The sequence below is a fragment of the Falco rusticolus genome, chromosome 9, assembly GCF_015220075.1.
Source record: "Falco rusticolus isolate bFalRus1 chromosome 9, bFalRus1.pri, whole genome shotgun sequence".
In the NCBI taxonomy this organism is placed as follows: domain Eukaryota; kingdom Metazoa; phylum Chordata; class Aves; order Falconiformes; family Falconidae; genus Falco; species Falco rusticolus.
Window position 1 is genome coordinate 17,383,644 of NC_051195.1, and position 1,147,128 is coordinate 18,530,771.

A 1,147,128-nucleotide genomic window follows, 5' to 3' on the forward strand; every position below is an offset into this window, starting at 1 on the left:
AGATAGGATTTTTATAAACCTCAAAGTAATTTCATTTTCATGAATTCCATTTTCCACTGCCCTACAGGAGGAGTGTAACCATTTCTTCATGGCAGAAAGAATCAAAAGGGAAGTCAAACAACGCGTGGCCTAATCAATATCGGTAAGTGAATGTCATTGAGTAATTGATCTGCATCCTCCATGGGATTTTTCATTGCAGCCTGTTGCCATAATGAGTGGTCAGCAGAGCAGAACTGGTTTATACAGAAGATAAAGGCCTCTGGTGAAAATGAGCCTTTTTCAAATGTAAACTCAGAAAATACTGGAACAGGGGGCTATTTTTTCTTTTTTTAATTAGATCCAACTTTATTTCTTAATCAGCACAAGTACTTCCTTAAATTAAGAAATGCAGTAAACACTGGAATTATTAATGACATTGTATGACTGTACCGTGGGTAGTTAACTCTATCCCCCTTTGTTATTTTAAAGGACCTGTTTACTGAATTCAACAGTAAAATCCCATTAATATTTAAATACTTAATTATCTTTAAAGAGAAAAAAAGATAAATACTCTATTTCCTTGGGTAATTTGTGGTTATGAATTGAATGACTTGCCTAAAATCAATGTTAATAAATAATGTATAGGATTCTTTTTCAGCCACCCCATAAATACTAGGCTGATTGAAGAAAACAGGGAACATACTAATGGAAATATATCTTTAGGCAGTGATAAGATTTTTGTGTGTATATTCCAATTTATTTGAAATTGATTTCACACTTCCACTGTTGAATGAAACCTTGTATCAATCAACTGAACACATGCACGAACAGGTGAGCACTTAAACGTAGCTTTCCTCTTGCTCAGTTGCTGCTCAAGGCCCCCATTGTAAGGGTCTGTCTGACACTCCTTTGCCATGTGTACGGTCCTGCACATCTTAGCGGAAAATTGAGACCCACATTCCACAACTGATACTTCAGGTGGCTCCTTCTACATTGTGTATATCCCATCGAGTACTCTTTTGTTGTGCTGAGTCTGGTCTCCATGTGTGCCCCACGTAAGGACGGCACCTAATGAGGCAGAAAAGGCACTACCAAGTTACTGTTGGCAGGCAATGGCAGAGTTGGAAACAATTTGTTTTGTAAGGGCAGAAGGAAGGATGAAACTGTAACACTATTTGTGGCATGGTGGTAAGGTAGGTTGTGGTGTGGGGTCCTGGCTGGGGAACTTTATAGTCGCTGAAGTTTGTATCATCAAGGTTATTAAGGTTAAAACTCTCAGTTGATGTAAATCAGGAAAGATCAATTACAATTTAATGGTTCATGGTTTTGCCCTTAGGTGACTCAAGTAACTTTTTTGTTACACTAGGCATAAAAGACGGTCTGAATCTGGACAGGAGGTTCTTTTGTGCTCCCTTCACTGTGTCCCCATCTCCACCCGTCAAAAAATCAAGTAATAACAAATAAGGAATAAACTGAATAGAAGATTGGATAAGTTGGTATTGGTCACGATTCTGTTAGTTGCATCAATGTAAAACTAAAGGCAAGGAAGATGATTTCTATTTGGCACTGATGAGCAGCAAGTGTGATGTGTGGAACAGCTTGTGCTGTCAAAGAAAGGGAGAGTCACATGTGACAGGCTTTGAAGCCAAGCACAGTTCATCTGCTGGAACATGCAGCAGCTTTCCTAAGAGAAACTAAAACAATTGTTCTACTTTCTTAGGTAATTTTTATTTACAGTTGAAGGTGTATGATACTGCCAATAAACTAGGGGAAAAGCTGGCTTGGGGGCTGCTGCTCTGGAACTGGCTGGACCTCGGTTGGCAAGTAGTGAACATTGTGAATCACCTGTTTTGTATATTCTAATTCTATTAGTATTAGTATTATTTCCCCTTTGTTTTCTCTCCTATTAAACTGTCTTTATCTCAAGCCATGGATTTTACTTTTTTTCCCTGATTCTCTCCCCCATCCCACTGCTGTGGGGAGAGTGAGCGAGTGAGTGAGCAGCCTGCCAAGTTAAACCACAACAAAGGTGAAGGTCTTTTTAAATTTTTCTTTCAAGAAGGAATTAAAAGCTAAAGAGAAGATGTGAATCCCTTGGGATGGGAACTGTGGCACTCAGCACTGGGGGCTTGTTTTCCAATGTGGAAGTAGGTGGTTGCTTAGGAGGGAATATGATCTCTGAAACAGTGAGGATGACTAAAACGTGGGATGATGCATCATGGATGAATAGGGAGTTTCTGTGTTTTGGCTGCAGTGATCCTGGAGCTCTGAGAAGGAGGTGAAGTGTTAAAATGAAGTTTGAAACCAGCAATAGAACTAAGAGCTGCTAAACAATGCAGTATTCAAGGAAGGCAATAAATTGTGTAAGTTAATGAACAGATTTACAGAATTGGAAAATGGTGAAGAAGAAAAAAGCCTTTAGGTTAAAAGCAAGCAATGAGTTTCTGGACAGGTATGAACATACACCCTGAACAAAGGAGAATGAGGTTGGGAACACTGCATGAGTGCCTGCTGTAAAACCAATCTCTCTGACTTGGAAACCTTCTGGTAATGACATCAGGCTTCATTATGTGAGTGCTTTGGCTGTTTTATTAGAAAGTTTCACCACAGTTTGTGAAACACTCCAGACAAAGTGCCCAAAACTCTCATCAGTCTGTAAATTTTGAATGTGTAAGGCAGCGCGGAGTGTGGCACTTGGGTGAGCACATGGGCCTTAGCTTGAAGAGTGTGTTAACTCAAAAGAGGACTATACAAACAAAAATTTTTGAAGAGAAAGTGCACTGAACACCAGTGGGGTTGATATTCTGTGTTTTCAGAATATGCTTGTGAAACGATACAAGATGGATTCACACCCCTAGCAGTGCCAATGATGAATTCCCTTCCTGCACTGCTCTGATTTTTGCCTTATAATGTTAAAAGACAATTGAGAAAGTAGGCATATGAAGGTGGACAGCATTATGCCTTTATTAGTTGCTCAGAACATATTCTCAGTCTTCCAGCATATGGTATAAAACATTAAAAGAGCAGTTCTAGAAACGGTTGGGAGTCACTGAAAGTAAATAAAGTGGGCAGAGTAGAGCCATGGAGAAATTGCAGACAGGAGTCGGTGAGTAACTCAAGCTATAAGAAGTCAGTATAAGGACTAGTGGAGAGAGGTTAGAGTTACGGAAAGCAGAGATGAAGTTCTCTGTTGGAGGTTGGGTTTGGTGGGTATTCACCTTGGTAAGCCAGAGTTGCAGCAGTGCCTGCTAGTGCAAGAGTCAAACAAGTGCATGAGGCTTTTGGGTGTGAGGATTCAGAGGCGGGAATCTGAGGTCACCTGGGGTAGTATAATAAGAATATGTTATTATCTCACTGGAATAACCCTGTAGTGGCAAAAAAAAATTAAAAAAAATTGTTAGAACTAACAGTATATTATATCTTGTTTCCAAATACTATACAGATGTTTTCTCCTCAGAAAGTGGCTTATTGTTGATACTTGCTCATTTATTTCTTGGCCCAGAATGTTCTCCAGTGTTTCTCTCTCTTTTTCTCTTGTCTTTTCCAAGACTGGAATTACAGCTAGAACCTAGGACATGCCTGTCTATTTTCACATGTAAAAGAAGATCCCATTTCTGTTCCAAAGTATCATAGTACTGATTTGGATCATTTTTACACTAATCTCTTTCTGGTCTTTAACTGAAAGCTCTCAAGGACAAGTGGCTTTCTTAAGTACTAATTATTGTCTGATTTGTAGTCATTATTACTAATTACATCCTTTTCAAGCACGGAATTTCTCAGCACCTCCATGCAGAGGTCAGTAGGAGGGTTAGAGCTTGATTGCTCTCTGAAGTGAAGCACTTCTGTGGTTTCCATTTCCAAAGCTTGAACTGAAGCTTAAACCAGAGTTAGGTCTTTATTTTCTGGCATTGTACTTGCTTTGACTTCAGTGTTCCCTGTTACATGTGACAACTATGGCCCCAAACCTTGAAGAACTGTGAGCATGCATCTTGTCTTAGTGACTCAGCCTGTTATTTGTTTGCCTCTCTTATATTGTTCTGATCACTTGCATTTCTTTTGGGGAAAAAACCCATACACTGCTACCAAACACAGCACAGAAAATCACAGAGGAATGCCAAGTGAAATTTTCAGAGAAGCAGAGGGCGGGCATCCCCATCCTTTAGATCACTGAAAGGTGAACTTTGTTACTCTATAAAGTGTTGTATCATCAGCTACTTTTTGATATCAAGGTTATTCCAATGAGGTAAGCCACCTCCTCCCAATAGGAGAAATGGGGAGGAAGGACATTTTGACATCAGCTTTCCCATAGGTAAACCAGAAAATAAGCTGTAATGAAATTTGTCTCCTATAGAAATAAGAGGCAGAATACATATATGTGTATTACATCATGACAGTGGCTTATTGCAAACAGTATTTTTGTTTAAGGGGTAATGCAATTCTGTGGGACTTTTTGAGTCTAGTTGACAAATCAGTGAGGGTATAAACATCTCTCTACTTTAAGGATGCTCTAGAGGAAAGCCATTTTTCCAGGGAGAATGAGGCTTCAGCCTTTATCTCCTTGTGCATGCTTTTTACTAACCTGATTTTTGTTTTCCCTCTGGTTTCAGACAAACAAGGCTTCATGTGCACATGTAAGGGAACCAACAATCTCTCCTTAACCATACCGTACATTGTATTTTCCAAATGCTTCTCTGCAGTGATGTAGTATCATAGCAGGCTGACAGAGGGGAGGGATCAGTAAGATTAATGTCACCCCTGGCAGAACCTCCTGTTTCCTTTATTGGTAAAACATAAGGAAAATCAGCAGACTCTGATGTTATGGATGGCAGAGGAGTTTCTGGGGCTATTTCAGTGGCCTTGGGAGTCTGCTGTACCCAACAGCTGCTGGCTCTGTTCTGCCTACAGCCAGATCTGCAGCATCCGCTCTTACGGGAGAGGCTGAAGGGCTGCATGAAAAAACACGTTCTCCCTTCTGCACCAAGCAGACTTTGATGAAAGTTAACTGAAACTGAAGAATTCCAGGCACATTGCTTCAAATTTCTTTCCTGTTCAGTTGTTCAAATTTCAGCTTATTTTCACTGCCAGTGCCAGAATCAATGTCTTTCCCCATCCCATCAGCAAAACCACTCAGTCTAAATGGCAATTAAAGTCAGTAAAAAGGAAAGGCTTTTAAATCTTTGTTTTACAGAAAAGGGGACACAAAAGGCCACCAGCGTATTTTTCACATTAACAAGTTACTTTTAAATGACAATTATTATTTTTTCTAAATTATATTTTGGAATCTGGGAATCTGCTTTACAATGTAGGGGTTTTGTTTGTTTTTTGAGTGGTCTGTAGTCCTGAGAGCGATTTGCAATGCAGCTGCAGAAAACACCAACCACGGTCTAATGAAGTGTCAAAGAACATAATTAGATACTAGGACAGATGATCTAGGCATTGTTATAGGCAACGTAGAAAATGGCAACCTAGAAAACTCTGCCTTAGTTGAGCATTATAGTTAAATGTTTCTCACTGAAAAACGAGGAGGGAAGAGTGTTACACATGTTGGCGTGTAGGGGGGTTTTCCTGTTGAAAGCTTCAATGACTGTGTTGCAGTGGCTTAACTGAGACACCTTGTTGCACTCAGCTAAGAGGAAGGTAATTAGGAGCCTGATCTCTTAATGAAAAAAACCACAGATGCTCTGCCTCACAGTGCCAGTGAGATGCCTGAAGTTGATGGGAGACTCTCCAGCTACCTGGATATCGCTATAGTCCTATTAACCTTACTAGCTAAAAATACATCTTTGTATTTTTGACAGAGGACTGTCTTTTCTTTAAAAAAAGTGACAAATTTTGAATAAATATTAATTTATATAGATACCTATTAAGAAGGAAATGCTTTGCAATATCTAATGTTTCTTCATTTACAGGATTTTCATTTGGAATTTCAAATTAAGCTCTTCATCTTTCTATTTTTATTCTTATAAGATGCAAGTTAACATCACTTGTTTTAAATTAGACTGAATGTCAAGTGACCTCTGCCTTCCTCTGCAGATTTACTCTCTCTCCTTATGTGCAAGCTTGACAAATTAAAAAATCTGGAATTTTCTGAAGCAAAGAAACAATTTAGTTTTGACTGAATTTTGATGATGTTTCTGAGTAGGTCTTGTGTGTTTTCCATTGTAGGCATAGACTAGGAAATAATGCAAAGGGATGTAACAACCTACCTGTGAAATGCAGATAGATACAATGGTTTCATGTAGCCAAGAAGCTGGCAAATATAAGCTTTGGTTGACTATCCTGTTTCTTGTATGCTGATTCAATTTTGGATCAGTAATTAAGGAGTGATATCGCAAAGCCAGAGCATTGGTATATAAACAATATGTGTGCTATCACACAAGGTTTTAGAAATCCTGCAAAACTGGAATCACTGACTTTCGTGCATCTCTCTGAGACTTACCAAAGAACAGATATTCAAAGCAGACTTTCATTTGATCTGTGTTCCTGTGAAGTACTCCCACATCATTAGATAGGCTAATGCTGCATTTGTTGAAAGCATGGAGAGGTAAAATTAGAAATAGCTTGAAATGACACTTCAGCCAGCTTACACATTTTCTTCAGTGTTCAGCCTGCATTTTGCCATCCCATTTTACTTTATTTAGAGTGAACTTCATTGAAATTTGTTATATCATAAGCAAACCTCACTTGTATCTCAAAGGGACAGTCCTCTTTGGAACAAAGAGGAATTATGAAATAATGAGACAGAGAGGTGTGACTAATGCATGCTATTAAAGTCTAGACTTTGAGGCAAAAAAGATTCAGGGTGAACTGTAGACTAAGTGCCTATATCTTAAAAGCCTGTAAGAAGGAACAAAACTAAGTTCTGTATCATTTGATAGTGAAACTTGGTAAGAGATTTTGTCTTCTGAAGGCTGATCCCAAAAATAAAACTAGAATCTCACCTAACATAGCAGAACTGTGCAGCAGGAAGGAATGTTAATGCCACTTTGAAAATGGTTAGAAAGAATCCTGAATGAAATAGCAGGTATGATTTTAGGAAGAAGTCTATTGTATTAGCACACAGTGATAACTAAGATGTAAGATATGTGCGTAGTTTAATAAAACCACATGCAGGGGAAAGTGCTGCATGTATGTTTGTATGAAATCTCCATGTTTGGCACACTTTAAAAAAAGTAAATGATTGAAGACATCAATGAAAGTTGAGTAGCAGTTTTACCAGTTACTGTCTAAGAAATGGCAGGAACAATGTGGTATTCATGTTCAGTAGCATTACCCAAACCATTCACTATCCAGTACGCTGTGGAATTGAAATCCTCTCATCTTCCTGTTCGCTTAGTACTGCTTGACTTCTTATTCTTCCCTAATAAAATAAGCATTCAAAAAGTTACAAAATGCCAACTAGCTGGTTATCAGTGTATTTTGCAATACTGATGTGACTGTGGAAAGCAGTAAGAGCTCAGTGTGACCTGAGGTGACCGGAGGTGGGACCAGAGTCCTCCTGAGGTCCCTCTCCAGCCTGAGTTATCCCGTGGATACTTGCATTAACATTAGCATATGACAGTTATGTTTGAATACTCTGGGGATGCTCAGCAAGGAAAGCAAATTGGTAACAGCCTCCTGGCCAGACATGCTGTAGCGCCCTTTTTTCTCAAAGCCTTGGATCAGGCAAGTCTCAGAGTCGCTGTTAGCCTCTTCTGAAGTAAGAAGCAACATGCCATAGGATAAATGGCCCATACTGAGGCAGGCTCACAAATTTGTGGTGTTTATCAGGCATAAACAATGCAGATTTTTAGTTTTTCACCCAGTCATCCATATACCATAAGTTAAAATGTTTACATTTTCTTTTGCCTCAGTACCTGAGGCAGTGATTAGGTGATTGCATTAATCAGCAAAAAATAAATTGAAGTAGAAATTCCTCAGGTTAAGATGGTTTTGCTCGCAACAGTGGTGTCAGTCCAAGGCTGTGTATCAGGACCTGCATGTGGAGAAATTCTCCACTGATATCTGCGTTTGAAATGCTGAATAAGCTTTTAATTTTGAGACCTAAAAACCTTGCTCATTTGAAACAAAGGTAACATAAAAGATAATGCATTACGATAGGTTTCCTTTTATAGCATCTCCTGTTAGATGATGCTGAAATCCCACAGGAAATAATTCTATCTAAAAATTTTTAGTAAAACATATTCCTAAACTTTAGTTAATATCACTTCTGTGTAATACTTTTGAATTGGAAAAACATCATGGGATATTGGTATTCAAGCGAGTGCACCTAGTGTGCCAACCTTACTTTAATATCTGATAAATACTGAGAAGTGGTTCTTAAATTGGACTTGCCTTCTGTATTAATAAGGATTTGCTCTCAACTGTTCTCATAATGCTTGTGATGAAACAAATTGTTCCTCCATGCCAGATGGTGCCTTTTGTCAGGTTAACTGAAATACCATGCCTGCTATATAGGAACAGTTAGGCAAATAATTAATGTGTCACTTCTTTGACCGAGCTAAGAAAAGCAAACAAAAAAGAAAGCAACCACCTACCATAGCTCTGCCCAGAAGTTTGAAAATGGTTTATGGAGCTGTTGGATTAGATTCAAATCCTTTTTCTCTTGTTGATTTGTACCTTACTGTTGAGACTCCTCTCACTTCAGTGGCATCATTTGTGGAGCAGAATGACATTCCAAAGTGCAGGAAGAGTGAGAGTAAAAATGTAATCACAGGTGGAACACTGGCATTGGCCAGCTTTATGGCAGCCAGCAGTGGTTTTACCTTTTGTCTGCTTGTTTGGAAAGCAATATAATTTCAGCATGCCTGCCTTCTCTTGCTAGTAGAGAGCTCAGCAGTTCACAGCATGAGAGCATTTGACTGGAAACATTTTTAAAATCAAATACAAGGTGAATTTGCTTTCCAAGAAATAATATGCATGGTGCTAGCCCTGAGCAATAGATACTTCCACATAGTGGGACTTTACCAAAGCTGAGCTGATCCTACAGATGTATTTGTGTCTTGTAAGACGATGCTGCAAAAAAGGCAAATAATGCATTGTAATTTACTTTCCATTTCATCCTTCTGGAAGACTTAAGTACCATAATTTATTATCAACATTTGAAAGGAGAAGCTGGGAGGCTAATGCAGAAAAATATGGGAGTTTGAAATTCTTTTATCTTTACCAAGAGTTAAAAAATGTCTAGCCCTTGTTCCACTAAGACAATTAGCTTCTGCTTGCTTAAGTTGTTGTTTCACCTTTGAAATGCTGCAGAACATTGTTCTATTCACCAAATGTCTTTTAGGGCAACTGGGTAAGTCCTTTGTAACTGTTCTGGAAATAGGTTAATTTTTATAAGTACAGCTTTTTATCATTGCTGTGGTGGCCTTAAAACATGAACCAAGCTTGAACCAAACTTGTTGGGACATGACTGTTCTAGCACATTGGCCTTGGATTTATGTTCATACCATCTCCTTCACTTTCTCTCAATTCCTGTGCAAATACTGTACTCATAGTGATAAATGTAACCCACAGAGGAAAGGTGTTTCATTTCACTGCTGCAATAGAAAGTTTTCTTAGGAGTTTGAGGCAGTGAACTTTTGAAGGACTTAGTTTCTTCATTAGACTTAGTTAATCATGCATTCTTGTGCTTTGTTAGAGATGTTACCTTGTCATTTTCTGGTTCCTGCAGATTTATTTCTAGTAATACTTCTGAGAGTGGTACTTCTCTCCTAATTTGCATTCCTGAAGGGTAAGAATAAGATCTTGACATACTGTATGGATCCTCAGTACAAAGAACAAAAGCAGCACTTCCAGCTAAAACTTGCATAACTAATTTGGGAGTTGTATTAGCCCTCCCATGTTTTCAGGGTAAAGTACAACCTAGGTGTGGCATGGGAGATTGGAGGACAAGTGATCTGGGCCATCATATAAAGAGTCTTTTAACTTTTTGATTAAATTTCTATGTAGCCTCTAAATTGAGAAAAAAGTAGCATACAACAATCAAGTTATGAATTTGAGGAAGCTTGAAATACTGCTTGTGGAAACTAGGCCTCTCATTCAAGGTGTTGGTGTGCACTCAGGAATGATATTTGTTAACTGAAGGTCTGATATACAACAACCTGTTAGCAGAAAAAAACCTGCTTAACTGAGAGTAACTTAACTCTGTGCACCACAGATTAGCACAAGATGGTATGTTTCATGAGCTTCATTCCCCTTTTTACATCTAATGAATAACGTAAGTGGTGTTTTTTATTGCTACTTACTGTTCAATGAATGGCAGAATGATGTGTGACCTGAATAAATATTTAAGTGTATTAGTGTCTGTGAAATTTTCACTTTGCTATAAAATGCATTTAAGAATATGTTAGGCAATTCAGAAAGGTAAAAGCAGTGAACTGGAATTGTCCCAGATTATATGACAGAAAAAATATTTGTGGTTTACTCAGCCTCTTCTTTAATATAAAGGCTAAACAAGTTTCTGATGAATAATGACATCTTCATACATTTTAAATTGCAGCTGACTTTGTTAAATGTCAGCTAGGCCATATAAAACAATACTGAAAGCAGTAAAATAACATGTGCAATTATGTATGATGATCTGGATGCACAAGATTAAAGAAAGCTGCGGTGGGAATAGGTTTAACATGACAGACTGTAAATTTATTCAGTTACCACCAAATAAAGGATAGGGAATGGGCACTTTCCAAAACAAGAAACTAGGGATGAAACTATCTCGTCTATCTGTGGAAATAATGACAGCTATCTTACCTATTCAAACCCCTAACTAGGAATTTTGTTCAAAATGGGATGTTTCTGACTGATGCTAATCCATGCTAAGCCTGAAGCTGCATTTGTCTTAGACTCAGTGAACTTTGGTGCTGGTACTTGTTTGGATTTGACGCTTTTGCTACAAGAAATGTTTGCCTCTGTGTGTTAAAAATTGTGCAAGACACTTCTGATAAATTAACATAAAGACTGTTGCTGTGGGTCTTTTACCACCAGGAAGTTGATGCATCAGCCATTGTGAGTCCAGAGGAGGCCATGAAGATGGTCGGAGGGGCTGGAGCACCTCTTCTAGGAAGACAGGCTGAGAGTTGGGGTTCTTCAGCCTGGAGAAGAGAATGGTCTGGTCAGACCTTAGAGTAGCCTTCCAATACCTAAAGGGGCCTACAGGAAAGCTGGAGAGACACTTCTTACAATGGCATGTAGTGATGGGACAAGGGGTAGTGGGTTTAAGCCAATAGAGGATTGACTTAGATTAGATATGAGGAAGAAATTCTTTACTGTGAGAGTGGTGAGGCACTGGCACAGGCTGCCCAGAGAAGTTCTGGATGTCCCATCCCTGGAAACATTCAAGGCCAGGCTGGATGGGGCTTTGAGGAGCCTGGTCTAGTGGAAGGTGTCCCTGCCCATGGCAGGGGGCTTGCAACTAGATGATCTTTAAGGTCCCTTCCAAACCAAACCATTCTATGATGATTCTATGAGCATCTTCCAAAGCCCCCATACTCATTGTTCATACAGGAAGGCATAAAGAGAAAGATGATTGTACTAAACATTTTCCCTATATTGCTTTACCTGATTTTTTCCAGTGCATCACATTCCATTTGTTAAAACCTCTGATTTTCTGAATACTACTAGCAGAATTTGCTCTAAAAGAATTTTTTGCTTCATGCAATTCTTAATGTTGTTTTGACTCATTGTCTTAGTGCCTGTTTTTGTATGGATTTTATGGGTTTGAGATGCACAGTGAAATCACAGCTGCTAATTCGTTCTGGCAGTTTGGCTGGAAATTGCCAGGTACTGAGAACTCCCAGACGTTTTAATGGAAAGTTTCAGCTGGACTGTCTCAAGGGTATAGTTACTTTGTTTAAACTAGTTCAGTAATTTCTCATCATTTCAGAAGCTGTTGGCCTGCTACCTTTTCAAGTGTAGATCCAAAACCACGCCTGTCTCTTGTTACTAGTTGCATTTATAAATATTAAATAAATTGTTTCTAAAGTACAGTAAGATTATTGCATTCAATGATATCTTTAAGAATCAGGAAAATCAAATAGCGATTTGTTTTGGGTTTATGCTAAATTTCAGTTTGTGGTTTTGTCTCCTAGTTCATTATAAGGAAGAAAATTAATTAGCTTGGTAGAAGCCATAAGGAAGAGATCCAGTGAGCTGTCTTCTGCATTTGTTCTCAATTAACAGTACTCTCTGCAAAACTCTGAATTGTCAGATTTTGGCCTAGAAAACCAACAGGCAGTGTGTGAAACCCTGTCTGCTCAGGGTAGCCAGAAGTTATCCCACTGCTCAGTTGTTAGGTCAGAAGGTTGAATGGTCCCACAACAAAACTGTCTTTCGGTTTCTGTTTCATGAAGGAGCACTTGTACTATGAAGTGTGTTGGCCAGCCTGCTTGCCCTGGGCATGCAAGTCTGACTATTATATCATCATGGAGGCAGGGGATAATTAGGAGTACATATATGGGAGATCATCTCTTCTAGTCAAGGCTTTAGAGTGGAAAGTATCTGCCATTTTAGGAATGAAGAGCAAATGCACAGGGTGCCTGATCTTCAAGAACATCTGCTGGTGACTAGCCCTCGCAGTCACTCCCTGTCATTGAGGACTTATGCATCAGCGGGCACGGTGCTTCCGACTAGCATAGATGCACATTAGTAGTTGCAGCATCTTTTAAGCATTTAGCAGCCAAATAAACAGGTTTTTCCCAAAAGTTTTGCAGGTCAGGCTTTGTCACAAAAAACAACGGCCTGACTTTAACTTTTATAAAACTTAATGAGTTATTGTAACATTTGCAGTGTTTTCTTAAAAGTATATGCATGAACATACGTATGCAAAGATATGCAAATTTTGCTGCCTTTCAGTATTTATGGTATTTATATATTTTTCAAACTTTGGAATGGGATCTACAATACTGTGTATGTGTGCCATAGATTGCACAGAGCAGGGGAAATCTGCAACAGGGTTTCAGAACAAGCAACTCTGAAAGCAAAGTAATCTGGGGTTGAATAATGGGCACACTGGACAGTGCATTAGTCCATTTCCGTATCCATGGAAGGTGTCCCTGTCCATTTGAGGTGCTTAGTTCAGACCCCTGTCTGGAAAGCAGATAAAGACGGACTTGAGCATGGCATAAAGTGCTCAGACAACAAGGGCAGCTCTTACTTATCAGAACTCAAACAACACCCTGCCAGAGGCATTACTGCCTTGAGTCATTTGTGTGTCTACAGAAAATACTGCACCATGGTTAGAAACGTATGGTCAAAGTCAGCTGGTGTTTCATTAAACTCATCTGTTGAATTTCTTGAGTGAAATCTTGATGCCACTGAAATCAGTAGCAAAACTTCCACTGACTTTTACTCAGGGCAAGATTTCATCTCTCATTTTTTGGTAAGTACAGAGAAACAGTAACTACAAAGGCCAAGGTTTTCAAAGCTACCAGAAGGATTTAAAGTACCCTGAAAACATGAATTGTGGGCGTTCATTTCCCTTGGGCAGCTCTTGCAGTCTGAATTCTATGTTAATGGGAAACCATGATGAAATATTAAAGACCTTCAGAGTCAGGACATGAAATTCACTGTATGTGGATTGCTGAACTGGCCATTCAGCAAGGGCCAGCCCTTGTCTGTCAGTGCACGAAGATACAATTCCAGGGCATGAGATTTGTGGTGTGCCTGGGAGTGGTATTTTCCCTGCAAAAAGAAAATTGGAGTTGCAGATTTACCAGACATAGACAAAAAATGTAAAGGAGAAATACACACAGATATCCTTGGGGTTGCTGACACTTGAGCCAGGCTGCCAACTGAAGAGCTGAATAAGAGTACAAATAAAATATGTAGAATAATCAAGGTCTTTTTTCACACTTTTTGAATTTTCTAACAGAAAAACAGGTGACATTCTTAGTTAATGAAGTATCAGATTAGAACCATGACACGACCTAATTAAACATTCGTCATGTGAATATGCCGGTAGTAACTGCTGAAAACAGCTTTTGTTGTCCTCCATTCTAATCTATGTATTGGTGTTACAGGTCAACACTTCTTTTTTTGAAGTAACACAACTTTGTTTAAGAATTTGGTGGTATATAGGATAGGACTGAATTCATGTGTGAACTGTAAGAAGTGCATCTCTCTCCTTAAGATTATGAAGTACCTTAATGCTGCCTATGTTCTTTAGGTTGATAGGGCAGGGTCTTCATCTCACCAGTTTACAAAAAATTGCTCCACTATCGTTTTTGCCCCAGTCTTGAGCAATGTCTTCCAGCTTGAGTCTGAGTAGGACATCATTCTCCTTTTGTGGTCTTGTTGCCTCGTCTGTCAAGGGTATGGTATTTTGTTAGTCATTCATTTGCTGACTTTGTGTTTCTTCTTCCCTCTCCACTCCCAGTTTCAAAATCTGAGCAAAGCTAATAATTTCTGCTTCCAACAAGAGAATAAAATAAAAAGAGAGTTCTGGAACTGGGAAAATTTTCTAAAAATTTACTAAAAAGCCATTTCCATTCTGTTCTCCCATGTGTGCCAGAGGATCTGTGTGGTGTTTGAGTTTCAGACCCCAAGGTATGCATTCAGAAAGACTGCCAGTCCTTTATACATTGGTCTGCAATGTGGAACAGTAATGGTATATGTGTAGTTTCGCTTTCAGTTCACTGAGATCAAGAAGTTAATCAAGAAGTGTGTGTAAATCTCACCCATGTCTTTGTGTAAGGGGAGACTTACTATTTTCTACTTTTCTTCATAGAAGAAAATTGAGAAATAATTCTATATGAAGTACCTAAATGATAGAAAGTCGGTTTTATTTTTTGTGTGCTTGAATTGTATTTTGTGCTTTTTATACATTTACTATGCTAACAATATAATTATCTTCATTAAGTAATACGTTATCAATAGAACTGTCTTAGAGGTTATCTTGTTCCCTAATTGAAGTAAATATTCCCAAAAACACTAAACAACCCTAAACTAAAACATTTGAGTCAAAAGTCCCTGTATATAGCAAATCCATAGACTTGATCCAGTGAAAATAGGTATGAGTTAGGCTTTTAAATGCTGACGGTTCTGTGTTTACAAAATGAAAGTAATAACAGTCTGAACAAAGAAATTTCCTAGATTTGTTTTTGGAAACTGGATGTTGCATTAAATGGAACTAGTTAGAAAAACTAGTTACAAAAGCTGGTAAAACTGAAGTGTTGTTGCTAACAGACTTTATACTTGCTGACTTCTTTCATGTCTTAAATGCTACCAGCCTGGTGGTGTGCGTTAGATCAGCTTTAATCTCTGAAATGGCCCGCAGCTTGTATCCTTTCGATCTGTAATACAAAGAGAGAATAACTACTTTCCATGTATCTTGAAAACGGGTTTTAAAAAATATAGTTAACATGGATGCTAGCTACTGAACAGGGATGTTTTATCCCTTCAAAGAGGGAGGGTTAAGGATGAGTACACAGAAGCACTGCCAATGCTTCCCTAGATTTTTGGACTTGTTATTGTTTTCCTCTTTATCTTCAGGTATTGGTAACCTACGACACGTAATTAACAGAACAAAGGGAAGGAAAGAATAAGTTAATAAGAACAGAGGTTAAATTAACATAACCAGTGTCACTGAATGGGGCCACCTGAAAATTCACAACTGCCAGAAATATTCCTGCTGCCAGAGGGAAACAGCCATTTAGACAATCAGTTTCTGGCTGATGTCCTTGGTTTTGGGAAAGTGAATATTTTATTGAGCCATGGTTGTGAGGCTGGATCACTGAACTTGGTGAAAGCTATGTGCCATGTGCAGGTGGCAGAAATCAACAGATGCAGCAAAAGATAAATGCTCCTGTTAATTAACGAGGGCATGATATCAAGGACTATCCCAGCTTTGGCAATTCCTAATGTTGGTGTTACTGATAATTAACTTCTTTTGGTAGCAAAATGACGATGTGATCAAAAGAAGGGGATTTCTGTTATGCAGGCTGTCCTAACATTGAGGAGAGGGTTGTCTAGAACTTTTACTGAAAGACTAACATCACACTTAAAGGTGTGGTATCAGGTCTGTACATTGTTAATATGTAGTTTATACAGGTTTTATGTTAACTTGCCAAATGAGAGTTTTTTCATGGGGAGAGCTACCCAATGCAGAATGGCATGGCATGTTCTCAGAAGATTCACAAGAGCAATGATTTGGTTTGACAGCAGTTCTGTTTCTCTACTGGAAAACCTCTCTGCTTTTCTTAAATACATCTAACATACCACATGGCATTTATTTTTCTGCCAAATTAATTATGCAGCTTCCCTTTTCACCCTGCCATTGCTAACATTATTTTATCCAGGGATGAGCCTCAAGCTGGCCCATCTGGGCTGACTGGGCCCAGGTGAGCCATGCCAGGGGGTTGGGCTGACCCGGTGCATTCTTCTCCAAGCCAGGGCAATTCCTGCTCCACACCACAGTTCCAACTCTTCTGTTTTCTGAGGTGTGTTTTCCAGGCTGTGTGGCACGTCCATTAAACTTACACAGCAGATCTGCTTATGTAGTGATGGCAGAACGATTCTCTTTATAGTTTAGGCAAAGAACATTTAATTGCCACCAAAGCCACAGCTGTGCTTCATTTGATATCCAGTGCATGCTCTCAAGAAATACAAATGCAGCCTTCTAAAGCTGGGGAAACAATGCTGCACACCAATTCCCTGAATCTTGTCGAAGTTCTTGGTAATATGTTCTTCTTGGATCTAGAAGCAGATTGTAGGTGAAATACTCTGATCTCCATACTTGCATGGAGACCTACCTATGATCCTATATGTGTAACGATAATCACAGCTAATGCTGTTTTTCTAATCTGCTTACAAAAATCTAGGGGGATTTAATTATTTTTAGTCTAAACATTTGCTGAGATGGAACTGTTTGGAGTCTTAATTCTGTCTTTAATTTCAGCAATTCTACTTTATCATTACATACTGCCTTCCAGCAATTATTTAATTAATTAATTTTGTCAGTTGGCAGTCTTGAATTGCATCACTGGGTTTTTGTGAAACATTTTTATCAGTATTTGGGAAAAGACTAATGGTTTGAAGATTCCTGGAGGCACATAGTCTGTATGAAAAATAAATACATAAAACAGCCCACCTTTGTTCAACATGCATATTTGAAACACTATTAAGGAATCAAAGCCCTGTCTACTTTCATGCTTCATGATCTCTTTGTTCTTTTAAGATGAAATGTTCTCGAATACCTGTGCTAATAAGAGCTTTCTAGCATTGCTGAAGTTTTGTATTAATTACCGTAATAAGTGATATTAAGAAACATGAATTTAAATTATTTGAAATCTTGAAAATGACTTTAACATTGTTTTAAAATTGATGCTGTTTCTAAACATTTACTTTACATGTATAGAATAAATAATAATAATAAAAATATATAGGGAGAAATTCTGTATAGAGGAAACATTGCCTCATGGATGTAGAATTAATGGAAAATTAAGTCTGTGATTTATTTTTTACAAATATATTTGAAATTTTAAGCAGGTTTCAGAAACACTGTGTTTCTTCTGAAGGTATTAACCCCCACCCCCCCCTTTTTTTTTTTTTTTTCATTTGAGGAAAGAGTAGTGTTAGGATTTTATTCTTAATTTTCTTTACTTTTTTATCTTTTCCCCAAATATACTCCCATGTATTATTGCTTCATCAACCAGTGAATAGGAAATTGCCAGATTAAATAGTGCAGTATTAAGCTTTTAGATCAAAACTTGAAAATTAAAGAAAAAATTGGAACAATTAATGAATGAAAAATCCATCACTGCTGCTGAAGCATAGCCACCTCCTCTCAGCCAGGAGAACTCTGAGCTTTTGAAGTCCAGCAGAGGTTTGGGGAGACAGAGGAAGTATCACTTCAAGGCTTGTGCCACCATCTTTTACATATTCCTGGGGAATTGCTATTGGCCACTACTAGAGAGAAGATGCTTGGCTGAACTTGGTTCTACTTGGTGCATGGCTTATGTATCTTAACGTCCATTGGTTCATAAGATTTCTGAGATGCCAGATCTGGAGCAACACTGTTCATCTGATCAAGATATTAGTCTTTTTTTATGGACAGTACTATGCTTCCTCTACACCTGCTTCTTCCCTGCTCTGTCTTTCCCCTGCCATCTGCATTATTGCTCATTGCTGTATAAGGAAGTAGGAATGTAAAGATAAATTCACTTAATCAGTGTTATGGCGCTATATTTACTGTTCTAGAGCATTCCAAAGTGTGTTAACAAGACCTTTTAGGATAAGAAAATAGTGTAAAACTGGGAAAATTCTGTTGACCAGAATCTTTTGATGAGTTTTCAGTTTCTCTGTTTTTATTTTTTTTTTTTTAAAGCAGAAATTAGGAATTCCTTAATATACTGCCTAGTGAATTTGGACAGCAGCTGCATTAACAGCAGGGTTATGAGCAGGGGCAGTCCACCAGAGTCTACAGTCTTCCATAGAGCAGAAAACATTCTCTTCATTATTTCTTCTGTCTCCCTTCTCCACTTTTTACACCCTCTAGTTAATGGGAGATAGATTTGAAACGCACAAGGGAAATAAAAAGGACAGTGATAGAAATGACAGTTCTTGGTAATAATGGGGCACTGAAGATACAGCAGTGTGTTTGATTTGTTGTGGTGTCTTGTAGTAAACACGGAAAGAAAATACTGCTCTTGAGGGCTTTTTTTTCTCTCTTTCCTAATTTAAAACTTGAATGAAAGCTAATGGGCAGCAAGAAAATTCTGCTATCTGCAAAGTTATCCCCATATTTTAATGTCCTAGGTGATGGAATCAGGAACCTGGTTACATCATTCTTTGTGTGTGCTACCATTTTGACCTTTATAAAAATTTTCATTTTGTAAAGAAACTGTTTTGGTTTTTTTCAGATATGTGTTCCCTCTGTCTTTTTTTTTTCTTTTTTCTTTTTTTTTTTAAGACTGTAAAATGCTTCTAAGTCTGCTCTCCCCCTCCCCCACCCCAAATCTCTTATTATCAACGACTGATGTTTACTATAGGCAAGGAATTCAGGCAGAGACTTAATTTAAAAGCCCCATGACAGTTTGTTAAGTGGTGTAAATGACCACACCTCATCGATTTGCAAGTGGCTTAAGTGGCAAGGAGTAGGAGTGTTTATGTCCACAAGATCCTGGTTATGGATGTGGCCAGAGGCAGAAAAAGGCTGAAAGAGGCACAATGACCGCTAGGTTAATAGTCAACAAGTAATTTACTGTCTGGTTTTATTTGCCTATTATCCACTAATACCACCATTTATTTTTAGAGCATTGCCTTATAACACAGAATTTTTCCTACCTTCTGTTTAGCACCCTGTGAAGTTTGCCTTTTGTCCTCATTACTGGCAAGCTAAGGAAACAGCCGCCGCCTTTGGTGTGTCAAGTGGTGAGGTAATACACAATCAAAGCAGAACTCAGTACATTTGAACTACTTCCTATTTTAAAATTTCTGATAGAATGTCATCTGGAAATGAACTTCTGCTACCTCTAAACTATTTTCATCTGGCCTTGCATCTAAAATAAACGTTTTCACACATTGGTTCTCCACCAAACCCTTCCACCAGTTTTCTGATTTATTTTGTGATAGATTGTACTGCTTACATCATTATTTGTTGACTTGTGACTCTTCTAAAATATTTAAGGGACTAATTTTATAAGATGCTGAGTGCCTCTGTGCACTATCTCCAAATGGTACTGTGGCACAATGTCACAAACTTGGATCAGTAATTTAACCAATACCTGTTTTTTTTTTTCTGGGCTTCTCTCTAAAATGACCTGTTTTTGCAGAAGTAACCAGGTCAGAGCCACTTTTTAGATGCGTGTCCACATTAATATGGAGTTGTATGCTTGTAACTTGTGGTTAGACACAATACAGGAGTACATTATCATTATCAAAAGACCAATGATTTTTTCAACAAATATTTTCAGAGTTGATCACTATTATCTGTAACTGTTCAGAGTAATTCAAAAACATCTGAATGAGCATAGTTTGGACACTCAAACTGCATTAACAATACCCTACAGTGACTCCATACACTAGCCATATGGCTCTAATTAAGGCATTTTAGTATTTGTGTTTTTACACTGGAGAAAAAAGAAACAGATACGTCTTGGATGATAACTTAATCCTCCTTTTTGCTGTTCTACTTTATGCCATAATTAAGGATATATACACACCCTAACTGTGCATTTCCACTTTTAATATCTATGTATTATTAGTTTTCAGTATGAGCTCAAATCCACCTTCTGCTGTTTGAATTGGGTATAATTGCAACAGTTAGGTAAGGCACTGTACGGTGCACTGACAGTGCAATTCCAAACCAGACCTCCGTCGTCAGCCAGCTTCTGCCAGAAAACTCCTGTGGTCTGCCTTTGTTTAGTGTGTCAGATAAGAATATTTTAATGAAAACTAAGCAAGCATTAGCACATAATATTATCACATAATGGTTGTTTTTTTCTTTTGACTTCTGGTCAGAGTTATCAGTGTATTCTGGCTTCTGTATTTATTTTGGAGAAGTATAAAACCTCTCAATCATATTCAAAATGGCTTTATTAGTGTTTGAAATATCCAGAGATGGAAAAAGAGTTGAGGTTTTATTTCCATTTCCCTATCTTCTGTCTTTATATTCCCTTGTCTTTTTTCCATCTTTCCATGTTTCTCTATTCCTTCGTCCTCTGCCTCACACTAATACAAACGATGTTCTGCATGTCTTCCCTGCAGCTCGCGTTCCTTTCATCCGCAGCTGTGCTACACTGCCAGTATCATTTTCCCATCCTTACTTGCTATTTCCTGTCTTTGCTAATGAGATGGACAGGAACAAGTAACTTTTGAAAATAAGTATTTTGGTCTAATATATATGTTTTTGTCCTTCTCTTGTGAGATTGCAGTGTAGTCTGCTTGCAGGGCTCAGTGCATTACAGGTGTCAGCTTTACAGAATTCTCTTTGTTCGAAATCGCTACTGTTGCCATTCTATGGTAACAGCCTGCGCTGAATTTACCAAAGCTGTCCGTGCTTTTTATTAACTAAATAATTGTGGGAATTAACACAGGGTTCTCATTAATAACTTTATTAGTTAAAAAGTAAACATTTCAATACATGCTTAAGAATAATGCTAACTACTTTTAAAAGGTCTTACCTATATTGTTAAGGTCCTTCAGGTAAAGACAAGACTAACATCTTTACAGGACATTGGATTTGGTCAGTTTTAATGCCTGTAGTTTTTTGGAAGATACTGTTTCAGCATACCATTGCATGATAACCGAAGGCAGATTTTAAACGAAGTTATTCAAACAAAAGCTTTTGAGGAAAGTCTGTTATTAAGTTATTAAAGTACCTGTAGCCATTGGCTGCTGCTCATTAAATTTATGAATAAAATGAAATATATTCCAGTCTACTACTAAGTTAATACATGGAAAGAAACTTCTATGAAATAGGTGCACATTATTGTGAAAGACTATACTGCTTTTAAAATGAGGTAGTGTTTAAAAACATACTTCCACAATAACTTGCTCATGATCCTTAGATTTTCTGTCTTATATTTTCACATGAATGGTATGTTTCGTATTATACCAATGAAAATAGCCTTTCTTTAAATGGAGTTCTGTGTTAAAGTTTCTTCCCTAGAGCTTCATAGACTTAATATTCAGTACTCCCATATACTAAGGATTGCTGCACGTGGCTCTGACGCGAAGATGCTTCTTAAGAAAATACACTAATTGTTAGTGCATACTTGAAAAAAATGTTTGAAGATAGGAACTAAGGAAATTTTATCCACTTGAAGCTGCTGTGGAAACTTAAATTGGTAATTTGCAGTAAGTATTCAAATTTAATTTTTGCTAGGACTAAAATATAAACCCGTATGCTAAAAACTATAATAGGCACCTATTTAAGTTAATCACTAAACCTTATTTTCCACAACTCTGATGTTTTCTTAAATGCTTTTGAGTAGGATAAGTTCTGAGTGACATCCAGTTTATGGGGAGGAAAGGTCGGGGTCCAAGTCCCGGGACTGACATACCCCGCATGACTCACAGCCAGGTCACACAGTGGCTCTGTTAGAGTATTGCTCTCAGCAGCGCTCAGCCTGCAGGTGGCAGATATTATGCAGGACAAGTGAAATTTGCGGGCTGTATGCCATCTATCTTCTCCTGCAGTTTAACAAGAGCTGAGTCCAGACTTGAACTCCAGCCCTGATTCTGCCTCATGCTTGAAGCCGTACTAGATCAAACTTTTTGTTTCCTTAAACAGTCTTTTCTTGGCAGTGGTATTTGAAGAAAGCAAGCTGTATCATATAGAAACCCACACAAGCTGAGTTCTCCCTTGAGCAGTGGCCTTGTACATTAGATTAAAAGTTTGCCTTCCCCATAACATTTTTGCTCACCCTTGTTCAAATTGCAGAGTTCTTCCTTCTACACCTGGCAGAGGAACTATTGAGTTAAAGTGCCAGTATAGTATCCTTACAACTAAAACTAAGTTAGACAAATCTTCTATTTAAGCAGGTAAATGTATGACTGTAGTTCCTGTATTTTTCATTGCATAAAATGTCCCAAAATGCTCAAATGCCATTATGGAACCAGCTTTCAATGCATTGTTACTGCTGATGCTGCTGGTGAATTATTACTACTAAGAAAATCAATACTGGCATATGATTTTCCAGCATGCAGGTGTCTGGCTGATCCACTGCTTAAATAAAGACATAGGTCTAAACTCAAGTCAGTAATAGCAAGAAATGCCAGCTGATGTATTTCAGGACCACAAAAGAAAATTATATTCATGTTAGCCCATGCCACATATATAGCTACTTACAAGGATTCAGTGTTTTTCATTCCTGTTCTCCCATCCCCAAAATGGAGCTGTGAGTAAATAAATACCTTCCTCATATTTATACATGACAAAAGTAATTGCCTTGAAGAATTTACCTCCTGTTGGACTCACAAACCTCCAACCTTAACTGATAGCTTAGGATCACTGTGTAAAGAAAGCAATATCTCAGCATGGAGATGAAGCTGTTTGTTTTGTTCTGGGTCACAAGACCCTTTTTGTTGTTTATGTTAGAGGAGACATCAGATAAGATATTTGGAGGAAGGACTCAGAGCTAGTTGTTTCTTCTTTCTTTCCTTTACTTTCTTGTTCTCCTGGTGTTATCTCCTCAGCAGGAAAAGGGCTTTGCTCCTTCCCCTGGAGCCCTGCCTCTCCCTTTAAGGCTGAAATGTGGGAGCAGCTTTGGGGTTTACCCAAACTCCTTTAGTTCTGGTGCCCTTAAAGACCTTATGTAAGCAAGCCTGTATTTTGAGCAGGAAAGGTGCTTGTGGACAGAGCTGTGTTTGTTTGTCGAATGGTAGGGGTGGGAACTAGCGGGAAGGCAGGAGAGTGAACAAGGCAGGGAGAAGGGAACAATCTGGACCAAAACTGAACCTACCAACTGAGCCTGTCCCAAGCCTATCACTGAGATAGGCAGTGAGGATGCCCCTACCAGCATTTCGTTAGAGACGGGCGGCTTTCTATCTTTCTGGGGTTGGCAGAAGCTGTTTGGGTATATTCCATAGCAGTGAGACTGCATGAGAAGAGATATTAACCTGTTATCAGACACCTTTTCTGTCTGCTAGCTCCTTCTGCTGCAGAAGTATTGCTATGGAGATAAGCAAGGGAGTATCCTACAGCAGCAGTGGTAGGAACTCCTCTGTCAGGCTTTCTATAACCCAAAAAGAATAAAAAGGTCTCTGTGAATGGGGGAGAGTCTGTTCAGTTAGTGTCTTCCTCTTATCATGACTGGAGTCACCCAGAATGAAATACAAATTATCAAAAGTTTTAAAGATGGTTATGATTTTCAGGTGGTGATGCATCCTGAGCAAGACTGTAAATAATGCTAGTAACAGGGTTTTTGATACTACAATTGTTAGTAATGCTTTACTCTTAACATGCTGGGTGAAAAGAGGAGAGCACTGCAATGCAGTCTTGCATCAGATTTTTTTCCTTGGATTATTCCACATGAAAAAGAATGCTTTTTTTTGGTGAAATTATGATCATAAGAATGTTAATGAGAGGTTGATTAGGCTGTGACACATGATAGCTCCTAATTAGATACATTATCTCAGTCAGAAACTGAAAACCCAAGGATTTTTGCTACAGTGAGAAATGCTTAATATTCAACTAACAGTAACCAGCAAAAACACCTGAACTGAAGGGAAAAAAGATTACTTCACACTAAGGATTCAGAACGTGGCAGGCAATGTAAAAAAGGTAAATACACTGTAGCAGAAATCTGAATACTTACCAAGAAAGCAATGCAGTTGGGCACATTCTGCAAATGGTGCAGGCTGCAAAAAGTATTTAAGTTCTAATTGAATTTATTATAAATTTCTTGACTGTGAACTAAATCTAATATCCATAGGGCTTCTGGTGATAGACCATACTATCCAAGGTCTCTTGAACAGCTGTTAAAATATGTATTTGCAGAGTGCAGATACGAAGTTTGCAATCATGACTTTCACCTGGGGAATTAGAACAAGTTGGGAACCTCCCCCCAGGAAATGGTCAGAAAAAGAGTTCTGAATAATGAATTATTTTTTGAATATGTTAAAAAATATCAATCTGTAAATAGAATGAGATGTGAAATTTTTCAGAGAAAATGTTATTACTTCTGACTGATCGGGCCTTTGGGAGTAGACTTTGGCACTATCAGCTGTACTGTTCTCTGCTGGCACATTTCCAACAGGAGAAACCAATGTTAGCTGAAAAGAAAAGCCTGGAAGCTCCTGACTGGGCCCTTGTTGCACTTAATTGCCCTGATGAGCCTCACCTGGCCCCCCAACGGCCACTGGCCCATGTGCCAGGAGACCAGTTAAGTGTGGGCAGGGCCCTCGGTGCTGCTGGGGCTGTGTAGCGGCAGTTCCGTTAGTCCTGGTGTGGTATTTCCTGGGATACAAGGTAAAGAAAGGGAAGATTTAAAAGGGGGGTGTTTTTTCTCTTTGTATATGACTCCCTCCACCCCCAGTTGGTAGGAATGTTGTGGTCTAGCAATATCTGTTTTTGTTGAGAGAAAAGCTGGTGTGGAACTAAGGCGAGATCTTGGCGCTCCTTGAGCAAGTTGTATAAATCCCGATGAAGGTGGCTGGGCTGCTGCTTCTGGGCTTGAGGCTGTGAGGTAACAGCTGCGGTTTCTGTGCTCGGCTCCAGGGTGCAGCACAGCTCTGTAGGGACCTGCTGGTTCCTTGCACTACTGTCTGGGGCTGGATGGGGAAACCATTTCTCGTGGCATGTTTGGCTCCCTGTGCCATCCCTCTCATGCCTAAATAGCTTTGTAGCTGTTTGTGGAGTTAACCTCTGTAAAAGCATGATTCTGCCCCTGGCAGTGTGCTTTGAGGACTCTGCCATCAGGGACTGGGGCCAAGGACTTGTTATCTACCACTTCACTTAGAGTCCTGCTGCAGCTTGTACTGGGGCAAGGGAAAGTTTGGGTGTTGCCTTGTGAGACAGTAATTCATTAGGCTACTTCAGTCCTGCTCTCTTGACTCTGGTAACTTAAACTGGCTGAGCACTTGTAAAAGCAATTGTACTTACAGGGCAGCCTGGAGGTCTGCTTTGCAAAGCCTTTCTCCCATGTGACTTTTATCTGTTCTGTTGGCTTCCCACACCCCTAAGACTGGTTAAAGAATATTGAACTAAACTTTATTCTGTGACTGAGATTTTGCATGCATTTGAGCTGGTTATTTCTATGGCAGTTTATCCATAAAATTACACTGTGGGTGTGGCTGGGTTTCTGAAATAGCATTGTCCAAAACAGTCGTTTATTTAGGATGGGGAATGTCCTTGTATATTTAAGAACTATGCTACTGTGAATAATGAAAAGTAAATTTCGTTGTTCCTATTGTTTTATGCAGAACAGTGAATAAACATTAAAGGAATAAATAGCAGCAGGATGGGGAAAGGGAAGAACTGAATGTAGAGATTGCTTTAATTAAAATCTGTGAGAGCCTCTGATTTCTCTGACTTTCTAAATTGCATTGAGCTGCTATGTAATTTAATTTTGAAGGCATTTAAGTAGTCCATTCTTGAGTATTGACTGATTATCTTTTGCTCCATATACAAAATTTGAATAACCATTTATCTTATTGTTGGAAAAGTAAGTACTGCAGCATAGCTTCTGCTTTTCAAAAATATTTTCAATTGGTAATCAAGCTAACATCACTGTGAATTAATGGAATAAAACTCTAATGGCTGCAGTAGGTTAATAGAAGCGCAGTTAAACCTTGAACCAAAATTAAGTCTTTTATGAGCTGTTACAACACTTCAGGAAGATGTTCAGTAGTCCCAAGTTAACTTTGATTTTTCTTCCTTATTTAATTTGGATTTTTTGTGCTGCTTTGCACCTAGATAGGTATGTGTGATACTTCTGAAATCCAGTTGTGTTGGCATAGTTTTGAGCTGCCATTAACTGATTTCAGGGAAACTTGTCTTGCTTGATTTTTTGGGTTAGTACCTTGGATGTCTCATCCTAAAAAAACCCTTGCTAATCATCCTTCTATAAGTGTGTTTTAATAGTCTAGCCTGAGTTAGCAAATCATGTTTGAACTTCCACTTTTGTTAGCTGGGATTTGTCATGTGTCTGCCATCACTGAGTCCCATGATCCCTTGTGGAGGAGTCTCAGGGCTGGATTATGCCAGGCAGCTGGTGGTGATGGAAGTATCCTTTGGAAGAAAGAGGGGAGCACCTTGTGAGAACAAGGAGCACAGAGGAGTGTGCTCAGACAATCTGATTTTATCCCCTCTGCCCATTGGGACCATGTGGTCTCACCATAAATGGATGCAACCTCCTCTTCTTGTGTTCGGAGTGTCTTCGGACATGAGGCTTGTGCAACTCTTCTGGGGGAGTGTGCCACAACTCTGGGCACAGATCAAAGTATTTACATTAGTGTGCAGTTTTATGTATGCACACATACATAAGGGAGTAAACCAGCTCAGTGCAAACAAAGGAGTATAGCAGGAGCTTTTGAGAAAATGCATTATTTCAACATAGCTAATTTGCTAATCTCTGTAACTTAAATTTGGAGCTATGAAACATATTTTTGTGTAGAAAGTAATGACTGTTTTTTCACTTCCAAGACTTTTCAATCAGAATTAATAATTGTCCTGGGAAATTCTCTGTTTCTGGAGTAGAAAAAAAAGTTGTAAGGGCAAGGTTTTTTTTCAGGTTGTTGTTAGATCAGATGCTGAAGTAATACCTGGTCTCATCGTTTGTGAGCCAGCTGTGTAGTTTTTATGCATGAATTAGAGTTACTTTCTCTAATTTCAAAGTTAATCATAGAATTGTTTAGGTTGTAAGGGACCTTTTAAAGTTGATCTAGTTTTGATCCTCTCTGCCATGAGCAGGGACATCTTCAACTAGATCAGTTCTCTCAGAGCCCCATCCAACCTGGCGTTGAATGTTTCCAGGTATGAGGCATCTACCATCTCTCTGGGCAACCTGTTCAGTGTTTCATCACCCTCATTGTAATAAAAAAAAATAAAATCTCTTCCTTATGTCTAGTCTAAATTTACTCTTTATTCATGTAAAACAATTGCCCCTTGTCCTATCACAGCAGGCTTTGCTAAAAAGTCTGCCCCTATCTTTGTTATAAGCCCTCTTCAAGTACTGAAAGGCTGCAATAAGGTCTCCCTGGAATATTCTCTTCTCCAGGCCGAGTGTAACTCTCGGCCATTCCTCATAGGAGAGAGAGGTGTGCCGTCCCTCTGATTGTTTTTGTGGCCCTTCTCTGGACTTGTTCAACAGGTCCTGTGCTGAGGGCTCCAGAGCTCGATGCAGTACTCCAGGTGGGGTCTCAAGAGGGCAGGGTAGAGGGGCAGAATCACCTCCCTTGACCCACTGGCCACACTTCTGTTGATGCAGCCCAGTGTATGATTGGCTTTCTAGGCTGCAAGTGCACATTGCTGGCTCAGTTCAGCTTTTCATCCACCAGTACTCCCAAGTCCTCTGCAGTGCTGCTCTCAATCCCATCACCCAGCCTGTACTGATACTAGAGGTCAGCCTGAACAAGGTGCAGGACCTTGCACTTGGCCTTGTTGAACCTCATGAGGTTCCCGTTGGCCCACCTCCCGAGCTTGTTGAGGTCCCTCTGAATGGCATCCAGTCTCTTAGGCATGTCAACCACACCACTCAGCTTGGTGTTGTCTGCAAACTTGAGGGTGCACCCAATCCCTCTATGTTTTTTTCATTGAATACCAAATTAATTGGATCTGTGATTTAACCTCTCAAATATTTTAAATTCTTATTGTGCAATGTCTTATGGAATTTCCTTTCTATATGGAGCTAATTAGGTCCTTGAATTAATTGCAAGTATGACTTTTGGCATGTCCAGAATAATTTTGCACACTCTAGAAATGAAAATGCTAGAAAAGCACTTAGTATTTTGAACATATTCATTATAATGGATGATTCCCAGTCTATAAAAATGTGAGAGGAAATAATTTCAAACCTTAAAAAAATCTATGCAGTATCTAGCTATGGATATACATTGAAAATAATTTCAGAAGCTTTCGACATGTTTAGTTTCACAAGGTTACTGCGCTTGCAAAGTATGAGAAATCTTTTGTCTTGATTGGAAGAAGAATAGATTCAATGCACACATTTTCTCTTAAGCTGTGGGTTTTGGTTTTTTTTACAAGATTGAAAAACAAAATATATTCCTGAAGCTGCTTATGAAAGAATCTGTACTGTAGTGGTTTTTGTAAGAACTGAAACACCTTCATTTTTGTGTAATTTTCTTTTTGATAGAAACAGTGGCTGTATATTGTGCTTTTGAAAGGAGTACCTGTAATGATACTCCGTGGACTATCTAATGCATTCTGATCTTTGATTCATGAGATGAATGTTGCAGTGCAATGCTCACATGGAAAAGGATCCTAGAAAGAACCTTTGATCTGTTCCTAACCTCCAGATTAATTCCTTGGTTGAAATAAGTCACAAACAGCCAGCAATAGATTAATTAAGACTTGTGGTTCATGCAGATGCATCTCAGTGGCTCCAAATCAGACTAAGGGACTCTTTACGTAAGAGAGGCCCCCTGGCAGTACCTACTGGCAGATGAGTGGGTCCAGTGTGAGATGTTTTTTTCGAGCAGATATTTTTGTTTATGTTGACATAAAGATTGAATTCTGAAGAAACTTGGAAATTATTACTATGCAGTGTTTATGTAAATTAGGGTAAGATAAGCATCATAGGAAAATAAATCCATGGGCGCTCTGGCCTTGAAAGGAAGTCTGATTGGATCAGTTTTTGACATACGTATGTGCTGGGGAGGGAGAAGGGATGAATCATAGAATCATTTAGGTTGGAAAAGACCTTTGAGATTATCAAGACCAACCATTAACCCAGCACTGCCAAGTCCATCGCTAAACCATGTCTCTAAGCACCACATCTCTGTGTGTTTTTTTTAAACATTCAGGGATGGTGATTCCACCACCTCCCTGGGCAGCCTGTTCCAGTGCTTGCCCACCCTTTCAGTAAAGAAATATTCCCTAACACCTAATCTAAACCTCCCCTGGTGTAACTTGAAGCTGCTTCCTCTTGTCCTGCCACTGGTTATCTGGGAGAACAGACCGACCCCCACCTGCCTACAGCCTCCTTTCTGGCAGCTGTAGAGAGCAGTAAGGTCCCCCCTCAGCTGCCTCCCCTCCAGGCTAAATGACCCCAGTCCCCTCAGCTGCTCCTCATAAGACTTGTGCTCCAGACCCAGTGTTGTTGCCCACCTTTCGACATGCTCCAGCACCTCAGTGGCTTTCTTGAACTGGGAGGCCCAAAACTGAACACATTGTTCAAGCTGCAGCCTCACCAGTGCCGAGTACAGGGGGACAATCATTTCCCTTGTCCTGCTGGCCACACTGTTTTGGACACAAGCCAGGATGCTGTTGGCCTTCCTGGCCACCTGGGCACACTGCTGGCTCATGTTCAGCTGACCATCAACCAGCACCCCCAGGTCCTGTCCTGCCAGGCAGCTTTCCAGCAGCTCTTCCCCAGGCCTGTGGTGTTGTGTGGGGTTGTTGTGACCCCAGGACATTGCCCAGCACTGAGCCTTGTTGAATCTCATACAGCTGGCCAGGGCCCATCAGGCTGGCCAAGCAGGACCTGCCTTTCACAAACCCATGCTGGCTGGGCCTGATCCCCTGGCTGTCCTGAACATGCCATATGATAGTGCTCAGGATGATCTGCTCCATATGACCTCTCTGGCACCCAGGTCAGGCTGACAGGCCTGTAGTTTCCTGGATCCTCCTTCTGGCCATTCCTGTAGATGGGCGTTACATTGGCTAACCTCCACTCTTCTGGGACCTCCCCAGTTTGCCAGGACTGTTGATAAATGATGGAGAGTGGCTTGGTGAGCTCCTCTGCCAGCTCCCTGAGTACCCTTGGGTAGATCCCATCCAGCCCCATAGACTTGTGCACGTCTGAGTGGATCAGTAGGTCACTAACAGTTTTCTCCTGGGCTGCAGAGACTTCATTCTGCTCCTCATCCCTGTCTTCCAGCTCAGGGGGCTGAGTACCCAGGGGGAAGCCGGTCCTACTATTGAAGATGGAGGCAAAGAAAGCATTAAGTACCGCAGCCTTTTCCTCATCCTTTGCAGCAACGTTCCCTGCCACATCAAATAAAGAATGCAGTTTAACTTTGTCCCTCCTTTTGTTTCCAATGTATTTGTAAAAGCATTTTTTCTTATCTTTCATGGCAGCGCCCCCCCCCCCCCCCCGAGTTCTAACTGGGCTTTTGCCTCTCTAATCTTTGCCTTGTATAACATTATGACATCCTTGTAGTCCTCCTGAGTTGCCTGCCACTTCTTCCAGAGGTGGCAACTTTCCTTTTTTCCTTGAGTGCCAGCCAAAGCTCTGTTCAGCTAGGCTGGTTGTCTTCCCTGTTGGCTTGTCTTTTGGCACATGGGGTTGGCCTGCTCCTGTGCCTTTAAGACTTTCTTTGTGAAGAATACCCAGCCTTCCTGGTGCCCTTGGCCCTTCAAAACAGTCTCCCAAGGGACTCTGTTGACTAGGCTCTTAAACAGGCCAAAGTTGTCTGCCCTCTGGAAGTCCAAGGTGGCAGTTCTTCTGACCCTCTCTTTACTTCTCCAAGAATTTAAAACTTTCCTTCCCTGTTTGTAAACAGCAGGTCCGGCGGGGCATCTCCCCAGGTTGGCTGGCTGACAAGCTGCATCAGACAGTTAGCTTCCGCATGCTCCAGGAACCTCCTAGACTGTTTCCTCTCTGCTGCATTTCATTTCCAGCAGACATCTGGTAAGTTGAAGTCCTCCATGAGAACAAGGGCTAGCGAGTAAGAAGTCACATACAAGGCCAGGATGGCCAGCTGGACAGTGGCCGCCATGTGCACAGCGTAGGTCTGGAGTGGGGCACGCATGGCCCTTGGCAAGGTGCAGCGGGGCTGGGCCCTCTGTGCCGAGGAGGGGTACGGATATGGGCAGGTTAGTGACCACTGCCCCTTGGGCACGTGAGCAGCCCCATCCTTACCTTTTGGGACCCTGAGTTTGTAGCTGAGTTTACAGAACTGTAAGGACTTGTGCCACACTTCTGTCTCTTCGGGCATTTCTTGCAGATTTAGTTTTAAAAGTGATACTAGAGCTTGTTCAGGTGATACCCTGCTGTACTGCCATCAGTCATTGTCTTAATTACCTTGTAGTCACTGATCTGTCCGTCCAGACTCTGTCAGCTCCGTGACTCCCCTGTACTTTCTGTTTTCAGGATAAAATCTCCCATCTGGAAGGAAAAATCAATCATTTACCCAGTATTTATGATCCAGTCACTGTTTCCCCTCAGCTTTCCCCTTACAGCTCTTCACTGTCACTGGCAAAATGTGGAGGTAGTCAAGGCTGTGTCCGTTGTTTCTCCTCTATTTCCCTGCCTTGCAGCGTTGACCATCTGCCCTTTCAAGTGCTAGGCAAAAGTGTCCTTCAGCTACTTTCTGCTGGTACCTTTGTGATTCCCAGTGTTCAGGGCCTCTGGTTTCCTCTTTAACAGACTTCCCAAGTACCTACTCGCTGTTCTTAGTACTGATGTTCTATAACTGTGTACTTGCACTTCCCAGAGCAGCATCACAGTACTGGCAGCTCTGCTGCTGCTTAAGCTTTTCAGCCACCCAGGCAGACTCTGTGTGGGGTCCTTTCAAGCTGTGTTGCTGCTCTCCATAGTGCTTGACCTTGCTACCTGCCTACTCCTTTACTTTGTTCCGGAGCTTCTTCCTGTCCCCTTCACCACTTTGGTTCCTAATAACTAGAAGTTGTTATTAAAACTGTGGTGTGGTCATGATTTTTAACTTAAATTTTGCAGGTAGATGGAGCAATTGCTTTTATGCATCCAGAAATCATGTGTCAGTTGTGCCTTCAGATCTTTTCTTACTCTCTTTTTCCATATTGATTCATGCTTTCTGTTTTTTTGCTTTTCCTTATTTTAGCATAGAATTGACAAAATTGGATTGGAGATATAATCCAATACCTACTTGAATCAAATTCAGGTTTTTTTATGTTTCAGAAAAGCTTGTCCATATTTTTTTTTTCAATCTCTATTTAAAGTTTTGCCTGAGGCAGAGGGGGGTGGGAAACCTTGAAAAGGTGAGATTCTTCTGCAGTTCCAGTTCCACCAGGCTACCATAAGTTTCTATCAGCCTAAGACTTCTAGTACAGAGATGCTTCTATAAACAGTAGGGCTTGTAGATCCTTAAAGTAGCATTTAATCATTTGAGGTTCTTTTTTTTTTTTTAATCTTGTTGCAGCTGTTCTGTAACAACATATGCTTGTACTCTAGATGCTTTTAAATTCAGCAGTTTTATCTGAACTACTTCAACTTTATTTGTGTATTTTCCTGTTTTGCTTTTGTGAGTCACAGGATCCAATTCTCTAAAGCATTATCTTGGCCTTTTATCTCTTTGTAAAGTGCTAGGTGATACCTTGTATGCAGGATGTTTTATTAAATTGAATTTGTTTGCTTTGTATTATGCCACAGATCCTTTAGTCTCTGTAAATCTTATCCTAGGCACGTCTGTCCTTACTTCCTATCCCCTTGCTCCCCTATCTTTTTAATCCAGATGTCTCTCAGCTGAGAGGCATTGCTCTTCTACAGCTGCTTTAAGTGGAGATCAGACATCCATGGCTTTGTGGTATTTCCCCAGTGAACAGACTTGTGCCTTTTTGTAGCTTTCATCAGAGTTACATTACAGATTGGAAAATTCTTGAGTTTAGGTTAGAGATAGTGGTGGAGGCAGCGGCAGCTCAGAGCAAGGTTGGATAAATAAAAAGAAATGAGATCTTCCTGAGAATAGAGGGACCAGGAAAGATCAGTAATTGTAAACCTCTGTCCTGGAAGGAGCCTTGGAAGAAACAGCCACTGCAACCTTCCTGGGGCTGGCAGAATCTGAAGGCAGGAGGTTCACTTACCAATCAATCATTTTCTTCAAAAAGTTAACCTTGCTGACTTCTTTTCTTATTATTCTTTCAGAATGGTACAAGATAGGCCAAATCTTTCTTCGCTATTCAGTTTTTAAACCCTTTTCATTCTTAGCAGCATTAGATGTAAGATGCCTTAACATTTCTTCAGTATTTTTAGGAACCACTTGAACTTGAAAATAAGAAACCCAGCTTGAATCTTGTGCTGAGTTGTGGGTCTAAAATGTTCTTTATCTGGGAACAGAGCAACTGTGTTATGGAATTTATGCAAGTATAAATGGAATTTATACAGGTGTAAATTGTTAAAGGAAGACTACCCTGCCTAATGACAATAGCTTTTAAAGGAAACCAGTGTCTTCCATTTAATTTTTGAGTAACGTTGTATGTCAGTCTCTTGGTTATTACAGTGTGTTCTAGAAGGCAGTTGCAAAACCACCTTATGTTCTTTATTTCCCAACCTAAGACTTTTTTAATATTTTAAAAAAGAATACAGCTTTAGATTATAAAATAAGAAGTATCAGAGCTAAATAAAATACCAGAAAATCAAAGTCCACTTACCAGTTTAAAATATCCAAAGAAATATGAATTAGACGTTACAATTATCACCTGAAGAAAAATGGCTTGGGGCCTTGCTCCACTACCCGACAAAAAAATGTTAGTAGTTTGTATTAAAGAGCACTGTTGGATTGTTTATAGGCCAGCTATCCTTTTGTGGATGGAGCTGTGATGCACTCATGTAGCAGTGTTGTTTAAAATGTCTACTCTTGAATCAAGTGGACAGTAATACAGTGAAAAATACTGTCATTTATGTAATACTTCTGCTGTCTAAATATCAACTGCCTGATCAAACAGTCTGCATTCCCATCTTTTGTGTCCCTTCTTGAAAACAGCTTTGTATTCCACTTGTTAAATTTCATAAACACTTTTGAAATGGAAATCAATCCCTTAATTTAAATCTGAAATTGCTTGCATATCAGAGCAGCCTGGTCTCCTTCAGGCATTTTGTTACGAAGTACCAATAAGGGACATATTTTAACTTGTGAAATATACAAATCACATGGAATTCACATGTGCTATATAAAGAAAACCACGTTTGAATACCATAAGATTTATGCATTTCAGAAGCTAAATTACCTGTAATCATGCTCAAGGCCTCCCTGTGCGCTCATCTTATTCTCATTGGCTTGTCAAGAATAAAAAAAGGAATTAAAAATGTAAGCATCACTTGTGTGAAAAGGGGAAACTGAATCTACTGGGCATTTTTTCATCATCTTATGTTGCAAAGATCTTCACATAATTGTACCTAGGAGATAAATAGGTGCAGATTTTAAGAGCAACAGGTGGCCCTATGGGTTCCAGGCTAAACTTAAGCATTTAAAACTGATGCCCCAAACACAAGACACGCAGGAAATCATGGTAATTTTATTGCGATTTTTGTCCTCCTTCCCTGAACCTGTCTTTTTATTAAACTTGTGTGTCACAGTGAGGTAAAAAGAGGCTAAAGGATTTTCTCTGCCTTCCTGTGACTGGCATCACCTCGGCCATAATCTTGGGGATTTAGGCAGGGAGATGAGTGCTCAGAACTTCAGTTTGTGTTGAGAAGCTGATATTTCTGAATGAGTCTTTAACAGACTTCTATTTCTGTAGAGGCTTTTGAATTGTATTTAAGCATCATGTAGTACTTCAACAGGTACTAAAATCTGAATAACAAATACCTTTTTTTGGTAACAACTAATCTCTGTCATGGTACACTGCTCACGCAAGTGAGTTGTTATTCCTTCTATATAATTCCATGCAAGCTACTGTATATTACTTTATCTCTACCCTCTAATTTATATTACCTTTAAAAACACAGATTTAATTGTAACAATTTTACTCTCAAGATTAAATATATACTTGCCCAGAGAACAAAAGATAATAGAATTAGAATCAGTTAGGCAAAGTCTAGATTAAATTCAAGCTATATTGAAACTGAATGCATTTCAAATAACGATCACAAAGAAAAGAGGGTAAGTGCTTTGCTTATTGGGTTGGAGGAGAAATAAATACAATCAGTGACAGTCAAACAGCTTTTGTATGTACAGTAAGGTTTTGGCTAGATTAACATTTTAATTATTCTGTGAAGAAGAAAATCTATCAGATGAAGTTGCCTGCTTGAAGCAAACAGTCTCATGCAGAATAGCAGAAGGGGAGGTGGGGGTGGGAATGTTCCCACAGCCCCTTGCAGGGCATTGGCAGCGCCAGCCCAGTGCAGGGAAGTGCTGCAGGTTGGCTGGGTCAGGCCTGGGGTGGGAGTGGTGGGGCTTGAGCGTGGCAAAATCATGAAGGTGACAGTTTTGCATCAGTGAGGTCCTGAGAACAAGCAGGAGGGAAGCAAGAGCTGAATGAAGGCTTTGCCTGAGGGGACAGGTTCACTGTAGGTTTATGACAGAACCTGTGTACCTGCTTGAGGGGTAAAAAATCCCAAAACCAACAACCCAACTTTGGCAATTAATTTAATTAAGGTTCCTGTTCCCCTTCTAAACTGAGGGATCCTTAAGGATTAAGGTGGAAATTGCTGCTTTTTTCTAGTTAAATAGGACATATCTCTGGTGCAGTGTTTTCTTGGGGTGTAAAGGATAGATTCTTGGTGTCAGGTGTCACTTTATTTAGCAGTGGCTGCAGCCCTCTCAAATACTTTTGTCCCCCATGCATAATAGGAGTGTTCCTTGTCCTGCCTCCAGTCAAGCCTGAGAGCTGGACTTGCCTGGCAGCTCTGCTGCTTAATCAGCTGAGCCCTTTGAAGCTGCTTGCAGGGTGGTCATGGTTTCCCACTGCTAGCAGACAGGTGGTGTGGGAAAGCTGCCTCTGGTGGGAAGGCTTCTGCTGCCACTGAGCCATCGCACCTTGTTGTGGCCCTTTCCTAGGGGAAGATGTGTCCAGATCCTCACACCTTGGATTGTAACGCAAACTGCTGTAGTGCAAACGAGAAACCCCTTTGTGTCTCAGGGTTTTAAGGATAAGGGAGGTCTTGGTACTCTGGTATAGGAAGAGAGAGAAAAACCCAAACCACCATCATCCCAATTCAAGCATGACAAGGGAACACCCTACATAAAGGACAAATTTCTCTGGTATATGGGTCACAAGGCTCGTGGGCATCGGTGCCATTGCATCAGCTCTTTCTTCAGGTTTGGTGACATACTATTTTAAGAACACCTGTCCTAAGACTGAAGAGTGGTTCTGTCTGGCAGTGACTGGTAGCAGGCACCTGGGGAAACAGAGAAAATGAGTAGGAACGATGCTTCAGAAAACTACTAATTTCCTGCCATGGATCAGAGATTTCTTCAGGCAGAGTTGATGGCACCTTTGCACTTAAGGCCAATGGATTCTCTTTTAAATCTATTCATTTAACTGATTGCTTGCTGACCCCATTTAAATGTTAGCATCTGCAACAACCAGAGCAATGGGTTTCCCAGTCCAGTAATGTTTGTGAAATCTGTTTCCATATTTTGACTCTATGACTGGATAACATCCTTTGCTGTCCCCTGTTCCTTTATAGATATAAATGTGAGACAGTTAACAGTCATTCCTTATTCGTCTTCCCATGTCAATACTGAGTTGACAAGACCTGGTGACAGTGTTGCTCTGTCATGATTCTTCCAGATAACAGCCTTAACCTTCCTAGTTGTTTCTTGCACAGACATACCTCTGATCACCCATTCAACCTTTCTACTTTCTTAAATATAAAGTACATTTATTCTCAGGAAAAGAGGCTGGATCTATGCACAGTACTTGAGAGGAAGGTTGAGCTGAGTGGTGATATTCTGATCTGTTTTGTTTTGTATTTATCTCTAAATCGCAAGCTTTACCTTATTTCAGTTGTTCTGACCGAAAGTGAGAGTTGAACCGATGTTTGCAGCCTTTTGAGCAGGCATGTAGTGACTTGGTGGATTATGTACCAGTTAGGGTTACCTTCCCCCCCCCCCCCCCCCCCCCCGACAGGACAGGGTATTGCAGATCTGCGATACTTTGATAACAAAAGTAAGGCTAATGGAAGTGTGTTTGGTTTTGCTATAAGCTGAAGGTCACCACAGCTCTCAAAATTCAGAGGGTAAGGGGGTCACATCCCAAACTTCCTTTCCTTCAGGATAAGGATGCATGGGTAATGGGTTATCTTCTGGAAAACCATTACTTCAGAAAAAGGGATTGAAAGGAGTCCATCCAAAACTGTTGTACTCCAGAGGGTGGCTGGAGTTTGATAACTATCAAAGTATACTTAATTGCCAGGGCTATATGAAAGTGAGAGATTCAGATAGAAAGTGGTCTGTGCTGGAAAGCTAAAGAGCATCTTGCAAATAAATGTGCTAAGGTGTGGGGAAGGATGAAGTTTTCCTGCAGGCAGTTGTCTTTCTTGGAGGGAACCTTCCTTTACAACTCAGATTTCAGCTGTGTATTGCATGAGTGATTTGAGACAATGAAGGTAGTGCAAAAAGATGCCAGAGCCAAGATGACTTGGGAGGAGTTTTACCAAAAGTGGAAACCACTTTTTCCACGTAACTATCAATTTATGGACCTGCAAAGCCAGTCTTCATACAGATATTTCACTTCAGCTTGAAGTGTGGCACGATACTCAAAACAGTCTAGTTCAAATCTGCCAAAAAGTCACCGAAACCAGAGAGATTGTGTGACAGTATAGGTTTTTTCTTCCCTTACCATATTGATAACATTATTATCCTTTTGATATTATCCATAGATACAGTTTGTTTTTTATTGTATAGCTGCAATGTGATTTTAAAAAAAGATTGATACATTATGACACCTAACCTGGAGTGCAACAAAATCTATTTCATTATTAAAAAAAACCCCAACAACAAAACAAAGCAATCCTGGAAAAACTTCCTATCTTCTAATAGTACTTTTCTGCTAGTCTCACACTTTGCAAAGATACCAGTGGGAAGGATTCACACAGTTAATTTAGTCCTGCCAATCTGCTGGTTGCTGTTTTGGCTAATGCATTAAAAATTTACTTGTATATGATTCCTTCTAGGCTGCTATTTATTAATGGCTTATGAATGGTCTTTTGAAGTGAACAGCATGTATGCAGCAAACCATTTTATTCAATTTAAATGAAAAAGAATGAAAGAAATGCTGTTAGCATAGTTCTTTGAAGATGTTTGGATTCGAACATTCAGTTTGAGGTATTGCTGTACTTTTTTTTTTTTCTTTTTTAAAAATAACATGCCCTGGAAACAAAACAAATTTTGAGGATTTTTTAACTTTTGTTTTTATATGAAGGGTTATCTTCTTCAAAGACAAAACTAGCTGAGGGACAGGTAGTTCTTGTGCAGAGCTGCATGGTTCTGCTATGTGAGCACGGTCTCTGCAGCTCCCTGCTGCAGCAGCAATACTGCTGTGGGAGCCTGTTCTGCTCCTGTGCCCAGAGAGCAGGGGAAGCTCTGCCTGTATCCACACCATACCCACCAGGATGGATGTGCAGCTTGAATAGCTGCCCCTCTCTAGTCCCTGCTGATGGGCAAGCCTCTGGGCCAGTTTTGAGACAAGTGTTCTTGGAAAGAAACCAGGTGGTTTCCTGGTGCTGGATATTTTCTGGAGGCTGCAGGAGAGGTGCATCCTAGGCTCCCATCTGCTCCTGTGGTGGCAAGGGAAGATGGTGCTAGAGCTTGCCTGGAAATGCTGGCACGGATGTGGGAGGTCTCTGTCCCTGCAGCCTGTGAAAGGTGGCAGCACTTCAAGGTTTTGGGTAGGTAGGTTTGTAGGTAACAGTTACTTAACTTCAGTATATTGTGGGGATTTTCACTGCTCACTGTAAGAAGACAAATAATGTCAGAGCGCCAGTAGTGTCCCAGGCTTATTTGCCTGGCAGAATTTTTATATAAACTCAATAGGTCCAAATAAATAATTAGCATAGAAGAAGTAAACCCTGATGTATGCACTAAGACCAAGAACTACCATCTGGCCTTCTGTAAGGGTCACCATTCCCAAATGATATTTAATACGCCTCTTAGTTCCTACTAGGGGATTGTGATGACTGGAAGCATGACAAAGAAACAGGAATAGAAACAGCAACAGCATGAGGAAAATCAGTTCAGCGGAGCTTGGTTTAGCCTCAAGTTTTCTATTAACAAGCTATATTGCATACTTGGCAGAGGCACTCACAATGCAATGAAAAGCAATCAGAAAACAAGTCAAAAGTAGTAGAATAATAAAAATATATTTCATATTGGTGGAAGATTCCTTTTCATAATGAAATACTACACATGGGATTTTTGTGCGTCGGCTTGCAGAAAACATAAGAAACCTACGAGAAGAACTGAGGGGGTGCTGTCCTGCCCTCCCAGACCTGTATTTGCTTCAGTGCCTAAATCAATCCTCTTGTGAAGAGCATGGGGGGGGGGACACTTCTATAATGTGCTTTACTTTCTGGATGTATCTCCTGGCTACATGACACAGTGATTGTTTGAAAGCGTAAATTGTATTTCAGCTGTGTATTATTCACAAAGAAAAAAAAGTGTTGATTATTTCTGCTTGGTATGTTCAGTGATAACCTGCTGTTGTAATAATTTTTTATCTTTTCTCCCTGTGGATTTCTGGAAGCCTTCCCCCCCCTTTATTTTTTTTTTTTTTTCTGGGAAACAGGTAATTTTTAGCGATGAAATCACAGATCCTTATGCATTCCCTTTTTTAAAAAGGACAGGTCCAAATGCTACAGTTGGTAAAAGTTTTGGCAAAGAACCATTCATTTGTTTTAGCTGGATAAAATTAAAGTTTAAAACAGTATGTATAGCCTGCCATATAAAGAAAGAAATGATTGATTAGATTTAATCACTAAAGAAAAAGCCAATGCTAGGAGTGCAACACCCCCCCCCCCGCCCCGGTAAGATCACTCGGAATGAAAGTACAGGACAGTCTGATGGATACTCATTGGTACTTTCACTGCAATATTCCATCAATATAATTAAACCAAAAATGAAGATCTCAGATGGAATTTTTCATCAATCCTTAGAAATACAAGGCAAAAGGTGTCGAGCCAGCATCTAACAACTGTGCCATGGAAAGAACAGAAGTGAACTGATTCTGAATGGACTGGCTACTCAACAGTTTTTATCTTGATTCCTGTTTTGCCTCACCAGGAAATATTTAGAGCTATTTGGAAAGCTTCATTAGAAACGTTTGATTTTTCTTTACCAAAACTGCTTTCTGTATCATCTGCTCCCAAGTGGAAAATTCATTCCATGTTCATCAAAATATGGTTATGGATGGAACACCATTGCTGAGCATAGATGACTTCTTGGGGGTACAGTGTTGATGACCGTGTGACGGATGAGCTGTGGGCTGCTGGAGCAGCTGTGGCTCGAGGCAGACCCTTTATGTTTGCATCTCTTTGCTTTCTGAGCACAAAGAAGCCTACACTCATTTTCATGCAACTTCTCCTGCTTTGTGCAAATCTGCAGTCCTGGTCATAATTGAAGCATTCACCCAGCAAGCAAAGCTATTGCATAGGTGATAGTTTGCCATTAGCTGTCAGGACAGATACAAGAGCATTTACACAAGCACTTCAAAGCTGCGATGAAAGAGCTGTTTCCAATTCAGACATGAGGCACATGGGCTTCTTCTATTTGCTCAGTATTCCCAATTTGCCATTAGATTGTGGCTGCTCTGTGCAGTCTGTTTTGATCTGCTACCATCTGCTCAAATTTGATGTTTTTTTCTGAAAAATGAAGCTGGCAGTGTGTGATTGTTGCAAAGGCAATCAATTACTGAAGCTGTAAAAGTGTTCTGCCCGGTAGAGACAGAGTGTGCTCTTACCAGACTGCTGCATTTCTTCCACTCCTTAACATCACACAGGTAAACTGCACCGTGGGCTATTGGCACAGACTTAAACTGGCAGTAATAGAGCAGATCTGCTGTTGTGCATATGGTCAAAATCGCGGCTCCCTACTGTATTTCATATTTTGTCAGGGGACTTTGTCAGTAAGAACAGATACTGGTGGTGCATGAGTGGCTGGAAAACTGTATTTGGGGAATGGTTCTAAGAGGCCAACTGTGAAAGAGGATAGGTGTACTGACTGGAGTTCCTCAGCAGTCTGTTCTGCATCTGGTACTACTCAATTTTTATTTTTTTTGGAATGACTTAAATGATGGACTAGAGAGTATACTTAACAAATTAACCCACAATACCAAACTCAGAGGGAATGGAATTCCAAATGGACTGGAATCCCTCTTGCCAAAAGCATGCAATTTTACTGGTACAGCAGATATAGCAGTTCAGTGTGTAGAAGTATAAGAACAGCATCTATGCAAACACAGGATACAGAATAGCCCTTCAGAAGAGAATGCTGGGAGTTACTGTGCTCTATTCACTTCTGTTCATCTCAATGCCAGCATCAAGCTTTTATGAAAATATTAACACTTCTAGGATGTATGAGGGAGACTTTTCTGCAAGGAAGGAGGAGTCATCCCCCCACTCAGCATGTTATGCTGCCAAGCACAGCTTGGTGTATTACAGCTAGTTCAGGTTCCAGTCTTACAGCAGGTTACAAACCAGGCAAAAGTAGCCTGGGCAAAAGCAAAGAGTGATCATAAGTAGATGGAATATTGTCTTGGAGGGCTTGGAAGAACTATGTTTGCATAGGCTTACAAAGATAAAATTAACAAGAAGTTAAACAGGAGGTTTGGAGAGGATCAGCTCTCAGATGCAAGAGAGATCTGTAGAGCATCGGGTAGTGATCTGCTCTGCTCCTCTTGTCTAGGGACAAGGAGTAATGCATTGGAGTTTCTGCAAGAAAGACTTGGCCAGACACCAGGGAAACATCCTAGTTATAAGTGTGGGTTTTTTTGTTTGTTTTTTAAAGAGCTTTTGGCTCTTGGACCATACTATGGCGACTGGGCCAGAAATCATAGAATCATCGCAGAGCATCCCAGCCAAGGTATCTTTGTACCCCAACAGATCATCTGCACCAGCCTTTCATGGGAAGGGGAGCCTAGGTTCTGCGTAAGAAGGAACGGGGACATCTATGCATCATTTCATGTGTGTCTTGGGGGCTGGTCTGCTCTGGGCAGTGGAGCGAGTCAGGCTGGGAATGGAGTGAAAGCAGTCTGGAATGCACTGGTGCGGCTCTGCGCTGGGGTTAGCGAGGCTGCGCGTGCCGCCGCAGCATGGCTGTGCCGCACCTGAGCCAGTGCTGTGGAGTGCATGGAGCTGCTCTGAGCTGTGCAGCACCATGCTCCCTGCACACGGCTGTGACGGAGAACTTTACTGTTTGCCTTCGTTTTATTGCTGGGATTTTGTTATGTCCATGTGGTATGAGCCAGGCTAGCTCTTTAATGAAAAGTAACAAGTTTTGGAGCACGGTGTCAGACCTCGATCAAGCAGAAGCCAGGACCAAGTCCTGCAGGCCCTCCCTGTGCACTTCCCTTGCTTTGCAGGCACTTCACAACCAGGCCCTGCCTTGGGTACACTGTGCACTGGTCAGTGCTGTGGTGCTGACTGCTTTCCTCTCATTTTTGCTGTTTGTTTCCCCTTTGTCACAAGCTGCTGCTTATCCTCGTGTGCAGGTAGGTCACAGAGGCTTTCTTGGTGTGTTTGTGTCAGCAGAGCTCCCTCGCAGAGATGCACAGGGGAGGATTTTCTGCCAGTGCCGTTCTGCACCACGAGCAGGACTGTGATGTGCTCTTGCCATCAATGTGATTAAGAATGCTAATCTGACCCCCATAAAAGCACAGAAATGAAGTAGCTCGCATCTTAAGAATCTACTTGAAGAAGTGAGGGAGGAAATATTAATGAATGCTGCTGCCATTTTCCCTGACCTCAAGACTGGTACAGGCAGGATTGTTCCAGTGGGTTCCTAAACAACCCTAAATACAATGTAAAATAAATTAAAAGACACAAATATCTAATTTAAAATCAAGATGTTCATCTGATTCTTAGGAATAATTCTTAAATTGAGTTGTGTACCAGGAAATGACTTAGTTTTCTGAGGGTAAAAGGAAGAAAAAAAATTTGAATTGTGATTGGTTTTTTTCCTCTGTTTGTGAAGCTTGTAGAAGTAGTTAATGTTTTGCTTGGGTGATTCCCAAGCTCTGTGTGAGTGATGCTTGGAAAAATATTTTTATAAGTTTGTAATTTGAAGGCTGCATTTACAGATATGATTTGAATTGTGGTCTGTCTTTTTTCAAAGACTTATCCTTTTTTCTTTGACAAGACCTTGCTTGCTTATTTTACTTTCTTAATCCCTCTTAGTTTCCAATATTTCTGCTTGTTCTAACTTATTGACTTTTGCAACAGCTGCAATGAAGGGTTTTTTTAAGCCTTCTGCTCTATTTTTTCTTTTTTTTCAGAACTCTGCTTATCTTCCTTTCCCCCTTCTTTTATGTATTGAATTAGACAAACTATGAATTCCTTTCTGACTAGAAAGAAAGATCCGAGACTTAGAAGGCACCAGATGGTGGCACTGGTCTTTCACATCTGACAAGTCTGGATCATGCAGTGAAACATAAGAAGTTTTATGCAAGTTGTACTGCATGCCATTCTAATTTTTTCTCCTTCAAGCTGTGTAGTTGGAATGAGGAATGTGACATTTTTATGCTTATCTTTAGAGTGGCTAGAGAAGGTGAGATGAGTATCTAAGGGAGTAGAAAGGATAAGCTTTGGTGACATCTGACTGAGCACCACTAATACTGCTGTTTTCTGTATTTGTATCATGATTTTAGCTGAAATGTAGAGTAGTTTGGATGCCAGAGGAGCTGTGCCACTTTATAATAGATGAGGCTGTAGTTGTGATTCTTAAAATCAGACACGTACCTTGTATTTTCGGTCTTTGTTGAATTTTACTGCATGTGTAGTTTTTAATAGCTACTTTTTTTCTGAATGTAGCAGATACTAGCTCTATAGTGACATTATAGTTACTTACTTTATATTCCAGAAATCATCACTTTGGTATTTTCAGAGTATGCTTAACAATATTCTATTTCTCTGCTTTCAGGAGGAATGGCCAGTGAAATCTGTATTTGAAAGAGCGAGTGAAGTCTCTCTTCCCATATGAACTATTTTATTAGAGAAATATTAAAGACAGAAAACCCCATTTCTTGCCTCTGGAGACTAATCCTTGCAGTCTGTGCTGTGATTCCTTTCCTATTTGGGCACACGCTGTGCCAGGGAAGAGAAAGCATCTTCAGATGTTGAAGTGATGGGCACAAAATAAGAGCGTAGGTAAAGGCTGATTATGAACAACAAACACAGAAATGGCTAAATTCTTTAGTAGTATGGAACTGTGTGAAAATTAATTGATCTATCAGTAGCCCCTGTTACAGTCCTGGGGCTCATACAGCAGCTGTAACATAAGGTGTAGCCAGTGTTACATGAAAACAGGACAACAGAAAACTTCCTGCCCATTCACGCTCCCCATAATCTGCAGAGCAAACCTTTGTGATGGAAAATGTCCCAGCACTACCAGAGAGGCAGGACATGGACCTGCAGCCTTGGGCTTCATCTGCAAAGGGAAGTGGGCTCTTAACCCCTGAGGTGTGTTTCTCAGTGATGCTGAAAACAGACCTAGTCTTCAGGCTACTAAAATCCTGGTGACTTGAGCAAAAGCAATAAAGCAATGTGAAATTGGAGAGGTTCAGACATGGTGCCCTGTTTGAGTTCAGGAGAAGTTAAGTGCTTTCCAAAGCCACCTGTGAGTGTTGCTTCAGGTTTGTTTTTTTTTTTTCTTTTTTTCTTCCCCTGTTATGTCTTGAATATAAAGCAACAGTGAATACTTTAAAGTCACCATAGTCTCTACACTGTAATACATTGCTTGGTTACTGAAAGAAAAAAAAAGTTGAAATGCAGATGACTTCACATAGCATGCAGTCTTTCTGCACATATTTTGGGGGAATTTAGGCTTCCTACCTGTGCAAAGTTTAGGCCACATCTAATATATAACACCTCTAGTGCATAGTTCAGTTTTATCATAAAATTTTGGCCTTCACTCTGAAATCAGTTAGAGATTTCTCACTGAATTACTGGGCTGAGATTTTGCCTTTTTTCTTTGTGTTAGTCAAGTTTTCTAGTCTGAAAAAGTTAGAAAAGCTCCCATTTGCCCCTAAGACACAATTGTTACTTATGTATTAGTGATTATAAGGGAGAACTACAAAAAACAAATTGATGAAACAACCAGTGAATATGTTATTCTGTTGGAAAGTTTGCTGTTAAGTCACCAACCTTCCCTAGCACTTATTTCTTTTTTACTTCAATTTGTTTTAAAGTTTCAGTCTGAAGGAAGTGTAGAAGGTGGATCAAAACAGAGCCTGAAAGTTGCAAGTGAAATTGCAGGATGTCTGTGTAAACAAGTGTGTACTTCTCAACTGACAGAATTTAATAGCAGCTATTATGTGTTTTCTGCTTTCTTAGCAGCACCTGGCATTCTATAGTCAGGCCTTTATCAGACACTTGAAAAATAAGTTTTCCATGTTTAAGGTATTCTCACAACTTTTGTCCCTTAAATGGCCTCAGCTGTGAGCAATTAGGAGAAAGAATAGTCATTCTCATTGTGTTTGCGATGTTATATGGCCTGTTTGCAAGCTGGGGTCCTGACAGCTGGCACTGGCTTGCAATGTAAATGGTATTAATAATTAATTGAACTGTTCAGCCAGGAGTAAGATTCAATGGCTTACAATTTTTTTCTAGTTGTTTTGTGGTGTTTTTTTTCTTTCAGGGAAATGCAGTGATCCTACGCTGATCATGTCCTAGGAGCTGCCCCTCTGATTTCAGTTAAAGCACTTTTATAATCAGAAACTTGTAAAAAACAAGATCTGTTGTTACTATTTTCCATCTTAGTTGAGGTCACTAAACTCTGGTCAGTGCACCAGCATTGCATCTTCTCATTGCTCTTGTGTTGAGCTGGATATGTAGGGATCAAAGGGAGTATAAATGAAACCAAGGAACTTATGTTATGGCTTACTATTATTGCAATAAAATATTTTTTAGAGTTACTGCTTTCATTTCTCATGGTTGATTCAGACTTTTGAGACACTGGTGGTCATGTGTGGTGCAGGGAAAAGTAAGCATAACATCATTCTTTCAAAAGGGGAAGAAAGTTAAATGTCACTTACCTGCTTAATATGAAGGAACTAGTCTTTGTTGGCACTGATAAAATGAGATTAGTAGCCCACACTGATGCAGTTTCTCAGCTGACTTCCTTCTAAGCAGAAAAATAGGTCTTTATTACAGGAGAAGCAGGGGGAGTAACTTCAGTAAAGCTTTTCTCATCCCATGTAGGATTCTCCAAAACCAATAGTGGCAACCTGAAAATACTCATGAAATAACTACAGCTAGATACAGCTTTAGCTGAAGACCAATAAGGTTTTGGTGGTCATGTGGTTGGATGAGGAAAGGATGCCCCAAAATGATTTTGAAAGAGAAACGGTCTCATTTGTTCCACCTATCTGTAGTGCTTAAAACAAAAAGGTAAAAAGCCAGAATTCAGCCAGAAAAATGCAAGGTAGCAGCTGAGAAACTTCATAGCAGTAAGACAGCACAAAGATAGAGTGTCTGGGGAGGTGTGGGCTCTCCTCTGTCAGAAATCTTGAAGGCTAGATAAAAACCTGCCAGTAAGGACATCCCTTTTAAGTTTTGGTTATAGAAAACAATGAGGCTATATACTGCCTTCTAGGGAAATCAGTAGTACAGCAGAAAACAAAGATTTAAGAGTCTCTTTCTCATTTGCTTATAGGCAAATTCTGTAGTTATTTGAATAATATAGAATAAGATGACTGTGAAAGGGGAATTAAACAGTCCACACTTTAGTCTCTGTCTTGAAAAGAACATGTTTGTGAACCTGCTTTGCTTTAAACAAATCCGTGAAGCAAGTTAGTGTTTTGAAGTGGTCTCTGCTTAAAAACAGGGTATCATAAAATAATTCCGTCACAGTATTCTGTCATTACATGTGTGGGTTTTTCATTTTTACAAGAATAGAGCAATTTACAGATAAAAGGATTCCTCAAATAAGACATTTTTCTACTTTTTATTCCTGCAAGTAAAAAACCCCCAACATTGTTTATATTCCCTGTAAGGTGCTTGTGGTTCTGTTTGCACTCTCAGCTACCCTATCACCAGTATGTTGTCCTTTATTCAAAATTTAGTCCGAGGAAAGCATGTAATACTTGAGCTTATCACATATCCTATTTTATAAGTGCTTGCATATAAGGTGACTCACTTATGTGAGTTTTAGGCATGATCAGTTTTGCATCAGGTTGTAACTAAGTAGATAAGAAAGCTAGTATTTTTTACACAATTATTGATTTTTGGCTGCCCAGTTTATGTGGTGAGTTGCTTAACTGAGAGGGCAGTAGTAAAAATAGTAGTTTTAGTGCCCACAGTCTGAACATCCTCAGCTCTTGCATTTTCACTGGTGAATACTTGTTTATCCCATACAGGTGTGCTTCCTTACTTTAGGTATAGTTTAGAAATGGCAAGCAAGTATCATTGTGACTTGGACTGACAGAAAATGATGGAAGGCTTATAAGGAGGGAGGGAAGCGTATTTCTACCTTTTCTAATAGTGACAAACATAACTGCTAATATTACCAGTGTGGGCACTCTGACCTGAAACTTGTTTGGAGAAGATGTCAGGGAAAATGGGCTGTGCTTTTGACCTCATCCGGAACAGTCTGTATGTAATCAGTGGTTGCCCAAGGTTTTTAGCAGAGGAAGTGTGGCATTTTTGTTTTCTCTGACGCTTGTGTTAACTGCTTTTTTGACTCAAATGTTAAACTTAAGCACAACTATTTCACGAATTGCTGCCTAGAAGCATTGTAGTTGGGGCCTGTTGTCAACACTGGGAGGTGATCAAGAAGGTGAGGAGTTACCCCAGCAGCCTTGCAGGTGCCTCAGGGGACAAAGGCTGCAGTCTGTGGGGAGCGTGTCTCTGCAGGGCCAGTGGATACATTCAGTGAATTTCAGCCTCATTTGTGATTGCAAGAGGTGGGAGTGTTTTGATCAGCATATACTTAATTTGGAGTAAAAAGCTATTGCTCTGTCATGTAACAAGAAAGCAAGTGGATAGGGGATGATGTGTTTTGGTTTCCAGTGGGAAGCTTGACATTGTGTTAAGTTGAACTTGTCTAACTGGTTTACACCCCTCATCTAAAAATCTTGGCAAATGGGTTTTGCTGTCTGCCAGACATGACTGCATGAAGTCTATTTGTTTTACGAACACTTGATGCATTTTCAAGATTCTAAGAAAATGTCTCCAAAAAGACATCATATGAAAATCAATAGTTCTTTTCTGTGTCATCTTGTTTATGAGCTAGAAGCAGAAAGAGGGTTCACTGGAGTGGGGCTAAGATCAATAGCTCTGTGAATTTTAATTGGACCTTCTTTTACTACTAGCTGAGTACTGTCTGGTCTTAACCCTGTAAGAGTGAAATACAAGACCCTTCAGCAACTAGTGACTTCTCCATCCTTTAGTCCCATCAGAGCTACTTGTGGACTATCTTAAACAGCAAGATGGGAAGAAGGGAACTGAAGAGTGACTTGATTCTTCTTAGTGTTATATCATTTCATTTAAAATAACTCTTCAATTATTTTGGTTTCCTGTTTAACCTTAGTTAATATAGTCCTCTTTTTACTGTTATTTTATCTTTGCATGGTTTTTTTGTTTCTGGTCTAAGTCAGTTTTCCTTTATTTTTCCCGCAGTTTACACATGTACACTTGGTGTCACCTTACTTTACAATATAATTCTCATGTATGCAGCAAGTTAATAAAATCGCCTTCTCTGTGGACTCTACGTAGTGTGGAATGATGATAAAAAACATTATGTCTATATTTCCTCATAAAGAAACAGTCTTCTCTCTTGTCACTTTCATTTAGCCTTGTCTTATCATGCGATTGCAAACAACAGTGGCCAAAACAAGTTCATTTATGCTTCCTTTTCAGCCTCCCATATCAAAAAGCTCTCCTGAAATGCTCTTAGTAACATGCCTGTGTCCTTTTGGTTTTATCCCCTGTAGATGTGCAGTCTCTCCTCCAGAATTGTCACTGGAATCATTGCTACTGTGGTTTAGCCTTTCCAATCTCTGTGTCTCAAGTCCAATATAACTTCATTTGTATATTGCCTTACACATTTCCCAAATCTTCTCTGTGAACCAGTTCTGTCTTCTGACAGCACGTGGGTGTTAATGGAAGGGAGGCCCTTGACAACATATAAAGCTTCTCCAGGACCACTTTGTTCTGCCAAACCTCCACGTTTACCGTGCTTAGATTTTTATCATCTGTGAACTGGTGGTAAGGGTTATGTTTATTCTTTCCTCTGCCTGCACACCTGGAACCAGATCTATTCTGAGGTTACTGTTCCTCAAAAGTTTACTGCAAGAGGAACAATGTGGTGTTATCGGCTCCGTCTGTATCCTGCAGATTGCCACCAAAGAGGAAGTTTTACCCACTGACACAATTTTTATGAACAAGGCTGGTAGCAGGTTGCATTTTTACAGTGTCTGCTAAATAACAGACAGATCGCTACTTCTTCAAGGGCAGCTGGCTATGAAGTGATGATGGGATTTATCAGAATGTGATTTTTCATTTTGTTTTATGGGGTAGGTTGGTAGGTGGTGCTGTTCCTGCTGTTTGTGATGACTTGTAAGAAGAAGTGCTAAATGCTGTAGTCTCTAATTTTTAAAATACCACAATAGTGTGCTTGAGTGGTTATTTTTCCCAATGTATGAGAGACTCCTCTGAAAAGGAGATGTTTTGTACCTAATGAGAACAGATCCCAGTCAAAGACTGCATTTATATGACTGCTTTAAATTTCTCTCTTATTTTCAGTGAAAACACAACTGGTGACCTTTTATTCTGTTGTTGTAAAAGGCACAATACAGAAATTACAGCCTGGGGGGAAGAAGGGAGGGTGTTTTCTGCCCTGCTCCAGAGGATGCTGTAGAACTGGTAGAGGCTTGATGATAAAACAGGTAGATTTGGAGACTTCAAAAATGTAGTGCGGCCCATCATGACAGCTTTGCAAGTCATGATCAAAAATGTCTGTGATGCCATTGTTGAGACCTTTTACAGCTCAAGTAGTATTCTCCAACCCCTTCCCCGCCCCTCCCCCTTCCCCAGCAACATCCTGACACATGCCAGCCATCATACTTCCTTTTCTTTTATGGAAATGGGCATTTCATCACCTTTATACTGGTTAAGGTTTTTTGCCAAATGAGTTGGAGCCTGGGTAAAGCTCTGGTTCAAGATGCCAAAATTCAGCTACTTTTTTTTCCCCCCTGTGAGGTTTTCACTAGTGAAGTACTGGTTGAAGTGCACCACCCAACTGATGTATCTACAGGACTTCAGGACCAGAGCTGGCTTGGGGCTAATACTATGTAGAGGGCCAGAGGGGTTTGGGTCTGTATCACGTAGCCTGTACCCAACTGTACAGACAGGCTTTGAGTGTTGCCTGTAAAGTGCACTTGTGATTTCAGGGCTTACATCCAGATTTTTCATGGAAATATGAGAATTGTACAATTACAGTGGCTTACTGAAAACAGATGGGGGAAGCACAGTAGCATGCAATAGTAAGGCTATGCTGGGGAAGGGACGTATTTTGTTGGTTTGGTAGAGTGTTTGCTCAGCAACTGGTGACTTCTGGAGCATGTTCATTTTTATTTTAAATTCACAAAGAAACTTAGAGTATATATTCCAAAAACTTTGTACACTGCCATTTCTTCAAAATACACAAGTGATTTATTTCTTATATTTATTTGTTTCTGTTGGCTTTCTTTGCAACTCGTATCTAATCTCCCATCCACTATCACTCCAAGACTAATTTTGGCATTACTGCTTTTCAATTCAAGGCATCTCATTGACTCCACGCTTCAGATTATTTTTCATTGGATGTATTTATCAAGCTTCAGGGCAGAGGCTCTCATAGAGTTATAAGCCTCTTAAAGGAGGGAAAGTGCTGACATAGCCTTAAATTGTAGTATGGCAAATGTTACACTATAATTACCTTTATCTATCATCAAACTCCCTTTCAGAGGCCTGGCTATATGCCATGGGCCTCCTGATGGAATGCTTCATTACACTGAGATTTTTCATGGAGGAAAAACTCTGAAGGAAAACATGATAAAGTACTTTTATAAAAAAGCAGTCTCAGTGGCAGTGACAGGGCGGTGAGAAGAGATGATGACTTGCAGGAGGAAATATTCTGCAGCGTTAGTGGTAGATCTGTATTAGAAAGAGTACAAAAAAATTTGTTTCCTACCACTGTGTCTCAGCCATGTTACTTCTTGTCTTCCAGATGTTTTGACAAGTTAACATTTAGCATGAGCTGTGAAATTTAAGCAAACAGTATGTTATTTTCACTATGTGCACTGGTGACACCAGGTTAGCTACAGAGTGGAAAGCAATATAAATATGTCAGTGTACTACTGCACTTGAGCTAACACACCTGGCAAAACAGGACTCAATAGTTTTGGCATGAGGCTGTGTTGAAGCTGATTTGATGACTGATCTGGAGTTCATGTACTGTATCGTGTCATTGGGTCTGCGTTCATTTGATCACCCTGTCATCTGGCCTGCACTCTGTGAATTGTGGATTTGGTTTGTCAGCTTCATATCCGTAAAACAAAGGTAAAGGAAGGGAAGCATCTGAATTGAAAAAGATTGGAGTCAGACGAAGAACAAAGGGATAGATGCTTACATAATGCAAAGATTTCAGATATGGGAAGAGAAGCACAGTAATAAAAAGAAGTTGTCATACCAAACTGCATCATCTCAATAGCTGGACCATAATACCAACCCCCTGTTTGTCTAGCTTTTATATTAATCATGAAGAACTATTAGTCATGTAAAGCACAAATAAAAGGAGCACTTAACCACGCTGAAAACCTATTTAGGACCTATGTGTGTATTTCATATGCGCACAAACACACTTTTTTGGATTAAGTAAAATGTTTCTATTTACTTGCTACTTGTCTTCACTGGCTTAAGTGACTCTTCTACGGTTGCTGTCTGCTGTTAAACTGTTAAGCACGTGGTATATCCATTACTGAAATGTAGCCATGATTAATGCTGTCTAAAGTGTATGGGAGCATTTCATGTGCAGATGCTGTGTAAATAGATGGAGAAGCGGAAGAAGAATTTGTGTATTGGAGAATATTAACATTTTGGGTGCAGGTGGCTACTGAGGTAAACTAGATTCCCATAGATAGCTAAAGGGAAATGGTTTTCCCTTTAGAGGAAGTTTAGAGTATCAGATTGTACATTTGCTAGTTTAGTGTCTTTGCCTTTCTGCTCAGTACTTTGTTTTGGTGGCTAATAAAGCATGGCTGCTGAGATTCAGCTTCATGAAATATGAACATCATACAGTTCTGTTTTCTGTTTAGGGTATTTCACAGCAGATAAGCTTTCAAAAAAGAAAAAAAAAGTGAACAAAGCCTGTTAAAATTGCACATCTCGCTCTGCATGTTTAGTCACTTACCTTGCTGCAGAGAATGTAAAATATTCCAGTGATGATGTATTTTCATTTATTTTTCAGTATAAATGAAGACCAGTGTATTGAGAATTGGGGAAAACACTTCTAGTTCATTATGCTGTTACAAAACAATGAATGTAATAAATTGTTAAAGATATACAAGATAAACTTATGTTAAGGAAGAGTCAAAAAAATTTAACTACTTTGTTACAAACTAATGGGATCAGCTAAGAGGAGTAGTTGGTGTATTTGGTGGGGGCCCTCTTTCAATGCCGAGCTGCTGTTCGTGACAAGTTGTGCAGTCCCCCAGTGCAGATGACTGAAATGTGCCCAGCAGGGTATGAAGAGGTGTATCTGGGAGGGAAGGGTGGGCAGGGGATTTTGCAGTTGAATTTTTTTGATAGAAGAGAATCAAAAGGACTTGAAGTGTGATACGAAGCAGCTGTTCTGGTTTAGGATGCTCCTTCTGTGAGCTACAACAGGTCACCTTGAGGAGAGCTGACAGAGGGAGTGTTGGTAACAGAGTAGGTGGGTTTGCTCTTACGTGTCCTCTACCCTTCTGCCCCCAGAAGAAATGCACAGTTTGTCCACAGTAGGATACAGTGTGTTTAAAAAAGGAAAGGAACAAACAAGCCCATTTCTAAATATGAATACACTGTGCAAGCATAAGAAACATTCAGTATGTTTTAAGTGCAAGAAGTTTTTCTGATTTATGTAATGTGAAATACCAAGGTAACTGAGATCGGTTGGGCACGTCTGTCACTTATAAGCCATAAGACCTAGGAGTTGTACCTGTGGTCTCGGAGTGCTCTGGAGAATGTTGGTGTGATTGAGCATAATATGCTTGAATGCATTAAAAAATATTTGTTCTACAATAGCTAGTTTGAGTGTGTGGAGATTCAAATGACCTTTTCCTGCATTAGAAGACTCACTGTGCTGCAGGCTGTGATTGAGGGTGACAGAAGACCAACTGAACTTCAGTTCTTCCATTGAAGAATCATCAGTCAAAGAACCCAAATAGGTTTCTTGCACTTCTTACGTGATAAAATAACAGTTGTTCAAATCAATTCCCTCTGCTCCTCCCAGGATATAGACTTGTATATTTTTAATTTTACTCCACTTTCTAAAAAGGATGGGATAATATGATGCAGTGGGTGTCTTCTATTCCCTTTTTATGTGGGATAAAATGCAAGGGATCCATTGATTATGCATCTTTGAGCCTTAAACAGTTTCTTCTGCAGAGCTCTGGGAGTTGGTGTGGAGATTAGGGCTTGCTAGGAATTAACCAGGTATCAAGTATCTATTTGTTGAGGGGAATATAGTTGTTTTCCTTTGCACTCAAACTCCAAATTCCTTTATAATAAGGATGAGTATAGTTTTGTTTACATATATTAGCTGCTCTGCTCTCAATAGGCATTAATAAAAATCACTGTCATAATTCTAAAAAGGCTTTTGTGTGTCAGCAGAGCAAACATGAAACAAAAGGTATATTAATATGGACTGAATTTTGGCAACCTTCCATGATTATTTATTTTTAAAATATTTGTGGCAAGATGAAGACTTTTGAAGTGACCAAAACATGGTGCTTTTTTACTTTGAACCTTGAACAAGTTCTTGTGGTTCCATATATCCATTGCCTGCTTTCATATGAGTGTTTTTGCTGACTTATTTGTAACTGACATTTTAGTTTTGTGTTTTGGTTTGTGTGGGTATTTTTAATGCAAATTCTCTGGTATATGCTAATTTATTCCTCATTCCTGATGCCAATGAGAAGAGAATAGAGTCCTAGAGCATTAGTTAGATGATATTATGGCCTTTCAAAATACATGATATCATCTCTGGTTAGCAGTACAATTTCCATTACTGGACATAATAACGTGAAAGCTGGCTGATGAGTGTGTTGCTGTGTTTATGGAACTGAGTGTGTAGGAAATGAAGCAGCCAGAAAGCAAGTAACACAGTTTTATTACCAGAAAATATGAACAACATGGGATGAGATGGGCTTTCTTGACCATTCCAGCTGCTGGCGCATGGGTGGAGAGAGGGTTTCAGCATCTATGTTTTGTGCATCCCAAACAGCAGTGTGACATACACAGCCTTAGTCATGTGTGGTATGAATTTCGCAGTAGTGGTTCCCCCTTAAGCACGGAGCAGCATCACAAATACAAGGTCTGTGCCTCTGGGTGGCTGTATGATCTGGCTAGGACACTGTGAGCCAGGGAAGGCAGAGCTCCAGGTCTCTGCCAGGGAAATGGCCTTTGCATTCTGTGTGTGGGGAACACGTGGACTGCTTTCAGTGCAGTTGGGTTGGCTGTGTTTTCCAGTAGCCCATATCTGCAGCCAAAGGCTTTACTGTGGATTTGTACTCAGTTAATACTGCTCTGCAGATAAGAATTCTTCAGTATCCAACTTTGTTGCTTCATATTTCTGAAATGGCCAATATGTGTTTAGTGATCAGGCTGACTGCTTTTCATTCTAGGAATAATACTGGCAGCTCTGGCTTTGGAGGTTATGGCTAAATCTGGAAGCAAGCAGTTTGGCAATCCAGACAACTTAATGCAAAACCAGAAGCAGTTTGACCCACTCCCTTTGATACCCTCCCTGCTGAAGTGCGTTATGCTTGTTACGATTAGATAGAGCTATCAAAGTGGACTGTATTTAATGCTAACTACAACTAGTATTAAAAAAAAAAACAACACAAAACAAACACATGGACAGCTTAAAGCAGTTTGACAACTGCTGCTATTTCTGGATGTTAGTATGTGTTGTAGGGACTAACTTTGGTCCATGTAAGTAAAACCCCTGACACCAACTGAAGAAGTATCTGTGCGAGGTGTTTAAGTATTCTGTGTGGAGCGATGGCAGTACTCTTCTGGCAGTAAGATCTTACACAGATCAATAGAGCTACTTGACTTTTCCATTTCTATTAGTGATCAGTAGGATGTTACCTGTGATGTTTTGACTTTGGCAAGTCATCAGCTACTAATTCTGCTACTTTCAGCCTCAAAATAGAACTGCTCTTTAAAACCCAGTTGTGTTAATCAAACAGGAGTGATTTTTAGTGTGATTATTCTAATATGGGCTCCTTCCAGAAGCCTGAGATGGTTTAAACGGAAATGTTTATACAGCTAATAAAACAAAGTCCTTTTGTTTCATCAGTGTTACACGTCCCTGGCTTAGAGAAGATAGCAACACTGCTGGGTGGGTTTTTTGGTCCGTTTGCAGGGTTTGTATTATTTTAAGACAGATGGTCAAAGAAGGTAGTGACTTCACAGGAAACAGAAGGCAGCAATACAGCTAAAGACCTAAACCTAAAAGTATTTGTTTGGTAAAGCCAGAGGGGAGAAGGCAGAACAGCAGTTGCCAAATGCTTTGGTCAGTGAGGGCTAAATAAGTAAACTCCAGCAGGCTAGGTTTTTATGCCACGTCTAAAATTCAACTTTTGGGGCAGAGAGGGACCTGTGGTTTGCAAGAAAAGCTGGTGGGGAAGGTTGCTGGGGTTTGGCCAGGGTGTGGTCTTCCATCTTTGCAAGTGGAAGTGCAGGAGAGTTGAGTCTCCCCAGCAGTGGTACCCTGACCTTTATGGTAGTTTTCATCACTGGGGCTCATTAAAGAGCAGGTTGCCGGCTCTGCTGAAAGTGTTACTGTCTTGTGGCTTTACATAAAATTATGGGGGTTTACGTTTTGAGGTTGGGGTTTTTTTTTAATTATTATTATGCTGGTTTTCTATGTATTGTATTTGGGTTTCTGTCTCTTTACTTTTGGGGTCTGCTGGGATGGGGCAGGGGGATGTGTTTCCTTTCAGCTGCTGGTAAGTGCCTGGTGCAGCTCCTTTCTTCAGAGGGAGGTCCATATCCTTGTTAAATTGAATGTGGCTTTGCCTAAAGAAGCTGAGAATAGGGTCAGGGCTTCTGCTTTCTAATCCAGCCAAGAGACTGCATAGTACAGACAGGACTGGCAGATGCAGGGGTCCCAGGAGGTGGATGACTGCAGTAACAGTGACTGGCACTAAACCCAGTGGAAATGATAACCGAGGGATCATCGCATCTTTGGTAACTCCTCCTGCACTGCTTTCTAGGGATTATTTATTCAGCTGCAGTAGTGAAATGTAGCAAAATACCCACTGAAACTTGCTCTGTCTGTGAACGAAACCTGAATGGAGAAACTGCCGTTTGAAGGTTGACAAAATACTGAACAAGAATTTGAAAGGGCTTCATACTTCAGTACGGTGGTTTATTGTGGCGTTTAGTTTTTTGGGGGGGTTGGTTTTTTATGTTCATTTGAAATTGCATGTCTTGCTCTAGAGCTACAAGGAAAGCCTAGGCATGAAGATTCACATTCTTCTCAGATTCTTGATGTCCTTATGCTGTTTGCAGCTCAAATCCTGTCTTACAGGAGAGGTGTACAGATTCAGACAAAGAACCAATAGATGCTGAAGTCTGGATTAAAAAAAGTTAACTTGGAATGTATTGTTGAGTGCAGTAAAGTTATGAGAACATTTTAAATAGTGAGCAAATGTGCGCTTGCAAAAGTCAGGCATAGTTTTTTGGAGTATTTCATCTCAATCATCTTAGCAATACAGCAAATGCTAGAAGAATTTCATATTATAGGTATAAGTAAAACAGAGGCAGTCAGCAGCCTGGAGTGGTACTTATATCCTGCAGGCAGTAAACATATTGTAGAATTGGATTTAGACAAATGATTTAGATAAATGGAAGCATGGGTTATCACTGTGTTAATGCTTATTATACATATAAACTGAAAGTCAAACTCTTCTGCCTTTTTAAAAAAAGTAGAAAAAGTAGATGGACGCTGTATTGCTACATGCGGTTCATAGCTTGAAGAAAAACACTGTAGGATAATTCCTAAATTCCTTTAAGCTTTGTTACCCACTTACCCTGGCTGCAGTGACTTGTTATACTAATGTGTTGAGCAGCTGTTCCAATCTTACAGCAGCATAAATAAAATGAGCAAGAAAGGCTACTATCAGAAATAAAATATTAAAAAAACCCGCCCAGCTGTAAAGCTAAAACTAGCTCTCAAGGCTGCAATCCGCTGTAGAGCTATAAGAATGACTGTTAAATGCTAACATTCAGAAACAAAAAAGGCGGGGGGGGGGGGGGGGGGGGGAGGATGTAACAGAAAGGGATGGGAAGAAATAGAGGAACAATGTAGCACAGCACTGGATTTCTTCCCTTGTCAAGGAATCACCTTGTGTGTTACCTTAATGTCAGGTTGGTAGAGCAGGATGTACCTCATAGCTACCATAGCAACTATACAGCTTTCCCTGTGCATAATCTCATTTGCACATGTATGTATTATTAAAGAGAAAAAATAAATTCTGGAATAGTCTTTGAACTTCTGTCAGCAAATAAGTGAGCATAGAAGTACCATGTGTGTGAAATTCCATGCCTTGAATTAGTCTTTTTAGTTGGAGAGCTCCAAGGAGATAAGGAAGGCAGAAGAGAACAGATGGATCACTAGAATTCAGAAAGGCAGTAAGTAAAAGCAGGATCAAAGGTTTACAGGAAGGAAAAGAGCTTCAAAGATTGCAACACAGAAATGTTAATTATGCTCTCTGGAAGTTCGAGAGGATGCAGCTGATAGTTTTATGATGCAGTCTGTAATGGGGAAGTAGGGCTATGCTTAATAGGACTGACTTTCCATTCAAATTGGAAGGAAAGATCTTATGTTTTTAATGAGGTCTTCAACCTGAACAAAGCCATTGGGAATCATTTTTGTTGACCCCTGACTCTAGTGTAGATTTAACATTGCCAGGTGTGCTTGTTGATCAAGGGCTTTGCTGCTTGATGAGAATGTGGAGTTCATAAAACCTTGGCAAATACATTTCAAACTATAGATGTTCTCCCAGTCATTCAAGAAAACTATTTGTTGACACATAAACTTTCAGTTGAAAATTGTACAAACAGGCCTGTGGATAAAACTAGCTGTTACAATTTTGCTTGTTATTGTGAACTTTAATGTGAGTAATAATAGTTATATGTTGGCTTGGATTTTTAAGTAAAACAGCTCAACTCTAATATTAATTTGTATATTAGGTTGTTCATGAATTAATATTTAGAAAATTTGTATTTTTTTTCAAAGCTCTTCAGTTTCATAGTCTAAGATTTTATTTTTTTTTTGCTGTCCTATACTCCCTACAACTTGGAAAACTGTCAGATACTTGGCCAGCTGCCTCTCTTACTAGGTGCTGTCATGCTACTGACAGGAAAGCAGTGTCAGCAGGGAGAGCTAATTACTTTTCTTATTCACTTAGCTCTAGATTTTGGTATCCCAAGTATATTTTTAGCATTCTTCTGTCTTAATTTCTTTAAAATACTTGCCTGTCTCTAGATGTATTCTATGCTCTCAATATTGTCTTCTAACACCAGGGCTTTTTTCTCCCTTGTGTACATGCATGGAAACCCAATTTGGAGCCCAGCAACTGCAAACGTGTTGTACCCAGGGAATTTCTCTTATGAAACATGGTTTTTCCCACACCTTTTTTTTTTAAGTGCAACTATTTGATTAAACATTAAGCAACAAAACGTTAGATTAATGAGGGTTCCGTACTTCATAGTATATTTAGCAAAGTTAGAGCAAATATTTAATAAATTGATTTCAGAAGTTTCCTGAGTCCATTGGATCTTTTTTTCCTGCTTTCGTTCTTGCATTGGTGTTTAGATCAAGCTTCTAAGGCACAGAGGGCAATTAGTACCCAGTTAAACATTTGATTTTTCTTTTTAGTACGCTGGACCAAAAGATGCTGTTCTTGCCTTATTTTTTTTTTTTAATAACTCTGCAGTGGAGAGATAAGCTAATGTTGAAATTCTATGTATTTTGTATTTATCTATATCTAATGTTGTTAAAGGCATTTATTTAAAAGTAAGTATAAACATTCTACTGAACTGTAAAGAGGCTTATAGAAGTGGTTTTGTTTATATACAGTCTCCAGCTGGAACTGCAAACATAAGCAATAGTATAATATCTCACAGGCCATCTGGGAATGGGATTTGATTAAGGGGAAAGCATAGCACAATAGATCGCACATTATGTATTTCTCTCCATATTGAACGTATTTGCCAAATATTCTTCTGGTATCTTTTCTGTGCCTCCTGCAGAGAGTAGCAGCTGCAGTCCTAAAGTGACCATTTGCTCACCACTTTAGAGCCTGCATGTCTTCTTTCTGTCTGTTTTTCTCTGATTTTCCTCCTGCGAAGCTGGAAACCTAATGGAGGCTTTTAGAAAAGCTGACAGGCAGCCTCTTGCAGTCCTTTCTGTTGATGGTCTTTTTTTAATTTTTTTTTCCCGAAGCAGAAAAATACCGTAGTTCAGTTGTGAAGTTTCATGATGTTACTGGTATAGATATTGCATTTATTTTCATATAGGCATAAGAATGCACAATAGAATTCATTATTCTATTCCTGATCTATTAAAGTGTTGATTACATGCAGTCACTACTTTAAAAATGCTCTTATATGACTGGATTTTACTCTGTCATCTTGATGTAGTGTGTTAGTGAGCTGACATTTGCAAAACTGATTCAAAGATCCTTCTTCCTAGATGTTAGACCAACTGATGAAACATACTGTGAACTGGGTTTACTTGCTTGTTTCAGTATAAATCTGCTGAGGGGAAAAAGGTAGTTTCTGTGGTCCAGATCTATTAAGGAATAAAAAAAATCTGAACTTTTGGCTTAAAGTAGTACAAAATGACTTGGATCGAACAAAGAAGTGCACTGGGGGTGGATGTGGGTGGGAAGGGGAGATACAAAATAATGCTGATGGACAGCAGATAATTGCTTCCTGCCCTCCAGTGTAGTTTGTACTTCCTGGCAGATTGAAAAACTGAAATTGAATCTACCTCTCTGCATTGTGTTGCTTGATCTCTTTAGCAGGTATTGGAAGGGGTAGTGCCCACAAGCTGACTCTTGCATGGAACTTCTCAGCAAATGACCTTAGAGTCCTACAGAGCAGGCCAAAGCTGTAACAGGATTTATCAATGCAATAACCAAGGCACAGAAAGTCAGCGATGTGCCTGTGAATGTTTGGCAGGCTATGGCAGAGGTGTGTGTATAACCCATTCTGAAATACGGGTTATGGAACTTGCTCTCCTGTGTTCAGTCATGACATTAGAAAAGCTGTATGTGCCAAAAAGCACATTTTAAGAAAAGGTTGGGGAGTGGGGTGGTAGAGTGGGTGGGAAGCAAAGGGCGGAGGGGGAGAGATAGGGGAGGTGAAATCCAAGTGCAAAAGCACATCTCATAATTACACTAGAAATTTGTGTTAAAATCCATTCTCATTCTCTTGTCTCCAAATTAAATAAAATTGTGCTAATGCATTCCATATCCTTTTTCTAAAGAGCAACAGCTGTTTTACATTGATCAGGTGCTGTTATTTGCAAACTTGTTTTTTTGGTATTTATGGAGAAATGGTGCTCTTTGAAATAATTTGCAGCACAGAGCATTGTGCAATGTCAGTGAAATTCTGTCCTGTCTTAAAGTAAAGCATGTATTTTCTTAAGGTTTTTTATTCTGCCTCTTGAAAAGAGGCTGTTTCACTCTAATTTACCTTCCAGACAGCTCTAGTTTACTTAAATAAATTCTAAAATTAACATTTTGATGCTTTTTTTTTTTCCCCCTCTAAAGAAATACTTATTATGTGTAGACAGACTACAGTACTTGCTATATCTTCTAATCCATGATGCTGTTTTGATTCAACTCACTGTTTTTCTTAAGCTTCGTTTCTGGAAGTAGAGTCTCAACTTATAACTGAATCCAGTTGTGATATATAGTAATTGTTTTGTTTACGTTGTCGAGTACAAAATGAAAAGGCAGGATTGCTTTATATCACAGTAAGGTCTGTTTTCTACCAATGGGCTGTTATCTACCAATGGGCTGTTCATGTGATTTCTGGATAGACAGGCAAGAGATAGGAATGAGTGGCATGACAAGGCAGGCAGTGGCATGCCCCCATGCAGGGTGCTGTGGAGCAGTCCTGAGGAGGCAATCACAACCTCTGCCTTCCCATACGTCAAAAGGAGAGATGTTCTGAAAAGGTATTATCAATGTATTGATATGGAGGAGAGACAACTTTTTCCTTCTATTTTTCTCCTTTTTTTTTTTTTTTAAGTTATAAAAGCGCTAAAGACAATACACTGAAACTGAAAGGGAGTCTACTTAATTTCATGGGGAGTTTATTTTCCTTAATATTAAGAATTAACCTGTGGAACTAGCTATTTCATGAAGATGAACCCAGAATTAGAGCCAGTTAAAGGAGACATCACTAATGTTGATAACTGTATAGATAGAGAGGTGACTGTATCAGCAAATGACATACATCTGTGTGTGTTTATCACCACGTTAACTAATTTACGAAGGACTTTCCCCAAAACATGTTCCTGTGGAAGTGTGCTATGTACCTCTGAAAGCAGGTGCACTGAGACTCCTCTAAGGGAACAAGCTTTCCTGCCTCACTGGATTGCTTTTCTTTGTATGAATGCCTTATTCATTAGTATAGGTGACTTGCTTATAAAAGTGGATTTATAAATCATTGTGAATCTTCTCTCAGTGTTACAGTAGATGAGTATGTTTTGGGACTCTGGTTGTTTAAATAGGAGTCAATTTAGCCAGCTACAAAGAACAAGGAACTAGGCACAAGCTATTCCTTGCAGCACGTGCTCAAAGTCTGTTGTTGTTTGATCCCAAAGATACAAGAATTAGTGACCACAAAAATCTCCTTCACAAACAGGGGTTACAAGTGGTCATAGACAAATGAGGAAAGGCAAAACCAAAACAACACGTGATTTTAGTACAGTAAAAGTAGAATCTAGGGCTGTTATGGCTTTTACATAACAGTAGGATCCCGTTAATTTTAAAAAAATATAGTCATTATTATTTGCCATCTTCTAAAATACTATTGTTATGTATCACTGAGTAAAATTAACACTTGATTAAAAAGCACTCCAAGCTCAAATTATGAGCAGTTTATTGTAACTGGAATGATCAAATCTCTGGATCGCTACTAACTTTTTTCATATCGTGTGGGGAGAATGCTTCTATTTTAAAATGATGGAACTGGGCAAAAGGAAATTTATTATCTGAACTTGCTGCAAATCATTTGTATTGATCTGTTTTGTTTCCATTCTGCTGAAGCTAATGGAAATCATTTGTCACCTGACTTGTCCCAGTTGATTTGGAAAACCACCATACCATTTATCAGGCCAGTTGAAGGTCTGAGCAAGTGTGCTTATGTCTGCAATCACGAAGATATATTTAACTTCTGGCAAAGTAAAAAGCTTTAAGCGAGGTTGTTCTTATTCTAATATTGGCTTGAATATACTGTCTCTATATTCATGTGAGTATCTTACTGAAATCCAGTAATTATAAATCTGACACGAAGATCACGATGAGTTCAGTGTTGTTTATGTTTTTTCTATTATAAGGTCAATAACAGGTCATTGGTTCCTGTAAATCAACATATTTCTCCTGATTTAAGCAAGTGGGTAACCATTAGGAACAGGACTGATACCAGCCCTGTGTTAACATTTAGGTCCTGGTATACATTGAGCAGTGTGAACTTCTCATCCTCTTTCTTCAGAAGATGAAAGGATAACTGCAGTCTCTTAATATTCCCGGCACATCTGTTGCCACCATGCATCCTCTCTCCTGGCAGAGGATGACTGTGGGAGAGTGTTGTGCCGCTGCATGATGTAGGTGTGGGCACTGGTTGTAACTTATCATCTACCCCAGTCTGTGCTTGTATTTGTTATTCATAGGGATGTGATTGGGATGCAAGAGGCCTTAACCCCACTATAAAACTAAATTAAGTCTGCTCTTTGCATCTATAGGATTTTATTTTTTTTTTCCAGCTGGGTGCTCTTTTAGCTGTAGCAATCCCTTGCTATTCCCCCAGACTCTTAAAACTGATTCTGTGATATTTCATCTGAAGAAATAGTTGTAAAAGTTGTGCTTTTCTCAGTGGAACTTACAAGTGTGGACTTTGCCAAATTTCTAGCCCTAGTCAGTACAGATCACTGTACAACAGTAGTTGTACAACGGAGTTGCAAAACATCCCACATGCACCCGAGATTCCATTTGTGTGGGTAAGACTGAGGGCCCAGGCCCTAAAGGCTAGTTCATTTGGGGGTTTTGTATCTGTCAGCGCGCTGTTCATGGTCAATGTGACTTTGAAAATGGAAGCTAGGTTTTGCTGTTTTCCACCATAACAGTCCTAAATTCTACTTCTGCTGTATTCCCCATTGCAGAGTCATTAATGGTGATACAGGCAGCAAGAAGGAATGTTGTCTGGCTTTCATAAAGATGTTGATTAAAACAGTTGACATATTATGATTAAAGAGTGTTGAAACAAACTGTGAAACCTACAAAATAATTTGATTCACATTTTATAACTCAAGTTAAACCATATTTCAGTTCATTTTTAAAGCCAGGCCTAAACCATTTTTTTTTAACCCATTTCCTGAAAGTCATTACAGACAGAAGCCTTAGATGTCCAGCTCTGTCTGATCTGTGAGTTCAGGAGCTGACAACTTTTTGCTATGTATGAAATACAACTATAATTTAAGCAGTCTTAAACAAAACTGTTTTGTAGGTGCCTATTTGTTCTCTTTTGAAAATAAGAAAAATGTTTGAAATGCCTGATCAGCTTGAAACTCCTACACATCTTTCAAGTTTTAAAATGTCCTAAACTTTTATTATTTTTAAAATAATAACACAGTTTTAAAATGTAATGTTGTTTACTAAAGCCACATAAACTGACTCATCCTGAGTCTAATGAATGTTAGTTGGTATAGTGGGTTTTTATAAACAGCCCAAGTTTTAGATGGTCTCATTGCTGTGCATGTGTTCAGCATAGTTCATATTCAGTGGCAAAGTTGGTGAATTGGAGTGAGAACTTTTGATGTGAGTGTCCAAATACAGAAGCTGGCTTACCAGCTAGCTCTAGGCTTTTCCTCAGAGGTGTGATGTTGTTTTCCAGTCATTTTTAGAACTCTTCAGGAAATCAGCAGTTAGGCTAGTAAAACTGTATTAGCAAAAGGTATACTGCCAAACATGAAGTATCTTATAAAACTCAAGGAAAAGTTTAAAATAACTTTAAAATTGGTGTTTTGTTTTCTCAGTAGAAATAAACATGCTTCAGGGATCACAGCTCTTTTTACAGTTTCATTGACAAAGAGAATTTCCTTGGTAATCCAATCTTTTCTGGCATTTGTCCGTGCATATTTTCTTATGATTGTCTCCAGGATAGTTACAAGTTACAATGCAGGCTTTTCATATTCATTAATATGCAACACCCATATTGTGTGAATTGTTTGTAACATTTACTTGTAGCACAGTTAGGGTTTTCTGATCAGCTGTCAGCTATGTGGAGCCAGTGTTCCTAAAGAGCATCAAAACTGAGTAATTATCTCTTTTACTTCCCGTGTGTGAGATGCTCTTTTCAATCATGAAATGCTGATCACATCCAACAATTTAAGACTTCCCCCCTGTCCACCCCCCATGTAGATGTAGTCACTCACTCTGCTGTGATTTATCAACCAGATCATTACAGATGGTTTTGTACTACTTAATTAAAGATAATTTCTGTCTATGGGATTTGATGTGCCTTCTTACTGGTATTTCAAAACCAAACAGTACAATCTCTATATTCTTGTGTGGGAAAAGTTCTCCCAAATGTGGTGTTTGACAGGCTCAGTGTAATTCTACATTTCCTACCTAATCAGCCCTGAAATCTTACATCTTTTTTCAGATATGTGAGAATGTGTGACTGACAGCATAGGTCTGATGTGAGAGACATTTTTGAGTAAGCGAGCTCTACTCCTGAAGTGTGTCCTTTGCTTCAGTCTGGACTTAACATTTACAACTGAGAAGATTCCTCCAGAATCCCTTTCAGAATAAATTTTTTTCAAATCAGACAACTGAATCTATGCTTGAAAAAGCTGTTCTTGGAAGCTGCAGATCACTCTGAAGTTGATATGAGCTATAGTTTATAGAAAACTTGCAATAGTTAGTGAGATTGAAGAGAAAAGGTGTAATTAGCATTGTAATGTGTATAATTTTCACCACCGTTTTGTCTCTCCACCACCCTTTCTAAAGCCAAATAAGGCAGTAGTTTGCGCTATCTATATTTACTGAAGTCTTTTACATTCTCTGCCTCACTGGCTTTAAACAGTATCAGTCTGCAAGCAGTGAAGGGAAAATTTAGATATTGAAAGACTTATTATGGAGGGCTGAAATGGAAGAAAAATACTTCTTTGAGGGATTCTGTGGAGCTCTGCGCAGGGAGATTAATGCAAATGGATCTCTGAACTCTTACCAACGTCAGCAATGACTATGCACAGTCACAAAAGTCAGAACCCAAGCTAGTATCTTTGCGTTGCACTGAGCACCTCAGGCAAGTACCGGAAACTTTTATTTGGGGTTCCCAAAGGTGGAGTGTTGCATAGCACAATGTGAGCATGTGCTGGCCCTTGCCAGACCTTGTGCTGCATGTCCTGTGGGGTTGTGCTACTCAGCAGGAAGAGAAGCCTACTCTTTGCCTTGCCCTGTTGGGCCAATGGATCTGCACTGGGGAACCTGTGTTCCGGTGGATGGATACATGTTTCCTGTGGCTCCTTTCTATCTCATGTTTCTCTATGTAGTGTACGACAATGAAAAATCCATTCTTAATTAAATTTATATGGTGATATACTCCCTTCTTGCCTAGAGTTTTTATCAGAGGTAGACAACATGCATGACTGTTTTGAGATGTTTACTGTGCTCACAAAGTATATTGCCCCTAGCTCCTAGAAGATTTTCTGAGGAAGGTAGACTGTTTCTTGGGTTTTTCTGATCCGCTCAGCCACAGCCTACCTGTTCAGCTTGCATGGTACCTGTGCAAGCTGGAACGGCTACAGTTTAGACAAATGGAACTATGACAGTTCTCAACCTGATTAATACTGGCTAAATACTGCTCAGTAGAAAACACAAAAACAGTTGAAAATGTAAATTCTTGTTTCCAAGAGGAAGCTGCTGTCAAAAAACAAGGTGCACATGTAATTCGGTGGCAATAAGTTAAAATTGGAGGATTCCCTCCTCCCGCCCCCCCCCCCCCTTTTTTTTTTTTTTTTTAGGGAAGTGGTAGAATGAGAACTGGAATTTCACATGTGCAGTGTGGTGGTAAGACCCTAACGTACAACTGCCTCCTATTTTCATCTTCACAGTGAATGTGTTGTACTTTTCCCTAACCTGATATTGTGTGTCATTCCAATGTGGGCAGTTGCTTTGGCTATTTCCCTGTAATGCTGATTCTGAGTGGAATAGCCACATTCTTTGTATTTGTTAGACAACCTCTGTTAATGCAGTACTTAGTTCTTCATATTTACAAAATACCTGGAATCTTTACAGCTGTGGTATTTAACTCCCCCTCTTATCATCTTATTGGTATATATGCTATGAAGTAATATTTCTGTAGTCTTTAGGAAGGCCAGGCAATTAATTTCTTTTCTGTGTCAAGCTTTTTTTAACAGAAAAGTTAGCCAAAATTTCACTTGGTAGAAAAAGAAACTACTTGGTTGCAAAAGAAAACTGTTTGCAGATTGGATTATCAGAGAGATGAGATATTTAAAAACTTGTGGATCTTTCTGCATTCTACTGGGTATGTTTGTGTATGGGCAGCTGAAGGGTTTGAAAATGTCAAGGAGAGTAAAGAAAAAATGGTATGTGGCTGAGGAACAAAGGGATTCTTGCCTTGTGAATCCGGAGTGAGCTCAAGAGGGAGCAGAGGTATCCTATGAATACTGCTACTGCTGGACATGAGAAGCTTTTGCTTTGATGTTTTCTCTATAAACAGTGGTTTTTACAGTGTTCAGGAATATTGTATAACAAGCTGAGAGTTCAGTGTGTGTGTGAATGTATTGCTACCTTGCCCTGCTAAGTTACCTTTTCCCCAAATAATCTAGAAAACATTGCTTAAAATACAGTGCGAAGACTACAATGCTCACTCTGTGTCAGATTTATCTTTGTTAGATGTCTGAGCTGGCTTTGGGAGCGATACAACTGGTTTCTGCTCTCATACAGTCCAGGTTACTGTTTATAATGATCTGCCACTCTATTGGTATTTCATTAAACAGGAGACTTAGAAGAACTGTAATAAAACTCTATGGCTATACATTTTTTAAGAGCTTTATTACATTTGTACCTTCAGCAAGAGTTAGTCATTCTCGTTATGGAGTTGGTGCCTTCAGTTTGGCCTTTGCTTGTGGGCTGTGTTTCTGGGGTTTGGTTTGTTCACAAGACCATGTGTGAATTTTAGAAAGTGTAAACATTAATGGGAGAGAGAGAGCAGGCTGCCAGCCTGGGAAGCATAAGTGATTCAAACACTGGCAGCAGGTACTTCTTTCTGTTACTCTTCTAATGAGCCACTGCTACCTTCAGAGTGGCTCAGCCCTAAATGTAGGATGGGAGCAGAGCCTCCTCACTTATTTGAGGAGTAAGTCAAGTGGTACTTGCAAGGGGGCTATGATTTGGTTTTTGTGTTTGTGTGGGTTTTTTTTTTTAAACAAACGAACAAAACCAGACCAAAAACCCCAGAAAAAAACCAACAAAGCAAAACTCCTTGTGTTCCCAGTTCTCATTAATAATTTATGGAATTAAAAAAAACAACAACTTATTCACCATTAATTCAGAACTATATATGTAGCTACATTTTAAATAATCTAACATATTTAAACATATACATACACCAAAGTTTTTGGAATTTCTCACTTGATACTTATCCAGTTACTGTTACATCAGATAATTTACTCTTTTATTTCAGTAGATGTGACATTTTACTTCTATTTGCAGGAAGATTTGACTCCAAGTACAGATTTATAGTAACTATACTCATACTGAAATTCAAATACTCCCCTCGTATTTAATGAAAAGCATAATCTGTAATTTCAAGGAAATACAGGATTTTGGTAAAATGACAATAGATGCATTACTATAATTTTCAGTCATAAATGGGAGTATTGCAATGCTGTGGGCTTTTTCTTGCTAGTGTGTAGCTTGTAGACCAAACAGATGCTTTGACAGACTGACATTGCGTGAATGTTTCAGTTTATTACCCGTTCATATCTTCTGTGTATTTTTTGTACAGCACTGTCTTCTGATCTGGTTCTCTGCTTTGTATTGCCTACTGTAAAATAGGAGTTAAGGGCGTATCAGGAATTTTTCAGTATCTTGCAGGCTATGGGCTAGGGTTGGTAGTATTTTATCTAAGGCACCAGAACTTTCTTTTTACCTCCTTGCTGGTGTGACACTGCTCTTGTAATTCCTATTGGCCTCCTGCCAGCTTCTCTAGAGGTTTTTTCTCTGTGGAGTACAGTATCTTTTAGGATGCTGGTAGCTGTATTTGCCTGATTTGAGAGAGAATAAAAATTAAGGTCTGGGGATGGCTTTCCTCCCCACCACCCTTTTTCCATTCCCACTACAGCATTCCCCTGCCTTTTCTGTGGGTGTGCTGGAAGTCCTTATACTGCCCAGTCTATGGAGCTAGACTGTAACAAACTGCAAAATAGTAAACTAGAAAAACACAACAGTGTAATCTTGGAGAATTCATATCATCTGGAAGAGCAAGGTGGATTAAAAAGATGTGGAAATAAATCTGTCTGTTCGTGTTATGTCTCTATATTTTGGGTCCTTTGCATTTTAATCCCTGGTTGTTACATCTCAGGAGGCAGTGAAACCATATGTAACCTCTGAGAAAAAGACAGCTGTCTCCTTTCCTCCCCTGTGCTGCTTGCCACGGGTCCTTGCTACTTCCCTTATCTTAGCACTCATGTTCCTGTTCCCATGCAGTAAATTGATTTATTGGAAAACTGACCTGAAGAAGAAGGGGCGGGGGTGGTGGTGGGGTGGGGTGGGTGGGTGCGTGCACAGGGAAGCTAATTTCAGTGGGTTTAGTTCCTGGACAATATAGTCATGTGAAAGCAAAAAGAGTCTGTAAGCAAATTTAGAAGTTTAACAGTTTCACAGTCTGATCTATGAAATGGCTAGATGTCCCCGTTTCCCATGCAGGTAGGTATGAGAAGCTGCCTCCCTGCCCTTCCCAAACTTCGTCACCAGTCTGTGCTGTGTGATTCCTAACCAGCAGAAGGAACAGTTATAACTTTGCTTGGGGAGCTAACAAGGCCATGTTTATTGTGTATTGGGTATTTGACTTTGTTTCGGTTGGTTTGTTATTTTAGTACTAAATCCTATTTAATCCTAATCACATTTTGCAGTTGGAAGTGTGGTTGGACTAAGAAAATATTCTTTAATGTAGAAGAGTTTGCTGTACGTCATTTAAAGATCTGTCCTACTGTACAAGCAAATCTAATACTGCTGGTTACCAGTGGGCTACAGAGTAGGACTGACATTTCTTGTTGGTGATATGGAGTAAGTGTACGGTGTTCAGGCAAATCAGACTTGCCAAGGAATAATTGTAATGATTGGGCAGTAATTGAACTGCAAGTCAATATTCCACTTTATTGTTTTGCATCCTTTATATGGAGCAAGTTATTCTGTTGAAGACTGAGATGTGACTTGAAAGTAGGTGCAGATTATGATTCAAAATAGTGTTCTGTGAACATGGGATTATTATTCATTGTGTTTTCTTATTTTGAACTCAATGGGGGAATGTTGAGCATCTATGGATACAAACATGGAAAAGTTCCATAACATCTGCTACTAATTTCTGCCAGATGAAAGTCATGATTATGATGAATACTTTTGTTGATCATGCTGATACATTGGCCTAGATAAATTCACTTGCAGACTGTGAATATCTAATTGCAAATACATGATTGTATCACCAAATTGTTGACTTGGTGCTCACTTACATTTTTAATTGTTTTAATTTGCTGGAAAGTTTATGGTTTACTATTTTAGAGAAAAAATAAAATATTACAATGAAATCAAGCATTGTTAATGCATTAAATGAAGAGAATGCTTAGAAACTACCTATTGGCATCGTTAGATTTTTAGGAATGGGTTACATTGCTCAACTATGTTTGAGTCATACAATAACCTGGTTTAAAAAAGCTGTGTCTTTCAAACAAAACAGACTTCACAGAGGCTTTGAGCATGTCTGTTGTTGCTAGTACCCACTATTCTTAGTGCTGCTCTTCTACCTTGCTGTTTCCTGCATTGTTGTGGAGTGCTTAAGATCTCTAAGGAAGAGCAAGGACAGTGACTGAGTGACAGGAGGGCTGTTTAGCCATTGAATGCTGGGTGATGTGTTTTGTCAGGCGCAAAGGAGTTCTCTGGAAGGGTATGTTTATTTTCTAGATTCTTGAGAATCCACTACAATCACTATTTCATAGGATGCCTAGGATAAGAGACTAAGCCATTTAAAACAATGTGTGACAAAAGGGCAGTTTCTCTTCGTGTGAAAGACACATGCTTGTTCTGTCCTCATTTTCTTAGATACAGGTAATTTTTCATAACGTGTTTCTGGCCTTGAGCTCTTCTGTTTGTGCTTCTTGTGGTCCAAGTGCTAATCTGATTTTAGAAGTTTACAGGGCAAGACTTGTCTGGTCTTTGGAAAGACACTGTTATTCATAGAGCATTTGTATTGATTCTTTTCTGCTAGGGTACCTAACTAAGGGTTCTGATAGCTGTGCAGAAACTGGCTTGCAATGAGCTCAAGCAGTTATGTGAGGCAGCTCAGTCCCAAACTAGGCTGCTTTGGGCCAAATCAAATGTGCATGATTTGATAGTGAGAGTGTTTGAGGCAATTGATACCATAGCAGTCTGGCAGTTGAGAGTGAACTAATAAGCAAAAATTATAATAGGCTTTAATTTTCCAGTTTCTTCTGGGACCAACTACAGGCACCCAGATGGTAGCTAGGAGGAGAATAGATATATATTGGCAGCAACAGGTGCCCTTCAGTTTCTATGTGAACTTGGGCCAATTGGAAAAACAGGTTCCTGAACAAGAGTTCTCGATAACCTGATGACGATTTGCCTGTTAGGATAAGCAGAGCTCTCATTCTCCCCAGACAGTGTGATTTTCCAAGTGTTTGAATACACACATTGTTATTTAAACAGCTCAGTCTTCCACTGTTATAGCTTATTGTACAATGATGTTGAAGTTGATAGTAGGAGGTGGTTGTGATGACACGGACAGACATACTTGTGGAAACATGAGAACACGTTTGTTACGTTTACAGTAAAGTGTCTTTGCTTGCAAACTGAAGATGTCTAAAACCATCTGCTTGTCTCTGTCATTGCCATGCCCTGCACAGCAGCATGAGCGTAAGGGTGAAAACATTCTCAGTTGGTCACCATGGGAAGATGCTGGTTTACAGCAGGAGATACAGTTGGCATTGTACAGTCCAAATCCAAGAAAGCAAGCAACAGAAATGGATGTTATATGTTTATGTATCTTGATCTTGCTTTATTAGGTGTATGGGAAAAGGTGTGTCTGTGTTCTCTGTTCTTTTCAGTACGTTTTTTTAACACTTCAAAGTCATAAAATTTCGAACTCATGAGTACCTGGGATTTTTAGAAAAAAGTACAGAACTCTAGGACGAAGTAAATAACAGTTACAGTTTCACTGATGATGACTTTCAGAATTGGTCTCTGTTTTTATCATGGTGGCAACAGGGTACAGATCAGCTGCCTGTTCCATGTTTTAACCTAGTTCTGGATCCTGTCCTAGATCAAAGTTATCTAATGGCTTCCAGCAATAACTGTGGCATAATACAAAGATAGCAGAGGTGGAGCTGGTTGAAATCTCTGCAGCAACATGAAGCACAGCATGAGCTGACTTGCCAAAAGCGTCATACACCATGGCGTAACAATCTCCTCTGGTAGAATATATCCAGGTGTTGATTATACTAAGGATGTAGAGTCAACTTCTGGAAGAGCACCCCTCGTTTAGCTCCACACCTATGAAAGAAGAGCTGAGGAAGGAAACTAGATTTTCCTCATGCAGTGGTTGAAAAGATGCTCCTGGTATTTAGAGGAGCTAATGTCAGGGACTTGGTCTTATGGCTTAGGGGGAACTATGTAAGGTGAGGACTTATCGCAGGTAGACATTAAGCTGGTCAGAAACAACTGGAAAGAAGAGATGCATTAGGTGAGATTCTTTCTGGAGAGAGAATATCTTTGCAGATAGCCTTCTAATAACCATTAAATAAGGGACAAGTGATAAAAGAGTGTGTGTATTTATTTCTGTTTAAAAAAAAAAAAAAAAAGAACAAAACCAGTATGGAAATCCAGTATTAGTGGATCTTTAGCCTGGATATCAAAGGCAATTTAAGTATCATAAGGGTTGTTCACTTTTGTTTTAATAGCATGTGGAAGAAGACATTTCAAGAAATGTCTTAGAACGGAGTAATCGGAATCTCACAGTATTTGTGTGACTACTCATCAAGACTGCAATACCATTCCAGAACCGTAAATGTAAATTGGCTCCTGTTTTCATGGCATATCTGAAGATACTGCTATAGATTATTACTTGTGACATTATCCAGTGATGCTTGTATTGCAGTGATGTATCTGAATGTGTGAATATTTTGAAGCAGATACATGAAGTGCAGTAATCTGATTAGTCTTGAATATTTTTATTTAATAAAATATATTAAATAACACAGCAATATTGCCTCTTTCTACAAGTAAATGTAATGTTAAGAATGGGTACTTTGACATAGTATTAATAAAAATGTACGTTTTCCAGAAGAAAATTAATGAATTGTATCAGATGAATAAGAGTGCGGCATGAAGAAATATTTTGCTATCTAGTGACCCATAGTATTAGAATTTTCTTGAAACAGCTTGTATACAGCAAAGCTGGTAGGAACAATTTGTTTTACTTGGAGAATTATTTACATGATGTGCTTAAGAGAAGGCAGGCAAGAAAAGAGAAAGGCAAGCAGGCCAGGACCTGTATATAACACTGTAATAGCTGCCTCATCTTTTTCAAACGGATGTTAAGCTGGACTCAGTGTAAAACCTTCTGTATGGAGCCTTCCATAGCTAGAACTGATCAGGTCTAAACTGAAGACTTGCTTTTTTGGGTGTTTTTAATACCCCAAATAATTGACAGTTTTGGAGGGTGGGGTTTTGGTTTTTTTTGACAGAGCTTTGAATGAAATGTCATGCATTTTACTTTTCCAATTTTCTCATGTTATCGAGGGGCAGTTCCTTGGATGATCTTGTATCTTTATTAAAATGTATGAAATAATTGTTTACACTAAGGACTAGATGTGTTTTGTATTTTATCTAGTCTAGTTTGCAAATGTAATCAGAAATATTGCAGCTTTTTTCATATTTCGTTTTCTTGTTACGACGTCTCTTATTTTAAAAAATCCAGTAAAATAATTTTATGAAAATATCTGTGTTCCCAGTTATAAGAAAACTGCTTTCAAAAGCAGCTCAGCTAGATTTAGACTTGATGGGAGTAGTATAAAAGCAAAATGATTTAACAGAAGAGATTCACTAAAGTACTTAGTTCTGAGTGGCATCTAAACCTTTGTGTTGTAGCCTTTTCACATATTGTTAATATAGCCAAGAGATTTCGAAGTACGATTGCATTTAAAATGAGTTGTTGCTGTTGAGACAACTCAATTGCCCAGACACTTTGAGTGTTAAATTCTTATTGCTTAGCAGCATTCTCAGCTGCTCTGTAACTACCATGGAGCTCATGCTTTCTTATATTCTATTTTTTCAATGAAATATCTGGAACTTCTTCTGATGAGATGCAAGTGAAACCAATACTTTGTAGCTGCCAAGATGTGCACTGTAGTTGGAAATCTGAAGTTTAAGGTTTAAAAGAATGCTAAAACACAGATGGCGACATTTCTGTGACTAAGATGTTTTGAAATGATTTATTTCATGTTGCTCCCTTCAGACTTCCTCACAGAGACCTGGAGAGGGAATGATGTCCCAGGCATTGAAATGACAAGTCTGGTCAGCCTGTATCCTGCAAGCAACCCAGACAAGCTGTGCAGTTTAGTCTTCTATTGCTCATGCACTTATATTTTTTGGGGCTTATTCATGGGTGATTTAATGCCTGTTCTAGTTCTAGTGTGCAGGTCCTTAGCTGTTGCTAACCTTAATTTTGTTGAAATAACATAGGAGTGAAAGTAGTTAAAGCTTTATGAGAGCAGAAGGGCAGACTTCCCTGTATTTCAGTATGGTGAAAAGTGAACTCTTTTGTATAGTGTAAAGGATTTTGGAATTGGGAATAAAACAAATGTCATTTACCAGGAGAAACATTGAAGAAGCCTGTAGGATAAATTTCTGACAGAAGACTATACAAGAACTGTATTTTTTGACAGTAAGAGCTGACAGATGTGCAATAGGGAGCCATTTTTGTTCAGTATGAGTAAGCGTAATTTAAAAATTGTATTAATAAATTCTGTAGTTCTGATCTTACAGACTGTCTGTCAGAATGTATAGTAAAGTTAATTATAAGGAAATCACTATACTAGAAATTATAGTTTCTGTTATTAAATTCCTAAATTATTCTGAATCCAGAAAATGAGAACTAAACTAGATTATTATAAGAAAAAGTTTACAAAGAAAAATAAGTCAAAGGCTGACTTTGAGTACTTTCAAGTAGATATAAGATAAAATGCCACAGTATAAACCAACATATAGTCAGTGACAGTTGTGTATATATATATATCTCATGATACAAGGTTATCTTCAGTTTTGTCTGAAGTTGATTCTTTCTATCCCATTACTCCTTCAATCATTTCTAAGAACTGATTTTTTGTTGTCGTAAGAGTGAGCCTTTCTGCATTTGTAAGATCTTCCGGGATATAAATACACCAGGTAGCATAACTGTAGTCATGACAGTGTAAATCTGAGCTTTAAGCAGTGTCTATGAGTTCACTGGTAATTTCTGGAATGAGTTTATTGATTTTTCTGTAACAGTAGCTCTTCTGTTGTAAAAGTCATGAAATATTGAGAGGAGGGAGAAACGGTTATTGTCCTGATCTTCACTGTGACAAAGAGTAAATACTTTGGTAAAATCCAGAGGATCTTCAATCTTCAAACACTGCTAAGTGGAGTAGTATTAAATTGCACCTGGTAGTAAAAGTTAAAGATATATGTCAGTGGGTTGACTTGTAGTTTTGCAAATTATAATCCAGAGTTCCTGTCTCAAAACTGACAGTTCAGAGTGTAAGTTTTGCTGAGCGCCATAGGGCTGTGGTTACTAAATGCTTGTCACTTTTTTTGAAACAGCAACTGACTCTGGAATTGCTTTTTGTATTTTTTCTTTTTCTTATTTTAGCCTTAAAAGACTTTTATTCTTCGTTCAGAAACCTCATATTTTACTATTTTAAAAATAAAGCTCTTTGTACATTATGTTCTTTAATATATTTAGAAAAATAACTTTATGACAATATTCTGAGGCACTGTAAAAACTTAGGTCTGTACTGGCACTTGCAGAATGGTATATGACACCAGTAAAACATTTATAGTCACATTTTTAGTCCTTGTGATAATGGTATATTAATTATATACAACTACAAAACATTAAGAAAAGATCAAGGTATTGTGAAGTACTTTGTTTACACTGCCTTTGTAGAATACTCCTGTTACTCAAGAGCCTTATTCAGTCAGTTAAATGACTTTTCTGTGCATGTAATTTCCATTAGGTTATGTAAGCTGGCTCTGTGCCATGCCAGGCTATCTGGGGAAAACTTGATCAGGGCAGCTGTGCTGGAGGGGGAAAAAACAATCCTGCCTGACCTGTCATTTGTTCTTTTCTTATTTGCTCAGAATTGAGTAGTGTGTAAGTAGACAGGCTGACACAACTCTGACTCGGAGGTCCAGGTGGTTTGGTGTTGTGTGTGTGTGACTTCACCTTCAAAGGGAAATCAACAGTCATGAAACAGAATGAGGGAAAACCTTTGCAAGGAAGAGCTTTCATACTGACTTGTTAAGCTGAGGCTGCCTTACAACCTAGAATGTTAGAAATTCTCTCTTTTCCACGTGCAGATGATTTAAGTTATTTCCTGTTGTAACTTTGGATGTTTTCATCTTCCCTATGAAAGATCTTTTCTTCTGTGGAACCTCACAAGGGTCTGATAGCTTGAGTCACCCACGTGAATTTTTGGCTCGACTTACAAGTTTACATTAAGGTGATATACTGGTGTCTAAATTGAAAGGATAACAAATGGAAGCATGGGTGCCTAAACATGCCATATTCTTAATAGGAGTAATGTCTAATGTTTCCCACTTCATTTATCTTAGTGAATTGTAAAAGAACAAGAACATGTAGTAAAATATGAGATAAAAAGTAGCCTAAGTTTATAAGCTCAGAGGTTGAGAAGGCATTGAAAATAAATATATTTTATAGAGCATAAGATGTATGCATTGATATCTGCCAAGGAGATTAAAACTATGGAAAACAGGTATTTTACAAAACCGGTAACAGCAGTTGTACTGCTTTAAAGAGGTTCTTGGAGAACTGATTTCCCAGCCAGATGGAAAATATGAAAAGTTTTGGGAAGCAACAGCATACATGTAGGGCATCCACTGATTTCAGAAGCCTTTAGCACTGCTAAGAAGTTTGTCTTGTCATTTCAGCTTTCCCACAAAACCTTTGTTTCATTGACAAACCCATACAAAAGAACAGTGTTGCTAGGAGAAAAACAGGTGGCAGGCTCAGACTCATTGAGTAGAACTACCTGGTGGTTTCTGGAGAGACTACTGATGCAATTCTTTAGTTTCCCTGCTGCCTCCTGGGCTCCAAGCAGGACCTGATTAGTGCTGCCAATTCCATTCTGCTGCTGCTCGGCAAATCTGTAAAAGGCAACAGAAACACAAGCCATTTTGTTAGTATCTGCTGGATGCTTGCTTTCCCCAGAGATTCTGTACTGCATTTTGGAGATATTTTCTTCAGAGTCAAAAAGAATGGGTATAAGCTTAGAAAACCTTTGGAATTTGTGCTGCAGAAGTTGGTGTCTCCTGCTTCCTATCTGCTGGTGGTAAGCAGGGAGGTGGATTCCCCCCCATTTGAAAATACAAACTTAAAGATCAGGTAAATTAATATTTTATGTTTTCAGATAACATACATACATAGTGTTACTACAATGTAATGGGATAACTGAGGCTTTTTAGTGAAACTGGAGAGACAATACTCCAGTTAAGTATTAGGAGCGTTAGGGCTTTGAATTAAGCAGCACTGGATGTTTTGTAGGAGGCTTTCTTGAGGATGGAGGTAGATGGAGGGGATATTAGTAGCACAGAAATTTATGAAAAGCTAAACATCCGTTACCAAAAACCAGATTAGAACAGAACTATGGCAGTGAATACGCTTAAGTTTTCATTCTCCCAGGAAAATTTTCACTTCATCTCAAATCTTTTGTTTATAAAAAGCTCTTTGAAACTTTCTTCAAACCGATAAAAAATTGTGTTGACCCCCAAATAGTTATTCATTTGTGTAGATTTATTTATGTCTTTCAATTGTTGTAGACAGAGGATCTTGATTAGTTTTGGTTGCACCAAAACTTATAATGACCTTCAAAAGCATATTATTGACTATTTTTAGCCATTACATTTTTGAAAAACTAACTATGGGAATTCCTATGCTTGCAAGCAGGCAGAAAGAAATGTTTGCTTAAATAAGTAAAAGGCAAATAAAAGGGATGGTAATGACCTGTTGCTTGCTAAGGTAAAGCATAAAGGAGTTCCAGAAGATAAAATTATTGGATGAGCTCTCAGTTTTATCTTGTGATCTTCCTAACTTTCACTATTACTCTGTTAAGTATGACCAGTAGGGGAAGAGGCAGAACAGAGTTCCGTGTCAATAGGGGCCTTTCAGGCAGGAGTTATTTAGATCACACTTAAAATCAAATCCCATTGTACTAGCAGCATAATTGTAATAAGCCATGCCTGATGTTGTATACTCTGTTTACTACATTCATCTCCAAAATGTTCAGCTTTCTTGTACTTCCAAAGATGTAGGATAACAAAGTGATATTTAACAGTAGGTTTCAGATATCATTTGCCAGATGGGGGGCAAATAGGTGCTCTTTGTTTTACTTTTCTCCTTTTTCACAGACCAAACAAATATTTTTTGCTTAGTTTCTGAAAAATCATGTATTTAATTCTATAGGATAGCAAATCTGGGAGAGGTTCTGTTCACAAAGATATTTGTAGTTGCCAGTGATGGAGGATAGATATGTGTTGATTTTGCTAGCATGTGGTAACAATTTTAAATAATTAGGGCAAGAAAGGTCATTAAACAGTGTTCTTGCACATTTTGCAGGTATTGGTAAATATGTGCCTTAGAGGGAAGAATCTTAAGAGAGAAAGAACTATTTTCAAAGATTGCCTCAGTTTTGTTTCATAATTGAAATTTCTGTAAGAGATAATCATTGGGGGGGGGGGGGCGGGAGTCCAGAAATATATCTGCTTTGTTACAATCAGCTTGTCCTTGTTGATTAAAGAAAAAAGATCATGAAAGAGTAAAACCTGTATTTTGAGTCTGTCCCATAGCTCTTTCTCTAGTACTGGAAAGCTGACCTGGTAATTTGGACAAATGTGAAGGCTTATTCTTTTGGAGGTTTCTTGTGTCTTGGCCCTGCTGTGAGGAAGGTATGAGGTGAATGTCTCAGGTAGAATGTTTGATTCATTTTAACTCTAATGTTAAGTGTCCAAATTGCGTTGTTATGCTCAAAATCTTTTTGTTGGCAAAAAGGAAACACACCTTATAAAGCCAAGAATTTATTGCTAACATAATAGAAACCTTCACAGTCTAATTGAAGAATTATTAGGCCACATCCATTTACTACAGGAAAAATAAAACAAAAGAAATCAATGCTGTGCACAGAAATATATCCCACTAATAAATAATACAGGGAAATCTGTTATATACACACTAACTAGTTCCAATCCCTTTTCCTGGTGTTATGCTTGCCATTCCTTGCTGCTCTGAATACTAAAATCAAGAGCTTCAGTCAGGTGTTTGGGGGTAGCAGTGATACATCCCTTTGCCCTGCAGTATATTACATCCATGACTTCTTTTTCCTCCCCCTCCTTTTCTTTGGCTGTTGCCTCTTCATGGTATCTGGAGAGTCTGTATCTTGAAGCACTGACTGGGTTTAGGGGCTGGCTTTCTGTTTCTGCTGTTAGAAAGGGCATGTTGTGAAAATATCCACGTCTGGGAGGGAGATCTCTAAGGGAAATAAGTCTGGCAGGAAAGGCAAGAGAGGCTCTGCTTAATAAAATGGCAGTCAGCAAAGGGAAAACCTGAAAAAGTGAACTGATGTTACAAAGCAAACCACTTTTCTTTGGTGTATTTTACTGCTTGGTATTTAATAGCTGGTTTTCCTCAGGCATATTGAGTGTTCAGGGCTAAGCCAAAACGAAGCCCCCTTTCTGTTAAGAACAGGGCTGTCATGTGAGGGTCTCCCTGGCGCGCGCGGTGCTGAGCCGAGGGTGGGTCACGCAGCGCTCTGTGGCACTGGCAGCGCCCCCGGGCCCACCACGCGCAGGCCTGGTGGGCGGCTGTTTGTCCCGTGTGTGTCCCTGCCCGCACCAGGCTGGGAAGAAGACGCTGTGTGAATGCCACCTTTCTTTCACACACAGCAGTGTGCTGAAGGGTTTCTGAGGTTGGGAGCACTGAGGGGACAAGGGGAAGGCCTGTGCAGTGCCTTGCAAAATACTGCTTTGGGAGTAAGGTAAGGCGCTTTGTGTGTTTATTGTCATTCCCCCTGCTGCTTCCCTCACACACCTCCTTCCTTGCTTGCCCCCTTTTTGTTGCTTTTTTTTTGGAATCTTGCCTTAAAAAGGCATGTGTTTTCCAGGGCAGGTGGCTGGGTGTGCCCGGAGGGTGGTAGGGCCTAGAAGCTTCTGGAAGGTTACAGGGGAGGGTTGCTTTCTCGGGGGGGGGGGGTGTTCCTTGGTAAAAGGAGGGTTGAGGGCTAGGAGTGCCTCTGGGCACCTGTCGCTGTCCTCGGGGATTTATTGATTTGTTTCTTTTTGATGTTTAGTGATTTATGTTTTTGGGCAGTTTTAACTTGAAATCTCAGTTTACCTCATGTACTGAACTGATCAGGACTGACAGAGGGCAGGGTGCTGTCGGGACGCGCACTCTGTCAAAAGGCATCGTGGTGTGGCCAGAACACAGAGGGGGTGTGAGAAGGGCGAGCAGGCTGTGCAGGGGCAGCAAGGAGGGCAGCATTTGTGGTGGGGGCACATAAGAGCAGGAGCAGGAAAGGTCGTGGCAGAGAAAAGTTTGGTCTGGGCAGGGAGGAGGGAGGTAGTGGGAGCAATGGCCCACAGAGGGGGAATGAGAGCCAGAGGAGGAGACCCCTTCCTGAATGCACCATGGTCTCTAATCTGACTCTCTTGTTAGCAAAATTGATTTTGATTAAAACTTAAATTCTGCCCTTCTTTTGCTAAACAAGATGGATGACCTGTGGAAAACATGGGATGGGTAATTTACACATGACCATACATCATGCAACAGAAGGGATTTCTTCCAGGGTTGAACACAGTCTTCTAGCTCTTCTCATATGCATATTATAAATGCTTTTTTCTAGAAGACACATTAACATGTGCTAGAAATGTCTCTAAAATCCAGTAAAGTAAAACATCAAGATGTGTTGCAGACTAACCGTGCATAGAATAAATACACACACATAAAAATCAAGATTAACTCGGATAAGCAAGAGCTAAAATCACTTAGTACTCCATGACTATAGTAGTACTCTGCTGGAACATTTTACCACCATTGTTATAGCAGGATCACTGCAGGCTAGTAATCTTGGCATGATATTTTTTTTAGCTGTGTTTTTATTGACTTAAATAACTTGAAGTTAATAAGAATAATTTTCTTCTTGCTTTTAACGGCAAATTGTCATCTTTCAGATCAAATGTGTTTTTACATATATAAAATATGTAATAGCATAATAAAACAGCCTTGATCTACCTGCAAATTAGTTGATGAAGAAAAACTGTATACAGAACATTCAATTAAGTACAACAGCATCTGTATCTTAAAAACTAACTATATGCTTTAATTACAGAAGTAGCTGCCAACTATTCCAATATAAAATTAGATGATGTAACAATATTTTTGGAAAAAAAAAATTGCTGCACAAGAAATAGTCATCTTACCTTTGCAATTAATTAAACTCTAGCAAATGTAAACCAACAACGAGGACTGTAATACCGATAAGGAACTACATATGCTTCACTGCTTTTTAGTTATGTAGCAATATCACATTGGCAAAGGCCACTGTGTGTGTCGTCTCATTTGTAGTGCACTAAGCTTGTCCTAGAAGGAATGGAAACTCCCAACAAGTAAGAAAGCCAAAATACAGCTCAGAATTAGTGAGAATGCAGTTCTGATAGCAATTGTTCTTGAAATGACCTGATAATGCATAAAGTTAATCTGCTTTTTTTCTTGTTATGTATTCACTTGCCTGTGTGTATGCTCATCTCTTGCTTTTACAGGCATACAGTGTTTTGAAGCTTCTGTATCTTTGCAAAACTTTATTTTGCAATATCAGAAGTGATGACTGGGTGTCGTAAGCCATTGTCTCAATTGGAAGAGGTTAAAGTGATTTCACTATTCGTGAGAAGTGTACGAGAAATACAGAAGGCTGCTATTGAGGTTTAGAGCTGTAAGAAGGTTCTAAAAGAAAGATACCAACTTTCTGCTGAACAGGTTCAGGAGAGTGGGTTTATCACCAAAGAAAAGAAAATGCCAGCTTGTTTGCTTTTTGCTTTCAGTATTTATATATATGTATATATAAATTGTTTCCTCAGCACTATTATATGTAGTTTTGATTTGGTGATCTTCGTGATCTGAAAATCCTAGGACTGATAAACGGGGCAGGATTGACTCCAGCCAACAGATGTAGTGATTCACTTAGACAGTGTCTCATTGTCCAGGGATGTAAACGTCAACATCAAGAAGCATTTAACAGATTGAGGTGAACTAATTGTGCACTTTGGTAATGAAGGGTTTGTATGTCACATGGCTAGTACGCTGAACAGTTGCTCCAGTTTTTTGTCAACTTTCATAGCTTTCTGTGTATTTGAGTTTCTGAAGTATAATTCAAAGCAGGAGTGTGCACAGCTCCAGGCAGTGGAGCTGATGGCTGGACTGCACTGCTGCTGCCCTGGTATGCTTCCCTTGCTACTGGCTAGGGAAGAACAATCATTTAAGCATGGTCTCCTGCTAAGTAATTTTTTCTGCTCATTCATCTCTACAGTGTACAACACATAGACCTTCCTGTAGCTTTACATCTGCTTCAAAATTAATTACTTAGTTAATGCGTAGTTTGAATGTTTTTCTTCATGTAAGGTGTTGGGAGAACTGGAACCATCCGTCAAAAGCATGTAACAGCTACTAGGCTAATTTAAAGTTCAAAATCTGAAATTGGGTAGGCAATAGTGATGTTATTAAAAGTGGGAAACAGTTACTGAGTCTCAACAAAGAAATTACTTGAAACCTTAGCAACTAGAATCGAATATTGTTTCCTTGCATTACCAAGGTCATCTTCCATCAATGGAAAGACTGGCTGTCACATACTCAAAACTGTCATGCTGGATAGTGTAAGTTTTGAGCAGACAAGAAAGGCAAAAATCTGCAGAATGGAGTGGAAGCAAAAGCATCTTGTCAACATACTTTAAAACAGTTATCGGGTGCTCTTTATTTTTCTCAAACTTTTTCATTCCAGTAACAGGTTTTTACACTGAACAGTTGTGTGCAATTATGCCATGGCACTATCCAATTAACCACCCAAGGTAGCACAGATCAAAAAGATAGCTAAATGGTACATCTCAACAGTAGTTTGCATTTGTTAACCAGGGGGCTGTAATGATATTCTTTTGGAGTGGTGAATCCATTTTGTGGTGCCTGCATGCTGTTTTAAAGAATACAGTTTCTATTTGTGTCCACATGTTCATTCTAATGATGAGCATATTTGTGCCTAAGTACTTCAGACTAGAAAGTTGTTCCACTTTATTTTTTTCTCTTTTGCGTCATGTCCCAATCTCTGTCTTGTGTGTGTCTTTTGTTCTTGCTTGCTGCTTGGTGCATATGCAGGTAAGATGTGGAGGATGTGATTTCAGTTTCTTTCTCCAGCCCATCTGAAATGGAGCACTCTGCTTCTGAAACTTGTCCAGTAAAGCAGCAAATGTTTTGTGCTCTTTGCTGTCTACCTACATTGACCCAAGACTTCCTCTTGATTGTATGCTGCTTGCAGTGGTTGTAGTTGGTCATCTTCATTCCTACTGTCTGTAATACCCTGGCCATGAGAGATGATGTATGCACAAGCCATTCAAGTCTCAGATAAAGTGTGTGTAGAGCTTAGACTCCAAAACTATCCTTTTGAGGATGTTATGTCCAGTTTTGACTGCTCAGTCTCATTTCTGCCAGCTCTAGAAACTTCTAGTGCAAATCTTCTGGACAAGGAGACTTGTCCTTTTTTGTTGTCTTGCAGCTGTGCTGTACCTAAGCTTTCCTATGATTATGGTTAAGATCTCGTAGTATTTGGAGTCACCAGGGGGTCTTGTCCAGTAAGTGACATTCTTGCCAAAGCAGTCATCTGTGGCTGTGGACTGCTGTCAGCAAACACCCAAGTTTTGTTTTCTTTGTGGCTGAGCAGTATCACCTGGTCTTTGTCATTATTCCTGAAATCTGCAGGCTTCAAGGACAGTACTGGCTGCTTTCCAGTGCTGGCACTGGAACAAGTCCCTGCAATTACACTTCAGTCATTCATCCTCACAAATGTGCTTTTCCAGCACTGATATTTCAGCAGAAGAAGCACAAAGCAACATTCTCCCCCAGCACTGCAGTTTCTCTTGTGCAGCAGTATGATGAGCAGCCCTTTCATACTTCTCACTGCAGAAGGAGATTTTGCTGCAGAAATGTAGAGGATGTGCCATCCTTTGAGTTGGTACACCTCTACATAGCCAAAGGGAACGGCAGGTTTCTGAGGCCCATTGCTCATCTGTTGTAGCTGGTGGCGGGCACTGGAGTTGGACCCTATCTTTCAAAAGCAATCTCCCACTGCTATCAATTACCAATGTTCCTTAATCTTAAAGCCTTTAATCCTTTCCCTTAACTTTCCTCATGCCTTCGTCTCTGGAAGCATCTGGAAAACTTTATTTGCTCAATATACCTTTGGTGTGATTCATCACCACAGATAGTTTTGTTTATCATGAATAAACCTGAGAGTTTGTAAATTACAGTCTGGGAGAAAAGGCTACTTTTGAAACATCTCTTTCTGTTAAAACATCTCTTTCTTATAAAGTAAACATGCCTGCAGAATTTTTTTTCTCCTCATATTTGAAATAAAGTAAAAATATTTACAGATTGTAGTGAGCTCAATGCATTACTTCATTGAAACTAGTTTTCTTTCCTGTTTTACCTTTTAAATGCATAGGCTTGATTTTGTCCTCTCTCAGGAAACTTCTCAATACACCTTTTCTTTCTGCATTACCATGCTGCTAATATGTCAAGCTTTCCTGGTGATCAAGGGGAGACTTTTTCCATTTTAAGTTAAATATCAATTAAAATGTCATACTGTCAAATGTAGAGACTTCAGAACTAGAGCTAGTACATAGACTGGGCAGCAGAAAAAATATTTAGTATTATAAACCTGAGAGACTTTGCCTATTCTGCCAGGATATTGTGACCTCAGTAAAAGGCTGCTGGTGACTCAGGTTTCACTGTTGTTGTTTTTTTTTTTTTTTTTTTTAATTGATGTGTTGAAGCTGTGATCTGTCTTGGAATAGAATAGTCCCTTTTGGTTGGAAGGGAAGCTACACAATCATCTAGTCCAACTGCCTGACCATTTCAGGGGTGACCAGAAGTTGACGTGTGTCATTAGGGGTATTGTCCAGATGCCTCTTTAAGTGCTGACAGGCTTGGGGCATCAACCACCTCCCTAGGAAGCCTGTTCTACTATTTCACCACTCTTTCAGTGAAGAAATGCTTCCTAACATCCAGTCTAGACCTCCCCTGATACAGCTTTGAACCATTCCCAGGCATCTTGTCACTGGATCCCAGGGACAGGATATCAGCACCTCCCTCTCCGCTTCCCCTCCTCAAGAAGCTGCAGAGAGTGATGAAGTCACCCCTCAGCCTCCTTTTCTCCAAAATAGACAAGTCTAAAGTTTTTAGTTGTTCCTCACAGGACAGTCCTTCCTGTCCTTTGAAGAGCTTTGTTGCCCTCCTGTGCATGCACTCAAGTGTGGGGCCCAGAACTGCACACAGTATTCGAGGGGAGGCCGTACCAATGCTTGGTGTGCTGTGTTTAATGCACCCTGAGATGTGGTTTGCACTTTAGCATAATTCATGTACACACAAAGCGGGGAAAATAAAGTAAGGTACTTTCCTGAGATGATCACCAACAGTTTTCTTGCCCAGAAATTTCTGGGCCTCTCAGCCTTGTGCTATAAAAACTTAGTATTTGTTTTTTCTCAAGACCGTATTCTTAATGCTGACAGCACTCTTCTTCCAACAAATACCTCTTGTATTGTACCTGAAGAGATTCACTTCTTCCCTAGCTGTCACATTGTCTGCTGCTGTGCAGAGGGGCCTTGTTATTCTCCTGAATGAAGCAAAAGAAGTGTAATTGGCACAAGCACAGGCTTTATTGAAGTCTTAGGATTGCCTTTGGATCCTGGGCTCCCTTGATAACAGACATTAACACCTTCCAAGATAGTATCATGAGGCTACCAATAATGATTATAATCCCTTGTTGAAGTTTATACAGCCTGGCTTAAGATGTCATTGGAAATCACATGTAAATTCTGTAGGTTACAGTTTCTGCTGTCATTATTGTAGTTTGCTGTATTGTTCTTTAGGTATTTTAGGGGATTGCTTTGTATGAGGCATGTATTCCAACACAAAATTTCTTATATGTCTTTACGTTATGTGTGTAATGGATTGATGGGTGGCTTAATGGGAGGTACCAGAGTGTTGTCAAGAGTCGTTATTGCAGTTTGACCCTGAATTTAGCACAGGAACAAGGAAATGTACTTGGCAGAGTGATTAATTACATCTGATAAGAATCAATGATCCTCTGTCAGTTTCTCTATACATCCTCTTTGAAATGATGGATCTACAGTACCCACAATATTTAATTGTGGTCATTAGTAGTATGTGTGGAAATGGCAAAGGCTGGTACACGTATGTGAAAGTGGTGTGAAAAACTTACAGAAGTGATGTGATTGTATAAGGGAGAATTACTTAATTATGCTGGTGAAAGTTAATTGCATTATCCTCTACAGAACAAAGAACGATATTCCCAAAAGGCATTCATAAATTTAAACTCAGAATAGCAAGAAAATAACAGTAGTACATAATCATCTCTATTTTGTCTTTTTTATAATAGCATGGTTAATTAAACATATAATTTATTATTTTTAAAAAAACTAAAAGACAACTGATTAAAGCAAAGAAAGGTATCTTTAATGATGAATAGTTAGTTTCTAATCTTGGCATCTATAATTCAGACTTAATTTTACATTGAATGCAACTGTTTCAGTTACTAAAGTGGGCTTCTGGGGGAAAATAATGTTCCTGTGACCATGACAGAATTTAAGATGGATGTACCTTTATATTAGTTCAGCTGAGTTTCAAATGTAGAAATATTGTTTCAGGATTCTAGGAAGGAGGGAGAAATTAATAATATAATTTTAGTAAGTGGTGCGCTTTACATTTTCTTAAAAAATACAACTGGACATTTGTACCATCAGATCATGCCATGTTACGTGTACGATAAACCTCTGAAAGAAACTTTCTCTGGATATTTTTAAATGAGGTCTCTATTTTCAGTCCTGCTGTTGTAACTTTGCTTTTGTATCTTGTTTTAGCCAAATGTTCCCTAAACTGCTACCAAGTGGAGCACACTGGAGGGATATTTCATGCCTCAGAAATGGGATTTAAATTTATTTGTGCAGTTACGGGCAGAACACTGATATGTCAGGGAGCATATGAAAAGAAGATTCTTTTGGTAAAATTCTGCCTCCAAACTGGAAAAAAATGCTTGATGGGTTTCTGTGGCTCTGCCTGAACTCTTCCACCTCCCTGCATGCAGTCTCGTCAGCCTGCTAGAGATCACTTGTTATGAAGAACAAGAACATTCTTCTGAAGAGTGACTGTACTGTGAAGAGCTCTTAGACATTGGTAGCCTGGCAGTATTGTCTTTCTACTACATTATTATAACAAAAAAAAAAAATTATTTTTTAGTTAGAAAGTCAAATTTAATCTCTAGTCAATCTTCCATGTAGCTGAAGTTAGAGGAGATAGTCTAAACTGATGTTTGTGGCAACTAAAAGATGCCATCTCACTCCTTCCACTCTTCTGCCTGTGTGTGGCTCCAGTTCTGTTCATCTGACCCCTCAAGGAATTGCTTCAGCTTATTAAGCCTGCAGGAAACTAACACAGCAGAAAGTGTGAATAGTTTTCTGCTGTCTCACTGAGCTGAAACTGTATATGGCGCAGTCATAAGAGGCTATACTGGGGGGAATGGAAGGAGACAGGACTGCATAGTTAGGTATGGAGCAAGTTGGAGAGAGGTGGGCAGTAAAGACAGACACTTTGGAGTGCTCTTAAGCTCCTCAGCTCATAAGGTTAGCTTAGCTGTCCTGCTAAGTGTCTTTAAAGTCTAAGTATCACTATCTCTGTTAAGTGATCTTGTGAACAAAAGATATTTTTTGTCAGAGGGTGTTGCTAAGCAACTAATAGCACAGTAGTAGAAAGATTTATGTGACTTTATTTTTTTAAAGCTTTATTATTCACATAGAACTTTTGTGGGTTTTTAGCTAGCCTTTCCTGACCCCAAATCTTCTGTGTTATTCATTCTGAATTTTTGTAGCTTCAGTTGCATAGCACTTAGGTCTGTTTTGAAGGCATTTAACAAAAGCCTTGTGTTATATAAAATACTTCCTGTGCTCACCAAGTTGATAGGGCAACCTGGCATGGGTCGTTCTCATAAGATGATGAACACTGTTTTGGGAGGTACGATTGTCCTTTCTAATAAAATTATTTTTTTAAGATAGAAATAGTAACTCATTTTTGCAAGCGTGTGCTTTTCCTATTATTTCTGTCATTTTTGTGATCTAAATGAGTGGTCTGAAGGAAAAATGAGACAGCTGATTCTCACCTGTTTACGGATCTCATGTAGAGATTTAAACTGTCACACAGCTGGTAATATGTTCTTAGAATGTAATATTCATAATTAAGGGAGATCTTTGGAAAGATTTAAATGGTTACATAAGGTGTAGGGCATTCGACAACTACAATATGGATTCTGAAATTTACTTTTTAAAATTCATCTGCATGTTTACTGCTTAATGTGTTCTTATTGCGTATCAGAAAAATGGTTTATGAATATACCTGGCTCCTGAATGATGGGCCAAACTTGTTCTCCTTCCCTTGATTTCACTGAAATCGCTCCTGATACGCACTGGTGTAACTGCAATGCAAGTCAGGTACTGTTAATCTACTCCTGGAATATTTTCTCTGTATCAGACGTAGTCTACTTGTGACATGGCATGGCATTTCAGATTCCTGCACAGGCAAGAATTCAGTCTAAAAACGAAGACAATTTAGAATGTGTAGGCAGATGGATAGTTTAACAGCCTCATAGAGTTTCAGAAGTCGATATGCAAACTATATTAACCCCCTGTTGGTAGCACGCACTTTAGCCTCAATCAGTTAAGCTTCAAAGCAATTGTAAGATAAAAACAAAGGAAAGATGGGTCTTGCGTAGATTTGTATTAGAGTAGCAACTTTGAATAAATTTATTAACAATACTAGATTCTAGGGCTCTTATATTCAAAAGGTTACTCTCAAAGCTCTCAGATGATTTCAAAACAACAGCTTGTTGAAGATGATAATGCCATACTAAATCTACGTTGCTTAGTAGGTTTGGAAAGGAGGGTTGCTAAAGTAAGACTGATGGTATACTTGCACTTTCTTCAGTCTGTTCTTCTGAGCTTTCAGATAGATTCAGCAAAATCTCCAGAGAGAAATGAATGGGAAAAATAACTGTGCTAAAAAGTAGAAGTTGAACCATTAGAAAAAAATTAGGAAGTGAATTAATTGGGCTGTTACTTCATCAAGAAGATACATACCAGGCAAAGAAAAGCAGAAACTCATTTGGTTTTGTTGCAAGTGTAGCAACCACACAAAAGCTAAACTGCAGAATAGGAAATACATTTTCTACTTGAAGAGAAATATGATGTAGTTGGTAAATGAAGCATGGCTAAATAAGGAAGCAGAGCAGGGTATTAAGACACCAAGACAAAGTATGGAGAAAGTAAGATTTCATAGAATAGGCAGCAAAAATGACATCTGCCCTAGGTCTCATACTGCTGCTGAGCCAGAAAGTGACTGCGGATACTTTGTGGCTTCTGTGATATGTCATCAGCAGCACAGGAGGGCAATGTGTTAAGCTGAACAGCAACTTTAATTACATTATAGGAGTAGCAGGAGGTCAATAATATTTGTAATATGAGCATTTGTGACAAATCAATTGTATAATGGAAGCGATTATAACATCATTAGAAGTCTGATAACCCAATAACTTTGTGATAATTACTTCTCAGTTACAGGGAATAATTTACCACAGGAGATGCTGGAATATTAGATACAAACACTAATAGCTGTAGTCCTATCTGAGGCATGTGTGCCATTTAATGTCAAGTTTGAATCCCATCATTCATGTGAATGTTGTAGATTTTTGACAAGCAAGGGCTGGGTTTGGCAAGGTAATTGCATATCATATATATGTGTCTTTGGGTCCCTAAATAGCTTGAGAAATATGACTTTAATGTGCCTTTAAATAAAAAAAATGATGGGGGCTGTTTTGATATTTGGGTTTGCTTTTTGTGTCAGATCAGCATGCTCACTAGGCCCAAAGTAGGGGATGGCTGTGAACAAGTGGTTACGGACAGAGGATGGGAGTCCACTTTTTGATACCAGTTAGCAAGGGCACTGGGTTATATCCAAGAAGAAATTGTACTACATTTCACTTCTGAAAAGTAACTTATGCTCCTAATTAACTTCTAAGATACTCCCCTCCCCCTGCCCCCATACCTATTTATTTATTTAACCTCTATAGAGGATTAAGCTAATTTCTGGGGACTGTGCTTGTGAAGCAAATAGGAGGTTGTGCTCTAAGACTAATATGATAATATGATTTATTATTTATGAAATTGTCCTGTTTGTAGAAAGTTTTTATGCCAGACTACTGATTATCATAAGCAAAAAAAAATTTTTAGTTCTACAACTGTAGTACTTTCTCTGCTAGCAAGTGTTTTCTAGCCTATGTATCATGATATGACTGGAATTAAAAAAAACAGATATAGTGCTGAAAACAAAGTATGTGAAGAACAACTTGCCTGCATTGTTTTTGAACCCAGTAAGGGAAATCGGTGTGCATTCATATGACTTCTTATTCAGTCTAAGCATTCTGCTGGCTGTTGGTCTCAGGGTTGCACATAAGTTGTGTTGTTGCTTGGTACTTGTTAGTTCTGTAAATTGTTGTTTTGGAGATGCTTAAAATGTTGATTGTGGCCCTCTTCAAACTAGATATTTTAAAGAAAAGTACCATAGTAAGAGAATAATAATACTGGAATTACAGTAATATCTTGAGAATGAAGTAAAAGAATTTTGATTTATGAGGGGTTTTAATTATCTTCAGCCGATTTTATGTTGTTATCTTTTTGTAAATACCATTTCCCAGCCATCAGGAACATACTGTTGAAGAGAAGGGATTGCTGTTTGCCACTGATTCTAGCACATTGATTGGAGTGTCATGACACATGGACATTTCATTTCATTCCTCACTAAGATGAGGAACTCGGATCCATTTAAAAAAAAATGAATAAATTTCCATGGCAACATGTTAATCCTTCTGTGTAAAAAGCATGTTTTCCCCTTGCATGTTTGTTACCCTGAAGAAGAATATCCTTTTCTATTTACATTTATGTGCGTATAGATGAGCGCATACATGTGCACGTACATATAGTAACCATTTCAAACCAAATGTATTAAAGAACTGAAGATTATCTTCGGTAAGAAGATGAAATACAGCAAACAAGCAAGACCTCTAAACACGACAGAGCTCCCACTGTTGTCCTGTGATGCAGTCATTTAGAAAGAGTCCTCCTTGCATTGTGTGCTAGAATGTTTGCCTGTGCTTACATTTAGTGTTGCTAAAGTGCATGTTGCACTGGATTTCACTGGTATTGTCCTTATGCATCCATGACATACCCTGCTTCTTGCTTACCATTTTCTCTGTCTCATCTTCAGATTTTACGAGTTATTTTATCCCATCAGGTGGCTAATTGTAAAAAATAAATTATTAAAAGCCCGTAGAGCCTGCAGGAACCCATTAAAAACTCTGCTCCCCTGATGAGGATTTTCTGCTTAGAGTTTAGACTGAGATTTGTCATTTAATCAGCTTTTAATTTGATTAGCATATGACATGTATTGACTTTGTTTCATTTGACATTCTCAGTCAACATTTCAGGAAGTACCAGGTCTAATTTATCCACATAAAATTTTAACTACATCAAGCAATTTTCTTTTTAATACAAACTTTTAATCTCATCATGTTAGTTGAGATGCATTTTCCATAAACATACCCTGGTTGTCATTAATTATATTACCATCCTTTAATTCTTTGTTTATGAAAATATAATTAGGTTGTAGTTTATTTGTCTAAACTATTTCATAGACTGGAGAAATATTAAAGAAGTTTAAGTTTCTGGAAATAAATCAATTTCTGGTTTTGACAGTGATTCAGATTTGGGGTGTGAGTTGTTTTTTTAGCATCTTCTGTCACCGATTCAAATGTCCTAAGGCTAAAGGGTACTAGTGTTGTTGCACTTGGAATGGAGTACTTCGTTTTGATTGGGATTGGTGATAGACAAGAATGTGGCTTTTTTGTATACATGTGTATGAATGCCTTTACTAAACAATGTAAAATCAGTCTTTTCTTACCTCAGTAAATATTTTTGTATTTTTTACAGCTTCACAGGAAATGCAGGCCACTGTCAGAACTTCTGGCACCTGAGACGAGGTAAAAAGCTTGTCTTTCCCCCTGTTTATTCTGGATGCAAAATATTTAGACAAAAATTAATGTGCGGTTTCCTTATGTTGTACTAAATAAAGAGAAGTTTACCTGTTTTTCCAAGTTCTGTGACAGGAGGTTTGAAACGGATAAACTGCATTCCTTGATGATTATTCTTGTCTGTAGCACTTAATAAATTAAAATAAAAACTTGTGAATAGCTTCTGGTTATCCAAAATAATCTGTCATTACACACACACACGCACACACACACACCCTGCCAAATATCTATCTATCTGTCTATATCTGTATCTGTTTATGTGACTTCTGTTTACCTGCCTTAAAAGAATAAATTGTTTTATGAATGTCTCTGGTATAACAACGTAACTTTTAACATTTATCAGTGTTTTAAAACCATGGTGAGTTCTTACAAGTATAAGCACTACTTGGATCAAAAAGTAATTAGAGAATCATAAAGAGAAGTAATTGGTTATATAAAGCAGTAGGCAGATTGTTAAAGTACTTATGCAAACAGAAGTCTTTGAGTCTTGTTGGCTTGCCTAACAGAGCGTCTAGATGCTTTTTAGCATGCTTTCAGGAAAAACCACTGCATTTTGGGAGGCTCCTAGGTCTGTTTTACGTTAGATCCATTTTAAATTAGTTACCTCCTAAAACTTTAAGGAACATAAAGATACAGTGTCACTGTGCGCTTGTCAGTTAAAATGGAAGGCAAATCCTGCCCATTTTAGTGAATGTACTTTGCCAGAAAAGTGGTGTGAACATCATCTTTCAATAGGAAATTTAGCATATGCACATATTGGAGCAGTCGTTCCACTGTGTGGTGATTGTTTCTCTTCACTTCTGTGTTTTGCAACTAGTTATTTTGCTGAAGTGCTGCTTGTAATTTTGACCCCTCAGCCTGATGTCCAATAATGGTAGGGGACATTCTGAGATCTCTTCTCCCCCCCCTCCAGCTGGAGAGGATCTGTGTTCCTTTGGATAGTTTTGTTAAACTTCACTTAAAACTTAAGGAACAGCTCACAGCAGAGGACTGCTGTGCATCCTACCATGCATCCAGTTGTAGCACAGTGTGGAAAATGGTGACATACAAGTTGCTGTATAGTGTGTGATGTGCACTTTCTACCTGCGGGAAGATTTTTGCACAGCCTTTACCTGCTAAGAGGTTAAAATTCACATGGACAATTCACAAAATATTATTTATCTGATTCCTGATGCATTTCTTGTTTTGTAATGTTAACATCAGGCATATGAGATTCTCTAAGCTTAAACTGTTATTAGCAGTTCAATTATATATAGTATTAGACAGCTCAAATACTTCTCATTACAGTAATATGGTTCAATGTTTTGATTTTATTGCTAGTCCGTCTTTCAGCCTGTCTTTTTAATGACTACAGACTAATTTACTGTCTGGTCCCACTGCTATTGGATTTCAAAAGACAATGCAACAGGGAAAATGCAAAAATAAAGAATTCATGTTTAGAATTAAATTAAAATGGTAGAAAATGTGAGGATTTTAGATTAAGGATAAGTAATTAAGGCTGCATCAATTTCTATTTTTTAAAAAAATTCTGAATCTAATATATGTGAACAGTGACCAAGTTAACCACATGCTTTTCCCCTCTCACCCTCCACGTAGGAGCACCCTCTCTTTAGTGCTTCTAATACTGAGGTCTCAGGCATGTATTTGCTTGAAACTGAAACAGCTGCTACCACTTCCTGAGATTATTTTCAGAAAAGACAACAGGAACTTTTATGCATATGGACTTTTAAAAATCTATTACACTTTGTTTCTACTTCCTATTCTAAAATTCACTTCATTTAAACATGAGTAAATAGTGGGACTTTTCTGCCTTTAAAATCTTTTTCCATTCTTTTTCTGTTCAAGAGAAGTGGCATGTGAAACCTGAATGAGGGCAGGGAAAACTTTGAAATGAGACGTCAAACATACAGCTTATATAGAATCATGGAATGATGTAGACACTATCTCTAGAAGTCATTGTGTCCCATTCTGCATTCATGTGCAAGCCAATTTTATAACATGTTGCTCAGCAGTTACTGTTCAGCTTGAAGATGTCCGATTCATTGGTTCTATGGCCTCATTGTTTCTGTTTCTCTTTGATTTTTGATGTGGGATTCATTGTAAGGAAAATTGTGTGGGAAGAAGAATCATGCTTTAGTGAGAGAAACCTTGCTCTCTCTTTGCAACCCAAGAATGAATTTCTTACCCAGCTAGTCACAATACTCAACTGTGACCTAACAGAGCTGTGCGGTCCCATCAGCCTTACTGACCAAGGTACAACTACCCCTTTATATTTGGTGTTTTCTGTTTCATCACCTGTAGAGTCCTAAGGCTGACAAGCAGTCTTTAAGTTGGTGCATTGCAGTCAGACATCAGCATCCAAACTTCGCACTAAGAGGTGTCCCTGATGCATTTTTCTCACTCTTATTTAGGTTCACTTGGAGCTGTACCATACAGGTGCTATAAGCAGTCCACCTATTTGTTCTTCGCTGGTCTGCAACCTTATGCTATGTTGAAATCTTACTATATAAAGTATATGATTAAGAAATACTTGATAAGGTGTGTTTCAGGATCTGTTCAGGTCATGTAACTTTCTGTCTAACAGTCACGTAGCTATATATTATTTTCTTAACTCAAATGATCATCTATTCAAACAATACATCATGACGTTTAGGCAAAAGAATCCCAGTGTCCTGTAGTTTTCACCAAAGGCTGATCGCTGAGTCAGAGGGGCCACTGCCCATACATTCAAAGGGATACAATTCTTCTGTGAGAGGTGTGAGCCATCAATTTGGACAATTGAAAGAAATCTACTGTTGCTGTTTAATCGTCCTTACTGTGTAATGTACCCTTCTCATTTCCTTAGTAATCATAGCACGGTTTCCATTTTTTTTAAATGGACGATTTAAAATTATACAGCAGTTTGCTGTGCAGTATGTGTATTGTACCCCTCAAACTAAGAAAATGTAACCAGAAAAGCACAGAATTGAAGTGTGGAGTTCAAAGATAATGACAGCAGATTATGTGATCGGTATTTCTATTAAAGGCTTAAGGCATGTTATTTGGAACCACTTTGGATGTTAAACTGTAATTAGTAGGGGGTAGCCAAAGGACAGTCTATTTGACAAACTGATTTAGGGTAATAGAGCAATGGACAACCTCCATTTAAAAAATGTCGGTTTATTATCACAATTATGGTCAATAGAAGCTGTATCTAGCACTTTCAGAAGTCAGGTCAGTGAACTTTACTCAGTACAGTACTTGGTGTAGTTAATGTCAAGACAACACTTTTGTTTATCTACCTAGAGCAAGTCACTAGTTAAACTTCTTTCTGGCTCTGAGCCACTTGGATGTGTGATCTGGTCTTACATGTAAAAGCGATGAACTTTTATTAGTAGCAGAATTAGCAGTTCTTCTTTATGCTACTAAATTTTGTTACCACGTTTGCAGTAAACTCTACCAACTCAAAATACTTACGGAGCAAGGAAACCTTGCAGCTAATCTGAATGCTGAATTTCTTCACATTTCAAGATACAAATTGCAGAAATTAAGTCCTTGCTATGGGCAGGCAGAGAGAGACACAATTGATTACACCAGTATCAGTAAAAAACCCCCACAATTCTAAATGCATACAGATAAAGAAACCACAGCAGCAACATTCTTGGCTGAAAAGTTTTCATCTTACCATGCTTTTTAGTATTGCTAATACGGCAGCATAAGATTTCTTATCTGCTTAATGTTACCATATGTGAATGGCAGTCTTGACCTGGGAGCTGGAGATTGAATTATTCATAACTGAGGAGAAGAGGCAGAGAAGAAAGTTCAGCCAAAGGTGAGAGGAAATGTGACCTATTAGGAAGGGAAGAGGAGATAAGGGCTCTGTTCCTGGCCTGTTCCATGACCTTGGGCAAGTAACTTTATATCCAGCTTTCTCCATTATTTCTCCGATCATTTGCCTGTCTCGGCTATTTGACCTGTGACCTCTCTGAGGCAAGGATTGTGTCTTGCTACTGATGTACAGCATACTGGGGCCCTAATCTTAGTTGAGGATTCTCCATATGACTGCCAAATGGAGAACTAGCACGGTTTGTGTGTATCTGTGGGAGGAAGTTTGGAAGATGAGAGAAAATAGAATGGCTACAGCAGTATTTTATCACTCATCCCAGGAGTATATGCACACCTAACACTAACACAGGAAAATGAATGCCCATTGTACTTGCTTTAGACTGTGACATTAATGGTCTTGCTAAAATTGTGGTAATATATTTCTTTTAAAGAGTCATTCTGGCAATCTGACAAACCACCATTTAGCTCTAACAATCAATTTGATCTTCATCCTGAGCAACAGACTTGTTGATTGCCTTGAGAAGACTGAAGTGCAAATGTGTCAGACCAGAATAAATTAAGGAATTGCACTGCAGGGACATAGAACGGAGTGATGAAAGGTTATTGTTTCCAAGCTTCTTGCTGACTTTGAAGGTTTGCACTGTTTTCTTTCTGCCATCTAGGTTTTTTTTGTATGTCATCTATATTGTCCTGTTACAACTTTCAACTTTTCCCACTTGCTCAGCTCCCACACAGACCCCTTGTGCATCTTTCCTATTGAAACCTTTATGTAGGATAGCTGTCTTAAACTGATTTCTGTCTGCTTTCTCCATATTCCAGTGTTTTGCAAGAACACAGCTGTTGAACGCATTAGGAATAAATTGGTTTATATTCACAAATTTAGACTCCCACTCAGGAAAATAACTAAAAATCTTATGTATGCTTCATTCTTACTGAGTGGGGACTTTTTTTGAGCAAGAGCACTTAAACTGTTAAATCAAAATCTATTACAATCTGTGTCATATTACTAAAAATCCTGACCAAACAAAAACCAACAAAACCAATGAAATGAACTATTCTGACCATCTCTGTCTTCTGTGTGGAAAAATTACTTTTTTAAACTGATACTTCAACCTTTACTCTTTGTCTGTAAGGAATTTAGGGTGTAGACCTTGTCTCCTCTGTTAGAAGGGTGACAAAGAACACTGAGCATGTTTGTGTCCCATACTCCTTTACTCCTACTGTGTCTCTGTGTCACTTTTATTTGTGCAAATGTTTATATACAAGAATTCTTTGGAATTGCTTGTTCTGAACTTCATTCAAGGGAAAAGGTGAAGTGAATAATCCCTGCTTCAGGACAGAGACACTGTGCACAAAAACATACTTTTCTTGGAACTGGACTCAACACAAAACCAGAAAACTGGAAATATAGTTTGTATGTTTTCACAAGGAATCTCTGCAATTTTGTGAATTGGAGTAGCTATGTGTTTCTGTGGAGATTGGAACATACTAGGGGAGAAGGCAAACTTTTTATCTACAAATATTACATCACAGAATCATAAAATCATTTAGGTTAGAAAAGACCTTTGAGATCATCAAGACCAACCATTAACCCAGCACTGCCAAGTCCACCACTAAACCATGTTGCTAAGCACCGCATCTCTGTGTTTTTTAGATACCTCCAGAGATGGTGATTCCACCACCTCCATGGGCAGCCTCTTGCAGTGCTTCACCACCCTTTCAGTGAAGATATTTTTCCTAATATCCAATCTAAACTTCCCCTGGAGTAACTTGAGGCTGCTTCCTCTTGTCCCGCTGCTAGATATCTGGGAGAAGAGACCGACCCCCACCTACCTACAGTAGCCTCCTTTCAGGCAGCTGTAGAGAGCAGTAAGGTCCCCCCTGAGTCTCCTGTTCTTCAGACTAAACACCCCCAGTTCCTTCAGCTGCTCCTTATAAAACTTGTGCTCCAGACCCTTCATCAGCATCGTTGCCCTTCCCTGGACAAGCTCCAGCATCTCAGTTTTGAAGTGAGGGGCCCAAAACTGAACACTGTATTCAAGGTACAGCCTTGCTGCTGCCAAGTACAGGGGGACAATATTTAAATATATAACATTCAAATTAGATACAGGGATAAATTCAAATCTACAGTTCATTAGCCACTTCTTTGCATTTCCCCCAGAGAAAGAAGTTTCTTTTATGACAGTTTTCTGCCATTTTTACAGAACTATTAGGTTGATGTTTCTTCAGAGTAAAGAAAATTTATGTAATTCATTCATATACACTTCATACCAATTATTACTGCAGAATGAACTCTTACTATACTCTTTTGTACATTGTGTCTTGCCAGCTGTTTCAGAACATAAACTGTCTGTCCATACAGCTAATATTTTTCAACGTTTGGAAAATGAAAGTATGGAGGCAAAAAGCAGGTAGAAAAGGGGCAATTTATATCCTTCCTGTTCTGAGATGCAACTAACTTTAGTTTTCATTTGTTTAGGGGTATTTCTTTAAATTAATCTTTATATTATAAAAAAAGATTAGTTGTGTTACGTGGGAGGGAAGAAGAACTAGAACATGTTAGAAATCTATCATATTGCCAAAAAACTTATTTGAACTTTAGTTACGGTCTTTTTACAGATGGAATATAGGCTGAAAGTTATTTTTTAAAAAGTCAGCCTAGGTCAAATCTCTTGGGCTTTGTGAAATACATGTCATAGCAAGAACCTTCAATTATAATATGAAGATGCAATAAGTATGTTTATGTGTTGAGCCCCCAGCTGGTTACTACTGGGTGCTGTTTCCCAGCTGTTCTTCTTATCCCTCTCTGACAGTATGTGCAGATCTGTTTTTTTGTTTGTTTTGGTTTGGTTTGGTTTTTTTAAGTGTATTAGTGGAAAGGGAACTTGGCTCTTCTTTCAAAACTGTTTGCTACACTGGAGCATGGGCGGTGCAACAATTTGATTTCCACATGGATATGGAAATCTCTGTAGCTCTTACTGTCTGCAAACAGTTGTTTAGGAGAGAGGTATGTTTTCATGTCAAATGGAAGGCGGGCACACTGGCATTACAGAGACTATTTAGCATGAAAAAATTGCCCATAGCACACAAAAAAATCTGCTAAGTGTCAGCGTTATTCCTTCAGGATTATCAGCCTTCACTGTAGTTGCTTGCTCTCGATTTATGGCATCTATCCCATGATCTAAACTGAACTGATACAGAATAAAACCACAAAAGCCTTCATGATGCTTACTGCATTTTGGCTTGAGAAATAATGTTTCAGAATCAATATTGTTAAACTAAGTTTGGAAACTTTTCATAAAACTAATTACAGTTATGTCACTCATCTTGTCACTGATGTTGCACAGGAAGAACTGTTTTCAGTTACTCTGACAAAGGAATTTGTGTTTCTGTGGTTGGACTGGAATGTAAAGATTAGGACATTGCATACAGTTGGAAGTAGGAATTTTAAGCTCGTTTTCCCACATACACATGAGGAAAATGAAACCATGGTGGAGAACTGCCTCTATTCTGCTTAGTGTATGCTAATGTATTCTTCTCAATGTAATCTTTTACCTTGCCTAAATAAACTTTTAAATGCCTATTTCTCTCAAGGTGCTCATAGAAGTTTACGTTAGTCTGCAGTGTGCAGCAATTCCCAGAAAAATACCAGGAGAAGTCACTGTGAATTGTGTTATCATAAAAGCTAGAATCACTTATTTCCCTTTACAATTTAAAACATTGCACAAGACTCTCCAGGGTAGAAATAACATCTCCAGCTGGCCTGATTTGTGTTGCTAAAAGTAACAACGTCAAAAAAGTATTGCCTTATACAATTTAAAATTGAATATAGACCGTATTACCAGAGTAGGAGGAATGCATTTTACTGTAATTCTCATGGCAATGTCCATCAGGGGAAGGAAAACCCCCTCACATAATCACAGAACATCTTAGGGCATAAATATTTGGTAATGAAAATTAGAATTCAGTGAAAATCCACTCAAAATATTTCAATTAAAAGCAGTTGTTATGGAGGCTGATTGCATGGTGCAGCTTCTCAAAATGAGTCTTTTAAATTCTACCCATTTTGAGATTCTGAATTCACTTTGTGGCTTCTTTGTTTCTCTGAACAGCTTTAATTATCTCTTGCAAAGACATGAAAATATAAATCAACTGAAAGTTATATGAATTAAGAACACATTTTTCAAATAATGGTGTTTAGATTGGTGGGTTTCTGTTTGTGCAGAGGCAGTGATGCTTCACATCAATGTGTGAAGGGTGTCTTAAGTACAGCAGTCATTGCAGGGCTGTGGCCACCATGTTGCATATCTCTTTATAAATATGAAGTGCAAGGAGAAGCAAACACTGTAGGAGAATACACCCTGCAGTGCTCCAGGTTCCAGGCAGTAGGATAGTACCTCTAATGAGTTATGTGAAATTCTGGATGCTGTTATGGGTAAAAGGGTAACAGTCCATCAGTGTTTAAGTGTCAAAATTCTCCTTCATTTGAATGAGATCAGAGTTAGCTCAGCTGAGTAAAAGCTAATGTAAAAAGATCAGAAAGGAATGGGTGCTGTTACACAGCAGCTCTCTGAGGCAATGGATGGTATGTACGGTATTTTTATGACCCTTCTGGGGTTGTCAACAGGTAGGCCTGATGGATCTAGTAATTATGGTTTAGACTTACCTTTGGTAACTACTATGCTATTACGTCCTTTTGTTCAGGGTTGCTGGTCCCCCTACAGTTGACCAGAGATCAGAGTTTCATTCCAGCCTGAATTACCTTTGGATCCTATGAACTCTTTTAGCCACTTCAGCGGTAGCTCTGGCACACATGCATGTTTTCTTCAAACAGTACTGCTATGGGGCTACAGTTCGTGGCAGAGAGGTGGAGCAGACAGCAGCTGAAGCTTCCACAAAGTTTTTGTTGTTGTTGTGCAAGAGTGAGAAGCCTTCAATTAATTTGCTGCCTTAATTGGTCTGAAATAATCCATGGTGCAACTCCATGGTCAACTGACCCCACAATGTCACTAAAATGATAGAAAGGTATTGATATTTGCGTAATGCAGCTGAGCTGTTGTAAAAGGAGTCACCCTAACTTTTATGTAATGGAATTAAAAATCTACAAATACCTTACTTTGTTTTATAAATACATTCTCTCAAATAAAGTAGTGACTATTTTAGCTTGCAGCAGTGGGTTTCTATATGTATCAAACTTTTGATTCCTTTGCAAAAGGATGTTAATTTGTCTGTTAAAAGGCAAAGATTTGCTTGCAGTTTATGTAGATGAGGAGGAAAAAGGAAGAAGAATCTGTGAGATAGTATATGTTCTCAGATGTAGCTCATAAATCTGTAATGTTCTGATGGCACACTAAAAAATGGGCATTTTTACTTGTTCGAAGTAAACAAAAATGTAAATTATATTCTGCTGAAACTAGAATGGGTTTCCTATTTACCTGTAGCTGCAATTGTTGTGCAAGGGGAACTGTTTATGTAGAGTTTTGAAAGGGTTTTGGAACTAATACTCCAATCAAATTTTTTAAGCCAAAAGGAAAGTCTAACATGCTTACTACAGAGAACATATTTTTCTCTGTATGTCCTGTGCTGAAAAACAAGATAACCTGGTTGGTGGTTGTATCTGAACTTCCTTTGATTTATTGGTATTATTTTTCTCTTCAAGAAATACTCATTCAACATGTATAAACTTAAATTTTCAGTGGTCTTAGAAAATCCTAGCAAAAACATAACTTTTTTTTTGTTTTAAATTTTTTCTTTCAAAGATAGTCTATTTGACCTATACCAAAACTTTTATCAGTTCTGTTAAACTCAAGGGTACCTTGGAAACTGCTGCTTATATTTCTGGTATGAAGAAGGGCTTTAACTATGGAATATTGTCTGGCTTTTCCAAGAATACCAACTGGTCTGGTGAAAGATAACTACTTCTAAGACATTTTTTATGCCTATGTGTTTACTCTATTACAGCTGTTGTAAAATAGGCTGCAGAAAATATTTTGGGGCTGTTGCTACTAGAATCAGTTTACAATCCAGCCACATAATTGGTCATTTTTTTCAATGAATCTCTGTTTTGCTAAAGTGATCTGCCATGTCATAAACCTGATTCTGAATAATGAATCTATGTTAGTTTTACTGAGTCTACTGAAAAAATATTTCTGAGTCACCTGAAAAGTATTTTGAATTGTGAGCATCCTTTTGATTTGGTATTATTTTCCTGACATCATCTTCAGCTCTGTCTTTCCTTGTGGGAATCTGCCTGATACTGTGACTTCTTACTGCCTTGGAGCAAAGTAGAGCCTTAAAGAAATGTAAGAAACAACTTTTAAAACAGGTATTTCTAGAATAACATCACAGTGGGTAATTTTTTTTTTTTTTTAAATCTTGACCCCGCAGACCTTGTTGCTAGCTTAGCCATGTAGGGTTGAATGCCGCAAAGGCGGGAGAAACAACAAATGGGATTTTGCCTGAGGCTAGTCATGTTTTTAAAGAGGATCTAGGGGCATGCTCAGTCATTTTAGGTGGTGATAGTGAAATGAAGAGGTTGGTGGGTCTCCACTAACTGCTCTATGAAGGATGTTTCTTTTGAGCCATCACAGCCTCAGACAATTCCTGTCCAGAATCTATGAGTTAGCTGTAAAACTGTGCTTGACACATCAAAATCCAGGATGGATATATTTTTTTTTTCTACCTCTCCCCCCCTTCCTTTTTAAGTCAGAGCTCTGGGTGAGGGGAATACCTCACCCTAATAATAGAAATGAGGAAAAGCTATCAGGGAATAAGGCAATATGTGCACTCCGCATTTAGCTCTAGAATAACCACCGTAAGTTAGAGTCCTCTATGTCCCCCTGTGTCAAAAGCAACTAAATAAACTGGCTTAGGACCTCAGATGTCAAGGATGTGCTGCCACCATTTGTCTGAAATGCTGATTCATTTTTGCCCCTTTCCATCTTGAAGCAGGGGAACCAGCTATGTTTGCAAAGCACCCAGCAGCAGGAGGGTGCACCTAAGGTGAAACTTACTACTAGCTCTTTTTTTTTCCTGGCATCTGAAAGGGGATGTTATGTTGTCTGCTGCTTGTCACACCCCCATTCCTGGCTTTGCTTGAAAATGTATTCCGGGTGCTTCTGCAGGATAGCTTGTCTCACAGTTTGAGATTTCTCCATGTCCTATCAATGAATGTGGAGAGGCTATTAGCAGCTGAGTAAGCAACGGTTTGTCACAGAACGTGCCCTGAAAATGCAAGAGCAGCATACCAGTCTGTAGAAAGACCTTTAAACTCTGAGTAGGGTATTGTGGAGGGAAAATAGGAGGCTTCTGGGAGGATGGTAATTTCTTAATTCCACTTGCAGTTGAGACAGAGAAAACATTGAGTAAAGACCTGTCTCCTTTTCTTCCCTGTCTTAACTGCTTCGGTTCAAATAATACTGAAAAAAACCAACTATTATTTTGTTCTCTTCTTCGCTTTTACTGTTGTTTACAGAGAAAACATTACTCGGTTCAGTATGAAGTCTGCACATTTGTTTCAGTCAGATTCATCTGAGATATTTCGTTTAGTTGTTGTTTTTTTCCCTGCTTAACTGGAAATGTAGAAAATGCTTTGATGGAAAATCAAGAGTGCTGCTGTTCCTGCCAGTCTAAACGCTGCATGACAAGTAGGCATAGATATTTAGATTTCTAATGTATTTCTCTGGATACATTGCTTGTCCAGACTCTGCTTCTCATTTTCTTCCTGCTTATTATAGATGACATGTTTGTCCCCCAAAAGCTGTATTCCAGCCATTCTGTGAATTATTTGGTTTTCTGCAAATATTTGTTTTAGTTATGTCAACAGAATCGAAGCATCAGTGACTGTTACTGACTAAAAAGTTGTGTTGTACGTATAAGAATAGAGAGCAAACATTCCATAAAGAAGAGAAATATGTTTGGTTTTATTGCATCATAAGATCATAGGGATAACTCAGGTTGGAAGTGACTTCCAGAAGGCTGTAGTCCAACCTACTATTAAAAGTAGAATGGAGACTGCAGAACCTCTCTGGGTGACCTGTTGCAGTGCCTGACTGCCCTCAGGGTTGGGGAGAAGTTTGAACCTCTCTTATTCCAACTTCATTGCACTATGTGATATAAATTATCTCTTTCTTATGCAATGGAAATATAATGCTATATTTGTTCCTGCTGCATGAGCCTGGAGGTATTCCCAGTATAAGGAGGGTTGACCTGCAAGTTTACAGTTGGTTCTTATTGTGATGAATTGGAAGGCTGTTGAAACCATTCTGGTGTTATGTTTCCTGGTTGTTGTCCTCTTGTGCTTCCGGAAAGATCACAGAAATTTATGAGTGTGCCTGATAAATTATACGAGTGAACTGATCCAGTTCAAAAATAGGGAAGTATTTCACTATGATCAGTTTGTTCTGTCGCTAACTGCATAAGGGTGCAGGGGTAGAGAAGAGGAACTCTAAATTGGCTTTTCTGTCAGTGAAGGTATAGAAGGATCTCTAACTACGAGCTGGAGATCTGTAAAGCTTCTAAAGAAAGACAAAAAACTTTGAAAGATGTATAATGCAGAAGATAAAACAGTGGTTGAATGCAGCTCTTCCCTTAGAATAGCTCAGAGACTGGCTGACTGACCAATTTTGATTGATGTGAGTCTCAGGAACAACTGCATCCTTTAAAAAAGGAACTGACACTGGTAGAGTTTTCATGACCACAAAGCAGTTTATTCTCTGAGATTGTAATGAAGACAGCGCTAATATAAAACTTAATTTTGTTTGCAGATACTTACCTGTTACCATGAAACAAATATAATTAACAGATCAGCTTCCATTTATGGATTATGATGAATCTTCTAATGAGAAAGAGTAACAAATAAGCTGGAGGGTAGTGAAGTACTATTCATCCATTCTCTATTTCTGTGTGAGATCTACCAAGGTTTAAATCACAGGGCTCATAAAAAAGGCCCAAAGCATGAAAAGCTTCAGACTTCTCGTTCTGTTACCACTGAGATGAATTCCTGTTAAAAGAGTTTGGTCCTTTCTGACTAGAAGTGAATTATTACTGATATAATGATCTGAGGTATGACCTAATCACTCTTACAGTATGTAAAACTAGCAAGAGTGCATTTCATTTTCTGTTAGGTGGTTATATTCTGGTGATGTGTTGATTCTAGAAATCACTTGCTGTGAAAATTTGCACAAAGGAATGACTGCTGTGGTTGAGGATATGTGGCTCATTAAATGGAATAGAAATTTATTTCCCCCAAAAATGGAAAAGAGACCACAGGAAACTGGCAAGCTAGGGCAGAGGAGTTGCTGAACAGACACTCACAGTACAGCCTGTATAATAGGGTTCTGAATTACTGGGAATACTTAATCTGAGAAAGACAAGGAGCTTGGTGTTGCTTTGGTATTGGTATATGCTGCTGTAGGGTCAGTCGGTGGGTTCCTGTGCATTTCTACAGTAGAACAGTATCTCTTCTCTAGAAATGCAAGAGCAAGAATGGTATGGGATAGTTTTACTAGAGCAGAATAAAAGATTCTATAATCCTAGTGTTGTTTTAACTGAACAGTATAGGATCATATCCCTGTTGCTCATTGCTTTTATTTTGTTGTTCCTCTTTAGGTGTCTGATACCCTAAGAAGTCACAAACACTTCTCTGTGTAGCTTGAGGGTCAAAATTCTCCCTAGTTACCTCTACATCAGCTGTGCTGTTCTCTTATTACTTCTGTGCACAAAGAAACTGAGCATAGGAACAGCTTTTCATTACAATTCTCAAAGACAGTGCAGTCTTGTCATGACATAAATTAGAATTAGCTTCTGAAAAAGCTGTGTACTGTGGGTATGTAATCAGTGCAACATAGGAGTTCTCCATAGCTAATTGCTCCATGATTAATTTTCAATGATAATTTTTAGTTTATACTAATAAATGCATCAGGTAGTGAGAACAATGTAGTAGATGGGCATTTAGAAGTCAGTCATGTGTTACACTTGCTTAATAATGTAAATTTGACAGATTAAATGTAATAATAAAAAAGAAGAATCTATTTTTAATGCCCCATGATATCAGATGTGTCAGTATTTGTGCCTTAGCTGGCCATTCTGGAACTAGGGACTTGAAAAATTATGAGCATATTTACTGCGAAGCAAAATGTAATTTATATAGGGTTATACTTCTGGTCATGTTCATATAATTATAGAAATGAATCTGCTGGCTTTGGGAGATATTGGAGATGGAGGCTGCAGTGACATGAATGACATGTCACAAGCATGCTGTCTGCATCTCACGATGGGACATGCTGGACTCATGCAGGATGATGTGTGATAAAGGCAGATCTACAGCTCAGTGTTTTACTGAAGAGAGGTGCACATTCCTCAGCTACAAGCAGTGCTTCAGTTTCTTGTCTGCCGTGGGACCTGAAGTGCAAGACTAACATCTGCGTCCCATATATTGTGTTATGGAATTGGAGGAAAGCAGCCTTTGGGAACGTTTGAGTTAGTGCTGAGGCATTGTGGGAGATGCAGGCTAATGATCCTTAATCCCTTGTGCCTCCCACTTTAATCTGCATCTAATTTTTCTTGGTCACAACAGTGGCGCTAGCAAGACAGTTGGACACTTTTGCTTTATAAATGAAATGGATCTTCCTCGATGCTTTCTAGCCATCAGGAATCACAGCGTCACACATGGAAACAACTGGAACACTAAAGCATACTGAGCCCACTCTGAACCTAGAGCAGCTGTGGGACAGCCATCCCTGGGTGAAACAAAAAATGTAGTTTAACAGAGGAGAGTTGGAGTGGGACGTGAATGGGTCATGACAGTGCAGCAAAGGCATGGTAATGCAAAGAATTGAATACAGATAAACAAATATCCTGAACATCATGTGACTGTGTCATATCAAGCTGTTAATCAGGCAGAGCTGAACTGGGATGCTCAAGTTGTTTACAAAGCACTTTGTGTTCTGAGGAGCTATAGTCTTGCTTTTGACTGCAGAGAGTAATATCAATTACACTTACTCAGAGCATTATTTATTTTAATATTTACCAGTCTGTAAAAGACTTACAAAAGAAAATTGTATCGCAGTAAAATTTAAGGATTTTTTTCTTTCTATGCAGGAAAGCAACAGAGCAGAGTCTGAAATTCCATCCACTTCAATTTTTCCCTTCTTCCTTGTTCCTCAAGTTAATTAATCTCTTCAGAATAGATATTAAAGGAAATTTGACAGGCAAATTGATAATAGGCTTTATGATAGCTTTTCTTTTGGTTCAGTTTGTGATATTACACTGCTTTAATCTTGGTTCTTTTTTCAAGTTGCTGTAGCATGCATACATGAGTAGGTTTGGGAACGTAACATGCACTTGTTGCGTGTGTTGAGTTGTAACAATCATACTACTACTGAATAGTGGAAATCAAGGCTGTCCTTTGTAATTGATAGATCTGGTCATGGAAAGATAGAAGGAAAAGGAACATGCTGGTTATTTATTTGCTGGACATGGTCCTATCCTTTCCTGCTACCATGACAATGTTGAATATATGATTTTATAAATTCTGTGATGTCAGCAGGGGTGAATCAAGCATAGAATATGGCCATGTATATTCATTTAAAGAGAACAAAAGTGGATTTTTTCCCTGCTAAATCCCTGGAATGCATTACATCAGTGTATTATCTGCCTCATAAAAGAGCCTGTAAATTGTGACATATATCATCAAAACGCTTTTCTCTAACAATTCATAACGGAACATGGTGTATTAGAGGTAATCCATTTTAAAATTGCCATGAGCTGCCAGAATAATTTTTTAGGTGTTTTTCTGTAGAAAGAAGTGCAAACCTGCATACAGTATCTAGTGTGTCGAACTTAGGTATTCACTTTGTTAACTTTGGTATATTTATATGTTGCAAAACCTATTCATGTGTTAAGTACACTTTGTATAAGTGGTGAGTAATGTAAAGCTGCCTTTGCTGCAGAATTGCTAAAACAATTTCATTCATCATACATATTCATTTAGGTAGATATGGCATGGAAACTAAACCAAACATTATGCCTGGACTCATTCACCTTTTATATGATAGGAAAATAAACATACTTTGATTAATGCTATTACTAATTTGCCCAATCGCGCCATCACAGAACATTTGAGAGAAAAATCAAAACGTTTCCCTCACCCCCTCTTTTATCTTGTATTTCACTGTGGTGACATTGCTGAAAATCCCTGTCCTGTGAACAGATCATTATCCTGCAAGGAGAAAGCTGGGTGCATTCTGCTGACTCAGAGACAGACATTTCTGTATCTAATCCAGGCAAACAGGCTAGTGAGGAAGCTTAAAGCAGAACTGCATCTTTTGTAGCTGCTTCTGTTATCACATTCTGAAAAAATAGAGTAAGAATGCTTTCCCTTATATTTGGACAGCTTTGTTATGAACTTCTGGGGGAAAGGTAGATTTTTCCCTGCAAATAAAGCAAGTTATTTTGCATATATCAGCTTTAGTACCATTGCTTGGAAGCCTATCTGAACATTAGGACTATGCAGATCTGAGGACTAATCTTTGGAGATCATAAAGGAAAGGTAGGGTTGGGAATTTGGTGTCACCTGAAGAAAGGTGAAAGAAGTTCACTTTGAAGGAATCTGAAGTTTAGCATAAGGATCATTGCTACGACAGTGGGATTTGGAGTGGTAAGAACTGTGTAGAATCATTGGTAAATTGCTGGACTGCATAAGGGAAAAAAAAGTAGGAAAAAACCTTTGAAGATCATTTTACTTCTGCAATGTATTGTGGGGGTTTTTACTTATCAATGGCAACTGGTTATTTAGTCATGTAGATGATTCCTTCTTTCTTCCTACTATGGCAACTTACTTGTAGCTTCTTTAGAAGATTACGTCAACTCAGTCATCTAACTATGTGCTTGCTGACTCCTTCAGAGAATTCTGGTAGGTTTGTGAAGAGTGACTTTTACACAGTTCATGTTGACCCTTTCCCAATATATCACACTCACTATGTGCTCACAAATCATCTTTATTATAGTTTCTACCAGTTCTCCATCTATAGACATCAGATCTACTGCTCTGTACTTCCCTCTCCTGGAACAGTTTTTCAAAATGAGAATCACATGTGTGACCTTCTAGACTTACTATAGTCGGGAACCTTTTAATGAAGAGATTTCACAGCACAGTTAACTGCTCAGTTATTTCATTGTCGATTTGGTCCAGAAGGTCATAGGTGAGTACCCAGTGACTTGTTATTGTCTAGACCAGGGGTCCTCAAACTTTTTAACCAGGGGGCCGGCGCGCGGATGCAGTGGCAGGCAGCCATCTGTGGCTGCTTGGTTTCCCCCCCAACCCCCAGCAGGGGGTCTGTAAATACCAGGGGCCGGATTGAGGACCCTGGGGGCCGTATCCAGCCTGCGGGCCATAGTTTGAGGACCCCCAGTCTAGAGTGTTCAGAGTAGCAGTTCTTTAATTATAGTGGCTTCTAGCAGCCCTTTGGTTTGAGGGGGCAGAATAGTCCTCTGGTGTGCCTTCTACTGTGAGGGGATCCAATAAGGGAATCTCTTTAAGCTGCCCTGCAGTAAAAACGGATTTAAAGAAACCAAACCAAAACAACTTTAATGCAGTAACCTTATTTTCCCTGAGGACTTCTTTTATACCTTGATCAGTAATTGCTTCTACAGATTCCTAGGCAGGTATTCTGTTCCTGACATGTTTGAAAAAGGATATATTTCTAGGGTTTATGACTCTTATAACCTGATCTTAAAACACTCTCTGTCCTTTTTCTTTGCCTGTGTTCTTATGTCTAGCCTGTCAGAATTCATAATCCTTTCTATTTCCTTTGGACAAACCTTCAGTTTTCTGAAGGATATCTTCTCACCTTTTAGCCACTGTTTAGCCATGTAATTTTGCATGATATTTCTAACACCTTTTGGTTTCAAAGGCAAGTGCTTACCCTGAGCCTCCAAAACAGTGTTTGTTCTTGTTATCCATGTGGGGAAAAGTACTATGTAGTTTTTTGTGTGTGAGACTTTAATAGAGTTAGAACCAAACCCAAAAATCTTTGGTGTTGTGATAATAACACTCTAACGCAATGTGATATTTAGAGCATACGCACAAAAGAAAGAAAGAAAATAAAAGAACTAAATCTGTGATGGTATTTACCTCAATAAAGAAAATCTACATCATTCAAGCCCCACGCAATTAATTGATGTAACACTGCATTCCATGGCAATTGAAAGAAATGAAGAATGAAACTTCTTGATCTGCATCCATTCTTGATCTCCCTAGCAGGCCTGCTAAAGATTATAGGGCTGTTTCTCAAGTAAGATAAAATTAATGTTGTGTGAGACTATTAGTGTTTCAGTGTAAGAGCACTGGGCATAACAGGGTTATGAAACAGTGGCTGCAGTCGTGGCAAGGTAACTCCTACTTGTTTTTTATGTTTGGGTTAGTTCTGTAGTAAATATTGGAAAAAGTAGAAGTGACATTTGGGGGATTTTAATGAAGGATGTCTGGGAAAATATCTCACCAGATCAGCGTGAAGAAGAGTATTGTTGTATACAATAAATCAAAGGATTAAAAGCAAAAGGTTGTGATATCTATGGAGAGAACCTTGAATATTTTAATGACTTGGGAGGAAAGTCATCTAGTGCAGGTGCATTTTTTGAATAGTGCTTGTATTTTTAGGTGAATTGTGATTTTTTGCACAATCTGAAAAGGGACAGTAAGTTAAAAGCTCAATTGGCTAAAAATTAATGGAAATGCTCTGTTGTCTGTGTGATTTGAATTAATACACTACATCAATAATTACTACATTAATTTCAGTTAACTGTGATTTTCTCTGATATCCTGGGCTTGATTTTAGTATGTGAACTACTTGAGATTATAAAGGAGAAGCTTTCTTTGGTTTCTTATATTCATTAACCTTCAAGTTCTGTCACTACTATACTGTGTTTGCTTCACTCAGTATAATGTTTATGTGCTTATAAGTTCTTTATGCATGGTTTTAGGTCATGGAAAAGAATCCTTGTCTTGTCAGTTCTGCACATACCTCTTGCTTTGTAAAAGCCAACTTCAAGAACCTGTTTGGCAAAATATCTTGAGAGGAAAGCCCTCATTCCAGACTATGTGAAGCTGATAGAAGTCTAGAGAGTTGTCCTAGAAAATGCATGTTCTTTCTGTCTAGATGAAGATCTTGCTCATTTTGCTTTTCGTCCATCAGGAAGTCTGGCAAAAGAGCATTTAAAAGCAATACTGCACAAAGCTGACTAAGAACACTATGGAATGGTCTTCACACTTTTATTTTAAATTATCATTTTTTATAAACCGTGGCTAATGGCAACACTATTCTATATCTTCTCTAGAGCTGTTCAGTGTCATGATTTGCAGGTCATGTTATTTGTCATCTTACATTTACTGATTAGGAATAGATCTAATTGGGAACAGATCTTGAGGTTCCCTAGCACTCTCAAACAACATGAAGGTAATGCAGTAGTTTGGGAATTAGCTATTCAAGTACAAACTCTCAATCACCTGAATTAGATCTTCAGAAAAGATGTTTTTGAACTAATGATGCTTTTTTCCAAATCTGTAATGTCATTTGACAGATGCATTTTAAATTTTTATTTAAGCTGTTATTAACTGTTACAGAATTGTGTGGAAAATCAATGAAAAACAATTTTCCAACATTATATTTTAAAGTTATTACATTAATTCCTATTTTTATGCTCTTCAGCATTAGATGGCACTGTTTTCCAAGCTTACCTTTTACAGTTGAGTCTGACAATTTGGAAGCTAAAATTGAAATGCTATCAAGTAATATAAAAGTTTTTGTATATTTACCATAAGATAATTTAATTAAAATGTGACAGTGCAAATTGGAAATTTATTGACCATTATCAGTATACTATACTGATACAACTTAGAAAGTATAGAGACTTTCTAAGTTGACGCTGTTGCAGTTTCAGATTAATAATGCATCCCATCAATACACTAGACTTCTTATTGCTTTAATACAGCTTATTAATAGGACCTTTGGATTTGCCTTACTGTACTTATGGCAAGTAGAAGTGTGATTGACACTAAAACCTGCACTTTTACCTGGTTCACCTGTTTTGTTTGGTTGTGTGTGGGTTTTTTTGTTTTGAGTTCCCCCCCCGCCCCTAGTTACCGGTTTTGCAGTGCTTAAGATTCCCGTAGCAGCTTTGCTTCTTTCAACTGAAGCTCACTTGTGCTGTCTTGAAATAATTTGCCTGATGTGCTGCAAGAGTTGAAAGGAAGAGAGTTCAGCACATTTTTATCAGTCAGCACAGCAACAGGAGGAAGATGTGCTGCAGTCTTGCTGAGAAAGCTGTGTGACTCTGGTGTATGCCCAACAAATGGCCCTGCTTGCCCTTTGAGGGTGTCCTCACTCGTTTCTCTTTCCTTTTCCTGACTGGGCAAAGCAGGGAAGTTCATCAGCCACAGCAGAAGCCAGCAGGTGTATGTTGCTGCCAGGCTAGAACTGGGCTACAGGAGTGGAAGAGTTGTTAAGGTAAATAGAGGCTGTGCCCAAAACTCTTGTGATGGTTCAATGAGTGAAGCTGATAAAGTATTTCTGAGCTTCCCAACACTGGAATCTGCTTTGAAGGCTTTCTAGATCCAAATTTCATGTGCTGTCTGTTGCTTACAAAGGCACAACCAAACCTAAATGAACATGAGTGCCAGTAGTGTTTTAGCAGTACAGGGCTATCTCCAGCAGAAGGGAGCTGTCAGCAGCAGCAATATACTTCCTGCTGTTCTGACCCAGGATTTGCTGCCTCCAGAGTGATACTCTTTGGAGCTCCCCAGGATTAGCTGATTCTTGGCAGGATTTGGATGCATCCCTACATATTGACCATGGTATTGATATCTTAGCAAATGCCTTTTTTGTGGGTATTTAAAAGTAGTGTTTGGGAAAATAATGTCAATGTGTGGCTTAAGTATTTAGTAAGAATAAGTGTTAATGCTTTAAGAACATATTACTTCAATAGCATGAGTTAGAAAAATCAATGATTTCCTCATTTTACTATCAAAAAAGTTGAAAAGCAGAACAGGAAGAGTAACTTTTTCACTCATAACTCCAACTTTTGTGATTAATAGTTTATATAATTTTCTTACTCTTTTGAGGTATCTTTCACTTTCTGACTGAAGTCACAAGAAAACTGTATTTTTATATTGGCTTATATTACAAATATCTAGAAAAGAGTCCAGAATGCTTGTGTTGAGACCTGGGTAGTTAAGTAAGAAGTGGTCTTGCTGCAGGCAAATCATTCCTTTATTTTTCAAGTGTCAACAATGTTTAAATTAATCCAAGGAACCACACACGAGAGTGGATGGTCTCTTTTACTGTGAACAGCATTGCATGGGTGCCATACTTAGGAACTGGCTGGGGCAACAGCCTATATCCCTCTGCTTTCCCACCATGACTGTAGTCTTATGTCCCTTTGCAGTCAAGTAATAGCTTTGGTACAAATCTAGTCAGTATCTTAAGTTCTGATACCGTTTGCAGATAATGAGAAAGTGAATAAGCCTCCTTTCATGAGATGTGGTATTTATTTAGGGCAACAAGCAATATAGAGAAAAAGAATGTTGAGTCAGTAAGCAGTTCATGGGTTCTGGCTATTACCTACTACCTGCGCAGTCCTGTGTGTATACATGTAGGTAGTACACCGTGGACAAATAAAAGCTCATTCTCCACCTAGTCCAAGTTGAAAAAGAATTGTTTGTGACTTTCTGAACTGATATACCCAGCACAACAGGGAACATAAGAGACATGGTCCATTAATCTTGGGCTAAACTCTTATCCTTTATTGGTCATGCATGGCTTTCTCCTGTCCTGGAGCATTGGCAAGGTTTACTTGTATCTGCTTGCAAAGCACAAAACAAAGGCATCCCTTGATATTCAAGTTTATCAGTTTGTTGTTTTTTTTTTGAATCACTAAGCATCTGCAACAGGGTTATCCATTAATTTAGATTGTCTTTCATGTTTAATTGACTTTCTTTGGTTCAGAATGTCTGTTTCCCCTTGCTGGGGTAAGAATTCAACAGTCCTGTGACTTGCTTCTGTAATTTATATTAATTAGCTTCTCCTTTCCCCCCTTCAGACTCCAGTTTCCACAGAGAATTAATTTTGAGCACAAGTACAGATTATTATAATCCTTGCTGTGGTCAATATTAAAAAGATTGAACAGTGTCTGGGGGGTCAGAAACCTCTCAGTGTATGTCTTATGTGAATGCTCTTAAGATTCTCTCTCTAATGCGATAGTTATTTTAGGGTAATAGTGCAGTGGTAAACTTACTTTTTAATACATTCATGTTTATTCCCTGAAGTACATTTCAGTTGCTGAACTGTTTGCGGTACACCACCCTTTTTGCAACCTGATCTGTATGTGCATATGTGTTTTATTGTATGCCCTGCTCAGTTGCAGATCTCAAAATATGCTTTAAAGTATTGGGAACTACTTTATAATTCAAGAAAATTCTGCACTGTCCTAGTGTATTTCATGGGTATCAGTTTTAGTAGTTGGCAGTTAGGTACAAAATAAGGTGGGAGGAAATAAAGTTGTTCATTGTAAGCTGCTGTCTAGTAAATGCTTGAGTATTGTTAATAAACAATGGCAATACAAGAAAATGCCCAAAGACATGGGAAACTGAAAAGCTTTGGAGAGTTTCTTCTAGATGTGGAAGCTCCAGCAGACTACAGGTGTTTTCCGATATGTCAATAGTATCCTGAGGCAGTAAGACCTCTGCAGTCAATCCTTTACCTAAAAGAAACCAGTCTGTAGTTATGTGAGAAGCCTTTGCGCCTTTGCTTCTACTACAGAATTAACATTATGTTGGTTTCAAAAAGGTTTTCCTGTCACAGCATTTCAGTGCACAGGACTACAGGGAAAATATTTAACTGAATCTGCTGAGTAAAAGCAAATAGAATCTGCTGGCCCTGAGTTTTAGAAAATTGCACAGTTGTGCTAGCAAAGCCAACAAGACAAAAGTCCTAAGGTAGTTGCTTCATAGAGGTCAGAAGAGAAGCTACCAAATTTATCACTCCACCTACACATGTAATATTTTTCTCCTGCTGCATCCTAGATGGTGGGTAAGAGAACAGTTGCTGTCGAAGTGGTGCATGAGGATTCTGAGAGCATGTGTAAAAGTTCCATATTTGCTCATCTTCAAACCTGTTTAAGATGATGGGTAATTCTGCAGTTTCTGATTGTGTCTGTGTGCTGTATATTTGAAGAAAATCTGTGGAATTAACTTTAGCTGTGGTAGCCAAACATTCATCAGTGAGGATGGCCGTAAGAAGGAATACACCGACACTGTCCTCAGTCGGAGGTGTTCTCTGGGTATCTAAGTAGACAATCACCTTCATTCATTCAGTTGTGATTAACATTTAACCTTTAAAATGGCATTCTCTTTACTTTCCCCTGCTGCTTTTTTAAAGTGAACTGACTACCAATTATGTCTTAATTTGTTATATGACTACACACATTCTATAATTAATGATTTAGAGTGACTGAATATGGGTCAGAAAAGCATTTGGTACACTCCTCTCTAAAGCCTTCACATATCAAAATAAAAAATCTCAATTTTCAGTCAGCTTGGAAGGCAGCTCATTGAGCATCACAAAAACATACTGATACAGAGGAAAACTAAAACATGTTAAGGTGCTTTTATTTTTGTCTTTTATACAGACTGGTAGCTTTTACTCAGCATGTCTAAAAAGGAGAGGAGGAGTGATAAAGGTGCAGGTCAAAAATTTGGAACTGCATTTTGGGGAAAAACTACAAAATTTCTGTGGAATTTCTCTTGAGGCTTAATGACTAATCAGGAGACTTGAACAGAGATCTGAACTTTCCTGAAATCTAAATGCACTTGACATCCGGTGACTTAATTCTGTCTCACCTAGGATCTTGAAACTCAGCTAGTTTGTTTTTTTTGGGTTGGTTTCTTGGTGTCCGCTGCCCACCTGCCCCCCAATCAATGATATCGTCACCATCAAAATACAGATCCTTGCTTGGCATTTAAATGGAAGATTTATTCTAAAATCCTGAAATTTCATTTAATTGTAAAGATGATTCTGTTGTATCATTATGTACAGATGAATTAGAACTCTACAATTTAATCAATTCTATTAATCTTTGGGAATGAGAACAAAGGTATGAAACTTGGAGATGTTTAACAGTAGAGGCTGGAAAAGTTCTGTAGGAGTATAGTTACTGCTTTGGAAGAAATCCATGCACACCAAGTAAATTGTATTAATGTTGTATTGCTTCACATATAGTCTTGAACAAATTGTAAGATAAGTCTGCATTGGTGGGTATATCATAATGACTTAGTTTAACAGTGTTTAGGAATTTGCAAATTGCTTTGCAAACCAGTACAACTGGCATCTAATTCTGGACTGTACCATGGTATTGGCAGTGCTGTGGATCAAATCCTCCCCTCAGATACACATGCTCACAAATCAAATAAAAGCTTATATCTAGTGTTTACAAAAAGTTTAATTTTACCCTTAATTTTTCTATTTTTGTCACTTCCATTTTGCTTTGCAGGCTTAGGCATATTTCTTCTTAAAATACTTGCAACAGAAACTTTCTGCTTTAAGCTACTGAATGTCCTTAGGTTGCAGAGAGGAACTTAACAAGATCAGAAGTATATTCAGGGTCATGGTACCTACTATAACTGAGTCTAGGTCATAAGTTCCTAACATAGCTAACTGAATCTGTAGTGCTGTATCTGCAGATAACTGGCACTGTAATTAACAGTGTTATGCTGCTTATACAGAGGGTAACTTATCACCTAGGAAACTACTGGTGTGCAGAACAAAAAAAACCAAAACAACCAAACACTCTGAATTACAAAACTGGTAGAAATGAGTAACTGATCAAACATTTTATGTTTTAAATGTAAATGTAATTGTTCTAATATTTAAGCAGGTTCTCTATCTTCTCCTGTTAACTCCATTCTGAGCGGAATAATTCACCATTAAATTGATCTAATTATGTCTAATAGTTTGCATCATATGCTGTTCAGTTCAATCTTCTAAACTACAATATCTTGCTCCTTTCCCCTTCCTTATTATGCCCTATGTTTTTCATAGAAATGAGATACAAAAAAAAGAAAAAAGGAAAATGCTAGGATTGTTTTTTAATCATTTATATGGTGCTGTTTACCTTGAAAAAGATGAAATTTTTAATCTTATGGCACTCATACAGTAGGCAGTCATTGCTTTCTTGTAAATAAACTGAACTGGAGTCCAAATTCCAGAGGCTTACTGGTTGTTTTTACAGTCAATGGACTCTAACTTCTGTTGTACTGTAAATTTATTGAGCCTTAAAGTAAGGTTAATTCTGCATGAGCAGACTAGGGCTAGAACTTGTGTTTCATCAGTCATATGCTAGGACTTTTGTGGGTATACTGAGACGTTGTATCTAATGAGTGTTTGCCTGGCCAGCTCTCAGGAGGTGGTGGTGGCAGTAGTTAGCTGTTAATACTGTCTATATCTGTGCTGGATAAATGCACTGGAGGAGCTTCTGCCAAGATAGTTTTTCTTAAAATTCATTGGTGAGCTGGTGAGGTCTATGCCACAGAATGTGGTGGTGATAAGATTCCACATGGTTGCATAAAATGGTTGAGCAAATTCATGTCAAGAAAATTCACCAAGGGCTTTTAAATACAAAAATGCCATTTCTAGCTTAGGATGTCCCTGAACTGCAAGTGGCAATCACAGAATTTCATTTGTTCTTGCACTCTTTCCCAAGACTCTACCAGAGACTAAGTACTGTGGTGTGTGAAGCTTTATTGTGATCATATACAATCTTTTTTACAAAATAAACAGGTACCTTCCTGGAAGATGGTTATACTACATTCTTCTTGCACATAGCTCCCCAAATTCTTCCAGGGCAATGTAAAATCTCTGGGACTAGACAAGAACTATTTTTGCTAAAACAAAGGTCAGCTACTACTGGAGGGAAAAAAAATATTTCTTTCTTTTTGTGTAGACAGGTCTTCAGTCTACCAAAACCAGCTTGCTCCCATGAATTGTACAAATTCTGGAGAATAGAATGAAAGCACTATATACTTACCTTTGTTTGCTGTGTGTATTTGTGTTTTGGTGCTGAAAACAACTAAAGAGAGAAACTGAAAACACAATTTGTGTAGGGTCAGCCATTCTCAAAGAAGCTGCTAAACTATCAGTACTAACCTTACACTGAAGCCAAGAGAAGGGCATATTAATGTGCAGTAACATTAGTACAATTTGAAAAGCAGAACTGGATGGAAAAAATGTGTGCAAATGTTCTTAGTTTCAGTGATGGAAGGAACTGATTGAACACAATTACCTAACTATAATATTAAGCAGAACCTACACAGAACTGTCTTTAGCCGTACGAATTATTAAGATGTTTGGTGTAGCTTAGCAATGTAATTGTTAAGTTTTTCATTTGTTTTTTTAGTTGAATGATTAGTCTGTACTGTGCAGTACCTACCTGGCTGTACTGTAGGGAAGTCTCTTGAAGCACCATGACATATTGCTAGTGTCGCATGCTGAAGTAAACCTGCTCTGTTGATATGTATAGAGATGCTAATCTTCACATGTCTTCCTCTTAAAAGATTACAGTATATTCTTAATGTACAGTATAAACCAATATGCATCTTTCTGAATAATCTTTGAAAAAATCTGGTAGTACTGGGCATCCTAGGGTCTTGTACCTCTGGTTTCTGAGTGCATGCCTCTGGTGGTGCTGGCCATGTGATCTAATCGTTGCTAAAAATGAACTGGCATTACAGGAATCTGGTGTAGTTTAATTGTCAAAATGCTTTAAAACTAGATGATTGAAATATTAAATAATGTAGTTCAGGATAAACATTTATATTTGCCACTAGAAAGTTTTGGTTGCTGTTCTACCGTAAGGGGGAACAAATTCAAAGCTTAACAGCTTGATTCATATTTGTTCTTCTTTGTTCCTCCTGTATGCAAGCTCAGTCTCTTGATATTCAAGTGGTTACGTTACCAAATGCTTTTAGCTGCAAAGCATTCCAGCATACTGCATTGATGTTTCTGTCCAATAGCTTAACCTGCTTCTTTCCACACGCTCCAAAGACAGCCAGATGGTTCCATAATGTACGTCAATACTCAGGCATAAAACTCACTTCAGTAGCGCTCTACAGTTTCATGCTGGCGGATCCCAGTGCAGTGTTTTCAGAATAGTGATTACTTCAAAGGAAGCCAGTTTGACAGAATGTGTTTCATGAAGGTGGTTATAGCTGCTTTGATGGATACACATAAAATTGTAAGGCTGTTTTCCTCTTCTTTTTGTACAAGAAAAACAGGTCGGTTAACCTTCTTTCTTAACAAAAATCCCACTGCAGAAGTTCTCTATTCCCCCAGGGCTTTAGCTGTGATGGTTTAACCATGTATTGTAGTGCTACACACGCATTTAGAGGGACAGACAGTGTGCACTCAGGGTAAGGGCTCCAAATACATGGTCTTATTGCAGGGTTGGCACATAGATATCAGTACTTGGGGTAAGGAAGATGGGAAAAGGGTGGTTATAATGATTGGGTCATTTAAGTCAATGGCTGGTTGGAGTGTTACATAGCAAACATACAGTGTTTTTCATCATGGAAGGCAGGATTTTTCCAAGGATCTCTTCTCTGAGAGCATAGCGGGAACACTAGGCGCTGAAATACTGTTTGTGAGGTACAACATTATTATTTTTCCCAATCAAAGCATTCCTTCTTCCCCCTTGAATAGAAGACTTTCTTCCTGCTTTTAAGAAGTTGAAATTTCAAGTGCGTTGAACACCTTAATTGACAATCTGGAAGTAAAATGGGTATGGTTTAGAAGTATTGACTAATGGCCATTGAAGTATGGAATATGCTTTCAACTTGACTTCTCTGAGTTCCTGTGCATCCATCTGCCTAAGAAATGGGGAAGATGACATTTGTAAGGTACAACAAAAAAGAGAAGAGATTTAGCAAAACTTTCCAATGTATTTTTTAAGTCCATGGAATGGTTGTTTGTTGTGTGGTGTTTAAATGTAAAACTTATATTAAGAAAAAAAATAATCTCTAATTTACAATGAGGCCTTGCTGATCTGTTAACAAAGGTAGGCAGATATGTTGGCTTGCCCCTTGTCTGTGGTGTTGCTCGTATCATCACTGTGCCTACCCAGCATCCTGCTTTCCCTTCCCTCCTTGCCTAAGCATAAAGGAAATATGAAAATGCTTCTATGGATCTTATTTGTCTTTACTATACAAGTGTCTGAAAAGCACCAGTACTTCAGTTATATAGTGCTTCTGAGAGCTGAGTGAATCAATAATAATAAAATAGTTTAAATGACAATACAGATTTTTAGGCAGTTCCAAATATACTATGCTTTTTTTTCTATACAGGTAGAATAACGGTTCTAAATGAAATGACAGAATAACCGGTATTGTTAAAACCTACTAATCATAGATGTTTTAAATCTGGTCTTCTATTGTCTTGTTTTTGTACTGGGAGCCTGGCCTGGGAAAGTATTTAGGTTTGAGCCTTTTTGTGGCCATCAGCTAATGACTTCTGGTATGTTACTTTGAAAGAATGAAGGAGCGGGATTTAGGTCACTGTAGCATGAACTTGGAAATTAAGCAATTTCCAGAGCTTGGATTCTAATCACCAATTACATCAGTATATACTAGTGTTTTAGGACTGAGGAGAGAGAAAATGAAATTTTTACAACTAAACATCTTTAGAGCGGGACAGGAGGAGATTACAGGGTCCTGTACTTGAATGGAGTGAGTGCAGAGAGCACGTATGGAAACTACTGTGGTTATATTGTAAAGCAGCTAAGGTGGAAGTGAGAAAATGCACAGAGTTTGAAATGCATCTGAAAGGCCTATCGCTAGGAGCTTCTTTAGATACCCCAACTCTGAGATGAGTGCTCAGCAGTTGCCACTGACAGCACCCAGTAGCTCTCATTGCAAATTAGGTCAGGCTATGTCCTGCTTTGAGATTTACTAGCTATTTTTTGTTGTACCTTTATTTTTAACATACTATGTTGAACTAAGAATTGCGCTATATGAATTTAGAATTATAAAGCTGTTTATTGACTGAGCACAAACTGCCAGCTGTGAAATGAATGGTCAGTTAGAAGTTTCTAGTGCAGAACATAACATAAAGCAATAGAAGTGATGCGAACAAAACAGAGGTGTAGCATGGGCTACTAATATATTTTCATTAACCTGTTGCTTTTGGGCATTGTTCTGTCTTCCCTTAGCCTTGCTCCACTCTCATTAATTCAGAGTTTTGGTGATTGCTTTCTGAAGTTGCCCCACATGAGAACTCTGAAGCATTGGTCCCTTTGTGGGATTTAAATCAAGTTTTTCATCTTTGGCAGATTCTTCATAAGAACTTCTAGCATTCTGCAGTCTTCTGTGTCCTTTGCAAACAGAAGTACATTTCCGATGTTAGTACAAACTGGGAAAAATCTCCAAATGACATTCCACTAAAATATGTTTTTTCTGGGGCTGGGTCCTGAATTTGTACCTCAAACAATGTTGTGCCCTTTTCAGGTTTAATTTTCCTTTATAGTTTTCTAAATAGCTAGCTCATTAAGGTATGCTTATCTGGATGTTTGCAGAGCTCACTCTGTCTTAATGGGATGAAATAGGTTGGAGCTTCAACTGGCTACCTCACACCTCAACAGAGGTCAAAAGACCAGATGGAGCACAAGAAAAATGTAGCTGTAGTACTTCCCCCCCCCCCCCGCGAATATCTGTAGTCATTTTGACTTGACAAAAATGCATTTTATGTGAATACAAATGTGTTTGCTTAGGGTAGTATTTTATGTTCTGCTGGAACATAAGGTATTTCAGCACCTCTGTAGCAGTATAGATTACAGTGCCTGATGCTTCCATGTGGTCCTTGCTATATACTGGAGAATACTGCAGCTTGTGCCTCTTAGCTGAATGGAGTGGTATACAGCCATCAAAATGGGAATGCTATCTATACATAATAATTACTCTACTATTCTTCTGATTTTTTTTTTTTTTTAAATCCCTAAATGAAAAAAATTACCTCTGCTAAATGAGAGGCGATAAAGCAGTTTCCTTTATTCCCTGAACTGAAGCTTTAACTTTGTGCAGAGCGCATCTTCCAATATGTGACAACCAACGCAGGCATCAGGATGGACTGCTCTGTTGTGGTTTCTAATACAGAAATTTCCGTATATACCCCAAAACACTACATGAGGTCTAGTATGTAATATAAATACTTTTTTGCTTACATTATTTTAGAAATGTTTCTATCTCCTTTCTACTAACAGCACAAATCCTAATTACAGAGTGGGGAGTTACAGACTGAACCCACATCATTTTAATCAACTGAGATGCTTAATTTAGTATTGATAGAGCCTCCTGTTAGTAATAGGAGAAAAACGGAAGCAAATTTGTTTCAGTTCAGAACGATGTCCAGTTCAAACTTCAAAACCATTTGGCATCTGATGTGGTCTTAATGAAGATTTTAATGTAAATTTTCCTTCTACTGGAAATGTCTTATTTTTAGTAACAAAATAAAGAATCTTGCTTGAAGTTATTCTCTCAACAACACTGTATTCTGCTGCTAACACCTGGTGAAGACATTAGTTCAGGAACATCTTCGTTAAATGATCTCTGCTTAGAGGAGATAGAAAGCAACTTCTTAAAGTGCAACTCTCCTTTGAGCCTGAAGACAAGTACAGACCATGTTCCCCATGGTATTAGGCTTTTGTTGAGTCGTGCTGATTTAACTTAGTATAATTGTTGAGGTGATTTCTCTGCAAGAAACATGAATCTATACAACTGAATATATACCAAGTTTAGCTAATACTCACAAATGACTAATTTTTTCCTAAAATTGTACAGTGAAAGTGCATTCCCCGTAAAGGAACACGTAATCTATTTTTTTTCAGTATGAGAAATAAGTAGTTAAATTATCCAGAAAAGTTTTAAAATCCTCTGTTACACGTTTTGGCATAACCTTTCAGCCTTTCCTTTCTCTGTTCATTCTTTTCTGTAATGGAAATATATTGTTAGTTGTATACAGTGGATTTTATGTGTTGTTTATTAAATGTGCAATAGAAATTCTTAACGGAATGTAGTGCTAGAGTACATTAACTTGGAGTCTTCTAAATTCTCTTAAAGTACTGTTTTGGTGGAATAAAATGATGTTTTTATTAAGAAGACAAATGATTGCTCTCTGGTGTTTAAATGATGCTTATATAGTACTGAAGACTTATTCATGTTTATGTGACTGCAACTTTTGTATTTGTCACAATTTTACTGTATTGTGGAATAACTAAAAAGCATAGGAGTTAATGCTGTACTGTAGTATATTTGAAATTGAATACATGAGCAGGAAACATAATTTTTGTAGTATCTTAAGGTATGATTTTATTCTATTTTGGCATACTTTAAGAAAGGATACACTAAGATAATAGGCAGTGTATTGGGAGGATCAGTTCTCATTCTGAAACCAGGGAACTGTGGTATGAAAATCAAGATTAAATCTCAAATCTCATCTACAGCATTATTTCTACTGATACACAGTTTCCAAGGCTTTATTAAATACTTCCAAAAGTATTAAAAGAAATAATAAAAGTGATATTTGGTGCATTGAATGAAACTTAAGCAATTTTATTCACCTTTTGGAGGTCTTGACCTGCAGTAAGCAACCTAGCTGCTGCAACACTTAAAGTTGCTGATGAAGGATGTGGAACAAATTCTTAGTGCTGTTGACAGTGGAAGTTTCTGGACACTTACAATCATGACTTCTATTTTATCATGAGGCAATTAAAGAATATGGCATTTGGTAATATTTTTAATGGCTTATGGATATAGAAATCTGTGTGTTCTGTGTTAGATAAATGAGGACAAAATTATTTATCATTTGTGTTCCTAAAACTACCCTTGAGATACCTTTTTCTATCAGATGCAGATACGCAATACGAGCAATATCAGTAATGAGGCATTAAGAAGAAAAGTAATTTCCCCCTTACTGTGTTACTGCATTATCTTTAATGTTGCACAGAAATTTTTGGAGATGACAGCCAAATACAGTTTTAGGGATAAAGATGAATGACTTCCTACAAGCAGGCCTGATTTTTCATTATAGCTTAACAAAATCGTAGGCATGATGATGCTGGGTGTGTGGCAGCATAGAATTGTGACTAATACATTATGAGAAGACAAGATACAAGATTTTCCAGTGCACAATATTAACAAAAAATATAAATGGAAGTTATTGCAATTGAGTTAAACAGATGAGTAAGTTTGGAGGATGTATTGTTGCCCTTTTCTGTTGTTTACGAATAGAGGGGGAAATGTTTGAATGTTGCAAGCCTCAGAATTTTTTTATATTTTTTTAAAGTATGTTTCCTCTCTTGGTGAAGGTAGGTAAGTCCTAAATGTAGGGGCAGAGAGGGGGGCAGATACATTAACTTTGTGCATTGATTTAGAATTAGAATTGAGTTTACACAGTTCAACTTTGAAATGTGCCACAGCCTGGATACGATTTCTAAATATGAATCGCCCAGTTCTTTTGGTATACATCTAAAGTGATGTTGGCTGGACTACAATGTATTTTGTGACCTCCCTACATATGGTATACCATTCAGGACATTTGATCCCTAGTATGACATGTAGGACTTGAGTAACAGATGTATTTAAAGTTGGTAACATGAGGAAAGGAGACTGTTATCCCTAGTATAACAGCATGTCAAGCAAGAGTACAAACTACCTCATGCTCCAGTCACATATCTTAGTGTATTGCCCTGATCTGCTTAAATGCTACCTTTCTGTACACAGAGCTTTGTCATGTGATTATCTCTGCCCCTGCTGTTCACTATTTGCTTTGACTGTATCTCTGTGTTAATGTTCCTTGACTATTTAGAACCAAATTTGCATAGCTGAAAAATAATCTACATGCAAAACAGTAGATTATGTCTACTGGTTGAATCCTCCAGCCTTTCCAGAAGACCATTTATCAATGACATTTAATAGACTGTTTTTTCTGGATTAAGCAAAAATAAATCCTCTCTTGAAAACTGAGTAGGTCCCCAATGAAGCCTTATTTCACAGTCCTTTTAAACTTTTCCTAAGCATGGAAATAAAATGGGATTGCTATCTGTATTCTGGTACATCCCATTCATTCAAACAAAATTTTTTAAAACAGTTCATAAACTGCCTTTTGATATGTAGCTTGTCTGTGTGAAGTGGCTAATTATTTCCCCTAATGATATGATTTAATGGTTAAATGGTTCAATATTAATCTCCTGCCATAAAAAGATTTCTCACCCTCGCTCAGGGCTCTCAGTTGACTTCTATGAACTAAAATAAAGAAATAATTCACATGGGATATCAACAGAAGCAGCTGTCACTGACTTCTCATTTGCATCTTTTAATGACTAAGCTGATTTCCTTACCAGACACCATCTTTCTTGTGTATAAAATCCTGAAATCTCCAGTTCATAAGTAGTATAGACTCAAATAATAAGGGTTTTAGCAGCTGTGAACTGTTTGAGTGCTAAGGCAGATAATTAAGGCATCTTGATTCCAGTTGTCTAAGAACCTTCTCTGCAGCCCAGCTGTAGTTGGACAGACTGGAGGAGCTAGTGCAGATTTTATTTCCTAGCTGTGTAACACATAGTGGATACAAATTCACTTAAAAAAAAGCAAGGTCTCCCAGTGTCCACATCATCTATTTCAGCAGAAAAGCTAAAAGCTGCATGAAAATACAGACTGTGCTTTTCTTTTGGATGAGTTTTTTTTTTTGATTTATCACTGAGGCACACTGAGTTGACAAAGAGTAAATAGCAAGTCTGTGTGGATATCTGGGACCTGAAAGCTGCTCGTTTATGAATCTTGCCCCTTCTGAAGGACCCAAACTAATTGTATAATGAATAAATAATGTTTTCAATGAAATGAAATGAACTGGATTAGGTTTGTTGTTCTTTTCTTTTTTATGGGAGTGTTTCTCTGATGGATCCTGCAAGGAATGTTTGACACTGAAAGGATTACTCAGAGCTGTCAGGTATGTATATATGTATATACATACATATATTTGTGTATATATGCACAATCTCTCCTTCCCTGCAGTTTCTCAAATATGTACATATGATTTTGTGAATGTGACTGGAAGTTCATGACAAATGTTTCCGAAAAATAGTATATGAAAACTGAACCATCACTACAAAAATACTTGTTGCCACTTTTTTCTGGAGCCAGAGTTTTCTAACGTGTTCTATATTTGAAACTTTTTTTTTTATTCCCTGGCATAGAGTCAGTAAACAGGACTAGCGTAGGAGTGTACAGCCTGAAAGTATGTTTGTGTGAATAATCTCTTAAAAAGAAGACTGTTCATGAGGATCCCAGAGTACTTAGGTATTCAGCTTGAACAGGTTGATTGGAAACCAAGTGTCAAATCAACTTTCAAGCTAAAATATATTTTTGTAAATCTTTGTCAAGTAATAAGAAACGATGTCATTATAAAAGGCTATTGAATTTTGGAGGATTTTGAGAGATTTAGTTCTCTTCCTTTATGCATCTCTTGTGAAACTAAGCTTCTGGTTATGGAGGGCAGGTGCAGGTATGAGACGCTCTTGCAGTTATGAGCCTTTTTAATTAGTAAGAGTAACAGTTTGAAAACGGTGATTAATTTTTTGTGAACAGCATTCAGGTTTTGATCTGGGTGTACTTTGCAGGTGACGCGGTAGAGGACCAATGGTAAGGATTTTTCTTTGGTAGGGTTAGCTGTTTTTTGCTCGTTCAGAGGTGTCGGGCTTTCCTCTGCACAGGCAGAAGCCTTGCAGCACAGCAAAAGGAGCAGCATTCAAGCCTTACATGATGATAGATGTCAAAGGCATCATTAAAAGTACTTGCGATATGTTTTTGTTAAAAATACCTAGTGGTTGTATGTAATTTCCAATGCTAAATCAACTTGGCCTGAGGCAAGCGCGTGAAAGTAAAGTTATCCATGTGTCCTAATCTTATATTCTTTCTAGGCTATGGGCTGGTTTTGGAGCAAAGGCTGACTGGATGTGTTGATATAAACTCAGGCAGCCAAACTCACATTGGTCTTGACATGACTAAACAAATCGTCACACACTGCATTTCCATAGAATTCATGAGACACTCAGTTCAATGGTTAATCATGCATAGGGTGAATGTCTCCTGGTTGCTTATAAGCTCATGGTTCTGGCACTTGCAACTGCTTGACTTCACAAGCTTGTCAGTGCTCCTTTGCTATAAGCAGCTCAGCTGAAGAACTTAAAAGCAGCAGGTTCAGTGTGTTATTACTGGATATCAGTGCTTCTTTTCAGCTCTTGTAAGAAACACTAAGTCTAAATAAGAAATACTTATGCTCAAGTTCATAATTATAAAAAATAGGTTTTGGCATTCCCTATTAGACTGTTAATTCCTAAACTTAATCTTTGTATTTGTGGCATCTGACAATTGCTTGCTTACAATTATGGTAATTCATGTGTTGATTCAGAGTTTTAAATGTCTATCATTGACTCGATCCCGTAATACACCTATTACACTGGTGAAACTTCCTGAATACCTTACATCTGTTCTTCAAGTCTTTGTTGACAGGCAGCCACCTATATTCTCATGCTGTTGGAAGCAAATTTCTAGTTCTTTGATCAGAGAGAATGAAATTCATTGATAATAGTTTTTGAAAGGGGGGAGCTAGGAGGAATTATAAATTTGAAGTCTGTCTTTACAAAGATTTTTCTAAAATCAGTGTGACATTAAGAGGAAGAAACAAGCTGGAGGCTAGGGATGGCACATCCTTTATGAATATTTAATAACTTCTAATAATCCTTAGGGAAAAGTCTCTTCTGTTCTGCCGTCTTCTACTTTTCATTTGTCCTTTTCAGTATTTTAAACTCCTCCTTTCACTAGTAATGTGTTGAAATTGGAAATCATTGGTGTGCACTGTTACAGAATAAATGGTCTATGCATCTGCTCATCCATCTTTCCTGTAAGCTACAGAAACCTCCTTGTAGTTTCATTCCTTCCAACACCTTCCCTTCATACAAGAAAAGGAGAGATGGATTCTTCACTGGCAATTCTGGTTTGATGCTTGGAAACTAACTAGACGAGGTTGGTACTGCCCGTCTTTCTCTTTAGAGTCATATGAAATTGTATGCAGTTATTACTGCATTGAACTGCATTCATTTCAAGGATCCAAATCTCATATATATCAAGACTGCATTTCTCTCTGTGAATCAAATACTAATTATATTTAAACCCAAAATTGTTAAGGCTTAGCCTACAGAAGTGTGCTGATAGTTTACACTCAAACTGCAATAGCAGAAGGTAGCCTAAGAATAGATTATGTGTTTAGACTTCTGTAAACTCTTCTAGCTTTCACTTCCTGTATCTTGCTTGTTACCCACCTTATCTGTATTTTAATTCATTGTAATTGTTTTCATATATATATATTGGCCCTTAAAGATCATTGACTCCTATGCACATTCACTGTTGTACTAGTAACTGAATTTCAGTAGAGAATATTTTTGTGCACCTTATTGGAAGCTGTTTGAAATAAATGCTGCAATTCAATATAGCAAAAGCAAATGTGGCCAAAATTACTGAATAGATACATCTGATAGTTCCTAGCTCCAAAGATACTGTGTAAAAGCTGCAGTCTTTAGCAACATCTTTTTCTATTGTTCTTGATGGATTATGTCTTCATAACTGATATATCCAAAGTTCATTGATCCTTGGAATGGAGCAGCAAACAGAACAGCTGTTAAAGTTCCCAGTTAAGTTATTTCAAAAGGAAGTGCTTATTTATAATGCAATTATTTCAAGCTTTCTTCTATGGCAGGGTGGAAGAGAGCTCTTGTGCTGTTGGAGGACTACAGAAATCTTTGTTCACAGGATCCTGCCTATTTGACTGTCCTGCTGAGCTGCAACAGGACTAGGGAAGGAAAAGCACATACGAAAACATCTATGTAGCCTCTGGTTTATGACATCCATGTCTTAGTGCCATCTAAGAGCTACCGTAAACTGCTGCTGGGTTGGTTTGAAAAATTAAGTAGTTACTCATTGCTTATTAATGCTTTGCATATCCAAGAAATAACAGTTCATTATTATTCAGTAGAGGAAATAAACAGTCCCACTTTTCTCTCCCATATGAATTCTGTGTAATTTTCAAATAGAGAAATGTAACTTATTGCTAAATGTGTGTGATTATTCAGGCTCTTTTGCAAGGAAGCGTTTCAGTATCTGTTAAGCTTTAATTACATACTATCTTCCTATCCTTCAAACAGTGTTTAACATGGTATCTTCTACAAAATATTTTTATGTGGAGCTAGGGTTCCGGAGCCCAGCTAAATTACAGTTTTAAAGCAAAATTTTTCGAACTGCTGAAGAGCACTGCAAATCAGGTTTTAGCTGGTGGTGCTAGCAGCTTCTGGGTATTAACAGACATAGGGAAGCTGACTTGCTTGTGCAGTTGTAGTGGGTTTGTGTGGCAAGGTTTTGGTAGCAGGGGAGCTACAGGGGTGTCTTCTGTGAGTAGCTGCTAGAAGCTTCCCCCATGTCCCACAGAGCCAACGCCAGCTGGCTCCCAGATGGATGTGCCACTGGCCAAGGCCGAGCCTGTCAGTGATGGTGGTAGTGCCTCAGGATAACATATTTAAGAAGGGGAGGTGAGGAGTGGGTGGGAAGCTGCACAACATAATTACAGTGGAAGAGAGGAGTGAGAGTATGTAAGAGCAACAGCCCTGCAGACGCTAGGGTCAGTGAAGGAGGGGAGGAGGGTACTCCAGGTGCCAGAGCAGAGATTCCCATGGAGACCACGGTGAAGCAGGCTGTCCCTCTGCAGCCCATAGAAGTTAATGCTGGAGCAGACCTCCACCTGCAGCCCTGGAGGACTGCACTCTGGAACAGTTGGATGCCTGAAGGAGGCTGTGACCCGTGTGAAGCCTGTGCTGAAGCAGGGTTGCTGGCAGAACTTATGAGCCTGCAGGGGACTTGCACTGGAAGAATTTGTTCCTTAAGTACTGCACCCCATGGAAGGGACCCATGCTGGAGCAGTTTGTGAAGAACTGCAGCCTGTGGGAAGAATTCACACTGGAGAAGTTCATGGAGAGCTGTGTCCTGTGGGAGGGACCCCATGCCTGGAGCAGGGGAAGAGTGTGAGGAGGAAAGAGCAGCAGAGATCATGTGCTGAACGCATTCCCCATTCATAAACCCCATTCCCCATCCCCCTGTGTCGCTTGGGAGGAGTGGGTAGACAAATTGGCAGTGAAATTGAGCCAAGGAAGAAGGGAGGGGTGGGGGGAAAGGTGTTTTTAAGTTTTGATTTAAGTTCTCATTATCCTATTCTAAATTGTAAGAAATTGCACTAATTTCCGCAAGTTGAGTCTGTTTTGCTAATGACAGTAATTGCTGAATGATGTCCCTGTCCTTATCTTGACCCTTTTAGTTATATTTTCTCTCCCCTGACTGGCTGAGAAGGGGAGTGACAGAGCAGTATTGGTGGGCACCAGGCCTTCAGCCTAGGTCAAACCACCACAGCAGTCTTCATCGACTTGCATTGTTGGTACACATAGCATCTTTTATTATCTCTTGGGCCTTAAGTGACACATCTGGCCTACAAAGCAAACAGTTCAGCTTTCCTTCCAGTCTAAGGCCACAGAAAAATTTGTATTTGACATTTGCAATGGAAACAGCATGTTTTAGCTTTTTTTTTTTTTTTTTTAATAATTCCTGGTTTGAAAGGTTTTTTATATTTTACTTTGCTGAAATTTCTGCTGAATTTATATTACTTCAAATATTTCAAATAAGGCTTGGCTGGCAACTTTTGTGGTTGAGTAAGTATGTGAAAAGAACTCATAGCCCAACAGAAAAGTTACTGCTTTCTGTTTCCAATTAGAAAAACCCATATGATTAACCCAGTTTTATGGTTGAGAAGGTTCCTGATTGCTCACATTTCAATGTTCTATCTTGTCTAGTGAGTCAATTCCCTCTTGCAGAAAATTTCTCTTACACATTGAAGGTTCTGAGGAGACTAGTCAGGTTATTAAAAACAAAACAAAACAAAACACACCAACAGAAAAACAACAAACCCAAACCCAACAGAACTCCAAAAACTTACATTACCTGTAGTATGTAACAGAGCTAGTGCTCTGCTCAGTGTACTAGTTCAGTACTTTTAACAATGCTGTATTTTTTTACTGCATTTCAGGAAGTATAAAGCTAATGTAATACATTGCCTGTAAATGCTTGTGCAATACAGTAGAATATTAAAAATTAACTCACTGACTTTACTGTTGCTTTTAAACAGTTGAAGCTTGTCAGACTGTCATACAACGTCTAGATCCCTCATACACTCACTGTGTGTGCTTTACAGTAGTGGCTTAGGCTTTACTCTGTGATGTATTGCACTTCAGCAGCACCTCTATGGTCATTCAACACAGCACCTATCATACATAGCTATCATCCTTTGGCACTCATCTAACTAAACAAAGACTGCAGTTGTGCTCATGGAGTTTGCCAGATCAAAATCTTAGAAATTTGGTTCCATGCCTGTCACTATTGCAATCAGTAATGTTGTAGTAGAGACTGTTTCGTTAAAAGACAGTATTGATAACTATCTCTAAATTAGGCCTGCTTGCAGGTTTCTGTTTAGAGTTGACTCACGGCAGCTTAGCAGTATTTATAGACAGCAATACCTAACTAAAATGTCCCTTTAATAAAAATCATAATAATATAAAATCCTTTACAGACCTCTAAGCAGTACCTTGTGTTCCATGCAGTAATATGTGGCTGGCTTTCAGTGAAGTAGAAAGATGGAAAACCCAATACTTTGGAATAATAGTTAATTTACATTTACTTTATTTAACCTCTCCACTATACACAGATTTTTCTTGCATATTTTTCAGTACCATGCCATATTGTTTAGTGAAAATTGTTTTCATCTCTTGGAAGTTCTAGTGAGTGTATTGTTTAGTATATTGGCACAGTCCTAAGAAAGCAAGGTAACAATTAGCAAACATAGGACACAAGAAAAAATTTTTTTTTGACACTGAGGGCCGTTTGGGTTTTATTTTTGTTAAACTAATAGCATGGTTAATATTTCACCAATGATGTATATTTTTATGAAGTAAAACCAGATTTTTTTAAGAAGCAGAATTGTCCTGTTCAGCAGACAGATGTAGCTGGATGAGGTGGTCATAGGAAAATGTATCCTTAGGCTCCTGACTTTGATCCTCAGCATTGCACCCAAAGTATGTGTGCAACAGATAGTAGGCTCACTGAATTTGTTTATTATGCAAGTGTTATATTTTGTATGCTCTAAGTAAGAGATCTGAGCTGGTGAACGCCAGGAGGGAAGGTTCCTTTTCACCTTATCTTGGCTCTTGTGTTTGTGGGTTTTGAAGCATCTGTGTGTGTCTGGGGAGGTGGAATGCACAGGCTGAAAGGAAGCTTGCAACTAGACTGGCAGATGCCCAGAAAAAGCAAGAAGCCTGTGTGCAGTTAAGAATTGGACCAAAATTCAAGGCCTGGGAAATGAAAAGGCTCCTTTTTAGGAAACAGAATTGTTGGGGCAGGAAGGTAAAGGTGGATAGAGGACAATGGAGGGGTTTGCCTCAACTCAGGCTCTGTAGATTGCAGGTTTTGAAAGAAAAATGTGAAGAGCCACGCTGGAACTACACATTGCATTAGATGTGGTCTTTTGTTCAGCTCTGCCTTCCCCGGGACCTCGGGCTTTGTTTGAGTTTGTTGCTCTTGCGGTTACTGAAGTGTTGTACTAAAATGGGGCTTCAGAGGCTTTTGGAGTGCTTTTTTCCAATACCAGGGCTACTTCAAACTAAAGTTTGTGTTGTTTTGTGGTCACGTCCTTCTCCTATAAAGTGAGGCCTGGACTGGGTTAGTTCTTGGCCTTTACCATATTATACCAAGTATCCAAAATATCCACAGGTATTTATCTTTTGTAGGAGCAGTATTAGAGTAACTGTTTCCCCCATGTATTTTTGTTAAAGGTATCTGACTTTTTTGTGTTAAATACAGTAAGAAAATTGCCTGAAATTGTGTTGTGTTTGATGAACAATTCTATACTTTGCAGTAATGCAGAATTTACAACTCATTTTATACTTTGCCCTTCTAGAATATGTATTTTTAAGCTGTGCAAAGTGTGTCATCTGTACTATGTAACAGGCTCTGCAACAGCTTTGTAAGGTTATACATAAGGATCATTTAAGTCACTATTTCATTAAGCCAAGGTCAGCCTATCACCATTTAAAGTCTCTGTCTTAAAGATTAAGTCTCGTTGGCAAATTCAAGATGCTGCTGTTACAGGTTTTGAAGATATTAGCCCTCCTGTCAACTCCAGACAGCTGGGAGTCTGTGATACTGGCACTGAATTTGGGTTTGTATCTATCCAATTTTTCCAGTTCTTTTGAGGACAAATTAGTGTCTCATTACTGAAAAGAGCAGCTTGACACCTGGCTCCATTTATATTACAAACCTGGCCACCTGAGTCTTATACATGTGATTTCTCAAGGGCACTGAACAGCAGCATCATTCAAAGTCACCCACAGCTGATGTTTCTATTCTTCATATAATAGAACTGTCAGCTGGAAGCCTTGTAAGTTTGGGAAGAGGGTTAACTGGAGTAGTTAAAACTAGATGTAGACAGGCACGAACACTTCCATCATCCTAGAAATCCCAACAGATCATTTTTCTCTGAGCAGTAAATGAAGTAAGTATATATCTGAAAGTGGCAGGATCTGTTAACAGGAAATAAACTGAAAAGGGCTCCATTGACTTTTCACAATTTTCTTAGCAAGTATTCGTATTGGATAGCAAGTCTTACACCATTTATTTTAGATGCTTATGTAGTTTGCTGTAATGACCTGAGTGAAAATCCTTGCAGATGTTGCCCCTTGACCATCGCTTTGTTCTCTTGGAGAAATCTTTTTGATAGATAAAACTGGTCTCTCTTCTCATTCAGAGGTTTGGTTTCTGATCAGTACAGTAATTTTGTGATGATCCACCTGTCAGTAGAGCTGTAAAAAACCTCAATGTGGATATTTTTTGTCAAAAGTAAAATACAAAAGAATTTCTCTTGGAGTGGTTTTTGTTTGTTTGTTTGTTTGTTTCTTACCAGAGTCTAAAACCAAAATAATTTCAGCTTTTTCAATCAAAATATGGACTAAATGTTAGAAAGTACAGAGGAAACTGTCTATGGAATAGAGTCTTCTGAAACTTATTCATGTAAAATTAGAGAATAATGTAGTTTGAAAAGGATCTATGGATGTCAGCTGGTCTAGCTCCCCACTCCGATTTCCTGTATTTATGAAATGTAAACTATTGTACAGCTTGCACAGATTTGAACTGGTTTCCTATATGTGAAAGTTTGATTACTAACTACTATAGTCAGTTTATTCTTATTATGTCCAAACCATCCTTCTTATCCTCCATGTCTCCAGCTAGTATGTCCTTCCTCAGTGACAGTGGGTGATGCAACTGTCTTGACTGGTGTTCTGACTCCCAGCCTGTCCCCTGGCTTTAGACTTGCTCTCTTCTGTTTCTTTAAAAAAAACTACCAAAGAACCAATAAAACATCCACAAAACAACAAAAACAACCTCTGGGTTTGAACAGTGTTTAGGATAGTGTCTTGACTTAGTACTATGGCTTTTCTGTCCTACAGTAATGTAAATAAGGTATAGATTGTTTGCAGAGGTTAGCTTGGTCATGAATCAATTATCTGCAAATAGACTTGACTGTTTCTGAAAACTTACTGTTAAGATGCATGTACTCCTATGGCAGGTTTTTGTAACAAAGAACTGGGTTTATGTAACAAATGTGTCGTTTCCCTTTTGGCTTCTACTTCCCTGGCAGATTGATTATGCAATTAGAAGCTCACTAATAATCATATAAAATAACACAGATAATCCCAGATGAGGGATTTGTTCTTGTTCTGTGAAAATAACCAGTGACCTCTCAAATACCAATACTGCAGCTGTTTTTACCTGCAGATGACTTAAAGGCTTGGCTTCATGTCTACAGGAACACTACTGGGAATTTTGATCTAATAATTTGGCATCAAAAAAATGTATGTGAAACCTCAGTTCCCAAGCTGCTCGTTCCAGTGACAAAAGCAAAAAATAGTTCCATGAGTAAAGATGTCTGTGATAGGGTGAAGTTCAAACTTGCGGTAGAGGGGCTGTGAAGCATGAATAGAGGTGGATGACTAAAACAAATAAAATACAGGCCTGAACCAGCATCATCAGTCTTGTGGAAAGCCTCCTGAAAAAATCCAGGAAGCATCATAAGCTCTTCTGGCCAAGGGCCCTGTCTTTAGTGTGAGTAACACAACATTCACAATTAAAATAAAGGTGGAAAAAATGGGAGAGCCTCATATTGGTCTCCCTAGAACACTTTATCACTTGAGCTTACTGTGTTTATGACTTAAAGTAACCCAAACATATTTAAGAAACACCAGCAATTTCAAATGGATATTGATTGTAATGTACTCCCAACTAAATAAAAGGAATACCCCTGAAAACAATGTGGTACTTTGAAAAAAACACTTATTGTATAGGAAAATGCTCATATTTCAGTATTGCTGTGTGTGTAAATGTGGATTGAACAATTTTTTTACCCTTTTTAGTTGGGGAAGAGACGAAGGCAGAGATACTTTAGGATTTTTAAGTAAATGGTATGGTATTGTGTGGTCCTGTTTGACAATGGACTTGTCAATACTGTACTTAGAGACTCCCCAGAGAAAGCAGTATTGTATTTTTCATTGATAATCTTAAATTAACAAGACAACAAGGTAAATAAATTGGGAAAGTAGTTCTAAATTTTATTTTAATTGTTAAAAACAGAATCTCATATTCATCTATTCTTCAAATACATGTATTTGTCTACATCCCTTAGACCTACTAGCCTGTAGGCACTGCAGCACTCAGCCTTCAGGCTCATGGCTTCCACAGCCCTGAGTAGGGTGGTCCTGCAACGTGCCGAGGGGAAGTAGTGAGGTCTCAGTGGTTTAAGTGGACTGTTTTGGAAATAGTTGCCATTTTGCTGAAGAAAAAAAGTCATCATTTAAATTATGAGGAACTTATTACCGTTATAAAAAGTATTCAGGTGGTGAATTGTATCTAAATATGGCTAAGATACTTGATGCTTCGGAAATGGTTGTGACAGAACTATTTGAAACAAACCGGTTGTGTGGTTTGTTTTGTTTTTTTTTTGTGGGTTTGTTTTTTTTTTTTTTTCCCTCTCCTTCCTGCAATGTGGCCTTCCAAAACATACATTCAAAACTATGGCAGAATCTTCATACTTTAAGCAGAAATCTTGATAGCGGATGGTGGTGGGATTTCTCTTTGTCCTTCAGGCCAAAGCAGGCAAGCTGTGATGCATGAAAGCGTTCCTGTCTGTGTCAAGTCATTCCATCTCTGTGCAATACCATGGTGTCTTTATGTCCTGACAGACTGCCATCACGTATCATCATAATATGTTAGGTTATCAGCATAGTATGTAGGAAGCTCTTACTGGCATACGTTCTGTACTTATTCAGGACAGACTCATAAAAGTAATGAAATATATCTAAATGCAGGAGGGTTCCAATCTAAAATAATCAGCCCAAGTTATTTTTTCTGAATTTCATATGCAGGTGTACACTGTTACATTTAAGGACTAATGTTGGATGCTTGGATATAACTGGATGAGGAAATAAACTTGTGACATACACTCATGTGTCTAGACATCTATTTTATTTTTGAAAATTAATTGGCTATCTACTTCTCATACTAGAAACTTTCCAGGAAGTATTGGTTATAAAGGTAGAATCATACTCAATATTGTTGTAAAAATATGATCTTATGAAATATAGAGGCTTAGTGCATGTGACTGCAACTGATTTAACAGAACCAGAATTCAGTTACACCCACTGGAAATTGTAGTCTAAGATGGTATAATGTGTTCGCTTTTGCATGTCAAAACTTGATGACCCTAGTCAAATTTATTTCTCTTTTTACCCAGCACCCAGAATAAGGTGCCCTTGAAGTAAATTAAATCGGTTAGCTGAAGTGCATCTACGTTTAGATACTGATTTGCAAAATTCTGTCAATTTTTCTTATTTCTGTTATATGTAAGATGGTATCTATTTTTGGACAATAGTAAAATAGATCTGATTAGATGCTGCAGATTTTGATAACGATATCAAATGAAACACCTTGAATAATCAAGGAGAACTGTTGCCTATGAAGTTTGGTTTAGAGTCACATTAATATCACAGTCTATTTGTCTGCAATCATCAGTGTTGATAAACACTGAAGAATCAATCCAGATCGTATTTCTTCATTGGTACCACAAGCAGCAAAATCCCGACGCTGTGTTTTAGTGAAAACCCTGCATAAAATATTTGTTATTGACCAAGAATACCGTAAGACTATCAGCACAGTTTTTTGAAAGAAAACCTACTTACAGTTTACCCCTTGTTTTCAGCAATTTGTTCTGGGTTTGTGAGCATCAGGTGCATTTGGGCACGAAGAGGGAATTCTGAACTGTATTTCAGAGTGGATGGGAGTGAGCTGCGAAAATGAGAATGAAAGGGGTCGGATTGATATATTCATTATGTTAATATTTTTGACATAAAAAGGTAACAGATGAAAAAGGCAGATTGAATTATCTTCTATTTGCATTTCCCTTCAAAGAACAGATGTGGGTTTCTGACTTGTTCACTGCATTCTATTGTTCTTCAAGTATGAGGGACTAGACATGATACTCATTTTCCTGAAGAGACCAGGGAGATAAGAGTGGCTAGCTTGGTGTTATTTGCTGATTCTTATACCATGATATATCAGTTATAAGTAGAATATCTTTTCTGATGGATTAGCAACTCCAGCCCTTGTCCTTTGTCTCTTCTGTAGCTTTTGTAGGGATCAGAAGAACCTCTTTTTTTGCTATTCCAGAAATTGTTCTTACGGGTGGCATATACGTACAGCCTCACAGTTTTGAAGTAAGTGTGCTGTGGCAGCCAACAAGCAGTCCTGACTACTAAACAGTGGAGTAAGATTTTGAAGAATACTCTTTGGCTAATGGAGTTTCCTGCAGAGCCAGTCAGCCTTCATTGCCTTGTTGGCTCCACTGGAAAGCTTCAGACCCTCCGTGTCTGGCAGATTGAAACTTTGGGGCCAGCCAGTCTTTAACAGCAGAGTTAATTTGGAACCACCGACCCTGTTTGTAGGGAAGCCTAAACAACAGTGTGAGTGTTTTTATAACAGTATTTTTTAATGCTAGTTAAATATAAGGAGAGTCATTGTTCAGGAGAACGTAAGAAGAATCTAATAAGGAGGTCAGGAAGAAGTCAAAGTTTTGAAAAATTGGGTTTTTGCTGTCCAAAAGAGAAGCCTACTTTCCTGTAAGGCTTTTAAAATAGAATTAAGAAATCTCACAGGACATTTAAACTATTTGGTTGGACAAGTGTTTGGTATGAATTTTCTTCTCTAAACTTACAAATGCAAGTCATTGAATTTGAGATCTTAACATGAAGAAGAAAAAAATTCTATATTTGATGGCACAAATACTGTCACCCTGTCAGCCCACCCACTTGCTGTAGACAATGTGGAATTTTATGAGGAAAAAAAAAGCCACCCAAAAACATAACACCACATAACGCCAGACAAAATTTTGACCTCAAAAAGAATGCTAATTAATAATGTGTTAACTTTATACATACAACTAAAATTCACACTTTGGATCACACTGTTGCCAGTCTGAAGTGTTAAAAATTATTACCGACTTGAAGTAATGAGGGTTTTCTTTTTTAAACTAGCATCTGTTTTATTTGCTGTCTCTGTAGGCATTTTAGAGTTCACTCAAATTTTATTTTCTAGCCTCATAGAATGGAAATTTCCCTTTAGTGTTGATGCTAGTTCAGTATTTAATGATCACATGAATAGGGTCAGAAATTGTTGAAGTAAAATCAGAAATTAGAAAAAGTTCAAGTGCTGCGCAATTGCTTGGTTATTGGCAATGCTGAGATAACTGAAAGTAAAGAATTTAGCATGAGGAAGAAAGAAAACCTCAGATGCGTGTGTTGCTCTTTTGAGAAATATGTTGGGGTATTTCTGTAGTGATGCATCATGGTATGCTAATGTCTGTATTGTAGCACCTTGGAAATAAGGTATTGTTTTCCATATAATATTAGTATCTGAACTCGGAGAGTTACTGAAGGGTGCTAAACTTGGGATAGTGAGAAAATATGCTTGTGAAAATTCAGTGTAAATTATTTTTTTCCAGTATTCCTCCAAGGAATAAATACTGCACAAACCTGACAAAGTTTCCAGACATGACCTTTTGTTTGTTTGACCCTGGAAAGGAACCGTTATTGCATCTGTTGAGACAACCAACTGTGGGACCCAGCCCATTATGCTGGTGCTTTATTTTAAGTGCACTAAGAGGCATAGTTACTGTAGTTTCAAATGTATTTGTGAGGTCAAACTTTTAATGATAAATCCTATGGAAATGATCTGATCCCCTGTTGAAAGTTTTAGTGTCTTAGTGACATTTACATGTTTAAACAAACATGGTCATTATTTCATTAGATGTATTGTTTTGTTGAACACTGATTTGAGTGAGCTCTTTTATAACAAGCTATTTATGTTTCTTTATAACTACTTGCTGCTACTTTCATGTGGCAAGAATGTATTTGGTGTAGTGTACTGACATTTCTTCACAGTCCAAAAGAATTGCTTTGAGAGGCATCTTTAATGAGATTCTTAAGTGAATGCAAAGATTGAGCACAAGCAAAGAAATGTATGAAGCTCCTTATTTTAATCTATGCTAAATCATTTAAATGAGTGTATATTTGCATGTGAAAGCTGCTGTATTATCATTCCAGAATTGTTGATATAAAAAATGCCAGTCACACTCTAACTTCTGTTTTATTTTTAGCTGGAGAAGCCTCTCTGGAGAAACAACACTTCTTATTTAATTGCCTTACAATTTTACAGATGGAGATGAACCTATCAATGAATCATTCATTGCTGTGAACTGATAGGATTCCTGAAATCCCATATAGTCTAAAATTGCCATCTTAGAAAACAAAAGATGAAAAAGTTTACTATTTTTAAGAATAGTGGCTATATACATAAAGAACTTCCTTGTTTGTGTTGAAAACCTTTATTTGCTGGAGAGCAATGACGACACTTCTGTACTACTGTGTTTACATGTGTGGTCCTGTACCGTAACACAGCTTTTACCAGTTATAGGCAGCAATGATGGCAAATCTGGTCATGCTTTCAGGCACGTTACAGAGGTGGTGGGAAAGCCTTGCACAGAGATTGAGCTGTGCGTTTGCCACATGGAGCAAAGGGGGTGCATCCAAATGTTCTCAAGCACATTACCAGGGGATGCAGTAAAACTTCAAGTTATTGCTGAAAGATGAGCCACTGGGGAAGAATATGGCTGAACAGAGAGCTTTGGAAAAAGCAAGGAAAAAAGGAAAGTTGCCACCTCTGGAAGAAGTGGCAGGCAACTCAGGAGGACTACAAGGACGTCATAATGTTATACAAGGCAAAGATTAGAGAGGCAAAAGCCCAGTTAGAACTCGGGGGGGGGGGGGGGGGGGTGCTGCCATAAAAGATAAGAAAAAATGTTTTTACAAATACATTGGAAACAAAAGGAGGGCCTCTTTTACTGCATGGTGTGTAGGGGGGGGAACATTGCTGCAAAGGATGAGGAAAAGGCTGCGGTACTTAATGCTTTCTTTGCCTCCATCTTCAATAGTAGGACCGGCTTCCCCCTGGGTACTCAGCCCCCTGAGCTGGAAGACAGGGATGAGGAGCAGAATGAAGTCTCTGCAGCCCAGGAGAAAACTGTTAGTGACCTACTGATCCACTCAGACGTGCACAAGTCTATGGGGCTGGATGGGATCTACCCAAGGGTACTCAGGGAGCTGGCAGAGGAGCTCACCAAGCCACTCTCCATCATTTATCAACAGTCCTGGCAAACTGGGGAGGTCCCAGAAGAGTGGAGGTTAGCCAATGTAACGCCCATCTACAAGAATGGCCAGAAGGAGGATCCAGGAAACTACAGGCCTGTCAGCCTGACCTGGGTGCCAGAGAGGTCATATGGAGCAGATCATCCTGAGCACTATCATATGGCATGTTCAGGACAGCCAGGGGATCAGGCCCAGCCAGCATGGGTTTGTGAAAGGCAGGTCCTGCTTGGCCAGCCTGATGGGCCCTGGCCAGCTGTATGAGATTCAACAAGGCTCAGTGCTGGGCAATGTCCTGGGGTCACAACAACCCCACACAACACCACAGGCCTGGGGAAGAGCTGCTGGAAAGCTGCCTGGCAGGACAGGACCTGGGGGTGCTGGTTGATGGTCAGCTGAACATGAGCCAGCAGTGTGCCCAGGTGGCCAGGAAGGCCAACAGCATCCTGGCTTGTGTCCAAAACAGTGTGGCCAGCAGGACAAGGGAAATGATTGTCCCCCTGTACTCGGCACTGGTGAGGCTGCAGCTTGAACAATGTGTTCAGTTTTGGGCCTCTCAGTTCAAGAAAGCCACTGAGGTGCTGGAGCATGTCGAAAGGTGGGCAACAACACTGGGTCTGGAGCACAAGTCTTATGAGGAGCAGCTGAGGGGACTGGGGTCATTTAGCCTGGAGGGGAGGCAGCTGAGGGGGGACCTTACTGCTCTCTACAGCTGCCTGAAAGGAGGCTGTAGGCAGGTGGGGGTTGGTCTGTTCTCCCAGATAACCAGTGGCAGGACAAGAGGAAGCAGCTTCAAGTTACACCAGGGGAGGTTTAGATTAGGTGTTAGGGAATATTTCTTTACTGAAAGGGTGGGCAAGCACTGGAACAGGCTGCCCAGGGAGGTGGTGGAATCACCATCCCTGAATGTTTAAAAAAAACACACAGAGATGTGGTGCTTAGAGACATGGTTTAGCGATGGACTTGGCAGTGCTGGGTTAATGGTTGGTCTTGATGATCTCAAAGGTCTTTTCCAACCTAAATGATTCTGTGATTCAGTTTGGACAGAAGGACTGGGAGGTTGCCAGTGGACAGAGGTTGATGAGTTGTTCCTGGAGGTGCTGCAGCTGAATGAGCATTTAGAGATAGGTATAAAGAGAGGAGAAAGGGAAGGGTAAAGGGTAGTGCCTGTCTGGAAGGAGTCTGAGAAACAATTTGCAAATAATGATTCAAAGATGGAAAAATTTGGCAGCCTGAGAGTATCCTAATTTTACAGTATTCTTTTCCCATCACAATTCCCTATGGGAAATTGAGAGAATCCCATCTAACTTGCAGATCTTGTTTTAAATTTCCAGTGTGTAGACCAGATAATTGAAATCTCCTGCCTAACAATTGTTATAACTGCCTTTGTCAGGTGTACAGAAGTGCCCTTACTTTGTAATGTTAGAACTTGCCAAAAACTATGAATGTTAAAGGACTGGTTCTAGTTACTAGTCTTCTTTTCTGTAATCCAGTTGATTTGCCCATGGAAGCAAAAATGTTACTCACCAAGTCAAAGTTGAATGGAACTCTGGATTTAGGGGCTTTTCTTTTTTTTCCAGGAAATGTCAGGGAAAGGACAGGATTTGCAGGTAATGACAAAGTGTAACTAGGCCTTTTAGTCTCCATGCTCTCCTCACAGACAGTAATGCCTTGAACGCGTTTCAAACTTCTATGCTGATGCCCTTAAGTACATCACAGAGGAGGATATCATTCAGGCTTTGAGTTTTGAGGAACTTCTAGGTGGAAATCTTACCCCAGATGACTAGGTTGCCACTGCAAAGCCTGGCATCTCCAGAGAAATGCGTCAAAGGCCTGACAGTGAGAGGGGCAGCTGTACAAGTGCCAGCTGCTCTACTGAGGACTCTACATCTGACCTACAAGTTAAGAAGAGAGAGGAAAATCAAGAGAAGGAAGAGAATTTAAAGTCATTGTCTTAGAGCAGCTCCCCAAATGGTTGTTCTCCACCTTCCAGAAAGATTTTTTTTTTTTGTCAGCTTTGTGCTGAACATAAATGAGGGGATCCTTGGGTAAAGTTACTTATCGTTGGATGTGCAGAAGTCCTAGAATAAGAGTCTGAAACTGCTCCAAAAAAATCTCTGCACTCAAACTGAAACCTAGCACATAGCAAGTGACAAAAAAGGATCAATACAATAGAAAATGAAGAGATTGGCTGGTCTAATTATATTAAATGATGGTGTAAGGGAAGCAGAGGATAAGAGGATCGTCCTTGGTCCAGGAAGAAATTAGGGAGTGTCTTAATGTCTCGTTAGTGTGTGTTGTGTCTGCTGCCAGCTTGAATTGACGGATAGAGAAGCTTAGTTGACTTCTGCAGCTTACCAAAACTACAATTGATTGTTCTTACCCATTCTACACATGGGTGTAGTTAAGACAAAGTTTCCCTGTCCCAGTATGAGAGGCTTCCTCAGGTTGTGTTATAGCAGAGTCAATCGTGCAAGAAATTACCTTTTTACAGAACTCCAGTTTGGTGGGGTTTGGTTGCAACAGCCAGGTTGTAATAATCCTGGCCTAAAAATTTGGTTGTCAATGTCATGCATTAGAAGAGAAGGCCACAACATAATTCTACAAAAGCCTACTACCAAGGTTTTAGTAACACTGTTATTCTCACCCACTTGCCCCCCAGCTAGTGAATAACATAGCTTGGCAGCTCTGTAACTGATGGTCTGGTGTGCTACCAATTGTATGTGTTATACCATTGTCCTTATAAACAGCCCAATTTTTTGATACATAATGATGGACCATATTACCTACTGTATGTTCAGACATTCCTGAAAACTGAATTATATTTTTCAGAGGCTGATATTTCTAGTATTTCTAGATTTCTGAAAGCCTAGTCAAATGCAAATGTTGTGTATCCATTAACTAGCAACTAGAATTAGAAATATAATCCCTGAAAATACAGCTCTGGTTTTATTGATGGGTATAATTGCAAGAAACAGTTGTTTTGTCTGGAGTTTTTTCATGGGTATCTTACATTGAAGAAAGGATTTAAGACTGCAGATGGTAAAATAACATCCTGAATCAACGTGGGCTACTTGAGGATTATATTTTTTTAATTTGAAGAAATAAATCTTAGAAAAGGCATTGTGAATAAAATACTACATTGATTTCCAGACTGTGTATGCTTGCATTCTGTCTTCCCCGCTTCTGCATTTTTGTCTGTGTAGTCTTTAATTGTTTTCTCTTTTTCATCTAGGAAGTTTTTCAACAGCTTTGTATTTATCAAAGAATCACAAGTATCTACTGGCAAACACCCCCACCCACACCCACCCCTTTATTTATATGTCAGTAAATCCTTTTGTTAGAAACTTGTACAAAGCCAAGAAGCTCCAAACCTGTTCACAAATCATGATTTCTTTTCTCTGTCTCTTGCTTTACTATACCTGGTCAGTTGTAACATGCTTTTAGAAAAAAGTTGGTGTTCCTTTTATGTCCTATTTTGACTTGAAAACACAAGTTGTAATATTTTTCTTATCTAAAATTGTTGGATTGGTTTTGGTAACAAACCATTTATGCAGGGAATTATTATAATACATGACATTTTAAATATGTTTGTTTACCTGCTGAATGAATTATTATTGCATGTTCTTTTTATATTTATAATTTTATTTGCCTGTCATATGCATATTCTGGTAGAGTAAGGTAAGTTTAAAAAAAACATTCTGTTGATGGGTAGATCTGCCTTGTATATTTTTTCCTAATGTAATCAGTCAGATACTCAATGTGATTATGATATGTGTTATTGGTGTCTTGAAATTTGTACACTTCACCTAAAATACATAATTGCAATGTTGAGAGTACTAATATAATGACTTTGCAAAAGACCCAAACAAAAACAATGCTTAAGCAGCTGCAAATCAGTTGTTAAAATAGTTCCCCATGGAATGTTATTGTGAATTCTAACTTTCGTTATTTCTTTCAGACTCTCTTGTTATTCAGTGAGACAAAAGAAATTTGGTCACACCCAAGAAAAAGGTAGGGGTTTTGTAATTTGTGTGGTTTTGTTTTTTGGTTTGGTGTTTTTCGTGGGTTTGGGGGGGTGGGGGTCAGTGATGTGGTGTGTGGGTTTTTTGGGGTTTTTGTTTGGTGTTCTTTCGGGTTTTGGGTTGTTTTGGTTTTTGTAATCTTGAAAATATTTTTCTTGGAAATATTTCCTTGGCCATTTGTATTTTTTCTAGATTGATGTTATAGTCTGATCTGCAGAGTGCCTCAGTAGTGTGCTTTATCTGTCTGAATTTCAATCAATACAATTAATTTTGCTGTACAGTTGTTAGTACTTTCTACAGTGAAAATAAATATGAGGGCACACTTGAGTTGTGTGTATTGCGTTTTCCTTTTTGTTGAAGCTAGTGTTGTGTTTTGGAGAGCAGTTGTTCTAAATGGAACCAATAAAATGGAATTTGAAACACGTTCTTAAATATTCATTATTTAGTTAAATAAGGATATCATTTTTATGAATTATATTTTGTATTTCCAGCCTGTGTATGTCCATAATTTATTTTGGTGATGGTTGAATTAGTATAGTAATTACTTCCCTTTCTTTAAGAACTAGTAGAATAATCACTAAAGGAATTACTTCTTTGTTGATTAAGAGCAATCTTGATAGTGAAAATCTGTACATGTTAGCAAATCAAAATGTGAGAGCTTTTCTGGTACAGAACTGGTTCGCCAGATAAAATTAAAGGGGTTATATGATAAGGTGGATTGAATCGTGTTATATAGAGATTGGGCATTTCTGTTTCCCCAAATGTGTTTTGAAACTATGTTTCAAATGGTATGTTGTTATTTATTTGGATTGAGGTCAGGGGTAAGAAATTACACATCTGATCTTTTTAAAGAGAAACATCAGTGAGTACTGCAATAATTGAGCTCTTCTTCACATATGGTAGCATCTCATCCTCCTTACATTTCTTGAAAATTAAGCAAACGTGAAATTTAAAATTGGAAAAGGCTCAACAGTAGTTTAATATTTTATATATATTAGATGTGTAGGTATTCTATGCATGTGAAGTAGTATACTCTAAAGAAGGCCTTATTCATCAGTGCAACAGACTGCACACAAGTATCTGGGCACTGCACATACCACCTGGAATTTGTAGAGCTGTGTCAGCCTTACTTGTGACTTGTTCATTGTGAACCACAAAGATGATTCTGCAGTTTGCCTTCCCTGGTCCCCTACGACAGGTGCTGTGCTTTATTTACTTCTCAGAATATTGTTTGACTTGGTTCAGTTGTAAAGAAAATGCAAACTCCTTGAGCTGGGCAGCCTAGTAGTTTACTGTAATTAGAAGTTCTTATATCGTACGTATTGGATTATTCTATGGAGTAAGACACCCTGAGTGCTGAAAATGTTGAGCCTGTGAGGTTCATGCAGTTTCTCATGCAGACTTAGTCCTATAGGTATTGGTGAGAGAATTGCTCATAAATTAGCACGTGAGAACTAATACTCAAAATACTCAAAACCTACACACTTGAGTCATTAGGGCTCTTTAGTACAAACTTAAGTGATTCAGTGAATCAGAGGCTTCTGATCAGAAAGGCACACTATATTGTCAGTGGAATGGGGCTTTCACATTGGCATGATAGTACCTTTTTTTCCATATGCTTGAACTGTGATCATAGCAAAATCTAACCCCTATTTCTGGCTTTCAGGTGTACTTAAAAACCAGCAAAATTTAGCTACTGACATTCCCCACCCCCACACACCATGGGCATGATCCGATTGAGGGTATGATCCCCATTATGATACAATAGATGTACCCTTGCAAAGCCTTCAGCTGGTCATGTAGTATATATGTTGTCTCTAGGTTTCCTCATAGCTGCTTTGGAGAAAACTTGGGTTTATTCTGCTAAATATTTTAAGAATCACCCAACTTGCCTCCTTAGGCATCTTAGACATCATGTATTTTGAAGCTTGCCCTTGGGTGGGCTTTGAAAATGCTGTAGCTCACGTAACACAGATAGATTTACAGCTCTCCTCAAAAAGAACATCACAGGAGCATCGTCATGGTAGTACAGGAAGTTTCCAGCATTTAAAAAATTCTTGGAAGGAGATCTTGTCTTGTGAACATTCCTTTGTTACAATCTGACTCTTGAAAATATTTACACTGACTGTCTGCTATGAGCATATTGTTAGCTATAATGTCCTTGCAGTTTACATTGTCTCCTTTAACCTTTAACATATTTAAAATCCCAAGTAACATTTCATTCGGGAGCATGTATGTTTTGGGATTGTCACATGTAATGTGAAGGACTGCAACGTCTCCAATCCCAATTTACATGGGAAACATATTATCTTAGTAATAGATGGTCTGCTGCAAAGGATACAGAAATCCTCCCAGATAATGGCTGTAGTTCTTCCTAGATGTCAAGGATTTGTGTCAAGCATTTGCATTTATGGTAAGGCTGGCTAATAAAATACTGTATCTGAGTTATCTGTGGGTTGCTGATTAGTTTGGTCTCTGTATAAAAACATTTGAAAAGGATTTTAGTGCTACAGTCAGTATCCAAAAAACATATTTGGAAAAATCAGGTTGCACAACATTGGCTTTTGACTGGTGTAAACTCTGCTGGGCCTTTTGTGATTCTTTCGGGTTTCCTGAAGCAGCTCTTTAGCTCTTATTTCCTTGCAGTATTTTCCTGGAGTACAGCACGACTCTATTTCACTTTTGCAGTTAATTGAAGTGGTTGGAGGTCAGCCAATTTGACCAGAAAACTACAGCCAGGCCGTTTTATAATCCCGAGGTACTTAGCACTGAAAAATCTCTGTAGAGATTATAGCATTGCATTGGAATTACTCTCCATATATCCAAAGTATATTAAATGTTTGTGCTTGAAAGGGGCAATTGGTAGGGCAGAAAGTATTTTATCTGCCTTGAATTAAGATTGTTCTAATTGTCCACATTGGCAGTTGGGGAAAGGACTGTGCAGCCTAGGGGGACTGAGGAGAAGCAAAGGAAGTAAAAATCCAGCAGCAGTGTTGCTTTCAGGAGTTCTAGCCCTACAGCTAGCCTTGCCTTTCAATTGGGGAAGTGGGGTGTCCTCCATGGTGTCCTGGTTTCAGCTGGGATATAATTTTCTTCTTAGTAGCTGCTGCAGTGCTGTGTTTTGGATTTTTTGTGAGAACAATGTTGATACCACACTGATGTTTTTGGTTGTTGCTGGGTGATGTTTATAAGTCAAGGACTTTTTTGTTTCTCAGGCCCTGCCAGTGAGAGTGCTGGAGGGGCACAAGACATTGGGAGGGGACACAGCCAGGACAGCTGGCCTGACCTAGCCAGAGGGATATTTGTACCATAGAATGTCATGCTGAGTGTATGAGGCGGGGGGAAGAGAGAAGGGGAGACATTCAGAGTTACAATGTTTATCTTCCCAAGTAACTGTTACATGTGACAGAGCCCTGCTTTCCTGGGGATGGCTGAACCCTTGCCTGCTGATGGGAAGGAGCGAATTACTTCCGTGTTTTGATTGCATGCGTGGCTTTTGCTTTACCTGTCAAACTGTCTTTATCTCAGCCCATGAATTTTCTCACTTTCACTCTTCTGGTCTTCTCCCCCATCCCACTGGGGGGCGAATAAGCGAGCGGCTGTGTGGGGCTTGGTTGCCAGCTGGGGTTAAACCTCGATGCATGGGTTTAGGCTGGAAGGAGCAAGGGGCCCAGGTACCAAAAATATCATAGCTGTAGTTGGCTGTATAATTTCACAGTACTACAGAACATTTGAATAAAATGCTCACAATTACACCTTAGTGTCAAATTTGTAATGAAGTTTAGTCCTTAACTGTAGCTTTTTTAGAAAAGTAAGCTACTAATTACAACTGTTATTTTTGACTTGATTGCAGGAAAATATAATTAAAAAAAAAAAACCCTACCAAAAGTATTTCTAGATATGGTGTGTTTTAAATTTCCTGTGACAAATAAGATCATATAATTCTTTTGAGTTTCAAGATGCTTTAAAAGTTGGTTTCATAGTTGTTCTATCACATATTTTCTCTGGCTCATTTATACCAATCTCATAACTTTTTATTGTAACTTTTGTTAGGTCAGTGTTTAAAAATAGTAAGCACTTAGAAATGGCTTTAAAGGTAAATCACAGTACATCATCTAAATAGGGTTATTCATAGAAATAATGCTTTAATCAGAGCATTTACTGATTTTCATAAGTTTTTGATGAAAAGCAATATACAATTGCAACAACAAAGATTTTTTTTAAAGTATAGAATAGTTTTGTGTATAAATTTAATTTTCCAAGGTCTATAACTGTTGCCATGATAAAAAGGCCCCACCCAAAATATCAATTTTCTGCATAAATAATTGTAATACTTTCCTCTGAAACCTTGTGTTCTCCCAATAGAGAACTATTAAAATGGCACAGTAATGTGAAATGGGTTACCATCTCGCCAGTGGCAATAAATGGTATTCTAGAAAACCTAATAAAGTTGATGATAATGGGAATGAAGACAATAAAAATCCCAGTAAAATTTTTGTTTTGTTTGAAGTATGCCTTTCAGGGGACAGGAAAATTGGCTAGAGAAGTGGAGATTATGAACGTGCAGTAGTCTTTTCAACAAATTGTTGTCATCTGGGGAAAGAAGATAGACATCGATGTTTTCCAGCCCATCAGGCTATTCTTGCTGTCTTAAAGGCTCTTTGGCCTATATAATTCCAAATGGACATTTCTGGAATAAAGCCAGTATCAGCCCTTTGGAAACCAAACCAAACAATTAGATGGTTTTCTTGAGGTTTCTGCATTCTGGGGTCACTTTTTAGGCTCTCTGTGGTCTCAAGACATTGTTCTGATTCATTCAACCTCAAGTTATTTCAGTTATCTGTTATTCAGGATATCCAAGTTCTCTTATTCGACATTGCACTGCATGAAAATACGATAGTTATTTGCTTTTGGAAAACCAATACTCTGTTCAAGAAAAAAAAAAAAATCTGCATCTGATAAGCATGAGACTAATGCCTGGAACCTGAACAAATCCTTACTTCTGGATCAGTCTGGTCCCTCTTCTGCAGTGAGTCAAGATCTCAGCTAACTTCCTTGATCACCCTAACCAGACTGTTTTCAGATATCTGAGCCCCTTCCTGTTCTCCATATGCAAGTGGTAGGATTGTCAGCCTTTCATTATCAGATCTCAGATATTTGAGGAGATAATCCACTTTTAAACCATTTAACTAAGAAAACAAGGATGAGGTAGGTATCAAAGCTTTTTAGGATACAGAAGTGCAGGGAGATGGGGAGAGGAGCAGAAAGATCAGTTCTTTGATCAAAGCAAGAAGCAAGATTTGCGATAGTTGAATCCTGGTTTGCTGCATAGGTATGACGTGTACCTTTGTAGGTAAGGTAAACTGCAAATAATAAAAAGGTGTATGTTTTAGAATATGACCCGTGTTTGTCATATCAGTATTTCACATCTCTATTTCCAGGGTCAGATTTATTTAAACTTAAAATATTTGTTACTTTTTTTTTTTTTTTGCTTGCATTATATAAGATCATCAGCACGTCACACAAATTCTTTGTGTTTATGAGACTCATGACTGATAGGAAGGCACAGCTACTGAAGATGGCTAAGTGTGATGACTTTATGCTTTTGAGTAGCGTCAAGCTCAACATAATGTTTGAAGTCCTCCATTAAACTTGAGCTCAATTTTATTGTATGGTTTGTTGAAGATGAGTAGATTTTTATTTATTTTTTTGCAGGGCTTTGCAGAAGTGTGAAAGTGAGTAGGAGTATTAACTGCATTACGTTCTCCAACAGTTCACAGAAATTGCAGCCCAGAATTGATAGCTTTTGCTTTTCAAGGCACCTGTCTTAGCTGAGGAATTTCTGAAACTTCTTTAGCCATAAGACCTATATTAAAAGGAGCAAAATTGGTCTTGTGGTGGTGTGTTTGAATTCTGCAGACCTACCTTTTTTCCCCCTCACCCTTTCATGTGAACGTATTTGCTTTTGCAGTCTCTAGTTTGAACCTGATAGATTTTTCTTTTTTTTTCTTTTCTTTTTTTCTTTTCCTTTAGTAGTACTGGAAAATTAAGAAAGTTCTTTAAAATTATAAATCTACTGGAAAGGTTTTTAGTGATCTTCTTTATTAGAGATCATTCAAGCAGTAATACAGTCTTCAAATTTAATGAAGCATAAGGCAACAGGCCTCCTGATGTAAATAATGAACTCCATATCCCACTTCTGTCAAACTATTCAGAAAAAGAAGGATTCATCTGCACTTCACTGCGTAGGCAATGAGTCTTCTCTACTGAAACATTTTTTGGTAGGTTAACTGTCAAAATATCAAAATCTGATTTTTCTTTGGGGTTTTATGATCATGATTTTTATGTTTCTAATGTTTGTTACGTAATAGCCACTAGCATATATCTATTTACACTTATTAATGCAAATCCTAAATGTAGCCATTTGACAGAAGTATAGGTAGTCTTCCCATGTTAAAATCATAATTAACTCTGAAGGAGGACACTAACCCATAGAATAATAGCACTGCTGTACGCAGGCATGCTGAAGTCCACCAACAGTGGGTATGGAAGGAGCCAGTACTGTGTGTAACATTAACTTTGTAATACTGATACTTTGTAATTGTATAGTCCAGAGAGAACAAGAAGGTTAGAAGACTGGGCAGAGTAACAAAGACAATAAAATAACGTAATGAGGTATATCAGTTTGTACATCATTGTATTTGCAAGTGAGCATTGCTGTAGCTTTAGCACAGTGCTACATTGCCTGCGTAGAAGGCTTGTGACACTTTCACGCTTTCAGGAGTGACAGCAAAGTTGCATTCTGAGCAGAGCAGGTCGTACAGTTGTGAAATTGCATAACTGTTTCTAGGTTGTACCACAGAAAAGCAGGAAAGTTCCCTTGTCAGGATTCAGCTGGGAGAGCACAAAAGTCTCCTTGTATTCACTGTAGCAATATACCCTGTACTTCTAGACAGTGTCATCAACGTTGTTATCCACGAGTAGTTTATCTGGACTGTGCATTTTCCATGCCATAGGTGCAGGATTCAGGTAGCTCCCTGTAGTGCCAAGTTAGGTGTGGTGGGTCCTGGTGACTCAGGTGCACTGTGGCAGAGAAACAGCAGACATGCTCTCTGCTTGTCTTGGACATGAAAGCAGTTCACTTAGTTTTGCATGGATTGCAGCCTGCTCTAAGAAGTCTGCCAGAATCAAATAGACTTTCAGCCAAGCTAGACGTTGTCATTACTATACTCCATGAACTGGTAACATGAAGAATTATAGCATGTTAGTTTCACATATCTGCCATATTCACTGACATCCAGGTTAATTTGTTAGGTCTAGCTTGGTGTTGGTTCCATGGGAAATTAGGCATTTGTGCAGAGCTGTGTGTGCCCGAGCACTATGTTGCCTTGTCCTCTGGGTTTTGGAAGTGTTCTGTTCTGTGAATAGCGTGAGATGTGCAAATGTTGATGGTGATCCTGAACTGAAACAGCCCAAAACAGTACAGGGTTTCCAAATATTTTTGCATGAGTCATGTAAGTGCGTATTGCCAAGGGCACTCCCTACCCAGACATGTGGGCACACCGTGCTTTGCAAAATGCCCTGTCGTTCTTGCAGCTTCTTGGTTCTGCTGTTTAGGCTGTGGCTGTCCGTACCATCAAATAATGGAGCACTAATGGTATACGGGGATCTGGCATCTGTGAATAAGCAGTGCCTCCTTCCACTGAAGAGTCAGGAGTAACTAAGGAGTGAGTAGGGCATAAAACAGTAAGTGAGACACTGCTTCAGAGTCCTCTCTGGAGCAGACATATGGTCTGAGAACATGCTGTATCTCATCCAGCAAGCTTTTGGTATGTGATGCTGCACACCTCCATCAGGCTCTTGAAACGTCTCTACATTTGTGCATCAGATGTGTTCCCCTACTGCAGTCAACTATCGCAGATGGTTATGCCCACTTGTCTCCAAATATATAATGACATTTATGCCAAGATACTGCCAGTTGTCATATGCATAATCAATTCTGTAATTTACTTTTACCTGTCGGAATTGATCTCCATATGTAGGTAGGTCTACCAATCTTAATGACATGCTAACAATGTGTTCAAACAGGAGTCAAGATTAAGTTAGGGCTAGCTGTAAATTTAACAGATTCCTATGATAAATTTTGAAAAGGTGCCTGTTTCAATAAAGTTTGCCCACTTCACCCAAATTAATTTTTGTGGGAAAGAAGAGCATCCAAATAATCTACAACATAAGTTCATATTTATGGATCCTTTATGCTGATATTTGCGGTGAATTTTTGTCGTGTTTTGTTTGTGTAATGTTTTTGTTTTGGGATTTGTTTTAGTTTTGTTGGGGTTGGTTTTTTTTAGGGAATTCAAAACTGGTGTGTTGAAGTACAGAAAGAATTGGTGCTTTTGATGAGAGATGTGCAACTGGAGAGATGCAGAGAAATGCAGCAGTGGGCAGGGAGAAGAAAGGTGTAATTGCAGCACAAGATCAGTCCTGCCTTGCAGGTGTCATTACTGCCTTTCTGCTCCCAGCCTACCAGAATTAACTGTCACAGGTGAAAAGTTATCTCTGCACTCTCAAGTCTTTAGCTGAGAATATTTTACTACTTTGTTAAGATCAAGTCCAGCTGCCTTAGCCAGCTGAAATTCAACCTTTTCCATAGTTCAAAATAAGAATTTTATGCCATATATGTCTAATTTAGCTTTTGTAGATTGATTTCAGGTGGTGGAACATGCTTAAGAATTTTTTTTTTTTCATATCATTAATTTTATGGATTTATTGAGATCTATACCTTTAAGCAAAATAAGCAAGAAGATCTAAATACCACAATACAGCAAACATTAAAATCTGCCTGTGGGATTTTGGAGCACAAATCTCATTGAGGGATGGTACCAAATTGCATGATATTTTAGAAAAATCTGCTAGAATATACATACAATGAAATACCACATACATATGGATTCTCCTGAAAACAGAGTGGCGCTTCCTCATTCTAACCCTGCCACTGTCACCAGGCAGGTTCACAAATTCCTTGTTCCAAGTTAGAAAAGTCACAGTAATTGAAGCTGTTTGCTACTCCATAAATTCTTTTGCAAAATGTGTAAATCTAAATCTGGGGATTTCACAATTGTAACATTACATAAGGAAACAAAGTAATATTTGAGAAGTAGTGAATTAAAAAAAAAAAAAACAAAACCACAACAAAACCACACACCCTCACCCCCCCAACCAAACAACAGAATAAGTTGTTAACTTAATAGAAATCAAAAGAAAACAAATCTTCAGACAGATTTCAATTATTCAATTTCTACGCTCCTTACATTGTTCTTTCTCTCCTAACCTCCCTGGCAGGCTTTTAGCTGATCTGTAAAACAGAATAAAAATCCCAACTTCTTCAGATTAAGATGTCAAACCATTTTTTTACCCACGCTCATTCTTTTTGTGCGGTAGTACAGAGCCATTTGAATGTTTGATTTTATATACTCTGATTAGACTTCTGATTTTTAGACAGTTTTAACATTTTATATGACATTTTAAAATCTTGCTTTGAACTTTTTTCCTGTTTGCAACCCCTGCTCAGGGCTGCAGATTGTGCTTTTGGTAGTGTATTATGAAAGGGATCACCTGGAGCCAACTTCTAGCATCCCTCTGTGGAGGGCAGTTGTATCTATTTCAAATGAACATGTGTGTTCAAAGAATTAAGGAACAGTTGAGGAATCAGTATGATCCTTTAACTGTATGGCACTAGAGATTACATATGGTATCAGGCTTTGAATACTGGTCCGTTGACCGTGAAGGCCCACTGGAAATTTCATAGCAGAAACTGTTTTTTTGTGATTTAGGATGCCCCTGAGAAAAGACTGACTGACTAACTAGAGTATAAATATTTTGAAACTTCTGGTTCATTTGGGGATTTCACTAAAAACTAATGAATACTTTTGATGAAATATTCATTTTGCACCTCTTTATCTGTACAGCAGCCTTCCTAGTTTGGAAGGGAAGAACTTCAGTTCACCTACGTATTTTCAGTTGGAAACTTTTCTGCTTTTGACAGAAGAGCTAGAAGGAGAAGGAGGTTTGGCTGGTGTCTGTACTGTCAGGCTGAGTACCAGCTATGCCAGGCTTGATGTGTTAGCAAGAGGAGATGTTATTTTGTAAATCACTTTCCTGTTGGTGTGTTCAGGTCTGTCTCCTTCACCAGCCACTGTCTGAGTGGACAAAGCTGAATGGACTATCCCATTGCCTTGTTTTTCACAGAATCACTGGGGTTTGAAGGGACCTCTGGAGATCTAGGCCAACCACCCTGGTCAAGCAAACATGTTACTCATGGCCACATCAGTTCAGATTTTGATTATCTCCAAGGATAGGGACCTTACAACTGTCTCTGGGCAACCTGTTCTGTTTTCAATCAGCCTTGCAATAAACCAGCTTTTTCCCATGTTCTAAATGAAATTGAAATTGCCTCTTGTTCTGTCTCCACCTTCTTTCTCCCCTCTGACTTGTTAAGATCCCCCTGGAGCCTTCTTTTCTTAGGACTGAACAATCCCAGATCCATTAGACTATCTTCATATAATCAGTGCTCCAAATCCTTAATCGTCTTTATGGCCCTTTGCTGGACTCTCTCCACTATGTCCATTTCTGCAAAGTCACTCACTTTCCAGCCATTCAGATCCTAGCCTATACTGGTGCTTGGAGTTATTCCTCCTGAGGTACAGGGAACTTTGTTGAGTTTCCCAGTGTTCCCACCAGCCTGTTTCTCCATCCTGTCAAAGCCCCTCTGAATAGCAGCACAACCACCTGACACATCAGCCACTCCTCCTCCTTCTGTATCATCTGCAGGCTTGCTGAGGGCACTGTCTGTCCCATCATCCAGGGCACTAACAAAGACATTAAATTCCGTTGGTCTCATTATCAATCCCTGGGGTACTCTGCTAGTGATTTGTCTTCAGCTGGACTTTCTGCCACTGATCACAAGTCTTTGAGCCTGACACTTCAGGCAATCCACAAAACTCTCTGCTTACCTAGTTCATACTTAATCAGTTTGTGAATGAGGATGTTATGGGAGACAGTACTGGAAGCCTTACCAGCATCAAAATAAACAGCATCTGCTGCTTTCCCCTCATCCACCAAGCCGCTTTTTTCACCCGAGAAGGCCATCATGTTGTTCAAGCATAATTTCCCCTTTGTAAATCCATGCTAACTACTGCCAGTCACCTTCTTGTCCTTCCTATGTTTGGAAATGTTTTCCAGGATTATTTGCTGCACCATCTTCCCTGGGAGTGAGGTGAGGCTGGCCAGCCGATACTTCCTCGATTTTCCTCCTTGCCCTTCTTGAAGAAAGAAATGACATTTATTTCTTTCAGTCATCTTCCAGTGACCATGACCTTTCTCAAAGAGGAGGAGACTGGCCTTGCAATGAGATCAGCTAGTCCCCCCAGCACTATTGATTAAGGAAAATAGAAGAAGCAGTGGGAGAGTGAATGGACTGGATTTTCTGATGGCAAGATAGCAAATAAATGCTTTATGAGTGAATTCAGTTTTTTAGGCACAGTAAGTAGCATTTTATGCATTAAGGTGTTCAGGGAAGTACCTGGCATCTGACTGGCTGGATTAGAATTCTTCCTGTCTTTAAAGTGTATGTAGGAAAAAGTTACATTAATTTTGTTTTAGAAAGAGAAGGGCTCAACATATGCAAACTCATTGAGACAGATTATTCTCAAGGTTAATTGAGATATATCAGTTTGCACTACCTTTCTCTCACACAATTTTCTGCCTGATTACTAATACAAAATGGTCATATACACACACCTTTATTCAGTGCAGTTTCCCTAAGGTTAGAGATCCCAAGAAAGATGGATTTAGGAGGCTTCATTCAAGGCTGAGATAATTAATAAAACTGTAGCACAAGTTATTTATAGGCTCCTGAAAACCTAAATGAGGAGGGATGTTCAGCAGTCCTGGTACCTCACTTGTCCTTGGTATGCAGGCACTTCTGATGTGGCTTTCTTCATTTGCACAAATCCAGATTATTATTTTTTTTTTTTAAGGAATCTAGAATTTAGGGGCGGGAAGGTTAAGTTTGTGATCTGGAATGTAGATTGCTCCTGTGTTTGGCATCGTGGTTCAGTCTTAGGAATAGAAAAGATTCTCTTTTGTTGAGAGCCGTAGTGGAATGACTAGCTCTTAACATACTAGCTAGAGATGTTTACTCTGCACAAGGAATATTTATTTTGTGCTGTTTGTATGTTATATAATTTCAGGAATAAGGGCTTGAGCTTGGTGAACCAAGCATCTCTTTCTCAATAAAAGTGTTTATTTCCACTTGAAATCAATGGGAATTTCATGTCCACAGCAGCTTCAAATTCAACTTCTGATGTCTGTTGTTGCATGTCTAGCGTGGACAGGAACACTGGAGATCACTGAAGAACAGTAATAAAGTGCCTTCTCAAAGAAGTGCACAGGAGTAGATTGGATATTTAAGAGCATTTACCATTAATTTGAAAAACAGTTTCAGCTTGCAGACTATTTGTTAACTGCATTATTGGCATTTGTCCAGCTGGCTGTAAAGGTTTCTGTGTCTGTCTGTATTCTGATAGGGTTCACAGAATGGAAGATTCAGGGTAATGAGTAGCAGATAATTACCAGTATAGTTTTAGTACCAAATTATAATTTACTTGAACTTGCAAAATGATCAGAGTCTCTGTGTGTTTTTACCAATCTGTAATACAAATATTTACAAATAATTAGTATTACTAAGATCTTTCTATATAACTGAGGACCAAACTTGGCATTTTAGATGTGAAAATGTGAGTGAATTATGGATTGTTGTTTGTTCAACCAGTTCTAACAGTGAAGCAGAATGATGGAAAAACACATGGTAGCCTGGCAAAGGACAGACTCCACTAGCAAATAATGCTGAATTGACCAATTAGGCAAGAAATCAAAATGAGAATTCAATCTAATGCAACACATGATACAGAGCAGGTCTAGAAACAACTGTAGAAACTGGCAGAGCATTGTCAGCACCTGGTAGTGTCATCTATAGCCAGCATCCTGCACAGGGGATTGGCACAAATGTTTATTTTGTCTCTTTTGAAACATGTTGAGGCCACCAGCTTGCTCAGAAGTATTTTTTTTAAAAGGGTGGGGGGTTGGGGGAAGGAAATTGCAACTGGAAAGTAAAGAAGGGCATTGATTCTTTTAAATTCAGTGAAAAGGCATTCACGCTTTTTTTTTTTTCCCCCAGTAAGTCTCTGTTAAAGGAATAGTTGCTGTGTAGAGAATGAAATATCTGAAAAAGAAATATTTCAATTTTAAATACTCTATTAGAAGTATTGTGTGTTGTTACAGGCCAGGATAGTAAAACTTAACACTGCAATCATGAGCCCAAATGAGTTTCTGGGTTCAGCAATAATCACAGCCTCAATATTTGTGACTAAATAAATCCTGTATTTGTTTGTGTTGGAAGGAAGTGGAACAAGTGGATGTATACAACACATTTCCAACCATTTTTCTGCCTAATTGATTTTGGCTATCTATAGCAGACCCTAGGTACTGGTACTTCTGTTCTGGGCCCTCTGTACACTCTGTCATCCAGATGATCTTTGCTTCAATGTCATGGTAGAAATTCAGTGGCACAGCCAGCCTTGTTCCTGGTCTTCCACACAGATCTTAATTTCCAGAGTGATTCTGTGTAATGCCAAAGCTTAAATAGCTCCTGCTTGTACGGTGTCATTAATACTCATCTGTCAAAAGCAGCAACATGCATCCAGAAAATGTATGGAAACCAGGTGTTGGGGGAAGGTGGGGGATCATTCTTCTGTCATGTATAAAAAAATAATTAAAATCTTCCTTTAAAGGGTTTTCTGCATTATCTTGTAATATTGTCTTTATCAGAAAATCCACATAGTAACTTCAGTCAGATGTTTACTATCTTGAAAATGACTCAGATTACTTTTCCACACCAAGCAACTGAATTTCAATGTTTATAGCACACGCTGGGGTAGGAACACCAGCATGTGCTGGAGGGCTGAGACTGAAGTGGTGCAGTATTCCAGTGAGACCTGAGTGCATGTCCCCTGTGTAGCACAAGCTGGCTCTGCTCTCAGGTTGCTTCTGTTTCAGCTGTAGCCCAGACAGTTCCTGCGCAGAGAGGGCAGAGACTGGAAGGTAGATGTGTGTGTGGTGCTTCATGCCTCACTGTGAAGAACAGAATCTTGGCCTCTAGTTGCAGAGTTCCTGGGTATTTCTAGTGATATGTGTATCTTGAAAAAGTATTAAAAGCTGCCATTTTAGTGAAAAATGTAACTTCTTGCATAATATCATCAGTGTCACAGAAAAAAAGTAATTGTGGAAATCCATAGGGCTCCTTTATATCCTTTTGTATCATTTCATGTGGTTCTCCTTTCCAGTGCTTCAGTGCTAGGAAAATTCACTTTGGAACCGAATCACAGGCTCATGTACATTAACAGTAGTGAGTTCAGTGTGGGCTGTGAGAGTCAAGTGTTTTCTCACTTTTGGTTGAGCTGTAATTTGCATAATAAAAACGAAAATTAAAAACTATTTTCATGAAAATGAAAGGCATGGATTTGCATGGTATCTATTACTATGTTTGAGTATGGGATGCTAAATCATGGTGAGCTGGGACAGATTCTCATTTGATAATCAAGCTCAACTGTGCTGTCTGGTGAACTGCCCTATGCCTGGTGACAGTTGTTCTTACCCAGCTCTCCTGTGATAGGAAGTGATACCTAATCCCTGTCGCTGGAATGTGGTGGGGACCTGCACCTCAATGAACCATTTACATTCATGAGAAAGTTTGATTCTTCTCACCTGCATGTTAGAAAGTACTAGAGGGGATTACAAACCACTGAGACTGTCTAACAGATAAGTAAAAACAAATACAGTTCAGAACATCATTATTCAGTGATTGCTGCCAGCTTAATACTCTCTGAGCCTCCCTGTTGTTGAATGTAGCCTTTTTATGGAATGGAAGTCAATAAATGTATGAAGTCAGAGGCTGCATCTCAAAATGTGTTGAAAGCATGTGCTTTGATAATAGGGCACTTCAAGGGTAGGTTAATTGTCATTAACTTTTTTTTGCTCACGTGTGTTAGAGAACTTTCCATAAAAAGAATGAAGTCCTTATTATTCAGATCAGCAAGTGTAATTAGGAAATATTACCTGCGTCAATAGAATATGGGACAGATCCTGACCACTGCAAGATTGATTCAGGTTGTCTAAATGGGAGGAGTTGCCAGTACATTTTTCAGATGGGCCAGGGTCCCTAATTTTTAAGGAAACCGGTGAGAATCAGAGGTGTTGGCAACTAAAAATGTTATTAAACTTCTTAAAGCATACTCTATGCTTTCATCTTCAACATTGACTTCAGAAGGGAACAAACACTTCACAAAAATATGCTGATACAGTTACTGCATGTAACCTGTAAGAAAGGTTCCATGTCTCACTGGTGCCTAAATGTAATTGAGAAGACACTGCTGTGGCCCTGCCATCTACCTTCTGATAGTGCTTCACCTTTATGTTCGTTGTTCACCACCAGGTGCTCTGCCTTATCATGTCAGTGCTATTGCAAGAGAATAAAGCTCAAGTACTGCTCTGTGTCTCCTAGTCATCTACGCACAGCTGCATAGCTCAGTGTAGTTTTGGAGGCATTTATGATGCAGGATCAACTTTGAAATCTTTTTTTTTTTTTTTTTTTTTAATCGATGACAAACTAAATTCCCTTAGAATACAGTTTGTGTAAGACAGTAGTAATGACACCCCCTAAGTAAAGGCAGAGTGACTGAAAGCAGATGGAACTGAATTATTGGTGAGAACTGAATATATTCAGAATAAGGAAGCAAAGGATAGAATAATGCAGAGTACACCTACTTCTTAGTTTGCTAAAGCAGGAGTTATAGACGCTTTAACTAGCACAGCTGAAACCAGTGCAATGAAAACTGGAAGTTACAGGAAGAGATTTTCAGATAAAAATAACTACAGAATCTTTCTGTGTGAATGTTCGTTTATGTCATCCTCTTGGGTGGGTTTGGGTTCATGAAGAGGATCAAGACCCAAGCCAAACAGTTTGTTTCCCCACAAGTGGTAGCTTTGAGTTGAAAGCTCAAAATGTGACATCTTGGTGTACTCAGTTACTTAATTGCTTTATTTTTAACACCTTTGAGACTCTTTTCCACAGGTGGTAAAGAGAAGTTATTAGAGTGAAATTTTCTTGGCTTTTCCCTTTTTTTTTTTTTTTTTTTTATTGGTGCCAGACTTTGTTCTATTCTAGGCCCAATTATGCTGCTAATATTAAGAGTATTCGCTTGACGGCTGTTGACCTTGTCACTGACACGGGTTTTGCTTTGCTGTCTAACCAAAGGAACCTGAGGAACATTCAGGGAAAAATTAACTTTAAATGCCTACTCATTTCAGGGTAAGGAATTATAAGGTTTCACTGGCTCTCAACAGATGGTAGGCTTTTCTTAGGTGTCAGTACAAATTTATTTCAGTAAAAGAGGAGAAATGCCTACAAGCTATTTTTGCAGAATCGTGAATTTGGTAGCTAGATAGAAATTGACTTGAAAGACATTTCTTTAGTGGGTAATAGTTGGTTACCCACAGTCACACAAAAGAGTGGTTTCAAAGGTGCAGCTGGCTCAGCCTGGTTTAGATGTTGTAGTAAAACAGTCCTATCCTTCAACCTTATCTTATATATTTTGAAAACAAAATATATGTATTTTATAAAAAGTTTGGTTTAGATTAGAATAAAAAGGAAAGCATTGCCCAATTCATCTAAATACAATTGTTTTGAGGGCTGATGAGAGCCCATGAAGGTTAACAAGGGTCTTTCCTCCAGATTAGTGGAATTAGATCAGTTTCTTATTTCAGTACATCTGGCCTACAGGCATCAACACTAGCTGTAGACTCAAACCATTTGTTTGCACACTCCTCATTTATAGTTAGAGGATGAGAATTTAGTTGGAAACAGAATAGATAAAAATCTGTATATTTTCAGTAGTTACAATCCCTGCTAACCAGCCAGCCTGAGGGTTGTACTACCTGGATAACTTTGAGGCAGATAAAGAAATTAATTAAAATTCAGCTAGAGATCAAAATCTTACAAACCACTCAATCTGCAAACAGTGATAAGATGTATTTTGTTCCTGCTCTTCAAACAATAGGTGTAAGTCTTTCAGGGATTTCCTGTTTGCCAACCAGAGCAAGCAGTAAAATTTTTCCTTCCCTGACAAAGCAACTCAGTGCCAGGAAAGCCGATGCAGCAAAGTTCCCTTACTTTCAGTGAATGGATTTCAAAGGCAGTTCAATGATACACAGGTAATGTCTGACTGAGGGTGATAGTGGTTTTCTACATTTGTCTGTCTTGGTACATATGTCTCTGCACAAGAACATTGTAGCATTGCTCCATCAGCAGCAATGCTTCTGTCAAGTGTGCTTTTGCCTGCTTGACCTCCTCAAGCTCAATGTAAGTGTCAGTATCCAATTTATCATTGACTGTACAATACACTTCCGCTCCTTCAGAAAACTCACACTAGCAGAACCTTTAAAAATGCTTCTCACTTTGAAGACACTAACGTAGGAGGGGACTCAAGGTCATTTTCCTCATCCCAGGTTGCCTTGGGGATCACAGAAAAAAAGTTTGTCTTTCTGTTTAAAACAGATTCAAAGAATCATTCCACCTTTCTAGAGGAAACAAAAAAAAAGACTCCAACTCCACACTACATCTTAGCATCTTACAACAAAGTGTGATGCCATTTATAGCTGTTGAGACTGTTTCTGAATAGATGATAATAAAGGACAATTCAGTGATAAAGGGCAGAGTCTGACCAAAGAGGTTTTCATACTTGGCAAGGAGGGGGTATAGGAAGAAAGGTTTGTACAGAACAATAAGTTATACTAAGAAAGAATTACTGAAGTTAACTTCAAACTGTCAGTCTTCCTTTTTACTGGTTTTTAATTTGTCCAGGTATAAAATAAATCTCATGCTATTGTGAAGACTATAATCCTTTTCCTATGTTTGTATGAGAGAAAGCATTAAGGGCTTTTTAGCCTGTTTGAAATATACCTGTATTAGCAACTGGGGTGGTACAAGATGAATATAGGAAGAAGTGATGTTGAGGGAGGGGACTAGAGGGAAAGATACTGGTGACCTCAAGGAAGGTCTTGTTTTGAATCACCTGGGTGATTCAGGCAGGCAGGCAGTTCAGAGCAGTCAGGCTAACATTGATGGCTGTAGCTGGTACACTGGTGACCTGGAAAGCACAGGAAGAATCAAGAAACAGATGGTAGAAAGGTTAGTGGAAAAGCCTTAAAGTTTGGTTTTCCATAACTTCAATAATTTCACATATACTTGGAGCAAAAGAGCACAAGTTATACTGTATATGCCGCTTCCATCTTGAAGACTTCATTTTTTTCTTTTCTCCATCCTCTTCAGTTTTTTCCCTGTTTGCATCCAAGGAGATCTGGTGTTGCTACAGTTCAGGTTGCTTTTGCTAGAACCTGAAAGGGCTGTGTACAAAGGTGGTGTTTCTTGGAACATGTACCTACAACTAGGGAGAAAAGATGTGTCCTGTAACTTTGATGAGACAACCCTGAAGCTAAATTGACAACAGCTGAGTGATCCATGCTGCTTCTAGGGAGACAGCTGCAGCTTAAGATGGTAAAAAACTAGCAGAAGAGATGGAGAAATCAGTGCTACTTCTGCTGCTTTCTCTTGTAGCAGTTTTCTGCAGTCTGCCTCAATTATGGCTCCACCATCAAACCTCTGAACTACTCCACAAGCACTGAGGATCAGCAAAGAGCTTAGTCTCAGCAGTAAGGTACAATATAACTTCAATATTTATTTGCTATTGTAACTAGGGAATAGAAATGCAGGGTTTATCTGCAACTTTTGTAGGGTGTGCTGGCTTGCAATGCCTCCTATTGACTGTGCTGCTCTTCCCAAGAGGGAAATGTTTATCTGCTCTTGCTGAGTTTTGACAGCTTTACTCCAGAAAGTAAGGATTCCAAGAAACAAAGAGGGAAACACATATTGCTTGTCACTGAAATCTGACCAGACAGTCTTGTTTTCTAATACCTTGTTGGGTCAGTATTAGCAGTGAGAACACAGCCACCTCTGTGGTTTTTCTTCTGGTGTTTAACAGTAGAAGCCCAGAGGCAAGGAGTAAGTGGGCTGTTTCCCTCCATGGCATGATCATGTTAACAACAGAAGCAGCTGTGAAGTTGCTGTTTGGATAAAATCTTTGGTTTTCTTCTTTTCCCTTCAGATAATGAAGGTAACCAGAAATTAATCCAAGCTTGAAAATCTGCAGTCAAATTCCTGTTCTTTTAAAGCTTTTTACTCTTTGGCCTTTACTCTTCTAAGGTGTGAAGAGCAACTGTGTAGAAGTCTGCCTGTTTCCAGTACCATCACAAAGAAATAATAGGGATGCAGTGATTTCTTTTCAGAGTGCCTATGTAATAAAACCATCATCATCTGAACAGCCTGGTTACCTTCTGAAGATTTCAGATTCACGGCAGATATGTCTTATAAAAATATTATCTTATTAAATAGAACATCACCAGAATATCAACTGCTTGTCAAAGCCATGGGGTCCTTTGTTCAGGCTGTGCCCACAATCAAGCCTATACAAGACAATTATCAGTCCGAGAGAAACACTCTCCTGCCTGACAGTACTTCTGAGCAGGCACTTGTGCGTAAGCACCACTTACTGCTTGAGCTAAGAATCAAAGCTGGGCCTCTCTCAAAAGGAAAGACAATATATCAGTGCTAAAATGCCTTATTTAAACCATTTTAGAATGTATGATTGAGGGAGTTCTTGCCTGATCCATATTAGCCAACAGAACAGTAAAACAAAACAACAGATTTTAGGGATAAATGTGCATTAGAAAAAAAGGCTATGCCTTGATATGGTTCAATGTGGGATGGAAAGGACTGGGTCAGACAACTCACAAGTTGTCTGCCTATCAATAAAGACCAAGGTTTCTAAGGAATTAGTTTTAACTTAGCATTTTGCTTGTTATTAAATATAGCATATTCATTGTAGTGCAGAAAGAAATAATTTGTTTGGCAGTTACTTTACATTTTATCAGCTACTTGTCCTTCATGTTGCAGAAACTTTTTCATGTTAGGTATAAGTATACAGTTGTGTATTTATATATAACCTTAAGTAAATTTCATTTGCTATTGCAGGACTTATTTCTCATAAATGGCATTTCTAAGAAATTTGAAAGTGTATGCAATTTTGAATTGTGAAAGTGAAAATTTTGAATGTGACTGGCAAGTAGTTTTCTTCCCTTAATTTTGCAGGTGAAAGAGTTAAGACTTTGTCTGCAGAAGATTTATGAATGTTGCTGCAGGCAAAAATTAGCTTAGCAGTTTTTGCTAACAACTCCATCCTTTTTCTTCTGAACTTCACTATCATATAGCAGAACTGTAAATTGTGTCCCAATAGAGTAGGTAAACTGAAGGTCAAGAAGAAATATAACGTGGTAAATCACATGACTTCAGTTTTACGGAGGTGGGAAGAACACTTTTAGAGCAGATCATAAACAAGCTGAAAACTGTGGGGTTCAAAACACCGTAGAAAAATAAATAACTTTTCCCCTGCACCATTTTTAAAGTGGGGAGTATGGTTTTTTGTGTTGTGTTTAGGAAAGTAAGAAGCAAAAGTAATATACCTGGTCAACCTTATGCCTTGCTGCATTCAAGTAACTACTTATAAAAATTATAAGTAGAGTTACCTAGTGTGGATTTTGTCCATGGTGCATAATGCACGTGGAAAAACCTTGAACATTTTCTTTGCCTTTGTAGATGCTGCTCTGAGGTCAGGTGGAAGAGCGTTGTCATTTCTGTTGTGCTGCACAAAGGTGTTTACTTTTTAATTCTACATTGAGGTCTAATGCAGGAGAAAGTCAGTAAGGCTTGGACTTAACAATCATAGAATCATTTAGGTTGGAAAAGACCTTTAAGATTATCAAGTCCAACTATTAACCTAACACTACCAAGTCCACCACTAAACCGTGTCTCTAAGTGCCGCGTCTACTTGCCTTGTAACTACCTCCAGCAGTGGTGACTCCACCACCTCCCTGGCCAGCCTGTTCCAGAGCTCGACAACCCTTTTGGTGCAGAAGTTTTTCCTAATTTCTAAACTTGTGCTAGTACAACTGGAGGCCATCTCTGCTAGTCCTGTCACTTTTTACTTGGGAGAAGAGACCAACACCCACCTTGCTACAAGCTCCTGTCAGGAGGTGTTCCATAAACTGCACCATGAATAGCATTATACTTCTGCTTCTGCAGTCCACAGAGATCAGGAGAAGGTTGGTGTCTGTGGTGCCAACATGCCCTGGTGTTGGCAAACAGTAAATAGATTTCACTTTTTAACTCAAATGTATGTGCAAAGAATTTGAATACTTGCACTTTAGATGGGTAGTTCATATTTCAAAGTAAATGTGGAATGATTAAAGATTTTAGGATCAGATTTATGTCTTCAGCTTCGCCATTTGCTCTGTCAGTGACCAGGAACAAGACACTCAACATCTCTCTCATTTGTCACAGACTATGTCTAGTTTTATGTTCAGAGCAATTTTCTAAGTTTATTCTTTCCAGGTCTGTTCTCTCCCATCTACACATTAAACAAAACTTATCTTTGCTTTAAAAAATTCCTTTGCTGTTTCTAGGAATGTCCTTCTGTAATTTTTTTATCCAGTAGAGATGTTATCCCTGCCGCTTAACTGCTCGTCATGACATCATCTGTCCTCTCAATTTCCATTTTTTTGAAATATCTTTGTATTTCTTCCAGCATAGCTAATCTAGTGTGACTAGGTCGACTTTCAAAAAAAAGATCACTAAAGCTTCCCTCTATTCTTCTTCCTATCCTTTGTGTCACTGCTTCTCCAGCATAATGCTTACACAAAGCTTGAGGGAAGTTATTTGGTTGGTGTAAGGAGTTCAATGGTTTTCACTATAGAATCGTAGAATAATTCAGGTTGGAAAAGACCTTTACGATCAAGTCCAACTGTTAACCAAGCACTGCCCAGTCCATCCCTAAACCATGTCCCTAAGTGCCACATCTATGATCCATAATTTACTCCCTCATCTGTGTTTCTCTTTATAATCTTTTCAGTAATAGATCAAAGGTGAATACTAGTATTTTCTGTTTTAATAGTAGTCACACAGTCTAGCTAACCTCTTTGTGTAGATGCTGAATGACTTGGGAAGCTGGTGGCAGTGATAAACCTGTGATGTTCTTGGCAAGTATACTGTGCTCTTTCAGTTTCACAATGAGAGACTTTAATTTTGCCTCAGAATATTTGTGTATTTCTCTGTTGTCGATACAGAAATTTGTGTATTTCTGTGTTGTCAGAGGCTCACTGTTTGTGTGCTGGCTCTGTTTTTACAGCGTCAACAGCAGAGGTGCAGGGCTAGAACTCTAATACATTGTGAAAAACCCAATTGATATCAGGAATGCCAGCTTTTAATGTGATGTCATTACTGTTGGGGGTTACTTCTCTTTGTAATATATGGTTGTTTGCTTTTTTTGGCTGTGGAGGGTTTGGTTGAAAATGCAATTTTTAGCTATTACATCTTCATCATTTACTGCTTACTGTGAGTGAGAAGTAGCATGATTACTGATTTGAGCTCTTTTCTCAGTAGGAGTCTTCCAGTGCATATTAGTGGGTTTTGAAAAGTGTGCGCTATATGCAACCAAAATTCTAGGGCTGGCTGCCTATGAAACAGCTAATTTATTCAAATATCTTTGTTGTCTTTTAAGGGCTTTGATACTGTTGTCTCCACTTGTTTTTTAAACCCAGTGCGTTAAACCTTGTTTTGACTAGTATCTGAACTCAAATATCCAATTCTGTCAAAAGCCTATTTGTCAAAAAAAAAAAAAAAAGGCAAAAAAAGCTTTTCTGTCTGTACAAATGCTATTAGAAATGCCTTCTATTTGTTCTTAATCTGTGTATTTTTAAAAAGACCACTTACAATATATAACGTTTATCAAGTTGATCATTTTAAATTATAGCAGTTTCCTCCTTTACTTTGAAGACAAAAGAATTTCCAGGTTTTGTGTCATTGTGTAATACCTATTAATATTGGTAGAAGAAATTGCTATTTCTTGCTCATAGTTTTCTCAATTTTTGTTTTACATTGTAAATAACACTGTGATCTACTGTATTGAAATGCTCAGACTATGTTTATGTAATGTCTTTTCCTTATCTCTACCAAAATAATTTTATTGAAAATTTAAAAGATAATGTAATAGAGATTTCATAGCAACATGAATATAATTAAATAGAAAATACAATTTATTCCTGTTAAAATTACAATTCTGGGACAATTAATGGGATTTTAATTGAAATTAGAAGAAAGGTCATTAATTTACATTTTCCTGCAGATGTTTTCTTTAATAGCCTAAAAATCTAAAGACAAAGTGCAACCTTATGCATTCTGTATGTTTCAATGAAGAAAGCTCGCTTTTGTGCCTTAAATTCAATATAGCTCAAATTACTCTGAGTAATCAAAGTAAAATAGAATAAAATGTAAAGTATTTAAATGTAAACTATGAATATTCACAAAAATTAATAACCACTTCTGTTTCAGTAGTCCCAGTATTCTTTTAGAAGGAGGGTCGTTGAATGTCCACTCACAATGTTTCAAAACAATAAATTTTAATCTCTCCTGGGTTGACGTTTTAGTAGTCAGGTCTGTACACCACTCACTTTCTCTGGGTGCTGCTTCTCATGAAGATATTAGAGGAGGTTTAGAGATCACAGGGGACCTTTAGTTAGAGCTGTGCATAATGATTCTAAATTAGGTCAGGTAATGGTGGGTATCAGCATTCTGTGGCAAATGGAGCTTGAAATGTTTTGAGGATGGAAGGTGGGTTGAATTTCTCCAGAAGATGCTTTTTCTGAAGTTGAGGAAGGACTACAGAAACATTACTTTATGCTCATTTACGTAATTAGCCCCATAAAGGTTATTTTGTAAAACAAAACCAAACCCCAAAACAACCCCCCCAAAACAGCCAACCCCCCTGCCTCGCTTTGTTTTGCATTACAAAAATACAAACATGCCCACACAACATGACCTCTTTTAATACTTTGATTCAGTTGTATTAAAGTTGTATGTTGTGTGCAGCTATGTTAATGTAGTATGAAATATTTGACTGCATATTTTATTAAGCACTTTGCCTTTTCATAATATTATGTTTTCTTAAGAATTAATCATTTTTGTTATTTATGCACAGATTAAGGATTATCATAAGTATTCCAAAACTAATTCTATTTTCTATCCATATGACAAATGGATTAAAAATCTTAGTTATGAATAATAGTTGTTAGAGTCCAATTATCGTTTGGTCGTTAACATTCTCAAATAATAGGATGCTTTTGTGGTAAAGGAAGATGCAGTCCATCTGCAGGAGCTGCATCATTTTTCAGACTTTTTAAGTGGAGTTTTAGAAGTTTTCCCATAGAAAAGACTGGTTTCTCATAGTAAATTACATTGATGTAGTGCATTTCATGTGAAAGCCTCATTGCTTTTATAAACATCATTATTATTCTTTATCTATATTACAGTAACATCTAGAATCCCCTGCTGAGATCAGTTCCTTGCAGTGCTAAGTGCTGTGCAAAATACTGCGTGAAACAAATTCTCCCCAAACAAGCTAATGTCTGAGCCCACATTCTGTGTACGTGCTCCGTGCCAAGGAATTAAACTGAACATGAAACTCCCTTCTTGCAGCTGAAGAGACTTGTTGGGCTAAAGAGCTGTGGAGTCCTGTGGGAGAGGTCTTTGCTCGGGGACCCACAACAGGAGGAAAAAGTATGTCTCAGATACAGTTGTCATGGGGTAATGTGCTTGGGCAATATGGACTTAGAACTTTCTGCATGTAATTCCTAGTGAACCTTTATAGGTAGACTAACTTATTAAAAATAATTGTTCTCATCCAGAATGACATAGCTAAAAATGAAATATTTGCATTAATTGATACTTCATGATACCTGAATATTACATCTATACATACAGTACTCAACAAAGTATGTCAAGTTCACTAAACAAAGGAGAGGATCTGCTTTTTTTTCCTAGGATAAATCCTTAATATTCTTTCGGTATAACAAAAGAGTATTCTACTAAGTTGGTAAACAAAGTCAGTCAATTTACTAGCGCTTTTTTTTAGAGCCAGTATTATAGGTAAAAATATTTTCATCAATTTAATAAGAACTAGGAAGCATGCCTCCTCAGGGTTCATGCATTTTCATTCCTGCAATGACTGCTCCCCGTTGTCATATAGCAGGAGCAAGCCCTGGACTATGTATATGTTGTCTGCTTGAATGAGCACTGAAAATTCAAGGTCCTGGTGTCTTTAGTTTGCTCCAGTACCTGATGGTAATTTGTTAGTGTGAGCATGAGGGGCTCTCTATTTGAAAGCCACTACAGCTTGTCATTGGGGCATGCTGAAAGCTTTTTGGGGAACTATGAGGGTGGGGATCAGAGGCACCCATCCTTCTCTTAAAATTACTTTCTTTTCTCCTTAAAACTTGTCAGTATACATTTTTTTACTCTGCATGCTGAACAGAGAATACAACAGTGAAAAGGAGAAAATGACAACATGTAACTGCAACACCACAAACTGACTTTCAGTATTACTCTTCCTGCAAGTGCAGCTGATTTGGCTGTTAGCAGGGATGAGTGAAAAGATACTGGCTTTCTTAATTTTTCTGTCAGACACTTGGGTACTAAATCTCTTATTTTACAGCAAACCTTAAGATCTATTATAAGCAGTTATGTCCTTGTTTTCTCATGTATCTTAGATTCTTGTATGATGATAATGGCCAGTTAGTCCTGGGGCAGATCTTGAGAAAAGAGGTTTACAAGGAAAATTCCCTCTGTTTCAGTTTTTTTCCTTGGGAACTTAGCTTTTCCTGGCTTTGTAATTTTACAGTGTGAATCCTGTTACATGCACCCTGAGGTTTTCCAAATATCACATTCTCAGTTTCTTAATTTCCAGCCTGTAAGGGAAAAAAAAAAAAAAACCAACAAAAAAACCCCAACCCTTGATGTATGTAGAATTTTGCTTCTCTGTATTGCTGAGGACCCGTGTATCTGAAACAATCATAGAGCTGGTTAAAATAATCTCAGTTGTGTTGATCAAACAGTAGGAGCAGCTTACTTCTGTTAAAAGATTTCCACAACTTGTAGGTTAATCTCTGTGAGTGGACCTAAAGCTAAAAAGGTTGGTTTAAAATGATTGCCAGACAATGGGTTATGGATATGAAATTTCTCTGATTATTTTTTCTGCTGAGACTCAAAACAATACTTTTTTGTGATAGTTTTTTATTTTCAACATACTATTAACCAAGAAGTTTTAACACTTACAGGAAGCAACCGTTGACACCATGAGAACTAGACTGGAGTAAGTACTTGGAGAAATTAAAAGCTCAATGTTTAACTCCTTTACTTAAGTTGTATTTGATAGCAGTGATTTGGCAACTTGTGTACCCTAGTGTGAAGTCCTAAACCTATATCTAGAAAATTTAACAGCAGTGACTTCTCAAACAGCTAATATTTCAGTTATCATAAATGATACATAAGTCTGAGAATGACCCACGCAGTCTAGAATAGACTAATGTCAAGAAGTGCTGCTTAAGAGACATTCTTGATCTTGCCACATCCTGTGGCCATTCAGGCACATGGTTAAAGCTGGTGAAGATGGGATCTGTGACTCTGTTCCCTGTGCACTAAATGGGGCTTTGGTGCTTCCTTCTGCCTGCTCTGTTTGCTTTAAGTAAGCTGTCAGAGGCAGGGGGTGTCTTGCATTTTGTTATATGCTTATCAAACATAAAGCATGATGAGACCTTTTATCAGATGGCTCATATAAATGCTACTGTAACTGTACTGTAATAAATAATAATAAAGTCCTGTCTCACCTCCTGAATCCACTTCTCATACACGCTTCTAGAAAATGAAAGCCTTAAAAAATCATTCACCTAGAGAAATGAGAACACAATGCTAATCACATCAAAACAATCTGAAATCCAGTGTTGCTTTCATTATCCTAAAGTCAGCAATATGCTATCCTCATTGTCCCTTTGTATAATGCAATTTATTGAGGCTATTCATCCTTCACACACACTGCAGAAGTGCACTTTGTAAAGCTGAGAAAGCTGTAGAGTTAATAGTGTAATAATTCAGCAAGAAAAACTGATTTGCAAGTGACCCATGTATCAGGCTGTCAGTGGTGCTTAAAGGTAGTTCATAAATTCTTGACAAAGAAAGGTGTGGGCCTTGGGGACCGCCCTTTTTTATAAATAAAATGGCCTTGTGAGAGTCGGTCACAGAGGCTTAATGCAGAGTGTTGTTATTACATGTAATTTACATACCACCAGAGAAGAGGAGGGAAGAAAAACAATATTTTGTGATCAAGAGTTAACACAAAAACACTGTATCTCTAAAGGCCCAGGCAATTTTACTTGAACCTAGACTGTGTCAGATATGCTGCAATATTCCTTCTACCCCCTAGCAGTTCCCAGGGGATCTCAAGCAACCAGTTTTTCAGGGTCGTTGTTCTTTAGGTCATACTCAGCCACATAACTGCCACCTGGATGTGACATGAGGCCATAATTTTTCTCTTTGTGAGGACTTTGTTAGATCAGTAGTGCTAAGAAAAAGCTGTGTCTCTATTTGCTAATACCATGTTCAAATTAAAAATGATCCAGAAACTAGAATTTGCCTGAATGGATATTATCTACAAATGCTTACGCTGCTGTGTAATCTCTAGGCACTTACCTAAAGCAGGTTATGCTCTAGCACTCAGCTTGCTGGGTGAGAAAGAAAGGAGGACTCAATTGTTATTGACTAGTCTGTGAATGGTAGAAGTATCACTCTGCCACCTTCCCTGTCTTGCTTGGGGAGGGTCTGATTTGACCCCTGATTTGTGGGGTCTCTGTGAGTGTCGTGTGTCAGCTGGGGAGGTTTGAAATTACTGTGCTCTGCTGTCATGGGATGGCTCTGCAGTGCCCTGGTCCGTGGCCAAGCTATACAGAAATGAACCTGGCTAAAAACCTGAGATACTGGTTGCTCTGCAGGGATGAACAGTATTAATTTTGACCAGCTGTATATGTGCAACCATATGTGTCATATTAAAAGCAGTTTTTACTGTTTCTGTACAACTTAAATGTAAAGGTAGGCTCAAATATTTTAGGATTTTTTTTTTAAATCATGTTTCTATGGGTTCATATCCCTCCTATGTATAGAATGGATATAGCAGCTCAGTAATTTCTGAAGTTATTGATTACTGTAATAGCTCATTGGTCTAGAATGTCCCATCAAGTCAATCAGTACCTCCTGTGATTTCAGACAAAAATGCCATGTGGTAGGTTTATACACACTTCAGCAGATTTGGGATGTATGGATGAAAGCTTTTTTTTATTAATTTAAAAGATGAATAAATCAGAGGTATCCACTCATGCAATCTGTTCAGATTACTCAACTGAATTTCTGCATGGGGTACTGAATGATTACAAATACGTTTCATAATGGTTCCTACTAGGCTTTTTTAATAGAAACAGGAACTAATGATCAAGGTATAAATGTATTAATTAGACCTCAAAGGCATCCTCAAGGAATTTATTGAATGTCCTAGTGGAAGAAATTATACCTTGTGACACAAAAAGTCAAGTCACATTAGACATCAGCAGCAGTCGTACAAGATTCCAATAAATTGATTTTTTTAAAAAGGATTTTTATAATTGCCCTTTAGAAAATGAATGTCGTGACAGTGTACATAAAATATATGTCTGCTTAAAACAAACAGAAGGCAATAGAAGGGCTCTGTTTTATAATCTATTTTTATCATCTCCTTATCCTCCACAGCACCAGCAAGCTAAGGTTTGAAAATGATTCCACAAGATAGTCTCTAGTTGACGGTATGGTATTAGGCACCAAAACGACCTTATGGGTTCTTTTAAGGATAGCAGTTAAATGTTTTGCCTTATTTAAAAGATGATGTTAAGATGCTATGACAAACAGCTAAGCTGCTGCACTCAATAGTGTAACTGAAAGTGGCTGTATGTGACTCATGTATTTGAGGGGAAACTGAAATTTGTATTTACCCCCCATTAGAAATGCTAAAATTCTGTTTTACCTTCGTTCCTTCTCCAAGGAAGAAAAGCCCAGGTTTTCACTACTGACCACCTCAGCTTACTGAAAAAATTATTATGGAGCCAGTAAATATTAAACTTTATCATATTAATAGAAAGTCAGAATCATAGGTCTTACTCAAGCAAATTTACTTTGAAGCGTGGGATTTCTTTTGTCTTCATAAAAAGCTGAATAAAAATGGAATATAGATTGATTACAGAAGTTATAGAGCAAGGCAGTTAGCACTAGATTTACATTTTTACTCAGATGTACCGATGCTGTAAGTGTTATTCTTTAGCTGTGCTCATTCAGTTCAGACCTTCAGTAAATCTAGGAGCAATTTATTAAGGGAGCTAGTGGGGAGGGTGGCGAAGCTTTTGCTCTGCAAAATATGCCTGTAAACGAAAAAAAGAATGCCATTTCCTGCATTTTATAAAGGGTGTTTTCTATGAGGTCTAAGCTAGTATGTGGGTGATCGTGGTTTTCCTGATGTAGATACAATCTCCCCTTTATGGCAGAATTATTCTGCTGTGCATATACACAAGAGCATACCAAACAGCTAATAGTTCTTCCATTTTCATATTCAGTGACCTCCAGGTCTTCACTCATTTGTTATTTTCTGGAAAAGTTGTGTAATGCTGAAGGCAGTCATTATAACGAGATCAGATTTATTGATTTAACTTCATGTTTAGATCAGTAGCCTCCACAATCTTTTTGATTGCACCCACTATTAGTTAAAGAAAAAAAGGTTTGAGCACACACCCTTGATAAATTTTCATTTATTAGTACACCTGTACTACTGTATTAGGTATGTTGTAAGACATATGCAAAAACAGAAATTGAAAAAGAATGAAATAATGCTGAAATAAACATTTTAAAAATATTTATTTTATTAATAATATAAAAAAAATCTTCCCACACCCCAGTGGATCACCTTGCCCATCCCTTGGAGTGTGTACACCCTGCTTTGGAGACCACTGGTTTATACCCTGTAAAGAAAATCATATTCCCAACTCCCACTGTGTCCTTAAAAGGCTCCCCATCTTCTTAACTTCTGAATAAACTCGGTGTATTTCATGCTTATCTAATAACAAAGGAAGGATGTATGTCAGGACACGTTTGAGAATCTCCTCATATTAGATGTGCAGGGGACTTTTCCATGTTTGATTATGAGACTAAAATATATAATAGGGCACTTGATAAATATGTATTTGCTGTTTACTGTGTGGGAGTTTCCTAAATAAATATTTTCGTGTTTTAAAGTGTTCCTTTTTAATATGATGAAAATCTGTTGAAAGCTGTTTTGAAAGATTTGTAATTTTCAAATTAAGTGAAACAAATTGTTCCAGATGAAATTTGTATTTTGTATGGAAACATATTCTCAGTCCGTATGGTTTGCCGAGCAGATTACACTGAAATATTTTTCTAGTCAAGGTGAAATACTATTTGGGTTGTAGAGCAGTTTAACAATAGAGTTGGGAAAACTCATCATTAATATAGCCCCACAAGGGTAGAATGCTTTCTGCTAGGGACCTTCAAGAAAACCTTCGTTTTGCAAGACATTCCAGCAACTCGGTGGATTGCCTGGCTGGGGGAAACTGGGAGCCCTGCGCTCAGCCTGGCTTTGCCTGCTGCTCTGCCTGGGAACGTGGGCACCAGCTCCAGGAGCTGGGAGGCTGTAAGAACAGCATAGTGGTAGTTCTCCTTTTTTAAAGAGGAGTTTCTAAGGTCTTAAGATTAATACTCATATAGGAAACATTTTTTCCATTTGCATTATTTTCAGTGGATTTCAGTGCCTGCTGCGAGACAAAAACCAGCAAACCCCCAACCCCCTAAATCCTGTAGCTTTGATGTAACAGCTTCTGTCACGGTGCCCTCCTGGTGCAGAGCCCTCTCTGATATTTATGGTGGGAGAAGGGGCATGTCGTGCTTTTGCATGGGGGAGAATGTCTTTGCCATATTGTTTTGCGAGCGCTTTTAAGAAGTTTTAAGTACATGTGTGCCTGTGTGTATATGCACGTATGCTTATATTTGTCTGTGTGCATTTCTGTGTACGAGCCCCATTTTGCCTTGTAATCTCTCTGGAGTGTGACTCTTACGCTGCAGTTGATCTCTGTGTGGGTAGCTTGCCATCTTTCAAAATGCTTCTCTGAGGATCTTGAGATTGCTTTCTTGGTTGTTGTTTCTGGCTTTTCTGAAGGGCCTGGCCCTTAGGGGGAGTTCAGCGCTTCTTTGTGGGAATCCCGTGGCAAACAGTCTGGTCTCTGCTGTGGGAGGGAGGCCATCCCAGGAAGCAGACTGGTGCTGCCATGTGCTGGAGGGGGGGCAGAGCCAGGGAGAGACTTTGTCTTCCCTCGCTTACTGACCCAATGCCAGATCTCAAGTTTGAGATTGGATTAGTCAGGCCTGCATGTTGTGTTCCTTGTGAAGAAGTGAGGTTTTAGATCTTTGATACTAAAAGAAGCTTTAGCAAAGGATTTATTTTGCTACTCCATTGCTGGATGCATGCTGTGCTGCACAGGTAGGGCAGAGGAGCTCAGAGCACCTGCTCAAGAGACCTGCTGACTACATGGGGGGAAAGGAAGGCTGAGAGAGTGCTGTCAGGTTTCTGCTATGAGACTTGGTGTTGTAGCAAGATAAAGTTACGATATATAGTGAATTGTAGCCTACTGAACTAAGGATACAGAAAAAACATAGTAGAGTTTTGCAACAACCAGTGAAAATCAATGCCATGGAAGATACCAAAGGAGGACAGGTACATTCCTTCTGTGTTACAGGGGTGCAGGACACAACCCTGGAACTATATCCACTTACACCACTGAAGAACATAGAATCTGTACAAGGAGTTTTCTTGGCAACTGCAGTAACAGAGTAAAAATTTTCGTGAAGTTGGAGTGGGATTTTTTTGTGTGGTTTTTTGTTTGTTTTTGTTTTGTTTTGTTTTTGTTTGTGGGATTTTTTTTTGTTACTTTGGGTTTGTGGTTTAGTAGTTGGGATTTTTTTTGGAGAGACAGCGGTGTGCTGTAACACCTGTGACTACAGTCTTAATTACAGAAACTTCCTGTATTCACCAAGAAACACTGCCAACAGAAATGCATGTCTAGAATGCAAAAAGCCCCATGTCTACAAAAGGAAATTATGTATAATAAGCCAGTTTGCTGTTTGGTTGAATGAAACAAAACACCGTTTATGAACTTTTGGGATGATTCATAGTGCTGCCTCAGAATAAAATCCCCAAACAAAATTAAATTGCATTTGGCATGCTGGGTGCACTCTAATTTATTTAAAAAAACATAACTGATTAAACACAATTGAATGGAAAGGCAGTGACTTGGGTGGGATTCTCTCTCTCAAGCTGACTGAATAATGGGTGTGTTGCCTCAATGGAAAACCTAAAAGCTGGGGCAAGGGGAGGGAGTGTTGGGAGTGAGAGGAAAGGAGGGGTGGCTGAGGTGAAGCTAATGTAATATGAGATAATATTGCTGGAATAGGAGAAAAGAGGAATGTTAATTTGATGTCAAATTTTTAATTTCCTTTTTTGAACTCTGTTTCTGTCTTCTCTCAACAAAACAAGTTAGAACTTCTGAAAGATATATTTGGGTTTTGAATAATCAGAATGTTTCCGCTATTTCATATTTCTCTCCTCCTCCTTTTTTTGGGGGGGACTGAATTATCTACCTGAGTTAGCAAACAATGTAGGATTTGGAGACTAATTTAAACAAACCAACCAACCAAACCTAATTTCATTCAGATCTAGTCTTTGTGCCCACACCAGCCTCATTGTACCATTTTAAATGCTGGGAGCTCCATGTGGAGGATCGAAAAGAACTCCATAATCTTCCTGAGCAGGCTTTCCAACATGTTGGTGCTGCTGCAGGCAATCACAGACTGTTCCCTAAGAGACTTCGCGTGTCCCCCAGGCAGGATGATGTGGGTGCCTAGCACAGAGGCACAGGGCAGAACTCTCCTGAGGCTACTAGGCAGCATGGGTGGTGAGTGGCTGTACACTCATTATATTGCACTTGGCTTGTTGCAGTTTTCATAACTGGCCATATCAGGGATGGCACAGAGCTGACACTGTTTGCATAGCTCCTTAAGTGCTTGAGGGTATGAAGTTTTACATCATGCATTTTCAAAGTGCAACACAGGAAATCATCCCTGGTGTTAGCTGCAAACCATTCAGCAGCTGTAATCACAGTTACATTGAAAGGCTTCCTTGCCAGTATGAAACATACTAAAATATATAAAAGAGAGCAAGAACAAGGGAAATCATGTAGTACTGTGAAATTTTTGCATAAAAGCTGGTCATGGTAGTGAAGTGAAAAAAATTGTTTGCAGCCGTTATTTAATCACCAGTTCAAACCATTTGAAGACATACATCTTTGCTTGCATCAGGGACAACTTTATTATCTAACTGCCTCTAGAGCTGCTAAGGATTTTTCTATTGACTTAATTGTGGGAGCTGTTGTAAAACCCTGTAATGATGAGTACATGAGAAGGAAGTGTACAAATTCTTCATAATGCTGTAGTATAAGGAAATGTATAGCACAAACCAGCTACCCACTTATGAAAATCGTGCAGTGTATGTTGGAAGGTATTTTTTTTTTAAGTTTGCAAAATTATATGGATGATATAATGTTCCTTATGCCACTAAGGCAATTACCATGAAAGTGAAATGTTTATGCAGACCTTCATTAGGGGCATTGCTATAGTTCCCTCACAGGTACAATATAAACTGATTTAAAAGGCTACAGCTTCTAATAAAAACTAAACATCAGTACCCTGAACTACTAGAAGTTTTTCTTGCACTGATTCCAAGGATTTATTCCATTTCTTTGTCTGTTGAGGACACCATTGCTTGAAGTGCAGGAAAAATGCTAAGCTGACCAGAAAATACAGCCGTCTTCCAAGAAAAGTTACTTTTTCAATAACAAATTGACTTGAAAATTGATTATAAATCCAAAAGAAATTACTTAGTTATGGACTTGAGTTAAAGCAGATTGCAATGTAGTTTGGCTTTAAATAGGTGGCAATAGGTATCCATTACTCTGTTCAGTATGCTAAATGAAAAACAAGGTCAGAATAATAAAGCATCTAATGAACAAAAAACCTTGAGAAACAGTATCTGATCTATGTTTAGCTTGCTTAATTACAGGATAGCAGCAGTGAAATTCCAGCTGTCATCAGATAATATTTCATTTAGCAGAAAACTGGGAACTGGCACACCTATAGCGCTAGAAATTTACATCAGAGTTCTGCAGAAGTAAAAAGGCTGCACAAAACAAAGTATTGCATATGAGACTTGAGGTCACAGGAATTGTGTCGTCCACCTGTATAGGTGGCCTGTTGCTGCAAAACTCAATAATCAAGTCCCCATAGATGGCCCTGCAGGTTTACAAGGTTGACTTACCAGATCAAAACACAGTAATGAAGAGTAACGATGCTACCATTTTCCAAAAAGAGAGAAGTCAGAGTTACGTAGCATATGGCATTCCAACAAAAAGATCACAGGAATGACCACAATGGATTGAGACAGGCTATCTCCATGACATGATGTTGTCAGAATGAGCTCTGATACTTCCTGTATCTTGTCTCTTGTAGTCACCACATGGGTGGCTTAGAGAAAATGTCTACAACCAATTAAGACTTTAGGAAAATCCATGGAAAGTCAGCCTAGCCAAGGGACAGGGTTAAGTGAGGATGTTAGAAATAAGGCAATAACCTTTAAAAAAATTAAAGTACCAGAAAACGGAAAAACAGAAAGGATGATAAACTAACCTAACTTAGGTTCTGCTTTGAGAGAAGGTTAAACCAAGTGATTTGCAGTTGTCCCTTCCTACCTAGAATTTTCTTCACTTCTATAAAATGTAAGTACAATGTAGCAGGTCAAAAACCCAACCAATACCACCAGCAAAATAAACAAAAACCTCCAATCCTTGAAAATGGTATAAAAATGCTCTGTTTTTTTTTTAAAACACAACAGGAATATGAAGCCTAAAAAGGGCATGGGAGAAAAATAGTTTTTAACACATCATCTCTATGGAGAAGATGGGGGAGAATACCTTTGCTGGAAGTTTTATTTAAAGGGATAATGTGATAAAATAGTACTCAAAGAATGAGATTCTGGTGTGTGTGATCAGAAATCACCAGAAGCAAATGTTATCACCCAAGATTTCTGAAGGATTTCTCCAGTGAAATTGCTGCCTTTGTACCTGACATTGGGAAGAGTTGCGAGTTCAGTCAAATTTTTAAAAGAATTCCTGAAGAAATTCAGAGCACTGATGGCAGGAGACCTAATATCTCTTGTAGGGAAGAAAAGACAGAACCCATAATAAGAAGTAGAATGAATGGACACACAAATGAGTATGATATTTTGGGAAGAAGTCACCACAGTTCCAAGGGAAAGTGAAACCCCACAAATCCATTGCAGTTTTCTGAAGGAGTAGCTAAGCAGGTGGATAAGATGAAGCCTGCCGATATATCATCACTTTGGACTTTCTAAAAGGCATTTGACAAGGCCGCTTGCCCATATTTTTAAAAAGTTAGCCACTGTGTATTCATTGAAGAAATAAATAACCAGTTGGAAATCTAAAGAAATGGTCAGGAAATAAACAGGTGACAAAGTTTGCTTATGACATCAAGTTATTCAGGATAATAGTGAGGAGGACCTGAATGTGAACATGAGATAAAACGTCTCTTAATAGTGACTGGCTAATAAAATGTCAAATGAAATGTAAATAAACCACAAAATAATACACGAGAAAGAATAGTACCTTAGTATAGTAGTACTTGTTTCTGATTTGAACATAAGCACTAACACAAAAGTTTATGTTTGATAGATCAGAGAAAAAGCTAGAGTTGCGCTCAGTAATGATCACAATTAACAGGAATATTAAAAATTATTGTGATGGAATAGAAAACAGAATAAAAAAATTGATTGTGTCACTACATTTACCCAAAAAGTGCATACATTGACTAACATGCACAGTTCTGGTGAAACTGCATCAAAAAAAGCGGTAGTAAAAGTAGAAGTGGTACAGATGGAGGTAGCCTACATGATCAGAGATGGAGTATATTTCATATAGAAAATTACTAAATTGACTCTTCAGCCTAGAAAACTCTTATGTTCTGTAGCTGAGAGGTGGTTTGAGACATGGTAGAGAAAACCTGATCCTGAACCTATTCAGGATGGTGTACCCACAAAACCAGACTGAGGGGAAAAGTGGACGGTGGGAAACTTGCACACCCGTTTCAGTATTACCTCTGAGTCAGCGCTTTGCAAAGTGATGTTATAGGCTGAGAGGGGATGTAGAACAGTGTCAGAAGTGGGAAGAAGAGTGTAGTAGTGTAAGAGTGATTGGATGAATGCAAAATGTCTCCAGACTTTCATGACCAGCTTCTGTTGTTTGAAATGATCAGCAGCAGGACTGTGTCACATCTGTATGCCTGGAGCACTTGCAAAATGTGCTCATCTTTAGAAATGAACAAAGGATGAAATAAGTCTGCTTTGGGTTGTTGGGGTTAGTCCTTTGCCTCCTCGTGCTACCCTAGGTGAGCACTTTGGGGTGCTAGGTAGCAGTGTGGGTTTGAGGAGGTGCTGACCTGGGGCAGCTACACGTGTTCTATCAAGAAGCTCATGACTTGCTTAAAAATGACATACCTGAACAAGAATAGAGTGTTATTATGCCATATCTGTTATGGATGTGCAGGAAACCTCAGACGCTTCTCTGCTTGAGCTGGACTTGTGAATTTTCTGAGATACAACTAGATATGTAGTGGATTATTCAGTACCAAGCAGCGGAGTCCCTGCTAGTAGAGAGAACAAGGCCTGTTTTCAGCTCAGATGTTCTCAAGAAAGCCTATAAATTGTTTATAACAGCAAGTTTCTTTTTTAACAGTGCATCAACTAAAATCACTCGCTAATCTGAAGTGTCTCTTCTTTCAGTTGAATGTACTGGTTACGTTTAATCCACTAAATAGGGGGTTTGGTCACACCCCACTCCACCCCTGAACTTTTTCAATTGCCCACTACCAGCTTATTTAGGGCAGTGAAGCAGAAAGGTTTGTTTTCAAAATTGTTTAGTGCCAGGAATAACTACAGTTCTCAAAGGAAAAATAAGCCATTATTAAAATTGCTTTTATAATGGCAACTAGATTTAATTATTTTTCAATTGTTAACTGATTAATTCAGAGAACTACAAATCTCAAATTTCATTAAATTATAAAACAAATTAAATTTTCATTTTAGATTGAGAAATTCAGTTTTACAATAATTCTCTGTAATGATTTATGAAAGTAGTTTAGAGTAGCATTCTGGTTCACAGCAGTGCAAGTTCTGCATATGTGGGAGGGTTCACCACCAAAATTTGCAATTAAAATTGTTTTTGAAATAGAGAGAATGCTTTTATTATTAGTGCATTGCATATAAAGGAATTCTAGCAAACAAACAATGAAATTTGTTAGTATTTAAAGAACATCATACTGATGTGCCAAGGCTTGTAAAATTGAAACATAGTTATGTTGAATACCTTGAAAGGACATGTATCGTGGAAGTTTCTTCACAAGCAATGAAAATCAAGATCAGTAATTTAAAATTTCAGAAAGTCCAAGAGTGGTTTGATTGAACTGAGGTTGGTTAATAAAGAAGATCACTGGTAACATTTAGTAATAATATTTAGGGATATAGTGTTGTATAAATTTGTGCAAATAAGCTTGCTTAGTAGTAACATCTGAATTCAACTTTATTTAGACATTCTAAAAAAAATAATCAGAATAAAAATTGGTTACAAAATACCAGACTTGAAATTAGTGAACTGCCATTGGGACATACACACACACAAAAAAACCTCAAACCCCTCAAAGTTCCTCTTCATGATGATTATAAAAACATGTGAGACGTGCTTATCTATAAGCATATGTCTCAATGACCATTTCAAGACTGGTAGTTGCACATTAGGCTTATGTATGTACATGTATCTGCCTGAGGGTTGTTGCAATAACTTTATGAATATATGTTGAGGGTACAATAATCATCATATGATTTTCTAAATGCTACTGTGTAATCTGGAACTTTAAGAAATTGTTGAAAGGTAAGAAAAGAGTTTAATGGAGTAGTGTATATGATTTTCAGATTGAAATAATGAGAAAGGAACAATCAGAACATTGAAAAAGACTTCATTAGGGTACAGCAAAGCATTTACGTTATTTATTGAGTCAGTCTCTTTCTATGGACTATCCATATTTCCATTTCTTGGTAAACTGCATGTTGCCTGAGCTGAGTCATGTTAACCTTCATTTCCTGATTTTATAATAACATATAACTAATATTTGAAGTTTTCCTTAGAATGTCTTGTGAAACTGAGCTTTTGTACAGATTGTGCAAATTTTAGTTCTTGAGTGTCCTTTTGGGATTGTCTGTGTTTATGACCAGTAGAAACAGAAAGTAAAAAAGAGAAATCAAAACTTTATGATTGTTTCTCACAGATCTATTGCAAAAAGAATCTGAGGGTGTGGGGTGAGATCAGGGAAGTTGAGAAGAATAGATTTGATGAATTGCTTTCCTGTCCATAAGCTCAGCAAGTTTCCAGGCTTAGAATGACCTTAGAATCCTCTCTGAACGGATTTGCAGTGGGGATGGCTGGCCTTTTGGGGCTTGAGGATGATTTCAAAGGTAACTCTCTATCACTATAAATACACATCACAGAAAAGGTTGTCAAAGGTAAGTGACGTGTAACAATCTAATGTAAGCATGGGCAGAGGGAATACACAGAAAAAAAAACCAAACCCAAAAACCCACAGCAGAGTTTTAAGACTTAATTGTAGTTTTTGTTGGCTTGCTATGATCAATGCTAAGTTACCACTCCAAAGTAAAAACTTAAGGATGGTGCTTGAAAGTATGTGACATTCACTCATAGTTGGAATATTTCTGTAAGTAAAAATATGCAGTATATTCAAAATTGGTGAGGCAAAATATTTGAAAGTTTATAGAAAACATACTGGATAGTGTAGAACAAATTAAGGCAGGGAATTATTATCATTTTAATGCCCATCCATGAGTAGGGAGCACTTTTGAGTCTTAAAGTGGCTTTCCCCTTTTCTGAGCGGTGCACAGATATTCCAAAGTATATGCTGATACACTACGTAGTTTCATATGCCATGGTCAGCAGGACCATTATGATCTCAGTGTTGATTTCTGAAGACTAATTGTAATACAAAGTATTTCTGTGTTCAACCTTAGGCATCTTGCTGGATGCCTAAACCAGCTGGGTATCTGCAAAGCTAACCAGAGTCTAGAGTTAGTGAAATGTTGAAGTACCTCTCACAGTCACCTGGGGATGTTAGTCTCTTCAGAGAAGCACGTAGTCCCACTAAATGGCAATTCAGGAAAGCATGGGTAGATTCCCAGATACTGCAGATACAGTTAATCTTTGCTGCTTTGTGATTGATGGGCTAGAGCTAGGCTGTGACTGCCACGGGTGGCTCTGAATCAACAGGTAATCTGCCTGGTAAGAATTCTAGGAATTCAATCAATTTCTTGTTTTTAGGAAGATTCTTAAAAATCTTAAACCTGCTTTGCATAGCTAGCTCCTACATTAGTGAACCCTAATATTATTGCTAGGAATTGACATCTCAGTCATGTTTAGAGTAGGTTAAATTTACCAGCATGTCTGATTCCAATGATTAAATGCTGTTGGAATGGAAATCTGAATTTGAGTTGAGATCATAATGTTTTCAATATTCTAGCAAATCCATGACTTGAAGACCAGATTCTGAATTATATTTTAAGTAATTAAGATGATTTTCCTGTGGAATCTTTCATCTCTATGAACTGATTTTTACCATTTTGCTAGGTGCTTATGGAGATTTGAATAATACCATCTTTTACAGTAGGTAGGTAGGGGCAGTACCTTCTTTCTTTTGATGATATCATCTTGCTCTCAGTGACTGATACAATTTAGCTTCCCTAAATTGTCTTAGAGTTGGAACTCTAGCCTGAAAGTTTGACATTAAGAATTTTTTTGTCTATAAGAGTCTCTGAATTAGAGTATTTCTCTCAGACTGATGAAATACCTTGCTTCTAAGAAGTAAGTAGGCATGTCTGAATCAATGAGGAAAGACAAATGTGTTCATTAGCTGCTAATATTTTGATGAAACCTGAAACCTAGAAGTACTGCAGATCTGAGCAAGTAGGGAATTTTGTAGCCTTAAACAGTTCGATGCATCCTTAGGTCCAGGCATTCCTTTAGGTTTATTATTTTTGCAGTGAACTGCACCAAGGAGGTATTCCAGTCCCAGATGTAATCAGTATCTTTACAGACCTTTTTATTGGACAATCCTCTCTCTGACTGCTGGTGATGACTTTAATAATTACATGATGCAGTTGTGTCTGCCCATTTTCTGCCTGTCAGGTTAGCTGCATTCAACTTTGATTTTTCTTAATGTATTTCTTGTTCTTTATTGAAATTGTTTCAATAATACAGATATATAAGGTATCCAAGTAGGAACTTTATGTAGCAAAAAGTGAGAGGAAGAGATTAATTTATTTTAATATTATAAAATAATTGGGATTTTATAGGGCAAGAGGAAGATGATTTTCTTGTTCTCCTTCCAAACAGCATGTAGGGTTTCTTTGGAAAGTAATAAAAATGATTCATATAGTTGATTAAAATGTGTCACTCAGGTGCAGGATTAATTACAGTAAATTTGGATTATAATATTTAGAGCACATTCCATTTGAGATCATACATAAATTATCAAAAAGCTGGGGCTTTAATATAATGAGAAATTTTAAAATATCTTCACTGAATTTTCTTTATTCAAGTATTTATGTCTAAATAAAAGACTTTAACATACAACAAGACTCAAAAGTGAGCTTTTATAAAGAATCCATATTTCAAAACAAATGTTACTGCCTTTCATATCCCTCTTGGAACTAAATGGTTCCAGTCCTTCAAATCATTCTTCATTTGCCCTTTTCTAGACAGCCTGTAGCTCCCCCTGGCCTTCAATTTATTCATATTTTTTTGATGCACTTTTCCAGTAAAGAAATTCCCAGTGAAAGAGAACAAATACTTTGCCTGTATAATAGAATAGGCTGGCCCCCTCTCAGTAGTCTCCGGGTGAGTTTTACTTTTGAAAAAAGTACTGCCTTGCTCATTAATCACTAGCTTCCAAACCTGTTGAACACAACCAGTTGTTCCGTCGTTAATTTTTCTTTTGACTAATTTGATACTTGCTGTTTTGTAAAATAAAATCAGAGATGCTGATGCTGCATTTTTCTATCGTTAAGCTCAATATCTGGGGATAGTGCTGAAAGGTTATCAGTCAAAAACTGACATTAAATTTTTCAGATCAGACTTTCAGGGTTTCATTTAAACTTGCAACACCTGATTCAGTAGTAAATTAAGTAGAGCTTGTTTGTTTGTTTGTTTGTTTTTTTTTTTAACTCAAAGTAAAGTATGTTCTTAAACACTTTCTGATTTAGAACCTATAAGGCAAATAGATCCTTGATGTTATATCACTGGCTGCATTGTTAACACTAGTTCAAAGAAAATATAAAATCAGTAAAATCTACACTTCAGATATATGAATAATACTTGAAAATTCTAATTTGAAAATCCCGTATTTTAAAGACTTGCTAAAATAGTGCTGAGGCATTGTTAAACATTGGACGTAATAAACTTATGTCCTTTTATTCAGTCTCTGAGTAGGCAAGCCTGAGTGTAATACAAAAAGAACAAGTGATTGGTAATCAGTAGCTGTTGAGTGATCTTTGCTAGGGTAGAAAGATTCAAATTAGGACCAAAAACTACCCACATAAACACAAAGCTCTTGGTTGCGAGAGACTCTGTTGCTGTCACTGGTGCTGAGAGTCAGAATCCCTCTAGCCATAACCACCTTTCAGGAAGAAACTGCATTCCTAACCCTGTAGGGAACCCTTCAGATGATGATAAAGGAGTAAATTATAATAGTAGACTCAGAAGACTCCAGTTATGGTCAAGTATTTTAAATATTCAAATAGCTTGCAACTAAACATGCACTGTTCAGACCACTGGCTTTATTTCTGGCTGGATTTTGGAAATGGGATGGAAACACGGAATTATTGGTTGTCTACAGTTTTCATAAAATGTTCACGTTGTCCTCATTTTCTCCATTTTAAAATTGCTGAATTTTAATTTTGATACTCTGTTTTCAAATGTAAGTGAGCATGATTTTTAGGTAGACAGTTGTCTAATTTGTTTTAGGTAGTTATATCACTATCCATAAATCTGCAGTTACTTTTGAGCATTCTTCTGATTTTATTCAAATGATTATTTACATTTAGAAAAAAATACCAAAAATTGACATTTACTGTTTTTCTTGGCTGGCCTGTTTTTACTAAAAAAAATTTTCCCTTTTGTAGCATTTTCTCCAGTCATAACTGCTAGAAAATAAGTGTATTTTTTAGAAAAAAACATGCAAGTCTATATCACATGTTCATAATTTACCAGAAAACTATTGAAGGACTTCAGTTATTTTAACATTATTTTGTTTGCCATATACTTAAATTTGCAATGACGTTTGTTAGATGTGAATGTCACTTTACTGTGTCCTTTTCCACAAGCAATAACAAAGATACGTTAAGGGCTCTTTTTATTTGTCAGGTGAAGACCCAAGAGTCTATTCTTTTAAGCACAAAAAAAAAAAAAAGTTGTCCCCCCGCACACACACCCCCCCAACACATATAAAATATTTGGTTTTCCCCTCAGTCTTATGTAACTGATAAATCCAAAGATACTTGGACCAAGCTTTAAAATAACATTTTGCTACACAGGAAATGTTATCGTGGAGAGAGACAGATTCAGAACATTATAGTCATTTGAAAGTTTTGTGACATTAAGAGTCTCTTGGCATGCTGTACCATTAAAAAAGAATGGAAAAGAGAATTTGGCAGGAATAGGTTTCTTCTCCTACTTACAATAAAAGGTTTGTGGAAGGGGAGTAAAATAGGAGATAAAGAGTGGAGAAAGACTACTAGAGAAGGATTAGGTAAAAGAGAATATTACCATGAACTAAGAGCAGAAAAAAGCATTTCCTTTAAATATATTGTGTGACTCAGCAGAGTCTTTATAATGGATGTAAATTTAAGTCACGAGGTGATAACTGGTAGACAAAGGACATTTGTACAGGGGGGAAAGGTATATTACTCATCACAGTTTAAAAAGACTTCTGGTTCAACATATCTCTCATTTAGTTAGTGTTTTGTTCATTGGTTTGTTTAGGGTTTTTTTTCCTAGAGTAGAGCTCTATTGCAGTATTAAGAGGAGTATTGGTGGTGTTCTTTTGACACGTATGTACAGGGAAATTAATTGTTACTGTATCTAGAGTTGTGGTCAACATTAAGTTTCTGGTTGATACTGCATGTCTTTAATTTGAGGTTTTGTTGGTTTTTTTCTAAAGCAAATTTGGCCTGTTCGAGACTTCTCCAGAGAACAGTTTTTCTGGGTGGCAGGCAAGCCTGTGGACACAGGCAAAAGGCAAGCACCTGCTGCAGTTCTCTACCAAATCCAAAATATTTTTCAGGAGTAAAGGAATGTAGAAGTGTCTTGGGCACTTTTAACTTTGAGTTGTGGAACCATTATTAGAAATGTAGCCAGGCTAACTCTGCTCACTCAAAATCTATTCTGAAGTTTTCTCTCTTCTGTGTGAAGGCAGCTGAATATGTTTTTGTTCTCATAACCTGTGAGTTGCCTAATGAAATATCATTTCAGTTTGCAAGAGGTTGTGGGTAGGATAGGATCACAGTATAGTTCAGGTTGGAAGGGACCTCAGGAGGGCTCTAATCCAACCTCATGCTTAAACAGTTGTCTCTGGGGTCAGACTAGTTTGCTGAAGGCTTTATTCAGTCACACCTTGGAAATCTTCAAGGATGGAGATAGCACGCCTTCTCTGGGAGCCTGGTGCACTGCTGGGCTTTCCTCATGGAAGAAAAAAGGTCTTGTCAGCCTGTTCTTCCAACCTATTCAGCCCTCCTCTCAACTGTATTGACAGATGCCCTCATTTTGGTGTTATCTGCAAATTTGAGAAGTGTGCATTCTGTCACCTCTTCCATGGCATTGATAAAATATTAAACAGGACAGGTCTCAGGATTGATCCCTGCAGTGTTTCACTTGTCACTGGCATCTAGATAGAGTACAACCTATTTACCATCACCATCTGAGCCCAATCATCCAGCCATTTTATTCAATCCATCCTTCTAGACTGTAATGATCTAACAAGAATAATGTGGGTGATGCTGAAAGCCTTGTCAAACTAAATGATATCTATTGTTCTTCCCTTATCCGCAAATGTGGTCATATTATCGTAGAAGGTAATCAGGTTGGTTAGGCATGATTTGTCCTCAGTAAATCTATTCTGACTGTTCCAAATTACCTTATTCTCCTTTATGTGCCCAAAAATGGGTTCAAAGAGGACTCATTCCATGATTTTCCTGGTGATTTAGGTTGTCTAGCCTGTAGTTCCTTACATCAACCTTTTGACTTTTCTGAACTCATTTTCTTCAGTTGTTGAGTATCTCTGGTCTCCATGAATTTCTGACAATGACAGAGAATGCCCTTTCAAAGACACACCCAGTTTTCTCAACGCCTTCAGATGTTGGATCCTGATAACTTGTAAGGATCAATCTCTCCCAAGTAGTTTCTACCTCTATCAGTAGTAACATATTAAGATTGTTCATCTTCTCTTTGAACCCTTTGACCAAGTACAGAGGCCTTTTTGGAGAAGGTACGGCTCACCTACTGGTTAAGTACAGTACTCACTGTTACTCAACACTTGTTGTTGAGTGGCTCAGCCTCCCCTATGTCTGCTGTCACTAAGTCACCCGCCTCATTCACCAGCAGGCCCACATTTGCCTTGTTCAGCCTTTTGCCGCTAATGGAGCAGCAGGACATGTGTGCTGAACCCAGCCAATGCATGGAGATTATTCTGGGGTTTTTTCTTCTATGATGTAGCATCAAAGACTGGTAGAGGCTATAGAGACCTGTTGTGGCCTCCTATAAATACCTAGACATTTTCATGTGGTGCTGGCTCTCACACAAAGAAGTTGGTGTGCAAAAAGCACTGGTAACAAAAGCAGTGAGACTGAGGGCCAAAGCTTGTAAGCTTAGATTTTTTTAATTTTTTTTTATTTTTTTTTAGCTCCCCTGCTGGCTTAGGTGACCAAGAAGTAGCTTCATGTAGTGTCAAAATAGTCTTTGGTCTTTTGCGTTCCTGTCTAGCCTGAGAAGGGTTTAGTGCATCCTGAGAAATTTCAGTATCACTGGTTATTCCCCTTTGCTTTTCAGTTGGAATATAAACTTGGAAAAGCCCAGCAATTGTGCGGCCTGGTTTCTGGCCTGCCTTCCAGGGGGATCCACTCAGTTTCTGATGAACAATGAATGGGAGTTCGACATCTTCAGGTATATGTACTGGGTGGAGGTGAGGCAGTGATATCTTATTAGAAATAGATCTGTGTAGAACTAACCCCTTTAGTTGGTTGAATCCAGATTTGTTAACTGTATCAGGTCTACTTTTAACTGTAAAGGCCAACAGTTTCCTGACTTAAGAAGTTGAATTTTATTTTACATTTATTAAAATTTTAGCCATCAATGCAAAGTCTGGAAAACCTGAGAGCTTTACAAATTAGAAAAATAATATGACTAAGGGTATAGTATTTGAAAATAATGAATTATAATTGTTAGCTAAAAGTGAACTGTAACCAAGTTAGTTTCTCTGAACTATGGGACCAGTCCAGTATCTGTATATGTCTAGCAAAGCTCTATTGAATGTTAAGAGTGTGACTGAATGCTGAATGAGTCCAGACATTGCTTGTCTTGCATAACTGAAAAGCATTCCTCTGGCAAAACATGAGAGAACAAACTATTCGGCCCTGCAGTAGAAACAGTGCTGTAGCCCAGGCATTTTTCTGTAGCAACATACCTGTTTACTAAAGCAATAATTTAATGAGTGAGACAAAGAACAGCTATGTAGGCTGAGGATAGTGAGGATGCTGTTGTGAGGGACAGTGTGGTCCTGTGACTGCCTTTCCTTACTATCCCCTTGCCCTCCTACGCCGGCACACCCAGCCTGTGCTCTGAGTTGGGGCAAGCGTGAGTCTGAAGGCTTGTGGGCAGCAAAGGAACCCCAAGCTCTGTAACCCATGTCTTGGGTGCACACCTTGAAATAGCAACCGCATCATTTGCCTCCAGTCAAGGTTAGCCCTCTATTTCTGGTCTCTTTTTATTAAAAATGTTTTATATGGCTCAGGAGGAGTCAAATAGGGTTTTCGGGTTTTTTTGTTTGGGGTTTTTTTGTTTGTTTGTTTTGGTTTGCTTTTTTCCTCATTAAGAGAGATAACAAAAGCTTTTACTTTATTGTAAACTTTTCTTTTTAGTTTGGGCAAAAACCTAAAGCGTCTCTTATTTGCATGGATGTATAACTTGCATAGTTAGTTAAAGTTTGGGTTTGAATTTTACTTTGTTTCCTGACACTGAAATATTTAGTTTGATGGCATCAACTGTTTAGTCGTGTAGTTTTGGGTGTTCTAATAGATTTATGTCAAGCATTGTGAAAGCAGAAGAAAAATTACATTCTATATGCTAGTTACAGTTTTAATAAGGTTATTTCCATGTTTTCAAAGGAATTCTCTAGGTAATGAGAATAGTTGTTCCAGTTTCTTTTTCTCTGTTTTGTCTCACTTTTCACTTTTTTTTTTTTTTTTTAATTCAGTACAATTATTTCCTAACATGTTATAAGAAGTAACAATTACCTGTCTGAAAAACAAGTATTTACAGATGTAATTTCATGGCTTTAAAAAAAAAAAAATAAAAATGGAGGGGAGGAAAAGCATAACCTTTTGTGTTTGAAAGGGACCAAGGCATGGCACAATGAGTTTTGGAAAATTTCTTGGTCGTTGCATTTTAAAATCTATACCTCATAGGAGAAGTGATGACAGTGATATATTTTCTGTATCAGAAGACTGATTTCCCTTGGTTGTAAATGTGTCCCCAAACTGATGTAGTAAAGCACCCTGTTATATGATGCAAGAACATTGTTTTTTAGCTAAGCGAGGGGCAAGAAGAAATTTTTGATGCATAAAATTTAATTGAATTGCGAGGTGCGTGACTGCAAAAGTTGAGTTAAATTATTAAACAACTATTCAAAGATAAGCCAGTTAGACAAGCAGTCGCTTATGTATATGTGAACCCATCTTGCTAAAGTCAATCTCATGCATAATGAACTTATTTGAAGGAATAATCATAAAGTGAAATGAGTATCTCTAGGTATCTAAACATAACAAGAACATTGTGATGTAACATTGCTTTGTGTAGGAAAAGATTGTGATTTGAAGTTCTTTCTTCTGTATTTGTGATTCTCATTTGAAATTGGCTTTCCTAAGAGTGAAAAATCTGATCCTACTCTTTTTAGAGTATACTTTGTGTAAAGGTTTGCTTTGGATAATTGGAAATTATGTAGTGTGTCTCTAGGAAAGTCGTGCATACTGATACAAAGTAACCTATCTTATGGCTCATCTAATTTTTTGTAACCATATGTAATTTAATAAAAACCAGTGCAGTATTAAGTGAATCCAATTGATGAGAAATAGAAATTACATTCTATGTAACAAGAATTTAGAATAAATAAGTAAATAGGAGAAATGATGAACTCTGAGCATGCCAACAGCATAAAATATAGATTCTGCTCTGCAGTATCATTCCATTATAGCTTATTTTTTCAACTTCTAGTGTCATCAAACATAGAAACGCCAATAATTATGTGACTCTTAGTGAATCAGCTATGGATCATTGAGGTTGCCCTTGGAAGAGGAGAAATCCATGAGGAGGTGGTTATGAGAATTTCTTATAGCTGAAATATACACCACCATGTTGGTGAGAAGCAATGCTGAATCCCAGCAAACTCAAGGCTTCTTTTTCCTGAAGTCAAGATACCGGTCAGACAAAACTCTGATTACTCTTTTCAGATGTTCAAATATCCTGTAATACAGCAGTTTCCACAGTGAGTTTAATACTAATGTTCATGACTATTCTGACTTCTAGAACGACATGAAGCATCCTGGTTCTGTTTTGAGATTTTCTGTGATAAAGAGATACTTGATCAGTATCTTAGGTTCATGGAACACATGCACTTGCCAAAGCAATATGATAAAATCAGTGTGAAAGACATTAGGTACCTCTCAGGGATACTGGTCATCTGCTTGGTTTTCTTCTGTTTTTCATTTAATTTTCCAGAACTGATTTTTTTGTAAAGCAATTTCCTACCAACTAGAGGCATTTTAATAGGGGTGTTTTGATACTTACCTGCCAGGGATATCCTTTTGGTATTAATGAATACTTTATTAGCCCTGGATGTATATATTGTAGCATGTGAAATGTTAGAAAAGGAGGAGGGGAAAAAATACACTAAAGCTTAGCACGAAACACAATTATTGTGAAATAAGCTAAAGAAATATTAAGGTGCATTCCAGGCCTATAAAAACAGATGATTTCTATATTCAAGATAGAACCACAAATTATTTTTTTTAAAAAAGAAAAGCTTTGTACACCAAATTTAAAATGTGAAGTTTTTCCTCCAGGCTGAATATGATATATTCCTTACTTTCCTTTTGAAATCAAAGTTACCCCTGATTCCCAGTCAGTGATGTACATGAGTGTGTATGTATTTCTTAAGCATGTTTAAGTTAATCAAAACCACTTGGGGATGCTTAGAGCAGCATACACGCTTTATTGCCTTTCTGAGACAGACCTAAGCATTTTGAAAATGGTCATGTATTACATTTAGTTTAAATGTGCATGTTGATTTGGAAAACCTTTGGTTTTCCCAGATATTCTTGTGAATAAAATACTTATAAAAAACACAACACAGAAGTTACTTAATAGTCAACAAAAAACAACTGCCTGAATTTGTGCTGTTTTAGCTACAGTACTGTTTGTTAGCATTTTAGTTGTACTTCTACAGCCTGATCTATAACTATAGTAACAAATATCTGCAATCACTAATGTACATGGTAGGAATGAAAGAATTGCTAAGAAAACCTACTTAGCTTAAATATCGTGGATCAACTGGGATAGACTAGTTTAAGATGAAGCCTTAGCACTGTCATCGTGTATTTGTTTTACATATGTAGACTATGGATATAATATCTTTTGCTTATGTCTTCAGACTGACTTTTTGGTGCTGACTGAGAAAGGTACTACACCCAGAGACTTTCCCTGTGCTTTCAGAAAAATGGAATTCCTCAGTCATCTTTCCCCTGGATTCTCCATCATCATGTGCCATTTTGCTTTCTTTTAAAGAATAGCTATGTCAGATTTCCTCTCCTGCAGATTTGTGCAAATTTTTTTCTGTTGCTTGATGTAACTGATAGCATATATAGAGTTTATGGTATTGGATTCTGAAAAATATTCTCCAGTAGGTAGTTTTCATATTTACTTTCAGAGTGAGGAGTATGATGAATGTGAACTTTAAGCTTGGTAACACTCTTCCTTTCTTTGAAAAGGTGGGAGGTCAGTTAGGCATTTCAGAGACCTGCAGGGTATAACGATTCAAGAGTCACTAGTGGTGACAAGCTGTTCCCCTGCTGGCTTTCCCCATCAGAAGGGTTCTGCCTTACGTACAGGAAACAACTCATCTGCAGACCTGGTGTGTGCCAGTCCTCGTAACGCTTCAGTTTGGTAGAAAGGTGTTCAGTGGCATGGACCTGAAGAATATATGCACACTTTTTTGTTGGTTTGTTTACCCATGTGCTTTTTGGCTCCTCAAAGTCACCTGAGAGCAGTCTCAAAGATGAGAACAGATGGGATCCAGCAAAGCAAAGGGTTAGGTTATATATTAGGAAAAAAGAATAGTAAACCAAGTTCTGTTTAGTGCAAAATTTCTTTTAGTTACCTCCTCTGTTTTTCAGTGTACTTTGGAAACTGAACTGTAGTCTTGCCTTTTGCTTCCAGTCTCTCTTTCCACCAGCCTCCTCTCAGTCATATTTAGCTCTTTAACTATTACCTTTATTCTTCCTTAAGTGTTCTCACTACAAATCACAATATTTTCAAGAGCATTTATACCATTTTATGAGTCATATGCTATAAAAATATTTGTATTTACCCTTTGAAAATTTATTCACAGTTTCTCCACTTCATAGTTCCGAAGGATGAGAAATTATTGATATAGACAACATTGATATTTATATAGTGTTTCTGCAAACCACCCTCTTTTGAATCTAGCATCTACTATTTCAAATGCTTATGCTGTACTACAGGCTGCTTTCTAGAATGCATGGGTATATCCTGAGATTTGAAATATGTCTCCTTTGTGTGGACCATGTTCTGCATGCCAAATGGCTAGACTCTCACCAGGTATGTTAAAAAAAAACACATGTAGTTCAGTTGAAATAAATGGAATTGCAGGTCCCATTAGTTTTAGTCCAAAACACAGGCAGGGCAAATGCATGTCTGTCTGGTTCAGAAACATTAAAACCATTACTGCAAAAGATCTCTAGGGATTTAATGGTTTTCTATTACCAAAGTGGGGGGGTTCTCCAGTCAGAAAGAAGGTAATAGAGTTTTAGAATCCTTATTTAATATATCAGTGTAAATTCTTATGTTTCAAATTCTTGTAACAACCCTTGCCTTTTCTTGTTGCCCCCAAATACCTTCAGTCCTGAAGACTAAGATCCTTTTTGCAAGACAATCTACAATCCTATCAGAAAGACAGGCTTGGCCCCGCACTTTCCAAAATTAGGGACAACCCTAGAGCTTACTTCATGCTAAATGTTGTTATTTGTGGCAGTTTTATTTGTTGATTTTATATTTTCTAATCATGAGGATCATCTTTGCCTTTTTGCTTTCCCCAAACCTTTCTTGCCGCTTTTGTTCCTCAGGGTTATGTGTGAAAAACTGGCATTGGCAGGTTTTTGTTATCCAGGACTTTAATTAGAGCCATAAGCATCAGCTGCCATGTGCTGTGTAGCTTTCTGAGCCTTTTTCACAGATTATGCTGAAAAGGAAGATACTTGGCGAGTTTGTCACTGGCACCTAACCTTCTGTCCTCATTTGTAAATAGCAACTAACTGTAATGCATATTTTTTAAAAATACCTCTTTTTTATGTATGCAAAACAAGTAAACAAGAAGGAAATGAAGGAAGTAAACAATAGCATTCATGAAACACGTGTGGTAACCTTGGAGACAGAAAACCAAGGGTGCAGAGCTGTTAATTTATTTTTGAGCCCAAGTGCTATAGCAGTCTATTCATATTTTCTGTATAATGCAGACTTCTGTATTTCAGGAACAATAGAAAAAGTAAGCATACCCCTATAGTTTTAAATATGTCTCTAGGAGAGGAGAGACTATGTGTGACTGAAAGATCAGCTGGGTTTCCATGCTCATTGCACCCATCAGGTTGTGACTCATACTGTTGGGTTTTCTTTCCCTTTATATGAGGATTTAACCTGAGGATGCAGACTGGTACCCCATAGTCAAAGGCATGTTTTCTCTTTTGAATACAAAAGAGGCTGTGTTGCTGTAGGGAAGAGAGATACATGCTATCCTGCTGCTTTCTAAAAAACAAGGAACTGCTGCCGATCATTTTTTGCGTGGTATTACAGATCTATACATCTGATAGTATCTATGCTAATTGTTTTTAGTTGCTGCTTATCATGCCTGAGATATTTAGCGCTAGAAGTAGTATTTCTAATATTTCCATGATAAGAAAGGAAGTTTTGATTCTGTATTCCTGTACTAACTATAACCAATTGTGAGTTATTAATGGCAATAGTGTTACAACTATTCTGTAATATAATGGGTTAAAATTCTTGAAATCTGCAACAGAGAAAATACTGTGCAACTGTACAATTTAAATGGAAAGGCATGTCTGAATCACTAATGTGTTGGTTATGATATTGAAGCATGTCCTTGCTACTTCAGTCCCAGGTTTTTTCTTTCTGCATTCAATATATTTACATTTGCTCCCACACTTTAAGCTTTTGATATGGAACAGGTTTTTGTAAGTACGACGCATGGACACTTCTGGGGCAAAGAGGGAGATTTCATGGCAATTGGCAGATGATAAATTGTTTCTCAAGGTTGCCTGCGAATTTACTGTCAGGGATATTGAGGGTATCTAGCAAGTATAAAGAGCTGTTCCAAAACTGGGTGTCATTATTTAGTCACCAGGGTGAAAATATCACTGAAGCTAATGGGGGTTTCACCTGATCATCAAGTCTGAGATTCAGTTCATAACTGATAACATTACTCAAATGTCTCATACATCATATCTGTATGCCTGTAACCTCATCTGCTTACACCTGAGCAACTTCATGAGTTACTGTGAATTTATTTGACTTGGGATAAGAATCTGGGACTAAATTTCTATAAATCACCTGTTGAGAGGTGTACTTATTTCTTCATTTCATAAGTGTAATGATCACTGTTTTGTTAGAAATGCATTGACCTGGATCTCAAGGCATTTCTGCTCTGAAGATTAACTCTCATGGTTCTTGTAGTGGTAAGGCTAACTCTTCCAGTGCTGTCAGAAGTAGTTACAGACATTTCTGTCTTGCTTTTGAGCCTACAGAAAATGGTGGTTCTTGCAGAGGGGAGAGGATCTTTCTTCATTTTCTTTCTCATTATGATTTTCCATTTGATCATTTCTTCTTTCAGGAAATCTAGCTTCCTTGCTGGCTCGAATCAGATGTTCTCCTCTTTGTTCTCTTATGGCTTTCAATATATTATTAACAAAAATTAACAAATAAAAAAAAAGAAAGAAAAAAGAGCTTTCTTCATCAAATGAAAAGAACACGAAAAAGCCTACCAAACCATTTTCCTGATTTCTCTTTCTGTGATTATGTTATGGACAACTTGCTTAGGTTTGGGTTGTCCCTTTTCCATCTCACTTCAGAATTCCTTGTAGCATTTTTCCTTTGTTGTACTGCTCCACCTTTATATAAACTACAAATAGTTGAGTTCTTTTTGATTAATTTAATTCTAGTGCCACCTGGGATTGTAGCAATTCTGCTGTTTCTCCATCCTTGTAGACAGCAGAATATATTGCTTTTCAGATTTCAGGCAATGATCTGATTTGCAAACGCTTCAATAATTTTCTCTTTATGTACATGTTTGAGGTTTACAAAGAAGACTGGAGTCAGTTTCTGAAGGGACTTTTTACCATATAGAGAAATACAACTTGGCAGTTTAATTGATGTTCAAATGAGCTGGGAAGTAAACTACGCAAAAGCCTAGTGGAGGCAATGAGGCAATGTTTCCTTTTCTAAATGCTAACACAGGAAAGAAATTGAAGTCACTTTAAAGAACTATGCTTGTTTACCATAGAAAATTTTGCTTGCTTTTTTTTTTTTTTTTTTTTTTAAAAAAAAAAAAAGCTTTCATTTTCTGGTGAGTGTTCTTGGATAGAGAATCTGGAAATACACTGAAGTTGACAGAGAAAATTACCCAAATGCTGATGAGGACTCTGACACTCCATCTTCTCTTCTGCATCTGTTTACGTGGTTCTTTGTTTGAGAACAATGCTCTTACTTCCAAGGGCATTTCCATGCAATTCCTCTACAGTGTATATCCTTCTGTCAGCCTGGCACTTGAGAATAAGTCACAAAGTAGAATATTTCATCTCTTCACATTTCTTTTGCAAACTGCTAGTCTTGAGGTTTAAAACTGGAAAAATGTAAAAATTAAAGTGTTACTGTTCCAAAAATATGCTTTAGTACATGCTTGTTTATAATTTTCTCTTCATTTTCAAAAGATCATTATACCACTCTACTGTAAATGTGAGCAGACATCTCTCTCTGGAGCAGCAGTGGATCCCAGAGGTGAGGCAAGGGGTTGAGTCTTAGAGAATTTGGGTCTACTTGTACTTGTCTGCAGAGTGAGGTGACCAAGTCTTGGCCCACAGAGGTGATTTTCTAGGAATCCTTGTACTGCAGCCACCCCAATAACTGTATCTTATCTTTTTAAAATGCACTGGGAGTTACAGTTAAATAATACTATCAGACCAGCTTCTCAGATGGTTTAAGGTAGTTCAGATTCATTGTGGTTTTGCTTGGGGTGTTTGTTTTTATTTTTTATTTTATCTGCATTTTCTGCATCCTAATTTACACCATGATCTTGTGTCAGGCATATAGTAAAAATATTACAGGCACTGGGATAAATCTTTTTCCAAAGGATGTGGCCCTGGAATGAAGGTCATAAGGTTGTCTTGTGGCATTGGTTCATAGAGACAGTCTGTTTATCCCAGAAATGAACATTATATTGCAGTTCTTCCAGAAATTAAAAAGTAAATAATAATCTCAAAAGAGGTGATTCAAAGGGGAGGATAAATGGTGTAATATCTATGGGAACTTTGCATTGACTGGCATATAACCTTCAGGAAAAGACACAGGAAAATGCTGTGGAAAGATTTAGAGACATAGCTGCGGCCAGGATCTGAATGTGATGGAATGTGGAACAGGAAGGGAAAGAGAGTGTGGAATTCAGATCAGCTATGTTTAGTCATAATTATTCAAAAACTAATACAAAATGGACATTGTGGCTTGTTGGCAAGACATGGATACTGCAATGATTTAGCCTTTCTGTTACTCATCATACAAAAAATTAAATAATCTCTTTCCTATTGTAGAATGAGACTGTCTCATAGGCTAGTCTGTGGGAGATGTTTGTGAGGCACACAATGAAAGAACAGAAAAATTGTGGATGCAATTTATATTATACTGTATTTTTAGAATTTAAGTATGTTTTCTTTGTGGTTATGAAGAATTATTTTTTTTTGAGGGAGACTGGAAAAAAAATAATCCAGACAGAGAAAGTCAAGACCCATTTCTAGTTGTGACTGAGCTAAAAATAGCCAACATTTTTCAGCTTTTGTTGATGAAAATGTACACTCAAGTGGCAGTAAAAAGTTTTTAACCGTAAACCTGTAAATGTTGTTGGTAATGGAAATTAAGGAGACTTCTATCCATGTTTCAGAAACACACACTAGAGACAGTAATTGTTACCAAGGACATGGGATATGATCAGCTTTTATTCTTCTGTATTGTAGAAAAAGCAGCCCAGAGTGATACCTATGCTTGGAAGTGCTCATGAGCAGAAATCGTTCCCTCTGGAACCTCGTGTTTTGCTGACTGAAGTAAACAGCAACATTCTAGTTAATTGTAGAAGTGCAGTATCCAATTTATGCAGCATTTAACTGCGTGTTTAAGGGATATAAGACTCTTAAATCATAACTTTAAAAGAGAGTTAGAAATCATAACATATTGTATATAGCTACTCATCACTATATATACCTTCCAAGTAATGAAAATTAGAGAACTGTGTTGATAAATGTGCAGAATAAACTATGAAATCCCTTCACAGTATTACAAATGCGGAGTTGTAGCATCAGGTTTTTCTCTTCCTGTATGTAAATAGCCTATGTCTATGTTTTACCAGTGGGTTACTAAGAAACAACAACAAAAAGGATAAGAATTGCAGTAAGTATAAAGGTAAGAGTTAGAAGAACCAGCTATTGCAGCATGAGACGGATGTATTATATGTAAATATTAATCACATAAAACCATAAAAATTCAGAGGTAGAACAAAAGATACTATATAGGAATCGTAAAATGCACAAATTTTATAGTACTGTAAATTGTTTTCAGAGGTAATGGAATCGCTTAAGACATACAGATGTAAGCACTAATCATCAAATAAATATTGAGAGATAAAAGTTTTTTCCCTGAACAAAGCTTCACGATATAAAAATATGAGATAATAAACTAACAGGCACAGATCGTAAAGAATATAAAACTCTGAACCTATGATGAAGCTGAAAAAAAGTTGTAATGTTTGAATTTGCAGCATTCTGGAGAAGTAGAGTGAAAAATACAAGAGGAAGAGAAGAAGGGGACCATGAGATGATGTAAAAGTGACCAGGTGTTGTTCATTATTGCATGCAGTTGAATGCAAAATGGAATATCTTGAAAGGGAGTCCTTGCACAATAGTAGCAGAGATTCAAAAAAACAAATCATTGAAGGATAGATGTTTTATCAGTGATGGGTTCAGTAAAAAAACAAAAACAAAAACAAATTACTAAAACAACCCAGGAAGTCTAAAAGAATTAATGTGTTATTAAAGAGCTTATCAGACTTCAGGGAAATACTGTTTTTAAACAGTCTCTAAGACACTTCAGATGTAAAAATGTGTCGTGACCTGTGTTCAGAAGCTCAAATAAAATTAACACAGACAGCTGAAAAACCTGCACTCTGTCCAGCTTATCAAATATGATTCAGACTCCTATGCATCCATAATTTTTGAAGACCAAACTGGATGGTGCTTGGAGTGGGGAAAAAAGGAAATGATGAAAATCTTCAGATTCCTGTATGCAAAGTGGTGTTTTAATGTTCTGGAGAAAATATGCCTATTGATTTTAAGGCTGTTAGGTTGACCTGAGTATCTCTAGTATTCCAGACAAACTGTGCAGAACTCACAAATGAGCATGCATTAGTTCTTGTACACCGTTTGGAAGAGAGGTTTACTGAAATAACTCATCCAGAGGTATGTATTTCTGCATACCGCAAATGATAGAAAAAGCAGCAGTGTCTCTCCAGTGACACTTTTCTTGCAGTTATTTGGCACTTCAAACAGCAAAAGCATTTGTTTTAGTTTAAAGTACCTTTAGATAGAAGTTATTTTTATAGCCTACCTATTTTGTCAGGTTTTGATTGTAGATCTGCAAAGAGGTATGAATGTATATTCATAATACTTGTAACAATAATATTCTGAGCAATTATTGTTTCAAGGGGTTTAAAAGTTTCTTTAGTTGCATGAGCAGATTCTGAATTGGCTGTTGCAAAGCTCTGGGTCTCTTGCAGAACCAAACTCTTCCATACATAGTGTTTCCATGTTTAGATGCAAAATGGGCTGTGTGGGTAGTTGTCTCCTGGCTGTATGAAATAGCTCTTATGGGTATAAATGGTTTCCTTCAGCAACATGCAGATTCTAATTGTGACTGAGAAGCTGGTTTATAAAGCAGTGCATAGTCTGCTGATGCTGCTGTACCATTCTGTTCCTGAAGAGCCTGAATCCTGAAGCAGTATCTGGAAAGCCCAGCAAAAAACTTCCAGCTGAACCTTTTTTCTAAAATTTTATCCCTGAAAATGGGAAGGACCAATATTTACATGTATTTACAGCTATCTCTATTTGTAGAATACATTTTTCAAAAAACAAAAATGTAAAGGGAATTTGAGAAATTAAAATTTAGGAAAATCATAGGAAAATCAAGTCAAACTCTTGAGTCTCATAGAATCATAGAATGGTTTGGGTTGGAAGGGACCTTAAAGAAAAGCCGTGGGCAGGGACACCTTCCACTAGAGCAGGTTGCTCAAAGACCCATCCAGCCTGGCCTTGAGCACTGCCAGGGATGGGGCATCCATGAATTCTCTGGGCAACCTGTGCCAGTGCCTCACCACCCGCACAGTGAAGAATTTCTTCCTAACGTATAATGTAAATCTATAATCTTGACAAGGGCTATAAAATTTTCAGGTATTTAGTTCAAAAACTAAAAGCAGGTTCAGGAATGGCTGTTGTTTAAAGAAAACTATATAAAAAGGAACACTAGTCAAGTTCTATCTTGCTATTTGTAGTTGGCTTTTGCAGATAAAAATAGAGTAATGATGGAACATCTAAAAAAGCTCTCTATATTTTTAGTAAAAAAAAGTAATCAAGATACTTACAATGCCAACACTACCTCTTCCCCCAAAAGAAAATTGAAGTTGCCCATATTTCCCTGGATATACTTTCTTTTTTTGGTGTAGTTGATCATGTTTCTTGCTGCCTTCAAAAAATTGCCTTGAAATATGCTTTAATGGTTTAGCAATACATGACTTTATTTCTTTTTCATTAACTATTTTTTCTCTCAGATTCTTTTGATGCATTTGTTATGATATGAAGTGCATCGCTGCTGTTTTAGAAGAGTCACAGAAATCTTTTTGTGGTGGTTGTAAGGAGTTCAAACTCTAAAGACTCTCTGATCACATAAGGCTGCACCAGCAGTTACGGTGCTGATCAAGTGCACTTTTTACATCCTCATCCACATCTCAAGTATTGTGACAGAGGCTGCTTCAAAAGAGCAGGAGGGTGGAAGTTCTTTTGGAAACTCTAGCACTCCATGTCTACAAGATAAAAAAAATCTTTTGAAAGAAACATCAGAAATAAAAAAATGCTAGTCTTTACTATGACTTTTCTATTTTATTATTTTCTCTAGTGAAAACTTTCAACGGATGCTTTCACTGACCTCTTTTAACATCTTATTTCTGCCAAAGAAGCTGATGAGTAAGAGAAAAATGTAACTGTTGGATGACTGTAATTCTTAAGTCAGCATGTTCTGTTCAGTTTCACTAAATGAGAAGAACCTTAAATATGCTTTCCTTTTTGTGCCCTTTTTGATTGTAGTATAAGGATCGGTCTGAAATTCACCTAGCTTTCCTCTCTTTTGAGGTACAAACGAAAATGAAAACCCACTGTGAAATCTCATCTTGTAGGCAATGCTCACATATTTGCTATCAGAAAATGGAGGATGATACTATTGTTATATTACTCTTTAGGCTACTGATCAGGCTGCTGTTGTAGATGCCATAGAGTTTTGGAACAAAAAATAGGTTTCAGACCCAAAGACTGTAAAAGTTCTATGCAAACTAAAACAAGGAGTTTGAAACAGAAGTGCAGCATGTCCAATAGACTAAGCAAAATTCAAGCCAAACTGCTGCCAGGTAATCAGTGTAAATTATAAATATGTATTCTACAGACAGACATGCCCGTTCACTAAGTTGAAAAGACACTGCACAAAGCACGCTTTATCCTGGTTCCAGGATAAAGTTCTTTATCCTGGATTGTTCTTTAGCAGTAGGACAAGAGGTACAGGAGGTTGGAAGACTCAGAGAGCAGAAAAAAATTTAAATCAACTAAGCAGAATTGTTTTCCTTCACAAGTGCTATGCTACATGCAATACCTTTGTGTTTAAAAGTTGGAGTTGCTACTTGTGTAGGGGACCATAGGAATTCCCAGGTGAACCATCTCATGTGCTTTTGTTAATGTTGAAGAAGGCAAAGCTTCTGTAGGAGCCTTGAGTCTAGAAATGTTTGACCATTGCTGTCATCATCCCAGCACCCTTAACTTCATCCAGTGGTAGAAAATGGTGCTACTTACTCTCTTCACTGGAGTCATAAAGAATAAAGGAAGAACATTTACGGGACTTCTTGAATTGTTGAACATATTGCCAGTGAGTAGCTTGTCTCTAAACCAGTGGGAAATATCCAGTACAAACAGATGGCCAATCTTCATTCAGCTCTATGTTGTATAACCCACAACAGTTTTCTCTTCTTTTTACAGCATTCTCATTTCAATCAGATTATTGATAGGGATATTCATAGCAGTCTGTAACTGTCTCGGCACTGTGTGACCATCTTCTGCTGGAAGTACCTGGCCTGTTGCTTTGGATGCAAAGACTAATTCTTCCCTTCTGCAGAGATTAATTCTTCCCCTTCTTTGCTAGACTGTACAAGACAGAAAAAGCATCTTCTGCCAATGTTAGCGTGTTGGGATTCAGCTTTTGAGGGCACTTCTGAGGAGTAAAGGATGGAGAATGGACTTTTAGGATGTAACTATCTCTATTTTTATTGCAAAGGACCATTCTCAGGACAGAATTTGCCTTCCTGATTGCGTTTCAAGAAGATATATGTGTTTGATCAAGTATTTCACACTGATGTGTAGGGATTAACGCCAGATACCTATTTGTGAGAAAATGATGAAAGCAGCAGTTTGTTGTGAGTGCAGGCCAGTGTTTACTAAGTCTGTCCCCATCTCACCCCCCACTAAAAAGCACTGAAAACATTTGATCTTTACTTTTTCCCTTCCCATCTTTCCCTTTCCAGGACCAGCACTGTGGCATAATTAGAGTCAAGTTGTAGAAGTCTGGTCTACTATATCACACAGTATTTAATGTATCTAGTAGAGTGAACAGTCTATGTATGTGAAATTGAAAACCCATACCAGCTGATTCACCTTAGAGGCTACAGAATTCTCTTGCAAAAAAAAAGTGGCAAAATCAAGTTTCTGCTAGGCTGTTCTGTCAGATGCAGCCTTGGTGCCTTTGCTGTGACACCCTACCAGCTGGTTCTACCAGTTATCTCCTTTTCAAAACAACTTTCCAATGTTTCCATTCCAAGAAAAAAATAAACTCTCGAAAACATGTTTACAAAGATTACCAAAGGAAGGAAGGTGATTTGAGCTGGATGTAGTCTTTTATTTGTTGTAAATAAATCAGATGTTGCTTATGTGAACATCTTGTTTCATTTCTGTTATTTACAGCCCAGGCTGACAGTTAACCTTTTAAAAATTTTCAATTAAAACCTAGCTGCATAAGTCTTTGCTTATGACAGAGTCTGAAAATGTCCAGGGTTTTTGTGGGTTTGGGTGTTTTTTGGGCATAAAGTATTGTACACCTCTCTCTGGTCTTTAAATTACCTGGTCATCAAAATGGCATTTACATTCCTGTTAAAATAAGTTAATTCAGAGGTGCCAACAGAAAGTTATGCATAAGGATATCATTTATATATGCAGCTTGCAATCTAATAAAAAATCATTCAGTTCATGTTCCTAGGTTTGTGAACATTTGTCATCATAAGCAAGTAGCAGATAGAGGCTGGGGTGAGGAAAAGAGAGAATATGGGAGAACATCATTTTAACCAATAGAAGACAAATTCCTAAGGTGAAAGCAGGTTCTTGCAAAATCCCTGGTAAAAACTCTTGCCAGTTCTTTTGTGTCTCTTAAGTGGTACTGACCTAAAACAGCCCCATAAATTAAGCTGCTCAAGTACAGCACATAACAGAACAGACGTTTTGCCAGCTCCTTGCTAGTGCCCAGCAAGATTCTATCATTTTCTATAAAATCAGCTGGCTGAGCTAATTGTGTGGCTGAGGAAGCATCAGCAGGTGTCAAGAAATTATTAGTCACCTCTGCAAAAAATTATTAGTACATTTAAGCAAAGCTGACATAGTACTGTTGTGTAGTCTACAGACAGGTTCAAGGCTCTGTACGTAATCAGCAGATGTGTGCCTGCAGTTAGAAAGCAAACATCTCTTTCTGTACAAAGTCAATGCAGAAGTGTTGCAAGAGTGGCTTGAAGCAGTGTGTGCTTCCCATTATTTTACTGGGCACCTGCAGCATAACACTCCAAGCTGATCTGGCATGCAACATATGATCCAGTTCTTTCAAATCACCCACTATGCGTTAAATGGGTTTTAAGTTTTCATGTCAACTGTAGAACAGCCAATTATATTGGTTCAAGCATAGTGATACAGTGGCAACGTCGGATGAGGCACTATCTGGGAGAAATTCTACGGTACAAGGGTAACTCTTCAGGAAAAAAAAAAGTTATCACATTTGAACCACAGTGTGAATTTATATTCAATCGTATTTTGACCTAAGCAGTGTGTTGCATATTTTTCACCTGATGTAGGAGCTCTAAAGCTGGTTCATTTGTAGTTTTGAGTCATTGCATGGGTAAAGCAGATTGAAAAAGATTGAAAAAAGTGCTGCTATGTCAAGTGGAAAGTCTTCTGAATTAGTCTTGACTATTGTGTGTGCTAGATAAACCTTTATCATTATTCTTTCGAGCTCCATAAACAATCAGATGAATCCCTGCAGAGACAGAAATAACACTTTGGTCACCTTTGCTCACACAGAGCGGTGCCTGACTCCACATGGATTTCCCTGAAAATCTGAATCTGCCTAAAAGGGTAAGCCAGTGATTTCTGGCAGGCTTGATGCAGAGTGAAGGAATCTTCTGATTAGCTTTGCACAGGCAGTGAAGGGATATCTGCACTGTTCTGATACTGATGTTCAAGCTGTGTCTCTGAAAGGCAGCCTCAGCTTATCTCACTGGCATGTTTCATGCTGGGGCGGGGGGGGGGGGGGGGGAAGGTTGCTTTGCATCTGCAAACAATACTTTTGTCTTTGTTGTGAGTTACCGAGAACTGACTGAAGCCTGACATCAGAGTTTTAGTCTTATCCTGCGACTGCTTGAAGGAAAAGGCGATATGAAACGAGAAAGAACCAGAGTGGATGATGTTAGTTCTGGTTTGCTTCTCATGCCCTGCACATGGTATTGGGAGGAAAGGAGAGATCACCAAAGATGACATAATGAGAGCAGTAGCACTCACCAACAGTCAGGAAAAGCACGTTGCTGTTTTCACAGATTCACGCTTCCAGAGACTCTGGTATAGCCAGTAATATGTCATCCTACGTACTCATTTATGTTGTCAGACAAGCATCCAGGAATAGCTGTCCATTTTCAGAACAATTTTCAAGGCTTGTTACATCCTGTAGAATCTGTCTGGTCCACCAGCCAGGCTGTGGGCAAGGGAATAGCATTCTAGAAACCAGCGTATCAGTTGCCTGTCTCTGTCCATTTGGTGGCACACTAAATGCATAGGAGCACTTGGTGTCCAGATAGAGTAGGTGGGACAATGTGCTGCTGGAATTTAGAAAATCTGGGTAGTAAGCATATACCCTGCTCATTTGGTTGCCTCACACAAACAGGTTTTTTTCCAGTGACTGGACTGTGCACGTGTCCTTTTTTAGACCTTTTACTGTTTTCCATGCTGGGTGGTCTAACTTCCAGCGCACCACTGTATAACCTCCTGTGAGAAGGTACTATTTGTCACAATGCAGTAATAGCTCCCAGTAACTGCAGCAGCTGGCAGGCCTCTCTAGAAATCCAGTGTCATTTATACTGCTTTACGGCACTTTTGTCAAAGTAGGGAAGGCATCAGACCAAACAAGCCTTGAAAGTTGGTGGAGGGGGGAACTGGAATTTTCAAAGCTACAAGGTTCCTTCAGTATTAAGATGTTTTTATGCTGGAGGGGTCTGCTTCCTTCTTATTAAATAGGAATACTAGAAATGTAGTAAGCATTCAAGTCATACAGAATTTTTTTGGGCTGCCTTAATGAGAAAGTTAACAGCATTTCTTGTTGATTACATGGAAGCCACATAACAGAAATACTGGCAGTATTCTGCCCTTGCACTTAGAATGCAAGTATTAAATGGAAAAGGTTTTAAATAGCATTAAATATTTTCTTGTAGAATTTCTAGAATCCAAATTTAATTATTGGAATAATATTCTAAACAGCCAACTTTCACTTTATCTGGTAGTACTTCTGTACTTACCCAGTGGTGTCATGGCCAAAGATATAATTTCATGAAACATAATATAAATATAATATATATACACACATTGTAAGTTGACAAATGAAAAAAATGTGACAATGTAATAAAAACTTTAACAAAACTTGTTATTTAATACTCAGTTTAACAATTAAGTGGTCTTATATATGTTGGATGTGCTGCCTTAATCCTTTGGCCCCTTATGCAAAAGTTGGCATCCCATCTGCATATGGAAGTATTGCAGATTCTAAACTCGCATGGTGTCTCCTTCTGGGAGTGCTTGGGAGTGCAGCAGATGGGTGCAAGGAGATGATTCTTGTATGACGCCAGTCTTTTCTCTTAGCTGTGTGATGCAGATACATGATAGCACTCATGGCACAGGCTGGCTGCTTGATGATGGTGACATGCTGTGGGGAATTGTTTTTTGAGAGCTGATGGACAGTGTAGAGCTGGACCTTACCTGTAATCCAGGTGCTGTGTATAAAGGAACATATTATTTTATTTTGGAACCTTCAGCAGAAGTAACTCTGAGAGCACATTTGCTCCTAGTCTTCATTAAATACCCTCTTCTGTGCAGCCAGCATGGCACTGAAACAGTCTGCCAGTTGCTTTTGCTGCTTCTGCCCACTCCATCTAGAGTAGAACATCCGTTTGCAATTTCTCTTCTACTTCTCTGATGGCCATTACAAAGCACAGGTCCTAGCTATAGTAGCATTCTTGTTGGCCTCCAGTATACAAAAATAAAGTTAATTTTTTCTTCCTTTTCAGAGCAAGGAGATTCTTTATAGAAGAATCAGCTTGATTAGCTCACTGATTTTCATGTGCTTGTTTGTTTGCATGGTATGAAGCCTTTTTCTACAAATAGGAGGAATGTTTAGCATCTGATTTTACTGAACTGAAAAGATTTCCCATCTGTATAATTAGCCTTATTTATACAATTAGAGTTTATCCACTAATTGCTTGGGGGATTTTTTTTTTCAGTTTGCCTTCACTGTAAGTAGAATATTCATCAGACAGCTTGTGTTGGAAAGTCAGAGATTGAACAAGATTGTTGTTTTTCTGTTTTTCGTGTCTCTACAAGAAATGCAGTTGCCACTGAAGCACTGAATTGTTGAACATCATCTAAACACCACTTAATGTCAGCATATTTTCCTGAGTGACTTGATGAATTCTGGAGAAAAAAATGTTTTAGTGAAATTTTACCAAACACATAATCTACTTGTGCCAAGAAATCCCATAATGACCTCAAGACTTAACAGCTGTTAAATATACTACTTAGCCACTCTTCTTGAGGTATCAAAATAGTGTAAAGTGAACACTGCAAAAACTGCTTTTTCTAGCACTTCATGCATCCTTTCTAAACTTAATTCATTGTATGCCAATGGCACTGTCTTTTATAACAGTAGCATGTGTTCATGCTCAACATTGTTCTTGTCTACCTCTCTAGCATCATAAGGGCTGTGATGCATCCCTTATGATTTATAACTTAATTATCCAGTAAAAATAAAAATAACGTTATTTGAACTTGCTGATAAGTGAGAGCAATTCAGACTTGGTTACAAAAAAAGGTAGTCCGAACTTGAATGTCATCTAGGTAATCTACTAGGCTCAAAATGTGAATTTAATCATTAACTGTGATGTCTTTATAGAGATTTTAAAGATTTCGCCAATTATCTAAGAACAGCAATGGGATTACGATTATTAGAAATAGCAGAGTAGGATAGTTTCTTCTTAACACATAAGCAGTCCTGTCAAGCAAAAATATTCACGAGGTTAGCACAGTGGAATCTGTGAAGCTGGTGGTACTGTTGCTTTCTTCTCTCAGAGAAACTAGTTCTCTAAGGCTTCACCATGTGCTAGCCTTTGTTATATACCCTACAAGACCTTCTATGGAGAGTGCTGAATAATTCTGGGAAAAGCAGGCTAAACAAGTTGCTAAAAGAGCAGTGCAGCAATGTGTGGTATCTGTGTGTCTGGTCCTCTGCTTGTCTGCATATGGACACACACTCATTTTCCAAATATGACCTGCAGGGCAGCAGAGGGGAATACGTCATCTACTTGCTATGAAGAAATGGCACATTCCTTTGAAGCTGCATCCTGAACCTACAGGGCTGTTTGCTGAGATGGTTACTATATTAAACAGTGTTAGGAGGCTGAATTCAGTGTAGTTTGTTCCTGGCATATTAAATAACAATAAAGACCTCACTTCTCCGTTCCTTCTGTCTGCAAAATGGAAATTACAGAGAAGTGTTAAGAACGTTGGGTGAAAAAGTTTTGCTCAGTGACGTTATTTGTGATGTTGTAACACAGCAGTGAAGGCAGGATTAATAGTCAGGTAATTTAAAGACTTACAGAATTTTCCTGACTGAGGAATGGTAAGAATTACTTTAGATGCAGTAACTAAAAATCAGTCATTGATATAGCTATATAGTTACGGTAATAAATACGGCTGTTATAGAATGCATAAATCGTATTGCTTCTGTGTTGTAGTTTGATTTGCATAGCTATAAACTCCCTCCCTTAATCCTCAAATAAAAGCACACCTACTTTGTACACATGTCCCTCTTTATTTGAGATTCTATAACAGAGTTCATCTATTAATATCCTGACTTGTTTTCTGCTTAGGTGTATGTGATCACTGCCATCCATTACCAGTTTTTAAACTCCTGTAGATTTGGGTTTTCCACTACTTTTTATAGCCTCATGTAACAAAAAGTATTTCCTCATATTCTGTGTTTTCAATGTGGAAAAAAACCCCAGGCTGTGGTACTGTCCCAGTTGTCATTGTTTCTTGCTAGTTCTTCAGAGAAATTCTTAAGCTTTAGTAAATTAATCCAATAGGATATGTTTGGCAACAGAGAAATATTTGACAAAAATTCTGATATTGCAGGCAGTCTGATCAAAACTGTCAGAACTGTCATTAAATCATAACTCCCTCTGGAGTGTGTGTCTATTTCTTTCAGGCCTCTGAGATCAGCCTTTCTATTTTACTAGACTGAAACTTTTCTTTTACAGCAGGCAGCTCCCGAGTGGTATATCTAGTTGCAGCAATGTATGTTAATGCCAGTAGTGTTAACAGTGTTGGCTTGAATTAAGCTTTGCTAAGACCGTAGCAGTTAGGGAGGATCTTCAAATGCTTTTTTCCAAAGTATTTCTTCCTCACAAAAGAATAATTTGAAAAATTAAAGAAAAAAAAAAGAGCCTTAAAAATGCTTAAGAACTCACAAGAACCATCCACACATGTCATATGGATCTGTGAAATAAGAAGGCATCATTTTTTTCCTCCAAACTCTTTGAAAGCATGGCTGCCTTGAATAGAGGCTCCAGGTCTGGACAAGCTTCAGAGACAGATTTAAAGTCCTGCAATCGGGCTCAGATTCAAATCATATTGTGAATAGCTTAGTTGTAATTACTCTTTCCAGTCAGACTGGATTCTCATATAAAATGTTTTAAATCAAATGAAACACAGTATTTCAGCGAGAAGTGATTTTTCTTACCACTGTTTCACCCTCGATGTAAGCAGTGCTGTGGATAGTATATTGCAAGACTTGATTCCCCATGATAAAACAGACTTGGAGGGGATTATGGCAGCCAGGCTCTTGGACAGCTGATATATAGCTACAGATGTGTTGTTTCAGGTACCTATTACAAGAATATATTGAAGAAAATGTTTTGTGAGGCTGATGCATAAGCTAGTAAGAGCAAAAGGAGCTGTTTCCATGGGTGTAGCAACTACCTGCTGGTAGTGCTGTCATCCTGTGCTGCACTAACTACAGCAATGCTTTCAGTAGTTTTGTCCTGTTGTAGAGCTTACTGTCTATGTAAGCTGCATGTGAATTAAACCTGTGGCCAGCTGTGATTTATGCAGACTTTTACCGGACTGTAGAAATTCCACAGCAGGGCAAGCTCTATTCCAAACTCCATTTTCCAAATGGGCTATCACAGAAATAAGGATTATTTGTAAACCAAAAGAGTTCTAAAATCAGTGATAACTTCAGCACAAATGATGCTGAGTTAAAGCTTTTAAAAAGCATGTGATGTAAGTACACACACCAAATTGCACACCCCCAATTGCCTTAGAGCTGAAATTAGATTCTTATGCTATCACCCCCTGTTTCGGGTAACCAGCTGCTGTAGTCAAATAAGTGAAATCCTAGTAGGACCTTCCCTTCACCACCTTTCCAGGGCAGTGTCTGCTATCTTTACGCTTTCTCATTGCTGTTTGCTGAAACTAGAGAATTCTTCATTTCTTCCTGGCAGACATATACTGAAGTGCTTCATCTCCCCTCCACCCATCAATAATTTCCATGACTGTTGTAAGTGCGCTGCTTAGAGTGCTGCTACCACTTACTAAAACAAAGCAACTCTTTCTTCCCATCATCTCTCAGTTCAGGATGCCTTCAGTCTGCTGGTTTATGGCCAACATACTGCTAGCTTTCTAGTAGTGAAGAGTATTGATTTATGTACCCAGTAAATATCTTGTAGACATTTCTCCTTTTTTTAATCATTGTTCAATAAACACAGCTGGAGGCAAATAAATTGACATCATAGTTAAGGCCTTCTAACAGCTCCACTCACATCTCCTGGGGCCTTTCTGTAGCCTCGAGGACTTTTACAAAGATTTTTTTGCCCTAAAAGTAATTACATGATAATCTAATTATTTTGTCATAATTATTACCATAATTAACTTCTCTATGTACAACTTAAAGACAGAAAGGTGATAGAACATACCATCATAGTAATTTGAGGAGTGTATGTTGTGTTTCTTAAAATTACTCCTGATTTTTTTTTGGTCTTTGTTGATATGATCAGCAGACATATTCTTAGCCACTGCCAAATTAAAATAACATTTACTTTATTTTTATTGTATGTCAATAAAAGCATAGATGACAGATGAATAGCAAGAAGAAGCAGACCTGTGGTTTCATGCTATTTTTAAATGTGAACGTGTTACATCTAATTTGCTAACATGAAACAGATATTGATAGGCCTGAAGTGTGTAGCGAAAAAAGTGCATGCTGTAAATTCAGTTTCTTCTCTTAGTTTGTAGACTAGATACTTCCTTAACTATTTCCCGTATACTAATACAGAAGGTCTTAATTTCTTTTTTTTTTTTTTTTTTTTTTCCCATTGTCATCATACGGCTATAGAGCTCTTCTGCACTGGCAGAACTGCATGAAAATCTCTTTGGAATAGATTGAATTTATTAATTCATCAGTATTTTCTGTGTAGTCTTAGAAAGCAAATTCCTTGCTAACAGTTCATGAGCACTTTTGTTTGCCTTTCTACAGCTTTGTGTTTGATGGGTCAACCAATGGACTCACATGAGTGAAGTTTCAGGCAAGCAAATTCTATAAGGTATGTGAAAAATGGAGTTAAACACATCTACTTCTAATACTCAGAAAGCATAGCTTCTTAAAATTAATAGCATTTTAAGGATCAAAGAACATTATAAATGATCTGAATACTTAGAATGCTTCACAAATAGCAGTAGAGAGATCCCACTGTACTGGTTCTCAGAATGTATGACAATCTTTTGGGTTTTTTAATTTTGTTCTCACATGTACAGAGTGTTTTAAAGAAAAGTCAGAGGGGAATATATATCTTTTTAATGTGGGATGAATATTCTCTTTGAAAGAGAACAAACCTCAGTTAATTTCAATATTCCATATCCAATATTTCAAATCCTTTAGCATTTTTATATAAGCTAGAGGTTTCAAAGGGCTTTCTCCTATTATTTTTGTAATAGAAAATCGGTTACCTTATGTGAGGAACCCACCCTATTGCTTCATTTAACTTCTCATGAAATTTCAATGGAAAAAACAGTGCTCTGGCCAATACTTCATGCATTCTCCAGTGTGGCTGCTGTAGGAACAGTTAAATATCTACTTGAGTTGGGTAATACTGACCTGCAGGAGAAGGTGGAAGCAGTTACTTTTTTACAGCAATAGCACTAGGAAGCACCATTCTCCTTTTAGGGCTCACTATATTTGACACAACAGCAACCTAAAAATTTCTCAGAAGGGGATGCTTGAGACTTTTCAGCAACATGGGTTAAATTGAATTTTGCCAGTTCAGGGGTTGGAGGAGGAGAGCATCACCTTGTTCATTCCTAGTGTTGTTAGCTATGAAGCCTGTGAAATGACACCAGGTGTTCCTCTGCTGTCTGGCCCAGCCTGATTGCAAAATGTGGGTGGTGAAGGCCATCAGAGCGGGCACTCTCTGCATCCTCTACCCACTCCTGCACCTACTCAACTTCTGCTCTGAGCACCACCAGGGGACTGAATTAAAATCAGCCTGTGTTGGTCCAGCAGTTTTCAGGATATCTAAAATCTGGAGATACACAAAGCACAGTTTTGATAATGAAAGAAAGACAAACTGGGGTGGAAAAGGGATGTGCAGAGGTAATAAGAATAAAAAAGGGATGGTTTTCTCCTCTTACACTAACTTCTCTAGAAGTTGGTGTGAATATTAGCTGTGGAAGAATTGAAAGGTCATTCAGGCCTGAATATAGAGCATCTCTTTGTGGATGGAGTGCCTCTTGATTTTAATAAAAGTGCATAAGATAAAATTAAGATCACAGTTGAACTAAAATATAAGCCTACTCTTTCTTTAGTATCTCAAGTTCCTCAAAAAAAATCTTTTAAACAGAAAATACCTGATTGATATTTATGGTGGAAATATATATTTTTGGACTTGTTTGTTTTTTCCCCACTAATCATAAGGTATTTAAATCCTTGTCTTTTGTCAAAAGAGTAATTTGATAACTGCCAGCTCCATGTACATAGATTCTGCCTTTGGAGATGAAAGGGAGCTCTCTGTACAGATGTATCTTTTCCCTCCTGAGAGTGTGCCCTATGCACTGGGCACTGGACAGCTAAGTACAGAGGTCAGTCTGTCTGAGACCCAGCGGGTGATAAAAGTGAACCATGTCACCTCTGTCTCCATTTCCCTGCTAATCTTTTTTGCCTATTAAATCACATCTTCACCTTCATCACCTCCTTGTCCTCTAAAAATTTACTTCTCTTTACTGCTTTTTAACCATTTGTTCATCCTTTTGAAGAATTTCTTATTCTATATCAGCTGCTTCTTTAAGATCTTTTTGGCAAAGGACTTGTCATATGCCTTTGAGTATATAAATACAGCCTGGATTTCTATTGTCAGTATACCTACTGATGCCTTTAGGAAATATTTTGATAGATAATGATGCATGACTTCCTTCACAACATCTGTTTCTCTCATTGCCAATAAATATATAAAGCCACTCATTCTATTCTTTAAAACAGTTTTCACCAGTTTGCCTGGTGTTACTGGTCTGTGATTGCCTAGATCTCCTTTGGTATCAAAGCAAAATTAAATCTGAATTTGAATAGCCCTGTTGGTGGTTAAGTCCTGAGGTTTTTTTATGCTATTGGCAGTTACCATGTGGTTCTGGTGGTTTGTAACTGTTCATTTGCTCATTAGAAAACTCTTTTTAGTGTCTTCTGTCATAAATTTGACTTGAGATAAGCTGTCTTTCATACCATAGTAGAGAGTCGAGCCTAGGAGTCTTTCTGATCTCCTCCACACATGCAAGAAATGCATATTTTTTTTCTGCAATGACTTTATCTTCTCTAAGATATCTTCATTGTTTTTTGACCCTACAGAGTCTCAGCAGGATTCTTTCTTCTATGCGTTTTACACCTTTTTAAAGTTGTTCCACAAACACTTTTTTTGTATGTATCATATTTATTATACCTGACAGATTTTATGATCCTCTCTGGTTTCTTCATCTGGACATGAAACCACTTACTGTCCTGTTTAACAGCATCAGGTTCTTTTGGTTTCTCTTTTAAGCTTTTAATAGGCACAATTTATTTGTGAACAAAGTTGCCTTTGAATACCCTTCTTACTGCCTTTGTCATTTCAAAAAACAGAAAAGAAAACATAAAAACCTGGTCCAGTGCAGTGCTTCCACCAAAGCCAAGAGTTGCTTCTTCCTCTCAAGTTTCCTGGCTGCCCGCGAAAAAAAAGATTCCTGGCAACATGTCCCAGCACTTCTACCACTCTCCACCGGTTTCCTGTCACCATGTCATTGCATAGTTGATAATATAATGCTAAGAGTATATTTATTCTCTTTGCCCAGAATATCATTCCTGTAGGATCACATCTTATTAACTGACTAGAGGGCTTGGAAAATTAGTTTTAAACTACTCTTTAACATATGAAGCTACTGACTGCTTGGTACAGCTTGCTCCATCTTTTATATATGCTTTGACTTTCATGGTACAGTGGCTGTGGTTGTTTTCTTTCCACTAGGCATTCTGTACACTTATTATGCCCATATTTGATATTGTCAGTTCAAAGTGTGTAGGCAAGGTAGTCAGGTCAGCGGTCTAGTTCCCCATCTTCTTGCTTAGATGGCTGCAGAAAAGCATGTATAAGTTGTTTTTATTTTGTTTCTCTGTAGAACCATTTCTTTTGTGTAGAACTGTTGCTATTCTTTGATGTTTCCTATTTGATTATTTCTAGCTTCCATCGTATCCTTTATATAAATTCTTTTGACTTCCCCAGTGAGGTTTTCTGCACCCATCAGCGTTCTTCCACTTCTCAGCTTCAGCAGCTTTACACAAACCTGGCTCTCTTCCTGGGAGGTGAATTGCCCAACACTGTAGCCTGCAACGTCTAACTAAGGTTCATGACCTGAGCGTATCTACCTCTTGTGAGGAAGGTTTCTCGTGAAACATCATTCCCAACTTGCTTGCAGGACCCTCCTTCTGCACAACGGGGGCTGCTACTCTGTAAGAAAGGCTCTTCACTGAGTTGACATAGACACAGCCCCCCTGAGGAGCAGCTGACTTCTGTGTCTGTTGTGCAGTGCAGCGTATTCTTTGCACCTTCGGCTTTTTTAGCTTCCTAGTTGGATGGGCTGCCTTTCTCAATTAATCCTGTCAGCGCTAGCTAACTGGCTGCCCTTTGTTTCTTTACTGTAGCTTAGATTGAGCATGACGGCAAACTTTTTTTTTCATCATTTCTAGCAGTTGTTTTGCAGGCTAAAAACTTGTATCTGCTAGGTTCAGTTTCCACAAAGCATTGATAATTCTAATGGCAGAATCTGGGCCGAAGAATCCCAGGCAGACCTCTCCACAAACACTGACACATTTGATACACTCTTGGCATTGATAGTGTCTTCAGCAATCTGCCTTTTACCTGGAAGGTCACCTGAGCAAGTGGCTCGTGTCTACTCTTAAGTATGTTGTGGTGCTAAACAACTTATTTCCAAAACCCTTCCGAATGGGTAAGACATGTTGTTCTGGGTATAACTACCTGATGTGTGGAAACACCACCCGGATGTGCTGAATGGTGGTTATTGCTTGCATCTGAGTATATTCATATTGAGAGCTATTCTACTGGAAGCAAACCAAGCATGGAAGAGGAACTAATTCCAGAGTCCCAAAGACATTGTCCATAATAGCAGATTTATAGCTATCAGACTGAAAGCATAGTTTTCAGAGGTTCCTTTGGTCTTGATGAGAAATAATAAAATCCTGCAGAACATAGTTCATTAAGATATAATTCAGCCTGGGATCACTGGTGGGGTTTGTCACCTGTGTGCCCTCTTGTTTGCCTAAGTGGGTTGTAGGTCGTAGAAATATGTCAGGAAACAGCTTACAGGGGCGCCTATTTTAATATACAAGCTTGAACACCTGCCTCTCTTCATCTGTCACTCTCCCATTAAAAAAAATGGGACATTCTGACATCCTGTCAACCAAAAATATCCTGGGAACCGCCTGATGCTTGATTCAGTAGGAGCTTGTGAGTGGAAAGAAACCAGCCTGATTTGCACAAAATACCATTCAATGGTAAAGCCTCACTTTTGTTGGGGGATGGAACAAGTACAGGCATATTCCACCCCCTCATGTTTCACAGTTTAATTTGGCATTAATGAGTTTTTACAAACATGGACTCTATGTTTATACAGTTGTCTTTTTCTCATTTCTACCGATCTGTCAAAGACCACATTGGGGTTTTGTCTTTGTGGGTTTGTTGTTGTTGTTGTTTGTTTGTTTTTAATATTGAGCGTCTAACTAGGCCACATACAGTTGTATATGCATTTCTAAAATAATATTGAATACCTGGAAGCAAAACCTCTGTTTACCTCAGATATTCAGTTCTTACGGTTTGGTCAGATGTACAAATCATTCTGGTTTCCTCTTTCTTTTGAATTTAACTGTGTACAAAAATGGCTGCAGTGGGACCCTGTAACATGTCCTATGAATCTTTCTTGGGTTTTAGCTTGCTTTTGACTGCAATACTTGCACAGTTGCAAACTGAAATACTTGATCTGTTCAAACTGGTGCCGAAAATAGTTGTGCTTTTCAACATTGCAAAAATGGCTTAACTGTTACATTGGTTGAATTTTGTTGTCTGTTTCCTGATAGTCACAAATCTTCAAAACTTTTAGAATTAGATTTCGGGTATTATCTTTGCAAGCAGCAAAGTTGTGTGTTGCAAATAGGCAGGTTTTTGAGAGAATAAAAAAAATAGCCCACCATCAACAAAAAAAACCCCAGCCAAACAACAAAAACAAAACAAAAAACACAAATCACACACCAAAACTTAAAATGTTTTTTTTTTCCTCCCTCTTTGATTTTTGTTGTTGTTGTTCACAACCTTGTAAGCCAACATTCCCTATTCTGTCACAGGTTGAGCACAGCACAAACAGTAACAGAAAAAAACCTAAATTCTCATGTCTTGAGATTTATCTAGTGGTGCTTATTTACATAGTTTATTTTACTGTGGCCCCAGTAGCAAGGAGTTTTTACTACAGTAAGCAGCAGCATATTGGGGAAAATTATGTTGTCGCAATAAAGAACAACAGATATCCTCCCGTGTTCCGTGGGCTAGGGTAGGCTACTTCTGCCCCATGTGTTGGAGTGTATCAGACAGCTACTCAAGGAAAAATGAAACTGCTACTGACACTCTTCAGTTACAATGGGTAGCTCAGCATGTGTAAATTAGCTGGGACTTCCATTTAAAGGATGTTGCTGATTATCAGAGATGAATACTGGCTAAAATGTATTAGAAAGCTTACAACAGGGGTCCTCAAACTTTTTAACCAGGGGGCCGGCGCGCAGATGCAGTGGCAGGCAGCCATCTGCGGCTGCTTGGTTTCCCCCCTCAGCCCCCGGCGGAGGGTTCTGTAAATACTGGGGGCTGGACTGAGGACCCTGGGGGGCCGTATCCGGCCCGCGGGCCGTAGTTTGAGGACCCCTGGCTTACACTGAGCCTTCTGTCCCTTCACAATGAAATATTTGTAATCCACTTGTTTGATAAGAACAGTTCCCTCAAAATACAAGTCCAATGCATTATATGAATAAATCGGGCTGCCTGGGGAAGTTGTTGAGTTGCAGTCCCTGGAGGTATTTAAAAGACGTGTAAATGTGGCACCTAGGAACACAGTTTAGTGGTGGGCTTGGCTGTTCTGGGTTAATGGTTGGACTCAGTGATCTTAAAAGCCGTTTCCAACCTAAACAATTCTATGGTTCTACAGCACAGCAAACAGCTTAAAAAAGTAAAGTCCAACTAGATGAGTAGATGGGCAGTCATCATGCTTTATTTACTTTAATAGATTTGTGAAGCTAAGTCCTGTGCAGCTGTTTGAAAATTTATGGAATTCATTTCTAAAACAAACCATTTGGATGGTAGAGATGGCTTATTTCTTTTGTGTCTGTGCCAGGAATGCCTTTGTCTTTATAATGCAAACACTCTTTAATAAAAAATCTTGTGTTTAGCCTTTTGGCTTCTGAAAATGAATTATTCCCTTCTTGACATCCAGCTGATTGTGATGCTGCCTCATGATTTACCTTTAAGTTCATATTTGGTACTCGATATCAATTCCTTTCCTAACTATACAGCTAGGACTGGCAATGGTATTGTACAGCTGAACCATATATTGTTAATGCAACTTAATGCACAGCAACTACACCTCTGCTGCATTATCCAGCGTGCCTGTGTGGTAATACTGTTGATTTTCATTGCTTCTTGTACACAGATGTCCTTTTAAAATGTGATTGAACTTCTGATAAATTTTCAAATATTTCCAATTGACAGCCTCCTTACAAATACTCATTTCAGGGGATGTGAGCCAACATTTCCATAATCATGTTCAGTCATTCACATAGCCATCATATTTGAATATAATGAGGAAAACTGGTTGTGCTAAAGCACAAGCATTAATTGGAAGCAAATGTCAAAAAGATGTTTTCATAATGAAAATGCATTGATATTTAAGTGGTTTCCCAGCATTTTAATATCAAAAATGTGTTGGTCCTGCCAACTCCATAATCTTGGGTAATAACCAGGGAAGCTGCACATATTCAATGGCTTCAAGTAGCACTGTTACTCAGTGCACTTCTTGGGATTACGTGCATTTTAGAATCAATTACTTGCTGCCTTTCACAACCTTGGCAACAAGTGTCAGAGTGACTGCAGTTTTTTGTCAGGAGAAAGTGCTGTGCTGTAATTCCAAGGAACACCTGAGGGACACCACTCATGATAACAAAATAAAGACCTGCAACATTTTACTGGGCCCTGACTATGGGCCCGTTTATGGCCCAGCTCAGTAAAGTCTGCCTGCCTTGTAGGATTGCTGCGTAGAGTAGGTTGTGTATTCAGAGTGTTTTCAGCATTTACACAATTAAAAGCCAAATGTAGACTTTATTGCATGGGGCTTTCACCAGCCTATTCGCAATCCCCTAGATACACATTGTGCCATGGCACAGCAGTGTCTGAAACACAAAATAAAGCAAAGCAGGGCTGTAAAATCCACTTCCATCTGCACATTACAGTTCTAAAGTGGTTAAAAATAAAACACTAGCTAGTTACAAAGCAGAGCTACCGAGAATCCGTTCAAGATTCTCTAAGTAATACCGTTCATATCTTATGGCAGCAGTTCAATCAATCAATGTTTCATTTTCCATTATACTGTTGGCATGACAAAGCAGGGAAGTATTGCCAGTGTTAATACTCCAGCCAGTTTATCTGAGTCTAGAAAATGGTTCATACTGTCCATGGGGGTGTTTTAGCTAGTATTTCTATCTTGTGTTATTGTCCAGTCGTGATTCCTTGGCAGAGTGCCGGATCTTACATATGTTGTCCCTGCAGGTTTTTTGCTTTCTCCTAAGGCTCTGCAAAGTTTCTCTTCCTTGCTTTTTAGGTGGAAAATACTTTGTTTTTCCAGAGAGCTTGAGAATATTTCTTTCTTACATTTTTCTGTATTATTGCGTAATTTTCCTTCCTTGTGAAAGGAGGTACTGCTTGGAGAGTTACCAGAAGCTATGGTTGCCATTCAGATTCTGTATTGTTGTCTTTTCTGTTGTGGGAGGTTTTAAAGGGTATTTCTTGGAGGGCAGGGGAAAGTGTGAAGCAGAACTGATGTTTTGTGGGGAGGGTTTCTCTGGGAGCGTTCAAGGAAATACATTATTCTCTGTTCAAGCATCCCACCAGGTCTTAATTGACACTATAGGTGAGTGTATGTCATGCTAAGGAGGCTTAATCATGCTCCTTTTTTTTTAAAAAAAAAATAATGTATAATCTCTGACATTATTGAAATGCACTACAGATTATTTTTCAATGAAAATAGCTGTATTTTTTCTAAAGCAACCCAATAAGTAACTTTTTTCTATTTCTGTCTGTCTTGTCTAGATGTATCATGATACTATAGTGTTGTAGTTGATGAAAATTAGGTATAGTATCCTTTCCACCCTTAAAATATGTCTGCAGTCAAGTGTTTGCAACCTTTAGCTTATTTGTAAATCTCATATGCAGTTATCTAAGAGAAAATCTGGTGGCTAAACACAAAAAAATAGTTAGAAAAAGCCTTAAGGTATAGAATTGTATTTGGATTTCCCAAAAGTTCAAATGAGGTCTCTCACTGACAGCTTTTAGAAGAACTAAAATGTCAAAGGATAAAAAGAAAACATGACTTGTAAATTTATGGAAGACATAAAAAAAAAAGGAATAAATAGTTAATTTTCACTGAGGAGGGAGACTACTAGCATGTCCCGGAGAGATCTCATCACCTGTTTATAAATAGTTGCAGGAAAAGGTAACAGTAGAGAGGAAGCATTTGCTGAATATGTCATTATTTGTGGTAGCAAAACTTAAAGTGGCTGTGAAGATGTGTGCTGGGATCTCAAAATAACAAGTGATTGAGGGATCAAATGATAAGCAAAGCCCATTGTTGATAAATGTAAAGCACTGCCCTTTGAAGAAACTAGTCCTAATCTGTACAAGTAACATGAATGGTGTTGAACTAGTTATTACTTCTGAGCTTTTATGGGTAATTCTGTGTCCGTATCAGTCTGGTGCTCAGTGTCTACGTCTTGACTGTTAGATACAGTTCTGCCACATCTCCCCTCTCAGAAAGATAGATTAGGAGCCCAACAAAGATGATTGAATTTCTGAAGCTGTTTCATACAGGGAATGACAAAGTAGACAAGGAGTCTTCATCTTGAAGGAGAGGTAAGTGAAGTCGTATGAAATAGGGAGTCTGTAAAATAATAAGTAGAAAACAGACTTGAGTAGGCAAGGATTAGTAAATGTTTCTCCCAGTGGGGAGAGTATTTGGAAGTGGATTTAAAACCAAAATGAAGTAGTCTTTTTTTCCCAGTCCCATAATTAAACTGTGTGACTTGCTCCTCAAAAATGTCGTGGATACCAACAATTTAGCTGGATTAGACATAGTATTATAAAAGCAGGTTCATGAAAGAAAATCCTGAAGAGGCTTTAAAATATGAAGACACAACATCTGGCTCAGGTAGTTCGAAGGGTTTACTAGAGGAAAGATGAAATAGGCTTGCTGTGGTTTTATATTCTGAACTGGCATTGTCAGAGATAATGTGCTATGCTGCATGGACATTTGGTCTGACCAAGGCCAGCAGAGTCAGTCATCAGTAAAACATCAATACATTACAGCAGTGGTTGAAAAAACAAAAACTCTACTACTGTGTACAGATTAAAATACAAATTGTATGTGTGCTGTAGCCATTCTCATAACTGGGGTATTTGGCTGAGTAGCTGACGAGCAGCAGTGCTGTTCTGAATTGCCCTGACTCTTTTATGGCCATGTTTCTTTTTTAATTTTAAGGTGTAAGACTGTTGCATTACCCTTTCTCTGAAGACCACTGGCCTGTGAACCTGGTTACACTTCAGGTTTCCCTGGAGGCCTGGATTCTGAAGGGCTTCTGTATTGAATAGCTATACTCCTTTCTGTTTTGTATCTAGTGAGCGTTCTGACTATGGAAACGTGGATGACCTTGGCAGTCTGCACAATATGGCTAAACAGCTAATGCCTTCACACAGAATCCTCCACCTCTGTTTGGAACTGTGGTGCTCTAGCAGAGATATTTCTGTCTGTAATGGGAAGTTTGCCCTTCTCCATAGAGCACATATCAATTTTGTGGAAATACTGCAATAAGCTTGCTGCTATTGCTTCCACTCTTTTGTTTCACACTTTAGCAGCTTGCAATGCTCTGACTGTTAGGATGGAAATACTGATTTCACAGAAAAGCAGTGAGGTATGCGAAAGTGATGTGTTTGCATGGCCCCTGTTAGTGAGCAGATGGGCTGCTGCTTCTCATGCTAATTGGACTACTTCAGTCAACTGTGGCTTCGTTCCCAAGTATTAGTCCATCGAGTTTGAAGCTGGAACTCAAAAAGATGGTATGCCATGACCAGGTGGTCTAGGCAAGTGCAGCTATCAAGGTGTTGAGTAGATTTTTTGTTTGTAACGTATCTTCCTGTTTGGACATTCAGTAGCCTCAAAGACTCCAGCTGGAGTCCAGAATTCCAGCTCATCCTAATCATCTTGCAGGTGTCCTAGACAGATGGAGCTGTCATGGAAGTGCTTTTGAAGCACTCCTCTCCCTATCTACCATCATATCTACCTTCTCAATGTTCTGATACAGTAGGTGGGCTCCTGCCAGTGCAGCTAGCCAGAGAAGTCTTGGGAAAGCCAGGAGAGAGCATAGTCTGTAACAGAGAGGGAACAAACATCTAAGTTTTAAGCAGATGTTTTCTATTTGCCTGACAGTCTAGTATCATGCCTCTCCCACCCAATAAGGAAACAAATACTCAATTTTGTAGAAAAATTTCTAAACCAGAAATGATTAAGATGTTGTCCAGGTATTGTTGCTTATCAAACCATCATTGTTAGACACTGGTCTGTCTTAGAAGGACTGTGAAGACTTCTGTTACACTGTACAGAAAAATGCCTTAACTCTAATAAAAGAAGAGCTTAGCTGATAGACAAGGGGCTACCTTTCTACCTCTGCTTTAAACCACGTCATCTGTAATGCCTTCTGTATGTAATGTAGTGTCTTTTTTCCCCCCATGCCATCAGTCTATTGAACTTCAGAAATAATCTGAAGTAGTTTGGGAATTTTTCCAAATCTATTTTTAGCATGAAAAATACCATCCAACCTGTTGAAACTATTTTTCTCACAACCGAGTATTTCTTAGAGTTTGCAGGAGACAAAGCTTCTGACATAGAATTTAAGGGCAATAGGAGAGTTGGACACAGATGACCTTTCCTTGTACTCCTTAAGAATAAAGAAACTAGCTGGCATGAGAGCATCCTCCAAGGAAGCAGAGTATTGAAATCTATGGTTTGAATTAGTCAGCAGAAGAATGTCCTCAGTCCTTGTGTCCCACATCCCAGCTACTGCCTGAGTATTGTATATTTGCTCTTTGTTGTTGTGGCTTTTGCACAGACACTGAAATCTTTATGGAAAAAGAAAATGGCACAGTCATGTGCTAGAGGAGACACAGGAAAGTGGGATAGTCCCCTGTTCATACGTAACTACTAATACAGTGTAGGTTTGCACTAGCAGAAGGTAAATGATACCTACTCTGGGATAAACAGTCACCTCACTAATAGGGCATCACACAACTTCAAAATGCTAGGACTTAAACTGGAGCCACCTTCACCATGAAAACTACTCAGCTGTTCATGATTATGAGACTTCTGTTCCATTTATGTATATACATCTTCATCTTGTCTTCCGGAGTGAGACTTTAAAAACCTATTTGTCCTTTACAGGACAGGAAGAAAGCTCTAGCCGTTGTTCAGCCTCACATGTTAAATTACATTTATACTGAATTCCAATGGAGAAATCAAATCAGCCTGTGTTTAAAATTCTGGTTCTACCTTGTATTTGGTATGGCTATTAGAATATCTTTCTTCCCTCTCTCACACACAGCAGGAGCTTTTTACAGTCCATTTCACTATAGCATCCTGGAGAAAGCTGACCTTCTGACCTTCTTTAAACTGTGTCGTTCGGTAATACTCTGCTCATTTCGCTGTTAGATGAGATGAACAGCAAGCTGCATACACAACCCACATTCTTACGGAAGAATTAGGATTGTGCTGTATCCTTGCAAGTCTTGGCAACTTTAGTTGATAAATGTGCAAATGGCAGGACCATTTTAGGAACCTTTATTTTATACATTCCCAAAAGATATTGCAGCCACAAGAATCTGATAAGGTATCCTAATAGAACCGCCTGTGATGTGAATAACTTTGAACAGCATCCTACCTGTCAAACCCCTGGTGATGTGCCACCAAAGGAAGTTGTGCAAACACAACACTACCAGTATTGCTGGAACAATTGCAATAGATCATTTGACAAGAAATGCATTTTTGTCATTCATCAGTAATTATGTTCCATTAATACAAATGTGAGGCCACTTCTCATTCCTAATGGATGAATGGAACACAGAATAGTGAATAAAATGTTTCTCTCAGATAAATGGGTTAATGGACTTGTAGTTTTACAGGAATAAAATGAACATGTCCTGAAATAATTTCTTCTTTTGTATCACAGGAGGAAGGCTGAATACTCCAGGGGACAGTGTGATTTTTGGTTCAAATATGCAGGTACTGATGAACACAAACAAGGATGTTGCCTCATGGTTACAACAGGATCTGATTTTTCTGTGCTTCCAACACTCCAAATATGTTTAAGAAGCTTTTTATTTTTTTCTTCTCTAGACTCAGGAAAAAGTAAATATGCTAACCCTCTTTGCTTTTTTCCTTTTTCCTTCTTTTCTGTTTTGTAATCTTCACTGCTATTTGAATTGTTTTTATGGCCAGACAGAAAAATTATAGATTTCGTCTAGACGGTAGATCTTTACTCTTTCTGAAGACAGTTATTTAAAGCAGAGTGTTAGAACAACATTTATCAGTGTTATTTTCACTACACACCCAGTCTAGGCACAATCAAAAAATCTGTTGTTCATCACCTTTGATTTAGGACCAGAGTAAAATATGGTCCCTATCCATGAGTGCTTACAGTCTGATTTAAAACATTGTTCACAGTAATGTTCTAAAATGTATCTTTCTCCATACAGCCTTAGGCTACTGCCACCGTGCAAAGACATGTCTTCAAAGGCTCTTGACTGAAATTGTCCCTAGTGTATGCTAGCTGAGAACTGCTGCCTGGCAGCATGGAAAACCTCACTGATACAGGGAATGCCACCCTGGCTCTGAGCACTCTCTCATGGTTAACTCATGCTAACACTCTGAACACAACCACTGCAAATTATATTTCGGGACTGGTTTATAAAATAGGCCTGTCTTATAGGATACATCCACTCTTTGTGGATGATTTTGTTTCAAGTAGGCTAAGTGAGATGGATGGATATAGCCAGATCGAGTCTCTCAGTTGAATTTTATAGTGTTGAATTTTTCTGTTTACTTGAAAACAAACAAACTGCTCTTAATTATTGTTTTCTTAACGAGGGTAATGCAAGCAAAGTCATTTAGATGTACAGTGTATCAAAGCAGCTGTTGAGAAAGCTCTGATGTGTAATAGCATGAGAAGGCAAGATGGCAAACAAAGCTGTTAGTCTTTCAATAGCATGAAAATTATTGTAGTGATAAGAGGAAAAAAGTTGAGAAGAGTGTTGGGGAACAGTGAATTGCAGTATCACTGAGAAGAATAGAAAGGCGTATTTTCAGAAGAAAAAACGCTAAGGAGCTAGGTTTAACTGTGTCATGCTTTAACCCTGGCCGGCAACCAAGCACCACACAACCTCACTCACTCCCCCCACAGTGGGATGGGGGAGAGAAATGGAAGAGTCAAAGTGAAAAATCTCATGGGTTGAGATAAATACAAAGTAAAGTAAAAGCCACACACATAAGCAAAGCAAAACAAAGAATTCATTCACAACTTCCCATCAGCAGGCAGAGGTTCAGCCATCTCCAGGGAAACAGGGCTCCATCACACGTACCGGTTACTTGGGAATGGCTCCCCCTTCTTTCTTCTTTCTCCAGCTCATACACTCAGCATGACATTCTACGGTACGGAATATCCCTCTGGCTAGGTCAGGCCAGCTGTCCTAGCTGTGTCCCCTCCCAATGTCTTGTGCCCCTCCAGCACTCTAACTGGCAGGGGCTGAGAAGCAAAAAAGTCCTTGACTTATAAACATCACCCAGCAACAACCAAAAACATCAGTGTGGTATCAACATTGTTCTCACAAAAAATCCAAAACACAGCACTGCAGCAGCTACTAAGAAGAAAACTAACTCTATCCCAGCTGAAATCAGGACAGAGAACTGAACATCTGAGGAATATTCTTCAAGAAAAGACAGATGCTATCAGAGGGGAAGAGTTGCGGAGTTTAGTTAGTGGGGAAAAGCCAGCTGTTTTGGCATGTAATGGGAAACTTGCTTGTGAGGCATTGTGGATTGATTTACATCCTTTGCAACTTACTGAAGTCACTAGGATTTCGTAGGATGTAAATTGGACCAAATACCATCTCCTGATGTTAACGAGACAAATTAGTTGGGTTAGAGGTGTGGAGGCTTTTACTGTACTTTATGAGAACAGCAATAGGAAAAGGGGTCTGGTAGCCTCAAGTGGGGACAGATTATTTGAAAGTGCAAAGGGATGTTGAGTTAGTAGGACAGAAATACTATGGTACACAAAGCTTAGTGTTGAGAGGCTTTTCCAGTGGCTGGGTGAAGGCAAATGAGGCATTCCTCAAGTCAAGAGTCATTAGAGTAGTAGTCAAGAGATGTAAGAGGAGGTTACAATTTGCTGATGGTTGTTTGGAGTAATAAAGTGTCAACTGATAAACTAGAAAAGGCTTCAGCTTTTTTTTATAGGTGTGTACTGAAGGCAAGTAGAAGGTTTAACACATTTAGGCCAAATCATCACCTGCTGTATATTTAATTGAGCAGAATGTCACTGCTTTCAAGTAAGTTGTGCAAATTTACTCCAGTGCGGGTTTGGGACTCAGTCTTTTCTCCGTATATCTTTCTCAAATAAATAGTACATAGTTAGACAACGGACTTGAAAGTTAAGTCAGGAAAACATACCAAAATACTAATGCCCTTGTACGAATGGTTTGTGTTTTGCCTTTCAGGAAAATTTTGGAGGAAAATGAGGCAAATTAAGAAAGTAATGTAATCACTGTATTAATAAAAACAACAACCACCCCAAACACCTGGAGCTGGATACCTACTAAAAAGCAAAGGTGTTGTGCAGCTGGATCAGAAGCACTGAAAACTATTATGTAAAGATAAGTCTAAATCTTAAGGCCAGTATAGGATGACAGTTTAGTCAATAGCAGGTGAAAAATCAAAAGGAAAGTGCTGTGAACATCACAGTGAAGCAAAATAAAAATATACATTTATCTAGCACTTAACATTTCCAAATTGTATGACCATTAAATAATGCAGAAAGTAGCATTGATCTTAGATGCATGGAAACTAATAGAGGACTTGCTATATTTCTAGAGACTCTATAGCTATGAGTAAGCTGATATTACACAAGAGGGTTACATTAGAGAAACACTGTGGCAAAGGAATTATGGGTAATTTAAAATAAGAAAGAAGGAATTAGTGCATTCTGGATTTAATGAAAAATAACATATATGTAGAGGTTTGAGCAGCCGTTGGAAAATGAAGTAAGTGGTATTTAAGACTGAGTTTGAGTTGACTGGAGTGTTCAAGAGAATAAATAGACAACAGATTATGTCTTTCTGAAGGGAAAATTAACTGTGCTATTAAGAATTGTTGTAAAGACATTTAAAGTAATGCGCTGGTAAAGAGCAACCACCATTCTAAGATACCTGACGTGTATTTGCGTGCCATCCCCTTTCTGCTAGGGCCTGCCATGACAGCCCAGCGGCCCAAGGAGGGGGGTGGGGGGAGAGCTGTGCACCCCAGAGCAGGCCTGCTGGTGGGCACAGAGCAGGCAAGGATGGGCAGCTTGGGCTTATCCTCAACATTTTTGGAAAAGCAGCTGAAAAACATGGGTCAGAGGCCACCTTTTGCACCGTATTATGCCTCATGTACTCACATACTGACTTGATTGTGGGGAAAAAAAGTATCTGAACAAAAGGGTGATGATCTGTCCAAGTAATTAAAGATATGACTGATCTCCCTGGGGCTAATTTTTTATAGAAAGTTAAATGTATGCCTGGAGGGTTTCCTGCATACAGTCAGAAAGTTCATTCACTCTCAAACTTGAGAAATAAAACAGGATAAAATTGTAATAATTGACAGTTCTTAGGTCTGACTTACTTTCTGACATTGCTAGTTGACTTCATTATAGGAGCAGGGCCTAAGGCACGGCCCAAGTTCTCAGAAAAGGGACTGTGTTGAGAGTGCTGGGTTTTGTGTTGAGTTTGTACGTTCATAGCCTTAGACAAATTTATTTTTGTAGTTGCCATATGTGAGGGCTTTTCATAATTGCCATCTGCGGAATGAAAGACAATTCAGGCAAAAATGTGCACAGTTGCAAGTATTAGAAAATATGGCTCGTATAAAAAGTTGTAAGAACTTTATGCAAATGTTTCATCTACAATGGAAGGGCCAGATTCTAATATCACGCATGATGCACATTAACAGATTTTTCTTAGGTATGCCGGGATGCCCACACTGCGTCTGAGATTAGAATCTGTCCCCAAAATGGATTATTGGGATATGAAAGAGCCAATGATGAGGAAAATCAAATTTTACTGAGCTTTTTTTCCTTTACCCTGACTTTGTAAGATTTGGCTTTCAGCATAGTTCTTGATCTTTGTAATTTATTAGGAAAACTGGCAATAAAAATAATAACAAAATGTAAAAAATCATTTGCCTCCCTAAGAAATTCACGTCATCAAATTAGGGCAAAGAAGTGATCTCTCTACACCCAGTTGCTCTGAGCAACTAGCAAATCTTGACTACCTGAAGCATTACCTGCAGCAAACAGTGACTCCATTATCAGGGGGATTCTCGTGAGGTGGTGTTATCAGGTATTGGTAGCAGTATAGTTCTGTCATGGACGTTTTGTGCAGTTTAATTTACTCTGCAAAACTTATAATCAGCAGCAGTATCTTCATTTATTTAAATTCCAAACTTTATTCTCTTTATTTCCCCCCTTATCCAGATTGTCTTTAGTTCTTGTTTCTTTGGGGATGAAGTAAATGAGACTTGGATATGAGCTATAATTATTCTGGGAAGATCACCCTGCGGCATTGATTTATATGCAAAATCTTGCCCTGCAGCAGCTTGACAGCTACACAAGGTTAGGAAGGTAAAGGCTGCAGAGCTGCTGTCCTTAAGTGATGTATTTATGGCCCTTGTCTCTTGTCTTCAATCCACAGTGATCCAGGTTTAGTGAGAGAAGTTGGTTTGGCTATCCCATTCTCATCTGCAGAGTAACCCGGCACTGTCCACGTAAGAACTCCCTTTAGATAGGGGAGATTTGGTTTTCTTATGTTGTGGGAATATCAGGGATGCAGTGAACCCAGCTCCTGTGCACTGCATGGGGCAGAGCTGAAGAAGCCCTGGCAACACTCCACAGTTAGAAAGCCCCTTGTGACTTTAGACTTAGAATCATAGAATCATTTCAGTTGGAAAAAAGCTTTGAGGTCATCAAGTCCAACCATTAACCCAGGACTGCCAAGTTCATCACTAAACTATGTCCCTAAGCACCACATCTATGTGGTTTTTAAATAGCTCCAAGGATGGTGATTCCACCACCTCCCTGGGCAGCCTGTTCCAATGCTTGACCATCCTTTCAGTGAAAAAAATTTTCCTACTATCCAATCTAAACCTCCCCTGGCACTACTTGAGGCTGCTCCCTCTTATCCTGACACTAGATATGTGGGAGAAGAGACCAACCCACACCTGTCTACAACCTTCTTTCAGATAGCTATAGAGAGCAATAAGGTCTCCACATCTTCTCCTGCTCTCAAGACTTCCTTCCTGGCCACCTGGGCACACTGATGGCTCATGTTCAGCTGACCATCAACGAGCACCCCCAGGTCCTTTCCCACCAAGCACTTTCCAGCCACTCTGCCACAGGCCTGTGGTGTTGTGTGGGGTTGTTGTGACCCAAGGGCATTACCCAGCACAGCCTTGTTGAACCTTATAAAACTGGCCTGGGCCCATTGGTCCAGCCTGTCCAGATCCCTCTGCAGAGCCTGCCTGCCCTCCAGCAGATCAACACTCCCCCCCAGCTTGGTGTCATCTGCAAACTCACTGAGGGTGCGCTCAATCCCCTTGTCCACATCGTTGATAAAGATGTTAAACAGGACTGGCCCCAATACTGAGCCCTGGGGAACACCAGTTGTGACCAGTTGCCAGCTGGATTGAACTCCATTTATTACCTCTTGTTGGGCTTGGCCATCCAGCCAGCTTTTAACCCAGCACAGAGTGCACCCATCCAAGCCATGAGCAGCCAGTTTCTCTGGGAGAATGCTGTGGGAGATGGTGTCAAAGGCTTTACTAAGGTCCAGGTAGACAACATCCATAGCCTCTCCCTCACCCACTAGGGGGCTTTATTACATATAAATTAAATATATATGTATATATATATATATTATTTATTTGTAAATTAAATTAACTTAAATTAAATAATAAATTAATTTAAAATGTAAATTTAAATTTTATTTATTATTTTAAACATTTGATGCATGTTTATATATCAATATATAAACAATGTGTGTATGTGTATATACATATGTGTCCAATATCGAATAGCAGCTGCAGTAGGGTTTACATGATTTTGGATTAAGAAATGCTGTTCTGAGTGCAAAGGCATGGCTTATGTTTTGAAGTGTAGTGTTCCTAATGTTTTCCATCGAAATCACAATATCAGTTGGTTCTGAATATGAGGCTTCTTGTCTAAATGGCTGGGTATGAAGGAAAGGACCAAACCATCAAATTGTTTTGTTGGATCATTATTATGTACCCATTTTGCTATATTTAAGCTGTACAGTTTTTTATTCAATGAACAGGTTTCTTTTTCTATTGTAAACAAAGGGCTACTAATGCAGACAAATTCTAATAGCAGATTGAGTGTTTTTGGCAAAGGCTAAACCCACAAAATTGGTCACTGCAAATGTTTTTCTAATTTATAACTTCTGATTTGTTTCTGAGAGCAATCCCTTGTGTTAGTGATACTTCTAAGACCAACTGTGAGAAGGCAGACATCTTTATAACTCACAAATGAAACAATAAAATTTCAATGGCAAAATGTTTCTGTCTTCTGGAAAATGTGAAAAATGCGCTACTGTGTAGGGACAGAGAACTTCTGCAAGGAAATACAGTGACTGACTGTCAGTTGACAAACACTTGAAAGTCGACATAGTTTTAAGATGTTATCTTTAATCAAGGTTTTGCTTTTCAAATATATTTTTAACTAACCATCTATTTTAAAATATTCTGAAAATAGAAAGATTTCATTAATCATGTATAAGCTAAATGCTAGTTGGATACTGTTGAATGAGCTACATTTTTAGGCATACATATTAAGGTATTCCTTTCCACAAGAAGGTTTGAGTATAAAATTTTTGCATCTGCTCATCTTTGTAAAATAATATAAATTCCAAGATATCTTTTCCTTTTAAAACCATAGTAGTTTTTGTCAGAAATATCATGGATTGTTTCTTTAGTTGCAGATTTTTAAGCTGCAGCATCAGTAGATTGAGTTATACAGGATAGTGCATCAAATGAAACTTGAATGCTGTACATCACCAAAAAGTATGTTTTGCATCTCACTGCCTCCTTTCCAGTTGCATTCTAGTTTCACACAGGGACACTAAGACCCTAAAAAGACCCACCTGCAAATAATTAACGTGCTGCCTTTTAACAAATACTGAGGTCACTAAAGGGGTCAGCCTGTACTGATACTTTGTTTTCGTTCTTATGCAGTTTCAAATTAGCTGAAACGTTATTGGTGTCAAGTCTCTAGTTCAAAATCTTTTGATCTAGGCAGTTTTAGTAAGGTTTTGAAACCGTATGATATTGTTGCTTATGCAGCAAAGGATTAGAAGATCTTGTTTGTATGATACTGTGAACAATAATTGGACTTTGATGGTGGACATGAGAATCCCTATGTCTTCTTTGCTTTATTGTGACTTCTCTGACCTTTATGTCCTCTGCAGTCACGCAGATCTCAGCGTGTACGGGATAAATAATTTCCTTCGTTGTCATAAAATAAGAACAGGGGATTGGAAAATAATGTGTCATTAATTATGGTCCCGTACTTCTTCAGGGCAACATCATGCAGTTACTTTTATGGAACTTATTCTACACAACTGTAAATGAAAGTAAATTTCTTTTTCCACCACCTTATTTGAAAACATGCCCCAGGAATATAAAATGGTGAAATAGCTAAACCCATTTTTTTCTTATATAGCCTTAATATATGCATGATGCATTTACACACATTTGTCCTTGGAATTATTTATTCTCTGGTCCTGAAACAGCAATGCTTTTCCTTCCCTCATGCTTATCATACTTTATTTATGAGCAGCAGTATTTTCCTCTCTTAACTTTGTAAGTATTGTAAAACTGGTAATGCACTGTAGCTAGACTTCTTTGGTACCACTGGTGTTCTCTTCCCCAGCTGTCTTCCACTGCACATTAATACTTGAATTTATCTGCCTTGAATGTGAGGACCAGAACTCTGCATAGTCTTGCAGAATGTAGTTGGCAATTTTGATTTTGGGCCTCCCAACTGGTAGTTTTCATTTCCTCCCTTGCCTCCAGACCCCACACCCTCCCCACACCCCCTTTTTGTTTAAACCACTAAGTTTATATAAGATTGGCTTGACTTTGTATATGAAATATAAATATATCATTTTCATATGTATATTTTAGCCTAAAATCAGGGCAAAATAATAGCTGATGTTCTGAATGTAGTAAAAATTCTTATAGAAAACGTAGTATTCAACATAAATTGATCATAGAACATGTTTTGATTTTTAGGTTTTCATTAAATCAAACAGTATATGTAATGAATATATTTTCACATCAGTATTAATTTCTCCTACACAGCAGATGTGCAAGCATTTTCTAAAAATAAAAGCAGTGCATGAAAGAAAAAGACATAACCTCTTTGGAAGTTTTGGCAGTCTTGGAAGAAATGGTGTGGGGTTTTTCCTATTTTCTGATCTTTTCTGCTTTTTGTGTGTATTTCATTGGTGGTGATGTGCACAGAGCATAGCATGGCTTTGTATGGAGCGTGGTAGCACCTGCAGTTGCTGTGTAAAGTAGTAGACCAGGGGTCCTCAAACTTTTTAACCAGGGGGCCGGCGTGCGGATGAAGTGGCAGGCAGCCATCTGCGGCTGCTTGGTTTCCCCCCCCCCAACCCCCCGCGGGGGGTTCTGTAAATACCGAGGGTCGGATTGAGGACCCTGGGGGGCCGTATCCGGCCCGCGGGCAGTAGTTTGAGGACCCCTCTAGTAGAAGATGGTTGAGGTCTTGATATTAGACTGAGGGGGAGAGAACACTGAGTCATAAAGATCTGCCTGTTGCCACTGAGAGCTTCGCTGCACACATGGTCTATTGTCCACTTCTGTCTTGGTCTGAAAGTGTCACCTGATGCAGTACTGGACATCACATGTGGAAAATTGACTTGAATGAGAGACAAATCAAATCTTTCTGGTTTATTTCTCTAAAACATATATTAGATCATGCAAATGTTACTCTTCTGTCTGAGTTACTTCTTTAAGATATCACTAGTGCACGTGGAAGTGATTGTACTTCAGAACTGAAGATGCTGTTCTGGGGCACTGTTCCAATGTGCACCAGTTTCTGCTTTCATATTGGAGCCACTTTCTCTAAAGTTAAGTGAAACTTAAATTCTCTAAATCATGAACTTCCTTTGAGGTGAGAAGAAAATAAGTTTTCTTTTAATGCTGTTTTTTTGCCAAATGCTGCATAGAAAATTTGTGGTGAAAAGTCCAGGGAAAACAGGGAGGAAAAAGGTTGATATTAAGGTGGTACTTTTTTTAAGTTTACCAGGAACATAAAGCATTTATATGGGAAAATATTTGCACTGGATTTTTGTGTCTGACAGTGAAGCAAGCACCCATGCCTTTTCCCTCCTGACGTTCTGATTGTTGGAAAGTTGGGTGTATATGTGATTTACTCAGTGGTCTGCAGCTGGAGTTCCGTCTCTTTCTTACTCATTCCAAAAGAGGCAACAGCTTTAGCTGAGTCAGAATTTCATCTTTATTTTCACCTCACTAATCTCACATTTTTACCTGGTCATCTGATTTCAAGCTAGGACCACAGCCTAAGAGTAAAGAGTGCTCCTTATTGCTGTCATTGCCTTCACCTGGGACTTTTGGTGCCTAGAGAGCTTCAAACAGAGCTTCCTATGGCAATATGGAAAACCGTGTTTGTTACTGAAGCAGCCTAAACGTAAGACCTTAAACCCACTACCAAAAATAGAAACTGCTTTTCTGTGGAGGTAACATTGGTACATGATTTTCCTGTCAATTTGCAAATGCTTTGCCTTTCAGCATTTCTCTAATTTCCCATGCCATTCAACCCTGGTATGCTGTGAAAAATGACAGATACCTAGTTCTGCCTATGCAAGGCTGGAGCCATGCTTCCTCTTAGGGCTGACTCCAGCTGAAAAAAACCCAAGCTCCCTCTCACAGCAGAGTCCTAGAAGCAGCAACTAAGTAATCCTCCTGATGATAGCTTTACCATTGCAAAGGTTTCTGAATCTCGTGACAGCTTCTGTAGTTGATGGGGAAATGCAGACTGGAGCAGTCACTACCTTGCTCACACCATCCGATCACCAGCACCAGGATCTTTTCCAGGACTAAGTTTCCCTTCTGCTCTTTCTGCCCCTCTCTGTGACCCTGATTTGCCTCTTTATCTTCAGAGCAGCAGAGCCTGGTTTTCTCTGCACCAGTGGGAAGCATCCAGCCGGTGCTCCCTCCTCTCTCTGCACCTGGGCCCCTTCAGCAGCAGCCCCAAGTCTCAGCCTCTCAGTTCATGTGTGTGGTGCTGGAGCCAGGGACTCTGCTGATGTGGGGAAGCATTCCCCACCAGGTCTTGTAGCTTGATGTTGAAGCATGTTCATGGCAGATGGAATCTGTAGGGAGCTGATAGCAAATTTCTGGAAAAATAAAAAAAAAAAATGCTTGCAGCTTGGTTAAGAGCATCTCTCAAATTTGAGTAATACAATTCTCTGGTCTCTTTATAGAGGTTTTTTTTCTAGATTACAATGATATTGGAGTGTCACATAATTATAGGCATTGGATTATTTTTAACAAGAAAAATATTTTGTCTTAATTTTATACTTCAAACTGACTAAAACTTTTCAAAAATCTTCCATTAAATTTAGATGTGGGATGTACTTGTGGTAATAAATAGCTAGACACAAGAGTTTGTAACAAAAGCATTAGACCAGTCTTATTTTATCTAGAGAAAGGAGTAATCTTTTTCACTCTAAAAAAAATTTCACAAAGTGAATCCTGAGGACACTGGGTCATTAGTCAGGTAAAAATCCTATTGAAATCAAACTCTTATGGATTGGCCAAACACTGAAGTGCATACTTATATCTGTAGAAAAATTATTTCAGGCTAACACAAATTTATTGAAAACATCTGCTCCTCTAATTAGCATACTGAGTACTTACCATGTTTACTTGTTCAAAATGCCAGATTGTTTCATTACAACAGGAGGTATTGTGATGTAGAAAAGTTCAACCAGGACTGAAAAGCAGCTACGACTATTGATTTTTTTTTTAGAATGAAATATTAAACATATATTTTTTCTTTTATTGTAACAATAAAAAATAGTAGTGGTAGTAGGTCATGTATGTCATGAGCAACCTCTGCCAAAACATGAAGTAAAAATCTACAACAAAGTTCTCATCTAATAATAAAATTTCAAATTATTTCCTAATTGTAAATATCCAAAAAGTATCTATTAACCCATCCAATTCCTCTTTTAATAAGGTATTCTTAAAATGTTTTGTTTCATCCTGACAATGGTTTTTATCCTGTCTGCAACATAAAAATGCCAGAGCCCAGTCTGTTAATGAGCAGAATCTGTTTACCATGAAATATTGCCATGGTAATCTCTGATTGCAGATAAACACCTTCTCTTGGGGAATTATCATCATAAACATAGCGGTTTTGACTCAAGTTTGTAGCAGCCACAGCAAGGGTATATCTATCTTAATCTCTTTTACTTTTTCTTACATCTTCAGATTACTCTTCATAATTTTCTCAAACCCTAGACACTGGCTTTTCCATGTTTCAGCTATTTGCTGCTCTTAAACATCACCAAATATTGGATACTTTTAACCAGAGTTGAAAGCAACTTTGAAAACAGAGATATGACATTCTACCATTTAGGGCTGCACACAACTTTCTCACTTAGGACAATAAGGAATGAAACAATGGCTACAGATAAAAGAAAAATGTGGCTCTGCTGAACCCAAACCTCTGCCAGAATGCTCACAAAAACCTCACCATGGACAAAGTGGGCCAAGCCGGGGAGTTGCTGAGATCTCTATGGTCTCCACTGATGACTCATTTATATCTGTAGGCAAGTTATTTAACTGCCTCTGGATCAAATTCTCCATTGTTGAATATCCATGAAGCTTCATGTGTTTCATTGCATGTGTCAGCTTAAGAATTTACCAAAATTCTTTCTCTAGAACATGTCAAGCTTGTGAATGGACTCAGCATTACCTCTCTAATATTAAAGATTGATGAGACATTTTGGGCTTTAAAAATGAAAACCAGTTACGAGGCTGACAAAAAAATTACTCGTGACTCCCACACTACTGCTTTTAGGAATAACACCAATTTAATTTTGAGTAGACATATGTCAATCTGACCCTAAATGAGTGCAAATGTAAAAAAAAAAGTTATTCTGTTACCAGCGAGCAAAAAGATATGTTCTGCCGTTGTTTAACAGAAAGACAAGGTTGTGCTATATTTATGATTGTTTCCTTTCACAGATCTGTCCATCAGGGATATAATTTCAGAAACTTCCCATATGCTATATGTTCAGTTGTTTTGGGTTTGGTTTTTTTTTTTTTTTTCTTTCTCTCTAGTCTTGCATAGATTTTAGACTACTCTTAAAAGAAAAAACTCTTTAAAGTGAAATATTCTGTTAGATTCAGTCATGTCTATTCTAGTAAGAAAATTTGTACTTAATAGCTCCGCTTATCATTTTTTTTCAGCACAATGTGAATTTATTTCTTGAATTTATTCAGTGACATTCTTATTGTGAATTATGTTATTCTAAATTATTGTTCTGTCAGTCAGAAGGGCTAAAAAGCCCTGCCAGTAAAAGCGAGGTGGACTGTGGGTCTCAGGTGTTATATTGGTGTTGCATATGGAAGATGACTTTTTCTAGGGCTATGGGTGACACCATAGAACTCTGAATGTTCTTGGACTATTGCAGCTGTGGTAGGGTAATAAGGGTAGATAAAAAGCTCTTCTGGGGTGAGGGGATTTTATTTCACTGCCTTTCCCAAAAATTACTGCTTTCAGAAGTAGAGCTTGGGGTGTGGTAGAGCCAGAAGGTTGCTTTATTCTTTGATGATAGTATCAGTTAAAAAAAAAACCAAAACAACGACCTCATATCCAAGCATAAAAAATAGGTTTTGTGATCAGTACGTTACTTTAGTTCTTGGGCAGTGTAACGTGGTGGAAGCACAGTGTTAGGACTCCTTCTCCGAAACATACTGTCTGTGACCTGCAGATAAATCCCATGGCATGGGAAAGCAGAAAACTGAAAAAAGTGTCGAACTGCATTTATTTTAAATTTTTTTCTCCATGCAATTCATGTGAGCTAATGGAAGGAGTGACTGCCCCAGCATCTCTTTCCAACTGCAGCTTACTTACTCCTAAAGTGTCTGTGGAATGTGAGGGAAAAATGCAGCAGGAGTCGCTAAAAGCCACTGATTAGAACTGTAATTAACAGGTAAGGATATGTGAAGAAACCTTTCCTAATATGGGATTCAAACACAGTATTTCAGCTATAGTTTCTGTCAGCGTTAGGTCCAGCATTAGCTTCTTTGGACTTCACCTAGAACAAATCATCTCTGCAGAATTAACAGTGAAGCATTTTATGTGCAGCTGCATGGAAGCTTTAAGGGAATTGGCTGATCAGAAGCCACTCTGTCTGCTGTAGCTACTTCTGCTGTTGGAGGACGTGAAAATTCAGGGATCATATGGTAGAGCTATGCAATGTTAAAAAAGGGCTTTTGAAAGCAAGGAAGTTTGCCTTTCAGGGAGAATAAGATTTGTAACAGGAGGAAGGCTTGAGTAGAAATTTAAGGAAAGAAATTCTGGGTAGTTTGACATCATTTAGGGGAGGTAGCCTGTTTCTTTAGCAGCTCCCAGGCCCTCGAAAAAAGTTTTAAGGGAATGAAGGCACTGACTGCAGCCCAAAAGAACTGGTAGCACAGGAGGGCTGCAGACACTGAGATATGAGCAGTACCTTGAAAAAGTGCAACTTCTAGCAAGGTGCAATATCTGGATTTGAGTATAATTGTGGGAGGAGAGATTGTGATCCTTAACTGGGTGATAGACAGTTCACTGACAGATTTGGGTAGGGAATAATAACGTGCTGCAGGGGAAAAAAAATAAAATAAATTGGTCTCTATGCTGCATAGGGCTTGGATAAAGTGCTTTCACTATAGGAAAAGAAAATTGAAGTGGTAGTTAACCCATTACTAAAATGTGTCATTCATATTTTTATACATTGCTATCTTCTTGACATCCTCAAAAATGCAATATTGGCAAGTTTAAAAAGATGGTGAAATGTTCACTCAATACCTGTATATTCCTAATGCTTCAAAAATATTCACCTGAGTGATCTACTAGTGAATTTATTCAAGACAGTGATCAAAGTTTAATGAATGTAGCATTTGTGTGATGTTTGGGACAGTTTGGCTAAAAGTTGCCTTGGGAATCAGTAACTCCCTTCGAGTACCTAAAGCCCAAAGGATTTGCACTGAATATGCTTGTGATACTCAAAGCAAGACTACAGCCTAACAGGGTTGGAGGAGGGCAACTCCAAAAGATTAGCTGAATAGCCAGAAACATTTCTTTCTGCTACTGTGGCAAAACCTGTCTTGTATGCTGCTGATTTGCCTTGGGTGAGGGCTTATTAAGCACTAGGCACAGGTTAGCAGTGCTCCTGCTATTCAGCAAGCAGTGCAGCAGGTGGGAGGCTGCAGCCAATGCAGGGTAACCATCAGCTGAGATAAGCAATCAAATCCAAAATGCCTCATTTTAAGCAGTGAAGTAATCCTAATAGTATCTGATACTGAAGTGCTACCTACTTGAAGGTTTTTTTTTTTCTTCTTTTTTCTTTCTTCAGTGGGAAAAAACAACAACCTGACTTTGTATTCATTCCTAGTCATGGTTCAAATATGCAGTAAATGCAGCAGTGGATTGAACTTAACATGTTCCAGTTCAGAACTTCAGTCCTTCTAGAATAAGAAGGTAACTTTCTTCTTATTTTGAGACCTCTGATTATAACATTACGTCTTTCCTTACTGCTGTCTAAAGGTTTGGATCAGTGCTTTGCTGGCCATGTAACAGTATAGTCTTTACAAACTCTAGGGGAGGTTTTGTTCTGTTGTGTAAACATTTTCTTTATGAAAAAGGAAACTGTATGTTTTATGGAGGCATGCGGTTGCCAGTGCCTTGATGAACATGTGCAAATACCAGAGAATTTATAAGTTAGTTTAAATATTGCAGTTCTAAGAGCTTCTAACTCTTACAGTTTAAACTGTTACTTATAACTCAAATTGAAAGCTAAAGCTAAAAGTTGAACAACCTAATACTGCTAAAAATTGGTGTGCTTGAGTCTAAACTGAAGCTCTGCTACTTCAGTAACTAAACAGTATTTTTTAGACTAAAAATACTGTGTTGAACATCAGGAAGTCAAGTTATATCAGCTTAATATTAAATTAATGTTCTTTCATATACATCATTATCTCCTACCATAAGCTGTGCAGCTGTTCCTGAAATCTGCACCCAGTCTATATTTTGTGACATATCTTGAACAGATATTTTCTCAAAAAACCCACCATGTCTAACCTTGTAGTCATCAATGCAGAATTTCTTACACTTACCTGTCAATGAAATCTTCCTTTATATATGTATTTCAGCAGTGTCACATGTATGTTCTAATGATTACCCATATTTAATGCTCCTTCATGACCTTTATGCATCTGAGAAGCAATGAAAATGCACTTGGGACTTGTACATGTCATGGTTGAGTTTGATCTTTCATGACTGAAAGAAGCTAAGCATGTAAGATAGAAAATAGTGCAGTAATTGCTTCTTACTCTGGAAAATACTTTTCGGCTTCTATGTGCTGGGAATACCGTTGTTCGGTGCTCTATAGAGGACTGTCTTCAGCCACATCATTGGATGTACTGAGGTTCTTCCATCACAGGAGGATGACCACAGTCCTAGAATTAGTAGCAATCTTCCTTGGGTTTCTATATGCCTCTGACTTTTCCAATTTATATGTGCACTGTGTTTTAAAGTTAAAATGTTGTCCTTTTGATGGATTATTGGATGCAGTTCGCTGTTAAAGAAGTTACTCTTGACTAAGAACTAGAGAGAAAACAACTGATGAAGATCTGCTAAATTTTCTAAAAAGCCCTAGACATGACTTTAAGCTGCACAGTTGGTTCCATACTGAAAACATTATTTTTGAAAGCTGAAATGAACATTAGATATATTCAGGTATGACATGTGAATATAAGATAACTTTTTTCCTACAAGTTTTGAAAATTATATTCTTTTCTGCCTGAAGACTGATTATTCTGGAAAGTATACTTAGAGGCTGTTTGGAATTCTTGCTCACTGATTGTGAATTGTGGTGGTTTCTACCAGTAGATTCGTGTTTTTATCTCTCCAAGGGCTTTAGTAAAAAAGAAAGACAACATACATTTGGAGAAATTGCTTATGCCTCCCTTTTTGTGAATTAACTTTACTAGTTAGAAATTAGAGTATTAGTAACTGAAGTCCCTCACTATTACAAAGGTTTGCTTCTGATTGCTTTTGTCTTCATTTATAGTGGAAGAATAGTGGAATGGAAAGTTCATTTCTAGGGATTATACTTCCTTATTCTCCCTGACATGTCATAATTGCATAAGAGTTGAGACAGATTTTCTTCTTTCTGTCCTTTGAATGTCATCAGCAGCAATATAACTGATAACGAAATGGCATTGACTCTGGCTCTGGAATAAGGAGGACCATTCTCATGAGAAGAAATGCTAATTGATTCAGGTCATGAGCCAGTACCAACTGCAGTGATGTATTTTTCTACATAGACAAACTATGAAGTAAAGGTTCGTTAAGCAAACAATATCAAGTATGCAGAAAACTGTAAAAGTTATCAAATACAAGGTAGACAAGCAGGAAGGAGCTTAGAAAAGTGATAGCAACATAGAACTGATAGCTTTTCAGGAAAAAATATCTGTCAGACCTTTAAAAATATTTTCTTTTATTGCATTTCTTGAGTCTCCAAATATTTCTTAGTAACCTCTTTCCTATTATAATTGCATAGTTGCACTGAAATTGTTGCAAGGTTGGCAGGTTTAAAGTGTATCATCAGCCTGGTTCCCAGAGGAGGCACACACCTTTACATTGTCAAGCTTTGGGCATTTCAGTGGGACCTGTGAGGAGGGGTAATATCTAGAGGGAATAAGGACGGTGGACTTTGGCCCCAGATTAATGCCTGGTGTAGCCTTGCGGGTTTGTGTATACTGTAAGCCTAAGCTATTGCTTCAAAAGGCCTGTTTTGTATACTGATTACAAAGATTTATTTTAAACAAATCTTCTCTGATAGCGCTTGTAAATCATGCTTTAACTTTTAATTATTGTCTAGGAAGCTGGTTTTCTGAATTATATTCAATGTCACAAATAGATTTATTTTTTCTTCTGAATTCCAAAAAATCCCTTTTAAATATAAGGTGTCTCAGGTTTGCTTGATCTGAGAAATGAGAAATCTGAGAAGATATAGGTTAATTTAGCTGATGTTGGGTGAGAGGGTGTTGGAGAGAGACTAAAATGAGAGAATGAAATCATTCAAGTTTCATATGGACTGATACCTTGACTTCAGATCATGAGCCGCAATTTTGTTCTTAATGTAATTTTTAACTCATTATTTTTCTTCTCTTCTCAAGGGACACATTTTTTACAGGCATAAAAATGGGAATTCTATAATGCTTTCACTCTGTAATATTAATTTGCCTCAATTGGTATGAGTTTTGCATATTAAACAAGTGAAAATGCTGATGTTTATATGTTTTTTCCTTAATAAATCCTTTAAATTCCTTTCTAGTTATTACAAATGAGCCTTGCAGTTAAGGCTTAAAGGTTAGCTAATGGCTTTTATAGAAGGTGGGGAGGGTTTGGGGTCTAAACGAGACATTAATGAAAACACAGATGAATTGTTAAAGGTGTATTTTTACTGATACAAATTTTTTCCTTTGGTTTATAAAAATTGAGCTAGGCTTAGCTAATAGAAACTCTTAAAGTACAAAATTTAATGTAAGAGAAACATTCCTTCCTAGCATAAAAATGAAGATTATGAATTATAGCTTTTAGCATACTTTAATAGAATCATGAAACATTCTGTATTTGGAGACATATGTGAGATAACATAACAAGCATTTCAGACTCACACTCTATGACAGTCCAGTGAACACAAATGGTCTTTGCAGGCAAAATCGCAGGCTGAATGAAAGAGATGAGATTGTATATTTGATATACTTTATATTCAAAAGCTCTGTGCACACTTGCATGCAAAACTTAGTTGTGGGCAAACAGGCAACATATCTTATACGCGTAGCAAAGAATTTATTGTTAATCTAATAGAAGACTGATAACTATTCCAAATCTACTTACTATAGAAAATGAACAAATAAAAGAAATAAAAGAAAGCAATTTCAGGAAAATGTCATAATAATGAAACAGTTGCAACTGTTGCATGCACCTTAGGTACCCACTCTCTTCTCTCCAATGTGTCATGCTTGCCCTTCCATGGCTGCTGTGAATTGCAAGACTGGGTGCTCGTCTTCCTCAAGAAGGGAGAGGGTGTTACATGAGCCATCTGCAGGCCCCGCTTCTTCAATAAGGAGAATTTTAACTTTGGGGTTTTTTCTCCACCTTGCCCCTGGATCCACTAAGTTAACTAATGAGGGTCATTTGCTTTGTCTTTCTTTGTGGGGTCCCAATTTCACCTTATGCACAATTCTTTATATGTATATGTGCTCTTTTGTTATCGGTGTATCATGTTATCCATAAGCCAGTTCCATGGTCACATTCCTTTTGTGACATTTGTGATTATATCCCTGGGGCCTCTAGTATCATCTTCTGCCTTTATTTGAAGGCCTCTGCCATCATCTTATGACTGTCAATAATTTTGAGAGCAGTTTTGGGTGTCTTATGAGTGATCTGGGGATACTTAATCATAGCTTGATGTTAAATTTAGGGCACTGCCATAGCATTTAACATATGGTTCTTTCCTTCACAGTTTGGTACTGAACCTGTCCTCTAGAGACTGTTTAATTTTTAACTCTGCCTTTTCTTTACTGAAATGAGTAAGTCTCTCACCTCCAAACCCAGTCAAAACAATAAATCTAAAACCAGTGCTATAATACTTGAATCAAATAGTGCAGAACAGCTGCAAAAACTCCCTTATATTTTGTCCTGGTGATTCTCTTTCCTGGACACTATCTACTTCATACAAACTACATGCATATGTATCTCCGTTGCTACCACAGGTTCTTGGCAGGTCTGTTTTTCTGTATATCAAATTAATGGTCTGAGATTTCTTTCGTAACAGTTATTTCAGTAATTTCGTCTTATATGTTATTTTCATTGCCAGTAATTTATAGTACTGATGTCTGTAGTCAAAACTTTGGATACGGTAGAAGCAAAATAGTGAGCAGCTCATGTTACCTTCAGTTGAATTCCATGTTTACACAAAACAATTCAACAGAGACTTAGAGTAGTTGTCAGAAATTAGTTGTTTAAAACACAATGAGATAATGTTTTAATAAATGGAATCTTTCCGTAATTCAAGATAACAAATTCTTAATGTGGTTCTTCTAAGCTAATATGTTGGATTGTGGCGGACAATTTTTAACTGGTATCTTTTTTACACCATGATGAAAAAGTTACAGAGGAAACAGCAAAGCTGAGAAAATATTTATGAACTTTCATATATAAAAGGATCTGTCATATATAAAATGTCTCATGTTTTTATAAAATGAAATATATGCTTGGAAAAGAAATAATTTAAAAAACAAAGTGGAGTATAAAATAAACCTCTTAACATTGGGTGTTGGGTTTAGAAAACCGTTGTGTGTCTATCACATGCCACATGATGTTAGAGAGCCATACTCTCAGGTTTCTCTGAACCACTGAAAGAGAGAATCATATTCATTTTAAGCCCAGTTTTAAAAAAGCTTACTTCCATAAGATACTGAGTTGTGTCAGTGACTGATGACACTTGAAACAAGATATACTGGAATGGTATGCTAACCTCAAATCTGTCCCCAAAATGGTTTTGGGTTTTTTGGTTTTTTTTTTTTTTTTGCATCTATAGGGATGGGAGAGAATTGTTAGATCAGTAGATCAACATGCCCAGGTACATGGTTTAATTGTAAGTGTATTCCAAGATTTTTCAGTAGCTGTAACCAAAGTCCCACATGACTTACACAAAGCTTCTGAAATGGATGCCATGGAAGCTTTGGTCCTTCTGGTCAATATTCTAGTGAGCATTTGAATAAGGTAATCAAATTCATGCTGATCATGATATGAGCAGAGATACATTTGTCCAGATGAAAATTGAAATATGTAATTCTACATGGCTGTAAAATGATTAATATCTGTTAATTAATTATGTTTTGCATAGAAATACTCTTTATGAGAAGTAGTAAATATTTATAGTACTGGTTTTACTGGAAGATAGAAGAATATAACAGGTACAGCAACACTTAGAATATTGAGGAGTTGTGTTTAAATAAGAACATTCATCCTTCCTCCCAGTAGTGCTTTCCATTAAGAAACAAATCAAATAACAGAATTCCCTTTTCCAAGCCCCAGTTAACTTTGCATTTATTTTGGTTGGATCTCGTAATTATACAGTTTATACAGAGGCAGGAAAGCCATTGGAATGGTCAGTTGTTTCTTGATAGGTGGTGATCCTATTCCTTTTCCAGAAAGGGCATTTTAAAATCCCTGTATGTTCTTATTCCTCAGATCTGTGTTTCTGGCCTGCTGAATGGTGGTCACAGCTAGGAGCTCCCTTCAGCCAACCGTACCTCCATCTTTGCCTTTGGAACAAATAATTGATTTAAGTTTGTATTAAATATAAGTTTTGGATTTGATTGTACAGTACTCTCCTAATGTGAAAGCTATGACTTTATAGTAGTCTTTATAAAGCGTACCTCCATAAGTCATCACATGTTCTCATTCCTCTACATTCTGGGTATACGTATTCTATAAATCACTTTATCTTTTATAGTCTCTATACATCTCAAAATAAATTGAAACCTAAAATTGAAGTGCAAAAGTAATTTATTCCTGAAAAACCCAATTGGTATTTATTACGTGAGCTACTTGGTGCTTCCCCTTTCTTTCCAGCACTCACTGATTACACTGCCATCCTCTTTGTTCTATTCTTCTAGCTTAATATTTATGTCTCATTATTAAAGAGAGCAGTCTAATTTCAGATGCTTTCCATAGCACCACCTGTGCTCAGAATCTGGAGGAAAACTTTACGGGAGTATTACAGGTAATATACCTACTGATTACTCACAGTATCTTAAGTTCCACATACTAAGAAATGGTACAGATTTTCTTCATACAGTGAGGGTCGCCATAAGTACTTTATCTTCCACATACCCTGGTTGGAGAGATTTGCTTGTGTGTTTGCATTATTTAGTATCAGATGGAAAGATACTTCATTTTGGTATTTCTACAGCTTGGGATTTTTCTGTTGAGAAGCCCACTGATGGGAAGGGCCACACTGCAACTGTAACCACGTGTTGTGCTCTGCCTTACTAAGTTAAACCCTTCTGGCAGGCAGCTGGCCCTTCTTCTGTGGCCTGCCCCTTACATCCTTCTCTCTAGCCAAGTGAAGAACAACAGTCTTCTGCAAGTGGTTAGTCATGATCTGACAGACTTGATCAGTTGGATTCTCTCATGACTCACAGTCTTTCCACATGGTTACTTTTTGTGATTATCTCATTCGTAATGTGGTCATGCCAATTCACCACAAACACCTTGTTTCCAAGAGTAGATTTTTGCCAGACCTTTTAAGAATCAGGGTTGATGTTACATAGAACATGATCAAAACCATGGAAAATGTGTGTATCTTGAAAAGACTGAGCATTTTGTGTCCCATAAGAGTTCATACCAGCTTCAGATCACTCAAACTGATTTGCATACCAGCTGTATTTCTCATGGTCTGGGAGGGGAGCATTTTGCTGCCCCGCAAGATGCAAGCTTAGTCTTTGTGTTTAGGAGATCAGCGTATCGGTGAAGATCTGGGGCCCCTGTGCAGTATGCACTTACTGCGGGACTGTTGGGTCCTGGGACTTTGCATTCCATGCTCTCAAGATTGATGAGGAAGGTGCTGAGTGACGTTGACTCTCCCTCACTGCTGGTGGTTGCTGTTCTGCAGTACTCATCAGCTCACTCTTGACTGGGTTTTCACAGCTTTGTAATTGCTTTTCAGGAGGATTGTTCATCTGGAATGGCCATAGTGCATCCTAGCTCAATGCTTTTTGGAAATCTGGCTCATCCTCAGGTACCAGTTGCAGAAGTAGTCAGAAAACCTTTTTGTCAACCTGTGAGTTGTCTGTGGTTAGCCTCAGGCACAGGATTTATTACAGTGTCTCTCTGTCTCTTCAGAAAGCAGAATAGAAATTTTGTCTTTATACTTTTTGAATCTTCCCAAGAAAAACAGAATTTTGGCTCAGGTAAAGTAATTTTGAGGTCCTTATAATACCTTTTAGGATATTATCATCAGAATCAACTTCCTTACTCGCTGGTGATCTTTATAGATACCACTGCATAGCATATGCCTGTATCAGTATGTTCAGATCATTACTTGCTATAGTAGGCCCTGCTGATACACCACCAACTTCCAGACTTCAACATCTGATCAAAGGCAGTCTCCCTTTTCCACTGAGATTTCACCATTGTTGCTACCCTGTCTAAGCAAGGTTGTAGTTTTCTGGGTTCATGTCACTTCTTTGGCTTCTGGTCCACCATCTAGCATGGTTGGTGGACATATTTATTCCCTACTCTGTAACATTCTTCCTCTTTTCTGAAAGTATCAAGATCTTTTTTTCTTTTAGTACAGCATCTGAGCTAGTCCTTCCCACTGATCTCCCCTTTTAATCTGAATGTGTTTCTCAGTTTGGAGACTCCTAGAAATTTCCTGGTGCTGCAGGAATCTTCTGCCACCTACTTCATAGCTGTTGGTCCATCTTTATGTGACTGGCTGAAAATGTCCTCTTTCCTTTGGCTTTCTGCTTTGCAGTAATCAGCAGAATAAGTGTTCTGCCACCTGTGTTTCCTAGCTGCCCTCTTGCTCCCCGGTACAAATGAAACAACCCATTTTTAAAGCTGATGTAATCTATTTCAGGAGATCATACTTACCTTTCTCATCGTATTTCTTTTTTTACTCCAGGCTATTCCAGGACATTGGTTCTGGCTGGACTTCTCAGCAGCTCAAGTAGAGTTGCTCAGATGAGGCCTGGTTATTGCAGGTGACAAGCGTGTGTAAGATGAGCTACATGCTTTGTGAAGGCTCTGACACTGAAGTGCTGAAATTTCAGCTAGTCTAACAGGACATCATTGACTGTGTTTTTGTGGCTTTGATAAAATTTTTCACGGTGTTCCTAGGTCTTTTGATTTCAGCTGGAGCTTCATGCTGTGTACCTGGAGAATATGGGATCCTGCAAATGTTAACATTCATATGTCACATAGAATTCCAGTGCTGTACCTGGATTTGTCTAACTGTTTCATATTTTTTTTAGCAACCATGGAGCTCTGAATATTTCATCAGCTGCGTACCTCTAGCTAGAGATGAAGCACATCTTTTTCAGTAATTTTCCCATAGAGCTATGAGTGCTAGTCACTAATAAGTGAGGAGAACTGAAACAGATACCAGAAAATGAAAATCAATTGATTTTATGAATAACATTAACAGGGCATTTTATCTTGGTGACAAACAGTGCTATCTTAAGTAAGCATTCATTTGACCTAGTGGCTTTGATATCAGTTCCTATTAATATCCATGTGGCACTCATTAACAAGCCTGCAGCTTTCAGGGATTTAGCTGAATAGTAAATAAAATTAGATGTGAAAATAAGCTGACCTGTAAGCAATATTTCTTTTTTTTAGGAGGAAAAAAAACCATGAAAGGAAAATATAGTAAAGCTAGCCCAACATAATACAGATTAACAACTGTAGGCATTTAATGAATACTGTCTTATAAATAGAAAATAGATATTAATGATGAAGATTTTTTAAAATTAGAATTGGTCTCAGCTATTTAGAGATACTTAGAATAATTTTAGGGAAGTCATGTTATGTGCCCATAGGAACAAATCAAACGATAAATGGATGACCAGCATAAATGCATAATTAATGCTGTGCACCAAAATGAACTGTACCAAACAGGCTTTCATGTTCCCAGAAAACTGAAGGAAGCTCTTTAAAAGCAACTAATTTGCAATACAGAGCTGATGAAATAATATTTGCAAATATTTCTACTGTGTTGGAAGGCTGCAAGGACACTTAGCAATTCCCCTGGATTACAGAGTAGGAATTGAAATTATTTCAGTGCCTTCCCGCATTTCATCAGGTGCGTACCTAACCTGACATAGCCCATAAACTGTCTTTGAATTTCATCCTCTAAAAGTTACTGCAAAGCTCTTGTTTGATAGGTCTGTATATCAGATTCACAGCTGTATCAGAAGCCTGAGTATTTACTTACGTAACATAACATACTTCTTCTTGCAATATCTCTGGTTTAGTCTATTATATTTTTTTTAAACTACAGTAAACATCAGTAATTGGATCAACACCAGTTTATGTCAGGTAAACCTATAGTTCGACAGGTTTCTTCATTTTTCATTCTTTAACTTACTATTGTGATAGTACTAGTTAAACAGGGAAAATTTTAATTATTGATGCTGTGATCAAATCTGATGGTGCCAGGAGAAGCTGGAGCTTTATTTCTGTTATTTGTGGCATTGTATATGCAAGTAACTCAGCTATCAGATGAAGAATCTGCATTAGAGCTTGTTGGAGATCTCTGCAAGTGAACAGAAGCATTGATTTTTTTTTTTTTTTTGTTTGATTCTTTTGTCTGGTTGGTTGAGGATTTTTTGAAGGAATTTCATTAGGGAGGTCAAGATCTAACTATTGATTCACAGCCTAATGCTTTTAATGTATTAACACTTAGTCTGGGGAATTTGAAATTAAACAGAGCTGTTCAAGCTTTTATTTAATGCACAGTAAAACAATGTTGCATAAAAAGAAACATGATTAACTTGACACCTATTAATGGTGCTGGCATGATTCTTTCAATGTAAGTGGCAGGCTCCCTTTGGTTTGACCAGAGCAGGATTTTTCTCTTTGAAACAGGAAAGATACTCAATGTTCTTGCAACCATTTTTCATTAGGCTACATCAAAACTCAATGTTTTTCAAATTCTCTTTAATCTGATTCCTTTTCTGCAGCCAGTATTACACTAAAATGGCCATTCTAGTGCTCCTTTAGAGTATAACATGAGTGGTCATTGACATTGGGGGACCAAGATTTCTCTTCTGAGGTTTCTCACCAAATAGTAGCTCCCTATACGAACTGTTAAGATATGAAAAATTAAATATCAGACAGGCAGGATTGCTGACAGCACTGCAATATTGAAGACATCTGTCTGATTCATAAATATATTATATTTGGTTTAACAAAAGCCAGGGAATGTCAGATCATACAAGAATCAATTTAGGTTGGAGAAGTTCAGCACAGTTTTAACTCCAGGGCATTATTATTTGCATCACTCGGTGACATAAACATGATCTCTGATCATATCTTTGCTTTGAAGAATCTGCATATGTTGGTTCTTTGCAGACTACATCTCCAGAGACATACAAACTGAACCCTGCAGAATTTGTTCAAATTATCAGTTCCTCTCTGTGTTTAGATTATAATAATGCTCAGAGTATTTCTGTGGTCTCTGCTTACGTTTTTATGGCGTTCATGCAAGCATGTCAGTTATAATGGAAGTTTGCCAGTTTCAGACAGTTGCAAAACATCTGTATCTCTTTTCAAACCTTAATCTGACAGGCATTCCTACCTTACTTCATTTGAAAGAAACAGCACAAGCATAGAACAAATTAGTGTCTGTTTAACTCATTACTGAGTGTGCTTGGCTTCCTGCAGAAACAACTGTGTAACAAAGTCCCTTTTGGACCTCATCTTTTGTAAAACCAACACTATTTTTCTCTTTAGTGGCCATCTTCATCTCATTGTGTTGCATCTCATCATGCAACTATTTCAAAATGACAAAAAAATATTTCTATAGGCCTGCTGACTCAGTGTTTTTTAAGTATTTGTGTGATATTTTATAGGCAGGGCTACATACTTGGAAAGTGAATGGCTCTAGAGAAACTTAGGCATGTTTCTGGTTTAAAGGACATAGTAAACAATTGCAGAGCTCATAGAATAAATGACCAAAGATGACAGTGAAAGTGCAGAGTGCAGACATTTTGAAAAAAAAAAAATAAAAAATTGCAAAATTGCTGGATAATTACAGGTCAGAATAATTCCAAAATGTATATATATATATTTCCAAAAAATATATACTTCTTGACAATACTGACATTAGAATTGGTAATTTTTTCCTACTCCTCTGTGAACAGCAGGGAAAAGGAAGAAGGGGAAGAGGCAAGGATAATTCCTATATTCGAGTGCAAAGATTTGGGCTCTTGGTGGTGCTTTTATGCCAAGCTAACACTTCCTCCACAAGGAAAGATACACGAAAACTACCTTTTAACAGAGAAATGGAGGCCTTCAGTCTGGGGTGTTGTTATCATTTCAGAGAAGGCTTTCTAAAAGCTCTTTCTAGTCAGGATGGAAGAATTTTAAAATCACCATAAAGTGGATCTGTCATTCTTCAATCTGCTTTAGGAGTCACTTCGAGAAAGAAAGGTACTCCAGGAGATTCATTACCTTACGTTCTAGCAGATATCATTGTAAAATCCATCTAAGAACAGCAGTTGGAAGAAAGATTGTACAGATAACTTGTAGCCAATGTAAATACCCCCAGGTGAAACAGTGCTCTGGTTTAGGAAGAAGACTGGTTGACAATCCCTTTTTAATAATCATTCACTGGCTGTGTAGCTACATTTCTTTCCAATGGCTTCCTATATCTGGAAGTAGCTTATCTTCCTCAGCAGTTTGTTGTTTAATGAGCTATAAATATGCCTCTGAAATGCTTTCTGTATGATAAAATTCTTTTAAATTGCATGATTTTTCATGATGTTTTACATTAGGTTTATGTGCCCTGTAGAGCACCAGCAGGGTGAGTCAATGTCATGTGATAAAAAAGGCTAATGCTATCACCACTCCTGCCTAGATTATTGCAGAATCTGCACAGCGACCAGAAGAGGAATTTTGGGAAGACAGAAAGTATAGTTTCATGGTTAAGGCAGTAGAAAGCTGTCCTAGGGGAATGGACTCTTCCTATATACCATATCAGCCTATTGCACAGCATTCATATGTAATCTAAACAAGTAATCTGAGCTGTAATTGTCAGTTTTGCTCAACTGCATGCTATTGAATTCTCAGGTGACCACCTTCAAAAAGTCAGGGTTATACTTTTGGGAAGCACCAAGCAGAGAATGCATCAGATAGACAGTACCGCCCAGATACTGGAGCCAGTACTGTAAAATATCTTGATTAGTGACTTGGACAGTGAGACAGAATGCCCCCTTGGCAAGCTTGCAGAAGGTACATAATTGGGAGGACTGGGTGCACTGCCATTTTGGGGGACCACAACAACGTGGAGAAGTGGGTTGACAGAAACCTCATAAAGTTCCACAAAAGCAAATACATTTACAAATAAGTGAAGTCTTGTGACGTTAGGGAAAAAATCAGTAAAGAACATTGTGAAAAACACTGTTAGTAGTGCACAAGATGCTACCATTTCTTTCTCAAGGTGATTCCTTGAGACCTGTCTGAAAGTTGCACTGCAGTATGTGTCCTTGCATTTGATTTCCCGGGTTTTAGATCACACCTTAGCATCCAATACCTATAGGCTTTTTGTCCTACCTTTTCAGGTACGTGCATGAACAACTTAATTTGATTTCTTTTTAAATTTTGTTAGTTATTATTTTGTCAACATGGGCTGGAAAGTTTCCCTTTTCAGATTTTCAATACCAATGGCAATATTGACATGTGAAAATACCTCGGAACTCGGAAGGGTTTTTAGTGATAACAAGACACTGTTGCAGTTCCCCTCTCTCATAAGACTCTTGAAATCTGTAGTAGTGACCTCCAGAAGAGGTGGACCATGAAAGGTTGTGAGGATTTCTTCCACTCAGTAGTTTTAAGGAACTAATCAAAAAGAACTTGGATACGAATTCTTTCTATATAGTTTTTGTCTAGAAGTAAAATAGTAGTGAGTCAGCAAGAAGAAAAAAAATCTACATAATGTAAAATCTTATACAATATTTTTCAGATCTGCTTCTGGGCAAATAGTCCCACTATACTGGAGGAAAATTAATATAAAATTGCCTATTAGTGTCTTTATTTATAGTTCAAGACTCTACAACTCGGGGATTTATATTTTCAATTTAATCACACCAAGTGATGTAAGAAATAACTGGAAAAGCAGGTATGACCTTGCTCAAGCAGACTGTATAAAATTAAATGTAGCAAAGCTTGTATATTGAAAATTGTGCAGTAATAAAATGTTTTTTGCATTGTACAGCTTGCCAACTATGTCAATACAAGTTAATGGTTTAGGCAAATTACATGACTAAAGAATTAGAAATGTAACTGGAAAAAGGAAACATAATATTGGGTTTGTGGCAAGAACTCATTTTATATGGTAAAACTAATTTGTAATTTGATTTTTAAAGCAGAACACAAAAAGAATACTGAAGCACTTGAAATGCAAGGTCTATTATAGAATAAAGGAACTGTGAAGACAAATAGTCTGACAGCAGCCTAGACAAGGGCAAAGGAGCTCTTATTGGTCATAGCTAAACATATTCTTAAGAAAATAATTTGCTCTAGTTGAAATAAAGAGCTGATGATGTTCAAGGGAAGGAGAACAAGAAATAGTTTAAGAATACAAATTTCAGGTTTAGAAATGTCATTTAATTGACTGTATTTTCATCTTCACTTAAATCTTCCTTAATATATTCAGGCAAGAGAGTAGAGTTACTCTAGGACAGAAATTCAAGTTAGAAAATACAGTTCCTTATTAAAGAGTTTCCCAGGCTCCATGTGCTTATGTAAAAAGAGAAACAAAGGAGTGTGAGCAGCTTCATGCAGTAAGACAGGACAGGAAGGTGGGCCCAGAGAACACCCTCCTTGGAGCAAAATTCCTGTCTCATGTGCAACATGTGCATGATCTTCTGTAGGGAAATGAGCTTTGTTCTGCCTGTGCCCTCTACCCATTAGTGCAAACCAACTCTGATCTGGAAGCCATGCAAGGAAAGCACTTTAGGTACAGTCTTAAGATAACCAAGGATCAGAGCAGGCTTACATCCAGCTGGCATGGAGCTCAGGTAGATTGTTCTTGTTTGCAAAATACTTCATGGACATAGCCCTGCACTGCAAGGATGTTAGGTGTTTCCGTTGCGTTTTCCTTCATTTCTCTTTTTCCATGCATGTGTAGCTGCCAGAAGTATTAAGCAGAATTGCTTGGAGTGATGTTGTAGCTCATTCTTATGATTGTGAAGACTGATGAAGTATGTGGAGAGCAGTTTCTGATACTTAATTATGTCCTCTGTTGGTGAAAATGTAGCTTTTCAGTCCCAGCTTGTTGGCTCAGGATGTCTATATAAGGCTTTTGTCTCTCCTACTTTTGACGAAAGGACTTCTGGCAGACATTAAGCATTTTCCATTAAGTAGAACCGAGTAAAACCTGCTCATTCCCTGGAACATGTGAGGTGTATAGTCATATCTAAATAACTAACAGAAAAGAAATACTCTGAGTAACAAAATGTTTCCACTGATGTTGGGTACTCTATTAGAAAATTATCTCAGGGATCAAAGAAAGGTTGATAGCAATGGTTTGATGTATTTCTTACTAGCAACGTGATTTTTTTGTCACTACCCTTATTTGTATCTCCGTGTTGGGAAGAAGAGGACCTAAGCTATTTAGTGCAAACATCTTTTATACAAGTTAGATGTATTTTTTCCAAAGGGTAATTTCTCTCCCTGGCACAGCTTCTCATAAAAATATAAATTCATTAATTTGTTAAAATACCCTAATGGCCTGGCACAAGTGAAAGAGGGTGTGATTATTCCTGAGTTATTAAGGGAAGGATCATTTAGATGCAGAAGTTCACATTGCTTCATTGAAAGACTGTGTAAAACGATTGTTAAAATAGGTTTTTGGTCTATTAGGCTCCTCACTAATCTTTTGGGGGAACTCATTAACATGCTTGAATGATAAAAGGCGTAAGGATAGCTTTCATCAAGTGAAATTGTTAGTGGTGCATATCATGCATGAGATGCATTATAAGTTGTGTTTATGATGTGCAAAACCTTGTAATAGCGTCTGATGCACTGCATAAACCTTTGCATTCTTGGAACATGACCAATGCAGACAAGTTTAATTCTGGGACAGTTCCTAAAGAAAAGAAATCAATGGGTCATGTAAAAATCCTCCCTTAGACTATTTTTTGGCCTTCTGCTAATAACGTATGAATGATGTACTTCCTTCCCTTTTCCCAATCTACAGATCTTTAAGTACAGGGCTTGAGTGAAGTGCAGCAATGCTGAAATGCTTTGGCCTGTGTCCTTTGAGTCAGGTAGAAATAGTTAATTGCATGTCAGAAGCAAGCTTTGGGCTATGATTAATCACACATGTTGAGAATGATCCTTCAAGAAATTGTTTAAGAGAGGGCATGAGTCTTTTGGAAAGAAAATGAGACAGCTTGATGTAGAAGAATATTTTAAACATTCTGGGTTTGAATAGATACCTGATGAGAGAACTCAGCTGAATGTGTTTGAAAGAATTATTATTCAGTAAATTAAACCCTTCCAGATGACTGTTACCCAGTTTGAACTATGATAATGTATCTTGGAAAGATGAAGAACTCTTGGGAATGTTAGAAGTGGCAGGGAATACAGGACGTCACAAATTTCTGTATTTAGCATATTTTTCTGTATTTAGCATATTTCACTCCTGCTTTTATAATGAGCTGACAATTTTATCAGATTTTTACTTGTCAGAATTTATTTGGAATTAAATTGCTAAGGACAAACCACTAATAGCAATTTTTTTAATGCAGGCAAGTATGCCTACAAACCCCGGGCTTGCCCTTACAGCCTTTATTTACAGTTCTTATCAATCTAATGAGTAGTCCATGTGTAAGCTCAGCCAGGAAGTGTCTGTAGAAGACATGTCGGAAGAGATCTGCACAAATTCTAGAAAAATAATTTAAAATATTCAGTGGAATACATGAGTTTGATAGAACAGTGCAATGTGCTGAGTTGAAGAATTTGCAATTGCTTAAACCTCTTTAATCTCAAGGATGAAACTGCTGCTATTAAGTTTTATTAGCAGCATCCCCTGCAACTGGATGTTCAACCCGTAATTCTGATCTGATATTGTATGTTCATTGATACAGAGAGATTACGTTACATTGTGGGATTATGTCGCCAAGATTTAGAAAGCAAGAGGGAGCACGTAAGTGGAAATGCTCTGCTGCTGAAAAAAGTAGGGAAAGCGTGCTTTCTAAGTTAGAATCTAAAGGGACTTTTTGCCTTAAATATAAATTTCCCTTATGTTGAGAGGTTCCTTTTTTTCATATGAATAATAAACTTGGTGACTGTCGATAACATTGTTCTGAAGTATGATCAAATGAAAGCAGGGAGTTAGGTTGTATTATCTGTATGAGGATGATCTTACAAACAGGAACAAAGTGAAAAAGCCATAGAGCAAGTAGGATAGTACAGGAGGGAGAAGTTTGGGCAAAGTTTCCAACAGTTTCAGTCATTCTGAAGCTTTTTCTGATGGACAGAGTTCACAGAGTACTTTATCTGAAAGTATTTGTTACGCTTATGGATTGTACTATTCTGGTTAACACACTTTCATCCCACATTTTCCTCAGGACTGGGATAGTTTTGTTCATTGTTCTGTTCAGTGAAGGGCATAAGATATTTCTTAATTGCTTGTGATGCAATCAAGAGGCATCTTTAGTTTATGTCATAGGTAAAACTAAAGAAATAAAAATTTGCCCATTTTCTCAGCATGACAATTAGTGGAATTGTTCTGAGCTTCTTTTATAAACGGTGCTGGTTTGATTTTTTTAACTGACTTTATAACAGTTCTTTTCTCCTTTGTCCACCCTTTCTGGCCCACTAGGGTGTGTTTGAAACCAATGTGTAAATGAGGTACAGTAGCTAATGAAACTTATGCAACTTTTACAACTGATAGTATAAAGCTTGCACAGGGGAAACACGGAGCAGATGTTTTCTTCCTCTTTTTAGCGATAGCAAGCTCAAAACTACACTACAGCCTTTGAACTCTTGAAGTCCATCAAATTGTTCATGGTTTTACATTCCCAAAATAGAGAAGAGGCAAGCAGCAGGGAAGTGCAAAACAACCTCCATCTTCAGTTCAACACAAACATAGTTTACAGTCTCCTTTAGCAACTATTTTAAAACTAGCAAACCACATAATTTATATCAAAACAAAGCCAAGTAGCCCTGGTTCAGCATTTTACTTTATAGATGAAAAAGGACAGATATTGAAATAGCATGTCAGAGAATGTGAGACCCTTAAGAGTCTCTTTACAGTACCTTCTTCTGACAATCCTTACCACTTTTAACCTTGTTATTGTACATTTGCTATATCAGCTCACATGTCATTGCTGATTTTTCTTTCATTATGTTGGTCTAAAAGCTCAATAGCTATATATCTCTCGATAGTTTGAAACAAAAGAAGGAAACATGTTAAACTGAGGGGCAGTTAGAGGTAACGTATTGCAGTTGAGAAATATGAGAGTATTGCCATAATTTCAAGCTCTTTGCTCTCTATTATATTATTAATGTTAACTTTCAGAAATATTTTAATAGCCAAGGGGACCAGGTCTTTTGATCTCAAATTCATAAAGTTCCATTTATTCCAAGAATGGCAAATAGAACAAGGAAGATTGTAAATGGTTGTATGACTGTTACAGAAGGTGAAATGGAAGTTCCAATCCATCAATAAAACAGAGCAAATTGATATGAACATTAAAAGAAATTATAGATATATTAGTAACAACAACTGCTCTATTAAAATTAATTTGAAAAACTGTAAAGATTGGTCCCTGCTTCATATTGATCACTGGATGCGTTCCATTACAATGTACAAAAGTAGGAGTATTTATACTCACCAGTGTAATAAGGTAAAACCACCTGAGTGCAGTGAATAAATGCTTTAATTAAAATAAGTAAGAAGCAAGTCTTTCTTTGGAATGTTGCATATTTTATATTGACAGAGTTCTAAATGTACTTAAGATACTCAGATATTTGTTCAAAGAGAGACAGTCCTTGCCCAAAGAGCATCTGACTGGTAGAGTAGAAAAATAATGCTTTTGTTGTCTAATGTTGCTGGTGAAAAGTATGTCCTCATTCTGACAGAAGTGGTAGGTATTAGATGCTTTTTTAAAACTTAAAATTTACACTAGGAGCCAGAAGAAAAAAGTATTTTAAAATTAAGAACTCAAATATTCGAAGTAAAGCAAAATCTGTGTTACTGAAAATAAAGAAACTGTCTTTCAGTTTAATTTCTATACCTTTATATTATTTTGTTTGACTGGAAAGCATTACCTCAGAAGAAGCTGAGAGCCGGAGCCGAAGCAAGAGCAAGCAATGCCTGGAAGCAATGGGCCCAGTACAAAAAATGCTAAATCCTGGAGCTGAACAACGTGGGGGGTATTAGATGGCTCTGTCTTTTCTTAGGGCAATATATTTTCTATATTCTCAGCTAAAAAACATATATTCAGAGGTAATACTTAAAAAGTCTGAGTTTAAAAAGGCCACAAAGGAAAAAAAAAAAAAAAAAAGGGAGGCAATTGCTGGATATAGCTGAAGAGGTTTTGACAGAGGAGCTGTAGCAAAGCCCTTCTCTATCAGTTTCACTGTCCTGAAGGCTGATCTTGTATGTACTGGCAGGCAAAGATTGCGGTTTAAGTAAGGTAATTTTTTTTTCTATAATCCTTTTTTCTGTGTGCTCTGCATCAAAGCAAAATAATGTTTTGCTCTTTGCAGGTTTTGGGTGGCAGTGACCCAGTGTTGTGACAGGATCTGGGGAAAAGCTCTGGTGAAATCAAGTGCCTCACTGATAACCACTGATTTAGGGATCCAGAGTCCCTGTTGAAAAGCAGCGACAGCAAATAGTTCCAGATAGAGAGAGAAAGAGAGAGAACAGACAAATCTGTTTCCAAAAGGTTGTATTGAAGAGGGGAAAAAATGTATACAGCATTGTTAGCAGAATATCCAAAAATGTAGCTATAGATTTGATGTTCTATATCGTAACGTGTGCCATCAATGGCATTATTGCCTGGTTGGGAGATGTGTAGTCAAACCCAAGAAGCTTATAGGTTACTACAGGTTAGGAAAATGCAGAAGACTACAGCATACCTACTTTAATATAAACTATAAAAGAGTACTTAGGTTTTCTGTGGAATATATGATGATGAAATGTGATGTATATGACTGTGTTCTGGGAAGGCCCTCTTTCATGTTTTTAGAACTCTGTGAGACATCAGCCATTTTGTTTTCTGAGTTTTAGAGGTGTGAATAAGACATAAATATTCTGTGCTGTATCCCAATGATTTTGCCTCTCTTCTGTTTCCTTTAAGCTAAAACAAATCACTATAGACTGAAGATGATTTCCTTTTGCTTGTGCTAATCACAGCTTGAAGAGCTCTTGTTAACATTTCTGTTCACAATACTGAGTGGGGAAAAGAATTATACACAAAGAAAGCCACTATAACTTCAAAAGTGCTTGCAAAGATTTTTATTTTATTTTATTTTTTTCTTCTTGAATGCTCAAACCAGTATTAGTTGTCTAAGACTTTGTCTGACAAGTGTCAGTGGCGTCATGGAGGACAGTCATCTCTCTGGCCGTTTTTCGCTTAGTCTGAATTTCGGGTGTGGGTCTGGATGGCTAGAATAAGGTTCCTGTATCCTGATACTAACTTTTCTTAATCTGTCAGATTAAGAAGATCAAGCCTTCTTAGAGCCAGACACTTCCACTTGGATCTGTTTCAGCTGAGCTCGAAAAAGCAGCTTCTCCTAACTTTTGTATAGAGCTCCATCTGATAAGCAGTGGCACAATATGTTTCTTACCTTCAAAAATCCATTGGGAACACTATCATTTTGATTTTATATCTGTCTTGACATAGGTATCTCCTAGCTTTGCCAGGGGAAATATGTTTATTTCATGACTGATATCAAAGTTTCCTCATGTGTTACCTGCCTCAGGCTGACGGGGTATTATTCCCGGGCAGAGGCCTACATGCTAAAGCTTCTAGGACTGCTCTCCCGAGTTTCCTGACATCATGTCTGAAAATTTCTTTACCTCATGGAATTAGCTGCCTCTCGTAGCATGTCAGCTTTGTCTTAAAAAACAGAAAAGATCAGGCCTAGGAACAACAGCAGGAGTAAAAGCACTGCCTGTTACTGTTAACCAGGGGCAACAGACAGAGGGCCAAGACAGTACCCTCTAACTTTCTAACTGTAAGGAACTATTAAAAGCAGCTACTCATAAAGCTTTAATTAACTTTGTAAACTGAACAAACCAGTCCCGACCTCCACATCTCCCTTTTAAGCCTGTTGCAGCTGTTGAAGATTTTGTTAAATATCAATTATTTGCTGAAACAGCAAACAAAAATGCCAGTGAGGTCTGGGCAGTCACCAAGGAGCCAGACCCATGCAGTTCAGGTTGGGCTTTTTGTCGGTGTTTGTTCATGTATTTATGGTCAATAGAAGTCAATCCTTGTTTGACAGACTGGAGCTGGCAAATCCCTGGCCCATGGCAGCATTCATGTAACAACTAACCTGGGTTCCAGCTGGACAGTTTTCCATATGCAGTTCTCACTGTTTTACAAACCTGGCCCAGCGGCCCAAGTACTGAGCTTGTCTCTGAGCACACTGTTACCATCATGTTAACGTGCGTCAGGCAAACAGGTTTCATTTTTTATGTCTATGTGTTTTCACTGTTCAAAAACCTATCAATTTTAATGTTTCCCTTTAGTCATTATTTAGTTATCATCATTCCTTTTTGTCCTGAAAGAGCAATTAAGCTAAGCCTAACTGCTTTGGATTTGATGTGTGTAAGGGCATATACATGGCCAGCTATCACAGCTTACTTCACACGAAGTAACTTTTTGCAGCAATGTATGCTGTGGTTTTTTTGGAGTTTCCAGTGCCAATAGGACTGTCCTAGGTCTTACTGCTCACTGGGCAATGAACAGCTCAGAATAAGAGGAGAAATCCCCATTTGTGTTAAGCAATGTCTGACTGCTTCCTCAAATACAAGATCACACGCGTTTTATAAGTGTGAGTGCAATCACTGAAATGTATAATCCATTTTTAATCTCTTACTCTTCTCCTGCAATGCATTGTGTTCCGGTTAATTTTATGTTGTATTAAAATACCCTGTTAATCACTTTTTAATGTATTTAAATGTAGCCTTGTGATTTCATTAACCGTATCTTCCTCTATTATGAGAGAGCACTTGGTCTACCCTGCTCATACACTTCATTGCTTTGGGTTCTTCTGGCATATCCTAAATTAATTAATGACTAATGCACACTGCGTCAGTCTTTTTAGTTTTTGTTCACACAGGACACTGTTTCTGTAACAATGTTCATTGTATTCCTCTTAGACTCCTGCTGTTTCCACTCTTACGGTTTTGGAAGAATACTTCTGGTTTTATAACAAGATTATAATTATGTCTGTATTCTGTTCTAGTCTCTAGCATTTGTCTACACTCCAAATAGCTTTGCACATGCATCATTGTTTTTGTAAAATTGTTAAACATGAATGCAGCACTGCAGGTAAACTATTTTGCTTCAGTTTTGCAGGGCAGTAGGTGTAGATCTGAATGCTGTCACAACACTGGTGATTGACTTCTATATTTAGTCTCTGGTTTAGTTTGAAGTTTCCATAGTCACTTTGTACATTATTTCACTGACTGGAATGAAAGCTGAGCTGAGCCTTTTAATGGAATTATTAGTAAGGATAAAGTAGTTCATACAAGCACCCTTGTTGAATTCATAGTCTTGATTTATGATTAATAATCTAGGTTCAGTCATTTAGACGGATGTTTAATAATATTTGGAGATATTCACAAAGTTCTGGAAAAGTTCTCAACATTGATAGAGACTTCTGAAAATAATGAAATAGTAATTGGTTTTAAAAAATGGATATGGTTTTTAAACTATTCAGTAAATAATGATAAGACTATCAGTAGAAATTGCAGCAAAATACTCTGTATTTCTTTTTTTGTCTGTGCAGTGTGTGATGGTTCAGGCCAAAGTACTTTTATTATTTAAAGATTCATGGATTTAAAAAACCATTAACTGTATAACATTATATGATAAATTCAGTCTAAATTATCTAAATTCTGAATATATTAGATTTATGACAGTCCTATGCCAATTTAATAAAAGACATGAAACAAGCACAGTAAAAGCTGTTCAAAAAAGTTTTAAATGCGAAAATATCTCCCACTGTGCTGAGGAGAATTCAGGAAGGCACTATATTGTTATAATATATGAATAAATATGCAGTATGTTAAGTATGTAAATTATAGTAATTATTTTGCTGCCTGATACTGCATTTTTTGATTGTTGGCTAGATTAACAGTCAGTTAATGAACATTTAGAATCAATTCTTCTCTGCTTAAAGGCTGAGTGACATGGTCATGCACAAAAGAGATGGTGCCATGAAGGTCAAGGAGGGCATATAATACTGATGTAGCTTTTGCTTGAATTCTCAATGGCTGAGAAACTGATTGCACTTCAGCCCAGTTGCCTAGTACTTTATGTGCAGCTGTGGTATTTCACAGTATCACTGGTGAGCCCCAACTGACTGTTCTGCAGCCCTTTGGAGGAGGACATCCTCACAGAGAAAGAACAGCCACGAGGCATCTCTGTGTCACAGCCTGAACTACACCACTGCAGATGTGTTTGCATGTCTGCAGGCAGATACTATGCTGCAAATTTTCATTTTTCTTTCTCAGTATTCATGGCAACTAAGAGTAGTGTTGGGAAATGGGGTGTCCTCTGAATAAGCCTCTGGAATATACCAATGGGGATAACAAAATTTAGGTCTCAGACATCTATATTGGATGCCCACTCAGCTTTGGGATCCTGGACTCTTTTGACCCTAGTGGTTTTGTCTGCAGTTGGACACACTATTGTAAGTTAGGCTCCAGTGACTCTGGAGAAAATGGCCTTTACTTGTAGCTTACAGTTTCCAAAACTCCTTGACTGTTTTCCCCTTCTTGTTACCTACTTCTGTCTTTCCTTGACGGCAAATATGCGCAGCTTTTCAGACAACAATTTTATTTTTCTTCTTCTTTTTTTTTTTTAAATTTCCAGTCGTAATTAGTGCTCCTCTTGTTTTTCTCTTACATTTTTTTCTGCACCATGTTCTGTACCACTTCATCAGCTGAATTCCTTGGACAGAGAAAGATTATGTTCCTGTGTACCCAGTAATGTGGCCCCAGGCAGCAGAAAGGTTCATACATCCCATATGGAGCTTTATGACTTCAGGTGAGAAAGAAGTAATTGAAGCAGATGAATTTTAAAAGAGAACTGTTTATATGCAAATGTATTAGTGGAAGTCTGTGATTCAAATGTCTGTGGGCTAAATTATGGAAAAAGCAATTCTCAGTTAAAAATTGGTCATGAAGAACTTTAAAATACATTATGAAATAAGAACTGATAAAATAAATCTCCAACTACTGTAAAGCAGTTTGAAATATAACACTATATATTTTTTCCCTACTATTATTGCTTCTAATTTTAATTATTTATTGATTTATATTCTGAATTATTTTTTTTTTTTGTCTTCAGGTCAGTTGTTTTTAGTATCTCCATCTTCAGCTTTTGCACAATCTCTTCTAAGGTGTTCTTTTAAAATTTCCTAAAACTCATTGGGTATTGCCATGTTTTGTTACCAGGAGTTTCTACTGGATTGGCAATGTATACAGTGTTTTGACTGCTCTGGCAGAGAGTTACTTCTCCAATTCCATCTTCTGGTCATATGATTCAGACTGGACACTATTGATAAGCTGAGATTAATGTATTGCTGTAATGACATACGTGGGCTTACTATGAAATAAAGCCAACTTGAGCTTATTTTACATGGTTGATATAATAATCATAAAAGACACCTATTTTTCAAAAAAAGAAAGAAACTTAAATTAACACAGCCCAGCCAATGTGCTTGTACACTCAAAGACTTACCTTTAAAGGAAAAGGTACATAGCTAATGAGTTCCAGTAATGATTCCTGACCTTCCTGGTTTGTTTTGCATTTTTTTGTTTTGTTTTTATTTTTTTTTAACCGTGGAGCTTCATGTCTTGAATATTGTGCTGGTGTTTTCCACAGTGGTTTTGAAAATAAGGTTAAATCTTCATTACATTCTAATGTTTTGGGGTTTTTTTATTAGATTTGTTTTTAGCACTGCTGGAGAGTTACCACAAAAAATATTTAAACCACTTGCCATCTTAGTTCTTTTTTTAATATACTGTAACACTTGGAAATAGTAATGCACATGGGAAGAGATTAGAATAATAACAAGAACACAGTGTAAAAATTTTTGATGGACAGCTTTTACCATAAGATTTTGTTGAATCAGCATGTAGTGTACAGATTAAGTAATTTCCAATGCAGTTCTCTCTCTCTCTCTCTCTCTCTCTCTGTACTCTCTCTCTCTCTCTCTCTCTCTCTCTCTCTCTCTCTCTCTGTATGTGTATCTATAGATCTGTATGTGTTTTCAGGCTGTAGTGAAACCTGCAGTTTTGTTCTCACTATACTTATATCTGCTTCACAGCTTTGCCCAAAGTCATGTCTGTGTAGACTAGCTATAGAGTTGTCTCTTCCATGTCTCAGTCAGAATTCTGATTCCTCAGTACTGAGGAGCCTCCAGTTGGTTTGTGGTTAGCAGGGATTTTGCAGAATGCACTTACTTCTTCAACTGTTGTCTGCAAGCCTTTCTTTGTGGGGACATCGTGAAACCATATGAATTCTGGGGCAAAGGCTGCATCAGGGAAGTTATTGGCTACCATTCAAGACACTATGATACATTTAAATGAAAAAAGACTATCATTTAAGAACAGAAGAATAAAATGTACTTACGGTATTTGGAGATATCACAGGGGATTGGTTTTGGTCTGTTCTGCATTCTGATTCAGTTCAAAGAGAACCTAGAAGACTGGTAGACTGGAAATGCTTATAAGAAAGCTGAAAATGGATAGTCATGATTTTAAAGGCTGACACTAATAAATTCTTATTGCAAATGTAGAACTTCTTTGAATACTCTTCTCAATTATAAAGCAGAAAGCATTCAATCTTATCTCATTAGTTTTCAATAAAAGTCAAATTGGAACAATGAGTTCACTTATTCAGTATTTACTGCTGATATTCTACTTTTCCAGTAAGACACCAAAGTACAGCTCAATGAAATGAATAAAAATATATCCATCAACTTTGCTGTTAGGGGTCAGTCTCTGAAACAGTTTTAACATGATTTGTTACAAATACTTTATCAGTTATTCAAGAGTTACAAACTTCTGCGAGATTTTGTGGTGTGACATCTGCCTCTGCTGTTCTAAATTTACGGCATCAATACAGTAGTGGATGGTGACAACTGTCACAGTATTTCTAGACCCTTTTTAGAAAATGATTTATGTAATTTCTTAGAGGAGATAATACATACCCTTAAGCAGCATGCAATGTATCAAAACTTATTAAATCCTCTTCTCTACGCTCATCAGGAAAGCACAAAATGTAAGGGTAAGTTTATCAGTTAAATCTAAGAAAGAATGAGGTGTGCACAATTTCGGTAGGGATTCTACATAGGCTTCAAAGGTCACTCTCCAAATCTCATTGTTCTCATTGTTAAATCAGCTTTTGCTATTCTGAAGCCCAAATCAGCCTGACTAATATTCAGTAAACTGAATGCAGTGAGTTCAGTTGGCTTTTCTTTCGTACAATTTGAGTAGCAGGATCATCAGTCAGCTGCTGCCTGGTGCTAGTTCTCAGCAAACGAGGAGAACGGTTGAGACTGCAGACTGACATACATGGAAGTGCATGCCCCTTCTGTGTCATGTAGGGGAATAAATTGTATGTAAGGAAATTACTTTAAAAGTTGCTCCTGAAGTTGCATCATCCCATAAGTCACTGATAGAACCTTAAGATCCAGAATTGATATGTCACTGCCAAACTCTTGATGGGAAGGGGTTTAGAAGTGTGGCAAGAACTTCACATTTTATCCTGATGGTCATGGTGCTTGCAATGCCTCATTCTATGCGTCTCAGTTCAACTTCACCCTGTAGCCTGGCCAGAATTCAGTAGCTTATTTGCTGTGAGGCATCTCATGGTTATAGCATGTGGTAACACAGTAAAACCAACCACAGGAAAGTGTTTTGTAGAGGAGTTGGACTTTTTAAAAGTGCCCAAATCCAGTTTCATGGCACTTCAGGATAAAGACTTTAAAATTCTTCTGCGAAAGAGAGTGAGGCTTCAGCACAGTCTTTGCTGCAGCAAGTGAAATTAAAGCTATGGAAAAGAGAATGAGAGTGCTGGGAAGCAAAGCTGGCAAGGTAGATTGTGGCTGGAAGATAGTTCTTTCCAGAGAATTAGGTTGTTAACCCTGTTAAGGTGTGGAGCCACAGGCCTGAAGGACTCCTAAGAAGGGGCAGTCCTAGGGCTGATAACATATGTGCTCTTCTCCAGGGGGTAGGCTCTTAAGAAGCTAACTTTTAAACTCTTCCTCAGAGGCCCAGGGGTGGAGGCGTGCGGGTGGCTTGTGAGCTGTTAGAAGTCACTAGAGGTGAAAACATTCGGTTTTTGTTTTGAACATTACCTACCAGGTCACAGGGAGAATCTTGTAACAAGGTGGTAAAGAGAAATCTCTAAGAAGCAGCATTTTCTTGATTTTGACCTTGCTCTGAAAACACCTTAGTTTTATTTTATTTATTCTTTGCTTTTATACTGGGACTCTTCCATAGTTTAATTAAGAAGAACCTGTTTTCCCTTGAGAAACTCATAGTGGGGATACTCTTTTTTTTTTTTTCTTCCCCAAGTAAATCTCTGTTTATGACTAAAACTCTGCTGGTATAAAAATTTTAAAAATCACCATCTCCGGTCATTTAACATACTTTCTCATTGAACATCTAATTTAAAAAAAAATCAACATCCTGAAAAACAATGAAAAGCTATTTCATTGACAGCAAATGTGAAAATGTAGTTAGGTATCCTGAACTAGGTTTTCAGTTACAAAATTAAAGACAGAAGGGAAAAATATTCAAGTGGGCAGTCGATATATCTGATTTTGCAGCTGCTTATATAGTCTTACTTCATGTACTGCAAAAATTCTTTTTATTGATGTCATTGTTCAAGAAAGATAGCAGTTTAGAACAAAATTTGATATAAATATATCTCTGCTACGTGCTTCTCCACTGACACTGGCATTGCAGTGCAATTTCTCATGTTGGTGGTAGACAGTGATACTGGTACACACAGTATAGGGAAACTTGTGCATCATCGATGAAACTGTCTGAAAGGTAGTGGTCAAACTCATGCAGAGTTAATTGGTTCCCGAATAGCTACACAGAGTAGGTAACACTTCCTGTAATCTGTTGGTGTCCAAGTCAGTTGCTTTTCCCTCCCTCATGTATCTCTGACTTCCCTACAATTTATGTGTTGTTACAATTTAGATAGTTTATCTGTTGCTACTATTTCTTCTTTAATGAGTATCTTTCTTTGACAGCTTCCTTTCATTGATACCATCTAGAGCTTTGCTCTACGCTGTATGTGTATATTATACCTGAGACAATTTTTTTATTTTCAGTCTTCTCTACATTTCACAGAAAAGCGAGGATGAATGAGTTTTTCACTATTTAAAGAAACATTCTGAGTTCTTATTAAGCAATATCTGCCTCTTACTGAAGCTGCATTGCTTGCAAATGTGCTTGGCATATATGTGCACCATATACTGGAGTTTTGGTATATGGGTAGCTGCAAGCTCCTTTATGGAGGCAATAGCTTTCACTCAAGAGAGGATGACCAGCAGTGCTCAAGGCTCTTGGAACTTGACAGAATATTCTGATTGCTCTTATGCAACCTCTGCTCCTGCTGTGGAAATTTTGTTTTGTAGGCTTTTGTTTACCATCTATTTACAGGCACAGATTTAGGTTTGGATTTCTTACAAACGCTTAACTTTGAGCAAAACAAGAGCTATTCTGCTTAGACATCTGACTCCAGCATGAACAGTCGTACAAGATGAGGTCCAAATCCTTCAGAGAGTTATTGGTGGTGTTATGAACCTCAAAAATAAAAATAATGAATTAAGCCAAATAAATCGAGGACCTTTCTGAAAATTTAAAAATAATGAATGTTGGGTTCCTTATTTGTATGTCTTTTTTTGTGGTCCTGTAACACAAGGTTACAAATTCATTTCTTAATAAGATTTGATAGGTAGCTTTAGCAAGATCATCTTGGATGGGAAGTGTGCATGAAATCCAAGCAGGCCAGCCAAGTGACCAGGAGAAGACCAAGAAACAGGATTTTCCACAAGAATGTTGGCTAGAAACATATAACATACCTAGGAAATTGACATCTTGACAAAAATATATACTTAATCTTGAGCAATTTCAGTAACTCTGCCTTACAGTAATGTTTGGTTAGTATTTTCCAGGCACCTTGTTTCTTCCCTCTTTCTGTTTCTGTATTTTGAAAAATTATGTTCTTACTCTTACCAGACTATAGTCTCCAACAGATAGACCTCTAAGAAGCAGCATATATATCATTAAGTTTGTACCGATGAACACTGAGACTTTACTATTGTTACCTTAATACATGCATACAGGTATGAGCTGCTGAAAGGTCAAAGCCAACAAGCATATTTACATACTTGTGGATGCTAAAATTTTGCATAAATTAAAACCAGTATATGGATAAGTTAACGAAAGAAAAATTCGCTAAAAGAAGTTAAAAAAAAAAAAAAAAAAAGAAAAAGATACTACTTTATCTTTTAAAGTCTATAACTGAAATCCACCTAAATCAGTGTGGTAGGTTTGCCAGTGCCAAAGCATCTATCCATACCCTCCATAGCCCACATCCCCACTGTGCTGTCGCAGGGTGCCCTTCTGTAAGAAAGACTGCATGCAAGTGCTGCCTGTCTCCTGTACCCTGCATGCACTGACCATTTCTGCCTTAGTTTACTGACTGCTCAGTTACCAGTTCTGTGTTTTAAGCTGATAACAGGCAGTCAGTCTGCCTACATTATTGTTGGTTTTCATGATGGAACTAGGTATTTCTATGAAGATACTTAATGAAGAGAGTACTTTAGTAGTAGCCATTAAAAACATCATAACTTCAAAACCATATTGTAATTGGTACCATGAAAAGAAATACTGAATTTCTTTTAAATCAAAATTTCATGCAAGAATATGATCAAAACCTCATCAGTGGATATTAGAAATAAAATGTAATGAAAATGGTTGAGCTATGTATCTAAAAATCCAGATGAAAATGCACAGTTAATATAAACTGCAACGCATGAAGGAGAATGACTCTGAAGATGCTTACAATAACTCTGTTTCATAATTTAAAATAATAACCTCTTGAGCAGTAAGTTACTGCGGTTCATAAAAAAAAAATATCACAAAATAGCTAGCAAACTCCTACTCACTTGGAATTCAAAAAAACATTCAAAATACATTTCAGAATTAGTATGGCATATCTCTGGTCAAATTCTATCAGCAAAGTAGTGCGTTAATTTCTAGATAGGTTTGTGTTTGTCATCATCCTGCATAAACAGGATTTAAGTAGCAATAATAGTGTCCCTGGGTTCCCTTGACTAGAGATGATAGATGCATTTTCTGAATGTGGGACAGCTCCACCAGCTGTCAGCACCCTTCTAAATTTCCTCCATGGGTATTAAATTGTATACTTAGTGTCTGAGATTGTGAAAAGACACAGGCTGCTTTCCATCCCAAAAGAATGTTTGAGAGGAGGGCAAAGACAACACAGTTATATGGATGTGTTTTAATGAATGGGATGCTATTATAAATATTGCAAACAGATACCTTATGGAAGAAGGAAGGAAAGGGAGAGGAAAGGGAAGGAACAGAAAAAGGAAGTGATCTGGAAAACTGCAAATCCCCCAGCCCTTGAAATCTAAACAAAACTGGAAAAGAGCGGTATACGGTCAGGATTTTTTGGATGAGAACAGTATGTATAGAAAGTTTTAATACTAAAATCTAAAACAAATTTAAAACAAAATTATTTAAAGTAAAAATAAATAAAAAGCAGGGGAAAAGGAATATTAAGACCATTTACCTCCAAAGATTCTGCAACTTTTGAAACTAAAACTAGGCTGATGCTTGAAAATTATAGTGCCCATAATTTTAGTGTTATAACTCTCCTTGTAACAAAAGTGGCTGGTTTGTCTTTTTTCCTGGCAAGGAATTTAGCAGTAATGTTCTATTAATATAGTTGAATATAACAGACATCAAAACATATGTAGTTTTGTATTAAGAACATATTGAAATATACTATATTAATAATACACTATATTATTAATATAGCAATATGTCACTATAGAGGATATTGAAAAGGGACAAAAAAGCTGATTATTGAATACAGTTCAGTATTTCATGTGATGTTCAAGTCATAGAATATCTGCCACTAAGGTGTGAATTTCTGGTTTCATCATCACCTTGTTTCTGGATGAGAATTACGGCTTACTACAGGAAATATTTCATGAATCAGCATTTAGAAAGCTACCTCTATCCTTGTTTGTTACTTGTTTACACTTTTTTTCAGGGGAAAAAGAAATGAACTGGGAGGCCTGAGCTTAAAAACAACAATAAAGAAAAAGTGTAAGGATTGACAGATGGGGTAGGAGAACAAAGCTAGGCTGTTAGATTAATCATTGAGAAACAGGTAGGGCTGGGTTATGAACAGGATGGTTAAATATGTTCTTAAGCACCTTAAGAAAGTGAATGAGACTTTTCCTCCAACCTAATCACTTGCCCAGCTGCTTCTTTCCTCATCTACATACTTCCATAAATACTGTGCGTATCGGCCATTAACAAAAGTTTCCCTTACTAAATCTTAAGCCTGTGTTGCTGCTTTCTGTTGCAAACAAGCTCAAAGATGTTCAGCATTCCCCTGGTACTGCTGAACCAGGAACTCAGCTGTTAACCCCTGCATTGTAAGCAGAGTTTCCTGGAGGAGCCAAAACCTTTCAGCTTTCAGATTGCTCCGTTTTGCAATTGCACACTTGAAAGCTCAGGTCTAAACATGAACGTGTGGCCTGGATTAAAGTAGTTGCTGACAAAAATAATCAGCTGAAAGACTTGTTTGGTGCAGATCTCTTACATTCTGATTTCTTGCTATTAAAAAAAGGCAATTAAAGTCCACGGGTATGCTGAACTAAAAGGATAGTCAAACAGCTTCCAGGGATCCTAAGTGGATACAGCAAAAGAAGTATCAAGGACTTAACTGAATCTGTGAAATTACCAACCTTAGACATTGGCAGCACTAAAACCACTGTCCTTGAGGCTGACTAGTTGCTAATGTAAAATTCTGGCAGTGCTTCCCAAATGCAAACTGTTGAATCTGTAGATGTTTGCAGCTACAAAAGCCTGAGAAAAATTAAAGCTTTATGTGTAGGCACATTTGCATCCCTTTATGCCTATATCTGTAATGTATGTTTTATTCTGATAGCTCTCAAGTAAAAGAGCAATAAAAAATTTAAACATCTGCCCTTTTTGATAGCTGCTACCTTGGGGCTCATTCCAATGCTCATTGAAAGTCAATGACAAAGATACCGTTACCTTTAATCATGCAGGATCAGGGCCTTATATGACACGGTCAGTCCTGCTGAGCATTTTTTCAATGAATATTAACTTGAATTAGACAATGATTGTGCTTTTGACTGCACTAATTTCTGTATTAGCTCTTCATAAATATTCTGATTCAGACATGTTGGTAACCAGGGATGTTCATGAAAGCAGAAGTAGTTGAGTAAATATTAGAACAATCTTGAAAACAGGTTTTTAATTTGTAAGTATGACTGTTAATACAAAAAATCTGCTGCAGAGATACTACCTAGCAAATCAAAACCCAGAAGGTGGGTTATGCAGTTCACGGGTTCAGTGATAACAAGAAGAGTCTGAACTTTAAAACTCAAATACTTCCAAATGATGAACTGCCCACATGCAGGCCACAGACAGGGAATGATCTACCGGTATGGTTTGGAACGAAACCAATTGTCAGGCTGTTTGCTTACTTGTATGGTCCTGCCCTTTACAACAAACAGAAAAAATAATATCTAACTCTCTATAAGGTAACACCGTTACTTTCTAACTGTGAACATGTGTTTTGGGGGTACAGCCTTTGTCCATGGAGATGGCAGAGTCATGCTTTGTCTTAGCAGAGCCTGCTACTTTTTACTGATTTTTGATGTTACCCTTCTAAAACAGCTAAATTTATTCAGACCAAAATGCCTCTACAAGAATTCTACGTATGTCACATACATTATGCTATTTCAGGAGGGAGTAGGAAAGAAAAGAAAATCCTCAGCAGAATTGCTTCAGAAAACAATTTTTGCTCTTCGCTTTGTTGTTTTATCTCCTCTACTTCATTGGGGTAGTAGAACTGAATGCAAATGAGAAAAACAGCCCAATCCCAGACACCAGTTTTGTGGGATTTAATTTAGGAATTGAATCTCCAGCTTGAATTTTTTTTTTGTAGGCAATTTACAAGTCAGATTATTTGAAAAATCCAGACAGTCTAATTTTTTTTTTCCTAGGCAGAGGGGCATTTCAGCTTTATGTCCTCTATATTTTTTTTTGCAGAAGCTGGTGATAAAAGGCCTCTTGCTTTGGGACTGTGTGCGGATGTGACGTTATCTCTCTTTCTGTCTCCTCCGTGCTGCTGTCTCTCTAGGTTCTAGCAAAGTGCTTTAGAGATCTGGGGACGTCTCCTCTGTTATTTTGATAAGACAGGTTTTCTCTTGTTTTCCTTCTCTACCTTGGCAGAGTCTGTCATACAAATATGTTAGTACACAGATGAAGGGCATCTTTTGAAATCTCTGCCAATATTTGTGCCTTTTGTAATTAACTTAAAAAATAATGCTTTCTTTTAGGATAACATTTTTTTTTCACGCTGCATTGCTAACGTTTTACATTTTAATCAAAAACAACAAAACCTTTTATGGGGAATTACTCTGTACTGTTAACAGTGTTTGATCGTTTCTTCAAGGTGATTCTCTACATGAGTGTGCATCTGCAGCTGTTTCGTCTGAAAGGCCTGTTAAAATCTTTGCTCCTTTTACAGCTCTTGGACTGGATGAATTTTTATTCAGGTCTGCTGAGCTGGGAAAGCTGGGAGGGAAGGTGTTTGCATTTTAAGTAACTTTCACTGGTAAAGTTGATATAGCACTGAGTTCTAGACATATAGAAAAGAGGTTATGCTCATCTTGTCTAAGTCATCTCCATCATGCAAGCTGATAGCCAGTTTTCTTTGTAGCTGTTTCTGTGTACTGGAGACTAGTTCCTGGGGTGTGAAAAGCCAGGCTTTCTCATCTGCTGTTTGACAGTAGGCCTGATACCAATTCCCATTGCCCTGCTTTTAATTCCCCATACACTCATTTATTTCTCTGTTTGATGTAAGACCATATCTTTTCCCTCCAGCAATAATAATGGGAACTTTTTCTTGATCCAAACCCACTAGTTTTGTAATATTGTAACAGCACCCTCCAGCCAATAATTCATGCAGCCATATAATGTGCAAATTGGATTGGTTTTCCTAGAATAAAAAATAATTCTACTCTCCATTAAGTGTGAGATTAAGATGATTATAAAGTTACACGATAGGAAAAGGTGTTAAGTTTTTCAGCAGGGATGCATGAGTGCTGAAATAATCTGCCTCAAATTGGGTGGGTGCCATGGAATCCTGTAAGAACAGGTGAGACAAATGCATCTCAGGAGCTGTTGTTCCCACCTTTCTGCACAGGGATGGACTAAATGGCCTCTGAATGTCTCTGACACCTCTAGGCTCTGTTTATTTGATGATGAGTGTATTTTCATCCATCAACTTGTGGGTTTGTTTGTATGTAAAAGCAACACATGCTGTGGAAAACACCAGCACAATATTCAAGACATGAAGCTCCATGGTTAAAAAAAATAAAAACAAAACAAAACAAAAAAATTAGATTCCCATTTTGAACCAGAGCTAAGAGCGGGAATAAACTTCCCTCCCTTTTTACCCTCTCAGGATGACCTTTCTTTTCCCCATTCATACCTACTACCTCTACTAGCTATGCTCAGGGCAAGACACTCTCTTGCCCTGCTTACGCATTTAATGCATGGGCTGCTGCCATGTGTGAGCTTGCCCAATTCTGCCTAAGAGTAAACAGTTTACTGCTGCACCTGCCCTGCTTGTTCCAGCCTCATTTGCAGCTCTCAGCTGCTGAGGTCTTTAATCTACTTCAAAAGAAGGAGTGGGTTTTTTTGGACTGATGCTTAGTGCAGCTTGTGTGCTCCCCTCACCTGGCTTATATGTAAATCCCATCTGAAAGGTACTCTACCCAAAGTGTCTGCAAGAAAACAGTCATTTTAGTATAAAGACATCATGAATGGGTTGGCAAGTGTCCTAAAAATACAGATGCATTATTAAAACATTGTCTTGCTCAGTCACCAAATGTTGAAATATGTGCTATGTTTTTTTTATGCTTTCTGAACGTTTTTTAGGGTCAAGCTCTCTGTGATCATCACTTAGACTTTCTTTGCACCTCATAGACGCAGTGTATTAGTGTTTTTAGTATAGCAGTGGTTCACATAAAGTCCAGAAATTCTCAGACTAAAAGTAGTGTCTGTAGGGATCCCTTTCTGAGCAAAACACAAACTTTAGTTTGTTTATTTGAATTAGATTGCATACTTATGATATAGGCCTAATGGATAGAAATTTCCCCTTATGACAAAGTCTTGCAAAAACAGTCTAGAGAAAGGAAGTATAAATTGTTTCTCTTTTAGATTCTTCGTGACATAGAACTGTCATGTTTTAAGGCAATTTAGTGCTGATACCTTAAAATTTATTGTTCAAACTAATGTATTGAGGAAAGGCAGAGCCAAACTCTTAATATAATAAATACAGAAAGCAGATTATTTTTCTCTTTGAATCTATTCCTACAGTGCTGCACAAAGACTCCTTCGGTTATAAAAGTATTTAGGACATGGATGAATGTCAGTGGGAGTCCATGGAAATAATTCCATAGACTTCAATTGGATTTGTATCAGTTTCTTATGAAATAATTGTGGGAAATCACTGTGTAGGAACTGCTCCTGAAATACATGACTCATAGGTTATCAGATTAAGAGGAATAAATATCAAGGCCAGTTCCTTTTTGTCAGAGACAGACAAGTTACATACCTTCCACAAGGTAATTGAGAAATACATCTTTTTTAGCACATTCATAAAATGTTCCACACATGCAATGTTAATAAAATTAATGTTAATTTGGAGTTTAGCTGTACTGAAGCAGGATTTGGTAAATTTCTCTGGGTTATGCAGATCTGCTATCACACAACAAACCTGTCTGTTACTGCATTTGAGGTAGGAATTCACATAATAATTTGCAGAAACTTTGTAATGTTATGAGAAACAGGATTTAATGATACAGTATCAGATTGTTTCCAGATGCGTGAAAAATATGGTCTATTGAATCTCTGAGAAAATAATATCCCTCATATTAATAGTCTATATCTAAGCATCTGTCAAATTACTTAATGCTTAGGTATTTGAAGTTCCCCTTTTTTCAAAGAAAAAGTGATTGATCCAGATTGAAGTAATAGTTTTCCTGAAAAAAAGAAAAAAAAAAGAAAAATTATGTCAGGTGTTTGAGAGCTGGTGTAATGACTGAATTAAATCTGGTTCCATTTTTTGCTTTTCCATGTTCCATATTTATATGAATGACATTTATCACCAAATAATTAAATTATCAATTATTTGTCTCAGCTGACATGAGCAAATGCTTATGTCATATAATCCAATATATACTAAATTGATTTATTGTAATTATTAATCTCTGGTAGAAATATATACAATAGTCAGCCACTGAAAGTGTTTCTGCATCATTCTTATTTCCTCCATACCCACAGTGAACTTAAAAATAGATACTGGGCAATCGTCAACTGAGGAAAATTTGATTTGTAATAGCTAGAAAATACTTTTTTTTTTAATTTATTTTCAACTGAAGAATATAGACGTAGCCATTTTTCAGGGACATTGCTTAATATTTCCATATAATCAAGTTTGAAAAACATTTAAAATATGTCCTGTAATTTTGAAATGCTATTGGGAGAAGAGGAAAGCTTATTTAGAACTTGTTATAGAAGATGAAATGAAGACTCATCTGTAGCTTTCTTTAGCAGTATATTAACTATACAATTAGGTGAAATCAGATACTCCTTTTCCCTTCCACTTGTTTCTCGGCAGAAAGGCAACTTCTGAATTGATGGTAGCATTATGCAAAAGAATACATGTCAGAATTCAAGCCATTTCGGTTTAATGCACATATTTTAAAATATATTTTTTTCATTTTTAATGTATTTTCAAATATTTCTTATGCAGCTGCATTGCTATTTTGAAAGTCGTAATGAAGATGATGATCATTCTTCCTTCACATGAATGGCAATGAACAAAAATAAGAAACAGTATGGTATTTGAGGCAAAGCTGGCCACAGAGGGAAAAAATGTGTGCTTCTCAGCCATCTCCTGTTTTTTCAGTGTAAAAAGGAGCTACTATATTGTTAGCATCAGTTTAAACAGTAAGGTGGCTTGGGGAAGAGGAAGTCATCAAGTCCTGGGGAACCAGTCATCACATTTTTTTCTGTCTGCCATTCCTTGATGTTTGCCTCTTTCTGGACAGGTTCTTCCATCTTCATGTAGAATCTAGGGGCACAAGGTCTCCAAGCAGAGGACTTTCCCCCAGTTTCACAGAACCAATGCCCTCCTCTTACAATACCTTCACCAGCACAGAGCAAATAGTGTCTGTATGTTGAAGCATCATTTATTAAAATCCTTCTCTCCATATAGTCTGCTGAATAAATATAGATATTTTTAAGAGTTTCTTGTAAAGCTCCTCCTTGGGAATACCCAGACGTTTCAAAAGGATTTGTTTTTTCAGATGTCTCAAAGTGCCGCTGTGTACACAGTACTTACTGAACTTTTGCAATGGCCCCCAGTATCAGCTGCCCATTGGGAAGATTTCACTGATTGCATAGCCATTAGTGAACCTTGCACAACATTTCCCTCTTGGGATTATAAGCAGTACATTTCACGTGCAAGTAGAGGCTTGGGGCTGTACAATTTCGTAACGAGGTAAGAAAACTGTGCCTGTGATTTTGTTGTGTGCAAATCAATGCTGATCTAAAACAATAAGAAATAGAGAATAAGGGGTTGGTTGTGTTTTGAGGATTATGGCTAAACTTCATTAAAAGGTCAGGTATCTTCAGGCCAAGTTCTGTACTAAAAGCAAGGTTTAATCAATAATATAGCTCTGCCAGGTCTGATTGATTGATTCAGCCTTTCATGTACTCATGAGATGGAGGAATGAAATAAAAAATGTTCCCTAGAATAAGTTTAAACACAAATGGCTGTTCTCTTTCCTTGGGGCTAAGCCCCAGGATGCTTATTCATATCATGGTTTATTATTCTATGGCACACTATATTGTCTCATAAGACAGGCTCTCACTTCCCCACATCGTCCTAGTGATCATTCACTTCATCTGTTCCGACTTCAATTCCTTGATAATGAATAGGAGAAATCTGAATGACATCTTCTATTTTTGAAGTGAATTTTCTTCTGGGTCATGGACAATGACCTGATCTTTACAAACAAAATCTCAGCAACAAAATTCTGCAGAGTTTCTACACGGGAAAAACTCTTGAAACTCAGGCAGATGAAGTATCAGCTGAGTCCTGGCTACTGCTTCTTGTACCAGATAGAAAACTTCTGAGATTAACTTGAATTTTCCACATGAAACTGAATTTAACTATGCTTATACATCCAATTTATGCTGAAATATACATTTAAACAAAGTAGAGGGGAAAAGACACTTTTTGAAGGGGTTTTGAAGATACATATAAATTGGTAAGGGCACACTGAAGGTGACATGCACATTATATAAGGCAAACTACTAGATTTCAGTTACCCTCTCCTCTGCCAATAGTTAATGAAACACTTTCATAATACGCAGCTACCAATGAAATAATGTAGCTCAGTGGATAAAAGTTCCACTTCTACAAAAGTCATGATTTTTTTTTCAGAATGTTCCATTGTACTTTTTATTCTCTGTGTAATATTGGTGACTGTATTTTCATCTCTGTCAGCCTTAAACTTTTGAATTTTATTTGATATGATAAGAATATTGCAAAATTAAAAAAAATAATCAATGCAAAACCAAGGTAGTGTGCCTTGCATGTGGAATTTAAGTTTGGCAAATACTTTTTTATTTTACCATTCTGGATATTTCTGTTCTTATTACTTTTCCTTTCTTTTAAATGATCTCTTCTTTTTTTTTTTTTTTTTTTTTATTAGTTTAATGTCATGATGTATTAGGAACATTCAGCAATGCATAAAGTATTTGAGAGGTTTCTGCACATACTTTAGATTTTAATTAACTGTTAGCTTTTCTGCCAATGTCAGTATGTTTCTACATTCTTGGAGCTAGGTAACTGTCTTTGGAGACTAATTCACTAAGAAGATTTTTGTTTAGGCTTTAAAATACAGTTATTAGAAAATGACATTGCAAATAGAAATAGGTGTCGGTGTAGTTAAATTCATTTTACCTAGTCTATATTAAAAATGTCCACTATATGAATCAGCATATCTGCTTAAATGGGTTTATTTCAAATAAGAGAGTAACATTTACACAAAAAAGTCTTTCACCAGCACAGACCACTGATGAAACACTAGTATTCTCAGAAACAGCCCAAAGCAGAAATAAATTAACCATAAAATAGTGTATTTCAAAATACAACACTTTGTATTTCAAAATACAAAAAGCAACACTGGGACTGATTTTACTCCTTTTCTCCTAGATTTCTGTCTTGAATGTACAGAGTTCTGCATCTTAGGAACTGGAGATACAGCTACATTTTGTTCATTTTGACTGGAGACCTGATCTTCTTTTCCTAAAATGTCCTGATTATGCCTGTGCTTGGCCTTGTTTGCACACCAGATAAGTTCTCTGATTTGCCAGCACTTCTCTGACAATGGGGAAATTTCAGTGCAGTTCCCAAGACCCAACAGACAGTCATTTATTTGTACTACCTACACCAAAATAAATCGCGGCCGGTTGTAGCAGGTTGGCATGGAGCTTTGAACAGGCACACATTCCTCCTAAAGAGGTTACTAATATTCTTGAAGTAAAACATTTATTTAAATGTCATCATGGGGGTGAGGTAATTCATTTATCTTGGAAAGGTAAGTTTCTTTTCCAAACATTTGATGAGCACCAAATATCTCTTGTTAATTGACAAAGGTGCATTTGTATATGTGTCAGAGATACTCTGCTGTAGCAGAACCTTTATTTGTATTCTTAAGGTTCAAAGGTCTGATCATGGATAAAAGTTACTTAGTGTTTTAAGCCCAGGGTTGTGTCCTATCATCTTATTCCTAGCTATTCATAGAACCCGCAGACTTTTTTTTTTCATATGCCAAAGTTATTCATTAATAACTTTCTCTTGTTTGATACTTTGCAATCTCAAATGTCAGTTATAGATCATCAGATTAATTTCTTATTTTAATTTTAATGTCTGACTTTCTTCTCCTTCTATTTATAGTCTACTATCTCCAGCACTGAGACCACAAATCCTACTTTTTACACACACACTCTCCCTCTCCCTCTCCCTCTTGTTGGGAGTATATTCAAGCCCTTTCAGTTTCTCCTAACTGTGCAAATTGACATGGTGGGCTGGAATTTTCTTTGTTGGTTGCTAAATGCTTCTTTTTTTAAAATAAATCAGCCAATTTCACACATTTTTTTGCAAACTAGACAAAGGAAAAACAACTCTAGAAAAAAGAAATGACAGCTACAAATAGCTTCAAGATAATTTACTAAGCTTTAACATTTGCATGTTCTCAAGAAGGTGTAGGTTTGCCATACTCATAAAAATATCTGCCCCAGTATGGCCAAACTATGTTTACAAAAACCAGAACTTTGCATGCATGTCAGGGCAGATTGAAAGCTCTGAGGGCTCTGTGTTCGCTGATTGTGCTCCATCCCTCCAGCACTCATGGTGCTGGCCAGTTTGTGTGCGCTTAACCCACTGAGCAGCACAGCAAGTGTCATCTTCTCATAACTCCTGGGTCTGACTAGATGGCACGTATGCCATCCCCATGGAGTAAATCAAACTTTTCTTGTAATTGCTGTCCCCAGCTGCTCTCAAGTATGTCTTAGATGCTTTCAGCAACACCCCTGCTGGTAATGAAGCTGAGTGGATTTGAAGATGGCATGTCTAATTTGAGTGTGAATGGCCTGGAGCCAGATCAAGGACAAAGAAGTAGTATTTCAGATTAACATTGGTGATGCTAGAACTGAAGGGCAGGCAGGAGGGAGGAGAAACAATGACTAGTTTGGCAAGCAAGTCTGGCAACTTTGAGCTGAGGTTACAGGAGTGGCAGGTAAGGAAGTGGATATTTCTGCATATTAGAGGAGTCTGGGATGTGGTGAGCAGTGAGATTGCAGCTAATGACAAAAACTAGGAGCCATGGACATACAGTGAGAACACACACTCTGAATATAACAGCAAGAGACAACTTTAACTTGGGAAGTAATGTGTAAAGACTACAGATGAAAGTAAACAGTAATGCAGACTTGAGCTTGAGAGAAAGGCTGCGATAGGGAGCTATTAAAAAAACCCCAAACCAAAAACAGGGAGGTGTCAGGGTAGAAGAAATGAGGCTGGCATTTTATAGGAGCCATGAATGGGAATGGGGGACAGGCACCCACCTTCTTCCTCTGCTCTTAGTGACTTCTGCGGCTCACCAGTATGGCGGCTGCCCTGGCATCTCTCTGGGAAGTGGACAAAGTTGTTCATCACTCTTTAGCCAGCCAGTCTTAATGCTGCTCAGTAGTGTGGCTTTGGAGTGGAGGGGTTTTCCTGCACTTTTTTTTAAATTTATTTTAAACTCCAGCTTGTCCTGCGTGTGTGTAGTGTTTTCAGTATCACATTCTGAAGAACAGAAAGTCAAAATCAGTCCAAGAAAGAGGTGAATCTATTGAGTAGAAAACAATGTTAGATGTAATAACTTTCATACATTTGGGTAGTAGCAAAAGATAGCCAGTCGATGCGTAATAATTTCCTGTTGGTGTTGGCACAGCCTTGTACTGTCACAGTTGTAATTAATGTCACCATTGAGATGGAGTTGCAAGAAGGCTGTGCCAGCCAATTAAAATGGTAATATGACTTCAGGATCTGTTTGTGATCATATTGATTTCTTTAATGGAAAGCTTCTCTGTGACCTTTTCAAAGCACATATTGTACCTTTTAGACTTTTATAGATTAATCTTCTAAAATAGTATTTTAAATTGCCACACAGTAGGCTTGTAGAATTTTATAAATTGCCTATAAGATGACAAAAACTACTGTGATTTTGTGATAAAGAGCATTGGAGCACTGCCAGCGGATCACGAAAAGTGCCTCTGAAAGTCTACTGGGAATCCCCCATGGCAGAATGAAAATTGCAGTAGAGCAATTAGGAAAAGGAAGATGTCTTTTATTAAAACACAGGTATTTGTTGTGGTGGAAAACTTGTTTTAAAAATGTAATATAGATGTAACTATCAAAGAAAATTCAGAATGTGAACAATTTATACTTCATAAAGTATAAAAGTGTGAGTAAAAAAATCTTTCTGAGATTTGGGAGAAAGCAAGCACAATAGCTGAGTCTGTTAAATCATAAAACATCAGGCATGGACTTCATTCCTCAGATACTCAGATGTGAGAGACGAACCTAAAGCAAAATTCCAAACTAGAGTCTTGACTCCTGTCAAGCCTTACAAATCTGAACCTTCAGACAGAAATCAACGAGTAAGGTGTAATGGGATCTGAGTTTTCTGGAGAGAGAATAATACTTGGGGAAGGGATTGTATGAATGGGTTTTAATTGTGAGGTAAAAAAGGCTATTAAATCTCATAAAGGCAGGAAATTAATGTGCTGCCAACGTCACTGAATTGTAAGAGATTCCTTGGCACTTTATGGGAAAAGGTTAAATCACGCTGGAAAATTGTTGATGATGACTTAGAAATTATGTTTGATTCAGCAGATAGTTTCTAGACATCTTCGTGTTAGCATCTGTATGACATGCCAAAACACGTGTTGGGTTAGTGTTGTGCTGAACCTTGTCAGCTTATTAAAACGAGAGGCAAGCAAAAATGGGCATTGATCTCACCATTTATTATTAGGGACAGGCACTGGGTTGTATAAAATTCCTCAACTTATTCAGTACATCAGTATGTTTAGACTGCAAATCTTTGTAATCCTTTTGTGATTTACAGAAAATCTGTATCCCTGTTGTTCAGAACTCTGTATGTGTGTGGTATAGCACATAATTTCGAAATGAGGTCAGTGGTTTTGTTGTGTTTTGTGCCAGCCACTGAGACTCTTGTAACTGGCTCTGAGAGGCAAAAGGAAGCCTGGGAATGGTGCTAACTTCTGTTTAGAGGCATAGAAGAGAGGTAAGCAGATGCAGTGCTTGTTAACTCCCTGCTTATTTGAGCCAGCTCTGCCCCATTTGCAGAAAATGAGAGGAATATGCACTAATTTCTAAGTCTTCCTTAATAGGTGATGGGTTTTGCCTTGTGCTACCAAGATGGTATCTAGGTCTCTTGGCCTTTAGATCACGATGTGCATGCTCTTTAACTGTGTGATTCTCAGTCAGATCCTGGATGTTCTTCGAGACCAAATCAAAGTTGCATCTTCTCTTCAGAACTTCCTTTAGCAGCTGTTTCTTGAAGCAGTTTTCGCTAGTACCACTGAGTCTCTCTTTCCCATCCCAGTGTCATGATCAGTCACCCCATCCTGGATGGTGGTATGGGCAATATAAACCCAAAGCGAAATTCTAATCTAGGCCTATGGATTTATATACGGTTTATATTACTCATTCACTGGGATTTTATGCTAATTTGATTAAATTCTAAGCTCTCTTAACCATGACAGCCTGCTCAGTTTTTCCTTTTTATTTTTTCTTTGTATTGCCTTGTCTCCTTGCTTATCTGCTTATCATCAAATTTCTTCATGTGAAATGCATTGATACTGTATCCATTGGAGCTAGACCTTCCAGTTCACCACTTTATTGATTTTTCTTATGCTTTAAGTGTTTCTTTCATGCTGGAAGTGTTCTGCCTGCGTGCCGAGGAGTAAATGAAAACTTGCTGGGTAGTATCTTCTGTGAGATTTTTTCAGTCTAGTATTTCTGCTGCAGATGCATGTTGTGTGCTCCGTGAATGGCAAGACAAGCTGTAAGGTAGCGGGTTGTTATTTAGAAATGTACCCTGCATTGCTATACCATCATTTGGAGTGGCTATAGGAGACTGATGGTAATATCAGCTCTGCTCTGCAATGCAGTTTTCTGTCACGTCTGAGTTGCACAGACAAGAGTCGTGTTTTCAGACACATTTCCTTTGCAGCAAGGGTGACAAAAACCTGACCAGAAGGCCTAAACTTTGTCTTGTTCCCTATGGTGCATATTTCTGGGGGTACATCTCATCAGAGGCAACCATTTCCTATATTTTCCACTTCCCATACCAGGCAGAGGCAGATGAAGAATCTGTGGTAGATGCCAGACTGCTTTATCCACCCTCTCTCCTAAACAGTGCTACGCCTCTCTAGTGCAGCATGGCATTGTGGAAGCACGTTTTCTGTGTGCAGTGAATGCCTGAAGGTGTTCTCTGCAATTTATAAACCTCAGCTGGCATTGTCAGGCAGCCTGTGGTGGCCCACAGAGGCCACTATGCCTGGCCTAGCTCTATAACAGATAGAGATGGGAGTACACTGGTTTTCTCTGTTCTTGCTGTAAGATCCTATGGGCCTGCATCAATGCCCTGTGGAAGGTCAATTTAATTTGCTTTTTGGTGTTCTAGTCCATCACGTAAAGTAATAAGCATGCTGTTGTGCATCAGCAAAAGTGGTCTTATAGCTTTGTCAATGTATGTTTCACTTGCTGGTGTAGGAAGATGTGTGTGGACATGCAGAAATGTAGGGATTACTGGGATAGCGTTGGGTTCAGCGTGGCAGGTACAGACGATGATCCCTACCACCCCTGCATAAATTGTTCTGTAGGTTTTGTCACAGAAGGGGCTGTGGGAATTGTGGATGATGAAGACCAGAGCATGGGAAAAAAAATTTAAATTGTATTAAGCTGAAACAGTAGGATGCCTAAATCTTGAAAAGCTTCAAAAATATTGGTTCAGTCCAATGTAAATAAATCTTTTTAACTGAGTATACTGCTGGGCTATATATCATGCATTTTATTTAGCTTTAAGTCTGAATTTTTTGCTGAGAAGTTTGAGGTTTCCTGCTCGGATCAATTTCCCATGATAATTTTTCTGATTTATATGTAACTGTGCTAAAATTCTGGGGTCTGTGACCTTCATCTGTGTAAATCTTGGATCTGATGATTCTGCCCTATTAAAGGTAGTATTAGTAAGTCCTGCCAAGATGCCCTCAGATTCACCACTGAAGACTTTCTGCTTCTACTGCTTTCAACCTACCAGTTGATTCCAACTGATTAAACGCATAGGTAACAGGCAGTGGCAACAGACAGTACTTCCACACCCTTGATTTGCATCTACATGGAAAGCCTGGGGAAAGCTAATGAGCTGCACATGATTCTCTAGCAACTCTCCACCTGTTTGTATGCCCTCTTTATAGTTCTTTCTACATCAGTAGTCATTAACGATGGACAATTTACAGCAGGAATAAAGTACTCCAGAGTATTCGGACTGGACAACTGGTGCATTTCCTGCAGATGTTGTGTGGGGTCTTTGACCTGGTGACGGTTCATTTCCAGAGGCATGCACCAATGCTTGGCTCACCAGATCTGTTTGAGGCTACTTGAAAGAACCTCTAGGTCCACACTACTGGTTTTTTTATATGCAACTCCTCACTGAAATTTTACGGTAACTTTGTGTAATAATTGAAGCACAAGTTGGCCAGTCACCAGTTTGGTGAGCCACTCTGCCAGTCAAGTAGAACTCCATTAAACCATCAGCTTCTGTTTTGAGCATTCCTATTTGAAAACAGATTTTCTCTCCAATATTCACAGGTTTGACAGAGAGCAAAATATTTCCATTTCCCCCAGCAAACAGCTTGTCCTCATGTAATGACAGGTTTCCATCTGCACAAACTGCCTTTTTTGATACCACAAACCACCTGAGGTGAAAATATAACTGACTTTCTTTTCTGTAAACCTGCCAAAAGTAAAATTATTTTGCCTGTAGCAAGAACTGTTTTCATGCTAGTGTGTTCTCCGACTTTGCTAAAAGTTACATACTTCTGATTTTATCAGAACAGAAAAATAGCTGTAGTACATCTCTTTGCAAATTAACCTACTCTTTTGTGAATCAAGACAGCAGTTTTATTTCTGAGTTCAGGTTTCACATTCACTGAAGAAAGCTATGGTGTGTCAAATTATGCCTTGTCGGTACTTAAATGTGAGCTTCTAAATCACAGGTATGTGCCTGACTGAAAAGCAGACACATTTCTGGAAATAAAGGGAACTGCAAATATGCATTTTCAGCTCCTTTTGAAGTCAAGATATTTTTTTTTTAGATTTAGAAATGTAGATTTAAGTGCCTATTTATATGCGTTCATTTTGAAAATATTTTGACCTGAAGAATCATATATTAATTACAGATTTTCCTGGAAGAGACTGTCTTTAATAATATGCAGTAAAGCTTAATATTTTGACAGTCTAAACATTGACAGTTGGTTCATCTTAAAAGAATACACTAAGAGCTGTCCAAATATCAACATCCTCAACAGCAACATTTGTTTGATAGCAAGAGCCCTAGAAAAAGCATTGCAATAACCCAAGTTATAACAGGCAGTCAGAAGTTCAAGATAAATCAGTGCAGTAGTGTTTAAATGATAAACATGTAGACCAGTGTTAAAGCATGACTGACTTCTATTGAACCAACTAAAATTTTACAGAATTAAAATATTTAGAAGAGAATATTGTATCACAAAAAAATAATTTAAAGAGAGATATTCCACATATTGATGTATATTATGTACATATATCATCTTGAAAGTAGAGTGCCACATTGGATATAAGCAGAGACATTACATTTTCTGTGTGAAAGAATTATTGGGCTGCAGCTCCAGATTGGGGCTGTGAATTTTTTGATTCTGACAGTGTATCATTTCAATAGAGGTAGAATACAAAATGTTTCAAGCTAAACCTTTAGGGTAATATATAGGCTTTGTCATCATATTCTTAATTATTCTAGAAAAAAAAAATGAAGAGGTTCATCATGAAAATAAGGACAATCTCAGTCTAGAATTTCTGCTGGAAATAAAATCACTAAGGTACTACTACCAAATTATAAAGTCCACAAGGTTTTTTCATTTGAGTTGTAGGTCTAAAGTAAAGCATAACAATAATGCCACATTTGCTTTGGAAGCCAGCAATACATAGAAGTTAGATGAAATAAATTTAGTATGACGATGCTTTAAAATTCAGTGGTTTTAAACCAAATGAATCAATGCAGTTCATAGCTCTGTACAGAGGACTTACATCACTTGTAGCAGTTGCAAGATCTGCTTGCTCAACCTTACAAAGGCTAGGCTTGTTCCAGAATCTGAATTCAGAGGTAGATCTGTGTAGTTATCTGTGAGTCAGGGTTTGTGTGTATTTTCATAGTAGCCCATGAAGACAGCACAAATAAACCTCTGCTGTTTAAAATAAAATTTTAGTTTGCAATAAGGATGATATCAAAGTAGCATCTGTTTACCAGCTCTATCAAGCTGTAATACTTGGTAGCAACAGAAATTTAATGCATTTATCACAGTTCCATTCCACTCAATTCTTCATAAGGAAAATTCTTATCAATTTTTTTAACATGCAGCCTCAAATGCATGTAGCCAATCTATTGAGTAGCTTCCCAGCAATACTTGGTTGGTTTTGGAAGTGTCTTTTGTAGACGTTCTAATTTGTAAATCCCCCTTAAAGTGTCAGCACTGCAGTTGCATAGTGAAAGTCCACTTGCTCAGTCTGTTTTCATTTCAGGCAAAATGACAAACTCATCCCTTTTCTCCCTCCCTCTGGAAGCAAAAACCCTCCTGGTTTAAGTATTCAGAAATGCACACCTTTCTGGGGGACAATCCCCAGGCTCTAGGGAAACCTCTGGATAAATTTACTGTTTGGAACCATGGATCATGTTCACATACTCACCACATCTTTTGAATTAAATAAATCAATGCCGTGTTAGCTCTAGGGTATCTTTTTTGATCATTAGCATGTGATCATTTGTTTCACACAACCTCATTTTTATGGCATATACCACAAACCCAAAGAAATTTTTAACATTGTGTCTCTGGGATTTTTCAGTCAAAAAATAGTATTACTTTTTCTGGGTCATTCTCTTTTTATCTGCTTCCCACCCCCCACCTCCAGGTAACATCTTAAAAGCCTTTTTTACTATAGCTAAATAAAAAACAAACTGGAACTGAATGCTTACTCCCAAAGTGTTGAAAAAAATCCTAGAAGATTGTTGTTAGGAATACCTTTTTCATGTTTTGCAGATCTTGTCCTGCATTATAGTTCTGGCAGTCAGTTTACACTTTCATTTGCAGCCAAAGGATTTTAGCATTCATGTAAACCATTGCTGTCATTACCAACCATAGCGCTCAAAGGTTATGTATCCTTGCAATGATCCTTTTACAGATAGCTTAGTTTTGTGCTTACTTTTCCTTGTACCTCAAGGTCAGGTTTCTTTGATTCAGTTCTTTATTTTCTCAGAACTTTTTATTCAGATACATTTCTAGTATATCCTTACACAGTGAAGTTTTTGGACTTTGCATTTGTAAAGCTGTCCTGGATATGTTCTTCTGGAAATCAATTAATATCCCCCCCCCCCGTAACAATTACATTAATCTCATATCTTGAGGATCCATGTTTATTTTTTTCAGCTTTTTCCTCAGTGTCCACATCTTATATTTCATCTCCTCAAAAGCTTGTATTTTCTGGTGACAGGTACTCTCTCTGCCAAGACAGCCTGACCCTATGGTTCTGGTACTGATGAGTCCCTTCTGCCCTTCTGGTACCTTCCCTTTGCAGCTTCCTCATTCCCATTTTTCTTAGGTTCCTGTGTCTTGCCATATTTACTCTTCTGGCTGTCTCTGGATGACTTCAGAGGTAATTCCTTTTATCCCTGCTTGCTGTGTCATCTTCTCTTCTCTTTCTCTTCACCTCCTCATACTCTATTGTTATGAAGTTATTCCTCAGTTCATTTCTCCTGCATTAACTTGCCTCTTTTTCTGTTTTGTCCTTGTGTGCACATGCATATTCTGGCATGGATTGTGTGCTTTTTCTCAACTCATTCATGTCCTGTGTTTGAGGGTGATTAATCCAGGACTTTAATAAATTCAGAATAAATCCAGAGTCAATCCATGTCTTGCAGTGTAGCCTATATGACCCACAGTTCATGATGCGGTAGAAGAGGCTGTGAGAAGAACAAAGCAAAGTGAAGTCAGAGATGAAGCCTGCTGCTTTCACATCCTTTTGCTAGAACAAGCTTGCTGGGTGGGCTCAATAAGAGCAAACCTTTACTGACTTCCACTAGCCAAGACATCATTTAATTTGAAAAAAAGTCAGGAGAATCTGCCTTTCATCCAGATGGAAAAGTTGTGATATCTCACTCATACAATTACTAGGTGTTTGTGCTAGTTTACATTTCTTGTGGTAACTATTGCATTTGGCCAACAGTTGGCTTCCAGGCATGACGTGCTGCCTTACTGACCAATAATAAGATGGGAATGGTTGTATTGTTGATCAAGTAACGGATTAGAGTTAATGAGTGTATCTGTCTGCTTGGAAGAGTGTCAAGTTTTGCTTGATTATTTGTTTTTTTGTGATAGAATTAATCTGGACAGTTGTTCATTTTAGCAATATTAATAAGGTCACTATCATAATCAGTCTAACAAATCATGGTTTTAGAAGTTTAATCTTAAAAAGCTGAAAATAGAAGATGATTAGCTACATAGAGCTACAGCAATCACTGCTTAGTGATAATTGATTGAAAAAGTGCTGGAAGTTTTCAGAAGCGGTTTCAAAAATGTTTAAGTGGTTAATAGTGTGAAAGTCTGTCAGTGGTCTAAGAGATGTACAAAAGGTTATCAGGTGGCTTTTACTGTCTCATTCACATGTTGATTATAATTGAGAATTTTTGCGGATACTAGAGAAATATTTTAATCTTGCTGTTTTTCTTGTAATTAGCAGATTGGTGGGGAAAGATGTCACTGGGATACAGTGATGTTTCCTGCTGTGCAGGAGGTAATGTTTCTGAGTGTAATCAGTAGCTTTTTAAAATGGATTTTGCAGCCATGAGGTGATAAGATATCGAAGTAAAGCACTTCAGTAATTTCATGTAGTTTATTTTGTGTAGCTTTCACATACTAAGCAAGGGTTATTCGTTAACTGGATAGTCAATAAAATGGTTTAAAACAAAACTTCACATATTCAATAAAGTGCATGTTCTTTTTACTTAACATAAGAGTAGGTAAAGATGTTCCTACATGCAAGTCAGCTTAATATCCAAATACATTAATTTTGTCTTCGTGAATACATATCTTACAATTTCTGTATTGGACAAACTGCAAATATACAGGACCATCTTCTCAACAGGTTAAAAAAATTATAATTTACAGGGAATTCACATCCATGAACTGATATGTCCTACTGACTATCAGCCCATTCTCCCAGATAATATAATATCCAGATAAAAATACTTTCATTGATACCAATTTGTGGATATAACAGAAGACTACCAAAAATGCAGTAATCATCTGCAAAAAGGTTCCCTAAATGTTTCAGGACCAGCCTGAAGAATTAATAGGGAGTGTGAGTTCTCAGGGACCCTAAATATGAGGATCTATTATCATCCTAATAGAACTGAAGTTCCTGAAGAGGCAACTAGAGAAACCTATTCAATTATAGAATCATAGAATCATTTAGATTGGAAAAAACATTTGAGGTCATCAGCTACAACCGTTAACCCAAGACTGTCAAATCCACCACTAAACCATGTCCCCAAGCACCACATCTGTGCATTTTTTAACACTTTCAGGGATGGTAATTCCAGCACCTCCCTGGCAGCCTGTTCCAATGCTTGGCCAGCCTCTCAGTGAGGAAATTTTTCTGAACATCAAATCTAAACCTCTCCTGGTGTAACTAGAGGCTGCTTCCTCTTGTCCTGCCACTAGATATCTGGGAGACCGACCCCCTCCCCAGCCTACAACCTCCTTTCAGGCAGCTGTACAGAGCAATAAGGTCCCCCCTGATTCTCCTCCTCTCCAGACTAAACACCCCCAGTTCCCCCAGCTGCTCCTCATCAGACACGTGTTCCACACCCTTCACCAACTTTGTTGCCCTGCTCTGGACACGCTCCAGCACCTCAGTGTCTTTCTTGAAGTAAGGGGCACAAAATGGAACACAGGATTCGAGGTGCAGCCTCACCAGTGCCGAGTGCAGGGGGACAATCATTTCCCTTATCCTGATGGCCACAATTTTTTGGATACAATCCGGGATGCTATCGGCCTTCTTGGCCACCTAGGCACACTTCTGGCTCATGCCTAGCCGGCCATCAGCCAGCATCCCCAGGGCCTTTCCCGCCAGGCAGCTTCCCAGCCGCTCTGCCCCAGCCTGTGGGGTTGTGTGGGGTTGTTGTGACCCAAGTGCAGGACCCAGCACAGCCTTGTTGAACCTCATAAAACTGGCCTGGGCCCATTGGTCCAGCCTGTCCAGAGCCCTCTGCAGAGCCTGCCTGCCTTCCAGCGCCTTCCTGCCCTCCAGCAGAGCAACACTCCCCCCCAGCTTGGTGTCATCTGCAAAACTCACTGAGGGTGCGCTCAATCCCCTTGTCCACATCGTTGATAAAGATGTTAAACAGGACTGGCCCCAATACTGAGCCCTGGGGAACACCAGTTGTGACCAGTTGCCAGCTGGATTGAACTCCATTTATTACCTCTTGTTGGGCTTGGCCATCCAGCCAGCTTTTAACCCAGCACAGAGTGCACCCATCCAAGCCATGAGCAGCCAGTTTCTTTGGGAGAATGCTGTGGGAGATGGTGTCAAAGGCTTTACTAAGGTCCAGGTAGACAACATCTACAGCCTCTCTCATCCACTAGGTGGGTCATCTTGTCCTAGAAGGAGATCAGGTTGGTCAAGCAAGGATCTGTCTTTCACAAACCCACGCTGGCTGGGCCTCATCCCCTGCCTGTCCTGCATATGCCATGTGATCATGCTCGGGATGATCTGCTCCATATGACCTCTCTGGCACTGAGGTCAGGCTGACAGACCTGTAGTTTCTTGGATCCTCCTTCCAGCCATTCTTGTAGATAGGCTTCATGTTGGCTAACCTCCACTCTTCTAGGACCTCCCCAGTTTGTCGGGACTGTTGATAAATGATGGAGGGTAGTTTGGTGAGCTCCTCTGCCAGTTCCCTGAGTACCCTCAGGGAGATCCCATACAGCCCTGTAGACTTGTGCATGTCTAAGTGGAGCAGCAGGTCAATAACCTCCTGGACTGTGGGGACTTCATTCTGCTTCTCCTCATCCCTGTCTCTGGCTCAAAGCTGGAATGATCTAATAAGGATGATCTAATAAGGGAAGACCCTTCAAGGAAGGAATGCCACCAACGATGGAGTGGGATGTTGTAACCATAAGTCTTCAGGTAATCTACAAAAAGAGCCAGACCGTCTCTTGCTTGTGAGGCCTTTTAACCTTGATCGGTAGGCACTCAACCCTTGTATACTGTATATGTATGGTTGTAATACTCAGACATCTCCCATGCAATTTCCATTGTGTTCATGGGTAAATGAATTTATGCATTATCCAGAACTGAACTGGAAACACAGAGCATACTGGAACACTCAGTTCTTGCTAAAAAATAAAATAAAATAAATTATATAAAGAAGAAAGGGATGAGGGGAAACATACATAGACTGGGACCCATATCATCATTTCAGAACTTCTCATCCTGCATGCACAAACTGGAAGTTGTCTGGAGGATTCAAAAACATGTGGTGAGCTGCTGAGGTGGACAAAGAAGATGCTTTACAGCTCTCCTACTACAAGAAGCCGAACAAGAGGTGAACAAATAAAAGCCCCAGGGTAGAAAATTGTACCACTAAAAAGAAGACTGGGAGAGCAGCTGTCTCAGGCAGATGAAAAAATGAGGCGTAAGGGTGATGGTTCTGGCAGTGTGAGCTGGAGATGTCCACAGTCTAAAAACTAATGAGAACCAGGGAGTGTGGTCTTGAAGTAGAGCCAAAACACTGTACCGAAGGAATTCAGTGGAAACAGAAGCAGCAGCTGTCATCAGGCAGCAAGGAGAGCTTGATTTGTAGTCTAATAAAAAGTTCAGGGAACATGTCAATTTGACTAAAAAACTTTAAAAATGCTGACTAAATCAGAGCAGACCCTGTAGTTCTAATGGACGTTAAGGTGTGTTATGGGGACAGGAGCCTTTAATTTTGGGCAGAGACAGCTTGTACGGAGTTTAAGTTTAAACTTGTGTGTGAAGCATCCATGTGTAGCAGGGTGCCCCTTTGAGGGCCAGACTACTGCATGTGCTGAGTGCTGGATTGAAAACAAAGAAGCTGTCTAGGTGCTAGATAATCTCACCTAGGCTGTCTTTCCCGTGAAAGGTCGGACCAGATAAACTTTTGAGGTCCCTTCCAAGCTGGGCTGTTCCGTTTCTAAGCTGTGTAGCTGGGGTCTGTGTAGGTGGGCAGAGGACAGAGATGGGATATTAGAAGGCAGCTCCCAGCCGTTCCCTACGTATGCCAGTATGCATATCCTTTTCCATATGATCCAAAGGTGGTTTTTTCTCCATTTAACACCTCTATACCTTTAATGAACAGCAATACATTAATGGACCTGTTTTTTTTAGGTTAGGTAAGAACCCCAAAAAACATCTAGTCATGCTCAGTTTAGAAGCAGAAGAATCGAGGTTCTCTGTATGTCCTCCATCTTACAGGAATTTATCTTGAATTTTGGTAGTTCACAAAAACAATCAACTGTTTCAGCATTTTAATGTGCATTCATTTATGTGCCCTGCAAAGGAATTGAGGCAACAGAGAAAACAGCTGTGTTGCAATTTACACAAAGTCTTCAGTGTGCTTTCACCCTACTCTTACTGCAGGACTGAAAGACCACAGGAATATTCAAAGAATGATCACCAGTGCTATGAGATCATTTATATTTTCTTTGTTACTTCAAGTAAAAATGTTTTTCTATAAAGGGAGGAGTGAGATGTTTATGACCATAACAGTTCACATTTCATGGTGAACACACTTGGAGTGATGGCAAGTTCTAAATACAGATTTTCTGAAAAAGCTTCAGTCTTGACTCTAGTCTGTTAGAAGAGAAAAAAGCATGTTGCAGGAACAGATGGTCTAGCTTTTTTTTCCCTCTTGTTGCTTGAGTGGAAGGTTCAGAAACTATTTCTTTTTTGAAGTACTGTACTTTTTGGTGGGAGAGCTAGGTAAGCTTGTGCTCTGTGGTTGGTTTTTAATACATGACATGATACTGAAAAAATGGAGCTATTGAGTAAAATGTCAAGTCCTTCAGGAGTCTATCTTTTTATCTCACCTTTTTACTCTTTTTCTACAAAAAGAATAAGAAACAACTACTTATGGTTGCTAAGTATTTCACCATTTCCCTCAACTCGGTATGATTTAATACAAATGTCAGCACCCTGGCCTGTTTTTAGTATAGGTTGAATTATTGGTTGCTACTTTCATTTTATACAAGGCATGATGTCACATTATGGATTAAATCAGTAATAGGTGCTGCTTATAGGAATTGCAAGAATCTATATGAAGTACTAAAAATCTGTATTATTAGGAGAAATAGCAGTGTCTTTTAACAGCGAAGAGATTGTGCTTTTAAGGCATCAATATGAAACACCTTAAATGAACCTCTATGCAAAACACTGGGTGCATGCCTCCCTGCAGGAGTCAGCTTCAGAGAAAGGGAAGGGGTAATGCAGCCTGTATTGGGCTGAAGTATGCAGTGAGCACAGGTACATTCCTGAATTAGCAGATCTGTATGAATATTTGAATACTGTCGCTGATACTGAGCTATGTTCCCATGCTATTTAACCTGCTGCTGGGTAGACTCAGTGTGCTCCGGTTACGAATGTTTTTTATGCATGTTTTAAATGAGTCCTTGTTTAGGAGGTTTAAATCCTGTTCATTTCAGTGAGAATAAAGTGTGTGTTTTAGTATTCTTAAAGCCTACAGTTGTAATTATTGAAAACGGTTATTAAAGGAGGTTGAATTCCTTATGTTAACATTATCTTGTGATAAAATATAATTACAGTCAAGAATTATTAGGAGAAATTATTATACTTCGGTACCACAAGTGAAAGACGTGGTAATGAGGAGGTGTATTAGCTGAAATTACAAGAGAAAAATGATAAGTGGAAACAGCAAAGAATTTTCATTTTAAAGTAGAATTATTTATAACAAAGTGTGTTTCTCTTATACTTGTTAGCTACCTGCTTTTTGGGGTGGACTATATTTCTTTACATGTTTTTATAGAGACAGGTAAAGCAACTAATTTTTTCTTCCAAGATTAGCTAGATAGTGCTTAAGTAGGAAATTTTGATTTCTCAGTTTTGAAATTTTTCTGTTTAAATGAAACTGCATCAGAATAAGGTATTATTCTAAGCTATGAAGCAAAAGTTTGGGGTTTTTTAATTAGTATTAATAACATTAAAGTATTAATAAAATTAAATAGCTAATGTGCAATAATTTGCAAAATTGAATATTTGCTTTATGGAAAGACATTTGGATCTAAGAAGATGTTTTCTCTGGCGGAGGGGCAGGAGGACTATTGTGCTGGTTCCTATCATTAACTGAGCAGCAAAGTGCATTTAAACACACAAATAATGCTATTATTTCTCATGTCTAAATTAAATCCTATTGAAACTATGTATATTTCAAAAAATTCATACATTGGAAAATTTTTCTCCTATACACATGCATCTAGTTCTAGGTTCTACTTCTTTCTTTATTGCTTTTAGTGAGTGTAGTTCTATGAAAGAAATTCCAGGTGCATTATTACTCAGTTATAAATTTTTGTTTTGGTTTCATGGCTCAAATGTTTCTACACATACTATGATAGAAAAATTTGTTCTTCTACCCTAACTGCGTGTATTCCATGACAACAAAGCACTCCTCTGAATGGATGGTGCTACATTGCCATTTCAGTGAAAGAGGTACTTCATTGTAAACTGGGTGTAATGCGCTATTTTTTACTGAGGTTTCAGTTAAATGGTAAATAGGGGATGTTTCATTCTAATCTGTGTGTGAATATCATGTATGCGTATGCAGTGCAGATCCAGAATAGAAGTAGTGCTTTATATTTTTCCAACAGTCTTCAACTTCTGTATGGTAATAGACTATTTAAATGATGTCCTGTAACTATACATAGAAAAAGAGGGGAAATTTTATTTTTAATGGCATTTTGAAAAAGGAAAGAAAAAAAATAGTAGCAAAGTTTTTGATAGTCCATCCATCTTTTGTACACATCCTGGTATACATGGAAAGTGGCACTCCATATTTGAGAAAAAAACCCCTGTTGTGACATTACTTCCCATGCAGTAACCTTTCATGGTGTGTAGTGAACTGAAACTAGGTTTACACAGAAATTCGTGTGCATGCTTGATTTGGGTGCCTCTGTATTTACATGCTATGGTGACATTTCCTCCCATTTTCCCCAGTTAAAGCACAAATCTGCATCATAACTCTTCTGATATGAAGAAGGTAAACAAGACTGTTGGGCTGAAAATTTCAAAATGGAAAAAAATTGTTAATTAACATTTTCTGGACAGTTGTCTTGAAATTTTACGGGAAATTTATCCTTATTCTGTGAAGAGAAGCTAGGACTTTACAAACACAAAACCAGTCTAAAGGTAATGCAGGGAAAAATTTGGGAATTAAGATGTCAGATGCATTTAGCAATCTCTCCATAAGAAGTCCATTCTCTGATTAAATTCTAAAAGCAGTGAAAGCTTTGTGTGTTCAACATGCTTTTAGGCTAGATTTATGACACTATGAGAAAAGGACCTGCTTAAATGCCAAACCTAAGATAGTTTTGTTAGCTGTATTTTAATTAGTATTTCTTTCTTGAAAGCCCTAAGATACTGCTAAGTGCTTAAATATTCTCAAGCTACTCTGTATCTGTAAAATTGAGGCACTGAAGAGAAAAACTAGGAACCTTTAATGGTCTTCAGCACATTATCTAAATCACCAAGCTCTTAACTGAGTGTGAAATCTATTTAAGATGCTTGAAGTTGGATGCTGATATTTTAATAACAAAAGTGAGTGTCAATAACTATTTCAAGAGAGCTCTGGAGCACTCAGCAATCTGCAGTCACTTTGCTGGTGTATAGGATTGACTGACCTGCAATGAAGTTAGGAAGTTTTATTTTCTAGTGATTGCTCAGTATTTGCAACCTGGTTTTGGTTTTTCTAGTGATCTTTCATGGCTGATCAAAGGACAAGAGATGTGGGTCATGGTATTAAACTGGCTATATGTGAATAAAGCCTTCTTTCATAAATGGCCAGGCAAAAATCTTGTTCCGTGGTGGCTCTTCAATCCCATTTACTTCATTGAAGTGAACAGTGGATATTGCAACATTGGCAGTTTTTTGAATATAAGTTACAGAACATTGTCAGAAAAAAACCCCTTAAAATTAAGGAAAGTCAGTAAGAAGGTGGGTTTTTTTCTGATTTGTGAAAGGAAAGATGAATAGATGACATTCCTTTTTGGTTTTTTAACATACATTCCGTTGAACTGTGGTTTTACTTTTGCTTATTTTTTTTGTATATGCACTATAGTTAAACTATTTTATTTCCAGCTGAGATGAAAAAACAAAACAGGCTTTCTAATTATATTTTTTTCCACCTGTTCTGTAAAAAGCCTATTTTTGTATGTGTACATCTTTGCTACTTCCACACTGCTGTACTTGTAAATAAGTTATGATCACCAAAATAATATTTCTGTTGCTAATAAGATTAGAAATACCTTTGCTGTCAGATATAAATTATTTATTGCTTTTCATGTCATCCACTCTTAAGCAGAGAAACTTGTGTCTGTAATTTGTAGCACAGCTAACGAAGCTCCCTATATGTCATTTCTTTTTCTTTGAAATGCTTTTATCCACTGTTAACTTTGTTACTTTTCCTAATTTTTGAACTCCAGTTATTTTTGGGTTTGGGGTGGTTTTGGGTTTTGGGAGGTTTTGTTGTATGGTGGGGTTTTTTTTGTGTGGTGTTTGTTGTTTTTTTTTTCAAAGCAGCTGAACTCAGTATGTTGTATTATATGGGATATTCCGTAGCAGCTGATTTGCTACAATATGTGTAGTAAAGACTGCTTTTCTACTATAAGCTTCTGCTGCCTTATATAACAAGGCCCTGAGACATCCAGAGCTCATATAGCTCAGAGAAATAATGGCAATAAAAGATAACAATATTAATAATAACTTATAAGAGAAGAGCGACTATAAGATAATTCAAATATTCAAATATAAAATGGACGTAAGTCACTGGTCTTAAAAAACAATGCCTATTGCTCTAAAATACTACTCAAATCTTTTCTAAACACGTCTTTACTGCATTTACTAAGCATATAAGAATAGAAACCCATTAATCCACTGAAAACCAGTGATGGAGTTGACAAAGGCAAATGGCACAGGCTAGTTTGCAGCAGTCCTGTAATGAAATTATACTGCTTCTGCTGATGCGAACATCATGCAATCAGTAACATAGTAAGCATGTAATGTAACGTATTATTACAAAAGTTACAATGCGGGATGGGGGGGGGGGGAGGAGGATCTACTTTCACCATCAGATGTTTGTCACAGTACCTTGTCATGGTTTTTTTACTGCTGCTTTCCTTCCCCATATAATAATATAATACGTTTCCATTTTTTCTCCTTTTTCACAGAGATGATTTTCAGCATTTTCTTGATGATGTAGTTTCTGATTTTCTTAGTGGGAACTTCGACATTCTTTGGAATTTTTCTTACACTTGCAAGGCTTAAGTTGTATTTAGTTCTATTTTCTTTCCTTTGTGTTTCAAATATTCCTGTACGCTGTAAGTACCTGGGTGTCAGTTTCTCAGTAGTCCCTGGTTTATGGACATCAGGTAACGAATGACGGTTTTGGCAGACCACTGTGATATTGCAATTCTTTAAGAATAGTCACCACTTACTCTCCAAATTAATGGCCATTTGTGTATGTGCAAATGTTGGACAAGTATTTATTGGAATGGTTTAGATTTAGGGTTTCATTTCTTAAAATAAAATAAAATAAAAAGCTATTGACTGTACAGACAAGGACTAATACTAAAAATCTTACTAGTTTTGTTGAACTAAAATCCTCAAAGATCTGATTTCAAAGCCTTTATTTTTGGTGATGCTAAAACCAAGACTGAGCAGACACTTGCTGGCTTGATGTGAATCTTTTATAATGGAGCATCATTACATTGTATAGCAGTTTCCTGTGAATCAGCGTAGAACAAATCTTTCGTGGATTATAATATAATTCCAAGATTTTATTCCTATAACACAACCACTTCTAGAGTTATATTATGTTTGTTTCCTGATGTTGAAGCCTGTGATTTATTTTACTTTCAACTTTGTGGAATAATAGAATTTCTCACTGGTGCTGCTTGTGTATAAATCTTTACAACCCAAAAGTTGTAATGGATATAGCTGGTCCTCATATTCATTCATATTCATTTTTGCAAACAACAGGACGGTGTCAGACAGCATGTGCTAAACTAGTATAGAGGAGGGGATTAAGTGATTTCTTGGCTTTGGAAAATTGGGCATGTATGGTTTAAAGGATTACTAGTATTTAGAGGAATGTGTTTTGACTGCAGAATACTTCTGCAACGCTTCCTGCTGAGCCTCCCGCAAAGTTCAAATATAGCAGCAATAAAAAGTATTGCCATCAAACCACTTCATACTTTGCCCTTTCTGCACAGTGGACATGGATCACATTGACTGGACAATTGATTGGAGTGAATAAAAGCTGATCTGTAAAGCCCAAGCAAATAATTCAGAACAGTTATTCATACTGTCTAGCAGTTCTAAACGTGATTTCAGTAATACTGCTATACGTACATGTTTCATAAATTAGTATTTGCAGAATCAAAAGAGATAAGCTTGTGACATGAATACAGAACAGAGTCCTTTAAATCAGTTTATTAGAATCTTCACAGAAATGAATGTAAAACATTTTGGTGTGAAATATAGCTAAAACAATATCCCATTGAAGTAAACATTGGTGAAATCAGCTTTCTGCGGCAGCTGTTTGATCACTAATATTAGAACTGATAGCCATGAAAAAGGCTCCTGGAACACATTGGGCTTTGCTAACTTGCCCTCTTTCTTCCCAGTTACCTTTCTTTGCTTCATAAGCTGCTTCTGTTAAGTGTGTCCATTCATGGGACTTCTTAAATGACTGTTACAGCTATGGCTGTACTGGCTAGATCATCCCAAAATAGTCTTTGCAAGTGAATCTCCAAAGGTTGTCCTTTTCCCTGCAAGTCAATTGTTTGTAAACAGATTCAGAATGCTACAAAGTATCAGCTGTTAACAAATATTTACCAGATAGTCTGCACAACAAAAACTGAGGCCAAAGTGTGCTGTATAATGTGCATCTTAGCAAGAGGTTGAAACAGCTTTGCTATGACTTACCCATTTTTTTTAAAGTGATACTAACAGAAACATTTCTGCAATTATTCATAACTGATTAGTAAGACTGGTAAACATGGCTGAAGAAAACACTTGCTTAGTGTTTGCTTACTACTTTACAAACAAATAGAGAAAACCATTGTTAGACTGCAAATCAAATACTCAAAGGCTAGAAACTTCCATAATTACAGTAACACCTAATTTAGCCCCTTCTCCATTTGCAGTCTAATACTGCACTCAACCTCATAATCTACATTATTTGTCCACAGGGCATGTGCCTCATTCGTTGCTCAGGGAGATCAGTGCTGTTAGCCATGTTTTATGGCAGAACGTATTGCAGAGGTGTAATGTATATGCAATATGTAATGATATGCAATGCTCACTAAGTGTGTTATCTTGACTAAGTGATTGTGATAGGTAAGATACAAATTTTAAAGGCAACCTTGGTCTTAGCAGTTCCTACTGGTTTAGAGTTTTATGTTGCAAGTTTAATAACTGTTTTTAACATATTTAATGGGTTTCTTATAACTTTTCAAAATGAAAAAATAACACCACCAGAATCAAACTTTCAGAGCTTCAGGGTCCCAGCACTGCACACAGTGGGAACCTTTGACTCTCCCTTACAGACCTGTGCTGTCTGCATTGCTGAGATGTTGCTGTTGGGGATTACTCTGTACCATTTCCAAGAGGACTGAGGACACTTTCATCTTAGGTTTCACAGGTAGTTGCTGCCACAGAGGGTGAAAGTTGGGTTAAATTACAAGCTGTGAAGGGTATTTGTACTAGAGTGCTCTGCCTGTGTCCTTCAAGCTTTAGATTCCTTCTGCACCATCTTTCCATCCTGCCTCACAATGAGTCCTTTTTGGCACACTCCTCATACTAGTGCCTTTTTCCTCATGAGGAGTATGCAAGCCAGCCCTGCTAAGGATTTTTAATGTCACTTCTACTCTTCTGTCTTTTAAACTGTAGCCTTCAGATAGTCTTCTGAGCTTTTTGTCCAGTCTGTGTATTTACACTTTGTTCTGTACTCGCAGAGATATATTGATGCTGTCCTATTCAAGGAGATGGAAAAAAGATGGCTGGATGGCTGTGACAGCAAGGACAAGCTTCTTTCAAGTCTTTGTTCAACAAGGTAAGAATAATAAGGCATTTCATATAAAGTCAGCATTTTTTCAATCTTTGGGGTGTAGGGGTGGAGCAAACCATTATTCTCCTCAGCTATGTTATAAATGCCTGAGTAATTTTACTTGAGTTTTTAAAAAGTCAGTCTGGGAGAGATTTATGACTTAGGAAGGCTTTATGCAAAATCCTTACATTTTTGAGAAATGTTGAATAGATATAAAAGGACTCTAAATAATATGAAAATTGAAGAATTTTGGCATTAAAGGATGCTGTTACTTGCCTTGCTTACAGTGCTTTCATAAGGGCTGGAATTCAGTTTGATGAAATACTCTTTTTGCATATTTGTCACATTTGATAATATATGTAATTTAATGTGTTTAGTATTTTTATGCTAAAATTAATACTAATTATACAATAGCATTGATTTAAAACTTTTTTCTGTGATGTTACAGAATTTCTTGTGATGTTCAGTTCTTTCAATAACCCTTGCCCTGATTAAATGTACTACACTACTGCAGTCCTCAGGTATGTCTTCATTTCCAGTGTGTGACACAGTTATGGTCTGTCACATGCTGGGAGGTACATATGATGTATCACCGGCAGACAGTGGGAAAGAGCCACAGCACTATGGCAAAGCTGGGACACGCTGCCATGCACAGTGTTAGGAAGCAAACTCACTAGTGTTGACTCATAATCCTGGCTCCCATCTGGCCACATCTAAATGTAGCTAGTGTGTCAGTCACTGTATGTCATAAATCCAGGTTAAAAGAAAAAATTTTTTGTGTTTAAAATAATAACAAAAGAAGTCTTCCTAGCAGAAAAACCCCTGAGCTATAAGCATTTACAGAAGATGAAGCTTTATAGGTATAATTACTAGTATTTCATTTACTTGAAGGGACATCATTATATTATAGCACAGTTATTTTGAAAGAATGTCTATCTTCTTTAGCTACACTTTCAATTCTTACATATGGTTTAATTCACTAATAACATTTTTGGCTTCAGTCTAATGCTATTTTACTTAAATACATGTGTCCTTATACAGTGCAAAAAGGTGGGTGTTTAGGCAGAATTTTCAAATCTGAAGCTGTACATTATCATGTTAAATTCTGCGATGTAATAAAAAGGTGTTTGACATTGACAGTCACAGGGCAGGATGTCATTGCAAAGAGAGTAATGCATCAGAGAAGTGGGTTGTTTATCTGGGATAAATAACCTGTAACGTAATTTCAAATAATTTAATCTATTTTATTTTTCTATAATTAACTGGATAAGAAGCAATGAGCTTTAATTTCAGGAAAAAATCCTCAAAACATTTCAAGTTATTTATTAGAAACTGTTTGTAGCAGAAAGCATGATAATAGGTTGCCTGGAAAAGCTGTACAATCTCTAGTATTGGAGATATTTAAGAACGCATTAGACACAGATGTGTCAGAATGTCAGCTGGCAAGGGGATAGAATAAATAACCTCTGGTTTTTTGTGACTGAAAACTACAAAGGCACTTAAGAAGTAAAATGAAATTATATGTAATTTTTTTAGTTTCACATACAGATATACAGGCAAAGATTTACACAACAGGTGATGGGGAATTTCTGTGCAGTTCCAAGGAAATTTTTACTGAGCTGATTCCTCAATAATACTACAAGTTTAGAGATTAATTTGGGGCGGGGAAAGGCTCAGTAATGAACAAGAATCAAGATATATGGAAAAAATGTTAATGAAACATGGGCTTTTTCTTTTCAAAATCAAAATCCACTCTTTACTCACATAACTCTGCCAAACTCCATTGAACTCAGTTCCTGACAGTGGTTTATAACTGTTTATAACTGTCTGACTACAGGGAAATTAAAAATAATATTACTGAATGGGTTTTCTTTCTAACTATTCTCCATTTTAAAGGGTAATTAATTTGTTAAGGAGGAGTTAGGATAACTGGTAGACTTTCATTTCGGTTAGATACCATCTTTGTGGTATCTATCCTATAAACTTCTATCACCTGCTGAAATCGCAGTCCTTGGCCACAGATGTTTGAAACTGGGGAAAGACAGAAATGGTTAAAGACATTACTTTTTACAACTGAGAATTGTGAAAGTGCCTTAAGGGACATAGACATCCATTTCCTGTTCAAATACCATCTTCAGATGCAAATGCCTAATATCTTTTAGCAGATACATCCCAGAGGTTTAGGACTGCTCAGTAGTAGAGTGGAAAAGGAACATGTTCCATTGTCATACAGTTGGTGTACATTTAAATATTCTAAAAAGCAAGTTAAACTGTAATTTTCTTTGCTGGACAGGGTCACAGTGCAGTTTTGATTCACAAGCTGCCCTCAGTCAAACCTCCTCATCACCTTCTCTCTGACAATGCCTCAGAATGCTTTGAAATGTAAAGCTCCATCCCAACAGTTCTGAGAGGTTTAAGTTTATTAAAACCACATGTTCATAGCTCTGTATCAGAATACATTCTTTTCCTTTGGGGCAGAAATGAAAAGGCTGTGAAATAAACGTGAATTTGACTTATTAGTCTCACATCAGCAATCCATTCTCTTACCTTACTGTCTTCCGAGGTACTGTTTGTGCATTTGTCCCCAAAATGTGTGCTTTAAATAGCTCCAAGAATGTTGTTTCAGTTTTAAAGACAAAGTGCTAGGTGTTGACCTAAGACAAGTGGAACATCTAATGCATATTATTTGAAATAGAAATATTACCATTTATTGATGCACATGCCTCAATAGGGCTTCTGGTTGGTAGCTTGAAAGCAAGCTGCCACCAACTGGAAATTAAATGGTAGTAAACTTATTCCCTCTCAGAACTGGAACATTTTCCATACCAAGTAATGTAGTAAAGAAATTTCTATATAACTGAAGTATATGGTGTTTGGAGGCTGCTAATTACATTTCCACTGACTGCAGCAACCTCAGGAGTTGCTGTTTGATGTTCTGCTGAGATTATCATCAGCCGTTCAGCTCTTTGAAGATAAATCCTTAGATAATACAGACACATCCGTGGCTTTTTCTTCTTAAGTTTGGCAAAGGCCTTTATGACATTAGTGAAAGTGTTTGTTCACAAAAATGTTTGTCAGGGCCATTACGCTCCTGAGAGCTTCAGGGACCTTCTTTATCTGGAAAGGAACTTTCATTTCCTGCTTTGTACCTCCTTGTTGCATAATGTCCCTGAAGGACCTCTGGAGGCAGTGTCACCTACTTGAAGAGTGTGGTTCTGTGGCAGTTTTAACCTGTAGATTTGTATTAAGAAACCATTTTCTTTGTGCATTAGGCAAAACTTGGGTCTGTTGCAAAGGCAGCAGTAAGGATGTGACTATTAAGCAAGGCTAACTGAGTCTGTGATATGGGGCTTTCATTACATGATCGTGTAGCTGGTGGTCAGGATTCAGATGCGGAACATTTTTATGGAAAGAAATGTGATCTGTCCGGAGGACTCTTTTTTACACTGCCTTTATTTTTATTACATATGAATGAAAGGCAGTTTTAACTTCTATACAAATTAAATTAGTTGTTACCATATTGATGTCAGCTGGGCTAGCAGGAACAAGCAATTATAATAAGTGGGAATTAAAAAAGTGTACTGCTGGCCATTTTAATTCACAAACGACCTGGTTAAGAATTTCTTACACCAGAAAAGCTCCTGTTAGATTTCAGAGGGAACTGTTCCTGAGCACCAGCACTTCAGCATGTAGCCAAAAGTGATGGGGCTTGACAAACACATTCATATTTTGGAGAAATGACCCATCTAAATGGAGATATTTTGGGTAGGAGGTCTGTTATATGGGGGGACAATGCAATGCCTACAGATATTTTAAAAACATCAGCATTAAGCTGACAGGAGAAATTGCAGAAAGTGATTTGAGGAGGTATAAATAATGGGAAGTTAACTGAAATACAGTAGACTTTTGAGGGGAGAGAGAGAGAGGGAGAGTTACTTGCATTGGGACTGGGGCACAGCAATAGGTTTTTCAGCCTGGTGGTCAGCACACTTACTTCATGGTCACAGTGAACATTTAAATTCCTTTAAGTAAAGTCCAAAGCAGAAAAGAAAAAAAAAAAATAATGGGATGAAGGTTCTTACAGAGTTCTTGCCAGAACTTTCATACCATCCCATCTTCCCCCTGTATTCCAGAGCCCTGTCACCTCATTGTTTCTTGCAAGACCTGAATCTCACACCCTCTACTGCCAGCTTACCCAACTGTTCAGTTAAGTTGGTATTTCTGCTGTCAGCTAGCCTGGATGAAACAGCAAGGGTCAGTTGTGAAAATATTAATGAGATATGGGTTTTGGCTGCAGAGGAAAAGGCATTAAACTGCTAGCTTGGTGGCAAGGTAGGCACCATGCAGAGTTAGTCTGTATACGTTTTCAAAAAAGGAACATTTAGTATTTTTAAAAAGTAAAATACTGGAAAAGGGTGAGAGAAGAGTTCTACAGTAGCATCTCAACAGATGTAAATATATAATTTTGTTACAGTTTGAAGACATGTTAGTTTATTCCAGCTGAGGATCTAACCCTGTCTGGAGCTCTTTCTTGACATTGGTGTCATTACATTTCAAGGGTGTAAAAATCAGGCTTAGATCTCTAGGAGAGATTCCGAACTATAAAGCAGTAGTAAAGGATGATTAAGAAATTACTAATAAAGTAATCCATGGATATGAAGGATTTTCTACATTTTATTTGTGCAAGTTATACTTGTGTAAAAGTTTCAGCATGTTGCAGGTTCTGGATCTGCTTTCTCACATTGTTAACCAGAACAGCATATGAACACTGCAGCCAGAGCTAGGCTAAAAAGCCTGCCTCTCTCATTTCTGTTCTCTGTGCTGGGGTGATGTTCCTGGGGCTGGTACTGAAGGATGAGCAGGCTACTTTGCACAGCAGTGGAACAGACTCCCTGTATTTGGGGATTTTGCAGAACCGCTGGCTTTCAAGGTTTTCTTTTCAGTGTGTTGAAAATTTAAATCACAAAAACTTTGCATATTATAAATTGTAATGCAGTCTTGTGATTCTTTTCATGTAATGAGAGATGATGAATCACTGAACACAATACAATATTCGTTCTCAAATCCTTTAGAAAGTATCCCAAGAATTCAGGAAGCTGTCGTTGCTCAGTTCTACTGAGGAGATTGCACACTGGCAAACAGGTTTTGGCACTTAAGCACATTATTAACATATGACTTGGTTGTTTACTTAGTATTACAAAAATATTTTTTGTTCTGTAGAGGATACCTGGAAATTATATCCTTTTCCATCTCCCTGTAAACCCCACAAACACCTAACTTTTGTGAACAGCAGAGGTTGTTTCTCAAATGAGAGAAAAAGACCAGTACTTGGCATTTTTAACAGCATTCCAAAGTGATCCTGAGCAGTTGGTTATTTTATGAATTTTTAATAATATCTATCGGTTTATTTTGATATAAAATTTTAAGACAGGTGGATTATTTTTTTTAATTACCTCACAATGGTCCTGTAATAGAAACAAGAAATTGTAATTGAAATAAGATTTACTTGTCTTTTGGATTGATCTTTCTTACAGGTATAAAATTGTATTATTCTGTTAATGTACTTGAGTTTGTTCTAAACAGCACTCTAAATGATTGTTCAGAGGCCAGGAGTTGAACATACACAAAATCATTTAGTCTGAGTCTTCCAAAGTAACCTTAATTTGTGCTTGCATTACTTTCTGCTCTTAAGGATTTTTTCCGTGTTTTTTGTACCTGTTGTTAGAAAGGAAATTTTGTGATGTGTGGAGTACAGAGTACGTAGGGTTTTTTTCCTGAAATGACAAAGCCTCTGAAAATTATATTTGCGTACTTTAGTGCAAGAGTTTTGCATAGAAAGATATGGCGGATAGGAGATTAGGCTTAATTAACTAATATAGAAAGTGTTAAAGTTACCATTACGTAACAGTCTCAATTGACAAGGAAAAGACATGAAACATTCTCCCTTTTAGTTGTATAGACAGTACATTCCACAAGACAATACTTCATCAGAAATGAAAGGAAAAGGAAAATGGAACTGCATCCTAAAACGAAACCAGGGTACTGTGGTGTCTAAATTTTGGGTTCCTGTTCCTTCTAATATAAAATGCAGGTTCTGTACCACTCATTTTGATTCCCTGTGAAGAGGGGTACGATCTAGAACGACTCGTGAACTGCACAGAAACCTGCACAGAGCAAGTGCGCTCGACATGGGCTGCTTGGCCCTAGCCAAAAGGGAAGCAGTCGAGGCTCAGGGCGGGGGGGTTAGCCCTCCCTGCTAAGTGCAGTTCAGCCCACAAAAAGAGGTATGGCTGTGAATCTTCTGACATAAAGATGACATAAAGATGACATGCAAACAAAATGCCCTTCTCCACACTTTTTACAGAGTAGAGCAGTGCAAATGATGAAGAACTGGTGATTATTGAACTCCCTTTTGTATCGCTTTGTAAGTAGTAAATCATTTAGCAAGGCTGAAAACAGATTTGCATTTCCTTTCTGTGTTCTCTGTGGGACAGCGGATCAAGCCACCTGCTGGGGGAAGCCCGAACCATTAAGATGGAAATTGGGCTGAAATAAGTAGTTGTCTCTACACACTTTGCTGGAGCCAAAGAAAGTATCTGGTTATTTCAGTTGTGTTTGGCTGGGGTAAAAGGTTGTTAAAAGATATAATCCTGAGAAGGTGCAGGATTCCTCTCAGCTCATTAGAGAAAGAAAAGAAGGGTGTAGGTGGGTGGTGGTGTCAGTTTCTCACTACAGGGACTGCTAACGTATAAACCCTCTAACTTCTGTTAGTCATCCATAAAATCAGTGGTGGACGGCTCAGCTCTCAAGATGTCAAAACTTCTCAGCATGGGTGTGGGAACAGAACTGTCCGGGGACCTTTTAATGCATGTGTAAAGCCTTTAAAGTAAAACGACAATGTTTGAACTTAGGCATCCTAAAGTCATGAGGCTGCTCATTTGAATTTGAGGGGAGACAGAAGAGGCAGTTAAAGATTTCTCCTTTTGATCAGAAGAACCTTAGTAGCCCTTAAATCCTTTCTAAATAATTGTAGGGATCTGGCCTGTTCTCTTTTAGTGTTACTATGTGCTTCATGGCCATGAAATATTGGAAGGAAATTGGATGTGATAATGTCATAAAGAGTCTATAAATAGCATTACAGTCTTCGTTATGATTCCAGTTGTGCTGTAATTAGCTGTGCTCCATGTTGAGCAGAGTGTGAATGAGATGAATGAGCTGCAGGGAGAGGGATTCAGGCACAGGGACGATGCAATCAGTGGCTACCTAGCTACCGGGTAAGGTGAAATAAGCACATGGGGCACCCATACATCATCACCACAGACACTTACAGATACATTTCCAGAGGTACTCACCCAACTAATGCCCCACCATGTAAAAATGCGTGAGTGGTGTTCCTCACTATAAATTAGCATTCCTAATGGCAAACAGGATGAGAGAGCTGCCGGTACTTCACAGGGAAAACTGTCCTGGTGCAAGTCAGCAGGTGCTTGACCATTAAGTTTCAGTGAGGCCAGAATCTCTCTGCATATCTAGGTTGGCAGGGTACTTTAGTTCTTCCATTCTTTGACATCACTATCCTGTGCATTCAGGGATTTTCTTTTTTTTTTTTTTTTTCCAGCTGGAAGAATTAGATTTTAGTAATCTTTTCCAGTCTTTTTCTTGTTCTACAGATACTTGTTCTCAAAAATTATCAGCAAACAAAATTCCACATTTTGTTTATGATTATATCATCCAGTATTTCATCAAACATTATCTTAGTTTACCACCTCATTGTAACTAGATTCTCTAGACAATAAAATAGATGCTGGAATTTTTCTGCTTGTTTCTCCTAAGGTGCATCAGAGCCCTTGTCGTGAGCTGTACAGCTAGACTGACCATGCATCCTGTACGTTATGTATAGCTACATATAATACCCTGTAGCTCTGGTAGGAGCCTGGGGGTTTGGGAACTACAGAAAGTGTGAGATACGCTAAAGAGATCACAAGCTATTTAATTCACAAACTCTTTGGGATTTTTAGGCGAAGCTTTCAAACAAGACAGGTTAAAATTTGAGAAAGGTTAGCTGTTACAGGTGGTGTTCGAATAGGCGGCTGGTTTTATACCAACTCTTAAAGAACATAAAGAACTGCAGGTAGATCTGTATGTGAATTCTAGGTCTTGCAAGCTCCAGGTATTATGAACCTGGAAGGTCAGTTAAGGTATTTAACCCATACAGTGGCCTTAAAAGAATGGCTTAACTGCATATTAATTTTAGGCTACATTTTAGTTACGTTCTTGCAGTCTACGTGTAGGAAAGAACATGGTAGATGCCGTGTGAAACATGAGCCAACAGCTGAAGGTGGTTGTATCATCCCTGTGCACGTATTAAAAACACCTGAACAAAGGTGTTTCTCTGCTGGCTTGTTACCATGGTCCAGCCTCAGCCCCTGCAAAGGAGGGGACAAGCGCTGGCAGCGGCCGCGTTGCGCGCCCCCGCCCGCCCGTGCTGCTGCCAGACGCACCGCCCGCAGGGCGCGCGGCGGGACCCTGCCGCACCTGGCGGGAGCCGAGCGCAGCCCCGGCGCGCGCGCGCCTGCCCTCGCGGCTCTGTGGAGCGGCCGTTAACGGCTGTGGCGCGCGCCCTCCCCACAGCGCACGGCGACGCTCTGAGGTGCGCCGGAGCCCTGAGGAAATGGCAGCGCCTCCCGGTGAGGTGAAAAGTGAGGAGGAGAGACGTTTTCTCTGTTATCTTTGGGTTTTCCTAAATCGAACGAGAGCCCCCCTCCTCTCGGGAGACAGTGGCTGAAGGAAGAAGTAAGTCTCCTTTAAGGGTAGCGATCCTTCCATTTTCCTTCTTGTTCTAACCTTTCAGAAAACACCTGAGAGAGAACACCACTGATATTCCAGACAGGGTAACATACCTTACTGTTTATATGTTTTATCACAGTTATCATTTTCAAATCGGGGCTAACCGCTTGGTGTAGCTCAATGCACAAACAGCGTTTAGAAAGTGTTTCAGAAGGACAAGGTGATGTCTGAAGTAGTGCAGTTGTTAAAGGGAGCGGTCCTGCTCCTTAGTACCTCTGCTTCATGTGGGGGAGAGATATTTGTAAAACATGTGGAGGTAATGGAAATAAATGGAAATGGACTGAATCAATATATAGAAAAATATTTAACTTTGTATTTCTACAAGGACGCTATTCATGACAGCCATTTAAAATTTTAATAACATTTTCAATGATTGTTATGCTTAAAATTGTCTTGCATAAAATTGTTTCTCATCCTTCGGTATTGCGTAGTAGTGCTAGAGTTACATAGTCCGCTAAATAATAGAACCTTTCATCAAAATCCTTATAATTTTAACTTAGAAGATGCTTTATATTGTAATTCTAAATTAAGAAAAATTGTGCTTTACATAGATTGCGTTACATGGTACTCCTGAGGAGAAATTGGACTTTTGTGCTTTAATTTGAATGATACCTTTCTATTTTTGTATACGGTTAAGGGCTTCAGGTATCTCTCTTGTTTTCCCCCACCTTAAAAGCTGGCTGTCTTATCAGCTGAATATAATATTGAAAAACTTCTGTAAAGGCTTCCCTGTTTCAGGGGATGTAAGCAATTGTTATAAAACAAATAGGATTGGGTCACTTTTATGAGCTGTTAGGTTATACAATCATTTAGGGTATTTTGAATTGTAAATATGAGGAGAAAGTGTCTTTTGTGGAAACTTACTCATTTTTTAACCATCACGCGGAAATGTTTTTTGGGGGGGGTTGAGGCGTTTTTTAATTGGAGAATATAAGGGTTGCATAATAAGGTTCCATTTGTATGTCTAGTACTTGATCTGGTTGCCAGTTTTCGCACCATGTGCTTTTAATGACCCAGGGTATAAAAATTCTTTCATTGCTGTTCACTCACCGGTCATGTTTAGGTAATGCTCTTCCACTGTTGCCCGGTATCAGAAGGTAAGGGTATAGGTAAGGAAAAGACTTTTTCAATGGTTTTCAAAACTCAAGGGTTTCTAAACCTTTGTCTATTCTCTTGAGGAATAGACAATGGGATAACTAGCGATAAGTAGTGATTGCTATAGTTTGGCTTATATGTCCTGAAGTGTGGTTTTATGGCAATAAGAATATATTCTCAAACAGAAAAAAACACTTCAAGACTGGGAGATAAAACGGCTTATTGCGTCAATAGCTCCAGTACGAACAGTGTTTTACTGCTTTAGCAATCCTGTTCAAGGTTTACTTAATGGAACTGCGCTTGGAATACTTAAGAAGTAATACTGATTAGGCTGGTTGTATTCTCTGCTATACTTCCTGTATTTTTTTAGTGCAATATTAGAAGAATCATAATCTCATCTCATTTTTGATTACAACATATTTTAGAAGCATTGAACTTTCAGCAGAAATTTTTCATGTGCTAGAAGTTCATAGGCACTACCATTTTTTCCCTTTTTTTGCTTTGAAGGGCACTTTTGCAGAACGATATTTTTTGTCTTAAAACAGAAATCTATTGCCTATTGCTTTTTCTTTCTTGCTTTTTGGAGGGTCTGTTTATTGATGATCTCTTGCAATTTTACAAATCTGTACAGCTTTAATACTTGCAAATAAGATTCTCATGTTGTCCACTGTCATTTCCAACAAAACTGAGTAGGAACACATATGCGGCTTTACGTGATGTGTGTATCTCTCGCTTGACATTAGGCAGACTGGTTTTGTGTACTCTGGCTTCAAGACTGTTTGGAATTGTGCTCTACAACCTATTCAACAAAACAGAAGGGAAGTCCTCATTTGTGCTTACAGTATAATGCATTACCTGATCACATAAATCAGAGGCAGCCGTGACTCAAGATGTCTTATACTTCATCCATCTGTCCCATGAATGTTACACTTAGATTAAAAATGTCAGTGTTGTGTGGTATTGCCATGCATCGTATCTTCTTCAGGGAGCCCTTAGACTGCTCAGGCAGTTCTGGTAGCATGGATATGTTCTGCTAGTGCTAGGTCCTGTGATCATTTCTAAATCGTCATTGCTGGAAATGGCAAAGAAATGGAATACCTTGTGCCTGTTTAACTCTCTCCTTCCAGAATGCTCTTGAAAACTTGAGTGTCTTACAAAGTCTTGAGATGTTGGAGTCCTTAATAGTCTTAAAAATGATGCTAACTCATCCCCCACTTCTTGAACACGCAAAAAATCCCAGCTGCCACAGCAGCTGTAGGGGAGGCTGGCAGAAACACATGCTGACCGAAAGCAGGTGTGTAGTATATATGGATTAGGGTTGTTCAAATGTTCTTGTAATCATCATTAGCCTATTCTCAGTGATCAGTCTCAGCTGGATGAGTACTACAGAATTCTGATACTTTTAGAAAACCTGAAACTGGCTATGTTGTCGCAATGACTTTTTCAAAAGGAACCATCTGTAATAAAATACATGCATATATTAGAATAAATTTAAGATGTTTATCATAATTGTGAATAGGAAGATATCTGCAAAAAAATATTGCAATACATGATTTGCATTCTTACAACTAAGTAGCCTCAATGAAACTTTTCTATGTCAGGCACTAGAAGAATGCAAGTTCATATTACAAATTTTAAGGAAATAGAATGCAACTTCTGAGCAGTCCTAAAAGTCTGCCTTAAACTGTAAACAGACTTTTAAGCATTCCTAGAGTTGTTTTCTTAAGATAAGTTCCCTCGGTAATGCTGTGGTTAAATGGTGCAAATTTGCTGAAATACTTACTATAGAGCACAATTGTCTGCCACAGGTATTTAGCTGTTTTAATTTTTGCTCAGGAAAGCCTTGGGATATGTGCACATATTTACTAAATGAGAACCAGAGAAGAGATGCTTTATACAATTGGGGGTTTGTTTATCATTATGAGAAGGCTGTTTCAGGTGCATCAGAGAAACAGGTATGCACCTATTGTTGCAGGCAAGGTTCTGGACACCCAGGTACACCTACAGCTATATAGAGTGTGATGTGTACAAGGACTGAAAAAAGTAAATGCATTCTAATTCCATCCTGCCACAGGGGTTAGGCCAAAATCCAGTCTGATTTTGCATTGATAAGAAATTGCAGAATATCTTAGCAGAATTTGAGTAGGTAGGTCACAGACCTTCCATGCACTTTGCACAGGATCAACCCATAATTCTTGCAGGTGCATGCTTTCCACTCAGCAGCAGCTGAAGAAGCTTAATATGGGAACTAATTATCTCCTCCAGCTGTGACCAGGCAGCCAGTTAGAAACAGATGCTTTGAGAGACAGTGTGGGCAGCAGGTAGAGTAGTTGTATGATACAGGTACAGGTGAGAGAAGCTTCCAAAAGAGAAAATATCTAGAGGAAAAAAAGCCTTACTGCAGTAGGTAGGAACAGCATGGGCAAATGACAAAGAAAGAAAAAAAATGGTCCTTGGTTATTGAACAAGAACAGAGAGGAGAGTCCAGAATTAAAGGTTTGTTTCTTCTCTGTCATATGGAAGGAAAGTGAGAACTTCAGAGCTGAGGGTCCAAGGATTCCTGTGTTTAAGATTGCAGAGAGATACCCTGCAGTGCATATGACCCCTCTGGTCTTTGGATTGTAGTTGTAAACACCACTTCTTTTACCCTCTGCTTTCAGGCCCACCCTCTCTGTGTGGGAAGAGAGGTGATCAAGTGACATCTATACCATGTTTAGCAGTTTGCATACCAAGGATTCTGTTGTGCTTGATGCCTTGTCCTTTCTCAGTGATGTAAATACTGAGTACACAGAGAACTTTATACAGGTAAGTGATTCTGAGAAGGTGGGTCAGCCAGCAAACTCTTGACAAACATTTTGCTTAGGGCAGCTTTGGGGAGGTTGCTGAACTCAGTGGGCAAGCAGTCTGGCTCAGATCTCAGTGTCTTGGAGAAGAGCTGAAGACAAGCTACTAAGCTTGTGATTTTGCAGACTTCATTTACTTACTCCATCAAATAGGAAGTGTTTGATGTATACTTCCTAAGTCACTGTTTCCCTATAACGTTTACTCTTTTGGAAGGCTTTGTTAGGCATGATTACACTGTTCCTCTTTTTTTAAAAAAACAAATCTGTTATTTAATCAAAACAAGATCTTGTTAATTTCCATGGCTGCAGGTGCAGTATCATAGGGAGCAAGACTGACAGCAAAGCTATGCGGACTGTAACATTATAAAGCCATGACACTTTTATTAAAGACTGGGAAAAAAAAGAAGGCAGTTCCCTTTAAATTTTCTTCCCAAACCTGCCAGTGGCTGGGAGTTCAATTTGTACTGGATATGCTTTCTGAAAGGATAGATGTGCTGGATTCATCTTCCACTTTGGAAGAAGTGGTAGCAGTTCTGGTGACTTCAGTAAAGAATATGAGGGGGATGGTATCTAATTCATAGAAAAGATGTCTAAGGAGCTACTATGCTAAAAGATTGGGTTTGTATTTATAGTCTGCTCAGCATTTTGCCCCTTGCTTTATGGCTGTATTAAGTGCTTATTAAGTGTCTTAGTTTAATGTCATACACACCATCTTTATAATATATGTTCAGATTTCATGTGTTATCTCTGCGGTAGACAATAAGCATGCATAATCACCTAATCATTTCTATGTAAATGATAAATCACAGTATGAATAGCTTTCACAGTTTGAAAGAAAATAAAATATATATGATTGATAAAGGAGATTATGGAGAGGCATAATACAAAATAAAAAAGCTTTCTTATTTCTAGGTATGAGGTTTTTAAACAGCTCCTTGTACAATAACTAGATTTTTGTGATTATTCATGGCACTGTAGTATGCTGATACCTTACCTGCACTCACATTTCTTTCACCTCTATATCAGCAAGAGTGAGGGGAGGCATTTTTAAGTAAAGTACTTGGGACAAAAGTTCCTAAAGAGCTGACAGATTCACATATGTTACCTTTGCCATCACAGGCATGTTCTTTAAAGCTCTATAGTACAACTACCTGAATGTGAGGAGACTATTCAGCCTCAGGAGAATGTCATTGCCTTCAGAAGCAACCAGCTTGGGCACAGTAGTATGACCCTAAAGTGAACTTCTGAGCACAGGCATGGAAATAGCACCATCTTTATCCTATTGCTTTGGTTCTAAGTGCTTGATTATGTAAATGAGAAAAAAGAGTAAATTAATACAATCTAAAAACCATACTGGCAAAACTTCCTTTTAACACACTTCTCTCCCACTTTATTTGTCAATTCTTTTTTTACCTTTCATGTCATACTGAACCTAAACTGAAAGATCAGAGGAAAAAAAAAAAAAAAAGGAGGGAGGGATCAAGTTAAGTTTTATCTCGCTGAAAGGAATGATGAAGCTCCCATTGACTTCAGTGGATGCATCTCCTTTTGTGCTTTGCTTTGAATCGGGAGCATGCTTTTGAAGCCAATTTGATCATCACCACTTACTGTGCTTTGGTTCACATCATGAAGTGATCATAGAGACACAAACAGAGTTCCTTTTGCATTAGACTGAACTTCAGGACACATTTCAGAAGTGTACCTGATAAGCTTCAACCTCAAATAAACGTTCAGACCATGGGATGAGAGAAGGGCTAAACTGAAATAAAAATGCTGTCAAATGGATGAAACGTGGATATGAAGTTCTATGCCCCACTGTTTCATTTTGTAAGTCTTCTCCTGCCAGGCCACATTATTTGCAAATACAGACATGACCAGTGAATCCAGAATTGGTTTATGTATTTGTTTTGAAAGGCACTATGCTCTTTGGTGCTTTAGTAGCTTCCTTAAAAATGTTGACTGTTGTGATGCCTTACAGAATTGATGAGCAACTCGGTTAAGATTTAATTTGAAATTGAAATTATGAGAAGGAAAGAAATATTGGAAATTAATTTGAGGCTGTGATTCATCTTTGGTTTAAAAATATTGTGGATTATAATTTAGAGGGCTTTTGTATGAATATGTTATTACCAAGTACTGTCAGTATGCTTGACTGGTTTAAAACATAGATGTTTCAGAGAAGATGACATTGTCAGGATGCATGTCTGCAGAACCAACTTATCACCATAAATTAATGCTCTGTTTAGAGTTAAATAGTTAGGCTGTGTTTGCATTCTTTCCTAACACTGTAATTGTGTCTTGTGAAGCTTCATTGTTTAGTTTTTGAGGGGTTTTCTAAATTAAAATTTGAAAGAAAAAATTGGACAGCTGTTTTTTGACAGGGAACAGGAACAGATACTTGGTATATGGATTTGTGCATTATATTAACTTTGTGCAGTCTTACAGCACATGACTTTTTAATTGTGACCACTTTAAAAATACATTATTAGTGATCTGAATTAATTAGAGATAACGTAAAAATCAAGGGCATAAAAAGCCATGTCACATAGCATGTGTTTGCTCATTAGGTATGACAGTAATCCTGCAGGGGAAATTAATATTGATATGTATATTGAAACAGAAATACACTGGAGAGGAAGAGAGGCTGAGTGCTGTTCTTTGCCAGCATTAATAACAGGAAAATAAAAAAGAAATTAACATTGACTACAACTTCTCATATGCTAAACATGTTCTGTGGCTCAGCACGTTCCTCCCAGTACCATTTGATTTCCCTGAGACAAATGGTGATTCCAGTAATATTGCTATCCTTCAGGCAAGGTATATCCACAACTGAGTCATTTTTCCCAGCTACCATTATACTACAAAATTGGGAAAATACCCCCAAAATTGGAAAACTTGGAGCCTGTGCTACAGCCTGAACAGGCTTTGTGGTGTCATGGAAGCAGGAGCATATTAACAATACACAAATTTCTCCATTCAGTTTTCTGGCTCTGTTTTTGGGGTAAGCAGATCTGTGTCACTGTTGCTATTTCTGTGCTATTTTTTCTCTCTGGTAGCAAGCCACCAGTTCTTGTTTCTTGATGGTAGGACAGTGGGCTGTTGTGCCAAGTGTATACTTTTTTGTTATTTAGTGAATATATCAGTGAATTTAGAGCTGTACCAAGATGTATATTTGAAGTTGCAATTCAGCAGTATTTCCAAATGTTTTGACTAGCAGAAGTTTGTCTTTTATCAATGTGGTTGGGTAAAGCCCCTGTTTGGTGTTGGTGTTTGTTGTTTTTTTAATGTAAAAAAATGTTCAATAGTTAATTAAATATTTAAGACATGAACTATATCATAAATCAGTGATGTGATGCTAATCTTGTTTGGTTACTGCCTATGAGAAGTACCCTCATCTCTACTGGGATTCTCCAGTAGGCCAGTAAATGGGACACAATGTGCTGATGTGGTTTCTTAGCGTTCTCCTCAGTTTCTTTCCTTTGTCCCTACTTCTGTCTTTCTGAAACTTGGATCAAATATAACAAACTCCCACTGCAAAAGTTCCCACAGTAACATCACTGAGGAATTGTGAACAAACTGCATGCCATCAGCAGACCCCTAGTTTAGATGCAGCTGTGCTGACTGCTACCTTTGCTGGCTTAGCTTATGCTAGCTGGGAATTTACAACCCTCTGCTAGCTATACTGCAGAAAAGCTCATATATATGTGGTATCTCTGGTAGAAGGGCCTGTTGCTTTAGCTATGCTACAGTCAGTTAGGGATTAAAACTTGATCAGTGTTTGAAGTCTTTAGGATTTTAAGTGCCTGAAGTAAGGAAGAATTTTCTTTTTCTTTCTTTGTGTTTATATAGCATCCCTTAGTACCATGGCGGACCTGGTTTCTGTCCTTTGCAGTGATATTCCTAACACTTGCCAGTTACATGCAAAGAAATACTACTTTACTAGTAAATAGAAAGATCACCTTCTGATCTTTCTCCCATGTCAGATGATGGCCCATGACCCAAAAGGTCAGGGCAGTTGATCAGAATCACTACTATTGAAGCGACAGTTTCCTGGGTATGAGAATCTAAATAAAGACCTGCAAATATTTTTATTCTGTCAGTGTAGCCTAAAATTATTTGCCAACAGGCTTGTCTTCATTTTTGCTTTCAGGTTTATTCCAAAGGACAGTAGAGAAAGTTAATACTTTCTATAATGTTCATTCTTGCATTCTTGTTGGTTTTTGGTTTGTTTGTTTTTATTAAAAACAGCACCTCTATTCTTTGTCAGTCACTAGCAAGCAGAGCGCTTTATTTATGTTAAGCATAGATAAGGTTATTTAATGTTTAAAGGTAATCTGATTCATGTTACGTGCTGTTTGAGCTTCTGAATGATATCACCAGGAGGTTTTTTCTTTTGTTCAAGACAAGAAAGTGGAAGTGATCAGCTGAAATTTTTTACAGTGCATATGAGGTACTTCAGCAGCATAACCAATTCTGTTACCTGTATCCTCTTTCTAGCAGATCTGAGGGGGCATGCCTAGTCTAAATAGAAAAACCATGTGTCATGACCAGTGTCCAACAAGTTTCTAATATGTTATAATTTACACTGCTAGAATAATAATGCAGTATATCCTTTGTGATCAAAGTGGTATAGGTTGCTGAGCTGGCTCAAAATTAGTTTTGCAGAAATAGCAGGAGTGCTTAGTGTGTGAAAATTTCTGTTGTTCTTGTGGGGTGGAATACTGACTCATTGCAATAACTGGCTTACTAATGGTAAATTTGAGACCCCTTTGATAACACAGTATATATACACACAAATACTGAGGTATTAATTTTTTTTTTTAACAGAGGTTACTTTTGTGGTTTATGGCCTAAAGTCATGTGATATTACTCCAATTCATGAATTATGTGAAATTGCCCTGTAAGCTCAGAAAGATCAGCAGGGTCCTTACGAACGCTGTTTGAGAACAGGCTATACATTTTCTGTACTTGGAGATGGAGAAAATTATTCAGTGATTCCTTTTCTTCTGGTTCATGTCTTTTTACAAACAGCTCTAATGATCCAAGTTACATGTCTATCAATATTCTAATAAGCGGGAGGAGTTGAAACTTTGCAAAACAGACCCTGGTATCATTTTAACAGAATGGAAGGAAATTAAGGTAATTTTTTTTATTGTTGATTATAATACCAGAGTAGTTTTCTGTTTGAGGATTGCCATAGCTGGCTTGCATCCTTAGCGTTTGCAGAAGACAAAACAGTTCTGTCATTCTCAAAAAGAAGCCTGGGAACTCTAGGTCACTATGGTCATGCTGCTGGCAACCAGAGAAAAAGCTATTGATCAGCTGCAGAGAGCTGTCCCAGGCCTGAATAGAGGGAAAGGGGTAGAGCCTTTTAGACGTCATAAATTTTTGTATTGTCATTTGGCATCCCAGTGTGTATTAGATCTGTAGAAATTTCTCATTGGTGAATGCTATAAAGTAGCTAAAGCCTGTGAAAGTGATTAGGATCAAGGATCATCACGGCAAAAAGGGAGCTCTAATAGTGAAAAAAACGTGCATGTGTGTACATGCAAGTGTATGTACATACAATTGAGGGTGCATGCTCTAGTTACCTCAAAACTATGGTACGTCTGCAGTGTCTGTCAGCTTTGGTGTAGCTGCAAGGACAATGTATTTATTCTATAGGTTGCTAATGAAGAGAGACCTACGTAGTGCTGCCAAAATTTAGTTCAAAGAAGGTAGTATGCATCTACTTAAATGTTAGTGACCACTTGTTTGTGAGTGTTTAACCTATCCAGAGGTTAATTCCAGCCTGGAATTAGCAGGGTTGTAGAAAATAATTTTTTTTTGAGACAGCTTGAATTCAGAAGCAAATACTGGTATACAGGTACTGACCTGGAAGTCAAGTGAACCACTATTTTATTAGTGGTGAAAACTGGATACAATTTCCACCTTTCCTAATGAATGAAAACATAAAAATGGCTTTCTCCTTCCATGCAGGAGGATGTGTTATAAATCATTTTGGGTAGTGCTTCTGAGATGAACACAGGAGTCTGCAACATTTTATGGAGGTAGTAAAAATTAAGGAAGTGTTATATGTGATGCATATCAATCCATCAGCATCTAGCTGTAATGTGATTGTGTGTGTTTGACAACAACCTTTCCTACTGGATTGCACTGATCACGAAAAGACAATGACTTGAAGCCCTACAGCAGAAGCTACTTTGTGCTTTATGAACATTATACCAGCTGTCCAGTTTATGCTGGGAATTTAATTGTAAAAATGTGGACTTTCAGAAAATAATGCATATATAAGTCTTTCTAACAAGGGAGAGGAACTGGTTTTACTTGTGCTGAAATTTTCAAATGTTAAAAGTTGGTAAATGCAAATTGATCTCTGTATTTTTAATTTGATTCTAATACGTGCTTATTATTTGATAGAATTTTCTTTATAGATATGCTGTATATTTTATTACTAGAGTGTGAGTGTGTTTTGCAGTTCAGGTATCATAGACAATTTTAGAATAAGCAAGTAAATCCAGAAGTAAAGATGATCATATTATTTTTGTTGTATGGTACCTTACCAAATAATTTTTTTCTTAACCACGAAAAATGGTTTATGATTTGATATATTGGCCTGTGCTAATCAATGCTATTCGTGTCAAAGGAGGTGACAGCAAATGGAGAGGATAACATATGCCAACATGCTGCAGTGCAGTTGCTACCTAATGTATATTCGTAGAGGTATATAGCACTAATGCAAGCAAATCAAAACTGAAAGATAGCTAATGAGCAGTAGGTGGAAAACAGCCAAATGATAAAGTTGAGCAAGAATGATTAATCTATCCAGGACAGCAATATGTTCTTCAAAATAGCGTGGCAGGCAGATTGGGGCAGGGGAGATGTCAGAGCAATAATGGACAAGGTGAGTTAAGAATCTTGATGGGAACTACAATAATGGGGTTACAAAATTTCCTATCGCAAAAGAACTTTAGGTTAAGTCCCAAGGACCTCATCCAGTCATTATATGCATAAAATCTTTTGGCCAAATATCAAAGTCTTTGGATAATTTTACTTCCATTTCTGAGAGTGGAGGAGTTTACACTTGGATACCAGTCCTTTACCCTTGCAGCCTGAGGCTCTAGCTCTGCATCCTTGATCACTCTGGACCTCAATTAGAGAAAAGTACGGCTGGATCTGGCTGGCTGGGTTTTCTTAGTTTTCCATAATTTTATTCATTTCAGTAAAATGCAAAAGAAAGTAGTGCAAATTATGCCAGAATAAATGTGGAAACATAAAAATTTGGTATTCTGCTGTAATTTGAAACATCCTTTTAAAAAAAGGAAGGTGAATAGTGAACTGGCTAGCTACAGGGCAAATCCTTCTGGGCACAGGGAAGCAATACCATCACAGGTACAAAGCTGCTTGGCACACGTAAGACTTCAACTGGGAAGTATTTATTGCATTCGTAAGTAGTTTTGACTGTGTGGAAACTGTGAAAGCCTGCACAGTAGTGGGATGCTGAATGAAGGACTACTTTGAGCCTGCTGTATTCCCTCCAAATTTCCTGTCTCCTGATTAGTGCCTGGAGCCCCTTGAATGAAAATGTAGGCCAAGGCAGTGAAGGTTGCTTTAAGTTCCCACGTGAAAGAGACATTCAGACTGCACTGTAATATATGGATCCACAATTGCTTTCTACTTTGTTTCAGTCACGCACAGCTCTCAAGAAATAAAGCACCTACAACATAATAACTTGTAATGGCATTCTGCCTGGAGATTTACCTCAGCTCTCAGTTATTCTGCTTGAGAAATGTGTACTGGCTGTATATGTTTATATAACATGCTTTGTAAAACAAAATCTCTGAAGAGGAATTACCAAAGTATAAGTAGACAGCTACTGTGTTGGAAACAATTTCCTAGATTTTGCTGTGTACCAGTGGAGGGCCATCACAAGGTATAAAGTGGAGTGTTTTGTCTTCAAGATATATGTTAAAGCAGAAGCTGCCCTTTTGAAAATGTGCCAAAAGTACCTCTTAAAGCTGGATTTTTGAAAGCACTTGACCTCAGTTCAGTGCTAATGCTGTTTAAGTTCATGGGAAACAGGACGAGGCCAACAGTGAACTCTTCTGAAGGGTTGCTCACCACCACAGCCCTAGCTTCTAGCATTGTGCTACAGAGAGAAGTCTTAAGAGGAATGTTAGGCAGCTGTTAGTTCTGATACATCCTGAGTCCTGTTTAGAATTTTAATAATAGATAACTATCACTCACTCACGCTCTGTCACACAGGCTTTCTCCCTCTCTCTCTCTTCCTGAATTTTGTCTCCCACAGTGCTGTAAAAAACCACAATTGCAACGAGAAGAGTTTAGATACCTAATTAAGATTCTCTTCCTTTGCACATTAGTCTTCTAAGACTCACTGGTTTTCATTCTCCTTTAACTTGGGTACTGTTTTTAAAACAGTTTTATGGACATTTCCATGTATAAGGACTAGTTTCTTCTCTTTGTCAGTTTAAATAAATTAGACTTTTAAATTTACAATATTGCCATCAAGATAGTGTGCTTGGTGAAGGAGAAAACTGCAGTTTTTAATTACTTAATGTTTGTTTAATTTCCTAGTAATTGCTACAGCAAATTCTGATGGATCATAGCATATTTACTTTCATTTTTTACCTTATTTCCTATGTTTGAATTAGAAATGTATTATTTTGCCTTTTGCATTGTCATTCTGGAGTTCTCAACCACGTGGTGATCTTGGCAGGATTTTTGAATAGTGAGCTTTGTCTCTTAAGGAAAATAGACTTGGGTTTTTTTCTGAAACATTATGATGACTCTTAGGAAATATGTGGAATGATGACTTGAAATAAAGTTCTTTGTCAGGGCCCTATTGTGCAACTGTTACAAATGTGATAGGATGAAAACATGTGAAGTGAGGGCCTACTGTGATCAGAGTATATGTAAACTCAGTGCAAAGGGCAGAGTCTGGGAGCCAGTTGACAAAATACAGTTGGTCATTGAAGCTGTTTAAAATAATTCAAGGAAAAGGCATAAAACTCTAAAATAAACAACAACAACAATATTCAAACCACACAGAAATTGAGTTTTTATTATCTGCTGTCAAGATGTCTCTACCAGAAAGATTTGGAAGTTTTCATATAGTTTGGATCATCAGTCTCATTAAAGGTATCATGAACGATGAGTTTCAAGGAGAGCTTCAAATTAGCGTTGCTGTAGCTGCTTATGGAGTGCCGCAGTGTAGGTAGAAACTGAGCTCCAGGGGGATGCATGACTCAAACTGCGAGTACTCAAGTTTCATGCAGTCCAGAAAACACCCTCAAACTATGCAGCAAGGTTTGCAGGTTGTTTCTGTAATAAATTTAGGAAGAATACTGTATAATTTCACATACTAGTAGAGAAGATAACATTCTTCTTGTGACTCTTTAGCTGCAGTACAGAAGAGGCTGATAAGTGTAGGGGGTTATAATTTAAAACCCACATTATTGGAGGCAGTAATATGAAAGCTTGGAACAAACTTTTGCTGAAACTCACTGAAGTCCATGGTTTTGTGTGGTGGGTACCGAATAGAATGTTGCCAATAGGAAAATTGAGGAGGTCAATTTAGCAATGCTCTACAACTTAAGTACTGTGAAATGACACAAAATAACAAGACACCAATATATTTTCAAAGAGGATGTTGGAACAGTCCTCATGTAATAATATAATCAAAATTGTGACTAAATACGGATGAGAAGCGCATTGCTTGAGGTACACTTTTTAGCCCATTTTAAATGGCACCACAGAACCAAGTCCAGGGCTATACATAGTCTTTTAGTTTGAAATGTTTTAAATACCTGTCTTTCCTCAGATTGAATACATAAAATGCCCAAGCTTATGGCTGAGACAGAGACTCTTCAGAAAGTAAGTTCAAATGTTACAAGAACATGGCTAATTAAACTGATGTTAAAAATAAAATAGAAGCTATTTAGGCCTGATATATAGAGAGTTGCAATTGTTTTACACTGGTCATAGGTAGAGTTGTTTGAATAAATGTCTTTAGGATTACTGTAAAACATATGATGAAATGTAGGAAAAAAGTTTAAAAAGTTTACTTGGGTCATAGAGGTAAAATTTGGTTAAGGAAAAAATTACTTCAGTGAGCAAAGCAAAACAGGATCATTGTTTTCAAACTGTGTAGCTGTTTTGGAATATTAATCTGACTTCCATGAGATTTTGAGATCTTTACTGGAAGATGCTTTCATTAAACAGCAATCATGCATGTCAAGTAAGTATTTGTGAACTATCAGACAGGGAGGTCTGAAAATGGTATCTGTCAATATGCTTTCTAAAAACTCCATGATCAGACCAAAAGTTGTAATTGGCACAAGTCAGAGGATGTCGTTGTCAAGGACAACATTAAAAGGGAACTGGAGCACCTGCCATAGCAGTGGCTGATGTTATCAGAGGAACCAGCAATTGTTAGAAATATAAATATGTAAATAAGATCAAGAAAACAAATTAATATGATACCTGGGGAATTGACATCTCTTTGAAAAAGTGTTTTACTGCTTTCCCTGTGGTAATTGGTGGCTGTAAACCACGGTGATAATTCTGCGAAGCTGCACATTCCAGAATATATTCCCAAAATAACCTGCAGAAAAGTAACATTTAGTCCAAACCATAGGAAGAGGAGGAAGTTGTCCTGAGTGTGAGATACTGCCCAGAAAGGTCTTAGACAATCCATGTAGGGATAAAGGAAAAAAAAAAAAAAAAGTCATAGACTATTAAAGTTATTTGTTTGGTAATGACTGTTTAGAGAAAGTAAATTTGGAAAGCAAGAAAGACATTATTGTTCTTCTATTTTAAGTTATGATATTATCCTGGAAATTTACAATGCTTGTATCTGATACTTGTTTGATATTGTAGGGCTTATTTGGGAATTTGGCAAGCCAAAATCCCAGTTTTAAGAAGTTAACTTGTAAATCAGCATGGAACTGTTACCATTTTAATTTAGGGGGGTTGAGATATCGCACCAAAGGGAACAGAGTTCTAAAACTCCCCTCTGATGCTTTTAGAAAAAAAGATACTAATTCAGATTTCTAACTGAAGAACACTTCACAAGCCACTACATATTACTTGGGAGGAAATGGCTGCGTCTGATTACTTAGGATCGAAAAAGAATTATGTTAATTTGAAAACACTATTAATGATAATGAAATTGCATTCCAGTTTCTGAAATTAAAGATAATCTGAGTTGGAGAAATTGAAGTGATTATAGAAGCAACTTTAGAAGGTCTAAATAATTATAGCTTTCAAAAGCATGAAGTAGGAAGGGGAAGGCTACTTTCTTTTACTTGGCAAAATGATGCTTGCAAACAGGAACAGCTACCTTCTTTGTTACTACCTATCCCTGTAATTCTTACTAGAATCAGGTTGCTTTTAAAGGAATATCATACTGTTAAGTCTTAATAGCTGCCGCTTTAAATTTAGCTGAGAGATTGGAATATGGCTCAGAAATAACTATGCTAGTATTTGCTGTTAATATCTCTCTGTTTACTGAGAACAGCCTCCTTCAAATCCATTTTGTGTGCCCTTTTTTAGTCTTCCCTTATTTCTGAGGGGGCATCGTATTTTCAAAAACTTATTGTTTCATTTAGTGTTGTAATTTAGAAAACTTAATAAAGGTATTTTTATGAAATAAGAGGATTGTGGTGTGGCAGGTATGATAAATGAAACGGCAGCTGTTGAAGAAACAAAGTTAGTCATTTGGAGTCATTAATTTAATATGTGCAGTAGCCCTCACATGCAGCTATAAAAGGCTAATACACAGCAAGTGCCATTAAATACTTGAGGTATAGAGGGCAGCAGCTATTGTAGTGACAATCAAAATTTCATAATTTCAGGCTTCTGCTACAGACACTAAGGCTGATTTCATAAGTGGGTTTGATGGTAGAACTGCTAATGTAGCTGTTTCAGTCTTAGATGATTATTACAGTACTAATTAAAATAACTTATATTAAAAATATGTATTAAATATAACTAGTAAATTTGGTTATTACAATAGTGATACAAAGTTACTTATATTACACTCCATATGAACTGAATTTCAGGACATTGAGATTTACTGGAAGAAAAAAATTAAATGCTCAGTTGAAGGTTTGTTTGCTATGAAGAATGAAATTACTTGGTCAAAACAGTGCTTCGGAAATCAAATCTCTGTTACTTCAGGGAACAGGAATGAAACTGGTTTTAAATTTACTTTGTTCGTCCTTGGTTGTGAGCTAAAAGGTGTCCAGCCCTGGTTATGTGCCAGTTACACCAGCTGAGTTAACTGAAAGGCTCGTAACCTTGACAACTGCTTTGCAGGCTTGCACTTTATATTTGGGATGAAACTTGCAGTATGCAACTTGGAGTGAAATCTGAGCTTGATATAAGTTAAGTGAAACCAAAGAAAAGGTTTGAGAATAAAGGACATAAGCTATAGAATTATTTTTTATAACTAGTTTGCATTAGGTCTTAATTGTTTATAAGTTACTCCTTTAATCCCATTTACATAAAGATCTATTTCTTTCATCTTGTTGGAGTTGACTCTTTGAAATTCATGCACAAAAATACAGCTGTGTCTAATTCTTTGCTGATTTCTTGGAATCAATATGATTCTTGTTCTTGCATTTTTTTTGCAAAGAAATAGGCTTAAAGCAACCTACTTTATTGAGGGAGTAAGCAATTATGCTAAATTTAAGAATCCACAAGTTTCCTGTCAGTAAGTGGCAGCTCATTCTCAAAGTGCAGTTTCATGTTAATGGAGAAGAGATAGAAAGTGTGGAAGTGATTTGTTTTTTCTCCCCTCCTGCTTTCTCGAAGTCACTTGTTTCTTTTGTGATTCTAATCCAGTTGTAATAGTAGATGGCTGATTATGTAGATGCTTTATTTTCATACAAAATACCATATAAGCAACCAGGTCGAAGTAGATGCAGTGTAAAAATTGTGAACAGAGTGTTTAGAGGAAGCAGCAATCAATGGATATGAAAATCTGGGAACATCATACAGAGTTAAATTGCTTTGGAATTGAGAATTGCTAGTTGAGTATAAAGACATTATTCTCAAGTGTGGTTGATAACTTAAAATAATACTGATTCCCCTTATTATTAAATCTGTCTCTCTGAACTCCTTATAAGAAGAAATGTCCGCATGTACTATTTTGATAAATTTGGATAAAATGTTTGCTCTATGACAGGGGTCCTCAAAGTTTTTAAACAGGGGGCTGGCGCGCGGATGAAGTGGCAGGAAGCCATCTGTGGCTGCTTGGTTCCCCCCCCGCCCCCCCCAACCACCGGCGGGGGGGGGGGGGGGTGTGTGCGGGTGGGTTCTGTAAATACTGGGGGCTGGATTGAGGACCCTGGGGGGCCGTATCTGGCCTGCGGGCCGTAGTTTGAGGACCCCTGCTCTATGAATTAGCTTATTGTTTCACAGAAGAAAAAAAAAAATGCCCTGTTTTGAAATGTACTTTTCTCTGAATTTTTTAATGGTTTTGCAGCTTTGCTGTCTGCAAGGATGAAAACAGGTGTGATCAGATCTGCTTGTTATACGATCTGAGCTTTGAGTCCTGCCCTTTGCAGAAAATTCTCAGTTCAGAGTGTTTGTAGGTATTACGGGTCTTTTGTAGTGTAAAATCCTGCAGTTTTCTGTCACAGTCAGAGTTGTGCCATTTATCCAGTGGCTTCAGTCATTAGGGTAAATAATTTTTATAATTTTTTTTAATTCATGCACCTAAGCAAGCAGTAATTAGGTGTTTGACTACTTAGTGACGCCAGTAGTTTTGAATCCATCTAAGCTACTTTAGTCACCTGCGATAAGATCTTTTCTTGCCCTCATCCGACTTACGAGTTTAACAGTGTTTGCTGTCGTGGTCAGTCTGCTTCAGTTTGGTCAGAATATGTGAAGATGGTCAAGCTGAGAGAATCACAGATCTATTAAAAGTAACAGGCTCAGATGCATGGGATTTGAAGTGTGTACCATAGTCCTGCTGAGTGAGTGTAGTACACTTAATTTGCCTGTAGCCAGCAAATTCATAATCTGAGCACATCAAAGATCCTTTATCACTTGCACTTTCCATCCGGTATGTCCAGGCACCTATTACACTCGCTGCCTGAATGTTCCTCATGAATTTTGATTGTTCCATTAAAAAGAGTACAAAATGTAAAATCGGAATTCTAGTCAAATTTTTGATAGCATGGTACATCTGGGGCTTTTTTATAGAGTTTTTCTTGCTGCAAATGTGGGGATTCTCACAGAATGTTCAGGGTTGGAAGGAACCTCTTGAGATCATATAGGCCAACCCTCCTGTTAAAGCAGGTTCACCTAAGAGCAGGTTGCAGTGTCATGTCCAGGTGGGTTTTGAACGTCTCTGGAAAAGGAGACTCCACAACCTCTCTGGGCAGCCTGTTCCAGTGCTTTGTCATCCTCAAAGAAGCTTTTCCTTGTATTCAGAAGGAACTTCCTGTGTTTCAGTTTCTGCCCGTTACCCTTTACTCCACTGAAAAGAGCCTGCCCCCATCCTCTTGACAGTTGCCCCTTAAGTTATTTGTAGACATTGATAAGATCCCCTCTCAGTCTTCTCTTCTCCAGGCTAAACAGGCCTAGCCCTTTTTGAAGACTGGAGTGCCACTGGCTTTCCTCCAGTCCTCAAGCATGTCTCTTGTCCTCCATAACCTTTCAAAGATGATGGAGACTGGTTTGGCAATAACATCTGCCAGCTCACTGAGTACTTGGGGGTGCATCCTGTTGGGGCCCATGGATTTGTCAGTGTCGAGATTGCTGCAGTGACCTCTAACATGATCCTTCTTGACCAAGGGAGAGTCTTCCTTTCTCCAGACTTCCTCTCGCTTCCTCTCTTGCCTCCAGTGTCTGGGGATCTGGATGGCCAGCCTTGGCAGTGAAGACCAAAGCAAAGGTGGCATTCAGTAACTCTGCCTTCTCTGTGTCCTTTGTCACCAGGGCACCCACATCATTCAACAGCAGGCCCACACCTTCCCTAGTTATCGGTTTCCTACTGATGTACTTGAAGAAGCTGTTCTTGTCCTTGACCTCCCTCACCAGATTTAAGTCCAAATGGATCTTAGCCTTCCTTGTTGCCTCCCTTCATGATTGCACCACATCCTTGTATTCCTCCTAAGTGGCCTGTCCCTTTTCCCACATCCTGTAAACATTCTTCTGTTTGAGGTTTGTCAGATGCTCCTTGCTCATCCATGCAGGCCTCCTGCTGCCTTTGCTTGATTTCCTGCTCATGGGGATGCACCTGTCTTGAGCTTGGAGGAAGTGATGCTTGAATATTACCCAGCTGTCTTGGGTCCTAATCCATGGGATTCCTTCCAGTAGGTCCTTGAAAAGGCCAAATTTTTCTCTCCTGAAGTCCGGGGCTGCAATACTACCTGTTGCCCTGCTTCCTTCACCCAGGACCCTGAACTCCATCATCTTGTGATCACTGCAGCCAAGGTTGCAGCAACCTTCACATCCCCAATCAGCCCTTCTTTGTTTGTGGAGGCAAAGTTTAAGAGCACACCTTTCCTCACTGGCTCCTCCACCACCTGCATCAACAAGTTGTCATGAACACTCTGCAGGAACCTCCTGGACTGTGTGAGCCTAGCTGTGTGGTCTTTCCAGCAAATATCAGCGAGGCTGAAGTCCCCCATGAGAACTAGAGCCTGTGATTGTGAGGCTACCTCCAATTGTCTGTAGAAGGCTTCACTGACTTCCTCTTCCTGATCAGGTGGCTTGTAGCATACACTCACAACAGGGTACCTCATGTTGGCCTGCCCCTTAATCTTTACCTGTAAGCTCTTGACTAGTTCTACATACACCCTTTGGCAGGGCTTGATACATTCCAGTTGCTCCCTTCCATAAAGAGCAACTCCACCACTTCTCCATGATGGCCTGTCTTTCCTAAAAAGTACATAGCCATCCATAACAATGTTCCATCATGTGAGCTATCCCACCATATCTATAACTGCAATGAGATTATGGCCCTGTGACTGCACATGGATCTCTAATTCTTCCTGTTTATTCCCCATGCTGTGTGCGTTGGTGTACAGGCATTTCAGAGAGGTGAGCACTCAGGTTTCCCAGGGCGTATGCACGAGGGTCCACCACAGTGACACACACCCTTGAGGTGGTTGGCCTTCTGATACTCATCTTGGGAGGCAGCTAAGGAACATATGTTGCTGCTCTGGTTGGGCTGGCTTATTCCCCAGCTGGGTGCGATGACATGAGCATTGCCATGCTGTACACCTTCCTCCACATCCTTCAGTTTAAAGCCCACCTCACCAAGCTGGCCAGCCTGCTGACAAAGATTTCTTTGCCTCCTCTAGGCAGATGGATCCCATGCCTCTCTAACAGACTATAGTCAAAGAATGTCCCATTGTCATAGAAGCCAAACCCCTCATGATGGCACCAGCTGCAAAACCATAAGTTGATGTGCATTATATGCTTATTTCTGGCTGCATCCTTTCCTCTTACTGGTAAAAAGGAAGAGAAAATAACTTGGGCATCAAAATTTTTCACCTGCACCCCCAGGGCTTTATAGCTTTCCTTGATTATTCTGCCCGAGTTCTGGCTTGTGCTGTCATTTGTGCCCATGTTGAAAAAGTGCTGGAGGATAGTAGTTTGTGCTCTTGACATGTTGTGGTACACTCAGTAATATCTTGGATCTCAGCTCCCGGAAAGCAGCGTACCTCGTGTGACTCCCTGTCAGTCTGGCAGATGGATACCTCAGTGCCCCCTAATAGAGTCACCCACTACAAGCACCCGTCATTTCTTGTTGCAGTAACCAAGGTGTGCTGCTGGGACAGTATGTCCATGCAGACCTTGCTCGCTAAAGCATTGTATCTGTTCCCAGTTATAATGCAGGAGGGCAGAGACTGAAGCAGAGTGCTACTTACATGCTTGTTTATACTTTTATGCTTTTTATGTTTGTTTCTGACTTTTATTTTGATTCTTAACTCCCCCCCCAACCCAAAAGTACTTATGTGTATCTCTGTTTTAAAATTCGAAAAAAATGCTTTAATTTGGATTTTAATTGAAGTGATCTTTGCTTATGAGGATGGGATAGTTACTGGGAGGGATGGGGTGGTGAAGTAAATCACTGGGTACTAGAAACATTTGTGTTCTTTGAAGGTTATGAAGCTATTGCTAATTAAGCTAATAAAATCTTACAGTCTCTTCCCTCCGTCTGTCCATTTAGTCTGTGGCTGCTCTTCATACTACTTACTCTGTAAATATCCAAAATGTTTATTGATCACCACTGGCAAGCTACTCTAATTAACAGTGAAATTCATTAAATAAGTACATAGGAAACAACTCCATCTGGCTGTAGAAAGTGAAATTAATATTCAGTAGTTTGTGAATTTGTGATTGCAGTGTAAACCCCCCCGGAATAGAAAGTGTTTAGAAACATTTGAATTTCATTACCAAACTGTAACATTTTAACATATTAAGGTTATCAAAATTTATCTTAAAAGTACTTAGTCTGTAAGACAGGTTAATATGGAATTACATTGTTTTGTAATCAACAAAGAGCAAGTATACTATGGCATAGATAACAGGCCTGGAAAAGTGAAGGAACAGGAAAATGGATTAGGATTTGAAAACCTTACAAATTTTCTGATCCTTGCAAAATCACACAATGTACAGTAGAGAAATACATACACAAAGCAGGGGAGGCTGATAAGCATGGAGAAGGGCCAACAATCTAGGAAGCTGAATGTTCTTAGAGTGGAGGTCGAGGATGGTTGTTGACAGAAGAACAAAAATTAGGCCAAATACAATGGTAGAAAGTAAAATTTTGCTTCAAAGTCCTAAAAATACTTATTTTGATAATGTTACAATTCTAGTAAAAATATATTATACTTCAGCCTTTAAAACTCCTATTTTAGAAGAGATGCTCTATTCCACAGTCTAGACATACCCAGAAACAACAGCATTGAAGGCAACAGTGTATCTGTACATAGCAGAACCTGTGCTAGGTACACAGTTTGAATTCTTAAATGGGAAAATAACACATATTCTAATGGTAATCAGTAGTTAGAATTATCTCTTGCTTTCATTTGTTCGTTTAATTTGAGGGTTCAGTCATAAACTACACTGAGGACAGAAAGAGGTCTTGTATTGTCTTGTGGTTGGGCTGCGTGTAATTAAAGAAGGATTTGTACAAGGTTTGATACTTACCATTCCATGTTTTAGTGCGACTTTTGGAATTCCAAGAAACTAAGAAAATTATGCCTAGACAAAATAGAAATAAAACCACTACAGATAGGTATAAAAAGGTTTAAATCCAGTGCACTCAGTGATTGCCACATAGTTTTCATCTGGTGTAAGTTTGCATAAATATTATATTTTTTCTTGGAGTTCAGCTAGAAAATGGTGTGTCACAATAAGTGAATGAAGCAGACTGTCAGTGGTAAATTAATTTAAAATTTCAGTTTTAACATCCCTCATTCTCCCTCCAGTATAATCTAAATTCAGCAGTGTAAGGTTTAGCAGAAGGGAGAAAATTCCTTTAATCTGATAAAATGCTCATGATCTGACAAGGTCTCTAGTCAAATGCAGCCTGTTACAAAAATCCTGCATAAAGGATGCTAACAAGAGATTATAACAGACAATAGTAAAATGTTTGCAAGAATTCTTTGGTGCGTTATTTTCTCTTTATACAGTTCTCTGTTGTTTTTCTTTAACTCTGCTACTGCAGAGTGGTAAAGTAATATAGCTGAAATGGAAAATGCTTCTCCTTAAGAATAACAACTAAGAGGTAATTGGAATTAAAGAGTTATTGAGGAGTGAGCCATGTGCTGCATTAGCCTGAGTATATTTTTTTTGTTAGGATACATTTTATATTTCAAAGCTGCTTTAACATTAGTCATTGAGTTAAAGGCTCAAGCATAGCCTGCCTGAGGATACTACAGTGCTTTTAATTTTGTTATTTGATAGTTCAGTATACAGAAGGGTTCTTCATTCTGAAGAAATTTTTCCATAGACTCAGTGTTAATAATTGTTGGGACATCTCTGTTAATTGACACTAGCAAAGTTTCTTCTGTTCTTGACATGCTTACAAGTTTTGTCTCATTTAGTATTTCTTTCTTCTTTGAATTCTTAGTTCAAATATTACTTCCCTGTCATCGTTGTCATTCCCCAGCCCCAAGTGTTGACTCGTTCCTTTGTTTCAACTTACTACGTTCTTCCAGTCTTTCTTCACTCTGGTACTCATAACTCATTTCTCTGAATCCCTAAATGGCTCCAACGGGCAAGCATTTCTAATAGAGGATGTTTCAGAAGTTCAGATTAATGATTCACGAGTGTGCAGGTGAATGCCAAACTGCCAGGCTGCTGCACCAGCATTTCACTGCTCTGGTAGAATACAGATTTCAAACACATGGGCCCAATCCTTCCAGTGAGATGACTTCATAAGGCTGTTTTATTACTTTATCCATTTTTATTTCTGTAAAGTGGCAAAAGCAATATTATTTTTTTCAAATTATTTCTGATTTTTTTTAACTGAGTATTACTTAATAATTATCTGTTAATTTATAAGTCATTGTTTTCAAGAGAGGTCTGCTTGCGCAGCATCACTGGTAAATGCTATAAACCTATAATGAAATACAAGCACTGCTGCATACCAGACATTATTGGAAAAACCAGGAACTCTCATGGATTTCAAACAAATGTCTGCTAGCTGTGATTTATAGCATGGGTGTGTACTAGACTATGGAATTTGTTCTGAAAACCATTAGGGGTGTGGTAACTGAGTGTTGTAGTTCTTTCTCACTGTCAACAAATGCTGAAGACGGAGGCCTAACTTTTGTAACTCAGTGTTAGAGGTTCTTATTGAATGTCACCACAGAATGACAGTTCCCATTGTCTCTCTCTTAGAACTTGACATCTTTCTTCATGTTAGGAGAAAAAATACAGAGAACCCAACAAAAGATACCAGGGGTAAAAACCAGCATGTTACATACAGCATGTGATTATGCAATATTCAGAAGCGTATCTTCAACATTCTATGATGTTCACTAAATGAAAGAGTATTTAATTTAAAAATCGCCATTTTCTTTTCTATTTATCTACATCTTCATAATAAAGCATTTCTGCCTTTTAACAACCGAAAGGCAGATTCCCATTAGCAGAAACTGAGCTAGTGATGTGAGTACACAAAGGCAGACAACACTATCCCTTATAGTAATGCGTCGCAATTTTTAAGGGTAATTATTCTTCTAAATTTGTAACCAAGTGCATTAGAAATCCTAGTAAGGCACCTGGCTATATATTTAGGCATCTAAATACCTTCAGCTGGTGGCAACAGCAGACAGTTATTCTAGTTATTCTATATGGATCATCTGGAGACAAGGTGGATGGTAAACAATGTACTATAACAGTAAATTGTACACAAATGCAGTTAACCAAACTGTACTTTCTCCTCATAAGGGTCTTCAGTGAATAGTAGGGCAATGAAATTAGAATTTCATGCCTCATGGAGGTACATATTATTTGAGCAAAACTGGTCAAAAATAAAGCAAGTTTTATAGTGCTGAATTTGGACCAAAGTACACCGAGAGGAACTAGCACCACCTGAACTCTGGTTGTGATCTACTTACCAATCCAAAGCTTTTCAAATACTGCTCCTATGGACTGTTCTATAACACACTCTCAATTTGCATCAAGAAAACCCAAGTTTTAAACACTGTTGAGAGAATCCAGTTAAAATTAATTACAAATGGACCTTTTTTCTCTGTAGAGAAAACTGTAGATCAGAGGTTGGGAAATATTTTTCCCTGTAGATTGATAGACCTTCTGCTGAGTTATAAGGTTTTGAAAATGGCATGTGATTTAATTCTTGTCTATTTTCCATAAAGCTGTCCCTCTCAAATTATTGTATGGGTCAGCAATGACCTGACAACACTAAAGAAAATTTTCTGTGATATTCTGGTATGTGCACATACCTTGAAAGTTTCTGTACCTACTTCTTAATTCAGTTGCAATTTTTATATTCAAGTTTTATACAGGAACCGTGCTTGTAAGATTAACTCATGCAGGCCTTTGTTCTTGAGGAAGAATTTGGCAGTTTCTAATGTTAAATGGGAAGTTGCATAGCTTGTGATTTGAGAAATTTAAGACAGTATTATGCAAATTTTTAAGGCTGCAAGTTATTTTCAGTGTGGCATTTCCTTACCTGGGAATCACTACTTGTGTTACTATTAGTTAAGCTCTAGTTTACTGGTATAGTAGGTCCTAAATTTTAAGAATGCCTTTAAGTGCTTGTGTGAGTAAGAACAGAATTTATCTTTTTCACATGCAATAAGTTTTCTTCAAACTCCAGTCCCTTAAACAAGAAAGTATACCCCTGACTTTGCATAGCTGATTAATAAAAGAAGCAACTCAAGTAGGTGGACTCTACATTTAAGAATAGGCTGACCTGAATTTGAAGTATTACCATTGGTGGTCTGGAAGGGAATGGTCTAGAATGGAGGAATAAAGTTGATAAATCCTAAATCCATTTTATTTGGAAAACGAGTTATGGGTACGAAAAAGAAAGAATATTTGTACTTCTATGAAGGTACAAATGTATTTCAATTTCATTTAAATAGTCACAATGAGGACAGAATGGGAAAGAAGGTATACTTACTGTGTTTGATAATTTTAATATACACATTACTGATTATTATGCTGAATAGAGCTTAGTGATGCATGAGGTCCTTGAGGTAATCATTAGATTATTGTTTCAATGACTGGCCTTAAGCAGCTGTTAAAACTTTATCTTCAGTTCAGCTTAAAAGTACTATAATAATAGAGTGATCTTGGAGATCTCACTGGAACTCTCTGGAGAGAAAGGCAGAGGAGAGTTACAGTAAGAATAAAAGAGTCAAGTCACCTAGGATTTCAATCTTTTATATATAAGCTGTCTGCTTTATTTTCTTAATAATGTGAAAACACTTCTTTATCTTTGATTGATATTATGAGGTGTATTTATTAATACTGATAGGATTTAAAGCATTCCATAAATACTCTTACCAAGCAAAAGTAAAATATTTGGGCATTTTGCAATTACTTGAACAATACATTATATCACAGTTCAGGGTGTGGGTTTTTCTTGATTCATGTTTCTATTATGATTTTTTTTTTTAATATGCACTACTTTTAGTCTTTATCACTTATCTCTTGAGAGTGTAATTCTACTCAACTTTTCACTTGTGAGCTCTCCAATAACATTTTTGGATTAGGTAATGCAGCATAAGTCACTTGAAAATGCAAACAGTAGACAATTCATTAACTTGGAAGGTAAAGAAAGAGGAAAAAACCCTTTTTTTTTCTATGACATGGTACTTTGTTTTAAGTAATACTTTACAGTATCTTCTTGCTGACATATTGGAAAAAAATGCTGAACCAAAGTCAAAAAAGGTGTCTTACATTTTGGTGTGGTTGCAGTGCCATGATCACTTGAAGTATACAGTGACGTTTCTGCCAAACACAACTGTCCTCACCTCTTTGTTACCTCTCTCATGCCGACACATTTGTGGTTGTGCAGTCAGTGGTTCAGGGGACTGATTTGGCTTGAAATCGTCATGCTCCACAGATCTAACCAAACAAACTTCAAGTACAATCTGAGTGGGAAGCCGAGGATAGGACTGCCTCATTTGGCAGCAGCCCAGATTTATGTTGGCTTAATAATATCGTGAATCAGCCATCTGAGTTATTTACACGAGCCTTCAAGTAATGTTTCATATGCTTTACTTTAGGTATATTTATAATCCTATTAAAAATGATGAGCTTGTTTACATCTTGAGTTTGCACACATGTAAGTGTTTGCAGCAAGGAGACTTTATTTTTTATACATTTGGGAATTTTAGTAAAGCTTATTGTTTTTCAGTTCCATTCAAAACTAAATGGATATGAAGCTTTGAAAGTAACACTGGTCAATCAGAAAACAAGATCTTGCTTTGGTCTTGTTTGGTTGCTGATACAGGTGGTTGTGTGGGCCAAGTGCAGGTTTCCACAACTGAGAGAAAAGTGCTTTTTAGACAAAGATAGACCAGTTAAGTGTACATTCTTTAAATAATTCTCTTATTACGTAGTCCCATTTAAGCTGTTCAAGTTTTCCCAGAAAATGCTTGTGCTGTTTGCACATTAGAAATCTTAAGGTGTAGATATGACCATATTTATAATTAATAACAGTTAAGTATGGACAAATGCTGCAAATGAAGAGACAGGACGCAGCTTGATGCACGCAAATGTCAATTTATTGTACAGAAGCACGAGTTTATATACACTTTCAGAAGCTGCGTGTTTTAAACAGATTGGTTCTTGAAGCTAAGCATTGCATACCAGGCAATCCCTGATTGGTGGTTAACTACCATCAATTAACAGCAAGGTGTTACCTTTCCTTGGCGCCATCCCTCCCCCACTCCCCTGTGCTCTGTAAACATATCTCATAATGTTAATTGTTGTCTAGACAAGCTCGAGCACATTCCCCTCAGCTGATTGCCACAAATGGTCCTAGTTTCCAGCCCGCTCCTGATGCCAAAGCAAAAGTCTTAATAGTTTTGGTGGGGTTTTTTTACCGTCTACTTCTATTTCTTAGCAAGAATAAGACAAATCCATCGCAAGGTCTGAAGCTGTAGAAACAGCCTTTTCTCTTAAACAAATACTCCTCAGATATGACCCTGTCTTAAGGTTTCTCAACTGTTGTACAGATGAATGAGCTCCACACATCTGTCAGGTACTCTATATAGGTAGAGTATTTATTTTATTCATTTTGGACTTGTAATTGCTTCCTTCCTTTATATTATTTTGAATTTAGTAAGTCTTTGATGTAATCTATTTTTTCTTATAATGGTCTTGAAAAGCTGTTGCAGAATTTATGCAAACCTGGCTGGATACTCTGTTCACAGAGAGTAGTTCACAGTGATCTACTACTGAATTGGAATGAGTCGGGTTTTCCAGGGGGATTGACTGGAGGTTTGTACAGCTTTGTGTCTTCATTAGTGGTTCAAATCGTGGAGTACAAAGTACTTCTTATACTTGACAGTAGCATGCAGCTGGGAAGAACAGGACATGTTAGAAGGCAGGTTTGTAACTGAAAAAAGTTATGACAAATGCAATAAATGGTCTAAAAATCAAAGCCATGGTTCAGTCAGAAGTATACATTGCAGTTGGAATTTATCAAGCATGTAAACAAAAGTATGGTAGGATTAAGGAGGAATTATTTATATATTTTTTTACAGGATGTAATATGTAATAGTTCAGGCTCCCCAGCTGGAGTCAAAAATACGGTGCTGTTGCAGGGGAAAAAAAGCAAATGCAGTACTGCATTGTATACATAGTGGCAGCATTTATAAGACATAAGGTACATACAGTAAAATAATCCTTCTAACATAGTTAAATGGAGTTATATACCCAGTTCAAAAATCAGGACGGATAAAACCATTGGGAGAGGGTCCAGAGGAAAGCATAAGAATAGTTTTCTTTCCCTGCATTTTCTATAGTTCTTCAGATACTCAGTGGAGTTTCTTCAGCCTAAAGAAGAAAGATATGAGAAGGTGGAGGAAAGTGTAGTAGGAGAACTTAAGTATCTTCAAGTATGTAAATGACTGTTTCTAGCTGAAAAGACATTACCTGTTCCCATATAAATCTGAGGAGTAAAAGCTCAGGATAGATGCAGATTAAAACTTTATCATGAGAGGATACAGAAGTCTTTGAATGGATTCCTTGGGGGAGATAGTAGAGTATCAGTAATAGGAGCATTTTAAACAGTGAAGACCATGTCTGTCAGTAATGACAGGGAACCACTAAACCTGCCTTGATTTCAGGAGATATCCTGGGTAATACAGTACCTTCCTGCTGTATGATACATACAATTTTATGGTCAAGATAGTTACTCTTTTTCCAAACCCTAGCTTTGCATCATCTTTTCTTTGTTAGTATTTTTTAGAACCACTAGATACTGGATCCATATAACGATTTCAGACCAACAGATGAGTAAGTAAGGGTGATTTGACTCTGAATCATGAATTGATCTCAGTGTCCTGGGAAATTTTTCAGGACAGTGCTTTCTCCTGTACTTTCACCTGAACGGGATTTTCTCTGTATCCTTTCAAACTCTGAACCTGGGAATAGACAGATGGTCATTCTGTACTAGAAGACTAATTGCTTTTGTTACTGTAGAAATAAAACTAATAAATCATTATTCTGTTACAGTCTATGTTCCCTGCTTATTTTAGTTACACAACCTACTTCTGTAACAGATCCTAGCTATTTTTAGGTAGGCATCTTAAAAGTAAAAATGCCCATCTATTTCTATACATCCGTAACTTTTTCTGTTTAAAAGCCCCCTTATGAGTAATGAGTGCAAATATTGCCTATCAAATATACTTATTGTGTGGATTTCCACAACAATGTGATCCAAGAAACTACTTTTCAGCAGAGTGTAATGTAAATCAAAAAGCCACAGCAGCACTGATGGGTTATAGAAGTAGGGTGAAAGAGATCAAGGATACTGTCAATACACTAGCTCCTGTTCTTCTAATTGGCACTATGTGCTTTTACTTTTAGGGCAAGAAGTTGAATAAACTGTTTTATGCAAATAAAAATTGTAACAAAAGATACTAAAAAAGTCTGCACAAGTCAGATGCTGTCAAATTGTTATGGAACGTTTGGACATCAAATTTAGGGATGAAAATTCAGCATATGAAATGTAATTGTATGCTATTAATAAATACAGCGCTGCATAATCCCATCTCATTAACTGTGAGATCAGACTTCATAGAGAAGTCAGTTCAGTAAACTACACCGCAGTACAGTAGGTTAGTCCATTACTGTGCAAACTGGCTCCCTTCTCACAGCAGAAGCCCTCACAAACTTCTGTGCATTATCCACTTGAAAATAAGTTGATTTATCTCAGAATTTAAAAGCCTGTGACTGGAAGGAATATACTTATTCATTCCCACAGAAAGTGTAGCAAATAGAGAATTTCCAGCAAAAAGATAAATGACCATCTGAGGATTGCTTTATAAAAAATCTCAAAGGAATACTTTTCAGGAAGCCATTTTAAGTTCTGTTTAAAACAATACAAAAAAACCCCACTTTACCTAGCTTCCTCTTCAAATATAAAATGTTTGAAAAAGCAAAGAGAGTCCCAAAATTAACCTGTGCAGAAAAAAATTTGGCTGCTTTCTTGTTTTCATAAAATGTCTTTATAGGTAAGAGTCAATTTGAAGATTGTGTTTATGTAATGAGAAGCCCTTAGGTCACAATTCTTGATCATATGGATATAAAGGATTATGCCAGCATTGCACAAATACTTAGTTTTAAATTCTTAGGTTGATTTCAGTGGAGTTGGTTAAGTATGTGTCTGCTTTCTTTTCTCTCTGGGGAACTGCTTTACAAAATCAGAAGCATAGATATTATGCCACTGATGAAGGGCAAGTGTGCACTTAAGAAGTATAGAAAGGAAGGCCTTTACAAAGCAAATTCTGACAGACAGAAAGAAAAAAAATATTATTTTCAAACTCTGTTCTGAAATAAATTTCAGAAAGGGTGAAGTGGGAAGCTGGTTTCTCAAGATGTATTCTGGAGGCAAATAGTTAATTTAAAACCATTTGCTATGTTGGTTTAGCCTTTTGTTTGCAAAATGTTTTACAACAGACTTCGAATTTTATAGTTTTGTTCTCCCGAGTTATTTAGAAAATGCTTAATGAGGACAAATTTAATCTTGTGGATTGTTTACTAATTATATTTTCCATATGTTTATTTGTTCAGCTTTTCTGTTGGGGGGTTTCATCACTTTCATCGCATGCTTGAGGACTGTTTTTTCCAGAAATTATTATATATGGCATAGTGCTGGAAAAAAATACAGAAGCACTAAAATCTTTATTTTCTCTGGGATGGAATCTCTGAGACCTTGCATGCTAAAGATTCTTTAGAATGTTCCATATATATCTTTAAAAGTATGTTTGGTTGCAGCTCTTCACTCTAAAAACTTGTTATTAAAACCAGCCTGATGGTGATATTAGTACTTTTCATCTTTATGTGGGCATTATGCTTTATCAGATATAAGCATTTGTTTTCAAGAAATGATAGCTGACGACTGTGTCCACACACCAGGCACTCTGTTTTATGTTTTGGATTTGGAGCAGACTTAGAGTCTTCAAACAATGCATATATAATAATTGCCTTTTTACCTCTTGAGTTCAATTATCTTCTGTTGTTTGGGGTTTTTTTTGCCTACTCAGATTCACAATCTTTCTACTTCCCTACTGACTTACATTCCTTCTCCGCTTTATGCCACCCTTCTTCAAGTGTTCACATAGCCAGCCATGGGGGTGGCCTGCAGATTCAAGTGTTGGGTTTTGTTGTTCTTTTTTCAAGCTCTGTGTTATATACTTCATCAATATATTAAATCACCTGCTTACAAACTAGAAAATCCCATCTCCAGTGACTATTCAGCTTTTGGAAAAGTAATTGTAGAGGGGTTGATGATTAGACCAACTCAGTATTTCAAGTAGGCAACATGCTGGCAAGTATGATTTCTTGCTATAGCTCTGTTTTGGTTTTGAATATGCCTAGGGTATTTTCTAGAAGGCAGAGAAATTATTGAATTATGCCTATCATTGAAGTGAAATGGGAGTTTGAGACTATTAAGGTTTTTGGAAGCATTGCTATTTCTGCATTGATGAAATTCACAATTTCTTTGTGAAATCAGTCTTACAGGATGTGCCTAAGCAGTGTGAACGTTTAAAGTGTAATGCTTATTGATTTCAAAACGCAACATCACATAAGTCATCTGACTCCCACTCTGTATTTATTTCTTTGTAATTGGGAAAAAAAGAGGGACAGCAGAACAGGGCATGAGTCTACCAGTCTTTCACATAATATATGAGCTGTTCTTTCCCAAATGAAGTCACTCACAAAAATCTATTCTTTTCCATATGAACAGAAATCAGCCTTTGTGGAATAGGCTGTTAAGGGAGGTCTGTCTCAAAGAATCTCACAAAAATTTTAAACGTGCAACTTAAGCATGGAGTGTACTTATAAACCAGTATTACCTGGTCCTCTCTTGTAGTACAACGAATATTCAAATATAGAGACACAGTTTCAATTAATATTATAACAGGTACAGCTATAGGAAATTACTATTTTTTCCTAGAATGGAAAAAATGAGATTACTTTAACCTGTCAGGTTTCACGTACGCAAGCTTTTTCTCTTCCAAAAATCTGGTTAGATGCTTTGAAACTTTCAGCTACCTAAGTTGCATACGTGAGAGAGGCTGACTGTAAAGCCGTCCACAAGGAAGTAAGCAGGATGACCGTGTTGAGCAACACTTGAGCCCTGTCTGAAGACACACTTCAATATCTGTGAGCGATACTAGTAAGATGACTTCACGTCAACCCAGAATCTACACAGCTGGAACTGAAATTTATCTTAGATTTCTGCACAGGAAACCTAAGAAAAATAAGGTCAGAGAACTGACTTATTAAATAAAAAGTAAATCAGAAATGAGGCTGGTTTGGTTGATTATCAGTGCATGTCTATTTTTGCTCAGGTGAAACAGATAATGTTACTTATGTAGCTGTGATATGTATATGAAAATAAAGGTTGGATGTCACCATGATTTTAATCTAAGCCGAGGAAAAAGCCTCTTGTTCAGTTAATGAACTAGCATCTGCTCGAAGTGCCATCTAAATGTCTGCCCAAATTTGATCCATGTAAACAGAACGCAGGAGAGCTTCTCTAAAGCCCATAATAGCTCAAGGAGCTGAAAACTTAACTACATATGTTTTATTAGCATCCATTGCTGACATGTCTGACAGAAATGGCAGCCTCTGGAGAGAAGTAATTAATTACACTGTATCCTTTTCTTCCTATTAATGGAATCCACCTATGCTGAATTTACAGGAGCTTGGTAAAAGTTTAAGAGAGCATTTTGGTTAGAAATCTTGTTTAAGATCGGTTTACCAGCTCTCACTTTATTTCAGAATTGGGCGGGCTTGTCCCAGTTTTTAACACATGGTGTTTTTAACACATAGAGCATTTTTCCAGGATGCCAAACTTTTAGTTCTTCATCCTTGCCTTGGCCATGTATAATTCACATAATTCTTTTCTTCTAAGTGGGATTTTTTTGTTGTTGTTTTTTTCTGTCCTAAATGAAAACTCATAACTATGCTCCTTAATCATGGACTTCTATAAGTAAGAGGTTAAAACTCTTACCAGAAACTGCTCATTTGCAGGACCCACATTCTTTGTAGTCAGTAGGTTTAAGACTGACTGACTTCTGTAGCAGTGCAAATGCAGGGGAAAAAATAGTGCAGTAAATTAATGTAAAAAGGAAAGCAAAATTATTTATTTACTTAAATTATGAAAATGAAGATACAAACAGAATATAATCTTTACCTAACTTGTTTCATTGCTACATTCAGTTAGTTTATGCTTTCTTAAATTTTTAATGTGTTTCAGAGTTTTCATCTGACAGTTATTGCTTTCATATAGCGACTGTCTAGTGAGATCTGAGGTTTGGGAATTTAGTGAAAGAATAGTTTTGAGATTCAGCAGCTCAGCTCTGAGAGCACTTGGGATTGTTGGAGGATGTGGCTAAAGGTTAAATATTAAAACTACCATGTGTCTGAGTTCAGATGACAAGAAAGGAAGCTCTCCATACGGATCTAAGTTGCTGTACAGTACTTTATTCGCGTTCTGAAAGATGATGTAACAGTAATCTATGTATCAGAATGTTTTCAAATATTTCACTTAATTGGAAGACTTATCTCTTCAGATTTTGTGTGGATTTCATATTTTGTGTGTGTTTAGAAATATACATACATATAAACAAAACAGAAACGCACTCACACATGGACATTCACATTGAATTTAATACTTATGTGGGAAATTCTGGGATTAGAGTCTCATAGAGTAAGTGGGCTTATGCATATGCAGCTGAATAGTTCCAAGGAGTTATGGGAGAGTCTAGATTCAATGTCATTGAAACAAGCATTCACAGATACAAATATTATCTGCTGTTTATCACTTCTTCGTCTTCTTTCTTTTGTATTTATTTCTTCAAAAATCTCTACACTATGCTAGTGCAGATCTTATGATGTCAGGATTACAGGGGACATTACTTTGGTACCAGACTGCCAAAAGACACGGTTGTATTGTCATTTGCTGACTGGTCTAAGTAGAGGAATTTGTATTGGTTCAGCAAGATACCTAAAATAAGTTGTCATCACATTTTGTGTAACTTACGTTCTCTAAGTGCAGTAACTTGCATTGTCTCTCAGGTCCCAAGCAGTGGGTCAAATGAATCAATTTTTTTTTCATCTTGTAGGAGCTTTAGGACAGCACCTACTAGGTGTCATAGGTTAGTGAGGAATTTAGCCATTGACTCTGTGGAAATACTGTATCTCTTGGCAATGAGGAAGTGACAGTCATCCTCCTCATTGCCTATATTATGTTTGCTGTGATTAATACAGAAAGAAAGAAACCATAGACAAACAGAACTGATAAGCACAAATTTGAGTCTTGAAAACAGACCTGACAATAATCCTTTTCCTGTTCAGGGACATTGAGGGGTTTTTGCATCTTGAAAGGGACTAAGCATAGTGATTAAAAAAAAACAAACATACTGTGCCAAAAGGGAGATTAGTACAACTAGCCCTAAAATTGCATCAAATAAAAGCAAAACAAGCAGGTAGGACATCTAAGACCACAGAGGATCCACAAGAAGTTGCAATAGGGCATCAGGTCGTAAGAAGACCTAAATGTACAAAGGTAAGCTTTCACTGGCAACAGCAGTGTGCTCACTTTATGGGTCACACAATTCTACTACAGCTAAATGAATGCATAAACAGGAAAAAGGGGAGGAAATGTACAGTGAGAGCTACTTCTCAGTGTTTTCTAAATACAGTGCGCCTCAGATTTTAACTTCCATCACTGCTGAGGGCAGGCCCTACCAAAACCAGCCAATGCCAGAATTTCAGTGGTTTTAGTTTAGATCAGCAAACAGAAGAGAAGCAAGATCTGTGGAATTCAACACAGAGTATCAGACTGTATCTTTACTGGAAGCTTTATTATGGCTCAGATGAAACAGCTTGGTAGTATTAAATTAAAACAGGCTATGTCAACCCATGCTGCAGTGTAGCTTTTCAACTGGCATCACTTGACTTTGACAAGTAAGAGAAACATGTCAGTGAATTATTTTTTACCTGCTCTTCACAATCTAATCTAACAAGGTCAGAAGTATGGAAGCTGAGGAACTGACTTGGCCTAGAGGCTTCATTTAAAACTGAATGACAAAATGCCAACTGTCAGACAAAAGATAATAATGATATTTGTCTTCCAAGACATTATGTAAGAATGAAAAGATTATTTTCAGGAATGATTTGCAGGAAGAAGGCTCTATTAGAATTCATATAAAATATATGGACGAAAATACTAGTTGATATCTATGGGGGAAGAAAAAAAGCCATAGACACAAAAAAAAAAGTCCCCCACAAAACCAAAACCACTAGACCTAAAGGACAGTTTTGTGAATAGAGAATAAAGAAAGTCACTACAATTGGCATGGTAAACTATTCTTTCCCCCCCGCACACACACACACACACACACACCCTCCATGCTCATACGAAGATGCTTCCAGTATAATCACTCTGAGAGAAAATGTTTATGATAATGTCTATGTTACTTGTGCTGATCTTCCTAATATGTTTCTTGGCTGTCTTGTGATTAAGCCACAGGTCAGGTTCAAATCTCAGGTGGAGGTGTTGCTGGAGGGGTGGTGTTTTGGGCTTTTTGTTGTTTTTTCTTTTTAAACTGCAGACTAAACCAAGTTATTTAATGAAAATTAACTGTGTCTATCATTTAGCTTCCTAAAGTGTAGGAAGTTTCCCTCATTTTTTTCTGCAGACATAAATGTCAAGGAGGAAAGAAAAAGTTGGACTTTTTAGGAGGAATAATCCAAATATTAAGATCATGTAAAATGAGTTACATGATTAAAAACAAGTAACGCGAGTAAGGTAGGTGTATAATTTAGCTTTATTCTTAGTCCATATAAGATGGATAGCTTCGTGAAAGAAATGTATTCTTAAAATCCAGTGTCCCTTTTTGACTTCGGCAATGTCTTTTTGCTGTAGCACTGGCAACTTTTGTCAGTGTTTTCTTTCATTTGACTGTGTTAGATAATTTGGTGAACCCATCCAGAAGGAAATGTTGTTGTTTACAGAGGTTCTGGGGGGAAGTTATGCCAGATTTAGAGGAGCTGTACCTTTGGATTGGTTCATTTTCTTTTTTACTCTTTTGGGAAAACTGAAGGTGGGCTGAGCACTTACCTAGATTGTCTTTTGAAGATTTAGACTTGATCAGAGTCAGGTCACTGATACGTTTAGGGTGAGATAAGAACTGGAGTTAGTGCAAGGAATTACGAAGAATTAGACATGTTCCTGGACACATGGACTAATCCCAGAAGTTTTTCCTGTCCAATTTGACAAAAAAGCATTCAGAGATGTGATATCCAAGAATTCTTAAAGCAGTGATATTTCTTAGGCTTTCTGAGATAGCTGCGATCACAGACTCCTGGCTGCTCTTCTAAGTTCAGAAAAATCTTAATTACAGTGTAGGACATATTCAAATGATGTTTCAATTTCTAAATGCTTTTTTACCTTTGAAGAACTGTACCACAGCTGATAGACTTTATGGAGCCCCGCAAACCTGTTAAGATTAAACGAGCAGAATTGCTCATAAAAACTGTTGTAGATGTGGTAATTATTTTTTCCCCATAAGAGAAAAATGTTATACAGAACTTCAAAGAAACAACAACAACAACAAAAAAGAGATAAAAGAGTGAGCAAGATGAACAGAGAAATTAATTGCGGGGGGTGAGAGGCAAGCGGGTGATTATATTGAACCATATCATAGCTACTTGCAGACTAGAGTGTACAAAAAAGACAGAATACATGTTCACTTTATGGTTGCAGATCTCATGGGGTGGGGTAGCATAGAGATGTCTCCAGTGTCTGTAACTGAGGTCAGCCAGGTATTAATTGTCCACACAATTATCAGTATGTCCTCTGTATACCTTCAGTGGCAAACAGGAACAAAACCATAGACTCCTGCTTTGTTTGTAGTGTTACCATCAAAGATTACTAGGTTTCCTATAATAATTGCCCAGCCCTATTGCAGTACACTTCCAGCACTGAAATGTGGCTTCTTCACGTGTTACAGCATTGAAGCGTTGCTGTGCAGAAGAGCCAGAGTAGATGGAAAATGGTCAAACTCTTCTCTCACTCAAAAAGGCAAGCTCATGCCCTTCCATGAAGAGTTATGCTTGCTCTGTACTGAAGATGACAAGGGAAAGACAGCCTCAAGGGTTCCTTAAAAAGTGTATTAGATCTTGATAATTTAATAATATTGAAGAATTCATAGCCAAACGTCTTAAAGCAGTGGCTGAATCCCTGGTATGAGGCTTTTTCTGCCTTCGGTTCTCTCCTCTGGAGGCCTTTATCCTTGTGTTTTGTTTTCAGTCTTTCTATTTTCATCATTTGGTCTTTAGGAAAAACATAAACTTAGCATTTTAAAACAATTCCTTTTTCATCAAGAGGGATTTGGTCTTGTCTGTGAATACTTAGAGCCATTGTCCAGGGTGTTTAATTTTCTAATTAAGAACTATAAACATACAGAGATGATTAGATCTCATAAACTTATATATACAATATATAATAATTACCACCAATGTGACATTACCCATTAATAAAATAATATTATAATAATATAAAATTAGATAGCTTAGATCTGATAAGCACCTATAAACATCAAGAGAGATAACTGGATGTTAGAATCTGTGTAAAGGGAAAACAAAGTCCATTTACATTAACCCTAACAATAGTGGTTTTCAACCTGTACATTCTCCACTTTCATATGACAATTTATACTAGTAGCTCATCATAATTCTTCAATAGAGAACAAGTTCTAAGCTATTTTCAACTTCCCCTTACATGATGATGGGTTCCCTAAGTTGTCTGTTACAGTAAGTTGGTTCCTTCACTAAATAATACATTCATTTCCCTATTAAAAATAAGCTGTCTTACCATTCTTCCTCAGAACCCTTTATTTTTACAATTCTTTATTTAGTCGACATTAATTTGCTTCTTAAAATAGAATTGTATGAGATCTCGCTGAAATGTAGTCTGTAAACTCTTAAGTCAGAGTAATGTATCTCGTTTCTGCCTCGTATAATCAGATAGCATTAGGCATTAAAAAAAAGTGCTGCTGAATATTTTGGGTCCCTAGAGAAATGTAGGTTGTGTGTCAGATCTAGTCAGGAATTCTGGTTTAACTGGCTTTATCAGAAATTCTGAATCATTAAACCTTAAGCATTGTGTAAGAATACAGCTGTTACAGATGAAAGGTTTCTCCGCTGTTAAAGAGAGAGGTGGACCTAGAAGAAGTCGCTTTGGTGCTTGCCTGCCTGCAAAATTTTGTTCAAATTCTTGCTCTAATTAATATTCAGCTTACAAGCTGAATGCCTCCAACAGGAAAAAATGGGATAAGCCTATCTCAAACTAAGTCATAGGCTGGTTGTATGGGGGCATTTATTGACATTGTGGGAAAGCCAAATTGAAATCCCTGTTCTGCCAATAAATTATGTGGCTATGAAATTGCTGTGTCTTACCTCTTAACAGTTAGCATTTTTTCCCCCCTGTTTTCAAGAGTCAAGTTTAAGGATTATATTAAAACATAGTACAGATTGAATGACATAATTTATACAGTGAATAACCAGAAGAGAAGGAGGGAAGCTCAAGAGAAAGCACCAGAAAAGCCTAGGTTGAAAGACAGAGGATGGCCTCTTCCTGTGCGCTCTCATGTACTCTGTCTATGATAGTTTGCAGCTGCTTCAGGCCAGGTGTCCTGCCTGCTCTAAGAAATTCCTGCCCTACTTGTTTTGCAGTGCCACTTCGGATTGTTCTGAAAAAATCTGTTTGTGAGACCTGTAAAGGTTATGTGTCAAAGAAGTTAAAGCTATATAAGTAGTTATATCAGATTTACTATATATTTGTTTTAGCCTGATCAGACCTTCGTCAGTGCTCAGGAATTGACAGGAATCAGCATGAGGGGCTAGTAACACTTTATGCCAGCCATGAATGGCTCTTAGTATACATACAGTCCAGGTAAGACAATTTTATAACGCAGATAGATGCTTATTTAAACACAGTAACTTCATGGCCTCACCAAATTTTGCTCTACATGGTCAGGGACCAGTTTATCATTGTCATTGTAATTACGCTGTGCATTATACATATGATAGCCACTCTTGCTCTCAGCCAGATGGCAGTCCTCATCAGTATTAAAAAGTGATAAAGCTGTTTTAAGGAGCTGCAAAGAGTTGAATGCTGAAGTAACTTTTGCATCTTAACTTTCTCATTTAACATAATTTCTACTTCATTCAGCATTTGGGAAAAAATAGCTGTGCTGTGTCTTTCTGTCATTAAATTACATAGGAACAGAGAGAGAGAGGGGAAAGGTTATCAAGGAAATGAGGAAATGAGTACTGTGTGAGGAGTATGTTTCATAGCATTTTACACTTGGATCATAATCTCCTTTTAGATTATAAATTCTCCCTTATTAACACTGTCAAATCCTTACCCTCAGTGATAGCAATCCCTAACTGACATTTTGAGATGCTTTCAGTTCCCCACATTAGAGGTGAGTCCCTCCTGCAGTTTAAACAGCAAGTGCATTGTTGCTGAGAAGTAATGCCCCATGCCAACTCTTTGCTGTTGCTAGGGGCAGGCACTTTGGTCAGGCGAAGGGAGGTGCTGGTAGCTGGCAGCAGTCAGCTACAGTTTACTTGCCAAAGGAGAAGAAGGATCTTCTCAGCTCAGCTATGGTCCCAGCTAGAGGAATATTGATGTCTGAGCTGAGAGCAGTGGACCCGGTAACAACAGGTCAAAGAGCTCAGCAGGGCAAAGTCTATGAGCTAAAACCATATGGTAGGTATATAGCCTTTAATATGTGTAGGCAAAGATAGTTCAGATATGTGTCATCAGAAGGAAGGCCATCAAAGGATAAATGTCACGTCCCTAAATCTGAAGTGATTCCACGGCACATAACACAGAAATCGGTGATCAACGAAGGCTTTATGCAGTCATAAATGAGTAAAAAAGAATGGCTTAAAATATGGGGGAGAATTGCCCACTGATGAAAGAATTTTTTTCACTTTTTTTTTGTTCTAAATTAAAGCACACATTGCCACTGTTTTCTAATAATTAACATTATGTCATGGAGACATTTGTCTATTCAAAGTATGCTAAAAAAAAAAAGTAAAAAATATTTATGCTGAGTTTGACTGTTACTGCTCAAATTACAGGTAATGTTTGACCTTATCAGAGCATGCAACAAAATGCCATGAGCCTGCTTGCCTTTTGCTTTTCTATATTGTTACATTTCAATTAAAGTTTATTAGGCAACTGTTGTTTTAGTTTAAATATTAATTGTTCATAATTACTAAAATACTACACACAAATTACAAACAGTACTGTAATTCTGTTGGATTATCTGATTTAGGAAACCATGACTGATGATGAGTGTTGGAGTGCATGATGTGCGCCCATCTGGAGAGTTCTTTCTTCCCTAGTTGTGTGTGTTCTTTTCTTCTACCACAGATACTTCTCTGTTTGCCCCATCTTCATGCATTGACCTTGTCTGGATGCCAGGTGCCCACCAAGCTGTTCTGTCACTCCCCTCCTCAGCAGAACAGGGTGGAAGAAAACAAGATGGAAAACCAAAAACTTGTGGGTCAAGATAAAGGCAGTTAAATAAAGTAATAGCAGAATTCATGCATGTGGAAGTGAAGGAAATGAAAATATGTTGTTATATGCTTTCTATCAATAGGCAACGTTTGGCCACTTCCCAGGAAGCAGGGCTTCAGTACGCAGAGCGGTTACTCCAGAAGACAAACATTTTAAAAAAACGAACGCCCCCCCCCCCCCCCCCCCCCTTCCTTGTCCTTTCTCTTAGCTTTTATATCTTACCAGACATCATATGGTATGGAATATCCCTTTGGGCAGTTTGGGTCAGCTGTCCTAGTTATGTCCCCTCCCAAGATCTTGCCCACCCCCAACCTACTGGTGAGAGGCTGGAAGGGAAGGATGGAGAGACAGCCTTGATGTTGTGTGGGCACTGCTCAGCAGCAGTCAACATACTGGTGTGTTATCACCACCTTTCTAGCTACCAATACAAGCGCAGCACTTTGAGGGCTGCTGTAGGGCTCAGCCAGACCCAGTACACCCAATCATATGCTTCAAGCAATTTATCTCAGTGTAGTCACACATCCTAGCAAAGCAGAAGTCCCGGGAAAGCAAAGTTGTTTTCTTTTCTGGCCAAGACTGAAAATTATCATTCTCCCTTTCCTAGTTCCCTAGGAAGTTCCTCACTGAAATCTCCCACAACACTTCTCTCACTCCAGCCTGTGTTATGAAGGTAAAAAATAGAACAGAGCTTGTCTGTCAGCATCCCTGTTGCATTGTCATTTATTGAACATAGAAGCTGCCTTAATAGAGCAAACCAGTTGATGCTGACAGAGATCGGTAATGGATGACTGGAAAGATGATACCCACTTCCATAAGATAAACTGACGTTAGAGCAGTCAGAATCCTAAAGCCTCTTCTCTCTCTCTCTCTTCCCCCACCCCCCACCCCCCCCATTAAAATCTTGTAGTATTTTGTAATTCATACTGTAATAATTCTGAAGTGGCTGCCTAGAATAACAGTATCACACAGAGAATCCATGATAGCCTTTCATGTAGCCTTCTGTTTGGGACAGACTAGTTGGCATGGGAACCTCTTAGCTCACTGTTCATTTCTTAGTATCTTGGGGTTTCCTGGGATTAGTTTTCAGGACTCAAAGATTAGCAAGAACAGAATTTTACAGGCATCCTCAGAAAGAATGCAGAGAAAGAATTATAGTGAAAGAGACGAGAAGGTCTCAGGAAAGAAGAAATATTGCAGAGGAAAGCAGGAGAGGATCTTGGCTCTGGAGGAAGGAGATGGATGCGGTATGGATTATCCAACTTAATTCTATGGAAGCAAAGGATAGAGAGAAATTACATAAAAATCTGTCTGAACAGAGTGTTAGGAGAATTCCAGTAAAGAAGACTGTTGGCATTAAGTTTATTTCAGATTTCCTACTGGTACTGCTTATCTGTGGTGTGGGTGCACAAGTTCTTTTCTGCTTCTTTACTGTTTCAGTCTTGCACACCTATGTAGGTCTGGAATCAATCTTACTGTGCATGGTACAATTCCCACTGAAAATTTGTGTCAGGAAGAGGTAACTGATATTGCAGGCTTTCACTGATTTATTTTTTTAAAAATAAACTAAATATTAATTTCAGTCCTCCATTAACTGTTGGAGTAAGCATTTCTTTGTAGAGCATTAACACTTCAAGTTGTTATAACAGTTTGAGAAAATCTGAAGACTTGTTTCATTTGATGCTATTTTGTATTTACTGTAAACCTGTGTGAAATACAGTTTATCAGTGAATGGATAAAAGCTATAGTCAAAGCGATATAGATCAATTCTGTCTTTGTGTTAAAATGTGTAACCAATCTATGGGAAAATCATGGCACAAATTAAATGGAAGTTAAGTCACATGTTCTGTAAAAGCTATAGATCTTATCTGCTTTGAAATTTCACTGTACTTTAAATACTTTCTAATTTTGGTAAATGCCCTAGCCCAGCATGAACGTCTATGCTTTCAAGGATACATTTCTGATTATATTTCTTAATAGCTAATCAAATGATCCAGTTGGTCCTAATTAATACTTTTCATTTTGCATTCTTGTGTGAAAAGAAAAAAGGAAAAATGTGAGCATTCAAATAACAATGAGTGGCTAAAGATTTTCTTTTCCAGCTCTGACCAAGCCACTGCTTTCTGCTGTTCTTAACTATAGCAGGAGACTTTAACAGCAAAATAGCCAAAAAGCAGTGGCTAGAACTGGAAGCATTAAGTGCATTGGAACATTTGTATGTAGGTTTGTAAGTTAAATTACAGTAATTTCAGACGTGATGATTCACACACAAGTATCACTTGTGTTAATAGGAATCTCAAGATCCTAGCAACTGTAGCATGTTGCTAACTTTTTTAGTTTCTATTTTATTGGCAGCTTTGTGGAAGTACTTGTATAAAATTAAAAAAAAATATATTTGTCACAATTCATGGAAGAGGAAGTATGAACTAGACTGGAACTCGATATATCAATGTTCAGACACACCTGTAGGACTCCAGAAAAGATGTTAAATTTTGCTATGCTTGACTTGCCTGAAGCCATTCCTCTGATGTAGTGAGAGCTTGTAAAATGTGCAACCAGTGCCTTGGGCCCTAGAAAGCAGCTCCTTGTTATCTATGTGGGCTTACATGCTAATTCATCCAGCATCTCTCCACTGCACCACTCCTTGTGCTTGATAGTGGCTGTTCAAATCACAGGCACTAGTATTATTTTTGTTCACAGTGGCCTCATTATGAGCAAACTGCTTTCCAGGCCCACAAGCACAGCTGTCTGTCCCAAGCCATTTACCATCTCAGAAGAGAAGTCCAGTAAGATTTTTCATTAGGTTTTCAACAGTAAGGTTTCATTAGGTACTGAAGCAATGTTGCATTAGTTAAAAAAATTGGCAAGAAAAATGTAATGAGAAAATAAAGAAAATTATGGAAAGAATGAAGATAACACCAATCATATTTGCTGACAAAAATTAATCTAGGAGGCCTTACTAACATTTGCAAAGTTGGACATAAAAGGCTGTAGGAAGTAGAGCATTTAACAGAGAGGCAGATGTTAGCAAAGTAAAATGTAATCAAGATGAATACAAAGAGGTTCTCACTCTGTAAAAACCAACAATGAAAAACACAACATGTGGGAATGCTAACTAAGAAACAGTGTTAGAGAAGCAGGATCTTGGGAGTGCTGAAGTGAACATAAGTATGCAGTATGGCACTGCTACAAAAGTGCAGATATGGGGGTATAACAGAAAGAGGACTTCTATCTTATTTTTCTTCGGACTGAGAATGAATGATAGTTTTCTTAGATAACATTCTCTGACTGAAGCAATGTCACTAGAACAGTTATGGAAACTGTTGTGCTGGGTCACTGTGTCCAGCTGACCCTAACCAGTTCCATTAAATAACCTTAGTAGCACTCATTCTTCCTTTCTTCAGAACTGATTTTTCAAAGGGATAGCATTTGTAATCAGCACTTGGAATTTTTAACCAAAATATAGCCTCAATTGTGATACTTTGGTATGCTTGGCCTTAGAGAAACTGTTCCTTTATAGCCTTTTTTTCTGTCTTTGTCCTGCTTGCAGAACATTTGATTTGCACAATTCTTCCCCAATCTAACAAAGAAAATTGCTAGTGTTGTTTGTTCTGTGTAATGTGTATCATTGCATCTCTTTGAGTTTTCAGTCGCCTCCTCTTTAAGAGCATCCAAGAGTAAGTATTTCTTAAGACAGCTGTTTTTCTAATTTCTCCCTGTGCTGCTTCATCTGACTTTTTGTGCATCATCTCTGCTGCTGAGGACTAAATATGCTACAAGTAATAGACATGAGATCTTTTTTTTTTTTTAAGACAAAGGTTTTTTGTGCTCCACTTAGGTTAATAATGAACTTTTTCAATTACCTCTATTTTAAAATAAGGCTGGTTATGGACAGCTATATAAATTGGAATTCAAAGGAGAAGGAAGTTGGGTGCTTCTTTTACAGTGATTTCTACTTCCAACAACTTTCTTCATCTGACTCATGCTTTCTAAATGGTCTCTTGCAGACATCTTTAGGTGGCTTATTTGCTTAATTTCCTTTTTAGCATTCTGTTGATTTATTTCCTCTGTTGCTACCTGAATCTTACTTTATATAGCTTTTGACAGATGCTTCTGTTTTTAACTTGCTGCAAGCTATGGCTGTTAGTTTCATGTTGTACGTTTGCTCTGGTATTCCATATTCTGGATTGCACTTTGGTATTATTTCTTTTTGGTGTAGTACTGCAAAGACATATGCAATTTTAGCTTCAGTGTTATTAAGTAGACACATAAAAAGCTTCACAGACATAAACAATTGCTCGATTTGAGGTAGTGGCTGTTCTTCCTGTAAAGTTGTCTGAATGATAGCATACCTCCTCATGCTTTCAAACTGAATACCGTGTATTTCACTGAACATTCTTCTTACAACTCTTAATACAAGTGACATGTGACATTTATGATAGACTGATGTTGTTATTGTTCAGAAGAAACAGAATTATTTTACTGTCACTGCCTTTCTTAATTATTTTTAAAATGACAGCTGTATGCAATGCCACATACTATTTTACTTTAATGTTGCCTAGGCTGTAGCAAGGTAAGATTTGTTTAGTTTGGAAGTTCTTATTTCTTCTGAAGTAATGAAAAATAGGTGGGGGCTTGTTTCTCTTAAAATCCCTCAGACCTACATAAGCTCCTGGGATAACAACCGATGTTAGACATAAATGCTGAGAAAAAAATAAAAGAACAGATAAATCAGAAGTAGTTGCCCTTACTGTTAATAGCTGTTGGTCATGGAAATTAAGAAAGATGTTTCACAATGCTGGACTCAGAGACAAGAGGTTCAAGAGAGCAGATAGTTCTCAAACAGCTGACAAAGACAGCAGCATTCCTGTGAGATCACAGTTCAGATCAAATATATTTTCCAGGAATTGTGCAAGTAAATTTCCTGCTGTGGTGCATCTAGTTCTTGATGCTTGAGTTGAGCAAAGAAAAATGGGTGAGAGACATTGATATGTTTGCCAAAGGGTTGGGACAAAATTTTTACTCATGTAACAATTTAATTTCTTTTTTTCTATGACAAAGCTATAAGGAACTTATCTCACTGGTCTTTGCTAATCATGTAGATGAAGTGTGTTATGCGAGCAATTAATTGTGTTGTACAGTGATGCTTGCCATGTGGAAACTTTGCTGTAAAGATGTTGTGATGGACAAAGGGACCCTTTCGTTATGGCCTTGGCTATATGAGTTATGGGTAGAGGTGCCTATTCCATTAAACTGTAATTCAGGTAGTTTTAACATGGAATCACCAAGAAATAACAAAAGGTCAAGAAAGATGTGATTTAAAAAAAAAAAAAAGGAAAAATAAAATCAATTTACAGTAGAGGAATTATCTTAATTTATAACAAGGATATGTTGATGACTCAGCAGGGAAAAATCTGTAATCACACAGAGATTACACAGGACAAAAAGATAAATGCACTTGGGCATGAAATACATTGCGTGCAGTGGTGGACTTGCCAGTGATTTCAGGAAAAGTCAAATCTGCACTTCAGTGAAACACTGAATAGATGTCACAGTAATGGCACTAAAATATTAAAAAGGGCCTTGTTTATGCTTTGTTTTGAAAGTGATTTGGTCTATGACATTACAGCTGAGAAAAATCAGGTATGCTTTCAGAAACACAAAGCCATCTTTGAATCTGGAGAACCTGTGTGTTTATGTTTAAGGCATTGTTATCCTAGTTTGCACTTAGGTAAGTATAGTGAAACAGTTTGAGTGCAGGAACTTCTTAATGAGAATAAACATATTAAAAATGTTTGCCTAAAGAGCTCACAATTGTATCATATTTTCTTAATATTAAATAGACACCATCTAGCAAGACTGGCACTAGCAAGAGCTTTCTAGCCCATCACACTATCTTCCTGCTGCATCCAGAAGAATTCTCCCTGCTTGTTTGAGCCTTCATTTTGAGCTATTCCTTTTCATTTTCTGTCCTGTGCTACTGTATTCTCCATTCTCTACCATTTATGCTGATCTGCTCTGTAATATGCCTTCTTGCTCAGAAGCGCACTCTTCTGATATCTGTCCTTTGATCCATATAAAATGTAAGGTCTCACCAAATAGCTACCTGACTGCTGTACCTTTTCTCTTCTAGATCTTTGTGTTTTCTCTCACCAAGACTTAAATTTTTTTCTCTTGGATCTCTTCTGGGTTAGTTTTTATTCTCTCTGGTCCAAACTGCCCTAAAGGCAATTTTTCCTTCCTGCTCTGCATGATACATTTCCTGACTTTGACACTGCCGCCTTTATTGCCCTGTTATTTTTCCAGCTATTTATTTTTCTTCTATGCCACAGCTTTATATTTGAAATTGAATTGTGTGTTGTGGTACTTTTGAAAATAGCATGGTCCAAACTGATCTGGAAAGCTTTCTTCTCAGCTATCTCCTCTTTCTCCTTATGTGCCATGTGTTTTCTCTGTTTCTAGGTTTATTACTGTTGGAGGAAACATCACAAAACCAAAGTCCTTTTCCTTTTGCTGCCTCACAGTGGTCTTCCCTGTGGCATAATAGCTTAACGTTAACCCTGTGAATGTTATGGTCCAAGTTTCAGGTCGTTGATTATTATTTCCTTAAATTTGCAAGGGGAACAGACATTTTGGTTGGACAGTTCAGTACATCTTCAAATGTATACATATAGTTCAAGCAGAAGAGATGAATCTCTCCCTGCAGGTGCCTGTGGTTGTTGACTGTAGGGGGACCCTAGCACACTATGTCTACTTGCTATCAACTAGGCATCTACATTAGTTACCAGAAATGAACAGTCCTCATAATCTACAACCTGTGTATGTGCAGCATAACTTCAACCAGAAGCTGTAAGGGAAGGTGGAATTAAGGACATCAATATTTGTATATGGGTATGTTTTCTTTTTTGTGCCCCTTCATGGAGGTTTCATGGATGAGTCTTAACTATGAACAAGATTTATGATTTGTACTCCAAAACAATAAGCTAGTCTCACTTGCCCTGCTGGAATCCATCTGAAATTGATTCCCTGCTTCTTTGCTTGTTTTAAATTTCAACTACATTTCTCAAAGGTGGCATATGACTTGCAAAATAAAGAGCTCAGTTATCTCAGTCATGAAACAAATACCAAATTTAAGCAGGAATCCATCTTTCTGCGAAAAGCAAATGTCTTGTCTTATTTACTCTTTTTTAAGACAGGAGGAAAGCAAAATGAAGGGAGATGCGGGACATAATGCTAGTAAATGAAGGACACTTCACATTGAAGAATGACTTTTCAAGTTAAATGCACAGAAATACCCTTTTGTGAGCCGTTTATGTGTTTAACATACCATGGGTGACTAGCAAAATACTGTAACTGCTGTAAGGTAAAGCCTTCTGTAACTACCAATAGTATGCAATTTATATTTTTTTATAAAAAGTGTTACCATAAATCTCACAAATCATGTATGCATATAGGTAAAGAATAATAGAAAAATGGCAATCTCCTTCCTGCTAAGAAAAACACAAAAAAATAACAAAGCACAGCATAACAGCTCCAGTTGCCACAAAATTCTGAAATTCTGGAAGAACAGTGATTTTCTTACCTTGAGCTTGCAGAGATCACATCAGTGAGGACTGCTGAATGAAGCTTAGTCTTATGTAATGGAGAAGGGGGATGGGAATTAAATGAATAGGGTTCTTTGCTGCTTAATGCATTCTCGCGTTTGCTTGTAAAACATCATTATGGTCTTACAAGGAGCTGCTTTCACGTTAAGTGCAGAGATGATGCAGTAGTTGTGTATGCCTACAAGACACGACACTTGACAGAATAATGGAGATTGCCAGGGAAGAAAGCAACACTGTGACACACTCCCTACTAAATTCTCATTTGAACAATCCTTTCCTATATCCAAGTGCATCATTGCAGGGACCCAAAACTAGACCTGGGCAAGATGTCAGTTATGTTTTATGGGAATATTGCATTTATTTCAGGACCTGCAAATGTGGTGAAACAGAATTTTTGTTGGGAAATTACTGAATTTCAAGTTCTCCTTTCAGTCTCCATTTCTGTGACTGCTCACCAACAGCAGGTTTTTTTGTTTAGGGCTAATCTCAGTGGTGTTTGAGCTGTGTGTCTTGAATTTGACTATCGGTGAAGTGGTCGGGAGAAGGAGGATGTTCTGATGTTATATTTTTATCTGTGCAGTGAAAGAGATGATGGATTTTTTGGAACAGAATTGGTGTATATGATATATCTTTGTTGGCTGGTGTTTCCTATTAATCCGCATCTGCTCTCCATCCAGAATGCATGTATGTTTGCACATACAAAGTGTTTTAAATTTGTTATCACAACACTGAGTTACTATTGCAACTGTCTGACCAGAGTTGCGTCATTTATTAGCTTGAATTGATAAAGATATGATCAGGTTCAAAGCAAGACAGATCTGCACATATTGAAACACACTGTGTGTTAATAGAAAACAATAGGTGTTAAGACCTTTGTAAGCAGACCAGAAGCTTCACTACCAGAGATCAATGTTTTTCTCCATCAGCTGGGAAAGAACAAAGTAAAATTTAGCCAAAAGAATTAAAGGAAGTCTTCCAGATTTCCAGAAAAACCATTCCACGTGGATAATTTATTATTTTGACTTCATTTTCCTGACATAACCAGGGTCTCAGGACGAGAGACATGGAAAAGTTCACCCACCTTTTATTGTTCTGTCTTTAAGGGTTGAATAGCATGCAATAAATATTCTGACATGTTAACACACCTTACAAAGAACAATAAGGATTAAACAAAATAATACCTGCTGGGTGCTTCATTGACCAGTATTCACTCTGAGCAATACCTGAGGCAGGAGTTCTTTAGGAAGAAAAGTTGTGATCATGTAATGAAAGATAATTACAACTCATGTGCAAGGTAATGGATTATGTTTGTAGAGATACCAAATGCCAGAGCCAGAACAAAGATTATTTTTGCAGCCATAGCATCTGGTCTTATGAGAAAGCAAATCAGACTAATTAGACACTTGATCCTGTCCAATGACTTTCTTACATTCCTATGAAATATTTTTAAAAGACACGTGTGGAATTCTGCCTTCCACATGAAAAGAGATAATTTTTATATGAAGTATCTGCTAGTTGTTTAAGCATCCAGGCCCACAGCATGGACATGAGGAGAAAGTCTCAGGAAATTTGACTGATAGGATTGTAATGATAGATCTTAGACCTGTTCTTAAGGATACCTTCTCAAGATCACGGTCATCCAGAAATGGATATCTGGCTTGGACAGCAACAAAAAATACCAAGTCTTTTAACACCTAGGAAGATTTACATCAATCTCACAATCAGACCTCTTCTTTTCTTAGGGTCAAGGTAATTTACAAGTTGTCTCGCATCTGTCTGCAATTTTACAGAGTTGCACATGATGAGGTAGTATTCTTCAAAGCTGATTCCATTGACCTCCAGCCAAAATACTGTCGAAATGAGACTTCTTCTATATCAGCAAGAATTCATAGGGCTCAGCAACCTTTGCTTTTGGACTTTTCTCATAGCAGGAGAAGATGCAGACCCTTCTTATCCCAGCTCTGTGCGATGATTAGCTGCACAGTAAACAAAGGATTTGCAACCAGGCATTATTTTCTTTTCTATTCTAGTTTAATGTGACTGTGTCCTTAGAGTATACAATGTAAGTTTTAATTAGTTATTAACAGTAGCCACTGCAGTTAGATAATTCCATGAAGAAAAGGGAAGGGAAATTACTTGTAACTAATCTTTGTTCCATTGCAGCACCCTGAAAATGAAGGGTTGCCAGGAGAGTGGGAGGGAGGAGGAGGGAGAAAACCTGGTTGAATACACAGCGTTTCTGCTCCCCACCCCCCAAGATGTTACTAGCAGCTCATTCAAATTTATTGTCTAGATTTCCAGGGCATTACAAGTTTTTGCACCTGCAGACAGTACTGTGGGTGTTGGTGAAAGAATTGCCAGAAGAGGTTAATGTATATACAGCTAGATTGGGAAAATGGTAATAAGAGAAGGTGGAAGTTACAGGCTGCAGTTGTGTGGTAGAAAAACACTCAGCCCAGAAGCTTGTTGAAATCTCCCTTCCCCCCACCTCTGGAATAATATCATGGTGAACTTCATTTTGTAGCATTGATACAGCACTGCTGTCTTAGAAAACATGGGTTTATTTTTAGTACTTTCTGAGAGACTGAGAAGCAAACTGTGTGACCCTCACTATGAAAAGTTAACAGATTTTTAAAAATTTCTTTCCATAATCATGCTATAAGAAATAACATCCTGAAGCCAACTGGTATTGTATGTAGTAACAAAGGAGTTTTACTCAATACTTTCATAAAACTTTTGACAGAAACTGCCTTTTCACAGCCTTTTAAAGAAAGGCAGATGCAAAACGAAGTGGATACTTGTAAGATTGCCAGAAGAAACAGGAATTGGCCTAATGTGTTGAACTTTGGTAAAGGAGGACGTTCATGAGGTATCACTGATACGATGCTGGGATCTGCTAGGAAAATAGTCTTTCAGATTTCCTATTAAAAATATTTTGGTTTATTTATATTGAATTACAATAAGCCTACAAATCAATTGCTTTTCTAAAATTTTCACTGCATTCCTAGCAAGTATATGAGTCCAGAGCTAAGTACAGCAGCAGTGGGCATGGAAGTCAACAGAGCTTAAGGCACGCTTGAAGGGAGATGCACTGATTAAAATGTGATGTAGAATCTGTGAAGGTAGTAGAATATTTTATTCACAGTTTGGTACTCTAAGCTCTTTCATTGATAAATCTCAAATAATAATAATAATAAGGGTTTTTTTGCTTTTGGTATCATTTTTTTAAGGGAAAAGTAAAACTTTCTTTAGCAGACTGCAGGTCCTGAGGTTGGACAATACCTTGGGGTATGGTGACTTTTACAAGCAATGAGTAATGTAAACTAGAAAGAAGGTGCTTCTATGGTAGAAACTAAAATGTTCACTGTTGTATCTTGTGTGGAACAGGACTTTGCCTCCAATTGAATTCAGAAAACTGTCTTTCAGCTCAAGTAAATTGGCATCATTCCTCCCCAGCTGAGTGTTCTGTTATTTATCCTCAGTCATTGTGCTAACAGACTTTGACGTTATTGAGCTTGAACAACTGCCTGCTGCATAACTGGTTTTGTAGTGCCATGATTCCATTGTTTTCAATGGAGCTACATGATCTTAAACTAATACTAACACAGACCTGAGTTATCTTCTGCGTTATTCCCTTCCCAGTGATAAAGAAGGCAGGCCTTTTATTCACTACTTTTGGTCATAAATTTGGAATACAATGGAATGATGATTTATATTTCTAGTCTGCTCTGTTGAACAGCAGATGTTAGAAAAAGTTTCTTTAGTCTCAGTCATCTTTGTTAGCTCCTGGAACTGAAGGAATTAGGACTCTCAACTCAGTAAAGGTTCACCTAGTGGCTTTCTCTGTCATGATCTTGAGATGAGTTGAATCTCCAGATTTCAAACACCATGATTTCTAAACATACTCTCCTCCTCATCTACTTACCCAAAATATTTAAACCTTGAACTCTTTGAAGTTCTCTAGGGTCAACTTTGTGTTTCTGGGCACATCATTCTCTTCTTTGTAAAGATGATCACTATGACCTTTGATAAAGAAATGGGAGAATTTTCATCTCATAAGACTGGTCCCCAAACTTTCTGAAGTTTCTCCACACTCTTCAAAATTTCCTTTACAAAGTGAAGTCCACCCTAACACCTTGTATTTGAGGACAGACTCTGTACTTCACACCTGCTGAGTCTGCAGGACTGTCTTCTCCACAGCTATAGGCTCTTTAAGAAGTCACTCAGGCTGCTTTCATTTTAACTGTACAAGGATACTGCAGCAAAATCATACCTTTGAGAGCCCTGCCATCTTACTCATGAGGAAAGGCCTAGTAGGAAAAAAAGAGAAATATAAGTATTTCCTTGCTATCTTATCCTAGAGGGAGCTGAGGAGATACACACACATGTTCTGACAAGAATGTGGATTTCCTGTTGTTCACATTGTTTTGGTTTTTTGTTGTTGCTCTTAATGGGAGTTATGGTTTTTTGGTTGTTTTTCTTTAATGGATTGAGATAAGCTAGGAAAAAAAATAAAAAGAGAAGAGCTAGAGCTTCTTTTCTGTTAGAGTTGAGCTTATTACCTCTTAAGTATTATCAACTAGATAGTGAGGAGGCAGAGTGCTGGAACCAAGAGAACTAAGGATACACTGCAAGCCAGAACTTAACTTTCAGAGTGAAAATAATATTGTTGGGACTGTGTGAATATGAAGATGATCTTGCATGTGAATAGTAATGATTAAAATAAAAAGTGCAGTGAAGAAACTGGTAATAACATTATTTCTTTCACTGCAACTTTGTGGTGTACTTTGTAATTACTTCTTAAGTTTTAATGTCAGTAATATTTCAGTATTTTAGATTGTTATTAGTAATTGGCCTTAAATGCCTCCAATGAACTGCTCAGGTTCAAATATGAACTTACAAAGTATTTAATAATACTGTGCTGAAAAGTAGTGAAGCAAAGAAAAAGAGCATATGCTTTTGATCTTCTAATAAAACTTTTGTCTGCACAGAAAAAGTATTTTTTGTAAGATTTAGTTCTTAATTAAATGATAAATAGAGAACAGGCATTTTATGGGCGCTACATTTACATAGCTATCTCACATTACTGTTTTTACTTAAATTACCCTTCAGTCATCACCCACTTACCAGTTCCAGCGGTATTTTTGAAGGGAGGCTTTCTCTGCAATATTGAATTAAAATCCAAGAAAGAAGAGTGTGTATTGGGTTAGTTTATTGTTTTGGTTATTTTTTGGATGTTTTAATAACAGGTCTAGCTGCAGCAAATAGATAGCACTGAACACAGGAACACCGTGAAATTTAAGCCATCTGAAAATGCAAACGATGAGTACATTTGTCCTGATCATTAAGAGTTATTTGCTGGAATGCCTTGAAGTATTCATTTCTAATGTCTTACGAGTGGTGTTAAAATTTTAGAGACACGTTATGTGACCTGTAAGCATTAACTCTCGACTGCAATAATGTTCCATGCCTCAGTTCATCGTCATTAAAATAAGGGTAATAATTCCTTCCTTTTGCCCTTTTGTTTTTCTTTTTCGTATGTAGCTTGAATTTGGGGGTCTGGGACTCTCCACTGTGTATGTTTGATCAGCAGGGTGGAATCCTTGAGTACTACTGTTATACTTATCATAGTAAGTAATGGCTGTTACTTCATCAGCTATCAGGCTTTCTGTTCACTTTTAAAACAGTGATCCTCTTCAATGCATTTTTAATAAAAACCCATAGATATTATTTCATTACTATTCTGCTCATTCTGAAAATCTGTTTCCTATTTGTACTATTTTGGGTTTTTATTTGAGTTAAAGCTTACATTAGCTGACAAGACTTAGTAATTTCTTATGTAAATCAATCTGCCATTACTTATCTAGGTTTATTTTCTCCTGAATTATTCTAGCCCTTCCCCCTCTCTGAAAATAGAAACAGTAGTGTGTTTGTACACTGGCAAACATATGACACTTTCTCAGGGAAATATTTAACCGTGTTAATTTTCAGAACCATGGAAAAAAAAGATGTTTAGAGCTCCCATCATAAAGAATATACAAAGATGGGCTTGTCATCAGCATGCATGCAGTCCTTAAGCTGTCAATTAGGAAAGTTCAGACATAGACAGTAATTTCTGACCTTAGTACTCAGTCCTGATTTCTAGCAGGCAAATAATCAGTGAAATATTTAAAGGTATAGAAAGAGTACCTGCATAAAAAATAAAATTAATGCTAGTAGTGTGAATTCAAAATGATTTGTTTATGCTCTTTCACAGTAAAATATGTTTTAATTTTTTCAGCTGCATTCCTGCAGTGATTTGAAAGTCAGATCATGTTTACTAGGGGCATTATTACAAAACTGGAATTAAAGCTCAGCCTACTCAATCTATTTTTATCATAAAGCAGTCAAAAAATGCTGATGACAGTTGAACTATTGATAGTTTATCAAGTTTTATGGACTAATGGAATGTAGATCAGTAGTTCTTGTGTTAATAATGATTTTGTAGTACTGCTTTTAAACAAAGACATTGATTAAAGAATATCCATTAAAGAATATGTTTAATAGTTCTCTAGAAAATATTTCTTCTTTTTTTTATTCATTGAGTTCAGAAGCTCTAAGAGATGCAGTTTACAAACATGTATGGATCCTTTTAATTCATTATTGATTGCATAGTGTCAGAATAACACAGTGTGTATGGTCACTCCCTTTGCCTCTGTATTCATACGTGTGCGTGTACCTATCCATCCCAGGTACATGTTGTATAGTATAGCTATATCACGTTTATTGATCTAAATTTTAAAGTTAACTGTTTTGCAATTAGATGTCACTGTTATGTCATTTTTCACAATTTGCAGGCATATTAAGACTTGTTTACATGACAGCCATAACTAGAAGCTAAATGGTGATGCACAATATCACAATGCTGCACTGGAAATTTTTAATTCCAAGTTTACTATTATACCTTTCCTAGAGTGTTATAATAAAAAGGCAAAGTAATTTTTTATTTCTTTTGAATCATTTAATTGAACTTTACAAAAGAACGCTGAAATCTAGATGACATCCTAAGGGATGTATCTAAATTTGATCCACAGTAGAATTTATTTACTGTTTGTTTTCAGTCTTGTTTAAATTTCAGAGGTATATTTTGAAGCTTTATGTCGTATTTTGAAAAGTATCCAGCAGTGGTAGTTTTCTAACGTGTTTTTTTCCCTTTCCCACCTTTAAAAGTATGCTTTCATGCAAAGAGACTTTGGATTGTTTTCTTGATTAGCTGATGTGCTGTCGTCCTGGTGAAACAGATCCTCTATATTCCAGGGCAGATTGCTGGGCTTCCTGCACTATGTGGTGCTCAAAAGTGCTCTCTACCTTTAGGGAAGCCTTTACATTAACAAAGAACCATGGGCAGAAGCCAAATGATGGTAACTTAAAAGATGTCATATTTTTCAGAATATGAAAATTCTACATATAAAATTCTACATATAATGAAGTGAATTAATTCCAAATGTGGTCTGATTCATATAATTCATTTCCAAAGGTGAGGATGCAGGTAAAGAAAGGTTTGCATGTTTGACCTGTTTTTGTGTCTCTCTTATTTCTACAAAGAGTATATAATTCAGGATCTTCAGAGGAGGAAAATGCTATAAACATTCTTTACAAAATAATTTAACTAAAGATACTTGCTATTCTATTATAGCTGTTTAAAAAATAAGTAGTCAATCAAAAAAGTTCAGTATGTAGAGGAAAAAATAAGTGTGTTTTATAAAGTAGTAACATATGTCTTTTAGGCAGTGAATGTGGCAAATATAGCAGGACACTGTTTTCTTTCTCTTTTTAGATTTACTATGTTAAACATCTATTAAATGTAATTAAAATGTAATCAAGCTTTCCTGTAGAATTTTCATTTCTATAATTGGATTATGAGGATGCCAGTGTGTATTAACTTGACTACATTTTTAAAAGGAAAAGGAGTAGAAACCTTGCTTTAATTAAAGTGTGAAATGTAGGACCCTTGCTGTTTAATATCTAGTAAGGGTAATTCTATCTAACTCATGAGAAGTTGTCTGTGTAAGAAGAATCTATAAATTATTGACTTCATGAATAAGGGTCCCCTCATCTTCTACATCATTAAATAACAGACTTGATCAGGTGAAGAACTTATCTCTTAGAGCTGATTTAACTGATTAACTTCTTTTCACTAAGCGCAGGCAAATATGTTGAAGAACACTATAAATGTTGAAAAATATAGAAAGGAAGTTAGATGGCAAGTGCACTTCTCATTATAAGAGCCTAAGAGCTTAGAAGGAGGCAAGGGACTATAATGGGACATCAAAGAATGAGAATCTGCTCTCATGATAACAAGTACCAATCTCTTTAAAAGTTCTCTGTAAGGTTCTGATTTTTCTCTTTATCTATAATCTTATACTTAGTGACTTAGTTGACCATTTTTTTAGATGCATGGCTCCAAAAGCAGTGTCATTTGTCATCTAGTGGGGCCTTGGGGTTTCGTATTTTTATACTAATGGAAAAATCGGTGCTAGCAGAAAACAAAAGTTTCTTCTATGTTTTCTTATTGTAAGAAGCTGCTCATGGGAGGATAAGACAATAAGAGCATTCCCCTACTTCCTTTAAAGACATGGCAAAATTTCAGGCTTCGAAATTGTGAATAATTTCCTAGTATCTATTGCTGTACTGTACAGTACAGTTTGACTTCATAAGCATGAAGATGAAAATATTTCTTAATCTGTTCTCAATCAGTCCAACTGTATTAACCAGTAAAAAATTTGTTCACAACAAGTTGCACTGTTCAACATAATGTAGTAACAGCATGATAGACTGTTCCAGGGAAATCTGTGTGAGAGAAAGTGCATTACTTCAGGGTCAATGAAGCCCTGCACTTGAAACCCTTTATGATTTATAGTGTGTCTATTGTAATTCATTTAATATTAAAAAAAAAACAAACCCTGTATTTATCCAAAGTTTCATATATTCAGAAGATTTTAGCAACTAACACTATTTTTTCAGAGTTTTTTGAAAAATCAGTAATTAAATGACATGCTTGTGTCCCTTTTTTAGGGGTGTCTTCGATTGCTCGGCACTTGAGACATTAATGGCAGGAAGAATGAACCCTGTATCAGGAAATGCAGAAGTAAAGCAGTACGGAGCCCACTTTTTGGAATTAGTTGCTTCACTGTATCAGCCAACACCTGGTAATGTGCAGAATGACTGGATTATACAATTACCAGCTCTCGGTAAATCTGAAAGCTCACAGAAACAGTGGGAGGACAATTCCTATAAAATTGCTCAAATGATACATGATTTGGCAGAGGTGTCTTGCTACGTATTACGTCATCAATTCTGCCCTAAAAACTAGGCAAAGTAATTATTAAGGAAACTTTTCTATGTGATATTTATATGTAATAGTTGGTAGCTTGTTGCCAGTGCTCAGTTATGTATTGCTTAAAATAATTGCTTTAGAAACCAATTAATTAAGAGAGTTTAATTCATATATACTGTGAATGCTCAAGTTATCTTACTAATTTGTTCATATATACTTGTTCAAATTTACAGTCTATGGCAGTAAAACTGTCTTTTGGAGTTTACGTAGTACTCATAAAGCTTCTGTTTTTTCTGTTAGTAAATATAATAAATGTTTATTAATAAAATCACAACATGATTTTTACTTCAGCATCACAGAACAGGTCACTAGCAGAGCCAGCAATACTATCAAGTCCTTTTTGTTATCAACCAAGCGGGCCAGCTAGGTGAGTATTACTGTCAGATGCCACAGAGTTGCAGTACATTGACGTATCTTGCTCTGTCCCGAAAGAGTAATTATGCTTATAGAGCAGGACTTCAGTCTGTCAAAACAAATTGTTAGACTTTTTCCATGATCTGGTGACCCATCGAATAGTATTTTAGTTGTTAGATTTATGCTTATATTTTCTGGGTTGAAGAAAAGTAAAAAAACCTAGGGAATGTTGGATGAATTAAAATGGCTCATTTTGACCATAATCTAATGATACAAAGCAGGAAGACTGACTATAAAATTACTCAAATATCTGCCAAAGGCCTTGAACAATGTATGCCCCTTTCAGGGTTTGTTATGACAAACAATATGCCATTTTTATACTATGAATCCTTGGAAAAGTCTGGCTCGTAAAATCTCCTAAGATGGCTGACCTAATTTTTGTTTAGCAAGAATAAGTTATCTTACTCTGGCTACCACCAGAGCAGACCAAATATACATACAAACAGCACATATATCACAGCAGCCACATATGATGATGTTACTTACTAACTTATCAGTAGAACCTAAGGAAACAGATGAAGCTGGCTTGCTGTGTCCATTATTTCTTTGTATCTCCCAACACTTTCTAAAAGTAAAGAAATCTTGAATTGTGGAAATGCCCTGCTGGTTGTATAGTATATACAACTTTTATGTAACTGCTGGACAGACAGATTCTGTTATATTCATTTTTCTGGTTATATTAACATAAAATTCCCTATATTTGGCATTATTCCATTCCATATACATTCTTTTTTTTCTCTCCCACAGTAATTTTCCAGGAAGTTAACTTCTCTTCCACTTCTAATTAATCAAACATTCTTCGCTTTTGAGACTTTCAGATGTTATTTATTATCAGGAATAATTTTCTTTTGATTTTATTTTTTAATTCAGTTTGTATGCTGGTGGCCTCCCACCTTTTCAGAATATTCTGTGTTTGCTAAATGACCCTCAGCAGACATGAAATCTGCATTGACATTGATGAAATAATGTCAATAGACACAACACAAGATTAATTAGAGTTTTTGTGTACTCTTTCACTGCCTGCGTTTTCATTCTTAATGAGAACTAAATGGGGCTGGTAGTAAACACGTCCCATTGTAGGTGACTTATACTGCCACACTTTTTTCTGAATATGAGTTATCATTTATGCATATAAAATTAAATAAATTATGGTCACAAGCTTTGGAAACTTGACCCATTTGACGATGGCAAAAGGCAGTTACAAAACCCTCAGGTGCACAGTTATTGCCTACTCTCGTCTTTCAGAATGAAGCATATTTAAACTGTTAGAATCACCAGCCAGAAAAGAGGGAAATCCTCCTACATTTGTAATGTTTGAATCAAGGTGGCATCCCTTTATTAAAAATATGCTATGGCTTATGTAGAAGCTCATAGGTGTGAAGCAGAAATTATTATGCAGGAGATGAGAGCAGACTCTCACAGTGGTTCCTCCAACCCTCAGATTGAATTAATCTTTTCTATTTGAGCTGGGATGTTGGAAATGGTAACAGGTGATGGCAGGGTGAGGTTAAATAAAGCTGTTGCCAACAAGCTGTTAAAAAAACCCCAACTTTGGGATTTTGGAGGGGTTTTTTTCCAGTCTGTATCTCTCTCTTTTGGGAGCACTGAAATTCGTGATCACCCAAGGGGAATTGATACTCTAGAAGTGGTGTGTGAGAAGGGAAGACAAAGAGAATTATTTTTTTTTATTCCCCTCAAGATCAGAATCTTACAATTTAGCAGTTATACTACAATAAAAGAAGAAAAAATCCATGGAGCTCTCTGACAGAACTTTTAGCAGTGAGACTCTCATGACAGTAAAACACAGGAGAGCTTAAACTTTAGGGAAAAGAAAGGACTTTGAAACTGATCACTGACATTCTGGGGGAAAAAGGATCCTGAGTTTACAATATCCTAGGAGAGTCAATATAAACAAAATTGGGGAAAAGAAAGAGGATGGTAGATGAATGCCTGTTCCTACACTTCATAGACCTTGAGAAACATGCCTAGCTGCTCTAGTATAGCAAAGAGGATTCATTCATCCAGCTTTTACTCTGCAAGTTCCTTTAGGGTAATATGAATAGAAGTGATAGCCCAAATTTAATAGAATGGAAAAGACCAAGGGGTGAGATTTTTAGGACGATAATAAAGACCAATGTTTATTTAATGTTAATTTCATTTTACTGCATGTTTGCACAGTGTATGCAGTAGTTTACCCAGTATACTGCCTACACAGCTCTCACGTTTCAACTTTAACTCTTCCTGGGGGAATGGAGCTTTTTTATTTAAAGAATGGAGCTATTTATTTAAAGAGGGCTTTAAACTAAAGTTACTGGGAGAGGGGGAACCTCAATGCATCCCACTCCTACCAGTTTGATGCCAGTGCCAGCAAGTGAATGCCCAGAGCCTGGAGAGGGTGTGCAGGTCCAACAGGAGAGCACCTGAAGAGCAGTACAAAGGAATTCTAGCCACTCCAGCCAGTAATTGCTTTTCATCAAAGGGCCAACTTAAATGCCTCTATGCAAACACAAGTAGCATGGGAAATAAACAAGAGGAGTTAAAGACCTGTGCACACCTGCAGGGCTGTGATCTTATTGGCATCACAGAGGTGTGGTTGGTTGGCCTCTATGACAGGATTAGCTGGAATGAAAGGATACAGGCTCTTTAGGAAGGACAAGCAGGGGAGAGGAGGAGAGGGTGTTGCCCTCTGTGTCAGTGACCAGCTGGAGTGCATGGAGCTCTGTCTGGGAATGGATGAGTAGCTGACTGAGAGCTTATGTGTCAGGATTAAAGGGAGTACAGGGACAGGTGACATTATAGTGGAGGTCTGCTACAGACTGCCCAACCAAGAAGACCAAGTGGATGAGGCCCTCTATAACAGATAGGAACAGCCTTGTGTTCAGAAGCACTGGTCCTCATAGGGGAATTCAACCACCCCAGTATCTGTTGGAGAGACAACATAGCAGGGCATAAGCAATGCAGGAGGTTCCTGGAACGCATTGATGATAACTTCTTTCTCCAAGTGATTGAGGAGCCAACAAGGAGAGGTGCTATGCTAGACCTTATTCTCACCAACAAGGAGGCGCTGGTGGGGAATGTGAAGGTCAAGGGCAGCCTTGGCTGCTGTAACCATGAAATGGTGGAGTTCTTAATAATTGAGCTTAAATATATTTTTAAAAAAGCATTGGACAGAGTCCTACTACTTTAAGTGGTTCTACAAGGAGTCTACAAAGATGCATCACAGGCTGATTCCTTACATACACTTGCAGTAACACCAGTCCCATAAGCATTGGCATGAGGTGCCTCAGCCCTGCCTTGGGGCCATCCCCCAGTGCCAGCTCTGCTGCCCAAAGGTAACCCTGGAGCACTGGTATTCCAGGATTTCTACAAGGCAACGCTGTGGCTATTTCTTATCAGCAGCAGAAACTCCACTTCCTTACAGGGAGTTCTTCCATGTCTGGCATTTGGGCTTTCAGCCAGTTCAGCCCCTTCTGGACTTGGGCCTTTTTGCCCTCCATGACAGACCATTTCTTTGGTCACAGATTACCACTGCTGAGCAGTTACAATTTGAATTTTCCCTTCCAATACTTCAGCAGTTATGCTCTCCTGGTTTCAGGTGGGATGGAGTTAATTTTCTCCTTAGTAGCTGGTACAGTGCTGTGTTTTGGATTTAGTATGAGAATAATGTTGATAACACACTGACATTTTAGTTGTTGCTAAGTAGTGCTTACTCGCTGCTGATTGCTGCTGGGAGACTGGCTGGACATTGGTCAGCAGGTGGTGACCAAGTCTATTGTGCAGCACTTGCTTTTTTTCCCCCTTGGGTTTTATTCCTCGCTCTCCCTCTCCTTTTCATTACAATTATTATCACTGTTGTCATTATTATTATGACTACTACTTTATTTCAATTATTAAACTTTCTTATCTCAACCCATAGGTTTCACCTTTTTCCAATTCTTTTCCCCAGCACACAGGGGAAAAGGGAGGAGAGAGTAAGCTGCTGAATGGGGTTAAACCATGACGGATGCTAAGCCTGTATTTATATAAAGTCTCTTTAAATAACTTATATGAAAAAGGACAAAGAAGTAAACTAGTATGTTGAACCCAAAGGTAACAATCTAGCTCAGCATTTGGGGCTTATGGATGCATGCCCTTTCTATGCTTTCTATAGTTGGTAACATTTACACTTTTTGTTAATATTAATTTTATTGTGGCATTTAAGTTACATCTGGACACATGTATCCATTGTGTCTTGGGGAGGGAAGAAATTTCTTGAATTTAACTTCTAGTGCCTTTCGTCTGCCTTTTTTTATTTGAATCTGCCTTTGCTCTGGATTTTTTGCTTATAGCAAGACACTGGTGAATCTTCATATTTCTATTTGCAGCTGTGGATTGTGACCTAGTTGAATACCAGAATCTTAATTCTGTCTGCTGGAAACCTTTTTGCAGAAGTTAGGTGTTACAGAGTTGTCATTCTAAGATGCTAACAGTGATACATAAGGGATCTCCAAAGTCAGAATGACATCATTGATTATTCCTGAAAACTAGGTCATTTTCCTAGAAATTGAGACAATAGGCAACCAGCGGTCAGTGTAAAGAAGGAGATTATCAGTTGCATATCTGAAAACTGAAACATCTGTCTTCCTTGTGACCTGACTCCTAGGATCTTGGAAACTACTTGGGTATTTTTTCCTTTCTGCTCATTTTGAACATAATGGATTTCCTTGAAATCAGCCATGTCTTCTCTTTCTTTTCATGATTAACTGTGGCAGATTCAGTCACAGCCCCTGGAGCTGCTTTCAAATCAATACGGAGCTGACAGTAACATCTGGAACATGAGGAGAAAAAAATGGCAGCACTAGCAAGACTTCTGCCATACCACCCTGTGTAACTCTGTATGTGATACCAGTAGTGACAAAGAGTACATTTTTTACTTGTTAAGTCATTTGCAGCTTTTAAGAGCTAAATATTTAACTACTAATAGCAACAAAAGGCTGCAGGTTTCCATTCAGTAGTGTAAGGTGCACAGATGCATTGTGCCCAAAAGTCAGCGTGAAGCTCCTTTGTCATGAGATTCACAGCTTGAAGATTGAAGACTTCCAGGCTTCATGGACTAACCCCAGTTAGCTAAATGCCACATAGCCAGCCACTCACTCCCCGCAGTGGGACAGGGGAGCAAATTGAAATCCAAAAGCATGAATGTGTTGGTTGAGATAGAGAAAGTTTAGTAGATAAAGCAAAAGTTGCATGTGTGAGCAAAGCAAAACAAGGAATTCACTCACCACTTCACATTGGCAGGCTGGTGTTCAGTCATCCCCAGGGAAGCAGGGATTCATCACACATAACACTCACTTGGGAAGACAAACCCCATCACTACAAACATCCCCCTCTTCCTTCTTTTTCCCCAGTTTTATATGCTGACCATGATGTCATATGGTATGTGTCCTGATTTCAGCTGGGACAAAGTTAATTTTCTTACTAGCTGCTGCAGTGCTGTGTTTTGGATTTGGTGTGAGAACTATGTTGATACCACACTGATGGTTTTGGTTGTTGCTGGGTGATGTTTATAGAAGTCAAGGACTTTTCAGTTTCCCAGGCCTTACCAGCGAAAGGGCTGGAGGGGCACAAGACATTGGGAGAGGACACAGCCAGGACAGCTGGCCTGACCTAGGCAAATGATATTCCGTGCTGTATGACATCATGCTGAGTATATATAAGCTGGGGGAAGAAGGAGGAAGGAGGAGACATTTGGCATTATGGTGTTTGTCTTCCCCAGTAACCATTACATGTGATGGAGCCTGGCTTTCCTGGAGGTGGCTGAGCACCTGCCTGCCCATGGGATTTATGAATGAATTCCTTGTTTTGCTTTGCTTGCACACATGGCTTTTGCTTCACCTATTAAACTGTATCTCATAATAAAGTTTTCTCACTTTTACTCCCACAACCCGCTCCCCATCCCACCGTGGGGGGAGTGACCAAGTGGCTGTGTGGTGCTTGGTTGCCGTCTGGGGTTAAACCACAACACTGTGGAATATCTCTTCATCTCTGTGCTGGCTGTGTCCCCTCCCACTTTCTTGTGCACCCCCAGCCTACTCACTGGTGGGGTGCTGTGAGAAGCAGAAAAGGCCTTGATGCTGTGTAAGCACTGCTCAGCAATAACTAAAAAATGGTTGTTTTATCAACACTATTTTAATCACAGAACCAAAACCATACAAGCTGCTATGAAGAAAATTAACTCTATCCCAGCCAAAACCATTACATCGGGAAAGAAGGGACAAGAGCTAGTCTAAGTTATGTATTCAGAGGAAACATGCAGCAGGGAATTTTACTCACCAAATCCATGAGTTTCTTTTTAGATCTGCTCGTTGAAAATAGCAGTACAATAAATTCTCAATGTGCAGCTCCCAAATGAGTGCAGAAGACAAATCTACCCGGGATTACTTGTGGTTTCAAGCCATTCTCATCTTTTCTTGCATCTTTCTCCTCATAAATCCCTGACTCCTCTTTGTTAAAGAGGCATTCCTTCAGGCTGTATTGGTTTAGTACAGACACACCATGTGCTGTCTTGGACACGGGAGGGTGTGGTCAGAAAATTCTTCCTGTAATTATCAGAAAGGCTAGCAACCTCAGAGAATGTCCTCTGACATAATTTCATTGTTTAATGAACATTGCATATTAGCAGCCTGTGTCTCCTTGCGTGTTCTGATAAAACATGGCATCTTAAGACTCTGCCTGTTAAAGTTTTGATAGGAATTATTGCCTCTGAGGGTATTACAGGGATTTTTTTCAGCTATCCTAATTTCTTTTTTTTGCATCAGATTTTAATTTCTTTTTTTGCATCAGCTTTTGTCACAGACAGGAAGAAGCCAAGCAGCATAAACTTTCTATTCTCATTTACAGACTAAACCCTTTACTGTCTTCTACAACTTCCCAGTTTATTACTGGCCACCATTTTTTTTGATTTTTTTTTTTGTTTTTTTTTTACTACTAAGGACCCCTTCAAGCCTCATTCCAGCAGGAATAAGAAAGGCTCCCGGCATAAGATAGCTCAACATACAGACTTCATGGTTACTCTTCAAATTAGGTAGGCATGGCTCTGAAATCCCAGCAAAATCCACAACTCCTGCTTTGAGAGGGTATTTTTACCTTGAAATTTCAGGCCTCATTTCAGGTGGAACATTGCACCCCTTGAAGGGAAGAACCCATTTTTTTCCCAAGTGCTTGAAGCACTGTACTCTGCAGAGCATCCACTACCTGTGTTGAGATCATTAGGAATATTATAAGACACTCCCAGGGAAGAATCCTCCCTACAGCCTTGCTTTCTTGCACACCCTTCTGTTTCTGTGCCCTAGCCCCTTCTTAGCGTATGCTCCAGAAATTTTCCAGGTGTAAATAATGGGCTGCTGTCATCGGTCCTCAGCATCAAATACCTCAGTAGTGAGACAGCTCTGCCAGGGCGCTGAAAGCTGTTAATCTTACACAGAGATCCACCACCCATAATTCCAGTCAAATGTCTTTTCAAGGATAGACTGACAGATTTAAATCCAAATGGCAGTCTATAAATTCTGCAAGACAGGCTTTTAATATCCTAGTCTATGGCTATACTTCCTAATTCTTGAGAATACTTCGGTCTGTTCCTCCTTCTCCATCCCCTTTCTAAGACACCATCACAGGATCTTGAAATCTTATCATTTTATCCAGCTGCTATACAGTTGATCCCCTATACACTTTGATGCAAATGAGTTTTTTCAGAAACTGCTCCCCAGCTAGAAGAATGAAGGCTAGAAAATGTTTTGAATTTTTTGATAAAAAATTGTCATTTGGAATGGTGTCTCTGTGGGCAGTAATTCTGCTGAAGAAGGAAATAATTTTCATTTCTTGGGCTGTAGGACATACACACACCTATATTTGCATCAGATCATTGCATTAGTTCTCATTGGGTAAGAACCAGTATCAATCAGTTCAAAGCTCTGCTTTTCATTTTTCCTGTAGCCCATTTATAAAGATTTTGCTTCCTGTTGGCAGACACCTTGGATATTGAGTCGCATAGGACCTTCTTTGTGTGGACAATTGCTTTATAACAAAGCTTTGTTTCTCTCTTAATGATGAACTCAGTATAATGGTAGGTGAAGTAAGATCACTGGACCACTGCATAACACTAGAATTAGACTGTGGTCTTATCTTAGCATCTGTAATTTATAGGAGTATCCACCTCTCAGTGTCATTTCCAGATTTTCCCAAAACTCATCAGGTAATTTTACCACTAAGCACAAAGAAAACATCTGGATTTGCTGGGAAGTAGCATTCAACACACATACTAGGTGCTAAAGGAGATGCTTACTAGCATCCCCAATTGAACTGCTGACAGAATATTCATACTCAAATTTCAAGCCTGTGTCCACCTTCAATGGTGGAAAATTCCAGACATTATCTACAAAGGATGTCTTTTTTTTTTTTTCTTCTTCTATCCAAACTGAAATCTCAGAAATATGACAGAACACTGTGTGTAGGCTAGAATACCTTATGCAGGGCCAAGCTGCACCTTCTTGAAGACTTCATAGGTTTTGGAGGGGCTGCTCTTAGGTGCCTCTGCAGCCACCTTTTCTCCAGGCAGAACAAGCCTGCTTCCCTCAACCTTTTCTCACAGGGTGAGTGTTCCAGCTGCTGACCATCTTGGTGGACATCCTCTGAACTCACCCAGCTGATCTAATCTTTCATTTACTGTGGAGCCCACAACTGATCAGGGTTATCCTAGATGTGGTCTACTGGGTACCAAATAAAGGGTGATAATTACAGTGTCCTGGCTCTGCTGTGATTCATAAAGGTCAGACAACTTTTGGACTTCTTTGCTGCCTGGGCATACTGCTGCCTCTTGGATCAGCTTGCTGTCTGTCAGGATGCTCAGGCCCTTTTCAGGCAGAGCTACTCCTCAGCTAGGCAGCCCCTGGTTTGTATTATTGCTGGATGGTTCTTTCTTTGCAGCTGCAGGACTTTGCATATGCTCTTCCTGAATTGGGTAAGGTTCCTTTCAGCCTATCGCACCTTTTAGTACAAATGTATCAGCCTCCCATAATTTCTGTTAAACAAAATTTCCCGTTATTTAGTGAGTTCTGAAGAACTCAGACACACCTCAGGAGTATTCCAGTATAAAATCTAAATACTTTTATTCTGTTGTCCCACCTTGCTACCCTTAAATATATAGTTGTAAAAGGAAGCAAAATAAAAATTATTCTAAAAATAAGTGAGAGAGGAAAATAATTAAATAGGATAGTATAGTAGCATTATCATTTTATGAAATTAGAAAGTCTGTTTTTTTCTTCATTTAAATTACTTTCCCTTCCCAAACATTTCCTTGTCTAGCAGCATTGCCAATTTACCATTCAGTTGCTACTTTTACCATTTAGTCTTGTTCAACCACATCCAATTCAGCTAAACACTGTGCATATTAATAACACTTAAAATATAAAATGACCAAGAGAAAGTGTGGGATTACATTAGTCCTGATGAATTTCATTATAAAAATGAAAAATAAAGGGGGTGGGGAGGGGAGAAATAGGCTTTCACTTCCTCTCAATCATAACCCTAACCCAAGTGAAGGCCGAGCTTTAAGCGTTTCCCCCCTGTCCCTGCCCACCCCCATCAGTACACATGAAGAAATTCTCACAGCCAAGTAGTCTTTGCAGTCTAGCCTTTCCATTGGCAGCTTCTTTCCAGCACCAAGGAAGCTTTAGGGTTTATTTTAATTCAAACCTAGCCCTAACTCTGACTGCCATCCCAATTGTGAGTGTAGGCTCATCTTTTGACCCTTTGCTGTGTAAAGAGGGGAACCTAGGCAAGAAACTATAGCTGAAAATCTTCCTGTGAGTTTGGTCATTCATTACCATCTAGCAATGGTCTGCCTTTTTTCTTGCTATTGCAACATCAGTAATGCATCTAAAACCATCTGTATACTCATTTGCCTCACTGCAAGGTGCTACTGTTCCAATGCCCCAGCAAGCTTCTTGTGATGCAAAAAACTATTGTTTGCCTCTGCACTGAAAAGTTATCTTAGAAGTGGTGTTCCCATGTTTATTACCACTCAGCAACTACAGACCAAATGAGCTTTGATTAAGAGTATGGTTTTGGTTTCGGTTTTCCAGCCGTGCCAACACTGGAAAATAAGTCTGGGATCTGCATATCAGTCTATGTTCTTCTAAACATCTGCAAAAAATGCAGTTATGACATTTTGCTCTCTGTGCTTCAGAATGAAAGATTCATCAATCAAGATAATATCTCCAGAAGTTGTATAACGTGGAAGCATATGACGGTCTGCCATGCTCACATCAGCCCTTGCAGAAAAGCACCAATTTTCTCCTCCTGTCAAAACACAGAGATATGAGCTAGATTTATCTCTGCAAAAAGTCTCAGGGAACAAAGTCTTGGGCAAATAATTCAATTTATTTCTGTGAATATTCATTTGGATTTTTAAACTAATCAATGCTGAGTGCTTTGAAATAATTCTCTATTTACTATTCATGTCTATTTGGGGAATCAACTTCTCTCATGTGAATTCTCACAAGTAGCCTGGGCAGGATCCAGCTGTGAATTGCAAAATGTGTATATCAAAATTCCCACTGCTCTTGTTATCTAAACTATTCAGTAAGGAACAGAATACAATTTAATTTCACAAATTACTGTAAAGGATCTGTTTGTCAAGATAATTTCTCAATTTCTCAACCAAATTAATCTTAATTAATAGATCTATTCAATAATTTTTCATTGTTTGGGAATTTAATCACATTTATGAAATAGTTCCTTTTATATTCTAACATTTCCAGTAAGAATTGTGAATATGTAAAGAAAATCTTGCTGGTAAGGCCATGGACTAGAACTTTGACCTCAGTCTTCCCTGTGTAAAATTTGTCTTATCACTTATCACTACAAGTTTTGCTGTGGGCTTCAGGTCAGGGCCTGTCTTTTATTCTGTGTTCATAAAGCGCATAGCACAGTACCTCTGTCTTCCACATAATTCTTCTTATAACTTATGAAAAAACACAACATATTAAACAACAACATACTAAAAAATTCATAAACTATTTTTCCATACCTGGTAAAACCAATGCAGTTTATACTAGATGCTTTTCCAAAGCATCTTCATATTTAAGAATGACAAACACTATTAAAAAGTAAATGGGAATTCAGATTACCAAACCTCTTGAAGAATTAAAAAAAAATCCTTTAGTATGTACTTACAGTTGTTTTATAATTAAATATATATAATTATATATAATTAAATTATAATTTTAAATAATAATTTTGTAATTATTGTGTATTTGAGCAGTGTTATGCTGAACCACTATGTTCATTAACAAGGACTTTGCTTAGTAAAGAAAACTTCTGAACTGTTCTGCAACATTCTCTAGCTTCTATTCAAGAGAGAAAACTGGTATATTACATAACAGAAGTTCAGCAAAAAGTTAGATATTTATCAGGTGCCATGAGGAATGCATTTTTTTAATACATCAGCATATAAAATGGAATTAATTTTAAGGAAATGACCTACAGTTAAGCAAAAATACAAAAAGCAAAGTCGATAGTTGAAGAAAAAAAACTTAACAAAACCAATGATTTTTGTGTTCAGGAGGCTGCTACTTAAAGTAAAACACTGTGCTTTTAAAATTCAAAATTAAATCAATGCTTTCTGCACATTCACTATAGCAGTAAATTACAAAGTTCATTATAAATTATAGTTAAGAAAACAATTTGCTTTTGAAGTATGGTAGAAAAAAGGCAATGATAATGAAAATAATGAGTTCATATAACTGTATATGCATAACATAGGGACAGCGTTTTAATGCATGCCCATCAGTACAGAGCAAGACTTCTATGTGATAAAACCTAACACCCAGGGGTTTAAGGCTAGATATTACAGCTGTTCTCTGTAGGACTGTCCTGGCTTAACCCCAGACAGCAACTAAGCAATGTTACAGAAATTCTGATCTTTTTATGAACCTTTTACTCTACTACTGTCTCATGTCATCATACCAGCTTTGGTTGATTACAGCTTGCTACAGTCATCTCACAGAGCAATGTTTTGTGATAAAGAAAAATTTCATGTAACTCCTTTTTGGTATTTCATGTCTATATGGAGTTTAGGAATTGTAGCTCAAACAGAGCTGAAGCAGGGAATGGGCTCATAGAAACCTTATGGGATTGAACATGGACAAATGCAGACACCTAATAAACTGAAGTAAGTTAAGCAGAGGACCATCAATATGGTCAGGGGCTGGAGCACTTGCCCTGTGAGGAGACACTGAGGGAAGTGGGCTTGTTCTGCCTGGAGAAGATATGGCTTCAGGGGCATCTAACAGCAGCCCCTCCAATATAAGGTCATCAAGAAGATGGAGCCAGGCTCTGTACCATGGCACATGGTGGGAGGGTGAGAGACAACAGGAGTAATCTGGAACAAGAAAGGTTCAGCCTGGCTACAAGGAAAACTTTTATCCCCAGGACAGCCCAGCAGTGGATCAAGTTGCCCAGAGAGGTTGTGCAGTTTCCCTTCTGGGAGGTTTCCAAGACCTGACCGCATAGTACCCTGAGCAACCTGGTCTGACCTCGCAGATGACCCTGCTTTGAGCAGGAGGTTGAACTGGAGCCTTCCTGAGGTCCTTTCCAACCTAAGGTGTTCTATGATCCTAAGTCATCAGTAGTTTCTGAACTCAAGAGATCTGTTATGGTTTTGCTGATGCTGTGTAATTACTTTTCAAACTTCCAGTGCACCAGAATCTGTGTAAAACACGATGACACTAATGATACTGGTATCAAAACAGATACAAATTTTTAGAATATTTAGCTAAGAGTTATTCTTATTTCCTTCGATCCCCTTCTAAATGTCTCTTTTTTTATATATTTTATACATACCTATTTATTCCATATTTTTACTTTTTGGAGTTTAATACCTCTTTTACATCAGTATCTAGAGATATATTTTTCATATGTAGAATCTAGGATATGTAAAAAAAGAACAACAAAAACTAACCCTTTTAACCCTGGTTAAAAGCACAGTAGTAGGAGTTAGCTGGCTGATAAGAGCAGCACCTGGCAATCACTCAGGAATTTTCTTTTAAGGGTTTCATAAAGTGAAAGGGTTCTTTTTAGATTAGTGTTTTCAGTTAAAGAAGTCTATAATTTGCCTCTTCAGAATGAAATCAAAATTCAAAGAGAAATAAACAAGCAGTTAAAAACATGCTCTTAAAAATTGTTTTTTAGGAGTTCTAATTTTGCTACAGGTGCATCTATAAACGGCAAAAAATCATTTCAGATAACTGATGTTTAAATGTAAGTAGACTTGTGGAGGCAGTGTGATAAATTGGCTTGTTGTCTGCATGTCAGACTGCCTTATGTTGTGTACTGTAGAAACTGCCTCGTACAGTTTGCTAGAACAGCTTTGTTTCTTTGTTGTGCTGTTTTGTGTGCTTATTTATATATGTGCCAGTACTTTCCTGTTTATCATAAACTTACTATTTAGCTTTCGATGTGGTAGTTGAAAATTCATAAAGCTCTTGGTATTTGGGATTACAGATGCAGTATTGTGGTAATGCCAAGTATGCATTTTTGCTTGTACTCATCCCTTTTTTGAAAAATATGTACTTGGAAAAACTTCTAAATTTGAGGGTGTCTCAGCTAGCTGTCCTATTAAGAACAATGGCATATTTTACTGTTTTTAAACTTCTTTTCTGGTGATAGATATTGTTATCATTCTTTAAATTGAGACTGTCCTGGAAAATGATAGTAGCCATTTGCTGATCATGTTTTTTAACCCAAATATAGCAATCCCAGCTTGGTTCCATGAAATTTAAGTGTGTTTGTCCTGCTGGGATTCACCATGTGTGTCATGTTATGCTTATACTCATCAGCTTTTTGATGCCACTATTAATGTGGGTCCTGTATATGCTTTCTCTGTCTCTTCTGTTTGATTTGACTGTCTCAAGGTGCCCTTTGTATATTATGTTTCAGCATTTTCCTTATCATCGTTATTCCACCTATAGTTTGTGGACTTCTCAAGAGCAATGCTGAGATCCCTGAAAGCTTCTTTTTACTAGAAATATGAGTAGAGATCTTTTCCCTCCATTTTGTGGTGTCGTTACTTGTTTTCATATTTAGTAGGGGCTGTATTCAAGTTACTCCAGATGCTTAAAGCTACAACATGTGATGCTTTTATCAGGGTTACATACGTGTATTGCTTGTTTGAGGTTAATGGACTTGAATACTACAAGTTTGAGAATGTGCTTCCCGTTACCAAATAGTAATGTGCTTTCTTCAAGTTGTAACCCATATTGAGGAAAGGACTACAGAGATAAATAATAGCATGGTATCCCATATCTAGGAAATACAGTTAAATTAATGTGGCAAAAAGTGACTTGAACAAGGCAACTGAATATATTTATGGCAGACCAAGGCTTGCATCTGCTTCACTGTCTTGGTGACAGCATTATTTTTGTCTCAACAGTGTGTGAGATTGTAATCTTAGATTCTTCATATCAGCTGAACTTTTATTTCATGAATCCCATCTCCACTATCAATGAATTGTATGATGTAAATCAGAGGAGACGATGAAACATGTTTAGAAGATACATAGATGGGCAGACTTGTGTATAAAGTGCTTTTTTATGTGTTTAAGCAAACACATAGGATAGTCACATCTTTTCACCAAATGAAGCAAATACAAAGATAATTTAATTAAACTGTTAAACCCCAGGTACTCCTAATAATGACCTAAAACCAGTATGGAATCACGTTTTATGAGATACTTGCCTATGAAAAATGTTAGAATTACTGTTTCTTTGTCAGTGTTTCTATTTAGCTGCTGTTTTTTGACATACTTTCAGAAAGCATATTCATACCTGGCAAACAAACGCAGCTGTACAACATTTAGGATTATTTCCTCTTACAATGACTTAGAGGATTATAACTTTGCATTGCAAAGAAGCAACTCGATTTTTGTTTGTAATGTTTTAGAAATGCTGTCAGCAATTGCATTTTCTTTAGCTCTGAGATACTGTTGTGAATCTAATAGAACTGTTATCTAATACTGTTAAAAAAAAAATCCCCCACAACAGTATTCTTCTGCATTTTTATGTGGTGACCAAAACACTGTTAAAAATTGTATTTGTAAATTTTTGAAGAAATAGACATTATGCTCATAGTTTTCTGCATTAGCCTTGCAGAAAACTAGCAATTCTGAACACCCTTTCCCCTGGAGACTGAGTGTACTGAGCTTACAGTATAAAACAGAAGATCATCTGATGCTGTTTCTGTAGTGGGGCAGAAAAAGACATGAAATAAAGTCACTTAAAGCTCCTCTGGCCAAACAGAAGTAAGCTTCGTTCCTGTTTGGTAATCATGAGCAAAAAGCACAAGTCATACAGAAGAATCATAAGCATCTGCTCAACACACCTAGAGCTTCCTGAGACAAGTGAAGTGAGAACAGACACAGAAGTTAAAAATAATTTATGAAATCACCAGTATTGACTAAAACATTGAGCAGCTTGTCACTGGAAAAGGTACTTGAGGAAGGTTTACAGTACTGCAGGTTAGGAAGAATACAGAATGGTTGTAACAGATAGATAAAGGTATTTATGATTTTAAGGTTGGGGTTTTTTTTAAGTAATCTGGATGTTAAGTCAGTTACTCTATGCTTATTATGATTATTTTTAATGTGATATGTAATACAGTTTGATTTGGGAAGGAAGGAAAAAAGCAGGATGAAAGGGACATGGGAAATACATGTTCATAGTATTACCTTTATAGGAATGGTGGAGATGCCACGCTTCCAGTATGTTCTCTTCCTCTCTGTGTACAAACTTGGGCAGAACTGTACCACAGTTAAGACTAGTAGAAATGTAGCTTTTTTGTATGTTTGTATGGTTCCTCAAAGCAGAAACTTTAAAAGTATTTCAGGACTCCTCTGACATGGAGCATGGAAGATCCTACACTTGCGAGTACCTTTCCAGTGAAATGCCGTGAGCCGTCAGGCCAACTGGATCTTGGGACTTCTGCCTCCTGAGCAGTCCTGGTAAACTGGTGCTTCTAAACCAGGCATTCTGTCATGCCTGTGTATGGATATTTGTGAAGCATTGTATTAGGAGTTTCAAGTGGGATATTTTAGGTACCTGTGATAAGATACATGTCCCTGACAAAGCTGAATTGGTTGCTGGTGGGGGATATGGGTATGTTCTTCCACACAGATTATGTACTAAACACACATACACGTTTCCATCTGTCACTCAGTATTCTAGCCTCCATTTCTTCTTCAGCAGCTTCTGAGGATTTAGTATATGAGGGTATGTGGCTGGCAGATGGAGATATCAAAGACATCAAAGACAATGCATAGAGGGATAAGCGCTTCATGAGAGAAAAACAAATGTATTGAAGAGACATCCTCTGATCACAGAGGAGTTTGACAGCTGCAGAAATAACCCATGTTCAAGGGTCTAGATGAGTGTTCCTAGTGTTTGGCTAAGGATTGTCTAATCCTATCGTCTGTGGTAGTTAAAGGCAATAAAGGCAAGGGGGAAAAATGTGACTGCTGTTTGCAGAAGATGGTACTCATACTATGACTTGTATGATGTGGTATAGTCTCAGTGCTGACATCCTAACAGGAAACAATTTTTATGTAGAATTGGCTATGTGTAAGAATTTGGAAACAGCATAGAGAACCCTATGGCCACTGAGGCAGCCAAGGCACCAATCCCATTTCTCCTCTAGCTGACTTTGTGGGTCAGTTCTCATTTTTATGTGAGTCTAGGTCAGGGGTCCTCAAACTATGGCCCATGGGCCAGATACAGCCCCCAGTATTTACAGAACACCCCCGCACCCCTCGCCGGGGGTTGGGGGGGAAACCAAGCAGCCGCAGATGGCTGCCTGCCACTTCATCTGCGCGCCGGCCCCCTGGTTAAAAAGTTTGAGGACCCCTGGTTTAGGTTGTATCAGGTGCAGTTAAGTCTTTAGAATGGAGGTAGAAGTTCTTAAAAGCTTTCTATTGTAAATAGGAGCATTTTGGGTTAGGTATGTGTTGAATGTCACTGAAGGTAAATTACCCTGAATGAGCTACAGGTGCTGTCAGACAACATGTAGAAAGCTTGATCTAAAACCATTCCAGAGCATATTGGTTACTTAAATACCTAAACCTGCAATTCTTTGTTCAGACTGATACCAAAAAACTTGCTGTGAAGAAACTATTACTAGAAAATTCACAGGTAAGACACATGTAAAATTTAAGTTTGTCTCCAGTGTTAATTACCAATAAAGAGCTATACTTTGATTTGGAAGGTTTAGTAAATCATTATTAGTGCTACATGTTGAAGATTATATTGGTAATTAGTTTGATAAATAGGACATATTTTATTTCTTGCCACTTGTTTTCATTGTGTTATCAGTAAGCTTCCAAATCAACCAAAAAATCATTTTTTGACCGTATGAAACAGTAACTACTCAATTTTTGTAATCTTATTCTCTCTTTGATAATTACTTTAATGGAAGGATGCATTTCATTGTCTGGCTAGTGGCTGTAAGTAGACTTGAACTGGACTTTTTGCAGTCATGGCAGTTTATCCAAACTTTGTAGAACTAAACATTCAGCAGTTAAAAGGTAGATAATGTAACATATCTGAATACTTTAGGAAGCTTTTACTCTTTCCTTACGTGTATTCTGTCCAAATTATTAATATTCTATTAATATCTAAATATTCTATTAATTAAATGTAGAAATAAATTTATCTAAAAGAGGTGGTTTTTTTCTCTCCAGTATAGGAGGTTATTTGTGGACCTCTCATGCATCAAAGTAAAATGGTCAATTATTATAAAAAATGGAAGATAAATAGTAAGCAAGGACCATTAAAATATCTTTGATGTCAAATATTTAATAATAGCAAGATTTTTTAGTTATTGGGAATTCTCATTCTTTTCTGGTGTTGGTCAGTGTTTTTCAAGATCATGCATATTTGACTTTAAAGAAAAATTCTGAATTTTAAGTCTGTTTTCTTTCAGTATGGATTGTGACTCTGCCTTAATGCATTAATATTCCCAGTGAAGCAAGCAGATTTCATGTAGTTTTTTCCCCCTCATGAAGAGCAATTTATTAAAGGTGATGCTAGGAAACATGGAAATTTGAATTTGGTTGTGTGAGACCAACATGCATTTGATTTAATTATGCTGGCATTCAAACTCATGGTGGTTTGCTGCACAGCAGCACAGAAGTTGGAGCTGGCTGTGTGAAGCTGGCATTGCATTACAGTTAATAAGCCCTTGAGAGAGGTGGGAGTTGTGAGCACGGGCACAGTGCATCACTAACGTGTTAACACTCTTCTGTGCAGATGTACCAGTCGGCACTAGCCTGACCTCTCTGCACTGCTGTGTGCACTGCAGACCTACACTCCGTTTTGATTTGCTTTTTCAAAGTGAATTCCTAGTGGCTTTAGGTTACAAAGAGACTTCAAGAAATTGTGACTGAGACAGACATCTAAAACTGGAATAACCGCTGGAAGAGCTGTGAGCTGCTTGTCCTTTTCATTTCAGAGTGGTGCTAGCACAGCTTCTGTGACAAAGTACAATATAATATTCCTTACAAAAGAAAATAATGTATAAGAGAATCGCATACTTGCATGGTGCTTGATTCTGGAATGATAAAGGCCTCAATAGCCCTACCACTGACCCAGGTCAGCAAATCCTGACAGTAAAATATGTTTGGATGGAGGACCACTGATTTATTTCATGTTCCCATTCAGTCTAGTCTTGGTAATGTTCCTGTATCAAGATTTATCACAGAAATATTTCACATCTAAAATGCTTTGTGCAAGCATGCAGGAGAAGTAACAGAACTGGAACTAGAGACGATATGAGCAGCTATTGTACAAAAAATTTGTCCAGATAATAGTCATAATTGTAGTAGTGTAAATGCCTGATTTATGTAATAAAAGTTTGGCAGAAAAGGTGATTAGTGTATCAGTTTGAGAGAAGTACTAACAATACAAGCAGGTTATATTTCAAAGGTTAAAAATGTGTGGGTAGGACAGGAATTAGCAAGATCCTTTAGACTTTGGTGATTAAGACAGCTTTGTCAAGAGATCCTTTCAGCCCCTCCAAACGATGTCATCACCAAAGGGGGCAGAGGGTGTGTCTTATGAATTAGCTCAACCGGAAGTTACAGTTTTGATGCAGGAATATTGAATGAAATTCTGCAGATGACTTGTGAAGAAGGTCTAGGCATCCATTTTCAGCATCCTTGTGTCCTGTGTGGAACTATTCATAGCTGTTAAGGTTTGGTTACAGACTGGATCACATCCAGTGAAATTTCAGTAAACTAAGTGGAATATGGTTGTAAACTGTGCTGTAGAAGCCATAGCAGTAGAGTGTGGCTTGGGAGTGAGAACTGTAGAACTTGATCACTGTAATATAGCTTCTTAATCATAAATACTGCGGGATTTTTATTGAGTTATTAGAAACACCAATAAAAAGCCAAGCCGTTTTAATAGATACACATCATAGAAACTGCTGTGAAATTAAGACTGTTGTTACTCATTTGCTATAGAGTAAATGATGTTCTGTTTTTAGTAAACTGCTATACGTACAATTTTAACATCTTGTCATGAGGATTTTGCAATATGATAGCATAGCCTGTGAAAAACAAAGTTTATAGTAAGAACACATCACTTAAAAGTTTGTTATATCCTAGCTGACATATTTATTTTTTTCTAGGAAAAGGTTTTGGATTGAAATTTCTCAGTGAGCTGCTGACTGTTTTCGATATTAATCCATAACTCAGTGAGAGTTTGTGGTACATGACAACGTGTTCCATCAAAGAGTTATTGGTGAGCAATTTCTGAACAGACAATTAAAGGCTTCTTCAGAGAATCCTGTGAGCCATGTCCTCTACCTGTAAAAATGGTCTGGCTGCACTGAAGTTGCTTCAGGTTACCTCAGCACCTGACTGTCTCTTGTGTCTCACTGGGCTGCAAGAGAAGAGAAGTTACTCTTTCCAGACCTGGTGATAGCCCACCTGCAGTAAACAGAAGTTCCTCAGCTTCATCTACAGACACGAGTAAGTTCTTTCTCACTTGTCCCATATTGAGTTTCTAAATGTTAGAAATGAATATTAAAACAAAACAAAACCCCCAACATTGTTATTTATTGTAGTACAGAGTTTTTGAAAGCAAATGACTGCATAGCAGTATTTGAGATACCAGTTATTTTTTTGCAAATTGCAAAACCTGCAACACCTGTGATACTGCTGTGGGTATCAGCCAATTCTGAGGTAATTGCCTCAAACCTAATGTGGCCTCCTCACCTCTTCCATGTGTGCCTGAGTAGCAAACAGGAATCAGCTGTGTAACATGTACAGCCCACCCAGCAGCAGGTGGGGGCTGTTTTGGAGAACTTTCAGAGAAATTGTGATAGAAGCAAAGAACAAAGCCAGTGTGCTGGGCACAGAGAGCAGGAATAAGACCAGGAAAAGCACTGAAGTAAGCTCTGCCTTGTGAAAGGCTGGTGTAAAGCTATGAGCACAGTGCTTCAAACTGCTGCTTGGATTGCCTGTAGCTGAAGTCATAGTAAGGAAAAGGAAGAAGCAAATCCTGTTGCATTCTGGACTAGAACCTGGAAGGGTGGGTGTAAGCCTATGGAAAACAAGGTAAGAGAACCAAAAATAAAATGGTGCGAACGTAAGGGCATGAGAACGTGGAATAGCCCAAAATTGTTATGAAATTTTGTGATGGCATGTTGGAAAGTTTCATGACTTATGTGGGAGATGGTCTTTTACAGGTGGAGGATTATTCCTCATTGGAGAGAAACAAGTCAGATCCATAGAAACATTTTTTTGAATCAAATGAATAGGGCCATAGTTACCTGTGGTTTCTTTTGTCCCTTCCACCTGGGGCTGTTCATCTTACTGACCTCCTGAGTCTGCCCTACAAGTGCTCCTAATGTTAGTGCAGCACCATGTACAGCTGTCTGCAGAAAATATTCCCCTTAAACTCTTTTGCATTTGCTCCCTGAAAGCTGTATGCTGTTGGAGAAAGATTGGGAGATTTTTTAAATCGCTTTGATTGATAAAACTATACCTCTGTCAAGGGTTTGTGCTGGCACGAAGTGCACCTTTGTTATAGACTCTTGATACTGCACCAAAATGCAAGTCTGTGTAAGAGCAGGGGGGTGGGAGGGTACCAGAACGTTGTGTAACATGCAGCAATAGTAAATGCCACCTTGTGTTTGACTCTGTGCATATGTCTATGTCCAACACATACCACCTGCTTGTCCTTGCACACATGCAAGGCCTAGACATCCGAGACACTCACAAGAATGGGTAAAACTATGAAAACAGACTCATGGATTAGTAGTTAGACTTCACAAGGTGTGTGGATTGAAACAGTAAGTCACAGCTGCATTCAAGTAATACTGCAATCAGAAGTATATCTTTACTTTCAAATAAGTATTTCTGTTGTAAAAACTACTGCTGTATGTGTATATACACACATATTGCATCTTGTCAAACTTCAAATTTTCTAGTATTTATTTTGTCTTTTTGATGTTTCAGGTGTAAGTTGTTGGAAATTTTTGTGGCTCTAAAACTGCCACTTAATATAGGGCTCAAAGGCTAACCAGAATTGTCTTGGACTATATTATGGGCACAGTACACTTGAAAGTAATTTTCATATAGTTTAGCTGAATAAAAATTACTCTTGCACTTTAAAAAGAAATGCATGTTCCATAATAACTCCTTATTTCTGTCAGGAGTTAGTTATATCAGCCAGATAAAATAGTGCAAGCACTTTTGGAGACAGGAATTTGTCATAATTTATAAGGCTTTGTTGCCTGTGACAACTAGTAATGTTCCCTGGGCTCATAATTAATAACACTGGCATTGAGAAAGAGAGAAGTGATCAGGAGAGGTAGCATTTTACTAGATTGAAAACAAGTAAGATGCGTAAGGAGAAAGGCTACTTGAGGAAGAGTCACTAAAAAAAAATATGAGGCAGCACAAAGACATTTTCATATTTTTCTCAATAAAAATAAAACTAGAAGATGATGGCTGAAAATTGACCTGTTAGAAAAATACTTGGCCCAGGAGTGACTGGGGGGGAAGGGTGATGGTGGTGTGCAAGTCTTAACAGCTAGAATCAGTAAGTTACTATTTTATACAAACTTTTTTTTTTTTCATAGCCCTAAGTACAGTTATGGGATTAAATCAAGAATTCTTGCCAGAATTAGTGTTCTGTAGTTTTATTTTCAATACCCTCAGCTTCTTTGTCACCATCTGTAAAAGATATATGAAAGATTTTACTGGTTTATGTAAATTTAAGAGGCAACAGGACATCATTTTGTAAACGGGTAATAATGTGTACCGGGGGTCTTCTGTAGAGAAAAATACTATTGCCTTACTTTTTTTTTTTAAAAAAAAAGAAACATTTGTTTCATTCTGCCTTAATAAGACACTGTATTCTATCCCAACTTTCTAAAACAATGTTGAGAAAGCCTAGTTCTGTTTTAAGCTAGAATTTCTAAAATACTGATTATTAGTACAAGAATGCTTGATTTTCAGATATATCTTTTTCTTAAAGATAACATAAAAGTTGTCTACAGCTATCCCAATAGTTAGGGTGAAACAGAGCAATCATCTGAGATATTAACAGGCTACCATTTGTCACAGTGTGCCATATCATAGGTCTTTGTTTTGTTCTTGGCAGGACTGGTAGAAAGTTTATTTTACTGTCTTTCGTATGTAGATTACCCATATACAATAAAGAGTGCTTAGTCCCTTTCTAGAAATACCCATATATTGAGGTAAGGTTGCATTTCTTTTCAAACTGTTTTACTGTGGAGAAAGAGATGCCTGTGATCAAATAGGCTATATAGCAACGACAGAGCATGTTATTCCTTCTACTGCAATTAAGTCTAAGAGCAAACCAAATTACAAAGTGAGGCAGATTTCACATCAGGGTAATAAGCAAGGATGTATAATACCAAAGTAGAAGAGAAGCTTCCCTGATTTTACAGATTTTTGCTGGTCTTTGTTTTTCAGAACTAAAATAGGAGCTGGAAGAGATACTTTTCTTCTGTTGGTTGCTGGTTCATAGAAATAACTTCTTCAGTTTGGTCAACCCAACTTAGGGGTCTATAATGAATAGGAAAGAGGGCAGAAGAGTGAAATCTCTTTAAAGTAATAAAGTTACCTTGCCTTTAAATTCACTGTCAGGATGGGATGAGAAGCAGTACATGTTAAGGCTGGACCCTGAAAGTTATGTTAGTAGTAACCAGGGAAGAGGAGTCAACGCTCCACCTAAATACTTTCTGCTCAATAGACAAACATATTTTGCTGATGAATATAACCAACATTTGCACTTCTACAAAATTACTAATTAAATCCCCATCACACCCATAATTAATACAAAATTGCAGTCCATAATGAGATGGATTCTGTTAGTGCCTTCTAAATTACATTAACAAATAAACTACCCAGTGTATTAAAACAGCATTTACTGTACCTACCACTCAGTCATTTGTTATCTAAGTTTTATTATCAGCCTTTCCTGCTCTCATCCATTTTCTCATGTATTCCTAAAATCTGGGTGATTATAGCTAGGTTTGAAATCTTGAAAGCATTCATGGTATATTTGGTTTATTCCATAACTTCAGCCACATGACAATTTTAATTTCAGCTGATAGTACTGAAGACAAGGAAATTATAATTTGAGGGAGCAAATGTTTTCAGATTCAGGGACTTACTCATGGTTCCTGAATGAGAGAAACTTGAAGACACTGGCCTGTCACTATGGTTCCTTCCAAAAGGGCAGGTGGAAAATTCAAGTTGTAGTAGCTGCAGTGGTAAGCAGGCAACCTTGGAGTGAATCGTTTATAAAACATTCCTTTTTTAGACACCAGTACTTATCTCTTGTTTATAGATAAAAGTAATGGTATCCACTGTGGTCGTGTTTTCTCCTCAAATGTTATAGTCACTCTTGTCTGTAAATTTTACTGCTAAAGCATCTAGCAACAGACAAGCCACTGGATTTACAAACAGAAGACGCTGAATAGTCTCCCCTCAAAAAGTATAAGGCTTGCTAGTGATCATAGAATAGTTTGGGTTGGAAGGGACCTGTAAAGGTCATCTACTTCAACATCTCTGCAACGAGCAGGGGCATCTTCCACTAGATCAGGTGGCTCAGAGCCCCATCCAACCTGATCTTGACTGTTTCCAGGGATGGGGCATCTACCACCTCTCTGGTGGACAACCTGTTCCAGTGTTTCAGGTATCAATACAGGCCAGGGGATGAAGAGAGTGAGAGCAGCCCTTCAGAGAAGTATTTTGGGGTGCTGTCAGATGAAAAGGTGGACATGAGCCAGCAATGTGTGCCTGCAGTCTACCTGGGCTGCATAAAAGTAGGCATGACCCGCGGGTAGAGGGAGCCAATTCGCCCCTCTGCTCTGCTCTTGTGAGACCCCACCTGGTGTACTGCATTTGACTCTGGAGCCCTCAGCACAGGAGAGACATGGACCTGGTGGAGTGAGTCCAGAGAAGGACCAAAAAACCCAGAGGGATGGAATACCTCTCTGTGAGGAAAGGCTGAGATTTTTGCGTTGTTCAGCCTGGAGAAGAAAAGGCTCCGGGGTGATCTTATTATGTGGGCAACTACAGTTTTACCCAATTCATCTACATGTCACGTTAAATTCAGTGCAGTTACTGATACAATTTTAGGACACTATGTCTTTTTCTGTCTCTTTAAATTTCTCTTCCTGTTTAATTTTTATTTTGAAAGTTGTATTTTTTTATGGGTTTTAAAAAAGGTGGAAGTAGAAGGTGTATTAGCTTCAGCAAGAGACACTTTAGGTGGGGGTGAGTGTGACAACATGGTAGATTTTCTGTGGATACACAGCACACTTCAGGGAAGATTTTTTTTTTTTAGCTCCCAATTAACACCGGTTATTAAAATTATACTCTTTTATTATGAAACTTATTTGGCTTACAAATGCTGTGGAATGGGGTGTTCTTCTGAATAAGCAGTTAAGTGACTTGAAACCATTTGTATGATATATATGAGTAACAGGAAATAGCTTATATACGTATTTGCAAGGCTGCTAGTGAGCATGTAAAACTCTTTCAGACAAGTCTGTTCTGAATTCATCAATTATTTATTCAGGAAGTAATTATATAGGAGAAAATTTCAAATGGAAATACAATGCCAATCTTTGGCATGAGGCTTTTTTGAAATGTTTTTTGTAAATGTCTTATTTTCAGTTAAGGGATGTGTTACTCTGTAAAACTGGCAAATTCACTATTGTTGAAGCTTAACAGGTATTTCAAACTTGGCTAGGAACAGTATCTTTTACTGATGTGTATTGTTAAAGAACTGCTCATTACACAGGCATATCTCTGACATTATGAATTCAAGGAAGTTGCACTTCCAGCAAAGCTTTTTTCCACACAATGAGCTCAGTCTCTGTGACACTTGATATTACAGATAGCTAGTGACATAGATGAGAGCTTTGCCTTAAACAGCCTAAAAAGCACAGTTTTCTATTCAGTACTTGAGGAATTGGTTAGTATGATCTTGTCTCATTTGTGTTTTATAAAATTGCACCAAAAATTCAATGCATTTTGTTATTTTGCGTAGAGGCAGCTCAAAGTTTTCCCACTAAATGAAAAAAAGAAATACTGAAGGACTTGCATCCTGTGTTGTAAAGAGGGATCCCGAATCCCTCTTTAAATCAAAATTCCCAAATACATTAAGGTGCAAATATATAGCTAGATCAAATAAATCTGTAGTAACTGCCTTATAATGAGAAAAATGGGTGAATTCTATGATAAGCAACTCTGGGTTTATTCATATTTCATCTGTCAGAAAGCAATCTGAAAAAAAAAAAAATCACCAGAGTAATGGGTCAAAAGTTAGTTATAAATGCATCAAATAATCAGGGCTTCTAATGAAGGAAGGGTCACTGCAAAAGGGTGTGAAAGCAATTACTGTGCTGGGGTTATAGCATGTGACCAGCAGTGATCTGTGCTGGAGGCTGTGGGGCAATATAAATCACTGACACAATGGTGGCTTATTTCCTTGAAGTGGTAGGAAGTGAATTGCATGGTTTTTTTCTTTGGCTTTTCCTGAGTTACATAGTCAAGGGGTATGTATACTAAGTTAACTCAGTGGTGATTTGATGGAAGTGCGTGAAACTAAATGGAGAAGGTAAACTGGGATTAATCGTTCAAACTCTTTCTTCAGTGCAAGAATGAGGTGGATCAAGTGAAGGTGGTAGGAGCCATTTTCAAAACAAAGAGGCAACCAGGGGTCTGTCTGCAACAAGTAATTGAGCTGTGGAATCCCCCAGCAAAGACACTGTAGGTGCTAAAATTTTGGGTGAGATCAATAAATGAGTTAATGGAATAGATGCCTGTGAAGGGATGCTGAACTTTCAGAAATATCATCCAAGTCAGGAAGTCCTGGGGATGCTGGTTGACATCTGGCTGAACATGAGCCAGCAGTGTGGACAAGAAGGCCAAGAGTGTCCTGGCTTGTATCCAAAATATTGTGGCCAGCAGGACAAGGGAAGTGACCATCCCCCTGTACTTGACACTGCTGAGGCCGCACCTCAAATCCTGTGTTAAGTTTTGGGGTCCTCACTGCAAGAGGGTGGAGTACTGGAGCATGTCCAGAGATGGACAACAAAGCTGGTGAAGGGTCTGGAGTGCAAGTCTGATGAGGAGTGGCTGAGGGAACTGGCGTTGTTTATCCTGCAGAGGAGGATGCTCAGGGGAGACCTTATTGCTCTCTACAGCTGCCTGAAAGGGGCTGTAGGCTGGTGGGGGTCATCTCTTCTCCCAGATAACCAGCAGCATAAAGACTGGCAGGACAAGAGGAAGCGGCCTCAAGTTACACCAGAGGAAGCTTAGATTGGATATTAGGAAAAAAAATCTTCACTGAGAGGCTGGTCAAGCATTGCACAGGCTGCCCAGGGAGGTGGTGGAATCACCGTCCCTGGAAGAGTTTAAAAAACACACAGATGTAGTGCCTGGGGACGTGGTTTAGTGGAGGACTTGGCAGTCTTGGCTTAGTGCTTGGACTTGATGATCCCAACGGTCTTTTCCAGCTTACGTGATTCTATGTATCTAAGTCCCTAGGCCAAAAATAGTTGACAGAAGAGTACTACTTTAAAAGCTAAATGAGTTAGAAGAATTTTACCTTAAAAGTACTCATTGCCACTCTTGGCAATGGGTTATTTGCTCTCATGACCTTTGTCTGATGTAGTCTTCTGATATTAAAATTTTATTTTTGGTTGGCAGCTGGTGCCATCAGAGCAGCTTGGGTCACTTCTGTAGCTCAGCTTATGTAAGATTTATTATAAAAGCAAGTCCCTCAGGGGCCCCAGGGCTTGAGATACTTGCCTGCCCAAGAAGAAGAAGGGAACTCACTATGATGTTTTTTTAAACAGTTGTGTTCTGATCTGGCTTATTTCCTAACCATAATTTGTTGACATCTTACAGCCTCATCCAGTCAACTGACCTGTAAAATACATACTAAATTTATGTCAAACTGTATGAACTTGGAATATCTTGTCATCAGTTCTAGAACTTACAGCATCTTTACACGGTTAAGTAGAAATGAGAATCTAGTTGTGCATTTTCTCATGTGTTGCTTACATTGCTTTATTTCCTCCCCCTCCCCTTTTTTTAAGGAAGTAAAATGATCGATTTATGAGACCAGCAAGTTATAGGTGCCATGATACCCAACAAACCTGAGTTTTCTTTGTTTCAAGAGTCACCTTGGTTTGTGTGTGTTGGTTTGTATCTTAATAAAAACTAAGTTTAGAAGTTGGAAGGCTTTGGTGGTGTAAGTCTGGTGTGTGTTTATTCTAGTGGGTAAGCATTCAGGCCAATACAGACTGTTTCCTGCTTTTACATCGGAGGTCATATAAATATTCAAGAATATAGCTTGGTTTCTGTACAGGATGTTGGAATGCTTTATGTAAAGGTTAATGAAGCCCTACCAACACATCTGAGAGTTGACATTAACCTTATTTTTAAGTTCTGAACCAGAGGAAATGTAGGTTAAACAGCTTGCACAAAGTCACACATTAATTCTGTGGCAGATCTAAGAGGTTTTGGCTCCTGGGATAACTACAAAACTCTCCTTTCAGTGCTGAGCAGCTTGTACATAAGTGTTAGTGAATGCAGTTAATTCTTACCTAAAACCGTTTTGATTAAAACCAGTAGATTTCCCTGTTAAATACTCCAACTGAGCCTATAGGGATAGAGTTTCTTAAACTCCAGAATAAAAAAAAAAAAAAAGATATTTTTGTGTACCTATTTTTATTTTTTAATTAATGCTGTGAAGGAGAAATTAGACGCTTTCCATCCACTCTAGTTTACTATCACTGAACATCATAGGTATGAGGCTCAGAAGGGCTTGAAGTCCAGTAAAGTTCAGGTGTTCATTGGCCTAACAATCCTGGGAAGCTAGGGCTTAGATTCTGCTTTCAGCTGAAGAAGCAAACTTAACTTCAGGATCAAACTGTGACAGGTAGATCATGTAAGTAATCTCCATGCCTCTTAAAGGCAACTCTGCACATCTGAAATCCAAGATTTATGGTAATGTCTGGATATCTAAACATAGGAAGAGAAAGGGTAGAAAATCTGTGCTTTTCCATGATGACTACAATTAGTAAATACACACTGTATATGCTTATGCATATTTGTGGGTGCATGGATAAGTGGATAGGCATTAGGTTGTTTTCCTCAGTAAGGAATAAATGTTCTCCTGCTTTTGGTTCCCCTGGAAACCAGCAGGAAGATATGAATTCATCCTATGCATACCCTGCATCAGATTCAAAGAGCCACGGAATCCAAAGCACAGGAATAATACCTGTCTGCTTTCCCTAGTTGTTGAAAATCATAATCCCCTGGGCAAAAATCTGGATGCCTACATCTTTTCTTTGTAACTAAAAAGTCATCTGAGTAAGAGAGGTCCAGCCTTTGGGAATCAGGCTTTGGCCATTTTGTTATTGTTGTTTACACTGCCAAAAAATGCCTGTGAATGTAGAGATGGATTTGCATGAGAATTAATTGTGATTTTGCAAAATTATATCAGCCGAAAAGACTAAAATGGAGGGGGGGAGAGGGTGTCATTGATTTATTCCAGGCCCACTGTTTCAGAATGGGGGATTTTGGTACTTGGAGAACCTCTACCAATGCAGACTTGTAAGGATTTTAGGCAGTAACACCTAAAGTGGTAGCTGAGCAAGTGTTCTAGGGATTTACATTTTGGATTTAAGCAACTAAGTAATAATTGAGCCATGTTTGTGTGCCAAAAATCTCTACCAAATGGAGAATATATGTGATATGACTAAGGCTAGCTTAATGTTTAGGAGTAGCAAGGAAAAATATTGAGGAACTTGATTCAGTCCAAATGCAACCATAGAATAAATGGCTTGGTGGAGATGCTGAGGGTAAATTGAAAGCTCAAGCCATCAGAAATACTGAACTGCCCCAGGTGAAAGTGAGAAAAATGAACATTTTTGTGGATAAGACTTGGATTTTTGCTCATCTCTAATAAGTCAATAAGAGAGGAGATGCAATTTCTGCTTGTGTCACAGGAAGATGTGTTTGCTGGTTTTGATATTTTTTTTTTTTTTTAACAGCTACAGCTCTTTCAGAGTTCAGTGTAGTATTCCAGCCCTAAGAGAATTGCAGCTTGGTGCTGCAATCTCTCATGAGAAAGACTTTGAATCTTATGGTCCCCTTCCTCTTCCTCTATGGTGAGATGAATGTGGCTTCTTTGGTGGCTGTTGACTCTGCTAAATGAACTACAGATTCAAGTCATAACAATTTGCTGCCTTTATGTGTTCTTTTTCTACTATCCCCAGTTCATTTCTCAAGCTGTCACTCAATTTAATTTAATTTAAAAAAAAAACCCTCTTCAGCTCACTGTATCTCTAAACTTTATGCCATCTGAGTTTCAAAAAAAAAATCAGTTCACGTAGTACGTTTGCTGGTGCTTTCCATTTCCATCTGTGTAGGACAAAGCTATTCTAGGAGAGGCTTAACCTCTGTTTTTCCATGGCAGAAAGGCCATTAAGTTAACTAGACTCGGAGACTCTTGTACTGAATAGGAAGACTATGTTAAGCCTCTTCTGGCGAGTTTAAGCTGCATCCATGACCCGAACATTCTTCAGGAGAATACAGGCAACCTTAGGGCACCTGTGATGAATGTCTTTGTTCCCAAGACTTGTCTGAAGTTTTGTACGCACCTTTGCCAAGTAGTATGTTTTGTGGGAACTACCAGGCCTGATCAGCTCTCTGAAGGTGAGCTTCTAGTTGCTATTCTTCTAGGAAATCTTCATGTTTGTAATCTATGCAGGTTAGGTTTATACTGGTAACAGTCACCCAGATAAGAATGGGTAAACAATCACTGCAAAAGAGATGTTACTTTAACTTACCTTGACATTTTTAGAGAATTCCTATCCCTACATGCATCTTTCTCTTTTGCCCTGGTGTTCTATCAGGATATAATCTGCAGTCTGGGACTGAGCTCTACTCATACAAGAGTCCACTTGTGATAGTACACTTGTGATAGTGCACACTTTCAGACACTTTTACGGCTAAAATGTCTCTAGCTTGTTTTGTTTGTGCCCACCTATGGTGTGTATGTATTGACAAACTATGTGTCCCAAATAATCTCTTTATACTTTTGATTGCTATAAAACTCTTAGTTGGCAATTCTATTTTAAATTTAGCAACTGCCACTTAGAAGGCATACAATGTCTGCTATATCCTTGGGGTATTATTAAACGGAAATATGTAAATATAAAGATAAGGATCATTGGTCCCGTTAGAATAATTTCCTCTAAATGTATAACATTTCTGAATTCTCATAAGCAGGGATGTTTCAGTAAGAGGGATGAAGGCAAATTTATTTTAGAAGAATAGGTAAAAAACAGTTCAGTTTGTTACTATCACACTTTTACCTCATTTATTCTAAAAATGTAATAAAATCATCCTTCTCTCTTTACTCAGTTTTGTTTATTTTTCATTTATAAGACTTTTACTTTTTTTATCCTCCTGATGTTTGCTCTTTTGTCTTTCTGCTTTCTCCTATTTGTTCATGTTAATTTTAGGGGATGAAGAAGCTCTTTTTATTGTCTGCTTTCGTATCAGATTAGCTTCTTAGGTTGTTGCTGCAAGATAGTTAGGGAATGTGGATTTCATCTGAACTAACTGGCAGACTGCATCAATTCCTGGTTGAGGGAGAATCGTGCATGAATACCACATATAAATTTGTTGCACTGTAAAATCTCTTTGCCTGTATACTTCTGGTTTTAGATATTTTCTGTGTTGTTACTTTGATGCAGCCATACTTCCTAGGATGTAGTCAGGATCCACTAGAGCTTCACTTTCTGTCCATGGTTTGCTCATGCTGAATGTCTTGCATTCAACAGATAATAAAAGTATTCTTAAAAATGTTGCAATTTTTTAACATTCTTTGTGCTGACTTCTTCACTTACCTACTTGTCTCTGGTCCCGAAGCAAGAATATGTTTAAAATGACTCGTATGAGAGGAGGCCCCAGAATTTAATGAGGCTATTAACAAACTTGAATCTAGGTAATTGCTTACATTCCTGAATACAGAACTAACAAAAAGACTGTATTAATAGATCGTTAAGAAGCAATTAACCTGTGTGTTTCTTCTTCTAACCTTGAGACCTGTGATTGTGATAGCACGTTATTAATTCCTTATATCTTAACTTGAGATTCTTCCTATATGTGCTTTTTTCATATGATTCCATTCAACTGTGATATTGAAGGTATGATGAAAAATATTTTCATGATACACATACCAGAACTCATAGGAAACTAATGCTAAGAGAGGTGACTAACTTTGACATGGTTTATGGGCAGATTCCTGGCATACATTTTACTTTGTTGCACTGGCATATGAAAAAGGGTAACTAATTTACTTTACTGGAGCTGTTCCAGATACTGATGGAAATGAGGTTAGAACTTATTTGCCCAGCTATAAATAAATTGAATAGCCATGCTAAGTGTGCAGAATGGCTAAAACTCAGCCAAATTAGTACTCTGATAGAAAGTTCTCCATAAACATTAACAAGAATTCTTTCAATATGTCCACAGTACAGTTGGGACTGTGCTTGCTTCAAATAACTGACACAATTCTGATACAGCTGAACGTAATGAAGGCAAAACAACCTTGGAAGTACCACTTGTAATGGAGAAAATATGAACTGCTTTGTACCCGTTTATGATCACTATAAAATATTGATTTAGTTGAATTAAATGTTATTTAGGACTTGTGGTGGGTAGGTCTACGTTGTGGAAACAGATTTCTTATAGTGCGGTCATAATTTTATGTATATATTATATGTATGATTTTAAAATATAGATGGAAGCATATAGAATCTACACATGCATTCATGAATATTTTTTATGAGATCTATCCATAGTCAAAGAGAAAAATACTTTGTTCTTTTAGGTTTGAAAGAAAACTTGTGCATTGCAATTTTTTGGTTGGTTTCTTTTACAAAGACTTGCACTCTAACATGTTTAAACACATGCCTCTAACTTTGTTGTCTTCTATATTTATATTCACATGGAAAATTATTTTGTTTTGTTATATTGGTATGTTCAATTTGAAGTGTGAGACAGAATGGCTGTCTAGTGCTACCACTGGAAAGAGTGAATTTTTTATCATTTAACTGAGCTTTACAATTAAAGGCAAAGTATAGTGTGTGAAATATCATAAAATTCATCTTCCCAGTGAAATAAGGGTTCAGCTTATCATTCTTTGACAGCTTGTGGGATACTTAAAAATTTCAAGGCTCATAAAATGTTGAGATCTAAAAAGTCAAATGATGTTCAATCCTAGCTGTATCCTAGCAAGATTAGTTGAAGCTGAGTGGCAGGCTCTACAATTTAACTACTCTGAAAACCCCAAATAGTATGCTGTTTCATTGCATATGCTATATTCTATATTTTAAAACTGATACTTGATGTAAAGTTTACCAATATGATGAAGAACCAACAGGGAAAAGCTAGCTAAAAGATAAAGCCAAAAGCAGTGCCTGTAAAAGAGTGCATCAATAGAAAATTGACAAAGAATTTTTCCTGTCCACACTGGCTTACTGGGTCTGCCAAGAAGCAAACTACATTAACCCAAATAGGCTTCCATGCTGGCATTGCTTTCCTGCTGGGATGGTCCATGACAGCACAGATACCTCTGCACAGCTTTGAAGCCATGTAATCAGGTCAACTGGATGAGCAGGTTATGTTGGAAGAAAAGATATTTTAAGACCTTAGAATTTTGTGAGGCTTCTATGTGCACTTCTATTAGAGGAATTTTCTTACCCATGTGAATTCTCCTTAGATCATGATAAATCGTTTGCTTCCACAATTGTTTCTCTTTACCAGTCTTTCTGCTTGCTTGATTTGCAATGAAATCCAGCACACTGCTGCTCTTAGTCTTCCTGGCTTCCTATTTTCAATACATTCTTGAATGGTTCTCCTCTTTGGGCTTTTATTTCCCTCCTGATCATATGACCGTATTTTTTGATTTCCTTTGTTAATCATATTGATGTGGTCTTTTGTCATAAGATCATTGTTGAAGATGCAGTTGCAGCAGCTCTGAAATCTGGGGTGGTTGTATTTGATCTAACATTACTATGTACCTTCCAAGATCTGTGCCTCTACTATTTTTCTGTGAAACAAGCAATACTCAAAATGCAATCTGTAAAGCACCTTTTTTTCTCAACCTTCGACTCTCATAGGTATATGTTACTTTTTAGCAAGCTATTGTGTTCAGAAAGCATGGATTACTGGTTTTCATGCTGACCCCTATTTTTTTTTCCAGATCATTCATAATTTGTGGATTTTGCTTCTGTAATACTTAATTTTCTCAAAGAATTATTTTCATGGGAATTATTTTGGTCAGTACTTGAGCCTAGATGTAAAAGCTCTTTGACCTGCTGCTGTTCTTTCTCCTCCATCAGAACCATAGAATGATCTCTTCCTGCTGTGGTTTAACCCCACTGGCAGCTAAGCACCACACAACCACTTGCTCACTACCCACCCAGCAGGATCGGGGGAAAAAGATTGGAAGGGTAAAAGTGAGAAAACTCATGGATTGAGATAAGAATAGTTTAATAATTGAAAGAAAATGTTTTAATAATAATAAATTCTAATGAAAAGGAAAATAAGAACGAGAGAGAGATAAAACCCAAGAAAGAGAAGCAATGCAAATGAAGTTGGCTTACCACCAACTGACCGATGCCCAATCAGTTCCTAAGCAGCTGTCCCTTAGTTTTATTGCTAGGCATGATGTCGTATGGTACAGGATATCCCTTGGGTCAGCTCTGCTGTCCTGTTCCCTCCCAACTTCTTGTGCACCCCTAGCCTCCTCGCTGGCAGGGCCGTGTGAGCAGCAGAAAAGGCCTTGGCTCTGGGCAAGCACTGCTCAGCAACAACTAAAACATCAGTGTTATCAACACTGTTCCCAGTACAAATCCAAAATATAGCCCCAGACTAGCTACTCTGAGGAAAATGAACTCTACCCCAGCCAAACCCAACACACTACTTTTAAGTAAAGACAGTAACCGAGAATCTATACTCCTAGTATATCTATGATGTTGACATGTTCTGTGGATCCTCAGACCATCTGGTAATCATATGCTGGTTATACAATCTGCATACCAAAAGTCACAGAACTCCTCTCAACTTTTTTAATGCTTTCCTCTGTGCTATCTCTGTAGAATGCTTGATGGGATTTTCCTGTACACCTTTATTGTTTGAGAGCCATTCTTACACTAGTCTCACTTCTCGTACAGCAATTTTACATCTGTGGCAAGTTTTACGCAGTAGCTCATTTAAGATAGAAAACCCATTTCAAGCATCATCAGCCCTAACCGATCATTTCCCACTAAATCAAATGCTTTAATGAAATCAACAAACAAGAGAGATGATTACCAAAATATTTGAACATGACTGATCATGGTCTTGAGGTTTGTCCCTTGTGCCTCTTCCAAGTGTATATCATACTAATTCACACTGATATTCCAAGTTGTTTTTCTAATCTTTGAATCCTTTCCAGAATAATGACCTTGCTTCCATGCAGTATCAGTGAGATTGATTTGTAGTTTTATGTTTCTTCTAGTACTCTTTCTTAAGTCCTGGAACGTACATTGATCTTCTCCAAGAACCTGGCTGCCCTCCAGTTTCCCATAGCTTCATGAGCAACTTTTCTACTGCTGCTGTTCGAGAAGCTTTATTGGTGCATTGTCCTGTCTTTGAACTTTACCATTTTTCATTCTTCAGCAGCATGTGCTGCTTTAGACTATAATGGCAGTGGTTCTGTTTTACCTGCTCAGTCAATATCATTCATCTGTTCCTTATCCTTACACAGTTTCCGACGGTATTCTTTCTGTCTGCCATTACTTTTATTCCACCCGGATTCTGTCACCTTTGAGTACCTGTGATGGGAGCTTTTATGCAACACTGTTCTGACACATATCTTGAGTCAACAGCCATCTTCTGATTTTTTTGATACACCTTTGATCTTCTTATTGCAGTTTTTAATTATTATTGAATGTGTATAAATTATTTTCTGCCTATCTTATTTTTTTCCTATCCTAAATTAACCCTTACTAGATTATCTAGGAACCCTCTTTCTTAGTAATATTATATTCTCATGTATTTAAAAAACATTAGTAATATGTTTTACTAAAATCTTGTCTGTTGCTTTGTTTGGCTTTTGCTCTTCCTTCAGTTTGAATAGTGCTTAAAAACAGGTTTCAGTATCTGCGTTACGTGTTGTGTTACATACACGAAGTTGAAACCCAAGAAATGGAGGCCTTCTCCTCTTTTACTTTCAGACTCTCAAGTACAGCTAATGAATCACAAACTGTACCAGAATAAATTCTCCTTTGGTGCTGTAGTTTTCTCTGACTGACAATATGCAGGTGTCCTTCTGATTTCCTGACTGTAGGTTTGACAGTGTTTGGGTGTACACGTTTTGTCTGGACAGACTTTTGGTGTAGAGTTCAGCTAGTTTCTAGCCCTTCCTTTTACTTTTCCTTTATTATCGCCTGGTTTTCTTCTTAATTTTTCCCAGTTTTGGCATTCTTCACACTAAAATATATGTACCTCTCCCTTTGAAAATATAAGTGCTTAACTCTTGCATTCATTCATAATGCAGAAGTAGCCATGTAGGTTATGATCCCCCCAGTGTTATAAACTACAAATGTATTCTTTGCTGATGTGTTCAAATTATTTTGACCTCATTCATGGCCACAATTTCATGCATATCTGCTGTCTGTAATTGTAATTATTTTAAAATAATGCAATTACTGCAGTGCAAGATGTTTAGAAGTTCCATCCATTAACTTATTTTCTTGATTCTGGTTGATTTTGATTTTTGCACTCAGCCACAACAGCTGGATTTGGCAAAGTCACACCATAAAAGCTCTTTCTTAGGATCTAACCCTTCTCCTTCATCACCAACCTGCTGTTTTCATACTTTAACAAGAGAAGGAGGGGAATAAGGGGACTCTCAGTGATTTGTGCTCTGGTTTTAGTCTATCAGGTAAAGTAGTTCAGTCTGCCCCAATGGGAAATTAATTTCATTCGCATTGATAAGCTTATTGGAAAGGGCTAAGAACCTGCTTCTGCTTCTCTTGTGAAATCAGAAGTTATTTCTCCTATTCATAGTTCTGTTTGTAGCATTTCTCCTCCACTAAGAGGATGTACACAGCACTACTGTACTCCAGAACAAGGATATTTTTTTCAGATTTTATAAGTAAGCTCTATTGTATCTTTTTAGTATTTACAACTCTATCCATAATATCGTAAGTTAAGCTATTGGGCTAATGGTATCAGCAAAACTTCCTGCACGTGTTCAGCATGGTACTTCTTTCAGTATATTCTAGTTTGTATTTTCTCAGTTTAAAGCCAGGATAATCTACATAAGGGTTACATAAATTGAAGTTTTAAGCAGTAGATTTTTAATAGCAGCAATGACAATAAAATTATGCCTTGAGTATATGAAAATGGAAAATGCATTCTAAACACCTTGAATGTCTAAAAACCAGTTGAATGAAATCTCAGACATTCTGAGAAGAAATATTTTGGTTTGGGGCAGTCTATATGAAAGATTAGGTTCAAAAGAAAATACTTTCAGACCATGTTGATGCAGAACAGGTAATGGAAAATATTTTAAAGCCGTATTGATAGTTTTGCTGGAATTAGTGTATGTATACAAATAGGTATATAGACATTGACTTCAACATGTTATTTTAGAGATCATTCTTCAGTCTTACAGTCATGGGTAGTCCTGTTTTTCTCAAAGAAAATACAATTCAATTAATATCATTATTTTCTCTTGAAACACATTCTGGGGATAAATATATATATATAAGGGATTAAAGGTTTAAGTACCAGAAATCCAGTAGTGTTTTCATAGGGTTTCTATTTCTGAATTACCACTCCTCTACATTAGAGTTTATGTAGCCTTTGGAGCAATACACTAGTGTGTGAAGCAGAGAACCAGCATATGATTTGGCTTTCTCCAGGCACATAAGGGACACAAATGAGGAGAATGGAAAGGCACAGAAGAGCAGAGCATCCCATATCATTGGGGTTACACAGATTACAGCAGGTCAAACAAAAAGTGAAATTGTATGTCCTCAATGGATAAGTGCCATCTGGCTGACTTTGGATCCAGATGTCATTTCTTTTTAGCCTGAGAATGCAACAACTGTTTCAAGATTTACTTTGGGGGAAACACAGCTTGTGTGGAGGAGGCAGATGTGAAGTAGACATAAAGATTTTTGAAAGTGATTAGAAAAGATTGGATATTCTGTTTTATCCTCTTCAGAGATTTGTTCCACCTGGTTTAGTGTTATTACAAATGTTGGGAATATCCTTGAAATGTCAAATAATACAGAAATGTTTGTCTTTTTACTGTGTGTGCAAAGTGTTTGGATAAAAGCTCTTGAATGCCTTTTTTTTTCAGTCTTTCTAAAGGACAGGAAAACCAATAGTTACTAAACCACTTACTCTCTGAAAATAAAGCACATTGGAATATTTATAACATAAATGTTCACTGAACCATTGATATCAGTATAATACTTAATGTGACCAGAATCTGAAGTCTAAAATTGGTATTGCTCAAAATGACCAAGAAATTTTTTTCCTGGTGGGAGAGGAAGCCTCCAGAAAATTGCATAATTATGCTGAACTCATTGCCTGGCAGAACATACTCCGCCTACAATAGAAAATGCCACTACTAGAGTGGTTTATATTCTTTTTCCTACTTACTTGTAGGAGCAGGGACTAGTGTTGATAATGTTATATAAATGGATAACACAGACTTTGAAACATAATGCTGTCTAGTGTGGTACCTTCTTCTCTCCCAAGTATACATATGGTGCTGTATCTGATCTTTCTGGCTGGTGGCAGCAGCATTCTGAAAGAACAAAGACTTCCTTCAAAAGGGGCACAGACTCTGAGACCTGCCAACTAGATCACTGGCTCCAGAGAGAATTTAACTTTGAGGGTTTTGAAATCTGGTCTTGAATCCAACTTCTGACTTCCTAAATCACCTTGAGTCCATATTCAATTAGAAAGATGAAGAAATGCTAGTTAAATATTTATGTATTGAATATTTATCACCAACTGATGCTTTTTGTCTACCCCATGGTTCTACTTCTCTTATAGAAATCAGTGATACAGGATTCATACCAGCTTTTGAAGTCCAGATTAATTTAATTTCAGCAGTGAAGGGATCATAATGGCAATTCTGTAGCAGCATTGCAGTCTAGAGGGAAAACAGTGGTGTTCTTCAGTTCAGCCTGGGGCTAAACCTGGAAGTATCCCACCATCACTCTGATTTGTTTTGTAAAATATCTTTTAAGTTCCTGTTTGTATGTACATTACACTTCTGGAACATCTGTGCAGGAGCTGTTGATTGTGTAATTTTTTACTTCACCTGGATGAACAGCACTGCTTTCCAAGCCTCTTCCCATATGCAGCGTTTGGTCATTAAATGGGCAGAAAACATCACGCACTCAGCTGCTGTTTGAGCTGGAGGTTCTTTCTTTTTGCTCATTGCAGTTGAGTCTAATTGCTGAATATTATTTTCAACTTTTATTGGTTTTGAGCTGTCATTCAGTATTTTTAAGGGCCTGTATTAGTGGGCTTTATTCCTTTATGGGGTGTAGGTCTAGGTTTATTTTAGCATGTATGCTCTCCTATATTATGGTAACTTCTTCCACTAGTTCCAAGATCTGTGTCTTGGAAGTATCTGATGGTAATACATTCTGCCTGTGCTTTCTAGAGGGAAACATTGTAGCTATGTGATTTATCTCTTTAGCCTTTAAACCTAGGGTGCCTCAGCACCATGACAAAATTTTGAGATAAATTGTGGCTCTAAACCAGAATTTCTAATTCTTCTTTCTATTTGTCAGTATTTACAGATGCATGTATTTTCAGGAATGCGCTGCAAATTTTTTTTATTTAATTTGGCAGCCTACAGTTTCAGAAAAAAATGGATTTTACACGCTTACCTCATAACTTTTAAAAATTCTATTATTAAAAATACACTGCACTCAGCCTGCTTTCAATTGTATCTGAGCTTTCCTTTCTCCCTTTTAGGGAATGCTCTTGTGAGTCTCCTACAAGAGGCTCGGTGCTAAAACGTCACAATCCTGAAATACAAAAGAGGCTTTTGGAGTTTTTCTGCATTCTAATAAGAACAGAAGATGGACAGCAATTCTGACTGAGAAATATTTGGGCATTTTAATGTGAAAACTGAAGTTTGGGGTAGCACCTTTTGTCCACAGTCTTTTCTTTCAAAGCAGGGGATTGGTTTGTCTCTGTCAGTCTGTAGGATGTTTACAAATGCACGTTGATCATCTCTTTATAGCAGAAAAAAAATATAGATAAATCAGAATCACTATTAATTCAGGGTCTTGTATTTTTGTCTGTCCATTACTTGAACTAGCTCCTGTTCTGATCTGCGTAAGATTACAGTTCTTGAAGACTTTTCCTTATGTGTATAACCAGCTCCTAGAAGATAAAAATTCCTGTAACTCTTTATTCCCACAAACCCATGTTAAGGTTGTTGCAGACCCTGTCATATTGGCTAGTGCAACTGATATAATTTTCTAGAGAATAAGTGATGTTCATCAGTTACAAGTAAGTGGTGTGCTGCCTTTTTAAGAAGGGGAAAATATCTCATGAAGTAGAGATTTTTGTTCAGTTTTGGGTGATAAACCATATCTATGAAAAAATCTGTGTGTTTGTTTTCAGTGATTGCTGCTTGGTGTGTTTTTATTACGCATTTTTCCAAGGCTAATTGGTTTGCCCTGTGTCTTCTGATACTTAGTATTCTAGCAAGTCATTTACCTTTGTCTACATATGAATCCCAGAGCCTTGGGTTTGCTATGCCATGCTGACTAGTATGCCAAATATAACTGAATTGCCAAATATTAGCCTCCTGCAAAGGCTGCCTTGAACTTGGGTCTCAGTTATACAATAGCAGCTAGGACTAAGACATCATGATGAATGCAAAGGCTAGTCAGAAACTGCAATGACAGCATAATTTTAACTACTCCCAGATAATGCTGCTGCCCCACTATATGCAATTATTCATTGGCATGTGCCCAGCCCAAGTCCTGATTCCATGGCCAGTTCCCCTGATGTGTGGGAAAGAGGTTGGCTGCAGAAGGGGGAGAGCTAGAGTAATCTTTTGCTGGAGTCCTTTCTCAGCCTCTGGGTGCCAAGTTCCTTACTGCCAGAGTCCTCATCTTTGAAGTAGTTGTCATGCCTTGTCTTGATTTGTGGAAGCTAACCCAGTGGTTCCTTTGCCTCTTTGACCTTCCCATCTAATCTGCTCTTCTTCCATGAAACTCCAGAAAAGAACATTCTTGGTATAGTTCTTCCCTTGTTCTAGTCTCACTTCCATTGAATCTCACACTATTGCTTCCCTAGGGACTCAGGAGATGCATTGCATGCTTTTGTAGAAACATCAATATGATCTTGCATACTATCCTAAAATCTATGTTACCTTACTTAAGGGTGTTTTTCACCATATCCCTCAACAGTATCAAACCTAGAAAATTTAAAACTGACTGCAAGATGATTATATGGAATTAGGCACCACATATTTATGTAGAAGATAATATGTAAACCAATCCTTGCAGTAAAGATATACTTAATGAAAAATAAAACCAATATACTAGCTCTCTGTGTAGCAACTTAGGATATATAACAGGTGCTTACATTAATTTTGTGTGTGATGAAGAGACCCAAGTAAAATAATTTGGAGCACTTGACATGCAGAAGCCAGCAGATGTACAGAACCAGCTTGTTGGAAGATTACCATATGGTCTCAGTGTCCTTTCGCATGTTTTATTAGTTTGACTATGTGATCTGGATTTGAGCTTTCTACAAAACATAACTTTCAAATAAATGCTTTTCTATTTTACAAGTAGATGACATTGCTTTGATAGAGCAATCAGTGAAATATGGATAGCTCCAGGGGGCCTTTCTATACAGAACTGTTAAAAAGAAGGGGATCTGTGTTTACAAATGCATTACTGTGAAGTTCTAATATTTTTTTAAACTGACCTATCCCCTCACCCCCTAAAATTTAGCCTTCTTGATCTGCATGGCCAGTCATATTTCACTCCTCACTTTCCTGTATCTATCCAGAGTTTTTCTTATTATTACTGCTTCCACGTGTGGTTCTGTATTAGGCATCTGTTGTGGTTTAATTCCAGCCAGCAACCAAGCACCACGCAGCTGCTTGCTCACTTCCCCCAGCTCAGAGGGTTGGGAAGGAGAAACAGAAAGGAATGTAAAACTCGAGGGTTGAGATAAGAACAATTTAATAATTTAAACAGAATAAAAAGGTAACAACAACAATAATAGTTATAATGGAAAGGTAGGGAAAAGTATAAAATCCAAAGGGAAAGGGAGAAAGGAAAACAAGTGATGCACAGTACAACTGCTCACCACCCGCTGACCAATGCCCAGCCAGTCCCTGAGCAATGATCCCTCGGCCCCAGCTAACCCCCCCAGTTTATATACCAGGCATGATGGCCCATGGTATGGAATATGCCTTTGGCTGGTTCAGGTCAGCTGTCTTGGCTGTGTCCCCTCCCAGTCTCCTGTGCCCCTCTAGCCCTCTGGCTGGCAAGGTCCAAGAAACCGAAAAGTCCTTGACTTAGTATAAACATCACCCAGCAACAGCTAAGAACATCAGTGTCCTACCAACATTGTTCTCACATCAGAGCCAACACACAGCACTGTACTAGCTACTAAGGAGAAAGTTAAAGTCCATCCCAGCTGAACATCGTTTTTCAATTCTAGCATCTATGTTGTATTAAGATTATGGCTTTTATACATCATGGTTTTACTTTTTTTTCCTGTAGAAGTTTTTCATATTGTTTTTGTCTTTTAGAACTTGCCATTCATTGATCTATAGTATGGTAGTGACAGTCACACATCAGCTGAGAGCATGTTGAGCTAGGACAGAAAATCTCAATCACTAAGCTTCAGAATCCAGTTCTGTTTTGAAAGCCATGAAGTGCTGTCTGGAATCCACTAAAAAATATTAGTGACTTAGAATAATGCTTCATGTAACTAGTACAATAAGAGATACCATATGAAATGGAGCTGTTTCACAGCCTGTATTTACTACTGGATGTTAATTCTAGTATTGCTATGTCGTCTTTGTCTCCTCACTGATATCTCTCGTATTTTTTTGAAGACAGACAAAGCCATAGGTTCGTGTTTTTGGCTTGGCTGAAACTCAAGTGATCAGTCTGCATTTAGAATGTTAATGTTGAATCTCCCACTTCGTCTCTGGCTATGTGGGAAGGTCAACAATTATTCAAATATTAGTCCGTTGTTAGTGGTTTTGTTTACATGAAACCTACAGACAAGCAAGGCACTGCAAACGGTATTTTAGTGCTACAGAAAAGAAACTAACAGTGATTTTTCTGTTCACACAGCTGCCAACTTCATTTCACTAGTCAATATAATTATTTGGTATTTTCTTCTTCACTTGATGTGACATAAAGCAAAATAGCTCCTTTTATTACATAAATACATGAATACATGATTAGGAGGTTTTCAAAAGGCTCAGTATGTACCATGCATACGTATATTTTGCTACAACTGAATGAAGTCATGCCTTCAAAGCAGTAGGTCAATCCTTTCATAACCTCATTGATGACTCAATCCAAAAATACCTTGAAAATATAGTCTGCAGATGAGCAATATGCTATAAAATATTTTTTTTTTCTGACAGTGATGGCCTACAGTGAAAATATTTATGACTGAGGTGGACTTATCTTAGTCTGTGGATTTTCTTACTGCTGTGAATTTTTCTACCAGACTGTAAACCACCAGAAACATAACTCTAAACTGTAGTAGCACTATTGCAAAATACACCACTGCCACAAAATTATTCTTATGAGGGTCTCAAGTACAATGTAATATGATGGATATTAATGTTAAATATTTGGCTTGAAATACTGTGACACAAGATCTAATCCTTATAGTTTAGACTGAACAGCTTTTAGTAAGCTAACTGATTTTTTTTTTCTTTTATTTTGCTTTAAAATGGCAGTGACTGAAATAAGTAATTCTTATGGATGTCTCTGGTGGCTAGAGGTTCTAAGATGGAACTTACACTTCTGTTTCCATAATCTGACCCATTAAAATGTCACGTTGCTTTTTTTTTCTTTCTCCTAAGTTTGATGATTATTTTTGTGTCAGCAATCAAACACAGTTTTAGGAAAATAGAAATCTACTGTCAGATCTTAACAGTGAAAGATAGAATGAAGTTGTTTGGTCTGTATTTTCCATGTTATTTTCATTTTGATAGTTTTTTCAGGACATAGTTGAACAAGCACGTGAACTATCCACCCTCTTATGTGGGATTCTGCCAAAGATATAACTGTAAGTAGGAAAGAGACACTAATCATAATTTACACTAAGAAATACTTCCTGTGTAAGACTTGATTGTACCAAGTTCCATGACTCCAGAGTAGCATTTTATCAGCTTTCCCTGAAGCCCTTGGCATCATGGAGAGCAAGTTAAACTTTATATATGTTCAATATGAAGGTCACCCTTTAGTGTCACTGAGAACAAAGCACAGGTAAATATGAATAGCTGTGTTACTTTAAGAACATGAAACATGACTCTTAATTACCAGAACTTTTTCAGCTCTTGCAATTCCTTGTATCTATGACTTCTGCAGGGACAGCTTAGCCTTGCTGTAGTTCCTAGATGTTACTATTCAGTCATAAAAACTTCTATATTTAGTCAGACACAGAGGCTCATCTGGCTCGTAGCTTGTGAAACTGTGCAGTAGCAAATTCAAAGGGGATTTGTGTAGAAGCAGGACACGCATAATGGGATTCTTTGCTGAAAAGTGGGAAGGTATCCCCAAAATAAGTTAATTCTGAACCAGGCATTTGCCCAACCATTGTTAACATATATGAGGCAATCCATTCTTCGTTAACGTTTCTCCTCTTTAACCCACTTTACATTTTTAGTTTCCACAACATTTTGTGGCAGTAAATTCCAACATTATATGCTGAAGAAAATCCCGTTTCTTTGTTTTGAACCTGTTACTTGGCAAGATTATAATAAACTCTTTTTATTAATATTGAATCATTTGTAATATATGCTATGATAGGAAATTAAAGTAGAGATTTTTGAAATAGAGATGTCCACAGTTAGATATCTAAATTCATCTTTGAAACCACTTACATTTCTTTTAGAAGTGCCTACATTTATTTTGAGAAGTGGTAGGTCAAGTGTTCATTTCCATTTCTAAAATGTAACAAAACAAATGTGATTGAGTTTTGTTCAGTCAAAAATTCTTCTTCGCTTTCTTCCTCACCAAAAAGAAATACTTTTTCAAGTTGACTATGCCCATTTCCTATGCATTAATTTTGATAGAAAAAAATACAAATGAAGCATTTAATTTAAATGATGCTTCATCTGTTAATGGTATTTCTGCCAATTTTCAATAGCTAATGCTGGTGTTAATGTAACTTGACTTCTGAGCAATTAAGCAGCACATTTCATACTGGCAAAATGATGAATTGGGATCTTTTGCTGAGAGCCAAAGTAGTGGCTAATACTCTGTGTGTGTGTGTAAAATTCAAATGAAATTCTGTGTTTCTATCAAATTCTCAGGCTGGACACTAAATAGCTTAGGCAATTGATAACGAAATACCTTTGGGTGAAAGCTGTCATCACAGTCATTGCTAAAGCAGTAGCAATGGGGATCACCAGGGAAAGAGCCCAAGAACCTTTCTGGATGTGAAGGTGAATGAACAGTTCGCTTATCCGGCAGTGATGGTTGCAGGCAGAGCAGCAGCACACTGGAGGAGGACCACAGATGCTTTTGTTCCTATTGTTTGTGATCAAGGAGACCTTAACCTTTTTTTAAGGAACATTGAATTCACTATGAAGTTGAATTATAAAATGATTGCTCACTTGAAATCCTGTGGCTCCGATCTACAGGCTTTTTTGTGTTAAACAGCATTGACACACACAATGAGTCTCCTTTGAACTAGTCCATCTGATCAAAATGTGGTTGGATAATCGAGTCGAACATGCTCAGAAAGCATTTGTCAAGGCCTTGCTTTGTCTATGGTGAATGGCTGTCACTGTCCCAAGTATAAAAGAAAAAGAAAGACATTGACCAGCTATTGACTGTGGAACTTACTAAAATACAGTGAATCTGAAGCTTGCCAGCATGGGATTTGAAGCTTGTAGGGTGTGTGGTGGGGGTAACATATGAAAGTGTTAGCTTCCAGGGTTGTCTCGCTGCATGAGGAGCAAGAGAGATCAAAACAGTCTGGGAGTATTCATCTGTGAAGGGGACATTAGTAACATCAGAGAAAAAAAGAAATACAGGAAACAAATAACATGTTGTTTATCAAGGGGACAGTTAGAAGGGTGAAGTAAAGCAAGGGAAAATAAAAGGGGGGGGAGGGCAGGAGAATGGCAGAATGCAGAAGTTTTTAAAGGAAAACATGGCTTTGGGCGAGATCTATAATACCAGCTGAAAGATGAGCACGTTGCAAAGAACATTTCTCAAAAACTACATCTGCCACTATCTCTTATGGCAAATGTTCTTCTGCTCCATTGATTGTGGCTAATACAACTGTGTCCCCTGAGACAGCAGGAAAGGACCATCACGTTTTCTGTGAGCTGCAGAAAGAGATGAGCCTTCATCAAAGGAGGTAGGGAAGGAACAGTATCCAAAGAAGCGTATCTGTACCTGCCATCTACAGATATTCAGTCTTGCATCCAATGCACTAACGTAGATTTAAATAGACATTGGATTTTATTAGTTGGGAGGGTGGGCAGATGGGGGGAGGAGAAAGAAATGATCAGGCACTAGAAGGAGATGTAGGTCCCTTACAGAGGTATTTTTCATTTATATCAAGAGCCTACAAGCTGAACACTTAAATTGGCAATCTGCTGAGGGTAAACACTTGACTAATTGTTCCTTCGTATTCCAGATACTAGTATTTTTCTTCTACCTTTTCAGTTCCTTATGTTGTTGTTCTTTTAAAGGGCTACATTCCCTAAACAGAATGAAAAGAAGTGGAATTCTTTTCCTGAAACCTGTTCCTAAAGTTTCTCCTCAGTTACTCACTTTCCTGCTTAGGTCTTTAATCAGTGGCCCAGAAGTCTGTGTCTCTGTTTTCTCTCTTTAAGCGAATGCCTAATTGTTTTCCTCCAGTTCCTTTCCACTGCAATTTCATTGTAGCTTCATGACTTAATGTACTTCTGCATGCCTGCCTTGGCAGCTGCCCAGCTATTCCCTCCTGGGCTTCCTTACATCATTGTGTGTAGTTTAGGTCTTATGTTTGTTTTAGGTCTCGAATTTGTTGGAGGGGGGTTTTTTGTTTCTTTCATTTCCTTATGTTTCCCTTTCATTATAAACATACTATTGAGACTTTGTAAAGTTAATCGGTGTGTGTCCAGAATCAATATATGGTTCAATATACAGTTTGTCTAGAAATGACCAAACATCCAGTAGATCTGTTCAGATACAATGTTACCTGTTCCAAGGTAGGGCTAGCTAGCATCTACTCACTTAGGAGCAATTCAAGTCCTTCCTTGTCCCTCTTTTAATGGTAAGAGAAAAGATTGCCGTTTGAGGTGTACTGCCTCTTGATGGTAGGGAGACAAACTTTCAGAGTTGTGTATTGGCAGACTTCATTGTGATTAAGTAAACCCAGTGGAGTAACTGAGTTACTTACAAATGAATGAAACACATGCAGCCTTTCAGTGCGCATAAGTTGTTCTGAGGCAGAATTCCCTTCCTACATTTTCCATTACCAGTTTCTGTCCCACAGTGCTTCACAGGTGCTTCAATGTCCTGTGCAGACAGAAGCCCATGCTGGATTCCGTGCTTGAATGTAGTAAACTTTGTAAGGATACTTAACACATAGGCTGCTCTTGGGGTTTTGTGAGTTGTGGTTTTTGCCTCGTACCTTTTAATTTCCATTTTTACTTCTAGTTAGTGTCTGAGGTACAGTGAATGTATTAGGTTTTGTCGGTGGTGCTTCCAGAATCTGTTGAACTTTTAAAATGCACAGCAGTGCGCATGTAATACAGACTTACGTGCATTATTTCTAGCTTTTTTGAAAATACTTTTCTACATCTCTGCTTTGCTCTGTGGAACCAATTATTTAATATACCATGAAATGTTGCGGAGAAAACCTGATGCAAGCATTTTGTAACTTCATTGGTAATGTATTCATTCTGAGATCTATTAATCTGTTCTACAAGCACTACAGGCTTTCAGAGGTAATTTGGCTTTTAGATTTCCTGAAGTTTAACATTAAAAAAGGAAGTTTCTACAACTGAGCTGATCTGAATATACAATAAGGGTCTCTGATTTGGGTACTGCTTTACTGCCTTAAAAGAAATTTGTTACACCTATGGTTATAAAATTTTAATCTTTACTATGGATAATACTAAAAAAATCAGCAAAATCTTGGGTATCTGTTTTTATGTATTATAAAGAACCTAGAAATCTTTCTCAGTTTGATGTCATTGAGTAGGCCACATGGGCTGGACATTCCAATTCATAGTTATCTGGGGTCATGGCTACTCAAATATTCCACTGTGAGTACTGGTGAAGAAGTTGCTCTGCTAAGACTTGCTTTATTAAGTAAATAGTTTATATGTAAGGATCTGTGTTCATGAAGCAAATTCACTTTCCATTCATTAGTAGTAACTCAAAGAGGTGAGGTTGAAACTTGGCATTTGACCTGCTGAATTTCCTTCAATTAAATTTAAAGGGTAATTGATCAGGAAGGTGTAAAAAATCTGGTTTTATTTGGGCTATTTTTTAAGACATGCTGGTGAGTTAGGAGTCAACTTAGTAAGCCATCTTAAGTACTTATCCATAGGGAACATGCAAGTCTAGATTAAGGTTACGTTTTCCACTGGGTGCCAGGATGCTTGAGAGTTAGGCTTTTTTTTGGTTGTTTTGTTCCCAAATTTGAAGTTACCTTCTTATATATTGATCACCTTCAATTTTGGCAGACTCCACTTGTGCTGCTATTTTCTATGTTCAGTCTTTATTTCAACTCAATAAATAGTATAAAAAAGTTTTGGGTAGGGCATGCTTTTTAGCAGAGGGATAGTTATAGAATAGTAATATCTTTCTCCCTTGAAAATCTCCTAAGTCTGGTCTATTTATAAGCCTTGCAAAAATTACTATTTTATAATCCATGCAACTTATACTTTCATTGTCTGAGCTTTTCATCTGTTATACTTACCTGTTGAAGCTCTTCCATTTTCCAGAGTAAAATGTATATATATATTCACTGTATCACACAGGAAAAGAATTTGGATAAGAGCACACCGCAGGGATCTAAAGAATCCAAGTCATGCCCCTGTTATGGTGTTCAGTTTTGTTTAACACAATATGGAACAGCTTTGAGAAAGCAGAGAGTAGTGTGGTCATCAGTCCAAATCAAGCAGAAGAGCACTGTGTCCTATATTTTGAAGCAGTGTTTGAGTTGGTTGAGCTGCTTAGCTCACTGTGTGACATTGTCTTTTTCCTTTACCCACCAAGACAAGTCTTGAAGATGAAGGAAAACAAACAAGCACCACCAATACAACAAACAACAAACTAAAAAGAGTATCAGGTTTGAATCTTCTTAAGGCTAAAGTATCTTAATTTGATGGCTTTGATGCAGTCATGTTATAGGTGACAACATATTCCTCAGAGAACTTATTTAATCATCTAGGGAATCCCTCCTGGTGGAAAATTAAACTTTTAGGAAATATCTATGTCTGTACAGTGAAGGCAACAGCAACATGCGAAGTCAGAATAGCTGGAGTATGAGATTGTTAGATGTGTCAAACCTTTTATGTGTCCAGCTCTAAACTATTATTTCAGTATTATAACTGGTAAATAGCATGGGCTTCAGTAGATATTGTTCTGTTGTCTTAATAATAGAAGGGATGCTCTCCTCATTTATGTAGGTAATGCTGGGTTACAAAGACTTTGGGTTTTGCATAGTCAAGGAGAGAGATACACACTTCCAAAGGATGGTTTGTAGCCTCTAAAATGGATGATCTTAGTTAGATTCTGTGAACACTTCTAGTATTACAGTGTTACCAATGGGCAATTTTTTGCTGGAAACGGGGAACTAGATAAATTCTGGAGAAGATCAGTCTGGTATAATTCATATCAGTCTCTAATAATTCACATTGAGATAAAGAGAACAGATTATTCTTTCTTGTAAGACCAACATAAACAGAACTTATAGTGTTGATTTCTATACTTTTTCAGATTATTGTTTTGCATTAGATTTCTTGTTAAAATTCTGTGCTTATAAAGATAGTTTGGAGTTAATTGTCCTGCACTCTTCAATGTTAAATAATGTAAGAAAAAATCTATTTCATAATAGTTCAAAACATGCATATACCTTTGCAATAGTCTTGTTTTCTTTAATCATAGCTTCAACATAAAAATTGCCTTATTAAATATTTCTGATAGTCATTCTTGAATTTTTGAAGAAGGGTTCTCAGCTGTAACTACTATATCAGTGCAGGACAGAATAAATAAATACATGACTATTTCTGAAAAAAAGTAACACTAGTCTTTTTGCAGAGCTATAAATCTGCCTTCTATACTTTCTTCATCTTCTCTCATACGCACCACCAAAAGTCAGCTGGTTAGGATCTAATGGCGTTAGAGAGTTTTCCTTTACAAGACTCCCTTTCAGTGTTTTTTCTCCATAGAGGAGGCTGGTATTTGATGACCTTCTGAACCAGCAATTCTGTTTTCTGAAGCAGAAAATTAAGTTTTCTCTTCTTTACTGTGAAGGAGCCAATGTGTGTCTCATATTTGTGTGAGACTGTCCTGACATACAAGCAGCAGAAAATGTGAAAATAGCGTGTCCAAGCAGCTAGGACAGCAGAACGCCATTTTCCAGCAGAATCTATATCAGAAATGTCTCCCAGGTTCTGATTCTTATTCATACTAAGATACTTTTAAATTGTGCTGGGAGTGCAAAGAGCTTTCCCTTGGATGAAGGTGCAATTTATACTCTGCACTGCCAAAAAACCATAGTGTAAATAAGAATTGGTTTCCATGTCTATTTTCCTCAAACAATATGGTATCCAGATTTCAGTAAGGTGTCTGAATTTCAAGTGAGGACAAAGAATGTGTAAGATATTTCAGGTAAGAAAATTAAACCTAAATCAGATTATGATCCTGGATATTATATGCGCAGGTGCTTTAGGAAAAGCTGAAAAGGGAGGCAGTGACAATATTTGTCCAAAAATGTCAGGTTGTGTATTATCACTAAAGTTGGTGAACAGATGTCTTCACTTTCATGTAGTTCAGATGTTCACCAGGGCAGCAACTTACAAAGGCATCCTGGCGGAAGCACCCAGCCCCTTGCACTGGGATTCCCACTTAGAAGTAATGCTTCACCTTCAGAATACTGAAAATTGGGTTTTTCAGGTTATGCTGCTCTGGATGATGAGCCTAACATTTTGTCTTAGTCCTTCTCTATATCCTGAATCTGTATGGGCAGATTCAGGATCATTTATTGAAACAGGATAAAATCCTGGCTCAAGCTACAGTAATATTTGTATGGCATAGTTTTTCCTGGGGTCCTTCCTATAGCTGTACTGTAAACCTCCCCGACAATGTAATTTATTTCTCCTGCTGAATGTTATTCAGTTCCTCCTGAAATTTAGATTGGCATAACAGGCAGAGAATAGTGTATTGGGCCCTGGAATATGGGCCTGCCAAGCGCAGTCAGTACACCAACCATGTGGCTCATGTGAAAGACACAGGGTTACCCATAAAATCTATTCAAATGCACTGTGTCCCAGTTTGCTTCTCAGCAGGTGGCACAGCCTTTCTTGTATCTTACTTAGCTGAAGTAAGAGATTATGCTTAATTAGGCTGAATTTTGAAATATATGTTTGTACTTGCAGAAAACAGTAAAGTGAAAATATTATCTTCTTCCCATCCTGAATGGAAGGAAAGCTAATCAAATGAGTGGAAATGGCAGAGAAGAGCGCTATACTTATATTAGACATGGATTGCATCTTGTTATTCATGCTTTGTTATTGGCAGATGGCTTAATGTATTAGAACGGACAAGAGAGCAGTACAGACAGCATGGCATCATAGCTGTACAAATGAAGACAGTTCAGGCAGTAGCTCATTGCAGTTTGGGGGGAGTGACTGAGAAAAGAAAATGACTCTGTCACACTTAATTAGAAAAGTAGCAGGACAATACAGAGGCAAAGCCCAGTGATGCCCAGTGATGAATATTGTCCCTGCAGATTAAGCTTTAGAGATACCTTGTACAGTATCTTTCAGATCCTTAGCTTACTGACTGTCCAGGTGATATGGCTTTTTACTAGTCTGACAGTCTTCTGACAAAACAGCTCTTTAAGCAAGCAAAGATCAAGGGAAGAAAGGCACTGAAATTGGGCAATTCCCTTTACCTCCTTCCTTCTTAAATATAGGTCTGACTGCTCTCACATCCTAGATTTCTGTTTCAGTGCTTAAATGAAAGATAATTTCTTTATTTCTGTGCTAACTGAATAGCAGAGCACCTTCCTGAGTCCTTTCAGCAAACTTTTGCTTATTTTCAGTGCAAGCAACATTTTTGAAATCTTACAGCTGCTAGCAAAAACAAAGGATTTCTTTTTCTTCCCTAACTTTCAGATAATAGTTTCTCCTTCTTGGCAGTAAGCTTTAATCATATTCAACAGTGATTTCCTCTTCTTTAGAGTTCAAGTAAATTGATAGGTTTTAAATGTCAGGGGCATTCTTTCAGGTATCTAAGGTGCAGTGATTATATTAATGGATTTTCAGTGTGCTGTGATCAGTTTTTGGTTCATGCTCAGCTGGCTTTGGGCCAGCTAGTGGTTCCCAGCAGCCAAATTCCCTTGTGCTGGCATCATTGTTGCATACATAGTGCTAGTGAGCATGCCATGGTCCCCTCCCACGCTGTTTGCCCAGGCATACCCCATTGTAGGCCGGTTACCAAACGCAGCCAAGGGCAGCATTAGGGCAAGATGGACAGGCAGAGCCAAGCTCTGCTGCAGTCACCAGCAGCTCCCTTTCCAGCAATGTCTGTGGAGAAGGAGAGGAGCCCCTCCAAAGTTTGGGACCTCAGCTAGCTAGGCTGGATACATGGCTTATCTCCCTAGGGCTGCTCTGTGGTCAGTGGAAGAGATGAGAGTGCTGCCACAGGGCAATTTAAAACACGCTGATGTTGCAGGTGCTCTGAATTGCCCACAGGAGTTTCAAACACGAGTGGAGATCTAGTTGGTTTACCTAGCTAGCCAATTTAGGTGCCTAAAGTTGGAACAATGTGAGTATCTCCAATGTGTCTGTGTGCCCTCTAAGACTCACCGAGTCTTGAAGGAATCATTCACAGATGCAATCTTGCTGACTGCTGGATTCTGTGAGCTGTTGCTTCCACTGGCCTACAATGCTTATAGTGACAGGGCAATATGTTACACTCAGCACCCTGCCTACAATGGGAGTCCTCCAGGCTACGTGTTGTCCTCCTATAGCAGTGTGTCATGTATCCTGTAGCAAAGGGGCTACATGGGCATGAAAACTGGAGTTTTATCTTAAAGGTTTCATTGACTAATCAATTTTATATGATTTAAAAACTTTCTTAATCCTGGAAAGCCTTGACCACAAATACAGTTTATCAAAACTTCTCAGTAATCTTCCTTTGTTCTTAGGATCAGTGTTGTTTGTTCTTTTCCCCCTCTGCCATTTGCCCCATTTCTTCCTGTTCAAGCATTCTACCTGCTGCTTCAGTTCATGGTCTCCCACGAGGTTCCAGGCAGGCTCTTTACTGTTTTATTATATAAATAAATAAGAAACAAAAACCATATTTGTTGATGTTGCTCTGTACAGCTGCCGCCAAGATATGAAGTCAGAGTTGCTGTAGGATTACCACAAAAGTCCTTGTTATTTTTTACGTTTTCTATAATTTCTTATCAAGTTTTATGAATGAGAATATGAAGGATCCTGAAAGAGGAGCCGGGCTTTAACTAAAAGACCTCTTCTAGAAGCATATTTACAGTGTCACTCATTGTTTGGTCTCTTCAAAACCAAAGACACAGGAATTCCTTAACAAATCCTTCAGAGTAGTTGGACAAGTTTATAATCCACAGTGTTTTTTGTGGGGCACAACAGCATTGAAGGCCAGAGTTTTATTTTGGTATTACAGTTTATTCTGTATTGCTCAGAATTTACTCTTCACTTTAAAACCATTTCACTTGTTCTCCAGTCAACAGTGAATCATCAGATGATACAGGCCTTCCACATGACATTAAGCTTGTCAGTCATTGTTTGTGTCTTAATTTCTGTCATGAGGGACTTTAAAGGTTTTGTTTTACATGCTGCTGTTCTTAAGCTGAAATAAGTTCTATGTGGCTTTCTTGTCTTCTGTTGTATGTATGTGTGTGAAGCGCTGTGTACTGAATAAAGTTAATTTTGGGGACAGCTGGAAAAATTATCTTGGTGATAATATCATTTTATAATGTTTAGTTACAGTAGTCAACAGTTAAGGCATCTTGGCAACGGTGGAGAGAATACTAACTTTCGAGGAGAACTAGGGAGAGAACAAAACATTTTCCTATATACAGGCAAAAAAAATGAAATTTACTTCTTAAGGTGTAGGCATATGGGCTAAAAACATGCAGTAAAAACTGATTGCAATGTCAAAATCAATCACTACTCTGCTTTACCCTTTAAATTTTATTTTAATTGCTTTACAGAATTTAATTACATACATTTTATAATTACATCACTTGTGTTACTTTATAGTAATTCTTAGAAAGGCCAAGTGACTTTCCTAAGGTCATATGTAAGAAATTGAGAAGAGTCTTAAATTATATATTGTATTCTGGACAAAAAATAGGAAGCTTCCATGCAAAACCCTGCTAAAGAATAAAACATACCTAAAATGTGTACATACTAAATATCCATTAAATCTACCATAGGTCCAATTATTCTTTGTTCAACCTTATTAACTTGAAAAAACACACATACACAAAGACACATACATTCAAATGTCTTCCTCCTACAACAGTATTGAACAGAATAGGGTGAATAAAAATTGCGGTTTTGCTACTGTACTACTATGTTAGTCCAAAAATCAATTTATTTTGCTTTGGAGATGCCAGATGCCTTCAGAATATGGTACCTAGTGATCCTGCTAAGATAGTGGGGAAAAAAATGAAAAAGATATCAAGAGAAAATGCATCTTTAGAAGAAAAATCAATGTTTTTAATTCATTTCAATTTCTCATTTTATGAATTTCATTACATCCAATTCCATTATAAAAATCCACTCTCTTAATATGGCAAATAATTGGAAGAGGAAAGTTCAGCTGGATTTAATCATTCATTTATCTGAGTCTTCAAATGTTTTAGTTTTCTACAATGAAATATAACAAATTTATGGAAGATGATAGTATCAGTTGAGATCTTGTGTGCAAAAGATTTCTCAGAATAATTCATTCCTCTCTGTGCTTCATATAAATTCATACTAACCAAATCCATCACCACCAAAATACAGCAATTTAAATGTTTGCAGGAGTTTATACAGTTATAATTTACTTACAGCCTAGCTGTTCCTAATCAGTTCCTCTGTTTGAATAATGCATGCTATACTACAGAAAGTCATCACTAGTCAGGAAGCAAGACATGGCCTGCTGCTTAGGTAGCTTATCAAAATACAAGGTAAAATTGTCTTGATACTGAAATAGAGTGCCTAAATACTGGCTTTGTTTTGTTGCCATGCAGTTAATACGAATCCTTGTTATGGTCTATATTTTACGCCCCTGCAATGAAATGTCTGCAGTTGTCCCATTCACATTCAATTATTCTGTTCTTGGGAGGCGATGCAGTGATTTTGGACTGCATGCTCGCTGAAAGCCAGGGGGACAGCCCTCTCGGGTGGCCATCCTATGCTAGTCCCTTCAGTGCCTTCTTGCGCCCAGAAATCAAACGAGCCTGTGGCTAATCACAGAATCCTTTAGGTTGGAAAAGACCTTTGAGACCATCAAGTCCAACCATCAACCCAGCACTGCCAAGTCCATCGCTAAACCATGTCCCCAAGCACCACATCTACACATCTTTTAAACACCTCCAGAGATGGTGATTCCACCACCTCCCTGGGCAGCCTGTTGCAATGCCTGACCAGCCTCTCAGTGAAGAAATTTTTCCTAATATCCAATCTAAGCTTCCTCTGGTATAAGCTGAGGCTTTTTCCTCTTGTTCTGCCACTAGTCATCTGGGAGAAGGGACAGGCCCCCACCTGCCTACAGCCCCTTTCAAGTAGCTGTAGAGAGCAATAAGGTCCCCCCCATGTCTTCTCATCTCCAAGCTAAAGAACTCCAGTTCCCTCCACCTCTCATCAGACTTGTGCCCCAGACCCTTCACTAGCCCAGCTGCCTGTGGTCACGCTCCAGTGCCCCTATGTCCCTCTTGAAGTGAGGGCCCCAAAACTGAACACAGGACTGGAGGTGCAGCCTCACCAGGGCCGGGTACAGGCAGGGTTCGACTTTCCATCAGTTGTGCCCATGTGGGAGGCTGGGGGAACGCTCCCCTCTGTAGGTTCTGCATCTCTGACACACAGAACACCCCTGTGCTGCAGCGGGAGGCATTCTTTCAGTCACCTCTCTTTCTTCTGCTCAGTTCAGTCAGTAACATTTTGAAAGCTCCTTTCAGATGAAATAATCTTCCTAAACACGTGTTAGAGAAACATGATAAGATTATAATGTATCTGAGTCTGCTAGAGTGACTGCTTCCCCCTCATAAAATAAACTGGGTCTGCTCACAGTAGGTGGCTTGGCAGAAGAGATCTTGGGAAAATTGCCTACAACCTATTACCATTTTGATGGAGAGTAATAGGCAATGGCCCTTTTTTCTATGCCAGATGTTTCTTGGAATTGCCTTGCAGTCTTCCATAACTGTTACATTCCTTACCTACTCGGCTAAGAGAGAAATAAAATGGCTCCCTCTGAGATGCAGAAAGAATTAAAAAAAATAATAATCTGATGGTCACCGTGTTTCTGGGAAGAGCTAGACATCAGTGATCACAGAATGTAGAAACCAGTGTCCCTAAAACTTGGAGACAGCTACAGAAGTAAGCAGTGAAAGAGGGATGGCTGGGGTCTTTTTGATGATTTGTGTTATCCCCTTTTTTAACGTAAGTCTCAGGAGATGGCTGATTTATTTGAGACCCTGTCAGACTAGCTTATATAACAAGGGATTGCAATGCAGAGGCTTCAGTAGTCCAATGAAGAATTCCTGTTTTTAAAGGAGAAAACTTGTTTTTCATCACTTTTCTGTCTAAAATTCTTGTTTTGTTTTATGATGTATGGTTTGCCATCTGTTCTGAGAGCACACGAGTTTAAGGATTGGAGTTTAAAAAAATAAGCTAACATTTTCCTAATCAATGAAATGCTTTCACTGTTAACAAATCACAAAACCCCAAAAGTTTTGCAAAATCTGAGGGTGAAGCCTTTGGCCACTGTAATTAATTTGTTGACTTTTCAAGTACAGCCTGCTCTGTTTGCAGTCTAAGATTTTCAGATTTTGTAAGCTCTCTTGTGTGCACTGCACTAATTCTTTAGTATTTCGATACTAGATCCTCTATTATCTTCCCTTCAAATATCAGAATTTTGTGGTATTTTAGTGGGCAATTAACACAGCTTGCTAAAACAGCTTGCCACTTCAATAAAAAAAAAAAAAGAAAGTTTGACTCTTAGCACCAGGGAGGAAGTGTTGTGAATGATTGCAATTAGGGTGAGGCTCTGGTAGAAGCTGGTCAATGGATCTTTTCTTTATTTATGGAGACTTATCTATGTAGGAAGACAGATGTGTTGAAAACATATGGGGAGCTTACATCTATCTGCTTCTGCCAGGTTAGAAAAGTAGGAGGGCATGAGCAGGGCAGGTTCATATGGATTTGACAGAAGGGAGAAAGAACTTCCCTCCAGAGGCAGGGAATACAGTTCAGGTAAATATCGGACTTGTATAAATAATAGCAATATTAAAACCACAGCAGAGTGATCTGCCTGCTGTCCCAGCTCAGCTGCTTCTGGCAAGTTGGCCCATTTGGGTGTTTGTTACCCAGTACTTACAGATATGTCAGAAGGGTCCTAATGCTGCCTTTTTCCTCGGTGAACAAGCAGCATGTCCCCTGAATCCCGTCTTTAGAGAACAATGAAAATGAAAAGTGAACTTACTTAGGAAGGCCTTTGGTGGTTACTTTCAAAATCTGTACTCTGTACTGGTAACTGGTAGCTGTGAAGTGCTGTGTACAAGGTGGGCATGTGTAGGAACTCCATACAAAAAAACTCCAGAGGCCTTTCTGGAGAAAAATAGCACTTTTCTTCTGCCCTTTGGGAAATGCTGACTTTACAGTTGAATTATGAACTAGAATTTTTGCCTGTTGCATAAATGTCACTTTCCCTCCTTCCCTCCTTTTATTCCCTCACCTCAGAAATCGGTAATGCGTTCTCTCATGAAAAAAATAATTCTCAGCAGTACCCAGCAGCAGGACGGAGAACACGAGGGCTCACTACTGGCACCCACACATGGTTGCTGGGGGATATATGAACTTTACTGAGTATTCTCCTAGACCGTAGGCACCACACTTAAGAGTTGAGGCTGCTGAAGAGCTAAGTGCTTGGAAGCGGGAGTGTGGCCAGCAGCGAAAACTCAAGGACGCAGTTGTGAGCTAAGTGGTGGGAAGGTGAAGGTGAGACCAGGTGGCACACCAGCTGGGATTGCTAGAGGTAATTGAATGAGGGGAAGATGAGACTGTCACCTTAAAGCTTTGTGTCTGTTAGACACCAGGCTCCAAGGTATTATGACAGTCTGGTTCGTGACTGGATTTCCAACAAAACAAACTTTTGTTTCGATCACAAACTAAACCTGTTATATTGTGAAATCTGTATCAAGTAATAGCCAGTGACAGGCAGTGTTTTACATACAAGCTAAAAAAGCAAAAATAGAACAGTGAAGAGTGTGGGACAAGAGGAATGAAAACTGAATAGTTTGGCAGTTTTGAGTCTTGAATTTTGTTCCAATAACAGGGTTGCTTACACCCTATTTATTTTTAGCTGAGATCATGGGTTTAATTCACAGTAACTGTTCCATATCAGATCTCTCAGGTGGACACACTTGCTGAAATGTTAGTAAACTTGTATGTGCTATGTTTCTTCCAGAGCCCTGAGAAGAAGAGGTTTTTCTGGGAGGAAAACAAGGAAGAACAGTTAAAGGATAGGATGCTGGGGCAAGCGAAGTATCTTAGTCATTCTTGTTAACATAACAGCTAGTTGACTTGAAATTATATTGACTTGTGTAATGTTAGCAGGTAGACAAAGATGATTTCAGTGAAAATAGAGATCGTTATTAGCCAAAAACCTGTCTTGTTTCACTTTTTTACTAAATACAAATATCTTGTTCAAACTCTTCAGAGGTTTGTAGACATATTTCTTCTGTACTAAATTTTTAATTGCTGGTGTTTTATGTTCCAGTTTACTTTCTGACTGACTACTACTTTATTTTCAAATTTACACTTTCTGTAATAATCCATATAAGTTTGGGGTAATAAGCATTTCTCTTAGTAACCATACCTAAGTTACACATCATCTCAGGCTGATTCCTGAGACAGGTTGTTACCTAGATGTGCCAGCAGCATGGCTCTGATTCAGCAAAGCACTTACAGTCCTAAGACCAGGCCTGCTGAACAGATCATTTAAGCACATTAATTATATTGTTTGCAATACTGGCAGATCCATGAGAGTTCTTTTCAGTGGGAATCACTGCTTATGCTCACTGTGATAAAATATTATATTAGCATGTGTTGGAAGGTAAAGCATGCTACCATTAGCCTGACCAAATACTAGCAGCTGTCAATTCAGTGGCCATACCAAAGGCTATATTACTGTTTACAAAAAGAAACCCAAAAAAACCAAAAAACAACAACAACAACAACAAAAAAACCCCAAAAAACCCCCAACCAAAAAACCCCGAACACAACCAAACCAAAAGTCAGCCACGGTTTCCCCGCACACGTTCAATATCTTACCTAACATTTGAATTGTATAGTCAACACTACATATAAAATGAGTAATTCCATTTTTCATTATAACAAACTGCATGAATCTGTCAAAGAATACCAAACCAACAAAGGATTGAGAAGTCTACTGTATGCTGTCTAATAACTTGGCATGATGCCCAGTTTAAATAAGTCTGTATCTTGTCTAGGTAGCATATTGTGTGTTACTTTTGAATATTTGTTAAATATGTTTCTATAAAAGTCAGATACCAATGATAATAAGATTTAATTAGTTTTCAAAAGAAATACTAAATTGTAGTCGTTAATTTTCTAGTAGCATTGGAAATAAACTTTGGAACCTTCAAATTCTGTGCCAAAGTGTGGGTCTCATAGTTAGGTGTCATTGGATAACCATTCTGTTTTAGATGATGCCTTCTATAAGGAAAAAGAGATTGCAGTATCCGGGTGTAAAGTTTTTGGATGAGGAATTTGGCCAAAAAAGGGGCTTTTAAAAAAATCTCTTGCAAATTGTTCTATTTACAACATGGCTGAACACACTTCTGTTAACAAGAAATGACATACTGTTTTATCTGATGAGTAGCCAGCCAAAATTAATTCACAGAAATCCCTTCCTAGAATGACACGCATCTCTTAATGCGTAAGTCCCTGGTGGGGGATGTATTCCATGTAATATGTACCTGAAGCAAAAACACAGGAAGAGCTGCTCACTTTCTCTCCTTTGATACCTTGACAAATAAAAGTACATGAATTTATTTTAGCACATTCAGGCCCTCAGAATTCACTTAGTAGCAAAAAAGACAAATGTACAGCTGCTTGGATGGTGAAATACAGTTGCTGAAAAACTATATCGTAAGGGCTCTTAGGAACAATTTTCTTTGAATTCTTTATTTCACTGCATATTTTCTGATCTGTTATATTCTGCTGTTAATATTTTAGCAGGCGATGGGAAGGTTTGCTTGTGCATGTGTTTTGCTTACATTGGACTCATGTATTATTGGCTGTCAGCTTAGGTGCTCAGCTGTTGGTGATGCAGAAAATTAATGGAGTCTTCAGCCCAGGCATTATGACAATAGAGTGCTTGAGGATGTGCCATCGCCACCCACATGACTCAATAGCTCATACTACCAATAAGCTCTTTGCCCTTTGGATTGCCATATTCATAACCTTGATGTTTTCTGTTTTGGTATTTTAAAGTTGGCCCCAACACACCTAAATAGAGATAAGTGGTTGAAATACAGCAAGAGGAAAGGGCAAGGAAGACTTATTTTCTTTCGGGGAACATCTCTCTACTTGTGGCATGCCTTCTAGCTGTTCAAAAGCAAAATTCAAGGTGACTGATCAGTCCTGGCTAGCCTGAATGAGGGATAACATTTGTAGAGAGCTGCTACAGAGGAAGAACTACAGTAACTACTGTCAAGGGGATATTTTACCACTCAATTCACAATAGCTGTGCTGATTTAGCCTGGCTGCTGAGCTGGCCACAAACCATTTCTCCTTGTTCTTTTGTTGTAGTGTTTTTACAAGATGAAGTGAAACAGGATCTTGGGAAATGGTGGTGGAGGTGCTGAAGACCTGTGCGCTGTCATTTTGTTTACAGAAGTTGCAGTGGTAAGGACAGAAGACAGGAAGCTAATGCTGAGGGAGAGAATAGATATCAAAATAATATGAGAATAGGACAGATGGAAATGAACAGGTGGATCAGAAGGGAATAGGGCAGGTGGGTTACTTGGTCACTGCATACAAATAATGCTAGGAAGTTGTGGGGAAGGGATTCAGTGGTTCCTCTCTTCCTCTCTTTGCTAACCTGAAGACAAGCAAGTCAAGCACCTCTTGTGGAGCTATTGAGGACCACTCCCAATTCCTGAACATCGTATGAACTGTGGCTCCCCTGGAGGACACAGTCTGCACAGTGTGGTTACAGTGTGTTAGATGAGAAACAGTAACAAAAGGTGCTAGTCCAAGCAAGCCCATTCCCACACCAGACAGTAAAGGGCAAAATACAGAAAGCTGTGAAAGCAGCCACATCCCAAATGTGCAGGACCTCCGCTTATATAGGTGAAGTAGATAGCTTGACAGCTTGAATCTTGATGTGTGACTAGGTACCATCTACTTACAACATTACATCTGTAGGGCTGTTCGCTTTCCTCTGGAAGAGGGCTTGGTTATGGCTGTGTCACAGTCACTACTGAGCAGAGGAATATGGTACGAACCACACATTTCTGCACACAAAATTTTTACACAAGTAGCAGTAGGAGTGGTTTACTGCCTGCTTCTCTTTGTTGCTGCCTGTCCAAGTGCTGAGAGACAACACTGAGAATTTGGGCTTTGCAGCTTGCTGAGTGACGTCCTTAGTACCTCAAATAAAAATAAGGAGTAATATGAAACAATTAATCATTGCGAATTTCTGTTAGGAAGGCTTCCAGTATGTGCATCAGTTGCTGTAAAATAACAGCTGGGTGAACAATGCATAATTTATTTTAGGAGTTGCAATTTAGGAGCAAGTTTAGGACAGAGAAAACGGAGGACTAGATTGGGTTTACAGAGGGACTGGAAGGCATAAAAGAGCCTTTTGCTGTTTTTCCCTTGATCCTTGTAAAGCCTTGACCCCAGGGAAATTATGCTTTCCTGGAGAAATAATTCTTTTCAATGATGGCCTTTCTCTATCAGAGAAGCTGAAAAAACACAATAAAGTTAGTTTTCTTCCTCTCTCACATCCCCTCAGCCATGCTGGCTAGTTGGGCAAACAGAGCATGGTGCCATGTTCTGTATTTTGAAAGTATGGGAGCAATTTCCAATTGTGTTTCCATCTAGTAAGGGAGCTCTGGGAACTAAGCGAACAAGATACCTACCAGGCAGGCTTGGCTTGCTGGAGCAGTTAGCACCAGCTCCCTAACGTCCTGCCCTCCTGCCTCCCCGAAAGAGCAGTGCCAAAAAGGCACAGTCAGCCCCACAGCTAATGAGCTACAGCAGTATTTTCAGCTACTGTTAAATCATTTGCTGTCTTCTATAAAAATAATTGAGAACTACAGCAGAAAAGTCAATGGCTCTAATACGGCCAGGCTGATAGAAGACTGAGAGTCCAGAGAAAACGTCATCCTGCATGACAAGGTGCCTCTAGTCTCTAGCGTGCTTAAATGCAGTGATTTGCACCATCAGGATGTAGAACATGAGTATTTCGTATCCTGTAAAAAAAGCTCCTTAGAACTAAAATTGCTAGATCCATCTCTTGCACTGCAAGCTTTCATCTTAACTATTTCTTGTATGCTGGAGTCAAAAATTAGCCCCTCAGCTTTAAATTCCTTTTTACCATAGCAGCAAGTTTCTCCTGTTTATGGTAGGCAACAGAGGCTTTGAACCATTTTCCTGGTTGGTTTTTAGGTAACCCTAAAGTAATTTCTGCTTTGAATATATTTTGTTTCTCTTTATCCCAAGAAATTTTCCATGGAGTTGCGGTTCATTAACTTTCAGTGTACAACACAAAATCCCTAAGGTTTTTTCATCAACAGTGCTAGTGCATTTTCCTTACTTTAAGAAGTTTCTCTGCAAAAAGCCCAAACCCACTGGCCATCTTGGGAGAAAGAGTAAGCCAGTTCTGATGATCTCCCAGGGAAAGCAAAAATGAAGTGTATAGCATCATCTGCTTGATCTTTAATTACTAATATGCTTTTAAATTGCATTCTATTGGACAATTTTAGATGACTGCTTGTGTTAACTTTTTCTTCCAAGCACCCAGTGGTTTTAGTGGGTTATTAGAGGAAGAAGTTCAGTAACACTTGTATATAACCAGAGCAGCCTCAGCATTATAGGCAAAAAACAGTGGAATGCAAAGGAGACTGTAGGACAGGAATGGAGGCAGGAGTGCAGAAGAGGGATGGGGAGTCACTTGTGCCTCAAAGGACTACCAGGAGCTGCTGGCAAGGCCCAGAAGGATGAAGGAGGTGAATGGTGGTTTTCAAGGCTGTTGGGATGCAGGGGGTTGCGAGGCTGTGAGGCAGAGAACAGGCACCATTCACTTGCCGAATCCAGAGTGCAGGTCTCGGGTACAAGATCACGATGTCCACCATCATTTTATCAAGCTCTTCTGTCTCTAGAGTTTCAACAACTTCCACGTACTCTGCCAGAAGTACCACCCCTACTTACTGTCCTTACCTCTCCCCTCAGTCCAGGGCCTAAGACTTCTTTCTTCTCCTGCATACACATACATACCAGTCCCTCTCTGTCTCTTCCATTGCAGGACATTTGTTTGGTTTTAAATCCAACCCGAGGAACAGCGTTTTATTTATCTTCTTATTTCCTCATCCAAATGTAACAGGCAAGTCCCCAAAGTTTAACCAAGAGCAGTACACAAGGGATAAGTAGTACCTGGAAGCAAAAATAGCAGGTATGACCACATAGAATTTTAGTAAGTAAAGACTTAAAAATATTTTCCTCAAAAAGAACTAAAAGTGCACTAAAGAACTTGCTGTATAAACACTTTCTTACATGGTTCAATTGTGGACACACAGAAAAAAAACAACACAAAACACTTTTTCAAAGAGCTGAAGAACTTCTAAAACCATCTGGAACATAAGATGTGCATGATGTCAGGGTGCTTAGTCATCTTCAGTAGAGAAGCACCTCTGGAGCTTCCCAAGTGATACCAGGTTAAGTTGGGGAAAAAGCACACTGGTGTAAGTGCAGAGAGTTACTGTGCCTGTTCCCCACTGTCCCCTCAAAAAAAACCCAACAAAACAAACAAGGCCCCTTATTTTATGTCAGAATAGTTTTACTGTGTACAAAAGCAAGGCTCTGCAGGTGGACAGAGGCAGAGACGTAATTTTACGTTTTCCTGAGGGCCCAAAAGATGAGAAAACTTTTGTTACTTACCAGGAATGGCTCACTAAGTCAAGGCAATAACGAAGTAATTGGGACAAACTGCAAACCATGTTCAGCACAATCTGCAGTGACAGAAACTGCTGTTTACAAATTAGAATTGCTAAATACTAGAGGAAACAACATTAGCAGTGAGAGCAGTGTGGCACACCCTTGTTTATTAAAAAAATTAAAATTCAATAGCTTTGGGATTCATGAAAATGGCATGAATGTGCTTCAACAATGTCTCATATTTGTGCTCCCCTGATAATTTTTTTTTTAATAAAATTGCTTTCAATTGTCCATCATACTCTGCTCCATAATGTGGTAAGGGGGAGAGGACAAGGCAAGCTAATAAAATAATCTGAGCTGCTGAGGTGAGAAAGCTTTGCAAAGCTGAAGCTAAGAGCATAGTTTTCAAGGGACATGCTGATACACTGTGGACATTATGCAAACACAGAGGCAAGCAACAATGGAGTGAAAAATCATTCTCTGAAAACTGGGGCTAAGAATGAGCAGATGGCAGGATGAATCTAGTAGCTGCTTTTGAATAAAAATTAGAGAGCAGCATATCCTCCTTCAGCATTAGTGACAATGGCATAGAAGTGGTAGTTCCCTGCTTCGCAGCCCTGCTGAGGAAGGTAATGAGCTAACACGTTGGGCTTTTTCCATCTCCAGGACTTGTTTCTTACCCCTCCATCTTAGCCAGCAAGAAACTTTACCTTGTTACATTTTCACTTGCATTTGAACTTTAGCCAAGTAGAGGTCTATATACCATTAACCCATCATTCTTTTGGCTCATCTCAAAAATGAGCTGTTAGGTTTTGATTTTCTTATTCATTTAGAGGGCTGGTTTTTGCCTGATAAATTCCTGTGTAATGGGGATAGGAAGTTGAGATCAAACTGGCCATTGAGTGTGGCCAGGGTAAGAGTAGTGACTAGCATTGCAGGAAGGAGCTTAAATTAAGCAATAAACTGTGCTTTACTGAAACCAGACTAATAGTGTATACTTGGTGTAATGTAAGGCTGGCAATATATATATATAAGCAAACCTGGCAGGCTTTTGAACTGGGTATTCACTAGTGTTGGAGACCAATAAGGAGACACATAAAAATTAAAAAAAAAAGAAAACACAACACTAAAGGGTATTTTCTCAGTGGTGTACATGCTTTTTATTAATAATGTGATAACAAGACATTAGTTACAAACATTTGATGTCAAAGTGACCTATATCAGAGGTGTAACCTGGAGACATGTGGATCTAACCCTGGCCAGAACAAGGTTACATCAATTGACCTGTGGGTTTCTGGACCGGAACCTTGCCGGGGGGGGAGGGGGGGGCAGAACCTGAAATACCACGTGGAGATATTGGTTTTGGGGTGTGGCAATAATGTACACTCTCCTGATCTCTGTACCACGCAGAATCTTTACCTCAGCTCTGCTCAGTGTTCCGGCAGACCTACTGAAAGTAGGCTGTATGGCCCGCTCTGTATTAGCTGCACTTGGCTGTTAGCTGGCTCCCACGCTGCAGCTGTAAGAGGACTAGCAAAGACCCACACATGTTACTAAGACCTTGAATCAAGCATGCTATGCTGGAAGAAATTTAAATTGGAAAGAAGTAATTTTTCTTCCAAACTCCTACTTCCTTTCATTTAACAGATAGTAAAGTTGAGGAGGGTGGAATAGTGATGTCTGTAATTTTTAAATGGGATTTCTTAACCAACAGCCTAGAAATTACACTGCTCCACTGTCCGGAGCTTAGAAACAGTGGGCCCCATGAGGAAAAATGCAGTTTATGGTTATTTTTGCTGCCCACATTGTGCTAGGTAGGTGCACTGCTGTGCAAAACATGGTAATAAATGACAGGGGGCAGCAGCCCGTAGTCTGGAGCTGCCTCATAATGGCAGTCAATGACATATCATGAAGTTCTGGCATTTGAGGGAGCCCTTTCACTGTAGCAAATTTTAAAAAAAAAACAAAACCACAACCAAAAAAAACCCCAAAACCAAACAAAAACCAAAACCAAACAGACAAAAACACCCCCACCCAAAGGATCTAGTTAATTGCCAAGCAAAGGCATTTTGAGTAACAAGTGTAGTCTGCGAAAACTGAGTGACATGGCAGGGAATGCCGTGGTTTAAGTCTATCCAAGTGGATTTTGGATACAGACAGATTAGGAACACTTTTTTTCTCAAGAGTATCTTACAGAAACCTGGTGGTGATCACAGGCTAACAGCACTTACCTTTATTACATGCTTTGAGATACAGCGCAGCCATTTAGCAAGTCGCTTACTGGCAGAGTCCTGCATTTAGGACTCTGCTGTCATAGGTAATTTAAATCGCTACAGTTACCTTGCAAAAATCTCATAATTCCTAAGATTCAAGATATGCATCTATTTCACACACTAATCTAGGAATAATGATTTATCTCATATTTGTTCTTTTGTACAGTGATTAGAAGTTTTTTATTGTTAACATCTGATTTATCTGAACTTCCAAATGTAACAGATTTATTAGGGCTCACAGAACAGAGTAGGAAGCAGAACACAGATTAATGTTAATGCTTCAAAAGGCCTTTTAAAGAGCTATTATTGCTGCTGTGTTGAAGTCAGTGCTTTTTTTATTACACTATTACATCCATGTTGTTTTAACACTTTTGGGGTTTCATCAAACATTTTCAAACTTACGTTTCCAAGGCTGGGCCTTGGACGGGGGGAGATCTTTAGGTCTTTCAATCTAGATACGAGTTGAGGGCCCAGACTTTCACCTAGCACAAGCAATCCAGATGATCTGATCACAATGTAATGGTGCTGTTAAAGGCTCTGGCCTAATAGCATAATGTTTAAAAACTGTATGTCATAAAATGCATACCATTGAGTAGTGGCCACCTTCATCCCCGGTGAAGGAATGCCTAACCCTAGCAAGCGCAGTATGACTCTGGGCAGGCCGGCACATTGCATCCTCTTTCCCAGCTACAGAACCAGCCCCATAATGTATTACTCAAAGTGCTCTGCTGAAAACATGCCAGTATAAAGATATGATAGTTTGTCACTGCAAGAGAACGGGTTGGTTTGTGGGGGGTTTTTTGGGTTTGTTTTTTTTTTTTTTTTTCCAACTGTGTGCTTCTAATTAATCCAACAGCATTTTCAAATAATTTAAGTGTTATCTTACAGATGTAGAGAAAAGCAAAACATTAACATATATAACTATTAAGTGGGGGGAAGGAGTAAAAATCATCAGAAATTCAAGAGAGGAACACAAAAAGTGGCAGAATATTAGACTATTTCTCTGCCTCTAAATTCACTCATTACTTGAACAGGATGAATTCTCTTCTTTGCAGAACCTTTTCTGACAGCCGCATAGATTTCTTCTGGCTTCTCTCTTTTAATTAGGGGCTTCTTCTCTGGAGCCTTCATTCTCCACATCACAACAGGATGTCGTGGGCCAGTAGGACTTTGAATCTTGATAATCTTTGTGGATGCAATATAGGACATCTTCACTGTCTGCACCACAGCGTTCATTAAATTTTTCGCAGCCTGAATTAGTGATGTGACGCTATCCAACTGTAATAAGAAACAGAAATATTAGCCTAGGAAGCCAGTCTTCTTTTAATCACGATATGCCTAGGAATAAACAATGGTTAAAAAGTAAGTCTACCATACTGAAGCTTAATTTCTTTGTTTTCCCTTGGTGAGTCTGATCCTTAGATTGGATATTAAGAAAAATTTCTTCACTGAAAGGGTTGTCAAGCATTGGAACAGGCTGCCAGGGAGGTGGTGGAGTCATCATCCCTGGAGGTGTTTAACAAACAGATAGATGCAGTGCTTGGCAACATGGTTTAGTGATGGACTTGGCAGTGCTGGGTTAATGGTTGGACTTGGAATATCTCAAAGGCCTTTTCCAAACTAAATGATTCTGTGATTATATTCATGTTCCACTGCTCAGGCTTAAAGTGATATGCAGAAATTTGTGCTGATAGAATATAAATGGCTATATAGGTAGTTTATTGTTTTTTTAAAACAAGCATTCATGATGCTTGCCTGCAGGGTCTCGTTGCAATTAGTACTGATGAGTAATGAAACCAACTCAAAGAAAAGCTGTGAAAATGTGACCCATTACTTCCTTCGTATCAGCACTAAGCAAAGTCTCTAGCTGCTCCTGTCATATTCCAGGCTCCCACACATGCTCCTGATCAGTGCTGGGATACTTGAAGTGGCTGGTTTTGTCAGAGCTGCTGAACCTAGTCTCAGTCAGTGGCCAAGATTTCTAAGGGTAATTAAGAACAGGACAGTACACAGAAATTGCAATGATTGTGTGGCCTCAAACTGTTTTAAGGAGTGCTAACCTAAGAGGCAGAATGTGTAACAAACTAATCCCCATCACCTCCTACCATCTTCAGCTGCATACCACATAGGCGTACAAGTGTTAGAGCAAAGGCATTTTCCGTCGATACTCACGGCAATAGGAAATTGTGCATTTCATTCAAACTGAAAATCTGCTAACTGGAACAAAGAAATGCCAGCTTTAACAAGCAGGTTGGCTTTGCCACCCTGCTCTCTAATGTAACACAAACTCAGACGGCACTGCTCCCTTCATACGTTTGAGGCCTGCATGCTGCACAGTATCTGTGGGCTGAGAGCAGAGTGCTGGGGATTCCTCACCGTCTTAACCGCTTCCTCAGCCCCAGTGGCTGGCAGCCAAGCTAGAGGCTGCTTGTACTGTGCAAACAGCAAATAAGATCCTGTGATGAGTTACTGCTCTGACGGGGAGAGCTATGATCTTGGGGGTTGTGGCTTGACAAAACCAAGAACAAGCACAAGTATTTGACAAAAGCCCAACACCGGCAAAGGAACTGATGCCTGTAATTGGCCATCAGCATCACTTCAGCCCTTGGAAATGAGAAAAAGGCTCTCATTTCTCTTGGTCTCAAAACACTGATCAGGCTCATCATTTCAGAAGTAACAGGAACAACAAACACACAAAAGGTGAGGAACTGTGTCTGTGTGCATGTGAGAGTGTGTGTGTGTGTTTGTGTGTGTGATGGCGGGTGTCCTTCCATGTCTTGTGGTCTTAAAATCCAAGAGCAGAGAACTTGTGTACATCTGCTACAGCTGTGTGTGTTAGGCATTGCATACCACCCTGGGCACTTAGAAAGTATTGTCATGTGTCCAGTGCACTCAAACAGGAAAAAATGATACCATTTTATGTTAAAAGTTTACAATTTGATTTTGGTCGTATGGGACACTTTGACAGGGCCAGCTAAGCTGAATTATGCCATATTTCATTTTGAGCACAGTGCTTTTTGTACCATTGTATTTCTTTCTGATTTATTTGCTTGAAATAAGGACTGTCTTCCTCCTTCAACATAAAGGTACCTTTGCTGTTGTCACAGTGCACCAAAGAACTGCCAGGGACAAATATTAGCGTAAATCATCTCAGTGACCTAAATGAGTAGCCTTTTACCTTGGAAGAAGACACCACGCTCCTATTTAATTACAAGGCTGACTATTTCAATTTGGAAAGGAATCTCCAGTCTGAATACCTTTAAGAAAGTTTTACATATTTATTATTACTTAGTATTTAATACTTAAGCAATTTTTTTTAGAAATATTGGTTATTATAAATATTATTTAAATAAATTCTGCCGGGTTGCCTACCATTGTACGGCATTTTCCCCAAAACAGGGAAAAGGAGTGTTAAAAGCCAAACTTCTGTCAGTGTGCCAGGATGAGAACAGTATTGATTTTAGGGCAATATATAAACTTCAAATGCAAGACAGTCTACTTTATAGAGAGCATGTGTGAATGCACGCAAACGTGTGTACATGCACACACAGAGAACGTACAAGTGTGCGTGCATGCACTGACATACTGCAAGCACCTTGTTCAGCAATATTTGTCACTTGCATGTATACTAACACTGAGGCAGCCCACCTGTGATGTGAATGTAAAAATAGTAGGATTACTCTATATAACTGGAAAGCCAACATTTCCACTTCTAAACATCCTCTTCGTTGAAACATTTGTCTTCTGTAAAAGTAAGGTAGTTAGTTCTTTAAAAGGGCCATTGGTTTTAGAAGGAAAATGATCTTGCACTTTGTCAGTCAGCCTAACTGCGTAGTCTTTTGCGAGATGCAGATTTGCAAACTGAGTTGTTGTGAGAGGTTCAAGGTCTTTCCCCCTTTGCCAGGTCTCATGATTTGATCAGGTGAGAGGAATGTTATTGTCTGTCTTCATGTTGATTGTGTTAACGCTTTGTACACATACACACAAATAAGGTAGTAATAAAAATGCAGCCAAGGGGCTGCATTTAGTTGCATTTTGGAAACACCTATTAACTGGCAGGTTTTTCTGCCAGTTCAGATCCTGTTTACTGCTTCCCTCTGGGAGTGCCAAAAAATCCTTTTAATTCCCACCCCCCTGCCCGAAAGTTAAAATAGTTAAGGGGTCTGGTTGAATGCACACGTCTGCAATAGCGAACTGGAATTTTCATCTCTATACTCCAGGAAAAGGTGGCCTCTGAAGTTCATTCCTTGCTGCAGCATGTGAGCTTTTTAGAAAGGATTTCGTTTGTAATAGGCATGTGATCTTTGCATGGCAGTATTTTAACAGAAGATGGTAGGTGTATTGGGGGCCTTCAGGGAGGCAGGCTCCTAGTCCCTCGCTAGGTTTAGCAGTACAACACAGTGTGTCTGATACGATCTGACATGAAGTTTAAAGCACATGGTGACCTCCAAGCCTATTTCAGATCCTGCTTTTAAGCCAAACAGTTTATAAATTCCAAGGCTGTCAGTAAGGTACTCTGCTCAGAGGGCTTGTCGTTACGCTCCTGATACGTCTGCAGTCCCTCATGCACCCCTTATCCTAGGGAGGCTGACCAGTGGTGTAGCGTTAGCTCACTGCCAGATGAACTGGTGTCCTGTTCAAATTTCAAACTGCTGAATACTTACTGTCACGATGTATATTATTTGTTTAGAAGGAAGAAGGGGAGAGACACAAAGTTTGCTGTGAACCGTTTTCTTTCATAGTAACCGGAGGATTAATTATACACAGACATGTGCACATACACAAATTTTTCTTAATCTATTGTTTTTCTATGAATGGCTGACAACACCATGATCTTGACAGCTTCTTAGGAGCTTTGAATAATACCCCCCCAACAACGGTCCGTATCGGTGGCATCATGTGCACTCACTGTTCTAGCACTGGCTGTGTAGTAACACCACTATGAAGCTGCTGCGTGCCGGGGGGGCAAAAGAAAAGGTAGTTTTGGTTCGGTGGCAGAAGATGTATAGGCTTTAAGGGGCAGGCTTTTTTACTGAGCTTTCTTAGTGACTTCAGTGTCTGTAATCCTTCCATTTTTTTTAAAGTTGCCTGGAGTTAGAGTGATGCCAGGATTGCAGGCAGGGCAGCAAGGTGGGCTGGGGTGTCAGTGGCAGGTCCAGTGACTGCTGCTCCAGGAGTGGGGAGAAAAAAAAAAATCTGTTTGCAGGGAAGGGAAAAAGCTTCTAGAATAAATTGTTAGCAGCATCCAAGCAGGATAAAGGTTATCCCAAAGCTTCATCCAGTTTTTATTGTGACTCTATAGTGTATACTGTGAAATATGGACAATAAAGTGGAATCTTTTCAGGAGACTGTTACAACTTACTTGCCTTTCCTATTCTCTGCAGAGTGAAGTTAGTTACCACCCATTCTGACATCTGTAGCTCCTTCTACAAAATGGCCGTGGCTGCGGAACAGTCCGCAGCTCCTTCACCAAACCATTGTGATCAAGAAAACTGTATTTTTATTTCTTAAATTATAATCATACATATCTACTATAAACAAATAATAAGTAAAATTCATGGTTCTCTGATTTGGTGAGGTTGTAATTACCAAACAATATGTGGCATGTTAGCCTCATAGTCTGAGATGAGCTCTGAGCAGTGGACACCTATTAACTCCGGCATTTTAAATGCTGAAAATCTGAAGACTGAATTATAAACCCAATTGTACAGATGTACCAAATGGAAGTGGCTTAATTCACTGCCCCCTTACTGTGCCGGTAGAAAACTGAACCTCTGCCATACTATTTAAGCTCTACAAAAGATGCTCTGAGATACAAACAGGCTTTCAGAAACAGATACCTGAAATAAAAATATTCAAAAGAGCCACTGCTGAAAAGCAGATGACCTGTCAACACTAAGGCTGTTTAAATTAGGGGTGTTGCTGCACAGCGGCGGTGCTGGGGGGAGTAGATGGTGTGCGTCAGGACAGGCAGCAACCACCATTAATTCTGCTTTGCTCTCGGCCTCTCTGCATAGGCAATGAAATACAGTGAGGCTTAATGCTGCCCTTTAGGCTATCCATGTTACTTGCAGCGTCTTGGTGTCCACATCCCCCTCACTTCTCTGGATGCATCTCACACTACTCTTCTGTACAGAAAATGAGGGGATGCGGGTTGCGGGTGTGGAGATATCTCTTCATGCAAAATTTTGGAGCAGCTTTTAGAAGATATTCTTGGGCATGTACTACAGATGGTAAGATGCTTTTATCTCAGCTATTCAGCAGCCTCTTCAAGGTCGTGTAACATATCTAGGAAAATTGATGAAATGAAATGGCATAAATGAAAGATTAATAAAATATTCATTGAGCATTTAAGCTCATTTCATTTAGAGGTGGAGCTGCAAACTTGTAAATGTGTAGCAAGTGATATGTAAAGATTCACTACCAAAACCAAACAAACCAACCCCAACCTAAAAGCAGTTTTATTTTCGTGTGACTCCCACTTTGGCTCTTTCAGCACTTGCCATGGATCTACAATGTTCCAGCCTCCACATTTCACTGCTCTGACTGTCAGTCGAGACAGTGATTCTTAAAGGACTTAGGATAAGCATCCCTTGCCATCTCTTTCCTCATTTAAATGTCACCTGTCCTCTGTTAGTACTTTGTTTCCATTGCAAAAGGAATACAGAACGATTCTGTAACTGCTGTAAACTTCACACTGTGGTGAGAAACAGAAGATGCAGACCTGAAGATAGTATTTTTAAAAAAACCAACATACTGATCACCCAAATCATGCTGAAATCAACTCATCTCCAGCATGTGCATTTCTCTTCTGTAATGAGTCCTGTGTGCAAGTAAAGCAAACCTTCCCCTGAATAACAAAGCTGTAGAAAAGACAGTTCAGAAAAAACTAAATTTTGAAACTTTATTTTCAAATTGTTTACATGCATTATATTTTTCACATTTTCAATAAAATAATGTCTTGGCAGTAGTAGCAATCCATGACTATAAGAAGTTTAACAATATAACTGCTAGGTCAGTTGTTTTTATTTAATATTCAGAACGATTAAGAAAATCACGATTTAGAACTGAAAGAAACTTCCGTTGTCAAAGTATTTTCTGTTCAGTGTATTAAGAAATGCTTGCCTTGGCATGTATCAGTAGGAGTTGTTTCTGTAGCAGTTAAATACAGAATTTCCTTATTCTCACAGCATTCTCGCTCTCCCACTCACACTCTTTGCACAGATCTGCAGACACTGTCTCTTTGACACAAAGAAGTGGCAGAAAAGTGCCTGCTGGAAGCTGTAAGAAACTATGCAAAAGAATACTCACAAAACATTTCTTGGTATGCAACGTGCCAGTCTGCTAGAACCCCAGCTGTGATACTCTCGATTGGTCTGTGTGAGTCTCGGGGTTTTTTGCAGGGAACTGAGGTTTTACTGTTTGAGCACAGATTTATCAATTGGCTGTTTACAATCTCCCGAGTCCTATTTACAGTTCAGCCAGACGTTCATTTTTCATACAGGTGAAAAGTAAGAATAAAAAGTAAAAAAAAAAAAGTAAAATCAAATACACAATTTTTTAATCACCATTGGAAGTTTGAACTTAAAATTCTTTCGGAAACAAGGTCGGTTATTAAAAGTTAATCTTAACTGAACCGCTAGGTTTAAATACATGCCTAGAAGCAAGTTTTCTTTGTTACACTATACCGAGAGACTAAGACTGAATTTCTCTTTCTTTGGCAGCTACTTCTGAAAAAAACATGAATTCTACATTTCTATGAAGAGTAGAGTGAGCATCTGAGTAGTGGTGCATTTAAGGTAAAAAATACTTATTACATTTTTTTCTTTATTTGTAACAATTTGCTGTTGTGAATTATTTTATGGTTCTTTTACTAAGGTTGCTAGATAAAGTGATTTAATCCTTTAAGATTAAAAACAACAAACCAATCCAAAACGAGGTAAATTATTAAGTGAAATCCTGACCATTGAAGAACTCAGTGTTTTCCTTGTCCTGGGCCAGGATATTACCACTAGTTACTTGCCTTGTTTCCTGAGCTGAGGATATTTACATTTCCACATTTTTTTCTCCACCCAGCATTGTGATAATTTGATTTTAATGAAAACGGATAGTCGCACCAAAAGATGGGCGTTCAAGAAAGCCTAGGAAAAATTTCAGGAGTTGGAAGCACTTCATTAACTACTATGTTTCTTCATGTAAATGCCAGGTACTACATAGAATCTGTCATGGATTCAGCTCCAGTACAGTTACATATAAAATTAAGCCAAAGGGAGACTTGCCATTGCAATTCTGTTTTCCCATTACTGGAAAATGTTCCCTCAGCATTTTGCTCACCTCTGCTTTGCCATGCTCTCCCTTTGGGATACATCCCAATTTGTGGAACTGGCCTTGGGAAATCTGCCTCACCATTTGGGTGGATAATGTGGGGGTGATTATTTTTCAATGAGCTGAGTTTTCCTAAAAATGTGGCTATTCCATTGTCTGTCTGCCTGTCTAGTGCTTACGTTATACACGTCAAAGGTATGTGGGGTTTGTTCTGCCTTTTAACCCTTTTTCAGGTGGGGAAATTGAAGCTGATGAACTAAGTAACTAACCAGTACCACAATCTGCTTCAGGCTATGCAAGATTCAAAGAACTGACATTGAGTCCTTTAATTAGGCCAGGCCCTGTGTCCAAGTTAAATGATAAAGAAATTACATGAAGTACTGTAAAACTGTTTCCCTGAAACACCATAATGGAACATATGCTTAGACAAGTGGTTAGCTCAGTCCCTCCGAAGTACTGCTGTTTTCACTTGCAGGAAGGTTTTAAGAAAATGAAACTATTTTTTTAAAAAAGTTCCTTGACAAAAAGAGAATAATGGTTTAATATAAATCTTTTCCTTGCTTGTTTCCATCAGTTGCTTTAGTTTGTGAAGAAATGGAGTGCTTGTTGCAATAATCTTACATTCATTGAGGCTAAGAACTATAAAATACATCCTTATTTTGCTAATTAGACAAGTAATTATTATTAGGAAAACTTAAATGTCTTGTAGCGTACATTACCAGTAATAAGTCTTGCTGCTTTAAATCTGTTCTTCTCAGTAGATGCTGTTCAGAAAGCAACAGCAACTGAGCTGTCTGTGAGTAATAGGAAAAAATATACCCCTTGCTCTGCTTCCAAAGGCCAGGAGCTCTGTATACACACCTACCAGCATACACTAGGCAAAAGCAGTGGAAGATGTAGTAGTATTATTACATAAAAAAAACCCCACACAGTGAAACATTTCTGTCAACTCTCAGTAACAGAAAATTTTACAATAGTTTACTAGCTCATAGGGGCTGATGTCAACTTAGAAAATTAGCATTTTCAGAATCAAATACTGATTTAAGAAGTAATTTTATGCATAGTGTTCAGGCTCTACAAGCAGCAGTTTCAAGCAAACTGACCAAAGTTCCCAATGACATGGAGAAATACCAGCAAGGAGAAACAAACTGGCTGAACAAGGAGCAGTCGCTCTGCCTCTGGCACACGCAGGCACCAGCTTTGTCAGAACAGCAGCTATGGACTTAAAGCAAGGCAAAAGATAATTTTTTTCACCGAAGGCCACACAGCAGTAAAAGCAGGACAGCGATACTGAAGTCAGTGGAACAAACCGTCTTAAATCAAGTGAGCTGTTACAGTAGCTAGTATTTCAATACGATTGCCCCGCTTGCTGCTTAGCCCTTTGTTCCCATTCTTCAGTCCTACAGGAGCTGCAGCTGGGAAGCCATTCTGCCCATCTTGACTTCTCTTTTAGGAGGAAAAGGCAAACCCGAACAGGAACCCTTAAAAGGAATGGAAATGCACTGCTCCCCCTCCCCTCCCCTGCCAAAGGAGCAGCTCTTCAAAGGGTTCAGCAAAATGCCAGCTCTTGCTGCGTGGCTCCTCTCTGGCAGTAACTGAAAATCTCCCAACTGTAACGAAGGCGTTGAGCAGCTTGGCAGCTGCCACCATGCTCACATGTTAGCCAAGACATGATTTTCCTGAGGTATGGTTATCCAAGGATCTGGACTGTGTCAGCCTGGTGGCAGCCACAAGTACCTACCTTATATTTTTCTACCTGCCAGCTTAGACTCCGTGCGTTTTTCCCTGCAGCATAGCCTTCAAAGCTGAAACATGTTCATGGCAATATCGTGCAAGCAACTTCTGATTTAACTGGCGTGGGAACTCAGTGGTTAACTCAGCAAGGGCAACAGACATTTAAATCTAGCCTTGAAGCATGAAGTTAGAAGTATTAAAGCACCTACATTTACATAAAAGTGGATTTATATCACTGTTTAAGTAAGTCTGGTTCTTGAGATACCAACAGGAAGAGTCAAAGATAAATCAAATGAGACATTTCCAGGAAAAGAGTGAAACAGCATTCAGTGCACAGGTAAGGCTGGCTAACCTGAGAGATCTCTTCTCTGCTATTTATCAAATTCTGTAATACTGTCACTCTGAGAACTCTGTCCAGATTTCTGTTTCCTTTTTAAGGCCAAAAAGCTTTGTTTCCCTTACCAAATAAAATATAAAATGAAATACAAGATAATGACTATAAATAGCACAAAACAGAATTGCCTCGCGGAAACCAGACAGCATGATGTTTACATATAAGATATGTTAATTTTCTGCCCTGTGATACACTTCTCTTTATTTAAAGCTACTGTTGGGAAAAAAGCAAGCTGGCAACGTGCAAGCCTATCATTGTGCAGTACTTGTAAATGAATTATCAGCTTATCTACATAAATATATGTAATTACTGTCAATCTGCGTACTGCAAATGTTACCCCATTATTTTATGCCTGAAGAAGCACAAATTTATTCTAATTACTAGAAGGCACTGTCCACTTCCTGTTTAGTCACACCTAGTGAAGACTTACTGAATCCTCACCATCTTCACTTGTGCAGCACAAATTTGCAATGCTAGCTACATTATTTAAAAAAAATTAAGTATTTCACGGGAGCAAGACTAAATAACTGATCAAGGCATTTTTAATGAATGCAAAAAGCCCCACAGTGTATGAAGAATTAGAAGCTAATGAGTCACACATCTCTTCCTCTCTTTTTATGGACATGACCCTTTATAACCACCGTAACTGGGGCTCTGAGCCTGACTGTGCCACTAGAATAAAGGTACAGTGAGACAGGCGGGTGTCCCCAGACGTGCAGTAACAGACTACAAGGCTATATGGCCTAAAGTCAGCCAGCCGCTAGCTCAAGAGAACAGTCAGCTGGATACTCCCCAAAGCTGGCCCAGGGAAACTGGCCGAGTTAACCTACCCTTATGGTATGGCAGGGGTATTAGTTTTAAGTAAAAAACATTCCAGGACAGGTTGTCAGGTGAGTTTTATAGGGAAGACAAGGATGAGGGCACAGGGGACATAGGTGAAAAACAACTGAAGATAATGTGATATAGAGAATGAATAACTATGAGCTATGTTTGTGGATTACAACATACTTTCATATGCATAATGCTCTTTGTTGTCATGGGAGTAAGTGCTGAGCTGAACTATGCTGGCAGCCCCCAGCACCTCCTTAGGTACGGTGCTTCTGTAGCTGGGAATCCATTTTCCTGTTGACAGAGGTACGGTGCCCATATACCGTGGCACTGCGGACCACTATTATATAGTAGTAGTACATAAGGTTAATCTGCAATGCCATTTTATGACTACTTTTACTTCCTCCTCCGTAGCTTCACCCAGAAGAAGATCCTGGTAAGACAGATGATGTGACAGCTCTATTTCAAGAGGCAGTTCTTTCTTTATCTACAAGCATGAGATAGAATAAGACTATATCCCTCTATTCGTTACTCAGTCTTTGTCTTTAAGCTTCAACAGAGGATTTTTTTTTCATGAACTGCTACTCTTCTTGTGAGAAAGAAACTTTAAAATTCCTTGAGGCTGATCTAAATCTGCGATCCTTGTGCACAGTTACTGTCAGAGAAAGGGAAGTGTGGGGTGGATGTAAGTGCCATCTTACATCCATACAGCAGTGCTTTTTTTAATGCGTGGATTTGTGGTCTGTCACCAGTTGCTCATTCATTCTCACTTTTTGTGCAGCGAAGTCTACTAGGCCAGTGTGGAAGCTGTTATTAACCACCTGAAATGTGGAAATCTGTAATTTCTCACAAGAGAGAAGCTTTCCTCCTCAGTGCTTCTGTTTGCATACACTTATCACAGCTCCTGAAGGAGACAGGAGATAACAAAAGGGAATTGTGAGGAGCAAATGACAGCTGAGGGAGGACCAAGAATCAGGTAGTTATCTTGAGCGTACAGGGGTACAAGAGAGAAATCACAGGGAAACAGTGAAAGCAAAAAATGTAGCAACCTGTAGAAGTGTGATTCTTCCTAGTGCATTTTCTCCCATAGCACATCTTCACTACCCAGATGACGGATACAGTATTTTGAGACTCCTGAGTTTTTTTACTTAATAAATAATGAAAACTTTACTGTCTCCAAGGGCATGCACTCTTTTTTTCCTTAATCATGCCTGATGTCTCTTTTTCTGATTCTCATTCTTTATTAGGATAAATAGGTAAATAAGAATAGCAGGACTAGGGAGAATATAATCCTATTCCAGCTACACTTCTGCTGCTTGAAAAAATAACTTTGCTATTGATTTTATGTGAACAAAGTCTGAAGATTTAGTAGTGTTGCATAAACCATAAAAACCCTGCTTTGTCTAGAACACTAAAATTCATCTGTCTAAAGAGATACTGGACAATCAGGACATAGATATTCTGTCCGTGTATCTTCTATGGAGTTCTTCCCTTACTATGCTCCCTGAGGTGAGGGGTGAGAACACCTCTGTGCTTTCTTATGCAGAACTTTGGATTTTGTTACTTTCCAAGGCCAGCTAACCTACATGATCAAATTCTATAGCCTCCACATGGATCTTCAAAGCCAGAATTTGCTCTAGCTTTTAAAAAAAGAAGTTCACTTATCAGCCATTTTCTATCAGTAGTGAATTTCTCTCCCTCTCTGCTTATCACTTTATCCATATGACATAGTTTAAATTCCTATATTCTTCTAAAATTGAAGCAAGTTAAACACAAATAGTTCATTTACATATAGATTAGGACAAGCCTGATAGGAAAGCCATCACAGTTTGCTTTGGTTGCACTTTCATGTAGCCACAATTTTAATTGTAAAGGGACAGCTGAGCACAGTCAACCAGTAATGCCCTCCCCTTCTCACTAGCAGACATTTAGATCAGGGAGATATTTTGGGTTATTTTCTAATTCTCTAAAACTTTTTAGAACCACTAATACCAACCCGGTATGGCTCCACTGACTTTAAAAGGCTTTGGCTGGGAGATCTCTGGGAGCATTGGCTGGCAGTTCTCCTCTTTTTTATAGGCCTAACCACATCGGCCGTATTTAAAGAATAAATATTACAGTCACTGTTGGAGCGTCTTCCAAGATTGCTCTAACACAGTATCAACCAGAATTTACAGCATCTCACCTTGACTACACATCACACTTCCAAAACTGTCCATGACTCTAAACATGTTTTTAATTTCCACTGACTCGAAGCTAAGCACCTGTTTAAGAGTGTTTATTGAACAGGGACTGAGTTACGCATTTATTTGAGCAAGTAATTGCTTTCCTGGAGTTTCTGGATGCACGCAATCTCTTGTACTCATCCTCCTTTCTTGAAAGAGGATTAAGATCTATAGTCAACCTTCTGGGATTATAAATTAAGTTTTGTTTTTCATTTTTAGAAGTAAAATTTTTGTGAAAGGATTATGTCCTTCCTACTGTTGACATATGGGTGACACAATAAAATGGCAAAGAAAACAATGTGAGTATCATTACAGTGGGAGAAAAAAAAGAGCAAGAACCAAACTAGGCTTCCAAATTTTCTTGCAGTGAATCCCCTAATAATTTGCGCTCAGTGAAGGACGCAGGACCAGGAAAATTACAGATCATATGTATCGGGTGGTATGCGATTTTTGAATGTCAAGGATCCATGTGAATCCAAATGTGCCAAAGCAATGGACAATTCAAATCAGATATACATTGTGATGTGCAAGAAGTTGCATCTTACTAATTTTGTAAGCAAATAAGATTTATCTGTGTTGCATATTTGTTCATTTGTCAGCTCCAGTAACTTTTTAACCTACTAGTTAGCTAATCTGATTTCCAGATTTCACAGAGACACAAGAATGCCAAAGACAAATAATAAACCTCTACCAGATCACAAAATCAGAGACTGTCTAGAGAGACACAGTTCCAGAGAAGAAGTCCCAAATGAGAGGTCCCAGAGAGGAAAAGACAGAGACAGCCCAATTCTTGTTGGCTCTGAAGTGGGTGGCCAGCAGCCTGTCAGACCAGACTGCAGTCAGTATCTGCGGCACTGCTGTTCTTGCACAGCTGTAGTGTGCTCTGCGTGATGTTTGTGGCAGATGAGTCTCTCTCTCTCTCTGCACCTCTGCATGTTAGAAGCACAGAAACTGGGGTAAAAAGCACTAGTGCTCTAAGAAAGACGTTAACAGCTTATGTGCAGACGAGTGGAAGAGTGAAATACTGAAACAAGGTTTCTAAGCACAGAGGGATACATGGATTTCTGCTGTGTGGGACCACTGCAGGTAGATTTAAGACAACATAGGGAAGTTGAGAGACTTGATAGCAGTTAACGTGCAACAAAGGGCATGAAACGGTGACATCTCGCTTTATTAACCCAAACTACTCATGTAACTGCTTGTAAAAGGAAAGAAGAAACAGACAATGAAGATAAACTTGATTAATTTACAACCCAAGTGAAAATGGGTATTTGCTTCAGAAGGTATGCATTCAATTCAAAATTACTTATCTGTAGGTTCCAGAGGCTTAAATATGGTCTCTGAATTATCATTTGAATATTCAACAAAAATATTCTACAAAAACCAGCATTTCAAATCCCACATCAGCAATAAGAGGCTTCATCTCTGATTAGTTCATACACTATATATAATGTACTAATAGTTTTAGTGATACGCATACTCCAGACTACATGAATGTGAGTGTTACTATAAAGAGGAAAGTATTTAAATGGTAAGAATGTAGGGTGGGAGGATTTTGGTACCTGTTTTTTGTACCATTTAGCAGATTTCATGTCTTGAAATCATAATCCCGTATGCTACAGGTAATTAACACTAACAATCAAAGAATATGTGAAGGCATTCTATGAATGCCTGTGATCAGATCTGTGCTGAGGACAAGTGCATAAAAGTTCCACAAAATCATAAACAGTATCTTTTCCTTAGCTAACAAGACTTACCTATAACAGAGCTAATGACTCTTAAATTAATGCAAAATCCAAGAAATTTAGTCAAAAAACAGTGGGGAATAAAACAAGAGATTCAGGACTACACTGGAACTTCTCACGAGCACAGGACAGCACAACTCAAATTTAAGATTTGTTTTGATTAACAGAGTAATGGATACCATTTTTCTACTTACAGCAGACATGATGAGCTCTCCACCTAGATTCTGGATTTCTGCTTTAACTTGACTGCAGATTTTGAGCTGATGGGAGTACAGCTTGATCTGTTCTAGGTAAGCCAACAAATCCTGTTTGCACGATTGGTCTGGACACTGAAGATTAAGAAAAGAACAATTAATAAAGCATTTCAACAATTGCTGATTCAAAATCTTGTCTCAGACATCAGGTTAATACTTCACTGAGGAGTGTTCAAATTGTACGTACATAAGTGTAGTCTTGCTTTTTGCTGCAGCTGTATCAGGTTGCATAGTTCATTCCTTTTGCAAAGCTTTTAAACAAAATAATTGGAGAAGCTCGGGATAATCCAAACTTCCCCATATTCACTTTTTATTTAACACTGCTACGCTTGCCTTAGCATGTTTTCTAAACAAGTTCTTTAATGTATGGAATAACTGTTTTCCTTTAAATTCCCAAGAAGCTATAATTTCTTCATAAGAAGATACCAACATTAATAGTGATACTTATGTGGGCAAATGTAAACATAAATGCAAAGCAATGTTAACATTTATATGAAATTATGCTTTATCTTATAATATGATCTGTGGGGGTTTTGTGTTCCATCCAGAATTTATTCAGGTTGATCTGCAGATCTTCTGTATCAGTGGGAACAGGAAAGTAAGAATGTCTTACAGAAAACTCACTGATTTCAATACTTTTACAAACACAGGTTTTTTTATAAAAATAGCATCTTTCTACCCTCATTTCTCTGAACTCCCAAAGTACCTGGGCTACCTGGAGGGGAAATACTGCTCTGTGAGTACCAGTCTAGACACCCAAGGCCTGGTATGCATTTGTTCTAAAGCTGCTTTTCATTGCTCTGGCAGAATAAAGGGATCTTAAGGTGAATGGTGAGTCCCTATCGTGCTACAACAGCTGTAAAAAGTGAGCATGATAAATAAGAAATAGATCCCTACAGTTTTTCAAATACGTGTTTTTAGCCTGTGTGGTGTACTTACATTATAAATATAGTCACTTTCTCTTGATAAAGAGAAAATATGTTCCCCAGCTGCAGCAGCAACAATCATCTATGGTTTTGTATAGTTATTTAAACGTTTGGTCTTAAAGAATTGTGGTCAATGGATTTAAATCCAAACCCTGCCAGAAGTCATACTTAATTCATTGAATACTTTACCTGAACTACTGGCTTTGCTGAAGAAACTTGATATTTGTTTAAAATGGCAGGCTGAAGATTCTACTCTTCATGACTATGCAATATATGTATGGTTAAGCAAACAAGTTCATGTTTTAGACTTAGGAAAAGATAAAACTAATGAAGATTAAAGTGAAGAATTTTAAATAGTAATTAATATGAATTAAATGTCATTCCTTACCTTGTGTTCTGCCAGATTCACAACTAAAATATTTTCTGTACCTTAGCATAGTTCAGAAGAAAAATAGAAGTTTCTTGACAACTTCTCTTTCTTATGTGTAGTGTTTTCAAAGTGTTAGCATATTATGAAAACTGTATTAAAATATGTCTTTGTTTCATCTTTACTCAACACTGCTTTAAGAGCTGCACAAATCAGTATTTAAATACTGGTATCTCAATGGCTGTTTAGAAAACTGGAATACTCATTTTTTATTTAATTTTAATTAATAAAAATTTTTCCTTCCAGTCAAATGCAACTGTAATCCCCTTAAGCATCAGAAGTAGTTACATAAAGACAGGGTGTATTTCCTGTAATGAGATGCTTGCACCTCCATTTCTTCTCTTCTTAAATACACTGATTAATTTTTTTCCCCCACTGGAAAAACTCAAGAGATGGCCAGATAGGGTGCCAGTGTCTCATCCACTTCAAATAGTGACAATGTCAATTACAGAAGTGAAAAGTATTCTTTAGCCTTATTATACAACACTCATATAATAATATTGGCTGGCCAGTCACATTTACTATCTTCCTTATATACCATTGGAGAAGAAATGCTTAAAATTTCAGGAATGCTAAGATAATATGTGTCAAAGGCCAGAAAACTGCCACTCAAGATCAAGACCTTGAGGTTAAAACAGTTCTATGAAAACACTGGTTCAGTGCTCAGTAGCATTCAAGAAAAGCAAATGCTAGGCAATATTAGGGAAAGACTTCTGAAATGTAATTATCCAACTGTAAAACTCTGTGGTATACCTACAGCTTTACTACCCTGTGTAGATGTGGTGCAACTTTCCCCTCCTTTGCCCTACTACAAGACATAAGAAAACAGGAAAAGGACAACAAAGACAACAGGTATTCTTTCCTCCAAAACAAAACCAAGAGGTCATTAAAAGCCATTAAAAAGGAGATGGTACTTAACAGTGTGTTGTTAAGTTGCAGAAATCTTTGTTGTAGAATGGTAATACTAAATGCTTACACAGGTTTAAAAAGTTACTGGACAAATTAATGAAAAAATATCAAGGACTATTTAATGTGTCAAGTGTATCAAAAGTATGTTGCGTTAAGTAAATTCTTAAATGGCTGCTGGAAGTTGGGAGATGATATTGCAGAAGTATCATGAAACGCGTGCTGTTATCTCACAGGGTTCTGTATAAATTCAATACTAACTACTGTCAGCAACAGGCTATTAGCTTAAATGAACATATGTCTGTCCAAGTGTGTTCATTTTTATCTACTTTGTCCATAAAACTATACAGGATGACACCATCAAGACACGCAGCAACACAATACAAAGAAAAGGTGTTTATAGGGGTAAAGATAACATTCTACACTAGTTTAAGCAGGATAAAGTACTAAAAACCCAAAAGAATCCTCATGCCTTATAGCACATCCAAATCAACCATAAACAGGTATTAGAAAAAAAGATGCACTCTGTATAAAAGATATTCCATAAGGTATCTGCTACATATTGCTCAGAAGCATCTGGCACAAGCAACACTTGCTCACTAGTGAAACCAAATACTAGGCTGCAACAGAAGGACAATTAATAAATTCTGAGTTTAATCATCCCACAGGCAATTGATGGTTACCAGTTTAAGGCTTCACATTCTTTGCCAGAGATCCTAGCAAATGATGAGAGGTTCTTTTCCAGTACATATTGATGGTAGTGGGGTGTTAACAAGGGCTTTCCATAAGAACAAGATCAGAACTGACTTGCATCCAGAAGATGCAGTGGTGTTTTACCTAACAGAAATTATAGCCACAGAAACCGCCAAGTGATCTGATAAATTATGCAGTGGTTAAACACACAGTGAAACTGACATGTACAACCCAAGTGAAAAAGCCACTGGCACGGCAGTGGCCTGAAAGATCAACACAATTCTGCAGCAAATTTTGACTGTAAACTATGCTGTTCTTGCTTTACTTCGATTTCATCCCTTTCCTACCAAAGTCAACAGCATTCCTTTAGAATCTGAATCTGATTCCAAAGACCCACTACTATAAATACAAATGTGTAATTTCTTGCAACTACTTGTTAACTGTAAGCTTTTAGGTAAGATGGTCCTGTAATCATATCTTGTAATCTTTTCAGCACGTCTGCTTGCATCACATTTATCAGCTAATCATTTTAAAGGATGCCTTTTCAATTTTGCTTTCAGGAAAACTTTATAAAGTAGATGAAAACAGCTGATAAATCAGGAGACCACCTGGTTCTATGGAAAGAGATTTTTCATACTGATCACTACGCTTCCAGAATTTCAAAGTAGTTAGCATTTTGTTGCCTTGATGTATTGAACCTGACCAAGAGATCGCTGTACATCAAGGAGTTTGTGACCCACACAGCACTTACCCTGAGCAGGGCCAGGCCTAGGCTGTGCTGTCACGCAGAAATCCCTTGGCCACAGCACACCGCTAGCGAACAGACAGCAGCAGAGGAGCTTGTGGGCAGTTCCCACTTGGTACTGGTGATTAGGACACCTGCACATCCTTGCCTTTATCTAGGACTGCAGAAAGAAGTTTTCATGTGAACATCCCGTTTGTCAGTGGAAATGATAAAGTTGTTTCCTTCTGGGAAAAATCCTGTAATAGCTCGATCGACCAAAATGTGGGACTCTGGACAGGGTCTGCCCAGCATGCTGCGCACGGATCAGAGGCCCGTTTGATGGTGCACCACCTGGGGTTCCCATCACTGAAAGGGATGCAAGATGCTCTCCGCTATTCTTTCCTTGCAGTGTCAGCTCTGACAAACAGCATTTTAAATGACACCTCACAGAGTCGTAACAGACCAGCACCTCCTGGTGCAAAACAACTGGAATACTTAGGAGGCTTTTAATGAAGATCTTAACCTACAGCACATTCCATTAAAAACAGGATGTACAGCCTTAATTACCTTAGGGCCTCAGGTCACAGATTTGACAATGAATTTGAAACAGTCTTATTCAAAACTAAATTTATTATCAATGTCCTTGTTTAATTTGCCTAGATTTTATGCTGATGCTGTACTGTGATTATTTTCACAGCTGTTAAATCTAAGTGATCTTAAAAGTGCTGTAAGTATGGATCAAAAAATAACTGAGTTCTGTTAATTGTACCACACTGTGTCCCTTTCCTTCAAACACAGGAAGAGAGGTTTATAAAAACCTGAAATGAAGAACAATGTATCAGAGAGGTGCTGCTGTGGCTGATGAGTTATAAAATACTGCAAATCAGAGTTTCAGGGTAGGGTGATGGGGTTTTTTTTCCTCCTAACCGAAAAACTGTATGAATTATGTAATTCCACACCTCAACTTTGATTCTCTGAAATTACACAGAGTGTGAACCAAAATCATTCATTTGAAAATGTTTTATGAACAGGAAAAGGTCAAAGAGATATGACAATGATTCGTCATCATGCAGTGATTGCTTCTTTCGGGTTCTTGCTGGGGTTTGAAGCCAGATGGAGGAAATAGAGCGAGGTTTTTGCTTTTCTTCCTTGGAAGACCTACAGCACATTCTGTATTTTTTTTTACAGTTATGTCTGTAGTCCTGTTAAATGCAAAGGCAGAGTAATAGCTGACCCATGGGGGACAACTGTGAACAGTGAAGTGTTGTGGCCTAATTAAATGACAGTATCAGACGCGGTAACAAATACTTACAGGGTAGTCTAAGCTTGATAGCAAGTGCTGAAACAGTGTCAAGAAAAGTATGCACAGAAAGAATGCAAGGATCTTTATCTTACAAGTTCCTTGAAAATTGCTACTAAGAAGGGCTATCTTTTTTCACTTTTGAGACAAATCATACAAATCCGTTTCTACATTGAATAAAAATTCTACATAATTTAGATGTTACTAAAAGGCAACAGGTGAAATATTCCACTAAAAAGTATTAATGCTAATGAGAAAGGTACTCATAAAACCTCATTAGAATTCATGTTCCAGTCTGGGCACCATATTCTTGAAGGGTTCCTTCATCTGGACCAGATTCAGTGAACAGCTATTAGGTAGCCAGAGGAATGTAGAGTTTATTTTATTTTAGGATCCCAAGACAGCTAGGCATAGAAAATTTGGCAAAGTAACACCTGAGAAAAGGAATTACTGCTTTTTACAAATACCTTGTTTTATAAGCTAAAAGATGACTTGGCACAGGCCGAAAAGGTTATAGAACTTAAAAGATTTCTAGCCATCCGAGGAATGAGAGGATCATGTTAAGCATTTCTGTAGTAGGAGTAAAGGTAAAATTCTTTTTACCAAGTTTGACATATGCCTAGCAATGACTATAGTTGTGTTCACCACAGAGGTACCAGAAATGCTGCTTTGGTTAATCTTTTTTTTTTTTTTTTTTTAATTATATATGCTTATTTGCTTCTAGTGTGAAATTAGATTTAAAATACAAGCAACACCTGTAAATAGTGTATTTCAGATGCAAGCAAGATGTCACAGGGAATAACGTCACATTTCCCAGCAGCTACAAGGGTACACACAACTTATTAGCAATAATGATTCATGGCTACTTTTCCCTCACACTGATTTGTGTTCTAGTCTGGAGTCCCTGTAGTAATACAGAAAAAAGAAAATGTTAGGAAATAAATATTTCAGTGAGACTGGATTCCCTATTCTAAAAAGAGCAAGGGATTATGACCCTTACTCACCTTTCACTTTGATACCCCATCATTTTCTGCAGTAGATCAGTGACGGTTTTGAATTTTAATCTGTAATTGATAAAATGTTGAGAGGAGTCATTCTCCAATGCTCTTGAAGAGAGAGATGTGTTGGAACAATATCTGTCAAGATCAGAAATGGGGACTCAAGACATTTCACCTAGTTTCTTCACAAATCAGATCACAACTGTATAGCTCCAGAATAAAATTTCTTTGTTATCCTGAATTTAAGAGAGATACACAACAGAAAACACTAACAGATTGTTAGGTATTAGAAAAGTAAGCATTGTATATGAAAGTCAAAAGTCGAGGGGGTAAAGACAGTATGTGAGCGTGTGGAAGACAGTGACTATACCACGCTACCCTGGTCTGAAAAGGCAGTCACAAAGACTAGGAACGTAAGTGTTCTAGTTTTGATACTTGCACGCTGACGTGTCGCTACACTCTTCCATTGGCACTGTCTGGCTCTAAACCAACCAGCCTTACTTAGTGAAGAAGGCTGCATGTGACGAGTTGCTTGGCGTATTCATTTCCTAAGCTACTATGCAGTTGTCTTAGCCAGGAAAGTGAGCATGCTTATCGATTTCTGGAGATACTGGTTTGGGTATTTTGGTGGGGGTTTTTGCGCTATCTGATGTTTTAAAAATCCAGTGGAAATTAAGTAGACCTTACAGCTCTAACACTTTGCATTTGATGATGATACATACACTGACTGTCCAGAAGGAAAACCATTTTACATCAGTACTCCAAAGAAATGGCCAGTGTTGGGGGGCAGAGATGGAAGAAAGACAACCTAGGCACAGCAAACCCACAGATTCTGTAACTATAGAGAGAGAGAGATTACAGTGGAAACCAAACCATTTCAAAGACAGAGAAGAAAAATCAGTGACCTGACCAAGCATGGTGCTGAGACCTGGCACCTGTCCAAACTCGAAGTGAGCCCACTCAGCGAGCTCTATGCCAATGCAACAGTCCTGTGTTCCCACACCTAAGCTGACTCACCTGAAATGACTCGTCGTTTCTGGGTAGTTTACCCAATGACATCAAGAATGGACTGTACTATATATCTAAAATTTTATGGTCATAGCTTAAAGGAGCCACAAATATATATATTTACATATACATGCATAGATACTCATATATACTGTATGTCTAAAATGTTGTGTTCATAGCTTAAAGAAGCTCACACACATGTAGAAATACATAAGTAGATAAATGTATGTACATACAAATCTGTGATGTATGTGCACATACATTTAGGTATGTTTGTAGGTATATATAAACAGACACACTGGTATGTATGATGAAAAGAATCCACACATACAATTAAGACAGAATGTATGTATGTATCACTTCAGAAATAGAGTAGTAAAATCAGACAAGTAGCTCTAAAAAACGTCATGAGCAGTCCAACACACTTCTTAAGTGTGGATGGATTAATCTGTGACAAAGTTTAATGCATTGCTGCATAAATAACCCACCTGATTGGCAATCAACCGTGCTAGGACATCCATCCTTGATCCTGACTCCGAAATCATTTTGGCTGCATTAATTACATCAGATGTGTTCTTCAGCGGTCCTCTACCCCTTCAAATGAAACAAAGAATCCTACTACATTATTCAAAACCTGAGACTAAATCATATCCATGCAAATTAGGCACAGAAGAACTCAATTAAATAAAACAACTAATCCATACAGAAGCAATATTAATTAAATCCCCATCCCCGCCCCCAGCTGTTTTATTTTCATGTCCCACACAGTTGTACTGTTTGGCATCAACTGGATGCGAAGTACCAGAAAGATGTCACATAGTTCTTTCATACTGGAAGCACAACCGATGCCAAATCCTGAGGATAGAGATTTTAAGAGACTACCGGTGTCATTTGCTTTTCCCATGGTTATATGAAGCTGATGTTCCTTTCCTTTCCAGGAATTTTCTAGTAAATATGTTCAAAGAAAGTTCAGCACAGTGATGTATTCTGAGACTCATTATGAGTATCTGGTCAGAAAAACATAGGGTGGTTTTTTGTTGGGTTTTTTTTGTTGTTTTGTTTTTTTTTAATATAATTGGTTTATGCAAACAGGAATGGGAATATATGAACAGGGCTGCAATTAAAACTAATGAATGCCACTCAAAATACAGACAGGCCATTTCTGAAAGTACTTTCCAAATAGTATCATAAATTATTCAGAGAAGAATTTTCAATTTAGGAAACCTTGTGAACAGTTTGTCAAGAAGCCAACCTCTTTTTTTATACACACACACCCCATCCCCCCCCCCCCCAACCCTCAAAAACTTCAATTACATGAAGAAGTTTCTAGAACCTAAGAAGTAAAATGTGAATACTTAGAGTAGGTAATATTGACAATTATTATCTTCACATTCTCTTGTGCTTCAGCATCTTCAATGCTGAAATAATTCAGCTAAACTAAAATCAACACTTTATTATACTACATGTGAGCAACCCTGCTAAATTCAGCTATGCATTAAACATCTTTGACAGGACTAATTCTAGTTTTATTATTGTAAAAATTTAATTCCTGAAGGCCTCATATCAACCTACAAATTTTGCAATGGACAAAGGAAGTAGACAACATGAAAAAAAATCACCATACTTGTTTGTTTGAATGAGAAGACCCTTTTCCTTGAAGTCAGCATGATTTCATGCAAGAAGGCAAACCATTCCAATAAAAAACTCATTTAGTGTAAAAATATTATCCTACACAATTACACAAACATTTCACTCTCTAAAAAGACAGCAATGACATCACAACATGGCAGATAATGTTTAATCTGCTCTTTTCTTGATTAATTACGTTTCTTAGCAAAGAAATTTTTGTAAATCCTTGGGGAAAAAGTATACTTTACAAATTAACAGTTCCTTATTGTCAACTTTTGAAGCCCACATTTGGGACAACCAGAATCCGATATTTTATGTGTTATTTTTCTACAGAAAGGTATCTTGTTACAGAAAACCTATCTAGCAAATTGATCAGCTTACAGAAGATTAATAGTGTATGCGGAGAATGTATTTGCAAATGCAATCCCATGTTTCCAGGATTAAGTACTTCAAACTTCACCATACCCTTTATTGCCCTTCTTGGTATATTCCCTTCTAACCCTGAGCTGCACAACTGAATTCCCATGACTGCATACTGAACCTTCCTGCCCTTTCAGTCTACTGATTAGTTTTTCATTGTTATTTGCACTGTGGCAAGTTTCCAAGGCCATAGGTATGTCAGTTGTCCACAGCATGTCCTTCAGGTGTTCTACGAACTATAAGCAGTCCAGTACCTTCCTGGAAAGTTACAACCCAGTCTACCAGCCAAGCAACAGAAGGTGAACACAGGCCAGAATTAAAGCAGTAAGGAAAGGAGAGATGGCCTAACAGTGGAAGTAATTTCTGCCTGGGTTATTCTTCCAAAAGTCAGCAGCTTTTTTGACATTTCACATCGGAAGATATGCTGTCTGAGTATTTTAAAGGTGAAGTTGTTCAAATTAAACTAGCAATTTTCTTGTACCTGTGCAAGCCCCTCAGAGGATGTGGCTAACAAGAATGAAGCAATTCTACCCAAGAAAAGTATTTTAAACAAATGAAAAGGAAGTATTTATTTCTACCACGAATATGCCTACTGTGAGAGCCATTACAGGAATACTCGACAATGAGGACTGACAAGACTTCTGCTCCACTTACCAGCTAACTGCACCAACCTATGGCTCAAGTTCTCCTCTACTACATTCTCTATGAAATGTAGGGCATGGTGCTTACAAACTATAAACCGCAGCTAAGTCTGTAAATAAATGCTCAGAAATAGTGTTTAAGAATGCCTCAGGCTTATACTAAAATGTGTTGAAAAACCAGCATGTTAAGTAAGTTACACATACAAAGACGACTCCTTTGTAACCAAGAGCTATCTGTGCTTTTTTTTTTTTTTTAATCTTCATGTAAAATCCAGACACTTTTACATAAAGTACAGGTTTAACTGCCTTGGGATATGACATAATGAGCCATTATTCCCAATTTACAATGCTTGGCAACTCTACAAACTAAATACATTTTTAGAGTATTTGGGACAGTACACCAAACCTGCTGAATCACCAGCCAAATGGGAGAAACAGGATGAAATTTCTATGGGGACAACTGCAAACTCTAAATTTGAACATAAATAATCAACTGCATATAGAGAGTGATACAGCCTATGTAGTAGTTTTAAAAAAAAAAAAAAAAAAAAGATACAGGGGTTTTACAGGGCATCAGTCTGAAGAACAGTCCATGAGGTAGCGCTGTTGTGAAAATAGCAGATGCCACACAGAGATACACAAATGGGCAGATACCCAAAACAAAGTTTCCTTTTGCTTTATCAAGTTTAGTAAGACTGCAGCTGCAGTTCTGTCTGGATTTCCATGAATAAAAGTTTTGACACAATTGGAAACTGTGCAAATAGGATGATTAGACATGTCATAGACATGACCAACAAAGACAGAATGAAGGGTTTAAACCCTCCTTTGATACAGAAATTTGAAAGTTAGGAGTGGGGCAAAGGAGAAAGCATAAGCAAAAAAGGCTGTACGATACAAATGGTAACAGTTTCCAAATGGACTTCATGGCTGTAGTGAATAGGGGAGGTAGCACTGAGCTTACATTCTGGAGGTTTCAGGTGAGGCACTGAGATCATGAGGAACTGAAACAGAGCAGCCAGGAGGCTGTGGCATCTCCACCACGGGACAAGGCTGGACAGTCAGCTGTTACAAATGATGGGATGATTTAAGTCCCCTTCCGAGGTTGCTTCCAGTACAACAATTTTCTTACTTTATTTTAAATTACAATTATTTTTAAATTACCAAAGAAGTGTTGCCGTCTAATGTTATCAGTGCAGCTGTGCATTTTGTGAATTCCCAGTTTCCCTGATTTAGCACCAGATCAGCAGATTTACAATGCCACTAGCTCAGATTAACTTTCTGAATCCAGATGTTAAGAGACACAGAGTCTATTAAATCACCCAGGTGATTCAGCCATTAGGTGGCTTCCTACCAGTTTTATATTTACTTGCATTTTGTCCAGCAAGTTTGAAGTATGAAAATAAACTTTGCTTGGGAAGCTGTTCTTCTAAGCTACCCATCTCACTGTCTGAAAACTCTTTTCCAGGTATTTCACTTAGTTTGCTCTCCATATCACTGCACCAACATCCCTTTCCTTCTACAGATGTATTCCATGAGCCTCCTCTACCAGGTGCTGAAATACCCCTGGCTAATCTGTGAGACTATTGTGGTACTGGTCCAGCTGTCAAAAATAACCAAATTACTACAGATAATACAGATTTGCGTGCAGAAGCTTAAAGAGGTTAGCTTAGCTCGTACACCTACAGCAGATGCTTAAAGACAACTAAAAAAGATCCTTCCCACTATGTACCATCTGCTAGTCAACAGCATCACAAAATTTCTCCTTCATGGGAGTTTTTCACCTTTTTCTCCTCTTCCACGAGATAAATTCTAGTTTAATTGCTATGGTGTCCATGCAATTTTGTGGTGGTGTTTTTTTTTTTTTCAGTCAGACTTATCTTGCTATTTCTCCCCTGCTTCCAGTCTTTGTAATTTTTAAAGTCAGACTTCATCTCTCACACTCAGTTACTGCATTTACTGAAATTCTTTCCCAGTAATTTCATTGAGTTCACAGCCTACAGTAGTCTCCGACTGCCTGATTTAGATCCATTGCATGGAAGCCCAATACATATATTTTCCTCACATTTCACTATTTCCAAGCATAAAGCCTTACTAGCTAAGTAAGCTGATAACACATTCAAGGCTATGAAAACAAGGACGAGACACAAAGTACTGTATTTATGAGCAATTATATGCCCCCAAGGTAGTGATGGATTGTTACTAGATCTCTTAAATCATTTCTCTAGCCACTGAGAAAACCGGGAATAGACCATAAAAAATTTGAGACACACACATCCAGCTAAGTCTAACTAGAAGGAATGTAGTTGGATTGTGTACAATGAAACCAGTTTAGAGTATGTCCACAAAGCTGTAGGAGGAAAAAAAAAAGCTTCACATAAATGTTTCTTTAAAGGTACAGTTATACAAAGAAAAAAGCTGGACCATGTTATTTAGTACAACACCAAGCATTTTTGAAAATTGTGAAAGACAGACAAGCCTTTTCGTCTAATCATTCTTGCTCCAAGCCATGACAAACAGTGAATCTGCAGATAACTCCATCCCTGTCTGCCTGAACTTAGCCACAATGACTAGCAGGCATCAGCATCGGGCAATACTTTCTGGTTTTCTTCACATTGGAATTACGCTCTGATAAGTAAAAATCAAAACTATTGTCTTAATTCTTATATTAATGGAAACTTGTACTCTTGCCTTAAACCCAAAACGCCTTTGCCATCAGGAAACAGACACGTCTTCTGTCTCCGAGCAAAGCTCAGTGGCTTACTCCTACTCACAGTACTCACCTCAGGAGAAGTTTTGTAATTCCCTTTCATCAGAAACAACAGGGAGCTCTACCGACTCGTCAGTCCCATCAAACATAAGCATTTCATAGCACTGCAAGCATTTCAAGGCATGAAGTTAAGTTTCGCAACTACTGTCATCTCCAAACCACAATCTGAGTGGTCTTTGCCACATTAAAGTCTTGAGCATCAGACACTGACCACTAATTTCATCAGTCCTAATTTCTAGCTCAGAAAATCTGGACAGCTGACACTGTAGTAACAGTTTTACTGGGGACACTGCAGGGAGGCACTAACTCTTAAACCAGCAGAGACCCAGCAATACATCTGTCACTGGTCCTTGCTGTTCCAATCAAAGCTCAGCGATGGAGACGGTCTGGCAGTCCTGGCTAACCCCTGACCAATGTCCATTGGAGCAGTCCCACCTTGTATGGGCAGTCAGGGGTCAGGCTTGGCCTGGATGAGGCTGACTGTTGGCAAAGGCTCCTTCTTGATGGGAATCAACTGGAACATTTCTTGACTTTGTGAAGAAGGTCAGAACATTCATCCAGGTGACACTGCTTAAGGTACATGTCTACTCTTGGGGGAAGTGCATTAATTACATCGCTATGAATTTGTCTAGTCTTATAAGGGACATCCATTGTCTGAGCCGCAGAGAAAAGAAAAATGCTCCTCAACAAATTAGTTACATTTTATATACGCTATGGTATTTACTTCATGCAACTGTCACTAGATTGCATGGTTCGCTTGTGCCTCCTGCAGTTCTGTCCCAAGCAGAGTGTTTCTCCTTTCTCCTACTTCCCACTGCTGCTCTGCAAAATGCTTCTCATACTGGCATTCTTAAAAAAATTTGGATTCCCATCACACATTCTGATCTCTATTCCATTAACTGTTTCTTAAGTTTGCTTGCTTGCTTCTTTTTTTTTTTTTTTTTTTAAATTTTAACCTAGTGATTGTTTGTGAAGTCCTGGGAGCAGGGGTAAGGAATCAGCTTACTCATAACAAATGCTCGATTAACTTACAGAGTGAATAAATTTTTTTCTGTAATCATTTTGTCTGCCCCTCCCAGCTGAATGTGCAGAGTTTTAGATGAAATCTGTGAAGTGCTTGGTGTTCAAGGATGGAAAAATGATGCTTTTTAGAATCAAGGCTATAACCCCCCCGGCCCTTTTATTACACCTGGCTGCCCGTCTCTAGCAGTTATACCTAGACAAACAAGAGGCAGCAGAGTTCCTCGGGAAGTTCAGTTAGGGAGAACGTAATTATAGTTTCTAAAGGTGGATCCCAGAGCTGACTGTTACCACTTTACAGCTGTGCACACAGGAGCAAGAAAGATTCTAGTTTCACTCACTTTCTTACCCCCATCTTGAGTTTACAGATTTGGAAATCAGGAGAAGACAATTCTTAATGCTGGCAAAACTGCCAGTGTAACTAAGGCCAAATCCACACTCAACATTTAAGATGCAATGGCTGAAAGCAGTTCCACTCATTAACAAAATAAATGTAATATGAATAGAAGTGTAGCCAGATGATAAAAGGCCAGTGTGAAGAAATGCTAAAAGGTGTGAGATAAACGGCCATAAACTCTGTATTAAATAGTATTTTGTAGCTATAAATAATTTTTTGAGTAAAGGAATTTAAGACTTGTAAAAATACCTGCATTATATTCCATGGAACCAGGAATGGGTGAATGAAGTTCCAGGCAATGTGAACACAACATATATATTATTATCTATTCTATAATTCTGGAAATGAAAGTGAGTTTAAGACAGAAGTTTCTCTTCCCACTTCTGTTTTTTTTCCCCCTCCTGCACTGGCAATATCCCTGCACTGGATCTGCGTCTCCCTCAAAGAGGAATAAGGGAGAAGAGGTCCAAAAGCATAGGCCTTCTTACAGCAAGAGTGGGGTGATATATACGAAACACACTTTATAAACTAGTATTACATGGGCTGACCTGGCTAAGACTGGCTTTTATTGGATTGGTACCATTGGTATCTTGAGACAAGTATGGAAGAAAAAGTAGATGAGATTAAAAAAGTATATGTGCACTCAGGTAGGAAAATCAAAGGCACGTATAGAAGTGGAGAGTCAGTCCCTTCACAACAGGACAGTAAGAAGCAATGTGGCATTTCAGTGGATCACAAATCCATCAGGAATCAACACTAGCATGCTGCAGAAGAAAAGGCAATGGGAAAATGGTAAACAGAGAAGTAAGACTTCTCATTTTTACAGTAATGAAGTCTCTGTAGAATTCCTGGAAATACAGAAGACTTAATTTAGAAAGAGAAGACTTGAGTGCCAACAGAATGGATTGGGTTTGGGTTTGCTTCCTAAGCTTCAGCTTATTATGGTGGAATAAGCATTAAGGCTCTGTGAAAAAGCCTGACAGGGGAATTTCTCTTCAACTGCAGTCACTGGGTTATGTGGCAGAAGAGGATTATATGGCACTTACACACACATAGTGTTACGTGGTCTATCAACAATGACATCTTACCTAACATCACACATGTCTTGTCTTGAAGGCATCTATTCTGTCAAAGTGGACACCCTTCTGTTCCTAGGAGCACTAGGAATAGACACAGAATTTCTGAATGAACCTGCAGTAACTGGGCCGATGAATTCTAAGCACCAGCTTTCCAGAAACCAAAGTAGTGGGAAAAATACTAAACACAGAAACAGTTCCAAAGTCCAGACTTTTCTTTTGAGTTAAATTGGCAGGAGGCAAACTACACTTACCTCTTCTCCCAGACCTTTACAGAACGATAATGCAACTATGGGTAAGGAAATACTGAAAATGAAGGCCAGTGTAATAATCCACAGGAGTAGTTAAATCCTTTACACAAGTGTGGTAGTTAAATGGGAACTGGAAAGTACTGTTATATACAGCAATTTTATTACACCAATATAAATTTTTATCAGTCCTATGATTTATTTCATTTTCTGCTCTGGGGCAGATTCTACTATCTAGATACCTCATCATTGATCTCATGTTGATAATTTTCTTATCTAGGTCATCCTTCTGTACCCAAATCCCTTCTCCTTTCACCAGCTTTACAAAATAAAGCAAAGTAGTATTCAGAAAGCTTTGCCCTAAGAGGAACCCAGTCATTTATGTCTTTTTGTTGCTCTTACTTCCTATATTTTGTCACCTAAAAAAATCCTCAGAACTTAGAAGACAATACAAAAGCAGATTTTTCAAAGGCCTTTAGTGTCTACCAATTTACATTCTGATAGCAATGTCCAAAATGCTCTGAATTTCACTAAAGATCGCTTGTTGTCTCTGAAGAAAATGTGAGTCTTCTGGTAATTTCACAGAACATCATGAAGACTCTGTGGTGTATTCATTGTTCATCTTCGGTGCCATGCCTGTGCAACAGTGCTTCTCAATGGCCGGCCACCACTACCCCTCAGGCACTGCAACCCAGAAGAGCACAGCCCTGCCTCCCCCTTCGCCCCCAGCTGTTTAACTGGCATGCTCCCTGGCTATCAGTCTGCAGAAGCCCTTAGATCCATCCCTGATAGTGTTTGTTTCTGACCTCCTCATACTTTTCCCAAAGGAGGCCATTTCTGACCCTGTAAAATAAAATGTGACTCTGTAACAACAAACAAAATGCCCTTTATTTGCATTACAATTTGAACAAACTATCTGATAATATTAAAACACAGAAGATACCTTTTTCTTAACAATCCACTGTGTTTTCTTCCTCTCTGCTTTGATTAATGAAGTAGGAATACAGCTATTTAAACATGAAAAGGACAAAACACTCTTGTTTGTAAGCTCACCTATCTTATTTTGTCAGCTGTATAAACTTTTTCAGAAGAATCCAGGCACTGAAAACTTGGCTGCAGAGTCAAAGGTGAACATGACAGTATTGCAAAATAACTGTCACTAGAAGAGCTATTTCTGGTCTCCAATTTTAGAAGGCATATGGCTTAACACCAAGGAATTTTTGCTTCAGAATGCAGTCCTACATAGCAGAGTGCTGCTCTATCATCCTAATCATGACACTTTTGAAACTGAGAAATCCTGAAATATTTCAGGGAAAAAATGCTGATATTACTTGAATAGTTCCTGAACATTATGTTACTTGTCAACGATGCTTCATAATTTGGAACTACATCTAACTCCATCTGTAAGCAGTGTGGAAGAGAAGAGAAGGGAACATGAGGCAGAAGTCAAGTGGGAACAGAAGAGAAGGTATGTCAGGAGAGAGGAGCTGTATGTGTAGGATGGGAGGTGACAGAGCAGATGAAACCCTGAGTACAAGTTGTTAAATCAGAAGTCTGGCAAAACTAATCATAGCGACAACAGAATGTGGAAAGCAAAGCATCAAAGGGATATGTTTGTACATGTCTCATTCTGATGTGTATGTATATGCATTGAATATTTAACAACCAAACGCAGAAGTACCTGTATATTTACAAATACTTACAGAGCTGAAATTCTACGAACTGTGAGATCTTCCCATACTTACACTTGTGCACACAGCCAGCCACATCTTACCTTCACCTATAAATCCCTAAGTCCAAATCTTCTCAAAGACATCTGGAGTTCTCTTGCCAACCCCGATGAAATCTGTTAATGAAAATGTCCAATTTCTATCCAGTTGAGACCAGTTGCAGGAAATACATATATAAAAAAACCAAACCAAAACAACAAATCAACAATAAAAACCCACATCAAAACACCATATAATTACATAAATATGTGTGGTTATATGTATAAAAATAACAATATAGAATTGTCATTTTGATAAGAACAGCACTTCATGGTGCTTCATAAAGCTAGTCAATGGACTCAAAAAAAAAAAAAAATGCCAAGAGCCTGTAGTGATAAAAATTGTGGAAAGACAGGAAGTTGCCCTACTGCAGCAGGTCTTGACTGGGTATAAACTGGACACATTGATGATGCATTTCAGCAAAGACTGCAAGAGAAGTCCAAGCATCCAAGGGTGTCTGTCTGTGTGCACAAGTCTAAGTATGGAAAGAGCTCACAATTCTTAGATTTTCAGCCCTGTATGCACATGAAAATATTCTGTTTGAAAAACAAAAGCAGTGGTTTGTACAATATAGCACACCTGAATAAATTTGATGATGCCATCTGAGCAGATGCCATCCATGAAGCTCAAGTTTGTTTAGTTATAGAGGAAACAATTTACAGATGTAGAAACTGGATCCCCATTAGGTATTTAATAGCCATTTTCTCCTGCACCACCAGAAAATCTCTTCTGAAATCTCCCTCTGTCTGTCTATTACATCCACACACAAACACTGTTGGTATAATGTAAGAGAATACCACAACATCATCACCAGTGAGTGAGTTCTGGTAGCTAAACCAGGCATCACTTACTGTTTCTCACCTCTTTTTCCTCTCATTACCGCTTGGATGTTTCTCCATCTCTTTCCACTTCCAAATCCGCTTTCCCACTTTCAAAGGACACTGATTTTTTAGTTGCTAAGAAGGTAAGCAGACCTTACCAGTCATGGGCTTTAATTTGGATGTCTATCATTTTAATTGCTATGTTACGTATCTACAGTTACTGTTTTGATGATCACAGGAAAAGTCTCTGCTATTTGCCTCATCAATCTCCCTTCTCCTGTTTTTGCTGTCACAAACACAAAATATCCAGAGACTAACATATCTAATACAAGAAACCATCCAATAGCCTCACAGACTTTATCTTTCAGTAAGTTTTTAAAATTCAAGCCTTTCTGTAAGTAGAAACTACTGGTTATGAACAAGTAACACTTAAAGTGTATGCATACGTGTTAATAAATGCACAGCTTCCTTGCAGTCTGACCTGGATTGTGCAACAAAGTGGACAATGCAAACGGTGGTGTGAAATCGTGTCCTGTCTATGATACTTCTGTAGGCGCTGATAGCCTGTCTGCAGAGGTACTCAGGGTTGTCTCCTGTGAGGGCTGAAAGAGCAAGCATGGAGGTGTTCCACTACATGGAGCATGTTTCAAATATAACAGCACTGCAGCTCCATATCTGCACTTTCTCAAAGCACAGAAATTAATTATGGCCGAGTCAGAAAGTCAGCATTATCGCTAAGGGCTCCCACTGCAGAGTGGCCCATCTGCTTCCCACTGTTGTGGACCACGTGTTGAATTTTCGACAAGAGTTACAACATCGTCTAGAAAAAGAAGTGTTAACAGCCTGGGAGCAGAAAAATGCCATCGGAGGGTCACTAATGAAACAAAATATGAATGTAAGCAGTACAGTGCAAACATACAGCAATGCCACTTAAGTCAATATTGTCTTACAAAATCCTCTTGCTATGCTGTAACCTTTTAAAAAATGAAAGAAACATTCCCTTTGTTCTTCAAAATGTACCTTTTCAGTTCTCCAATGCCAGAAAGCTAATAAATTGTTCTGAATATCATTTGTTGCATCTGTTTTCTATTAACATTTATTCTTTATAAGAATCTAGCCACATATGTATATACACAGGCTATTTCCTTACTGTTTCAGAACATGCCTTGTAGCAAAGCCTGTAATAGGCAGGAATTAAAACTCAGTGAATCCCAAAAGGTAGCAGTAAAAACTCAAACACCAAATTTTAATTTGGTGCTTTATGACCACTATGCTATGACTTGTTGAGGGTATCTATCCCTTGTTTAATTGTGTCATTAAAAAAACAAACAAACAAACAAACTTAATGGCAGACTTTACCTTCTGAGATTTTACAGCAGTGCACAGACGCTCATGAACAGACTGTTAGTACTGTTACTGGGAACTTGGCAGAGGGTAATGCTCTTGTGCGAAATCATCTCTAGAACAGGACAGTTGGTCTCTCTCCAGACTCTCTACTGCAAGTGTCCTTACAGCAGCATCTTCAGCTGGATTGCCAGAGACTTCCCAAACCATTCTTCTGCTAAGTTTTTATCATTCAGCTGGCCTGGGGTTCCAGAAGGCCACTCCAGCCTGTGCATTATCAATCCATTGCTATTCATTAACCAAACTACATGCATCCTCACAACCTTAGTGAGGTACAAAGAACTGTCCTATGTCACCATTTCTGCATCTGCACCAACAGTTTCTACTGGCTATTTACAAGTACCTTTGGTGTAGAGTTTTATCGGTTTTGCAGTAGGAACTGCCTGGGGAGTCTGGACGGGCCAGATTCTCCACCCCAGCTCTTTATCCACACAGCAGCAGCTGCCTGGAGAAATCTCAAGGGTACTCTAGGACTGCCATCCAGAGAGCTCTTGCACCACTTGGTTACATCCTCAGTGAAAGTGGCTAAAAGCTCGGTCACCTTGTCTGCACTCACTGCAGGTCCCATTTTCATCCATTGTCTCATGGATGCAGATGACTACATGGGCAGTTCCTGGACCATGCATGCCATTAAATGAATTGACTAGAACATTTTGCGAAACATCAAATTGTCACTCTTTCTAACTTTTGAAGTCTCTTCCGTATTTTTAGAAGCAAGCAAGGATGGAGTGCATGGTAGGATCTGACACATTTTGACACTTGGTAAAACGAAGGCATGTAAGAAGGAGCAGAAAGCACTTCCTCCTCTGGCCTCAAGCACGTATGATTGCTTCTGGATGTAGAAAATAAGCTAATACAGAATAAATCGATGCAATTTAAAAACACAAATTACTTGTAGAAACCCATTAGGAACTATGGTAGATGCATAACTAAACACTTAAATTCAGGAGGGCCAGGCTAAAGGTTGAAGGTGCCAACTACCCTCCAGACAGGGAGTTATGGAGAAGCTTTTAATACATCATCACAGACCCAGAGTAAAATATAAGGTACGCTGTACTTATTCCTGGGGGGAAAAAAATGCATGGTAGCAAAAGAAGATGTAGACACTGTAAAGAATTGACTTCTAATGCATTTTTAGATTTTCAAACGTGAAAGCAAACAAAGGAGATAATAAATTCCTTATCCAAAAATAAACATTTTTGGGAAAAACCCAAACTTGGGAGTTCAGAGAGATCTTTTTTATTAATCAGAATAAAATAAAAAGACTGTCATGAACTACAGTCACAGAATGAGACCTCTTGATTCAGAAATACAGGGTAATAGTGCCAGCTGTATTATATACCCAGATAGCTGTAATTGTGAGTTTCTATGTAGTATATGACCAATCTGTCATTCCTGAGCTTACACTTTTGATCTGTTTTTCTCCCTGATCCAATTGACCACAATCCCACTAATCAGGTGACAATAGAAACTGCAAAGGAAGGTAGATTAATGACGTCAGTTTGCTCTCACATATATTGTAGTTCATATCATTAAACACCAGATACATATTTTGTGGTGAGACAATTAGATACCTTTTGGAGTAATCACCTTTACATGGAGACTACCTTGCAGGTAAAGATACTGTGTCTGGACTTCAATAACAGTCAAACAAATGGAAAAGTCTGGGAAATCTGTCTCTCACACACAGAAAGACTGACCTGCTTTCTTAAAAAATTTCTAGCTTTCAATATGCCTCTCAGACTAACACAGCACATAGTAAGTATGTAAGTATATGAAATGCAGGATCCTTCTCCACTATCTGCCACCTGGCTTCCTTGGAAATATCTATGGCAATGGATCGAACGTAGGTATTTTACACAGCTGGCCAAGACAACCATGGTAGTCCCGCTCAGCCATAAACTCCAGCTATAAAGCAAAGGTGAGGACGAGCAGTGAGGGCTGGAGAATGTTCTCCATGCAATCCTCGGTGTTCTAGCAGGCTAACAACTATTAACCTCCCACCAGCTCACCTGGTAGCTCCCTTAGTGCTTCTCTTGACCTGCTAATTGTCTGGGTGTTTTACCGACTCTGCATGTATTGCGGCATGCAGCCATCCTGACACAAGGACTACCTATGCACAACAGATATGCCTTGAATACACCATAGGCATTATGGTCTGCTGCCATTAAAGTATTCCACTTCAGGGATTTCAGGTATTTAGAAAACATGACTCCTCAATGGATGATGGAGATAAGTAAGCACTTTTACAGATTTAGGCTTCTGTGCTTCGAAGTACAGACCTTACGAGTCATGAAGACTTAAGATGCATGTTTCCTGCTGAGGGTATGTCACAGGCTACCTAAAAATAGAAAAGAAAGCCAGAACCTAGTCCATGCAAGTGTGAACACATTGCTGAGAGGTCTTTTAACACAATTAAGCGAAGAGCTTTTAACAACATGTAGTTTTAATTCTGAAACCTTCTTATCTCAAATTCTCTCATTCCCCCCGACTGTATCTTCAATCAGTAATTAAAAAAACTCATCCAGATCTCAAAAATCACAAGACTGGCTGAAAAGTATGCTACTCAGATTATGCTGAGCTTGTTTTATTTCTAAAGCTCAAGTCTGCACACTGGTCATGTCTTCAAGCTTTTCATCTCTAATCCTGAAAGCCCAAAACATTTTACCTTTAAATAAAGGTTACAGCTCTGTCCAACTCAAAACAAGCCCTGCCTTAGCATAGACAGCTATGATGAGTGGCCACTTTTAACCAGGCCATACTGTCCAGCATCCCCACCCTGCCAGGTAGCAGCACAGGAGCCCCTGACGCACTGCAGCTCAGCACCGTGACTGTAGTCACTGTGGACACCTCTGCAAGAAGACACAGGAGTGATGATGGCTGGAAGGACAAAAAATATCTTCACATCTGAAGCACAGCCCTGAAAGGCTCATCTATCCACAGATCTTCAGAAGCAGATACTTTAGGGAAAAGGAAAGAGAAACTCACATTGCTAGATGCAGGAGAAAATTAGGAGAATGGGCAAAACTGAACACTAGTAATATCATGGGCTAGAAAGGTGGCCATGCTACAAGCAGGTCTGTCTTAAGGCATTATTTTACTCTACACCGTTAGGCACTGCAAATCTCTTTTTTGCTTTCCCTCTTAAAATTTTTTGAATTCTTTATGTTGATTCACAGCACAGTTATTTTACCTCTATCTTGCCATACTTCCTACTGTAATATTCTTTACTGAAGGGTTTACCATACCACTGAAATGTTAATTCCCAAATTAATCTTTCAGAATGCCTTTACTATATGTAACATCATCTTGCTAATCACCAGTCATGCCATTTTCAGACATGTGCTATCCTACTTCTGGTGTTAACATGTGCTATTAATAAGCACATTTTTCAACAATTCTGCTGACAAGCTATCATTAATAGCTTTTAAAAGCTACTTGAAAGAACAAGACCTCTCAGTGGTACAATTGTAATTTTAACTATCCAGTATGTCACACAAAGGAATCTGTCTTCTGAAAAATCCCCAGAAAAATACAAATTAATACCAAATTTTGATTCAAAACTCATCTGGGCTATTGATAACCCACTAACGTTTTTTCACAAAAAGATGTATTTGACTAATGGTATATAAAAATACTGCCAAATTGTCTTTCAGAGTACTCACCTAGTGTTTTGCAAACAAAAAAATTCAAAACGTTCGAAGATTAGGGAATACGATAAACTTATGAAGTTAAGAACATAGAAGATCAGAATGAAAATTTTTTGGAGTTAGGGAGTCAGTTTTCTGGTAGTTACACTGTAACTACCAGAAAAAACCTGTAATGTTATGCTGTAAGTCTGTAATGAAAGACATTAAAATTCACCTTTCAAAATTAGTTCATTCTATTAGCAGAGTCGTATTTTAGAATTTATCAGAAAACTATCTCCATAGATACTTTTTTTTGAAAAGCACTTTCAGTGTTGCAAAATGAAACAAGCGGTAAGCTAGATAAGGTAATTAAAACATTTTGTAGTAATAAATAAGAAAGTACTCATCAAAAATTTACATTTTATGTTATATATGCACGTAGCACATCTGCTATGCCATTGTGACAGATGTTTATTAATATGGATATCTAATCATATTGCTAGATTGTTAAGAGCTCAGTAATCCATCTTCTAAATACCGCACAAGTTTCTGATTATATGTTGAATCATTATCAAAATATTTCCAAAGAATGACTTCTTTACCTCTATGACCTCTGAAAAGCACCATTAACTTGCAGTTTTGTTTCAACAATGTACAATTCTATCATAGCAATACTTACAACATACTGTGTTTACAATATGTACGTTGTATGAAAGACCTCCTTTCAAGACACTTTCTTCAATATGATAACTAGTATGAAAATCAGGTAAAATTAATAGAAATGCATTCTGATAGAAGCGATCTCTTGAAAGAGTATGTTCTATGGTAGGGCTGGTGACCGTGAAACAGGCGACTCAGCTGGATGCTACTCCTTTCAGTTATCTTCAGGAATCTATAGATCCTAAATACCGATTCCTCTTGCATTAGCACACTCTACAATTTTTATGCCTTGCAACCTGTTTTTTCCTCTCAATTTGGTTCTTATGTCCAAAGGAAAGGACTAAACTTCCACACATCAAAACAGGATACTGATTTTCAAATATCTTTTTCTCATTCAACTTCGAAATCTCCAAGTAAAAAACCGCATGAACTTATTTGAAATGCTGGCATTCAGTTAGACAGTTATTCAGTTAGACAATTAGAAAATTCGGTTAATTATTGGAATATTTGGTTACAGATGAACATCAGTGTTTTAAGATTCCTCAAACTATGGAAATAATAATGGTTTCATTACATTAAAGATCATAGTATCTTTTCCTAATATCCCCGTCATTTATTACTGATGTCCACTACACATTTGTACTTCACTGTAAACATATTCTCTTACCAGCTCTTCTCCTAATTTCTAAGCCATGATGAAGGTACAGGTAAGGCTTACTTTTATTACAAGTAAGTTCACAGAAGACGAACAAGCTGGACTTGTTGGGCTTGAACTTTTGAATTCCCTTGATTTTTCTGATACTACTTTAGCCCCATTTATTTCCTACTAGACTGTCTAGCTCACTGACAAGTTCCTGCTTCACATGGCACTGCCACAGAATCAGACTAAAAGGCAACAGAAGCTGTTTGAAGTGTTACCTTGGACACCAGATATGATCAGAATCCTTCAGATACGACTCTGAAGAGTTAAAACACCAGCTACTGTGATCCTATCTGTTGCATTTCAAATGTTGGGGGTTTGGGGTTTATTAATGTTTGGGGGGTTTTGAGTCAAAACAGTAAATACATCTTTTACTTTTATTTCTTTCATACAATGCCTAATGGGCATGACCAGAAGAAGAAATTTCAGTCTTAGGTAGTCTTCATGATTGTACTACTTACTCACCTCTTACTGAAAAAGTATCTGATTTAAAATCCTATGCAAAGAGGAAACTGATTTCAGATTTTTAGAATAAAAATATGTACTTTGCATAATGAAAAAAAAATAGAGACAGACTGTATATTATTTTCTTCGTGCGTTCTTTAACAATTTGATAGGTGCCTTGTACATGTTTTGGGAAAAAAGTAAACCAAGTCTTATTTATACTGTTGATGTCTTACAGTTAACAAACAGCCCTACAGGATCAAAGGAAAAGGGTCGTGATGTTCCCATCCTCCCAAATCTCCCACATTTTTCATGGTGGGCTTGCCTCATCTCTCTTGACTACTTACGTAAACTCAGCGTAACATAGAGAGTGCGTGAATGAAATCTTTGTAAAGCTAGCCTCAAGTATTCACACATCATGAGCTAGGCTCCAAAATAGCACAGAATTGGAATAAATACCATGAGACTTGAAATAATAAATCTGAAGTTCTTTGTATTAACTTCTGGTTTTCCAAGCCTTCAGGGGTCACATTTTCAGGATTTGCTCAACAACCATGAAACTTACTTAAAAAATGCTGGAGGTAAGTTTCACCTAATAAATAATGTTATCTCAAGTGCCAAGACATGAAGTACACAGACAGATTTCTAATAACGTTTTGAGTCATTAACACTGACTATATGAGTCTAAGTAAAGAGTGGTTGAAACATGGAAGGTCTTAATTCCTGTTCTGCTCATCAAACACCAGTAAGAAAGCTCTCTAGCAGCCACATGGTGGTAAGGGGTAAGTGGTAGCGTGAGAGGAGGATGTGGTCACTAGCTAGAACCCATCACTGATGACAAAATAAAAATAAAAAAAAAAAAATAAGAGCAGCAGATGGGGGGAAACTTTTATTATGGGTGCTTTTTGCTACAATGTATACCCTGTGGCAGACAGTTATGTCTGCTTATAGTGTTGTACAAAGCTGCTTAGCTCACCTTGCTTTTCCCACCCCCCATCTTAAGAATAAGGAATTAGCTACTGACTAGCAACAGAAAGCATTCATCATTCCTGATGCAGAATTCTGGGGGCGAGAAAGGGATTTCCTTCCCTGCAGTGATGTAAGAACTCACCTGCTGAAATGCCTGGCTGCAGAGACTGCAAACTAGAGCCAGAATTTGGGTTTTACCTACATCATTCCTTATTGTTTTGAACTGCCTGCTGCAACCTTGGCAAAACAGACCATTCCTGGTTGTATTAATTATGCACTCCAAAAGCCTTCTTAACAGCTGAGAAGGCCTGAAACTTTCCTTGACGCACAGTTTATGCAGAAAATTACATTCAATACAATTAACACAGTTCAACGGGGCAAGTTACTTGCCATCAGCAAGTGTCACACTCACTTTTTACTATGTCAAGATGAAAGCATTGGAAAAGATGTTTGACACAGGCTCTCTGGTGAATGAGACTTTTAAATTGTATCACAGTAGTCAAAATTTCTCAGGAATGAAAGGGGGAAGTATCCTCTGAAGAGTATTTCCGTTGAATACAACATGCCGCAAAGATGATAGGCCTGAACAAAAATGCCACTTTTTCATCAGAATTAAACCATACTTTATTCTAAGGCCTAAAAACTATAGCTGCAGCTTGTTTCCTCAGCCTACAGGACTTAGATTTGAAGAGAACATCTGGATTAAGTTACTGTCTTGGCAGGCAATGCAGTACAGACAGCTGCTTGTTCACTGAAATCCTGACAAAATCCCAAGGGTTTCTGTTCTGAGGGTTGTGCTCTGTCCTAGGCCATGAGAAGTTTTCCTTCTATATTATTAACTGTGTTCTACTGATGAGAAAAGTTGCTTTTATCATAGTTAAGCCACACTTCCTAATATATTTATCTACATTTATAATGGTCCTCCCACTGCATAAGCAGAATTATGGGGCTGTACAGCTTTTAGCATGGCTTGTTTTAGGACTGGTTTGACAGACAACTCTTCCAAATTTTCTTAAAAGTACTAGTAATATTCACTCAAACACTGCACAGCCTGACTCTGAAAAGGAAACACAAGATGTCAGTGCTCCACGCTGCAGCAAAGACATAATGAAAAACATCACTGTGACTGAGAAACTTAGTGGGGACTTGCCTCTACAGTATTTCCATAACAATTCTTCCTTCCACCCACCTTCTGTTTGCTTTGCCTATTGTCAGAAGCCAAGGTGACACCTTATCTCAGCGGTCCTTATTTGGGAATGTGGGAGAACAAGGAGGTGATGTGCATTTCCAATCCCAACAACCTTCTGTTCTTCAAACACCAGCCAGACGTCAACGTGGTCCACTGAGCAAGCCTTATGATTTATGGTTGAGCCTCAGGGCCTGCCACATTGTAGACAAGACCTGCTCTTGGAAGAACCTGGAAAACTACTCTGAAAGTGTTCTTTGAAGAAAAAACCCAAACAAACCCCACAGTCAATTAAAAAATGTATAAGAAAAGAAAGATTAGATTCTCCAATTAACTCACTGACTCTCTTATTAATCTAGATTGAACTACAAGTCCCAAAGCAAAATTAAAAAAAAAAAAAAAAAAAAAACCAAACGTGAAAAACCAAATACTCTTGACACAGACAAGCTGCAATGATTAATCTGGATATGTCCTACACATTCATAGCCGCTGAATATTTAGAAATGCAAACACCATATTTTAGGCATAAAAGAAACTTAGGGGAAATACTGAGTGAACACTTGCAACACCCCTTCCAACAGCAGTAACTTCTTTAGCAGCAACTTTTTCCTGCCATATCCTCTGTTACCCACAGCATGACAGCAAAAGCCTTGGTGTAAGATAGCACAAGCTCTCACAGTTGGTAGTAACAAATGTGCAGCATCTGGTGCCTGCAGCTCATGCCTTCCTGTATAAGCGCTGAGAGCTCCTTAAGGAAGTACCTTTTAGAATATTCATGTTCTCCTCATCCGTTACCTCTGACTGGCCCACTTGAAAAGCAATACAGACAGAGATCAGACAGCATTAATGAAGGCATTCAAGAGAGAGAAATGGAATCATGTATATCCCAGTATAGAAACACTGAAGTGCTAAATTAACTGGGAACTATGATCTGTTTACAACTATTTAGCAAAAAAAATGTTATTTCAGAGCAGAGCACTACAATACGTCTAGCAATTACCACAAGCCCATACATACAGAATAGGTTTCTCAGCCATTACTCACTGAAGAGTATGCTGCTCTACTAGCTGATTCAGCCAACAGGAAAAAAAAGTTGTTTAAACCAATGAATGGAACTCTGAAAAGAAACCACTGCTTAGTGCTAAATACAAATCAAAGGCTATTAGTGTAAGTGGCCAAATATTTTCTTAATTTTAGTTCTAGCTTATACAGTTTACCTTCAGCTCTAGGGAAAGAGTGATAGACCCACCTCAGGATAGCAAGAGAAGTAGTAATTAATTCATCCAGGTGGAAGTGGGAAGCCGACCTGAAAGGTGAAAAGCAGAAACTACTTTCCTCTGCTTCTTCTTTCCCTGACACAATGCTAATCCAAAGCACACTATCTCCAGAACACCACACATTCCTGGCGGTTGGCATGTGGGACCCAAGTGTGCTCACAACCCCCCTCCTCTCCTCCTTTACAGCTCTAGGTGTATTTTATTTATTTTGCTTCTCCGTATATGTTGATGACACATGGCCTTTCTATAAATCTAAAGATTACCTCAATGACAATATGAGCTGCTTCTTTTAGGGGAATAATAGAGGTGTGTATGTAGGGATGATCTCAATGGTCTGTGAAACAAGTATGACTACAGCAAGCATCTTTAAACAGCAGCTTTTCAGTACGTTTACCATGAAATGAAGATACTCTGCTGAACTCTGAGACTCCTTCCATTAATGCTCACCCATCCAGGACATACTTAACAGTGTACTCCTTCCTTCTGCAATCAGAGAGCTCACAGAACTAGTTGAACTGTTTGACCCACAACTTGCTGACAGTTAAGGATAGCTCTCAGATGAACAAGCCAGTCCATCCAAACACAAGCTTTGTCCATCATTTCTCATTTGACCTTCTTTCTAGCAAATCAGAGGTATGCCTCTACACAGAACTCAGGCCACGACAAGGGAAACGCCACCCTTTTACTAAGAAAGCTGGAATCTGCTCCCAGCTGGTGTCAGGGCAGTCAGGAATTTGGGCCAGAGGCTCGGTATGGGCATACCTTTTTCTTCCCTACAATATTGTGCCTCAGAGGTGTCAAGAATGCAGTAGGATGGAGAGGCAAAACTATTTGCTAACCTTTATTAACAACAGTATTACATCAGGTCTGAGGCATACTAAGAGAAGCTGAATACCACTACCACTGCCATATTAAGTTCAAACGTGGAGTTCAATCCCCAAGGGTACCAAAACAGCAGCCATCAAAAGCACTGAATAAAAAAATGTTTGTTAAAAAAATGTTACATAGTGTTGAAGAAAAAAAGTGAGAAAACCACTGTCAGGCTGTGTGAACCCTGAAAGGTCCTGGTTGAATTCAAAAAGGTTGGAACAGACTCCAGTCGTATTTTTAGCAGAAAACACCACTAAAAATTCAGCACCGTTTCTGTTCGCCATGGTGCCAAGGTGAGCATTTGTAAACAGTTTTTCTCAGAAGTATGCATATTGAAAAAGGAAAACTAAACTAAAAGGATACTAAATATAATTAATCATATAGAAAATACAGTAAGGTTCCCTGTAGCCCTGCAGCTTCTGGGAGCCGTTATATTTTATTAGATGGCAACTCCATCCCAGCTTGACTCTTGGCTATAAAGAAACCAAAGGTCCAACTGGAATTATTCCCTGCGGATTAATCAGAAGGAAGTCAGACATTTGGTAGAGTGAACAGGGGGAGGAAAAACAATACAGGTGAATTGATTTTATGAAGATGAAAGTCGTTATCTCTCTGAAATAACCATGGCTTCATCCGCAGAGAGGAGAGTGACTATAGCAAGTGCTACTGTACTGTCAAACAAAGGGTCTGTAACCCAGTTTAGGGATGAGGGGAAAATAACAGTAAAATAATCCTTTAGGAAAGACTGAAATCATATACTGAAAACAAAATTCTAACCATACTTCCTCTCCCCACCCTATAATGTACTTTCAATATATCAAACGACAAAGCCAGACACAATTTGGAGAGCCTCTAGCTGATTTGGGTATGGCTGGGTACCCCCATAAAACCTGCTTTTTACTGTGTGCTGTGCCTTCACCTCATCTACATGTTAAAAGATATGGGGTATGTCCGGAACACGAAAAGCCAAAGCCTAATTTCTCCAGTGTTTATGATTTACTGTACATGTGAATGTAAAAGAAGATAATTTGGTTAAAGTAACTGATCCTTGTACAAATACTACAAAATCTCTTTGCTTTTGAAAACATGACTTATGGCCTCAATTTTTTTCATGTTTTACATTCCAATAGAGAAGCCCTGAAATACAAAGTTCATACTGTGGCTTCTAAGGGTAAAGAAGAGGGAACAAGGTGGCAGAGAAGTCCCTGACTACAAGCCTTCCTCATTCTCCTTTCTCCAGACTGCCCACTTGCCTCCTCACTAAGATCAAAACAGCAGCTCAGAAAATGATAACTCTTTACTAGATTCATCTCATCCTGGTAATCATGAGCAAACCTCTGAAGTGTATCTGCAAATTGTGGTGACCAGCACTGCAAAGTCTACACAGCATCAAAAGCACTCCCTTTCGCTTTATAAAATAATAGCCCACTGATCTGTTTCCTTTCTACTTCACTGTCTGCAATCACTATTTGCCTTCTTTCTTTTAACAGTTGCTACTCATTTTTATGTACCCACATTGGGTACTATCTCTATTACGAAGTTCATAAACTCTGCCTGGAGAATTAAACTCTAGTCTTGTATTTCACAAACACCTGCCAGGTCAACAGTGCAGTAACTACCATAAATGCATTTTCTTTTTTACCTAGGACAATCAACAGTCAAGGGAAATGCAGGTGTATATCACACTGAATGTGACAGATCTCTTGTAAAAGCAAGCAAAAGTTTCAGTTGGATCAGCATTAAATTCATAGCAAAAAAAACCCCAAAACAAAACATATTTTATGTGTATTTTCTGGTCATAATAAATTCACTGATGTGCCTACACTTCCAATGAAGGGGCTGATAACTGCAAAAGTTTCCAGTCTTTATTTCTTGGAAACCCTCCAAAGGTTTAAGCTTCTAATTTCTGCTAATTAATTCAGGAGGAACCTGAACATATGGTGGTGTAGCAAAAAATATACAGCATGTACAAAATATAGCAAATTCCATAAAAATAGGCCTGTATTTTAAAGGGGAAAAAAGTTGGGAGAGGTGCTTTGCCTTTTCAGTGACTACTTCATTTCTTTAGGAGACATTGCTGTGCATTCTTAGCGAACAACAGTCTGAGCAAATAGAAAAACTTGTCTTGCATCAAGCACCTAAAGTTCAAAAGGCAGGCTCAACGATGTGCCTGTGGGAGAACGCTGCAAAAACTGTCACTTCCCTGAATATTATCAAAAGAACAGCAAATTGTAATATGTCACTGATCATGACCTCATGTCCCGTTTGGACACTTTCTTCTTGGCTTCGCCTTCTGGGTGGGCCTAAGCCATCAGAATAGACCAGGAAAAGGGACAGGGAAGAAACAGCTTTCCTCTACTCCAGCTGTCATGGGCCTGAGTGCACCATTAAGCCTTAATGGTCCTGAGCAGCCTCCCCTGAAGCCTCCTCCCCACAGCCTCTGCACATTGGCCCAAGAGGTCCACTTAAGCTTTGCCCAGCACACATACCGTCCTCAGCCCTGAATCACAGCTACACCTCTCTCCTGCCCTGCCTCTAGCCCGACCCTCTGGATGGACTTTGGATCTGCCCTGCCAGTAGCTTGTCTCCTGGATGGTCCCCTCACGCACATGCTGGAGTTTGGCTTTGGCTGCTTCTCCTTTTGCTCCTGGATGGACCATACAGCTTGCTTTGCTGCTTACTTTGTCTGGGACCACTGAGGGATCTTGTTACCAGCACCCAGTGCTCCTCACTACATCGATGCTGTCAGGCTAAGCTGTGCTCAGCCCAAGCTCTGCCCATGCTAGGATTACCCTTAGATCCCAGCTTGTCTCCCTTAGGGAACAGCTGGCCACTGTGGCTCCCTGATCTCACTCCTGCTGCCTCAAGGACATGGAGGAAGATGACCATGGATGGAAGATGAGAAGCCCCAGTCAGAGTGGTGATGCTGGCTGACCCTGCAGAAGTCTGCAGCTGAGCAGGCAGCTGTTACCTCAGGGGTGCTCAGCTTCCCCTTGCTAGGGAGCTGTCACCCTCTGCCCATCCCTGCTAAATGGCGAACATCTGCAGAGCATGATCAATACTGCTGTGAGGCAGTACTGCTTTTGGCTTTACACTGGGCCTAAGGCTGCTCATACAGGTACAGTTTTGACTTGGTCTGCCACATGAAAAGGAGACTGTCCTGCCACAGGCTTCCCAGCTGCCTGCAAAAAGTGGCCTGGGAGCTGTTAAATTACTGCCTGAACCCCTCTTGCTTTACACCCCTTACGTCTCTGTTGCCAGGAGCTAATACTTGGGAGTCCTGAACTCACTTTGTCCTCTGTAGTATAGAGGTCCCTAAAGATGCAAGGCAAAAGATGGCTCTTTCTGGCACAAGAGATACAATCCTATTTTAATGACGACTTGTATTTGCTGTAATGTATACTCTGACTTTGTAGGTGACTTGCTTCTAGTCCTGTATAGGGACTATATACTACCAATGAGTATATAAATCAGTTTATCTGTCTTAGTCACAATTTTGCTATATTTGAATATGTCCCTATTTTATTAAGTTGTCTCTGGCTATGTACATCAGGTCCTCATTAACCTCCTTGCCCAACCAAAAACATCTCTTTATCCATTCACTTTTTTGCTTCAACTTTTATGCTAAGGATTATAGTACTGTTATCAAGAAGTACTAGGTACCCTGAAATAACTGTTAAGACTATTTGTAAGACTGCTAAAAATTCACTGAAATCTTGCAGAGGAATAGAGGAAAAATAGTGAAGTAGCAACAACTGTTATTCATCTGATTTCTCCAGGACCCATTGTTTCCAAGGGAATATTATTTACACTTAAATATTGAGGTAGGGAGGTCTGAAAATATTTCTGTGCTCGTGTTAGTATATTGTTTTGTCCTATGTATACAATTTGTTTACCCACACATGAGGTATAACTAACATGTCAGCACAAACAAAGGATTTATACAGAAACGGTAGAGACTCACTGTTTAAAATGGAACACACTGTCTTGGTCCTAAATTTATAAAATTCTTTTATGATGTGGAGCATGTAGTTGCTCTAATCAGAGAAATTAATCTACACAGCGTCCATGACAACAAGGCATTAAGAAGTTATTCAGAAACTGCTTTCCACAGTCCAGCAGTGAGTCAACTAAAAACATCACAAAAGCAAACCATCACCAGAATCTTTACGTTTTACATAGACTTTTAACCTGATGCCTAGTAGAACTTTCTTTGTGAGAGAATGTGTCTGAATTTCTGCTGGTATGTATGGAATTTAGGAATTATTTTCTATTCCAACTGGCAAGTGACATTTTTTTCCCATCAATTAAAACATTACTTTTAAAAATCTTCATGTCTAGGTGAAAAAGGCTCCATTTCTGAGTCCTTCTATTTATATCAACACCTGGTTTTCTTTACAGGAAAACTAAAGAATTTTAAAAAATGGTTTGCAAGCATTGGCAATATAAAAAGTTGAAATTGGAAAGGTCAATTGTCAAGCTAATTTTCCCCCCCACACTATTCTATCAAACGTCTAAGGGTAACTATTAAGCTCAACAATAAGAAGCATTATGTTTGCTTTCAATTTTGAACCAAAGAAATGAAAAGTTGCACAAACACAAAGAAAGTGTCTTTTTCAAAAAAGTTCTTAAATAAAAGACCAAACTGAATGCCACACACTTTCAAGGAAAGAGGCAATTAGAACAAGAGTGAAACCATTACACAGGCTTGTAGTATAGACAGATATCCACAATGTAGTTTGGTCACTAAGAGAAGGCAAAAATACTACACAACATTGTTCTCTCCTGACCATTTGCTGAAGAGCTTGCACCTTCCCAGTACGACTGCGCTCCCCGTGAACAATTTCAGGGACTCAGAAGTCTATCCTGCCCATACAGTGGAGAAAACCTCAGCTCACACAGATCCAATGGTGATTCAGTAGTAAAAAAGTTCCTACAAATTTTGTGGAATTAGCTTACCCCAAACCAATCTCTTCCATTAAAGCCTTACACTGAAACTCAAAGATCAGCTTGCTTTCTTTCCAGAACTGGCAGCTTCACAAGTAGATCAGTATTTGTAAGCAACTGCCTATGCAGAAGTTTAGTAACTAAAGAGTTACCAGGCAAATTATATCATATGTTAACTGAATAATTTGAAAGTTAATAGCATTCATGGGTGGAACTCAAGTACCTGCTGTATTCTAGAAGCTTTCAGTTTCCAGTAACACATTTGTAACTTAAAATTTTACAATGAACTTGAAAGACTGGGAAGGAACAGTGACAATAATATGTGATTACATGTTCAAAAAAGCAGAAGCTACTCATCAGATATCACAGTAATTACTACCATGAACCTGAAGATGTCCTGGACCCACTAGAGCACATGCTAGGCACCTGCCGCCAAAGAACTTGCACACTAACATAGAAGAAGAAACAACAGACAGCTCCAAGCTGGTCTTCAAATTAATCTTCAAAAAGTTAGGAGCATCTGCAGACCTACACGCTAAGATAAGCCTCAGTCCCAGGGGAAATTATGGAGCACGTCCTCATGGAAGGCATTTTGAGGACAGGAATATGATTAGGAAGGGCAAAGGGCAAATTGTGGGTCTACCAAACAAACTGCCTTCTGTGATGAAACAGTTAGTTCTGTGGATGTGGGGACAGCAGTGGATGCTGATCATCTTAACAAAGCTTTTGGGACTCCTACACTATCCTTGCATGCAAGCTGGAGAGACATGGCTAGATAGGTGGACTACAGAGCAGGTTAACTACAGAGCAGGCTGGCTGGATTGTTGGTCTCAACAGTGTAATGGTCAGTGGTTCAAAGTTTAACTGAGGAGTCATATTCTTCAGTGGGTGATAGTGGGGCCAATGCAGTTTAACAGCTCCATCAATGACCTGGAAGATGGGACAGAACACACTGTCAGAAGTCTGCAGGTGATACCAACTGGAGGTAGTTTTTTATACTTGAATGGATGGGCTGCCATTAAGGACTTCAGCAAGCTGGAAGAATGAGCTGAAGAGTCTTTTAAAGTTCAACAAAATAAAAGACATGTTCCTGTACCTGGAATGGAACAGCTCCACACACCAGCGCAGAGGCAGAACTAACCAGTTAGGTAATAACTTTGCATAAAATGACCTAACATAAGGCAGCAGTGTGCCCTTGCACAGTGAAGGCAAACCATATCACAGGTGGCATTACTAAAAACATAGCCAAGAGGCTGAGAGAAGTGATAGCCCTATACTTGGCCATTGCAAGGCTGCAACTTGAATCTTCTGTCCAATACTGGACCCTCAGCACTACAGAGACACTGACAAATGGAGAAGAGTCCAGAGGTTTGGGGCTGGAGCACATGATGTATAGAGCAGAGGCGGAGGAAACAAAGCTTTAAAGCCTCAAGAAAAGAAGGCAAAGGAGGGTCTAATCTGCGTTCTTCTACTAACCGAAGAGGAAGAGTAGAGGCCACTGACTTCTTCCTCAGAGATGCACAGTAAAAAAATAAGGTGCATGGGACACAAAGTGGAGCTAGAAAATTCCTGTTACATGAAGATGGAAGAATTCTTTACTGTGAAACACTTACAGGTTGACCAGAGAGGTCTGACATACTGGAATCTCCAATCCTAGGAATTTTCCAAGCTTTAATGGACCACACCCTAAGCAAGTTGATCTAATATAGCAATCAGTCTGCTTTGAAGAGGGTGGACTAGATGATCTTCAAAGGTGCCTTTTAGCCTCATTTTTTTTTTTCTGGTGTTGGTAGGAAGAAAACTCATAAGCAATGAGATGAGACTGGACTGCTGGATAGCAAGTGACCCCAGCAAACTAACATGCCTGTCAGCATCCATTTCTCAACGTGGAGTGTTTTTGTGATGTAAAGGAGAATAATGAGCTTTCACAGTACAGCACTGAAAGCACCTGTTTGAAAAAAAGAAACCTAGTAGGTGTTAAAGGAATAGGGTGGTATTACAAATGTTATAAGCTGACTGGAGACAGCAGCAATACTGAGTAAGAGATGAAAGAAAAGATGTGTGCTTAAAGCTTCTGACAGTAAAGGCAAGTGGTTTGATGCAGCAGAGATGAGAATAGAAGTGTAAAAAGGTTGTGATTAAAGGAACAACAGAGATCATGCAAAAGAAAAAGGAGGCTGCAAAAATGCAGATTTAAAACAAAGTCAATGCATATAGGCATGCATATGTACTGACCATGCTCCTACTTTGATGTTCACATGGAACTTCAGTTTATCCATTCCCTTTAGTATCTCTAGTCCAGTTATGAGCAATAGCAAAAAATTGTTTACTAAAGGTAGTTGTACGGCGTTTAGCTGTATTTTTCACAGTAATATTGCAGAGGAAAGAAAGCAATGTTATGCTCATTATTTTGGTCATTAGCTGTTCACTGCATTGGTCTATGAGTATTTAATATGCTTCATTAATATGCAAAATAGCAAGCATCTTAACATTGTATTTGTTACGTTTATCACCTAAGTTCTCTTTAGCTGCGTATTGTTTATATATTTAGAACCTGTTTTTGTCACTGTCTAAAAGTAAACTCTTTGTAATTCCTAACAAAAACATCAAAAAGATACCATACATCCATGATATACCATGTTTGTTTAATAGTACTATTAACATTAATTATGCATACTATAGCAGGTAAAAATCCACTTAACTTGCAGGGAAATTGGCTATCTAAATACTTTGATTAATACTTTGAGTAATGAAGCCAAACTTTTTTTTTGTTTGTTTAAAAGGTTTCTCTTTTGGTTCTGACTTCATTCCACAAGTTTTACACTTTGAAATATATGGTTGTATAAAAAAACCTACTATATTTGTGTGTATATATATATTTTAGAAATTTTACTATCAGAGGATGAACATTTAGGGCTTACCTTTTAGAATTATACTGAGGCCACCATAGTAGTGATTGCCATTTCTAATTAAATATTTGCGGGTCTATGTATTTAGGAATCAGTTGAAACTATTTTTAATACAAAAGTTGTAAAAGAACATTCATATAAGTATAACATGCACTACTGTATTCTATAAAATATCATTAATAAAGACACAGTAGTACCATGCCAGACTCAGTCTATACCTTTTGAGATGGGCAGGAAGATAGATAAAGAATTTTTGCCTTCAAATTCCTCAGTTATTTGTGAAAGTTGAATTTTAGAAGCTCTGTGACATTCAGGAAGAATGAGCAGTATCAGCTGATTCTGTGTTACAGGGTACAATTTCACTTGACACATCTCAACAATTCATCACAAATCTGAGAGACTATGTTTCTACTTGAGGGTAACAACTGCCTGAGGCTATTACATGTAGTTCTGGCAGGACAATCAGTATCCTGCAAGTACTGCAAAATCTTAAATAACATTTACACTACTGTAACTAATGCAATTCTGCTGCTTATTTTAACAGTAAAATTTATCTGCTTAATCTACACTACGTCATAACAAGTAAATCCTGGTGGTTCTGTCTATCAAAGCATATATGATAAAATAAAAATACGATAAAACTATACTTGCTTTAGAAATAAATTTATCTTAAAGAACATTTTAATATAATTAACTCTATTAAAAGTTGCTCTTAGATATTATCCCAAGGAGGATTCACCTACTTTGACCAAAGTAATTCTGTCTAAAGTAACTCTGTCCTTTCTGATGGCTCAGCTGGACAACACCACTGTTGACAAAAAGTTTATAACCTTCAATCTTTGGGTGATTTTTGATGAAATTAGTTTTTAAAGTGAAAGTTGCTTGTTCTCATTTGCATCTTATGATGCAAACATAAGTGTAGCTATGGACTCTCAAAAGCATCCCAGACTGCTTAATGAAATAGTGCTGACTTACGAATTCTCTGGTATGAGCAATGCAGGGAGGGAAAGGGGAAAATTTTACACATATCTGAAGTTGAACTGCATATGTAATGGCACTTAGTCAATTCAGGGTTTTTAATAACAATGTTACCATTACTTTCTGTGGCAATGACAAACTGGGTTGGTGACCAGGGAGAGGAGTGAGTAGGAGGGTCAGGACCATGTGAGCGATTTCCATATGGATGAGAGAAGCTGGATGGAACTGACAGAAATCTGAGGGCTAGGACAGTCTAGAAAAAGGCAAGGAAGTCAGTGAGTTTTAGGGTGCAATGGAAAAGCTCCGTAGTATTTCAGAAGCATCTGGCTCTGAAGGGAAACTAGGAGGATTATGGGTAACTGAAGTGGAAATGGACACCAGGAAAGGTAAATCAAATAGGGAGTGATGGTACAAATCTTCATGGATAAACTTGATAGGAATAGAATCATTCTTCTCGCCTCTTCCATCCTCACCTTTTTGTCCCATGTTCTCTTCAAATCCCAGTAATGACAGAACTGCCATCTTGATTTCCCATATTCTTTCAGGTCTCCTCTCTTGCTTTCCCAAGCAAAGACTAAAAGACTAGGGAAAGCAGATGAATTAAGGCTGAAGGCTGTGACTGCTAGCAGGTGAGGAGACTTGCTAGACCAGGCAGATGCACTTGGTATTAACCAAGAGTACTACAGAGAAAAGTTTAGGCTAAGCTGCAGTCCTTGGAAGTACTAGAGGTATAAGCAGAATTATATTTAGGCTTACTATAAGGATGGGGGGGGAGCAGCTTTTGGGGAATGACACTTCTAGATTTATTTTTGCAAGCATTGTTAATTTGTTTTGCTATTTTTACTGTTTTTTCTGTAAGTCTGATATTGTGCCATTTTAGAAACAAATATAAGATTTTCAGTTTGCTAAGAGCTGCATATTTCTTTTTTTTTCTTTTTTTTTTAAGAAATTGTTCATATGGCCCCATTTGGAATCTGAACAAACCTACAAAATGGGTTAGGGTAAAAGCCCAGAGACTCTCATTTACTGTTTATCCCACAGAAAACTGAATGGGATTGTCCTAGAGACTTCAACCAAATACTGTGAATCCTGAATCCATGGACTGTGTGCCATTAGGACATGCTGTGAAACAGCACAGCAGGAGTCAGTTACCAGAGCTGGTCTCCCCCTGGCTTATCTCTAAAATCACCTCCAACATGGCAGCAAGCTCTGCCTTGTATGTCTGAATCTCATCTGAGGACACGGTAGCATCTTTCCTATTGCTACTGTCCCAATATGCAGTGTTCTTATCCTAAGCACTGCTTGAATTAGACACACATTCCTTTGTATGAGCAAAAAGGAATTTGTGTCTGTTCAACGGTAAATACCACCTTAACTACAAATATGCTGTGGCAATGGGAAAAAAAAATCCTGTTCCATTTACGCATAAAGCTTAGAGAAAATAGAAACCCACAACACCAGGATTTTTCTTGTACATTTTTAGCCAATGAGCAGAGAAATTAAGAGTATTTTCACCACAATGTTATTAAAACTATCACAGCAGATAAGGCAATTTCTTGCTATTTACCTCTACAGAAGACACAGCTAAAGGGGCAGAACGCTGACATGCGACTGACCCTTGTGATCAAATACATTTTTCCCATAAAATTAAAAGCTCTAACTTCTTTTTGAACTTACACATTTTCAGTCAGTAAATATTTATGCTTTTGCACTGGGAATATGTGACAAGACCCAAGGAAGAAGAAAAATTCAAATTATGTAAGCACACATGTATGTTTATACATACCAAAATTCCTATTCTTTCACTTTTCCACTCTTTTTACAGGTAATTCCACCTGCTGTGCATTCCAAATAGTGGCAGAGAATAGAGACTACTGTATAGTAGTAGTTTAAACACATACTTTTTCATGTGTTTAAAAACACAATTCATGCCTGTATGTGAGCTAAATACATAAATAGTTATTTGAAAAGCCTTGCCAGGTTTTCATACCAATACTGTAATTTGAAAAAGGTTAGAAAGTTTAGGGAAAAAAAAATTCTTTTTGAGAGGAAAAAGGAGTGCATTTGGAACACTGAATCGATGATGAATCCAAGCCTGTTCATTAGCTACTTGTCCATAACAATTCTGTAACAATACAGCTTTGAAAAACAGTAACTCTGAAAGTCAGAGGACAGCTTTGAATTAATTGCTTAAAAAATTGAAACCAGTCTTTCTTACGACAACTCATATTTCTTAAGTCATATATGCTGGCTGTACCCTCTGTAGTTGTTCATAGGTGCTTCAGAGTTCCTTGTTCCATGAAACTGTGTTTTCTTTAATGTCAAATCTTTGTAATTTCTCTTTTGTTTGGGGTGAACCAACTGGTTCACAAGACAAGATTTATAACTAGATTAAGTGGACAGTATCTGCTTCCCAGATAGATCCTATGGCCAAATTCAAACTAGCCTCCTCTTACTCCCCTACAAGTCTGCTTGTTCAGATGCCGGTTCTGATCTTTCATTTAGGTACCACCCATCAATACAATGAAACAACGTCGCATACACTGAACCCTAAGCAGCAAGTTAAATTATTTGACTGGTCTATGTTTATATAGATTCTTTCCAGGAATTACGCTCAATTAAAAGCTCAGTTTAAAGGAATAAAACTCATTCATTACCAAGACAGAATCTACTCTTTTAACATGGCAGGACAGACCTATCACTGCTGGAAAAGTGGAAGCTCGAACCCAAAATGAACAGCTTCTATGCTGAAACCGGTAGGCATAAGTTTTGGACTGAGTTTTCAAGTCAGTAATGGTCCTTGTACAGCTATGGCATTTCAGATGTCAAGACATCTAAGACTACAAAGGTACTTTAGGTGCAACTCAGTGAACATCACAGCACTTGAATACATCTTCAGCAATCATCACATTACGCACACTGCACTGTTAGACAGTGTGACATGCAGATAAATGGGAGTTAATTAATTCAAAATGTGAACTACACACAGAAAAAAACGCTCTTCATAATGTCATCTAAGATGGCCAGTATCAAAAATTGTGAACAGAGGAATACTTACATCACATCCTTGCCAAGGAAACAGACCCTTTCAAAAGCTGAACCTCAGACTGAAATTCTGTTTTCTCTTCTCCATAACATAACCAACTGACACTCACCACACATTGGCAGAATTTGGGTCTGACTTCAGTGCACAGAAATATAGATCCATGTCTATTGCCACCTCTTGCTAAGAAATGTCATTAACTGCTAGGAAACAGGGTACACTGTGTGGACTATAGAAATGATGGCTTTGTGGAAAGCAGGAACCTAATTCTCATCTTCCTATCCTCAAACTATCCAATGAATATTTAACAAACAAATATATATGCAGCTTTTGGAACAGCAATTGGAATCCCTTAAACGTTAACTTAAGCAAAGTCCTCTTCTGCACAGGGGAAGTATCCATGTGATAAGTGTTAAAGTATCTCCCACAATTCCAAATAATTTATAGCCTAGAACTCTGCAAGGTGAAAAGTTTAAACCTCTTCTAGCCAAAAAAAACCCCAAATGTCCTGCTATCTCCAGGGAATCCCTAAGGTATCAGAAAACCAAACAAAGCTGAATTCTCTACAGTTCTGCACAGCAGGCATTCAAAGGAGATGCAGATACTCTCTTTGGATAGGTCCTAACCCAGTAAGATGCTCTTGAGAACAACTAGCCCCTTTGAACAGAGAACTGACAAAGCACCTCTCCTGCATATTCAGAAGAGGGTAAGTGAAAGCACAAGGGAACCATCACCCAGGCTTTGCTCGTTCCTGCATATGGCCAGAGGGAGAAGTACAGGCTTCTGGTCAACCACTGGGGAAGCTAGCAGAGCCAAGCCAAGATGGTATCTTGTAAGGATAGGAGTCGGGCTGCAGCTATAGTCTTAAGACAGGCAGAAAACATCAGCAGACCCACTGATACCTCGTTTGTTTCTCAGCTTTGCAGAATTCCTTTGCTGTTGAAGCCATAGCAATATAGGGACAATTTCACACTCATTCTTCTTGCCTTACTCACTGTAGCTCCCCTAAAGAAACAAGAACTATAACCCCGTTCATTTTCAGCAAAGTCAGGAAAGAAACCTCTACCAAACTCTCATTTCTTCAGTGAACAAAGAATGAAATTAGCAGGAACTTCAGGTGTTATCCCCCACAAGCAACAAGTCTGGTGCAATTCAAATGGGAACAGGGGCTACACTTTCAGCAGAGCAAATCCTTGCTATGCACTGCCTCCACCTCTGCCTGTCAGGGCAAAAGCTTACTACTGCAAGTAATACGGTATTTTTACATAATTTTTAACACATTCCAGTAATCAGTATAACCAGTTTTGCATAATCAGGCCTGATTATCATGTTCATACCACAGATCAGCAGCTGCTGGTAGCTGCTACAAACTTCCAACAGTAGTTTCTGCTCGTTCCATGACTTTTCCATCTGTCAAGTATAAGTTTTCTATGACAATGATTTATAGGATAGTTCACCGCAGCAAGGCTCATCACCAAGTTTCAGTAAGCTTATGTCATGTAGTACATACAAAGTTTAAAGAAAGCTGGGAAAATATATGTTACTTAAAATTACAGTAGCCTAGCGTAGTGTCTATCTGCAGAGGACTTGCTCATGAATATTCAGTAGGATAAGAACTGTTTCAAATGAGGGTCTGCAGGTCCCTTTTGCCAAGACTCAAGAAAAAAGCAGATGCATCTGCCTCTATAATCAAACAATGAAGCTAAGCTGTAATAAGCTACTTCAGATGGTTACTCTTTACATCAGTTCTAACTTCTGCTGAGCAATCACTGATTATCACTGGCATTCACTGAAGTTGTCCTGAGGTATTTTTGTTAACAACATGAGGCATTCACATCAATGTTTTATGTCATCATCATTCCCATTACTTTCTTTCTGAATGATGAGATATCTTCATACCAGTGTTAACTTGGTTTTAGTCAAATATATTACTGTTGCATAAATGTTCAGGACAATACATACACACGAACACACTAAGACACCAAGACAACCTTGAAAAACTACAGCTTTGGAAAGCACTCATTGAGATTAAATAAAAATGAATGCAAGGTAATACATTTGAAGGTAAAAGAAAACAGCTTAGGTAACAAGAGACTCAAATATGGAAATCTACTATTTGTCTGAGTGGCTTCTAATGTAACAAATACAAAATGTCAGAATCTTTTATTTCTTCCATGTGCAAGAACTTGGAATTACAGACTGGAGAGAGGACAAAGAAAAAAATATAAATTATTGACAAGCATAGTTCAAAACTTCAAGCTTCCCTTCCAACTTTTCTGTACTACTAGCTAGTGTGGTAAAGCTAACTACATTAGCTTAGCCACTCAGTTTTGTAAAGATGCTGTCACCTGACATTAGAAACTCAGTATTTTCTGCTGTAACAATATGACAGTGGCCTCCAACATTTAGAAATATTGAAGACCTTTTTTTTTTTTTTGCATAATTACCTTGTGAAGTCAGTCATCTCCATCATAATCACACACATCCTCTTGGCCAAAACAATGATGTCATTGCTGGTATCGTCCCAAATTTCAATCTCTGCATCAAGCTTACTCTTGACTTTTTTGAAGTCAGCCACTTGCTCAGCTATCTTTTCCTTTTCAGCCTCTGGCAACTGAGTCATCTTGGCCTGAAACATGAAATAATCTGATTTGCAAAATGTTTACGTCAGAGCGTTTTTCTTTTTTTTTTAAGCAAAATCTCTGCATACTATAAAATATATAGTTTAAACACACTGCGGCCTGAGCCAACTGTTCCAGCCTGAGCACTTCTGAATTTCAAAATCTATATGCTATCATTGGGTTAGGCCAAATAAACTACCTTAGTGTAATGGGGACAGCTGTGTCCATGAAAACAATAAAGTAGCACGAAAAAGAATAATAAATTCTTCAAAAGACCCTTTTTGAAGTATGACTGATAGATTTTCCTTTTTCTTAAGAGATGAAGGAGCCTAAGTGTTTTTAAGTACAATGCGTATATATGCAAGTTACAGAATGCAATATTCTTTCAGGTACAAAAGAATAAATGAAAAGGTTTAGTTGCCCTAAAACTTTCAGGTATGCTTGCCCTCTCTCCTGACAAGGTCCTACATATCAAGAACCAAGCAAGACTGAATTCTTCAAATATGCATCTTCTGTCTTTGAAGACGATAAACAAATAGATGAACTTGTCAGAAATCAGTAAGAGAATAAGGTTACCAAAAAAGTATCTTGAACAACAGTAGGAAACATCCAACATTCAAATAAAGCCACAGCCAAACTCGGCTCAGGCAGGACTTGGTTGCAGCTTTAGATTGGACTCTTTGCAAATATTCCATTGGCTAAAATTGTTTCAAATAAAGGTTTAGTATAGCTAGAGAAGCCGTGTGTTTTGTGCAGGTTCACACTATGGAATTAACATTCAATGTATACTGAATGCATGTATTCTTCCTACATTTAAGCATTAGTGAAATATTTAATATATAAAGAGTGAAATGACTTATGAAAATGCACATGGTGGGAGAAATATTTTACTACTTATTCTTCACAAGCAAGATCATCATCCTGCTCCAGACAAGAGTCAGATACACTACCTGTGCCAGAATCGGGCTAGGAAGCAGACAGGGGCTAAGATACTATGTGGCCATATGACAGTCCTGGTCCTTCATAATACCTTCTACCACAGGCAGTGAGGAGACCTTCTGGTCTGTTTTTTTATCTAGCACCTTCTCTCTGAACTGGTCCACCTCTTGCACCACAGGCCATCTGGAACTCAGTTACACGCAGCAACTATTAAGACACTGTAATTATGCTGCAATTAAACAATAAATACCTTCTGACTTATTCTTGTTTATAAAACACTATCTACCATCCATAAAATCGAGGCTTAAGGCAGTGGCTGAATTACTTATAATTAAACAGGTATTCAGTTTAATACGTAGTGCATATGTTTTTCAAGCCATGTCATTTCCAAGATTTTATTTATGCTGGATTTCCTCTGTCACAAGGCTAATTTTCCATTTATACAAATTACTGGAAATGAAAGTGTAACTATTTTAAGGAATACTTTTCCTGTTTTGTTAAAAAAATACAAAACCAAAACACACCAGAGAAGACCACAAAACACTTTCCTCATGGCTGTAGGACAAGCTTGGTGGGAAAGGTATGAAACAGACAAAAATAAGAGTTGGGCTACAGAGTCAAGAAAACAGAAGTACCCCTTTTTATAATCTAATTTGTGGTGGATGCTTATGCTATTTCCTAACCCCCAGCTTCAATAACTGTGAGCTCAAGAACACAGCCCTACATCTGGAAACCACAGGAAAGATGACATTTTAATGAGTGAACTGTGACATACAGTATCCTGCTATGCGCCAACAACAGCGTGTTTCAGGTAGAATGAGAAACATTATCCACTGAAACAAAAGGGCAAAGGAAACTATACTGACCTTGACTTTTCTTTCATTTTCCTCATACTGCTTTAAAACCATGTACAGCAACAAACTAAAATAATTGTATACACAGCCTTTTAAGTGCAGGTATGATTTTTTTTTAATCAAAATAGACAACATAAAGGTAAGTGTGAAATGAAGATCTAAATTTAATGACTGCTATTACATGAGTGCAGGTTTATTTTGTACACCAGGAGAAAATAATTTTTTCATTACTTCTAAGACAGAATGTTTTTTATTGCAGTAGCAGATAACAGAGTTAAAACTATGTGAGAAGGTAAATTTTTGGGGTTTTTTCATTCTTCTGTTACAGAATAAGTGGATTTCTTTTTTCTTTTATTTCCTTGAAGTAACTCCAGAAGGCTATTTATTGCCAGTAGCTGGGAATCCCCAACACTGGAGTTATTTGCATTGTCCCATTTGCAGCTTGACTTACCATGTGAGATTGGTGTTTCTTTTCATTTCAGCCCCTTCCAAGTTTCAGTCAATTCACTATCACAGATACTGAAATTTTAAGATCAGAACAAATTGTCCACATAACTGTAAGAACAGAGGACACACAGGGTGTATACTTGGTGAAGATCTTGACTCTTCTTTCACTGGCCAATTACTTGCCAACGAGACCTAAACCCAAAGAACTGGACTTTTGCCTACCTTTGTCTCTAGCTACACTCTAAGGAATCAACATTCACATAAACATATGATTATTCTCTCCAAGTCTTAGACTGACACATTTTTTTTCTTTCCTGATCCCCTAAAAAAAAACAGAAAAAAAAAGGCCAGACGCACACCACCAAAATTCTTACCACTTACAGAGAGGCAGGAAGGAAAGAAAAGCAACAGAGAGGAGTACAATACATTCAAGAAGTTGTTTGTTATGGAAAACTCCTTCTGTCTGAGACAGAGGCAAGCCAGATATTCTTTGAACAGGGAAGAACCTCCCTTTGAAGATTATTTAACACTTCCTCCTTTGTAGGCTGCAGTGTGTCACATAACTATAGAAAAACAAAGAAGAAAACTCTGTTTTTCTACAATTTTGTAGGTTACAAAGAAAACAAACATCACTCTCCTGATGGAACAGATGAAAACTTCTCAGAGCTTTTACAGGCAAGAACACAAAACAACATGCTCTTCACATACTGTAGTTATAAGATAATGGCATAGATCCAAAAAGACCTGATTCATGTCCTTGCTTTGCCTTAGTTGAGAGCTGTTTTTCATTCCACCACAGACTCAGAAGCCACAAGAATCTCTCTCACTTATTTTCTTGCTCCTTTGCTGCAGAGTCAGCTGAACATTTGGAAGTGAACAATACCCCTCCAAATCACTCAAAGGACAGTAAAATATTTCAATCAAACTGGTCAAAAACAATTCTGACCTTTAATTGTTTATTCTTGAACAAACTTTATAGATCACTGTTCTAAAACATGCACACATAAGCTGAGCCTGTTTTATCAGGAAGGTGAGAATTAAGACAGGCACTTAAAAAGACTACTATACAGATGTGTTTTGAAAGCCAGTATGCAAGTACATTTCTTCAATACAGCAGAGTCAAAAGTGACTCTGGTAAAATGAGTAAAATGTGTCCACTACCATTTACAAAATGTCCTACTTTTTCTACTGAGTCAGTAATTGTTCAAGTTTGGATAAAGAGGTGAAAGAGAATGGTGGATATTCAGTAATTCCTGGCAAAGTGAATACACAGCATGTTCCCTAGAGATGAACTGCATGGGTGTTTGGTACTGACAGTTGGGAGACGTTGAATTTCTTTAAGTTTACTACCTGCTGTCACCAGTTATCTTCTCCCAATTTTAAGAATTGTAGCATGCCTGCTGAAGTCCAGCATTCTTTGAACAAGTTCAGAAATGCCTCATTTGTGCTGCAAAGTCAGTTCCTTTGTGTATTCTTAGATACCATATAATTGGATAAAGAGGTAAAGGTATTGGAAGATAATAGAACAAAATCTTTGATACTGTTCTTGCATCAGCCTTCACCAAAAAGGTTGACCAAGATGAGACAATTTTGTCATATTAATCTAGTTTCTCTGTCCCAGAGTAGTAGGCCTATACATGAAGAAGCAACATGTCATAAATCTGGGCTTCACAAGGGTTTTGTCGCTGGTTCTCATGTCAGCCTCATAAATAATCTAGGGAAATATGATCTAGATGTAATTGCCATTGGGTGCATGTGATACTGCTTAGAAAACTGCTCACAGAATACTTATAAAAACACATCCCAAATTGGAGGGATCCATCAGGTGAAATTCTGAAAGGATGTGCCCTGACCCTGGCATTATTCAGTATTTTCACTAATGGCATGGGTGGCAGAACCAGGAGTACACATCACACGTCTGCAGTGTAAGAGGCCTGGTTTTCGATTCAAAGCAATCTTCAGAAACTTGAGAACTGATCTGAAAAAATAACAGAATGTATTTCAGCTGAAACAAGTACAATGTTTTTCACCTAAGAAAAATCACCAATATACACATGGAACCGAGACAAAAACAGTTATCAGTGGTTCTGTGGGTGGGGATTTGTAGCTGATCAAAATGTACATTTGGCAAAGAGGTAAACCTCACACAGAACTCCTTCTCAAGTATGCATACAGAAGAAAACCTTGTAAACCTTACAGCAGTGCTTGTTGACACCACAGCTGGCATAATGCATTTAACAATATAAATACTGTGGGTGCAAAATTAAATAAGTAATTACCCAGCTGAAGAGCATCCAAATGAGAGAAAAAGACACAGAGAAACCACTACCCTAAAAGCTAAATGAAGCATACTGGAGTTATTTCATCTGGAGTTTAGAAAGCACAGAGAGGACATAGAACAAGGATCTACAATTACAAAAAAAATTATACATAAAGAAAGGAAATCTCATATCTTCTGTGTGCACTGTGGGTAAGACTAGTACTAATACGCTCAACTGCAATGTATGAGGTATAAAGAAAAAACTTTCCAATAAACAATCAATTCCAGTAATGAGCTAAATAGACACAGCAATGCAATTGCTCTTATACATATTTGATGTCAGGAAGAAGTATATTTATTCTACCTTGGGACAAATGGCTTGATTAGTCTACTACTTGAGGTTCTTTCCAGTCCTAAATTGTAATAGTATATAATATTATACTGCTACAACTGCGAGTCCTCCATTAACATCATCTCTTCCCTTTACTGATATTTGAGGTAACTTAAGATCAGCAAGGAAATTTAGTGCTTTTGACAGACCATGACTCCCGCCAGGGAATCTATTCCCATGTATTAAGTGTCAAAATTACTATTCATAAAACATACTCAAATTTACAGTAGTTAATTTGCATTATGCTTGAATTCTTATCATCAGGATTGCAAGCCTCTGTGTGATAAAACCTACAAAATATTCTAGACTTGGCTTTTATATTAACAATATAGTACACGCTTCTTGTTAACGTACAGCAGCATTTTTTTAAACGTAGACACTTAGATGTAAAGTATTTGTTAGTTGTGTAAGAATAGCTAATCCATTTGGTAGCAAATCAACTTCCTTCCTAAGTGTTTTTTAATGTGAGTATCAATAGGTGTTCTCAGTGTTTGCTTCTATGTCTAGTCTCTCTTCTTATAGAGTTTGGCAAGACATTTACATGGCCTCTTTTAAAGACTAAATATATTTTTAGACATACTAATGATTGCTGTATTTAAGATGCAATACAAATAAAACAGTAAAATAATTCAGCCTGGATTCACAATAATACATGCAGAGTCAATTCCTCATCAGCCATGAATTGTTGTGTGAACATAGTATGCAACAAATCTGAATGAAAGAAGATCTTATCTCAGGTATTTTTTTCTATGTATTCACAAAATTGTCTGCTGAACTCTGAGGAAAAAAATGTGGATGGGTGGCTGCCTGAAAGTATTTCTGCTCTTGTCATCTCTAAGAGATAAAACATTTTGCCCCTTCTTCAATATGAACATCTAACCTGTAGCAGTAACTCTGATATTAAGCTAAGTTTTTCTCTTCCCTAATTTAGTAACTTTAAATACTTAAAATAAACTTCCTCCTGTCATCAAAATGTACACTGTCTTCCAAGTATGAAAATTAACTGGGCAAATTCTTACTTGACCTTCTCTTCAATGCAAAATTATATGATAGTAAGCTACTACATTCCTCACTAGAAATATACTGATCACGATGGCATAAATTTCCTCAAGTAAAATTACTGTGTGATAAGCTTACAGAGTAACTACACAAATTAGACACAACAACTAGAGGAAGATCTAACTTTGAGCTGAGAAAAACTGTGCTAGTCCATGGATCCACAAGCAGTACTTGTTTTTATAGTAGCTAAGGATTCAGTCCTAAGGATTTTCTTCAGGGATAAAAACCTGCCCTACAAATAATAATCAGTATTGCTATCCAGTTTAATTACACAGAGAGATCACAGCATGTTGCCCAAGTTAACCTGCATCCCACAGTGTGAGCCAGTGCCATAAGCACTATCATATTCTTCTTAAGAGATATGGAATTATCTGAGGGAAAGATCAATTAACTAACGTTTCCAAGATTACCTATATACTTGCAGTCAGGAACATAAATGCAAGGTCAAATCTCAGACCTGCTATCTCACCACTAATCTATACTCTCTTTATAGAGAGAAAGATTCTGAAGAAGTTATAATTAATAATATATGAATTCTTCCTACATAAGGAAAATTACATTTGCTAGTTAAGATGCAGCCTTTGTTACAGGTGGCATATGCACGTCACATCTGGTTTTACACGCTTTATACGTTGTGATAAAAAGAGAAAGAAAAAAGATGCTTTCATAGGTACTAGTTCCCTGTTGGAGCAGTGAGAGATGTGACACGGGAGAAAATACAACACTCTTGACAAAGCAAGAAGAATCAAGAGTACCGTTACACAGAACTGGTAGTGAGACAGACATATATAAATAAAATTGAATTACTGTAGCTGAAATGCTCAAGAGGAAGAACTCAAGGAGGAAAAAAGGTTACTCTATGATCTTGACATATCGCTTCTGGAACAGTCATTCTTGGTGTTACCACTGCATGCAAAAGCCTCACAATAACAGAAATATGCTGCAGAAGAGAAACCAAAACAATCCTTGCTTAAATCTTAAGATCTATCTTCCCTATACAGATTCTTCATATTGCTAAACAGATGTAGGTATAAATCTTCAAATATCAATACTGAATAGCTGTCCAAACAAAGAGGTCTTAAATCATTCTTCACATTTGCTGTAGCAGCAAACAGATTTGTTCAAACATTTCTTTTAAAAAAAATACATGAGGGTTTCTGTCAATATGTTGATTTAGTTTGAGAGGGTATGTATCTAGTTTAGTATCAAAGCTGTAATTTTCTATTAATTTTGGGGGTAATGTGTCTGGCATTTATGGCCCTGATAGCACGAACTCAAATCTAAGAAAATTATTCCCAAGTATAGTTATAGAATCAGGCTTTAAGCAATGACTGCTATCTAGATCCTCCCAAAAGGAACGTTTACAGTAGCTGTATTATTTGGGGGAGAAATGGAAGAAAAAATAGAAATGTACATCCTATAGTGTTAAAATACTGGTTTTTTGAGATGGATTAACCATAATTTATCTAGAAATAACAGTCCTTTCCACCTCCTCACCAAATTCACCAACAGCGCAGATTATGCGTTGTGCATGTACTACAAGGAAAAGCATATCCCAGAGATCTCTCTCCACCACAATATCTTATGCTTCTGATTCTTGATAGCCACTCCCTACCTACAACAGTTTTCAACATGTGCTTCTTGCTTAGTCATCTGGAAGTATGTGTTATTTATGGTTTTCTTTTCAAAAAACATTCCATTTAAAGAAGTACTCTGGTTTACTACTCATTCTGGAAGGCCATGTGTGAAAATGTGGTCTTTTAAAGCTTTAGCGGATCTTTTGTTACTACATTGTGATAGTAAACATCTACAAACTACTACTTCTGATTTCCCAGCAAGAAAAAAACTTCAACTGCATTCATTATGGGATATTTATGAAAATATGCAAGCACACTGTATGTACCTGTTCCAAAAAAAATCATAGCATCTTATATTGACAGCATTTTCAAGGAAAACCTTCCCTTTCTTAATTAATATAGAAATTTTAGCCTGTAATGTGCTAACATTTACAAAGACTGATTTAAATTGAAAAGGGCAGCTAGCACATTTTAACTGCCAATTACGCTGATTGAGTAATAAGATTATATGAGGTGATCTTACACATACAGTTGTGAGATTTTTCATGTTTTAAGAATCAACTGACAGTTAATTAAAAAATAATTGATATGCACACAGGCAACACAAGTGAACATCATTTTGGTTAGTGTTTTTTCACTGGTATTTAGTGTCTTAATAAATAAAATATTTGTGTTTGTTGAATTTAAAAAAAAGCGTTTCCTGAAAAACTGATATGAATTAAAATACCATTTTCTTGACATAATTCTTTTTATATTGAAAAGTTTTGCTTTTTACCAACTAATTCTATCATTTATAATTTCCATTATGGGAACAATACTAGAATCAATCAAGTGTGAGAGATCTGTTATTGCTCTAGGTATGGAGCAAACAAGTAATGAAGTAGACATTTCTGGCCCCGTGGATCTTTCCACCTCAGAAAGCTGTGAATAGGGTTCAGTTTTGCTGAAACATTAACTAAAGTGAAAAAAAAATAAAGATCAATATTTGCTAAGCATTAATTTTGTACTAAGAAATTTTCTGCTATCTGAAAAATGTTCTCAGGTTCTTAAAAATGTTTGAATGTAAACAATACACAAAACCCAGTAATACAGTGAAAGTCCTCAGGTTAAATGATGATACAACAGGAAAATCAGATTCAGAACTTCCAGAAATACAGAAATTGTCAAATACTGTATTAAGTCCTTCGTACTTCCTCATTAATTCACTAGTTAAGCAGTAAACTATAGAACAGGTTCACACATGAACACAGCAGGAAAAGTGTGTAACTCAGGCAGTGCAGTGGCTAAGATTGCAAATGTATCCCTTTCTCTTCTGTGCATAGGAACTTTCTCATGTAGACGTTATTTTTAGTCAATATGCATTGCACACTTCAGTAAGACCCAGATACACAAAATTCCTTATTAACCAAGCTTCTATTAGACCAAGATACATTTAAAAAACTGTAACATGTTAGAAATTCATTCAGCAAGTGTAAGTATTTTTGTAATTTACATGTTCACAACTTAGACTGTATATTTCTCTTCCAGGTCATACGCATTTCTTCTGTGCCCTCTGCATATTTTGAGAAAACTATTGTGTTGAAAAAATTTTTTAATGATTCACTGCATGAATTTAAGTGGCTTCATAGAAAAAGTAACAAAGTAGCACTTTTCCCCTCATCAAACTGGTTAAAATCAACAGGTGTAATACATACCCTGTCAGTTTTCCCTTCGGTCTGAATACTTGTACGACTACGTGCATCATGGTCTTCTTCAAGGTCAGATACATCTTCTAGCTCCTCAGGTGTCTGAGGGAAAAAATGTAGAAAAGGGGTTATTCTCTTTTATGGTTAGTAACTTCGTTATTAATGTCAAACTTATAATTCGGTCTAAGATCATGTCTGCAAATACTGGTCCTTTTCTAGCACTGCACTGGTTACTAAATGCAAACTAAAATAAAATAGTGTCAGACAGCTTTGTACAAGTTCAGAATAGCCCTGCTTTAGTTAAAACACTGACTTTTAAAGTTGGTACTTAGGTATTTAAATATTGTGTCATTGCTGCTAGCAAAAGTCTTACAAGAAACCTTTAGATGATGAGAACAGATGCCTAGGTTTTTAGAACCAAAAGGTTTTTCTACTTTTAAAACAAGTTTTTCTACTACTTCTCCTCACTGTCCAGAAATACTCATATGCTTACCCTCCCACTTTCACATCAGACGCAGCAGATCTAGTAGGCCCTCGAAAGGGCTTAATACTTTGTCAGTGGGAGTAAGAGGCTTCAGAATCCTGGTGATTTTTATTGCTACACTTACATAAAAGAGTGCTCCAAGTCAGCTAAGTGCTCTGGGAGGGAAAGAACACCTCTTTCCAGTTTTGAATGTGTCACTTCTCAATTCTATCAATCAGCCCAAGATCCTACACTGCAGGAAAAATTAAGTGGTCCTAATGTGCTGCTTGTTATGTGGCATTATCTCATACGCCACTGTCTCTTCCTTCTAGTCACCTCAACTGCCATTTAAGTAATACCAGTTTATTACATGAAAATACACATTTGCATTATGATAATTTGCTATCCTTTTCTACTGTTGTGATGTTTTCTTAGGTGTGTCTGGTTTTTGCCTGTAGGTGGATAGCAAGAAGTTGTTCTTAGAGACATGATATCAACCCATCTTCTCAACAAAGAAAAGTTAATCCCGACAATATTAGGTAAATACATTTACACCTCATTCAGCACATAAGACTTTCACAACACTTAAATTATTATCCTTAGGTTATATATCTTGGGGAAAAAAAGTAACTTTTATTTTTAGTCTCCTCTCTTAATACGCTCTCCGAATTCTCTTCTCTCTTTCCCTCCATTGATTCTTTTTTTTCCCCATAAATCCTAAAACATGAGTGATTTGGGCCAGTCTATGACTTACAGTCTATACTGTATGTACTGTAATGTACCCACAGGTAAAAGAATCTGTTTTGGTAACACAGGTTTTGGGTAATGGTTTTTTCAATCATATGTGAGCAACTCTATCAAAAAACATTGTTTAACATATGACGAGCAATTTTCTACACAGTCCAGGTCTTGACATTTATTTCCTCCTTCCCACTTACCAACGTATTATTTTACAAAAATAGGCTTCATGCTGAAGTTCTGAATTTTATAATAAATAACTTAGCAAAAAAAAAAGCACAATTAATATGGCTGTATGAGGGACACTAAATAAAACGTCAAAAGCAAGTTTACTCATATCAACAAAACACTGAACGATGAAACACACAAAACTTTCATGATTATGAACTATTTTAAAAAATAGTATTGGCTCTGCCAATGCAATAGGGCACTCAGAAAATTTCCCTTTATCAAGTTGATTCACATTTTAAAGAACAAAAAATATATGGAAGCAGACTCAATACATAACCAGTGACAGATCTACTACTGAATGATCTATTACCAGCTTCACATCTAGAGTTCAAATTAGAAGGAAATCCTGACATCCTTAGTATCCCAAAAGCCTGACATGCCAAGAGAAAAATGACAACAGAAGGAGTATCAGATAAACCTACCAAAAGACAGACAGACAAAAAAAACCACCCTTGGTTATTACTTTTACCCAATTTTCAATCATGCCGAATGTAATTTTTTAAGTCCAGAATTGCTATACCTTCTCATCTTCTTATTTTCACTGTCAAGTTATATATAAACAAGATCTGTTGAGAGTGACACTGTAGGGCTCTGTTATTTTATTTCTGGGTCCACAGCATGGTAATGGCACTATATTAAACTGAATAAATCCACCTGCATACATTTGTATCACTTGGGAAAGCACCTCAGTGACCAGAGGGTAGTATAAGAACCACTAGACTTCGAGGTCAGTCTTAAAGGTTTAAATAGTACTCCGTTACATCAAGAGCACCAAGTAAATTTCAGTCACTGAACAAAATAACAATAATTTCTGTAAGATAACACTGTAAGAAATAAAGAACTCAAAGCTGGTGCACAAGCTGGCAGAAATACAATGCTAGTGGTGAAATATACACCTAGACTTCCTCAAGAAAACAGACAACTTTTGGGGAAAAGATGAGCATAATGCTACACTGGTAAACCAGGGAAAAGGAACATTTTATTTTCAAGCAAAAACTTACAGCATGAAGAGTAAACTCAGGTTTACTCTTGGAATTAGACACAGTAAGAATTCTACAGTAGCCAAAAGCTGTTACCATGCAAAAGCTGTTTTAAAACCTGCAATGTGGAAGGAAAATCAGATATAGTTGTGGGTGGATAGCTGTGAAATAAAACTACCACAAACTCGCTTTAATTGAAACACTTACACACACTTGTATTAGAGGACCAGTAAACAGAAAGTGTATTAAAATGGAGTAATTTTAACTTCTCAGGATTACACTGACCAGGGCCCTCAGGCAGGTAATAGCCTTGATTCATGAGAGGTTTACAGATAAAAGAAATCACTTTCTTTTCAAAGCTACACAATACTTCTTTACTACATAAAGAAATCTATTGCAATTCTTAGGTGTGTTTTAAACATTAGTTATAATTTCCACCGCCCACCGCCCCCCTCCCCCCCCCCAATGATCGTAAAATTGGATTCATAGTAGCAGGGCACTATTTCTTCCTGGGTGAACACATACTTGGAAACGTTTACCAATACCACATTTCCGATATAGTTTTTTTTCTTCTATAAAACATAGGATACACTATTTTGTGACAGGGCAGAATAGTTAATGATTCCGAGACAGTCACATTATTTGTAAGTGAAATTTAGGTCATGTCAGCAAGAGCTTTATACCATTACCACCTCACAAAAAATTGCATATACTTACAAAAAAAGATTATTTTAGCAGCCATTGAGAGGTTCGGTAGAACTGTATTGATACTATTTTTCTGTAAAGTAGAACTACATGAGTATTACCAGCCTACATGTAGAAACCATAGAGAGCAAAGAGCACAGGAAAATGACCCTAGTGTAAGACATCTCTAAATGACAGTCTCAGGTAAGATTTCCATAGATGAAAGCATTGATCTACTAATCTGATACAGCACTTTCAAAACTGCAAGTTGTAGAATAGGTATCTCTTTTCAGGTGCACTGGCACAGGGATTCACTCTCCAATTCTTACCTCGTGCAGAACCAGTCAGAGACTAAGTACAAGCAGGCTCATTTCTGAGCTCCTCTTGGCCCAAACGTCAGAATTTTTGTTTCTTTGTTTTTGTTTTAATAATGCAGATGCTCTTTTCAGGTTAGTAAAGTTTATTTGTGGCTGGGATGACAAGTTTCTCTCAGAAAGCCCACCTTCCTAGCCGGAAGAGTTATACTCTCATTGAGCTCTTTCTCCAGCATCCAGGTCTGCCAGATTTTGAACTACTAGTACTACAGAATTCAGAAAAAAAACCCTATCACTATTAAAGACTAACTACAAAGTTTCAAGCAGAAAGAAGCTCTTCATTTATCAAACCTTACATTGCAAACCATAAACCAGAGTAATTTTCAGACACAAAGCATCAAAAATTGAGAAAAAAACACCCCACCATAATAATGAGAACAACGGTAGTAGTAATGGTTTTCTCTCCTTGGAAGCTGTTTTATGTAATTCAGTGCCAGATTTGTGATTTCTCACACTGCTTTCATAATCCACTATTTATTAAATACCTGAGACACACATGTTTATATTAACATTCCATGTGAAGACATGGATATTCCATATTGGAAAAACTGAATATAATGCAACTCTCTACTGGTTTTGAATTCTACACTCACTTTGAATGCTACGGTTAAGAAAATGTTATTGCATGGTTGAACTGGTATGGACTACCAGGGCTTGTAACACAAAATAGGGTGCTATCATCCATGAACAGAAATGTTGCTCAGGAACACTAGCAGAGCTTGAGGACTGGAATAAGAATAGAAGGGATTTGAAAGTATTGGTTAAGGTTTAGTATTTAGGGCTCTGACATAAACTGTACACACCTCTGACATAAACTGGAGTGTCAGCAACCACAAGCTGACAGAAGAGGAAGAGGGTTGGGTATTCACAGTCAGTGACAGGATGAATACAAGACATAAATGGCAAATCTACAATTAACACATACAAAGTATGGAATTTCCAGTAGGAGGAATACTGAGGTAAAACGAAGTCCTGTGCAAGATTCCGTCCATCAGCAACCTACAAACTCATGCGTGAAGCACCATGGTAAAAAGAGTTTGGAAATAAATTTAAATAGGAAAATTTAGAAGAAAGTGTCCAGTAGCCATAGGAGCAGAACTCTTGAGTAGCCTCGCATAGGGGTGCAGGAAGAGGGGAGAAATCAGCTACAAGATGAAGCCAGAGCAGCCTACAAACAAGGTTATTTAAGAGCTGGCTGCAAACATGGAGGTGTGAGACGAGACAGGACACCTGCCTCAGCCTCCTGGCCCATGATTTTGAGAGAGGTGTCAGTAGTTTTGTGGAAAGCCTTTGCTGACCCCAACTAAAATGCATTCAAGTATGTCCTTATACATTTAAAACCATAATTACATTACTACTGCTGCTATGCTACACAAGTAGTGTGTATTCCTTTCCACATTTCAATACTTGTAATAAACCTGCATTCTTGATGGTTTTGCTCGGGAAGATTCAGGCTGAGGACTCAAAATCTTATTTATAGCAAAGTCTAATATTAATGAAATTTACACCTTCCTGGTATTCAACTTCAAGCCACAATAGCAAGTCATTACTATTGCACACGTGTGATTTCAGGCTATGAATTAGCTTTTCATCTATGAAATAAACACTGATGACAAACCTTATACTTTGCTTTTCTACTAGGATTTAAAAGTGAATAATTAAAACCAAGGCCTGGCCTTAGTCTTTAAATCTCTGCCGGTCTGTCGAAACTGGGTGCGAATGTGCTATTCGGCTTATTTGCTTTTTAATCCAAGCTTTGTGAAACAATGTGTTTGACTAGGTTTCACAGCATTTTCTCCAACACAAAGTTTTTCATGCAAACCCTCCTCAAAAGTGATTATCCAAACAACTGTAGCCAGGTAATTAATTTTTAAAGGTCACATATAACCATGAAACCATCAATCCTGCAAATAAAGGGTCTCAGCTGCTAAAAAATAATGCTGAGCCAAGTCTAAAATTTCAAGATATACAACATAAATGAACAAAGAGGCATCATGATGTGAAAGAAGGAAGCTATCTCTTCTTATCTTACATTCAATTAAATGCTGACCTTTAAACTGTCATTATATGCTCTTATGCTTTATTTTATCTTGGTTTCAACATCCTCTGTCAGTCATACTTTTTCACAAATGACTACTAAAATGCAGTGCAGGCTAACACCTTAACAAGAGCTAAGTTGATGAGTGATATCTTCATTATACCACTGCAAATACAGAGTTATTTGTGATATGTAAATAGCACAGCAGCAACAGAAATGCTTGTATGCACTCTAGGAGGGTCAGAATTTGTCTATTATGTTCTTCACTGAGAACAGAATGGTTTTAAAGAGATTTTTTCTCTAGTCTGGACATTTGACTAATGACCATATTTCAAAAATTTCATTGTGTCAAGCAGCATGTCATTCAGCGTAACAAACTATGGTAAATGTTTTACCAGTCAGCCCTCTGCAAATATTTAGCTAGTGTCTGATATTTTTGTGCATTAGTCACAATACAACCGTTATCCTACACTTAATCCTGCCAGATGACAGTCTGCCAGAGAAATTTTGATGCACTAGAGGGAGAACAAGAAATAGCAAGCGTTATTTCTTTCCCCTGACTAATTTAGTAAGAACTTCATATAATTGCTGCTATCTGTTCACTAAAAGCACTTTTTAACTTTTTTGCTGAAAGCAATTATTTTGAGTGTTACTTTAAAAACAACAAAACCCCACATTATAAAATGTAAATTGAAGTCCTATGTTCTTAATCTGTCAATATTGTGACATCTTAATGCTATGGCAAATACCATCCACCCTATTTATCATTAAAAATGTTCATATGTGTATTCTTGAAATCTATTCTTGGCACTTCCTGTAAAATGAGATCTTTTGCATAGCACATTATTTGGAATATTATAAATACAAAGCTAATAAATGATTAATTAAACCACAGATCGGAACTCTTGTCTTTGACAGCAGTATTGTCACCAACTGCTGGCAAGGAATTTGTCATCAAGTGATAGTAAAATCACTATCCTGCCATAGCCTGTACACATTACAGATAGTACATTTTCAAATACAGGTGATAAAACTCCTCTTGCTATTAACAGAGAAAACTGTGCAAAAGATTATTTATTTAAGTTGTTATTTCAGGTGAAATTAGTGGTGAGAACATAAACTTCGATAAAGACCAATCAGTTTGTTCAATGGTAAGAATAAGTTATGACCTTCAACACTGAAAGATTAAAGAATTTTCAATAAGAAAAAAATATTACATTATATGGTAAAGAGTTGAGGTTTTTAAAATAATAAATGACACGAACTCACATTACGGGGCAAATGTTACCTTATTACTCCTAGATGCTAGGAGGTTTTGCTTGCTTATTTAACAATAACCCAACTTACAATATTCTGCTCCAGGAAATTAAGACAAAATTAATCACCATTAAAAACAGCTAGATAGATCAATAGCCTGTCTCCATGTGACAATTCCTGTGTTTTCAGTTCTCACGGAACATACATTAAGGTAACGGTCTTCTCAATAAACAGCGTGGGAGACAGGAAGGATGTGAGCAGAGGAAATGTAACTGAAAAGCTTAAAGTGAAATTTTTAACGACTGCCTTCAGAAAGTATTTTTAAAGTAAAAACTGTGAAGTTGTCACAGCTGAGTAAGTTGGCACAGAGTTTTAGCACCTATTTTCTATCCTAAGTTACAACTCTTTTGCTGAAAACCTGTATTACAGCCCTGTTTTCATTCCTTCTTCCTTGAAGTTTGGGTGTACCTCTTGAAGCACTGATGGCACTTTGTAGGTGTGCCACTCTTTCATAATACCTAGAACAATTCTAGGAGTTTTACTCCTGAAAATACTGACCTAGTTATGCTGTGTAAGAGCACTGAACACATGTTTAAATCTAAAATGTTGGGGGAAGCTTGAAAGTTGCCTGAGAATCCAAACTAGTAATGGTACTGTAACCATAAGGGGCAATAGATACAAGGTAAGTTAAGTTTTATAGACAAAGTGGCAGTTTTCATGGAACAAAACAGTGTAATCAGAAAAGAAGCTAAGATTTCAGTAGTACAAATTATTCATTTGTACTCATACTGAGGACTCACTTGGGAACCTGAAAGCTTATTTACTTTTTCCCAATTATTTCATTTCAAGGAAGCACTTTTTTGGTTTGATATCTTAAAAAATAATTTTAAATCCCAAATAGGAACAACAGAAAATACGATCAAACGTAGCTATTAGAATCATACACCTCTGTTGTAACTGAAGTCCCTGTCTTCACTCCATTAAAAACATGACAACCGATACAGACCTCCACACAAAGTGTGTCCTTTGCTTATGCTCATTAAGTAGGAAACCACAACATGGCTTAGAAGATTCCATTTTAAACTCAGAAAATTAATAATTCAAAAGAACAGAACAGCAGTTTTCAATACAAGTGATTTGGTTCTGCTAATCTAAAATGTATTCTGTTTCCTCTCCTAGGTTGACATACATTTGCTCCATCTAGTGGGAAGCTAATCAATACATTTAATTTACAATGGAAATACTTTAGTTGTTTGAAAACAGACAGGGAAAAGCCAGCTGAGCCACTGTTCTCACTTGTGCCACTAATACTTATAAAGTAAATTATATATGGCCTACCAGCTTTATAGTCGTGTTTGAAATACAAGACTATTTCTACACATTACTCCAACATTTGAAAATGAAAAGAGAATAGAATTTCTTTTCTCTATCACATCTGTATGCATTTAAAGTAGTCTAAATAGCCAGTACTGTAGGACTGGCTAACTCCAAAGGCAACCAAACAGATGCTTTGCATTTTGACTTCAAAAATTCTTAATGGTTCCATTTTCAAAAAATGGACAGAAGAACAAACTGGGAAAGTACAGGTTGTTCAGCCTCTCTTCAGTCCCCAAGAAAATCATGGACTGGCTCCTCTTGGAACACGCTTCCAGGCGTATGAAGGACATAGTCCTATGAACAGTCAGCATGAATCTCTCAAGGGTAATTCATGCCTCATCAACCTGACTACCTTCTCCCACATTTCTTAATGAGGCAAGAACAGTGGCTACCATTTAGAAAGGCTCTTCACACCATCTCCCAGTTTCTGTAACCAATGTGGGATATTAGACTTTGGATCGTTGAACAACTAGATGGATAAAAACTGGTCAGATGATCAGGCTCAGAGGGCAACAGTTCATGGGTTGTACTGTGCCTGGTGGCTGGGAACAAGAGGAGCACCACAGAAGTCTATCCCAAGACAAGTTCTGCATATCTTCACCAAGTTTCTGGAGGAGATGATGCAGTGCACACGCAGCAAGTTTACAGATGACATCAGATACGGGGACTGGTTGATACACCTAAGGGCAGGGCTGCTATCCAGAGGGATTTATGCACACTGTAAGAATCGTCTGACAGAAATCTTAAAAAATTCACCAAAGATAAATGTAAAGTCTTTCAGCTAAGAAGGGAGAACCTCTTGCTACAAACAGAATAAGGTGGGACTGCCTGGCCAGAAAGCCAATCAGCTGAAAAGGACCTGGAGCTCTCTGCACACAGCAAGGTGGGCAGGAGCCTGCTGCCTGCCCTGGCAGCAAGGGACACCAACAGCTTGATTAACTGCAGTGAGTTCAGCAGAAGACCATCAAGACAGCTGGTGGCTGGAACACTTGTTTTACAAGGAGAGGCTGAGGGAGGGAACTGGGCTGGTTCTGCTTAGAGAGGAGGTGGCTTCAGGGCATCTAACAGCAGCCCGCCAAAACCTATGGGGGAGATCATCAAGATGGAGTCAGACTCCACACAGCAGTACATGGTGAGAGGATGAAAGGTAACAGGTTTAAGTTGGAACAAGAGAGGTTCAGCCTGAGTGTAAGGAAAACCTTTTTCCCCATGAGGACAGCACAGCAGTGAAACAGGCTGCCCAGAGAGGTTGTGTAGACTCCATCCTGAGATGTTTCCAAGACACAGCTGGATAACACCCTCTGCATGGGACTGGGGAGTCCGATGGAAGGCCACGAAAAAAAACCCAAAACAGAAGAAATTATTACAATGAAGATATACTTAGCTAGATCTAGTCACAGGTTCCAGGTACTTTCAATAAAAACCTTTGTTTCCTTCCTCATCTTTCATACTTGTTTTTTTTTTGGTTTGGGTTGGGTTTTTTTGGTTGCTTTGTTTGTTTGTTTGTTGTTGTTGTTTAAAAACAAAAACAAAAACATTTAGCTTGTATTTTAATCTTATCTCATGGTGAACTCTCCACAATGCTTCCTTGTGATAGAGATTGGTGAAGTGTGCTAAGATAAATCCACTTCTGTGAACAAGAGATTTGAAATTGTGCTTTGAAAACATGTGACACAGCCTGCCTTCCTGCAGAAACTCCCTTTCCTCCCTAGAAGAGTCCATTTTTTGTGGAGAAGGAGACTATATCCCAAAGTCTCACTCCCAAAGCAGAAACAAAATAGTTGTTTCAAGGCAGACTGTCATATGAAATGCAGACAAGAAAACTGAAACTGCTTTTGGATAACATCAATATGTCAAAGGTAAAAAAGGTGCAGTGAATACCTCAAAGACTGACTGTTGTAAAAAGACATTTCAGTACCCAGAAAGGAAAAGAAACAAGGGACAAAATAGACAATTCAGAATTCCGTAAGAAATGTAGGTTTATCAGATGAATATAGCCTGAGCAATGGTAGCCCCTGCATCAAAGATTCTTCTTTAACATGCCAAATCCATCTGCTTCTGTTAAATGAATTATGCTGAATGATCATACTAAAAAAAAATATAAATTTCCTTGGGTACATGAATACGTCCCTTAGCAAAAGATTGCCAGTGCTAACTGCATTTTTCAAACTGGAGCAGATGAAACTATTATCTACAACCTCAAGATTTTCTCATGTCTCTCCAGTATCAACTCACAGTCTCTACTGTCTGACTTGCAAGTAAAATATACCATCTTTAAAAAAGGTAAACAGCATAAGCCTGCCAATCAAAAACCTGTGCATTATTGTAAAAATACATAATCTAATGCACAGCCCACTACTGAATGCACAGGTACCACTGCTGTCATTCCTTCCACACATTCCCACCTATGACTTATTGTTGAAATGTAAACTTCTCAGTTTTAGCAATGTTCCTCCCAGACACCAAGACAGTGAAAATAAAACTACCCTAGCCATGAATCCTACATCCCTTGCTTTCATTCCTGCTTTCAATTATCAAGAGGCTTCTGATGCCCAGAACGTACCTCCACACACATTTAGTCATTCAGTAACCAATAACCACTGAACTGAGTGATCTGTGCCAATTGATGTGGAACTAAATAACCCATTAAGCACACCATTGTGCAAACCAGCCTTCATGTAACAAATCAGTAATTTGATTCTGCTTTAAGAGGCCGATAGCCTTTATTAATAAATGGGCTCCCCTTAAGTGAAGTAGAACTAAACACACACACACAACCACCCCTCAAAGAACATTATTATTTCAGATCTTGTTTCTGAACAATTTATTACATGATTTTGTTATAAACTTTATAGATGCTAAAGACAATCATACAACAGCAGCTTTTCAGTTCTATGTACAGTGTTACTAATGAATTTACCAGTCCATGGAAAATTCTTGGTTTTGCATGTGACATGTTTTCTTTAATTTGAGGTTTCATGACAAAGTTATGTGAATTTATCCAGTTCAGTATTTTCCCTTTGCTTATTTTGTCACAATATGCATCTCTAACAGCCTCTGCTGGCCAGTGAAATGGGACATATTCAGCATAACTGTGATTTATGAACACAGATTGCCATAGATAAAAATTACACAAAGGCAGACAGAAGAGCCTTAATATCTATGAAAATTTAACAGAATCTTACTTAAAAAAATCAGTTTTCCTAATGTCTAAACTGAATCTTCCCCCATGCAATCACAGCTTATTCCCTTTGTATCCATTATGAACATGTAACACAGATTTTCTCCTTTCTTGTGCAAAAACATTTTATATAATTTAAAATGGCTATCCTATCTTTCCCTTCTTTCTCCCCTTTTGTTGCTCTATTTGCTAGGCTAATTAACCTTTTTGTTGTTTTTCTCATAGGTCACATTTTTTAGTACTGTGATTATTCTAGCTGCAGCACACCAGAGTACATTTGCTTAAACAACTAGGGAATTTAGGAGGTGCTCACTTCTCATCCTGGGACCATAAAGCTTCACTTATCCTTTTTTTTTAACTAAGGTACATAAAAAGCACAGTAACTGCAGCCAATTGTAACTCAATAATTCTCGCTTGGTTGCATGGGGTAAAATTGGTCTTTGAGAGATCTCCGCTATTATCTGACTTGAACAATCAGTGAACAGTAACAACTAATGAATCTAAATACATAGTAACCATTCCCAGCCTAAATGCAATCAGAACTGGAAATGATCAGCAATATTTTTATCCCATAGCAATGGATTTAAGAAAGGGGGGGAGGTGGGGGGGGGAAGTCTTTCTTACTAGAACAGACAGAATGGAATACAAAAATTTATTTTTTTTCATTAAAAGAAAAAAAAGCCTTTGATAGACACTTTTTAAAAAAGTATTAATGAAATTAATTTGGTTTGTCATTGGTGTTGCCTACCAATAATTTTAAGGTTTTGTGGAAACTGCTCAGGCACACGAATAATTTCAGTAAAACCCTTTCACAGTCAGTTAAGTATTAGAACTAGATCAGGTTTCCAATCTCCTGGAAAAGTTTAATTTTGGCAATGAGAACAAACTTCCCTGACAAACTAAAGCAGCTTTGGGCATTACAGCATGTAATTGATGTGACAGCCAAAGTATCTCAATACAGGAAGGCTTTGTAAGGCACACGAATTCCAACTACAAGTTACATGTGCATGTGCATGACTGCATCGACTTCACTGAGGTCTTTCATTCTAAGTTACTAGTCCCCAAAAGCTGTGGGGAAAATAGGACCCTGGATAGTATGTCCTCTTGTCTCCACAAACCAGAGCTGTGGGTCAGCAAGGATGAAGCTATACTCCTTTCATGAATAAACTAAGCATGTCAAAGTCTAAGTCTCCAACATGAAGAGTAGTTTGTTCATTTGCATTAACCTGCAACTTACAGAATGTAAGGCAGAAGAACAACAGAGGTCTGTCCTGTGAACTGGGTGAACCTGTATTTTAAACAGTGTACGATACGAAGCAGAGCTTATGTTTCTGCATGAAGTATGGCAAAAGCCATACACAGAACAGCCTCTTCGTAAGTGCTTATCCTTACACAGGAAGAATACCCAAGGTGCTTTAATGACACCTGCTGCTAAAAGAAAGGATAACCTGAAAGGAAACAACCAGAGTTAACAGCAAACATAGATTTATCAAGAATAAACCATGGCAAAACAATCAAGCTTACTTGTTTGATGGGCTAATTCCCCTTTGTGGACAAACAAGTAGAATGTTTTGTATGCTTTCACATTATCTTCCTTTTAAGTAAGCTAACGAAATAAGTTCTAGATGAACCAATGATAGTGTTTGTACATAATTGGTTAAAAAAAATTACTCCAAAATAGTTACCAAATTTTTCTGTCAAAATGACAGGATTTATTGAGTAGAATTCAACAGGCATCTGCACTAAGCCCAGTATTTTCATTAAAAAAAACTTTGTACAATGGAATAGAGCAGCCTCGCTAAATCTCTAGGTGGTACTGCATTCTGGATAGAGACTGAGTCGTAAAGCCAGTATTATAATGTAACATAATCTTGACAAACTGACTGAGAAAGAGAGGAAGATAGCACATTAGGAACAAATGCAAAGTACTGAATTTAGGCAGGAAAGATCAACTGTACAGATAAGAGATGGGAACAAAGCGGCTAAGCAGGAGCTCTACAGAAAAGCATTAAGAACTATAGTGGATCACAGGCTGAACTGGAAGCAGTAATGTCACATTCTTGAAAATAAAGGCAACCAGACTGTTATTAAGTATCTGCAGGATCACAGTCAGCAAGCTGTATGAAATAGGCCTTCTACTCAACTCAGAGTTAAGGCCTCCATTGGGAGTACTGTAGTGTTGGGCATTGCACCTCCACAAGGAGGTAAACCAGCAGAAGAAAATGGTCACAAGAAGCAAGAGCATGATGTGAAAAGAAGCTCTTTAAATATACTAGAAACAAGAAGTTGGAAACGGACTGTTCTTCACATCCTTGATGGACCAGACAAGAAGTGCTGTAAGCTGCCATGAAGGAGACATGTGGGGTGGATTTTAGGAAGAACCATAGAATAAATCATAGAATCATTTAGGTTGGAAAAGAACTTTAAGATCATCAAGTCCAACTGTTAACCCAGCATGCCAAGTAGATCAATAAACCATGTCCCTGAGCACTGCATCTATGTGTTTTTTAAACATCTCCAGGGATGATGACTCCACCACCTCCCTGGGCAACCTGTTCCAATGCTTGACTACCCTTTCAGTGAAGAAATTTTTCCTAATATCCAATTTAAACCTCCCCTGGTACAACCTGAGGCCCTTTCTAAAGGTAATGAAAGAGTGGAATTGATTGCTTGAAGACACCAGGGATTTTCCAGCTGTGGAGGTTTCTAAGAACAGGTCAGAGAAATTAATATTGGGAATTATTAGAAGTTAATCCTGGTCTGAAAGGAAACTACTGAAAAGAGTACCACTGTGCTTGAACTACTGGACATGAAGGAAAAGGAAGCAAATATTATACAAGACTCAAGCTTGTAAACACTGCTACCAACCATTTATTTTTTTTTTGAAAGCAGATACCATGTCATGCACAGATTACACTACAGAATGCCTGCTGTTAGAGTACAAGTATGTCTTTATGAGAATGATAAATTTAAATACAAATTGATATATATAGGAATGACACCTTGATAGCGTAAATTCTGAGAAATAGAAAAAAACAACAGCCATTGAAGTTATCTTCAGTTATGCAGTGCACTACTGTTAATTTGTTGTAGGAGTTACTACTGCTTGAAAGTTTAGAATGGGACTTGCAATACCTAATGTAATGTAAAAACAAACTCGCACAGTTGAATAAAAACCAATAATCTACTCATCAACTTGGTTTAAACTTTTGTTTTCTATTATGGAAATACTAACATATTAGTATGCATATACATGCAGGCAGTATGGATATTAAGGTGTACTTATTTAATGCAGTGCAACAAGATTTACTATTATTACTAGGATACCATGAAAAAACACCCCTACTTGCTAAACATACACTAGGGATGATATAATGACACATTATTCAGATGTAGTGCATTAAGTTTGCAGAAAACTTGAACAGCACCATCTACTAACTTTTAAGTGCTTGTTTCTAAAACATTTACAGTTTTTTACTGTAGTATTTTAATATAGATAGAGCAACATATGAAACAGAGAAGGGAATGAAATCAGGTGTGAACACCCACATGAGTCTGAGAGACTTTAAGATTTAAAAAGGAGAGGAAGCTAACTTTCACAAGGAAGAAATCCAATTCCAAATGGAGTGAAAAAGGTAGAAGAGGACTTCAAAAGAGTTAGAAGACAGGAAATAACTAGTCATGAATGGTCAATGAACTGTGTCATACCATGGGACCACATGAATACCAGATACAGGCGGAGTGAGATGGGTAAATAAGGTCTGCTGCTCATAGTGGTGGAATGTCCTTTATCTAGTTCCTCTTTTTTAATGTTTTATCGACAAAGTCTTAATTTTCTGTCCTACAAAGTAATAGGAATCAGACCTGCAAGCAGAGCAACTGCCAGAGTTTACTGATTTTAACATTGCTGCTAAATTTCTATAAGCAGACCATGTAGCCCATAACATCTACATGTATCAGTTCACAATGGCCCACTATTCAGTGATGTGCTCCACTAGAGCTTAAAAATACATTAAATTCCCTTGAAATTCCAATTTCCTTTCACGGTATTTCCAGTAAAATACATATTTTTTTTCCCAAGCAATTAGTTAACATTCTATGTAATAGTACAGAAAAAAATACCACCTAATAGCTTCCTTGGAAAACAATATATTTTGCTTAGACTTTCTGGAACAAGTAGCAGAATAAACCAGAACAGAATATTTTCAGCTGGAAGGGACCTACAACGGCCAACTAGTCCAACTGCCTGATCACTTCAGGGGTGACCAAAAGTTGAAACATGTCATTAGGGGCATTGTCCAAATGTCTCTTAAAGACTGACAGGTTTGGGGCATCAACCACCTCTCTAGGAAGCCTGTTCCAGTGTTTGGCCACCCTCTTGGTAAAGAAACGCTTCCCAGTATCCAGTCTAAACCCAGCACTGCCAAGTCCACCACTACTAAACCATGTCACTAAGCACCACATCTATGTGGTTTTTAAACACTTCCAGGGATGGTGATTCCACCATCTCCCTGGGCAGCCTGTTCCAATGCTTGACCACCCTTTCAGTGAAGAAATTTTTCCTAATATCCAATCTAAACCTCCCCTGGCACAACTGGAGGCCATTTAATCTTGTCCTGTTGCTAGTTATCTGGGAGAAGAGAAAGAGACCAATCCCCACCTGCCTAAAACCTCCTCTCAGGTAGTTGTAGAGAGCAATAAGGTCCCCCCTGAGCCTCCTCTTCTCCAGGCTAAACAACCCCAGTTCCCTCAGTTGCTCCTTATAAGACTTGGTGCTCCAGACCCTTCACCAGCATCGTTGCCCTTCTCTGGGTATGTTCCAGCACCCCTACATCCCTCCTGAAGTGAGGAGCCCAAAATAGAATACAGGATTTGAGGTGTGGCCTCACCAGTGTCAAGTGCAGGGGGACCTGCTTTTAACCTCTGAAGCCTTTAGCAAGGTCACTTGGCCCAGAAGAGAATGGAAACTACTAATCATGAAGATGACAGTATTTTCACAAAATGCCAGCTGTTTTAAATTGTATTCCTAGCCAGTGGATCCTGTTCTGGTCTGTCCAGCACTTCCTTTATCTTGCATGGGAAGGCATGGCAGAGTGGCGATTTCAACTCTGGAAATGAGACTGAAGTGGACTAAATTCATGGTGCCACCTGTTTTTTGCCTAGCTCAGATGACTTCCCCTGTCTGTGTAAACTACTAAGTACATAGACTGAGGTAGACTTCAGGGCATGCGAACATGGGTCTATGGGCCTTCAACTTTGTATTTAAACATCCATCTTCTAATCCACATCCATATGCCAAGGCAGCTTTTAGCATGTATGCCTCTGCTTCTAACAAGATGTTTTGGACTGTATTACTGTATTACACAACTTCTATACACAGTTTACCATCTTTAAATTTCATACTTGATTATAATATTTATTTTAGTATCCAAAAAAAAAATCAGAATTCATGCACTAGTTACATTTTTTTCTAAAGAGACTAGCACCCTGTGGGAATTCAGTTTTCATGCTTTAGAACAGATTCTTATACTACTTTGATATCAGGCGTGAGAAGTAAATCTGCATAGAAACATGAGACAAACTGTAAGGAACGAGAGAGAAAAGAGAAAAGGAATGAAAAAAAAAAAAAAGGAGGACAGGAAAAAAATGAAGAGAATACAAATAAAGAATACTACGTGAGGTGGGACAATGCATAGTTACATCTGTGTCGCAGCATCAGGATTTTTAAAGAATACTATCCTATGTCTTCACTGCAAGCTACTCATGTTAGTTGTTGAATGGTCCCTGATATGAATTTCAATTGTTCTTTCATTTTTACTTTGTGGAGCATGGTATTTTTTGGCAATTAGTAATGCTCTCATCTTTTCTTTTTTTTTTTTTTCCCTAGGCAGCAGATAAATCTCTGAGCTCACCAACATACCCACGAATAAACAAAAAAGGAGCAGAAACGTATCACAGCCTAAAATCCAATTATACCAGGTAAAAACTCCCTGCCAAACCTCTGAGCTATCTGGCAGTCCTACAGACTGTGTAAGGACGAATCATTCCATCTCTAAATATCCATGCTGCAGGTAATACTTGCTACAGCATTTTATGGAATAGAAAATATCAGGAGAAAATTAAGCTTTTTATTGATGAACTAAACACAACCTAAAATTTCATGTGGATTTAACTGTAACAGCTAAGAAACATGCAATAATTTTATAGGGAGAAAACACTCCTGTGAATTGTAAAGCTAGTACATTCTTCACATGCATGGTACAATTTCATACACCAAAAAACCCCAACCCTCCAGACAAAATCAACAATACAGCAGCAACACTATCAGATAGGATGATCTTTTCATTCAGGAAAAAACAACTCCCTTCATGCAAATCTTTTCTGCAGTTAAAAGGCAACTAGGGTGAGTTACCTGCTTTCTGATCTGTGAGTTTCCTATAAACGGCAGGAGCAAACAAGCAGTGAAGCCTGGGATGGTAAGCTGTAAGATGCAAGGCTTAAGGCTGTATTAATGAAATGGAACAGCCAAGGGGAAAGGGAAGACTAAGTTCAGGCAGACACAAATTTAGGTTTCACCTCTGCTGCGGACTGGCTCCATTTCGGAAAAAAAGTGATTAGTCTGCAAACACCAACACTGGCAAATGAAGCAAAAATTTGTTCTGGTGCTGCTCTACTTAAAATCTGGGTAAGTTCTATTTTTGGCTTCACTTATGAAGCTGACAAGTTTGTTTTATTTGTTGGCCACTGACCAGTCAGACTGAGATTTGTTCTTATACAGGTTCAGGGCACTGGTGAGATCTGACTTCATCATCACTTCAAGCATGTAACTGTGCTACAAGGCATTTACTTTTGCTTGCTGTGGTTAGCTCTTCCTCACTGAAACAGTAAACATTCGGCTCTGTTCTTTATGTCTCATACTTGTTTTTTTACACATTTGGAATCCAACTTTCACAAACCCACAAAGATTTTCAGAGTGTATTTGACAGAACAGTCCTGAGGGGTCAGCAAAACTCACAGACATAGCATGGCATGCCACGCCATGTTCAGGTGGGATGACAGACTGGTTTCTCACTAAGGCAAAAGGGACCGATTCCCATTCTGATAACACATCACAACACAAAGAATGTAGAGTTGTCTGACATCTGCTTATCTGATTTCCTCAATGAGCAAATTACTGATTATGGAGAAAGTAAAAGGCAGGCGTTGGTATGATTAATACAATACATATAGGTGGAAGCATGATGGATGTCAGTGATTCAGCTTGCTCTGATGCCCATTACTGCGGTCAAGCATGTGGCCCTCACAGCAATACTACGTACAGTCAGCCAGTGGATTTCAGTGCCCCTGGAAGAATGATGATATTCCCCTACCTGTGCTGGACATGATCCCATGCAGTTGCTCTGGGTGCAAAGGGGCTAACAAAGGCAATCATATGCTGACAAAGCCATTCTCAGGGACACGTAACTGCACTTGTGTGCATCCCCAAGGTGTCACTGCCTCACTCTAGACCAGGGGTCCTCAAACTTTTTAACCAGGGGGCCGGCACGCGGATGCAGTGGCAGGCAGCCATCTGCGGCTGCTTGTTTTTCCCCCCCAGCCCCCGGCGGGGGGTTCTGTAAATACCGGGGGCCAGACTGAGGACCCTGGGGGGCTGTATCCGGCCCGTGGGCTGTAGTTTGAGGACTCCCGGTCTACTGGCAGTTCTTTATTTTCAGTACTTCATATGGATCTGCTTTGCTGTATCGTAACATAAAAGTTATTACTATTTTTGTAATGAATTTACCACTGTAACAAATTTCAGGATTTTTAAAGGCTAATCAAATTGGCACATGTGATCATTTCTCATGCACTATTTCATGCTGGACTGTGCCTAGGAAAAAGGAAGGTTTCTATTTTCACAAAGATTTCTGTCCAACTTGCTGAATAATTGGATTTTCTTGTATTTTCTATAACCATTTTATGCAGCCTACTTCATGGAGACCAGGATAACAAGGCACTTGGAGTAACAAACTAATTTTATGTTAATGTTACTGCTCTATTTCCTAATAAGTAAACTACTTGCTATAGTGAACAGCAAATCCCAGAGGTTCTCAAGTAATTAGGTAGTATCTGGTTTGTCAGCCTCCAGAGAATCTTTTCAGGTAAGCAGTACTTAAAAATACCATCTTCCATTTATCATGCTCAGTGGAGGATTTTTTTAAAATTCTCTAAAGAATCTTCTTTCAAGCTTTCTGTTTTTTCTGAGTCAGGTTCCATGTTATTACTATGTCTGCTTGCTTGGTATGTCCACCTGCCTTCATCAACTCTGCATTCCAACTCTACAAGCAAACTTTCAAGAAAATAATCTAGCATGATTCAAGTTCCCAACCATGTTCAAAACAAAACAAAAACCAAAAAACCAGGAAGACATCATTAACAGCAAAACCTGAACTCAAATATAGCTATGGAATACTAAGGAATTATAAAACATAAACCAAAGAACTATTTAAGGTTAAGTAAACAAATAACTCCTCCTATACCTTTTGCACTGTCACACTGCTTCATCAGCAAGGACATGCATGACCAGATCTTCCACTGTTACACCAACGTCAAAGCACAGAATGACACAGACCACAGCACTGCTACTCCATTCTTGTGACAACAAAACTGAGATCACAATCTAGCACACAGATTATTATGTTTTTGAAGTCTGATTACATATTGAATATATTTGTAATGTACCTCACTGCTTTTCTGCATCGTGCTAAAGAGTCCATCCTAGCAGTTAAATAATTCCACAGTGAAAATCACGGCAATTGAGAAATTTCAACTAGGCCATGGACTGTACAGATGATTATGATCAGTAAAAGGGATCTGCGGCCAGATTTACACTGAGCAATGAAGGTCTCTGAGCCAGAACTGGCATTAGCATTGACAGGGGCGATTTCAGAATCAGAACCATAGCCTGAGCTATTAACACTACCGAGAGACTGCAATCTCCATTTCCAGGCTTGCATTTCTCATACTCCAGTGAACCATGTGGCAGGATGCATATTTTAATAGAGTATCTGTGATTTCTAACACTTTTTCTGTGCCTTCCAGACTTAGCTACAGAAATTGTCTTCCCCTTTTAATAAATAATATTCATTCCACTTCTCTGGGAATGTAATTTGTATTAGACAGTAAGCACCAAATGGCAAGAAGGAATACACATCACTTTTCCTTGCTGTATGGAAAAAAACCCCTCAGTGAAGATTTTAATGTTCCAGCAAAAATACTGCCTTGTGCTTAATTTTCCAGTAAGTCGCTAAACTAGAGCTACCAAATCATTCTGGAAAGTTGTTTTCCTGAAAGGGAGGGATAACTTTGTGAACAATTAAAAACATAAACATATGTGACACAGTTGCAGTCTAATTTAATCTCCAAAATGGGAAGAACTGAAATTTAAAGTACTATGTAAGTCAAAATTTTTCACATCATCCATTTCTGTACAAAGCATACTGGCTTCCCTGACTGAACCAGTAACCCCAGCACTAAGTGAGTTTGATGGTGAGCCATGTAGCAATTTGCTACTGCAAAGTTCTTAACTCACAGCCTTGTATGATGCCTATGGCTGTAAAGCTTGGGCAGAAGACAATGCAGATTCGCCAGGATGGATAATTGCATATGTATTTTGTAACCGATAGTATGCAGCTGACACTTTCACCACTGGTCCCAGTATCAGCTTTTCTAAAATCACTCACTGTTTTTACCTATATATACCTGCAAAGCCTTTTTCCCCTCCCTTCCTTTTTTCAAAACCAACACAATTTCACATTAGCTGACACTTTACCAACTGGAAATCTAAAGCAGATTTTTAACTGGAAAAAGTATAAAAAAAGAGAAGATGGTTCATACAGTCATGTACTGAATATAAAGAAGCAGGCATAAAAACAGGAAACAATGGCAACTATTATAGTCTAGTAGATGCATGCAATATAGCAAGCAGCTTGCTTTTCTAAGTAAGATTCAGTGCACACTATTGCTTTGTTTGCCCCATCAGTTCTCCATTACCACTAATAAGTAAAAGAAAAAATCAGACAGTAAAGTCAGCCTTGGCTTGACAGGGCCCTAGATAATACTCTGCTTTCAACAGGAGGTGGGCCAGATGATCTCCTGAGGTCACTTCCTTCCATGATCCTCTATAGATGTTTCTCTTCTCCTTCCTCTCTCCATCAAGAGTGTGAGACAAGTAGAATGTGTGACAGTGCAAAGTAAGATTTGATTCAAAAGATACTGCAGTAGTTTTGGGTTAGAAGCAAGGCTCAGTTAACCATAATATTTCTGACAAAAAGAGTAACACTGAATAGCACTACAAGAATTTCAAATAATGAAAAAAAGTAATAAATGTTAACATATAGTAACTACACTTGAACATGCTACTATCCAAGTGGTGAGTTCCTGGCACTTAAGTACATACTTCCATTTAGTCATATCTAGACACCTGGATGGCACATGTCAGCTGCTGCTTTGGAGGGGAAAGAAAATCTTCACCATCAGACAAGCATGCAAGACGTAGCCTCACAATGTCAAGTGCTTTCTCATATGCTTATACATGGAATTAGAGGAATCTACTCCTCCAACATAAATATAAAGCAATATGAAAATTCTACATATTCTTGCTCAGAAGGGGGCATCTGCTTTTGATACCCTTATACTACAGGATGATTTCTCTGTATAATAATGATAGAGTGCATGGATGTAAAAGGACAGTTCTGGAATTGCACGTATTAGGATGAAGGAGGCATCTTTTTTCCTACCCACTATTCATTTTATGTGTAAAAAGAACTCAAGAGTCTACAATCAGAAATCTCCCTGCAAAAACTGAGTGAATGGCTGGAGCACAGGAGCAGGGGCAGCAGTCAGAAGGATGTACAATGAACCAAAAAGTTAAAACTTGTCAGTCTGCAAGTATAGGAATGTAGAAGCACAGAACTCAGGCATTTTCCCTTATCTTAAATAAAACCCCCCAAATATCTATCATTCCCCATCTACCTTGCTCATTCTAATTCTCTAATACAATGGTTTAAGCAAAGAGGACCTGAATATGTGGGAGGACAAGGGCCATGCTTCCTTGGGTAAATAACAATGTATCTGTTCTTTGGCTTCCACTCCACTGTTGAAGATTAAAAAGGTGAGCATCTGCTTATTCCTCTTTGGTCTCCCTCCCTTTACCTGAGATGTGAACACATCATCTGTTTTTAAAATCAATAAATTAATCTTCTTTTGTGGAAACACTGCAACTCTTAAGAACACATACTTGTTACAGCAATTGTGGCAACTCCAAACTCTAAAGATCCTTCTTAGGGTAGCAACCTGCGCACATATTCAGAAAAAACAGGATGCAGCTTTCAAGGAAAATGAGAGGGTGGGTTTTAATTACAGTTACACTGCTGAGCACCTTTTTGCTCTTTAAAGCAACAAAACCAGCAACACTATTACACAGAGAACCACACTGTTTGTCTGATTTGTCAAAGATACTGAAGGCCTTAAACTAATGAAACTGGCAGAAAATCAGACCTTTGAGAGTTTTTTATATGGTACATAAATATGAAATACAAGCAAAATGGTATGTGTAGTTGTTTGCCAGAAAACAGAAATCAGCTTTATTTATTTGGGAACACAAACTGACCTGGTACTAAATGGAGATTAGCATTAAAAAAAAAGTCAGGATATTACATTGAAATGTGTGCAGACTGTGTTGCAAAACTGTTGCAGTACAGAGCATTTTGTTAAGACATCAGCAAGGCAAAGTAATAATAATAATGCCTGAGTTTACGATGCTAATACAGATTTAAATATAAACAAATACATATTTCTACAGTATGAGATCGCTTCCCAGGTACACTGTAGTGTAAAAAACATAAGACTTTTTGGAAAATATATATGTAGATGAATCAAGGTATGAAATGTAATCTATGTGGGATAGTGCTCTGAGTTCAGTTTTCTCCATAATAGTACCTCAAGGTTGGTGATCCTGACTCAAGATGTTAAAAAGCCAGTATGGCAGGGACAAATAGCTGCCAGAAGCTTTTACTTGCCAGTATGCATATTTGATCACGGCACCAAACAGTTTTAACTCACTTCTTATTTGGTGTCAGCAGCAAAACCATAACATTCCCCAGTAACACCTTTCATGTGACTCAGGATAAAAACCTGGAAAAGGTCTCCAGGTATCCTTAACAAAACAGACACTTCTAGGCTCTTTTTTAAAGAACATCAGATATATCCTTTTTCAGGCACACTGCATCTAGATGTATCAACCTTTGGATGACAGAACTGAAGTTGACAAGGAACTGAGGGAAGGAAAGGTCAGCTCTGACCTACTTAGGTCAGAAATGCCAAGAAAGTGATGAGAAGTGCAGGCCCAACTGGCTTGCTAATTACCGCTGCAGAAGCTCTTCCTCTTGTGCAATTGGCATGGGATTTAAAAATGAAGAAAAAAGTATTTAACAAACTTCCCAATATGTATTTGTAATAAGCCAGCATCAGTCAATTTCAGACCAACAAGAAACAATGAAGTTTACCAAGACTATATAAATAGTTCTTTGTCTTTCTTCCTCCCCACACACGAAGTTTTAGGGCTCTTCTGAAAAAAAAAATAACCCATCATAAGACTGCAGTAAATGTTTTTGTTTTTTTTTCTCAAATGCTTCCCTGCTTTGCTTTCTCTAGATTTAAAACAGAGGTTCAATTCATGTGTGCTATTACCTGCATCTGACAAGTTCTAACTCATTCCTACTATAGAAGTAGAAACATGTAGAAACCCCTGCATGTGTAGGATAATTCTGACATTAGTAAAAGCAAAGGCAGAATTTAAACCAGACATTTGTTAACTGGCTGAAAGAGAAACAGGATGACAGGAAAGTTTTTACCAATTGCTATCTTTCTTTCCAAGAAGTCCATGTTCTGAAAATTCCTGTAACTTTGCTGGATGCAAGAGATCAAAGTCCGCTGTGAAGTCTGTTCCTGAGAGAAATCATGTGTATTGAAGAGCTCACAAGCTCTGTTATGGACAAACTCCTACATTTCTTCAAAACAGAATGAAAAACTAACCAGAATTTGCAACCAACACAACAAGAGAAAAAGGGAACCCATCCCAAGGGTATTCTGAGGTAGCCAAAAAATTTTTAAAAGACTCATGCGGTAGACATCTGAATGTGTAGCTAAACCAAGTTTGATTTTGCAAAGGAAATTAAAACCCACAATAAATGACTATTAGCTAAAGAAACAGGAAGGTAAGGAATCTAACAGGGATGTAGGGAGGATCTAGCTGAAATAAAACTATATAGGTATTACAGAAAACCAAAATGAATACCAGGGAAGACCGGGGTGGAGATCATGTACAACATGGTGCAGAGAATGGCTGCTCAAGGGTAATAAGGGAGCAATGTGCAAAAAAAAAAACCAACCAAAAAAAACCACTCAAAAAGCCAAACACCATAAACTCTGAGGGAACCTAAAGTCTCCATGCCAGAATTCTGAAAGAAACAGCACACAGAACACAAATTCAGCAGAAAGGATTTTTAAGTAATGAATCACAATGATGCATTGTATCAGGTAAGAACTACAATCTCAATATACATTTTCCACCTCTCATAAAATTAGGGAACACGGGTTCCTCATTCACTGCTTTCATGAACATGAAAGTAGTAAAAGCATTTTAAATAAAGTCTATATGAACATTTTTCCCTCTTCTTCCTCTCTGGAAAACTGGTAGCAGTTCACTTGTTTATCCTCCAATAAAAACAAAGAATTCTATGAAACTTCGACTTCGTGAATTCTCTTCCACTGTTCTTGTATTTCTGTTAGGATGACTTTATTACTGCTTCAGATATCAGCAGTTATTACTCATTTGAAGCCATTACCACTTTCCACTGCGTTTAATATCCTAATGGGATATTATTAGCTGTTATTTCAATCCAGCTGTCTCATATTCTTCAACAAATTATACTTTCATATAGAAGCTCCTTTTCTTAAAAAAGAAGTTCTGGCATCAGCCTTAACATTATGCAACATTCAATATGTATTGTCTCAAAAACCATCATCCTGTTTCCTTTGACTTTTCCATATATGCCACATGGCAGAATTCTTGTGTTTAAGTCTAGTCTCTGCTCTAATCTATTTCCATAGCAGCAATCTTCTAATTAAAACACTCCCCAGATAATGCCCAAATGTTTCTGTGCAAAATCAAGCTCCCAAAGCCTCTACAATTTAACAAAAATCAGATGCTTCAAGAGTCAAAAAAGGACTGAGGAATGTAGATGCTTATAAGCACAAGCAGCTATACTCCCTGGATCAAATGTCTGCTAATTTCAGATCAACAGCTATCACTGGATGAATTAATCCTTGTGAGTGAAACAATGAAAAGCATCTTAAGAGAAGCATCCTGCAGCTCCAGATGCATGTCTATTGCAGCTCACCAGTGCAGCACACCCTCCGCTATTTAGCTGCTTTCAAGTGTTACTCACAGTATACCTGTAGGACTGGAATAAATGTTTTATTTATCTGTGGTTAAGCTTGAACATTGAAAAGTATATCTGATCATTTGCATTAACAATAGTTATTTGGCAGCATTTTACAGTTAGGAACTCTATTTTTAAAAACATTCTCTGTGTAATTAAATACTTGAAATGCTTCCTGAAGAACTGATCTGGAGTGTTCCTGCTTTACTTTGATGTTGAAGAATTGTCCCCTGTGAATCAGCATCTTTGTTCATTTACACTTCCCAACTACATTTTGATCAACAATTTCTCTCCCTGATTCAGTCTTGCAACTGTCTGTAATCAGCAACATGTTGCTCTTTGGCACTGTATCAGTAAGCCCCTGTAAGTTGGCCACAGAACACTTTTATTTCCTCACCTTGGCTGCTGTGGTTAACAGCATAGATCCGAATAACCATCAGATTTACTAAAGCTTCTTACAGGCAGACTAAAATGAAACTGCTATTGTCTGGAATGTATCTAATTAGGACTGCAAATACAACCTTACTCAAAAAATGAATGCCAGGTTTTCCTCAGCACACTCTCTGTGCTGGAAGTCAGTACCTCTTAAAGGATGATGGAGTAGCTGACTCATTTCACCAAATCTCAAAAAAACTCTCTCATGACAGTGTCTGAATAGTAGTGTTCATTAAGTAGAAAGCTGCACATGTCCTTTTTAATGAATTATTTTTTTTTAACCTGAGCTTTTGTCAGGACTCTGTAATTGCTGGGCTGTTGAATACATTCAATCATAGTTGAATACAAGCAACACTGATCTCTAAGGCAAACACATACATTGTTTAAGATAATGGGAGTTTCAGTACAGGTGGAGGCAGGCTCTTGTCCCATTGGACATAACTTCTTCAGTTCAGAGGAGAAGGAGGAGTATCTGCTCATTGCTACTCACAGCTTCAGGTACAACCAACAAGGTAATTTCTGGTACTTTTTTTTCTTGCCTTGTTAAAGAGCAAAAGCAGAAGATGGCACCAATAGAAATCCTCATCTTAATACTTCCCATTTAGGTCTTGTGCAGTGACTCGTAATTTTAGATGCACTATGCACTTACATAGTACACATACACTGTATGCTTACTATGCATTATACATATGTACAGTCTCTTGAGATTAAGGTACTTCCCCCTCATGCTTCAAAAAGAAGTATAGGGGAGATACCCTTTTCTTTTTTGAGTGCCTGTCCACACACATACACACACCACAGAGGACTGTAACAAAGTACACTCAGAGCTTCCTGCAGAGTAGTGTCTGTGTCCTCATAGAAACTGACTGAAGCCTTTTTACACTCCTCAGTGTATTTCCCAAAGATTAAAAACTCCATAAAGCGATAGTCAGTCATGATCATCCGGAGTTCAAGCCCAAGAAGACTGGATGTACAGAAGACTCAGATCTCACTGAGGAACAGATAGGAACAACTGTGTAATCTTAAAAAAAACCAAGAGTCCCTGAGTCACTAAGGGCAAGCAGGATGAACAATGCAGGCATTAAATGAGGCTTATTTTAAAGATTTTGCACATTTGAATTTCTGCTGAAACTGTTTGACTTACATTACACACTGCAATATGTTAACTCACTAATATTGTTCCATATTAGAATGACAGAACCATAATATTGTTTGCGTTGGAAGGGACCTTTAAAGGTCATCTACTCCAACCCTCCTGCAATAAGTAGAGACATCTTCAATTAGATCAGATTGCTCAGAGCCCTGTCCAACCTGACCTCAAACATTTCCAGGTATGGGGCATCTACTACGTCCCTGGACAACCTGTTCCAGTGTTTCACCACCCTCACTGTAAAACATTTCCTACTTATACCTACTCTGAATCTGTCCTCTTTTAGTTTAAAACCATCGCACCCCTTGTTCTGTCCAAACAGGCTCTGCTAAAAAGTCTGTCCCTATTTTTCTTAAAAGCCCTCCTTTAAATATTGAAAGGTTGTAATAAGGTCTCCCCAGAGCCTTCTCCAAGCTGAACCCCAACCCTTTCAGCCTGTCTCCGTAAGACAAGTGGTCCAGCCCTGTGATCATTTTTGTGGCCCTCCTGTGGACTGCTCCAACAGGACCTTTCCTGTGTTGAAGGTTCCTGAGTTGGATGCAGGACTCCTGGTGGGGTCTCACCAGAGCAGAGCAGAGGGGCAGAATCACCTCCTTTGACCTGCTGGTCATGCTAGCCTTCAATAGGTTTTTATATTTGAAAGAGAAGAGGAATCTGTTTCTTACTTTTTTCTCAACTGAAAATGAAAATGCAGAAGACAAATTTACATTTGAAAAGTGTATCTCCATTTCTTATTCATGTTTAATTTTATTTAAAAAACAAAATTGCTGAACATAGGGATACTGTAGCTCAGTTGCTATAACATGTGAAATGGGATTTGCTGACTGAAGGTGTTTTGTGAAAATTCTGCATCTGACAAAATTCTGTTTCAAATTTTAAAAATAAGCTGTTTTGAAACATTTCTTGAACTTCAGGAAGAACACTAGGATAAGTACATTGATTGTGACTGTATAAGATTTATAGAAATCAGGCTGTTCAGTCTTCCGCTATGAAGCTGACAAAACTTCAACAAGAGATTATCAGAATCACCTGAATATACTCTACAGTCCACCAAATAAAGTTAAGGTTGAAGAGCTGTAAGCAGATTTGGGTTTGTAGCCGCAAGTTTGTAATGCATGAAATAAATTAAGATCTTTATCAACCAAATATAAATAAACATTTTTGAAGAACAAAACATGTTTTATGTAACACTCTGATCTGGTACTCAACACAATTCTAGCCTTCCAAGTTATAATCACTGGTGTTTCACTGTAATCCAAATTTCCCAGATCAGTTCAACCTGAGTATGACCTATGGGGCATTGTTCACATGCAGAGTTCTACATTTTCCTGAAAACACCCTGATGTCCTGAACTATCTTAGACATGAGTAATAAATGAACAAACAAATAACTTACCCGAATCATCATGACTGAGCATCTGATGTTATGAATTGTATCATACACCTTCTTAGAGATGTCCACAAACTGGTTATCATCAAATGAATGCACTGTGCTCTTGCTTAAACTCTCCAATGCAATATTTACTTGACTAATAAACTCTGGAATCACTATGTGAAAAACAAAACACGAACAAAATTCAGTGAGCATAAAAAGTATAAACCAGGTAATTGTTCTTTCTAGCAAATTGCCTCACATTGACTAAAACTTTATTTTTAAAAGTATTATAGTAATAACATGGTTAGTTTTAATTGGGAACACATTTGTAATTTTTATCATGGTGATAAAAATACACTTGCTGGGCATGTAGGCTGAGGATGGTTATAAAGTGCAACAACGAAAAAGAAAGTTTTAAAATGGGAGTTGGGGAAGCAGCTGTAAACCCTTGCCAGTGATTCCAATAGTAATTTTAGCCAAAGAATCAGGATGAATAATGTAGCTCAAAGCTGGAACTAGTATTCCACAAAGTCCTACTGTGTCAGAATCTGCTTTCAGTCTGAACGGAGACAAAACTACCAAAAGATTGATGCTTATTCTTTAAATTAAAAAGTCCCACAACTGTAACCTGGAATTACTGAGACAGTTTACCTTGTATGATTGAATTAAATAAATTGTAAATTTTGAGTCAGTTTGATATTATCCTGTGTGCTTCACCCAGAATGTCCTGGGAATTTTCTTCTGGTACTCCATGGCCTTATTTTGCGTCATGACCTGGTACCACCATATCTCCCTTGATCCTTCACATCAATTCGAAGCGAAGGAAACCCAACCCACGAATCCACCACACACAGAAGGACCTCAAAAAGTACAGACTAAACTAATTTGCAACAACTCATTTCCTATCACTTGTAGACTGAAGACAGAAAACAGGTAAAGGGATAGAACTAAACTTCTGTAATATTCAATATGAATAACATACACCTTGTGGAAAAGAAGCTTTTCTCATGCAATGTGTTGGTTTCAAATACAAGTAGAGTATGTGTTCCATCTTTTCCTCCACAACTGCTCACTGTGTAATTCATGAATTCTCACCACAGGAAAGCACCACTACCTATAACTTAAGTACGAATCATTTCAGGCAAAATTTTGAAGTATATAATAATTTTTTACACAAAACTTCAGCTGAAGTCAACAGCACTTCTGAATTAGAAAACCTGGTAACATATAATTGAAATATTAGGAAAGATGCTACAATAATGCTTTAATACCTAGCTTTACTTGGAGAAACAAACATAACCCTTGGAAACATTTAAATTCACTGCTAAATTACCATTAACTTCACTGCATTTGAGCTCAGCTGTTTCTAGAGTGCAGAACAGTTACTTATGTGTCAGTTCTCAGAAATAAAAAAAAAATCAGTTAATTCAGTGGTGGTTGAAGGTTCATTTTCTTCTGTAAAAGAGGCCTCCAGAAGTGTGAGACAAGTAGATGCCATTTAATTTGAAAAATGGGATATCTGAAATCCTTTCTTCCGTCTTCAGATTATCACTTGAATTACCTTGCCTTCTGAAAGGTCAGTGGGAAGAACAGATTTCTTAAATTATATGGAAAAAAGACAAGACACATTTTTCATTAGCAACCAAACGGAATAATTAGGGAGAACAAGTGCCTATTTATTCAGTGCTTTTTGAAAAAAAAAAATACTCATCATGTGAGGTAATTCACAATTTCTTCTCTGTATGCCTTTTCATTTTCTTCGATGCTCATCAGCATAGCTTAAGTCTTATCGTGCTTGTCTAGTTTTGTCTAGCACTGAGAAAGCCACACAGTAAAAGGAATACATGCTTGAACTCTGCCCTCCTGAGGATGCTTTTCCATGCTTCATCCTGGAATTGTATACCATGTTAGACTGAACTAATCTCAAATTAATTAATGCAAATTAAAGATTTACTTTAAGGATGTCCTTCATCTTTCAGCAACAAGTTCAGATGAGTCCTCTTGTGGTAGCATAGGCAGAGAGTTGTGGCAAGTGGGGTGTATCTCAAGTATTTTATTATCCCCCATAATCTGATCACCTATCATGAAAGTCAGTGTGATGGGTATAGACAGTTTGCTTTCAGAGGATTTAAGTTGTATTTGAGTTGCAGGAATTCAGCTAAAGTGAGGCCTAAACCAAGTGTGGTAGAAGATTAAAACTACAACTACCACTTCACTGCATGGTAATACTAGAGTAAATAAGAAATCTAGTTAAACTGCACAGTATTTATGCAGTACTACTTTATTTAATTTCGCTGTCTGAGAACAAAGAATAGTTTGTGCTCTTTGTGATTTAAAAATAAGCATTTGCAAATTTCTTCTGGAGTGGCATCTAAGAATTTCAGGTAGTAAGAACAGTATATTCTGGTAACCCAATTTTACTGCAAACCATTATGTCAATTCTTAATGTCATTTCAATTCAAAATGGTATACAAAGAATTAATACAAACATCAAATAAAAACCATCTAAGCTAAGGCCACTGTGTTGGCCAGGGCATAACATCTGGAATGCAAGGGCTTCTTCTGGAAGAAGCTTGAGTTACACCACCCAAGGCATGCAATTTAGAACGGAATAAACTGTTTCATGACTGATGGAGACATCTTCATTAGATGTGTTTAAAAATACATTTAAATAAGAATATAATTACTGCAAAGGAATATTATTCTGTATTCACTGAAAAAGACTGAACTGAGTAACATGAACAGCTTTTTGAAATTCCAGTCGTTTATGATTGTGCTACAAATCCACATAATACTATCCTAATATGAACATCAAGCTGTTTCTGAATTTGATTTCACTATGGTACAGACACTTAATTTCAAGCCTATACTTTTGTGATACACTGTTAAATTGGTGAAATTTAATTATAATACTGTATCAGATGACTTGCCAAGACATACACACACATATATATATATATATGTATATATGAAAAGAGTACCAGAGCTTTGTGACTGTGTGTGTTTGATACACCCCTTCTACTTCAAACAGAAGTACAAGGGATATGCGTTCAAATTACCAGGTTTTGGTTACAAATTTACAGGCTATATGCAGAGAAAGGGATTAACTTGGTTTTTTTACTTCTAACACATGAAACAGCTCATGTTCCTCTGCCAATCTCAATCCTAGGAAAATATATGAGGGAAAAGATCTCTGAATCACCCACTGTGCCCATTCCCCCTTGACTATTTAGAGCATAAAGAACTATAGATTGTCTTTCTGGGATTTGGTATTTCATGCTAAGGTTTTTGCATACTGAAAGTGTAGTACAATATGAAGTAGCCAAGGCAGAAGCCTGTTGTGTGTAAAAGAAGTTGCATACTAAATGCAAAATATAATTAGTATTTCCTTTTCTTAAACCCAGACATATACATACTAGAATAGTGAAACCAGAAAGAGTTTATAAGCATTTTGCAACACTGTAAGCACCTGAAAAGTTGTAAGACTACTAGCATAACCAACAAGCATCTAGTACCACAGCTAAGCATATATATAAATATATATTAATTGCCTAGAAAATTATGTTTATATATAAATACATATATATTTATTTATAATATATGCATATGTTTACACATATATTTATACATAATCTATGCTGAATATACGACAGCAGTTTTTTGGTATTACAACTTTACAGACAACAAACCTAAGATTGTTAAGAGTTAACTGTCCTGAATATGAGAAATGATTGATAATGAGTGAGACCTAATTATCAGCAGTGTATATTATTAATGAATGGCAATCCCGTAAACTGCTGCTTTTAAGTTTAGAGAAGGCCCTAATTTATCCCTCTTTTAAACACATCCATGACAGTGACTCAACTCCCTACCTGGGAACCACACAGATATTTTCATTTGTTCCATGACAATTTAAATAAATGCAAAGTCACTGTTACTCTATAAGCAGACTCGACGAGTACGGGTACGGGTGATTGCTTATGACTTTGGAATCTGTGAGCCTCTGGACTTTTCCCTACTGAAGCTCTCTCTCCACAGTCCTTGCACAGCCTGGCAAATGCATTTAACAATGCAGCTGGGAATTAAGGCAGTACCTGCAATTAAATACCACAGTTCAAGACTTCAGTGGTGACTTAAAGGGACCTTTTTCCTCTCACTGCACAAATGTCCAGCAGAAAACACAGAGAGACGTGGGTTTGGTTTTGACAGGGTAGAGGTATTTCCCTGTATGAGGTATTAGAGGCAGGTCACACCTTCCCAAAGAGCAGAAAGATACTTTGAGATCATATAAATAGTCCACATTTTTTAAAGCTCTATACCTACTACATTTTGCTGCCACACTCAAGGACAGACTGCCCATGAGATCTCAGATGAGAAAGACACTTCCCTCTAATTCATCCTGGTGAAGAATTTCAGATATTTTTTTTTTATTTTTTTCTTTTGCATTTCTTAGCAGACTGTGGACCATGTGGGCCTGTCTTACCTCATCATTTCCCTGCTACTGCAGGGCCTTTATGTGCTGTGGAAACATCCACTCCTGCTGAACTAAGCTCAGGAGAAACAGAGCAGAACACCATGGCCACCTTTAGCCTAACTGAAGTCACTGGGCTTCATTTAAGAGGCATCTTCACTAAACAGAATGTCTTGTGATACAGGTAAGCTAAGACTAGTAAATACTCTAAGCCTGTATCCAATGAAGAAAAGCACAATTACTCTTCGCAAGTTAATTTCATGGGGCACACAGAGGCTTCAGTTTACCTTCAGTACAGCTGCAGGCTACCCCCACAAACTTCCACATGCATATCCTCACTTCAAAACTACTGATCATACAGAGCAACATGTTAACAAAGTTCAATGCACTGAAGCAGTTGAAGACTTTGATATTTGGCTGCCAAACTACTTTTGAGGTGGTTCAGTGTTCCAGTCCAACTTGCCACCAGGCTAGATAGTTGACACGCTAGTACTGGTACAAGGAACATGGTAGGCAAAGGCAGACGGGGCAGCCAGGCACCACTGCTGTCAAGAAAAGATGCATTTGGATCTGTTTAAAATTACTCTGAATTGCAGCCTGTATTTCCATTACTAGAATTTGCTACCACAGACTTCTAATGAAATTCCTCTTCACTGGCTTTGTTATATCCAAGGCCAAAGTTCTGCCAGCAAGAACAAGAAGCCAACTAACACATCACACAATTTCTAAAGGCTGCTGAACAAACACTCCTGAATTGGGATTGTTCAAATGTACTGAATAGACACAGGAAACACCACACAAAACGTTAAGAGGAAATGGAGGTCTTCCTATGGGGCAGTTCCTTCATCATATGTTAAGAGAGACTATCTGAACAGAGAACAGCCTTTCAGTAATGTAGGTGAGGAAGAGAAATCCTACCTCAAGAGAGCTGAATAAAAACATCAACAAAAAAAATATCTCTTAAACTTGGTTGTTTCTCGTGAATAAGCACTATGCTATATCCTGCTTAAGCTAGAGAACGGTGTTTATCAGCAAAAAACCTGAACCACTCCGATTTCTGTGAGTATTACTACATGCTGGGTTTTGTTAACTTTATGTTTAGTACAATAATTCCTATGAAATCTGAAGTAAAATGAATATGCTTAACAAAGTATATAAAGAGATATTTTGGGGTAAATAAGACTATTTTAGCGTTCAAAAAAGACTGGCCTTTGAAAAGGTCATTTAGAAGATATTTAAAGTCATTTAAGAGCACTCAGAAAGAATTACCTCTTTTGAACTAAAATAGAAATCTTATTAAGGCTGATCTGGAGAGAAGTACTGAAAAGACAACAAAATTCACTTCATGCAATTAATTTCACAACTGTATTAAGAATCTACCTATTTGGGAAACAGACACGCTGGAACATGGAACGTATTCTTATTCCATGTGCAATACAACCCCAGTTTTGGCTAAGGTTTTATACATTAACATTGCCATGACTAAAGAGTGGGCTTCCTCACATACTCATGAATGCTGAGACTACCTGCAGGCTGACAAGTCTGCTTATTCCACGTTTATTGTTACATCCCAGAAACCACTTGTAAGCATTACCCTGGCCTATGCCCTAAGCTTGTAACTCTTAGTACACCTTCTCCTTTCCTTGATGATAATTCATCAAGATAGGAGGATAATACTGGGCATCTTCAGAAGATGCCCAAAGCATTCAGGCTTCATCCAACAAAAAAGGAATTCCAGAAAACAATCTGCTGCTGGGGGTATGGTGAATTTGTTTGTAAATGTACATACTGTAACATTATCAGACACGTTCCATATAAACATTGTGTCTGTAAGCACAATGATTTTTTTAAAAAGAAAAAAACCTGCAAAATTATTTTTTCACTTATCTGATAGATTACAATTTTTGAGTCTTTGAAGACTGGCTTAATTTATTTTCTAGAGTATGACTGTAACACTTTCTCTACCATTTTAAACTCCACCTCTGCAACTTTCTATTCAACTGCATCACTGCTGTTATGTACACACATGCATACTCTCATATCTACATAAGGAAAAAAAGGAAAAAATGTGAAGGATATTACAATCTCTTTGTCTTACTGCTTGCAACTGAACAAACAGGAAAATCAAACCTGTTCTAAATCAGTGGGAAGAGAATTAGCAGTCCACAAGAATGAAGGATAATCCAGAGGGATATTAAGATGTTTCTAGCACTTGACTCTATTATCAAACAATACTGGTGCAGTAACAGGCTACTCTCACTGATTTTTTTGCTAATTTTATGTCAGGATACACAAGGCACTCTTATTTTTAATACTTGGTATCTGATTTCATTTCCAATTAAAAACTTACAGTGGGTGGGATGTGGAAAGTTACTGTTTTCATTTGGAGGATAAAGAAGATGGTTAATTTAATTTAAGCATGTAGAAGTGCTGGGGAAAGCTAGCTAGAACAGTAAAATCAACAGCACCACTGCCTCTGTAACCGTCTCGCAAGAAGATGTAGGCTTCTATTTGATTGCTGCTTGGCCTCCACCTGCCCAGGTTAAACAAATCCTCAGTGTCTCCCTCTCCTCACAGGTCACCTGCTCCAGACCCTGGCCATCCTAAAAGCCTCTTTTTTCCAGAAACCTTTTCCCTAGCATTTCTGAATTTAGCAAAGCCTATTTTGGAAAGTGTACAGTGAGCATCTTCCTGTTTCCAAAAGGCACATTCTCCGATTTTTCCCACCTTCCTTTTTGCATTTTTGTTATAATCAATACATCATCTTTCTTCCACGTTTGGCATACTACCATTAAGTATTATTTTCTGAAATCTAGCTTCCCCTTCCTAAAAAACAAGTATATCAAAACCAAGGCCCCCAGGAAATCTAAGACCAATGAAAACAGGTCTATTACTTGCAGTCATCTTGTAGAATAGATCACTAAACACTTCTGACTGCAAACCTGAGAATCAGTTTCAGGAAATTATTTTAAGCCTCCCTCAACACCAAGAATAAAGTTACTGGGAAAACACTAATAGTCTGACACAAGGAATGCAAACTGGCAGCTTCAGGTCAGGAAAGAAGTTATGAAATTGCTCAAAATAAAAAAACATAAAACAAAACGAGCTGTTGAAATATCTATGGCTTCTCCCAAATGTTTTTGTTGATCAGGAGGGGCATCAACTGTCTACTGCCTAACCTAGCTGTCAAGTTCTGAGTATTCCATGAGAGAAGCATGGCTGCTGCTTTATATTGCTTTGGAAGGGTGAAGGTTTCTGCAATGAATTTTTTATACAATGCCCAAGGTACACACCTTCTAATCTGCTGACTGAAGTCATCCACCTTTTAATTTTTAATTCCTGACAGTAATCATAAAGGAGCATGAGTGACAGATGGTTGTATATCCCTGCATGAAACTCCATGATGAATGCCCTAAAATTGATGGATGTATTACTTACATTTTGTTGGCTATCTATTGAATTACTCCAAAACTACTCTAGCTGATGTTGTTTAATAGCACTGGGTAAACCCAGGAGATGGTCTGGTGTTCTCATCAACTGTGAGTCAAAACAAAGTCAACAGAAAACAAAATGTTTCAGAGATGACTTTGTACAGAGCTGGTAGCGGTGACACTCTGGTAGAAAACAGAACCTGGTCCCCAGCACTTAAGGAGAAGCTCTGTTTACAGAAATATCTATTCAGCATATAATGCATTCAATGCCACTTCTCCAAATACTGCCATGAATGTTAATGCTGAGAGACTTACTGAGATCCAAGGTGAAATGACCACAAGCATATAATTTCAGCAAGACTCAATTTTACTATGTTAACAGATTTATAATCCATACATACATACACATGCATACATAAATCCTACTGAATTATGCATATGCTCCCCCATCAAGATCTGCTGTATCACTTCCAAATATTAGCAGTTCATAGTTACTAAGGAGGGAACCACAAAAAGCTGAGGGCATGTTTGCCAGAAAGGACTCTGGGTGAGACACTATGAAAATCTTAAGCAGAACAGACTTTGGAATGGTTAGCTATATATACTTGGAAACAGTATTGGGAGGAGACCACATAATTTTATTATTAGGATACAGTATGCTATTACAATTACAAATTCTTATAAAATATTTTTAAAAGTATCCCATGCAAAAATTAAAACTGCATAAGGTGCTTTTTGTAAATTCAGGTTAGAAAACAACAACAAATGATAGCTCTGAAGAATTTAAGAGTGATCCAAAGCTGAAAAACAAGAAGTTACCACAATTTTTCAGCTCTAAGCAAATCCTTAATGAGATTGGATTCATGGTGAAGTCTTAAAAAAACCCAGTCCTCATAGACTATGGAATATAGAATTAACTCTTAAGCACTAATGATTTGTGAAATACAGTTACTACTCAGTCCACTGTCCTGCTTAGGAGGCAGATCATGCTCTGACACATATATGTTAAAAAATCAAATAGCTAGAAGAATTCAAAACATTTTCCTCTGTAGGCATGTCGGACCAGCTGGTTCCAGGAAGCATCAGAAAAAGCCAAAGTTACTAGGTTAAGAATTAAAATGTCCTTATTACAAATTTCTAAAATAGACAAAAAACTTCAACTGCTGTAAGGCAGATATCAGCTCCGATGCACAACACCATTCTAAGAAGACAACTGGATAAAAAGGATTCTTTGAATGCTGAATGGCAAAGGAAATAATTGTTAGTCTCTGAGACAGAAAGTTAATCATGACAAACGCAAGAGGCACAGCATGCTTACTGTGACTCCCAAAAGAATGCAAAGTAACAAAAGTATCTCAGTTTGTAGGTGCAAGACCACAAGAAAAACATTATGACAACAGTAATGGAAAAACACTGCCAGAGAGGCTCTAGGAAATACATTAAAAATGACCCAAAAGGTTACAGGGCTGGAAGTGAATGGCAGACTACAGAATTGCAAATGAAGGGTCCTTAACATTACAGAGGTTAAGGCACTTAGGACCCTGTGCAAGAAAGTCACAGCCGAAATGAAGGCAATGGTTTTGATATGGGCACACAGATAAAAACTATCCAAGTTAGAGAGTCTACTTCAGTTACAAATACCTAGTACAAAGAACAGTAGGTCCCTGATCTTGTTACCAGCTTAAGGAAGGGCTGTCGTTATGAATGCACTCCCCCAGACAAGACCCAGACTGTGGTCTAAGATCTAAAAGAGAAAAATATATTCAAAGGAATAGGTAAAGGATATATACACACTGGAAAGTCAGGAGCAATTTCTTAAAGTTGCCTCGTGAGGAAAATCAGTGAAGATTCATCACAAAGTGTCAGGTATGATAAATACGGAAAGGCAATTCTACTGAAAAAAAAACAAAAAACAAAAAACAAATCTCCCAAAAAAAACCAAAGCCACCTTTTACTGAACAAAGCCTGTGGGAACAGTGATTGAAGAGGAGTTTCTTCTCAGTACCTCAGATGATCACTAAGTGGAATAGCATTTTAACGCAAGCAAATGTGTTAACTCCCACACAGTATTTATAATCAACATGGACATTACTGTTATTAACAGTGATGAAAAGCTTTTTTTGAGCTGCAGGAAATGAAAAAAAAGAAATGGCAAAAAGAAATGGCATTTTGTTTGGGGTAATTTTTTGATTATCTGGAACACAAAAAAATTGAAGCTACTTCTATTTTTCAGAACATTCTTCACAAGTGAAGCAAATCTCACAGTTTTTAAAGCAAACATTTTTAACACAGTTTCACAGAAGGATTAGAACAGAGCCTTACAGAAAAAAAAAGCTAGGTGCAGACTAACCAAATGGAGGTTATTACCTCTGTAATCAAGTAACTGTCACAAGAACCAAGGGTTATTACTTAAGTTATAGTCTTACAATCATCATGTAATTATAGACAAAAATTATTTTAGGCAAAGTCATGCAAACAACCTCGGCATTTTTCCTAGTTAATGGTTTCTCCCCTCTTAACTCTTAGAATAATTCTCCAATGAAGAGTTTCTTACAAGCTGTTCCTTGTCTGAGCTGTACACCAATGTCACAAGTTTACCAATCCCATAAGCTTGCATACTCAAGCCTTGCTCCAGTTTTTCTATCAAATGTTTTGGGTTTCCTTTTTTTAAAAAAATATTTTACAGTTGAAAAGACTGAGTCTTCTTTTGCAGTCTTTTGACTTCACAAGCAAGTGTAAAAACCTCTGAATAATAAACAGACTCAAATAGCAAGTATTATCTTTAAATCTCATTCTGAGGGTGACGAATGAGCATTTAAAGGTATTTTTTTCACTGAAAATACCTTTTTAAATTACTGAAAACACCTTTTTAAATTACTGAAAACCTTTGATTTTGCACACAACACAGAATTAGTGAGATTCATCCACCTCATTTTAAGTATTCCCAAATATATTACCTAGAATAAAGTTGGTCATCTTGATATCTTTTATACTACAAGAGGAGGTAAGGAGCTTCAACAGCTGATTTATCCTACCTCATCTGAAGATGTATCTTAGGAAGAGCCAATGAAGTCTCTGAAGGTGCTCCTCTCTTCCCTTTTTGGCTTAGATGGCATGCCAAAAGAGGATAAAATAAGCACCAAATGTCAGGAGTGGGCAGGGGAAAAGAGATCGCAAAGCCTTATGAAATTGCCTTCATGGCAGGTGTCTTTTGAGTAAGAATGTAACATTCTTGAACTGGAAAAAACAGACAATCCCTACTGCAAAAGACTCTGCAGACAAAGGATACTGTCAGTCATCTCACATAAGCTGTTGAGACAAGACTGCAAACTGTATTTGAAAAAGGCAAGTGAAGCATCTAGGAAAATACAAAGTCATTAGCTTGTGCACATAAGCATGGAAGAAACGGAAAAGCTAAATAAAAAGCAGAAGACAGACGGAAGCTCCTATCAAATACCACTACTCTCTTTTATTGCTAAGATAAATTACCTTTTCCCAGAGAAAAGCAATGCAGTAGATTTAATCCACCCTGCAGAAACATTTAATAAAGCACCGTACAGGAAAGCTCTGTTTCAGGTGGAGTAGATCAGTATTAGTATGGAGGCTATACAACTGATCATACTGAAAGGGCTATAAAGTGAGAGAAGAATCTGGAAGCTGGCCAAAACAAGTCCTGAGACCAATAAATAAATAAATAAATAAATAAATAAATAAATAAATAAATAAATAAATAAATAAATCAGTGACACTGGCAAACAGTATGATGTTAAAACATTCTGCCAATACAGAAGACAGCTAGGTCAGGAAGAATAGCATGACTTTTAGGATAACATCGCAGGAAAGGGCTTTAAAAAAAAAAAAAAAAAGGTAACTGAAACTTGTGAAGGTTTTAAAGAAAATCACTGAACACAAACCCAATCTCTCCAGAAGAGGCTTAAAAGTTTAAGGTGTTTGCCCCTCTGGGGCCAAACTGGTTTTAATCCAGGTGGAGGCAGAAGAGTTTGTACATTTAGTTCTTGTGTCAGTGTGAACAACTGGCCATGCATAAATGCTAGAAATTTGAGGAAAATATTTAATTATGATTAATAGGTCTACACAGCTCTCAAGCTCAAGGAGATAATGGGGCCACAAATTGTCCTTGGTATCCCCTATATCTAATAATTATGATTATGTGTGCTGGTTTTGGCTTGGGTCATATTCCTGCTCAGCAACAGAACTAGGGGGAAAGTAGGCCAGGGGGCCACCGCTCAGGGTCTGGCTGGGCATCAACCAGTGCAAGGATCTGGGTGCACTTGGTGGGTAATGCAGAAGGATGGGGAAGTCCAATGTGTATCTCAAGGTGATTTACTCCTGGGTGAAAACAATCCATGATTTGAGTTGCATGTTACAGGAATTACCATAGCAGGAACCCCTTCTTGCTAGCCAGGCCAAGAACAAGGGGGGAACTTCATTACAATGTTAAATCCTATCACCTGGCCCAAAAGGACCAGGGGTGGAGACTGTAATGGATATACCTTTAGATTGTTGTAACCCATGACTTGAGTTGCATGTTACAGGAATCACTATAGAAGGAACCACCTGAACCAATGGAGGACAAGCCTTACAAGAAGCAGTGCAAGTGCAGCAGAGTGCCAACCTGAGCTGCCTTTGGTGCCCAACAGCTCCACACAACACACCACCTCTCCTGTCCTCAGTGACCAGCATAACAGATGAAGCCCAAACTCATGGATTAAATTAACTCAACTGACATTTTGTGGACCTTTTACATACATGTCAGAGGGGTGGTCCATAGACTAAGGGACAATTTGTGTATTGTATCAAAGGATGGGGGGGTGGGGCTGGCATAAAGGATGCACTTCACTGTCCTAGGTCACTCATGTAAGCTAACTTAGGAGCTAACAGCAGCATAAATACACAGTTCTCTCAGAAGTGTTACTCTGCCATCAGCTGGCTCCTGAAAGATGCAGCGGTGATAGAATGTTTTGGGTTACACCTGAAGGCTGCAGCCTACCTGCATTTTCCCCAAGCTGAAATAGTTAAAAGAAAAAAAAAGAAAACCATCAAGCAATCAAAAAACCTCCCTATTTGGTTCATCGCAGATCATATAAATACAGAATCAGAAGTATATGTTTCTTTTTTCCACTCCTACTGAACACTGTTAAGATAGTGGATTCTTAGGTTTGAAGTACTACAAAGACATTTGAGAAGACACCATGCTTGATGACCTTTGACAAAGGCAAACACTCCAAGCAAAACCTGTTTTATGTCTTCCAGTCTTTTGCAGACAGACAGATTTAGGCACATTATATATTACTGTCAAAGCAAGACAACAGAACAGAAATCAGTGTCAACTTAAAATGTGTTTAAACACTACCAGTTTCAAGAAAGAAAGGCTCAGCTTTTACATGGGAATCAAAACTGTGCCTTCCTATAATTGCCGATTCCCTTGGTATTTGTCACAGAACTTTCAGAAGTTATGAAAAAAAGAATGTCATGTAGAAAGTTTTCTCAGATTTTCTCATCAAAATGTCAGAAAAGAATATAAAAACAAGGAAGTCTATTTCAAACCCTTCTCACTATTCTGTCCCTTTTGCCACTTCATTGCAATGTCAGTTCACTCTTGTTCACATGAGGACTGTTCTGTCCTGGACATATTTGAACTGATTAAGAAAGAGCTCAAATAAAAACCCTGTCTCTTCTTGCAGCAAAATAAAGTAAATGTCAGTCAAATGTAAGATACCAGGAATTTGTTTAGACTAACAGAGCTAGGATTTAGACTTCTGAGTTCATGAAGCTAAATCCTATATTCCAGAGATATACAGACTTGCCAGAAAAATTAGCAGCAATTTTTTAACTGCCAAACTATTTAGATTTGCAACCACTGAAAATATGGAAGTCCTGGGAGCTCAGCAGATAATTAAGTATACACTATGAAAGGCCAGCAATTCATTTATATAAACAACAACTGTTGTAAACAACAGAAAACATTTCTAGAACAGTGCAGTTACACCCCTGAACTATTCTCTACAGGGATATTCCAATATAGGATACCCTTTTTTTGAGTATTATGAAAAAGTAAATGGATACTAATAACCATTTGAGGAAGTTCCAAATGTGCTTAGCAAATCTGAAGATATTTGGGGATATTTAACCACTGCTCTGCAGTCCTTAAAGTGGTAGCACACACAAATTATGAATCTTCTTCTCTTTCTCTCAAGTTTGCCTTTCAGCTCCTTAAAACAGGTGTCGTAAGACCAGTACAACAAAGTGGAAAGCTTCTGCCTCATCAGTTACAAGTCTCCAAACATTCTTACTTACATTTATTTAAGAACTCCAGTAAAAGTGCTCCATAACTTAAAAAACCTTACATAAATAATGTAGTTCAAATAAAAAATTTAAAATTAGTTTTTAACTGCATGGTATTATAATAATTGGATAGCATGCTGAAAGGAGATTAGAGACCATACAGTGAATCATTAGTGCATAACTAGTGCATTAGATCACAGAATCACAGGATTCACTTTACATGTGACATATAAAGGAAAGTTTATGCCACTAAAGAGACCGAGGTCATAGCTTAAAAATCAGACTTACCATTCTTGGTCAAATACTGAACGTTTGTCATCACTCCTTCAGTGTAAGCCCCTGGTTCATAGTTGTCCATCTCACCCGAAACAATATGAGCTACTCTTGAAGCACGCGCTCGGATTGCACCTGCTGCACGATCTAAATTGTCCACATTTTGCTCTCTCAGTGCAATGATACACTTGTTTACATCCTCAAGAATATGGCTTTCTGCAAATAAAACAGCATTTCTTTTAAGATAGCACCTCTTACACAATGAGACACATATTAGACACAAGTTTATTGCATTTTTTTCTTCCCCTGCTGAAATGAAAGCCAACACAGGCTTGGATAAAAAAACTTATAATATTAAATCTACACTGAATTTCCCTTGGAATTCTTAAAACAATTTATTAATTCCTACAATTCAAAGGTACAGTAATACTCTCCTACAAGCAACAGCAACAATAAAATACTGAGTCAGAAAGTGTTTGAAAAATACGAAAACCATAAAACATTACATACACAGTAAATATTTGCAGAATGAAGGAAAATTTCAAGGACTAAAGCTGTTACTTATTGTTGAAAACTTCTAAAGCCTCTGTGACAAAAGGTTCCATAGTGAGATGAATCTCCATCGACAAACAACTGTCCCAACAGCAAACTTCTTTTACATCAATGTGTTGGGACACTGATGCCAAATCAAACTCTTACATGAATAGAAAGAACAGTATTTTTCCCTGTTACTAAAATTACACTACTACTTATTAAATTACTGCAATACGTGTCATTATTACAAAATGTGTATTGATTCTATATTTTCCATATGATTTACATTTCTTATTTATAGTAATATATTTACTATTTTACTATATACTATTGATTTATATGCTACTGGTGACATTCAAATAAATTATGTGCAAATATCTATCCCTATAAACATACTTATAGTATCACTTACCAATATATTAATATGATTGTGCACCACTAAGTGCTACTGCTACATTATTTCACTGTGCCTCCTTGCCACACAATACTTTTCCCCCTTCAGCTATCTCTGTCACTGTCTAATGACGGGATTTCTCTTTTCTATTATCAAGCTTTCATTCCTACAATATTCTTTTCCTTATTAAAGTTTTCCTCTTCAGAATTCATGGCCACATCACAAATTCAAAGCCACATTGAGGAAATGAAGACATTTTTGTTTGTCTCATCTTTTCTACAGTATGGCAACTGGTTTATTGTCAACTATACTTAAATGATTTTCCACAACATATCCAAACCATATCCATTTTTACTTTACTAATTAAAACATATACACATTATTACTACCTTCTGCCTGTCCAAACACAGATATGTTCATGTTTTTACATAAAACACAACAGGAAGTTTGGGAACAGGCAGACACATACTGTTAATCTATATGAAACACAACTTCTCGAAGTCAAAAAGTCTCTTAGACACCAGTTCTTGGATGAGACATTAAATGGGTTAAATATGATCCTCCTAGTAAAAAGGTTTAAGAAAAAAATAAACAGGCACAAAACCATCCCATTACTAAAGGGCTAAAAGATGTAATAAAAAAGGGCTATTCTTCCACAGCACTATTTAAAAAAAAAAACAAACACACACACCACAACAGTATATATCACAGTAATTGCTACCCTTCTGACTACAGACAATATTTAACATTGAGAGGGCTTCTTCAATATTTGATAAAGACAAAGATACACCTGGGAGCTGAAGAAGTGTATGTTGTATGGTTAACCAAAGAGGTACTCAGGGGTGTGTTTGCTAAGGCTGGAGCTGAAAGAAGCTGACTCTGTCTTCCATACAGATCAAACATGTTTGTATCTGGCAGTCACCTCCAATGCAGGTACAACTGCAAAGTTGCCTTTGCTGTTTCCTCTTTGACAGACATATTATTTTTAAATGGCAGTAGTTGCCCTATGCTGAGACAAACTGAGCTACCTGACACACTTCCATACTAAAAAAGCACCAAACATTCAGTACAGAAGAGACACTTATCTTGAACCTGTCTTTGCTATTTCACTCAGCTATATGTGATATGATAATCTCACTGAATGGATCCGATGACGTAGGTGTCTATGCCAGAAAAGAGAAATTATTAATAACACACACAAATACAACAGAGGCATGGCACACGAGCATTTCCAAGTCACCCATGCAAAACAGGAACAATTAAAAAAGAACAAAGACTTAGCCAGAGGAATGCACAAGGAGAAAATGGTTGCTTAAGGATGATGGAAGAAACTTCTGGGTTGCTAAAAAAGAATAACTGTAGAATTATTCTTCTAAAATAAATTATTACCCTCCTGTCTTTCTGAATATCCACCTTCTCCCAATTTGTCAAATGGCAATAGTAAAGCATTATTTGTTTTTAAGAAACTATTTTTTGATACTCAAATACATAGTAATGGAAAAAAGAACATTGGCAGGAAGGGTGGAGACAAAGGAAGAAATACTGATACTAAAGTAAGACTAGTCATAAAACGAAAGGTAACAGACCTGAGTAAGAATTCAGAGCAAGCTAGAAGACAGTAGTGGCAAAAGTTACAGAGAGAGCAGGTAAGTGGTATATTAGTATTCCCATCTATACCACCAATACTGAAAGGTATATTCAATTTTTTCAGGCAAAGTAATGTAAATATAAAATTTAGGTTCTGGTATAGAGGGTAATAACATAAAATACAATTTAAAAAGAGAATATGTTTATGGCTTTAAAGCTTAAATGTTTCTTAAAAGCTTCCATATTAGTTTTGGTATTAAATTTCCTTTCACACACAGACCTTTTAAAATCTGCTTTGTCTCTCAGAGAATGTAATACAAGAACATTAGAAATGCAAGGTGTGAAGGCAACAGATTTGCTCTGTCTTCAGAAGCAACACTGTGAAACTTCTATTGCACTAAGCCATGAAATAATTCAGAATTTACATGTTTCTTGTTAACTCACATGATTGCCATTCGGTAAGTCAGTATTAAATTACATTTTATGTTATACAATGAATTGGACTACCATGGTAACTCAGGCAGAGCAAGCACACCATTAGGTAATCCTGAATTACTAGCTGTGTCTGGCATGAGTATCTTGGGATTTTACCTATGCAAAATTATGAATTCTGGTTCAGTTTATGAAACAGCTACATCACACAATTCGTCTGTGAATATGGGATGTCCATATCCTTTCAGGTACGTGTCACCAATCTCCAAGGTCAGCAGAAAAATGAAATTTTAATAATGGTGACTGTTGGCACTGTTCGTTCAGTCTGTGCATATTCTGTTATGACACCCATGGACTACCACCTACATGGAAGTAGGACAATGAGAGTACTGGCAACTGTTTCAGTTCCCCCCATGCCAAACACAACACATGAAACTGTGAAAGAATGCAGGAAACAAAACCCCACTTCTGCTGCCGCAGTTATGTCTAAAGTGACTGAGTATAGGTCACCACTGCATTAGGTTTAATACTGTCCAAGTGTTAATAGAGATAATTACAGAAGTGGATAGCACAAATTCCGCTTTAAGGGCCTTTGTGTGAAGAATACACTGCCTTTTAACTGTTCTGCCAAGACAACAACTAAAGAGTTTATTCCTGTGTAAATATAATGGTAAGAACCTTCTGATATCTACACCAAGTGAAACCTCCCTAAGTGAAAAACATAGTTAACTTGTTATTTTGTGTGGTATGAATCTCAAGTAATTTTTTTTTTTAAATATATTGCATGTGGCCTACTGGAAATACTGTATGAACAGAACACATGATGGAAAGCTCACAGTTTCCAAGCCCTTCTAAGACATGTCAAAACCAACACTTTCATGGAGAAAGAAGCAGCAAACTTGAGGCCAGACGCTCAACAGAAATGCAATTAGATCTGTACATTGTGGCCTGAGATCCCAATTAGCTGCTTGCTTCCAAATTTGTAATTTTTATTTTGTACTTTTAAATCATTTTAGAATCTAACTATCAAAGCCCATAATAGTATCAGGGAACATAAATCAGAATGTCATATATCCTTCCAGATACTGGGTTTCAAAGAAGACGACGGATGTAGATTTTATTGACTGTGTATTGTCCATCTACCTTGTACTAGAAAGATGTGCAACATCTTTTCTTGCTGCATCCATACATTGTCAAATGCAAGGGGTCAGTTGAGAACTTGATAAATGCTGTACTTATGTCAAAAACTCACAAGCATGACAGAATGCACAGACAATACACATACTCCATAAGCATAAATGACCTTGTCCTGACATACTGGTACTACACAGCGGTAGCCTTTCTGAATCTGAATATCCATACCAAACATGCAGTCTCTCACTATGTTCTGAAGCTCTCCCCAGATGAGGTACTTCACAATCAATGAAATCTTGCTTAACTTAATTTTCCTGAAGCACAAACAAGCTTATATATTTGCCTGAGCACATATAATGAAAAAGGAGAGAAATCAGCACTGATCACAGTCCAACTGAGATTGTTTTAACCTGTATCTTTCTTACAGATGCTTCCTCCTTCTATACAAAATGCATTTGATCAACTTTTGATTTTCATCCAAGAATCCCACTTTCCAAAGCAGAAAAAGATTAGGACGACGTACCATCTCTTTGTCACGAGTCAGTGTCTAGTATAAGAGTTAATTGTAACAGTGGATTGACAGATGTTTAAAGAAATTGTCAGATCGCCATGGTCACCACAGCAATTATCCCAAGTGGTGCACTGTATCTTCTGATTTTCCTTTGGGACCTTAGTGTTAGCTGTACTGGCCAAAACCCATATCTCAGCTGAGCTAACCGCTGGATAATAAAGCTGTCTTTGACAAAGCCATGACTCAGACTGTCTCTGGGACAAAATCAATAGCTCTTCCTTTGCACGTCATCTGGAGAAAAAGACAGGTGATGCCCTTCCACTCCACTCGGCACTGATAAGGCCTCAGTTGAAGCACTTTTTATTAAGTTTCTCTGCTCAGTTCAAGAAAATTGTGGTCCAAATAGAGGCATTACAGAAAAAAAAAAAAAAGAAAAATTTGAAAAAAAAAAAGAATTATTAAATATTTAAGAAATACAGTATATGAAGAAGCATTAGAAAACTCATTTTTTTTGGTCTCCAGAAGACAAGATGGAAAATAATACGTACTTTTCTGCAAGCCCTAAACCATAAATTCAGATGTAGAAATGTATGTAGTCATGGTTTAACCTGACCAAAATTATTTCTTTTACCATCTGTTGGCATGATAAAATGGGAAGCAAAGACACTTTATACAAAAAGTAAACTCCTCCTCAGACCACTCCTATTCCCAAGGATGTGGTACCTTGTGTGCTACTCCAAGAAGGATTCCAGATTTTCCACTAATGGCACTACCTAGTACAGCAAAACACGTGCTCCTGCAGACTCATAATGCTTTAGTGAACCCCTAAAAGATTTTTGAAATCAATTAATTGTTAATAATATCCATACTTAGATTTAGCAATTTCTGGTGCCAAAGTTAGGAGAACAAGACCACCAAGTGGAAGGGGCAAGTTCCAGTATACAACTGCCTGTTATCACAGCTCCCATATTCAGATAAAAAAAGAAGAAGTTGCATTTAATTCCCACCTTTTTGCTACATACCCAAGTTAAGGGAATACTCAAGGCTAAATCTCCATGAGCAATCTTATGAAACAGATTTTTTGGCACTCAGGGCTCTGCTCTTCTAATAGAATATCTACATTCTGTAAGCAAGACAGTGTCTTAGTCACTACACAAAAAGGAAATCACTGGTAATCACTTAATGTTCAAAGTCCCTGGACATTCAATAGAAGAATTTTTAAATTAATAAGGAAGTAGAGAAAAATAATTACTTAGAACAAGGAAAATAAACAACCTTTCTTCTCTGACTGTACTAACTAAATGTATTTTATTTCCCCAAACTAAGAAACTGGATGATAATTTCTAATATTACTTGTTCCTAATCTAGTTGACAACACCATCATTCTATCTCAGACCAAGAGTGGTATTGAGAGGCAGGGCTCACAATGGTCTGCCATTTACTGAAATGCACACATGGTGCTTCCAAAATGCTCGGGTTTTAGACACATACAGCTATAATATAAAGTGCACATAAATGTATATTGTTGTGTCCATCTTAAAAAAGGTAAGGAGAAGCATCCAGAAAGCTACAGGATAAGGCTTCACCTCAGTTCCTAGAAATATTACGGAACAAGACCTCATGAAGGCATTTCCAGGCACATGAAGGACAGGAAGATCATTAGGAACAAAGAGCATTGATTTACCAAGGGCAAATCAAGCATGGCCAGAGGGATTGGCCTCAGTGATGAAGGACTGGCCCTGTGGATGAGTGGAGTGCATTGGTTATTGCTGACTTCCAAGAATGTTTTTCACACAGTCTGCCACAGCCTCCTTACAGGAAAACTAGGGTGATAACACCTGGGTGGGTGAGCAACAAGGTGGATGAAGCAGCGGCCGGACCATCAGGCTCACAAAGGATTGGTCAGTAGCTCAAAGTCAAACTGGATCTTAGTTAGGACAGATGCTCTTCAGGAAGGGTCAATGCTGACGCTGGTATCATTTAACTTCTTAACACCTTGGGCAATGACACAGAACATATTCTCAGCAAGTCTGGAGGTGATAATGACTTGGAAGAATGGCTGGCTAGTACTCTAGAGGGCAGGGCTGCCATTCAGAGCAACCCTGACAAGCTGGACAAATGTGCCGGCAGGCAACTGGTCAGAAGTCAAAGCAAAGGAAATTTAGGACTTGATGTAAAGGCGGGGGGCGGGGGTTCTTGATTATGAGCATGGTTAAACACTTGAAAAAATTGCCTGTGGAGACCAGAAATAAACTGATAGAGAAACAGGCGCAAATGGCTTTTTTTTCAGGTGCTAGATAAAATAAATTGTTATTACTTTTAAACAACACTAAGAAGGTCTGCCACAAGTACAACCTCTCTCTGAAACAGGAATTGCGATGCCAAGAGTGATCACATTTGGAAAAGCACATACATGAAAAGCCTCTTGAGTTAATAGGTATGCTTCATGTTAATGAGTATTATGCTGCAAGGACAAATTTTCCTGAAAGAAGAACATGCCTAGGAAGTGTGCCAGACAGTTCCATGAAACAGTGAGCTAACTTGGAGAAAGGTAAAAATCTAATAAGAGTGTCCAGTATCGTGGGACATAAGCACAAAAATATTGCGGCTATCTCAAACAGTAAGCTGGAGGCTGCAAGACAAAAGCTACAAGACAAGAGAAGAACAGCGATGGAAATGAAGATGAATGTGGGCAGAGAAAAGAAAGGATGGCATAAAGGCACCCTCACAGGCAAGGTACTGAAAGTTCTTCAGGATCTATCGCTATCTGTGCAAGTTCCTATAGATTACTTATGAAGGAAAAGAGAAGCAACACTTTAAACTGTATAATAAATTTGTTGTTTGTGTTTTTAGAAACTTCAATCCGTAGTCTGAAACATTAACTTCAGTTCTGTTCACAGCAAATACTAACTGAAGTGTTTATTTCTTTCAGATATTACCTTAGGGTGAACAAAGTATTGATTGAGTTGGCAGCCTCTCCTTAAGGTTCATTTTCATTCACTTATGCATGAATGATTCCAAGATGTTAGCACTTAAAGTCAAGAAAGCTAAAAAAACCCACAAAACCACACAAATAAACAAACAACCCCCAAATCCCCCACCGTATCACCACCAAAAAAGAACCACTGACAATAAGAATTTTTCTTAAAGTGTCTATTAATTACAGATTTGGCAGCCCAAAACAATCAGTTTAACTGGGAAATGAGGATTTCAGATCACTGAAAATTTCTCTCCCTGCATGAGTGAGAACCTTATAGCAATATTAATCCTTTCCAGAGTTCTACTTCTTTCCACCACTCATTTTAACATGATTACAATATGATTTGGTTGGTTTGAGATGCTAACTACTGGTGCTTCAATCCTTGCCCTCGATTTCTTGGGCACAAAATTCAGCCTACAGACAGATCCCTGGATCGTCAGCTTCCCCATTCAGCATCCAGATATATTCCAGTATCTTGGGGAAATGAAGGAAGCACAGTCTTGCAACACTCAGCATGTTTAAGTCTCTCCTTTCCTAGAGCTTTGCATGAGCCAGGCTCTGAGATATCTAAAAATGAGAAAATACATAAAAACATACAGGCCATCTTGATGTCTAGATAAGGACCTGGAGAGAGGAAAGGCAGAGAAAAAGTGCACAGAAGCATGGGCACCTGGATGGGCAAGAGATAAAGAGAAGCCAGAAAAAGCAAAAACATAAGCATACCCAGCTGGGTAGGGGTCACTTCTCATACTCCAATTCTCTCCTGGGCCACAAGAACAAGAAAACACTCCTTCAGAAACATGCAGGAGTGACACGCTCCCATACAACTTGCCCTTAGCCTCTTCACTGGCCTAGTCATCTTAAAGACACTCTTCTCAGGTCAGCTGAGAGAAATTACATGTTTTAAGGACAATCCACCTTATCCTTTATGTGCACGTCAACATGTTCAATTGACTTAGGCTTTAGAGGTGCCCATTTCTCTCCTCTGGCTATAAAAAGCTGAGAACGTTTAGCTCAGTTTTTATTCTGAAAATTACGGGAGATGGTTTATACTCCCATTATCAAAGATAACATCCAGGGTAACAAAGAATTTTTTTATGTATTAATAACCTGTGATATGATGTTAGCTTTGTAGGACAAGAAGGGGAAAATAAAGAATTGGAAGTAGTAGCAAGACATGGAAGAGGAGACAATGAGGGAGAAGAAACAGAGCATTCTTGTTTAATCCTTGGAAATCACCATAACCACAAATCATGTTTGTCATGTGCCCCTCCTTCCCCACTGCTACTAACTTCCAGAATGCACATAGCATATTTTACTCAGACTAGCCATGTCTCAGCTATGAACCTAGGTAACTGTAATTACGTTAATAACTATTGTCTCCTAAAAGAGCATTCTTTTCTCTACACTGAAGCACCTATAACTGACAATTTTTTTTCAAAGACTGTAATTTATCTTCCTAAAAAACAAATCCAACAACTTCAGCTTCTTGAAGTACAATTGAATAAATCCCTTCAACTTTAATTTGACCATGTTAACTCCTCATAACAGTGACCAGAAGGCTATTTGGCTGAGACTAGGAGACTAGGTAGCACCAGACTAGACAAACTTTTTTTGTCTCAACTACTGCAGACAATATTTCAATGTTTATATTACAATTCCCATGGTACATCTCTTGTATCTGATCACAAATGTGGGAAATTACAAATGACCTCCACTGCCGCCTTCCATAGCATAAGCAGTACTTCAACAGACCTGCAATATACACCCAGCTTTGCCAAAAATGGCTCCAGCATTTAAATACATTTACATGTAATACAATAAATGCTTCCAGCCAGATCCAAGAAGCCATGATTTAATCAGCATACATCCCTCATTTCATGTACCACTTTTTAGAAATTTAAATTTTAGTGAACACAGCATGCCAGAAGAATATTGCCAGGTAGCCTTAACTCTGCATTAACAGGTTAATTGACTCTGGTCTTTCACTTCATCACTGATGTGTGAGGCTCGTGAATGAGAGATAACCAGTCAAAATGCAACAGGTGAGGATCTGATGGGGGCGGGGGGCGGGGGGGGGGGGGGGGCGAGAAACACTGCAAGGATAATGAGGTTCACCAGAATAATGAACAGTAGCTCAGAGAGATTATAAAATCTCTGTCCTTAGTCTGAATGCAGTGTGGGCCCAGCTGTGAGCAGCAGGATGGACTAGACCTTGAGGTCCCTTCCAACCAGAATGATTTTATGACTCTGTGATACAGAGGGGAAAAAAATGGTAAGAACTGCCAGCCAAAAAGAGCATGGGCTAATGCTGACAAATCCAGGCTCCACAAATTCCTGAAACATGCCTTCTCTGCATCAGCAAGTCCTTTTACAGATTTGGTTATAAAATCCTTCACAACATATGCCACCAACCGTCAGCCTTAAGACTTTCCTTCTCAGTTTGTTATCTTAGATGTAATTATTACTTTTCACTCTTCCCTTTAGCTACTGGATAATGGAGAATTGTTTGCCTTACAAAATCATGTCATACTTTTCCTTAGTATGTGTCATCCAGTTCATAAAACACACAGGAAAACCATGTTCTTCATATTCAGTCTGGGCCTGATCCCTTCATTTACACAGCAATTCACAACCATAGTATTTATTATTCTCCTCATAACATTCTGTCTCAAAAAACCGCAAGATACAGTTTCCCATTCTGTCGCCTTCATAAACCTCAGGTAAAAATTCTGGAAGGTTTCTTTTTCCAGCAGATAAACCACAAAAGAGGAGAGACTTTGTCATATTTTTTTTCCCACTTGTTTCTTCATTCCCGTCAGCTTCTCAGCATTTTACTAGAATTGTCTGGGGGAGAATTCTTAACTGCAAGAGAGGATTCTCCTTCAGCATATAAGCAGAAGACTGTGTCATACAAAAACCTCTCCACATACCTTTGTTTGGTCTTTCGTGCCCTACTTGCCTCTTTCGAAGGCAGAGTTGCTTACACAGCTGATGAATTAAAGCAGATAGAGGTAAAAAAAAAACAAAAAACAAACCAAAACTGGAAAAAAAAAAGGAGTTGTATTCTCAGTGCTGTGAGAGATTCAATTTTCCATATCATTTGCTCTGCCAAAAAAGAAGAGCTGAAGTCTGCAGTTTTATTGCCTTAGGTGAAATATGAGTTGGCCCTAAACAGGGCATAAATAAATCTGTTTTCTGCCCTTCTATGGATGGGAAATAGAAAATTTATTGTTGCTTTCTAAATTCTGCATTCAAAATCCAAAACCAGCTAAAATATTATCTAACTTCATGAAAATATCTCTTAAAAACTCACAAAGGCCTTGGTAAATCATAAATCCTTAAGTCTAAAATGGCAAAAGCAATGTTTTCTGAATAACAGATTATCTAAAGGAATTGGTTTATGCCAGGAATTACACAGAGTTCTTCATTGAGCTCCACTCTTACCTCATTGGAAATTAAAATCTTTTGAACAGTGAAATAACTAGCCAGATTACAGGGAAATAGTTCACAGCAGATATCTTAAAAACCAGTGCACAGCTGATATCCCAGTTAGTAATCCCAAGGGCAGATGCTATAAAATGAAGAGCTGGTGATCTTCCTAATTTGGACCAAAATGTGTAAAAAAAATATGCAATTATTAGGGAATACTCAATTCCTGCCTTGGATCAGCTGGAGTATTTTGTCAATTTATCACCTTCAAAAGATTCAATTTCCTCAGGGGGTGTTGGGGTGGGGGGTGGGAGATAAATGAATATGAAAATCGATCATTATTTCCTCTTGCTAGATTAGTGGTGTATAATTTGAGATCTTTTGCATTACCTGGCTTTACAATGTGTAGAACAAAGCAGACCATATTATGTTACATGGTAGCTATTTCATTTATGTCTATAAAATATTGTCAAATGATAAGAGCCATCTGCCACTCTTAGATAATCGTTAGGTGAAAACACTGGCTTTATGGTAATATTCTCAGTAACAGCTTTATATCTGCTACAGTGAACATCTAATGAACACCTAGTAATTCTGCTTGACACAATAGCCAACCCACAGATAGGGCAAATGTTAAGAGATGGAAAACATTTAATCGACAAGAGATAATTTGAGGTAGGAAACTCCTAAGATTCCCTACAAAAATGATAAATTCTAAGCTGTGATAAATTTGTCAGTTATCCTCATGGAAGCATTACCCTCATCTGTGAACTGCAGTGTTTATTGTTGAAAATAGTTACCTCTTGAAATACTAAACTTGCAGAAAGAAAAGCTGTCTTTTCATCGATCAGTTTTTCCACTGAAGTGTAAAGCTGGTATTGTTGTTCAGCAGCGGGGTAGTCACAGTGGTTTGCTTTGGGCATTTTTTGGGTTTTGGAGCGGTTAGGGTTTGGGGGTTTGTTTGTTTTAAAGGTTTTTTACACTGCCATGTACCACATTTCTAGGACCAAATTTAAAGTGTCTGCTAAACTTACTGGCAACAGAAGTTCGCACACGTAAGTCAGACTTCGTGCAACCATCAAATCCAATTAGGCACGTTCCTTGATTTTGCACACTTTTTTCCGCCCTGATGTGCTAAGGATTCCCAGCTTTGTAACAAACATGCACGTACCCTAGTGAGCTGCTGGAGGTTCCAAAGAGTAGGCTGCCTTCTGATCATCAAGAAAACCTCATTAGTATCCTACCACTTGTTACCAAGTTCAAAAGAGCAGACCTTAAGGGAAAACATCACATTCAACAATCAGCTTTTGCTCATCTTGTGCATGCATCTATGTCTGTCTTCTCAACTTTCCTTTTTGTAGATAACACGCTACACACTAGCTGGCTGACTAACTTTCAGTAATAAAAGCACACACCAGAAGCTTCAGAACAACAACACAACTGCAACCTGCTCCCCCAGATAAATATTTTGTATTATATCCCAGAAATGGAAAATTTGGCATTCTGCACCTTAGTAGCATCATCACTTTACACTTTACACTTAGCGACACTGATTAAAAAAATCTTCCCTTATAATTTTGTTGTGCTTATTTAGATACCACTGTTTTAGAACACTTATGTATGTTTTCAGTAGGCCTCATTACAAAAAACAAGCAAATCAATTCCTGCAAAGCTGCACAAAACCATTAAAAGCTATGGCCACAGCTGCAGTTGGAAAGCTATTAGCAACCAAGTTGTTAGGAAATAAAACACACAAAAAATTAATCCCAATCTGCATCAAACTCATGCATCTTAGACCATGCTCCAAAGGCTGCCAAATCTGAACTCAGCCAGATCAAATAGAAAGTAAATTCCAAGTGCATCAGCCTCCAAAACTCTTAAAGTGAATGCCAGTAGTTTGCAAACCTTGTGATGAGAAACAAATCTTGCAGATAACTACATCTCAGCAACAACTCACTGAAATTCAGTAAAAAATGAGCAGGAATTCAGTATGGAAATTCAGTTTCTGGAGAGAATCTTTAAATAATCCAAATTACTAAATCCACTGTTGAACTGCACTACCTAGCTCCTTAGTCCTACCTACTTACTGAATGACTTCACACATCTGATTTGCTCTTACCCTTTACAGCTCTGCAAGAAGTTCACCACTAAAATGCTCCCTAACTTTAGTAAAAGAAAATCGCAGAATCACAGAATCTTTACAGTTCAAATCAACCTTACAGATCACCTAGTTCCAAGCCACTGCCATGGGCAGGAACATCTCCCACTAGACCAGGTTCCTCAAAGTCCCATCCAACGTGGCCTTGAACACTTCCAGGGATGGGGCATCCACAGCTTCTCTGGGCAACCTGTGCCAGTGCCTCACACCTGCACAGTAAAGAACTTCTTCCTAATATCTAATACAACTCTACCCTCTTTCAGTTTAAAGCCATTCCCCATTGTCCTGTCACTAGAGGCCCCTGTAGAAAGTCCCCCTCCAGCTTTCTGGCAGGCCCCCTTTAGGTACTGCAAGGCTGCTCTAAGGTCTCTGCAGAGCCTTCTCTTCTCCAGGCTGAACAACCCCAAGTCTCCCAGCCTGTCTTAGCAGGAAGAGATGCAACAGCCCCCTGATCACCTTTGTGGCCTCCTCTGGACTCGCTCAACAGGTCCATGTCCTTCTTACATTGGGGGGGGCAGAGCTGAACGCAGGACTCCAGGTGGGGTCTCGTGAGAGCGGAGCAGAGGGGGAGAATCGCCTCCCTGGACCTGCTGGCCACGCTGCTTTTGATTCAGCCCAGGATGTGGTTGGCTTTCTGGGCTGCCGGGGCACGCTGCCAGGTCCTGGTGAGCTTCTCGTCCACCAACACCCCCAAGTCCTTCTCCTCAGGGCTGCTCTCAACCCATTCTCCACTCAGCCTGTATTTGTGCTTGGGATTGCCCCCACCCACGTGCAGGACCTTGCGCTTGGCCTTGTGGAACTTCATGAGGTTTGCCCAGGCCCACCTCTCAAGCCTGTCAGAGTCCCTCTGGATGACGACCCTTCCCTCCAGTGTGTCGACTGCACCACACAGCTTGGTGTCATCAGCAAACTTGCTGAGGGTGCACTCGATCCCACTGTCCCTGTCACCAGCAAAGATGTGAAATGGCACCGGTCCCAGTACCGGTCCCTGAGGAGCACCACTCATTACTGCTCTTCACTTGGACATCAAGCTCTTGACCACCAACTTTCTGACTGCGGCCATCCAGCCAATTCCTTATCCACCAAGCGGTCCACCCATCAGGTCCATGCCCCTCTGGTTTAGAGACAAGGATATAGTGTCGGACAGCGTCAAAAGCTTTGCACAAGTCCAGGTAGGTGGCAGCTGTTGCTCTTCCCTCATCCACCAATGCTGTAACCCCCATCACAGAAGGCCACCAAATTGGTCAGGCACAATTTGCCCTTTGTGAAGCCGTGTTGGCTGTCACCAAGCACCTCCTTATTTTCCATGTGCCTTGGCATAGTTTCCAGGAGGATCTGTTCCATGATCTTGCCAAGCACAGAGGGGAGACTGACTGGCCTGTAGTTCCCAGGGTCGTCTTTATTTCCCTTTTTAAAAATGGGGGTTATGTTTCCCCTTTACCGGTACTTCAGTGGGTACTTCACCAGACTGCCACGACTTCTCAGATATGATGGATAGTGGCTTAGCCACTTCATCCACCAGTTCCCTCAGGACCCACAGATGCATCTCATCAGGTCTCATGGACTGGTGCACCTTCAGGTTCCTTAGATGGTCTCAAACCCGACCTTCTCCTGCAGTGGGTGGTTCTTCATTCTCCCAGTCCCTGCCTTTGCCTTCTGTGACTTGGGTGGTTTTGCTGGAGCACTGGCCAGTGAAGACCAAGGCAAAAAAAGAGTCACTGCATACCTCAGCCTCCTCTGTGTCCCAGGTAACCAAGACCAGGTCTCCCTCTTCTTTCCAGCACGGGCCCACATTTTCCTAATCTTCCTTTTATCACCGATGTACCTACAGAAGCTTTTCTTGTTGCCCCTGACATCCCTGGCCAGATTTAATTCTATCAGGTCTTTACTTTCCTAACCTGATTCATGGCTGTTTGGACAATTTCTCTGTATTCTTCCCAGGCTACCCATCCTTGTGTTCCACCCTTTGTAGGCTTCCTTTTTGTGTCTGAGTTTGTTCAGGAGATCCCTGTTCATCCATGAAGGCCTCCTGGCGTTCTTGCCCAACTTCCTCTTTGTTGGGACACATCACTCCTGCACTTGGAGGAGGTAATCCCTGAACATTAATCAGCTTTCTTAGGCCCTTCTTCCCTCCAGGGCTTTATCCCATGACACACTATCAAATCTTCACTTGAAATAGCAGGTCTTTATGGGATAACACCAAAACAGCTTCACAAATCAGTGTGTGAAACGTGGTCCAATTTGGTGGCTAGAATATGGCAAACCTAAACAAGCAGTCTCTAAGCATGCATCAATGATCAATGAGTGTACCACCACTATAATGTTTGCCCTTGAGTCTAAGCAATCAGTTGTGGATAATTGGCTAGCTGAAAAAGTTCACATAGACATAGTCCAGCTGGCTGGACAAAAATGCACATCGCTCTCAGTTTATCTGAAGTAAAGCAAAAATACACTGTCTTTGGCTATTCTTGTTACACAATAACAGGAAGATTTCGGTGGGAAAAGAATGTTGCAGGTGGGAACAGATAACTACAGAAGAGAAACTACGGGCAGGCTTGATATTTAGGCTACTAACCAATAATGAGCTTAACTTTTGTAATATGTATGAGCTAATTATAACAAGGCATAAAAGGTGACTATAAGGTTCAATAAACGAAGTCTGCTGATCACTCATATTGAGTGACTGTGTCTTCCCTCCGTCGTGACAATCAGTGTTACCAGAGTAATTTGCATTTAGATCAGTGTATCAGGGACTGTCTGGTACTTTTGGGGCAAGGATATGGATACCAAAGGGAGGTAGGAAGCAACACTAGGTTTTCAATTAAAATAAAATGGATACAATGAGCATGAACAAATTTCCAGGAATAGATTCTTCCAAAAGAAACTGAAAACAAATTGCTGAACTACTAGTTGTTACATGTAACATATTAAATTCTATTAACCTTGATAGTAGATTATGAGAAACCGTTTGCTATGGTGATAACTTTTAAGGCATTTGGTAGGAATCAAGAGGAAATAGAAACCTATACACAGTATTTCTGTTGGGTAAACTGGTAGAAACTTTTATATGAAACAGAACAGATAGAGAGCTGAATATAATGTTATTAAGAAGAGTGAAAATAGCTTTGTAGCGTAGAAAGCCAAGTATCACAAATTGGACTTTTTAAAGGCAATAGCAAACAGTGAGGTGATTCATTTGGTAACTATAGACCAGATTTCCAAAAAGCTTTCAAAATGGTCTTGCAGCTACTATTCCTGGACAACTCTGAGATGGCATGGGATAAGATGACAGATTTTCCTGGGTGTTACTTCTTACAAAACAGAAAACAGGGGACAGAAATATACAGACCATTTTCGCAATTACATAAGCAGCTCCACAGTGGCTGGCTCTGCAACTGTGTGACTCAGAACTTTCAGAAGTAATATAAAAAGAGAGTAGTGAAGTAACAAAGTAAAGATTTGTTTGTCTTTTCTCATGTAGGATAGATGGCTATCACGGAACCAAATGATCAGCCAACAAGACAGACCATATTCAATGTCTATAAACTCAAATTAATGTGTATAGTGACAAAACAGCCTTAAGTCTATATAAAATACTGAGCTATAAATTAATTACTAATATTAAGTGTAGAAATTTATGAAGTCAATTAAGGAAATTCTCGAAGGACACTAGCTCAATGATGATCAAAAGGAAAAGAATGCTAGGATTTCCCAGGGAAGCCCTGACAGTAAAGAAAAAAGGGGTTTACTATGCTAGCATAATCCATGATATGCCTACATCTTAAATGTTATGAATAGTTCTTGTCCTTGCTTCCATCTGAAAACATCCATTTCGGTAAGAAGCAGGACTAAAACCAAAAAAAAAACCATTCACAAAATACACCTCTAAACTGTGGAATTAACAGTTACATAATATTATGGAAGACAAACATATTAAAAGTAAGAGGAGGCAGCAGAGGATATGCCCAGCAAGGGCAAAGTCATACAATGGCTTTCACAGAACTTTCAAGTGGGTCACTGAACGGATGAAAGCTATACCAGCAGAAGCAAACTGCATGCTCAGCGACACACACATCAAGCCTTTAGTCTTGATCAAAAGGAAAAACTCAAAGCCATCTTCTTCTCACACTCCAGGTGAGAACCATGAAGAGGGAGCTTGACCATTTTAAGTTAGTAAATTCCCATTTATCCTGAAGCATATTATAGTCAGGCCAAACAAACTTGAGATACATGGTATTGAAACCCACTGTGCAATTTACATTCCTCTTTCAATATCGTTTCACCGTAAGCACATACATCTCTACTTAGATTCTTACATTTATTCTGTCAAAAAGCATGGCATGGTATTTTGCTATTGCAGGTGCCAAAAAGGCAGCATGGAAACTGTAAATTTAATCTTAAGTCTCTGAAGAGCATCTTGGTTTTTTCCCCTATCTTCACAACTATGCTAAAAGTGATCTATAATTGCCAATTTTTGCGATGCATTCATCTGCAAACATGCTACACAGACTGGAAAAATAGTAATAAACTGAACCAGAACTTTAAACCACTGATGGAAAACTGATTATATCAAGAGAGATAAGCAAGCCAGAAATCTGAATATTCCCTTATTTCTTTCCCAAGTATTTACAGTATATTTTGTCCAGACTGCCATCTTAATGATTGTAACTATCCAAAGTGATCTGAAACATGAGACTGACAAAAATCTAAAATTTAATGCTATAAATACCCAGAGATTGAGGCCTAGCCTTATGATTAATTGTATTTGAGTGGTACTGATCAAGTGCATTTTTTTAACATAATAGAAGGTGTAGCTATGTTACAAGGTTAAAAGAAGAGTGAACTCAGCTTTCTAAACAAGCACCACGGAGCAGACTGAATAAGAGCTTTTCAGTATCAATAAAAAAGAAATGGATGGTATCAGTAAATGTGCATTATAGTATTTTTATTTGTAAGCAGTAAAAAGAATATTCTCCTGCCCATAAATACATGTTTGGTTGTTGGGGTTTGGAGGCAGGGAGTGTGTGTTTTTTAAACCAAGATAATTTTATAAGAAACTTCAGACTCTCTTTCACGTTCTAGAACATGAAAAATGTTCTAGTGTGATTGCAGTTTATGCAACAGTTCAACAGGAACCAGAACCAGGCCTTCCTCTTTCTCCAGAAAAATACCAAGGCTATCCACTATGGTCCAAATCACATTCACAAAGGAAGACACAGAAGGCACCGGACAACAAATTCCATTGCTCACCCATGAAACTGGGACTAAAACCAGGAGCTATGAGGCATCACTGATACTCAGGATTCTTCCAGAACGAGGTCTTTCTACACAGGCTTAAAGGCCTCCCACATTGCTCAGAAACAGAAACCATCAGTGGCAAGGAACAATGTGGATTTTTCATGGCAACAGAATCAACAGGCCCAAAGTTCTGCGACTCATGCTTACATGTGCACTTAGAAAAATGAAGCAGGATGTCTTTGTGCAGGTAAGCAGCATATAGATACAGCTACAAGTTGCACAAGACTTGTAAATAAAATATGCATGTGGAATTAAGGGAAGTACACACACTACAACAGTGCATTGGCCTCTGCTGGCTTTGTCAAAGTAAAGAAATTTTAGATGACCGTTAAAACTAGCAGTAATGATAAGAGACCTCCAATGGTCCCAGGCCATTTCCACAGATGGACTTCATTCTACTATGCCACATAGCAGAGTACTTTAAGCTAAAGGCAAACATATTCACTTACTACATTTGATGTGGCATGAACTTATGCTTTTTATGATCTGAATTTTTAAAAAAATGGTATTCAATAAACAGCCTGGGTTTGTTTTCCTTTAGGGGTTAATAAAAAAGCAACATAGTTAATAGAAACAGTCTCACAAAGCCAAGTCCTAGGTTCATATAATATCCACCTGCTCAATTACAACAGTCATAGGTAAAGTCCAACTACAATAAATAGAGCAGTAATTAAAACAGATTAGAGGGTTTTACCCACAGTAATTCAATCACACACATACAAATGCACAAACATGCAATCAGTCCTATAATTGCAGTGATGCATGACTTGAAGTGAACAGCTCTAATGGTATTATTCATGGACTTGATGAGTTCATAGTACTTTGTTATAATGCTACAATAGTAAAGTTCCTGCAAGCATCTAAAATAGCAAACTTTGAGATGTTCCAAAAGTCCTCACTCTCTTTACAATATACCTAACTATTTGCTACAAGATACAGGTAGAAAATAAGCAACTTACTCAGTGATGCTCCTTAAAATCGACTGGGTGGTCTATGCAAGCTATTCTACCATGAAATAAAGTTTTCACTCATTAGACTTGCTCCTCTAAGACAACAGTTGTTGCTCATAGACAAACTTTAAGGGGGCGGGTGCTAAGAGAAAGATGTAACTCCAGAGGCAAAAGGCAAAATCCCCAGGACAATGAAATAACATACTAATCTGATTAGCCCAAATTACATCCAACACTGTATGAGGCTTAAGCAAAACTATATTTTGGCAAAGAGCAAGTGACTAGGCAAAGCATAAAAAGTTCTACCTGGAGAAGTACCTGAACTGCAATAACCTCAGACTAGTACCTTCCTTAATGCAGCCTTTAATGTAGGTGTTCAGCAAGATGAAAGCTAACAGACATCCCTAAACAACTGAATAAATATGAACAAAATAAAGCGCGTCTGAAAAAAATGCAGATGTCTTACACTGTTTTCTGTTTTCAAGTGGTTCCACTAAACTAGCAGACAAAGCATTAAAGTTTTACAAACTTACCAGCAGTGTACTAGAATGTTGTGTAAGGGTGTTTTTTTGCTTTGTGTTGTTGTTTTAAAATGAGGATGGGAAGTGTAGGGAGGAAGGAGATTCTAGAAGTTTTAGAAGATAAATGTCAAAGGAAAGAAATTAGAAGACTTTGGTATGGGAGGGGAAAGAAATGTGAAATTTTCAGTGGAAATGCACAGTACTAGAGAACTGAGGAGATTCAGGAATAAAAAGAAGAAATCACAATCAAAATAGTTTCTAAACTTTGATATGTTACAAGATCAGATACAAACTTTCAGAATTTTTAACTGAGTTTGAGTAGCTGGCATTAAATAAATTTCCTCGAGATCTAAAACTTCCAGTAGAATATGAGAATTAGTAAGGATAAAGAGCATTTTACAGAGTTGGGAGTAGTATTTTTCACAAGGCATCTCAACAATGTAGGGATTCTTTTCCACTAAACTTTGAAAATAGTTTCAGCAGTTCTGAACGTTCTACTGTTTGCTACTTTCTACATATTTACAATGACCTTAATTACAAAAGGCACCTCTACAAAAAGCTTTTGCTGTCTCTAGGTTCATACCTGCAGCATTTTTTTACACGAAAAAAAACCCAGATGATCATCAAAGCAGAAACTGGAAGGAAGAATTTAATAAAAAGGTGTACCGGGTGTGGCTGAGCCCCATAGCAGCCCTCATAGTACTGTGCTCTGTATTGGTAGCTAGAAAGGTGGTGATAACACACCAGTATTTTGCCTACTGCTGAGCAGTGCTCACACAGCATCAAGGCTGCCTCTTCAACATACCACCACCACCAATAGGCTGGGGGTGGGCAAGGTCTTGGGAGGGATCATAGCCAGGACAGCTGACCCAAACTGACCAAAGAGATATTCATACCGTAAGACACATGCTCAGATACAAAAGCTAAGAGGAGGATGAAGGGGGCGCATTCGTTATTTGCAACATTTGTCTTCTGGAGCAACACCATGCGTACTGAAGCCCTAGTTCCCGGAAAGTGGCTGAACATCACCTGCCGACGGAAAGTAGAGAAGAACACCTTTTGTTTTCTTTTGCTTCTGCACACACAAACTTTACTATTGCCTCATTAAACTGTCTTTATCTTGACCCACAAGGTTTATTTAATCTCATTTTCTCCCACCCCCCCATTCTGCTGAAGGAGGGGAGAGACAGAGCAGCCTGGTGAGCACCTGGCATCCACCCAAGGCCAACCCACCACAACAGGTCATCAACTTGCAAAGTTTTGGGCAAGTTTAGTATCACCATTCAACAGCATAGATGTAATCAGTACACTGCAGTAACTAATTGTACAAGTTAGGAGTCTGCAGAGGATATAAATACTAGGTCTAACACGTATGATGCATTCTCTAGTAATGGTGCAAAAAGCACAAAACACAGTCTGTTTCCAGACACTGATTTAGGGCGGTGAAGGACAGATGATGATGCCCTCAGTGTCAGAACCTGTATTTTGGCAGGAAGGCATGATACACAGAGAGCTGAAAACCTATCCATAGCTATTCTCCATTCTCCTTCCAGTTGTCTCCTATCCAGAATCGGTTACTCAATTCTAATCAATGAGGGAGCAAACAGTTCTTTTTACCATCCAAACCTTCTGGCAATTAACCTGGGGAAAATAACATCAGTTATTACGTAAAGAAAATCAACATGTCTCAGTTACTCCAGATAAAAGCAAGCACAAGACAATTTAAGAACTTGCAAATGAATGCACATCAGAAATGAACACTGTGAACTGGTAAACTGTTTTCTGTTATAATAACTTGTTTATGGTACAATGTTTCTCTACTGCATGACCAACTTATTTATGGGACTCCATTATTTAACAGTTCCTTCAATTATGAAGTAACTGATATATATCCAAAAACAAAGAAATCATTCAATGTGATTCCAGCACAACATGACCCCAACACAAAGAATAATCTAAGTTTTAATGACTCCTTCCCTCTCAACCCTCAATCCATCAGCAGAAGAGTGCCTGAAGCTGGAACAATGACTGCAATTTTAATTTGGATGCCAATTTCAATGCCAATCTGTGACAACCAGTGTGAGTCATCACACAGATCCTAAAAGAACCATGACCTCTAGTTAGCAGACAGAATGAACAGAGCATGAGAGGGTGAATTATGTTAATTACCTCTCATGCTCAGAATCCTTCTCTCCCAAAATGTCATTAATTAATGTAAATTAAATCCTAAGCTATTTTTACTTTGAAGTTTTCTGATTCTGTTTCAAATAAGAAATAGGCATTTTATACTAAAAAACCCAAAGCTTTCTTTTCCCTTCAAATGTAACAAAAAGATATTAACACACCCTTCACATCTTGGCCTGTTTCCATCCTCAGACCATAATGGTAAGTATAAATTATTGTTTCAGATTATATGAGGTCCCAGAAAAAAAGACAAAAAGCTGCACTTGGTAGACTATGACACAATCCTGGATAAATGAGTATGATGAGATTAAAAGGACAGGCAGCATAAAGAAATTTATTTTCTAAGACTACCTTTATACAGAATGTGACACTGGATAATGAAGAACCAATGGTTCAACAACAGAATAACTACTATGGGGCAGAGATAAGGAAGAATGTGATATACAGAGAACGTTACAAAAATTGCAAATGTAGTTGCATATAATTACATGTTAGGGATGTGAAAAGTCAGACACACTGAAAAGACAGCATGACTATTTTTTTAAATACAACTGATTCAAAGTCATTTTGGAGAAGTAGAGGAAAGGTCTGCTTTTTGTATTGGAAGCAGACAATGCTAGGGATCTTCTACAGACTGGAAAAAACACACTTTGAAAGTTACTAGAAACCTTGCTACCAACAGGAAATACATCAAACTGGAAGATCAAGAAGACAATTCATAAAATTTTATCTCAGACTAATCTCAACAAGCTTTTTCTACATTCGGGACAGAATGACTGAATCATCCAGCCAGACAAGTGATGCTCTCTCTCTAAATGAGCATATCCCTGTCCACTGAGTAGTGAAAAAAAAAAAGGGGCATGTGTGGGCTGTGTGTTTTAAATTAATCTTAGGAAATGCATTGAGCTGTAGATTGAAGAATAAATGCTCATCTGATTTTGTAAAAAAAAAATAAAATAAAAATCACCTGTTTAAGAATTACTTCTGTTAAGAACAGAGGTTATGATTTGTAACAAACACTGGTTTGATCTGAATTTAGAGAGAACTATATGGGAAGACTGTAACTCCGTAACATAAATTCTCTTAGAGGTAAACTGTGGTAAGATTAACAGAACTGCATAGTGAAATTGATTGCACTCACGAGTCTAGGGGAAATAAGAGAGGAAAGAACTGTACCAAACTTAAACCAACAAACTTCCGCAACCATCATAAAACTGAAATTAATAGAAAGCTTACAATGAACACAGACAACGCAGACAGAGATAGAGTTGAGACACAAAAGTCCATCTCACACATTTCTTTCAAATGATGTAAAACCCCAAAAATAGCACTTAAAAACAAAAACAGCTTAGAGAAGAAAATTACCAAACAGTTGCGGTAAAATTCAGCCAACAAGTCTAATGACACAAGAGGTTTCTGCTAGGTACCTCTTCTAAAAGTTTTCAACAACTCTGGTTCAGTACTGCACAGAAATAATAAAGCACTGGAGTTTCTTCCCCCACAGTGCTTTGGCAGTACCAGAGTGAAACCCAAGAAGGGGAAGGATAATTACATGGGCATTTCAGACCTTCCAAAATTACATCCATGTCAGTAAAAACAGGTGACTACATTCTTAAATACGAAGGCAGCCCACTTTTTCTGAAGCAAATTCTCAAACATCAATATATGGTCAAAATAGTTCCAAATATGTTGTTATATAAACAACAAAGCTTTTGCTTTCCACCTTCTTGAATGTTTATTTATTGTTTTGAAATACTTGAAAACAAAAAGAGCTTACAATAATGCTAATTGCAGTCATTTATGTATCAAATAATGGTGTGGTCCTGTAACTTTCAGTTGCTCTGTCTGGTAAATAATTTTAAGCAAACAATTACAAATTAAATGCTTACGTAAAGCCTTTTCCATCATAAGAAAAGTTATATTTTCTGACTTACACAAACTACAATCGTCACAACACAATTATTGCATTTTCACAGGGCATCTACCCAGAAAGTAGTAACGCCAGTCAGTATCATCAGCTTAGAAAAGCCATGCAATAATTCACAGAAATCAAATATATATAGTTAAGTGCATGTATACATATAGGAACATAAATACGAATGTACACATATGCACACATACACACACTTTTTCCAATTTTTGTAGTGTGTTATTTTAGGTTTTAAAACAGCAGAGAGCTCCCCCTTCTACTTCTCAAAGTGTCTATACAACTGAAAAATTAAAACATGAAAAAAGTTTTTTTAAAGACCTATACAATTTAGTAATTGCCAAATTTATTTATTTAGTAATTGCAGGTTTTATAAGTGGCTTATTATTAGTAGTATTTTTGTACAGCTATGAAATTATGTGTAAATAAAATGAATCTATTTTCAAGGTACAGATACGATACTTCAGTATTACTCTGAACTTTGTCATTTTTTATATAATCCTAAAGACGTCTATGGAAATACATTTACATGAAGCTACTTTTAGTTTCTCTGACTCAGATCAACTGCATTCTTTCAGTGATGCAACTGAGAGAAGGATTCATCAAGTTGACTTTTCTATATATTATTGTAGCAGATGAATAATACTTAAGTATTGCATTGCTTAAGCTTTGCTGTATGCTAACAGCTAAGACCAAAAAAACTCAAGATTTGGATCACATATAACTGACGAAGTTTCAAATGAAATTTCTTTAGCAAATTGGAAATTTGTCCTGCTCTGTGCAAGATGCTTTAGTAGATAATCTCTAGAGTTCTCTTCTAATGTCTTTTTATTCTTTGATTCTATTCTCCTATTTTGTCATTTTGTACATGCTACGCTATGTGTCAGTAAAGTTCATCTGACACCCTGTTTCCTAATCAAATATTAAAGACTTCTTCCAACTGTAGAAACTGCAGTGGCATCAAGGGCTTCAGATCTGAAGTGGTAATGTTAGGAAAGAAGTTAAGCTGCATGTTTGCTCCCTTGGTGCTGTTTTTTAAATACTTCACAAATTTTTTGAAGTATAAACTACTTTCTTAGAACTGGGCCTTCGCAAAAAAAGGCATAAGGTAAGCTTCTTTTTCCCTGTTTATTTTTTCTAGTGTTAAAGTGAGGAAGCTTCACTGAAATCAAGTAAAAGCTACAGACAAAATCAGCAAAAAATGTGGTCCCTTAGCTCTCACTCTTAGCTCTTGTAGGGACCGTAAGACTACTGGCACCCATAAAACTGCTTTCTCCAGCAGCTTTATGATAACAACCTATGTTTTGCTGCTTTCCATGAATTAAAAGTAGTTTCAGATGGCACAGGTTTACATTAAAAGGCGACTTCTGTTCTAACATCGTGGCATCCCATTGTTTCCCATTATGCTTGTAAAAACTTAACATACTCTTAGATTCCAAGGGAAAGATTCCAAGATTCCAAATTTCTAGCCTGCACAATTGCAGATTTTTAGGGAGTTCCCCACACGCTCCACACTTGGAGCATGCTCTTCTCAGCTCCATTCAGCGGGAGAGCCATGCAATATTTCCCTGGATCTACTCTGAATCTGTACACCACACTGGAACAAGAGTATCATAGGAAGATGAACTAAGACTCCTCCCTCTTGTCAACAGTAACTGATTTGTGCCAGTTCTTCAGTTAAAAAAATTACTCCCTTTTGCCTACTCAAGTCAGTTTGAATGACTTTTAGTCTTATCACAGAACTTCCTTAGCACTCTCAGAAGTCTTAAAATGTCCGTAGCAGAAACACAGCTAAAAGTACTGAATTTACCCTCCCAATCTTTAGTAACGCAGAATAACTGGCATTTATAACATCATTTTATAGAACGACTTGCCACCCAAGGATCAGGTGGACAGTGTGAAAAGGGAATAGATAAGGTAAACCACAAAATACATATTCCCAACTCTTAACAGGTTCAGGAATTACATTTTGTATCTGGCAGAAAAATCTGACCTATCAATCAATCAGAGGTGCAATTTAAAATACAGTTTGAAGTAGGTAATTCTGTTGTACTATTTAGAATCCTGAGTAACCAGAACTACTAGGGTAGGTGTGTTTACCATATTTATAAAAAAGTGTACTGTATTTTTAAAAATTATTTTAAAACTACAAGATGAAACACTTCCCTTGCCAACCTTGAAGATTCAGTCAGGGCTGCAGACACTCTGAGACAGCAGAGTAACAATTTTGAACAAAGTATGTTATTTAAAACACCTTTTTCCCCCACTATGCCCATGTTGGCATGTTGTATAAACACTATTTTCTGTAGAAAAAACAGATCCATTACAAATCTATTCTCTTATTCCTTTCATCTCAAACATGACATAAAACACTAAATGCACATTATCTTTCCTAATTACCAATTAATTTCCAAAAAAATAGATACCATCTTCTATTACACATTTAACTTTTCTACTTAGACATACCAATATACGAATGCTTCATTCCCTCAGAATGCAATAATGGTGCTAATACACTGAGGAGTAGACCAAGAGTGGCTTGCACCATTCCTTACAATTAGTCTTAATAATTACTTGTTTGTACATAAGCTAATTAAAAAAATAAAATAAAATAAAACAAAAGCTTCCCAAAGCAAGGAGGTGACACTGCCATAGGGAAACATCTACTCCGCAGATCACTTAAGAACAAGCACGACACTTGAAGTTAAACAAATTAAATTAAAATGTGCCAAAAGGTTTTACCAAAGTTTAAAGAAGATGCTCTACCCATGGTTTAGAGCTAATACATTATTTTTTACTTTTTTGGACCTCGTGGTATGTAGGCCTACACATCACTGCTACTTAAGTTACTGCTTCTACTTACTGTGAAATACTGTCACTCAATTATGCTCAACCAAAGAACGTAAACCACACCAAAAAGCCAGCATCTACTCGAAAAGAACAGCTGCCCAACGACAGATTTTTTCCCCCCAGTTATTACTAGAATGCCTAACTTAATTTTTCAATTCAAAGAAATTTTGAAAAAATATCTGTAATTTGGCATTTAAATGAATTATGGTTGTAGAGTTAAAAAGAAACATTTAGCTCTGTGAATTTGAAAGAATTTTAAAACTCAAATTTCGTGGTAGATTAAAGAGATCCACATATTGAATTCATTGACAACTGACTTGTTTCATGTCTTTATTAACAGCTCTAGCAATACCTGCAGAAATTTCAGTTTCAATCAAAGAAAAAAGATTTGCAACCTCCCAGATCCTACAAGCAATAGGAAGGTTTAGACATGGCTTCCATTAAAGGCTAACTTAGGGAAAAAAACAATCCTTTGGTTATGTTTTCTGTACTAAGATGGTGAGATATACTTAAGAAAGTACCTCAATTAATAACCAACTCACATTAGTTGCAGTGAATTCTTCTCCATTCAGACCTAAATCAATTCCTAGCTATACCAACTGACCACTGCAAAGCAAGGAGAACTTTCATGCTTTGAGGAAAAGTCTGTATCCAGCATCAGCAGACCCAGAAATGTCCTGAACAAACATCTCTGCTTCCAGTTTTTGCACTGTAATATCCACATCCTGATCACAAGAAAGAAACACTACTCAGTTATGGTAACTCCAGTCCAGCGGCTTCCACTTACCACAGTAAAGGTGATATTTTTAAATATACAGAAGTAAGCTTTAGAGCAATGAATGTCCAAGCTAAGCCCCCTTGCAGACAAGAGTCCACCCTCATGTTTAATGAGGAAAAATTGATCTGGAAAAATGAACTTTGTTCTGACTTCACTTAGAATGGCTTCAAACTACTGACATCTGCAAAATTATTCATGTTCTACATTGCTGCATAAAGCACATAATCCTAACAATGAAGCCAACAGACATGTCCAGAGAAAAATGACCCACTGGCCATGAGGAAACACAAATGTTAAACCACATTTAATGAAGATAAGACAAATTTTTCCTTCCTGACCAGCTTACACTAATCTAAGGGAAGTCAAAAACAGAGAATTGGGATCTTTAAACTGCAAGAACTAAAACATTTAAACAGAACAGAGAAAACAGTTTAAGACACTCACTGCTTCAGTAAATACAGTTACTGCTATCAAAGGCTTCATCAGTGAAGAGATTTAGAAGTACATTTTGCTTGACAAATATTTGTAACTGAAAACTCTGGAAATTAGCGCTACAGTTCATTCCACAGTAATTCAAACATAGGACATTGTGAGAATCTTCTGTTTTATGGATATGCATGCTGATATACACCTCCTTTTCCAGGAGACTTCTCACAGCTTGCTGTGGTTTAACCCCAGCCAGCAACCAAGAACCATGCAGCCGCTCGCTCATTCTCCCCCACCACCCAAACAGGTGGGGAGGAGAACTGGAAAGGAATATAAAACTTGAGGGTTGATATAAGAACAATTTAATAATTTAAACAGAATAAAAATGAATTAACAACAACAGATACAATGGAAAGGTGGGGGAAAGTACAAAATCCAAAGGGAAAGGGAGAAAGGAAAACAAGTGATGCACAGTACAACTGCTCACCACCCGCTGACCAATGCCCAGCCAGTCCCTGAGCAATGATCCCTCGGCCCCAGCTAACCCCCCCAGTTTATATACCAGGCATGATGGCCCATGGTATGGAATATGCCTTTGGCTGGTTCAGGTCAGCTGTCTTGGCTGTGTCCCCTCCCGGTCTCTCGTGCCCCTCCAGTCCTCTTGCTGGCAAGGTACAAGAAACCGAAAAGTCCTTGACTTAGTATAAACATCACCCAGCAACAGCTAAGAACATCAGTGTCCTACCAGCATTGTTCTCACATCAGAGCCAAAACACAGCACTGTACTAGCTACTAAGGAGAAAACTAACTCCATCCCAGCCAAAACCAGGACAAAGTTACAAAGATTTTGAAACTTAGAGCTAAATAAACCTGTGAAGATGGATAAAGTTACCCACTATAACATACCTATTCTGTTTCATGCACCTAGTTTGCTCATGTAACTTCTACCCAGCTAACATTGTGCACAAGAGGAGTATCTATTATGTTGGGAACATTTTAAACAGATGCAATAGCTTCACAAAAGCTTACACAATCTAATCTTCCATTGATTCCTACTGAAATATTACAAAAAATTTTCCAAGCATGTAAAAGAACACTCAAATTCTGAAAATTATCATACCTGATACAGCAAGAAAATCATCAATACTTGTTATATCATCCACAGCTTCAGTAAGAACATGGATGTGATTCTCCCATGTACTTCTATACATCTCCATGTTGTTTTTCACAACTTGACTTTTTGGTCTGGCAGCAAGAGCTAAAGCAGCATTAATAACCTGTACCAAAAATAGACACAAAACCCAACATCTAAATGATTATGTCTTCAGAAATAAAATTTTATGTTTTATTTAAACTTGCAGAGCAGCATTTCTGTTCTCTAAGCAAAAGCATTGTTCAGCTTTTGTTTCTGTTCTCAGCAGGACTATCAGTCAGATGTTGCTTAGGCTAACTTCCAATTTAGCTTTATAAATCAAAAAGCTAATGGAACAGGATAGCAAAAATCCCAACATTTTTACTTGGAGGATTCATAGTATTTGAGTTTGCAAGGTATTAATACAAGGAGGTTTTTATTTACACAGACTTAAGGCACACACTTGTCAGTATGCCATACATCAGTTTTGAATTTAAACTCTTTAACAGCTGTTATTGTTATCACAGCACTTTGATTAGAAAGGATCTTCACTGAAAGAGAGATTACTACAAGTGGAAGGTTTTGCTGGGACAACAGATACCTCTTTTAACATCAGTGGCATGGGACATAACACATACTACACCTATATAAAAAGCAGCAAAGTGGTATTCTAAATCAGTTAGGCCTAAAAATAGTAACTATGTTCACATGAAGAGGGCAGATTCCATCTAGCCCAGGAAAGACTAATTGAGGATTGAAATAATTAATCCTGAAGTGATTACTTCTACAGATACTGCTTCAATCAGTTAGCTAGAGGAGTTTTTCCCTAATATGGTTTTTTGTTGATGTGGTATCTATAAACATTATTTAAACTAATACATATCCCAGGTAAAAGCTGAACATTAATCTTAACATTAACCTTTTTTCCCCTTCCCAATATTGCTTATTTATCAATGGGAGAATGGTTTTAAGACAGCAAAACACTATGTAAAGTAAAAAAGAATAAAAACAATATGCCACACTAATCCCCAGTGTTGGCAGTATACATTCATGAAATTTTCTTGTGTGTCATTATCAGGTTATTGCATTGAAGAATAAGAACTAGGAAATTCCTCATCCTAAGCCCATCTGACATGTCTTCACAATAATTATCAATCCTCTTGACTCTGTTCTGGATCATAAGCTAATTTGTAATCAGTTTGGTTGGTTGGTATTTTTATATAACACATGAACTTACAAAGCTGGTGAAATTTAAATAATGACCAACTTAGTAATATTTGTGTTCTCATAATGAAGGAACATAACAATTAGGCTTTCACAAGCATACTGCTGGGATCGAGTGTTTTTACTCATGATTGTGATAAGGAAGAATAGACCACGTCCTTATTACTTTACCAGGCAGTTGGAGAAGGCAGAGAATACGCAGCTATAGTATGATTTCTTTACCAACTCAAGTACAAATGGATATAAAAGCATCCTAGTCTCCAGAAAGGAAAAAAAAAAAAAAATCCCAATAGGCAAAACAAGTTTATAACGGGAACCAAGTGGACAGGTAGCAGCAAAACTGCAACTGCATTTACAGTGCATCAAGCAATAAATGCAAGTCTACCATGCCAAGCGGTTGCAAAAAATAAAGGTACTGTCAGAGAAACGAACAGTCTGAGAATTAAAACCAGAAGAAATAAATGGGAAAAGTGAGGCAAATTTTTTGCTCTACTTTTGCACTTTTACATTTTTAAAGTGGAATACCCTATCCATTTGGGGGCAGAAAGACACAAAGTTACTCTCTCACTGAAGACAGAACAGCATCAATATCGTCATCGTAGATCTAAAAACCATAAAACTGTGATAGAAGACTGAAAAAACTGAAGTCAGTTGACAGCAGCAGAGAGCATGAAGAGAAATAGTACTTGCATAGATGAAATGAATAAACTACTCTATGTGCATCATGAAAAGCAACAAAAAAAACCTTTCTATTGCAGGATGGGAAAAATTAAAAACACACCACCCCACAAAAAAACCCCACACAAATTAACCAAAAAATACTCACTCAACTTTTTGCAGCAAAAAGCTCTCCATTTACCTTAAATTCATAAACATATGGAAACAGTAATTTGCTTAAGATTAAAAAAATCAAGAACACTTAAGTGCTGAACTGAGGAAGACTACATTATTAACATGTCATCTTTTGCATTAAACAGCACTAGCATACATTATTACACCAGCAGACCAGAATGATTTACTACGTGTTTTAGTAAAACAGGAATGGAATTATCATAAAGTTGTTACTTAAAAAAATGAGATAATAAATATATTTAAATACTGTTTTAATTGTTGCCTAAATGTAACCAATCAGGAGCCCCAGCATCTCAGAATTACTACTAAATTAGTGATGATTTACACTGTAGATCCTTCTTATTTTGACAAAACATCTGCAAAGTTATGCAGAAAACCACAAAACACACTGAATAAGGCTGACATTGTCATGCTCCCCTTTTTTCCCCAATTACTAATACCCATATGAATTAATTCATTAGACTTTCAGCTTTTTGACAATGAATTCTGCCTTCAGGTACACAGCACAGCACCATGCAGCTACCTTAAAGAAAACGTGCTACTGAACTATCCATATTTGGAAAAGAATTTAAAATTTCACTAAAGAATCAAAATAAAGAATGATGTTCATTGTGATTAAAGGCAAGAAGTAAATGCTATAGGAAAAAAGTGCTGAACAGTTGAGCAAGTTGAAAGTCCTGTGTCTGATCAGTCTTCTTTTTAAAGTGGCACAGCTTGTTGTTTCAAAAATATCTGATAACAACAACAACAATAATAAAATCACTTGATCTGCACCTCAGACAATATGGAAGACACTTTAAAAAATAAATAAATTAAAAAAAAAAAACCAAAACAAAATCAAAATCCACCACCGCCAGCTACGGTTTCAGCAGTTAAACAGTTTTTTAGAATACTACAGCTCACAAGTCATAGAGCGCACACATAATGAAGCCTAAAGGCTCATTTAAAAGAAGTCTGATTTCACACAGTACCCTTAAAGCCACTGACTTGTAAAATAGTAGATGTTACAAACGGGTGACAGAATACTGCTTGAGCCAGGCCCATCAAAGACTTAGAACTGACTACTCATTTTCCTTTTCTGATCATAATTTGGTTTGTTTTTTAGTTTCCCCCATAGTTTTCAGACATCCTTTCAGTGTACCCCCTTTGTTATGTGTTATACAATTTTACTTCATCCATACTCCAGATCTACAGCAGATATATCTTGATAGTGTGATTCTACTCCTGTAAGTAGGCACACTATTTATGTCTCTTATGTGGAAAACACAATCCCAGTTCCCCACTCTCATTTACTGCCTTTTTTAAAAATGCAATTGCTAGGAAACATGCACAGTTAAAATATTGAATGTGCAGAAGGCACCTTATATTTCAGTTTGTAAATAACATTCTCTACTCCTATAAAATGCAGGACAGAATCATAGTAACTTCCAGGAAGATCAGAAGAGAAGCTCTCCCAAATGAATGTTGAGTGCAGCTTGGCACACTGCTACAGTAACGCATCATTTCTAACATCTGACAAATAGTAATAGCACAGCAATGCTGACGTAGATTAAAAGGTTGCTCATTTATTCCTCATCAGAATGCAGACATTAAAATAGAGTCACCATGGACATTGAAGCCCAATTCAAAGACACCAACAAAGTGCCTATCTCCTAGGCATATGCAAAATACAATAATAAACATTCTGCCTACATTCCCACATGTACTGTTCATTTGCAGCACCACTTTGGAAACACAAGGTCTCTTCCTGCACACATTTATTTATGCTTGGATAGCCAATTGCTTCTGGCTTCTCAAATAAGTTAACATACCACTCAAGCTGCTGAAGGCTTAAATTTCCATTTACATACATTACTTCTACTGAAGGCTCTGCAAGTACAGGTATTTTTTTCCCCCCAAAGAGTTAAAGCAGGGAATTTAAGAGCTTATTAGGGTTCACTTTTATAAAGATAAGTGTTCAGCATTTTCCTCTGTTATAGTACTACCTTTGGAACTAAACACACACTTTGAATAAATACTTCAAAGTAGGCAATAATACTGTGCTAAAGGCAGTCTTAACTGACTTCCAGTTTCACCAGTAATACAAACTATTTCCTTCCTTTATTAAAACAAATGCTTAAAATTAAAAAAATGCAATTGTAAGAGGTTTATGAACTAGACTTCAGACACCTTTTCAATTTTGTTACATTTCTCAGGACCAGTGGCAATGGAGTCGATCACTTAAGGTTTCTATTGGATTGAAGATGCTTCAGCAATAGGATAAACCAGAAGATTTTATTTGCTAAGACAACTTAATTTCTCATTTGCAAGGAACTACAGACTGTGGCCGTTCCAACTGACTTGGTAAAACCAATAAAAAATCCCACACATGTGCAACTGAACAGACTTAATTGAAGTAGGAAAGGGCCTGAACTACTAACTTACCCTTTCTTTTATCCCTTTTAAAACTGACTGAGCTTTCACTTCCAAAGCATTTGTCTCCCCTAAATGGCTAAATTTAACTCCCAGACATTGAAAATGAAGAAGAAAACATGGTGACTCAAGACTTGCACACAGACCATGTATTTAAAACAATTCTACATTTGGTACTCCAGGAGAACCACTTCTGGTGATAGTACATAGCACATTCTTCAGCTCCTCACAGAAACTTCTGTGGAACAAAAGCAACCCTACCAAGCATCAGCTCAGTGCCCAAACCTCTTCGGTTGAGACACAATGCTGCCTGTGATGCTCTTTCTATAGGAATGTAGATGTAGAATGCAGAATACACCAAAAATTCAGTGTAGTAATAGCGTACTTCCTTTTTTTTTTTTTTTTCTTAATATTAGCAGTTTAATCATTTTGGGAATTAGTGATTTTAGCAATTAGCAGAAAAATCAATTTCATTTGTCCTTTAGACAACTCATGTTTTGTTTTTCAATGGTACAAACCATACTAATAAGCATTACACTTACATAAATCATGTTACTCTACCTTAAGCTTTGTTTTCATCAGCCAGAACACAACACATTACAAGAAAAAGAACAAAAAAAATCAGTAAAGAACAAGAATTTATGAAGCAAGCAACATTCTTAATGTTGGGTGTTTGTAACTATTCCAAAATTACACCCAGAAAACATGCAATGTAATAAATTCAGGACAGTGTCCATGTACACAAATAAAAGGAAAATAACTAAAAGGCAGAGGAAGAGAAGCTGAAGAGAAGAATAAAACCAAATTCCCAATAAAATATATTCTAAGTTATCTTCCGCTTTCTTAGAAAGGAAGGAACAGTTGAAATTGCATGTTGGTCCTGGAAAAAGCAATAAAAATACTTTGCAAGGTACCTTAATAGGCCAGCATATGGTGATAAATCAGCAACAAGAATGCTACCTTCACCATTTTGGTCAACCTATTACTAGCAATCCTTTATGTCACAGATTTGTTACAGGAAAGAGAGTGACAGAAGGACTAACAGTACTGGTAGCATATATAAACTGTAGTATAATAGGGAGGAGATACATGACAATCTTTGAATTCATAGAAGGCAGCTTTCTGAATAGGAGAAATAAAACTGCAATCTCTGCCACAAGAAATAGGACAGGAAGTAGTGGACAGAACTGTAGCAAGAGAAAAAGCTGTTTTGTTTTTTGTGTTGTTTGTTTTTTAAATAAAATGCCTAACTGAAGGGACAGTTAATATGCACAAAAACAGATGGCCTCAACAGACTCTAAACTCTCCATCACTAAGGTACTTGAGAGCAGGGTAGTTAAAATATTGGCAAAGAATATATTAAATCTCTAAACCAGGGGTCCTCAAACTTTTTAACCAGGGGGCCGGCGCGCGCTCCGGGGGGTCACAGGGTGGTGGGGGGCGGAGGGTCCCTGCTGTAGTGCTGGGTGGCCGAGGGCGAGTGCGGCGCGGCAGGGAGAGGCGAGCGTTAGCCCTTTGGGGCTGCACAGGACCCCGAAAGGAGTTACCGGCGGTGTGTGGCAGTGCCCGTACGTTTGCGGACACTGGTGTGCGCACCTTTGCCGTGGGCACCCATCCCCGGGCACCTTCTCGTCCTGCGCGCGGATGCAGTGGCAGGCAGCCATCTGCGGCTGCTTGGTTTCCCCCCCAACCCCCGACGGGGGGGTCTGTAAATACCAGGGGCCGGATTGAGGACCCTGGGGGCCGTATCCAGCCTGCGGGCTGTAGTTTGAGGACCCCTGCTCTAAACCATGGAAGAGCTGCTCCTGTACTGGTGGAAGAAAGAGGAGAGGTAAAGTGGACTACACATGACACCAAAACAGAGCTAAGAAGAAATAGTTTCCTGACTTGATAACAAACATTTCTTATAGTACAGGAGAAGAGCAGTTGTTCTAATACTGCCAGGAAGAAAAGGCATCAAGGCTGGCATCAAACAGGCATCATCTACAGACTGTGGAACATTTTTTAGAGTTGGGATGATATATTTGTAATTATCTTTTTTTCCCAATCCTAACTGTAAATATTTGAAAATGTTATAAAGTAAACAAATACTCACCACTAATATTTAAAACTCAAAATGGGAACACTTTTTGGAAAGCATGTTTAAAGCAACCAGCATACATTTTATACAGTTAGTTACTTTTTTTAAGATATAAAACACACACAAAACCAATTCACTACCAATCCCCGTACAGGCCAGGGATTTTACAAGAAAGGTTTTGAGCTTCTGCCAGGTGGAGATCTAGCCCAAATCCTGTTTCTAGGATGTGGACTGAACACATCTGCAGTGGTCAGGAAGAAATACAACTCAGCCAACAGAGAAGGAGCAGATCTGGTTTGCCTTTGTTGCTTTGATTCCAGAACTGCTTCCTAAACCATACTGTGAGATGGGAAAGCTTGCAAACAGCTTTCAAGAACAAGTGTAACTGCAGTGCTTTCTCTTACACTACCAGTGAGAAACATGCACAGGAGTCCTCCCAAAGCTAGGCTCTGCAGCACACAGACTTCTGTACAATTTTTAAGTATTAGGTTCCCTCCTCCATACATCTAACATTATACAACCTGAGCTACCAATACAGCATTAAGAGCACTGGCTATACAACCATACCAGTGTCTGCTGCCCAAAGGGTCCAGGAGATGGTCTACAAAGACAGAAAAATGGTGGCCAAGTACGAGCACCCAATTAAATGCCCTCTGAGCTTTTTAAACCAAAACAGCACCTGTACATCTGATCACATTTGGACATTCCACAGCTGCATACAAGAAATAATCTACATTTTCTTTATTTTAACATCAATATCAAAGACACAAGAACTTTCCACATATAATACATAAAAGCCCATTTCTGTTTGCCTCTACAGCAGCTCCCTCCAGCTGAGACTTCACAGTTTTTATTCCTGTCACACTTGACCCAATTTCACAGCATCGGTTTCCTAAGCCAGGGGCTCAAAATTCCAACTCAGTAACTCTTAGGTCACATCGGTCCTGTTTCCATTCACCACATTAATGAAACAGTTTAGGTTTTAAAATGTGTCCATCAAGACTGAAATGCTGTTCTAACTTTTCTGTTCAAGCCTCCAATAAAGTATTACCTGAAATTTCTGGTTGATTACAATAGTATTTTTTTCCCTAGTATTTTCTTCTTTGTTTTGGTAGATTTACGAGGGGATTGCTTCTACTAAAAATAACAATGACACTATGTAAAGACTTTTTCAGTATCAGAACAACCATGAAATTTTTATCTTGCCAAATGCAGTAAAGAGGTAAACTGCTTGGGAAGATCACAATTGTTACAAAACATAGTCAACTTTATTAAATGAGTGAATTCTGAAATTCAGACAACTCCAGGTGTCTCTGGAAATAAAGTCCTGAAGCCTTCACTAAATGCAAAAACTACAGCACAGGCAGGCATCCTCATCTAACAGTACACAGATTGCACTGGACACAGACTGGTAGACTCTAAGGTTACACACGATCCACAAATCATCTAGTCTGACCACCTAAGTAATACAAACATAGAATTTACCTAGGGCTTCCCTCAGGAAGTTTACAGCTAGAGGTTAAATCAGTTATGTTCTATACGAAGACTGTTAATACTGATTTAAACATTTCAGGTGACAATGTTCCTTAGGGTTTCCAAGGTAAGTTGTTCTAATGTTCAATATTCTTATAAGACTTAATTCCACTCTGAATAAATGTGGCTTCCACAAGCGTGTCAATATCTACATTCCACGAAACAATTCAGACTGATACTAACAAAATTAAAATCTTGTCATAGCTAAGTTGCAGAACAGGATATAGAACACATGTCTTTGTTTTGCCTGGGAAACATGTCAAGGTGGTCCATGAGTGGACAGTGAGGTGGGTTGAGAACTGGCTGAATGGCAGAGCTCAAAGGGCTGTAATCAACAGCACATTCTAGCTGCAGGCCTGTAGCTACCAGTATTGAGTCCAGTCTTACTCAACTTACTCATCAATGACCCGGATGAGGAGACAGCAGGTACTCTCAGCAAGTTTGCTGATGATGCAAAACTGGGAGGAGCGGCTGATACACCCAAAGGCTGCGCTGCCATCCAGCCAGACCCAGACAGGCTGCAGAGTTGGGCAGAGAGGAACATAATGAAGTTCAGCAAAGGCAAATGTAAGGTCCTGCACCCAGGGAGGAAACACCCCACGCACCAGTACAGGCCACTTAAGCCCTCTCTCATTTGTAACTGAATTCTCAGGCAACCATTTACCTCACTTTTGTCAACATCTGTAACCAGCCTTTTGATCACCTGCATGTTTCTATGCCACTGATATTTTCATAATCCTGTCTCTACAAGGAGCTTGCTACAAAGGTGAATGTGTCAGTTTATCTGATGTACTAAGGTTGACAGTCATTATTGTGCTGCCCTGAACAATTATCCTACCAGAATTAACTCTGTTTTCTGTATGCACTATCTTTTACAGCTACATGCAACAACATCTCAAAAGCAGCTACAACATCAAAAACAAGAACTTCAGAAAATGTGTTCCCAAAATGACAGTCTTTTCTATTTAGGACTGAATTCACACTTTTGAAAACAAGATCGTAAGACTGGAGTTCCGATTAAAAAAAAAAACAAAAACAAAAAACCAAAAAAACCCCAGACCACTCCTGACACTGAGTTTACGTTTCTGGTAGTTTTGCATTCTGTCCCTCATTTTCTTTTCTCCAAGGGCCACACTATGCCACCTTTATCCACACCCAGCAGTAAACAAAGTTACCGTGTTTACAGTTACTAACATTTGAATCACATCCGCATGAAAACCACAAAATCTAACCAAAGCATAGGCAAAACTTTGCTCTTCAGACTTTACTGTCAAGTGATTGACTACTTCATCCCATCCTTTAAAATGATGACTTGCTTAATTTGCTGTGCATGGATGGGGTGTTCATCTCTAAGGGAAAGGCATGGATAACTACACAGAAAAATAAGATCTAGCTCTACAAAGTATGTAAATGGAAAATGGACTGCACTCAAACCTGGTTCAGGACTCAGTTCTCATGGACTCTGCCAAAAGGGACTTTCAGACACACATACCAGAAGTATAGCAGTTGTGCACAGATTACAAAAATTTAGTACTGATCCGCTGCAGAAATGTAAAAAACACACTCACAAGGCAAAGTCCAGATGGGTACTTCACTTGTTGCCTTCTCTAATCTCACCAAACTGGCAAGATCAACAGCCTGTAAAGCTGGTATTTCTGAAGAACTTGTGTTCATGGAAAGTGTAAAATGCCACAAAGTTCTCTTAATTTTCATGCAGACCTAATGTCTCCAAAATCTGATACACAATTGAGAACCCAGCCCAAAACACTAAACTAACTCAAGCTATGAGCTGAATGTAGGCTGGAGTTTCTTTGGAGCCAAAAGTAAATAAATGGTCTCCAGTCAGTTCTTCCTGTGTATAGAACAGCATGCTCTACATTCGTGTAAATAAACAGAAACTGAATCCAAAGCATATTACTTGTCCACTGAGGTTTGTTACTGGAAGATGGAACTCTGTAGCTCCACATTTTTGTAGCTGAAGTATCAGCAAGGAATAAAACTCAGGTCCAACTATTTCTGATGCAAAAGAACCTAAGGTTTTGCTTCCTCCTTTCAAAAATGATCAACTGAATATCTAAAAACCAGTATTGCAGCTGGGATGGAATAACTACTTGTCATGATACAGTCTGAGAACTAACTGGCTGGGGGACAGCTCTGCTGGAAAAGGACCCGACATCCCACTCAACAACATTTTGGAATGCATATCAGCAGCAAGCCCCAGCAACAACGAAAGCTAACAGCATAGGGCAGGAGCATAGCTAGCAGAATGAAAAAGATGACACTTACTAGGTCACATCTAGAAAACTGTGACCAGGTGTCCAGCTTTGGGCCCTCTCTCTGATACCAGACACCAATAAAGTAGAGCAAATTCAGCAGAAGGCCACCAAGATGGTTAGGGGTTGCAGCTCTTACCCTGCAAGGAGGGAGAGAAAACTGAGCTTGTTCAGCCTGGAAAAAAGGTGGCTTCAGAGGGACCTACTGCATTATGAGGGACTCAGTGCATATGAGGAGATTACGAAGATGACAGAGACCACCATACATGGCGGGAGGACATTCTGACAGTTGTCAGAAATTGAGGGAGGTTCTGATGAGTGAGAGCATCGGTGTGCACAAGAGCACTTTTCACACCAAGGTCAGTCAAGCAGTGGAACTGGCTGCCCAAAGAGTTTGTGCAGTCTCTGTCCTTGGACGTTTTCAAGACCTGAGCAGTCCAACTTTAGAGAAAACCAGTCTGAAATTCAGAACTGAACTTGCTTTGAGCAGAAGGCTGGGCTACAGACATCTTAACGTCCTTTCCAAACTGAATTGTTGTATAATGTTGTTCTGTAACACACAATTAGAGAATAATTACGTGACACATACTTAGTTACTAACATTGACTCCTTCTGTGGCAAGAACAACTCACTTCTCAGAGATGCCATAAGACAGGTAATAGACTTGTAAACAGATAATTATGGATAATGCAGCAATATCATGGAACTATTTTCTGACACAACAGTCACTACTAAAGAAACCACAGAAACATGTTGGCAGCCTGCTATTTTTGTTCTCTTAACAGAAAACTGTGCAGAACATTATTTCTGTCAAACTGTGCCTTGTATTTCTCTTAAACAATGCAGTGGGGGGGCTTAAATATCCAGACATCCCCAAGCTCTGTAAGAAGGCATACATATTTACTACTAACCAAAAAAAACCTGCAAGCAAAAAAACCCACCATAATGATAAAAAGGCTCAGGGATATATGATGCTGTTTCTTTGGCATCTGCCATAAAAAGCCATTAAAATAGAAGTATGAAACCCCCCTAATAATTTAAAAGCTTTGAAAGCTGAGTATCTTGTATACAAAATATCTAATCATAAAATGTATTTCTGTCAATATAATTAAATAAAACTGAGATCATGCTGATAACACAGCTGTAGAAAACAGAGAAATTCTACCTGAGGGATAAATGTATTCCAAGAGTAAATCAATTACTTGCTATATTTATTAATAAAATCAAATTCAATTGTTCAACAAATTTAAAAGGTGAAATCTACACCCACTGAAAACAGCTAAAGGGAGATGCAAAGTTAGGAAAGATCATCTAATCACTGTATCAAAAGTAACACATCAGTGACACAGCAAGATTGTACTTCCACAAGAAACTTCCCTCCTCTTCTGAAAACAGGAAAAGTTCCACCCACAGCACACTGCTCTTTCACAACATCCTGAGAACTTCTACCTCAGAAGCCTTACCCAAGTACTGATAGTTATAAGGTTAGGTGTACAGGTGGTATGATAGCATAAACACATGACCGTAAATTTTTGTGTTATGTTCAAAAAGATTAAGACACCTATTGCTTCAGACAGGCACTCAAAAATTCCAACAAGAAATAATTATGCATTAAGAAGAACACAGCAATCCCTAGAACACTACATGCAATGGATAAAATACTTAAAATAAATTCTGACTAAACATAGAATTTCAAAGTCCTGTTTGCAATCTCTCTCTGTTTTAGCAGAACTAGCATTTAAATAACCTACTGTATGATTCTGTTTCTTCCTCCTTTCCAATCATTTAAAGCAGGAAAAAGGGATTGCACTTGATGTATTTTCTTTGATAGTGACATAGCTGACTATGTTTGGTACTAAGCTTTAGAAATATGGATTTCCTTATTCCAAAATTATCAGGTAACTTTAAGCTTCGAGAAAAGGTCATTGAAGAAAGCTGATTCTAATCTAGTAAAGGCCTTCTTGATAGCAACCATTAGGGACAGATTTCATTTCCACATTGTTATTATATGCTACTATCCAAGAATCTTGCAAATAAATTAAGAGCACGCAGATAAAGCAATCCCTCAAGAACAAACAGAATTGTGGAGGAGTGGGTAAGCCAACAATACTATGAACATTATTGGTCTGATACTCCAGGCTAAAAATTAAATACAATCCTGCGTATCTTTATCTCCTGATGTCTGGGCAGTGGTTCCTAGTAATACACAGAAATAAGTTTTTATTACATTGGGATAAAATTTTTGGTTTTTATGAAAACAATTTCTGCAACTTTACACAAGCTGAGGTGCTTAATGCTGCCTTTGCCTTGATCTCTAACAGCAAGACCAGTTACCCGCTGGGTACTCAGCCCCCTGAGCTGGAAGACAGGGATAAGGAGCAGAATGAAGTCCCCACAACTCAGGAGGCAACAGTTAGTGACCTGCTGCTCCACTCAGACACGCACAAGTCTGTAGGAATGTATGTGATCCACCTGAGAATACTCAGGGAGCTGGCAGAAGAGCTCGCCAAGCCACTCACCATTATTTATCAACAGTCCTGGCAAACTGGGGAGGTCCCAGAAGAGTGGAGGTTAGCCAGTGTAACACCCATCTACAAGAAAGGCTGGAAGGAGAATCCAGGAAGCTACAGGCCTGTCAGCCTGACCTTGGTGCCAGGGAACATTATGGAGCAGATCATCCTCAGTACCATCACGTGGCACGTGTGCAACAGCCAAGGAATCAGGCCCAGACAGTGTGTGTTTGTGAAAGGCAGGTCCTGCTTGACCAACCTCATCTCCATCTAGGACAAGACTACCCACCTAGTGGAAGAAGGAAAGGCTGCAGATGTTGTCTACCTGGATCTTAGTAAAGCTTTTGACACCATCTCCCACAGCATTCTCCTGGAGAAACTAGCTGCTCATGGCTTGGACAGGTGTACTCTACACTGGGTAAAGAGCTGGCTGGATGGCCAAGCCCAAAGAGTGGTGATAAACAGAGTTACATCTGGCTGGTGTCCAGTCACAAGTGGTGCTCCTCAGGGCTCAGTCCTGGAGCCAGTCCTGTTTAATGTCTTTATCAACGATCTGGATGAAGGGATTGAGTGCACCCTCAGCAAGTCTGCAGACCACACCAAGCTGGGAGGCAGTGTTTATCTGCTTGATGGCAAGAAGGCTTTGCAGAGGGATGTGGACAGGCTGGACCAATGGGCCAAGACCAGTTTTACAAGATTCAACAAGGAGAAGTGCCAGGTCCTGCACTTGGGTCACAACCACCCCATGCAATGCCACAGGCTTGAGCAAGAGTGCCTGGATATCTGCTTGGTGGAAAAAGACCTGGGAGTACTGCTTGATGTCCACCTGAACATGAGGAGCCAGCAGTGTGCCCAGGTGGCCAAGAACACTCTGGCTTGTATCAGAAATAAGTGTGACTGGCAGGATTAGTGAAGTGATTGTTCCCCTGTACTCGGCACTGGTAAGGCCGCACCTCAAATCCTGTGTTCAGTTTTGGGCCCCTCGCTACAAGACAGACACTGAGGTGCTGGAGCATGTCCAGAGAAGGGCTATGAAGCTGGTGATGGGTCTGAAGCACCAGGTCCTATGAGGAGCAGCTGAGGGAACTGGGGTTGTTTAGTTTGGAGAAACGGGGGCTCAGGGGGGACCTTACTGCCCTCTACAACTGCCTGAAAGGAGGTTGTTGACAGGTGGTTGTCGGTCACTTCTCCCAGATAACAAGTGACAGGACAAGATGAAATGGCCTCCAGTTGTGCCAGGGGAGGTTTAGATTGGATATTAAGAAAAATTTCTTCACTGAAAGGATGGTCAAGCATTGTAAAGGCTGCCCAAGGAGATGGTAGAGTCACCGTCCCTGGAAGCGTTCAAAAAATACATAGATGTGGTGCTTAGGGACACAGTTTAGTGATGGACTTGGCAGTCTTGGGTTAGCAGCTGGACTTGATCTTAAAGTTTTTTTCAAAACTAAATGATTCTGTAACTCTATGAAAATATGCTGGGGTTTGGGTTTTTTTGTAGGTCAGATAGCAGGTGCTTGATTTGCATGAAATCAGTAATTTCAGTTGTTAAGTACTTTCTCTATCTTGCTACAGTGAAACTGAAGTAATGAAAATAAACAAACATTTCTGTTTCTGCCTTATTGAATAGTGTCTGTAAATGACCCAGGGAATGTTTTGGATAAGATACTCAAACATACAGGGGGCAGATTACACAAATCCCCTAGTTTATTTCAAGCATCAAAAGTGCATTTTGACACTTAACCAAAAAACACTTTTCCTCAAACTGTCGGGTTTTTTTCACACCCAGTATCCCATGTCTTGCTTAGGATCAAGCAAACAGTAATAACAGTCAATTCTCTGACTAAACAATTACTTCTTGTGTCCATGGTTTGTGTATGTGGGGACAACTAGATGCTGCTCAGAAAGCACAGAGCACAAAATTTTATCGAGCCTTAAGCAATGCATTCTCAAATGCAAATTTTAATGTCCAAAGCAAGTTCTTGAAATAGAAGGCTAAAATATTCCTCAAGACCTGCTGATATATGAAAGAAAATTTTTTAAAAAAGGTTCAAAACTAGTTCTATTTATATTGTTTCATTTTTTACGTTACACTCAAAACCATAGTGGAAGGCATACCTTCAACAGTGCTCCATCCAGAACTGGAGCTCTGCTATCTTCAGTTAAGTATAACATTAAATTGAGAACAAAGTCTCTTGATATAGCAATGCTTTTTAGAGATGAAAGTTTTTTCTGTTTTCGTAGGCTGTGTAAATGCTCCATCACAGTATACCAACTACACCAGTATAAAAATTGTCAGCACTGGTGATAGCTGAGTTTGCTGACCAAACTGGTGTAAGCCATACTGTCTACAGCACAAGTTATACTCATACAGCTACAGTACAGCTTTCCAGAGTGCAGGCATAAAGGAAACTCTCCATAGGAGTTCACAGTCTTGGGGCTTGATCTTGAAAGGCATTCAGCATTAAAAACCTGTGTCTCAATACAACACCCATAATTATCAATTAAGTTAGTTGCATACTGATATTACAGTATAAGAATTACACATGTTTTTAGCCTTCTGTTTATTGGATTTCATATCCAAGTAAATCTTTAGTCCAATTTATAGTGCACTGCATATAAAACAGAAAGGTCCTTATGGGCTATTCATTCATGTAGCAAACTTTGCAGAGATAAATTACAACTGCAATGGAACTAGATGTGTATATTCTCTATAGTACATCCTCTTACTATTAGTGGTTAATTAAGGTAAACATCCTTGACCCAGGGCAACTACAACCATCCTGTTATCCATGCCTAATCTGATTTCCTGGGTATCAGAAGTTATGTGGTTTAATAGTTCAATTATTTGAGGAAGTTAACTGAAAGGGACAGTTACAATTCAGACTGAACAAGGTAATTTAAGACTGCAGTCTATTTAAGATCCTAGCAGAAAAAGATGTGGACAATATATTAGGGGAAAAAAAAAAAAGTGAAAGCCAGCAACACTAAGGTTTCCATAGAGCTTTTAACAAACGCAAAATGTTGCACAAGTTGTCTGTGTAGCCTAGCCAACCCTAAGAATAGTCCTGAAAGCACTATGAACCCACAATGTGTACACAATGCCATCACCTCATCTGAAGAACTGAAATTTAATTTCATCAATTCATTCTGTGAAGGTATACAGGAGAAGTACAGGCTTAAGAAGCAACAATGAAAACGGAACAGTTGAAAGACACAGTAAGATCTGGGAGCTAACAGATTAAGACAGCATCATGAGCATTACACAAATGCATCATGACAAATCAGGTATATTCTATATATTCAGGAACAAGGTAGGACTTCAAGAGAATTATTTGCAGTAATATTTTATATTAATGGATTTAGCCCACAAGAATCAGCATCATATGATTTTGTCAGAGCAGCAGATTTCAGTTACATTCATACAGATAAAGTGGAATACTGTTCCTTCAAGAGAATAACTGTTTGCTCAGGGATACACATTTCCATATATAAGAGCATAAAACTATCACTAACACTGTGAAGATTTTACAGGTTCCTCCAAAACAAATATTCTGTCACACCACCAGATGTTACACTGAAGTAGCTGCAAAATGAAGCCAATATAACAACACACTTTCTCTGTCCCCTTGATAAAACTGTAGTCCCAAAGATCCTCACCACTTCATTTTGAGGGATTTGTGTTGGTGGTTTGTTTTCTTGCCCTACTGAAGTATCTCCCACCAGGAGTTTCAAATCACTTTTTTCCACAATTCCCTCAAGTAAAATCGTCTGCAGCCAAACAAAAAACCAAAAACAACAACAAAAAACCACCACCAAACATCCAAACCCAGAAGGAATTAAGAAAATGGTGGAAAGTGAAAACAATGTATTATCAATGTTTTAGGAAGAAAGCGGGACATTCAGGCAAAGTAAGTATTTCTACACTTCCTCCTCATTTTCATTTTCAGTTCCTGTATTTTGCCTACACAGTCTGTACACCCGATGAGCTAAAAGAAGTGCAGATGGCAATGCAAAACCCTCGTTACTTTCCAGACAGTGAGCATAGTTAAGGGCAGGTAATGAGAAATTAAAATAAAATCTTTTCTCCCCCCTCCTTAGGAAGGAATCTTTATTCCTCTGTTATGATAAGAAGAATTTCTGAAGCCCAAGTACAGTGACTCATTATCATGAAATTGTGTCCCCACACATCATTTACATTATGATCCTGTAAAAGAGGAGCCCAACACTACCTAAACGGTATGTCACCCACCATCAAATGATTACTTTTTCCCTCCCGCATTGCTGGTACTATTTTTCTAATGCCTTTTTTCTATTTTCCACATGCAGAAAGCCCAACAGAATATTTACTTAAAACAGGATCAAGAAAGAGGCAAGCTATTGCCTCCAATAGAAAAATGTACCATTAAGGAAATAAGAAATGGGTTGATTTTTCAAGTGTTACTAATTGTTTACACAGGCCATGATTTAGATACAGGTAAAACATATGTTTGAAGGATGCAGTGTGTTATGTAGAAAGAGTTCCTAATAAGAACATCTTTCCCAGAACACTAGGCATGTATGGAGAATAATTCTGCCTTAGATATATGATCAACAATCAACAACAACAGTCTACTTTCTTCAAGATCAGCAATGCTACAGTAGAACACAGTTAGTGTGACTGCAGTTATTAATTCAAAATTAATTTTGCATTTTCCCAGAAAAAGCGAAAAGCAGACAGAAGTGGTATAATGAGAAACACACGTGCCTTATTCCTATTTTATGCATAAATATAAACATGAGTTCACGTCTAGCTAGCACATCACATCACACAGCAATTTCCAAAGAAATCAGAAAGAAAACTTCACTTAAAACTATACTGTTTAAAATAGTAGTGACAGCTTCAGGGCAGTAAGTGAAGTTTTTTTCTAACTCAGAAGAGCAAATGAGACTGCATCAGTATCAACAATAAAGCACAATAATTTAAGAGATACAGGAACCAAACTGGTGCTGTACTTGCTACTTCTACTATTACTTCCAAAGCTGTTCTTACTGATACATTTCCTAATGCCTTTTAATTTAGAATTATTTAGAAAAGTGGAGAGTTGAATTGCCAGATATATTTTGTGGTTATCATTCTGCAAATATAACATTGAAAATCCACTTGCAGACCACATTACCTCTCTTCGTCTTCTTTAATGACATTTTAACATTTTAGTTTCCAGGAAGAAATCATGAAAACACAAGAAGGGCAGTCAACTGCTGCTTTGAATTTTATATTACTTCTACAGAAACCATTTAAAAGGTCAACTTAAAAACTCAGAAACTCATCAGAAACATGAAACCAGCCAAAATTTCTAAGATTGACTTCTTCACACTTCTCCAGGTCAGACACTTCCCTCAGACATACCAGAATTTCCCCAAATCACTGAAGTCTGACCCTGCATCAATGACAGGGAGAATGTGGGTGTGCAGGGGAAGGGGGTGGGAATTATTGTGCCTTTGCTTTCCAAGCTTGTGCAGAAAACACTAGAAAATGGCAAGCTTCTTCCTTACCACATACAAGAACATGGACCGTGCAGTCCCACCCTGTCAAGTGCTGCAGCTACCTCAAACTTATGTCTACTTCATTCACATTCCTTGGTGCTTGCCAGACTAAGTGCTTGCATCTGTTCCCCACCCTCTACATCATCAGCCACCTTCAGGCTGCTGAAGCACTCATAAGGATCCCATCAGACTTCCAGTATTCCAGCTGAAAAACATCTCAGAATTAGGTAAAAAGCTTATGACAGTGATATGCCCAAAGCCATAGAACAGTTATGCCAGATGAAACCACGTATCAATGATTTTAGCTGCTTGCTTCAACAAGAGGAATCATTCCCTTGTCAACCTATGCTATTGATACCTCTCTGTTACTGCATGCTATTAGCTATTTACATACTCTGCTCTTTATTGTTGTTTGCCCCTCTGTTCCAAAAACCATACAGAACTACGTTTCTTAACAGTGGTATTATTTTTCTGTCTTGCCCTACTCTAAGCTTTCCTACTGCATGACCACCCTCCTCCCCAGATGCAATAGGCTTCTTTTATCACAAGTTTCTAATAATGTTTTATTGCCTTTCTTTCCTTCCCTGGCATTCTACCACAGGACTGTCACCAACAAAATGTGGCATCTCATGAAAACTTATAAATTCAGAAAAAAGGATGAAGCTGAAGAGATGAAAAAGAAATACCTTTCCAGGAAAAATACTTTCAAGTTTTAAAGGCACAGGGAAAAATAAATTGTTTATAAAACATTCATAGCACTTTGGTGCAGCATCAATCTACAGCAAACACACTCCAGAAACTCAATCATTCTCCTGTCTTATGTCCACTAACTACAGGTGGGGCAAGCAGAAGAGAAGATAAACCAGAACACCTTCTGTATTGCTAAAGAATTTGAGGCTACTCAGGGCTGGTATTTTTATTTAATATTATAAACTGAGAATTTGTGGAGGATTCTATTCTAACACAACAGATACTGAAAGATTAAATTTAAGATTGAAAACCTCAAGGAATTTTGTAGTTAATTATTCTCCCTCCAAGTACTACCATAAACCAGCCAAGCAGTCACAGCCAACATAAGACTTTCAGGGGAATCTAAGAGTCACAGTATTTTACTTTTTTTCCCTTCAAACTGTTTATTGCAGAAGTTCAAGCCAAAGCAAGTATCTAGTTAAGTCTATTTGTGTAACACCATAAAGCATTAGCCCTTCCAATGCATTTTGGTGGCCCACCGCTTTAGGAGTCCATAGTACCCCAACCAGCTAAAAATGCCACATTTTATCATCTTTTTAAAACAAAACTCAATTTCCACAAACAGAAAAAGGTAACATCCTACAACTACTCATGTCAGTAAATGATGCTAGAGGATATGAGAAAGGTTTTCTTCTTCGTATCATTTTCAGTCCTTGTCAGATAGCCAGACTGCAGACTGGAGCACAGCTGCTTTTATGCTTGTTCCTTTTCTGCAGATCGCCTGTCACAATAGGACTGCAGCATTCTGATGGTACAAAGGATCATCCATCCAAATAGGACAGTGTATTATTATGATACTTGAGGACTAGACCAACAACTTTTTCCATGCAGTGTCTCCCAGTAGCCATTAACACCTATCTACTAATACTGAAAACAAACATTAACTTCTAATACCAAAGCTGTGCCACTGTCAGTTCAACTTGGCATTGGTCTGCATTGCAATCAAAAGCAGTGGCCTGCTTCTCCTGACTCCTCTTCCCTCATTCCTTCCCTGGAGCCAGCAGGCAGTATTCGATCATTCATTCAGCCATATGGCAAACACCATCAGGCAACTGACCTGAATGAAAACTAACCTTACTTCTTTCCCAGGTTAATTCTCAGCTGCATCAGTTTCCTGATCCAGACTGTTGAATAGCTGTATGATTGCTACTGTTAGTCACAAAGGAAGGAGGCAGAAATAACAGCTTGAGAATAAGGAGGGAGATCAAGTCTCTAGCAGCACTGATGACAAATGCCAGATTAAACTGGCTGTGGAACAAAGATTTAAGAGAAGGAATCAAAAAGAAATGTTCAGACTACCATAACTATCAAGATTAATGACAATTTATCCAGTAACCTAAGCAGCACTGCATGTGTACTTCACTAAGATGGTGAAAACCTACATGAAAATGTATCTCTTTAACAAATATCTTTCTTTTAATTTTAGAAATATTGTTACTAAAGCACAATAGGTACTTTTAATTAATCTCTCAATTGAAGCTGGAGATGGTACTTAAGAAGATGTCTGATACTGCAGAGATACTAACATCTGTTTTCTCTCTTTTAAAGCAGATGGTAGAGAACTCACTGATTTACCATGTTGTCTCCAATACTTCTTCCCTTACACAAGACTGCTGTATTTGAAGAAAATTGTATTAAGGTAGATAAAAGGAGATCCCACACAGTTCAACCAAGAAGATGAAACAATTGTGGTTATTAAAGTGATATTGGTGAAGAGTTTTTATAAGGCTAATAAAAAACTCCTTCAGGGTCCCCTACCATTTAATGTACCAGAACAAATAACAAAATGGATGATTGATTTTCTCTCATGAAAAAGTAAATATACAGGAAATGTAAATTGCTAGCTTCAAAAATCTACAGCATCATAAAATATATAATTAAACTCCAATACTCGAAAAATGTAACACATCAGAAGGTGCAGCCCACTTACAAGCTATCAAGTCTCATTTCTGCAAACCAGAGTTTTTAAGTTTACTCAATACAGCACCTACTTCCTAGAAAATAACACAGAAGCACATAATATCCACCTATCTGTATCAACTTGAAAGGGCTAAACAGTTTCAGTGTAAAATGAAACTTAGCTCAAAGGAAAGACTAAATCCCCCTACTACTTTTTAATATGGAAAACGCACAATTTTCTGAAGATGATTTTATAGGACATTAAAACATAAAGCTGGAGCAAAACTTACAGGAAACATAACAAATTTATGATCACAGTTTTAAGAAAGAATGCAGAGAATGTGCAAGCCTTGCTTGGAAATTAGAGCTTCTCAGTTGAGTGTTCGTATGCATGGGGCAGACTGCTGTAACTGTTAGGCTGCTGAAGGCTTTAATACTACTTTGCACTGAACTGTAGGTGTAATCGGTGTACTCTGGAAGAGGACAGAATACAAGCAGCTTGTGGACTGGATTGGTGCTTTGTCTGGATTTCTTCGAAGTATGTTAGAGATCAGTGCTCAGGTAACCCCAGTCAATACATACCACACGTTGTCTGTTCCAGTCTTCCACCAGCAGGGCTGTAGAAGAGCAATAGCTGCTTTCAGAAACAGTTATCAACAGGACTTTTTTGACTGTTGGCCATGTCAAGCCTGCTACTAGCTAACTGCAACTGGTATGTACTGGTTTTAAGTTCTGTAACCACCTCAGCTAAACAAAACTGACATATCCTGAGTCAACCATTAATGGAGAGACACAAACTAGAGCCACCAGTTAATAGGCAGATGACACTTCATGCTTCTGCACACACACCTGGGTTGGGAAAAATCAAGGGTTTATGGGCCAAAAAAGAGGCTGATGAATATCCTGGCTAGAGAAACAATCCTGGAAGTGAGGAAAGACCCTGGAGGTCAGGAAAACATGTGGAGAAAAATACTGTGAGACACCTAGGGACCTTAAACAGTAAACTCAAGACAGCTGATTGCGAACAGATATATAGGACAAAGCTACCCTAACTTTCTGCCCAACATTCCGGGACTAGCAGCAATCTCCCTGCTGGAAAGGGAAGCTGAGACCTAATGAAAATACCACTATGGGGGAAACAAATGAGTGAGTGTGTTGTATCATCAATCAGATTAAAACCTGATCTCCCTGGTTCTTAAGTAAACCCATAATACCCAGATCTACTATGGGTTGTAACACTGTCTTGCTTGTGACAAAGCTTCTGGCCTACCACAAGGTGCTTGTTCTTTATCATATTTACCCAACAAATGATAAGTAACAGGCACTACTTTTTAGCCAACAGCTCTAACAGCTCGAATACAAAGGGAAGACTCAGGCAGAAAGCATTCTCAGAGCCAGTAGCACTATCTGAGCATCTACGCTTCACACTGGGAGCGACCGCAAATTTAACTGGCTCAGCATGCACTTCATATCCACTGAATCAATGTCTTCCTCATAATACATTCTGCATCAACAAGCTAGCTATAAAGGACATTTATGTCTTTGCAAACTTCCTCCAGCAGCTTAGGAACTAGTTCTGAAATATGCTGTAATATCTGCTTCAGGTTCTGATATATTCCTGGTTAGATGCAAGTTAAGAAGAGAAATGAGGTTACAGCTGCCTACACATTTAAAATAGCTGAAGATACAATCACTTTCTCTTTTTTTTAAGGCTGTTTTCCCTCATCTCCACTTTTGTTTTTTAAACACAAAGAACAACTCAACCTCTAATGGGTTTCCTGTTAGATAGATTTCCTTCTCACCTAATAGCTTTATAACTACATGGTTTCTCTCTCTCAATACTTGCGAGAAAAACAGAGCTCACTAAAAATACTAAGATCTGAGGTTCCAGTTATACTAGTCTACATCCTGTCTTTTTTAAAATAGCTGATAAAAATATTGCATAAGATTGAATGTTTTTTTAAAAAATTACCGCTAAACACAGATTAAGCTAACATTCATGTGTTTTTCCTGTGTTCTGCTTGCTTTCGTGATGTACCAGAACAGTTGTGGCTCACTGCAGAACTAACCAGTCTGCGCCATCTCACTAACTAATAAGTAGCAAGCTCTAGCGAGATGTCACCTTCAAAGGAAGCAAGCCTGAAATTTGCTTTTTCAGGTATGGTTCTTCCAAAACAAGCCCAAACCTCCTGCTTCTTAAAACTCTCCAGGGATCTTTATGCTTATAAAAAGGCTTTAGCCAGGGCCCTCTGACATGCCAAAGCTCTTCCCAGCTGCTGCATTGACACTAGCCACTTCTGATCTCCACTTTGAAACAACTGTTCCAGCTTTAGGCTCGAGGTTATTCTTCCCCTCAAAAATATCAGTTCAGGATCTGTTTGCATTAATGCTCCTGGCACTCCCTGGCTTCCATTCCCTCACGGAAGAAAACACCCTTATGTCTCATTATGTGCATCACAGCACTTCCACTATGTATGCTTCTAATAAATGGGAGTTTCAGACAGAACCTGCACACCGTCTCCTGCCTCAGCTCCTGTTCAACCTTGATTCTCTGCTCGCCACCAACACCATATCCTTACCCCAGGTTAAGCTGCATTATCTAAGGCCTTCAACTCCATCCAAGGTGAGATCAATGGCTTCCTTCTCACCTCCTCCCTCTGTCAGAGCCTGCTGCAGAACCATCCTTATTCCATAAGCTTATCCCTCAGCAGAGCTCCCCAGCCCAGCAAAAACAGAGGCCAACCTTAAGGGAGGTAAGGAAAGACAATCCAGTACTAACACAGAAGCCAGGTCAAATAACAGGCTATATCCTCCTTATACACAAACACACATGTTTTTCTAGGTCTTTTCTCCCTTTTCCTCTTCTTGTTGGCCTGCTGTGCCAGACATAATTGTTGAACCACCTGAAAGCTTACTAGCCTGTAAAAATGTAAAACCCTACCAAGAATTAAGACAGAAAAGCCAGACCCTTGTCTGCTGATCTCTGGTTTCCTACATTTAGGATATTTTTCCATCTCTGTATTGACAGGTTTACTATCTATTAGGTATCTTTGGCTATTCCAGAGGACTAATTATTAGAGGAATCACAGACTTCTTCAAACATGCCACTGTATTAGCAAAAACAGCTCTACAGATTTATACCCGTGCTGTTCAAAACTACTCGTTTGCTTCTGTGGGTTCTTTTCCTTTTCTTTCATTCTCGTGCACTTCATGAGATCATGATTTGATCTGCACACCAGGAAAGTAACATGGATTCTCGCACAGAACAAGTGACATAGTAGATTTTACCTACTTGACAACACTAAAAAAAATTCCCCCAACCAAAAGCTAGTAACATGAACAGAAATAATTCTACCTTCATCAGAACCTATGCTAGCAGCTCTTCATTTCTTTATTCTATTAATTATTATTGACTTTATATTAAATATATATAAAACTAATTTCTCATGAAGTATTCATGAAGCTTCAGGAACAACAGGCATTATGTGTTTTCAATCAGCTCTAATATACATGCCTAGCTTATTTCATTTATTGAACAGTAAAAATATTTGCTAATAATCTCACTTGAGATAAAAAAATAGTCAAGAGTTCAGAATTAACCCTCTACATTTTAACTACAGTATAATTAATATAACATAAGCATAAAGGCTTTTCTCCAGGGTTTGCCAACTCTCTGTCTGTTCCCCAGTGCTACATGGGAAGTTTTGCTTGGTTTTGCTGTTTTTTTGGTTAGTGTGTTTGGGGTGTGAGGGTTGAGGTTTTACTTTCTGTTTTCAGATTTTAATCCAAACTAAGTGGTTCCCTTCAAGAAACATATTTTTCAGAACACATAAAACCCCATTTTTTACTCCAAAGATTTAAGAACATTGGGAAGTTCTACATGCAAATTTCCCCATTCCAAACTCTAATTGATATGCCCTGCAGGGATCTTCAGAGATAAGTCTTTCCCCTGTGGAGGCATTTTAAATGATACGGCATAATCTGATTTACTGAAAAATGCAGGAGCCTTATTCTGCTATTTCTTACTTAAATAAAATGTCAGTTTCTTTCCCAGGGAAAGGTCCTCATCTAAGAAAGCAGCAAATCCTGCACAATGAACATACCGTTAATAGTAATACAATCTTATCATGTGCATGCCACATTCTCTGTTTAGACAGATGTACAATCATCAACTAATGCACCCCTGGTTTACCTTGAGGTTAAAAAAAGAGGCGGGGAACAAACAAGAAACTTCTACTTTATGATAGGAAATTAAGTTAAACTTAATCAAGTTAAATGGCTGTGGAGAAAAATCAATATTTTAGTCAAAATTAGATTTCAGGAGTTTCTGGTATCAGATGCAATACTGCAAGTGTAGGTTTTCAATTAAAAAGCTACATCTGGCTCATAATAATGTATTCAAAGGTGCACTTGTACCCCTGGAGAAACTAAGAAACTGGAAGCTATTCATGAATTCTTACAAGGCAGCAACCGTCTTATAAAACCAGTAACACATTAAATCAAATAGAGTGGGACGTGAAACACAGAACTGTAGAAGTTATAAAAATAGACATTGAAACTGAATGATTCAAGAGAAGACACTGATCTGTGGTATTTTCAGAATATCCCGTTTCCTTGACACAAGTTTCTTTTTCCCCTGTTGCATTTACTCAACAAGCATAAAAGGGACTTCTCAAGGTTGTAATTGAACATATTATTAACATTTCCTCTTCGCCTTCTATTTCAAATACATTTACCATTCACACACAAAAAAGTGTAAGAATATTTGGGCCACTGTGTAAACTACAGTGTTCTTCAAAGACCTAATGATCTTGAAATTATGCAGCCTCGGGGCTGAAACACTCCGATCAGATTCACACAAAAAAGTATAATCTTTGCCCTAAACAGATATAAGTGCAGTTTTTATGTCTCTGTAATTCTGAACATGACAAGAACAGAGCCAATACATTTTTAATAAGATATTAATTTCCAAAACTTTACCTGTAACTGCTGGTTTTCATTCATCTGCTTAAGACAAAAGCTTAAGTTTTTTGATTGGTGATAATCAGAAAAATTCATACTTTAAGATTCACATATACAAAAGCCAAACTGAGTGGTAATAACTTTTCAAGTTAAAGGTCAAAATATGTATTGCTTTCTATGAGTAAAAATACAACTTGCTTATGTCACACTTGATTCAATTAGGTTTAATTTCAGAAACAGATCAGCACATTTCTTCTATTGTATTTTTTTTCAGCTTTCTCAAATTCTCAATCAATACAGACAATTAACAATTCCTATGTTAACCACTAAGAACAAATAAACAAATTACCTATTTGCCCTTGATTTATCATTTTGTCTCCGTTTACTATATCAAGCTGTGTGAATGGCATCTGAATTCAGATTGAAGGAGCATGACTAAACCTCTATGTTGTGTGACAAAAACACAGTAAATGCTTAGTGCACTGTAATGGGAATTAACTGAAAAAGTCATACCTGTGGGCACAAAGTCTCTATGTGATTAGCTGCCATTTGGACAATTTTCATTCCATCTTCATTTGTTGACAATGAACAAGCAAGATTAGCCACCTTAAATAAACAAACAAATATTTCATAAGCAAGTATTCATCCCCAGACTCTCAAACTTGCCAAAAAACATCTCTGCTAGAAAGCCTTCATTATTTGGGGGAATTAATTTGTCAAAGAACATATCTGAATAAAGAAACATGGGTGGGGTGGTTGGGTGTGAAAAAAAAAAGGAGCAGCTGTGGTAAGGGGTGACAGTACAGGAAGTCTGATAAACTATCCCCAGTTTAGGTTCAGCACATAATAGTTGCAGAGTTGTTTTAGGTAACATCAGGAAATTTTAAAGATTCTAAGGCTTTAGCTAGATTACTTGTAGTTGTGCCTGTTAATTTTTCAGAGCCCTTCAAACCATGTCCAACCTTTTAATTTTTTAAAAAAACTTATTTTTAAGACCTTAAAGATCAAATAACATTTGCTTTGATTTGTTGTAATGAAACACTGAATGATTTATGCCCTATGCTATCCACAGATTATTATTTTAATTAGTGGTACGGTTTTCTACTAAAATAAGTTGTATCAGTGCAACTTAAACTGAAAATGTATAAGGAAACTTGAAATCTATGAAAGAAAAAATCTATCTTCTTTTTTATTTTACTATACACCATGGAGATACAGCTTGCTTTAAATGGAAAACTGCTCTTCCATGACACTCCACAGTTCAACAAGTTTGAAGAGATGAAAGAAAAAAGAAGCACTCCAGCTCGCTGCAACTCAACATCAACAGGCTGTAACAGACAGGTTTGACAAAGGCACAAGAGAGGTCTGGATACTGGGATTCAGTAGATCTTTTCATCCTGCTGAAGTCATATAATATCCTTATGTAAACTACTACACACTTGCCAGTCTTCATAGCCTTCACTGAAGTAGCTGCATTACAGATATATCACTCCAGTGTTAATGTAGATCAGTAACTGCCTGAGAAATAGACCTCTGTAGTGCTGCAAATACCAATGTAGATATAAACACAGGTATATGTAATTAATTTGCAATTATTCAAATCTCATGCAACAAGTTCTACAGTGTAGCTGCTGCAAAACAGAAGCAAATCTTGAAAAATTATCAATATTTCAGGACACTATTTCCACAAAAGAATGATAGTTCAATGACAATCTATTATCAAAGGCTTTTATTATTCTTACTTAATTGATACAAATAATTACAAGGAATTAGTGCATAGCCAAACTACTTTTCCCATCCAAAATTCAGAAGAGACTAAGACAGTTTCTGAAGAAGATGAGGACTAGACTGCATGGCCTTCCATGTGCACCTGTGCCTACATACAAATACTTCACAAACATATCCCTGGTACTCCAATACAACTCACTGGTTTCCCACCTACTTCCAGTCAATTGCTATAAAGATGTGCCAAGAAAGATTCTTCAGAAAGGTGTGAAAATTTGCAACAGCCAATGCCATAAAGCCATATATTGCTGGAGGTAATAAAGATAATGTAATATCCTTCCTACAGAAAAAAGTGTTCCAAATCCATTAAGAGCCTCAGGACAAGTGGAAGTTCACGCGCAAAGTGAGACTGCCTCTTCACTCTGAGATGACCAAGAGGTCTTACCATGTTGATTCCACTGAAAAGGAAGAGGAAAACACAATCCTGTTGGTAATAGTCCTTGTGAGAGACATTTCAACTGTTGATAGTGGTTTAAGAAAGAATCCTGGTTCAGAGTTAACTCCAAGATGAGAACACATATGCAAAGCCAAATGCAAAAGTGAGACTTTCAGTAGCAAAAGAGTAAATAAATCTGCCTCACCACTTGTTCCATACTCAGCTGAGAACAGCTGTACTGTTCTATTGTCCGCACTGCGAAATCTTGATTAAATGCAGACCCAAAGTTGTTTTTTTCAGTCAAGTTCTCTGCATTAACTCCCCAAAACAATTATTTTCTAGGGAACAGGTAGTCTGACATCTAACTACATTCTGCTCATATAAATGTACTAAATGAAGCACTATGTTCTTTAGATATGATGCCCCCTGCTCCACCAAAAAGAGCTCTTAATTCACTTATATGTAAATCACTAATGACTAATTTTTTAATTCCAAGAAAATGTGTGTTTCCTCTTCATAAAGACTTGTTATTCTTCACAGCAAATATCTGCTGTCAAGAAATTTTATTCTACTGAGGAAAGACCTTACAAAGTTCTGCCTACCCTAAACAAGGTCCTTCACCACACTGCAGGGTATGCCCAGAAATATGTTCTTTGTAGTTTTTCAGCAAAGTGTGAAGAGCTCAGTGGCAACCCAGTTGCTCCCACTGATAACCCTACAGAAATTCTTAAGACCATGCTGCAAGTGCATATAGCCTTGGGTGATGAATGCTCTGTTCATATTGAAGTGTTTGGAATAAACTCTTGATCAAAAACAAGGGAGAACAATGACATGACTAAAATAAAATCTGACATGTTTCAAATCAAGGAAATTTAACTTGTGTGGCACAAGATTTCAAATACAGTCTTTACTAGAAATTTTAATATACCGATCCTGTCATTTTGCTAGTTTGGGGGGAGTGGGAGGGTGTTAATGCACATAATAAACATCTGAACAAAAACCTATCGGTGCTCCTCAAACCCAAGCATGACTATTTCTTATCCATACCTCTTAAGAACACTAACTATAAACACTGTCACTTTAACACTTATATGAATTTAGCAAGTCACTAACATGGTGACTGTAATGTAGAGGGTTAAAAAGGCCTAAACCAAGATGAGGAACTTGCTTTGCCAAAAGTTTCACAAAAGGCAAAGCATCAATGACCTTCTGACCCATCAAGCTTTATCTTTGTACCCTGAAAAGATGGGCACCAAGTACAAACAAAAAAATTTGGGGTGGGGAGACAGGGTAGGGGGAGCAGACAGATAAGAAACAACAACAGACGCAAATACAATACAGCAATCCATCAAGGTAGAGATTAATGCTGAGTAACCACAGTTCAAAAGATATTTCATTTATAGAAGACAAATTGAATACTGAACTGAGGAGAAATTCAAAATTCAACATTACAGCAGTCAATGTTGATAAAAATTATATACTCAAGTTGATTTTAACAGTTAGTCTGCTCTCCTCCAACTATTAATGAAAATAGGTACTTACATATTCTTCGCTTCTAATTTTGTAGTACACTGAACTACTGCCTACAAGTTTATTGTGTTCCTAGCTTGTACTACTAGGCTTTATTCATGAAGCCTTAAAAAGTCTTGCGAGGAAAGTGCCTGCTCATACAAAAAAATGTCATGGAAAAACTAGGAAGGAAGGTCACCAATAATCACTCTATACTTTTTTAAGGAAAAGACTACACTGATATATGTATGTCTACTAGTCATTACTGCACTTTTACATCCATTAATGATGACTATCTACATTTTTATGAGCTTAATAAAACTCACACAGACTAACAATTGTTTGGAGTGCGCAAACATATTCCTGTGGACTGAAAACTTACCTCCAGCGGGCAATAAAGTAATGTCACAATGTTGCTTGCTTTCTGACCCATTTTGTACTGTAAAACTTAATTTCTTTCCATAACAAGTCAAAATAGTAATACTGAGCTATTTATAAGCTGCTGGGAGAGTTCATGTGTTATTTTTGCATTCTTTAAGATACTTCAGGTCAAAAGTTACACTATTACTTTAATTCTTATTATTTTTTACTTTTGTGGTAATAAAGTTAGAAACTGTACTCAAAAATACATTTAAGATTTATTATGTGGCATTCCCTACCTCTTTCAGCTTTCCACCTTCCACTCTTCCAGAAAGATTCTTGAACTGCTAATTTAACTACTGTGGGGCACTACATAACTGCAAGCCTCTTCACTCATCTTTTGGTTCCTTTTGCACTTCTCTTAATTTTGCATGTCTCTGTCTTTTCCATGTTCTGCAGAAATGAATTACATAGTACTGCATTAATACCATAATCACTACTGATTCAACAAAATTAGCTCTACCTTGTACACCAGAGGCTTATCACTGCCCCTGTTCATCTGTAACCAACCACCTTGTTAACATCAAGAATCTCCTCAGAGTATTATGTAACTTTAGATGTTTCCTGTAATATTATTTGTCAAGCATGCTACAGATTCTATTTCAGCAATTAATTAATAAAGGGTATTCGAATACCAATGGACTACATTGTTGTCTCTGTTGTGGTTTTTTTTTAAACCAACAAATCTAGAACCCACTCAACCAGTTTATTTCAAGTTCATGTGCTCAAACAAGTCTTATCTCACACAAGTTCATTTAGAAGATTATTTTGATAAACTGGGCCTCTGCCAAAATAAAAATGGATAACAAATTAAACATAATACTCTGAGGTAAAGATGGCATACGTGTAAGTGAGAATTCTGCACAGTTAACATTTCAGAAATTACTTCCTTTTCAACAAAGGTGGCAGGCTTAAGGTACTTAAGAGCCCCATTAAGCTTTCTCTCCCTGCTTTAGGTCACAGTAAAGACAGCTGAAGAACTAAACTAAGGATTCCTTCCCCAAACCGCAGCATGCAGAGCCCTGATTACAACCAAAGAAAAGCAACTGTATGTGGATTGCATTTGTGCTCTGGCAACCCGAGTTAGCTGAAAACTCCACTAAATCCAAACTGTTCATAAGCATGACCTGTGCCTCACTGACAGTTTCTCAAAAAATGTGCCACGCACACCAGCACTAGATTTAATCCACTGGAACAGCCACGAAGTGAAATTTGATATCTGAAGAAAGGTCCTTCCCTGTCCCCCAATGTAACAGCAAGTGAAAGATATATATGTAAACTACTTGATGAAACCTGTTCTTTAGCACCTTTTGCTGACATGTTAGCAGTGGAGGGCTTTCCAGCAGTACCACACGGGTACAGAAACATAACTATCTGAGAACAGGACAAGCAAAGAACTGACTCAACTGTTTTACTGCCTTGCCCCTACCAGTTTATTCATGCAGACAGAAAAAAAGTGTCAGTACAAAGACAAAAATTTATTTTAGCAGTAAACTTGTAGGTTATATTAAACTGGAAGAAAGCATAATTTTCAGAAGGAGAAAGTTACTGTCAAATTCTATGATCATGTAACCAATAACCAACCTCTGATTTTCCTTATCTCAGTCTAACAACAACCATGGCAAATAAGACAGCTGTTAACCACGAGGCAAGAGACAGAATTAGCAAATTCCCTAATATATCTCAGAAGAGGAGTGATCAAAACTCACTGCCAGAATATACAGTCCTTGAGGGAACTGGCCACCACATAGAGAAGTGCTTCTGAACAGACTAGTAAACTGGGCTTGACTGTCTGACAATAGCAAAATTGGATAAACATCTATCACCAGCGAAAGCCAGTAAGGATCAGGTGGATCAACCAGTTCTGAAAACAAATACAACACTGCAAATTCCAAATAACTCATGTATTTCCCAGTTTTTAAATAAAATGACATCTTATGAGAGGTAAGATTTTGAGTGTCCCACCCCCATGAACTAATCTTTTCGTATCTTCTTAGGTGTTTCAGTGTAACATTTCCAAGTATATCTTTCCTTCTGCCTGAATATTTCTTTTTTCCTTTCCTCTCTACATGGAACCCTCTATGTCCTGCACCTAAATAACCGAGGCAAATGCAACAGATGTAGTGAACTGTCATGAGAACACTCAAGATTTCAGGCCCTTTTCCTCTATAAAACCGTAAGATCCAAACATGCATGAAAACATCCTCAATTTATTTTCTTACTAGTCATTATTCCAATATTCTATGAAACAATGTTCATTACCCTTGTCTTAAGGATTTTCCCATTAGACTAAATAACATAATGGTTTTGTCAACTAAATACCCAAGTGTACTTGGGTGATCTTTGTTTCCCCTAGCCACAAAATCTTAAAAGACTCTTCATGTGGTCAGAATCAAAATCTTCACTTCTTTGCCTCTGACTGGTTAACTGAGATTGAAATCAGTTCCAGGAGATGCAGCGTATTTCCCCCAAGATGCATACACCCTCTATTATTTAAATCAGCATGAGCTAAAAAGACTTCATATGCTAACAAAATGAAACCACACAGCTCTCACTTAGCACTTAATAAATATCAGTGGAGCAGGAGAGGAAACAGTTTTCTTTCCAGCAGTGTAATCATTTAGTTACAATGCCAGAAATTCTTTCCTATCAACGTAAATGTTTTCAACTCCTTGAAGAAGCAGGACACTTAACAAATAAAACATTAAATGTCTGGGTGTGAATCAGAAATAAATATATTGTTCACTTAACAGTTCTTAAAAGAGTTCTAAATAGAAGCAGTCTTCTACAAAAATTAGGTATTTATCCTTTTACAAAAAACATTAACACTTTAAGCACATTGTTCTGATGCAACACCTGGACTGGTTATACATGTGACAGATTTGCATTTTTATAAATAAAAGGTCAATCACACTAAGCATAAATTAAATAATTTTACAATACACAAAAAACACATTAAGCTCTGGAAAGTTACAAAGAACTACTCAAATGTAGTAACAACTGTAACACAAATAGAATAAAATTGTGATATAAGGCGGGGTGGGAGTAATGCGCCAACAAATCCACTGATAAGCGAAGAAAATTAAAGATCAGTGCAACAAGATATACTTTCAGAATTTAATCCATCTCAAGATCAGCCCTTCACAGAACTTTTGCCTCTGCAGAAACCATGGCAATTCATTTTATATCTAACATTAATACCGACCACCTGCTTTGGCAATACAGAAAGTATAGAGCTATACAGGTTGCTGGAATATGTATTTTTTGCACTAAGCAGCAATTAATCTATATTCTCGTTCATTCCCAACTATCATTAACTACTGGTACAGAATTACAGATGCGTGTGGTGCTTGAGCACTTAGAACCAAATCTAGGATGAGAATAATAGGAGAGTCAACAATAACATATTTATGGTTAGTTGCTGCTGAATAGAGTTTGACATGCAGAATATTAATGCACGTTACCTAGAAGCATAACTGAACGCTTCAGCAACAAAAGAATGCTTTCTTCTCCATAGTTGAAAGGGAACAAGACAAGGACATGCAAGCATACACCTTCTCAATAATACAAATTCATTTCACTGTATTACCAGAAATTACATAGCTCACATCAGCCATACAAACTTTGATACTAATTTTCACACATCCACCATTAACAGTACCTACTTTCTTTCCTGCAAGACTCGGTACTGTATTACAAATTGCATATGACAAATCCAAAACCAGTGAAACTATTTATACTTTAAAAATTACTACAGAATTCAGCATGTCCCAATTTCTCTTAGAAAAGTAATCTCCTTGAGACAACAAACAAAATTTCATGCTGATGGGTTGTCCTTTTGTTCACAGGGCTAAGAGCAAAAAGACTACCTTGGATACTTAACTGTGAAATTTGCACAGCAACTTTGCATTTCCCTGTAAACACCAGAATGGAAGTTCAATGGTAACTAGCAATAACCAAAGGAGGACCAAAACATACCAATGCAATGTGTACCAATGCACAGGACAAGAATCCAATTTCACTTTACTTGTGAAAACCCCAAATACTATCACTGACTTTGGCTGCGGTTTGCACCAAAACCTCAGATATGTCACTGACTTTTCAGAAACACAGTTTTCCTCAATATTTAACTGAATCAAATCAGTAATGCAGAATAAATGCACAAAACCATTCCACCACGTATACTAGCATACATGGTGAGTAAACTGGGACAATACAGTAACAATAAACACAGTAATTGCTAACTTATTATTAATAGTACAAATTGATTAAGGCTATAATGAAAATCAAAATGAAAACACAGATAAAATGAACATGTAACAAAAATGGGAAATAGTATAAAGCTGCGTGCCTTTTCATACTGCATGACAGGAAGGATTAACCTGAAACTTCAGGCATCCTTATTGTCAATCCTGAGACAACTTCTCCCCAAAAGGGAAAAAAATGCTTTATAATAGAAGTAATTTTGCTGATACCCATGCAAAAGTATGGATGCAGGTTCTTCCATCCTCCAGAAACCACCACCAAAAAAAAAAAAAAGTGTCATCCAACTTTTTTAATATTTAGCTTGTATCAATATCTGAACTCGGAAAGCCTTCCCAGAGAAAGTACAAGGTCCATCTCCCAATTTAAGACGGCAAAATTTATTGAAGAAAGCAGGTCAGAGCCTAAGGCACCTTATGTGACCCACAACCACCAGCTCTCCTCCTACCTCACACAAATAAACACCTAAGATGTGTTTAAGAATTATTTTCAAATATTGTTTTTTCAGAAAGAAAAAAGTTTCATTTCAGAGCTTGTCATGAGTTAAGTCTCTCCGTATTATTGGAATCTTTCTCCATTCCTCCAACCTTTGGGACAGGACAGCACCAATTCAGTGCTAAGTGGTGTGCAACCCTTACAGCACAGTTGCACATGGAAAAACACATCTCATTTTCAGAAAAAAATGTGGGTTTACAGTTTACAATTAATTGTATGACTCATTCCCCCACCGAGCTTACCAACAGTTGAAATGTTGACAACTGCTGTTTCCTAGAATTAAAAAAACAGTAACTCAGAGGAACCCTCACAGAGAAGACTACCTTAATGATTACTAGACAGCAGTACAAAGGATACAATGTACCTTCACATTTTCACTGTTAATAAGACCTTTTGGTCAATTCTTGTCCTGCTTCCAATGAACAGGAGTTGAAAACTTAATATCCAGAGGAGGGCTATTTTACAAATCCACCACCAACCAGCTTTAAGCACAGGGATAAGGCATAATAATTAAGTACAAATACTGACCAAACTACTAAAATGGTTTATCCCTCACTTCCACTGGTGAGCACCTGCTCCCAGAAGTGTTGCTAAAAGCTCATTATCGCTTACATACAGTCCTTCAGTGCAAACAAGTCCAAACATTCAAAAAAAAGAAAAAAAAAAATATCTGGCAGCCTAGGGAAAAAGATACTTCTTAATATATTGTTTTCTGTTGTGGCCTCACAGACTGATATTGTAGATTTTATGCTGCACAAAATTAGGCCCTAAAATGACAAGGCTATTGAGCTTACTGCTGGCAAAAGAAAACACCACCTCTTAACACAGTCACTTGGTAAGAGAAAACCCACAGACGTTACTAGTTTTTAGCAGCCTGCATTGCCCTGCCCGCTGCGGGCCGCGCGCCGCCTGCCCACACCATTTTCTCCTCAGCAGCCGGCACTCAGCAACGCCTCGGCCGGGAATGGCAGCGTTTGCCTTCCGCAAGAGGAATGCACACATTTGGCAACCAATGTTAAAAGCTTGACAGCGAAATGTGCAACTAAACCCACCCGCCCCGGCTGGGCAGGAGCCGCCGCCGCTCACCCTGGCGCCTCCGAGCGCGCCGCCCGCCACCACCACAGAGCGGCCGCGGAACCTTCCAGAAAGAGCGGGGCGGGGCCGAGGCGGCAGCCTGGCGGGAGGGAGCGGAGCGGCTGGCGCGCACAGCGGGGCCCGGCGCCGCCCCGGCAGGTGAGCGCGCTGCAGCGGCCCCGCGTCCGAGGGCTGCGCGTCAGGCCCTGCCGGGAGAGCAGGAGCGGCTCCGCATTACCCCTTGTCCTGCCACTATACACTTTTGTAAAAAGCTTGTGTCCATCTTTCTTATAAGATCCATTTAGCTACTGGAAGGCTGATATAAGGTCTCCTGATGCCTTCTCCAGGCTGAACAACCCCAGCTCTCTCAGTCTGTTTTCATAGGAGAGGTGCTGCAACTCTATGGTTATTTTTGTGGCCCTCTTCTGGACTTGCTCCTACAGGTCCGTGTCCTTCTTGTGTTGGGGGCCTCAGAGCTGAATGCAGTGCTCCCAGTGGGGTCTCACAAGAGCAGAAAGGGAGAACCACGTCCCTTGACCTGCTGTCACAGTTCTTTTGGTGTAGCCCAGGGTACAACCGGCTTTCTGGGCTGCAAGCACACATCTCTGGCTCACATCCAGCTTTTCATCCACCAGTACCCCCCCCCCCCCCCCCCCCCCCTGCAGGGCTGCTCTCAATCCATTAATCACCAGTCTGTATTGATACTAGGGGTTACTAGGGGTTGCCCAGACCCAGGTGCTGGACCTTACACTTGTCCTTGTTGAAACTCATGAGGTTCACAGGGGCCTACTTCTTGAGCTTATCCAGGTCCCTCTGGATGGCATCCCACCCCTCAGGCCTGTCAACTGTACCACTCAGCCCAGTGTCATTGGCAAACCTGCTGAGGGGGCACTCAATCCCAGCGTCTATGTCATTGATGAAGATATTAAACAGTACTGGTCCCACTACGGATCCCTGAGGAGAAGGCAGCGGGAGCACCGCGGGTGGCTGCTGCCGGCCGTTTGGGTTTCTCCTCACTGAATATTAACTAACCCAACGGGAAGGCAGGCAGACTGGGTATATGCTGACGCCATTTGAAAAACTTCTATACTGAAGTGAACTGAAACTTTAAATTGGAATTTAAGATTTTGAACATGCTTAGGAAGCTTTTTATGAAATGCTCAAGTGAATTATATTTGCAGTGGCTATAAAGCAATCCATTACTCACTCATAATGAAGTATGTACATGTATATATTCCAGATAAGTTGTAAAGTAAAACAAGTGTTACACTACTCCAGTGGTAAAAATCCAATCTGTGCCACGGGCACGCAGTATGTTCTTGTGCATTACATTATCACATTATTACAGTACATTCTTACATATTCACTATCGGCTACATTTCAAATAACTTGTAAAAATATAATTAATCCTCTCACTCATTTTTACCCTTCCTTTATCCCCTAAATGAATATCTTAAGTAACTTTTATCAGGTGTATTAGTTTTTCTTCTTTTTGTGAATGATGCCATGAGCTGCATTCCTGCAGCTGCTGTGAAAGCTGTCCACAGACGGCAAAAACCAGTGGCAATGGAGCTGGGTGGAGGTAGTCTCCTAGCTACTGTAGTTTGTATGAAGTAAATGTTGTACCAACATAAAATGTTTATGTTGTCAGTGGAAGTAATAGAGTTGAAACGTTCATAAAACATTTTATAAGAAAACCTTGACTCATTTTTGCACTGTAATCTAGTCTAGGAAAGGTAAAATTGATCACAAAGGAAAACACTTAAAACCATTTATAAGTCTTGCAACAAAAATTTCCATATAAAATCATCCAGATCTCCAAACTGCAGACTGTAATGCAGTCTGAGTCGTGTGGGCTCACCCTTAAGCACGTGGGCAGAATTCAGAAGTATAGGACCGTGACCCTACTAAATACACTGACAAACTCCTATGGAGACTATCTTGTTTACAGTAGGCTGGCCTTGAAAAAGGGTAAATGAATTCACAGCTGAGAAACAATCCTAACACACAGCAGACGTCCATCCAACAACAGAGTAAGAGATGTGGTGGTTACTAATGTTTCAAAGGACAAATCCCTGTGCAAGAAGTCTAGAATTATAACCTATAAATGATTCCTAATAAAGGGCTGACAGGGTACATGTAAACTAAGCTAAAACTCAGAATGGTGATCTGAACTTCCCATCACAAAAGTACATGGGATGTGACCAGTCCTGTCCATCAGCCTCTTTACTGGACCGGTTGGGTAAAAGAGGGCTGATTGTCTGACTGAGCACAGTTCATTAAAAGAAAACATTCCTAGATACTTTAATTCTGTCCTCCTGAGTCTAGCTAGGAGGTTCCTGGTGTCTAGCAAGACCAGCCTGTATTTTCCAGAGGAAAGTTTTAGAAATTTGTCATGAAAAAATGTATTTTTGATACTAGGCTAACAGTTATTTAAAAAGTTTAATATAATGATGTTAATATGCAACCTATGTGATCTCCTTGGAAGTAACTATGTTGACATTATTCCGTGTTGCTTGAGTTTGTTGTTGAGGCTCTTTTACAGAGCTTCTGTAGAGAATGAATTACACCAAAGGGAAATTCCTAACAGTATGTGCCTCAGCCATATTGTCAAAAACAAACAAGACCAACTTCCCTGTTAAGCAAAGATCACTTGCCTGCCTTGTGACCAGAAATTCTAGTCCATGACTTCCCATCAGTTGTTTTCTTGATAATTCCTTAGTTGGTTTTGTTTGGTTGGGTTGTGGGTTTTTTTCAGGAGAGTTCAGTCACTATTCTTTTAATTTTATTTATGCTGTTAAGTCTGTATTATGAAAGGATTTGTCCTACTTTTTGTTCTCTTGCATTAAATACAAGATAGTAAGATAGTTTCTCTAAGCATTGTGCAAAAATCGCAATTCAGAACAAGAACGTTTCTCAGTTATTTCAATCTATTCAAGAATTCACATTATTAAGTAGTGTTGTAAAAACCATCACCCTGGCAGTGGGGATAAAAGAACATTAGTTCAAAAGCCATTTGGCAGTGGTAAAGTAGCTGGAAATATTCCTAGAGAGGTAATTAAATTCAGCAAATATACATGTTGCTTGATCCTCTACAAAATACTCTTAAAATCATAGGACGCTTTGGGTTGGAAGCAATCATCTAGTTCCAACTGCCATGCCATGGGCAGAAACACCTTCCACTAGACCAAGTTGCTCAAAGCTGCATCCAGTCTGGCCCTGAACACTTAGGGAATGGGCATCCAGAACTTCACTGGGCAACCTGTTCCAGTCTCTCACCATCATCATTGTTGTAAAGAATTTCTTCCTTACATCTAGTCTGAATCTAGCCTCTTTCTATTTAAAACCGTTACCCCTTGTCCTATCACTACAGACCCTCATAAAAAAAAATAAAAAATTAAACCTCCATCTTTTTCATAAGCCCCCTTTACATACTGAAAGGCTGCTGTAAGGTCTCTGCAGAGCCTTCTCTTCTCCAGGCTGAACAACCCCAAGTCTCCCAGCCTGTCTTAGCAGGAGAGATGCAACAGCCCCCTGATCACCTTTGTGGCCTCCTCTGGACTCACTCCAACAAGCCTGTGTCCTTATGCTGGGGGTCCCAGAGCTGAATGCAGGACTCCAGGTGAGGTCTCACAAAAGCAGAGTAAAGGGGGAGAATCATCTCCCTTGACCTGCTGGTCACACTTTTGATGCAGCCCAGGATGTGGTTTGCTTTCTGGGCTGCAAGCACACATTGCTGGGTCATATCTAATTTTTCATCTACCAGTATCCCCAAGTCCTTTTCCAGAGGAAAACTGATTGCTCTCCATCAGTTCATCGTCCAGTCTGTACTGGCAGTGGTGATTTCCCCAACTCAAGTGTAGGATCTTGCCCTTGGCCTTGCTGAACTTCATGATTTTCACATGGGCCCACACCTCAAGCCTATCAAGGTCCCTCTGGATGGCGTCCCTTCCCTCAAGCATATCAACTGCACCAGCCTGGTGTCATCCACAGACTTCCTATGGGTGTCTTCAATCCCACTGTCAATGTCATTAATGACCACACTGAACAGTACAAACCTCTGAAGGACACCACTTGTTACTGATTTCCATTTGGACACTAAGCCATTGACTGCAACTCTCTGGATGCAGCCATCCAGCCAGTTCCTTAGCCATCAAACTCTTATCTCTCCCAATTTAGCAACAAGAATGTTGTATGGAACAGTGTCAAAGACCTCACAGAAATCAAGACAGATGGCATCTGTTGCTCTTCCCTTATTCACCAACACAGACACTCCATCGTAGAAGGCCACCAGATTAGTCAGGTGCAATTTCCCCTTTGTGAAACGACGTTGGCTGTCTTTAATCACCTCCCTGTCAGAAATATGCTTCTAAAATTCTCTTAGACTGTGGCATAACAACTTACAACAAAGCCTCACGTTTTAGGCTAGAAATCCTGTTTCCAAAAGAGGTGAAATTAATGTAAACCTATTCTTTATGCATACACGTATACACACACACTATACATATAAGATATGTCTCTCTGTCCTCAAGAACTTGAGATCCCATTGGCCAGTTTGACCCAATAGGGTGCAGATAATCTGATAGAAGGACAACAGCCTCCAAAGATGCACTTATGACAATTTGCATAGAGAGTCACGTAGAACAATGAATATTCAGCACCTCCACCAACAGGAATAAACCTCCTCCTTCACCAGATATTACAGCAACTACGCTCCAAGGAGAAAAACAAAAAAAAAACCACAAAAAAAACCAACAACAAACCCTAATAAGTACACACACTGACAGAGATATTTAGTATTTAAGAAGCACAAGCTTTAGTAAACTGATGTTAACATTTTGATGACATGCCTTTTTTAGCACCTTCAGAATTATTCTGTTATAGGTGACTGGCTCATTACAGATCAGTACTATCAAAACTATGAGACTTTTGAGGACATAAAATGGAATCACAAGATCTAATATTCTGAGGAACTTCTAAATCTGGTTCCTGCAGTAATAAAAGAAAAAAAGTCGCTGTTACTTCATTTGTGTCAGCTGTTTTTACACTGACAGCAAAAATGTTAAACTGGGTCTGTTATGATGAGAAACCCATGTTGAACGAAGACAATTTTCCTTTTGAAGCTCCCATAACTTGTAGTATACCCTGCTTCACCATACTACGTGGCTGACATTTCTAGCTGTTGAAATACGCCCCTCAGACATAGAAAGTCTGATAAATCTTTGGGTTGTTTATCTTTTGTTCCCTTGCTTCACACTTCTGCAATAAAGGCTGTGATTAAGAGGTTTAATGAAAATGTCATCATTTATCACCTGAAGCTCAATTAGTAATAGGAAAGTTGGGCCCTATTTGATTAATTACATAAAGGTGAAAAAAATCCCACATTATGAATTCAAGACTCATTGCAAGATGCTGGAACTTTTGTGAGGCCCAAAATAGCAAGGTTCAAAGTCGTAAAGTTTACACACACTTAGAAGTACATGCTTGACTTTAAGCTAATTTTATTGAATCCATTTTCTTAATTCACTATTTTGACCACATTAGCTCTCCATTTAAGCATTCATGTACCAGCTCCAATACATCAAGAACAAGTTACCTGTCTTTAAAGGCCTCTTCCTATCTGCCTGCCATCTCTCAATTACTGTTGCCAGGCTTCTTCTGTGAGAAATTAAAGAGTTTTTGCATTTAAAGCATTTGTGCATTTTTCCTCTGTTGCCTTTCATTTCAGAAATAATTCCACACGCACACACTCCAAATGCCATGACCATCTTTAGGCTTCCCTTCTGCGTGCTATCTGCAACCAACCAACCAACCAGAGCACCACCTGACAACAGAGGAGTTTTAAGCTGTAATCCGTAAGGCTGTCTATGCTGTTTATTGACAGCTGTCACATCATCTTGACGAGCAGGTCAGTTTGCTGAAGGACTCCGAGCCTTCAGCACAGAAATGAATTCCTGCTGAAATGGGAAAGCAGGGGTTTAGGACTAACTCTTAATGCCATTAAACCCAAATTTGTGTTTCAGGCACATCATTTAAAAATTGATTTTTAAAAAGCTGCAGGAAAAAAATATCTGTAAGTAAAATGACAAAGTCTGTTTTTTGGTTTTGTAGTTAGAGTGGTATTGCTCACTACAGACCTATCTAATCACAGATTTGCTAAAATTAGCGAAATCAGAGTGCTGGATCGCTAAAATGGATCTTTGGATTTAACTCAACTGCAGCAATGAAGAACCTACAAGAAAGGAACCTCCACTGCCCAGATCTCATGGATGTGCCATTAACTAAACCCTGGTTGCACACTCGTCTCTCTTCAAAGTGAAAAAGTCAAACAAAAACAGGTTAGTGCTGAATGGGAATTCTAAATCACAAAAACTGAAGACGCATAGAAATTAGCAAACAGAAGGTAGTTTTCCACTCAAAAAAAACCAAAACCCAAAGCATTATGTAAACTAGCTTAATAAGAGTTTAAAAAAAAAGTGTGTGATGAGAGGAGAGTTAATTTGCCAAGGATAGACTGATTCTAGAAATTAGTATGGTAATGTAATGAAAATCCACTTCCCATTCACAAATATTGATCATGCTTAAAAGTGCTCATCTTATTTACAAAAACATCCTCTGAGTTTGGTAACAGGTATATTTTATTCCCAAAATGCTGACCAATATTCTGCATGCATATCTCTATGCACTAACTGCTTCAAGCAGAAAATCACATCTAAATTCTGTGTCTGCAGACTGCATTGTACAACAGGATCCTGCATCCTATGACAACTGCTGTGTGGGTAAACGTACCTAACTAACAGGAGTTAAACAGTTAATGCAAAGGTAGGGATGATGATACAGTCTTCAACTTAAGAGTCTTTAATTGCTATTGTGACACAGATGTGATACATCATGTCATATATATTTCATGATACCATTGGAAGTATATTATGGGTTAAAGAAGAACAGTAACAACAAAAGTGCCAGCAAAAACATGACAAGCCCTAGACTTGGATCTTACATCTGGGCATGAAATTCCTTAGAATTGAACTGTCAAACTCAGAACTTCTACATAACAGAATTCATGTTTCTTGTCTTCTGATTGTGCTCCTAAAAAGAATGGATCTCCTAAGATTCTACTCTCTTTTGACATCCTGAAAGTTAATAAAGATTTCTAGTAATCTATTAGTTTGACCTCTACCCATGCAGTTGTGGGGTTCTGCCACTGTCAGAAGTGGGTTTGTTTTTCAATAGCTCAGTAAAATCAATAGTAAAGAACTAGTAACGAAGCATTAAAATGTTATTTTTATTTAACATTTACCAGTCTGGGATGAAAACCCATAGAAACGGGTGCAGTGCTAAGAACACTCAATTCCCTATTGTCTTTGAAGGTGGTAGAAAGTAATCAGAATCTTCCAGTTCACAAGACTTTGTATATGCAGTACTTTAATATGTGAAGCAAGATTCAATGGATTGTTAAATTCCGTTTTAGATTAAGTTGCTATTTGCCAGGAAACTATGTAATGCTACTTTCGATGGCAAATCCAGTCTTTTTATTGTTTTTTTCAGAATTCAGGTAGTTTTCTTCCCATAATCCTTCACACAGAAAAAGAAAAAGTAAGGTGAAGGAACGTAGTCCCTATGTATTGGATGTTCAGAGGTTAAAATAATAAGTCATCACAGGCTGCTTAATGGTTGGTTGTTGTAGACCAGAACCAGGAAAGCAAAAGTGTAAGATACATTTTTTTTAGAGTTTTTTTGCCTGCACCTGTCAAAGCTATGGTAAATTGTTCTCAGAACCCAATTTTCTGGGTCAGTATATATAAATTTGACATGGAAAGATGTCGCAAATTACATACAAAATCAGACAAAGCGGCAAATAAGAACTATCATCTTTTATCTATATGTCAATAAAACAGATTGAAGTAGTAAGAATTTTCCCATTGTATTCAGAGAGAAATATTTACTGTTTATACAGAAAATGAAAAACAACTTATCCAATTAAGTTGCAGATTCCATGTTGAAACTGACTTTTAGCAGAGCTGTTTTCCAAAAGAGGCAGTTATAGGAAGCTTTATTTCAAGAGCCATTAGCCCTGTGTTTTGCTTGAGAGAAAGGAAGTTTCCTTGTATTATATGTTTATGAAGTTACTGTCACAGATTCACTGTGGTTACCAAATACTATTATTTTCACTCAATGGCTTTTGCAAACATTTTGATTAATATGTTTAACCCTGAAAACATTTCTACCATATGTAAATTCTTCAATATTGTTTGCCAAAATTGCACTGTATTTGTAATAGCATTGAATGAAAAATAATTTTTATATCTACATATATCTCAAACCTCATTTTCTTTATAGAAATTGCACCAATTAATGGTTTTCTAAATAGAATGAGTTCATTAAAATAAACCCTGGCGTTCTTAACTGAGTTTAATGGTGACTGATTTTGAGTTAGCTAAATTCATTTATCTCTTTTTTTCCAGGCTCCATCATTGATCCACATGACAGATTCATTCTCCCTTTCTATCTCCTTCCGCAATTTACCTCTCATCTGTTTTCCCAAATCTAGAGACCCAAATATTTCTTGGTAAATTAAGATTCTGTCAGTATCTGTATAGTTTGTTCCTATGCATCTTGTACCTTGTTCAACTAGAAAGTGACAAAACAATTTATTTCTGTATGTATATTTTTATGACACAGGATTTTTTCTCCTTTACAACTTTTAACTTCATTTTAGAAGAATGATTCCTTACGGAGAATTCACCTTTAATAGATGTGCTGGATTTCCTGCACTGGAAATCTTTATATTGACTGGCAAATTTGTTTTTTTAAAAACACTCTGTATGTCCTGCATGCCTTTGCTGTTCTATACCAACATATTACAACAGTGATGCACTTAAATATATGTGCTGTCTGTTACTGTCCATTGTTCATGACAGATTCAACCTTAGAAATCCTAATTCCTAGAAGCCAGCATTGTCATATTGGAATACAGTCAAAACAGCAAAACCCAAGGGCAAGAATTAGGCAGTCGGCTACACCCTCAAGTTTATGTATCAGAGTAGCAGACTGAAGTCAGTGTTATTAGATCAAACTACATAGAATGTGATATACTCATGTACTGAGAGAAGAGATGAAGAACACAAAGTTCACTTCATCATTGCCTCCACTTCCATTAAATCTCTCACCCTCTGCTTGGTACAGCTGACCTTTAAACACTGCAGTGGGAGATTTGCATCTGTGCCAAAAGAAAAGATAATCAGAGGATTCTTCCCTGCTCCCATCGAATTCCTTTTTTAATCTCAAGTTCACCCAGCCTATCACTACTCCTCTCAGAAAGCATTACATCTCTCTGAAAGATCAGCTCAGGAAAACAGCCTGTGAGCTTTCCCAAACAAGAAATTTCTAGTTACAGAGGACCTTTTTTTCCCCCTTTTGTAGATGTGACATTTCAGTCTTCCTTTTTACCTGTCTTCTGTTCACTTTTACATACTTGTTCTCTCAATATCAGATTTTGGTTGTGTCTTTGGTAGAAACGAAGTCCAGGCTAGAACATTATATTCACTAACAACTGGCACGTCTCACAAGGGATTATGAAGTACAACCAAGTCCCCTAAGGCTTTTCATTATTATTTAGTAACAATTTTCATAATTTTAAAGAGCATTTATATTCAGAGCTAATTTTGAAATTTCCTAGAAGACTGTTCAAAAATGTTTCCATATAATCAAATATTTCAATTAGATTTGCAATTTAATTGTAATATTTTAAATGAAAAGGAATTTCAAAGCAAAACCTAAATGTGTGAAATCTCAAAGCAGTTAAGCTTCATTTTTTGAAATATTGTCATCAAAATTGCTGCATTACAATAAGGAATTCCAATTAATAACAAGTATTCCCTAACAGAAACGTATCTTTGGGGAATTTATTTTAGCCAAGGCTCATAAAGACACAGAGTACAGCCAGAACCTCAACCCAAATTTGGTTGCTTTTTTCATTCTGCAATATAACCCAGTTTTTCAATGTCACAAAATCAATAGTTAGACTTATGAATATTTGATGCAATATATGAGCAATAGAAGGCCCTGTAGCTTAGAATAACCTCCACCTGAAGAACGTTTAACATGACCTTTGGTACTCATGAAAATACTTGAGCTGCTGAGTGCCCCTTTCCTATGTGGGAAGTATCCAACTTACTAACCAAAGTGGGCATTTTAATGTGTTTTGGTTTATTTTTACTATGTTGCCCTGGTTTCAGCTGGGATAGAGTTAATTTTCTTCTTGGTGGCTATTCCAGGGCTGTGTTTTGGATTTGGTGTGGGAACAGGCTGGTCAGGGACTTTTTGGTTTCTCAGCCCCTGTCTGCGGGAAGGCTGGAAAGGCACAGGAAATTGGGAGGGGACACAGCCAGGACAGGTGGCCCAAACCAACCACAGGGGTATTCCATACCATAGGACATCATGCTCAGTATATAAACTGGGTGGGGGGAGGGAGTTAGCCAGGGCTGTGGATTGTTGCTCTGGGACTGGCTCGGCATCGGTCAACAGGTAGTGAGCCATTGTATTGTACATCACTTGTTTTCTTCCTCTCCTCTGGATTTCATTCCTCTCCCCTTCTCCATACTTTTCACTATAACTGTTATTGTTATCATTGTTATTGTTCTTTTGGTTTTATTTTGTTTCAATTATTAAATTGTTCTTATCTCAACTCTCAAGTTTTACATTCATTTCCAATTCTCCTCCCCACCTGTCAGGGGGGAGTGGGTGTGTGAGTGAGTGGCTCGTGGCATTTAATTACCATGTGGGGTTAAACCACAACATATGTAACTAGGACTATTTTACTTCCTGCATCTACCTGAAGATACTATTCACATTTACAACTAAAGAGATTCTGTTTTGTGCAATTATAGTGCAGCTTTAATAGTACAAATATGTTAACTAGGATATCTCAAGTACTTTGCCACTGTTTGAGCCTTTCAAATATTAGCATTGTCCACAAAGCACCAGCTAATATTCCTGGTAAGGGTAAGTATGGCTAACATCCCAAGCGTATGCATTTTTTAAACAGAAGCTAGGACTCTAGGGTAAGGGAACAGAGAAGTTCATAAATTCATGAGAGAGAATGTAAGAAAACAAGGAAGAAGATATTACGTGTAGTTGCTACTACCTTTGGAAACATCATCACCCCAGATCTGGTGTGGTGTTCAGTCTTTCTATTTCACTGATGTTTTGTACTTCACTGGATTTATTCACATGCTTCTGAACTGTATTATATTGTTATGTCTCAAATCAATTTTCAAAGGAAAGACCGTAACTTCCAAATGCTAATTCAGAAGAGAGATATTTGTAAAAGAGATTAATCCTCAAGCTGATTCACAAAGGTCACTGGCCTGTGAGGACACTGTTTGTTTCTTAAATTACAATATGAGCAGTGAGTCAGCGTAGCGGGCAGTTTAGCTTGGCTCAATTAACATTTCATATTCAAAGAGGAAAAAAAAAGTATGTTCTTTCTCAAGACCTACTGCTTCTATTTGAGAAGTTTTCATTTTCACATTAAAATAGAAACCACAGAACACCTCTCTTGATATTTCAAGTAGTACTTCTCATTTCCATATCAAATTCATAGTTTGAGAAACCTTTGTGAGATCATTTTTATAATATCCGACTCAGTCAATTGTATTTACATACAAAACAATATCACAAACTATTATTCAAACATCCTTGATCTTTCAAGGACAGATTAAAAAAAATATGCCCTGAAAAACAGGATACACCTGATTAAAAACTGCCATACAGAACACAAAAAAATGCAACATAACGTATGTCCCAAAACAGATGACCACTCATCTATCAAGTTACAATTCATCTCACCTCACTTCAGCTATCTAGAAATTAGACATCCAGACTAAACTAGTCATTTAGTCAAAGGAAGGACAAGCACTTAATATAAGCAAGATAAATCTTCTGTGGGAAATCTTTATCTTGGGTTAAGATTAAACTGGGTAAATAAGGTTTTAAATTAAAAAAACACCAACACAATGAAATCCCAGAATACCTACCTGACTTTTTCGACTTTGAAAGAAGAAAAAAGCAGTGAAACAACAAGTGATGGGGGGGGAGGGGGCGCGCAGCGGCAGTATTCTGAAAGAGCTAGACTATTAATTGTACTCTGTATGCAGTACTAAGATACAGGCATGTAGATCCTACAACTCCTCCAACAATCGGGGTGGTTGAGTAACCAGTAATTCTCAGCTGATGCAGACAGATTAGCATCACTTTTTTCAACCTCAGGAACAAACTAGCAGGAAACTGGGAGAAAGCCATGAGCCAGAAATTTCCTTGTGGTCACAGTGTCCGCATTAACTTTTTATATATTTTTTAATGCATCTTTTACCAAGTTATTCAGAGGAGTAAATAACTAATGATGCAGACTTGCAAAAGGACCTCATGGTACTATAAGATAACACAAAAGATGAAATTCAATCTAGAGCGATGCAAAGTAATTTTGGAAAAAACAATAAATCCAGCATTATACATATATAAAATGGACTGCAGCAGACTACTACTAGTTAGGAATAAGATTTTGGGATAACCATACAAACTTTCTGTGAAAACTGCAGTTTAGTGTTTAGCAGCCACTGAGAAGAAAAACTGTTAGGAATTAAATAGATGTGGGAAAAGAACATAATGAAATATCTTGACTATCATGCATGAATAGTATGCACAGTTCTGACCTACCACCTTCATGAGATGGAAGGTGCTGGCAAAGGTACAGGGAAGGCAGCAAGGTAATCTTTTCATGGCATCCAAACAAAGAAAAGTTTAAAAGACCAGAAATAATCAACTTAGAAAACAGACAACTGAAGGAGGGTATGACAGAGGTCTGCTAGTGGAATTGACAAGGAAAACAGGGCCTGGTGTTCATTTTCTCTTCTGATACAAGAATTCAGGGTCAGCAAATGAAATGATCATGTGGGGGTTTCACAGATACTTCTCTACACAACACATAGTCAAGCTGTGGAAATCTTTACCATGGGATGTTATGGATGTCAAAAGTTTTACAATGGGCTCAGATCCACACCTAGGGTGTTTTACATTCGGGAAAAAAAAAGGGGGGGGGGGGGAGGGGGATGGACACAACGACAGTGAGAATGTAAATTTCTTTTTTCTTAGCTTTTGTTCTCCAAGACAAAAACTAGAGACTGCCAGCACCTGAGCTGGTTTTCACATCTCAAAGCCTGCTGGCAGCTTCAATATATCCAGTGTTCCATAAAAGCTATTTGCAGCTGAGAAAAAAAAAAAAACCAACAAAAAACAAAAAACTTTTTTCTTCTGATAAATAAGGTATTTTGTATTTAACCATCTGGGCAGTCTTGTTTGCATCACTGGCCTTTGCTGTATCATTTGGTGCCCACAATCCATCCAACTCCTTGGATGTCACAACTACATGTGGATGCTAAATCTGCCTTCATAGTTATAATACAATTGTCTGGTGTCTTACCTACCTCACCTACGAGCCTTCTCTAGTACCGTTACTGTCCTATGCCATTTTTTGCAACAATCTCTTCTTAGTTGTTTAATTTTGAAATATTTTACATTCAACTATTGTCTCTGCTAGTATTCCATAGCCAGATATATGCCACCCATGATCTTGCACTTCAACACTTAAGTTATTCTCTGTTTCAGAGATCAAGCCCAATTCTGCACTACCACACATGACTAGCTTTCCAGATTTATATTTCATAACCTGAAAGCTGTACGGGGATTTGTTTGTTGGCTTTTACAACAGTGAAGGAAATAAATAACAAAGGAATGAATGGGAGGACTCTCCTGCAAACACGCAAATCATATCTGTCGTTTAAGAACCTTCTAATAAAATACAAAGATGTCTGACAACTTTCTCATAAACTCTGCAAGTACTGTACAGGGCTGGATTTGAGTTAATCTGTCATCCAACTTAAAATCTTACAGATTGCAGACAACACCATATTATGAAACATATCCCTGGCAAAAGGCTGGGCATCAGTCCCAAAGAGGACAGGTGATATTTATACATTAGAAGTTTCACCAAGAAAAAGTAAATTCTTTGATCAATGAATGTATAATTGAAGTAGCAAGGATTCAAAGCCAACTCATCTCCTTCATATCTGTCTTGCCCTTGCAGAATCTGGCTCCCTGATTTTGGTAGTACTTTTAGCTATACCTGAGTTCTGAGGAATATCCATTACCTATGTTCAGTTGGAAACCAAGCTCCATACATATTTGCCACTTTTCAGTTTCTGAAGTATGTGTGTATTTCTGAAACACATACGCTTGTGAAAACTAAGACTAATAGAATTTAAGTCTGTTTTGTTCCTTGACAACTTGAAGCAACAGTGCAGTGCTCTACTACTGCCAATTTAAAAAAAAATATTTTCAGCCTAACAGGTTTTAGGCCACTAAAACCCAAAATACGCTTCAGATTTACAGCTGTAATGTATTTAAATGCTATTACATTTATATCAATTGAATTGGAATGACACCTTCCACAAAACAGCTACCATAATTCTTTTTGTTTGATGATGCTGTTGGAAATGACTGAGTTTTTCTTAAAAATCAGATAAATTGTTAATGTGTACAAAGCCCCTTTGTGGCCACTTGCTTAGCTGTTAATATTTATTTTTTTTGTTTTGTTTCACATTTGATAGTCTAGAAGTTGACAGATGAAGTACAACTACCAGTTCATTTGCTCAAGTATCTAGCATTACAGTTTATCAAAAGGACATCAATCAAGCTCTCACTTAAGAAATACTGGTAAGTGCATTAAACCGATATAAGCAACTTTTAAATAAGATACTTCAGTTCTAGTAGATATCCAGAAGATAACTTCAATTTTATTTTATGTTAATTTTCAATAGCAGCATACGATAAAGCCACAATTTGGAAAAACTAATCCAACGATAGCAGGTGGCACTGTGCACAGCCTCTCTGAAAGCCAGTTGCTTAAAACATTTTTAAAAGTATGTTTTCTTCGCTGTAGGCAGCATATAAAGTCACAGCATAAATATGTATACACACACTGTATATTTACACGTACGGTAAGATTAGTCTACCATGTAATAGAACCCCTTTTATAGAATAGTCATGAGACTCTTGCTTTTATCCCCTCACATGATTTGTTCATGATTTAGTAATTTGCTTGTAAAATAAGTATATCTGATGTCCTCAGAAGAATCTGCATAAATGAATCTCCACTAGTATTTAAATTCATGAACTATACACATACTTGCCCTCTTAGACTTCTCTGCTTAATAGCATTTAAGTAATAAGTTTAGGTAAAAACAGAAGGTTCTGAAGTTAATCATTCAGTGAGGTGAACAAAGGCAATCTCTGTAAGTTTTGAGGGCATCATTGTCTTCTGCTTATCACTTTGCAGAAGGGACACCTCAAAATGGACTAGTCAAGTCTGTGCTGAAAAAGAACATTTGACTTTATTTTGTTCCCCTCTTCTTTCTAGGTAGTAACCATGCTGGCATTGTGAAACTTTACTATAGTTATTCCTACATCACTAAGAATAGCAATCTTCTGGGCAGTCCTCTGTTCACAGGCAGCTGGTACATGTCCTTCTAGATTTTTTAAGGCAGTGTATCTGTGCAGCCATCAGCCCTTTTAATCACAAACCTACCCTGAGGGCAGGCTACTCCTTACATCTGGGGAACAAATTCAGACCTGTGAAAGGAGATGAATATAGAATTTCACATATTCTAAACTGAATAATGATTTGGATATGTCAGCTGACCTGGACTCAATTCCAAATTCAGTAAAGTTACCGATCTTCAGAGATCACCTATTCTTTCTAAAAGTCAAGCCACTTCAGACTGGTTTAGCTTCAGTATTAAAAATCTGAAAAACTTTTTAAAACTTTGGGGTTGTGTTTTAGCTCCCATTTGATTTTGCATAGTCAAAATGATACAGTCTTGTAAATCAGAGAATAATCATAGAATCACAGAATTGTTTAGGTTGGAAAAGACCTTTAAGGTCATTGAGTAACTACCGTTATTCTGTAACTACGTGACCATGAAGAGAAACATAAATGTAATACCCTACTTTCACTTTAGCTGTTCACCTATTTGTCTTTCATTATCTATAGATCACCCGAGATTAATGAATTCATTCTGAGACAAATAGTTTTCCTAAGTAAACTTTCAGCCACGGAGTGAATTCATTGATTTTTCCCATTTTTGTATTACTGCACACAAAAGCACTAAAAGCTTAAAAAAACCTGCAAAAATTAACAACGCATTCCTTACAGGCACTTCAGATAATACTCCTGCAAAATCCATTACTTCAGTATTCCAGCAATTTTAAAGCTCCAGTTTGAGTGAGTGTTAAGTCAGTGAATATTTAGTCACATTTGCAGGACTGGTTGTCCAACAAACTAAAATCTCTCCTTGGTTCTATTTGCAAAATTTTAAGTGACAAAGAAATATCCTTCATAAGTAATAAAGAAGTATATCCTTTAGAAATAAATACTCTACTACGTATGCAAGTGAATTTATTCAGCATATACGTCAATATGCTTCCAGCCTGCTAGAGGGTTCATCGCCCTAAACTGTGTCTCAGAGCACCATTTCCTCTTCAGCATACAATTACACAGGCTATAAACTGTCAAAGTGAGAAAGCTGGCAAACAGTTACCACTAATATGGCATCTCACGTAGTTTAGGTAGAAGTATTCTGAACACTTTGAGCTAATACTCCTTAGAAGCATGTTTGATGCCGTTCCCACTGAGTATCTTTGTGGAAAGGCTTACACTAATTTCTTAAATTAGAATTCCCCACCAGCTAACTTCTATGCAATTAAACACTACATAAATGCCGATACCACAAAATCCACTCTTACTGCATACCATTATATAAAAAATGTGAGTATGTTTACTATTACCCTAGGCCATTTATTTATTCTTCCCTGAAATGGCAGGCTTAATTGTTTTATGATATCTGCCAGCAAAGGAAATCTGCAGTGACAAGTCAGTTATACCATATATTCAAAAAAAGTGCAACTCCATCAAACATACCTCCACAAGCCTGCTGGTATGTTCTCGAAATATAGCAGCATATTCCTTTATTTCTTTATCTCTTCCATTTTTAGCAGCTTCAATGAGAACTAGGAGTGGAACAGTGGTATCTAAGAAGGAGTCTGAGATGTGATCTATAATGGCTTTACGGAGCTGCAAAAGAAAGCATCACATTAGTAGCTGCTAATAAGACTATTTATTAAAGTCTACTCTCATTACTGTCCATTAGTATTTTATAACATAAATGTGTACACACTGTATTCCTGCATTATTTGCAGGATTATGTGTCTGAAACCTACCACAGCTGCAATTTATCTATTACACTGTTTAATTTTAGGGACAATTTTAATATACCACCATCTAAATATGTGTGTGTGTGTGTGCGTGTGAGTACAGATACATAAAACACAACATGTACTAGTTCTGTTGAAATCAAGGTAGTCAAACAAATACTCATGTTCTTTAATGAATAGAATAGACTACTTCAGTGATTCCACACATGAAAAATTACTGTTAGACCAAAACTAGTGTCTCTTGGGTATTTTTTTCTTGAAGTTCAGATGCCGAGGGAGAAGGCTATTTCATTTTACCAGAAAAAAAAAAAAAAAGTTAATTTAATTATGTTTGTACTCATGAAATAGTCTATATCACACGTTTTCCTAATTGCAGAACTACCCAAATAGTTTCTGTCTTGTTGGAAAACTCAATGATACAGTTTGATTAGCAAAATGGTAGCCTTCATGGTAATTATATCAATGAGGTTACTGATTATGCCACCTGGTAACAGATTAATAGAGCAAGAAGAACTATAAATGAGTCTGAAGTTCAATTTTCTCTATTTAAATTAATTGTTCTTGAATTTCTTAATTTGTTGAAGAAGTGTAATATTCTGCTACAAATTACCTTTCTTAAATTAGGTTTCATGTAAGCTTATAACTGATCAGTGGGACACTACTTCACTTAAGAGGTCATTTTCCATGTTATAAACCACCACAAGGCAATTGTTCATTTTAATCATAGACCACAACAAGAAATATACCAATAGTAAAATTCATGCAGTGCAACTGAAGTATCAAGTTCACTGAATTTCCTGGAATAAAAAATTGTTTTTACAATACATATAAAAGATATTGATTAGAACAGAGAAGAACACAAAAGGCTTTTAAGCTCTTGCATGCTGACAGGTTTGTTGCCAAAGGACACATTTTCACTTATCATTTTGCTCCAATATATCTATGTGAAAACTCAGTAGAAGTAAAGACTGCTACACCTAGAAAAATGCAAAAAACCCCACAATCTTTTGGATAGTTCTGTCTTTGTAGGTAGGGAAGTTAATATGCAAATCTGAAATAATAGAGAAATCTGTGGATTATTAAGACAAGATTTGGATATGAATCCCACCACTAACTTTTGGATAGCCTCACCATCACAAGCCAGCTTTCATTGACTCACCAGGCAAATGGGACTAACAAATCTTCCCAAAAAATACAGGTAAGTTTACATTTGGATCTGGTTTTTGTCTTCTAACTTCCTGCAGTTTATTACTATAGGATACACTATCTGGATACGTTGTATGCACTCAATAGTAATTTACAAAGACAAAGGCTATGGGATTCCAATAAAAAATTGGATTTTTACTGTCATTTTCACAATCCCAGAATTATTCAGGCTGGAATTTTAAAAAATATAAAGAAAGAAATAATAAAAAGTTTTACTACCAGGAGCAAAATACATTGAACCTTCAGTCCTGCCAAGTTACCCGTTAAAATTCCTAGGCTGGAAAAGTCCAAATGAAGAAAACAGACACACTCATCTGCTTAAAATTAAGTATCTAAAAATGACCTTGAGTAATCACATTTTAAACATTAAGATTTCAATTTACAATAGCAACAAAAAGCTGTGGAACCATATCCATGGCCAATGATTCATTATCTCCAAGAGATATATTTTTAGGTTTTGCATAGCCCAGATTGTAGCGCTTTTTCAGCCTTAATGTACTATTTGAGGACCAGTGACTGTGATGACCTTAGTCACGTTTGTGGTGAGCTTCAGGCATCTAATTTTCAAACCAACAGCCTAATTTTATCTCTCTTCACATAACTCTTTGCTGTAGCTTTTTACTGGTTTGCTTGGTTTAATTAACCTTTCACATATAAATTATAATTATTATTTTGTTCTAAAGAAATCCTTTGTTCTGCAATTAAACAGTGCAATGCCTCTTCTTAAAAAAAAAATAAAATAAAGAAGAAGAAGAGATAATGCCATGTCTTTGCTGAATACAAACAAGTTTGAAACTATGTTCCTGTTTCAGCTATGCAAAAAAATACATGAAGCTAAGATTTTCAAAATATGGCTTGTCTAGCATTAAAGAACGAAGAAATACAATGTTCAACAAAGAAAGGAAAAAGACAAAGGAAAAAAGGAATATCTACAGCAATATCTATTTCTCTTCATCCTAATCATAATTTTTTCCATGACTCAAGTAAGTCTGTTTCTGACTCTGGCCACCTCTAGAGCAAAATGCTAAAAGCTAAGTAGCCATACAGAGAGACATATAAACAGACAAAGAACAGCAGCAGCAGTGCTAGCAGGCAGTACTAGGGAAGTTATTGTGCTATAATTAATTTTTTGCTCATATTTTTAAGTGTAAGAGACACCATCAGAAGAGGTAAAGCAAAGAGAGGATGATGTCTGACAAATTGTTTTATTTTTAAGGTGCAAGGTCCTATTCTTACCCTTTTTGCAGACTGTTACAGAAGTGGAAGCATGGAGAGTTTTTGTTTTGATATCATAGTGCATTAAAAAATAACAAAGAAACGTGTTGTTTATAAAACATGGGGCATAAGTTTGTAAAAACTAAACAGTGAAGGGTAGAGAATAAAATCCCAGCAGCTGTTTGCAACCCTATTAAACATCAGTATCTTAATGAGTACAGAAAATTGCATTTACATCTCTTTGCCTACAGCTGCACACGACTACACTGGTATAAGTCCTGGAAAAACTTAAGATTAGTTATTACTGAGGGATCTCTGTATCCTGTTTAGAAGGGATGCCAGGAAGGTGATCTCCTTTGAGTTCAGAAAAAGCTATCCACGATGAAGAAGCAACATAGAAATGTAAGAATATCATCAAGAATAACATTACAAAAAAACAACCAACCAAAACTGCAGAACAACCATAGGAGAAATATCCGTGCAGTATATTCAACGCTATGCTGGGAAACAGCTAGGAGGTAGGAAACAAGTATGGTAATTTCTCAGAATTAGAAATGGGAATTCCTTCCTAAATATTCATACAGTTTACTGGGCAGGAAAGCAATGATTTAAGTAAAGCTGCACACACAGAGATTACATGCATATCTCTAGCACAATAAAAATAAAAATCAAAACAATACAAGAATAGTTTTAAATCCCCACAAGTACTGGCCCAGTTCCTGAAGTGAATATAAATAATTTCATTTGAAAAACCAGAGATTTTTACAACTTCTACAATACACTGAGATAGCTATTTTTGCCTTCAAATCTTGCCAAATACAAGTCTTCCTTCACTTACTCTGGTCTACAAAGATGTTCCATAACTCACAATCAGGTGGTGATGGAGCCAGCACTTACATGATGCTTTTGTTTATTGTGCACTACACCGGAAAAAATTTGAAAACCACAAGTTCACAAGGTTTCATCTTCAATTCCAATTTTGCAGAGGCAATCCCAGTAACTGACTGAAAGCAGAGTACATTGTGCACACCATAACCCTGAATCCACTATGCATGCCTAATGTAATACAAGCTATGGTACACGGTATTAATTGTAAAAAAATGTGCATATATTAGAACAGCTGTAAGAGTAGGCCAAATAACAGTGTTCATGTTTCTAGTAAAAGTGCTGGGAGACAAAATAACAGATGTTCATAAGTGAAAGCAAACAAGACTCCATTGCAATATCTGCAGGCCCAAAAGTCACAATGTCATGTTTCCCAGACCAGGAGTCAGACGTGCAGTAAGCGCTCTTCCTAAAACAATCATTATGCAATTCACATGTATGAACACAGAATTGGAGGAAGTAGATGAAATATTTCTCATAAATATCTCCCAGTGGAAAATGTCAAGAAGCCATAAAGCTATTCTGGTTAAAGAAAACTATTGGTTCTAGATTGACTATAAAGTGGGCATGATCACATTCAGGCTCAACATTTCAGAAAGGTTTATAGAAACAAAAAAAAGTTAATTTGTTAACAGATTTTAAACTCTGTAACAGAGGCAGTAAACTGTTATAAACCAGAGTTTAATTATCTCATGGAAGAGACTATAGGACAGAACGAGAGAGTTCCCAGTCACACTGAGATTGTGATGCAAGTTTCTGGGTGTCTCAGCTGAACATATTTTTGATGGAATATGAGCAGAAATTGGATAGCTAGTTATAAACGCTATATTTATACTATATTAATCTCATCTTTCAAGGCTTCCCCTGGCTCATTATGGGAGACAGGAAGAAATTTATTCATCATCTTGAAACATAGGTTGGCTTGTAAGACTGTACACAGAGTTGGGAGGGATATTCTTCTACCAGAGAGTTGATAAATAGCCACAGCTAGACACAGGATGAAAGAAGCATTTGCTTGTGTTCTGTGTGGCCTTGGGGCAGCCTGGCTGAAAGAACTGCTGGCTTTATAGCTCTCTTTTCTAAAACGGCACATTATATAGTTTCAACATTATTTTCAATTTTTCTCAAAGATGTTCCTTGCAGAGAAAGGATGTAAACACAGCCGATATCTACTGCTCACCTATTGCAGTACACTGAAGTTCTGGATTTTGGCCCATGTCTTACAGTAGTTTTAGGATAGTGGGATGCAAAATGGGTGGGGTGGACTGTGGACCAGGTATTCCAAGGACCTTTTTCTGTTGTATGAGTTCTCACAACTGTAAAGAGCTAAATGACTCAGTGGTCCCTTCAAGGTATCTGTTCCATCAACCAATAATAATTCAAGCTCATTTAAAATAAAACAAGTCTTGATGTTCAAAGTATATTAGTGATATATGTCTACAGCAAATACATATTTAGACATGTACATACGCAGAGTTTTGCCTATGTATGTACATATATTCAGCCAGTATCATTTGGTAGGGTTTTTTCCCCAGAGTTTTGAAAATTTGTATTTATATAGTCTGTGAAATACTGTAACTATCTTCAATCTTTTTTTAATATAGAAGAAAACTTGGTGGGGTTTTTTTTTTCAAAATGCAGTCCTACAAAACCAGAAAATAGCAGTTTGGAAAAGTGTACTTCAAGTCTCCTTTTTTACCTTTTCAGTTCCCTGGGTTGCTTACCTGTCTGCGGAGGTCTCTTGTCTTCTTGCACATACTATCTATTGCAACATTCAAGGCATTACTTCTCTCTTTCTTGTCAGTCTGTAATAAATATGATAGAAAACACAACAATAGTTATTTGTCATCTCTTGGCAAGCATGTTCTTTGTGGCCTTAGTTCATCCACAGCATTTGGTAAATCATATATGCTTAAGGATTTTTTTTTATTTTTATACTTTTCAGGAGCTAGTACCACAGTATTCATTGAGTGTCAATTTGTGATGTTAAGCATAATCTGTTGAATCAAAACATATCCTTTACTAGCAGTATATAGGAACAAAATTAAGCGCTTTTTATCTTCTGAATTGCTATAATACTTTTTTTTTAGTCCACATTTACTTCTGTAATTATTATTATTGATGCTAATCCATTATCACCATACTCATATGAAAATCATCTTAATTCTTTACAAAACTTTATAAATTCAGATGCCCACAGTGTTTGGTAGTGCTTTAGTCTGACGCATTCATCATTTTACTCCTGTAAAACAGAATGGGTGAGTTTCAAAACATCCAAGACACTGCAATGCAAACATTGTCAATGAAAATGGACAGTCTCTTCGCTTAACAGCACATTCATTCTCAGCATCAACAGAAGACTAAGCTTTTGGCATATTTCAGAGATCTTAAGAGAATCAGCTGTATACTTTCCGAACAATCTTGATGTTTTATTTCTATCTATAAGGAAAGTGCTTATATTATTATCATCTATTTGAAAAGTGCAGTTAACACTTTTATTGCACCACCCAGCACTGTTTCTATACAGTAAAACCATAGTAGTTCTGAGGCTACTAGCTGTTTTGAATAATCTTTTTTTCATGTTAGTACAGAAACTATATGAAAATCCAAGATGTCTGATGAACTTTATTTCTCTAAATCAATCATTCATTGCTCACTGCCTTGGACTGCCCTGGTCCAAAGAAAGAAACTACAAACAGTGAAAGTGTCTTTACATAAAGCCTTAAGTCAATACGTGTTACATTTCCAGGGAAAGGATGAGATTCTCATAACTTTTAAAGAAATAGCTATGTATACTGACCATAATATTTGGGCTTCAGTTATAGTACAATAGGAAGTCTGTATTATGAACATGACTGTCTTATTTTGTAAATTGTATAAAATGAACACCAGTGAAAAAAAAAGTTGTAATATCTTGGTAGGCACCTAGGTGTATAATCTTGTTACGTATAAGATACCATACTTGAGTCAGAGTTGCTTCCTTGCTAAAAAATAAAATTAAAAAATAGAATTATCTGTGAACAGAGCAATATGCTTAATATTAAAACAAAAAACAGAGATGGTCAGAAAATAATTTTCCCATTAAAAGTTAATGCGTGATGTAATAAATGCCTTGAAATGATTAGTACATTCTCCACCAATGGAAAGGAACAATTACTTTGAAAAACAGAGTTTATATATTCAGGGTGACTTAGAAATTTTCCTACTACTTTCCATTTCTGAAATTGCTTACAGTCTTTGCAGGGAACAGATGATCAAACACAGGTCTTGGAGAGAGGTATGAACTTCACCTTGAAACCTCCAGGGAATCCCCTAAAGGTAGATACTGACTTTCTATTTCACAGTAAGACAACCACATTTCTCATACCAATGCTTGCATAGGAACTGAAGTGAATAATGACTCTTCTACTATGGTTTGCAAGCTATTGTCAGCCTTGAACACAAAATTGATCCCTTCGAAACTGCTAGCTAAACAGGACCAGTAAAAGTGTTGTGAATACAACTCAGCTTATGCCTATGCATTTTCAGATGACACAGATGCAGTTCCACATTGGCACATCCTTTAAAAGCTTTATACTTAAAGACTATTTTTCCAAAACGACAGAATCAATGTAAAATATTGGGATTTTTTTAAAGTTCTCTAGTAAGCTGTAACTTTAAAGGTGGCAACTAATGATACAAATGGCTCTATGCAAACCTAAACCTTTGAGGCCCCTAGTATGAAATAACCTCACTCAGCAAGTGGTATAAAAATACTTAACAGTGAACAAGGAAAGAAATAATTTATTTGCAAATTCTTAATGTAACTGCCAATAGTCAATGCCTACAAAGCAAACCTCACTATAATTGAAGTTATTCTTCACCTCATGTTTTCCCCAAGAACTAAATACACTGTAAAATGCTGCTTCTAACTGTAGAACGTAGACAGGTTCAGAATGTGTGTAAACTCCTAACTGCAGGCTCTCATTCTTCCTTAAAGAAATTTAAATGTCAAAAAAACACATTACTGTTTTGATAAAACCTTACAAATATTTAAGTATTTCAAAATTGTGTATAGTCTGTTAAAGTCAGGGGGACACCTGATGACAAAGTCTGTTGTGGGAGTACTCTTAAACATTGATGGCCTCGTGCCACATTGTCCAGGTTCTGTGAAGTATTGTCCATTTGTCCCAAGTACCTCTGAATGCTGAATTACTCCTTTAAGTTTATATTCCTCTGCAGACTTCCATCTCAAATAAGTATGTGAAAGTAACAGTTCAAGATCTACACTAGAAGATTACATTCTCTAATAGCTGAAAAATACCAGAGTTAATATTTAAAAAATCTATATTAAAACAATGGCATAGTGAAACTAAACGTGATCTGAACTTCTCTACATAACGTTCCACTTATCAGTAACATGTATTTTTATATATGTACATAATATATATGATATATAAGTCTACATCTGCTCGTCAATTAACAGTCGTCTCATGAGTGCTGTACTTAAAAACAAGTCTATCTGAAATAGTTCATTCTTGTACAATGTGACTGAATTAAGAGAAGGGCTGGGAAAATTATGCATGTTATTCTAGGCTTTGGATTTCAAAAATCATGCAGTTGAGCTCACTCATTTCCCTTTTTTCCTGCAGACAGCTACAGTTTTATTCTGTAAAATATATGTAATAACAGCTATATGGCTCCCTTGTGAAGACATTACAAGTAATATCCAGCTCCTATTTCAATGCATTTTTAACATATGAAACATTTTACAAGCACTAAGTCACATTGTTATTAATACTCCACTAAGTGAAAACAAGTATTTTCAATTAACACTGCATAGCCTGAAGATAAATGCTGAATATTGCCTATGACACAGGCCTATCTATTTCACACACTGGCAAACAACATTAGCTGAATGACTTAAAAACCACGTGTGCAGAAAATCTTTCCTGTTGGATTTTCATTTAATACAGTACATATCTATGGGCAGATTCTCAGTTTAAACAAATCACCATGTCTCCACTGTTCTTAAGGGAGTTCATTTATATCAGCAGGGGATCACAACCTTCACAGACATTACAGATCCTTCTGCACTCCAAGTTATACAGATGCAAACCAATATGTTTGCATTAGCTACAAAACATTGAAGGACTCAAGAACAAATCTCCAGTGGAGTGTTTGGGGGGTACACGCCAACAGTTAACAGTATTAACAAGGACAGCGGTAATTTCTACAACCTTCATACTTACACTGAGTTGAACAGATACGTTAAACAAAAGAATAGTAATTCTCATAAGGTTTTTCATTTCACTTTGTTTATAGTTCTGAAGCACTACAAATGTTTACCTAATAGTTACACAGTATCTCCCATCTGAAAACTGATCAGTAGATTACAAAGAAGATTTGGGCAGAACTACTGAATTGATCGTATAATCTCTTCAAGTACTGAGGCTAATAGATACAGATTAAATTTATTAAAAAAACCCAACAATATAAAAAAGGATATATAAAAGGATACAATCAGCCACAGGTATTAAAACAGCAAATGCTATTAGTATTCATTATGTGAATCAAAGAACACCCCCACTTTAGCCATAATCAAGAATTCCGTTACAACACAGAACTGAAGTACTCTCATTAGCAGGACTAAAATAAACAAGATCTGGTCAAGTGAAATGGAGCCCGTTTGTTTGGATATGTACTAGTGATAAAAGTATCCACAAGGATTTACTTAAATCTTGCAAGGCCACACTGCTTGAGGTCCTTTTGTAGTCATCGGAGAAAGTAATCACTTTTGCATCACCTCTGAAGCTCCTAAGCCTCTACTCACTATAGAGGGTCATGGGAGACACCTAGTTTGGTAGGCTGAAGTTTTGTCTTGTGAACAATCCCCGAAAATAATAATTTTTATATTAAACCCCCCCACAAACTATAAAAAGAAAATTGTAACAGGCCTTCATGAAGCACACTGGATGCTTTGACATATCTACCTGAAATAGGTATCAAGGTTTCAAACATGAAGTAATTGTTTTTCAAAAGTTGCCATACATGTTCAAAAACACATCTGCAGACTCTAGCTGTACAATGTTGTGGAGTAAAAGGGAGCAATGTTAATTTATCACACCCACAATGAGAGCAGATGTCTTCTGAATTCCATATTCCAGACAGCTGGAGTCTTTAGCTATAAACTTTAAAAATATTTTACTTTAGTTCTAAAGGTTTCCTTCAAGTATTTGTATGGCAACAACATGGTCAGGAGATTCTACCCATGCCATTATGCAGGGCCTCGAGATAGAACACCTGAATTAGGATCTAGACTGAAACAGAAGTGGTCAGGATCTGTCTCAGTCCCCTATGCAAGAAAAGTGACAATGGAGTAGGGAATGCAAAACCTTAAACTTGAGCCTTGCTTGGAATTTTTAAGAACTGTCCTCAGCCAAGTTGTCTGTAAAGGAATAAATATATGCAGGTACTGGGCAGTATAAGATTATAAACAGACTACATCAATATAAGCCTAGTTGTGTTATACATGTCTGTGTGAGCCATGGTCTACAGAAACTACAAAGCAGTAAGTAATTTATCTTGATAGGCACCCTGAATTTCTTTCCTTCAACGCCACTATAAAAAGTTATTTGTAAACACACAAAACAAGCAGGCTTGAGATTCAGGGCATTCCTGATATTTTAGGATATTTGGGTGCAAGTTCATCTTGCATTGCTGGCTTGAGTATTGGTTTAAAATAACAGAAGTTAAAAGAAAGCAGTAGTACTTCAGTGGAATGTTTGAAACCCCACACATGATTAAAAACAACTTTATAAACTTAATCCATATTGTACTCAAAGGCTCTCCTGAAAATAGATTTCCATACTTAAAAACCTACGGCCAGAAACTGTTTTGTTTCCTGGGATGTCTCTGTCCCGCTCTTTGCACAATCTTGGGGGAACTGAATAGGAAAAAAAAAAACCTCACTAGCATGATTTTCATAGTTTATGTCAACAGCTGTACCACGACTCTGTGATAAACATCTTCTGATTTAGTTCAATGTATCCAAGTACAATTTGATTTTTAAAAAGTCTAGCACATTTACTGAGATCAGTTCTCTGTGGAAATCTTCAAAGAAATGTCAAGCTAAAAGGTAAACACCAATCAATACTATAATAAGTTAATAAATGTCAGAGCTCTAATTAAATGACCGATCATTTCAGGCTACATGTTGGCTGAAAATAATTCTGTACTCAGTAATTATAGGGTCCCGTACATTGTACCATAATAAATAGACAAATAAACAACAAACCCTCACCCAACCTAAATAATATATTAGAACTAAGTCACAGTTCCTATAGAGATACCAGGCATTTTATGTCTGTTGTTACAATTTAGCATTTAACATTAAATATTTTCTGGTGTATATGGTGCTCATAAATGATTCGTCTCTTGAATTATAAAGTAATTTTGAATTGTAGACAAAAACGTAACAGTGGTGAAAAAAAAAGTATAAAAAGCACTTTCACAAATTTTTGTGTGTTGAAACACTGTTGCCATTACTTGGGAAAATTCAACAAATGGATTTGTTGTGCAAAGACAAATACTACTTTTTTTTTTCATACCCAGCTCAGAGAAACCCTGATCTTTCAAATCCTGTTGTGTAATTCAACAGGTAACTGCAAGTATCTGTCTCAAAAAAAAGTCCAAAACCATAGGCTTTTATAAGGGAAGATCCAGTTCAATCCTGTTACATCTTCATTTATATTGAAACACGTGAACTAACAGAGAAGGGCCAAGGTGTTTGTCAACTTGACTACAGTGGGTTTTCTTTTGCCAAAATTAGTTAACTCAGTACTTCATCCATCAATAAGTAAATAGAACTAATTTCACTGCTTACATTCTTTGCTGGGAGAAGGCAAAGGGCTTGTCACCTTGAAGGTCACATGAAGAATGGAGAAATCTGAGATGAGTGCTTAGCTATGAAAAACCTGTGGGAAGTGCCAAGTCTGGGGCATCCACACCACAAGAACAACAGCAGGGCTCGAGAAACATCCTGATGATAGGAACAACATAATACAGCACAAAAGGTCCAGATCAGCAGTGTTTGAATAATCTCTGTCTTTTTCACAGTCTTGCAAAAGTGAGTATGCGGGGCAGCTATTTCCGTGGATAGCCTCCCTCCCTCCAACACCTCCTTCTTGAGGAACAAGTAACCAGAACCATATAATCTAAACCTTTACTTTGAGATTGCACTGGAACAGGCTGCCCAGAGAGGCTGTGGACTCACCTTCCCTGGAGACATTCAAAACCCACCTGGACGTGACTCTGCAACCTGATCTAGATGAAGCTGCCTTAGCAGAGGGTTGGACTAGATGACCTCCAGAGGTCCCTTGCAACCCTTACTGTTCTGTGATTCTTGCACCAGTGGGCCTTACTCTAGTCAATCTGCTTGCCACCAGGCTGCTGTGTGAGTTTCCTCCCTGCCCCTTGCTCTTTGCATGGCCTGTGCTAGCTGCAGAAACTGCACCGGACGGCAACGGAAACTTCTCTGGCATTATGTCCCCCGGGGTCCCTGTTTTTCTTGGGGCACCATAGGTCTCCTGTTACCAGAACATGTTACCTCAGCTGTCTTCTCATCAAACAGCTTTTTGTACCCAAATGCATCTGCTTCCTAGATCAAACATAAAAAAGAGACCCCTCAAGTAAGTTTTTTTCCTTACTGCCATCTTGTCTCATTTTAGACTGCTAAATCCTTCAGTTCCCTTACTGTTCAGTCCCAGTCCCAGAGTGCCCAGCAAAGTAGAAACAAAACCTCTTATAATCAATAGGCAAAATCAAAGACATTTAAAGGCTGTTAAGAACCTCTTTGTACTTCCTTGCACCAATTTGTATATCACTAGGCCCTAGAAATATTTGCCACTTACATGCAGAATTAATGGAAACAGTATTTTACCTTTAAAATTTTCAGCTTGCTCCTCAAAGTACAACTTCCAAGTAACAAACAAGATCCCTTGTTGAAGGTCATATGTCTAGTTAAATAAACCAAAACTATGATCCCCTCCAAAGCTATGGATATCAATGGACAAGTTTGTGTCAGATTCGAACACAAAAGGAAGCCAGTTGTTTACAATTCTAGTTTTCTAGTATGTCTTATGCTTTTAAACAAACTTTTTAAAAGACCTCTTTGTTCCCCATCCTGGAAGCAGATAAGAGTAACTTTTTGAGTGCAAATATCTCACTGAAACAATGGGACTATTTAGATGCATGAACAATTATATGCACGTTTTTCTGTATTAATTTTTTTCCAAAAGTCTTTAAGGATTCACAGCAGTGCCACCTTATTAACTGCTGCCTGAGAAATCTCTTAAATGAACATTTTAGAAGTTATTCAAGGAATCCTCTGACAAGACAGTAAAGGCAGGACTTGACATTTCTGACATTTTAAAGAACAAAAATTCCTTTGAAAAGGCAAAAGCTCCCAGGTCTTTTCATACACCATTTCAAAGCATATTTTTACTATACATCAAAAGTCTGCAAAAGGAATTCATTTACAAGTATATTTATTACCCTTCTTTGTTAATAAAGGAAACACAAAGAATGAATAACCCACAAGTATTTTAAGTCAAACCCCACTACATTTACTTGGTAGCACAGATTCCCTATTCTAATAAACCAAGCCCAGTGCATGTTTTTAAAAGACACCTGACTCAAGAAAACCTAATTCTGTGATAAACAAGTGGGTGCAGTGGGGTGGGGAAGAGCCAAGAAATAAAAAAATAACAAGGGTATGGAAAATCACATGCAACTGAGCAAATAAGGAATCTTTCATGTGGAACTGTTTCTCATTATAGATATTTTTTTCTCCTCCACAGCTTCAATATGAGATTGTAATTTTTTTCCTCTTCAAGCCATCATGGACAGCTCCCTACGGACCTAATGCTGGGAGATGTGAAGTACCTCATAAGGAATGAATTACCTCAACCTCCATCGATATCAATTGGAGTACTGAGGGCTTTCCTCACTATGTGAATTACCCTTTCTCAATCAATATGCAGGAAAAGCCTTGAATTTAAAGCCTCTCAGTATAACTCTCTTTTAGCATTCAGTTATATCTAGTTCATAATACTGCAAAATAAACATTCTAAATGAGCACACATAAAACAGCCAAAAAAAAAAAAAAACCACAAAAAACACCACAGAAAAAATATTTAGAATGTATAGCCCCTTAATAAAAAAAAAAAAAAAAAAGCAGAAATTTTCAGATCCTAATTAAACCTAAATTCTCAGAAAAAAAATATGTTCCTGGAATATGCGTAAAATTGCACGTTCTAATCCACTCTCCAAAACATCTGTGTCAGGCAACTGAGTTGTGGAGGGTAGCTAGGGTGTCTCAAAGGACAGAGATGGATCCTTGGTTTCTGGTAAGAGAATAAGGATCTTAAATTCTCTTGAAAACGACTTTGCCAAAGGAGGTAAAGAGGAAACTGTGCGGCTTTCAGTGTGTATTGTTTCTTTTTGAATATATAAGGCAAATATCCCATTATATCAGTTTTAGTCTTACTTTTCACATTGGCAATATTAGAAAGATTCTGCCTGATTCCAAGGTGATCCTAAAAAAAACCCGCATTTTTCTTCTACTTCTTTGGGGAAGAGAGTCACAGGAAGTTAATGTATCATAATTAGTCTGTTGCAAAGCAATTATAATGATTGCTTACTTTCTAATGCAAAATCCAAAGCCACATGTACTTCGTATTTGTAATATGACAGTCTTTACACTGGATCCAGAAATCACACAAGTCAACTGTACTTTATTTGGGGTTTTATTTCAACTTTAAAACTACTGGAAGAAATGGCAAGAAGCTGAATTTCTTTTAAACAGATGTTACTGTCATTCGATGATGATGCAGGAAGGAAAGGCAAATGTAACTAGAAACACAGCAACATCCATACTAGTGAACTGACAAAAAGAGGCATACTTAATGTTAATCTGCTTTTTACTAAGAAGCAATTTTCAAAGTTTCTAATACGGAAGGTTTTAATTGAATACCCATCTACAATTCACCAAAGTTTTCCAGCAGTTTTGCAGCAGGAAAATAGGAAATTAGTTGGAGATAATCTCATCCTACAGCAGCAGCTTAAGACTTTCCTATGATGAACTATCATATAAATCTCCTGGAGATTATATGATGTTATGAGAGGGAGGAAGGGGATGGAGGGGGAAGAAAATTCAACATAAAATATAGTAGATTTGCTGAGACAGTCCTCATCCAGACTGTTTAACAGTCTTAGCTGTGCTCTAAATCAAAAAGCGATGATCTTCAACAGGAGTCATAAACAGGGAAAAACATCCAGTGCTAAGCTACCCAAATTCTTCCATACCTAAGGATAAACTGAGTTATTATAAGTCCAAAATGCTATTTCTGCAGCAAAGCAAAAGCTTGTGATCACTTCACCAGGTGAATTCAGTATCATCAGTCACTCCTGAATAAAACCCACCATTATTTATAGCAACATAATGAAATTACTCCAAGGTGTTATTCCCAGAAGCTCATGACTACATATTTTCAATACTCAAATGTTATTTTTTTAAATCACTACAGTTAACCAAAGAAAATCTATTCTACTTCAGATAGTTTCTGCTGTTAGCACTTATAGGGGAAAGAATATGAAATAGATTGATAAAAGAGCACTTGAATGATCCTTCTACACTGACGACTGCCAGAAGAGAGGCCACTGCGTAGCCATTTATTTAGCAGATTGATTTGGACAGTGAGAAAACACAGCATTACTGTGGCTGTTGGATTATACTCTCAGTACAAGTTTGAAGATCCTGCGTTTCTGTGCTACAAAAGAGAGAGAAAAAAAATGTAGAATGTAGCAGCTAACAAACTGAGCAAGGGAAGCTGTATGTGATGCTATGCAGGGAAGACAACTGAAAATTACAGTCTCCTACAGGGCAGGGATTTGCAGAATCCTGCATGAGATCAAGACAGTCAGCTATTCAGGGCATATTCCTCTGCAGTTCTATGCAGAAATTCTCTACGGCTTTTTCCCTGTTTATTTTTACACAGAAAACCCCCCTTCCAATATACCTGTGGAAAAGTTAAAACTCAGCATGCAACATTCCTGACATTCTAATGAAGTGATCATACTTCATGTTGGAAGCTCTTTTTCTACAGAACTTCTAAACACTGTAGAAAATTTTTGTCCAAATTAAGATTTCCAAGTTCCATGTTTCATTTTTTTAACCATTTACATCCTTAATTAGCCAAATAATTTCTGAACTATAAATTAATCTAAATTTGCATGTAATTGTCATCAGCTCCATGGAAATAGTATAGAAAGAAAGAAAAGGATATAAAAGTATGTACTGGAATGGTATCAGTGGAAAAGTAACTAGGAATCATGTTGGGTAAAGCTAGGAGCACAAGAAAGAGTCGTTAAAGGTTTAAGAGAGATGTGTGTAAGTTAAAATCCTGTGCTGATGCATCATTAATTGTACAGAGTAAGCTTTCGAGTGACATGTAGCAGTGAAGATCAAGTAAAGGGTAAGGAAAAGTCCTTGATATTAGCAGAAAGCTCAAGGAAAACTATTAACACATAGGTAGAAGAAAAGATACAGGAGGCATGGTGACTTGTGGCTATAGAAGGTAAGAGTCATGCAGACCTATGAAATTCAAAGCTCAAGAGGAACATACCCATTAGAGGTATGGCCTATTGATTTTAACAATAGTGTAAATGCTTGTAGGTAGCCATACATAATGGAGCAACGGGTACCATAAATGCTTTTTAACAGAGAAATTAATAGCTGGCAATCCAGCAACAGCATTTTGTAATGACATCAGTTACCCCAACCGAAGTAGAACCAGGCAAGGTGTCTGAATACCCAACCCAATGACATTAGCTAGTTTCATGTACTACCACTGCTGAACATACACATCACACCAGAAGCAAAAAAATCTTAACAGATTCAAATTAGGTTTTTAGTGGAAGATAACATTTTTAAATGTATGCTACTTATGTCTTATCAAGAGATCCAATAAAAATTACAAATCCGGGTCTAGCAAAGGCTGTATTGAAGATAGGCAAGCATGCTGCTTCTTTAAAACATCACACCCACTTGGTATACATTTATTGGCATAATGCCAGAGATATGGTGGTACACTGCTACCATACAGTAAAAAAAAAAAAGACGAGAAAATCAGCTTTAAAAAAAAAAAATCAGAAAAATACAATAGTGAGGGTTTTTACCAGTGCAGTAGTATCACAGACCTCAAAGAACATTTTTTTTCTTTTAAGAACTTTATGCTCATTCCTTCACTTTCAATGAAATAAATGAAATACATGGCTCAAATCTAATGAGTAACCGCCTCTTTCTATAAATGCGTTACTGAATTATATGCCAAGTTTAAAGAATGTTAAAAATACACAAAGTCAGAAGATTAAAAGCAAAATATTAAGTAGGCTCATTGTAATATTGTTCACTAGTTATAATGTACATGTAAAATTAGACAGATGCATTTGTATTAAATAAATATTGAGGTTGTGTTATAATGACCTGGAAGCAGGGTCTCCAAAGATACGCTGTCTGCTTGCACCAGTCTGAAAGTGGGCACAAGCATGCACCATTACTTAAGATTACAATTTTTCCTTATAATAGCTACAGAGTGTTTGCTCTCAGACCTCCCTCATTGCTTCTCAAGGTAGTGTATGTAGGTCTGAGTAACTGCCACTGGTTCAGTGAACTCTCAGCCACAGGACTGGCACATAAAGAATAATAAGACAGGTGGAAGTCAAGTTCACACACAGACTGCAAACTTCACGGAACAGTTTATTGGCAAGGAAGCCTTCTTTATTCTTTGCAAGTCCTTATATATAATCTCAACAGGTGCAGTCAGCTACCATTTTCATTTATTAGCTGGCAGATACTTTTGAAGTTTCTCATGCAATTACTGGTGGTAGTGCCAGCTGCCAAAAGTCACATCATCATCATCATCATCTCCCGATTCTTCAAAGATGCTGCATTTTAATACAAGTGATTCTGGAGCTCCAGGTGGCAACACAGCAGCATGTAGAGTTACAATCTCAGCCCAGCCACAGAAGTTTTTGAGGACTCTTACAACAGCCTCTGACTACTGTAGCATGGCTCCTTTCAACAGTTTACGGAAAGGCCCAGATACAGCTTGTTACCCACTTATATTGTCCTCTTGGAAACAGCTGGACACAAATTCCTCCCAATAGTAACCATCAGTAAATTGAAAAAAATCAGAAAGGGGCTGTTGAGTGACTCTGTGTGGTGTACGAAACATCATTCATGTGGAGAAAACATAATATTTAAGCATGCATTTAAGGATTGTGCTTTATGTATCCCAACTGATAGGACATGATAGGTGTGATGAAGAATCTTAATTCCACCATCTCCCTGCTGCTTCAAGTTTTGTTGCTATTAACTATATATCTATGTATTTGATGATACACATAGGCATATTATTCAAACACATTGCAATACTCACGCACACATATGCAAATATAAGTACAGATTACAATATGCCAAGCTGAATCTGATTTACTTCATAAAAGTTCTTTGGACTGAAAGAACTGCTGATACTGCAAGCGGATCTGATAGAAATCTGAAAATAGCAAATGCACAAAACCAAGCCACTAACCTGACAACTTACCATATTTGACAGCCACCTGTTCAAGCACTGCCAACCAAAGAAAACCAAATTTTCTCATAATTTGAGACATAAATATTTACAGTTACCATGGAAAAAAATGTTAAGAAACACCATGGAGAGAGTTTAGCATATAGTCAAACTGTGAATGAAATTCTGAGAACAAAGATAATGTTGATACTCATTAGACCTATCTATCTTCAGGTTTTCATGAATAAAATACTTGCTATTGTACTATGAACAGTATGGTAGAAAGTAAGCTTTCTTCTGTAATCTCTCCCATTCCACTCTTGTTGCAGCAAAAGATATCCCTACATCCCTATTCTAAAATCACAAGGAAAAATATATGCCAATGGGGGGCGGGGGGGGGGGGGGGGGGGGAGTGAATTTTTTTCAAATATCAACTGTTAATGAAAGTATAAAACATATTCAATAACTCTGTGTTGAAAGTATAACTTCAGTTTGCCATCATCTTTTGTATGTAAATAAATGTATTTAAAAATACACGTTATGTCAAATACACTTCAGTGTGCTATGCTTGCAAACTGCCACAACAAGCACTGCCTAAAAACAAACATTTGTGGATACCTCCTTTATCAAATTACTAAAATTTATCGCACTGAAGCTACACGTTTAAATGTCTATCTTTTGGGGATATTAAAGGGTGTATATGCTCATTTCTAACTAAAGGATGTGTTCCAGTTTAGACAAAGTATCTCTACTATCACATGACTACTATATATTAAAAGCAACTAAAATAACAATTGAACAAAACCACATTAATGGGATCCAAGAAAACCTAAGTGCAATCATACATGAAAAGGCTTTATGTCAGATTGTGCTGATACCATAAGAGAAAATGGGATGCTGTAGTAAACTATATTACATAAAGAGCAAATCTGATGTGACAGTGTGTCTGCAAAAAATGTTAATAAGAACAAAACCAAAATCATAAAAAAAAGAGAATGGGAAAGCTAAGCAGAAAAGGCCAAGTAAATACTTCAGGCAAGGTTTGTTCTGTAATTACAAGAGAAACTAAATGATAAATTATGGCAGAGTTGTTTCCTGTTCAAAAGGCAAGAATGAGAAGGGTACTTGGAACTGAAATGAGTTTGCAGATCTGGGGCTTGGTTTTGTTTGTTGAAGACTTTCAAATTCTGGCTCGTGATATTTTTTTTTTTTTTTCAAGATTACTAATACACTTTGTTTATGCTCTTCCATAATAGTAGCAAATTAAATATACAGGACAATTTTGCTACACTCAAGAAACCTCAGGTGGGAACTAACACATAACTGCTACTGCAGACATACACGGACACAATTTAAACTCAAGAGTACTGAGATGAACAAAACAAACAAGACTCAAAAATGAAAGTATCAAGGGTGAAGGTTCTTACGGAAGACTTCAATCTTGGTGCTTCATTACGCTATGCTGAGTGCAGGAACTTGGGCGAGATGAGCCAGAATGCTTCCAGATTATCCTTCTGATAATCCAGGTTTAGAAAGACTTGGATCCTCATACACCATATCATGAGACTATGGCAGATAACGAAAGCCAGAGAGCCATGCCACTGGCTGAAGTCAGAAGATGGCAATAAATGACATGCCGTGATCCCTGCACCACTACTTTTCCTTGCCTAAAGACATTAAGCCTCTGTTAGCAGAGCAGGTGCCAGCTATAAGATTCTCCTGGTTTGGGAGAATCCCATCCCCTTCTCAAGGCAACTGCTTGCACCCACTGAGTGGTCAAGAGAGGAGAACAGAAGACAAGACAGAGGTACAGAGCACAGAAGCTATGTCTGATTTACACTACCCTGAGGCTATTCAAACCCATTGTAAGAAAAAAGTAACTTTGTGTTGTAAGATTACATAGTCAAACAGGATCACTTCACACACTCCATACTGTCCAAGTCCAAACCCAAAAGCTGAGAAATGTCCAACACAACAGTGATTTCATTAAATCATCATTATTTTTCAGTGGTAATCCCATGGCACTTTCAAGCATATAAAAACCAGCATTCTCTTTCTTAAATTAGTGACATTTGAAGAAAAACAGGTAGATAGAGGCTATAGAGACTGGTACAAAAATGAGGTTTTAAAGTACATCGGTTAAATCCAACATAAGCAGCACATCAGCAGTGTAGTCTGAACAGTCCCTAACAATATATGGACAATGCGTACTTGGAGCCTCTGGGTATTCCTACCTATGTTCCAAAAAGTTTTGAGAGGAAAGGAGGTTGTAATCTTTGCAAAAACACTAAGAAGTGCAGGTTTTGTTTAGAATACATAAGTAGTACATACGTACTCTAAAAGAGCTGAAAAAATGATGTTACATCTGTGCTAACTTTGTTACTGGTTTTGCAGTAAGCAGCAATCACTACTCAAGCGATAGCAGAAATTATATGCATAGGGTAGATCAAACAGGCTAAACAAAATATACTGAATAATATCTGCTTATTTCTCATGCAATAAAGAGATAAAGATCGCATGATTTGCAAAATATCTTTAACCACTTATCACTCTATATATTAATTATGGCCTTCATTGAAAATGTTGCACCTTTTAAATCAACATTATTAACTGTTTAAACATTAGTTTGTTAGCAATCACAATGCTGTGGAACTTGCAACATACAAGTAAGTGCTATGCTTTTAACAGATTTCATCCAGTAAAAATAGATCCTACCTAGTGGCAGCCAATATAATTTTGAAAGATAAAAACACTTGGATTTTACCTGTAGCCTGAGCCTAAATAAAAACAAGACAACAAAACTGAAAGAATCAATGCACTATTTGAAAGAACCAGTAAACCTAAATACACCCTAGGCAACTGTGTTGATAAAGCTAAAAAAGAAAGTAAGAGCAAGCTGCTAAAAAGCACAAACAATGCTTTGCTTTCATTTTCATATATAATTGAAAAACCAAAAAACAGTACACTCAGACACTCTAAATGATATATGATAGAAATCAGTGAAGAAACAAAAATCAAGACACTGGAATCCAGCATCAATCCTATGGTACGTTCAACCTAGGGCCAAGAACGACAGGAATTGCCAGTTCTTGCTAACTTTAAATTTCTGAGGTTGTTCCATGCAAGACTGCCATCCCTGAATTTATAAAGTACTAATCGGAATTAAAAACCACATCATCACTTAGAAGCCAGTTCCATAAAATGAAGGCACTGACAGACTCCAGAGACAGGCAGAAAATGAACAGCTTCCCACTTAGGGAATAATTTTAGAGATGGAAAATGGAGAGTTGAGCATGAATGAGCCAGATGACAATGACATCTTGGGAAGGCTAACACAAGGAGGTCTGAAAACAGTATCTGTAATTTTCAACAGGTTTACTATTGACTTACTATGCAGCAATGTGCAATTGAAATGCAGGGCTTTAACAAGCAGTTTTTTCCAGTCACTTGAAAGAGAAACCGATGTTCAAAAAACAAAATCTTTGGTCCAAATACGTCTCTACTATTACAGAAGCAGTTCAATTAGTGTACTCTACTAGTGCATGACTACAACATACTTTTCACAAAATATGGGTCATACTCCTTGCTGCATAATGATATGCACTGATAAAATAGTTAAATTATTATAAGAACACACTGATCCAATTTTTAATCCATATTTAAATGAGTCAAAAGTCTCATTCAACACACTGATTAATAAGCCAGCAAATGCCATAAATTTTATGTGTGCACAACAGGTACAGACAACACAGGTACCGATTAATATTTAAATGAATATTAAAAGTTGCTAAACTGAAAAATGATTTTAAATTAATTCCCTTCATTAGTACATATACTGGAAAGTGATGGAAGCTAGCACAGAAGACTCAGACAAACTCTGAAAACTGGGGGTTCATACAAAGGACATTAGATACCATCATCTGTGACCTTATGAAGAGTTTAACCCCCACAGGTTTTTGGACCATTCACCACAGTTCTAACAACACACTCCAGTTTTCAGTCGTGCCAGAATAAAATCAAAGCCTTTCTTACTCAGTTTTGCTAGCTGCAGAAATTCATTCACCTGAGACTCGGTGATGACAACTTGATTCAATTGCAAATCAGTATCATCACATTTTGTAAAACATATTTCCTATCTGCAGCCTGCAAAACACTATGCTAATAAACCCTAAAGTTCTCTTTTTTAACCTTTGAAATATCTAAGCCCCACTTGTAGTTTAACAATAAAAAAGCTGTAAACGTTTTCAGATTCCACTGCAAGAGCCTGTTTAGATTCTGTCTTATTCTTTATACCTTAAATAAAACTTTGGTGGGTCAAAAGCTTTTGAATACTACACCTTGTCATTAAGTAATTACTCAGATTCTTTGATATATATCTCATATGACACGGCCCTAGAAGTACAGCAATGCTTGTTATCTGTGCCATGTTAGCTAATAATTTCTTGCCATATTCACAAAGTAAGACTGCCTTCTCAATAAAGAGAATGCCGAAGAACAGCTACCCCTAGTGATCAGAGAAAGGGGAGATGAAGTTCAAAGTCCCTGTTTACAGTCATTTCTCATTTTTCTCAGTAAGCTTGTAGCCAGACACAGAACAAACACTGAAAAAAGACAAGACCTCAATGTGCATACACATGTTTGGCAACATCACTGCAAATGATTTTACCAGAAATCACTTTTTGAATAGGTTTGTGTCACATTGTTACTCCCAGATCAGAACTCCAGCTCCAAATGCTAACATACCCCCATCTAAAGAGTTAAAGCACAGTTTAAATTTCTCTGGCCTGACCCCCTGAAACATAGACTAGCAAACAGATCCTTTTCTGTCTATGCAATAGGAAGGCACTTGAAGGGGCTAACTTAAGGTAAGTCCTTTTTAAGTGCCCTGATCACCAAGCAAAGATCCCTTACGTGGGCAGCCTCACGTGGGAGTGGTACCAATGGCAGATGCAGGGCAAAAGGTAAGAATGTGGACTGGGCACCTGGGGGCAGGAGTCCTCAGTCCAATAACAGGAACACTCCTGATGTAACAGTGTAAGGGAGAGGACATCAATGTGTTTACCCTGTGCCTAGCAGAGCCTCAGTTCACAACTAGAAAATCCATATGCTGCCACAAAGGAAATCATAGAATCATTATGTTAGAAATCATAATAATAAAGAATTTATTGGAATAAAGAATCATAGAATCACTACGTTGGAAAAGAACTTTAAGATCGTCAAGACCAACCATAAACCCAGCACTGCAAAGCCCACCACTAAACCATGTCCCTAAGAACCACATCTACATTCTTTTAAATACTTCCAGGTATGCTGACTCAACCACTTCCATGGGCAGCCTGTTCCAGTGGCTGACAGCCCTTTCAGTGAAAAAAAATTCCTAATATCCAATCTAAACCTTTCCTGGCACAACTTGAGGACGTTTCCTCGTGTCCTTCCAGGTAGCTGCAGAAAGTGATAAGGTCTCCCCCAAGCCTCCTCCTCTCCAGGCTAATCAATCCCAGTTCCCTCTGCTGCTCCTCTTAAGACTTGTGCTCCAGACCCTTCCCTAGCTTCATTGCCCTTCCACGGGCACACTACAGCACCTCAGTGTCTTTCTTGTAGTAAGAAGCCCAAAACTAAACACAGTATTCAAGGTGTGGCCTCCCCAGTGCCAAGTATGGGGAGAACGGTAACTCTCCTAGTCCTGCCAGTCACACTATTACTGGTACAATCCAGGATGCTGTTGGCCTTGGCCACCTGGGCACACTGCTGGCTCATGTTCAGGTAGCCATCATCCAGCACCCCCAGGTCCCTTTCCTCTGGGCAGCTTCCCAGCCGCTCTTGCCCAGGCCTGTAGCATTGTGTGGGGTTGCTGTGACTCAAGAGCAGGACACAGCACTGAGCCTTGTTGAACCTTGTACAGCTGGCCTCGGCCCATCAGTCCAGCCTGTCCAGAACCTTCTGCAGAACCTCAAGCACATCAACACTCCCACCCACCTTGTCATCTTAGACCTACTGAGGGTGCACTCATTCCCCTCATCCAGATCATTGATAAAAACGTTAAACAGAACTGCCCCAATACTGAGTCCTGGGGAATAACTCTTGTGACTGGCCACCAACTAGATTAACTCCATTCACCACCAGTCTTTGAGCCTGGTCATCCAGGCAGCTTTTTACCCACCAAAGAGCACACCTATCCAAGCCATGAGCAGCCAGTTTCTCCACGAAAACGCTGTGGGAAATGGTGTCAAAGGCTTTACTAAAGTCTGGGCAGACAAAATCCACAACCTTTCCATCATGCACTACATGGGTCACCTTGTCATAGAAGATCAGGTTAGTCAGGCAGGACCTACCTTTCATAAGCCTATGCAAACTGGGCCTGATCACCTGGTTGTCCTGCTTGCATATAAATGGAAAAAAACTTAACATGATTGTTCTTTAGTGCAAGAATATTTTTCATTGGAAAATTAGGAGAGTCCATAACAAGTAGCAGTCTTCCTGATTTTTCTTCTGTGTGTAAATATGCATTGTGCAATCAGATTGGTGAAACATTGTCCATGTGAATGGGCTTCTGATGGATAATTCAGTATAAGCAACACAATCTGTTTTGAGATGTTATTACTTGGAGCTTTCTGAGCACTGTATAGGCTCTTTATTTGAGTTATACAATTGTATTATACGCGTGGGAGTTCTGTCTGTGTTCATAAATATTATACAGTTACTTTAAAATATGCATAATACACTCTTCATAGAGTCAAAAGATGGATAGAGGACTAGGAAAACAATTTTTACAAGGCAGCAAAAAAAAAAATTTAGCATAAAGAATATTCACGTGGCAGGAAATTTAAAGCATGCAAGCTGCAACAGCAAGAAGAGATAAGAGTGAGGAAGAAATCAAAATCTCAGTGAAGGGAAACAAAACAGAGACAAATTAGAAACACCATTATTTTCCATAAAGCAGAAGGGAAAATCACTACAGTCCTTGCAACTTGCTATAAGCTCTGCTCACCTTCTATACCCATAGCAAATCCTTTTCTGAATTGTATTTGCTTCAGGACAGTGCTGCTTGTGCATCTTTCCTTACATTTTCTCTCTATAATCATACCGATTTCAGTCCATTTTTTTTTTCTCATAATAACCAAAGGTACTGTACCAGCCTCGTCCATATTCAGCTTCTCTCAGACTGATAGTCTCTGTTATTGCTACTTGTCTACCTTTGCAATTCATCATTCATGGATTTACAAAAGTTTCTAGCAGTAGATTTTGTGTAGCATCTTTAAAGAGATTATTTGAACCATCTCTTCTTCTGCACATAACTGGTAGCATCAGCTTTCTACGTAACCAAGAGAGAAGCCAAGTGAAAGAAGAGAGAACATGTATGTGTGCAAGCATTTTGTTCTACATAACAGCCATCATTCTTTTATTATTGTTTGCACTTTATACATTTTCTCTATGCCCCACAGTGAAATAAGCCAAGACAAAAAGAGCAGGTCAAACTACAACACATGCTTTTCCATAGCTGCTCATTTCAGAATGAAAACATGTGTCTGAAAATAGCAGAAATTATTAACACTACATAATAGCTTTAAAATAAATAGTCTGACCTAGAATTAGCAAAAAATACTTTTCTCATTAACATTTTTGTTACATGATACGATCAGCTCTCAGTTTATCTGAAATAAGGGGCAAAGGTGTTTGAGAGCCCAAGTAGAGGAAAAAAAATCTATTATACAGAATATATTTAAATTACAAGGTAAGTAAAAAAATCATGAGGACAGACACACACACACATACAGAGGTCATTATGTAACTTTAGAACATGTGCCTTCCACCGACCTAATTGTCACATCCAGAAGACCATAACTCTCTGTTTAGATCTCCACAGAGGAAAGCCAGAAGGCAGATAACTGCTCCCAAAGTGCTAGAAGCAGCATGAAGCGAGCTCCAGTGAAACCAGGTGTTCTTGATAAAGCAAAGCTCAGTGCATGGAACCAGTCAGAGGCCTCCATGCCTGACACACAGTTAATCTACAGCCTGGACAACCTGCCTGTGTGTGACAGGGAGTTATCATATGGTGTTCAGCACAGGCTATGATTCTATGATTTTATAACTGAACTGAGAAATCACTGAAAAAATTATGAAATGCCTGCCTCTTTTAAAATAACTATTTTTGCAAAGTATTTTCTATTAGATTAAAACACTATTTCCATTCTGAAATGGAAAAGAGATAAATAAAGTGTGTTGGCCTGTTACAAAACAGGGAGGCATATTTTCATCTTTAGCACTCAACAGAAAATAAGAAATAAATTTTAGGCATGATTTGCGATACCTGTTCACCAGCAAGTATTAACTGAGCATATCTAAACATGAAAAAGAAAATATATGGATGGAGCCAGGCTCTCACAAATTCACTTCAGGTGAGAAACAGCTGAAATCAAGGAATACTACTTCTAGTGCCAGAGAAATGCATCTGCCAGGAAATAAAAGCAAGATCAAGCCAGAGATACAATCTCAAAAAAAACCCTACCCAACTGATTCAAATGTAACACTGGAGGTAATTTGGAAGCTAGCATAGGTAAACGAGAACAGACAAGCTGGGAGACAACAGCAATCAGCCAAGGAGTGGACAGTCTTAGCCACTCCAATGTGGCTAATTAGCTACCTAATGTGTTATTACAGGGCACACCACTGAGGTGTGCACAACTCTTGTCTATGTAAGGGTCATCTCATGTACAAGTGGAGTTATCATCATGGTTTGGTCCTCAGGACCACAGTCCTTTCTTTCCAAATATTCAGTGCTACTGTGGCAAGAAAATTTGACTGATTAATATTATCAAGCCCGATGGAAAAGCATAGTTGCAGTTTATGTAACAAAGAGCCAATTGTCTATTATTAAGGCAGGATCAGCTGTCATATTAATCATGCCAGTATTCTAACATTCATCTCTGTATATTATAAAATCACTCTGAAAATCCTTCTCATTTGTTTAGACACAATCAAATACAATGAGGCTCCTGCTGGAAACAAGGAAGTGCAACAAAGGTAATAATTAACAGAAATGGAGTACTGATATAAAACTATTCTCAACTTTTACTGCATAGTAGTGAATACTGTGAGATTTTCATGAAATGTTCATCTTTATCTATTATAAAATATGAGTTATAATACTGATCTGGAAAAAATGAAGACTAGGCAAGGAAAAGGAAAGGAATCTTCAAAAGGATTTAGCTGATATACCAAATATGTTTAGAACATCATTAATAAGACTGTACCCTAAATACTAGGTTTACTTTGAAATATTTATGCTTCAGCATCACAGCTAGGTTATTTCTTCGTAACTGTACATTAACTGTTTCACAGGTTACACTACAAGTGTTTTTATGTCAACTGGTAGAAAAGAACATTTATATATACAAGCTGTGTTTAGCAGGCTCTTTTAGAACCTTGAAAACTTGACTTGGTAATACTGGACTTCAGCAGAAAGGCTGCCAAAACCCAGTGGGCCCGACTGTTGAACCCAGGGCTTTGATTTGAAACCACACCCCATGAAAATATTCAAAGTGTCTAGTCATATAAAACATCATGCAGCTTACCTGTTTAGTGTCTTACATCCATGTTTACCAGCAAACAAGTTTCTCACTAAACTTATCTTCAGATAAACATCTCTACTACCTTGATGCCATTTATCATATGGCACTAGAATTTTACATGAAAGGTGTTCTAGAAGCAGAGACAGCAGTAGCAGTACTCCAGCAGAGGCACTTTTTAGCATAGTTACACACCACAGCCAGTAGTTTAGCCATCACCTTTAGTAGAAGGAAGAATACAGGGTTTTGAAGACTTATTGCTATTCATTCTGTCAGTTTCTGTGGGTTTTTTTACCAGTGCTTGGTGAAGAGCAGTACTGATGTCCACTGTAAAGACTGGAGGAAGAATCCTACCAACAACTTTCATAATGAACATGGATGAATTTGAATTCACTGAACACTCTTGAAAATGTTTCAGTCATTTCTGGCTCAACATACAGACTCTCTTAAGACTTGCTGGACCTGACCTATTTGAAAAACTGTTCTCTCAATGCAATCCTTGCAAGCTTTTCTGCATGCTCTTAACTTAAAGCCACTGTGATTTAACTTTATGCTGTTTGTATTTACATTCACACAATTGTTCAACCATTTTAGCTTTCTGCGGCTGGTTCAGAGTCTTCTCTGATAGGTACTATGTATTTGCTCTGGGCCTCCAATATGGTATATTGAAACAGTCTCCACACAGTTTTGAAAGAGGTCCCTCGTAACTGATTTAGTTAGCTTCTTTCTTTTGTCTACTTTAATTCCTTTGTTACAAATCAAGCAGTAGTGTATCAGATGTTTTTTACTTTTGCTGCTTCTGGAAAGATGTTAAATCTACATGCATTACAAAGTAGCACTTAAAAAGGAACATTCTGTACTAAAATCAGTGCGCCATTCATGAAAAACTGAGGAATTTATTTTACACCAAAAAAATAACTGGGAGAAGGGCAAGCAACAAAGTTCTGAACAGTTGAAGAGATGCACACCACAGTTCAGGAAATACACCAGCCAGTTCTTGTACTACATAAAGAAAAACCAGGTATAAGGGAGGGAGAAATTTGTGATGTATCCTCAGGACTGAGTTATGCCGCAGTCTTCCATGTAAGCATAATTTGCTACATCAGACATATGTAATAGAAGACTATATTAATAAGAAACCTTTTTATAAGGTTCATTTACGGCTTCTCAATAGAAGGTGGAATAGTATAGAAACCTGCCTGGATGGCAACATCTCTGCCTTTTTTAACCTAAACCAAAAGAGAGAAGTTACAACAACAACAAATGTAGTTTCAGACAACAGATAATAATTGTTTCTATATCTTACTTTGAAGTGCTGTCCACTTTTGGCATTATATTTTTGCAGTGGTTGTGGAAAAAGTCATACTTGCTGTGCATGTTGGAGGTGAAATTTGCTGTCTTGCCTTCTTTTTTTGGTTGGTTTGTTTGGATTTTTTGCTTTGTTTTTTAAATAAGCGTTCCCATGACTCAGTCATATTGTAGTGCCCCTACACCAACGACCTGCCAAATCTGTATGGTCTGTTAAAGAACTGTATGTTAAGTGAAGCCAGCGAAAGTTGCTGGTGAAGGATTAATTCTATTTCTGCTTGTACGCATTTATCATTTAGCTTGTTTGTTGGAACTGACAGTGATTTAACAGTTTTCTAACATGGCACTGTTGCTGATTTTTGATCATTAAACATTTGGTTAACAAAAATCACACACACACAAAAATGACTCCAAATTTGACATGACCAGCACGATCATATAAGGGCAAACCCCATGTTTGTTATGATAGCTACATTTCATATATAAAAACTAACTGTGGTTCTTGCTCCTGCCTAGTGTATTTCTTTTCGTCTGATCTGAATTCAGTTAAGAGGTATACTCCCACTTATGGCTTTGCTTAATTATTTTAACCTTTTTTTTTAATGAGAATTAAAACAGGTGATGCCAAAATGATGCCCAAAAAATAGTGCTTTATCACGGTGCTCTTTATCCTAGCTAAAACTTCAGAATACAATGACATCTAACCTTGAAGAACTTAAGAATTTTTTTTAAACAACATTCTTCCAGGTATCTTAACTAAAACATAAATCTATCCAGACAATATGAAACAAGATCTTGGCCAGACTAGAACTATTTTTCACAGTAGCTCTAATTACAAACTTTGTTCAGTAGAGAGGTTTTATCATGTGAATAATTCCATCTTTTTCACTGAAGAATGATAAAAAATAGGCCTTTAAAATAAGCATATGCTTTAAGAGCCTGAAACAATGTCAACGGGATCCATTTCCATCAATGGACAGACAGATCTGAAAAAGCCCCATGAAAAGAGATGAGATTGCCCATGTTAAGCAAGTATGTATAAGGTGCTGCTGAATCAGAATGAATGCCATTATGATTTTTTACTCATATGCTTTTTAATGTCAGTAAAGTTTACCTCTTCATACATCCATGTAGGTAAGCACATGTATATATATGATGTTATCTCCCATGTAAAACATTTTCCTTAATATATATTTAGTGTTATAAAGAAATCCATTAGTTTGCTGGAAAACACCCCAAATCACCTAAAATCCACAGGAAGTGAATTCACAAGTGAATTTCTATGCGAGTTCCTTGCAGTTTCTAAGGCAATTGCTAATCCCATTTTAAAGATGTCAATGCTTTTCCAAGTGTATTTGTTATAAACAATTCTGTATCATTACTTTAAAAGCAAGAAATTTTAAAAGGCAAAAAAACCCTGGGTACTTTGATATTCAGAGGTAATTCTGTGAAGTGCCTGATTCTGACTAAGCTGTTCTTTACAATGAGAAAACAATTTAAGAATCTGAGTGGCATGTTATACACTCAAAGAGAAACCCCTCTTTGAAATACAAATCCACACAACGTAAGCTTGCTCGCTGATAACAGAAAATAGAGATACCACCTGCTACATAACTGCCCCAGCTGTAATAGGCATGAAAACTGAAAATCTAAGGCAGCTTAATCTAATATAAAGGCAGACCACTTTAGCCACGAAGTTTACTATCAACGGAGTAAGCTCAGTTGCATAGCAAGCCATCTCTGCCATACAGGGGGGAGATGCACATACAATTTAAACATTGCTGTTAGAACCCACTCTAGTTAAAGCCTATGTAAACACAGAAAAGATTAAAATCTTATTATCTGCCTTGCTCCTACTTCTCTCATAACCTCCAAAGCAAATAATCAGCTTGAGCATAATCACAGTAACTAGATGATCAGCTGTATGAGATCAACAGTAGCTTTTCTTCAACTGTATCTTCCACCGCTTTTAAGCACAGAATGAGACAATTTTAAACACTCAACATGTGGCAGACCTAATAAGCAGCGCCCTGGACTTCTGAGTGAACTCAGAAGAGAAAGCTACCAACCCACAGTTTACAAAACACATACAGAGACACTTTCAACTCAGCCACTGCTCAACTACTTTGTTTTTCATTTCACTCTTTCTGCAGAAGAATCATATCTATAGCCAAAAGGTCTTCTATGACTTGGGTGATACATGTTGACTCATCAGTATTTATACTTCGTTATTATGTCAATACAATCAGTCTAATGTAATATATCATTCATATTGTAGTAAGTATTATTACAGAACTATAACATATAATAGCAATAATTAACTCTTACACTGAGCTTTTCTCTAAGTGTTTTGTAAAGGAAGCAAGTGCTCTTCCCTCAGTTTTCCCACGAGAAAATTGAGGCATAGAACAGTGAAGTTACTTGGCCATTGCTACCTTTCAGACCAATAGGAAAGCCAGGGATAAAGCATAAAGCTAAAACTCCCCAATCTTTAACTCAAAGGATTCACACTCGAAAGCATGACTGACTACATACATGGGATAATCTTTCTTTCCTGCCATGAGGCTTCCAATGCAAGTCAGGATTTCACCATACAGACTCACTATCTAGTGACACCAGTTGTTGCTGTAACTTCTTGCTGTGAAGAAAATGAAATACAATATAAAATAAAGTCTGCCATTATCCAGCTAGTAGTCTTAAACTGAAGAGGCATACATGGGAAAATGAATAGACAGCCTCAATTTATCAAAAGCTGAATAATTTTGCCTTTGAATCTCCCCACTTTTGTGCTTACAATTATATGCATTGATATCATAATCATTTTCACCTCTTCATAAACACAGAAGAGTCCAATTTCTACTCTTGCCAGTCTGACTTGCTGCCCAATGGCAGAGTACCTCCATCAGCTCAAGACAAGGCTAATAAGAAGGGAATGCCAACTTCCCCGGGTTTTTTCAGGCAAAAATCTATCTAGGGCAATAATTAGTATAAACTTTTCATATTCCCTGAAAGCAATAAAAAGTTTCAAAGAAAAAAAACAGAACAGAGTTGTAGAGATCTCTTTTTACAGCTTATGGATATCAGACAGCTGGAAAGTAAGAGCCAGATAACTGTGTAGGAATGAACTGCTGGAGAACAAAATAATTTGCAGGTCATGCAAAACCAGAAAAAATAAAATGCATTTGTTCTTCTTACCCTGGATCTTACTCTGTGGCACGAGGAAAATGAAATAATTGTTTCATTACTCATTGTAACAAGGATCCACAAATTAGGTATATTTTCATGAACTCACCCCTACAAATTTCAAAAACACATTCTGCAAAAGTTATGGAGTTGTGGCTATAGCAATAATCTGAATTGGCTGGAGTACTGCTGCACATTACAAACAAAGACACAAATTAAAGATTACAGCAAAAGCTTAAGTTTATCACTTTCAAGATGAATGTGTCTCTGCAAGTTGTTTCAATGCTTTTTGGAACCTTACAAGAAGCTGTGCCATCCCTGTCTGTCTTCATCATCATTAAACAAGCAGTAGTAAAAAAGCACTTTGTTACTGTTTTCTTCCATGGATTTGGAGATGGATAAATCTCACTTAAGTTCCCTACAGTGGCAGTTCAGAGTATTTTGGATGAACAGTTCTTTGTCTAGCTATGAAACCACAGTCAAAAGGCAGGTCAGAGCACAGCAAGCTATCATTCATTGTTTTTTCTCACACATTAGGAAATAATCTCAGAATGAAATTAATTCATTTTACAGACCTTAGCTTTGGGGTTAAGATAATAAACAAGGATGCCAGTAAATAAAAGTAAGCATTACCCTCTGACTACAGTTGATATACCCTTTTTTCAGCAGACCAAACACAGCTGCACATTGTGAAGTTTTTGTCCTATTTTCTAAGAGGACACAACCTAATCCCAGAAGCTCTTTTCCTTACCACTTAAATTCTCAAGTGCTGCTGTTCCAGTGCTTCTATAGAGCTGTGGTGAACCTCCATTGTGAAAATGTGTGTGTATGCCAAGACCTGCCTCCCCCAAAAGAGAAAGGATGCATGTGCTTTCCAGAGCACAGCAAAGGACAAACTATCTAGCTGTCCTTGCAACCTCCCCACATGCAGCGGCAATGGCACAGAGGAGTTTATTAGCCATTATGGGGCAATTCCCCACGGGCCTGGGCCTGTACCTAGAAGGCTGTCCTAGCACCACCCTACAGCATGCAGGGAACAAGCAGGACCACTGCACATGGCACTCACAGATAAACATATGGTTGGAGGGGAGCGTGCAGAGGTCTCCCATTACTCTGTTGGGAAAAAGATAACAGTATAATGAAATTTTAGAGCTCTTCAGTTGTTACAGGGTTTAGGAATCAATGGTACCTCTGAAATATACCATCAATATAGAAGCTGTCTGAGGACAGAAAGAGAATAACGTACTTTGTGTCTTAGAGCGACCGAAAAGAAGTGGTAACACAGGATGTGTTACATATAAAATCATACGAACTCCGGAAGATGACAGGATGAAGAGCCAGAAACATCAAGCCTGTGATGAAGGCAGCAGCCACTTGTGCCTATCTATTAACTAGCACAACGGTAATCCATCCAGATTTTGATAGATTTATGAATCAATCATCTGAATAGTCCAAACTATGATCATTGCTGTCAATGTCATTGCTGACCAATGTCAAGCCTTCACAGAGAAGGCATTTTTTGGTCAATAATAACATAAGGATTGAAGCTACAACTGCGGGGAGGGGATGGGGGGGGCGGGGGCGCGGAATCTACTGTATTGTCAAGTCAATACCTCCCCTAATTGAAAACATTTCATCAGATGGGACATTCAGTACAGAGATCTCCTCTCCCACTACAGATCACCTGGCAGGAAAAAAGTGCAAATCTATTGTGCCAAGACCAAAACTGAGGTTTGTGACTCCAGTTTATTGTGGCTTGCTAAATGTCAAGTTATGAGGGATCACGTGGATCCAGATATGGATTCATTTTCCAGTGAAGAAGCTGAATACTGAGGTGGTATAACCCACTGTCATATCAAGACTGTACAAGAAACATCCACAGCTGCTTTACAGGCCTGACAACAGGGATGCCTTTCCTCCTACATGCCTCTGTGACTTTGCTATTCCACAGAGTAGCTTTGCCATATATGAGTACTATCATGCAGATTATAAGCCAACTTTTAATGCATTTAGTAATGGTAAATACCCTGGGCTGAAAGCCTGTTAGTATTATTCAGTTTGCAAAGTGTACTTTGCAGTTGTGAGATGTTTATGACCAGCCAAGCCTTTGTTAATAACTCCGCAGGACAATCCTATAATGTAGTGTCTCATATAACGTGAAAGGCTTGATGCTATTCATACTTTCCTTCTGAACTCTTTTTATAAGACATGCACATGAAATACTGTTTATCACCATTACAGGAACACAATTATTTGCTAAATACAGAAAAATATCTCTGGACAAGATTTTGACTGGCTTCAGCATGGGAAAAAAAATATTCTCAACATCTAGAATCAATTATTTCAGAAGCAATAGCTATACAAATGAAATATAAAACCAAGCACCTTCAAGCTGTTCAGGATGCCAGGAAATACAGAGCCTAAATTAGTATTGATATATGCCTTATGGGAATTTACTGGTGTGCGTGTCAAGTAGATTTTCTTAAAGTAAGTAATTATTAACAATGAGAAATATTTGTATGGTTTACTTGCAATGTCACTTGGGATAGGGTTTATTTTAAAAATCCTTTTTCAGGTCTTTTTTATTGTTCCTACAAAATGGACTTAACATTACAATTGCGTTACACTTCACTATGATACAGTACCTTTATTATAGCTAAATTCCCTTTAATTTTCTCAGCCTTTAGGCCACAAATCTTATAGTGCTATACAGTGGTTATTTATTTCTTTTATTTGTTCTGTTTCTAACCTGGAATTCATTTTCCTCCACAAAATATTTTGATTAGGTTTGTAGTCATTCCAATTTGGATGTAGGAAAAAACCCCAAGCTTTCACTTGACCACCGCAAAACTTAAATTTATTTGTTTTCTTTGCACTTTAAAATGATTTGTGTAGTGTTTGGGATTTATGCCCAAATGGGTCTAGCTGACTGGTATAGTCATAGATCTTTGAAATATCAATTCCCTTTGAATGGCTTGAAAGCTGCAGAGAATGTAAAATAGAAGTGGAATAAATGCTGGGTGGACATGCAGCATCACATCCAGAACTGAAAATTCATCTTTCTAAAATAACCTATCTTGTTTAGGATAGTCTCAAAAAACTCACACCTACTTTCCAGCTAGTTTATGAGATCTCAGAACTTAGAGTTTGCATTATGTTGACAATATAGTATTTGACAGCTGGTGGGTTGGAGGAAGGAAGCATATGTATCAGAATTTATACTTCTGATCTTGAAGGTTAGCTATCTTCTGAGTTCTATTCCAATCTCTTGTATTTTGATGAAGCTCATTGATCTTTAACAGTATAAATTAAAAGATTAAATTAAAAGTACTGATCTATTTTTTAGTTATTGTTAGTCAATATTTGAAAGACCCTAGTGTATCAAACGTTTGCTACTTCAGATTTCAAGTCATCTGTTTTTAATATCTGGCTCTATTGATTCATCAACGCTTGGCAACGCAACAATGAGACAAGGCACACATTGCAATACAGAAAAATCATCTTTCTTACTCAGTTCCAATCATCTGACCTTTGGTATCTACAATATTGATATCTATAACTGAATGAGTTGCTTTGAACTCTTACTGCACCAGTGGAGACATAATTGGTAAAGACAAAGGAATTAAACTGAGCCTAAATTTGGCATTCATATTTGATCAGACTGTAGACGCCACTGACTGTACTGATTCAGCGTCCCGGCCACTCAAACAGCTAGCACTACGCTGGGGATACTGAAAATTAGCCAACACAAGTTCCACTCTCAGTGTCTGAAAACTGGATGTCCCTTTATTTTTTGATGGGCTTGATGATGTCATTATAAAAACTTCCTTCGCTGCATAATTGTAAACTAAAAGCTTCAGTATTTTTTGTATTACCTTTTTGGAAAGAAACTTAAAAGGCATATCCCCTGAAGTTGCACAAACTTTTTGCAATTTGTCTAGACAGTAAATTAAAACACCTGAAGTTGTTTAGCTATCAGCAAACCTGCATGAAAATGTATACAACATCAAAAAATTATTTCAAAGATTTGTTAGAAAATAGTAGAAGACAATGTTTCATCCGCTGAAGAAAACAGGAATACAACCACTTGTTTAAATGGAAGGAGAAAGGAATCTGAACATTTTTTCACAAGTTTTGAACTATTGAAAATAAATTTTTAAATTTCAAAAAAAAACCCCAACAACCAACATTCAATTTAGATTACATTTTTTTCTAAGTTTAGGGTTGTGGTTTTTAGTTTAAAAACCTCAAAGTATTTCTTAAGTAAAAACAAAATGAAAACTGGAATTTCCTGCTTGAATGATATTTCAAACAAAAAGGGCAGCCTTAGAGAGAAATTACTGAAAAATCCAAGTTTTCCTTCTGTAAAAATCTTACCAACATATTCTCCTTCAGCAGTTCAAGCCAAATGGGGAAGATTTCGTTGTACTACAAGGACACGGAGAGGGTTTTTTTGAAGGCAGCACACAAAAAAGCGTAACATTTAGTGCATGTAATAACTGGAAAACCATAGAAAACCTACACATCTCCCTCACAATAAAACCACACCAGAAAACCTGTGCAGTGTAAAGCCAGCTGGCAATCTCCAGATACGTAGCGGGAGGTGCCTGTTGAGCCAGGGCTGCTGATGCCTCGTCCCTCCCGCACTGTTCACCTCAGCCTGGCTCTCTATCAGGCCAGTTATGCAAAGTGACATACACTCTTTTAATTTCAAACGGTAAAAAGCTTTCCATTCCACTCAAAAATGTTACAATAAAATGTCCCCATTTCCATAATCTCGGTAAACGTTTTCTTACCTCAAAGTCCCTTTTCACAGCAAGGATAATGATGTAAAGTTGCAGTTCTTCAGAAGATTGAAATCACAATTTCAAACTGAATTTTTTTTTTTTTTTTTGCTGATATGCTCCACAGGAAAATAAACATTAGTGCTGGGAATGATATTTAAAAGTGTCTCAGGGGCCTGCACCCAGGCATTGTAAGCAGGGCTGAGAGCTCTCTGTGAGAGGAGCCTGGGGCTGCCCTGCGCTGGGTGCAGCCGGCTCCAGCCAGTTCCAGCTGGGCCCCCCAGCCGCACTGGCGGCACCTGGGGTGGGGGTGCCCCGGGAACCAGGCCAGAGAGACACCTGGGGTTTTCAACACCTGTTTCCAAGGCAGCTTTCCGCACAAAAAACTTTTCCCCGATTCACAGATAAAACCTTCCCTTGTGGCTGTATATTCATTGACAGATACCACATATTAGGAATCACAGAGATAATTTAATATAATTAAACTACAGGTACAATCTGTAACAGTAGCCAAGAAAAAGAAAGTGGTAACTGAAAGCAAATACTAGCTCGGTGAAAGCAGCAGATAACGTTTACCTGACAAAAAGCTAAAGATGTGTAAACAGGACAGAGGTCAATGCTTTGTATAGCTCTTAAATTCTGCTCACAAAGCTAATTCTAGTTTTATTTTCTATCATAAATCCATTTGCTTTAAATCTCCCTTACTGCCTGTCATTAGTTTAGAAAAACAAGTGGTGTTTAAGCTGAAAAAAAGCCTGTGTATGCGCTGACCAAGTCTAAAATAGAAATGTTAGCAATAAACAGATTATCTATTAGATGTGTGAATTTTAATAATATTTCACTGTTATACTTAAAAAAACTGAGCGAGGTCTGGTATAACTTCAAAGGACTAATTTAATGCTCATTCTCTTTGTTGTTACACTAAATTCTCTACAATATATCTTACAGTAATTCCTATAGGCAACACCCCAATGAGTGTAGCTTAACACAGAGCAGCTGGCCTAGCTGAGGCAAATAATGAAATAGAGAAACTGTATCGCTGTGTATGCAAATACATTGATTTTTCATCTCCTTGGTTTCCATTGCTCCTGATGTTATTACTTTCCAGCAGAATATGGTAAAGAGCTTGGCATTTAATTACAGTTAAAAACTGAGAATGAAAATATATGATAAAATTATGGCAAATTATTTACCCTACTCCTCAGAATCAGCCTGATATTATATTCTGATTTTTACAGATGAAATTTCTGGTTAAAAATTTTTCTTTGCCTTAAGTTTGTCTCTTTGGCTGTTTCAGATATGAAGTCTTTGAGACAGAAGAAGGTCCTGACTGTACTAGAATTGGCCTAATCTTATCACAGAGAACACCTCCAACTGCGTCTCCAACAATAGCTGCAGGAATACAAGGTGGACAAAACATTTACTCAGAGGTGAACTAAGGATGCTTGAAGACAGACAGCTCAGTGCTCAGGATGTGGCAGAAAACTGCACAAGCCCATCATCAGCATATATATTTGTGTTTGTACCAAGCAAGACACAATAGTACATTTCCCTTAAGACCTGAGCTACTTCATTCTAAACCAGCATAAATAAGATGGTTTTCTACACAATTGAGTTAATTTTTGCTTGTTATGCAGAGCAAGAGCCCAGTGTACTCCACAAGTCACTCATGTACAGCCCCTAAACTGAACAATCTGAAGGAAGGTGTACATATTTATGTAGAGAGACTATAAAAATGGGGAGAAGGATAACGTGATAGCATGCACAGCCTTTGTTTGCAATGCATTTTACATTGATGGATTTCAAATAAACTAGCTATCGCTTCACCACTCACAGGAATAAAACAAAATGGCACATTACAGAGAAATGCTATCTCAAAACAACAGCTGTATGCATACTTTGGCTATGAATGTAACTGGCGCACAGTCTCAGCAGCATTGCCTATTCTATTATCCCCCACAGGGAATCAATGACTGATTACATTTAGCATGGCCTCTCTTTTTCTACCTTAATTTAATCTGCTATGAAATCATGATTTTCTGTTTTCATTTCCTCCCCAAGCTTTCTTTGTCCCTGAATTCCTCCAATTACTAATTCCCTGTTCGCGTACCTTTTAAGAGCCAAAGCCCACATTGGAGGCCTTTTTTTTCTTCTTTTTTATGTCGGGTTTTCCCCTCCAGAAGTGAACCTGCATACCTTCATCACAGAGACCACAAAAAAATCTCACTGCGCATAGTTTGGGACCATTCCACTGCCTTAAGATAGTCACATGTGAACAAAGACAATCCAAGTTTGCTGTCCTGCCTTCACCCCTCATCTGGGAGATACACAATGAACAAGACAGTAGCCCCAGCCCTTGCATATCCTCTGTGGAGAAGCCAATAGAGCCCTCCACATTTGGTGACCCTGATACTTTTTGTGTGATTTCAGGGAGAACCCAGCACAAGTCTCCCATCACCCAAAAATGCTTCTTGAGTGTGTCTGATAAACTGCCCGTTTGAAGTCATTCTAGATGCATCGTTGTCATTCTTGCATACTGCAAAGGGTCTCTGTACACCTCTATAGTGCCATTAGAGGTGAAAATTAATTAGGATATCAAGTTTTGTAAGTCCTGTATTCATGAAAGCCACTAAAGTTAGGTAACACTGCAAAGAGTATCCTGAGTACACGCTCTCCCCCACCCCACCCTCTGCAAAGCAGAAAGCTGTGCCCTCCATTAGAGAATTTACTCATTGGTGGAAGGAATGTGGCCAGGCCTCACAATAGTATGTTGCTGAAGTGGAGGAGGGGTGGGAGGATGTCCATTGCTTACTCTCTTTCTTCCTTTAAGGTAATATGAGAAGATTCATAGTATGTGAAAAAGAACAATCCTCCAGGTTAAGTGTGCTCTCAAATCAATATTCTTACCTTTGAGATTATAACATAGCTGACTGGTATACTAAGAACATATTGACATTGCTACAGTTAATGTACAAGGTCTTCTTGTTTATGGAAGACAAACCAATTCATCATAACAATAGCAATGCTGAATACCTTGAAGAATAAACAGAGTTTGTAAAGTTTCTACTATGTCCTCAAGACTCATTATTAATCCTCCAATACCCACTAATATATTGAGAACTACACTAATGTTTCTCACAAAAAATTTTCAGGGTTGATATTTTTTTCTTATTATAGCATATATTCCAGACATTACAGAGTAAGGCATGAATAAGCTCGCAGGAGACAACATAATGCAATGTGAAATTCAAAACCTATTGAGAATAAAACCAACTCATATTTAGGACGCATCATCTTGGCTTTTCTTGGAAGGACATATAAGACCATACAGGCTTTTGGAAAATGAGCAGAACACATCACGAAGGGTGATCTCCAGTGGATTTATACTACATGCCTTACAGCCTGTCCCATTCTGCTGGCTCTCCCTCTCACATGCCTTGTTCATTTAACAGGCCACGTAGCAGCACGCAGCATGGGAATCCTGGTGTAAGGTACATGCTGATTCACCCACCCAGTTACGTTGACAGGCCAACAGGCAAATGACTCCCCCCTGCCATGGCTAAGGTGTAGTTCAACTGCTTTATGCTCCACAGAAGCTTTAAAGTGAACCTCTTCTCCAACCAACTATTGTTGTTTGGTGGTGTTTTGTTTTGTTTTGTTTTTTTAAAAATCTTTATCATAGTGAGTTCAACACTCAAGACAGATTTGGATGAAATCAGGCAAAAGTTCAAAAATTATCAAGGAGGGGACCCACAGCTGGCAATGTAATCACTTAAACCTCATTTGCATAAGAAACCAAGCTAAATAGCAATTCTTTTATAAAAGCCTCAAGCCAGGAAAACACATTAAATAATCTTCCAATTTTAAGTATGAAGTCGTCCAATCAAATAAACAGTAGCATAGCAGAGGGGTTTTGAGTGCAGTAAAACTTTGCACGCCAACAATTAAGAGAGCCCTGAAGTCTCACCTTCTCTCACCAGCAAGTGAAACCAGCACCAGACCCGATACCAATGGGACAGGCTTAATTTAAGCAGAGACTAAAGAGCTCATGTGAGTTCCTGCTCTGATGATATAAATAAGACTTCTTCTCATTGTTTTTAGAAGGTTTTCCACGGGTCTGGTTTTGCACGTAGATTCTTTATAACCAAACCCATGTATACAGTATTGTTTTAGCATTCATTCTGATCTATAGACATATATTTTTCATGTGAAGCTCAAACAAAATTTCAAGATGGGGATGAACTGTTTTTGAGAGAGATTTCTTACTCATGATATAACCAGTAAAATACAGCTTTACATTGCTCAATAATAGGAGCTAGAGTTCCGTTAATGACATTGCCTGCAAGAGTATACTATAAAATGTAAATAGTAGCTTATAAAAAATACTTACTTTATGCAGTAACCAATTATTTATAATACATATGAATAGATAAACATTTTTAATGTACCATTAAAATGACATTGTATTTTTACTGTCTTTCTCCCCTTTTTCCTCACAGTTTTAAACAACAATAGAAAATCTAATGCCATGCAAATAAGTTTACACTTTCTGTAGAGGACATATACTGCATTTATAACTGGAATGCAGGAACAGATTGGTGTGAGAAAGCCTTTAACAAGAAGGAACACTCTTAAAAGAAAAATATGAAAGGATTCAAATGAATAGATGTCAAGTCTTTAGTATGTTGTTACTAAGTTTCTTTCATTCCATTCAGTTACTCCAAACTATACTGAAAAATCATTAAAAAATACAAAACATTTTTATTACTTCCTGTTTCCAAGACTTCCAATTAACTGAATTTTCATATGACTTTCGCTCTAAGAGTACAGTACAGGCCCAATAAGAACCATTCACTTAGATTACAATGGTAAAGTGGGCAAAAATAATCTTTGCCATAGTTCAGCAGAACAATCTACCTAATACAAAAGCAACACATAAAAATGACCCCATGTACAATGTTTGTGCTCATGTGTGAAGCTTTTTCAGATGGTCCCCAAATGATTATTCCCGGTTAATTTAGCATTACCTTAAACTCAATCACATCAAAAAAGGTATACACACAAGTGTTTGGGATTTCATATAAATACAAGAACATGCATAAGAGATAAGACCACATGTCCCCACTGCTCAGTACCCTATGACAGTGATCAGCCAGGGACGGTTAGGAAAAATATGTAGGACAGAAAAAATACACACTGATGTTTTCTAAATTATGTGCTCCAACCTACTGGCAATATGCAGCATAACTTCCTGAGCTTGGGATTTCTTGAGCCAGAGGTAGTATCTACCTCTTAGCGCAAATCCACAGCTGCAGTGAATAAAAATGTGTCTCAGAGCTAGCGACGCGTAATTCATTACTTTTTAGTCACTGAATCTAAGTGTATAAACAATACTCTGACCTAGGTGACCAGCTGCATACCATGAACAATATTCATCCCCATGGGCTGAAATTTGTTCACAAAATATTTCAACATTTGTGAATAATCTATAAGTGAAGAGGAATGCCTGTTCACGAACAATTCACAGACAAAAGAAACACTACTTTAGCCAGATGATTCTTTTGTGACAAAGAGTTTGGCCAACTCCCCATGCACGGTGAACTGCTGATTTTTGGTGGTTTCCCATTCCCTTCACCCCCACCCCCACCCCGGTCCCATCGGGGGGAATGCCAGTGACTGGGGGATGCGGACTACTAAGTTGCCTGAAGTCTGAGTCCTTTACTTCCGCCAGCACAAGGCAAACAGAAATCAGTCAGGACTGCAGCTTCACAGCTAATGTTTCCTGCATACTGTAGCTATTTCAAAGATGCTTCTCTTCTCTTTTCCTTGCCTTCAATTCAAGATGCTACCTAACATGAAAAGCAAAAAGACAAGACAATAACAAGTGTATCTCCTGGAATTTCTAACAACGTCTCAACGCTACTATCTGAGAGAAAAGCAGACTACTAGAAACTATCTGCTAATCTGCTAAGAAACATGCTACCTACTGCCGACACTGATGTTCACTATGTACCACACAGTGGAAGTTCCTTCTATGTGTTTGTCACAAATTCCATGTATATCTTGTTAATCCCCTTCAATTTTCAGCATTGTCAAACTAGTTTTCAAACAGCTAGAGGTTTAAACAAAGAATTTCTAGTGAGTAGAGGCCCAACAGAACTTAGCCTTAAATGCAGTATCACCTTCTGTACTGCGGACTGAGAATTTCAGGCTGGATCCAGACACCCACGTGAATTTCTCCAAGTAACTTCAATGCACAAAACTAAATGCCATCTATCGACAACACTCTACATTCCCTATATAATCAATAGGGAGTGAGTGCTAGTTCTTACAGGGCAATTTAGAAACATAATACACAAAAAGAACAATTACCAAGAGTTAGCTAGTAGAAACTAACAAACAGAGTGCATCCAATTACCCTCCTCACTCCAGAGATCAGATAAATATCTCAGGATATCACACAACTTGGCCTGACATACTTCCACATCCCATTCCTCTCGCTTCCAGGCCTGTCTACCAGACTACAGAGCAGGTTAGGTACGACAGTGTTTCATCCCCCACACTGAAGGAGGGGACAATGCAGGTGCCAAGGGGCCAGAGCATGCTGCTGACATACTTCAGGGTAGGCCACGTGGTCCCTTTTCACAGGATTTTTTCTTTAGTCTTGAGGTAAACCCCAAAAAATTCATTAAGGTAGAACAAGAACTGAGATGTCTCCGTCCTAAGTGAGCGCCCACAGATTCACACTCCTGCTGCAGTCACTCCTCTGTGTGGCGCACTTACCTCACTCACTTAAGACTGCTTAACATTCATTCTCCACGCATAGAGGGACTGTATGCTTTGGAGACGGGATTTACAATGGCTTTATACTTCCAACGTTTATCTAGATCGCTGATTTAACTACAAGCTTAAGTAAAGTCAGGAGTCATCCCTCTTTTAAATGCAGTGTATAGCTGTTCAGAAAGAAAAATTCCCATTACCAAGCACTGGTGTAGCTACCAGCACCTCCTGGAACACTGTAGTTTTGTGAGGGCCCAAGCTGGCAGAGGGAGGGATAAAAAAAAGAAAAAAATATCTTGGCTTAGTTTCTGATTTTGCACTCAATTTCTAAACTAGATTTTCTTTTCACTAGATGACTCAGACTGTATTTTTTTTTCTTTTGTTTTTTGGATGTTAACCAGAGAAGCATGGACTCTGTCCTGAAGATAAGTTCTTTTTGTAAGTATTCCCATCACTGCAGCATTCATTTGGGGTCTCAGTTCTGTTTTGCGCCAATCATGAAAAATAAGCTCCCTGCTTATTCTGTTAATACTGACAGATTACTTGATTTTGTTGTTACTTCTTTGTTGTTGTCAGGGTTCTATTTTCTTCCCTGTTCGTACAAGTCCAAAATAAAATCAAGGCATGCCCACTTCTAGAAAGGGGATACCAAGTTGAAGACTGGACTTAGAATACTGCAAGCTAAAAATCCATTTTGTTGGGTTTCTTTGCGGTATCACATACATTGTTAGATGACTGAAATACATGAGGAGGGGAGATTGATCCCATACTATTCAAGTTAATGAAATAAACTCCACAATGATAACGAGCCTTAGCTACTAGATTTGTCATCACGTTCCATAAGCTGTGTTTCTACAACACCTACACTGCTTTGAAAATTTCATACTGAAATATTGAAGATGACTACAAAAGTCTCCTCTATTATGAAGGACTAAACAATAACATGGTATACTAACTAAAATATACACTAAAAAAAATAACCCATAGTAAATGAAGCCAGAGAAACACAGTATTTCCAACAGGTATGCCAGTTACTAAAGAACTTACACAAATATTCTTATTCTTCTGAATCTTGTTCACCAAAATAAACTTAGTAGGTTATCATCTATGTTTCACAGTTCATAAAATATGTATGCCATTATAACAGCGTTGATGGTACATACCATTACTCTTTTCAGTCTTTGCCACATGAATTCATAAAAAATATGAGCATCAGCAGAAAGCATGTGTTTCTAGATACCACTTAAAATTAAGTATGTCTTAGTCCAGTAACAACTGTATTCTCTCACACATCAGAATTCCTCACTGTTTTGCATGGCAACAAAGACAAAATATACCAGTGCTAACGATTTTGTCATCAGACCAACCATGTTATGGCATGCATGCTGAAAATGGTATTTTCCTTGGCCTTCTGGTCAATACAACTACAAAATGTATGTCAAATGTGATTTTTTTTTCATGCATAAATAGCCCAAAAGACTTAACTATGAATCTATTATATCTGTTGTTGAAAACGCAAATGTGGGTCACATGCATATGAACAGATATGCCTGTAGTTTTATATGCCTGCTTAATGCATTTCCTGATAAAACAAAGTCCTTAACATATCTAATATTTGCCTTGACAGTTACTTACAATATAATCAAAACTGAGATCTGGGAAGTGTGAGAGACTGGAAAACAGCCCTGGGAGGGCTAAGAACAGCAAGGGATGACATACCCAGCAGTTTTGTGCTGCAGAGGACAGAGGAAAGGTAGACACCCAGCTGTCCTATGGTATTGGGCAGTCATCTTCAAGTATCTGCCTTTCCAAATGCCAAGTAAATGTTGCCCCCAAATAATCCTTATATTTTCCACTCTGTCTCCCAATCCATCCTGCAGTACAGCCATCACTTCTCAGTTCTTCTCCCTCAGAGCCTGGTTCCCTCGTGTTTGTGCTTTCACAGCTCCATGGTTCCCAGCTCACAAACCAACAAGCCCAGATGCTGTCTTTTCACTCTAAAACACATCACTCTCAATTTTGAGATACAGTGTCACCTGCTTACTGGGGGCATCTAGAGATATAAATGCTTTTGTCTTTGTTGCTACCTCTCATAAATGGTATTCCAAGGAACTGACTTCACTTGAAAAAGTGTTCATTTCTATAAAAATAATTTTCGTCATCATGTGCATATATAGCATCACACTTATATCTGATTATGCAAAAAAATAAAACAAAATAATTGCTAAGTATAATCATTTTTGAAATGCAGAAGCCTAAGCCTCCTTACAAAGAACATTCTATAATTTTACAGCTTATTTCTGAAGTTCAGCATCTGAACTTAAACTACAAGTAACATTCCTGCAACCTACATTTCAAGTTTTGACTCGGGTAACAATTCTGCAGCGTTGCAACATTTGTATGTTTATTTGCCCATCAAACCTAACACTAAACACTGAAGCTAATATTTTCATACTTTACACACTGCAATTACAAGTTTATTTCTATAAAATATAGTTCAGTTGCTAGAAATGTCTCATAAACCCTGTTTTTTCCCTATCATTTAATTTCCAGCCCCTATGGTGAGAATCAGGCATTCAAAAAAAATTATCACTACTTTAAAACAAAGTTTCCAGACAATACAATGATAGAGTTGGATACAGTTAAAACATCTATGAAAATGGCTGAGGAATAAAGACTTTAAATCTGGCATCCTAAACCTAATTAAACTCTTCTACAGAACTGCATCTATTTCTACTAAAAATTGAGTTTGGCCGTGAGTGTGGAATAAGCACTTGAGAGCTGCTGCAGGTTGGTTAACCAAAGGATCACATTTAATGTCCTCTGGCCCACAGAGGAAGGGGAAAACAGCTCACTGAAGTGACACAGATTTCTCAGATCATCTTAGCTTATATGGGAGATAGAAAATACAAAGTTCCATTTCTCTGGCTTTCAGTGGAAATCATATGGGTTAGTAATTTAATCAATGGTAATCTGACAGACCAGTAACCAAAATGCATTGCTATCAAAACAGAAAAAACATAAATATTTTAATTACATTTACAGCCTATCTAAAGACAAAGGCGTATACCCAGTATTAATTTAACAGAGAAGTCTGTTCCACAAACCATGTAGTTCTGCCTAACACTGATATATACCAGTTGTAAGAGGAGTTGGGATTTAAAAGCAGTGGAAGCATGAAGCTCAGCATACTTTCTTAGCTTTTTAAATACTCTGAAAATGCAGTATACCTTCAGGGAAAGAGTATTTGTCCAGCTCCATAGGCACACTATGGATTAAAAATGCACCTCATCACTGATTTCAGCATGTCACCTCAGCAGCAGCCATAAGCATGCCAGAGGTGATGACTGCCAGTTATAATTCACGTCAATCAACCTTAAAAACTTTGCTAGCACTGGTAGCATTTAGATCTATAATTTTTTATCATCAGTAGGTTAATATGTTTTATATTTACATCATCTTCCTTGAAAGAAAAACAAACCTCTCAGCTAAGAGCCCTTTCTAAAGCACCCTCACTTCAGCATGGAACCATTTGGTTGTCATTAACTGAGTCACATTTATGCAGATGAGGAATTTACTAATAAAATCTATGAACACTTATCTTGTTCCTCGTGTCTGATTTTCAGAATCTAAACAAAACAATAAAACTGCTGATTTCTTTTATTGTTATCAGTCCATTGTATTTCACGATTATGTTAAGCTGCTTGCAATCTCAAGGACTGTATGCATTCAAACATTATACATTCGAAAATTCAATGTAATTTAAAAGTGCTAATGCAATGAGTATAATAAATTAAAACTATTCTGTATATGCATTATTTTTTATTAATTCCACATTTATTAGGCATTATTTAAATTCAGTTTTCCAACTGATTTTAAATACCTTCCTATAGTCTTGAGGAATGAATTGCCTTTTGCTGCAATAACAAAATTCTGAGTATCTAACAGATTTCTAACAGATCTGTTTAAATTATATCAATTCAAATAACTTCCAGTGCGGGTGACAATTTGGCTGTGGTCTGAGAGTTGCATCACTACAAGCATCCAAAGAAATCACTTTAATACACACTCAGAAATAACAAATGCTGTTTCTACGTGTCATATTCCCACTGAGACCAGACTGGCAGGCAAGTCTCTCTATTCCTGTAATTCCATTCTTCCTCAGGGAACAATTTTTGCCATAAAAGTTTTATTCTCATTGAATAATTTTAACTAACCCTTAAAGAGAGGCACCTTTCCTTGCTGCAGGATAAACAGAATTTTAAAGATTCAGGACTGAAGTTTAACTCTTTCCATGTAGTGTCCGATACCTTCAGCCTGACTACGTTACACTACATCCAATGTACCTTGCTCGAGTCTGTTTACTTTCTTCCTCCTCTCTTTTTGTTATGTTTAATTGTTCTATGCAGAAAGATTCACCATGCCTTTCCATCTCGCAAGCTGTCTTTTCACATAAGCCTAACCAGTGGAGAAGAAAGCAAATGGGATGTTGGATAGGACAACTATGGGACATCTAGAGATGTATGTACCATACCCAATACAAGAGAAAGGTTAACATGTCTACATACTATCATTAGGTAAGACAGTGAGAATGGAGAGAGAAATGTGCATTTTATTCCACACACACAGTTGTAGCTCTGAAAAGAGAAGCAGTAATAACAACACTACTAAGTATTTAGTGAATCCAAAGAAATTTCTCAAAAACCTTTTATCCCAGGGTGTGGACAAAAATAGTTTATGTTAAAGACGTAAATACACTAAGACTGAAATGCAAAGGACAGTCAGGTTTTCCTCTTTCTGTGTCTAATTGCCTGTCTAGTGTCTAATATGTTTTTCCTGTCTGTGCGAAGATCCACCCCTCAGGTAAAGCTCTTCGATTATCCTGATTTATCAGTGTATAAAGCACTAAGAAACTGAAGCATTATCATTCTAACAGTAGTGAAGCTACTATATACACTTTTTGTCTGTTGTGATAGCTTCATAGCATCAATTAAATAATGGCAGCAATTACTCTCAACTTTCCAATGAAATCGATATGGGTCAATGCTGTCAAACCATCCGGCTGTACAGAATGCACAGCTCTTAATAGAACTATCATATCTTCCACTCCCTCCAGTCTTCTGAAAACACTTGTCCTGTCTTTTTTTCCAATGAGATTATAAACTCCTAGGGCTGGGATTAAGCCTTTCTGTATACTGTCCACTGTTGCTGCTCCAGCCAATAATTTACACATTAAAGACCTACACAGAATTTGTATTTTAATCTAAAATTATGTTAGAAAGTGCTGAAACTTGATAAATCTAGAACCAATTCACGCCTGAACACTCCCCATTAGTGGTCCTAAATGCTGAAAGCCAACAACTGTTGCTTGAAACAGCATTTCATTCTCTATTTCATGATCCTGATCCATGATGAGCAGCCAAGCACAACACTTAATACCTAGCTGAACAGAGTATTAAGCCCTAGACTTCAAGATCAAGCATGATACTTGACCTTTTGAATTTTGCTCTAATCAATACCTCAGAAATTGATTTTTCTCTTATTCAGTGTACACAAATGGTTTCATTAAACTGAAAGATTACGTGACCTCCAAACAATGAAAGGCCATCAGAACCTATTCTGTAGTCTGTGTTACATAAAAGCCCTAATCAGCAACCAGCGAGTATCTCAGAATATCAAACGCATTCACCTCCGCTACAACACAACAGTCATACTAGCAGTGGTGTTCCGAGAAAATTATGAACAGAATTAAATTATCAAATTTTTGGACTTGGTTAAATGTCTGCCAGCAGAAAACACAGCTGTATTTGGACTCCACAACGGAACAACTTAAGCCATTAACAGTTCATTTGAGCAGGTATGTTAAAGTTTCCTAATCAAAATGCCTTCAAGGACTTTGATACCACAATAAGTTACTCCCTATCAGGAGCCAATTTCCCTGAATTGCACTTTTAACCTAGACTAAACAAGGTAACCACATTACTGTGACTATTAGTCTCAATCAGCTTGTAAATGCTTTACTCCTGGTCGTGTAAAGCATTTACACCTGTAGAGGTGGTGAGGCCCAAAGGACAAAGGTGATGTCAAGGGTAGCAAACAGGGAGAATGAGCTTTATCACAGAATCATAGAATTATTTAGGTTGAAAAAGAACTTTAAGATCATCACGTCCAACCATTAAGCCAGCACTGCCAAGTCCACCACTAAACCATGTACCTAAGCACCACATCTACACATCTTTTAAATAGCTCCAGGAACAGTGACTCAACCACCTCCCTGGGCAGCCTTTACAATGCTTGGCCACCCTTTCAGTGAAGACACTTTTCCTAATATCCAAACTAAACCTCCCCTGGTGCAACTGGAGGCCATGTCCTCTTGTCCTGTCACGTGTTACTTGGGAGAAGAGATCGACCCCCACCTGCCTACAGCTCCTTTCAGGCAGCTGTAGAGAGCAACAAGGTCCCCCCTGAGGCTCTTCCTCTCCAGGATACAGCCCCAGGTCCCTCAGCTGCTCCTCATAGGACTTGTTCTCAAGACCCTTCACCAGTTTCGTTGCCCTTCTCTGGACACGCTCCAGCACCTCAGTGTCTGTCTTGTAGTGAGGGGCCCAAAACCAAAAACAGGATTCGAGGTGCGGCCTCACCAGTGCCGAGTACAGGGGAACAACCACTTCCCTAGTCCTGCCAGTCACACTATTACTGGTACAATCCAGGATGCTATTGACTTTCTTGGCCACCTGGGCACACTGCTGGCTCATGTTCAGGTAGCCATCAACCAGCACCCCCAGGTCCTTTTCCACCAGGCAGCTTTCCAGCCGCTCTTGCCCGAGCCTGTGGCATGAGGTTGTTGTGACCCAAGTGCAGGACCAGGCACTAATACTTCTGTACTACCTAGACCCTAGCAATGGTCTAATAAAGGAAAAGTCCTCCTATTAAAAAATTAGGGATCCTGTGGGCATATGTAAAACAAAAAGAAAATTAGGGAGTCCCTTGAGCCTTTAAGGAAGAGTGCAAGCAGCCTTCTCTTAGTGTCACCACTCAAAAACAGGGTCTTTGTTAAAGATGACCAGACTGTTTTCTGCAATCTGTCCCTCATCCCAAATGCACTTCTCTATAAACTTTTGCTTTTCTGGTCTAATAACCAAGAAGTCTTCAACCCTATTCAATACCACAACCTTCTCCACAGCTTTCAACCTCTCCTGCCTGGTGTGGACTCTGAAGTTATCACAATTCTAATCCTTGCAAGATCCTTCCCCTTACCACAAATCCTGCCTGACAGAGTCCCTTCTATGCCTTCTGCCATAAATTTCCTCAGTTTCTCATTTACAAGAACTGGCCTTTTTCATTAAAGCTGATGACAGTTAAAGCAATCATGACCTCATTCTGCTAAAGGAAAGGATTATACATTAACACTTGTGTTTTTACTATCAGAGGTCCTGCCCTTCTTTTGTTTCCCAAAATTCCCTTTAGATCCTGTGGGGTTTTTTTCTCTTTCCTTTCACCTGCCCTCCCTGCTACACCATGCTGTCATCTCACACCTTCCTGCCTTCAGATCTGGATTTATGTTCTTCTAACCTAATTCCACAATTACTATAATTCACAGCACTCCATTTACGCTAGCTACCCTCCTTTGATCCCTCTTTCAGTACAGCTGTTTAAGTCCACCATATACCTGTTATTTACCTCGGTTAAGCAAATTAAGATTTGTAGGGTGAGGATGTTTGGGTGTAGGCATAGGTAAGAAGGAGAATGAAAGAGCAACTTAAAAAAAACCCGATCCAGGACATCAATTATATATAAAAAAAAAAGTCTTTCCTGATGAAAGCATATGGACAAGAAAATGTTTTGGAATGGAGTGGAGGAGAGGAGTGGTAATTTTCCCCAGTATTCAACCAAGCTCAATTTGTCTGCTCTCTCTAAAAAAAGTCACTTTGCAATATTTTTTACAACTTGTATTTCTTTAAATAAAATTAATACTAGAAAATCTGAGTTAAGGTTAGCCTGGTAGAAAAATGTGTCGACTTTTTTAAGCAGCTCTCAGATACCAACCATAGAAAAATAATAAACAGAAATTTTAAAAGTGCAGTTTAACAAGTGCTTAATCTCAATGAATCACCAGTAAAAGGAGGAAAAAAACCCACAACAAAACCAAATTTACTGCATGGAACACTGAAGTGGTGGGAGTTTTATCTGGCAGTGAAGTAGTAACAGAAGGAATATTAACCATCCCGTGTCTTAAATCAAAGCTGGTTGTTTGTTTGTTTTTTTTTAATTGATTCTAAACCTTTGTCTGATTATAAAGATATGGAAGATCCTAGATGTGAAAACAGGCATATAATAACATATACTACTTCTCACTTTAACCTGCTACTGCCTTTTTTAATACAGTTATGGCAATTACACAAACATTCTTTGGCCATGGTCACAGATTTAATCTGAAGAGGACATAATATTAGCATAGATAAGACAAACCCTTCTTTGGACTGGACCAGGGGAAATACTAAAAGTTTTTCCCAAACAATGAATAGCACTTGCCCTGTCCTCACTGCGTCAGTACTTTTTAGATCAACGCCAAAATGGAAAGCTCCAATCTTTCCCTAACCTTAACCACCTCTACTTTTACATAGCTTCGGTAAATAATGAAACGCTTGTAAATGATGAAATGCCTCCTTGGTAAGAGCAGTGAGCTTCCTTGCCCCAAGTCTGGTATGACTCTGCTTCTGAGCATCTTTCTTAACTCAAGATTTTTAACTTTAATCCTCAGCACAACCCTACATTTGGCACACCCAGGCCAGGCATGACAGCCTGAGAAAATCCCAATTTCAGCTATAACTCTAAAAAATGTTTCATTGAAAATAATTGCAAGAACTCCTCATACCTCCATAGAATCAGTCAAATAATGGCCGCAGAAGCCTTTATCCAGATAAAAGGCAAGCATATGCCAGCATCACATAAAAAACCAAGACGTGCAAACCTGGTCAGAAATTAGACTGTATTATTAAAGTGGTAGTTGTTGTTGCTTCGTGGAGGCTTGTGTAAGTACAGTAGGGAAAAGCAGGGATAAACATCACAGGCACTGAGCTATGAAATAATTTAAATTATCTGATCTCATCAGATCCAGGGACTGCAGTACCCAGAGAAAAATAACGCAGTATGTATTTTTGGCTGTGGCCCAGCTGAAAGAGGCTTGAAACAGTACTGATAAGGCTTAACTCAACTGCTATTTGATTCTTGCGGTGTACAGGGAAACTGGAGTTAACAAAGAAGATAATCTTTGCCTCCAACATTTACCCTTCTGCCTAAGCAAAGCTATTGTTAGAACTGTAACATTTGTCTACCTCTCACATCAAAAGGGATACCAATACAGACATAAACCCAAACAGACCTAGAGCTGTGACTCTACTCGAGGAAACAGATACTTAACTTTACTTTCCAGTCCCTATATGTCTTGTAAATTTTTATTATGTATAAAGGGAACAGCTAATTTGAAAAATTACCAGAAAAAAAACCCCTACCAACCCTAAAACCTTCAACTTTCCAACTTTCCATCCCAACTTGTTGTCATCTGCAAACTTATTGAGGGTGCACTCAATTCCCTTGTCCAGATAATTGATATAGACATTAAACAGAACTGCCCCAATACTGAGCCCTGGGGAACACCACATGTGACCAACTGGTGGCAACTCCATTTGTCACCGCCCTTTGGGCCTGGCCATGGGCAACATCCACAGCCTTTCCCTCATCATAGAAGTAGTTCAGGTTAGTCAAGCGAGACCTGCCTTCCATAAACCCACGCTGACTGGACCTGATCACCTGGTTGTCCTGTATGTGTCATGTGATGGCGCTCAAGATGACCTGCTCCATAATCTTGCCCAGCACCGATGTCAGACTGACAGGCCAGTAGTTCCCTGGACCCTCCTTCCAGCCCTTCTACATGGGCATCACATATACCAACTTCCAGTCGGTTGGGACCTCCCTGGTTAACCGGGACTGCTGAGAAGTGATTGAAAGTGGCTTGGTGAGCTCTTCCGCCAGTTCCTTTAGTACCCTTGGGTGGATCCCATCTGACCCCATAGACTTGTGTCAGAAGCATTCATTGTTGTTAAAGCTATGATTAAATGGGAATGACAAGTATCTTGGTAAAAGGGTTATCGTATTTCCCTTGAAATCTTTTTCCAGAGCAGTAACATTTTGCAACAGTCTTCAGAAAAATCAAAACACATTCCTTGTCTGCTACAGAAAAAAATCCTATATATAAATATCAAATGGATGTTTATTTACCTTTTGAGCATTAGAATGTGATTCAACTTAGATTTGTATATTGATTAAGGGCTGTAGCGGGGAGAAAGAAAACACCTCAAATCACAGAACACCACCACCGTCACCAGGCTGCGATGAACCTGAAGGCTGACACATTACAAACTGGCACCAGTATAGTCAGATACACACACAGACTCACAGAAACTACTCGGTTCAGTGCAAAGTGGATGAATATGCATGGCTTAAACTGACCTTTAATTGTAGATCTAAGAAGGAGCTGAGAAGGGTGAAACATGACATCCTACATTCTCATAGTACTTAGCAGAAATGAACCTTGCAAACAAGACTTTTATCCAGTACCCGAGGGACTTTTCACAAGGTGCTGAAATCTGATTATCTCAGCCTCTTCCCCATGGAATACTAATCCTGAATAACTGGACACAAAAGCTCCCCTTTAGAATGTCAAATAAGTTATCTGCTTCAGTTCAAAGTTAATTAAGATGCAAATTGAAGACACAATGTTACAGCACAGCTTCCTAACCCTAAATGAAGATATTCAACAGTATGAGGGACAGCTACTTATAACAGAAGAACATTTTTCATGCCAGTGTGTTTAGACTAAGTGGTTGTAAACGGAGCCAAGCAAATTTCAATGCTATGCAGTATCTGCTTGTCTCTTGACTTATGAAGGTAGTCTCCATTTAACAGTCTCAACATTGAACAATTAAAACATTAAAATGCATTTTCTTCATGTGAAATAATTCCCTTTCTTGGGGAAGACAATGGGAGGCCAGTACTGATGAACGCCCAAACCTATTCCATTAGATAAGCATTACGACAAAACTCAGGAGAGGCAGCAGCACTTTATAGTGAGCTCCCATTTATTCATTCTGTTTCAAATCCAGCAACAACTCCTACAGGTTCTCTTAGACTTTAAGACAACAGAATATTTCCATATTGGATTTTATCAGTCTTCTAAAAACATCACCTACAGCACACAAAAGCACGTCTAACACATGTAAGTCCTGTAAGAGTTACTAATGTGTAAATTAAAAATATATAAATGGAATCTTAGTATAAAATATGATAGATTAATCACCTTGAATATCAAGAGGAGAACTCTCCAACAGTGACACTACATAAAATATTCACCTCTGACCCTTGTTCTAAACATGTAGAGTACAACTTGGAGACAAATAAAGACAGTCACTAATACCATGGGGAACAGAAATCAGCAAAACATACACCCAGTAAATGTTACGTTAAATCATGAAATTCATCACCAAGTTCCTAATAACGACCTCTGACAGACAATCAAAAATATGTGCTGAAGGATACTGTTGCTCTGACATACACATTCATATCTGACTCACTGATATGCCTATTCACTAGTGCTCCTGGAAAGTGTTTAAATAGCATATCACTTCATATAATGATGAGTAAAAACTCTCAATAATTTTTAAATTCTCTTTTTTGTTTGAGAACATGAGAAAATGCCTAATGATGTCATAAATGGTTTCGTATGTGGTCTCTACCTTTCCTGAATGGCAACAATGGAAAGAATGGGAACTGAAACAAAGCAGATTCCTTTTCTGCTGCTGACTGCTCTTGCATTAAACTGTGGCAAGTAAAATAAGCCACTGCTGGCACACGCGACACTTCCAGCCAGCCTCTGACAAGGAAGTAGTATATGGTACCCAAGCAAATTGTATGCACAAAAGCAAAAGACAAATACTAGCAAAGAGTGTCAGAGGCTGTAAACTTGTAAACCACTGAAAGCATTTACTCTTTTTGAAACATGTTCTAGGCGCAGTGGGACATACAGGGTTTCATACAATTTTGCTGCAAGTGGCCTAAAGTAAAAAATACTTTTGGCAACATAAGTGGCAACATAGGAAAAGAATAAAAATGTACTAGATAAACAGTCTAAAATAAAGGGACGTGAAACAGCCATCCAGTACTTTGAGTGGCTGTGAAAAAGAACCACAACAGAAGAAAGGTCACTGGCGTATCTATTAAATTATATGAACATTCAAGAGAGTAATTTTGCCAGACTTAAAAGGATTAGCAACTCCCCCCTTTAATCTTTTGGATGCAACTTGTTGTATTATGATATGATATGGCATTAAACAGTCAATAAGAGACAGAAAAATATGCCAATGGAAAATCCTCTCCCACTGTGAAATTCATCAAAGGAACCACATTCATTATGTGATAATTAATAGTCATCAATTAAGACATTTAACTGTAAAAAACTATGCTACAAAAAGTGGAAATTCTCTCTTTCTTGGTAACCCTGATCTAATTTACAACAACCTTTTTAAAGTAGAAGATCCAAGTTGGAAGTTTATCAGTACTGTGCTAATCCCCACCACGTCAGTAATGGGTAATGACAGAAGTAGGCTTCCACAGTTCGCACTAAAGGTACGATAAATGCCACAAGAGGATTTGGACTTTGCGCACAGACAAGAATAACCAGAGTAGAAACTGTTACTAGAAACCTATTCTAAATCTGTCTTTGGATAAAACTTTGTTTTATCAAAATTAAGGAGCTTTGCAAAATCATGTCTCGCAGTTCAACTGTAACAGAGCCTGGCATATTCACTCTGTGTTCCTTTCATGTTTCTGTGTGTATGAAAGGGTGGAATGTTAAACCCTGGTCTTTATGTGAACAAATGAAGTATCAACTTCTTTAAAATGTTAATCTTTTGATCAGCAAGTATCCAACACAGAATTCCAAATACCATGGTACTTATCTAAGAAGCAAATACATTCAAGGACATTTATAGTTTTCTTTTTGGAGATTCTCTCATACAGTGACGTTGTGATACACCTCCAAGACTTTTATCCGTTTACAGATATCTCTGTTAGAACAGCATATTTCTACTTGACTTTAAATCACATAAAGAACTGAAATTGCCATGTCAGATAAGAGCACTGGATCTCTTCCAGCTTTCTGTCTCAGAGTGGCAACCACTAGGTATTTTAAAGGAAACTGCAAGGATTCCTTTAGGAGCAAAGACTGAAAAAGAGACACCCTATACTCAGTAACATGGCCATACAGTACCTTTTTTGGTTTACTTTTCCTAACACCCATTAGTTACTTCTCCACTTTTGAATTGAAACGTGAGGCTTCTGTCTTTTCTTTTACTATCCTATTCTTTATGCATGGAAACAGCGCCAAGGCACATCATCTTAGAAGGAATTCCACAGAGACTGTATTGTGGGGTTCAATATCATAGTATAAACTAAACCGTACAGCTGAAATTATGCATATTGATGAAGTAAAAAGAATCAAAGATATATTTGGGCTCCCCTGAAAAGTCCTTCTTTGTTACTTTTCCTATGAATTTCAAACTAAACATTTTGACATCACTCTGTTTATGACTGTTCTCTGTATTAGACGTGTACACAATTATCTTAAGATTAAGGTCCTTTTTAGTCTTACATTGCTAGACTAAAATACATTCCTTTCCTAGGAGCTTACAGTCTTACAAAGGAACAGGGGAAACTGCTCAACAAGCAGCAGTAGAAGCTCAACAAGCACATAAAGAATTTTTGTTGTGTTATTTTTATTGGCACGTGTCTATTCACGCTCTGGATTTCAATCTGGTCAAATTGTCCAAATGACAAATAAAAGATGGCACAAACATGTGCTGCAAGATCAAATCAGCAAGCCGCATGATTTCCCTATTACAGAGAAGATTTTTCTGTCATATATGACAAAAAAGGTACCTTGTAAGAACACGTAGATGGAGAAGTGCCTGCTTCCCACGTGTCTGCAGGCAAAATGTTTGGTTTTGAAACTGAGTTCACATTTATAGGTCCTTACTATTTTCTCCCAACTCTTGTTACCATTTAGGGACACAGAAATAAAGGTGTTGGCTCACTTATTTTCAGCTGTCCTGTCTCCATGATGTGGGCCGCCCAGAGCTTGGTTATCAATTGGCAGCATTTGTCACTTTCTAACCTTTTCTGTATGCAACTAAGCTGTAAGAAAGAAAGGTGGTTTTAAGCTTCTTACCTACTTAGGAGACACAGAATACTGGCTAGAAGGATTTACAAAATGCAAAAACTACAACATGCCTATCCCACCATTGTTGCAAGACAGAAAAAAGTGAAAACTCCAATTCTTCTCTTTGTGTCAGCTCCCTCTCTTCCTCTTTCTGCCTGCAGCACTCTTCAACATTTTGGTCAATCAGAAATTAACATTTTGCAGATATTTAATGTGTTACACTGTGGCACAGCAGGCAAATACCTTGTATAATATTATGAGTCTCTTTGAGTTGGTTTTGTCATTTGTTTGCTGTCCTGTCCACTGGATAAAAGACACGTAGTTTTAATAAACAGTAGAGTATACTGTCATAGAAACCAAAACAAATCTGCAGTAACCAAGGTTTTTGTTTTGAAATTAATCACATGGGAGTATGTTGCACTTTTGTAAATCACATAAATATGCTGGGCTTTGGTTGGTTTGTTATTATTATTATTATTTAATCACATTCAATTTAAGACCATATTCTTGGGTAGACATGGCCTGAAAAGATGAGCTAATAAGTCATTTAAAACCCATACGGTTTCTTCAGAGCTCTGTTTGCCAGATACACCAATGGGAAAAGAATAAGAAGGATGGCAAATACAGAATGAAATAATGAAATAGTCAACACATACCTGCAACAAAGCACCTTTTGTAGGTTTTTTTTTTTTTAAACCAGAAAGTTCTAGTCCATCATTACAGTCACAGACAAATGACTTCCGTGACTAAGTAGAAGTAGATTACAGGCTGGTTAGCTAACCAAGACTGTCAGTATAATTAAGATTCCGAGCTTTCTCAGGAACACCAGCTACCAAAGCTGGAATATCTTAAAATTGCTGTAGCTTGCTTAATTGAAAAAGACTTGATTGAATTATTAAAAGCTACAAAAGTCTGAAACTTTTGATGAAAAAGAGAGCAAATGTTTTTGCAGGAAAATGCCAGAAAACAGAATTAGGCTGAAGCTGGGGAAGGAGTGACTAAGCATGCAACTGTAACCATTTGGAATAAATAATTTTTATGCTAGTCACAGCGTGAATGAACATAATTATACGCTTCTTAACTTTGTTCATGTTTTTCTCTTACAGTTGCAGATCCGCCTAACTGTCATGTTTAGTTTTCTCTTCAAAACGTTACTAATGCTGTATAGTAACACATCACTCTGACTGTCTTTGGATTTGAAATCACAATCTCAGAATATGACCCTTGAGTACAAGCATGAGTCCTAACAGAGGTAAGCTAGAATGCTTTTTTCCCTCTATAGAGTTTTTCATGCACAAGGAAGTGAAAGTAGAAATTGGAATTTATTTTAGACTATTTCAACAGGTCAAATGACATCAAGCTATTCCGCACTCTAACTGCTTACATCTGTATGCCTGTTTTCACTGAAGAGCAGTAAGACTAGAAAGAACAAGGGTAATTGTCTTATCTACTAATCTAGGTCTGATCCTAAGAAATGTTATGTGTACATATCTTTCGGCTAGCTGAAAAATACCATCTGCTCATCACAATTTTCATATGGAAAATTAAAGGTAATATTAAGCAGATTTTTAAATAGTTTTCAAAATGGTTTTCTTGCAACATCAAAAAAGGTACTACAGTGAACAGTAGTTGACAACTTTATTAACTAAAGGCTTGGAAAAATTTTGCATTTTAAGAAGAAGCCTTTTTTCCTGTATTTTATGACTATCATGTCCTCACATGGAATTTTCTTATTTGATCATTCTAGCTCAAAAAAACCCCAAAAAACATCAAATTAACAACATCTGTAGCAAGCAATAAAAATGACAACAGATATGAAATAACTTGTGTTGGGAGTCTGAAAAGGAATAAATGGCTTAACTGATGGAAAAGACATATGTTGGAAAATAAGGAGTGTCAGACAAAAAGTAAAGCAAGTGAATGCTGATCAACCTGTAGCATAATTAGATGTCACTATCCCTCTCTCATAAGTGGAGATACTAAGAACCAAAGAAAATTAGGATAAAAGTTAAAGTCTGGGAAACAAATTCTGAGATTTTTTTAATAGCTTTTGATGTGATGGTGACATCATGGTCTTCCTATAATGAAAGTTCTTGCCAGCTGCCTCCCTCCAGCAGTCAAGAAGCCACAGCAGCCATCATATATCCCCAGGCTGACCTGACAGAATAACTGACTCTACAGCTACAGCATATAGTGAGATGCCAAGGCAGTTTTATTTGGAGAGCCAAGGAGCAAGAAGTTAAATGCATAATAAGGAACATGTCTGAAATTCCTAAGCACACGTGTTGAACATGCATTGTGTAAATATATATGCTCTGTGCTGAGCAACTGACAAATATTAATTCCTCAGGGAAGTATACATAGGGTAGGAGTTAAGAAGGTCAAGTTATAGGCAAAGTCATGAAGGCAGAGGGAACGGCTGACGAGGAAGGGCTAGCCCTGAGGTTTTTAACTACACAACAACATCGAAGACTGAAAAGGTCTAGGGTTTGGTGGAAAATAAAACACTGTCAAAATGGTCATATTACTGACACTACGACCACCTCATTAGTCCTTAGTCAAATTTCACTGTTCCTGTTTTCCTGTTCTGACCAATAAGACGGGACACGCTCAGAGCTCCTTCCTTTCCCTCTGGCCAGAACTGGACACTGTCAGGATTTTTCACTACACACCCCACCCCACCCCCCCAAAAAAAAGATGAAGTGTCTTTATCAGAAAATATTTATTTGTACAAATCTTCTACTGAAATACATCCACTTAAACAAAAACTTTGTTGGAGATTCCAGTTTTCCAAGTCATTCTCCAAAGAAGTATTTACGTACATGCACATGCTCCACCCACCCACAGTTAAATTGCTCATCACACTAGTTCTAGGCAGACTACCAGATAAAGCCAGACATTCTTGAATGACCCATGGTTTTATCCTCAGTCTTACTGAGACACCAGAGACCTACACTTCTCCCTTTTACCGCTCATCAACCATGACCATCACTGGCAAGCCATGTACTCTTCAGCCAATGACAGCTCGGAGCAGCCTGTGCTAGCAAACAGAGCCGCAAGGGCCACACAGGTACTGTTCTGAAACCAGCTTCTCCCTGTCCCCTCTGATTCTTCACATGGCAGACAGAGCTGCACCAGGGATGTCAGTCACATTGCTGGGAACAGGCTGCAACTGTGCTTGAATTCCGTTATGCAATACCTCCAGCCTGATGTCCCAGCCATTATAGGGTTCTCCATGAACAAAACTGTTCTAGAAGATGTCCATGTTAGTCATGTTACCCTAGGAAGTAAGTTTGTTACCTTTGCCATCTATCATAGTCTGCCACTGATCCACATGCAGAATTGTTATAGCAAGGTAGGAGTCAGATACCCCTATGAGAACAAATCATACTTCATAAGCAGGCATACTTCATGGAGACACCTAAAAATTTCTGAATACTTTAGGCTAGATAAACCCCATACATGGCTGCCTGGACAACATGACAGTAGGCACTCTTGCAGCGATGGCATCCAGGCCCATAAAAGAGTGGGAAGCATCTGCAACAAACCTGAGTTTATGCTAACCTCAGCTCCCTGGCATCTTCACAGTACCTACAGGCAGAATCACAAGCAGAGGCCACTAAGACTGCCTCTCATTTTGCACCTACACATCTCCAGGGCACTTACGGCACATATCATTCATGCTCTGCAGGCTGAAGCCAGGACTATGTGTAAGATGTAATTAATTTCTTTTCCCTCAGTGATGATCATTTGTCTTCAGCTACTTCTACTCACACTCACCTTTCACCAAGATGCTGGAGGACAAGTCTGAATGAATCAACACTAAATCCACTGAAACAGAAGTGGCACCTATCAGTTCCAGAGAGTAAGCAAAATGATAGCTTTGCATCTCATGTGTTCATGTCTCCAGAGGATAAGACTGAAGTACAGGCTGCTTGCCTTCAAACAGCTTCAAAATGACACGACAAAAAGTCAATTGGGGAACACCTGAGTGTCCAGTGCCTCATTAAGGATACAGGAGTTATGATAGGATGTAGAGAATCTAGCCACTGGATGCCATGAACAAAGGATGTAGGCTTGAAGGCAGCATTATCTACCTGGGGATAGCTTAGAGGCCCCTGTGACCTATCCACAGTGCACAGATTTAAACAAAACTGTACAACTGGAAAAGCTTCATTATTCAGCAAGTGCATGAGGAAAGCGATAGCCTATGTGGCCTTGTGAACCATGGCACTGAGGAGATCCTCAGGGTATACACAAACTGACAGATGTGTCCCTCATGTCCTCTACAAGCAATCGGATGTTACAGAGGTTACTGACTCCTAGAAAAGGGGCACGGCTCCTATTCAGCTCCAGATGTTCCGTCAGCTTCTCACAGAGTTTGTACCATGGGATCCTTTCACCCTCACAGAGACCAGGGGAGTCCTTGCAAAGCTAATTGTTCCTGGCAGGAGAGCAAGGGGATATTTTCATTTACATGCACTCACCATCTACCACTTACCACCACAGTCCTTTGGGTCAGTACTGACAAACTGCTGGGAGAAGTCCCTCCCTACTCTCAGTCCTCTTTCCCGGTTTCTTCAGAGAATTTTCTGTTGCCTCGATTTCCCTTGCCTGCATGCTCCTTGAACCTGGCTTTCCCACATTTCCCTTTCCTTATGGCTGCCTTTGGCGAATCCTGCACCCTGAATCTCCCTCTGTCTTCCCACGCTCTGGTACTTACACTGTGAGTTATACTCTCCCAGCTCTAATCTGATCCTCATGGAACAGCAGGTTCATTTAATCACTGGCTCAAAAATTGCAAACACATTTTATTAGACTTATCCACTCTTAATGATACAGTGATAGCACACTACAGTACCATTTAGAACAAGCTACTATTACTAACCCAGCTGACTCCTAGTTTCTTTATAGTGAAATAAAGTCAAGGGAAAGACACGCTGTCATTTCATAAACCCAAAAAGAACACAGTGCAGCACTTGTTTAACTACAGTTCCCCAAAGGGACATGCAATTACACACATAAAGGCACTCCTAGACCCAGGAGCCCCATCTGTGAATGGAAAAATGCTGTATCCAGAAGTCTAAATTCTGAAGTTTGTGCGTTAAGAACATAATGCATTGTGGCTAGAAAGGATCATACTGATTTTCTGAATGTATTTCTTACAGGAATAACAGAAACAGAAACATTTTTTTTAATGATTCCTTTTCTTGTAACAACATCATTAAACAAGAACTGCACTTTAAAGAGTAAGCATGAAATGTCCTGAGGAAGCCTGATAAGAAGCAAGTGAGGGAACAGGGGAAGGCTTTTGACAGCTGATTTACGTGGAAAGCCCCTAGAAGCTGGTAACTGCTGGTTCCTTATGCTTTGGAAAGTTTACACCTCTTCCCTATACCCCTCATCCCTATTCCACTGGAGCCTGACAATTCTGTCATCCTTCCTTTTCAAATGTACTTAGCAAACAGAAGTACTTGCTCATTACATGTGCCTTCTCATAACCCAGAGAAAAGCAAGATTTGCTGTTTCCCCTTTCTTCTGCAAAATGTTTAAATTCCCAGCCGGCTCTGTGAAGGAACAGGCTTTCACAGTGAATGTCATCTTTGGTCACCCTTTACTATTCTGGCTATAGTTCATGTTAAACTTTCCATAGGGAAAGATGCAGCTAGGTACAGAAACTACAGCCAGAATGAATGAAAAGAGAAAACATGCTAAAATTTAACTACATAAGCAAAACCAAAATAGAACATGAAATTAAATTAAAACAAATTGCTGCAAAATCAGATAGTAGTGAAAACCACCTAGAACAATTTCCAGGCAGAAAACCTATTAAAGAGTTTAGTACCAAGAGAAAAGTCTGGGCCATTGTTACCTTGGTATAGTACATTATTTCCAAACAACTTTGAATTTAATTTGTCTATTGTGCTGATGAAGAAAATAACGTTTTCAACACAGGTTCCACCCAACACATCACTTTTCATCTGTATGAATGCTAAAAAATATTTAGCAACACATTTGTCAGTGTATTTTCTGATGTATGCCATTTTCTCCCTTAGAAAAAGCCCAGAAAAACAAATCAGAGTGATCATAGAGGCAAACAACTCAAAAGTAATAAGCTTCCCAGGTTCTGTGGCATCTCAATTTGCATCTAAGGCTGAAATCCCAAAACATAGGTTGTGTGCAAGAGTACACAAATAAATGAAAGCTTTCTCTTAAGAGTATCTGTCTTTGCAGAATCACATAAAATGCTGTCTCGATTGGCAGAAGAGAAGGAACAACATTGTTTCTGAGCACTAATATTCAGTCAATGTGAAGTCATTGAGGCTTCTCCTCCTTGCAGTTTTTACCTCCTGTTCCTGACTGCCAGGAGAGGAGTCAGGGCTGCCTAGCATGGCACAGAGAGATGAACTTAAAATGCCCTGTGACTATAGCAAGTATCCTGTAGAATTAATACACACAAACTCACACAGAGTACAAGTTACATTCACACCAAGCCTTCAACAAACTCCTAGGTTTTAGGCACTCCGGAGTCATGGTATTAGTTCCAATGAAAAATAGCTTAACCATAAAAGAAGCTAGCCAGTTTGGCCTTGAGTTCTTTTTTCCTGGTTACATGAGTTAAATGGTAATGCAATGGGATTGCACAGGTACATAAGGTGTGGCTGATACCTTTTGTAAGTGGTTTAACCCTTGCATTGTATCTTCTAATTTAAAACACAGCCTTAACTTAATTCTCTATTTTCCTTAGTTTATAATATGGCCAGACTGGTCTGAAATTTTGTATGAAATGTTTCATACTGGGAGAGCTTTATATCCATAATTTGAAAAGAACCCATTCAGCTGTATGAAGATACAGAAATGTAATTTTAAAAAACTGTTTATCAGACACTGGCACTTTTCCTGTTTGTGTAATTCAAAAAGGATCTCAGTAAAGAAGATTGAATTTGGCAATCCATTAACATAGATTTGATGCTCTCTCTGTTCATCTCTTGATGTCTCACCCCTTTCAGAAGAATGAAAATAACTCATGGTAAAAGAGTGTCTGTTCCCTCTTATTTGCCCAGTATATTGGCAATTATTAAAACCCTGGAAAAGCTGCTGAAGCTCTGCTGACTCATGGTGGCAGGGAAGTTACTTGTCAACTCCACAATGAAGATGGAGGAGGGAGAAGACAAAAGAGGAAAAGCCAGAGGATAAGGAAAGTTTGGGGAGAAGGCTCAGACTGAGCTGGTATCCTAAGTATCACCAAGTCTTCAGGAGAAAGAAGTTGGCTGTTACCTAAAGCTTTAAATGCTGTGTTTGAACCAGGTGAAGATTCAGACCTAATTTCATGCCATCTAAGTTCAGGATCCTAACTGAGCCATTTCAATGAAGAGTTTACTTGTCACAGGCATCCTCTACTGTCAACAGAGGAAGAGCACCAGTTCCAAGGTGCAAATGGGCTTAACGATGGTCTGAATTGTCTTCTGAAGCTGCCAAGCCTGCTCCATCAAGTACAGAGAGACCTCAAAGCAGTGATGGAAAATCTATAACAGGCACACCAGGACTGGCACATGACACTCCCATCAGCAGAACAGCTCCCCAGACTATCACAGATCCCAGTGCAGTCTGCAGTTTGTCACTGACTCTTCAACCTTACAGATCAGATTTAAGAGCCAGAAACAAGCTGTAATAGAGAATGGGAGATGGTGGCAGTGACAGAGATTAATGGAGGAATTAACCCTTCCCCCCCCCCCCCCCCCCCCGAAAATCTGACCCAAAGGGGAGAATTTCCACAGGATGTGCTTTGATGCAGGTATCTATTTCTGACTCCTGACATGAAAGATGTTCATAGTTGTTAGCCAGGGGTGACTGTGCTCCTAATTTAGGGACTATAGATAGGTGTGTTAATACTAGTGGGATTACTCTAAGCCTGAAGTCATTCACAGACTAAGTACTGGCAATGCTGGCATTTTAATGCATGGAAAATTTCAGGTTTCACCTCATTTTAAGTTCTTCTATGCTCACAGCAGTGAATAATAAGGGAAAAGTCAAAGCACATTATTCCAAGGGGTAAGGATTCTGCCTTAGAAAGGAAGAGCAGTTCTCAGAGCCGCCTGGTTGCATTTGAGGGACTATATCCTATATTCTCTATAGAATAGTCCTCTTTTAATGGGCAGCACACTTCTCTTCAAGCTCTAGCCTATTCTTGCATGACAAAGAGCCATGGTTTTACACTTCCCCGTCATCATCTCTGATCACACATCTTTTGGTGAAAGAAGGCTGCCAGTGTGGTGCATTTGCTGTAACAGCACCTTACCTTTTCTCTGCCCAGATAAGAGGATGTGCCCTTCTCTACAGGATGCAGGAAAGAAGGGAAGAATAAGGAAAGAGAAGATGGCTCTTTATCTGACGTATAAGGACTGCCCAGGGTCACACATCTAAAAAACCCCTGCATATTACACCTTCACAAAAAATCCTGCCCATGTCATAAGTTACAGTAAAAATAATTCAGCTGATTACGGTACTACACCAAGCTGCTTAGTGCCTATATTGTCAGGGTTACGGAAGCCCGTGTTTGAAGCGTTAGTGTTGTGGAACGAAGTGACAGCAAATTGGGAAATAAATGAGCACAATACTCTCTTCTAACCTCCTGGCACTCTGCCTTTTAACAGAGAAGAAAAAAAGCAAAAAGGCAAAATGTCAGCTCCAAAACATTTTTCATGTTGTAAAATACAGTGTCCCCACTGAAACGCTTGATGAGAGACACACTGAGGGGGCTGATACTTCGCTTAAAAATAGTGAGTTATTGCAAAAAGATCATGTGAATACATCTAACGCAGTAAGAAAAAAAGCAAAACACCCTTCGGACCAAAAATTTGTATCTATGTCCTACAAATGTCATGTAAGCCCTTCAGACAAAAGTCTCAGCAGTGCATGCTGAGCTATTAAGTTCAAGGATGCAGAACAGCTTTCACAAACAGCAAAAGAGACTAAGAGGCTTTGGCTATTTCATCACACCTCACTAGTTTACATCGAAGCTGACCATTCAGCTTCTATTAGTCGCTCAGAACAATCACTCTTTTTCCCAGCAGAGCTTACTCATTTGCAAGATAAAGGAAGACATTTCTGCACATGCCCATAATATTCTTCACCACTGGGGGCAGCTTTACATAAGACTGCATTCCCCGAAACCAAAGCAACAGTCGGACGGACGGAGCTTTCAGAATGACAGTGTGCAGAAGTGAGCAGAGCTTGTTCATTGTACGGGCTTATTCTACCTTCTATGCTACAAAGCAGCTTCCTAGCCGGATCGGGTACTAAGTAAGGGAACTGCTGTGCTATGGAATACAGATGTGTGAATTCAGATAGCTAAACTGTGCTTGGAGGAATCTAACATGCTTTCCTATAAAGCGAAATTTTAAAAGCCAGGTTCCTAACTAGAAAGATGCAAAAACGTAATATCCATGAAGATCCTATTACCTAGGAAGAATTTGACATTTTGCTGTGAATGCTGTGTCGGGATTGATTTATTCTTGGAGTGTTCTGCATGGCTGGCAAAGAATAATGTTCCAAAATCGGTCCATCTCCCAAGGGGTCCAATTTTTCTTCCTGGGTGTCAGCGAGCCCTGACTCACTACAGTGCAGCTGACAGGGGCTGCCATGCTTGTGGCACACTAAGCAAAAAACAAAAGACCTAAGGACGACCTTTGAACAACACAAAGGATGGGTATGTTTTTCATGTTATTTTTTTTATGTATAGTTCATAGCCACTGCATAGCCTGTGCTTTAATTACTCCATAGACTTACCTTGATGTGATTTGTCATTACAGTTAAATTGCTTAGGGATTACACCTTTTACCCAACTGTCTTTCATTATTTATATAAAGGTATTCTTTAAAAAAAAAATCTGAGTAAAGAAAACAATGTGAAAAGTAGTTGAGTCGAGCTAGGGATTTTAAAATGATTGTTGAAATAAAAGATTTTAGCATGATTGAAAGAAATGACTGATGTGTGGGGGGATAACTTTTCTAAGTTGTTTTTATTTCCAGGTTTCAATGTAATTAGGCTACTGAGCGGATCAGCTGTAGCTCTGGTAATAGCCCCTACTGTATTACTGACAATGCTTTCTTCTGCTGAACGAGGATGCCCTAAGGGCTGTAGGTGTGAAGGCAAAATGGTATATTGTGAATCTCAGAAATTGCAGGAGATTCCCTCAAGTATATCTGCTGGTTGTTTAGGTTTGTCCCTTCGATATAACAGCCTCCAAAAACTAAAATACAATCAATTTAAAGGTCTTAATCAACTCACCTGGCTCTATTTAGACCATAACCACATCAGCAATATTGACGAAAATGCTTTCAGTGGAATACGCAGACTAAAAGAGTTGATCTTGAGTTCCAACAGAATCTCCTATTTTCTTAATAATACCTTCAGACCTGTGACAAATCTTCGGAATTTGGATCTGTCATACAATCAGCTGCAGTCTCTGGGATCTGAACAGTTCAGGGGCTTAAGGAAGCTGCTCAGTTTACATTTGCGGTCCAATTCCCTAAGAACCATCCCTGTTCGAATATTTCAAGATTGTAGGAACCTTGAACTGTTGGACCTGGGTTATAATCGCATCCGAAGTTTAGCAAGGAATGTCTTTGCAGGCATGATCAGACTGAAAGAGCTTCATCTGGAGCACAATCAATTTTCTAAGCTCAACCTGGCACTTTTCCCAAGGCTAGTCAGCCTTCAGAACCTTTATTTACAGTGGAATAAAATCAGTGTGATAGGACAAACTATGTCCTGGACCTGGAGCTCGTTACAAAGACTTGATTTATCTGGCAATGAAATAGAAGCTTTCAGTGGACCTAGTGTTTTTCAGTGTGTGCCCAATTTACAGCGCCTCAACCTGGATTCAAACAAGCTCACATTTATTGGTCAAGAAATTTTGGATTCTTGGATATCCCTCAATGACATCAGCCTTGCCGGGAATATATGGGAATGCAGCAGAAACATTTGCTCTCTGGTAAACTGGCTTAAAAGTTTTAAAGGGCTGAGAGAAAATACAATTATTTGTGCCAGCCCCAAAGAGCTGCAAGGGGTGAATGTTATTGATGCAGTGAAAAACTACAGCATCTGTGGCAAAAGTACCACGGAAAGGTTTGAATTAGCACGAGCTCTCCCAAAGCCAACATTTAAACCAAAACTCACCAGGCCTAAACATGACAGCAAGCCCCCTCTGCCCCCAACTATTGGAGCGACTGAATCGAGCTCTGAACCTGAGCACGACACAGAACACATCTCCTTCCATAAAATCATAGCAGGCAGCGTGGCCCTTTTCTTGTCTGTGCTTGTGATCCTGCTGGTAATCTATGTGTCATGGAAGCGTTACCCAGCCAGTATGAAGCAGCTGCAGCAGCGCTCTCTCATGCGAAGGCACAGGAAAAAGAAAAGACAGTCACTGAAGCAAATGACTCCAAGCACACAGGAATTTTATGTAGATTACAAACCTACCAACACTGAAACCAGTGAGATGCTGCTGAATGGAACAGGACCCTGCACGTATAACAAATCAGGCTCCAGGGAATGTGAGGTATGAACCATTGTGATAAAAGAGCTTTTAAAAGCTGGGAAATAGTGGTGCTTTATTGAACTCTAGGGACTATAAAGGGAACGTTTTTCTCACTTTTCTGGCACAGCTCTTCCATGTCTCTTTTTTGTACATTCATAATACTGGTCATTTTACTCTCATACATAATCAACTCATTGAAATTTAAATACCGTAATCAATGTGAAGCCTGAGCTCTGGTTTAATACAATACCTATTGTACAAACCCTCTACTGATTTCATTAAAGTCTTTCTTGTTTTTAAATAGAAAACTTCTTTCATAAGTAATCCACTGCACCTGCAGCGACTGTACCTCTGTTTAGGGAGAAAAATAACAACAATGAAAAAAAACCCAAAAAACAAAAAACAACTCAGTTGTCCCCCCCAGCCCACCCACCTCCCCTCCAGTCTAAACCCAGCCCTTGCCCTAAAACTCGTTTTTTGAACCAAAACCAAACCAAAGACCCAAGGTACTGTAGCATCATGTAATTCTGAGTTGTTTGAGGAAAGAGATGGTGCAGCACCAGCACTGAAAGAATGCCTGATTTCTGCCCAACACAAGATATAGTAAAAAGCCAGTGGGGAGTTAAAGCACTGTCTTTGGATGTGAGGTATCACACCAAAAGCAAAGCAGAGGGAAACCTAGGCCTAATAAAAAAATAAAAATAAAAAGGTACAATGGGATTTACTGTACTGCATTATAATACAGTGTTTCCAGGGCTGAAAACTATTAATTGAAACCTGTTTATGTGACTTCATACAAAAGGTGCCAGTGTTTTTCCCTTACATCCAGTTGCCTTTCAGAAAGTAGTCAAAAGGCATTCATTAAATGAAGAGCAGAAATTCCTTATTGATGCAATTAGAGGAACTCAAATGTGCAGCAGCAAAAGCAAGACCACTTCCTGCACACATTTGTTTCAACGCTCATTAGAAATTCTCTTTTCAAGACTGTCAAAGACATTAATGTAGCTGAGGAAACCATTAAATCTGTCATTTTCTTCTATTGCTTCTTATTTGCTGGGCTGGGCTTGTTAGGGTTTTTGATGTGTTTTGCACACTGTCCCTCTAATGACCAAATAAAGCTTCATTACTTACAAAGCCAGACAGTGTACATTTCAGAAAGACTGCAACTACAAAGAGCTTTCAGAGAAAATTGGTTACTCACAGATCTGAGAAGAGTGCATCCAAAAGTCCTTAAAGAAATCAGTGACAAATTATTTTTCTCTCTTAGCAAAACCCTAACAACATTACAAGAATTCACAGAATGCACAATTTTTAATGTGCAGTCATTCATCAGTGGTTCTGGACAAGACACAGATTTGTAACCTGGTTACTCCCTGCCCTCTGACCCAAAGTCACGTATTTTTGTCGGTTGCAGAAGAATATAATACCCCCCATATTTCCAAAGAAATCATACCCCCTATTTTGATTATCAGGAAGGGATGGGGGGTGGGGTGGTTCATTCTTGAATTTATACAGTAGAACCTATATAGAAGTAAGGCAGTAATTTTATTACCTCTATTTTGTAACTTGATTTGGCTTAGTAAACTGCACGTCTTCAATCACTTGGGAGGGAATGTTTCTACAAAGCAGTTTCACTGCAGCAGATTAGAAAAAGCAAAACCTTAGCAGAATGTTCTGAATTTTCACTGGAAAAAACCTAACCCGAGCCAATCACCTTGAAATATGCTAGATACAATGAAAGCAAATGAGAAAGCACCTCTTAAAAAGAACTAATACACTTGAAGGGGTTTGGGGTTGTTTTGTTTTTTTCATATAATGAAACCATTCTCATTTTTCAAGGACTGTAGTAAGGAAATACCCCAGAGCAGAAGCTTGAGACTATACTGAACCCTGCAATACTGAGATCCCGTTTTACTGAGTACAAAGAGGATCCCACACAATTAATAATGCAAGTGCTTGAGACACTTCAGCAGCACTGAGCAGATTGTGATTTTTTTAACCTGAGTTGTACCTTGAAAGTTACTATTAAAAAGTCGATACACGTTGAATTACCTAGCTATTATAAGATTTGGTTTTCTATCAGATGGTCTTGGTTATCTCTTTGCTAAAGGATTAGAGTTTGCTGTAAACTTTGTGTTAAAAAACATCTCTGTACTTCTACAGGCTTTAATCTCTGCAGTGGTGACAGCTATGCACAGACCAAACAAGAAAGATCTGGCCTAAAACATACATACATTCATGTACATATACAAAAAAATATACAAAAATAAAAGAAAATTTCACTATTTAAAGTGCTAACTGGAATCAGAAAATAATTTCATACTATTAATTCAGCATTTTTGCTATTTGAAAATACATCTAAATACATCAATACATCTAAAACTTCTTAATGGACTGTAATTGTGAATGAGTTGTATATAACTGAGTTTGACTGTATATGTATATGTCCCTTTATCTTTCTTTAATGCTTTGTTCTCACCATAATGATACTTAGAAAGAACCAATCCATAACCTCCTAAAGAAAACAATACCTGTAAAATTGTCACTAGCTTCCTTTGAAAAATATTTCATTATCATTTCAATAAGGCCAGCATGTCATTAATCATACATGGGTAACAAAAATAATAATGAAAATCCAGCATATGTCTATTCGAGCACAGACACGCTCAGATCAACTAATTAATTTATTGCCTAAAAAAAACAGAGATTCACTTTTCATTTTAATTGCTGCTATAGTCATTGATAATGAAACCACTGTCTGATTACACAAAAAAGATGCCCAGTTTAACTCTTTGAACTTTCTTTCACAGCCTGAGGCCTGTGAGCTGAGTTGTTAAATCCCACTCTAGTGGCTATGGCTTAGAAAACATTTTAAACCAGCTTCATAGCATGTTAAAGCACATTACAAAACCCATGCTTTTCTCTGTGCAAATACTATGTGAACTACACTAAACTTAGTCACACCACTGTCAAATTAAACACTACAAGTGACTTGTTTTGGGTGGCTAGACCACCAGAGTCACAAATTCTAATAAATCTTGTAGGAAACAACCTGGTCTTAGCTGAGCAGCTTTCAGTCCCTGTGAAAGGCTGCCCCTTTCCTGAATACAAATGAAGTGTTAAAACCTCAGAGATTCCAGAGAAGACATTTCTCCTTTGCTCCTCTCCAGTTTGGGTCGTGGACGTCTAGAATTCTGATGCCACTTTGTCTTGTGTTCTGGATATTTTGGTGCCAGTCTCCCACCAAACTATTAAAACCTTGCTGGGGTGATGCCCAGGAATCCTCAGAGGACGCACAACAGCTGCGATAGCTCTTAAAAAAAACCCCAAGCTTTCACACAAGCATTTTAGACATCAACTTAAAAAAGAAGATGTGATTGAGTGCCTCTAATGACCTGCCTATCCCTTAAGGGATCAGATGCTGCCTAGGTATTCCAAGTTTAGGAAAGCAATAATTTATTTTGAAGGTGTCTGGGGTTTGTTTTGTTGTGGTTTGGTTTGGGGGTGTGTGTGGAGGTGTTGTTTTGGGTTTTTTAAATCAACTCCTATTCCTTTTCCTGAGTCGTATATGGTGTTCTGGGGCTAACACTTGAAAACCAGTGCTTTTCAAGCCACAAAGTGCAGTACTCTTCCATGCCCATTTTCATCTTCATCAGTTTTGCAGTCTACATTTATTTAAACAATGTTGAGACAAATGTTCAGTAGAATCACCAAACAGGGCTGTTTCATTTTTTTGTAGCACCCCAAAAATCAGTCAGGACTTCCTCTGCTAGACACTGTACAAACACCTTCCAACAATCTCTTACATCAAATGTTTTCAAGGGATGTTGAGAAGACAGACAGAATATGGCAAATAAACATGGCAGATTTGAGGTAGTTTGCTTGAGATCACACACCAGTTCAGTCCTGGGAATACTATCCAGTTTCCTCACACCAAGACATCCTCCTAGTCAGTGGACTACTTGGCCTCCCAACTAAACAGCCTAGATCCTAGAATATTCAAGAGGTATTTCAGAGTAATAAAGCACACAGAATGCACATCTTTGGAAAAAGGAAATAACTAATGTACTAAGCAAATTCAAGAAGACTGGTAATGTTCATTCACTGTGTTGAGATTACCTCCAGCAATTGCAGAGGAAGAGAATAATAATGAGAACAAGTGGCTTGAGTATAATGAATGCAAGCTTCTCTACTGGCTGGTAGGTTTCCATTACTCATTATTTGCACTTACACAGTCATCACAGCTTAAGGTTTGGCAATGCTTCTATTATTATTATTATTGAACCTTAATATAAAATGCATTTGAAAAATTAACGTAAATGCACAATATTATTGCAAACACATTTGGAAGTTTTCAGTTTGCTGCAAGCTACTGGCCTTTGCTGTCAGCCACTCAACTCTAGATCTATAGTCGCTTAGATGAATTTCTATGGAACAATAGTGACATCCAGCGGGTAGTTAGCTTAATCACAGGTATCCATTGTCTATCTCAACACACACACAGATGTGTTTTCCTTTTTACATTGCATTCTTTTCTATCACATGGTAGTAGCATCAAATCCTTCCAGCATACAAGTATTCAACTGTATCTGTGTCTAGGAGTCATAACCTGAATGTGGTGAATAAATGGCGAAAATAAGAGTAGATGAATGCTAACAAGAAATGGTCTACCCAATGTGTAAGTCAGTACTGCAGTAAAAGGCAAGAAGCATCTAATAAGCAAGCAAGGACAGGAGCTGTAACAACCTTTGTGGCCACTCATTTAGAACTTACTACGTATAAAACACCACTAAGTGACTTTAAGATACTATAAAATAAACTCAAACAACTCATTCAACTTTCCTAACAGCAGAGGTAAAGTAAAAATAAAAATTTTGAGTTTATTTTTACAATAATGAGAGAAATGTATTATTAGACATCAAAAGGAAGGGAATTCACCACCTGGGAACAAGTTTAAGTAGCAGCTTCATCTTGAAAACACAGTGTACGAAAGAGACAATAAGCAAACAATGAAAGACCAAATTAACAAGCAATAAATAAAACCAAAGAATGGGAAACTCACCAGCAGCATTAATATGCAGCGTATTTGCTTGGGCAGTTTTGCAGCAACTGCTTTAGGCCTCAGAGTAACTCTATGCCAATGTTACTGGCATTTGAATTTTAAACCATAGTGAATGACATAAACCAATGCAATCAGGATTATAGCTCTGTTGATAACAGACAGATTTCATTTCAGTTAAGAAGATGCACAAGAACTCATTTCATCCCATATTGAATGAAATACAGTTGTATTTCTAAATTGTATGTACTTAGGTGTGTTTGGAGGTCACCTATCAGTCCATGATATGTAGCCTTGAATTTTACTCCTAGCTAGGCTTTCTAGAATAGGTGTTATCACACTGGTACAGTGTAGGATTTTAACGTGATTCTCAGGGTTACATCCAAACTATTTCTTGGCATAATATTTATGGAATGCAGTAAAGCACAAAAGAATTAAAAAGTGACTGAGTTAAATAGCTATGAACAGATCATCAAGGGCATCATAAAGTAATAAAAAGCAGTTTATTCAAAACACTCTGGGATGGCTAGCTCTTAGTTGATGGCTGCTACTTTACCTACCAAAGAAACTGCAAATTTCATTTAGAATGAGCAAAACCATCATAAAAGTCTTAATAAGAAAAGACTTGCAAGTAGTAGGCAGTATATTTTACTTGACCAAGCCATCACAGGAATCACATCACCCTATAATTCTTGTCTTGCTCATATTGTTAAGGTCATGATAGCTCAACATAAGCATTCTAATGTAAGAATGAGTATTGTTTACTGAGAAGGGACAACAGGGCAGTTAATCGCTCTTTATTAACTTTTTCTTTCTAAACAGCTTAATGAAACTTACTGAGCTTATTGCAGGAAATACTTTATATTCATGTGAAAAATCATAAGTTTTAGATTCTTCATTACCAAAATCAACTAAACTCTTATACAAAAAAGAGTATTTCATTCTTTACTTACAGTTTCTGTTTCTCACAAACTCTTTCACTTGCCAAGAAACAGAATGACTCCAGATGTAATCTTAGAAAAAGAGTTCTCCAAAAGGCCCTCACATGTGTCTTCTTACCAATTCAAAACATTCCCTTCCTGTGTTCCTGTGTGACTAATATATTGACCACGTGTCACAGCTTCCACTCTTGACTGAATGTTAAATTTCTATTACTTTAACACTAGCAGTAGCATTGAGATCACGTAGGACTTCGTAATTACAGTTCAACCTTGCAAATTCTCAAAGTGTTTTGTGGCAGCCAGACTCTATTAATACATCATAAGGACATAAGAAAATAAAACATCCTAACTACTCATCTACTTACACTCCAAACAAGGACATAAATGCATTACAAGGTTTATTGCTTCACTACACCACTGAGAAAATCATCTGCCCAGTTCTGTGTGCAATTTCTTCCCTTCTTCAAACTAACAAACATTTAACTAGCTAGGTCTCTCAGGAACATAACTGCTTAATGCTGAAAGAAAAAAAAAAAAAGCCTAAACATGTTGATATTTGCAGCAGCCTGCAGAAGCTGTCATCATGAACTCAGCCTTTATTAGTTCTTCCAACTTGAAATCCAGCAGTACCTGCTATACTTGTCATGTATTATACCTGCGCCATATCCCATAGTGTCATGTACTAACTATATGAAAACTTTGCATTTTTATGGGCACTTCTGTTTATGTGCATAATTATACTGAGGGATGGAAAACAGAAAAGATTCAGGAAAAGGACTGCGTATGGCTTACAATACTAGTAAAAAGTTAGAGAGGATCACTCAGTTTTTCCAGAAGTTAAACAACCATTTTTAAAAGAGATAAAATCACATTCTAAAGCAAAACTGGAATGTTAAATAAATTTTCATGCATTTCCTAAAAGTATTTTAAACATCTATATTTTTAAAATTGCTACTATATGGTTATAGCCATCTTTAAATATCAAACAAAAAACTTCTCTAGCTTTTATTTCACACCTAACAATGAGAGGGAGTAAATACCTTCTTAAAATGGAAGACACCTCTTTCTGAAGCTGTTGGACTGAGCTGATATGGGAATAATCAAAATATATTTCAGCTTACTATTTCATTGCTTGTTGTATGATTATTTTGAACGCCTGTAGGAATGATATGATACTGCTGACTGGTAACATGCACATTACTCTAGCTCAGTGCATTCTCCTGGCATTTATTTTGCACTTCAGGACAAAACATGTCTGTGTTGATGGGTCTTATGTGTACCTTTTAGTCAGGAACACCTTGCTGAATGTATGAATACTAGTTCTTTAACTAGTGTCTGTAATAATTGGTGCTGTAGAACTCCCAGTTCTGCTTTAAATCAACCACAAATATTTTCCACTTCCTTAAAGGCTGCAAACCTCACAAATCAACTTCAAAATAATGTAATGAGATTACGACCACCTTCCTGGCTGAGCTGTAACTCGGGGGAGAAAATGCACCCAAAACATTCAAAGGTACAAAACAAGATCTCCAATGAAAGCTGGGCATCATAATTGCCTTTGTAATTCTTCTGTTCATTGCCCTCAAGATTAAAAGTAGCTGTAGGTGAAGGAAATGTGAAGATTGAACATGTGTTTTGCTAGACTGTAGATAATAAGCAATAATAATACATTAGTCATACAGTCTCAGAGCCACTGAAAATACAACCATCATAAACTGATTCCTTATTCCCAAATACAGACTTTATAATGTATGTTCTAGCATTCATACTCTTTCTTGTTTGTTTTACTTTTTTAAAACAAACAAACCAAAACAAAACCAACAACAACAAACCACATTATGCTGAAGCATCTATTTGGCTTGTGCTAAGTTGTGCAAAAGCCACAGATGATAAAAGAATAAAAAAGGGAATACAGTTTACAAAATGTAAAGAACGCTTTAGACTTCATCTTAATTGGTGTTTTGTTACTAATTTTTCAGTTTCTTATTGATTATCCTGTGAGGTTTTTTTAAACAGACTATGTGAAAGATTTTCAAAGCTGCAAATGGGAATTTAAACACCCAGATCCTACCCATGTCTTGCAATAGTTGAGCACTTAACCTTTGTGACAAAACATTCTCTTTTCTCCCCTTCTCCCCAGAATTTGAAATTTGAACAAGACTATTGGTAAGGTCTAAAAAGTGCTCTGACCAGCTTCATGAAGCTGGTCTAAAAGAACCACCTTACTGGAGACTTTCGCAAGTTTTCTTGCAAGTGAAAGGAAGCAGTTGTTCTCTGTGATGTGCAGATGGTGATGGATGTATCTCATTACATCCATTAGATTGGGTGGGATGCATATTAAAAAAGGGTATGTACTGGGAAATTGCCTTCTGACCTACTACAAAAGGGACTGTCACTAATTCCTGGCACACAGTTAAAATGAACTGACCTCTGAATAATAATTACATATGGTTCAGTTTGAAAACACCTACAGATTTTTTTTAACCAGATGAGTTTAACGGTTTTTTAACCAGATGAGTTTAGTCCCCATGCCCCTTACTAACAGCAATCATAGGAATCTTACACAAAAATACTTAGCCAAAGTTTGAGAAAAGGATCATCTTTTCCTTTTCAAAAAAAGAATAACATAAGATAATCATTCCAGCACATCAGAGTTTTGTTAGCAGTGCACTATTACTCGTAATAGAACAGTTTCATATCACAGCATTACCCTTCCAGCCATCTGTAATATGAGTCATATCCTCAGAACAGCACAGGCTTTATTCTACATTGCTTCATAACAGCCAGCTTCTCCTGAAACACACTGCACAATCCAAAAACATATGCATTGCATATAATAGCAATTACCAATTCAGAAATTAACTTCATGTGATATTACACCTGCGGTTCAGAGTGTAATATATTTACTATCCACCTTCCAACAAAGGACCACAACAGAGAGGGATGGAAACCCTTCAGTGGGAACTTTCCCTGAGGCTAATTGTACATATCACAAAGTCTCTGTACTTTTGGGACTAAATGTTTAGTTTTCCGGGCTTTCATTCATCCTTAACATGAGTTTCCAGGTTACACTACTGATACAAAATGTGGGCCTGCAGCAAAAACTAGCTCAGAAGCTCCAATTACTAGCCAGTAACTTGTACTTCATTAAAAAACAGATTTACTTAAAACACACATGATGCTGGACAGCATATTCCTATTCATCCCTAGTGACGTTGGCAACACAAAAATAGTTTTTCATTTTTCTTAGTGAGTCACAATCACAGACAATACTAGGGGGGAAATTTCTAACATTCTAAATCGGAATCTTGTACATTGAATCTTTGTATCTTCCCCAATTTGCATAAGTGGCTTCCTATTTTTAAAATATGTATGTCAAAAATAAACTATTTGCGACAGAGGAAACAACTTTGTGGAAGCACTTGGCATGTAGCTGCCAGTCACCATGTTCTTTTCTCTGAGAGTCTGAACTTACATGCAGTGTTTATTTTACAGCTTAAGGAATCCTACAGTACACAGCTACGGTGTCTCAACATTCTCTTATTTTTTTATTAATTTTTGCATAAGTTTCTTAGGACAAACCTTGAAATATTTTTGAAGTAAGAAGTTACTGCCTATCAGGCTGAGCAGAAGGCAATAACATTGTAGGGGAAAAAGTACTGTGCATGGTATACAGTTGCCCTTAGTTTGCATGTAGTGAAGTCCAGCAGTATTCACGGAGGTTTATTATTATGAAAGCTTAATAAAGCACAGTAACTTAAACAATTATGCACAATTCCTTACTGTACCAAAGGATACAGGTTTGCCTGTAGCCATAACATATAATGGTAAGTTCTGATGTGTAAGAGTACCTGTGGCAGTATAAAATAATTTGAAATCATAACATAATAGATTGCATTCTCAAATATGAAAACATGCTGTATTTGGACTTTAACAGCATCATAAATTAAAACACCTATATATCAGTAATAATAATAAAATGCATTTTTCCAGAGCCACAGAACTATTGATTCACATGCTTTGGCTTCATGTATAAACTGACATGGCAAGTTCTAAATTTAACAAAGCCAATTTCTTTTAAAGCCTCATCACACTAATTACAGCCATCAAGTGTGTAAAATACATTTTGTAAGCTAAGAACAGAGGACTTCAATTAAATGTAAATCCTTATTCAGCACTCTAAGCTGTTAATGGCTCAAACTCATTAATGAGATGATTAAAAGAAAATGCTCCTACATACAGACTCCGTAGCGAGAATTTATTACAAGTACTCAGTATTTCCACCTAGTTCATATACTTAAGAAAATGTCCCATATTTATGTCAACATTCCAATACCAACAGAGAAAAATACCAAAATAATCTTGTTTGTTGTGAATGTGCTTGTGTACATATTTGGGGCTTGACAGTCATTTCCAAGAGCAATGACCTTCTTCCCCAACCTAGACGACCTCCAGAATAACCAGTAGGGCACGCTAGCCAGCTGTGATCTGCTCTTGATTCAAAATTTAAGACATCTTTCATGTAGAGCTTGCTATAGCTGTTTGATAGCTTTTTTGTGCAGTCCCAGAAGCTCATTTGAAAATTATTCCATATTCCCAATCTTTCCTCAGCCATCCAACAGCATGGCTATCCAAAACTGATAACAAAGTTCACCTGGCAGGTAGCGAAATTCTGCCTTAGAATCAAAATAAAAGAGTCTGTCTTTTAAGCTGTATGTGTGACAAGGTCTTAAGTAGGGGAAACTGTCAGAATGGTATTTTAGGCTAACTGTCCAGCATTTTAAGTTATCAAATAAGTTATATGAACACTAATGGTGAACACTAATGGCATGCCTGTATATGTTTCTGTAATGATTTTGGATAGATCCTCTATTTGAATTAGTTCAGGAGCGCAGTGGAAAAAGGTTTATAGAACTGTGGGTGAACTACTACAGTGGGATATGGGGAGACATGAGAGACAGAAGAATACATCCCTGTTCTCACAGACTTGCAAATTTCCTTTCTATTTAGCAACATCAGGACTTATGAAATTTCATCCTTGTTGTAGGATTTTCTGTATGTGCTTATAACCTTGAGAAAGGTTATTAAGGGGATTTCCCAGTTGCAGGACTCCCCTGGATCAGGCCATAGAAAGGAAAAGCATCATTATTTTGATTTCTCTCTTCCACTCTAGTCTATTTCCTCCAGTCTGGGCTCCTCTTTCTTTTGATTATCTATTTCCCAGAAAAAAAAAAAAAAAGGAAAAAAAAAACCAAAAGACAATCCAAGGATTCTTACTTGAAGAATACAAGGACTTACACTTGCGTATAGGTGTATAGGTGTACCAGACACCCTTGTATTTCCATCAAGTCTACCAGATTCTGCCCCTGCAAAGCCTTGTTTACAAGCAAACTGAGCTCCAACAGAAAGCAAACTTTCAGCAATAAAGAAATGTTAGCGACATTTTCACAACATTTTTAAATTACTTCACACAGTAGAGAAGACTCATTGATCAAAGAACAAGTAAAATGAGATACAGTGAAATGATTCATGCTCAAATCCTAAGAAAAAAAAATAAAGCAGTTTTGAATATTTGTACTTTCTGCAGGAACCCTAGCCTATCAATTTTAAGTGAAAATTAACATAGTGTCAAAAAATTGTTATGCATGAGAAAATAAAAGTTATCTCAAATTATGGGCCTTGCTGTAACATTATGCTGAATAGTTACAAAGAATTAATTTTTTTTGTATCAGTACTTTATTGGGACACCATATGGATATGACAGACAGGACATGCCCCTGCACTGCACAAGGAAGCAGATTTGCCCAAGGTTAATTCCACAGTAGCTTAGTTATTAATTAATCTCTCCCAAATTCATTTTTAAAATGTATTTTAAAAGGCTTTTGCAAATAGAAGTCCTCTGTTTATCGATAGGATAGTTTTTAAGGAGGACAGCTATGCTGCAGTATATAGACATTTCTTCAGCTGATCTGGTTAATTAAAATGCACGGTTATAACAAGCTGCTCTTAGAACTGCAGCTGAACAACCCATGATCCTTTTTTCTCAGTACCACAGAACACTTTGCGTCTATTTAATAGGCCTGTTTCAGGATTTAATCAAAGATTTCCAATCTACACTCTGGAACAAGGAGTCTTTCCCTTTTTAAAATGTTTCAAATGAAACACCCATTTTCATAGAGATCCCTTCCGAATACCTGTAGCCTGTGCCCCTTACCTGCACCTTCATTCAATTTAATGCTTGTTTCATACAATTTAATACTTCCTTTTCCACTTTTTTGCACCCAAAAAAAAGAAAAAACAAACAACACTATCACATGTTCCTTCCAGCATAAAGCTGTAAGTCCAATTTTGTCAAATTAATTCAGAACAATGTGTTAACAGCTTTGAAGGGGAGGGTAACTGGGAAAACTGCAAAAGCTGATAGAAAACCTATGCCAGGCAGTAGATGGAGCAGGACTGAAAGTGGAAATCCACTTGCTGTGTAGTACTTGCTAACACACTGCAGTGGTGCTGCATGCTAATGTAAGTAAGAGAAAGAAGGAGATTTGCAAAGGAGTATTAACTTTAAAAATGAATAGGCATTAAACTGTTTGGAAAAAGCCTGGAATAAAAGAATGCCTCAAAGACAACCACTCAAAACTAGTGAACACTTGAAAACACAGCCCCTCCATATTTCTGTTCATACATTGTAAAAATCACTATGATAATCAAAAGGCTCATTTAGTCAATAATGGTAAAACGTGGATACCTGAAAACTAAACCTCTTCAGTTCGATTTAAGTTTGGACTGTATCTGACTCAGTACCTTCACATGTTGGTCATTCACCCAGCACTAACGTGGATCATTTGTGACTGCTCTAAAATAATCCTGTTTAAGTCGATCTCTAGTCAAATACCTTGACTGGGTTGGCCTATACGTTTTCTCCAAGCAGTACTGGAAGTCTCCAGTAAGCTGATAAACTTCTGTATGTTTCAGAGAAACATTATATATTAGATCTGCATTCTGCTTTCCATTCAGCTGCCCAATGAGCCTACCAAAAATGACTGAAAAGCAGCTGTTCTCTAAGCAATGAGTTGCTTTCTGACAGGTGAATTCAGGTAGACCTCCATGGTGCAGCCTGCAAAAAAAAGCCCCTTCCTGGCAAAACCAGGGAAGTCTGATCACCTTTGCAAACACCTTTACATTTTTTTTATGCCACTGAAGCAACAACATAGATCAGTGAAGAATCACTGCACATCCCTCTTCCACTGGTTTCATTCTATTGAAGAGTTTGTTTAATGGACAAAACAGTGCACTTTACAGAGTATTCAACAGTAGCAGCAGCTTTCTCAAGTTAACTGTCAGCTCAGGTGTGCTAATTTTTAGCAAGTGCTGTTTTGCTTGACAGTAGTAACACTGACTGTAAGAAGAACAATATATAACAGCAATAGCTTTATGCTTTCCTATTCTATTAACGTTCCAGAAATCAAAGCTTGCAGACCCTGTGGGAAAGAAACCATTGACCATTAACCTTCACTTTAAGCTTTTGTAATTTTAGGAGTTTAATTTCAGGCTTTCGGGCTTTCAGGCTTCAGGCTGCAGCGTTGAGACAAGTAAAATACAGCAAAGAAGCAAATGCATTGCACGAGTTAAAAAAAGCTCTTTTCCTGAGGTCCCTGGTCATCTCCCCCAGCCCTAATGCAAAATTTGTTTCAAGGTATTTAACAGATTTTCCTACTTGAAGTAAATGTGACAGAGTTTTGATTTCAAACAGACGAAGGAGAGAGATTTTCAAATCTTCACTAAGAATCCTGTGAAATTTCCACTAACTGCACCACAGATGCTATCTGCTTTATTACAAAGAAATGCCTCCTGCTTTGACAGTGGCCAGCTCAGTAGGTCCCCAGACCTCCCCAAGAACTCATGTTGAATAGGCAACACCTGAATACCTTTCAAACCCTGAATTTCTTGTCAGAGGCCCATATCAGTCAGGGCTGGAGTGATGGCTAGGACAGCATACTCATCTTTCCCTTTGTGCCATCCATATGAATCCAGCAGAAAACTCTACTGCTATTACAAAGCAGGAAATCACCCTTGTACCCTCAGTTCCCTCTTTTTCTTCAACTCTGATTGGTCCAATGGAACTCAAAGCAAGAGTTTTCCAAAGGATAAGTATCCCACAAAAATCAAAGAGCTTCTCAAGAATGCACTGGCACAAGGACTTTGTGAGTATGGTTACCATAAAGCCACAAAGGTGTTTCAGAAAGTTTAACCTGCATAACTAATCAATACATCAAAGCATTCCAAAGGGTTAGCTGAATATTACAGAAGACTGTCATATGCACCAGTCTGTAAATCAGTGGTATGAAAGTAGGACAGCGGTATCATGCTGACAAGAGGCCTTAGCATTTAACAGTCTCCTCACTAAATAAGCATGACTTGTGATGGCTGCAACAAATCCACTCTTCTCAGCATCAGCTTTTCAGCAGAGCCATTGAGAGGGGGAAGGAGACAGGGAAAAGCAGCCTAACATGCCACCTTCCCTTCTCAACACAACACACAGCAACTTCTGCACAGCGAGAGGACCAGCCTGGAGAAGCTGAAACATTAGGCTACTGTTGCTGAGGAATAGAACCAGAAGCTATGAATGGCCTACACTTCATAGACCTTCACAGACTTGTGTGACACTAACAAGACATGCAACTTTATTCCTGTTGAAATTACAGTCCCTTATTAAAGTTACAGAAACATTTGGTTTAAGATTTAAAAATCTGTACAGTGAAAAGATGAATTCATCATCAACAGCCCTTTTTGCTTTCTGTTTTTCAAAGGCTTGATTAAATAATATTTATTAATATTAATGAATATAGTTAAATAATATTCATTAAATATTATTAACAAATAAGAAATATCCTATTAAATACAAAAGCTATAGGAGAGGGCAAGCAGGTCAATCTGTTCAGTGGAAAGGAAGGTGGCACCACTGATTCTTCATGTCTTCTAGAAATCAGAGTCACGGGATTCAGGTCATCTTGACCTGTAGGTGAAAACCAGCTGATAATACCCTTTATGTCAAGTCCCAGATCTTCCTCAGGGAGAAGAATCTAGAGCCACAACACACTGTAAAAAGGGTTGGGGTTTTGTTTCTGAGTTTTACAGGCAGATGGCTTTCAGTAATGGATTCTGAAAATCTTTTATATCACTGCCTTTTTTGTGCTTAATGCTCCAGGTGGGAAGGCCTGGCAACTGGTGCAGGCAATGTTCTGCCATGCTGCAGCATGCCGCTGCAGAGGAGGCAGGCTACTGCCCAACCAGCCTACAAATCCTCCCAAACCAAAGGAGGCTGCAAAACACCAGATTATGTTCACTTTTCCAAGTCCCTCAGTGAGCCAGCTATCTGTTGTTCCCTGCTAACCTTCATATTTGGTTATGGTTTGGGAATTTAGTAGATACGGACATAAAGACTTCTTCTAAATTATACCCTCAACATGAGGACTACATCTCATTTTGTTTCTTTGCTTGGTGTATGCAGAAATAAAACTCATCAATCCAGCAAGTATTTTTTTTACTTGGTGTTTTACTATCAAATATAAAAAACCCCACTTAATTTTCCAGGAATTTCAAACTGAAAATAAACAGCTCATCAAGTCAGGTATCTATTAGTTAATAAATTAAAGATTATAACATTCCTCCCCAACTGCTTCACAACAGAATTAATTAGTTGTAATTAGAAATAAATGTCACTCCCTAAAGTAATCTCAACAACAAATATACTGAAGCATCTTTCATTAGAGAGTCTTGGAACACTTTACAAGATAGTATTAATGACATTTATACAGAAAAGACACATGATCTGGTTTCCTTACAGGCTATGGCAACACTGGGAGCAGATGGTCCGCGCCCCACCACCAGTCCCCAGCTCTGACCATGAGATCCGTGTGACTGCCTATCCCACACAACTCAGGGCAACTTTGTTTACAAGCCAGAGTGGATTCCCATTTTATGCATTAAAACTGGGATTCAAATAAATGCTGTACGTTATCAGTACTTGGGAAAAAGGCTACTCCTCACTGCATTTTAAGAACTTTTTGAAACAGTGACCTTTTTGTGAGATGGGTGGGAAGAACACCCATCTCACAAAAAGGTGATGGGAGCCTCACAAACATCAGAGCAGCTTCATAGGTTTTTCCAAAAGGCAGGTATGCTGCAACACTCAGATGTGCCAAACAGCTTTAAATGTGCCAGGGGGTCTGGATCTCCTAAACTGTGCAGCTATTAGCTGTAGTTCAGGAAACCCTGATGAAAATTGCCTTCACCCCAACATACATGGTAAAAAATACAACTTCCTCTTAGCTACTGCCTTGCCCCTACTTCAGCAGCATCGCCACTCTCATTTTTGCTTGCCAGATTAACATAATTTCATTTTATACAGTGAATATTATATATTATACCCTCTATATCAGGGGTCCTCAAACTTTTTAACCAGGGGGCCGGCACGCGGATGCAGCAGCAGGCAGCCATCTGCGGCTGCTTGGTTTCCCCCCCAACCCCTGGCGGGGGGGTCTGTAAATACCAGGGGCTGGACTGAGGACCTTGGGGGGCTGTATCTGGCCTGCAGGCTGTAGTTTGAGGACCCCTGCTCTATATCCTTACTGCATTTTTAAAAGTTTATTAATTATTACAATTTTATTGTTTTTTCTTACTCACAAAGCAAGTGGAAATTGAGTAGGAAACATGAGTCAGATGTAGTGAGACCAAAGGACTACGCAGCAGCAGGGGAGCAACCCCAGACACTACCATCTGAATTTAGAAAGGTACAGAATTTGTTAAATTAAGATATAACCTTAATCCCATAATAGCACACTTCCAGAAGTGTTGCTTGAAGATCTATAGCCTGTCAAACTGTAAAATAAAACTACTCAGAGTTTATAATCACCACAAAAAACATGTTGTGGTTTGGCAGGCTTCCCCCCTACATTGACAAATATAAAACAGATGATGGTGGCCTACAGAACTTAAGGGAAACATAATGCTTGACAGCAGAACAACACTGCATGGGAAATTATTGTATATCTTCCAATAAAATACACTAAAACTCTCACAATATCCATTCTAGCAATTATGACCACCATAATAAATCCAGAGTTTCAGGGGTTCAGTTTTAAAAGACTCATTCCACTTTGTGAATTATGGATATTCTTTCTAAAGTGGTTCATGATCCAATTGCTTAGAGATTGTACAGTCAGATTATTGTAATATTATTACTGGGAATGTCTATCCAGATGAATACTTTCTATAAATTGAGAAAATTACTATAATCAGATTTTGTATTTATCATCTAGTAATGTGGTATTAATATTTTTTTTATTAACAGCAGAAGTAATAACTTTGTATTTATAGTGCCAGGCAAAATTCAGTTTCATTGTGAATCTCTATGTATTGATTTCTACCATCTGTCCCACCCAACATGACTTTGCAAGAGCATGCTGATTTTGGTTATCATTTCCAAAAGATCCAAGTTTACTGTTAAAAAACAACCCGTTTTGATCCTAGTATTTACATCAGTACCGCCAAGTGGCATTGAAACACATCTGTCTGTGAGAAACTGATTAAATCCAGCTTAAATAAAGATAAGCAGTGATCTATCCTGGCAACAACCACAAGTCATTATTAGGTTTCATCCCTAATACATAGAGAAACAAAAGATGTGTCAAGAAAACAGACAACTTGAAATAAATAGTCCTTTTTTAATTTTAAGAAATATTATAATGAAGTGAAACAGACTGAGCACAGGAAGCCAGGCTTGCTGATGCAGAAAGAACAGGGGATTATCCAGAAGGAACCAGACTACACCAAGGCTACTACAACATGCTACCCCACCCTCTATAGCAGTAGCAGCTCAGGGGAGCTCTCCTACATGCCTGAATGGGGTCCAGCTACAAACTGCCAAATGCTGCTCTTCCCCATCCCTCCCTATAAAACACAATGGCAGGTGAGAAAGGCATATAAATTGTGTTTTACAAGTTGAAAATTCTGATCCAGCTTTCACTGACCACATTAGCATTACAAAGGAATTGGAATACTAATGAGATTATTATGGCTCTAGAGAAATTCAGAATCAAACTGAACCAAATAATCAACATGAAAATTCCACTGTGTTTAAAAAGCTCAGTTCATGATGATACATGACACAATCATCTACCTTAAATTCAGGGACACATTTGCAAAAGCACAGACAATTGCAATACTTCATAAATTAAAGGAATTTTTACACAGGCCATTTAACTATATGTGCTTTCTCCTGAGCTAAGGATATCACAATCACACTAGGAAATGTCATACTAGACCCACCTAGCAGGTTTCTAACTGTGAGTAACCTGTGTCTAACAGGTAGAAACACATATTTATAAAAAAAACCAAAACAGAAAAGACAGTCTACAATAGTTAGAGAAAAACATGCTACTGTCTTAGCCCTTAATATATTATTCCCTCAGGCATGTGGATCACATATCATACTTTCAATTTTAAATAACATACTTGTAAGTATTCTCATTATACATTTAGAAATGAAATCTTTTTATACAGAAATTCTACTGAAATCTTAACATCACTGAGTTCTGGCAGCAAGTTCTGTAGATGAATTATGGACTGTGAACAAAAAGATTTTAATAGGCCATTTTAAAATCAATTCCCTATCCCTTGAATCAAATGCTCCTAAACATTTTGCTCAGCAAGCTCCAAATCATTACTGTTTCAACTATTCTTCCTTGATAATGCATAATTAGAACTGAACATAGACTCAAGAGAAAAGGTGAAATATTTAGAGGCATTTATTAATTTTCAGTGTATTTTCTAGTATATCACATATATGCCTGTTTATGTCCTTGCTGTACTCTGAACAAGACTTTCAAACACAGTGTCCAGAAGAACACCACATGCTTCCCCCCCCCCCCCCTTGCTAACACTGCTTAAATACTAACAGCAGGCACTTATAGTTCAAACTACTACTGCTGCTCACAGGCATTACTTTACATTTGTCAACTAATTTTTCTTGGTATGGTAGTGCTTATTCATTTAGGTCTGCTGAATTCTAGAAAGTCCTGGTTGCATTTCCTAGATTTGACAGACCTAAACAAATGTATATTATCTGCACATTTTGTCATGCTCCCCCTTTCACAGAGACTTCAAATTGTACCACATGAATCTAACCTGAATACCCGAGGGGTCCCTGCTATTAAACTTTTGCCATGTACAAAAATGACACTTCATTCCTTGTCTTTGTTTACTGTCTCCAGCCAGTTCCTACCCCAGAAGAGTAGTTCTCTTACCTCAGGAATATCTAATTTCCTAAATAGCCTCTTGTGAGAGCCCTAGCAAAGTCTTTCTGAAAATCCAAATAAATCCTGTCAATGTACTCTTCTTCACCCTGTCAGGCAGTACTGATTAGCTGTTCTGGTAAAGCTCTTCTATGAAAAAAAAAAATATTTTCTGAGTTGGTGCTACTTTTGAGCACCTGAAACAGTAGTAGTTAACCCTCAATTATCACATCTACTTGACATTTAGAAGACTTAAAAAGCAGCTATGTGCAATATTTCAAGTATCTACCATAACATCTCCCAGGAAACACATAAGAAGGAATTTCCAACAGTGGTTCTGAATTTTTATCTTTGATGAGTTCAGGTCAACCCCATAATGTTATCCTTAATTTATTTGTATTCTGATTCAATTCTGCTTAGTGCTAGTTTCCAACAGGATGTGCTTATATTAGGCTAGACATACTACAAAGAATTAAGGCTTAACAGAGTGTGCAGACAGATGTTATCTTCATTTGTACGCACTGCATTAAATCTAGAAAAGTTTATTACAGAGCTATCATTCTCTAGGGAGAATGCAGCCAATGGTTCTTTCACTTTCCCTTTGAAAATCGGTGAGATAAAATAGGAAAAATCAAGACTTATTATGTTAAAAACTACCATTCAGTAATGGGTGTAGAATTAAATTTGATTAAGAGTCGTGTTGACGTACAATGAAAAAGCATGTAAATGACAAAAATTAAAATCTATTTATTTTACAGTTTGCAAATAGAAGCGTATGCAATACTAGACACAAATAGCACACAAGTTTACAAGCATAGCCAATGTTCAGACAAAGGCATATTTACTTCAAGTAATGTCTGTTATTCTAACAATCCATGCATGAACGCCTCCATACCAGAGTAAAAAGAAAAATAACATATAAATTATTGGTTTATAAAACACATATATGAGATCAGTCACATTTTTTGCTATCCTACTAACATACCATTTTACAGAAACTAATGCTGTCTCATATGAACTATTTTTCACTAAAAAGGTAATTTGCCCTCTTTACACCACAAATAGATACACCATAGACTAACACATTTTAAGTAAACATATTTTTATATATCTTACATATCTCAAATCAGGAGCCACTGCTTATTAATGACAATAATTAAATACCATTAAATGATATCTCCAGATATCTTCACGGCACTGTAATTCTAACTGAACTTCTTTTGAATGCTAATCCACATAAAAAGATACAAGCCTGTGTGCTTGTAGGTAGACTACCAAATCCTGACTTGAGCACTTCAACTTCTATTCCAAAGGTGTATTACTGGCATTCGGTATGAGGGAAAGGAAAGGACAGGCAACCACACTGAACTTCACAGGAGCAAACTCAATCCCTAAATTATAAATGAACTCTCTTATCATCCATCCATCTAAATTAGACACAGTATAATCTTAGTGGTATGAATAGTCCTCCTTAACTCCATCAAATTGAATGAGGTTATGGATGTTCTTAAAGTAACATTTGGATGACTACTTTAATAGGTGGATTTTTTAAGATTGAGGTCTCCATAGGCGATTTCTCTTTAGGTGGCTAAAATTGGGTTTTAAAAGGTTAGCTCTGGTCTGAATATTGTTCATACATATTTTCCCTTCACAGTTCTGTATAGTGTTCATTCTTAATGTACTTAAAATACCTGTAGATAGATATTTAGAAATGGCATACCTTTTCAAAATACAAAGCCGTTAAAACACACCTGTTGAGAAAGAAGCTTCAAAAAACTAGCTGTTGTACAAAAGTAGAAACACTGCAATTTTCCTAGTCAATAAAACGCAGACCTTTATTCAGAAGAAAAACAGAGCAATATCTATCTTGCACGTGCCAGCAGAGCAGGTTGGTTTTTGTTTTGGTTTGGTTTTTTTTTTAATATAATCAATTTAAGAAAAAAAAAAAAACCACACCTAAATGAAAACCTGTTTGCAACTAGGTTACAGAAATTTCAGTGTAATATAGCATATTGTTAGTTCATTTGCCTGCTATTAACACATCAAGATTAGATGTACTTGGGCTAACGTTGTCCTTACAGCCCCCTAGAAGGTTAAATATTCTCTCATTTCTGTAATAAATCAGCTGTTCTCTGCTTGCATGTAGAATGTTACACACTTCTAAAACGGCACCTGGTGGTGAGACAAAGGAGGTAATGCAATTGCCATGAGTCCAAAATTTACTGTGGTTCAAAATCTTGTTTCAATATATAGCTTTATGCATCTCACTGCAAAAATAAGATTTTCTTGTATTATTCTCTCTGTGATACATCACTGCAAATAATTTTTAAGATTATTTTAGGAACTGATTCAGTCAAAATTCTAGACCAAATCAGTATGGAAAACCATCTAACCCTAATTGTTTGGGGGTTTATTCTTCACTAGCCAGTGTGCATAATGACACAAACATTGTCTTTTCTCACTAAAAGTACTGCAGCTCCCACTTGTCTTTGTATCATTTGCCTTGTATTTCTAAAGCAAAACTGAAATAGTATCAACAAATTTATTAAATGCTATCAACAAGCAGCATGCCTCACACCTCACAATGTCCCATGGCCTTCTACAGATTTCAGAGTAAGTCTTCAGCCTCAGCATCTGCAACTATGCTCAAAATCAATCATGACAAACATAATAACTAAGGCTGACTCAGGAATGGATTTAAGCAGCTGACTGAAATTGCATTAATTTGAGTCACCTGCTCCCATAAACGTAAATCCATAATAAATCATGGGCGCTCATCAGTCTACCTGCAGAATTCATCTAGGTATTGAAACTTTGTAAAAACATCAGAGGATCCCCAGAGAAAGACACAAGCATAGTGAGACTTTATGTCTCCTTTCCTGTATCTGTCCACAGGCACAAGGATAGAGAAGACATCAGCCAAAGTCAAACATGAAACAAGAACATTTCCCAAAAGAGGCTGAAGAAATAGAAAACCAAATCAAATGCATATGTATTTCTATACAAATGCTGAGAAGGTTAAAAAAAAGAGATGGGTAAAACTAGATCATGGCATACGCACATTAGTATAACAGAAAGGTATATAAATCATGGCAAGTTAGTTGTAGAGAAACCTGTATGACAGGCCACAAAACTGTTTAAGGAACAAGCTGCAAAAATACAGTAAGCTATAAAACACCTTCTTTACCATTTCATCAAGGGTAGGAAGGCTGTCAAAAGTCTGTGGGATCATCAAGGTGGACTATCCACAGAAGACAGCAATTGTACAAAACCTGCACGAGCCTTTTCACACATTTAGTACATAAAATCTTTGAGAGGTTTCCATAAATGAAAGGACGATGCAGCTGAAAATTGATTAAAAATAAAATGACAATTCATTGCAGAATAAATTGAAAAAGTAAACTGTAAGAACTCATCCAGACCAGCCAGAATTCACCTGCAAATTCAAAAGAAATTCAAAGATAAAGTAAGTAAACTAGTCACTGTGGCATGCCATCTAATGCTTTGAACTGCATCAGTGTCACAAGAACAGAAAAGAGCACAAGTAACACAGGTTCTTACTACGAAGCCTTGAACACAAGGACCAGTATGCACAATGTCCATCTGATGTGAAACAGTAGGTAGGAGCAATAATGAGGAACCAAAGTAACAGGAAAATGGACAATTACTGTCTTGACAAAGGGTGAAGGATATTTTTGTAAAGAAAATTCACACCTCACAAAGCTATTTAAACTTTATGTAGGACTCCAATAACAGCTGGGAGAGCTTTACAATTTACAACTAATTCTTAAGAAAAAATAATAATCTAGAAAGTTATTAAAATTATACCCATTGTGGAGAGAATGACTTGTAAAATCAAAATTGTCACATACACAGAATAAATTCAGCTTTCTAGTCCATATCTCTCAGCTGGGATTTTCAAAGTTTGACAGAATTGGGCACTGATGGGTACTTTTTTAAATACTGGAATTTAACATTTTTTGACATGGTTCTGTGATGAAGTTAGCTCCAGCCATTCCATTAACAACTTCCTCCAACTCACTTCTGTTATTTCAAGGTAAAATTAATTCCTGGAGCGGTGTTATTTTGCTGCTTGAACACCATAATTATACAAATCCCAAGTTGCTATTCAAGTTTAAAATAGACACATTGTTTTTCTTTCACTGTCACTGTTCCCCTGCCTTCAAAATTCGCTCAGCCCTTATTCATCACACTCCAATAGGTATTTGATAGCTGACAACATGGCAGACACCTAACGCAAATAAACTTTTCAAGTTTATGATGAGAAAGACAGCCAGTTTCCAGGCAGTGAAGATCTATGAACTCACCCTTTTCCCAAGTAAAGGGAAGGCTGTATATAGGTGAATGTCCCCAAGAAAGACTGAAGTAAGATCTCACTGAAGGAGGAAGAAGATGGGCAGGGGACACCCTGTTAAAAAGCTCCCCTAGGAAGCTCTGCTTCTGTTTGTTACTGCCCCTTTCCCCCAAAAGCCAAGGTGTGTGTGCCTGATTTCCTGTTCCCCTTCAAGCTTCCCAGTCAACACATACATGGAGCCCAAGGTCCACGACCTCAAAGCAAGCTTCTGGGTTTGTACAGCATATCCCTATTGATGAGCTTTTAAAGTAGAAGCAAAAGTTAAGAGTGTGGGGAGAGGAAGGGGGAGTAACAGTGGAAAGTAGGATAATGAAGAGGAAAATCGAAGCATTTTTGGAGACACAAAGGGATTAAAAGAAGAAAAAAACCCAACCAACCATGACTAGCTTGCAGTTTAATATAGCAGTGTTAAATACTGCACTGAAAAGCAGGTATGGTGGCTGTTTTCTGCTTCTGCCTCATAGCATTTTCTTCTTTGGAAAGGCACTACATTAATAAAGATCAGGCACAAAAACCTCAGAGATTCACTAAAGTGCTGCAGTTTTATAAATCTAAACAAAAGCTGTGCATAGTGTGTCATGCATAAACTTCAAAGGAAAAGAAATTACAAATGCATCTTGAAATCTTTCTAAAAATAAGAGTGAAGAAAAGTGATACACTCATCTTTCCAAAATCAACCCTTCACAGCCACCATCTTCACTTTAATCACTATTTCCTTGAACAGAGCCTCAGGGAGAAATGAAACAAACTGATGTAGGCTAATTTTAAAGCTACACCCTAAATATCTAAAAGTTGTGCAGCGTGCTCAGATTTTGAGAAATCCTACAAGTCTGTAAGTACCAGCAACTCGAGTCCTCTCTCAGTGTGCACTTTCTGCATCTCTTCCTACTAGTATTTAGTGTAGACCATTTTCCCTGGCAAGCTGGCTTAACTGCGCTGCCCACTGTCTCAGGAGCTGATGAGATGGAGACCTTCAACCCTCCTCCTCGTTATGCCTGCCCACTCTTCAGCCTTAAACACAGTGCTGGGAGAAATAACATCCCCCTGTTGTGAGGCTGTTCAGGACACTGGAGGAACTGCAGGGCATTCATTTCCTGCCCAGGCATGTTAGGCAGCTCATAATTAAACCTTCTGCTGCAAAGCTTTTAAATATTTTTCTATTAATTTCTACACCCTATTGTTTTAGTAGCTCTACCTATATAGTACCATTGTGATTTCTAGAGGAAACATTAGTATGTTATGCTAGTACTTCTCTTACAAAATAAATTAAAAAAAAAGGAAAAGCTTTACAATACAGAAGATATTTGGATTTAGCAATTAAATCTTAATTTATATTTCCTTGAGCAACATGAGAATTCTGCCAACATTTTTAGAAGAGTTTTAATATATCTGCATTAATGCACAGCCCGTAACCCACCAGTACTTTTGTCTACTAAGTGCTCTAATGCAGGTATAGTTGCCAGATCGGCTGGTACACAGCAAAAAAATTTCCTTGGTTTAACTAGATTTTCTGGTCAGCTTCAATGCAATAAAACAGAAGTAGCTCCAAACTTCAATGTCAGAAAAGCTGCAATACTTTACACTTCATGTTAATCAGAAGCATATGGTCTTTCAAATAACATACAGTCTTCAGTGACTCAACATTACTGTTCAGGGAAGCAAGGGTAGAACAGGAAGCAATTCCTGTGTCAAAACAAAAGTAATTAAAAATACAGGGATGACTCTCTAATTTATCTATTTTTCATGCTTTAAAAATTATTTGGGATTTAAAAATACAAAAAGGAATGTTGCAGTATTCACTTTAAAGTAGAAAGGCAACATGATAATTCCTACCAGCCCACTACACAAAGGGGTCTCTGAGCAAGCTGAACTATTAAGTAAAAAATTCTGAGGGAGAATTTTGCTTAGAAAGATGTTCTCATAAAGTTTATATTGCATCATTATACTAACATAATTTCAAGGAGGTGCATAATTTAAAGATTAGCTCAGAGTATGTGTGCCCTGTCAATCATGCAATAGGAATTCATTCTGCTTTCAGTGATCCTTGAACAAATCTGCTGTATGGAGGCTCTGCACACAGGTGCAATCTGCATTTCACTGTAATAACTAGGACTGCCCAAATTGTTCAGAATTTCTAGAACAGTCTCTTAAAATTGATCCTTTTTTACCAATCTAACAACACTGCATCTGTGTACTTCTCATACATTTATGGGTGATTGCACTTTCCTGGCCTGAGTCACAAACTTATTCTTTGAAAATGTTTCATATCTGTATGCAAGCCAAAAATGGGTGCTACCTGAGCAGTCAGGAAACTTGAGTTCTCCCACAACTCATCCATCTAACATTAATAAAACATCCTTCATTTTTTAATATTCAGAATTAAACATCAAGAATGAACAATTACATTATTGATCAACAATACTGAAAAAAATAATGTAAATTAAGATTTTATTAATATGGCATTAGGATCCACACCCCAACATTGCAAGAACGGCAAACAATCTAGAGCAAATGATTTCCCGTGAAGGATTTGCCCAGGTCTAGAATTAGCCAGTGCTAATGCCTCTTTTCAATGTGTTATAAGCTATAAAGAAGGAAAAACAAACCTTAAGGACCAGATTGTGATCCCCACAATGTTGATCAGTGGTGTTTCCATAAACTCATGAGTATCTTTTCTCTACAGCAGCTAAGGACATCGCTCTCTAGGTCTGAAAACACAGGAGACTGAGAATATAATAGGGAGGAAAATATCTTTAAGATAAACAAAGCTCCTCCAAAATTAAAGACTTCCTCTTGCCTAGAGAACACAGCATAACAAACAGCATTTCATGTAAGAGAATCAATCCTCATTAGCCAGCAGGCTAATGTGCTGAAACAGTGGAAACCCCCAAAAGATTTGCAATGAGTGGTGCTTTAAAATGGTTCCCTTAGGTAACCACTGTGAGGTCCATCACTTACCAGTGAATACTGCTAATGATCCTTTCTCCAGAGGGAATTTGCATTTAGATCTGACAAAACACTGTTGAGGCTTTGATATCAGGTTTGTTCTAGGGAAGGATGAAGACAAACCATTTAGATATTTTTCCTGTACCTGGGACACTGTTCTAAACATTTCTTAGAAAATGAACTGGCATCCTGAGCTTTGCCTGAGATACGTAACTAGAGAGAGACACACTGTTTGGTGGCTTTGGGGGTGGTGGTGGGTTTTTTTAAATTAAACTTTTCAAGTTTAGATTAATCTTTTCAAATTAGGCAGAACTGGGATTTAAAGTTTATCACCAGTCTCCCAAATCAGTGTCTGAACTACCCAGTTAGGCACACACTCTTTTTTTTTTTTTTTTTTTTTTTTTGTAAATCATTTGTGTGATTAAATTCATCCAGTTGATGAAGTATTTCAATTTCAGCATCACAAAAGCTAAACATATTTCTCTGTGATTTTGATTTGGTTTGCTTGTTTGTTCTTAACTACCTCAGCTTCCAAAAGCAACTGCAGATACAAAGCTACTTTCCAGGCTCCCTAATGACAGTAATAATACTTCTGGCTGCAATCTATAGTAGCTGTGAGATGCAGGAATAAATCCTCTGGAGCAATAGGGCAGCTGAAGAGGAGAAAGATGCTAATGAGCAGTATGAGCAGCTCACAGCATCCAAGGAAAGTTCCAGGGTGCTCTAGGCAGGCAGGTATGGGACAAAGAGGACTGAGCTTTCAGTGTGCTTTACTGACCCTGCTGCTGACACAAGACAATCAAAAGTGTATGTATTGTCTGCAAGGCCTTCAGGAAAATTAGCAGACTAGATAATGAAAGAGAAACCCTTATCAAGGGGGAGAACTTGCTGATCTTTTCCACCCCAGGCTGCAGCTCCACAGTTAAACTGACCTAATTACAGACTGTTGCAAGAGGATGGGAAAGACAGTCTGCGTCTTCTCTCCCTCCCTTGTGCTGGCACTAGACCTGGTACTGAGCAGAATCTGGGGTTTCGCAGTGGGCACAGATCTGTTTTAAACTCTTACCAAGTTACTTCTAGGCTTGATTAGTTCATTCCTTTGGCTCAGCCCGAGCACCTCAAAGACACACTTAGATTAAACAAGACATGAAGCCACCACACCTGGAGAAGGCCCCAGCTCCACCCAGAAAGACAGGAAATAACTCATGGTCCTGGGCAACTCTCCTGCCTTTATAGCAACTCCCTGTGGTTCTTAAGAAGTCCTATCTACTGCTACTTTGCAAACATTTCCATCTTTCTCAGATCACTCAGGCTTTTTATTCACAGCAGTGGGCTACAAGACAGAAAGCTTCTGTGCGCCTACCAGACTGCAAACAAGCAGTTGCAACGTATGCAATGTGTAGTGGAGACAGATTTTAGACTTCCAATAACATAACACAGTTTAGCAAGGCGTCAGGGAAGAACATTTGGCTATGAGTTTTCCATAAATAGCCAATTTGCAAAAAACCTGTTCCAGTTCTAGAAATCTGTCACTTTTCTATTTTCAGTTATCTCGTTATTTTATATAAATGTTCGGAACAGACTTCATACTTCTGATACTTAAAGTGGATGTCTTTGTGGTTGTGGCTAGAAGACCATGCTTCACACATACAAATGGACAGAAATTAATTTGTGTGATAAACTAAGAGAGGGATCAAATGGCAGCAGCTCCTGTCCTGCGAATCAAGCAGTATTCAAAAAATGAAGTAAGAATCTCTTTATAAGCAGAACTGACATTTATATTTGTCTGTAAATAAGCAATTTATTTCTTTTCAGAACCTGCTTAGACAAACCATTTTTGAAGCTCCTCTTTGATGTTTTTCAATGACACTAAATAGATGCAAGAATTGCCTTCTGGCAATTCTCTAGGCCCTTGTCCTTGTTTAGCTGCTTAAAAGCCTCTCCTTCTGGCTTACCTGTAGCTTCATACCAGACAAACTTTTCTAAGTCTTTTTGCTAGGTTTTCTTTCCCATTCTTCTCCCCCAGTCTATCTCATTCTAAACTGAAAATGCACAGAGGTACCCAGACAATAATTCAGGGGTCCTGCTGAAAGAACCTGGAGTCAGCCAAATACAAGTCAGCTGTAGGACCTTTTGAGAAGTGCATCATAGTTCAATTCATATGGAAGGAGGGGAGAGGAGTAGGATGAAAAGGAAGAAGAGATGTTTTATCAAGGCCTTTTGGAACAGAGACTGCAGAAGCAAATACAAGTCAAAAAGAAACCAAAACCCAAAGTCACTACTGCCAAAAATTAGCATGAAACATTCTTTATGGAAACTACCACTTAGCATATGGGTCTGTCTGTAAAATTCTTCCACTGCTGAGCCTCAGAAATATTAATGAAATCTGAGAGGAACAGGACTACTGAAACAGACAAATCAAGACCTGTGTAAGTCAGGAGTGAGAACACAGCAACTGACAAATACCGTCTTTGTTAGATCTATCCTTAAAACCCTTGTATGTGCCTTTACTGTCGCATTAACAGTTTTTAGAAAACTCTTGGTTGAAGTTAATCATGAAATTTAGCACGTTCACTGCTAGTCCACAGATATGCTAAAAATGCTATGGATGTGCAGATTAATACTGAGAGCTCATCCTTGCAGAGAAAGGTTTAGGAACTCACTTAAGACCAATTTTACACAGTTTATCTATTAATTTCCTAAGCCATGAGTCTATGAAAAATATTACCTTACTGGTATTTCCCAAGAACACTGAAATAATGGAAAATATTTCAGCATTTTCTTGGAATATTGTTGCCATGAATATGCCATACCATTCAGGTTCACTCAAACCTACTTGAGGTTTCTCAGTAATCTCACAACATATCAGTTAGCAGGAAGAAGTTCTTTATGCTGTAGACATAGAACACTTTATAAACAAAACCTTTATGAAAGATTATTTTTCACTTTATGAATTCCAGTAGAATTTGGTGTAGGGTGGTCAGTAATATAAGTAATTATAGAACATGTCTTAATCTCATCAAAATCAGCTTCTTGGGTTTCACGGAGAACAAACAAGAAAGTTACAAAAGATCATTTAATGGAGTGATTTTTGAGAGTTGACAAAACACAGTCTCTAACATAGCTGCTTTACTGAAAAGTGGAATCAGATTACTCTTATAAGAACAGAATAGAAAGCACTATACCCCCACATTTCTTAATCACCAAGAATTTTTCTTCCTCTTTTTGTTTCATATGAAAATAAAGGGCAAGTTAGTGACTCTAAGAAAACTAATGCTGTAAATATTGACCTCCATAGGTCTGAAATGATGGCTGGTACCACTGAATCCTTGAAACATGTTTGAAAGAAGTAAGTGGAAAAGTTTTGTAAACTACTGTAGAATTTTGTAGTGCTGTGCGCACCTGGTGAAGTCTTAAATATCTGCCAGACAGTATAGACAGAAGTGATTTACAGCAAACAAATTCTGTTCAAAACTAGCTAGCACTGAAGAGATGGCTGATCTTCATTTAACATGATTACATAACCACAAACTAAAATAAGAACTCTCTGCCTTTTCAATGTGAAACTCAATTTGTCACAGAACGTCTCTTTCATGCTTGATGACAAATGACAAGCATTTCTCTCTGTTTTTTAATGTAACGCAACCATAGTTAACAGATATTTACTGCAACATTTCATAATATTCATTTCATTCACGTGCAGTGTGGAATATCCTAGTATGTTTACAGAAAATACAACTATTTAAATGTCACTGAGTTGAACGAGATAATTGGAATAGGATGAGTGAAAAATTCATTTGTTCCTTCTCCCTGAGGACAAAGCCATTTTTTCCTCAATGCAAAATGAAGAGGAAAGTGGGGAAACAGCTTTCTGAGGAACAGCTTTGCACATAAACAGGTGTAGAGACCTAATTGACAAAAATAATGCAAACCAGTTAATTCCATTGACCTCTGCCAAAAAGCAGCTTAGGTAGAATCCTTACAAAGCTTCAGCTTCACAGAAACCCTGAGCTTCTGAAAAGGCTGGATGAGAAACCCTAGGCTGCTCGTGAAACAACATATTCCCCCAGCAGACCTTTTAGCAGGCTAAACACACCCCTGGGGAGGCTGTAATTGATTATGCTGCTGCCAGTGGCTGAATAAACAAAGGCACAGACATGGTCACAGTTCCATTTATCATGCTTTAAAATTCTATGTTGTCATATTTGCTCAATTAGTAAGTAAATGGGTTCACTGTGTAATCTTTCCCATTTAAAGATGAAAGAAAAGGAGTGGTATCTGTTTGTATTGGAAGCCAGGGACACACTCATTCTGCTGCCCGAAGTTCACACTCACATAATTCTTACATCACCACAAAAGGAAGACAAGAAAAATTAACCTTAGAAACATGTTTGAAAAGTGTTTTAAAAATTCATGATGTAAGCAAGCCTTTTTGTTCATACAAAAAGAAGCATAACTTTAATTTAAATTATTGCTAACTTTAAGTAGTACAAAACAACATTAGTGTTAAGGCGCATTCATTGATAACACATCAATTAACTGTCAAACAGAAAAAATTGTCAAACAGAAAAAAAATCTCCAAGTCTATACTATACTTACAAGAAATGTAATTGACTTCAGTGGGAATCTTGGATAAAAACAAATACAGGATCAGCCCCAAATATAGCTCAAGTTGCAAGTCTAGGGAGATAATCTTACTACTATTTAGCAGAGAAAACTGGTCTCACTCCGACATAACTTTTGTGAAAGTTAATGAAAGACTTGCTAGTGTTTTATCATGGCAATTGGATGGTGCCTTAGCTTTGTTTCATTGTCCGAGACCATTAGTCCTTTCTGTGATTTCTAATAAGCCTGGAAAGGGCTGTGGGGAAAGGAAGAGATACTAATTCTAATTCTGTTTAGCCAAAGAAAATAACTATCTGAAAAGCTGATTCCTGTAATACGCATTTCTGAAATTCTCTGATTCCCACTAATAATTCACCCAGAAGAATTTTAAAACATCTAAAGTACAGGTCAGAACAAGGGTTAGTGACATCAAAACTACCTAAGTACTGTGGACATCATCGGTCACTAAGATTTTTATGCATAAGACATTTTAACCTTTGTTACTTAATTACATTTAAGGGAAATCACAGACGAACGGAAGCAGCTTTTTAAAAGTTCTGCCCCACAGTTCTAATTAGCTTAACACACTTAAATTTAGGAGATAAAAGATTTTCAAGAAAAGCCAAAAATAGCGCTGGTCGGAAATCTGGATGACATAGTACTCGAGAAGAATGATTATACAAAAAAAATGGGATCAGGGGGAAGAAAGAACAGATACCTGGGTTACCTTCAAATAGGATAAGCAATTAATGTTGGCTCCAGGATATTTTTTATAAAGCATAGGAAGCCTAGCAGAATTTTTTCACTCCAATTGACCTGAGCTGATACACTGCATCCAGTTGCAGATACTGCATTTTAAGGAAAATAAAGCAAAAGGTAAAATAATCAAGAGAAAAGAAAATGAGAAGAAACACTGTTAAAGTTACCTATGACACGCTGAACTGATTCACTTTGGAAAAGATTGATGGAAATGAGAGAACTATCCCCCAACTGATAAAAATTTGTTACAAAAGGAGTAATAATCAACATTATCAATAACAAAGGGGGGGGGGGGGGGGGGGCAAACCAAGAAAAAAAAAATCCAGAATTTTGCAATATTGATTTAGGCTGAGTAACAGCAAGCACTTCTTCAAACTCCATTTGCAGTTTTCTCTTCATCCTTCTCTCACAGCAACAGTATTTACTGCCTCTGTCCTGCTGAGGGAAGAAAGCCTGATCTGTAGAAAGGCCACTGTGTAAAAGCACACTATTAGGCACTGAAGCAAACACAATTTGTAGCTAAGAGCAACTTTCATTTGGTTTCACCCGTGCTTCTGAGTTGCCAGATGTTAGCAAAGAATACATAAGCTTCTTAAAAGCCACAAATAAAAACCACAATTTATCTGAGGTTTTATGCAACTTTAATACTTCGTGTATTAGGCTATCAAAAATATGAAGTGGTCTTAGGTGAAAGAAGTGTAATGGATTACACATTTGTCAGTGTTAAGTAGAAAACTAGACATTTTTTAAAAAATCCCAGATTTATACATCACAAAGCATAAATAGCTAGCTATGTAAACAATACACAGGAAGATGGGTGACAGTCAATAGGCTAGGAAAAGAGGTTGACAGTGAGGTTCCAGGGCCAAATAATGAGAAGTTGTCCTAGAAGTTTCTCTTCTTTGGATCAAAGTCTAAAATCAGCGTGTTTTCCAGTAAAAAGAGACTCTAAACCACTAACTATAGAAACTGTGCCAATAAACTACAAATCACATATTCAGCACAATGAGTAATAAAGATGCCTTAGAAATATAGGAAAAGCAGTAGTAGCCAGATATGATGTCACCAAGCTCATTTAAAATCTACCTAAAGCTAATTGTAACAGGCCAAGCTCATTCCACCTTTCAGGATAAATCAATTCTATGTGCTAACTGCATGAAAAATAAACATGATAAAGGGATAATGTAGATTCTTACTTCCTTGCATCTCCCTAAAACTAGGTATAAATTCAATTTTTCAAGGCACATTTTTATCTACAGAGGTAGTAATATTCAGTACTGTATTTGGCAGCACTATGAGTGAACACAGTAGCGTTTTAAGCATGCAAAGTTGTTCAGAGATGACTATAACCTTTTATCGTGTGTAAATACATATGGCCAGAAGGTATTTAGCTTCTGGCAGATGCAAAAGGATAATATTTAGGACAAATTATATGCATGGCACTTTGTTGTAGAGTTCGTTTTGACAGCCTATGTGTTACAAACAGTTTTCAGAAAAGAAAAAAAAAAAAAAAAAAAAGCCGAACATAAAAAACTGGTTAACACGTCAGGGGGTTCTGAGATGCAGCTTGCCTCCCATCTCCCCAGTATACAGCACAGGCTCCAGCCATAATGCACAGATTTTAAACCTGACCATTACATTAAAAAGCAAAGTTAGGCTTGCCATTTAACCCAACCTTTCTGCTGTTCCAACCTTCTTTTCACCTTCATCTACTGCCAGTCGGTGAAATTAATTCAGCAAGCACATTGTGTAAAGGCAGCAGATCATATCAGTTTAGTTTTCCTCACTTGTGCTGTATGCTATTCTCTTAACAGCTGCTTTGAAATGCCACCTAGGGGTCTCAGTGAAATTGTGAAGCTTGCCAGCATTTTGGAGCTGAAAACCAGCAGATTATGAATATAAAATATGATTAAAAACACAAAAACTGTGAAAGAAAATACAGATGGATTTTAAAAATTAAGGATTTTAACAAGAATATTTGAATAAATGAAATGCAAAGAGACAGTATTTGTCTGAATTAAATGGATGGCTGAGCAGCGTACAGACAGGACAGCCCATCTCATACATGTGAGCTTGACAGTTCTTAGGTCATTCCAGTAGAACTCCGTGTTGCTCTTCTACAGTCCAGGTTTTAGAAATGCCCTGAGAAGAACAGTTTTTGTTGTCAGGAATGTATGTAAATTCTGCAATGCCCAATAACTGTTCTTTGCCTGAAGAATTAAGCAAATAGGGCTCATAATTTCTTTTTTTTTCCCTACATCGAGACAAATCTCCAGCTCTCCACTTCCTTACACCATATACTGCAGCTAGAACTGCTACAACTGTTTTGTTTTCAGTGTTTGAAAGTGTTTTTGTTCTTTACCTAGAATTCTCACCTCACAAGCTAACAGCCACAGCTCCTGCTATAACCATATCTGTTTTATTAATACAGCAGAAAATGCATTTCAGTAGAAAACTGGCTTTCTTAAGTCCTATAGGTCTCTCTCCTGTACCTAAACCAGAAGAAAAGGGTAGGCTTGGCTAGTCCCAGCTCAGCTGCTACTGATACTGCCAAATACTATGGGAGAAAATGTCACTCAAATGTACATCTCCTATGGAACCGTATTTTGTCTGTGCAGGACTCCTACCTAGGGCAAAAGTCAATATGGCAGCGAGGCTTGGCTAACGCTATGCCTGAATAAAACATTTCAAAAAAATGCAGCAGCAGCAGAAAACCTAAACGCAAATCAGAGATGCTCTTGGATCAAAATCCTAGACCTGATGAGCACCCCAAACTTGAGGAAGTCTCACTACTGGACAGTGCACAGTCCTCCTAAGAAATAGGTCTACAAACTTTGTGACCCCTCTCTGCTGAGAAGCCTGCTAGGATGTAAGCTGGGAAAAAGTAACTTATGCCCCCTTGACAGTGAAGCTATCCTCATCATGACTGATCTTGTTAGCACAACTGGATGAAATATGTGCCAGTATGCCAAAGTGGACTTACAAATTAGGTCTTTATGCCACATAGCAAGTACAAAGATTTTCTGCAAGACACAAAGCTTTTCTCTTCACATTTGTCTCCAAATGTGTGGTCTTGTGGTCTTTTCCCAGCAGGTGAGAGAGAGAGATGAGTCATTCCATAAACTGTCTTGCAGCACTGAGACAATATTAGCCAGTTTGTGACCAGATCTGAACTAAAAAATGATGGCAGAGATTTTACATGCCAAACTTCAGCGCTAATAAAACCAGGCAATATCAGTAAGGTGTGTTCCATGTGCGTGAAATGTATGCAGAAATTAACCACAAGGCCAGAGGACATTAAAAAACACAATCTCCCGAGAACCGCTCTTCTGTTTGGCATGTCCTAATACCTTCAACCACGGAAAGCCCGAAGAAAGCCTCTCTGAAGCCCCTAAAGGTGTTCTTTTTTTCCCTAATGCAATTTAATAATATATCAAAACTACCTCATGCTTGTGACACGCATACTTATCCAGAGACTTGATGGCATCACTCAATGTGCCACAACCAGGCAAATGAGACCAGTCCCCACACACCCTCTTTAAAAGTTGTGTCACTCTCATCTGCCCACTAGGAAGTGGATTCAGAGGCAGTCACGCAGCAGATGGTAACAGCATTAATAGTTGCCACCTTTTTCTAAATGTCCATTGGCATAGACTACACATGTAGTTACTATTTTTCAAGACACCCCACTCTCAAGGACCAGGTTTGCCTTCCTTTTCCATGCCACCTAAAACCTGTTTAGGAAGTGTACTAAATTTCCCTACTATATCACAGGTGAACCATTATCCCCTTGGTATTTCCTATGTAACTCATTACTTTTGACTTGAAAAACAAACACAGGCATTAAAATTGTCTTTTCTTATAATTACACAGTACCCCTCTCTGTAACTTTATCAGACATTTATCACTTATTTAGCTGCAAGTTACTTAGGGAAGGTCTTACTCTGCTGCCGTTAGTATTGCCAAATAGTCCAATCAAATGTAATGGCATCATTTCTTTAATAAGATACTACCCAACATGAGAAAGAATGGATGGATCCATCTCCCAGTAAGGTACCTGCCTCATTTCAGCTAGACTTATGCTTCTGCTAACCACATACAGACTATGTGGTAATTTTGTCCCATCCTTCCCCTGTGCTAGCTTTTCAGGTGGTTTGTAATCAGCTCTGTTTTATTTATGAAAGCAAGTTTTGCCAGGCTTTCCCCAAAAGCTTTAGTAAACAGCTCTGTGAAGCTTGTCTTCCACATCTCCCATAATGCTTTCAAAAAGGAGGGAAAAAAAGGAGAATGATTAGAGGGGCAGAGCTGTGTTTGGGGTGTGAAGTTTTCTGCTACTTTTAGCCCATTTCTTAGGCCAAATTTCCACAGAAAATCATAATGTTTTCTCATGCTTTTATATGTGCAAGTGCCAATTTGTCTTCTTTCTTGCTAGTTTTTAGCCAACTAGCCTATTTGGGCCTGATTTAGTAGAGGGAAAACTCTTAAAAATATAAAGTTCTTACAAATTCTGTGAACACTGGGAACAAAATATAAGAGAAAGACTATGAATATTCCCACTGAAGTAAAGATGCAGTGGACTATTCAGCTCATTAGATGCAATGGAATTGAAAAGAATTAACTTGTCCCTCCCAGGCAGTAAAAGATTCCATCAACACTGAACATCTGGTAATGCTGTTTTCTACACATACTTCAGTAGTAGTTGCTAAGTCTGCAAAAAGTATGGCTGTTAATTGCCTTGAAAGGAGGCCATCACTCTAAAGAAAGGTAGGAAAGTGTTTTGCTACCACTGAAAATGTGAGCTGTCTCAGCCAGGTTCAGGTGTTATGCCTCAGTTTGCTGGACTATACCAATCACATTTATCAAGCACATGGATTGTCAACAAATATATTAACCTTGCAAATCATTTGTTACTAAAATGCACTGCTAATGCTAAATTACAGTCATTTAGCATTGCAAATGCAAGCAAAAATTTATATACTGTTTTTATTCAACAGAACTCACATGCAGATTTGGGACTGTAAAATAAAAAGTGAATGTGCACTCACTTCTCAAGCTAAACAAATCTTGCAGACTTTTGAGTTTTAAATATTTTAGTGTACACAAATCTGAAAACTGATGGTCCATCTAAAATCAGCTACAGGATCTTTCCATAAAGTGGAGGAAGAAACAGAATCAAGTGAGAGAAAATTTTGCTGTAGATATGTCCGGGTGAGGAGATGTGGTTCTGTATCATTACACGTCCGTTTGTCTCCTTTCCTGTCAGTTTTTAGCCAGCTAGCCTGTTCTGGCCCAGTTTGACTTCTATCTTTTTTAAGACACAGGTATTTTTTATTTTGGAAAGATAGAAGGCTGCACAACAATTTGTCATTAGAAATGTTGGTTCTACAGGACAGTCAAATGAACGTGAAGCTTAAAAACTCTCAATTTTTATAATGCTTGTGATTAAAGCATTTCTAAATTAAATGAAACAAAACTGATAACAAAAATCGAGCTGTAAAAATATTTTCACTGTCTTTTAAAACCTTGGAAATTTCAGCAACTGACTAGAAGTAGGCTAAAAGAATGAAAATTTTTTAAATGTTTCAATATTTTCAAACTTTAAAAAATCTTATAACTATGAATGATTTTTTTTATTATTGAGAAAAGGTAATAATGATTTTTTTAAAAAGATAAATGCTGACTAAAAATTACACATTAGCTTTTGCATCAGTACAAAAAGGTACTTTTCAAACCCAAATGATCATCTTGTTTTACCACAATAAAAAAATTTGACATTTAACTCCAAAACAGACCATCTTTCACCATGGGATGACAATGAATTAGAAATTACTAGATCCATTCTTAAAAAACATAACAAACTCCAAAAGAAACAAAAACGACAACAGGACTCAAAAGTTCCTAAGCACCAAAAGAACAGAGAGTCAAAAATAAACATCCAGGTAATTTTGAGTCTATGCTCACCGCACTAACATTAAAGTGAAAGAAGAAAGTCTTAAGCAAGGTTATTACTTTTGAATTCTAGAAATGGATGCACAAATATGACTATCATCACAAGCATACAATTAGTTTAGCTAGATGCTTGTTTTTCTAAACATGAAACCTCAGTCAGAAATCACAAATTTAGCTCTAAAAATATTCAGAATCAAGAAATCATTAAGAAACCATGCTAATCCTCCAAGGTTTGAAACAAAAAGCCTTTTAAAATTTGTTTTTTGTTCTCTTTCATGCCTACATTTATTTTCTTTTTCTCTCCTTTGTGGACACTCAAGGTTGTATATTTGCTTTACAGACCTTCTCTCCATCTGTGCTAGCACACCAAACACAACCTAAATGCCTTGGCTTCCTTTCATCTCCTGAATCACATACAGAACTTTTGCATTAACTGCCACTATACTGCAGGCATTACGAAGGAATGACAGTCTACAAAACTAATTTTAAAAAATATTCACCATACCAAAGCTAGCTGAATTAATTCAGCATAGATTAATCTCTCTTCATTTTAGGGATTCACATCTGTGAAATAAAGTTTAAAACCTGGGACTCAAAATCCATTTGTAAAGCCAGCTTAGGGAAGATGATCGCTGACTATATAGCAGTTCTGGCTTTCACAGGCCCTCAAGTCATACAAATAAAATATGTTCAGTTAGCTATTTTTTTCACTTTAACTGTAATCTGATCATCAGGTGTATAAGAAATCATAGCCTTCAATTGTTTGTGAATTTTGCTTTGCAAGTGAATGGACACAAATGCATAAAAGTTCCAGAAAGGAGTCAAATCAAGTAGGAAAACGTACCTCTTTCCAAAGCACATTTAATTGCTGTTATCTACATATAAGAATTCATGATCTTTTATTTTTTGTGTATTCCTGACCAATCTCTTCAATATCAAATACATTTGTGTACCATAAGGGTCATCATATAGAACACGCAGTATGAAATACAGCTTTTAGATCAGAACATATTAAAAAATAGTGTCCTTTGATTAGATGTGGCACTTCTACTCAAGTGTGCCAGTGTTCTGCCTAAGAGAATAGAGTAAATAAGCTTTCTCTTGTTTTTGACCTTTTATGGATCATCTTATATTAATAGAACATGTTTCTGATAGACATCAGGGTTTTGTAAACAAGTATCAATGTTTGCCACTTCTGTCTCCCTGGCAGACTCCCCATCACTTCAAAAGAATCTGTACCTGCAGCCTTCACTTGCATTTTTGTTTCAAATTATGGAAAAGTTAAAAGCAATGGCAGACACAGACAAATATTTATTTTTTTAATCTGCAAGTGCTACCTTCAAGATTTCTATCTAAATTCACTGAAGTTAATGGAAACAATCCAACAACATTGAATAGGATTCATATCAAGCAGTTTTATCACTTCATCCTTGTGGCTGAATGGTTTTTGAAGACTTTCCTATCTCCCAATGAGCTAACCCCTTGATTCAAATCTCATGTACTTACATTAAACACCATTTGGGAACATTTTTCAACAGTTTTCAAATTATTAGCTTAAAAAATTCTAAAAAATGTCCAACAGCAATTATTTGCTTATTCTAATTGTCAGCATACCCTCTGACACTGCATAGCGTACCATATTGGTACAGTCCTTTACGCTAGGAAACAGTGGGATAAATACAGAAGCATGTGAGGAAAAGAAGGGATACCTAACCTAGGCACAGGACTGAAAATTACTCCCCTGACTCCTTCAAAGTCTCGGGAAAGTTATCTAACTTTTTTCCTCTAATTTCTCCCTTTATAAAGTGGAAATAGTAAAACTTAACAACTTTGAAGGACATGATGAACTTTAAATCATACTCGTAAACTACCTTGAAGGCAAAAAACACTATATGAAGGCTAAGTGTCACTCCCATCATCAGAAGTTCATGGTGTATCCTTCCCTCCTCTGTATGTACAAAGGCAGGAAATTATTTTACCACCAAGACTGATGGCATCTGGAGATTGTAAGCAGCTACCCTCAGAATTACAGTGCATGAGTCACTTCAAAGTATTATAGCTCTTTACTCAGTGGGACTGTAATTGACTCTAGCATATACTGTCAGAAATGTGTTACAGAGGCGTCTGTAAGAGGGCAATCATTACTGAAGACTTCCTGTTACTGGTGCACAAAGCAGCTAGGGCAAACTTCCCAAAGATGGAAGAGATATTGGTTGTATATCAGTATCCTCATCCCAAAATATTTATTTCAGATCATGTCAGAGAAAAGCTGTGCTGATGTACAACACTACCACCGCCAGCAAAGCTGGATCCAGATCTAAATTCAGCCCCACTACATTACCCTGCATACATCTCTCCGCTATGTTTTTTCCATGCACACATCATGACCAGTGCTTGCCCTTGTAAAAAAAATGAAACAGTTAAGAAATGCAACTTATGCTTAAGGTACCCCAACACACCAGATAAGGAACTGCACTGACAAAAGAGATCTTAATACAAAGCAAATTTAGAATAAGAACTATTTCTGGCTCTTTCAAATGATTCACAGCCACATCCTCAGCAAGTTTAAATTGAGCTAGTTTCCTTGATACTACTGGAGCCTTGCTGCTTAACAGGGGATGAAGGTAGGTTATTTAAATTCTAAGAAATAACTAAAGCAACACCTGAAGTATCTGAAGATGAATCTCCATTGAAATGTCATTCTTTATAGGTTCATCTTTTGATGGTCTGCATCCGTTAGCCTTTGCAAGAAGCAACTTCACTCTGTCACTTCTATGACAGCCATAGTATATGGACATGAGCTGTTTGGGTTTGATCTTGTGTAGGTGAAATAAAATTGAGTGACATTCTATGAGGCACTGACAGCATAAACACTGGAGAAAGTTTAGAAAACTAAATGGGAGTACTTAGGCTATCTTGACACCTATCCTGTTTGCCTAAATTCTCAATCATTATTTTGGAATCAAACATGAGACAATCAAGGGTTCACCAAACACAAAGGACCTTTAGTTAAAAATATTTATTATTCACAACCTCAAAATGTGGTCTTATGTATCTCAGAAACAGAATACTAAAGTGGAAACAATCACATCTGTAATTTTTTTCCTATCTCACCTGCATATGGCTGCAAAGTGCCTCATATCTTAGTTTTAGCCTTGTAGTCCAGCACTTTGGCTTCAAGGGTTAAATTTAAATTGCTACACCATATATTCTTCTGAAGGCATTGAGCAAGTTCAACAGTATTTTATGCACTGAAAAACTGTTCCAGCACTTTTCATCTTCATGTTCCCAGATTTAGCAAGCTCAGCTCCTTCAATCTTTCCTCATAGGTATTATTTTCTAAGCCTCTTATCATTACTATTTCTCCAGATTGTCTACATCCTAAGAGTGATACCCAAACCCAACACAATATACTGCCTTTCATAACTAAGTAGTATCCAAACTGCACTTATCCTAAGCATGAGTACTGTAAATTTTTCAGCAATACCTGTTATCTTTGTAAAAATATAACTGAGACTCCCACCACTCGAAATTTTGCTGTATGCATATCTTCCAGGCATACAATGGTCAGAAAAGTGAATCATATGCTACTAAAAAAAAAAAAAAACAACCAAAAAACAAAAAACCACAACCCAAAAACCAAAAAAATCTCTAACCACCAAAAAAAACCAACCCAAGTCTCGCTGTTTTGGCTGTGAGGAAAAGACTGTAAATATGAAATAAATTGAAAGTAAAGACTCCAAAACTGAGGTGAAAAATAAGATAACTTTTAAATGTATTAATTGCTGATTTCCTTTTTCCAAATCTTAAACTGTGATTTTGGACAGTCCAGTTGATGACTTTTGAACACTCCCTACCTTTGAAAAATTACCATATAATAAACAAAAAAGCAAAAAGCACTCCTGAAAATTCTTCTCTTTGCTACACCTACGATAACAAGACATCTACTGTCCTGGCACTAGAGTAATGGAAATCATAAGTAACACAGTCCATACTATGGCTTTTCTAATTTTATTCTTAATATCACTTTGATTTCCTGTTTCCTAAGGAAAATAAATACTGTCACGCATAGCTCATTTTAAAAGTGTTCTAGACCAGTTTTTCAGACTCACTTATCATGATTGATGTTGGGAAGAATACTCTGGAAAATCTGAAGCTTAAAATTAAGTTCTTCCACACTATCTCTAAGAATAAAAAATAGCTTAAGGCCTGAGAAAGTTGTTTCCACATATATTTTCACTGTGCACAAAAGACATGTGAAGTTCTGTCTTCAGTAAACACAATTATTTAATTTAACATTGATTTTGACATGATAATTTTAGGGGTGACATAATAAAAGTAAGGTAAGAAAGCAGAAGATGCATGGGTTCATGCCAGTAGAAGTAAAGAGCTCAAAACACTTCTGAAGAGCATAATGTTAAGAAAACCTTTCTATTCATCTTATATAACACTGTATAAAAAGAGGTGCAAACTCATTCCTAGCAAGCTTTTTTCTTCAGTTATGTTTCTTTTCGTGGCTGATAAAAATCAAACATATTTTAAGTCAACAGAACTCAGCATGAAAAGACTGCAAAAAAGGTGAAGAACCACTTAATTCTCAAGCTACCACAGACAAGCATAAATTTAATTTCTATCAGGAATAAAAAAGCAAAACATTGTTGAAGGAATGGTGAAGTACACATTTGCCTTTTATTTTCAGAAGTGTACCTAATGCAAGACCTCAAAACCCTTTACAGGGAGTCTTAATTTGTCAGGCACTTCTTCCCATGCAGTCAATGCTTGTTTTACTCTACGAGAAACTTTTTTAATTTTTCCTTTGAAGACTAGCATAACTCTGATGCTGAAGTTCTGAATAACCTGACATGTCAGTGTGTTCTCTGTGCTGCAAGATAAACAGCATAACTCAAACACTCAAGGCATTAACCCAGGTCATTGATAGCGTGATTCAAAGCATCACACTTCTGCATCTCATTAGAGGTACCCATACTTCCACTTGCAGTATTTTTTTCTAACTACTAATTGTTCTGATGCCAGCTGCCTCTTTATTTTATTGGAGCAGGACAATAATCGCAGCACATCCTGCATTTCTGTACTGCTGCTTTCACAAGAACATTCCTATTTCATTCACAGCCCTTCCTGTTTTGCTGCATACATCAACCCTTGCCCAAACATCAGCCCAAAATATGCAGTTACTATTTATCTCCACAAGAGTTTTGTAAAGATGTTGATAGGCATGAATACCAACACCCATTTCATCAGTAAATAGAAAAGCCCTGTTCAAAAGTCAGCATTAAAATCTATAATCGAGAGGAGGGAGCTGAGTTTCAGGAAGGGAAGTCCCATAGATGACCAGGGCACTAGCAAAGGCAGGTGACAGAAGCCAGGTTTCCTACACCTCATACACTCTGCGCTGGACTGACACAACTCAGAAATCCCACCCACCAGAGTTTACTGACCCTTTGTGAACCGAGGCAATGGTGTTAAGGAAACATGTCAGTTCACGTAAACAAATTGTTTAACTGCTCAGGATACTGTAACTAATATAAAGAGTCATCTGAACTTCCTCTTTCTTTGATTAGCCAAGATTTTATAGCTAAAGTTTCAGGACTATATAGGCATAACCACTGAATAAAAAACAGGTGATTTGCAATAATTTAATCTTTACAGTGAGAGTTTGAAAGACTCAGTAGTAGAAGCATATTGCTAGTAGAAGCTCAGCTTTGGTGCATAGTAAATGTGGATATAAAATGTAGTCTTTGTGAAACTGAAGCATTGATACTACTGAACAAGGCCAGGCAGGTCTTGTTCATACATTTCCATAGAGCTCTGTGAATATTCATGAGTCCTAACCTCTGATGTTGTGGTGTGCCTTTTCCAAGACTGCTTCTCCAGTGGACATTCCTCTCTCCATGAATAAAAAACTTTAAAAATTATTACTATTCATGATGTTTCTTAAGACTGCTGTTGATGGAGAAAAGTCAAGACGGAAAAAAAATACAGGAAATACAATTTCAGAATCCTTAGTGTTGCCAGACTTCTGTTAGCTGTCTTTATGTTCATTAAATAACAGGGCCAGCAGGAGAATGGGCAAGTCCCCTGTAGAGGAGCATTAACTCTGATTAAATCCTCCCTGTCCATTTAGGCAATAAAGTATGACCTGGCAATACTGCTTTTTCTCCCTCACAAACTGCCCTGAACACAAGGATTTTTCATCAGCTGAAGCTTCCTTTACACTAGCAGACTCACTAAAGGGAAGAAGCCACTGGTCTTACCTCTCAATCCTTTGTTTGCAGTAAAAGCAACGACTGCCTTGCTGATAATCACAGTTTTAAAAGGGATTAGACTTAAGAATTTAGCAAAAGAAGAGACAGATAAAAAGGTGTCATTGTCTGTATCAATCAGATAATTCTATAATCCGACTCCCCAGTAAACAATTTATGACCAGTGCCAAGCAAGTCATTGCAGCAAACTCTAAAATTAACAGTGATTGTAAAACAAAATACAGCCTCCATAATGCCTTTTGTTTTCCCCAAAAACAGTTACCAGCATTTAGCCTTAGTCTTTTCTCAACTGCTGCAAAACAAGCACAATGTAACTCCACCGAATGCAACCAGGTATTCAAGACTAAGACCCATGCAACAGAGCTGAAAATGCGAGGCAGAAATGCTGGAAGTTCAGAAGGACAGAAGTCTTTGTTGCCTAAAGAAAATACTAGGTAAAACACAATACTTTCCAGCCTGTATGCAGAATTAATAACATTTTCAAACTAATCAATTTTATCAATCATGCCACAGTTTGCAGCACTGCTCTATTTCAGATTTTTAGAAAGCTGTCTTAATTAGGGCAGTAGTCCATTAGTATTTTATGCTACCATGGTCTTTCTTCTTTGTGGTCTGGTAACAGCACTAAAAGACACTGAAAGCCTTGGTGAGTACTACCTGTTTCAGATTATTGACCGGATTTTAGCAATCACCTGGCTGTCATCTTACCCAATATAGGCATCTCTCACAATAGCAATCGTAAGTTTTCACTGACTTTAAAATAATTCTGAGACTGAGTAGGTATCTTACAGTATTTTCTTACAACAAAAAGCTGTAATAGGGTGGTACAGTCTCCCAAATAAATTATAGTGCTAGTACAAGAAATTAAATCCTAAGGAACTAGCTAATAATGGGCCAGATTTTTGGATGCTGTAAGCATCACCAGTGGATGTTTTACATTGGCAGAAAGTTTGGCCCTACAAATTTAATAATGTATCAGCAGACACATTTCAGCATTTTTGTGGAGGCACAAATTGGAACTCATCAGGTTTCTGCCTAATGGAAGTAGCTGACAGCCAAGAAACTCATCTGGGATATTTGAAAATGAACTTTACTAATCTCCTCCATGCATTCTTAGTACGCTGCCTTCTCCTCCAGCTGTTAGAAGTCATGCTTTTTGTAGGACACAGAAAACAGGGGAACAACGTAATGGCTAAAGCCAGCAACAATAGGATGCATTTAGGACATGACTATGTCAAAGGGTGGTCAAGCATTGGACCAGGCTGCTCAGGGAAACGGTGGAGTCACCGTCACTGGAGGTATTTAAAAGATGTGTAGATGTGGTGCTTAGAGACATGGTTTAGTGGTGGACTTGGCAGTGCTAGGTTCACGATTGAACTCAATGATCATAAAGGTCTTTTCCAATGTAAACAATTCTATGATTTCACAGATTCTCTGTGTTAGAAGCTCAACTTTATGTCACATTCTCTCTAATGTTCCAATAGTAAAGTGTTTTTATACAGGAAGAAGAGTTTTGATATGTCAAAATGTTACACAGCTTGCTCATGTTCCCACTAAAATTCATTTAAAGTTAACTTCTAATAGGATAAATTATAATGTTTCTAATTTTCTTTCAGATTCTTACTGCTATTCACATTTGAAGTACATTGCCTCTATTTAATACATGTAATCAGATCTGCAGCTTCCTCCACTCGTTTTTATACTGAATGTTATAAAATAAGCTTAAGCTTCCAATATGGAAGTTTCTCATGAACTGTGTAAGCAGTAAGTAAGGAGGAGCAGAAGACAAAAAGCAGAAGGTATATATTTCATGCCCACTTGGTGTAATCTGGCTGAAGACTGCAATGAGCTACTAGACTGAGCCAACTTCAGGAATAAAAAGTTGCATCATATCTTGATGCTACGTCAATAATTGGATAAAACAGCTCAGTGGCCTGATGTTTAGACCATTACATCAGGCATATTACAAAGATGGGACAAGCAAGGGAAGATCATAAGTTTACACATCAATGCCTAAACATGTAAATGTTCATCCGCACCAAACCTGAAAGTTACAGATGCTAAAATTACCATCTGATTTCTAGTCTATAATACCGACTTCAGAAATTAATGGGAAAAACCAAAAAACTGCATGCTAATTCCATATAGTAGTTGTATCTCTCAAATAAATCCAGCCTCCTGTATTCTATGTGCATGCAACTATAAATACATGGCTCCTTTGTAAGAGTTCTTGAGAGGTTTTTGTGTTTAAAAAGGATTACTTCCTCAGAAAGGTGACATATAGCAGCACTTCAAAAACAAAGCCCACCAGAATTCTTTCAGTTAAGATTCTGTGCATTCGTGTGCATCAAATGTCCACTAGTTTCTTCATCTCAGGAGACATCTGCTGAAAACGATTCTTTACTGCTACCCTCTCTTGCTCTGTGGAGACCACCTCCAGATTAGTGAAAGAAACTCACGCCCATTAAGTTGTTAGACTCTGATGAAATTGGCACAACGGTGCCCACCGGGGTGATTTTAAAAGAGTGAGAAGGGAAACTGCATAAGGGCTTGCAGCTGGAAGTATATTTTTAGGTGCTATTTATGATTCACTGCAGGCAAGAGTAGCTGTTAAAACTGCCAAGCAGGTCCGGAAGCTGTAGGAGCCCCTAACAGCGGTGACATTTGCTGGGGATGGGGAAACCTTTTGAACTAATGCAGTCACACTTCTTTTGGGAGGCGGGGGGGGGAGGAGGGGGGGGGGGCAGAATCAGAGAAATAATAACACAAAACACTTTCAAAACAGGTGCCTAATGTTAGATATCTTAGACATGGCCTCTAACAATAAGAATCCCACCCATGAGATTTAAAACAGATTCTTATGCATTTGGATTTTGCAAGCTTTCTAAGACCTACAGTTTCATAAATTCAAACTGCCTTCTTCCAGCTTCCCCCAGATTATCCCCTGACGTTTACCTTTGTCAGGATGTCTATATACAGATTAAAATGAGACCAAGATCTTGTGTTTCCCTTAACTGAGTGATAATCCAACTTCTTTAATTACTTAAACAGATTATAAACTCAGAGAATAAGAGCCAACATTTTCATACTGAATACAGTTACAGCACTTAGACCTGCTTAAACGATACAACAACAAAGACAAGAGAAATAAGTAAACCAGTCATTATCAATGGATTTGTTGCATTTTTCAGAAAAGAAGCAGATTCTGATGACTGAATTCTGTCACTCCAGGACAGTTATTTTCAGTCTGATTTCCTACATGAGGTACCAGTTAAGGGCAAAGGATTTAACAAAATACCAATTGCAAAAGGAGTATTCATAACCAAACTTCATCAGCTAGTCTAAAGATGCAATGCTGGCTCCTCAATCAAATATAAATCAGTATTGTGTGAAAAGTACATTAGCTGTGTGCCTGCTGATGACCTTTTCAAGGGACTGTTTTACTCCCCTTGCCCCAAACACATAACACATGCATCTATAATTTCTTCTAAAATGTCACCTATCAAACTGACCATGCCATCACCTCTCTCTCACTCGCTTTGTTGTGTTCCAGAATAAACATCCTATTTTCTGACCCTTGTTCCTGTGAAAGACTTTTGCTCCAAATTATACATTTCAGCTCTGAAAATTCTTCCCTGAAAGATACGCTACTTCCCTGTGTCACAGTTTGCATCTGGATTTCAATAAAACAAACAGAAACACTAGTAGAGTTTTGATGAAGTGATTAGCAATGAGAATTCTGTGGTGGATAAGGAGTTAGTTAGAAGAGAAGCAAAAATTCAGTGTTTAAAGAGAAAGTAAAGGGCCAGTGAGAGATTATAAATGGCTTATCTCAGTATTTTCATTAATGATCTTAACACAAAAAAGTAAAATTATGATAATGAAATTGGCTGATACACAAATTTATGGAGTATCATCAATACAGGGGAGTTGGAGTATTACACTGAAAGAGGGAGGTGTCAGAGAAGAGTGCAGTAGAAGGAAAAGATTAAAATTGATGGGAAATAGTACAAAGTCATGCATTAAGAGACAAAATATTTTTTTCTGTAAACAATGGGTTTCTTCACTGAAAATAACAGCAGGAAAAAAGTTATGAATGTATTCATCAATTTCAACCTTAATATATGAAAGAGTAATGCAACACGGCTTTGAAACAGGTAAATCTGATCCTAAACATGTCAATTGAGTAATTTTCAGTGAAGAAAGGGAGGTGTTCGTTATTATAAAAGGCGTGAGTTTCTCTTGGATATTACACAACTCTGTTCACAATTGTGACACAATTGTGTTCCAACACACTGCTATTTTTAAGTAACCTCTAAATGTTATCAGTGCAGGTTCCCAGGTTGGTAGGAAGTAGTTCTAGAGCCCTTTGCATGGGAATCTAAAGCTGGATTCAGTAAAGTACACATTCCACAAGCCTTTGTCCTTAAATAAGGTATCTTTTCCCCCAGGTTACATTTGATAGTAACCTCTAACAGATTAATTGCATCAGATTTTAGGCCAACCTACTTCCCTAGGTTTGCTCGAGTAACTCATATTCATACAAAACAGCATCTCTGGTTATATGGTCTGAATTATGGGAAGTCTCAAACCTCTGACAATGCTGTACCAAATTTAGTTTTGATAAATACAGGAAATGTTTACTGAGCTATTTTTAAGGCATCTCTCCTAAGATTTCAGAAGCAGAGTTCTTTGGCCATAACAAGACTTAATCAAAAAACTACCAACAGGTGTATATACACAGACCTTTTTCTTGTCCCTAAAAGGTCCCCTTCCAACATAAAAAAAAAAAGACTACTAATAAAAGGATCAGAGCTAACTAGAAAACCTACCAATCTTGTTACATTCATCGAGTGAGACACTACTTTTTGACACACATTTGTTATATATTCCCTTTTGGGCACAGAATGCTTAAGGTCATGGTTATGGTTTCTACAGTGAATCCTTGATAATGAGAGAAGAGTCACAATAGAGTTTTATGGCCCTATTCTATTCATTTACCAAACTCCTTAATAAAGGTGAAATGTGCTCCAGCTGTTTTCTTGACTGTGTTGTTCCAGAAATTATGTTAGTATAAAATGTAATTTTATTCTCAGAGATTTTAGGAGACTAATGACAAGCCTTAATCATTAAAATATTCCTGAGGCAATGCAGATGCCAAATATCACACCATGTAATGCTGTAACACTTCTCCAGAGAACTTTAGGATCATATAGAAGCCTGAAAGCAGGGGAACTGACAACTTTTCTGAATTCAGTGACTTTAAAATTCTCTGGTTTACAGAAAGGGTTGTAGCTTTCAGACAGATCACAGTAAATACTTAAGACACTCAAGGTACTCCCACTTGAAAAGAACAATGACAATCAGGGAGGCATGGGAATCATGAAGCTTATCCATTACCAACAATATAGCTATTTTGTATTATTTGTAGTTCCTACCACCTTTTATGTGTGCTGACCCTGTACTATTGAAAGGTTGCCATTCTTATGTTCATTTAAGTGCATCTGTGGACTGCCATGCTGGTTGAAGAAAAAGAATTTTAGTACATCTGACAAAATCCACAGTTTAAACGGTGGCAAATTCCCACCTTACCCATTTGAACATGCACATCAGGAGCTTATCACATTTTGGCTGGCATTGCGTAGTGGTCTCAAATCAAACTGAACTCCTTTTGTAGGAAATGAAATCGTAAGGATTTGCTTCAGGAATGTTTCATCTGCTTGTGAGTGCTCCCTTCATAAGATCAGACATGGTCTGAAAGAAAACAGTGCAGACTGGGTCCCTATCACTAACTGTTTCACTCTACACATCTATTGCACTCACTCATCTGGATGTTGCCAGTGGTTTCTCTAGAAGCTCCTCTAACAAAAGCAGTACTGGCCTGAAACTTTGCCCATGAGCCCTGACAGTTCTTGGAACAGTGGAAGCTGAGTGAAGACAATAATTTACCTATATCTTTTTTTTCCTTCTGCCTAATGAAAGGTAAAAGTAATAATAATTTAATCTGGTACCCTATTGCCCAGCTTCTGTAAAGCAGTGAAAATCCTTAAAAAAGACGAAAGAATAGAAAGAAAAAATGAGGTTGCCTTCTCCCAGAGGTACCCATCCTGATATGCAGGAGCCAGTGCCCCCATGAAACAGCTCTAAACTTTCAAACTACCATGTGCGTGCTAGGCCATTTTATATAAACAACATGCATGGTTTCAATTATTCTTCTTGTTCCACAGTACAAGCTATGAGAAGCTATGAAATCAGCCGACATTAATACTTCAAGTAAAATTTGACATTTGAATCAACTAAATTAAGTGATTGAGTCTTAACATCAGCAAAAATACACAAATATCACCTAATCACAATTTCCAAAATTTTTTGGCAACTTAAGGTATGCTTTCTGTTTCATGTCACATCAATTTCAGAGATTTTTATTACAAAATTAAATATGCATTGATATGCATGGTTAGGTAATACAGATGTACAGAAAATCTACTACTATTTGTAAAAAAAATTACCAGAAGAATTATTTTACTGGTAATTTTCTTTTCAAAACATTGACTCTGCAGTAAAACTTTTCATACTTTCTTAACAAAAATCCCTCTGCAATGTTTCTCATCAAAAAATAGTTTCAGGCTGGTATTAATAGAAGCCATTGGCAGTACTGTTACAACATCACACTGTTGCAAAAGGTAATGAAAATCCAGAGGGACTGCTGTACTATGTCAGAATGATGTCACTGCCAGTCTGAGGAGATGACTTCAGAGTAATCACTGGCCACAAGAGTCTTTGGGGGTGGCACCATGATGACACCACATTGCAGTTCTAGTAAAGCCACAATACTCTGAAAATTTGATTTGATTGTTTGGCATCTAAATAAATTACTCACACAGGACTAGCTGGAAACTAATCAAGCATTGACTCAGCAGCACTTACTCACCAGTGCCATAAAGTGATAAATAGCAACTTTCAAAGGTGATGAGGTACCACAAGTATGGAAAGGTAACAAGCAAATTATTTTGTATGCAACTGCTGTGAGAGACCTCCCTAACAAACAAATTCTGCATCCATCATAATTACAAATAGGTACAACCCAAACGTGTTTATTTTGCTGGCATTCGAATTCTGAGCTCAGTTGTAGAACCCAAGCACTTTTTCCAAAATGTTATAATACAAATAATGTCTCCCAGAACTCTTAGACATAAAATATTAAGATCTGGATGCAAAATTTGCAATTCAAGTTTATTTCCACTAATCTTAAAAAAATCTTCAATCAAATGCCCTGAAGCCACTTTTTTCAGGTACCTATTTTACGGGGTAAGAAAGAAAGAAAAAAAATGAGGAGGAAACTCCATCAAGTTGCAACCTTATTTACCTACTATAGTGCTAATAACCAATACAAAGCTTTTCAAGCCAGGATTTCCCCTGTTATTACAATGCACAGATTTTGTTTTCAAACCTTTCTGGTTATAGTAATATGAAGTAAAATTTTATATAGTTGTGAAATTAAGAAAAACACACCACCACCAAGATGTTCTTTCAGTGCCAAACCAAATTATATAAACACAAGAAGTGGGCAGAGGAGAAACTTCTTCCTGACCTCTGTCTGGTTGATACTTCAAACTAGAAAGCTATTACAGAACATCCTATAGCAGGTATGGACACCTTTCCATTTTATCAATTCACCTTTTTCAGTATGCGTCTGTCCTTGTTTGAGATTAATTGCTAAGAGCAACAGACTAGATAGATAGGATTCTGGTGTGATGTATTATCCAGGAACACGCGATAAATCATATTGCTGGTGCCTTTCAAACTCACTTTCTCCTCAAAAGGCATATCCTGTTTCCCTCCTAAAAGCTCATTCAGTAATTATTTGAAATTTTTTTTTCCAGACTTTGTCATTGCTTTATTCCTGTGTTAGACTTTACAGTCTTGATTCTTGTCTCCTTCAAAACAGGGAAATGCAAAAGCCATAACGCTCTGTGCTTATATGTGCACGTACTCATAAATTTACAGTAATGACTTTACAGCTCCAGTTTTATGAAAAATGTGTGACAAAAGTGATGGCTTTATTAGATGAGAGGGAAAACCCCCACCAAACTACATTTTTAGGCATAAGAAAGATGACCTTGGAGTGATAAGGAGTGTTATTTCAAGATAAGGAACAATTATACTGTGTATACACGTATACTATCATGGCAGGTATGTTTGTCTCTAACTTCTTCACTTACAACTGCTTCTGCCTCATATGTCTCTATCTGCAAATACAGATGAGAGGTCAGGTTAGAGAGCATTGCATTTGGCCCGTAACACTTAGGAGGCTAAAACGGATAGAGAGAGTTCCTTTAGTGGGTATGGTAAGTTATATCAGAGCAGAAGATGGGGTAAAGCTTTTCTCTGAACAATCAGCACAGCAAAACCCAAGCAGGGGAAAGAAACCCCAACTCTCCTTCACACAGTGCAGATACCACACAACCCTGTCTGTCTCCCAGGGACACACACAGCCCCCACTCAGACACCCTGCAGAATTCAAAGCCTCTTGAAAGAAAGAGAGAACTATTTCCAAACTATGTAACTGAATTCAATTCTCTCAATTTTGCTGCAGGAAAAACTGCAGTAAAATTAAGATTGGCTGGGCCTGTCACTCCTGTGTTCAGATGTCCCCACTTTTAACATCAAAACTTCTTTTATACGGGTTCTAGTCCACTGATCAGATTTTAGCTCAAAATATACAGGTATAAAAATTAGTCACAGGTTTATTGAATATATATACCATGTTGGATGGAACATACAATGTAAAAGTTAAGCTAACTACTAACCTTTATTATAAAAGCGAATATTTTCTACAGTGTGTTTAAACTAATGATGTGAAAAGCCCCACTCCCCACCGCATATAAACCTTCATTTTAATGCTCAAACAAACCCAAATAAAATTGTAAAAATACCATGCAGAAGGTAAAATCATAGAGGTCCCCTATGACTTTCAAATTAAATCTGTGGCTATAGCTTTGACCAAATTTTGGAAGGGGTTTTTTTCTGGTTTTTTTACAGTCATTTCAATCCTACCTCAGTATCTGAAAAATATTAAAGTTTCAAATACGTACTGCACAGTTTCCAAGTAATACATATTAAACTACTGAAAAAAAGTGTTGCATAATTAAAAAAAAAAAAAACCACGACCAAAAAAACCCTGTTTTGCTGTGCCTAAATGCTACTAATTTCAGAATAAGCAAAGCATTAAAAAAGGACAACAAGAAATCCCTTAACTTGAGGCTATTCTTATTAGGTTAGATTGTCTCTGAATAAATGTACTCTTAGTAAAAACTGTCACTGCAAAATGGAATGCAATCATTAGATAAACTACAAATTTCACCCACACATGGATTATATTCACAATATAAAACTACATTTCTGCACCAGGATTACTAACAAGCAGAGCTGCCTGATTTTTCCTACCAGCTTATTCACCACAAAAGGCAACACTGATTTCCTAAATTTATTTGACAAATGTAGATCAAATATACCTTTTTTTTTTTTTTTTTGGTGGGGGGGACAATGGGACAGGACACGTTGAAAAAAAATAAGGGTACAAATGTAACTCAAAATGTTTTTCCTTTATTTAGATTTTTGAACTCTTCCCATAGCTAACTGGAATTGTTGAGAAAAGGCTGTGGTGAAATTCCAGTAAATACAGCAAAAAATGTGGCAATTATTTTTTTAATATATTTACAACTTTTTCATACAACATACAGGTTTTTCTAATTAACATCAAGGAAAAACTGTACTCTTACAATAGGCACAAGATGTCTGGATCCATATGCTATGAGTCTCAGCAGTCCTGAAGTTGATTATACTGTCACCTGTGCTGACTTCTTTACAAAATTCCATCGCAAAATTCTGTTAGTGTCGTTTTACTCCATGACATAATGACCTGCCTAATTTCTTTCTGGATGCTTCAGACTGAATAACAGTGCAAATATTAACTATTCAAAATTGCAAATTTATCTTTTTTAGTAAATACATGAGACTTCAACTTTCTTGACTTAAGGCATATCCTATTTCTATTTTAGTTCAAACATAAAATATCTGCTTATGAAGATATTGGTAAGCCTTCTATCCACATTTAATTTACTGTATTGCTGTAACTATCATAAACACAGCCATCCATGAGATTAAAATGCAGTTTATGAAATAAGAACTCCACTTCTTTAATTTGTTTCAAGTAATTCACCCCTAATGCATTTAACCACATAAGTTAACACCAGTGCTGTTCTCTACTGCATTGTGTCAAGAAGTGTTGCACCTAAACCTGCATCAAGGTCACATTCCTCCATAACTCTCATAATCCCAAATCAACACAGAATAAAAAAAACTGTTGTCAGTGACTGAATAGATTTATATTATTTTTAACAGCCTAATAGAATTAAAGATTTGTGCCATCTCAAATAGAGGCCAGATTTTAAGTTACTAGGCACATAGGAATATTAGGCACACACTTAAAATGAGCTATGATGCTTCCCACATTCCATAAAAGTCAGCTTCCTCAGTGGCTCTTAAAGGCCTTTAGAACTGCACAAAACCTTGCTGGGAAAGGAGGAGAAAATGCTCATTACACTAAAATGACCTCACCTAAATATATTTTCTTTGTCCTATTTTAAATACTGTCAAAGAGTGTTTATAAGGCACTGAAATGATTCAAACACCTTTACAACAGACAGTAAAGCTACAATACGTATAAAATAAGGCAGGTTCTAATACTGCAATTAGGTCCATGCTGGTAGATTAGCAGGCCTGCAAAGAGACCTCTTTCAGTCAGTTGAGCTCCAAAATGCCCAAGTGTCTTGCAGATCAAAATTAATTAAATAGGACATTTTATAATTTCCTTGTTTGTATTTCCACTCTATATACAGACTATATGGAAATATACACATGGAAAACTTTTGTACTTGGTTCCCCTAGATTGCCTATTATTAGACTTTAAAAGGCTGGAAAATTATCAGTATCACAGAACAGTATCTGCTATGTGAAAGGTCACAGTCCCACGGATTTTCTGTCCGCATCAATCTTCATCCAATCCTGTCCCGCTTCGGGGCCTAAATTATACTTTCAAGTCCTGCTTCCTTAAATTAAGACTTTTGAAACTAGATGTGCTAAGAATGGTACCAGGGCGTTTGTCTCTACTCAGATTTTTCAGTCTAGCTAATTCAATAGCATCAATTCCTGCCAATTCAAATGCATACCTCTGAAAGAACCCATATTCTGTGTATTGTGTGGATACTCAAAACTTAACTCACAAATGCTTTCTATTGCTACTGACCTCCTCCTGCTGTTGAGCACTGCTAGCAGGATCATTCAGAGGTTCTTCAAATAATAGCACCCCATTTCACAGAAACAAAGTAAGAAATCACAACACAAAATGGGTACACTTTCACAGATCACACTGCATTTGACTATTTCATTCTCCAAGTTTGTCATAAAGGTAAATGTAAGCTATTAAAGGAGTAAGCATTTTTACTGACTTGGCATTTCTGTGGCTTATTGCAGGATAGCAGCCCCCACGAACTGGTAACTTGAACAGATCACAAAGAAAATAACCTTTTCGCTATAGAAGTTCATTTTTTTCACTGTATGATTAGTATAGAAAGGCTGGAAGAGAAATCCTTTGATCCAGGAGGATAATACTTTAGAGAAGACCAAAAGATATTTTTCTGAATTCCATCAGTGGGCAAGAAAGATTGACTTAATCAGTCTGGAATTCTGGAACTACTCCATTTCTACTTTTCTTTTGATCAAGCTATATGTGTTAAGATGCAATAACTCCAGGCAGGCCAAATTTATGCACAAGCTTCTTTGAACTTCAAACAAGCTTGCTGGACCCTTTAAATTCAATTTTATCTGCAACTCAATTACAGAGAAGTTGTTCTCTCCTCCTCCCCCTATTTCTATTTGCATCATCTCATAATTTCCTATAACCTCCTGTGGAATCCTATTTCCCTTGTCAAATGTGATCAGCTTCCCTAGGAAAGTTATAGACTGGAGTTAGCAAAGCATTTATTCACAAAGCTTTCTGCAGTCTATGCCCCAGTAAAGATGTTTTTGACATTTAAAATAATTTCATTATTTTCATATATGTAAAACTGGAAACATACCTCATGAGTTTTGTACTACAATCAGTTCAGACCTCACTGAGATCTCACAGGAAAAATCACCTGATTTAGAAATAAAATGGCTTATTATAACTTGTTCTATGCTAGAGATGTGTGGGCAGCCAATCTTGGGAGGAAATTACTCACAAAACCCAGACTTCTGTTAGTTAGCTGTCTAAGAGCAGATGCAGTACCTGCAGTGAACACCTGAGTACAACACAGGGAAGAACTGCAAAGCAAACTGCAGATACTGATCTACAGTTGCACAGGCGTCATAGCGCACAGAACTCAAATGCAGTGGGAAATTGCTGTTCCAATGTGATAGAAGTCGAACAACATACTGAGTTCTCTTCTGACATATTTGTAACTAATACAAAAACCAGTTTGTTTCTACTGTAGGCCAAGATGGCAAAAATCCCCTTTTACTGTAGCACATTGCTCTACTGTCAAGAAGTCACTTAGTGCACCCTCAGCCTCAGGCCACAGACAACTTTTCCTAGATCAGTCTGAGAGATATCTAGATGTCTCCATGACAGAGAATCCACACCTTCCCTACACAAACTGCTCCAATGCTTTTCTATCATTAGTATTAAAATAAATGAAGCCTATTGCTTCTTGGCCTATCAATCACAGTCCAGGAAAGCAAGCTACTTCCCTCAAAGCAGCTTTTAATTCCTCCTCTGGGGTATCCACCAGGATTGCTACGAGATTACTATCAGTTCAGTTAATGTTGCTGATACAGAGAGAAACCCCACATCTTTGTGCTTGGAGATGGAGCTCAAGCTAACTACTGCACACAGGCTCTACCTACATGTTGATTTTCTTGCACACCATATTATTCAATTTAGCCACACCGGTAAAGCCACAACTGTAAATCTGCTTTAATTATCTGAATTACAAAATACCAATAAATATTTTCCAATAAAACTTTACTACCTTTGCCAATAACTTTGCACTGCAAAAGCCTGGGCAAAACTGTTGTAGAAAGATGAAGACAAATCCTGAGGCCAGTTAACAACTCCCAAACTTCAAGCTGAATTTTTGCAATGTTATGGATCTGTGCTTTCAGGAAAAAGTCTATGGAATAGACAGCAATTACAGATACCCCCCGTATTGCTTTACATGCAATTACAGGTACCCTCCTAGCAAAGGAATGATTTTCTTTACAAATAGATCTGACAGTGAGAACTTTTTAATTCTTTTTGATTTTGTCCTTGAGCAAGTAGCCTATGCCATGTATACACTGCTTTGACACTCATTTTGCTACAGTACTGCAACATATTCAGCTCACTGCCATGTGTGGTGTGAAAACAGGGTCAGGCCAAGAAAATGCTGCCAGAGTGATGGTTTCTGACAGAAGCATTAGCAAAAAGATGCCTAGCTTCCAAAGAAAAACTCAGTAGCACAGAATATATTAATTAAAATTTTGCAAATTAACCAAAAGTTATTTGACAAATGTGGTGATTTTATTAAGCCCAAATAAAATATCTCAGCAAATTAACCCCTTGTTTTCCTTTTACATCTACTGTGTTATTAGCATAAACCCAGTCAAATCAGTCCTGATTTGTGATCTCTCTAAATGGGAGAATAATTGGATCCATTATCCCACTCTCCCAGGAATCAGTTATGATATATACAATTCTAAGTGTCTTGTTGAGGGGAAAAATACTCCATTCAGCCCAAATCTTTCATAATTCAAACATGAAAGCCCCTGTGCTGCCCATCCTATAGGGCTGTCTCTCCAAATTACTGCTACCACCTTCAGCAAGGCCTCTTTCTTCACGATAAGGGAAGAGAGAAACTCCATTAGAACCTCTACAGAAAAAGGACAGAAATGGCAACAATCTATTTTGAACAAATTGCTACCTCATCAAAATCAGGTCAAGATAAAACATAAAATCTCTTCTCCTCAGAGTGCCTTGCTCAGGAGGAAATATTTTCTCCTATCTCCAATGAGTTACCAACAAATTACACAGAGAAATATTCCTCAGGCTTATGGGCCACCCACAAGGGTGTTGTTATGAGGTGCAAATGAAGAATTTCCAGTGTTTTAAGGCTGCTGTAGGTGCTACGCTTCAATCACTCAGCCTCTAAATACATTCCCAGGCTACAGGTTACCCAGGACCTCCCTTATGACAGAGCTATGCCATATGCTATAAGCTACATCCTTGTGACAGAGGATTCAGTCCTCATTTCCTTGCACATCTTTCCCCATAATTTCAGTTGAGATCTCCCTGCTTCACAGTTTAACTTATAAAGAGGAACATCATAGGTGTGATTAACACATACACTAGCACAGACAAGCTTTGTAAAGAGTCCTGAGTACATGATTTCTCAGCCAGTCACAGAAATCCTGGGGACTAGGCTTGTCATCTATGTCCAGAATAGCATAATCGTTCCTTTACTTGCTCTCTATTTGTTAAAGACAGCTTCTTAAGCTTTCCTGGATCAGACCACTCCTTAACCAGGTGACTTTACTACCAATGAAACCTCTCCATGAAAACTCAGTCACTATTTGTGATACCTGCAATTGGAGAGAAACCAGCACAACTTAAGGACTCAGCTTCCGTCAGTCACGTCTCCACTTGGCGTGCTAGCACAACAGAGAGGTGAAAAGAAAACAGAGCTGAATAAAAGCTGAACAGATGGGACTTTGGCAAGAACATCTCTGATCCCACACAAAACACAGATCTCTCCAAATTCTCTACCTAACAAGGACTATCCTCACACAAAAATGTATTTCTTTGATGTATACCTTCTAATTCTGGAAACAATAAACAGCTTTTACTTATCTAGGAACTTTTCAAGGCTAAAAGGAGGGGTGGGGGTTGGGGGGGTGATGCCAATTCTTACTACAACAAAAAGTCTTCTATCCAGAAGCTTACTGACACAATGTTTACACCAAACCAGCCTTTGGAAACACAATAAGGGGATATATATTTATATTTTTGTTCAGATTCAAAGCATCTTTGAAAAATTACATTTTAGAATAAGTCTGGAAGGACCTGGGGAGATCAACTTGTCTATCATGTGCCCCAGCAGGAATGGCCATGATGCTGTCATCCTTGACAGAAGTCTGGCTAATTACTTTTACCTTGTTTTCTGTGAAGTACACTTCACTATTTCTTCTGGCAACCTACTACAGTACTTAATTATTCCTAACATGAGAAGTTTAATTCTATTTAAGACCTGCGTCTTGTTCTACCTACCACTATGATGGAGAACAGATCTTCCCTTCTTTGCAGCAGCATTTCATGTATCTGAAGGGTTTTACAGAATCTTGTTTCATCTTCTCTTAACTAAAGGCTCCAAATCTTTCCCCCAAGTCATCATTTCTAGATTCTGATTTCTCCTGATGCTTGTCCTTAGACAATCTCTGATTATTTTGTATGTTTCTTTAGCCACACTGCTCAATACTGGACCATATTCCTTTCCAGCCAATGCCTCACCAGCGCTCCACAGGGTAAAAAAATTACTAGAGATGAGGCAGTGAACTACCTCATGTACCATGCCTTTTTTGTAACAGCATGATAACGCTGACTCGCATGCCCTGTGGCACACAAGACACTTTCATGCTGAATCGCCACTCACTCAGTTGTTTCTCACCCTATGGGGACACAGCTGACTAGTCCCCTCTTCCATTAAGAAGCTGTCTTACGACCAATGTATCTAGGAGAGACTTCTGCAGGACTTCATTTGCTACATTCTTCCAACCTGAGAGTGAAACTCTACAGCTCATTTGTTAGAATGCTCCTTCTATTCCCTCACCAGCATTTCAGCACACAAGGAGTAAGCTCACCTTCCAGTCCGTATCCCCCAACATGCCCTCTTTCATTTTCAAGTTTTTCCCTATAGTATTATAGGCAAATTAACATACATTAATAGATCTAATTAAAGAACCCATTTTTTCAATTTCATAACATTTATGTAATGTGTAAATAACTAAAAATACAGTCTATGCTACAAATACATCAAAACGCTACTTTCTAAACACACAATTAAAACATATAAAATATGCAAAACAGGCATGCAGATTTCTTCTATAGTGTTTTTAGATTGTATGGCTGCCAGGTAGAAAACTGTGGTTATGACACTGGGTAGGTACCACAAGTACCACAGAGCCTGAAACACAAGACAGTTTGGTGTTACGGCACACGCCCTAAGCAGATTTCCTGAGTCAGGCATGTCTACTGTCTCTGTTCAACACATCCTGGACCTGCTGAGCCAAATGCACTAGGCAGATCAGTCACACACATTCAATAAATGGAGGTATGCCAGCTCTGCTGGTCATGTGTGCAGCTCAGGAGCACAGAGTGCCCTCTTCAGAAATAATCACACGTACAGCTTTGAAATCATCCCTCTCCAGTTTTAGTATGTATAGATTTGAGAATTCACACAAGAAAATGCAGAGATAAAATAGAAAAGAGAAGCAACTGTGAGTATAATAAAAGCTAATTCACTTACCATGCCTTTGTCTATTACTACCATCAGTTGTAGCTGTAGGCTGAGAACGAAATACAGTCTTTTTCAAACTTAGAGGAAGAAACACACATTAATGAAACACTTTGATTTTAAAAGTAAAGATAAGAAAATTGGAAATTAAAGTTCCCAAAGCAACTGGAACTCTGTCATATTTTATGTGTGTACTGAAGTGAAAAATTAAAATATATGTATGCACAAATGGAGCAAATTATAAGAACTGCTGTGAAATAGTACAACACCGCAGTATTTCTTTAAAGGGCAGGATTCATCAGATTTGTTTTGCTTCCCTCCTGGAAATGCAGCATGTCCCAAAAGAACTGAGAGCTGGGTCCAGGAACACAAAGGATTTCCTTGAAAAATTGAAAAGCTACAAGGACTTTTTATCTGGACAGGTTTGAAATCAGGATTAGTACTGTTAAACTAGCCAAATATACTAGCCAAAAATACACAGAGGAAAAAATTCTTCACAATTAAACCAGTTTTGATATTAATTAATGCCTTATTCAAATTAAAGTGCTGATCTTGATGAGAAGTAGCATCAGTTATGACAGGAGCAGATGTTCTTTTTTTACACTTTTATGTACCTCACAGCCATTATCATAACCACTTCAAAACACTTCAAAGCTAGGCTTTTACACACACCAAACTACAATGTCACTCTATGTATTAATTTTGAAAAAGTGTAACTTACAACTAGTAAGCAAATGCAACTATGCAGGGTGGATGTTAGAAATAAAAGCTAGTGTACAATCTGACTACAGGTTTTAAAAATGTACTTGCAATAAAAGATGCTCAGTGCCATATATAAAATTGAGATTTTGTACATGATAACCCACTATCATGTATTAAGCCCTGATGTCACAATTAACTAGGACATTTCTGAAAGGACACCAAATGATACTGAATACTCATTCAATACTCTGAAATCTTGATTTAGTAAATTCTTTCATCCTGATTTTTAATAAAGGAGTGTTTTCACCCTGTATATACAAAGGAGTGTGATACAAAGCCTGAATTTACAGGATTATTCAAAGACTAATAATATGTCAATGAGAGTGAATATATCTATCTGTCTCTCACTTAATTCAGTAGTCAGCTGAAACTATTATTTGATCAAAGCATCCATCATGCTTTAAAGGATAGTAACAGATTAGGTACAATACTAAGATGATACATCAATCTTAAACTCTTATAATTTATTTGAACACATGGATATACTACTATATCAAAAGCAAGTAGATGCAACAAAAACATGAAGTATCTATGCAATTCGTAAGACACTAAGAATTAAAAAAGAAAATAAATATGTAATGGTGGCTAGTTTAAAGATCCTCATTCTATGCCTCAAGCAAATTAATTTGGCAATAATCACTCGGTAACATTAGGAATAAATATGTATATAGTTCTCTTGCTGCTTAAACAAAACTAGTCTGAATAGCCTTTTCATTCTGAAGTATGGAGCTTTAACTTCTTGCATATTCCACAGACATCACAAGCAAATGTTTAAACTTCAGCCAAAGAACAACAACAACAAAAAAAAAGACAAAAATGGAGTAGGAAAACTTTATGCTAAAAACTTTCTGCACAAAGACTTTCACTCAAAAAAAAAGGGGGGGGGGGATGTAAATTAAATGGATTTTTTCTGTTATTTCAGTCCAGATTTATCTGTAAACAAGCTGCCAGTTCCTTAGTTCAGACTACAAAGACTGAGCTATATTGGAGGCCCCAATTTCCCCTTTGGTGGCAATCAACATTAGATTTGTTCTGAACAAAGCTTTCTTGGATCCTTTTGCAGGCATCTGGTAAAAAACTCTTTGCATACACTATTAACTGGTACATGAGAAAAGCACTGTACCCAAAAAACAGAGGGATAATATTTTATAAAGTAATAATATCAAACTTCTATTTGGCAAATCTACATAAATAGTATGGTAATAGTTGTATTGCATCTTTTCTAAGTAGGTCACCATAAATACTTGGAATTATAATACATTTGTCAAATCTGAAAATTACAATTGCAGCTAATAACAGTCTCACTTTGCGAATTATGCAACTTGGTACAACCATTCACCTTATATTTATAGCAAATACTTCTACAAATAAATAAAAGAGCCAAAACTACAGATTTCAACATAGAATCCTGACCAGTTGACTTAAAGGCTGTAATGCCCTACAGTTCTGATGTTTATATGATTAACAATCATGCTAGTATACAGTGTTATAATATGGGCAGTGGACCAGACTACCTGCTTAGGTGATGGACGAGTCTGTTTGCTTGCCTGGAAAATAATACTGACTATCATCCAGGAAGTTAATAACAGCTTAATTGTTAAAAACCTCCCAAAAACTAGCTTCAGGGTTGGCTGGCTGTTTGTTTTGACAACTATTCACCAGGAGTAAGTATGCTAGAGGTTTTGAATATGTCCTCAAATTACTGAGGAAAAAAAGGGGACATTGTATGTCCACTATGTGGACCTCTTGCCTACACAGGTTAACAGTCCTCCTTCCCTGCCAGCCACAGCTTCCGAATAAGGAGGACCAGCCTCTGAGACAGTCATAACTTTAGGTAAGAAGAAGAACATAAAGCACCTCTCTCTTTCTGCCCCAGTGTCAGTGGCTATTCAATGCTGCAGTAACATGCAATCCAAACATTCACTCCATGCCCTGCCTTTGGAGTCCCTGAGTGACAGCATTTTGCAATGTAAAGGCAGAACCATATGCTTGGGTTGGGGTTTTTCCCCTTAAAACAAGAAGAGATTGCCATCTTCAAAAGAAACGTAGAAATAAAAAGAAACACTTTCTCCTGAGACATGGAAAGCAAGTCCCTCAAGTCTTACATCACCCTACTATCGAATACATGTGAGAAACGTTTGGGTGAGTCAGGGTTAACATTGGAGATGTTCTTTATTTTATTGTCGCACATTCTGTCTGAAACGGTGGTGCAATGCTGAGCAAGGGAAAAGATGGCTCACAGTAGCAGTATGAGTCTTTTAATTATAAAAAGCTACATTCTGGCTGGGGCTTTATGTTAAATGATTTGCTGGTTAAGCAACCACCTGTTCCATCAAGTTACAGTTGGCCCTGATTGAAGAGAAACATTTAGAGAGGCAGCTGAGAAGTATTAATAATCCTCCAACACTGAAAAAAAAAATTACAAAGGGACACACAGTTCTACCCATCAAAGCAGCAGATTCCACAAAATTCAGTAAAACCCACATTTGTTGCATATATTTTAGATGTTAGAACAATCCACTGAACAGACATATTTATGATTACAAAATAAAATGAAGATAAATAAAAAGCTCTGCCAATTCTCATGTTACCATGCCTATATAATGGAGCTCTTACAAGTGAGGTGCTGTGCCACAGATGTACAATGGGACACTCTGTGAGAGTCACTAACAGGCACAACGGTGCAGGAAGTAATGCTGTGTTATGTCAGGTAAAGGAGAAATGGAAATGGAAAGCATTTATCTGAATAGCTACCATGATGTTGCACAGTACTCGATATACTACGATCACAGCACAACAGTAGATTAAAAAGGACCCCTGACCAAGGACACCAACACTGGAGAGATACATCAATAAATTATACCACGCTTTAAAAAGAAATAAAAAAGCCACAATACTTCTCAGGAAAACTGTTTTGCTGATGGAGAGTTTTTCTCTAAAAGGTTGTTTTCAACAAGGAAATTAACAAAGATAGAGAGTTTGACAATGGCAAAGATTCCCATAACTCTGAAAACCTAGCATTAAGCAAATACTACTGCTTTCACTGCACTCATTTTTCCCAACCGGACAGCTAGACAAGTTTGGTTTTTTAAAAACAACTTCTTACAACATGTGCATTTGTAAGGCTTTTCAGTGGAGATCCTGTCCTAACAGTATCATCACGCTTCTCATATTTTGGCTAAGGTGCAATTTCCTTACCCTCCTTTATTTATCCAAACAAGATGCAAGCATTAATGACTTCCTTGCATTAGCCATGAGATTTCTGAACAGCTCACGATGGCTTTATTTCTAGGCTGTATCAGATCAATGTCATTCAGACCTCAGGGGCAGCAGAGCAGTATCAGTGAAAGAAGTACAGTAAATGCAGCAAGAGTAACAATCTGGTTTCCTCACATGCAGTAAAAATGCTGTAGTCTAGAGACTATGTGTTTTTGCTGCAGGGAAGTGAAGGGGTGATACGAAGCAGTAGCACATGTTGCTCAAACATCTCCAGGGGCAGAAAGGAAGAGAAAGGACGGGTAGGTAGATGAAGGGTAAAGACTAGAATACATTAAGGATATTTTTTTCTGTTTTTCTGTTTCTGTCTCTTCATTTCCTTTCAGTCAACAGTCAACATGAGTGAAAGCACCACATACTAATTGAATAAAAACAGAACATAAAGAATCTCAGAAACTGAAAATCCCATTATGCTGTAGGTATTGCTCTTATGGAATAAAACAGACTATGTCACAAAGAACAAATGAACATATCAACAATGTAATGCAAATAATAACCTCAGGAATACAGTAACTTCCCTGACTGGTGAATTTTTACCCATCCCATTTTTTGCTTGTTAAAGTTTCTCTTTCTAAACCAAAACAATAATGTGTGCCATTTATTCAAAGTGCATAACTACCTTTCAGAAAATGAATTCATAAGAGTGTTTTGAAAGCTCTACTGTGATTTTTACATTTAGTCCATAAACTGAATGACAGCATGTACTGAAAAAGATGGATACCTAGGACACTGAGTGGTATAGCTTACAGATTCAACCTGAGTTTAAAATTAATTGTTTCTGCTTTCCTTGTCACGCTATTTCCAAGTTACCATCTTATCTCTGGAGAAGTTTGCAACAGAATTTTTCCATCCCTTCTCTCAGTAACATCCAGACAACAGTAACACTGAATAGCGTTATCAAATTGCTAACTTACTTTCAAACTACAAGTTATTATTTCTACATAAGCCAATTTTAAGCTATCACTGTTAGAAGATTTAAAAGACACTGCACGTAAAACTGCACTGTAGAACACACAGCAATGGAGAAGGTAAGTAATCTAACCCAGACTGAGCTTGCTTATAAACAAAAGGCAATGGGGTTGGCACTGTTACTAAGACACACAGATCTAATATGACTATATCGTTTCTGGGATTTGAGTTAGCAACTCTGTACCACAGTGTGTAACGTAGAAACTCCCTTAAGAGCATTTTCATTGGACTGCAGGCTGAGAGATTTACTTCCTTGAGTAGAGTACCTTTGCTAGAAGTCTCATCAGTGCATTTCACTGTGCTGCCAAGGACACCATCTTCAGATATGGCACCTCTTTGATACCTTAGGGAACAGTGAAAACACTGACAGAGAAAATCCAAGGTACTATTTTAACGGGCAGGAAAACTAACAAGGATTACCTTGTGCAAAGGATTACCTTGTGACAATAAAGCAAGAGCATTTTCTTGGGCAATCACTGCAGCATAAATCAGTTGACACACCAGCTTGCTTTAAAGTAACTTCCTTCTCAAGCCAGCCTTCACTTATTACAGAATTTCATACATGTGAAATTAGTGCATTTGCCTTCAGCAATCAGTAATTTGGCTGTATCTTTCAAAAATCATGACAACTCAACTATTTTATCACCTTCCTCTTCCGACAGAGTGCCAAACTTAGAGTTTCCACCAAGTCCTGAATTAGTCTAGGAAAAAGTAATCTTTCCTGGGCAGCACTTTGCCTTCTCCAGATCCATTTCCTATCAATGCCAGATCCAGAGTGCAGATAAAGTCAAAGACTGTGGCGGCCCAGATGGCTCTGTGGAAGACAAATTACAATTGAGGACCCACCTGTGTGGCTGGGACACAAAGCCACTGTGGAGGCACAAAGTGTCCTAATAAACTTCTAGATTTCCAAAGCCAGCTGCCTGATTTAGGAGCAGGCACCACAGATGCAGTGCATAAAGGAATGAACTATCTCAACAGCACTGAAATCTACATTAGCTTCCCTGTAATCAAATCTTTCCCGTGAACAATACTGCTACTTTCAAATCCTTATGTGATTTATCAAGTGTGCTGTTAATGTTCACAAGGTTAGAGAAATTGTTTGTACAACTGTAAAATCCATTGCTAGAAAACAAACATGCAATCCATTCCATTTAACTTCACTAGCTTCAAGGTAAAAAGACTTTCACAAGTTTTCCAACAGAGATTTGAGAGACTAGCAGATTTCTGTACTAGCCATGTGTGTCTTTGGTTAGCTCAGCTCAATAGTTCTCTGTTCATCTATTTTTAATGGGCACATTACCAAAAGGAACAAAACAATAAATAGCAAACTAGTCTTTAAAAGGCAGAAAACATCTCTGTCATATGAAGTTATATAAAATATTTCTTTTTTCTTCTAAAATCACCCTAAAGAAATTCTGCCCAAATATTTGAAATTTTGTGAAATTTGGTCATATTTTCAGCCCATCTGGCATGCATATTAAGGTATGCAAATCCAGATTTTTGAAAAGTTGTATGAGAAATTAATTGTTTTGGTCATTCTCATGCAAATTCTTACAATGAAAGTTTTACACAAAGGTTTTTATAGAAGACTGGTTTAAATAGATTTTTGTAGAAGGTAAAGTTAGCCAAGACAATTCTCTGTGAGATCACACAGTGGTCTCCTAAAAGACAAAGGCCCAGCAAGGGCTTACACTGGCCCTTCCTCAGGTATATTCAGATTCTTTGGATGAAATGTAGTGCTATCAGCACTTGTAGCCAATGTTGTAAGCAAACATCTATGCCATTCCTGCAGTGTTCAGCACTGCTTAATCCAACCTCCAGGTGCAAACATCACTCAGCACAGCTGATGGGATCCCCTGGTGATAGGGTTTTTTAGTTAGGTTTAGGTGTTAGGGAAATTAGGATTGTTCTGAGTCGACAAACTACACTGAACTGCAGCACTGAAGAAATTTACAGGTCAAAAAAACCAAGGAACAGGACTTGGGGTTGCCTTCCCCAATTCAGGTTCATTAGCACCCATTTAAGTGCCATTTAAGCTCATATATCCTTCTCCAAATAAGGCCTTGAGTCTGCTGCAGGACTTCTAAGATCAGACCCATAAACATTACTTTGAATGTGCAGTACTTTCACATGGAACAGTCCAAATGCATGTCAGCATCCTCTAATTCAAAAGCAGTTTTTCAGAAGTGATCTTGTATTGCTTAGGATTGTAGAACCACAAGAGCACTCCATGGTGACTAACTAAATGGAGGAAAATCCTGTTCTTCCTTCACTGACAAGACACTACTTGAGCTGTGAATGAAGTCAAGCAAATGCAAGTAAGCTGTTACTGTTCTATTGTCAGTGATCCCATGCAAGAGGACACTCCAAAGAAGTTACACATACTAATTGAACTTTTTTGTTTCTTTATGGCTAATAAGTACTAAACCAGAAATTTATGATTACATAAAGCCACATTACTCATAACATCTTTTGCCCTAAAACTCCCAAAACTACGTAGAACAGGGGCCATCAGAGCCATACATACAAGGCAAGTCAATGTCCACACCTATTTTCTTATCGCTATACTCCAAAAGAGAGAGAACACAGAACGGTCTAAGGAAATTGAAAGGAAGAAAACGGGGATCCATGCCACATACTGGTGTGTAACATACACCAGACAATGGCTTGCTCAAGCAGCTAGATGATAAAGAACTGACACAGTGATTATCTATGTTCTTTCATGACAATTTAAGTACTTTAATTACTAACATCCACTAAACATTGAGTTACTAATAGTAGTAATGCAATCTATTGTTGCTAGGTTGCCTTGTCTGAATCTGATATCTCAGTACTTTGTGAGCAACCTGGTCAAGCAAAAGGTGTCCCTGCCCATGGCAGGGTGTTGGATCTAGATGATCTTTAAGGTCCCTTCCAACCCAAACCATTCTATGAAGATCATCATGCTAATGGCATGATCTGGCCTCAGCAAATGAACCAATCCTTGGAATTATTCTCAAGGTGCTCAGATTTGGTCAGAAACAGATGGATGGATTTCTCCATCAGATAATTCCAATTAATGAATTCTATTTAATTAAAAAAAATCTATCATAATATTTCACTAAAAATTCTGGAATGTTTGGATTAGAGAAAAATTATCCCACTATAATTTTTAATATACTCTTGTCGTTTTTAAACTAATTTCTCAAAAATCAATTTTGCTAATTGATATTATTGCAACTAATTATTCATACAGCATGCAACAAAACCAGAGCATAATATTTTAATTGAAAATGAAAATGCTTGAGTGCTGTGAAAAAACTTCAAAAGGCCTAAAAAAATTATCTTTCATACGAATTCACTGTGTATCCAAAAATCTCTCAATTTTTTGAATTTCCATCTAAGTGAAAGTTCATATTCTATCATCAGGAGTGCAGGTAGAGTATGCAGGCTTCAGAATGCACGTTTCTCAACATTTTGAAAAGCATCACTATTTTATTATCTTTAACGTGCACGTACCCGTTAACCTGGATGGCTCACAGATCATCTTCATATTTCTCAAACACAGAGCGTACTATCCTTTATTACCAGGACAGCCTTCCCCCTCTTGCCTCCTGGAGGTAGTAAATACTGACATTAGGCCAAGCAAAGTTAGGAATATCTAGTATACCTGTATTTAATTTTTTCCTTGCACACAGTTGGCCTGGTTTACTATGCCTAGCTATTGAGCCCTCGAAGTTTCTCTGGTTTTCCAGTTTCCCCACTTGTTCTAACAGCAAATAAGCTATCTGAGCATAAACACATCTTCTCTTATAAATTCTGTGGATGTTTCCATATAGAATTGCGTAAGTAGAATACATTTACTACATTTGCTGTAATATTTTCACTTGTTATTTTTATGTTCAATACTTCAAAAATATTCAGGCTCCAGTCTTTTTCTCCAGGCCCAATCTGTTAGAAATGCTGGCAGTGCTGCCCATCATCATTTTGTGTGTTCCCTTAAACTCATGCTGGTCTCCTGTTATGTAGGGGGTGGGTGGGGGTAATACTGTTTAATATCTCAGGTTGCATGTTCTGAAAAGAACCATCCCCTGCCTACCCACAATACCAAAAATAGTACAAGCTGCTTCTTTTATCACAGCAACATGACTCCATTTTCACCTAAAGAAAACCAACCAAAAATAGCTATGCAGTAAGTACATATTGATGTCTCTTTCCACAGTTAATATAAGAAAGTAAACATATTTGCATGACTGGGTACTATAAAAGATCAAAGTGACCAGGTTTAACTGGCTGGCTCTAAATAAATATCCTAAACAGTTTTTATTCCCCTCACTGCTTGAGGACTTCTTTAAAGGGGAAATGCACTTTACCTGGACGAATCTGAAAGGAATACCACTGGTATCAACAGGAGGATGGGGTTTTAAGGTCCACTTGCCAAAAAAGCTGTGAAGGGGAATAATAACCCAGATACAGACTGAAAGAGTCTCTCTTTTATAGTAGTCCTATCAAGTTCCTGTACCACTAGGGCTATAAAGGAGGCTGCAGTACAGAGATAACAGAGCAGCCTCCTAATGACTTTTGGTAACTACCACACTGGGCTAAGCACAACTCACCTGAATATCTGAAACTCTGAAATCAAGTCCCAGTTCTGTGAACCATGCCATCTAGCAATTAAGGTCATCTTTAATGAACCAAAAAGGTCTATGACAACTTTTCCAGGACTTTTTTTTTTTTTTTTAAACTGCTCTACTCAGCTTTGGTTCTTTACCTTCATACCTCTAACTCTCACAGTGTGTTGCCCATAGACTTCCTTGCTTACTATAATTTTACTGAAAATCTGCCACAGTAACTAACTAGTGCAGCATTTAAGAGTGAAAAGGATAATGAACAGCCTGACTATCAATAAAAAGCCACTTTATGCTTTAAATGTTTGGCTTGGATTTTAAAAGAATTAGTATTAAAATTGGCCAAAATATGCTTTCTTGCCCTGCAAAATGTGTAGCCCTACACTGAAGAATTGTGTCATTATGAACAGATATACAAACATCCAATCTGAGTGCCGCACAAATGTCTTAGGAGCAGTGCAACTGATGCACATGATATAAACATTTTAACTTGTAAATATTAATACTTCTCATCAATAGAAATCATCTAGCACATACTGCTTCAGAATATAACAGAGCTTTTTCTTTCTAGAATATTACAGTGATAAAACATGACATGAAGACAACTTACACTCACAGAAGGAAAGAAGTTTAAAGAAAGAAAATTCTTTCACTAGCGCAAACATTAAACAATATATGTAGAGGATGGATTGGTTAAGGAAAACAAATACTGTGTTATTACTACCGTCACATCAGAAAATAACAATTTTATATTTGTCAGGTAAACACTGTCAGGTAAACATTAAGACTCTTTCCTGAGAACTGAAAGAACCATATACCCCATGCTTCCCATTCCATGAGATAACACCAATTATATTAAACCCTTCTCTTGCTTTTCAAACTGCATCTGGTATTTACCTTCTCTTACAATATCATTACATTTTTTAATAATGAACTTTCTTTAATTTACTTAAATAATTACATAGAGCTTATTCACTAATGTAATTGGAAATACTTCACTCCAATGAGATTTATGAAATTACACAATCTTGTAGAAATAAGGAAAACACTGCTCATTGCATGGTAGATTCCAGGAACTGAGTCTGTTAAAGCAATATTTTATTTGAACATTAAATGTAAATATTTTAATATTTTTGGTACATTCATATATATTAATTTTATAGGTTTACAGTTAGAAATTTGACTTTTAGTGTCAATTCTTCTGTGTTTTGAGTTGTTTCTCCCTATATCCTTTAGGAAGTCTTTTCTCTCTGGGTGAACATGTCAATATTCCTACCACTAACAAAGAAAGAGGACTTCATTCCAAAAAAAGCCTCTGCCAAAACTGCACTATCATTTTGGCATCATTCAAGAGGTTTTTTTAAGACACATGAAAATGCCCTTGTTCAAAAAATTAGAAAAGAGCAATACACTAGTTATTTAACTAAACTGTAGTGGTAACTATATGGAGAATTCATATTTTGCCTATTTTAGTTACTCTGTGAATAGATAGATGATGATTCAAATTCTTTCCACTCCCTACCTGTACTGTCTGAGCAACACAAACCCACCTCATAGAACAAGGAAACCTAATGTCTAACTGTTGTTTTGTGACTGTGTTTGTTTTGTGACCCAATTTAAACCTCCTCAACCTGTCTGCCTCCACCCCCCATTCTGTGATGTCTTGGCATTGCCTGAGTTTCAGCATAACACTCACTGTAACACACAGCTGCAAATTACCAGTGATAGCACCAACTTGCCTCTAGCCAAGCCAGGAGCTCCCAGCTCTTGCCTCTCCAGCAAAGCAAAGTGTACTTAAAAGCAACAAAAGAAACAAAAACTAGCCTTTATCAGCTTGGTGGGGAGAGGGAACAAGACAGAAAGGGTGGGAGAAAAATACCTGGAATTGTATGCAGCATGTACTAAGTTTTTTTCAATGAGAACAGATGCATTATACATTGCAAAATAGATTTTGAATATAAAACACTTCCTACAATAAACAAACCATTTAAGCTTCAAGAAATGATTGAATCCCAAGGGAATCTGTCTATGTCTTCCAACTAATTTAAGGCTCTAAATGCAAAACTCAGCATGTGGAGCAAATTTGGATTTCAGTCAGGTACTTCAAGGGACTTTGAGACCATAAAAATCAGCAAATGGATCAAAGCAATCTCAGTATAGGTTTTCCATCTCTGACAGGTATGTCTGGATCAGTCGTTGAAATAACACTACTCATATAATAAGCTGTTGCAAGCTATGAATGTTAAGTTAGATTTTAAAATTTAATTTATTAATTTGAGAACACTGTGCACAAGGGGACACTACTCCACGGAAACTGATTGTTTAAAATGTAAAAAGAGGCATTTATATTGCCACACTGTTGAAAATAAAGACAGACACACACACTTAACATTCTCATTCCTCATAAGTAGTTTCGTACGTGTAAAGATATATTTTCCTGATGTGCCTTTTAAATGAATTCATACATGCCATACATATCTACGTATGCTTTGGCCAACCTAAAATACTGGTCAGCATTGCCTCACAAAATAGTGCAACGGTACAAAGAGGTATCAGAGAAGGGTAAGGTGAGGTTGATGTAGGGGGGTTATTGGCTTTTTAACCTTTCTTACACACTTTCTAAGGCTCCTGGAACTTGAGACTTTATTACATAGAAATACTCCTGATATAACATATCACTGACCATCAAATGCCTCAATATTACTGCAAGTCAGCTGAGAGCGCTGTAATAGCAATCATAGTCATCAGAACAGTCTAACAGCAGATCTCCTGCACGAGCTGAAGAACATCCTGAGTGATACAAGCTAAGCTAATAAAATCAAGCTTGGCTGCATCTGCATGAAGGGCTTTGCCAGCACACCTGCATTGCTGAGAGGGCATGATGACTCTTCAGTTACAAGAACACTGGACAGGATTCTGTCAGATATAGATGTGATTAGAAAACCTCTTCTCCAGAAAATTCAGAAGAGGATTGAGAGCATCAGGTTTTGGTTGTTTTTTGTGGTTTTTAAATTGGTGCCTCAGTTTAATTTCAAGCTGTCACTAACATAGAATTCAAATGAAATACATCAGGTTTGTGTTAAACTCAGTTTTCTACACCCCAAATTTTGAGAAAGAAAAATCAAAATAGCAGAGTAAATAAGACCTTCTCTTTGCTCTTGGAGATAATGCACATTCTTTTCCCTTCAAATCTATAAATCTTTCAGCCCAGGCATGTGTTGGCCCATACAGCTCCAATTTATACAAATACTAGATTAACTACGTGGATGTCTCATCAGCTTATTCTAGTAGACTAGTCACAATTGCATGCTACAGCTGGCAGGAGCAGCTATGAAACCTACATTCACAGTCCATTCAGGAGGAGAACTGTTTAAACATCAAGGGCTAAAAGCTAATGCTCAAGATTTAAAACAGCAGGTGGATTCACTGTGAGTTTGTCTCGGCACCACCAGGGTTTCCTGTCTCCTTTCCTGCAATCAAGAAAGCCTATTCTGGGCTACGACACTTAAGGAAAAAGAGCACTCTGGCACCTTACTGGAGAGTAGCCAAAGAGATACAGTAGAATACAAAGAAAAGCCAAGGTGAATGAGATAATAAATTAAAGGCAGCCAACAGCAATATAACTGGAAGATGGAGAGGTTACACAAATTATTAATATGGTCAGTAATAAGAAGGATGCTTCCTCTTAAAGACAGAAATACAGGGAAAACAATAAATCAAGAGAAGTAAGAAGGGGTTAACAGCTGGGAAATAAGAGAGAGAAAGAGCAAATTGGAAAAAGGGAGACATCTATATCATCAGTGTTATCAAATTTCCTGACATTTCTTAAAGCCTCCACTGTTGGAGCTTTAAGAACTGTAGCTTTCACTAAAGTTAGAACCTATTCCTTATAGTTAGATGCAAAAGCTGTATAACATTCCCTACCGCTCGCACACCAAAAGTAAACAAGAAGCTAAGATTTTATCAACAAAAATACCCTCTATTTCTTAAGGTAGGCTTGTGACTTCTTCAGGGTCTGTATTGTGGTCTGAATGGAGCGTGTAATACTTCAACTTCTGGTTTATTCCACATTATTTATTTTACACTGGTTTATTTCTCTGTAAACAATCCTGATGAAAAGTAATGAGATTGTCTGTTATAGCACTTAAGGGATTTTAAAATTGCTTGTTACATTAAAATAATTAGAGAAGGATAACGAAAATAAGATCAGATTAATCACACTCAACACAAGCCTATCCAATATATAAGAATCTAACCTCTGAGGAATAAAGTCCTCAAAAAAACCTACTTATAGCCCTATGATGGGCCAAACAATTTAACTATCAACCAAAACAAATATGCTTAATGAAAATCTGTAAGATGAAACAAATTATAATATAAATCAGATTAATCTCATCGGTTTCTTCCATTCAGCTTTCTTTCCTTCTGCATATACCAATGAATTCCAGTCCTTTTCAGTACTCTAAAGCTTTCAGAGGAGAAGGGAAGGAGTTGCACTGAACTCTTTTAGAGCTCATCCACAAGACTTTTAAGTGTAAATCGTACAATATATACACATCTACGTATGGGTGGCTTACAAACATACTCTGTTTGAGACGTCTCTACAAATACATTACTTACTTTTCAAAGATGTCTTTTTTTATATGCTTTTTATTCATGCAAATTCTCCATATTTAAAGATTATCTAATGATTGCTAAATAACGAATTATAACTAAGATACAGTATGACAGTCAGATTCTCCAAGCTGCAACAAACTTACTAAGACAAAAATAGCTACCTTTTCCCATATGTAGCAAAGGCTTGCTATCTAATACTTTAGATACTGGCTAAATGATGGATTCAGTTCAAAGTAAAAACTTTTATCTTTGTTGACTTACTTTTAATCCCACAAAGTTCAGAGCTGTATTTTTTAAATTGTACTTCAGTAATTATTCCTTCGGTCTATCAATAAACACCAAGTTTTGTATACCAATGAAAAACAAATGAGAACCCTAAAGAGAGTAGTGTCAAGAGATACGGATCTAATTGTAATAACATTTTTAGAAATACTTTAGGGCAATATGCACTTCATTATTAATATTATGAAGCAAATTTCAAACAATGCATCAACTGAAAGGATATAATTTTTTACTCATAATCATACACTCCCATGCCTACTTCCCTAATACAATTTACTACACTAGAATTTAAGGACTGTTATTAAAAAGTAAATTCAAAACTGCAGGCTGTTACAGTTAAAAAAAGAAAAAATTCTCACCCAACCAAAATAACCAAACAAAAACAACCCACCCACTCAAACACGTAAAATACTCAGAAAAGAAAGGCAGATATTTACTTTGGCAGACAGAACAGTATTTATAACTTGTTCATTTTTTAACATTAATAGCTAGCATGAATGCCTAACTAAAATAAGATGTAATACATACTGCTTTCAAAGCCAAGCAAGCAATTAAAGCTAATCAAGTTGCAAGTTGTTCTCCTCCCATGAATGCCACATTCCTTGCAGGAAGGAAAGGCGGTAAGCAAATGTCAACCTGTTCAAATTTTAAGAAAACTAGCATGCAAGACAATATGTCCAGCAACTAGGAAACCAGAGCTCATTATTAGTCTGAACCCCGACAATCTGAATCAGAATGAAAAATAAAACCTTTTTATTCTGCTTCCTCCTCTTCCTTATTTCTACCTTTTAAAAAGAAGGAGGTGATACTCTGTAGCAGCTGTTAGCAGCTGTTCACTCTTGCATTTCAAAAAACTGGTAAAGGTCATTGCCAAAACTAGTATATTCAACTTACTGAAAAATATTTGCCAATTGCTTCTACTTTACAATTAAGATACCAAATCTACATTGAAATATCTTTAAAAAAATTTGCATGGTTTTCCCATGGAGCCCGACAGTGGTTGAATGCTCTCTGTACTCTCTCCCATCCCTCAGGAAAAAGACAAAAAATCATTTACTGTTTACATGCAACACAAAGGTTCAAAAGTACTGGCCTTTGTTTCTAAAGGTGATTTTTACTTTTTAACACCACCCTTCTCTCTCCGGGAATATGCTGCATCATACATTACTTACCATTAATGTTAAACATTGAACAGGTAAGAATATTATTACTGATGGACTATAATTCTAATCATGCACTTACTAAAGTTTGTGGGGGTTTTTTGGTATCAATATAAACATAGAGCATTCAGCCACTAGAACAAGTCTAGAAGCAGCAGCTACTTCAACAGGAGCTTTGAAATAGTAAGTTTCTTATATTGCCATGGAGACAAGTGGTCCTCACATTCAGTGTGATTGAAGAGATGGTTTAAAAAGCTTAAAACACAGATGTGATGCAGACTTTTCATCTGTCCTTTGCTTCCTCACTCTTGTCTTTCTCTGATAAGAATGTACAGTTAGGACATGTTTACTGTAACATGGCAGTCAAGACTGGGCACAAAACAGATGCATAATAATACATGTTTGGTTTCAGTTGCATTATTTCTCACAATGTGGGACCACAATTTAGGTAACCAGAGGTGAACACGTTGGAATAGAAAAAATACCAAACCCAAACAAAGCACATGAACTATATCACTACTGTACTTTATTGCCTAGATTTACTGCAGAGAAGGAAAATCACAGGAGAAGAAAACTAAGTGTTCTTGAGTCACAGAAATATTCACGTTGAAGTCACACACAATATGTGGACAGATGTGCCCTTTGAATAGAAAACACAATTCTTTCTCACCAAAAGGGCATTAATTTAACATTTGTGTGAAGAAAAATTTTGCTATTTGAAAAAGCTATTGTTACTGCTTACGCTTTTGGTAGGTTTTTAAGTACAGCCTGAATTGAGTAGAAATGAATTTTGAAAGAAGCAGAAAAAGCTTGAAAACATCATTCCCTTTGCATTCCTTAACTTGCACAACTCCTCCCTGCCACCCGTAAGTAAAGCTGGGCAAGTTAATACCAATGCCTTATGACATTTCATGCCAAAGTTCTCACCAGCTGATCTAACAATATATTGCCCTTTTCCAGGGTTTAGAATTTAGACTTTGAAAGGTTGAAATACGTAGACACAAGTTTTAAAGAACAACCACTTAAGAATTTAGAAGTTTAAAGAAAAACTAAGATCTTTAAAAGTAACCAGCAATTTTAGCAGCCATCCAGTTTCAGCACTTTAAAGGGACCACAGTTTAATCTGAGGTACTCGTCGCCTTACAGTAAGGCCTCCTCACAGTGTATGCAAATACCAATAACAACAAAAAGTAACTTCTGGTAACCTTACTCCCATGGGTGAGATATATTTTAGTAGAGCAGCTAGGAGGATATGAACTGTAAATCCATGACCATCGCAAATCGGCTATGACCTATTCCTTTAAAAGAAGCTTGAATTTAATTACCCTCCTTGTTTTCACCGTACTGACGTACGGAATTAGACTCTATAACTCGAAAGTTATAAAGTAGGTATGTTGATTGCGTGCAGATGCACGGGGGATCGCTCCTCCACAAGCGTGCATGCCCGAAGTGACGAACCATCTCACATTTATACAATAAAACAAATGAATATTCAATTAACGCCTATACATATTCGTTACCTAAACTGCTTACTCTCGCTTCGTATGTTAATTAGCTTATCAGTCTGTTGCCTGGAATGTGGTGGTCTTGCAGGTTTGTAGGTGATTCATGTTCTTGTGACCATCCGATCTTCTTCAGCAAGGAGACTTAGCACTCACTCCCTCTAGACAGCATTGGAATATCTCTCATCCTTTTCTCATTCTTTTTTAAAATAGCCCCTTTTGTTAGAGGAAGAAGGGCAGGCGTCTCCTCAAAACTGTAGGCGTCTCCTCAAGGCTGTGTGCCTATGTGACCAGACACCGCACCCATGACTAGTCACCATACCCACATTCCTTGAGCAGACATATACAATCACAATCGATGTCCATTGTCCCCATTTCACACTATTTCTCCATATCAGTACAGCACTTTTAAGTAAATAGATGCTTGAAGCAGCAGGCAGTGAAAGCAATGGGATGAGATCATGGTCAGATAGGTAATTTCTTTTCATAACCATACCCACCAGACAGGTTTAGGGCTTTCACAGAAAGCCAGTGGACATGCTTCTTGAAAGAAAAAATAAGGGACTTGTTACATGCAAGACCTGCCTAAATCACAGAGAGGATTTAAACACAGGGGCACAGGAGCAGGAGGCATAGGCAAAGGTACAGAATAATCTCGCTATAGTCCTCTCCTAAGACTCCATACAGAACAGGGACTCAGCTTCAAGGAGAAGCCAGTTAAGAAGCTTGAATGAGTGTTCAGGTAATTCTTGTGCAACTTTATCAAAAAACCAGAACCCTGTGAAGGACTTCAAATATTCCATGACCTGCCTAGGGTATTGGAAGAAAACAGGAACCACTAAAGGAGCAAAGTATCTGCCAATAAGAAAGTTTGTGGGAAGCAAGGGTATTCAGAGAAGTATCAAAGATATCCTGGAAATATTGGCTAGTAAATATGAATAAAATGGGTTCAGTGATACTTTGCTCAGAATAATGTTCAATAGTGAGGTTCACAGCTATAGGAAACAGCAGGAAAACAAGGAATTCAGGGGGTTCCTAAATGAAGACAGAAACTGCCTTCACTTGTAATTCAAGGTCTGAAATCAGGTTGTTAAGATTCATGAAAGTCAATTTAGATAAGATTTCTTCAATACATTAATTATAATTTATTCTAATGTATTCTTTAACTAATAAACCCAAGGTATTTTATTCCTTCCAAGCGTATTTGTTTTACATGCATAAGGATTCAAAAATAGTACTATTTAAAATCTAACCTCCAATAAATTTGAGTAATATGGTAAATACATCACAAAGAAAAACCAATAGATGGTAAAGGATCAGGTTTGGTTTGGGGTTCATTTGAAACAACAGGATTCTTCACAGTGGTCATGAATAAAGCATTTAATTTTGATTCATTCCAATAAAACCTTTATGGTTCACTGGTATATATTACAGGGGCTGGTTTTTTGGTTTGTTTGGTTTTGTGGTTTCTTGTTTTTTTCTTGGGTTTTTTTTTTTTCCCTGAAGCCAATAGCAGAATTTCACTGACTTCTATATGCAATAGATTTCATTCTTATATGTTGATCATATGCTGACATATTATATTCCCATACCTATGTTATAATGGCATTCCTATATTCTGTACATTTTCAGAATTATACATCACAACTCCATCACTTCCATCCATCTTTCAGCTCATTTTATTCTCCTATTTCAGTGTACAACCTGGTTTACTTATTTTCATGCCTGCTGTTCATGGTCTTCTGTTTTTCAGCTTCTTATCTTTGCCATCTCCATGCATAATATTCCTTTGCCCTATTGTATTTTCCCATGCCTGCATTCTTAAGCCACTCCAGATCTGTGGCTATGCCCTTATGCCTTTAAGTTTCCACCCTTTCGTTTGCAGGATTCTGTGGTTGCATCCTGAAATCCCCCCAGGAGGTTTGAATTCCCCATGCCCATTAAATCTAACAAAATTAACAAAATACCAAAATTCTTGGGCTGAAAATATTGCCTCTAATTCTAAGTACAATAAATTGAGGGGGAAAATGCCATTCCCTTTCTTATGAAAGCCAAGCCAATGTCAAGCAATCAGATAAGAACACAGCCACAACACCAGAAGCTTAATAAATGCTGCATGCCTTTCCTAGAACCTTTCCCATCTTTGCTGATTGCCCAGATACTAATCTCTAACTAGAAGAATTCCCCTCCCCAACCAGTTCACATCTGTTTAGCAGTGAATATACTTCTGCAGTCTGGATAAATTAATGTATTTCCTGCAGGACTCTGAAATTGCTAGAGAAAAGCCAGAACCAAATTCTCACTCTCATTAAAAAAAACCCCAAGCAACCAACCAACCAAACCACAAAAAACCACCCTTTCTTTTTAATCTGTGGTAAATTTTCAACTACCAGTGAGGATCAAAACATAAATGCAAAAACATCAACATCCCAAACACTGGATTAAATTCTTATCAGGACCAAACAGAATTATTTTAAAAAAAATTCTAGTTTGCTATACAGTTTTGTAAATGCAACCTTTTAGCTACATTTTCTATATAAAACAAGCCTGGAGTTTTAGACTTCCTTACTGAAAAGCTAATGGGTTGCTGGAACTTTTACCGCCACACACACGCTACAAATATTTAATACCATGCAATGGAAAACAGCTTGCAGGATAGATGCTTCCTTGAATAGCAGTTGCAATTTTAAGGCTTCTCAACTGTAAATCTGAGATAAGCCAAGGCTTTTTGGGTACTTATCTGAACCTGAACTCCAAACAATATGAAGTTCACACAACACTAGTAATTAAACAATGCCGTGTTTTTTTACTCTAGAATTGCTGTCAAAGAGATAAGAGCTATCATTACAAATATAATGGTATTACTTAATTGAGTTTAAAAAAAGTTCAAAGTATAGGAGGTTTACAGAGATAAAACTTTTACTGAGACACTTACTACTGTCAGGAGGAAAATAGTAAGGAAAAATGCAAAGGAGGAAATAGAAACAGGGATGTTCTGTGTTTAGTCACCATGCCACAAGGGTTAATATCTATTCCAGGAGTATAACCCGAGAACCTCAAAGTGATCCAGCACACCCAGACAGCAATAAAGCAACTGTTGGTAGCAGCTTCACTGATGGTTTCAAATGAGCCGTGGTATAAACTGCAGTGACCAAGAAGTCTCCTCACCCAAATACTTACTCTGAAAAGAAATATGGCAGGTGGTCAGATCCTGACCATTCTAGGAAATAGAGACAGAAGGGGATACACTTAAGGAGGGGAAAAAGATGTAACAAGACAAAAGGTGTAGGTCAGAAGAAACTATCGGGGAGTTTCTCTGCTATGAAGACAGGCTGAGGGAGTTGGGGTTGTTCAGCCTGGAGAAGAGAAGGCTCTGCAGAGACCTTAGAGCAGCCTTGCAGTACCTAAAGGGGGCCTGCCAGAAAGCTGGAGGGGGACTTTCTACAGGGGCCTCTAGTGACAGGACAACGGGGAATGGCTTTAAACTGGAAGAGGGTAGAGTTGTACTAGATATTAGGAAGAAGTTCTTTACTGTGCAGGTGTGAGGCACTGGCACAGGTTGCCCAGAGCAGCTGTGGATGCACCATCCCTGAAGTGTTCAAGGCCAGGCTGGATGGGGCTTTGAGCCCCATCCACTGGTCTAGTGTAAGGTGTCCCTGCTCATGGCAGGGGTCTTGGAACCAGGTGATCTTTGAGATCCCTTCCAACCCAAACCATTCTATGATTCTATAACAGGTCTGCATATCACTGATTTTCAAAAAAACAGAAGTCTGGGTTTTAAAGACTTTAATGTATGACTCACACAGCCATTACAACATAGTCACCTTTTCTATCCTTCAATTTTCTTAATATGTAAAAAAAAAATCTAATAGTACAAATACAAATTCAAAATCTGCATTTGTTTCACCACTGTTTCTACAGTGTATTGTAAATAATTCTGTGCTGAAGTATGTTCAAAATTGCCAATAGTAAAAAAATATGTAATAAAACTTTTCAGCCTAAAACGTTTGACTTAAACATGCAACAGTGAAGCTTCCAGAGCTACCATAGCATAACAGTGGATGAAGCAATCATCTACCGTGGTCCAGTATTTACTGCAAGCTGATAGATTGAAATCAATGCTTATGTTATAAATAATAGGAAACGTGTCATCTGAGAGTATTTCCCAGCAGTTCAAAGGTAGCACACCCACTGACGTACTCAAAGAAGATCCACTAACAGCTCTAAACTTGAAAAGTCATTTAAATTTCATTTGAAATATTTCATATACCCCCAACTAAGACACTCCTCTTTCTCCTCCCTGATAGATTGATTTTAGAAGAGGCTAATTACATTCTAAAGATAATTTGAGTTCAATCATATCTTAATCCTCATAAATACATTCAAGCACACACCTGGCTCTAGGCCACATGATCAAAGGTGGTAGCAGTTTGGCTTAAAACACCCTAGTAAAGACTAGGGTTTGGGTGGAGTGGAGGAAGTAGAGGGATAGAGAGATTGTTTACATGCAGCACTGTATTTCTATTAGCCAGTGGTTTTAGACGGTCAATTTCTTCAACATCAGATTCAGGTAGGTACAATTTGATTATGTCTTTTGGTAACTGGCTGGGTTTCATTTTTGCTTTTCCCCTAGATACCACTGTCTATGAATGTGTCAACATTTCTTGCATATGATCAGCCCACGATAAGTTACTGTGGAGTACATCATGAACTGCTTGCTCACAAGCCCTATGACTCCAATAACCAGGAAGAAACAGTGGAAACACACCTAGAAACTGATCTGGATCTGAGCACAATAACAACAGCAGCACGAATCAAGGAACACAGTCAGCAGCTGGCTTAACTGGTGGTTTTTTGTTGGTTTTTTGTTTTTGTTTTCCCTGTAGCAGAGGTCGCAACCAAATTCTATGTATGGACAGAAATGAGAAGACATAATATTATGGATTCTAGGATCCCTTTTCAAATTAAAAATTAATCACAAAGAATAATTGTTTCAACTCTACAATTTGTAATTAGTTAAGTTGTGCAGTATTTTTCTGACTTCAGAGTATGACCCTTTAAGTGGATCTTTTTCAAAACTCATCCTACCTACCTGTATAAACTGTACAGATGTAATGTATTTTTCATATTGTAAAGTTTCAATTACCAAGAACAGCTGGTATGTACAGAACCATAATTTAATTACATCTTAATTTACAAGTTTCAGTTTCTAAAGTCTCAAATTAACAAAGGTTATTTCTTGTGTTAAGTTACTCTGTTTTGTAGGGATCATTTTGTTACTGCTTTTGTGCCCAGAAAACTTTAATCTAAAATTCTGTCCTTTGCAGAATATGCATCATTTTTACTGTGTTTAATGTGTAGAATTTTATCTACTGGTTCCAGAAATAATGCATTAACCAAAAGGAGGGTTAAACTATTCAGACTTCTAAGAAATTCTTAAAATACATAGCCAAGTTTTCTTATAAATGAAAATTACAAAAAAAATAAAATTCTCCTCAAACTTACCTGTTGCCTTGAAATACAGCCTGATTTCTAAATCAGAAGAATGTAATGATAAACAGATATATTTTAAGAACAAAGTTTACATATGCAACTGCTAGCTGACACTGATGATGTTTTGTTAAGTCTCACTGTTCTGCAAGACAATATGGACAGGAGACTTCAACAGGCAGCTGTCTTTACAAAAACTGCTGTGAAAGCAGAGCCTGCCAAATCAGGCATTTGTATTTCTACTTAAAGACAAATAGGCCCAAAACCTGCTTCTGTCAAAGATAGCTGCTGATGGAAGTGGCAACAGAGACAAGACCTTGGAGTTATACTAATCTTAGAATGTAAAATGTTATTCTTAAGTAAGAAACTTCTACTTTGCTGAAATACACAGTAATTTGGATCAAATGTTAAAGGTTAATAGTCCTTTAACATTGCGATACATCAAACAAAGAAAAAAACCCCAAAAATCTCTAAACAAACATAAAAAAAATGTAGTATTAAGTCCTTAAAAATTACTACATTGCTTGTCTACTATTTAATATCTGGATTGAAGCATTCCTATATCCCATTCTTTGGTTTTAAATCTTCAAGACTTCTCAATACTGTATGAGAATAACTTTTATAACACTACCCTCATGTTGTAATCATAAAAGATTACAGAAATTAGAAAAATATTATATGCTGACTTGGTAAATATAAAAGGGAACATGAGCCTTCCAAAGTATAGGAGAAAAAAGTTTCATATGGTGAAGCAACTTTTTTATAATAAAGAGAAAATATATAACCACAAATCTATTTTTCTGAATGTTTATCCCACCATATTTTCCTGTAGCTTCAAAGCAGAAGACTGAAATTTAAAATTAGTTCAACTGTTTGTACAAAATATAAAGCAAATATAAAGAAAAATAGCTTCAAAATATTGTTAACAAATGAATCTGCATTCACTATCTTTTAAGTGGAAACAAAGTGTCAAAACAGAATACATTGTATTGGTTATTTATTTAGCATCATAGATTTTGTAACATATTTTGCATAAATTATTTCCTATTCAAAACATTACTTGTCTTTTTAAGACTCATCTTAAATCTCCACACTTCAGTTTCTTATTTCTTTACTACATGGGTTCTTGCATTTCTGGTCATCTTCTACAGTGCTGGATTTTTTTAATGCACAGTTTGAAAATACATTTTGCTAATTATAAAATGAAACCAAAAATGCAGTGTCATTCTGGAGCTGAGTGACTTTTATACTGCAGGAAGAAGCTAACTGCTTCATTTCAATGTTGTTTTTAAGGTTTAATGTTTAAGCATTCTGGTCGTAATAGAAGGCCTGAGCTGTTAGGATCAGGTATCACCCTCCCAAAAGATTTCAGCTATTCTTACTCTGTACTTCCTATGCTTTACCTTGACCCACTGCCCTCAAGTATGTGTATGTATGGTGCGTGAACATGGTCCTGGCACTGATGTAACTACTCAAATTGCACAAATGTTCAAATGTATTTCTTGTACCATGTACTCCTAATTTATGGAGAACTGTACAACATTAATATTTTCAATGTTAGACACTCTAATGAACGTAGGCTAAGCAACATGATAAAATAACTCTCACGTCAAGAGACGCAAAATCATTTTGATACATCTTGTTAAATGAGCACTACTGGGTATTTATTCACATACACACGAATGTTTCTTCCTTTGTTTCTTGCCCTAAATAGTGAAGCATACATTAATGAATCTGGTTTGTCTTGGACCTGTCCTGAAAGACCTGCAGTTTCAGACCAACATATCAATAGGCAAATGTTAGAACAGCAGGGTCACAGAAGCAGCAGCAATCCCGCACCTCACAGGTCTGCTATACTATCACAATCAGCTTCCTGGGCATTTGTCATGCCAGGCACTCTGTAACCCAAATGGGCCACTCCAGTGCTCTGAAAGACAGATACAACACCCCAGGACCCACAGCAGCAGTGGAATATTTGCCTACCCCACAACTAGAGTGTTGAAACATGTTTCCATACACATAACTGAATACCATTTATTTCATGGACTACAGCAGCCTGAAATCTGCTATTCTGAACAAGATGGATGTCTTCAAGAAAACCAGATGGCAGGTAGGTACCTTCCCTAAAAAATCCATATCGTGCAAAAAAAAATCTAGGTTATGCTAACCCAAACAAGGACTCACTCCAAAGGTCCTATGTTAGTGTGTGTATACCTGCTTTCTGACATACTATTGCCAGCTTTATTCTGACTTGGACCGCACAGAAATAGTAAATGCTCTAGTTATGAGGACAAAACAAAATATCACCTAAGAAAGCCCCAGTCTTCTAAGCTACAAGTTAGCAAGAAGAAAGTAGGCGGAGCCTATCTGTTCAAATGTTTATTTACAGAGGGTCACTTTCATATATCATTAGCCTTTGCTGCAAGATCCATAAACCAGAAACAGCAGTAGCCAACAGCATCGATCTCAGTCTTACAGTCAAGTGACACCACCATACCCTGCTAGACCATTTTATCAAGAAAAATCTGGGTGAATTCATTATGCTTGCAGAATGCAAACTGATGGAGTATAACCTCTATCAATAAAAAAAGCACAGACATTTTTTAAAATAAATCTAGCCACAAGCAACAATTCACAGTTCCTTGATCACTGGATCATGTTTGTACAGCAAGTTACAGGGCTGAAATACCCATTAGGAAATTGAGCACAAGTACCTGAAAGGAGTGCTTATCTAAAGAAGGTGTATAGTCAGATTAACGATTAATCTGACAAATTACGGCATATGTCTCAAGACAGTATATAAAAACATAACACAAAAATAACATCTATACAAGAAAGCAAATGACGTTTCAATTACAAAGCGATCAAAATTTGCAGTATAAGGCATTGTATAAACTGTTGTATAAACAAGGGATCTGACAGCTATCACTAGCAACAACAAAATCCATACACAGTTTTCAGAGATATGTCACAAATATCAGACTTCTTTTGGCAACATACAACAAACGGAAAACGTACCAGCCTCAGAAGTTGTGTACTAGATAGCTTTACTGACAACCACTCAATTTCTCCCCTTCTATCTCAAGGCATTTTTTATCCCTTACTCTTATTTCCAATCCTCAGATTGGACAAGAGAGCAGAAATTGTGCAAAACCCACAATGCGAATGGTAAAAAAAACCCAAAACAAACCTGCAAAGGCAACACCACTGACTAGAATAATGACACCAGGATTCCAGTATCAATGGAACTATAATAAATCTGGAAATTGCTTTATTAGCAATATAGGCACTTCGAGATAGTTAATTGCATGCTCATGTACAGTGTCAAATACAAGCAGCTGTATTTAGTTGCTAAGTGGTCTAGCAGAAATAGTCTGTTGAACAAGTAAGAAAGAACAGTTCAACATGTGTTCCCTAGCCTGATCCTCCTTTCTTGAGGGAAAGATCTTTTTGCTCCAGACTTTTACATGGCTCACAGAGGCCTGGGCTTCCTGAAGGCAAATCTTGCCAGTAAAGGCATAAATACCTGTAAATGAATATAATAATGGGTTTACTTGGTCAGAACAAAGTACATCTAGGCTTGATAACATGGCTTGAACAGCAGCTGAAAGAAGAAACCCAAAGAACTAAAGAATGGGGTGAACACACAGGAATATTTCCCCAGAATGCTCCTACAGTCCCCAACAATTGTAGGTGAGGGACTTAATGAGCGAAATGTGGTGTCTTATATAGTCCCTCTTTGAATGTGTATATGGTTTCTTTGAAGCCACATAAATTTATAACACTCACAACTCCTGAAGAAAGTAGATTTATTTGACAATAAAAGCTGCCTCCTTTCTTTATTCCAGTAGAGAAGAATGATAGAGTAGTGTAATAATAACACTTTTCACTTCCACTTTTGACACAGAAATATCATTATCAAGTAATTAATAATGACAGACTGACAACTTCCAGGTAGCTTGAATAACATCCATCCAGTCATCTAAAGTACAGACATTATCTGAAACCTTGTAGATTTAATTATCAGATTTCCCTTGTGGGTGTTCTTAAAATCAAGATTCAGCTCACTAGAAAGCAGAATATTTTTTTAGCTTTATCAAGTCCATCACAACAGTAAACAAAAAATAAGCCTGTTCCTCACAAAATATAGCAAACCACTTTTCAACATAGACACACAGGAATCTCTTATTAGGTCAAAGTTTGACTGCATGATCCTTATTTAAAAGGATCATTAAATTCCACAAAAAACCCTAACATTTAAGTGAATTAACAGTTCTATTATAAAGTAACAAGGCCAAATTCCATTTTCCTGTTCTACCTAAGTATAGAATCTGATTAATTTTAATTATAAAGTTTCAGAATAAATCAACGTGAACATCAGAGTTCATTATTAATGTTATTTTAATGAACACCTAAGGAATTAACATTTTGCCACTAGAAACTTGCCAAGAATTTTTATGTAAGCTGAAGTGCAGCATGCACAACTGTGAAAATCCCACATGGCAATAAAGCTTATATTCTACTTTATCAACATCAATTTTCTATGTAAATAACTCCTCCCTAAAACTGTCTTTTTAGATGGTTAAATACACAGGAGCACCTGCTGTGTAGTAGCAAATGAGCCTGCAACATGGAATTCATTATACCCAGTCCTGTTACATTAAAGCTCTAATACATCCATGATAGTGGACACTTCAAAGTGTCACCACTATAGACATCACACATGTAACAATAACAATATACGTGTGAGCATTAATTAATGTTGCATTAGTATGGAATTTATTTAGATTAACTAATGTTTGATGACTGCCTTATTAATTCCCTTGGGTCAACTCATGTAAACAGGATGGATGTTATTGTAATAAACACTAGAGGAATTAAAAATGTTCAGTTACATAAGAACATGATTTTTCCAGCTTTCATAGAGTGCCTTCCATGTTGTATTCCTTAAGAAACAGACTTTTAAGGTGGATGCAATTTAGCAATAGCTCTATCTACAATCTAATCATAAAATGATTGCACCAATGAAACATATTTCAAAGTCAAATAGTTTGAACATTGTATATACTAACTCTGTGCCTTTTAGAGAACCAAAACTAATCAACTGGGGATGAGAATACTCATTAAAAGAAAACGATGTGTCCCTCTAGCACTCGGTACTTCAATAATTTCAGTAGTTTTATACAAGAGTATGTTATAAATGAAGCATGGAAAGCCATTAACTGAACCATTCATACTGAATACATTTTGTTGTCATTTATTCTTTCAAAAGAAATAATGAAACTGCTTTATTTTTCTAGTAATGATGATGCATCTCCCTCTTACATCTTGCTGTTGGTAACTTTATTTTTAAAGAATCTGTCAACTCACACAAATAGTCTAGATTTCACTATCGAAAATCTTTATTCTCATTTTCAAGAAAGAAAAAATACAACTATCAATGCTATATCTGAATATGCAAGTTTTCATGAAGAAAATTATTTTTTCTTGTCTTCTGCTTTAGCATTATCTAGACAGTTCATATTTCTCCTTACATTTCTGCTAGTTCCTTTCTCCAAGCTCTGTCACAATTGAGAATGCAAAAAATAAATAAAAAAATATTCAGACTGAGTTACTGGAGGGAAAAAACCCAGGGTTAAATGCCTTTCAGGTATCAGTCTCCAGAGCTGAACAGGTTTGCTGCCTACCGAACACAGGCTTATCTGACTTAAGTGCCTTTTGCTTCACCACTAGATCTTACAAACCAACCTCATAAATATGCTAATGCTATAAGATGCTAATAAAAATCAACCTGGTTTTGTTGTTCTACCACTACACTACACAAGGTGGTGTTGGGTTTTGGGTTTGTTTTGGTTGGGTTTTTTTTTGTTTTGGGTGAGTTTTTTTAAAACTTTTTGCACCCTAAATCCTTGAATACATGATGAATATATGTCAGTAAAAACTGTCCTAATTCTACTTTTATCAAGTGATTAAAACAGAAGCTTCACAAGTGGAACTGGAAGGGGTGAACACAATGTCCTCCCCAACTCAAAGCAAAATCACCTTTACTACGGCAGATGTTTCTCTAACTTCTTCAAAAACCTTCAGTCTCTGGGGAAACACAGTATTTACATCAATTTGTATCCATACTTAACTATTCTTGCTATTAAAATATTTTTCCTTACACCTAACGTAATTGCTGCTTACAACTCTCGGATGTCTAAACCCGTATGTGTCATGGCCACCTTGACAAATGCCATACAGGTTACTACTGACTGAAAGTCTCATAATATTTGAAGAGAAGAAAGTAAGATTTTTCCCAAAATTTGAGCTTCCAGAAAAACAGATGCACCACTTGTGAAAATGACCAGTACATTCTTTTATAAAAAAATCTTTTTAAAATTATATACTTAAATAGGAATGGAATTAGTGAACCTGATCAGAAATAAGTATTCTTGATTAAGTTTCTATTTCCATTTTTAAGATGTTACCATTCGTAAGATTTGTAAGACAGGATTCATAATCCTGTCTAATGTCTAGCTTAAATATAGCTATTTGTAGGCTACTTTTTTCCTGAAGCTTTCCTCCATTTCTTTTTTCTTTGAATAACTCCTTGAATCTACAAAGTCTCATGAAAATACCTGGATCCTAAACAGGCGTAAAGATCTGCCTCTGTTCTGCACTGCAGGATCACTGTTATGATTTAAATTTCAAATGACAACTCAAATGTAAATTGCTGCCAGTCTCTTCTCCAATATTCACAAGCGTTGGCTCTTGTTCATTCTTTTCGTGCCTGCCTGCATGCATTTTGCCTCAGGATTTTTGAAGTTCCACCTTTTCTTTAGCAAAGGAATTAAGAGACCCACTGAAATTAAGAACTTATTTCAGATCATTTAAACTGCTATAAATTATATTCAAAGATTTCTTCATGTAATATGCAAGTATCTTACCGAAAACCTTAATTATTCTTTGAAAAAGAATAAATTGATTTGTGCTTCCAGAAATAAGAATTAACGGCCTATTTGTAAGACTTTGCTTTAAAGTTTTTCTTTTACAAAATTCGAAGAAGGGGGAGGAAATTTAGGCAGGGCAATTGCTAATACCACAAAAATACAATAGTTACTGAACTAAAACACTCATATTGCTAGCTAAAACTTGAAGTGATTTAAATGCAGCGAAAATTCAGTATTACTCCTGAGAGAGGATGTAAAGAAAGGGGATATAAACACAGGCGCAACTAAGTTCTGCTGCTGGAACAAAAAAAATATATTCTCAAAAATTATATGTAGCTAGAATAGAAGATATTTAAGGGTGTTTTTTAAAGGGACGTACAGGTTAATAAGGCACTAAATAAAACAGGAGATGAGAAGGATTAAATTTAAGTCTGGACTGAAAATACACAAACAAATAACCTGAAAATGAAAAAGCCTTCTACCTTCCACTCAAATGAAAAACATTTTTTTTCCATTTTCTCTAGTACCAAATATCTTCTGTATATCTGAGTAAGCAGAAAGAGAGTAAGCAAATGTAAATCATTAAGAGAGATAAAAAAGCTGGCCTTATATAAATGAACTAGGAGTAACTGACCACAGAGAAATAAAGACAAGACCCACATATGCAAACATTGACATCTTAATTCTTTAACTGCTCTGTGAAGCAAATAACTCTACATTAGAGTCTCAAACAACTGCGTTTATGTTAAAAATATCTTATTGCTAACAACCTGTTTCACCTAAGAGGGAAACCAAGAGAAGTGGAAAAGTAAATCAAAGAATTATAAATACATACATAAATAATGTAGCTAAGGACACCAATAGATTGCTTATATGAGAATTATTTCAATTACATGGGGCAACGAGGACACACAATGCTGCTTCTATCAAAAGCAGAAGTCTGCTGTGATTTAGTGGCATATTTTGCCATCAACAACAATTTTCAAGACTCTCAGCTATAAAGGTAACCATGAAAAATAATTAAAAAATTAAGCAAACATTATAAAAAGAAATCTTTAACATATATATTGTAGCATCAACAGGTGAACTAAGCTGAAATAGTATGAGTTTATACATTTACTGTCTGACTGAAGAGATAAATAAGCAAACCAGTAATTAAGAATGAGGGTGAAATGTGCTAACTACCAATAAAAACTGAAATCCTTACAGTTATTTCTCACACAAAGCCAGTATCTCCATTAAAGCAGTGCAAAAATGAATCAGCATTTCACTGGAAAACATATTCTCCTATACCACAAAGTTTAGGAAATACATCCAACCAGGAAAAAAAATAATTCTATCTGCACAGGAGAAGAGGTAGATGTACAAAATGGAGAAAGAAAAGAGAGAAAAGATTGAGAGACCAACATAAAAGGAAGACCAAAATGGTTCAGCTGTGAAGGACTTGAGAAAACTGTGTAATCGGTCATTATGGTAACAGATTAAGATCAGCAAGTAAAGATGAAGTAATGAAAATGGGAAGCACAAATCAAGTGCTTATTCATATTGACTGGTCCCAAATCAGATTTAATCTACTGGCAAAAGGGGGTGAACACAATGACGTCTAGATTCAACAAGCTGTCTACTTCATCTGCCATGCCAGTAAAAATAGGTGAATAAGATGTTATGTTACATCAGAAAGATAGGATGGTAACACTATATACACATATATATATAAGACCATACTATCTGAATTGATGTTATCTTTTCAGCTTGAATACTTTTTGGACATCTCAAGGTAGATCCCTTTTTTTTTTTTTCCCCCTCTGACAAAACGGGCTTTTACTTTGCAGCAATATCTCTCAGAAGAATTTGTTTTAAAAATGCATATTTCACCTTTAGTAAAAGCACACCAAAAACCGTAAAATACTCTGCTCCCAAAATTCTTATAAAAATAAGAGCTCTGCAATCAGATACACTTGATTTAAGGATAATGAAGCAGGTTTTGTGTGCTGCAGAACCTTATAAATCTTTTATGATTTCTTTTGGGGTTGAGGGAAAAGGGGAACTGTTGAAGGAAAAGATGATAGATTACATTTGCCTGTGGGTAATAAGGCTTCCTACAAGGAGAAACAGCGTACTCCGAATAATTATATGCAGTCTGAGGCCAAGAGAGTCATACAGAGTCTAGTCCTGTCAAAAATTTCAGCTGCCACAAAATACTGATAAAAAATGCTTGAGGAAAACAGAATGAATTTACACAATTTTTCAACGTTTTTTCTTTTCCTAATTTGCTTCACTTAAACAGTAGGTGAAACCACAATTTCTTCCTTCTGCTTTGCAAAAATTCTTCCAACTTACATCATGAATGTCAATAGAACAAGAAAGTAATAGCCAAACTGCATAGAAAGGATGTCAAAACAAAAAACACAAAACACAGTACCAGTAAGAAATACAACCAGGACTGCATTGTAACAAAAATATTAAGTATATTTTTCAAAGGATGTTTATAAGGCACTACAATAAACATGGGTGTCTGGCAATATAGGCAAACACAAAAAGCACTGCATGAAAAACTCAACACCAACCATACTTTTAAAAAAATTAATGAGCCCCTTTACCCCCTCCCCCTTATTTTTACCAGATGCTACACAGCTTTTCTTTTATATCCACAGAGCTGAGCTTAACTCCCTGAAACAACATACTCTGACTCCATTAAAGTCAGTTGAAGTTCCACCATTGACTTTAGAAGAGTTGACGTTTTAAAGTAGTGGGATTTTTGCAGTTTTACAGATGATAGTCAAGAGTCAGCAATGGAGATAAAAATGAGGTTTTTGCATAGCACAGTTTGACACAGACAGTAGCTATAACAGACTTGCTAATCTCATCATTAAACACTCACCTGCAGCCTTCTGAGATATTTCCTACACTTGAAAGCATATTTGATGAGAGGGTAACTCCTTCCTTCTCACACTGAAAAAAACAACTCATCCGTATAGTGATTTAAGTATTTACAATTCATGTATCACTGAGAAATGGCTATTAAAAACCTCCCAGAGACGACTGCTCCCCTTCTTGACCAGAACCTCCTCCACCTTCTTAAAAGAATCAAAAAGACACTGAATCAAAGCTATGCTTTACTGCAACACAATTCTGAAAGAGCAAAAAAGCTGTCCTGCTGGATAAAAGGAACTAAAAATCAAAGTGTTAGCCAATCCTTCCCTTGCTCATCATGTACCCTTCCTTTCCTACAAGCTTGTTCCCAGGCTAAGAATTCTCTATGGGTTTTTTTTGAGATGCAATAACTTTATGAAACTCCCTTAGGATCCAGAGTATTATTGCCTTCTTTCTCTGAAGTCTCCTCCAAGAGATGCTAGTCCCTAGCTTAGGAAACTCCAGAAATTTCTCTCAGCTGAGCATGCTCAGCTGTTCTCAAAGCAAGTGCATTCTCCCTTCCTTTCAGAGAGCCCCACCTGAACAAGGGCTACAGGGGCCAAGAAGGAAAATAAGTGACCTTTCTCCCTGCCTCTGAGCCAAAATATAACATATAGTAACATTCAGTAAAGAGTAAACAAAAATTATACTATCGATCACATCATCCCAGAACATCAAAAGTTACAACTTATATCACAGTTCATAGATCAAAAGCATCAGAATAACTTAAATTGTTGTTCTTTGTAGTTTTAGGAACTTCAGGCTATTTTCTAGGTTGCCTTATGTGTTATTTCAGCACAAGCTAACAAGATATTGAGTGAGAATTCATTAGCAGCTGGTCAAGTGTAAACAGTTCATCAATCATTTTTATTTCCTTACTGTCAGCAGTTCTAATTTCAACTCTGGAAAAAAATTTATGTTTTAAACTGTGAAATACATCATCAAATAGTGACATTTGATAGAATGGTTTTAGATTCTCAGGCTTATTGTGGAAAAGTCAGATCGACACATAATTAAGTCATTCTTCCTTTATAACTGCCAAACCCAACTGGGGATGGGGGGGTGGGTGGGTGGGGTGGGGTGCTTGTGTGCTTCAACTAAATCAGGTGAATGCATTACACTTTATTCCAGAAGAAATCCATCAGCTTGTACCTAAAGCTCCAGTAGAAATTCTGGAAAAATTACAAAGCTCTCTCATATTTACATGATTTCTGCCCACTGAAAGGCAACTACATATTCTGGGTTGTTCTTACATTCCAGTCAGTTAAACCAGCTACTGTAAAAGGACCCTTCTGCTGACAACAGGAGTCACATCTTCGACATATCTACCACAGTGCCCTGCTCCAGTCTTCATGGTGTTGTTTCTGCAGACACACTTTCTTGAATAGCTTTTCTACAGGAAATCTGCTGGACACTTGGCAGAAGTTCATGGAGAGGGTAGCACTGCCATTAGTCACACAAAATTGCATCATCACCCTGACAAATTTTCTGCTCATTTGGCATACCAGATTTCAGAAAAGGGCACAGTGTGACAGGGTCCTGGCGTGGAATGGGACCATCTTTTTTTTCCTTCATGTGATTGTAGCAGAAGCACACTCAGTCTCTAAAGTTATCTTTACTATAGCCTTCTGTTTATTAGAACAGAAAAATTATACAAGTTGAACAGACTAACTATCTAAGAAAGAAAGCTCAGGTGGCTAAGTGACTCAAAACATATGGAAAAGGTTACCTCCCCCTCATCTGTGTCCTGAGACAGTGGGTAGCTTACTCCTTTCTTGCTTCCTAGTCCAACACCTCCCAGCAGCTTCCTGGCTTGCAGCATTCTTAAAGAGCCTCATCTAGAACCTGGGGAAATTTTCCTTTCTCCAGATTTTATGTGGAGCTTGACTGGAGGTCCACTCCCTATAGCTGTGCAGGCCTGGGGCAGCCTCCTGCCACCCAGGTGTACCCCAGCCCACCCCACGCTCCAGGCAGTTCTCTCACTTGCACACAGCTCAAAGGCAGGAGCACCCTCCAGAGCCTTGCAGAGCTCTCTCAAATCCAAAATGCAATAACCAGAACAGGTCAATTCATCCTGATGTTAAAATAGCGTGATATGAAATGCATACAGAATACATTGAGAGCATAAACATTTAACAATGCAGTCATGTGTTGCCTGTCAGGCTGGCTGATTCCCTGCTAACAGGTGAGGCGAAGTTTCATGTGCCTGACAAAACGTTAGGTAAATTGCTCCTCCAGACAGAGTCAAAAGAAAACAAAGTGATATTCCCTTTTACATAAAAGCACTAAGAACAGTGATATTGACATTCTTTAAATTATTAAATAAGCAGTTAAATAATTACTATTTAAAGTAATAGTAAGTACAAGGAGTAATGTTTAATATGAAATATTTTCTATTGTATTTTATATGAACAGTGGGAAATTATTGTGGATTTCTGCCATACAACCAAATTCTAGAAAGATTTTTTTTCCTGCTTGGCTGGTTGTTTTTCTATGATGCATATCAACCTTCTTCAGAGAAAAATGTTAATATGAGAGAACATTGCACAAACTGAATTTGGTTGCTAAAGTTTTAATCTTGTACAGTAAAATTCTACTCTATTTCTTGCATTTCAGTTCTAGATCATGAACAGATTATATGATGTAAAACTGTTAGGTAGATTCTGAAATACTACATTTAGATAAATCTTTCTAATGTAAATTTGGCAGGGTAAAAAAATCCTGCTGATATGATAAGCTGAATCACTGTTAAATGCACTACGTTCATGCAAACAGCTCGTGAGAAAATACTTTTAGTACGCATACAACTATTCATAGCTCCTCTTGTATATTCAGCCTTCCCCAGATATTGAAGGCAAAATTGTAGAAGGGACAGTTTTTTATCTGTAGATAACCCAGAAGCCTAAAAGCCCCACCAAATTTCAGTCCAGTTTTGATGACTGCATATGAAAAGCATTCACCATGACAATTCTACGCTAATCTGGGAAAAATGGGAAAAAAGCAATTTGTAGTAAGAAAATGCACAATGAAGTCTGGGAATATTACTTTAATAAGAATGTAAGCCAATAACCAGTGGGGAAAGAAGGGACCTCATAGTCTCTTTTTCCCTCCTGACCACTCTGAAACAGCACAAATGTTCCTAGAGCTGCCCAAACAGATGTTTATCTAACCAGTCATTAACTGTGTCCATAAACAAATTTCTGTGGCCTCCGAAGGTAACCTGTTCCAGTGTTTACTCATCTATATGGTTGATTTTTTATCCTAATATCACAAAAATTTTGCCTTTTGCCAAATACATTTGTTTTTCTTTTAACAGATATGAAGAATAACTTAACAACAGATAATCTTATGAAAACCTCCTCCATATTTGAAAACATTATCGTGTTCCTCTTCTCCGTTTTTTCCTTTCTGTAGTCATCAGCTGCTTCTTACTTTTTATATACTCTAAAATCCTTGTTTCCTTTTGTTCTTTTCAGTCCACACTATTCTTAAACTGTGATGCCCAAAACTACATATGGAGCTGAGCCCTACTGATGGTTCATTTCATCTGTAATTCTCTAAGCTCCTGATGCCTTATGAATAGTATCACCGCTAAACCAGAAATCCTGCATTTTTATTTATACAGCTGACTTCTTCCCAGGATAATCATTTGCACTTGTCATTTCAACTTGCAGATTTCAGACCATCTCTCCAAATTTAAGAAGGTGGTGGTGGTGGAATGCTTTTGCTGTCCCATAAAATACTTAGAGCTCTCACCAGGGTAGCATCATTCAAACACTCACTAAGTCCATTCTTCGTTCCCTTAGCCACCTTGTTAATGAAAACATGTAATATATGTGGACCCAGGCCAGTCCTTGCAGAATTACACTTAAACTATCCCAAGTTGATCTGCGATATTAAAAATATAAATTCACTAGGAATGTTATTCTTCAGTGAACTATAACTTGGAACTTCTAAGTTAACTATGCTTCTCAAGTTTGCTTATGAAAATGTCCTTCTCTCAGTGTGAAACACTGTGTGAAGAGCTACATCATGTTTACTACTTCCCTTTTAACTGCTAGCCAGCTATTCTGTTAAAGAACTAGATGTATTTGACAAAACGTATTTTGAAAATTCATGCTTGTTGTTTATCACCACCTTCTTACCCTGAAGATTTTCAGGAAAATGAACATTTAAGGGTTTCCTGCAGCTTCTTCCTGGTTATCCAAGTTACAGGGACTGATCTACAAATTCCTTAGTTTTAAGATAAGTTTTGCTTTTCCATTACTTGCAAATCCTCATTCCTCACTGTTTTTTACAATCAAGGCCAACTGTTCAGAAACTCCTTTCTTAAATATTCTATGACCTCTTTCTGGCACGTATTTCACTTTGCCTTACTAACTTCATTAAGCGCTTACTCCCAGCTAACTATTACATCAAGCCTGAAGCAGATAGAAAACCCACAGTATTTTTGAGTTACTGTCCCCCATTTAGAAAGGTTTTTACTTTCCTTCTTAGTTTCTCTTATTAATAATGGATTAGTAGAAACTTCGTGCCTTCTGCAAATTCTACTGTGTTTAACACATTCTGTGCCACAGCTTTTTTGGCTGTGTCCACAATCAATGCTTATCTCTATTTACATTGCATCTCTACATTATTTTCCAGTCACTAAAAAGCTCCTGATGCAGGCAAGGTGGTCTTTCTATGTTTTCCACTTTACCATAAGTTTGCTCTTGTGCTTTAGCTTCTACCCTCTACCTTCTTTTGAATCCCTTGTCTTCACTACAATCTTTTTTAATGAATGATTTTGCTGTTTCATTTGTAATCTTTAGAAACATGTTTCTTACTTCTAATGCTCAGATTTCTGCTTTCCTCTTCAATATTTAAATTCACTAGTTCTTTCTTATAACAGAGAAAAAAAAATCTTTGATGCTATACAAAACTTGGCCAGAGAGTGCCTTGCTGTATCATTTTTGCAATAGAATGTTTGTTATTTGGACAAAGAAGCAAGCAGCCATTCTAACCTAGAAACCACATACAAAAATCTTCATCTAGCCAACAGTCAGGCCTTACAGATCTGAGGGGAAGGTGTGACTTTCACAGCCAGATGGTGGCAATGGTTTCCCAGTGCCCCCACAGGAGCACTATGTTATAAGGTTGTCCTAAGTACAGAGCTAGATCTCACAGCAATCCCATGACACTATTTTCAAACTCCTCCTCATTTACTTGCTCCTGTCACCACCAGCCAGAGGGAATACTAAGAACAGGATCATATCCTGGCTGTTTGCAAGCGATGCATGATTCCAGATTTACAGGTTGGCCTATAGATCTATATCACAGACACACACAGCTTCTCCACTACAATAATGAACTAGAGAATAAAAAAATTAAAACTTTTACCCTGAATTAATGGTCAAAACAAAAATCTAAAACACTCCTCTGAGTTATTTTTTCAACCTCCATATTTTAATTAAGTTGTAATAACTATTTGGGTTTGTAGCAGTATCCCACTGGAGCTGTATCTAAATAAACGACAGGCAAGTAATCTGAATATTTTTTGCCACATTTGAATAACTTGCCAAATATCATTTTTGCTCCAGACATGGAAAAGCCAAACTCTTTGACAATGTCTATGAATATACAGAAGACTGATTTATATCACCCAATTAACTGCTGTCCTCACCAGTGTTAAAGAATAGGATTGCCACCTCCCCATGTTGCAAGTGATACTCCTACTAATACATTTTTTCTTTTTTTGATGTATGTTCAAGGGAATGTCATCTGCCTCCTTCTTTAACCTCATACTTGGAAACTGCCAACATGTAGCTCATACACAACCCACATGCCATTCAGTTACAGTGTGTTTCTAAAAAAACAGTTTCCCCAATCTGGCTAATTACATCTTTATTTTTTGTCTCAACCAAGAGCCGATTACAATCTACAGATACATGCTGAACATATAGACCAGCATAAAACTCTTTTTATACTGAAGCAAATCCGTAAAGCACAAAAACAGGTGAAAGGAGTCAGTAGACTCTGCTGTTTCTGAGAAGAGCAGCTGTTAATGTGAAATGAGGTGTTGGCATATCCAAGCAAGTGAAACAGGCTCAAGTTTCTGCATTAAATACACATTATTTTCCTATGGAAGAGAAAACTAGAGAAAACTCAGGAAGGAAAAACTCCTCTAAGCTTTCTAAGGAGGAATTAGCTGTAAGGACTAGCAGGTGCACGAGAACGTGTCTAAGGGTGCAACATGAGGCTTAAAGTAAGTATTAAGAATGAGTTCATAACACACACCTTGCCAGGAAAGGATAACGAGTCAGGTGGATAAGGAAGAAAGTGCAGGAGTCTTTCTGATTTCCTAGGGTGGACTGAGTTAACAGCTCACAGCCCACAAAAAGGACAGTTCTGCTCAAGTAGCCCACTTCAGCACTCTGAGTAACTAATTCCTCTTTCCCTGGGCGTGTATATAGAGCTTGTGCGCCCTTCTCAGAGGTTGACTCAGCTCAGTAAAGTGAAAGAAAATTAATCCAACAAGAACAAGCAAATAGTCACTTTGGCAAGCTGACCGGGCTGACAGACAGGGTAACAAGTATCAGAACTAGCACAAGCAAGGGGATGGACCTGAGTGGCTGACAGCACAAACATGTGGGTACACAATGGGGCTACCTATTCCAGCTGAACTGAGCACTTAGATCAAAGCAAAGCAAGGGGGAAAGGGAAACTGATGAGACAGAGCGGGGGGAAAGTGCTTCACAATGATGATAAAACACTGGAAAAGGCACCTAGAGTCAGTGGAATCTGCATCCTTAAAAATCTGGCCTTGACTGAACATGGCCTCAGGTAACCTGATCTAGGGCAGGGAGTGTCACCAGATGTCAGATGTCCCTCATAACCTAAAACATCATACAATTGTATTTTAACTAATAGATTCAATGATTAAGTTAATATTGATGATAGCTACAGAGAAAAAATTAAGTAGTCAGAGGGCTTACTACTTGCTTACAATTCTATCAAACATTTAAAATAGCACTAACAGTCTACAGACTAACTGGAAAACAAACATAGTAGAAATCGAAGCACAACATCAGAAATCCAGAATACAGCTGACTAGAAATTCACCAGAGGAATCATTCTTTTATTGAATTTTTCTAGTTTATCAAAAGCAGAATATTCCATGGAAACAGAGCAAGCACAACAGCTGACAAAACACAAGCATACGCCCTGCCAGCTCTGCAAGATGGCCTTGGAACCAAAACCTGAAAGTTTCAGATCCACTGCTCCCAGTCAGTTCTGGGAAGAACCTGGAGGTACCAGTCCCTGAGTAATCTTGCTCTACAAAAATTCTGTTCGTACAGCTGAGAGAGGCAGGTGTTCTGAGGCTCACAATAACTAAGGAGCCAAACAGCCTAAGAACCTGGCAGCCTTACCTGGGGCTTATTCAGATTTTGCATGCTCACTTATACGCAACAGCACTCTGGTTTCCCATTGGCATCTAGAATAATACTTCATCTCTCATCTCAACAGTCTGGTCAGTTGGTCCACAGCTGTTAAGGAGTGGACAGGTAAAAAAATGGTAATAATCTTGGTAATATCAGTCACCATCGCCTAAGACATCGCAGTGTGATTCATTTAGACATCTTGCTTTAATGTGTGCACAGTTGAACACAGGAGGTGCCTGGCAGAATCCAGAAGATTATGAGGCCTTTTCTTTTTTTAGAATTAGAATAAAAAAGTTTTCCAGTAACTTGAGAACCAAGAAATAAAAGCTCCATTTCCTAGCCAATTGTAGCAAGGATAAAATATGTCATTATGAACTTGCCTGCTTAAAAAATGGCTATAAACTGTCATACAGCATTTCATGATTCCTTTACCCAGTCGTTGTTTGTTTTCATTTAGTTCACACTTTCTACAGGGATTTTGCAAAGTTTTCACCTACTTCTCTTCCTTATTATTCCAACCAATAGACTGGAAACATCATTACCAAACCAAAGCAGTTATTGCTTGTGTCCATATCTTCTATCATGTATACACTGTCCATTTGTGCATACGTACAGTTAGTAAAGACACATTAATAATACAGTGATCTTTTTCTGTATGAAGAAATAATAATAATAATAAAAACAAAACCAAAAAAAGAGTCCTAATCAAGTTTCCAGAGAAGGCATTTACCTTGGACTCCAGTTTTGTTTTCCATTAACTGCTTCCAGGGTGTATTTAATTACTATATTTATTTTCTCCTATTTACATGGAATTCAAATTGAATATTATTCACTTCTCCTGCAAAGAGCTAAATACATTCAGTAAGAGAACAGAGGGAGGGATTCCTTTACCAGTTATCTCCTTCTGCAGACTGATAGTACCTCCTATACAATATAAAGGGTTTTAAGAAAATCAGAGGCATCACTAATTGATAGAAAAGATAGTCCTTGATTATTCTCAAGTACAGCCCCTAGTTAAGTAGCTGGCTTATCCTTTCTTTCCATCTTCATATAAATTTTCTTTAATTTTTGCTACTGATAATGAACAATGTTAAAAATAATTAGAATAACCTAAGATAGCAAGGATTTTCAAGTAAACAGAGTAATTAGAATAATTTACATTAATGTATTCTACTAAGCATTGCAGCTGTCTGATTTGAAACATTTATTTTCTTCACAAACTCAAACAGAAAGAAAAAGTGCCAATTGGCAACACAGGCTTAGAAAACAACTGCGAGAAACAGTGCTTGAGAAAAGCTGATCGTGAAAGAACTTTTTTTGGTTTTGTTTTTGTTAATTAATACGATGGTGGTGGTTGGTTTGATTGTTTACTTCTCTAGTCTTCTGATCACACACTGGTCACAAATGCAATTATACAAAAGAATATTCTTCCATTTTAGTTAATTAAGAAAGAGTGGCACATCAGATAGAGAAACAACAACTGGAAATGAATCCACTGAAATAAAATTTAAATTAAAAAGGAAGTGCCAATAAATGTTGTTTATGACCACAGAAAAGGATCTGGTTTTGTTCCTTAAGACATGTTTTGATTTTCTTCTCAGAAAGAAAATGGAAATGTGGAATTTGGATTTAGATCCTCGTGTCCCCGATCTCTTTTAAATCACAGTTTTAAGATCTGGCTGAACAGTAAAGACAAAGCATTAGAAATTTGTATGCAACGATGGTTTTATGATACAGTACTGATTTAATCAAAAGTGAACATAAGCTATTTCACATAAAGCTCCACTATTCATTCCTCACAAAAAAAGATCAGCAGAAATTAGGCCAGAAATTAAGTTGAAAAGCCAGTCCAGAACTATGCAGCTATCTCCATTTCCATCAAAGAAGTCACCTTTGGTTCTATAAATTAAGAACTGCAGCATCTCATAGGTTGCTGGCATGCAAATATCTAAAAATTGAGTAACTACAAGAAAAAGCATTTGATTTTATCCACACAGTAGATCTCAGCATTATAGCTGATGAAATTCATAGGGACAGGCTTTAATCAACCACTTCCTGAATTATTTCTACAAGGAATTCAAGGTGTCATTCTAACCTTTGTTTTATATAGAGGATTAACCAGCACACAAATTAGTAACCACTCTTCCTTTCTCTACCTTAAGATTGTCAGAGATTATTCAAATTAAAGAAACTTTGGGTTTACTACTTCACGTAATTTCTTGTCTTACCCTCATTACCGGAGTATCTTTTTATCTTAAATTAGTAAATAACAGGATTTACTTTACATTAAAAGAAGCTGGAAGGGACATCCAGGAAGTTGCACAAGTTGCACAGACTTTGGGATTTATTCAAATGTTTAGAATCAAACTTCTCATACTGAAGTCAGGAGGGATGTCTGGAGATGATCCAATCCAACACACTGCTCAATGCACGGTCAACTACAGCCATGTTCATTTGGGTTTTGGATTGGAACTCCACAACCTCGCTGGGAAACCTGTTCCAGTGTTCAATCACTCTCACAGAAAATAAAGTTTCTTGTTTAAATGCAATTTCCTGTATTTCAGTTTCTGCCACTGCCTCTTGTCCTGTCACTAGGAAACCCTCAGACGTGTCTACCTTTGCATTCTCTACTCCCTCTCATCAGATATTTGTACATACTGTAAGATGTTCCTAGAGCCTTCTGCTCCCCAGACTGAACAACCCCAGCTCTCAGCCTCTCTTTGTACAGTCAATGCTCCAAATCCTCAGCCAGATTCACAGCCTTCCAACTAAACTCTATCCAGTATAGCTGTGTACAAAGGAGAGCCCAGCACTGGGCACAGCACTCCAGATGTCTCTCACCAGAGCTCAGTAAAGGTGAAGTATCACCTCCTTGACCTGCTGGCTATGCTTTTCCTAATGAAGCCCAGCAGGCTCTTGGCCTTTGCTGCAAGAGCACATTGCTGGCTCGTGCCCAGCTTGGTGTAGGGCTTGGTCTTTCCCTTTGTGGAACTTCATGAGGTTCTTTGTCAGCCCTTTTCTCCTGCCTGTTGAGGTCCCTCTAAAGGGAGCACAATCAGCTGGTGTATCAGCCGTTCCTCCGAGTTCTGCATTATCTACAAGTTTGCTGACAGTGCACTCTCCATCACTTTGGACATTAATGAGTTAAACAGTACTGGACCCAGCACTGACCCCAGGAGTACACCCCTAGCAGGAATCTATGCTGCTGATCCCACCCCATTGAGCACAGCACTTTCACACCACCTCACAATGTAGCTAGTCCATACTTCATCACTTTGCGTTACAGGAGAAAGTGTTAGAAGTCTGACTCAAGTCAGCTTAAACACTCAGCATGCTACCACACTGAACCAGTGTTTAAAGATTACATGGAGATATATGGGATAGTGTAAGTTACAATATTTAGCAATTAAGGGTTTTTTAAAAATAATTTAAGGCATTTGGGATTTGTTTAGAAAAAATAAGTGTTTCATTAAAAAGTTGGATTTGGTCTTAAGAGAATATAGATATTGCAGACAAATGAAGAGCTCTCTAAACTATCAATGACTGATCTCTTCAATAAAAAAGTGTTGCATAAACAAGAAGTAAATATCTTTTAACCTGAAGCAGAATAAAACTTAGAAATATATTTGGACAACAAAAATCTGCTGTCCTAGATAAAGGATAAAAGACAAGACAAATGCATTCTGAAGCACCAGACCGGTAATGTTCCTAGAAATGGCATACTAACATTTTGCAAAATGATCAGTCTTTAAAATCCTCCAGAAAATAGGAAACTGGTTAAGAAAAACCTCACGTAATGACAACCATTTTCCATATACTATAAAAAAAGGGGGAAAAAAAAGTAAATTAAACAGCTAGGTAGATGTTGAGTTAACAAGTACTTTAATTTTTATTTTTAATGGTTGTTTATTACCATAACCAATGATTTATTTCATCTTGGAGAGAGAAAATCCTACTTTATTGAAGGTTCCCTGAAAAAAATTAGTCTACAGCAATCCAATATATTTCCAGTCCTGTCAGGTATACCAAATACAAATTACTGACTATTGTACTGAATCATCCTCTACAGAGCCATCAGTCGCTCATCACGCTACATTACTTCAATGCAAGCCTTAAGTTAAGATCCGATTAATCCTGAAATAGCCTGGCTCAGAACCGTTAAATGAAAAACAGGGCTTAAGAATAGAAAAATCTTTCATTATCTTTCTCTAGCTCACATGCACAGATCCAAAATTTGTTGCAAAATCTATAAGACCATCTATAATCAGGTAAATTTAAATGCAGCTTATTTTTCAACTGTAAATCTACTTGGGGAATTCACGAGACTACTTTTGTATTTTAAGCACACTAAAAACATCTTCTTGAACAGTTCATATTTAATTTCTCTATAAAACTAAATGTTTGACCAAAGTTAACATTTAGAAAAATAATTTTCAGTTACACATACTGCATATAAAATGTAAGAAAACACACTGTAGGAGTGTTCAAAGTCCACTGAACTAAGTACTTGGCCAATGCAAAGATTTGACGCTGTCCGACACTATATCCTTGTCTCTAAACCAGAGGGGCATGGACCTGATGGATGGACCGCTTGGTGGATAAGGAATTGGCTGGATGGCCGCAGTCAAAAAGTTGGTGGTCAAGAGCTTGATGTCCAAGTGAAGAGCAGTAATGAGTGGTGCTCCTCAGGGACCGGTACTGGGACCGGTGCCATTTCACATCTTTGCTGGTGACAGGGACAGTGGGATCGAGTGCACCCTCAGCAAGTTTGCTGATGACACCAAGCTGTGTGGTGCAGTCGACACACTGGAGGGAAGGGTCGTCATCCAGAGGGACTCTGACAGGCTTGAGAGGTGGGCCTGGGCAAACCTCATGAAGTTCCACAAGGCCAAGCGCAAGGTCCTGCACGTGGGTGGGGGCAATCCCAAGCACAAATACAGGCTGAGTGGAGAATGGGTTGAGAGCAGCCCTGAGGAGAAGGACTTGGGGGTGTTGGTGGACGAGAAGCTCACCAGGACCTGGCAGCGTGCCCCGGCAGCCCAGAAAGCCAACCACATCCTGGGCTGAATCAAAAGCAGCGTGGCCAGCAGGTCCAGGGAGGTGATTCTCCCCCTCTGCTCCGCTCTCACGAGACCCCACCTGGAGTCCTGCGTTCAGCTCTGCCCCCCCCAATGTAAGAAGGACATGGACCTGTTGAGCGAGTCCAGAGGAGGCCACAAAGGTGATCAGGGGGCTGTTGCATCTCTTCCTGCTAAGACAGGCTGGGAGACTTGGGGTTGTTCAGCCTGGAGAAGAGAAGGCTCTGCAGAGACCTTAGAGCAGCCTTGCAGTACCCAAAGGGGGCCTGCCAGAAAGCTGGAGGGGGACTTTCTACAGGGGCCTCTAGTGACAGGACAACGGGGAATGGTTTTAAACTGAAAAAGGGTAGAGTTGTATTAGATATTAGGAAGAAGTTCTTTACTGTGCAGGTGTGAGGCACTGGCACAGGTTGCCCAGAGAAGCTGTGGATGCCCCATCCCTGGCAGCGTTCAAGGCCAGGCTGGATGGGGCTCTGAGAAACCTGGTCTAGTGGAAGGTGTCCCGGCCCATGGTTGGGGGATTGGAACTAGATGTTCTTTAAGGTCTTTTTCAACCCAAACTTTGCTATGATTCTATGAATGTCAACAACAGAATTATGAAAACTACATGTTTTCCTGCATAAATGACAACATAATATGCCATAGGGGCACACCAATTTTACTGGAAGAAGTCCTTTTTTCTGAAAACATAATACTCTACAAAGTCATTTAAAAAAACCCTGAATAAGAATAATCTGAGTGACACTTCCCATCCACACACTGAATTTTTTATAGTTTACATTTTGCTATGCTTAACTTCCAAACTTCTCTGGAACAGCAGGGGTTTTTTAAATGTTTGAATATGAAGAGGACAGTAAAGTAAGAACATTTGAATCCATTCTTTTTACAAAAAGATGTGAATACAAGCTCTGTTTGTTCATGTTCCTATATAAAAATACAGAAAAAAAGGATTTCAGGAAGTCAGTTAGTTCACCCACTTGCATGAATAACCAACAGCTATTCTGTTCTTGAATACTTTAACAAAGGATTTCTTCGAACCCCCTGGCTAGTCTGGTCTGCCAGGTTTGGGCTCATTTCTTCAACCAAAGTGCAATTACACAGAAATTTTCAAGTTACATATTAGTAAAAGAAAGCAGAAGTAACCAAGAAGGACAAGTCAAACAGTCCCCTATTCTTCGCTCCCTAGACATATATTACTGGCAACACTTTGGAGCATCCATCACTGAAGTATATTATTGAACAAATAACACATTATCATAACTCTAAACAGTTGCTGTACTCTTCAATTGTCTCACATGATTGTTTGGAATCATTTTCACCATACAGAGAAAGTTAAAGACTCATCAAGCTAAATGCATTTTCATATACAGCTTTGTACCTTTATGTATTTCTTCAGTCACAGCTCTTAAGATTTTTTTAATTAATGAACCAAATTATCAGTTTTACAGATTCACAATACCATGTAGCTACAGAGACAGTTTCACTGGAAGCCACAATCAAACAGTGTTTTGGAGCTCTGTAAAAAGATGTACATGCCTTAGCAGAACTGGTAATGTCCTTCCAGCAGTTTCACCAACAGCAACAACAAAAAAGGACAAACAATGTGAAGATGGTAAAATACACATACTTATCAATATAAGATCTGTGGACTGCTTGTAAAGCTTTTGATATCTGGCAAGAAGATCTCTTACAACAAAATTTGAACACACATCACCATAGCAATTTTCCATAGAAGAGCAAACAGTAGCTGGCAGGTACTGAGATGAAAAGGTTTAAGGTTTAGGTCATGAAAAATGTATTTATGAATGAAATAATACATTCCAAATCCATTTTCAGCATACTATTAAAAAAATACTCATATTAAACCGCTCACTATTCCCCCACTCCAAAACCTAAATGCAAATTACCCCAATATTAATGACACTTAAATAGTGGCAAACATTGTTTTCTGAAATAGCCTGTGTTCTCTGAAGCATGTCCGATAGCATAAGGTTAGGTGAACCCTTATGTGAATGGAGAACATAAGCTTTACAATAAAGAGCTGTAGGCAGATATGAAGTGTCTGGAGCTTTTTACCAAGTTTGCTTATTTGATTCGTGCAATGTGGATCTTCTCTGGTAAGAGATACCATTCTGTACCCTAACTTCTTATTTACGGACTACGAGTCTTTTCATATACATATTATTAACTATGTAATCCACTTTTCTGCAGCTATAGCACATGGATAATTAAGGGAAAATAGTCCCAAGAGATGCAAATATCTAATAAAGATTACAAGGTGATTCTCTAAATTAAAAATATGGAACGTTCCCTTTTTAAGCTGAACAGAATCTTTTTTTCAATCTGAAACAACTCTTTCTGAGGAATTCTTGCAATTTCCAGAACTACTGAAAATGTTGCCCCGAGCACTGAAATGAAAAAACTGTTGCTCAGAACAAGACTAAGTAGCTTAAAAGCAAGATACACTGCACCACTATGATGATAAACCGAAGTGTCTTGCCTTCCCTCTATCCAGAGAACCATTAAAAGTCTTCATCAGCAACCATTAAAGTACAAATAACATGAAGTTTGAGATATCTATATGTCCTTCCACTTTAAAAGAGCAAGCACGGCACAAAACGCTATCAATCACAGGCAGTCTCTACAGAGACAGTGGGTCAGACCTTAAGCTGGTGTTGAAGAGTACTCAATATAGGCATAAAGCAAGGCATTAGCACTTCTCAGCACTCAAATTTATGAATTGAGACAAAGGGTAAGGCCCAGAACCATGCCATAAATAAATAAAGGCTCCTGGCTTACAATCCATTTTCTTGTTTTGAATTTCCAATGCTCAGGTTCTAGTAAGTGAACAACAATTACAATTTGAAATCTAGACAGACAGAACTGCACAAGTCCCAGCTATCCACTTCCCTGCAGCTGGATCTTCCCCACGGCTGCAGAGAACTCTGTACTGCATACCTTTTCCTTAGAGGGCTCAGCACAGTCCAGCTCACTCCCCATCTCAAGTGCCCCCCTACTTTCAGGGATCCTAGCTCCTAGTATCATCCTCACAGCATTTCACATTACATGCTCAGATCCAAATATGCCTCAAATCCGAATGTGTGTCACAGCCAGAAGCTGTGCATACAAACCTGTTGCGAAGCAACAGACTTCAGAGAACTTTCAGGGAACCCAAGGAGATAATGATCCAACAACTGCATTCCCAGTGAGATTCAAGTATGCCCTACATGCAATACAGGTCCTTCGCTATCTGCCACCAACTAATTCATCTCCCTTGCAGCACCATTCCTGGAGTGGGCCAATGCTGTCTGACAAAAGCAGATGAGATTTATAGTCAGCTTGGCCTGCCCTTAGACTACGTAGATGGTCAGGGCTTGATAATCAGTACCCTGGATATGTAATATAAATATGTACAATGTGGTCAACTTCAGTCCACTTCCTGATCTGGTCTCCAGGTAAAATGTATCATCAGTCTCCTTCCATATTCTTAAAAGTCTCATTAAGAGACTGGAACCACTGCTGGCATAAGAAGGGATGGCTTGGCTCTGCTCCAAGCCACACTCAGTAGAGCAATGCCACACACATGGTATAGCAGTGGTACAGCAAGCAGCAACAGCCACCACCACCTATGGCACAAGTAGCACAGGGGCATCCAAAACTTCAGACCAAATTACTAAGTTGTTGCTAGTTTGCATAGTCACACACTTCTGTGAATGTTGTGTCAAACATTCTGTGAAATATTTTTTAACAGGAGAAATTATTCTGCGGCACTGATGTGTTTTTCAAATCTGTATAAAGTTTGCTAATGTATTCAAAATGAAAAGAAAATTGTTTCTATAAATATATTTTCAGATCTCAACATTTCAGATTTTCATTTGAAACTATTTTTAAGGATAGAAGTCCTAAAAACATGTAAAAATTTTGAAAATTACAATGCAAACTATTTTACTAACATTATTTGACCCAAACACTTAGGTAATTTTGACTTAAAAACCTAGGTAAGAAACAGAAGGTTTTGAAATACACACGAATGAAATCACAATCTATCAGAACAGGTGTAAAGTATACTGGCCCAGTATGCATAACAGTGTGTGTGTATATATAGATACACACACATCCAAAACCAATAACCAGAATAAGCTGAGAAATTAATAAAGGTCAAATATCATGAAACAACATTTCAAAAGTAAGGAAACCAGAATTCAAGAAAGCAGCTATCATACCATATCTGACCTTTCTTTACCAACCTTTTTTCAGCCATGTCTGAAAAATCTAGCCAGCGATCTTTACAGTGGGTACAGAATAATTATTCAGATACACCCTCCCTATTTAATGAAAGCAGAGAAAGCAGTGCCTGCAATCATCCTAACTGCTGCTCGCAGCAGCCCCTTTAACCCACACTCAATCATAATTCTATTATCCCTTTTGATCACCCAGATAAGCGCATATCCCTATTGTGACTGGAAGTAAAAGCAGACAGAGAACTCAAGAAACATGGAGTTAGTACTGCTGCACTCCAATGTAATAAACAACTTTTCATTATAAAGGATGAGCAGACATAAGACAAGAACATGTCATTAGGAAAACACAAGTGCTTATTACTGGAACAAAATGATTGCTTGTATGGATACGTTATTATCCACACACCATAGTATGATTCTGCCATTCAAATTCACAGTAGTAACTCCTATTATCTGATGTCCTGAAATGCAAATTTATCCCTTAACAATATATGTCAATGAGTAAAATTCAGAGAGGATAACAATAGTACACAAATAATTCCAAAATACAAGAAAAAAAATTGCTGCCTTTCAGAAGAATTATAAATATATTTGCAATTTACTACCTGTCTGAATTACTTTGCAAACAGAAAAACTTAAAGATTCTTGGAGACAGAGTGGGTCTTTATTAGTGTAAAGAACATTTTGCTTAACTTCCCGTTGGATCATCTCACTGTGATACAGCCTCTGTGAAAAACAGCCACTGACATAAAAGGCATTATCTGTTGAAAAGATGTTTCTCCCAGCTTGTAATAAAAACTCAAAATTTTATCACTGACACCAATAGGCCCTTGATTTCACTTGGTGTCCTTAAGGCTTACTAGAGACTTTGAATAATTGGGGGGGAGGCTAGTTTCAAAGGAAAAAAAAAAAAACAAACCACCAGACGATGTAGAACTTACACAAAATGCAGGCACTCAAGTCCTGGGCAATGATCCTGTTAAAGGTGAACACTTACCATGTAGGCCAACCACATCTACCATCAGCACCAGAGCCAGGGGCTTTAGAGATAGACTGGATGTTGCCAGTGTCAATGCGACTCATACAGCTTCATGGCAAACCAGCTGCTAGAGAAGGATTTGCAAAGGTGGCACTTACTGTGTGTGGTGTCTTTGGAGCAATGCAGCTCCCACTAGCAACACTCGGATAGGAAAAAGCCTTAAGTAACCAAATATACAAGCAAGAAAGACAGACACATATCCAGAAAAAATCTAAGCAGCTGACTCCTGCAAGTCAGCAGAGTGACGGAGAAGAACTGAAATGATAGTGCGTAGGTTATGTTTTGTGAACCATACACCATCAGGATGAGGACAGGAGCAAAAGCATGCCCTTTGTGGAGAGTGGGCAAGGAAAACTTTCCATTCTCAAGCGGTGGTACAAAGCCCCTGCACTTCACTGGGCACAGGGCACAAATACACCACAAGAATATACACATAAACTTACATAAAGTATTACATAGACAATGTGATTGCTTGTGGAGTTCAACAGCGTTCTAAAGGAAAAGACAGGAATTGCAACCTAATCCTTAAATTGTACTATGTTAACAAATGGCTGTCATAATTTTTATAGCTCATTCAATTCACAGTCATAGCTTATTGAAATTATTAATAGAAGAGCCCAGAAAACCGTGATAAATCAGCACTGTCTCCTGGATCTATCATCTATTCTTCAGTGACTTAGAGTTGTGAAATAAAGTAAGTGACACCTGATAATCTTTCTCATTGAAAAACCCATTTAATCTAGTCTCAGTAACAGCCATAAACTATTCTTGGTGAGAGTTTTTCCACTGAGATCAATAATAATTGTACTAGCAGATCAAGAGTACTAAAATAAACTAAAAACTTTACATTCACTCCTGTCATTTAACCCTAGTACAATACCTATTACTTTTAAATTTTATGTATTTCTTCCTTTTTGCTTCCCTCCTTGTCTTTGCCACCTTGTGCAGACATGGTGTTCTGCAGCAAATTATATGACACTTTCCCTTTTTCCCATATTTAAATAGCTGCTTCCTGACTTTCTCATCAGTGGAGTGGCCTATGTATTCTTTTCCCCTCAGTCTGCATTATGTAACCCTAAACCCCAAGATTATTTCTGAAATAGCAATTATAATCACAATTTTATTTCAAGAGTCCAAGATTCTAACACCACTTAACTTACAATAACATAGGTTTACTCCTGCAAGACGTAGAATTTCCATAAAGAGTTCTTGCAACAAACCCACAGTGACCTTTTGGATTAATATGGGTTGCTCTACACCACATCTGCATTCTGCCATGTGCTCTGGCTACCACAGGTTAGAATCATAGAATCATTTAGGCTGGAAAAGACCTTTAAGGTTATCAAGTCCAACTGGTAAAGGTTGATGCCTCCCCTTATTAAACTTTCAGTCATTTAATAGCAAACCTGATCCACTCTAGAACAGATACCACAATAGACACCTGCTACAAGAACGTATAAAAGACTAGCTCTAGTTAGCTTAGAATGTTAAAGAAATCTCGCATAGTTAACCCCTGTGTAAAGCATCACCGAAGAGGTTCAAGAATTTTGTTGCATTCAACAGAAACTGCAGCTAGATTTTAGGTAAAAATATGAAAGCATCTTTATCCAGTATAGGGATTGAAACAACTTGATGTCACAGAAAATGAAAGAAATCAGCTGTAAATTCCAACCTGCCCCCCAATAAATAAAAAGTATCAAAAAGTACAAGATCCGTGAAATGAAAAAACATCTGTTATGCATAGATTATCTTGGTCCCTTTGTCTTGTTATCCTAATAACAATAGGATAAGATCAAGAAAACAGTCTCATTAGAACAGCTTTGGATTGGGATAACCAGTATGACTTAAAAGAATAGAAAGGAATTTCAGCTTTCCAAGAAAGAAACAAATAGCTGTATCATACAATTATCCTCTCAATGCACTTGAAGAATCATCTTGAGTCTGTTGTAGAAAACAGTATGTCTACAGAAAACGTTTCCAGAGGAAAAGCATGATATTAACACTGTGTACCCATATTAACAGTATCTGAGTCTCCATTGGTTTATCATTTAACTGCCAGACATAAAAAGTGCCAAATCTGTTCTTTAAATCAAATAGTTATTTTTAAAACATAATCAAACTATATTCCTTTTCAAAAATTCACAGATTAATTGGCCTAAACGCACAACAACCAGATTTCTTTTCGGTTCACCAAACAGTCCTAGCTTTCTAATTTAGCAATTGAGTCATTTTTACACTTGTAACTCTGTTATTTTACACAGAGCAAAGGTAGTAGTGTGAATGCTATACTTTAAAAAGTTATACTAACAGATTACTTATGCTTTAACAAATTATTATTTAAATTGTTGCTTTCTACAGAAACAGAGATTACATTTTAAAACTCTGGTCTAGGAAGTGACATTATGAAGAAATTCTTATTGCCAGAGTATGATGGATTATGTCTGTTCTGTACTGGTGACAGTTCACAATAACCATAAAACCACCTAAACGTGTCCACTGTATCTACAATACAGCATTTTCCACAGACTGTATGATATAATACGATTCATACTCATTTTGGGGATCTGTATTTAGCGTTTGATTAGATTTACGCAGAAAAATGTTCCTTTCAACCTTTTAAAGTGCATGTTGAGAAATATATAGGTTAAACACTAATTTACCCTAATTATAGGTAAATTCTAAGATACACTAAAACAGGCTTTGAGGCAGACATTAAAAAAAGGAAAACAGTTTGGTTACCTACATTGTTGATGTATTCAGAAAGCAGATCTTGGAGAGCTTGGCGAATAGCATTGCACTCAGCAATGATGCGTTCTCGATGAAAATCACGCGTGCAGGAAGAATCAGCTAGCAAAGCCGCTCCACTGATAATAGCTTCCAGACGTTTCTCTAGTGATGGCCTTATTTTCTCTTCATTCACTACAAGAGGATCCAGGATAATTAAATTCTGGAAAACATTAGGAGTGCAGATAAGAAAAGTCAGCCCAATTAAGTTGCTGCTTTATTTTTACTTGCACTAACTACAGGGACGTTATGCTCCCTAGACTTGCAACCAGCCCTTTCCCTGTGAAGTATCCAAGGTATTTTTGACCATGGCAGATCCCATTTTCCCTGCTGGGGCTATGCATACAGGTCATTTGCAGACAAAGCCAAGTTCTCCCTGCCATTTGGATCTCACTAGTTCTAAGCAATATCCACATTATCAGATCCTACTGGCCGGGACCCAGTGCTAAGATAGCAACAGAGCATTCCATCCGGAGCTGGTTCACACCTAAGCAGCCCACAAAATAAGTGGAAACACATCACATCACCCTGCAGGCCACGTTGACACACAACCACAACTGCCTTGTCTCCAAGTCTTTCCCCCTGTTTCCTGCTTTTGCTGCATGAGATTCAAGATTTTCATCCTCAGTTTCAGTCTCTCCTACACCTGTATCTGGCATTTCTTCTTCTACAAATTCACTTCTAGGAACAGAAACACTATTTGTCTACCCTTATAAAAATGCATGCATTCTTATCATCGCACTACTTGGTCTATCAATCTTCACAACATCTTAATCTAGAACTAAAAGCTATCAACCCCATTTTATAAGCAAAGAACTGATGCTCAGACTGCCAGGTTCACAGCCATACAGAAAGTATGTCTTTAAAACAGGCAGCTGTGTGCCATCTTTCCAAGCTCTTAGCCAGGATTGTTTCTCCTCTTCAAGTTTTGTCACTGTGGTTGTAAACATAGAAATGTGTTTCTATGTGTATAAAAACACACACACAGAGAAAATGTCTTTCACTCTTTCCTGTGTCTGTCTACACTTCTTGAGGGTCATCTGTCTTCCTAGCCAGTGGGCTTGTCTTGTACATTTACCTTGTAAATACCTAAGAAGAAGATATGAATCTTATATTAAGCTTGTACTGTCTATGTACAATTATGACTCTTTGTATGAGTGTACTACTCAGTAATATTTCATGTTTTATCTAAGAGTCTTGGCTTTGAAAGAGGGGTTCAGCACCCCCACAATCTTTTAGAAATCAGGACCACCTCTGAATTTAACACAAAACCAGCAGTGCTAGCTCACAGATGAAAATGTTAAATCAAATTACATGTGCAGTCTAGTTCTGTTGATTTTTAGTCTAATACAATCCCCCACTGAGGCAAAAAGTCATTGCTGCTACCTTTAACAGGCTGAATATGGGCAAAAATCAAAACAGTAGCTTTTGTTCAACAACTTTTTTCAAAAGACATAGGTCTAAGTGTCCTTTGGCTTCTCACTAGAGAAGAAACAAACAAAAGCAGTAAACAAAAGCAGACAACTCTTTTGGCATGATAAAAATAATGACATTTGTCTGTCTAATAAATATTCTAAAGAGAAAGACAATTAGGTGGTATTTTCATGAAATGTGAAAATATATTCAGCATTTATAGAATTCAACTAATAATTATTAATCTAACTGAATATCTGAAACAGTGTCATTATGGTCCAGATCACCAAATTATACTTATTAAAATCACTTATTACACAAAAATCCATTCACCTGTTACATCCATATGTGGTTCCAAGCATTCAGAAAAAATATCAAACAAGAGAACTATGCCATACACACCTAAGTGGAATTTAGGTCAGGTAAATCAGAACTCATCTGATTTACTGATGCTTATCCAGTATGTGCCAGACTATTTTTAAGCTAGAGAATTTTAATTATTTTTTCAATTTAGATTTAATATCACAATTTCAGGTACTGTCTAGCTTAGGTAATTCTAAGAGTAATGAAAGTGTGCTATTAGAACATTGTAAGATAAAAGCTTAAACAGCTAGAAGAGGGGATTTCAGTCACCTTGAAATTTTCTTGTTGGTTATTATTAACAATCTCTTCCATGTTAGGTATGATTTAGTGAAAAGAACACTGTTACATGTTCAATCCTCCCATCTTTTCTGAAATGTACAAAAATTATTTGCAGACAGCTGGGAGATTCTCCAGAAAAACCAGAGGAAAAAAAAAAAAAAAATCAGACTTCATAATCTGAATATTTCCAAAGGAAACAAGTGCAGGGTCTTTCTGCATTGCTGTGTCACTGAAATGGTAGCTTGTATTTCCCAACTTGCAATACCAGTGTAGGTTTCTAAACATTCCACCTCCACCACTGTTCTACTGCCTTGAAGCCCTCCATGTCATTTAAAAGCATTCTAGTTATTTAGGTAATCTCAGCACTTTGGCCCCATACTTACTACCTATTAACACACATAAAAACAGGGGATAACGAACCTTCTTAAACAACCTCTGTAAGACCTTATGGGGCCTAAAGTTCTAGAATTATGTTATGCTTTGTACCAGAACAGGGACTACATGAACTCTAGTCCTCAAATTTCCAGACAATGACTACAAAGAAGAGGTACTAGTGAATTTCTGTCTGTCTCCACATTTTCTGTGTTGAATTTTGGGATTTTCATACCACTGCACAGTATCAAAAAAATTAGGCCAGTGCTACTACTAGTACAATTTTCTGTTGTCTATTCTGAGAGACTATAAAAAGTCTAAAACTAAGTTTATGGACTTGTTTCAGCAAGTGACAGGACAGACCATTAAAATGGTTTATGGGTCTATGTCAGGTGTTTATGTGCATCCAGCAGATGGAACTATACATTAAGGTATTAACAACGTATTTCCAATCTCCTGGATATTCTCAAACCAATGTTCACATAATATACTGAAAAAGAGTTTATGTGCAACCAGGAGGGAAAGAACTTAAATATTTTGAAGATTAAAAACACAGCTATTTGTATATCCATAAAAGCAACATATTAACTTGATTTTTATCTCAATTATTTCCTAATTGAAAGATGTAAAAAATATGTTGATCATGGGCACATTAATCTCACATGCAACTTTGAAACCAAATCCAAACTGGGATGGAACAATAACTTGCCTACTCTCAAAGACAGAACAGAGGAAACAGGCAGTCCGCTGCTTTCATCCCCTTTGCAGGGGTAGAGAAGTTGAAGCTAGTTAAGAACTACTCACTAGTTAAAAGAAAAAAACCCACACAAAACATAGCTTTTGCCCTCTCCAAGAAAGAGAGAAGAAAAGCTGAAAGTTTGCCAGGGCCTGGTAGACTGTGCCATGAAGGCTAAAATCCAAAGAAAAGAAAGAGTGGTTGGACAGAATGAAGAATTCTGCCTTCTCTTCTACTCTGAAATATCTCCATATACCCTAACCTCTTGCTGGCAGTGGATGGAGCCAGACTGGCTCTCCCAGGCAACAGCACAGGAAGTAGTTTTGCTTTTGCAGGCAATTTCTTAATTGGCAATGCCTCAAGCCAGGCCTGATAGGAGCAGTAATCCAGCTCTTTAATGTTGTCATCAGAAGCCTTCCTTTTCTATAATACCTATTTCCACCTAAGGAAGAAAATGTACCTGAAGACACTATTCTGTAAGACACAAGTATAACTTAGATTCATATTAAGAGTATTAGAATGGGGCATCCATTTTTTCCTCATTTCTTCTTTTTGCTGAGCTTCCTTACAATAGTGAGATTATGGGTGAATATAAAGGAAAACTGCGTCTGATTTACCTGGAGGCAAAGTTACTACATATCTCAAACACAATATGCATTGCAGGAAATTAGGGAAATGCAGTAAAGGAAATTGTAAGGGAGTGGAAAGAAGTGCATTAAGGACTCTGAAATGCAGGGGAAATTAACCCCTTTCAACTGCTACCTCTTCAAGTAAGAATGCATAACTTCAAAAGCAGAATCAAAACGTTCTCAGCAGTAAGAACTGTGTTTTTCTGCATAATAAGTGTTTAATAACTGCATTATCTAGGTCTTCATTACTTTTTCTATAAAGTCAAAGGTTTTTAACTTTTACTTTTGCCGTGTCTTTGGATAATAACTAGCATATTAATACAGATTTGAAAAACTGCACAAAACTACTCGCTAATGTTTAAATATTTACTTTTTCAATAAGTATATAATTAACTTACACAAAATAAATAATTTCAAACTAATCTTATACATAAAAGACTTGTCCACAATGATCTTCTAAGAATGACAAAGGAAGATATCCTAAGATATTGTCAGTTTCCAGAGCTCAGGACATTAGTTTCTGATGTGGAAGGCAGTTTCAGTTGTGTTAGAGTTTGCAAACTCTGTCTCTGTCATGCACATCACAGTCCTTAATACCAAAGCACTCTGTGGTATCTCACCTCTGCTGGAGTTGTGCCACTTGGTCACTATCCACTGGAGCAGCAACTTCACTGTTGCGCTCCTATATCTCAGGTAAGCACCCTCAACACTAGCCTATACAGAGAATGTCTGCCATAGTGTAAAACAGTCCTTCCCAGTAGAATATTTAAGTGTTACTACAGAAAGAAACAGCTTGTGGAAGATTGTGGAAAATTGATCGTTAACAGCCAATTAGTCATTTAGGTAGCAAAATGACTGCCTTCAAATCTCAGATGAAACCAGAGTTTCTCCTTTAGGAAACAGTTTGTAGAAAGGTCATGCAAAGATGGACAAACAGCACCAGCAAAATGCTACTACAGTTCATCTCCAAATAAAAAAATAAATAAATAAATCTAGGCAATAATAACCAGGAAAATCTGACTTAAGATTCTGCCCACAGATTAAATTCTTCAATTTCATCAAATATTTGTGATCAGTACATCTAACGCAGAAAAGATGATCCAATTTCCAACCAATCACAAGACACCAGACAAGCCACAAGCAGTTTTGCAGTTTTGCTTTAACAGGGCTAAACAGGGGTTAGCTACCTGAGTTCTTAAGCGAGCATTTAAAAGGAGTTATTTTATCCCTCATTGGTCTTCTGATCTGTGAAAAAGAGGGGCCATGGGCATTCAGAAGCCTGCTTATATTTCCTGACATTTTGGCCTGATTTACAGTATTTTGACATCTCATACGTAACTGCTCTGCTAGATAGCCATGGTCATTGAAGGACCATGTATCAGATCAATATGCTGACAGAGAGTCAGGCATGCAAGACCTGTATCATTTTGTGAGAAATCTCTTTACATTCAGAAGATGCAAGACCAGTGAAAGGCATCAGATAACCCGCACGTTAGAAGACCTACATGCTCTTCTAACACAGATCCTAATATGTAATTAAATTTCTAACATCACAATTTTGTGCTTATTTATGAATGACATGGTAGTTATATGGAGCCTTTCAGAGGAATTCTTGAGAATCACCTGATTTAAGAGTTAGCTGTTTTAATTTTACTGGCAGCTTCCTCACCTATAAATCTGTAATAACTTTCACACTGCCAGCACTGGCAAAGGAAGAATGACATTGTAAAACATCTAGATACTAGATTGTTGGGTAAACTTCATGATACACTATAAACATTTAATGAAATCTGTTCCCAACAGACTATTTACTACATCAATCTATTTCATGGCACTGTATTTGCAACAAGAAGATAGAGCAAAGGTTGTTTTAGGTCCTTAGCCAATAGAACATGCTGTTAAGAATGAAAAGTGTAACCATCTAATTCATAGCATCGTTTTAAGAAGTTAAATGCTCTGTAAATTGTTCTTTATCTAACTCACACAGCTTCAGTTCCCATTTGGGTTACCTAGGTAAAAATATATTTAAAACTCCATAAACAAATGGCTTTTTACAACAGAATTCTATGTTCTTATGTTTCTGAATAAAACCAAATTCAATCCAAAAGACAATTTTTTTTCATTTCATGATTATCACAAATCTTAAAATTTAAAACAATAGTAAATTTAATTACACTTTTTAAAAATCATTAAAATAGTGCTGCTCACATACAGTCTAGATTAATTTGTCTGTGGTCAAAAGATGCAATCATTTTGCCAAATTTTGTTTAAAAAAATTGTAATCAAGACAAGTAAATAATAGCTCTCATTTAAAGTATATAATTTGTCATTCAGAACTTCATTGTAACAAATCATGTATTACTCTTACTTTTTTTTTTTTATTCCATTTATTAAGAAAATAGATTAGAAACTATAATTTTAAAACCCACTGTGAGAAGCAAGGAAGGATGACACACAACATGCAATTGTAGCCTTTTTCTTTAGGGGAAACAACCTGTGTAGATTCAGCTTTGAGCATGACTGAAAGGTCTGTTTTGGTCAAACTGCCACTACAAGATTTGTGTCATATTTCAATGTATTTTTCTACTCTGTCATTGAAAATTTTAGGAAAAAATCTACTAGCATCAGTCATAACACAATTCTTCTGAAAATGTATCAACAAAATTAGAGTTACAAGGCTGAGATCTGATAAGCCCAAGAATTTACAACAAAAAAGACCAATATTTACAAAATTTTTTAGAAACTTTTATTCCTTTTGTTGATCTGGGCCTACATCAGTTACACCACAAGAGAAGCATGGTCTGTAATCTCATCTGCAGGAGAACTTTTACCGTTTTTGTCAAGACAATGGAAAATAACACTGGTAAGAGCCAGAGCAGCCATGAGAAAAAGTGAAAGTTTCATACAAAAGCTTGGGATCAGGTCAGGAATAGAAAAATAACTGACCTTCTCCAAGTATTTGCTTAAATAATGGAAGTAGAAATGCAGAGTTTGTGAAAGCATATTGTTTATGTCACTTTATTTAATGATAAGCAGAAAATATAATCAGGTTTCCAACTTCTCCAATTATATAATGAACCCATTGACAAGTATTGGAGTGAAGGACTTCTATTTGTGATGTACTACTTCAAATGCAGTCAAGGTAGCAGTGATCACCATCATCTGATATCCACTGTTATTTGTAAACTGAACTCATGGGTTCTGCCCACTTATTCGAGGATGTACCTGTCTTCATCGTTAGTGAGACACTTGGAACTAATTCTTCCCTGCTGTTTGAAGGAAGCCAAATATTGAACATACATGAAGACTTAATTCCAAACTCTTTTGCAAGAAGTGACCCCTTCCCATGAAATAATATAGAGTGATACTATTTAGACTAGGACTAAGCAAAGCATCAGTTTCTAATGCCTTTAGGTCCATCACTGATGATAGCTGTAGTTAATTTAAAAAAAAAAAAAAAAAACCACCATTTTTCCAAAAATGTTACAGTCTGACAGGTTTACGTACCTCAAGCTCATCAAGTGCACTTCCAAGAGTAGCTGTGTGAGATGCAGGTTGTCCCACTTTATTTCCAACTCCTTGGGAAGCATTAGAAATTACATTGAGAGCATTCTGTATTTCATTGCAAATTGAATCCTTGCTGGCTGCAAGGGATGCAACATCTGAATGTTCCAAACAAGCTGAACATACTGAATGTAGGAGAGAGGAATTTTCCTTCAGGGATGCACGTGCTGCAGCAATTTCATCTCGCTGATTGCTAGATTTCAAATCCTGTCAGCAAAAGAACATTCTGTTTATTTCCAAAAGCACTTCAAAACTGACAAGTAATGTAGAAACAATTATTTTCCCTATCTCTGCTCTAAGGAAACATTGAGTTAAATTCATCAAAGATTGTGAAAATGGACTACAACAGTAATTAGAATTGAATCGTCTTTATCTCATGAAAAATGAACAACATCTGTGTAAAAAAACCCAAATTTTTATTGTGCCCTGTAATCAGAACCATGAACTGTCCATATTTTTCTGGTTTTAAGCATAGTTTTCCTATGAGAAAACTGGCTTCAAAATTAACTGTGTTTCCTCCAGACAGGTCTTTCTTCGTAAGTAATAGCGGAGGACAGAGGTGCAAACAGGGTTAAGCAAGGAATTCTGTGATTGATGCATCTAAACAAGTTTTCTGTGTTTGCTTCCCTGCCCCACTAGCATACATCCTGAGCACATTGCAGAAAGGAACCGCAGGTCAGGGATGAGAATCCTGTACTCCTGGGAAATGGGAAGTGTGGAAGGTGTGAAAATGAGAAAGGTGCTTGAGAGAAGCCTTCTCTGAAGTGCCACTGCCTGTTTCTCTTCCTGCTAGGTACACACTCAAAGCACTCACGGATCTTGCCACAGTCATCTTGTTCCTCCCTTCTCCACCCAGATCTTATTGAAACACTGCTGCTTCCTGCCAGCCCAGACAACAAGGAACACACAGCTCAACAGAGCTGCCAAGTCAGATTTAACTGTTCCTAGGAATCAAGCTTGGCAGCTGTTCTTTGAACAGGTGAAAGTTATAGACTTTAGAACAACCATATAATCAACATCAGGATTGCAAAGAGCCTCCTGTCTCATCCTATTTTACTCTAGACATTCTCCCAACTCTCCTTCTGCATCTTGTTCCTTTAAAAAAACACCTAGGAGATATTTGCAAAATGGCTTGGGTAAAGGAAACAGTTAAATTTAGGGAAAAAATAAAAAAGGGAAAACAGCACAACAGAACAATAAAAGCCTGTGGCACCAGCATCAAATGATAAGAAGAGGCACAATGAAGAATGAACAACAAAAAGCATACAAAACTGCTCACAGCCTGCTCTAAAGCAAGCTGAAGTCTTTCTAATTATTTTATTTTGCATTGCATCAGGCTCTATATGCATTATTTACAAAAGCATCACAGTATCCACTTCTCACTGCATCAAGTTTGTAAGTTTATGGTTGAAGAAAAGAGCATTCACTATTAAATGAACCAGTCCTATGTTTTTTAAATCTCATTTGCTGCAAGATACACATTGGACATAGGATTGCATCTTACTTCTGCAGGCTAACTTGGAAATCTCAGCATTATAGCTAAAAACAAGGACACACAGGGAGGCAGTGGAGCCTTAAACAGAGGCAGACAGTGGCTTAACCAGATGATCATCTGAATTAGAAAACTGAGTTATTTTCTGGAGCTTATGAATACTTAACATATTTTTACATTTTCAATAAACCAATATATAATTGAATCCTGCACCACTGTGCAGGAATTACTTTATTGCCCCATGTCCTCAAATCCAAATACTATTGCACTTCCAATCTTGGTAAAGCATCTGCAATTTATCCAGTGCACTCTCATCAAAAATTGGTATTTATTTTTAAACCCAGACTCCTGCTCTAATTGGCAAATCTACCTTTCCTACAACTAAACTGAAAGACAACAGAATGCACTCTTTTCTCCCGTGCTGCAAGAAAGCTACAGACCAATACAACACTTCAGTCTAGCTGCCTTCTGTTCTTAACCATTTCTTACTTTGCTGCATCATATGCAAACAATCAAACTCAAAAGTCCTTCCAAAAGACTTGTTCCCACCCCCAAAAAAAACCTAACAGTGCTGTCTAAGCAGGAATGAGGGGTCCATAAGAAATGCAAAACTGGCAAGCCAGCAGCACAAAGCCAGTAACAGCAAGTCATCAGCATCTGGAAACATGTCTGGAAACAATCCAAAAATTTCAGTGTGTTAATGTTTTTAAAACACAGAACGCTTTGTTTCACACAATATTGTGTAGAGTTTGAGAATCATGGTATTGGTAAATTTGCTTATGAAGAGCTTCACATTTATTCAATAAAACTATTTTTTAAAAATAATAATGTTTAGACCCATGAAATTCCTCACTACTTCATTGTTCAGTTGTGAGCCTTGGACAGCCCAAAAAGAAGGTGTAGGGCTACTGTCTTTCCCAACTTGATGAAGAATTCATTCCTCAAGATTTTTTATGTGAACAAGAAGAGACAGTTGATAATTTTAGTCTGGCCTTCTGCACAAACAGGCCAAAAAACCCTACAAATGAGTGATTTCTCTATTCAATCTCTGTATATGTGCATTATCAGAATAGTAACCAGTTCTCTGAAGAAGGAAGTTAGTCTCTGCAAACTGATTGTTAATCCCTAGTCCATACACTTTTTCCACTGGGGAGAAAAATGCAGAAACCTTCTGATTCCTTTTTTACTTGTCAAAGATAATATAACACTAGGAAACACAAGAAAGCAATGCTGAGAAAGTATACAGTTTCTTTTAAGTTATCCTTTGATACACACTTTTAGTCAAGTTACCCAATTAAGACCATAGGCTTCTAAAGGTCTGAGCATTCAGTGTCAAATTTGGCTGCACTGAAATTTGGACTCAAATAGGTACTCTGTACTTGCTGACCCTTGCCCAACTATGCTACATTAATTCTGACACAAAATGCAATAAGACAACACGCTACTTAAGTGTGCAAAAGAATCATACAGGGATAAGTGTTTACATATAAGACTGAAGTATCTGTAAAACGGCACCAGAACAAGAGGAACAGAACACAAACCATGCCTGTGTTTTTTGTTACTCAGATTGTTGTAAGCATGGATGGATCATATTTTATCTGCACAGAGGCAGAAGACAAATGGAACTACAGAGAAGAAATTTTCCAAACCAGTTCTTACTACTACTTTCTTTATACCATAATATCTGAGCATCTGTAGTTCATCCAAGTACACTACTGAGTTTTAGTCTACTTTTTCTTCACAGTTTACCACTTCCCTCTTATTTCAACTCTTTTTTAGACTAATGGACTATTTCCACTGGTCTGGGATGTGTTCTTCCATACTAAGTTAGCAACTGAGCCCTAGATGAGACGTCACATGAGACAACCTGAGATCAAAGATAATCCTGTCTCCAATCCTTGCCAATTTTAGAGGCCCGGTATAGTGATACTTCCCCAGGCTTCTGTCCCACACCCATCCCAGGACATACTATTCTGCCTTCCTCATACCTGCCTGTCCCTGATAAGAATATAAAATAAATGGATAGTCACAAACTCCCAGCTGTGGATTGTTCCAGCCAAACATGGTGAATGGACAAGACGACTTCAAATGGAAAACTTGAAAACTACCTTCACAGTTAAGCTTGTGCTGCACTACCTCAGTAATAAGAAAAAAATACCCAAACAACTGGTTTTTATCACACTTGATATATTTAAGGTTTGACAGCACAATACACCAGGAAACCAGCTCTTGTTCACTGAGTACTCATATCAGCACAACTCATTGGAACCAGGCATCACTGTGGGTATAAATCACACTGCCATATTTTGCACCAGCTGCAGTCAACACAAGGTTCACAAAGGCAGCTTCAAATAAAGTGCGCTGCTGTCCCCTAGCTCTCTTTGCAGAGACAGATGTCACTGAACTGAGTTTTTTATATTTATGAGGAAAAACACAGCTTTACAAACCCCACAATTTCATACTACTATAGGGCCAGGGGATAAAAGCATTACTTTTTATCACAACTTAAACTTGGGCTTTAGTGTTCAGCTTTCAGTCAAAAGTGACTGCCAAATTGTGTAATTTGGTGAATCAAAGACAATAACAAAGCTCGAACTCTTCCAGATTTATTTATGCACTCTTTATCTGTGTAAGGCTCCAGTGTACCTATTTCATAAGTACTATGTAGTTTTACTCGGCAGAAGAAAGTATCTCACAGACCAGAAAGTGAAAAAGATCTGGAGTTGATACTGACTGCCCCATTGCTCTTCAGCTGTGTCACTTTTGGCAAGATAATACTACTTTCACACAGGTTTTAAAGGCTTATACCCATCAGGGCTCTGAGAGCACTGCCAGGCCTCACAGGCCCTGCCAGCCTCATCTGGGGGCTCCATTCACACCCCACCCTTGGGCCCTGGAGCCCCAGCTCAGCTCACTGGGACCTTCAGTCCCTCCTGAGCTATGTCATACAAGTACTGGTCTCCATCTCAGCCACAGCTGCCCCCCCGCCTGGACATGGCCCCCAGGCCCAGGCCTCAGCACACAGACTGGCCTCCTGAGCTCAGTCCTGCCCTGTCACCATGGTGCCTCCATGACACCACTGGGCTATCTCTCACCTGGTTGCCCTCACCAGTCCGGACCCTCAGCTTGATCCATGGACTCAGTGCAACGTCCAATACCTTTTGCTAAATAGATAAGCAGGATCACCTGTTACCAACTCTGTCATAAAGCTGACCCTGCCTGCTCCACAAAATGCTATGTTCACAGCAGTTAACAGCATGACCTCATGGCCCCTTTCCTCCACTCCAGGCTTTTCACTACACATCTGAAATGATGACCTACATAAGTGACTGTAACCATACAAAACACAGACACAAACCCACACTAGGAAAATGCCTGACTTAGAGTAATGGCTTTGTTAGCACAAAAAACATCAATAGATCACAGACCTGTACTACACTGACCGTAAAAGGTCACCTTACCTGCATTCACAGCAAGTCGAACAGCACTGAGAAGGTATGCCAGTAAATTCAGAGCACTGCTGAATCAAAGGAATTTGTTTGAACACACCCTGGTGCATTTCTCGTTGACTGAATCAAAAGCCTGCCATTACCTCTAGGAAGCAAAGGATTAGATCTTCCAGTGTCATAGGGATGGAAGCTCACTGGTAACTCTTCTTAAAAATATCTCATCTGCTCCTTCACAGAGAAAGCAGGTATTCCCAAAGCCAGTTCACTCACATTTTACTTTTTTTACTTTTTTTAAATACATAGGTTTCCAGTCCAAACAGGTAGATGAAATATATTAACAATCACACTCCAGAATTTTTTTTTTCCTTTGTCATTTCTCTTCTCCAATAGACAACCATGAAACACAGACAATCCCCAAAACAGCAGGCACCTGTTTGTAGGCACCTGTTTGTTTGCAGGCACCACAGGAGTATGCCATTTTAAAAGGTGAATCTTACCAGATTGACCAGGTCTGGAGGCAAAAATAGGAACCTATCTTTACAAAGCAGCAACTCAATATGCTTGATTGTTGGGAATTCCAAGCTAACTTTCAATAAAAATGTCTTAACCAGCCTCGATTTATTTTTCCTAACTTCATCAGCAGTTCTTAGCATCTCATGCTAAACTATGCTACAGCACATATACAGAGTACATAAACACCATATATCTACACACTCTGTATGGCTATAAACGGTAGGCAGAGCTTGTTTGCATCAGTCTTATGCATGAATACACAAAATGGGAAGCATCACACTACAAAGCCATGTCAATGTTGTCATAGTACTAAACCTTAAGTAATACTCTCTGCCTCTAAGATAACTCAATACTGTCTTTATAAAACCATAATTTTCAGTCAACTTCGAGCAAGCAGAAAACAGATTTACAGGTCTGAGGTTCCCAGTAGAAGCAAAGCCTTGCAACCTTCTCTCTGTATCTATACCTATTTACTATTAACCATACTCAAACTGATATATAATACCACAGAAAAGCAAAGCTATCCTATACAAAGTATAAAAACCTGCCCATGACTGGTTAATATTCCAGTTTTTTTAATTTACTAATGTCTCTCAGGAGTTCACTGTTCTGCTGGGAAAGGTACAGCTTCTTGTGATGACACTGTTGCATCAGATTGCAACTACTGCACAATATTCTATGCGTCTCATGCTTCAGCAACTTCTAAGCCGGTTACAACTGACAGAGTAACACGTTGCTGTCACTTCTCTGTCCATTATTTCAAGATTTGGTCCCAACGCTTCTAATACCCTGCTCTGTTAACTTTCAGTCTCCTAGATGAAGTAGCTGATTTTGAAAGGTAGCAAAGCAATTTTTCCCTGTAAGAATTAATATAAGAATTTTTCTTTAGAGTCCAGCAATCCTTTTTCTGCAAACATACACCACTTAATATATTGGCTCACAAAGGTTTTCTCCTAGTACAGTTATGGTCACATTTGTCAGCAATGAACTTGCCTGGAACTAGAGTGGGGAAAATTCATCAGGGAGAGGGCTCTGAAATTAGGAACTTCCAGAAGGTCTTATCACGTCTTGAAGACAAGGAGATGGCTAATGAAAATGTGAAGGACAGGAAGCAAGGAAGAAAGAGAGGGAAGAAATACAGCAGAGATATAGATTAATTTAAAGAGAGAAAAACAGGAAATGAGGGAAATAAAACACTAAAGAGTGAGAGTGAAAAAGTGTAAGGAAGATTAAAATGAAGAAATAATGGATGGGAAGGAGTCAGTGAAATACCAACCTCACTTGTTTCCAAGCACTTGGAAATAGAATAGCCAGTGCAGAAGCATCCAGAAGTAAGGCTGCATCAGCCTATAGTCCTCTTATGTAATTTAATGAGTAAAGCAGCAATCTTCTCTTTGTGAAGAAAAAGCAGAGTAAAGTAGTAATTTTTTTCCTTTGTTAACATTTTTACCTAAGGAATACCTTCGTTTTACGCTGCTGTCAAATACAGTTTAAAATTTTCAGAAGTCCAGTGTTTTCATGATGTAATTTTCCTATCTAAACTTTCTTTGTTTTCAGTGCTTAGCTCTTAACATGACTTGGAGATAGATCTCTTTACAGAAAGCTAAAGCAGTGGCAGGTGTAACCATTTGTTTCAGAAGTGCACTGTATCAGGTAGCATTAGCTTGACATATGTTGTTTCAAATTCTATTTTATGCTTTAAGCTAAATAATCTGCTGGTTAACATCCATACTTGAGGGAAAAGAGCTCAGAGATTGACACATATTTCTGGCAGTCAATTTATAATTTAATGTAAAGCTTAATATTAAAGCAACCTATCACAGTTTTCAATGGACAAGGAATTTGTGCATACATACCTAAGTAATACAAGGCAAATAATGGAGAACATGGAGCTTGCAGAAGTAGGAAGTTCAAAAGATATGCCAAAGCAGGACCTAACTTCTTTCATACAAGTAAAGACACCTGAAAACTGGCATTTGTGAGAAATGTGTTGTGGTTTAGCCCCAGCCAGAAACTAAGCACCACGCAGCTGCTTGTTCACTCCCCTCGCCCCCACGCCGAGGGATGGGGAGAAGAATTGGAAAAGAATGTAAAACTTGGGGGTTGAGATAAGAACGATTCAATAATTAAAATGAAATAGGAAAAAAAAAGAAACAATAATAATAGTAACAATAATAGTAAGGATAACAAAAGGAGAGAGAATGGGAGAGGAATAAAATCCAAAGGGAAGGGAGAAAAACGAAGTGATGCACAATACAGTTGCTCACCACCCGCTGACCAATGCCCAGCCAGTCCCCAAGCAGCAATTCACAGGCCCTGGCCCACTCTCCCCAGTTTATATACTGGGCATGACATTCTATGGTTTGGAATATCCCTTTGGCTAGGTCAGGCCAGCTGTCCTGGCTGTGTCCCCTCCCAATTTCTTGTGCCCCTCCAGCCTTATCACTGGCAAGGCCTGAGAAACTGAAAAGTCTTTGACTTAATATAAGCATTAGCTAGCAACAACTAAAAAGTCTGTTATCAATATTGTTTTCACACCAAATCCAAAACACATCATTGCACCTGCTACTAAAAAGAAAACTAACTCTAACCCAGCTGAAACCAGGACAAAAATGACAGGTTAAAACTATTCTGCAAATATTCATTTTTAAAAATAAAAAATCAAAGTAAAACACATTGAGCAAGACCCAATACAAGATACTTCATACTGTAGTTATTTCAAAAGTATGGAAAATATAAAGTAACAGCTTTCATATATAGTAAAATGCACAGAATACAGCTGTTAAAGCTTCCAGTAAATGTTTCAGCCTGGAATTTTTCAAGGGAAGATGACTCATTGAAAAATGTGGCAGAACGAGACTTATTCACAATTATTTCTGCAATTTTATTAAATTCTCATACTTGATTTTTTAACTAAGATTTTAATAAAAAGGGACTTGGGGGTATTTATTAGACTGAACATTTGTTTCATTCTCTGCCTTAGGCAGTGGCTCCTTAGGAACAATGTAAGTAAAACTATTGGTAGTGGAAGATCATGTTATACATAGTCCACTAGCATTTTTTCACTGATACACAGTTTAACAGATACCAAATAGATCTTTCACACTTAGCCTGTTCTGTTTTAGCCATCTTTTTATACAAATAGTCCTGTCTAAACATATTTGATCTGCCACAAGAGTTCAGGATCTCTTTCTCCAACAAATCAGCTCAAGTTCCCCTAGGTACAAGTTTTCCTAGTCTCGAACAGAGAGTATAGTGCCATTTTCCTAGATTTAATATCTCAATATGACAGATGTGAAATCATCAACAATAAACAGGTACACAACTCATATCAGGCAGCCTGTTCCAACTGCTATTTTCTCACAGATTATATACTCAACAAATATTCATGGCCCTTGCCCCTATTCTTCTGTCATACTCCAGTTACAGTTTAACTGCTTTTAACATTCATTGTAGAGACTTCCGAAATACTTAAAATAAGCTCATTTCCTTTTTTAATTAAAAAAATCCAAAACTAAAACAAGCCAAATCAAGTAAATCAATGACAGCCTCACACACTCTCTTGAGATGGAACAATCAAAGCACTACAGGGAATATTGTTTCTATAACATGAAGACACATACAATTGACATGCATAAAGAGCGGCACTAAAGCAAATGGAACAGAAGTGTTAATCCATCAAAACAAACTTCTTATCATTACCCATTTCAGAAATATTAACAGTAGGTTTTGTTTTTGCTGTTCAGCTTAACTGCAAAATGAGCTGGTTTCAAGTATTTATCATGGACAATAGTTTCCTTTTTTTCTTGTATATCGGTTTAAGTTTTTAATGTTGTTTTCTGCATACCTTGCAAACACTTAGAGGACCGCAACTCAGAGCAAGAAAGAAAAGCCATAAGCCCTTGAGCTCTGTACTGAATATTAATGCATTTGTATATCATAGATTTAATACAGAACTGAGAATAAATGACTTCCAGCAGCTGCACTCTGTACCTATAAATTGCTGTGAGTACTACAAAATCCATACAGAAGAAGAACAGCTGTATAATTTACAGCATCAGTATCTGTCAGTGAATGCTGCAAATATAGAACTTGATTTCTTCGTTTTAACATTCCTATAAAAATTAGAAATTACCCTTATATAGATTCTATTTAGATTAGAACGTTTATTCATCTTCCCTGATGGCACTTCAATGCAGAATGTCATTTACTTCTTACCAGTGTTAAACAAAAATCAAAAAGCATAAACACCAAAAGAGTTTTATAAAATAAATGTAAGAAATGTGTATAAAGCTAATGATCAGCATGTAATATTTTACAAAAAAATATGCTATGTACTATACATTGAAAAGTATAGTGCTCTGATCAGATGGTTTATATTACAGAAGAGGTGTATCCTACACAAATCCACAAGAAGCATATCTCAGGTTTAAACAGCTGGATTTTTTTCAGGATGGATCCTTACCAACAGTAAGGCCAGCCACCATATCCCACATTCCTATTGTTCTTTATGCTTGAGAGAATTTTGCATCACTTGCACAGCATCGTGAGACCAGCCCAAGAGTGTGACTCAATAGACTATAAAATATGTAGTATAACACAGTAGCTATAAAAATGGTATATACTGTAACCAATACCTAAAACCTGCATAATTTGATTAATTTTGTGGAAGAAATCCAAGATTTTGGGTTCCAAAGTCACATGCCCATTCAACAGCTATACATGATTGCTTATTTGTGAACACCAAGCAACGGATTTTTAAGGGATAAACAAAACCTGAATTTTTCACTAGCAAGGAAGTACAACTTATCAGCCTGTGGGTTTGATTCAGAAAATGAGAAAAACTTCTGAAGTTTATTTTTTTTCCAGACATCACATTTTAACAGGTGTATTTATAAAAAACCATTCCATAACAGCACCTTTATTAGCATAAGTAATTTCAAAATTCATGCAACCAAAATTATTTTGTATTGTTGAAGGCATTACAAATAGTTCCTTCAAGAATGAGATCAGTATAGAACTGCATTGCCTAGTACATCTATTACCTTAAGAGACTACTGTCTGTTAACAGTACTTCAAACCCCCATTTTAATTTATATGTCAGCTTCCAACTTTTATAGTTGAAATGACTCAGTAGGAGACAATGTCTTCCTGGTCTCATAGCAAGTGACAGCTAACCCCATAGCGCATTTCTTATATAGTAATAAGGTTGGTAAATGTAGCATTCTTGATCTTTAAATATGTAAGAAATAAGGTGTTTAAGTCCCACAAAAAAATCCAACTGAGTTAATCTGATCTGAAATAAGACATTTAATTGTGATTTTTGTTGCAGAAAATCAGAAAAGTCCCAATATATAATTCCCACTTTTCTAAACTGAATGCTCTATCTGAAGTTCAGTTATATGAAACCTTTCAACTGGTCAGAACTCAGCTTTATCCCTGTATCAGACACATAACACTACAAAACAAAACAGCAAGTCTGTTTGTATGTATAATCTCATGTGGCACTAGCTGTTAAAATTCAGTGGGTTTAACACAACCCTTAACCTTAATACAAGGAGTACAACAGGCAACATCGACTGATAGAATCATTTAAATTGGAACAGACCTTTGAGATCATGAAGTCCAACCGTAAACCCAAGACTGCCAAGTCCACCACTAAACCATGTACCTAAGCACCACATCTACGTGGTTTTTAAACACCTCCAGAGATGGTGATTTTACTACCTCTTCCCTGGGCAGTCTGTTCCAATGCTTGATCACCCTTTCAGTGAAGAAGTTGTTCCTAATATCCAATCTAAACCTCCCCTGGTGCAACTTGAGGCCATTTCCTCTTGTTCTGCCACTTGATAACTGGGAGAAAAGACCAACCCTCAGCTGTCTACAGCCTCCTTCAGGTATCTGTATAGAGCAATAAGGTCTCCCCTAAGCCACCTCCTCTCTAGAATAAACACCTCCAGTTGCCTCAGCTGCTCCTCATCAGACTTGTGCTCCAGACCCTTCACCAGCTTTGTTGCCCTTCTCTGGACACACTCCAGCACTCCTACATCCCTCCTGAAGTGAGGAGTGCAAAATGGACCATGGTATTCAAGGTGCCACCTCACCTTGGTACAGGGGGACAATCACTGTCCTTGTCCTGATGGCCATGCTATTTCAGATGCAAGCCAGGATGCTGTTGGCCTTCTTGGCCACCTGGGCACACTGCTGGCTCACTTCAGCTGACCATCAGCCAGCACCCCCAGGTCCTTTCCCACCAGGCAGCTTCCCAGCTGCTCTGCCCCAGCCTGTGGGGTTGTTGTGACCCAAGTGCAGGACCCGGCACTTCTCCTTGTTGAACCTCATACAAGCGGCCTCAGCCCATCCAGCCAGCCTGTCCAGTTCCCTCTTCAGAGCCTGCCTGCCCTCCAGCAGATCAACACTCCCCTCCAACTTGGTGTGGTCTACAGACTTGCTGAGGGTGCACTTGATCCCCTCATCCAGACTGTTGATAAAGACGTTAAACAGAACTGGCCCCAGCACTGAGCCTTGGGGAACACCACTTATGACTGGCCGCCAGCTGGATGTAACTCCTTTCACCACCACTCTTTGGGCCCAGCTGTCCAGCCAGCTTTTTACCCAGCATAGAGTACACCTGCCCAAGCCATGAGCAGCCAGTTTCTCCAGGAGAATGCTGTGGGAGATGGTGTCAAAGGCTTTACTAAGATCCAGGTAGACAACATCCACAGCCTTTCCCTCATCCACCAGGTGGGTCATCTTTTCATACAAGGAGATCAGGTTTGTTAAGCAGGACCTGCCCTTCATAAACATGCTCTTAAGATAGCTGTGCTCCATAGAAAAAAACATCCAAAATGTGATTCTCATTAATACAAGAAAATGTAGTGGAAAGCAGTAACAGCTTGAAGCTCATTAGGGAAAATATGATGCAGACCCTACAGACCCTGTGAAACACTGAAATTTTTACCTTCACCGAATTGTCCTTTAATAGGTTGGTTACAGAGTTGCACTGTATCTCCTAAAGAATAAAATATTAATCCACAGCAGATCAAAGTTATCATCAGAAACAAACAAATCTGCTTCACTTCATCATCATCTCCCTACCTCAGGACAGATCAAAGAAGCCTGTAATTGTCTTTCCTTGAAAGAGAGGAAATAGTAAAGAACTCCCAGCTTCCCGCAGCATGGCTGCAGTTTTACCAGATGTCCTTCACCCAGCCATATGCTGACTTCCTTACATCTTTTTTTTCACTCATCTAAGAGATAGAAACCTATAGGAATCCTTTCCTTATATTAATAATTTTCATTATTAATTCAATCTTTTCATTAGCAGTAGAAAATTTATGTAAATGGCTAAAAAATGTTATCAGAAGTAGTTGGATTTGGGTTTCCTCCCCTTCTTTTTTTTATGATAGTATCAACAGTGTGGAAGAACACTAAGGAATTAGAACATCCAAAGACTCATCTAATGAAACTGATGGAGAAATTTTTGAGTTCAAGGGTTTTTTTTAAGTATAGTTATTCTCTCTGTATTACCAAGTTCTTGCTTTGGAGCAATTTATTATTTTTCTTATAAACCCCTCAGCATAATAAGCCTTAACAGAATACACTCATTTCTATGACTAGCAGTTTTGCACAAATGATAATGAGGTCAGTTTTTCCATTGAGGAAAGGTCATTGTCAAAGAAAATAGCCTCATCACTAACATTTCTAGTGAGAAACTACAATACCGTGAGGACCTCAGACAATTTAGGGAGCCTAGGACAGCCTTCTTGGTTGAGAAAGATCTACATTACTCAAACTTAAGTGTTTCTAAATAAGCCATTCTTTCCCCTGTTGAATCAAAAGACACCGAATTAGCATTAGTTAAACCCCAGTACCTTACAAATTGTAAAATAAATCATACAATCTTCAGTAAAACCTTCAAGTGCGTATGCTAAAACTCGAGGGAAAAAAAACCCAAATTCTTTATTTAAGAAATGAAATGGAAAAGGTTAAAAATACCAAGCTTTCCCTACTTCCCTTGATCATAATAAAGGAGGAAAACCAAAACTTCTGACACGATTCTGTGCAGATAGGTTAGACAATTTTTGAAAGACACATATATTTTATGCTTCCTCAAAAATAAATCACAAGTTTTCAGGTTTGTCAGGTTTTCAAGAGTTCAGCGGAAGACAGCTAAGATTGTTAGCTGTGCTGGAGCACATAGCATGAGGCTGCGGGAACTAGGTTTACACAGGCACGTAAAGACAAGGTTGCATAAAGTAAGGGATCCCATTTACAGACTTTCATTACAAAGAGGGATGTTATAGAGAAGATGGAACCAGGCATTTCTCAGAGATCCACAGCTAAATGATGAGAGGAAAGCAAATTTCCATCAAGATATTCAGAGAGGAAAAAAGTTCACTGCAAGTGGGTGATGCACTGCAACAGAGAGGTTATGAAATTTTCATCCTTAAAGAAACCCAGAAGTCGACCAGGCAGGAACTGAGCAGCCTGACCTAACTTAGAACTTAGCCATGCTTTGAGTAAAACATTGGACTAGATCCCTGGAGGTCCCTTTCAGCTACAGTATGATACTAACTTCAGTTATTCAAGGGCCAAAAGTGAATATTCTGTAACTTTATGGAAAGTTAGGAGTCATCTCTTTTAGGGAGTTTTATAATAACCATGCTTGAATGGTCCTCATCAGGGTAAAGGATAAGCAATTTACCGTTATGGAAGATTCAAAACCACATCCATGTAAATAACTAACTTCAAAGTACTCCAAGGTCCTGGTTCTCCATCTTTGATGCAGAAAGCTCCTACTATTCAGGATATGCAAAGTCTGTCATGGTGAAAAGCTAATTACCCCGTATTCCACAAATCTGACAGACTGGGAGGAGGAAACATTTTAGTGGATTTCTTTCTGCCTCACCCCCCATGTTGTAGAACTTCAAATTCCAGTTAAGTCTGGGAAAACGTAATGAAGAAAGAATAAAAAAAAAAAAAATGACTTGCAGGTGAGATATAGTGTAGAAAAGAAATGGCCTATTTAGCATTGCCTTGTCCAACAATTTCAATTATAAAAAATCTGGTTTCAGCTGTTCATAATTTTGACAAATAAACAGGTTGGGCTAAAACTGATCACATCAGGAATCTGCACAGGGTTGTTTCTCTTTTCTTATTTGATGTTTGTTTGTTTACAGAAAAGGTGGGCTGAGGCACTTTCAGCTTACAGGCTACGGAAAGCATTCTCCTCACGTTAACAGTCAGCAGTATTTTCTTGAGAAAATATAGTATTTCCATTTTTTGAAGAACTGACTTAAAATTTGCTTCCCTTAATACCCTGTGAAGGTGCAGTTGCAACAATAAAGATCAAGTACAAAATACTCTACAACATAATGGTTAGGACACTTTTAAGAGACAAGTCTCAGAATCCATCATCCTGAGAGACTTCTCTGACAAGCAACATCTTGTAAGTGTACCAGGGTAGACAAGGTAAAAGAGCAGAATGTAGGCTCTTTTATTTTTTTTCTATCTATATCCCACCAAAACCTACTTACAATCAGAATGCATGCTTCTTATATATTATCTGATGCTTCCCACATACTTTTCTCACTGAAACACTGGACAGTGTTTTGCTCCACTCTCAACTACCTGCAAAGACAGCCCCTTTGCTGCTTACAGCTACAGCCATGAGCAAGACTTGTGCACAGAAGCCCAGCTTCCCCAACCTCTAATGAGAAAAGACCCCACAATACTATGGCTACATATTACATAGCAGAAGTTTGTCATTTATCACAGAATCATAGCAAAGTTTGGGTTGAAAAAGACCTTAAAGAACATCTAGTTCCAATCCCCCAACCATGGGCCGGGACACCTTCCACTAGACCAGGTTCCTCAGAGCCCCATCCAGCCTGGCCTTGAACGCTGCCAGGGATGGGGCATCCACAGCTTCTCTGGGCAACCTGTGCCAGTGCCTCACACCTGCACAGTAAAGAACTTCTTCCTAATATCTAATACAACTCTACCCTTTTCCAGTTTAAAACCATTCCCCGTTGTCCTGTCACTAGAGGCCCCTGTAGAAAGTCCCCCTCCAGCTTTCTGGCAGGCCCCCTTTAGGTACTGCAAGGCTGCTCTAAGGTCTCTGCAGAGCCTTCTCTTCTCCAGGCTGAACAACCCCAAGTCTCCCAGCCTGTCTTAGCAGGAAGAGATGCAACAGCCCCCTGATCACCTTTGTGGCCTCCTCTGGACTCGCTCAACAGGTCCATGTCCTTCTTACATTGGGGGGGGCAGAGCTGAACGCAGGACTCCAGGTGGGGTCTCGTGAGAGCGGAGCAGAGGGGGAGAATCGCCTCCCTGGACCTGCTGGCCACGCTGCTTTTGATTCAGCCCAGGATGTGGTTGGCTTTCTGGGCTGCCGGGGCACGCTGCCAGGTCCTGGTGAGCTTCTCGTCCACCAACACCCCCAAGTCCTTCTCCTCAGGGCTGCTCTCAACCCATTCTCCACTCAGCCTGTATTTGTGCTTGGGATTGCCCCCACCCACGTGCAGGACCTTGCGCTTGGCCTTGTGGAACTTCATGAGGTTTGCCCAGGCCCACCTCTCAAGCCTGTCAGAGTCCCTCTGGATGACGACCCTTCCCTCCAGTGTGTCGACTGCACCACACAGCTTGGTGTCATCAGCAAACTTGCTGAGGGTGCACTCGATCCCACTGTCCCTGTCACCAGCAAAGATGTGAAATGGCACCGGTCCCAGTACCGGTCCCTGAGGAGCACCACTCATTACTGCTCTTCACTTGGACATCAAGCTCTTGACCACCAACTTTCTGACTGCGGCCATCCAGCCAATTCCTTATCCACCAAGCGGTCCACCCATCAGGTCCATGCCCCTCTGGTTCAGAGACAAGGATATAGTGTCGGACAGCGTCAAAAGCTTTGCACAAGTCCAGGTAGGTGGCAGCTGTTGCTCTTCCCTCATCCACCAATGCTGTAACCCCCATCACAGAAGGCCACCAAATTGGTCAGGCACAATTTGCCCTTTGTGAAGCCGTGTTGGCTGTCACCAAGCACCTCCTTATTTTCCATGTGCCTTGGCATAGTTTCCAGGAGGATCTGTTCCATGATCTTGCCAAGCACAGAGGGGAGACTGACTGGCCTGTAGTTCCCAGGGTCGTCTTTATTTCCCTTTTTAAAAATGGGGGTTATGTTTCCCCTTTACCGGTACTTCAGTGGGTACTTCACCAGACTGCCACGACTTCTCAGATATGATGGATAGTGGCTTAGCCACTTCATCCACCAGTTCCCTCAGGACCCACAGATGCATCTCATCAGGTCTCATGGACTGGTGCACCTTCAGGTTCCTTAGATGGTCTCAAACCTGACCTTCTCCTGCAGTGGGTGGTTCTTCATTCTCCCAGTCCCTGCCTTTGCCTTCTGTGACTTGGGTGGTTTTGCTGGAGCACTGGCCAGTGAAGACCAAGGCAAAAAAAGAGTCACTGCATACCTCAGCCTCCTCCGTGTTCCAGGTAAGCAGGACCAGGTCTCCCTCTTCCTTCCAGCAAGGGCCCACATTTTCCTAATCTTCCTTTTATCACCGATGTACCTACAGAAGCTTTTCTTGTTGCCCCTGACATCCCTGGCCAGATTTAATTCTATCAGGTCTTTAGCCTTCCTAACATGATCCCTGACTGTTTGGACAATTTCTCTGTATTCTTCCCAGGCTGCCCATCCTTGTGTTCCACCCTCTGTAGGCTTCCTTTTTGCCTTTGAGCTTGTCCAGGAGCGCCCTGTTCATCCATGCAAGCCTCCTGGCTTTCTTGCCCGACAACTTCTTTGTTGGGACACATTGCCTCTGAGCTTGGACAAGGTGATCCCTGAACATTAACCGTCTTTCTTGGGCCCCTCTTCCCACCAGGGCTTTATCCCATGGTACTCTACCAAGCAGATTATGACCAGTCAATAAATAAATAAGTGATTTCCTCCAGTCCCCACATTTTCTGCACATACTCTTGAGAATGAGAGGGACCATGATTGGGATATAGGTTCTGACATACACTAAAGGAAGTGAAAATAAGGGGGGAAATTAAGGAAAGATATGTAGATAAGCAGATAGGGAGAAAGAAAATATGGAAGAAAAGTATGTTAAAAAGCAGGAATGCTAAATTAAGGGAAGAGGTACAGGAAAGTTAAAGGCAAAAAACAGAAGGAATAGCAGGTACAGCAGACCATTAGCCATTAGACCTTAGTAGCATGTGTCTTGTGAATCCTAAAATCTTCTCAGGGCATGCTATTGGACAGGCAAACACAGCAGTCCCTCCTGATAAAGGGGGAAAGATGAATTCCAACATCTCAAGTGTCACAGAACACAGAGAGAAACCTCAGTTTCTCTGTCCCCTGGTTTCCTCTGCAACAGACTCCTTTTCTTTCTTTGGTGGTATGTCAAGGAAGGAAATAACATATGGTACATGGGAACAGAGGCTCAGCAGTCATTTTTTTAACTACTACCATAGACATAATATTGTATTTTAGAATTTATTTCACAAGGACTCATTAGTAAAATAAGGCTAGGTAAGTCAGTCTAAGCAGCACTGTACTTCACATAAACAAATAATTTATCAAGCAGAAACCACCTCAACACACGTACCATTTAAAAACTCTTTTTTTTTTTCCACATTTCATGCAGAAACTTAATTTCACGTGCTCAGCAAGCACTGAATATTTAAACATTACGACTCTCTGCTTCTGTATGCTTCTCACTAGCAGTCACCCCTCCGAGATGAATACCATGTTACTAACGAGCCTATAATTTTCCATTGTTTGTTACAACTTGACTAAACACAGATTTGATCCAAAATCCCCTCAAGCCAACTGGAAACTACTACATAAGTCTTTGCAAAAAAAAAAATAAAATTAATAAAATATCCGTAACATAAACAACAAAAAAGTCCTCTTGTATATTTCTGGATTTGTTTTTTATAAAGTTGACTTAGGCATTTCTTTCATTGGCTACCTAAGTCTTGCCCGATTAATTTAAATTTAATTACTTTCACCTCATTACAGTACCAGTCTTTTGTCTGCAGAACACTCACAAATTCTAAGATTTACAAGTATCCAGAGTGCTTTTCATTTATAACTCTGGATGAGTGGTGTAATTTCCTGGGTTGCTGAGACTAGAACGCATTAAATTATGTTCTCTCTTTATCCACCCTAAGCCACACTACAATCAACCTAATATCTTCTAATTTCAGGACTGTGAATTACATTCATATAAAAACTGCTGTAGAGTTCTTTTGTCTTGGAAAGTTTATTTAACATGAAAATAACCTTTCTGAAATGTTTCCTTTCTTCTAGATTACTCTTGTGATAAATTAATGCAGCATTAAAACTTTTTTCATAAGACAATACCTCACTGTTAAAATGATAAATCACACTCAATGACTATCTAATCAATTTACTTTTTAGGTTATTATTAGAACATCATTTCTGAAAAGCGAATAGAATTTTTAAAAAGTGTAATCCTTCATAAAACTGATCTTCAAACCTAAGAAGCATAACTGCCTTCTGAATGGGAAGAAATCTTCTGTATTTTATTATAACAGTCATTTTTACACAATATTGGAGAAGTTATTCTTGCTCAGGAAAAAAGCTCCAACATTTCTAATATAAATTCCAGCATGAATGTGGATGCAGTTGTGTATACATATATTTCAAAAGTGAGTTTCCTAAGTTCCCTCCCTGCAAGAGATTTTAAATTTGTGAACCATATTCTGATTCTGCATTACTAGCTCTTCAAGAGAAGAGGTAAAGGATCTCCATCTCCATTCCTCAGTTGGAAAAATTTGCTGTGAGATTGCATAGCAGCACCTAGGATTAAAGCCTCAGCATACAGGCACTGCATAAACCTTACATGAAGGACACTTTGCTCCTGACACAAGATAACAGAAACAGGTAATACATATATAAATATAAACAGAGAAGAGAAACTACATGGAAAGGAGAAAATAAACATGTGAGCAGAGGGATTTATCATTTTAACCACATGTTCTGCTTTTTGTTCTCTTAAGCATAATCAGGTTAGGGGGAGAAAAGAATGGAATGGGAGGAGGCAGGAAGTGCTTGTGATTATAAAGGACTGCAGCAATCTTAGGAAAGCTTGTTAAATGTAGGTGACATTCCCAATATGTCAATGATAATAATAATAGCAAAAAAGAAATCTCAGTCCTTTTAATGATTACAGAAATGGAAAGAATAGCACCTGGCACAGGACTCATCTAACAGAACAAAATAGTGTTCCCAAATGGGAACAAAAGCCATCTGGGCTACTGCAAGACCACAGGCTATATGGAGGCTCTGAACAGGCCAGCTGTACTGTGCACTCACTCCACAGCTTGTGGTACAGAGCGAAGAAGAAGGTTCTGCACATAAAGTCCCATAGCACCTTGGCAACCATATTCCTCCAAAGCTAAATAATCCTTCACTTCAAGCATTTTTCATGCTAATCAAATATCAGTAAAAACTACTACTGCCTCATTCTAAGAAGCCACATTTTTCCCAGGTTTGGGTGTTCTTTTTGTGTTGGGTGGGGGGGTGGGGGTGGGGGGGTGGTAAGCTTTATTTTTTGTTTGGGGGGTTTTGTTGCTTTGATTTTTTTGCCCCCCCCCCCCTTTTTTTTTTTTAGGAACCGTCCACTGAAACCAAAGAAATCTGTTTAAAAATTGTCTCCAACATAATTTCAATGTTCTTCATCCCACATTCTCTACAGAATTGTGACCAAACTGGAAACTGTATTAGGAAATCATTGCATTGAAAATATTCTTCTGCTAAAGTGCCACTCATACACTAACACCACCAACAAAAAACCCACCCAGAAAAGACATTTAACAAATGCATACACCTGCATTCTGTATGCTTACTCACAACACCCACACAGCAGCTGCAGAATGTCTGTTATTAACTATTTTCCCCCACTTTTTTAGACACTCTTCTTGACTTACACAAAAATAATTTGTTCTTGTTAGGCAGTCACAGAATGCTAACTTCTAGACTGAAAATCAGTCTCATCAATCACTTCAGCACAGAAAAATGTCCCAAATGCAAAACATTTGAAATTTTTTTTTGAACACTGCATTAAACAACTAGCTCTGAAAACTCAGGTTTGTGAAAGACAGTGAAATATGTTCAGGTCCACTACTGATTCAGCCTGTTAATGCCACAGTAAGAATAGGAAGCTGCCAAAAATGTAAGCACATAATAACACTTCCCACTGGAAAACAATTTTAATAATTACAGTCTTCTCAGATAATCAAGAAAGAAATAATATCTCTATAAGAACATTATTTTTTCTATCATAACAAAATTCTTTCTATAGCATTTGCATTCAATGGCTGCTATATTGCAAGAAAACTTTGATAGCTCTGGACCAGTGTGACATACGTTGTCAGACGATTTGGTATGTTTGGCAACTCTCTTTATGAGGGACTGCATGTGGACTTGCACCTAGTCACCTACAAGGAGGTTTGTGTGTCAATTAGTGAGAATCCTTCAAAAGAGAGAACAAGAGATGTGTAGGTGACTGCTGATAAGTACATAGACTATGTATTTAGAATTCCAATTATGATAATCATGACAGTTTACAGTAATTAGACAGGAACTAGCAAAACCAAAACACACATTTTGTCTGACCTGGCTAAACTTGCAGTTTCAGTAAATTACAAAAATAGTGATATAAATGGATGTACCTGCCAGGAAAAAAGCAATCAGCATGAGACCACTACATAGCCAACTAGCAATATATTATGAGATAAGGGAGAGCAAAAGTTCATTACGTGTGCAATTAAAGTATCTAGGCTCCTTTTCCCCCACTGGTTTCTGCATGGCCAGTACTGCTGCAGGAGTATGGTGCTTTGCAGACTGCCTAAATAAAAGCATAGCCTCCAAATAAAAATTCTGGGTCAAACTGGTTGTGCAAGAGAGGTGAGGACCTGTGGCTTGCTGTCAACTTGGAAGAACTGCAACACTCATTACTCCCCTCTGGAAATAATGACATAATCATTTCTTCCAAATGAGACTGCTCAACCACTCCAACAGAGATGGTAGATTTCCTCTTCCATCCCCTAAACACTTGTACCTAAGAGTACCGCAGCGTGCAAGACCTTTTAACATTACTACTCAGCACTGAAGTGAAACCTGCAGGCACCAATTAGTAGCTTTTGGAAAGCTTCACAAAGGTGCAGCTCAAAGCAGCCTTGTATTCTGTCTAAAGTGCTCCTTTTTGTTGTCCCCCCTCTGATGAAAAATCACATGTGGAATGGAAACTCACTGAGCTCCAGCTTGCTCTGAGTGGGATGTGGATGAGGTTAACAGAGAGAATGCTGGAGAACCCATGAGAACTCCATCACTGTGACCTCCAGCAACTGAACACATTTCTTTTCTGATTATAAGAGGGGTCTAGAGTGAAGAAACCACACAGAACCCTTCTGTGCATCTGGAAACCCAGACAGAAATAATGACTACCTAAGTCCATGTTTCCCTAAGCTTTCCTTTCCCAGTGAAAACAGGTCTGTTCTTTCCTGTTATAAAAAGGGGGAAAAAAAAAGAAATAAGAAACTTCCAGAGGATAAATCAGTAAAACAAGTTTTAGCTACTTCAGATGTGCAAAGAAAAATTGCATCAAAAATGTAGCTGTTTGCTTCTTAAAGAGAACAAAAACAAAAAATGACTGTTACTAATATCTTGCTCTTTTAAAAGGCTCCTTATCGAAACACAGACCAATGTACTGGCCTATTGGTCCCTGTCAAGCTCAGACTCTGTTCCTGCACACAGGGCACCAATCCAGGAGAAATTGAAGAGGATGACTAAGCTTTTAATCATTGAGCTGGGAACAGTACCAGCCACGGCATGACCTTCAAATGAAGAATAATTTATTTTCAAAAAATTGACCCAAACTTTATTGTTAGGTTAAGTAGTAATTTATTCTGCAGTTTCTTTCCTGGGAGAGGTACAGAATTTTCCAACAGACTATCTACCCATTAACACCAGGAAGAACTGTTCCAAAGTCATTAAAACTCATTCTTTCGCCACAAGGAACATTTTTTAAGGTACCAAAAGGACCTGATTCATGAGAGACAGCGCCTACTCTCTACTTAAGTCATTCTCTTACTCAGACCCTGATGCAGCAAAGGACTACATAAATCTAATTGAAAATACAAGTGACATCATCAACCTCCATGGGACTGGAGACATACTTTCTGCTTAATTTAAAATAATTATGATGTGGGCATTGATAGACTAATAAATGGACAGAGATGATTGCCAGTAAGACAGAGAAAAGCTGTTACATGTCACCTCTAATCATCAGGAAAAAAGTCGGATTTGAACCTCTCTTCTTCAAATGAAGGCCCCATATACTGGTGTCAAATCCTTGGACTAAACAGTTCATCAAATACCATATGTCAAAAAAATCAAAGACTAATCAAGTGTTCCTGGTTCAGTAATGAAACCTAAAAGAAAAATAATTCTGCCACTTAGATGGAATACATATCTCAGAATTTGCAAGATTCTTTTATTTTAAAAAAGATTAAATATTTGGGGTTTTTTTAAGGAATCTAAGGTTTCAAATTCATAGCTTCTACAAACCACAAAGCAAGACTGCCCATTAGGAAAACTACAGGTAATGATTTTATCATCTTTCTGTTGTCCAGCTCAAGAAAGAAAAACAACATTTTCACTCTCAAATCAATAGAAAACATTCAGCTTTTCATGAATAGACAATTCATGATGGTAGTAAAAGCCATGTGCTCACAATATGGTGTATTTAACATAGCCAAGAGATCAAGGCAGCCTGTCTTGTATATCAAAATCCAGAAAAATTCAACATAAAATTCCCATATTTTCCACTGTCCACATTAGTGCACAGGATCTCCAGTTTTTACAGAAATACTTTGTCAGGATTATTGTTTTATATACTAGCAAAAATAGATTAACTTCTGTAGGATTCAATACTCCACTTTTAAATGCTGCAAACCTTTTAGAAACCTCTTTGCTTGCAGCTCCATGGTAAAACTTTCAGTTGAGGGAGGATAAGAGTGATTAGAATAATAGTTGTACAGAACTACATCTCTATTTATACATCATCTGCAATTCTATAAATCACATGGATCTGCTTTGAAGAATATTACACTTTTGCATTTGCTGTTTACTATCACACTGAATATCAAATGGATAAGCCACAGCAACTAAGTTAGAATATGCTGCTGCTTCATTAGGAAGCCTTATGCACAGTCATGTTGCAATGCACTACCCACATAACTTAAATCATCGAAGAAAATGGGTAACAAGCTGAAAAAACAGATCCCATTAACCCATTTTAGCTTCACTTTTATTTTAGAAAATTTCTGGACATTTCAGTTTTCTTAGATTAATTATCAAAAGTATTTGCTCAGTACAGTCAGCAAAAGTATTTCATTAGTTGCTGCAGCTTCAGTGCCAAGCAAAAACATAAGCATGTATGAATGAATAAATCTGAAAGTCCACAAAGGAAGAGTGCCATTAGAAATAAGGCGACTAAGCTCAAATAAAGATGTTACTACATCCTGGAAACACCAATACTTGGTTATAAAAAGACATAAAACTCTTCCATACCACTGTCACTGTACAACAATGGGACTACATGGAAAAACAAGTTGTTTGGTGAACAGCAGAACTAGAACATAGATACCTGACCTACATCACTCACTACCCAACCTTCAAAGAAAGCATCTAAGTCCTAGCTGGTTTTGCTGTAATCTGTGGTGTTCCTCCCCAGTTGCTAACAAGGAGCTGGAGTTCTCAATGAAATAATTTTCTAGTGGATGCATGTCACCTGTTACCAATTAGACAAAGAAAGAGCTGAGCATGTTGCACCTTGGAACCATTTTACTCCCACTAACCAATCCCACTAGAAATGCTTCAGGGCTAGGGCACTTCCAGAATAAGCTATACAGGTCAGATATCCTTGTATTTTTCACTTCCAACTGAATCACAGCACAGTTCTTAATCTATTCCTGCACCACTCATCTTTCTTAACAGATCAAGACAAGTCACAGTTCTGCTCTCTGCTTTCTTAAAGATTACAGGCTTTCCTTCTCACACTAATGACCAGTGATTCGTCTGCAGCCAAATTCTGTTCTGGTAATTACAACATCAAAGCAAAAAGCCCACAGGTTACAGCCTGTTGCTGCTTTCTGCATCTAGGTTACACCATCACATGCATGCAGAATGCAGTTTGACTCATGCATTTTACTCTGTCATGGTACAGATTCAGTTAATTTTTTCCTTTAGCAAAATAAAAGGCTGGACTTGAAGAAAGATAATTTTGACAAACACAAACAACCTTGACTAATAGTTGCAATGTGGGAAATGGAGAGAAAAAGACCAAACGGGTTAATGCTCAAATATTTCTTTACCTTCTCAGGAGGGTGAAGGCAGCCTATCCAAAATAGAAACTAGGGCAGATTACTATAATCAAATTTAAAAGAATAACACAAACACATAAAGGACAAAAATCAATACTGGCAAAACATACAATGAGCTTGAATTAGCCAGAGACACCAAAAACAGCAAGAAAAGGTTCTGGAAATGTTAAAGTGCTGCAGCACTAGAGGGAAATTTCCAGGGATAGATTATACTGTGAAAGACAAAATCTCCAGTTTTGGGTGGGTTGGTTGTTCTTTTTTTGTCCAGACTTGAAAGATCAGTTGCAATCATTAATTAAAATCAGAAGAGAATGGTAAGGCTTCAGATTAATATTGGAAAAGAACACATTAAAGAATACTTAGGATAACCTGGCAGCTTTCAAATTGCCTAAACCTGTTTAGTTTCATCTCATCATACCCTGATCAAGCCTCAGAGTCATAAATGATTAAACTAAAGAACTAAAGACCCTGCTGGAGTACTGATGAGGACATTAGAGAAGGGGGGTAGGGCAGGAATCCCCTAAAAAGAGGAAAACAAGGAAGAGTATGAGAATAGAAGTTTAACTAATTCTGTAGAGGGAGATCATTGGTAAGCACACAAAAAAATATGTGACAAGTAAATTAAGCTAATTCATGTTGGCTCAGTCTTATTTCTTTCTATAATAGGCCCATGGGTGTGTGACTAAAAGAAGTCGATGGCAGTAACATATGCCATTTCTGTAGCATGGTTTTTAACCCCATCACAAACGAGGTTCTTCAAAGCAGGTTCAGAAAACATGCTCTAAATGAAACTAGAGCAAGGACTGTACAAGCACATCAGCAGGGGAAGCATTTTGGAATAGATAACAGTTGACCGCTATCAAATGGAAAGATGTATCACATAAAATCTTCAGAAATTATTTCTGCATCTAGAAAAAACTAAAAATTCTCAAGCAAGGTTATGAAAAAGAGAGAAAGCCAAAAAGAGAACACAAAGATGACAAAGGCCAAGATTAAAACTGAAATAGTCTTTATAACTTGCAGAAACCGACCTAAACCTAAAAACAATTTAAAAAGCATACATTTGAACATGCATATATATATCTGTACTGAAAATGGAAAAAATAAACTGCTGACTCTATTACAGTCCTACAAAAAAGTATTACGATAGTGAGTTCACAAGCTTAGCGCGAAGGAAATATGGTGCCCTGTTGCAAATCCCTCTTCAGCCCTGACCAAAACAGCAAATATCAAAGTGACATGAATGACTATATTATAGCCTGTAAAAACATCTGGTTACCTCCCATCACCTTCAACAATGATAAATCCAGAAGTGCTGTGAATAGTTGTGAGCATTACAACCCCTGACCCCTACCCCCCAAAAAAAAACCCCTATCTCTCTTCAAAACAAGAGGGAAGAGAGCACTGAGCATGCACAAGAGTCCTAAAGAAGCCACTTTAATTTAGAGTAATAACTGAGGAGACTGAAGCTGCAAAGAGAAAAGTTACAGGAAGTATGGATTTTTTTTTCAAATACATAAGAAGGAAGCGAATCATCTGTTCTCTGTGGACAGTAGATAAGAAAAATAAGAACAGATTTAAATGACAGCAAGGAAAACAAATAAAAAGATAAAAAAATTAACAGTAAGGATAGTGAAATACTGAGATAGATTGTATAGAAAGGTTGTAGCACAGATGGGGACAAATTTTAGAGAAAAAAAAAAAAATCTGTTTGAATTGCTCGCTTCCCGTGTTAGGATGCACAGGTACTGGATGACTTCCTGCATTCCTTTCAGACCTACTTTTCTGATTCTGTGAACACACATTTTGAAACAGATAACAAATACCATGACTCTCCACCAGACTAAGCAAAGAGAGATTTCATATCTAATACAGAAGGAAATGTGTCTGACTAACAGAAGAGAGTTACAAAGGCACGAAGAGGTTTTCATTATGGGTCAGTAAACTGGATCTCAGTTTCCCCAGTCATGACCAAAGTAACTGCCTTGTACAGACTTTTGTAAAAGTATCAGGCATGTTGTCAGAACAAAGCAGAAATACACAGGGTCCATGTTTCTGCTCTACTGGCCTTGTGGCTAAACAGCCCTGTGCGTGTGAATTTTGCTCAACGCAGCAGCTTGCATAGCACTAAATTAAATGCTACAAAGCACACAGCAATTATAAGTACAGTCTAATGAGTAAGCTGCATGTGAAGTACAGCAATCTGAAAAAGACATTAAAAGCAACTATTTCCTACACATCTATGTTCTGCTCATTCACTATGTCTGAGCAAGTTCCTAAATTACAGAAGGACCTAATGCAGAATGTAATGCTTGTGTTTCGGTCCAAGGTTTTAGGTATCCTCAGTTGCTTTGGCATCTCAAATTTATTTATCAAGTAGGTTTGAAATGATTCCAGAGAGCATCAAACTGCACCTGAAAGTGTTACTTAAAAGCCTGAATGCTAACACTGTGCAGTGAAGCATGGTGCAGAAACTTCTCTCCTAGCACTGACGCAGGGTAATACATCTCCACAGTAGAGACACAAAGCGATAAACAGCCTCCATCCAGAAGAAACTTCCAAGTTAGTGCAGTGCTGTGCCATGCCGATGCCACAGCATAATTTTACTGCCCCAGAACAACCCCTTCAGATACAAAGGATTAATATTTCAGGCTGTCTTACAATGATCAGCTTAGCACAGTGAAAGTAAACCCAAGTTTATCAGCCTTGTGCGAAGTTGGGCTGATGCAGCAGGACAGCTTTGGGATTCTTGACCATCTCTGTACAGTTATACACAGACATCGCAGTCTGAACCAGCACTCATTCAGGGGTTTGTGCCTACCATATTCCTTTGCTTAGTTGTAGTTAAATCTCCATTTCCTTTGTGAAATCCATTCCACATACTTTGCGTCTCTGCTGTATGAACCTCAGAAATTTTACCAAACATACACACATCAGTGTTTGTTGAGAGATATCTTTTTTTTTTTAAATTGAACCTGTGGAAAATAATTCCTGAATCACAGTAATATTTCATTATTAATAGTAATAATTTAGTAATGTATCTTTCAACCTTTCACATAATCTTTTAGAAAGCATATTACTCACATGCTGGAATCTGTGTTACTGCAACAATTGTCAAGCTTAGCTGCACACTATCAGGCCTAAAAACTTCTCACAGACTCTTGAACACATCTCAAACTTTTAACTGAAAAATGTCTTGGAAAACACCACTTACAACAGTTCCATGAATCTGGAGCATACTCTGGCACACCACAGCTTTGCAGACCACTAACCTAGAGGATCTTTATACATCACAAGAGCACTGTAATTAGTGCTATACCGACCAAAAAGTAGCAGAGACAGCTGATTAAACACAAGCAGGGAATTTATTTAGTAAACATTAATGGTTTTGTAGAATTCAACAGGCATCCTGTCAAGTGGGGGATTTTCCCCTCTCCTGATCAAAATGAAGTGCTTCTGATGTGCCTCTGACATCACTTACTTCCCCTCCTCTTCAATTTCCTTATCTAAGTGGCCTTTGTTTGTTTGCTTTATTGGACTTGTGAGTGAAGCAGGCAAATTACAGACATCACATGAATCTGTTCTAAGGGCAATGCAGGTTTCAAAGTCTTGTTATTCTCTCCCTGCAAGAATGTGACAAATAATGTTTACAAACATCTGTTTTTATTAGTTTTTATTAGACCACCCTGGGTGTATTTTTTTTAACTACACCAAACCAGTAATCACCTTGAAACGTCTCCTCTCACAGCATGTTTAGCTCATACTTACAACAGTTTTGCATTTAGTCATTGTGGGATCTCTCACAAAAAAGAAAAAAAAAAATATTCTCTTTACAAATAATGCCATACAACAGGGTTGTAAGGTCAGGAACTGCTTTACTGAAACTGATGAGCCTTCAAAAATCATCTAATTGGTAATTGGCAATGATGACCAGGACCTGCCTTGAAAAAGCATGTGATCTCAAGGTCTTTTCAGAAGGTTTTTTTCAGGTCATATGCTCTGATGGGGTTATCCACAAACAAGTCCAGCAGTAAATCCTCATGACTAAGGATCAAGAAAGGGCTTCCTGTAACTTCCTTCCCCTGAAAGCAACGCACTGGATCAGCTTTTTCAATTCACAGTCCAGCACACAAGGACAATTAAGAATCGTGCTTTATTTTACAAAACAACTTAAATTGGTGTATACCACCTCTGTTTTAAAACTTCTTTTTTTGTGCATGCCTAGTCATAATTCATGACACTTTATAATATTCAGAAAGAACATTTTTCAAGTATCTTCCTCCTCTCCAAATTTCATATCCACCATAAAGCTGTACTAAGCCACCTATCTGATGTTTTACATCACTGCAACATTTTGAAAGAAGACAAAGGGCAGGAAAGTTAAATCAATTACCATATATTTCTCCACTACATGTTTGAATAAATCAGCATAAGAATATAAAAATGATTGCTTTATCAAAGGTACATATGGATGGATAGAGGGCTAAGACTCACAGCATTTAATATGTTTTGAATTCCATGTTCACAGTGAATGAGTCACCTTTCATTTTCACTTCTTGGAAATTCTGGGTAGATTATTAAATTAACCAAAAATTTGACATATTTTTTGCACTAAGATCTGAGAAATTGTTATATTCTTTTTCTCTTAATTTGTTTGTATATCAATGGATTTTATGAATTCTATGCAAGATGTGAAAACTTGCCTTTGTCATTTGAACATAGACATTCCTGAACTGAACTAATTTTCAACTAGTTTTTCACAGTTTAGGAATCAACTCTCCAACCTCAGATTTTCATGACATAGCCTCTATCTATTAATCTGAAGAATGTCATCTTAGTTTATCATTTCCAGTCCAGTGCAACAGATATATAATGATCAGTGGCTGACCATGGTGAGACACTGGTGATGTTTCATTGCAAGTGTTGAAGTTTATTTGCTCCACTTCAGCACTTAAAAAATATGGTGAGACAGTTGTGTAGATAAAAAAATCAGATCCAACTTTGATGACCACACAACTCTTCAGTACCCCAGCCCTGCCTTTCACACAGAAATTAAAGTTCACCTAATCCCCCTGAAGTTATCCTTACTCTGACATGCAAGTCACAGCCTACTAAAGGTAAGAAAGACCTTTTCTGAAAAGGCAGAAACTGGCCAAACATTGAAACCATTTTCCTCTACATTTGTGTTTTCTATTCACTGTCCTTAGTGACCTCAAGATCGAAAACAGAAAATCCTAAAAGTAAAGCTTTAATGAAGTTACTTTTGTAAGTCTAGAAATTCTGATACAACTCACTAGCATAGAAAGAACAAGCTACCTTGACACATCTATACACTTCATAAACAACAGTAACTGCTCAGCAGTCTGTCTGTCATTTTGCACACAGTAAATTTTTGTAACACCTCCACAGAGAGATAAGGAACAGCTTTAAAGGAACACATTTAAGATATTTGTGCTGGCATCTGGCCCCATCAAACCTTTAGCACTGACTTTAATAAAGAGAAAAAAAAAAGAAAGAAAAAAGAAAAAGAAAAGAAAAATACATTTTAAGTGTCTTTAAGTCATTTATAAAGCAAAATACTTGCTGGTCTGAAGGACATTTTAAACATAAAAAGAAAAAGGCCAAGATTATTTCATTCTAGCTGACCATGAAAAATAAATTCTAACACTTGAGAAGTCTGTCTATCTAAACAGAAGGCAGTAATATCTGCAGCAGTATTAAGCAGGCATTTCAATTAGAAAATTACTCCTAAAAATACTATAAAAATAAAAAAAAATCTTTAGGAAATAGAGAATTATTCCAATAGTTCAGTTAACCCATACTCAACTTCAGACCAACCCTTAACAGCTATGACACAACACATTTTTAAACCCCACAGGCGGCTTTACTTTAGTAATACAGTTGCGCTGCCATTGGCTCAAGCTAAAAATAGTAGCATCAGCAGCATAGATTAAACGATACATTCTTTCATGAGTGCTAAAAGAGATCAAGAATTAGGAACTATATGGGAAAATGTTGACATTTCTTTGGAATTTTTTCAGTAAACAATGGAAAATCTATCTACTGATTAGTTTACTGAATGTCAGATTGTTTGGAAACGGGGTGAATATGATAAAAATGTACATCTGGTAAGGTAATCAAAAATGCCTATTTAATCAGTGCACTAATCAGTGCATGTTCTTTGACAAGCAAAGTGAATCTAAGCAATTTTTTAACATGTAAAAACTATTAGTGTTGAAAATATGTATTATTGAATATGCAAACAACCAAATATTTCTTAAATCCAGTGAGTGATAGGTAATAAACACTGTATAAGGGCATTCTTCCCGAAGTACTACATCAGAAACACACCCTGTCAAAGTATAATACACACATTTGTTAGTAAATAATTGAAAGGTTTAACAAGTAGTGCAGACTCAAGCTCTGGAATTTACAAACACCTTAATTCAGCCATGTAAAAATTCTCCATGGGATCAATTCTGCCACAGATCTGAAAGCCTGTCATTATCACACCTAGCAGTGTCTTCATGGTGCAGTTTAACTACTCTATCTCTCTTGCACCCTGTTCTCTCTTCCCCTATATCAACTGACCATTAAGCAACTTGGGGTGGGGGGGTGCAGAGAAAGGAAGGTAGCTCTCCGAGTAGTAGATGGAGAGATTCACTTGCACAAAGAACAATCCCTGTAGTCCCAGTCATAACGGCTAGGAAGCTGTCAGGGGTTCCTTAGCAACCACCATTAATGATAACTGAATTTTATTTCCCTATGGTCACCAAGGGTATCCTGTAATATTTCGTAGCTACTGCACCAAGGATTAAAGAAGGGGTGGGTGTTATAGGGGAGAATAACCATCTTCCACTTCTATCTTGTTCAGACTTCTGCAGGAAGAAGAGAAGTCTTTTATATCTGCTCTTGTTCTGCTGGAGGCAGGAAGCCAACTCCCCAGCCTGCCTGCCACACACCAACACAAAGGGACTGCAAAGCGGCAAGAGGCGGTGGCCCACCACCCTCTGGCCATCTAACACTCTCTAAGATCACTATGCCACCCAAAAGAAAACAAGCACTGAGGGTGCCTGTATAAGCAGCTGTGTAAGCAGTCAGGGCTCTTGTCCTATTGGAAGAAATAATTAGATATTTAAGGTTCAGACACGAAAATGTATTTATATAAAACAAACTCCAGGAAAAGCACAGTTACATCATTTTTCCTGAATAAGCTATGCACACAAAAAGGACAAAAAAGTTATTACCAATGTGTATTATCTTTTATGGTGGTATTAATTTAACAAGAAAACTGGAAGCGTATATAGTAATATATTAAAAAGAGTTTCAGTTATTTCACAAAGCCAAGGAAAAACCTGAGATATTATTCACAAGAATTTAAATCCATGTTTTCATTAAATCCATAAAATCACCTATTATATGGAAAATACTTTTCAGGCTGCAAAAATGTTTGACCCAAAAAGAGATCTATAAATATACTGAAACGCTACAAATGCTAAGTTACATAATAAAGTTAGAACAAAAATTTTAAGCACATTCTTTTCTTCCAACATTTATGCTTTTCTAGAATCTACAGATCAAAGATGCTAACAGTCAGAATGTCACTGCTCATCGTGCCTTTTATTTTCTGTTTGTCATTGAAAACAACCTGGTATAATGTTGTCTTACTAGGTTTTTGTTCCAAAATCCTCTAACCTTACATCCCTAATGGTTGCTGTTATCAATCATGTGAAAATTATTGCAGCAAATGTTGAAAGTGGAAAAAAAATAAGATTAATTGAGGTTGTACTAGAAGGGATACATAAAGCACATCACACTGCTCCATTTTAAATAGGTCATGAGCTAGAAGGGAAATGAACACCTTTCATTTACCAGGAAGCTGTGTAATGTTAACAATCTCACATTTTTCTCTGACATTCTAGGATGAACAGAAGTGTACTGAATTCTGTCTTACTGTAGTAATACTGAAGCAGTTTCATTGTAATAAAATTTATTCATTACGAAATTAAAGACTGTGGAAACCAAAATAATTTCTCCTAACAAAATGGAAGATAGCCATATTCCATGGTACACAGGAACAGTGAGACTTCTCTTCCCATAGAACCAGATACTGTGTGGTTCAGCTCCTCAGATTTTTTCACACTGGATTTCATCTGCAGCCCTGAAAGATTTATACCCACTGCACATCATGTATTGACTGAATGGCTCTCATTTATTTTTTGAGAATGTTTTGAAAGAATGGGTTATGTTCCAGCTCCTCTTTTCACAAGCTTCTGAAATGCTGTCCGTGAGGATTTAGGCCAGTACTAACAGGAATACTGGCAACTTCCTCTTAAATCCAGTTGGATCCAAAGCCCAACAGACAGACCCTTCTCTGATAGCAACAAATTCTGCATTAGTCCAGTAATCTATTTTTGTATTTTTCAAGCACCTGATGTTGTAGTCATTTAACAGCAAATAGGTTTTTCAGAGAAGGCCAAAGGTCCTAGTATTTACAAATCTCCAAAATCCTTTCTCTTTGTAGAAAATTATAATGTAACTATATAATTTGGCATGATACTGAGCTCTGTCTTCACTGATTACTGAATTCTTGCCAGGATAAGCTGTATGCCATTCCCTTCATTTTTCATTGTCACATGACTACCATAAGCTTTAAAAGCCGTTCTTAAAAAAAAGTAAACGTAGTTTTAATTTTTCATCACAGATGCCTGCCCTCTTCCACACTTCTTCTATACTGTTACTCCAAATAGGTTGAGCTTTTTTAATGGATTCTAGGCACTACTGCAGTGAGTAAACTCCTGTGAAGTTCTGAAATATTTTCATTACAAAGAACGTTTCCAATTCCTTTTTCAAAGTTGTTATCAAGTATATCCTACCAAACCAGCACAGCTCACAAACAAACAAAACACTCAGTGTTAACTCCAAACAGAATTTGCATTCCTATACCTAGTATCTTATTTCCATCAGACCCCAGCTGTCACATCTATTTTAAATGCAGACACATCTCTCTACATGCAAATGGAGTGTCTGTGCAGTAAAAGCAGTTTACATGTCCCTCCCACGTTGCTGGTCACAGGAGTGATCTCCAGCTGGGAGAGCAGGACTGCAGAGGAGGACACTCCATAGCCAAAAGCCCTGGATCTTTAAGGAAGTAGGCCTCCATCACCCAGTCACCTCAGGGGTCAGCTGTACCTGAGTGATCACAGGAACCTCTGCTTGTGAACTTAAAGCCAGGTCTCCCTCCCTTAGGCTTTCCAAGGTTTTACCATATACATGTTGTGGCTCTTGGACATGCAAAGGTTAGGGTATGCAGTCAGAAGGCCAGGAACTTGGCACTGCATTTCTTGATATTGTCTTGATATTACTGTTACAGAATGGATATAGTATTTCATTTAACAGTTCTTTTGTTTACTAAAAATGCAAGATGAAGATGAAAACATACACAAAAGGCTATACTTCCCACTAGCAATCACTTCTTTGTACCAAGGATTATTAGACCTGTTGGAGCAGGTCCAGAGGAGGTCCACAAAAACAATCAGAGGGATGGCACGCCTCTGCTATGAGGGAAGGCTGAGAAAGTTAGGGTTGGTCAACCTGGAGAAGAGAAGGCTCCGGGGAGAGCTTGATGGGACCTTTCAATACTCAAAGGGGGGCTTATAAGAAAAACGGAGATAAACTTTTTAATAGGGCCTGTAGCAATAGGACAAGGGGTCATGGTTTTAAATTAAAAGAGGACAGATTCAGACTAGATATAAGGAAATGTTTTACAATGAGAGCATTGAAACACTGAACATGTTGCCCAGAGAGGTAGTAGGTGCCTCATACCTGGAAATATTCAGACAGGTTGGATGGGCCTCTGAGTAACCTGATCTAGTTGAAGATGTCCCTGCTTATTCCAGGGGGTGTGGACTAGATGACCTTCAAAGGTCCCTTCCAACCCACGCTATTCTGTAATTTTAAGATTCTATGATCGTTAGCTGAGGACCTATCTGTGGGGAAATGTTGCAAAAACAATGAATAGAATTTATGCTGATTTTGAAATATATTTACATCAAATATTACTAAACAGAAAACTTATGCTGATTTTTGGTCTAAACTATTTCCCAAAATAAAACACTTGAGTGCAAAAGTAAAGTGAAAATATTATAACCTGAACTCCCCTATCTATTTTATCTAGAGAAAACCCAGTCAAAGCTTTCTGTCCTCATGACTTTACACAAGATCACCGACACAAGAAGAGTATTAAGGCTTCAATGAGAGGTATGGACACCCCACTGAGATCACAGTGGAGCTGGAACAAAACCCTTCGTCAGTCTCTAGAACAGTGAGACATTAGGCAAACACTCAGTACAGTTACTGGAATGGCTGAAATACCTCTGCCTTAAACACAGACCCAGAAAGCTAGAATTGCTGCAGGGAAGCATAAGACCTGGATGTCTCCAGGTCACACATAAACAGTGACTCTAAAATTTGTTCCAGTATTACTAGTTTATCACAGCCCTGGAGGTCTGCTAACCAAAACCACAGTGAATTTCATATATGTTCTTTTCTGGCTACTGTTTGAGAAAACTAGCCATGGAGAAGCAAAACAGCTTAATGTACATGGTAAGAGACCATGACCATTTAGGCAAGGAATCATTAATGAATTATAATTAGAGAAGTTACCAAACACATTCAGTTTTACCTACATAAAACTGAAAAAGTAAACAAAATATTTCTGTATTCGTTTCAAACACATACATAACACCTCTGGATTCTGTCTTGCATTTCACATGCTGTTCCAAAAGCTTTTTCAATACCTGAAAGAATAATTGTTTGATTTTGTTGATGCCATGTACTAGGTGAGTACTTGCAGAACAGAGTTGTATTATTTTCATTTGTTTATTCCTTAATTGGGAGTGATTAAATTGAATCTACAGCAGTTTTCCTGCTTTACCATGTCTGTTGCTACCTATTTTCAGACACGAATAGTACACAATCTTTTGCAAAATGATTATTCAAAAATTTCTTTTCATTTGTATGTGAGCACTCATTTTGTCTCTACATCACTCACGTGAGAAAAACACAATGCCTGAAAGTTCTGGAGCAGCACAAGCCAAAAGCAACAGTGACAAGAAAAAGCTCATGTTTGATCCTTCTGGGCAGATTTAGAAGTGGCTACATTAAAATTTTGGCAGATGGATGTGATGAAAATTTATTAAATTGAATACTGCTATGAAAGTTTTTGTCTTTAATTAGGGATCACTTGACTTGGACAGGGACCTCAAAGACAACTTTAATGAGCAGGTGGTGTTTGTCTTGAGCCCCCTGAACAAGCAAGAGATGAGCGGGACCATCCAAACAATAAATATTGTGTGCAGCTATGTCATGATGGTAACTCCACCACACTCGGGCCTCTGGCCAACATCCCTGGGATGTGTGAACCTTCCAAATTGTGAGAGAGTGCACGCCTGCACTTAGCCTAAATGTAGAAGTTTACATACGCTAGGTGTGTGAACTATTTTTTTCACCAAGTATAAAGGTGGGCAGGCTCCAGGACTGGGCCAGAAGCCTCACCTACAGGTAGATGTGCCACGTAGGATTTTTCACAGTTACTGAGAGACTCCTGGCACCAGCTGCAACAGGGCTTCCCAGCTGAAGTGTGGGCCTGGATGATGTTAAGGAGATAACTGGTGATCTATCCTTTTCTTAGACTCTGTAACGCTTAGCAGTAATGATTTGATGCTTCACTCCTATTGCTCTTTAATGATATTATGCATAACTACTGCTGTTTCCTTTTATCATATTTCATGCTATTTTTCCTTTATTATAGTGTAATATAATAAACTGCATTTATTCTTATATTTAATTTGGAATTCATTTTTGCTTGGTATCCTGTCAAAACAATGGATATCAGCAAACTACTCAGTGATGTCTTCCCCTCCCTGATTGTAGTCAAAGAGTGATTCTGGCGTGAGAAGTGTTAACAGACACTTGAGTGGCAGCTCAAAAGTAGGCAACAGTCAACAGCATAGTACAGGATTGAGTATTAAAAAGAATTACTACAACATCTGCAGTCTCAGATTACAGGAAATACTCAGGTAACTGAAGAAGTAGGATGGGGAGGGGGGACCCAAAAGCAAATTATATCTTGACCTACTGCTTCTCCACATTGCTAGTTCCAACTTGGCAAAGTTACACAGCAATAGACTTGTAGAAGACAAGTATCTTTTCAGTGCCACACTGTGCTGAAGTTAAAATTTGAATTGTGTTCTTTTACCTCAACCAGAAAAATCTTTGTCAATGCTTTGATTTTATTCTATAGCAGGAAATGACCCCTTATATCCAAAACATAAATTCAGTTCACAAATACCACCATTAGCCAAAACTCACTGCATTTTCTTGTAGCTTAACATTGCTAATAAAGTTTCTGCTGATTTCACTAACAAGGCAGAAGCCAAAGAAAGATGTAAAATCAAAGCTATCCTGCAGGCTGTTTTAAATTTACATCAGCATTGGAACATTCATTCAGATTTCTTGCCATAATTTTTTAGTAATTGCAACTAGACCAGCACATCCAAAGCAGATATGCTGACCATATACCACCCAGTGTAAGAAAGGGTAGCAGAACAGGTCCACAAGGAAGAAAATTCATCTTATCATTGCAGACTTTTCAGCAAAGTGTTACAATTAGCATCATGATATAGAGAAACTCCTCATAACACAGTTCTCTCCATGCAGATGTCACTGCTTTTTAAAATCCACTTTAAAAAAAAAAATCTCCCCTTAACCACCTTCCAGTAACACATCTGGTTTGGCATTTTCAGCATTTGCTGCCTGAACATAAAAATACATAGTGGTTTTTAAAGCAACTTCATGGACTCTTCTGCCTACGATGTTCTCAACAGGCATTCCTTTTTCAAGTGTGGTCAGCCAATTAGGCACTGAGGGCTTAAGTCAGTGTGATATATTTTTAAGAACCATTAGGTACATAACACCAATCCTTTAGTGAGAAAAAAGGTGTGGTTAGAAATTCAGAAAAACAGGCTACTGCATTTGAAAACACTGATCTGTCTGCACAATACAAGGACCATAACTGAAAATGTGTAATCCCACATCAAGACCTAGGCAACTTGAATTGTTCAGCAAATTTATCAAGTGCAGTATGAAGATAGGTGCAGAGAGAAGTTAGAAAGCGAGCAAAATGAAAGCTTTCTAGATTGGGGTAGAGAGAGGGAAAAAAAAACTCTACAAGAGAACCAAGGAAAACCCATCTGCTTTTGGAATATGCCCAGCTTCTTCCCCCCCGGAAAATTACTACAAAGCTTCTAAACTCCCATCTTCAAATGCACAGAACATACTGCCTGGAATTCATTACCTGGATGGAAAGTCAGATCAGGCTGTCTTTAGACAGGTAGTTAACAGTTTCAGGGAAAAAAATATTTAAGGCATGAAGTTTTGCCAGCATAACTCAAGAGCAACATTCTACTCTTGGAAATTTCAGTCTCATCAATATGTTTCTACCAAATGCTCTCCTTTTACTGCTATTTTTTGCTCATTACTTCATCACCATTTCCCACCCTTTCAGATTTGTGGAAAGGGAGGAAAAAAAGAATGATGTTCCTTCTGCACTTTATGCCTTCCATTCTGTAGATTTGCACAGATATGTTGCAAATATTGGTCTACAACAGCAAAACTGTGAAGGGACATTTAGGAATCAGTTGGAATACTTGCCTATTTGTGGTTAAAAAGATACTCAGATGCTTGGCTGATTCAGGAGCCCTGCAGTTTCAAAGAACAAACAAACATTAACCACAATCTCTACATTTTCCAGGTTGTATAGATAAATAATGACTTCTTTTTTGGCTCTGGGGGAATTTACTTAAAAGAGAAACTGTATCTGCCTGCCTGCAGAAGCTGCTGTGATTAAAACATCAGTATTACATGAGTCAGTCAGGAGGGAAAACTGGAAGAGACAATTATTTAGAAGTTATCTTAAAATTATGTCCAAATATGGATGTTATGGTTCCTTAAGAATTCAGGGATTGTTTAGAATTATATCAGAAAGAGTAATACAGTCTCAAGGGATATACTGTCTGCCATTTTAAGGGGAAATTTTAATCTTAAATGCACCAAAGCACATATCATGAGTCTATACTAAGCATATAACATACCAAACATAAAGCTAACTTTAAAGAATTTTCCAAAGTAGATTAAATTTCTGTTTTCACCATAACTTTATGAGTAAAGGGACCAGACAGTGTTTTCTCCTGCATTCAGAAACAAATTCACCTCTGAGAAAAGGTCATTCATGAAAAAATTCACCCTTAAGGATAAATATTTGGAAAACTCTGAGCATATAAAACAGAATGCCAAAAGAAAAATACTGCAACTCAAACCACAGACTGGTGTTTCAGACTAGCAAACTTTGAAGGAGAAGTATATTCAACTGTGACTGTAATTTTTTATTTCCTCACCAAAAACAGTAACCAAAGGAATTTGTTTTCCTTGAAAAGCCACTCATTTTGGAAAATGAACTTTTTTCGTTTAAATAACTTTATCAAAGACATATTAACTCCCCTCTTCTAGATAAACTGTATGTAATAAAGAAAATTTTATCTAAAATTATGGGAGAGCATATTTTTAACTCTCTTTATAATATTGATAAGAATAAGGAAATCATGCCCAAATGTAAGGCACAAAGTATAATAGTGAGTAACAACTTGATTGGATTTATTTCTAGAACTAATATTAATAGCCTGTAGGTAGACTTCTTACCCCATACAGAATCCTAATGAGCTACATCCTTGTCTATTTTGCAGTTTCTTTTAAAAACACACACCAGAGACCCTGAAGATTCTCTCAGCCATTCCATTCCAAAGTTTACAGCCTGAAAGTTCACTCTGTATGGGAAAGTATACTGGAAAACCTATGTAGAATATAATTTTATATACCTATTTATCTATTTACTTTAAAACTTTTTATACCCTTTCAGGCTTACTATCTCCCATTCCAAAGCTGCAATTAAATGAAACAAAATCTTCCAAACCTGGACTAATTAAAGTTGTAGTTTCTCAACTAAACAGTAAGTATACACAGTTATCTATGTATATTTTCCTGCAGATTTTATATATATATTTTCAATTTAATTGCTGGTGGTAAATAAACCACAAGTACATTACATACATTAACAACAGAAACATGGTTGAAAATTGTTTCTGCTCAGGCTTTTTCAGGGTTGATCTGTAGAAGGAAGAGCAGGTCAAAAAAAGGTCAAATATTTTCCATTTCAGTGTGCATTTTAAATAACCCATTTACTCCATTATTTGCACTGAGAAGTGCTAACCCATTTCATTCTCATGAAAATTTATATCTAATTAAATGCACTGCATACAGTTTACCAAACACAGATATTTACTGTATATTATTCCTTCAGGAATTGTTTCTGACACATACACGAGCCCCTATCTATTCCGTATTTTGGCCACGTTTGACATGACTTGGTGATTTCACTGGCTTTTGGGCAACCTGAATCACAGCAGACTGTAAAATACAGCTCTGCTAAGATTTAGATTTAAAGATTCAGTCAGGACTATAATGGAGAGCAAAATAAAACAATACATTGTAAATGTCTATTGGAAAGACTATCAATAACTGCAAGTTAAAAGAACTGTGAGAAGCAGCAGCATGGTTTTTTATCCACCAACAGCAAATAAAAAAGCAAAAAGAAGATGACTTCTGAAGTTCTGGGGCTCAAACCCATTTTCAGCATGCCTTGATAAGCTGTCTTCAAAGTGTTTCACATTCATATATGTTTCGATTAGGAACAGGAAAAACACTCCAAATACACAGAGGGCAAAACTGCCAGCAGTCAAGGCTCACATTGCTTTCATATTAACATTTGTTGCATAGAAGGAGGCAGGACATGCATGTGAAAGCCAGCAATGCCACTACATCACACCCACTCCTCCAAAGGAGGTCCTGACAAGTAGCATTCTGAACTACAGATCCTGCCTCTACTGATTAAGTTACATAAAATCATATCTTTGGTCCTGAAGCTAGAAGTCTCTGATTCAGTTCCTAATACTGGCCAACACAGATTACCACAAATACACATTGGATCAGCTTGATGAAGCTTTTTTGTGAAGTGCAGGCAGCTGCTCCCACTAAAAGAATCCTAACCGTTAATGTTCAAAATAATTAAATAATATGTCTTGTTTGTTGAATATGTTGAATATTTGCTACTGACAGATAACAGGACTTTTGCACCTTTTCCATCAGGTGAGCATACAAAAAGATAAGACATTAGAAGCCCTTTGGTAAAGCTGTGGTAACACTTTGGTAACACTGTGAAAACAGCAACTTGGAACAAGGAGATATCTTCGGGGGGGGGGGGGGGGGGCGGGGAAGAAAAAGAAAAGTAAAAAACAAACAAACCCACCCCCCAAAAAAAACAGGAAAAAACAAACCAAACAAAAACGAAACACACACACAAAAACAACAACAAAAAAACAACAACAGAGCTGTGCTAGGAGAGCGCTCCTATATGAGATCTGACAACCTTACATCTCCCTGGCCACACTATCCCCAAGGCTCAGGGCATTGACTCCTGTCCCACTTTACCCCACACCATTACTGGTGCCTCTGGAGAGCATCCTCATTGCCTCACCTCTCTTCTTTTTAGGAGCCACTCAGTCTATACTGAGGCCATACCTGCTGTATCGCATTGTCTGTCCTGTTGTACCCTGAACCTTAGAAGCCACATGCAGAGTTCAGCGTAGTCTGTTCCTTCTGAGAAGAATCAGCTGCCTCTTCTCCCCAGGAGACAGTTTCCTCTCTGCTTTGTAGTGAAAGCATTTTTAACAGACTTGAACACACGCAGAAGTTCTACTAGCTACCTCATACCGGTTCAAGAAGTAAGCAAAACCTTAGATTCTTTAGGCTGCAAAAGTTCATCTGCAAATAGGACCAAAATGGGCAAGAGCACACCTGACAGTAGTAGTCCATGCAATCCATTCACAGCAGATCTTGAAAAACACCTCTTAGATTCACAACATCCCACAATTTTTTGCCTTCTAGGCATAGCAATGGAAGGGAAGATGGATTATTATTACATAAGCCACTGATAAATTTTAAATGCAGGAATAATACGATTCCATCTTGTTAATAGTAGTCCTTCAGACTTATAAAATCCTATGACACTCATAAAATGTTATGTAACTGAGTTTTGGAAGATTAGAATTATATTTTGATAGGAAATTAACTGTCAATGTGAGAAATTTTTTTGCTCCACTGCCTTTCAACCAAGCATTTCCAAATACTATTAAAAAAAAATTAGCTATTTGTATACTCTAAGTGAGACCCTGTTAGAAATATTTGAACATGCTCCATCATTATATTAAGAGATCAACCAAAATAAGATTGCTTTACTATCAATCTTACCTTGAAGACCACATTCTCCAAATTTACAGAAACATTTTCCTGCACAGGTGGGTAGTGCAATACAATAACCTGCATTAAAGCCTCTGCTCAGCAATTCTTCCTCAAGTGTAATTCCCAGTGAAATCAAGGGAAGCTACTCAAAACTGGATTGCTGAAGAGACGCAGAAGTAGCAATGCCTCTCGTTCAGGACAATTTCTGCCTGCCAGCAGGCTGTGATCAGGCATGAAATCCTTTTTCCACTGAAATCAAGAGGATCCTGCCACTGCAGGTCTAGATTTCTCCCTTTCTGTTTAGTATTTTAAAGTGCTACAACATACTCTTTAGAAAAGGGACAGTGAACTGGCAGGGAAGAGACTATATTTGGTCTACACATCTTTCTTGTTTCTATGTATACTTCATATTACTAAGGTCACATTTCTGTGCATGTCATCACGGCAAGAACAGAGAAGGAAAAGCAATTTAGTCTATAGAGATCTTTAGGTCAACTACAGGACCATCCCAACATGGTAGGCCCCAGGGGTTTGGCTTCACCAAAGTATGTAAAAAGATGGTTCCTGATTGCTTAGAAGTCAGTTAACCCTGTTTCTAATATGCTGCATGCACAGTGTTAATGGAAATCCATGAAGAGACATGTGGACCAATTCAAGTGTTTTGACTGAAATTCACAGAAGGAAGAATATGGATGCTTGTGTCCAGAACAGTGGACGACACACAGATGGTTAACAAACTATTCAGGTAGCATATAAAATGCATAAAAATAGATCTGATTATCACATGGAATCCAATTTCCTTTCCAGCTTTGCAACACAGCTATCTAGAAAATGAGTTTCTGAAGTGCTTTTGTATTTTATGTATTACATTGTATCATGTATATTATATAGGTCAAATATATGTCTAAAATAACAAGAATAACCATAATTCTGTTTTCACATTAATCTCAATTATTCTTAGGTTATTCAAACTCCTATAGGTTGTACTCTGGTTCATTAACTGCTCCATTTACTTAAGTGTCTCTAATTCATACGCAAAAAAAGACTTTTCACCATAAAGCCTCATGATATAGACTGACTTTAAGAAAGACAGCATAATCGCAGTTTATGCTGAATCAAATTAAGGCACTGTTTTACAAACACAGAACACCATCAATCTGACATAGAATAGAGTTTTGAACTGCACAGTAGGTGAATCTTAAGGTTTTTAGTAACCAAAGTCACTGCTATTGCAGTAAGAAAATAACCAAAATAAAATTGTAACACCTCTCTTGTTGGACAAACTATGCGGTTTAAATATGGTTCCTGCCATCAACTGCCTGTGGAACCAGAACCATACTGAGTTACTGCATGTTCAAAAGGAATCCAAAGCTTCTATGCATGCAAATTTTTTGTTTGGTTGGTTGGTTTGTCTGGTTGTTGGTTTTTTTGAACAAGACTTGGGGAGAATAGGTTTTGTATGAACCATCTCTTTCATTCATATATAAAATACTCTCAAGACCAACCATGGATGACATAAAAACTAAGCATCATAGTTTAAGGAAACAATACATGCACAAGGAAATTAGAGACCCGTAAGCCTGAGATGAGCGTGAGAAAAAGAATCTGCTGGAGAGCTTTGAAGATGTAACTGCTGAGACAGATAAGAGAGATACAGTGGTTGTCAGAGCTTAAAAATGTGTTTTGGTGTCTACACACAGTACAGTAAGCCTTCAGACCTGAATAGAAATCTCACAGTCTAATACTGAAGTCTAAAATTCTCACATTTAAAAGGGATGAAGGTTCGTTAGTGAAGCTTCAGTTTGTTACCCAGAAAGAGAGGGCACAAGGTGCCTCTGCGTTACATTCAGATCATAATCAGTTCAAAAAGGTAATAAAAAGACCCAGCTCCAGCACTGCTGAAGGGATACAGCATTATGGTTAAACATGTTCAAAAGCAAGGAACAGAAAAGGTGCAGATACTGTTGATAATGTGCACTTAATGTCCTTGGTCAAGTCTCGAGGCCTGACAGTTGTTTTAGCGAAAGCAAGCCACACTATAGAGCTGAACACAGTCTTTGCTGCAGCCACTTGCCCTGGCTGAAGGGGAACACCTGTATTCTAAAAAACAATTTTCCCCAATTACTCTTCTTGCAAGCCATTCTGTCAGTGACAGTCCTTGAATTCACAGAGCTGGAGTTGTTGCCAATCACCAGATTTATGCCTTCCAGAATTATGTTGAACTCAATGAACACTGTCCCAAAAGGCTTTTCAGAGCCCTTTGCACAGGAGGTGGAAAAAAAGACAACCCAAAACTGTGTCCAAGTTATTCAACTTGGATAGCATAATAATGGGATTAGATGCAGGTACCAAATAAAAACCAACCTAATTTTTTTGGGATACAGGTTTCTAGGGGATTGGGGGTGGGGTGTTGATATATTTTTTAATTTTTTTTACTTATTCACTTATTATTAATCAGATTTATAATTATATGTAACCATGCTGATTGAAACTCATCTGTTGCACTGTGGTGCATTGTTATTACTATAGTGACGTCTAAAGAGCCAAGTTGCAACCAAATGCCAGTTTTAAGATTGGAGTTAATTTTGGTGAATTTTCTACTTTTGTGGTAAGGATATTCAATACAGAAGTCAGAGACAAACACACAGCTCTACTATTCCGTTGTTACTAAATCGCTTTTCAGAGAAGAAAAACTCTTTGATTTAGCTCCTTTCCAATGTACCTTTACAGCTGAGAACAGAGAGACTAGCATCCTGCAATAAACCCCCACAAACATGCTGAAGAACAGCAGCGGATACTTGTCACAGTTTATGAACTTTTTTAAAAACGAAAACAAAAAACTACAAGTCAGTGCTACAATAAATTGTTTTAATTTTAGCAATAAAAAATGCTAACAACACCACTGAATTGCTACCACTCACAATCTTACATCCTTTTACTTGTTAGAAGCAAGTCTAGCAAATCTAAGGACTGTTGTAACCTGTTTTCTCAGTCTAATCAACTGTCAGCCTGGGGTTTTGCTTGTTTGAATAAATACAGAATAGCATAATACTTCCCCGTTTCCTAATAATTGTGGTTTAAATATTATTAGTTAACAAAGACAGAATTTTCTTAGTCATCACTCTTTGCGCGCATGTGTACTGACATTGCTTTTTCCTACTTAACTCCTTACTAATCTTACAGAAATTCTTTAAGACAATATAATTGAGATATTTGGATGGGTCTTTAAAGGTAGGGCTACTGGAAAGACCCTACCCAGCAGGGTTCAAATATCAAGGTGATAGGTATACAGGAACACATAAGAGGCAGAGCATTTTATCTTTTTCGCTTGCCAAACATCAATAGAGGAGGAAAATATTTTTAGTGTGGCACATACAAGCCAGGACATGCAAGTATGTCTTGTGTGGCACTATTACTGGCTGGCAGAAGTCTATGGATAATTAAATGTCATTTTGCAATGCACTTCAGGAAACTCTTTGCTGCCTTACCCCCTAGAAATATTTTTTTAAATCTTCTGTTTTCTTCTACTGTTAACCTTTTTATATTAATAATTAAAATGCTTAAAAAACCCAAACTGCTGAAAATGAAAGACCAAAATATTACATTCCAAAATGCTTTGATATGGACCTGTACTCTAAAGGATTAGGTCTCGAATCCCAAGCTATGTTGTGAACCTCACTTCTATAAAATGTTGTTAACTATGAAAGGATTAGCTAGACTTGTTTTAATCTATAGGCTAATAATATTTTTGATCAGTCAACATGGTTGTTAGCATTTGCTTTTTATTACTGTGAATTTATTATTTATCAGATATTTAAGTACTGAAATCTACATTCTTTCTGTTACCCGTTCTTTAAAAGCAGATGTATCAAGATCATGAATTGACTCAAGTAATTCATAAATTTACATAAGGTCATACCTGCTGTTCAACACATGACATAATGAAAAATTTAGAGCATGAATGAGAAATAAATCTGATCTTTTTAAGATTACAGCACCTCTTTGAACACTAGGAAGGCCTCAGTAAGGTGTAATTTTTTGAACATTTGCGGTCTTGTTCAATAAGTGATAGAGCTCTGCTGAACTGAACTTCCAATCTTGCTGTAGCCGATTAATATTACCTTGACAAAAAATACCAAAATACAGCAATTCTATCTGATCAAAAATCTTTCCCTGCCCCACTTCCCCCTTTTAAAAAAACTTTCTCAGAAATGAAATGTTGGACATATTAAAAGAATTTTGTGTAACCAAGTTTCAGTGGAAACAGACTTTCAAAACCAAAATAATCTTCCAATTTTTTCAAGATGAACACAAGTTGTAAATTTTTGGAGAGCTGACTCGTTCCTGGAAACAGCTTTGCAATACTAAATGTATTCTTGCTTATGTTTATGCCACCACTCCATGCATGTAAATCTCCTTACACATTTAAATAGCTTTATTGGATTATGGCCATGAAGACTGATGCTTTAAGTCTCTGTACACAGAAGTCTCATTCAACTCAACAGGATTTTTATGTGCTAAAAAATGGCAGAACCAAAGCCATATGGCCTTTTGGCTTGGATTATAGTATCATATGAATATTGACTTTTTATTCACCTAAGGGTGAATTAACATAGTCATGGAATATGCAGTACCCTAAGGAAATATTTGTACCCAAAAGCTGGAGCTGACTTTTTAAAATCACAAAGCCTGTTCTTTCACAAATGTTCCTAAAGTAAAGCATTGGACTTGAGTCAGTGACTGTTATAAAATTTACAATGTAAATTTGTAATGTACTTACACTGTTTTGTTTTTTTTACCTCTGCACCAACAAATTTAGACATATACATGAAAAGAATTTCATCTTTTAAAGTAACCAGTTTAGAGGTTGGCGACTCCAATAAAATTAGTCATGTGAGTAATCCTTTAATGAACAAACCATTAACATCCTGCAGACTTCCACAGATACAGAAGAAAATAAATACCATTGCTCTATTTCTGTCATAAATGTGTATATCATTTATATCCCCACAAATATTCAACTTTTTTATAAAGTCCAGTTTACTTCTACACTAGTCTCCCCCAATGCACTGTAACTCAGTAGTCATTAACAACTTCCCTATTATGAAGATGTTAACGTAGTTCTTTCAGATTTCATTACTGAATTTTTCAGAATGAAGATGAATGTTGACTTGTGTAAACCTCCTGGTGCTCTGTACACCTGCAGACTGCCTTATGCAGCCCTCCTATTGTCCAGAGCATCTGTTCATATTTTACCTTCAAAACTTACTGCTTCTTCACATTTTGATTTCCCCTACAACTCCTTAATAAATCTTTGTAGAGTCAAATGGTGAGAAATTTTAAGTTTAGCAAAGTTACTTTCCATTTTTTCAATGGCAGATTTTGTAGTACCTCAAAACCTGCTCTGCTTCATCCCCTTGAAAGACTATTTTTTGTTTATTAATACTGTGTTTAAGGCCATTAGGGGCCACTGAGACAACTTATTTCCCAGATGAAGAGAGTACATAACCTGAATATACTGAATACTTGTCATATAAGATTAATTCTGCCACTGTCTTTTAATTCCTTCCTGAATTGCTTACAATAGCACCATCCATATAATTAAATTCCCAAGAACATATAAGCCATTAAAAATATGAATAGAATATATTTATAACGTCCTAAATATATGCACTAAATTCTGTTGAGTTTTAGCAGCATTGCAAAAAAAATACAAGTCATAAAAAAGTCATTTGAACAAAATTTATCCCATTCAAATTATTCCAGATGAAAAAATATGGTTTTCCCAGATATAAATACTTCTGTAACTGCATGCTATATTCAATCATGGAATAAACCTAACATCTGGCTTAGTGGTTTGCTATGAAAATAACCTATTTTCTAACCATACACAATGGAGAAATACTATAATCTTAAGGAAAGAACCCTACAGCCAAAATAATAAAAAATGTGTGCAACAAATCAAATATGAAAAATTCAAGGAACAGTGTGTATTTGTGTAGCGTTTATGCAATATAATTAAATCAAATAATGAAGATGCGGAGCATTTGACAATATATTAACATCATACAATGCTTTTGTAGGGCTGGGGTGGGGGGAGGTGGGTGTTGGTTTTCAACAGAGAACACCCAACATACCATACAAGCTTTCAAAAACCAGGCTTTCCAGGAAATTTAAAAAGGCTCGCTGCTCCCTAATGCATATCCAGACCTTATGCATGTCAGTAACATTACTAACAGCAGACTGAGGTTACCAAAATTTAACAGCGAGGCAAGTTTCCTAAATCAACACATTATGATGGCAAAATGGTAGTCCTCCCAGCTTGGTCTAGAAGGCTTCCTTAGTCATTCTTTACACATACAAACTACCGCTCAAATCAGACCATAAGGCTTCACTTGCATATACAGCCCTCACCTCACCATTAGACTATTCATATGAACAGGATCAGGCACTCAAGAAACAAATACAAAAATAACAGTTTCATAGTAATGAGGACTGTCAAAGATAGGTAATTGCTTCCATAGGCTGATTGAATGTATGAAGCAGTTTTTTGTATTTTGTTCATAGAAGCAAGCCAGTGCTAGACTCTAATCCTTAGATCTCAGCCCCATACTGACCCATGAATGTTTGAGTCCCAATTTAAAATCAGAACAGAGTAGCGTAGGGAGATGAGAAAGAAACTAGATTTAAAAAATAATATATATATAAGGTTTGCATTTCTGTTTCAAAAAATAGCATCTTCGGACTAGAGAAAACATTTATTCTAGATTTTTCTCAGAGGGCAAAAGAAAGGAAAAAAGCAGCCATATAAACATTGGGATTCTTTACAGGCCATTAATGTATTTTACCAAAACAATTAATGGATATGGAGAAAACAGTAGGCATGCTTTTGTTCAAAAGCATTGTCTGTTATCCTAAAAGAAGCATTAGCTCTCCTATAGCCTGGACAACTTTTTATCTTTGGACTGCTGCAGCTACAACACAATTACAGGCTTTAAAGTTTCATGCTACAACATAACGTTGTACTGAAAGTTTTGTACCTCATGTAAGTTTAAGTTATCCAAAGAACAAGAGTGCATATGGTAAAAGTTTTCCTGGGCACATAAACTAGTATTTTGGAAGAATCCTTTATAAAAGAGAAATAGGCAGAAAAAGCTGACATGTTTCAGACGCTAACATTAAAAAAACAACAAACACAAAACAAACAAAAAAAAATAACCAACCAAAAAAACCCCCACCAAATATCAAATCATTACCTCATATTATTATTTACATGCCAGAACATTTCAGGCAATACACCTTGTATTCCGTGCTTCACCTGTTAAGAGAAGTTAACAGGTACAAAACCAAACTGAAGTTAATATATATAGGTATAACAGAAAATTATTTCTGATGTCCAGTATAACAGAAAATTTTTTCTGATGTTCAGGAAATGTCAACTTAACTAGATGACTGGGAAGGTGAAGAGAAGTCCAATGAGGGAAACACAAACATATATCTGTGAAAGAACATTCTGTTTAGTAAGACATTATCTACTCTAAAATTACTAGTTTTGAATGGAAAACCTAAATTAAACACAGGCAAAGATTAATGGGATAAAGTAAAATAATTTCTTCTGTAAAATAATTGAAAAACTTATTTTAAAAGAATATGAAAGAGAATTAAAGAGAAAAATAGTCTTCATTTGGTCCAGTTATGTGTCTTTTTTTTTTTGTCTTCCCCTTTTTTTTTTTTTTTTTTTAGTAGTAGTAGTTTGGGTTGAAAGGGACCTTTCTACGTGATCAGAATTAATCAATGCTACAGGAATAAATCTAACAGATAATGTACATGACAGGTAGTGTCAGACACGAAACAGAAAAGGTACACATCTCTTTACATTGTCCCTGCATTTAAATTTAGAATTGATAGTGTGCATATATACACCATCTATCTGTATTACATACTTTCACAGAAAGATACAATTATAAAAACGTACTCAACAACATCATTTTAATAAGCCACTGTCCAGCTCAGGGAGTAAAAAGCTTATGTGAAATAGGTGTGATGACTACTAGAGCTGCCCCAAAGTCCTGTTTATAAAGTATATATACCTAAAATTTTTGACTTGTTCCTCTAAAAATGGTATTAAAAACAAAAAAAACAACAGTAAATCATTCTCTGTAGCAGGGAGATGGTGCCATCCATTCTTCTGTTACTAGTGCAGCAGCTGCATTTGTCTCTTCCTGTCATGACAGGATTACACTGAACAGACATGGTATGAAGATACAATTTTATTTTCTATTATGAAAATAACTTTTCCCTCTGTACCACATAGAAATTCTCATCAATGTCATTGTGAATTACAATGTACAGGTAACACTTGTCAATTCACGAACTTCTCCAAGTCTTTCCCCATATCTGTGGAAAGATTTAACAGTGGAGGTGGCAGAAATTCTGTCTTATGAAAACTCCATTACTTTTGCAAAGTATTTATTAGTACAGTATGAATAGGTCTACAACCAGATAACTATGAGTCCTACAGTTCTTTCAAACAAACAACTACACAAGTAATTTTTGCAGCAAAGGAGCACAGGTATCAAAGTAGGACACGCTGTAGAAATGTTATTAGTAGTAATTCTTCTGGATAAAGTGGATGACACAATGTTTGAATGCCTATCAGCACCCACAGAAAGTGCAAACTGTCCCTAGGCTGCCCCTCTGCTGAGATGCAGGCACAACAGTTTCAAGGAGCTAATATGAAAATAAGAACAGCAGTGAGGAGAAAGTATTAAAACTAAAGTTTCAGAAAGGGGCATAAAAATAGATAGCCCCTCAGTAGTACTCAGGACTCCTCAAAGATGCCCAAAGAATCTGATGTTGTCGGGGGGGGGGGAGGGGGAGAAAAAAATCTTTCCAGAGATATGAGGGAACCAACACATGGAAACGAGCCTATGATCAGGCAGACTGCCTTTCCCTCTTCTCATGCCACCTTGACTACAATCACTACTTGTCACAATATCACAATGCATAATGAAAGTAAAAAATATGGAAAAGTAATCCACTGTGAAACCGTATCATGTAATCCCAGTTCCCAGTCCCACTGCAATGAAGAGCAAGCAATATTGATTTATTTACTTAGAATTCTTCTTATGAGTTACAAAACAAGCCAGGAGATGTCATTTCTTTCCAGCGAAGCAAGTATTTGCTTCCTTTGGTTTCGAGACAAATCTACACTCAAAAAAGCCCTATTAATTAGACACATTGGAAAATAATTCATCTTCTAAGACAACTGCAAAACAATTGCTAAATAAGATTAAACCCTCTTCCACTCAAGACAGCCATATGTTGGACTGACCTCTGATTCCACCAGCCTCCTGAATTTTAAGTCATTTGGTCTGCAACTGCTGCAAGTTACAAAAGGAAGCAGTGTTATCAGGCTGTAGGAAAAAGTTTCTTCATGTGTTAAGGAATACAGAAAACAGCTTTATGATACAGCCTTTAACAACACGTGAACCATGAACAGATATACCATTCTATTTATAGAACAGAATTTATAAAGTCTTTGCACTTTATTTAAATGCAACTTCCACAGAAAAGGGATTTGTTGTATAATTTACACACACTATAGTTATACGGCCATAGCCCTTCAAACACACACTTCACTGACATTAGTCATGCCAACAATGGTATGGGCTTGCAGGTATACCTGTGAGAATCCCAAAGTGATTCTCTGGGAAGATGCTTAAGGAATTGAGGGATCAAAAGTATCCTGGGCTACATTAACAGGACCATAGCCAGGAAGTCAAGGGAAGTGAGTATTCCCCTTTACCTGGGGCTTGTTAGGCCACATCGAGAAAGCTGTCTCTAGTTTTGGGCCCTCTGATACGGGAAAGACATCGATAAGCTGTGGTGATCTAAGTGGAGGGCCATCAAATTGCCAGGGGGCTGGAGCACTTCCCTGTAAGGAGTGACTGAAAGAATGGGGCTTGCTTAGCCTGGGGAAGATACGGAGTGCACCTAATAGCAGCCACTCCAGTACCTACAAGGAGGTCATCAATAAAAGAATCAAAGTCCGCTCAGTAGTGCATGGTAGGATAATGACAGCCAACAGCCATAAACTGAAAAAAGAATGGTCCAGATTAGATGTCAGCAAAATCTTTTTCCCCAGGAGGACATCCCGACAGTGGACCAGGTTGCCCACAGCAGTTGTACAGCTTCCATCCTCAGAGATTTTCAAGATGCAACTGGATAAAGCCCTGAGGAACTTTATCTGCACCCCAAGCTGACCCTGCTTTGAGCAGGATGTTGTACTAGGACCCTCTTGAGGTCTCTTCCAATCTGAATTATTCTGTGGTTTTATAATTATAAGGAGAAGCTAGAGGAGTCAGTAGCCATTAATAAATCATTGTGACACTTTTGTGACATATAAAATAACATTGCATTAAAATTATTATATGAGACTATAAAGTCATAATACAAAGTTCACAAACCATTCTTATAGTATGTATGAAGATAGTAAAATTATATGCATAGTAAAATGTCTCATTTAAAACTTTTATAAGATTTAACTAGTTACATTTCATTAGCATTACTTCCTTCCAAAAAAGAGGATTAAGTATTACAATTAAGCACATCTTGCTAAAAGGCAAGTATGCATTTAAATATTAAAGTAATGGACATGCTTCAGCTTTTAACTCTGATTTTCTAACTAAATAAATCTTGTCCGTGACAGAACAATTCCCACCAGTGTTAATACTGCTTCTTCTGGACTCCCATTAACAATATCAAAGGAAGCTCTAATTCAAACTAGTTTCTTTGGCTAGGACCACCCTTTCAATTCTGCCCCCTAAGTCTGCCTTTCCAACTTACATACCAGAACAGCACATATGCTGCAATAACCCCGAACCTGTTTACATTATGGCTAACATCAATTCACCCAGAAGAGGGGTGTTTTGTCATGGCGGTTTGTTGGGGTTTTTTTAAGTGTGAGATGTGCCTTAGTGTTTCTATACAGCAAAGCAGCTTTCTGAGAGCATGCAGTCATGTTTGTACATGTATTTCCTACATGTGTCAAACTCCGTATCAGAAAAGGCTGGAAAAAACAAGATCTCAGCAGAACACTTTCAGAGGACACATGCACAAAGCAATATCCAGCAAGGAAAAAAAGAATAACCTATACAGATCAGGCTAAAGGTATATTTAGTCAAGCATCCTGTTTCTAACATCTGAATAGGACCAAGTCAATCACAGGTGCCTCAAAGAATATTGATGAATGAATGCACCAGGGCCTGACATCTCTAGCTGGTGTTTTAGGGTATTTGCTATAGTAGAACTTGGAAAATTAGAAATATTGGTGCATGGAGATCACAGCATGCCTCACACATAGCTTCATAAACTTCTGATTTGGTTTAGGAATGAGCACACGCAGAGTCCTTTGTCACAAATCACATACACAATGACGACTGCAAATTAATGGCAGGAAAAGAGAACAAGTCCTTAACCCAATTAAACACGTTTTCCTTTCCTGGCTCTCAAGTACATTGTTACCCAACTAAAAAGTACTGCTTTCTAGCTTTAAATTTATTGGGTTTTAGTAGATAGATAAGTTGATCTCTATACTAGTCAGCTGACTAGCTAGAAACTGAATAAACACTACTTCTTTTTTCTTGTAGAGTTCCCACGCCACTCAGATGTGTACGAATACTACTGACAGCCATCATCCCCACACTGAGGAGTTTGCCCTTGGCAAAGATCCATAAACTGTGGGACCATGCGAATAAGAGTAATATAGGATACATATACAATACGAGTATGTAGACTAGCAGGAACAGATGTATGGCCTTGCAGGTCACTGCACAATTGCACCTAAGGCAGATTCACCTACCAGCAACCCCCAGACTGCTAACATATGTGGGTGATCAGTATCCTCAGTTCTGCTTCCTCCATGGGTACTGGTTCCTAGAGGGAAGGGTACCAGCACTCAGTGGACAGGTGACAGCCCCCTGCAGAAATACTTGAAGGTGTCAACTCTAATCACATTTTTAAAAATCTCGTTGCTACTAACACTCTTAGGAAGACTCCTGTGGTTAAGGTTTATCTCTACTTACAAAGACAAAGATTTTAAGAGTTGTCTTACTGAGACTACTAAAAGCAGTGAAGAAAGGATTGAGAGAGAATGCACTAAAATTATTTTGAATTTTCTTAAAACATTTCTCTTCCGCATCTTCTTTGGAGGTCTCCAATAGTGCTCAAATCTTTTTTACATTATTTCTGTTAATATTTTATTTTCAGAATTGCCTTTTTTCCTCCCTCCTGACAACTGCGTTAATTTTGCACTACGTTAGAAGCATCTGTCGTTTCTCCCCTAAACTATGAAAGACACTTGGAAAGGGAGTACATTGCCTTTCTAGACTATCCTTACTGCTGACAATAGTGGTGGAAAAAGATGAGGCAAGATTCATGCAGTGTGCAGACAGAGATACACACACTTCTTTAAATTAATCTTCATTTGTTCTAATCTTTTCAAGATTCTTAAAAGCTTCTCAGCTAGCTCTTTGCAATTCTAATGAATCATTTTCCAGAGCAACATAAAAGCTTTCCCATTTCATTTCCAATAAGCCAAGAAAGTGGCCAAGGCCAGTATCAAGAACCCTTTAACACACTTTCAATTATCTTTCTCACTAACTCCTTTCCCTGACCTCCTAGGTTCAATTCAATACATACCATAGTAATGAATCTACCTGCTCTTCCTGTGATGAAATGCAGACCACTTCTCCAACAGACAATTCCCATTGAGTTCAGAGGAGATAGGCTCAGGTGCGTCAGGACACTTTGCCATTATTTCACTTGTGTTTAAAAACAATAACCTACTTGTAAAATGAGGGGGAGAAACGGGGGGGGATGCAGGTGTAGAAGAAAATGGAGATAATATTTCTTCTTATATTGTCTTACTGTCTCTGTACCTATATTCTCCTCTATCAATTTAACAATAAAACATATTCTGCATCTCCAAAGTTTTCATTTGCGATCAAATTTTAGATCCATGGACTTCAGCCCCTCCATTTAGGTTCAGATCCTTGACATGAAGTACTGCTTTAAGAAAGCTGGCTATTAGTATTAGTGAAAATATAACCTTTGCCAGGAATCTTACCCAGAGACATACGATGAGCAGCTCATTTCTGGCACATCTGTTATTTGTCTATAAACTAATAATCAGTAAGGAAGTTAAATGTGATGCTGCACACTGTTCAGATCCTGAAACAATTTATTGGCTTCTACTAACTTAGCAGAACATGAGAAATACTGCAGTAGTTTCTCAGGATGCTCAAGGAAACTTAACATTAGCTGACTCATCTAAATGTACAAAGAAATGTATAATACATCTCTCTAGTGTCTGTCCTTGGTAGAAGCATAGTATAATATCTGTATCAGTCTGTAAAGAGAATCAATAACTAACCAAAACAGCTATTACTCAAAATATACATCAAAGTTATTTGCACCATCAGCTCCAAGGACTCCTGCCTCTTACTTCCCCTTTGCCATTTCCTGCAATGGTTTTTGAGTATTTGAACAGCTCAGAGAACGCAGCTAGTATTTCTGAGGGCAACTAGGTACTGGGCCGAGGCACAATTAGGTTTCTGCATACAAATTCAGCAGCAGGCTTGCTTTGTTACAGAAGAGACTGGAGAATAACAGTGATATCTACCAACAAACAGCAATGACACTCATAGTTCTAAAGATGGCAAAAGTTAATTTTAACCATGCCATACAGCTGTAATATCGCTAAAATATATGTACAGAGAACATACTGTGGACAGAATGACAGTGAAAGGGCTGCTGTATAAACAGAATCGCTTTCTTTTTCTCAACACTATGTTCATGGCTAGCATTCCCTCAATACAGCAGCATACAGAAAAATCTGGAAGACAGCAACATGGCTCTGCCCTCTCCTAGCTTTTTAAAGGTTTTTCAGTCCCCGATTAGAAATCATATACTAAAACTGAATCATGAATATGCCTCAAACACCTGATTTCTCCATGCTTTTAGGTCCCATTCAACCAGCACTTGCAATAGCTGCTTTATTCTCAAATTTTTTCTGCACTGACTGTGCCTAAAATTCACTGTTCCAAGCTAGATTTATTATTGATTGTACTATAGTACAATCTGAAGTACTTTCCTGATAATATATATGAATTGTAACTTTTTATATATTCAGTCTATACTTACTGCGCATTACTAGATGATGTCAAGATCATGTAAGACCAGGCCATGGTCTGCTAATCAGACCTCTTGAATCCATAACAGCAATTCTTCTAGGTCTCATTCTGTATTTCTGGGCTATGTTCAAAGTGCAAATTAAATATATCTCTTCAGTACAGTAACTCTGCACTTCAGACATCCCATCTGCAGGAACTGCTCAGAGACATCTTTCCCAGGTCCCCCAAAAAAAAAGAGGGAATCACCATTAAGAGATCTTAGCCTCCAGTTCTCCTTTCCATGAAGGGTATTTAACCATACTCTGTGACCATGTGGTCTGTTAATCTCTTATACACTTCAGTGAATCCAGTGCTGAATTTGAGTGCAGAGAACATAACAGCATAACTTGGTAAGTTTATAAAATAAAATATGCCTTTTTTTTTTTTTTCTGGCAACCCTTTGTGATCTAGCTAAAATAAACTACATAAAATTGTCCTGCAGTACAGTTTGTACTTCTCTCCTACAAATCAAAGAGGATGCCCATCTTTCTCCCAGTGTTAACCAACCAAGTTACAGCTAAAATTAATATAATTTTTGTTGCATATGTAAAGCTTGACTGAAGTAAGACTATTACATATTATCTCTTGTTCTTACAATGTAAAGTTAGATCCACGGTTAAATTCATGCAGAAAAAAAGATCATTATTATTCAAGGAAATAAACTTAGATTTAAATTGGACATAGGAAAGCATTCACTGTTCCATTGCCAGCAGAATTTATTATCATTAGTTATAAAAGCACTGTTACAAGTATCAAAATCTTACCTAAAGAAAGTTTTGTTCCCATGACCATCTATAAAGCCACATTTTCGCTACATGACATGAAGGCAGACTTTAAGGTACATGAACTGAGTAATAAGGGCTATAATAAAAAGGAACCAGCTGTAGTGCTCTTAAAAAATGAAGATTTTACAAAACAGACTCACATTTTAACAAAAGCTAGGTAACAAATAAATGAAAATATTAGAGCCTGGTGAACCCCAACAAGCAAGGGGAAAGTCTAACTGTGCTCTCCCAAGTCCCTAATAAGAAAAAGAGTCAGTGATGGCAGGCCTATATATCGCTGACAATTAAATGCATTTCGGATGGGTTGGGATCTGAAGTTCTAGAGGGACAGGAAGGGACAAAATTCAGATCAGGAGGGACAAAACTAGGTTGAGGCAGTGACCTCTGTCATGATCCATCCTTTGCCCTCCTTCCTCCGTGCACAAAATCACCACGACCCGTCAGTCCACACATACACTCCAACTCTTTAATGCTAATCCTTCAGACCCTATATATAAAAATACACACCCAACAGTACTGTATCTTTGTGCATGGACAGACGAGAGTAAAGGGAAATGGTATATATGTGGGTGCAATTGATACGTCTGTTTGAATCTAATGTGGTAACCATCTTTCTGTGATAAAAATGAATGAGTAAATACCTTTAGAATGAACAAATAGAATGAGGTGTGGATGACAGAAAGGCTTGGCGGAGGAAGGAGACAGATTGAACAAAAATTGATGCAAAGCAACTGGATAAGAAATTTAAGTGCTGAATGACTACAGTGAGTTTTAGAGGGAAACTGCATATAGGTAACATTATGCAAATGCAAAATACAGAATGCAACTTTAACCAGAACATGTACTGGGGAAGGCAGGGAGTGTTGGGGAGACAACACAAAAAGAAGGTCTAAAAGCCCAACTTGATCATGTCACAAACTACAAGGTAAAAATATTGTATTGGATTCAATATAAGACTAAGAAGTAATTTGTTAGTGTATGCAACATTGATTTCTATCTTCAGGGGTTTTTTTCAGCCCTCTGTAGCATTGTTCCAGCTTAGCAGTATCCTCAAACAGCTGAAATTTAAAGACTGTATAGGTATCTACTATTCAAGTGACAGAAAGCTCATGAACATGGCTTATGAGTTCCTCCCTCAAAACAAAGTTGTTAGCCAGGGATGAGCTATGAAGCTCACTTGTTACATCATCCTAATTAGTTACAGAACTTGAGTTTCATAGGAGATACAGAGATCCCTAACCTGTGGCCAGGCAGCCAGAGGTATCCACATGAGAAAAACAGAAAAAAAAAGAAATCTACATCCTGCATTAACTCTCTCAGATTCAAAGAGTGCACTAAATCCAAGTTTTTTATTTCCTGTGTAATGTTCTACTTACTAAAACACTGAAGTGCAGGCAAGTAGTATCGGCATAGTAACTGCAACACAAGCTCAGCCTTAGCAAAATATAGCAAGAAGACACAACTGCTCCTGGCAGAGTCTGCTTTTGCTGTTGTGTGTTAAGGGTTCCTCAAGCAAGCACTTCAGGAACAGCGTTCTTGCAGGATTTGTCCATCGTTCCCAAACATTATCTACTCAAACCATTTTCCACTCAGAGCTCTGTCACTGCGCAAAGCTTTGAATTTCATCTAACCTGATTTTTATGAAGTGCCAAGGTAGAGAAACATTTTAAGAGAATTTATTTCTCTGTGAGAAACTAGTATATGTCTGTCAGGCTTCAATCAATATAATATAATATTCCCTTCAGACAGTCTTTTACAAACTATTACTCTCATTTTCACCATGACAAAACATCATTCATTAGACAGTCTTTCCTAATCAGGGCTCTACATTCCAAGTCATTATTCCACTTCTAACTTGCGTTATATCAGCATCTGAACAACAGGTTCTTTTCATATTAAAAAAAAAAACCAAGCACACAAACAAACAAAACATTAAAACCACCACAAACACAAAACTAGTGGCTCAGACTATATGGTATGTTTTATGCTGCTTCTGACCCTGTAAAGGTGTGTCAGTTGTGCTTAGACTGAACTTCACTGAACCACTTCCTCAGGTGAGACAAGTGAGAGCAAAACCTTAATATGAAGATCCCATGCCAGACTGGTCTAGTATAGAGGCCAACGTCCCGTCTTCTCATCCTATGCTGACAGGATTTACCTAGTCTGACACAAATCTGCCATAGTCTGGAACTTCAAGTTCAAAGGAACTTCAAATATCCACAGAATTTTACTGGCAAGTCCTTATACACTTGTAGATTTTTAACTCTTGGATGGAGGGAGGCATTTAGTGATGTCCTCCAGTAGGTCTGGTACTAAGAGGCTTGCTCAAGGGCCCACATGCAACCCGCGAGAGAGCAAACTAAAATGTTTACAAGACATCTACATACATCTCTCCCTCTTGCCTTTCTTTTTCTTTACTTTTTAGTGAGGGAGATCTTACTCTAACCACCACTCCCTACTGTTCCAGAGTGGTTTACTTCAAAAAAGAAAAGAAGGTGAAATCAAAATAGCACATATATCACCTTTGATAGTGTTTAACAAATGAAGCATCCTCTATAATTCTTGCTTTTTCTGTAAAAGAGTCAAATATGTTACTTCCCAGAAAATTAGGGAATTATGGCTAAGAATCATGCATCACTTTACTAGGTGATGATTTCAACCAATAAAAACATACTGTGCTGTAGATCTATAAGACAGGGACAAAGAACTTGGCAGTCTTTGAAAATAACATCCCTTAAGTATTTCAAATTTCAAGCCAAATTTTTATTATTTCCAGAGATATAAAGTCAGCACTTAGACCTAGTCCAAATATAAATATTGCTTGTCATGCACAAATATGAGTGTTATGTTTTATAATATTTTTGATAAAAAACATTGTCAAAGTTCTTTAGAGTGTAACACTTCCCAGATCATAATGTTGCATAAGCTTTTACAGAAGGCTTATATAATATAGGAATCTTGACAGGTGTGTGAATGAGGACATTAAAACCCAGCAGTCCTGTGTCCCAGCAAGACCTGCAAGCAAGCTGCTGCGAACAGGAGTTCTGCAAGAGTGAACCAGCAGGGGAGAGGAAGATCTGTACAGCAAACCATACTGAGAACATAACATAAGGGAAATTTTTCTATATACAGCTTGTGTAATCAGTGTCATCATTAAACTAAAATGGCTTTCAGAACTTCATGTAGTTTCTCCATATTGATTAAAATCAAAAGAGTTTCCCTCTCACCACTTGCTCTACCTTCCTTATCAAACACTAACGCATTTCAAGATCTTGAACATTTTCTATGCTACTGTATTTCCTTCCCCAATGGGTAGTTCAAAGCCTACATTGTAAGTCTTACACTTTGCCTGATGGCACTCACTACTCTTGGAAAGGCATGACAAAAACCTGCAAAATAAACAGCAATGTGTTCCATCGAGGCAGTTGGGTTGAATGAATGCCATCCTGTGACAACAGGGAACTCCCCAAGTGATGACAAAGCTATTCAACACCCCTTGCTCCCAATGCTCCCCCTGTGAGAGACTGTGGAGTTCTGCATTGCAATGGAAGACTGAAAGGGAGCAAACTTGACTAGTCCTTTTTCAAAGAGAGAAACTAAGGAATTAGACCAGTCAGTTACACTTCAGTTCCTGGGGGAAAAAACTGGAATGAATAATGAAGAACACTAGTTATCTAGAAATAAACACAGGAATAAGTAATAGCCACCACAGGTTTTTCCAGAAAAAGTATTTCCAAATCATCCCAATTTCCTTCTCCCTGTGTTCTTGTAGTCACAGGATTAGTAGCAAATGTCTCATAATATGACTAGATTTTTGACAGTCTCATGTGACTTTCTCATAAATAAATGGGAAAAAATAGATTCAATTAGTCTGGAATCAATGGAGATTTCTTAAAAGTAGTGACCAGTTATCCACTGCCACTACAGAAGAATGCATTAAATGATTTTCTGCAGGGTTCTGTTTGGGGTGCCTCACTAGGCAACCTAACGTGGATAAGAAAACAGAAAGGGATTTCCTGGTAGGGAGCACAAGGAACTGTTAGTGCACTGGAAGGCAGGATTTGAGCTCAAAGTTGTGTTTATAAACAGGTGTGATGCTCTCAGGATACAGTTCAGTAAGGATGAGTACATGTCATCACATGTAAGCAGGAACAATCAGCTGCACAATGTATGAATAGAAACCACCAATTAGGTGACACTTTGCAGGAAATTGTTCAAGGAACACAAAGATTATTGTGTTTACAAGAAAAGTCAAATCACACGTGTGTAAATAGAAGACACTGGAAAAAATCCTTCCATTCTACCTATCAACAGCATCCTTTAATAAAGGGGTAGAACTGTCTGAGCCCCAGGATATAACAGAAGGTGTCAAAAGCATGACCCTAGGAGGAAAGATGGAATGGTTTGTGGCTAGTTGTTTTAAAGCACAGAAGCCTGAGGGAAGGCATAATAACATACACAAGACCACAGCAAGGTAAAGAGGAATAATCTGACTCTTATGCCCATAGTGGAAAGTATGAGATGCAATGACCTTAAATGTATTAAGGAGGATGCAGATTAGATATCAGGAAAAGGAACTTCCAGTGAAACATAAGGACAGCCAGGGGTGTTGTGGAAAAGCCACTGGAGGTTTTAACAAAATTCACATAAAGGCACCTGTCAGTGTAGGTCATAGTCTGACATTATTGTTGTAGTTTATCTAATTGGGTAGTGGAAAAACAGAATAATGTTCTCTTCATGTACCTTTTAGTTTATGGGTTTTTTTTAAAAAAAAGCCAAAACCCAAACCCACAAAGATTTGAATATATTTTTTCTTTAGATTTTTTTCATACTTGCAGTAACTGCCAAAACAATTTGATAAAAAGCCTATTACAACACAAAGGCTTTATGTATATTCAAACCAACAACATTCTGTCCAGAAAAGGTATCATTTATATCACCACATAAATGCTCCCTCTTGGTATAAACCGTATCCAGATGCAGAACTTCGCTTGTTGGTTACATTTAGAATGTTATGATCTTTTTTTTTAAAACACTCAATATAAGAGGGAAAGAAAAATTTGGAGTGGCCTATCCCCAGTGATATGGAGATTCTGCAGTCGAGTTCAGACACCACCATACTTTTCTTCCATGAAATTCAGAGTATTTTATGAAGCAAACCATGAATCATCAGCCTGTATATTGCAATCTTTTATTGTAAGAAAATTAACCCGAGTTCTCAACATTCTGAATTTCACAGAGCAACTGAAACATGATTCAACTTTTTTTGTGCTAAAGATGTTATCAATACAACTTTGACTCTGTATATATCACAGCTTTATAGAGCAGTTATCCCACTATGATTCCATCTAATGTGTGATCTTATTTCTTGTCAGCGAGATTAGCTATGCTGTGGGAAGATTCACCTGGAATGAAATTTGTGATTTCCTTGCAAACAAGATGACACTTCCATGTGAGACAGTCTATACAGTAGAAACAAGGAAAATGTACTCAAACAGCAACTGTTTGAGTATCATCTCTGCTACTTCAACCCTTGAAAGATGATTTTTTTAAAAGTTACTGACTTTTGAAAGAAAGTACAATTCTTGTTACCCTGGCATATTAAAAAAAAAAAAGTTATTTCTATTTATTGTCTAGGCAGAGCAGAAACTATTTAAAAAAAATAAACCAACAAACAAAACCTAGATATTCCTTTACCAAGAATAAACATAAGATTGACAAAGCAGTCTTGCAAAAAACAAACAAAAATATTTTTTTAAAACACTCTAATCTCTGAGCACTGCCTCTCCCACTGGAATCTAAACTGCTTGTAGACATCCTGCTGGGTTAATTCATAGGGTAACAAGGACCATCAATCATTAAACGTACTGCTTTCTTAAGCCTCACAGGGCTTGCACATAACTCTGCAACATACAAAAACGTAACAGAGTTAAATTATCCTCAGTAGATATAGCTACAATCTTCTCCTTGTTTATAAAAACACCATATACACATGACCTATGATTGCCAAATACAAAAAGAAATGCATATGCGCAAATCACAGAGTAAGGAAATCAAATATACCACACCTGAACATATAAATTACCTCTCAAAATATTCAATCATTCACTTGCAGGACACAGGCATACTTCAGTCTCAACAAACTTTGAGGTAAATACGGAAAAATAGAAGTCACAAATGGCTTAACATCAGACAACCAAATTTAGTATCAAGAAGTAGCACCACTAAAACTTCCAGGTTTCTCAGAGTTCTCATAAACATGAAGATACAACCACTTCCTTTCAAGCAAGTAGATGACTCTAGTAAAACGTTAATCTTTCACTTACCAAACACCCTACTTCCTTACAATACTTTATATTCATACAAATCTACTTGTTTTGCCATCTCCACTGCATGAACAATGCAGTCTAAAAACACACAAGCGTGAACTCTTTCTTCAAATTCACTCACCCACACAAAATATTTGCCCCCAGTTACAAACCACTCACATTTAAAAAGCAATATTTATTTGGAAAAGTCCACGAGTACTTTCTACATTATACCAAGGGCAACCAGAACACTTCATTCAACAAATTTAAGTTTCACTGCAAGTAGCTATGAAGTCTACATGGACACACTCTTCTGCAGGTCACAGACTGGGCAAGCAAGCAAAGAATGTTTTAAATCATTTTAATTCAACAGGACCATAGAGAGAAAACCAAACCAAAACCTTATAACTAAATAAAATACACACGATGAATAGAAAAAGAAACATGTTTTTCTCTACAGTCTCCTAAACAAGGATACCATCACATCTATACAGAAGAAACCATAAGAAGCACGCATACTATTTTATCATAATGATCTGCTGTGCAGCATTCATATTCTAAAAATGTCAAGAGGCCTGCACAAAAATAAGTACTTTGTCCCATAAAAAAAAACCAAATCACAAATGCACTGATCCTATTACTAAAGAATTCTGGGACAAGCACTCCCCAACTCTTCTGGCAGAATGGCACTACCACATGGCAGCACAGGAAAAACAAATGCACAAGTGGAGTGGGTGGTGCAAATGGCTGTCAGATACTTGTTAAGGTGTGAAGCTGAAGTTTGTAAACCACAGAAGAGAAAGCTGGAAGTGTTTCCAGAGTACAAACATCTCTAGTTTGCTACGCTGGTAGGCTATCACCTCTTTTTACCCTTGCACATATATTGGGGTTAAAAACCAAAGGCTATATAAATGTCATTAAATACTTAAAGTTCATTATTGTGAACAAACAACTATATCCTAAATGCTGCAAAACGTTTGGGTCTCTGGACTCTGTTGTACAATTTATTTGAGGAAGCAGCTTCAAGCTCTATAATTCATGCTGTAAATGCACTGGCCTAAACTGAGTTAGCTGGGAAGAACTTGGTAATGACAGTAAAATCTTCATCTAAAATATATTATTTTCTTATCTGCAATATGCTTCTAGTTTATTTCTCTTTAGCTGGTCTAGTCCTCTAACTTAAGACTGCTGCTTTCCTCTCTCTTTTGCCTAATAGTGATGTGAATTGTTACCCTACTCAGGATGTTAATTACTGTATGCTCCATGATGTGGAAAAACAAACGAAAAAACTCTGTTTTTTTATTGCATTCACCTCTTCTTGAAACAGCACTTGTTCCTCAGCACCAGTTTACGGGATTAATAGATACTTTGATTAAGATCTCCCTTACTTGTTAATTTACAGAAGTCTCATACACAGTCTTACAAAGTATTTGAAGCACTTGCAGAGAAGACACCAACCACTAGAAGATATTAAATACACTTATTCTGCATTAAAGCAAAACTGTATTGATACATTAATGTTAGACTACTGTCATGAATGACACCTGTATGCAAAATAAAGGTATAATGCAGTTCCTGACAAACAAATGCACTCAGCTACATTTAGAGCACTGAACAAACATGCTGCCTACTTTAAGGAGCACAATGTTCGGTATAGCTAGGATTTTGCAGCTTGCCTTAAGACAACATACCTGCATGAACTCCAAAGGACCAGATCTTTGCCATCTGTAGGAATGAGACAGATCTGAGTCTAAGGAACAGTATATGCCATTAACATTTTTCCAGGATACTACTATAAACAGAACTTTCTGATGAACTTAAGAATCTACCAGGGCCTGCTACTTTCTTTAGAGTAGTTGATACCAGTAAGAAAAGCTTAACATTTGGTATAACTCTAGGTTCCTTAATGCAAGTTTTAGTACCTGCTTCACTGCCCCCCCTCGCCCCCCCCCCCTCCCCATTTCTGACTTTCTGCATGTTCTGAATAGTCTACTCCTTTTTTTCACCTCCTTATATTACATCTTTAGCTGTATCGGATTCAGCTGAATGTCACAGTTTAAGGTATAAAGTATCCGTGCCTTAATAGCTTGAATGTAGTCAGTCTGATGCCCTTGAAATGCAATTCCACAAGAAAAACAACCTCTTAAATTAAGGATGAAACATTTTTCTCCTATCAGATTATTCCAGCATGAAATACTTGGCCAACTCTATAACTAATAATACATATATACAAGAGGAATGTGTTTTCAGTTCATTAGTGGAAAAACTGTTCACTTATTTAGGGGTCATTAGATCACCAGTGAGTTTATATGTTCATCTATTAATTCTCAGAAGATGGCAGATTTTTCAGTTGTACATTCCACAGTGTAATGTATTTCTATTTTATCTTCAGAGACATCTAGGCTTGTGATTGTTTTTCTCATTCAGCAGTGAGAACATTCATTTTAGCATGACCACATTCATACAAGAAGCAAGACAGAACCTTGATGTATTTCATTTTCTTACAGCCTGCACTGCAATGATTTACTGAAAGGAGACAGTAACATGTAATAGCTGGTTCTCACAGTGGCAGTGGGAAGACTCATGCTGGTTGGTATCTTTTTTTCCATTTTCCTCTTCCTCACCTGGACCTGTATGTTATGGGTAGTTCAACAGCAAAAATATACAATCAGATTTGCTTTGACACATTATTGGCAAGACTAAGCAGCTTGCCCAGTAACAGCCTGGTAAATGGAAGAAAAAAGAAAAATAAAAAAAAGATATCACCAGCAGTCTATCTGTGCTTAAGCTCTAAGTTGCATTCATCAAAACTGTCTTCACAGATAGAATCTGGAAATTATTTTTTAAGTGGTGAAAACAGGAAGAAAAGTCATGGTAGCAAACATCACATATGATATACAAACCTTACAGAAAATAACTAGTGTTCTTTGTTAAGTCATCTTTGTGCTCTGTTTTCATTGCAAGTGCATACAGCATGTGCCAGTAACAGGAAATCACTTCAAAGCTATGAACTGACCTGCCAGATTTTAAGGATTTTTAAGTTGCCTTTTGTATCTGATGAAGATCATTGTTTCAGTTCTTTGCTGCTGCTGATGTCCCCTCTCAGGCAGTTTTCAATAAACTCTGTTCATGTATTTATCTTCAACCCCCTTGGCTGTTAAAAGCTAAAACGTAGCATTTTGGATTTTACTGCCACCATTGCTACACACAGTAAAAGATATGAAAAATAATCAAGTTTTACAACTGGAAACTTTTTTTTTTTGTGAAAACTAATTGGAATTTGACAGAAAATTATCAACCAGCTATCTAGCACATGAGATCACTGCTGTTTTATATGAGTAAATCTTGTGTTCTCTAGCCTACACTTAGTTTTCTCCTGCCAGACTTCTGCATTTCTCTCTAGAACTATCACACAGAAAACAAACAAACAAACAAACAAAAAAAAAAAAACCAAAAAAACCAACAATAGGCCCATTTCAGGCAAAAATCATTTGTCACAAAAGCTCTCAGCAGTGCACACAAATAACTTTGGTAAGCCTATTTTGTCCTCCTTGTTGAAGAGCCAAGATCAGGTCTTCCACATGGGGGGTCCTAAGGAAATGAAGCTCACAAGGAGCCAGAGCATTTCAGACACCTGTGCATGGATGAAAGCACTGGAAGTAATCAGTCAATTACCGGGGTCTTGTGAGCAAAAATTTCCCCAAAGCATATCCAATCCATTCTCAAAAGGGAGTTATCACTTGCCACTTTCAGATTTCACATAGCTGTATTGGATATGTTGTCTAGGGCCTACGAACAGTCCAAGGACAGAGAGGTCAGGGGCAGGTAGACAGATCATGTCACAAAAAACATTGAAGGAACCCCCCTTCTACCCACTCTCGGAAAGTTACAGAGCACATCTCCTGATCCACCGTCCTCCCTCACACCCAGCTACATAAAATACTACAGAGTGCATAGTACATCTATGCACATCACTGAACTTCCCCACATTTAATAAATCCACTCAGATCTGCACAGTCGCCCAGCACCAGGATGAAAAAAAAAAAAAAAAAAAAAAAAGTACAGTGCCTGCCTTTTTGGTGGGCTGTGTGAGAAAAGAAGAGAAGGAAAACCAAAGACCAAGATACAACTGCATGCTGCAGTGTTCCACTGGGTCGAGGGGGATTCAATAAAAGCAGAGCGTGGTACATGGAAAGAATGCAGCCTCGCAGGGAATGCAAGAGGAGCTCTGCCCTTATGCCTGATGCAACTGAAGCACAAGCAGAGAGGATGTGAACGCTACAACCCTTCATTCAGCCAGTCTCAGGCTCACAATGACCCATGTCTAAGCTTGGCTCTGAAAACCTAGCCATCTAACAGTAGCGATATCAGCGGCTAAAACTGCACATTCAAGGACAGAACCGAATAAAATCTATTCAAAGCAAGGTGAAGTAGTGGTGCTTTGTGTGTAGTCAGTGTATAGCATCCCTGAACAAGCACATTCTGCAATGCATCCTGCTGCTCTTCATGTCTATCTGTGAACTCTGCAATGAAGTTTAGCACCTCGTTAGCAGAATTCTCCATGTGTAATGGTCTAATTACATTATTTTTTTACATAATTTTTGTTTTAATATTCTCCTCCTTCCTTATACACCGATCACTTCAGAACATAAAGATGTAAGGGAGAATCTGGGAGGGAGATATACATGGGGGTTCGGGGGGGGGAAAAAGTTCCCATGAAAAAAATAATCATCTCCGCTTTTTAATGGGAAACAGAAGGAAGTGCCCCAAAATCAAGACAGTTAGGACTTTTCTCCCTTAAAAAACCAACACTGTGTGAAAAGCCATTCTCCAAGGCCAGAGCAAGCCCAGGAAAACCCGGACAATTGGCAGATCCACAGCCTGTTGACATTCACGGTCCAGAGCATTATGATGAAGTTTTCGAAGAGTTAGATCATTTTAAGCAGCGGATGCTTTTAGCATTGTGCAACGCATATGATACGTCAGGATCTTTACCCCAAGGTTCTTACATAAACGTATGATAAAAGACAATACAGTTTCCAAAGAGAACGCAGAAAGCTTCTGACCGCAGGGACTTCATCTACTGGCAGAGCTCCAGGTTCAAAATTGTCTGGTATAAATACAGTACAACTAGGTCTGTGGAGAAGAGTTTTGCACTTTTATTAGCTGGAAATGATTCTTGATGAGTTCATTGTCCATTTCCAGGATTCGGAATCTGACAAACACTACAGCATATCATCCTGGGGGGAATGGAAGTCAGGAAGACCACAACCCCATTGACACATGCAACACCATTGTTTTCTAAAAACTAACATAGCAGATACAATGAAGAAACCACAGAAAAGCAGAAAAGAAAAATACCATTTGAATGATAGAGTCAAGTGTTGTAATAAGTGTACCACACCTGCCAAAACACTCATCTTTCCTGCAAAAGTTTTGCATGTAGTTTTTCTGTTAATCACATGTACTTCAACTGTACTTAATTTATGTCTTTACTTTCTTTTAGTACTTTTCCTTGTTCTATTTTGTTTTAAAATAAGACTTATCAGAACTGGGGTTTTGTTTCTGTTTTGTTTCTGTACACAGGATAGATTACCACAATCACAGAAACTTCCATTATCAAATAACTGACCCTGTTATTTTCAGCCTAATTTAATTTTTAAGATTTCCCAGGGATAGTTTAGCTATATCTTGACACAAACAATACGACGTTCCTTCCAAAGAGTGCTGACTGCTTAAAACAGACTACATGTTGGTTCTGGCATATAACATGTAAAATCTCCATGGATAAAATATATATCTATCCTATAAAAACATCTATTCAGAAGAGCTTCCATTAATCAGAAAATGTCATATAAACTTAAAGTATGTCCCATTCAGACACGTTTCTCAAGCCACTACTCTCTTACCATTTCCAATTATTCTCAAAAACTCTGCATACCCCAAAGCCATTTAGCTAACATGGGGATTATCTTGTTAGGCACCATAAACTCATCCAGGTTTTTTTCTTAAAATTTTTGAGTCATTTTGTGTTATGGAGAGAATTCATGAATAAGCAGCTGATCATGTACAGATGACAAAATTTGCATTGATTACAGTTCATATGTTCATAAAATGGACAAGACAAGCCACACAGAAACAGCTTATGTGTCTCATTCTGCGTGTATCTTGGACGTGCATAAGGGGCACTCAGAGGAGTCCAGAAAATCAGTGCAGATGTAAAACACTGTCAATCATCTGATGCACTGTATGCCCAGAGAAGCAAGCTGCCCCTCACTGCAGCAGGATGAGCACAGTTTTGCATCTGTAAGAAATAGTGCTTTAATTATCCCTGTTCTGAACTAAGCAGGAGCCTGCAGCCACTACACTGTGTTGTCTCATCTTTCCCCAGGAAAGGTGGTGTCTCTTCAGCTACAGAAACTGCCTAGGAATCCCATGTGATATTCCAGAATGCAGACCCACGCCAACTGACCAGGACTTCCAGGTGAACTTGGACTGTCATAACTATTACCAGAAGAAAGCAAACGCAGACACCTTTCAGAAAAGATAGTGGTTTGCAGTTCTTTGTGGTCTTGTAAAATATTAGAGCATGCTGAGTGTTGATTTCTGAAGTCCACAGCAAAAGGTGCCTGTTTGGTATCAGCATTTGGAGGCATGAAATTATGCCTTTTATAAATTTAAGGTCAAAGAATGGAATTTCTCAGTGGCTGGCTGAATTCTACCAAAGTGATTGCTTCAGTGCTGTTAGAATTTTACAGCTAACAGGCCAGTATACCCAGAGCTTTGCCTTTAGTTGGCTTCAATCCAATTATTTTACAAAATCATCCATTTAAAGTAATTAACATATTTTAGATCACTAGACATAACGTTAATGCAGCAACACATTGATCTCTCCAGTATTTGTTCATCAGAACTACTGGTGACCACTTGTAATTCTAAAATCATCCCAGAGATTTCAAGATTTTTCCCATTTTGCAGTGGAGCATAAAATGAAGCACTTTGAAAAACCTTTGTCAAGAGAAGAAACACATTACCCAGAATTACAAATACCAAACTCACTAGACCATGTTGGTTTAAGCCTCACAAATCAAATAGAACAGGAACTTTAATCTGAATTTGGAGCAAAAACCATTTTTGGACAGAAGACATTCAATCTGTCCATCTTATGCTCTTAATAAAAAAATATACCCAAATGTAACTTTTTAATAAAAAAAAGCCAACCAACTCCAGCAGTTATCTGTACCAGAAATGTCACAGCTAATGACTGCCATTTCAGAGAGTCTAGGCTCTGTAGCACAGAATTATTCCTTTGTGCATTTTCATACACAGAGTCATTATTTCACCTTTACTCTCGGCTAAATCATATGATCTACTTTAGAGTACTGTATCTGTTGCCCCCATTATTCCTCCATATCAGATGCTCTTTATTTCTGTCTTCCTTGCAAATGTGAGGAAGTCAAATTATTTAGGCCAGATATTTATCATTGAAAGCAGGGCTAGTAGTCACTTTGTTAAACACTCTCTAATCCTAGATTCTAAATGTATGCACCTAAGTCTGGTTAATATCACTGCATCTGCAGCAGCTCAGAGAATACCTTTTTCTTTAAAAATTCTAGTCATTAGATAGAAAGCCTGGTCTTAGAGTCCCTGCTCAGGAAAATCCAATACCACTTTACAGTTAGCAATAGTTTTGCCTTAGGAAAAACTGAAGGAATACAGCTCACCAACTTAATCAAATTAAATCACTTTGCTTCTCTTTTGAGCACTGAATGTTTCCGCTTTGAATCTCTGCATCATCCTAAGTTTGCACTGAATTTTCTTGATATAATAAGAGAATATAAAAGAGAGAAAAATAAGCCCAAATACTGGCTTGTATGGGAGTGGTTCTCCAGCTGTCTCTCACCTGACCATTTTTCCATCATTAACAATCTACTCTGCTACACAAGATCCTGCTTTATTTATCACATAGCCTAATCCACAATATGCTTACTGACATTGCAGACAGTTACAACAGCCACACCCTGAACCATCTGTAGGTAGAAATTAAGCTGTAGTAAAAAGGTTCAGCAAGGACATCCCTGTTTGTACAGCAGATTGTACCTGAAAGAAGTTATCTTCTGCTTTCTTACATCTTTGATTAGGGCTAAATAATTAAAGCATAATCTGCTACAGATCATACCTGAAGACCAATCAAAAGCTACTATTACTTCAAAAGACAGTATGCTACCTGCAAAATGACATTTTTTCACTACTGGCCCTTATTTGCCCAGTGAAGTGTTCCTGGAGAGCAGGAGCAGCAGAGTGAAATTAAAGGTGTCCACTTTGACCTATCACCTGGAACTTGGTTCATCACTGAAAATCTGCCTCTCCCTTTTTTACCATACATACTTACTTACTTCCACCTTACCCCTTACTTCCTCGATTATGATTAGAGCAGTAGATCTGAGCTCTCTTAAAACTGCACTCTATAGAGTCCTGGCTAGGGAATAGCCAATCCTTTTGGTCAACATTTGCAACTAAAAAGGAAGGAGCAAGGAGAGACTAGTGTCACCACAAACCATAGCATTGAGGGATTGTGGGACAGGAATTCATTAAGATGACAAGTATAATTAGCAGCTGATTAAATTAGGTCAGGATAATCAATCACTGGTTTTTAAAAGTGGCTGGGGGAGCTCAGAGTGCAGCACAGCTTTATCTAACATCAACATGAAACATAGTTAAACTACTTTTGCTTTATCAGTGATATCAACTGTTAAAGTACATTTCACAAATACTTCGCATTTTTTTTAATAAACTCTCCTCAGAAATCAAAAGCTATTAACCTCAAATGATTTATTCCTTTTAAGGCTCACCTCAATCCTGCTGTATAAAAACAGTTTTGTTAGCTCCTTCAGAGGACATTGCTGCCTAGCAGAATATTATAATTGTCATATTATCAATTATTGTTTCATTAGTAAGTACCAACATCTTCAGACTCTGACCCCATTTACATTCCACAAATTCTGGTTTTGTCCCACATCAGCACAAACATATAATCTGAAGTACCAGTATATTTAATTTGGGGGTGGGGGGTGGAATATCAGTTTCTAGTCTACGAAAAGACTAGGGTTCTAATCTGAGCCACTAGATACCACTGAAATAAAATGCCCACACATCGCAATTCATATAGGACACACATATGGTACCATACCAAATGGTCAGGTACAAAAATCAGTGGTGTTTGCAAGTCCCCCATGGTATGCACATAAAATTCCTTATCAGCTTTTAAGTCATGCCCTTTTAGTGTTTCTTGCTTAGTTGTTACTGTAATTTAATTACTAGCTGAAGATTACATTTCCTTCCCACTGTTATAGTCAATTTTGTATTGCTTGTTTTTAAGTACCTGGGCACTCCATGGTTAAACTTGAACCATCATCCATCCTTGGCTCCAAAGACATTTTAGGTACATTTATCAAAGACAAGATTAGACTGGAATCTTTTACACAAACTGGGGCACAGGTAGACAGTAACTCAGTTTCACAGAAACAGCACAGACAGCTTTGGAAAGACCAGCAGGGAGCCTTTTTAGCCCTCTGCTCAAGTACCAGGCTCCCTACAAGTCTTCCTCTGTTTTTTCAAGAAGTAAGAAGCAGATTTAAATAAACCCCACACATCTATCTGAACCTCTTTAAAGCACCACTGGTTTTATACCTGAGAAACAGATTTCAGAACCTGTTTCAGAACTTCCCCCCTCCCCCCCCCTCCTTCCTTTAATTGTATTTCCCTTCCAGCATCCAAGTTTTAAGGTCTTTTTGCCATGGGCACCTCATAACAGTTCAACTCTTTGTATCTTGGAGGTTCAGGGGTTTACATGCTAACTACTTATATCCCCCACAGAAAGGGGGAAAGAAGTTATTTCTCATAATTCTTATTCCGGATGCAAGACAAACCATGATGTCCATTTGCCCCAAATTCCAAAACACTTACACTAGCTCACATGAGAATATTTCTAAGACATGCAAGACAGTTACACTTCATGACTGGATTTTTGACAGGATTTGAGTGACTGCTACTCTCCTTTTACATTTGGTAAACAAAAATATACCTCCCTGTTTCTTTAAATCTCATCCATTTATCACAACTGTTGAAAAAAGCAATTAAGTGCAAATGGTTCCTCTGTGAGTTTTGGATACACCTTTATTGGTCCAAAAGAGGAATCCCACCCACTCTTCAGTTTGTCAGTGTTCATACTTCCAGCAGAAATTTCAATACCTTTTTAAAAGTAGAATACCCCTGTATAGTAACACTTTTAATCACTTACTAAAAATCAACTTCTTGTTATTCCCTCATCACATCAACTAACGTGAGGCTGGATTCTGAGGCCATCAGCTTCAGGCAGCTTTGGCATTAACCACAGAACAAGTATCAGGCACTCAAGATGCAAGTGTGACTAACTATGCAACTACATATACTTCCTAGTTTGCCCCCTAAGGCTTCTTGTCTAATTTACCCAATTTTGATGCTTAGCAAGTAAAAACTCTGTCTATGAGAAGACCAGAAAAACCTTCCTTCTGCTCCTCATGCAGCTGCAGAGTGAGCACACCAGATCTCCACATCACGATCCACACACAAAGAAACTGCTGAACAGTTGTTTTTACAAAGGAATTCTCTACCATGTCTCATTTTTTGCCCTGTCATTTGATTTCTCCTTCCTTCAAATGAAAAAGGCATGAGTTTTTCTCAGAAATCTGACTTCCTACACAGATAGAAAAATTGCATACATGGAGACACAAACTGCTTGCAGCTTAAAATCATGCAAGACTAGCATTACAGACAGACAAATCTAATTGAAGAGCTGTGCTATGTGTAAAACGATGGTGCATGCAGTGCATGCAACTATGTAAAACTACTACGCATGCAGTGCAAAGCTGATGGGGGATGCAAACGTCTTCCACCCCACCATCCTGAATGCATAATCAAAAATTGGGAACAGGGGAATATCAACACTTCCAGGTGGGCAGGGGAAAGGAAAGCCTCTTCACCCATTAAGCAAACCATATAGACACATGGGACAGACAGAAGCGATAGCTAAATGACAGAACTATAATCATGGAGCTGCCAAGAAATGTCAGGTGGCTGAAACCAGAATTGTCACAATTTTTCAGTCTCTTAGCTACTGAGGCTGATTTGTTGTTTGCTTTTTTAAAATGAATGCATAAATCAATTCTTTTAATTACACAACAACATGATAAATAGTTGTTCTTATGTCAAGGGGAGATATAAAGCTAGACTACTGGAAATACAACCTATCCTCTCATTTTGTAATTTATATTGTGTGACTAATTATTAAAAGGAGGAAAGGAAAGAAGGCATTTGAGGAAAAGCCTATGGGAATCTAATGCTTACATGTCCTTAAAATTACTCTAAAGTGAAATCCTAGGGTTGTTTGAAAATTCCTAAACAAGAACTCAACACATCCAACCTTACAGAATAATAGACAGCAGTAGTGCAGTAAATACAAAAGTAAACTAACTCACCCATTTATTAATCCGGGTTGGCAATTCAAGAGACATAATTCTGCCTTTACCCTCAAATACACAAACAAATGTACTGTCATTTTTAAGTTTAGGGGAAAAAAAATCATCAATTCTCATTCAAATTCATTGAATAGCACAAGTCTTAAAAATTTCCATAATAATTCCTGCCCTTTGATGTACATCTCAGTTACTATACATCTTTTAGAAAGGCATGGATTATGGATATAAAGGCTACAAGCAGTGATTAATGTACTGCGCCTCTTAACTAAGCCATCTCAGTAGTTAATTGTCAAAAACATTCATTTGCTTTCTGGTTTGATCTTTTCTGACTTCCTTCCATTGGATCCTGTCATACTTCTGCATACTAGAATAAAAATTTAGTTAAGTACCTCTGTGATATTTCCAATCCATAACCTTTTGCAGATAAACTACGACGACTGAGCTCCTTAAGGTTTCCATCACAACACTTATTTTCTTGAAAATAAATAATTCACCTCTGCCCTGAACTCCCTCCAATTTTCAGCATATTTTTAAAAGCGTTTGTCACACGATAAAACTACCAGATGATAGGTGATAATCTCTTTTGAAAACTTGGCTCTAGTTTCTGGAGTACAGCACTTTGATGAACAAATTTCATGCTCAACACAATGCTATCTTAAAAAGCAAACAGAACAATCAAAGGCAGAGAATAAAAGTGTACTTAATCTATTTAACAAAGAGAAATACCATTTGACTGTGGAAATGAGTCTACATTCCAAAATTAAGACTTTTTAAATGTAAATTTGATCTAAATGATCACGAAGACAACTGCTGGACTGATAATAATGGACTGCTCCGAAGTAAAATAGGTTAAGGGCTCTGCTCCATATCCTGGAAGCATTATTTGCCATAAGCAAAGAAAATTACTGTGTGACCCATAAACATCTTTGATACAGCCCTTAATTTCTTCAGTTTCTAAAGGAACTTCTTAAAACATTTCTAAATAAAACAATCATCAGGAAGCAATCCTAAAAATATTTTAAAACGGGATAACCAAAATGGTTTCACATAGATTCAGTCCTTTAACACACCATTACTTTGAGGGCATACAATCAAAATCTAATAAGTAAACATTAAATTAGCATACCTTTACAATAGGATACTGCTTGTTGTCTGTTCACATACCAAAGTTCTGTTGTCAACTGTTAGATTACCACATTGCTGGAGACTTCTAGGCAAAAACTAAGTGTCCTTGAATTACAGACAGCACTGCTACAGGCATCCAAAAGGCACTCTTAACACTAAGAACAGCAACAGCAGTGATAATTTTTCAGTTTGACAGTTTTTTAATAATTTCACCCTTTGTTTAGTTTATTTTCTTAATGGCATTTTTTAACAATTTAGAAAGATTCAAAGAACAGGAGATGGAACACCCTATCTTCTGTTCTGTGATTGAAAGCAGGAAGTGATTTTACACCTAACACACCTTTAGTACTTCCAAATGCAAAAGCTTCTGCCACCACAGTTAAATGCAAAGCAGGAACAGCACAGGGAGATATACGCATGCCTGATATTAAACAAGGATGATGAGATTCTACAAATGGCTTGAAAGTGCATGGGAAGGGTAGTGAAGATCTGAAAACAGGAGAAAAGACAACGTGTTCAGGGTGAAATGAAGTATGTCATTGAAGAATATTCAGAGTCTGTTGAAGAACCAGATATATATCACTTGAAATAACAAGGAATTTTCCAAAGCTAAGAGTGAGAATTCAGACTAGAGAAAGCTACTCCAAATACAAGTGTGATGATAGCCTGAGAAGTAATTACAGAATTTACACTTTCCTGGCTCACGCTTTCCAAGCCCTTGCAGATGTGACATTTATTATGCTTGACATAATTATGAGATCAGATAACATAAACCCACAGTAGTTGCCAGTTAAAATATTGTCTTTTGGTTGCTGGCTACCCCATATCAAAGGGCTTAAAGAACTACACTATAGTGCTACCAGAATAACAGCTCCCACCACACTGAAACTCACCCAAACCAATTGCTCCCTGACCTCCCTGTCTCAGGAATGAGATATTCATGTGTCCAGATGCCGCCTGTCCCTGAGCCCTTTCCTAATTTTTAACTATCTAATCAATTACCTGATATAAACAACTTGTGGTCTGCCCGCAAGCAAATTAAGTGTTTGACAACACTGACACCAAGCGACAGAATTCAGAAAAATACAAACCAAAACTACCCCTACAGAAATGTTAGAGCATTTCATCAGTACACTCTGAAAGAGGCAGTCTTATTTTACCAAGAACACAAAAAAGAAGTGAAAACCTATTATAAGAGCTATTTTCACAGAATCCATGCATAAGTGACAGAAACTATGCCCAACATGTTAACAATTCAATTTAACTTTGATGTTGCAAGCACAAGTCAAAGACCATGTATACTTCAAAGTTTTACGCAATCTAGCCTCATAAATTCATTTCTAAAGAAAAAAAAATGAGTAGTTTGCATGAACAGTCAATATCTGATGCCATTAACTTCTGTGGATTTAGTTTATTTTTCAAGTCAAAAAATACAAATAGTACTTTTATGCCCTAGATTAAAAACAAAAGAAATTTTTAGCTGTTAATGCAAAGGTTAATAGACTGCTAAGTCTCACTCACTTACTTTACCTATCCCTCTCTCTGTCGAGAAATCAAAACCCACGCAGTCCAACATCATATGCATTAAATAAAATTGTCACTCCTCCTACTGGCTTAGGTGATGACATTACACAAAACATAAAACCCTACGGACAGAACAATAACTCTATCAAACATATTGGGTTTGCCACCCACTATGTTTACACCCAGTATTCTATGTCTTCCTGCCAAGTTTCCATGTTCTTACCTGCTGACGTTTGTATGCTAAATCATCAAGATTTTCCAGATCTTTTCGAAACTTCTGGTAGGTTTTCTGTAGATCAGACTTACTGGATACATTTCTTAAAGATTCAAACGTTCTTTGAAACTGTGAAGGTAAAAACAAAAACCATCATTCACACAGTTGCAGTATGTTTCACTGTATTGGGATTTATTCTATGAATATAAATCTTGAGTATAACCACCTTTTAGACATTCCTACAATTTTGTTTTGAAATCAATCCCAGAATTCAAAGCACAGTACATATGCCCTGTTTAGTTAAATTAAATCTTCTAACTTCATAGGTCAGACTTGCATCAGACAAAATGCTAGTAATCAACACAATCTCTAAAGGTTAGTTCTTTTTCTATATCATGTTACAGGATGGACTATATTCATATAGATTTAAAATATTATTTATTTTCAACTAATAAAAGCCTATGCAACTTTATGCAGGCCATGAACTCATCATTCTATCAAGCATAACAGTAGATCTTATATATAACAGGGTACCCCTTATCAGGTTAATTTGATATGGAGAAATAATGTGAAATGGGGATAATGGACATGGATTGTGATTGTATGTGTCTGCTTAAGGAATGTGGGTATGGTGACTAGTCATGGGTGCGGTGACAACCACAGTTTTGAGGAGACGCCTGCCCCTCTTCCTCTAACAAAGGGGAGACGGGGAGACGCCTGCCCCTCTTCCTCTAACAAAGGGGCTATTTAAAAGAGAATAAGAAAAGATGAGAGACATTCAAATGCTATCTAGAGGGAGGGAGTGCTAAGTCTCCTTGCTGGAAAAGATTGGGTGGTCACAATCACCTGAAGAAGATCGGATGGTCACAAGAACATGAATCACCTGAAGAAGATCGGATGGTCACAAGAACATGAATCACCTACAAACCTGCAGGACCACCACATTCCAGGAAATGGACTGATAAGCTAATTAACATACGAAGCGGGGTTTAGGTAACAAATATGTATAGGCGTTAATTGAATATTCATTTGTTCATTGTATAAATGTGAGATGGTTCGTCACTTCGGGTATGCACGCTTGTGGAGGAGCGATCCCCCGTGCATCTGCGCGCAATAAACATACCTACTTTATAACTTTCGAGTTATAGAGTCTAATTCCGCACGTCAGTTTGGCGAGCCAGGCAGGAGGATTTCTGCTCGGCTGAGGGACCAGCTGCGGAGCGGACGCTCCTAGGCGCGCCCCGGGAGATTTCCTCGGAGGAGCCTCCTCTTCTCAGCTGTTCACCCGGGAGCAGAAGAGAAACCCCTGGATCCACGGATAAAACGGTATGTTTAGTAACGGGGCGGCTGGTGAGACGCACGGAGACGTCCGGCGCGCAGCGTAGTCCCCAGGAGGAAAGGTACCTTGGGAGGGGGTTTGCTGACCAAGGGGTGGCCGCTAGCGATCTTGAGGGCAGATCGAGCAAACCCGAGGTTACTGCCATTCCTAAAAGCCCGGAGGCCTCGTGACGGAAAGCGGGGGGCGGGACGGAATAAGGCGGAATCTCACAGGAACAAGAGGGACCTCACAGCAAAAGTAAAAGGGAAACTTTTGCGTAGGAAAAAGAGGAAGCTAAAAACTTCCTTTAGGTTGTCTTAAGAATTGGGGAATTCCTGGAATGTAACAACTGAAATAGCGCTCTGTGTCTTGTTTGTTCTATGTGTTGTCTTGTTATATGTTCAAAACTCGGAGTTATGAAATGTATGTTGAAAAATATTAACATTCTGGTAATTTGTGGCAAATAGCGGAAAACTTAACACTCTGCTTAAGACCAGGAAAAATTGGGTTTTGTTTATTGTTTGTTTATTGGCAATTGTTCATTGAAATGCATACTTTGTGAACTGTTAGTGTTCCTAAGAGTTTGTACATAAGTGCACGGTACCGTATAACATACTGCTTGTGTGACTGCGGGCTGCCCGGAGAGTGTGAATGGTGTGATTGAGATGCGCATTTTGATTTTCCGTGTATAGCTTAATTATTTTGACTAAGTGTGAGTGCAAGAGTGCTTGAGACAGGCTTTTGAGTGCAAAACGAGTAAAAGCTCTATCCGCGTTTCCGACCTTGGGTGGCTAAGGCGGCCGGAGAAAAACAAAGTAATTAAAATTGCAAAATGGGAAATGGAAGGAGTAAGCCCTGTGAAAAATCGCCTTTGGGTTGTATATTAAAACATTGGAGTGATATCGTAGGACAGGGTGGTACCGAAAATAGAAGGAAATTGGTTAAATATTGTAATCAGTGGTGGCCTTTGTATAAATTGGAGAGCGATGCGAAATGGCCTCAGGAGGGAGGAACGTTAGATTATAACACTCTCCTGCAATTAATGTTGTTTCTGAGGACAGAGGGAAAATGGGATGAAGTATCATATGCAGACATGTTCTTTGTCCTCCAGGACAAACCTGAGTGGCAAAAGGACTGTGGATTAGTACCCCCTCGGGATCCTATGGTACTAGCACTAGAAAGAGTGCGGGATTAACATCACCTGATCTTTGATTGTGGCTCTAGAAAAGGATGTTCTTGTTGAAATTTTTGTGTTAAAAAGCCCAGGTTGCGGTTCCTTCTGTGGAGCAACCAGAATGAAACACGTTGTAAGATATAAAAACTTGTACTAATGTATGTAAAACCTGAGGCGTGTGAGCAACCAGAATGAAACACGTTGTAAGATATAAAAACTTGTACTGATGTATGTAAAACCTGAGGCATGCGTGTGTGTGTGAAGAATCAAAGACCCTGTGAAAGTGTTGAAGTATTGGGGTGAGTTTGTACAAACCCCTGTACCCCCTCGAAGGTGCGACTGAATCATGCTGGAATGCATGGCAGGATGTTTTCTGTTTGCCTGCAACGGCATGATACGTAATAACAACAGACTTAAAGCAACAAGTAGCAGATTTGCATTCAGGGTAAGAAAGAGTTAAAACAGAAGTGCTGCTGCAGAGGCAGGTTTGTGTAACCTGCAGAGCAGGAAGAGCATCTCCTGCCCCAAACCCTTCTGCTGGTGAGGAGGAGGGGTTGCTATTGCTGACAATTGAGCAGAAGGACCTGACAATGTCACCCCAATTGCTGCAGCATTTGCAGTACAACAGGACCGGTAACGGCCCTTCTAGGGCAGGGAATGGGTATGAGGTGGAATTTTAGTGAATACAAAACCAACTTACTTGTTAAACTTCAGTAAAAAAAATAAATAAATAAATTTGTTACAGTTGTGGGAGCTGCTGGCCACCAGGAAAACATCCTGAAACCTTTAAAGTACAAACTAAAAAAACAAATAAGAAGGCCAAATTCACTAAAATCTTCGTTGGGATGAGATTTATTAGAACATCTAGACGTTTAAAGAAGGGGAAATGAAATTAAAAGTTAAATATGATCAAGTAATTGAAATATTGAGCTTATCTTTAATTCAGCAGAAAAGAGGAAAAGAGGACCTCCCTGAAGTAAGAGAAATTTTTAACCAGGTGTATCTGAAAATAAATTCCAGGAAAAGTGAAAAATGCTTTACCTGATACAGTAAAATGATAAGGGGGAGGCTTGCTCAGTTCAGATAAAAACAATATCCCTTGGTCAGCAAGGCTGTGGGGATATTGGCAGAAAAAGTGAAATAAAATACACTCTGTAGTAGTTCTACTAATGTAAATCTGTGTGTTTTGCCATGACAGTGACTTGTTATGGGATGTGCAGATGAAACTGCATTGACAACGAAGTACAAGGAATAAGGTTGGTCAGGTGCCTCCTACCATAGTCAAGGGCAAGACTGGGTTGGCCTCTGTGTTTGCCACCAAGAAGAATCTTGAGCTCCGCTGTTGGCTGCAACCCAGTAGGCGTTGAGCGGTGGGAACATATGCCATGCCAGACCTTGATGTGAGGCATGGCCCACTCTGAGGCACTGATTTGGAAATTGGAAACCGCCTGGCCGACCATGAGGCCAGACGAGTAACAGAGGAGGTAGGAAAGGAGGAATTATCCTTAATACCAGATGATAAAATCCAAACTGTAAGTACAGATCAAGAGCCAAACTATTCTAAAGAAAACTTAAAGGTAATTCAGGACATGAATTATAAAATAAAATTAAGTAAGATGGATTTATTTAAGGGATGGTTGTATAGTGGTACCATCCAATTTAATATGGACCACAGCCCTATTATTAATAAGACTCATTGGGGAGCTGATACTTTATATAAAAGTCTAAATCAGAAATTGAAAGGGCGAAACTTGTATACTGTAATAAAACAGGTGACTCAGCAATGTGAAATGTGTTTACGCAATAATCCCAATACAGCAAATAAAATAAAACTAGGGAACATTAGCAGAGGGAATTATGCAGGGCAACATTGGCAGATCGATTTCTCGGAACTTCCTAGAAAAGGGGGGTATCGATATTGGTACTAATGGATACCTTTTCAGGTTGGCCAGAAGCCTTCCCGTGCAGAACTGCTAAAGCCCGGGAAGTGACCAAAATACTACTCCAAGAGATAATACTTAGATCTGGAGTCCCAGCGGTAATGTCCTCGGATAGAGGACCACATTTTGTGTCCGGAATAGTGCAACAGATCAGCCACCATCTAGGAATAGATTGGCAATTACATACCTCATACCGACCACAATCGAGTGGCCAGGTGGAAAAGATGAATCATCTAATCAAACAACAGATTGTCAAGTTAGGTCAAGAAACAAATCTAACTTGGCCCCAATCTTTGCCATTAGCTCTTACATGAATTCGAACTAGGCCGAGAGCAAAAGAGGGGCTTAGCCCATTTGAAATTTTATATGGACGACCCTATGGGGTACAAAAGGGGATGTCTTCACAGATTGGTGAAGAAACAATGACTTCCTATATGGTAGCACTAAACAAACAATTAATAAGAATTGAGAAGCATATGATGGGAACACGCAGTAGGGGTCTGGATGGACCTGTTCACGATATACAACCAGGAGACTATGTATACGTTAAGTGTTTTGCAGATAAAACCCTGGAACCACAGTGGACCGGACCTTTTCAAGTCCTACTCACCACCTACACTGCAATCAAGGTTGAGGGACAGAATTCTTGGATTCACCATACCCGGATTAAGAAAGCCCCTGCAACTTCTTGGAAAGTAACCCCAGATAAAAAAGAACTGAAACTCAAATTTACTCGGACAAATGGGAACAATGTGGGTGGCAAATTTTATGACAATGCTACGGAGGTAGAAAGAAAACTCCAGTCATGGTGGAATATGGTGAACTTTACCTATGACCCCAACACACACACCATCACAGCTTTTGTGTTAACCATACATAATGCAGTAATAATTACCATACACCCCATTGTAGCCCTTGGAATTAACCATAATGGGGTGCTCCTATACCCTTTTGAACATAGAACATGGGCCAGAAAGATAGGCGACAAGTGGCAAACAGTAGATTTAGAATCTTGTATTATGCGAGAACAGCAGGGCTTCCTCTGTGAAAGCAATACTATAATGGCTCAGGATACTTGTTTAGATACAGATCAAAAAATATGTCATTTCGAGGCCCGACCAAATGCAAACTTGAAAACAGTAATTATATATGCAGGGAAGGGATGTGCGTGTTTGAGAACTAAGTGTAACACAATAACCATAGATGGGGAGGTAAAAGAGAATGCACAGTATTCAAATTATTGTATTTGTAATTTTACTACTATCACAGGATGCGATTTTAGTTACTCAGCCCCAGTAGTGTCTCATCAATTCTTAAAATCCAGTTTTACCCTATCACAGATAATAATTCCTACCCCCATAGGACTAAATATAAGCAGTATAAAAGAACTATTAAAACATGCAGATTTACAACGTATACTGGAAGAAACCAAAGAAAAGGGACATCAAACTCTTCTTATGATCCATCATGATGTAGAGGGGATCAAGAAAGTTTTAAAAAAGGTAGAACAGGATGGAAACCATAATTGGTGGGATACTCTCTTTGGCTGGTCACCCTCTGCAACAGGAATTCTTAACACTATGGTACACCCCATTGTGATCTTATTGATCAGTTTAGGAATTTCCTTAATACTAACCATTATGTTATATTTGTGGGTTTGGAGAATGTTTAAAAGGGTAACACTTATGTATGATGCTTTATATCATTCAGGAAGGCTGCTTAAGTAAAAGAATTTACTTAATTTAATAGAAAAGGGGGGATTGATATGGAGAAATAATGTGAAATGGGGATAATGGACATGGATTGTGATTGTATGTGTCTGCTTAAGGAATGTGGGTATGGTGACTAGTCATGGGTGCGGTGACAACCACAGTTTTGAGGAGACGCCTGCCCCTCTTCCTCTAACAAAGGGGAGACGGGGAGACGCCTGCCCCTCTTCCTCTAACAAAGGGGCTATTTAAAAGAGAATAAGAAAAGATGAGAGACATTCAAATGCTATCTAGAGGGAGGGAGTGCTAAGTCTCCTTGCTGGAAAAGATTGGGTGGTCACAATCACCTGAAGAAGATCGGATGGTCACAAGAACATGAATCACCTGAAGAAGATCGGATGGTCACAAGAACATGAATCACCTACAAACCTGCAGGACCACCACATTCCAGGAAATGGACTGATAAGCTAATTAACATACGAAGCGGGGTTTAGGTAACAAATATGTATAGGCGTTAATTGAATATTCATTTGTTCATTGTATAAATGTGAGATGGTTCGTCACTTCGGGTATGCACGCTTGTGGAGGAGCGATCCCCCGTGCATCTGCGCGCAATAAACATACCTACTTTATAACTTTCGAGTTATAGAGTCTAATTCCGCACGTCAGTTTATTTAAAAATAATTTGCAAGACCAGATACTCACCTTGGGCAACGTGCTCACGTTCTGCATGAAAGCTGTGACACTGTTAATTAAACTCCATTACAGATCTTAATTTTGAATTTAAAATTTCTTTCATGCATACACTATTATTGAAAATAGTACTGGTATTTTTCAAAGAGATGAACAATACCAATCCAGCTGTAGGGAAATATAATAGAAAGGCTAAGATTTGTGTGAAAGGAGAATGGGAGCTACAGCTTCCTTGCTACCTTCAGGAAATCATGAACCTTCTCCTCTGGACTTTCACTATTTCCCCATCTGTAAATGTTCTTCACTTCACAAGCATGTGACAGCTGTAAAGCTGTAAGTAGTTCAGAAATATCTGTTATCACAATGATTACCACAGGAAGCAAGTCTATAAACATTTATTTACACTGATATAATCAGGAAGAACTACACGTCTTCTAAATCCATCCAAAATACTGACTTAGCTTACTACAGTTGCAGGCCCTGTAGAAGTACCTACTGTAAGCTTGCATGTGATACTGATGTCCAAGGAATGACGCAAAAGACCAAAAGAAATTGACTGCTTTCCATTCACATCTGTAAAATCAAGCCCTTCAGTAGTAACTACAGCACACATTTCTCTATATCTTTGCTAAAACTACAGACATTGAATTGGAAAAACAAAACCTAGGAGTAGAAGAGGAAGAAAAACTCCACTCATCTTCAGTCTCTCTTTAAAAAGCTCACAACAGAACTGACACCTAGTGCTGACGTAGACTGCTCCACAGCATGACTCATTCTGTAGGCATCTGACTGAGATCAAGCCCAAGCTGTACATGGTGTTGAACAGCCACTATTTCCTCTTGGGGGATAACAAACAGCTGCAGTGGATTTCAGCTGATGATTTACAATAGACAGATACATCCTGGAATTTTCAGGCAAGTTAGCACTTCTTGTTTGCCATGTTGCAGCTTTTATTTCAGTCTCACTGCTCTCATAACCAAGATGCAAGTTGAGGCAGTATTTATATCTGTTTGTACTTTATCTTACTGTACCTCATTCAGCACCATTAACTGGAGTTAACTGGAGACTTTCTATTGCATTTGAAATGTTTGCTACCAAAAAAAATAAAAGAAAGCTTTCTCACTCACTCAAAGCATACTTCCCTGAATTCTTTAACAGCATGGGTGACAGAACATAAATGCCAAGGCAAAACCAAAAGACTCTCTATTCTTTTCTGTTTGATTTCATTATCTTTCACCTTTTGTAGGTTCTTTTGTTTTCAGATTTTATCTCTGGCCCAGAGTTGCTCTGAAAAGCCTTGAATTTACAATGCTTGCTTTCACCACTTCTGTTAGATGGAAGCAATTTAATCATAACATCTGCAAGCAAGACCCGAGTATAGTTTAAGCTGACCAAAAGCTATCCATATTACTACCTCTTTAGAAGAAGGGAGTAAGAAACTGCTCATAATATATCCGTACAAGTTCATCATACACCCTCAGCTCCAAACCATGACACACACTTCTCCAGAAATTACCCCAAAGCTGCTGCACCCTGTTATGGGGTTAAGTGATACCGAGAAAAGGTCTTCTGTAATGATTCCCAAACTCACTAAGTGGACATAAGGTACAGTCTTTTTTTGAGTTTGTTTACTTTTTTTTTTTTTTAGTCATAAACATGTTAAACTACAATACAGTTGTAGAATCATCATCCTCCTCTAAGTACGTCCTTGATCCCATAGCTTCAAACCTTCCTGTGGCAGGAACTCTACTAGCAAGCTCACTCACTTCCTTATATCCTGAAGCAACCCAAACATTAATAATGCATTTGGCTCTCTGAAAGGAGATCTAAGAACCAGCATATAAGGATGAGTAAATACAAACCAAATGTGTAACTATAAGGGTAATAAATTTCAATAAAATAGATGGGTAATGGCCAGGAAAATTTAATTCAAAAGTAAATAAAAAACAAATCAGCAATTTTAAGAAAACATACATATGCTCTTTTCACTACGGTCAACAGGAAATCAGAAAAATGTGCATTAGACATACACATGTTAAACTTAAAACCACATCTGGATCATTCCATATCATTCGCTATCTGTGTGAAACACCATTTTTGGTGAATGGCAAGAAACCTCTCTCACTGACACTTTTACTGTCTAGAGGTAAAAAGAAATACCAGTACTGCAAAACTATTTTTTCCCCCCTCTTTCACCAATAACCAAATGTAAATAATCATAAGAGATACACCAGCTCCTTTTTGCCTGTCACTCTTTCCAAAGTACTCTGAACACAGTTTCTGGAAGTTACAAAGTAGCATTCCTTTATTACTTTTGCACTCTGTGGCACTGCTGTGTAACTGCCTGAACTGATTCTTCCTCTGAGGAAAGCTGGACCACAAGTACAGAAGAAATACCAGTATTTCCACAATTTTGAAGAGTTTCTGTTTGTCCAGTTACAGCAGATAACTTCATAGCAAAGATACTGCATAGACAACTTTATAGCTTTTCAAAACACAAGAACTTTACATTACAATATACACTACATTGCTTTCACAATTAAAAAAAAAAAAAAAAAAAAAAAAAAAAAACCCACCAAGATCAAGAACTGTAAAACTAGAGCCAAGGACCCTACACTACAACACACAAGGTGGATAACACACCAGATGCTATGTCCTGAACATGCACCATCAAGACATTGATGAATGAAGGTTGCATGCTTATCTGACTGGAAACCCGCACATGATGGATGTCTTAAATTAAGTGCAGCAACTCTCACAAACCCATCTTAGGTATCCTGAAGCAACAAATACTATCAAAACTTGAAAAGCGATGAAGATTCCCAAATGCAAATGGACTACAAGAGTGTTATTAATATGGCTTCTTCATAAGTATGATGCCCCGGATTAGTAAAGTCCTCCAATCTTCTCTCAGATAGTGATCATGGTATCTTGATCATGGATCAAGATACAGGTATACTTACCATCTAAGTAGTAAGTATAACTGTAAGCATCAGGACTAAATTTCCTATAGTCTCACAGCTTATTCACTGTAATGCCAAAGAAGAGATGTGAGCTCTGCAGGAAAGCTTTTTATAAGGGCTGAGAATCCCCTGGTGTCTTTGTAAGTTCCTGATGCTGCCTTTGGTTTTTTCTCCACTATCCATCTACCTATTTTCAGGAACCTTAGAACTTCTGCTCTTCTGTCGTATGAAATGGAAATGAGGCAAGGAGTTCAAAGAGAAGAAGCTGAGTCATAAACAGAGTGGTTGCATAACATTTCAACAGGAAATCATACTAAAATTTTTGTACTGCTTAAGTTAAAATTTACTATGTTCAGTCTTCATTCAAATTATTTTATCCTATTAATAAAGACTTCAAAGTCTCTTCATGTTGTAGCTTAGTTCTGCATCTTTCTGCAAAAGGTTAATATCACTGTTCACTGTTGCTTCCATGTTCAACTGTTGCTACCTTGTTCAGCTCTTGCAAGCAAACTGGTTCGTAATATTAGTATCTGTGCAATAAGTAATGATATTAAAGGCAGTTGCTGTCTGATTTTTAAAGTTTAGTTTACTACATTTCGATAATGTAGCTTTGCAGCTGCACTTCATAGCATCCTTTATGGAATCCCGAAGAAAATAACTTCTGCACTAGACAAGTTTGAGCTTGTTTGGTTCAAAGTAGACAAAATTCTCTCTAATTTTAATGGGATTCCCTTGACAAGCCTGGGAACCTCAACATAGGCCACAAAAATTAATGGCTAATGTCAGCTAAACAGGAGGCCAGAGCACAAAAATATGAGATTATAAACATGCAAAGTACTTCATTGCTTACAATTCAGAGATGTGGGAGGAGACCATTACATATGGAGTACAAACTCTTATTGCTGATAATAACCTTGCAATCTTCATATAAACAGAAAGATGTGTGGGAGGCAGCAGATACTGCTTCTTCAGTTTGTGAATTATGCTATTTGACAAACCACATATCTTTAATGTCATTTGCCTGGGAGGCTAGCTAAGTTATAAAGGTGACAATCAAATGGCCTGCTGCACATCCTTTACTTAGTCTCCTTCTACATTCTTGATCCATATGCTGCAATGCTGCAAAAAGCCAGTCTGTTATTCAAGAATGAGAACTGTCTCTTTTCTGGTTTTTCTAGAGCTGCATAAGTGAAAGAGTATTTGTCTTTCAGAATTTCAATATTATTATCTTCTACTGCTCAGGGCAGTGAAATAGCACTGAAATATTTTTTCCAGTTGTGAAATATTTCTCTTTATTTTCATATGGATTAACAGAAGTCAAATTAAGGACGAGAAGCCAATTTTATTTCCATTCTGACATAAGGAAGCCATCCATTAAAAAATACCTTTCTATTTTAATAACGTACTGCTTCTTTAGAAGACTATATTATATCAAACGTACTGTTTTACAACGCCAGGACGTAGAGTTGAAAAAAAAATTCAAAAACCCTCTTAAATTCCAATTACTGAAACACATAAGAAAATAGCTGCTTTCCCAATATTTTGCTGTCATGGAATGGGCAACATGCCTCTTCAGAGAGGTTTACAGAGAGTAGGTCACACAGCTTTTTCCATTCAGAAAATATCAGATGATTTTGCTCTTATTTTAAGGTCTGAAGACGTGCATTTTGATAGTAAATCAGATACTGCTTGGTCTGCATGCATTTCATCATGTCTGCCTCCAAAAGCAAGAGCAAGTTATAAAATAAGTTTCTCTAGATCAGAATGACGTGCATGCTTGAGATACAAGTAATTGTTGATCAGACAAGCCATTTTACATTACACTGACTTCATTGCTATGCTATCAATAAATAACTTGCCAAGATAAACTGATTTTCCAAGGTTATTTTACCAGCCTAGAATTTACCTTCCAAGATTAGCACTCTATAGAAGGAAATTTCAGTGTCACTTCCATATTATCCTTTTATAAGCACTGTACTTCAGTGTTAAGGGTTGATGTAGAAGCAAAACACAGTAATAACTACTCAGAAGGAAACAATTTAGCAATGCTCTTTTTTCCTGAATAGGTTCAAAGAGACTACTGCAATGGAGTCCTAGTCACTGATTAGAGCGTGCAGGCATTACACAGTCCAAATAATAATTTAAAATAGGTGTCTGCTTTTCGGATATCCTACCTTCCAGCTTTCCTAAAATAATTTTTAAACTTAATCACCAAACATAATACAGATTTCTCAAACTCAGCTGTACTTTTGGCAACTTCATGCATTCTATGATAACTCCTATGCTACAAGCCACCTTTGTATCATAAATCTCCTCAAGCTTTATGCTTACAACTTACTTCATTTGGAATTTATCTCACAACTTTACAATTATTCATTTCTATGAAAAATTAGTATATATCTTTCATACTATGTATGTTAAACCAAACTAGAAAAAGTCCATCTTAAAGAAAGTCTTACCCATTCAAAATAAGCCCTACTTCTTTCACTCTCCCTCCCCTTACATGTGGGTTTGATATGGAGAAATAATGTGAAATGGGGATAATGGACATGGATTGTGATTGTATGTGTCTGCTTAAGGAATGTGGGTATGGTGACTAGTCATGGGTGCGGTGACAACCACAGTTTTGAGGAGACGCCTGCCCCTCTTCCTCTAACAAAGGGGAGACGGGGAGACGCCTGCCCCTCTTCCTCTAACAAAGGGGAGACGCCTGCCCCTCTTCCTCTAACAAAGGGGCTATTTAAAAGAGAATAAGAAAAGATGAGAGACATTCAAATGCTATCTAGAGGGAGGGAGTGCTAAGTCTCCTTGCTGGAAAAGATTGGGTGGTCACAATCACCTGAAGAAGATCGGGTGGTCACAAGGACATGAATCACCTGAAGAAGATCGGATGGTCACAAGAACATGAATCACCTACAAACCTGCAAGACCACCACATTCCAGGAAACGGACTGATAAGCTAATTAACATACGAAGCGGGGTTTAGGTAACGAATATGTATAGGCGTTAATTGAATATTCATTTGTTCATTGTATAAATGTGAGATGGTTCGTCACTTCGGGTATGCACGCTTGTGGAGGAGCGATCCCCCGTGCATCTGCGCGCAATAAACATACCTACTTTATAACTTTCGAGTTATAGAGTCTAATTCCGCACGTCAGGTTGTGCAAAGAGTTTGTATAAAGCTTAGGATCAAGCGAGTCCAGATAAATCTGCTTTCATTGTTATCTTCTCTTGGTTTGTGTAACCTTCTACAACAAGATGACATGTAGATGAGGGAAAGGCTGTGGATGTTGTCTACCTGGACCTTAGTAAAGCCTTTGACACCATCTCCCACAGCATTCTCCTGAGAAGCTGGCTGCTCATGGCTTGGATGGGTGCACTCTGTGCTGAGTAAAAAGCTGGCTGGATGGCCAAGCCCAAAGAGTGGTGGTGAATGAAGTTACATCTGGCTGGAGGCCAGTCACAAGCAGTGTCCCCCAAGGCTCAGTACTGGGGCCAGGCCTGTTTGGTATCTTTATTAATGATCTGGATGAGGGGGATCGAGTGCACCCTCAGTAAGTTTGCAGATGACACCAAGCTAGGTGACAGTAGTGTTGATGTGCTTAAGGATAGGAAGGCTGTAGAGAGGACAGGCTGGAGCAATGGGTCAAGGCCAATTGAATGATGTTCAGCAAGAAGTGCCTAGTCCTGCACTTGGGTCACAACAACCCCATGGAACACTACAGGCCTGGGGAAGAGCGGCTGGAAAGCTGCCCAGCAGAAAAGGACGTCGGGTGCTTGTTGACAGCCAGCTCAACATGAGCCAGCAGTGTGCCCAGGTGGCCAAGGCGGCCAACAGCATCCTGGCCTGTATCCAAAACAGTGTGGCCAGCAGGACAAGGGAAATGATTGTCCCCCTGTAACCAGCATTGGTAAGGCTGCACCTTCAATACTGAATACCCTTCACTGCAGGAGGGACATAGAGGTGCTGGAGTGTGTCCAGAGAAGGGCAACAAAGCTGGTGAAGGGTCTGGAGCACAAGTCTGATGAGGAGCAGCTGAGGGAACTGGGGTTGTTTAGTCTGGAGAGAAAGAGGCTCAGGGTAGACTTTACTGGTCTCTACAGCTGCCTGAAAGGAGGTTGTAGGCAGGTGGGGGTCAGTCCCTTTTCCCAAGTAGCAAGCACTAGGATGAGAGGAAATGGCCTCAAGTTGCACCAGGGGAGGTTTAGATTGGATATTAGGAACAACTTCTTCACTGAGAGGCTGGTCAAGCATTGGAACAGGCTGCCCAGGGAAGTGGTGGAATCGCCATCCCTGGAGGTATTTAAAGGACATGTAGATGTAGCACTTGGGAACACAGTTTAGTGGTGGACTTGGTAGTACTGAGTTAATGGTTGTACTCAATGATCTTAAAGTTTTTTTCCAACCTAAATGATTCTATGATTCTGATCAGTTTCAGAACCTGGCTCTGTACCCCTGGGGTAGCCTACAAATTTTTTTTGCCCTTTTTCTGTTTTTTAATTTTTTACTGCATGATACCACAATACCAAAACCATCAGAAAGTAATGCAGGGAGCAAGTTAAATTCTAGTTTAAGCAGAGTTACACAAGTCATACCAAATACCTAAATCTGAAGTGTAGGTAAGCCTGAGATTACTTACCTCTCTTATTTTATGTAACTATACTGTTTTTCTCCTGCACTTTTAATGTTGATGAATACCCTGCAGGGAAGGGAGGAACAGACAGCACCATGCCCACAGGGTGCAAGTTCACAAGTTGCTTCTTATCTATAGCCATTCTCTTTTTTTTTTTTTTCTGGTAAGAGTTTTAAATAACTCTAAGCAAGCATTTTATAAAGATCATGCTGTCTGAGGAGTTCATGAAAAATATGAAGACTTAAACAGTAAATCTACAAGCATGACAAGAAGGGAAAAAAGGCAGATAAAACATGTTGGCTCAGCATGATCTGAAATAGATTAGAGAAAGACAGACTGCCAATGTGCTTTGAATGAAATTCTCAGAACTTGTTACCTTCTTGCTGTTCTCTTCTGATCAATAAATTCGAGCAATTCCATTAGTCTGTTAAATTCACTTAAATAATACCGAGCATTACTAACCATAAGGAATGAGGCTGGTAATACAGCTCTGAATCAGAGTGCGGTGCATGAGATAGCCCTTTGCCTGACTACATTTTTCACAACTCAGCTTTTTGATTAGAGACTTCAAACTCTAAAATCAGTACAGAAACTCAGATACAGACAGCTATTTATTTAAACTCTTCCTTGTTTAAAAAAAATTTAAGTTGTTTAAAGAAGCAAAACCTTTCTTATTCTTATCGATATGATGTACTTTATTTTCTCAGTCAACTGTAAGATGAGCTTGTTGTTTGCACTGCACCACCATACTCTTACAAGGCTGTAAATTCCACAAATGGCTAGAAATGTACTGTACCAGAATACAATCAGTCACTGAGAATTTTTACTGGCTTACACGCATTATTTGATACACACTTTGCTGGGTAAGGATTCTATAGAATCCATAAAACAACCAAAATTCTCTACACTTTATCAGTGAAATTTCAAAAAAGCTAATCTCATGTTCACAAAGGTATGGGTTTGGACATTTGGAGTGAAATTCCTACCAGGTTTATCAAAATCTTCCAAAAAGACTAACCTGTTATTTCTAGCTTAAAAGTTGCATTTCAATATTTTGGTGACAACAATATTCTATATCTTCAGCATTATACTCTGTTTTATATAAAAAAATTATTACATAGAAGCCAAAATCAGTCCAAAGTCTAAGTAAAATGTACACAAAATAATACTCTTATAGACTACATAATCTGGAAGGAGGTAAGCGAGGCTCATCTTTTTTCCTAGGTATACTTAGAATGGCAGATGTGACAGGTAACACTAGATGAGGCTTTATATGACAGCTAGTCACATTGTCATTATTTTCTTTCTATTTTTATTCACAGATTACAGAGGAAATTAAAGTTTAATGATCCAGACTGCATTCTGTCAGTAGAAGTATGGTTTTAAATGTTTTGAATGTCAATGTTGGAATTAACCAGCTTTACTGAGTGAGCCAGACTAAAAACTTTCAACATTCTTTGATAAATGGATTTGAAAAAAAAAAAAAGAGATACATAACTAGATAACTCCCCATGAAATACTTATATATTGAATAAGATCTGATTAATACTCTGCAGAGTTCTTTGATGATGCTGGACCACTTCCATTTTATACATACAAACAAAAAAATCTTTTTTGGTTAGAATTTTCATTCCATTTATTCTACTATTACACTACTTCATATATATATATATATATATAATTTTGGCTTAGTCCTTTAAATTTCTTCATTTTATTCTATGAGAATTATAGAGCTCAGAGTTAAGGAAATAAAGGGCAATGAAATTTCTTGTCTCTTAAATGATTAATAACAGCTGTAATATCCATGTCTTTGTGAAGAAGAGGATAATATGGTAGAAGTATTATAATTTTAGAATAAGTTCAAAGAAAAACGGCTAATGACTTTTCAAGAGAGTTGATTTTCAAGTCATATGAACAGGCAAACATTGAGAATATTAAAGCTGATACAGCAAAGACAAGGTCTACTTTCTATACTGCAGCCACTGTGTGAATATAATGTCTTTTTGTTGGAGCAAGTCCACATTGAAAGAAACCTGAATTCCTAAGGGAGTTTTAAAGTATGATAATTAAAGTTAAGGACTTTGAAAAGAGCAAAGTTGAAACTCATTGAAATATTTAATTGCATTTAAATCTGGCTCAGTTAGGCATGACCAAAGTTGTTATAAACTCAAGGATGTTCAGCAGCATATGCTGAAATTAGTCTATCTTCTAAGTCAATTTTCTAATTCGATGTCAACATAAAAAGACACCATTACAGCTAATACCACTGTTGGCCAGTTCAACAGCCAGGGCAGAGACTAAATAAATATGGAAAATGTCCCACCTTCCTCTTAGGACTAGGATGAGTCTTTTTATAGTGGCATTTTGGAGAGTGTTATGCCACACTAATTTATTCTAAGAGTTAATTGATAATTCAGTTCTCACTCCTATTAAGAGGACTAAATTAAAGTATGGAAGAAGAAGAAAACCCGATTGCACATTTTGCAGTTTTGGAGTTTTTCCTGAATGATACTTTGCATTCTTTTATAATTTTCAGTTACTGTTTGTTTTCATTTTCAAATAGAAATCATGAAGTGAATTACATGGTTGTTTAGAAATACTGAAATTCTAGGAAAAAAGTACCTAATTTTAGTTCTCTCATGTAAAATGTATTGAAAGCATTTTAGAAGGGTGCATCTAGGATTATGAAAATACATACCTAAACATGTATTAGGCTACAAATGAAAAATATAATTTAAGAAATCTGTCCACAAATAGCATGAGAGATACAGGCTACTCCTCTTACAGCTGACAAACTTCCTACATACATAACACCACAGAGGCTTCTGCAAGTCAGCGTTCATTTAGTCTGTACTGCATTTCCAACACTGCATGTTTCAAAACCACATTGAAACCCCCACAACATTATGATGAAATACTGTTCCTACTCCAACTGGGAACTAGATTTTCATTCCCCTGTCCTCACCAAAATGAACTTGCTTCAAAACAGTTCCCTTTAAGTCAATGGGTCCTGTTGTGGCATTATTTAGAGGTGTCACTGATTATTCACCTCTGCCCTGAAACATTAAAAAGTCAATAGAACTCTGAATTTTTATCAGTCTGTCACACATTACTGAAGATGTTAGGGGGAAAAAAAAGGAAACACAACCAGACCAGCTCCTTACTCTTCCCAACAAAGACACACACCAGACTGAATGGAGTAAGGAGCCAGAGAAGAAACTCAGTAAACACATTTTTGTGGTCAGACACATGATGCTGGCAAGATTAAAATCATGTTGTTCAAAAAAGGCTGCTCACAAGGGACACCATGGCTGACATTAAAGGAACTTGCATTTATGTACACAGGAAAGTATTTTTATGTTGAACAATAGAAGTGCGGGCATTTTGCCTAATTCAGAAATAGTGGCACAACCACACATTAGTTGTACATGAGAATAGAAGAATTAAGCCATCCCTCCTGTATAAAGACAGGTGGAAAAAAAGATGACCCAAAACACAGCACTATTATGATAAGCACTTTGGTAACACATTATTCCCCTGAGTGAAAAAATTAAGTGAGTTTTAGAGACTAGTTTCTACTGCACAATTTTTAAAGCTTTGTCAGCACTAGGACTTTCCAGTCTTCTGTCTGCAGTGTACAAATATATAGCTGGAGCTGTACACTTGCCAGAGGCCTCTCACACATCTTCTCCCTCTCCTTCTAGCTGATCTTTCTCACAAACTAACTTGAATACAGAGATAGACCCTTACCTACTCAGTTCTTTCCCTCCCACATAAATTTCCAACTTTAAGATTCTCTGCAAATCAATTATTCCCTACTACTGCCATAAACATCAAGGAGGTTTCATGTATAAAAAGCTATAAAACAATTCAAGTAAGAAAAATCAGGAAATAAGAAATAAAAGGAAGTTAAAATGTAACTGTACAGATAACCACCTCCTTCTCCAGAACAAACATGTTGAGCTAAAAGTAGAAGACTATTTTTTGGTACATTCTACAAATCTCACCTAGAATCTACCGTTTTACCAATTGCCAAGGTGTTATGTGCATGAGATCTGCAATTCCCAAATAAAAGATGAATTTTCAATGCAGAAAGAATCACCAGCAGACACTTCCCTGGCTAAAGGGAGTCTGAGTTAAGTCAAATTCTACTCACCACAGTTAAATGTTCCAGTAAGTATGCCACATCAACCATGTCTGCCAGAATTAGAAGCCTTGTGACAGCTGTAAGCAGAGATCGTGCTGCTTGGACAACAGCCTGCCTCTTAGGCAGATAGCAGGGATCACTGGTAAATGCCTCTGCTGATACCTTTAAGGCTTGACCTGCAAAATGAAGACATAAATTCCCTTAGGCTATATTGCAACAACCAGGGGAAAAAAAGCAGTTTAGACTCCATCAGTTATTTGGCAACTCATAAGTACTGCCAATAAATTTGCCATCTCTTTGTTGCCCTAATGCCTTGAAATGAAGGTCAGTTATTACAGATCATGCAGAATGTTCCACATTTTGAATTATGTTCCCTTTCTGTTCTTCTGAATCATTTAATTCTGAAATAATTCCCTTGGCAATCACACTGTTACTCTTAATCGTACACAACAAGGCCAGGGATGCTATGTTAAACTTTTCTAGTCACTGCTTTTTATATTACTATGTACTTTGCTGTCCTTGCTACTAAATAATTCCTGGTCACAGAAGGATATCAAATCTCGTTCTTCTCATTATAAATATAAGTTAATGGAATGAAAATCTCATACACTTGAACATCTGACTGACATAAAATATGTGAAATCTATGCAATGGAGCTTTTAACCGTGCCAGTTGATAACAATATACTGCTCTCCAGCATGAAGTTTTGCAAATGAAATTTAACAGTAAAAACAATGACAAACACCCAAGTTTACTTTCAGCGGTCTGCCACCTAGACTGAGAAATAAAATGCCATTACACTCATTTCTAAAAGCATTTCAAAAGTCTACTATCAACTGAGGTGCTTTGCTAGTGATGGCAAAACCCCGACAGAACTTTACACAGAGCAGCACTGGAAAACTCATCACACAAACACAAACTGCTAAAATAAATGTTTGACCCATTAAACGCTCTATATCAGCTTGGAAACCAAAGAGGGAGAAAAAGTCACAAAAATGAATAGTTTTCGCTGTGCTAAAATTAGGAAACATCATTAGTAAACGTAGCTATTAAAAGACTACATAGACACAAAACCAGCCCTTTGTTGACAACTGCCTTAAGTGTATCCTGGATTTTGGATGCAACAGTCAAGGTAAATACAGCATTTAAGAATGTTAAAGAGTTAAATCCTTTTTTATTATTATGTAATATTCTTTCTACCTATATCTAAATTACCTAAGTCTTGGTATAAGAATGAGGTACGCTTCTCCAAGCAGTCATTTGTGTAACAGGGGGGTTCTACATAGAAAGATTGAGTACAGGAACATGTAATTTTTGTTTCCTTTCATTCTACAAATTCTGACCAGAAGTAAGGAGAGAATATTGCCTGCTGAAATAAAATTCACAGTACCCTTAGCATTGTATAGCTTCACTCAAAGGCAAGAAGTCTGGACAGGGCTCATGCAGGAATGCTATTGGCATGTCTACTTCAGAGTTCTGGTGGTAAAGACAAAACTAAAGTCACACAAACAGTTTTGCTACCTGAACCACGTATGCATTTTTATAAGCTTTGGAGTCCTCAAATCAAAAACTAGGCAACAAGGTTCATACAAAATACATAGAATCATTAATTAATGCATATTCATAGAAATATATACAAACATAGGAATTTCCTGCAATTACATACATACAGACTTTTATGTGCTCTCTCAGTCAGAATTGCATGAGGACTATTTAAGTGCAGCAGTTTGCCAGACTGGTTCTATATGTGATTTCATTTCTCAAGATTCAGAGAAAAAAACAAGTTTTACTGCTCTTACTAGAAACTGCATTTGAGAAAAATATTGAGCAAAAGCTACAGAAATAAACCTACCAATTACTACAGAGTCTCCATACCAGCACCTGAGATAGTACTGGCCTGATTCTCAGAACACTCACTGAATACTTTCAACATGCTGAAACTCATCAGGAACACTGATCTTTAACAGTTCTTTCTGATTTTCTCTTGGATTTGTTAGTCTTTGTGCAAATAATGTATCTTAAGCTTAGCAAACTCCATAAGCAAATAAAAATCACACTAATTTGAGATCTCGTTCTAGCACCTGCTACATCACAAAACAGTGAAAGTAAAATATACCAATTTCTTGTGCTCAGGACAGCAAATTAGAACTTTTATAATGCACTATAGCTGAGCACAACACAACAAATAAAACTACAGGAAATAAAACCCAAATATTAAATAGAATGACCCATTTTTAAGGGTTTTTATTTCCCCATCTGCAATGGGGAGAAACAGCTCTCCAAATGAGTACCATTTTCAGTACTAGAAGTTTCAAAGCAATTATTTGAACCCAGTAATTCTGGGTGGGGGAAGTAAACTGAGAGAGTAAATTCTGCTTACATGCATGTATATCTTGAAGGTGACTACTACAAATGTTAATACATTAATAGCAACTTGAGAAGTTTTAGTAGGAATTCTAACTTTGGAAATTGATTGTGCCTTAATAAGGACGTGGGAAATAGAGTGCACACACACCATCATAAAACTAAAATCCTTGACCATTCATTTCTCTTATGAATTCAAACAGAAAGAAAACTTTCCCAATATCTGAGAGAAAGCAATGTCAATGAACAACAGAAACTATCTCCGTTTTACTTTCATAGTATTTAACTACCATATGTTTGCCCTGCCAGTTATTGGTTTGGAATATCTTAAATATGACATGTTATCTTTCAGGCTGTAAAAGTAAAAGTTAACAACATGTTTTTTATGTATTTGGAGCATATACACTGTAATATTAATTCAGACCATTATAACTGTCAGATTCTTAAATACATTTGCACAAAAGCATGAAGCTGACACATGCAATGTCTTAATAAGACAAGAAAGCATGAAACAACAGAATTTTTTTCTGCAGTTATGATGCGTAAGTGTAGAGCTGTCCACCTTGGACCCTCAGGATTCACTTTAACAAATACTGACTAAAGTACCAGGGAGACACTGTTTCCCACAACAATAAAAACAACATCATCACTGCTTGACTGGTCACCTGCTAATTTTTGAACTTTCTGACCATCTTCAATAAAATCTTTACACAGAGAAAGATATTCAAAGGTAACTACTTATCCACGAAAATGGGAAATCAGGAAGGAGACCAAGTTAAAGCCCTCACTGATAGCAAGCTGGGGCTGGCAGTAAAAGCTCACCTACTACTAAGCTTCAAAGAATCTACAGAAGTGTTGAGATGCAAATTTGAAGGAAGACAGGCTCTCCTTGTGCCATTATTTATGGACTGACTCTCTTTCTCTTTTTTTTTTTTCCCCCAGACACAAAGAACATCTGAAGTGTTTATAGAAAATGAAGAAAACAGCATACAGTATTCTATTACCTGTTATTTATCAGCATTTACTCACAAGATAAGCAAACAGACCAGATTCACCATTATTTTTTCAGTGTCTTGTGCCATCTCAGCAAAGGTAAAGCAGCTGTTAACTTACATTAACTTAACACTTTAATCCAGATTTGCAAATAGATTTGTAGCCCAAGATAAACGTGGTTTGTTAACCTCACATACTTCCCGCGATAAAAGGACAAGTAGCAAATCAACTTGATGATCTTTGGGGAATTTAAAACTTCTCAGGCACAGAATCTGCTGCAGTTCAGAAGAACTTCTGTTGAAAACTAGTTAAGTCTGGAGAAACCGAGAAAAAAAAGTTATGAAGAGAAGGCAATAAGAAAATAATAGAACTAGTTACTTTGAAAGGAAAAATTGGAGTGCAGGGGGAGGGGGAGAAAAGTGAGAGAACCAACCATCCAGAGGAAGATTATATGAAATCCTCAGTCCTGTAGTTCAGCTCTCTGTGATCCAGGGACTTGTTTGGTGTACCACAACTATGTGACCTTAGCTGAGAAAATTTTTAGTAAAGTGCAAGGAAGTACACTAGCTAACATCACACAAGGTAAGTAAAAACACAGACAGAGGTGGAGTTGTAGAGATAGTAGTAATTAGCAGTCAAAGAATCCAAAAGGAAAAAAATACTGACATGACATGTTATGAACCTTAGGCAAAAAGACCCGGGAACTTGCAAGGTAACAACTCTGCAAAACTGAGCCACAGTTCCAAATGAACAACAGAGGCCAACATTTTCCCACATGACTGACAACTGTCTGGTCGGCATTACCAGCAGTAAATACATTCTTTGCTCAGTCACTCATTAGTCTGAGCTATCTACCGTATGCGTTAGCCAATAACCAAATACTTTGTATTTTTTAAGTTCTGTAGATCTTGCTAGTAGAGTCTCTTTGTGCACAGTAAAAGTGGCCCGAACAAAACTGACTCGGAAAGCAGAGCTACAGATTGAAAGGAACAGGTTGGTTAGGAAGGAAAGTACTCAGTTATGAGAAGCCCAGACACGAGTGAATGGTGAGCCTGCAGAGTTAGTAACTGAATGAGTCAGGAGAGAAGTGAGGTACAGCTTAGCTGAGGATAGGAGACAGTGCTGTTACCAGGAATATATAATAAAAGCTGGGACGGAAAAAATAATCTTCTGACAGCACAACAGCTCCTCAGAAACCTCTAATGTTTCCTCCTACCCATAAACACAAGGCTGAACTGCATGTTCACAGGCCCCACGTGATTATTTGCTGAGGTCTCTGCTATTGTGCTTTCCAGAAAATAGCCCTGTAGATTTGTGTGTCTTTCAAGCACCTAAGACACTTCAAAACCTCAAATAGTCCTAAAATCTGAAAATAATACCATTTCAACACTGGTATCTTCTGGGTACTTGAGCCACAAATACAATTAAGGGACTAAAGCATCTCTCATGCAAGGAAAGGCTGAGAGAGCTGGCACTGTTCAGGCTAGAGAAGAGAAACCTCAGAAGGATTTTATCAGTATATATAAATAACTGAAGGGGGGATGCAAAGAAGATGGAACCAGAGTGTTCTCAGTAATGCCCGGAGACAGGGCAAGAGGCAATGGGCACAAACTGACTACAGGAGGTTACATCTAAACATCAGAAAACATTTTCTCACTGTAAGAGTGACTTAGCAGTGGCACGGGCTGACCAGCAAGGTTGTGGAGTCTCCAGCCTTGGAGGTATTCAAAAGCTGACTGGACATGGTCCTGGGCAGACTGCTGGCCCTGCCTGAGCTGGGGGGATTGGACCAGATGACCTTCAGAGGTCCCTTCCAACCTCAACCATACCATGATTCTGTGATCAAGCATGTGAGCAGAGACAAGCCAGAAGGGTCTGAATATGACCAACCCCTTAGAAGTGAGTTGGACATAAGCTGGGATGGCCAGATGAACAGCTATAAAATCATGACCCTAAAACAGAGCTATGAGATACAGCCTAGGCAGATAGGAGCTACAAGCACAACAGGAGAAAATGACAGCTCCAACAACATGATGTTGGAACTTTCTTAAAATGCAGTAGATGGCATGACAGTTTGATGCAATTTCATCCATTTTATTGTAATTCCTATCAAGTGGATGTTCTTCCATTATTACATTTGTCATGAACAATGAAACATGAAAGAATGTGCCCTTTTAGTGGCACAAATAGGGAAGAAGAAAGGTGGCAGTATTCATAGTATTTCAATTATTTTAGACAGTCAAATAAGAAGCAGTTCAAAGAACCAAAGTCAGGACATATCATAACTACGTAACGATTGGAAGGCAGATATTTCCAAGACTTTATTCAGCACACACAAATAGATGACTCCCAAAGTAAATGGTATTACTACCATTAGCTGATCAGTTACTGATGGCTGCTCCTTCTGTCAAATGACTGATTCTTATGCACGTGCTTACAAAAAAATCTATGCTCAGGCATAGGGTAAGGTCAAAACACAGTTCAGCCACAAGTAATTTTAAAAAAAAATGTAGAGGATCCATGCACTTTATCCAGCACCAAAAATATCCAAAAACCTACATGAAAATTCCTTTAAAAACAAGTCAATTGTAAGCCTTTTGGTGAATTTGCTGTTGGCAAATAGCTGACAAAAGGTACACACTTCTGCTGGGCTGCTTGCAGATGGTAGGCATTCTGCCTATACAGACACACTTGCAGTAATACTGCTAACTGCAGTCTGTGAGCACCCCTCAGAGACAGTGCTCAACATCACACTCTGTGTGTTCTTTATTTTTAGGCAAGACTCAGAATTACAATTTCTTCTTTTATTTCTTTGAATAGATTTTCTTTCTCCTACTAAATCCTATCTGACCATCACATTCCTCTCCCTCCTGTTTGTTTTTACATCTGGCTTTCTCCTCTTGTTTTTTATTTTTAACTGCAGCAGTGTGAAATCCACACAGAATGCAGTGCATTTTATGCCGTTCTTGTGTCCTCCCACAAGGAGGTATTGTTACCAAGCAAGTCCTGTCACCCACTCCTGTGATCTGCACCCTTAGAGGCTGGTGGATTTACAGTTCCAGAGAAACACAAGTGTTAAAGGGAGCCCATTGACTAAGGGAGGGAGGGACATAACAGAGTCAGTTAAAAGACAGGATTTCAAACATCCTAGTCTCAAACCTGAGAGAGCAAAAAACAAACCAACCAAACACAGTTTATACAAATAACAGAAAACTTCTAAACTCTGATTTACACCGGCATTTGCAGTCTCACATCCTTGCAGGCATGAACATACACATAAGCAGAATCAGTACTAGAGAAGGTTGGGAGTCAATGTCACGTTATAGCACAGAACAACCTACCCTTTCTGAAAACAAGAGATTTAAACAATACTAGTATAATCACCTGTTCTGCTCCTACAAATACCATCTCCATCTGCTACAGCAAATAAAGGATTGTGCTTCAGCCGGCCAGCTGGAAGTGACAAGATCAGTGTCAGGGCAAAGCAGATTGATACCTCCTGCATGTTCCTAAGTTAACACCATGATAACTCAGATTGTCACAATAGCTTTCTGTAGATGTTACAGGACATTTTTCTCCTGCCACACAGTCTCTTACCCCACTCACATACCTCTGTATTCTGTTGCACTACAATTATTTCACTGCTGCAGACCAGGAAGTTCCATTTCCACATCTCATACAGTTCTTCCTAACGTGTAATCAGAGCCATCACACACCCCCTTCATGCCCTAAAGCCATCTCTTCATTCCCCCTTTCCCACTCAGGGACATCTGATCCAGTGATGGTGGTATCAGAAGCTTTTTACAAGGGATCTGTTCTTGGTTTGATGGAAAGGGTGTACAGCACAGATTATTTTAAGCCACTTGAACATCTGAATTCTGTCTCCTAGAACGAAAGTCCATTACATGCAGATCATACACATGTACCTCTTAATGTAGGATGAGAAAGCTAAGCCTATTTTTAAGATTTTTTGTGGGGACAAATAAGAATATAGTATATAACGTAAGAGATCACTATCCCCTTCCTTTAGTAAATACCCTTACAGTACATTCCCCATACCTTGCCAGTGAATGGTAGTTTCTTCCACGCCATCAAAGTCTTGCCTCCCTTGTTAAATGTCAAAACGAATTAAATATGGACATTTGAAATACCAAATTATTTGTTCTAATTTCCTTTTAAAGAGTAACTGAAGGCTCAAAATGTAACTCCAGCAAGTAACTTGCTTTCAATTCACTGTTACGTGTGATGAAAGGCTTATCTAGGAACACACTTGAGCAGGATAACAGCTAAATGCACAAAACCTTGACACTGCAATAGATAGAAACAACATTGACAACTGTTCTGTTTCTGACTATATATAGTCAGTAAGCAATGGCAATAAATACCAAATATTTTAGCTATGCCTGTACAACTGTTTGAAAACTATAAGCAATCACACCTTGATGTAAAAGCAAAAAATCTCTATCCTATATATATAGGATAATATATATACACACAATATGTATAGTATAATGCTAGAGTTCAATGCAAATTCCTAAAAGAATATTTCCCCACATTAAGACAAAACAGTGATTTAGTTTAAATCGATTAAATATCAGAATCAGGACATTAATTATAGTCTGATGTTTAGTGTCACATTATTCCTCAGAAGGCAATTTTTTTAAATGCTTCATCAAACCAGATCAACAGGGAAACATGACAGTTCTTCAGTTACTAGGCTAGTGGATTTTTGGGTGATGCACATAGTCCACCACCCACAGGCCTGCCTGGTGACTTAGTAGAGCTCCAGAAGAAGGTGAATCAAGATATAGATAAGAGGTAGACCTTAAAAAGTACTTTCTGAAGAGGAAACTCAATGCAAAATGCAGAGGACCTCTGTATTAAGATGATCAGCTGCAAGACCATAAATCTCTAGTAAAACTTCGCAGATGCCAAAGGAAGCATAATTTAGATTTATCCAGGGAATGTGCCTGCATTCATTACAACAACACTTTCTTTCAGATATCACTAACAGAACTTGACTGAACTTGAGAGACCAAAATCTCATCTACTGACAGTGTTTGTCAAGACTGAACTGTAGACTGCAAAGCCATACCATGTCCCCATTTCTGAAGACATTAGATGAGTCTCTAATGCATCAGATGAATTAAGATAAACAGAAGATTTGTTGTGTTTATCTCCACTGCTCACTTTTATCCTACTAATATGCCCCTTTATTCCCCAAAACATTATGATTAACAGGATTATCACCGGCAGCTTGAAAAAAGTCTATCACTCCTCTAAAAGGAACCCCTATTAATGACCTCCAGAAGTAAACAAAGCAGCATTTTCACACTGGCAATTGACATTCAAAAGAAATAAGCATTTAATTCTTATGTAACAGCCTTCAACTCAACAAGCTCAGTGAGTGACACAAGCTAAAAGGCAAGAAGTGAGACTATTTATTGTTTCCAGACATTGGTGTGCAACTTCAGGACTGGTAGCTTGGTTCTCATCTGAGTGAAATTATCCAAAGGGTTGTTTCAAAATTCTACTACACAGTAAATACAAGTTGTAACCACATGCAAAAAGTAATAATTTATTTAAGAGCATATTAATAAAAATACCTGCCAGTCACCACAGGAAAATATGCCCACAGAAAATTAAATACTATATGCTATGACACACATGGCAGGTGACTGCATGCAAGCAGTTTATGACTCACATCCTTCCAAAGAGTTTGAAGTAAATAACATGAGACATTTAACAGCAGCAGAATGTAACTTCAATGAGGCAATAAATTTATATATGATATGGCATACCACAAATTAAAAATATAAAACAGCTTCAAAGGACTAATAAGATCTGCAAAATTAATAAACTGCTGCTTGTTTTACAATTGTTCACCAACTTCTTAAAATTAACTTGTGCAGTTTGGTAAATTCCTGGAGGAAGATCAGCTGTGAACACTCAATTTGTCATTGCATAATGATAGGTGATAACATGAACTTAACATTCTTTTAAAATGCATGAGGTGTATATAATCTACTTTATGTATTATTTATTTTTGTAGTTATCTGTGGTCTTGGCTGAGAATCAATAAATAAATAGAAAATGTGAAATATTTTTATATTATCTATGTATAAAAATCAATATAAAACTATATATGTTATTCTTGTCTTGTGTTATCGGCCTGGAATAGATGGGCTAACATTTTAAGAGTACTCAAAAATTAGTGATTTTTTTTAAAAGCCTCAGCTGATCAGTGTGACAGATAACAATGATATTTGCTGCTCATAATGCTTTTAATCGCAAAGGACCCTGAGGTATCTCAGACACTGTATGCATATATCAAATTCTAAAACGCTGCCATCTCTGGATTCAGAGGAAGAAAATAGCTAGTAATCACTATGATGACCAACAGTGGAGACTCAGAAACCACCCCAGCTGCACATGGAGGAAGACAAAATAGAAAAAAAACCACCAAGCAAAATAAAATTCTGATGTAAAGACCTGATTTAAATGGCTAACATGCAGTCCTTCAGGCACAAGTTGCTACATAGTGTAAGAATATACACCATACTGCTCAACAGGGAAAAGGCAACTGAAGCCCACTTTGCCCCCTGATAAAACCAAGCCTGGTTGCTAGGTCATTCAATACCATGGCCTCCCAATAACTTTATGGTACAGACCATTGTTCTTTGCTTGTCTGCTCCCACTTGTTTGGGAAGGCTTTCATCAGCCTCTCTTAATCTGATTCCAGGCAACACTTGGGAACCATTTGTTTACAAAACTCAGAGAGCACTGATGAAAGAACATAATTTGCATATGACAGGCACTAAAAGCATTACTCTTTGGTCCCCTTTCTCCTCTGAAACCTTCTCCTGAATCAATTTTAAAGTTGATTTCTGCAGGAACACATTTTAGGTGTCTGTTATCTGGCTTATTACTATTTGAGCCTTGCCTTCATACTCACCCACTAGGCCCTGATTATGCATGTGGAGAGTAAAAAATCAATAAAGCAACAAAGATCCTGAAAGAATGTAGCTAATACAGCATTCTCAGCAGGTGATAAAACCTAGTCCTGTTTGGGAGTCTGGTTGGAAATGGGGAGACAGGTCATAAGGAAATGGAACATGGCAAATTTCAGCAAAGATGAGCTGCTCTGTCATGAAGGGATGAATCTTACAGTAGGTTAAAGAACTCATCTTCCTCCTATTGAAGTCTCAAAACGTACCTCCAGATTGGACTATTACACCTTCCCAAATTAAGTTCTTTACTACTGCGCGAGAGGGAGAAGACTTCTGTTTTTAAATTTTTAATTAAAAGGCCTTATTCCCAGATTCAGGTAAACAATTATTTTCAAGAACATTAAAGCACGCATTAACTTATACTTGTGCTTAACAGCCACTAAAGTTAACAAGGGGGCATCCTGTCTTCACTGGGGAGAAATAAAAAAAAAAAAAACCCCACACAAAAAAACGCCAACCAGGCAAAAAAACCTCCACACAACACTTCCAGTGCTGTAAATGTTTTTCCACAATGGGACCCAGCTTGCATCTTGCACACTTTACCTTCTCACAAGTGTTATCTGAGAACATACAACTAGACAACTCAAAGTTCAGACATTTGCACATCATGGACATCCTAGCTTCATTTTTATACCAGTGTCACACATTAAACTCATTCCTTCTGGTGTCTAAGTTATTTGTCATGTACTTACTCTCTTTGTGGACATCAGCAAGTGCTGCATGAAGTTCCTCTTTAAACACAATTGCTTCCTTGGCAATTTTTTCCCCCTTGTCCAACAGATTCCAAGTGGCTTCTTCCACAGATGCTAGCAAGACACGAGCTCTTTTAGAACGGCCCTTTTTCTTACTAGAAGGATTCTGTGGACAGTTCACTAGTGTTGTAACCTACATTTAAAAGAAACATAAAAGATGATAGTGGTGTAAGTACTATAATAAGTGAATTTATATTGTTCTCAAGTTTTAAAAAAAAATCAGATTAATATAGTTGAGAATAAGCAATGAGATTCCCCCTGTTTTAGAGAGGGGCAGGCAGGCTCAGCACACATACTGAGAATGGAAAAGCCACGGAATGAAAACTTACAGATAATTTTTACTTAATATGCCTCATCTTTGTATTCTTTCTGTACAACCAAAGCAAAGTCAATAGAAATCTCACTGTCATATTAACCCTGATGCAAACTCCCAACAATGCTTATTTTAAAATTTACACACACAAAAAAAACCCCCACAACTATCTAAGGAGTTTATATATATACTTCCAAGGCAGGAAGTATAATCAGTGCTGAATCTTCCCATACTTCCAGTTTCAATCTCCCAAGTTATCTCAGAAGCAAATACCCAAAATGAGTACTGACAGACACATTTCAAAATGCTTTCTCTTCTTCCAAAGGACGATCACAGCGGTCAGAACTCAGCACCTCAGAATTCTCTGGGTGGCTCTCAACACTAAAATTGAATAGTTTTACACAGAATGTAGGTTTACCACAGCTTTGTCCAAGTTATATTTTTTGAAAAAGCACTTCAACATCCATAAAGAACTTATTTTTATACAGCATTCCACTCCACATTCCTCATCATATGAGCACAGCCTCCACACTCCAACAGAATTTTTCCAACAGACTGTTCTATAAGTCATTGCTTGAGCTCTCACACTAAGACAAGACTCCTAAAACGCGTTATATAGCTATTTTAAAACATATTTTATTTTCATTAAGTTCACTGATGTTTTTTAATCCTCCTTCTATTTTGTTGTCTGTGCCAGAACATGGATAGTATAATATTAAGTACAGATCTAGTCTTGGAGCTCAGTGAACACATATGTATATAATTGCTTCATTTTATTAAATGTCATTCCAATTGTTAACAGAATTGTATAAGCAAAGCAAAAGCTGTATATGAATTTCTCGGTCCTGCAGGCAAGCTTACCTAAAGGCTGCAGTACAGCTTCTGGTTTGAGCTCATCTATGGAAAAAGGGCTCCATTCACAGGTATGTAACAAGAAGTGTGCTAGCTGTGCCCCAGCTCACCTTTAGAGCTTGCTCAGGAATTCACACACTTTAGTGTTTTTTATGAGTCAGTACTTTTAAAAGTAACTGACAAACATCCTCTGGGAAGCATTTCTATAAACACATCTTTGAAAGACAAAAGCCCTGACCCCTACATCATTCATGTGGAATTTCGGGGAAAAAAGGACCAGCCACTTGACATCGGCTGCTCTGGCATGTCACAAGGGAGGCAGCAACATAAATAACTCCGGCTCAGATTGTTAAAGAGGGCTTGTGTATTTTTCTGACTGTGGCTCAAAGAAAGTAAATGAAGTTATTTATTGCACATAAATCAGCCAGCTGCTAGAGAATGCAATGGGAGTAAGAATCTTAATATCTTTTATTTTTACAAACCCTCTACCATTAGTTCTAGAGTATTTAATACAGTTTCAATGATCATATTTTTAAGAGTGAGTTGAAGAGATTATAGGCTGATACTTCCAACAAGTAGTCATAAAACACTGTAGAAAATTAGAAGCTGCCTCAAAAATCTATAAGTAAAAGACATTTTTAAGTGTCTTAACTATTTAATCACCATTCCCAGAAAATAATCTATTCCATTTCTCAGATTTTTACTGTAGTCTCCTTTTTATGTAATATACTATTCTATGTACTGTTTATTCATATGTTTTGGAGGAAAAGGAAACAAAGCAAATGGTGAAATATGAAAAATAATCATTCCTGCAGGTGAAAATTATTGACTATAAGACCTCTACCTTCAGCATCACTGTCAGGAAATACCAGAGGCAGCTTCTGAACTCAAATTCAAGTCAAAGTTTGATAAGTAGTTCTTGGCTCATGGATATTAAGGAATACAGAAAAACTACTCTGAATCATCTAATACAGAATCCCAATGATGAATGCAAAAACTTTATGCAGATCCTAACAGAAAGAATTCAACTACACAGCAGCTAATACAGTGCGCCCCTTTGATCCACTGTCAACACAGCCTGTACTGTAGTGGCAGAATACCCAGACAAAATGGTATTAAAAGAAAAAAGAAAAACTTGTATTTCAGTTAATTAATCCTGCTGATGCCTGACTGTATTTCCCAGTTATTAAGACTTTCTTATTGCCATATACACCAGGTCTCCCAGCATTCAAAGGAAATCAGTCAAGAAGTTATTTTGTATCTCTGGTAGGAGCAACAGAGTTGCGCTAGTGGTATGAGGTCTTTTTTAAGTGAGATTTTTCAAGCCCATATGCTGTTACAGTTGCAAATCTGAATCACATTGTTGTTGCCTGTTACTGCCATTATTTATTAGGCTGAAGGGGTAGTATTTTTTTGCCATGGTTATTCCAAATACTGAATTCCTAACGAACTGTGCAGCAGTTCTTCCAATGCTGTGTATTCAATTCCTGCCAGCCCTTACAATCTTTTAATATTGATTGCAGTAGTTAAGGAAACAATGTCTTGGTACCTTGAATATCAAAAGATTTGGCTCACCTTTGATATTAACATAAAAGTATTTTAGACCATGAACCATAAAAGTCTTTTTTGTTTAAAATTTAGTTCAGTGTAACTGCAAACCCTAGACAGTTGAAAAAACAAGATATTTACTCAGTGATCTAATGACAACAGCAGAACAGCCTACTCACTGTTTCAAATCTGAAGTATTGCATATACAAATAAATACAAGTGAATCACTTTCAGTGGGCATAAAGTAAACTTACCATACATAGAACTGAAACCAACAGCATGTGTTTTCTGTGCAAGAAAACTTCTGTTGGTATGGATGACAGGTGAGTATAAATAACTTTCAATTTGCCTATTTTTCCATCAATGATGCAAGGGACTCTAGAACACATGGATGTTTCTACATACTCTGTAAAACTTACATAATTCTTGCACCCATAAACTTTCCTTAGTATGTATGCCTGTATAAAATATAAAGAGATGGAAGCAAGAGGTTTTGCAGGGAAAGCTCTTACAAACATTTGTTTGTGTATACATACACACACATAATATATATATTAATTGTGTGTGTATATACATCTCTATAGAAGAGAGAGCTCTAGATACAATATCCAAATGTGGCAAATTTACAACTTATAAGACTTGCAACGACTGCAAAGACACTTATTAAGTATTTCCTGCACAAATTCATGAAGCTATATGAATCTCATCAAGTCATATCTTTCAAAAATTTACTTGCACATAAATTCAAAAGGAAAAAAGCCTTATAATAGCTTGCTACAGAAGCAATTTTATACCTAGCCATAACTGTAATCATTACGTAGTATAGCAAAGAGATTAAACAGGCTTCAATCTCTGAGGATGAGACAAAACAAGAGGATATTTTGCATTACATTAATTGCTTTATTTTGTGAGTAAACCTAGCACAAGCAAGACACATATTAGACATCAGCTATGTGCATGAAAATGCTTCATGATCTACTGATTGGTGCATACTAATTGCTCCATGACAGAGTGCATCTCTAATAAAAGCCCAGAATTAAAGAAATATTCTTTGTCTGAGCATGTACCCAATTCACATCAAGACAGCTGTCAGCTGATGTCAATTTTTAATGTGCTAGATGCATTGATAAGGAATGTTACCTAAAAGCCTTCCTTCACTAATGTCCTCAAAGCCCATGGAATAAAATATAATAAAGGCCACAGAAGGACCCCATTCTGGTGAGGGAGTAAATGGACAGGATTAAAGAAACTTTTTTACAATACATAGGAAACAGTGCAGCTAGTAGTATATGCCCACGAGAGTACAGTTTACAAGGCTGGACACAGAATTGCACCAACACAGTGATGTCACTTCCAACACACAAGTTTCTATCTCTGCAGAGCCCTGCGCAGCACTATTTGAACTTACCACCCTGGGTCAGGCCACTGTTTGGGATGCAAAGAAGGAAATGCAGTGAGACTGCTGCCCCTGCAACCCCCCAGACATTGTAATCTAGGGCCGTTGTTTTATTCCAAGGATGGAGAAGTTGCCAAGTTAGAGGAGGGTTTATACAAAAAAGTGTGTCATACTGTTTTCACAACTTGGAAATGATCACCACTGCCGATTGCAAATTGCAGGGAAGAGAGAGAATCTAGCAAAGTCATTTGTAAAGTTACTTCCACATAGGCTAGTTTTGCCTTCATTTTTTTCCCATATTGATGTTGTTAATTTAATGATTGCTTCAACACTTAGCATAACTGGCTCGGACAGACTTCAGAGAGGCTCATACACTTCCACTGCCTCTTTCTTACCAGAGCATTACAAGACTATCAAATAAATTAATTAGACCATAATTCTCAAAATAAAAGTTAAACTATGTTCAGAGCAGCAGCTGCCAAGTGAATCAGGCCAGAGCACAACACTATTTGTTTTTACCTGTGACTAGTATGATTCTCTTTCTAATCATAGATCAGTTTTCATTTATTGCCTTTCCAGCATCTCAATCATCCTTCACTGAGTATTAGTTATAATCCCCACTTTTGCATTTTCAACATTTTTTCTCTATCTCCCACTCAAAATGAAAGCTTCCCTTCCACAGTTCTGTTACGAAACAAAGCAAGCATTAAGGTTGAGTGGGGGAAAAGACAGCTGAAATCATATTCTCTTTGAATCTAAGCATTTCCATTTTTAACAGACTCAATCTTTTTAAAGATGCTTGAGAAGAGCTTTTGAAAAAAACAAAACTAAAATGAGATCGTTTCTTTGGTTTTTTTCTGGAAATGTATTTCTTTGTTTTGTCAGGTTTCTTTGATCCCGCAGAACTGAGGCCAAAATTTACATTTCTTCACCTCCTCTAAAAATACCCAGTGTTGCAGCTGCCTGAGTCTGACCTACGGGCATACAAGGGAAGGTTTTGAAATGCAGTCTATCAAGACATCTATTCCTACTACTGTAAAACTAATTTTATAATCCATCCATATAAGATACTTCAGCTTGACAACTTCCCACAAACCACTGAACTGTTACCTGCAGTTTTATACACCATCAGTCAAACCTAGGCAAATATAAATAAATAAAAGCAGACAAAATGAGTGAGAGGCAGCTCAGTTAAGAACAGCTGGAAATGAAGTCATGATAAAAAGAAAAGATTACTTTCTGAAGAAAAGAATCTTCCAGAAGGGACGAATGAGTAAGGGAGGAAAAGACCACCAAATTAAAAATAAGAGAAGAAATTTCGAAGTTGGTAATGAAAAATTAATAAAAGAAACTAGATGAGTTGGGGAGAGTCAGAGGTTTCAAATGGGGAAAATACAATCTTTTTGTTTTTATATCTATGCTTTATATCTAACAAAAATATCTAATTTTTTTGTTAAAGATAAGCTTGTTGCAATGAATTACCTGATTTTTAAAAGCAAATTTTCCTAGAACTGTTATAAAACATGACCACCACCTCTTCCCTTTTCCTGGGGTTTTTGCTATGTGTCTGACTAGCTAAATGCAGGTACCCCAAAATCTTTGTTCTAAGTACCACAAAGAGAAAATTCAAAATATCTCAAATTTCAAAACAGAAGATGTCTTTTCTGGTTTTTACCCTGTAACTTATTGCTACAGAGGTCTTTTAACACCTTCTTAGTTACACGTTGTTTGCAAAATGAGGTCAGGTCTTAAAGTAGGTCCTTCCTGTTGTATTAAAAAAGACAATTCTAATCCATGCCAAATATAGAGATAATGAGAGAGTCTTTAACACACTAAGCATCGCATATTTAACCAGTGAATACCTGAAATAGAACTGGAATATGCAGTAAAATCACTCCTCCTAAAAAGAAAGTTTTATCAACAAGCCCAAACACAGTTTTGTAAATTCCCCAGTCTGAGTTTTCTTTAGTTGGAAGGAAAACTACTAAGGTAGTTTTCTACATCAACAATTGCACTGTTCTTAGGGCATCTCTTCTAAAATGCAACAGAATGCAATTATTCTCAAAACTCAGACAAAGAAACTCAACTACAGATTTCAAGTCTCTTCTTTCCCACTATGTCCACTACTTAAAACATGAAACTTTCCATGTGCTGGAAATCCATTTGCAGTGTATTCTACATTTCAACATGCACTAGATAATACTGTACAAGAGATCAGCTAGAACATGCAACATCTGTTACGATATTCTGTGTGGCATTTGCAAAAATGGAAGTGACTAAATGAATGACCAAATCTGGAAAAAGACAGATCCCTTTGGAGAGTTTCTGAGCCAGCGTAAACTACAAGTAGAGATATGATTATGCCTGTCATAATAGTGTCCTTAGCCAATGTTCTTCAGCCTTACGCCCTTCCCTCAATGGTTATCCAATTTATTTTCTGCAAGACTAAAATACCTGGATTATCAATGGTTCCAGTAATTTCTCCACTGTAAAAGTCTGGATCTGCAGATCCTGAGGATCAATTTTCAGTTTAATGCTCGGCACTTTTGTTGACATTTCACCTAGGTACAAAAGAAAATAAAATTCCAATAAGCAATTATTATCCACAATCACAAGTCTCATTGCCCTCTGTCAGAGCACAGAGCTGCCTACAGGAGTACAGACTTGGTACCATAACAGGCTCAGGATTACAAGAGATAAAATTATTTTTTATGATCCCTCATTTCTAAATTGTGAAAAAAAAATGCAGGTATTTCCATAAACTGTGAGATAATCGATTTAGAGTACATTTAATTCCCTGTCCTCCCTTCCAGATTTCTCAATTGACAGTATATTAAAAAATACACAAGGATAATTGCATTAGAAGACCTTTGAAAATAAGTTCTCTAGTAGTCAATAAAAAGGAGTTTTAAAGCAAAAATTATACATTACATTACTGAATCTATCACAAAACAAAAACATGAATGCTATGTGCACAATACCTGTATCTTATTCCATGTGCCAAATTACACTGGTCATAATAAACACTTTAAGAACAAAAAGCTCTTAAAAGTCGTAACAATTAATAGCAGGAGAAAGTGAAACATTTAGTTATTTTACACCCTCTAATAACAAATATTTTCTAAGTGTCAAGACAGGTTATGTCAAGAAAGCCTATTACTGAAGTCAGCAAGATGGAAGTAAAGCTAAGTGAAGTCTTTAAAGTGAATAAATCATTCATTAGGAGCTTGATCCAAAGTCCACCGATGTTAATTTAAGAGTTTTTACTGAGTTCACTGGGCCATGGTTCAGACCTTCAGCCACAGTGAAATGTGTGTGCGCCAGCAAAGAATTATAACTGTGCTTTAGTAGGAATGCAACTGATTATTGTCCCAAAATAAAAAACATTTTAAGTTTTCCAGTAACTTAACTTCCCATAAAACATAGCTCAGCAAAGCCTTTTTAGCCAATAAAGACCTCAAACACACAAATAATGGATATCTGTCCTTTTTAAGCAGGACTTATTACATCCATTACTGCTGTATAATAAAGTAATAACGTACTGCAGTTGTGCAGGCTGAAGAGATATATTGTCACCTTCCACTGAACCTAGCATTGATTTAATACACACAGTATGTTTAGGGTTTCTATAGCAAGTTGTGTAGAAACAGATTCAAATTGTTTGCCACAGAACAGTTATCCACATTTCACTTGCAAGCAAAGATAGTATGAATAATAATTAAAGAATTAAGGTTAAAGGTAATTTAGGGGTTTGCCATTCTTAGTAAAGATAATGCAAGTGCCAAGTTTATTCTTTTATTACAAGCTATACTAGTCACAGCCCTAAGTTCCCACAGATTCAGTTGCATACAGTCAGGTTATTGATTTTTCAGTTTTAATTCCAAATCAGAAGACAAAGGGAAGAAAACCTTGAGTTCAGACTGACTAGAACTACACTTTTCCTTCCATGGAAATTAGTTAAGAGAAAGAGAACTCTAGAAATGTCAATGTATTTGGCCATATATTACACATTTAACTTTTAGATACTTGTAACAATTCCCAAGGAAATAAAATCTGAGACTCCTCAAATCATCGGCATCAGTGGTTCTTTTTCTGTCCAATGAATGAGTAGGTAGGATACTCCCACAGTTTTGAAATACTCCAGTTTAACTTATCCCTCTGTTTGAAGGGGACCGAGCCCCCTCATCGTTCACTGCTTCAGAAACAAGTTGTGGCCCCTAGTACGGAAAAGGACTGTGGCCCTTCTGCTAGCTCTAATTGTCATGTATCCTCCCTCACGTGGTGAAGTTGCAGCTATGCAAGTGTACAGACCACACCTCTTATGCACAAAGCTTCACTGCAGCTGTTGCAAAGTGGTTTGAGATGGATGACTCTGTATCTTCTGCTGGTTCAGTTCTACTCAATGTAAAATACTTATTTACTCACTGAGCTCAGAACAAAACAGGCTGAAAACACAGCATAACTGTAGAGACTAGTCATTAAGACATGTTCCCAGAAGGCAAAATATTGTGTTTCCAAACTTTGCTTAACCAGTGTTTTCAGAATTTCAGACTAAGGAGAACCGCAAGAGACAGAAGGCATCGAAAGTCAACAAATTCAAAATATCTACAAGCACATTCAACATAATAAATGTCCTACTGAATCAGACCAACAGTCTATCTAGCCCAGTATGTTTGTTATGGCCAGGCTATCAATTCTTGCTAATACACTGTATATGCAACAAAGCAAGAAATAAGACAAGCTCTTTCCATCTGCTGTTCAGTGGAGGAATCAATAAGAGACACATTTACAATCACTCAGAGGGCTTCATACAATCTCAAAGGGCTGGCACCTATTAACTGTATCATTTTATTGAATAATGAATATTCAGAAAGGTTCTGTGTCTGCAAAGTAGATTAAAATTCAAACTTTCTTATAGCTACAGCTATATAGTTATTTCCAGTAACATCTGCTATACTATCAAGGGAGCTATCAGTAACCTGGAAGCCAGGTTCCCACTAATATTCAAACCTCCACACCATCTTTTGAATTAAAGATAGCAAATATTAACGGGAGACCCTTTTTAACCCATTAAAGTAAGCTTTCCTACAGTACTAATAACTTGTTCTTAAAGCCACAAATGTCTGTCATTCATATCCCTGCTCTTCTCAGTTAGCTTCAACTCCAAACTGCACTGCTATTTAATAGCTTCTTAAACCGCCTCTCCTATAACAAACCAGTAGCGTGTGCACCTTTGGTTGACTCTGCAGCACTGGCAAATAGTGCGTCATGTCTGTGCCTACCTGTCAGCACCTACCTGGTACAGCCTATCAATATACAGCAAAGAAGCACCTACACTGCTGAAAAGCTGTTTCTGCCGTGCTGTTCCTCCCTGAATCAAAAAGCCTTTTAATTCAACAAGATACCCTCCTCTGGCTTCACTAGAATTGCATCAAACCATATAATTTCACACTCTTGAAAAGACAGACTTTTTTTTACTGTCGGCAGTTCACTAGTTCTGAAAACCTTTGGCCAACCCTCCAATGAGTCTGCCTTTCATTCATATTAAAAAAAATATTGTTATGATATTGCTGGTTCACAGCCTGTACCTTTGACATTTTCACAAGCCTCCCAGTATATGGGTAATTCCTGAAATCCTTCACAATAGTTGCAAATAGATGGTATCAATTGTGCTGTGAAATTTTTTCTGGTTAAGTCATATATCAGTTGCAAGGGGACAGGTAAGACCTGGGTGGATATAGCACTTCATGCTTCTACTGAGATTTGAAGAAATGACTAGGTGATTTTCTGGTTATTTTTTCTGCAGATACACTCATGCTTTAACTTCACAGTGGCTTCCCCTCAATTCTTGATAGAAGGGTGTTAGCAACTGCTTTTCTCAAAATTCAGAAATAAAATCTTGGCTGCTTGCAGCAAGAGCTACTCTCCATTCTCGCAGCACAGCTTCCTATACTACAAGTCATCTACAATGATCAGACCTTTTCTAAAATTTGGCAGATAAAAATGTAGTTGTAATCACAGTCAATTCCTTTTACTAGAGATCAATGTGCTCCAGAATCATACCACTGAGCAGTCTCAAACTTGGGAATTGTTACAAATCAAATCCCATTTTTGCAGATCAGAAAAATGTGAATCCATGTGCTATCACTCTCCCTTTTCTGGGGTTTTGGGTTGTTTGGAGGTTTCTTTGTTTTTTGGGTTTTTAACCCTAGTGTATTGTCTAACGTAACCATTTTCATTCTTTGCTCGAGCCCTGGCTTAACTGGCTTTTGAACACAACAGTAGCTTTTTAGCTTTGGGTCAGGCCCATAACTTATCATTAACTGAGAGTCATTTGCAAAAAATACTGTTTTTGAAAATTTCAATTATATTTTAAGGTATAAGTAACTTACTTAAGTTCTCACTTGCTGATTCTAGTCCATGGGGTTTTTTAAAGTAAAACTCTAATGTTTCCTGAAAATATGGAAACAAGTTTGCAAGCCAATGCAGTGAAAACTACAAATCCTTAAAATAATTTTGATACCTTGACTTTTTATTTTTAACTTGCCAGGCTTACCTTATTGTTATTTACATTAGCTAATCAGTGTTTAAATAGGATTTTTTTAATTTTTATTTTTTAAATCAAGGCAAGGATAATAGGTGACAGAAAGTAAAGATCATTTGGGGGTTTTCTCTGATATTTCCACTTAGAAACTGAACTTCTGTCCTTCCTGATTATCTTCATTGAGGCAATAAATTTTGGTGCTTGCCTCAGGAAAAACATGAGAATCACAGTCCATAGTCTATGTTTTTAAAAATATATATTTCTACTCCAGTATAATATGCAGTCTAATCACAGTAGGGATCTTGACTGTGAGATATTCTGGTAAAAGGCTGCTATAACCTCACACTCCGTTATATTAACCTTTACAGTAGGCAATTTCAGCACTGTAGACCAACAGCTCTTACAACACTTAGGATGTTAAGCATGTGTCACAAGATACAGTTATGTGTCAGAACAGTCAGAAAAGCAGCCACCTTGAACACTCCTAACAAGTGCTACAAACTTTAAGATAATGAGAATTTTGTCTTTTCAGCAGATGTGTCCAAACTGAAACTGCTGAATCTTTTGGTGTAAGAAAAAAAGACACCAGAAAAAGTCAGTCTGTATCCATCTGCAATAGAACGTGAACATAGTACCTAGAGCTTTTAAACAATCTATAAGTACACTTTATACGGACATAAATAAACTAATTCATGTCAGAAAGCAGAGCCAAAGATATTCTGCATAAATTAGAAAACGTTAACTTTAGAATCCATTTCCTGCTAGATCATTAGAAAGCCAATAGCACATCACTCACCTATCCTAGAATATATATGGTCCATATTCAGCACTAAAGCAACTGCCTATGTAATTTCCTTGTGTTAGGAACTTCAGTGCAACTGCTAAGGCTCACTATTAGGCTTCTGAGGCATCTGCAAGGGACTGCCTGACAAGCTCTCCAGTGTATTTCAGGATGACTGACAGGACACAGTGGCTGCTGGAGGGGTGGCAGGGGGATGGGCATCCTTAAAGCTATATACTAGAGCACAAATATGTAAAAAAAATGTAAAGTTAAAAAGCTTTTGAACAATTAGATGACATGAAACATGTCATTATTGATACTTCTGGTGATTATTCTTGCAATTTTCAGAACAGCTACTGTTTTCCTATACATTCTGATTGTATGCCAACTTCTGTCTCGAGGCAATGACTCAGTCTCAGACTTTTGAGCTGGACAGCAAAGGGATTCATAAGGCTATCACCCAGCAACTTGGCACCAAATTTGTTTTCTCTAGGGTTTTTTTTCTATTGAACACAGACATAAAATATATTATCCTATCAATTTCATAAAATGCACAGGCCTATTACCTTCTAAAAAACAGGGAACACAAGAAAATATATTAGTCTGGATTAGTATTTTTAAACAAGATACACATGGACAGGACACTTGAGGAATTCCAGGATGTGAAACATTGCTGAGAGTATGTAATATATTTGATTATAATAAATATTGAAACGAAGAACAAATACAGCTTCATCAGTTGGTGCCAACACCACTCTGGGAATAAAATTTGTTAGTCTCTTTCTGCAGAGTCAGTACAGCAAGTGCAAATCAGATTTTGTAGAAGCCACAAAAACAGTCACCGCATTTTTCTTTAATCCTTTAGCTGATCCATGAACTAAGATATTCAGAATGCTAAAAATGTACTAGTTCCATTTTCAATACGACAGCATGGGCTTTTTTTGCTTGAAGACCTTTGTGGGCCAGAACATGTCTGGAATGGAGCAATCCCTCTGGCACCTGGAAGGATCTGGCCATTTAACACCAGGAAAAACCTATAACGCACCTGCCAAATTTTTAAATTTCCATACAAAGCTGTCAGGTTACACACTAACTACCTCAGATTTTATCACTTCTTATCACTAGTAACACGAAACACGTCTGTTAATGCAAAGATAACACAAAGGAAAGATGAGCTGGAGAACTGAAGAAGGTGACAAGATTCAGATCCATTAATAACATTCATCCACTGAAGATTATTTTATTTAAACTGGCTTTGCATTTAGATGTAGATCTACAGTGAAGTAATTGGAAGATAATTTTTAAAGCTAAGAGAAGAAAAAAAACCCACTTATTTTCTTTTTACATTCCCTTTCACTTCTGTCTGTGCCTGCTTTCTCCCTAGAGTACTTTTACAATCCATTGGCCAACTTCAACCACACCTGAAAAGCAGATGAAATTCCCAAGGACATAAGGTTTCTGTTAAGTTCTTCAACATACTTCTCAGCATAAATAGTGTCATACATCATCCCTTATAATGAATATACCAAGGAAAAGAACACAGCTTAAGCCTAGTTCTTACTGGATACTGGAAAATACAAATGGCAAGGAACAGGTTATGACTGACCTACTGGCATGAAAAGGTTTAATTAAGGTTTATGGAAAAAAATGTTTGAGATGGGGGAAAGCATCACACCTCCATGAACTTGTCTCATGCTGACTTTCTGATCTCTAGTGAGATAACAAATGAAGATTTTTCCCAGGGTTATAACACTCAGAACACGCTCTCTTTCCCTGTTTAATAGTCAAGCCTACTTTTTCTACAATGCATTCCCTGAAAGTACTTTTTCAAGCAGAGGTTGTCTTCCAATACAACATAAGGAAACAGAATCACAGAGGAAAAATTATTTATTCAAGATCACACAGAATGCCAGTGGCAGAATCAGGGATGGAGTGCTGAAATACACTATCTAGTCACTACAGCGTCTTACTCACACTTTCTTTAACTGAGACCAATAAGCAGGCTAAGGACAGTAAAACATTTCCAAATACTATTTACACTGTAAATCTAAAGAATATAATTTCATCTTCCATACTTATGTCAAGGTTATCCCGATACCAGTATTATTCTTAGTAAGGTCAGCTAATACATTCTTCTCCCTTAAACACACTGTCAAAATTACTGCCTTGGTTGAATGCACGCACTTCCAGCCAGTTGCGACACACTGATGAATTCTAGGAGATGTTCCAGCAGAGGTGTGAATCCTACAGCCTGACCAGCTACGGAACTTTTGGCTTTGGCACTAGCATGCCAGGCTGTGCTTTCCAACCAACAGCTATCAAAAATATGTGCGTTATGGTCCTGAGCCTAGAGCCACAGCAAGGAAAATCTTCTCCATGGAAGTGGAACCATAGAAACGTGTGAACCTGACAATGCTCTCACTGTATTAGCAGTAAACTAAATAATTCCACTGATATCAATGACATTCTAGTGGGTGACAGTAGAACCAAAGCAATCCTGCTTGGTTTAGAAATGCTTTAACAATCTTATCTTCATAACATGTCTACCAGGTACATTTTTGCAGGTACTGGAGCTTTCGGTCCTGAACTGCAGTTGTAATATTGAAGATACTGAAAAAGCATTCACTTCAAAAAAAGAAGGTGGTGTGACATCAGATTCATTTCATTCAAAAAGAAAAGGTTTTCATTAATACTCTTTGGAGACATTTCAAATTCTTAAAGAAAAAAAATCCATTGAGATTGGTTAAGTGTCTGTGCTATTTTCACTGCCTGCACTTTGAGCACGAAACAAGGATCTCTGTTTAAGTGGCATATAGCTCCTACATGGATGGCTATCCTGTGCTGGTAATGATAGGTTAAGAAGGTCTGGCTCCAAGCCCTCCCTTTTGTTATCACTGTTAAAGTGTTCCTATCTCTATTCAGAACCAGAGACTGTGTTTAAATAAAGTTCAAGTTGACCTTCCACTAAAAATAGGATATTGTTCAACTCATTAAAAAAAACAGACAACAAAAAAATCCCATGATGTGCTACTGAAAGGTTTTTATATTTTATTTTTGTTAAATGCAATGTCCTGATTTCCCCTTTTTGTTATCTGCAGAGGGTTATCTATTGCAAAATTATACTATACTGTTTTGCTTAACCAATGTCTCTTAGTTGCAATGAGGTAAAAAGACATGGTTTACCCTTCTCTTTGTAGAGCTGCTACTCTTGCCAAGTGATTTTCTTGTTTCATACCCATGCATTATCCCTGGATGCCTCACCGTCATGTACCATTTTATGTAACTGTTTTCAAGTTGAAATAAAGGCTTGCATTATTTGTTTTGTCCAGTGACCCAAATAGCATAATTGTTCCCAGTTGTCTACAGACACACATAAAACCACCCCAAAATTATGGTACCATACGTGATTGATACTTCTTAAGTATATAACTTTGAGATGTGCATGAAAATAAGAGAAATGGTTCTCAGAAACTGCGGCATTTTGGATATTGGCAAGCAGCTAGTTAGCTAACACCTACAAAAGCACGATCTAAAGAACAGGAGACAGTACATAAGCAAAACCATATTCCCACCATGCCATGCCTCTATACATGGGCAGACCATTGACATGCAGATTAATTGTTCCCACAGGGCTCCTGATACTGCACAGCACTTTATTTCCACTATCAAGTCAGAAAACCAATTTCAAATCAAAATGTAGCTCAGAAGAAAAACCCTACTTAGTTGATACATCGGTTCTGGTGAAACAGCTTCAGAAATAATGACTGAAGACATTCCTGCCCATTTTGACCTCCTTTCTCATTCCAACTCAAGAGCATAATGGCTAAAGAGCAACCACAAAAAAAGAAAAAAACCCAAAACCAACCAAATTTTGTTCCCAAGGCGGATAAGTTTCCTAACATCAACCAGCTGATTAGGAATAGAAGAGAACAGCATCATTATGCATTTTTCACCAGGCCTAATTCTTTGCTGTTGGATGTCTTTTGGGCTTCACTAACTTTGAACATAGCTTGCCTTTAATAAGAGGAATCCAAATGGATTTTCCATAATGGAAAATTGTCTTAGTGTACAGGAAGTTTTAGAAATATACCAATCGTTATATTGAACATAACAGCCCTCCATCACCCCTCACTTATAAACAAGTGCCTTTCATATTTTAAAATCAGAAACAGCTGTATAAAATTGCCTGGTAGAGTAATTCAGTATTTTCAACACCGAGGTGATAAATGTACGTTTACATAAACTTTCCTTGCATTAGACACAAAATCCAGCAAAGCACCAGGAGGTAAATTAAACCTTTTAAAATAACAGCATCCACGCAAAATTTTATACTTCCTTTTCCAATATTCCAATATGTTTTTTCACATTTGGAAAACACAAAAACACATTGCAAAACTTTGACTACTGGCTTCAAGTGACAAGACCATGACAATTTAAAATACTCAGAACATTAAAAATATCATGTTTAGAAGTTCTTCTTCTAAAAAGCTGGTTAAGAAAACCAGCTTTTTATCTCAAACTTTTGAAGTGATCATTTGATTAAGCAACTATAGTTCCACTCACAGCTTCGTGTACTTTCACTAAGTGGAAAATTCCCTTCATTTCTCTTCAATCTTACCTTCTATATCAAGAATCTAAGAGATTCTAGAAACAGCTCTGTGAAGAACTCTTCTTGATGCAGCTGGACTCCAGAGGCACTGACAGTAAGACAGCAAATGGTTGCCTGTCATTCCTAATCTATGAGAAATGAAATAGGAGGGGAAGAGAATTAAAGTGGGGAGGGCGCTACCCACTTAGGACCTCCCCCTAAACTGTTAGTTCCTGACTTCACTGACAACTTGCTACTGAAAATACCACTTAAAGAAACCCCAAGCTCATTCCTAGTCTTGCAAACATAGTTTGGCACTGAACTTTTAGACCAGAAATCAGACACCATTTAAATCAGTGGCAAAGCCCCCTCTGAAATTGATGAGGTTTAGGTTGAACATGGGAGGGGAAAGGGAAGAGGGAAAGCAAAGGCCACTATTGTAAAAGCCTGGCCAAATATAATTGCAACCTACATATCCTAAAAGTTCATACAAACCATGCTGTACATGACAATCTTCTTCATTAACCTTCACAAAACACTCAAAACATACTTCCAGGTCAATAATCTCACATGTGTAAGATTTTCCAGCAAGGCAGCCATTTAAGAAATGGATATGATTGAAGTTTTGTTAATTTGCTATTATAGCGAAGTTGAGTACCCTGAAGCACAGCATGCAATACCACTCATGTAAAAAAAACTCTGGAAACTCCAAAAAGGTAGAGGTTGCTCAATATTTATACCTATTCTGCTAGAGACTCTATTCTGCTGCTTAAGATCTTAATTGTCTTAAACTATTCAGTCTGAAAATCTGTATGAGGTCCATGCATCTAGCTGAATTTTCTTTTTGGAAAATTTCAGCCATAGCAGCTTGGCTATTTTTAGTTGATTTAGAGGTAAAAAGGGCATCTGAGGAATAAGTACATATTGTGACTATTCATAAGTGAGGAAAAAAACAAGACTTGGACAGACATAAGAGAGAGTACTGAAATAGTCGGATGGAACACAAAAATAAAAAATAAAAATCAATCCCATTTGGGCCAAGCCATTTCAGTAGCATCTTCTGCACTTAAAGCTGCATAGAAGGAAAAGATTTGAAAGTCAGATAAAAAGTGTATAAAGAACATCTTACAGAATACTTTGTTCCCCAGCAATAGCATTATATATTATTCATAGAAACTAAGCAGACTTTCCTAGATGATATAATAATTTATTATGGGGAAATGTACCTGGTATTGCCATGTTAAACTTACAACTTTATTCATAAATCATTCATCTCAGAATTTTTTCAAGTTTCAACCTTGAGAGATAATTCTTTCTTTGCTCACCTTCAACTCATGAATTTAGAAGACATGAACAACAATAGTCAGGGAAGCAAGCTGCTAGACTAAGAAAGATTAAATTTTCTGAGCACTATATTAAAACTACGTGATGCAATCCAAGTCTAAATCTTACTAACTGCAGTTAGTACTTCTCAGTATTTCTTAGCTATCTTGTTTACTTCATTAATGTTATTTGAAAGTGAAGAACAAACAAAACCACAATTCACTTAACTGCAAGATTCAATATAGACAAGTGGAGTTATGTAGATGATGCCTATTGCAATTTTTTAAATCATTAGATCTTTGTAAATATACTGGTGCTTCATTCATGAAGCACATTACTACAGTGGTGAACAGACATCCTCCTTATTTTAATAGGTACATAAAGGAGAGGTGTGGAAAAATGCTAGTTTTATTTAAAGTTCTTTGACCTGTCATCTGCATTATCAAATGAGGAATGGGATTCAGTCACTTAAGCTAAGCAGCTGGTGCCATTTTAGATACTGCAGGGTATCCATCACGTAAACCTTCAGTGTATCGCAGGTCGCCCACAGACTTCAACCAGATATGCCAAGGCTGGATATGAGCATGCTTTATGAGGCCAAAAGTGTCTAAAATGGCTCTACACACCTATGCTCAGGCACCTGAATCATTCCCAAGTTGTCTTTAACGTAATAAATCCTCTTATCAATTTGTTGTTATAAAGGTTTTCCACTCAAACTTGGGTTTGATATGTCGCCTGTGAAACAAAGTGGTAGGCACATCATTGCAAGTAAACATTGCAAGTTTTGAAGTTATGCAGTACCCACCGCAAATGCCACTGCAGTACCAATTCTTAAGTAGCATTAAAATATTCCACACACAATATCTAAAAATATGTTAATGGTATGGATTACTGTGTACTATATACTATACTTCTGCACCCTGGCTGTCTTCCAGATTTTCTTAACAGCCTCTTTAATATCTGTTCTCTATTAACCAGTCCTAACTCCTTATATCATAACATTACACATTGGTAAATCTAATCCTCTGACTTCAATACCTAGCCCATCCCTCGCTAACTTCACTGAGCAGTTTTAATCTGTTGTTGTGCAGTCTTTGGCTGGTCAGTCCAATTCAATGGCCTCCACACAGGAAAATGGGTTCTCACCACAGAAATACCAGTCATTCTGCCGTGGAAACTACATTAATCACAAAAGGAAACTTGTTGGGAGTTTTTCCTCAAATCCCTTGTGCTATATCTGTATTTATTTTTTGTAAAGTGCATTTTTAGATTAAGTTATTCCTTTGTTCAAAGATTTCTGTCCTTTTCTGTTACATGTAATAAATTCACAAAACAGGTGATCAGTCGCTGAGGTACTTATAGAATTCAGTAGCTTCTTACAGACCAGCAGTTCGGCAATTCCTCTGACAAATTACAAGAAGTCTATACACTGGAGTAATGTCATTCCCTCATACCAAGGGAGTTTATTCTTCAATTTTTCAAAACAAAAAGAACCAACCAAGCAGCAACCTGAGAAGCCTGCCAGGCCTGCTACTCTGGCAGGCGTACTCTGGGGCGGAGGATCACGCTGAAAGACCGTGGGGAGCTTTCTGCGAACCGCCAAAACCGGGAAGCCAAGGCGGAGGGGAGGAACGCCAGCCCCCTCAGCGCGGGAAGCGGCGAGACAGGGTGCGGGCGGAGCCCCGGCCCCTCAGCGCGGGAAGCGGCGAGCGGCAGCTGCGCCTCAGCGCACGCAGGGCCCGGCGCGAAGGCGGCCAAACCCCGACACTACAAGAGTAACCCCAGGGCACAGGGGTGGCGCGGCGGCTGGCGCAGGGGGCGCACTGTCACCCTGACAGCTCAAAGAGGTCAAAAAGAGCCCAGCAGTGGTCATCTGCCCTTCAGAAGAAACCTAGCCGTGGTTTCCTCTCAGCCAAAAGCACCGTCTGGTGCCTCAGACGCAGCTCGCACAGAAGCACGCAGCTGTCTGGGCCAGGGACTGCAGGGAGTGCCCCAGCTTGTCACTGCTGTCCCAGGGCAGCTGGGATAACACCTGTGTGAGGAGCCACCAGGTGGATGATCAGCTCAGCCTCGTGGCAGAGCTAAGAAGGGGAAGATGAATGCTTTAGGAGTATCAGGGAGTGTGAGAGCGAAAGAGGCTGGCAGACCCGCTCCCTGCCATCGCTGAGGCAAATGCACCGCATGGACACATCACAGAATGCGGAGCCTCCCCAGCCTACTCACCATCAGGCAGATGGAGGGGTTTGAAGTGACAGGGAGGAATAGAGTCAGGTCCCTACTTGGGGCAGCAGGCAAGTCACCCCCTGGCCTTCTTCACCTTTCCTGCTACTCCTATGCAATATGTGTGCGGCTCTGGAACAAGCAGGCCAGGAAATGATGGTGTGGACAAAAGCCTGTCCATGTTGGAGGAGTTGGCCAGGGAGAGTTGGTCACCGCCACACATCATGGCCAGCTCTGCTAGGAAAGGAAGAAAGGTGGCTGTCATCAGCGACTCTGCTCTGACAGGAGCGGAGGCCCGGTATGCCGACTAGAGCCAGCCCACAGGAAAGTCTGCTGCCTCCCTGGCACCCAGGTAAGGGGTGCTACCAGAAAAATTTTCTTTTCTGGTACGGCCCTCAGATTATTAACCATTACTGGTTTTCCAAGTGGGCAATGATTAAGTCCAAACAACAAGAAGTCTGAGGGCAGCCAAAAAGAGGCCTCGGGGCTTTGGGGCGCCTGGCTGAGGGATCAGGAGCCAGGCAGTGCTCTCTTCTGCCCTGCCGGCTGCAGGGAGCGCTGGGGCCTGCAATGGGAAGGTCAGATGGATCAATACATGGCCCCCGGCCTGGCATCACTGGCTACATTTTGGGGTTTGTTGATCACAGGGCCACAGGCCTGCTGGCCACTAATGGGGTTCTCCTGTCTGAAAGGGGGAAAAGGATTCTCGCTCAGGAGTTAGCAGGGCTCCCTGAGAGACATTTAAACTAGATTTGAAGTGGGAAGAGAATAAAACCCTGATCATTAGAGATGAGCCTGGGGGCAGCACCCCAGTGTTGCTGGCGAGATCCATAGCACAGCTGAAGTGCGCCTGTGCCAATGCCCAAAAGATGGGCAGCAATTGGGAGGAGCTGGAAGCCATCATGCAGCAGGAGGGCTATGACATAGTCATCATCATGGAAATATGGTGGGATGACTCATACGACTGGAGTGCTGCAGTGGGTGGCTACAAACTCTTCAGAAGGAACAGACAAAGAAGGAGAAGCAGTGGGATAGCCCTGTATGTCAGGGAGTGTTTGGACTGCCTAGAGCTTAATGATGGTGACAATAGAGTTCAGGGTTTGTGGGTAAGAATCAGAGGGAAGGCCAACAAGGCGGATATTCTGGTGGGAGTCTGTTATAAACCACCCAGCCAGGATTAAGAGGCCAATGAGACATTTTACAAGCAGCTGGGAGAAGTCTCACAATCACCAGTCCTTGTTCTTACAGGGACCAGATGTCTGCTGGAAATACAAAACCTTCTCTGCTGTGTTATTAGAGCTGTGTCTCAGAGACCGTATTGGTACTCCCTATTCGTAGCTGAGGGAGACCAGAAGAGGGGAAGCCAGAGAAGAGCTCTGACTTCTAAGTAGCAAAGGCATTAGAAGTTTTTAAAAATGCTACCATCTCCCAACCAGTAATTAATATCTTAATAAAGGTAAGGGCTTTAATCTTTTCCATTATCCAGATAAACATCTGCAATATTCATTAAACAGCCTTTTCATTTAAGATAGCAGGATCCCATTCAACATTTCTAATGGTAACGCATAATTGCTAGATCAGATTGTGTCAATTCTTAAGCACTTTGGTTGACTGAAAGTTCTCTTGCATTTTATCATACCAGGAAAGGCATTTCAGTCATTAGCAATAGATCCTGGTGCTGTGAATGTGGAGTTAAGCAAATAAAGCCAAGGCAGTAAAATACTTCACAAGTCAGCAATCCCTTAATACAGAATTTTAGTATACTTCTGTCAGAATGTTTTCAACCAAACAGAAGGAAAGCAGAGCACCATCTTACTAGCCTCAAGAAAGAGACAGGAGCCATGAAACAGGGAAGCACAATGCTAAATCAGGGGGAGGGACAAACAGATTTAATAATGAACAGTGAATAGGAGCACAGTACAGGGTTCTGAACTAGGAAAGAAAGTAGGAAACATACCCATGTCATGGAAAAGTTACCTAGGTTCTTTTTAAATAAATTGTGCCAGAAAGCATAGCATGATGAAATGCAAACTCTTTGAAACTTGACAACTCTATTGACTACTTAATTAGGGACAATTCTCATAAAGCACACAAAAAAATCATACTAAATTAGTATCTGTTTCACAGGCAAGTTAATTTGGTGTAGTGGTTAGAACTCTAAGTGATGAATAATAGCTTTTTGTTTTATTTAGCATTCATATCTAATAGTCTCCAAATGTCTTAATGGAACTAGCAACAAAAACTTGGAGGAAAGCTAAATAAATCACTTTTACCCAAATGACCCTAAATGATTGTAAGTATATTGTAGCACACCAGAAATAACATGCACATAACATCAGTCTTACACCATGAATATATATAAATTATGTATAACATAGATGAAAACAGCAAGCGATCCCTAAAGGGCTTTTCAGTGATATCGGAGATGCCAAAAGAACTCTCGAGGTTTAGGATAAATGAAATACAGCATGTTTTAATAAGAGGAGTAATGTTATAAACTAATTCAGTATTTAAAAATTTGAATAAGTGGACTAAGAGTAGGGGTGTACAGCACAGCATCAACAAATTATGTGGGGAGTTTATGAAACAGACTATAGGGGCAGGCCGTAACATCATTATGTAGTAGCTCCAAAATGAAGCCACTTTCGATCCTGTACCTGAAACTGGTCCCCAGATCTGTTCTTTGGGACACAGAATGGAAAGTTTTAGCCATATAGTGTTTTCTGAAGTAAATTCTTATTTTTATTGGTTGTATGGTTTAGGCATTCAGTTTTGTTAAATGATCTACAAAACTAATAGATAGAATGAGAGAAATACCAAACAAATATACTTCAGTATGCAGCATTATTTTTGCTACTGTTATTCATTAGTTTCTTCAGTAAGAAAACATGAAATTACGTAGTCTAGTGGCGCTAGCATTATCTGTTGTAATAGACAATTTGTGTTGGGTTTGTTAATTCATTCACATTCTCCAAGGGAGATGCAGAATTCACTCTTGAATATTCTAAGTAACATATAAGCACAAAGTCACTGTTTCACTGACGTTGCTGTAAATGTGTCTTGTAATCTTAGGCAGAATCTAATCTAACTTTTCTGTTGCAAGCATCACAGACATAACATATTAACAGATTTCTAGCAGCATTGCTAGAACTGTTGCATTTGAAAAGCTGATCCAGACCAGCAAAGTAAAAAGCCACAAAGTAAATGCATGAGAAGGGATGGACTAGGGATTACCAAATTAACATTGCGCTTCAGGGCAAAAAAGGCGAGAAAACTGAAGTGTTGAAATGCTTGCGGCTCAGTTCTATATTTCTAGAATCGACAGTAATAACATAGAGATTATTTAATGCTGAAGAATATATTTGCATGCTGATTATCACTTGCACATTTCTTCTACTGATTGGTTAAACTGTCCAAATTCCTATTAAAAGATTTTGCAGTATCTGTCCTCTTTACTTACAGAAGTTAAACACTTGGGGGAAAAAAAAAAAATGGACAAACTATCCTAGTACCACTATTTTATATAACAGTCCTAAACCAGATTTTTCTCTCTCCATTATCTATTCCAGTGTCCAGCTTTTGCCAATTTTAAGTGACTGAGAAATGAAACTTTTAAGACTCCTTTAGGAGATTAAATCTACTTTCCAAAATACACATATCCATTGGGAAATTTTATCTGCTATCTTGTGCTCATTTTTGGCCAGTTAAATCTTCATTAGAAGCCCATGAGATATACTAAAGCTTTTTTTTTTTTTTTTTAGTTTACTTCACATTTAGTCCTGTTATGAAGAAAAACTCTAAGCACTGATGGTTTTCATTTAGTTTGCATTTCCAAAGCAATTTTCAGTTTATGAAAACTTTCTAAATACCAGAATCCTTCCTGAAGGCTGTCACCTGTAATTTTTATTCCCATTTAAAAACAAGTGCCATAGGTTCCAAAATTCTAAAATTATAGAACAATACATTCATAAAGCAATGTTATATGTATGAATTCTCATAATGAGCTAATTCTTTGACAACATCATTGTGTGCAAATTAACCATATATATGCATAAACATCGCTAATTTTAGCCTATGACATACCAAAATGTTTTAGTTAGGCTTTCAGTTTTATATCTAGTCATCTTCAGGGCTTCTCAATGGCTACTGGAAAGTATTTTTGAAGAATTGCTTATACCATTCTGAAACAGGGGAGCTTACTTGCCCACTAGGGACAAGGATCTCCCCCTGATGCCTTTGAAAGGTGACCCAAGCAGCTGGCCAAGGCACCTAAAAGCCAAGTACCTGCTTGAATGCTGGGGAAGCTCTGTCCTACTCAAATCAGTTTTCTTTTGACCTCTCTCCCCTTACATTGTCTCAGCCTCTTAAAGGCATCCAAATATCTCTGACTTTAAGGTCTTAAAATAAGATTATGTACAGCAAGTAGCATGCTTTATTAACTGAACACCTGTACGTTTGGAGGCTCTCCAGCTTTTGGCAGCAGACCTTATTACATCTCTTTTAACTCAGAGTTTAGTTCAGGCTTGTATCTCAAGGTTTTAATGACTTTTTAAGATATTGTTGAGTTTCCCTGTCTCAGTATCTAGGACTTAACACTGCAGTGCTATTTTAGTTGAGGCTTTCTTTAGAATATTTTCAGTGATTTGAGCTGTAGTAAGATCTGTCTGTCTTGGGAACACCACAACTTCATAGCTAAGTGCTAGAATTAAAGTAGCACTCTGCAAGTGATACCATTCTTCCGTAATCCCTTTTTGATCACTGCTCATCTTCAAAAGTTATCATATGAAAGTGCTTAAACCTGCTCCTGTATATGGTACCTGCAACATCCCATCTGCTCTTTTACTTGCAGTTTGCACAAAGAACACTGGAGGTCCCTGTAGTATTGCTCAAGTGACAGTTTTCTCTAACGAGAGACAGGCGCCGAATTTTTCAAGAGTCAATTGAATGTAATTGGTTAAATATAACACTTAGTGTGTCATTTACACAAGTCAGACAAATTTAATGATTTATTAAGTTTTAATGAAATTGCACATTTAACTCACGTCCTAGATTCACGTGAATACAAAATAAAGCCAACTATCATTTTAAAAAAAAAAAGTTGTTTCTTCTTAGTCCTGCTAGGAAATAAAGGCTCCTAAATTCAAAATATAAAAAGTTAGACATTGCAAATTGTGAGACAAAAGGAACACTGAGTCTGTTTCCAGGTTTCAATGGCTCAGGATACTGCATGGATGTTTTAGATGCGTCTTTACAAGTCTGTGTTCAAGTTTGCAAATCTGTGTTCAACCTGATAAAAAGCCTATGGACCTGGAATGGTTCAGCTATATAGTTTCACCTTCCAAGGAAGACCTGCTGGAGAACAACTGAACTTAAGTGTTCCCTCGAGCTCTGATCCAAACCCTCACACCTCAGGGGTCTTAGAAATACATTAACTATTCCTACATAGCTGTCAGGCACCCAGGGATTTCCAGGTGCACAATTCCTAAGTGATCCATGTGTCTTTGTGTCACCACACAAAACTGTGCTCAAGTATGCAGTGCTCCAAAGGACATTGTCTTGCCATTTGTGAGCTCAGACTGGTAATCTTTGTTTTGGCATCCTAAGTCTGGTTTAAAGAACCAGCTTGGATTTGCTAATAGGGAGCGAAGGCATTTTCATTGAATCCAAGGGCTGATACAATCTGAGCCCAACATCTATAACCACCCCTCTCTTTCTTCCAAGTAGAGAACAAACTTCTTTTGTTACTGAGACCACACTGTAATTTATTTTTGCTGTGTCTTGTTTGGGTTTTCTGCATTTTGCATGGCTTCAGAATATAATTGCCTTTCCAGCCTAATTTTCAGTAGATTTAAAACACATGTCTTGACAAGGAGATCAAATGCAAACTCCAAAACATGATTCCATGATTTAGTATTGACGCCAATTAACTTAATTCCTGAGATGCAGGAATTGTGCTATTATAGTTTGGGGCAGCTAACAGAACAGAGATCAAATAGCATAGCACAGACACTAATGATACCATTCACATTGACTTTGCTTACTATCAAACCCATGTAAAACAGTAACAAACATACAGATTCTCCATTTTTCTCTTGAATTCTCTTTTTATGCAGCTCAAAACCTCTCTGTAGATTTAGTTTTCCACATTTTCTCAGCTTACAGAAGATTTATATTTTTAAAAGCTATCAAAAAATCTTAACTGTATTTAACATTTCAGTCAAGAAAAGGAGTATTTAAAAACGACCCTGCTTCAATGAAGTACAGGAAAAAATTGTCTAGAGATCTCAGAAACCACTGTACTACGTACTACTTCAGTAGAATGAAATGCAAGAATCACTTCTGTAGTCTAAAACCAAAACCATTTTGATTTAGACTTTAAGAACATTTTAAACGTATTACTCCCAGTAATATAACAGAATATTTTTTTTTGCATGTTTCTCCAATCAGAGTAACATAACAAAGCATCTGGAAAAGTAGGGAAGGCATATTTTATATTTCATATAGACAAGGGGGATTTTTCCCCTTTTACAAAATGTCCTTAATAAATGGGCAAAATTCAGAATGTAGAGCATTTAAAATTTTCCTGTGAATGTTTTCTGGGTAAAATAACTTCGTGCAAATAACATAAAAGACTCCGGTGGTAACATGCCATTTGTTGCACAGATCTCTAGGTCATTAAAAAACTTTAACTGGCAAAAGGCCTTCATTCATGACCAGAATAAATGTCTAAGTTGCTGCCCTTTACTCACCCTAGAAATGTCATTTATTCAGAGGGCAAAGATTTTGTGTGATCATCCAGGATTTATAAATATCCAGCAGTTCACTCAAAGCTTCAAATTGCCTGCTAGGTGACTGGAAATCTCAGTCCTATCCATCATGCATGTGCTGTGTGGCAAATATGCGTAAGAAGCAAGTGAAGACCAGTATATAGCACATATGCATACATTTTTGTAGAAGGAGGGGAAAAAATCAACTGCTGTGGTTCAATCCCTTCAGGAACAGTTAGAACAAATGCTCTTACTTGAAGGGGTATTACCAAATCTGAACTTTGATGTGTTGTTCTTTTGGTTTTCTTTGGATTTGAATAGTAAAAATGTTCTTGCATTTCGTAAGATCTTCCTAAAACAAATTACTTGTATGGATTTCAAGTAGTCCGTTTTCTGTAAAGGAAATAAATCTGCAGCAGATCCATTAGTGTAGAAGTAAACAGCTCTGTTCCTTCTCCTCAAATCAATTAAAGAGGAAGAAAAAAAAAAAAGCTTTGTATTAAAAGCCCCAACAAGTCTTTTCTGGAATTTACACCTGAGAAATACTTGTTTGTCCACAAGCAAACATGATCTCCGACTGTGTCCACTCTGCATCTGCTCTTTAAGAAGTTCCCCCCGGCTATAACCTGGTATACTGAAGGCACTACTTTTCCTCACCCTGCTCTTCACACATTTGCTATTTACATTATCATAAAAATTTGGTATAATCTTGCTTTTCATCTTCCTGTATATGAAACCAGGGGATACACTATGGGATAAAGACAGCATCTTATCAGACGTAATGCAGCTTATGAGAACCTTACCCAAACACACAAAACTACATGGACATCAGCAAAACAGACCAAATCACCTTGGGTGTAAGCACATTAAACAGGCAACAATTTAAAAGAAGATTATTATGACACTAAACTACTGAGTGAGATAGGGGGATACAGAGTAGGATAATAAGGACCATTTCATATGGACCATTTATATGTTAAGGACCATCGAACTTTTTTTAAATGTTCCTCTATCTAAGCCACAGCAAATAGCACAAGCATAAACTCTAAATGAAGTTTGATTTTATTTTTGTAATATATCCACAATAACACAAAAAGACACTCAGATAATATCAACAGTAGCATTGAACCCTATGCAGTTAAGTGCAAGAAAAAAGAACTACTAACATGTATCAAGTTTTCTGTATCGATCCAACCTTTTACCGTCTACTTCAGAGGGAAGATTAGAGGGCTGCTACACGTAGCTAAGGGATCAGCCCTGTTTCTACAAGTGGTCCATCAACACTATTGTTTCCCATAGAAACTAATGAGAAGTTCTCTATTGGTTTTCGTACTGCAGAACTGAGCAGTTAGAGGTGCCTGACAATGACCACAAACTAACTTCCCAACTACTAATGAGCAATTAAAGGTAAGGATTTTTTAAAAGCTGTACTAACTTAAGTATTTATTAAATTCTCTTTACCATTTAAGTACGACAAAATAACTGACTTCTTTGACAATTACAGAAATGCCTCATGCTTCCTAATGTCTGTCTGTCCTCTGCACTCCCCAGGTCAGGTTCCAGGGAAAAAGTTTTAAGAGACTTACTTCATTAAGCCTATTTTAAGGTCTTTATTAATCCAGCAATGTTTTTTGTTGCTGATAACAGTTAAAGAGTAATTGAGAGTGCTTCTTGATCAATAACTCATAAAAACCTGGGAGGGGGAAGCACAGTCATCACCATCATTCCAGGTGTTAACAAAAAAAAAGTAACAAAAGCTGTGACTATAGGAGGGAAAATAGGGTACAATCCCTAGCATAAGCCCTGCAATAAGTGAAAAGGAAAACTTAAGTTTTTAACCATTGTAGCATATGAAGTCAAGTTAGATTTAATTTCCATTTACTACTGCTGACACATCTAGCTATTGCTAGATGAAAAAATAGCTACAGTGAATTAAATTACATGTAAAAGTCACACGATAGAGAACTTTTCTAACAGTTGAGAGAAGAGTTAGTAAAGCGGGGGGGGGGCACGAGGGTACCCGCCAGGGCCGCGCTCGACGCCGCCGGGCTCCCGCCAGCTCCGGTTGTGGCCGCGCCTCCCCCGCGGCCCGCACCGCCGTCACGTTTCGGGTTTGAAACACCCAGACGGGTGTAAATTGACATTTATTTTTGCTGAGCTGAACAGCTGCACGGGAAATTTATTAAGCTACCACCTGCACGGGGACGGGCGCGGCGACCGGCCGCCTCCCCAGCTGCCTGAGCCGCTGTTCACAGCGGCCAAAACAAAGCCGCTGCGCGAGAGGCAGCGCGTCTAGCTACAGCCCGCAGCTTCACGGCACTCGGCACCGTCGCGCCGAGCCGCGGTACCGAGCGCAGCCCGGCAGCGCCAGCCCCGGGTCCCGCTGGGCACGGCAGCAGCAGCGTGGCGGGCCCAGCGGCCGTGGCGGAGCGCGCAGGGGGGGCGGCGGTGCCCATTGGCCCCTCGCGCGGCCGAGGGCGGGAACTTCCGCCGCCAGAGGGACGGGTAAGAGTGTCAGCGCGGGCAGATTGCTACCAGCAGCAGCGATGGCCGAGTGGTTAAGGCGTTGGACTTGAAATCCAATGGGGTCTCCCCGCGCAGGTTCGAACCCTGCTCGCTGCGAGCCGGTGTGGGTTACTTTTTTTTTTTTTCCCTCTCCTCCCAAACTTTTCCTACTGTTCAGAATGTTCAGGTTTTACTCTTGGTGTCTCGTCTCATTATTAAGGGTGCCTCTGCAGCAACAAGCGGGATTATCTAGTATTTAGCCTATTGCAACTCATTAGGCCGTGTCTACACACTCCTGCCCTGCTGCTGCCAAGAAACAAAAGTACAAAAGCAGCAATAGGTCCCAGGTCAAGTTTCCAGCATTGCATCTAAAACACTCGTGATAAACTTGGTGAAGGTGGGAAAGGGGCACACTGAGGTTAGCGTTCTTTCCAAAGCCCACCTTCTAGGCCCTCTGTAGACATGACAGGCACTGCCCCAGCACAGAGCTCAGGAGTAATCCAAAGCATTCCACACAGTGTCCCTATTTGCCCAAAGGGCTGTTGTCCTGCCTGCATGTCCTACAACTGATACAAAATAAAGTCTCAGCAGCAGCAGGGTACTCTATATTGAATGCATTTGCTCCATCAAACTTTCCCTTTCAGGAAGGAAGCTGGTTGGATTACTCCTAGACCTCCAGTACAGACCCCTAGATCATCTGTTCCTGTCCTTTATGGCCTTCTGCACAGACATGAAACGTATACACACTATCTGGCAACAAGGGGGGAAAACCCCACATAAGTTATTATGCAACTAATAACCAGGAAAAGCATAAGACCAAGGCACTTCCCCCTGCACACACACATCCCCTCTTCCTGACCGGCCTTGCACCACTCGGCTGTCAATTGCCTCATATGTGTGTCCCCAGCATTCATGAAGAGATGAAAAGTTTGCAAATTCAGGTAAGAGAAGGCTGGAAATAAGAAAAAGGATATTTCCACAGAGGCCAAAATACACTAGAGTAGGAGCAACCACTTTTCATTCCCATCTTTCTGAAAGACAGGTGACAACCCTCCCCACACACAAGCAAACCCATTCTTTCTAGCATCATATCTTATTAGCGCAACTCAATTTGCTGAGAAAATGGAGGTAGGGGAAGAGGAAACATTAAAATATCTCTGCTCAGAACAAAATAAAGGGGACAAAACCAATTGTTCAAGCTGGCAGCAAAATGAACGTTTCAAAGTGCTCCCTAACACGGCTTCCAGGGATTTCAGGTTTAGTGCTTGTTTCTGTCAGGGCACATGCAAATCTTAGAGGTTACACTTCAGAGGGAATCTTGAACTGGTAAATAACTTACAGTGGCACTGTGTAATACGTGACCATAACACTAGGCATTTCTCTTAAGTTCTCACATGTGAAGGTACGTGCCAAGGGATACTAGAATCAGACATCTTATCAGATGTTGCAGAAGACACAATTTTTAAATTCAGGAGTACTGACTTAAGCATCCTTTGCTAAAGTGCAGTATACATGCTACTTTCACCTTAGCATATTTCTGTTCTAACAGCAACTTACAGTGGTGTGCTTAGGGCAGTACAACATGTAAGTCACTCTGAAAAATATCAAAATATTTAGTGAATGTGCATATTTCAGATAAATTAAAAAATATAACTTCTCCACATACAAAGCTTGATTTTGTTTAATCAGGAATTTGAAGACTTTTTTTGTTCTTTTAGAACTCGAAGATCCCACCCACCCCTGTAATCCAGAACAGATGAGGAAAAACTCTATTTTGTGTAATGCAGCTTTGGGTAGCACTCCAAATAAATAAAACCACAGTATTAAAAGAGTCAAAATACTAAACACAGTGTGCAAGCTTCGCACCAAGTCCTTTTTTTCCAGTGCATCACTGAAGCAGCTGCCAGGTCTTTTACTGACCATTTTAAGTGTCTTATTTCTAAAATACAGGGTTCATTGCTTTAGTAGATCTGATGACAAAGCACCAATCCAATAAATATTTTTTAGAAATTCTTCAACTTCAAGATGTCCTTTTCACTGGGATCTTGCTGGGATTGGAAAAGTCAAGTGATCAACACCAAAATATGTTATTTTAAATTTTATATTGAAAAATAAGAGGCCAGTCTGTCAGAAAAGCAACAAGTCTCCTCTGTCTAAGGAAGTATTTGTATTTGGTAAACATTTTCTCCTCGAAAGTGATTGTCCTTAAAATTTGCAGTTGAAAAATAAAAGAGCAGCAGCGAACACCCAAGTTATTTCCCACCCTCACCCTTCAGCAAGTTTTATGAAAACGTTCCCACCAAGGCTCTAAAGGGGAAGAACCATATGGTTTTAATTGCAGGGACAGGGGGGGTTGTAACTTTTTTGTAATTACAGAAGAAAGTAAGAACGGACTGCCAAACAGCCCACTAAAGCTACACACACATCAGTGGCACTAGTGGCTTCATTGCTTTCCTCCTGAGTTCTATCGCTTCTCATCTCCATTTTGTAGCAAAGAGTTAAAGCGCTACTGTTCTGATCTGCTTCCCTTTTCAAACCTCAGCTGTGAGAGTGAGAGCAAGCAAGGCTGTAATGAAGCTGGTGCTGGAGTCCAGACTCCAAGAAGGTACACACGGGCTCAGCACGGCTCTGCTCCATATCTCTGCTGCTTGGTGCGATTTTCCTCCTGAAGCCTAGCGCAGCCCCACTGCACAGCACCTGCGGGGATCAAGGTGCCTCCAGCCAGCTAAGGAAAGAGATACTGAAGATGTCCAGGCTCCTTTTATCATCAGCTACTCGCAGTGAAGCAAGCAGCCTAGTCCTTTGGCAGTAGCAGGCTAAGGATGGACATGGGAATCCTGGGGAACGCTAAGACCCTTTGATAGGCAAGACTGCAAGCAGCAGAAAGCACCAGAGATGCCCAGGCCCAACCACAGCTGGAACAATCTCTTACCCTCTGGACCTTTCTGCTCATTATTCTGCCCTCCCCCTGTCCCATCGATATCATTCAAAGTTGTTCATGAGAAAGAGGAGGAGCTGACGGTCCTCTGCCCAGCATAAATTTGGGGACTCCAGGGAAATTACCTTCCAGTAAAGGACCAGCTCTGACAATCCTGACAAAGTAAACATAATTTCTGTAAGGACTGATGCCCAAGAGTCAAACTGCATCTCCTTAGAAAAGCAGTCTGCCTTCGGTGCCAGGAGTCCTTCAATATTTTCAAAGAAACAGTTTTGACAAAGCAACAAGCAAATCATTTTGCCCAAAGCACCATGAACCACGCCACACATCAAGACTGGAAACCGTCCAAACACTGGCAGCATGTTTCATTTTCTAGAGGTAACCCCTCTCCCTTACTGCTCCACCAGAAGGGAGCAAGAGCACACCACTGTGGAGATGGAGTAGGGAGGAAAGAACGCTCATTTTCTCCAGCATCCATCACCTGTAACAGGTTATGATATCCATCAGAGACCTAGAATGTGTAAAAGTTCCCAGTCTGTGTTGTGCACCACTGTAATGATTCAGCCACAAGGCCTTCAAAGCTGGGACAAACAGAGCACATGAAGAGCCCCATCTTCATTAACATGGGGGCAGGGGGGAAGAGACTGAGAGTGAAGATGAAAGTACAAACATACCCAGTGCCTACCACCAGGGGAGAGGCTTAGCAACTCTTACAACAGCAGGATGAGCGTGTACACCGGGCTGCAATAAAGATACCCAGCATAAGCGAACCGATAAGTATCACCCCACCTGACAGTGACAGAGGCTGGCAGTTTACCGAGTTGCTTTATCTTTTGCTGTGTAATTTCATCAGCTTTACGACAGCCTCACTGCTTACCTTCCCACAGCCTTGTCCCTCATTGCAGGATATGAAAGTATAAGATAGCAATGTGCATGCTCAGGAAATTAAAGCTGCCCAGTATCTCTTTTAATCATCAGGATACTTGCTTCTATTATGAAATATAGCAGCTATCTTTTTGGTTTGGGGTTGTTGGGGTTTTTTTGCTTCCCCTCTCTCACTTAAAGAGAAAAACAAGCATTCAGGAAACAACCTTACCTATCATTCAGCATTACTCAGCCCAAGACTTTAAGTCATATACTGCCTGTATTAACCATCAAAACTTTTAACTTTTACATTGTCATGTGGGAAATGCTGGCAAAACAACAAGTTTGTGAAGATCTAGAATGTTCTCAATCTTACATATTCAGCATTTGCACAAGAACAAGCATGACAGCAGTAATTAAACATATATCAATTTTATATAATTCAAGACCCCCCCCAAGCTGTTCAGTTTCATTGTAAACAGCTGGCTAAAAAGTTGCTTTGGTTTTGATATTAAAAAACTGGTTGATACAATTCCAGGGACCTAGAAACTCTGTATTAAACAAGCAGCCCTATTCTCTGTATTTTATCAACGTCCACCTGCACTCTCATAACTTCCAGCTGAAATTGCATCAGTCCTCACAAGTCGAAAATGTCCAAGTTTAATCAGTACTTTTGACCAGACTCCACAGGACCCAGCCTCACCTCCCAGGCCTGTTTACTTTCATACCAAGCTACGCTAAGCGACCCAGAGCTGGAGCTAACAAAGCCCTCAAGCATGGCAGTGTTCCATGGCTGTGTAATGGGAGCACACACCAGGTCAGACCCCTCAGATACCCAGAAGGTTCAGGACACTTTGCTACCTACCTAAACAACTCACAGGAAGAGAAGAAGAAAGCAAATGGGACCTCAACATCCCTTGCAGATAGCTGTCCTCTTCCCCCAACTTAAGATTCACAGACTCTCCTTCTAATTTATAGTATCTGGGCTTGTTGCTGCTGCTCCCCACCCCCACAACTGTCCTTTTGCAGCTGTTTCCACTTTGCAAAGAAAGTCCAAGTTCTCTGTTGGCCACTGAAAAACCCTGTATCCCTGACTCTACTGCCTCTTAATCACATCATGCAGACCTTCAGAGATCCACCTTACAGCCCCTGCTCCAATGATTATTTAAGCATGTGAGGTACGTGATGTGCTTACCATGCAGAGGGCAAAGCACCATGTCATTGTGGATGACATCATGCTGGACATTTGCTGGATCTTTTCCTGCTACTGGCAAAAAAAGTCTAAAAATACTATGTATTAAAAAAAAAAAAAAAGCAGTTTATGCTTGGGGATGGGTCCTGAATGATCTAACATGGACTAATTTGTCAGGTCCTTATTATTTTCTTTTCTAACATGAGGAAGATCTGGGCTGCCCATTTATTCCAGTTCACTGTCCTTGCTGGCCAGGTCCCACCTACGATGTCCCAAAAGCAAAACAGGCTGCACAGCTTCCTCTTGCTTGTCTTGCCTCTGGGTTTGCTCTGCTGGGAACAGGTTAATTCAACTCCATTTGACAAATACAGAAAATTGGACCATTTTAAGTTAAACACATACATTTACAGAGAAAAAGTCTGCACTGGTGTATTAGAGCACCAGTTAATGGTCTGTCCCCTTCACTAGGGCAAATACAAATGAGAGTACTGATCTCTATCCGGTATGTTGTAAAGCGCAAGTTTTGCTACCAACTTTCACTGGGCTAAGGATCTCCCACATACCTGCAATTATTCATCCAGAACAAATAACTAAAGGTGCTTTGCCAAAACAAACCATGTAATATGTGGCTAATAATGACATCATGCCATTTGAATGATACGAAAAATGAGTTTGCTGTTCAAAGGTCTATTGTATACCCACTGCTCGAGGGAAACCAGCCAGGTAGGTGCTATATCATCCACCCAACTACCTACCCCCTCCCTTCCCCTTGACCAGCAAGTGAAATGGGGAGAGGAGGATCCGAGCTGCCGTTTGATTCAAATTACTCTAGCTGGTTGCATTTCCATCTTTTTGCCAGAGACAAAAGTTGCACCTGATTACTTTTGTATCCTTTGCATAAACTAGAGTTTCTTCTGCTGACATTCTTTAGTTCCTCCTTATAAAACACACTGAAAATCTTTCTTGAGCAAATACCATTATATAAAGGAAAGCAGTATATGCACTAGATGAAAATTTATAATTACATTTAGCAGATATTGCAGAGAATTAATAATCTCTATAATGTTTTCAGCTGCCAAACATGCAAGGGACAAGCACGTAGAATCAAAAGAGCGAGCTTTGGATGAGCAAAAAGATGTGCTGCAAAAACAGCTATTGCTACTGATGCCATCAAGTCTAGGATCAATGTAGCTGTATCAGCAGAACACCAGTACTTCGAGCTGTTATAAAACTGGTACAAACACAACCAGCATTAACATGATCAGCCCCTGGAAAGAAAACTGGCACGAGAATAAATTTACTGACGAGGCTAATAAGAAATACGTATTATCAGGGTTCCATTGGTGGGCACTCATGTTACGATTTATAGCAAACAGGAGAAGCACAGTAGGTCAGTCAGCACATCATAGCCCTGCACGGCAGAGCCACACATGTCACTTCAGGGAGAGACAGACGCAGTAACACTGATGCCGTGTTCGAGAAGACTGTAGTTCTCACGTAAGACTTTCCATGGAGGTGGCCAAGATTCATAACTGGAATCCCTTAAGCTTTTACCCACTGAGTGGACAAGTAACAAGAAATTCGAAAGGGATGTCTGTGGTGGGTAGAGGATTTAAATATTAAAAATGAAAACAACCCTTTTCTGGATGCATGCAGTTTTATTTGTTGCTGATGGAATCACTTGCCTGCACAAAACCACAATGTTGATACCTGACCTATTTAGCCAGGTTTACAGAGAAAAAAGAAAATACAAAATCAACAAGCACAATGTAGGATTTGACAATTCTATATCAAAATATCAAAACCATTTAACGTGAGATTTTGTACACATGAACGCTGACTGCCCCAATTCTTCATTCCTCACCGTACAAAACCCCGACAGGACCCTGTCTACCAGGCAAGAGCAGGGAGGGAAATTACTATTAAGCCACAGAACAATGCTGGCACAGATGCAAGGGGTATCAGTTGTCCATCAATAAATCTTTAGAAGAAGTAGTTGCTAACTGGAGAAGTGAAGTTCTGGAACTGCCTTCCAAAGTAAATAGCTGGAGCAAAAAGCGTACTTAAGATAGAAAGCAAGTGATTTTTAGGAGTGCTTGACCTTGGATAATAAGAACCTTCTTATTTCATCTATATCCTAAGATCACAATTCTCCAACAAGTTACATTTGTAATAGTATTGTGCATGCGTGCATTGTAAATCACTGCAGTAATGGAGAACTAGAGTACACAGTTTAGAAACAAGCACAGTTTTGTTTGAAGTACATTGTCATACACTTTTGGAAAATCATCACTGAATAGGATGATATGCTGGAGTCTTAACGTTGACTTTTGGTTCTACTGAGAGTACATTCCTCGTAACATCACAGAATGGAGAAAAATATTCACTACACAGTATTTAAGAATACAAGATACAATACATAACATGTTAGATAATTTCACAAAATCACTTTATTTTAATACTGAAAAAAGCTTTGCTTATTAAAGTTTGCTTATTAAACAAAAAGACCTCCATCTGTAATGCTCAGAGAGTGTGTGGCAACAAATCAGTATTCAGACATTTATTCAAACATTCACATCACAATGAATGAATACAAAATACAAGTAACTGCTGACCAAAAAAATACTGACTTGTCGAACAGATGATTGCACACTCTTGCATATTTTAGATCTCATAGTTTCTGAATTTCCTCAGAAGGTCTGATGGAGCGTCCCCTGACCAGCGGAAACGCAAGTGCCAGTAATTTGCCTCTGAAAATCCTGAGAAAAAGAGAAAGGCAAGAAAATTATTATAAACATGTATAAAACTAAGTTGTCTGAAATAATACCTGATAATCTTCTGCAAAAATAATAAGTAAAAATTGGTAATTTCCAGTGCTCTTGACTAGCCAGGACAGCCTCTGCATTATTGGCATTGTTTGAATAAGAACTCAAGCAAACACCAAACTCAAGTTATTTATCAGCTGGGAAGAGTCCAAAGGAGAACAGCAAGAGCATGGCAGCCCAGAAAAGAGGATTTAGAAAGAAAAACTGAACAAATTGCATTTGCTTAATCTGAAGAAGAACAGGTAGAGGGTGACATGATAAATCTTCAAGTACGTGAAAGGCAGCAGTGGGGAGAGAAGGCACTGATGGTCCGTGCACATACAAGGCAGTAAGGGAGTTTTTCAGACCCTGTGCTACGTTTGGTAAGCTCTATGGGCTGTTAATAATAAAATGTGATCTTCCTGTATCCGGAAGCTGAAACCTATTACCAGACTTAGTGTTAAAATCTCTTATTCAGGCTGAAATAGCTACATGGAGTTGTAGCCTGTAATTCTTATGGACCAGCAGACAGGAACTGAAAATATCCCAGCTTAAAAGTGGAATCCAATATAGTACATTTTCCTGGACTAAACCAGAAGTATTATCACCATCCTAACATCAAATGTGAACAATTAATGCATACAGGCCCTGGTAAATAAATACATTCTAATATTCATTAATATAAATATATGCCCACTGGATAAATCAGGCATTTCATGGGTTTATATTTTTCCCATTGAAATCTCTGGAAATTAAAACTAAAAAAAACTATGAGAAAGAAGATGCCTCCAAAGAAAGCTCACCATTACAAGGAACATAACGATGCTTTCTTTACTTTGAAACTGTACTGTTCTACAAAGCATAAAATGATGATTTAATTACCAAAAAATAGCAAATAATATAATAAAGTGTAATTTTTAAATATAAACTTTTCAGTTACCCCTCATATAAATTTGTTTGTAGAATTTTCTTACATATTTTCTGCATTCCCACAAATGTTTGGAATTAAATTAGGTTTTCCTACCCTCACCGTTCAACTTCATTTCTTGTTTGATCAAGATGGGAAGAAATGACAGGAATTTAATAATAGTTATCTGATAACGTAAGTCTAAGATAATGAAACTCCTGAAGGATCAAGCAGAACAGAGGGTGGCCACTGTGGTGAGTAAACCAGGAAATACTGTCAGATGACAGCTTTTGAAATACACATTTATTCTGGTGCTTGCACTATTCTTTAAAAAAATCTATTCAAATACGAAAGAAGCCTTCAAGTCTCAATTTTTAGCTCTCATTAACTCATCACATGCAAACTGTGCAAAAGTACCGAATGCTGGATAAAAAAAAAAAAAGAATACCTAAATACTTAACAGGTTTTTTAAATATTTTTTTTTAAATTGCTGAAAATAATTGTCTTTTTTGCTTTTTTTCCATCTTGATATAGCAGCAAAACTGAACTTTCTATTTTGGTTTGAGAAGAATACTTTTTTTCTTCTTTGCGCTTTTACTAGCAAACAAGCAAACAAACATGGGGTAGGAAGAAAGGTCTGAAAGCTTCAAAATTAAATAAACACCATAAAACCCAAAACAAAACCCCAACCTAAAACCACATTAAAAAAGCTACCAGTTAAACATATTATTCCAGAGAAGAATTTCTTATGACTAATTTCAGGCCAGCCCCTGGATACTGCAATTTTCTGTAACTGCTGGTTTCACTTACTTGGGGAGTCTGGATTCTTTGAAGACTGTGGTCTCGCATCAGGAATTGCAACATCTCCTTGCTCCCTGCTCCCATCCGACAATCCATCTTCATTGTTTTCAGTCTGTTGGGTCCAAATCTCATTAGTTACGTTGCTGTTATTACTCAAGTCAGGAGCTTCCAGCATATGGTCCTTCTTACTTTGGACAGCCCAGTGCATTGACTAAAGAAATGCAAAAGCAACAAAGAACAAATTCCTATGCTTTAAAAGATTTTAATTAACTTGTCTTTTCTTTCTTGTATCATAAGATAAGCACATATTAGAGAGAAGCTTGCAGGTCGATAGGATAGGGGAAAGCATGGTTACACACTGCAAATAGCATGTGAGAGGACAGTTTATGTGAGGTGGGGATGAACAACAAAAAGTACAAATGCACCAAGTAATTCTAAAGGTCTTCTGTCCAGTTCCTTCTGTCATGACTTCAGACACCTTAAGAGGGCTTGAGTGACTTAGGAAACATCCATTTTCAAAGCTATCTTTTACTTCAAGATGCCCTTTGAAAGGAAGACCATTTGGAAAGATTTACTATTAGTCTGTAGGGTGACTTCTGTTTGAAACTGAACTAAACTTGATGGGATGCTTCCAGCAAACATCTACGCTCAGGCGTAACGCTTTAGTGGGAGGGGCTCTCAAACCTCTCGTGTGGGCAGAATTGAGGTGGGTAGAATTGGCAAGGGAGACATTCACCTGCCTTAAAATGTAATATAGACTTGTAACTGTCATTCACCCTAGTAAGGCAGAAAAAAAATAAAACCTAAACGTTATCGAATTAGAATCTACTAGGAACACACTACCAAATTACCTCACTAGCAAAATTAGGAGGAAAACCAACCCTCAGAACATCTGTCTGTCACAAATCACCCCACTAGCCTAGCAGGGTGTCTCCAAAGACCTGTGTGAAAGCCAGAGTTCCAAGGAGCCTATGTCCTAGATTTTTCAGTTAGCTTTTTATTTAATCAGATGACATGAAAACCCAGCTGATAAGCAATATCCCAAAAGAAGACTATATCATACAAAGGTCCTAGCTTTAATCTAACTTTGACAATAAATGAAGGGTTCCTACAAAAGCAAGGTGTGCTGAAGCATTTCAAAACAGTTAAGTTACTTAACGTCATATAGTACACGTAAAAGCAGCAACTTGATAAATTCAATCGAAACCTACTAGCCTAAAACCCTTCTGTGAATGGGCTTCTGTAGCCCTCCAACTTTTCCTGAATTTCCTTAACACGCTTAGTGCAGGGATAACTCTCTACTATTCCCATCCTCAAAACCCACCAGTGCAGCAGAAGCGCTGTAACTCATCCCCTCACTCACTGCGACATTTTCTCTGCCCAGCCCTACCTCCCCTCCTCCTGAAGGCCCAAACTTAGACCTAACACCCACCGTTTTCACAGAATTGCTCAGGGCCTCCCACTGCTGGAATGGAATGGCAATTTTGCTTCGTCGCCAGTAATCATAACGTGCTCGACTCTCTTCATTAGCAAGAATCTCCTTAGCTTGCTGTAGCTTCTGGAAGTTCTCCACTAGAACACAAACCAAAAAGACACTAAAGCCAATGTTCATTTTCACAGAAATTAATCCAGCTGTGAAAGGGGAGCTGCCAACAATGGCTTAGAGCAAACAGAGTAGAGGAGACAGAAGAACTAAGTGATAAAGGTATAGGGTTGTTCTGCTTACAGCTTTGCACAGACCTAGCTGGCTTGAGGGTCATAGCACCTTCGGTGGACAACTCATACCCTTTTCAAATGAAGACTAAAATGCTTGCTCATTTGTCTACTGGCTTCAAAAACTCCTACGTTTAAGTTCAGAGAAACTTACAAAGTACAGCAGGCAAAAGGCACAAGTCACCCCCTGCAGACAACCTCGACAAGGGAAATCATACTAGAATTTAAGGCTTAGAAGGAACACAGGTCCACAGCAGCAAGGAACTCGGAGCAAAGCACAAGGCGGCATGAGTGGGTGGGTGGGGGAGACAAGCAAAAAGAGAAATCTAAATATAGTTCAAATTAAGTAACTTGTGCGTTTTATTAGGCATGTTTTCTACATATGCTAAAATGTTGTCTTGAATACCAGACTGCATGAATGAGAGCTCTCATTTTCCCCTACAAGTTAATTTTTCATTAAATGGTTACTAAGGATGCAGCTGCATATTACTGTTTGTAGAAGGGTTATAAAGACTTAGATTTTATCTCTGTGTCACCTATGTTACCATGATCTATTATTATTGTTATTCATTTATTCCAGTTTACAAATTAGAGAGATTTCTTTTGAAATAAACTAAGCCCAAATGCTAATCAAAACTGATAGCTGTAAATTAAACAGCAGACAACAGCTTGAAGGGGCAGTTCTATTAGGTTTCCTTTTTTCTAGTGTTATTAGTTTTTAACAAATAAAAGGTCTACTTTAATTACTCTTTATTGAGATTTAAGCTGATGAAATAAAAAATACAAACTTTCACCAGTAATGTACTGTAAAAAGGTATTTAAAGTAAATAGCGCACGTTCAGGTAAACGGAGCATAAATTATCTCTTCTTGACAAACAAAGCTGCTCCAACATTTGGCACCTGGCCTCCCTTTTTGAGTTACTTCGTTTCAATTAATTGGGGGCAGAGGGATGGACGGACTTTGGGGTGGTGCAGACAGAACAGGACCATGCACTGGAATATTTTCCCTGCTGCAATATCCAGAATTTTCTGCAAAGTCGATTTCATTGGTTTCACTATTACTTGTGCTGTCATTTAGAATAAATTAAACATTAGTGATCAAGTCATTGTTAATAGGTGATAGATTGTCTCTCAAACACCAAATCTCAGGGGGGTCCTTGTCAAGGAATCTCAAAGTGAAAAACCCCACCTATTACACCTTTTAACACCCACATTCCCCACCATCAACTCTCTTGATTCTAGGCTAGGATGGCACATCAGTAAGGAAAGCCAAGCCCTGCCGAGAGCTCTGCTCAAGGCACCGGAGTGCATGTCTCATTTAACACCTGCTGAACTCCCAGCTCTGCTCTCTTGAAGGAGGGTGTGGATGAGGTCAAACTCACACAAGTAGGTACGCTATAGTGTTCAGTTTATTCTTGTGTTGTTCAGTTTATAGTTAAACATATACGAGGAATCCAAAGGAAGTTGTGTGCATTAATTAAAATGAGGAGCATATTTAATTATTCTACAACAAATTTTTGGTGGAGACCATAATTATGGTCAGAACAACCTTTATTATATCAACTATTCTGACATCGGTGGGCACTGATTAGAGCTATCTTGCATAGATAGGAAGGGGCAAGATTGTCTCCAAACAACTCAGGGGCTGCTTAGCCATCACAGGTATGATGAACTGCACGCTTTCATAAACGCAAACGTGAGCTGCTGCTCTGCTAACAGATGGCTAAGCAGGTGGTGCTGGCTTCTCTATTTCCAGTCATTAAGTTACATTAAAAGAAACTGAAGTACATTTAATGTGTTCCCGATGGGCTTGTTTCATGGAAGCAAATTAACTCGTTGACGCAAGTATGCTGGCCAACTTCAACAGTCTAGAAAGGGATACACGCCATCAATAATTTCTGGATTAAAAGATGCTCTATCATAGAAAGAAAAAAAATTGAAAGTCCTAGGAAAAAAAAAACCTCAAAAAGTGTCTTCCTGCTCTATCACCTAGGAGTGTGCAACTGCTAGAAAAGAATATTAAAGCTTGCTATTTAAAGACAATATGCTCAATACGACATGATAAAATATATTGGGGGAAAAAAGTATATTTAATAAAGTTTTAAGGCTGAATTTAATAGCTTAGTCATGTTAATATAAGAAAAACAGATTGTTTTTAAACAGGGAAGAGCATAATACCTGTTTTGGGGTTTTCTGGGAAGAATACATACCTGCTTTGGGGTTTCCAGGATGTTTGTCAGGATGACATTCAAGGGCTTTAATCTTAAATTCTGCAATAATTTGTTCAACCTAAATAGAACGTTGAGACTCAAAGTGAGTAAATACACACAGAAAAGATTTTCAAATTTGCTTTTGAAAGGGGTTGGGAGGAACAACAAAGAACGCAGACAGATTTTTTTTTTTCCTATTCATTTTTACAAGCTTTAGTACAGGCAAAATAGGTAACAACAACCATCTGTCAGTGACACTGCTTATTTAATTTCATTTTCCAGGCGCTCATCCTTATTCTTGTTTTTGTGAAGCTCAGTCAACCAATATGGCAATTTGGCTTTAAGAAAAATGTGTAAAGATCGTATTTGCAAAACCCCTTCCTCACATTTGACCACGTAGGCAAAATGCATCATTTCAGCTGTTCTTCACTTTGTTTAATCAACTCTAAGTTTTAACGAAGTCTCATTGCAGGAAGCAAAGACCTTCTGTACCGCTGAAGATCAATCTGTGGGACTGGGGGGCTTTCTCCATATCCCCCTCACAGGAAATCTGGCCAGCACCACATGACTTTTCCATTTTGGATACCCGAAAGCCAGATAACTAGTAGTTCATATTTTTCCTCTCAAGTTAATTTGCTGTGCAAAAAGGTTGGCTTGGAATAGAATAAATTCATAATCAATATTAGCATATTGGCATATATTAGTTTATTACAAGTTCCCACACAGTTTATAGTGCAATAAAGCATTACAACCACTGGAAAAACAAAGGCATATTAACAGTTAAAAAAATACAGGAAACCACTGGAGTGGGCATCAGCTTAGATTTTCCAAATTTTCAGCTTTCACAACAATTTGTTTGCCCTAAGATATCAATTAGCTGCTATTCTTTCCCATGCTAGAAAGGTTGTTTATATGAATTCCTCATCCTTCAAACCCTGATATTTACATACAATTTAAATGATTTATTTCAAAATTAAGGCTCATAAGATTTTTTTTCTTTAGAATACAATTCCAGTTCACTGAACTAGCTGGCCAAATTTTGTTGTCATATGCTGGGAAAAATGTGGTCGACAGAGGTATTTTAAGAATTCTACTCTTTTCACTCTTCTTGGTAACTTCTTCCAGAAGGACAGATATACCGTGGTATATTTCCAGGCAGTAAAATACTTAACAATATGCACATTGTACAGATAACTTGTTGAAATACTATATAGCTAGCTACCATCGCCAAAACTTAGTTACATAAAGGGGAACTTTAAAGTTAAAATATGTACAGTAGCAGAGGGGTAGCATGGAAGTCTTCAGTTTAAATTAAAAACTCAGTAGAAGAAAAAATTATAGGAAGTTTATACAAAATATATGAAGCTTATATAATATATCCAGTGAGATAGTATCCAAGGTATCCAATACCTACTATATATGAATAACTGTTATTGGAAGAAGAATTTAGTTTAAATCTCCCCTCTTTCTCTCACACCTGAAGATGAACTAGGTGCCCATGAGCTCAATTCTATAAGAAGCCAAGAATGAACACGGATATTTATCTGAATATAGGGAAAATCTATAGAAACTGAGACTACTCGTCCTTGTGCTTAACCAGGTCAGATCAAGGCTGGAATATTCAGCAGCTTAGATAAAAGTACTGCAGCTGGGAATGTCATGCATATGCCCAAAGAAGCCTGTGCAGCTACAAATGCTTGACTGCATATACAAAGTAATGTGATTGCAAAACACTGGCAACGCATCTGATTTCTGTTAAATGTTAGAAGTAGCGTGCACCATCCTGAGGGAAGGCAGTAATGACACTCAGTCAACTTGAGATATTAGCTGCTCCCATGTCAAATGCTTCTCTCAACAAATAACACTTGACAGATTATTTTTCAGGACCCATTAGCGTTTATTCTATCTTTTTAGTTTCATTTTTAAGCAATTTGAAAAATCATTATCATATGTACTTGAGCTATTCATTAATTGCTAAGCCCTTAAGGAATTAGGGAGAGGTAGTAAATGAGAAATAGCATCTGCGAAACAAGCCTACACCGAAACTTTAACACCGCCCTCTGCTGGGGTGACTTCTTAGCAGTTACCTCAGGAGAAGCTTTAAATTACCTTCTGTAACAGGCTGAAGATGCTTACTAGTATGATGAAAGAGCTATTTTCCCAGCATTTGACTACTGGGACAGATGAGAGCATCTGATTAAATTTACTGAGCAAAATACAGCTTTTATCCACACTGAATACATCCCTCATTAAGCAGAGTAACCAAAACTCCTCTTCCAAAACAATTCCAGTTAATGTAACAACTAGATTAAGAAATATTAGCATACCACTAGCTCAGACTATCCAAACAACGTTATATGCACACTTTTAGGAAGAACAACACTCGTTTTAGCTACAAAGCCTTCAACAATTGCTTAGCTAAATCTCATTATAAAGTATGTGTCTGCTACCAAAACAAATCAGTAAAACTAGTATGGGAATGTCATTACAATTAGCATTTAAAAATCATGAATGTGATGAATGAAAAAAAGATACTAATTTTGGGTATCCTTCCAACCAACAAATAGTTTTTAAAAAAATTTTACAATGTGTATAAAACCTGAGAGACTCAATAGCATTATCAGTGATCTACAGCTACAAACATTCATTGTATTAGTTGCATTCAAATGCCTTTTTTGATCTTTTAGAACCAGAAGTACATTCCAAAGTAGTATTAGAATGTTGTCAAATTTATGCAGTTAGCTCACAGTTCATAACCATATCACACTTTGAATTAAACTAATGAATAAACCATTATTTCAGCTGTATCTATAACATAATCCTGACCTATAAGACACTTTCAATACAAGTCTTATTCTAGGATCTTAACATCACTATACAGATCAGAAAATTGGGCTTCACAAAGGGAGCCACTAGAAGATAAACGTGGCAAGAAAGGAGGTTCACAATGCATTTCAAATAGTCCTGCCTGCAGAGATAAACAGCTTCAAATTTCCCCTGCAGACAGACAAGCACATTCAAAACGTTATCAGCCTGGCGGGGAGGTGGGGATGGCTCTTACCGTAGATAGTTCATTGCATCCCAGCAAGTTGTAGTAATCTTCCAGGTCATCCGGTCTGCAGCTCAGAATTTCATCCATCTGGACTAGTCCAGCCGGCTTCTTCAAGCCGAGGCACAGGGGGTGTGAAATACAATATCAACGCAAAGCTCACGCAAGGGTTTAGCGGCAGCCCCAAGAGAGAGGCAATTTCCACTCAGGTCTACAGCGCTCTCGCAGTGCTTTTTAATACTGGCAGCTGACACACATGAATTTTCTTGAATCCAGTGCCGGCCATTGGCCCCCGCAGCATGCCAATCCGCTGCACAAACCTCCTAGTGGCAATGCTCCCTGGGATTTGTAGTTGCCAAAGTCACTTCACCATTGAGCCGTCGGTCATGCCCAGACCGAAAAGAGCTCTGGACCCTAACTAAACTCCAGCTCTATCTGAGATTTAGATCACACCGTCACATGTACGGCCACTTAAAATCAGGCATGTACTTGAAATCTTTCCTCCACCTGAGCCTACAGATACTAAAATGTGTTTTCTGCTTAACTTCTAATTGCAAGTTTCGCCGCAGTCGTTGACAAAGGGATTACATGGGTAATTATAGAAAAGAGTAAAGGATTATTTCCAAAATAACGATCACAGGGCTGCAAACTTTAGAGAAGGAAGTACTGACCTTGCCAAAGCCTTGCAGAGCTCTATCAGGCACTTCAACAGTAAAGGGGGAATCTTTACTCTTTGAAGGCTACCTAGGGTACACGCATGCTACCCTTCAAAACAAACAGCTCTTGTACATCAGTTGCGTGTCTGACAAAACTATGACTGTGAAAAGAGAACATGAGATGTTTACTGCCTACTGCCAAATCAGAGAGCCATCCTCATGCTAAACCACCTCCAAATTATGTCTTGTCCACATTGCGTGCAGAACATTCCTTATAAAATTCATTTTACGTTGAGCTAAAATACCTTTAATTTTGAACTGTGAATAATGATCAAGGTCTCATCCAACAAAGACCACAGACATGTTTAACTGCAGTGTCTCCTCTCATCTGTTGATCTTTTAAAAATTACTTCCTAGGTGTAATATTGATAACTTGCTGAAGTCTTTTCTCTGGACCCTAAGGAGCTCTGTTTTTTACTTTCCCCACCCTTGCAAGAGCTTTGTAATTCAAGATGCTTTCATGTCACTAAATATTGCTGATTCTTTGAACTAACCCAAGTAGGTGCCTTGACTAGTTCTACAATTTTAGATGCAGTGACCTAGTAGGAGAGTCTACACAGAACAGATAAATAGGGTGTGACCAAGGCTACAACAGGTGTGTGTTCATCGGTGAAGGACCTAGCGGCCATTCGGAACCGTTTACAAAATACTGAATATATAATGCTTGCATTTACAAGTGCTTTATTTAATCTATACTATCAATCTTCTGAAATGATTTGCATATAATATTAGCATTCCACTTTCTCTTCAAGGTTGTATTGTCTGAAATGTCCTGTTTTTACTGTATGTTCAGAGAGCCTATTAAGATCATAAAAGATATAAAGTATATGAAAAGAAGGAACAATATTAAACAGCAAAGCACAAGCCTCAGTGAAATTACCATCCCTCTCCGAGTAATCAAAACTACAGATACTATTTTCAACAAAGTAGAAGAATTAGCAATTACAAATCTCTCCCTCTCCCCTATTCATAACTTAATAATAAACCAGAAAAGTATAGGAAAGAAAAGAAAGCCTTTTAGCAAGAGATCGTGTAAATATTTAAATAGATTGTACTTTGGGGGAGGACAAAAAACAAACAGCTGTCCCTCCTCCCAACAGCACTCCTGACATACCTTTCATGTCCAAGTATTTCTTGCATATTTGCGTAAGGTGAAAGGGAAGGCTCTTTAACCCTTTTTCCCCTCATCTTTCAGTGGCTGTTTCTGTGCTGCAAGGTGAGCTGCAGGTCCAAGAGCGGGATTCAGATGGCAAGACCCTGAGACTTGCAAGCTGCTTGTTCACAGGGAAGTTGCTCGCTGAAGCCTTGGTCTCTGCTATCCTCTTGTCTGTTCAGACCAAATAAACAAGGGCTTTGATTCAAACTGGAGCAGTGACCACACTTATCGACTGTCCCCTGCCACCTCACCCCGAGATTTCCAATGCTTGGGGCAAAAGGGGTCCCACGGTGCAGTCTGTATGTCTGGGGGGAGGGGGGGACGGGGACACGACACAAAATACTGAGTAATAACTCAGTCTTTTACTGTTCCTACTGACTTCAGCAGGAGAACTCACAGCAAAGCATCATTAAAAAAAAAAATGGAGAGCAAGAGAACCTGCACACAGTATGCAGGGGAAAAAAAAAAAAAAAGATTGCCTTCAGGACAAACTTCATTTGAAAGAGAATCGCAGTGCAGGAGATGGCACAGCTTATGTGTCAACACATTTTGGCTAGTGTTGCTCTGTTGCTCAGAACATGCAAACAGTACTGAAAGTGAGGAAATGTCGTATTTGTTCTGTGTACTCAACCACGAACAAAACGTTTCTATTCATTCCTAACACATTATCAGCAATTTTGCTTTTTTAGAGCCAAGAGTGAAACTAAATTCTGGTTCAGTATAACAGGAGGTTTACCATCAACTTGTAAAAGTCATAAATGGCTCCTTAAATAAAACACCAAGATCTGGAAATCTCTATTTGAATTTATTCCAATACATCAAATCTTCCTGTACCAGTTCTTCTCAACTGACTTTGTTTTGCTTCCTGAGGACAGAGTATACACTCCCAAGAAGTCTGAGGCACAATATAGCTCAAGTGAGTTTTGCATTTCATGCTCCATCCCTGTCCCCACACGCGCTCAGAGTTGCAGGAATAGCAGAGGATCTAAGCACTACCAGACCGACTTCCCGATTTTGGGGTAACTACTGCAACATCACCATTAACATTAGAATCAGGTTTAGGATCCTTCGATCACTTCCTCACCAAAACCTTCACAGAAAGCTTTAGATCATACACCTGTATCACTCAACGTATTTTCTTCCTTAGAACACAATCTTCACATAAATAAGCACCAAAACAATATTGAAGTGACACCTCTCCTTTACATGCTGACAAAAAGCATCTGGCATGTGCTTTTTAATAAATCATCTTGCCTCAGCTACAAGAAAAAATGCTTGGCTACAAGTCTGCACAAAATAATAAAAATGTTCTGATTCACATCTAGTTAGTGTGAGAAACGTCACATACATCTTTTTTGGGGGGGTTAATAGCCCAAAGAACTAGAAAAAGAAAAAAATAACGCACGCACACCCACACCTGCTTACAAATACATCTTCCACCTATAAAGTCAGTTATCGATAAAATAATCCCTTTTGAAGCCAAAAACCACATATCAACAATCTTAACGCAAAGCTTTTTTAGAAGCTGTTGTTATCAAGGCCTGCGAGGGAGAAACTCTACCTGCCTAATCCTGGTCTTGCCACTAAATTTAGGGATTCACTTGTATAAAATTCAGCAGAACTATTCTGCAAATAGTTCGTGATGTTAAGAAATAATGATAAACAAAATATTTACGTTTATATCCATGAAATTTTGATCAAAATTTTGTTAGCAGAAGTCCTGGGAAAGCAGCAGAGTTCTATCCAGACAAGACTTCCAGGTAGAAAGCGACACTGTGTTGAAGGATGCCCACACATGTTACCTCTGTATTTACTATAAAGTGGTGGTCCACAGTTCAGCACTGAGGTCAGCCACTAAGGATTGTCTCTCTAGTTTACGTAACAGAAGAGATCCCTGGAAAGCCACAGGCCACCACAGCAACTGGCTGCACACATCCCACCAGGGAACACCGATATGAAACAGAATGAATTTGTGAATGCCTCTAGAGCAAACCCCCAATGGCAACCCTTGCAATTTACCATCAGCGCTCTCGTACGCTACACAGGGCCCGTTCCTAAAACAGCTGTTGTTCTGCTGGGTGCCGAGGCTCCCCCTCCCCAAACATTCCTGTAGCCCAGAAGGCCAAGCGCCACGGTAACAGACTGCAGCATCCATCCCCACCAGGCGCTCAGCCCGCGGGCGCAAACCCTTGCGGGCAGCCCGCAGGCCCGGCAGCGTCCCCGGCAGCAGCTGTATCGTGCACATGCCTCCCACCCTCAGCTCCGTTCCGCCTCCAGAGCACGGGGGGCCGCTCCCGGCAGCGCTCCCGGCCGGCACACGACACACGCGGGGCTCGCTCCGGTCTCCCCTGGCGGGTTTCCCCTCACCAGGCCCCGCACAGCCGCGGGCCGGCCCCACAAGGCGCCCTGCAGCGGGAGCGTGTGCCGGGACCACCGCCCGCCCCTCGGGAAGGCGCGGCCGCTGCCCGGCGCCCCGCCTGCCGTTACGGGGAGGCCCGGGCAGCCACCCCGCAGCAGCCATTTACCAGCAGCGCCGCGGCGGCGGAGCGCGCTGCGGGCTGAGACCCGGGGGGGGGGGGGGGGGGGGCGGCCCGGGTGCACAATGCCGGGGCTCCCCTCGCCCGCCGTGGGCGACCACCGCCCCGCAGCGGGGAAGGACCGCGGCGGCGGGCGGGCCGGTGACGCTCCCCTCAGGGCCGCGCCGCCCGCTGACGAGAGCCCGCCATGGCGCCGGGGCGGGCGCGCGCGCAGAGCGGGGAAAAGCGCCCCGCCGCGCCAGGGGCGAGCCGGCACGAGCGGCGCGGCGCGTGACGCAACGCGACGTGACGTGACGGCACCAGCGCCCCCGCCCCCTCCCCCCCTCACGTGACCCGGTTTGTTGTTGTTGCGGCCTCCGCGGGGCGGGTGCCCGCGTGGGCGGTGGCGCGGTCACGTGCCGTGTTTAAATCGCTCCCTGGGGGAGGGGGAGGGGGCCGCGGCGGAGGCGCTGCTGCGCGCTGCGCCGGGCGGGAGGGGGGCGGCGGTTGCTACTCCAAGATGGCGGATGAGGAGACTCCGCTCCTCCGCCCGCGCGACGGCGGCCTCGGCGGCGCGGCCGAGGGCCCCGAGCCCGCTCCGAAGCGCCAGCGCCTGGACTCGGAAGACGGCGGCGGCGGGCGGGACGCGGGGCCCGCCCAACGCCCGGACCGGGGCGCGGGGCCGCCGCTCGCCACCGCGGCGGAGCCGCCGTGCGAGCCGTGCGAGGGGGCGGCCGCGGCCGGCGATGGCGGCGGCCGGGCGGCGGAGGAGAACGAAGAGGTGGCGGCGGCCTGGAGCGGCGCGGACAATAGGGCCGGGCTGCGGGGCCTGCCCCGGGCGGAGCCGCAGCCGCGGCAGCGGGGCCGGGGGGAGGGGGCGGAGGCGGCGCCCGGCGAAGACGCGGCGGAGGCGGCCATTGGCTGCAGGCGGGCGCAGTGTTCAAACGGGGCGGCGGAGGCGCCGGCCCTGCATCCCGGTGAGGACCCCCCCCCCTCCCCTCCCCCGCGCGGCCCGGCGGGACAGGCACCCGTGGCTGGGGGTGGCGGGCGCTCGGGGCCGGCTCCCCCCGCGGGCGCGGCGCCGCGGCAGCCGCCCGGAGGGCCCTGTGCCTGCCGCCGCCCGGGGCCGGCGCCGGGTGCGGGGACACAGCGCCGCGGCGAGCGGGTGCTCCGTGCGGGGGCGGCCGCCGCCCGGCTGAGCCGCACGCTGGATGCGAGCGGGGCGGGGGCTGCCGCTGCCGCCGGCTGACCCTGGCCGGGCCCGGTGCCGGTGGGCCCCTGTCAGAGCCCGTTGCCTTTTGCGGCGGTCTTCGCAGGAGGAGATCGGCTCGGTTCTCGCTTCTGAAAGCACTCATTTTGCTGTGTCGCTGGCAACAAGTTATTAAAAACGGAAAATCGTAAGCCCCGATTCCTTTTTGCAATTTCTGCCCGGGTAATTATTTGACTTATCTTTCTTGGAAACTTGCACAGGAGCAGCAGTCCTGAACAGTTCTTTAAAAAACTTCAAGTTACAGCCTTGTTTAAGATTTCAGCGACTGCAGCGCATAACGAAACCAGAATCTTCTAAAAAGTTTCTTTGCAGGTCGTGTTTGAAGCATACTGTTTGGGCAGTGCCGATGTGAAAACACCTTGCATTGCATTATTGAAGCAGATAGCTTTTGAGGGGTTGTTTTTTGGGTTTGGTTGGGTTTGTTCAGGTTTTTTTTTCATCTTCGGTTTTAAGGTAGTGCTTTGAAGAGACTTCTTAAAAGGTATAAGATACTGCATTCTGCCAGCAAGGGCTTTGCATTTTATCCCGGAATACAGTTAAAGATATTTTACCTTTAACTCCATAGCAAAACACGACAAAAAACTTCTGCCTGTGCAAAACCAATTCCGAAAGGGAACAGAGCAGTGTGATAAGCCTGGAACAGCCTCTGTGTTTACAAACGTCATTGGAACCGCAGTCAAGCTAATGATACCTTAATCAGTGCCTTGTTTGAAGCCTTTTTCCTCAAGTTACTCAGGTCCTCAGGCATGTTTTGTTGCGGATTGCTTAGTTCTGGCAAGCATTCCCTTCAGTCCTTTGAGGAATCAAATGAATACCCAGGGAGTGTTACAGTTTAAACTGTTCCTTTAGCCTGCTTCGATCTGTCACAGTGTTTTTCAAATACAAGACAGCGTGACCTGTATGTGATGAGACTCTAATAATGTAAGCTTTCATTCTTTATACAGTAGACATGTCATTGTAGTAAAACTTGCAGTTCACGCTTACTGATGTGTACTAATCAACTTTTTTCTTCATAATGCTTTTTGCATAATATATTCACTGATTTAATGCATACTGAGATGGAAGTGAAATGCTGTACATACACAGGTTAATAATAAGAAATAGAGATGTCAGTGAGCACCTGTAGTCTCAGAAGAACAAGGCAGCGAGTACATAAAGCAAATACCTGTCCTCTACCTCTTTCCATTCTGTTTGGAATAAAGTATTTATGCCAGTAGGAAAGAACAGGACAGCACAGTCTCTAAATAAAATATGATGGTGTTTTGTGGTGTTTTTTTATTTAAGAGTAAAGTGAAGTAACCACGCTAAAATATTTTAGGGGTCTATTCAAACGGAAATTGAAAACTATTACAGTGATTCTTTGCTTCAGAGAGAATGACTGAAACTTGTTCTCCTTTGTTCATAGTCTTAAATTTTCAATAAATTAAGCTGCAGTTATTGTGGCTATTTCTAATAAGGCCAATAAAAAAAGTTTAGTAGTCTAAATTCTAATAAGCTGCTTGGGTTAAAATTTAGATTTCCCCTTAAACATTAGCTTAGTAATGCATGCTGTACGATAGGTATCTCATTCTTCTTTGGACTCCATCTAGATACATGATGAAGTTGGATTGAGTTACTCTGGCTTAAGGCCATGAGCTGAGCTGAGGTAACTGCAGTACTCCAAGCCAAACCCAGCTGCAGGGTAAAAGGATGAGATAAACTTAGTGAAGGTGATTCAAGGTAGCATATTTTCTGTCATAACTAAAATATCAAAGTGTGTATGTGGTTACCCATCGCAGCTCAGCTGCAAGATAACAGCTTAACAAAATTCTGTAACTTTGTTGTATTCAAATGTGTATCTGTGGGTTTCTTTTAAAATACTGTGCTCTTAAAACCTAGTCAAAGATTAGGCTATAAATGGTGACACACATTTTATCCTGTTTCTCAGTTAACTGAATGAAGGGAGAATTGTAAGAGAAAGGGATTTTTAATTGTACTTTTAAAGCATTTGGAGAGATACATATATTAAGTTACAAAATTCTTAAAGCCCAACACTTGACAGAATGAAAATTTCCCTAAGGTCAACATCCAGCCCACTGTGAAGCCCAGTATTAAGATAGCAAATCCTTCAGTAAACTACTGAAGGCTTGAAAGCTATCTGTAAACTCAAAAAAAAAATAGACATTTTGTGTGTCTAATAACAAAGCTGCCTATTTGTAATTCATTGCAATGAAATTTGAAAGCATACAATTTTAGGTTTGTGATATGTTTAAATATATATGTGTCATTTGGCTCAAGCATAACCCATCATTGTTGTCCTGTCTTGCAGATAACTTCCTTTTTAGTGATGAAATCATAGCCAATGGTTTTCACTCCTGTGATAGTGACGAAGATGACAGAGCCTCACATGCAAGTTCTAGTGATTGGACTCCGAGACCACGTATAGGTAGAATCCTGTCTAATGTTCTTAGATGCTGTTTGCCTTTGAATAGTTACTTAATTCTTCCTAGTCTTCAAATGATTTCTTCTATAGCAAAAAAATTTGTCAGTTACTGCTGTTGAGCAGCTTAGAGTTGTTAACTGTATTCTGTGTGCTATTTAAGGAGTTTTAAGATTAACCTCTTTAAACTTGGTTTGTTATGATTAAAAAATTGTCAATGTCTCTTTTTGTGTAGGAATCCTGTCACGATCCATCTTAAAAGCATACACACAGACTCACTGAATTGAACAGATTTATGGCATATTTCTGGCCTGTTTACTTGGTACTAATTCCTTAAGGAACAAGAAGATGATTCTTGTATTTTAGCCAACCCTTAGGGCTCACTGTCCTAAGTGTTAACATCAGTTTGGGAATTATTAGTCTGCATATATATTGCATATTAGCAGTTAGGAACGCAGTAGAAAGCTCTTGCCTCACACAGGGACAAGATAACTTCTAAGGTCACCGGTGATTTGTGTGGGACAGTGGCTTCCAGGGTACAGAGGGGTTGGGGCTTTTTTGCCTTACACAGGCATGATAATATTACAGCATTCATTTTGCCAGTATTGATAAAAATAGCAGCAAGAAAACACATTATGATAACACAACATTCCACTCAAAATCTGCCAATATGTTGTCTTTGCTGATCCCTTATTACAGGATCACTCTTGGTACCTTTTCAGTAGATATGTTTAACAAACAGTTTTCTTTATATGTATTGTAACTGGCCTTAGTGATAGCTATTTGGGCCCTATTAGTCAGTTTAACTTCTTAAGATTTACTTATTTTTCCTCTGCTGCTCTAATCTCAAGTCTTTCTGGAAGGATTGATTTGAATCTGAAATTGTTAGTGTTAGATGACTAAAAGGACAACAACAATCCATGGACTAGTGGGCCCTATGTGTCTCTTTAGAGTGGTGTTTTTGATATGACTAGAAAGTATATGTATTATTTGTTGTCTCTTCAACTTACTACTGTAAATACCTTACAAAATGTTGGAAAAATACAATTGAAGCCATGAAATGGACGTACATTGTGAAAATCTTGTTGCTAAATAAGTGCACTTCTAAGACACATTGAGTTTGCAATGAGCTGGGATTTCTACCTTGACTCACTTGCTATGACATCCTCCATGAGTTAACATAAAATAGTAATAAATAAGTAAAAACCCTCGCTATACTATCACCTCAGAATTTAGACCAAAACATACACGGGTTTTGATGAATGAAGCACTAAATTGGATTAATAAAATTGTTGTAGTCTGCTGTAGCAAGCATTACTAAATGGGACAACGATCATAATAATCTGAAATACTTGACTCAATTTTTTTATTTTTAATTTTTTTTTAAATTTTCTTAGGTCCCTACGCTTTTGTGCAGCAGCATCTCATGTTAGGTACAGACCCACGGACAATTCTGAAAGACCTGCTACCAGAAACAATCCCTCCACCTGAACTGGATGATATGACACTGTGGCAAATCGTTATAAACATTCTTTCAGAACCACCAAAAAGAAAAAAACGAAAAGATATTAATACTATTGATGATGCTGTGAAACTTTTACAAGAATGCAAAAAAATAATGGTCTTGACTGGAGCTGGGGTATGTATTGCTGCAATGACAGTGAGAGAATTATGTAGACTGTTAAGTATTTCCCAGTGCTTTACAGCGTGCAGGTGATGTGACCCTCACAATGTTGTAATCAAATAGATGTGCTAGATGGGAAGAGGAAGCACAGCTATCCACTAGAATGATGCACACTGCAGGATTGAAGCTTAAGCTGGAAATCTCAAGATCTCTCTTCTTATAAGAAAACATTCTTAAAACATTTAAACTTTTAAAACAGCTGCTTCCATGCAAAATAGTTATGGAATAAGATCACATCTACCTGTTCCAGAACATTTTCTATCCTAGTCATTTTTTCATTTGAAGCAGAAGTTATGATTTTTTAAACAAAATGTCAACGGATCTCTTAAAATACCTGATGGAGCTACAGGAACTAGAATAATAGGACTCAAAGTAAAAAAAAAATAAAAAGTTTCTGTGTGTGAGGATTGTAAGAAGAGTATGATTAGGTTTCAGTAGACTGAATATTACTTTTAACATGTGCTGCTCTATGATGGTAATAAGATTACTCACTGTTTTACTAAAGAAGATTTTTAAACTGTTGTACATTTGCAGCTTTATACCCATGTACCAGAATATGATAGAAAAGTCGATCATTTTTTGCTTCTGTTGTTCATACACAGAGGGTAGGACACCATTCAGAAAAGATAAGTAATTCAAATCAGCTTGTTAGAAAAGTTCTACTACTTCTGTTACCCAGTCTTGCTCTTTCTATAATTGCCATCATACACATTTTTCCCCTCCTCTTCCCATAGTGTTTTGGGGTAGTCTGAGGCAATAAATTTTAGTCTTTATTGACTACTACAATGCTGTGATAAACAATGTTTATTTATCAAAAGGGGGTTATTCAGAAAAAGTAAGCCTTAGAAGTTACTGTGTTAGCATGTAAAAAAAAAAACCAAACCAAAAAATCGGCCACTTTGTCCAAGCCTAAGTTGGCAGATCCATGAACACTTACTAATCAAATTTAATGCAATTTTAAATTTTTGTTCACTTCTTATAGAACTTCCAGTAGTAAAAGTAAATTCTGGTGTCCTGTTACTAACTCTACAGGTTGTACCAAAGGGGTTTTTTTTGTCCAGTTGTCAAACGTTGTTTCTGTGCTGTCTCTCCTGCTTGTGATTTGGGAATTGTTGTATTGGTCAAAAAAAAAAAAAAAAGGGGGAAAAAATGAAATGAAAAGAAAAATAAATACAGAGAACCCAGCCTGGTTTTGTTCTTAACGTCTCTGAGCACGGAGCATACAGAAATGTGGTTTCCCAAATAGGTTGTATCATAGCAACTCTTTATAGCCGAATATGTGGTAGTTTTGCTTATTTCAGATTGCAAAAATATATTTCAGGTGTCTGTGTCATGTGGAATACCTGACTTTAGATCAAGAGATGGCATCTATGCACGCCTTGCTGTAGACTTCCCAGACCTTCCAGATCCTCAAGCAATGTTTGATATAGAATACTTCAGAAAGGATCCCAGGCCGTTTTTTAAGTTTGCAAAGGTACGGTTTTCCAGCAGTTCTTATCTTGGTCAGTAAAGACAGATAATATTAAAAAGTATAAACCAGATATAAAACTATTCTGTTAACAAAATGGTATCTCTGTCTTTTCTTATAAACAAGATAGAAAAACATGGTAATATATTGAATTTATTTTAATGACAGACCTCATGCAGTGGCATAGGAACTCTCCTTGGGCACATCTTTGCAATGTATCAACTTTATATCCTCAGTGTTACTTGCATCATTGTATGCAACCAGGTATTAGCCTTACTAGAAATATTTAGCAACAATTTTTTTTTTAGCTTATTTTTACTGTTAGCACTGTAAGTTCATTATATATTCAACCATTCTAGATGATGTCTCTAATTTCAGGAAGGATAAATAAAAACTTGTAATTATTTAATCAAACCTCAATCATCTTGGCAGCTGTTACTTTCTCTGAAAAATGACAGAGTACGAGAAACTTTTGGCCAGCACATGAGTAATGCGGAAAGCTACATTTGAATTTGATGTGCTGTGGCATGCTCTTCAATAGAATACATTCTCATTTTAGCACTGTGTTTATAGTAAAGGGGACTGAAGCAGTTTCATGCACTAATAAGTTTGTTCTTGTTTCAGGTTTTGATATAGTTATTACAAGGATCTGTACATGTTACAGAATTAAACCCTTTTTGCAGGGACTGTGTTCGCTTAAAAGGGAGAACACAGTTGTTTGAAAGATGTAGTGATACTAAACAGTTTAAAAAGCAGGGACTACATCTCCAAGACAAGAAGGAACTGTAGAAGCTGTAGACATATGTACAAACCTGCATTTAGTCTGGAATTTCCCTGGGACAAAGAACAAAACCCCAAAATATTGTAAGAATTACTACAGGATCAGTAAGGACTTGTAAAAATCAATCACTAATAGTGCTCTTTCTTCCCTTTGCATGTAATTTATACTGCTGCACTATTTATTTTACAAAGATTGGAAAAGAAAAATCAATGCATTCTTCAGCTGCTTGGGGTTCTCTGAAAGCCTCCTATCCTCAGTTGTGTATACTCAGTTACTTGCTTTTTTAATATTAAAAAAAAAAGCCCCCAAAACCTTACAGCAAACAAACAAACCCAAAACTTACTTGAAGCCTGTTATACATAGTTTTTACCCAAATAGACCAAATCCAATTTGGCTTATACTTTCTTACTAAAATAATTTCTCCTTCTCCTTTTCTGTCCGTCAGCTCAGTTAAGAATATTGATTTCTTATTCCATGAAGTCTTAAGTTCCTTTAATTCTAGGGGCAAAGAAATGGCTGTATAAATTTGCAGAGCTCAGTGGCAGACCATGTCTTACTTCTTCAGACCAGGATATAAAAGCGGTTAGGACTATATGAATATCTGATTATAATTATAATAGTCTAGTCATAACCCAGTTAATAGCACTATTAGCAATCACTGCTCATTTTGCTGCAGTTTAACTCCAGAGACTCACGTAGCTTCAGAATTAGAAGTAACTTGAAATATTTTGGGGGAAAACCAAATGCTTTCATTTTAATAGTTGGGCTATACAGAGCTGAAGGCAGAGCCTTTACAAATATTAATTTAATAGTTCACTGTTGAGCTAGAACTTTTGGTTCAGCTTTGGCCAGTGTTAAAAGGCCAGTTGACTGTTCAGTGGTGAAAGTGACTGGAGAGCAGAGGGTCTGGAATTAAAGTGCCTCCCCTAAATGAGTGCTCCTGACCAAGAGCGATAGTGCTGCTGCTGCTGTTGTCCTCCTTGTTGCACAGCAACCAGAGGTACCACCCAGGTGGTCAGCTCAAGAAAGAGGCCTCTAGTGTGACGCTTTCAGCTGGGTGCCCACATTTATTTTTTCCTTTTGACAGGCTCCTTGTTCATTCACTGTGAGCAAACATGAAAACATTCTACAAAAGTGTCTACATTATTTCCTGTATGCTCTTTAGATACACCTACCTCTTCTACCTTGATTTAATGAAAGGGCTAAGAATCTGTCAGGCATAGCAGAACTGTTCTGCTAAGCCATATGGTTTGAACTTGATGACTATTGCTAAGTGGCTAAATTGGCAAAGCTGGTCTGAATACGACCGATCTTCCCCTTTATATCCAATGCCTTTCTGCTTTCTGGGCTTTCATCCTCTAGGAACAGCTGCTGATAATGCTGAGGAGTAAAAACTGCTTACACCAAACCAGAAGACCAGAATTAAAATTCCTCATGACATATTTGTGAGACTGCAGTTAAACCATGTATGTTTCTAATAACAAATATTGAGGTTACTTGACATATACAAAGGGGGAAAAAAAAAAAGCTTTCCTATTTCACCATTCCCAAACCCCCAAAAATATCTAAATCTTGCTTTTATGTTGTGTGAAGAGCAAAACATCAACCTGCATGGAGCAATTCATCCTGACATGATTAGAAGCTCAGCTGTTGAAGGAAGAGTTGGATCTGGGAGAAATGGCAAAATGCAAAGGATTCCCAGAAAACATTAACTGCTGACATAATCATTATTGATAATATTTAGGGTTTTGTGAATTGCTGCAGTTGGAATAAAGACATTTACACTTTCTAATGTACTTCTGGATTCCCTAGGAAATCTATCCAGGACAATTCCAGCCGTCTCTTTGTCACAAGTTCATAGCTTTGATGGATAAAGAAGGAAAACTACTTCGCAACTATACTCAAAACATAGACACATTGGAACAGGTTGCAGGAATCCAAAGGATAATACAGTGTCATGGTTAGTGGTTTTAGTTTCACTTATTTTATATATAGGAATGATTTTTACTGGTGCATGTGACAAGGTAATAATTAGAATTAAATTATTTTTTCTAAAATTGGTATCTCTTGGCAACAAATATTCTGCTTTTAAAATGTTGATTTTTTTTTAAGTAGCTGAAGTATTTAAATCAGAAGTTCAAGTGGAAATACTTCTTTCAGAAATTGTTAAACAGTGGTCTTTGTGTATCAGTGAAGATCCACACCCTGTCTGCACAAGCTTAGACCTTAACTTTTAAAATGTATTTGGTGTTTCTTTATGTATGAGAACATAGTGTGGAAATCCGTCTTTTCATAGGTCCCTCTTGCTGTCTGTCAATTAAATGGAGTTTGGCTGTTACCTCATTCTTTATTTAGGTTATATTCCATTGAAATCTTAAAACATCCTGACACTTCAGTGAATTTACCTCATGAATAAAATACTGTGGATTAATCACCAGTTCAGCTGAACTGAAGATCATCCTGTTACACCTTCCCCGTCATACACATTCTGTAATGATGATACCAAATTAAGTGGAATCTCTTAATTAGTTGCTTGATATGCTTTCCATTTCTAAGGACTTGCAAATATCAAGTTAAAAGTCCAAGGATTCATTTTTAAGGAAAGGATATAGAAAATTAGTTCTTCAAGTGCACGTTTGGATCATTTAGTAGACTTCTGACAAATAAATTGTTTAAAAGCAGCATTAGCATGTTTGTAAGACCTTTCTTATCTAATTCCACCTTTTCCAGGGACCAAACCCACTTGGTTTCCTTATCTGCAAAGCCTAGCTCAGCATCAGATTCGCCAGTTTTCTTTTTTCAGACAGAGTAAACACAGTGCTCTGTCATGGTGACCATACAGCATGCAGTAGAATCCTACCTGTCAAATAATCCAGATCTGGTGCTAGTTTCTGTTTGTGCTCAGTGTGTCATGCATTTTCCTTTGGTTGTCATTCTGTATGAGGTATTTATCATGAACTTCTTACATGGTTGTGGTTTTGCACATCACGTCACACTCTAGCTTCCATTTTTTCAGTTGCACACCTACAGTATTAGATTTCAGACCATCTTCAGTGTACGTTCTTTATAAGTGGATTTTAAATTAAAAAGATTCTTTAAAAACATGCTATGAACTCTGAGATTTTGAGGCCTCCAGACATTAGTGAAGTTTTGAGCACATCGAGCTTTATCTGACATACAGTTATGTTGCTCTTCAACAAACGCTAGTTGACTAATGGTAAAAGAGAAACTGAAACCATTATGTAAGGGTGCATACTGCTATGTTCTGTCATTTTTGTCTAGCTGCGGCAATGGCACGTTTATGTGTGCCAAATGACAAGGAACCTTCTCATGATTTGGGAAGTCCATATATGAACCTTTGAACATATTTCACACTGCAGACTTACAGTAAAGTGGCTATTGTGAAAACCACTGTATCTTAGATGCATTTTCTGAATTTAAAATGGCTATTACAGTCGACCAGCATGTCTGGAATTAGATCCTTTTTCTTGCCATTGCTGTAGAAGAATGATCAGAGGTGGTGGCCTGCTGGCTACACATGACTCGTGCATGGAGCAGCATAACTTCTTAATCAACTACTGACGGTGAAAAATGAGAACTCAAGTACTAGAGTTGCAAGTAGGTAGCACCAAATGCCTCAGACAGTGTTAAGTCTGCTAGCCTGACAGACACAGCCCTAGCATACTGTATAAAGGCCTCAATTATTACTATAAACAAGTTACAATGAGCAAATAACTGTCATACTTCCTGTAGTTTTTGGAGTCCCTCGAGTTCTGGCAGCTGCAGTGCTGAGCAAGCGTTTCAGAAGCTGTGCACTTTCCACGCCAGCAGCGATCAGGCAAGCTGAACTGCCAGTTGTTCATAAACAATCTGCTCCAAGTTTTTCTGTGCTTTCACTCTTTTTTTCTTACCCAGATACAATATCCCCAAAGCATATTTTGATGATGTACTTAGCCCCAGAATCCCTTCATTTAGCAGTGTAAGTGTTGGTTGACTGCTGTGCATAGGTTATGAGCAGAAAACATCTTTGGTTTGGGTGGCTTAAAATAATGCTCCGAATAAAGTTTTGGTACCAGAGGTTTTTAACTGTTCTTCTGCAATGCTTTCAACACCTTAATGGTTACCTTTCTAAAAGTTTCCTTTTGAAGAGAGGCTTTTATACCCCCTTGTACATTGCTCAGTCACAGGGCTTGCTTACTTACAGGTGCTTTCGTATCACCATTAGAAATTAGATAGCTCCAGACTTTTACTGTATGAGTGACATATTCTAGCGCAGGGTCAAAGATCCCCGTTTTTTAATTTTCTTTTTTTACTCCTTGTTTCATGGTTAGGAGAAAGTCTGTCAATTTTTCCGTTTCATTCTTCAGCATTCTGTCAACTTCTAGCATTTTTCCTTCTGCAGATAAAAGGCCTTGTAGACTTCTCTCTCCTGGACAGATGCACACATAAAAGGCCACTCTGGTTTGCCACAGTGATTTCATACTCTATATTTTCATGTGTGTGTTAGCCACCCAATGCTTTCCCTTTAGACAGAGACAGACATGAATGCGCTACCACTTGGGCATCACCCTCAGTGGCTTCAGGAACAGGCCAGTTAGAGCTACCAAGTAGATGGATGGAGCAACAAACTTACAGTCTTGCCAAATAATTAACACAGTAGCTAAGCTGGATACCAGATTCAGAGCAGTATTTCAATTTTAACAATATAGCTGTAGCTTCTCACTTCTGCTGAAAGGAACAGTACTCCTATTCAGTTGCCTACAGTCGAGTCTTTACTAATGCATTTTCTTAGTTATTTTGCCCTACAGATTCTTGATTTCATGTGGGTTCTTTTTCAGCTGATGCTGTTTGCAGAGCTGTCGGCACTACTGTTAGTTGCGTAAAGAGAAAAGGGAAAGTTCTGTTTTCCCCTTGCAGTATATGCTTGTACAGGTTGGGGGAATGAGAGGACACAATATAATCTCTGTTGACATGCATGTGGTATATCACTACTCCTAAACCAAGATTTCTGTTAACATCTGGAACTACTTGTAGTACTACAAGTATCTCCTCCTAATTTTCCATTACTTTTTAATGACTGATTTTTATAGCACTGCAGCATAACAGCCTTTGTGTCAAAATAGCTTGCACAAAAAACCAAATCTGAATGACTGAAAATCCTTATTTCAACTGTACGGGTTTTTCCCCTCAGGTTCCTTTGCAACAGCTTCCTGCCTGATCTGTAAATACAAAGTTGATTGCGAAGTTGTTCGAGGAGATATTTTCAACCAGGTAAAAATTTTACTTTAACTCACTGCAGCTTTCTAATAAGTAATTCTCTCCAAAAAACCCCACAAAAAAACAAAAGAACAAAACAAAACACAACCCCACCCAACAAACTGAAAACCACAAAACACCAAACCCAAAACACCACACTTGGATTGCTTAAAGGATCTGCTTTTAAAAGGCTACGTTATCTTTGCATGTATTTCATAAAAGTGCCTATCTGCATTTTAGCATTTCCTCTAACACTTGAAAGTATACTCAGATGCTGTACTGCAAAAATTAGGTAATGGGAAGAAGCAGAACAAAACCATGAGTCCATTTTTAATGGCATCTCCGAGAAAAGTAGAGGTTAAAATGGTAAATAGCAGGTTGGATTTATACCTGTTTTATGTTAATCTCAACTCACAGTCACACTGAGAAAGCATTCTTATCTGTTTATAACATTGGTTGCTCTTTGAGCACCTACCTATGTTAAAAATATGTTTAAACAGTAGGTGATGCAAGGAGAAATTGCCAGCAGCCTCTGAGCAATGAAGAGGATCAAATGAAATGTCGAAGGTTGCTTTCTAGGAGTTCTGAACTACTCCATATTGTGAACTGCACACATCTGGGTGTGACGTGCCCCAGGGCCGAGGCAGGAATTAGTTCTGCTCTGGAAGAATGAACCTTTGGCTTGGAGAAACCCTCTTTGCTCTTCTTCCCCTTCTTTTGAAGGAACAGAAATAATGATTCTTTGGTCAAAGAGATCTTGTTCATACAAATGGAAAGGGACTCTCTTTTCTGCAGGCTCATGTTTTTTTGATAAATGCTTAGGTCCACAGTTGCAACTTTAGATGAGAAACATGGAAGCAATGTAAGTCCTTCAGGTATTACATTTGAAATGGAACCTGATGAAAGCCCTTTCAGAAGAGATGTTTGAGTTAAAGCTTTAAGAAATGTCAATCTCATAAGCCTGAAGCTTTGTAACACTGGAATATTGAATGTGAAATCTGGTTTATTTTGCTGTTAAGAATATTATTTTTGAGAATTTTTTATCTTACAGATGTTTGCTGTTCCTTTACCATCAAAGCCAGCTGATTGGAGTTTAAGATTTTTTCCTTCTAAACAGCCTTCCTAAGCATGTTGTAATTTTCTGTTTTGATTTTTAATGGTGAGGTCTCCGCTTCCCAACAACACTTTAGTCATTGTATGCTCATGTGCTGAACCAAACTTCTGCCCTGATGGCCCATACCTGCTGGTGGTCAGTAATGGAAGCATGGGGAAGTGGAGAGCAGAAGACTGTAGCAAAACTTTTGCATAATGAGAAAAAAAAGAGTTCTTACTTCTGAGATAGGACTGAAGGAGCTTTTTACACTCAGTCTCTTAGCCTTAATCTTACAGTACTGTTACCAGGTATATCTTTCCAGGGCAGGCCCTAGCTGTAATACTGAATTATTTTCATAATGCAAAATAAATGTGGTTATTGCCAAGTATAATTTCACACAAGAAGAAATGGAGCTATTGAAAGAAAACATACCCTTCTTCCTTTATGCCTAAAAAAAATTGTTCTATTTGCCATCGTTATCTTTATTCCATAGCCTGCATTTCCCAAACCAGTACTATGCAGTTTCTTTTCCTGTTGCCTCTCTAGAATATAGAATTTGGTTCTTTTGATATCTATCAAAAGAAACTTTTTCTGTACTTATGAAACAAAACACTGTCCATTTCAACAGCTTTGTTCTCTTAACAAGTCCTCCTTCAGAAAAATGGTTTTGGCACCTGGGTCCTAATAGGTAGTCCAGTTTCTGGTCTCTGCAGTCCTACACTGCTTGAAAGTTCAGTTATACAAGGCTCCAGGTCCTTAGGTTTCCCTAAAAATACTACCTTTCTTTTGCTCTGGTCCTTTCCCTGATGGTCATAAGTGCTTCACAAGGAAGTGAGTCTAGCTAGCATCTTTCTGCCAGGATTTCCTTTCAGCATATTATGGACTGAGAATTGTTTGAGGTCATCTGTTTAGAAAACTACAAATTTCTTGTTGCTGCTCCATTGTTTTGCCACTTCCAAGATAACTTGCTAGGTCCCTGTGTAGCATGATTCTTTGTCTTGGTTGCTGTATACAAGCATCCTGCTGGATGAGAAGCAGTAGCTATACATCACACATAGAACTTCCGAGTAAAACAATTGTCAGTCGCTTCCAAAAGTATCACTTTTACTTTGCTTTTGACTATTTTAGTCAGTTTCAAGAAATAGTGAAAGGGTCTCACATTTAGGAAGAAAAGGCCCAAGAAATGGAAAATGCACACCAGTTCTTGGATATTATTAAGCCTACGTAGTCTTTACTAATCTTGTTTTTGATGTACAGATAACATCAATAGTCAATGAGAAATTCCATTTCTCTTTCATTAGACAAATACATCACCAGAGGTGGTGGTGGGATTTTGGGGAAATGCTCCTTCTGGAGGGAAACAGGACCCTAGGCAATTGAGTGGCCAGTTATCTAGCTTTAACTTCTTGGTATCAATGTCAGCTCTTGGAATAGATCTTCCCCTTTACTGAAAACCTTCCTGAGAATTAGCAGAGAAGCTGGTGAGTAGTGTAGTGTTGAATGAACCCATTTCTGGGCCCATTACAGGGACTCAAGTGATTTGGATAGGGACATCAGTTCCTTTACTATGATCCACTAAGTCACAAATCATTGGACTTCCTGGGAGAAATTATAGAAATGGAGTTTATACTACTTGGTCTTTTTAAATTTAAAGTTAGAGGTTGTCTTCATTTTATCTTCCTCCTAATACAAAGCAAATTATTTTCCCTTCTTAAGCTTCCAACTGAAAGTGCAAAAGCATCACTAACATCAACAGAAGAGACAGCAGGGTAAAAATCTTCAGAAAAGTTTAAGCTGTTTGTGCATTATGAGCTGTCTTTCTGATACATAAGGATCCAAGGGAAAAGTTCAAGATTCATTCCACCCATCTGCTCCTTTTTCAGGAATTCTTTAGTTGTTTTCCCTTGGGCACTAGCACATGGTGAAGGTTTCCTCCATACCAAATCCCAATTCTTGTGCCATATTGCTGCTTATGCATCCCTCCCACAAGGTTTTCTTCAAAGGAGAATTGATTCTTTGTTTGAAGGCTTAAAGTTTTGGGAAAGGTCTTTGACACTAGAGGAAGGCCTTTTACTTGGGAAGTTTTCTCATTTGGAAAGCATTGTCTTTTGTCCTGCTGTAGGCATCCATAAACTGGTTCTTTGATTTAAACCTTCTAAGTTCTGTATTATTTTTTCTGCATATGTTCTCCGTACAAAAGGGAGTTGTTGGCATTTAAATGTCACTTTTCATATATTTTCCTGTTACAGTAGCTAATACACATCCCTTTACACCTTCACATAGCACTAATTTGCTTGTGATGACTGCTATACGACTGCAGTTATGTTTAGCTCCTTAGATTTTATTCTGGGGTATTGTATTTAACACTACGGCTAAGAAGATGTGAACTATTTGAAAGAAAAGTTGCCCAGTAGTAATTGAAGTACTGTCTGTACATAGATCAATCACCACCTTGTTTTTCTTCTCTCTGAAAAAGTCTTAAGATAGGAAAGAGTTGAAAGAGGTCCCAAAGATCAGAAAATCCTCTCTTTTCGGGAGGAAAGGAAGCATACTTCGCCACAAACATAACTCTCACCCACTTTAAGTGAGCAAGGATTCTTCTCTTTTTTTGGATGAATTGGAAAAGTTTAAAATAGAGACCAAACAAAAGTTCTTTCCTATGTTCTTGTCCTGTATGCTTTTTGGTAGCCACCTGCTACAGTTCCATGTTGCTTTTTGTGTGAAACACCATACCCTTTCAGGAGAGGAGAAAGTAGAGCAGTGAAGGTCTGCAACACACCCTTTGATTAGGAAGGATTTTATATCAGATCCTACAGTGGAAAATGACCGTGAAATCGTAAGGTTTTGCTCTGATTAAACAGAGAAAAATATATTCCTATCAAACAGGAAGTAGTTACTCACTGGTGCTGAGCATGACTTCTGGATTTTGGCTTAGTTGTCAGACAAAGACCTGTGGTATAGATCTGTGTGGTTTCTCCCTTCTGACTTAAGAGGACTCCCTCTTTATTCCTGCTGTAGTTTTATTTCGGTGTGCAGCTGCTGCAGGCTAGGGTAAGAAATGTAATATCTGAATATCCACAGAAAAATGGAATGAGGAAATATCACTGAAACTTCCTTGTCTTTTGCCAAAATAAGTTACTGTGAATTGCTAAAGTCTGAGGTTTTCAAGGGCACAGCCTTGAACTGTAGTAATAGAAACTGTTCTAACACAGGTTGTACCTAGATGTCCCAGATGTCCACCTGATGAACCGCTCGCTATCATGAAGCCAGACATAGTGTTCTTTGGAGAAAACTTACCCGAGCAGTTTCATCGCGCTATGAAGTATGACAAAAATGAAGTTGATCTCCTTATTGTGATTGGGTCTTCACTGAAAGTAAGACCAGTAGCATTGATTCCAAGTAAGTTACTATCTCTGGTAATATTTTCTTCCAAAAATTTTGGATCAAAAGAAATTCTCAGTTAAGAGCTCCAAGAAATGCTTTTGGCTCAATTCAGTGAAGAAACTAGAGTATGCATCTAGTTTTCCAAGATGAAAATTGATTATCTCTCTAAAGCTGAAATGCAAAATAGAGAAAGTAACAAATTCCAAGTGCTTTTTCTACACTCCAGGCAAATATCAAGGTAACAAAATGATAATCTGAAAAAGCTACTCCCCTAAAACTTGAATGACTTTGTTCCGAGACTCAGTTCATGCCCCTCCCTGCTTGCAGTGTGCTGTCAGACTTACTTGAAAGATTTAGAAAGGAATCATCTTTAAGAAGATAAATGTAGTGTCAAACAAATCAGATCAAGTACATCAGGTGTCCAAGTTGTAGCTTATTTTAAAGTCAGAACTAAATGATACACAGTGTGCAGTATATAATGTGTCACTATTTGGATCCTTAGCTTTTAAAAGTGATGTGGAAAAACATCTCTATTAATATATGTTATAGAAAAATGCACTTTAGGAAGGCTGAGAAAATACCGTGACAGTGATTTATTTGCCTACCAAGTGCTAGACTTACTAGTACTAAAAAATTCTCATGTGTAAGCCTAAGGAGGACATGTGCTTAGCATCTGCTCTTAACTGGGAACAGTACCGCATCTGTGACCCTCGTAGTAACATCCTCTTCACCTAGTGTTTAAGCTGATGGGAAATGCCTAAGGACTGGAAAGTTAAGATCCACTACACAAACCATTGCTCTTTCTGTGCCCTTCAACTGGATTTCGTTAGTTGGTTATCTTGAGGAATCAGTGCTGCATTACCAAACGGATGCGTTTTGGAAGCCTAAACGTCAGAGATGGGTTGAGCAACCCTGTATATAGTGTATATACAGCTTGTACCTGGAAACATTTTGACCTAATTAAGGGGGTGTCATTTACCAGCAGTAGATTCTTCATGGCACTTTGGTACATACAACGAATGCACAAAATCAACATTATTCTTCTAAGAGATTACAGTTCTAATTTTAGTAATCTTTTTCACACTTGACCAAACATTGCCGTAGTCAATATCACAAAGTGCATGTGTTTCTCAGTGATTGAGTAGAGGAACACTTTTTACTGGAAAAAAAAAGAGGGGAAAAAAGTCTAGATAGGCTACAGTAAACACAGCACCACAGACTGCTGTTAAATTTGGGATTTGCTTGTCTTCTTCCCGATCTGTCTGATTTGGTCTTGTTACAAGTGAAGGTATGAAGAGAAGTCTGAGGAATCAAGCTTTCTAAGTAGATCTCTGCTGAAATTAAAACTGAAGTGACTAGCTTTAAATTTTCTTTTCTATATATAGGTTCCATCCCCCATGAAGTGCCTCAGATCTTAATTAATAGGGAACCTTTGCCTCACCTACACTTTGACGTGGAGCTTCTTGGAGACTGTGATGTTATTATTAATGAATTATGTCAAAGGCTAGGTAGCGAATACACAAAACTTTGCTACAACTCGGTAAAACTTTCAGAAATAACAGAAAAGCCTCCACGAACGCACAAGGAGCTCGAACTGCACTCATCTGAGCTACCGCCTACCCCTTTAAACATTTCAGAAGACTCTAGTTCACCAGAAAGAATGACCCCACCAGATACTTCAGTGGTGTCTTCAGAACACCCAGCTGAATGTAAGGTAGAAGACTGTGATCCTGTGTCAGAAACTAAAGGGACCTGCACAGAGGAAAAGCTTCAGGACACACAGACGTCATCAGAAAACCCTGAAGATCCTACTAGTGAACTGATGAACTCTGAAACAATGAAGGAAAATGGATCTAACAACGGAGAAAATAAAGGAAAAAATGAAATACTGAAGAAGTGCTGGGTAAACAGATCTGCGAAAGAACAGATTAGCAAAAGGCTGGATGGTAAGTGTTAACTCATTTCAGTATTTTGCATTTTTTGGCAAAGATGTTTATTCCAGACTTAACTTTAAAGCAATAAATAAGTTATCCTTGATGGAATCAGTGGGTTTTGGTGGTTATTTTTGTTCAGACTAGTGTCCACACAACTCACAATTGTATCATTTATTTCTTTTGAAGAAGCTGATAGGAATTCTTTTTGTAATTCATAATGGCTTTTATAATCAGTTATTATATACTCACTGAAAAGATCTAAGTTTTGGAGGTTGAAGGTAGATATAAAAAAATACATGAGTTTCTAACATTTTCAAATGCATTTTCAGAAAAAATAGTTTGATCCTTAAGTGGTAAGAAGCTGGTCCACTAGGTCATGATTTGGTAAGGCAGTAGAACTAAGAGATGGAGTCATGATAGGAGCTGAAAAGCAAGTCTCACAGCTGGACCCAGGCAGATTTTGAAGGAAACTTTAGCCTTTCCAAGGAAGCCTTCCAGTATGCTGTCTCTTAACTGATGCAAGGAGCTATCACACTAGAAAATCAGTGTGGATGAAGAACCAGGTATTAAATTGCAACTTTCTAAAGCAAACACTGTTCTTAAACTTTGTCAAATACTCTGTGCAGTGGGTTCTAGTGCTGTTACAAGTAATGGAAATCTAGCTGCGAATACATGTACCAATGAAAAAAGCTGCTAAGCACTGAAGAGTTTAAATGCTTTTTTTGCGTCAGAGGGAGGGAGGAGAAGGAACACTGAGCTTTTCAGTGAAGCATTTGTTTTGTGCTTCATAATAAATACACATACATTGAAATAAATGCATTTTGAATGTAATCTGTTGGTTACGTGTCACTGTGGAAAAGACATACATGCCAGGTACCTTTTAACCAGAAGTCTGCAAGATCTTGTACGAATTATTTATTTTAGCCTTTTATTGACTTCTGAAATTCTGTTTCAGGTACTCAGTATCTATTTTTACCACCAAATCGCTATATTTTCCACGGTGCTGAGGTATACTCAGATTCTGAAGATGATATCATATCTTCTAGCTCTTGTGGGAGTAGTAGTGAAAGCGGTTCATGTCGTAGTCAGAGCTTAGATGTTGAAGATGAAAGTGAGATCGAAGAGTTTTACAATGGCATAGAGGATGAGGATGCTCCTGAAAGGGAAGAGGAACCCGGATTTGGGGAAGATGGAGTTGAACAAGACGAATCGGCAGCTGATGAGTCATCTTACACAAATGAAGCTGCAGGGACTGATCATCCAGGCAACAAGTTGTGAAGTGATCACTGACTGGTTACAGGAACTTCCCACCAGCATTAGGAGCTTTGGCATGTCAGAATGAATGTTTACGTCTGGATTTAGCGCAACAAAAACATAAGGATGTAGTGTTTATAAATAACTAAAACAGATTTTCATGCTTAGTTTTTTACCTTTTTCAATAAAATTCTATTACTGCACACTCAACACTAACTCATCTTTTTTTTTTAAGGTACTAGGAATATCTAAACAATTGTCACTATGTTCACTTTTAAGTTCATCTGTCTGATTAGGCATCCATGTATATAATACATATTTTTGCTTAATGAATTTCAGCTTATATTATTTTTAAACAGTTTTGAAAAAGCCATTGGAATGTTAACTAATATAAAGGGAACAGCTAATTTAGACCAAAGAATGGTATTTTCACACCTCTTGCTTTGTAACCGTTCGGTTTATTTAAAACCTTCTCACACTTCTGCTAAACTTTTCATTCTTGGCTAGTCCATCATTAAACACTGGCATTTTCCAAGACCTACTGTGGCAGCTAATCTTTTGCTTTAACAAGTTATCTTGTATGTTTGAGACACATTTAGATGCAAGTAGATAGTTAAATGGAAACAAGACAGCCAGCACTTGAGAAGTCCTATGGTTTTTAGGCTGATAAGAAGTGCTGTGAAAATGCTTAGGTTACTGAGTTCAATACTTCCTGTGGATATGAAGCAATGTTGATCTTGGCTCCTTAGCAATTTAATACTGGTATTTTAAACAAAATGGATCCCCCATAGTAGAAGTTTTTCATGTCGTACAAAAGTCAAACATAGTGCAGCTTGCATTAAAAACAGCATTTGATAAGTTGCCAAGACTCTTAATGTGGAAGCCAGGCTGAGTTCAGAATGCCGTTTCTACCAGCATGGGAGAAGGTGCAAAAAAAATAAGCTCTTCCTTTGTACTTAGATGCAACAAAACCAGGAGAAACTAATTCAAGTACTGAGAGCCTCTGCTTATACCGCTGCGTGGATAAAACACAGATAAATAACTTAACCTGGAAGCACGCTGTTTTGAGGTCATGTCTCAGGTTGGGAAAATAATTTTCCACCTGCTAGCTCCACCATGCATGTTAAAAGCAAAGTAGCTACCAAAATTACTGCATTGTATATTCAAGTGCTAGGCTGCCTTACAACTGAGTGTTGCAAACGTTCAAGTGCAGATTGTTTCCAAGCCTTCAGAACTATTTTGTTAAATTGCACAGTGCAGTAGTAAGTGAAACAGCATTTTTCTATAAACCACTTTTTCAACATTGGCCCAAATAAACTCTATGATGTAGATTATTCATATACTTTGCTTTAATATTTATTACATTTTGGAAGATGTATAGTAGCTGTTCTTTGAACACAAGATCCATCAGTTAATAAATATTTAAGAACAGCCTCCTGTATTCATCAGAAAATGTTGGCATGTTATCTCATTGTCCAAATTTAATACAGCTCTTACTTGGCTACACTAAAGAATGCAATATGTTTAGTTTTCACTTGCATGTCACAATGTATTAGTTTGTGCTATAGGAGATATTTTAAATTGAAATACTTTGTTTTAAATTATTTTTACAGTGAGGATTGTTTTCTGCTCTTTTATATTGTATATAGTGTCTTTTATGTAATCTACTGGCATATGTTTTGTAGAAGACTGTTTAAAATGACTGGCTATCTTCCTGCAACTTTTGAAATACAAACCCAGTGTTTTATACTCGTACACTTTGTTCTGAAGTCTATTAAAATTGTCATTTGATTTCTGGTTTCTCTTAATTTCTAGTCAGATCTTAAAGGCTTCACAAAAGAGGCCCTATGAAGTCAAGCTATACCCTAGCTACTGTAAGGCATTATATAGTAAATCGCTTTTTTCCGTCTGCCCCCTTGGGGGAAAAAAAAGCCTGACTGAAGCTACTCTGCACTGTCTCTGGTAAAATGGCCTCCTAAACCACAATGGAATGTTGTCCTTCAGAAAACCACTTTCCTCCTTTCAAACTCCACGTTAACTGTAGATGTCTTTGCCGAACAAGTGTTTATTTCTGTTGGCATTCCAGTACCCTGCAGCTCTGCCACCTTTTCTCGACCCATCCCAAAGCTTCCTTGGTGCTTGGCACTTGTTGCTTCTGCCCCAACCCTGAACAGCTGTGTCCAGGAGAAGCTCTCTGTAAGGAACCTGCACCACTGGGGAGATCAGGGCATGTTTTGGTGTCACATGTACTTCATTTGTGGTTTGTGTGTTTCTCTCTGGGCAGCAGTCTCACCTGCCCGTCACAGCATGGCTGAAGCCCAACTACAGACCACCCTAGGCAGGTCAGGCTGCACTTTGTCGCAGGGCTACAGCTGTACTGGCCCCCTGCATGCTGCAAAGATCCACGCCTGTTGGCCCTCAAGGGCCAGGGCCCAGTTTAGTTGGTTTTCCACTATGTAACACCTTACTATCTTGATGATTCCACCGTACTTCTGTATGACACTCCCTCAAATACAAGTTAGATTTGTATTAGGCAAAAGTCCCACCTATTTATAAGCAACTCACACACTTGAGAGATGAGAAGTATTAAAAAAACGAAGAATTTTTTACACAGATAATGTTTCCCTATCAATTGCTTATTACTCTGAAAGGACTCATAAACATTTCTCCTCTAGAATAAAACAGCTGCACCTTTTTCTATGTCAAGATGAAGTAGTTCCGCTTTTTGTTCTTGTTCTTTCATGTATCTTTGCCAATATTACTTGAACAGAAGAGGAACCCCAAACTAGAACGTGACACCTTATTCCTCTATTTCACACACTATCCTTTCCCTGTAGTGAAGATCTTGTCTTTACATATCAAAACAATCACAAGGCAAACGATGGGAATGGGGAAACGTTTGCTACCACAGCTCTTTGTTATCCCTAAGTATTCAGCATCTTACACAAAATTCATCTGGAAGCACAGAAGAGCATGTACAATCTCAAAGAGATTACTTGTTTTTCTCATGAAAGCATCTTAACCCTCTTAGCATTTATATTAGACACACTGAAAAAAAACGAAGTACAAGCGTTTCTTCAGTAAGACATTGCCACTCCCCAGCCTCCTTTCAGTCTATTTTGATGCATTAGACACAATAATAACCTTGCAAAAGTATTTCAAGTGATGTAAAAGAAGTCCATATTTAAAAATCCTGTGGGGTTTTTTTCTTCTTAATGACTGTGTATTTTCTATGGACCTATCTTGAATCCAGTACATTTTTAGTGCTTTTGATTACGGAAAATACATAATGCTTTTATATGCACAACAGCAAAGTGTTGAACAACATCCAACTGGGAGGGGCTATAAAAGTACAACATTTGAATGAAACCAGCATTCAGAATCAATAAGAAAATTTGAAAAAAGGTTGCAAAAAAGGAAGACACAGTTCAGGACCTCAAAGTCAACAACTATGCTGAAATACCGAACCAGGATGGTCAAATTTAAAGGCAGTTGCAATTCTTTGCATAATACACTTACCTCCACAGCGACTGGAGAATAAAACCCAGTTCAAAGCGCAGGATTTCAGGCTAACTGGACATGTCTATGTAGCAATGGCTTCTAAACCAGCTATAACTCATCAAGAAAAGACATGGACTCATTAGAATACCCTTAGTAACTCACTCTTTGCTCACCAGTTTTGAGAAGGCACCGAGGCTGCTAGGACTCAGTAGGAAAAGTAATGATAACATTAACAATGCGCATGAAGAGAAGAGATTTGCTATTTACTGTACCAGCACAAGGCCCAAGGACCATTCAGTTGAAGATGCAGAAAAGCAGAGGCGCTGAAGTAAGCTATGGCCGAGGAGCTGCAAAACTCCATGCTGCAGGATGCAGCTAGACCTTAAAGCAGCCTCAAAAAGAAAATGGGCAAAGTCAGGTGGGACAGGACTACTGAAGGTCCTCGAAGAGGATTGCAAGGAAAAGAGTGTTTTGTGCTCTCTTCTTAAACACCTGAACTAGCTACAGGTGGAGACAGTTTGTAGCTCTGATTAACCCAGCACCGCAGTTCTCCAGTGAAAGGCAGAGACAGCACCGCCGTTTGTACCCGCCCTCCCAGCCGCGGAGCCCGCAGCGCCCCTCGGGCGCACCCCGAGCCTGGTGCGGTGGGCGCAGATGTATTATGACCGCGGGTCTTCAAAGGACGCAGTTTCTACAAGCGACACAAACCCCAGTGCTCCGTGAGCCGGGCACGGCTGGTTTTGCCCTCCCAGAGCAGCAGCCCCCCGCCCCGGGGGCCGTCCCCGCAGCGGGGCTACCGACGGCGGCAGGCAGCAGCGGCCTGCGGCTCTCAGAGCAGCGCAGTGCTGAAGCCCTTAAAAACAACCTCCAGACCCACCTCAGCGGGGTTTTGTTGTTTGGTCGGGGATTATTACTTTTTTTTCCCCCGCTCTGTGCAATTACTGTTCGATATAGTGATGCAGACAGAAGCTACATACATAACAGAAACATTAACAGCCGAGAAAGAGCAAGGGTGGGAGCTTAGCACTTAGCTCTTCGAGAAGGGACAGTTAGTACCGGTGGAGATGAGCTCAACAAGAACGTAAACAAGGAGCCTTCTGACGAGGACGTGCTAACTGCTAAAAGAAAATAAACCAAGGTAAAATAATTGTGGCAGTAGTAGATCAGTGACCTCCTACTCAAATGGCCCCCACCCCGAAGAAGGTGGATCTCTCACTGGGGGGATCATGCTGATATAGACAGTGGGCATGTGTTAGTTTAGAGTGGACAATATGGAAGGAATAATTGTTAGCTAGCAGATGTTTTAAGATACAGAACCTAAATAACAAAGACTGCTAATATATGCAAAAATAAACAAGAACTTCAGGTAACTGCCCAAGAAGATGAAAAGTACATCCTGAAGAGGCGCCAGAGGGAGGAGATTCTGACTGTCTGGAAGCCTTATATATATGCACGACTTTGTATAATAAATATCAGACTGCTTGTTGAAACGGTGTTAGGAGAAGCGATCCCCCTTGCACCCGGCGCCGCAATAAACATACCTGCTTCACAACTCTCCTCGAACTGTAGAGTTCGATTCCGCACGTCATGTTCCGCACGCTTTCCAACGGCGAAGCGCCGCTTTCCCGCGCTGGCAGCTCCCAGCTGGGCGGCCGTGAGGGGCGGCCGTGAGGGGCGGCCGTGAGGGGCGGCCGTGAGGGGCGGCCGTGAGGGGCGGCCGTGAGGGGCGGCCGTGAGGGGCGGCCGTGAGGGGCGGCCGTGAGGGGCGGCCGTGAGGGGCGGCCGTGAGGGGCGGCCGTGAGGGGCGGCCGTGGCCGAGGCCAGGCCGCAGGGACGCTCCCGCCGCTCGAGGGGAGCGCTGGGCGCCCCTGGGGTGCTGCCCGCGCTCTGCCGGCCGTTACCTCAGGCGAGCGAGGCGGCGCTGAGGGAGGCCGCCCGCCGCGGCCGCGCTGCGCCCCCGGGTGAGCACGCCATGGCTGGGCGGCCGCAGCTGCTGCCGGCTCCGGGGATCGCTCAGTGTGCCGACGGGACGCTGCGATACAAGATAACCTGGCACAGGTGAGCTGCTGCTCACCTCCGCCCTGCTGCTCGGGGCCCCGGTGGCACCGTGCGGAGCCGTTCTCGGGCGCCGGCGCCACCTCAGCCCCTTCCCGCCCTGCAGCGGCTCCGCCGAAGGGGCTGCCCGTCCCCGCGCGGGGCTGCACGCAGCCGCCGGCCCCGGAACGCCGTGCGCTGCAGCAGCGCCCTCGGCTCTGGCAGGGGGCACCGCTACCTCCTCACCCCAGCCTTTAAAACTTCTCCGGCCCTTGGCTACTGGCCACCGACAGAGAGGAGCCCACAGCAACCCCCGGTACCCGTCGGGGCACTGGGCTCTGCCCGCTACGGAGCTGCAGCCCCGTTCCGGCTGCTCCCTCAGTTCAAGGTACTACTGATCTCCTTTATCTCCCCAGGTTTGATTTGGGTTTTGGTTCTTTTACCTCTCCCGTTGTTTATTGCCAATTTAATCTTGGCACCTCAGAGTGCATTGGGGTGTCCGTACCTTGCCAGCGGGTCACCTCAGGCTTGTTGAGGTGCTATACGCAGCTCCCACAGTACTCAAACGCTGCTGCTGGCAGGTGCACCCGCATACCTTCTGTGTGGAATTAAGCCACAAATAATTAAATTAGTTTCATGTTTAAATTTTTTCTATAGTTTCTATAGGAAGCTAACTTTTAACAACAGTCTGCCATCTCTGCTCCTTCTAATGGAAAGCTAGGCTATTTGCTCAAAAAAGCGAAGGAAATGGAACTTCTTTTTTGCACTTTGCTCAAACTTAAGTCTTCATCCAACATTAATCCATTTCCTCACTGAAATTCCCCATGTAAACCGGGCACATGGGAGAAAGCAGCAACTACCTGTAGACATTCACAGGCCTCCAGGCACTGCACAGTGGAGGATTCACATGTGCTGGGTATGACCTGTTCCTAAGACCAGCCTCGAGCCTTGGTGAGATAAAGATCCCAGCTAGCACCCTACACACTAACTATGCTGAACATAATAGCTCTGTAGTTCGCATGTGAAACAAGATTCATGAACCTGATTTTCCTTTCTAATAATCTGAGATCGATGCACATGCCTTTGGCTGCAGAAAAAAAAAAAAATGCTGACTGCTACCCTAGCCCATCCAAGTTCTTTAACACTCCTGGCATCAGCAACACATATTTTCTTGGTTTATATAAGATCAGTAATATCCAAACGCAAGGGATATGCAGGAACTCGATGTTTGGTCTACTGGTAGTAACAACCTCCAGACACTTTTGAACAGTTCTAATATGCCTATGGTATTGCCACGGTTGGGTTTAGCTGCTTCCCCCCAGTTGTCTTTGTGGTCAAAAGATAAAAGACACCTTTCTCATTCCACAAACCTGCATCAGTGCAGAAACGGGCAGGCAAAAGTTTGCAGTTCAAAAGTTTTAACATACTCCACTTGCAGAAAGGAAGTCAAGTGTCACAGCACAGAGTTAAATAATGTGTACAGGCATCAACAGGCTCCTCTTCTCAAGGAAAAAAAAAATTGAGGATTCAGTCAAATGGTCTGGGAACTCAAGTGTATAGAAATGGCTCTTTGTTATTTCATTGATTAAGTGTGCACATGTATCAGGAAAACAGTCAAGAGGATTTATTTGGGCTCTAAGGTATACTATTAAATCTGGATATAGGAGGTCATAGAGGATGCTCCAAGCCTAAGGTGACGTTTTTAAAGATACTGCTCCAAACTTGATCAACACAAACCTGAACAGCACACAAAGACAAAAATAGTAGCTTGATGATTACTTCCCAAATCCCACACTGACCTTCCAATCAAAAAATGTCCATTTGGTAAGCAACAGGAATTGTCAGCAGAAGAAACAAATATTTTGTTCTTCCTCTTCCCATTCCACCCACACACACCCCAACACACACTCCCCCAACTAAGACAGCTGTACACAGTACACGCTAGTACATAGTTCTGGTTGCACAATGGAGAAAGTCAACACAGCCATTTGTGTGGTGCTCGCTATATACCAGTCTGTCATGCTGAAAACCACAGTATTTAAAAGCAAGCTTTTATTCTGCATTTATCTACCTGCAGAACATCATGTGCCTTTAAACAAAGAGCTCTCTTTTTGGTGGTTTATCTGATTATATTAAACTTTATCTATTCCTGATAAATCAAGTTTATTGCAGCAGAGAGTAGTGCAACAAACTAAAATCCTTTGTAATACCACAGTTTGATGCTGTACATCTACTAAGGTTATTAGTAGTAACTCCCAAAAAGTGCCAAAGGAGACAAGTCATTATGCTTATCAGGGCTCACTGCTTCTATCCTGGTTGGTGCAGCACAACAGTGTTCTTCAATTTTCCCCTGGAACACAAGGGACAAACTTCTGCTATACGTGTAGTTGAAACAGCCTGTGTAGTTTTGTCATGCAAGTTCATTCTTCAGCCCTGTACTAACGTGACATGTGCAAGAAGTCCAGTACACAACCGCACTGCTATGACAATGACAAGTTCTCCTTTAGTAACAGTGATGGAGATGAATCTAAGTTTGACAAGCAACTAGCATTCTCCAGTGATAATTATTAACCTTTATCAAAATGCTAACGTAATTATCAAATAAAAATACTTTCTTTAAAGATTTTTTATATTCGTGAAATGCTCCTATCGCAGCCCAAACTACTACTATCCCTCAACTCCTTGCATTACTCTTTTAAAAGCAGTATGCAAGCTTTCCTGATTCATTGGAAATTTGACGAGGAAGGCCTGAGGTTTTCTTCATTAACACCATGGCTATTCTAGCTAAGCATAGAGTGGAAGGGATTTCTTTTTTCCTTTTCTCACACAATGCACAGCATCAAATATTATACGCAAAATGATACTGGGTCCAAGAAAGAGAAAGCAGTTCCTGCTGCCCACCTTTTCCCAGCCAGAGGAAACACTTAACTGTGCGCAGCTTCTGCAGAGATCCTTCACATGGCTTTTACGGCTGTGAACAGAACGAATGGCAATGTAAGCGTTCCAGAAAGTATTGACCTGCTTGGTAAAGTAATGAAATGGCTAGTAATTCTTCTAGTACTACAGAAAAGTCTTTTACCCTGTTAGCTAGATAATGTCAGTTTTGCAATAGGGCACCTGTCTCACTGCCCAGAATAAGCTAACACACACCTGTAAGCCTATCAGGAGCATTTAGCAAGTACGATCACGCTCTGTAGGACCCAACTCCATTTCTGGCAGAGGTGGATAAAACCAAGGCCAAAACTACAGAAAGATGTCTCGGGCAAATGCTGTCATGAGGAAAGTGACCCCAGCCCTGCTCTGCCAGGGTTTTTTTAACATGACATTCAACCAACAATTCAAGACTCCCCACCCTCACCCTCTCAGTGCTTACTAATGTCCACTAATGCTCCAAGAGAGTAAGAAATGTGTCTTGGCTGATGATACCAAAATGGCACAGAATTACCAGAATTACTTCCCATAAAAGACCCTTAACTCTTAATTTTGAACATAAAACAAGACAGCACATAAACCAAAACACAGCGCGCTATTTCAGTTTACATTTCGGGAATTCCAAACAAGACAACGACCAAAAAGAAACATAGAAGTTTTAGCTTCCCGAACCTTAAGACAAAATGAACAGTATTCAGCCAAATATAACATACCAGACAGGGGCTGCTACCCCTTTTCAGAAGGCGTCCCTTCTCATAACCCTGCAAGGATGGCGTCTCGTCTTCATCTTAAGGGGTAAATTCAACCAAGTTTAAACCAAAGAACAAATATAAATACCTTTTATGTTAAGCAGAAGTCCTTGTCCGCCTGTGTGAGAAACTGAGGGGTAGGGGAGTCTCGCTGACCCAAGATCCAGTCGCGAGCCCCCGAGAGTCCCCAGGCCCCCTGGATTCCAGCACCAGCAGAGAGTTCTCCTGCCTGGCTTGCCAAAATGATACCGAAACAGCACAGAGTAACTGCTCAGAGATTAATTTTTGTCTTTAAGCAGCCAAGGTATTTATTTTGTGCAACGCTGGGGAGCTAGCTGGTTTGCACTGGACAAACTAGCTCCAAAGTTTTCAGTGAAAAAGTCAGGTAATTTATACAGTTTTCATGAGAGGTTACATCTTTACATACATTTTCATTTAATTTTGATACCTAATCATCATATTCATAATAGGCAGGGTTTAGGCAGATTCTTCTAGAATCTTCCTTTGGGAGACTTCTGGGTGGTCGTTCCATTCTTCAGCCGCACTTCTGGGGGTCACTCAATCTTCTTTTTCGCTTGAACTTTTCAACGTTCTTTGTTCAATGACCTAGTTTCTGGAGCTTACACAAAACCTCCTGACTCATGGCCTTCCTATCTCCTTCAAATGCCCACCTGATCTTTATTTATGACTGCTAGATTGCTCAGAGTACATTCCTCGGGTCTCTTACTTTAGTACAGGTTGCCTCTGTTACAGCTCAACATAAACAGAGCATCTCCCAGAGCATGGTACCAAACCTATCCTAACTAATCCTTTAAAATCTTGCCCTGTTTCACTGGAGAAACTTTTGCAGCAATATGAAGCGACTGCCACAGCAGTTTTAGTCAACAATAGCTGCATGTCAAAGACAAAGGGCATCCAAGTTCTCTAGGCAAATCCTAAATTGGGCACCAAAAATTGACAAGCGTTCGGTAACTATCGCTTGGATTCTGTCTCAGAGCCCCTCATCTACAGAATAAGGCTATTACTCATCTTTCATATTAGAGATCAATGAAAAACCCAATACAGCACAAATCAGAGAAAACCCCATAGGGAAATTAAATACATATATATATAGTGCAAGGTTTAGAATAATGCAATAGATCAAACTTAGACCTGCACAACTGAACATAAAAATAACCCTGTTATTCAGTGAACACCATCAACTGTGTACACTGAATGAAGAAAAAGTCCCCTAAAAAAGAAAACAGCACTGGCTCATGTAATAATAAGCTAGGGGAGAAAGGAAGGCAGCTTTACATTAGCCACTTCCTAATTTTTGAAAATTTGCCTTTGCAACCTTGGTGTCTCATAATTTAAAAACAGTGTTTTAATATTACCTGGTAAAATGAAGGCATAATATTTTAATTTTTTTTTCTTCTTCTTTTCTCCTTTTCTTTCTTCCATGCATAGTAGGATTAAGCTGCTTTAGTATTTGTTGATTTCTTGCTTTTCACAGGAGGGAGAATTTCCCAGCCAGGTAACAAATGTTGGGAAAGATAGGAAATGGGCTGCATATAAAGAAATTACTAGAGGTTACAACTGCGTGAGAAAGCTGTAGAAACACGGTGTTAAGAACAAAGAATAATTTTAACTGTACTGTGTTGTATTACATCCACCCTCTACTGCTAGTACAGAAACTGCATGTAATACAGTTTATTACAATGAATTAATCTCCTCACTCTTCAAGTGAGGTCTTGGTATCCTGGCTGTCCTTTTGATTTAATGCATGCAAAAATTACCTTCTAACTGAAGAAATATGCATGATGCAAGCATCCATACACACTGACCAACAAAGGTTTTCATTCAAGTCTTTTATTACAGCTTGAATTTTTTCACTGCATTTAAAAATCTAAAAAAAATAAATATTTGTTTCACAGCTGCAAGTCACATATGCATTAACACCACAAAATCTGGGATTTAACCAGAGAAAGGAAGTCAAATCCAAAAGTATCCAGCTAAGCACAGTCGTCTCAGGGCAATTATACTAAAAATAAAATCTTAAGAAAAGGGGAGGGGGTGTTAAAGAGTTAATTTCAAATGCATTTATCTGGAAAAAAGGTGAAAATTCTATTAGAAACCATAAACTATGCTTTCAGCATTTAAAAATAAACATATAACCTCTTGACAGCAATAATTGTCTGGTGCATTTTTTTTTTTAAGCTGTATTCTTGACACATGGCTGCAGAGGTTTCAAAGGATAAATCAACCTCTTCTATAATTGCATCCACTTAATTACAGAACCAGTCCTTAAAAATAAAACAGTGTATTAAGTCAGCTTGTCCATCCACATATTAAAAATGCATTTTATGCAGTTTTTTACCGGCACTAAGTGACTGCTTCATGGATTGTACATTGTGAAGATGAATGTCTCTTAAACAATCACTTTCATTATTAAGGTTCTTAAAACAAACCAGAAAAATATATATATCTTCAGAAATCAGAGTAGTCACTTTTTTTGTTAAAAGCCGTAAAATAAGCTCATATTCAATTACAAGCAATAGAAACCATACTGCTATCGGAACATAATTATTTATCACAAAAATTTATTATTTACAAAATGAAAAGTTACCAAGTGAATTTATCAGGGAAAAAGTTAAATGTTCTTACTAAGTGATCTGAAAAACTTAAGCAAGTCTCCCATGCACTCACACGCCAAATTGTTTGCATAAAGTGAAATGTTAATTCATGTTAGTGAAACTTGACTCCCATTCACAATACTCTCATTTTTATTGTAAGATGGCAAAATCCACATGGTTCTGTACAAGAAGGTATGTATTAAGACAGTTCCTCATTTTTATAAATGTTTTTTGGCTCCCATGAATATTCGTACCACTGAACACTTCTGCAAATTATCAGTTATATTATCAACCCATCACTTAATCCACTGAATTTACCACCACAAGAAAGACACAAAAAGTTAGTTTAATGATCCCACATTACACAGAACTCTCATTTCTGAAGTTATACTAAACTGAAACCTTCGTAGTGATCTATAGCCTGGATCAACTTAGACTTCAGAGTTTCTTTATCTGTGTATTTTGGAAGATCAAGAAGATTAAAGCAAGTGTGAGCTACCGGAAGATAACCTTCTCCGCCTCCTGTCGGCTGGATGACTAGTTTAAGACACTTCATTCCAAGAATTGGAATACGATCACTGCCTGTCAGAAACACTGCCAAGAAAAAACAAACAAAGTCTTGAAAGTAAAGACTAATACTGTATGTGTCATATACACAGTTCTAATCACTATTTGCATTTTTTAATTATTCCAGCAATGGTCAGCTTTTCACACTGAAGTTGTTCTGGTAAAGTTTGAGAAACGGGGAATAATGAGACTTAACCTGATCTCCAGCTTACAAGCTTACACATGTAAGTGTAAGTAAGTAAACTCTTGACTGTAACACAAGTAATACATAAAGGGAAACACTTCATTTTAGCATATGAAACCAAACAGTCCTGAAAAGAAGGGAGGGAAGGGGGGCCGAGAGAATAAGCAGTTATTAAACATTCTTTTTTATATTGTAAAATATAATATATTTTTGGATATATACAAATTTATTATATATTTTTATATAATATATAAAATATAATATTACATATATAAGAAATATAGCTATAACACCAGGATTCGTTATTTAAAATCCATTGGCTAGACCTTTACTGAGCATTTGCAAGCATCTTGCAAATATGCAGAATTAGTTTGTTGGAATTGGAAACTAATCTAAAGCTTATTCGCAGGATACTTCAATAACCTTGTTTTTTCCCCTGTTCACTTCCACTCATATCAGTACCTTGACATATTTACAGTCAGTTATAACTCCAAAATTTCATCCTATTTGCAATGAAAAAAATGGAGAATGTGAAACATGTCAAAACACAGAAAAAAATTCCTACTTATCAGATAAATGACACTAGCAGTTTAGTTTGTAGGGTCCTTCTGCGTTTGGGTTTTCTTTTTTTCTTTTATGTTTTTAATGGTGCTCTGGTCTATTGTAATCTTGTAACTGCCCACCTCCTAGAATTACTCAAGACTATGCCAGTAAAATCAGCAACAAGCTCACAATCAATTTTTTTCTACTAGGATTTTTTTTCTCCTAAATAAAGTTAACCACATCACTACAGACAAACGCTTTCACTGCCCTCTTATAGCCAGAGCCTGAAATAGTGATCCTGCTGAGTGAGCAACTTAGTGAAGTCATTTCAAATACTTACGCAAGAACTGTTTCTTCTTCTCCAAAGACAACTCATGAAAAACCTCCCAGAATATTTTAATTGTAGGATGGTCTGCCCAGTATTCTCCTTTATATTCTGTATTCTAAAATGAGCAGGAAATCAGGTTACTGTTTGCACATAGAACTAGTAGGATAATCCGACATTAAAGTAAAATGAATGCAGTTTGTGTAAAGGGGTACTGCAAGTGACATATTACTGTTTTCCGTGTCAATTTTCTTCAGCTGTTCAGTCAGACTTCAACTATAGGGACAGATGCACATACTCCAAAGCACCTTCAATCCCAATAAAGTTGAGTAAAAGTCTCACAATGAGTTTTGGCAATCAGTAATATTTACTTTTTTAACTGTGTGCACTTTATTCGCTTTCCCCCTTCTAACATAAAACATTGTATACAGCTGCCTTTTGTTTCTGTGGATTTTTGTTCCTCTCTCTTCTCCTAAGTCTGATTTCCTTTAGAAATTAGATGGAAAAACTTTAAGCAGGAAAGTAAATGGTATTTTAGTGTCTTCGTTCACTGACACCTTAAAAGGAGTTCCTCACTAATACAGTCAATATAATCAAGGCTGGACATCACATTAGTTAAAACAGAACTCAAAAGGACACTTCAAGATTTTGGGTTTGTATCTTGAAATTAAAAATGTATGATACAAATAGCTAATTATGGTTCTTACCTTCTCCAGTTCTTTCCAATCATAGTTTGTGTTCCCAATCACCATTGCCTGCAACTCGCTGGGCTGGAAGAGCTGAAGAACTTTACCTCCACATACTTTGTGGAAGCCAGCATGGAATGCACTGAATAAGGAAGCCACAGATTTATTGAAGATGTAATCCACATATGCATCTACAAAATCTTGCCTGTACAAAGAAGAAAAAACAAATTATGTTGAGAGAAAAAAAAAAAAAAGTAGCATGTGCCCACCACCCTTCTACCAATAAAATGGCAGCCATTTCTGCACAGAACACAGCGGAGAAATGTAAGCAAAAACGATCCTAATATATTCTCTGCTTCATGTTACAACCACAGTGAAGATAAACCCAGTGAAAACAGCACATAAACGTGTTTCCCCACCATGCCTTCCAAGACAGTCTGTAATGTGCAACAGAAAACCAGTAACATTAGCATTATTTATTTCAGGCACTATAAACATTTCTGATTTGTGTGCATTGCAGTGAGTTGGACTGAATGGCAACAAGCTTAAAGGCTTGAATGACATGCACTGTCCTGAAACCACTGTTGCATTTTTTTTAATTAAAGATTACCACATTTGCACTAAAAATGCAAATCAACTTCAAATGGACATTTGAGTCCTACACAGTACAAAGATCAGTGCAAAGGAGCTGGGATACTGAAGAACAGATGGCCCGTTATCTGTGCTCCGTACAAGCAGTTTTCATATCTTGCTGGAAACACCTTCACATTGTTTAGGGGGAAAACTAAAATTCCTCAATGTGATACAGGATTTATGATTATGGAGGGTTTAATTACCATTTTAATCAATCCTAGTTATCACTGTTAGTTTGTACATTGGCAGAGTGACTTCCATTATAGATAATTATCCTACCAACATACATTCTCTGTGGAAACCTACTGTGTTTGAATCACATCCACAGTATGCGAATAATATCACCAGAACTTCAAAACTACTATGTTTAAGATAAAGTATCACAAATCGTCATCTATAAGCCAAGGATTTTTAATTTTTTTTAAAGAAGTGTGACAGGTATAGGTGGTGATTACAGCTGCTAATGGCAGAATAAGTCAGGAGGATAAAAAGCACTCTGCTGTGGGAGGTACTGTCACTGCACATGGCTGTGTGTGGGCTTATGATACCCTCAGAATCTTCTATCATCACTTTTTCCCTCTACAACAGACCTAGTTACAGAAAATGTTGCCCAAAACATCTGCCCTCTAGGAACACACCTAGAGGTACATTTTCTCCCTCGTTCCTACCATGGACAGCCTAGATGCATTCTGTTCTCATAACAGTATTATGCTCTTTCCATTAGAGTCTCCCTTTACTCTGGAAAAAAGTAAAAGCACAGAGCATTCACAAAGATTAAAGAACAGAAAGGAATATACGAGAAAAAGGGGCAGAGAAAAATAGGAAAATGGTAGTATTCTGCAAAAAGGGACATAAGCACCACCAGAGATAGAGATAGATGTATTCTGCCTATCCTCCAGGAGCAGAAAGGGAACAAAGGGTAGGAGAGGCTGCTTTTGTAAACAGAAGTAACAGAATCCTTGACTAGGGAAAAAACCTCACCCCTCACTTTCCTGACAATAACACTATATAACATTGCAATGATTTATCCACTCTACAAAGGGAAGACTCCTCTGAAATAATATTTCATATATTAATAGTTGCCATACAATGGCATCTAGGTTGAAGTTTTCATTGTTATTCACTGAACTCCAATTATACACAGAGTTCTGCAGAAACACAACCATTTTGAATCTGATAAAATTAAAGACCATGTAATCAAAATGGGCCCTAAAGTGCATCAAAATACTTTTAAGTTCAAAGTGAAAAATAAGTATTACACATTCTGAGTAAAATCAGATAGCCTGTCCACAGCTGGGAAATCCTTAAATAAAGAATAACAGAACGGTTTGGGTTGGAGGGGATCTTTGAAGAGTATCTAGCTCCAACCCCCCCGCCATGGGCAGGGACACCTCCCACTAGAGCAGGTTGCTCAAAGCCCCATCCAGCCTGGCCTTGAGCACTGCCAGGGATGGGGCATCCATGAATGCTCTGGGCAGCCTGCGCCAGTATCAATAAAATACAATAGCTATTTTAAAGATACACAAGAACAGCTTGGAAAAACAACCAAAGAGTTTTGCCTTCAGCATTAGTGTAACAGCTTGGCAAAGGATATTTACAGCAGTCCAGTTACATTCCCAAGGGAGACTGCAACACTGAACTACCCTGTAACCCATGAAACTCACCTATTTTGTTTCACTACAGGAATGTCAGCACCATTTGGAACAAGTTCTTTAATTTCTGTTGTACCAAAATTTTCCACAGTGATCTATTTAAAACAAACAAAACCAGTATGTCTTATTTACCATGTAGAGTATTTCTTCCCACCACATAGTTAACAGTAACATGAACAGCAGACACAGATGCTAAAAAGTCATGGAAATCAGCAGCTGATGCTTTTTCTCAAACACTCCAGAGGCAGCTATAATAGATGGTATGAGCTTGACAAAAAATGCTCCAAACACTATATAAAACTTACAGTAAAATTAAGACAAAATGCTTCTTCTATGTCATCCTCTGGATAATCCAGTAACTGTTGCATTCCCCTGCAAAATAAGTTACAAAGTACTTGGCACCATTGGAAAAAAAGACAAACTTATTTTACTGAAGTGTTCTTTACACTTTGATAATTCAAATTAAAAAAAAAAATTAATACTCTTCCTACTGTTCTTTCATTTATGAGCTCATTGACTTGCACCTTGTACAGTGTTGGGAAATCTCAAGCAATTGTTTTGCTATTACTTGTAGTGTTATTTCCTTCTGATTATCTTCAGGTGTGAAGAGAGAAGATTCACATTGTACTCTTCAGCTAAGGGATTCCCAAACCAGAGGCAGTAAGAGTTCAACAACCGTTGATGGGCTCTTCCATTAACCTGTTTGATTTCTCCTGAATCTATGAAAACTTCAGCATTTACAACACTGAGGTAATCAAACACCCACTTCGGCTTGTTTGAACCTCCTACCTGTTAGTGCCATTCAAATCCCTACTCAAGGGCAGATATTTAGCATGCATTTGTTCCTGAAAAAACGAAAATGATTCCTTGGTGGACTTAATGAGCCCTTCAGAATGAAAACTATGTTCACACTTGGGCATATAAAATTAATGGCTCAAAGGTTTTGAATTTCAAGCATTAAATTCCCCCTAAAATTCTTGTAGGGTAATAGAACAGAGACACAAATATTAAAACAAAGCACTTAGAAGCAGACATTTAACTTGCAGCCACCACGTCATTTGAGAAAGAGTACATGCTATTGTTACTCTAAGCCCTTTACACTTTTAGTATGAAAATAAAACAGATCATCTTTATGTTCTTAAAGGAAAATGTTGAATTATAAATTATTTCCCACTAACACTCATTTTTCTTTCTTGCTTACCTGCCAACATCTGGCATCAACTCTTTTAAGTCATCCAGGGAAGGTTTCTTATTCAATAGCTTTTTGTACAAAGCCAAAGGGAAGTGAAGGTCTACAATAGTAAAATTATATATTGCTAGTCCACAGACAACACCAATCAAATGAAACAAGTCACTGTCTTCAAAGGTCTAAGAACAGAAAACAGACAAGATCGTTTAAAATAAAGAAATTATTTTAATCTTGCAGAGTCTAGAAAAAAAACGTACAGTGCAATATAATCTGAGTGAGTTTCATTTCTATTTTCTTTAAACACATACACATCCGTAAGTACTGAGGAAAAGAGTATAAAGTTTTAAGCAGCTGAGAGAGACTGAAATCCAGGTAAACAGAACTCTTCCTACTTAAAAAAAAAACCAATAACTGAGATACAGCGTATTTTGTATTACAAGTGATGCATACTGCTGGAAGTACCACATTAAGATTCTGGTTTTGTCAGTGATTTACTGCACTATGCAGTGCTTAAATAAATGTTAGTTTTTAAAAAACCCTGTTCTTGGGAGAAGAATATTGACTCCCTTGGCATGAATGGCCAGGGCTTAAAACACATCTGTGGAAATGCTAACATTCAGGTAATTGTGATACAGCCACCTAGTCAGTGTTTTCCTCTGAAAGAGGACTAAAAAGTCAATGGTAAAAACTTTCAGGAAAGTATGACTAGATAACTGCCTATGAAATGGACCCATAAATGTGACTGAACACAGAAAGACCTGTTCAACATGCCACTTAAATAATTTTCTCTGCCATCCTTATTCACTGATTCTGCTCTTGGAATCGGTTTACTCTGGCTGGCACTTCTTCCTACTAAACTTGTCTGCGTTGGGGATGACTGGTAAGGAATAAGTGAGGAATGGGGAAAACAAATGGGGAAACTTTTGACCTAACAATGAAAGAAATAAACTTTTTTTGAGAATACTTACATCAGCTTCTCCTCTTGAAATAAAACCACCACAAACTACTATGCTTATACTTTATTAATATAAATATTGTAAGTTAAAAGAAGATTAAGGACTATAGATAACACCCTCCCTACCTTATCAGAGAACCAGATCAGCCTGGACTCTTCATAATACCTGAACATTCCATATTTGGGATCTAGCAACTCCCTCATGATGAGCAAAAAAAATTCTTTGCGAACACCTCCAGCATCAACAGCTTCCTCCCCTACAAAAATAACCTGAAACACACAATTCAGTTCGCACTGAATTAAAAACAGATTGTGAAACAAGATTTGTCAAAAAAATATTCTCAGTTACTTGCGCATCAGTGAAAAACACTTTGGGCAATATGTACTTGATAATACCTTGAGTGGCTTCTTGTAATCTACATTCTTTGTTTTCCTTAGAACTTCCACAGCATCCCCTACAATATTGTCTCTCCGTACCATCAATATCAGGCATGGGTTGACAGATTCAAATACTGGCAGAAAGAGAGAAGACAAATTCTGCCTGTGAGCCTGATCAACAGCCATCTGGAAAAAAAACCAAAGTGCAAGTGTCAGTAGGTAACAAGATTCCTGTCAACATTAAATGTCCATCAGTCTCATCTTAAAAAGTGTAGCAGACATGAATGGCAATAGCTATTATGAGAGCTACTAAATTTGCCCAAGTCTTCTTCATATTCCTTTTATCTCTGGAAATATTTAATTCCAGGAAATTATTATAAACCCTGTACTATGGGTTGTTAACACCTAAAAAAAGCCATCTCATTAACGGAAGGAAAAGAAATTCCTTAGACATTTGTGCAATTATTAAATAACCTAATTTCAACGAGGTCCAAACCTCAAAAACCTCCTAGCTCCTATCATATACATACCCTGAGATTAAAACTACATCCCTCATTCTTATGAGGATTACACAGATTTAAAAATAAAATAAAAACCCCACAGCAACCCCCAAGACCACCAACTAAAAAAACCAAAACGTAACATTAAAACCTGAGACTCTTACCTGCATCTGTATGACCGCATCTGTTTGTAGGAGAGTTGTCTTTGCCTGGGCATCAAATACAAATGGGTACGTGCAAATTGTAACAGGAATATCCGTTAACTAGAATGAAAAGAACCATGTCTTACTTCTGCTTTTTTAAAACACAATTACCGTTAAAGAAGCCATTGCAGTAATATTCATTTAATACATCTCTTTTACTGGAAAGAGAAAGAATTCTTTAATCATCATCAACACACGACCAAAGCATCTTAGGAAAATTAAGTAAATGTTCAATTGTTTAGTACTTAAAAAAAGACCAGAACCACCAAACCAAACAAACCACAGCAAAACACAAACAATACGCTCACTTAGTATATTTTAATTTCAGAACTTTTATTACAGCTAGCAGATATAAAAGTAGTCCTTGATTTCAAATGCTGCTCTAAATTTGCAATACAAAAAATTACATATTTTTGCCCCACAAAAACTTTTTCAGATTACAGCCATACCACCTTAAATATTTAGTCCCAATAGAACACAGACGACAACCCTTGACACTCATATTTCTGATTTCCTTACATTCTGCAAAAGAAATCACACTGCAACCAAATCTTACCTCAGTTAATCCATGGTTGACATCCTATGACAGCATTTGCACAAAGGTAGCAATAATTAAGATGAAAAAGCAGCATTAGTGTCTGCATTAATTATTCATCTATGATGTAGAATTAAAAATACTTATGTACAGCTTCCCTCCCCCCACAAGAGAATATTTACTGAGAAATAAGTATCATTCTAATTAATGTACTGAATAGAATCCATGCCTTTCAACGCCCTATATATCAGTCTTTAAAAAACAGTGACTTAAAATAATCACATTTTCTTGGATGCAAAAAAGGAAACCTTTTAAATGTTTACTTTCATACACTAATAAATATTTGCTTTTACCTATGTATTTTCATTCTCAAATGACTGTAGCATGTCAAATTAAACAGTAAACATTTTTAATGGGAAAAAATTTAAAAATACAGAACCTCATCACTTTATGATAAAGTCTCAAGAATCATTTGGGTTCATGATAAGATATGATATGAAAAAAGCAATGGACTCTTGAAATTTGAGATGGACCAGACAGACCAACACATACAGCCAGGACTCTGGAGGCTTCCACAACAAGCTAGATCAACTTAAATCCAGAATTACTATTTTGTTTCTTAGCCATGTTAGCCTCCTTATCCTCCACTGAAAGCTAAGTTCATTTCCACCTATCAGGCAGAAAAAGAATAAAAGGTAATGGCAAACTAATAAATTCTACTTTTTTATATATGTCTTTATATATATATATATAAACTCAGAAGTCAAATATGTAGACATCCATGACTCACAAAAAGCCGTGGCCAGAATACTTTGCTTTCTATCTGTATGCCCAGTTCCTACAGGAAACATCAGATTTGAGTGTCCTACTCGTCACAGTTACATTTATGCAATTTTGTACTCTGACTGTATCTACCATTATTTATTCCTAATTCAAATGTTTTTTCTCAACTCCTTTAAGGCATAGCTAAAGAACACCCCTTCAAATCAACTGTTTATTATTTAGTACCGTCAGTTTCTCCCCACTCATTTTTCCGTTGCTGAAAAAATAAAAAGTTTTTTCTTCCAAGTTTCTCTCTGAGAATACTCTGAATACTTCCGAGTCTCTTTTCTGCTATATTTTCCGCTCCACGTTTCAATTAAGGAACTGAGCAAACATTTTTGCCTCAAGTTATGACAATATAAATTACACTAGCAAAAGAAATTTTGATTCATATTACTGATTCAATAGACAAGCATCACTGGAAACAAGTGGATACGAAGGCAGGAAAAGACCATCAAAAGCATTTACGAAGGAGATCTGACTTAAGGCCATGGAATTTCTTTCAGTCCTATAATAAACCAAAATAAATTTTTCTGCTGAACTTGAAACTGCACAAATGCACGACAAAATCATGACGACTAAAGGGAAATTCAGTATCTGGTATTTTCATCCTTAATATCAAGTCCAATCTTCTGATTTAATTAACAAACTGAGATTAAGACTTTCATTACAGTGCAATTTTCCAGCTCTCATTGTCCCCACATTCAGTATTGTCTTCTCTGATCATAATATATGCAGTTTGGGTTTGTTTACATCCATTTAAAGCACAGTTGCAACAGTCAGAGTCTTTTAAATTCTACCCTTCGCTGGTGCACCCTTCCCCATTCCAAGCATACAAACTGCCTCTGATTCCAAGGCCCCACAATGCTCATCCCTCGCTCCTGCACCTCACCCAGCAGAGCACCCCTCGCAGCCACCGACACCAGCCTACAGCACACACCGGGGACTTTTTCAGACAAGCTTGGCTGAAACAAGTATCTGTTACGACTGCTAATACTGGCTTGTTATTTCTTTATGCTCCCCAATCTCCCTGCTGTTATTATTTTACACTGCAATTTTAATTCTTAGGTAGACAGCACCATCTGCTTTGTATTCATAAAATACAGCAAAGTATGTGCTTCCAGGTCCTGCTACAAAAAAACCTAAATTAAGGTGGCTAGAGAAAGCACGTTAACTTATTCAATATTCTTCCAAAGTGTAAGTCAAAGAAATATGTAGCAAAATCATATCCAACACTAATTCTCTGCACAGTCATTAATTTACTTCCACTTACCACTCTTCTGTTTACAGATCCAGGAACTAATTATCTCAGTTTTTGCTACCATACACAAAGTAGAAAACTATGTTAGTTATGTCTCTTGTAACTCCCTATTATGCTTCCAGACCTAGTTTTCCAAGACAGTTTCAGCTTGCTCAATGACTGAATCTGTCTTATATAGCAATTCAGATTGTTCTCCATGTTTTCCGATTGTAAATTATCACTCCTCAACTTCTTGACGTAGCAAGTCTCAAGTGACAGCACTGTAAGTCACTTTTTAATTGATGGATTACAATGTTGAACAGTGTCAGTCCTAAGAACAATACCCTACAAGCAGCACAGCTATTTAACAATTCTTCCTTAGATCATAACTGGCATAAGATGAGTTTGTTCAGCATCAGTGATCCATGAAGACATTTTTACGAGAAGAAAGTGCCACTATTTGGAGAATCTACAGACTTCTCTAAAGGGACAAAACAAAATCAAAACACAGGGGGAAAAAGCCCACCAAAAAACAAGTAAAAACCAACACAACTTACCATTCCAAATACCTGCTGCTGGACCCAGTTGACATAGTCATTTCTGATATCTATCAAATCTTGTATCTCATGAATGTAAAATCTGTCATATTGTATAACTTGTCCTCTTTCATTTACCTGAAGAAGTACAATTAATTTTTTTATTAGCACTTTGCGTAACAGTTTTCAAAAGGACATCTTCCATGTTTTTCAAGCACTTGATACATCAGCCACAGATATGCAGCTACTAAAAAATTCTAGAAAAACAACTGTGTCCACAAGAATGCAAAAACAACATTAAAGACGCGGATTTTTCACAATCCCATCAAAGACGCAAAGAAAAATAATATTAATTAAGCACACAGTATTGCACAACACAGTACTGCCACTTTGAAACAACGTATGATCTCACAGAACAGTGAAAAATATGTATATCCATGTATACAATGGAATACTATTTGCACAAGTTTAAGAACTATAATTCAAGAACTCTATTTTTAATTACAGTATGAATGCTATCTCTATAACCTATGACCAGAGGCACAGTTTCCATCTAAAAACATTAAGCTTAGAGAAAACATGGGAAAATAGCATTATACAAAGGCTTGTCTATACAGGCTTGTCTACAATTTAAATCCAGAAGCATCCATACTTCCCTAACACACTTTTCCCAAGCACTGTTCACTGCCAAAAACCAGCAAGATCCCCAATTCTATCTTTATAACCAGATAATCTAAATCTACTTTTCTCAATCCTCTCCCCGACCAACCCCATCTCCCCCAAAACCACCAGATACTAAATCCGTGAAGTACCCCAGCTATGTCACCCCATTTTTTCCTCTGACTCTAGTCCCTACTAGCCAATTACTAAGATCATACCAATACAAACAGTTGGCAGCAGGGTAGGTACAAATTTAACTATTTCTACAACGTAGCTACATATTAGTCAAAGGTGGATTTCAAAAGGAAGAGGAACTTAGGAGAGCCACATCACAATTCTACAATCACCCACCAGGCTTTAAGATTTTATGATCAACTTCTGCTGTTAAGATTTACAGCTATTGCAAGCCCGAGCACTGACAGAAAAGGCAGCAAAATAATCATTACATACCAATGGCTCTCCATATGGGAATCTGTAATGGACACCCTGCACTTGTGACACAGGACAGTTACTACACAGTCTCACCCTCAGCCTTAATTTCATCGTCTCCATAAAGAATACAGAAAAGCTGAGCAAACCATAGCATGCCAATTCCAGCTTCCAAAGCAGGAATCTTTTCCATTCTTTCTGACAGCCTAGGGAGGAGGGCACTTGCATACAGCACACAAAGGTCCAGTTTAGACACCTGTGCCAATTTTGCTAGACTGTACAAATACAGTACTTGGCTAGTGCCTTAAGGAGTGCCTAAAACATTCTTTTAGCACATAAACACAAAATGCCACAGGACCAGAATAAACTACAGAGGGGGGAAAATAGAGGGTGGGAGAGAAAACCTCAGCAGCAATTGGATAATACACTGTGATGTGCACAGTCTGGTTACTCCAAATGATTTGGGCTATTTTTGTTCAAAGTTCTTAAATTCATCAGGAAGTTACAGTACTAACAAACTCAAACAGATCAGAAAATGTCTGTCTCTGTAAAACTGTGCAGATCTTTCTTGTTCAAAATACAGCTTGCTCTTCCATTTGTGATCTTATTTGCTATTATTTCAAGCTTAAGAGGCAATTCTTTCCAACATACCCTCACAGATGCAATTGACTGGGTCAGTCTGTGTTCCCAAGAAAACAGGTAATTCCATCACCATGTCAGATTGGAATCCAGAATTCCAATGGTTCATAGGTCCAGATGGAACAACTACAGATATCTCTGCAGATGCAAGTCTAAGTATTTAAAACTCTTTAGCAACTTAACTTCTTTTTAACAACTACACAGCACTCAGATGCTGACAAAAACAGGTAATTGGTTAAAATTGACGTAAACATACTCTATGCAGTATTTCCAGAACTCTGAAAGCTGTGTGTAGAAAATTAGTAAGTATTCTTCTTTCAGAAGCCGGAATGCCCATCTTGCACAACTTCAAAAGGTGGACTACAACATCCTTGTAGAGTTCCACTATCTTGAGGAACAACGGAGGTTCAAGTACAGACCACCAATTTTCTGTCAACAAACGGTGAACACAAACTTAGTACTTGCCACTACAACATTGTTATGCTATCTTTTTAACTAAATAGCATGTTTTGTTAGAAAGGATACTTGTCAGTTACCAAAGACTCTCAAGGAAAAAAAAAAAAAGTTTAACATAGCAAGAGTGGTACATACTTCTAAACAGCAAATGACTCTTTGTATAAATGAAACCTCTATTGAAATGCTCTGTTGTTACACCCCAACTCTAAGTTCTGTTTAACTAGAGTACATGACAGTATCACCAAGTAACATTTGACATAAAATGAGGTGGCTCAAACCCTAAAACCCTGAGTTAAGCAAACAGTCTGGAGAGCAATAAAAAGTGATGGAAAACAAAAGGATCCACAGTTCAAAGAAATTATCGGTTTGCTTTTCTTTACAGCAGACAAGATCTTTTCTCTCACCAAAACCTACTGGAAAATACAAGAGATGGGTTACGATACAAAAAATAATTGAGGAAGAAAGTACCCTTTCAAAAAGATGCCAATTAGAAAGGAAATATTCTGAAACCTCAATTCTTTAAGCTGAATTTCAGATGACAGGAGTCACAATAAGAAGGTGTAAGGAAGAAGAGTTGAAAAAAAACCCAAACCAGAGCTATTTTCAGCTGCATATTTGAAGACCTCATCTTAGGATCAGTGAGAAAACATCAACGGCTCAGAAGCAACAGAACAGGTGCTGTACTCAAAGACAACTTAACATCTGCTCTGCAACACTTCTGCAAATTGCTTAGAGCTTGTTAGCTGTCTGACCACATAATTTTCACTGTAAAGCGTGAAGACATTTATCAAATACACTGAACTACAGTCTAATTCCTCCCAAAAGAAATCAGTCCAAAAATTACAATATGAGATAAATTCATATAAATGGCCATTTAACTCACCCAGAAGCAATAGCATAAGCGCTTTCTTACACATCAAGCAATGTTAACCCTTAACTTTCTCACTGGGGAATTCTACAGAACTATAAATACACAGCAGGTGTTGCTGACACCATGTCTTCACTGACTGAATCTCTACACGTTTTCATCTAGAGATCCTTAGTTTTAACAGTAAAGATTTCAGTTTCTTACCAAGAACTTTCAGAGGAGCTTTTTCCAGGTTCAGAATAGCTGTTCCAAAAGGAATAGCTAACGTTGTGAAATTGTTTACATCACTCATCAGTGGGCATTCTGGTAGAGTAAGATACAGCCTCAAAGCTTCAACATCTGGTAAGGAGCTGGTCAACTTAGGAATAAGGTTCTTTTCCAAACTAGCTGCCACCTACAGCAGATCATAAAATTCTGTTTATTTTAATGCAATTTTGAATTTAAACAAATGCCCACCTAGATAAAAAATAATCTAAAAAACAATCATCAAGAGTTTAAATTAGACTATTATACATTTAGAAAAAAAGACAGTGTATTAAATACTAAAATACAATATGCTAGTGTTACTTGTCACAACACAACAGTTTTACATATTTGCAGCCCATAAAGAGTAAAGAAAGTTATTAAAAGGGTCTGAGCAAGCATAACAATAATATTTCTCAATACATATAACACACAAAGTTAATCCCAAACATAAGGAAAATACACAGCACAAACCTGTTGTGATATATGAGTGTGGTCAGGCTGTATAAGTTTGTGAAACAGTAGTCTAGCAGCATTCATATCAACCCCTGAGAATCTAGTGCTGGTTTTGTAATGATCATCGTTGCTGCAGAAAGAAAAAAAAAATACAGAGAAAAAGACTGAATTCTGTATTCTCAGCAACTCCAGAATTTTTCCACCTTGAATTTTTAGCCCTACTAAGGAATTAAGATGCGAGAGATCACAGTGTCAGATTTCCATTTCTTACATGACCTTTGAAGCAACTAAAAAAAAAAAAATCTTCTCTAACTGCAAGACGATCAATGTAACAACACTAGGATCTAAACCAGCCTGTGCAATATATTCCCCTTGAATTACATACAACCTGTGGCTGAGAAGTACTGAGTTTTGCTGGCTTACACAGCAGCAGCCAGGTGATACACACTTCCAAAGACTGGCAGGAGGCATGCTGCATTTGGGCCAGCTTGACAAACTGTATGGCAATAAAGGAGCTAGTGCAAACTGCAGGTACCAGAGTAACAGTAAGATAAAGAAATACTGGGAAGGTGTGATGGTTGCAACAAGAGACACTAAGAAGGTAGCCACCCTTAATGCTGTTCACAGGAATACTCATTTAAAAGCCTGACCACTTACCTCAAAGCCAAAAAGCTCCCATTCAGGCACCCAGCTGAGGAGAATGTTCCATCAATTTCACTGAAATTGTTCGTATGAAATACATTACATTTATTTTGGTTTTTTTTTACAATTTAGCATTTGCAATAAAAAACTGTATTTAATTCCTAACAAATTACATCACACAAAGGATGGAACTCTGACTTAATATGACTAAACAACGCTAGATAAAACCTCCAAGACTCAATGTTTAAGACAGCTCAAATCAAAGCAAGTCCTGTAATTTGTTTTTAATTTCTTTGCATCCTCCTTTATTAAAGTAGAAGCAATAATCTTTGAGTAGTTTTCATATTCCTTTACACATACTGTTATTTTTCAGTGTGCTACTAGATACTTAATTTAATCTTGTATAGTCATCTAAAACGTGACAGAGGTGACACAGACTAAAGGATCTGAACTACTTGACAAGCAGAATAATGATAGTGAGAGCACAGCAAAAGCTCTGCACACAATAAAATCATTCACTAAAAATAGCTTTGCTATGTATGTACAAAACCCCATTAATGCCCAATTCATAAGTAAAATTATAAAAGACAGCTTCTTTCCTCAGCATCACTTACTTAGCTATCTCTACAGGAAGTCTTCCAGATGGGAAAGTCAACAGTCTTTGAATAAACGTTTCATTCACAGTCCAGATCTGCTTCAAAAAGTCAGGATACCTAAAATCATCTGGTGGCACCATGTTCTAAATTTTAAAGAAAGCATAAAGAATCAACCACACATAATTGATTTCCAGAAAAATCAGTCCTGTGGTTGAGCTCTTTATCTCTTCATTGACTGACAATTTGCCTACCCAGACTATTACTGTGAAATAAGCCCAGGGATAAATTCACTGGATTCTAGCAGTTCTGCATTCACTATGAAAGCAAGAGCATACACTAAAACCATCTAGATTAGTGTGTTCATTCACACCACAGTTTACTTAACGGTAAATTCCCTAAACATATCGTATTTTTCTACATAATGAACACTAACAAGCATTAGACAAGAGTAGCACGCATCTCTTCTCCCTCGTCACTATGAGCCATTTAGCTCACTGCCAAGCTGTGAGCATACAGAAAAGGAGCCATTCAATTTTTCAGACAGCTGCTTTCCCACCCCACTTCCATCAGACTCCTCTGAGAATGAATCACGTTTCTCTGAACATCACTGCATCATCAGACGAGCTGCATTTTGATGTGCTGCTCATACCAAATGAATTCCAGTAAGACTTGCAATAGTAAAGATGAGCTGAACCAAGACTATTGTTTGGAGTAGAGAGCATTGGTTCGAAAAGAGATGCGAAAGAGCACCAAAAATAAGGTTACACTTGTAAAAGGAAACATATTTCTCCTGAGGGTGCAGCCTGACAACATAGCTGCCTCAGCAGAATGATGAGCTGCTGTTGCCAAAAACCAGTACTTCTGATCCCATCCTACAGAATCAGGACGAGAAACCCTCTTGACATTTCCTTTGTGTCCAGCCGAAGTGTCATTTAAACCCACAGTGAAACAACTCAGGGAGAAGTGAGCTGCCCAAAAACTAACTTGAGAAAACAAACAGATTTTGGCTGAGACCCCTTAACCGGCAAGGGCACACAAGTCCCAGGAGTAAAGTATTCACATAACTTTGAAAGAATTCAATACAAATTACCAAACTTAAGAGTACTAAAAGGGATCCTTTTGCAGCATCAAAGTTCATCTATTGCTAATTTTTTTTTTTGTACAAAACATGCCACAATAACTGCATTCATACAGTCTCCAGTTCACTTCAATTAGTCAGTCAGAATCTACTGCAGTAATTATGAAAATTGCACATGAGAAACTTTTTAAGAAAGGAGTTTTAATAGACAAGTTTCAAGCCTATATTATCAGTAATTTTTCCAGTCTACACCTGCTAAACCAGCTTCTCTCAAATACAGCAATAATTACCACAACTCAATCAGAATTAAGAAGAAAAAAAACCCCAAACAACTAGAAAAATTGTTGATTCTGTACAACCAGGAGCAAAGGCTTGCTGCAAGCCTGACCTGTACTCAGTTTTTCTTGACAACATGTTACCCACTAAAATCTGTTTTTCTTCATGTCCAAATTAGTTTTCACCCCCCCATACTCAACTCTTGATGCTTCATTAATCCCTGTGGTCTAATACTGGCTGAGATATAATGGAAACAGTCCTATGTATCTTCATCCTGTTTTTTTCCTCCCAACTCGTCCTCTAACATTATGTCCTTTCCCCTCATACTCCCACATCGCCATTTTTACTCTGAAGCCCTTCTAGACTGTTTTTCCATCCTAGAATTTTAACACACCAATTCTTGTCCTTTCAAAACTTCAGCTGTAAGACTAGCATAAAATTCCTATCACATAAACTGTGTCATCACCCACAATTTTTAGCAAAAAGCTCTGTGTTTCCTCATCGTTGTGATATGCTAAAATGGCTGCAGAGCAGAAGGTAGCAAAGCTGCAGTCAGGAGCTACTGAGGCTTTTCCCTTATGAAGAAATCCCCTTTTCCTTTATGAAAGAAAAAATGCACGCATCCATCACTCAGGAAAAAAGCTTATGCCAAAAAGCCTCAAGAGCTCATGCCAAAAAGCCTCAAGAGCTCACTGACAGCTAACACTCAATAACTGGATCCAAGTCTTCCAACTGCTAAACTGACTTAGTGTCTCGTGCTTCCACACTGCTCTAACAAACTTCACAATGTAGTCATGCATCTTCAGTATGAAAATCTCTTAAAATGCATCAGAAAACCCAAAATTTAACTGACAGATTTTGGAACCAAAGTATATTTAATTTGTTACCTGTGGATAAAAGTAGTGTGCAAAACTTTGGTCCCCACCAGAGAAAATTCTCTTTACACAATAACACTCCTCACTGTCTGCAACAGGAATAAAAAACAGGCAACTGTGAATCTGAGAAATGATTAAGACAATGCAATCAACACTCAATTAGAAAAAGGTTTCTTCATTAAATAACCTTGCTGAAGCAGATGTTCTTAATATAATAGTCACAATTAAATTTTTAAATTTAATGGTAAATGCCAACACCTCTAAGTTTTAGCTCTAGTGCTAACAAAGGAGCTTATGCAACAGCACAGGTAAGCATGTATCTCCTACAGCAGAAATGGACTTCAGGGAGCAGAGCACAGGGGAAACAAACTTTGGGAGAAAGTGATTCTAGCCCATATTTAGTTTGAATCTCAAGATTTGTAAGACACTACAAAGGAGCAGGAATCCAGCAGTAAATATGCCAGATGTTGCTTACCTGCGGTTGTCGGGCATTGAGTACTATACGGGAGCCAGTTTCCTTTTACTGTGAAGGGACTTTTCCTATTACTGGTTGTTCCTGTACCCAACTGCCCGTTACCTCCGAGTCCAAAAGAATAAATTCTTCCAGATGAAGGAACAAATGCAGTAGTGTGCTGCCTAGGGCAAACAAAATTCAGTAATGAAAACCTAAGCATTATAACATGCTTTGTGCAGGCAAGCCTAAGAGTTGTGTTAGTGTGTTAAAGGTCCTGTAGTATCAAACACGCCACCCCTCTACTGGCAATGCTCTGCCCCTGGCAATACTCCATTTATGCTGCAATAGGCAGTATCCCATTTCCACTAAAAAGTTCGTGGAATGAAGATGCCAAGTTCTGCCTTGAACCCCTGCTTCACCACAGCCTGGCTGTCACAGCCTATCTCTGGACATTCACGAATTTGAAGTTTCTACCAGATTGGCTGCATCTCCTTTTCCCTCCCATCCTTCTCAATTCTAAGAGTCTGGGAAGAACCAGTATTGAATTTATATACACAATTAAAAGGGAATGGGTCCACTCAATGTCAACAAAACTGCTAAAAAGACTGGTTTACATCCATATATTCTTGAACCCAAATAATAAAGTGTGCCCTTCTCTTAAAATTATGTTGCCTCCCTCATTTTGTCATCTTAGAATGCAGTTCTTTGGACAAGAGCATTTTCATGTGTGCTGGGAATTTTTCCAATTTCTTGGGTGCTATTGTAATATATGCAATAAAAACCCACTAGGAACTGAAGTGCCATACAGAATTACAGGTATCGTATAAAACAAGTTATGGTTCCAAATTTTACTCTTATCCTCAGTGATGCTCATGTACCTCCACAAACACACTTGTTCTTTAATAGGAAATGATAAAGTGACAGCAGTAAACAACACCTTCTCACTGGTTATTCACACTTCCAGTTCAGAAAATCATAGCCTCTCATAATAATACTCGTAACTTCCTTTAGTTTTCTGCTGAATGTTTTTAGAATCCCAGTAAGGTGTCTAAATATCTTTTATTAGAGACCATCTTGTCTTTCCTAACCACAAAGGGTAAGAAAAACCTCACTTCATATTGCAATATACATGAAGTTTCATACAAAACAAGTTATTCGTAAGATTCACAGCACTAGCATAGAATAGCCCTTACCTGCCACATGTGATTTGCGTGACAACACTTCCCATAAGTTCAAAAACTTTCCTTGGGTTTATCTCATGGCTGGTAGAGTTATGACCCAACTGACCATAGCCTCCAGCTCCAAATGTAAAAACCCCACCTTCCTAAACAAATAAATTATTTGCATTAAAATGACAATATATCTCAGAAGAAGAAACTTAACAGAAATAGGGGTTTCATAAAGCTCCTTGTCTGATGATTCTGGAAATGTGGGGAAAGGAGAAAATATACATGCACAAGAGGGCCCGGAGACACAAAAAGGTCACAAGTTAATTGCAGTTATCAAAATGTGGCACAGCTATCAAGTATTACCTTACTCATGTTAAATTGTGTTCTTGTAATTTCCGTATTATTACACATTAGTCCTGCCATCAATTTGTGTCAATAGATATTAACCCTCCTTTTTCCTCTTTTCCAGTTTTCTTGATGAACTACAATAGTTCATCAAGGACCTATTATATAGTTCAGGGGTCCTGAAACTTTTTAAACAGGGGGCTGGTGCGCGGATGAAGTGGCAGGCCGTCATCTGTGGCTGCTTGGTTCCCCCCCCCTGCCCCCAACCCCCGGGGTCTGTAAGTACCGGGGGCCGGATTGAGGACCCTGGGGGATCATATCTGGCCCACGGGCCGTAGTTTGAGGACCCCCGATACAGTTGATGAACTACATAAAAAAATAGTTGATGAACTACAATGAAATATAATATATTATATAATATAAACTCACACTACGAAAAGAAGTATATATTCACAATTTAAAAGTCAAAGTAAATTTTAGAGCAATTACCAAATAGGAAGCTGCCCTCCTCAGGCAGATGATGCAGAGTATGACTGAAATAGTCAGCTTCGTTATTTGAAAGCTTAAGGAACCAGAAAACGTCAACATTTTCAGAAGGAAATTTTTTAAGTGTTTTTGATTAATTTAATCAAGAAATTAACCAAAAACTTTAACAGAAGAATGTTAAATCAGAAACATTTTCAGAAATTATACAAATTACCTTACTACAACTTCAAAACTTGCCATTTTCAAAAGTTTTGAAATTGTAAAGCTGTTTCTTTCAATTCCACCCTGCATCAGACTGGACCTCTGCTGGAAATCACAATTAAAATGGCAGCATCCACTGAGAAAAACCAACAGCCTCATTCACTGTATCAGGATAACAAACAGTGACAGGTTTTCCTGAACATCAGAAGGACCTGAAGAATGCTTGCACGTGTACTCAGTACTGTTTACAAAAAGAGATAAACCAAGACCCCTCATTCTGCAAGGCCTAACATGTAAGGAAAAAAGGAGCTACACACAAATGGGTGACAAAAATAATTTCTAGAAACATTTACAGTAAATTCTGTATCTTAATCAAGTCCATCAGCTTTAAAGCAAGTTTGGAGTTAACTTCTATACATTAAAATGGGAAAAACATTTAGAACCTAATTTACAGATTGCTGTTTTCTTTATATTCTGTACTTCCCTAACCTCGCACAATACATCAATACCAATTTCAGGATGACAAAGTTGCCACATCTTTCCCATCAAAGCAGGAGAATATATTAGGACAAAAAGCAATTGTTTGTGAACAGTCTTTTCCTTTCACTGTAAAAAATTAAGCCTGTATAAGCAACAAAAGTGTGGTAACACTGAGGCAGATCATATTCTTCAGAACAGCTTTTAACTTGTTGCAGCGCAAAAATTCAAACTAACATATTAAAAAACCCTACACATTTTCCAAAAATAAGCACAGATTCTTTTTTTCATCAGAAATATAACATTAAAAATAGTTACTTTCAAAATTCTAATGCCTTCTGCAACAATATTCTCAATCCAACAGATTCAGACATTAAATGGGTATTTAGTCACTTGCCCAAATCTTGATCAGCCAGAATTGTTTTCTACTGCTATCAGTAGTAAGCTCAAAATATTCTGTTCATTAATTGACATATTTTATTGAGAGCGATGAACAAGAGGAAACATCAAAGAATTAATAAATAATAATTTATACATAAATGTTGAAGTCTAATCCAACTAACAAAACAAAGAAATTAAAGTACAGGAGTCGATCATTTAAAGATAAGCAGGTATGTATTGCTTTACCCACCACAAAACAGAGGTACTTACCACTTGATGCTCGAAATATACTATTCATCACTTAAATGAGGGTGAGAAAGCACTAGCTTTATACATTCTGTGTTGCTCCTAAAAGTTTCCAGATTAAATTTAAAAATTTAAGACTCCAAATAAAGCCTTTAGCCAACAGTTATGTATAAGGCAATTTGATACATTTCAGCTCTCAGTCAGCTCCTACGCCTCTGCATGAATACGCCGTGCTGACACAGAATACAGGTTTTTTTTCCAAATTGGCCTTGAAATAAATGACCAACTTTTCCTAAGAACCTCAAACTGTAATACTCACTAGTGGATTAAATCTTCAGTTTCTTCTGTTGGTTTGCTAACAGTATGTTAATAACTACTATGCAACAGCAGATGGAAGAGAGGAGTGAGAGCAGCAGCCCTGCAGCCCCCCAGGTCAGTGCAGGAGGTGGCAGGGGGGTGCTCCAGGTGCGGGGTCAGACACTCCCACGCAGCAGCTCGCAGTGAAGCCAGCTGTGCCCCTCAGCCCATGGAGGTTAGCGGTGGAGCAGATCTCCCCCTGCAGCCCGTGGAGGACCCCACATTGGCGCAGGAGTATGCCCAGAGGAGGCTGTGACCTATGGGCAGCCCATGCTGGAGCAGCTCCTGGCAGGGCCTGTTGGCCCCATGGGGAGAGGAGCCTGGGCTGGGGCAGGGTTCCTGGCCGGGCTGGGGACCCCACCAGGGACCCACGCTGGAGCAGGGTGTGAAGAACTGCAGCCCATGGGAAGGACCCACGCTGGAGATGTTCATGGAGGACTGTGCCCTGTGGGAAGGCCCCAGGCTGGAGCAGGGCAGAGTGCGAGGGGGAAGGAGCGGCAGAGACAGTGACAGACTGACCACAGGGCCCTTTCCTCACCACCCTGTGCCGCTCGGGGCAGGGAGCAGAGTAGCTGGGAGTGAGGTTGACTCCAGGAAGACGGGAAGGATGGGGGAAGGTGTTTTAAGATTTAGTTTTATTTCTCATCACCCTACTCTGACTTTCGACTGGCCGTAAGTTAAATTAATTTCCCCAAGCCTGTGACAGCAACTGAGTGATCTCCCCATCCTTATCTCTACCCAGGAGCCCTTCCCTGTATTTTCTCTCCCCTGCCCAGCTGAGGAAGGGAGTGATAGAGCAGCTCTGGGCACCTGGCATCCAGCCAGAGTCAGCCCACCACAGCAACAAATAGCAATTTAGTAAGAAAACTTCAACCAACCACAAACACCAATCCCCCCAGCATTTAATTTCAATTAAAAATTAACTCGGGTCTGATCAGTGGTAACAGCAATGCTAGAGGTGTTATGCCCAGAAAACAGCTAATCTCTTTAGGATACACTAATGCAAATTTCAGTATCTGTGTAATTTTAATAAAGAAACAGAATTGTTATATAAAAAACCGCTGTATTTTGTATGCTCAATTTCACCAAATCTGTCAAAAATTTAAAACTACTGAAAGATTTATTGTATTTGCTAAGTTTTTTCAAATATTTAACCATTCTTCCAGTGTTTCCTGAACCTCATCCAATAAATCTTGAAGAAATTTTATGCAGAATTTTGTTTCTAATTTCCTATTCAGGTAGCATATTCTCCAAAAACTGTATGCATTAAAAAAACAAGTAATTTAAATTTGAATATTGTACCTTTGTAAGGGCAGCAGTATGATCTTCTCCACAACATATATGAACAACCTTCTGAGTTCTCAATGACTTTAGCAGCGTAGGAACATACCTGTCTGAAAGGTTTAACACAGCAGCAGATCACTTATTTTGAAAATCAAAATCAGAAAACAAATAGTTTTGCTTATTTATTCTAGTGCCGTTCTAGTCAAACAAGCACTTTGAATTTGATAGCGTAATGCAATCATTGTGACAGAGTTTATGTATCTCTGAGACAGAAGTGCTATCACGGAAAAACAGAGACACTACTATACTGAAATACTTTATAGCAAATAGTCTCATTTTCACTGGACAGGATCACGAGAATACATAAATCATGACGGCCACGAGAAAAGAACAGCTGGTTTGAGTTGTTTATGTGTTTCATGTTTTTAAAATATTCCTACAAGTTGTTAACAGTTGGTCATAGTTCAGTATTACTAAATGTGTAATAGAAAGGAATACTGAAAAATTAGGAAGCACAACTAACCTCCCTCCATCACCAGAACCAATCAACTGGGTCATCCAGTTGCGCAAAGGCAATTTTTTAAAGTGTTAACACTAATGTCTTAGAATTTGTGAGGTACACCAAGGTGCCTGGTAAAAAAGGGATTTTACTGAAACGTGATGCTATATAGAACACTGAGGTCACATACATTCCAAAGAATATGCAGAAGCAACTTGATGTCTCCCGCCAAAATCTGATTTCTGAAAAGTATGTGTAATTTTCTTATTACATCAGTGTGACCAGATTTAAAGCATCAATTCAGACACACATTTTAGCTACAACACATTTTTCTAATTTTAAATGGTGTTGACAACAATGAAGCAGTGAGAAAATTCAAATTCATGAAACTAGCTATCGATTATTCAATACTAAACCTGACAGCATACATTCCCACCTTGGCACCCTGTGCACAGATAGCGTGCGTGTAACATAACACAACCAACAAAGAAACCATTTTTTGTCTAACCTAACCACTTGTTTAAAATCATTAATGAGCATCAACAACCTAGCAGAGGGAATTTTGGAAATGGTTCGCTAAAAATCATGAATGATTATCAGAAGTGGCCTAAGGCAGGCAGATACCCACATGCCAGTAAGAAAACGATTTAAGATGCCTTACATGTGTCCTCTAAGCACAACCGAGTAGTTTTGATGGATTACTGGTTTTGTCAAGCTATTTCATCTACCTAAGATTCAGTTCAAACTGTAACAGCTGCACAGTACTTTAATTCAATCACATTCAGAAAGTTTAAGTCACAGAAAAGTCTAGAAGAGGGAAAGAAAACCAAGCAGGCTAGAACTTCAACGTAACACTCAGAATTTTCACTACAAAACAGCTGAGGAAAAAAAAACCTCTGTGTCTTCCTTATGCGCCCTCACACGACATCAGCACACTCCAACAATATTCAAGAAAGGTTTGTTCTGTCTGCTCCTTTTCTAGGAATGTCTTTACATCCACAAACCGGGACCTTCAGCCTGAAATTTTACTGCAGTAATGTTTACTTACCATTATCATCATTAAGACCCAGCTGCCCAAATTTATTGCGTCCCCATCCAAAAATGGCTCCAGAAAGAGTTAGTACAAAACTATGAGCTCCTCCTGCTGCAATTTGTGCAAAAGGGATTCCCAGCAGAGATTTAATCACATGTGGCGAGTTTTGTTTTTTATACTCATAACCTAAGCCCAACTGGCCATATTTATTCTGTCCCCAGGAAAACACTTCACTTCCTGTTTAAAGGGGAAAAAAAACCAAAACCAAGAAATACAATTAATATAGTTTAATTATATAAAGTTTATTTACTGTTAGAAAAGCTAAAAGTTAAGACAGTTACTCTACAAATATTTGCGAGTTGGAAAATGTATACAATTACTGACTTCTGAAGCTAAGCGTTTGTGTAATTTGCAGACATTCAACACAAATATTTAATCGGACTGAAAGTATTTAAATCACATTTTAAACCCCCAAAATTGCTCTTAACATCCTTGTTTCAATAGTGTTAGATAAACTGAGTTCAGTTATTACAAAGCAAGACGCTGTTCCATTGGAAGTTCCACTACTGCATATAGTTTTATACAGAGATCTTGCTGAAGTTGAATACTGAACATGCAAAAATTTCCAATTTCCAATCACAAGGCTCATTTAAGCTTTTGTAGAGCAACATACTTAATTTTCACATACAATTTAAATGACATACTTTAAATTGTAAAATATTAATGATCAATGAAGCACAAAATTTACAGTGTCATTTGATGCCTTATAAAGAAAAAACATTTTGAAGAAATCACAATTAGAGCTATTTATATTAAGATTGCCTCCAAAATAAAATGTTCTACTGAACAACCAATGTTTTGCCAAGGTATTGACTATCCTGAAGATCACCACCTTATTACAAAGACATTCTCCTTTTGCTGATGTGATACATTTCAAACAGTAACATTACCTATGTCTCCTACCTCCATCTTTCCAGTAACAGTTTTATCAAGATGGGAAACAATGAAACCCATCCCCTGGGGTACAGGTCTCTCAGATTTTATGTATTTATTTAAACAACAACCACCAAGCCAAACCCAACCAGACACAAAAAAAACAAAACAAAAAACAACCCAAAAAAAAGCCCCAAACCATTACTTTAATACAAAACAATCTTCCTAACACCAAAGAAATCCTATGCCAATCATTTATCACATGAACTAATCCATCTGTTCAATATCCCATACGTAGATCTGAAGATAGGACAAAGTCTCCTCTCAAAATGCCCAATTCAAGTTAAGTTCATCCCATTTTCCTCCCTATGGGGGTCTATTTTTAAGACCATAACCTTGCTACATTGTAAGAGAACTTGCAGAAATCCTTGCTATCAGAAAAAACCCCAACAAAACCCCACCCTACAACGCACATGAAAACCAGAACCATAGAGCTGCAAATCTGTGAACTGGCAACAGGATGGTGATGCTGTACTTGCAGCTTATAACTATTTAAAACACTTAAGTGAATTTTAAAGTATAAACTCCTATTATATTCTTGCACCTTTGATCAACAGAACACTTAGCACAATTCTGACACTCCCCACACTCTACTGCTCATCTTAACCCAGGCAAAGGGTTATTTGTAAATCTCTGCCTGTCCTGAAAACAACAGACCCTCACTAGGTTGTAATGGTAAAGATGCTTGGGAATACATAACAGCACAGAAAACTCAGTATGAGCCCACAAAAAGTCACACAAAGGATCAAGGCACATACAGTCAGTATAAACTGTTGTATTTAAAGAAAAAAAACCCAACAAATACATTCAGGATATAATTAATGCCTCCCTCCCCACAGCTTGTTTAGTTTACATTTCAAACAGTGTTAAGAAACACTGTCAGACTACAATCTTTCAGGAATTTTTGCTTTGAGTTTCTATTTCCATTAACCCTGTCCAGCAGCCACTTCTTGCAAACCTAAGTTTTGGCCACAACTCTGCTTTGTCACAAAGAAACAAAGAGGCAACAGATTTAAATTCACACTCCTCTCTGGAGAGCTATACAAACCAGACATGCAATATTCTTATACAAGTGAGGCCAACTAAGTATGTTCTCACAGCTCTAGAAAAACTTTGAAGACACGTTTAAACCTTTCAAAAAGTGGGTTATGATGTGACGTTAAATTTTAACTACAGAAGCACCAATAAAACAGACTTTCCAATAGAAAAGCTGACAAGGAAGTCATCATGTGAAAGCCTCAGTAACTATTTTAACCTGTGACTTCTAGACTAGTGACAAAATGGCATGCTAGCAGGATGAAAAAGAAAGGGGACCAGAAAAAGGAGAGAAACAAAAATGAATTTTAAAAGGAAACATGAAAGCAAGATGATAAAAAGCAAAAAAGCATAAGAAGAAAAAGCAGCACAGCCCAACATTTGTTTGTGGGTTGGTTTTTTTTCAAATTTGTTACATTCAAGCTTCCATTGTTAAATTACACTTCCCCACCAACCTGAAATCCCATCTGTGTTAAGCAGTAGCACGTTTTAAAAAAAGACAAAATAAATGTTGAAACCTTTAGAATTACCTGGTAGGAATGTACACAAAGCTTCAAAAGAATTTGGCTTACCTTTTGAGAGTGCTAGCGAGTGATAATAACCACAAGCAACTTGAACAATTTGGATCTCTGATAAGCTTTTAATATTTCTATTGGAATAAGAAAACAGAGAAAGAATTAAGCTACTAGGCCACGGTATGAAACAAAGTCACACCAAAGGGTAATAATATACAATAAGTGAATCCTTTTCACTGAAGTATATATGAAACTAATTTCAATATTGTAACTTTAATTAGAAATGAAGAATTAGGGAGGTTCATGTGCTAGGAAGGAGATGTCACACAGGTGAGTGGAAGAAATTAATACTGGATGCAAGAAGAAAATGATCCCTACTTTCTAGTGTCCAATAGAAAAATGGTTTTACAATCATTTTCTATCAATATTAAAGACTGAATAAAGTTGAACACTCAATTTTTCATCTCTACCAACACTAACTTCAATCAAAACTTCCATTTACAGAGCTATTAAGTATTGCACAATAATAGAAAGAAGTTGCAAGTACATACAAATGTGAATTAAATCTAGTATGCCTTCAAGTTCTGATGAGAAAACCAGGACTTTCTAAAAGGCCTGTGGGCTTTTAAATTTGATACAGGAATAAAAAACCCTTTCTATTAGTTATTTATGTCTTTCATATTTAGACATGTCACAGATAGCCACAATGAAGTTATGAATACTAATGTTCCAAGGAATTGTAACTTTCATGTGTCTTTTGCTTACGTAAAATACAAAATTAGAAAAAGCCTCCAGCTTGCAAATATACAAACTTTCTGCTACAGACAGTTGCACTGATTTCAGTGAATCTATTCATCACAGTAAAAATATGAACTTCAGCTAGCTGGAATGCTTACAGCATCCTGAAAACAAGCAAATGAATCTGGATACCATTCATTTTTATAACTAGAAGGCATATCACTTGATCTCAGCTAAAAAAAAATTTAGGGTGAAAACTGAAGGACAAAATCAGATCACAAACATACCTTCCTCAAACCTACTCCCACAACCGGTTTTGAAAGTTTAACATTCTACTTCTCTTTAACTTCTTTTAAATGGCAGTTGTCAATCCCCATTTACATTCTTGAAATACCCATCCTACTTTCCTAACATAACTCTCATTCTTAGTAGATGACTATTAAAGAAAAAAAAAAAAACAAAACAGAACCCAAGACCAAACCAAACCCATCACACACTTCTCACATAAGCTGACTTTTTGAGAAAGGAAACTGTCTACAGCATGCAAGTGCCACAGCTAAAATACACTAATGTGCTTTTTTAATTGTAACAGCAGAATAGCTTAACCAATGGAACTTAAGCACTTTTTTTCCCCAAAAAACATAACTTATTACATACTAATTAATATTAACCTGGGTACTCTGACGCATTCCTCTGTTCCTGGCAAGCCAAGCTGTCCATCAGTAGCCAGACCCCAAGCATATACCTGACCCTTGTCATTTAATGCAAGAGTGTGGGCTTCTCCACATGACACAGCTACAATATTTTGGGCATCCAGCGCACCAACATGCTCTAACAAAAAAAAAAAAAAAAAAGAAAGTTAGCTGTTTAATAAAAGAAGCTACTAACTAGGTAGTATCATTCAAGACAGTTATACTCAGTACTAAGATATCAACTAAAATGACACAGAAGCAAGCCCAGAAATGTCCCAAAACATCCTTTATTTACAATTATAAGCATGCTATTCTAGAAGTACGTTGAACTTGACACCCCAAAGTAACTAAACAACTGTATCTGGAGCTATATACAGAAGTGCATAAAAAAGTGCAGCTTGATGGCTCCTTCTAATCCTCCCATCTGAAAATGAGCACAGAAACTCAATTAATATTAAGGCCAAATAGATTATCGTCAAATGACTACACGTGTAGACATTATGTAAGAGGAAAACATTCCACCACAGCAAATTAAATTCACCTATTCATTATTAACAAAAAAGCCTGCAGAACAAGGCAGGGCAAATTAAAGACTAAAGCTACTGTTTTTGCAATGAGCCACACAATGTCCTTCTTTATAATGCAAAATACTGTAGAAACAGAACCTACAGAGCAATTTTTCTAGATATACAGTGCATGCCTCTGAAAAGCAAACACTAAAAGATCTGTGACTTTTTTCCAGTAGCCTGCATCAATACACTGGGAAAAACTCAAATTTTGTTTTTGTGCTTATGATCTGTGATCAAAAGTCTTTAACATTTTCATGTTAGCAACACTGAAGTGGAGAATTATCATCAGAGCCTGTCGTTAAGGTTGGACTTTTCAACAGTCCCCTTAAATAAAACGTTAAAGCGGGCTTTTGTGCCCTGTTTTCAGACACAGAAATTCTATTCCTGCCTAAGAATGGCAGAGGGCTGAAAAAGCCCGCGTATTATCAATGCAACAAGTGCTGTAAACGCAGCCTAGCATAGCCTAACTCAATTCAAAACAGTAGCTAACATTATCTGCAACGTGACAAGCACTCAGTCTCCAAAATAAAGTAACACAGGCAGCAGACAAATTCATTTTTTTAAACAGGTGGTCTGATTAAAGAGGTTACCACCCCAGTTCAGCCCATTAGAGCCTCCACAGCTCTGTCAGTGGAAGAGGTCATGTAAGCACTCTCCAGTTCAGGCAACAGCATGCAGATTAGCTCAGACTATCTTCACCAGCTGCTAAACTAGCCAGGCTGACTTTGCCTAATACGGATTAAGGAACATCTACACAATCCCTATGGCAAGCAGAGCTCTGTGGGGAGGAAAGAGGGAATGCACAGCTAGTGACGCTGGTGACATGGAGGTGGTAAAGACAACAAAATTATCTTCAGGTAGCAAAAATACATTCAAAAGAGAGCATCCACCCATTTGTAGAGATACTGAGCCTCTTGAGGCTGCACAAGTGAAGTTGTCCCAATGCACTGACTTCATGTTAGAACATTCAACAGTATTGTCAGTAATCTCTAGATGAAAGAAAAAATACGGAGGACATTACAATCCTCATGACCACTGTGTCGGAGTGTGTTAAAAAAAATAAAAGATTTATAGTAGATGTTTGTCCATTACATAAAAAAGCTCGTAAAAGACTGTTTTAAAAAACCAAAAATTAAGTCATGTATTTTTGTTGTAACTGTTAGATTTAAAAGACAATTCAGCATCATTTTCAAAGTGGGTAACAAGCATTCAGAGTAAATTTGATACGCTGAGTCATTCGTGTTCATGAATCATGAATTCATGTTCACGAAGCTGAAGTTTGCACAGGACTAAAGTTCATCAGTTTTAATATCCATTTACTGTTACCCAATAGAAGTCCAAATTAGTTTTAAAAAGTTACTTATCAACTACACAAAAAAAATCTTTATTTGGTACCAAAGCCAAAACTCTGAAGGAAGAACTGCTAAAATATTGCATAATGCCTTGTTTCCATCTGAAATACTTCTATCAATAGTTGTCCCAAGAAACTTGAAAAATCACTCTAGCGGTGATTAGAAGAAACTCTTACTAAGCCTCTTCCATTTATGTTATGCTGTAAGTACTGTCAGAGGCACTGTTCCCTATCTCTCAGTAGCACGCAGATATGACTCACATGCACAGCTCTGAAAAGAGCCCATGTGCACACTCCTCTGCAGTCCCTGCAAGATGTTTACCCACTTCTGCTATAGAACTGCGCTAGCAGGAAGCAGAAACACGTGCCTAACATAGATAGGAAGAAAAAAGCCCAAATAAGTTTTACACTGCATCCTTCAGGCTTTTCCAAACCCCCTTCCTGTAGCACCGCTCATGCTGGAAAGTCTTTTATCAGAAGTTTTATCGTTAGTTCTTAAAAAAACAGAGAATTAAGAACATTGCTTTTACCAGACCTGCTCTACATCAAATATTAGATAATTAAAACCACACAGGACGTTTCTCAGTGACGGTATGCCAGGTATTCATTTCTACCATATTCCAGTAGCCAAATCCATACATATGCTACAATGCTAATCCATGTATTGAAGCAGGTCACCTCCCCTTCAGATTAAAGACAGCCAGCGTCTTCCACGGCCTTAGGTAAAGCAATTCTATGCTGGAAATAAAAAACAGTGGTAGTACTCAGCTGCACAGCAGGCAAAAACATGGGGGGACAGCCATGTTTCACAGCTGGTTGCTTCCAACTGTCACAAGATGCAATCCAAGCAAAGGTATGCTTTTCAAATTAAAAATATACCTGTTCTTGGAAGAACTAATATGCATACAATTCAGCACATGCGCAGACACTGGCAACCTTGGGTTTGATGTAGCATAAAAAGATAAAAAACTACATGCACCACCACACACTCTCCACAATTCATTAATTCTAAACTTACCGGGTCTTTTCCTGGCTTTTTCGTGCCCCAGTTGTCCTAGATCATTGCAACCACATGTATAAACAGTCCCATCATCCAGGACAAAAACAGTATGTCTCAGTCCACACCCTACATCTCTGACCCTTTTATTTAAGAAAAAGTCACTTTTTCTGGGTTCTAAAACAATCTCTTCATCAATTCCACCCAATCCAAGCTGTCCAAACGATGCATTTCCCCAGCACAACATGTTTACGCTTCTCTGGATCACAGAGATCTTCCAACTTTGCTTTTCTAGAATATCCCTTCTGCGTAGCTGTTCCAAAAAAAAAAAAAAAAAGTAGGGTTTGTCAGTATTGTCCCTAACATTTATATTACCTTCTATCTAGCATGTAATCCACAAGTTCACTTTCTATATACCAATATAACACATCAAACACTTTTTTAAGAGTGTGATTTACTTTTTGCACAGTATTTACATTAACTCTGCATAAAACGTTTTCCCTCCCGTTTCCAATACAACTTGTAAGATGTGCAGGTCCTCAGTTTTATATAACTTAGTTTCAAAAACTTAAAATATTCTTCATAGAACTTCTCTAATCCCTAATCCAGATCTATACAAATGGCAGTCACAACCAATTTTAGCCGGTGGAAATGACCTCACACGCCTTTTTAAGGAGACAGTACAGGCTAGTTTCTTTATACAAGGATCTCCAGAAAGCACTGTGTACAGCCTCAAGATCATCCCCAAAAACAACACTTGACTCATAGCTTGGAAAAAATTGGTCAGCTCTGATCAATCCAGTTACACAACCCAAATAATATGGTGTCAACCATTAAATTTAAACAACTATGAGGCAACCAAACTTAAAAATACATGGCTGAAACTCAAGTCCCCTCTCTTGTGCTGCAATCAAAAGCGGCTACAGCCTCATCGTTACTCTACTGTTAACTGGAGGCCACACACACAAACTTGCCCACGCAGACCCCTGTGCCTAATGCCGAAACTGCAATTACCAGTATTTGTGCTGACGAACTCTGCACCTATTTAGAAAGGATACAAAGCTACACATCTCTTTCATTTTCAGTATTGCACTCAAAAGAATTTATGACAATGTTTTCACTATTACTTATACTACACTTCGGCGACATAAGTTTCCACACATTTTCAGAGCAATTTAAAAATCAGTGCAACACAGTATAAAACTGCTACAAATTTTCATCTGTGACCATTATTTGGAAGACAGCATGTAAAATGGAACGTGGAATACAATGCACTTACAAATGCATTCCATCTTATTCTGCCAGGTCATAACACATGTAAACCGCCTAAACAAAGAACTGCTCAGAGAAGCAAGCCATCAGTTCGCACCTAAGCATTACGTAAACCAAAGGGCAGAATTCTTGCCAGCACAATAGGATGAACTATTTTCTTTGTAAACATCAAAACACAGTAAAGAAGATGCCTACACCTGCGATCTCACAAAAAAAAAACCCCAAGCAAAAAACCCCAAACAGCTTAAAATATATTGCATTCTGTTTACCTATCTCAGGAGATGATGCATGATCAAGTATTTCCCTAGCTATATCCTACCACATTCAGAAGGGGACACCAACATGAAATCGTCTTCGGTTAAGACATAGCTATGCAACAGCAGTTTTGACACATCTGTAGCAGTGACTGCAGTGCAAGCTCCAACCTGCAACACAAGAAGTTAGAAGAGACACGTGATTATTACACTGGTTTGAGATTTTCATCGTCAAGATTTATCTCCATCTCCAGTGGGGCAAAAAGCAGGAAAGTTCCCCTTGCTGTTGGCACAGCTATCCGCTCCCGTCGGGGTGTGTGTGGGGGTGTGTGTGTGGTGTTTGTGCTTTTTTCTCTTCAGAGACAGCAGCCAAGTAAGTTTTGCACTTGGATGGCAAATCACGGCAGTATTTCACCCCTGCGCGTAGCCGTGGCAGCCAGCTCACGGTGTCAGCTGCTGGATGCTACCACCCGTGACGTCAGCAGCAGCCCAGTGACACCAAATACCGAACGCGGGGGAAACCACCCCGCTCGTTCCGTACCGGCGCGGCGCAGGTACCGGCGCTGCGGGCACAGCCCGCCGCTCCCTCAGGCGGGGGCACCGCCGCTCCCGCAGCGCCCCGCGGCCCCAGGGCGGCGCGGCTCCCCCGGGCACGGCCGGCCCCGCCGGGGGGCGCGGGCGGGGCGGGGGCGGCCCCGGCGGAAAGGCGCAGCTCGGTGGCCGGCGCGGGGCCTCCGCCCGTCCCCTCAGCGCGCCCCGCGGCTGCCGAGCGGCGTCGCCCGTAACGGTCCCAACCGCCCCGGCCCACCGGCCGCCCGCGCTCGCCTCCCCGCGCCGCGGACGCCGCCGCCCGTCCCGTCCCGCCCCGCTACCGCGGTCGCCGTCCGACCGGCCCCGCGGCTGGGCCCTGCGGGCCGGGCACGGCCGCTCTCCTCTCGGCCCCGCGGGGCGAAGGGCGGCACGCGCGGGACCGCGGGGGTACAGCGGCGCGTCACGGCCCGACGGAACTCACCGGCGAGCGGCGGCCAGGCCAGGCCAGGCCAGGCGCTCCGCTCCGTCCCGCTGCGCTGCGCTCCCCACGGCGCCGCGAGGCCGCGCCCAAGGCCGGCCCGCCCGCCGCAGGCCCCTCCGGCCACCGCGAGGGCGTGAGCAGCCCCAGCCCGGAGCGCTGACAGGGCCGGGCCGCCGCTCCCGCGCAGGCGCCGACTGGCGGGCGGGGCCACCGCGCGCCCGCTCCCCCGCCCGCCTCCCCGGCCTCGTGGCCAGGGGCGGTGACGCAGCGGCGGCGCGGCGTGACGTCAGCGCGGGGCTCGCGGGGGCAGCGGTCCTCGAGCTGCCGGGAGCGGGAGCGGGAGCGGAGCGGGGCCGGGGCGGGTCCCGGACCGAAGCCGGGAGGGAGGTGGCGGTCGCGGTCACGGTCACCGCGTCGGGCCCCGCCGCCGGGCTGTGAGGCAGCCGGGCAGAAGCTGCCGGCACCCGGAGGAGTTCGGGGGAGCGGCGCCGGCGCCCTCCCGGGGCGCCCAAAGGCCGGCGGGGGACTGGGGAAGCACTCGAGCGCAAAAATGTACAGCAGCTTGGAAACACAAACCATCGTTGCGTTACAGCACTGGTTTTACATCAGCAGTGAAAAAATCCCAATGAGCATGTTCCGGGGCAAAGCGGTCCCGCCAGGTTTGCTCGAGGAGGGCTTCGTGAGGCGTCTTCCTCCGGCCGTGCGGAGCTGCCCGGGACGGGGCTGCGCGCTGCTGCTCCCCGGCCGTGACCTCCGGAGCCCGCGGGAGCCGCCGGCCCATCTCCGAGGGCGTGGAGGGAGCGCGCTCAGTGAGCGGGAGGAGCTGGAGCCGCCGGGGCGCGGCAGGAACGCACTGCGGGGCTTGCTCCGCCTGCCCGGCAGCGGCTGCAGGCACGGCGGGCCGCTGTCCCGGGCGCGGCCGCTGCCAGCCCTGCTGCCCGCTCGCCCTGCTGCCCTGCTGCCCGCCCGCCCTGCTGCCCTGCTGCCCGCCAGCCCTGCTGCCCGCTCGCCCTGCTGCCCTGCTGCCCGCCAGCCCTGCTGCCCGCCAGCCCTGCTGCCCGCCAGCCCATGGCCAGCACAGCACGCCCCCCCACAGAAGTGGGTGCAGGTTTCTGAACTCTGCATTCCAGTTGCAAGCACTCCTCAGTGTCAGAGCATACGCAAAGTGGGCATAAACGTTTTTTTCCACTGAACACCTATCTCCAGTGGAGCAGGCAAGATACATTTACACACTAGACAAGTTTTTTAGGATTTTGCTTAGTACCAGGAGGAAAATCCATGGCAATTTTTTTAAGTAGAACACGCTGGGATTCCAAATGTGGTTTCGTTACTTAGCGGCCTCTCTGCAGTAATTCTGGGATCCACCTTTCTGTAGGTCAGGAAGTAAAAAAGGCCAGGACCAAGCACACTTCACAGCAAATCATTTTGCAAACTACGGGTACAGCAGGTTCCATGTTTGGTGTCTTTTTGCCCCGTAATGGAAAGCATTTAAAAAACAACCCAACAGATGGGATGTCTTGGTCCAGCCATTAAACTCCTTTGTGTACCTAAATAGGTAAGAGTCTACAGGACTTCTCAGGACTTGGGGTTGTAGGTTTATCAGTAAAGATCCAAACCAGAAACACGAAACTCAGACACTGAGAAAATGAGAGAGCTGCATAGCTGACAAAGGCTAAATGATGCAGCACTTTTCAAGGCAGCAAGTAACACAGGTCTGTTATTTAAAGAGGAGATGTTATTTGCCTTTTCCCATTCTGCATGTAACAACAGAAGGTTAGCAGTAGCTCTTACACATAGCAAATGGAGGAAAACATTTCATTCCTTATCTTCTAAACTTCCTTTTCCCTTTGTTTTGTGAGACCACCAGAGTGGTAACTACGAATAATTACACTGTGAAGTAGATTTTAGTTATTCATTGTGCAATGTGTCCTCTGACCAGCGTGTGGGGATGTGTCCATGTACTTGAAGAGAACATTATACGCCCAGTACAATTCTTACATAAGAAAGTATTTTGGTGTAACTGGCCTAATGCATTAAATGAGAAAATAATAATAAAATGAGAAAATAGTATGATAAGACAATAATAAAGCCTGAAACAACACACAGTGTTGCACAGACCTCAACTTCCTTCTGTGGTACACATAGCTGTTTTATTTAAAACAGTTACTTTAGTCCTAAAATCTGATTACTGTAAGTGAAATAATTCAAATGCACCTTCAAATAAAGTATAAGCCATATTTTCATTCCACTTACTACCTATCTTAGCAACTCCTCCGTGTTGGAGAAGCCATATCCTGCCTGTCTTAGTGCCTTGAGAAAGCCCCTTCCTTCATGGGGCTGAAGATAGGCAGCAGCGGGAAGGGAGTACCTGCTCTGACACCACACCACTGCCTGGCCTCCCTGGCACTCAGGGCAACCAATTCTGCATCCACTGGCATTAAATCTGCCAAAATGTGGTTCTGTAGGCACAGTGGTCAAAAGAACTGTGCGTGAGCATGCTTGCATCTCAAAATTCCCAACAACCATTATAGTACTTGCAAAAAACCGCAGTATTTTGCATTGATTGTATTGATGCAAAATACTGTGAAAACAAGAAATTTAAATCTGGTTAACTTTGGAGAAGGCATTTACTCCTTCGGAGTGCCTTAGCACAAAGGGTTTCCTATTACAATTGCACAGTCTTCTCACTGATGGTCACAACAAGTAGGAAACTATTTTCAGTTGCCCTGCCACCATTAAAATAGCAATGCTTGGCTACTGCCTGGTGATTGCTGTCAGCAAAATTGTGGTTTTTAAATTGTACCCCAGTTAATCACCCATTCAGATAATACAAAAATGAAAAAATAATATATAGTGTTAACTAAAGTATACTTTATGCTTTATCACTGGAAAATATCTTCCAATTAATAAACACAGTTTTGAAGCCTGTGGTGTTACAGCACAAAACTTTCTGTATAGCTAACAACAGAGGTGGACTCTGCTCTCTGCCTCCATTTTCTCCTGGCAACAGTCAGTACGTACTTTATAAACATTAATTCCTCATCTCAAACACCTTTGTTTTATACTTTGATGTGTCACAGAATACAGAAAATAGAAATGGGTGTCCAGAACAGCTGATAACATGAAATTAGAGATGTCAGCATTTTGCTGTGAGAAATTACTAACCTTTGTGTGAAGCTTTTGTGTAGAATATTCTTGATTAAGACAAAGGCTTTAGAATGCAAATAGCCTTACAAACAAGGTAGTCAGAACCTTTTATGCCATTTCAGTTTTACTGGAAGTTCTCTTAGTGAAAGTGGCTGTGTACACAGACAGATAACTCACACACACGTTTTATATGGTCTGCTACTTTATAGCTGAGTATGTTTTAGTTCTCCCTCTGCCCACCCTGCTCACTGTAATGACTCTGGTTAGCTCAAATGCAAATGTGCTTACCAGTAAAACCAATTATTTATTAACTGATGGTGATGTGAAAAAAAATGAACTGTTTTTGACCTGTTTGTGATGGTAAATCTATCTAAATACTAAATCAAAAATATTGCAAGTTCTGTGTCTAACTCGAGGTGTCTAATTAAGGGAGCTGTTTAAGGATAAGCTGAGTTGTCATACCTTAAAATACAATAAGCAAAACCAAACACCTGCAACACCCTGTTCCCCTCATCCTCTCAGGCCACCAAATGTAACTGAAATAGCCACAAGAATTCTATTCATAGGATGGAAGATGTAAAGAAAACGGAAAAGCAGTGAAGGACAAGGATGAAACCTGGACAGGAAGATTACAGTGAAGGAAACAACCAGCTGACCTTTGCATTAGGCATGAAGCTCCCGTGCTCACAAACTCTTGCATGGATCCAATATCCCCAGGCCCACACAAACTACAACTGGCACTCAGAGTGACCACCCCATATCCTGGCAGTATGGCAGAAGCCACATAAGTGCCCAGGCACCTGCAGGTTGGGGCTTAAGATGCTGAACATTTTTGAGCATCCTACACAGAGGGCTGGGAGTGCAGCCCCTTCCCGCACGTGGCACATTCTCTTCTTATTGCAGTGATGTTTCGCACTACTACATGAATTTTTCTATTATAAATAATGCAGCAGGCCAGGTGCCAACCAAATACCAGGAAATTCCCATGTAATCTTCTGGATTTTTGGCTTAGGTGTTGGATGCTGTGACATCAGTTCCCACATCATTAAACTGGGGTTTTGGTCAGGCTGAAACTGACCTTTGATTTTTAAGGTGCAATCCTATGGGAATACAAGCTCAATAATTGAGCCAGTTCTGCCGTGCAGAGAACACGCTGAACCTCAGCTTATAAAATAGCAGCTCCAAGTGGTGCCACATGCTGCTGATTCTGACATGACACTGTGTCTTTGCATGGCAGGATGATGAAGCATCCTAAAATTAGCCTTCTTACTATTTCGTAAAGAGCAGCAGAAAGGTAGCAGCCTGCACTGAGGAGAACAAAGAGGCACAGGAGAGCACCAGAACTGAGGCTCACACACAGGCTGGTCACAACGCTTCATGGTGAGCACTCTTGGCTTCTTTGCAAATTTCTGTGTTGGACTGTTTAGTGTCATTTCTTATCCCACGCACAGGGTGACCTGACTGTGAAAGAAGTAAGGTGCTCCTGTAATCAGAGGCGGGGTGGAGGGCTCTGTTCTCTCAGAGGGGTTGGGAGACAGCAGAAGGGAAAACTAACTCTGAAAATGACACAGATGGTCTCTTTCTTAGAGGTGCAGAGGAAGCTGGCATTTTCTTCACATAATTAAGTTTGTCGTTACTGGAATAGAGTGTGGAATGGAAGAAAAAATCGTGCTGGTTTGGAAACCAGAAATACCATGATAAAGCCCCCTCTCTGTTGAGCCACACTGAATTTTTCCCGATATTCAGCTTTCTCTCCCACCCCATTTCTTGGGTGATAAAGTCCTTACCTTTACAAGGAGTACAATTTGAGAGAAAAAACCCACCTTCCCAGGCAGTAGCAAGAAGGCATGGATGTGCTTGGGCATGGGAACAGAAATAATGAAAGAAAAGGTCCTAGACCAGAGTAACGCTTGCAGATGAGGAGAAAAAAGAAACTGTAAGGAAACGTTTGAGTATCAGAGGGCACAACAGGCATGACATGAAATGGATGTTGGGGCTGATTGCTAGGAGAGAAGATGACACAGCACGCGTCTCTAGAAAGCTGAGGACTCCACCATCAGCTAGGTGTAGTAGCCTGTGGCCCTGTGCCTAGACAATTATAAGGACATGCTATTTTCTCTGGTCCTATGGTAGGACTCCATGAAGAATAGCTGTGAAGAAAATAACTCTGAGGCATAAACTGTGGCTAGTATGTTCAAACTACACCCAGGTGTTTCTGCTAGTACTTATCGCTCAAAAATATGGGACTATTTTACAACAAAGATATTTCTGTTTAGTAAACAAGACTGGACAGTACTCTTCAGCTTTTGCGATTTAATTCAGGATAAGACTCATGATTTCACACGTATTACTGAAACCCAGAGGGGCATGACACTCTAAGATCTATTTTTGTGCAGTTAGCAACTGATAGATGTTTGGTATAGCATGGACTGAAATGTGGTGTCAAAGTGGTAATGAATCTGTGCCATTTGTTGTCAACTACAGTACAGGAGATCTCTGGTCAAAAAGTGGATTAAATATTCAGAGTGGACAAAGACTCTTGGACAGATGGAAAATTAGATTTCTCTTCCTGAGGTTGTTAAGAAGCTCCACAGAAATTATGTGTGAGCAGTCAGAGCTTGGAGTCCTTGGAGGACTGTAAGTCTGAATTTCCTATGTTGTAGGTCTCAACTTTAGCACTAGAATAAAAGATTTTTAAAAATAATAATTTGATTTTGGAGACAGAAGGGAAGTGAGCTGTATGAAATGAGCAATCAAATCCTCATAGCTGTGTGAAAAATTGAACCACTGCTGCTATCCACACAATTCATATGTAGAGAAACCTATTGACTCCTCATGTTCCCAGAGATCTATGCCAATACTCTTAAGCTCCTGTTTAGGAAAGAAAAATCGCCACAATCTTGTAAGCTTTTGTTTCTGTTTACTGACACTGGAGTTGTGCAAAATGCTGACAATCTTGTTGTTGATTTTTTAATGAGTTATTTAGAGGCTCGTATTTCTCTCCAGAAAATCTTGGGACGGTGTCTCTAGGGTAAGGTTTCTTTGTTTATTTGGTCTAGCAGCATGCAAAAAGCTGTTTCATTTTAAAACTTCAAGCTTGTAAGGGGGAGGCTAAAGCAACTATGTATCACTTGGAAGCAGAAACAGTAGAGCAGCCACCTGTGCCAAATCTCCATTGCATTTAGCTGTTGGTTTTTTTTCTTGGATGAGGGAGGTAGCAGTGATTCATCACTATGTCTGATTGATGAAGGATTTCTTGTCATTGATGTCAGCAAGCCACTAGGACACCACTAAATATGATCACTGATCCCCTTCAGAAATGGTCACTTGAGGGGTACTGGATAGTCCCCACTTAACACACATATCTTTACTTTCATAAAGGAAGCATACAGGGCTATTTTCAGCTTCTAGGCAGGGTTCTAGAGCAACAAAGTCACTCTGAAACATACACAGACATAGATCTAAGAGTAGTCCTAGGGACTGGATCCCTGGGAGATTGTCCCCAAGACTGTCTCAGGAAAAGGCACAGCATTTCCACAGCATCCAACTGAGACACAGCAGCTCCTGTATGCCCCATGACCCAGTGGAGACATCCAAACCCAGACAGATTATCAGCAAGAAAGTCAGCTTGAAACTCCAATTTAATCAGAAAACACTTCCACATTATTTTTTAGCCCGTAGACTTGTAAAAAAATAATGTGCACAATGTGATAAAATTTTGCAGGCAATTCAATACAAACAATACTGTAAGCTTACAAGCTTGTAGCAAACTCAGCCAAACAAACTGGCTCTTTAACAGACAGAAATGTTACAAATTAAATTCCTTTGAGTATAACTTTTTTTTTTTTATAAAATGAACAAAAATAATGCTTATTTGGCCTTATGGCCAAGTGGTTGCTTTGTAATAAACAGCATTAGGATTAAAAATCACTTTTTCTGAGAGGCAAATGACGTGATCTTTATGATTTTTCTGACCTCTTGTTTATGTTTGAGCCTCTAAATAGCTCATCAACATTAGAAACCTGTTTGTTTTGTCTTCTGAGTTTATAATAACCATAAGCATTAAAATAGTCTGTTCATAACTATAGTAATCCCTACTGACTTCTCTGAAGAATTGTAATAGACGTGAACCTAGAAGTGTTTTGTTTATTGCGGTTACAAATAGTCATAATTTCCAGTAAGTTATATCAGCAATGATCTCTTAAAAGTCTAGTATTTCAGATTGCATTGCCTGCACATTTTGAAGTAAAATTGATGAAAACTTTTCTCTTTTGACTAAGATTTAGTTCAAAAATAGTTAATAGCAATACATACAATTTTAAAGTCTTAGCTTTAAAAGTTCCTACACCTTAGTTTTCAGCTAATTTTGACTGGACACAGAACTCAGTATTTGCCCAAGTAACAACATAACAGATATTGTTATATTAATTTTCCTGATGTTTTCTAACAAAACTATAGCAAGTTAAAAGAAATGCCATTTGACAAGTAGAACTGCAATATTTTTAAAACTATAATTAAAGATTCAAATACCATGCTTGCCTCTGCTATAATTTCTTTGGACATATGGTGATCAACATAAAAAGAATAAAACAGGAAACTAATAATATATTCATTGTCATGTATTTTCTGATGTAAGCATCTGGCTGCATCATATCCTGCATCTCAGGATCTAGAGCAGAGAGATCTTCACATCTCTGCAAAAGAACCAAAAGTTTTCTCTTGTGTGATGTACATAGAGAAAAAGTATTTCAGGATTAGGAAGCATACAGTATGTAAAGAGTTTCTTTCCCAAGTTTTTCAAAACCAGGAAAGGAAACAATAATGCATGGAGCACTGTTCTACTTCCTTAATAGTTTCAATAATGTAATCAAAAGGAGCCCCTGGGAGGGCACAGAAAGTAGCCATATCTGCAAGGTGGAGGCTGTTATTGGAGGCCTCATTCTTGGGAATCAAATTATTCACTGGTTCTTGGATTTTAAACTTCATTATCTTGACTAAGGCTAGGAAAACTCTGGAAGTTCTTTCCACTGAGTTCTTTCTCTTGGCCCTCCCTGGCCAATAAACGAAAGCTGTCATTTTCCACACTTCCCTTTCCTCCAGCTCAAACCCTCAGATGGGTAAATTGTTTCTTAATGGAAGTCAATGGAACTAATGCCAATTTAAACTAGCCAAGTCTTGATGCGTTTTATATCACAGCTCGAAAACCACAACTGAGTATCTCAAGTATGAAAAAATACATGTTTATACTCTTTTCATGCAGTGCAGTCAGCAAACTGAAATGCATTTCACATAAACTCTATTCAACACAGCATGATACCAGCAGTTCTGGCTCCCCTTCCTGCTCCAGCTCCCACTTAAAACTTCTCTATTCACTCAAACATCTTAAATCCTATTCAACAGCTGAACGCACAATGAAACACATCCACTCTATGCAGGAGGAACAATTTTCATATACGATACCCATGGGTTATTAACATTATGGTTGCGACTTTCTGAAGTATGTCTCTTCAAAATGTCTATTTTGATTTTCAAAAAATGGTGAGTAAAGATTTAGGTGACTGCCTCTAGTCACCCAAATGACAAAATCTTAGGCAATATGAAGTTATATAGATACACTAAATGAGAATATGCTGCTGGATATACACAGGTAATCCCTTAGCCTTTCAACAAATACGTAAGAAAACTGAAAGTAAATTTTTTTAACTACTTAATGAAAACATAGGCTTAGTCATATCCTGTCTTTGAATTTCCAAACTACTAAATATTTCTTTATAAAATAATGGGAATTTATTTGCTATATTGTCCTTATTTAACATTAAGCATATACCTTAAGATTATGTCTAAAATTTAGTTCAAATATTGAGCTTCCACAGCCCCACACCACCAATTAAGCGTGCCAAAAAGGTTTTGTTGTGCTTTAAAAGGCCTTTACTAATTAGATTAAATGAAAAATACTTACTATAATATTTGCATTTTCTTTCTAAGTGCCACAGTTTGGAGTCTTCCAATATTCTTCTTTTTCTAAAGCAAAAAGAAGTGAGACATTTAAAAAAGCATTTTCAGAGGCACCCTAGGCAGAAAGAGAATTCCTTTTTATAACTTGTGTGATAGCACATGGCATTACTACATGTCACTGATGTACCAGTTGGTCTAAACTTGGCTTGTAATATGTGTGGTTTATCAGATCAGAATATATTTTAAATCCTGTGATATATCTTTTGACTCCTTCCACTGAGTAAATTAATATTTTAACTGTTTGGAGATTAGACGGTTCTGGAGACTGACAACTGCATAAACAGAACCAATGGCTTAAATGTGGCCTGGGAAAGTACTCATAACCTTTTTTATTACTAGGTGACTTATTTGAAATGAATTAGAGGTTTTATTTAGTTTCCTATTATCCTCCTCTCTTTTTCTTTCTCTGTCTCTTTCTCTGTCTTATATATTTGTGAGAAAGTCACATTAGGCATACTTAACAGTTTGCATGGCTAGTCAGAATGGCCAGTACCTCCTGCTGTTGCTGCTCTGAGGTAATCTTCTGGGTCATGATCCTTACTCCAGTAAGTGAGCTTACATTATCAGTATATCACTTGTTACTCAGCTGGACAGAGTGATTCTGATACTGATGGTGTTTAATAAGCTGGTACTATCAAATTACTTTAATTTCCATCTCTGTCCCCTCTGAATGTTGGCTTGTGCTTTGACAAGAAAGATCTTTATTTTAAAATTAATTCTGTCAGTGAAGTTTTATCCTTAAAAAAACCAGGTTTTCTGAAGGTTCATCAGTATCTATAGATACTATTTTTGCAGTGCATCTGCATTTCTACACATTATGTTATAATGCATGTCAGTTTAAAATTACAATGAAAAACGCAACATTTAAAGTGGGAAGGTGACTCAGTGGCCTGAGGGAAGGCGTTCCAGACAGATGAGGCAGCGTAAGGGAAAGAGTGCCAGAACCACCGGGAGGAGCCGGTAAACTGATCTCAAGTGTGCAGAATAAGGTGACACACTGAAGCGCTGTTAAAACAGCAACTATTTCTCAAATCAGTCACCTAATGAGATTCAGAGTTTGGGAATGACACCCTAGTTCTGTTTTCATTACAAAATGGCACTGGTTTTAATACAAAGGAAGAAAAATTTTAAAGGCATATAACTTGTGCAGAAGTTTTTTTTCCCTTGTCTACACGATCAGAGAGCTGGGCAGAGTCAATGCTTTCTGGACTCTGTGCACAAGGGGTGAACTAGTAGCAGCTAGCACTCATTCTCCTAGCTAGAACCAGACGACAGGATTCCCCTAACCCCAGAGGCCACTGCTGCCTTTTACTGGGCACAAAGACTGCCGTGCTTTTCTGCTGCCACCATGTGTCGAGATGGTGTGTTCCGTGCAAGTACGGATATAATCTCTCCGCCCCAGCTGTGGCCCTTCAGACTGGCCATTTCCCAGTTCATCCTGCTGCACCATTGCAATATACTACGTAAGTCTCTCCTTTCCATGGAGTTTGCTTCTGTCATATTTTAGCGAACTGTTAGCAAACTATGCTCTCCTCCTACCTAATCGATGTGTGTCAAGCCCTCGTCTCTAGTTCGTTCCTCTGGTCACCTCACTGAACAATCACGTAGCTGTCCTCCAAACTGTTTATCCCAGGCCTACCTAGCTGCAGTGATCTGATGACCACAAGTTCAGAGATGAGCTGACAGCCATGCACACTGTGGCTAAACCACTGAAACTCTCATTTGAGCGTGCTCAGAAAGCAAGAGGTCTCAAGAGATTACTTTAAAAGATGTAGACTATCCATAAATGCCCCCTCCTTATTCTCTTCCAGCAACGACCCTTTAAGGCACTCTAATTAGGGGCGTATCTCATGAAGTATAATTTTGGCAACTAAGTTACTGACTGTTTTGTCCTATTAAACATCTGACTAGAGCTTATATTTTCTACAAGTTCTAGTTGTCTATAACAGGCGCAAAAGCCTCTGGTGCCAAAACCACCAGCCATTCATTCTGGTTTCGGTTACTCCAGAATCCCAAAGGCCCTGATCTGCCCTACCGTTAGGCTGAGCTGCCTCAGGCTCCTGCCAGCTGCCTTCGTGTTTAATTTGCTGTAGGCCTCAGGGACTCTAATATAAAACAAAGAAATACCCTGGAATGCCCCTATTAGAAAAAAGATACTGAAGATACCTGTGTTTTGTATAAATGGTATATAAGCCCTTAGTTCAGACAGAAGGCAAGGCCCTCAGTACATTTTCCTCATTACCATGTGATGCACATTAATCAGGTTCCCACAAATAACAGCCACACTTATTCTGTTCTTTTATGTTAAAAGCACTTACAGATAGACTCTCAGTGAAGTTTCTCTGTTCTTTAAGGGTTTTGGAATTTCTTTGTAAATAGCCTGGATGAAATTCTGCTCTCTGTTCTAGATATGCAATGCCGTTTAAGTGATAAGAATAAGGACTGCACTGTAAATCTCTGTTTGACGAATGTGTAATTGGAAATAGAGACTGTGTGGTTACCAAATACGCCTCGCTAGACTGACTCTTAATCCACTTTTAAAAATACAATCCATAATGTGTTGTTGTGTTAATCTTAACCCCGTCAAAAGCATTCATGTATATGACTCTCTCGCTCGACAACAGTAAGCGGTTAACAAAGGCAGACAGTGTAGATGTCAGGTCTGCTTAGTATCAACCACAGAAATAACTACCATGAGAAAAAAATAAATTAAACTTTCATTACAATACAAATGAAAGGAGAAAAAGTTCAAATAATCAAAATATAAAGTATATAATAAGGTTTTCACTTTAATAACGTTCCTGTATTTTGTTTTCCTTTAGATTTAGGGGACAAGATACCTCCACTCTGTACCAGTCCCTCTGACAATCTGTTCAGTTGGTATTAATCATGGCTATAAACATCCTTTTTAGATGTTTTGGAGATGTACATTCTGTAGAAAGATAAAGAACCTAGTTGAAACAGGTAATCCATAGTTGCTAAGGTCTAATCCTGTTTTATCTGAAGTAAAAATTAGACAAGCCACAAAAAAGGGGAGAGCAAACCCCAGAAAAGAACAGAAAAAGTACAAACACAGTGTTTGGCTCCATGCCCTCTCTTACATATAAACTAAAGAAAACAAATCCACTGTTGTATCAGCTACAGCAAGATCTGGCAAACGTGTACCAGCATCGGACCGAGCTGGTGCCAACCAGTGCTCTCTCAGTTGGAGACCTGAAACAACATAGCAAAATTTGTCTCGTCTGCTAAGTCAGGTTCTTATTAAAAACAAGAGAAGGAAAGACATGAAAGACAAGGAATAAAGTGAGGAAATAAAAGAAGACAGGGAAGGAGAGGGTCCTCATGGGAATGCAAATATCACATATCACAGTGTGTCCCAAATTAGGTGAAGACAGCAGAAATGGCATTTATCAGATGCCCTTTTATGATCTGTTTTGGACTAGTCATGCCTCACAATCAGGACACTGAAATCCTATAGCGTCAGAATGGATCCTGCAGTCTCTGATGATGCTGGGAGTAGTAACCCTGACTCTGAATCTCATACCTTTCAATCAACCTGGGCTTTTTGGCATCAATGTCACATCAAGCTTCCTCCTGCTTCACTTGACTAAAGAAAGTCATGAATGGAACAGTGCATTCCCTTGATATTTTCTTCAGTAACCAAACCAAACCCAGTTCCTGGGTGATTAATTTCAATCCACTCATTTCTGATCTTGTGTTTCTGTTGATCACCATAGTCTCCACCAAGTCATTGGACTTTAGAGATAGGAGTCCTCATTAGTATTATCTCCATCTTTTCTGTATCTGATTTTTTAAATTATTTTTAAAAACAATCTTATACAGCAGGTTGCATCAAACTTTTGCTGCTTTGGGCAACTGCCAGTCTCTATATATCGGTATTTGCTGTGTCCACTACAAATCATTGCAGTCTGGTAGCACTGACCACAGAGAGAAGGCTGATGTAAGCCAAACCCTGCACCCAGAGATGGTGGTAACTTCAAGGAGATCCTACTCAGCCACGTCAGCACTTCCAACTAGAGCTCATGCACTTTATATTTGAACATGGAAACTATCCACTTTAAAATGTGAATGCTGCAAATTAAAGAACCCAGCTGCTTGTAAAATGTTGTTTAGACATCCCAACTTAAAAAAGAATTTCCCTTACAAAAGGAAGAATGTAGGAGAACCTAATAAAATATTAACTATAGAGGGAACCTTAAAATGGTTGTGAACAGACACTTTTTGCTAACTCTTTTGTATTACAGGCATCTTTGCAAGTTGACCAAGTTCTTTGAAACGCTAATATTGTTACAAGATAGTATTGTACAACGGATAATACTGCACAAGAAAAAAAAATATCATAATTTAAAAAAAGGACACAGTGCCCTCCATGTTTTTTAGGCAAGGAATCCACCTTAAAGAACCTGACACTTTAACAACTGAATAAAGGTTTTTTAGAAAAAAGGGATTTTACAAATACGCTTTTACAGTTGTCACCCAAAACCAATTATTTCATGTTCTGGGGATTATCTCTGTGTTTTACAGAGATCTTTGTAACATTTTTCAGCTGTACCATTTCTATTGCAACAAAGCAAAATACTGGTACATTTTTACCTATTGATTCATTTTGAAAAGCAAATGGAACACTGGATGAAACTGGATGGGGATAGTACAAGAGATTGTGGTTCTGTGTGGATGACTGAAAGACTGGTTTCATTACTGTGGTTATAATTAACTTTAAAGGAAAAGTCTGACTCCTATTGATTTTAGTGACAGAACAATCCCTGATTTCATTGGCAACAGCATCAGTCCCCGTAAATTACTAGCATATTTCATCTAAATAATTAATGAGACTGAAAAATCCTGTAGTAACACTCAGGCAATCCTCACCTAAGTGCTGCCCTGTTAAATGATAAAGCCTGTTCTGGGCTGGGTGAAAGAGAAACAGGCACTGAAGGAATGTTTCAACATTATTAGTTGTGCCTTCTACAGAAAAGAGCTACCATTTCTTTCATCCTTCTGATATGTCTCCATTTCTAAAATTAGAATCTGAGTTAGAATCACACAGTACGCACAGAGGAAATGGCCTCAAGTTACACCAGGGAAAATTTAAATTGGACATTAGGAAGAATTTCTTTACCAAAAGGGTGGTCAAGCACTGGAACAGGCTGCCCAGGGAGGTGGTGGAATCACCATCCCTGGAGGTATTCAAGACATGTAGATGTGGCACTTAGGGACATGGTCTAGCGGTGGACTTGGCAGTGCTGGGTGTATGGTTGGACCTGATGAACTTAAAAGGTCTTGGCCAACCTAAATGATTCTATGATAATACCTGGCAGGCTTATGCTAAGAGAGGTACTTCATAATGATATGAATAGGAAATACCCAACTCATATTATCTCACACAAGGTTTGCAAATCACTATTGAACTAGCTTTACCAGAAGCATTCAGAAAATTGCTATTAACACCTCAAGTCATTAAAGTCTATAATCTAAAAGAGAAATAGGGCTTGCCCCTGATGTTCAAATTACTGGACCTTTAAATGTAATGCCTCAAGCAGCAACTAGTCACTGATGCGTCAAGAAAAGACATCACTGCTGTTCAAAGCTGCACAGGTAGGGAGCAATTCACTGCCCTTGGAATAAGCTCGTATAACTAGGTTACTATCACAAAAGACAAAGTGGGTACTTTATGAGTCAACATTCATATTTGACCAGCAAAATGGTTACAGTTCTGCAAAGCCTCTCTTAGGAAGTCACTCCTTCAGCCCACTAGAGCAAACATGCCTAATGCACTATTTCATGTTCCACATTAGAAAGAAATGTGTTCAGCCCTGGGGTAAGCAAGACCAGTGGTTGGTGGGATGTAAACTAAAAGTAGTTAGTAACGCTGCGCTCCACAGGGCTCCAGAGAGATCTGCAAAATCACTGCTTCACTAGAACTGGACCGCAAAGAACCTTAAGGGAGATTTCCAAGTAATAGAACATTTAGTGTTTTGGTTCTAGAATTTTCACTGGGAATTTAAAAAAATCATAATCCAAACCCCTAACAAATCTAGAACCAATTACAAAGACAATATCAATATTTTTGAAAGTAATTTGGAATCGGATTACAACCACAGGCAAAAACCTGGTCTTGTAGAAAATCTTGCTTAGACATGGTACAGTTTTTTTCTTCCTTTTCCAGTTTTACCCATCTCTCCACATTTTGTGTTTGTGAAATAGCTGTATAAACACCATCTTCCTGCTCTGTATAACTGAAAGTCACATGTGGTAGTCACAAGAACACAGTGATTGTTGCGGCTATTGTACACATGTATGGGCAACAGCAGAATCTGCTGTTGCATTGTATGTTGGGTGTTTCCTAAACATCACTCCGAAAAAATCCAATAAAACTGGTAAGCAAAAGGTGGTTTTTGCGTCTTTTCTCAAAACTTCTTCTTATCTGTGAAAATTGAAGATACAGTGTAATTATTGATATGATATCACTGCTTCTTTTGAATCTCTTTTCTCTTGTAGACTGGGCTTTAATAAAGTCCACATGAAACCTGTAATTATGTCTTATAGGCAGTATTTGATTTTCAAAAGCATGTACTGTGTTCCTCTAAATCAAGAGCAAATTTCTATTGCATTGTATAGCACCTTCATCATCTTAATGGCACACAGATTTTCGTGAACCCATTTGTGACAGCATAGTAAAAAGTTATTATGACATATCTATACCAGATTTTCTTGCTTTTTGCAATGTAGAAGCAGTTCTGGACCATCATTTTCTTTTTTTATTTGTTTCTTTTTTTGCCAGTGTGATCTATAGAATATATCAACTCTCTCTGGATCTGCCTCAGCACTCTTGCAGAGGCAGGCATGACAACAGCAATCTGTATTTGCCCATCAGCCAATGCTTCTAGTACAGAATCACAACCTGTGTTATGCACATCATTACCCATATCTTTAATCATACTGCAAACTCCTTTTATTGGTTTAAAAATTAAGACACGAGTGATAAGCTGTAAAACAGAAAATCCTTCCTCTATCCTGTAGACACTGGTGGCACTTTGTAACACCCCAGAATAAAAACACTGAGTGCTGTTACGTGCTTCTGAAATAATGACAGAACAAAGGCAAGAGGACACCAGAATGAGCTTTCATTACCAGAGACACTGCCACGTGAGGAAGTATTGCGAGCTACTCCTGTAGGCAAAGGTACCCAAATATATATCCAGACCCTTTCAGATTATCAGATGCCTACCTGAAACATAGGACAGACTGTGAGGACCAGCAGAAGTTCTGGTTATACAGGGGAGGGAACACTCATTCCATGATGGCAGGGATTGCTGACAATGACTGAAGAAACCGTAACTGTGGCATGCTCTGTGACTTAGGTGTCTTTGTGATTATCCATGTTTCTTGACTGGTGTTTCTATAGTATGCAATTAAATCACTGACAAATTTACATTTCCCTAAAAATTCAGATCGAGTTATAATGGTTGAATGAGTTAGGAAGCATCGTCTGAGCTACAATACCATTTTACATACTTGCCTTTAAAGAGCAACAGCAGAAATTCTCAGTACTTTGATCTCCCCACAGGCACACAGTGTAAACTGACTGGAGCTGATCTGGAAGTGGCTTGGTCTAGCCCAGTTGAGCTTAATTAAAATGAGAGTCACTTCACAAACCAGCTGTTAAAACATGTTGCCAGCAAGTTTTTGTTTGTGGAACTGATGCCCTCTTTCCTGTGAGTTGCACTGCTAATGTTCAGCTTGGTGCAGGTTTTTTTCTTCCTTGGACGGCCTGAGGCTCCGTCTGGATCCATGGGTATGGCCACCCTGCTGGCTCCCAGCCTTCTGGTCCTGCGTCCGTCCTCTCTCTGCTTCCAGCCTATGTAAACAACAGCAGCACTCAGTTTTATGGCCTTTGTTCTAAGGTGGTGTTCCTGCTCAGAATAAGATTTTGAAGTTTGTCCAGCTGTTTTTCATCACTAGCTTCTGTGATAAGTATCTAACTGATCAGGATGCCCTGTAATATATGTCCCAAAGCTTACTGCCAACTTGCAGCTGTCAGGACTATTTCCAGCACTAACCTCTAAAACCGAAATAAACTTTCATACATGTATATTTGTGAGCTTGACATAGCTTGAATTGGAGAATTTCCTATTCCAAACTAATTAAGCAAATATATGCTATATGCTAGGTACATCATACTGACCTGCATGTACTATGGGCGTAATTGTAACCCTGAAATCACTGCAACTAAGGCAAGCCTATGTCCCAGAGAAGTGCTCATCTGCCTCAGTTGCTCTGGGACAGTAAGCTAAGCCCTGCTTCTTCTCTGAACTGTTAAAAAAAAAAAAAAAAAAAAGGTGGTAGATCAATGCTGTGTAGGATGACTTCTTCAGATCTTTAGGTGCCTTTTTTTATGTTCTAAGGCTTTAAAACTCTCCAATACTCTACTGTAGATGGCTTCTTCCAGCCCCAGCCATATTCACAGGCTTACTGTCAGGCTGGACAATATATCTGGTATTAAGGAATGTCTTCAGATGACCTCCAAAAGACACTACAGACTCCTCATATAATTTTGGGCAGTCCACACAGATGTCTATTAATTGTTGTCTGTGAATAACGTGTAACCCATCTCGTGTCTCAATCAACAATTCAGCACATGCCATTAATAGGATTGTATTAATTTCATCCTAATATCTAGAAAATCAAGAATTTTCCATTTATGATAAAACCTAAAGGTTTACAATTACAATTACAGTCTGAAAATCCTACTGTGAAATAACAGCCAACCAGCCATGCACAAAGTTCCATTTTATGACTCACTCCTGCTGCTTCTAGAGGTACTTTGGGATTTGACAGGCACGATCTGGAAAGAATTAGTGCTCATGTAAGTTATTCTAGGACACTACACCTACCCTTGAGAAGCAGATGTTCTCTTCTGCCGACTAGCAAAGACAAAAGGACATAAAGCTGGAGCTCATGATACCGTGAAGTGTTCTTTTGGTGCTCAGCAGTCAAAACCCTCAACTCATGGTCTTCTAAAAAAGTAGACAGAGGAACAACAGTATTTTCCTGGGCTTTATGCTGTTATTTTCAAACTAGTGAATCTCCAGTTCTCTGATGTTGCTCTGTCAAGACGACAGCTCTGCAAGACCTGGCACATTTACCGTGTACACTCTAACTTCTCGTCATTCCTGGAAGTTTTGTCCTTGTACCACCTGCTGTTACAATGGCCAGTCTGTTTGCCACAGTAAAGGCTCATAACTTTTGCAGTTGCTCAATGCTGTACTTTCTGCATAACCCTTAGCTCACTTGTTGCACAGATTATTCAATGATTTTGCAATTCTAGCATCTTATATAAAACTCTCTCTTAAAGTGGAAAATTTTTGCATATCGTTTGGATCAGGTTGAATAGTCACTTTGGATTGCTTAATTTTGCATATCATGCACAAACAGCAGTTCACAGCTCAGCAAGACTCCATGCACATTTTATAAGCGCATCTCAGCAGAAGTCCACATAGACTTACAGTTATTTTATCAGACATTTCAGACTTTATTTTCAGGCTTCAGAGTTTGCAGCCTACAGACGTACAGATAGTGTAATGTCCAAGCCACAGTAGCATGAGGTGCAGTATCAACGTGCAGTTCCTGTCAGCATTGTATGGCTCACATCTACTGTTGCAGATATTATAAAGAATACATTAGATCTCTACTCCAGGTATAAAGTTACATTAGACATCACTCAATCCATAAAATGCCTAACCTGTCCCCAAAGAAGGGCTGACTTCACACTGCAATTTTTCCATATCACTAAAGAAACCACACCACCAACCAATGCGCATAAGCTATTCTGGCAATTATATTTGTGCCGGTTTTGACGGGGATCATTTTTTCCATATAAGCTAGGATGGGCTATGATTTGGATTTGTGCTAGAAACGGTGTTGATAAAACACAGGGATGTTTTCATTATTGCTGAGCAGCGCTTACACAAAGTCAAGGCCTGTTCTGCTGCTTACATGGCCCTGCCAGCGAGGAGGCTGGGAGTGCACAAGAAGGTGGGACGGGACACGGCCAGCACAGCTGACCCCAACTGACCAAAGGATATCCCATACCATCTGACGTCACGCTCAGCATAGAACGCTGGGGGAAGAAGAAGGAAGGGGGGGACGTTCAGAGTTACGGCATTTGTCTTCCCAAGGCACCGTTACACGTGATGGAGCCCGGCTTCCCTGGGGATGGCTGAGCATCTCCCTGCCCATGGGCAGTGGTGAATTAATTCCTTGCTCTGCTTTGCTTGCATGTGCAGCTTTTGCTTTACCTGTTAAACTGTCTTTATCTCAACCCACCAGTTTTCTCACTTTTACTCTTCTGATTCTCTTCCCCATCCCACTGCGGGGGAGTGAGTGGGTGGCTGTGTGGGGCTTAGTTGCCAACTGGGGTTGAACCACAACATTATTTTACAAAAAGAGAAACAAAAGAAAACTATCTCCAATGCTTCAGGATTTTTTTCATAAAAGAATTGCCTTTACCTCTGATTTTTCATACTGTTATGCCTCATAAAAATGTCTTTCTGAAGAACTACATCCCACAGGAAATCTCTTTTCTAGCAAAGGCGCTCACTCAATAACATTTTGAGAGAACTGGGAGAAGGTCAAAAAGACATCTAATTATATTATTAGCTGTGGAAAGGGCTATATATCCATTCCCTGTAATAAATGCATAACATTTTAGTAATCTTTTAAAATCGGAATTGTGACGAGCATTTTTAATAAAGTAATATATCAAAAATCAAGCAGTGCTTCTGGTGAGCTGAACTGTTAAGAATTACAGATTATTTTCTGTTGCTGGTGTATAGGATCAGTAGAAAAGAAAATCTAGTCTCTACATTTTCCAAGTAGAGAAATTTCCTTGCATTTTCAATTTTTCAGATTTGCAATTTTCCTTGCATTTCCAAGGTAGGTTTTAGTCACTCAAGGTTTTAACCAGTAACTCAGTTTTACAAAATTAAATGCTATATAGTAACAGAGTTTCTCTGTGTACTGCTTCAAATATTTTCAATTTTTTCCACCTGTGTTTATATATCAGTTTTATTTACAGCGAAGTTTCACTTGCCTCTTTTAATTACTTTTCCCCCAACAGTTTTCTTCTGTGCATTCAATAACAAGTTTAGAGCTTCTAGCTTTTTGAGGATTTGCAGTTACAGGCCATCCTTAAGGATTTCTGCATTGTTGCACTGTGTTTATTAAATTGAACACTTCAAAGAAGTCAGGAATATTATATAATTAAATCACAAGTGTTTGCCGAGTTTCCCTTTGGAGCTGCAAAACTTTTACATTGTTATCAGCTGATGGGTTTCCCAGTGACTGTAATCTTTGAGTTCCAATCAAAACATAAAGACAATAGCAATAATTAGTAATTTTAAAAGGCTGAAGTCTAAACCAGCTGAGAGGAGTAACACAATGCCACTACGGTGCCTCTTGGATGAATCAGCAAAACCCACATAAGCATCTATAGGGGACGTTTCATGAGTGAGGAGAAGGCACTCGGTGCCCATAGGTGCTGTCAGAGCAGTGGATTCCCTGTCCAATGAGGTGGAATGCTCCGTGGGCACATGGTTTACGCTGCTCAAAATAACTTGGGACCTGCAAACTGACAAATGCTATTGCTCCGGTGGTGACAGGTTGTCCAGCTTCTTACAGCCATCCTCATAATAACGAAGGTTAACTTCCTTCACTGTACGGACTCCTAGCTGTTTCTGTTCCTGAGGACTCGAAGAATTCCCTCGCTTCCTTAACTTTAATCTCACACTTCTGGATAATTGTCACCGCTACTAACTGCCAGGGTTGGGCAGCAACATCTGGAGGAATTAAAAAAGGTAATCCCTCAACTTTAGATCGGTCTACATTTTGATTGTGCAGCACAGGTGCAGAAGGGGTTGATGAGCATGTATATTTGAATGCTAATTGTTGCTGGTCAGACATAAACAGGGAACAAATAGTTTTTAAACTGACTGACTTGAATTATGCTGAGGCGTGCGTATTGCAGTGAAAGGGAAACAATGTTCTGCAGCATTACAAAGGGCTGAATAGCATTGGTGGGGTTGTCAAAATCCCTTGGAGCCAGACTGGCTCCTCCAAAGAGTCAACAGAAGATTGTAATGACCAGGAAAAGTTCCTTGCCAGGACTGTATTCTTCTTCCTGCTTATTTTCCCTCCACTTTCTGAAATATTTACATTCTGGTATTCAGCCTTTAAACCAAGATGCCATAATTTGGATTTCCTTCTTAAGCAAAATCAAACCTAATTTAACGTGTCCCCATAGTTAAATACTTTCTATTTATTTATTTATTTATTTATTTTGTCGTGTAAAATGACCCCACCGGCTATATTTAGTGCTGGGAGATCTGCTCTCTGGATTAATATACACAACAGCTGCAGAAACAGTCCTGCTAGAAGGGCATAGCTCTCACCCTTGAGTTCTCACTATCTGCTTTGCTCTCTTTCTCTCTCTCAGAAAAGTATTTGACTGTCAGTAGCAAATGTTTGGCCCAATATATTGCAACATTAAGCAGTAATCAGAAGCCCATCTTAAGTTTTACAAAATAATATGTCAACAATTGACAAGAGAACAGGGTAGCTCTTGAGTTTACGTCAATAGAACATTATATGAATCGTGCTAAACACACTGATTACTTTATCAGTAGTTTTGTTTTGGTCATGAGGCTCACATTTGTGAAGACGCTCTAGAGTTTAAGAGTGGAAAAAAAATCAGCAAATCTTAATGGAACAACTTCATAAACTTCAACTCTACTCTTCTCCCTTTCCTACATCTCCTGAAGGTTCCTAAGGTCAGGATATTTCTTTCTTTTTGTCTTTCTTTCAGAAACAGCTAACAAAATTAAACAGCAATAGGAAGTGTCTGAGTTCCTATAGCTGAGCATTCCTATAGCTGATATTTACCCATCAGAAATTATTTATAGTCAATTCAGGAGTTAGTTAGGTTTTGTATTTGACAGACTATCAAAGACAAAAGAGAGCTGTGTGTTCTGTGCTGGTTTGCTATTCCTGTGCATTCTTCAGAGATTTTACAGCAGGTCTTGCTGTGGTACTGGAGGAATGTTTGTTATCAACAGCTGCTAAGAATTAGCAGTCTAAGTATATTTCTACATAAATACAACATCAAGTTGTTTTGTTAAAAATTTACACAATACACACAGCAATTAGACAATGCAATGTAAACCTTGATCTAAATCACTGGGGGGTTGGAACAGGACACAAACCACTACCAAAATACCCCAAAAACAGTTTACTTTACTGTTAAAAACTTAACTGGTTTAGTACTTGTTTTTGTGAACAGTAATACTCTACAGGGATAGGCAAATGAATTCTGCCTAATACAAATCTCATTTGAACATTGTACTTTGAAAATATGATTCAAATGTGAAGGCTTTTAAGTCACAATGTTCTTAGGGAAGACTGATGAAAAAGCATAAAAAAGAACAGTGGACAAAAAGAAATAAGTATAGTGAGAGTGTGAAAAAAGAAAGGCACAACTAAAAAACCTTGGAGGAAAAATGCAAGCCAGATTTCTTTTGCATTTAATTTAAGGCTGGCATTCCCTTTTTCACTATGAACCAGTATTTGTATGAAAACTGAATTTTATTTTAAAACCATAACAAACCATAAATTTGAAATTACCAAACAAAAAGATGTGCAAATGCCACACAGTTTGCATACTGCTGCTTTTCAGGGCTTTTCTTTGTCCAGTTTGTGCTTGTTCGGTGTGGCTACATAAGCAGTTGGCTGTCCAGCCTTCAGACACACATGTGATTCCCTTAACATTGGTGCCACTTACAGACAACAGGTAGCACAGAAACTTCTCAGCATTTTAAGCTGTGCAAATTCTTGTTACAGTACCTTATGCAATGCTGTAATCTGTCAGTCTAGACTGAGTCCATGCAATACATAAAACACTTTTTAACACTAAGAGCTAAGCTGTAGCCTCAGTTTCAAAAGAAAAGTTTACAGTAGTCCTCAACCACATGCATTTGTGGATTTCTGCATTGCTCACACATACTGCTAGCAGGAATAATAAAGTGACCTAGTTTAAATAATTTGGGTCACAGTCCATGAAAGCAAATTTGCAATTTTAGCTATGAAAGGCTTGCAGAGTGGTGTGCCTGCGTTTGGACCACAGTTACTGAATATTGTTGCCTGTTCATTATATTTTCCATGGAAGACTTTAGGATGTATGTTCAGCACCAAATTGTGGACCTCTGCTGCATCTTTTGGGGCCTTTCATATAAGCTCTTTCTCATATGGGCAATCCTTGAAGGAAACTGGACTGTACACATTACTTGAATCAATAAAAACTTGTCCTACATCACAGGCACATGAAGTACTACACTCAGAGCTTGTCCTAACATCTGAGGCCAGGCCTTCACAGGCCAAAGGGAGAGGAGGATGGAGAAGCATCCCAGGTGGGCCTCCAAGACAGCCATCACCTGTTTTCCTTTTTGACCTTCTAAATTAAAAATCAGGTTAAATTTATTTCAGTTTCAATTTGATTTTATATGGAGTTTCTTCAAGACATTTTTTACCTTGCAGTTCAAGATTCCCTGAGGAGAAAAAGGAACTTTAGACATGGGTAAGAAAGGGTCTCACTTCTCATTGTAAAAACTACTAAGGGACAATATTAATTATGGAAAAATAAAAGACTTCTTGTGATCAGAGTAAAAAGAAAAGAGGTCTTTTCATTATATGATAGTATGAAGGCAATGTTGAAAAAGTTAAAGAGCTTTGACTGTGCTTTTTCCTTGGAGAAGAGTTGAGTATTTCATGCTGCTCAGGGTGCCTGCTACAGCAGCCCTGAGGTCACTGGCCAGGGCACGACTCCAAATGTGCATCGGCCTCTCGCAGTGACTTCTGCAGAATGACTTGGAGAGAGGGCTTATCCCATCCCATTTCTGAGATGATAAATTCCAACCTTTTTCTTCTTTTGTGGGCTGCGCACTTATGCTGCCAGCAGGAAAGGGAAGAGACATGAGGGACTAAATGCAGTAGTAATGAAGAATGCATTTCACCTCTCACATTTCTAGCACCAGAAGGACAAATAATCACTGTTTGCTTGCAAAATAGGTGCATTTAAGGCGCATTAAAGTTTCTTAAAGAAAAACGGGTGATTTTAAGACTTTAACATTTGTACACTTTGAGTTGCATTCAAATGCCTGTGGGTGAAATGGTGAACAAGAGGGACAGAGCTGTGTTAGGGCAGAACAACACTGGTACAAAAAGCAGTCTAGATAGATCCTCTTCTACAGAAATCTAGACTTAAAAATTCCCAGCATCACATCACTTGCTTGTGGTTTGACATTTACCTAATGTTCATAAAATATTTACATTAAATTATATCTCTGTAAATTCAAATTATTTATTACTTCAGCATAAAATGTTTAGCTAAAGATAAGACTATATATAACTGTATATAGATAATTCAATTCTGTATGCTCTTTCTAATGAAAATCCAGATAGCAGTTTCGGTTCAATAGGAATCTAGAAGTAGTTTTACCAGTTAAGGTCCCAGTCCACTATCACAAGTATTCAAAAGATGAGGCATTGTTCAATTCCCAAGTCATTAACAACTTATTAAAGATAATGAAAATTTCCCAGAATTCTAAATATTGGATATTCTGCATTTACCCTTTTTTCCCCTTCTTTCTTCCTTTTTCCTTTCCTTTCTTCCTGTGTTTTCTCTTCCTTTTAGAAGGAAACTTTCTTTTACAGGTAACACTTTTCAAGGTTTAAGATTCAAGTTTGTAGAGGAAAATTTTGCATTTTACCTGAAAACTGCTTAAAAAATTAAGGTGTGTGACATTTAAAAATAGAGGGGCTGCAGGGTGGGAGTTAGTGATTCTGTTCACAGCTACATGTAAATCCTGGGCAGTTTAAGTGAAGTTGCTGCAGGTCTATCCTGCAAGGTAGCTAAGGCCAGAAGCTGGACTATTACAGGTTTTACATACAGAAGAGGGCCTGATCCTGATCCTACTTATTCTTCTGAACAGAAGCAGTAGTAGCCATACATCAGTTATAACAGCAATTTAAAAAAACCCTTGAACAGCAGACATTTACACTGAAGCAAAGAGCAGCAGTATGTGAAGATACGAAACCACCACCACCACCAGTCTTTTCACTATTTACAGAATCATGTAACAGTGAGCAAGAAATAGCTACCAGCCTCTTTTAGACTTACAATCAAGTGAGAGTTTTAAGATCAGGAATTTATAAAATGGATTAGAGATGGAAGAAAATGCAACATATATTAGAACATCGAATAGATTATATTGAAAAATACACATAAAGAGGTAGGATGTTTCCTAAACACGGACATAACCTTTAGCCTGCTTGTTCTTAGAGGGATTTTGTTTCCATCCGAAGCTGTTACACTCCTGGGCTTTGGAGGCTCTTTTCCATTATTTAATTACATTACTTGGAAATGAGAGTTCGGTTATCTGACTTTCTTGATTCATTACAAGGAATGGAATTCAAAGCTGCTAATGGGTCTAAAACAGAAAAGTAAACTACCTTCTTGTACATACCTTTATGAATATAATTACTAAAAACATCTTACGCTTACACCCTCAAACACACACAAAACCACTAACCTTAGTCCTCTGCTCCAGCCTAACCTTTCCTGTGTCTGGAGTCTCAAAGCTTGTCTTGCAGCAGCTAGTTTGTCAACAGGCAGTAACAGAAACAGCGACAATGGCAACTGCTAAGTGAGAATTCCTGCAAGCATGCAATAATGTGATTGTGATCATTAAATGTCTGCAAGACTGATCACTCATGCCATCTCTTAGCTTGTTTTTCATAGCTGTAATCATACAGTTGAAACACATGTATAACTGTTAGTGTTCAACAGTGTACGGGTAAATGCAATTTATGTGCAATTAAATTAATTGGAAAAGGATATAGCCTCTAATAACTGCTAAACTTTCCAGTTCCCAAACAGAGGTGCTGGGCATATGGGTCCAAAGCCTTGCTGTGTAAAGGTCACAAAGGTGCCACTATGCAGAGAAAGAAGCATCAGTTTGCTAGCTGTTCTGACACTGGGGTTTCATACAAAAGCAATGTCAATTAAAGTAATGGTAGCTTGAAAAGCTAGATAGGAACAACCTATACTGAGTAAAATTACTCATTTTTAACTGCAACTGAAGACAAAAGACGTTAAAATGCTTTTTGCATTGAATCTGCTATTTGCAGATAACCTCTTTATTATGATACAGAGAAGGAGCGTTTGAAAAAAACATCTTTAGGGCATTAAGATTCAAAGATGTCTCTCACCACATAAAACAGAGGATCTGCATTTAGATATATCTGGGATTCCCTTCTGCTTTGCTGAGATTTCACTCCTGCTGTTTTCTTAGGGGAAGCTCAGATTCTTTCAGTGATGACTCAGCAATGAGTCTAACAAGCCCCAAACAAGAGGAAATGAAAGGGTTCGGTGTCACACTGTGCAAGCTTCCTGTGGTGCGATTTTCCTCCCTTCCATGTAAGGATTTTCAGGTCAAGCCACTGCCAAAACAAACTGTGGAAATTAATTCTACCTTTGTGAATATTTTATCCTAAAGATCTCTTGGCTAATAAGAGAACATTGCCATATACAGGCTCTTGGAAGGTCAGAAAGCTTGTGTAATTATTTGGCTAGTGTAAACTGAATTAGTAGACAGAAGAAGTTTATGCAGGTTTGTTCACGACATCCTCTGATGCCTCTCAAGATAATAAATGCCCAAGGTCACTGTTGTTAGTGTCTCAGGAAAGCAAGAGATGTTGCCCTCAATGCACTTGTTTGGTGCTGCAGGTAATGAACCAGTCAAGAGTAGAGTGCTGGAGTTGGTCATCCCACTTCCAATCCTAAATAACACCAGCTTAGAGTATTATTTGTAACTAGCATTGTAATTCCTCCCCTTGATACTTGTTCATTATGAGACAGATTTTTCCAGGCTGCAAAATTATTGGTGCTTTCATTGACACCACAAATTGCTGGCTACTGTGTTTTTACTAGAGTTTGTCTTTCTTACTGCTTTCTCAAGTTATCTGTAGAGCTCTCAGCACTTATCTGCTCAAGAGTGATATCTGCAGTCACTGCAGGACTGTGGGATGGTTTCTGTGCATCTACAAAGACTATTCTGTGCCAAAGTCCCAGTCAGGAAAAATTAAAGGGAAGGTTCAAGGCATATCAAGGCCAATTCCATATCTCAGTCTAAACAATCCAGAAAGTCAGGCAAAGAGAAACACTGAACTCAAGACCAGATCTTAATTTTGGAGCTTAGATTCCCATTTTGGCTATAGAAAGGCTAAATTAGAGAATCATAGAACCATAGCCTGGTTTGGGTTGGAAGGCACCTTAAAGATCATCTAGTTCCAACCCCCCTGCCATGGGCAGGGACACCTCCCGCTACATCTGGGTGCTCAAAGCTCCATCCAGCCTGGCCTTGAACACTTCCAGGGATGGGGCATCCATCAGAGGAAGAACTAGGCTATCACAGGTTTGATTATTGTTCCTCTGGTGGTGTCTTTTTGCTCACTAGAAAGATGGTTTAATAGATATTTTAGAAATATATTGAATTCAGCTTTATTGCTGTCTAGCCCAGAGACCCTTTCAGGCCCTATGTGCGGTCTCATTTGAACAAAAGCTGTTGTCCCTTGACTGTGAAATCTGAATCACTCAGCCTAACCAGTGCTTCTCTCCATCATCAGCCCTCTGTAGTCCTTGGAGAGTATAACTCCTTGCAGAAAAAATAAACCAAACCATCCCATACCCCAAACCAATCAACCAACCAAAAAGAAACTATCTCTCAAGTCATAAGCGAGGCATAATTAACAATTGTAACTGGATTGTCTGGTAGCCTCACAGCAACATTTGCTGAAACTCAACATTTTTCCTTTAATTAGAAACATCACTTAATTCAAAATATCTTAAAACTTCAGTAGCCAAGCACTGCCTCAAAGTCCTACATTTGACTAGTACCCAACTTCTTCCTAAAAATAGAATAAAAACTTATCTTCCACACAAGCTGATAATAGAGAAGAGTTAGATATAATATTCTGACCCTGGGTGAGCTCTAAAGAAAAGTGACGGCTCTCTCTAAAGATTAAGAATTTGGCATCAGATTCATTCTCATCAATACCTTACTCCCCGACACCAGAAGGAGCACTCTGCTCCCTTCAACCTCTCCTGCTCTAATGGGCAGAAGGAAATAAGTTGTCCCAGCTCCTTTGTAAGTTTGTTTCCTCCCATTTACATCTGCTCAACTGCCCTCAGAGGGGCAGAGACAGGGTTGAACCAGCTATTTGTCCATTTGCTTCTTATGTGTTCCCTTAGGACTGTGACAGACAAGTGGGTTTTGGTCTTCCATGTGCTGTCTAGCCTGGTCATCTGAATGGAAGATGCTTTATAGAACTGCATTGCAGCTAGCTAAAATGAACCATCAGTACAAGGAAGTTTTGATTTGACCACTTTGATTTCCTCTATCATTTTATATTCTCACCAGGTACAGGCACCCCTGATTTTGTTATGTTGCATTAACATGCATTTTATTTTCCTCTTTTTGCTATCAGACAGTGGCTTCTTCACTAAACTTTTTTTGCAAACTAGAATTATAAATCTACTTTGCCAATCTAATTACATCTTCTTTGAGAGCATCTCCTCATATTGCTGTAATACTCCTTAAGGGAATTAGTAGAAATTATTTCTCACAGTAGCAGAAATTACTTCTTTCATGTTTCAATGCTTTGTTCAAAAGATGAATAGAAGATATGAAGACCCAGAACAAAATCTCAAATAACTGTACTGAACAAACAGCTGCTTTACTATGGTTATCTGCAGAAAAGCTGCAACGTGATTAACAACCTCTGTTGAAATAGACATAGCACTTACATGAGAAAATCAAGCAGTATCTGTACACCAGAGGAAAATGAAACCCTGAATACTCAGTCAGATGATTTGCATATACCCTCTCAACAAAATTATTGCAGGAGTTCTTTAACTTCATTTGACTTTGGCGGGGTTCGATCACACAGTATTATTTCCCTACTTGCATTTTCTCCTTAAGAGTATGTAAAACACACACTTCCCCAACCATGCAAAATACAGCCTTGCACTGTGGCATCTAAAGCTACACAAAGATACAGCTGGACGTTACAATTTAGCCACAGCCACAGGTAGAGAGGTTAGTGTGGAACTACATCTCTCTAGGGACAACTCTGAGAGACTGTACCTTCCATGCCATCCCACTAAAAAGCACACATTGCTCCCTTTTTGCAGGCTAAGCCAGCTGCACGGTGCAGAGGAAAGAGCTGGCTGTGGCTCTGCTTCTTCCCTTCTAAGTAGATACAAGGCAGCACATGGGGAGGAGGTCTGAAGCAAACTTGCTCGATGTTACAGCTATATTCTAGGTCTGCAGTTCATTCATGTGGGAGGTTTGTCTTCCAGTCTGTAAACTCCTTATGTTAGAATGTATTTAAACTCTTTGGAGTTGAAACTGTAGCTTCAGCTGTGACCTTTATAGCGCATATCATGCTATCAGCACATAAACAAGATAATACAACCCCTTAAACACGTTCAGCTTCAGTAAGGTTGCACAGCTGTTCAAGAAGTAAAAGCTGAGCAAGCAGAAGTAGTATCCATAGAGTGGGAACTTTTAAGCCTCACAGAGACCTCTTTGTTCTCTTAAGAGGTTAAATTACATACTCTGTCCAGTCATGAAACAGCTTACAACATTATCTCATGTGGGCTTCCCAAATCAATGTTCTCTTATGTGCCACAGCTTCACTGAAACACTGTGCCAGATAATTTAATGCCAAGTGTTCAATTAGTGTTGTAGACCCTGGCTCAGTTGCAGGGACTAGATTGGGTGCTTAAAAGCATATAATTTATATGGTTTTTCATTTGTCGCTTTTCATACAGGCCCAAACTTACTTCAGTTGGGTGCCTTTGTTGTCTTACCAATTTTGCTTGTTTAGTATTACTGAAATAAAACAAAATCAGTAAATCTAAAATGCCAAATATTTACATAACAAAAAGAATTTCAACATAGCAAATTGTGCCTCAGGCAGATGGATTAATGTCTCAAAATGCACATCGGAATATGAAAGCTTTATGTTCATTTATTGAAGAATATAAACAGCTTAATTTGAACTTTACCTTTCTGTAAATGAAGAAGGGCTGTCTGTCACATTCCGGGGAGAAATACTGCAGCAGTACCAGATATTACCACCTTGTTTGCTTTTTCCCAGCCCTTTTCCAGGGACAATGGTCCTGCTAGCAGAGCAGAAAGCCTTTCACAGCTTTCACCTTTTTTACTTTTCTTCTCTTTCTCTGGCAACTTAGGCTGTTACATTAGGCTATGAATTGAAATGGATGAGGCAAGGGCATGCATGTTCCCTTCTCTTGATGCCACAACAGGAACGGAACCTTCTGTGGTGCAACAAATCAGACAGCCTGGGGCAGGAATATTTGAAACCATCACAGCAAGACTTGCCAGGCCATAAATGAAGTAGGAGAGTGATACTGTGCACTGCATACTCTAAGAGACAGATCGAGTAAATAGTCGTGCACTCGTTTCAGTATCTGTGAGGTATCAGCTCTCTGAAAGGTTGTGAAGAGTATTTGTCTCATTCTTCTTCACACTTAAGCCACCTTAAGTGAGTGTGTTAATAGGATGTCTGAATCCTGCTGCATTCATAATGGCTCTTCTGTAAATAAAAGGGAGAATGTTATGCAGAAGTACTTAAGTATCAAAAGTGGTATTTTAGCTTTGCTTATCAGGTATGCAAGTTAAGTATGGGCTTTCTGATACTGTCTTCTTAGCTGTTAGGATGACCTAAGATAAAGATTTTGAAAGGCCTGTAGTACAAATGATGTTCGTCAAATAATGACACAGTTCTCTACTTACTTTATATAGCTTATTAGAAATAATGCCTAATTTAAGAAGGGATAGAACATTTAGTACCATTATTGCTTCCTATAATGCAATATCTTTAAGAATTATAAATGAAAAATTGTCATTATAGAATATTTTTGTTCTCTCCCTTTCTTCCTCCCTAATCCCTCAAATGCTTTTGAGGGTTCATTTATGTACTACTTCAGTATCTTTCAAGCTAAATTTACTTAACTTAAAAGTACTGCTATTCTCTCACAACTTTCAGTCCTTGAAATACCCAGCATTTAATCTATCTGATAAGGTTGTTCCTTAGCTAAGAAACACACATCAGCAATGATAAAGATTTGACATAGAAACTCAGTTACTAGCTCAGTAGTTGAAGTTTTGCCTGGAACAAAGTATAATTACCACACCTGCAGTTGCTTTAGCTATGTAAGGCTACTAAAGGTAGAAAGTGATAAAAGAATAATTGTAGTGGGTAAAGGCAATAGCATCTGACCGTACGTACAGAGGAAAGCCTTTAAAACAAGGCCATACTTGCAAGTTAATATTCAGCACACAGATGCACTTTGAAAATGTTGTGTTCTGCTTTCAGAAGCCTGTGAATGTGTGCAATCAAAAAATTTGCTATTGATAAGGTGTGGTCCTATTTGTCCTTTTTGTTGGCAGCATGCAAGACGACAGTTTAGAATCCTCAGCTTCAATATCTCAACTTCTGAGAGAAAGTTATTTAGCTGAAACTAAACATCAAGGGAAGAGTGAAAGAAGCAGATCAGAACCAGCTTCTCATAATTTCCATTACGGCAACGCTTCTGGTGATTCAGATGAGGTAGCTGCCCAAGATGACCTTCCAGACCTTTCTGCTTTTTTGAGCCAAGAAGAGCTAGATGAAAGTGTAAACCTGGCAAGGCAAGCTATCGATCAGAATCCACTGGACACTAAATGGGATGAGCTTCAGGCACATTCACAGCATCCCCCAGATCAGCTGAAAAATACAGGAAAACACAAACAAATGGCTCAGTCTACAGCTTTGAAAACATCAGACAATGGCCTGCACTCAAACTTTTGTCAGGACCATGTCAAAAACACAAAAGGCTCCAAAGGGAGCTCTCAAGATCCAAAGAAACAACACATCCCTTCTGAATCAGAATCAAAAAAGGAATTCCTAAACAAGGCAGCAGATTTTATTGAGGAGCTCTCGTCACTTTTCAAAGCTCACAACTCTGAAAGAATAAGACCCCGAACATGCAAAAACTACAGGAGCAAAATTGAATCCAAGAATAAGCCTGCTCAAAAGGGTTGCTCTAGCCTATCTAGCACATCAGAAAACAGAGAAAGGCTTTCCATGCCAGTACCTCAAGACCTGGAAAACAAAGCAGAGAAAACACTTGAGCAAACAGATGATCAACAGGCAGCAAACCTGGAATCCATCAATCAATTAACAAGTGCAGAGCTAAAAACAGAGTCAGAATCTGCATCTGTATATTCTGATGAGCCTATTGGACAACCACCACGCTTTACTCAAAAACTGAAGAGCAGGGAAGTTCCTGAAGGAACCAAAGTGCAATTGGACTGCATTGTGGTAGGAATCCCAACACCTGAAGTCAGGTAAACATATTCTGCACTTGTCAGTTTGTATTTCTGTAACAGTAGGTGTATGCCTTACTCTTTCCAGATATTTTGATGCGTATGTTTCAGTAATCTATAGCAGAAGTCTCTCGATCTTGGTTATGAAAGTCAATCAAGAAAAAAGAAATGTTTTCTTTAAGTTGTACAAAACGCCACTTATATTTTAAGATAACGCATTACTTTCTTTGAATTTTAGATAACTGTTTTTAAATACTGTACTTCCATAACTACAAGAAAATGCTGACTCCTTAGTGAGAAATGTTAGTTATCTTTATGGAAAACAAGATTGATTGTGTAAACCGGCTAAAAACACCCATGGCTATGATACCTCATGCTGATGTCTGAAGGTATTTGAGATGAGTGAACACAGAATCCTATAAACCAAAAACATCCATACATGAACAGAAAGGAAAACAGTTCATTTAGGCTGTTATACAAATAACCAGGAGCAGCTCAGTTCTAATTCAGACTCTGACAATGATTCTGCTGTGACCTTAGAAAAAGCACTTCCGTTTTATCAAGTATAAGACACTTCTATTAACTGAGTTTTATCAAGTATAAGACACTCCTATTAACCGATACTTATTCATGTTGTGTGACTAGCCTGCTAATTCTGGTGCTTCAGTTTTCACCTATATCTATGAGGATTTTGAAAGCTGAATAAGTAACATCTGCAAAGATCACTGACAATTAAAGGAAATGTGAAAAAGCTACACTTCATTCATCAATGACATCAGTGGAATAAGAAACTGATTACTTTCAAGTTTATCTTAAAAATTCTTAGGTCTCATCAGCATTTCTAAGTCTAAATTTGTTCATATAGAGCTCATTAGTCAAATTTATCTCTCACTTACAATGGTGGAATTACATTTCCTTTGCTGGGATCGTAGCAATCCAATAGAAAGGACACACTATACACCTTTTAGAAATGTACTATACATATTTGCATCCTAATATTTGAAGTATCATAGATACCCTCAGTCTAGACGGTTGTCTATCCTTTTATAGGCATTTTAGAAATCTGTGTTGCTCAACTAAACATGGAAAAGAACTATTTGCATCTTCAGCATCTAATTAAAGGACTCTGAGAGTCACAGATGGTCCACTGTTTCCAATTGTCAGCTCACTGTCTTCCTTATATACTTCAACAATGCTGAGTACAACACTACTACCACTTCTACTGCAGTGAACATCTTTTATCATCTTTTTCACTAAACTAATAGGCACAATCATCAAATGAAAACTGTTTCAGCATCCAAAGAAGGAAGTTCCTAAGATTTTTGTGGTAAAGAATCTTTGCCTTCCTCTCCCTTGGATTTCTGGCACGCCAGCTGCTGATTTTTCACAAGGAAGAAGCTTTTATAATGCATATTAAGTACATAGGAACAAGGATCTACAAACAAATCCTCTTGTAATGGACAGCCTTGTCACGAAGACAAGAAGTTACCCAGTTCATAGGATCCCTGAACTGTGACTGCCACACCATTTTGCCCCACTAGTACCTTCAGTAGTAACATGTAGGTTCTCAGCCTTTAACAAGACCTCGACCCATGGTGCCACACAGGGTCTCTTGTCCATGGCAGAAAGGTGAACTTCCAAAGGACTGAATAATTCGTTTATAGGAGAGGAATCTGTTCTAAAGCTGGGGGAAATACCTTGTTTGGGAAGAATGTTTTCTACTATGCTTCATGTCTATACTCGCTGCTTTAATTAACAATTTTGAATCATTTCCTTGGTGGAGCTTATGCCATTATAAATGTTGTATTGTGTTTAGCCCTTAAATTCACAGAGGAGTCTGATTAAGAGAGAAAACAGTGCCAGAATTTTGCGGGTTTTGACAGAAAACAGACAGGAAATATCATAATCCTCTAGATATTAGCAACAGTCTCTGAAAATTTCTTTTGCTTATAAAAACTTGGAGAATTATTTCTCCAGGCACTTGCCTCGATAAATCTTTTTTATATTAAAAATGTCAGTAGGATCCCTGGACATAAGAAATATTTTTTTTTCTCTCATCAGTCACAGTTCATAATACAAAGAAAACAACTGAAATAATCTTCTCTTATGTATATAGACCTGTACACAAACTCAGTCTGGCTTTCTTTGCATTCGGAAAAGGTGAACATGGAATTTCTTGTTTATAGACATATACTCTGGTGCACAATGCTAATTTTATGTATTTTCCAGAAGGCCACAACACCATCCTTACAACAGCACATCATGCCCATGCCATTGACACATACATAAAACTGACAAGGTGTTCATGCCATCTAAGTATAGGCATTTAACAACTAACTGAATTAGAAGCTGACACTATAAAGTCACTGAAGCCTCGCAAGGGCAGATCGGAGAACCCAGGAACAATGACTCATCCCATGGAGCATCCAAGGATGGCCAGGATGCCTATGCACCCACAGAATTGGATGACGAGTATCTTTTTAACTTGGGTCTATTTTTGTCCCAACAAAACTAATGCTTTTTCGTTGGCATTTCTACTTTGACATTTGATTTTGTTTATTTTAAATAATAAAATACGCTACTTATGTGAATGACATTTGATACAGAAGCTGTTACACTTTTATAGAGTAAGCATCCATCAGATTTTTCCAATGATAATACACTGCTGTCAGGCACTGTACTGCCTCAAACAGAAAAGCATACCTGGTTTACGGACTCAGGCTTGTAGCAAGGTCAGGGTCCTAGAGGAGCTAAGGCAGAAGTCCAGAACTTATATGCTGATGTCCCAAGGCCAAGGGAAGTACAGACAGGGAAGACCCACAGGGAAAATCAGTCTGAAGCAGTCAAGCTGAAGAAAAAGATCAGGCTCAGCTTTCAGTTCCACTATTTAAACTAACAAATAAAAGATAAATCACAAGGGGATAAGTTTGAACTCTCTCCCCCCTTGTGTTTGTGTATGTGTGAGTGTACATGCTGTATTCAGGAGAAAGCTGGGAATGTTAGCTGCTTGGACAGAATTTCCTGATCACAACTTTTTGTTAACAAAACTTTTGTCCTGTTCATCCAAGATTCTTCCAACTCCACCAATGTGTAGGAGTAACACTAAGAAAGGGTGTAAAAAAATTCACTTGCCTGAGTGATAAATACTTATGTGCTTCCAGCGATCATGGCCTTGTTAGTCACTGCCACAGCATAAGGGAATCAGAAAATATAATGTACCTTGGGGTATGCGTCCCATTAACTATGGGGATCAGGCGAATGCAGGTCTTTTTCACTAAAAAGAGTTCTTGTCTTTGCTCTGTTGTGCAAAGCTTCCAAAATAGTGAAGGAAGCATCTTGTTGGCCATAGTTGTGGAACTGAGTTCAGAACTGGAAACTGTCTTGCTTTGAGGGTAACAGTTTTATAAGATTTGTGGTGAGTTAGTTCAGTATCATGTGGAGCTGGGCAAGGAGAGAAGAATTCTAATAGATAAGCAAGAGAGACACAAAAATCAGTAGTTCCAGGAAAGGACTAAGTGGCAAGGTAGCAACTGATGAAAGAAAGCTTAATGCTGGCTGGCTTTAAATCATGATTTCTTCTTCCTTCAACTTAGCTGAATGAACAAGTTCAGCAAACAAGCATCCTTTGGACACAGGTGTGTGAATGCATACCTGCCTACATCCTTTGACTTCCAATGGACTTTCTAACCACAGAAAGGAATCCCAACTTGCTTATAATGCTATTAATATATACACTTAAGATGCAGAAGTGGTACTGTGGGAACCCAGAGCATTGTGAAACAAGAATAAGATTCAACAAGCTCTGTAACACAGTTTCTCAGTCAACACTAGAAGCAATCAGATGTTTAAACTGATGTAATAGGGATTGTAAGAGAGAAATTAGAGAGAGGAGGTTTAGAAAGAAGCTGATCACAGGAATGGAAAGGACTGGAAAATATGATGGACAGATACCATGTTTGAAAGCAAGAGAGTATAAAACAAAAGTGATGATGTAAAAATGGTGTAAATGATATTCACAATTGATCAGGGTCAAAATATCATGATATATGCAATGATAAAGCAGTATGATTTATAGTAGGTAGCTACCTGGCATATATGAGGGCTCACTGAGGGACATAAAACTGGATGGTGGAACAAGAGGAGAAACTGGGAACTGATTCGAAATATCAGTATATGGGAAGCTAAATCCTGCTTGGCTGAATACAGATAGATCTGTCCAACTGCTTTTTAAGATAACTCAGCATTAATGTAACAGGTCCACAAATTAGAGGAAGCTCATTAAGCCTACCTATCTTGAAAGAAGTTTCAATGAAACATCACCCATTTTTCATTATCATCAGCTGCAGCATCATAGAAGAGACGAAGAAAGATCGATACTTTAGTATATGGGCCTCTAGCTAGCTCAAACATTGGCTCGCAATTAAAGAGCACTACTACAATTATTGATTGATTACTTTACTCTGACTACACTGCAGGTTAGAAATAAGCATTTAAGAGAAGTATGTAGCATATTTCCAGTGTTAAACGTTTTGGTGACCTCCTTCTCATGCTTTCTTCTACACATTTGTTTCTGTATGAGTAATGATAGGTGTGACATTCACTCCTCCCCATGAAGAGAGCACTCCTTACTCCCTCAAGTTCAGAGGTGTCTACATTTTTCCAAACTGTTTGGCACATCACTCCTAGGTTAATTTTACTTATGAATCACATTGCATGGTTTGGCATACACAGCTATCCTGGAAGTGTCATGAGGATTTGATGTTCTAAAAACGGGCTGTATGTTGTAAGGTTTCTATGAAAACATTCTTTAACATCAACATACAAAGCTTAAAAAGTGCATTTTAGTGCTGCTTTGTTTAAGGATACTAGATCTGCAACCAATCACAGATTTTAAGAGACTCTGAAGCCACGTATGATTGATTAAGATTTTTTCTTCCTGGCTGCCACATGAAAACATGTATCTGTTTTAGTGCTCAAAGTCTAGAGAGCCAAACTTCTTTTACATGCAACTCCAGTCAAGTCAATGGATTAAGACCGAGGATGAATTTGGCACAGCAGACGACACCGCTTGTGCTTAATGTGAACCTGCCTTGTATGATGAAGCTATCATTACAATTCATGGCAGGAATGAAATGTCAGTGACAGAAAGTAGTGCTACTTCAGTCACGCCACGTATCTCAATGTCAGAACTCCCCTTGGAACTGACATTTCATTGCTACCACGTACAACATTTTGATGTTAAGAATAAGCAAGGAGTAGATATGGCCATACCAAAGATTCACATAAGCTTAATTTCCCAAGAGAGAATTGTTTTCCATTTACAAGCATTGCAAAGAGATAACAAACATGCTCTTTTTCTCAGCTTAATCTTAAAATACTTTAACATTATGGTGGAAATAGTGAATAAATAAGGCAGTGCATAGGACATCTAAACATAGATTTGAAACAGAAGTTTATTCCTGAAGTTTTAAATCACACTGCAAATTTTGGACCAAAGGAAAAAATAACTGCAAAGAAAAGAATTAACTCAGTCCTGCCTCACTGTGTGTTTGAGTCTACTACAGGAACATAGTACTCACAAACTACTGAAGTAACTGGAAGGAATAGCTTACATGCTGTTTTCAAATTTGCCTAAAGGAAATAAGAATTGTGCCTCACAAAGGCATGCAATACAGACTTATCTCTCCACAAACACAACAGGTTAATTAGAAAAGCTGATCAGTAGTAACACAAAGAGTTCTTACATCTTGCTGGTGATTATATTGCAGCATTTTATGTATTGTGTTTTGCCCTATGAGTCACTTAAGTAAGGAGCCACATTTGAGCGGACACAAACATATAATAACACTGTACTATACAAGTTATTTTAATGCTCTGAAAAGATGCTGTTGAAGATGAGATAAAATTCAAGAACATGGGTATTTGCTTTAATAGTTTTTCATGTCTGCTAAAGCTAACATGCTAAAACAAGGCTATGTTATAAGGAAGAGGCATGAGGTAGGTATATAAAAAGACATGAGTAAGCGCTGTGACTCACCTCCCAAAGCACACAGTTGCCTACATGAATTACACACCTAAAAGGCGACCTGTACATTCATGTACCAAATTTGTGCTTGTAGTCACACAACTGTGCATGAACCTTTGGTCTTCTCCTCTGAAAATGTGACCATTTTCACAGAATCACAGAATAGTCATGGTTGGAAGGGACCTCTGGAGATCACCTAGTCCAACCCCCCTGCAGGTTCTCCTAGAGCAGGTTGCACAGGATAATTTGCAATTATCACTAATTGAAAATCTTAAAAACAACAGAAGACTAAACCATATTATACATAGAATAAAAAAAAATTCTCCCTGCAGGATCACAGGAAACCTACATGATTTCCTGGTCTAGAATTTAAAAATGGCACTAATCATTTTCAATGGACAATTTCAATCGACGCTGTAATGCACAGTAGCATACTTCTCCCTTGGGACTGCTAACATTGCCTCTACTTACTCATGGTACAGCTGTTCCTTTATCCCAGGCACTAAACGTTTATGTTCTGGATACCAAGGACCCTCTACTAGCTATGGTGCCTGTATCTACATGTTTATAAGGACATTACTGAACAGAAAAGCAAATGTGATTTGCACTTCTGGGGAGCCAGTCAAAAAACCCCCACTGTGTATAATTATTAGTGGTGAAAATACCAGATTTGGGCAAGTCATTATGGACAAAGTCTAAAACACGTAGCTGTTCCTTCTGTCTGAAGACGTTTGTATTAGAGGATCTGAAGGTTCCTGACCGGACTATGATGAAATATGAACACTACAGCTCAAACAGAAGAAGCTAGAAAGATCATTATTTTTAAAGGAAATGTATTTCAAATGGAAGTGTAAATCACCTCTTTCAAAATAAAGATGACGCAAATAAAAAGCAGGATTTGCAAACTAAATGTTAGTGAAGAACCATATAATTTCAACTACTAGAAAAAAATGGTAATGGTACTGTGACAGTGAAATCCTTTAAAACAGAGATAATTTGCAAATAATCATTTTAAGACCAGTGATTTCACCTTTTAAAATTATTTTAAAAATTGTGCTACTTCACACTAAAAAAGATAAGAGAATGCTAGATAAAGATAGAAGATAAAGAGACAAAAAGAACGGTTAGATACTCTGGAGAAATATATGAATATACATACATCTATATATTCGCTCTGTTCTTATACTCTTCCGTGTCTGCTTTTAGCCACTGGTCAAGACAGCCTGCTGGGTTAGGTGGACTTGTAGTCTGAGCCAGAACACCCAATAAGTTCTTATTTATCTTTTTACATGTGCTAGCTCACCTGGCATCTTAGGGTATGTGCTGGTGTCATTTCTCCCTTTTATATGATGACAGCTGTCTCTTCAGTTTCCAGTGGTGCTATACGTTGTATAGGTTTGGTTAATATCCAGAACACTGTTTACAACTGTATTGTGAAGCACCTTAAACTAAGTTCCATTGAGGTTTGAGAAGTAGCCTGAATGGCTGCTGAAAGCTATCCTGGAGTAAAGTGTTGGCCTAGGCAGATTGTCCACTGACAGAAAGTATATCGGAGCATCTCATTTTGCCCACCAGAGTGATAGAAAACCTAGCAAATGGACTATATCAAACTTCAAGGGGACAGAGGAATATTCCCTTAACATTGTGGCTCACATTGAGCTCAAGCAAAAACCTGTGGCAATTTAAGATGCAGCTGTAGCCTCCTGACTGCCCAGACCCTTCTTTTATGGCTATTAACATTTACCAAAAGTGATATATAGGAGAATTTGTATGGTTCTGTTATCCTAGATCTACATGTCTAGTGTCCTGGCACAAACCCATTTTCATTAGACCAGAACTGTAGCAGCTGGGCCTGGGAATATGTCAGAACCTGCCATCCTTGCTCCAGAGCAAGAAAGCTCCAGCAAAGAAGTCAGCATCAGGATTTTAACATTTAAAGTACTGCTGCCAGATCTGGAAAAGCCTGTCTATCAGAGCTCCAAGGCTCAAATGGAAGAGAAATTAGTAACTTCTGTTGAAGTTCTCCGCATAAACCAGTGCCAGTTTCTCTGTTGTAAAACCCTCCAAGAAGGATGTGGATGTATTTTAGCTGTACTTCAGTTGTGAAATGTCAGGGGAGAGAGCTGGGACATTTCACAGCCTACTGGCATCCTCTTTTAACATGATGATATTTACTACATGACTGTCCATTGCAATCAGAAACGTTAAATTCATAAAAGTCATCTTCTTAGACCCATTTTCAATTCTTGTTACAATGGAGGCTTGTAAAAGAGGGTAAGCAAGCAGATGTAGACACAAACCAAGACTTTTAAGGTCTAGCTCTCTAGCTACAAAGTTTGCCTTTCTAAAAGGGGAAACTGTGTTAAACAGTGTGATTCATTCTACAGTGTGGGAGCTTCCCCATGTAACAGGCAGACCTGTACGTTTTCCAAGCTGTACGTTCAAGTCAGTTGACTGTACAGCTACAGATTACACTAATGTGCGACTCCAAGCGTACTGGGGAATACCCTGTCTACTTTAAGAAAGCCATGTTGGATGGCTAGGACTGATGGTGCACAAATAGTGCATGGCTTACTTCTTAGCTATGTAATATGAATTTAAGTTCCAAATCTGTACTCTTTCATACCTCATAGTCCCTCTAAGAGTCCTTTTTCAATTCTACATTATACTTCTATTCAATTCTGGGTTTCCATTGGTAGGGACTGTCTTATAGATATTTTTTTTCCCCCTCAAGATGTTAATTTGGTGTTTTCTTCATGCTCAATTTGTAGCACAACCTGTTGTTTCCAAGTTCCACTTCCAAGAGGTGAATACAATTGAATGATTAAACAGATTTATTTATTAATGTTTTTCTAAATTATCTGAGATGGAAATGTATCAAAGTACCTTACAGTACAGCATAGGAAATATGAATTATTACAATTTATTACTCAAAAACCGATCCTCATCCTTCTGCAACTAACCTTATTTGGTGTAATACATAATAGTAAATACATTTGCCATTATTTCGTTAGCATTTGTATGCACTCAAAAGCTAGCAGGTACTTTTACTAAGTTACCATATAAAGATGTATGAAACAATTATTCATTTAAAAAAGTCCATTGATCAAAAAATGTTATCAGTATGACAGTCCCACTCACACATGCACAAGATGCATTATTCAACCATATGTAGTTAAGAGAGCAGCACTAAAGAAAAAATACAAATATTTTTGTGGAGTTTTGTATCTAATTATACTTATGAGAAAAGTTACGGTGAAGATGCATGCACCCTAGTTTGGCTTTTCAAATTTAGGTAGTTATCAAAAAATATAGGTGTTCCTGATATTAACCCAAACATCTATAACTGGATCCCTATACATAGTACTACACCTTCTCTATAAAACCTAGATTGTCTTACTGAATTTGAATCTGGTTCTGCAAACCCACCTGCTTTTTCTCTCTCTGTTCTGTCTTTTCCATATTAACAAGCAATAGCAATCAGGCCTGCCCTCCCCGCCTACCAGCTCTCAGGTTGAGCTGGTGGTTACTCTCACTAATACATCCTATGGAGCTGTCTTTTCAGGTGATGCTTTTACTTTTGCTTGGATTTCTGCATTTTCTACTGAAACAACCCTTCTGAACACTGAGAGACTTAGGAATGCCTTAGATGAGCGCGTGAAGCCTCTATAGGGCCCAATACACGCTTGGATGTGTAGTTGGGTTTAAAAGAGAAACACAGCAATATGATCCAGAAAATAATTGAAGGTCCAGCTGTCTCACTGGCCATGTCCCTGTAAGGAAGTGCCTCTATACTGTAACAGATCACTTCTCTTTACTTGTGACACACTTATGCCATATTTTATAAAAAGCAGATTATCTTAAATATATAACAAAACAAAGCATAACATTATAGTAAATTTCAGTCTGATTTCTGAATATATATTCTGAATCAATATGAACTTTGGAATTACAAGTTTGAGGGAAATTTGTTTACTTAGGTTGTTGGGGTTTTTTTTTTGCTACAGTTTAAGCCTCAACACAGATCTGAATGTACCTGAAGTGAAATTCAGAGCTGGACTGATAGCATTCCAGATTCACAGCCCTTGTACTCTACTAATGAAATCTGTATATCAAGAAAAATACATGATAGAGTCACTTAGATAAACTAGCTTGTTAGTATGTTTAACTACTGCAAAGAAAGGAGCTCTATTATTTGCTGTAATTGAGTATTATGAAAATCACAAATATTTTACGCCTAGGACTGTTGATTCAACACTTGTCTGCAGTACTCTGTCAGAATCTTCAAGGCTAAAACCCACCCATTTTATCCTCAGAAAGACTTTGAACATTGTCGTTTTAGTTGCCAAGTTGCTTGCACTGATAAACGGTATTTTTTGCCTTGCAGGTGGTACTGTGAAGGGAAGGAGCTTGAAAACTCACCAGATATTCAAATTATCCAGACAGGTGATCAACACTCATTGGTTATTGTTGAAGCTTTTGAGGAGGATACAGGGCGTTACTCGTGCTTTGCTTCAAACATCTATGGAACAGACTCCACTTCTGCAGAGATTTACATAGAAGGTATGTTAGAACTGTTGAAGAAACTGGTTGTTGAAATTGGTTATACAGCATTAAGATACGACTATTCATTTTGTATGTTAACTGTGTAATAGATTTGTCACAAAAAACACCCAGCAAGGAGCCAACGCTTTTCATCATTATCAAAATATGTTTTATTTCTCTGTAAAATACTCTGCAGACAAGTGACTTCCCTTTAGATACAATTTTATTGTGCTGCTTCACAGGGATTTTATATATCTCACTGCAAGACTGAGGTCTAGAAATATTCAGATTCTGATGCCATCTTACATTTTTTGTCTGTGGTACTTGACAGAAATATAAGAACCTCAATTTTGTGTCTAATTCTTATTAATCCCTTTCTCTGCAGTAATTTTTACAAATTGGATATATCTTCATAGTAGTCCATTATTGGGACCTTGTAACCAAAATAAATATGCCAGCAATTTGATATTTTTACTTGCACAATAGATTCTGTAAATAAAACAGAAGCTACGTCTGCAGATTTAGGTGTCTCTTCTTTCTCCTTGTGCTCTTTAATATATCCTACTTGGCTTAAGAGAGGTCTATTTATTGTATTTCTTTTTAACACTTTTTGGGGTAAGGTTTTAAATTGCATCCATCATTGTGCTAGCAGGATTACAAATTTAAAATAAACACACTGAAATTTTTTTGTCTTTTGTCTTTTTTCCATTTTTGAGGCAGAAAAATATATTGAGTTCCATCACTGACAACAGTGGGACCATTCATAATTTAAAGCACATACCCTACTTAATACAAGGTTAATTTTGCTCTACTGTTATTCTTCTTTCACCTCTCTAATCTGACAGTGAAAGGACGAATCCTTTTTTAGTATCTGCACTGCCCCTGACATTAATGGGAGACGCCTGTGCTTGGCAAGGATTTACCAGTTCTCGAGCCTGGGGCCAAGGCCTGCTTTTACCTAACTCAGTGGATGCTGGATGGAAGCCATGGCTGATGGAGATGCTCCCTGGCACGAACTGCAGAGAAAATGCAAATTCTAAACGCAGTAAAGGCTGCATCAGGAGTGTAAGACAGCTGTTAGTAATCTGAGCTTGTATCATCTCCAAACTGTGCTACAAGGCTATAGCTTAAGAATAATAGCTGTGACTCCAGGTCTCTCTCTTTCCTCTCCCTTTCTTTTTTTTAAACTGGTAGTATCAGGTGTCTGAGAAAAAAAAGCTCTTGATTCACAACAGCAATTACAGACTGAATCACACTAGTGGCACTTTAAAGAGAATCTGACAAGACCCAGGTATACATTTAGTCTTGGATGCTGTTTTCCTCATTTCAGTCGCACCTCATCCCAAATTTGCCTTATGTCAATAGCAGTTCTGGATCTTACACAGTATGCAGCATTGGTTCATTTCCACTGCAATGTGATGTTTTGGTTTGGCATAACTATAATATATATCCTTAGACTGCTCTATAGGAAATTTGAATAAAGGTTTGTATCATTTATACATAAACTTCTGCAAAAAACTCTCTGCTGAGTGATTTTTTTTTTCTTTTTCATAGGAGTCTCTTCTTCTGACTCTGAAGGTGAAATCACCAAAGACGAAATGGATCAGTAAGTTTAAAATCAATTACATCTTTCCTATTTCTTACAGTACAAAACCCCACAAGTGTAGACATTTCAGTTTCCATTAATATTTTGCGACTTCCAACACATTAGGCTTTTTTTTTGCATTTGTTTGGATTGGTTGGGGTTTGTTTGTTTGCTTTACAAATAGTGTGGAACAAATACACATTTTCTTGTGTGTTTTCAACTTCAGCTTCAGAAGTGAAACAATATCAAATATAAACATAAGAAGAATTATATTACCTTAAAGATTAAACTACTAAAATTAATTTACTAAAACAGATGCCGCTTGACTAGATCCAACTTAAATGATGATTTAAGCATCTGACTTGGAAAAAATGTGTAGTAAAATTTCTCACATGAAAATATGGTATGTCATGGAGTTTTTGGCAGAACATGGCTATACATGGATTATTTAGATTTAAGATAAGGAAATTAATAGATATGAACTAGAGTAAACTGAAATAACGGGTATAAAAAACTACTTAACTATAAGAAGTAAGAAAAGGTATCAGTTGTATTCTAAAACCTGGGAAATAAAATTATTTTTCCTAAACGAAATCCACTCCCTGTGCGTTTAGAACCTGATCCAAAGCTGTTAAAATTTATAGTCTTTCAGAATCAAAGTCTTTCTATCAAGGAAAGGAAGCCACACTGGTTGAAAACCGAAATAATCAATCATTTATTTTGCATGCCTTTGTATGCATTAATTGAACCCCAAAAGCAACCAGTGCTTTATAAAGAGGAAATTTTAACCAAACAGACTTATGCACCCTGTCTCTTTTCTATTATTTATTAAGGAGTTTTATACTCATTACAAATGTAATTTTCTTTTAAAACACAAATACAAAATGCTGCAGACCTCAGGCTGACAGCAAATCCTGTCGTAGGTGATTTTTACTTCGAAGTCATAAAATACTCCAGATTGGATTGTTTTATAGACTTTGATGGATGTAAGTGTTTAATATAAAACTTAGGATCAAGAAGTCCTCAAAGGTCTTAGGATGAATTGCTAAGTTTTTCATAGTTCTAGCTCAGACTTTTCCAAATGTCTCAGCCATTTCATCTTATTAGGTGTTAATATAGTGTTGACCATGATCACTTGATGGCATCTGTAAGCTGCTTACCTCATTAAATTGTGAAGTAATGTATTGCATTCTGGTTTTCTTGGAAAAAAAAAAGAATGCTGCTCTGACATTGTAGAAGGATGTCCTCAAATGACAGAATTCTGAAAGATCAGGCTTGGGTGTAATCAGACTGTCTTTTGTTTTTACTTAGCTTCCAGCTGTTGTCATAAGGAATCTGACCACCTGTAATTAAAGGGAATTAATGTGAGAACAAATGCAAAAAAAAAAAAAAAGTTCACAATTTCAAAAGAGAAATCAGTGATGACAGCAACTATATGTTCACTCTGAGTAAGGCTTCCTCTGGTTTGAAGACTGCCTTTCCTAGGGGGGACCTGTGGTACATTCCAGAGCAGCCATTGCATACCTCAAACTGAATAAAAAGACTCTCGCTTCATTGTGTGCATTATTTCACTTATCAATAAAAACAAAAAAGGTCAACTCTTCTACTTCCATACAGAAACAACCTAGAAGAAGTGAAAAGGTGCCAACCTGTACACTACCAAAATTGCACATGTTGGTCAGAAAGCATACCCCTCTCTTTTATTCTTCAGCAGTAAATTATTGAATCTGTATGCAAGCAGACCATAGTATTTTCATTACCTTATAGGCCCAAACCTTCACACAAGTTCAGGGAGCAGTGCAAGAGAAAATAGCACTGTCCTCTGAGAAACTAGCATTGTGCTCTCATGCTTCTCAGAACTGCTAACAGCAGCTTTCAAGCCACGATTAGGTTAATCCAGGCCATTTATTACATTTGGTGTAAGTGAACTAAGTATGAGAGATTACAGTGGCAAGACATGCAGCCTGACTCTTATAAAATGTGGTTTACCTAGGAGTATGTATCAGTTTAGATCAATCGGAATTCAATCCCAGAAGTGAGGCTGGAAGTGACATGTAACTGGGACAGACATAGCTAAGGGACACACTCTAGCTTCCAGTTAGAGAACTTTATTTTGGTTAATAATTTACAGCAAAACAAAGCCAGCTGACACCTCCTTGAATGCAGCATCTCCTGCTGTTAGAACTGCAACCAAGCATCAAGAAACCTCCAAGGTACCACCTGCCTTCGTTCAGCCTGTGTCTGTACCTGTCCAGACTGTGTCAACACCAGTTAATCAGGTAGGGGAGACAATATGGTGAATTTCAAGGACCAAAACCAAGCTCTTAAAAAGGTGTTTCTTCTACAGTTTGTGACTCATAACCCCCAAAATGTTCTAGCTTTTGCTTTGCTGTTGAACTTCAGCTTTGAACGTTACAGCCATACGGTAGTTGCATATACAGAAGAGATGTCCTGCCTACTAGCTAACCTTTAGCACCCGGCAAAGGGAAGGGAACCTTTCATCCCCAGGTTACAGGCATCTCCGTGGCAGTGAGCAGAAGGAGCAGCTGCCGCTAGCTCAGCCAGCGGTGGGAATCTGTGTGCACTCCAGCAGGTCGGAGACTGCATGCCATGAAGTGCACTTGGATGTGTAGGTCAGCTCACCAGCCCCTTCACACTGCTGACTGACTCATTCACTTCCATGAGCGGCAGCCTGTAACTTTTCCCTCTCCCTCGCTACAGAACTCACTTGAGATAATGTTCTTTCTACGAAACTTATTTTAAGCTAAATAATTTGACTATGTTTACTTTCTATGTAGATAGGCTTATTTACCACATAACATTAATATCCACATCAAAGAATTTCTAATTAATGTTTGCATGCATTTTGAGTCCTTTTTGTTGCAAGCTATCAGGATATTCATAACTGTGAATTCTTTCCTAATAGGAAAGAAGAACCATATTTACTTAAAAATAAAACTCAAAAGTTCATGACAAACTCGCTTTATGCTGCCTTTTCAATGTTTACAGCCTAGAATTAATGGTAGCCAATAACTGAATTGATGAAACAATGCACATTTACTTTTGACTACAAAGAGAACAGAATTAAGCCTTTGAGACAGTTTGCCATTTTGACAGAGGTTGCCTAAATCAAGAGTGATAGTTACCTCAAAAATTACCACTTTTAAACTTGTTGGCTTATATGACACCACCTGTAAAATCTGGCTATGTTTCCAGAGATACTGAATCCCTAATTCTGCTGTTCTGGGGCAGCTGCTATTTCACTAAAATGAAAAACTCTATTAATCAAGTTATATAAGGAAGTTTTCCAGAAGGAGAATAATTTCATTCTGATTTCACTGAACAGGATCAATAGGGTGATATTCCACCTCTGTAAATTGTTTGGGTTTGGCAAAGGAGAAGAATTACTGAGCAGTCACACACATGACTTGAATTAACTTTTCCTTACTAACATCCATAAATATTTTGTAAGAAAGAATTTTTAAAAGGACACACCACCAAGCAGCCTACATACATTTGCTTTGGTGAGGTATTAATGAAAGATATTATAACACCCTGCAGTGAAGTTTTCCTTCCCATGATTAACTCAATAAGGCAATAACAGCATTTTTGTTACTCAGGCACTAACCCATCCAGGCAGATCGCTAGCAGTTGTCTACAACAGAGCAACTTTTATTCATTACATTAATATTTTGCTTTGGACTTCGCCCACCAAAATCTCTTTTGTGTCATTCCAAATGCATGTTTCTCTTGTATATGGAAAAATAACCTGTGTACACCTAAACATCATCATGCAATGTTTTGCAATCTACAGGCGCAAAGCCCCACTAACTATTTGCAAGGACTAGATGGAAGACCTATAATTGCTGCTCCTGTATTTACAAAGGTAATCTGTTCTATGACATATTTGAAAATTAAAGAGGTCAATTCATTGTTTGGAGAAGTAATTAAAATTTTCTAGCTATCAAAGTTTAAAAAAAGAAATTGTGCATTTCATAAGCCATTCAAGGATTTAAGTGGGTTTACGAAATCTTACTGAAATCAGTATTACTTCAAGACCAGTAAGACATTTACTGACTGTTTATTAATTTTCTCTATTAGATGTTACAGGATATTTCAGCTTCTGAGGGGCAGCTTGTTGTCTTTGAATGTCGAGTGAAAGGAGCTCCTTCCCCAAAGGTTGAATGGTATAGAGAAGGAACACTGATAGAAGATTCTCCAGATTTTAGGATATTACAGAAAAGTATGTTTCTTGTGTGGAAATACTGTGTCTAATAAAGTTTAGGCAAGCAACAAAACTGCTAACACAGCAACAGAACTGCTAACACAGCAACATTTTGAATTTCTTATTACAATGGTAAGAACAATATAAGCCACATTTATGGCAATAAATCTGGGTTCCAGAAGTCAAAGCTGTGGATGAATTGAACAGCATACTCACAGGTAGTATCTGAGATTCCCCAAACTACTGAATTGTTTTGCCTTCTGCTTTGACCCCTTTGCCACCTCAATGTCCTTTTCTAATTCAGCCTCACATCTGGTGTTTGGGTTTGGCACCATTTATATATGAGTTCCACTGCCCGTAAATCACTCATCTTTTAGTTAAGTGCTATTATAATAGCATTTGTGGGCAGCGGATTGCTTATTTATCCACAAAAGTAGCCTGATGTACACGTTAGCATGCTTACACATACCTGTGTGTGCACATGATAGGTTGTAAACATACACTTCTATTTTAATTTTCAAATGCAGTCTAAATATCTGAAGTTTTCTTATAAGTCACTGGAATGCTAAAATTGCTAAAACTCAATAGAAATTCCTTAAATACGACACTACACCAAAACTAAACAAAACAGCGTTTTATCGTAAGATGATCTCATGTGTGTAACAGTCTGACGAATTGTCTTCAAGACACAATAAAGTAGCACTAAGATTGCAAAAAACTGCTTCTTGCAGAATTTATTTCCTATTCATAAGTTCTCAAAAGTGTTCATAAGTGTTCATATTGTTCAGTGGATTTGACATACCATTGGGTACAAGGCCTGGCTGTCTCCACCGCCCCTTAAACAGAAAATTGGATCAAAAGGAGTATTCCGTCATATTGAGAAGACCAAGCTTCATATTTAGTGCTTAAGAAATTAAAAATATTGGCAAAAGTAAGTATTTTCAATCTACTAATTCTGCTCTTCTTCCCTTTAGAACCACGATCTATGGCTGAACCAGGTGAGGATAATCAAAAGGCACATACTTTTTTGACTATACAAATGTCGTTATTTAACCTCACAAAATATTAATTATTCAAACTCCATAATTTAATTAACATAATTTCTTCTTTTCCCCATGTTCTATAGCTACTAGTGAGAAGTATTTTACTGCAGACTGTTCCATAAATATACAATCCGAATTAATTTTATCACTTTTGAAGAAAATAGTATTTCCATTCTGCTTTGACCCAGTTCTAACTTAGGACCTAAATGTTGTCACTTTATGAGCTAAAGATTAACAAGATTAATGTGTGAGGGTCCCCTGTATATCCAAGGTTCAGAAGTACACCAGATGACGTAGACTGAACTATTTTTATCTAGTTTACCAGTTAGGGAACATTGCATCAGATGTTTAGCCATGTCAGCCATTCCCTTTGCTCCCTACCAGCGTAATATGAGAGTATCACATCAGGTGTTCCACCCCTGATATCAGCAAATCCTAAAAAAGTAGCTGGATTTGCTAATTTCAAGGGTCAGAGCAGAATGTAGGCTACTCTGTGTGATTTGAGCAAAGGAGCCTTACAGATTTTGATTGCTTCTTCATGAGATTATTGCTCTCCCTGTAACACTTTTCACTATTAAAAATAAAGCTACCCGTCCTAAAGCAGAAAATTACCGAAGTAGTATTAATTTTTATGGAATATAAACTTCTGTAACTTCTCCTTACCCTGTTAAAAGTTTTTTACCCAGAAAAGTGGCTTGAAAGAGACTTCCTCTCCTTGTAATGTCTCTCTCTGAGATTTAGGAATGAATAAATGAAGCTTCTACCAGAACCCACCAATGCTGTTCCTTTACTGTCCAGTGGCATCACTGCTGAGTAATGTGAAGCAGTTTTTAGAGGGTAATCAGTTGGGTGCAGTTGTCACTGCCTCATCACCTGCTGCTCATTCAGAAGGAATCTGGATTTCCATGCATGCAGTGGTTGGCAAATCCAAGTACTATAAACTAGATACTATAATGCCTTAAACTAGTTCTATAATCCTAGTACTATAATAAACTATTATTCTCCTATAGTTGTTAGCAAATACTCTGTTGCTACTAGATTTTCCTCAGTGATGACATGAAACAACCAAGTTTGTGTGGTATGGTCTTCTACAGAAATACTCTTCAAATATTAATCCAGTAGGGGTTTAGGAAAGTTTCTTGCAAAATGGTAGCAAAATAGTCATTGACTACTTGAAGAAACACTATCAGCCCACATTTCAATACACTTTAGATATTACTCTCCCTCCCCATCCCAGCTACCCAGCCAAATGAAAGATTTAAAATCCCATCACCATAGGTATTTATTAGCTAGTACTGCTGCCCAGACATGTCAGATACTGGTCAGACAGGAATGTCATAGCCCCAGATTGACTTTTCAAGATGGAATTTATCTTTTGCAAGTACAATTTTGCTAGCATGTTGTTCATGACCACTGGTCTTCTTCACAAAGAAGTGAAAAAGCAACTTTCTCTAAGCACAATTAGCACAATCCCCTCTTATCTGCAATCTGCATTGGTACTTTTGGAAAATGCTAGCCTATATGTATATGGTTTTTATTTCTTCACCTTACAGAGTGACTCTACTTGAATTGTTCCCAGTTAATTGTAACTAATCTTTCAATCTGCAAAGAGATGAAAACACATATATTTTAGTGAGTTGTGAGTATAAAGTAGACTATATTTCTCCAAATAAAATTTAAAGTTCTTCAGAGATAAATTCTGTACTTCATGTGATTAGGAAAACATTTTCTAATGTTTTCCAAACACTGCTGACACCTGTTCTTCCCTTTCGTTGGGCATGCTGGAGCACAGAGGGTACCAGTTGCTGCAGACAATGCTGATAACAGCTGCTGCACACAAAGGCTGCCAAAATTGATAATACTGATGGAACTAAAATCAAACTGAGCAAGGTGGAAAACTTTAAGGAAATGTCCCCAAGGGTAATCAAGGCTTTGTTTGTTTGTTCGTTCAATGCATGTTCACTTCAAGTAATGACACTGCTGTGATGCTTTGCAGAGGAAATTTGTACTCTCGTTATTGCTGAAGTATTTTCAGAAGATTCTGGCAGTTTCACCTGTACTGCAAGCAATAAATATGGCACGGTATCTAGTATAGCTCATCTAACTGTCAAAGGTAAGAGTTTGTTTTAGTCCTTTGCTTGCTAGTAAATACAAGCAGAGCAGGCTGCAGCGCTGTGCAGTCCAGGCAGCTTATCAAACATACAGATAGATTGCTATGTCTTTTCAAAGTGTCCTTCCTCAATCACAAATGTGAAGGAACAAGGAACATTAGGGAATGAATCCCGCACAGCGCTTCCAAAAGCACAACCCTTGCTGACCACAAGTTTTGGGCAATAGCCATTTTTGGAATCTCTATGGACTGTCTAGTTTGCTGTTTCGATATCCCTTTGGTGCAGAGCCCAAAGGAGGAAACCTCAAAACAGATTATTTCATACTGCCTGTATCATTTATGCTGCCAAGGCCATTAGGTGAGCAAAGTAAAGCACATAAAAGCATAGTGCAACGTTGACTCCAATTCAGCTCAAGTTCTGGCAGTGTTCTTCATAACTAAAATGTTAGAGAATTCTCTGAGAAGAAAGTTTGTATTTCAAAGACACTAGTGGAATTCATGGGGGACATGGTTGAAGAGCACTGCTGAATCTTCCAAACAAGAAGTGTGTCCCTTCCCTTCCCCCCCCCCCCCCCCCCCCCCTTTACAATATTTCTTGGTTAAGGGAATTTGTTGTTAAACAAATGAGGTCAAACAACTCAGTCCAACTGGAAAGACATCAGAGTGATTTTTTCCAACTGTAACTTTTGTAATTTCATTTCACCATAATTTATGGTAATTTATGTTCACCAAAAGTTTGGTATTTGCTATTTCAGCAACTGAAGACAGTAGTAATGCTGCTAGCCTTCACACAATGAGCTCAATCAACTTAATTGCTGTTGAACATCAACCTCCTCCACACACTCCTTCCCATCGTGTAGTAAATCAAACCCCCAAACCTAAACTTGAAGGTGTTCTTGTGAATCACAATGAACCCAGATCAAGTTCCAAGATAGGTCTCCGTGTGCACTTCAAGCTGCCTGAAGATGATAAAGGAAGTGAATCATCATCAGAGGATGGACCTGGTGCTACAAACCAAATCAGATCCAACTATTTCCAAGAGAAGATAAATGGACAGCCAATGAAAATACCAGAGCCAACATCACCATCCAAGGAACCTCCCCCAGTGCTGGCTAAACCAAAGCTGTAAGTAAAAGGGATTCTAAGTCTCAGGGGCATCACTGGTATTAATTAGGAATCACAGACCAGGACACTATTACACTAGAGCAAAAATCTCAAATACAGAACAAGAAGACAGCCAGTTTCACATGGTGCTGGCCTAATTAACCATACTCTGAGAAAACACACTCAACAGAGGTAGATATTTTTTTCTGTATCACCCTCCTAGGAGAAGCATTCTCCAATTTTAAAAGGAAAATGTTTTTCCCTTTGAAATTGTATTTAATGCCACAATGCTTTTTGCTGCAAACAAAAGGTGAACAATACTGCTTTTATGCAGGCAAAATAAAAACAGGTTCTTCAAACATATCTCATTCAATTCCAGGTATGTGATTTTGCCAAAATCAGATATATTCAGTCTTATACATAGTATGGGCTAACAGCTAGCTATGCCTCATGACTTTTACATCTCACAAATGTAAATCTTAAAACAGATAAAATACTTGGAAATGTTTGATAATGTGAAACCACTTGAACTAAAAAGCATTCACATGATTAGTGCACTGTGAGCTCAAGGGGAAATTTTAAGAAGTAGTGTAGTTTTCTTAGAGGACAATTTACGGAATTCACACTGCAGTTTGTTATGAAATATATTTTCATCATTTTTTAAACCTCCCAAATCTGGTTTAAAAAAAAGCATGCAGTCCTTCATTTCATTTCTTAAATAGGCGGAAGCTTTAAGTAAAGGCTCAGGAAGGACTTCATAAAGTAATTAATTGGTATCTTTAAGCAGGGATGTAATTTGATAGAACTTATATACCATGTAGCAGAAGAACTTGGAACAGTGCTTTTTTAATTTGTTAAGCCTATATTCACAGACCTACATACCTTCAGAGCTATAGTGTCTTTAAGGGGGGATCAGAAGCAGTATTTAATTTACCCAATGTTTTTATAAAGCAGAACTTCTCTCAAACTCCCTCCCCCAATAAACTGTAACAAAGGAGTCCATTATTATGCAGATGTATATATAAAGGACACAAAATCAGGACTGCACTACTTCTAGCTCTCTAACATTCTACTATTTGAAAGCTTGAAATTGCTATCTTGATATACCTTTAATGCAATTTTTGTTTAGTACATTATAGAAACAATAATTCTTTTAAAGAAAAAGCAGTTCTGTTGACTTCATGTATTTGGTTTGTTAGTACCTGTTGTAGTTGGTCTCTACTTCTACATTTTTTGCTTTTTAAGAACAGTTATTTAATACTTGATGATTTATTACATTATAATTTTCTGTATTCTCTATGTCCTTTTTGGTTTTGGAAGGGGAAACATTAGCCTGTTTTCTATATGTTGTATTTCCATATACATAACAACTAAATAAGCCACTTGACAAGGCAAAATGATTCCCCAACTGCAAAGTAAAAAAGCCCTGAAGACACATACAGTAGACATCATCTAAGAAACAACTGCATGAAATGCAAGTCCTCTCTGAATTATGCACTCCTGCCTATCACTGAATGTCAATACCACCTAAAATACATTGGCAGTATCTCTTTGGGTGGATTATTACAAAGCTTTATTAGCCATAATGCTGAGGAGCTAAATAACAGCAAGTATCTTACAAATGCTCATTTAAAAATCCAATTAACTAAATCCTACTCTTCGTTACACAAGCAGAGAGGCACTAAGGTGACATAGAGAAGAATTTGATAATGCTACCCCTTAAATATCTTCAAGTAAGGTTTGTATTTATATTGCACATGATAAAATGTAAGAATCATCTTCAGTCAAATGATTTTCAGACAAAAAAATTTTGTGCCTCTGGCAAAGAAGGGGAGAGGAAGGAAAAGTTTATTTTAGTAGCAAACTAATATTATGCTCTTCTCGTAACATTAGGGAATATGTCATGTAGTTTCCCCTACATCTTACTGTATCACAGGACATAGAATTTTTCTCTTGCAATTCACATAAGGAAATGTAGACAGCCACCAATTCAGGGCTCTTGACTGAATTTTTGCATCTTTGTTTTATATGCAGCGATCAAACCCAGTTAAAACAGCTCCACAACCAGGTCTTGCTTGAACAGCAGCAGGTGTATCAGACATCTACAAGAGAGTTGTCATTCAACACAACTTTATTGAATTCTGCTGCTTCGCTCCCTCAACAGTCCACCTCAACTCTGTACAAACAAAGCAAAGCCCCTGCTGCACAAGCATTCAGCTATCCCCGACCTAAGCAGTTCCTACCATCACAAACCACACCGCCTAGCAGTTCTTCTTCCAGCTCTTCAGTTACAACATTCAGCAACGTCCCTCAAGGAACTCAAAGAACAAACAACAAGGAAAATTTCACAGGAAATTCCCCATCTGCCCAATCAAGGTCTTCAGGAGGGTTTACAAGCATAAGTGAACAGTCTCTACCAAGCCCTAAAGAATCAATGCTGCCTCCACTAACGCTTTCTACATCGAGCGTAAAACAGTTTCAGCCACAGAGTGTGACTCCTGCTCCTATGTCCCCAACTGGCCGGATTCAGAATCCAGTAGCTTTCCTTAGTGCTGTTCTTCCTTCACTTCCTACTGGGCCATCAACCAATGCTATGGGACTGCCTAGAAGTACACCAGCCACGTAAGTAGCATAAACCATATGTGCAGCAGGGACAAGAACTACTCATAAAGGAAACTAAGATGTATTTCTGTTCAGGGGTTCAGTGGGGAGTAACTGAAATGCAAGTCATTCATAAAATAGAAAAGTGAGTTATTAATATATTCTGGTCATTTCATCTAACTTTTACATTTAGTTAATAAAGGATGAGCTAGTAGCTTCTACAAGAAGATAGAGAAATATGAGTTTATAAACAGATTATACAATAATGTTGGGGCTCAGAGACTCACAAGACTGTACTAGTGGGTGAAAAGAGATTTCATGAGCTTGCAGGGTAAGACCTAAGACTCGAAGACAATGGCTATATAACCTATAAAAACATTCTCATCTATTGTCAGCAACAAGTAAAGTTCTGAAAGGTACCTCATAATATAAGTTATTTCTTAGTCCAGGTAAATCTAAGAAATAACTTATGTAAAGATATTTTTCTGGTTGCAACACTTTCTCTATTTAAAGTCCCCCCAAAAATCTCAGGAGAGTTAATGGTTTGCACATAAATATTTTAATTGACAGCCGCCATGATTTCACCACCATACGAGCAGATAAGGATGATGATGTATGGGAAAGGCTGTGGTCTTGAGAGTTCCTTCTTTACTAGTGGAGTTTAAATCAATATCCCTTTTGTGGGCTACGTGAGCACCACGTTAGCATGGCTGGCACTGGTAGGTTGATACCACTTTTTATCCATAGAACTCCAGATCCTGCACAAAGTGAGGACTATTTCACCTTTTTACCAATGGTACACTTCAAGGTAGTGATAGCCATCCGTAAGTCACAATCTCCCAACTATCCTGCTGATACTACATCGAGCAATCTATAATTAGAAAAAAGTGTCCCTGTATAAACAACATTCACCAGTGTGTGCCAAGAAGCCTGCCTTCAAACCATTACTGCACTCCTGCGCACAGACTTCCTAGCTGCCCAGCACAGCCACATAATTGCCATCACTCTGTGGCACATGCCTGGAGGCCCTCACGGCCTGGCATCATGGGCAGGCACACATAATAAAGTTCCAAGGTTCACAGTGAAGGCTTTAACAATACCCAACCCAAGCCTTCAGCCTGCTCTCACAACACTGCAACAGCAAGCAAAAGATCAACTGCTACTACTCATCCACTCCCCTTCCTCCCCTTCAGAGCTGGTGCGCAAGTGCTCAAGCCCTATTCTCTTTGCATTAATGACACTTAACCCTTGCAGGTGCTTTACTTTTTCTAACTGCTGTACTGGCATTTCCAAATAGATCCTTACAATACGCCTGCCAGGTAGAGTAGTTAAATACTGTTTTATCCATTTCACCTTTCCTGGGTCCCAGCCCAGAGCTGAATTCCCACATAACTACAGCTCTTTGTGCTGAGATTCAAATTTAGATCTTTACATGGGAGAGAATCAAAGTGAGGGCACAAAAGATCAGGAAGGAACCTGGACAATTTCTGTGCTAATCTGTGAATATCTAATGAAGTTTCAGCTTCCTTTTTTAGCATTATCAATCTTATTCATTCTGGTTACAAAATCAGTGAGAGAACACCATGTCTGCAGAGCCACAAAAGGAAGACACCTTGCACAGCAATCATCACTTATGCCTTTTACCTGGATCCCCTGTGTTATTATGATCCCAGCTTCTGGTAAACTACCAGAACATTGCACACCCTCTAGTAGTGCGCTGCTGCTGTGCTTCAGCGGTGCACTCTCACAGTCCCCTGACAGTCTTATTTAAGAATTTAACTATTTTCAAACCTTACTAAAATAAAACAGACTACATCTATAATATAAAAATAAAAAGAACTGTTGATGTTAGGTGTCATAAAAAGGTGAGAGAAATGAAAGAAGTAAAAGTTCATGGCAAGTGTAAATGATCAGTGAAGATGTGAGATAAAGATCAATGAGAAATTGTATTAACTCTTAAATCATTGCCTGATACAGAAAAATGTACAAGTTATATACCTATGGTAACACCTATACACATTTCTTTAGCATTCATAGTGACATTATTCCAGGATAAATATAAATGGAACCCAAATGCTTATTATAGTATTGTAATGCTTATTCTCTTTAAGATGTGTCCTTAATTCTCACTGGCATGGGAATAGGATGCATCATTAAAACAGTACCAAAAAAAATCTAATCCCATATTGTGCTTTGGCTCTACATCAATAAATAACAGGTTCCCCCAGACAACTGAAGGGTAACATGTCATATCACACAGGTGACAAAAAAAAATACGTACTGGTTGCTGCATGTTAGTATCAGAATTTTCTTTTAATAGCCCGATCCAGGGATTAACAAAGAAAAATCTGAAGCCTCTGCCATTAGCAACAGATGATTCTATTCGTGAAAATAAAGCTGCACTTGTAAAGGACCTGGAAAGAAAACTGCATTTCAGAGAGGATGTTAATCAACAAAGTAGTCAGCAGGTAAGAAAATCAAGTGTTATTAAAATAAATTTCACTCATGACAAGACATGTATTATGACTTGTGGAACAAAAGGTGTTTGTGTGGTTGAGCCGCTACACTGCTTTGCCGAGTGAGCTTTTGTGGTAAGTACTGGTTTGGAATAGCAAACTGGAGCTTTAAATACCAAGTGTGAGGGGATGCAGCTGTAGAGGGTTTACTTTGTGACTGAGCAGCATTGTTAATTTCTAACAATCTCTGTTAGAGACCAGTAGGAATGTGAAACTTCTTTTCATGGAAACTTCTGTACATCGGATTTCATTTTTTCACTTTACCAGTTGCTCAACTCATTGTGTGCACACACATTCATACACTGTATATTTTTAACACAAATTGAGTAAAGTAATCAGATTGTTTAAGAAAATGTTTCTGGTTTTACTTTGGGTGAACTAAAACGCGATATTCAATTTTTAGCACTAAACCTATTTTTCCAGATCTCCCTTCAGATCTCCCTTCTTGTATGAATTGACAGGGACTTTGGTAGCTGGTTTTGGTACATGTTACTGGCATACACCAAACTTCAGGCCTAGCATTATTAGAGTTTAGCAAAATAACAAGCCTTTTACAAAGTTCAAGGAACTAAATATCAGTTCATTCTTAACTGGAATCAATAAATTCACTGGATCTGTAGAGTGTCTATGAAATTAAAGAAGAAATAAAAAAAGAAAATAATATTTTGAAGGTTGAAATCACTGTAGAACAGGTTCAACTGCCCTTGAATAACAGTAGGACACACTAAGGACTGCTAGATAGCTGTTCTGTCTGCAGGCCACTATCCTACCTTCACCTTGGCCAGGAAGCCCTCCATAGCTGTCCCGCCAGCTCAAGCTTAACACAGCAAATAATGGTTTACCTTGATCTGTCATCAACAAGGGAATTTTCATAACGTCTGTTAGCCCTTCTGACAGAGAACACGCAAAGATAAGCAAAAAGCCATGGAGTCTCTGGAGCAAATTACCCTCTGCGGACAACTGCAGTATAATCCCTGTTTTTTTAATTTTGCCATTGACCTTTCTTTCTGAGAGATCACGCTGCCAAAGCACTTTGAGTAAAACAACTGGCAAGCAGTACATTTTGCAGATGAATCACAAGTGTTACAATTTGTACTTGCTATGGTAGCAAGACAAATTATTTAGAGAGCTACTGTGAAATACCAATCAGTCTTTCGAGTTAACTGCATGATAACCCCTTTAGAAACAATGATCACTAGTAGTGTCAAAGTTATCTGCTGACAGCAAAAGTTATTTATACACTTACTTGTTATTCTGTATGAGACCAAACCAAAATCTAGATTCCCGAATCCCCCAAACATTGAAAAACTTCAAAGCTGGCACATCTCTAATCGTTATGGTAATTAGAATGCCAATGATAATGAACTAGAAAACAATTTTAGGATTGCTCAATAAAAGATTGCTCATTTTTCCCTCAGTTCCCACCTTTAATCACTTTTGATTTTATTCTTCCACGCCCAGGAATACCACTGCTCTGACTGACTCCAGCAAATGAAGTCTGAGTTTTCTCCTCAATGAAAGCAGTGATTATTTAAAGAGATGAGAAGATGCATAGTATTTTCCAAAATTCCTATTTGCTGTTATTAAAACAATCAACATTGTGAGAATAGTATGTAGGAGTGCTGGATTCACACCCATACATTTTGTTCTGGTTTTTCCTCTTATAGCTAACACAATTAAAAAGGAGACATTTTCATGCTATATATAGCATATCTGCATTAAATTATAATGGTAGGAAAGGGCTTCTTACTCGCTTTCTCGTAACTACAAATGCAACTCTGTGAGACATCACTGCATAATGAAGTACAGCATCCAACAAGAATCTCAAAGTGTTGGCTTCCTTGTATTTTCTACATGCTATTTTTAAAATTCCTTCTATATATAGTGTATTTTTATATGGTGTCCTACAGCATATTTTTATTTAGAGAATTGTATTGTAGCCCCATATTTCAATAGCAGCATTTGGTCTCATTTACAGTACCTGCAGAGGATGTAGGGATCATCCAGAATGAAAGCTGCAGATGACAAGTCTGTGCCTTAAAGTACTGGTATTGTCTTATATTACTATGTAAAGTGCAGTAATGAACATAAGTGATTTACATCCTGGTGCTCTATTTATTATCTATCATTGACTTCCATATGAAATGTGTTTAGCTTACAAGTCAAGATTTTCCTAAGTGTCAGCACTGTGTAGTCAGCATGACATCTAATGATCCAGATGTACTCCTTCTGGTTCATCCAGTACATCATTCATCATCAACAATAAAGAAATCCAGAATCAGAACACAGTTGGTAATTTTGCTGATGTTGCATGAGACAGAACAGATTAGTCTCTGGTCTTCCACAGCTATGATAATCACACAGTGCTGACAGAAATACAAATATGATTTTGCTAAGATTCTAGCTGAAGCTTTGATCAAGTACGTGAAATAACAAGCTGCCATTTTTACAAGAAAAAAAAAAAGACACCTGTCATTTATGCAGATGGTAGTATGCTATATTGCCAGGTGAGATTTCATCACAATTAGGAGTGTTGAAACAAATGTGGTTCAGTTATACAAAGTGTCTTCAGTCAGATTTGCTCAGTTCTTTCAAACAGAAGACATACCAGATGAGGATTAGCTTTACGCAATTCCAGGAAGAGGTCAGGACAAATCCCAACATATAGCAGACAACTCAGTTTCTTCCTTGGCCTGAAAACAGTTGAACTCGTAACTCTTAACTCCTGTAAGGACAGCCTAACCCCTTGCCAGTGGGAATGTGTACTGTTGGTGCTGTCCCAGGCCGCACAAATAATTAGGCATTCTTTATCAGCAGGATAAAAACCTGGAAATTCCACCTTTCAAAACAGCTCCCGTAAAATGATACCTGAGCCTTTCTCTCACCTTCTCCAACTCAACGAACAAAACTTAAAGACTTTCAGGCAGTGTGGAACAGGCCCTCCTTTAGCAGGACACTTCAGATAGCATTTCACCTTAATGGTTAGGGATGTTTGAGGAAGCTTTCTTCCAGTTTGTGTCGGAGAAAAGAAACAGAGACAGACAGAGAGAGAGAGAAAAAGAGAGCCACTCTCCTGCCTAGGAACTAGGACAAACACCTGGATTCTTGTCCTTGCTACAGTGTATGTTTCAATGTTTCTGCAAAGTAAAAGAGGGTAAGAAGGACAAAGAACTTCCCTCCCCACTCATCTCTACTCCCATAATATTTTACTACCATGGAGCTCAGAGCTTCCTCTTGGAAACACGTTGAAATTCTGTGAGACAAAGCATCCAAGTCTCATAACCTCTGTGAGCGTCTGGGCTACTGCACCATTTGGTGAAAGAAGAGCACAGCCAGTGTTATCTCTGCCTCCCCAAACCTGTCACCTAGTCCACTGGGCCTTTTAACTTACTTACAAAGTAAAGTATCTTGGTAATGTTCAGTTGGACTATGTCATGTAGAAACAAAAAGATGTGTGGGAAGGAAAGGGCAGACAGAGAATTTGAGGGGATTTTGGCAAAAGTGTAAACGTGTAATGCAAACTGATTCTCTTGCCCTGATATTTGAAAACATTTACAGGCTTCACCAATGGGACTATTTATAGAGGAAATTAAGTTTTACAGGCAGAACTTAGAAATGAATGATATTACTGCCTCAAAACTTTGCTATACAAATAATATATAATAGGAAAATTAGGTAATTAAACCTCAAAATCCTGTACAGTAATAAAAGAATTAACTGTGCAATAATAAAGCAAAGGAGATTTAAGTACCTGGGCCTGGTATATACCTTTTGTTTATAAGAACTACAAACTGTGCTCACATATCTGTGTCATTTACTATGAAGAATATCATGTGGCAATGCTAGTTGGTTGTGTCTTACGTAAGACCCAGACAGCAGCATGGTCACTGCCTTATTTTTAGGACAAAGAGTAAACCTACAGCTGTTTAGAAAATTATGCACGGCCCTCACATGAACATTCTTTACTTTTACTAGGGAATACTCTATAACAAGATTTCAGAACAGAAGAGATGCAGGGTTTGTCCAAAAGTTTTTAGATCATTAAAATCCATGGCTTGTAAAGTCATATGGAGAACTCAACTCATCACACAGGCCACATCACCATTAACACCTCAACACTGATCAAACAGAATCACTTCCTCGCAGTTCCCATACTAACCAGTCAGCCTCAGAAAGGTCCCAAGAACCACCAAGAACTCTGTTGCCCAGAGCACAAGAATTACCCTTAATTCAATCACTCCAAAAATCTTGCTCAAAACTAAGCTTCACATCACATCTCAAAGGTCAGCAAATGTAGGCAATTTTTGACCAAGGATGGGAATTAAACCACATCAAAGCTCATTTGCTCTGTACTACAAATGAGAAAAGATTTAAGAACCTGACCAAGACAAGTTGTCAAATCTTGGTATTAATAGGTATAAAACTGTGGGAATGAACAACTGAACAACCACTTGTGGCTGTCTTCTCAAGACCTAGGTCTAATCAACAATGAAGTACAGACAGGTTTTCCTGGTAAAGATCCTGGCTTGCAGAACCCACCACCTAGGAAAGGGAACCTGAGCTCCTCATGCTTTCACACACACTCCTAAGCCACTCACTCTAGCTGATAAATCTGTGGGAGCTGGAGATGCAAACCTCATTTGCTTTCTCTTCTGTTTTCCTCTTGCTCAATCACTGAGCTGAACCATATTTCAAACATTGTCTAGCTGTGTACACAGATGAGTTGCTAGACTCTTCAACTGTTTGCATTTGGATGTGTTTCATGCGTTTACATTTGGAAAGCATGATATTCATGTCTTGTGCCACCTAAAATGGCCCAACGTAATTCATCTGCAAGAAATAAGTCACTTCAGTAATACCTCTTCACAGGACATAAGTGAAGAAAAGCAACATGTTGGATCTATTGGTTTTTGATTCTGACCACTGACAGGGAAGGGAGGGGAGAGGAAGGAGTGAGAATCCAAACTACACACATTATTTCACTCTGAGTAGCCTAGATTGAACTTTGAAGCCAAGGAGTGTTACAGCTTGGAAACAGACACTGAGATGCAACATAATGCCAGATTCTTAGATAAACTGTCAACTGGATTTAGAACAACTGTCAAAAAGCCAATCTAGTAAAAGTTACAAAACTGGGATTAAATTGGGAAATTCATCTGCAGGTCGTAATGAGTGACAAAGAGAATTATGTTTTTATACAGTATATGAAAATTGACATTCAAATGAAGTTCCTCTAGTCTTTCTATTTGTGGTAATTTCAATGGGTTACTATGCTAACATCAGATTATTTTGATGCGACAAACTTCTACTGTTAGCATGTATTCTCACTAAGATCTGAATCTTGCTAAAGTTAACAGCAAGACGGGTTTTAACTTCAACAGATCCAGGATTTTAGAACTCATATTCACACACAAAGGTGCTTAGAAACTTACAGGAATTACTACAGTCTACAAAATTCCCTTTTTGCCAAAAGGTTCACAGGTAGCGGTATGGCCCAGGAAATAGATTATTTGAGTCAAGATCTAGGAGACCGTGATCCAACTCTCTGGCCTGTCAGAGATTTTCTGTGTTAACTTAACAAGGTCACTCAGCTTCTTTAGTCCTCATTTTTTCATATGTAAAATGCAGGCAACAGCCCTGCCCTCAAGGGTGCTCAAAAAATGACGGTGATGGGGCCAGAGACAAAACAATGTGAATCTGTACCTTCAACAAGACTTGCATGGATTTTGTTCACCATACTGGTCAAATTACAACTATCCAGCAGCACCCTACATTATTTCCAAGGCAATGCAAAGGCTAGCAACTCCCCAGAAGAGAAGTTGCATGTAACTTCTCCATCTGCCCCAAATTTCCACTAGAACTTGTCTGACTTCCCCCCCACCCCCCTTCTGAGTTAACTTTTTTCTAGCTGAGTCCTGCAGAACAGATAACTTTCTTCTAGCTGAGTCCTGCAGAACAGATCACTGTGGGATCAGATGAGCGCCAGTGATGGCAGGAGGGATGTATGGGAGCATGTGAATATGAGCAGGGAGGGAAGCAGTTGAATGCTGCTGCTACAACAAGCTGGCAACTAAACTGGTTCAGCTACACTGTGAAATCATATACTGAATATGCTACACGTCTCTGTGGCAATAATGCCGCACAGCTCACTTATAAAGTGCTACTAATGACTAGAGAAAAACGGTCCAGAACTGCTTAAGACACATATTCACCAGCAGGTTTCCTGGCTTTGCTCTGGTCCGTTTTAAGTCTTTTACCCTTCCAGCTATACCCTGATAATTTAATGCAACCACCACTGCCTATTCCCCTTTTGGTAATGCATGTATGTGAAATATCCAGGTTTCAAAAGCTGCAGTCTACTTAGCATATATAGCTATAGATAATAATATACAAATATAACACATATGTATGTATTCTATATATTCTAATTGGTACAGAATATTTACACCTCTAGACAGGAACCTTAATTTTACAGTTTCCTAACTGGGAGATAGCACAATTTAATTATCTTAAACAAGTGTGTGAACTCCTGTCTGTACAAATTTCATGTTCCAGGAAAGCTGCCAAAAAGCAGCTGGAACCCTACATTTTTGACCCAAAAAAAGAGCTTGAACCTTTGTACTCTTTCCCTTAGTGTCCTCAGTACACTGAACTGCAGCCTAGTTTTAACATTGTACCCAGTGATCACACTGACTTGTTTTTTGTGTGATGCTTTACGAAATACTTGTCTGAACCACAACCGCAAACACTTTGCCCTACTCTACTTATGTAACCACATTCAGAAATAATTTTATGGCTTATGTGATAAAAACAGTTCTTCAGAAAGCCGTATTAACTATTAACTATCTTCTGTTCTTGCTAATCCTGGAACAAAACCTACCAAACTAGCAAAAAACCCATCCAAGGTTATATTCTCTATATAACAGTGTAATTCCACTTATTTCAGAGATTTCTGTTTTTCGTAAGTTTGGTATAACACCTTCAGTCTATGTATGTTGGTGTTAAAATTTTCACAGCAATGTTAACTTAGTCTTGTTGGTTTGTGTGTAAATTTATATAAGCATACATATGCACACTAAACAACACATTTAGAAAGACAAAAGACTGAAGTATGAGCACAACACACAGGCAACACTTTGGAACTGTGGGAACCCTAACTTCAATATTTTCTAATTTAAAATGTATTTTTGAATATAACTCCTTAAAACGAACAGTCCAAACACATGCAGTCAGCGTGCACTGTTGCTGGCCAGAGACTGTTGTGTTTGCATGGAAACACAATGACTCTTGTGGCTTCCATTGGCAGAGAAGCAGCCATTGGTAATGATAGCCCAGTGTTGATAGTGCAGCAATACGCACTTGTTCTGAAAAACTGCTATTTTTGTTTTATACCTTTCTTCTGCGTGTGCCCATATATCCAGAGCCACATGCACTCACGAAATGTAAGAGAAAACCTGTCTATGATTAACTTAAAAGTGTCCCTATGCAATGCATTCCTTCCTCTATCATATTTCTTCTGCAAGCAGATACTTGAAAAAGAACTGCCTATATTTCTTAACAAAGTTAAGTTTGTAAGTTAATATCCTCAACATATCAGTCAGGGAAAAAATGATACACTGTTCACAGAAAATGTTTTCAGATCTAAAACAGAGGCAAGAAACATTAGGTTAATGACAGTTTGAAAACAATTGCTCAAAGTTTGATTTATGTTAGTTGGTAACTTAAGACAAACCTGTACCTTTTGAGAAGAGGAAATAAAAGAAGTTAATTGTCTCTATCAGCATTGTTTGGTTTCATCTGTAGGCCATCACGGCTACAGCAATACTACACTATTCATTTCTTATTACATACCATGACTTCTTTTGGACAGCAGTGAATCGGGGGGGAAAAACATCAATATGAAAAACTACTGACTAAACTCAACTATCTATAAATAATACTGGACCCTCCCATTAGCTTGCAGTATTTCATTGCCTTTTAACTCCACTCTGTAGCATTTTGTTCTGGAGTCAACATCTTACCCATTAATGTGATGCCTTGAAAGTATAACAGTAATGCCTTCCTAGCCCCATTACCTCCCTCTGCTAGAGAACACCGTAAGATGAAAAACTGATTTCAGGGACCAAACAGTGATTTCCCAGTCTTCAACTATATACAGGTGAGGATATATTAACAGTACAATACTGCCTTTTTAATTTGAAACATTATTCTTGTCATTCACAATTTTCATTTCCAAAACCTGCTTTGACACAGTCACCAGGAAATTGAGGTAAGAAAACTCTGATGTAGAGATTAGTTAGGTCATTCTGAAAAAAGTTATCACATTCAGACTTCACAGGTCTAGTGAGACATGCATATAGCTCAGTAAAATTGAAGATGCGATACAACTGAGATAGTCCAGTGGCAGATTTATATAATACCGTAAAAGAATGATGTTACCTATTGGTAAGGTTCACAGGGCAGTAAATAACTGGTCTGCTGACTTCTAGATTATGTAGATTTAACAGTTTTGTATGAGAGAGCAGATGCAGGCTGCCTACTTTTTCTTCCTTTGTTCTTTCTTACATTGCACTAAACTAAAAGGTCTTGGCTCTTGCAAAAAGCACTCTTCCAATTTTTAGCCTTCTAGACTACTGCCTTCAGGTTGCTATCTGATTCTGAGAAGTCTTAACACTTTTCATACCCACTCATTTTATTCTAATCTGAGTTCAGAATTGCCCTCTTTGACTAAAAATTCTTCACAGACTTACTGTGTCTAGATTCTGAGATAACCGATTTGTGAGTCACTGCCTACTCTGTCCATCAGCCCTGTTGCCCTCTAAACATACAAAACACTTGAAAAATGGCTTATCTTTACAAAGAGCATAACAGTGCTCAAAAGTGCTCAAATATGAGAAATTAGAAACAGGTATACAAAAGAGTGTATTTAGCTTCATAATTATTCTGTCATATAACCAACATCCAGAAATTATTACATAATTTTTGAGAGCATCATTATACAATAAACAGCAACATGTTTAAACAGGAATAAGGTTCTCTGTGCCATACTTGGTATGTTGCCCTGACCTTTATTCATATGACAAATTGTTAGATCATGGAAAGGGAAGGAAGGAAAGAGATTACCCCAGCTTAATTAATCTTCAATTAGCCTCCACACTTCCAAAGGCCACACAGCATGTGAAATCCCTGAAAACTATTTCATTCTTAGAAGAATTACATGTAGTATCTTCAGGTCCTACTGGAAAATCCAGACACTCAAGGTAATCCTTTTTCAGTAGGTTAATTTTTTTGCCACAGATCTTGCTCTCTGCTGCCAAGAACTACCTAAACAACATGAAGGAAACCACTGAAAGCTCTCAAAGAACTGGAAGGAAAACAAAACTCCAAATATGTTCTTCAGTACATTGCTTGCAACGAAGCATTTAGGTTTGAATTTCTTAATTTATGGGAGACTCCAGAAATATGACTACAGTACATTTTGGTGACACGGCTGTTTCTTAGAACATAGCAGTCACTCCCTGATTTTTGTTGATTCTTCCTTCCTAAAAACACACAGGCCTCTTCTCAGTATCAAGGGTATAAGACTGATTGCTTAACTTTCCCTTGGAACAGTACAACCAGCTCTTGCCATCCACATGGAAAAATGATAGCTTTGGTTAGTCAGAAATGAGAGGATCTCTGGTTTTACACTGGCTTAACTGAGATTAGAATTTGATCTATCAAAGTGATTTGTTGAGACATGCTGTGTGAAAGAAAAAAAGCTCAACAAGATGAAACTTTATAAGGCTGTTTGCTGACACCAGCTGTTGGCCAGCCTACAGAGCAAACAAAGCCAACTAAGAAAGTGGGTGATACCATCTAGTGGCTGGCTCCCTGCCTTGGGGCCATGTATCCCACACTTCTACAGACTGCAAGCTCAAAAACTCCTGCCTGGCAAAGCTGCACTTGCAGTGGTACCTTTGAAGAAAGTATCAGACAGCAGACTGTCCCTGTCAGAGTGGAGGGAGTGTTAAAGGTAAGGAAGGTATCTTGAAGGGGGGGACCCAGGAACCTAAATTCCCTGTGAACACTCCTGTTACCTTGTACTTGCTGGCACTGCTCCAAAGCTGCGTGGAAGGAAGAGCCCTGCAGCATCAGAGAAGGGAGGACTGGAAGGAGGACTCAATTTCCAGTCAAGAGAGTTCATTCATCAAAGTCCTTTCCTCCCTACTCTGACTTTTCCTACCATAGCTAATCTTTACTGGAGCTGACCTTACAGCAACGCCCCCCCCCCGCAAAAGATTTTAGATGAAGAGACCAATACATAACATCTACCATTACAGTGCCAAAGTCAGATATTACCAGGGCATTTATTCCACCATGGCAATTTCCAATTTTTTCTACTTTGTGGCTGCCACATTTTCCTCCTCTCACCCCCAGTCTCAGAGATCCCTGTCTTCTCAAAACTCCCCTGTAACCTCTCAACCTTTGGCTACTTCTGTTTCTTTGGTCTCCTCAAGAGATCAGAAGTCTTTGCCAGCTAAAATTTCGTGCTGCCTCTCCATCTTTGCTCCTTACTGTTTGGGAACTACTGGTCAAGAGCATAATCAGCAGTATGATGGAATTTCTAAATGATCAGGGATGTAAGTCCCAGTGACTTGGGATTTGTGCTGGTTCTTTAATCAACTTTCTGTAAGATTTCAGACAAGATGCATTTTCTGAACCTTGTTTTTTTCAGCAAATGGAATAAATATCTAAAGACAGGCTACATCCTTATTTACTATTCATCAATTTCTAAAATTCTATTTTTAAAATGAGAATTACACTTTTGGAATTGCCCAAGCATTTCTCTTTCAAGCCACAGATCATTTCCTTCCTATAACACAGTAACAAAACCCACTGTAATAACTATCTGACAAAGTGAGATTCTGAAAACCCAAACTTCCCACAGAAGTAGAATAAAACATAAGCCTGCTTTCAGAGGTGTCAGTGCCCTTCAATAGAAGGAGGAAAGCAAGCTCTGGACTTAGAAACTGCATAAATCCAGGTCTGAGCAAACTGATTTGGTTACTGCTACGGGCCTACATATGGTAATACAAGCTTCCCCACAAGACAGTTTAAAATTACTTAAGTGAGCTATTCTTGCAGCCGTCTGTGGTAGTGTAGCTAGGCAGCACCTGCTACCAGAAAAAAACATTCAGGTGCATCTGTGGTGCTGCACCATGCCCAGGATAAACACTGGTTTGGTGTCAAAAACTGAAGCTGGCTGGTCTGAAGCTTCACATGTCACAGGCAAGACATTTGGTCAAACGCCTCTTGGTCCAGACAAGAGACATTCTCGTGCAAAACAGCTAAGTAACAAGAGGTTTCTAATTGACTTCAAGGGATTAGGGGGAGGCTCCTAATCACATCAAACTATCTGGAAATGGTCATCTATGTAGGAATATACTGGTTTTCTTGCATCATCTGTTTAATCTCCTAAGGATTTAAACGTGGTGTGTTTTGCTTTCTCAGTTACACCAGTTAAAAATCCGGTCAAGTTTTAACCTGAAGATAAATTACTCTGAAAATATTTCACTTTCTTCCTAGCTTTCTATTTTAGTACGTATCATTTCCTTATTTAATTCTGAATTGAAATATATAGCAGTATTCATTTCTATAATTAGCAGGTGAGTAATATTTGGACATAAATTCCTCAAAAATCTGGTATTTTTTTTGATCAACAGTGTACAACAGTATAGGTTTTCTGTAAGAACTTAGAAGAATTACATTTGATTTTTCAGCTGCCTTTGAAAAAACTCAGTTTCATTAGTTGCATTCTGCAAACTTAAGATGCAGTGAGAATCTGTGCCTGCAGACCAAATTCAGACTGTTTCCATATGTCCTAGTTTATGTAGGCTTTTTCATTTTCACTCGTTTTAGAATTAGTCTAAAAGCACAAATGACTGCAAATACCACAGAACATGACTTGTCTTGTTCAGAACTGTGCCCTTCTCACTCTGCAGGAATACAGGATTTCAAGCTTTGAGCAGAGACTGATGAATGAAATAGAATTTCGCCTTGAACGTACCCCAGTGGATGAATCAGACGATGAAGTCCAACACGAGGAAATCCCTACAGGCAAATACATAGCACCGATATTTGATAAGAGACTCAAGCATTTTCGGGTAATGGAAGGATCTCCTATTACATTCACTTGCAAAATAGTCGGAATACCTGTTCCCAAGGTAGGTCATTCTCACTGTTAGTAGTAAAAAAAATAAAAAAACAACTACTTGCTATTTTCTACGCATCCCTCTGCAAAGTCTCGCTCCTAAAAACACGGCTCTGTGGAGAGAGCTCTAAAACAAATTATTTCCCTCCTGCTTTCCAAAATAACAGTATCTGCTTCTGAGCACGTATCAGGCCTTGATCTGCTGTATGGACTGCCTCACAACCTCCTGACTCCAAGAGAAACAGAACTTCATAACCCCCCAAAAAATTAACTTCTCAGAAAGATGAGAACTGATCTGAGATAACCAGTAACAGCCCAGCTATGTGAAGGAGATACACAGCTTTCTGAGTTCAACCAGGAATCATTCTATTTCACACTGTAACTGACCTGTGATTTTTATAATCTAAAATTTTACCAGCAATTGATCAACTTATGTCATGCTCTTATCTACATTTTTTCTAGTCACTCTTCCACTACAGAGCAAGTGTTAAGTCAGTGGGGGGGTCTGATCACTACAGGTATACTGGTTCAAGGATGGCAAGCAGATTTCAAAGAAGAACAAGCATTTCAAAATGAACAGGGAAGAAGATGGAACATGTTCTTTACATATTGAAGCTTCTACTAATGATGATGACGGCAACTACACAATTATGGCTGCAAACCCACAAGTAAGGTGTTTTGATTTCCTCTACAAAAATGCTTCTTTCATGTCTTTCTAATATATGTTAATAAGAACATAGATTGGGCCACCTAGTCTGACATCGAGTACTGACTGTATAAAAAAATCAGATGCTTCAGAGGATAGAAGAGAAAACCATATAATGAATAATGATGAGACCACCCCTTTTTTACACATCCCAGTTACAATCATTAAGGACATTTTTTCATATTAGTAACTCCCGCCCTATCTTCTGACCTGCTGCTCTTCTGCTGATAGATACCTTTCAAGACGTGTTGACAAGACAGGCATGATATTTCAGGCAGAAATAACAGAGCAGGGGAAAAAAAAAAAACATCAAATTTGGAGGTGTTATCAAATGCAATTATTCTTTATCTAGGATGCAAAGATGTGGATTTGCAAATAGGCTCATCCCCTAACACCATTCTCCTTCACCCTACGTGCTAGCTTAGCTATTTAGCAGTACACTCAAGAAGATCAGGCAACTTTTTCCAGTTTAAATTTCGTCTTTTTACTGAAATATATTTCAGCCCAACTACTTCTCAGTTTCTGTGCTGCTGCATAAATAAGTATGCTAGTACAAAGGTACTAGCAGACAGTACCTGTGGAGACACAGTGGCAGGAATGAACAAGCAGGGACAGACACTGTTTAAGCTGCTTTACATAGCACCACTGCTAAATTCATTGCCACAGCCTTGAAGAGTCCGAGAAACACACTGCTCTAGACACACAAAGAACCCCCTGCCTCAACTGCACTCCACCACATGCTAACAACATCTGCTTTGAAAAAGTAATATTTAAACTATAGTTCAGTTACTTTATAAAAATAAATCCTACTCCATTCTAAATGTTAAATATTTATACTTTAACATGAAGTGAGCTATTAACCAACTATTAATTCTGTTTCCATTGTGATTTTCAGGGGAGAATCAGTTGTTCAGGACACCTGATGGTTCAGAGTATCCCCGTTCGGGGCCGAATATCAACAATTCAGCCTCACAGGTAAAAGGAAACACAAGTCCTTCAGACTCTCTTTATGCTTCTTAATTGAAGGCATTTAAAATAACTAGCTACTGTACTTCAATGCACTCTGTACCTCAGGTCTCAGCCATAAAATGGAAATAGCAGCAGTTCCCTCCCAACAGGTCACTTCTCGATTGTACTATTTTTGAAGGTCATCTTCAAATACAGGGAAGTTTTAAGTGTAAAGTATTATTTCATTTGCCTGTGGCAGTGGAGTGAAAGGCAAGGGATGGATTAGCAAGACAAAATCTAGCCAAAAAAGCAAAAAGAAGTGAAGGACAGCTTGGGAATCCAACAATACTACATGATATAGTTACTTTGATAATCTTTCTAAATAGAAAATATACAAATATTAAATTACAATCAGATAATTTCTTTCCACCCTTTTATTTAACTCAAGCTATCTGTTCATCCTTTTCCACAATTTCTTCCTTTTTTTAAGTATTAGGGAAAAAGTTTGACTTCCAAACATATACAAGCAATTTTTGTATTGCAGAACACGACCCCGGGTGCCAGAGGGAGACAAAGAGGCAGTTCAAGAACGCTTTTTCAGGCCATACTTTCTACAGGCTCCAGGTGACATGGTAGCACACGAAGGGCGACTTTGTAGGTTGGATTGTAAGGTATTAACTATTTCCTCTGCTCATTCTCACTTTCCCTACCTCTGCGCATGTATTGCTGGGTGTTTTCATGTTCTTTATTTGCATGCGTGAACACTTTCTGTTAAAGTTGTAATGCTTTATGTTTAAGAATTATTTCCTATTACCACTGTCTCTGAGCTGATTCAGGGGATTTCTTTCCAACACATGCTATATGGAATGAAGAACACAGAAAACACAACCCTAGAAATAGAAGGCTCCCTTACAAGGTTGTTCAAATTACTACATAGGTTCACCATGCCCTTTAGCAGTCAGTCCGAACTCCAGAAGTTCTGCTCCATTATCAGATTCTTGAACATAATCCAGAATAGCACAAAACCATGAGAAAGAGAGGATTCATCATGTTGTATTCTGTTCAACAAATGTTCCTATTGTGTTGGACTGAACTACTGAAGATTAATACTCCCTGAAAAGAGGGAACAGAGCCCAGTTCGTTTTATGCTTCCCCAGCATGCACAGATGCAGAAATACTCCCATTTACAGATTCAAATTCTGACATGAGAGTTGTCAGAGGTTAGAGTACATGCAGAGAACATCTATTATTGAACAGCTTTAAGAAACCCTTCTGCTCCGATGTATTTTGGTAGTCTGTGTCCCAGTAGCACAGCAAAGGTTGTAGTACTGACACAGACCTCTTCCATGCTCCAGAATGTCTCCTATCCTGAAGAGGATAGAAGCTCTGAAGCACAAGTTAATGCCCTGAAGATGAACAAGATTAATTACTACTCAATTTATGATGTAAAGTTTACTAGTGAGCATGCCAAAGAATTTGGTTATTCTTAGTTCTGCTATCCTGGCAGAGCCTGTGAAACCTTAAAGCATGTCTGGTATTACACAAACCTGGAAGACAGCAGCCCTCGTTCAGGCAAGTTCCACTTCCATCTTTCTCTGGTTTGCAGACTGTTGTTTGGAAAGCAAAATTTTAGACATGAGTAAGTACTTCCACCTATTGGAAAGACCTTTAAGATTATAATACAGTCCAATAATGTTTCTAAAAAATACTTAACCTGTAGTGTTCTAAAGCACGTAAGTTTAACATCTACAATTAACTATATCATTCTTCGTCAAATTTTATGAAATACAAAGTCATTTGTATAGAACTCTTTTTCATCTCTAAAACTCTGTAGTGGTTTAGATCCAGGGTTCTGATTTATAGTCAGCACTAAAAAAAACCCAAACTAGCAGATTATTAGGAATCTTTTGTGAATCTGATATACAACCAAATTTCTTCCTTTCTGACTAAGAAAAATGTAGGCATTTCATGTATTTGTTTTTCTTGGGATTTTGTTGCTTGTTTTCTGTTCTTCTCCCTTTTGAAATTAAGCAGAAAAACAGAAGTTGAGAACTACAATAATAAACCTTTCTGTTCTAGATTCTGACATTATTCAGATGGTATTTGAAAAAAAGGCTTACCTATGAATTTACTAAAATCTGTTTGTCAGTTTGACATTTGTCTCTAGCTGTTTCACTGTCTGTTAGGTGAGTGGGTTACCAACTCCAGAACTGACATGGCTTCTGAACGGCAAACCTGTGCTACCAGATGGCACCCACAAGATGCTGGTCAGAGAGACTGGAGTTCACTCTCTGCTTATTGATCCTCTCTCACAAAATGATGCTGGAACTTACACTTGCCTTGCCACTAATAAAACAGGACAAAATTCATTCAGTCTGGAACTCACTGTTGTAGGTAAGAATAATTGGAAAAACTAGTCACGATGATGAAGTTATTTTTACATACTTCTTCAAACTTACCATACTTAGTTTCCCAACAGACGAACATAAATAGTTAATCCACTGATAGTAGGAGAGTTTAACAGCTGTAAAACTCATCTAATGGAAGGATATGGACCTACAGGTGTTCAGTTAATAGGTAAACTCCTGTTATTAAGAGGGCTGCAAGAATTCTGTCTCATCATCACTTTACCTCTCCTGTCTCGGCAAAACGACATTCTTAATTTTTTCCCCAAGAAATTTTCTCCCTTAGGGTTTGAATTAATAATATATGTTGACGTCTCCTAGATTTCAATCCAAATTTTATTAGTTTAAAAATGTTTTTAAATAGAAAAATACAAATCTGCATACTGTTCTTTAATAAGGCCTTAAAGGATGTGAAATACTGAAATTCATAGATCTGGCATTAATTTCCTTCAATGGTAGCATGTTTAGACCCATTAGATATGCATACAATCTTTTATGAACATCAGTTCTGCCTATTATTTTCTTTATGTTCCCTTACAGAGGATATGTCATGGCATTTCATTTTCCTTCCAACTTCCCATTAAAAATTCACAACCTATTTTGATATCACAGGAATAATTTTGGGTCATGCACTACCATACTGTTCAAAGCAAAACAAAGAATAAAGTATCTGTTGTTCAATAATTCTTTTTTTTTTTTTTTTTCAGCAAAGGAAGTAAAAAAAGCCCCCATGTTTTTGGAGAAGCTTCAGAACTGTGGTGTTCCTGAAGGGTACCCCGTCAGATTAGAGTGCAGAGTTGTGGGAATGCCACCCCCCATATTTTACTGGAAGAAGGATAACGAGACCATCCCATCAAACAGAGAGAGGATGAGGTACTGTGCTATCATACCCATGCCTGGAGTTTCTTGTGGCTTGACCCATCGTTTCCATGAAAACCTGTGTGAGAAGGACAGGTGGTGGTCTTCTTAAAACAACTTCTTTCACCCACATAAAGTTTTAAAAAGGTCTCACTGTGAGATGAACAATAGCTATTCCCTTGGTTCAGAATAAAGGCATGGAACATAATACACCACTGCTTCAGAGAGTGCTGATAGACCTCTCAGGCCATAGGCCTGATATAGCATATGCATCTTCTTATCAGCAATACTATGATATGGTATTTTAATGCATTTTAGCACCTTATTCTCTCTCTGAACTATTTTTCCCTCAGTTTAGTTCTAATTATGGATGAATTCAAACTCCAAACAGTTAGAACAGAGTTTTGGATGCCCCAGAGCACGGGATAATAGAATTTAGCCTGTCAGACACAAAGGCTGATAACAAAGTTTGGTGACAAACAGGCAGACTTTGATCCATGCTTATAAAATACAACGTTTGGATTCACCTCTTCCATTCAAATGCATCACTATTTTTTAGGTTTTGCAAAAGAAAAGCTGATGAAATAATGTGCCTGGCTGTAATTAATGAGAAATAATTGATTTTGTTTATTTCTTAAAGATTTCTACTTCAGCATAAAACTGATTTTTAATATTTTATTTCACTTGGCTCCAACTAACGGTTTGATGCAGTCATTGGATCTCTGAGATCAGAAGTACATTTTCACATGCATACCCTGCAGGCTATCTGTAAAGAAAACTGGGTCCACAACAGCACTTGTTATGAATGCACACCTATCATGAGGGAAAGCTTTCTACTTGAAAAAATATTGCAGTGGTCTCCCTGTCCCTACTCAGGGACTGCTGTCCTTCTCCAAAAAGCCCACCTGACTCTGATCTTCTATAGCCTGTAGCCTTTATTCCTCTGCCTCTAGGCAGATTAGTCAGGGATTTATTTCAAGTACTGGTACTTTCTCAGGAATTACAGTTATACACGCGCAAACACTGTAGTTAATGCAAAATGAACAACTGCTCTAAAAATGTCTCATTTCCAGTTGTTTCACAGAAGATTAGAAAACAAGTTTTTGCTTGAGCTCAGCAAAGGAATGACTAAGGGAAACCTCCCACACCTCACAATGCCAGGAGCTGACAAGGCTTGTAACGCCTCTGCTATTTCAGCCTGTCATGACCACTCCAAGGCTTTGAGTTGTTCCACATAGACACACAGGAGCAATGGACAGCACTGTCCTTGTTTGTCCCTGTCTTGCGTCACTATTATCTTTGTGCCTGAAGCCAAGAGATCCTTTTTGTACCATGATATGAACATATCTGTACTTCTGTACTACCCCACTCCCAGAATACAGCAAATTATGTAGTGCAGGAAGCAAAGGGTAAATGTTCCCTTTTTTGTTAAGAGCTGTCAGAAGCACAAAATGTCCTCTTGACATGAAATTCTGTGGTTTGATGTTTCGTTCCAGTTCATAAGGAAACAAAACCTCAAATTTCAGAACTTCCTGCAACTTCAAGTATTCCGATGTGCTCATCCCCTACCTCTTCCTTTATAATGAGGGAAACACTTGGGTTGATAAAAAGGACCAACCACAGCCTAAAGAGCAGAGGAGCCTCAGTTCTCTGATATACTACTGAACAGTTTTTCCTGGAAATCGCAGCCAGAAGGTCTTAGATCACTGAAGAGCAAGGAAGAGGAGGGAATAATGAAGCAGGTTTCTTTTAGAGTGTTGGCTGAACAGATCTTTAAGATTTTGCCATTTAGTCAGTTTCTCAAGGAAAAGGGTGCCATACGAAAGTTTCTGATTGCTTCTGGTTGCTGTTGTGAAAAATATCACAGCTTTGTACAAATGTTCTTGGTATTTTGTTATATTATTCTTCCAACTTCTGAACTAGGAAAAAATGCAGTATGTGTGGCAGCTTTGCATGGGGTTAGTTCATTGGAATTCAATAAACGATTCCAATATTAACACATAGAGAGCAACAATTTAGCTCACACTGTCACACCATGGCTTTGCACAACTGAGAGGAGCAAGAACAGATTTCAGCTACTCTGATCATTGGCTGAGGACATACTGAAAGCCAACCTATTGACTATAAATGTCTTAGACTGCTACCTCTTTGAGAATAGAAGTTACAACTTACCTATTTCATATTTAATGTACATATTGTAACATCTCAGAGTTGATATTCTCTTGAGAAATACTAATTCCAAAACACTTGTTTTCCCAGTATGCATCAAGATACAACCGGGTATGCCTGCCTCCTCATTCAACCTGCCAAGAAAGCAGATGCTGGCTGGTATACCTTGTCTGCAAAAAACGAAGCTGGTATTGTCTCTTGTACTGCTAGACTTGACATATACGGTAAGTGTCGGCTAGTAAATATAACAAATCAGAATTTATTCTCTTTGATTGGTCCCAGCCCTCACCTAGTTCTTAGTCCATACATTTCTGGTTTTGACATGGAATAGAAATTAAGTGTCACAGCATGGCCACAGCTTAATATGGCCATCAGGAGTAGGTATCACAATACAGCTAAATGGCCTGATTAGCTCTTCTGCATCAGTTTAAAAGCTGGTAAAGACAAAAAACAGAGGAGGAGTTTTGTACAATATTCTCTGCTCCCATTTTCCACCTTTCAAATTCCCTAGGCCCATAAGCATATAATCAACATGTATTCAAGCTGAACCTTAACTCTGTTCCCTCTGACACATGCCTGTGCTACAGCCCTGACCTGAGATGGAACAATAAATCGCACACAAGGAAGCAGACCCCTTCTTCTATGGAGCATTATTATGCAAACTATGCCTAATTAATGGAGGCTAGTTTGCATCTAGTATGCTTGTCTAGGACATGGAAGGCCCCAGCCCAGTTCAAGAACTACAGCACATAATTTAATTACTCTGTATCTATGCAAGATGTAATAGTTGAAGACAATTTATCTAGAGCAAGAGAGTACTTTGATCACTTAAGCAGCAAAATAAAAGAAAACATTCCACAAACTCTTGGATTGTAGCCATAGCCTCAAACGAAAAAAAAAAAACCCAACACGTTTTCAACTTTGTGTTTCTCATTTTTTAAAGAAAATCCAATTAATTATCAGGGATAACCACAAGTCACCAGTGCATCTTTGTCAGTTTTCTGCCACCTTGTGGTGATATAGACAATAGTAATGTAATGTTCAAGAGAGGGCTGGTGACAGTCTGATTCAGAAAAGGTCACGTAAAATGAAAAATAACTCCTTAGGTATCTAAATGTTTCAGTACACAAATTAAATTTTCATATGAAGGATTCAAGGTACAAACAGGAAGAAGACAGACAGTCATAAATGCTGCCTGATGTCAACCATATTTTCTAAAGACTCTGGAAGTCTTAAACACTAAAGGGAGTGACAGAAATCATTTTTCTTTGTGCTATTTTGAATGGATGGGGTTGGGGGATTGAAAGTGTCATCTGATATTTGCAATTACATGTGCAAACAAAAAAAGTAGAGTAAATAATGAGTGCATTGTTCAAATAGAAACAAATTGGGGGGTGCAAGGAAAAAGGATGCTTTTTTCCAAGTATTTCCAGACAGACAGCGTCAAAATTCAGCATGGAAAGATTCAGCAAGGAAAGACACTTGCTATCAATGCTTAACATGTAGATTGTAGGTCTCCCACACTAAGCTGTTCTCAGAGAATTGTATCCTGAACTTCTCCCCTTTCATTTTAATTGCTGACAGATAAGTTTGTCCAGTTTGGGTGCAGACCTGGAGGTTTTGTATGGATAAATACCAGCAAAGATCATATCAACTTCCCCTTTCTGAAGTGTTTCAATAATGATAACTGTTAATTATATAAATAATAGCTAAATATTCTTACAAAATTGTAATGGTATTTGTTCATACGGGAACATGTTGAATGTTACTTTTAAATTACTGAATATGTGGTTTTGGATTACGTATCTTTCAATATCTTTAAAACAATCTACGAAATGTGATACTAGTTTTAAGTAGTAGAGGGAAATAAAAATTCTAATCACTTCTTTAAAAAAAAATATCCCTGTATTATTACTTTGAAATGAAATACCACCCAGAAAAAAAAAATATCAGGAAGACAAGTTCTCCAGAGGACGTCATAATACAAAATCAGAGCCATGTCCAGTTTGTTCATCTCTGTTCATGCTATGGTATATTTTTAATTTTGATTGCAAGAGCTTTGGAGGAGGCTCCAAAGATTAAATTTTGGACCTAGTGAAATCCATGTAAACGTTGCTATTGAATTGAACAGGGATGGAATTTAATCTGTAGACTTTAATAAAAAATATCAACATATAACTATATTGACAATATTTGAAGGAACAGAGCCTAAAACAGAACAGCAATGCTGTGCTCTCTTCAAGAATGTTGGAAGCAACTTTTCAGTTGTGTGCATTGACTTCTGCTGTTTCATTGCTAACTTACTTAGATGTTTATACAGCCTGTTCTGTTTCTGTTGCTTTAGCTCAGTGGCACCATCAAATTCCGCAACCAATAAAGCTTCGACCTGGTGGCAGCCGGTATGCAAACCTTACCGGTCAAGGACTCGACATTTTTTCTGTCTTCCCAACTACTGAAAGCCCTATGCTGTTTTCATCCCCAACCCACAAGGTGGTGGAGAGTGAAGAACTTTGAAAAACAAACAATTGTTCCAGTTACACCTGCAGAGACAGTAGAACTGGGGGGGGGGAAGTAGGGGTGGGGAAGAGGTACAAGTCAAGATGCTCAAGGTTTACAAGCAACTTGTTTGTAATTAAGTGTACTGCTGCTGCAAATGTTGCAAGTAACATATCATACGAGACTTTTGCATATTATTTTACTGCAGGATAATTGTGGTATGGAGTGTTGTGCAATAAATTCAGTACTGTGTAGTTTGCTAAGAATTACATAGTAAACATAGTTTTCAGCACCTAAAAGCCAATACCACTATTACTGCTTGATTTAAAGCTACAGTACTGTAGCAAGCCGTGTTAAGGACGGATGATGTTTAGCTGGAATACTGCCAGTGAAAATGTTGACATTACAATAACAACAATCCTGAACGAGGGTAAACAACAAGACTTTGAATGTAGTTCTAAAAAACATGCCAGATAATCACAAAGCACAAGTTAAAGGGAAAAGATGTAACTCATTTTTATGTTATTTTGCCAGATAACCTTAGAATTTTTGAACTCAAGACTAGATAAATATAGCACTTCATGTAGGTACAGCTGTATATCCTATATATTTATATTTTTGTGTGTGTGTACTCCATGAACTGTGTACTCATGGTGTAAGGATTCATAAAGTAAGGTACAGGGCACGTGCATAGGACGCTGACATAGGAAACCAAAATTCCTGTTGTCTGCTAGAGCCCATAGCTGAAATTATTTTCCAGATGTGTTTCATACCTTTTTTCTTTACAATGTTAGTGATTCTCTGCCTTTAAACACAGATAGTATCAAGCTTGTAACTTCACAGTTTTTGAATATCAGTCTCTTTTTCCTAATTTTTAATGTGACTAAAAGAAAAGTGCATCTGCTATCTAGCTCATTTTTTAACCAACTGAAAAGGAATTACAATCTGGTGGAATTTAAATTTTCACCATCATTTAGGAAACGATCACAAGTGTGGTGTCTATTATAAAGAGAGAGAAAATTCTGTTGATATAAAAAAGTAATGAAGTTAAGCAACAGTTCTGTGCAAACAGCTAAAAAACCTACTGTAACTAATAGTAGTAATAAATAAGGCAATTTAATGAAAGTGCAATAGAAGGTGTTAAGTGACAACACCACAATTGATTTATTTAGCATCTATACGGTTGTGTTAATACCTCCCAGGACTTACAGTCTGTGAATATCTAAGATTATTTCCTCATCTTTCAATTACTGCTATCCCTTTTCTTTGGACATTGTTTTCTAGCAGTTGTTTACTGCTTTCAACATGGCTGCAGCATGCAACAAAGTCCTGATCAAAGTCACAGCGATGAAGAGAAAACTTTCATTTTAGACCTTATTTGGATTTTTTCAAATTTAAAAACGTAACTTAAAAAAATTACATATGCAAAGAAAACAATGAGAAGTTATCTTAAAAGCAAAAGGATACTGGATATAGCCAGAGACTGAGAAAGAGACAGCCTTTTGTCGGGTTTCCTACAAATACAGATTATGTTGTCTCTAAGTGTTGGTTCCCCAAGGGGTTAGAGGAAGTGAACTTCTTTAGTTATAATTCATTCTTCAGTTACGGAGTGCCCATCTTAAGACACATTGTGCGTGTGATTTTCCAGGACAGAGAACCTCCTGCTCCTCTTATCTTTCTTATCTTCACTTGTTTTTAGGATTGTTTAGGGATTTCAAAACTAAACCTAGACTGAGTCAGAGTTGGTCAACCCAAAATTTAAAGTTTCCTGTATTAGTAACTATTCTTGGGAAAATAATCCAAGAAAAATTATTGGATTTTATTTATTTATTCCAGTGCTGTTGGGAAGTGGGAAGGGAGGAAATTAAGACATGAAAGATCAAATTCTACTCCTACCAACAGCGCTGGTCTTCCCATTATTTCATGCCAGAACTGAAGAGTAGATCTTGATACAAAGTACTCCAAGTTGCATACAAGCCATCAGGCTTCACAGGTTTAGTCAAGCAATTGTCTGCTTAGAACTCCCCTGTGGCCCCTTGCCTGGCTTTGAGTGAGGGGTTGGACCAGATGACCTCCTGAGGTTCCTTCAGACCTAAATCACTCTATACTTGCTAAATTATTTTACTTTCCACTGCCTGTCTGAACACCCTGTGTGGATTAAGTTACCTACTGACTGCGCAGAAACTAAGCTCAAGCAAGCACAAACTTTTTCTTTTTTGACTGGGATATATACTAATAGGCAATTCTAGCTACAAGAGGGTCATTTTAATCAGAGTTTAGAAGAATGTAGTTTAGAAGAAAGGAACACTAGTACTTACTATTTGCAAGTATCTGGTTACCAGTGCTGGAATCACACTTGTTAATATTATTGACAGTGGTAGTGGTCCTCACATTTTTCAGTATCAGACAACACACCCAAAAACTCAGTACAAATTAAAAGACAGTGCACAGAGAAAATATGTAAATCATATATCTTCAGCCTCTTCTCCATGATTTCAGCGGAATGTCTCCAGACTTATATCATTACAACCTGAACTGAAGCAGGGGATTAAGTGGGATAATGTTTTTTTAAAATGTACATTCAGTTTTTTGTAAGTGGGAGGACAAGAAGCTACTGTTGAAAGACTTTTCCCAAAAATCTGTGTGAGGAGGATTAATTCTTATTCATTCAAGAAGGGGCCCCAGATGACGGGTAGGCTACAGAGAGAGATCAACAAAACTGTAAGCTGAACTACAATATTCTCTCCTTAGCAGTATTTACAACCAAAAGGATCAAAAGTTTGCCCATCACATCTCTCCACATAATGCAGAAGCCAGTAATTTCAATTATTTTCAGTGCATCTGATACAAACAAAATCAGAATCTGATTCCAAATGGTCTGTAGTCATTACATTTTGCTCGTTAATTGCTACAAACAAAATCACAATCTGATCCCAAATGGTCTGTAGCTGTTAAATTTTGCTCATTAACTGCTACAGGACATTTCTCTGCATATACTGAGCCCATAAAAAGTATGTAAGGGAAGCTTATGTGAATGGATGTAAACGCTGTTAATTAGTAGTATTGATGTGCTCATCACAAAGAAGACTTGCTAGAAAAAGACACAAAAATTGTGTTTGTTAACTCATGAAAAAGGCAAGGGGGAAAGGCTTGTGTAAGCAGCAGAGACAACACTAAGTTGTCACAAAACGTGATGCTGTTTGAGTTCTTGTCCTGTGATGGACAGCACTATCTTATCATATGTCAAGATGCACTAGAGCTTATGCAACTGTGCTCCTTTCCTGAACAGCTTGGCTGTTCATTGTTTTTGTTTAATTGAATAACCAATTTCACTTCACACTAACATAGCGTTTCATCCTCTTATTCAGGGCAGGCTACTGTGACAACAAAAATCAATGTTAGAACTTCAAATGAAGTCAGCATTAGTTATTAGCTTCCAAGGTCCATTAAAACACCACAATGTGGAGCATAGCATTTTATCAGTGAGACAGAGAAATGCTCAGATTTGTAACCTCTCACTGTTTTCTGATTCAGAATCTTGTAGGTTTATTTAGTTTCCCGTTTCCTTCTAGTTCCAGTTTTGTATACAATCACAGAGGCACAGTGTATTTCAAAGAGCAGAAATGACAACTTTTGTGCTGCAATTCTAAAAAGCAAAAGTATTACCTTTGTTTTAAAATTCTGGTCCAGCTTGGTGCAAACCTAGTCCTCAGCAGCATCACAAAGCAGTTTGCATTGATATCATTGGACTTGTTGCCTTAAAACAGCTTCCATATGGAAGGTGGAACACACCTTCTGAATGTCTCATGTCTGCTAACATGAGAAGATAAGAGCATACACTGCAAATACAAAAAGCCAAGTCTGCAGTCTTTATCTTGATATGTAAACAACTGCCAATCCCAACTGTTTACAGTAATCATAGGTACTTCAAAGCAACAAATCTTGAATAAGAATTCCTTTAAGAACTGTGTTCTTAATGCTACCAGGTTTAAAAGCATTATTTTATGGAAAATGTCTTTGTACAAAACTACTAGCAAGACCCAACCGAATATTTTAACTGTTACATATTGGAGAAGTGATTAATTGTTAATTGCCTTACTATTTCCAATACAAAGATAATCACTTTGAGCCTTAAAATTCTATTTTGTAATTTTTTCTTGATTAAAGTTGATATTTTTTATTTTTTGATCCAAAGTCATTCTCACTGGGAAGAAAAATGTTAATGTCAGTTTTGAGTATATTTTAAGTGCATACGAAAGAAAAAAACAAACACCTGCCTGTTCAGTAATGTATTTACTTTCGTCTTACCTAAGCCTAAATAAATGCTTCAGTGTTGCATACAAAACTGTGTCCTTCAAGTGTTCAAGTAACTGAAAGTGTGCAACAAGACCAGAGGTTTCCTCAGAGCTTTACTGTGACAGCTGGTTAATGGAATCAGACCTTACATTATCTAGAAGAAAATCATAAAATACTGTCAAGTTTATACTAGCCATGCTTCTAGCAGGTTAATTGTGAAATACAGTTGCTGCTTTTTTAAACAGTTCTAATATCAATTTGCTTTGGTTTTAAACTATGCTTTCTTTTTCTGATAACCTCAGCCCACTCATCAAAGTTTGAAAGAACAAGTTTTCTCAGGGATACCAGAGCAGAAGCCAATGAATCTTTGGGGCAAACACTATGTTTTAAAGGGCAATAGATTTGCCAGATTCTCAGTGTATCGGAGAATTAGCCTCCAAAGCCTACGCTTGAGCATATACTTCTACCTACAGTCTCCCATAGCCAAACTCCATTGTGTCTCAAAAATCCATACAGACTCTGTCTATTGCACTGGTCGCCTAGCCCACACACTCCCCCTGGAACACCAGTTTACTGGGTCTAGACCAACACTCCCAGTTGCTCTGTGCAGTAGGGCACTGGAGACCTGTTACAGAGGACTGTTTTCAAGCCTTAGCTGTGCATCCAGCACTTGAACAAGTGAAAACTAAATGAGGGCCAATCAAACGCACAAACCACATCAGATTTCACTCTTCCCTATACATTTTCAACTTGAATGATTTAGCATATTATTTGTATAAGGGTCCATTAGCAGACTTTGGAATGAATTTTAAATGAGCAGCGGATGTAAACCTGAAGGAAGCGGGATCTTATAGCTTGGGTACAGAAGAGAACAGGGGGGAAAAATGACGCAGCACATTGCATTTGCTGGTACTGATTTTGGTTTCCCATGTAACTATATTTCTCTGTTCCTACCTGGCTTGATTTCTGTGTACTTCTGTGCCTGCTACATCAGAGACAATGTTCTTAAGATCATTTTAGCTCAGCTACAACTCCATGAGCTAAAGCTGCTCCTAAACACTTTATGATTTCTTCTGAGCAACACAAGCTGCTTTTATTAATGCCTTTATACTTCAAGTCCACTATAGATATGAAGGACCATTTATTACATAACACAAAGAAATAACGGGCTCTATGTGCTATGAATATAAGTGGCATTCTCCATTTAGATCAGTGGGAAATTCTTTTCAGAAACTGACCATCCTTTAGGATCACACAATCAGTTAGCAGCAGGCAACACAGTTTTGTAAAGAAATGGAAAAATACTGAAGATGTTCTGAAATTTTGGAGAAAAAAAAAAAAAGAAAAAGACTATGCACCCTGGGCTGCAGGAAGCCGTTCAACAATGAACTTCTTATTCCCTGGAGTTACATATGCAGACATTTTAAGTAAATTCTGTATAAGATACATTTTGCATGCTAATTTCTGTATAAATGAAAACTGAATTACAAATTAGGAAAAAAATGGGTAGACAATATTAAAATGTACTCTTTGGTAGAAAATATATTTAAATATTATACATGGGGTTGCTTTGTTTTTTTTAAAGCCACATTTCCTTGAAATGTAATTATAAAAACAAAGCATTTTTAAGAAGTGCCCAGGTACCAGGTGAAATCAATGTTTGTTACAAGATATCTGTGTATAGGAAACACTGGACTGCTTCTTCAATGAATAAACACGTCTTTATTCTCAGTGCATTCGTTTTTTTCCCTGGATATTTTGTAGCGATAGAACAGCTGAACATATTTGGAGCAAACAGAAGCTGTTCTGTAAATTCTTATTGAATTTTTTAAATCTAGCTAAATTTAACTCCTAAGTTACAGAAAATTGCATCCATATTGCTTAGTTCAAATAGCTGGAAATCTAAGTGCAAGGGTAACTACCTTAAGGCAAACACTTATTTTTGGAAATCAAAAATTGGATTGGAAATCATATTTTTAAAAATCTGTGCCTAGTGAACCATATCACAGTTGGGACTTCCACAAAGATTTCACCAAGGAAGTTCTACTTTACAAGGTATAGGCAACTTAGCTAAATACTAAAAAATCTAATGATACTCATGCTTCCCCCCACAAAGAAGTTGCAGTGTCACTGACTTCACTAAAATTAAGGTTGGCAACATTTTTACTTTTCAGAATTTGTACTGCAGCATCGTTTAGGAATTCTAGTCAAGAATTGAGCTTTGCTCTGTATGTGTGTACAGTACAAGATGGACTGTGCCCTAAATATCTTATAAATGGTGAGATGGAAAAAAAAAGCCTATAAAATGGGAATGAATTAAAGTTGTAAGACATGCTAATACATATCCACTGTTGACCTCAATACTTAGGAAGAAGCCACTGACTTTTCATTACTAACATACATTTTGGGAATGTACTACCCTAATTCCACCTTCAGCCACTGAAAAGTTACTGCAGCTAAAAATGTCACTCCAGTTCCAGTTCAAATATAACACTGGTCATCTTGTCAAAACAGGGTGATATGATTCAAAGAATCATAGAAACTGAGTATCTATAGCTACTTCAAACAGAAAATTCTGCAGTCTGAACCTTTTGCAAGAATAAAGGTTAATTTCCCACAAATAATTCATTAGAATTTCACACTGAATTTCAATAGTGTGACATGTATGTGTAGCACACAACAAATATTGAATGAAACAAGCATTTCTCATCATCCCCCATGTTCTCACAATAATGTGGTTCTAGAATTACAATGTAATGACACTACAAATAGAAGTATTTCAGTTTTGCACTGCTGTTCAGTGGGACAAAAATTTCTGAGCAGACAAAACTCAGTCACTAAAAACACACCAAGCTCTGAGCAATTCAACTTTTACTTCATTTGGAGGCCCGCTGGAAGCAACAATTATCTAACGGGAAGGGGCTTCAAGTGCCCATACCAGTAAAGTCCAGCACAGAACAAGGGTCACAGCCGTCATCTGACAAGCACCAAACACCCAGTAGGGAAAAAAATATTTGAAAGCAATAATCAAACCCAAGTTAAATGGTCATGTTTACATCCACAAAGTGTCGCTGAAGGATTTGTAAAGGAAATTTGTAAAGGAAAGCTATAAAAAGAAACTGACTTCCTGAAAAGTTGTTGAGTTTGAGAAGTCCAAACCAGCATGGATAGTATCTGCTTCTTAGACTGCCTCCAGAAAGAATTTTTAATGATTAAACTTCCCCCTCACCCCAACTGACTCCCCAAAAAGCACTGACATCATCAATAGGCAGACAGCTGCCTATACACTATAAAGAACTTACTCTGCTGCCTTCAGTACTACAGTAAACTGGAAAACCCAACTTCCAGCTCAACACTGCACCCTCCCAGGAAACAAAAATACTACAGCATTACATAAAATCAGAATGTTTCCACTAGTAACATTATGAATTAGCATCAAGATAAAAGAGATCAGTAAAACATTCACCTCCCACTAGCAAAACCAAATCTAAGAGAAGGAGGATTATAATCTTATTATATTGTTCAATCACAGAGACTGATGCAAAGACCTGCTTTACAAAGTGTTCACAAGCAATGTATTGCGCTGAAGTGCTTTTTAGGACTTCAGTTTCCATTCTGAATGAATTTTGGTAACATGACCACAGATATTTTGTGTTGGTTTGTTCCTCTTTATGTGATGTTACCACCATTTAATCATTCACTGCATATTAATCCCTTACCTTTATAATTCTATGTATCACCATATGCAGTGGATGCTAAATTACAATGCTGCATGGAAGAAACAAAATCCAAAGAGAAATGGATGTTAAGTACTTTTATGTAAATTACATATAAACTGCAATGTCATGTCCCACTAAATGAAATTATATGCCAGAAGTGCAGAAACACATCAGTACTGTTCTTGCACACTACTCTTGACATTTATGCTTTTGCATTGTATTACCCTTCCCACCTAAGATTTAGAAGGTTACCTTTCACTAAGCCAAGTTTTCCGTGTCATATAATTGCATGATTTACTTGCATCATACTCCCATTTCAGGATGGAAAACCCATTACTGTGCTAGCAGTGCAGGTGAGACAATGTCTGCTTAAGGTTTACTTATTTGTTAATGAATTAGTGTAAAATGGCACATTATTTATGGATTGTATTGATTTTTATTAAAATCAACTGTAATATTGACTGATGAGTAATATCCAAACAGTATTAACTTGGGTATATGATGGACAACATTTAATTCTATTCTCTCTATATATAATTCTGCAAATAAATCCATTACATAACTTCATACTCCCAGAAGGCTGAATCCACTTTCTGTTTGCTGATAAAGACCTAATGTAATTCGTAAGAAGCAAAAGCCCATATTTTAATAATTAACACAATTCATTACCTTTAGAGAGGCTAAAATATACATAAAAACCACTCCTGAATGCCAGTGTTTAAAGGACAGAGTTGCTCAGAACATACAGTGCCTCTTCTACATGTGTTTAACCTAGCCTGAAAGTCTGTCCCAGCAGCTTTCACTCCATGAACAGTCCAACTTGCGCCTCAGGAAGCCTACTAGTCTGCATGATGGTGACCAAGGGCAAAACGTCAATAAGACTTCTGAGAGAAGACAGACAGTAAGGTCAGATCTTTGTATGTAACTGTTCCTGCAGCAGAGTCCCCGCTCTCCCAAAACAGGGCTTAGTTCCTACTGATGCTTTTGTTTTTCACTGAAAGCTGCTTAATTGTTAAAAATAACTCCTATCAAAGCTATTCATTTGTCATTTGCAAGAATTCTAAAATATAAGACATGGCAGCAGCCAGCAGGGAACCCGCCAGCCTTCCCTGCTGGAAACCCACCAACAGCTGTTCTGGGACAGCAGCTCCTTTTCTCCTTCTCCCTCATGGCTAACAGTAGCAAGGGCTTGTTCCTGGAAACTCCCCACAGAAGCACCAGCAGCAGTACCCTTCAGCTTCACAGTCTGCCGCCATCACAACTGACATCAGCAGTCAAACTTTTGCAGGCTCTACATCCTGCTACAAACACATCTGCTTCTCCAGCTGCCCTGCTTCTACTCATTTTTCGAGCTTCCCCACCTCCTGTCCTTTTCTGCCTTTTCTACCCACTTCTACAACTGAAAGAAGCAAACAAACAAAAGGCCATTCAGGGCGCCACCAGGGCTGAAATGAACTCAACTGCTTTGCAGAAGGCTTTATAACTTTCTACCAAACTCTTATCTTTAAAGTCTGTTTTTCAGAGGGTACATAAAACACACTTCTTACTCTAACTTAGAAGCAAGCATCATTTGCTAGTTGATCCTTCTGCACATTAAACTGCCAGGACTATGATGGTAGTAGTGCAACACCTGGGGCAGGAAATCCACTAGTAAGTAATTCCTACAGTAGGAATTTCAGATAGCTGGCGAGGACATTAGCATAGAAAACACTTTATTTACGATTTACAAAATCTATTATTGTTTCCAGATAACATAAGCCTAAAAATTAAAATCCAAACATTTAAAGCCTAAAAAAATCTAGAAGTTTAGATTATTTTCACTCAAGCATTCTCATTTATGGTATGCAATCACATGTGCTTTTACAGCCATTGAAAATAAAAACCTTCCTTCCATGACTCGATACTAGCTCTTTTTCGAGCATACAAGAGACACCATAAATAGGATTAAAGCAAACCTACGCAACTTTGGAACCCACATGTTAAACTTACAAAGTTTAAGAAAGTTAGTTCTCTGAGGACTAGAACTCCAAAACATTATAAAACTTTTTCCATGGGAGCCATTTATGTGAAAACAAACCAAAGAATAACTTTAAAACTGACATAAAAATAAAAACATGGAATTAAGTTAATTTCTGGTGTTAGTCCATTCAGTTACACCACAGGTCAATTTGGCCCATGATCTGTAGAAAATAGTATCATCATTCATTACAAAAAAAAAAAAAAAAAAACCACCAAAAACTTAATTAATAAAAGGATCAAATGAACTACATGAACAAGGAAGCAACTGTCAGAAAGATTTCAAATTAAAAGTATGCTTTCCACCAGCATTAAATATATTCAATCTTCTTAAATGCATTTTGATGTAAAGTTCTCAAAGCAAATTTATTTTGTCAAATTAGTATAAGATGCAAACAAGACCGAGCTATTATAATGCCAATATTACCTTATTCAAGCAGATTAACTCTTGCTAATTATTAAATAACACATCTGGCCTGTGGCATATTCTCAGTGCATAAAAAGATCTAATTAGCTATTTGAAAGTGTTCGGGGTGATAGCTGAATATTCGCTGTGCATAAGGATCACTGTCCATTGCCATTTTTTGTCCCGTGTAATGGTGGCAGCTCTCCGGATGAAAGTGTTCACAGTGAAGGCTAATCCACTCTCTTTCAGTACTGTATCTTTCTGCTTCGGCAAGTATTCTAGTGAGAGCCATGATATAACTCAAAGCCATCTGAAGGGTCTCATACTTGGACAGCTTCTTGTCTTGACCCCACTGTGGCACCACCTTTCTCAAACGATCAAAGGCTGTGTTCAGTCCTTGCATCCGTCTTCTCTCCCTGGCATTGGCAGCCAGTCTCCTCTTGGCAGCATTCTCCATTCTTTCCGAACTGCACTTCACAACACAGCCTGGTCCACTTCTGCACTGGATGTTTGATTCTACACCTGAATCCAAATGACTGGATTTACAGGTTTTCATATTCAATGCAGCTTCAGTTTCACACACACAGAGATTACTTTTTAAAAATTAGGTATCTAAAGAGCAGTAGGGAAAGCACTCAAGTGAGCAGCCTGCGTACCTCTTGAATCTGTTTCCAGATATCAATGACGGAATATTTTTCTCAGCATCTCAAAGAAAAGAAAAATAAAATGAAAGGTCTTCTGATTCTTCTGGAAATGTCTGAAAATCGCTTCTTATTGTTAAAAAAAAAAAAAAATAAAGAGGTTTTAATGTCTTATGTTTTCATTCTTTTAATTTGTTTGAACTCGAAGAGATAGAAAACAATGAAATCTCCATTCTCAAAAAGTATGTTACTGAAGAAAATGGTCCACTTGATTCAAAAAGGATCTGAATGGATTAAGGACACATCCACTCCAAATAACCATTTCAAATGAAAGAAGTTCTGATTCAGTTTAGGAGAGTATTTTGAAATGATGCACTGTTGCAAAGTGAAGACGTAACTTCATAACAGAAATCTCTCCTTTCTTGACTCCTGCCGGCAAGCAATGATTGTGTCTTACTGACACAAGGCTTTATAGAAACTGCAGAAGCTAAACAGGTGGTAGCAGGTGGGCGGGCGGCACTCTGCTTCCATCCCAGTACCTTCCCACCCTGGGAACTACAGGCAGAAAAAAACACAAAACAGTAAAATCCAAACATTACAGCCAGCCTTCATCTGTTGAGAAGTCTTCCAAAGCCATTCTGTCCAGCCCTAACAACTTGCCATCTGGAGTAGTGTCTGGCTGGCCCCACAAGACTGGGCAGTTAAGCAAAAGATCCTTTCAATGGATAATCTGTTGCAACTCAGGAAAAAAAAAAATCTGTGCATTGTAGTATTTGTACATTAAAATGTGAAAATTCTGGTTAGATAGTATTTAGGGTAGAAGAAATAACTGTTCTAATGAAACAGAGGAGAAATACCTTAATTGTATATGGCTGAGAATACTACTCTTTTGCACTATGTGGTACCAAAATAAGTACTCTAATTACCAGAAATTCTTCAGCACTCACAATTTTCATGTTGTATAAAGTACATAACATTGCAGAGAGAGTAGTATCTTGACAAAAATGGGGATTATGTATTCACCTCTCTGCAAATCTAATGTCATTAAAATAATTTAAATATATTTAAACAGTTCAGATGTAGCTATGAATTTACCTAATGATTGTAAAAATATTTAGATAGGTTGTGATATAGACATACACAAAAACATGTAATCCTAAAATAATCTGAAAACTGCCCTTTTTACTACATCACAATGAAGAATATATGTGTATGTTATGTGAATTTAAAAAAAAAAAAAGTGTCATCTTAGAAATATCCCTAAATAAGTAAAGAGAATAAAAAAGGATGTGAAAAAAAGAAATCTGGTTGCTGGCAGTAAGGGATTATTTCTGCTACCAACTGTAATGATAGGGAAGCCACCATATATATACCCACACCCCATAATCAAAACACCTTTCTTTTACTGTACTTGTATTATTAAAACCATTATCTACATAAACTTACAAGGAAACATCATACAATCATTTTATAAGATACACAACAGGTTAAAAAAACCCCAAACCTGCCACACAATGATTTATTATCTGTATTGATTTCAAACTTAATTAAATTGTTACCAGCTTTCATAAATCAGTAACTTTTTTCATTAGAGACTGAATACTGTATATTTATTTAGAACTATAGCTCAATTGTTTTCATTATGACTCCAAAACTTGGTGTAGTTGTAAACAGCTGATTAATCCCTAGCAGAAGCAATGACAATGAAAGAGGTTGAATAATCCAAAAACAATAGCATGCAATTGAACACTAATGGACTCCAGCATGACAGATGTTGAACGCAGGCTGTTAACGCCCAGTTGCTCTGCTCTTAATATTCTGAATCCTAATGGTCTTGAACAGAAATGATAGCTGAGGTAGGGAGTCTCCATTATTCCATTATCAAAATGTATGCCACATCTTCAATTTTTAAAGAAGTACAACTGCATCATGTTTCATTATAAATGTTCAACATTCCTATCTGTGTGCATTGACCTATTCTCCCAAACGTAAAGAACTACTACTACACATTAAAACGCTACTTTCTGAATGACAATTTCTGATTATTTGTGTGTGAGAGCAAGTGGAGAACAGCACCTTTCAAAAAAGCCACATAACCATATGCCTTTCACAGAAGGATCAGCAATTAGAACTTGTGAGATACTTCTTTTTCTGAAGACATTTCATGGGAAGTATCACACATGCAGTAGAAAAAAAAAATACACCTCTGAACTTCATGCTATTGCTAGAGCGTATTTTAGTGCTACAACCTTCCACGCCCAAATAAGTTTGTTAGTTAAATCCTTTGTCTCTTAAAATGAATCTCAAGGGGTTTTTAATGTAAACGAACACAATCAAATTAAGATGTTTTGTAAGTTAATAAATATTGTGCATTCTCATGAGATGGCTATTACTCAGTTCAGATAATTAATCACTCTCAGTGTTAAGAGTGCTGGTAACTTCATGCCAGAAGTATGAAAAGGACCCCTTTAAAATATCATATGGTATAATACCCTTTTTTTTCATTTGTCAGCAGTTTTCCTATTTTTAACTTCATATGTCCTGACAGTATGAATTACAACAAAGACTTTAAATATATTGAAAATCAGTTCCTAAAAACTTTGCATTTTACCCACAAATGCACAGTAACATAGTGCATGACAGTGCTGTTAATTTTCCCCTTCCTACTTGATTCACCACCATTATCATGCTTTGACTAACACACTGATATAATCTCAAAGGAGACGGTATGATTTATCTCTCTTACAGAACAAACTGTAACTTTATCATAAATTATTTACTATCAAATGACAGGACAAGGGCCCAAATCCATCTGGATTAATAATGAACCTCTAACAGGATTTTATAGTTTATAGGCAAGGCTAAAAAATTGTTCTGTAGCAGATCAAAATGTCTGCTTTTTATCACTTACAATTGTTTCAAGTTTCTGCTTTATAAAAGAGAAATAAGAAAAGTGAGTATTATGGTCTTATCCACACCAACTAATTTAGTTCATTTGCACAGCCCACCAGCCATATGAAAATACGTTATCTCAAGCTAGAAAATAAACTGCTTTACTGCTCAGTCAATAATGGAAAGGGTATCAGTGAAATTCTCCCAGGTTTCCTCCACCTGGTTTGATTTCCTCTATATTTCAGTTTGTCACAGTTATTGCTTATTTAATTCTATTCCCTCCTCCATTTATTTTTAATTATTTCTTAGAGATCTTATTCTTTGAAATAATTTTTCAAATTATTCTCAACATTTTTATGATATGTTTACAAAAAGCTATTAACATAATCTGATGTGATATACTGCTGTGGTGCTAAAAACTCTTCTAAATCCCAATCATATTGGTCTCATCTTATTGTACATCAATCATTTCTCAATAATTTCCCTTTTACTCCTACCGTAATCTCAAGACAGAAGAGCATTTGAATCACCAGAAAGAAGTTCTGTGTCTACGCAATTACTCAGATTTCAATCTCTGAATCTCTAACTATGCAGGTGGAAATTTAGCACTACTCCATGATCATAGCAGCATTATTCTTGATTCACATTTTAATTCTAAAAGAATCTTTAATCAAAATATTATATTTTTCTCAGAGAGAAACAAGAGAGACAGGTAAGAATGTTATTTCAGTCATCAACCAAATTATTTCAGCATCATTAAGTCACTAATGATATTAGGAAAATATAGTATAGTTTCCATCTGAAGAAATTAACTAGTTTCAGGATTTATGACTGCATACAGAAATACATTTAAAATTGTCTGCTAGATGTATGACTACATACAGAAATACATTAAAAATTGTTTGCTAGATGTCCAAGTGAAGAACTCAGATGAGATTATCACAGCACCCACTAAGAAAAGCTGGATATCTTCCACCTGTACTACTATGGAAAACCCAATTTAATTAATCTTCTTGTGAAATGACTGTGGCCAAATACTAAATTTAAAAGGAAGTCAAAGTGAAATTTTGGTTAAAGCTTAATTCCTCAATAGCTTCTGTTCTCTAGTTGTACTAAAAATAACATGCACAAGCAATATATCAAAAAAAAGAATCTTACCTGGTCCTTCTAGCCAGAACTCACTATTTCATCTCAAGAGATCCTTTCTAAAAGCCTCATCAAGACTTCTTACCATTGTAGTTTATACTGAGCAAAGCTGAAAGACTGGCATGCTGTACGCTGCCTAATTAAGAGCAGGTGGGTAACTACCAAAATATGATCATCCTTAAGGGTCCAATTTCTAGTAATATTTGACTCAGCTCACAAGACAGGCTAGAAATCCATGGTGTGCAGAATAACATATTTTCCTCCCTTGGCTATTTACATTGTTTTTGTTATCACAGCTAGGACAATCAAAAAACAGACAAATTCACAAGTGAATGTTGTATCCTGAACTGAAGAGAAATTTATACACTTACTCATACTGGGAAGCTGAACAGCAATCTACAGCAGTAAGATGAATTTACAATCACTTCACCTGGGGCTTTCCAACCTCATACTGGACACCCTTTTCTAGAGTGCTTAGAACATTTCATTTTCCTCTGAAGTCTCTCTGGGGTGAGCTTTTCTCTCTAACAGTTCAACAAATCTCCCGACCACACTTAAAGCTCTGCTTGCCATGACACCGGACAGCTATCACTTCTTCTCAATTTACCCATTTCTCCTTGCCAGTCATCCTTTTCTGTTCCATGTTATCTTTCTTAAGTAGCTTTTCCCAGTGATCCTGCACAGAACACCCTTTCAACATAACTTTGTTTTAAAGCATGTTTTTACAACAGGAGGTCTAAAATGTCAAAAAACAAAAATAAGAAAGAGTTCATTTTACCATGGTACTAGAGGAACATGTTTTGAATCTTTAACTGTCTAAAATGTTTCTCACCTGTATTATGTATTGAATATACATACATACATATACACACGTGCATACACACGACAGCTCAACAAAAGAAAAGTTTCCAATTAGAATGATATTGCAACCCACTGTACCACTAAAGCAGAAAAAAAAAGCTTTGACACATCATTACAAAGCTAGCAAATTTTCTGAGTACTTGACACCATATAGGTTCTCCTATGGTTAAAAACAGTTATCTATCAAGATCAATTCCACCTGTGCACACTCAGTAATCTGCAAAAGCTGGCCTGAACTTTTTCACAAAGGGATGTACAGGCAACGCACAACAGGGGGGAGGGACGCAGTTACCTGACACGATGTCCACTGCTTACCATTCAACTAGCATTGTGCAAGGAAGACTGGATACTCAAGTACTACAGCTGTGGAAGTTTTGCTCTACAGCTGAACTAACTAGCCCAGGCAAAACACCGATCCTCTGTTCATCTTTCAAACATAAATTAACTCGTTTAGTGCTATCTTCAGTAGCACTGGGCACTACAAATATGCCCACAGCAACCACTTTAAGAAAATTAAAATTACTTGTTAGGCATTCTGGCACAGGCAAGAGCAGACAGAATTCATGTATTTAAGATATAATTCATTTAACTATCTTTTATTTTCCTATACACCCAAATCCAGCGAGGCAAGAGTCTTCAAGAGAAGACCTTCCTTTACTACATAACTTGAGGTTTATTAAAAGTGCTACCTATGCTATGCACCAAAAAACAGATGAGGGAAGGGATCTGCTTTACCTTCCTGACTCCAGACAGGAATTACTGGTTTTATGATCTCTCCTAGATGTTTTTCTAACCTGTTCTGAAAAACTTCTAACACGATAACTAGCAGCTCAAGTGATAAATTACTGTCTTTTAACATACCAGGTACCTCAGGATTAGAAGGATGAAGTAGGTGGTTGGGACATATTTCATCAGCTGATGTGACTACTTCCTCACACCAGAAGGAAGTATAAACTCAGGACTCCTGGGTTCAACTGCAGATTCTGGAGGGATCAGTGTTCCTGACTTCCCTCTGTTGTGGCCCTTACACACTCTTGAACTTTCTCAGATGCCTCCCATCCAACTGTCATCCTGCCCATTCCTCACTCCTGTGCATCACAATCACCTCTGTAAATGTATGGGGATATTTGAGATTACAGGGGGATAAACTCCCGTGTTTCACCTCCTGTGCCCACTGCCCTCCAAACACAACGAGACGGTCCTTTTAACTTCAAACCAGAGATGTTTGTTTCAAATGGATTCTGCAGAGATGGTAACAGTCAAAGCCCAACAATTTATGAACCAGCATAGGTGAACTAGGATTCATGCACTTATTTTTAAGAAGTTTATAACTGTAACTAAATTTAATGAGATCCCTGATACAGAAGCAACAGCAGTGCTACAAAAAACCAAACCCAAATAATCTTAAACTTGTTAGGAGAATGGATGAACTAAACTTCTTAATAGGAAAATTAGCTCAGTGTTCTTCCTTAATCAAAAGATATGGTCAGACAATCTCAAGCAACAAAGGTAATGCAGTTTAGGATGTCATCTTAGCAGAGGGTATGATTTGTTATTACATTTTATCTACTGAAACTTCAGGCTTTTGCTGAAACAGATGGTCTTACTCCTTTCCTGTCCCTAGATGCTTGCTTCCTCCCAAACACTCGCAAGGTAGGCAATAATGCACTTACAGGTTGAGTCAGTTCCCCAAGCTGACTTTGTGGAAAAACATTTTCTTACACTGTAGTAATTCTTAAATTACCTATTTGCTATGCCACCTGAAGCATAAGAAACACATTAATGTCATTTTAATTGTCCTACATTCAAAACAACTTTTTTTTTATTAGACAAAAAATACCAAGATCATTCACAAGTTAGACTTTAAAATTATTTTTTTTCTTTGGAATTCAGAACAAAACCCACAAAAATTCCTGCACATAGAAACTGAACAGGTAACTATGCCAAGAGACAGTCTGGAAATTCATCCTGGAATGAAATTACTTCCCTAGAAGTTTCTGTACCTTTTTATTTTCAGCACAAGTATAACATTTACCAAATTTCCTACTAAGACTATGTCTAATCCTATACTTAAAATGGCAAATACTGTAAATTCCAATTCAGTTAGGCCTGTATCTAACCTACTTGATAATCATGAATTATGCATTTTACCTCGCTTTGTTGAGTTTTCCAGCTTTGTTGTGGTTTCCAGCTTTTACAAGACCGTGGGCAACAATGCTAACTATACATTGCAGATGTCATAGCAGGTTCTTACAGTTGCGGGGTGTTAGGGCTCTCCCCAATTAGCTCTCGAAGATCACTTATTATTGATGTGTGAAAAAGCAACTCCTTTTTATTTTCTCACATACCTTTTTCTCTTGATACGTGGGGATTGTCTTCCTGATTCACAGGAGAAAACTGAAACTGTTCACACAGTAGTATAGTCTCTTTGAATGAGCAATGATCTTACTTTATCACAGCCTGGGGAAGAGACAGCTGTTAGATTAGTGGAGTTTTCTGTTTCCTGTTGCAGGGAGAAAGGGGAGTACAGAAAGGGAGCTATAAAAGGTGCTTCATGGTATCAAAAGAGAGGAATGTAAGGATGTGCTCCCACTGAGTTTCCCAGATACATCATCAGAAAAAATTTCAAAATCAAAAAACAAACTGCTTGCACACGCAGATTTTGGTCGAGTAAGTAGCTTGACATTACTACAAAAGTAGAAAAAAATGCAGCTTTTTAAGTATTGTATTAAAACTTTTCTGTATAATATATAACTGTCAAAATATCACAGTCTCTGAGTAAAAGCACTATTTCCCCCCAGACACCAAGAGCTAGTCCTCTTTTTCCTCGTATGGCAACCTTCCATGGGACAGGACCTGTAACAGACTCTATGAACATTCAGCTTTTTATTCTTTCCATCAGCATACTAAAACATTCATTTTCTCCGTATTTTCCTACAGTGAAAAGTCACTGTCTATAGCCTATTCTTGTCTCTATCAAGAGGCATGAAGACCCTCATACTGAAGCTGACATCTTTCCAGCACCTATAACCACAAAAACTAAGGAGACACGTAAGCAAGTGCTGCAAGATAGTAAATCTATTTATGAAACACTGTTACTTGTCTATAATTTCTATACCATAAAGACTGCAATCTGCAGTGCACAACCTGCTTCAGTCAAAGTACAAAAAGAATCAATGTGTAGGAAAGTATAAGGTAGTTTGTATGAAAGTGAGCGTTAAAATTGTTGGAAATTTAACTACCTCTTGACAAGCAGACAAAAACCAAGAACCATAGAGAATGGTGCCTGTTTTGAGAAACAGAAAAGTGCACAAGAAAGAAGCTCCATAAGGGATAAAATATAGTGTCTAACGCCACAAACCTGTAAAGACTTGAGTATGTTTAATATTAAGCCCTAAGTAAACCCACTGAATTCAGTGGCAGCCTGCTTATAATATTTAAGATAAATACCAGCACTTGTAATTTCAGGGAAAAGAGAAAAAGCAAAGACAGACAATGAGGAAAACCAAGGGCCACAAGATGAGATATAAGCAGAGATACAGGCGGGAACACAAAGTGAGAATAAAAGGAAAATGAAAAACACGGGAAGCTTTCAAGTGGGCTGAGTTGCAACAGTTTACAGGGGCTGGAATCTATAGACCATAATATTGGGAACTGTCTTTTTTTTTCTCCTCAAACTCTTTGACTCTGTTGTAACGTGAAGCAGAGAATGCAATGCACTTCAAAAACTAATTACAGTTATGCATCTGGTTCCTAACCAGTTAGGAAGAAGTCTCAAAACTCCTCATCTCCTGAAACATAATTAATGCTACAGTTAATGTTGCTTGCTCAAAACAAAATTGTGTATAGATTGCGCCATATAGTTTATTGACTGAAATAAAAATATATGAAGCAACAACGGCAAGAGTAATTCCAAAGGATGCTGTAAGCTTTTAATAAAATAATTTTTCAGCTCAGAAGTAGCTATTTTCTTGTGCAAACAAGCATAAAATTACTACTCACTGCCCTGCTTCTCATTGATTTCTACTTGGCACAGTTTGCCAGATGCTGTTTGGTCTAAGTGTTGCCTTGACCTCCGCTGGTGACGCTGGCCCCTTTTTGCTTTGTTGCGCAGTATTTTCCCAGCAGGGAGGTCCCACCCCTCTAATAGTTCAGTTGCAACTTTTGCTAAAGACTTATAGGTTACCCATATGTTGTACTGGAGGGGCCAGCCTGACTGGAATTAACTCAGAAGTGGCGTCCAGCATTGCGGCTGGAGCTGGCCCAGAGGAGATTATAAATGCCCCAAAACTAATTAAATATTTTGTCTCCTGCTGGTAAACAAAAGCGAATGAGGGCAAAAATATGAAATGCCTGATTTAACTAGGACCTGTAAGTAGCTTGACAACAGCAACCCTGAAACCAGTGATGCATGATTTAAAAGCCCCTAATGGGTCAAAGATGTTACACAAGTGAGACTTTTGTCGATTATCCTTCACTTTATATACTTGCAAAACTGTTACATAAATGTACCCGCTATCAGTTTTCAGAGTATGTCACAACAGCATTTCTGGGGTAAAAGCCATGCAGTCCAGATATTTCTTTGGAAGCATTCTTAACTTTCTCTTTTGCACTGAAAAAGTACAGAAAATAAATGTCACCACCCAAAGAAACATGTACAAATAAGAAGTGACAGTATTTTCAGTAACATTTTTAAGGATCTGAACTGTCAAATGGTGCTTCATAAAATGAGACAGATTTCTCTTATTTAGTAACATATTTAGTGACATTTTTAAAAAACTGTTAGCCAAGTGCCTTTTTCAAGGCACTTCTACTTGAAGAAACATATATAGAAGAATATATATAAAGAAATCCGTTAAATTATTTAAATACAGAATAATGTATATTTAAGAATTCAGCTAAGTTATTTAAATAATGGATCAAATGCTCTTGATATATATTATTCATATTTAATGTATTCAGTTTTGTAAATTAAAAATTCTCTCTCATGGCATTTTAAATACTCTATATTCATAAGGGTACACCATATTTTAAAATACACTACTGCCGACTTAACTTCTTTTAGTAATGTATAATAGTTATCATGCAAATATTACATGAAGATGTTTTAGAAAGTTAAGTGAAGAAATGTCCTACAAAAAAGCTATTAGTAAAGAAAATGAGAATTCTATGTTCTACATACCAATTTCACATACATGCTTACCTTCATCTGTTTATGTAATCCTACTGCAGTTAATGGGACTAATCAGGTGTCCACATTTCAAAAGACCTGTAAGCTTTGGTCATCCAGTCCCTCAGTTCATAATGCTGTTAGTGTGCG

At 38.1% G+C, this 1,147,128-nt stretch overlaps 8 protein-coding genes, 2 long non-coding RNA genes and 1 other non-coding gene across 24 annotated transcripts; 5 read left to right on the plus strand and 6 right to left on the minus strand.

Annotated features, from left to right (window-relative positions):
• Positions 1 to 302,585: 302,585 nt before the first annotated feature.
• On the plus strand, positions 302,586 to 315,802 carry LOC119153360. The gene is made up of 3 exons (XR_005106120.1): positions 302,586 to 302,672; positions 302,986 to 303,083; positions 315,680 to 315,802. It is a non-coding gene; the product is annotated as an uncharacterized LOC119153360 (long non-coding RNA).
• A 121,878-nt stretch (positions 315,803 to 437,680) lies between these two features.
• CTNNA3 (catenin alpha 3) lies at positions 437,681 to 945,176 on the minus strand. 3 transcript variants are annotated; one of them, XM_037399918.1, is made up of 18 exons: positions 945,063 to 945,176; positions 935,574 to 935,680; positions 928,951 to 929,143; positions 917,901 to 918,067; positions 899,320 to 899,439; positions 821,254 to 821,517; positions 813,914 to 814,117; positions 635,757 to 635,837; positions 630,434 to 630,586; positions 603,990 to 604,082; positions 577,447 to 577,603; positions 548,246 to 548,446; positions 533,771 to 533,922; positions 504,994 to 505,086; positions 495,599 to 495,780; positions 459,836 to 459,941; positions 452,306 to 452,440; positions 437,681 to 438,138 (listed from the first exon to the last, which is right to left on the minus strand). In XM_037399918.1, exons 2-18 carry the CDS (start codon positions 935,673 to 935,675, stop codon positions 437,851 to 437,853), a joined length of 2,691 nt encoding a protein of 896 aa, XP_037255815.1. In that variant the 5' UTR covers positions 935,676 to 935,680; positions 945,063 to 945,176; the 3' UTR covers positions 437,681 to 437,850. The 3 variants fall into 3 exon arrangements, with proteins under 3 accessions (XP_037255815.1, XP_037255816.1, XP_037255817.1); XM_037399919.1 differs by lacking the exons at positions 813,914 to 814,117; positions 821,254 to 821,517; positions 899,320 to 899,439; ... (2 more) ...; positions 935,574 to 935,680; positions 945,063 to 945,176 and adding an exon at positions 667,498 to 667,705; XM_037399920.1 differs by lacking the exons at positions 635,757 to 635,837; positions 813,914 to 814,117; positions 821,254 to 821,517; ... (3 more) ...; positions 935,574 to 935,680; positions 945,063 to 945,176 and adding an exon at positions 607,806 to 607,959 and having other exon boundaries at positions 630,434 to 630,517.
• On the plus strand, positions 697,732 to 784,332 carry LRRTM3 (leucine rich repeat transmembrane neuronal 3). 2 transcript variants are annotated; one of them, XM_037399923.1, is made up of 3 exons: positions 697,732 to 698,246; positions 698,569 to 700,100; positions 782,690 to 784,332. In XM_037399923.1, exons 1-3 carry the CDS (start codon positions 698,243 to 698,245, stop codon positions 782,897 to 782,899), a joined length of 1,746 nt encoding a protein of 581 aa, XP_037255820.1. In that variant the 5' UTR covers positions 697,732 to 698,242; the 3' UTR covers positions 782,900 to 784,332. The 2 variants fall into 2 exon arrangements, with proteins under 2 accessions (XP_037255820.1, XP_037255819.1); XM_037399922.1 differs by lacking the exon at positions 697,732 to 698,246 and having other exon boundaries at positions 698,501 to 700,100; positions 782,690 to 784,282.
• A 12,706-nt stretch (positions 945,177 to 957,882) lies between the features above and the next one.
• Positions 957,883 to 957,964, plus strand: TRNAS-UGA. The gene has a single exon. It is a non-coding gene; the product is annotated as a tRNA-Ser (tRNA).
• Positions 957,965 to 964,479: 6,515 nt separating this feature from the next.
• On the minus strand, positions 964,480 to 974,545 carry DNAJC12 (DnaJ heat shock protein family (Hsp40) member C12). Its single transcript, XM_037401345.1, has 5 exons — positions 974,338 to 974,545; positions 971,277 to 971,355; positions 968,786 to 968,925; positions 967,363 to 967,564; positions 964,480 to 965,600 (listed from the first exon to the last, which is right to left on the minus strand). Exons 1-5 carry the CDS (start codon positions 974,413 to 974,415, stop codon positions 965,506 to 965,508), a joined length of 594 nt encoding a protein of 197 aa, XP_037257242.1. The 5' UTR covers positions 974,416 to 974,545; the 3' UTR covers positions 964,480 to 965,505.
• A 160-nt stretch (positions 974,546 to 974,705) lies between these two features.
• On the minus strand, positions 974,706 to 979,100 carry LOC119154105. Its single transcript, XM_037401343.1, has 2 exons — positions 978,217 to 979,100; positions 974,706 to 976,368 (listed from the first exon to the last, which is right to left on the minus strand). Exons 1-2 carry the CDS (start codon positions 978,716 to 978,718, stop codon positions 976,226 to 976,228), a joined length of 645 nt encoding a protein of 214 aa, XP_037257240.1. The 5' UTR covers positions 978,719 to 979,100; the 3' UTR covers positions 974,706 to 976,225.
• An 81-nt stretch (positions 979,101 to 979,181) lies between these two features.
• Positions 979,182 to 1,001,047, plus strand: SIRT1 (sirtuin 1). Of its 8 annotated transcripts, none has more exons than XR_005106331.1 (10): positions 979,182 to 979,690; positions 982,292 to 982,408; positions 983,800 to 984,041; positions 985,408 to 985,560; positions 988,148 to 988,295; positions 991,527 to 991,606; positions 995,897 to 996,083; positions 997,454 to 998,014; positions 998,332 to 998,565; positions 998,958 to 999,048. XR_005106331.1 is itself a non-coding variant. In XM_037401337.1 (10 exons), the coding sequence occupies exons 4-10, from the start codon at positions 983,829 to 983,831 to the stop codon at positions 999,278 to 999,280; spliced, it is 1,665 nt and encodes a 554-aa protein (XP_037257234.1). In that variant the 5' UTR covers positions 979,917 to 980,110; positions 980,549 to 980,904; positions 982,292 to 982,408; positions 983,800 to 983,828; the 3' UTR covers positions 999,281 to 999,466. The 8 variants fall into 8 exon arrangements, 7 of the variants coding, with proteins under 7 accessions (XP_037257232.1, XP_037257234.1, XP_037257239.1 ...); XM_037401337.1 differs by lacking the exons at positions 979,182 to 979,690; positions 998,332 to 998,565 and adding exons at positions 979,917 to 980,110; positions 980,549 to 980,904 and having other exon boundaries at positions 998,958 to 999,466; XM_037401338.1 differs by lacking the exons at positions 979,182 to 979,690; positions 998,332 to 998,565 and adding exons at positions 980,152 to 980,904; positions 981,573 to 981,702 and having other exon boundaries at positions 998,958 to 999,466.
• A 9,259-nt stretch (positions 1,001,048 to 1,010,306) lies between these two features.
• On the minus strand, positions 1,010,307 to 1,045,742 carry HERC4 (HECT and RLD domain containing E3 ubiquitin protein ligase 4). 4 transcript variants are annotated; one of them, XM_037399173.1, is made up of 26 exons: positions 1,045,613 to 1,045,742; positions 1,044,666 to 1,044,771; positions 1,043,096 to 1,043,387; positions 1,040,137 to 1,040,296; positions 1,038,785 to 1,038,861; positions 1,036,200 to 1,036,421; positions 1,034,671 to 1,034,762; positions 1,030,900 to 1,031,030; positions 1,029,728 to 1,029,888; positions 1,029,265 to 1,029,341; positions 1,027,042 to 1,027,166; positions 1,026,443 to 1,026,502; positions 1,025,804 to 1,025,915; positions 1,025,291 to 1,025,480; positions 1,024,019 to 1,024,191; positions 1,022,056 to 1,022,172; positions 1,019,458 to 1,019,481; positions 1,018,863 to 1,018,961; positions 1,018,217 to 1,018,384; positions 1,017,947 to 1,018,090; positions 1,016,878 to 1,017,044; positions 1,015,982 to 1,016,048; positions 1,015,689 to 1,015,771; positions 1,013,413 to 1,013,596; positions 1,012,721 to 1,012,823; positions 1,010,307 to 1,011,680 (listed from the first exon to the last, which is right to left on the minus strand). In XM_037399173.1, exons 3-26 carry the CDS (start codon positions 1,043,319 to 1,043,321, stop codon positions 1,011,472 to 1,011,474), a joined length of 3,171 nt encoding a protein of 1,056 aa, XP_037255070.1. In that variant the 5' UTR covers positions 1,043,322 to 1,043,387; positions 1,044,666 to 1,044,771; positions 1,045,613 to 1,045,742; the 3' UTR covers positions 1,010,307 to 1,011,471. The 4 variants fall into 4 exon arrangements, with proteins under 4 accessions (XP_037255070.1, XP_037255069.1, XP_037255074.1 ...); XM_037399172.1 differs by having other exon boundaries at positions 1,044,616 to 1,044,771; XM_037399177.1 differs by lacking the exon at positions 1,026,443 to 1,026,502 and having other exon boundaries at positions 1,044,616 to 1,044,771.
• Positions 1,045,743 to 1,075,981: 30,239 nt separating this feature from the next.
• LOC119153515 lies at positions 1,075,982 to 1,129,919 on the minus strand. Its single transcript, XR_005106159.1, has 7 exons — positions 1,129,498 to 1,129,919; positions 1,121,199 to 1,121,245; positions 1,119,451 to 1,119,510; positions 1,091,618 to 1,091,800; positions 1,088,750 to 1,088,869; positions 1,081,006 to 1,081,150; positions 1,075,982 to 1,076,527 (listed from the first exon to the last, which is right to left on the minus strand). It is a non-coding gene; the product is annotated as an uncharacterized LOC119153515 (long non-coding RNA).
• MYPN (myopalladin) lies at positions 1,077,386 to 1,125,896 on the plus strand. The gene is made up of 19 exons (XM_037400090.1): positions 1,077,386 to 1,078,323; positions 1,088,715 to 1,088,890; positions 1,090,427 to 1,090,478; positions 1,092,589 to 1,092,736; positions 1,094,272 to 1,094,343; positions 1,094,559 to 1,094,700; positions 1,095,657 to 1,095,680; positions 1,097,722 to 1,097,838; positions 1,098,591 to 1,098,960; positions 1,100,974 to 1,101,561; positions 1,103,861 to 1,104,008; positions 1,116,041 to 1,116,262; positions 1,116,768 to 1,116,917; positions 1,117,851 to 1,117,930; positions 1,118,448 to 1,118,574; positions 1,120,090 to 1,120,297; positions 1,121,016 to 1,121,181; positions 1,123,426 to 1,123,559; positions 1,125,680 to 1,125,896. Exons 1-19 carry the CDS (start codon positions 1,077,386 to 1,077,388, stop codon positions 1,125,847 to 1,125,849), a joined length of 4,032 nt encoding a protein of 1,343 aa, XP_037255987.1. The 3' UTR covers positions 1,125,850 to 1,125,896.
• Positions 1,129,920 to 1,135,541: 5,622 nt separating the features above from the next.
• ATOH7 (atonal bHLH transcription factor 7) lies at positions 1,135,542 to 1,137,944 on the minus strand. Its single transcript, XM_037400100.1, has one exon. The coding sequence runs from the start codon at positions 1,136,822 to 1,136,824 to the stop codon at positions 1,136,369 to 1,136,371; it is 456 nt and encodes a 151-aa protein (XP_037255997.1). The 5' UTR covers positions 1,136,825 to 1,137,944; the 3' UTR covers positions 1,135,542 to 1,136,368.
• Between the last annotated feature and the right edge of the window lie 9,184 nt (positions 1,137,945 to 1,147,128).

What these genes read in the sequence shown, in the direction of transcription:
- MYPN (XM_037400090.1), top strand. Translation starts at nt 1,077,386, where the DNA reads ATGCAAGACGACAGTTTAGAATCCTCAGCTTCAATATCTCAACTTCTG. An exon ending in AGCTCATCTAACTGTCAAAG is followed by an intron (nt 1,097,839 to 1,098,590) that starts GTAAGAGTTTGT and finishes TTGCTATTTCAG; the next exon opens with CAACTGAAGACAGTAGTAAT. An exon ending in TCAACAATTCAGCCTCACAG is followed by an intron (nt 1,117,931 to 1,118,447) that starts GTAAAAGGAAAC and finishes TTTGTATTGCAG; the next exon opens with AACACGACCCCGGGTGCCAG.
- ATOH7 (XM_037400100.1), bottom strand. Translation starts at nt 1,136,824, where the DNA reads ATGAAAACCTGTAAATCCAGTCATTTGGATTCAGGTGTAGAATCAAAC.
- DNAJC12 (XM_037401345.1), bottom strand. Translation starts at nt 974,415, where the DNA reads ATGGATGAAATTCTGAGCTGCAGACCGGATGACCTGGAAGATTACTAC. An exon ending in GATGCAATGAACTATCTACG is followed by an intron (nt 971,356 to 974,337) that starts GTAAGAGCCATC and finishes CGTTCTATTTAG; the next exon opens with GTTGAACAAATTATTGCAGA. An exon ending in TGAGCAATTCTGTGAAAACG is followed by an intron (nt 967,565 to 968,785) that starts GTGGGTGTTAGG and finishes GCATTTCTTTAG; the next exon opens with TCAATGCACTGGGCTGTCCA.
- LOC119154105 (XM_037401343.1), bottom strand. Translation starts at nt 978,718, where the DNA reads ATGGCTGCTGCGGGGTGGCTGCCCGGGCCTCCCCGTAACGGCAGGCGG. An exon ending in AGCGTACGAGAGCGCTGATG is followed by an intron (nt 976,369 to 978,216) that starts GTAAATTGCAAG and finishes TGGTCTGAACAG; the next exon opens with ACAAGAGGATAGCAGAGACC.
- HERC4 (XM_037399173.1), bottom strand. Translation starts at nt 1,043,321, where the DNA reads ATGTTGTGCTGGGGAAATGCATCGTTTGGACAGCTTGGATTGGGTGGA. An exon ending in GGGAGCTTTTTGGCTTTGAG is followed by an intron (nt 1,025,916 to 1,026,442) that starts GTAAGTGGTCAG and finishes TTCTTTCTGCAG; the next exon opens with CAACGATGATCATTACAAAA. An exon ending in TGATCTGGTTCTCTGATAAG is followed by an intron (nt 1,017,045 to 1,017,946) that starts GTAGGGAGGGTG and finishes TTCTGTTCTTAG; the next exon opens with ACCTTTGAAGACAGTGACTT.
- CTNNA3 (XM_037399918.1), bottom strand. Translation starts at nt 935,675, where the DNA reads ATGTCAACAAAAGTGCCGAGCATTAAACTGAAAATTGATCCTCAGGAT. An exon ending in TTTCTGAATACATCAACAAT is followed by an intron (nt 635,838 to 813,913) that starts GTAGGTAACCAA and finishes TATTTATTACAG; the next exon opens with ACTGACAAGAAAGAGAGAAG. An exon ending in GAGATGACTGACTTCACAAG is followed by an intron (nt 459,942 to 495,598) that starts GTAATTATGCAA and finishes TTTCATTTGAAG; the next exon opens with GGGTAGAGGACCGCTGAAGA.
- LRRTM3 (XM_037399922.1), top strand. Translation starts at nt 698,520, where the DNA reads ATGACTGATGTGTGGGGGGATAACTTTTCTAAGTTGTTTTTATTTCCA. An exon ending in CAGGCTCCAGGGAATGTGAG is followed by an intron (nt 700,101 to 782,689) that starts GTATGAACCATT and finishes CTTTTCCCCTAG; the next exon opens with ATACCACTGTCTATGAATGT.
- SIRT1 (XM_037401335.1), top strand. Translation starts at nt 979,234, where the DNA reads ATGGCGGATGAGGAGACTCCGCTCCTCCGCCCGCGCGACGGCGGCCTC. An exon ending in CGTTTTTTAAGTTTGCAAAG is followed by an intron (nt 985,561 to 988,147) that starts GTACGGTTTTCC and finishes TGGATTCCCTAG; the next exon opens with GAAATCTATCCAGGACAATT. An exon ending in GAGGAGATATTTTCAACCAG is followed by an intron (nt 991,607 to 995,896) that starts GTAAAAATTTTA and finishes GTTCTAACACAG; the next exon opens with GTTGTACCTAGATGTCCCAG.